Below are 1,020,000 nucleotides of genomic sequence, written 5' to 3' on the forward strand. Positions count from 1 at the left end.
GAATGTTTTTTAGCATGTGGTTTATTATGCAAATGAATTTGCTTTGTAGAGACATACACATTGACGAGATAGCGGCAGTACCTATGCGTATTTGTTAGGTTGCTTTGGGCAAAACAAACGGCAGAAGACGTCTATTATTTGTAATGTAGTTGTTTCAAGTTAAAAATTATTGCATACAGTTCAATGGAGCGTCAGACAGGCTGAGGCAAATGTGTATTCGGTTGCTTTGGGCAAAACAACGAAAACGCATTAACCCAGCACCAGACAGCTTGAGGCAAATATGCTGCCACCCGGTGGTAGCACTTGGAATTCATCTAGCCTGTCTGATATGGTCAATTTCATGAGGATGCTGGTAGGAAGACGACCACTCTGGCCTTTACTTTACTCTGAAGTGGGTGGTACCACCCCGTACATGTACCAAGGCTGGCCGTGTGGTTCAGCAACTGTGCTTTGAATTGAAAGCCAAGGTCCTAAACGTTACACGCTATGTTTATACATTCAATTGACCTCAGCAACGACCTGGACTGTACAGAAACAGCCTTCTTTGTAGTCAGACAGCCAATGGGGACGCCAAGCCCTGCAACAAAACATGCAAGAAGTTTCACATTCAAGAGATGCACCATCGGTTGAGGCACATCGCGAATGATGACACCAAAGTTGACTTTATTTACAAGACCACCAACAGGAAGCAAACACACCTCTGTTGTCATGATGCATGACTATTCAAAACAAACCAAAAAATGGCTCTGACCACATTAAAACAGCTTTTACTCGTACAGAACAATGTACAACATTCTGCAAGATTCTGAGTTCGGTGGCCATTTTAAAGCAGGGTTGCCAAAGACGACTTCTTGATCGCAACAGACACCGTTTGTACACTTGTCGTTTGCATCTATGGGTGTCTGGCTACTTGGCTTTTGTCAACAATTTAGAATGCATCCAGCTTTTCTTTGTGTAGTTAAAAATAAAAAATCTGACACTGCATATTTAACAAGTCAATTTTGTTTCAGCCTAATTTTACAATTGTCTTGTCATTGAGAATGTCTCAAATGATTCCAGTTTGTATGCACGATAGACTGCCAATGCCAATGTTTAAAATGGACCACTTGAATTCAGTTCACAGTTTAATTGCCGTTCAGTGGTACACACACACAATTACAGTACAAACAGTTCATTTCATGATTAAAAAAACAGTAAAACAACAATATTGCAAAATGACGCAGCGCTGAGAAAGAGAGAGGCCTCATGCAGACGGCCAGTGTGCACACCCAGTGAAGAAGTGGAAGGAGGGAAAGAAAGAAAGGACAAAAGAAAAAACAAACTCATACTCTCCTTAAATGCTGGCTGGGCGCTTTGCCCTCGCCGCATCCGCACCCGTCCGTCTCGTGTCGGTCGCTCATCACAGGCGAAGGTCGGCCGATGGTTGGCTCCTCCCCGCCCGGCCGGTATTCGACGTTTGGACTCATCTTCCGCCTCGTGGTACTGCAAAAAGAAAAACGGCACTGTCGCATGCGGTTCACTTCTGTGGACGTACTCATTACCTGTCTGTTAAAGCTTGCTCCTATTTTAAGCTCCCTTTATTAATTGCGTATGCATACATGAACTTTGTTTTCTTTTTATGTCTGTTCCTATATGAAGAATTCAACGCTTATATTTTCTTTCTTTGTCGTAAAGTGCTTTGAGCTGCATTTCTTGTATGAAAGGTGCTCTACAAATAAAGTTTTTTATTATTACCCTCTGGTCTCGCGGTCCTGTCCAGTCCCTCTCTGTGCAGGCACTCGTCCGATCCACTGCCCCAGCAATCCTGAAAGGCAGACATATTGTGGTGGTTTTGCCAAAGGGAAAAATTCCACTAGCACCCCCCCCCCCCCCCAACCTTGAGGTAAGTTTGAATCAGGTAACTAGCGGCACGCACGGGCTGGCGCATGTCTCATACGATCCTCCCGCATTGGAGCGATCCGGGTTATGAAATGTTTAACCCCTTACAAAAAGGGAGGGAAGGAAAGAGCGAGAGGAGATGAGAAGAGGCTTTGGTACGCACTTAAGCGCAACCGGACAGTTCCCTGAGTAGAGCTGGCTTGGCCCCGAGAGGGGAAAAAAAAGAGGAAAACGTGACGTCACGGAGAGCGTCACGGAGAATCTCCTCGTCCTCGACACCGTCGACGACACTGGGACCCAGGCAGGCAGACATTATACCCTGGTATTCCACAAAGGGCAAGGTATAGCCACGTTCCACCCTGAGCGCACCAGGCCATGCAGGTACTGCCGGGCACATTGGAGAAAGAGAGCGAGAGAGAGAGAGGGAGGCTGGAAGGGAGGCAGGGGGTGTCTACTTTGCCAATTCGTATCTAAAGGTCACAGCAACCCAAATGCCCGTGCGTGCTACTAGTTACCCTATTCAAACAGACAGGGGTAGGGAAAGCACAAAAGAAAAAAACAAAGTCATACTCCCCCGAACCGCTGGCTGCATCTGCACCCATCAGTCTCGTGTGGGCCGCTCGTCACGGGCCAAGGTCCGGGTCTGCTCCGGCCGGTGTTGGACCCGCCTTCCACAAGTGCAAAAAGACAAACGGCACTCAGTTGCATGCGGTTCACTTCTGTCAACGTACTCATTACCTGCCCCCTCCCTGGTCTTGTGGGTGCATCCCAGTCCCTCTCGGTGCAGGCTGGCGCTCGCCCCATCCGCTGCCAGCTGAAAGGCAGAAAAATAAGGAAATCAAATTAAAACCAACAAGTGTGTACACTACGCTTGCAGATTGGATTGCCATGTCACCGCCTCTGGCCAGCCTTGGCCAGTCATGCATCAGGCTCCTCTTCAACACTTGGCGACTGCTTTCTTTGGGTGATTCCTTCAATCGCGGGTCTGGTGGCCTCCGTCCACCGGCTCCTTCCACCTTGCAAGACAAGCACAAAAGTCTCGCTGCGCAGTCGCTTGCGCAGTCGCTTGCGCTTGCCGTCGCTTGCGCTTGCCGTCGCTTGCGCGGTCGCTTGCGCTTGCCGTCGCTTGCGCGGTCGCTTGCGCTTGCGCGGTCGCTTGCGCTTGCCGTCGCTTGCGCGGTCGCTTGCGCTTGCGCGGTCGCTTGCGCTTGCCGTCGCTTGCGCGGTCGCTTGCGCTTGCCGTCGCTGCGCGGTAGCTTGCCATCGCTGCACGTTTGGCACTCAATGAGGGCTGCACAACATTTTGGAAAATCAATGATATGGCAGTATTGGGCCAGACCACTGCACTGAGGCAAGTTGTGAAAAATTCTTGGATGGAGGTTAACTATTTGATCGCAATGAGATCAGATAGATTATTTAACTTAAACTTACATCAATGACTTATCGTCTTAACTCATTACAAATAGTTAGGCAAGAAAATGTTTCATTTGAGACATGAAAAAACAAATCTTTGCCGTCTTAAAGTGCATGTCAATAACCTAGACCACCATATGGCAGTTTTCCAATACACGTGCAGCCCTACACACATCACCATTGGTGTCCAAATGGCAGCCTCGGGGCAACTTGATCAACACGCCACACGAATGAACACAACACTGCTTTGTAGCACTAAATATCAATGGTAACATTTCGTGATTGATTTAATGAATTTGCGTCAAAGAATTCTGAATTTGTTTCAGTATGCAGCCCTCAAGCAGACATTGGGACACCGCTGGTGTAAATTTAAAAAAAAAAAAATCCATTTCACACGAAGCTGCGCAGGTCGACGCCTACAGGGAAGCAGGTCTGCCTCAAAACTCGGCGACTTCAGAGCGATGCCACAGCGGTCCGTTCACCTCTGATCAGATCGTGTCACATCCCGGTCGCCATCTGCAGAAACAGAAAGAAATGTTAGAAACTCAAAGAGCACCCCAAGTTGTCGGTCACTTGCTTACACACTTGATCACAGCGGCTAGCTATTGGTGACCGTCGCCGGGTCGGATCGGGCCGTGCGCGCACCCCCCCCCCTTTTGCGTCCGGCCTGCAAATGGCAGAACGTGCAATGAGTTGGGCGCTGCTCGCATCATTACGTCTTCCTCGTGGACCGGCTCGCCCAAACACCGCTCCCTACACCTAGAGAACAAAGGACACACAGCTTAGATCAAGCACGACAGTGGTAGGTTAGAAAAAGACAAAATGTTACAGTCTCGCTCCAATGCTGTCCTACACCTAGGGGAGAACAAAGAACGCAAGTACCACAGTGGTGGTAGGTTAGGGTTAGATGAAGTGCAACAGTGGCAGGTTAGAAAAAGACAAAATGCTACAAGTCAAATTGCAAAATTGGACATTCGGGATCGGCTCGTTCCAACGCCGCCCTACACCGATGGGGGAGAACAAAGAACGAAGCAAGCACGACAGTGGCAGTTTAGAAAAAGACAAAATGGTACAAGTCATATGGCAAGCTTGGACATTGGGCTCCAAGTCAAAGTTCAGGTTTGTCTCTATCCAAGTCACCACGTCCTCCCCCAAGTGAGCCGTCGATGGCAACCAAGCACAAGACACCGCTGGATCCAGCTAAGCCACAACCTCTCAAGCAAGACCAACCGTCAGACCCCAAACACTGTCCACACCTGCAACCTTTCCCTCGTGCACCCATAACCCAAGGCAACCACACTGCCCCCTCCTGGGAACATGATCCACACATGTTGACTTTTGCAGCGTGCTGCTTGATTCTTGACTTGATATGGCATTGCTCTTTTGGATATGGCATTGCTCCTGTGGATAGGCCATTGCTCCTTTGGATAGGCCATTGCTCCTTTGGATATGGCCATTGCTCCTTTGGATAGGCCATTGCTCCTTTGGATAGGCCATTGCTCCTTTGGATAGGCCATTGCTCCTTTGGATAGGCCATTGCTCCTTTGGATAGGCCATTGCTCCTTTGGATAGGCCATTGCTCCTTTGGATAGGCCATTGCTCCTTTGGATAGGCCATTGCTCCTTTGGATAGGCCATTGCTCCTTTGGATAGGCCATTGCGCCTTTGGATAGGCCATTGCGCCTTTGGATAGGCCATTGCGCCTTTTCATGTGGAATTATACTTTTTTTCCCATTCGGCTCCTCTTGCAGCCTACAATAACACAGACAGTCATTAATTGTGTGCTGGGAAGCTAAAACTCGACAACCATTGTGTTGGGAAGCTGAAACTTGACAAAAACAGGTTTTCACCTGATTTAGGACTTCTCTTCCTCAGTGTCCTCAGCATCACTGAAATAGCTCCTCAAGAGCCTCCTGCTTGCCTTGTATAGAAGGATGCTGACTGGGCAGCCTTTTCTAGGGCTACAAAAGACAAACAAAAGTTATTGCAACAAAAATAGATATTTTAATTTTATACATACTAAGTAGAGTTTTGCAGTTGAAAAAATACATCATTATATTGTAGTAAATTATAATAATTATTCAGGATTATAATTCATATTTTCATTTCATCATTCATCAACTCACCTCACATTGGACAGATGATCCAGGTTGGCGGCGTCCAAAACGGGAGAAAATAACCCGCGCAAATGTTTGTCGCGTAATGGAACGAGAGCAGGCGGACGGGCGCCATCTTTGAATGGATTTGCTCTGATTTGGACATGACGTAACAAATTCGTTACATTTAGCAGTTTGCATTACACGGAAATGGCACACGCATAATATAAAATAATTTAGTTATTATATAATAATATAAATGGTTTACTTGACTAGAGTCAATCTAACATTTCATTGTCAGACAAACGCGCTTATCGGCGGCGTCATTTACGAACCTTCTACAAACAAACGAATGAAAAAATGCTGGCCAGCATTAAAAAAAATAAATAAAATAAATAAAAATACCGCAAAAGACATTTAAAATCCCACCAAAACGCGCAACGACGCGACGCAAAGTCGATTGTGGCGTGCCGTGCCCAAACCTCAAGCACTCCCTAGACAGCGAAAATCCTGCAAGAAATAATAAATGGCATCGTAAGAAACTGCAAACATTTGCTCACGGGCTAAATTGCCTGCGGCCTACAATTTACCTCCAGGCCCACCTTCGCGGTGGACGTGACGTTGCCTGCCGAGTCACGAGAGTACGACAATCCTGCGACAAACAAAATAAAGGCTTGTGAGAAAAGGCAACAAAGCACACATTTTGGGGCAGATTTGAAAACTCTCCTTACGGTCTCCAGTTAACTTCGACGCCTACAGTCGCCCTGTGAAAATCCTCCGACAAACAAACGTGGCGTCCGTCGTGAGAGACGGCAAGAAACGACAAACATTTGCTTCCATACCTGAGAAAATGCCGCGCGCTCGGTGGCACCTGCATTTGAGAACTCCCCTTGAGCGCAAAAATCGTGCAACAAACACGGAGTCCGTCGCGAAAAACGGCAGCAGACGACAAACATTTGCTAGCATGCTAGCTTACCTGAGAAACCGTCCGCCGCCACGCGCTCGGTGGCACCTGCATATGATAACTCCCCTTGAGCGCACCTGTCTTCAATTGACCTAAAGCCCTGACGTCACATCCGTCAATTCAAATCTTCTTCTCCCGATCGTCCAACGGCGCTCGGCACACTGACGCCACCAGGTGGTCGCCTGTCATGGTGACTACTGTGGAAACTGTTGCTTCGGACTATCCGTTGAAACTTTGAACACCGAACATGTTTGGATGGATACCCTATCAATAGGACCAAATCTCCTTATGTTTCCGAGCAGGCTCTGGTCGAGTGGTTAACGCCATTTCCTTCAATCAAATGAAAATATTTGTATCGATAGTTCATCCTAAAATAAATTGTTCTTGCAAAAATTGCATATAACCCATTTTCTTCTTCGTTTTGTTTTATGGTGAGGTGGCACCAGCTTCAATGTGCATTACTGACATCTACTGGTTTAAGTCATAAACTGAAAAAAGGATTCACGAGCCAACACTACCACACACAGCACAAACAGAGCAGGCAATAAAACGTGCAGTGGGACACCATGGAAAAATATTGAACGATCTTATAATAATATATTATAACATTGATAATATAGATCTTTTTTATTTTTTTTGTTTTCTCTAATGTTAATAACATGGGAGGGTGCAAAAATCACGGAAAATAATTGAGAAGCGCTGCCCTAAAGAGTCTTATTCACCCAAACAAAACGTGTGACAATATTAGACAGAAAATGTAAATGTATTGTCATGATATGTTTTATTTCCAACACGCCAGGGTCGACAGAGCGCGTGGTCGTCTTTGGCTTGGCTAAAATAATAATACGTCCACTTAAATCCAGTCTGAAGCTCATTCCGTTTGCATTTCTCACTCTTAACAGGAAGCGCAAATGACATCCCTTGAATGTTTGCTATGGCTTGGTAGAAGGCTGGCAAGTTAGCGTGGATGGCCACGCACCTAGCTAAGCATTCTGAAGTTGTTGCTCAGCGTGACTTTTTCCGATTGTGTCCGGGTTGGCCAGGGGATCCAAGTCTGCAAACAGATTGAACCATGCAGACAGATCCTTGGATGGACCGGAAGAGCTCCCTGCTATGGAGACGGGAGACGGTTAAAGCCTGCTCTTAAAAATCAGAAGAAGGTCTTAATATTGTACCTTTAAATCCACTGGCATCTTGGGGGTGCTCAATTCCCATGGCGACAGGTTGCGAGGTGGTCCCGCCTCTCTCTGAAGCTACCAAACAATCGGGGCATTCATCTTCCGGTGAACACTTTCTTTCCCCGAGTTGTCCATACCTGCGAGTTGAGCAGCTTGGTTCAAGTTTTGGTCCAGAAGCTGAGACGGTAGAAAGAGTGAGCGTGGTTCTGCAGCTGTGGCGATTCCGTCCTGGGTGTCTCCAAACACCGGACTCCACTGTCGGGACAAGGGGGCGGGGTCGTGAAGCGTCAAGCCTCCCAGGATCTCCTCCAGCAAGGCCGAGCCGTCCTTGTCCTCTTCCGCAAGCTCCCAGGATGATTCACACGTTTCTCCTTAAACATCCAAAGTAGGGTGTTGGTAACGTCGTAGTTGATGGACTTTATCCTACTTTCATATCATATATGTCGAAATAATTTCTTACTGAGTGATTTCATTCCAATTTTTTTCTTAACTATAATTGAGAACATTTTTACCTTCTTTTGTTGGACTGCTTCTGTTGTCATCCCCCAATGAGACAAGTCTACAAAACAAAAATACGCACACACCAAAAGTTTGCTTTTATTATTATTATTTTTTTTAAATCAAGTTCAGTTTATTTAGCTACATACTCTTCCTGAGCAGCGTTGTCTTCATCTTTTTTCTGTGCTTTACTTTTCTTCCTCTTCTTCTTCTTTTCCCTTGATGGCTCCTGTCATCAGATTCAACATGAAATATTGTGAAACACGAAATGGCGCTATTGGCATGATGTGGACCTCGTGGTGAAGGCAGCCCCTGAAGTTCTCGTGAATTGCGGCCATGGTGTGGGAGGTCTTCTCCCAGAAGTGCAGCAGAGTGGTCTGGAGGGACACCAGAAAGCATGTGGGTCACAACCCATAATCTTAACCCACGACGAGTCCTACCTGGTAGGTGGCCAGCACGTGGGACAGCAGGTTGCAGCGACTGGCTCCCAGCAGGTCCACCTTCTGGCACACGTCCGTCTTCAGCTGATCGAAGCTACGCTTAGTGCAGCGGACCTCCGCCTGAACCTGACACACACATTAAATGTGATGACACAAGACAGATGTGTGTTATTTATCAGGCATCACATTATTTTTGTTGAGAAAGGCTGCCCTCTTGTGGACATTTAGTAAATTATCCTGTCATAAAAATCTGCAATATGGGTTACCTTGCGAAACTTATCCATCTGCTTGCGTGTGTCTGGGTCCAGCTCGGCGGAGACGTCCTTCATCCACAGTAGAGCTCCTCTGTAATCGGTGCGACTCTGCTCCATGCGCTTGACCGTCAACCACGTGTCCGAGATGGCCCGGAAGCGAAACGTCTCCACCTCCTGGTACAGCCGGCACAGGGGCTTCCTCAGCGCCGTTCTGCGGCAGGACGTTACCGTGAGCGTTAGCATAGCGGTGGCAGTCATCTGCACGGGTGCCGGTGTGAGGCCGACCTCTGTTGGGAGGAGAAGCAGAGCGCTTTGCCCGTGGCCTGCATGATCTTTCCCGCACGGCTTTTGTCCTGAGAGCCCTGAGAGCGCAGAAAACGACCCAGCTCGTTCTCCTCCTGGGAAAGAACTGAAAGCAACTGAAACTTGGATGACGTGTTCGGAGTTACAAGTCAAATTAAACGGGCGACACGTACAGCAGATCCTCCTCTGGTACTGTTCGATCACCTTCAGCAGCTCCATGCACGTCCTCTGGATGGAGTGAAACACCTGACATCCAAAACAACCACAAGGATGAAAACAAAGCAGCTTTCAGTCACAAACCCTAACTCAAACCCTAATTTGAAACCGACCTCCAGCTTGGCATCCAGTTCTGCGTCCGAGGCCACCACGTGTTGGTCCTCCTTTGTGCCGCTCACCCTGATGAGCGTCTGCTTGGTTTTCCAGTAACGCTGCTGGAAGCGGCTCACCACCGAACGCGAGTCCTGGCCCAGGAGCTCGGGGTCGCCCGAGGAACAGCTATTCAGACATAACACACACATGATGTCAGGAATGGATTAACGGGTCACCTATTACTCTGACAAAGAGATGTACTTTACTCACAAGTTCCTGCCTTCCATTTTTTAGGATAATCTGTGGGGAGAGGGAATCATTTTGTTATTAAGTTAATACAAAACTCTTAACCCATGGTGGAAACCCAAAACAAGGCTTTAAAATTTGACCCCAGCTACAAACCCTCCTTTGAAACATTAATCTTGGCTTCACACTGTGAACCTGGAGAAGGACAAAAGTCGAGCTGCTTAAAGTCTAGTGTAACATTTAGTGTCAGTAAAGGTTTGAAAATACTGGAATTGTGTGTATCTTTCTGAAGGCATTAAAAATAGACTTTTCGAAACAAACTATTGAAATAAATGGACTTCCCATCTGTATTCTAATTTATTCTCACGGATTTGCATCGACTTGGAGCTGCAGTCCTCCCACCGGTCATATATGTCGTCCAGGGGAATCTTGGTGTAAAAACTATATGTTAAAACTATAAAATAAATTATCACTAAAAGACTCGTGACTGCAATGCAATGACGAAATATAACGGCTCTTCGTCCACATGTGAGCACTAATTTAAGACAAAAATCAATGAATGAAAACCTTAAATATTATTCAGCTAAAACTTTACATTATAAACCAAGTAAATTTGGTTGTTATGAATTTAAAAGTGCTAATGACGTTCGGGCAGGTAAGGAGGAAATGAAATACATTGAGTTCTTCTTCGACGCTTGTACTTCACCTCTTGACGTGCTATGAGTTCTCGAGCGCCACCTAGGTATTCCGGAGGACCATCGAACAACTATTTTCTATCTAGCTGTAATAGAAATATACATCCCACTTAGAAACATAGCTGTTTGAATTTCGGTTAGCTACACAAGGAGTATTATTTTATAAAACCGATGTCAGACTATTTCTGATTATGTTTGCCGCAGCGCGCTCGTCATGACGCCTCATCGATCATGCACGCGCCTCAGCAAGGAAATGACAACACACCACAAATATGCCAAAATACATCCCCAATACACGCACCTCACCGTGTTTTCCTTAAATTGTCACGATCATCTGTCAGGGCTGCGTTCTCCTCCTCCTCCTCATCTTCAATACCGCAACATCTCCGATGACGTCACCCAATGTTACCTCGTTCCCTCATCTCCTCTCTGATTGGCCACTCCAACCAACCCACTGTTTGTATCGTGCAAACAAGCTCAAAAATACTCATAATAAACTAATTGTGTGCCTTTGTTAGAAAACTGGTTTGATGGAGCGCGCCTGATCTGTCATCAGAATGAATAAATAAAAGTGTTGCAGGTGCGCCTATTGAAGTTGCAAGTTTATTTACACACAAAAAAAAGAGTTGTTAGCAGATTAATTTTAATATAAACAAAAGTGAGTTTATCATTTTATCTGCGTGTCTGATATCACCACACAAGGTGATAATTGGTAGAACACAGAACAGAAAATATTTTCAAGCAGTATTACTGGCCAGTTATTCTCCAAGGTGCAGTTCCTCACTCCTCCAAAGGGTGGTGCTAGAACACAAAGCAAGCGCCTCCACTTTAATAGCTTATCGCTTCAGCCCCTCCCCTCCCTAGAACTCCCCTTACCCCCCCCCCCCCCCCTTGTGGGGGCCCCGAGCTTTATTCCATCCCATCGTAGTGCAGCTGATCTAATAGCGTGTAGGTTTTGTTGTCACCTGAAGGCACTTTGTTGTCACGCCCTAAATGGATGTACCTGTTTGGAGAGTTCACACAATTTTACACCTCAGCACACCGCCGAATTACACGTGTGTGTGCGTATGTGTTTTCCAAATTGATTATCTCAGCGAGTGCATGAAGCCCCTTGATCCGAGGGCCCCCTCCGGGTCACCCTTTGCCGTTAGCGTGTCGTAAATTGGCGAGCCAATTTGCATCTCGGCCTTAAATAAAAACCCTGAACCCTTCGCCTCATTTTTGATGGACTCAATCTTCGAGAGTCTCCGCCAAGGACATCTGATGTCCTTCACCCCCCCGTCTTGAGGTCCATCTCGATGCTATCGGCGGATGTTGGATTTCTTAAATAAGACGGCCAGACAAGGGGGGCTCTGGACAAGCTTCCCGTCCGCCGCTTAATCGCGTTAACGATATGGATCGGGTATGTGTGTGTCACTCCTGCTTTGTTCTGATGAGTGCGCTTCTTGTTCGGGCTCTTTCAGTGAATTTTCCCCACCGTGTGATCAATAAAGTCTTCTTGTAGGGATTTCACTCCCATCCATGTTAGAGCCTAAAAGCTAGTATCGCTTCTTTTTGATTTAGCGGGCACCCTTAAGACCCTTAATGCCCGATTCATTTCCGTCACAGGTCACGTTGTGGTTGTGGCCTGTAAGTGGAAATGAGTTTGACATTTCTACTTAAAATACACATGCCTGAAGGTTTAAAAGTAAGTGTTTTGCTGGTGTGGAGCCAACTTCTGTGGTTGCCGCTTCTCCACGCCGTCATGCCTGGTGACTCTGTTATGATCCGACTGTGTCAAGTAATTTGCCGCTCCTACAAGGCATGTATCTGACAGACACAAGAACTGCTTGCTGGGTCCACTAGAAAAGATGACAGAAACTGCAAGAAGAACCTGCGGCCATTTTGTGAACTGCAGACACACTTTCGAGGATATGATGCAGGCCATGCCCGACCTTTCAAGACCTGATGTCCTCTGCCATGGTTAGCTTTAGCGACTTATGGGTTAGCCTTCAGAGTTAAGATGGAGAGTGAAAAACTTGGGGAAATTTTCTATGGGGAGTAGCAACAACTTGAAACTGCTGCTTCTTATCAAGTTGAGCTAAATTCATTCCCACCACATAGTTTTCATATCTCGGCACAATATCGTGAACGATTGCCCGATTTCCAAAAGTACTTGTTGGGTCACTCTTATCTGAAACTACCAAGCTATTTGTTTTCAAATGTAGGGTGTAAGAGTATTACGTTATCAGAGAAATAAATAAAGTAGAGACACCTGAAAAATTCCCCCCCCCCCCCCCCCCCCCCCCCCCCCCCCCCCCCCACACGACTCGGCCTCTTTTTCCCTTCTATCGCCAGTAAACCCAGCGGAACACATTTAGATCCCGTGCAACTCTTGGGTGCCCACTCATCACTCTGCTCTGCGTTTGAAGATTACGCCGCTCAGAGACATCCTCGCTGGGCAGCCGGGCGGCTTAGAGGGCCGCAATCCGTAATCCCTTACCCTTCACGGGGAATTCTCCACGCGCTGAAATACGGCGGCCTCTCACGGTTCGCGGGAACTATCGCCGCCTCGGGCCGAGATAGATGGACGACGCGTCGCGATGAATGCGGGAGGAAAGTGGAGGCCGTTAAATTTGAAAGTAACTTCAACACGGCTCAGCAATCCTGTTGGCGAGCAGCCGGTGATGTGAGGGCCTCCCTGACACGCCGACACCGCCGACGTTTAGGATGATGGACCGGAGAAAAGGATGTACCCTTGTCCTTAAAAATACCAAAATTATTTCTCCTCCAAGCATTCTTGCTACTTACGGAAAGTTGGACATTCTCAGCACGTTTTAACTAAAAAATTAACCTTTCACTAAACCACTGGCCAATCACAGCACAGTTGTTGTAAATATGTTTAGGCAGGAATTATCCATTACTTGCAAATTTTCGCCGTTGAGGTCGAGGCTCGGTCTTTGTCCCGCGACTAGCGAGGAATCGCCGTACAGTAAAGTTGAAACAATTAAAGTCGGCGTGGCCTTTGATAAATATGGTGTGTAGGACTGAAGGTGATCTGAGTTGACAGAGATGGACGACTACAGGCACGCTGACAACTGAGAGAAGGATGATGCCATTTTTGTGTCTTTTTTTTTTTTTTTTGGGTTGTTGTAAAAAATGCATGGAGGAGCGACCTTGAGCGAGGCTGGCTCGGGCCGACGCCAGCGTGATGACACGCGCTCTGTCCGCGATGCCACCACGCATGCCAAATAGCCAGCGGCTAGCTTAAGTACTGCTGGATGAAGGGCCCAAAATGCTTACTGGTCAAGGACATCCACGTGGGAGAGCAACACGTAAAGCGCATGTACGAAAAGTTTCCTCCAAAACATTCCACAACTTAATCAAGCACATTGCCACTGTTTGCTGGAAAATAAGATTAAAGATCATCTTTTGTACTATAGCTCAAATCCCCCATAATCCTCATAGGCAACATTAGTAGCAATCACGATGGTTAAAAAGTCATGTGATGACTGCTAAATATGACAAATATATAAATCAAAATACTAAGTATTTGTTTTTTTTTTTTTTTTATAAATGGAGAGTGTAATCTGTTTTGAGGCCAGCTAAGCTAACATACACAGGAATTTCTCGTGACTACACACAAGCATGCACACATTTTACAGAGATGGCTGTGCTGTGTCAGCTGCGATGGGGATTAGCGTTAGCTTAGCGTCGACAGCACACAAATAGCCGTCGGGCGGACAAGTCGACAGCCCGCGTATCAAAATGCTTCAGAGCGCCATGTTTGAAATGTCATTTCTACAAAATTATTTACACTTTTAAGCCTTACGGTGCTATGCTAATGCTGCTAGTGATTAAAATTTAGCTTTGGCTACCGTTGTTATGCCCCAATGGAAACTCATTATATACATTGTTCGGTGATATTACATTTTTAAGCTTTTTTTTTCCAGGACCCATTCCTATAAGTGAACAAGAAGTTGGACATTTTTTATCGGAGTAGCCATTTTGGCTTATCTAATGTGTGCAGACAGAAAATGAGGGTCCCATTTATAATGATTAATATAACACGACACTTGATTTAGTTTGAGAAAATCTTTCTGATGTATGTTTTTAATTGAATCTGCCAATGGTTGATAAACCATTTTTTTTCCTAACCCACGATATTATGCTATCTGTTTTTGTAAGTGACATTTAAAAGTTTTGCAAAGCTTCCGGCCTACCTTCCGCTCTTCTGGCCTTATTAGCTCAACGGTAATCATCTCGTTAACTGATAATGAAAATTCACGTCAGCCCTCATTGCGATTCAAAGAAATATTGTTTTGAACAAACACACAAAACTCATTATTGGGGCGGCTGTTTTATGATGATGTTGAAAACAACAACACGGGAAAAAGATGATGAACAAGTGGACAAGGTGTAAAAAAACATTTGTCCATTCAACTACATTTTGGGGTGTTTTAAAAAAATATATTAAAAATAACAAATATTATAAACAATAAGAACCTTATACACAATTTTATTGACGAATAAATATAAATATTATTTGTTTTTTGCCCGTCAGATAAAAACAAGCACTGAGCCTTCCTACTACAAGATAAATAAACGTGGAAAGTGTAGTTGTGAATGTTTACGAAGAGACTTGTTTTCTCAGCAGAACCTGCCGCGCTCTAATGACATTGTAGTGTGTTTTCCCACTTTAATAAGATGTTTCATTTGTGTGTGTGTGTGTGTGTCGTTTTAATCTCGCAACGGGAATGCCCCCAAAAGCAATTAAGACGACAAAGGTTAATGAATTCTGCACTTTTACCTGATATGAGTGGAGCACGACGATTAGTACAATTAATTAAAAAACACCATTGGCAGTCCTGCGTCCCGTGACAGGACAATTTATTAAGTACCCGAGAGCTGTATGAAAAATACTGGGCTTAACAAAACAAAAAAAAGTCACAAATGAAAAGGTCTATCACTATTTAGCGGTATTAACATTTTTTTTTAAGTTCGTATGCTCAATATCTTTAATTACAGTATGTCATATACTTTTTAAAACGAATTATGAACAAATTAAGTTTAGGGATGCACCATAACGATTGTTTTGATAATTGACTAGTCTATCGATTCTTTTGTCAATTAATTGGTAAATCGGATGAATCTTTGCCTGTCACTTTTTAATTTTTTTATGAATGTGGTTCCTCGTGATTTCATTTGAGCTAATGCTAACTTGCTCGCTAGCTCGGAGGTCACCGTGAAGAAGATTCACGTGATTGCGATGCCAAGGAACCCCTGACACCTTCTCAGAGGAACTTTTTCTAATCCCGCTAAATGTCAAGGCACAGCCCAGCGCACCCACCTTCCCTACGCATGCCTCTGCCAAAAGGCCAGTACTAAGTCATCTGTTTACTCCTGCAGATGCCGCCTATCACCCATAACACTCTCATGATGCTCTCTTGCACTTCCACACCTTCCGCCTACACTACATTAATCAAGTAGCGAGAGAGGACCTCAGAACACTGTACAGGATTTCAACTTACAGTCTTGCTATGAAGTCAGACGGCTCCACAAAGTTGCACCATGACTCAATGGTGATGTGTAATGAAGTCTCAAGAAGCCACATCTGAAAAGATCGAAAACAAAAAGTCAGCCATTTTGATTTAAAGCTGCCATTTTAGGGTCAACCCAGGGGCCTTTTACTGCCACTCCTCTGAGAAATTTTATTCCATTGCTACCAAACGTAAAGCATGTACACAAGAAGCTAAACTGTTTTGTCATCGAGCGTGGGTATAACATGACGACAAAGTTTGTCGAATCTGTAATGACTCCAGTTCTAATTGGATTAAGCATTGAAGTGAACTTCAAAACATAGCATGAAAATAAATAACAACACCGATGATTGACGGGTGCAATCAAAGCATCAAGTCAAAGTTATGCTAATTGATTTTAGCGAAGGGAAAAAAAACAACAATAAAAAAAAAGAAAAAATGCCTTACAGTCAACACTCATTAACATCAAATCTTTTTTAAGCAGTAGACTCAGGGCTAAGTGGTAATTCATTTTACCACTGTGACCTTTTTCTTCCCGTCATTTGCGTGAGTTTGTCATCATAAAGTTTGAAAAGTTTTCAGAATTGAAAAGTGCAAAAAAAAAAAAAAAGTCAAATGTGGTGCAGCGAGGTGATAATTGTCTCCCAAAGGTCCGGTCTGTCAGCGAGGTGCTTTGTCTTATTTATTGTGCTAGTCATCGTCTTGTGTGGACCATTTGGACCCTTTTCATCACTCCCAAGCAGGAAATATATTTAGTAGGAAATATTAAAAAAAGTTTACAACTTGACTATTCTACAACAAAATATATGCTCAAACTTTAACCACGAAAATGCTCTTGTTGTTTTACTTTTTTGTCTATTTATGCCTTTGAACTTTGACGGCTGGCATTTCAAATAAGTCAATAAAATAATATGGCTAAACAATAAAGTACGACAGTGTGAATAAAAAGTCTCCAAAACCTCTGCAAATGAAACTTTGCATATAATTTAGTAACGCAACGAGCCTCATGCGGATTCCGTATTGGCGTTAACGAGGCTCCGCTGAGAAGACGGAAAGCGGCGAAAATAAAAGTCGGCGGACATTCGTCATCCCGTCGCCATCGCTGAGGGAAAAAAATTGCAAGCAATTTATGAGCGGGCCGCTTCAAGCTTTGTTCCTCGGCGTCGTAAATTTTTTTTCTTTGTGTCCTTCAGGACCTGCTCGGTGTCACACGAGTGGAAATGGCGAGAAGCGGCCATGTTAGTTTTGGAATTCTCAGTCTGCGCAACATCAGCAAGCTCATTTCATTCCAAATCTTTGCGTGGAGCCGAGTATTAGTGTAATAAGAAACATTTAACAGCCATTATGCTTAATAGGCAGTCAATTGCATGCTGACTGTTTAAGAGCTGTCATCAGCGCCCCCTGCTGGTTATTCATAATGCTCACACATTACACCAGTTCAAAGTACTTGCACAAAAACATGTTTTCGTAAAACATTTTTCTTCAACAGCATAAAATCAACTTTATCAATAAAAGTTTTTTCAAGGGCTTATTTTAAACTAAAAATATCTATTAAAAAAAATAGAATAATAAAATAGAACAAAAGGAAGAATTGTTCCACATAAAAATATTTGAGTCTTACCTTTGATGTGTAGCACTTTGTAGTCCATAGTTCCAGCCCATTTTCTGCTTTAGCTTGAATCCTTTATGCAAAGGTAAACACACAAAAAGGAGCGGGAAATGCAAAAGAATACGCACCCAGAGCTGAGAGGGTGTCTTCTTGCTTGGATTTTCTTTTTCTCCTGCGTTCTTCCATCGTAGAAGTGTCAGATTCCAGACTGTGGATTTACAATTTTTAGGAGAAATACGGGAGAAAATGTTTCTGTATATTTTATTCATTCACTGGATGGGATTGGTCACAGCCCCACAGGTTAGGGGCTCTTTTAAACACATGACGCACAATAAACACACTTTTATATGTGACACCTTGCAACATAGAGTAATTACAGTAAAGCCCTGAAAATCTGTGAAAAAAAATTGATGTGCTCCCCCCAAATGGCAATAGTGAGAATAATAATAGCTTGAAGCAAGCACGCTTGGCCTCTTATTTGTGTTGTGATCAATGTAGTAGTATACAATAATCTCCCCTTTTTTTACAGAAGTGTGAAAGAATACTTGACGTTTTTTTTTTTTAAACGGTCTCCTTATAGTGCAGACTCAATCACCATGAGCGTAACTCCCATGATGAACAGTAGAAATCAAAATCAGGCCCCGCCGACTGATTGTTGGAGTCTGATTGGCGTCTGTGATTGAGGCGGAAAAAGCCACAGATGAGAAATAAAAACAAAAGATAAAATGCTGGCTGAGTGGCATCTGTGTATTTACATGATTCACTTTGAGGGAGATGTCCAAGCTTCCCTGAACGCCCCGTCGCCGGCCTCCAGGCTGGGGGGGGGGGACCAGGATGAGTCCGCTTACCTCCTCCTCGGTGGCAGTCAACCGGTGGGCGTGTAGGGCGTGTCGCTGTGGTAGTTGTAGTCGGGACACACCTTCTGCACCAGCTTGTAGTCGGTGCTGTGAAAGGTGATGAAGATACAGATGACTTTGAAAGGTTTGGAGCACAGCCAGGAGACGTGACTCTGGGTCTGGTCCTGAGGGCAACTCTGCGATGGGTCGTGGGCGCACAGCGAGTTTCGGGTGCCGCGTTCCACCTTCTCGTATTCCACGCGGCAGTTGAACAGCTTGTTCTCCTTGCTCTCCACCGCCGTCTGTTGCTGGACGCGCAGCTCCTGCTGCTGGTGGTGCTGGACGTGGAACTCCACCGCCTTGCTGGGCGGGACCAGCCCTACCGACACGTTGCCCTGCCCGGTGGAGTTGTGTCGGAAGTAGACGCTGAAGGTTCCTGGACAGGATATGCACTCTCAGAAGATAAAACGTGAGAACCCGCGGCCGGTTTACCGAGCTACAGTACCGTTGCCGTGGTCCACGATCTTGCCGGTGATGAGCAGGTTGAGCTTGACCGTCTTGATGTTGGAGTGGAAGTCGCCCCAGCCGAACATCTTCTTGAACTTGCCTGTCTTCACGATGGGCCTCCTCTTGGCCCGGGAGCGTCCTCCCGAGGCCGAAGAAGCCGAGTAGTTGGAGAGCCAGGTCCACTGCTTGGGATCCGAATCCAAATCCTCCTCCATGTGGAAGTCCAGGTCCACCGGGGTGAAGTTGTCCTTGCCGTCCAACGTGCGGGCCATAAAGCGGCTGACTGACAGAGTCTGAGCTGCCTTGCTACTAGTGGACCAGTAGGACTTCATTTTGGACTTTTGGCCGTTTGCTGATCTCGAGTCCGCTCCGAGCACCTGGAGGACAAAGATGGATGTCACTTTTCAAGTTAGTCATCCAAGTATCCAACGTTGGAATGAAGTAAAAAAATTCCCACAGTATTTGATACCATGAATGCAACATGGTTAGTGGTGCTAAAATCGAGAAGAAAAAAACATGGCAGTTGTATGTTTGCGATCACGTGGCAGTTCCGTGTTGGGCGGCAAGTGTGACAGCAGCTTGACTTTGGAGCTTCCTCCGTCAGCGCGTGTTGGCGCCGTCCATCATCACCCGTTCCAGAAAGCGCTGATGTTCGCCACAGACGCTTACGGAGCGCCAAACGTCTTTGGCGTGTCGTCTAAATCAAGACGGAGAGCCATCTCGCCTCCCCCTCCTCCTCTCTCGCCCCGTCCAACGTGCTTTCCGATGATGGATGAGTCATCTCCAACAATCCCGCAGATGACAGCGCCAACTGCGCGACGAGACCCTCGCCGTTCCGTGACAGCAGATCCATCTGAGCATAGCCTTCGTGGTTTTTTTCCGTATATTCTCCGGGCCGATCAATAGAATGAAAATAAGGTCTTCTTTTACACGGCTGAGGTGCATTGTGTGAGGCCGTGAATGATCTTCCCTGCGAAGGACGCGGCGGCTTTGTGCACTCGGACTTTTGGAGAAAGATGGCCTCCAGTTGTTTTTGAAGAGAACACCGTGATGGACGAGCCGATTGCCGTGGTAAAAACGTGCATAGATCTTTTTTTTATATCTAAAGAAAGTCGCCGCAGGACTTTTTAAGAGTAAAATATTTGAAGTGACAAGGTGAGATGAGGAATGGATTGGAATGTTTTGTGGCTCAGCGGCGCAGTTAAACGGCGTTAATGAAGCGCGGCTTTTGTCTAACACGCGCCGGCCGCCATGATGTATTATCAGAAGACAAATTCGGCGTCGGGCGTCGGTCGCGGCTTCCCGCTCGGGATTTATGGTCGCCATTTCGCGTTGACGTAAAGCTCCTTAAGGATGGACAAGTTCAACGAAGTGGCGTCTCGCAAAGTGCCGAGCAAGCAGCTGGAAAGTGGACTCTCCTTCATTTTTATATTAAAGTGACGACTCGTGTTTTTTTTTTTTTTTTTTTTTACACACTCTATGTGCCGCCTTACTAAGTAAATATGTTCATTTGTGCAAAAAAACAAAAAGGTGTAACCTTCAAGGCATGGCAGATTTTTTTTTAAATGTATAGTGGCAATCTGTCGCTATACATTTTAATATTTTAAACAATATTTAAATTTTTTTGTAATATTTTAATAATGTCCATTCCATTGCGAGGTTACGTCCCGTTCTCAATTTAATGCACGAATGTTTTCATAAAATGTATGAATTTAAGGTCTTCAACTCTTTGCGTACCGATGACGTGAAATTTTACCAACAAAAGTGAGGCGTCACAAAAGCAAAAATGATGAAGATCAAAGTTACTGCGCTGGGTCAAAAAGCGTCTGCTGCCCATGACCTTTGACCACTGCTAAAAAGTTGCACTTCAAATAGAGTTTGGTCTTACTTGCTATTCCGACTCATAAAAGTGATTCCGGAAGCTTCTCAGCTAAGTGGGTTAAGTCTCAACAGAGGCGCCGTCGTCACATGAAGGGATGTCAGGAAGCTGCTTTACACATGAACACACACAAACGCACACTGACACACACACATAAGCAAGATGGCTGCCAAAAGGACTCAGAAGTTGTGCGCAAGAATGTGCCGGAAAAAATAGGGATGGGATTTCTCACGATAGGCTGTCACACCTGCGAGTTCTTCTTCTTGTGTGACTGGGCGACACGTAATTAGCTGGCGTGTAGAAGCACACCTGACAGGATTAGCCGTACAATTGCACGGTGGATTAGAGAACCAACTTGTAATCTCAACTGGGAGATTCAAACCTGTGTGTGTTTGTGCGTTTTTGTGTGTGTGTGTGCCTCAAGGTGATGTGTGGTGCTGTTTAAAGGTCAGCAGTCACACCGAGATGACTTTGCCAGGCCTGGGGAGGTATTGATTGCTTTGCTTTAATGACGCCGCAGTGGTTCCTCCTGGCCAGCGGGGGCAGTAAACAAAAGTGCACACAGGAGTTGATATATTGTTGATTTTCAAGAGATTGTGTTAATTTAAAAAAAATGTTTCTACGGTATTCTGGCAAGTCAAATTTAGTTGAGTGCGTTGCATGTAGTACCACGTTGTGCCACAACATATCAGGCAGCACTGAGCAAACTTTGAGCGAATTATAATCTTCTTCCGAAAGGAAAATAATTTTTTCATATTCACATATACCTCCGTGAAAAATGCTGGTTGACTGTATCAGGATTTTAGTTCTCTAAATTGGTGATAATTTTCAAAGAAAAAAAATCACAGCACTTTTTACAATCAATAGATGCAAGCAAATATTAAAAATGAAGCAGGATTTCATGCCAAAAGTCACGAAGCTTCTTGTTAGCCCTTGTAAGTCACGAGGGGGTATACGTGAAGGCGAGAAAAAGTTGTTTTATCGGGCAAAAGCGACAAAGACGAGTGGCAGAAATAATATTGATGGTGACAGCGGGAAACATCATCAGTTATCCGCCAGGAGACTCGCAAACGATCATCTGTCACGCAAACGACCTCAAAGGAAAACACCGCGTGGCGAGCATTCTTGATGCTGATGCACACGCGACAAAAAAGGAGCATGTGATATCAAAACACAAATTTACGGGATTCAAAGTGCTCCATTTAACCGCTTCTGAAATGTCAATCGAGCGGAGTGAAGGAATATAATGAATTTTTCATTCTTGTAAACCAACTCAGCAGATTTAGCATTTAAATATTTTAGAAAATGCTTTTACCTGTCAACCAACTCAATCTTGTACTGTAGTTTTTTTTTTTTTTAGATTTTAGACATTTTACAGACTTTATTCATCACACCGACCTTATTTTTTTGTATGATTTTTGTTTTGTTTTTGCTGATTAAACAAAAAGCGCGTCACATTGAACATTACTTTAACCAATGAACGAGTCCAACGATGTTCATTAGTTTTATCGTAAACCATTCTGTGCTTTTGCTTTTGAGTCCTCTGTGTCTCTATTTTAATTGCATTTCTCACCCGCTGTTAGAATTAAAAAAAAAAAAAAAAAAAAGTCAATGTCCCTTCCAATAAAAAGTGTCGTTATCGCTGCGATGGAACATTTTATTGCTCAAGGCTTGGACACTTCATTTGCATTTACATTTAACGCCGCCACCATTTACGGGACTTTAATAATATTCCAGGTTTTTCCAGAAGTGTGGCGGCATCCCGGGCGGCTACGACAAGAGGAGATAACACACACATGTACGCACAACACGCACTCAAGTCCTTGTAGCTTGTTGGACAAACTCAACGCTATCTCCACGCCGCCGAGCCGGGAGATAACACACGTACGCCGCCCGCCGCGCTTTCAAGATAAACAAGTGACGCCACGTTCTATACCGAGCTCCTCCACGCACGCACACACCCGCGTCTTGAATGGAAGGCGCAAGATAGAGTGCGTGTGTCACTTTTCATTGGGCTGGATGCAGCAGTGCAAGTGTGTGCAATTTGCGGAGAAGATAGCGGGCAAAGTCAGCTGCTTGCTGCGATATTTACGACCATGTATCATACACAATACGACTCGACGTAAATAGTGTGTTTACATCACATGTGGCAAATGTTTGATTGGATTTAAGATTGGATGCTCAATGCGGACGAGGCGTCATGAGGTTATTTCTGGAGTTGATTTACATATGGGAATTTAAATGACAAACGGTGAACCCTTTACAAAATGGCAGACGTTTTTTGGGGAGGAGAAGAGGTCCAGAAGGTCCCCCTATAAATGCCTCTATTGTGTGTTAGCACTGTGTGTTAGCATTAAGCGAGCAGATTTTCATGACACAAAATGATATGGTTTGGTTGAACGTTTAAGTTTTCTCTCATTTGAGTACCACAAATTTTTTTTTACGGGGTTCCATTTAACGTTTTGATTTCCAACTGAGGTTTTAAGTTATACAAATTTTTTTTGTAAGGTTTTGGAGACTTCCATTAAGTGCTTGGATCTCCTCGCTAAGGTTTGAAGGATTTTTATTCAGGGTTTTGGTCCCCTTTAAGGTTTTAGGACTAAGACTAAGGTTTTAGGGGAGTTCACAAAAAATGTGGCTTATATAAAAGATTTTAGGTTCAATAACTTCTACTTTGGACAATTCCAAACAGTTTTGACGTCTAAGAATTTAAATCGCAAATTCAGGTTTTGGCATCCCAAAACCACTTCGGTTTTAGAAGCTTCGATTAAGGATTTCAGTCCTCCCACTGAGATTTAGGGACTTCTCTGAAATATTGAGAGAGTTCCACTCAGTTTGGAGTGTTTGGGTGTAGCTGTTGTATCAAAGTGCTACCTGAGGGCGTTAGAGATGATGACAAATCAGAGTGTCAGGAAATCACAGGTGGACGTGCCTTATCTCCAGAGGATTCGGGGGCACAATTACAAGCGTGACCTCACACTCGTGATATGTGAGAGGAACCGGTTTGAAGACGAGGACCAAGAAACTAGTGTGCACTTTTTAAGGTAGCCACAGGAGAAAACGCATAATCAGACTTTTTCCGCACTAGCTTCAAAGAGGTTTGGGAGATTCCCGTGGGGGGAAATCATGATCATGAGAACATGGGATGTACACGTGTTGAGATCTGTGGATTGCTACCTCGTACACCTCGTTGCAGTGAAAACATAAATTCTATCCAAAACGAGCGATTGATCAATATTTATGGAATAATATGTCCAAACCTCGAAAAATAAAATAATGATTATTAAATGTATATTAATTGGTAGATATTGCCACAGGTGTGTTTTGCTAGTCGACAAGCTTTGCTCCGACCAGCCAATCAGAAGGTGGAAAAAATGCTGACATCATCGAGGATTAGTTGGCTGGAACCCTGCACATTGGGGATTTATGAATTTGCCTGCATATAGATTTTTTTTTTTTTTATGGGCACCTATCCCATTTGAAAAATGTATTTCGGAATTTTTTGTAATTTATGAATTTCATGAAACACTTTAGAATTTAAAATAGATTGATGCTTTTAGGCCCTGACCTTCTACCACTTGTTCTTCAGGAGTTTAGGATGCGGCAATCAGTGAGTTTTTAGCGGTAGTGTTTGGCATTAAGGGGGGGGGGGGGGGGCGTGTTGGGTTGGGGGTGTAAATGATTAGCGAGTTTAGCCAGCTGTGAAATTGAGTTTATGCTTTTCAAGACGGCAAATTCAATTGGATAATGGGAATGAAGTTGTAGAGAATAATTAATAGTAATTGACTTCTTTCCATCACTATGCAAATTAAACACTGATAACGCCGCGGGAGCTTTTTAAGTGAAGTTTTTACGCGGATTACGGCCCCTGTTCTCCATCGATTGCTTTGTTGGCGCGTTCATCAGAGCAGGCGGGACGGCAGGATGGCGGGGTTACCGGCTCACGCGGGATTAAAGCAATTGGCTTGTCACAAACCGTCAAGTCGGACATTTTTTTTTCCTCCAAACTTTTTTTCTTTTCTTTCCTTGCTGAAGCTGTTTTCTTTTTTTTGTCTCTCAACAAAACTAAAAATCCTTTGAGATAAGATTTTATAATTCCACTCTCGTCTACTTTGGTACTTCTAATGAGGTTACAAAGACTTTTATGAAAATTTCTTGGAGCTTCCATTACAGTTATTAGTCTTCCATTAAGTATTTGAGTGTAACAGTACGGAAAATCAATTTATGTCAATCTTGCTGTGTCTAAAAGGTTGAGGACTCCATTGAGGGTTTTTGCTTATCCGAAAAATATTGACGGGGCTGAAGGTTAAGGGGGTTAAGGGCACAAGTCTTGCACAAAAGGTCTCTAGTGAGGTTTTACTACTTCCTTTAAAGGTTACTGACATGCTCTCAAGGTTTATGTTTCAATTTAGGTCAACTTTCAGCCACCCGCTAAAGTTTAAAGACTTCCTTTATTGGTTTGGGACATTACCAGTTTGAGTTTCAGGGCTTCCACTCAGGTTTTAGGGGTTCACATTTTGTGGTTGGCAAGTGAGGGATTCGGTTTCTTAAGGATTTTGAGTGACCCTGTTACGATTGTAGTACTTCAATTTGAGGTTTATGTCTTCCACTAAAGGTATACCATTGTCCCTTAGGATTTAAGTATACGGCAAGTTTTTGTGGGCCCATTTTCAATTACGTTTAGAATTAGGTTTAGGGGGAAAAAAAAAAGAGCAGGCATTGAAGAAGTAATTTGACGCTGTTAGCATCACTTTACTGAGGCACTTAGAAGCTAAATTAGCTTAGCATTAGCTACGGGGGGGCAGTGTCTAGAAGATGATTAGGTGAAGCTTCATTTGCTAATTGTTAATTAAAATCAAAGTCAGCAAAACTGTCACAGCGTTAGCATTGGAAGAAATGAAAAGGTCTTTTAATGATATCAATAAACTTGAGTAATTCAAGTTGAATTGAGTTTTTCTCAATTAAAATACACATCTTGGATCACATTTGTCCTTTAATGATGTACACGAATGAATGCTCTTGATTGATTAAAGTCAAAATGTTCTAAGTTATAATCAATGTTATCATATCTGTCTCAGAAGAAATACACAGTAGACCTCAAATGACGACTAAAACATGTTTAAGTCCGATTAGTTATTTTATTTTTATTATAACTGACAGCTTAGCACTGGTTTCCAAAAACTACACATTGGCCGTTAAATACTGCCAGAAACATGTTCAAATTTTTCATTATTATTTTTTTCAATTCACATTTTGTTAATCAGAGATAATGTGGCATTATCTAAAAAAAAATTGGTCCTTATGATTTATTTTCGTCCATTTAAAATTGATCACAGCTTAGCGTTAGCTGTAGGAAAAATTCACATCTCAATTTTGGAGTCATGATTTTTTTCTTTTAAATTTTGATACATTTTTGTTCAATTTATATCAAAATTATTACGCCGAGCTTCGCAAAAACTACACATTGGAGCGGAACACATTGATTTTTTCCCCCCCAAGCCTACCCTGGCTTTCTTCACCAAGAGGACCTCAGCAGGATTCCATTTGAATGCAAATATTGCAAATAGATGACTACACATGTGAGCAAATCTGAGTTAATAAAGGGGATTTACTCACCAGAGAGATGACTGACAGCAGCAGAGCCCAGCAGCACCATGTGGTCGGCATGTTCGGACCACAAAGCTTCTCGCCTGGCTTCAGTCCAGCCGTCGTCCTCTCTGATGTGGGGAAAAAAGCCCCCCAAAAAATCTCCTGCTGACCCAACTTGAAATAAAGTGCAAGGACGGAGTCGGGTGGGGGGTCCGAAGGTAGAATGACGACGGTGAGGGTCTTCTGGGTTGGGGGGAGAGCAGAGCAAGGGGAGACGCTGCGCTATTTGCACATGAGAGAGTGAGTGTGGAAGGGATGCTTTATACCCACACGCAGGGATGCAGGATGGGAGTTGGGGGGCTTGTGGGATGGTGGAGGGGGTATTGAGGGACTTCGGAGAACTTGGGATGTCGTCAGGCTGCCCTCAAGTGGTGCTCGGCCGTACTGCAAATGATATTTTTTTGGACAACATAAAAAAAATCTCTGCTGACGTTATGTAAAAAGATAAAGAATATGCAAATTTCTAAAATGTCAAAAGTATGTTTAATTTTTTTTAAATATATATATATATATATGTATATATATATATGTATATATATAGATAGAGGATGAATATAAAATGCAAAAATATAAGAGGAATAAACTAATAATAAAAATAAATATGTAAAAAAATATGATATACAATGTAAAAAAATAAGTAATTAATTAAAAAAACAGAAATAATTGTGAATAAAAACGTGACAAAAAGAAAAAATAAATAAAATAAATTGACAAAGATGTACATTATTTTTTTTTTGCATCTTTTCTCATACAATTCATATTTTTATCCATCCTGTATATTTTGTTTTCGATACACCACTTTATATAGTTTTACTGTAATTTTTTTTTTTTTTTTACCGGAAATGGTTCACTGTCACGACCTTTTTTTGTCCTTCTGTGATGCTTCTCCTACAAGCAAATCAATAGTCTTATCTTGTCTTCGATCTTGTCTGAAAAAAAAAAAAAACCACCCATCATGAAAAAGCCAAATTAAAATGTCACAACACAAACACACGCTTTGTTAGTACCACTAATAAAATTGTACAGGTAGTAATTTTCAACTGACATTTGAAAGTCATCATGTCAAATATTCAATTTGTCATTCAGGTTGCGAGACAACAGCTGTTAGATAAACAAACACACACACACACACACACAAAAAAAGTGCAGTGAGAGCAAAGATAAGAGGAAAGGTCAAAATCAATCTCATAAATGGCAGCACGTCGCACTCTAATGCGGCGCGATTAGCATCGCTGCTAAAGTAAAAAAGGGGAGCTCTCGGCTGCACCAACCATCAAGTTGCAACTCAATTAGCGTCACTTAAGCACCGGAGGGGACGCTGCCTTTTTTGAATAGCAAATACCAAACGTTGTGGCTGAAAAAAATATTCATAAATGATAATTACGTGTGCAATTTTGAAGGTAAATAAAAAAACCTTTGGGCAAAAGCTGCAAGCTCACTAGAGTGAAGCGCGAGTTTTGTATTTAACTTTTTCCAGCATGCATAAAAGACAGAAAGGACAAATATTTTTGCATTATCACCGTGTCCTTGTTTATTATCGCCTTTTCTTTCCCCACGCACAAACAACCTGTACAAAAACGGACGAGCTTTACTCTTTTTTTTTTGTCGTCTTCTTGCTTTTTTTTTTTTTTTACCCCCTTTCCCCATCACAGAATTTGCATCAGGACAGCAAAAAATATTATACAGCCACTTTTGCAATATTCAAACTAAACATTTTTTGTGTAATACAAAATAAATTTACATGAACCTTTCAACATTTTTTTCTCTCCACGACAAACAAGAAAATAAAAAAAGTTTCTTTTTTTGTTTGTTTTTTTTACAAATCCACCAGCGTAAACAATGTCTCACATCCACCTTATTTTGTTATTTTCCACCTCATAAATAATAAAGCTTATATGAAAAACACACGAGTGTTCATTAGTGATCATTTTGTAAGCGACCGCATGTTAGTTGGACCCTTTTCAAGTAGAAAAACTGCAAGTGATCGTCAGTAAGGCAGATAAAAGAAAAGTTGGAAAAGAGATTTAGGAGCAAGGAGTTATTGCATTTGATGCCCTCGGGGGCACTGATGAATAGACAGGGCGTTTTTTTGGCGAGTCACCAAACTTTGCCACCAAGCTCCACATGCCCAAGAACAAAAACTTGTCCTAATTTTGCATCCTCCATACATGCTACAAATAAGCTGACACAATCGATGTGAGGAGTTTGTGTTTAAAGGACTTCTGGAAATTTCAGAAATGCATATGGCAGAATTTCTGGAACGGGGTTTCTGGGTTGACTCATGATAGATAGATATTTCACCCTGCTAAGTTTCGGGGGCTGAATTTTCCAAGATTGTCAAGTTTGTCTTTTGAATAAACATACGTGGGGAAATAGCCATAATGACCTTCAAAATGGCTGCTTCAATGCAAAAATGTCGTACAGCTTGTCTTCTGAAAGAGGGAGAAATATATGTGGGAAGTGGAAAGAAACGTAATTACATTAGACGACCTCAATAAACCACAAAAGGTACTTTTTTTTTTTCCTTTTTACTATTGAAAAAGAAATCTATACATATTTATCATTATTTATAAAGGAGTGTCAGGACCAGATTGGGATTTTTTTTTTTTAATTTTCCCCCCCAGTGTGGCCATGAGGCTCCTTTGTAAGTGAACCCCGCGTGTTTGTGTTGACCATTATTTTTGCCGAAATATTCCTCTTTTTTGGCATCATCAGTCATGTGCTGCACTAATATAGTGCACATTAGCGCCGAAAACGAGAGAGAGCGAGAGAGACAAAGAAGGGCGCAGTTTCCATGGCAACGGCCGCCCCAATCCAACAACAATCACAAAAGCGCAAGAGAGAGAGTGGCGTCCCTCTTTTGTCCAGAGCAAGAGGATTCGGCAGAGGAAGGGATTCTAAACCCCTTTATGGAGATTTGCCTTTCCTTCATCCTTCATCTTTTTTTTTTTGGCAACGGAGGATGCGACGTATCCCGTAAAGCCTCAGGCGGCGGCTCAGCGGGAAGAAAGTGTGTGGGGAAAAATAAATGTCTCGGTTGGGCGGGATGACACAAAAAAAAAAAAAAAGGCATTTGACTCAACACTTGCAGAGGTCATGAAGGCGAAAAAAAAAGTGTGAGCGGGGAGAGCACTTTTTGAAACAGAGACGTGCTCTAAGAGGATTTTCTGTCTCGCCTTCATGCTGTTTGAAAAAAAAAGAAAAAGAAAGGAAAAGCGTCCGGCGCGCAGTTTTGACTACATGTCCGTGTCGCCGTCGTAGGCCAGCGTCAGAGGTTTGAGGCGGTTGTTTTGCTGCTGCCTCGCTCGCTCCGGTCGCTTTGGCTTCTTGCTGCCGGTCGCAAAACACGGAAACACATGTTATGGTTACTATTTGGGGAGGAGCCTAAATAAGCGCTGTCATCACCGGACACAACATTAGGTACACCTGCACACTAGTAATAGCCAATGAGTTACTTTTGGTAGTTCACTGAATCCACAAATGGGACAATGCTACCCCCTACTGGAACATGGAATCAGCACAGACAATGAAGGGGAAGGAGATGAGTGAAAATGGCATGACTTGGCCACACGGGGGCAGCAGAGCAACAACTATCCATCTATCCATCCTTCTAATTGATTTCCTCACTTTTCCATACTAATCTACAAGAGACTGGTCCTCACCTGCTCCAACGAGCTGACTCGGCTATCGGGCGGACTGCGTGAGGGGAGGGGCTGCAGGCACTTGAGCAAAGCATGCTGGGAGGAGGGGCTTTACTTGGGCGGGGGATGAGGGGGTGGCTCTTTTCATTAGCTGCCGCTGCTCTGAGCCAGCTCCTGGCAGTCGGGACACGTGTAGACCATCCCGCGGGCATTCTGCTGCCCCGTCCACACCGCCGCCCCGTTGGCGTGGACCTCCTGGGAGGCCAGAGAACGATGCACGCTGGCACAATAACTGCTGCCCTCGCCAAGGTTGGGGGGATGACGAGTGAGGGGAGAAGGTGACCGTGGTGGTGATGATGATGAATTGATGAAGATGAGGAAGCAGAAGAAGTAGAGTCTTACTCACCAAGCCAGGTAGATCATAGACACGATGAAGATAAGCAGCACGAAAGCTCCCGCAGCCACGCCGTACACCCAAATCTTCAACTTACCATCTGCTGAGGGACGGGGAGGGAATTAGGGACACTTTCATGAAGTTGTTGCCTTGTTGATTAAGTCCTCACGTTAGATTCACAATATAATTAAAAATGTTTGTGACCTGGTCCGTAGGGTTGCAGGTACCAGGTGCGCCCCGAGCGTCCCGGCTGTGTGGTGGTAGTCAGAGTGGGGTTGACGGCACGGCTGGTCTTGACGTCCCCCTTCTTGTCTCCCGCCGTGGGGATCTCCAGGACGGGGATGGGGGCGCACTGGTCCAGGAACCCGCCGGTCGACAGCACCTCGGTGTAGCCTTCCTCGCACATGCACATACCCGCCTGCGGGGGGCAGCACAAGACCGATGGATTTTGCTGCGTTGAATGTACACCGGAGTTGGTATTCTTTACTTCCTGGTGACTGACCTCGCTACAGTAAGATGTTGGAGGGAAGCATGGCGGGTTGCACGTGCTGTCGTCCATCACGGGGGTTGGGGGAAGGCAGCCTCCTAAGTGGGGAAAAAAAATAGCATCAATGAAGCACATCAACAACACGATAGTATTCCAAATTTAGTCAAATGGGCTTTGATTTTGGGGAGTTTGAGTTCAGTCCAAATTGCAGTTTAGTAAAAATTGTCCATCTAGTATGTGGGGCTCTAATTTGGTAGCAATCACACAAAATCAAACCAAAATGGAAGTGTTTTGGGGCACACTTTTTTTTTTTTTGTGGGTCTACCCATGCCAGTGTTGCAAAATTCATGTTACTAAATTAAATTGACTCCAAGGCCTGATTTTTCAAAATGTTAATCTGGCTCTGACGATGGGGGGTTTTGATTTGATTGGAGTTGGTGGTGTTTTTCTGGCAAATCATCAAACTTGGCTGCCAAGCTTTGGCCACATGCGATGATAAACTAAAATGTTTTGCAATTTAGTGTTGTCCATCTGCCTAAAAAAAAAAAAAAAACATGGTTCCAATTTGGTTGCAATTAGACAAAGCTCTACATGAGTGTGTCTTGGCAGCAGCACCATAAAATGGCTTCCCAATGTTGTGACGCTTACTTCTTAAGTTGAAAAGTGCAGCCATAATGCAAACCTTGACTTTAAAATTTGAGTGGCTTAATACTTTTGTATTTACTGGAGAGTGACTGTAATGTTCTTACCAGTGACGTTGAGTCCGTCAGAGCGCTGACACCAGATGAACGGTCGCGAGGAGTTGGGCCAAAAGCTGCTCTGCCACTTGTACTCAAAACATTCTCCTTCTAAAATAACAACACCAAAAAAAAAAAAATAATCATGTGAAGACGACTGATCACAAAGAAGTTCTGAAGTTGTGGACGTGTCATGGTCTTAAACGTCAAAGGAGTGCAACGGAGTGTTTTAATGTTCACCGAGAGTCTCGGCTTAATGAGCGTCTATCAGCGAGCCTGAGAGATGAAATCAGTATCAGCGTCTCTGCAGACTCAGCTGGAGGAAATGAACAATTTAACCTTGGACAAAGAAGAGACATGCTCCGCTATCTCTGCTCGTCATCTCGAGACTCTCGTTCATCTGAAGGAGCTCACGCCACGCCGCTTGAGTTTCTACTCCACATCACGAGCATCCTGGTGGAAATTGACTCTTGATAACAAACCTGTAATTTGTGGGAAGTGTCGCAAAGCCAGATTGACTTGTGAAATTCAGGTAGGCACCAAATAGCGAGATTAAAAGCCGTGCCCGAAAACCATGTCCGAGGGTCCTTCAAAGCTGGACCAAATCCAGCAAAAGTTGAATGTTCCAGTTTGTCTTTTTTCCATACCTGTGCAGGGTTGCGACTCCCAGACCTGGTCAGGACACAGCTGCAGGTTCTCGGGCTCCTGAGCCAACACAGCTCGCGAACGCACCCGGACGGAACCGAAGTCCACGCCGGCGTCTTTGACGCAGATGCTGACGCAGGAGCTCCAGTCGGACCACTCCATCAGGTAGCACTCACCTGACAAAACACAATTTCTTTAAATCTTTTTTTTTGCAAGTTTCTGTATTGTTGTTTGATACAGATAAACAGTGAACACAAGACGACTATTAAAAGCTGATAAGTTTCGATTTTGTGGCAGTCCCCCCCAAAATAAATTATGCCAATTATAGCGGTGCTTTCTGAACTGTTGTTCTGCTATTGATGTCTTGTGTATTAAATTCTCCTCCGACCGCAAAGCAAATATCACAGCTGCGTGATTACTCGTCCTAACCGGCTGCTGACTTTTTTTATTTATTTTCTTCACAGCCTTTAACTGCTTTAAAGGTTAATTATGCGTTTTAATTCTCGGCGGCTTCAACTCGCGGCCTGACAAAAAAAAAAAAGGCGGACAGAATCAATTAGCTTCAATCTTTGGCGGATAATTGCCGATGACCGTCGCAATGTCTACGCAGCCTCCGGCCACGTCCCGGCGCTTCTATTCATTTCCTCTTTCCTGTCGCTGCGCTAACAGCAGGGATCATCAGAGGTGAGCTGCGTGGGAAATGGATGAATGAGGTGAGACGTGTCTGGAATGTTTCACTTTCCATTTGAGCAGGAGGAGGCGGAGGAGGTAGAAAGGACTCGAGATGCGGCGCGGGGTCGGCTTTGACGACAGCTGACAAGTGCAGCTCGTCAAATAACGAAGAGTGGGGGGGGGAGAAAGTGGAGCACGGGTCAAGAGTGCATGAACGTGCGTGAGAGTTTCCCAATTCCCATACTTGCGAACCTCCTCCCATTCTGATGCGTCTCGCCGTCTCCCATGCAGCTAGCCGACACACTTTTCTCACCTCTCAAACTGAAGGAAACTAAAAGGTTCCGGAAGACAAGCTGCAGCTGCTCTCGAGTGCCGACTCGAATTACGGGGACGGGTTCTCTTGTGCTAGCTACTTTTTTTTTTTTTAAATGCTTTGGCTAGTTTTATATGCTCCTTGGATGCCAGCTAGAATTACAGTCCAAGAATAAAAGACAGCCAATTTGAGTTTAAGGTACTTTTTGTAATAAATGCTAAAGAAACGATTAGGTTTTAGTTTCACTCTATAAGACAGACTGTTTTTTTTTTTTTTACAATAGCATTGACTTTTTTTGCAGTTAATTTTGTGGTTGCACTTTTTTCCCCTATCTGTGTGGCCCCTCTTAAAAGAAAGCGATGGTGTTATTCCGCCCCAAAATGCTGAACAATCTGTGACGAGTTAAATTAGACACTTTGGAAACGAGCTTTGTGTTTGCTTTTTTTTTTTTTGGCAGAGCGAGCGAGCACTAATTTCCCTTTAGGGAGTGCTGACACTGACAAAAAAAAAAATAGGAACAACAACACTGACTTAACTGCAAGCCGCACACTCACCTGTCTTATCAAGCTACACTACTAAATTGGGTCTACTTTTTGGTCTAATCGAGGCGCTGATTGTGGAGCTCAAAATGGAAACGCTGACAAATATCCAGAGAGCTGCTGTGTCCTGTCAAGCTTTTGAGAGCAAAGATCCCTCAAAAGCTGACACATGACTGGTGCCTGTCATCACGATGACAGTAGCTCTCCACAAAATAAACCCAGCCGAGCAAATCCCCACAACTCCGCAAGAAATTAAGAGACCACCAAAAAAAAAATGCAATCTCTAATTTTGCTATGAAATCCTCACCAGGGCAAGGAAGCATGCAGGCCTCCTTCAGTCGGATTTGCTTGTCTCCGTCCACGGAAAGTTCCAGACCGCTGCATAGCTCTTCATCCACTTGGCCGCTACTGTCCCGTTCGCCACCGCTGCCATCTGATACGAAGCAGGTGAGGTTCCGGTAGCGCGTGCCGTGACCGCATACCACGCTCTGAAAAATCACCAAAAACTGATTCGGCGGACAACATTTTGACCGTCAATTTGACTGAGCAATGTGAAATTTGGGACATTCATCATGAACACCCACAAAAAAGTATTTTCTATAAATGAACAATGATTCCGTTTGACTTTATATTCCATACTGGACATGAACTGTTAACTTCTCCCCCTGGTGTGTGGTTGAGGGATAAGTTTGATAATTGGACATGCCATAAAATTAATTTAGAGGAACAACTCAGCGAAATGGGCCATTGAGCCCACATTCCTCTCTACTCATCATTTTTTTGCTTTATGACACCATTGTATTGATTTAAAGCCAGTGTCTGTGTCTTTTTTTTGATGGGATTCGATCATCTCTATCATTTTTAATTCCATTTTAACTAGACAACGTGACTCATTATTTTGTTGTTTGATTTTGATCGACCACAACAAACAATGATTCTGTCTTTTTACTAAGATCAAAACTATGAAACTGAAAAATAGGCTGAGGAACTCCTCATTGTCTTTAATTTTCCCGTGTTAACGAAGTCCTGCAGTTTGGTAACGAGCGTCAGTAAAGCTACGCTTGTTAGCCTTATAACAATAGCAAAACTTCCAAGCCATATAAACAGCACCAATTAAATAATAAAATCAAACTTAGCAGTCCGTGAACAAAGCCCCCAAGGGGACTTCAAGAAAACACTTTCACGAGATAACTCTATTAATTATTCATATTAATAATATAAATTTGGGCCACTTTGGCCTACTGACCAGACTGAAGCGAAGACAGCAACGCAATTACACATGGGAGAGAGTAATGGAGTTTTACTCGGCGATTGACCCAAAATCTTAAGACATCAAATGAGTTCTTGCGAGAGTCAGAAGGGAAAAATTACTTGAATTATAGACTTTGTTAAACATTTATATGGCTGTTTGCGCACTAAGGAGGCAGTCAGAGAGAAAAAGTGGACATTACACACATGAAAGAAGACAAAATGAGCGTAGAATTCATTCTGTAATGTAATATTACATTATTTACACTTCAGCTGCTTTTCTTTTTTTTCTTTCATGTCCCCTTAGGGGAGTATTGTCAAACTCATTTTCATCACAGGCCATACCGTAGTTCACTCGGAATGGAAAACACATTTACACTAAATGCAGAGTCAACCCATCTTAGTATTAACTGTCGAGTGGCATTATGTCATTTTTTTAACAATAATGAGCAAGAATAGTTAGGTTGAATACATTTGGGTAGTCTTATTTATTTTCTCTGTGTGTTTGATAAAATGAAATACTAATATAATGAGTTACTTTTTGGATGCCAATTGATAAATGGAAGTAAGGAATGATATGGCTTCTGTTTGGATGGACCATATTCACGAACGGCTTGAACCAACCTCTACACGGCACTCTGACCAGGCGCTGTACTGCCATCGGTAGCATGGCCGCACCGGGCACGGCTTCCACTGCACCATCGGCGAAGAACACGGACGACCGTCACCCTGCGAGGCTTGCACGACAGACCTCTGACGCCACATCTTGCCTGGAGACCACCCCGAAGGAAATGACATCATCACTCAGTCACATTTTATGTATGTGGTCTAGCTTTACAAAAAAAAAAAAGTTTCAGTTATGTTATAAAATTTTATCGAGCTCCTGCCATGTTATTTTTGAATCTCGCTTCATCAATCAGCAAAAAAACAAAAAATTCTGAACAAGTGAATGCAGAACATTGATCACCTAAGCGACAAGTCCCAAAATAGAACTTATGTAACAGTGCACGTAAGAAAGCGACCCCATTTCCATCTCGTGTGCACCTTTCATCCCACGCACACACACGTATCCAGAGAAACACACATGCAGAGGCTTTTGAGTGGTCAAAGAAGCCAACATCAATGAGAAAAGGGAAAAAAGTGCAATCTACCAAAAAAGTCCACAATCATTTTGATCTTTTATTCTGTTGTTTTTTTCCCATGACCACTTCGACTGTCCAACTTCTGCAAGTAAAGGATTTTTTTTTTCTCGTTTTATACATCCCATTTGGTATCACTTACCGTCTAAACCGCAAGTCTGCGAGCACTCGGACCAGGGCGACCACTCGGAGAGCTGGCAGTTGACTGGACACTCCACCACGCAGGAGATGTTCATTTGCCACTTCTTCTCCAGTTTCAACTGCGCACACCCGACTCGTTAATATGATCATGAGCTTTGTGAATGAGCCAAACATCACTGCGGGCTACATTTGCGGGAACAAGAGACTCATAAGAAATGAAAACGATACTCAGGCCTGTCGAAACAACATCCGCGCACACGAGAATACAGCATGATACGGTATTTCACACTGGCATTAGATGAAAATAGGAGAGGGACTAAGGTGACTCACCTCCTCGCAGAATTTGATGTCCACCGATTTACCGTCACTGCGAACACAGTCCAGCATGCGTGTTTTGATTCCCTGGCCGCACACGGCGCTTGGACTCAACTGACACGTGCTCCAATCTGAAAACAATTTGAAGGTTAAAAAAAAGGTAATAGCGAGAAGATGGAGCAGCAAGCAAATTCTTTTTGTCTTGAAATAACGTTTAGCAGTCAACTGTTGCTAGGCAGATTTCATGTCTCATCATTTTATATTAAAACTCTACATTGTTTTTTTTATTTTAATTTGTCTGGCGCTGGACAGGCAGTTTCTAAAGATGACTTTTATTTTGAAATGTTTTTTTTTTAAACCAAATGGTAAGGTCCATGGTGCTACAAAATAAAATGGAGACTTTCTGACAGCCGTGCGGGCTCAGACTTAAAATAACTGGTACAGCTACAGAACTCCCAGAAACAAAACAACGTGGCTGTTTTTAAATACTTCATATGCACAGTCTACAAAATAAAGAAAAAACATCAGGGAGGCCCATATTGACTTCAAGCTGACAAAAACAACTGTGTCTGTTTTTAGCTACAATCACTTCATTTATGAACACCACAACAACTCAACAACACAAGTCGTGTGTGTGTGTGTGTCTGTGTGTGTTTTTGCGTGTGTGTGTGTGTTTTTGTGTGTGCGAGTCCGTGCATGTGTTCCTTTTGGGAGGTGAGGTGCGCTACTCTGGGGACGGAAAGGGATAAGAACAAGATGAGAAGGTGCAGCTTGGATGCTTTCCACCGTGGCTTTGATTCAATGATGCGCTTGGCTGGAATGAACCATTATATTTGGAAAGGTAGGTGTGTGTGTGTGTGTGTGTGTGTGTGCTCGGGGCGATTCTATAGCAGCTGAGTGAGAACATGCCCACTAAGACAACATGAATCCAAATCCTACACAGAACATTTTTGTCTGGATAATTGACAAGTACACCGTTTTTGTTAAGCCACATGGCCCACAACAGAGTGGCCAATCGGAACGCGGCACAGAACACAAGTTGGACGCTAAAAATCTGAACTGAAGAGCAGAAAAAAAAAAGGTAAATCAGATATAAGCAGATTGCGAATAAAGCTAAAGTTGCTAACGCTACCTGTGATGTTGTAGAAGTAGTTGAAGCAATTGAGGTTGAGGCCGCAGGGTTCTTCTTCGGCGGTGTCGGGACACATTCTCCCCGCGCTCGGCGAGCGTAGCGTGTACGCCGTACGAATACGACCTTTGCTTCTCGCGCATGGCTGAAAAACAAACAGGAAGTGAAAATTTAGCATTGACATTCTTGCGGGTCAATTCGTCTCGATTTCTTGCACACCCACTGAGAAATAAGCAAACACTGGCAGAGCTCATGCTGACATTTTGACATGGAGCAGTTTGTTCCCCAGCTTGAAGAAACATGGAAGCTGTTGCGTGTGTTTTTTTTGAATTTCAAAAGGTCTGCTCGCAAACAAAAACATCAACTGCCAAACGAACTTACTAATCAACTAAAATACCAACTAACTGCTTCGACACCTGCCTTTGTCTCGTCTTCCGACTTGTTTTTGGGTTAACCCGCCGCCGCTATCTGACTCCCTTCACTTATTTCTGGGAACATCAAAATTTGAAAAGCCGACGCATTTCTTTCTTTTTCTGCTCTTGACTCAAGAACCCTACGGTCCAATTAGGCGCTGTGAATTGGAGAAGCGCGTTAACGGCACCGAGCATCGCCTCCTCCTGGGAAATGTTCCCGTATCCAACGAGGGCGCTTACGAGAACGACGAGCCGAATAGATTAGAGCCAAAATGGTCGCAAAGTTTCAAAGGGTGATGACGGTATCTGAGCGCAAGATTGATTGAGAAGGGAAGAAGAAGAAGAAGTCTTCCCCATCTCTTTGTGGAATGTTCCTCCAGGAGTTTCGGCTGCGCATGAACACATTTAATGACTCCGACGTCAACCTAAACCCAATCTAACCTTTTTGCCTATGCGAATAAAACATTGACTTTTTATCTTCATGTTATTAGTAGATTCTAGTTGGTTAATTACTTGGTTAGTTGTTTGTCAGTTCGTTAGATATTTGGTCTTTTTTTATAAGTTAGAATATTGTGTGTGGCAATATTGTAATATAAAATAGCGCCCCCTACAGGGCATTGTCACAAGGTTCTTTTTTTCCACTCAAAGGAGTCGTTTTACATTGGTGGAGGTCTCCACTGGACTGTAGCCATATTTAAGTTTTTAAGCCCATTTCTGAGGCCATTTTTTTTGATAACCTGCGTCCTTGGATTTAAGGATTAAGTGTTAAGACGTTTTGAGGATCTGCAGACACCTTGTACTCAGGGACGCTGCACTTACTAATGCGGTTACATTAACACCGCCGTGTGGGTTTTTGTGTAGCGTTGAGTGCGGTGTGTCATCAATCATCTCACCTCCCGGCTGAATACACCATCAAGTGTGTGTACCTGTGATGTATCAAGTACTCTTCCCGCAACATCTCACTGCACATGTCTTTTTGAAAAAAAAATAATAACTCACTCTTGACAAAAAGCACACGGCAGACAGATTTTGTGAGTTCTTACAAGGCTGCAGCGGGTCCAAGGACCCCAGTCGTTGAGGACGCAATCTTCAGGACAAGGCAGCCGGCTCTCCCGAGCCCCCAAGGGCATCTCCTCGGGGTCGCACAAGTAGTCCTCCACCGCTTCCGAGGGCCCATCGATGGTGTTGAGCATGCACCTGTCCACAATCATCTTATTTTAAACATCTCAAAAAGAATATAAAAGGAAGCCGACATTGAAATAAAATAACTGCAATGTTGAAGGGATCAATTAGTTTTAAGGTTGTCGAACACAAGGGCAAATAAAAAAAAAACATCGATTTAGGAGCAGTTCAGCTTGTGATGCCTACCGAACTTTTCTGGTCTGCACTCCTTCTCCACAGTTCTCCTTCAGGTCCACGTTGCTGACCTTCCATACACTCCAGGGCTCGGCTACCCAAACGTACTGGTTACAGTCGCTCTGGCACGGCACGACCTCGTATACCTGAGGACCCGACGCACGCTTCAATCAGTAGGCTTTTTATTAAAAAAAATAAAAATAATTGAAACTGTCATGGCGTTATTCATAAACACGATTAGAAGATGAGGAAAATTCATTACCTGAGCCTGGAGTAGTTGTCATCGTTCAAAAATTCAGTAGAGCAGGATTAAAAAGAGACACAAGAATTAATTAGCAAAATATTTATAAAGAGGACACAGCATCATTAATTTAATAAGGCACGGAATATCATCAGAACACACGCACGCACACACACGCACACGGTAGGCCTTTAAGGCTAACATTAGCATTATTAACATTAAGAGTGTGAAAGGTGGACACTTTCAGCACACTCGCCGCTCAGCAAAAAAAAAAAATTGTGCAGGAGCTGCAATAACCGCAGCAAGCTTCAGCTGATAACTCATTAATAATCAACTGCTCTCTCTGCACCGCTCGCGTCGTCACACTGTCATAAAAAGCACTCCACCGCTCGCTGGGAGTGAGGCCATTATTTTTGGAATCATTCGGGGGGGTTGTTACAATACAGAGGCAAATTAGAATTCTTGTGTGGCTTCGTTGTCATACCACACTGAATTAACATAGGATGTTAAAACTGAAATAGAAAAATATGTTTATAACTGAAGGTTTGTCAAAATGAAACTCCTCAACTCACGTCGACATAATTCCTTAGCTCCAAATGGCCACAAGATGGTGCCAAAGCCACACTTTGAATGCAAACGTTTCAATTCACCAAATCTCAAATATTCCCTCACCTGGTTGACGTGGTCCAGTTTGGGACAGGGTCTTCCCCCGTTGTAGGGTTTCTCCCGAAGCCACTTGGAGCGCACTTTGACGCCGCTGCCGCACGATTTACTGCAGCGTGACCAGTTGGACCACTCGCTCAATTTGCAGTCGGACGGGCAGGGGATGATGCACGCCTCCTCGATGTAACCTGTCGAGACAAAGCCCAAAAGTCATTACTCTTGATGTTTTTTTGTTTGTTTTAGGGCGCTGGAGCCTCTGCGTTGGCTGCTCATTCGAAGGCTGAGTCATGAAGTCGCTCAGGCTGTGCTGCGTAATCAGCCGTTGCTACAATCGACATGAATCTCGGAGAAATCATCCAAGCGTCGTAGCAACACCGGAAGCCCTTGTGGATCCGGGATGTATCGCCGGTGATAATCTGGGGTTAACCATATGCGTTGAACTCAGACTTTGAATGCCACTTCCCGTGAAGATCCTCATTTGAGCGGAACACCGAGATGTACCGCAGATGAGCTCCCCGTGGAGACTGCTGATATACTTCCTGAACATGAGCATCCTGCCCTCATTTTCATTTCCACATCTACGCTGCCTCTTTTTATGTACAGTACGGCAAGCCCAGCGGAGCGTGCGTTTGTGCGCTATTGTAAATCACGTGTCTCATCTCCACACCGTGTATATAGAATCTCCAGGGCCAACCACCTGTTGGGCGCATTAAATCTTCTGCGTCATGGTGACTCGTCGCCACTCAAGAGCGTAGGAGAAGACAGCCAGCAGAGCGCCACGAGAGAATACGTTGCGTTTTATTGCGAGGATCCGTTATGAAAATGTGAATTTGGTTTTTGGGTTCAAAATGGAAATTCTGGTTTTTGAGACAAAATGGTGGGCTATTAAATGAGTCAAAATGGTCTTGGGTATCTAACAAAGACAAACAAGCAAAACATTTGAGACACCTAAGATACTTTACCAAATGTACCAAGATAAGAAAAGGCAGAAACATGACCTTTGGCGGAAAGAGGTAAATTCACATTGAAGCTGGGGATTTACTTTGATGTAAGCATTATAGCGATTTTTTTTGGGGGCGGGAGGGTTGTTTGTTCTCTGTGCTGGCAAAAGGCATGTCAGAATAAAGGTTTCATTGTTCCCACCGGGCACTCAGAGTGAAAAGGTTTTGATTTGTTTCGTTATTCGTAACATTGTTAGTTTTCTGGCTGTTTGTACACCTTTCTGCTTTTTTATTATTATTATTTTTTTTTGGGCGAGTCAGGGGTCTCAAACTCAATTTATGTGGGGGCTTCTCGAAAGAGTCTGGGTGTTTATTCAACAAAAAAATGTAAGTAGTTTAAAATAAATTAATTAAAAAATTAATAAAATAAAAAAAAAATCTTTATGAATGAAAATTCAGAATGTTACGGTTTTGTTTCCTGAAAAGGAGTGGTCACGAGAATAACAGGGCTTATGTTTTCACGTGAAAGAGATCAAGTGATACTTGAGAGCAGGACTTGCTGCCTCATCAACTTATCGATTTTGCTAATCGAAGGCGGAACAACACATTGTACTCCCCCGGCCGGCCGGGTCTGCGGAAAAACAACGGGGTATTGAAAATCTGACTAAAGCTGACTAAAACACAAGCGAAAAGATCACGACAAAAGTCAACAAACTGATTGTGTTGTTCATCTTACTCAGCAAATTGAATCTTTTGGTATTAAAGACAATTTACCAGTCACCCGTGAACCCAATGTGAACAAAAAATAAACTTTGAGATATTCAACGAATCCACGTCTTATAAACGTCTGTTTTTGTTGCGTTCATATGATTCAAATGTCTGACACGTTCACTTTGGTGGCAATTTCCCAACCAGTCTCCAGAATTCTCCGCTTGAAGTATTCCCCATCCCAGATAAGAGCTGACAAGTCGGACGGGAAGGACGCCGACGGAGCGCGGCGGAAATAGGAGGCCTGCTAAATTGTCAAACAAAAAAAGCCCTTCGCCTCCGTTAAGCCTTTCTCCGACCTTGAGTTATCGTGACAGTAGCAGCAATAAGATACAGCCCCGGTCCAAAAATTAGGTACCCCTAAATCCTTTGTGACTGCATGATCGAATGTTTTGTGTTCAATAATATAAGCGGGCAAAGTAAACATGAAAATATAGTTGTCGATGACGTATTATGTTTTTATAAACAATTTCATCGGCGCCGACAAATGGATGCCGTCTGGGGGAGAAAAAAAAATAATCCAGGAAGTTGTTCAAAAGCATATAAACAGATTATAATCGGAGGCTGATGCTTGAGAAAGCTGACGTGTAACGTTGTGCTAACAAAATAGAAACAAATCTTTCAACAAATACAAGATCTAAGACTGCGAGCGCGGCAAGTGTGTCGGCGCCGATTCAATTTGTGTGCAACAAAATGCGTTGGTGGGGAAAAACAAAAGGTGCCAGAGACAAAAACATCATCCAAGAAACACACAACAGATGTCTTACCGTGACTGTTGCATCTCGCCGTCTCCACCAAGCGTCCGTCTTGGTCGTAGCAGACCATGGCCTGATATCGGTAGCCCTGTCCGCACTCCTTGACGTCGCCAGTCACCTTGAGACCCAAAGCGCTTTCGGCTCGGCCGCCCTCGGGTAGGATGCAGTCGGACCAGTTGCCCACCGGCTGGGCGTTGTACTTGTCGCACGGGCAGTACTGCGTCTCGCTAAGAGGGTACATCTGCGTGTTCTTGCATTTGTCCTTCTTCTTGCTTCTCCCTTTTGGGTGCACACAAGGCGGAACTGTTTTACGTTTGACGACTTAACGACTTAACCGGTTAAAGGAGGCATACCGATTAAGGCCCTCTTCCGGGTGCGCACCCCCACGCAGTCGGCCGAGCAGGACGAGAACTTGGACCAGTTGCTGAGCTGGCAGTCGTCCTGACAGGGCAGCTGGCAGCGCTGGGTCAGGGCGGGCATGCTGCGGCCCAGCTGCAGACACTCGCTCACGTCCACCTGCGTTCCGTCTAGCTGCCGACACGACACGGCTGGATGCACCCCGAAAAAATAATCGATTACTTTTTGGTATATTTTAGCGAGACCAGAATCAGATCAAATTCAATGAATGCAAAGTGAGTTGATTTATGGCGCATGTTCTCAGCCCACACGGCGAGGACTGGCGGAGGACTCTGGAGGAGAGAGGACAAGGTGAGCGAGAGTATCGGAAGCCTCGACGGCCGCGGGGCTCCTTCTCGAGTGGACGCCGGCGTACCCGAGAGAGCCTTTGGACGCCGGACGCCTCTCAGCGGTCACAAAGGGCGACTTAAAAGTTAATGAAAACAGAGCGATGGCCGTTAGAAAAGCCCTCCGGTGGCGCGCTGCGTTCAATAAAAGCGGCGAGTCGTGTTGCGGGGATATTTCGTTGACAGATCAATCTTTAGGCCCGTTGGCTGTGTGCGCACGTTTTGGAGGTCAGCTTTTATCTGCTCGCCTCAGGAGAGTTTTGTCTCTTGTCTGTTTCAAGGTAACAATGTGGGGGAAGCGACGTAGCTGTGCTGCCAAATTACTCCAAAGATTCACCGAGTGCGCAACCTCCAAAGTGCCGGTCGACTTAACGTAGCGTCGATGAAACTGTCACCCTGGTAAAATCTTTACTGACCAGCCGGGCCATGTTTTAAGTCACACTGAACGCTCGGACAGTCCCCAATGAATTAAGAGTAAATCATTTTTGTACAGTAGATTATATAGCTTTTTGTAAACATGAGAAATAAGGAATCATTTTTCACACCAAATATGTAAAAGTAAAGTCATCAATGTAAAAGTGTCAGAGACAATTTCGAGTCTTCCACAAACTCGGGATTTTCCTGGAAAATCAACAAAATACGAAGCTGAGATAAAGTGCGTGCTTTTGTAAGCTTCAAAGTCAATTTATCCTTGAACGAGCCAATGTGAGGTTCTCCCGCTGCATCCATTTTGAGAGTGAAAGTCTTTTTTTTTTTTTGTCACACTAATGAAATCCAGACCGTGCAATATATAATATAAGCACTCCTAGCAGGGGCAAGAACATAATGAAATTGATCATTGGGCGTGACCCCTTTAAATTGAATTTTTATGCAAGGCGTGGAGGATTCCACACCCCACCCAGCCATTATCACGCCTTGTAAAGAAACAAGATGACGTTCAACGTCGAGATCTCAGCGTATGTACCTCGCGTTTGCAGTCCTGGCCCGCAATTCTCCTGAGCGCCGGGTCGGTCCTGCCTGAGGAACCAGGGAACCAGCTGGCACTTTCTCCACTTGTGGGACTTCCACCTGGAAGGCATCATAACATGCATAGTCAAGGTCATTGGCGACAGAGAAAAAAGAATATAGTGTTACATAATCTGTCTACATGTGTTGCTGCACCATTTGTACTGCCCAGAATGCTTGAAGCAATCATTGGTGATTCTCAACTGGTGGATTGGGATCCAAAAGTGGATTGCGGAGCCATTTTGAGTGCTCCACAAACAGTTGGTAATCATTTCCAGGAACTAGTAACAAAACCGCTAAGTGTGCCTCATGGAGTTTCTCATTGTACATGAGCATGAAGGATTGTTTTAAAAATACTTTTGTTTTTGTTGACTTTGAAGTTGAGTCACCTGCCAGGGGCAATCAACAGCTCCCCCCAAAAAACCTCCCAATTGCATCAGTGATATCTCAAGAGTCTAATTCTATTTGCATTCAATTCACTGGAAATAGAAACTGTACTGAGGTGAACAGATTGGGAAAATGCCTTGTGACAAGATTTGGGGCCATCAAAAACAAGCCATCTCCGTGTTTATTAGCGGCATCCTGGAGCGAGCGCGCAAAAACAAACCAAATCAGGCAGGCCTAATAATCAAAGGCGCGCTCCGCGAGATTGTAACTTAATTAGTCATCTTGACACACGTCCCTTTGCACACCTCGCTTTTGTTTACACCCAAACATCACACGTAACAAGGTGCCATGCTTCTAATAAGCCACACTCACACAGACACACACGCTGAGGTTTATTTCCAGAAGATGTGCGAATCGTATTTGCATCTTTAATCACCATAACCTACATTTGCAAGCACGCTGTGAGTTCAAGTTGTTTACCTGAAGCCGGGACACGTTTGCGGCGGCTGGCATTCTCGCTCCTCCTCCAGCACTTCGGGGCATTCCTGACCTCCGTTGGAAGGCGCTTGGATGACCAGACGCTTTCTGTATTGTTTGGTTTTCACGGCGTTACCAGCTGGGGGAAACGAGATACGTGATGAGAAGGATGTCAAACTTCGGGAAAAATCTGAAGAGCTGATTCGGAGCTGCAAAACTAACGAGACAAGTGTCAGGATAAAAATGGCGACTAATGAGCTAAATTTAGCTTCACGAGTAAACAGCGTGACAAAACATTCGCATCCTCTTTGCAAAAGCAGAACATCCTCGATCTCTTAATATATACATTCAGGGGTACTTCATAAATCGGCAGGTGTGCCCACGTTTATCGACCAAGACGGAGCGGTGTCCAATTAAAATGCAAACGTTATCGACACCGTGAGATGGTCGACGTGGGCGATAACGAGTGTTTGTCTGACCTCAACCAAAGCTTCTTTGCCTCGGACAGCGCGGGAACATCAACGACATCTTTGCTGACACGCGGCGAGGAAAAATAAGTTCATTCAGAGGTCGGCGATCTGTCAAATTAATTAGTCGTAAGGGAGTGTCGGTGCGTGGCGTTGGCTGGCTAATGAATCAGTACTGTATACATACTATATATATTTTCATGAAAAGATACATTTTAAATGAACATATTGGATGTGTTTAAAAAAAACAATTTTACGTAAACATTTTTTGTCAAAATTGAAGACTAGAGTTCAGTGACCCTCTCGCACAAAGCCTCTCATCGTCAAATGAAAGCAAAATGTCCTGGAATGGAACATACGGAGAGAGAAAAAAAAAAAAAAATCAATGCTGCCTGTTTTCCAGCTATACGAATGAGTCATCATGAGCAAAGTAATTTGAGGACTGAAAGCATTTGTTTTGTTTGTCTCGATTTACCTGCGTCACAGGTATCAGGGCAGGACGTCCAATCGCTGAAAGGGGTCATGATGCAATCTTTCCTGCAGGGCAGCTGACAAGGACGCACCGTGCTGGGCCGAGGAGCGTCCGGACACCTGCGCACAGCCGTGGATGGGACACACTTAAAAAAAAAAATCAAGGCTTGAAACGAAATGGCTCCCCTTTCTTGACAGCAAAAGAGTGACAACAGGCAAGAAAGAATACTAAAATAAGTACTGTACATATTTTCATATTTTTTGTCCCTAAATGACAGATTTTCTGTTTTCAGTCTTCTTTGGCGCAGTCATTGAGTCCTTGGAGCGAAAGCAGAAATATTTATCAGCATCTGTCTGCTGATTAAATTGCCTTTAAGTATCAATGCGGCTTAATTATTGTCATTATCATCACTGACAAGTGGCAGCAGTTAATTAGGCTTCCTGGAAAGCGCGCATTTGATTTTTATTTACCCAAGCGTGGCTGTGAAGGCGAGATACCACTCGGGAGAGCTCAAAGTCTGTCATCTTTGTTTAGAAAAAAATTTTTTTTTTTACTAGTTTTTTTCCGCTCGCCTGCAAATTATTCAGCCCCGATTCACTAGAAGCATCTGTCTCTCAAGCACCACATCCGTCTTGCTTGTTTTGTCATCTAAATGGTGCACTAATGTGCACAATGTGTTTTTCAATTTTCATATTTGCCTACCAGACAGCGCTGCTCGCCCCCCCCCAATTCAAAACCCCTTCCGTAAGTGTCTAACTCGAGTCTAACTGGAGCAGAAGCAAAGCGAACGTACTTTTTGGGGGGCACCTGTCCCACGTTGACACGCACGCACATGACTTTTCTCGTCTGGAGCCCCTTGGAGCAGGTCTCAAAGCCCGCCCCCGCCGAGGTGGCGTTGAGGGACGCGGACGAGGGGTCCTCGGTGCAGGGCCCCCATGGACCCGTTTGCCAGTGGTACACGGTGCAGGCGTGCTCGTTGCAGTTGCGGACCTCCTGCAGCGAGCTGATGTTGGGGCACATGGCGCCACCTTGGGACGAGACACAGTTAAGTTTGACAGACTGGAGCAGGCTGCTATCTCGTGAAGCCCCGCCCCATTTATCACGAGGGATTACTTTATCACGAGAAACATTTTTTTCTATAGTTCTTCCCCTCCCACACGCTGTCCACAAATCTAGAACCATTCCAAGACATCCACAACTATTTCGAGCAAAATTTACCCAAAATCTCTGGAAATTTTGGTACCCGTGAAAGACCTTGGAGCAAAGAAACAGTGTCAATTAATCCAGTAACAAACTATAAAAACAAATCCAGGCTTCTATGAACCAAAACATTTGTCAAACTCACGACCATATTTGGGGGAAGTGCTAACGTGCTAAGCAAGCTAACTAGAGGTTTCAAACTAGTCTGCCTCCGTTACCCTCCATGACTGTGATCCAGGCCACAACCATGGCGGTGACTGCGTGTGAGGACACACAAGACACACTTGTAACCGGCGAGGACAAACAAAGTGATGTCACAGCCGAGTCCTAGAAGGTTTGCGATATTATGAACCAAAATGAAACTGAAATTTTCTACAACTCACCTTCACCGGCGTTGTAAGCCAGAATGGAGCGCGTCCTCATCTGCTTTCCCTCCACGGTCTTGCTGGAGCAGGTCTGCGAGCAGGTGGACCACGGCGTCCAGTCGCTCAGCACGCAGTCCCTGGAGCAAGGCACCTGGCAGGCCACGGGATCCGGAGGCGGCGTGGACGAGCACAGGCTCTCGTCCACCGGCTTTCCTGAACACCAACGTGACATTGTCATGGCAGGTCCGAGCAGTAAAATAAAAATACTATTTTTGTCCAAAATGTTTTCAAATATATTTTTGCATTGCTTATCTCTGTCTGTGTTTCATTTCATATTTATTGCTTACAATGAGATGATTTTACATTTTTTAATAAATTAAAATAGTGTTTAGCTAGCATATTTAGCATCGTTAGCGTTAATGATTCCTTATAGCGGACCAGCAGTGGTGATTCAAAGAACTTCACAAGAGTGGAGCATATTGACACGACATCTGATTTCGACCTTGTTTACGGATTACATTTTTCATATGGATTTAGCCGCCACCACTTGAGTGGCACCGCCCGCATATGGAATAAAATCAAAATGGTAAATCCATGTGGAATTTACACTGGGGAGCCTATGAATTATTAATAAAGCTGATATAACCGTGACATATCTGTGAAGCCACCATATGAGGAAGTGGGAGAAAATCTATTTATTTATACGGACTCTGGCGAGTCCGTTATGCTTCTGCCATGTAGACCGCACGCCTCACCTCCGCCGAATTATACGCGAAGGAGGGAGTGGGGGAGCGGCTTCGATTGGACGTAAACACCAAAGAGAATGTAGAATTTTAGCCCTTGGAAATTTCATGCAGATGCGTATCACTCAAGAGTGAAAAATCTCCGCAAGACAAGGAGACCGTCTCTATTTTTAATGAACAACCTTCACTTGTTGCCCGCGTGACCTTTTCTCTCTCAGAGGAAGGTGTGTTGGGGGGGGAAAAAAAATCAGAAGAATAAGAAAATCCATTTTCATCCGGATCGGAGGCGGGCAGTTCAATCATTGCGGTTTGTCTCGGTACCGGAGGCATCAAGGACCGATCGGTTCACGTGACGGGTGCTAACATTTGCAAGAGAATGCCACCGGTGGTGGTGATTCTTTCACGAGACGAAATAAAACAAAATGGCCATCAAACGATATAAAACGTAAAAAAAAATGTAGTGATGAAAGTCACAAGGAGCGAGATGCACTTAGAGGACGATTTGATTTAGTAGTAAAGTTAATTGCTCGTGGAAGGGAGGAGGTACGAGTCAGCGTTACGGCGGGGCGGCCGGTCGAGGAAACTGTTGTGTCATGCATAAAGATCATCAAAGCGAGGAAGACTTTTTCATGACAGGAAGTGCCGCGCTCATTTTTTAGAGCTCGTTCAGCGTCGTGGAAGAAAAACTTTCCCGAAGCAATTAGCTGTCACTCACACGTCCCGAAAAAAGATTTTACCGTTGCTGTCGATGCAGCGGACCCGAGCGAGCTGCGTTCCGGGCCCGCACGGCTTCTGCTCGACGGGAACGCATCGCTCCAGGCCCACCAGTTGCCAATCGTAGCAGCTGGGCTGGTCGCAGGGTAGCGCCTCCACCAGGTGGGGGCAGTTGGAGGGGCCGCCCGTGGGCTCGTTTGTTATCCGGCGCCGTCGGAGTTTGAACCCTGCGACACGGGGGGGGGGGGAAGACGAGAACACGTGTGACCGTAATGGTATGGTTCTCATCCATCTTTTACCAACATTATCATCATCAACTATTCAGTGCACTCCGAAGCTGGAGAAGGATTAAAATTCCATGACGCTCCATCATAAATTTGCATTTTTGTGGGATTCTTGGAGATTTTTTCCGAGACCATTTTAGCTGTATAAGGCTTTCCCGTTGTCCGTCTGCGTTATGAAGATTGCATGTTAATTTTCAATAAAGTTTATTACAGTAGCATAAGTCAAGTGCGGAAGGCTTTTAGCACACTGTAAAAAGTGACCAATAAATCTTTTACGAGCAAGGATCCTGCTGGCTACGTCTTCTTGCGAGAAAAAAGGAATGTGGTACGCAAGCTTATGCTAGAGTAGCCACATGCTGCTTCACCAAGCGTAGCTGGATGTCCGGTGTGTTACCTTTTTTAGCCGACGGGTCGTCGCAGGACTCAAAGGTGCACGGCCCCCAGGCACCCCAGGGGGACACTTGGCATTCTACAGGACAGCTCAACTGGCACAGTTGTGAGCGATCGGGAACGGAACCGCCACACAGACTGTTTTCCACCGGACGAGCTGCTGTGGGGGTTTAATCAAATCACTTAGACAGATGTGTGTGTGTCATTCATTTATAATTGCATTAAAATAAAACTGAAAATTGTGCTATCCTGTTTAGACCTGTATTTTGTATTTAGTCTTTCGTGTCACTTTATTTTGAGAAAACGAGAGAATTAAGAGTAAGAGTGGGAGCCTGAAGAAGGGAAATTTTGATTAGAAGGAAGAATGGAAAAAGAGAAGGTGTAAAAGGAGTACAAGGAAGAAGCGAAGAAACAGATTTTGATGGACTTTAAATTGTACTGTTGTTAAAAATGCCCGTCTCCATTTTGCTCTCACGTCGAGCGATTAATATTACCACCCACAAAAAAAAAAAAATACAGAAAACTACAACTCGTGTGCCGGCAAGACGTGCAGAAGCTTAAAAATCACAAGAGCTGAATCACAAATCCTCAGCGCAGAAGTCAAGTGGGGGCTTTTGAAATGCAAAGAGGCCAATAGCGCTTATAAATAATTCCACTGGTAAACACGCACACACACACACGCGCGCATGTTAAACGACGGCTCGCGGAGCCCCCGTTAATCCACGCCTCGTTAGGAAAATACACCTAACGAGTGCCCTCTTTGTTTCTTCCTGTGTTGACGGACAGATCTGAAGACTCATTTGCATACGGTTTTAGCCGGCGGTGGGCGGTGCGTTTGGTGCGTGGGCCTTCAGTAAAGTCTTAACCCGACTTAATCCAATGGTTAAAACCGCCGCAATCACGTTAAGCAATTATTAAAAAACATCAATACGCGAGAAGAAAGCAATATAATAGTACTCGCCTGTGCCAAAAACATCACAATCAATATTTAGCACAATACATGAATTTTTTATTGGATTTTTTTGCGGAAAGCTGGAACAGATTAACAACATTTCCATTCATTTAAATGGGGAAAGGCGATTTGATGATTGGCTTGAAAAAGTCACGTGAAAAAGCAATGGGGTTTTTTTTCCGTGCTTAGCCCAAAGCAATAAAAACATTGCTTTTCTGCCAAGAGGAGTAAAGAGGGAAGTGGCTAAAGGAGGAAGAGGAGGATTGAGAGAAATATTTGAGGGAGACGACCTACCTGTGATGTGAAAGGAGACAGAAATGAGTGGGGGTACACTAGGCTTCTGTTGTCTTTGGGTTTGACCCGCTGCAATAACAGGGAGGACAAATAGCGCTAATTAACTACGAGCTAGGCTAACGACACAAGCTGCTAGCCGTTAGCTATTAGCCATACATACATGGGACAGCACACAAGTATGGTGGGGGTATCAAAGAGGTGGTCTATGAAGGAATTCCTTCATTAGGGTGAGTTTCATGCAGGTCAGGTAAAGCACTAAGAAGCGATTTGCGCTCAGGCAAATCCTAACACTGAATTTGTCGGACACAATGTCACCGAGATCTCATCTGAGGTCAGTTTTGCATATGCTGCATGGATTTGGATTTAGAGACGGTGGACCTCACTGACTCGCTGGGAGATTATAAAATCTCCTGCCCGCTCACCAACACCCCTAAGTGGAGGGAGAGCTCCTGCTCCTCACAGATAACCACTCGAGGCGTGTGTGTGTGTGTGTGCGTGGGTGTGTGTTTAAATGCAACCCAACACATTTATTTCAAGCTTGTAATTGTGTGCGACGCCTTTGGATACACAAACGTCACAATATTTTCTGTGTTACGATCAATAAACCTATCATATGCTCTTCCCTTATGACAACTTGACTCTGTAGGTGCTGCTGTTTTAGTTAGCAACAGAATTCCCCCCCCCCCAAAAAAACCTGGTCGGTTTCAGTATGTTTTACCTTTGTCTTTCTCTTGGAAGTCGCTGACGTACTTGAGGAGCTCGGCGTTGGCTTGGACGCAGTAGATCTCTCTGGTCTGTAGACCCCCACCGCAGAGTCCGGTCAGGTTGGCGCGGCGACGGTCCTGCTGGCCCAGTAGCAAGTCCACCCGGCAATCGGACCACTCGGTGGTCCTCCAGGCATAGCTGGGAGGCGTGACAAGGCGAGTCAGGCACTATGTCACGAATATTCGCTCTGAGGTCACATTTGAGTCAAATTCAAGTCAAACTATATCTCATGTTAAGATCTGATCTGAAGTCAGTTGGAATTACAAGTGGATCTGTCCACTCACATGGCACAAGGCATCACAGCATCCCCCTGAGGCTCGCAGGGCTCGCGCTCGCTTAGCGTGGGGCACTCGGTCCCTTCGCCGGTGGGGAATTGCAGCACTTGTCTGCGGCGCTCTCGCCAGCCACCGGGCAGCTTGGAGTCCGAGCAGGTCTTGGAGCAGGGCGACCAGTCGCTCCAGTCGCCCACTTGGCAGTCTCTGGGCAGCACGCACGACTGGATGATGAGAGGCGCTTCCCTCGGTGTGCACAAGCTGCGGACACGCGGAAGAATAACGCACTTTGGCTGCATTGTGACATCATAACATGTAGCGCAAAGATTGTAATGCATCATCATCATCAGGGTACTTAATTCCCTCCTCCGGCTTGGCATGGAATGAACGCTCAGATTTCATTTCAAGAGTTAATGAAGCACGCAGGAAATGTCGCAAGTCGCCGTTTTAAGAGAGCTAAAAAAAATGTTTAACACATTCATATTTTAGCACAATAGCGAGAGCTCGCCTCGATCACCAGTGTGACTGTTCAGTCAAAACATTGTCGACTGACAATGTGTGCCACACACCCACACACACACACGCGGCGTCTAAATGTGTGTGGTGTGCTCGAGGTGAAACGTCGAGAAGAGATCGTTCCAAAACACGGTAGCGAATCACCATCGTCGTCTAACATTGTAGCAAAACATCGTGCCGCAACCTTGCGGCATTGTAGCGTTCGTTTCCCTGGCACACACACACATGCACACACACACACATGCAGGTGTTTTTTAAAATAAAGTGAGTTGCGCCCGAGGTGAGTTACCCAAATGAGAGCTTTCCAAATGAAGCAGCGGCGGAATTAGAGCTAATAGCTCGTCAGCTACGCGGCCTTCGGGGTGGGGGGGAGAAAAGCTGAGAAGTCGTCGGCTTTAGTTTCCAACATTTCTAATGACTCTTCGTGCACCCTGGGGTAAGGGAAGGAGGCGGGGTGTGTTTGGGGGGGGCTTTGCTAAATGCAGTTTAGACCCTCAAATGATGTTCCACACGCCGCGTCGCAGTCAATGCTAATGAGGCTTGCTAGTCACCATGTGGTGGATGCTAGCACGCTGCTGGTATGGATATAAATATATATATTTATAATTTACAACATGGCGTAGCGGTTCCCTGCACATGTCAGACATAATGGTGTCGTCCTCATGTGTCGCTAGTGGCAAGTTTTCTTCACTTTTTTTTTTTTTTTTGCCAAAGTTGTGGAAAAACAAGTGTGAATATATCAACGTGAGGGAATCAACACGGCCGGCAGAGGATGGATGAATATTCATGGAGGGGAGGGGGGGGGGGGCACAACCGCTTGTTCTTTGGAACTTTTGCTGGGCGTCACCATGGAGAAACATGAATGAACACGTTTAGTGCATAATACATCATATCGCATCCTCCACCACCGGGATGCCGGGAACAAAGGCTGACGAGCGGGGAGGCTCGCCCGCAAAGCTTTCCTGGAGATTAAAGAGCAGTGGAAAACAGTGCTGGAAAACTGTAGCAGACACTGTGGAATTTTCATGGAGAAGGAAGACGAAACAGAAAGAGCTCCTTATCATCATCCGTGACCACCTTTCACGACTTACTCGCATCGAGCGGCGCTCAACTCTGCGTGACATCTTCGTGTAAATCCAACATCGTAGGCTCACATCTCAAACTAATTATTCTCAAACTAAATAACTCTTGATAATTCTTATCTTCTCGTTCTAATGAGTTACTTAGAGCGAAATTAGGCGTAAAAGTGAAACGTGAAAACTCACTTGCGTGGAACTGAGCTGCTGTTCCTGTGAACGCAGTTGACATCTCGCGTCTGGTATCCCACCTGTACGTCCCAGGAGGAACTCTCCTGCCGGTTCAACCGGTTCCTGATGCGTTTCTTCTGGATCAGCTCCTTTGTTTCAAGGTCTTTGGCTCCTCCACTTCCCTGGCCTTTCCCTTTGCGTCGCTTGGCCTGGCGGGCCGTCCGCGTCTGGGGCAGGACGCAAGGTGTCCAGGCGCCCACCCTGAGGCTGTACATGCCCTCCGGTCCTACACAGGGCCCCAGTTTGCAAGACTGGAACTCGGTCAAATTGGGACAGATGGAGCCTCCGAAAAGGGGCGGGACGAGGACGCTTCGGACCCGGTTGCGGAGGCCCGTCCCGCAGGTTTTTGAGCAGGACGTCCATGGGGAGTAGTCGGAAACAATGCAGTCCTGAGGACACGGGATCAGGCAGGCTTGCTCTAGTCTGGGTTTGGTTTCAAAGTACTCGCAAATGGCGTCCTCCGCAGGGGAGTCGTCCGACTTGAGGGTACAGTCCACTTCTCGGGTCTGGATCCCCTCCTCGCCCCCGCTGCAGATAAAGGGACGCGGCGCCCCTGAGGTTCTGGAGGAGACGGACACGCACGGGTTCCAGGGACCCAGACGCCAGTCGTACAAGTCCTTGTGCCAGTCGCACACTCTAAAACAGTTTCTTTGGTTGGATGGCCGCAGCGACTGGTCACAGTTGGTGTGCAGCGTGGTCCAGCCCTCCACGTGGGCGCACCAAACCGCCCGGCTCTGGCTGCCCCCCGGCCCGCAGTCGCTGCCCATGCACCTCCCCCAAGGACCTGACAACAGACAAACAACCAGTTACAACTAAACCGCACCTACACGACACCAACTTAATCATGGTAAAGAAGACGAATGAGACTTGAGGTTAGGTTTTCAAATTTGCATCTCAAGATGGGCTTGAAATTATTTATTGCTATTGCTGAAAATAAACACCGTTGCATAAAAAGTGCTGTGTTTAAAAATAAAATCTGACATCTAAGAAGAAAACCAGTTAAAACAGTAAATCAATAACATGAAAAATAATAATAATAAAAAAATACCAAGTGATGTATGTTAAGGAAAAAAAATCCGACATCTATAAAGAAAACCAGTTAAAACAGTAAATCAATAACATAAAAACAAAACATAAATGAATAAAAAGATTGCTAAGTGCCACGTTAAACCCAAAGCCTACAAATAAAATGTTTTAAAATGAGTTTTAAAGACAGACAGAGAAGGGGGGGGGGCTTGCATCCATGAAAAACACTATAAATGAGAAAAATGTAGAAATAGGGATTTAGAAAAAGCACAAGTGAACTTTCCCCTGTGCTGGGATTTGTTCTATTGTGATGATGACGATCCGCAGTAAGGATTAACTGAAGCCATTGTTGTTATATCTTATTCATGGATGCAATTGATGCACTTTGCTATTACCATAATCTTTCTGCTTTTACTATAAATGTACAGCTTCACAGAAGGAATTGTTCAAGAATATTCTTTGATCCCATTTTAAAGTTGGTTACTATTGTTACATTTCCTGCTCCACCAGTTAAAAAACAACAACAGTAGTCTTGGCATAATTCTGCTGACAAACCAAAACGATGAACCATCACGGAGCTTTGATCCTCCCTGGGCGAGGTAATGGGCAATTCTTCTTAAAACCCCAAATTTCGAGAGACAGCGTCACGTCATCTATACGTCTGCTTTGACTCGACATGAGCCGACAAGCCCAAACGTGACCTCCCCCAAGGCCTGCGATGGTCGGGCGGAAGACACGGCTGCGTATTAGTGACATCTGAGACCAGATGTTGATTGTCAAAAATATTCTTTGGACAAGCCGTTACACGTAACTGTCGGCTTCCCGATGTGCCTGCGTTTAAGAGCCCTTATAATGTTTGTGTCTACATATTTTCATCTAAAGCGCCAAATCCCTTCCTGACAGCAATATCCCTCACCGTGCATGTCGTTACCCGCTAATCTTTTTTGTGTTCTGGGGATTAAACCGTGAGGATTTTCTTCACAATCTATGAATGAAAAAAAACGGTGTGTGTATGTGTGTGTGTACGTGCGTGACTCGAGAGGGAGCACGGCATTGATGGTGATGATGTCGCTTTATTAAGACAAATTGTCCAATCACGCGGCGGGATGCGCCGCCCTCGGCGTCGGGATTAGATTAGCGTCTCCCACAATGCATCACTTTTACATCCCGATCCAATAAAAGGGAGGGGGAAGGTAGGAGGGGTGGGGTTGCGGTGATGTTTGCTTTCAAAGGCGTGACGACACAGCAGTGGTGAGAATGATGGGAGTAAAATTAGCCCAGGGAGTGTGGTGTAAATCGAGAAAATTGCGCTACGCTGTTATCGTGCCAATCGAATGTCTACAAATCTATATCGTCTCCGAGGTAATAAATGATGTAAAATCGTGTGATGCTATTGTTAGCTTCAATTGCTAACGTCTGGATAAATACGAGCTATGCTATCACCAGGATATTCGTTTGAAAAGTACGCGAGTTGGTGGGAGTATTACGAAGTAGGCCCTTGCGCCGAATGAAATCCTTATCTTCGTATTCTGAAAAACAAGTCGCATTCGTGTCCGATTTGGTGGCAGTCGTGAGCCCTGGACATTATTGCTGCCTCTTGCGACAAGCTAAGGGAGCCATTTTTAGAGACCTTAGGGGAGGCCGTCATCATTTGGCAGGTGGAAGGTATTGGCTGTGAACGTGAGTCTTGGTGCCAAGCGTGAGCATACACACAAACGCACACAGACACACACACACAAACGCACACTGACATCCTTCTGTCAGCAAACTTCACACTTTGCTTCGTTTCCACGTGGAAGGTGAGGATGAAACGAGCGAATAATGAGGCGGAACCTTTGGATGTTTTCAGGAGTTGGTTTTTAATTAATTTGCATTTGCGATTTTTAAATTGCAAAACAAGCAAAACAGCTTGAGTTCTTCTTTGATGTTAGCTATTGTCGAGTTTCGACGACAACGGAAAAGCTAGAATTTCTCGACGTACGTAAAAATGAATCCAATTACTGTCCACGGCAATACGATTCGTTTCAGTTATTATTCCATTCATGATTCAACTCAGATACGATACGCGATTCGCTCCAATTATGATTCAATACGACTCACCACGATTCATTCAGATTACAATACGACGCATCCAATTCACAATACCACCAGATCCAATTTACTCCAATTTCGATTTTTCTACACAAATGACTTTTAAGGCTCACTTCAAACGAAATCCGTGACACACATTTGCTAAACTGGGCCACGAGATCTGAAAAATTGGACTTGAATTCCTGACGAGTTAAATCGTCTGTGAGTAATATAGTCCGCCTCATTAGCTGGAATTCAAACACATCCCCAATCATCTCACACTTGATTTGTGAAGACTAAAGCACAGCGAGCGAGAGAGTTGAGAGAACCTAAAGTACCACAGTGTCATTTATTCATGGGGGGAGAGCGAGGAGCAGGTGGAGGTAGCTGCTCATTCCTCTGACTTATTCCTTCCTAATGACTTTTTCCTTCTTTGTAGAGGAGATCCCTGGCAGAGTAATGAGACATTTTTGCTGGCATGGCAGCGGCCACACTGACAGCGTCACTTGGGAGCTCTTGTTAGCTCTTGTTAGCGTGTCCGGCTATAATTGCACAAGATGTTGTCGGGGGCGGACACGGGAGGTAAAGGTCATCGAGGACACGCTCAGGTGGTATATTGCACACATATATTCCAGAATATAATATATTATACATAGATCAGTGGCGTATCCGACTAATGATGTGTCATACTGCTTCTGTGTTCTTCTTGCTTGGCCTTTAACAAGACAACAGTGCCAAAACAACACTTTGCAAATGGTGATACTCATAAATATCCAGAAAGTGAATTTAGAGATTTGTTTGTAAATATATTTTGACGATAGTTGTTGATCGGATTTTTTTTTTATTATTCCCACCGCCTGCATTTGAATATTTACATTTCGAATAATTCCATTTAATCCACAGAGGAGGTAAAAACAATTCTGGGATAGCATCAAATAACAGCTTCGCCTTATTTCCCTTGCCGTCGCCCTTATCAAATGGCGGCCGCGTTGAGGGACAGATGATTGATTACTATTAAAGCTGTCAGCGGCGGCCGCGAGCTGGTCCGGCTGCCGCTTGCCGAGAATAGATCTGACAAATGACAGCTCGCTGCTCCTCCCACGGGATGCTGCTTGCTTTCTCACTCGTGCTGATTTGTGCCACCCCCCACCCAAAAAAAACCCCACGCGTCAACTAAGAAGAACGACGGATTTTGCCATACAGACAATTGGGCCACGCTTGTCGCAACAGGTCAGTCAGATGCTAATCGAAAGAGGAAAGTGATTTTTTTTTTTAAATTGTATTTTACAGCGTACGAGTGAAAATTTCGAGTTGTGTCCATTCAGGGTCGTACGCTAAACTAGATTAGGAGCAGCAAGCAATATAATTTTCATACCTTTACAGTAGCATTTCTAAAAATATCCCTTGCATGACTCACTCACATCTAATGCAATGAAAAATGAGAGCTCAAAAAAGTCAGTACTGACAGATTTGATTTCCGAATTCAAATCAGTGGGAAGTTTATTGACTTCTTTTATGGCTTTATATTACAGTGCTGATTGTCCAAAGGCACTTTTACGTAATAGCAATCGAGTATTTACTTCCCAGCATTGGCTTTCAGGGGATAAACTCAATTATGCTTACATGGGGACCAAAGTCATGGCAGGCATCCTCGCAGCTGTAAATTCTCCAACGGGATTTTGCGAGTACATTAAACAAAAAGTGACACGCCATCATCTTGGTGTCAGTGAAGCAAGCAGGAAGAAAAGCTGTGAATGATTCATGGGGGGGATGATAAACAAAGTGCAAGCGGGAGATGTTACGCTCTGCTTTCCACTCGGGGAGGGGTGAGGAACTGTCAAAGTGCAGAAGGAAGCCTTGATGAGGTTTTTCTCATCTGTTGTCAATCACTAGCCGAAAGCTCCGTTCTCCTTAATTGACCCTAAGTGAGGACGCCTTGGGTCATTTTGGCTATTTCTAGGGGGTCCTTCAATTGTTTGCGAAATTTCCGATAAAATGCAATTGTCAATAAAAGCATCTGGGCTGGGCTCCGAGATTAATAGCGAAGGGTGTCAAGTGGAAACGTTGACGCTGCAACCCCCCCCCTGCCTGTTAATTGGCTGTATACGGCACAGATTAGCAAGGCCCCGGGTGACTGTTGCTAGGATATCCATACGCGGCCGTCTCGGGAACTTTGTCTCCGGCTCTAAAAGTCAATTTGTACTGCGAGCACTGTGAATGATGCCCCTTTAAAGAGGCCATCTTGAGACAGACCTCCCCAAAGACATCATCATTCCGAGGGCCCGCTCAATAATTACGAGTAGGCGATCGATACGAGCGAGCGAGCCAGTGAGCGAGCGAGCGTTTTTCCGCACACGCTTTTAGACTGGTGCGAATAAACCGGGCGGGACGCCACGACCTCCATATGGCGACGTGTGACGCCATGCGTATGTTTGTGCGCCAGCTGTAAGCGACCAGTCAAGTGGAGAGGCTTTGCTGATTCAGCAGCTGAGCTTGCCGCTGAGGCATATTACTGTCACAACACGGATTCATTAAAAAAGTGAAGCTTTTAAAAGGTGCGTTTCATGTAAAAGTGATTTAATTGCTTGTACCGTTATCGGCGGGCGGGGATGCGTTCCAGACCCAGCCGACTGATTGATTGACATTTTGTAATTGTGAGGCTTTGCTGGTGTGTTTATCAGCGTTTTCTCATTTTAGTGTAGTTGTTTACTGAGCATGAAAGAGACAAAGCACCATATTAGTGACTTGTTTTTAGTTTTTATTAAAACATTCCTGCCTCTCATCGTTCGTCAAGGCTTGTCTCTTTCAAAGTTAACATTAGCGTTCAAAAGCTAGCGATGCTAAAAGTGTCACTGATGAGACGCTGGCATCAAAAGAATGCCGCGAGCGAAACGGAATATGGAAGCCTGCTTATTTTCTGCTTCTGAATTTTGCACAATCATTCTGGCGTTAATTTGGGGGGGAAGAAAGTTTTTGAGTAAATGAGAAAATAAGAGAATGTGCCAAAGCGCCATTTGGAGCCAATCAGTTGCAGTTGCTTTTTGAGGTCAGCGGCATTCAAATGAAACATTCATCACTGACTTTGTTTACAATATGTCTTATTTATAGTGTTCCTATTAATAAAAATATGAATAGTAAGAATATTAAAACAGCAGCTGGCTGCCCTGCTGTGAAGCATTCACCACAAGACATGGAGAGGGAAAAAAGAAAAAAAAAAAAACACACTCCATAATAACCATTTTTACTTCCAGCGCAATAACATGAATCCAGCATCGGGACGAGTCACAAGCCTCAAAAGACGACTGATGTGACGCATCGGCTACATTTCGATGGAGATCTATATCGGATATGACTATGATGAAGACAAGGCTTCCCAAAGGCAAAAAAATAAAATAAAAATTCCAAAGCCTGCTATGTGAATGTACTGATTCTCAAATGTCAACAAGTCAAGAATATTTTGGGTTGTAGGTCTTGTTGAACCAAGTGCGACTGTGGAAAAGCTAATGCTAACAAAATAAAGCAATTAAAGCCTGACGATTCTCACTCTTAACACAAAGTTTAGTTTTCTCATGACAGCACAACTCACTTCACACCCCATGATGATGTAAATTTAACACTTTTAAAGTCTGGAAAAAAATGTCAGGCGGCTCAGTGCTAACGCTAGTTATTGACATGCTAATTGCACCATTTTGAGCATCCTAATTTTCATGAAATATACATCAATACTACACATGTACAGTGCTTTTTTTTCGCTTTCTGTGAACTACCACAGCGAATTTCCACAAAAAATATAACGTCATCATCCACAAATGAGGTGGCCCGCATGGGGAACAACACAAAGCATAGCACCTTTCACACAGGGAAGCTAGCAGAAATGTCGCCAATATACACATTACATTCTACACACCCAAGTGCACACACACACCACAAAGGAGTGCAAAAGATAACTAGTGGCATCCTCCATGTCAATCATAAACATCAATGGAATGGTGAAGTTCTTCCCTCAGCTCCTCTGGAGACGCATTCTAGCAGAGCATAAAGAAAATGTTGGCCTCTTTGCAGCCCTAACAGCTTGTGCTTTTCTGGGAAGACTTATCCGCAATATGCTGGAGAGTACATCTGGGACTTTATGCCCAATTTTCTTGTTATAACTGTATTTTTTACCATTTCTCTCGTAATATAAGTACTTTTCAATCGTAGTGTTAAGACAATGATTACATTATAAGTTAGAAGATACCGCCTTTTTTGGGATAATCAAATTTTTTGCACGTAATGTCAAAAAAAAAATATGACACCAGTTTGTGCAGGGAAGCACAAATCCACTACAGATTACAGAAAGGCTGACTTTGAACTACACACGAAATAAGACGTATGGCTTCTCCTCTTCCCAAATGTTCAAGCCGAGCTTCAAAGGCGCAATTTGCCCAGCACTGGCATTTTAACCTGTTCTTTGACAAGCCGATTTTGACACACGAAGCCACGGAGACTGAAGGCAACGGACGGAAATACGTTTGCGAATGAAATTGAAGGGTGATTCGTCATCTGTACAAAGGCAAAGCTAATAACTATGCAGATTCCCACCTGGGGAATCTTAATCGCGTCCAAAAAAAGAGCTGCTTGAAAAATGTAAAAATTGTCAGCAGACTTCTAAACTCTGAATATAAATTCCCAAATTTTCACATAATTATAAAATTACACTGAAATGGTACAAAGTCTTATAATCACAGACTCATTATAGAACATTTTCCTGGTAATCTTATAAAATGACACGAGGTCGACTGCTGTTTTTGATTCCTTTGCTTTGTTTTCTCTGCCATTCCTTTCTAAGGAGAAATGTGGTGTGTATCTTATACGTGAGCGGCATCGAGTGAGAGCACTGTGGAGTCAAGCACCACTTAAGGTTAATGCCTTCAATTTCCATGCTGGAGACTCCGCCGTTGACAAGAGACCACTTCTTTTCATAGAGGACGCTAGGGATGGGACTCGAGCAGGTTATGAGTGTTTGCTCTGCTTGCGATGCAATTAATAGGCCGTTTTCACACTGTCTGCCAAAGCTGCATTTGCTTCCCCCCTATGAACTTGGGGGAGATCAAGTCTTGAATTCTTATTTTCAAAGACAAAAATTGCCTTTTTGTTGCCATGATGGACGGTGGATGTGCGAAGGTGGACTTGATTGACAGATGTATTAGGAGTACACACGCTATGCTGTGGACCCCCCCCCCCCCCCCCACACACACACACACAGGTGAGGGAAGGCTGACAAGGTCAATGAGTGCCAATAAAGTGTGAATGTGGACCAGCACCACTCACTCGATGGAAGATGGACAATCGAGGGGAACAGGTTTTCTTCTTCAGTACAATTATATTTTTATATTTAGACTATTTTCTAATATAAAATAATTATATATATATAATATAATGTATATAAATATATAATCATTTATATTTTATCAATATTTTATTATATTCTATTTTTTTCCGCAATATAGTTCATGGGGGCGCAAATACTGATTTTAGTCTCCGTCTCTTTTGTTGAGTTCCTACAAAGCCTTCCCGTGCTCGCTCTCGGGTTGCATTTGGGAATTTTTGGGTATCCTGGCATGACTCCAGATGTTGAAGCGAGGATTTTCTGCCTGTGTGTGAGAGAGAGAGTGTACGAAATGTAGGTCAGTCTTACAGCCTTAGCCTGCCGATGAACCCTGCAATCACGCCGCTGTGGTCAATGGAAGATGGCATGTGGAACACAGCCATGTCATGGACCCTACACGTCCTCATCATATTTTGTACTGTAAAAACAATGCAGACCACCGTGAAAGTAACCAGCCCAAAGTTAGTAAAAATCAACCCTGTATACTTTCAAGCTCTTTTTCGAGAATTCCCCCAACTGACCCTCAATCGGAAGCAGGTATTCGAAACAAATAGGTGACACTAATTTTCAATGCAGGCACCACAGATTTTAAATCTGAGGCCAGGGGACTATATCCAGCCCCTAAAATCACTTTATGTGGCCAGGTAAATAAAATCATGTGCATCTACTTTACTTATCAAACCCTTTTAGTCAGTTGCTTGTCATTCAACCAGTCCGCTAGCTGGTCAGATATTCAGTCGGTTGGTCGGAATGAGTAGGTCAGTCTGCGTATGAATATTCATAATCATTCAGGTCATTTCATTTTCAGGGCAATTAATCGATCGAAACTCTCTTCTCGTGACTTTGTCAGTTAGGCACCAAAGTGGGATGGATAGCTGATTTGGCAGTCAGTTATATAACCATTCAGTTAGTCCGTTCATTAGTCAGTAAGCTAGCCAGTAAGTCTGTTATCAAGTTAATTCGCTGCTCAAACAGCCAGCCAGGCAAACTAAAACTGAAAACTATACCAAAGAAAGCACCGACTACTTCATTAAAATGTCACGGTAAATTTAGTTTTGAAAGTCCTCTTCAAAAGGGTCAATAGCTTGCATCAAAGCACTGCATGGGGCTGTAGCCCGATGCTCTTTTTTACTTATTCCTGACAAGTGGTATGATCAGCTGTATATTTGGGCCGTGGGCTTTCGTGCTATGCGTTGCTATACCGTAAGTGCCTGCAACGAAGGTCGGGGTCAACATATAGGATGTGCCACGTTTGATTTCTGCTAGCTGAGCTGCTTACTGTACTGGTATGTTTACGACTTGTTTTCCAGCCAGCGTAAGGCGCTAAACAAAGAGCGCGGTGAGGGGACGGACATCCTGCGGCGCTAGCGCTCGGCAGGGTGGCGGGTATCAGGATTGTTTGAGTGGAGGAAGGGTGCGGTGACAAGGCCCGGCGGCGGCAGCGGCGAGGGGTCACACGTGCCATGATGAATTACACTCCACGTTGTCGACATTGTCGTTGTCGTCTCGTGTGCCGCTTTTCCATTAATGAGTCCTCTCGGGGGCGAAGGGGGTTCTGCTCGGTTCTATGTTTCCACTGTATGTGTGTCTCCAAATGAGCAACATTAGCATAATTTATGCTTGCGCTCACGTTGCATCAGTGGGACGAGAAGTTCTACTACTGAACTACAGTAGGATCAAACACTGGATTAATTCCTCAAAAAGTCTTACAAACACTGACTCATTCGGCGAGTCGGTCAATCCGCAAGTCACGTAGGTTCATCACTTTTTTGGTTAATTAATCACTCAGTCAGTTAGTCAATCAGTTCATTAGTTAGCTAATTTACGAGTTAGCTACTTAATCCATACAGATGGTTGATTGGCTAGTGAGTCAGGACGTCACTGAGGTACTCAGTTAGCTAATCAATTAGCTAATCTGCCCATCAATTCGCTCGTTAATATGTCTTTTGATTCGTGAATCATTCAGTTAGTTAGCTCGTCAGGAAGTTGCTTGGTCAGTCAGTTTGTTATTCAGTCAGTCGATGATATCACTGATTTCAATTAATCTTTTTAAGGATTTGCGCTTTATGTGATGACGTGAATAATAATAAGTCACCTCAGAACAAGGTAAATGTAACCAACAGCAAGTAATAAGAGGAAATAATGCGAGAAACAGTCTCTGCTTCAAGGTGACACAAGCCAGAAGCCAAGATGTGACCGATGCAGACAAAACCACGTGAGAAGCTGCCCAGCTATCGACGCGATCTTTAAGCTAAATGCCAACTTTCTCTCGGTGGATAACACGTGCTCCTCTATGTGTGTGTTTGTGTGCATGCTTCAAGTTCAAGCTAAGTGCTTTTTCCCAGGAAAGGAAAGTGAGTACAACAGCCTCACGATAAAGGAGGAGATATTGGCTAATGGACAAACAAGTGAATAGCTAGTGAATCAAAAGATGATGGATGAAGCGCCAGACGCCAATCGAGACGTTATTTGTAGCAGCTACAATACAATTTCGGAGAAAGCTTGGTAAATTAAGCCTTTCTTGCGACCATTTAGGCGTGCAAACTAGTCATTGACTTAGCCGCTCAGACCACCAGTTAGCTAGCAGGGTCTGTGAGTCATTCAGATCTCCCAATCTTTGTCGAGTGTGTTAAAATGGAGGATTTGTTGCATGTAACTGGGCGTGTTGCGGAATCTGTTCCAGCCCGCGTGGAACACACACTGCCCTGATGACTTTCTCACGCTTATTAAAATGAAATGGGCTCCAAATCTCAGGGAAAAAAAAAACCCGCATGTAATTCCTCCGAGTTGTGTTATTAAAAATACCGTTTTGGTGCGATTACTTGGCAGTCGCTGTCGGCGCCTGGTCTAAGGCTTCTATTGATCTTCAAATAGCTGCTTTAAAGCCTTGTTGCCGCTTCATTGGTAAGCATTAGGAGGATTAGTGTTAGCACGACAATTTGTCCCATAACATGCACAAAAGTAACATTACATAATCACGGTCAAAGCAATCTGTGTGATTCCAGCCTGGTTCCAAGTTGGCCCGAAAAATACATGATTGTATTTGGCGGCGTGCCATGAGCTTTTTCTTCCCGACTAAGTTTCTTAATGGGTCACGTGATGGCTTCTTGCAGCCAGAGAATGACAGCTGACACGAGGGCGACCGTAGCGTGGACGTCAGTATTTACTGAAGCGGATCGCAGGGTCGCCACGTTCCGGTTGTTGGCGCCCCGGCCATCTGCCGGCCTGCTTTTAATCCAAGGCCTTGTCACTGCTGATTAGCCTGCCGCTCCGTCACTGTCACAGTCTCGCTCCAAACAGAGGTGCTAAAGTACTGACATCTGTAGGCTAGGCTACTTAAGTAGAAGCACAGATACTATTGTTTAAAAAAAGTAAAATGACTCCTTTAAGCTAAAATAAGTTGGCCTAAAGAATTGTTTTAAATATGGTTAGGAACACAAGAATCCATCTCCGATTACAATTTGCTGTTGACAGGCGTGACCGTGTTTTTAATCAAGTACAAGATTCAAGCGTGTTACCATTTTCTGTCCAGCTGCACTTCCAATAAATATCGTGATAAAAACATCACCCGGGAGAATATTAAGTACAGTAACAAAATATGCTCACGTGGTTATTTTCCCCGGCCGCTGGCGACTCGTTTCTTATTGCGTCGATAACGCCACGCTGATCCCTGCTCTCTTTTCACAGAGGCAAAATCCTCTCCACCGCGTCTGCCAACAATCTATGGCGTCCTTTCAGTCACCCCCTTTCTGTTCATATTGTGCCATCACGCAGCTTCAAATGAGGCACATGATGTCGGTATTATCGTCCGATCCATAACCGGATGAATCGGCGGTGAATTTGCCGCTGCGGCGGCCGTTTTACGAGCCCTCTGCGCGTCGTAAATATTCGTTGCTTGTGGTGATTATGAGGCGAAACGCTACAAGTGCAATTTCCATCTAGTGGCCTAATGCCGCCGAATGCACATTTTAGCATTTTGTTTAGTTTAAGCGAAAAGCGGTAAAAATGCTGTATGAGCAAATTCGGACAATTAACCGCAAATGTGGCCAATTTGTGGCAATTTGGCATAACCGGAAATGAATCTTAAAACGTGCTTCACGCTAATACGTTGATGTATATTTTGGTTTCTTGACACATCATGCATCAACTTATGATCTCTGATTAAATACTAATTAGCCATTAGTGTGCAGCTTGAGAAAAATGGTCGCCATGGTCCTGTTGGGCTAATCGTTGCTCATTAGTTTACTTGGCTATTCCGCACGCAATGAGAAGAAAAAGCAAAAGAGCGGGGCCAAGGGGGCGTCAATGCTATTTCACAGACCGTGGCCTTCAATTGAAGCATTGGCAAACACTGTCACTAACAATTAACCAAAGCAATCGCGCTGTCACTTTCACTCTGAGAGCACCTGGTTCTTTCTGGGTCACTTTTAATGAGCCCCACAAAGAACAGCTCACACCACGAGCGGGCTTTATCTGGCTAAGCGGAAATGCGTGAGGTGTTGTGATAAGCGGCATATTGGTTCTGGTACACGTTCAAGTCCCGCTGTAAGGCCACAAGGTTGTTGACATTGACGGATTGTGATGGATGTCTTGACGTAGCCGTGAAATTAATTTCGTCAAGGTCGGAAAGTGGCCATACCAGGCGGGGCTATTTTGAATTAATCTTGAGTTACTGCACGCCTGCATTACTGTTTATGTTTTAAATATAATATTTTTGTTACATTATTTTACTCTCCTTTGTGCTATTGATTACGTCGATGTCCTTTTTGTGTTTTATGGCGAATCTCATTTTGTTTTCGTGCACAGGCAATTATAAAAGCTGTCCGGTAGCAATACCTGCAATCAGATATTTCTGGGATTAATTAATTTCTCGGACAAAACGTAGCTCTGAAGGTTTTTGAGTATGGAAAATGTCCAAAATTGCCATTTTTGTGGGAATCCAGCACAACTAGAACCTTTCAATCACCCAAGCGATGCTTGTTACATCACAACCAATCCACTAATGTCATGTTTTCATATACTTCCAAGCGTAATCAAACAAAATTACCCCCCCGGCTGCAGATTTAACAGCAAACTGTCACATGACGAGGCAAAAACACAACTGACGGACTGGAAAGAGGGAGATGAAAGATTAAGGAGAACATTGCCGGGTGGTGGGATACAGTATTTATGCCTGAGCCTTGATGGCATTATTGGAGAGAGAGAAAAAATCAGAGTAGGCAGCAAAAGGACCTCTCCAGGTAAATGTCATGGAGGCTGTCTCTTGGGAATTAAGCGCAAATTTGAATGACACCTAACGGCTCACAAATATGGCCGCTGGATTTGTTTGTCTTTTAACTGGCCGATGAGCTGCGAAGAACCACAACCCAGAAAACCCAGGTAGAGGTTACAGAAGGAAATTTTAGGAGCAGATGTTTCCCGAATTCAGCCTGCAGCGTTACCTCGAGACTCTGGGACGGGGAAAACCCTGCAAAGAGCCTTTGGGCATGCAAATAAGCTTCTTTTGTAGGTTTTGTACGAAATTCCAAGTGCAGATGCATTTTAATAATCACTTTGCACCACTCGGCAGGATTGATTTTTTTTAGAAGTTAGAGGACACGAAATTCTTGGATGCTTTTAAGACTGGTTAAGTGGCGTACGTAAGGTTCAAAGTTTGACTATTTATCTCCATTTGGTGAAATTAGTCATGGAGCAGGGGACAACCGCATACATTTTCCCAGGATAAAATGATTTGGGACTTGCTTAAGACCTTAGTAAGACTCCAGACTTTCACGTCTGTGACTTGATCCCCCTTCTCTGCTTTCAGCAGCGGGAATAGGCTCGTAGCTGCCTTCGTATTCGTGACCAGCATTCACAACAACGGCAGCGGCAGTCGAGCGGAAATGAAGCAGTATCAAAGTGGGAAAATTAGCTCCCGTCTACTTCTGCCGTTCCACGTCGCCGCCGCCCTAATGGCTTTCCGACAGAGTGATGCCATGACAGCGCACTCCATTTAAAAAATATTTCCACGTCTGAGCCAGATTGATCTGTTTGGTGGCATAAGAGACGCCTCTGCGCATTTGCTAAACGCTGCCATCCATCCCGAGCCGAGCGCAATGCCAAAGAGAGTTTTGTTCTAAATGGCGCAGCTTACACTAAACCTGGCTATTACTGATACGGCAAGCACGCCGGGCTTAGAGATTACACTTCATCCAAAAAACTTTATTTAGAGTGAGATAAGAGGATTCTCACCACTGCCTCTGCCTTATTGCGGCAGCAGCAATAACATATTTTTTTTTCCGATAGGTCGCTGTGTCACCGAGCCATGCTGGGCGGATTTATGTCGAAATATCAGCCTTGTCCCGAATTACATTCCGTGGGGTGAGCAGTGGTTTGTGTATATGAGACAGAACCGCCCAATTACAAAAAAAAAAAAACACGTTTTGGATATTTGGATATTATTATTAGAATACAACTTAGTCTTATTTAGTCTCCGTCGTTCTATCAAGTATGATATAACACAATCAAATAAATGTATTACGAGTTGCCCATTTCTGCCCAAAAATGTCTGGCTCGCTTTCCAAATACAGCCTCCACACTGAGTTTCTCTGAGCAAGACTTGGCAGCTATGCCTGGCGAAGGTTTTCCATTTCCAGGCAACGATTAGACTACACAGAGAAACACTATCAGGTCAAAGCCAAAAACAGAAAAATGGAGTGATTAATAGTGAAAATCTCTCCCGTGTCGCCCTCTAATGTTACGTACAGATACCAGAAACTTAAAGTATTTTAAGACAGTAGAAAAAGTCACTTCCTTTGTTCTAATTTGTCTCAGGTAGTGTATCATTAATTCCCCTTCCCATGGCTCGCTAATTGACACTCGACTCAAGTGACTCAAGTCTCGTAGTGACTGTCCCGCGGAACCTTTAGTAGCAAGTCACGACAATCCATTAGCCTCAGGATCCACTCTTCCTAATGAATGGAAATAAAAGCATGGGCTTAAAAACAATTTGAATAGAAGCCCAAGGCCTTCACCAAACCACAGAATCCCAAGGAACGTGTCTTAATTCTTATGCGTGGCCTAAATTTGTTGCTAAGTAACTCATTTGTGTTGGACCTCAGGTGATATGCTAACGAGGGTCACGGAGAGTCGAACTCAATCTGGTATTCCCAGCGGAGGGGGATGAAGCTGCACTCCTGTTTTTGTTTCCTCCGGGTGGGAAATGGATTCCTGCTCGGGTGTTTAATGTAAAAGACCGAGCTACTGTATGTTTATTTTCTAACGGCTGTATTTCAGCGGGACGGTTGCTCAGAGATGAGATGCTATTTCAAAAGTGAGTGAGGTCACTGATGAGGTGAGTCGAGTTGACAATATCAGTTTAAAACTTTTGCCATATATTAATTTTTTTTGACATCTCGTACATGGTAGCACAGCCCGGTTCTACTTTGAAAGGAACAAATCTGTGACGCGCTGAAGGTGCTAACAATGAAAGGCAAAATATTTGTATTGCCAACGTCGGCTGCACCTGCTGAACTTGTGAACAGGTCACACCTGCCTCGCTCTCTCAATTTATGAGGCGTCACTCTTCTACCGGTGATTCCAGAGGCAGCAGCTAACGACCCCGCCGAGCGTAGACGACATCTTTCATTGCCGCCGTGCCGGGTGAAGGCGGGCGGGCGAACAACGAGCCCGTCGGGGAACCGCCGCGTTGCTCGCCGTGCCACCCAAACGTTCTTCGAGATGTGACAGGTCGTTAGAGAGGCGAGTTAAGCAAAGGTCTGGAGTTCCTCATGCGAATGAGAGTGACATACGGTTATGGAAGCTACTAAGTTGAGGTGGCGAACTATCACGGTCGGGTACGTATCTTGGTTTTGAGGTCACGGTTCGTGTCACATTGGGCACACCAACACCTTATTTTGTGTGAAGAATACAATCAATGAAATCCTACCCCACAACTTGTATTTGTTGCGACGGTTATTTAAGTTGGGAAAAAAAATGAAATGCGTAAATGAGTGACACGTATGGCAACAACGCTCAAATGTTGTCAAAACCGCAAAGGCAATTTCTGAGGTAGGCTCCGAGACACCTCGGCTGGATATTGCTCCTGTAATTGCAAGCATGGAAGGTCTTGACAGCTCATGCCGACGGCAAGAGTAATGAAGTGCACACGAAGCACCGAGGAGGGAATCTATGTCATCGGGAGCGTGGATGCGCCTCCGCGGGCGAAACGATGACTTTCCAGCATGAATAAGCAGGTGCGGCCCCGTGTTTGATTCTGGATGTCACGAGAAGTTCCCCTGACAGCGTACAGTGCAATAACTGCAATGTAAGCATGGTGGGATACAGTAGCTCAAACTCAAGGTTGTTTTCAAACGGGTAGAGCAGTGCATTGTTCCCACCATCATTAATAATTGTTTATATTTAGCCTACATAAGCTGCTGGAGGAAAAATAATCTATCTGTGTAGGATAAGGATGGGACATTTGGACAAACTCCCAAGTAGGAGCCATGGAATTCACTCCAAATATTCTGTTCCATCGAAATGACAAACTGCCATCAGAGCCAAACTCCTCACTTTCGCATTTGGGCTTGGCGGAGGTATGAAATACACGCCAGTGTTTTGGGGAGGGAGGGGGGGGGGGGGGGTCTCAAAGGGGCCAGCAAAGTGTGTCATCCTTTTATTGCCGCCTTCATCACAGGCTGTGTTAACCTAGGATCTCTCACTCGCGCTCATTTTTATCTGTTATCTTCGGCACTACCTTCAGAGATTTTTGTCTCGCAATAGAAAGCTCAAAGCACAAAACTGCTCTGAGCCGCCTCACCTTGCAAAAAGAGATATTTCCGCGCAAGCAAAGAGAAAACGAGGCGGGGAGGTAAGGCACGGCGAGGAAAGGCGGGGCCTATTCCCCACAGTTTCCGAGGTAGGCCCCCTTTACTTGAGCTCCAGACTCATCAATATGCAAAACACCAGGGCATCGCTTGCCACGAGAATATTCACATAAATGTACACAAAAAACCATCTCGCTTTGCACATGATCAGTAAGGCTGGAAGGAAAACAACAAAAACAAACGAATTTTGATTTAAAGAATACAGAAAAACACGTCAGGGATTGGTTCAAAGCCCTAAATTGTGTGAATGTAATACACGGCGGGGTGGGGGACGGACTCCAGGCTCACAATCAATGCGATACGTTAAACTGAGGCCAACTCAACTCCCAGCGGCTGGATTACGTTTCAAAGCACGGAGCCCGCCCGGAGCGATTCCACCCATTGAGAAGCAGCAGAAAGGTGGTGTGGCGTGGGAGCCGGAAAAAGGCTTCCCGGAAATCCGTTGGACGGTACCGGGAAGAAGCTGTTACATGTGAGCGTATGTACTGCAAGTTACAGTCCACCAAGTCAGCGCATTCAATTCCATCAACGTGATATTTTTTTTACGAGCGACGCATAACGTTTTTAGTTTGATTGTTCGTTAGCTAAGAGGATGACACCAAAATCATAAATAACCAACAAGTCCACTTGCATTGGGGTCCACTGATCCATTATTGAGTGCACTGAATTGAAGCAATGCAAATCTCCTGAATCAAAGTATCATTGAAATCATTATGAAACAAATCACAGCAGGGATTCACAGACTCGCAATCATTGTGAAATGTTTCCACTGAGGCCGACTAAAACTCTCCTTGTTCATTTCAAAGTCATCCCGGAACTTTTTCCACCCATTGAGATGCGGGAGGAAGCCGGGGGCGTAAACGTGGCCGACCTACGATGGGGCGGATGTAGGTTAAGTTGCTCCCTCTCCGCTGACTGCATGGCGGCCCCCTTTCCTCAAGTCCGCTCCCTTTCCCGGTTTGTTAAATCCCCGCTGCTTTAATCTCCTTAGCGGGCTACATCCTCTTTAAAGAAGCAAGAAGAGGCGGTGAGCTGCGTCAAACGGCGAGGCGGCCAAGCACCACAAGGCACGACAGGCGACGGAATCGGGCGTCGAGGGGGCAAAGTTTTAGGAGCCAATGTCGAACGTTGACATGGTTGGGGATGCAAACTACGAAATCGTATGGTATAACATCACTTTTGGGAAGATGAGAAGAAAACTCACAGAAACACCAGCATGTTCAAGCAAAGCGAATCATTTCGCCCACTTGCTTAATGCTAACGACATTCCCCGTGTAGCCATGCTAATGACGATCCATGTGTAGCCACGTTAGCCAATGACATGGTGGGTAAGGCTCAACACCACATGACCTTGTGTCAAATCCATCCAAATCGTCAAACCACCTTTTCCACCTCCTCTGTTCCCGTTCTGGAACAATGCCTGAATGGCATCACCTGAGACAGAGCGTAATCCAATGTAACAACGGATCACAGCAAGTTATCGGGATCATCTTTCTGTTAAGTTGTTTTGAAGGGAAAAAAAATGGACCGACCGTCTCGATTCGATTTGACATTTGCAACCCACCGGCACGGGGGAAGTTGCATACTAGCGCATCGACGAGAGATCACGGATCAGCTCTACCTGTTTCCCAGAAGTAGACGGACTTCCCGCCATCATCCGTCTGGGCGAGATCCCGCCGGAAAACGCAGCCCAAGAGAAGCAGCAGTGACACCAGGAGGTGCCAGCTGTCCCTCCGCCACCCCATGGTCCCGACACAGAGGGACGAAAAAAAGTAAATCCACTCAGCTCGAGGGAGGTCAGCTGAGGAAAAACAACTGCAGAAGAAGGAAAAAAAAAAACGGTAGTCCTAAAAAGAGCCGAGAAGAAGTGGAGCGTGGCTCACTTTGAGGCAGGAGGAGTTGAAGGGCATGCAAAGGAGTGATGGAAAGGAGGAGGGGATAGTGGTGGTGGTCAGCGGGAGAGCTGCTGTCGGAGACTCCGGAGAGGCTCCCCCATGGCGTCCTCCCTCCTGCGCTGTCGTCTCCTCTGCTGGCGGAGAGAGGCGACAGTGGGCGAGGATCTGCAGTGTGCCGCCTCGCTCTACCTCACGCTCTAGCTCACTCACTCACCTCGCTCGTTCATTTGCTCTTTCCGCTGCCTTACTCCCCCCCCCAACTCCATTCTCATTACCTGTCTCGTCCCTCTCTTCGCTTTTATTAAGCCCCAAGTACACCAAAATTGGCTCTGTTGCGCACGGCAGATTTTTAGTTAAAATTCAGCCACAGGAGCCAGTTTCACTTAGCGACGTGAAATTTGCTCTGCATGAGAATCAGTTCATGAGAAGGCCTGAGAAAAAGAAGTCTTTGGGAGATATGTCTGAAAAGACATAGGAAGTCCACCATTTTGGTTTGAATGGTCATTTCTGGACCCTGCTACAGAATTAGAAACATGTAGATGGCAAATGTATGATGCTAAACTGCAAAGAACTTGAGTCTGGGCCACAGCATGGTAAGCAAAGATGCAGGAAAGTGGAAATATCCTCTATAGGACACTATAGATTTTTTTTTCCTTCTAATTTAGGTTCTGTTGCCAGTTTCCCTTGGCAACAAGGAATTTGTTGGCTATTTCTTTCTCATGAGTAGACTCGCCAAAAACACACATCGGCCATGAAAATGGCAATTTTCCACTTCCATTTTGAATTGAAGCAGCCATCTTGGGTCAAGGTTTGCTTCGAGTCCTGTTCCTGGCACACTGGTATTCCTCTCTCTGGAAATAAGGAAGAACAAAACCTCCTCTTCCCTCACTCCCTCTGCTCATGCTGTTTGGGGGGGGGACTTAACAGGGGTTGGGGGGGTACAACAGGAGAGCAGCGGGGGAACCGAGAACCGCTGCTCCCGAATCAGAAAGGCAGACAAGAGTGCGGCTCCATGCAGGGAAGGCAGAGGCTAGGTTGATGATGATGATGGTGGCGGCGGGTGGGAGCAAAAGACTGAAGCAAAAAAAAAAAAAACATGGGCGATAAAAGAATGAGCGAGCGATGGAGTTAATTCTTTCAGTTCAGCGCCGATAAGCAGCACACAAGCTGTGACTCGGTCCAATTAACAAATGATTTGTCGTAGACGCGTTGATTCATTAGCAAGCCGAGAGCGTCCCACTTAGCGCCGTGTCTGCCCATTACAAAACAATCAAAGGCAGGTGGCAAAACGTGACCTCCCTAAAGCAAACATAACACATAAATGGCTCTCGGGCTGCACCGTCGATACCTACCACTAAATCATGCTCTGCTAATTGCACCCGGAACAAAGTGGACTAAAATGCATTGTATTCCTTGCAGGCGTTCCAATACTTTTAATCACCTCTACTATTTATTTGTTATTTCCCCGAGGAATCCCCAAAACTTTAGCCCAATACTTTTGTCAGGTATTTACAATTCTCACCAAGGTCCACATTTCCTTTTTGTCGCTGCCTCAATACTTTTGCCGAAAATGCAATTTTCCTCACGCTTGTACGCGTGCACACGCATTGCTAAACGTCTTTTTTTTTATCTTTGCGTGGGCTCAGCATGAGCTGACAGGCTAACAATGGCGCTAAAGGGTCAGCTAATGCCGCGGTGTCTGGACGTCAGCACTGGGAAGGAGAGAAAAAAAGGGGGGGATGCAGATAAGGCAGCGCAAACGGGGGGGTGGAACTTGCAGGGTGGAAAAATCAAAAGCAGAAGGGCACGATAATCTTTATCTGCGTGTGACAAATTGCTCCACAAATCAAATTTTACATTTCTCTGATTTGTGGGATTGAAGCGGGCAGCAGGCTTGACATGTACACACACAGATTGCAGTATGATAGAGTCGAAAAACTATTATTTGTTTAAATTGTGGTGCGTTTTAGGACAAACCGTCATTGCACATGTGCAATAACAATTAGTTCTGGGGGGTCTTTTTATGTTGGGCATGAACCTGTTTTGGATCCCAGGGTAACGCTTCACACTGCAGGTAATGCCATCTGGAAGTGAATATGTTGACAAGTGAACAGTAGGTCGACAGAGCGTAGCCTCAAACTCACATGTATATATTTATGACCGTCTGTTAAAATCTCATCCCCGATTAAACGTATTGCCGCGATGATGTCCGCGGATGTCTCAATTCTTATATTCTGGCCTCGTGGCGGAACACAATGTTTTTATTTATTTTTTCGGCTACATGCGGCTTTGTTAAATGCTAACCCGAGTGCCGAGTCAAAACACATCCAAATGTTGCTAGTTTGGAACTGATCCCCCCCGCATCTGATGCGTAAATCCGTGAAAATCCCACGAGGAAGTTCTGTTTTTACCCACATCTCTTAGCGGGATTACACGCATACAAAAAAAATGAAATAAATAGAAGCCCAATTTTAATTCAAACTTTGTCTGCAGTGTTGTAGCACGAGTGTGCTGTGCTGGTGTTCTAAGACGGAGGATATGAGCTCTAACCCATCTGTCGGTGGGATTATGTCAAATCTGTCGTGCAATACTTGGAGTGCGTGAGCGCATATCCTAGCCTAGTGGGACGAGCACGTCTGAATTTGGGGCGGATCGCTTTAAATCGGCCTGGATAAATGAATAAAATAAACTTCACACTGATTTTAGCCAAGATCGCATCTTTGTCTGTGTGTCTCTCTGTCAGCAGGTTGAAGAAACTAGGACACGGTGGAATGTGTGGACGGGGTCACATGACTTCAGATGTTTCAAGTCGATGATGGAAATTGAATCGTCTCATCTCGCCGATTATGTCGTTAATTGTCGTTTTTGAGTTGTGAGTGATTTGAGTTGCAAAAAATTATCTCAAGGCACCACAGTACTTGGTAATATATATATATATATTTTATAATTCACATTTGGCATGGCTGTCTTTGCGCGAAAAGCACATCCGGCTGCCTGCCCACTTGTCCTGATAAGCAGCTGGACTATCCCGCCATAGTGTAGATAATGCATAAATTCATTTATACATCCCCTTTAGGTATTTATATAAGACCACAAAGCATATCATTTAGATGTACTTTAACGTAAAGCATGCTAAATCCTAACATTAACGGAGGGCGAGCGACATGTATGAGACACGCTAACCCACATGGGATTAATGTGATTCGTTTGATTACATTACCATTCAAACAATATATGATTGTGTTGTGGTTGTTACACAAAAAGGCGGATTTGGTGCCAGATGGGAGGGGGAAAACGCTTGGCTCCATCAACGCAACGTTATGGGAACGATTGGATACCGATTTATATATTAAAATGTTTCTGAAAATATACGACATTTCTGAACACGAGTAGGAATACTGGCATGCTAACGGGACAACGAAATAGTGAACTAGTTCAAATCTCTGTGCTATAAGTGAAGCGATGTAGGGTAGGTATATTTTAATGTCCAGATTAAATCGTAGCACAGTGTGCCAATATTTTAATCGATGACATAAATTTGTGTTTTTCGAGAGAAAGAGTGAGTGAGCGCGAGAGTGAGGTGAGCAGAACGAGGTCACGTACAGTACACTTTCTGTTTTTAGCCGCCACTCTGTCAAGCCTCTGGAAATACAGGAGGACAAATATTTGGGAGGGGGTAAAAAAATAAACTGACCCACATGGCAAATTTTTACACATCCTGCCAGAATTCTCAGTGGGCTCCACACGAGAGTTGCTTCTGTGCCAGCAGTCAACAACATGCGTGCAGCGATATGCTCAACGGTAGTTGTCATCTTCTGTGTATTTTAGTGAGGTGTCAGCATAAGTGTGAATCATCTAAGTGTTGCGTATCAAATGTAAAACTTGGCAACATGATGTAAATTTTATTGGCACCTTTTGACCTGCGTAGTCACTGTTTTGATTTCAGTCTAATAAAAGTAGATGCAAATAAGCCTATGGGGCTCCTCGGGGAATTGGATGTGAGTGAGTTCAAGTTAAAAACGTTTTTTTTTTATTTCAGGGCCAAACTGATTTTATGTAGTCTAATTTTTGCTTTTGGAAACAAGACTTGGATGACTATTTTAACCTGGATTTTGATGTCGATTAGCTACAAAGTAGATAAATAATGCACGCAAAAACGCCATTGATCCGTGTGTTTAAGTTAAACTCATTTTATCGCATGCGAGGCCCAATGAAGCGTAAATTAGGCGCAGCGGTGACAGGCAGCAATTCAGTCATCACTGACTGACATTTTTTTCTCTCTCTCTCCGTGCTGCCATAGCAACACGCTGAGAAAAAAGCATGCTGACCTGATGCTAATATGATCTGACAGGCAAGAACGTGCATGCGAGTGTGTGTTTGTGTGCGTGCTTTACCGAGAGAGACACTTTTTATTCGCGTTTCTGCCTGCAGTTATTGTGTTTGGGCATGCACACCCGTGTTTTTACGTAAAGCCCATTAATGTGCTGTTGTTCAGGTTCTTAGCCGGGACAAACAAACCCAAAGCACTCCGCCACCCTCGCATTCACCCATAAGGTTCATGCACACGTGATGCTAAAATTACTCCGTGAGCTCCTTGACAAACTACTTGTGTTGTTTTTTTGTGTAAGGTTGTCACAGTTCATTAATATTAACCAACTAAAATTGAAAAAACACTTGTTTGTTAACTACAATAAAATTGAAATATATTTTTAAAAAACAATAAGGTAAATTACGTCTTAGATTTATGAAACTAGCTACAGCTAACTGTAACCATAGTAAAAATCACTATTTTTTTTTTCCTTTGTCAATATTATACATGAGATTTCATGGAACATTTGCTTTGTTATTTCATATGAAAAAAAGGAAGGTCAAATGTATTTGCAGAAATCGGTGCAATTCCGAGTGGGCCTCTTAAACATCATAACCGAAGGATGAAGGTCTTCCTGCCATGACCGAACCTTCCTTCCTTCCACACGAGACGTTCTTCCCTCAAGGTTTCTTTGACATGATGAAAATCTAGTCGACTTCCTCTCGCGCTGCCTGATCAATTTGGTAAATGAGAAGGTGATCAAGAGCCGCCAGAGTCGCCGCATCCGACTGTCACTTTCGATTTGTCGCGTAGACCGACGACGAGGACTTGTCAGCCTCAAGTTGAAGATGTGACACGCCTTCATCTCGACAATCCTTTGGTCTCTCTGACAGTGCAAGTGTAAGTCATTGAGGCAAGGCGATTCTTCTTTGTGTCAAAGGCAAGTGGAATCTTCCAATTACCCGCCCTGCGATTCTCTGGCACCCACTTCAGGGTGTGGTTTGTAATAAGTGGCCAGTTTCAAGCCGTGTTTCTGACCTGAGAAGACCCACGGCTGCCAGATTCTGAGCTAGGCAGATGCGAGCCCATCTGGTCAAGGGGATACGAGGGGGGGACGACGCAGGCTGTAGGTCATACGAGAAACAACCTAACATGACGGATGTACTTGGAATGATTGCATTCACACACCCCTGTTGCGCTCTATTTGCTCCCTGAAGTGTCCGAGCGCAGTTTGGTGGCGCGTGAGTGGACGTCCTGCTGCGTTTTAACACACAAGTTCAACATGGCTGCACAGGTTGACACCGTATGACCTCCCCTCCCCAAAAAAGACACATTTTAATTTATTTGGATTTGTTCCACATATTAGGCAGAAATAAATAGCCAGTGAACATTTTGGGTCTTGCTGTGTTGGTCTGATACAGAGGGTGACACTATTATTTGTAATTCACAATGGGCAATTTGGAATCAATCAAAATGTTAAGACTTAATAAATACATAATGGCTACATGGAATTCTTTTCCATTTGAGCTATATGGTCCTTGTTGTACATTGATTTTATTTTTTAACCCAATAACGTCGATGATTTTAATTTGCCGATTTCCTGTTCAAATACATGGGCGAGATGGGAAGCGCAAAACCAAAAATAGCATAGCTCAACTCCACCATCTATTGGTGAAAATAAAATATAAATACTACTTATAGACAAGTGTTTGTTGTTTCTTCACATCTTTCTTTGATATAATGCTTTCAGACAATTGCAATAAGCATTCTGATTTTCCATTGTCAGGCTATTCTCTGTGGAAAGATCGAACCATTATGAAGATTTGAAACATTCATTTGGAATGGGACCGATCAAAAAATATTTATACATGGGCATTACTTTCTTTAACTACTGAAGCTCAAAGAAGTAAAAAAAAGTAGCTGTGATATAGTAATATTTTTCAGTGATCTTAAAGTGACATGCAAAACTTTCCTTTAATGTAGCAGTACAATGAAGACTTTTAATTTAATTTTATCCATTAAGCGGTTCTTTTTAGCCACCATTTCAAAGAACTTATAAGATAGAGGCTGAGAGGCAATTCCTTTCATAAAATCTATTTAATTAAGTGCTGATGTTCTAAAATAGCTGCTGGTGATTTCTGAACCATTTAGTCAAAGACATTTGCATATCGGCCACTGCAGATTTGCTCTGAGCGTGCCTGTTCTGCTCCTCCATTCATAAATGAATATGTTTCTAACTATCAAAGTGAAACTCGAGAAAATCCGGTTAAAACGTGCCAGTGTTGCGTCATTAAAAGCATATTTGCTGAAAAAATGGTAAATCTGTCGGAGCCGGAAGATATTTACGGCCTCTGCTTAATGCCCATTCTTGTCATTTAGCCCGAGTATTAAAACAACCTCCATGATGTCGCCAAGTGGGTCACTGTGATGGCCAAAATGCATTTTTTATTTTTAGCATATGTTTCATGCGCGTGCCAAATGGCCTGCGAACAGAAATTCACAATAGTTCAAATAATCTGTCCTGCCTCAAGAGATGTATTTATGGTTTTGTAATTGAATATTTCAATTAGTACGGGGTACAAGAGAGGTTAAGCACATTGTTTACACAAAACAATGAGCCAGTCAAGCATGGGTGCACACTGCCACCGTCTGGCCCGATGGATGCAAACAACCGTGCCAACTGCAGTACGCGTATTAACATTTACACTGACATTTCTGCACGCATTTATAAATCATAAATATTTAATAAAAATGTTGGATTATATGCAATAATACTTTTGTAATATTTACGTGGTGCTATATGTTGATATTTGTCATACAGTTGGGGAAATGCACGGGGGGGGGGCTCAAACATATTCTAATTAATTAATTAATTCAAAGTCTATTATTTATATATTGTTAGGGTTTCATCGCATTTTTACCCGTCGATTTTTAACGTAATCTATTGCGCTAAAATGCAACGTCACGAGTGTTGGCATCTTCTGACCAATACGGAGAAGTGATGGGGGCGTTCCGTAGCGCTTCGTTCTCCCTTGCCGATTAGAAGCACAACAAACCCGGCGGCGCGATCGCATGACAGCAGATTCCGCAAAATAAAGAGCGACGACACAGGTGAGCCGGTTCGTGCCGGATTTGACAGGAATCGTCTTCTCCAAAAACGAAAGCGACGAACAAAAGTATCTGTCCAAAAAAAACTGTTGCGGTGACGCATTGGCTGCCGTCCGTTCGTCCATCCGTCCACTGAGCCTGCTGCGTTTGTCTCGTGAAATTCATTTGGCCGATGTCACCAGAGCGTCAAAAATTTTACGGTTATTGTGTGAACATCTCACATTTGTCACTGAATACTGAAGCCTGCACAGAAATTGGGGCGTGGATATGAATTTGAAGCTTCCGGGACTTTGTGTTCCCCACTCGCGTCTACAGTATATGGAACAAACAGTATGGCGGACTGGGTCCGAAGCTTCATGTTGTTAAACATGCGTGAAATGGTGAACCATAATTCGTCCCACCTACAAAACCACCCGTAAATGAGATCAAAATTAACCTTGTGAAATGAATAAATATGTAATATTAACATTCGTGTTGGTCTTCTGAATCATCAATAATTTAGAGGAGTTTTCTGTTGGAAAAACGTTTTTTGTATATATTAAAACTAATTGATCCGATAGAATATTGAAATTATATATTATACAAATTAAAATTCATATTTTGAAAAAATTTTGATCCTATCTTATGCATCTGTTTTTTTTTAAGTTGTATTGACTTAAAGCTAAACATCCAATCTTTTTTTTCTTACCATTTTAAGTAAGCATATGGTGGAACCAGAGTCATACTAATTTTAATTCATTTGGGAAAAATGGTTCGCACAACTTTTGAGAAGATTGAAACTAACCACTAGCCTCCATTTTGTTGGGCATAGTTCAGCAATTAACCTATCTGTGGCATTATGCATGTGGTTTTTAAATAGTGACAGACGGTGTCAGCGATGGGGAAGTCCCAGTCACTGCTGGCTAGGCACAAAGACTTCAGTCAAGACGCATTGACAGCAAATACGGACGAGTACGATGAGACGTCGGTGCCGGAGGATGGAAAGAATGGAGAAGTTTCACACTTTCCATATGTAGAGTTCACTGGACGGGACAGCGTGACCTGTCCCACGTGTCAGGGCACCGGTCGCATCCCACGAGGTAAAAAAAAATCTACCAAACGCACTCAAAAGTACATTGCATCGTTTCTTGACTACTTGGGTTGATAAATAATCAAATACCTGAAATTATTACATCACAAAATGGTATGCGGACGTTTGCTGTACAATAACTGCTTTCATTGTTTTCCTAATGATTGAACAGGTCAGGAAAATCAGCTGGTAGCTCTGATTCCTTATAGTGACCAAAGGCTAAGGCCGAGCAGAACGTGAGTTGTTTTCGTACGGATGCGCGGAAAAACGCGTCGTTGGCTAGGTCTCATTTTGGTTTTTGTCTGGTGTGCAGGAAGCTCTACGTGACCATCTCAGTGTGCGTTTGCCTACTGCTGTCCAGCCTCGCCGTCTTCTTCCTATTCCCTCGCACCATCAACGTCGAATACGTGGGCGTCAAGTCGGCTTACGTGACCTACGATCACGAGAAGCAGATAATCTATCTCAACATTACGGTACGATTGTCCAGCTGTGTCAACATTTGCTTAGCAACTGTTTCCCAGCAATAATCTTTGGTTCTACTCATCAAACATTGTGATCAGCGAATTTCTCATATCTCCGTTGTCCTCTACCATCCAGAATACGCTGAACATCACGAATAACAACTATTACGCCATATCGGTCACCAACATCACCGCCCAAGTGGAGTTTGCCAAGACGGTGATCGGCAAAGCCAAGTTCAACAAGAACAGCACTGTCATCGTACCTCTGGACCAGCGACAGGTGTGTACCAGTGTTTTTTAAGTGTAACAAAAGCATTACAGCCAAGTCAAGAATAAGCATCAACCCTCGCCCACTAGTGGACAAAAGCAACAATGACAGTCCAGCACAGCCTTCCTGCTGTTTGTTGTGTCATATGACACCTGCTCCATATGGATCACAGATGGGCTTCTGCAAACTTTGGACTTAGTGCAAACCACTAAATTAGAAAGGGAGACTTAAAAACAACATTGATAACTTTTCTAATCTGCTCACCTTTGAACCACAAGTTGAAAATTCTCTGCGTTTGTGTTTTTCAGATTGACTACACTGTTCCCACTGTGATTGCGGACGAATTAAATTACATGTTGTAAGTTGATGTTCCTCCGAGTGCTTTTTATGCTATATGGACTTTGGTCACAACGCGCTGATGTTTATCTCGTTGTCCGCAGTGACTACTGTACGCTGCAGTCCATCAGGGTGCACAACATGGTGGTCATGATGCAGTAAGTAGGACTTGAGCAACTATTTCTTTAACTGCTGAAGTGAATTTTTCACTCATTATCTTCAGATATTAAACAAATTTACTTTACAGGCGACTTACTGAGGTTTTTTTTTTTTTACGAAAACCAGGGTAACGGTGACCACGTCATACTTTGGCCACGCCGAGCAGGTGTCGCAGGAGATGTACCAGTACGTGGACTGTGGAGGGAACACCACGACCTTGCACGGTCACGTGGAAGCATTCTAAGAACACGAGCCTAACTTTCAAACGTCTTCGTCTTACTAGGTGAAGTGCTAGTTAGTTGGTGCAGCCGAGGAGATGTCGTTCTTAAGACATGTACGTTACGGCTGCTTGTTTGCATTAACAGTGTGTTAAAGTAAAACGTTAGTTTGGAAAAAGTTCTTTTAACAATAAAAATGTGTTTTAGAAAGCTTGCATAGTTCACACTCCGACTATCGTTTGGCATGTTCTGGACCACTAATTTCCCCAGCACTTTTCACGCTCTAGGTTCAACATCGAGTATTTTTGTTTTGAATAAAAACTCTGTTAACGGAGAAAGGTACTTTCAGTTTAGTTGACACCTCATGTTTTTTGTGTTTTTCTTAACTTACTTTGGGCTGTATTTTGACGTGTTTAGTCCTTGCTGTTGTTTATTTACTATTATTTCATATTATATACTATTATTATTTTGAGCATTTCTTTGGAGTGTGATTTTAACACAAATGTGATTGCAGTAAAAGATGTAATGAATATCTGCTATTTTTGCAAGTGGCAACGAGGTATGTTATAACACATGAAAATGGAGCTTGATTATGAACTGACGTGCGGATGCATTTTTGTCTTTATTTTCTGAATCTGTGGTGACCTCCGTTCTTGACTCTGCTCTGTGCAACTTGTGATACCATGTTGTTAAATAAACTTAATTGGATTCTTTCATTTGCTATTTAAAAAAACAATAAGATGGATAACATTTGAGGTTACTTTGTAAAGAAGGAAGGCCTAAAATAAAATGTTTTGTCCTTTCACTGTGTTGTACTGTCTGTGGAATACAGGGGGCGCTGTAGACCTATAAATAATTGACTACTGTGAAAACTAGTTCTTCAAAAATATTTGGAAAAGACGACATTTGCAATAAATAAATTGTTTGAGGACATAAAGGATAACACAAAAGAAGTCAAAGTCAACTAATCGATGCACAGTAAGGTGAATATAAATGTGGCACACACATAAATTCCATCATGTACTTTTATTTATTACATTTATTCAAACTCCCAGTGGCATTTACATGCCGCCGCGTCCAAGTTATTCCGACAACTTCCTCGACCTAGAAACCGCGCCAGCTGTCTCCAGAGCATCGCAGTATGTTTCCATCTGTTTTGCTCATCAAAACCACGGCCGTCTCGTTTCCTGTTCATCAGACAGCTTGCTGTAACATGGAAACACACGTATGCATGAAAAAAACCACAACACACAAAATTGTATATAGGTCAAAAATTTAAAAAGCGACCGCAAATACAGCAAATATTCTAAGACCACTCACGGTAAGTAAAATTTGCTATATAGACTACATTAAAAAATATATCTATTACTGCTAAAAAGTGTTAACAAATTTAAGTATATTAAAAACTGACTTTTTAAAGCATTTCTGCAAGTTACCAGTGTCGGTTTATTGTAGAACTTTACAAAAAAATACACAATCAAACATTTGAAATATAAACTCTAAACTCACAAAGAAAAACACATTATTTCCCCTAGTGAAATTTGTTAGCTTAGTGCTATGCTAACATGTGACACTATACAGTAAACTGGCTAAACTGAAATTAGCATAGCTGTGATAATTCTAAACCTTCAAATCACTACGAATTGAACACACATGGGGCGGCAAAAAAATAAAAATAAAGTACACAATATATGCTTACAGCAACTTACGTGAACTCTGCTCCTTCACTACTTCTTCTTGCTGCTAAATATCTTCCATATTTTCCAGTAGAACGCAGAACGGTTTCATTGCAGTGTTGAAGGCACACAACTCTAAATTCAGACTTACCTGTGTTGATTTGATCCCAATGTTATTCAAATTGTACATTTACACAAAAACAATAACACAACAATTCTCTAAATTCAGACTTACCTGTGTTCAATTTATCTCAATGTTATTCAAATTGAACATTTACACAGAAACAATAACACAATAATTCTCTAAATTCAGTGTGTTCATTTTATCCCAATGTTATTCAAATTGTACATTTACACAATAACACAACAAAATGCATAAATTGACCGAACATTCCCTCATTGACAGTTGTTGACACTCCAGGTGACCTCCAACATATAAGATATAAGATATATCATATAAGATCTACGTTTCCTCTCCCTGTGCATTTGCTAATGACTTTTCCACATGTGTGCTTGTCTGCATAAACAGTTTTCCGACTTAGAACATTCTTCATAAAATCAAGTCAGACTGAAAAACGTTTACTGATGTCTGGAATGTTGAATAAAGGTTGACAAAGTACAGTTAGGACCTAACCTATACTAAGTGACCCTTTTGACAAGTGTTCTTTTTTCAGTTATTTGAGTTAAGTTGATCTTCATGATACAAAATACAGCAACAATTTTTAAAATCTTTGAGAAAATTTGAAACCAGGGAAAGGAAATAGTCTTGAAGTATTCGTTAGCCTCAAATTTTATTGCTTGGTTGTGCTTATTGTGATTATTTGAATGAGACGAATAAAAGACGACGTAAAGTTTAATATTATAGAAAATTCCAGAAAAAAAGCTGACGTTGGTCACGTGACGACAAATGCTAATGCTAACTTCAAACGGGAGATGACCCTCGCGATGTTAATTCATTCCATTAAGATAACTTAATGAATTTAATATCACTTTTCATAACGTACAGGTTTCATGTGTGACATTTTGAATCTAGAACTGGCCATTAAGTTTGAAATATTACAAGAATATACTGAGATGGAGGACATAAAATGCTAATGAAGCTAATAGCGAAAACGTAGCTACGAACTAGCAAGCTAATTAATGGCGGACGCCAGTCGGTGATATGAAATAAGTTAACAACCTCGGTCATGGTATAAGTTCTTTTCCTTAACGTTAAAGGTTGGAGGTTAAAAAAAAGTTGTTTCTTACCTCCACCATCATGGACCCTCCCGTCAGGCGGCCACGCCCGCTTCCCCCCACACTTACCTCCCGCTTGTCTCCGGGCAGGCTGCCGGGTGGCGGGAAGCTCCTCCGGTGCTATTTCGCCATTAGCGGACTTCCCTTGCTTCTTTTGAGTCAGTCATGGGCTTTTTCGGGACACCGGGACCGGCCACGGCGGCTCTTCTTCTGGCGGTGTGGCTTTGTGGTCTATGTGGCAGTCTTTGCTGGGCGCGTTCGGACGCTCCTCGGGGGGTAGCATTGGGGTTCATTTTTGACCCGAAGGCGACGTGCGAGCCGCCGTGCCAACACGCCGGTGTGTGCATCCGCAACAACACATGCCTGTGCGGCCGCGGTTACGATGGGGACAACTGCCAGTATGGTGAGAAAATGCTTCCGCGACAACTTCTAGACACCTGCATATCTTATTTTAATAATGATTGTTTGAATAAAGTAGAATTCCAGAAATTATTGTAGATACAAAACTCGTTTTTAATCAGACTTAATTAAGCGGATTAAACCATTATTGTCCCCTGCATGTCAATTCAGTTTGTTCCATGATTGCTTTTTTAAATAAAGTTGTATTCAAATATACAACAACGCTGTAATTTAATTTTAACAAACCCATAAAATACAATCAGATTTTATTTCGACCACTGACAAAATCAATCAAAATTCTTCAATCAAAAAACGCAAATCTAATTCGAATTAGATTAAGCAATTTGTTTTGATTTTGTCCAAAGTGATTAAAAAAGTGATTTTTCAATTGTGTGCATGCAGCCAACTGCTATCCCAAATGTAAGAATGGAGGTGTGTGTCTTCGTCCTGGAAAATGCAGATGTCCCTCAGGCTTTGGAGGCAGATATTGTCACAAAGGTATCATTTTAGTATTATATAATGTCACACAAATGCAAAAAGAAGTTGTACAAATATTCTTTGTGTGTATAGTGACATGCAATGACGGCTGCTGGAATGGCGGTGAATGCAACGCTGTCAACGGAGTGGCCAAGTGTATTTGTCCCTCCAGCTGGACAGGCTCCAAATGTCAAGAGGGTTTGTGTTTTGTTTTGCTTTTTTTAATAGGCCCGGGTCCAATTACATTAGCACCTTGGCTCCCAGGCGGCAAATGGTGCTCGACACGGTGGTGGGAGGGACTAAAACATCCCCTGTGACAAACTGGGGTTCACTCTACATACATTTCTGCAGCTAATAATGTTCCTGCGCTTTGTTTCCTGTCAGCTATTTGCCCCCAAGGCTGCAGAAATGGGGGTGTCTGCATGGCCCCTGGAATCTGCAGCTGTCCTGAAGGATGGCTGGGGGGCGCCTGCCACATCGGTGAGTTCGACAGCACTCACAACAATAAAAGTACTTTTTGAGACGCCAATTGCAAATTTTTGTGTATCGTCGCAGAGGCTTGATTTGAAACTTTGTTAAAAGCAAAGGGAATGTTAATTTTTTATTGATGTGTGTTGCAGCCGAGTGCACTCTGCGATGCCTGAATGGAGGAAAATGCATTTCACCGAACAAATGCCGCTGCCGTCTCCCCTTCTTGGGGCCTCGCTGTGAGGAAAAGAAGAGGCGCCACTAGGGCCCGACAGTCCACTTTACTTCTCATTTATTCTCATTTTTATTGTACAAATACGGCTTGCGTTGTCTTTCTGTGTATGAATTGTACTTTGTGTCATTAAATGGAGTAATAAAAACATTTAAAGGAAAAAACAATTCTTTAGTCACATATTTTTCTTACAATATGTTTCCATTTAATAACAATCACAGATACTCTCAGGTGCGCTAATAAACAAAAGCAAGTATAAACAATAGCGTATAAGTCATGATACTACTAATAATAAAATCCAAATATTAATAATATTTGTCAAATAATTATGGGTAGGGGCATGGAGGAGCCTCTCATGCAATGTGACTTAAAAAAAAAAGCTCTCATATGAGGTAGAGTACAATAAGGGGAACCAAAAAGACAAAAGCAATACACTGAGTCCCCACAAGGCGGCGACATTTGTCAATCTACACATACATACTACTATCCACACACTCCCTGTATTTTTCCTTCACTTCAGGCTTGCGAGACCTGCGAAACACACAAAGGTACATCGCGATAAGATGGATGTAGCTCACCATCTACTTTTCTACTGACCTGAACGGCGCATGTGAGACCCTTGTAGCCCCTCCGACAGTAGCAGTAGTCAGGCAGCACGCAGCGCCCCCCGTTCAAGCAGCGTTGTCGGCACACGGCTATTTGCACAGCAAATATCAGCCGAATGATATTATTTATAAATATTTGATTTATATTATGTGACTCACGTGTTTGACACTGCAGGCCCTCCCAGCCGGCGGGACAGTGGCACGTGTTGGGCCCCACGCACTCGCCTCCGTTTTTACACTTCTGCAGACACACGGCTAAAAAGAAACATTTGTATTATTATTATTAATAGTGCATGCTATTTATTCCATATCATCTTACGTACGTATGTTACATCTGTTTCCCCTCCAGCCTGATGTACACGAACACGTGTTGGCCCCTACACATTTGCCGCTGTTCATACATGTGGGCTCGCACACACCTGGAACACACAAATATATTAACGTTTGGATATAATAAGTGTATGCGTGTGTGTGAGAGACTCACTCCTTTGACATCGTTTCCCCGTGTAGCCTTCGGGACATGAACACACGTTGTTCCGCATGCATTGACCTCCGTTCTTGCAAGGTGGGCTGCACACAGCTAACACACACACACAGACTTATGTCACTTGAATTATTCAAAAGTCAAAACTTTGAAAGGATTGATTTTGTTCCTCACCAATTTGACACTGTGAGCCGTAGAATCCACCGGGACAAGCGCACACGTTTGGTTTGATGCACGTTCCTCCATTCAGACACACCGGACTGCACTCAGCTACGCACACACAAAGGCATCACTATTATTATGATTAATGTAATTATTGCTACAGTATGTGTTGTGTTGCATCATACCTGTGTTGCACGTGGGTCCATTCCAGCCTGGTTTGCATTTGCACACGTCAGGAGAAACGCATTCGCCGCCGTTTTCACAATGCCTGTTACACACCACTAACACACACATGGCATAATTCTACCTGGATACAAAGTTGAAATATAAAAAAAAATCCATTCAATTGGGAGGGTAAACTTGTAACTTTGAGGGGAAAAATATGAAATATTTTCAGAACACTACAGAAATAAATAAAAAACTGTCTAATTTTACTCTCAATTCAGGACAGAAAATTAATTTACAAAAGAATCATCTCTCACTGATTTGACATCTTGGACCCACGTAGCCATAGGAGCACGTGCAAAGGTTCCTGGCAAGACACGTGCCTCCGTGTTGACACGGCGGCTCGCAGTTTGCTATTTGATCACCACAAAAAAAAAAAAAAAATTTGTAAGAATAGATGATAAAGCTCCTCACGCATGTCGTGATGTTACCTTCCTCGCACGTGGGTCCACCGTAACCCAGGGGACATTCGCACACGTTAGGACGCACACATTTGCCTTGGTTCTTGCAGTCGGGCCGGCAAATGGCTTGAATGGCATGTACCAAAAAAAATTAAGCTGAAACACTCGTGTGTGTTTCTTTCTCTCTCACACTTACTTACATACCCATGTGACAGTTGTATCCGGTGTATCCGTCCTTGCAGGTGCACGTGTTGGGCTGTGTGCACTCCATGTTCCTTCCGCACTGAAACCTGCACACAGCTGGACAACAGCAAAATGGTGTAAGTTGGCTCCCTCTTGTGGTACAGCCGAGAATCACTGCTGAGTTCAGTTGTATTTAACTTTTAATTCTACCAATGTCAGCCATATAAAAAAAAAAAAAAGGCACATTTTGGTCAACTTTAACATGTAATGCATTTTTAATCAAATCATTATTTAAGTTTTTAATGATATGTATAAGAGCCACTGAAAAATAATACTAAAAATATTTTTTTCTGTGTGTCTATGGTTGTTGTATCCCACCTTTGCACGTGATTCCATCACCCGCGTATCCAAGTGGGCAGCGTCCGGGGCTTCTCTCTGAAGACAAAGAAGAAGAAGAAGCTCCTCGTGGGTTGGCGACGGTGGCTTCAGGTCTGTTGAATCTATCAGGCAGCCGTCTGGGTGAGGAAAAGGTGGTGCGCATCATCTCCCTGCCTGGATTCAGTCTGCCGCTTGGAAGATGTTCATCCACCATGCTCGCCTGACCTGCAAAACACTGCAAGTTAGAAAAAATGACTTGTAAAGAAAGCATAAAACACAATTGAGAGAATGCAAATGAATGATGTCGAGATTAAATATAAAAAAAAAAAATTGCATCCTCACCCGATGGCATGCAAGTGGTCCCGTTGCCATGGAGACCAGGCGGGCAGGGTCCACAGACATAGCCTGCTGCCACATGGGTGCTCTGGAAACACTGAACACCGGAGTGGCAAGGTCTGCGGGAGCAGGGTGAAGGTGGGGGCGCCACTCTCACGGGGGTCCCGGTCGCTTTGAAGGATAAAATGTGATTTAATTTTTTTCAACCAAAATCAAAACAAATGCTAGTATAGAATCCAAGAGGACTAACGAGTGCACACAACGCCGTCGCCAATGTATCCACTTGGGCAGAGTCCACAGGAGAAGGAGCCCAGCGTGTTGGTACAGTCCACCCCGGGGTAGCACGGCTGAGAAACACACTCGTTCACATCCTCTCGACACGTTACACCTGAGCACACATCACAAAAAAAAAAAAAATAATCTAAATCCACGTTATCTGTAAATTGACTCGACTTGATTACCTGTCATTCCGTCCGGGCAGATGCACGAAAAGGAGTCGGCTCCGTCCACGCAGTGTCCCAACCTGCAAGGGTTGGGTTTGCAGTCGTCCACGTTGACCTCGCAGCGGTGACCTTTGAACCCGCCCGGGCAGGCGCACGTGTAGTTGCCGCTGCCGGCTGTGGTGTTGACGTCGTTCACGCACCAGCCACCGTTCACGCACTCGCACGGACGTACCAAAACCTTATAAATAAAATAAAATAAAATAAAATAAAATAAAAAATAAAGCAACTACAAAAAAATATATATATATATAAAATGACCTGAGTCCCAGCAAAGAACTCTGGACTTTCCACTGAAGCACTGTGGACGTCTGGAGAGTCCAAAGAGAAGCTGTAGACGGAGCAGTAAATCTGAGAGAAATATTTTTAAAAAATTACTGACTTCTTTCATTCTCATTGATTGATTGATTGAGTGAGGCCTGACCTTGTCCTCCATACGGAGGTTGAAGCCGTCCAGCTCGATGAGAGCCCACGTCTGGATGGTGGTCTCCCGCTTGAGCTCCTCTCGCGTGCCCTGAGGTGAGGTTCGGAACCAGGCCACCACGTGGCCGAGTGAGCTGCTGGACTTGTTGGAGCTGTGGGAGAAGCTGCACTTGAGATGCACGTTGCCCGCTATCCACTCGGGAGCGATTATGGGCTCGGATGGAGCGGCAGGCTGCTCGACTGATGTCAATAAAGAGGAAAGAATGAGCAAAGTATCCAAATGTATTGTTTTAACTTACAATCAGGAAGGTCCTCACTTGTGCATGTTCTGTCTATGTTGACCTCACCGTGCTCGCAGGCCAAAGGTGACGTGGTGGCCATTTCTGCAAGAAGAGAGGAAATTCAGAATTACTGCAACAAGGACATTGACTACTTTTGTCCATTTCATTTTTATATCTCCTTTGTGCAGCCATATTTACAGATGCACTGTACCTTGTGCACAGTACCCCATGCAGCCTTGAGTGGGCTGCAGCAAATAAACGTAGAATCCTCCACAGTTGCGCACGGACACCGGGATTCGGAACAGGCAGCATTCCTTGCTGCTGCTCGGGAACAACTGCCAGGCGGCGCAGGCGGTCAAACGCCGAAGCTCCAGAGGACCCGGCAGCGACTCGCCTTCTCCCAGAGACAGCCACACCGGAGCCTGGGTCCCGCAGTGGTTCACCTGACACAAGCAGAAAGAAAAAAATCCAGCCATTTTGGTTTCAAGCAGCCATTATAAAAGTAATTTCTGCTATTTAACAGATGGATGAGACTCTATACCTCCACACACTGGGTGGGCATGCTGGCCGGCTTGTCGAACATTTGGAACTGGTACCAGCCGGGCGTCAGTGAATGGTCACAGACAAAGTCCCGCTGGAGCCAACTGGAGCTGAAGGTTGTGCTGCGGTACGGGTTCTGCAGGACCCCGTGGCCTCCCGGAGTGCACTCGGGTGGGAGCGCTAGAAAAGGAGTGGTGCATGGATCAATAGATGGAATAACTCTTCATTAGGTAGATGTGAGAACAATTCATGGTGAAAATCATGAACTTTTGAGTTTAACTCAAATAATCAATCCCCATGAATAATCTTAAAATAGACAAAATGCTAAATAAAATGGATAGATGTAAGAAAGACCCCAATGAAAGGTGACTGACAGGCAGAAGAGACCTAATGGAGATGGCGTGTCACATGACCGCACTTGCGCCTGTCCTCACTTGACCGCACTTAAATAACTTTTTTTAATTGGATTTTTACTTTTGTACATTATAGTTTTTGTGCTAAATTACCTTCCATTTACAGGTAATCAATTAATTTTTTTCCATAAGTATCCTACGTCAATTTAAGTGTCTACAAATATTTTTGTCACATCTACTGGCGGGACAACCAAAACCTCAACACGCTTATTTCATGGATTAAGTTCAAGTTAATGGCTTTCAATCACTCGTCACGCAAAACTGGAAGTATATCCTCTAAACGGCCTAACATTTTCCCAGTTTAAGAAGATGCGGGTGCTAGAAGAAGTGCGCAGAACGTACCCGTTTGCGCGCGCACTGCGTAGGGGAGCGCAAGCGCGACGCACGCCACAACTGTGACAAGCGTCCCAACTCCAAGGCTCGTCGTGCTTCTCAATTTGGTTCCGGTCGAGGTAAATCCTTCCGCGGTTTCCGTCCCCCTCCTCATCCCCCGCATTTTGCAGCGTTCTCGTCTCTCGGTGGAAGTGGGAGTCCGGCTTCGGTGTCCCCGGACTGCAGCCTGGAGGTAGGCTGAGCTCACTGCGTCAGGCTCCCCGCGAACGGAGCGCCAGGAGGGGCGGGAGTGGGGACACCGCTGATGCCCATGTACAGGTATGCTACTTGTGTGGGGGAAAAAAATAAAAGTACTGATTATATCTGTAAAGTCTTCCCAGATGATTGGAAGCTGCTGACGGAGAACAACAATTTATGACTTCATGATTTGACCCAAGTCCGTCAAGCCGATTAGAATCAGACAAAAACATTAATCGGGGTCCTCAGCGGTTTGAGTCAAATACTTGGACCCTGTAACTGTATCAAATTGCAGCCTTTTTTTTTTTCCATAGACCTGCGCCAACACACAACAGCAGGGAGCTGAACTTGTTCTCTCACAAAATCAAAATATGCACAAGAAAATCCAGAGTAGCCACTCAAAATTACCACAACAATCCAAAAATAAATGCCCGCAAAACTGACAATTTCTTACAAATACATTACGAAAAATAATGCAAAGTGCACTAAATTCTAACACTGGCAAATTTGGACAAGAAATCTACACAGATAGACTAAGTCAAATAAAATTGAACAGAAACCACCAAAAGTCACCTTTGACCTAATTTCCCACAATGCTGACAAAACAGTGTACAATATTCCCTCCATAAATGAACAAAAGCTTCACAAAAAATGGCAAATAAATCCTATGCCAAAAAATAATGCAAAAAAATGGATAAACTTTTTTGTTGTATGTAATTAATGTGCATTCCAGCTGAGTAATTGTATCCTATTAATAATGTTGGGGTCACAAAGGTCATTTCTCTTGTGATTGCAATCAGAGAAAAATACAGCAACACTTTCCCACCGCCTTTTCCATTCAAGAGGCCAATTCCCATTTAATGTCGGGGTTGAGCAAGGCCAGGCACAAGGAAGCTGTGAGAAACTGGCTGACTCGATGTCTATTCCAGGCGCCCGCCGTGCCGACGGTCCGAAGAGATTTACGAGTGAGCGGAGGGGGGTTCTATTCCTCACGCGGCCTACAAGACAGCCAGGCACCTTAGCGTTGCTGCACTGGGAGGTGGTTGTCAACTTGAGTCATCTACTCAAGGAGTAGCTGCGTTTATCCAGCGCTTGCTTGTTTTACTGACTTGCACATTCCAACACTTCATCTTCGGCGAAGAAAATGGACTGACGAGATACAGCTCACTTCAAACTGCTTGCTGTTAATGGAGTTGTCTGCTTGACAGATACAAATGCAGGACTATAAGCAGGGGTGTGCAATTGTGTGTGTGTGTGTGGGGGGGGGGGGGCAGAAATCCATATATTAGCTCAACAATAATTCTTACAAAAACACTCCCACAATTAAAAAAGAACTCAGAAGGAAAACAATCCTACAAATATGCAAATGTCTTCCTAAAATTGACAAATATGCCCCCCCCCCCACGTACACACAATGGACAAAAATATTCCACCAACATTGGACAGTAACAAAAAAATCTCCACTTCCTCCCACATTTCAAAAACATCCATATAAAAAAAGATATTCAAATTGCTGCCTGAACTGGCACACTTGTAATATAATATGCTGCCATCTACCGGATCTATTGAGACATTACACCTGACTTCAAGAGATATGTTTAGATGTCATTTACATGCCGCCGGGTTAAACGTGACCACAGCTGATCATTTGACACACCCACATCTTAAAAAAATAAACATGGACATGCTTGAAGCATATGTAAAATATTTTGCATGACATCAATGCGCCATCTGTGAGCACGTGCACAAGTACTCACACACTAAATATAAAATCAACCAAAGATCAAGCCTTAAATTAAATCCCTGTGGACCTTACAGCTGCCACATGTTTCTCCTGTTTCAATTCCCAGGACTTCTTTTAAATATCCATTTATATTAAACATATTACCAAAGTCAGTGGTAATACTTACAATGGCCATCACTTGGTTGGGAGGCGCTGTCAAATTAAGACATGTGCTGCGCTCACTTCCTTCTTCTGGACCAATCATTTTAAAGACAAACACGCGAAGGGACGCACGCATGCGCACTTAAAGACCGGTTGCTAAGCTACTAAGCTAAGGTGACTGTTGCTATGAGCGTAACCACCAAACACACATTCAGTCTTTTATGCCCCTTTGCGCATATACAGTATTAAATTCGCACGCTCCAGTTGACGCACACTTAGGGTGCGGACGATTGTGTTGTTGCAAAAGACGTTGTCACACTCAAACAGTCATTTTATAACATTAGAAATGAAGTTACTTCATTTCTTGAACGTGCCAATGGCTTTCAATCATCAGTCTTAAATACACAAATAGCGATCGTAACAATCTACAAAGATGTGCTGGTGTATTAGTTATCACACTGTTATCTTTTAAAGACTTTAATCGCCAAACAACAGCCAGAAGCAAGCTGAGACTCGATAGATTTAAATATTGATAAGAGACGGCGGCGTACGCCAGAACTTCAACAGGTGATCCACGTTCCCGGGCGTATTTCTGATTGACATCCGTGACGAACCAATCAGCGGTCAGAGATAAGAGTGAGCGAGCCAATCGTATGCGGTAGCGGAGTCGCTACGGGCGGGCGTTTACTCCGTCTGCCGAGCCCAGGCGTCGTCAGTCTAGTCTCCAACGCCGAGGTTCGAGCACTCACGGCTGGCATGTTCGCTTCGCTCCCACCAGGGAGTCGGAAATTCGACATTATTCATCTTTTAACAACAGAAGGCGGCTTTTGATCCCTGAAAAAGCGGCGGATATTTGCGCTGCGGGGGAGTCCGACTGGTAGGTTTCAAGCGATCTGCTATTTTTCCACCCTCCTTGTACGCAGTCGCCCCCTGCAATTAAAACAGGTTTACGCGTTAGGCTAAGCTCGACTGGAGGTATGCGCTGCACACATTCCACTATACGCTTAAAATAAAACAATTCGTTAGAGAAACTAAATTAAAATGTTTCTGATCATTTATGTCTGGGATTTATCGACTAGGTTACAGACACGAGCGATATTTATATATCGTCATATGCATTCGATGTTTTTATGATGCACTTGGTAAGATTAGTTTGGATCATGTTTGCATACTGTGTGAAGCAGTGTTGCATAATACTGCTTTTGTTGTTTTTTCACTGACATGTTTAGTTAGGATAATGCTCCAAGTCATTATTCCGTCATAGGTGGTGACTCATTTCAATGGGATTCATTCTGAGGCGGTATAAATGTCTTATTATACTTATTAAATATCACCACAGAGAAGAAGACCCAACAGTTTTTGTTTTTTTACATGCATTAATTAGCTACCGATGTGACGCTCCAGGAATGCATGGAATGAAGTTTAGTACTATAAATGATAATGCAAATTGAAGTTAATTGATCAAAATGAGTTACAGATCATCAGGAACATTCTGTAACCTGAAGTCAAACTGGTTTGTCTAAAACTGAGCAGCATAACTGGGAACCCATCCAAATTTGGGATTTCCATGTCATTTGGCACAAGTGTTGCAGAGAAAGTTTAGTCCGGATTAAAACTTACCAGGTGTCTGACTAACTTGTGAAATACTTTTACAAAATATTGTACAACCACAGCACATTTGTCGCGTTCTTTTTCGAGCCTTGCTAAATTGGCTCGTTTTCTGTCTAGTTTAATTAAACGACCCACTCGTTGCACCGACAACTCCATAAATTGGCAAAATTTTAACCGGCTTGCTCGTTTTCTCCCTTTTTGAAAAAAAAAATAACCTTCAATGTGCTTTCAGGTTCTTGCTGCAGCCATTTTGGATTATCAAATCACACTGAGGATTAGTGGGTGAAAGTTGGCTCCAATCCCGCTGGCCCTTCCCCATGAGGAAAGATGGGGAATGGCTTCTCAGAACAACCTAGCTTCCTGGCCAGCATCCCCTTCTTCCAATCCTTCCACATCGCAATCCTTGGGCTGGACTCGGCCGGGAAGACCACCGTGCTGTACAGGCTGCAGTTCAACGAGTTTGTCAACACGGTGCCCACCAAGGGTTTCAACGCCGAGCGGGTGCGGGTGTCTTTAGGCGGCCACCGCTCCGTGACCTTCCAGTTTTGGGACGTGGGCGGCCAGGAGAAGCTGCGGCCGCTGTGGAAGTCGTACACGAGATGCACGGACGGTATCATTTTCGTGGTGGACTCGGTAGATGCCGAGCGCATGGAGGAAGCTAAGACCGAGCTCCACAAAATCGCCAAGACTTCCGAGAACCAGGGGGTGCCGCTGCTGGTGGTGGCCAACAAGCAGGACTTGAGGCACTCCCTGGGCCTGCCGGAGATCGAGAAGCTCCTCGCGCTCAAGGAGCTGAGCCCGGCCACGCCGTGGCACCTGCAGCCCGCCTGCGCTATCATCGGGGACGGACTCAGGGAAGGTCTGGACCGACTCTACGACCTGATCTTGAAACACAGAAAGGCCATTCGGCAGCAGAAGAAGAAGCGATAAAAACTACAGCGTTATCGGTGAAGGAATGTCTGGAGTTGAATCCAGCGTCAACATTGTTGTCTCAGTTCTTTGAGCTTGAAGGTTTGTCGGGCTGTGTTCACACTTGTCATGTTTGCTCTCCTAACGCGGTTGGTTTGGTCCAGCCAAACTACATTCAGCAGGTCTGGTGTGAACCTTTTGATCAGAACTGAGACCACTTCGCTTGCAGTTGGGCTCATCCAAGCTCAATTGTGAATAGCACACGGAGGGTGGACGAAGTCTGCTTGAAGGATTCAACTGTGGTGCCGTTTTTTTTTTTTTGGTCAAGTGTGAATGTACCAAATAAGATGACTGAGTCTACTCGGAGAGCTGGTCCCGGTCCTGCTTGCAAGTGAGCGGACCGAACAAAAACAAAAGTAGTCGCGGACTCCCAAGTGTGAACACAGCCTTCAGTCTTGTGACCATGCTGTGGATCAGGAAGTGATGTGTGAAGGAACAAAGTATGATGATGAGAAAGTTCTAGATATGTATGGCTTTCAAGATGTGAGAAGGTTTGGGGTCTGGAATAGTGAGTGGGTACCAAGATGTGATTGACAGTGGTTCTATTCTTACCAAAAAATATTTTAAATTTAAAAAAAAAATAACTAGACGGGTTAGATCAATGAAATTTTCACTTTTTTTATGCTAACTCATCTTTTTTTTTTTTAACACTTCATATATGTGAAGGCAAAGTATTATTGTGCATTTTTGATTGATTTTTGGTTGCTGTCTTCTATCTCCCACCCTAAAAGCACTTTAGATGATCACTTCTTATGGAGTTTACAGTTTATTAGCTGGACTTTTTAAATATGCATTATTTGACCACTTTTGACAAATGCTATTTTGAGCCGGTTGCCGCGTTATCATGAGATTTTTTCCTTTTTTTTCTTTTTTGGATAAATAAAAACCTATTTAGTGCACTGGTGAAAATCCTGTCCAGACTTTTCTTCTCACCATGTTTTAAAGTGACTTTTACCCTTGGTGAACTTTTCCCTAACTTCTGTTTGCATGCTGACTAAAGGCCAAAGAAGATTTTGAAAGAACCAAATGTTCCGAATACCTGCATTTGCCTGGACACGTTGCGCTGAATTTATGACTAAACCATCTCCAACGTGTGCTTTTAGAACCTGACATGTTAAGAACCAACCAGGTGGCTAACGCTTCCACACTCTGTGTTTAAAAACAGGACAGGGGAGTGCAAATGCGTTTTCCACCCATGCTTATATAACAAGACAAGAGTTTTAAGTGTTCCGACGTGAGCAAAATAGCACCCGAGTGTTGTTAGGTTAACAATCATCTCCGTCCTCCGAGGCTCGGTAATGTGGTTGGGGCAGCCCGAAGCTAGTAGGACAAGCTCGGACAGGAATGGCGAGTCGGGTCGGGTTGGGGGGGTCATTTGGGTGGGGGCTTTTTTACGGGTTAGCCTCGCAGCTGGTCTGAAAAAATCTGCTCCACATGCTGTGACCTTGATGGTGTGCCTTGCTCGCAGAAGAAGACTGGAATTTAAAAATAGAGACCTAATTAGCACTGGAGTCTCACTAAAGTGGGAGATTAAATATTGATATCGTCTCATGTAGGTCGTAATGTAAAATCACAGGCTAAGCGGCGAACATATTCTTAATCTTGGTCATAATCAAAAGCGCTGAAAAATTTCATCATCGGATCGTCTTTGATGTTTCGCCGACCAATCAGAACGCTCTAGTCTGGGAACGTCATGGCGTTTGTCGATGAATGGCGTCTTTGTGAGGCGCAGGTGGCTCATCCTTGCTTACTGGAAAAAGAATGGCGCGAAGCGAAAAAAGGGCCTGCACACTCTTTTTCCTGCTTCCTGCTTGGAGTCGTCGCTGATGTTTCCTGTTTCTGCCTGAGATGAGATGAATTTGTCTACTGTCCACAGGCCATCCATTAAAAAAAAAAGTCCTCCCAAAAGCCGCTCATCCGTGCAGGAATTTCCATTATTGCTTTTTATATGAGGCCACACTTTGCCTGCAGCGAGATTGAGCTTCAAACGGACAATAACATCACAAGTTACAAGCCAACAACTAGTAGCCGGTGTTTATTTGAAGCGGGCTTGCATTTATGGAATAAAATCCTGAACCTTGTTGCATCTTATAAAGTTTTGACCTAATAACTTGGTTATTTACATTCAAATGTGATCTTTTTGTAGCTTTATTTATTTATGTAATATTGGTTAAGGGGATATAAAGGATGCTCGCAAGAGCTGCCGACCTTTTGGTTTCTTGAACTAATAGTTGCTATGGTTACATGGTGCATGGAACTGACTTGCCAGCACTCTAATGTGCATTTTATCATGTCATATTCACTCCTAATTCACTTATATTAATTATTTTGTCCCTTATTTTAGTCGATATAGGGTGCCCATCCTAAATCTCTGGGGGGGGGGGGGTCATGTGAAAGGAATTCCGCCACTCCGCGGCAGCCCGCCGCCGTAATCCCTCACGACCAAACAAGACCAGAGACACATTTCACAGGCCTGTGCCTCACAAAGACCCCTCTGGAGGGGACACGGCTCTTTGTGGCCCCCCTGAAGCCGGCCCACCGGCTTATGTCTGGACTCTGAGGCGGGGTGGCTCCGGGTTCAAGGTTAAAGGCAATGAAAAAGTCGTTTGTCGCTACAGCTGGTGGGTTCCGACACGCCAGAAGGACAAAAAATCTTAAATAATACAATTTTGGGTGCAACATTAGTCAATCACGTAGTTTCTGTGAGAAGCGCCACTTAGCACGCAAGCTAGCTGCTAGCAAGCACCTCGCGCGGCTTTCCACACCGCTTTGACAACTCTCTTCTCTGTCATGTGTCATATTTAGAAGATACTTATTTTCATTTTGCACCAACTTAAATCATTATGTTGACCTTATTTTTCCTGGTAGCTTCTTTAAATCACCATTGTGGCAATCCAATTGTTTCACACAGGATGCTAATCTGATCTACACACCTCTTAATGCTGTGATTTTTTTTTTTTTTCTCTCCTCATGTGACCTCCTCAGCGTGACCGGCCCAACGTTGGCAATAACACGGGCAGCGCTATTTAAACACAGCGCAGGAGTTGATTAACTCCAAGAATGTGGAGGCTGAATCAAAAAGTGAGCGGGCCTCTTTTCAACACAAGAGCAGGAAGAGGAGGAGGAGGAGGAGAAACAGGGTGCGGGTTTATGTGGATGCGTAAAGAATGATTAACACCAAATAAGAATTCAGTCTGACTTCATTTCCACGTTAATCAGTGCCACTCCTCCACATATTGCTGCAGGACGATATCATGCAATCACTTCTTGGGAATCGGTTAATACAAGTCTTCGGGTCAAATTAGGATGACATCATCGTTTGACGCAACAACAGAGAACAAAGCTAGCTGAGAAATAAAGTATTTAAAAAAAGATAAAAGTCTTGAAAACAATAGCTAGCTCGACAATGAAGCTATCCCTGCCTCCAAACTGTTTTTCCCAGAGTGTCAGAAAAATGTCAGGCCCAGACTAGTGATCTTCTAACCCCCAAGCAGAACACAGTGAGCAGGTTTCTATGAGAACCAGACAGTGTCAAATTGTGGGGGTGTCCTGCCGCCTCACGGTCATAAATCCAAATAATTAAAGGCCAACGCCGCAGTGGTCTTCACAAAAGGTGGTAAACGTCTCAACCGGGATGTGTTTATTTGGGAAACACAAACTGTGATTTGATGACGGCAGGATTTGCTTGGGTGAAGTAGTTAATGATTTGTTTGCTGGAATTGCAGGAAGTGCAGGCATGTTTGAGACTTTGTCATTTCTTTATCACATTATTTTCAGTATTTTTCTATTTCTTCTTGTATTGAGGTATTTTCCTCCAATATTTTTCTTTTGATATTTTGGAATTTTTCAGCTTTTTTTTTCAATATGTTAACCTAAGAAAATGTCAGGGACTTCCGGTGGCCTGACTGAAACGAGGTCACGAAGCCTTTTGGGATTCTAGCATGCACTTTGCAAGGACATTGTTGACAAGATTGCCTCTGTAAAGCCTCCTCATATTTACGTGGCCTGATTCACAGCACTAGACTGCAGAGGGGGAGGAGGAGGAGGAGGAGGAAGGTCAGATGACACTGATACCACAGAAGAAGACTTCCTTGTCCCGCATGTAAAGTGATACCGATTGCACTTCTGGAGTAAACAACTCACTCACTTTACTGCTACACTTTGACAAACTCACACTGATAACTTATCAGTAGCACGAAAGCTTCATAATAGGGGCAAGAATGAATTGTGTTCGGACAATGACCGGCCACGTGATTAGGTACATCAAAGACGCTGGTAGATTTTGAGATATCCATGTAATGTCTAACTGCACTCCATGCATCTTATTTTATTATTATTAATTATTATGTTAACATTTCTCCGGTTTTACTTTCTCTTGTGACTTCTTTCTATTTATTTATTTATTTATTTATAATTACTTTAACATTTGTCCTGGTTTACTATCTCTTGTAACGTCTTTCTCTTTTTTGACACCCCCCATATATTTTTGTTTTGGTGCTAATATGTCTGTGTTTTGACATAATAATTATTTTGTGTGCGAACAAGGCCCGGTTTGTGTTTTGTGAGGCAGGTGGAGGTGTACTCTGACTTTTGCGACGTCTCACTTTCAGTCTGCACTGAGCCCAGGGGCCTCGCTGGCACATAGCCAACAGCGGCACACACAAAAGATCCCCCCCCCCTCTTCCCTTGGGATGCTTTTCTGCATTGCAAAGATGGATGACCAACTAGACGAGGAACCCCCAAAACAAGAGAAATGTAGGATCTGTCTAAAATGACTCTTACAATGAACTTGCACATGTTTCTTTTCACATAAAATGAAGAGCAGCTATCAGGTGCATCCTGGCCAGTCCTGCAGGAAGTGTTTTTGCTTCGGCTTGCGGGAAAAAAACCGCGTGGCTGGCATGTGGGAAGGAGCGCTCGCTCGTCAGCTATTGTCAGCGGCGTCGTGAGTCACACTTGTTGACATCCTGACAAATACTCGATCCAAAATTCAGGTGGAAAACCTGCAGCGAAGGGAAAATTTGTTGTTGTCCCCCCACCCCTAAGAAAATATCTGTGATTTAATTCTCTGCAAAAAAAACCACCTTGCAGAGCATAAATAATCCAAAAGGTATCAGCCCTATGACACATTCTCTTCAGCTTGGTATGAACATCCATTATCAGCTGACATGACGTGAGGGCGTGTGTGTGTGTGCGTGTTATCAACATGTTAGCTTCAGCTGGCTCGCATGCCTGGGTGGGTGCGGTCCTCCTCATTCTATTTTGGAGACTGAGAATCCAAATGCAAGCCTTTGCTTCGCACCCCCTATAGCCCCCTTCTCAGCTGTCTCTTCGCTCAGCAGGGGAGGGGGTCACGACAATACACACACATACAAATGGGCTCTCTTTCACTTTGTGTGAAACAAGTGGGTCAGCTCCAGTTATCTGATGTGCCAGAAACAATGAGACAAACGGGGGTCTCAAACTCAAACAAAAGCCCGGCTCGCCTATTGGGGAGGTTCGGGAGCACATCCATCCCAAATGAAGGCAACAACACAGTTTGGTCCAAATCACAACATGAGGACGGATTTGTAAATTATCATACATGCTGGCCTCACGGTTTTTATTTGTGCTGACGCGTATAAAAAAGATTTAAATATTAGGTACGACAAACTGTATTATTTAACCTATCAAAAAAATGTTAGCTTAATGCTAAAATCTAATGCTAATGGAAGGATTGTTTCAAAATAAGTGATGAAGTGGGGGAACTATTTAATTTCCTGTCATTCATGATCATCTTGCACATCAGAAAAAAAAAATTCACAATACAAAGATGGTAATTTGCGGACCTTGGACAAACAGCTAAAAATGAGCGAGTGATAACGGGGACGTCCCCACACTGATAGATTGGATGCGGCCTCTCGAAATGAAAGGCTGAATTATTCAGGTGAGCTGCGCCGGATTCATTTCCTGTTCAATCACGACGGCTCTTCTTCTATTTTCGGAAGCCTCGAACATGTCATTAAAGAAATGACAGGTTCTTGTTGATTTCCCTGCAAACGCCAGCCGGATTTTGTATCAAATTCAAATTATACTACAAAAACATTTTTAAAAAAACAACAATTTTCACCAAAATTGCCAATCATTCCAAAATTCTGCAAAGGTCGTGTTGGGTTTACTGTAGCAACGTTGGCGGAACTCAAACGATAATAATAATCATGTGCTGGACGTGCAGGAATGTGCATGCTACACCCTCAGTGCTAACACACACCACAACAGCTGTGATGTCACACACACACATTCAAAGACAAACAAAGCAAGCTATTCAGGTGAGCTTAATGCTACAACAATAACACACTTGATTCGTTATTATCTAATGCTATGACGCCTTTTAGCAGAAAGTGTACGCTTAGGATGACGTAACAATAAACCGATTCATCTAAAAGGGATTTGTTGCCGTTAGCATGTTCTTGCTTCTTTGTTGTGATACACGCGTGATTAAATCTCAATTAGGTACACAACTTATATTAGTCTTAAAGTTGTAAGACAATGCTATGAAAAACCTTTTTCCTTTTTTTTTCCACTTTCAAAATTGCATGCCGTTTGCATTATTTCCTATGCATTGCGAAAACATTTTTGAAAAGAGAACAATTTGGAAGTCACCCAAATTGTAGGCGTGTGTGTGAAGCACAATCCAAATCATGTAACGCTTCACTGAAATATTCCTTCTAATTCCAACAAAACAAACTCCAGATTATATGAAAAACACCATCATCTTTTTTAATATGATTAAATAATGTGAGGAGGCTACTAGCTATCATTCTTGTTCTTAAGGTATCTGTCCACATGGAAGGCATCCCCGACACTAATTGGTTTAACTCTAAATCCCGACGTGCGAAGAAAAGCTCATCCCACATGACGACATTCCAAGGATCCAACAAGAAAAGGAGACCAGAAGGAGGAGGTGTGTGTGTTTGTATACAGCCAGCATGCACTTAAGCCAAACACTACAAATTAAACCTGCAAACCCACTGGGCCTTGCACATAGTAACTATGTGGTTGTCAGGTCTGCCTCAACCAATCACGGGCAAGCATTTCACGGGTGGGAACTTCTTCCCACTAGTGCGTCCTTGAGGTTTGCGGGGAGCATGAATGAACCCCTCAAGTGGAAAAGTGATAGTTTGAGGGTTTAACATTTTGGTTTGGACCACGGCCAATGATGTTTCTCCACTTTTAAGTGATCATTGCTGTACATGCGACTGCCCCCTAGTGGTCACTACGGTTATGATATTTCGTAGACCCATTCAAGGGCGGGTCTTTACGCATGCATAATTTACAGCCTTGCACCAACCCAATCATTATAATTATAAATATGATTTCATATTAATATGCACTTTATGGGCACAGCTTTGAAAATAATGCGCTGGGGGAACGACAGACAGAATTTTTAATACGGCAATTACTGCGCATCAACCTCCCCAAGGGAATTCTCCTCGTGGGAAGAGTGTTTTTAATACACAGGGTGCAAAATTATTATTATTTCATAATATGATATGAGTCAATATAGCATTTTTTTAAATAAACAGCAAAGCATCAAGTACAGTCATAATTTGAGTCTGCGTTGAAGTCAAAATTGAGATGTACACGCTGTTATTTGCTGCCCTCTGCTGGACAAAAGTGGACTTACTGTCCTCACCGTGAGTAAACTTAAAATCCACCTGAATAAAAGCATTCCGCTAACTTTCACAAGGGGGCGCCATTGTACCTCACATTCAAGTCTCCATGGACTTGGTTATATCTTTTGGAATACAGTACAGTGCAATAAAAATGATTAATCCAACTATATATGCGCTCCTAATTATTAGAAGATAAATGATAATTAGAAGAAATTATTCTATTTAAATGTACTGCTCCAAAATGCATCATTATGCTGCAGTTTTCCTCTTCAGTTGGACCCTGCTACATGTCAATCACATTAAGAGAGTTTGTCTGCTGCGATGTGATTGGCTGTCTTGTGTTTTTCCGAGTTCTTACTAAAAAAAAAAAAACACGCACACGCAATTGACGAGGCCCAATATGCTCAAACAAGCAGTATATTTCTTTTGGGGGCTTTTATTGCATCATAAATGAGTGGTCCAATCAACACGTCTGTGGTTGTCATGGAGACCATAGGCGCTACATATTCCAAAATCTCAAGAATTCTTTTTTTTATAGTCAATCCAGAATGTGTTGCTATAGAAAAGCGAAACAATGCGGCGCCAAAACGCAATGCGCTAAATGAAAGCTGTGAATCAAGAGGCGTTTTTACCTGAGCTCAACGTGTGATTGGCACCAAAATGGCGCAAAGAGAAAATCTAAGGTGGTAATGTGATGCTTAAATAGACAGAAAAAAAAAAAAGGCCGTTTGTTTCCAAAAATAACATTTGGCAGAGTCCCAGTATTATGCACCAGGCCTGGGGTAGTAGGGGGGCGAGTTATGACCCAGCAGTCTGGTCCAGCTGCTGATGACGCTGTTGGGTACCAGGGCTAAAAAAATAAATAAAAATGAACCACCACCTGACAAATGACCACGTAACTGACCAACCAACCAAACAACAGCCTAACCAACCACACAAATTAAAAAAAACATCCCGCCAACTCAACCAAGCAACCAAGCAGTCGGCCCTACAAAATGGCCACCTTGTGGCTAGTGAGTGATTCCCAGCACAACCCAACATGAAGCCTCGTCACCGTTCCCGGCCTAAACGCGTGTTGTGATATTAATAAGCGCACACTTATAAACACATTAGCATTCATCAAGATGAGAAAGTTGTTTGGATTGGAGACAGAGTGGCAATGCGGCTATGGGAGGGGAGGTGGGGTGGGGGGGTGCTGCAATTTGCATTTGGCTCAACATATGGCGAGGCCGTGGAAGCCACGGGCCATGCCTTCATTACCCGATCTCCGTTTCATCAGCTCCTCGCTCACCCGCTGAGCTTCCCCACGGCGGGTCCGTCTGTCCCCGAGGGGACGCCCACACGGGACAATATGTCCCCGAGGTGAGGGGGCGGGGGGACATGATTATTTTATCATGCTAACGCTAAACGCTAACATTCGTCTTCTCCATCTATGAATGTTGAATGCATGGCAACAATGTGACGGCTCAACACGAGGTGGCAAGAAAAAAGAAACAAAGGATAGGAGAGAAAGAGAGGAAGAAAAAAGGGAAAGGAAAATGGTAACAAAATGGAAGAAAGAAAACAAGGAAGGGAAAAGAAGTGACAAGATAGAAGAGGGAGGAAAACGAGAGGACAGAAAGTAAAGGAAACAAAAGGAAATGTGAAAATAATTATTTTGGGTCAACATTTGATCATGAATATAAACACAAATTATGAAATGACCTCAACCTGATTTAATATGCGCACAGCCACCAAGATGCAAAGGAAAACCACAACGGCAATGTTGTCGACTTGTGGGTCCGCCCCTCCTGCGGTGTGATGCAAAGAATGAGGTGTGTGTGTGTGTGTGTGTGTGTGTGTGATTTGTTTAAGTGCTTCTCGAAGCGTCGAAAAGCACAGCCTGCCAAGGTGATGCTTTTTGTATCCTTCAATGTGCCGCCACTAGAGCACAAACGGTGGAACAACACATGTAGACTATCGAATTGTTTCCGTTCTATTTTATTATAGTACTTTGTGTTTTTAATTAAAACAAGATGAGGTCATTATAAAACTCTTGACTAAAAAAAAAAAAAAAAAATGAGAGCAACTTCATGTAAGCAGTCACTTTACCCCAGTGTGGAATGCTAATATTTTCATCTGGTGTCATTTGCGCTGTTTGCGTGGCGTTAAAAAGGAGGACAAACAGGATGGAGGCGCCGCACGGTGAATAAGTCATGAGTGCCCAACATCACAGCAACTTTTCGCAGCGCAACACAACAAGCCAGGCTCCTGCTTTGATAATGACGCTCAATTATTCAACGTACGTCATTACTGCTCGACAGGAAGCAGACGAAGTGATGAAGATGATGAGAAGGATGATGGCTGAGTGACGCCCGTTAAGAAGATGACAGATCGGGTCAACGGATTGGGGAGAGTCCACCAAGAAACGTAGTGCAAAAAGAAAGACAAAAGTACTGGGACACCTATAAGAAGTAATTAATTGGACTTTTTCTTGTTTTACTCGGGGAGGGCTTGAATTATTTAATTCAATTCATGTAAACTACATATTAGTAAATTATTTATAAAATCCCAAAGATATCAGAAAGCCACTATGACCATCTAATTCAATGCATTTGAAATTAAATTATAATTAAATTATATAATATAATGAAAAAATAAACTGCAAAAATCATCACATTTAAATAGTGTATATATTTATTATATTAATTTTAATTGTATTGGTTTAGCCACATGTAAAAAATTAATTTAAATAGTAAATTATTAAATTAAAAAAATAAATGTAATGGTCATTCTTCGCACAATTCTGAATTAAGAAAGAAATATAGGGAAAATAATGTAAATAAAATACAGTATAGGCAAAATGATATTTTTTTAAATAAAAAAATCCTTGATTAATTCGTTTGGGCATTCATTCATTCCCCGACTGCTGCTGTCTAATTCAATAAATGCAAAAAAAATTGACATTAGATCAAATTAATTTTCATTTTTCCAAAAGGCAAGCGGAAACGCATGCTCTTCTCGCTCATGTCATTTGGCGTCCATTGTGGCTGGTGCCCAAAGCCTAATCAGCGGATGATTGACGCCATTGACAACCTCTGCTCCCCATTCACGAGTCAATTGGGCCGCTCAAGAGTCGACATCTGCGTTAGCGTGCCGCTGAATTGCGCTGCGATGGCGTTCTCATTCATTCCCACAGAGGCGAGCATCAACGGGGACGCGGCTCCAGGCCAGAGAGCGCGAACGACGTCGCTTTAATTGCCAGCTGCCGAACCTTTCGGCTCCTTTTCACATTAATTGCAGGCCTGCCCGTTCTGATCAGATCATGACCCTGATTATCCCTCTTATGCCTCCCCCCCCCAACAAGGAGACACTAAGGGGCCCTGACAAGAGGGGTGGCACTCGCCCTCTTGGTTTGGCCACCTGTGCCCTGTAGCAGGCACTTATGCTAAATATCTCCCCATGCCGTTGGGGGAAATGAAGGCCTCCCTCCAGGGCAGCTGCGCCGCCTGGAGTGCACTTAAAGCTAGCGCGACACTTAGCAAATTAGCTTTAGCGTATTAGCTTTAGCAAATTTGTCAGGTCAATGCAGCTGCGAGCAATTCGGATTGCGAGACAATGGCGCCGTTTTGGATGGCGTACATTCTCGCGCCAGGTCAGCGTCACGTTTGAGAGGTGTTAACGAGACATTTAATGATCAAATGATGATTCTCCCGGTTTCCATAAGTATTTGGACAGCATCGTGGCTAACGTGAGCGGCAATTCAGAAGAAATTGGTGATATCGTAGTGCCATTCTTAATATTTTGACTGTCGCGAAGGTAACAAAACATTATCACGTCAATCACGGTGTTATTAATTTGACACCTTTGTGAGTGTCAATCAAAACGCAAGCATTATCATCAGGTGTCATTAGACGGGTGTACTTAATAAAGTGACCTTAGAATGGGTAGCCATGAAGGCGTCGGCTAATCAACAAGCTAATTGACTGACTTGTCACTCATAGTGTGTCTTGAGCTATTAAGTAGCATTAGCATGCTAATGAATGATGTGTGAGGCTCATCAATAAATCGTGCGTGTGTGTGGCCTCATTGCATAGAAGACAATAATTAACCAACTTTGTTTTGTTAGCGACTTTTTTAGCGTTAGCTCATCCGACCTGGACAAACTGTCAAAACTTTATTCCGCTTGATGTCACAGACAAAATAAAAAGCCTCTTTTGCTTTTTATTTGGCTTCTTAAGTATAATGTTGACTTTTAATGTCTGTAAAGGCTGTGAGTCAGCTGTTAACAAACACACAAGTGCACAAGCACACACAGACACACACACACACGCACAATAATAATAGCTATGTAGGTGCAGCAAACACACCTTTTAAAAGATGCATAAGCGCCTCCCCTTGCTGTGTGTAAAACAGAGCTATCAGTGGGGCCTGTTACCCCCTCCTCATCCCCTCCCTGGCGGACCCCCAGGTAGAAAATGGTAATGATTGCACTTAACATGGCTGCACATATGGAGGCAAAATGGAAATGCCAACAGCGGCTCAACTATAAAGCAAACGCAATTGAAATATTCATCCGCTGATGAATTTAACATCATTCTCTTTGTTGTCACACAACAAAGGCTTACAACACAAGCAAGCGCCTGAGAGGTACCAAGGGGTCCCAGCGAGGTGCTAAAGCGCCCCTCAAACATCATTACGCCGCATTATGCATCGCCCCGACGCCGATATTGATGTTTACGCATTTATTTTTTAATTAACCTTCCTTGTTAATGAAGGCTTTGATGAGAGGCATTTTGTACATTTGGAAGAGGGGAACAGGGAGGGTAAAAAAAAAAAAAAAGGGGGTACGCAGCGCTCTTGTCGCCCCTGATGCACGGAGCCTGGAGAGAATGTGAGGTGTCAGAGGAAAAAGTTGTCGAAAGTTTTTTTTTTTTTGTCGAGGATTGCATCTTGTGTCTACAGAGGATCGATTCAGAGTGACGCCTCACACCTTTTTTCTATCTTTGAAGTCCTTAGAGGGTAACACACATTTAGACAAATATATGATGCAAGAATGCAACTAATCTTATTACTGGCTTCCATCAAAGGATTACATTGTACATTTTTGGAACTTTGGGGACCCTAACCTCTAAGTAACCCCTTAAACCCTCACAGTGGTTCCAGCCAAATAAATAGAAAGGAGATGTTCAAATAATGCGAGCTCTGGAATCAGCATGGCAACTTTGGACCAGTTGGCCAACACACTGCAGAGTCCCCAAACCCCCTCATCCATCTGGAGCCACCTTGCCGTAAAAAAAAAAAAATCTGGAGCTGGTCCATGGCTTGGCAGCGCCGCCGCTCTGGTCCCGCTACACGTATAAGGTGTGGAGCCTCTAATCCCAATGCTAAATTAATTGCTTAATCGGCTCAATTAGACATCCGGAATAATGGAGGCGATAATTTGCGGTGGGTCAAAAACTGAGACACTAACACAACTTTGACCTTCTTCAAATCAGGAGCCCCAACAACACAACTCTTAACTACTACCAGCCAAACAAAAACTAGACGCAGGATATCTTAACAGCTCCGATTGCTAGCTCCATGCGACTGCAGGCCGCTAACAACTTACTGCGATGGAGGTCATGAGGTTAAAGGTGACCCACTTTTTCTTTCTCTTTTGAAAAAAATGCTTTTTAGTGGGCGTGTAATTGATAGCGTGCAAAACAATACAATAATACAATATATAAAGAATAACAAACGCAAACTCACACATTTTTTGCATGTTTTGACATGTGAAGAAATTGACAATAAAGCAGACTTTGAGTTTACCAGTTGACCTCTTGGGTCAGGAATCTTTTTGTCCAAGCTATATATTTCAAAATGCATATCATAGTTAAGGAAAAAGCTGACTAATAAGAAATAAAATGCTTCTTACTGTTATAGCGCCATCTGGTGTTGCTTTGTAGAATGGTTGATGTGTGGTGAGAGATTCAGGTTCATGCAGGTGTTGAGGCTTCCATCCGTTAAACGTGATCGTAGGTTGGGCTTGATGTTTTTAAAATGTGGAGCCAAAACATGGACGCTGCTATGCACCTTCCAAGTTTTGGTCTGCAGTTATTTCATTTCAGTCCGCTCCAGATCTGCTTGCTGTCATTTTCCAAAACTTCATTCAGATCAGTACGATCATGAACACTTCTTGCTGACTGAGAGGAGTCTTTTATTCGTTTGATTAATTTGCATGAATCTTTTGGCATACTCGTGAATGGCGTTCCGTCCGTTCTTCAGGCTCGCTAATGAAGTCACCTTGCCGATGTTGTAGATCTTGGCATGGTTCCTTCCTGGTTATTTCCATGCAAATTCCTCTTAACACTCGACGAAATTCTATGACTGCATATTAGACACAACGCAGAAGATGTTCTGTCCACAAAAGCAAATTCGTCCGTGCATTCGTGCTGCAAAGTGCGCTGTTCGTCATCCTTCATTCTTCGAGCCATCTCGTTTGTGCGCTACAGTTAGCGATAGCTTTTCCGATAAAGTTTAAAAAAATAAAAATAAAAGGTGTCCTCACACCTGTCTTTGCAGGCTCGCATGAGCCAATCAAAGTGGCGCTTTGGCGCGTGCACCCGGAAGTACAAAATCGTGCTTGGCCGCCGAAAAATGAATAAATGAAATACATTTTTATTGTAATTTATAATACTGGTTTTTGAAATGTTTTACAAAAAATGTCAGTGGAATTATTAATTATTTAGAGTATTAATGTCATATTTATTGTGAGCCAGATGACGTCATAAAAAGAACCACATCTGACTAACAACCTTTGACCTCCAATACTTTTAATAATTTCTAACCTTACGTTAAACCTATTAACCTTAACCTGAAACAACTAACCCCATAGGTTGAAAAGTGATTTTGGTCAAAGTGGCTTTTCACATTTCTTCAATGGCACGTTTGCGACATTACGCACACGCGCCGCCTGTTTCGCAGAACTATTTTCATGACTTATGGCGCAACATGAAAAGACGCTGTCGCTGCTTTTCTTCCTGCCAGCACATTGAATCGCTCGCCGTTCAAGGCACATTCATCAAAAAAAAAAAAAAAAAAAAAGGATGCCGTGGGTTGAGGGGCACGAGTGCAGATGCTGCCACTTTCCCCCCAACCCAACCCCAAGTAGAATTATGGCTTTTCATCAGCCGATACATTTCACTCGTGATTAATTGCAACGCTCGCCGCTGCACAAAAGCATCTTTGTAAAATTCCCCCCGAAAAGAAATGCAAATGGATGGCGTCCTTGGCACCAAACATATGCTGCCACAATGCCAACAGGCCTGCCCCCCACCACCCGACAACCCCAGCTGCGGGCTTGTAAGACTCGCTCGCTCTTGGCAAAAGAGCTCTGTAAATGATCGCCAATTAATACCAAACAGCATCCAATTCTGACTTTGCACCTGCGAGGACTGCTGAGAGCGTCTTGTGAAGATCCTCCGAGAAGCCCAATGACACTTTGCTCCCTCGCCTTCTTTCCGGGACGTCCACATCGAAATATTTCAGTTTCACATTTTCCAATAAACGCTATTTTGGTTTTAACCAACCTGCAGAATATTTAGTAGTCAAGCTAAAAATGGGTGGTGGTTTTTCAGGGGCGGAGCTAGAACTTTTTAGTGGGGTGCCCAGGGTGGAAAGCTGAGATGACGCCTCCTGTCCGTCATGTTTCCCGAGGTTTTCCGTCGACGTTCATCACAATGTCTGCGGCACAGCGGCATCCATCCATGTGATGAATTCCACCGCAAAGAAGCCAAAGCCGAACAATCGGAATCGGTTTCACGTCACTAATTGCTCATCAAGCGCTGCTCAAAAGTTGCTGCTCAGAACTTGTCGCTCGCTGTACGACTTATGATGGATAGGAAGCTTTAACGAGCCTTTTGCGAGCAATTAAGTCATCAGGGAGCCCCGTTGCGTCGCTCCGGAGCTTGACAAACGGCGGCCCGTCGGGAGCGTAATCAGCGCAAGGACACGCTCGCCGCTCGGATGGCGGGATCCCCCATCGTCGCTATTGTTGTTTTGACAGCGTAGATTGGAAACTTGGCCGGCAACTTTCTTTATTGGCAGTATGAAGAAAAGCCCAGAAAGAACCTCAAATAAAAGACTGCCTGTCGGGTCGCTTCCTGGGGCAGCTGGCACCAGAACAGGGAGCTCATAAAGTTCTCCAAAGATAAAAAATATATATATTTTTTTGTAACCCTGAATTGTAATTTACTGTAAAAATGAAGAAATTAACAAAAAAAATCCCAAAATGTATATTTCAAAATCAACATGCTCAATCTAACCATATAACGAAGGTCTGCTAGCTTAATGCTAACATCAAATGTAAAACTCCATAGACAAGTTCATAGAGATTAGCATTATTGTAGCAGTAATTAGTATACACATACTGGAAGTAGAATTTAGTTTGTAAATATAGGTGAGCACGATCTAAAAAAAATATTGAGCTGTCAGAAATCCCTACAATTAAAAAATAAAATCAACAACACACAAATAAACAACTTGTTGCAGCATGCTGTGTATTGGTGGCACAAACAAACAAAAAGTGTGTGTCAGTGTGTGTAGTGTTAATGAGTGAGTTTGGAGGTGCTGCAAGCTGCTTGCTCGTCTAATTGACACCTCAACACTTTCAAAAAAAAAAAAGCCAGCTTTGAACAACAATTCAACAAGACAAAAGCAAGGCTCCACTTCTCAGCTCACCTGAGGCGTTGGCGCCGGTGAGCTGCACGTTCGCACCCCCGACACCTCCGCACCCCCAAAAGCATGTTGGGGACCCTCAGGGCGGCGTCACACCTTAAATAATTCTGCCAAACTCCGACCGCACGCTGCTCATACGACGGGACTGCTGCACATTGCTAATCAAATATGTTGCTTATTAATAGCGAGACTTTGGAGAACGCTACCTGGAGAAATGCCGCAGGGACGGAGGGAGGAGGAAAAGGAGGGGGGACGAGGGGAGGGGGGGCTTGGAACGCTTTCCCAGGGAAAAGAGCTGAGGATGCATTTTTCGCACCGCTAAACTGGCACACTTGCTACACTTGCTTCGAAACAGGTGACACGAAGAAGCACATGCTAACAACACATGCTTAACGACATGCTGACACGCTAACGAGACACTCGCGCATGCTAACCACACACTCAATGGCGACACACGAACACACTTGTTTTTAACTTCCTGTCACAATATCAAAAATTTTCTCAGTCATTCAAGAATTGTTTGATTCTCACGAGTTGGCCATTGTGATTTCCCGCTGCCGCGCACAGATGAGCAGCGGCTAACAATTAAGGATGTGATGAGTCTGTTTTCTGACGCGGTTATCAACACAGGAAGAAGAGAAACTCAATGAATTGCTCATCTCATCACCGTCATCCTCGTTCCGCCCTTTAATCTTCATCACGCGGCCATTTGGACCGGCCAGAACACAGATGTCATTAGCGTGTGCGCACGCACATACATTGGATTCTAAAAAACATTCGAGATTTCTTTCCTTTTTTAATCGCTGTTTCTCACTCGAAAGTTTGAGAATCAAGTGTCGGCTAAGAATAGAAACGTCAGAAAAAGACAAACAGGAAGTCGCTGACAAACCTAATAAGGTCGTAAACTAGTGTATGGAGGAGAAACATGTAAGTTGTCCATCAGGATGATTGCTAAGTGAGTTTATCAATTAACTTAAAGACGGATCAATCGGAGTGGAAATGGTTCAGGGTTACTAATCAGACTTCCTGCCATTGGCTGATAATTCTGCTGATGATTATTTTACATGATAAATACATTATCGGTCGAGATTCATACAGTTGTCCATCCGCATCTATTTTTATTAAGACAGTAATTGTGAAATACAACAAGTGGTATGTGGAAGAAAATAATAATAATTAAAAAAAAAATCAGCAAACATGTCGTTTTGCATATAGTCTGTTCAAATTTCTAAGTAACAGCGAGACGCCAAAGCGAGCGGCGGCTCATGCTTCAGCGACCCTTGGATCAATAGTCATCATGGGGCACGCTGCCCCGCCCCCTCAGGCTTCCCGCTACCTGCCCCGCTAGGACGCCCCTCTTAATTGCCTGCTTAATTGAGGGCTGCGGTGCGTCTGCCACGAGCGACTGTGACTTCATCGGCCCTCCTTTCAATTAAAGTTTTTTTTGGGTTTTCACTTAGGAGGATGTGAGGGGGACAGATAAAACAAGAATGAATGAAAAATTTAACAATTTAATTTCATTTTCCCAGTTTTCTTTTACAAATTAATTGAATTTTATATCACCGGTAAGTCGTGAAACATACGGACTTGCTTTTGTCGGTGTTGTATAATATATTGCCTGTGGCTGCAACGCATCTTTTAGCGCGGGAACGGTCCTCGCTCGCTAGCATCGACGCAAGCGTATTATTAGCATACTGATTAATCAACTGCCTAATTAGGCACATTTCCTATAGGCTGATTATGCCACTTGGACCTCATGGCGAGAAGAAGTCATATAGAGTGACTTCATTATTACCTCTGTCAGACCGGCACTCAAGAGATGATGCGTTTAACATATAATAAATGTATGATTTATATTTAATATACAGCAGGAGGTTGGGGGAAAAACTGCACACTCACTTTGACTTTAGTTAAGTGTAATTCCGAAACTGTCCAATAAAAAAAAGATGTATATTTAAACACTAAAATGCTCAACCAAATCAGCTAGCTTAAAGCTAACATAGCATTTTTGAGCGGGGCTATTTGAAATTAGCATCCTTGTTAACTGTCATTTACTAGAGGTCCGCCACCCAGCGCCCAGGTTTTTTGCGACCGTGTTCCAGTATGACTAGCTGTCGTCCTTGTGCTGGCCGAAGAAGCCAAAGCGCCCTGTTGCCCACGCCGCCTAATCCCGCCATTCACTTTGGCCGTTAGCCACGGATAGCGAGCCAAGTTGGTTAAAAGACACTTCCGCTCCGGACACCACCCATCTGTTTGGATTTTTATCCATGTTGGTGTAGACACGGGACAACGGAGAAGACAAGACTGCGCATTTTTATTTTCGCAAAGCCAACTTTGATGGTTCATTGTGCTCCTCGGGGTGGCCAACAGAGGGCGCTACCGAGAGCTTCGATAACACTAGCCTGTTTTTCCTGGCCTGTTTCAGTCAAAGAAGGAGGCTCTTGTTTGGTTTGTTGTGACTGTTAAAAATATCTTGTTCTCTGGCCTATTTTGGGTTAAGCCTCCCCGAGCACCTCCTTGGTGTTTGTTTGTCTTATTCTGGAAACTGACAGAGATGAGTTAGTGTCACTCTATTTTCTACATAAAGTAATTTGCTGATATATATTGCCATCGTATCTATTATTTTGCTTTATATCCTAAAAGACAATTAAAATGTGCATGGAAAATCTAGCGACACCTACTTTGATTTGTTTATTGTAACAAGTGGAGGTGTATAGAAATATTATTGCATTATTTAGCACATTAGACATAAACTGAAAATGAATCTCAATGTAACAAGTGAAAAGAAAAAAAAAATGAATGTGGGCGCCTATTTCCAGAGCTCCTTTTAAGGCTATTTAAAGGGCCTTAGGTGTTATGAATGTGAGATGCTCTAAATTTACCCCGCTAATATCTGTCTTCATTTGCACCCACAGTCTACTCGCTATTAAATCACTTTTTTTCTTTTCTTTCTTTGTTGGCTTAAATTCATTTTTTCACAATTTTTTTTTGCCTGGTGCCGCCATGTATCTGTTTAAAAAACGTGTAACTCCTGCCTTAAGTGTTCATTTTGGAGTTTAGGTGGCCTGCGTTAGGGCTAATGGGCGGGGTCCCAGGTCCAAAGTCTCTGGACCCGATGACAGATGGTCAACCACATCGAGGTCTGTCGCCAGGCTGGTCAGTGGCACGCCAATCGAACGACATTGTGGAAGGTGAATAGACGGGTAGCGTGCCAGGACACAGAGGGTCCAAATATGGAGCTATGTCCTGGGTTTTATTTATTTTTTTTTTTAGTTTTAGTGGTGTGTTTGGGGGGAAAAAAAATCTCAAAATGGAAACTATTTGTTAAAAATGTTCCAATATATTCGACAGTATATCATGTGGGTTTAAAACAGAGCCCTGCGGTACACCATTGTTCACTTGGTTGAAAGTGACTAGATAGGTATCTTGCCAAGACGAACGAACAAAAAAAAAATCATCATCTTAAAATCTGACATTTTAGCACTGATGATTCTAACTGTGTTATTTTAGCGGGAGTGATGGAGGGTTGTCGTGGTGACGACAGAAAACATTCATTTACAAATTCGAAATATAATGAGTCTTTTTTCATACTGATGAAAAATGTTGGTCAAAACAACACGACTCATTTTTCTACAAAGAAATCAAACTGGGAGGCAATATTTTCCTCCACATGTGACATTTATTTGTGATTCCCTCCAACACTTTTCTATGAATTGACTCAAACTGGGGGGGGGAAATTATTTTTAAAATACATATATGTCAAGCAAATATGCCATCATTACCAGCATAGCGGTTGGGAGTCATCCGACACGGCGTTCTCATTCCAGTGACTTTATTAGCATATTAGCTTCGATGAAGCGCCTGATGAAACCTCAATGCAACCCTTTTCCTCGCTGCACACACATTAACCTACACAAAAACAAGTGGCAGAAATAACATACTTCATGATGCATTCAAGGAAATTGGAAATTCGGAAGATTTCGACCTCTATGGTCAATATGGACAGTAAATAACAAACATTGGAACATTTCAAATAAAAAAATAAAGACATTTTTTAAGTTATTTTTAGTCCATCTTAAAATAAATGTTCTTCACAAAACAAGAGAATAAAAGCTTTTATAGCAGCTAGTATAATGGAGGTCCCCCCGCCCCCTCCCACTCTCGATTTGTAGGACTTTGCTCATTCCTTCCTGTGTTGTTGCACTGAATTAGTGTTGAATGATTGATGCTGTGTGATGGGCCCCAGCAACACATATAGCAACACACACACACTCACACACACACACTCGCTGGAGCTTTATGCTGTGTCAACAAACACTCACGATCACTATCACCAGCCAACTTGTCATCTCCACATGTGCTTCTGTGTCCAATGGGCCACCAATCGGAGGCCTCGGTGGAGCCATTTAAAGCGAGCAAACAGACAACGCCAAGACGACCCGCGTCAAGAGCGTGAGCAAACACGGCCGGGCGAGAGCCGTCGGGCGTCAACGGGGGCCGAGGGCCAGCGTCTAGGCTAATGGCTTTGTGATGACTCAAGACCCGGCAGCCATCTGTTTGCCCCCCCCCGTGCCGGGGCAAGGGGGGCGGGGGCGGCGGCCACCAAATATTAGCAGCGCAGGATGTCCGCCATATGTCGGCGTAAATGGCAAACACGCCGCTCGCCAGATAGCTGGATTTGTTACATGCTCAGAAACACCACAATATACCACACATTGAGTGTGTGTGTGAGTACACACACGTGTGTTTCAAAAAGGCCGTAAAACTTTCAGGCATTTATTTATTTGACCAAAAAGTCAAAACGGAAAAAGAAACCAAATATTTTGGGGACCTAATGAGCATGTGACATGATGTTGGCCAGGGAGCCAATCAGCTGTTGCAAGTTAAAGCCATTTCCAGTACGCTGCACATAATCAATAAGTTAAAAAAAAAAAAAAAACACAGCAGCTCTGACAAATTAAGGCAAGTCTTGGTTTTTCATTACTTACACATCCGCTTTCATTTTTCCATTGGCGGAAAGCAATTAAACGGTGCTTCCTTCAATTAGTCATTGATTTTTAGCCATAGTGACACTTTACACAAGGCAATAATAACTTTAAAAGAGTGTGCGTGTTTTGTTTTCTATTACTGCCAGCGTTGTAAAAAAAAACACACCATCCTCCAACACGTGAGTTGGAGAGAAAAAAAAAGTGCAGTCTTAAATTAGCCATTGATTTTTCCTCAGGTGTCACTTTAGTTAAACACTTTGTGTGCCACAGCTGGAAATTGACAAGAGACTAGAATCTATTTGTCTACACGAAAACGAGCGCACACACAAACACACACACACGTATCAGGATGTAAATGTCTATCACACAGTGAAAAAAAAAAAACATGGTTGTAGTAATAACTCCTCAATAATTTTTTAATTTTTATTGTCCAATATTGTCTCCTCTTGTTAAGTCATATTTTACATTTAATTTCTTTTTTTACCATTCATAACATTAAAAACGCCCAAAATAAGTCATAAAAACAGAAAACAATCCCAAATGTGACACATTTAAATAATCTATGAGGTTATTCTTTTTTTTTAATTTTACAGCTGGAAGTGTGAAGGTTTACTTGAAATAAAATGTCTATTTGTTTTTGGGACAATTGTCAAGAAAATAAATAGCCAAGTTGGCCTGACAAAGTAAAAAAAAATTTAATGGTAATTTTTCCGGATTTTTTGGGGGGACGTAAACAATTTATTTAAATTGAAATTCCAACCCACTTGATTTGATGGTCTCATAAAATGACACTCAAAAAAAGTCTTCATTGAACAGTACGTTTATTATTGTGGTTGACAGATATTTATAATAAGATACACGAGAGGGTCAAAACATTGGAAAGAGTAGGATGTATGTTCTGGAGGGGGAGGGGGGGGTTCCTAATCAAGTGTCCGGTCATTTCGTTGACGTCCATGAGTTCATCACTTTTTTTTTTTTTTCTCCTGACATCTTTGATCCATTTGACGTCTCCAAAAAGTCACATTGGCGCTCATGTTCTCTTGAAACGAGCACACAAGAAGGATGTAGCTTTGCTAAAATTCCCCAAAATACAGAATCAAAGTTTGTCCTGGCCACGGGGAGTCGAGTCTTGCTGAGGTGAGGCATGCTGGAAAGTAGTCATCTTAATTTTCTTTTTTAAAAAAACCAAAACACTTAAGCTATAAACATAAAGTACGCCAAAGAGCCGTCAGGGTCCATAAAGTGCACGTCAACAAAATCATGTTGATGATGATAATAATTATAACAAAGATAATAATTACTGAGCCCTTGCGCCCTATTTTTTTGATGAAGGATCCTCAAAATAATTTTTTCGCGTACATGACGGTGATTTTTTCAAAAATTTATTTCGAATTAATTTTCTTCAAATTCAGCCATTGTCATTGAGCAGCATGAAATTTGGCGGGTGTGTCAATTCGATGATTCTTGAGGACGGCCCTAAAATAAGTTTAAGGTAGGATGTTTTTCTCTTTGTCCCTGCGGTCTAGTAGACGTAGGCCTCGCTGTACGGGTGCGGCTGGCAGTAGGGCGTCTCCTGGGAGTAGGGGGCGCTCTCGTCAAAGTGCGACAGGGGCACGGTGTCCTCTTCGTTGACGTGACGCTCCACGTCGCTCTTCAGGACCGGACGCTGGTTGTCGGGAAAGGCCATGGAGAACAAGGCCTCCGGATCGCACACGAATTTGTACACGTATCTCTCGCCCGCCACCTGACGTGAATTGATGTGGGTAGGACGGCGGGAAATGATCGGGATGGATGGTGGAAGTAACGGGAGCGATATTAAAAACACGTTTTGTCGTGTTCTTATTGGAATCAAAGTTGTGTTGAAAGAATAAATTGTCTGTCTACATGTGTTGCTGCACCAGAGTTGTCTCACTCGTATTCTCATAGATAAACATTTTTGAAATTGGACTCACTTTCTGCATGATTCCCTTCTCGTAGTAGTAGCGCAGCGATCGACTCAACTTATCGTAGTTCATGGCCGGTCGGTTCTTCTGGATGCCCCATCGGCGTGCCACCTGCGTCACACACGTACGTACTTAGCGACGACAATAGCTGACGCTCAGCAGCTGTGACGAAGCTAAGAGTCCACGTGGCGCTAATGACGCTGATTAGGGCGAACTGTAACTGTGTTCATTACGCCGCTCCGAGGAGGAAAGCAGATGTTGTGGCACCTGTCTGGCGGAGCGCCCACCTGCCCGCCCGCCAATCACCCCGGCCTCCCTAACACAGCCATTCTGTCAATTTTCTAGATTGCTGTCATAAATAAACTCCAGTAAACACCCAAATTGTCTTTCTACCTTGTTCCTCTCCAAGATGGGGAAGAAATTGCAGCAAAATAATGCCTTAATAACACCAAAGGAACATTCATTCAGCAATTGAAGAACACCGTGAATTCAGTTGTCCTCACCTCCTCAGGTTCGATGAGTTTGAACTCCATGCCACGGCCCGTCCAGGCGATGAAGTGCGAGTTGGACGGGTCGTCCAGCAGCGCCACCAAGAACTGCCACAGCTGAAGAGACCCTCGCCGCTGGTAGGATGGACCCTCGCGGTAGAGTCCAGCCTCCTGCTTGATCTCGCCTGAAAGCGGGAAGCACGCTCGTGGGCTATGTTCCACATCATGGTCTCGGGGGTACGGTACCCACCTTCCGCTTTTTCGGGCACCACGCAGGTGTCGTCGTAAAAGTGCCGGGCAACTTTGTCAAACATGCAACCTGGACAATGAGAAGGAGCGTCGGAAATGTTGCGATGGCTCCAAAGGTCATAGCTGGTACCTTCAGTCCGGTTGGCGTGTGCCAGGTAGCCATCTTGGCGCAGGTAAACCGAATGGCAACTGGGCACTTCCGCTGAAACCCAGAAAGAATTTTTAAAAAAAACTAACATCTGATCAAATATTTTCGAGCGTAATACGTTAGCATTCGATGGCGCTAATAGCGTCATTGTGTGATAGCATGACAAATGAACCGTTCAATCTTTATCAAACTTCATCAGGCTAATGGGCGCGTGGCGGAAATGTGGCTAATTACGTTAGCCGTTAGCCGCACCCCTCCATACCATCCTGTCCTTCTGTCAACATGTCAAAATCACACACCTCCATCATTGTGGAAGATTTTGTTTGCTTGTAGTCAAATGAGTGCCATTGAAGCATGAAAGATAAATTAACTTTCTAGTGTTTATAAACGGACATCATAAATGGACGTGTAAATCAAAGCGCTGCAGAATTTGAGAATGTTGACCGGCTGTAACCTCCGCCCACTCACTTATTAGCACGCCACAGGAAATGGCTTCCAACACAGACCCCGAACCCGCCAGAGCCCCTTTGCTTAATAATGGTCAAACTTAATCAACTCCACTACACTTCTTTAACCAGGCTCACGGTGGTGGGAAGCATGTCAAGTCTATATTTTTTTTATTTGTACTTAATTCCATGATTTAAGCTAGCAGGTTTTTTTTTTCTTTGGAATAATTTTTGCAGTTGCTCACCTGAGTCGTAGTTAAAATCGCGGGGCTCCTGCTTGATCATCATGGCGGCGGGGTACATGTGGGGCAGCGGCGCTCCCATCATGGCGGGATGGGGTTCAAACAGCGGGTCGGGGTACTCTTGCTTAAAGCCTTGAGGAGGGAAGGGAATGCTGGGCTCGGACATTTGACGCTGGTACAGGGGCCGCACGTCCCGGGACATGGTCGGCGGGGATGGGAAGGAGTGGCACGGCTCGGAGAGCTGACGGCGGAATCTGATGAATCAAAAGATTTTTAAAAATAGCATCTTTGCTAGCCCTCAAAGCTATGCTAGCATTTTGTGTTTTGCACCTGTGGTCCATGGCGTAGGCGGCATCGGGTAGGGAGGGCGGAGCGTGGGCGTAGGTCCGCTCGGGTTTGGGCGTTGGGGCGCCATGATGAAGTGGGGACACGGGGGTGCTACAGGGGGGGGTCACTGGGCTGGAGGGTTTCATGCCTGCGTGCTGCTTCTGCTCGTAGGCACTGCGGCACACATGAGATTCTTTATGAGCATGTGTCGTTTTTGCAAAGGTTGAGGGAGAACATACCTGACGTTGTACAGGCACTTCTCTCCATACTGGAGCTTGAAGGGCCGCTCTTGGCTGCAGGTGGAGCTCAGCTCGGAACACGGACTGTGCAGCTCCCTCTTGATCTTCAGCTGCAGGCCGTGAAACGCCACTAAAGCAGGACACAGAATAGAACCTTCAAAAAAGAACTTCAACACGCCGCCAAAATTTTATAAGTGGACCTTGATCTTGATTGGGTTTGGCTCACTAATGAAAAGCAGTGATTGTAAGAGTGCAGACATGCTGTCTAATCTCATTTCCAACATGTAGACCAACACGTTTCTACATGGAAGATTCTTAAGGATGACATTTGGGGATTTTGGGAGGAGTTCCTCACATCTTGACTGACAGCTGCCGGATAAGTACAAGTGGATCTGCTCATGTCACATGACTGGAGAACAGGTTGGGGGGGCGTGACAATGCACGCTGGGGGAATGCCCTTTCTAGGTCATCGATCTGAGGTCAAAAAGACACTTCCTGTGGGGAGACCTTTGACGATGTGGAAAAAAAATGTTAGCAGAGAGAGCTGGTGCATATTTCTACAAGGCCATTTTTTGATATGTTGCTGCTTTTTAAGTGTTAAATTGAATTGTTTGGGAGTTTACAATTACAATAACATCTATGCTAATTTCCGTTAGCCTCTCCATGATGTTTGGGATAGCTTAAAACTCCTTTATGAAAAGATTTGGTTGAATATTTTTTGGTGTAAGTTAATTCTACACACTCAACTAAGTTTGAGTAGAGCCAATGACAATATTTAATTGAACAGTGCGAGCGTCACAACGACATCCAAGAGTCACCCGTGGAAATGTCACAATGGATTTTTGACGGCGGGATACCAAGGTACGCTAATCGATAGCGAGCGCAACGCCAGACGCTTCCTTTTCTTATATAGAATGTCACAGCCATCATGGCGTGATTGCTCTCATTATCTGCACATTGATTAAGAAGTAAGACGCTGGCGTCTTTTAAAAGACCTTCCATTTAAAAAAATGATAATTTGAATTGAAATTTTCAGCAAATGGACAAAACTACTCAAATCATCAGATATCCATTCATAAAAAAAAAAAATCCTGGCTAATTAATGAGTCCTTGGCTGTGACATGTTGGACATTCTCAGGTACAAATGGTGTGTTTTTGCCGCCCATATTTGGCAGATCCTTTCCCGGTTCGTTCATTTAACAAAAAAATAGGGGGGGGGGAAAAAGGTTTTTTGGCAAAGGGTGAAAACATCTTCTATTCCATTTTCACCTACTGTAGGTGCTGGCCTTCGTTGTTAAATGGCGGTGAGGCGGCGGAGACGGAACGTGTGGCCCCATTTTACACCTCCGCCGTTCCCCGCTAAGTTATGCTAATGGTAAGCATCTGTGGAGCTCAGACAAAGAAGAAGCTTCTTCCTTCTCCACGCTTCCACCATGCTGCTTCCACGCCGACGTGACATTGAAGACGACCGCCAAGTCAAAGTTCAAGATGTTGCGATCGGTTAAAAAAAAAATTAAAAATCGTTGATGATTTATTAAGCTAATCGTATTCTTTAGGATAAATTCTGAACACCTATTGTATCACTTTTTTTCCCCTCGCAATCTCACTTTAGGCTATCACGCATTTTAAACAGACCTTTTTGTGTTTATTGTGTCTTTTTTTTTTTTTTTACACAACTTAAACAGGTGAGAATTTGGAGTTGCGCTACTTCAGTGTAGCGCCACAACGCTAAATGTGTCTAAAAGCTAAAGCTTGGACTCCAAACAAACCTTTCTTTCATAACTATATCATTCCAAATGGTTTATTTTCTCGAGACAGTGTGCACATTGTACACTTGTATATTTTCAAGCTGTGGTTTTGGGAAGTATTTACAGAAGCAGGGTGGGTGTCTTTGCGGGACAGACCCAAAAAAAAATAAAACCACGCTAAAATAATAGAAGCTAGCACGGTTTATTTTGGTGTCTGTTGACGTCCCATCAAGTGCTATCCATCATTTTTATCTACACGGGCCTGCGTGGTGGTGGTGGTATAGGAACCCATATGGGAGAGGTGGCGTCTGGGATGCCCAACCACAGGGCCATCTGTCAGCAGCTTGCCAGTGTGCCAACTCAGCCGCTCAGATGGTCAGCAGCACTCCTGAAGGACAACCGGACCATCACCCTGACCTCTTAGGCGGGATTTACAATCAACTACAAAGTATTTACCATTAAGAGCCCGGAATGGAGGTCCAGCAGTTCCAGCTAAATGTTCGTCTCACGATAAAAAATGGCAGCAGCCAAAATCCCGATTTAAATGAAGCCCGATGGCTTTAATACGCTTTTATTTGAGCTTTCTTGGTCAATCAATCAATCAAACGGAAGTAAGGAGTCAAGATCAGAGGGAGCCCGTTAAACGTGAAGGTCACAAATGCTAAAAGTAGTTTCAAAACAGCTTGTCTGAAGGGTTTGTTTTTCTAAAGTGTAATCAGCTTGAACTTCTTGATGTGTCATTTCAAGTAAGAGGGAAAAATATTAAAAGGAAATAAAAAAGGAAGACCACCTAGTGTTTTTCGGGGCCTGGAATGCCAACCTGCTTCAATTCCTTCCGAGTTAAACTTTTTAGGAGGTTTTCATAACCGCAACAAAGTGATTTATTTTTTATTTTTTCCAGGCATGGGTCTTTTAGACTTGCTTCCTGCTACGTCCACCTAATTCTGCGAAACATGGTGTAAGTGGTTTTGGGGATTTTTTTTTTCCGGCGACAAACACGCACTGGATTTTGTCTGCTTTAATCCAAAACGGGTTAAAGCACATTGAGAAGAAATGGGGGTGTTTGGCGTCCTGTCCCAAAGACATGTGGTCCCCACTGGTGGTGGTCCCCCCCGCCCCCCCTCACTGCCAAGTCACATGGCAAAGCAACCAGGTGAGACTAACATCACCTTCAATTTCAATCCCGAGTATTCTTAGAAACATTGCGAGCAGATGACGATAGCGAGGGGCCAAAAAGAAGAAAAATCCCGATTTAGAGGAAAAGTGTGCACAAAAAGCACTTTGAGGAGAAAAAAAAAAAAAAAAAAAGGTCGAGGGGCCTCTCGTGAGATGAGAACATTTCTATTCTGGATTAAAAAAAAACAACAACCAAACACCTTCCTTTCCTTTTACTGCCTCCCCCCCAAAATCAGGTGACACTCAGCCTGGCCCTCCCAATGTTAAAAATATCCTCTAAAAACAATATTCATCCCTATGCAAATAAGCACACACACGCTCACACACACACACGCGCAAAGTGTGGTGGCACTCACAGTTTTCAGTCTGGAAGTCTGGGACGAACTGCTCGTCATTGTCGGGAACTTGAGCTGCAAGCACAAAGAAGACAAGACGAGACACCTTGAGATGTTTGTGATGTTGATCCCAAGTCCAACACCGCCTCCCCCCTCCCTCAAGGACCCCCGAGTGAACATCAAGATGGAGCTGCTGCTTCTTCTTCCTACGCTTTGTCTTTCTTCTTGTAAGCCACCAAGCCGCTTCGTGGAAGCTGGTGGCCGCTTAAAATGGCTTCTTCACAAAGAATAATAATTAAGAAAATTATCATTAAAATGATAATGATTTTGGTTGGTGGGATTAAAAAAATAAATAGAGGAAAGTAAGCAATTTAGATTTCAACTTTTGGACCTGGTATTAATTGTGCTGATGCATATTAAAAAAATAATAAAAATATGCACTTGGATATTCCAAACTGATATTTTCACAATGTTGAATATTTTCTTTGTTTTTGTTTCTTTTTTTTCAAAAATTTTTGTTTATCTAAGAACAGTTGTTCAAAATAATACATCTTTAAAGTATTGAAAAATAAGTTTGCTATTTCATTTGCCAAGGATATGATCATTTTAACACCAATTATCTGAGTCATTACCAAAATAATTACTTAAATAGAAACCAAAATAATTACCAAAGTAATTACTTAAATAGAAAATTGTAGCTCAGGAAAAAATATGTTTATAATTTGCAATCTAGTTTGTAGAAACATACATTTAAGATTTTTTTTTTAATTTTTCAAAATATTTTAAAAGTGGATTTGGTCATTTAACGTCTGACATTTGACAAAAGCTGTACCAACAAAATCAGCCTTTAAAAACAACAATTCTCCATTTTCAAATATGATTTAAATTCAACCATTTTCATACTGTTGTATGTCACCATAATAAATCAATCTTTTTTTTTTTTGTAGAGTGTTTTTGAATTGTTTGGATCATGAGAGCAAGTAGCTGCCCCAAAATCTCAGCGCAATGTTGCTAATTAATACGCTTTTGAATGCGTAGGTGAGTCTATTCACCGTTTGCTGGCATGCCATCACGCAGTCTCCCATTGTTAGCGTCTTCTAATTGGCTCCCCCCTCCATCGCCTGCTGAATGTTACCTGCTACCTGCGCACCTGCCCGCTTGGCTCTCCCAAAAATGACCTACCCCCCCTAAAAATAAAAAAAAAAAAAAAAAAAAAATCCAATTCCCCAACCCGGACACTGCGCCAATCAAACTTCAACACGGCTATTATCGCCTCTATTTATACACATTAGCTCCGATTAGCATAACACGTTTCGACATGTCTGCTTTTCATTCTTTTTTTCCTTATTCTCACTCTGGATGAGAGACCGATGACAAGATTTAATTATTTATTTCATTTTTCTAAATATTGTGGATCTGATATTTTTATTTCTGAATTACTTCCTGTACTTGTTGTTTTTTTTTTACACGTTGACAAATTTAAGGGTTTTTTTTTTTTTTACACGATGAATAAAGATGATGATTTGGAAAAACAGAGGGAGCTGAAATAAAAGAGAAAAGAAATCACTTTGTATCTCATTTGGCATCATGTGCACACGGTGAAAGCTTCCAAGCAGCCACACACACATTTCTGCCACCTATTTTATACACACTCAAATGGTTGTCTGTTTTTTTTAATATTATGCTATTACAAACTAAAAACACTTTTTTTGCGATATGAAACAGGAGTACAAATTTTTGCTTTTAGCAGACGGCTTCCAACGTTGACCTATAAAAGCCAAGAGTACCAATTTGAAGCATTTAAAAGACTGACGTCATATCAAATTTACAACTAGAGTAAAAAAGTGTTTTGTAATTGCAAAGTGAGAAGGAATAAAAGATTTTTGGTCGGACTGAGCTTGCTGTGTGCATGGCAACAAATGGGAAGCATTTGAAAGCACAGCAGGATTGAAAATTGGACATTTTGGAAAACGTTTGGTCGAAGAAACGGACACAGGAAGGAAGAAAGGAACTTAAATGAGGTAGTTGCCCCCCCCCCCAAAAAAAAACACAATTCCACCATCCATAAAATGACATTCATTGTCCGAAGATTTGTCCGAACGTTTACATGACACCTGCCAAAGTTCCCTCAAGTGGGAAATTCAGCCCGGTTCCTCGAGTCCTTCCTTCCAATTACCTCTCCTAATAAATCTTGGCTTATAACAGGACAGGAAGTTAAGAGCCGCCGTCGTCGTCGGAAGTGTCATCCTGAGCCGGGATCAAATATTCATTCCATATTCAACATTTTCACCCGCTGTCAAATCAATTTCTTTTTAATACAAAGAAGAAGGAAGAAGTATTTTGAAGTTGCTTGAAAGGAGAATGATGGCTGCAGATTTGGAAATACACACGCTCATCTAGGAAAGGAAAATTCGTGAATCTTATCATCTCAGCATGAAATATTGCGCTGTCATTTTCAGACAAACTGTTTTGTCGGTTCAACATTGGAAAAAAACTACAAAAATATGCAAAATATTATTTTTGTTTACAGAAAACACGTACCCGATTGTCACAGACTTAGTTTTAGAATTCCAAGATTATACTGCTGATTATTGTTGGGTGACAACAAAAAGCTGCATTTCAAATTTTGAAATTCACTTTCATTTTTCATGGAACTGCTTATTTTGGAAAACGTGTATTGTAAAGTCACTTTTCACTACAATTCAGGAACACTAGAAAAAAGTCATACATTGATTTTCATTATTATGCATTCAAAATTTCTGGTTAAATTTCAACAAATTACCTTATTTTTGTTGAATTAAATAAAATGTATTCACACAAGATTGCAGCCTTTTGTAAGAACTAATGAAACATATAAGCACAATTTCTTTTATGATTTACGTGTCTTCAAAAATGTTCTTTGCCGTATTTATTTTTTAATTAAAAAATGAATAAATGGGCAACTTTTTTTTAATCAAAAAAACATTGAGCTATTTTGATGAAAACCTTTAGCATCATCAAATGTCCACAGTATCTTTGATTTATATACAAAAATTCACATTAAAGTCAACTTTCATTAATGTGCTTATTTACTTTTAATTATTGTTCAAATTGTATTATAAATGCAAACTTTTAAAATTTAATACCGAGAAGAACATTTGAGGTAGCAACCCGGAAAAATATGTCAAATATTTCCTTTTCGGAATTGTAACTGCCCACAAATCTGCTCGATTCTGAACTTCCAAACAATCAACATTTTAGCGTCAACCAGTTAAGAAGCCATTTCACCATTCAACAAAATGAAAACGCTTCACTTCATCATAAAAAAAAAAACCAAAGTTGCACACATCTTGTCGAGAGTTGCACTAACCAAAAGTTGTGTGCTGCAGACACGGTGGAAAGAGGACGCTGGCGCTTAAATCCTGAAGCATCCCGTCTCACTTAGAGCGCAGTGAGCCAGTCTTGCCATGGAAGGAAAAACATCTCAAAGAAGAACAGAAAAAAAAGTCTGCAAAAGAAAAAACTTTAAAAAAAGTGTCTTTTTCTGTTGAGCGCGTCAGGAAAAAGTGGTTAGATCCATTCTTGTCTTTTTGTGCAGGCGAGGAGGAGCAGGAGGAGGAATTGAAGCAGACAAGGTGATGATGCAGCTGGAGATGATGGAGAAGAGGAAGAGAGAGAAAGAGAGAGAGCAAAGGGAGGCGGCGCAGCAGCTCCCGCCAAAAAAGCCCGGCAGACACTGAGCGTCGCACAGCTAATTTATGATGACACTCCCACAGCTAGAACCTCCTTGCTCTAGCACGAGACCCCCACCACTCCACCCCCAACTCAAACCAAGACAACCCCCCACCATAATGTCTGCAGGTGCCTCCTTCTAATTGGATTTTTATAAAAATCGTCTTTTCAATATTCAGATTTGAAAGAGCTACATTTTAAAATACATGTTAATCATGAGTGTTAAATCTGTGTTGAGCTTGACGCTAAAACATTTTGAAGCAATTTTTTTTTTTATTCAACAATAAGTGAGCAGATCCATGAGATTTGAAAGATTTCTGAATTTTCAAAGATTGAGTGACTTTCTTATATATGGCTGTATTTTCAAAACTCAAAAATCCACATATATAATAGAATTAGAGCAATAATTACAAGTACATTTTTGATTAGTTTAAATTTTGTATGAATTTTTAATTTGGCTTCAACTTCATGTAAAAAAAAAAACGGGGACCTTGCTAATATTAACATATTTCAACAAAATATTTTTTGTTTCAAAAAAACTTTTTTAAGTTCAATTTTAGTCAAGATAGCTCACCTTCAGCCAGCCAGATCTCCTGCAATCGATTCAGGTCCTGGAAAAGATCTGCAGATGGGTACCAAAAAAAAAACCAGAGGCCCAATTTCAAGACAAGTCACGACATTACATTTTGCTAACATGGCACCGTAAAGAAAATAGCACCACTTTGTATAATAATTGTAAAAGTTTGTTGGATGTGTGCCTTTAAGGGGCGTGGCCTCATCACAAAAAGTACTGTAATGCAGCTGCACACAAAAAAACAACAATTGGATTGTGGCTAAAATGTTTAGCGGCCGTGAAATTACCTTCAGTGTCCACCGACAGGTTGGACTTAATCAACTTTCTCCTGACGTTTGATGACCTCTCACAAATTCTCCTCTTTTTCACCGTCTTCTGCAAACACACACAAATCAATTGTGTAATTGAATGAATGACTGAGTGAGCCTTAACAAGCTTAAATGTAAACACTCTTTTTTTGTGACACATTTAGACAGGAAAAAAATTAAATTTGGAGAATTTTTGCATGTATGTGGACTTACTTTGGTGAAAACGTGAGGGACCTGCTGGTCGTGGGATCCTTCCATCATGCATCTGCCAGAATTTTGTCAACTGTAAGGAAATAATAAACAGTGGTGAGAAGTAAGTACTAATACTTGTTTTCAATTTAAAACTGATGAACTGTAGTCTCTTTAACTTTGGTTGATAACTAAAGTTGGATATTCCGCAATAGTTTCAGCAAAGTCCCTGAAACAGCAAGGGAGGGGGTGGCATGAGCGAACTGCAAACACAACCTCTGATTGGTTGCTTTTCCAAATCTAATTAAAAATACAAAATGGAGTCTGAGATTTTTTGTCCCAAGTTTTTTTTTTGTCAGATTTAGTCAGGCAGTTTTAACAAATATGACAAAAGGTTAAAATTGCATACACCTTTTTTATAAATTAATTGTACTTATTTTATTCTAACTGCACTATAGCAAAAAAAAAAAACCAGACTACTTACAGTTTTTTCCGGAGGTGCAAAGCGGCTTGAGGGTGCGTGCACGCCGGGCTCGCTCGGAGCTCACTGCTGCTGCTCGCTTAGCCGCCTGGCGTCGCCTCAGCCGGCCTCCCACGAGGGACTAAGCCCCCTCCCCTCCCCCTAACCACCCACAACTCCTCCTCCTCAACCTTCTCCACTGTCAGCTGACTTGCACAATGACAGTAAAGTGTTTTACGTTTCAAGTTCTGAAGAAAGTTATCACTGGTAACTCAAAACACACACAGCAAACAAATTCGTCTCCATAGTAACAATGTTTTGATCACACTGTGATAGTTAGAAGTTCTTTTCCTCACTCTGGGAATCAAAACACACTAAAATTTTTGCTTGTTGTGATCATCAGGCAGTTTTTGTTTGCTTTCGTAAAAAGGCCGCTGACCTGAGTTGACAAGCCATTGAAGGCCGGATCTTATCTTTACGTCTAACACTCCACCTGAAAGGCGGACGCATCGGAAGCGCTGCCATCTTGGATCCAGGTAGGTTTGCGTTCGCGGCTGATGCAGATGCGACATGAGGGCTCACCGCACTCGCCGAAACGCCACCTGACACCGACGACCGCCAGACTGACGCCTCGGACAACTTGGAGGGGAGGGAAAAAAAAGTATGGCACGTTTACTGCACAATGAACCAATCCGAGAAATCATGTCATTTTTTTTTTTTATTTGACAATTCAATCACAGTATTATCTTAGTTGACATCAACAGGCATTTTGTTCCCCTCTAGGAAGAAATAACACGTGGCAGTAGTTTCGAAAGTGAAGAAGAGAAAAAAAACGTGTTCAAAAATACCAACTAAAGACTCGTTTCACACATTGAAAGAGTGTAAAAATCATGCAAGAACCGTGCAATGGTGACATTTACCGAGCACACGCCATGCTACTCAAACGGTGGCCGTCATCCGCGGATGAGCGATTATCCTAAGTGTGTAGGGTGCATCATTTTGGACCAGTTTATATTTGAACAGTGAAACTTGTCTGGACTGTTTCCTTAAAAAGAATAAAAAGTAATGGTGTAGCACTTTCTTGGGGGGAAAATAACAATTCAACTGGTATTAAAATAAATATATTTATCTTAGTGTATATATAAATAATTAATATTTTGTTGTTTTACACTTTACTGATAAACTGTATACTTAATTTTTTTTATTTTACTCTGAAAAGACAATTGATTGCCGTTGCATTTTCCTACTTCAGCAGCTTGATATGAATAAATATACTTTATGTAAGTGTATACATTTGTTTACTCCTTGGAAGACAAATTATTAATTATTTCCGAAAAAGAAAGAAAAAAAAATCAGTTGCTATAAATTAATAAAATATTTATTTCATGGTATACATTATTTCACTCATCTTCCAAAAAATATAAAATGTCGATGTGGCACTTTGAGAAGAAAATATTTCATATTAATTAATCAATATTAATAAATAAAAAAGAATTTACTGTACTGTGTGTTGTGTTAGTGTTATTGAATATGTGATTTTGATTGACAATCTTTCATTTACTGGAGTTTTTTTTTACAGCTAGCAGTTTTGTGTGTTACATTTTTGAATGTTACAAAATGTGTTTCTATTTATACAAAACTAAAGCACTGAGTTGCTGTACTGTACGCAATGTGAACTGAACCATCAGTCCCGTTAATTACAGTCCTATTCAATACTTATTTTGTGTTTTGTTTTTGTTGTGCGTGAACGAACTGAACAAAAATCACTGAAGAAAAATCAATTAAGGCATGTTACCTTCTTATCGGACTGTCTGCACCACAAAATCATTTGAGTGGATTTATCCGCTCAAATAAAACACGAGTATCTGGTTAAAGCCGTCCATTCCTGTAAAAGAAGTGCCATGCATGTATTTTTTTTTTCCAGAACAATCAATGACAAATGGCTGGAGTGAGCCATGAACAGGAAAAGGTAACACGTGCAAAGTGACCAACAAATGCCGAGAAAAAAATTCACATCTGAAGTGCAGAAAAATAAATAAGAATAAATAATCACAATTTAATCCAGTGTTCCCTTGGCTTCAAAGTTTGATCCGTTCCGTGAGCCAGCTTGTAACTAAATTGACTATTTTTTTTTGGCAAATAAATGGTCCCCAATGATATTAATGACTATTTTTTTGTTTCCAGATGTCTATCGTAGTGAACATTTTCTGAAGACCTCCACCAAGAAAAAAAAAAATCTTAGCTCCACCAGTGAATCTCAAATCGACTTCCGACAGACAGCACAAAGCATAAAAATATCGACCAAGCCATGGCTCTTAACTTGAAAAACTTCTAAGGTGTCAAGGTACCACAGTCAAAACACATGTGCAGAGGCCTCATGACAAAACACATTTGTCCGCCATAACCCAAAAGCAACAATTAAATAAATAATCAATATTTAAAAACAAAAAAAAACCAGACTCGTGGATCTAAACAGCGCTCCGAGACCCACCTGGCAGAACCTAAGCTTTTGCGACGGCACGCTGGGCAATCAAGCAGGCAAGCACGCGAGCCCCACGCACCTCCTAACCGGTCCCCAGAGAGGCTGGGATAAATTTTGTGACGAGAACTTGGAGAACCTGTGAGGGATCAGTCATTGCTCTCGGCCCGCCTTCTCCTCACCAGCGAGGAGAAGAAGCTTCGACTCTGCTGAGGACCCATCAGCATGGGCGCTTGGTTCTTGTGGATGATCTCGATCTGGAAAGAATGTTTCATTCAGCGGAATAGTTTTGTCGTCTTACTTTTCGCAAACTCAGATCCAAATGAGATCACCTTTGTCTTTCTGAAGGGTTTTTTTTTTTCTCGGAACCGTACATGATCGATAATTTGTTCACACCTGTCTCCGCACACCACAAGTGTTTCCTCCCTCCCTCAAAGTGGCTGCACTTTGTCACAATGAAACATCTCGCCTTCTTTGAGCTTATTTTGTCTTTAATTAGGACGGCCCTCTCACGCTGAAGCGCGGCAGCCATTTCCATACGCGGCGCCCGGCCGCAGCCCGACGAGGCGCGGCGTGACCGAACGAGGGCCCTTCAAGCGGCGCCGTGACAATTTCCACAGCGGCTTCTTCTTCGTGTGTTGCTTAAACGCTGGAAGAAAAACATCACGGTCCAAATGGGATGTTACCCCCGCTAATTATTAACAACAAGTATGCAAATGGCGCCGCATGAATAAACATATTGACGAGTGTCTGTCAGAGCATTTGCATATCGGAGCCACGTCTGACATGTTTCTTTTTCGCTTTGATGAACAGGTTGCCAGTTGTTACGTGCTTTTCGCGTGTGATTGCGCTAATGGATCTTAATTATTCTTTCACTTTCGTAACATGGATAGCAGAAATAACCTGTCATCCGAATATGATTTACTTTCATGTATTTCACGATTTGGTGGCAGCCATTTTAACAGGAATAGTTTTTCTCGTCATTGCTCCGATTGGCCTTGGCGGAGGTCCGTGCCGACTACATAAGAGTGAAAACTTACGGTGCATGGAGTCTGCATCCAAGGTTCACCATCAATCTGCATGGGAAGGGATTTACTGGTTCTGCATGAGATGATTCAAAGGTTTGATTAAAATGGAGTTATTTGTCTTCAACGGCGTCATTTCACAAAACGGAAAGTAGGGCGAACCTGATGGTGACGGAGGAGCACTGCGCCAGGCGTCTTCCGGCGCTCTTCAGACCCGTGTAGATCTGACCCATCTCCATGGCCCCCTCGAGGCCGACCACCTCCAACAGCTGATCGGACAGATCTGGAAACACGGAATTAAATTCAGATCTGAGTTCCGCACGTGTTTGGAGAACATGGTGAAGAAAGTCAGGTGGGGAAAGAACAAAAGAACTCGCCGACATCTGCATCTGAGACACGTAAACGGCGCGTTAAGAACAGCAGCGTGTCAATTAATTAGATTGCACCGGCAATGCCAAGCAATCTTGTGATCATATCATTATTAATTTGCACTGATGTGTATTGATTTTGGCCCGGTTGGAGGCTGGGTGTCACGCGGGGGCCCCATCTGCTTCAGCCTCCGACGCTTTCCTCCTCGAATTAAGGAGCCGCCGCCTTCCCGGTCGGGAGCGCGTTCACATTAATTGAAATTCAGTCTTTTTTTTTTTTTTTTCCGTTGGATGCGTGCGAGGGTGAGGACTGGCTGCTCCCAACCTGTCGCGTCGGCTTTCCCGTGTCGCCGTGGTGACGGACAGGCGTCGCTCTCTATCTGGGGCTGTGAGTGAGCTGCTTTTCAGGGTCACACTGTGTGTACATACATGGATGACATCGCCCCCCACCCCCTCCCCCGTTTTCTCACCCGAGTGCAAACGCTTTAACACAGGTGACGTGCACTGTGTCACCACGGGCAGGGGTCCGTTTTTTTTTTTAGCCCCGGGCAACAACGATTCAGTGTGGGACCGATGAAGTCATAGTTTGCTGCTTAAACGGGTTGCCATGGAAATATTATGACAGTGACGGCTCAATTTTTCATTTGCTGCCTTTGTGGAACGAAATAGAACAGTTCGCTTTGGGACTGAGATTTTTTGAACTGTCCTTCGCTTAACGCCAAACGAAAGAAGCTCTAAACTTCCTCGAGCCGTCAAGTCCGACTACAGCAAAATGTCGGGATTTCTGCGGCGACCTGTCGTCCAATGAGTGCGTCACAAGGGGGCTTGTCATGGGGCATCAGTCCCCAAACAACACACCCCACCCACAGTGGAGGGGAAAAAAAAAAAATCACTCCCATTGTAAATAATTCACTCCGCAGCCATTCCCTTCCACCTGAGGGGCTTGTCTCCTGGCGTCACCAGCAGGATGATTTAACAGCTCCAGAAAGGTCAGCTACACAACCATGCACACGCACGCACACGCACACAAAAAACCTGCCACCGGTTTGATCCATGTGTCGTGCTCGACTACGCCCCCTCTGGCTAATTCACTAAATGGACCTTTTGGGGAGGGGGGGAGATTTGTTGGGTCTCTAACAACGTGTAGCTTTTTACTGATTGGTCCAAGATGGTCGTAAACTTTTTTTGTTTTGATTAGTAATTTAATTAAAAACTAATTTTTGAGCATGTTAACACACCAAACTTGATATTCTTAATTAATTTTTGTGTTACACAATCAAACAGCAGATTTAGAAACAAACTGAATTAATTTTGTTGAGTCTTGCAAGCGGTTTGTTTTGGAAAATCATCAACAGTCTTCCTCCACTTTTAGCAGGTAGCCACGTTGGGCTTTTCTTTTTTGGGCCATTCCCGATGACGGCCGTCCTTTTGACGTAAATGGAGTCGGGGGAGTCCGCTCGTATTAACCGAGCGTGTCCTCCGCTGTCTTCGCAGGCCATTAATACGCAAGTGACAGTTCCAAATAGTGACACGGTTTTACCTGCGTGTCGCAAACAAAAGCCGCTAGCTGTGATTCACCTTGTCACCCGTGAAATATTCATGCGCTCGTTGAAAAGTTTCGGGGTCCCAAGTTTGGTGTTGAATGTTTCTCCCGTCTCTCACCTTGAACTGCAAACATGAGCTCCTTGGGGTCGGTCAAAGGCGTCCTCCTGTCCAGACCCTTCTTGGCCGCCTTACGGTGACCCCTTCTCTTTTTGCTTTCGCCCCACAGGTTGGAGCCGCCGTGCATGCTGGGTATGTTGAGGATGGCGATGCCCTCCAAGGAGACGGAGCTCAGGTCCAGGGTCACGCCATCGCACTTTGAGCGAGAAATTGAATTATCTTCAAGATGGAGGTGAGGTGTTATTGCAACACGTCTTTCTCGCAGTTCTGATACTTTTGAATTTGAACAAAGTCCATTTTTATCAAGCTCCCGTACTTTTCTCGTCCTAATTAATAAGGCACTTTTCAAAGCGGTGGAAAAAGATGAAGTGTATCTTCATTAACATTTGGTATCACACTCGGCGGGGTTGTGCAGGGCTAATTACCTTTGCGCACAATCCAAGTCTAATGGGAAGCACTCTTCACATACACGTTTTCACAAGAGTGAAATTACCACAATTCTGGGCTATTTATGGAAAACAAGATGGTCACCTGGTATCTTAGTTTTAATTTTTTTTTTCTAGATTCTATACAATCAAATTCAAATTGCGCCTTTGGTGTAGTACCGCATTGTGCCACAACATGCCCCGGCAGCACTGAGGTCCACATGCGGCGTAATTACGTACTCACCTCAACCTCCAGGAAGTCGTGTAACTTCTTGCACGTGGCCGAGAAGGTTTCTGAAGTGCCGAACTCAAAGTACCACAGCTTGTTCTTTGTTCTGGGAGAGAAAAGAAGGGCAAGACAACACTCTTGTGACAAGCCAAAGCATTTGTTGTGAAAAGGGATTTCCTAAACACGAGAAAGGAAATACACTGTTGCGTACGTTTGTCACATAAAGAAGGTCATCTGTGTGCATCTCGCAATTAACTTAAAACGAGAGAGGGGGGGCTGGGACCCCCCCCAGCTTCCATTGCTAAGGCTGACGATCAATGACCCAACCATCTGTCTATACACACTTATCATAAATTACATCACCGGGGTAAGAAAACATTTTATAATTTCAATCTATTCATCGACCAATTTGCATGACCACCCTGAAATTTGGTTTTAAAACCCAGAGGTCCGAACATCGACCCTTGCGGGACTCCACTTTCCGACATTCCGAGCCTCCGATCAATACGGAATAGCCTCGCTGATCTGAAGCGGGAATTCTAATTTCACAGAAGAGTTTTCATCTTTCCAAGAGATGGACGGCAAAGAGCGGAATGCCATTTATCTTCCACTGTGCAAGACAAAAAACAACAACGACGATGCTGACACACAGGTGTGACTACAGTAAAGAATGAGGGGGATGTATTAGTATAAGCAGAGGAACAATCACTGAATTATTGATTCCCTCATTAGGACTTTTGTCAGGACCATTTAGCCACTTTATAGATGGGCTTTCATTTAGTCTACTTGCAAGGTAGAGCGACTCGCAGCTGATTTATCGTGGCAAGAGAGGGAAGGCGGAAAACTGAAACCGCAGGACCGTGCACGTTGGCACGTAAACAAATCAGGAGAGTGTATTCAGAAGAGATGGTTGCTGATTTGTGGGGCAAATGAGCCACGTGGCTTAGCAGGTGCGAGTGAAAATGGAGATATGAAAAAGTGTATCAATGGAAAATAATAATCAAATAAATTGAAAATCTTCATTGAATTGTTTATTCCTGTTTTGAGAGACAAAGATAACACGAGGCACCCATTCCCTCAAAGCTGCCGCATCTCCACGGGACGTCATGCAAACTTAATGATGCTTCCCGTGGGAGCGATGAGGAGGCAAAAGCAACGCCGCTCAAATATTGAAAGCTCAAAACCAAGATTGGACCTGTGGCAGTGTATCAATGCAAAGCGTATGCTGATAGCTGCTCGGGTTGGCCACGCGATGGATGATGAAGTCAGCTGTTGAAGTCAAAGAATGAAGCAAATAATAAATAAATTAAAAATGTTTTTTAAATCACAATTTTTTTTGTTTAAATCTAAAAATGTTCCTTCATAGCATGATTTCGGGAATTTAATCCTAAATCCCAAAGCTTCGTCCATCCTATCGCTGCTGTGTCATCACAACGCTTTTATTTGAGCTGCCCTGAGGCCAAAGTCCCGTTCGGTGCACTTTACACTGGACGCACTTAACACAACACGGCCTCCATTGATTTTCCCCTGCGCTGACACTTAATCTAACCCACAGTGATCTACGACCTTATTCGAGCACTAATTTCTTCTTGATCAGAGGTGATAAATATCGCATTGACATAACCAACTCTTTGCGTGCCGCATCAATGCGTCGCCGTGGTGTTTTAGCGCTCTGCCGCCTGTAGCGCTCTCCCGCGTCCGCTTGCCACTTTGAGAAACGACCAGAGCCGCATTAGGGAACAACAAACATATATTTTTGTTTTAAAAGCAAGAATACCCCATGGACTAAGATTCATATGATGGTGCCTTGAGCTGAGTTTACTTTTTTTTTTTTTACAATTGTTTCACAATCCTGTAGAACATTTTTTGTATTATTTTGTCTGTTTACATGTGTTGCTTCACTGTTTGTGTTAAAATATAAATTTCTTGAAAGTTTAAAATGCTGTAGCGCATAATTTGAAAAACTAAGTTGGGTCACTTGTATCGGAAGCCACCACTCAATTAAAAAATAATAATAATAATCATTTGTTTACTCTATATTGCAGAGTGAAGTTGAGGAAAACGGATGTGTCATGAACGCAACAAACCGACTGACGGGCTTTGATCCGTGCTTGGTTGAGGACAACTTAAGTGGCTTCACAAGAAAGGTTAAACGAGTATGTGTGTGTTTGTGTGTGTGTGTGTGTGCTCCCACCGAGCAGTGGGACAGGGGCCACAGGTGAGATATCTCTAAATTACACACAAGCGGTCATTAATTATAGATGACACTTTGGTCGCATAAACGATTTCAACCTCAAATGAGGTCCGAGTGTGTGTGTGTGTAATTTATAACACTGGTTGGTTCTCAACACACACACATTCACACACACACATTGTAGTGTAGCCCAATCCAGCACATGGCGGCGCTTTGATGAACACGGCTCATTATGCTAAAGAGCGCCGCATGCCCGGGCTTCCCTGCGCCTTCCGGAAAGGTTAACTCGGGATGGTTACACAGCACAGCTGGGGCCTGGGGGGGCCCGTGGGGGACCCCGAGAGTGTGGGGCGTCCCGGGAGGGGCACACCGAGACCGTTAGATGTCTAAGGACCTTAAATAGAAGCCCAAATATCAAGGGGACATCAAGGCTCTGGTAAAGATCGACACTTAAGCAACACAACGGGAAGAAATCTGCTTTTTTTTTTTTTTTTTTAAATGTGGCAGACAGCAGGGTGAACAAGTGGTTAGTACGTTTGCTTCACAGTTTTGGGGGAGCTAGCAACTTGAATCTGGAAACTTTAGCGTAGTTTGATAGTAACTAAACTTTGTGAGCTAGCAGCGTTATGTTATTTTGGTTCAAGCGCTAACTAATGTGATCTGAAAATCTTTTTTTTTTTTTTGTATGGCCACAACATTCAAAGAACAAACAAGAAGTTTGTGAATGTACATGTAATCAGAAAAGTTGGCAGGTTTTTAGGTCTGAATCTCTCCCGCCACCAGAGTTGTAACCCTGTGACACCTTGGAAATTCTGTCAACACCTGCCATGTTGCTTTTAGTGGCCAGAAGGTGTTAACCCCCCAAAAAAAACATTAACAATATGAGCCACAGTCACATAACAACGGGTTGCCGGGGGAGAAAACTGAAAATTGGCTGCCAGAAAAGTGCTTATTAGACCAGGTTGAAAAGAAAGCACTCAGTTCCAAAACCCAACACCAAATAGGATAAACGCATTGGCATGGAGGATTTTGTGGACAGTTAGGAAAAGTTTGCCCCAGCCACCAGGTTCCACAATCAGCACACAAAGGGGGGTGGACATTTTGATTATAACGGGGGAAAAAAAAAAAAAAATTGGTCTCAAGGACTCATGTTGCGAATTGAACAGGAAGTCAGCCATTTTGGTTTGGCTTGGTCGTAATCTCACAGCAGATTTAAAGTTACAAAAAAAAAAACAGGCTCATTCACTGAGCCAGTAAACGAAACCACAGCACTTATCACCGGAAAAACGCATATCGCAAAAAACGTATCAACATATTTTTTGGGGATAAACCGGAAGAGCAGTAAAGCGGCGCAGAAACACAGCGTTGATTAATTCATAACGACACAACGAAAAGGCCCAGAGGTCTAAACTTTACAAACCGTGTGGTGTCTTTATTTTCCCGCCATCCTTCCTTTTCCCCTCCGAGTCACAGATTAGCGCGTAATTACATTAAGGATCAGCAAAAAATGTCGGATGACGGTGAGAGGAAGGTTATATTTTGAAAAAGTCAGTCGAGGCGTACCGGCGTGGGTGGGAGGAGAAAGAGGAGGAGGAGGCCCAGTCTTGGTCACGGGCCGGCTGATTGTCTGCTTTTAATCCTCGACCTCATTATCACCTCCAGGTCCGGCAGTGGCAGTAAATGAATCTATCTGCCGAGTGTCAAATCTTCACACCTTCGCCCTGGTAATCACCCCAAGGTGCAAATACACAAGATGGATAGGACGCGAGGAGTCAAGGGAGAGGGGGGGAGGGGGAGTTGCGAGACCCCGACATTCCATCAAGAAAATCTCCTCCGTTCATAATTAAGGCAATTGTCCCAATGTTGCTTGGCAGTTAAAGGTGATTAAATATTCAGTTTCTGTATAAGGTCAAATCACAGACAAAATGTATACATGTGACACTGATGTGACACACATGCAAATTTTCTTCTTCTTCTTCTTTTTAAATTAATTTTATTAAAAATTACCGCACATTAAAATGCGTGTAAATGTGTTCATGTGTTTTTTAAATTATATTATTTTTTAATTATATAAATATTAATTTATTTTAATTTATCCATCCATCAATTTTCTAATTTAATTTATTATTATTTTGTTTGTTGCTGTATTTTTGCTTTATCATAGGAAATATTAAAGCCCAAATTTTGTCAGCTGTTATTTTTTTTTTTTAATGGAATTTTCATTTCCTCCATGTAATCAACGCAGCGTGTACAGAACTCCGAAGCGGCGCATCCGTGTTGTTTCCACACCATTTTACGAATCCTCGGTGAAAAATGATTGAGGTATTTTAAGAAAATGATTCTGTCTGTTATTTGAATCCCGTTAATAATTCACACGGGCGAATGGCTTTAGGATCTCTCTATTACACACTATCCTTGCCACTTCAATAATGCATGCTGATAGTTTCACAGGGTAGCAGAGATTTTTGTTGGATTTGTTCACGGGGCTCGTGACCATTGGAAGTATCGCAACTTATCAAAGAGGAGGGGGCGGGGTGAAAAGTCGAAATCTGCACAAAATTCACATAGCAACAGGCACAAAATGCGCTATTGGAGTTTTTCTACGCCTCATAAACTCTTTTTGCCAAAAATGTATCTCCTAATACCGTCAACAACAAAGACCAAAAATAAAAAACAACAGCTGGGCCAGCAGCATCTTAACATCTCTGAAGAACGAGCGCCAGGAGGACGTGGCGTGGCTAAATGGCGCACCAGGAGCAGGCTAACATATGCTAACGAGCACAAATGGGATTATTAGGAGGCGGCGTGTCATCGCTCTGACTGATCCGCCATGTCAAACTAGCCAAGCCAATTCAATTAGGGCCTGGATGACTCCCCGGCGCTAGTGGAGACGTATGGGCAAGACGTTAAATATTGATGGAAACATACTGGAGATGCCACATTTGTCCGTGCGCCAAAGGTGAACACGTCTCCTGCAGCTCATCACAAAGGCTAAATATGAGGAGCGTCCATTCGTCATCGGTGGAGACGCTACACGGCGGGTCGCCGGGGAGGGGAGGGAGGGGGGAACCACGCGTGATGATCCACTGGGTTAATTACACTCAAAATTACACACTGCCCCCCCCTCCCCTGCGACACCACATAGTGGAAACCTTTTTTTTTTTTCCTATTATCACCTGTGGTGAAGACCATTCATGTCATTGGCCCAGAGTCCAAGCAACTTTTTTTTCCATATTTATAATCTGATAATGAAAGGCAAAGAACTTTCTCATCCTTGACTTCAGTACACCTTGACGCTAGAATGGTTTGAATGTTTAAGAACAGCGAAGGTAAAATTGCCAAAACGTTTGGGAGTTTTAATTTGGGAAAAGAAGCGTGTGACCAACCTGCTGTTAAATTTCTCCGGGTGCTTCTCCCTCATCACGTGAAAACGATGTGCGATGGAGGCGTCCTGCAAAGAGGAATTGAAGTGTTTCGTTAGAACACTTTATTTATACAAACAAATAATACGAAGCAATCTCAGCGCTAAAATGAAAATGGAAACGAATCGTCAGCTCACTGTAGCAAATGGTGTGATCGTGTCTTTCCTCATTACGATATTTAAGGCAACTCGGAGCTCATTAACAGAGCGCCACGTGGCGTGTGCTTACGCCGCCGTGTGAGGAGAGGTGGAGCGCTATTGACAGGAGAGGCCTGATGACGGAGGCTCCGCCGTCGAGCTAGCGGCTAATTAAGCAAACGCGCGTCGCCGATAATCACAGCTCCGGGAGCTTGCAGACAAGCGTAGAAAGCGTCCTCCCTTTTTTCCACTTATCATCCACCTCTGTCACTCTTGACCGTCCTCTCACCCGCTTTCACGGCCTCCCGGAGAGAAGCCGGAGACTCGAGGCGGGGAAAAAGTGTGAGTTTTACCAAAAGAGGCTTTTTTTAAACAGCGTATGTTAGAGAAGCGCGAGCGGCGTATTAACACCGCGCCGTCTGCTCGGACTGCTTAAAAAAATAAACTTTGAGGAGGAAGTTTATCGGACATTTTACTTCTTGGAGATTTAGATGAAAAAAAATAAATGCAGTTGGTAAAGTTTGTTTTTCCGATAAGGTGTTTCATGTAAAATAATGATAAGATGGAGTAAAGCTGGTGCGGCAAAGCTTAGGATAATCAAGTGACATTTCCTTTAATTCACACTTCTAAGTGTCGGCCACAAAATGCTGGCAAGGCCTTTGAAGAAAAAGAGGCTGAACTCAGCAAAGTTGTCTGGCTCGATAACAATTTAGAGCAATACGGAAAGCGAGTTGGCGCAAACTTTTTTTTTTTGGGGGGGGTGCTCCTCTCAACCCTCCCTTTCCTCCATCATGTCCTTCGCCTCCTCCCTTCCAACAATGTATTTTGATCCACCCCCTTTTTGAGTGGCACGATTGAAACACAAGGAGGACCCCCTGCTAGTGCACAAACTTAGCAGGAGCCAAAAGAGGAAGAGACAAAAAAAAAAAAAAAATCAATGGCTCATCTTTTTCTTCTTCTGGATGTCTCCTCAAAAAGACCAAAAGTGTTTTGGCTGATTCCCCACGGACGCAGCAGACGGAGAGGTGAGATGATGGATGTATCTGAAGGAACTTGATTCTCTTACAAAACAGGACAAGAGCAGCGAGCCGGGAGGGAGTTAGTTAGCTGGTTAGTTATCTCCCCTTTGGCTCGAGGCGTTGACAAGCAACACCGAAAAGCTTCACCTCGGCAAAAAAAAAAAAATCAGACTCTTTACAGTCACCTGCTACACTGCCCTCAAATAATGACCAATGTTAAACATTTGGCAGGCGAATTAAAGCGGGACATGTGTAATGTCCTCTCATAGCTCAAGGTTTAGTCCAATTAGGAGCGGACTTTCATGTGCCTTTTCATGTGGGAAGAGTAATGTCCGCCCGACAGGAACGTGGCGCGGTCATTAGGCCGACTGACTGCATTATGCTAGCGAAGAGCACGCCCTGATTAGTTCTGTCTCTCGGCTTTGATTGAAATCATTGCGTGTCATGTTGAATCTGGGGGGAAAATTGGTTCTTTTAATCGGAATAGAAATGGCATAGTGTGTATATATATAAAAAAATTGGCCAGATTTTTTTTTTGTGTGGATCCCAAAAATGTCCTTCAACTTCTCGCAACCTTTCCTCAGAGCGATGATGCTACGTGGTTAGCGGTGGCAATTGCTGATCTTTTGATTTGAGCCGTGTCATTATAGAAACAATCTACTTTTCATCAGCATAATCTCGGAGGTAATTATTAGCTTGACTTGTCGCGTAATCTTTACGGTAGCACACCCCAAAAAAAAAAAAAAGTGTCAGAAAATATATGACACTCAAATCTATAGAGAGCTCAAAGTCTTCTTAATCCCTTACAAACAACTTCATTTGTGATCATCACGCATGCTGGCTGATGCTGCGCAATTTAAAAATTGACAGGAGGAGCCACAAGGCTTGTACATGCGTAAATAATTTGATTTATTTTTTAGTTTTCTACAGATAGATGTTTCTTGGTTTGAATCTGGGAATTATCCATCTAATATTGTGTACATGGTTCAAATTTGCTCGCCACTAGGGGGCTAATGTGACCCTAAATGACCACGTGTCTTCAGTCTCGGCTTCTTAAGACTTTTTTGTTTGGCTACTCATTACGTGCGTCAGCGCAACACTGCCACCTGGCAAATGTCAATGACTAGATTTCCTCGCTGACATTCATCGGTAATGACCGACATCAGTGTCATTACGTGGAAACGGTATTTGTTTTGGAAAGAAACCATGTTAAGAGTGCTAAAAAAAAAAAATTGTCTTGGAGGCCTTAGCGTCAAAGTGTGTGACTCACCACTCCGATGGAGAAGTAGTTGTTGACGATGCTGTACGGCACCGGATCGCCTCGCTCGTCCTTGTCGGTGGCCGTGACGTCAATCTTCCAGCGGTCCAGCATGACCTCGCTGCTGTTTTCGATGTCACGTAGGATCTTGAGCAGGCTCTCGCCTTCGTAGCCTTCCGAAGTGAAAGGTCACAGAGTTGAAGCTTTAGGTTAAACTTTTCGATTTTTTTTACAGTACCTCCTCCCCAGCGCAGACATCGGGCCAGGTCATTTCCTGTGCCAAGCGGAAGTACACAGACGGGCGGGTTCCGGTCCAAGTTGGCCTTATCTAAAAAAAAGAAAAATAAAGTCACGATTCTGGCAACCAATCACAGCGAAATGGAAAAATCAATTTTGAGTACTGCTCTGGTGCTACTTAACGTAAACAGCCCGGCGGTCTATTTCTAGAGGCACGTTTTATCCAACAGCCGTTCCCTCTTATTGCCTCACTCTTGTTTTGATTGATAAAAAAATTGAGGCAATTTTTTTTCCCTTCGCTGGCCGTACAAGTCAAGACGTCGTCGCGGCCAAATAAAGACGAGCGGGTTGATTCTTTCGTCTTCTTTCTATGTTCTTTCAAATGGTTCAAATGATGACTAATATGTTGTTCCATCATCCCGTTTTACCACCCCTGACCACACACGCTTGCGTGTAATGAAAGTGTTTACATACACACCATAAAGTGTTTTTCTGCTTTGAGTCAACATTGATGTGAGTGATAAAAAAAGACATCACCCAAAAAAAAAAAAGAAATTGAGTGTTTAAGCTTGAGTATGTTGTCAAGAGGGGCGTAAATAGCACCTATTTAATCACTGGAAGCAGAGAATGGGTTCTGTACCTATAAAGTCCAGGATCCAGCCCACCGTGCCGTCTCCTCCGCACGCCAGCACCCGGAAATCGGGGACGTCTCGGAAGAAATTCAACCTGCGAGGAACGAGGAGAACTTTTTCGTTGGCAATATAGTACACGGTCAAATTATTTCTTGAACGACCTCCACCAAGGCCAGAGAACGGCTACTTTTTATTATTTCTGCTGCTGAATCGCACATTAAATAAATTCTTTTTTTATTGGTTTTCACATGACAGGCAAGTGGAAATTTGGATACGTGTAGTACCATTTCCTGCCACAACATGCTGGGCAGCACTGAGCTTGACTGTGAAAGAAGATGTGATAAAATAATCTTAAAAGTTTCTCAGTATAAAAACAGAATCCAAAGAAAGCCAGAGTGCGAAATGAATGTTGTAGTTTTCAGGAATACATTTTAAGCAAAGTCAATTAATTGCCTAAGTACTGACATTTGTGGGCACGTCAAAAGGGAATCATAGTCATTTAGCCGTATATCAAAACCTTTGACGAGTCCTCACCACGCCACTGCGCCCCTTCTAATAATAATAATAAAATTGCCGATCATTCATCTGCTGCCTGGTGCGGGCCTAATCGGATCACGACGTCCAATGTTCAGTTGGACGTCTTCCGTTCCTTCACAATAACAAAGACGTAACTGAATGAAGGCCCGCATGGCGGCTAAATGACTCGCTCAATTACACCCCGTCCGGGACGGTCAAACCGCATTAAAGAGGCAAACAGACGGCCGCGTACATGAAAGGCAACTTTGGGCCCATTTAAAGAGCAAGAAGCAAACACTTCATTTGCGCTTATTGCGTTAGCCGGGGAGCTAATTGACAGCAGCAGGGTGTGCGCGCGGCCAGCAGTGTCCACTCCGCTAATGCGCCGGAGAAAATATTAACCAGGATGTAGCAGCTCGAGGTCACTGGCAAAATTCACATTTCGGAATGGAAGACGCAGGCGACGACGCGGCATCCCTTTTGCACGTGCCGTGCGCCGTAACGCTTTTATTCCTGATAAAGTCGCTGAGGCTCGGCTAATCAAAGCCAAACAACGCGGCGGCACGACAGCGGCGCCGACGCCAGATGCCGAAGGCCAAGACGGGGGAACCCGACGCATGGAAATCAAACATTCAAGGCCTTAATCACAGACGGTCGCCGTCTGGGAACGTCATACCGGCCGCTCGTCTAGCTGCTCATCTGAATGCGGGATCACATGTCGTCTCAAAGACACGCGTGCGATGATGCTTATTATGCATGAGCAAATAAAAAATATCGCTGCGTTTGTAAACAAAAAATGATAAGCGGATGAGATTTAAACTCTCTGCATTGCTTTCCTGTCCCACCTTCTCCAATGTTGGAGGTAAAATGTGTTTGTGTTTGGATTTGAGAAGAAGACATCCAAATATTCCATCTATTAGATTCTGGAATTTGTTGAGATGCTTCCAAGAGTGAAAATGTTCTCAAAACGTTTGGTACTTACCCGGGCATGGGTCCATTCTTAGCGAGGTTGTACACCTGCCTCGGGTTTAAGAGGTACTGGAACTTCCTGTAGATTCTGTCACATGACCAAAAATAAAATCACTGTCACACAGTAGCCATGACTTTCCGTATTCCGTCCCGATAAGGCCCAAAGGCAATTCGCGAGTGTGACGCGGTGAATCGGACTGGCCGGCGGCGGGGCGGGACATACCCTGAGACCCCTTTGAGGAGAAGCCATTAGAAAGACTAATTCATTTTAATTCCAATTTCATTATGTCAACTGACTGAAGTCATATTTTGATCTCATAATTTAAACAAATGGGGGGCCGGCGTAATAAGGAGCGAGTGATGATGTTTCAGTAATAACCCAATTAGCCCCGAGTTACAGAGAAGGCCCGGGTGGTGAGGAAGGGGTCGCGAGCAATGGAGGAGGTGAAAGCCATCCAGAAGATGACACGCTTTGCTTTAGATACTGCAAAAGTCCTCTTTGAATTGCTTTGCCTCAAAAACGTCATAAATTAGCTCAACAACGAGACATGGAATTTGGTGGGCATATCTATTATGAGCAAACCCACAAAAACATCCTTTTGTTTTATAACTGCCATTTTAAGTTTATTTGGAATATTTCCAGCAGCCCTGAAACGATTTAACTAAATTGTGTGTGAGAGGAGCATGGGACATTTCCAGCATCACCCCAATCTCTTTTAATATACAAGACTATCTTTTTAGAACAAATGAATTCAGATTGACCTAAGAAATGTTTGATATGTCAAAAACCAAAGCCCCGAGGTCTTCCGAGGCTATAAAGGAGGTGGACTCTGTTTTGTGGAAACAAACTGTGTACTCAAAGTGTGTACTCACCTCTCTCCCTGTTTGCCGCCGCTCTTTGGATTGACAAACACCAGCAGCGGATGAGTGCCCTCTATTGTCGTGATCTGAACAGGAGATGTCAAAACAAAGCGTGGGTGTTTGGAGACTGCAGGATGCTTGGCGGGAATTGCCTTTCATGATGCATCCTCTCAAACTGTTTGAGCAGGCACGTCGCACGGCTACATTGCACCAGTTGAAAACTGCTCACGCCTCGCAAAACCTTGCTACGCCTTAATTCAATCTCGTACTAAAAAAAAAATAGACATCCAGAAATTGCCATCACCTAAAATATGAACACCAAACTTCATTTATAGAAATTTCCGAAATTGATTTCGGTATTTTGAAACGCAATATTGTAAGATAAGTTTAGGTTGACCATTCGCTATTTTTACATTGCTACATTACACTGCGCTCTCAATACTCGTTAGTCAGCACGTGTTAATTGGCAGCCGCTTGGTCGGCCGTGACGCGGGGGAATCACTTCCCAGTCCCAGAAAGCGCCGCGGGCCCAAGCTCGCAAAGCGCCAACCCAAACAAGCTCTAATCCGCCGGCCCTTGTTTGAACGGGGCTTTTGTCGCCGTCAGACCTCGCTCCCCACCCCGAACCCCCGCCCACCCGCCCCTGCTTTGGGTGACACAGATGAAGTGCTTAACTCTCCCTTGTCTGCTAACCCAGCAGGCCGAGGGGGGAATTAACGAGCTCCCCGTCCAGCCCCGGAGTGATCCATTACTTCCTGTAATTATAAATAATAATCTTGATTATTACGCTGGTTAGCCGGCGAGGGGCAGAGACGGATGTGGCGCGGGATGCGATTCATCACCGCCGTTGCTAGACGAGCAGTCGCCACGGACGCCGTAATGGCTGACGGATATCGTAAGAGAGGATCGTGGACAGGACGGAATAACGGAGTCGCTCACGTGCGCCGCGAAATTGTGTACATCCACTTGCGGATGATGTTCATCACCTGCAGGCCTTGACCGTCCACCGTCACAGAATTGGCTCTCTGGACCTTTCCGCGGCTCGACAGGCTGCACCGTGAGTCCTTCCGAAGAGTCGACTGCCTTTCCTGAAAAATACATTTTTTGGAGGGCGTAAAATGTCAAACCAGGAAAAAAGAAAAGAGGTCTCACCAGGACGACGGGACAGATGGAGTTTGGCGGGAGGATGTGATCCCTTAGAGGACCACAGTCACACTCGGGTTTCACGTGGGAGGCACACTTGTTATGGAGCTGCGAGACATCATACCGTTATTATTTTTATCGGTGGGGGGTCCATGTAAACAAAACTCATGACAGTATCGGTAATTAATGACTCAACACAGACGTTGCTGGTCTTAGTTTTTGCTAGGTGCAACTGTACTCGAGTCCTCACCGTGATTTGACACCACACGCAATGCAGCCCAGTTAGGCCCTGGTAACACTTAATGGTTTTGTGGCACTTGTCACACTTGTTGGGGCAGTTCCCTTCCACCCAGAAGTGATGCATGACCTGTAGAGGGAGTGACACCTTGAGGAAAACAAAATACTGGTGGCAAAAGTACACACACCCTGGAATCAAGAAAAAAACAAATGAGAAAAAAAAAAGCGTGGAAACAATTAACGGAAAAGCAAACAAGTCTTTGGATCGGTCGGTTGTTGCGGCTAATTAGCAATTCCAAGCAGGCAATAAGAGAGCATCGGGGCTTTCGGAGAACGCGAGCGCGCCGACGAGTGCGCCGCACTCCAATTGGACGCACCTCGGTGTTTTTCTTGGATTTGACGTAGGTTTTGATGCAGGAGGGCGGCGCGCGGGCTACGCAGCGCTCGTGGACCGTGTACTTGCAGACTGGAGAGATTACAAGACAACAACAGCATTAAGACGGAATTCCGAATATCTGCAATATAGTTAAGTGACCCATTTCATTAGAGTTCAATAAGTGAGAGTATGGCAAAAAAATAACACTAGGAATAATAAAACTAAGACTGGCCTGTGAAAAGAAATTTTTGGGATACCCTGTATATTAAATATATTCACATTAGTGCTCTAAAAAAGTCATTCTATTTCTTCTGTCTGTGGTGGCGGTGCTTGCTGCAGGTGTGTATGCAAAAAAAAAGGCTGTTTTACATAACCTGTGCTTATTATGAATATATGGAAATGAGGTGGCTGGGACTATACAGTGCACGCCAACACCACGAAGTGAAATAAGATAAGGTCATTCAAAAAAAGTGGATTGAAAATGTGGCTTTGGCAAATGAATTCTTTCAGTTTGCAACAAGACAATGATCACCTATTAATAATGGCAATGCAGCAGGTTGTGTGTGTGTGTTGCAATCCACTCACATGAACAGCAGAGTCCCTGCTTGCCGAGGCCGATGAGCATGTTGAGGCAAAGGTTGCAGTAGGCCGGCTTGTTGAAGTGCTTCAGACGCCACACGTGTTGACCGTCATCTTTCACGTTCTGCACACACACCATTAGCACAATTCAAGTAGCAGACTCAACTGATAAGCATTGAGCCTATTTTGGTTTTACCGCCGTCATAAATGCAATAAAGTTCACGCTTGCAGGAAATTCACAGAGGAGATAAACATTGCCACTCTTTTTATTATTATTATTACACCTTCTGTTCATTTGGACCAGGAAGGGATTCTAAAATGTCTTCTGCTTTGTAGGTGCTCTTCATTGGACAGTTTAAGATCATGTCAACAAACTACAAATTGACAGTGAAATACATTTTTAGTATTTTCATGCGAAGGTTTACTTTATGAGTAATTTTAGTCCCTTATAGATGAGCAATTAAATAGATCTACATATATTTATGGGGGAAAGAAAAACAGCCATAAAGTGCAATTTAGTGACACTCTCACCATAATCAGATTTGTTTTCTGGGACATTTTTGTCCATAGAATATTCTTGGTATCAACTCGATAAAAGAAGAATTTGTTAGACTAAAGAGAAGAGTAAAAAAAGTCCATCGAATCTTGGGGAATGGCTCTATCTAGTGGATACTATTGGAACTGCACACTCGGACTTGAAGCCAAGGGGCAGCCATCTTGCGTTGCCCCCCTTTTACTGATTTAATGCTAGGATCTGCGTATAACATAATGAAGCCCTGCCTCGTTTTGATTTCTAGTTGCCAATTTTTATTTCTTATGAAGAGTAAATGAATTGAGAAAAAAATTGTCTACTCACAGTCTCCAGACCCAGCAGGACCAGAAGTGGGATGGTGGTCATCCCTCCTCGGATCCACTCTTCCAGAGACACGGTGCCATCGTGGTCATAGTCGATCTCCTGCATCATTTCCTGGAGGATCTTTACATACAATTGGTACGAGGACAAAACAAGGTTAGAAAAGTTTTCACGTCACCTCGTCTGATCAAAATGAAGACATATTTTTAATATTATCTCATTTTATGTAGATATGAATCTGATGAGAAACTAACATTACTAAAAACAAAAAAATTCAATAAAGTTACATTTGAGCTCAGAAACATTTCAAGTTTGACCTCTTACAGGTTTGAGCTCGGTCACGTCCCATTCCAGGTACTCGGCCACGTGCATCATCTGCGAGATGATGTGCTCCAGCTCCTGTGTGAACGCACACACACATTTATATTTATACGCTATATTTAAAGACAGTCTTTAGCTGGCCTTGTGAGCCGCTGTTGATAATGGGCTGATGGGGGCCGCGTAATAACAGGTTGGAAATGTCAGTGGAGGCGGCGTGAAGAACTCAGTGGCTTAATTACAGTGTTTGTTGTTTTCTTTCGAGGGAGAAGCAGAGCAGCTGACATTATTACAAAGTTCAACACGGGGTCACGTCGTAATTTGGTGAGTGTCATTAAATGGGAGATACGCACTTTCTCGAAAAGCATCAAGGCAATATTTATGGAGCAAAAATTAATTGACATCTGTGTGGTTTTTGTGGGTGTTTTTGCCGTTTTGCTTGTCCTATCGTGATAATAAAAGGATCCAGAGCTATTAATGGGACACTAATGATAGGATATGCAAAGTTGTCTCACCAAGCCTCTAATTTCAGCCCATCAAGGGTGTTGTCGCACAAAATTGCCACCCTCGCTCTTCACATTTTATTCATTCACAAATGTGTACCGCTGATATTTAAAATCGTCCATCAATGGCTCAGATGTGAGAAACTGAAATATTGTTTCATTTTTCATAACGTTTTGGGAGAAAGATAATGTGCTATGTAAAGAGAACGCTGAACATTAAAAAAAAAGAATGAAGACAAATACTTACCGAGCTGTCCAGAGAGCCGTTTCCGTCTGTATCATAGAGACGAAACATAACTGTGAAGAAGGGGAAGAAAAAAAAAACCTTATCAACATCGTCTGCTTTCATAACTCTTCACACAAGATAATCACAATTATCATAGCGGCTGACTAAGTATTGGGACATTGCGTAAGCCGAGACTGCTGACATCATGAGATGATCCAGAACAAACGGACAACGGCCTCTTTCTTTCACAGAAAGTGATGTCGAATGTTTACACGCAAACTAAAGAATGGCAAAGAAAATAGAAAAAGATTCACAAGTAAATAGTAGATTCATATTTTGTACTTAAATTATATTTTTTCCGGGTTATTGTATGAGTTTATAAGTCGAATTGGAAAAATGAAATACTTGCATCCAGTGATTAAAGGCAACAGAAGTAACTGCAGTTCTTAGACTCACCAGCAGAGGGCGCTATCTGATAATACTACACAGTTTGGACTTCCAGTCAGAATTGTTTTTTTTATAATTTATTTACCTGATCGCCAAATTGAAAAGATAGATTGAAAAGATAAATGTCTCATTTGGCAAATTTAATAATAAAACAACAAACAAATTCAAAACCACTGTGTTTTCATCTATTCATAACCCGAGCTCGAGGACCACCATGACGTCATACTTTCCTTTCGGGTGGCAAAAGTACAATATTCCATGGCCTACGTGTAAACAAATCGTTATTCCATGTCAGAAACGGTTGGACATTTGGTGACTGACTATTTTTAGCTTTCTTCTCTATTGCCATAGTATCAAGCGTCAGCGGAAAAGACAATTTGAGCTATAAAAATGGAATGCTGGCCACTCACACTCCAGTTTGTCCTCTGGCCGTCCTCCTTCCAGCAGCGACAGGTAGCACACGATGTCTTTGAGCTGCACCGTACTCTGCGGCCCGGGTAGGGCGCTCGTCCTCAGTGGGGTCGAGTTGCTTTTGATCAGCTTGAGTCCTGCAGCGAGGAAGAGGGGGGAGCAAAAAGTCAAACCTGCAACTGGAAAGTCTGTCATGTTAGTCGGGAGGCCTGACATCAATGGAGCACAACTGTGCATTTAGAACTTTTAACTTTTTGTAGTGAAGTATTTAGAAAAGCTATAAAGAACCTAAGTGATGTTAGTGTAAACTCCTACCAGCGACTTTGAGCTTGTCGGAGGACGAGGACGGGCTGGCATGGTCCTTGTTGCTAAAGGACAAAAAAAGATGCTGGCAGAACTCATGCGGCAGCTCGCTCTCCAAGAAGGTCTGCATGAACACCTTGAAGCCCTCAAAGTCAATCTCCTGAAACATACAGTAAAATAAATGACCTCTTTGAAATGTGATCAATTCCCATTTCTGCAGCCTGCGGAGTTTTTATGTCAAGAAATGGGTTGCCAGAAAAGAAGGTAGTTAAACACACCTGGCTGAGGATTTCTTGTTTCTGTCAAGAGAGAGCAGAAAGATTGACTCTTATTTTTTTCCATTTATACTTAAATCATTTGTCGACTATGAAACAATAAGCTATAATAATGGATTGATCAGCGATGACTTGCACAAACCTCCTCTGGATTGTATTTGGCCAGCACACCATCGCCGTGGAACTCCTGCAGAACATCTTTCAGCTTCTTGGTCGAGTCTGACGACAGATCAAAGATGCATGAAAACCGCTTCAGTATGTGTGTATGTGTGTGTGTTGAATCGAACATCTCATGTAAGCTGTTCATTGCAACACGCTGGAGCGCTTGTCATCATTCCTGAATGCCATGGCAACACAATCCTTAATGGGGGAGCGTGTGTGTGTGCCTGTGTGTGTGTGTCACATTCTGCAGATGTTCTTAAAGCGGTTGTGTTGCAGCAAAATAGCACTTTAGCCACATTAAGGCATTGTTGGCTGCCATTTTTGTGCATAATCAAATGTGCACGCTTGAGAAGAAGAAAATATTCAACAACCTTCTGCAGCTGCAAATCTATGTTCTGATTCTCTCAAAGTAAATCTGCTTTTTGAATCCTCACTAGACATTTTTTCGCCCCAAAATCCATATCCGTCAACAGTACGTCCAATTAGCAATTAATTAATTCACCGGCTTTAAATAAAAGTGCCTTAAGAGGTTTTGACAGCACGAGTAAAGTTTGGTCGGATTGACACGTGGGTAGGCGTCCTTGCCCTGCCAGCCTCATATTTTCCACACCACGTCAACATTTTGGAGGGAAATGTAAACCGCTGGCACGGCGCGGTGAAAGCGGCATGATGGATGGATGACTGGGAGCGCTCGCGTTAAACGCTTCAACGTTTCCATCTGGGTGCCAAAATCATTAGCGACGTCATTACGGGAGGAAATTGAAAAATAGTCACGTGACAGGAGTGCCGTCAATTGTATTGCAATCTTCAATTAGACTAATTTGTGAATATGCAAAAATGAATAACGAGAAGGATGCTTACATTGAGTGTATTCTTGCAAGAGGGCGAATTCTGCCGGGGTCAATGTGACCCAAATGTCCTGGCCGCTCGTCATGGTGCTCAAGCCTCACCCAGCAGCATTTTGGTCAGGCTTAATCCAAATGAGATGGGCTGTTTGGAGATTAAAAAAAAATTAAAAGGAGTAGAAGAATATTGAGAAAAATATTCTAGGGTTGAGCCAAAAACGCTCGGTCATTTAGGCGTGTTCTCTCGTCACGGTACAAGCCCTTGAAAATTCCGAAAATGCCATTTGTGTTGTGATTTAATTAAACCCGAATTGAATTAAAGCCTCGACGAGTACAGGTTAGGTATTCGTGCCTGTGGGTGCAAAATCCTCGCCTGACGCAACAAGTGCAAGAAGACTGTTTTATTGTTATTGTTTTTTTTTCTGCATTCTGGGCTGCGTCCAATGGCATCATCAGACAGAGCTGTTGCTATGATGACGGCACGAGTAGCCCACCGGATTCCAAATGAGACCACTGCCCGCATGAATCGTCTGCTCGTAAATGTTGTGAGGCCGAATGATGCGCAATCCGTCATGCAACGTCGTTACGTCTCGAGCGGCATCAATGAAATATTAAGTGTGGCACGCACGCAGAACGCACGGAAAGCCCGTTCCCGATATCTCGTCATTCCGAGGCATGGTTGGGAAGCAGCATCCTCACGTGTCTGCTCACGCTTGAGTGTGCTGCATCCATCGGGAGGATGGAGAGTGCCTACACACACACACACTGCGACAGGCATGCATCGATAAAACCGAGGTCAACATGCCGTCGCTCACCTGCCACAGAGTCCAGGGAGCGGACGAGCCCCGGGTCCAGAAGATCCGCTGGTCGCTCCAGTAAGTGGGCGAGGAAGAGGAGGAGTGAAGGCGCTCGTCATTTAGAGAGTGTGCAGAAGAGGAGGCGGCAGCGGCGATCCGCTGGGGGGATCCGTTGGCTGCTGAGCCAAGAGTCTTTGTAATTAGATGTTGAGTGCGGAGAAGGAGAGGAGGTGCTGATCCAGTCCTGTTTTTTTAATTAGAAGAGGTGATCCAGGTGATCCAGTGGGTGCTGGGGATTTTTTTGATGTGACATGAGAGGTGACCAAGTAGGGGATCCGATGGAGAATACGGGAAGTGATCTTTGAATGATCCAATGGAGGATCCAGTCGGTGTAGGATGAGTGCTTGGACTATCGATGTTGTGAGATGTTCCAGAGAGATCCAGTGGGCGTTCTAAAATTCTACTAAGGCTTTTTTTGTTTTTAATCAGATGTCAACAATGTACGTTAGATCTCGAGCGTGTTAGAAGAGACAGAAATGGATGATCCAGCAGGATCAAGTGTCTGCCGAAGCAAGAGTGTGCATTTCTGAATTAAATGTCGCATGTGAGCGAGGAGGGGAGGGGAGGGGGGGGGTCTAGCAAATGAGCCAGCATGTGCGGAAGCAAGGTTGAGTCTTTCTGAATTAGAAGAGGGGGCGTCAATCCACTGGTCCATCTATTGAGTGCTCCATTAGATGCTGAGCCAAGAAAGTGGATTTTTGAATAAGATGTCGAAAGAGAGGCTGTGCTATTGCCGCAGCCCACTCTTCATGTCGGGTGGGGGGGGGTTGCTGTTTGTTTTCCTCCAAGCGAGAAACAGAGAGAGCGCACGCCAGAGAGAGAGAGAGCAGAATCATCACTCTTCCCGCCCCTCTATCTGCATTTTTTTCCTGTCAGCGTGAACGTAGCATCAGTTAGCATTCAAGACGACCTGTGGGGAAAAACGTCTTTTTCGTCAACAGCAAGGAGAAATGTTCAATGTGATTCCAACAGATGCATTCGGGATTGGCTCATGCATTCAATCACATTGAGTGAATGGAACTGATTTATTGGATTTATTTGGCCTCTTAATAATACATTGAAATAGTGAGACTCATCAGAATAATGCAAAAACACAATATACTCACTATATGCTGTAATATTAGTCATTTTTTGTTATAATATATGACTTTGAGTATAATCATATTACAAGTCTACATTTGTTGCGCCACCGTTTGTGTTGAAATATTCGTCGCTTCTAAAACCACAACAGACTAAACAGAACATGACTGAAAATTTTCTGACTCCGCCCCCGGGTTGAGGAGACCACTTCAGTACGCAGTTAAATGGGAACGGATCATTAAGCGCGCCAGCATCTCATAGACTGGAAAGCGAGCGGTCGCCATGGCAACTTTTAAGTGCACATCAAGCCTCTGCAGTCGATTCACATGGCTGCTTCGAGGTTTTCTCACCAAGCAGATGAGCTTGGGAGGCTAAAAAGTGTTGTGAAGCCAGAAGAGCAATTGGATCTTCATTCAACTTCTGGATACATAATTCTATCACTTCACTACTACTCCACTTGTGAGTCTAAAAATAGATGCGGGAGCCTGCCTGAGCCTCGTTATGTAAGATCCGAAAAGTCTACAGGGATGACCCGACGTGAAGTTTTCCCTTCCCGAGAGGGGTTGGCTTCCTCACAAGAATTAAAAGATAAATCAATAAATCAACATACATCACCTTCAGCATCTTTTCTTTTGCTTTCTGTCATTTTCTTTTGTGTCCAGATCTAATGAGCACCGACGGAGGTTATTGATCGCTGTGACATTTTGTCTGGGGTTAAGCGGCAGGCCTCGGGCGCTCCCCCCCCCGACCCAGTTGCCATCAATGCGTCTGCTCTGGTCTCATTTTATTACTTGCGATGATTAAAGACAAAAATCACGTTAGAATCGACCGACGAAAGGATGAGTCGAGCTTCCTCGAAAGGTTTGAGGGTAGGGCGCTTCAGGTCCATTGTTTTGGAGACATTTATAAATAAATTAAAAAAAAAGAAGAAATCACTTCTTACCTTTACATACCGGACTTTTAGACTTGCATCCCGTCCCAGCCTTGTCTTGAACTATAAATAAATACCTTAATTCATAAATAGGGTGAAGTGAAGAAACAGCTAAGCAAATTCAAGTCTTGTATGACTTTATTCGTCAGCCATATTACGACAATATGTTAGATTATTTGCTAGTATGCATACAGTACAGTTTACAGTATAGCAGAAGGAAAGAGTAACATCTGCTGTGCAACATTTCAGTCACCTCCGGTCCCACAATCTAGATCGAAGTCAAAGGTCATCTTCGAATCCGAAAGACGTACAACTCCAACTCCCACAATGCATTCCTTCACATGCTACCTTTCCGTCTGTTTATGGAACAAAAAAATAAAATAGAGCAAATAATGTTTTTCTTTTTTAAATTCACAGTGTTATTGGGTGCAGTTTAAGAGAATAAAAAGCAAATGGAGTCAGCAGGTGGCGGTTCTCAGTGCGACTTCCACTTGATAGAGGGCAGCTGCGAGAAACTCTGCAGAGCCCAGTACAGCACACTGAGGGACACCAAGGCCTGAATGAGACAAAAACACGTTACAAGTAGTGGATTACTGGCTTGTTGCAGTATTCAGCAGTCCAGCAGACAGAGGGAGACAAAGACCTGTACATTTACATGACATAGTTGTATTAGTAAAATGATATTAGCGGTTTTACAGAATGAGATTTTCAAGAGTATTTGTATTACTTTACAATTATATTAACAAATGAAAAAAAAACCCTCATACTTACCCTGGTTTGAAAACTTGAAATTCTAACCTTGTGTTCAAGTCCATTGATGAAATTCTAACGCAGGCTTGAAATTCAAATTTGAGGCCATAATTCAAACTTCATACCCTAATTTGAAGCGCTAATTCTGTGAACGAATTAACCGAGTTCTCCCCAGGCTTGAAACGCAATTTTGAGTTGAAACAACAAACTTGAAATCCTAACTTGGTCTTTATTTATTTGTTTATTTTTTACGTGAACCCTGTTTTGAAAACAACCAATCACAGGACGGGAAAACGCTGATGTCATCAAGAGCCAGCGCTCTGGCGTCGTGATAAGTCATTTCAAAATCTAACTTGATAACGAAAGTTTTGTTGCTAATATCACTGAAGTTACACGAAATCAATAAAAGCGGACATCCACATATGTGAACATGCGCTCCATTTATTCGATCATGTATATTTGTAAGATTGCTAAAAACAACAACCATATCCTGCTCTTCATCCACAACTGTTCATTCATCATCACTAACGTCACATCAACATGTCATGTCAAAGCGTGACGCGACACACATGGACGCCACATGAGCACCGCAAGTCATCACAACGGGAAAATATGCTCACAACTGTAAACCGTGAACGAGCAGACCGCATTTTTGCGTCATGCTGCACATGCGGACTCTTCTGCGCTTCTCTTGGGCTAAAATGTGCGAAATACAAACTATCTATTATTTTGTAGGGTCTTACCAGTGCTTAAAACACATTTTTAATAGTTTTAAAACAAACAAATAAATATAACAAAGGTTTACAAAATCACAGCGATGCTCCTCAAGTTCCTGTCTTGTTTTAAATTGCACTTTCACCTTACAGCAAGTGTTGTTTCACATGTGTTCTGTCTGATGTGTGTGTGTATGTGTGTGTGTGTGTGTGTGTGTGTGTGTGTGACAGCAATATTTCTCATGGCTGCGCTCCAGCCTCTGGTGGGATGTAAAGCTGCCCAATGTATCCTTCCTGAACGCCCCACCATTGTAGAGTAGACAGGAAGTTGTACTCGTACGGAGTGTGTACATATTTTCACATTTTGCTGTGCACTACTTCAACACAAACAATCTAGTTTATGGAGGATTATTATTTTGATAAGCGAAATGATACACTCGCCGGAACGCTGACGATTTTTTATTTGGAGACAGCCGTGCAGCTGCAGAGGCCTGACATTTTCACCCCACTTCTACTGGATGCCAGATAATAAAATTGTTTTATCGTCGTTGATATTCAGGAAAAAATACAAGAGAGACGATTTTACACACGGTGTGGAGTGTTACCCGACTGTATCACGGTTTACTATTTGCGCACCCCTGCACCCCCGTGACCACAGTCGCCAGAAATCTGTACGGCAAGGCGAGCGGAACGAAAAAAAAAAAAAAAGGATGAAAGTCAAATGGAAACAAGCAGTGTGGAAGTGGTACAAAATTCTGTGTTTTAGGGTTCCTCCCTTGAGGAGAATTATCATTAAAACATTTCTTTACAACTTCTTGACTTCTAAAATGAGGCGGTCGTCAATGAAAGCCATTTTTACAATCCATCCCTGGAGAAAAATTCACATTTAAACGTTTTCTTTTACACGTCGGCTTCAAAGACGAGGAAAAGCAACTTGGGTCTTTTTTCGTAGAGCCCGGTTATTCCCTACTTACTTAGTTATTGGAATATATGTCATTACCGATGTAAAGTTTTGCTAGCTATTAAAAAAAATGTTTTTAAATTAATTTTACTATGAATAGATGTTTTTTTTTTTTTTTCGGTCATATATTGGTAAAAATGAAGCCCTTGTTTGTATTTTCACAGCTTAAAGAGCGCAAACGTGGTTGCCCTTTTCGACTCAGTTCAAGGGGATTCCTCAGCAAAGACAAATGAGTCTCCGGGGGGGGGCAAAGAGGTTAATGGCCCCCTCGACTCCTTCCATCCGCCCACTGATATTTAGAAGAGTTATGACGCCCCTGCTTGTACGCTCCCGCTGCGGACTTTGTTGGAAAATACGAGGCTGAGAAAGGAGAAGACGGCAGTAAAGGGATTATGTTTAAAAAAGATCTTACAACGGTAGTGAATTTGGATTCCTTGGATACTGACGAATGGCACGAAGACTGAATGCGAGACTTTTGAGGTGCAAATTCATTTCAGAAAAAAAAAAACCAAAGCCACCATATTTCATGTCGAAAAACCGCTGCCAACTATTGTCTAGTGTAATGGTTTCAAATTTAGCAGCAAAAAAAAAATCTCTAGGGATGAGCTTGAAGGATCCCTGAAAACTGCCAAAATTTCTTCTTCTTGATATGTTTTTGTAGGTCTACTCATGATAGCCATCTGTACCAAATTTTAGGTTGCTAAGTGAAACTGGCTTCAGGGCCTATATTTTCGAAAAACGTCCGTCGGGTCCGACAGATTGCTTCCTCTCGGGTGTTTTGGATCGTAACAAAGTGATCAATAACAGAGCACGTGGGTTCTGTGATTACCACGGTCGGCGTCCCGATAAAATAACATACTTCTTCTCTTCTTGAAAGCGGGAAGTATTTGCACGCGACCGCTTTTCCGACGCTCCTTCCAGTCTTCCTCATACCGACCTTCTTTTTCCGCAATCTCACGCTTCGGCGGCGGCCAACTTGGAAACGTCATCGGGAACCCATTTGGTGCCCAAACGACTCAAGGGCAATTCGGACAAAAAAATGGACCAAACTGGCAGCGAGGAAACTTTTCCAGGCGGGACACTTGAAAAATTAGATTTTTACGACTCCGCTTGTGATTGTTAGCCAAGACACGAGCGAGCCTGTTCAATGAAGTAAGCGGAGAGCGATGGAAGCCTTTCTGCTGCGAAATGATACGCCACCCTGGACCGTATTATTGTAAAATATGACTTATTTTTATTGCGGAAAACTATGAACGTCCTCTTTCATTATTATTGAATGATTTTGGAGTCGATTCGACAAGATACTCTCGTGGGAGCAGACACCCTCTTAATATTTAAGAGCGGGATTAAAACCTTCATATTTGATCAAGTTTGTCGTTTGGGTGCTTCGGCGTGGTGCCTCCGGGCTATAATGCTGTACTGTTCTCTCTCGATGGACTGGATTTGAGGAGTGGGATGAACAAAGTACGAATATATGATTATAGTATGAAATAAGAGTTTCATTAAACTACTGCAAGTGACTCGGTAATATGAATTGCTACGTTGTCTATATGTGTTGCCGCACCGTTTGTGTTCCAGCGTTTGCACAGCTCCAAACAAATCTTCATTCATGATTTTACCGCCTCGACCTTCCGCACATGAGGTTTTTTTTGGTTTCGAGATAATGGCGACCTTTCGCCATGGGTTGTCTTATCAGGAAAAGGCGAGGCGGCGTTCAATGTTTTTGCTGATTTGTGTCGGACTTGAACTTGATAATATTGATGTGACCTGGACATTTATCTTTCCAGACAAGCAGACAAGCACAAATGAGCTCTCAATCAACTCTGTCATGGCTTGACTTATTACTTTCCTGTTTTATGATTAGTCATCAAATTTCATTGACACGGAAAGACCAAAGGTAAACATCAGAGTCGGGGCAAGCCTCCATGGGGCCCTAAGCAAAATGTTAGCCGACTCGCGTTATTGCCGAAGTCATTTTTAGACTTCTGTTATTCCAGTAAAAATTAATACAATCAAAAATTAATGTCCTTTTTTTTCTTTATCTGTGTCAAGTGACTTTCCAAGTGCTTAGGTTTTTCTATTGTTTGAAAACTTATTTTGATACTAAAAAACTGTGTAATCTAATTTATTATTTATTCCGTCGGCCAAAAGAGAGGAGCAGTAAAATGGAAGCGTATAATAATTTGCTTGTAAAAGTAGCTTTACTCCAGAGCAATTTGACACCCACCCCACCCACACATTTTAAATGATGGTTACGGCCCTGTATGACTGAGCACTTTTTAAGTACCATTCGGCGCGTTGATGCTGGCAGGTGCTTGAAAGGCTCACAAAAGACTCAAAATGGTGGCTGACACATGGGCGCCCTTTATGCTTTTAATGACACGACACGCCGCTCTGACGCGTTTTGAAGCCAATCGGTGAAGGAAATAAAAAAAGTCGGCGGCGGAGAATTGGTAATTGTGCTGTGGCCCCTGCCGACTGTTACACTTGCACACAAAATGTCTGGCTTGTGATATACGGCATCCTTAAAGCTCTCGGTGCTATTAACAGCTGGCAGGCTCTGACCACGGGATCACACCAAGGCTTCACGAGCCAGACGTGAGGCTGGAAAGCGTCTGTATGAATGGATTGGATTTTTTTTTGGGGGGGGCGTTTTATATTATAGACATTAAATGCTACGAATATTTCATCTGACCAACAGAGTGGGAAAAATTACATTAGTTAATGAGTTGAAAAAAAATACTGTCCTATAATACTTATTATATGGGGTTAATTAGTGCTCAGAAAAGTGAAATACAGTAGTCATGATAATTCTAATTTAAAATGATAATACTGATTTTTTTTTTTTTGGGGCACACCTGAACTCTACAGATGTGGCCGAGACAATAAAAGCGGCAACTCTGTGCTCACGTGCAAATCCCATCAGCCAGCTCTAGTTAGCGGCAGACGCCACTAATTGTTTCCAGAAGCGTCGCTCTGCGCTCAGTGAGTAGGGCGAGGACAAAGCCAGAAGAGGGAGGGAGGGGAGGCAAAAAGTAATGACAGGTCAGCCACCATGTACAGTCCACAGCCATAACGGCACGCCAATTTTAGGGCTAATTGGCACGCGCATCTGGAGGGAGGGATCATAGCTCCGCCGGCCGGACTTTGCACACAAAACAGACCACACAAATACACGGGACCGTGTCGGGACAATCAACGTGACAGCACGCCTTTTATCCGAAAAGTGACTTCATCGTTCAAGATCATTGTCACAGTTGTCGTTGGAGATTATCTTTGCGGAGAGCGGAACAGAAAGCGGTACGCAAGGTCAGGTGATGAGCACGATGAATGCTGTCACGCTAATCCAAAATATTGGACCACGTATATATTTAGGGGGGGGGGGGCAGCCAAGTTCAGCTCGCTCGGAAAAGGTATTCTGTCCAACTATTGTCACGTTATTTATGCTAACTTGTTTTTTCATATTTTTAGGCTACTGACTGACTATTTTGTGAAGTCAGAAGACCTTACCTGGGTGGGCACAGTCAGAGTTGAGTTGGGGGCCTTCACATGGCTATACTGCAGCAACATCGCCATGCACATACAACGTAGCAGCTCCAAAATGGACGCCCACGGCCTGGATGCAGCATATACGTGTACATTAGTGTTTTTCTTGCATATGAAATTTGACAAATAAGCAGAATTTTAGCAAATACACCATTTAAATCCAATTTAACTCCTGTACTTTATCATTGTACACCGTAAAATACATGAAAAGTGTTTGTTTGAGAAAGAAGGACCTGCAAATACCACACATAAGCAAATGATCAAAATGGTACCACCTCCACCAAAATCTGGGCATAAAAGAGCACCTGCAGTCGATGATGAATCCCAGGGAGGTGAGCGTGAGTATGACGTAGGCCGTCATTCCCAGGCCGGTCAAGTGGCTCAGCGTCTAGGGGTCCAAATACAGCACATGGCGTGATTTCCAATGTAAAGCTGTAATCAGCATCATGGCCGCTTGGCTCTGCACTGGCTTTCCACAAAGCACCAGCCTGCACCACTGTTTACTGGGCACTGCCAAGGCAAACAGGCGTGAGTGGGCGAGCACATGGCGGGTAAACGGCATCACGTTAACAGCAGACACTCTGTTGTGTACAGAACTTTTCATGGATTTTGATGGAGGCTGTTTGCTCAATCGGTCGATCAGATTGTCAATCACTAAATCGGTTCGTCATTCACTCAGTGGGTCTGTCGGTTCAACACTCAGCCAGTCAAGCAGTCACTCAGTCAGTCACTTATTCACTCCGTCAAGAAATGGGTGACTTCATATCACTCACCAGGTTAGTCACTCCTTCAATCAGAAGCCTAAACAGACCAAAGTATTCTTTCCAACTCGCAAAGCAAGTTAATAAATTTACTGTAGTCCATAAAATTCCCACACGCAATCAGCTTCAACTCATCAACGGACACAATTGTGTAAGAGCACTGATAACGTTAGCTGTAAGCTAGCTAGTTGGCACACACTCCGACGGTACATAAACACAAAAGGGTGACATGATTTATGGCGGGAGCCGGGAGAGCTCTCGTTGTTATTTTCCTTCGCAAAAGTCCTGATTGCAGCATCCTGAAGGCTATTTTGCTTGGGAAAGGCTCCAGTCCACAATTAAGGCGTTTGTGTTCACTGCCGGACCACCAGCTGGTGTTTCATTTGCAGGCGAAGTATGGGGAGCCCTCTTGGCCCTGGAGGTGTGTGTGCGTGTGTGTAAATGCGTGTGGGACCACAACTGAGGAGCACAGAAAAAAAAGAGGGAGGGGTGGGGGGGCAATTTTATTTGGGAGTTTCGAAGGAGTTTGGGCGTAACGGCACTTCTCGGCTAACCAAAACTATGCCTGAGGGGGGGAAAAAAAAAAGGCTTCCAAAGATAACTGCCGAGGAGACCCGATGCTTTATTTTTCTGACAGAGGAGGAAAGGAAGGGGGTCTTTTGGCTTGGGCAAGTGGAAAATAATAGACAAAGGTTCCTCCGAAGGGAAAGGCCGATCAGTCATCCTGTCACGATATTAGACGCGGCTCGTTTTTCTTTTTGTTTTTTAAGTCAAAGTTACTGGAGCTCGAGCGGCCGCAATAAACTGTCATTAGTTCAATCATGTTGGCAGATGAGTAGTCTTCAATTAGGGAGCTCAGCACCTTCTCGTCAGACGCCCACATGGACTATGTCAACGGTTTCAGGGTGTTTTTAAATATTGCGTTCAAATTTTTTTTTACAACAAAGCCAGAGATGTGTGACAACCAAATATTGTTCAACATTGAGAAAGAATCTTTTTTTTTTTAGCCGCAAATAATTCCGTGTGACAAATACTTACCGCCTGGTTTTCGAAGAGCTCGTGGTACGTGTGCAGCACCAGCAGGAAATGTGTCACCACGTAAACTTGTAAGGCCAGTGAGCAGCTGGGATCGTGAGGCTTCTCCATGCCGGTCACCTGCCAGCGGAAAAGAAAAAATACACAAGACCTGAAACCGCTTGCCCGCAACCACTCGGTGAAAACCATTAGGGGAACAAAATCTTCCAGGCAAAGGGGACAGAGTGGTGACCCAAAAGTGACCACTTTAAATTGGCAGACTTCCTGTGTCTTTTTGGGCAAAAACGAAATTTCTTTGCAATTCAGCATTAAACCAAAACGGCAAGGGTCATTTGTGTTTTAGGACGTTTTTGTGGGTCTTTTCACCGCAGACATGCCTACCAAATTTCATGTACTAGCTTAAATCAAATTGGTGAATTTTCATTGCAAAACCACAGTCCTTGCAGTATGGTCTAATGGGAAGGATTTTCATTTGACTTGCAAAATAAAACGATGGTCAGTTTGAAGAGTCGAAGAAGGAAGAAAAATATATACGGCGTATACATTTTCAAAGTCTGGCCGCTCTCGTTTGATTTCCATCTCTATACAAATGACATCAAGGGTGTCAAGATCACGGCGAAGTGAGTTTTCCATCGTCTAATGGAGCAAACGCAAAGCCGTCACTTATCGGGCCAAATGAAAAATATACAATATGTCAACGTCACTGCTGTTTTTCCCACTTAAGGGAACCTCTGTTGTGGCAATATTGTTCTGCGGCGCTGTAATAAACATTGCAAAGTACCACAAGTTGCCTTTGAAGGTTATTTTGAGATATTGCAGAGTGTGTGTAAATGTTTCAATAAAATAAGGTTTGTCGTTCTGACTCGAATGTTGTTAAAGGTGAGTTAAGAAAAAGAAAGTGACAAATATTGATTTTTGGGGGTGACGGGGAGCGAAATTTATTATTTTAAAGGTTCTGTTGGGATGAAAATGAGCCCATGAGGTCATCTGGACTTTTTTTTTTTTTTTTTACTGGAAGACGTGAGTCTATTTTTTGGAATTTGCTGACTCATGTAACCCCTTTCTGTCATGTGGAAAAAGTGAATTCAAATAAATTGACCAATAGAAGCCACCAGAGAAGCTCGCTGCCTCTCCTCCTCGGCACACCTGGTTCACCTGGTGAGTCTTCCCCAACCACGAGAAACCTTTCATGGTGTTTGGCTTCTGAAGTTGCCTTAAGGGGCCAATTGAATCGTGAAAAAAAAAATTCCCCCAAGTGTCACGCATGAGGGAACTAAATATGCGCCACCATCAACGTTATTTCAAAGCTAACCGCCGGCTCGTTCCACTGGAGCCTTTCTGTAGACACACACACACACACACACACGTGTGTACACGCATATTTCCACTGGGGCACCATGCGGTTTTAATCCCAGAGACGGTGAAAATGAACTTATTGTGCTCCGTCTACAAAGACTTTGCAGCTTTTATTTGATGTGGCCGTTCCCTGTAAAAGTCGCAGAAGACTCCCGCCGTGAGGAATTCACTTTTTTTGCAATGATGTCAGGTCACGACGTGGTCCCGCACCCACCTCTGGAACGTGATCATGGTTGCCCAGCCGAGGGTTTCCAGGCGTCCAGCTGGGACCTTTGACAAAAGTTGACACTTTGTCTGAAAGACTCGAGTAGGTGGTTGACCTTCTCCACAAGGACAAATAGTAGTGGAACTGAAAAAGAGGACAAAACACCAAATCAGATACAAAAATGAACAGTTGTTTGTGTTTATGGTGAGTTATCAAACTTTGCCCACACGTGATGATCATTTATCGGTGCCCATTCATCGAGGAGACGTCTTGAGATATTTTTCAAGGTGAACATATTTTTAAGGTAGACATGCTTACCAAGGAGTCATGTTGATAGGTGAGACTGGCTTTGAGGGTGGAATTTTAACATAAAAATAAAAATCCAGGTGTTACCTGGATAAGAGCGAGTTTGTTTGCAAGTGGAACACTCACCTGACTTGTGATGATTTCAAAAGAATTGCTGGGGAAGACCAAGCCATACACCACCTTGTCCTTTTCTGGTGAGAAGGTGCCTTAAAACACAACGCAACAATTGAGGGAGCCACACTAGCATTAGCATGAGGCTTCTCCACTTTCTAGTCAACACCAAAAACAAAACAAGTTTTCCCAGTTAGCCACAAGCTTTCAATGTGTTTGCTTACCAAACAATCGGTCCCAGATGATCAGAATCCCGCCGTAGTTCTTGTCAATGCAGTACAAGTTTCTTCCTGTTGGAAAGGTTAACATTAAGAACAGTTAAGCTAATGCTAACACAAAAAAAAAAAATCATGACCAAATCAACAGGTCTTCACCATGGTGAACTCTGTGATGCTTGGGGGTGTTGAAGATCCACTCCAGAGGTCCCATGTCTCGGATTACCTGAAAGAAAAAGTAAAAGCCTTGAAGTGAGATTCTGCATTTTAGTTTCAAAACCTGCAAAGATTTTTTTTTTAGTCGTCAGACACCAATCAACACGGAATTGTGTGGATGTGTCTATCATACATTATCTGAAAAAGGTCTCAAGGATTATTTATCCTAAAATAATACTAAAAAAACCAATGTGAGCAAAATCCAGGCCCTGTACTTTGACAAATTCTCATTGGCTTCCAACACATGTCTGAGAAATGCTTAGTTGGACAAAATTCATAATTGGTCATTTAGTATTTCTATGTAATAGCACGTCTGGCTGTTTTGCACTGGATTGAAAAAAAAAACTTCACTTTGACAAAATCCACGCAGCATTGACATAAAAAAATGACCATAAAGACAAAATAGCGTCTGTTGTGAGCACTTTGGCTAATAGCGCACTATAAAGTTTGGAATGGAGGTGTTACAAAGCCATTCATTCCCAGGAAGGATCATTAAATAAAAAAAAAAAACTGCGATACTTGTCGTCGCTTTGCTTCCGTTTGGAATATTTAACAGCACACCTCATTTTTAATGAGCGTCTAGACAGGAGCAGACAAATAAGATAAGTATTGATATTTTTTCTAATGCTGACGTGATGCCTACCTCCGTGTGCAACCAGAACTGGAAGAGCAGATTGAGTTGGATGTGGACGGCGAAGGCGGACGGTGGCACGGCCAAGGCCATGGGCACGTAGAAAATCTGGACAAAAATATTACTTTTTTTTATTATGAGTGTCGGAAAGAGTGCACGGGAGTAGGAACGTACCCACGACGTCAGCTGCTGGGTGAGCGGCTGGCGTAGTGCAGTTGTGAAGTTGTAGTACTCGGAACTATGGTGCACTTGGTGGGACGCCCACAGGATGGCCACCTCTATAAAAAAAAAAAAAAAAAAACATTTTTTTGACTATTTTTTCTGGCATCACGGTTGACGCGACTATATTTTGGTACTGCAGTAATGTGACGATCCGATCACTGCAAAGGCAGAAATCAAATAATAATCAAATTTTTCGATTAATCGTTTCAGCCTTAGATATCGCAGCTTTGCAACTATTATTGTATTTTAACGGGAACAAGCTAGTTAAGTTTTACTTGTTAGGGAATAGGTTTGGGGACCACCGGGTGGACCCCAGGAGCACTTTGGCACCTCCAGGCTTCCAAAAATATTAGAAAGTAAAATAACTACTGCGTTGCACAGAAGTGGTGATTTCTTTTTTATTTGCACAAGTGAGCCCAATTTCGAAAAGTTTTATGAGGTAATTTTTAGTTCATCTCAAGATTCCGCTCAGGTACGATAATGTGATTTACGGCGATTATGATTTTATGTGCTCAATCACGTGCGACCGACACTTGTGAGTTGTATCGAGGCCGACAGTCTTAAAGGGCACGGGTCGGGGGGCGGGGTGGGGGGTCTCTCGCACCTGAACAAACACGTTGTTGAGAAGTGCGAGTGCTTTCCAAGGTCCAATCAGAGAAACGACTTGAGGGAAAGGGGGAAATCCAGAAGGATTCCCCGGGAAAAGTAGGATATTGGCGTTATTGCTGCAGCTCGGCAGGTGCGAGGAAACGGGCGTACAAATGACGGCTGAGGGATTAGGACGAAACAAGAAAGAGCAGAGCTGGGACGTGACAAGATTTGGAGGATTCCCAAGCGTCTAACTATTGAAAAGTGTTTCTCGCTGGAAAAGACAGCTGTGGACAAGAGGGACTCCAGGCCCGGATCGGACCACCAAAGTTTTTTTTTTTCTTCTCTTTATATTGCACATGTGCGCAGTGCACCATGATCAATGGTCACATTTGGGCCATTAAAAGAAGAATATTAAAGATGTGAATGGAATGTTTTAATCGTATAAGAAAATTAATAGTGATTGCAATGGCATTTTTTGTTCCACCACAATCATTTATTTATTTTATTTACAATTTGTCATATTCCAAAATATATTTAATATCTTATTGCATGTTGCTTTTTTTTTTTTTTTAAAGTATTTGTTATATTTTTACTCCATGAAAGTCCAGTTGAGTTTCACACTTTTTGTGCTGATGTCCATAAAACAAAAACAACACAAAACAATTTTGAACGAATTAAACAAGTATAGAGTTGATCTATCATTACATACTTGTTGCAGAGTCAAAAAGTATAAAGTGTTTATGTTCATGCTTTGTTCCAACACCGCAGTCCTTTTTTTTTTTTCCTGCTTTCCTTTTCATGCAACAGTAATGTAGCTTGGCAAGGTCCAGCAGCGCGGCCGCGTTAAGATTGATGCTCCTTGTCACCGCTAGGAAGTGGGAAGCGCTAGGCTTCGCTGAAAAAGCCCATGTCCTCATCTCTGAACTCCACAGGACGCCGCATAGTTTGGCCAATGCCGTTCAGAAGGGAAGAGTTCTCAAACGCACACAAAAAAAACAACGACAAGGCCCACCTCAATCTCAAACGCTTCCAAAAACATCCTCGGAACATTTGGTACATTTTATATGGAGGACATTAACGGCCTGCCGCCTGTTGTAGTGAGCTGGGCTCATTCTACCGTTGACCCAAAACAAAATGGAAATTATAGCAACCGCTACAATGCTAACAGCTAGCCTACGTGGACCCAAATTATTCATTCCATTAACAGTTAATACATTAAATGTCCTATGCTTTTGCCACGCCAGTGAAATTCCAGTAGCATGACATCAGGCGAAGGCCCTCCTGGCACTAATAGACGGGGGCGCTTGATTTAAAGTCCTGCGAATGGAAGTTTGCCCCGTCAATCACGCCGCTAATGGGCTGTGAAGTAGATGGTCGTGTTTGGATTGGACGCTTCTCGGCGAGCGAGCCAATCCAAACATGGAGCGAAGACTGGACAGGACTGACTCGCTCGCTACACCGCAGTTCAGCTCTGTCACGCACACCAATGCAAACACACTCTTTTGGTCAAGCCCACTTTGGCTCGCTGCAAACAACTCCTTTCTTATATACAATTGCGAAGTGCTACGTTCCAAGTTCAAACACAATCCAGTGGTCCAACGACAATTAAGTCGACTTTCGCATTGAGATCAATTATATTTGGAAAAATCCGTTGAAAAATGTAGTGTCAGTTTTATTCCATATCTCACGGATGTGGAAGAAATGATCAAATGGCTTTATTCAGACCAGGTGGCATGGAGTTGGTTGCGTGTTTGCCAAGGCTAAAAATAACTTGGTGACGTTACTCGGCTAAAAGTAGCAAGAGACAGAATGGTGGCATCGCTGCTAAGTTACAGACCTGGTCGGCGTCGCTCTACCGGTAGTCGTCTGTAGATTTTCCCCAATTAGCAGTCGGGGGCCCCAAAGAAAATATCCCATCACCATTACGGCACCGGCGGCAATGAATGTAGACACCGCGCAGGACAGCTCTCGTGGTTTTACTGACATCGGAAAAGATCATCTGCAGCAAACGTGAATTTTTACAGGGCACAGACAAGTTCGAATTTAGAGTCTAAGCCGTTGTGACGCGCTCATCTCGGATCAAAGCCCCGCTGATGTTGTTGATGTTATCTGTCCCTCCCGGGAGGCCTTTCGCTCTTTTTTCTCGACTCTCACATCCTGGCCTTCGAGTCGGGGGGGCGTAGAGGGCGAGGGGCTTTTGGTCGAACCTGCACCAAGGCCAGGAACTCGCCGTCACCGCCACGATTTATGAAGTGGCCCCCAGTGGCCAGGTTAAAACTTCCCTGGCAGCTCTCGTGAAATAATAACATCCACACGGGAGGAGCGTTGAGCGCACGTGTTTGTCTGCTGCTCTCTGCACAGCTGACGGGGCACAGTCCAAAAAAAAAAAAAAAAAAAAGTTCCTCAGCACGACTGAAAGATGCTGAGCACGTCAACTGGCGTGAAAGATTCAGGAGACGCCTCTCCTCCAATCAACACATTAATTCATCAGGGGTTGGACTACTGGTTTTGCATCATACGTGCAAATTTGCTTAAATACTGAATGTTAATTTTAATTTGAATAAAATTTGCATCTACTCCTCCCACAATGCGCCAAATGAATCCTGGTTTGCGGCCGTTTTTGCACACGCAAATCTTTAGTAAATTGGGCCCTTGGTGTTTCCTCTGTGCAGGAAAAAAAAAAAGCCCACAAGAGGCTGAGAAATCTTTGTACTGGTCGCTCCGGGTCGGGACTACAAGCCATTAAAGACGCAAGCGTGACCATTTAGCTCGACCGCTCTGCCGTTTTGGGCCCCTAAAAGCAGCGTGGCCTGGCGAGACGACTCTATTATCTCATGTATAATCAAAGGCGGGACAGCTGAGGGTCTGATTAATGGCCTCCGCCCCGCCGGCGGGGCCGCATTTAGACGCAGAGCTGCCATTAGTGGCGCTGCAGTTAGACGCGTAGAGTAAACAGCATCAACGCGCCTGTCAACAACACGGCCGCCTCCGAGCCCGGGGCCGCCTCGCGCGCGCCCAAAACCATCTGCTTTTTTGCTATTCTGGTGTGCTCCTCAGGTTATTTGATGGATGCGGTCGCAGCTTAACTAAAGGTCACGTCTTGCCCAGAGGTTAGACTGTTTGAGGCGGGGAGCTGCCGCTGGCTCCTCCGCGAGCTAAATGCCAGACAAAGACCACGAGAACACAAGCGGAGATTCACAATGGAGCGTCACAAGGCTCACGAGGATAATTATCAAATAAATAAATCACTGTACATGTTAACACATAAGATCCCCATTTTTGTCATAGTATTATTATTTCCCATCAAATTCCAACTTCATACAATTATGACTTTACCCCTCAAATGTATTACTGATTTTTGTTTTTAATAAATGCTTCATATAATATTGGCATTTTTGTCAAAATATAACTTTCTCTTAGTACTATGAATATTATTTTGAAGATTTTTTTTCTTTCTCAATATAAATTTCCCTATTAAAAAAAACTCATGATCTCATAATGTTTGAAATATTCAGTTCTTGCAGAATTACTACTTTTTTTATGTCGGTATTATAACTTGAGTTATTAATTTGACTTTTTTTCCCCCCATCGTTATATTAAAACTTCATCCACATAAAACTAAGTGATCCCAAAGGTACGTTTGGTTCTGTAAGCGGACCAACTGGAAGTGGGGAACGGCGTCACGGAACAAGCTCGCGGTGGCAAAGAGTCTGCTCCGGTTTGGACTCGGGACTTTTCCGTCGAGGGAGAATCCTAAATTTGCGCGTGCGGCGAGCGTTAAGCCGAGCAGAAACGTCTCTTCGGTAATGAAGACATCAGCGTGGACGTCTGACTGCCTCTCCAAAGTGTTTCCACTTAATTACGCTGCCGTCCCACTTTGATGTGGCGACGGCAGAGAGAGAGGGGGGGGGAGAAGGTCGTAAAAGACTTGAAACTGAAAGTGCTGTTTTACATGGAGCTAATAACAGCCTCGCATCTCGGCGCACCACGATAATCTTTTGGCAATTTTCTATTGGACGCTCCCCATAACGCAAAACGGGGAAGATTTATGGCCCTCCTGCTTCCACACGGACGCAATTTTGCGATGTTGCAAAGCTCTAAAGCACCCTGGAGAGAGCAGACTTCGAGCAAAACAACGTTCATTTGAATCAGCCTCATGATTGAACATATTGAAAAAGTTTTGCGTGTTTTTAGTGAAACTTTTAAAAATCGCGATACATCTTGAAACATGTGATGTGAGTTCGAATGTGATAAATACCGTGGGCGAAGCGGTGGAACCAGTAGTAGCAAAAGTCCACGGCCAGGAAGCTGAGCCACCAGGTCCAGGCCGAGTCCCAGGGAAGCTCCACAAGGCGGAAGTGCTCCCAAACGTACACGTAGGCCGACAGTTCCACACCTCGCACCAGCAGCCTTGATGGAGGCCAAAATTTGAGTTACAAGCTTGATCATGGAATGGGTTAGACTCCTAAATCAAGGTCCCATGGATTTGGGGAGATTTTTGGGTTTTGATGTTTAACTAGTACAAATATTGCTGGTTCTTCTGCTTCTAGCGCTTGCTGTGAGCTAGCAATTCAACCAGTGAGGTTTTTTTTTTTTTTAGTGATCACGAAATACGAATGTTGGAGATGATAATTTCTTATTATTTTTTATATTCGTATTTTAAAACACAAATATACCACTGACTAAATAACAATGTTTGACATTACATTTTAAAGGTGTCCACTCACAGCGGGAGTCGTGACATCATCCCTAACGAGATGGAGATGATCCCATCAGCAACGTTGTAAAGTTTGGCTCCCGAGATCAGCGAGCCCAGCAGCATTTCCAGAATCACCAGACCCAGGAAAAAAGGGCTGGCCTGTGTACACACACACAATCATGACTCAGCACCATTTTACCAAGTAAAAACAGGGCATCCGGTGTTGCTTTTTGCAGGACTACTATTTGTTTTGGAGGCGCAGAGAAAAAAAAAAAGCAACTTTCAAGTCTGCTCATCCATGATGTTTGCTTCTCAGCAGCATCAGCCTGGACGAGGCTGCCAAGGAATACACGAGAGGAGCATTTACATTACACAAAAAAAAAAGCATAATAAAAATAACTATTTGCATCTATCATATTTGCATCATGATTCTTTTTAATGACATGGAAATTGATATTTGTTAACTGGAATCCAACTAATTCCATGACAAATATCCAAAGTGTTCCACTCAGGAGCAAAAAAAAAAAAAAAAAAAAAGATGGAAATTGTGTCACATTTTGCATGCCTGGTGCATCCAGCCTTTTGTTGTATGACCAAATAAATTCTGAGGAACGGCCTTTTCTCTGGAAAACATGTCATAACAGCTTAATGGCACTGTCAAACATGGAACTAATTACTGCTGCTCATGTTTATCTGCCAGACACTTAGCCACAGCACCAACATGTGTGTGTTCATGTGTGTGTGTGCGTGCATCTGTGTAGCGCAACGCCAGGGAGTCATCAACAGGCGCAAAAATTCCAACATCTGGTCGCAGACTGCTACGAACACGTCCGAGTCAAAAGTCCCGTTCCCCCCACGAGCAGTAAAGTTTAATTCACGATTGTTTTGCGTTTCCATTGTAAAAAGTAGCAGAGTGTCGGAAACAACATATTTTATCTTGAATGAAAGCTCAAAAGCATTTTATTGCTTGGATTTTATTTATACTTATTATCAGTTATCCGTTTTTTTGGCGATAGAGCAGTCCCTGTTTCTCGTTGTTCGCCGGGAACAGGGACCAAGCCATTCTGCAAATAAAGAAAATCAATGTTTAATATCTGCAATTTTGACCCAAAAATGGAATAAACAGGATCTTCTGGCAACAACCATTTTTGTGAAATGGGGTTTGGCCAATTGAATTGTTTGTCTACTGTAAATGCAGAATGTGGAATAAATGCTCCAAAGGCTTTCCAAGTCAATTCGATGCCGTCTGCACTTTAGCAGCCTTTACGTACCGCTTTTTGGTCGGGGATAATTTGGTTCCTCGCGTGGAACATTTGCCGACCAGATGTGGGCGCCTTTCCCTCCATTCATACGTCTCGCCGAGGTCACGCTTGACATAAAACATGGCGGCTGACAAGACACTTTTATCCCCGCTTTCACTACCGCACCAAGACTACAAATCTAAAGAAGTCGATTTCCTTGCCCCACCCCCAGAGTAAACAGATTAAAAGAGAAGCATAAGAAGCATTGTTGTGGAACTAATTATTTTGATACGCTCTACCAATAAGTTTTATGACAGTTCCCGAGGCCAATTAATTATAAAATTCCAATCACACAGTGCAAAATGTCGACCAGGGTTACAAATTTTAGGAGGCTTTAAAGGACAGGCAGCTCACAGAGATAATGAGAATAGAATACTGTAGAACCATTGAAAAACTAGTTTCACTCGGGTAACCACACTTGCAATGTTAGCATTGACATCAATGCATTAAGTGGAACTCAAATATTTATACTGTAGCCCTGTTAAAGGAATATTTTTTTAAAGGCTTAAATAATACAATACAAAGAGGCAAAATACAAAATGTATTTCATCATGATTAGTGCCAATTCTTTAAAAAAGCTTCTTATGCAATCCTGTTGTATAGCTTCATTGTTGACCTGTTTGTGTTTTATTTGTGTTATATTAGAAGCTCTTGTGCTAAACCCGTGGTGTAGTTTGCCTCAGGTTTTTTTTTTTTACACAACTTTTGTCCTCATTGTTACTCTTCTACACAAAGGTTTTACTGTTTCAGCCCTGGAGTATGTGAATTATGAGTCATTAGAGTGAGCGTAACTGCGCTCCCAATCACTTTTCATGCTGAGAGAACTTTCCTACTATCCTATCCATGGCAGATGGCCAGAAAGTAAGAACATCATGTGGGAGACGTGATCGATCAAGAAGATGAACTCAAAGGACCTGCTGAATGTGAGCGCTCAGGGAAGATTCGGAGATTCAAAGATTCAAAGCTGCCCGTCACTAACTTTTTATTTGCGGTGAGTCTTAAAAATATTTTTTACTTTGACGTAATAGCAGTAGCGCTGATGAAAAATGATCCAGGTTGCCAATTCTTGTCATACGTCAAAATGGCCGCCGCAGGAAGTCTCAAGCCAGCTGCATCATGATGGAATGTGGCTTCGGGAAAAAGGCCGGAGGTTTTTGGCATCCTAATGCTCATAATTACAGCCATTGTCTCAGCCATGGGACACACTGCCAACTTTGAATCCTGAGGGGCCAAAATGGTTTTGCAATTGGTGTAACGGAGGTTGAATGGTGGATGGAAAGTTGAAAGACACCACAAACTCTCTTCATCCTTTGCTTACATTTTTAATTCAGCTAAGCTGGTATATTGTGTCACCAGCATTTTGCGGGGTTTAACTGAGTTGAGCACTGTAGCAAATGATTTGTGACGATTTTAATACGGCGTGTAAATGTTGGAAAAGTTCAATTTTACACTCTGAAATCTATACAATTATGTCACGGGTGTCAAAAATATTAGTTTGTTGGGCTTGGTAAGAAAAATTGCTTGCAATGTCTCTTTGTGCTATCATTTCTATTTTATGGAGATTTTAACGACAATTATCACAAATTTGTATCACTTAAAATGAAGAGGCAAGTCAGAACTTGTTTTAAATATTAAATATTAACTTGTTTTGAGTATTTAAGAAAATAATAATAATAACAGTAACCAGCACGAGTGTGTCCGAATAACACAAAGTCCACGTAGACAAAATGGTTTACTTATATACTTGTCGGTTTCGTATTAACTAATAAAACAAATTCAATATTTCTACCGAGTGATTAACTGGTGCGTTTTCAGAACTCACCTGATGGACGTACGCGGGGACATCTTGGATACTTTCGAAGGAGGACTCGTTCGGTGTAAGCAAGTAAAACATGGCCCGGAGCCGCTGCGGTACCGGACCAAGAAGACCACCGTCCGCCATGACGACCACCTGCCCAGGTGATAACGACAAGTAGGACAAGAAGATGGTGGATGGAAGGAAATAGGAAAATGATTTCTTTCCTTTGCGTCGACACTGCGTTGCTCGTCCTCTGTGTGCTTCTTTTTTGTTTACGTCTTGTGCGGTGAGAGGTCAACTGTGGAGAAGTCACACGCTCCCTCATAAATATGGAGAGTCATGTTAATGATATCTTTGGGTTGGCGCCATTATTGCGTAACAAGACAGGAATTGGATGATGGAGAAGGAGGCGGGAAAGGGGCGGAAGTGGGTTGCGATAATCTCGCAGAGACGATTATACGAGGTTTTTATAAATATTATTTTATTATAATATTTTTACAGTTTGACAAGGTGTGTGTGTGTCCAACTTTATTTTAAAAAATAAAGAATATATTTTTGACGTCAGTGAATTTGGATTACGTCACGCTCAAATCGGTGCAGGGAAAGTAGTATGACGTCAGAGCATCCATCATATATACATTATTCAGTGTAATTGAAGTGACTTTTTTTACCAATTTAACTATGTTTCTCTAAAATTGGTCAATCAAAATCTATTTAATCTCATTTTAAATGTACACAGATTAAAAATAAGTCACCACTCCAAACACTGACACCTTACATGAGCCAGTGTTTAAGTTTTTGTCCATCTTGCTCTTTTTATACGAAATGTTTACGCCTTTTGTCTCATCACCAAAAACATCACAAGTACAACTATAAACCAACTATTTAAATTATCACTCCTATTCCAGTTAACAGAACAGAAAAAGTCAATGTTTGAACTAGAGCATCTATTAATTTTGGATTACTAGAAATTAACAAAACAAATTTTGACATCATGACTTGAACTGGAGAAACTGTGACAACACCCATTTTTAAAACTTTTGATTATTGGAGTGACCTATTTGAAGGAGGAATTTTTGTGACTGCAGCTACCATTTGAGGAAATCCGATCGTGCACAAAAAAGTAAATCACAAGTGAAGTCGGTCAGTGTTTATTGCGGCACAACCCGACGACTGCGGATACAAACGTATAAGAATGCAGCTTATTTATTTACATATCACTGATCATCACCGATACGTCCTTTGCTTGGCAATTTTAAGTCCTTCCAAAAATGTACAGACAGGTGACAAATTACACAGGCCGCCATGTTAGCGTTTTGAGGTTTTGCGTTAAAAACAACCTAAACGGGAAGCAAAAAACCTCAACCGAATGACCTCTTGGAGAGAAAAGCAACTTTTGCAGATGGCAAGCTTTGACAATGAATCACACGGTGCAGTCAGCAGACTCGAGATGGTTCGATTATCAGTCCCTTTCGGATTTCACGCCGATTCGTCTTCATTTTAATCAAATTCTCACTTGCTTAGTTACAAATGCAGATGTCAAGAGGGAGATAAAACTGCAAAAAGGAAGTAAAAACTGGAAAGTGAGATTTTGTTATGGTAAAAAGTTTGTTTAAAATAAAAGTTTGTGTATTTTTTAGGGAAATGTCAAAATCTTTTAGAGGAAACTTTAAAAGTTTGCATTATTTTTCTAAACACATTTTTGAAAACAATATTTTGTAAAAAGAATTCACGAGAATAGTTTTATTTTTATAATATTGTAGTAATATTAAAAGATTCATACTGGTTTTTTTTTCAAACAAAATGTTTGCATCATAACAATATTTAAGTCATTTGTTGCCAAAGGTTGAAGTGTGTGAAATCTTGGAGGGACTGATTTATGCTACTACCAAAAATGGAATGAATTTACTCATTTTCCCGAAATACAAAAAAAAATCTTTGAAGAATGCATAATGGGGAGGCAGCATCATGGTGATTGTTTTTTTTTTTCAACGGTATCTTCCATACCTGGACATGCCTTGCTTGGAATCTCATCACTGCCCCTTGTGGTTTTCAGGTGGTACTGCAAGATATCTGTAAGCTTCCAACGAGTAGTCTTCGTTCTCATCCAACATGGAACATAAATGAGCCGTAAGAGGGACTATTTCCAAAAAGGATGTCGACAGGTTAACGTTTCACAAATCTGACGGCGGCCAAGTCCAACAGTGCAAATCAAACATGGAATGTTTACATCAGTGTAGCCAAACGATCACATTTCAATATTCGGAATACAGTGAACCCCCGGAAGATTGCGCTTTATCGTTCGCATGCTTGCTAATTTACAGGCAAAACTAAATTTAGAGTTGGGCCCTTTTGGTGTAGCTAGCTTGTTTATACTACAACAGCTCAACTGGATGCGATGTAGCATTTGTATGTGTTGCTACTTGAAGTATTAAAATGACAGTCTATGCTAATTTACAAAACATAATGTTAAATTGCTTATTATTTCCCATTATTTGTTGTATTTTTGTATTAAAGTAGTTTGAAACTTTATATTTACCAGCTATGCTAATGAACAACAGCTCATCAATGGCAATTATGTGTTAGCAGGAAGCTAGCGAACTTGTTCGATATGTTTTTGTTGAACGTTTGCGTTTAAAGATACAATATTTGATCATCTTTTGTTCCATTTTTTGTTCGTATGTGCTACTTCTGTGTGTTTTAATGCTTACCGGAACAGCTATGCTAATATGAGTAAACAGCTTAGAGTAAGCACATCTTTTATTTGGAGAACTGTGCAAGCAGTCTTCCTAAAAGAGCTGCTATCTGCGAGTGAGAATGGGAGCTAAGGAATACTAGAAAAAAAAAAACTTTGTAGGGTTTCACTATATTGTGGTTTTTCCTATTTCAGGTGGGTCTGGAACATACCCACTGCAATAAACGGGGGTTCACTGCACTCGTTGTTTGTCATCATTTAATGATGTGGCTTTAATCATAACAGAGCGTGTTCATCGCTCTGGTCACTATCGTGACTGTCGTCGTTGGCCAACGAGTCCGTGGAGTGGCGTAACGTCGCCATGCCGGAAAAATCGGAAGGTAGTAGCGTTCCCTTTTTCACGTTGACCAGTTCTTTCTCCCGTGCCGCCGCCCCCTGCTGGCCGCCCTTCACGCGTTTCCACTTCATCCGCCGGTTCTGGAACCATACCTTCACCTACACACAAACAAAAATATTTATTTTCCAAAAAGTCTTAATATTATACGAATGAAGTTGCAGAATGTTCTTAGATAATGAATCACGAGTTCAGCTTAGGCCAGGATTTATTTTCTCAATTGTCTTCGTCACACGCCTTAGAGCGTAAACATTTATCTCGAGTGTATGAAATTCACAGCGGATTGCTTTTAGGTCACGGAGGCCTTTTCCGCATGAAGCCCTGGACACTTTCCAGAACCCGATCACCTCTCCCTCCCTCGGGACGCGGCGTCACCTAACGTGACCTCTCCACAGCAACACGTCCTCTCAAGAACTAGCACACCTCAACACCCCCCCTCGCTAAAAGTGTGATTTCACTAGGGAGGATGAAATAGTTGTGTGCTAAACAGTCCATCATTGTCTGCACTCATCCAGCGTGAAATGTTCTCTCATTGCTACGAGGTCATTCCGAAATATTGTCGGGGGAAAAAAATGGAATGATTGTGAAGACACCTGACAGTGATTATCTCGATCGGTTCGACTCGTCCGTCACATTAGAGCAGGTTGACTAGCAGAAGTACATTATATACATATCGTTTTTCATATTCAGGCAAAAAGTACATACTTGTCTCTCGGTGAGGTCAAGGTTGACGGCGATCTCGTATCGGCGTAGTCGGGTCAGGTAGTTGTGGTGGGCGAACTCGGCCTCCAACTCTCGGATTTGCTCCTTGGTGAAGGCCGTCCTCTCCTTGCGCGGTTTGCCGCTCAGCTCGCACTTCAAACTGCCATCCTGCGACTCTGCCGGATTATTACAGTTATTTTTAGCCTTTCCATAGGTCCCTCATTTTGTTTTCTTTAACTAGAACCACAACATAACTCCAATCGGGACTTTCTCAGAATATTCAAGTCACGCTCCATAAACAATACTCTACTATATGTGGTAATCGTCAAAAGAAGCTTGATGTGGCTTGCGTTTATTTTCATCGCGACGTATGTTTTTACGTGACTTTTCCGTCTTTGATCCACACACAAAAGTCTTTTTTTAAAGCCTTGAGTCATCTTATAGGATTTAATTTGAGTTCTGTTTATTTGTTAGCCTTAAAATTGAATGAAAATATATGTGTCTGTTTTTACTGAATAAACCAGGCTTGTTTTTCTGCTTTTTTTGGAAGTACTTGGGAAAGTTTTTGCTAGCTAGTACATTGGCTAAGTACTTTAAATCTCACTCCTGGAGAGAATTAGCGCTAGCTGGTGGGCTAGCAACCCTAGCCTGCTAGTTAGCATACTAGGCTAATATCGGTTATAATTTAAGTCTGCAGTGGTGGGGGAAAACAAGGTTTTAACGAGGGCATAGCAATTTCTCATGTAACACGTGCTAAAACGGTGAGTCAAAGTGTAAATGGGCCCCGAGAGCTGGAAGCCAGATTGCCCAAAGGTGCTAAGCCCCACGTCTTCACCTCAGGGACCCCCGAAAGAGGATCTCCCTCACGTTTTCCAAATCGGGCCTCTCGCTCTCTCGCTCGCTCGCTCTAGTGGTAAACACTGCATGAAAACGTAATAAAGTTCAAAAACGAGCAAGGGCCTTTTTTGTAACACAGCAATTACAGCAATTTGCAAGCCTCCACAATAAAGGAGGAACAATCTGCGGGAAAACACCCAGACACTTTTTCGAAGAATGGAAAATACTTTTCCTCAAGTGATATTATATTAGACGCGCATGACACTGAGAGTCCATCCAAAATGTTTTCCTTCTTCAAGATGGAAAATAGCAACAAAACAGAGTAGACTGTTTTTAACTTTTATTTTACCTTTACCGAAAAAGTATGGATTTTTAAATTGTTTATACAGTATTATATTAATTAATTCAAATAATTACTGAAATATGATATTATTCAGATGTATCATATTTAATATTATTTGTTTTATTTTGGAAATTAACAAGAGCCAATGGGGCAAGGAAAATGTAAATATGAGCTTGTGTGTACATGTGTGTGTTCAAGTTACTAATGTATGCTTTGGTGGGATAATGCCCCTAAAAAAATAAATCAATTAAAAAAAAATAATAATAATAATCGATGATATGTCTCTTGCCTTTTTTGTTGCTTTTTCTACAATTTCTTTCCCTTTCCGTTTTTATTGTTGGTTTTGGGGGTTCCAGATGGTGAAACTGGAGCCGGCCTCAAACTGGTATTTAGACAGCTGATTGAGTCAGCAGGCTACGTGCTAATCAGTGTGCTAACTGGAGTTATTGGGGGACTGGGGGGGAGGATTAGCAGGAGAGGGAGGGGTCAAAGATCATCTTGCAAATCATTTAAGGAAATAGAAGGTGTGTGTGTGGGTGTGAGTTTGGGAATGGGAGTGTGAGCGTGAGTGGTGAGGAGTGCTGTCATCATGTTTAAAAAAAGAAAAAAAAATGGTATATATATATATATATATATATATAATTTATTTTTTGCATCTCTAAAATTTAACTTAAAGAAACATTATAAGTGATCGTTATTTAAAAAAAAAAACTTTTACTAATTATTAAAACAAACAAGCTAATCAACAATAATCCAAGCCTTATTTTTTCATAATCAAACATTTTTTATATAAATTCTGTTGATGGAATAAATAGATTAAAGTCGTGGTTTGTGTGAAGAAAAGCAAAAATAAAAAAAATAAAAATGGCCTGCGTACACAAAGGAGCCCTTTAAAAGACCAGCGCGGCGAAAAGCGGCTCCGAGAGATCACGTTGCCGACGACGACGCCAGTGAGGCGATGGCCTTGGTGATGGATAGCGGCGATGAGCGCAGGTGGGAAAAGATCTGGTGGGTCAGCGGGGATGCCTGCAAGACCAATGTGTGTGCGTGCTGCTGGCGTGTATGGTGCACCGTCATTTGTTTTTATATGGAACATCATGCTCAGCTCATTTCAGGGGTCATGAGTGTCTCTTTGCTGGAATGGGAAGATAAATGTGCTCACTGGAATTGATGACACATTTTTATAAGGTTAGTGGATTCAAATAAGGGAAAATAACTTCTTTGCACTTGTCTCATGTCAAATGAAAACAAATTTAGGTCAGCTTGAAATGGTCAGTGTTATGGTCCAATTGGGCGGATTGAATTTACGAAATCCTAATTTGGAAATCCTGTTTTACGCCCTGAAAAAAAATTACAGAATGTTGCTGATAAAATATCGACCAAACCAACTTATAAAAACTGATGTAAGTAGCGCTCATTAGAGTTTTAGTGACTGATTGGTGCTATATACTCAAATATATAAAATGTCATTTTTAACCGCCTTATATTTGAGTCAAAATACGTCCCTGAATCACAAAGTCCTCTTCCCTTGATAAACCATTGTTATCTCTCTTCTTTCTTTTTTAAAAAATAAGAGCCACTGATTTCATATTATAAAAATGTATTTTAAGTGGCCAACTAGAGCAAATCAAATGTGCCGACTTTATATTTCTTGCTGAACTGATTTGCTTATTTTGGCAGAAAATCTCTATTAAACTGTCAACTTTTAATATTTGTTTATCCCATATCTTATATTTGACTGCCACATGTTCTAATTCAAGTTGAAACTAATATATTAAATTAAATATCGGGTCTATTTTGTATTTTTAATAACTATTTATATGATTTCCAGTCATTCGTTTGACAGTCTGAGGGAAATCATGACCACGATATGGCCTGTGACGAAAAATGAGTTTGACATGGCCTGTGCGAGAGTGGAAGTGAATTATATGTAAAACACACTTTCCGCACAGGATTGAAATGTTAGTATTTATACCTGAACTGTCACTTTTCCTTTTTCCGTTCCTCTTCTCTGCCTCTGCAGGCGACAGCGTGGGCCTGCCAAACTCCGAGGCGGCCCCAGTGGGGGTGCTGCTGCCGCCCAGGCCGGGCGTGGTGGCGCCCATGGCGGGCCCCCCGGCGTGGGCCAAGTCCTGGGCGGCGGGACCCCCGTCGTGGGACAGGTGGGAGTGCGGGTGGCAGAGGTTAGCCCTCGCTCCCCCGGGTGACATGTGCGGGATGTGCCAGGCGGCGGCCGTGTGGTGCTGACTCTGCGGGGCCGGGTGGTGGCCGCGGTGGTGGTGGTGGTGCGGGTGTTGTTGCGGGTGGTGGTGGGGGTGGTACAGCCCGTCGTCGGGGGCGTAGCTGGAGATGATGCAAGTGGACGGCGAGGACGTGGAGGACGAGGACGACGATGAGGCCAGGTCAGGGTAGGAGACGTGGTCCGAGCGTCCGTGTAGGGTGAGCGGGGACGGGGCGAAGGCGGCCGGGTGCAGACCCTGAGCCGGGGCGTGGGGGCTCCTCAAGCAGCCGAAAAGCGTGTGATCCATGGCAAAAACTCCTAAAGCAACCGGCAGCGCATATCCAAGAGCTCCTAAAAGTTCCAAAAAGAAGAGAGGAGAGGGACGTCCTTTCCCGGCGTAATCCGCTCGGTCTCCGGATCGGAGCGGGATGAACCGAGTCGAGCGGAGTCTGTCGAGGGGGGGAGCGTGGAGGCTGGGAGGAGGTCTCGGGGAAGTCAGGGAGCCTGGCGAGGGGCTGTTATAAATAGGGTGTAACGTGAGAGGGAGGCCGGCTCACCGAGGGACGGCGTGCATGCAAAAGGAACGCCGCCATAAATCTGCCGGGAGCCTCAAGGAAACGAAGGACGTTTTTAGGGAGCGGAGGCCCGCTTCAAACTGCTTGCTTTGCTTCACGCTTAATATTCCAAAGGCCCAATAAATCACAATGTCAGCACTTTTTGCAGGTGTGCTCAGCCAGGTGAAAATCGACACCTAGAAAACTAGCATTAAACTACGGTTTGAAATTGCAACATGAAATTTGGTAGGCTTGTCTATCATGCATAGAGCCACAAAAAAAGTCTCAAGGAGCTACATTTGAAAAAATCCAGGGGTCTGCCATTTTGGTTTGAGACAACATTTTGGTCAATTTTCAGAGATCTTCCACTGAAATTTGTTTCTTTTTGCAACATGAAATTTGGTAGACTTGTCTCTCATGACAAGACCCACAAAAAATCTCTACCCAAAAACCTACAGTACGCCTACCTTTGCTTTGAAGAAGCCATTTTACCCATTTCCAACGACAAACACTCGAGATTCACTTCAGCAGCTACAAAATTTGAAACCACAGAAAGGCCAAGGACTTTTGTTATGATCATCTAGGCTGGTGTGGTTTGCGTGACGAGGAACGAGGCGTCACCTGTGACCTCCCCAAAGGAAGACCAACGTTGTGGTCATCCTCGTTGCTTCCTCTGGAGCGACTCTCACGCGAATGGGCTCCACTTCCTGTTGGCCAACGCATCACTGTTGACAAACACAGAAGTCGTTTTGTTACATCGAAGAACAAGCTAGCAGCAAAATAGTTCATTTATTTAGTGACAGGACAGAGCGGGGAAAAAATAGAAACAATAATAAAATACGAATGAGTAGCTCAAGTTATTTTTGTAAATGACAAACTAATGTCAAGTTTTTTCGGTTGTCACGGTGACTGCAAATGTCGGCATGTTCTGGGCTGGACTGAAGGGGGGGGGGGGGAGCAAGTGGGCCACGCCGAAAGGAAATTAATTCCTTTTTGAGGGAAAATGACTTTAGCAGAAGGACACGGCTGGAACGCCGCCATGGTCCTAAACGGAAGAAGAAGAGGAAGGCGCCTCACATGGCGCCTTTTCGTTCGATTTTTTTTCCTTCTTGTAATTAATTTTTTTCTGTTTTCAACGTTTTCCTCCTAAAATAGCTTTTTATCTAGCGACATTAAATTTATCACATTAGATTCATTAATAGGCTAATGTTATCTAATTTTCCATTAATAGTGTCTTCAAATAAATCTTGTCCATGTAAAATATTTTTGTCTTTTGATTAAAATATCAACTTCTTTATCAGGAAATGACTTCATTCACTCCTATATCTGTAAAAAATAAAAATAAAAATTTCCACTAAAATGTTATGTAATTTATAATACGTAAAACTATATCATATGTAAAAATTATATAATTTAAAAAAGAAAAAAACATTTACACTTATGGAAGTTGCTGTTAACCTTCTGTATTGTTTGTCTTATAAATGGAGGCTATTAGCAGGTTAGCGGGTGCTGTGCACTGGACCCCCCCCCCCCACACACACACACACACACACACACACACACGTGTTTCCAATGGTACCAGTGGTGGCCTGTGGTGAGGTCCAGTCAGCTTGAACTCTTTTTTGTTCTCCTTCTGAACTCCAGCTGAGTGAATTTATCATGCACGTCAGCCCAGCCCTAACCCTCAATATTTTGCAGATATTTAAGATATCATTTAGTTATTTCAATATTTCTGCTTATCAGTGAATATGCCCCCCCTCCATTATGAATTTTAATCTATCACAATTTCATTTTTTTCCAATTTAATTCAACACTTTTTAGTGACGTCATGTTCTATAAATGAACTCGTGCAGAGTTTTGTTGTGATGCTCCACAGAGGCTTTCGCCGAGCAAACTCGGGGTCACCGCACTAAAACCTCTATTTAAATCCGGACCGGCTCGCGACCGCCAAAACCAAAACGGGACGGGCGCCCGGGGCACCGAGGCGACCGGGGGCACCGGTTTACCGCCAGGCGCACACACACGTGTTGCTGAACCCGTTTCCGGCCAGACCGAATGTGTCCACGCCTTTCCGAGCTCGCGCCAGGTGGGGAAACACTTCACACGTCCCAATATGGCTGAAGTGAACCAGGCCAACTTTCATGTGGCCTAGCGGACCCACCCGGCAGCGCCACACGTCCTTTTGGGGCCACTTTAGTCACCGGTACACTACGCTGTGTCCCTCCGGAGGTACACTAAGCTAAACCATTCGGGCGAGTGAAGTCACCGTTTTAGGATTTAATGGCTTCATTTGCTTTTCAAGCTTCCTCTGCTTTGTGGAAGGATCCAACAAAGCTGGCTAAAAGCTTTCAAATTAAAATACAGCACATTTTATTCCATGATGACATCAAGCAACTTTACTTGAACTTGAATACGTTGAATTGTAAACAACCAACAGCCCAACTGATCAATTAGCTAATGAACAGTTTAACTAGAAACCAGCTGGATAATAAACCAACCACGCAAATAACATACCAGTTCCCAATTAACAACTAGCTAGATTTAACCAGAAACCAGCTGGATAATAAACCAACCAAGCAAATATCATACCAGTAACCAATTAACAACTATCTAGTTTGCTAACTAATTAACTAACGGAACAACAAATTAACAAACCATCCAAACAATCTGCCAAAAACTCACCAAACCACCAACAAACTAAACAGCAAGTAAGTCACCAACTAACACTAACTAGCCAATCAAATAACCAACGACGCCATGTTCAGATCTTCAGTAACCAACCAACCTCAGATGTTGCACAGGTGTCAAGTTGACATCCACAGGTGGTTTGACTTACTTTTTTTTTTTTGTGGTAGCAGGTCTGCCTCTGATAAAACTGGATATACATTTCATGCTTATCACTCTTATTAGCAGATTAGCTGTGATGACATCATCGTCGCACACGCCGTCTAGACAAATAACCACAAAAATTTGACACTCCTCACCTTCTCACCTGCCTATCAAGTTCACTTCATAAAAAGCAGTTAATTTCTTTACATTCATTTTTTTACATCATAACCCAAAAACATTTGTGACCCAAAAAAATATAAAATCGCCAAATCTGGCCGATGATTGATTAATTGATTGAAGCGTCTGTCAATGGCGGCGGGCTACGACGCCTATTTTTACAGCAAAGTCATTTTCCCTGGCTATATTTCTTCTCGGCCCACCAGTCAGCTCTGTTTGGGAAGCACAAATGTTTGCTTGACATTTATCCGCCTGCAAATAAACAGTACCACACCCCAACGGGCCGTGGGTTCAAGGGTTATTGTTGCTCGGTGTCAGTCAGATTTAGCTCTCGGACACCCCCCACCCCCTCTTGCATATTTTTCACCCCCACACTCACTCAAGGGACGACTTGAGCTTCGCTTCTTGCTCCGCTGTCGTTCCCAAGCATTTCCCCCTCCCGAGTCAAGCTGCGGTCCAGAACAATTCCAATGCCCAATTAGGAGAGTCCTTTAAAAAAAGAGATGCATGACGCATGGCTGGGACAATGGGAGGATATAGAAGCATAAAAACCTGCAGTCGGGGTCAAATAGGGCACCTAGCAGCATACTTTGAAGTTCAGGTGACTCAAAAAGTTTGAAGGAAAAATTCAGAGATCTTCAAGCATGATATAAACAACAGGTGTCAAACTCGAGGCCCGGGGGCCAGATCCGGCCCATTTGTGGCCCGCAAAGACAAATTGTGCATCAAATTCGTGTCTCGTTACGAGAATTGCAAATTGTCTTCACTTTTAATATCTTTTTTTTAAATATTTGACCAGTTAGGAGTTATTTATCAGTTTGTTTTGAAGCTTTTACTGTATATAATATAAGGTGCTGATACATTTTTTTGGGTTGACAGTTATAATGGCCCTCCGAAAGAAGCTATGACTGCAAAATGTAAACAGACAGAAATAGTTTAAAAGGTTTAATTTGGAAATATTTGCATTTAATCGTTAGTCTAATTAATTGGATGACCGCCATCAAATTAAAAAGTGGAAGTCCTAGGTTGCAAATGAGCAAAGATTTCTGTCGTCGCCACATCTGCGGAAGTCGTACTCTGTCCGCCGGCTGTCGCCATAGCGACCGTCCGCAAAAACGGGTAAGTCCAGAGGGTGTGTTTGTTACCATGCAAGAGGAGGCGGTTTGGATGGGATAGGCCACGTTCAGTTCCAGGGTTTTCCAGAACCTCCCGTGGGCTTCATTAAAACAAAAGGAGGAGGAGGAGAGGGGGAAGGGGTTGGACTTCCTGTTGGAAACCATGCACACATGACAGTGGCCCTGAAGGAACCCGTGTGGGTAGAAAGCCGCAGTCACGCTTTGGGACAAAAAGCATCCAAGAGCCTATTCGACATCAGTGGTTCTCTAACTTCTCGCATCAAAAAGTATTTAGCTGTCCAAGTACCACCATTAAATGTAAGCTAATAAAAATTAGCATAGCTGCTACAGTAATTAAAAGCCTTCAAACAGCTTTTATTTTATTACAGATAGAGCAGCAACATACAAGCAAAGAATAAAACAAAAGATATTTTATAGTTCAACACCAAAATATTTGCCAAACCATAAATTGTGAGTCTGCTAGCTTAAAGCTAACTGGAAACGTCAAATTTCACTTTCAAAGTGAAAAACAAAAGGCAACATTTTCAGCTATCCTGAACAATGTCATTCTCAAATGTCTTTTTTAAAGAGAAGGTAAAAAATCATTTAAAATATTTGACAAACCATAAACTGTACGTCTGCTAGCTTAAAGCTAGCATAACTGGAAATGTTAAATCTCACTTTCAAAGTGAAAAACAAAAGGCATTTTCAGCTATTCTGATAAATGTCATTCTCAAATGTCTTTTTTTAAAGGGAAAGTAAAAAATGATTTAAAATATTTGACAAACCATAAACTGTACGTCTGCTAGCTTAAAGCTAACATAACTGGAAACGTCAAATTTCACTTTCAAAGTGAAAAACAAAAGGCATTTTCAGCTATTCTGAACAATGTCATTCTCAAATGTCTTTTTTAAAGCGAAAGGGGAAAAAAAAAAACACATTTCGCAAAAGTCAGACTTCGTTTTAAGTCCATGTGGCCCAACGCTAGCCACAACGCATTGCATCCTTTAAGTACCGTACTACCAAACAACCACAACACATTTCATCTTGTTTCCGGAGCTAAGTGCTCATAGTTAGTCTTCATTTGATGTGACACGAAGCCTCCATAAACATTCTGCATGTCATTACCATGCGACCGCGCTTAAATTAGGAAGCCGTAATGTTGTAAACAAGGTTCGGCTTTCCACAACAATACTTCTTTATTCCTTCATTCCCACTCCTTCCTGTCCCCCACCACTTTTTTACAATCCAAACTACGGTCCAACTGTCATAAAACAAGCATAAAAAGAAAAACTTCATGTTCCCCCCCCCTTCCCATTGTCTTCAACTGCTTCCGAGCCTTAAATTATCTCCTCGTACAGATGACAGCAACTTCCAACAATGTATTCTCCATTTTTTATTTTTTTTTTTTGCAATACGGCGAAGGAAAAGAGTAAGGAAGCGACGCCTGGAGCTTGACAGGAGCGTGATGTTCATCATGCAGCAGGAAACAATAGAGATTCCTGAACCCCGTGTGGGAAGATCCCACACACTTTTCCATATGAAAAGCAACTGGACGTCTCAATTTGTCTAACGTGTACTCCCGTCAAAAAAAAAAAAAAAAAAATGACGAGCAATCAGAAATGGGAGTAGGCGGATTTTGGAATTTTTTTTTGCCAACATCTATTAAATAAAATAAGTTGTTGTGACCTCTCACATTGTGGATTTTCACGGATTGGAAGGAATGACAAGGAATATGGAGAAAAAAAACAAGTGGGAGTGGGAGAATTTTGGAATTCCCTGGCAATCCTCTGCATTTTTGGGAGAGTGTAAAATCCCCCACTGTTGCAGTACATAAAAAAAAAAAAATCCTACTGGGAGATGTTGGCTTCATTAGTTGCAATCATTTTGACGCTGAATAAATAAATAACACTTTACGACTCGAATATCGTGTTGCTAATTTGATTCACATTTGCACGACTTGCATAGCACACACAGAGAAATACGTCAATTATTTTTTTTTTAGCATTTTCCAAGCTAGTCCATGTGTCAATCATTATACACAATAACAAGGATTGCTAATATGCTAATTTCTTTAGCATAAGCTAGTATGGGGTCACGTCAGGAAATAAGAATTTAATTCCAAATACATGAGGGGAGGGGAGTATCGTGTGAATAAATAGATCCTTCTTGTTATGTTAAAACATTTTTTGTGGTGGTAATTTCCAAAACAAAGAATCAATGCTCTTTGACCATCTATCAGTGATAATTGGTCCATTTTCTCTGCTAATGAAGTGTTACACAAGCAAGATGTGTTTATCTTTTGGATTCTGATTACAATTATCACACACACACACAAGGTTGTGCAACAAAACCCACAACTCACTTAGGTACAGGATACAAAGCATCGAAAGTGATCAGAGCAACAAAAGATGGCGAGCGTAAATAAGTCGTAAATCTTCGCCACATCGGCGTAACGTTTCCCCCTGTAAACATCGGCGCTGATGGAAAAATGGACCGCATTCTTCTTGCTCTCCACAAGAAAGAAAGAAGCTTAGTCGAGGAAGGAAAAAGCCCTCTCGGGGTTTGAGGAAAAAAAAAAAAAACTAACCCGCCTTTTTTTGGATGCTTTCCTCGCCGCATCTGCTGCCTTTTTTTTTCGTGACAACAATATACACACATTTACACACACACACCTCCACCCCTCCCTCGCTGATGCCAACTCTGGTGGAAGAGTTTCATGGACTTCCATAGAAAGCCATGAAAGAGAATAACAAGTGAGGAACCTCTTCAGAATGTGACAAGTCAGGAGGGGGGAAAGTGCTGGCATGAGTGATAGACCGCGAGCTGAACTGCTGTGTGCCTCCGGGACTCTGCAGCCCCTTCCCCACATGGCCTGTTACGGATATCATGATAGGCTGTGAGAAAACTTAGCAATCCAGAGATGAAGACAAAAATAAGGCCAACATCCATTTTGTGGCCGCTGGGAACAAAGTGTAAACGCAGCATTGGAGATTTTTCGATTTGTGGCGGCAATCGTATGAAGTACAAAACGGTTAATACGCATTTTATTTGTTTGTGTGCGAGTTCACGCCGTCGCCCTATAAACCTGCCGGCCAATTTTCTGGTCAGCGTTAGGCCTTGTGCGTACAAGCTGTGATTTGTGTACGCGGGTCTGAAAAAAGATCCTTGTAAACATGGACGCCCGAGAGAAGGCCGAAGTGAACTTAAGGCAACTTACGGTGTGTGTCATCTAAGGCGAGGTCAAGCGAGGAGCAATAACCTGGCTGACTTCTACGGCTCAATTTAGCAGAGCTTTTTTAACGGGTCGGGTTGTGGTGGGGTGGGTTGGGGAGGGGGGGGGCCCCCCACGCCGCCGTCTCCCCTCATTATCAAGTTCGCTCCGTGCCACAGACGACTACGCCATCTGAAGAATGGGAATCGTAAAATTTCCTCATACCATAAAATAAAACAAAGGCTTTGACTTTTTTTTTTTTTTTTTATCGTCCTTTTCGTGCAGCGGCTCGGCGTACTTTTGCCACCTCTATTTGTAAAGTTTGCGGCCGTCTGCTCTACAGCGTGCCGCTGGCTCCCGCTTCGGAAGAATTAGCTCCTCAGACATTACCGCACTTTTTTTTTTTTTTTGTTGCTGCAAGCGCCACAGGCCCCATCGGGCCTCTTTCCTCCACTCTCTAATTACATTAACTGGGTCCCCAATCTGGCAACCCAGGGCTTCCAATCTGGCGGCCCGTGCCATTGACGGCTCGCCCCGGTCCAAGCGGGAGGAAATGACCTAAATGCGGGTCTACACCCATTGCCCAGCTGGGCAATGAAGACATGACGGATGTGGAGGGAAGGGAAGGGAGAAGAAAAAAAAAAAAGAAGGATTTGTGGGACAACCGGCGGCTTGTGGTCGGGGTAGACAATTTGGGAGGGAAGTTGGATGCACGGGCCACCATCATGGTGACAAAACAACCAATGAGGGGCAAAGGATGAGAAGTCACGAGATCGGAAGCGCCGACCTACATTTACACGCTAGAATATTTGTTTCGTGAAATGGAGTTGACAGTCTTATTTTTTTTAATCCTCTACGGATAATGGGTGGGGCGGGATGCGCTGGTAAAAAAAAAAAAGGGAGGGGGGGCAAGGCAAGCCCGTTCATGGGAAAGATCATCCAGGATTGGTCTCTGTGGTGTCATTATTACTCTGACTTGGGAGAGACGCAAATTTTGGGCTCTAAAACTTGAAAATCAAACAAAGGCAACAACAATAAACAACTTATACTCATGTTTGGAAGAAATCCAATTCAGCTAAGCTAGCATTAGCTAGCACTTGAGAAATCCCAAGGGTAATACAAATATTTACATATCTGCAGTCAAATGTCATAAAGTATGACAAAAAAAGCACAATAAATAAATATGTTCTTTTTCATGTATTAGCATCCAGTATACTTTCGCAGCCAAAGTTCTGACCTCCAATCCCGGAATGTCGTCAGTCACCAAACTATGCACGAAATCCGGAGTCTAACCCAGACCGGGTCAACTATGCCAACCGCTACACCACGAGGCCTGCGTCTTACCGGGTCCGGACCCTCTGCGGTGAAGCAGAACCCGACACCACTGGCCGCTATACACTTTGTGGACCGCCACAGAACCGCTCAGGACCCCTGGGGACAAGCCACGTGGAGGACAAGGCTAGAAGGTATGAGTAGAAACGATGAAGATTAAATAATATGTAAATGTGGATGAAACATTATGTATCATTTATATGCATACATTATATTGGGATATCAGTTATGATGACAAATGAATATGCTAGAAAAAAGATGTTATGGTACATTAGAGCACAGGCAACATTAATTTTACACAAATATGGTAGATTGTAGGCATAAAGAACATGAAAAATATGTAAAAAAATTGCACATTTAAAGCATATAGAACATAAATGAGGTGCGGATGGAGCAGTGACAGCAATGGGAGTTGAAAAATGTGGAATTCATTTGGCCCTTAGGAGTTCTCTGGATTTGAAGAAATATTTGGGTGGGAACATTCAGGCGAGATTGAGGAGAAAAAATAACAATATGTACAAATACTGTATATAGCAATTCAAACTCTGCTGTTGTTTCTGTGATGCGTTCATTGCGACTATTTATCATTGGAAAACAAACACACACTAACGCATTTTAATATAATATCATTAATTTATATAATTTATGTGTACTGTTCTGAGTGGAGGACAGCATATTTTGTAAAACCCCGAAGACAAAACATCTCTTAAGTTGCACAATACTTAATCATTCAAAATATCACTATAAAATTTATTTGGCTTTTTTCTTTATGGGGTCTTCCCTCCGTCGTGAAAAATAAATGATGGTGTCCATAATGGACCCAACTTATCAATGAGAAGTACAATACTGCCACCTCGTGGACAAAAACCGCCAAAACAACTATAAGAATAAAATAATACAATTGACCAGCAAGTGTCGCTGTCGTTCCAAAAAATAAACATACGTCACGTCATTCAGGAAAAAAAAATAGAATGAATATGTAGATGAGTAGACAATAGCGATGTGGATGAATAGATGGATAGTTGCTTATTTAATTATTTTATGAACTAAATATATCATTAAAAAAAGTTCATCACCTTTGGTTCATAGACTCACCAATTCTCAATCACTATAATAAATAATCATAAATATCATAAAAGCCATGCTAATTTACGTTAGCCTTCCCAAGGCGTTTCACAATTCATGTTAGCATGAGTGCACCTTCATTAATATTTATCAAGTCTGTCAGTTTGCTTCTAAAATTAAATCCAAGAAGTGGGTGTACTCCAAGATAGTGAAGCACCTTAAAACCCCTCCTCCGTATAAAACCAGCTGCAGCATCCTTCTCTTCATTTCTAACTCTCTCCTCTTCTTCCACCATGCACCACAAGTCCTTCTCCAACTCACTGCTTTTACTTTGCATCCTGCTGAGGAGCAGCCAGGCCCTTAACAACGACGCCACCGAGCATGCGGGAAGCCTCTTCCTTCACGTCGGCCCACCCCAGGAGGATGCAAAGCCGGGAAATGTATCCCTGAACCGGGCTCGGGCCGGTGGGAGAGCGGCGGGACAGGACAGAAGAGGTAAGATGAGATGAGTGAGGAGAACCTTGACTTCTAAAATGACTAAATGGTTCTAAATGGTTTTAAAAGAGATAATGCAAAGATTTTTTTTTAAAGAAGTCTTTATAACTAAGTCCTTCCAAAAAGCCAACAAAGCACCTGCTTAGGGCGCCTAAACCACTAGAGGTCGCTAAAAACAATTAGTCAACAGATAATAGTATTTTAAACTCCTAATTAATTTGATAATGCAGTACTAGCACACAACACAAGTTCTCTTACTTTAAGTCATGGGATTTTCTAATGGAATTAAAAATGGGAAAAATAAAAATGAATTTAAAAAAACAATTTGAAACCAACTAGATGTCATAACATGTGGTGAAGTCACTCTCTATTCATCAAACGCTGTCATGGAAAGGGAGCCATTGTGAAGAAGGCGTGTGATGTTATCAATGGATGCCGGCTTCAATTACAGCAGGGGACAATTTGCAGCCTGCAGCAAAATTCAGGAAAAAGGAAAGCATTACTTTCGTTAGCTGCTTGGAGGAGTCCTACTTTTTTTTTTATATCGGGCATTGTGGAATCTCAACAACAAATAGTCCCAAATGTTCACATTTTCCAGCAGGCCTCGAATCTACCATGTCAGAGTTTTTATTAATGACGAAGCCATATGGGACTTAAGCAGCCAGGAGAGAGATGACTAAAGTGAGCTGTTGTCTTAAAAACTCAAATGTTCCCTCAGAGCGAAGCCAGATGGGCTGCAGAGAGCTGAGGTCCACCAAGTACATCTCAGACGGCCACTGCACCAGCATCCACCCCATTAAGGAGCTGGTGTGCGCCGGCGAGTGTCTCCCGGCTCAGATGCTTCACAACTGGATCGGCGGAGCCCGGCAGTACAAAAAATTCTGGACTCGCCATAGCGCGGCTAACAGCAGCGGCCAGGACTGGCGTTGCGTCAACGATAAAACCCGTACTCAGCGTATCCGTCTGCAGTGCCAGGACGGCAGCACTAGAACCTACAAAATCACCGTGGTTACCTCCTGTAAGTGCAAGAGGTTCTCCAAGCAGCATAATGAGTCAGGGAATAAGTTTGGGCTTCTGACGCCACCCCAGACGCTAATCCCGCACAAGTCCAAGAGCAGGAAGGTGATGGGAAAGAAGCACATGAGCCAAAATTGGCACCAGACTGCCCCATGAGGAGTGGAGGCTTTGAGGCCTTGCCAATAGATTCTTTCATTATGTTTGTAAACAACAGACAGGGTGGGATACTTACAGGTGGCAGAATGAACTAAAAAAACAAAAAAATGGGGTTGCAATACCAGAAATTCTCCAAAAGGCTAACGTTATAACAAAACAAAAATCAAACAATTGTCTGCTCAAGCCTTTGCCACCTGGAAGTACACGAAAGGTCATGATGAAAAAGTCTGTGGATTATGGCGTCGCTCAAAAGGCTGGACTTGATTTATGCCAAACTGGAGGAGATCTAAGGACTTCCTTGCCATTTAAATAATGTGAACAGAAACTGTATTGAGATAAAACATGCATTGTCCCATGTAGTCATGTATTTGTGCTTTTGCTGTCCAACACCAGTAAAACAATAAGGTTGCAAAATTTGAGGAATCTGGAAACTTTTGACAATAATTCATGTGAATTCACAGGTATTTTTAAAGGATGGGAATTTTGCATGGATGTCTACTTATATGATCCTTAATTCCCAGTAAATTTCCATTATTTACTATTTAAGGTTTCCAAGTTGGAATATTTCCAAGTTTCTCCATCTTAAATTCCAACTACCTGTTGAAACCACATTTGTGTATATGTCAAAATTGGACTTTTCTTTCCAATTTTGTTTTTCCTCCTACAACCATGTGTATATAAATAATTATGTAATATATTCCATGTGGCTGTAATGCGTAGAAAAGCTTTGCCAATAAAGTTTTAAATCAGAAAATGAAAGTCGGATTGATTTTCCCAAACACACATGTAAATGACATAATGCATTCCAAACACAAAAGAACAAAGTTAAATGAGTCAGGTCCATGGTTAACTCAATTAGTCAATTTAAGATTTCTACCATCTCGTGAGACTTCAGTTATGCATATTCCAGAATAGAGTCATTAATTATTAACAATAATAATAATTATTATTATTATCATCATCATATAATTGTTCATATTCCAAGTCAACCAGTAAATATCATCAACCAATACTAAAAGGTCATTTTTGACTGACGTGTCCAAACATCTCGCGAGATGTACGTAATTCAATGATATGACCGGAATCTCGCGAGAACATCCGCCAATCCGCTTTGTGTGTATAGTGTAAAGTTCCCTGAATTCACTTAATTTTAAGCGGAAATCATACATTTTTGTTGCTACTAACTAAATTTTCTAGTTTATTTAGCCACAGCTCTTACTTTAAGTTTCTTCTAAAGTACCGGATATAGTTTTGATCCTACTGAATTCCAGATTTGTCATTCTATGCTGATTTTACGCCATATGGTAATTTTATTTGAATATATCAGTACTTATTACACAAAGCAAACAAATAATATGATTAACATACATAAATATAGAGCAGCGAGAAGATGCATATAAAGTATCGTACGAATATTTTGAGACCCGAACTACTTTTATTTTGAATGTGTAGGGCGGAAGTAAAATGTTGATCTGAAATTCAAGCTCCACAATAATCCAAGTTAGAAATCCATCCATACCTCTTCTATCAGGAATGTTATCGTGATATTCCACCCAGGAAATGATGGAGGAATCGGACCGGACCGTCCATCCTGAGACTTTCCTTTCCAGCCAACCCGAGAAGAACAATCTCGGAGCGGTCCCAGTTGGCGTAGATTTCCCGGTGTGTGTGGTTCTTCCTGCTGGAGGTAGCGGAGAGAGAACCGGACTGCAAACACCTAAACAGTTCTGCTTGCTACTCGGCCGACCGCTCATAAGCTACACCATTCAGGCTTTTGAGAGGTTTGCATACATTTTTAAAAAATGGGAAAGTTCGTTCGTATGTTGGTGTATTAAACGATGCAAGTCGAGTCAGTGGTTCATAACTCACGCTAAACACTAGAATTACAATATTTTTGCAGAAATATGACTGTTTCACGATTTAAAACAGCTTCCAGGTAATAGCTGTGGCGTAGCTTTGTCTAAATACTGTCAAGAATAAAATATTGCATGCACATTTGTGCAGACATGTTGCCATGCTGCATGTAGCCCTAACCCCGCCCCTATTTATATCTGGACCAATGACGAGACCCGTTTTAGTTAGATTGACAGCCAACTGCTCCCATTACAAAGTTATCATCATAAGCTAATCCTGCTAATTATTTAGCTAAGATAAGGGACACATTTGAAAGGGGAATTTGATTTAAAAAAAATGTCAGCCATCTCAGGATGCAATAAAATGTCAAAAGAGAGATGGGTGAAAATGGGATGTCCTCGCAGGGTATCATGGATCTGCAGCATCGTGATTGTCGTGGCCCAAGAAAACATGGACCTGATGACGGACATCGTTGGGCGCTTCCAGCACACCAAAGTTCGGGTGGTGGCGGGCGGCTGCACGCGTCACAGGTCCATTTGTAATGGAGTCATGGCTCTAAGTGAAGAAACGGAGGAAGAGATGCAGGAGAACAAGGTTGTCATCATCCATGATGCTGTGCGGCCTTTTGTGGAGGAGGACTTCCTGTATCAAATAACCATGGCCGCCCGGGAACATGGCGTGAGTGGTTTTGTATGACCGGCGATGCACGAAATAACTAACGACAAATTAGATTCGTGTTTTCCTCGAACCGCCCCAGGCGTCGGGGGCGATCCGACCGCTCGTCTCCACGGTGATCGCCACCACGTCAGAGGACTTCCTGGACCACTCGCTGGAGCGAGCTAAGTACAGAGCTAGCGAGATGCCTCAAGCCTTCAAGTACAACATCATCCATAGAGCCTATCAGAAAGTACGTAGACTCGATAAGTGTTTTTTTTTTTTTTTTTTTTTTTACGGTGGGCCATATTAAAGCCCCCGAGCCGTATTTTGCGCACCCCAAGACAGACTTTAGTCTCTTTGGTGGAAAATATCACATCTGGCCAAGAAAAGTGAATGCCGCCAATGATGATGTTTTCATTGTGTTCCTCTGATGACGACAGTAGGATGAAAGGCGCCAGATTAGCGAGACGCTTTGGTGAAATATCAGCAGACACACACTGTCGGCCCGAGTGTTTTCACAAGACAACGGGATGATGCACGAGCAGACATTATTTCGCTGCTCTTTTGATGTGCTTTAGATCCTGTTTTGTGTTTGAGTGCCGTGTAATTTAATGCCTATTAAGTAGTTGGCCACTTTCTCTTGTCTGGGTCACTTTGTAAAACTGTGAACTCGTTTCAAACTTACCAACTCACGCACTTTTAAACACGATTTTTACAGCGGCGCCTCGTCTCACAAGTACCGTATTTTCCGGACTATAAGGCGCACCTTCAATGAATGGCCCATTTTAAAACTTTGTCCATATATAAGGCGCACCATTAATACAATCACAATATAATAACTTGAAATAGTGAAAACAATATATCAATAATGTTAATATCACACAACACATTTGGCCCACAGCCTGGAATTTGGTCCACATATAAGGTGCACTGTCGGCTTTTGAGAAAATTTGAGGGTTTTAGGTGTGCCTTATAGTCCGGAAAATACGGTATTCTGATTTAAAAATAAAACCAAGTGTCAATTATTTTGGTTCCCTCCTCAGTGTACCGAAGCCGATTTTGACTTTGGTACCGAGTGTCTCCATCTGGTGCTGCGGTATTGCGCCACTAACGCCAAACTCATCGAAGGCCCGCCCACGTTATGGAAGGTGACTTGCTCACATTATTTCCAATTTACCGAGTTAGTAAAAGGATTTAATTTGATAATTTAATTTGCTTCTTTCTACTCCTTTTTGAACAAATTTGAGTTTATTATAAAGGGGGAAATTATAATTCTTTTTTATGTTCTATTGAGTTATCATTTTCTGTATTTTACTTTTTTCTTATATTTCCTTTTTTTTTTAATGTTCAAAATAAAACATTCACACTGAATTCAGGTCACCTACAAACGAGACTTGGCTGCTGCGGAATCTGTCGTTAAAGGTGAGCTCCGTACTCTTATTTTCCAAATTTCGAGAAAGCTTAATTTGGTGTACTCGTGTTGTTCTTCCAGACACGCTATCTCAATCTGCCTGCGTGATCACAGACGGGTGTTCGCATGCGAGCCGGCTGGCCGACTCCCTCCACGAATCCTTTTGCAGCCTCGAAATTAAAATAGTACGTAAATGGGATCCACCAACATGTCCGTGTCGCGGAGCATCATGTTAACATGAGCGTCATCCGGGTGGTCCGCTAGCAAAACAACTGGGCCTGTCTGTGGTTGCAGAAGTAATGAAGTGTGACTGTTTGCATGCGGGAAAAGCAGATGGCCGTCACATTTACTGAACCGGACCGCACTTTTGATTAATTGTGGTACGGGCGGCCTTCGTTCCTTAGCTAGCTCATGTTACCGACAAGCAGATAGAAGTCACGTGATTTAAACCAGTTGGATTAAAGTTATCGGTTCGGAAAATGACTGGACAAGAGCTGCAAAATTTTGCTTTCGGACATGCGTTTTCCATTTTAGTTGGCGTTATCCAGAAGCGAGGATGACCATGCCAGATGTTGAGTGCTTTTAGTCGGTGTTTATTTGCCGAGGGGCGCAAAGGCGAAGGACCGCGTTTGACTGACATCTTCTCTCCTCACACGTTTCTTTCGCCAAGGCCAAACAGAACGCAAAAGAATTAAACGGGTGACAAAAAGAGCTTGAGATGTTTCTATCTATCTTCTAGAAGCTGAACATCATCCCAGATGTGACGGGAGACAACGTCCGGTATCTGCTCAAGGCCTGGAACTTTATCCAATTTTCTGTACGTTTACATTTTTGTGTCTTCAAACGAATGTATTATTTGGCTGCTTAACACAGAAATATCACATCTGCTCTTAAAGATATTATCTTTATTTTTTTTTTCTAGATGAATGTTTCTGATTTGGCTAAAGTGGAAACCACATTTGCAGCAGTGGAGAGAACCAGACAAACACTTCTTCACCCAGTGGTTGTCATTTTGGTGAGGAGTTCGTTATCACAGCTTTGGTCAGATGTTAGCAATCTGAAAAATTTTTTGATGCTGAGGTTCGGATGTTTTGTCTGAAAAAATTTGATTGAAATGAAAGAATTTGGGTACCAGAGGTGGAATACAATTTTTTTTTTAAACAGGTCCATGTAAGCACTCTGGACCGATGGGCGATCGAACCGACAACCTTTACAGAGTTAGCATTAGCAGCTAAGCGCCGGAATATTCTCTTGTACGGCGTCCATGTGCAGCAATCAAAGGTAAAAAGCTTTCATGTCTGACTTTTCCCATTGTTCCTGAGCAATGTATCTTTTTTTTTTTTAAAGAGCAGCCAAACGAAACAGCTCTTTTATACATGATTTATTTTGCTGAGTCTTTTCTAGATTGAATGCCTGTCGCTGTTTTTTATCAATGTCATTCTTAGGTCCAAAACAAATCACGTAGTCTGGAATTAAAGCATAATTCAGTTTCTGAAGACAGTTTGAATTAGCAACATGAAGTTTGGTGGGTATGTTCATCATGGGGAGACCCACAAAAAGTGTCAAGAAGGAATGCAGGAATGTTTTGGTTTGAAGCAGCCATTTAAGGTTCTTGAAAAGCGAATCCATGCGATAACTCCGTAAACAAGCCGTCGAGGAAGACGTCGGCTCACTTTAAAGCACTTTGACCTCAACATATGTCGTGAGAAAGATCGGAAATCATGCGGTCGACCTCAGATCTCAAACTCATCGCTCGGTAATTATAACGGAATTATCGGACCGCAAGGTTCACGTCAAGTTAAATCGGGACCTTTTGGGGGCGCGGGATGTTCAAAGACAGGCTTTGACAGTAGGACAAATGAGGCTGATCTGTCTTCATAAATCAAAACTGCTGCGTGACTCAAAGTGACATATTTTGTTCCCCCCTCAAAAAAAAAAGGACAAGATGAAGAAGTTGTCTTCTCTGTGCTCACATCTGCTTTTGTAAACGCAACGGAGAAACCGAACTGATCTACAAATCTCACTGGCTGAGAAGTCGCAATGGAGTTGCAAATGGCACCAAAGCCCACACCAAGAAGGTTTGCCCATTGGTTGATCCAAACTACGTCTGGGTCTTCAGTGGTCCAGGCGAGAAACTCAACTAAAGCCCAACTAAACGACAAGAAATTCGACAACTAGTTCAACACGCATAGATGTGTTGAAGCGCCCAAGACCAGTTCTTAAACGGTTCAGTGCGGTCCATTGCTGGTGAGGTAGTCTGTCTCCTATGGCGACGTCTCCTGGATCCCAGATGTAACGGTGGACCAGTTGCCTCCCACTTCTGCTTCCATGCTGCTGCCAGCAGGCATCTCTGGAGATGTCCTCAGGGATGGAATTGAGCATCTCTTGTGCTACCATGTTGTCGGGTTGAGTCTGCTTGGTGGAGCTGGAGTTTTGGTGTTGTGCAGGATGTCCCAGTTGTTATTTTTTGGCGAGAACGAAGGTGGCAGCCTCTCGACGAAGGAAAGACATGGAGCAAAATACAGATTGGCATAAATCTCAATCTTTTATTATTTCAAAGAGATCATTTTTTCCAGAAGTCCTGGCTGTGTCCAAGAATCGCAATTTTCCAGAAAGCAGAGAAGAAAACTGGTCAAGAAGATTTTGAGCTTTAAGTCCCCACTTAATACCTCTGCCAGGGTGCTTTGGTTTGCGGGTCAATTTGCAGCTCACTTGCGCCTCTATCCAAAAATTAAAATAAATTAGTTGGCCTTGGAGGAGGTCTTACATTCATTCTGGCCACATATTAATAATAGGGTGACGTTTGTGTTAATTTTCCGTCCAGTCTGGTTTCATATGAAAAAGACATTTTGAGAAGATGGGCTAATTTGGTAAGGACTTCCAAGATGATGTTTGATGGCTTTTCAAGCATTATAACATCATCTAATCTCAATTTGGAGAAGTTTGAAAAACTTGTGATGGCACATTTTGAGAGTTTTGAGTCAAGAACCGATCGGAGTTGTCTCACTAGGCGTGAAATCCGTAAGCTTCCTACTCTGACAACAGATCCCTCACCTAAAAAGTCACACCCTGTTGTGAAAACGTGGGCGATAGGTGTCACAGGATCCCTCCCCCTTTCGTTCAGTCCCTCTCGCCCTTGTCACCTTCTGAAAAGACACTTGTCAGTCTGATGTCAGACTGATGTATGGCTCTTGTAATCAACGCACAGATGTTTAGAGCCCTGATGTTTACCCAAGCCCGTATTTCCTCTCCGGCCGGGAAATCCTAAACCCGAGAGGAGATTAGCCGACACGGGGAAGGGGGGAGAAAAGAGCAACGGAGAATGGAGACCAGGTCGGGTGAAAGACACTCTATTATCCCGGACCTGTTCACATCAAGGTCTGAAAGGCAGACAGGTGAAACCTGATCCAAGCCAAAGAATCTTTAAGCACCACAACCTCGGAGTTGCTGCCTGGTTTGGGTCAAGGGAGATTAGGGACAACTGGTTCGCTAAATCCCTGCAGTTGTCCACCATGTGTCATGATCTTCTGGCGTTCAACGGCGAGGAAGGTTTATCGAAACCGCAAACGTGTTTTTGAAGGGTATCCCTCCACCCCCAACCAGACCAGGATGTTGGTGTCTTGAGATGGAAGTGGTACATGAACCATGAGGAACATGTGCATGGTATCAAGATGGATCTTCCAGGCTCTTCTCCGAACGAGACATCTCCAGATGTGTGAAACCCGAGCGCCTCAAGTTGGCTCCGGGAACGGTTCATACCAGACTGTGTTTGCTCAGCTTTGATATGTCAGATTAAAAAGATGGAACTGGATTTAGGCATTCGAACAGACAAGTGGAAAATCGGGTTCCAAAAGTGGAGTGTCGTGACATTTGTGTATGTTCCTCCTGGTTGGGAAATATTTCTGACCACCCAGAGACTTTTTCCTGATGCTCCTCAGTTGTCACGAATGCTCACCTTCCTCTTTGATTTGCATTTATAACAGCCGAGAAGGGGAAAATAACATTTCCGCATGTTTGTTCAGACAAAAGCAAACGCAACCAGATGCCAATCTGTCTCGATTTGATTGGATCTGCAGCTACGTCAACACCAAAAACCGCTAACACAACATCACGCTGCAGTGGCAATCCTGATGATCACTTGCCACCCAACATGATTTCCATCAACTTCTAATTCCCGATAGGTTGAAGAAAGACACAAGTACGATAAAAGGCCAAGTCGATTGCTTTAGCGGTTAGCTACCACGGTTCACCTGTTCTTGACTCCTCGCATACCTTCCGCAGTTGAGTGTTTAGGGTGTCGTGATGTTTTAAAAGTACAGGAACTAAAAGTCAGGGTCGTTTTCGAGTGTCTTTGCTTGCATTCTGAATTGTCACTTCATCCATCACACTCCTGGCCTGCATGTATGGCCTCAACTAAACATCCAGCGGTTCTGCTCCTTGTCGAGAGGTATGCCCGTCGAAGTTCATACCTCCTCCTCGTCTGTACGTTAAACGTGACGAACGAACTGCTAAGTTTGTCGGAGTATTTCAGACGGAAACTTCAAAAGATCTTTCGTGAAAGGCTTTTTTTGAAATCAAAACTGGAATTACGGTAAATCTCTTGAACCATGTCGTGTCAAAATCCAGCAGACTTCTTCCATTGACATCGGACGATGAACAAGGCCTAACAAACTGACATCCCGCCAGTCAAATCTCGTACCGAGCCAACATTTTTATTTGCCAGTGGAAATTTCCAAGCATCATAAATGACGCGTTCAACACCAAATCGAAAGCCTCCATCCATCAGAGATTCCGATCGCCGGTTACGAGGAAGTTCCGTCTCATTCCAAATGGCACCCTCCGAAACGAGCCACCGAGCGGGGAAGGAAAACCCCTTTTGATGGACTTGCGTACACATGGCTTTGACTATTCCGATGAAGAGCTTGAAGAGAGCGATAGGGATCAGATACTGTATATATAGAACTGTCAGAGCCTGTGGAAAGCGGTTTTCCAGACGTAAATCAGCCTTGGCATTAATGCGACTGCGACTGAAGGTTTTGAATTCCTTATCTTTGTAAATCATCTCATCAAGGAATTGGCTGAGCTGCGTGTGACACGCATGAACTCTAAACCCCATTTTTCTTTCTAAGCCTTCAACTATCCGTGGTTGCTTGGGCACGAGATGTATTTCGAGGTACGGTGGCACGGAACTCAATCGGTGCGTAACTGTCCGACTGTCAAATGATACGAAGATGTTGGATTGAATTTAAAGAGGCCGTAAAGGCTTTGTAAATATAATTCCTAGGCCCCACACTTTGGGCATCCCGCCAATAGTCTTGGTGAGCTGTTATTTAATTGGGACTTGGCTGGTCATGAAGGGGAAGAAGTGGGAACCCTCGGGATCTTGGGAAAGTGTCACTGGCTGACTTCCTAATTACCCAAAGAGACCTTTTTGGACTTGAAAGCGGCCATTGGTGGCATTTGAGGATAGGGGCGACCGCTCGCTGTGTGGTCGACCCCCCCCCCCCTACACACACACAACTTTGCTTTTCAAAGAGCTGTCGCCTTGTGGCGAGCCAAAGTCGTCCATGATTGAAGTCTCATTGGTTAAAAAGTTGCAGTGTGGCGACATCAATAACAATAACAAGACCCTCTTGCTTGTGTTTATGTATACGCCGCACATGGGAATGATTGGGAATAGTTTCGCTTTTAAGCTCGTGCCCAATCTTCCATCTACAGAATATTAAAACAATGCTGTCACCTCATTTGGCAAAAATAGGCTATGCTCGGTTTCTTCAGCGAAAGATTTTTGCGTGCTCTGTCTGTTTGCATAAGTTAGCAGATGTTTTAAGTTATAATTACCACATCATCCATTCTGATTTATGCTATGCAAATTTTTCTGCATCTCAATGTTGTAAAAGTCACATGTTAAGAGAAAGGACATCAATAAAAAAAGATTGGAGACGGCAGGGGATGAGCGGAAAATGTCCTGGTGCTAAGAGTTTATTCTAACACGCATCTGCGGTCACACTCCTTCAGATTCACGCCAGTCAGTGATGACACTTCTGGCTCGGGACTCGGTGAGCTGAGGCTGTGTCGTGGCGGAAAGTACGGCAGTCTGGTAAAAACTGCAATCCAAATCTCGTAAAAACCAAGTGAACCTGATTTTTTATTTTTTTTAAAAGTGAATAACAGGTGAGGCGTTTAGCCTTGAGCGCTTCCATCATGAGGATTTACAGAAAACTGTTTGGCTTGAGATGAAGACACGCTAATCCCACCGAGGATCACGTTCCCCCCTTAGTCCACGTCAGGAGTGGTACCCCCGTCTTTGAGACCCTTTGATGCCTCACTCGCTGTTGTTGTTTAGTAATTCGACCCTGAAGATCCCATTTTGGGAGACGGACTGCTTGGTATTTATGTGCCACCGTGCAAACGACGACTTGATTCAATAACGTTTCGCTTTGAAGCTTGATTCAAAATCTGCCTGCCTATCTGAAGTGGACGGAATTGAACGCAGAGTATAGATTCTCTGATCCTCCTTGGTGATCTTTGTTTTTTTTGTCTTCTGTCATATGTAAATGAGCGTTGACAAGAATAGCCGAAGCTAGCGGAGCTAACTGCTAGCTGGCTAATTTTTAAGCATCTCATCCGCCAAGTTCTTATAATTTTTAATATCTCTAAATCTCGGGGACGGAGATTTATTGTTTGCAACTAAACAGTAACGCGTTTTGGTGTTTTTGGAGGATGAAAAAATAAATTCAGGTACTGTGACCGCCTTCCCTGGTTGTGATTAGAGACTGCTTCGTGTCATTATCCACGGTCAGGCCAGATTACACGCTTCGCAATCACACCTTGTCACATGCACCTTAGTGGAAGCCTCATCTGTCCGAACCTTCAAAACAAACAAGATGTTTGGTCAAACTTTGACACTGCTGTTTGTCAACTCAAACTAAAATGGCTGCTTCAAAATAAAATGTGGTCAGGGTCAGAGTTCAATAAAAACCTAATGGGGAAAAAAAAATAACCTCAAAAGACTTTGGTGGCCGATTGTGTCTAGATGTGAAAATTTGAAAACAATCTCACGTGTCGGAGGAAGAAAGGAACACGCAAGGCACGCACAAACTAAAGCGGATCATTATCATTAATCAGAACAACTAATTAGTCCAGTCATTCAATCATCACCCTAAATTGGTGCATTCATCTATTAGTCCAATGGCTCGCAAAATTTTTATATCAACAATTTTATTTTTCTTTCCCAGGATGCCGAACGCTGGGCAAGGTCTTTGTCAAAAGTGGCCGAGCTGACGTCAGCTTTGATTCGAGAGCGGAGCGAGGCTTTGGTGGGACAACTTCTACAAGCGTGACGGGCGAAAAAATCATTTTGGGTCGGCTCCACATTTAAATGGAGTGGGAAGCGCAAACTGTCACTCATCTCCTAAGCACGCCTCCACATCTTGATAGGAGTGTTTTTTCACCATGACTAATAAATTGACTTGGACATGTGGAATTGCCGGAATGTCCCTTTAATGCTCTCCAGACTAATGCTTTTCTTTCATTGTATGATGCATGTTGAAAGAAGAAGAAAAAAAAATCTACATATGCTTTGTATTTTTACATTACAGTATTCTATCAACATAAAACTCAAAAATAAAGCAGTGTATGGTTATATATGGTTTATAATTTTTTTTATTTTGTGAACATTTTTAAATAAAATTAAAATCTTTTAGATATGTTCTTAGATATTTTTAATAATGGTTTATAAAAAGTAACATTTTAAAGTAGTTTACATATTTATAAAGATGGAGTAAAAGTGAAACAGTTTTAATTTTTTTACGTATTGTCAAATTTCTAATAAACAGTGTTGGTAATTAAAACTTGATTTATTAGAATTTTGCCTTCTCTACAGACCTGCACTTAGTGAATTTCTAGTGAAACGCTGCTCTCTGGCAGGACTAAAATGGTCATTGCAACTATAGTTGATTGTCTCGGAAGTAACCCAAGACCTTTCAAACATCTCACGGAAAAAAAAAAAAAAGACTCAATATAAAGAAAAAAAATGTCTATATTCTAGAACTCACCTCACCAAGTAGACTTTCATGGACCTTAAGTTTTGTTTATTAAGTGAAACCTGACGCAACATTAATAAATGCACATACAGTATGATACTGTTATAAATATTTCACAATGTACATATTTTGTCGAGTCGCGGTTCTCCTGAGTTTGTCCCTTTTTTTTGTCTCTGCTCCACTCAAGACTTACTCAGTTTCTCACCGGACAAAATGGACGCAACGACCTCAAAATGTCCACCGGAGCCTCAAGTGATTTGGATTTGTTGTGTTCGAGTGTCGTGTTTTGTTGCGTACACACTTGTTTGGGTGTCCTCGGTCTAGCTGTTGGTGTCCACGTTAAGCTGCTTCATGGACTCGGAGGCCTCCTCAATTGCTTCACTCTCCTCTAAAATCCAACACAATATTTTATGATTATTATCGTGTATAATAGCCATCAACTTTGTGTCTTTTAGTGATTGATGAGACCAACCGGCGACTTGACTGCTTTGAGCTTGGTGCTGCTCTCGCTGCTCTTGAAGCTTCTTGCAGACTTTCTTGTGTGTGAACCAGTGCAACTTTTGACACGCTTGGCCACAGTAGATCACCTGGTTGACAAAAAAATGTTCAAAAGATGAAATAAATGTCACACTAAAAACTGTTACCTCAATAATATGTAATATAATCACACTGTTTGTGAGATATCCAAGATAAAAATGAGCACTCACCATTTTACAAATGGAGCATCTTTTCTGGGCTCCTTTGTCTCCACACGTGGTGCAGAACTCTGCGTCCATGAAGCCGACTTGACCTGTGATGGCCTGTGTCAGCACTGATAGAGCTGTGGGGTCATTGCCCTGAAAAAAATCTGGGTTTAAATGACTTGAAATACCATTTAATCGTGTTTCTAAAGAAGAAAACCAAATATGGTGGTGAACTCACGATGGCGACGGGGGCGATGCTGCGTACCAGCTGCTGGAGCAGCGTGGCGTCGCAGTAGGGGAACTTCCGCACGCATTCGCGGATGAACTTTTCCTGGTACACCGGGAAGCCGTCGCTTTCTCGTCCTTTCAGAAGACTACGAGGGGGAAAAGAAAAAGTCGCTTTTCAACACTGCCGAGAAAACGTAATAAATCAGGGTCGCCGACCTCTTGATGAGTCCGTCCAGCTGGTCGTCGCGTTCGTTGAGGAAGGAGGCGCACTTGGCCAGCACGCAGCTGATGTAGTGCATCTTCATGGCGAGCACTTCGTTCATGTCGCGCTGCTTCATGCACTTCTCGCAGATGAGCTCCATCACTCGACGACACTTGTCCAGGGCTGAGGGCGAGGCCAGCAAAGGATTCTCCTTCACTAACATCACCATCTGACGCCAGAAATTATGACATGACAAGAGGCTGCCGCGTCTCGCTTCACAGCTTTAACATTTTTGTTTGCTAAGAAGTTAATCACGCTGTCTTGTTACCTTAACAGGGTTGAGGTTGGTCGTCATGATGATCTTGTGTAAGGGTCCAGCTAGCTTAGGCGGTAATTTAGGCTCCTCCTCCAGACCCTGAACTTTGGTGTAGTAGTCAAGTCGGGCACGAGAAAAGAAGTTGTTGATCACCGTCACGCAGTCGTGTTGACCTGGAAGACAAGAGGATTCGACTCAATTATGAAATTTTGATAAATATATTAGAAGAAAACTTGTAACTTGAAAAAAAAAATAGTTGGCACATACCAACAAAGGCGGCCATCTGTGCTGCGGTCCTGCCTACAGAGTTGACCACGTCCGTCTCAGCCCCAGCGTCCAACATCATCCACGTGATGTCCGTCTTCCCTGTGGCCACAAACAAAAACGATTGTGGTTGGCGTGTGACTGATGTGGCTCATACATTTCGCCTTTTTAGCCATGGACCAACCTGAGAGTCCGGCGAACATGAGGGCAGTGTATCCGTGCTCGTGGTGGTTGCAGTTGACGTCGGCGCCGAGCCTCAGGAGCAGCTTGCACATGTCGGCTTTGCCCTTGTAGGCGGCGTGCATCAAAGGCGTCATGCCGTACTGCGCCGGGGAGGAACGAGATGACAAAACATGCTTCCAACATCTGACTTTGACACGGGTATAGAGATTGAAAAAAGACGAGAGGAAGTGAAGGGTTCTTCTACTCCTCCTTGAAGGACCCCAGTGGCTCCTTGTCACATGCATGTTGCTCACTGAAAATGGCCAATGTGTTCTTTTCCCACAAAATAAGCTGGAGGCTTGATTATCTAACACTACTTTGATTTCAGTCAGCAATAATGTTGCCTAATAATTGTAAACTCAAAAGATTAGGCTTATGACAGCTGTGAAAAGTCACATGAAATATTCTTACTTCATCCAAGCAGTTGACTCTGACATCTTTGCAACCCAGAAGTCTGGAAGCTTCTTGGACATTTCCTGCAATTCATAAAGGTGATTAATATAAATTAAAATTGTTGTTGGAGTTATGAAGCTAAATAAGGCACAATGCTGTGTGGACTCGAAAGCTCCATGTAACACAATACACCACTATAACCACAACCATAACTATAATTACAAACGCTACAACGTCAATAAAAAATACAAATTAGAAGTTTATTACTGAGGATTTGGTGTGGCGTATCATACAAGCTAACTAGTGCTAGCCACATTGCATTGTGGGGGATTACTTACCTGTCGAAATAACGTCAAACAACTCTTTTTCGCTAGGGGACAAGTCTCCTTTCTTGGCCGCACACATTTTGGCGATGTACAATGGACGAGAGCACTTAAATAACTCGAAACGACAAGAAACGACGAACTCCTGGTTGTTTAAAAATAAGAACACGGTGCCTCAGGAGATGGTCGGGCATGGGTAGCAAGACTAGCTCAGCCGTTGCTGTCAGAGAATGTACCATCGTTTATTCACAGCGGGGGGAATACAATTAATCTGGGCGTACTATATAGCTATATAACGGACAGAAAATTGACACAAATTATAAATTATGAATACTTACTCAATTTAGTTTGAAAGCCCTAGATATACTACACCAAGTGATTGAAAATGTTAATTTAAACGCATTTTAATCGGATGTATGTCCCCTGCTTTTTCGATGAACTACTCCCGCCCATCCGTGACGTTCTAGAAAGTTCATTCAATGAGCGCAGATGAGACGTTCAATGAAAAAGGGATTTTTATATATCTGAAAAAATAAAAATATTCAGGAATGATATTGACCTAAAATGACTACCAATAAAGTACTACCAATACATTTTGGAGTTGGAAGTGCACTTGCATTTCAAATATTTTCTTTAACTCAAGAACAAAAAAAGGACTTATGTGAATGCGTCATAGAGTCAATTCAAATATTAATGAAGTGCTGCCACCTACCGAAGAAAGTTCAGAAGAAAAAGAAGTTCCAACAGGTTTTTTTTTAATAAACAAAGCAGTCAAATGAAGACAAAATGGTGAGCGCCAGAACATAGCAAAGACGCTTGAAGTGAGCAAACAACAGTGACTGAGAGAAGTACTGTAATATAAGAACAATGTATAAGGACCAACGGGAACTAAGGCAAGGGAACAGCAGGCCGGATGCAGTCGTGTGTGCAACAGCATAAACACACTTATAAGAATACACAAGCATTACTTCCACAAATCAGCGAGGTGTTTGTTCACATTCTAAACGATGAAGACATTTCCAATGCCGAACGTTGGGCTTGTTACAGTGAAGATGATTTATGAATGGAATGTGCGTCTGCTTTTCCGTTGTTTAACGAGACGCAGCGATATCAAGAACAATGATGCAAAACGTCAACTTCCATTTTTAGCGTTTCATATGGCAAACCGTTGAGCGTTAATTCCATGTTCTTGATGTCCAGGTAGGAATATGACAGGTGGACATCAAGGATATGATTTAATGCTCAAACGATTTTCCGTAGTTCCATGGACGTGTTGATGAAGAAGCCAAGCTCCATTAGGAGGATGAAAAGATTGTGAAGAAAGCATCAAGAGTGAACATTTTCAAATAAATAAATAGCTCCAAAGAAGACTATACATTCTTCTTTGGGTGGTGGAAATAATCCTAAAATTCTTCTTTATAAAAGAAAGATACAATTTTGTACATGTATTTACAAATCAGAACAACAACAAAAAAGACAGGAGGGAGAAAGCAAAAGGCCGTACGTGTTTTTGTTTCTCGTCCTCGCACATCCTTCAAGTCTAACATTCAAAAAGTGTTGGGGTTCACTAGTCCGTTTTCAGGGAACGTCACTTCCTGGGCCAGCCCAAGTCCCTGAGTTACTTCTTCTTCAATTATTGTTTTCTATTTGAGCCGCAAAGATCTCAGCCGGAGTCTGACTCGCTGGTGTCCGAGGACGACGATGACGAGGAGGAGGAAGAAGTGGACGAGTCCGAGCTGGAGCTGCTGCCGCTGAGGCGTGAGGGTTGTGTGTGGGCCTCGGTGGGGTTGGCCTTCTCCGCTACAAAAAAAGAATCATTCACAATATTTTAAATCAAATACATGCAATCTTTAATGGATGAACCTCTGACCTTTGGGTTTTGCGGGCTTCTTGGCAGAGTTGAGCTGCCCGCTGACGTCCTGCAGTCTCCTCTCCAGCTCAAGACGCTTCTCCAAAGTCAGCTCCTCTTTGGACTTGAGCACGCCGCCTTTCTTTACTGCTGACGAGAGCACGGAAGCCAAAGATCAGCCGCCATCCGGAAAGCGGATGGCAAAAATAATCCTATTTTTCAACTCTTAATAGTTTACAGATTATTCCGGCGATTGATTTCAGGCCTTGTGGTCCGTCAGTGAATCTTGTGCAGTCACATGTGGTGTTAAAAATAAATGTGCCAGGAACAGCACCAACCCAATCACGTTGGTCGTTTCCATCGTGACTCACAGAGGAAATAATTCAGGTTGGCAGGTTTTTTTTTTTAGCCAAGATTTAAAAGACACATATGAAGTTATAAATCATACCTAGGTCAGTGTAGGGCTTGCGCGGCTTCTTCCGCAGACACGTCATGACGTAGCGTTCCAGTTCCTTCAGCGTGGACGGCTTGAGTGTCTCAAAGTCGATCTCGATCTCCTCGGGGTTGGTGTCGCGCAGCGAGGGCTCCCGCGACTGGATGATGTGGACCACCCGGCCCAATTTCTCGCCCGGCAGCTTGTTGATGTCCAGGCTGAGCTGCCGCTTCTCGTCGTACGTCATGGGCACAATCTCGTCCTCTTCCTCAGAGTCGTAGTGCGGAAGCATGGCGGGCGTCAGCGGCGGGTAGAATGACTTCTTGGCGCTCCTGGAGAGAGGTTCAATTTGACACCATGTTCGTAAGGGTGTGAAATTTCCTCCATCCAAGCCTTACTTTTTTTTAGTATTCATAGCACAGTAATAAAAATATAGATTGTTTTATTCCTGACATGTTTTTGTGGTACTAACTTGCTGCTCTTGTTGCTCTTCTTGGTCTGGCTCTTCTTGGTCTGCGATGCGCCGGCTCTCGACGTCTTGCTTTTGAGCATTTTAGTAGGCATGGTCCACTCCTCGGAGCCCGCTCGGCTCTTGGATCCACGTCCGCGCTTGTCTGGCTTCTTGCGCTTTTTCTTCTCCTTCTTGTCCTTTTTCTCCCGCTTCTTCTTGGGCTTTACGATGGGGCCCTGGGAGAGCGCCGTCAGCTGCTCGTGCACGGCTCGAAGCTGCGTGGGGGAAGCGGCAAAAAAGGTGATGAAAAAATATTATATTGCAGATTTTTAAGCAATTATTTTTTTGTTCCTCCAACATCTAGATGATTAAATTGGTGGGCCTTACCTGCGTGCACACCTGGTCCTGCAGCTCAGCCAGCCGGTTAGCTCGCTCTTCCTCGCTGTCTGAGCTGGGGCTGCTCTCGCTCTCCTCGCTCTCACTGCTGGGCTCGCTCTCCGACGTGGACGAGGAAGACGATGAGGAGGACGAGGAGGAAGAGGAGGAGGATGTCGGGTGGCCGCTCAGGGACAAGGCGGCGTGGTCCAGCTGCGGATCGTCGGGCATTTTGGCAAAGCTGAATTCAAAGACGTCCTGTAAATGACGCAAGAGTAATGAATGTGATTAAATTTGAAAGTCTTCCTAGCAACAAGTGATGCCATGCAAAGAGACAATTTTGCTGCGGCTATAAAGAACGTAAAGACATGAAATCCATTTGTTTTTTTAAGTGTTCCAGTGTTTGTGATGTCATGCACATACCCCAAAATACACTTGTGGAGTTAAACAGATGCTCACTGACATGACGCCTCACGTCACATAGAGCGACCGTTTAAACAACTTTATTTTGCTTTTCTGAGGCCTTCGGACTTTGGAGGTTCCACAGTATGTTTGGCGTACTCCCAACGTAAGCCTTTCACAAGGATGGGCGATTTGATGACTCGGGGGAGCACCAGGGCTCACCTGCAGCTTGCGGGCCATGCCCACCACGTCGTGGTCAGGCGGGTTGTACTTGTAGCAGTTGGAGAACATGAGGCGCACGTCTCCGGCAAACTGCTGGGCGTCGCGGTACTCGCGGCCGTCCATCTTCCTCTGCCGGCAGAGTTACATGAGCACGGAGTTCTCAGTGTTGCACAAATGTGTGTTAGAACAGCACCCAACTTAAAAGGTTCGAGCCCGCTGGAGAAAATAATCAAGAGTTGTCAAATCCAGGTCCGGAAAGTAAAAAGCCTGCCATAGTTTGGCTTTAGCCACAAGGTGCGTCTAACTACAAAGTGGCATGCAAACAAAGTGAGTTTGAGGGATGAAATACAGAGACCGTGCAAACAACAACGCTGTGTGTCACCTTGATGGTGCTGAGGTCCATGGGATACTTGATGATGTCGTGGTAGTCGTGCAGGCCGAGCTCGGCGGCGTCCACGGGTTTGTAGAAGGGCCAGGCGTAGGCGGCGTGCTTCTTGGACAGCATGTCCTTGAGCAGCCCGCTGCAGTAGCGCATGGCCGGGCTCAGCTTGCCTTTCCGCAAAGGCTGCGGCTGCACACAGTCCGGCAAGTCCTTCTTGGGCGGCTTGATGGGGCGCCCGCTGCCCACGCGCCGCCCCACCACCGACATCATGGGCTGGAGGAGGACGGGTCCGCCGGGGCTGTGGACCAGGCCCATGCCGGGCGGCGTCTCCAAGGTCATGCCGCCAATGCAGGAGATGGCGTTCATGGGGGGTTCGTGGACCTGTCCGCCGTGGCCTCCCTTTCCCAAGCCCACCAAGTGTCCGTGTCCCTCCGCCGAAATCCCCACCGTCAAGCCCATGGTGGACGGAGTGGTGGTGTCCGCCTTGCGCTTAACGCCCTTTTTCTAACCCAAAGAAACAACAAAACATGAATGTCGCCATGGAAACCGAAAGAGACCCCTTATTTCCTCGTTGCTGCAAATGATGCGCGTTAAAACATTCATGTCGTCTCCCGGGTTCTGAAGCAATGATTCCGTTGAAATGCAAATTTGGAATACAGTCTAAACAGTTGGGAAGTGTAAATCCGGCCGAAAGGAGGAGCGCAAATCCAGACCTTGGCCAATCATGCGAGACGTCATCGCAGTGAGCATCAAAATGAGTGGACTCTGCAACAACAACTTCATCATCACTAAACCCATCTAGGATTGGAAGTTCATGTTGTCATTGACCCCCTGTAAAAAAAAATAATTGCAACCGTACCTTGGTGGTGGGCTGCGTGGGAGGCAGGCCCATGATGGTGGCCGGCGGTAGGCTCTTGGTCAGCACCGTATGCGGCGAACTGGCCAGCATGGACTCGCTTGTGTCCGAGGAGGACGGCGAGTAGGCTGATTGTGACACGGCTGGCACCTGCTGCGCCCGCATGGCTAACGGAAACACACACGGGGAAGACACGTTGGTCAGCACGGCGACGGCGGTGGCAGAGGAGCCACTCACCGTCACGGGTCGGGGAGACACTCACGACTCGTCTTGCGGCCGCGTCCCAGGCTGCTCTTCCTGCGAATGGCGGGCGTGGGGAGCTCCACCTCCTCCTCGGGCATCTGCGCCACCTTCTGGAGGAAGATCTTCTCCAGGGATTGGGCCATCAGCACAATGTCATCGGTTGGCTACAATGGTGGCAGTTACAGGCCGGAATTATTTCATACATTTTCTCCTTTGGATTGTTTGGCCGCTCATCCATCAGCATGGCACGATCGCTGTGGCCTACCTTATTGTAGATGTAGCAGTTGGTGAACATGGTGTTGAAGTCCTGGATGCATTCGCTGGCAGACCGGTAGAAGTTATTCTCCAGGCGCTTCTTGATGGTGCCCATGTCCATGGGTTGCTTGATTATCTTGTGGTAGTCCTGAGAGATTGTGAGAAAAAAAAAATGACACAGACATTACATTTTGCTTGAAAGGGAGTGGCAGTAGCATTGCTGTCCTAAAAGAATTGCAACAATGAGGCCAATTCCTTGAGTCTTCAGCAAAAACAAAGGAAATGGCCTCACTGTTCCAATACGTTTGGAGGAGAGTCTACAATTGGGACTCTCACAGGCAAGTTGAGCCTGTGCGCGTCCACCGGCTCGTGAAAGGGCCACGCGAAGTGATGCTTCCAAAGGCACTTGAGCAGGGTCTTCTGGAGGTACTGCAGCTGGTTCGTGGCGCGGCCCTGTCGGGATGGATCCCGGACGGCAGGCTGCGGATGGGCGGGCGGGCCCGGCGGCATGGTGTGCGGCAGCGATGGGCTCTCAAAGTCTTCGTAGAGCAGCGAGGGCTTGCGGATACGCTTGCCGGTGCTGCCGTGCGAGTCCATCGCGCCGCAAGACAGCCCCACCGCAGAGCTATGGTGGAGAGTAGCAGACAGGCATGCACACGCATGGAATAGAGTCAGCTGGAGACACTTAGTGAGATGACCCCCCCCCAGAAAATGGCATGAACAGCACTTTAGGTTCATGCCACAGCAGAACAGTATTGGCGATAAGCAAAATTATTTCTGTTTTCTGTAATGGCTAATATTGCTATATGTGTGTGCACAGAGGCTCTTTAACCCAAATTATACTGTAATGTTTATTATTATAAATAATATGTCTATTCTTTTCCAACGGGAAAATAATATGGCTCATTTTAGTTGCGTTAAAGCAAATGTAATGAAACCGAATTGCGTCTGGGAGGTGTTCACGTGGTGTGTGGTCCCGCCCTCCTATCGTGTTTGTAAACATTGTCGCACAATGACAAGGACGAAATGATTGTTTTAAAAAGCTTCCAAAAATCATATTTATTAGCTAAAATTTTGCATTGCTCAAATAAACTCGGAAACATATCGGTCACTGACAACTGCCAGTACACCCTAAAAGTAAGAAGAAAATTAATATATAGACGCCTGACATGACATCTAAAATTGAAAATATTGAATCGGAAATTAAAGGGCCAATTTATAAAACAGGGGTTGTCCTCGTTTGCCGCGGCGGGGCGACGAATGAATGGGCGGGGGGATGAACTAGCCACGCACTGTCAAACTGTGGAATAAGAGGAATATAACCTTTCTAATGACGGAGACGTCTTTGTTTAATATCGCCAGTTTAATTAGGAAAGCGGTCACCAAATGACACTGACAGCTAGCTAGCTAGCTGGAAGAAGCTATACCAAGACAGCTACTAACGTTAACTAAGCGCATTACTGTCACGCCAAGGCTGACATTTGAGATGAAAATATTAGCTAATACACAAAAAAATGCTTGTTACCTTTCGTGGGGAGAACTGAGGGCCATTTCTATCGGTTTGGATGTTTTTGCAGCTATCCAATTGGGCGGAAGAAAGAAAGAAAGGGGGAAGAAAAAGAGAAGCTGCTTGTTAGCGGGCGGGGACGAAACGACCCCTTGCAGCTTCTCCACGAAATGGCGCCCGACTACTTCCGCTTCAGCCTATATATATGCGTACGCACAGCGAGAACACCCACTTCCTGTCAGGTGGTTGGCCACGGTGCGCGTTGATTGGATCAACGTCGAGTGTGTTTACGTCACACAGCCGTGTATCTACATCACGTGACGTTAGCGTTAGCCACCGAGCTAACTCTGGAGGATCAGCTAAAGTGTTTAAAACTCTCAACCACCTTTATGCGACTAAAAGTTGCATTTTTACTGTTTCTACTATAAGCATTAGAGTGATAATGAGCACAGGAGATAGCGTATAAAACGAAACGTTTGCGTTTTAGTTGCTCATCTTAGCTAACATTAAAATACAACTGTGCAAAGAATGGCAACATCATTGGGAGTCACGTGATGATAAGGTGCCCAAGCCCATTTAGACAATATTTATGCATTTAATAATAAATGGGACAGACATAACATTATTTCAAACGGTGAGAGAAATGAAATGACAGAAGCCGCATTCAGACAATACCAAGCAGTCTAGTAAATAAAACTACATTGCCCAGAAATTCATTGAATATGAGTGAAAAGAAACCAGAAGAAATTAAAGTAAAAAAAATGGCCCGCATTGCATCCTTCATTGCACCTCATTTTTCACAAGTTTAGCATAGTCCTCGCAGTTCTCCAGCAGCTGGTGGTGGCGGCCCTCTGCCCTGACCACGCCGTCCTGTAAGAAGATGATGTGGTCGGCCTTCTCCACCACCCTCATCTTGGTGGAGATCAGTAGAATGGAGCGATTGTTGTGATTTTGTTTCAGCAAAGCCTGGTATACCTGCGGAGTACAAAATGACAAAGCCATGAGATAGTCGTCGTTGGGGGAAAAAAAAAAAAATACAATGGTGACAAAACTGTATTTAAGGTCTGTCGACGATTCCCAAATGATCTGCATTTGATCTTTGTAAGCATTAAGGATACCAACCCAGATGTTCCTCATTGGTTGGCACCTTACATTTCGGAATAACCAGTAAAAAAAAAAAAAAGGCATGAATGCACTGCTTACTTGATTTTCATTTTCAGTGTCCAAGTCACTGGTGGCGTTGTCCAGTACCAAAATGGTGGGCTGTCGAATTAAGGCCCGCGCAATGGCAATACGTTGCTTTTGACCGCCAGATAGTTGTCCGCCTTTCTCACCAGCATCTACAACACAGGTATTTTCAAAGATGGAAATATTCCACATATGGAATATTTTCTGGAAACTTTTCTCAAATGTTCCACCCCTTTGCAAGCCCAGTGGCGGCACCTGTATCGTAGCCGTCGGACAGCCCCATGATGAAGTCGTGGGCGCTAGCCGACCGGGCCGCCCGGTACATGTCTTCGTCGCTGGCCTCGGGGTAGCCGTACTTGATGTTCTCCCGCACGGAACGGGCAAACAGGGTACAATCCTGGCTCACCACCGAAATCTGAGGACAGTGGTCCAATTATTAACTTTGACTTGACTTTCCAAACATATCTTTAGAATCGTAAGCTAAGTCCCACCCACCTTCTGGCGAAGATAAGCATCTTGGTAACTGTTCAGTGGCTTCCCGTCCAGAAGAATTTCTCCACCTTGAGGCTGATAAAACCTTTCAAGTAGCCTAACACAGGTGGACTTCCCAGCTGTGTTGAGTCCCGCCAGTGCCGTGATCTGGCCAGGTTTCATTTCCAGGGACACGCCCTAGTCCGTAAAAACCCACGTTAGCGGCGGCTAAAGTGTCTCGATCTTTACGCCAGCAACAAACCTTGAGGATGTCGGTGTTTGAGTTGCCGGAGTAGGCAAACGTAACGTTTTTGAACTGGACGTGTCCCTTCAGGGACTTGGGAGCCAAGGTTCCATCCGGGGGTATTTGAGGTTTCCGATCCAAATACTCAAAGATCTTCTTAGATCCTCCCACGGCTTTCTTCACCTCAGGGTACGAATGCATTAAAGCCTGTGACACACGATTATTTATTAATCATATCGTACAGGTATACGATATTTGAATCGATGACTCACATCCACCACGGAACCGAACTGAAGTTCGTAGAGGATGAAGGAGACGAGTTCTCCGTTGCTGATTGTCCCCTGGGTCACCAATACGCCTCCGTAGTACATGACGCACACCTTCATGGCGAGTGTGGTCAACTGGGGAAAGATGGAAAGATTCAACTGAAAGACTGGATTAAAAAAAAATGTGTGCTGACGGTGTGGATGATCCTCACGCTGTTGGCCGAAGTTGTGCTGGCATATGTCGCTGCTTCTAACTTGTTGAGGGCATATGTGTCCTCCAAGCAGCGGCTGTAGCGTTCCGTCTCACCGTCCTCATTGGCGAAACTCTTCACCGTCGTAATGCAGGAAAAAGCTTCTGTAGCAACTTGATTAGCCTTAGCCAGAGACGCTTGAACCTTCACTGATATTGTCTACAAAAAAATGTCCAAAAATTCAGTTTTTTGGGCAAAGAATAAAACATTTATGGTCAATTACCTGGTGGAACTGTGAGGCGAATTTTGGCACCAGCCATACGATGGGCAGCCCCATGAACGTGAGCAGGGACATTTTCCATGATTGCGTGATCATGAAGAAGAACAAGAAGAGCACGCGGCCCGTGTACCACATAAGCAGGCTCAGCCTCTCACTCAGTGCTTCGCTCATCGTGTTGGTGTCCGTCGTGATTCGCGACACTAGCTCACCTATAGCAGGGCAAGTTGAATTCGTTCGGGGGCCATTATTAAAACTCAGTTAAAACATTCCATTGAAAAGAATTGAAATGTCGTTAATCCGTTCAATTTTGGCTAGCAAATGCTAATTTCTGTTAGCCTGCCAATGGAAGTTTACATTATAGCGTGAAGCTAGCTGGCTTTAGTTAGCCTCAAACTGAAAATTTGAATTTTTTTTGTTGAAAATACAATTTTTTACCCATCTAAAATGGAAACCCATGGAAAATACCTGTGGGGGTGGCATCAAAAAAGGCAATCTCCTGGTTGAGTACAGCCTGGAAGACATCTCCTTGTACCGCCGTGTGAATGTGACTCATGGTGATGTTGTATACCAGGTCCCCAATGAACTCCAGTACCGCACTGGAACAAAGCACGTGGAACGTTTCTTCAAATGTTCATGTATAAAGGGGATCACAAAAAAAAATTACCCGGCAACAGTCATGATTGCTATAATTGTGATGGCCTTTGTGAAAGCGTCAGGATCCCCTTGGTTCTGGAGCCAGTCCGTCACTTGACCTGTGTACAGAGGAACCGCCATCTCGCCTGGAGACACAACAAGTATTTTTTAAACATGTTCATGACTCCAAAATGTCTATGTGAGCTTGAATGACAAGAACTTACAAAAGCAGGAGATCCCCACCAAAAATAGCATGAATACAAAGGCACCGAAATGAGGTCTCATGAACCCCGTTAGAGACGATGAAGTGTCCTTTGTGGACTCTTCTTTGCTGCTCCTCCGACTCCACACAGATGACACGGCGAGGAACAAAGACTGCAGCAAAGATTGGACGTACTGACTCCAGTAGATCCACGCCGCCGCCGTCACCAGGTAACCCTGAAACACCTGCACAATCCGAACTTTTAATTCTTGGCTGAATAGATGTAAGCTTCTAGATGTGCGGCTGTTTATTTCTCACCCTTTGCCATGAGTGCCACGCCCACATCTCCTCCTCGACGCTCCAGCCGAGAACATGGAGAAGAGTCACATACGTCGGGAAGTGCAAGCACAGGACCAGGATGCTCTGGATAGCCCCGAAGCCTCTGGAGCTTGAGGGAACGCTGGGAGGGAGCAACAGCAGGAGAAGGAGGATGGCCCTGGTTAACTCTCCTCCCCATAGGACGATGAATGGAGGACAAGGGAAGATGAGGAAGAATTGCGGCGAGAGGTTCAGGGAACGCAGGACGCTCACAATGGACACGTCCACGCACGCAAAAAGCACCAGGAACAACAAGGCGCTCACTTTGGACATGTCTGCAAACACAAGAAATCATCATAAGTTATATTTCTTTTTTTATTGAAGTATATATTGTATAGTTGAGTGAAGGCGTTTTCATAGGGAACCGCAAAGGTCGAGCTTTTTACTTTCACTTTCACCACCAAGATTTACTGTTAACAAAGTTCTGACTTTAAAATCTGACCTCCATTATACTTATCGAAGTTCTTAACCTAAATCAAAACCTTAATAACACAATCGCACACGAACATCTCGTAATAAAGTCATCGCAATAAAAATATAAATCTTGCCGTCACGTGGTGCTGTACTTACTTGTATGTCAAATATCAACGACGCCGATGAATAAAAGTATAATTTGAAGGGTTACGATTGTGTTTGGAATATCTATATTTACATTTTAAAAATGACGAAGCATTCTCAAGCCACCGATTGTCTGTTCTTGGGCTTGTTCCGTCAAAATGAAAGTGAAAGTTTGGAAGGACTATCTGACAAGCCACGCGGAAGTATGCGCTTTGTACGGCAACACCACTTGGACAAACTACGTGGCATGAAAACTACTTTTATAATTTTATTTAAATGCACTTCAAATGTCTTTATCACAGTTTACTGAAAGTACCCTCGTTTGTTCTCTGTCAAAAAATCCAGATTTGTTATTTTCAAAGTTGTTTTTGTATTTTAAATTAACCTCCAATAAAATGCTATGCAGATACAATTAAAAATCAAATTAATAAAAGAAAGATTAGCTAGCTAAGATTTTTTACAATAGTTTTAGTGTCTGTTTGACATTTAAACTTTTACTTGAAACTAGGTCAAAGAAAAACATGCTATTAGAGTATTGACTATCTCAATATCAATGTGATTTTTAACATGTACCAAAAATATATATACTATATATCCATTTGAAAGTATTCATGTATGACACATCTTTGTGATATTCACATTGTGAGTGTCATAGTTGGAATGATGATAATCTTTTTTTTCTCTCGACCTATCGTGCAGTCCCACTGAAAATGTTACGTAAACATTTGATAGTGTTATATGAGTCAAATAATGAGAAAAAAAACAGTGGAGGAAACAAAAAGCCTAAGCATTTGACATTGTGAGTCACAGACGCTCTATTCTTCTGCACACAGTGGCAGGAAGTCGTCCAGATATCCGCAAGGGCCTCCGGGAAACAAAAAAAAAGGTCTAGTGGACAAAGTGGGGCGGGTGGTGCTTTGAGAAGGTGCTGCTGCTGTTACAGTCCACATGAGCTATTCGAAGTATAACGCTGGATTGGTAAAAAAGTTGAAAGTGGTCGTCAGCAGCTGGATGTGTTGAAAATGATGCGGACGATGAAGATTTTAATTCTCCTGGGACTCAGCTGCACAAGACAAGGTCAGGAAATTTATGTTTTTTATATCATGTTATGCATTACCATAGGGCAGGATTTTAACTTGTTGGAAAATGAAATTCAGTTGTGTGGGAAAAGCTCCGATTTCAGACGGCCACTACATCAATGGATGGATAGATGGACGGATGAATGGATGAATGCTCACTGGGGCTGAATAATAATTTGAATTCAAATCGACACCACAATATGCAGTATACCACAATTTTCAAATTGCAAAGGCTACAATTTTTGAAAGAAAAGTTTTGGTCTGTTGTTGTTTTAATTTAATTTAATTTAATTTAATTTAATTTAATTTAATTTAATTTAATTTAATTTAATTTAATTTAATTTAATTTAAATTTATTTATTTATTTATTTATTTATTTATTTATTTATTTATATTTCTTGATTTCTTGATTTATTTCTTTAGTTAGTTAGTTAGTTAGTTAGTTAGTTAGTTAGTTAGTTAGTTAGTTAGTTAGTTAGTTAGTTAGTTAGTTAGTTAGTTAGTTAGTTAGTTAGTTAGTGAAATGTCTGGAAATGTGTGAAATAATTGATTACACAGTGGAACACGTTTGATTGTTTCATTTGGATCGTTGACGTATTTTCAACTTCACTCCTCACCAATGACGTTGTGTGTTTGTGGCGCCACGCCCACCTGCTAAGTCCCATTGTCCCTCTCCATCACACACCCGGTTACCATAGCAACCAATTCTGACCTTTATCCAGCGCCGACTCCTTTTCCCGTTTGCCATTGGCTTCTACTGGAAACTTCCTGTTGATGTCGGGTCCCACTGGCCTCACTTCCTGTTCCCATTTAACACGCCAAGATCAGGAAGCCCTCGTCACGTCTTGAGCTGAAAAACAATGAGAGACGTTATTTGTGTCACCCATGCAGATGGTGCGATTACAAAAGAAAAAGGCTTACACCATTTTTATTTTTATAATTAAATCAACTTGAATTAACAGTTATATTTATTGTGTGTCCACAGTGTTGTCCAACGACCCATGGGGGCAATGTCCTGCCAGCAGAAAGTGCAAAGACAAATTTGGCGATGGGTCATGTGACAGGGAATGCATAAAGCCGGAATGTCTCCTGGACGGAATGGATTGCCTCAAGGACAAAGGACACTGCAAGTGAGACCATTTTATTAAAGCATTTTTCAATTAAAAGTGCCTCTTAAATTTTTTTTTTCATTTTAGTCCAGGCCACATTCCGTATTGCCGCAACCACTACGCCAACTCCCAGTGCGACAAGGGCTGCGACAACGCCGCCTGCGGGTGGGACGGTGGTGACTGCTCGGCTCACCAGAGCCCCCTATGGGCCAAGGGTACCCTGGTGGTCCACGCTGCCATCCCCCACAAAGGCGGGGTCTCCACCAATACGTCACTCCTGTGGGCGCTCAGCGTCCTGCTGCGGACCCCCACGACGCTAAGGGGCTCGGCGCCACTCGCCGTCGACAGGAACTTGTTCGACTTTGACCCCCAGCAGCTTGTTGACCTTTTGGCTGAAACGTCAGCAGGCGACGCCAATGGGTGAGCAGTTCACGAAAAATTTTCATTTAAGTAGGAATTGTAAGGAAAAACCAGTGGGGCCAGTACACAACCCTGGGGTTCTCCATTGTGTTCCAGCTCCCTGTTTTTTCTCCAAGTGGACAACCGTCCATGTTCTCGTCAGCCCTCAACGTGTTTCCCTCATGCCACTGAGGCAGCTAGCTTCTTGAGGGCAATCAAGTTACGGAGGATCTTCGTGTCTTCGGCTTTACCGGAGATGAAGACCGTCATCGCCGTTCGAGGTGTCCAGGATGAAATCGGGACCCGGGACGAACAGGAAGGGGAGTGGACCAGAAAACAGGATGTCAAAGGTAGCATCAAAACATTCAAAATTTGATTGGAACTGGATTTCTCTGAATTTCTCCATTTTATTTATGTTAAAGAACCGACACCTACGTGGCTATGGGCTGTCGTCGCCATAGCAATAAGTCTGCTCCTGACTCTGGCCTTGGTGGTCTTCCTGGTGGTAAGGAGGATGAGGCAGCAGAGGCGGCAAAGAGAAGGGAGCAATCACGGAGCAGGAGGCCAGCAGGTGAACCATCGCTCCACCACCACGGATGGAAAACCCAAAACCTGGACGGCAACGGCCACCCAGCAGGAGACCAGGGGGAGGCCGGCCCGGGAGAAAGACAAAGACAAGTTGGCCCTCAGGAAGAAGAAGAAAGCCAAGGAGGCTGAAAAGAAAAGGAGGAGGGAACCCCTGGGAGAAGATGCCATGAGGATGAGGTGAGTTTCCAGGGAGTTTTAAGTCTTCTTGATGCTGATTGTTTCTTCTTCAGACCTCTTAAAAGGGACCAGGACATTGCCAGCGACACGGACTTCACGCAGAGTTCCTTGGAGGACGTGAGGACCGTTGGACGTCAGGAAGATGTCAAACATTACAGAGGAGGAGGATCACAACCTCGTAGGCCGCCTCCAGGTGAGACGTGCATCTTAACATGAGAAGTAATAATCGCTGACACAGCACTTTTTACATTTCCATTTAGCTTCCACTCACGGATGGCACCGGAACGCCACGCCTCCACCTCTGCTCAGTCCCCCTCAACAGGTTTGTGTTTATACTTTTATTATATTAAATTTGTTTTTATCATATATATAATGTTACTATGCTGTGGTTAGTCGGCAGAGTGGTGCGGCCCGGATGGTTCCGTGGTCCTGATCCGTGCGGTGCGTAGTGGACTGGACCGAGTGGTTCTGGAACTACTCAGAGCTGGAGTTTCTGTCAATAACACGGATCATACTGGTGAGATACTCGAGAATCATGATTATCATCAATACGCCGGACTGATGGAAGGATAGTAATTCTGTGACATGGCTGATAACTCAGATTATATTTTGCCAAAAATATATTTTATATATTTATGTATATAATCTAAAAATATATATGTTTTTTAGATTTTATATTGAATTAAATCAAACTTAAAAATATGTATATATATATATATTTTTTTTTTAGATTTTTTTAATTTAACAAAAATATATAGTATATATATCTTTTAGTTAGTACTTGGTGTAAAAGGTTTGAGACCCACCGACATTTACTTTTCAGATCTAATCAAATTTTGAGTAATAATATTCAAAAGGTTGACCTTGGAGAAGAGCGGCATGCGGCAACTATTCCTTGTGAAGACGGAGTAACTTACCTCCTTCTTCCTTCCATGTCTTCTTCCCCTCTCTTTCTCCTCCAGCCCCTCTGTTGCCTTGCTCTGACTCGGAACAAAGTTAATCAAGAAGGATTAACTTTGTTTCCTCCTCTTGTCTCTTTCATCTGCGCCCATGTCCAAACACATCCCTCCATTCTCGCTTTTGACTCTATTGTGTAAAGATTGTTCATAGGCCAACTTACTCACTCCCTTCTTCCATCCCCGCACTCATGACCTCTCCCAGGGAGGTCGGCCCTGCACTGGGCGTGCTCGGTGAACCATCTTTCCCTGACCAGGACGCTAATTCGCTATGGAGCTGCTGTGGACCTGCAAGATAATAAGGTACAATTTGAAATTGAAGAAATTCATCAATATTAATTAAATATGGTGAATTGCTGTTTTTCTGTATTTCGCCACCAGGGTGAGACGCCACTTTTCCTTTCTGCCTTCTACGGCTGTTACGACACCGCCAGGCTTCTTCTCCTCCACGGTGCCAACTTGGACCTCCATGACCGCAGGGGGCGCCGCCCTGTAGACGTGGCCAGAGAAGGCTTGCACCATCAAGTCCTGGAGCTCCTACTGGCGCACCAGATCCAGAGGGGGCCCACCACTGTGGACACATCCAGCGACATGCTGTGGGAAGAGCGGGCGCTGATGTACTCGCCGTGGGTTGGGACGCAAGGTCGGAGTGCGTCCTTCTCTGGGATTGTGGCACATCGGGACATGACACCACCACCTCAGAAGTAAGTGTTAAACATTTGTGTGTGGGTGATAAAAACCTGCTAAAGAACTCCAATCCATTATCTTGCTATAATAACTTTGAATTGAAAATAATAGGGTGCTTAAGATTGAACCTTGCGGAACTCCTTTAATTGTTGTCTTGACAGTAACTGGTCGATGGCCGGCGTCCAATACCCATCGCCTCAAAACTGGCGACCGCAGCTCAACCAATCAGCGACCGCTCTGGTACCCCCCAGAATCATGGGCCGGTCCCCTCGGCCCATAAGCACCTTGCAGGAGGTGACCTCGGAGGATGAGGATCGAGATAGGCGGCAGGAACACCCCAGGGCGGTGACCCCTCACTTCCTATCGCCGCAGCCGGCTCCCCGGCAGCGTTCCTTCTCGTGTACCCAGCATGCATTGCAGCGCCGCTCCAGCTCCCATCAGATGGAACCCAATTACGTGATTGTGACCGAACGGACAGCCAATGAGCACATTGAACGAGTCATCGTGTCCCCTCCGCCGGAACCCGCGACCCAGACACTCGTGAACGGCGGCGGTAACGACAATGGCGGCAGAGTGGAGCAAGTTAGCGCCCCAGGTTCAGAGCCCAAATCTCGGGGTGAGAGGTCAAATAATGCCAATGATGCCACACAGACGGCCTTGTAGAAAAAATAAAGTAGCCCTATTGAACAATATAATACAGTCAAGCCTCATTCATCACAATGGATACAACCAAAGGAACATACGGTGGCCTGAAAGAGACAAATTATGTATATATAAACTTGTTTGATGGTTTTAATTACGTTATAATCCATTATGCATCTGTTGATTATTATATTAAATACAGTATATTTGTATAAAATGACTTTTTGTGTGTTTGGGTAGATGTTTAATGTTGGTGTCATAGTGAGAAAGATTTAATCTCCAAAACACATTAAAATCATTTGAATCAGAGTGTTTAATTCTCTTGAGCACAAAAAATAAAATAACTTTGGCTTGCCAGACATTCATACAAAGGATATTAAAAAAAAAGTGCCCAGAAACCTGACAATTATAAAAGTACCCAATTAGATCATTTTGGTGCAAAAAAAAAAAAAGCTGACTTGACACACAACCATTCATAGAAAGTTGTCGTGGAAATTAAATAACAGTGATTTGCTCATTTTCAAACATGTCCCTATTGGCTGAGACATGTAACTACAACACCGAAGCTAGCAGGTCAAAGTGCAAACCTGTGGAGATAAATAGAACTAAATATACACCACAACAAGTAGTACCACTCTTAAAAGTGCAACATCTTCACAGCGCATGTTTGACGGCCGACATGCACTCGTCTCGTTTCTTCTGCAAGTTGTGTTGAAGCTCTTCCACCTGACGGTCGCGTTCCTCAGCGTCCTGCAGAATTTGCTACGGAGGAAACATTTTGAGTTGCATGTTCTGTTTTTAAAACATGTGCTAGCTTCATGCTAACACATAATGGGAAACACCTTAGATGGGCTAATGAATAGCATTTATGTACCTGTATGAGTCGGTCCCTCTTCTCCAGACTATCTCTGAGTTTCCTCTCGGCTCTCTCTCCATCCTCTTGCTGGTTGTGCCGCATCCTCTCGGCCTCCTTCCTGCGTAGCTCTTCGTTCCGCAACGCCCGCCTGGCGTCCGTCAGCCGAGCGGTCAAAGACGACATCGTGCGGTCGTAGTTCTCGTGCTGACTCTGTTCGTCATGTTCCGATTAAAACCAACACGAATGAAACCGTCGTGACCTTAAGGTCGTGGTGTCCCGCACCTGAACGACGTTCTGGTACTCCTGCAGGGCGGCGGTGAGTTTGGTGACCTCCTCGCACAAGGTGGCGCTCTGTGTCTCTCGTTCTTCCAACATGGCCGCCAGGCGGGTCTGCTTATCTCGTAACTGGGAGGCCAGGGATGCCTCGGCCCCGCCTCCCTCCAAGCCATGGCAAATAACGGAGTCTGAGAGAGCCTAAATGGTCACCATGGTAACGACCGTTAATGATGATACAAAAGCTTTTGATTCGATTAAATAAATGTGAAATAAATTCCATGAAAATTATTTTTTTTCTCAATCCGTACCTGCACATCTTTCATACAGCTCTCCAGCTCCACCTTGAGGACTCCGACCAATTCGTCCTTCTCGTTCATGGTGGCAGCCAGGGCTTGCTCCCTCTGCCTCCACACCTCCCTCTCCATCTCCAACTCCTGCAGGAATCTCTGTTTCTCAACCAAGGCCAGACGCAGATCCTGGAAGGACAACGTACATGAACAGAGCTCGGCAAATGTCAACTCTGATGTTCTAAGGACGATCTTACGTCGATGACGTCCTGGTTGCACTGCAGCACCATGTTGAGGGTGTCCAGGTCTTTCTCACGGTCTCCTGCCGCCTTTCTTAAAGAAGCCACCTCTTCCTCAAGACGCTTTTCTTTCTCAGCCAACTCACGGATCAAACTCTCCCTGGCAACCTTGAATTCAATTCAATTCAATTCAATAATATTCAATGTTCATCCATCAGGTTGACTAACCTTATTATCATTAACAATATCTTTCAGGTTCTCGCCGAGTTTGTCGAAGATCTCGTCTGCGAGCTGGCTTCTTCCTCCGCCTTCCACGCACACTCTTCTGATCACACTCATGCACTCCTGATGATGACAACAACACACACACACACAAGCACACACATGCAAAAGGCAAAATGAGGAACACCATAAACAAATCAGGTTGTCTACTTCCTGGAGGCATCTACAGGTGTGCTCAGTCAGTCATGTTGTGGATCCAATGAGACTATAAAAAATATTTATAATTGTGTCTTTAAATCTGCTAGCGTAATGCTAACACGAATATCATTTGTGGTAGCATGCAGGAAGAGTCTGGCTGGCACACAGACAAACAACATTCCAGGGAGCTTAACGTCTGTCTGTCTGTCTGTCTGTCTGTCTGTCTGTCTGTCTGTCTGTCTGTCTGTCTGTCTGTCCTCATCATGTCTCACCTGGATGAACCGATCCCGACTGTGCAGGGAGCGAGCGAGGTCGGGCAGCAGGGCGGCGCCGTCTTTATCACGCACAAGCTAAAGAAGAAAAAATAGAATTGACGAGGTTAGACAATGAACTGTTTGAATTTGAAGACATTAATAAAGTTTTTCTGAGGGTTTAAATACCACAAGTTCTCATGATGTGATCTCTGCGTGATAACGTGAACATGCTACTTTGACTTTTGGCATCTTTTTAAATGCAAATTAAACAAATTCATGGAGTTGCAAAAGCTTATGCAAAGCACGGCGATTAAGTAGCTTGTTCAAACTTGTTTGTGCCCTTTGACACACGTTCCTTACATTTTTTTTTTTTTTTTTATCTGACAGTCACTGATATGTTTCTTTTGTCCCTGTAATAATCAGCCAAGGGCAAACTCCACTGGTCTGCCAAGATTCCACTGTGTGTGTGTGTGTGTGTGTGTGTGTGTGTGTGTGTGTGTGTGCGTCAACAATAAACGAACAGGGCGGCTGCTGAGTGTTGTATAATAATTTGCCATTCAAACGGGCACACCTGCCCAGTCTAAAAATGTCGCTGTACCTAATAAAGTGTCCGCCCAAGTGTACATTTGATCCATGGCTCCATGAGTGCTTACATGTGTCCACTCCTTGATCTCGTCATCCTGGGCTGTTCTGGGTTCCAGTTGTGCCTCGAGGGTCCTGACCCGGGTCTCGGCTTGGTCGAGCTGGCCACGCAGATGCCTGATCACTTGGTGGAGCCTGTGTGAGGTGCTCTGCTTGAACAAATAATTTGGTGTTTAAAGAGACGGCCGATTGAGAAGCTACGCAGCTAGCACACAGGAGCTCCCGGATGTAACAAAGCGTGTCAATATTTAGTTGAGCTGACCCACCTGCTGATGCAGCGGCATGAACTCATCCTTCATCTCCATTAGAACATCATCATCTTCCTCTTCTTCTCCGTTGTGGTGATTGCCGTTCTCCCCAAAGCTCAGGGTCTTCTTCACCACAGGGGATGTCATCTCACTAGAACTTCTCCTCTTGCTCCTCCCAGACAGGACGGGAATCCTGCTCCCGGCCGGCGAGCGGACCGGCCTCCCTCCCAAACGTCGGAGTTCCCTGAAGACCGACGACAAAGTGGCCAACACCTCGCCAGGTGTGTCCAAGGGGTCGCAGCCGTCCAGGGAGTCCAGAGACTGGACGGATCTGGTCCTCAGGGAGAAAGTGGACGCCGCCAGTGAGGTGGGACTGGAGCAGGTGGATGGGATTCTGTGCCAGTGGAGAGGCATGCTTTGGGATTTGTCCCGAGACAGAGCCAGAGGAGAGAAGGCTTGGTACGGCATTCGGCGAGGAACGCCGCACACAGACTCGTAATCCGAGTCGGACACACGTAAAGAGTCGCAGCCTTCGCAGTTTTGACCTTTTCGGCACCGTTTACCTGTCGGGCACATAAAAAGATCTCAACATTGGGTCAAGGGTTTAAAATTAGGGTTAAAACTAGGTTAGTTAATATAATTAAATTTTCAAACTAGATTAGGATTTGATATTAAGGTTCGTTACCTGTTCGTATAAAGTAAGGACACGTGTCCCACTTCTCTGACCAGCACTCGTACTCGGCCAGAGCCATGTTGTCCTTCAGTATGTCCCGGTAGTCCTCCTTATCTTCATCTCCGCCCGCTTCCTCGTCCTGCTCCCGAGGGTGCCTTTGGACGTAGTTGCTTCGTACCCAACGCCGGACGTTGTCTCGCTCCTGAGCCAACTTGTTGAGCCTCTCCGAGGAGAGCGCCCTCACCCTGTTGATGACCGTATCGAATCTGAAGACGCGTTCCAGGACGCCGGTGCACTTGCCGCACACGAACTCCCCGAGGCCGCCGCCGCGGTGAACGGGACGGCCCAGGATGTGCGTCAGAACCGAGAGGAGGTCCAACGATTTGGAGGGAGAGCTGAGGGACAGCTGGGACTTGGACAGGGAAGATGATGAGACCAGGGAGGACATGCTGCCTGTGGACGAGAAGCAAGTTGAAGTCAACATTAGGACTTCAAAAATGAATGTTTTAAGAAGAAAAACTCACCCCAGGGGCTGCTTGGTGAAGAACCTGACAGGCTTTCTCCTCTCAAGGAACTTGTGGGGGTCTGAGGCTGACTACATTTCTTGTGCTGGCCCCCAAACAGCCAACGCCTTTGGTTGCCTTGAAGAACTCCTCCGCATATTACACACAAGTCATTTGGACCACGGGATGACATCTTGGCAGGCACTCTAAATACACAAAAAATAAATAATGAGTGCCTTGAATTAATGAACTCACACTGTGGAGTCACAATTAAATTATTCCAGTAGGGGCTTTCAATGACTCAATGGAATCAGCTCATTTGCTGACTCAAGAAAGCAAGCTCACTGGAAATGTCACACAGACTTTCATTATTTGGTTCACTGAATAAAGTTATCCGACTCAGCCATTTGGCATCTGCTTAACCAAACAGTGACTCAAAATACTGTACATTGTTCGAATCCTCTGAAAATGTAGCAAGTTAACCAGGATTAGACAAGTCAAAGGGCGGAAGTGACTAGATGTTTCAAAATAAAACAAGAAATGACATCACCACGGAGGTCTTCCATTGATTTCAGTTATCATTCTTAATCATTTGATCGATATATTGGTAATGATTGACAAAATAATGGATTGCTAGTTTAGAGTCACGAGTTGAAACGTCTCAGTCGATGTTCACAAGCACATCCAGGACGCGACACGTCGACTTTTGGCCACGCCGACAGTCCATGAAGTGTCCGCCAAGTCAACTTTTCCCTTGAGCGCGCTGCGCAAACTTCGTCACCCGGGCACTTTCACTTTAACAATCACTTCTACCGCTATAAATGTCTTTTCTTTCGCATTCCACTGCAGATATAATCGCAAATTAAAACCAACTATGACGATCAAACAAACTTTGACAGAAAACAGCTGTCAGATCACAGTGTCGTCTATCTGCTTCTTCCGAGGGTACCTGAAAGCAACTGAACGCTTAAGAAAATAGAGCCACGTCGTTCGTTACCTTTACAAGGCAACAAGTGTTTATATTCCAAAAACAAAGTTTTACCTTTAAACCTGACTTTTGCTCCGGTTTGACGGAGAACGTCCGTCAGACGAGGATGAGTCTGTGACACAGACGAAGAGCAGCCACAAAAGTTGCCGCCTTTCGTTGGAGAGAAAAAAAAATCTCCACCACTGCTTTGAGTCAAATGAAGCTGCTCTTCTCAGTTCGACTCACAGCGCCGCGGAGGAAGAGAGGTGGTAGGTGTCACCTTGTGGTTACGTCATCAAGTCTACCTGTAGGGCGGCTGGTGCCAGTAAAAACAGTACAGCACAGTAGAATCCTTAATTTATGTTCAATATTTTACGATGTTCAACCCCGAATTTAAGAAGGTCGTAAATCTACATTCAACCCTCCAAATTAAATGAAAATAAAAGCTCAAAGGCCTAGGGACCGGATGTGACGTCACCGATTGACTATGCTGCGGTTTTTGTCAAATTAGTTTTCATTAATATCCGCTAGATGGCAGTAAAGCCATTGTCATTACCTGCTAAAAACACTTAAGAAGCCTAAAGATGGAAATTCAAACAGTTAGGGAAATTGGCTTTTATTTTTATCATTTGACTGAGAAAACTTTTTTTAAGGTGATTAAATGTCAACATAGTTCAGTTATTATTGTAAAAAGGCTCATAGAGCAAAATAAAAAGTCACAAAATTCTCAAATCTTTTCTTAATTCTCAAACACCTTTCCATCGTCCCCCCCTTCCCCTTCAAGTGAGCCACTTCTCGATGCAATTGGTGAATACAGTGAAGTTGGAGTGCCAGTGGATGTGCTTGACCCCAGAGCAGAGGCAGAGTGAAAGGTCACCGCGAGCGTTCAGCGTCTTCAGTCCAAAAGTGTCACTCCTGTAAAACTATCCACAGGTTGCAATTAGAATATCTCTCAAAAATCATTCAGCATTAATATGACGATGGAGTCGATGGGAAGAGGGAACAGAGAAAGGGTACCTCTTGGTTCCTCATTTCCACAACACGTTCTTTGCTGTCATAGAACCCAAAGTGGCTGAAGAATAAAAAAAGGAAATGCATATTAACACTGAACCCACTGCCCCAACTTAGCGCTGCATATTTTACAAAACGGCACCTGTTGTGTAACATCCTCTTTATGGTCGCAAAGTGGTTTCAATTTGAGATGGCAGGGTGAACAATCAGACTAACTAAAAAAAACTGAAAACTCTCCTCTTAAAGAATAAAACAAAACATATGTGAACAGCCATCTTTGCCCACCTCAGTGTAATTTTCTTCATATCCCGACATACCTATAAATGTATTATTTCGTCTTCTTTTAATGCCATATACAAATTTCTCTGTCATCCTTATAAATAGAAGAGACAAGTGTCAAACCTGGACTGCCATGGAGTGATGACATCATCATCCGGTCCACCAATCAACACCAGCTTCTTGATACGTAGGAAGTTCTCCCTCCAGGCTGACAAAGGTTTATTAATATTATTTATTATTTCTATCATTATTGCAATCTTAACACAAAGGGGATTACTGGGTGCACTAAATAGTGAGTTGGCCATCAGGAATTGTGAATTGTGTGATGTTGCGCTTACATTTTGTGTTGTTGTGAGGTATGTCACCGTTGAGTAGTGGAAGAAAATTGCTGTTCTTCAAATAACTGGGTCTGTGATGAGGGTCTATAGAACATAGACACAATTATTACTCAAATTGATGATATAATTATCCTAATGTCAGGGGTTCTAGTAATGATCTCTGTGGAACGCCATAAAAATTTAAATTTATGAAGCTTGCAAATTGTTACCGTCCACAGGATCAAAAATTTGACTTTTTACATTGTACATGTTTCATTTTACATCACGCCTGAACAATCCAAATTGATGTTTCAATTCCAAGAATGAGCTCACCATTCCAATACTGGCAAATAGACACTTTTTGTCCCAGCCGGGTGTAGCAAACCAGGAAGATTGCATCTTTCATGAAGTAGGGAAACACCCGTTGAAGGTAGTATGTCTCTGGCGGGACAAAAAAAAAAAGCTTGACATGATAGCGACATCCTGCAAGCACTGTTTGACTGTCTAACCTCCATACTGGCCGGCCAGAGGTGACGACAATGCGATGAAGTTGTGGACGTTGTGGTTGGGCATGGTGGAGAGGAGAGCTCGACATATTAGACCACCTGAGAAGCATTACAAATATTAAATATTGTAAGACCACTTTCGCTGAAAGAAATATACCTTGCGAAAAACACAGCAGGTGAACGCCGTCTTTAGCCGAACTCATTATGGGCTCGATGGCCCGATGGAAGTTTTGCACCTGGTTCCACAGCGGCTTGAGACTGGACATGTGATTGTACATGTCCACCACCGTCACTTCTGTGCCAGGATGTGTCTGCAATGAGTTCCCCGTTTTAAAACAATAAAATGCTGTAATAATAAATATCAGCCTAAATACAAACCAGTTATTTCTTATGTTGGTTTTAACTGCTTATATGCTTGTTGCAAGTATTTGAGAAAACGTCTGAAGTTATTTTTTTAATATTATATTTTTTCAATCTGGAAATCTGACCTTATTAATGAAGAGAACCAGCTTTTGGAACTGCTTGGGTCCATCTAAGATTCCATGCACAATGATGACCGGTCGGTAGCCATCGACCCGGGTGCAGGTGAGCAGCAGCACCGGGAGCAGGAGAAGCAGGAGAGCCGCAGTCGGAGTCTTCATCTCGAAAGTCATGTCTGTTGTTGAGTGCGGCGGCGTTGCGTATTTAGGCTCCAATATAATTCTGCTGAAATAATAAAAAAAAGGAAGAAAAGAAAAAACTTTCTCATTGAGAAAAAGTTAGTGGTGCATGCTTGAAAGTTTTTTTTAAATGCTGAGGAAATCTGTTGAAATAAAAAAAAGGAAGAGAAACCTTATTGTGAGAAAGTCAGTGGTGCATGCTTGAGTTTTTTTAAAAAAGCCACCCAAAGGTCAATCCACGTGACAGGATTTTTGTTGTTGTTCCAGTGATGGCCACAAGAGGGCAGTAACTAGTACCCTCCTTCATTCCCCTACTTTTTTTCATGAGCGAAGGAGAGTTTCTTGCATGCAGACATGCGCGTAAACTTAGCGTCATTAAAAATGGACTGTTTATCTCGTTATTATATTTTATAGTTACTTGTTTCTTAAAATGTATGATCGTACATTCGACTTAAAAGTTATTCATTCTGTCACCGTTTGTAGCAGCTGCCAATTATGGACTGAGTTAGCTCGCGTTTAATAGTGAGCTAGCTTTTAGCCTCCGAGTTTTGGAGCATAAACAACGTTGAATTGACTTTTTCAAAGCGGTAGGTGGGGATGTATTGTTAATATTTTGTATCTAATGAAGTTTTAATATTCTTCTGATATATATACGAAAAGGGTGGCTGGTAGATTATAAAGTTGTGGCTTCCTGGTTATCAAGACAATCACATAAGCAACAAAATGTAACAATTTTCAATTGAAATATCAAACCTATTTTATGGGTACAAGGTTAACTCATATACCAGTTCAGCAAAACACTGACCAGATAATAATGTTTTTTATTTTTTTTTTTTTTACTGAGCAGACACCATGGCCGACCTTGAGCAGTGGGTCAACGACCGGCTGCATGACATCTTGGGCCTGAGCGACCGATATGTTGCTCAGTTCATGATCGGCATTGCCCGGAAGGCGAGCAGCTCTCAGGATTTTGTGAGCAGGCTCCAGCAGACAGGCACCATCGACATCGACCAGAGCATCACCGCCTTTGCACATGAGCTGTTTGACAAGGTGTGTAGACTCCTTTTAAAAAGCTGAAATTTACCTTAGCTGACCCCCACAATCAGATGCGCATGGAGCATGATAAGATTAAAAAACGTCCACCTTCAATACTGATGATGTGTTGCAGATTCCTCGCAAGCAGGTCGTGGAAAAAGCCTCCCGGGTGATGGAGCGCCAGGCCATCGAGATGGACAGGAAGAATCGCACGTACACTTTGCTGGAGGATAGCGACAGCGAAGAGGACGTCGTTGTGGAGAAGCAGCGTGGGACTAAGAAGAAGAACAAAGAGAAGGACGGAGGGAGCAAAAGGAAGAACATCCGGCGGAAGAAGGAGAGCGAGTCGTCCAGTGAAGAAGAAGCGCCTGTTAGGTAATCTACAAATGTAGTCCCTTTAGTTTTTTGTCGCTCAAAATGTTAATTTCTTCGTACAGCAGGGCTAAGTCGAGCAAGGATGACAACTCAGCTATCAAGAATGAAGAGCTTGAGGAAGAAGAGTGGGAGAAAGAAGAGCGGGAGCGACTACACGATATCGAGGAGCGCGACGCCTTTGCCGAACGCGTTAAGCTGAGAGACAAAGATAAGACGAGGCACATCGCGGAGAGGACGGACAAAAAGGTGAAAGGCCGTGTGAGGATACCCACAAAAGATCCCCCTTAAAAAAATCGACAACATCATGCTCTTCTATTTTTGTTTTTCAGGCTTACGAGGAGGCTCAGAAGAGACTGAAGTTGGCTGAAGATGATCAGAGAAACATGGTAGGCAAAAAGCATCGTATTGTGCTTTTTATTTTCTCCACAATATGAAAAAATAATTTTGTGAAAATTAATTCCTCGCTCCATCCTATGCCAGTTGCCCGAGTTGCGGAAGCAGTCCCGCCGCGAATACCTGAAGAAGCGTGAGGAGGAAAAGCTGGAGGACCTGGAGGCGGAACTCGTAGACGAGGAGTACCTGTTTGCCTCGGACGACCTGACCGAGCGTGAGAAGAAGGAGGTGGAGTACAAGCGAACACTGCGAGACCTGGCGAAGGACTACAAGAAGGCCGGAGCAAAGGAGCTGGAGGAGAGGAAGAACAGATACTACATGCCGGAGGAGATCAGGAGAAAGGTGGGAGTTTCCAACTTCCCTGAAATATCGTTTGTGCCAAACCTAAATGTAGAAAAAGGTCAAAGTGTAAAAATAACTCATCAGCCTAGGTTTTCGTTTGTCTAGGAGGTTCCCCAGAAGGAGTTGGAGCTGGAGGAGGAGCCCCTCATGGAGCTGGGCGGCGAGCAGGGTCGCTGGGAGGAGGAGCGGCTCAAGACGGCCTCGCTCAGCTTCGGTGCCAAGAAGGAGCGCGAGCAGGGCGTGAGGCGCCAACAGGAGAAGTACCAGCTCATCCTGGAGGAGGACGAGATGATCGAATTTGTCAGCACCGCCATCACCATGAAAGGGACTTTGACGGAGGTGAGAAGATTGATAATACTGTGAAATAAAAATATATCAACGTCACACCTTCTAAAAGTCTTGCTGGGTCTAAAGAGTGGAAAGTCATTCTCTTTTTGTTTTTTTAATCACATGGAATTAATCCTCCCAGGACGAGCCTCCAGCCTTGTCCCAGGCAGAGCTGAAGAAGCAGTCCATGCAGGAGGTCCGCCGCAGCCTCCCCATCTTTCCATTCAGAGAGGACCTGCTGGCTGCCATCCAAGAGCACCAAGTTCTGGTCATCGAGGGCGAGACGGGCTCGGGAAAGACCACACAAATCCCGCAGTACCTCTTTGAGGACGTGCGTGTTGTATTACAATTTTTTTTTTTCCTTTGCATTTCAAGTTTTTTTTCAAACCCTTTACGTATCTTCTCTTAGGGTTTCACCAAAGGAGGGATGAAGATCGGATGCACGCAGCCTCGCCGAGTGGCCGCCATGTCGGTGGCTGCTCGGGTGTCGCAGGAAATGAGCGTCAAGCTCGGTAATGAGGTAATTAAATAGCGAGAAAAACAAAACACTTTCATTTTGCTGGTGTGTGTCCTTCATTTTTTTTGGGGGGGTGACATTTATCCAGGTGGGCTACAGCATCCGTTTTGAGGACTGCACCTCAGAGAGGACGATCATCAAGTACATGACAGACGGAATGCTGCTACGAGAGTTTCTCACCGAGCCCGACCTCGCCAGCTACAGGTAACGTTCTGACCCGTGTGTCATGAATCCAAATTTCCTCAGAGTCGTTCTTTGAGCCGGTCCCAAAAAAAAAATTCACCCCCTCCTGTTTCACTCAGTGTGATCATCATCGACGAAGCTCACGAGCGAACCCTCCACACGGATATCCTGTTTGGCCTCATCAAGGACATCGCCAGGTTCCGTCCCGAATTGAAGGTGCTGGTGTCAAGCGCCACACTAGACACGGCGCGCTTCTCCACCTTCTTCGACGACGCGCCCGTCTTCAGGATCCCCGGCAGGAGATTCCCCGTGGACATATTCTACACTAAAGTGAGTGCCGGTTCCGACGTTGAGATGAATCTCATGTGTTTGTTGTTTTATTAGTGCAAAAAAAAACGAGAAAACATTTTTAATTGTTGTCAATTAAAATTTTAGGCTCCGGAGGCTGACTACATGGAAGCGTGTGTGGTGTCAGTGCTGCAGATCCACGTCACGCAACCTCCTGGAGATATTCTGGTCTTCCTCACTGGACAGGTACGCTTAAAAAAATCCTTGTATAAGAAAAAAAATTGTTACAAGAGGGAAAAAAAATGGACTGTGAAATTTTAGTTTCAATTGTGTTTGTGGCCCATAAGTAAATTTAAAAGAATAATTCTCCTGTCATGTAGGAGGACATCGAGACATGCTGCGAGCAGCTCCAAGACAGATGTCGGCGACTGGGCTCCAAAATCGCCGAGCTGCTCGTCCTGCCCATCTACGCCAATCTGCCCTCTGACATGCAGGCCAAGATCTTCAGCCCCACGCCGCCCGGTGCACGCAAGGTAAGATCACGCAAGTGAAAATCAAATTCTCCTTTGACCTTTGCACCATCCTCCTTTTTAGGTGGTGGTGGCGACCAACATCGCCGAAACCTCCTTGACCATTGACGGCATCATCTACGTCATCGACCCGGGTTTCTGCAAGCAGAAGAATTACATCGCCAGGACCGGGATGGAATCTCTTATCGTCATGCCGTGCTCTCGGGTGACTGCACACACACACCACTTGGCAATTTAAGAAAAAAAAATTAATAAGGTATCGTGAGCCAAAATTTGGTTTGGTGTGTGGTTCTCCAGGCGTCGGCCAGTCAGAGAGCAGGCCGCGCCGGCAGAGTGGCCGCCGGCAAATGCTTCAGGCTCTACACGGCGTGGGCCTACAAACACGAGATGGAGGACATGACCGTGCCGGAAATTCAGAGGACCAACCTGGGAAATGTGGTGCTGCTACTCAAGAGTTTGGGTGGGTGTGATGCATGATGACGAATGAGAGCTCAGCCGTGTTATCTTCACGAAGGTGGAGTTTTTTGTCACATGTCCTTCGCAATCAGTCCATGCATCTCATGTTCCGGATTTTTCTGTAGCTCAAGCGGATAGTAAACATGCACCGATGCTTATCTTGACGACAGCGAGGACAAAAAATACACTATCCTGTCCTGAATCTAAACATTCCTCCAAGCTTTTTTTTACGAAATGTAAATTTTCCATTCGTGGAACATTTTTGGAGCTATGACAGGAATCACTTCTGATCTATTTATTGTTTCTGTCCAGGTATCAATGACCTTCTCCACTTTGACTTCATGGACCCGCCGCCGCACGAGACGCTTCTGATGGCTCTGGAGCAGCTTTACGCCCTCGGAGCACTCAACCATCTAGGAGAGCTCACCACGGTACTCCACACAGAAGAAGGGATGGCTATTTTTGGGAAATGATGCTCACTTGTCGATTCTTCTCCTGTTCGTGGACTTCAGTTGGGTCGCAGGATGGCCGAGCTGCCTGTGGACCCCATGCTGAGCAAGATGATCCTCGCCTCTGAGCAGTGAGTCTCTTCCCACTCCAACTGTTCTGTTTTTTTTTCTTGACGACCTCTTCCCTCACATCATAGCCGCTTTGCTTCTCCTCTTCCAGGTACAAATGTTCTGAGGAGGTTCTCTCAATCGCCGCCATGCTCTCAGTAAACAACGCAATCTTCTACCGGCCCAAGGACAAGGCGGTGCATGCTGACAACGCCAGGATGAACTTTGTGGTGCCCGGCGGAGATCACCTGGTCCTCCTGAATGTCTACACGCAGGTATGAATAACTTGTTCTAAGGATTCATTTTTTTATATAAAATATTAATAAATAGAAAATTTTTAATGGGTTTTTCTACCTTAGTGGGTGGAGAGCGGCTACTCGACACAATGGTGCTACGAAAACTTCATCCAGTTTCGCTCTATGAGGCGAGCTCGGGACGTGCGGGACCAGCTGGAGGGCCTGATGGAGCGCATAGAGGTGGAGATGGTCAGCTCGCAGGGTGACACCATGCCTATCCGTAAGGTGGGAGCATCTACTAGTACCAGATACCTTCAAGTAGGACCGGTATCAGCCCGATACCGGTTCCCGATACTCACCCGACCCCAATTTGAGTAACAATGATGCGAAACTTGACATTTTGAATGAATGGGGTGTTTGCAGGCGGTGACAGCGGGCTACTTCTACCACACGGCACGGCTTAGCAAAGGAGGCTACAGGACGGTGAAACATCAGCAGACCGTCTACGTCCACCCAAGTAGTTCGCTGTTTGATGAGCAGCCCCGATGGCTCATTTATCACGAGCTGGTCATGACCACTAAGGAGTTCATGAGACAGGTCTGTACCATCAACAACAAAAAGCTATTTTAGATCATGATAATAAATGGGACATGGATAAATATCACCCCCACTCAACGGGAAACCAAATTTTAAAAAAAATCAAAATTAGCATTAGAAAATCATGAAAAAAATAAAATATTTGTGGAAAAAAATAGCAAAATATTTGTATATATAATATATATATTTGTGAGTTGTATAAATGTACAAACTATATGTAAATAATATGTGGGACAGCAGTATAAAACACGACAAAAATTTTAGAGATTGTTACAAAACTAGAAAAATTATGCAAAAAAAAAAAATCTGAGCCGCCCCAGTATTGTTTTCACCTCACATAAGCAACATTTATTGAACTCCAAATCAATTTTAAGTCACTCCTACCCATCGAACCATTACTAGAAGACGTCCACGTCTCGTTAGAACAAAGAAGTGCAGTTTTTCTTGAGTGACTCCACGAGGAAACTATTTGCTTGTCACGCCGACTCGGCACAGAAGGAGGAAGTGCGGCCGACAATTATGGAGCTAATAGCGTCTGCCTTTGCCTCCAGGTGGTGGAGATTGAGAGCGGCTGGCTTCTGGAAGTGGCTCCTCACTACTACAAGAGCAAGGAAGTGGAGGATAGCAACACCAAGAAGATGCCCCGCAACCAGGGCAAGGCCAAGGAGGAGCTGGGTTGAAAGCCACGGACACGATTACGATGGCACACTGGCCAATTTGCAGGCCTTAGTGGACATGAGGGAAGAAAAAAAAAATGGACATGCCCAAACAGCCTGAACACAAAGCTGTGACGAATAGAGATTCCATCCCGAACGGTTTAATTATAAACCCGATTGCCTGCGGCGATAACGTACGATTCACCGGGCTCATTAGTGACGCTTTGCTACCCACACTTGAATTCTTGTCCTGATTGCTGAAAAGCAATAAATGTTTTTTACCGCTATCTGTACGTTCAAATACTTCTTTCGGTCTTCAAAAAATATTTTTTCCATCATATAATTAATGATCAGCATCTTTGGTGATGTTTACATATTTTGTATCATGGGAGTAACCCTAACCCTACCCCCCCCCCCCCCCCTGCTGATATAATTTGACCTACGCAACTATGTGGTTTCGATATTCATCCACAGTGTTCCCAGCACGTCAAACGGTGGCGAGCGTCGGTAAACGTCCAGACCGCACGAAGACTCGTCGGGTTGGTGCGACGCACAAGTTATGACGGTAAGGACCAGTTTTCCGATGTGTATCGCGTACGAAGCCGCCTGTGCAAATATGCGGCCTGCTGACATCCATCATGGAGGTCGAGGACCTGCTGGAGCTACACAGATTCACAGAAACTGGAGGTGTCACAGAAAGGTGGACGTCCTTGAAAATGAATTTGAATGCATAAAAAATGTTAAGCAAGGCCTGACTGACTTATTGACATATTCCTCAAGCACAACACGGCGGAGCAGGTCCGACTGGTCCGACCGAAGGCGGCTTGCCAGGCGGGGTGGGGGGGAGTGCCTCTTCTGAGAAGGTGGTGCTGTGTCATAGTGAGAAAACAAGACAGAAGAGCCAGACTTGGAATGAAAGAGCAAGGCCAGCGCAGACCAGTTTTACAACACGAGGTCCACTTATGGAACTGCTGGTGATGTGAGACTTCCTCGACAGGTGTGTTTCGGTTTTGATATTTTTTGCAATGGTGGAAAGTAAAGAAACATTTGGTAACTACTTGAGTAGATTTTTTAGGTGTTTTATTTTTTTGGTCCCACTCCCGACATTTCTTGACGTGTCTGCGCCAGCTTCTGACATTGAGATCGTCTCCTAATTTGAAAATACACTTTTTTTTTTAGTTAGCATAAGCTAATTTAGCAATTTTACGACTCAATTCACAAGGTTACCAAAGCTTTGCAAAGTGATTTTTTTTTCTCCTTCCATTTCCTTCTGAGTAGAATCAATATGCAGTATAAACATAGAGGAGGAAATGTTTTTTTATTTGTCAAAATTTTAAAGCAGTAATTGTTTATAATTGATAAGAAATTTATTCATTATGATTTTTTACAAATTTGTATCAGTACTACATTTGGAGTTCTTTTTAAAAATATTTGTTTAAAATTTGGTTTGACTGTAAGGCAATATTTTTCAAACTTTTTTTCCCAGAATGTTTCAGATGAACTTGTTTTAAACCCGAAAGTGTTTTTAGTGGAGCAAAATCAGGTTTGGCCCGTAATCTGAAGCCGCCACAGGCATGCTTGCTGTGCAGTAAAACCCAAAAAACAAATAGAAACGACTTTAACTAATGCTAAAACGATGTCGCATGTCATTGGCCAGGAGACCTCATGCTCCTTTCCTGCTTTGCCTCTTGCAAACGGGTTGTTTTGTCGTCTACAGAAAGCCTCGACTGGAAAACCCCGACGGCCGACATGAGCGACGAGCGGGAGAGGCGGCGGCCTCGTCGTAGCCACAGCCACGACGCCCGACCGCCCCCCAACGTCAAGCCCCGGATGGACAACCGTCGCCCTCAAAATGTCCGAAGGTCCAGGAGCTCCGACTTGGAGCGAGGGCGGCGGAGAGAGCGCCGCTCGGGGGAGCCTAACCAGCACCGGCATCAACACCGGCACCAGCGCCGCAGGAGCGCCGACGAGCGCCCCCCGCCGCCCGAGGGAAGCGACAGCGACGAGCTGGAGTGCGCCATCTGCTTCTGCTCCTACGACAACACCTTCAAGACGCCCAAACTGCTGGCCTGCGGGCACACCTTCTGCCTGGAGTGCCTGGCGCGCATCAACGTGACGGCGCCCGAGCTCAAGACGCTGTCGTGCCCCGTGTGCCGCGAGCTCACCGACATCCCGCACGGCCAGGACCTGCCCCGCCTGGGCAACAACCAGGACATCATCGGCAGGCTTCCGCCCGAGATGCGCCGTGCCAAGTCCATCCGCTTTAAACGCAGCAAGGGCAAGCTCCTCCTGAAGAACACAGCGGCGCCCAGCGGCCCCGTTGGAGTCCTCACACTGCCGCACAAGAACCACGAGACCCAGGCGGCGCCCGCCGACGCTTTACGCCTGGACGCCATGGAGGGCGGCGTGGAGCCCGCCACCGTGGTGGACGTGGGGCGCCCGCCCAATCGGGTACGCGGACGCATCCGCCGCTTTTTCCGCTCGGACCGCTGCTACTACATCACGGTGGCCACCGTGGTCACCATCACGGTGGTGCTCTTGCTTGTGGGCATCCTGGCGTTTGTCATCATCCCCAACACCGCCACCAACCCCAGACCTCCACCCGGGAACCAAACGAGGCCTCCGCCTCCACGGAACGCTTTCACGACATCGCCGTGACAAAACTTTCAGGAATTTTCATGGAATTTAATTGGAATAAACCAGGAAGTTTTCAACTTGGACAAGAAATAGACTGCCCACCCAAAGTTGGGGACTCAGTTAGGCTGTCTCAACATACACGGTTTTAATTTTTTTATTTTTTTTTAAACCACTAAAATATTCCATCATGAGCTTTTTCTTTTCAGTCAGTGTTTCAGTACTTTTTGTATAAGTTGCTGTTTGACAACAAGGAGCTAAACAACAATAATTGTTTTTTTTGTTTTTAATTATCAACAATTATATGCCTGTCTGGATTTTGTATTTTTTATTTTCTTTTGCTTTGTGTTGCAAGCAAAAATTGTATAAACTGGCTTTAGATGTGAGAACTAAGGTGGGAAGAAAAAAAATGCAATTTTTGCACAGATGACTGCTTATAACAAAACTAAATGTTATATATATTATTCTGGATTATGATACCATCCTATTAAATAACCAATTTAATTCCCATGGAAATTTACTGGAATTTGCTAACCCACTTCAAACCCTTACTGTGACGTTTTTAACTAATCACTACTGCTTTACGTGTTTGGCCGAGGTGAAGAAATGAAGCCAAACGAGGATGGTGGCATTTTTCAAATGAAGGACGCACCGACTTGGAACCGCACGCGAGGGAATGTATTGTTTATAACCCAGCTAGCTTTCCATAGCCATGTTTATACGTGTGAATTTATTGTAAATAACCTATTTGTAAATGTTTTTCAAACCTACCTGGAACGGGTCAAACTCTACAAAGAGAAATTATCGCCATTTTTTTTTTTTTTTTACAATGCTATGTTCTCTGCAGCCCCACTAATCTAAACAGTATTATGATTAATATTATGGAATATCAATTAAGCAACAAAATCCACTCATTTTGAATCCATCTCAGGAGACGTCACATGATCAAACTCAGAAACCCTGATCTCATTTGGCCAATGCTAAGCCAGCCAAAATGTAAATAACACGAACAGTGTGTATAAATATATATTTGTGTATAATCGAATGAATTTATTGTATGATACCAAATGATTGCAAAGTTGTACAGAATATATTTCACTAAAATAATGTTGCCTGACTAATCTGGGATTTTTTTTTTAGACTGTGTGTTATTTGTTATATAATTTATTATATAATATTTAGAATATCTCACTCCAATTATTTGAAATATGGAATTAGTTCTGTGTATTTTTAATTTTGAATGAATTGCATGAAATGATTTCATTTACATTATTTTTTGTTACTTTTTAAAAGATTCAATTTACTTTCAAGTAGATATGAATTTTGAATCATTATTAACACAATCTATTTTAGTCAGTCTTACAGTTTAATTATAGTTTTTTATTTATAGTGTCCGTGTTATGAGGACACCCTCACCCCTCCCGGACTTTGGCAACAAATAGATCAGTCTGCCCAAGAAGATCCCCCCTCCCCTCCGCCCCTGTAAACCACCAGTGGGGGGACGGAGGTTGAACGAGTCAGCCGAATCTCTTGGACGCCTCCGACCGCCATGGCTTCGACTCCCTCCGCTTCGGCCCTCACTTCGGTGCTCCGATGTCGCGGTACACTGTGGACCAGGAATCCGCCGAGCAAGCGCAGCTCCCCCTCGGCGTACGGCCCTGCGCTGGCGGGTGGAACTCGGCGCGACTCGCCCGGCCGCGGAGAGAGCTTATCGTATCGACTGTCCGTGCGGTACGATTCACCATCGCGGGAGGGCGGCGGGGCCCACCGATCGAGGGAGCTGCAGAGAAGCGGCCCGGAGGCACGCGCAGTGTTCGAAGCCAGCAATGGGCGGCCCGGAGGAGCTCGCCAACCCGCGGCTGGAGTTGTTATCATTACCCGATTAATACGACCGTGTCAAACGAAAGTGTTCGTACGGGAGATCTGTGATCATCGCTTAGGGTTTGGTGGACTGTGCCGTGACGATGGACAAATGACGCCGTCTTTCGTGGAGACCAGATGGAGCACTTTGAGGAGCACCTGCCGTTCTCTCCAACTTCTGCTGACCCACATTGTATTACGCCGGCTGGCCATACTCTGCGGATGCGGCAGGGGGCGCCAACGCAAGGTGACGCACGTCAAGAACGATTGTGAAACATCCACGCATCCATCGTAGAGGAATATTTATTAGAAAATAATACAAAAATATTGTTACAAATATACGTATTAGAAAGAAAAATATATTAAACCGATGCATCTGAAAATAATAGAAACATTTCAATTAAAATACAGAATTTCAATATATTTGGTACTAATGTTCATCTTTTCTGTTTTCTGCCAGATTAAAAGAAATGATTCCGGACAGAAGATCCCCAAAAATGGACCTGATTGACAGTCGGAGGCCTTGAACTTGACACACCGTGATCCTTGCCTTATTTATTGACTTTTGTCTATGTGTGTGAACATTTTGGTTATCTTCTGTCCACGAGCGTAACACGTGGTGGTGCAGATGTTCCGAAAGCCTCTACGTGTATTTTGCACATTTGGACTTCAACCTATTGAGCAAAAAAAAAAAAAATCTGTGAGCACTTTTTCGTCAGTGAACAGAAACCTGCGTTGAGAGGTAAAAACAGAAAATGTCTTTGTCATACGATGATGATAAATATGTGAGAAAAAATGCCTTGGATTGCTAAACCACATGAAAATATTTTTGTACGATTCGAGTCAGTGTGTGGGCTATCTCTAGTTCTCTCAATAACTGTTGGGTTATTTCCCTAACTCACTCGGGTTATGTGGTAGTTTATACCCCTTGGCTCAATTGTGTTTCCAAATGATGATGTGGTCTTTTTAGAAAGGACAAACTTACGTAAGTGAGTCGTGTAAAAATAGTTGTCACCTGGAATGAATTTTGATGCCTGGCAACATGGAAGATGTTTACCACTTGGACGGTGCCCCATGTTCCAGTGCAATGGATGCTAAACGTGCCTTTTCGTTTGCCAAAAAAGAAGGCGACGGAATGCTGAGATTGAAGTCTCGCCGTCACAGCGTGTGTGTGATGTCAGTGGAGTTGGCTGCAGAAGCTGAAGTTTGAAACTCAACTGTAGTTTTCTAGAAGGTCAGTGACACAAAAGGTCAAAGAGTCTTCTGTCCCATTTAGGCATCTCTCAAGCTTCATTTGACTTTTTTTTTTTAATGGGCTTATGACCCAGAAATTTGCCAAGGGAATGCTAATTGGCTCCAAGTTGTAGCGTTGTAAACAAATAATAGGAAAATGTTCCACAATTTTTACTTCTATTATGGATATTATATTTTTACTTGCTATTCTGCAATAAAAAAATCTCCCCCAGTTAGTCTCAACTGTGTATAAAATACAGTCCAGTAAGTTATTTTTTAAATGTATTTTTAATTTTTTTTCTCATCACAGAAATTTTGTATAATTGAAACGGACTGGCCTTTTTAATTTCATTTTTTATTTGTTAATATTTGCATTTCTTTTAAAGCTCACCATATACATATTCACTAAGTACATACTAGTATCATATGTTTTATTTTCTGTGTATTTATTTTTGCTGCAAATGTAATTATTTGGTGTTTTTTCTTACTCTCGGGGCGGAAACTTTACGCAAAATCTAAATAAGGGAGGCGTGGCAGTACTTTTAGACGACTTGCCAAGCAGGACGCGCCGCGGACAACTTGTCCTCTTGCAAGTAGCAGACGCGCTCAGACAAGACAACAGTTTGTCTGCTAAACTTTTTTCGGGCTAAATTAACATCAACTTTTAACGTCTCGTGCAGACAAGTTGCTTCCGCCACCGGTTTAAAAAGAAAAAAAAAAAAGAGGAACAGACGGCGATGTTTTCCGGGTAAGGACTCATTCGTACACGCGTAATCGTTTTGTCTTTAATACATCAAATTATTCTCACGAGTTGCCAGTGCGTTGGTCTTTTTTAGTTTCGGTTTTGTGATTTAAAAAAAAAAAAAGTGTTTTTATTTCGTATGCGGCAGAAATCGGTTGACTCAATTTATCAGAACTGTGGGACGCGATTTGAAAAACGCAGGCCGACATCTCGTGGAAGAGATTCCAAATGTTCTGCCTCTCACTGGATGGAAGTTTTTTTGTTGGTTCGGGGTGACTGTCGAGACTAATCTGGCTGGGACTTTTTTTTACGATGTAAAGAAAAATGGGGCGGAGCTACAGGGTGGCCAAGGGGGGGCCAAAGGTCACAGCTTGTCAACTTGTGGCCAGAAAATGATAGCTTTTATATTTTATTATATTATTATATGTTTGTTATCTTTTTTCATTGAACAAAATGAACAATTTTGATTAATACTTTTATTTTATATGGGAAAGGTAAGACTGTTTTCTTAAAAAATACAACTTAAAAGAATATTTAAAATTAGTCTTTGGTTTTCTTTATCATATGTATTGTTGCTCTTGGGAATTAACAATTTTTGAAAATAGCTGATTATTCTAAAAATGTGAAAACCAATGTAGTTGCTCTTCCCTCTTTGCAGTTTTTTTGGTGGGTGGTTTGATCTGGGCGGGACATGCGCTGCCAGCGAGGTTCTGTGATCCTGTTCGGCACCTTGCTGTTCTTCACCTGGAACGCCATTCTGGTTCTCCTCCTGCGGGCCAGACTTCCAGACCAGGAGGCTCCAAAAGACGACGACAACAATGACATGGTTGACAAAGTGCTGCGTTTGGCAGACATGTTGGAGAAGGAGCTGCAGATCCAAAATAAAATCCTGATTCAGATCCAGAACTTGCAGCCTGTGCGGGAGGCGTGGCAGAAAAACAACCTGAATCCACCAACGCCTCATGTTCCCGTCATCCCCGTCCTGGTCATGGCCTGCAACCGGGTGACGGTGCGGCGCTGCCTGGACAAGCTGATCCAGTACCGGCCCTCGGCTAAACTCTTCCCCATCATCGTGAGTCAAGACTGCGGCCACGCCGCCACGGCCGACGTCATCCGCTCATACGGAAGCGCCGTCACGCATCTGATGCAGCCCGACTTGACCGACGTGGTGGTTCCGTCGGAGCACAAAAGGTTTCAGGGCTACTATAAGATCTCCAGACATTACCGCTGGGCCCTCAAGCAGGTCTTCAGCAAACACTCCGCCGTCATCATTGTGGAGGACGACCTGGAGGTATTTGTCAAATTCTTGTCAGAAAATATAACTTGTAAGATTTGGAAACTTTGTCCAACTAAAGTTTGATTCTCCATCAGGTGGCGCCAGACTTTTTCGAGTACTTCCGTGCCACGCTGCCACTGCTCCAGTCGGACCCGAGTCTCTGGTGCGTTTCGGCCTGGAACGACAACGGCCGGAAAGGCTTCGTGGACCCGGCGGGGTCTCGTCTTCTCTACCGCACTGATTTCTTCCCTGGCCTTGGCTGGATGTTGCTTCGAGAGGTCTGGGAGGAACTGGAGCCCACGTGGCCTGCCGCCTTCTGGGACGACTGGATGCGCAAACCGGAGCAGCGTCGCGGCCGCGCTTGCATCCGGCCCGAGATCTCGCGCACGCTGACGTTCGGGCGGGAGGGTGTGAGCCTGGGCCAGTTCTACGACAAGTACCTGCAATACATTAAACTCAACTCGGACTTTGTGCCGTTCACCCAGCTGAATCTGACTTACTTGAAAGAGGACGTGTACAAGAAGAGCTTCCAGAAGGAGGTTTACGATGCCCCCGCTGTCACTTTTGAGGACATCCAGCAGGGGGCGCTGGAGGGTAATGGGCCTTTCCGGCTACAGTATTCCAGCAAGGAAAGCTTCAAAGTGTTCGCCCAAAATCTGGGCATCATGAACGATTTTAAATCCGGCGTGCCAAGGACCGGCTACAGAGGCGTGGTCAGCATCTTCTCGAGAGGACGCAGGGTCTACATTGCTCCGCCTCCAGGATGGACTCAGTATGATCCCACTTGGAACTGACTTGTGAATTTTATAGAACTATTTTGGGAGGGGCATCAATTACAGATTTTTTTTTCAAATGGTGTGGGATGTTTACCAAAAGGTGGTGTCAAAATATTTTTTAATGAGGGGGTCCAGAGTTTTGTTCCTCCTCATTTGGCTGATAAGGGAGAATTATTTCTGATGATTTCACTGACCAGTGTGAACTTCATCAAAGAAACATCATTTGTAGCGAATTAATCATTTTCAAGCCTATTAAGGGAAATTTCCTGTAGCACAATGGTTGGGAATCACTGGAGCATAATGGCGCCACTCAGGTAATCTTTTCATAATGTTGCCTTTGCTGTATTCAATTGTCATTTTTGGAGATCGGGTTTGTATACAATTTCAAATGGTTTCGTTGTAAATTATCTGCAAAACTCTCAGGGCCTTTTTGAATGTCTGAGGTTTATGTTGTTGGCGGTGGTGGTTCTACTGTGACAATCAAACCACTTTGTTGGTTAAATATTCCAATTTTGGGTATTTTGTAATAAACAAAACAAACTCAAATGCAAACCATCCACTGAAGCTGAGCAGATATCTGTCCTAAGATGGCCGACCACTAACGATGCTACTGACTCCGCCTCGAGCTAGCTAGCGTTCTTATCTGTGCGCGATTATCATTGACTTCCTGTAGCTACGGAAGCCGTATTGATCAAAATTGACGAGACGATGTGAGTTTTAACCGCTTGCTCGCTCGTTAGGGACAAACTCAATAATGAAGCGATTGAGGAAAAAAGAACGAAGAGTCAAATTGAACTTTTAATAGCGTAACGTCTTCTTCTTTCGCCACAAAGAAGACGGTGGATATGTTAGTGACGTTTCAGTCGTGCTTTTGCGCGTCGGTGTGCGAGCTAGCTTAGCTCCGGTTGCTAAGTGACTCGGTGTGATTTGATATGGCAGCTCGGGAGCCAGCTAGCATCCACCTCAACTCGTCGCATTGCTGCATTTATTCGCACTTTACAACAATCAACCTGAAAGTGTATCCGGTGGATGACTAAAAGTTACAGCGTCAGCCCTTTTGGCGTCTGTTGACAAAACCACCTGGTCTGGCATGGACCCAAGCGACTTGCGGGAGAGCCCCGCCGGTTCCGGGGAATCCGATGCCGGGGATTGGAGGGAGGGTCGGCCCGGTTTGGACGACGAGGGAAAAGCCGTCCAAAGTGAACCGTCGGGGGCTACAGAGATGTCCCCGAAGAACACCTGCCGTCATGACGTTGGGGGGGATAAACCGACTAAAGTGGGCGAACAGCTCCACAGTCCTTACGATGACGAATTGGACCCCCGAATTCAGGTAAACACAACAACACAGACCACCATTTTATTTTTTAATAAACAAAAAAAAAAAATCGCTTTTTATCAGTATTAATCATTCATGTAAGATTACCATTCCTGTTTTTATTTATATATATATATGTTCTTTTTTCTCCTCTCAGGAAGAATTAGAGCACCTAAACGAAGCCAGCGCAGAAATAAACAAGCTCGAGCTGGAATTAGATGTAAGTTGACAACCACAGCTTGAGTTGCTTTTCTTATTTCCATGGAATTCTGCTGCTGAAACACTTTCTCTATCTTCCCAGACCTTGCTAATCAATACGATCATTCCATTTATTGCAACTATGAAACCGGAGAGCTTGCGTCGGATGCTAATAGTTTGGATGTGCTGGAGTGCTTCCCGTCGCCCTCCATTGCAAAATCCAATCTTGCGTTCCACTTCGGTGGAATCTAATCTTCTGTCTTGTGCTTCTTCTCTCGTTCAGGATGCCCGGTCGGGTTACCGAAAGATTCTCACAGAGTCTGCTCGGAAGCTCAACGCTCACAGCTCCCAACTGGGCAGCTGCATTGAGAAGGCCAGGCCCTACTACGAGGCTCGGCGGCTGGCCAAAGAGGTTGGCACAAAAATAAATTCATATTTTTGATTTTCTATTGTTAAAAATTGCATTTGTCACCTATATGAAGGCTCAGCAGGAGACCCAGAAGGCGGCGCTGAGCTACGAACGCGCCGTCTCCATGCACACGGCGGCCAGGGAGATGGTGTACGTGGCGGAACAGGGCCTCATGGCGGACGGGAAGAACACCCTGGACCCAACCTGGCAGGAGATGCTCAACCACGCAACCTCCAAGGTGGCGTGCAAGTCCCCAGGGTTAGCATTGTGTGGATTTCCGCCTGACCGCCTCTCGTGAATGCAATGCAGGTGAACGAGGCTGAGGAGGAGCGTCTTCGGAGTGAGCGCGAGCACATGCGAGTCACTCACGCGTGTCAAGAGGCTGAGGCTCGAGTGCAAACTCTGCAGAAGTCACTGAGAAGAGCCATCCTCAAGTCCAAGCCTTACTTTGAGCTCAAGGCACAATTCAACCACATACTTGAGGTGAGGAGCAAGCCTTGTGTGTGTTTTTTTTTGTGTTCAACCCGTGTGTGTTGCACATGTTCTCAGGAGCACAAGACCAAAGTCGTGGAGCTGGAGCAGCACGTGTCCAAAGTGAAGACTCGCTACTCCATTGCACTGAGGAACCTGGAGCAGATCAGCGAGCAGATTCACGCTCAGAGGGGTCGCGACACCCCCGTGCCCGGAGGGCGTAGCACCCCTGTGGGGGCAGAGTCCGACGCCTATAAAGAGGGTAGAGCCTGCGGGGGCGCCGGCCCGCCACCCAGCACGCAGCCGGACCCGGACAAGGAGCGCGAGCGGGCCGGCTCGGACTCCGTGTCCGTCTTCAGCCTGCAGACCATCGCCTCGGACCTGGAGAAGTACGACTCCATCGAGCACTTGGGCGACCTCAGCGACGCCGGCAGCGTGACGGGCGAGGAGGACCAGAATCGAGCGGTGGAGAGGCGAGAAAAGCTGAGCCACATTAGCGCCCGCCAGCGCCAACAGGAGTTCTCAAAGCAGCACCACCGCAGCTTCAGCTTGTAGTCCAATTTCTATAAGGAAAACTACAAACATGGCCACTGAAGTGTAAATAAGCACACCGGTGTTCAGGCCTGATGGGAATCGCTCCCTCGCCACGGCATGGTACACCGTATTCTCCTTCGAAGGGGGAAAAGGCAGTTAGCATTTAAGCTAGTTCAAATGTTATAACTTACTCCAGGTGGCTAACTTGGCCGGAAGCCTTGAGCATTTTACTACCTAGAACACGTGAGCTCCTTTGAGGGGAAATGGGGTGCGAATCTGTTAGCATCACAAGCTAGTGCACGTCTTCAAGGGGATCAATCGATTAGCGTTGCACGTTGGTTGTCAGAACGGATGGTTAAGCATGAAGGGAGTGGCGGGATGAATGCATAGTTGTTTATGTAATGCAGTGAGACGTGTGTCGTGTATGCACCCCCCCAACCCTCCATTTTCATCTTTTACTGACATTGCTTGATGTTGCACACGTTTAAGGGAATGTTTTTATTTATGAGATGTGAGCACTGACGGCAGTAAACACGCTACATGACGATGCTCGCAGTTTCTTTTTCAGCAAAATAACCTAGTAAATGTCCGAATTTTAGAGAAACAATCAAAATTATTTAAAATCCGCAACATTTGACTGTTATTTTTAATCCTCCCATTTTTAAAATGCAATTCTAACCCAACTAAAACAAGCAATTTTATTTCTCCCCTTTTTTTTTAACTGCTTTATTTTTCTTGTGTGTGACACGATGCTGGACTCATGTGATTGTACATGGAATAATTATGTATATCATGAACATAAAGTTGGTAAATATCGATGGACATTTGGTTCGATATTGTGAGTTGTACAGATAATCGTCACACCTTCACCAATGACTTTGTCATTATCAAATGACACGACTAAAATAAAATTGCACATATTGATGTGTTTGGACTGAAGTGCAGGTTGAGTTCTGACGGGGGATCAAATAGAAGGATGGCAGAAGAGGAAGTTAGTCCGCCTCAGTCTGGATGCAATTAGCCATTTATAGAAATATGAGAGCAGAGCCCAGAATAGAAAAAACAAAAGGTTGCAAAAGGCACTCACAGAAAGAAATGACCAATAAATGAAAAATATGGGAATCATTTAAAGATAAAGAAAGCAATACACATCTAAATAGCAAGTACTGAAAAATTAATCCAATTTCAACTTAAAAGTTAAATACAACTGAACTGACAAGACATTTTTGTGATGTAACCCAAACCCCCAAAACAAGCACCGCACTGACTCCAAGATGGAGTCTTATGGACCCGATTTTGGCGCATGCGTAGTCATCCTCATGACGTCGGCAGGGAATTAGCTCCAGATTGTAAGGGACGGAGGAGGAAGAGAGAAGAGGAAGGGGGGCTTTCAATAGCTTCGCTGTTGTATATAGTGCATGTCTGTCTCATTTATTTTGTAGCAATCCATCTTTTTTTTTGTGTCGTTTAGCTTTTACGTGCCTGCCAACGTCCCGTTTATGCACACACGCGTACGTAAATAGCGGTGAGCCCTAAAAGCCATACAAGAGGAACAAAATGCATATTTGGACTGTATAGTTTATTTTTTTTCTATTCTTATTTGACATTTCAAAGTCAAGGTAAGTGCTCTTTATATTAGAAATGTCTGTCAGTATGTGTATATGTTTTTTATCATTTGACATGGTCCGGTTTGACTGATCCGCAGGAAAAATGATGCGTTTAAGTGCCATCTAAATTTTTTTACGCAACGACAACGTTTAGTCCAAGCCACAATGATTCGTTTACGCAGTCGCACAATCTTCGCTTCGGAAAAAGGAGACTGCTTAAATTCGGTTCGTGACCGGTCCAGAAGATTTTTCGTGGCGGCACCCTCCCGGTGACCCCTCGCGCGCGCACACACACGAGGTATCTTCGAGCTGTCATGAACGCACCTTATGCGTGATTCGCGCCTCTTCAGCTTCCGGCAGGTGGATGCTAGGCCGAACCGAGCTTAGCCGAACCGAGCCGAGCTTTTATCGAGCAGCTTCCGGTGATAACCAAAGTGGAAATGTAAGATTTACTTGGTGTAAAAAGTCAAGAGTTACTTTGGGTATATCGTATGTTTCATTCAAGGTGTGTGTTGATACTGTACAGTACAATATGATACCATATATGATACATCTGTACAGAAAGATATGATACTATATGATACATCACGATATCAATGTTCTGATACTGTAATTGCAGGTACAATGAGGATATCATCTGGTGTATAATGATACAGCATGATAACTCTGATATGGGCTATGTTAATCAATATATTGGAGTGTGACGTTAGCAATATCGTTATTTGGTATACAAATTGTTGGATAGCCAGTGACAGTATCAATATTTGATTCTGTACTGTCAATGATACAGATGTGATATCAGTATTACAATACTGTGATTGTGTGGTTAGCATTCTACTGCACACAACTAGCGATTTTTAAATAATATTATTCATACTCCCATCCTGATCGTCCTGGTTCATGGATGATGATGGCAGGAGCATCAAGGCAGACTGATATTTTGGAAGAAAAGTATGAACCAAATAGAGAGAAATTGCCTCCATGTTTGTGGAAGATAATGGACAGTGACAAGGTTACAAAAAGTGAGTTGAAAAAGGTTTGCATAAGAGTTTGAATATTTCAACAAGGAGGTGGCTGGTTGCACGAATGTACCCGGCCCGCCGTGTTGTGGAGCCGAGGCGGGGACGTTGTCCACGCTTCTCCAGCTTTAATTGCATTTCAAGCTTGAGGCCAGTTGACACGCACGCACACACATATGTGTATTCCGCTTTCATCTGCCCCAGTGATATGCTGCTATTAATGACTCCCGGTGGGCCGACCCCTTCTCTCATTCTTGCTCTCCATCCCATCCTCCCCATCACCCCCCCCCCTTTTTTTGAGTCGGGTAATGTCTACTTCCCGCACGCCTTCTTGTCAGCATAAGTCTAAAAATATTGTCGGCTTCCAGCTGAGTTTGTCTGCCTTCCACCGGCCGGCAAAGCTCGCTGCCATCTGTCTCCGCCACGGAGGTGTGCTTATTCACGTTTTAGGTAGAAATACACAAATATTTCTAGAAACTGCGGCTATATTTTGCCTCATTGTTGTGTGTGCATGAAGAACTATACTTGGAAATCTGAGATTTGAAGTTCTGGCTACAGAAGGAACACCTAAAGTCTTATAGGAGCACCGGGACAATAATTTCGTGCAGGACGACTCAAATATAACATCAAGTAAATAACGACAGATCTTCTCTTTTGTCTTTTAGGTGGAGTCATGGCGATGCAATTGTTTCTACTGATTCTCCACATTCTACCATCTCTTGTTGTGCCCATACATAATTCATCAACTGGAGGTAATTTGTGCATATATATGTGTGTGTGTGGACAAGCGTGCGTGACTGTGTGTGGGTTGATGGGAAGGAATGAAGTCCGATGGGAAAGAACGAAGTCAGTCGAGAGTGCGATTCGTCAGATAAATTGAGCGTGTATCATGTGTTTTGTTTTCTGTGATGTATCAACATCGTCCAGTGAATGATTTATTCTTCCATAATTTATTTTTTCTTTCTCCCTCTTTCCCAGGCTGTGCCATCATCCGGCCTCCGAGGGAAGGAGGCATCCGCTACAGAGGCCTGACACAAGAGCAGGTGCTGATAAATACAATTATTTTATGATTAAATACAGAATAGGCTTTTCAAAGAAAAAAAACTAGCGGTGTTCCACAAGGATCAATACTAGAAACTCTGAATTTTGCGGTTTAAAGATGAATTGTATTTGCGCTAATACTGCCAAATGATGAATACAAATTGGCAGCATAGTGGATGAGTGTTTAGCACGTCCGCCTCACAGCTTCGTGCTTTGAATCCGGGCTTCAGGAGTTTGCATTTTCTCGCCATGCGTCCTGTGAGACGGGAAGGGCTTCGATTCACCCTGAGATCTTTCCCCTCTATCGACTTTTAGTGTCATTGAAATTCTCGTCACGCAAAAACAACTGCAATGTTCTTTTTTTCTGGTCGCCGCCATATGGCGCTGTCTCGAGAGGACTCGAACGCATGAGGGATCTCCATGTTATTTTCATTGCTGTGCCTTCGCAGATTCGCAGTGTTCAGATCTTACCCATGGATTATGAGATTGAGTACATCTGCCGCGGGAATCGCGTCATCGTCGGGCCTAAAGTCAGGAAGTGTTTGCCCAACGGCACGTGGACAGACATGACGCAGCAAAGCAGCTGTCGTGAGTACTCCAGGCTTTATTTGCAAAAAAGCTCTCTTTCAATTATTCTCTTTCAGTTTCAGGTTTAAGCGATCCACATGAAATTCAGTTACAATTGCCCAAAGGTCACTCAGAAGTGCTTTGTGGAAAGTTAAAACAAAATGGCCGCTGACATCAGTTTCAGTAAAACAAATTAAAAGACTTGGATGGAAAAGATCCCTGAAGGTGGTACAAACCAAAAAAGACACCTAGTTTTGTGAGAAAACAAAAGTGTGAAATTTCTATTCAGGTCATGTTTTGGGTGCAGTGATGCGCTGAAATCCTTCTTAGGTTTTTTCCTCTTTTTTTTTTGTTCCTAATAAGATTCCCCCCTGAGTCCATTACATTCAAGTAATGCTTCTTTGTGCAAAAAAGCAGAAAGCTGCAGATTAGATGACTTTAAAAGAAAATGTGTTTACATGCCGGAGGGGAAGAGTCCCCACACACACAACACAGATTGAAATGCATTTCTAAAAAGAACCCCTGCCATCAGATTCGAATAAAACAGACAGAAACACACAGAACATTAAAATGTTCCAAATAAGATTATAATATTAGCCTGTCACTTTCGGAGGCTCACAAAAAACATTTATTGAGTTTAGGGAAACAATTTAAATAGTTATTTGTAATTCAGATAATCAATGAGTCGAAATCTTTAAAAAATTTTTAGCTTGTTAGCCTCTTTAGCTGTGTGATGCTAACACACCTTCTCTCTTCCAGTATTGCTGTGTCCTCGCGTCTGGACGTCTCTGGAGAACGGTCAGGTGACAGTGAGACCCCCGGGACTTCCGGTGGAGGGCTCGGTTCTGCACTACCGCTGCCACAGCGGCTTCATTCTGGAGGGCCGCAATGTCAGCCACTGCACCAAACTGGGAAAATGGGACGCGCCTAAACCCATCTGCCTTTGTGAGTCACACCGTGACACCGCCAAAGCAAACAAAAAGCAAATACAAAAGCATCTGGAAGTGATTCACAGCACTTTTCACACATTTAGTTGTGTTACTACCATAATCCACAATAGAATAAATTAAAAACACACGTGCTTAAATGACAGAAATCCACATTAGCCAGATTTAATATTTGCTCATGAGTGCAAATGAATGAGGATTTGGTGAAAGAAAGCCACAGCTTGCCAGCTGGTTATCTGTGTTGCCATAGCAACCATTAAAGTTGCTATGGGAATATTTGGATTAAAAAAAAGAAAAAAAAAAAAACTCTCTGACAATGTGAAAGTAGGTTGCGTAATCCCTAACAGTTTGGAAACACACTGAAGTGTTGACTTGTTCTATATTTTGGTAAAATTCACCTGGAAAGCTTTGGGTGAATTTTTAAGTCAGACGTCTGATGTGTGGTGACCTTCATCACTCAAAGAATGAAATGTGTGATGGCGGATTTGACATTGGTGATTTTATTGTCGAGACGTGACGAGATTATGTAAGAACAGCCATTGCTAAACAGACTGTTGCTGCCATCTAGTGGGCACAAATGATTTGCATTGCAGTTGTACTCCACAGTACAAAACAGTAAAATAGGAACATCGTCACACTGAAAAAGGTGTCTACATCATATTTTCATAATTTTTTTTATCCTGGTAGATAGTGTTTGGAAAATGAACTATCTGTAACTGTCATTACGTTTCTATTTTTTTAACATTTCTTTCTTTTTTCTATTTTTGTCTCTGTCTTCCATAGATGACAAAAACAGCACAGGTAAGACATTTTCTATTGTAATTAATTACTCGTATTTATGTGATATGCTAGGTTGTAGAATCAGGATCCACAGAGCAAATAGAAATTATTTAAAATAAATCCCCCCAAAAAAAGGTCTCCGCATGCGTGTTTTGAATCTTGGAAAGTATGTGCCTCCTCAACTGTAATGTTGTTTATTGGCCACAAGAGGGCAGCAGAGTTCTTTAGACGAATTGCGAACGCCTCCACCAGGAAGCAGTGTCACCCTAAAAGAGAAAAAAAATCATGGAAAGTCTTTTTATGGAAAAGAAAAACTGCAAAGTCAAGATATAAAACATTTATTAGATTTTTTTTTACTATGCTCTTCTATTTAAAGTGATTCTATGCTCCCTAAAATATTTTATTTATTTTTCTATTTCATTAATATTTTTATTACAAACGTTTAAAGCTGTCTAATGAGGTTTAAAATCATTTTTTATACAATTTGTACATTTTATAACTTTTAATGAATAAAAGTAAAAAATGAAATAATTAAATTATGCCATTTCTATTATGACTGAATCCGTACAGTCCAGTACAGTAGTTTCATTGGAATTCAAGTTTCACTGTACCGTACGCATGCCAATGTAGCCATCAAGGATATCGAGTACCTCCCCCAGGGAGTTTTGTAAAATGGTGTTTAAGTGCAGCGAGGATGAGGACCATTGAGTTTTCTCATCACTAAGCTAATTGTCATTCCCCAGCTCGATAGAGATTGGGTGGCCTCGTGAGATTGCCACTAATTGCCTTGCGGAGGCTGACGATTGAGAACGGGGGTTGTCATCGTTTGAAATGTGTGAGACTCGGGAGCCATTCTTCATCTTTGGTGGATTATTTCTCATTGCTGTCAAGGAATGATTGCATTTTATTGATTATGTGTTGCATATGTGTTGGGGACTTTTTTTGACCATGTGGATTATTTGCTGTGCTGATATCTATTGCGCAAGGTGGCCGTTTTAATTGCGTCATAAAAAGTATCTTGAAATGTTATTTTGGGAATTTTTTTGTTTTTTTTCGTGTTTGGATAATTTCTAGTCATTTTTATTGTGCAAGGCGAGGAACTTATAACTTTACGGTCGAAATGTTTACCTCATTTTCATCATCGGACTGTGACTCATGTTTGGACTTGTGTAAAGCCAAGAGGCAGACAGGAACCGGGTACGGCATTAACCTTTCTCCCGCTGAGGTGGCAGGAAGTGGGTGGAGGTGGCGCACTCGGAGGTGGGAGGTGGCGGCCAGACGCAAAGATGGACACTTTCTATTTGCGGGATCGAATTTCAAGCATCCGTGAGCAATTCTGCTCGTTGGTTAGCAGGATGATGCAAAAAACAACATCATGGATTGTTGCTGTTATTTTTTTTTTTGTAGGCTAACGGCACAGGGTCAGTACACACAGATGGCTCGTGGGAGATTTTGCTTTAGTACACCACTCGATGTTCTAAACTGTCTCCAGGGTCTTTTTTTGGACAGGATTTGCATCTTCAGGTATAAATGAGCCACAAAGTCTTTCGATCGACTTTGTCAACAAAACCACTTTTGCGCCACCTGCTGGGGTGGGGTCAATTAGAGTAATAATCAATATGATAATCGATGATAAAAAGATTTGTCCATGACAGCCTGAGATTAAAGACATTAAGAAAATCAATTTTACATTGATTGTCCCCTTTACAGGTATGAGGTATAAAGCTCTCAATCTTTCCAACCTTTAAAACAAAGTCTAACTACCATCCGCCTCGGCGGGGGTCTTAAAAACACACACACACACACATATAGAGCAAGCTCCAGTCGAGCTGCACATAAAGTTCATCGCTGAATAATTGATGGAGCGGCGGACGGGTCGCACGAGGAGGTGGAAGGCAAATGCCAGATGATGACAACCGCGTCCGTAACGCAGACACTCGGATAACGGCACTTGGATAACTTGGCACTCTCGCATTCTATTCGTTAGGTCGGTGTGTGTGTGTGTTTATTTTAAGGCGATGTTCCGGTTCAATTCAGGTGCAATGTTAATAAATTAAAAAATGAATGCTAAAGACCTGCCGGTAGGAAATTCTGTAATCTTAAAAGATTATGTATTGTATACGATAAATAAAATATTTTTATTTCGGGAAGCGTAAGCCCTAAAGTTGGCTCCCTCTCAGGAAATTAAAAATAATGTGTATTTTAAAAAATCTGGGTGGCTTGAAACCCTAATAAAGCCAAGTATATTGAAAAAAGGTCTTGTGGCGTTCCACAAGGATCACTACTAAGTACCCTGAATATCATCAATTAGGGTTTAAAAATGATTTGTCTTTTTGATAACACTACAACATGAGGTGGTGACATTTATATATGGACATAAACATCCATGACAGTGAATTAATTGACTTTAAATTTGGTTGTTAGCATATGGAACGTAGCATTAAACGCTCTGCCTAGCATCCTTATATTAAGAAGAAGGCAAAATGTGATAAAATGAAGTTGTGGCTCACTAACTAATCTTTCAGCAGATATCACACACACACACACACACACACACACGGAGCGAGCGATGCAGTGCGGATCAGACGCCGCTTCCTCTTCAGCTGCAAATCTTTTCATCTGTTTTCAACATGATAGTCTTACAGGGAGGGAAGATGTTGCCTGCCTGCCTGCCTGCCTGCCTTCTGCTGCTATTTCCACTCCCTGTCACCACAACACACACACACACACACACACACACACACACACACTGAGTGACTCCAGTCTCTCTCTTTTAAGGGGGGGCTCCAGCTTCTCCCAATCAACACTCTGCTCCTGGTATCTCATTCGCGCCTTCTTTTTTTTTTTTTTCCTTTCCCTCTGCCCAAAAGTGGTGAAGCTCACACTTGTCTCCACATTTCAAGATTGATGCACAGCAGCAAGGAGGCGAGATAAGACCTGAATTGACTTAGTGACCGAGTGACTCGAACATGTAATTGCTGACGTTCGGTTCTCCGGTTGTTCTCCTCCACGTGTTGTCCAAGTGATGCCGGCGAGTCGCACGCGTCCCCGGCGGCGGGGGCTTTGCCTCCGAGCTTCTCTGACCGTCTTCTCTTTCTTCTTCTGGCTTCTGCTGATGTCGGCGCGGCCGTGCTCAGGCAAGAAGAAGCTGTACATCGGCGCGCTGTTCCCCATGAGCGGCGGATGGCCCGGCGGACAGGCTTGCATGCCTTCCGCCCAGATGGCCCTGGACCTGGTCAACAACCGTAGCGACATCCTGCCCGACTACGAGCTGGAGCTCATCCACTACGACAGCATGGTGAGTCCCGTTATTTTTCTCTGCATGTTGAGGAAATGAAAAGAATGTTTGAAGGAGTTTGACAGGTAGGAACATCTAAGACGACGCTTACTTTTTTTTTTTTTTGAGGAATTTATTTAGCACTAGTTTGTTGTTGCTATGGTTGCTGCAGTTGGCAGTTTTGGATTGAGTCAATTTATTCGAGTTATTTTGATTAAATATTTTTGTTTTATTGCTAGCAAGGTTTTGAGATGATTAGGAATGTAGAGACTTTTATTTTTTTTATTGTCAGTTCATTTATAGCTAAGTGGTGTTTTGCATTTTATTCATTTTAGCAAATTTAATAAATAGAAATATATTTGCTACAATTCATACATTTTAATGTTTTTCTTAATAATAATAATTTGTTTATTTAATTAGAAAACCACTCTGGGTTTTTATTTGTTTTTTTAAATTTTATTATTATTTTTTTTTTAACCAGAATACACGGGTCGGATTATGGATGGTTCAATTTAATTCTCAAATGTATAAGCAGCCGGATGTCGATAAAAGTATTTTTTTCGGGGAGGGTTTCATAACCGGCCATATATCATAATATCTGTCATAACACTCCATGCTATGATGGATCAACACCGCGCCTTAGACCCTCATTAGTCGCGCCAAAAGAGCAAACACACCTCCCACGCCCGTCAATCACTTCTTGGAAATGTCACATGAGGAACTAAGAGTGGAGTGCATTTTGTTCCAGGTTGCGTCTGTCAACAACACTTTAAGTGAGACATATGAACCCGTATCTTGCTTTATTCTCATTAGCGAGTGTGTCCCTGCACTGGAATAGCAGAGGTGTGTGTGTGTATGTGTGTGCGTTGTCATGGCAACACAGTTGCTCTTCGAGCAAAGCACATCCAAAATGCGCGTCTGCAAATCAAGACGTATGTGGCACGTGTGTGTGAGTGTGTTCCCCGTTCTTTTGTTGCTAAATAAAAACCGTGTGTGCACGTGTGGCGGATGCAGCTCACACTGACATAAAGAAGAAACGTTTCGCCGTTTCCACGGCAATCGGATGACAGCAATTGTCGCCTGCAGCTGGAGACATGTACGCACGCACGTACTTAAAGACTTGACGACACATGCATTTACTGTAAACTCATGCACTCACACAGACACACACACACAGGAGCACACACAAGCTTATTTTAGTGTGAAGTCAAAAACTTACAACACACGTAGCCGCTCCCTCATAATTAATCAGGCAAACTTACACACAAAATAAAACACACATGGGGAAGTGTGTGTGTAGGCGAGTAAAGGGGATTTGTGTGTTTTTCTACTTTTGTTGTAATTGCCAAAGATGAGTTGTGGTGGCTCGCATGGCAATGAGCGCCTTAGCCAGGATTCATTAGCCTCAATATTTCCCTTTCAGATTATCATTATTGTCGCTCACAAATGGGTAAATATTCATCTTGCTGGCATATCGACATCAAATTGAAGTTGAAATTAAGTCAAACTTCTGAAGTAGCGAGAAAAAAATAGAAACGGAATCTTAAACTTTGATGTTAGATCAGAGCGACACATTAAAATTGCGTTCACGCACATTTGTTGTTTGCAAATCGAAGTTGAAGATCGCTTGTTGTTGTTCTGTAGATATTTCGTTGAAGCGGAAAACGACTAACACAAATATTTACATCCGAGAAGATCCGTGCAAACTCTTGTCTCTCGGCATTCGCACAATTAAGTGACTCACAAGCTGAGTGTAAATATTTGTCTCTCGGCCTTTACAAATTTTTCCTTTTGTTTGTATTATAATGGACGTATGCTAGCTTAATGCTAACGCTAGATGTGACGCTAATTGTAAACCTTCTAAATTTACTGACTCACAACGAGTTGAGTGTGAATATTTGTCTCTCGGCCTTTACAAATTTTTCCTTTTGTTTGTATTATCATGAACATCTGCTAGCTTAATGCTAACACCAGACGTGGCTAAACCTTCAAATGACTCCTACGTAAGACACAAGAGCAGCAACACATTAAAAACACGCGCACGAGATTGGGAATCACTTTCGCGTACTCGAGCGGGAAGCATCAGGCGTGTGTCACGCATGCAATATTCATGAAGCGCCACGTTTAATCCACGTGCAGCTCGGTAAATCAGCGTATCGTTTCCTCGGCTATCAGGGCACCTCGCCATGTACACGGCCGTTGCCATGGCGGCATCAAACCCAGACTGCCAACTTTGATGAATTATTAACAGCGAGACGGCTCAGATGCGGTGAACCGGGGTGTTTCCGAAGCTTGCTTTTTTTATCGGCATACTTTTTCTCCGAGTGGTTCCGCCAGGTGGGACGCCACAAGTGATTAAGACTTAAATACGCTCATATTTTAAAAGATCTTTTATCCGATCCGAGTCGACACGATGAAGTCTGTACAGGGTTGATTGCGCCTTCCTACCCGTGGGGAGGAAGTGATTGTTGCTCCTGATTGATTGGAAGAAAATCACCCCCGCGGCCTCGGGCCCCCGTTGCGAAAATTGCCGCTTCCTGGTTGGACAGCAAAAGTCGATACTAATTCTGTTAGCATCGGTGCACCGTTGCAATTATTCGTTTACGCTATGAACAGTTGCGTCGGCCTTTTCGGCGGTCTCGATTTTTCCAATTTGCTCGTTTTAGCGAGTTGAGGTGATCAATGTTAATCAAATGTGAGAATATTTTTTCGCTCAGCTCATTAGATGGTGAAGGTGCATCCGTTTGACCACGACGAATGTGCACGATTTGCATTTTCACGCCTCGGGTGGCGTCGACGCAAAAGTCAAGAAATTACGAGCCGCGCCTGGCAATTTCGCCGTCGTATCTTTTCTTACTCGCACGCGAGCGTTTTCATTCGTTAGCTCACAAGAAACAATCGGCGGCGGCGGCGAGACAAATGTCCTGAATTAGGAGCCACGTCACGGCCCGCTGATTGTTTGTGACACCCGTCAGGAGAGTTTCCATTGTGTTTGCGAGGACTCCACGGGGCTGAATCATCACATGTGTCAGGACAGTTTAGGCGTGACGGCGGCAGGCGGCAAGCGACCCATCACTCCTGCCATGCTGTCCGTTACACTGAAAGCACATCAAACTAAAATATATGTAGGAATCAGTAATAGGCAACCTTGGTAAGAATTTTTATAATTGACTATATGAATACTTGAAGATGTAAATATATCAAGTTAACACTTTGTCATCTTGCAACATTAACATTAAAAATAAATGGCTTGGAGAAGACTTGATATAGAAAATTAAGTGCCCATAATGAAAGAATGTGGTATATAAAAATACAATTTGAAATAAAATAAATTGCGATATTGATAATAAAATTAGACCTAAAAATTTCATTTGTTTTTTCATATTGCTTTTATTTTGAAAATTTGATGAAATGAGCTGAACAGTTGAAAGTTGGATCGATTAGAAAAAATTTAAAAAAAATTAGAGTTGAAAGTTAGTTCTCTAAAGTTAGTCCTTTTCCTTGATATGTTCTTGCAGTGCGACCCGGGCGAGTCCACCAAGCTGCTTTACGACCTCCTCTACACGGAGCCCATCAAGATCGTGCTGCTGCCCGGCTGCAGCGGCGTCTCCACCATCGTGGCCGAGGCGGCTCGCATGTGGAACCTCATCGTGGTACGTTCGCTGCTCGTGGGAAATAAGATGGAATTGTACCAGGCGGTAGGAATGAATATCCACAAGAACAATTATTATATAATATTATTATTGATTGGTTGGGTTGCCTTGTAGTAATTTAGCAAAACGTCTTTTGCCTTGTTCAAATGACAGAAGTTTTTTTTTTCTGTCGGCGCCATAGGAGAAGCTCGGGCTTTTGTCACCTTCAAGTACGTGCGATATAATGGTAACATGTCCTATAGAGCGTGAAGTGAAACTGTAAACGAAGTCAACTTGAGGAAACGTTCAGTCCACAACGTTGTGTAACTGTTTATTGATTCCGAAGACGCCGACACTTAAACGAGGCAGCTCCACAAAAGACCCTGTCGAAAACATAATAGCGAGAGACGGAGCGTATTGTCCCATCTCGCATCCTGCTTGTCAACAGTTTGTTTTGTTCTTCCATCTTCCATCCTTTGTGGCTCCTCTCGCCTCTCACTCGGCTCTTCATTAATTTCTCTGCGTGCCTTCGACGTTTCTGACGTTCGTCGTGAAGAACAATGGATTCAAGTGGTTAGCATCTGCCCCTCTTGTCCTTCTCAAAGATGGCCGCCAGCATTCTGTTTCTACCTGCAGGCAGTGAGGAAGCACAAATGCTTTATCTGTACTGCATATTTTTGGGTACTTTCGAGTTCAATATTGGTTTTTCTCAGAGTGGGAAGTTAAGCTTTTATCTTTTCTCTGCTTTTTGGTGAGCTACCGGTGTTTTTGGCAGTTTGACTGCTGATTACTAAAACTTGAAAAGCTCAAGTTGAATCAATGCTCTGAAAAGATTCTTTTTTTCATTTGCCGTATTTCTACTTTTGCAAAAGCCTGTTTGTACTTTTACCACCTCTGCCTGCAGGTGCCTCTTTGTAATCCAGGCATAGAGAAACCCGGCCGGATCAAAAAGGAGGGTTTTAATCAGCTCCTCTTTTCACTCTTTTAATGTGATCCTGTGTATCCGTTTCTAAAAGCTCTGTTGAGCATTGATTGCCGCTGCTTGAGGGCTGAAGGAGTCCCGATGGGTCGGAATCAAAACATAATTTTAGGTTTTTACGCGAAGCGGGAAAAGCGCGATCGTGCGGCACCTGTGGCGGACAGTTTAATTCCACTGTTGGGGAATGTTGCAAGCTTTGCAATAAGTGACGAATGGCATTATTAAATCTTGCAGATCACTAAGACACCAGCAAACGATAAAATAAATGAATAAATCTTGAATTAATTCATCATGAATAAATAATTAATCAATCTTGAATCTTAAAAGTTATACGAGATGAAAGTGAAAATTGTACAAGACTAGAATTGTACTATTACTTTTATTTTGAAGAGAACATAATGTCCGACGTGTCCGACATCCATCACGGATCTGTAATCCCCCCACCCGCTAAATGCCACCTTTCTTAGAGATCCAAAGATTTTCCGTTCCACTTGTCAACGTGAGACTAATCGTTTGAAATTGTTTTTGCGTTTAGCGCCGCCCTGCCTTCCAGACCTCTCCAAAGTTTCTGTCCTTTTATTTTCCTTCCCAGCTTTCCTACGGCTCCAGTTCGCCAGCTCTGTCCAACCGCCAGCGTTTCCCGACTTTCTTCCGCACGCACCCCTCAGCCACGCTGCATAACCCGACCCGGGTTCAGCTCTTCCAGAAATGGAAGTGGACCCGCATCGCCACCATCCAGCAGACCACGGAAGTCTTCACCTCGGTCAGTTCATCTCTCCGAATCCGGGAAAAATAGTCTTGGGAAACAAACAACAAATGTTTTTAACTCATATTTTATTTGCTGTCTTTGTTTTGGTCATATCGATGTCGTTTTGCTTCACACTGGATTGTTTTAATTAGCCATTGAGCGTCTTGGTGCTTGTTTACCGCAGCCGCCATGTTGCTCTTTCCAGCAATCACTCAGGGTAATTATCGGACTCCTTTCCAACATATTTGTCGGATTATTGGTGGCGAAAGCACATCGATTGTGTCACGAGAGGCGGCGGTCAATACTGGGACTCTTGTTGTAATGGAGGTTAATGATCTGCTTTTTTTTTTTCCACCACCGCTAGCAACTTTTGTCCCCTTATCAGTCTTTTAATGGTCTTTGTTTCCATCCGTCCATCAGACTCTGGACGATCTGGAGCAGCGAGTCAAAGAGGCCGGCATCGAGATCAGCGTTCGCCAGAGCTTCCTAACCGACCCGGCTGTGGCTGTCAAAAACCTGAAGGTGCTTTGATTAAAAATTCACCTCAGCTGTCAGCCAACACCCCCCCCCCTACATCCTCTCATCCAAGACCCCCCGTCACATCACAGCTGCAAATATCATTAGCATGGATGCCAGTTGGCAGAAATTAATGCGCAGCGTTAATGAGATACATCCTGAGCTTCCGGAACTCTGAAGGTCAAGGCTCGTATTCGCCCCCATCATTTTGCATTCGTTTTGTCCGATGTGGTTCTAAGGTTTGACAAAGATGATGATGCTTTTTATGAGATTTACATTTTTGAACAGAAAAAAAAATTACGTTAGGCACTCAGTGAAAAATGTTCTGATTTAATATCAATGTCAATGAATTGCCTTTAATGGGAATGTTGTCTTTCCTAAAATGGCCGCCACTGATGCCTCTTAAAATTGCCATTAGCACTTACTTACAAATTACAACTTTTTTTTTTGGTGTTATTGTTGCTCTAAAGGGATTTCTATTCTCAGCGTCAAGACGCCAGGATCATTGTTGGTCTATTTTACGAGACCGAAGCCAGGAAGGTGTTTTGTGAGGTGAGTGCCTGTTTTTCTCTGCTCAATTAATCCCAGTCGACACAAATTTGCCAAACTGTGTCTCCTTAATGAGCCGTTTGAAAGCCACAAGGCGACATCTTGGCGTCAGGGAATCATTTTAAACTCAGTCGAGAAGCTTCATTTAGACAAAAGTAGTACTCCGGCCCTCCTTCTCACGCCGCCCCCTGCAGGTATTCAAGGAGAAGCTCTACGGGAAGAAATACGTTTGGTTCCTGATCGGCTGGTACGCCGACAACTGGTTCAAGATCAAGGACCCGACCATCAACTGCACCGTGGAAAACATGACGGAGGCCGTGGAGGGTCACGTGACCACCGAGATCGTCATGCTCAATCCCGAGACCGTCCGGGGCGTATCCAACATGGTAGGCAAACAAACACCATTTTGATTTGCTGTTGGTCATTACTTTTTAAATGCATTGTGGGATATTACAAAACACATTAGAAAATAGAAATAAATTTGACTAAACTGAGCTGGAGACTGTCGACAGCCTGAACGCCTTTTGACATATCGCTAAATTATGACAACTTAATGAGGAAAATACTCCAATTCGGACAGCCTGGTGGCCAAAGTCCATTATCACCTGTGGGTTATTTTACACGGAGATAAGCACCACAGTGTTAATGGCTCGCTGTTAACGCTGTGCAGTTTATTAAGGTTGTAGTAAGGTCCGGCCCCGAGAAAGAATTGCCGCTTTAATTAGATGGTTTGTCGTAAAATGTATGACATTATCGTTATCTTTATGACACTCAAGCAGAATTTTAATGACTTGGCTCTGACTTTGTCCTCCAGTGACAGTTTGGACGATTTGTGACATTTAGGACAGCTAAATGAGCGAAGTCCTCTTATCAGCTCCGACTTGAGTTGGAGATACTCACTAGCTAGCGTTAGCAATATGTGCTGTTAGCTATTACTTTTGCGATTTCTTAGAAAATAAAATAATTGTCCCATTTTCATTATCTGAGGTTTGGCAGCTAACATTAGCTTCAGCTAATTCTAGCCTTTGTCGGGTTTTACTATGCTAACTGGCATTTAAGCTAGGTGTTGCTAACGATTAGCGATAATATATTCCTTTATTTGTTCCTCACAGGAAAATTCCAGTATACAGCAGTCATAATTTAGAGAATTAAAATGAGGTAAAACTGAATTGGAGATTAAAAATATCACATTTTTTATTTGGTGGTCTGCGAGCTAACATAAGCCGTAGTTCTTCGTTTTTTTCCTGAAGATAAGACTTATGTGAATTTTATCAGTGTGTATTTTTCCCTTGATATTTTCCACTGCTGGCAATAATTTACCTTGCAAGCTCGCCGATGTGAAATCTATTCAAATAATTCATTGTCATGTAAAAGCGCTCGCTTGCGCAGATGCTGTGCCTCAGCGTTTAGCTTACCGCTAAATATTCGGAGCTTTTTATCAACAATATGTTTGCTAAATCTCAGCCAACAGACGGAGGATTTTTTTCCTTGAGGGAAAGAAACGAATAAAAACAAACACCTTTTTTAGTGGATTAATTTCGTCAGCACTTTTCTTTAGCTCATCTCTGCAGGCACAGGCCTCATAAAGATAGGGGACCATACTTTTTTTTTTTTCGAAAAAGAAGATTCCATTCTCGTTGTAAAATTATTGTCGATATGTCCCACTGTTTCCACTCGAGTGTGACGATATGGGATTTTTTTTTTAAAGCTCAAGTCTTCCCATTGACCTTTTCTGACTGCCTCAATGTTGACTTTTATTCTTCATGTTTACCCGCCTCGCTTCGTCCTTGCAATTTTTTTTTTTCCTCCCCTCAGCAGCTGTTGTTTGTATTTAAAAACGCACCTGCCGCTACCTGCTGCTCTACCGTTGATGCGCTCCTCTATGGGGCGTCCCGGATAAATGCGTACTCGCAATCATGCTATTTCCAATTCAATTTGCGAGTTTGAAATTGGCATATTTCTCAGCCGGCGCGGCAAGCACTGGAGGCGGTGGGATGGCACGTCACATTTAAATGCCAAGGTGGAATTTTTTAATGAATTGGACTTGTCAGAGAGCCGAATTCGACTTGTGCGTGGGCCTCCGGGGTAATCCTCGGGGACATCTTGATGATTGCGAGCAATAATCTGCCGTCACACATGAGCGCTAGCAGATTAGCTTAATTGCTCGCTGCCGAACGGACGGAACTGACAAATCACCCGGGGCTCGTTTACCCCCCCAAAACAGGTGGTGAGGTGTTATGATGGAATTCTCTCAGACTTAATACTTTTTGGTCATCGGTACATCTCCCGCTCTGCGTTCAAGCGACACTTTGTCGACAAATGCTGATTGATTGACACGTATTATCCTCCTCCGGGCATACTCCCGTTATGTTCTTCTGCTTCTAGAAGACTCCAAAAAGTTGGCAAACATTGGCTCTCCTATTACCTTTGTAAACAATCAGCCATATGGTGGTGCACAAAGTGACCCGACTCAACTTAAGCCCAATGCACTGAACAAATTTAAATTTAATTGTAAATAATTACCCTTGAATCAATTAGTCCAAATTTTCCTATTGTTATTAGGCCCTTAAACTAAAAATTAATTTCTGTTGTCCTCATCTAATTTCCTCCTGTTTTCTTATCTCATTAGACATCCCAGGAGTTTCTAGCCGCCTTAATCTCCCGCCTGGGTGTGATGAATCCCGAGGAGACGGGCGGTTTCCAGGAGGCCCCGCTAGCTTACGACGCTATCTGGGCTTTGGCGTTGGCCCTTAATAAGACGGTGGCGCCACTTAAGGCCAAGGGGCGACGGTTAGAAGACTTCAACTACAACAACAAAGACATCACGTCGGAGATCTACCGTGCCCTCAACACCAGCTCCTTTGAAGGCGTTTCGGTAGGTCAATTTGCATATTGAGTCGGAAACTTTCCAAACGTTGGACGAATGTCATGTGGAAAGTTGTCCATTTGGAATATTTCGATAATTCCCCAGCATAACTTCTAGTAGAATTTTACAGGAAGCTTGATTTCCACCCCTGAATGCGTCAAGCGCTAAGCTAACTTAGCATCGAACTGATTCTCGATACAAAAGAGGTTTGTTATTGTCCTTAAAAATGTCTTTTTGCTTTAGGGCCAAGTGGTGTTTGATGCTCAAGGTTCCAGGATGGCCATGACTCTCATTGAACAGCTTCAAGGTAAAGATATTCATTTGCATGGAAAATAGAAACTTCATCTAAATGCTAACAAGCTAAAGCTGAACCCAAAGGCTGCGGAATTTTATTGAATTGTAGAATAGGAGATTAAAAGTTGTAATTGTTTGAATCTGTCAAGAAATTATAATGTGTATTTTATTGTGAAAATTCAAGAATTTGGAAAATGTCATAAATATTTCCCAAAATGTCTTGAATAAACATTTGTCCGGGAAATGTCAGGAAATATGTCAAATATCTTCTCATACCTGTCTAAGAATTTTTGAGGGAGCCTTTTTTTTTTTTTTTTCAAGCATGGATCCTCGGCCCAATCCTTTTTGGAAACGATTTAAATCATGCAGTGACATTTCGCTATTAAAATGACACAAGTATTTTTCAAGCATGCATTCTCCAAAACCCTTTTTTGGGGGAAAACCGGCCTTCCGTAATTGCCCCGAGCATAAACGTGCTCGCTGCAGTTTGATGCTGGATTAACGCAACCCGGGCTGCAGTTTTCTCACTTAACGACTTTTAGGGATGATTATTATTCTCGCTCGCCTGTGCTTCCTTAAAAGATGAGCCTCCTTCACACTCCAGCCTCACGTCTGCTGTCCGCGAGGTGTCAGACGTAATTTGGCCAGCACGGTGAAATGACCTGACGTGAATCCAGGGGTATAAAAAAAAAAAACGTCTTCACGAAGGAGCTCATCAGTATTCCCGGTCAAGGCCACCACATAAGCTTCTTTTATTCCCCTCTTGTCCTCCTTTGTGTTTGTCCCACTCCTTTTCCATCCCTTCTTTCTCCTTGCACATTTTCATTCTTAACATGAAAAGCACTGGAGTGAAGTGGTTTATTGGAGTGCACTTCATCGGTTACACCTACGACACCATCCGATAGGATGTAAAACGAGAGAACGGAATTTAACGCCGGCTGAATATTGTGCCGAGCAATCTGGAGAGACGACGAGGACGTTACGATTTGCGAGACCGTGAAAAAAGATCTCTTTTGTTTTATAGTTGGAACCCCTCACACATTTCAACTTATTCCCTCGATTCTATGGCAGCCATTTTGGAAGCCATTTTGAGTCACGGGGTATTATTTTCTGTGACAATATAAACGCCTCTCAAAAGAACACGTTCTTCTTTCACCACGAAATAAGTGTGCTTCTCGCTTTTTCCGTTCTTTAGTGTTTGACAAAAAGTCACGTTTCTGACCAAAAAGCAGAGAAAGTTTCCACGCTGTTCAATTTTTTTCTCCGTCTTTCAGAGGGCAGCTACAAAAAGATCGGCTACTACGACAGCTCCCAGAAGAACCTCTCGTGGTTTGGCAAGGACGTGTGGATCGGTGAGTCATGCAGGAGGTTCCTTCGCTTATCGCCCTCCATTCTTTTTTTATTTGGAATTGCACCCATTCAAAAAAAATCCTCTTTCACTCCTACACACCTTTCAAAACACCCACCTTCACTTTTTCCTCCTTAATGGTGTCCTTCACTCTTGACTTCCTCTTCCTTCACTACTTCCTTTACCAACTTATTCTTTACTCCATCATTCCCTCATCTCTGCTTCCATCACTCCTCCCCCACCCTCCCTTTCTCCATCAATACCTACCTTCGTGTCATCTCTCCATCATTACTACCTCCTTCAGATCCTCCGTTCTTTCCCCACCACTCCCTCAATGTGCCTGACCACCATGTCCTTTGCTACCTCCTTTTTCTCTCTCTATCACTTTCTCCCTCTCCTTCCGCTATCTATCTCTCTGTCTCCACGGTCGCCCTAACAACCACTTTGGTTCGCCTCTCTCTTCTAATCGCTGTGGCAACTGTTACTGAGCTGCATCTCCATGGTAACACCCTGTTCTCGTGTTTTTCTTTTCCCCCCTTTTCTTGACACTTGTTTTTTTTTTTTCTTAATCAAGGACACTGGATGTTTAACATGCATGTACACGAGCGCACACACATGCACAGTGTGTGTCAAGTGTGGATATAACTTGAGTTTTTAAAATCATGTGCAAAAAAAGTAAACCCGCAAGCTAGCAAGAATGAGTTAAAAAAAGAATATAAATAATTTCGACCATATCTTTGCAGAAGATAAATAACATATACCTTTGAGTATTGTTATATTATCTGTCTGTATGTGTTGCGCTACCATTTTTTTGTGGTTGTTTGAATTACATCATTCTCGTCGTTTGATGTTTAAAAATGAAGCCTCTTTTTTTGTTTTTGTTTTTTAACAATAAAAAAAAAAATCCCAGTAAATAAAAATCCCACCGAGTTGACTTTTGTCTCACATGTCACTCGACGGGCAGGCGTCATGTGGGAAGTAGATATTGTCAGCCGTCAGACAGATGGCGCCGCTGAGACATCGGCTGCGTTGCCGCGGTGACGAGCCTGTGGGGGTGACACTCTGACACTCCGACTCTGACATCTGACACATCAGCTTCACGTGGCGCTCACACTTGCACACACAATTTCTCTCTCTCCTATATTGGCTTACGTATTGATGCCGTATCATAAAACGCAATTCATCTCACGTTTTTAATATTTTGTCGTCTTATCCACGCTTTAGCTGCCTCGAGATGAAAGAAGCAGAAGAAGCAGCAAAGCCAAATGAATATATACATTTATTTTTTTATGAATAGCGTACTGTATCAGAAGAAAAAAAGAATCCACTTCCCCTGGATATGAAAAATGAATTCTCTCGTTTAGGGGCGGGGCCTCCTGCGGATCGCACGGTGGTGGAGAAGGAGTACCGCTTCCTGTCGCAGAAATTGTTCGCCGCCGTGTCGGTGTTTGCCGGCCTCGGGATCTTGCTGGGCATCGTCTGTCTCACCTTTAACATCTACAACGGCAACGTGCGGTAAGAGTACAATCTTTTTCTTACAGTTCAAGTTCCCAGGCAGAAACGATCGTAGCAAATTCCTTTTGATCCCCCCAGATTTCTGTGCCGTCGATCCAACACGCTAAATTTATGTTTGACCTCAAGTCCAATACGTCGGTGAGCTCATGGCTCGGCAGTTTCTTCCCTCCTCCGTGGGATCTCCTCCCGGCTTTGATTAGATTTCCCACGCAATTTGGCAGAGGGAAACGTGTCGGATCACATCAAATGTTTTCATTATGTCGCTCTCGGTTAAAAAGTCTCACACTGACGAGCCGCTTGGCGTCCGATTGGAGCGTTTAGGCTTGTCAAAAGTCGTTATCTGGACAAAACGCTTTGAAATGTTTACCGGAGTGATTATACGCTGAATCTCGGCGAATCGCCATTTATCATGGATGGAGGATTAAATAATTAACTAAATAAATACATAAATAAATGCATACATAAATTACATTAAATTGATAAATAAATAAACAAATAAATGGGGTTTCAAGACCCACAAAATACATAAATAAATACATACATAAATTAAATAAATTAAATTAAAATAAAACAGTAAATAAATAAAAAAATAAATGGGTTTTCAAGACCCACAAAATATTTTATTGCATTGTAGCCACAAAATATAAGCTCCAAAAAATATGTTTTGTGGATGTGTTTCGTTGCAGCTACATCCAGAATTCCCAGCCGTACCTGAACAACATGACGGCGGCGGGCTGCATGATGGCTCTGGCCGCCGTCTTCCCGCTCGGCATCGACGGACATCACGTACACCGATCGCAGTTCCCCGTCGTCTGCCAGGTTAGCAACACGCCGCCGACTTAGCTGTCTTCAACCAAAATGTCATATTTCCAGTTCGCTTTTGAGATTACTCTGTGATAAGCGGTCAAACTGACCTTAAGGGCTTAATTTTTTTTTTCCACCTAACTTTCAAGGACTTCTTAAAAGTAAGTTTCACTGTGTAAAATAAAAGTTAGGTTTAATCCAGATGTATAGTCCAAATATATCCAAATATTAACTTGCCTCTTTTTGCCCTTTAAAACCTGCAAATAAAATAAAAAAAGTAGGAATAGCTAAATTGCTTTTCCTCTTAAGTATCTTTGGGATCTACACAAGGTCTGTGCAAGTAATTACTGGTCCACCTATGGGGTCAATGACAGATGAAGCTTAATATTCCGTCGTATAATATTCACGCGCAGGTTGCACCCCGAAGGACTCCTCTTTGCTCTCAAATTAACATTTTTTTTTTTTTAACCCCCCACCTCCAGTTCCGTCTGTGGCTGCTGGGTTTGGGCTTCAGCTTGGCGTACGGCAGCATGTTCACTAAGATCTGGTGGGTCCACACCCTCTTCACCAAGAAAGACGAAAAGAAGGAGAAGAGGAAGGTGAGGTGTCAAATTGATGCTTTCTGGTTTCTCCAAATATTAACAATCGTGGTTTGTTTGTGGTTAGCAACAGCTGGAGCCGTGGAAACTCTACGCCACGGTGGGCGTGCTGCTCGGCGTGGACTTCCTGTCGTTGGTCATCTGGCAGATCGTGGACCCGCTGCACATCACCGTCGAGGTAAAATGACCACAACGGTGGATGAGCAAATGATCCTCTCTTCTCAACTCACCAGCATCTCACCCGGAGCAGGAGTTCACCAGGGAGGCCCCCAAAGTGGACTTGGATGTCTTGATCCAACCCCTGCTGGAGCACTGCAGCTCGGAAAAGATGAACACGTGGCTCGGTGAGTTGTCTCGGCGTCTAATGACAGAAGTATGGAGCTCATATTGAACTTCTATGTGGGTCACAAAGTGGGTCAGGGCCTCGTAGCGTTTCGCAGGCGCACCCGATGAGACAATGGACAGCGGCAAGACGCTTTCTTTCGGCTCCCCCGCTGCGTTTCTTCTTTTTTTTTCTGTCAGTCAGCGAGATGCCGAGTGACTTCTTGCACTTTCAACTTCCAAATAAGAAGCAGCTAAGAACAGAAATCAAACACATATACGCTGTCGAAAGGGAACGAGCGGGACACAGACAGATGGTTTCTTATCTCGTTCAAGCTCAACATGTTTTATGTTCCAAGGACCGCATTATTCATTCATGTCGCTTTAATGAGTCGAGATGACAACATTGATGCTTCTCCAGAAAAATTTGAACTCGGATCACTGGTTTCAAAAGTCCAGCGTGCTCCGCGGAATTAGCATCTGAGCAGCTTTCGGTGTTAAATGGGTGACAGCTAGGATTCATTTTAGGCTGGGGGGTTCTTCAGATGATGTGAAAGGTTCCAGCGACACTTAAACTGAGATCACTGGATTCAGCGTGCCATGGAACCTGCTCTCGGTTTTGCAGAGTTTAGGATGAATATTAAATTTCTAGCATCAAGTTCAACATTGATTATTATGATAGAAACAAAATATTCTTACTGAATAAATAATTCTTAATTCTAATCCAATAAACATCACCAAGTACATGATTCATCGTATACAAAATTAAAATTGGCGTAATTGTTGGGCAAACATTTGTCAACGCTGCCCCCTGCAGGTGTGGTTTACGGCTACAAGGGCCTGTTGCTGCTGCTCGGCATCTTCCTGGCTTACGAGACCAAATCTGTGTCCACGGAGAAGATCAATGACCATCGGGCAGTGGGGATGGCCATTTATAATGTGGCGGTGAGTCACCTGAGAATTTCTACGCGTTTTGGTCGGCGCTGGAACTCAATCGGTCTGCGTGCTCCTCCAGGTGCTGTGTCTGATCACGGCTCCGGTGACGATGATCCTGTCGTCTCAGCAGGACGCCTCTTTCGCCTTTGCGGCCCTGGCCATCGTCTTTTCGGCCTACATCACCCTGGTGGTGCTCTTTGTGCCAAAAGTGGGTAAAAGTTCAAATGTTTGCTTTGTCATGCAAGTGGAAATGCTGCCATCTGCTGGAATAACAAATGCATCTCAAGCGGAACGCTTAGCAGATTTCCAGCTTCTTTTTTTTCCCTCTAAAATATCATTCATTCATTAATATATTACAAAAAGGTTGTGAAATTAAATAAATAATTAAAATTTAAAATAAATAAATATATTTTTAGAAAAGTTAAATAAATAAATAATAAAAAGGCCCAAATAAATAATTTCACATTCTGCTTTACAATGCAATTCAATCATAAAGTATTTTACTTATTAACTAAAATAATTGATTTCACATTTTCCTTTCTTCATCCCTTCCCGGGCAGATGCGTCGTCTGATCACGCGCGGCGAGTGGCAATCGGAGCAGCAGGACACGCTCAAGACGGGATCGTCCACCAACAACAACGACGAGGAGAAGTCGCGGCAGCTGGAGAGAGAAAATAGAGAGCTGCAAAAAATCATACAAGAGGTCACTCACTCGGTCGCTTAATGTCTCTGAATTATTGTCGGTGTGAAGTCAAAATGTGTGTATCCGTTTGTGTTTTAGAAAGAGGAACGCGTGAGCGCTCTGCGTAACCAGCTGGCCGAGAGACAAGCTCTCCGCAACCGCCGCCGCCCATCCACCGGCCAGACCCAGAACCACAACGCCCCGCTGCTGCCTCCCTTGTCCCAGACGGACCCCAAGTCCCTGCTGCCCCCGCCCGGCTACCCGAGCGCCGACAATCACTCGCTGCCGCCGTCTTTCTCCAACTCGTCCAACTTGTACCCGGCAGAGAGCAAGATGAGCCGCAACCACTGTCACAATAGTCAGATTCCGCTACTTTACAAGTAGACCGGACCCTGGAAAAAAAACACCAGACCCTGGAACTCATCACGGGGAAGGGGGAGCACACCACATGACAGAGTCAGCCCAAGACCTACGATAGCTAAGCACCTGCCAAGGACCCCCACGACCACTAGGGGGCAGACAGGAGCAATTTCCAGTTGAATTATTTCCCATTTTTCTGGAGTATGATTGCGTGTGTGTCCTGTTTGTGTGTCCCATGTGTGTATGCGGGAGTCTCTCTGACTGAGAGTGTGTGTGACTGTGTTCCGTCATATTTGTTTGAAATTCAACAATGAATGGCGGCTTGGGCCGGCTCTGCCACCTGACACTGTGACTTGTTATCGACGCTTGGTCGCCGTGGCAACAGCAAGCACATCCCCCACACTCAAACCTCTCCATCACGCAGAGCTTTTGGGGGAGACGTTGCGGAACTTTTGTGTCTTCTCTACACACACACCCACATACTTGTTCTCTGTGGTCCTGTTTTTGTCACGTGCGAAATTTTTCAGCCATAAAGTCTGGAGACCGGATGAGGACGGCGAGTAAATATCAAAGATACTTTTGTCAGCTGTTACAGTGTCAGTAAAACTGAAATGTACCCGCATGCGCAAAGAACTTTCTACTTGTGTACATAAATGAACACGACAAGCACAGCTGAGATTTTTACCTTACATTTGTATTTTTTCTGTTGTTGTCTTTTTGGTGAAGTAAAGCACTTGCCCACTTTTAGAAGTGTAAATTTAGTTACACTTTTTTTTTTTCCAAGCTTTATTTTTTTAATTTTCCCCTAACACACAAATTAGGTTGTTTTTTTATGGTAAAGTGAGGCAGTCACATGACATATTGATGTTAGTCTGCATGAACAACACAATCTTGAAAGATCATTTGTGTTATTTAATTTAAACGTTTTTATAGAGCTTAAATTTTATTTTGTATTCTTTTCCCCTCTAATTTGCCTGTTTTTAGGAAAGTGACACTGTCACATGACAAGCACAGCTCAGATGTCACAGAAGTTCTGTCTTATTAATTTTTTTTTCTACATAAGCAAATTTCGTGGCTTTCATTTTTGTAAAGTGACGTGACAATGTTTGTTTGCATGTGCCGTTCACACCCAAACTCAACAACCTGATTGAAAAATCTTTACTATTACAGACAAATAGCAAACTGTTTCTAAAGCTTTTGTATTTTAGATACACATCCTCAAATTTCTTTTATCGTTTTATCATAAAAAAATAGTTTTGTTTGTTTTGGGTAAAGCAAGACATGAGAATTATTATAACCGCTAACTTTTAATGCGCTATTTGTATATTATTTGAGCGGGCACTTTAAGAGTTTGTTATTATGATCCACATTAGCTCAGGGTGCGGGAGTGGCTAAGCAAATGAAATAAATAGGCCATATTTATATTTAGTATTTATGAAACGTGCAGTTATATCACAGTGTATCATAAACAATACGTAATATGAATGCAGAACTACTCTGGTCAATCTTGCACATGTTGGTGGTCAAGAGGTCATGTTTGTATTCACTCAATTATCTAAGATCATACTGTAAATGTTAATATAGTTCAAATTATGTGTATGCAAATATGTGAGTTCCATCAATAAAAATCATTCTTTTTTCAAATTCCCACAGCAAGAACTTTCTAATACTTGATGATGAAGCATGCATTACCATGCCGATCCGCTAGATGGCACTACAGTAGTTTTAGAGACAGTTCAATCGTTTATTGTACATCAATTTAATTTGTGTTTGGGTAAATTAACACACTATTTTAAGCGGCGTTAGCGTGTAGAAACGTCGCCTAACTTTTCACCTTTTAGATTATTATTAACTTGTTAGTTCCGGAATAACAATTACAGCATTGTTCTTTTGTTTGGTTGACCCACATAAGGCTCACGAAGGAGATCAGAAGGCACAGAAAAAACGGTAAAAACAAAAATGGCGAGCGAAGAACAATGAGTTCGTGTTGACCTCCCACGCATCGATGATAAGTGTTACTTTTTATAGATAGATTCGAAATGTTTTGAAACAATCATGAATATTTGCGGCTGGCAATACAGGCTTGACTATCACTAACTGTAAACAATTACGAAAACTTGTACTAGATATTCCGCCAATAAAGTTTATTTTTATTCATTTCCTTCAGAAAAAAAATTCAACGAATTCAGTGGAATCTGCGGGTCATGAGGATAAACAGAGACGATGCCATAAAATGGTTGAAGAAAGAAACTTCGCCAATAATACTTCCATCATAAGGTTGGTGAAAAACATTTTCTTACATGTCTTTATTATATATTCGTATGAAATATTTAGTTGTTTTTCGTTGAATAGCTTAGCAAAGCGTAATGCTAGCTGCTAGCTAACATTAGCCCTTTTAGTTGTCATTTGATTAGGATGCTAATTTGGTCTGAATCTCAACTTTTAATTCAATTTATCCGTTAAAATATAACTTAAAATATATATTACATCCCCCCTCAAACCAATTCATAATATTTTTGACAAACACTCAATTTATAAATGCTTGTAGCAATTTATTTGCCCTTTATTTTCTCAAAACGACTTGGTCAAATGACATGGTAGACTTTCTTTCCTCATGTTGTCCTCTGACCTCTTTTCAACTCAAAGTTCATGTGACCTTCTGATGAAATGTTCTGCGTCATTGACGGGTCGTCTTTGACCCGCATATTGAAATACAAAAAGGTTGAAAAGACTGAAATATGTCAAATCTCAGCTGGAACATTTCTACATGCAATGATTTCTACACATATTGAATTTTTGTGACAGCTGTTCTTTCATGTGTGCTACTTCCTGTAACTCATTTTTGGTGAACACCTAAGCCCAAGTATTATTTTTTTTACTTGGTGTAGAATGTCTGTGTAACCACTAGTTTGTATGACACACACATCCGCTCACACACACAGCTGACTTACAGAGGTGGTTGGTATGTGTGGTAGGTAACACGTAGGATGGGGAGAGGGTTGGGAAACCCCACTGTGGGTTGAGGCTTCTGTGGGCCTTCACCTGACACTGCACTCTTGAAGATAGAGGAAATTCCCAATTTTGACCAGACAAAGGGACTGTTTGCTCCCCATGTAGGGATTTGTGATCCGTGTGTGTGTTTGTGTGTGTGTGCCCGGCCGGCTAAAGCAGTTTGACAACTTCCCCCTTTTGTCAGTGAGTGCGTTTTTATTTGTTCCAGACAAGACACACGAGAGTCCACATTCCAAACGTGACATTGCATAAATAACACCACGTTCCCAGATGGTTTAAATAGAAAATAAATTTAAAAAAAAATAAATAGTAGAAACGAAGTTGCAAACTGTTGCAGTTCAAAGATGGCATCCATTCGAGGTCATCTCCATTGAGATTGAAGCAGTTCTCAATCACCGTTGTACGATGAATAAAGATAGAGACTGCGTTTGGAATCGGTCATCCTTATCTATGGTCGAATCTCAATATAAAGATTTTTAACTAAACGGCGGAAGCGATTAATCGAGTGCTAGCAAATCACTCGGTCAAAGTTCACGTTCAAGAAACGAGAGTGATTTCGAACACAGCCGTAGAGCGGCGAGTCAGAGGGCGAAGACGCCGAAAAAGGTCTTGCCGCCGTCCGTCTCCAGCTCGGACAGTTGGTTGGTCTCGGTCCACAGCAGGTCGTCTTTGTTGAGCTGGAAGACGGCCCCCAGGTACAAGGCGTTGTACCAGCCGTGCTTGTAGCGCTGATCGTCCTCGACGGACGTGCTCTGCTGGCACGCCGAGCGTACGGCGCTCATCAGCGAGGACTTGCTGCCCACAGAGTCCGAGTAGCGCCACACGCGGTGGCTGAGGGGCGCCAGGCGCTTCCCCGGAGACGCCATCCCGTGTTCCAGGCCCTCTTCACCGCTGTCGCTGCAGGAGACGCGGAAGGACGCCTGGCTGTAGACGAAGTAGAGGCCGGTGTGCGGCACCACGATCTGGTTGTTGTGCAGGGTCAGGCCGCCCTGCGCGAAGGCCTGACCTTGGCCGTTACGCCATTGTAGCTTCTCGTTTACGCTGTCACCCCCCTCGTGAATACCTGGCGAGAGAAGACAAAAACTCGTTAAAGCTTGTGCACTTGCAAAATGACCGCTTTTAGTTTTGTGAATTACCATTTTTGTTTCGGCAATTACGAATGACCCATATATAATATTTAAAAAAAAAACTATGAATTAGAAAGTCAAATTTTCAAACTGAGAATATGCTTCTTTTTTTAAGCACCTCAGAATTATTTCACTTAAGATTAAGATATAAATTCGTAGTGTATAATGATTCTTATCTCAAAATTCACTGCTTTTTAAAAGAAATGTAAATTTGCAAATTAAAATGTATTTTTTTTAAATGTTTTTTATAATTTCAATTCAAATATTTCATTTAATTAAATTAAGAATGGCTTATACATTGAAAGGTTCCATCAATATTTTTTTGTTCAAAATTTGCAATTTATTTAGTCGTTTCTTTGATTTTTTTTACTCTTCTTGTTGTTAACAAAATATAAAAAGCAGACATTTTGATGCTATTGTAGCTTATTGAAATAGCTTCGAAGCGTAAAACATTAAAATTACTAATATAAATTTACTAGTTCGCTCTCCAAAATTTTTTAAATTTTGAACAAACTGAAACTATGGAGAATTATCAGAACTTGCGCAGCTTCCCAGAAATCAAGTCCACCCCAAGCTCTCACTGGATGTTCTCGACATCTCACCTTCGAGATGAATGGCCGCCTTGGCTTTGCTGCTGATCTTCTTCAGTGTGTTGTGAGGATCTGATTTGTCCTCGTCGGCCACCAGCGCCAGCGTCGGGCCCACCGAAGGCGTCTAATGGAAGCAAGAAGCATTAGAAGAGATACTTCCAGGGATTTTTTTTTTTCCGCTCAAGACGCCACTTCATACCGTGCCATCTGATCGTCCGTGCCAGTACCAGGCGAAGAGCAGCACCATGCCCAAGCACAGCGCAGTCACTAGGAGGCCAGCAGACAGCCTCCACATCCAGGCCGAGTACGAGTGCTTCTCTACCACCACCACCGTCTTCTCCTCCTCCCGGAGACCCACTGCCGCCTCCACGTCGGCCGGTGTTGAAGTCAAAGCCACCATGATGATTTGATTGGATTTGATTTCAGCGCTCTTTTGGGATCACTTCTACTCCTGCTGGTGAGAGTGAAGTGTCTGTCAGAAGGCCTGTTCCTTTATTGTCTGTGCAGGATGGGAAACTCCCATGATGTCACAATTGAAAGCGAAGCTCCACCACTTGGATCGAGTCCAAAAAGTAGTAGGATGAGAAAAAAAAAACAAGTCAACCACAAATTTGAGGTTGGCAGATTTAGCAACATTTTTTTTTAGGATGAGGCCAAGAAAGCCATGTGAGCCCATCAAAAAAAAAAAAAAAAGATTGCAGATTCTGCAATTTTCCTTCCTTATTTTATTTTTACTTATTTCTCCCTTCTAACAAGAATGTGTTCCTCACATTTGATAGCAGTAGATGGGTTTGTCCTTGCAGGACCTTCTGTAAATATCTATTAAGTCGCCACTTTTTGTTTTTTTTCCCGGCATAGTGTCTTAAATGAGGTAAAAAAAAAAGTCTAAATTTAGAATAACACTAAACAATTGTAAAATTCAGTGGGAATTCACAACAAAGCTAAAACCACAACGCGATGAAAAGAATGATTGTCCTTTTGTCAACCAGCCAAGCACATCAAACAAGTTAAAAAAGGAAACAAAAGTTATTTTTAGAGGTTTCACTGCTTGTCATAACAAGCTAAAACGTCACCTTAAAACTAGCCTCTGAAACCATTTATAATTGAGCACTTTATTTGATTGACATGCATGAAACCTGAAACCACTTTATGGACTTGATTTTTATTCTTTACATTTGATTGCATTCATCGAAATTGATTATTCTCAGATTTTTTTTCTGTGGTATTTGTCCACCTGAATATGTGTTTTATTTAAATTTTTACATATTATATGCACTTTACTTTGGAGTCAGCCAGTCCTTAACCGGAGCATGTAAGACTTGCATAACTTTATTCCACCAGTTGTGTTCAGCGGCCATTTTAAGATCCCATTATTTGTTTTCAAATCACAAAATGGACAATCATTTCTAGAAGACGACTTTTCATGAACAATACATAAAGTAAATCTCGTCATTGGTGTGCATTCCAAATGAACCATCTGAACGTATATGAATAACTATTATTTCTATTTTATTATTTGTATTATTATGTTTATTTTATTATTATATTTATTTGAATTTTATTATTTATTAAGCACATGGAAGGATAAAACTAAATACAAAAATTTAAAGAACTATTTGAATAACTATTATTTTTATTATATATTTTTTTGTTGTATTATTATTTATTAAGCATATGGAAGGATGAAACTATAAATAAACAGTTTTACATGCTGTCCATGTTGCATCTTTGTAATGAGGTCATGTCCTGGGAATAAATCGAAGTTCGGAAATATTTCCAAATGATCAATCATGTGGGCTGACGTTAATCAAAGAGAGAGGCATTGTTGAGTATCGGTACACTTGCCCACACAAGTGGGGCGTCAGATGGACGAAAGCCACTCCAATTTTCCTTGCAGAACAGTGGAAAATGGCCAACAATCTACTTTGTCAAACAGGTTTGCACGCTGTCTATTGCGCAACTCTATTTTTCCAGCGTGCCCAACCAGTCCAGGCAGATCACGCCTGTCACGTTCATTCATTACTATTTGTTCATTTATTGTCGGCGTGTGGAATATTTGGGCAACTTTCCCCGCCACTTGTGGGACTTGTGTAACGACAAACTCCCCCTAGACAAAGCTGGCTTTTGATGAACTCCAGCAACATCCAGGTGGACCCTGGTGACCTTTCTTTTTTTAACCGCACTCACCAGATTCTTTCTCACTGATCCTTGTCACGCATATTTCCATTCGGCCTTCCCCAACTCCGATTCCAAAGATTCTCAATTTGAAAATGAATGTCGTTTAAAAATGGCAGAAAATACCACCAAGGCTCATAAAGCAACTGATGCTACGTTAGCGTAGCAACATAATACCCCATAAATCTAAATAATATGAAAGATTAAACCTTGCACGGTTGAGCCAGGTTAGAAAAATGCAGAACCAAAATAGACTCTTTGCGTGTGGTATCGTCAATTATTTACAAAGGCAGTGGAATTCCCTCCATCCATTAGCCAAACTGCTTTGTATGCGAAAACATCGAGAAAGTCTTCGTTCCAGCGAATCAAATGATTGACAACCAGTTTCCAAAAAGAACCGGTTTTGATTCCCATCTCGAGATCTTTTTAGTTGGAAGCAGCTAATGACTTTTTGGGCCAGCTACAAATTTTCACCTGAATTTGAAATCAGTTATGTTCATTTCGGCCAATTATTACATTTTACGGGTTTGGAGGTTTGCCAGTATTAAAAAAAAAAAAAGTCTTGCCCCCATTTTACAGCAATTGCGCGGGTTAATTAGTTTTTCAGGAATTAATTGAGTAGCATTAACATAGAATATAAATACTGAAAAATAAACAAATTAACTTTTTTTTTCTATTTGTCTTCCAACGTAGTCAATGGAATTGCATCAAAATGTAGTTAATTTGTGAAACACAATCGTGATGGATGACTGCAGGGCATTGTGTGTTGACGTCTTCACAACTTTTTCTCAGCCTATTGGCTGGGAGGAAGTAAACCAGGAAGTTTTGACGGGCGCCCGGGGAAGGTGATGACAGCAATGCTTTGTTACGACAAGATCTTGGGGAAAGTTTAGCAATCGTTTCAGGCTACCTGGCAAACATTTATGACGTGAGCAATTTGGGAATGAACAGTTGTCGTCACAGTTGAGGAAGTAAGCAAATGAGAAATTCAGTGAACTCCAGTTTATTCATCTGATGCACCTATGAGATTTAAAAATTGGTCATCACGCTTTGTTTCAATTTATTTGAATTGATTCAAACACACAAAAATCGGAATTTAAAATTTCACGCTATAGCAGGGGGGAAAAAGATGAGCAACGATTTAATGGGGATTCACTGTAACAATGAAAAAATATAATAATTATTATTCAAAGTTGCAGAACGTTAACTGAAGATTAATTGTAGAGCAAATGAAGTAATTGCAAAAATGTATTGTCTGTCACATATTTTATTGCATATAAATATATGAATTTTAAAAAATATATTTATCAAACATATACGTCAGCCTTGCGGAAAAGGTCATTTGTAGCAATTTCAAGGTTCAATGCTTAGGAGTAAATAAATCAATTGAAAATTCAGAAATCAATAAATGATTGGTATTTTACCTACGACTGATGTTATAATTAGTATCTCTCAATGTATAACGTATACAAAATCCATAAATGCTTTGCAGTTTTATATAGAAAACAAAAAAAACCCACATTAAAAATAGTAAATACAATCTTTACCTTGAAAAAATCCTCAATAAAGCCAATATAACAATAAACATTAATATGAAACATTAAAATAAATCAATAAACATCTTGCAATGTGACCAATAACATAAAAAATAAAATAATTTTTTAAAACATGACAATATAATACTTTGCCCGGCAAATTTACAATCACATTCATTTCCGATTCACAACGTATTTTACTTAGACAACATATTTCTAGAATATAAAACCGATTACACTTTTGAAGAAGTCTATTTATAGAATAATTAAGATTACTTAACACGGGTGTGTATTGATTAAGGTATGCTGAATGTGTGTGTTTATTATGATATCACTTGTAGTGAGCCGCTTAATTGTCCGCTCAGCAATTCAGTGATTTGTGTCGTCACTGCGACGTCACACAAAGTGAAAGTGTTTGTTAAACGCGAGGAGGAAACAGCGCTACCGAGTGGCCAGTCAAAATATTGCAGTTTGGATTCACCTACTGAACCCAACCAACAAAACAAAGTGAGGTATGATGTGTTCAAACTTGCTATTTTTCCTCGCTCGTAATTGACAAGATGAGGTTTCTCTCAAACCTGTACCTCGCTTGAGTTAAGTCAAATGTCTCGAGTCCCCCACCTCTCCTAATGGATCTGAAAGGCGCCCCAAAAAGTGTCCTCGGTTAGAAAGTCTCCAGTGATATTAACGCTGACGCTGTCCCCCTCCCGGAGGCGCACCATCTTGGCCAACCACATGGAGCCGTGGGACGTGCCCGCCGGGTAGAAACCCTCAGCCAGCTTCCTGACGCTTTTGCCAGACGTGGCGTTTCTTGTCACAATCACACGTTGCCCTCCGCTTCCGGACTGTTCAGTGAAGGTCACCTGGGCGTACAGGAAGTAGACGCCGTCCCTCCCAAACTGGATGGAGTCATCACGAAGTTCTAGGGAGCATTGGTCGCACCTGGGTGAGCTAGACTCCCAAGGTTGTCCTTTAGAAGCTGCAGGGAAAAGAACTTTGTGAGAACTACAAAAGTGCCTCTGTACTCCAGATGGACACAAAATCATTTTTGTGGCATTCCTCAGGGATCCTTTCCGAATCCCCTGAACATCATGCTTATGCAGGTATTTGTGAATATTACATCATGATTGCTTTCCAATTCATAAAAAAAGTCCAGAATTGAAAGATCTGCCGATGCTTACATTTCATGATTTGTATGTATGAATGAGAGAAACCCGGGAAAACCCCAACGGACATCAACGAAGCTCCTGTAACAAAGAAATATGTCCAATTTAATGATGTCATCTAGTCGACAATTAAGTTTTGTTTCACCACTGCGGATAAATGAAAGTTGACGTACGTGTCGGATCGAAATTATTTCGACTGCTCAGCGTTGGGCCTTCTCGGAGGTCCGCGAAGGCCACTTGTTTGATGAAGTAGCCGAGTAGAGCACCCATGAACAGAACGGCCACGGTGAGGAAAATGAGCCATACCTGCAGCAGAACCTTCTTCACAGACCACGGCCGGGAATCCATTCTGTCATGTAAATACAATTCAAGAATTAAAAGATCATTTCGATTGCAGGATGAGATTTTCAAAGAGAGCATCACTCACCTGCTGTGTTGTTGCTCTCGCTGTCAAAATTCAAATGTTGCTCAGCGAAATTTTGTACCACATTTTCTTTTTGTGGTCAAACAAAGAGGAAGTGAGGGGGGGGCGTAGGGGAAGTGGCAAGTGAACATGTAGGTGGCTCCGATACCAAAAGTGTCTTATCGTTTTTGCTGAAACTTGAGAAACGTGATGTAAAACCTTTATAGGATGCCAGTGTTGAGTAAAACAAAACTGAATTGAATTCGTTTTTTTTTTTTTAAAACATGAAAATTGTTAAAGAAAGTGTTGTGGTGTGATAGAAAGTATTTTCCTGATCTAAAAACATTTACTTGTACGCCGCATTTGTATCGATGTGGGCGGTGTGAAATTCCCATGTTTATAGGTCACCCGTTTATTTTTCCATCGAAACTTTCGAGTCTTTTTGCTTTCACTGGAAGACTGAATAAAATAGCGATAATAATAAAAAATACTTTGAACTCCAGCAGCAGCTTGTGGGGTTCCTCAGGGCTCTTTTCCGAGTCCCTTGTAATTTGTTTTCGGTTGTGGTACGTGGATAAAAATTTTAGATTTTATAATGGATGGATAATTTTGCGAGGTTCCTCCACTGTGAGTCCTGTAAAATATGAAATTGCATCTTTCTCCAAACCATCTCAAGTTTCTTTCACCGCGAGATGAGTCAAACGTATCCTTTCACTTTAAGGTAGTTTCGTTGGGGAATTCCCTCGCATCCAGGCAGCGTTTTTTTTGGATAGTGTAAATGTCACCAACTTTCTCCTTACTCATCTGTGTCGAGCTAACACACAATGACAAATAAACACAACAGACGCCTACACCGTTCAGTGTTGCTTACCAGGTGCTGTCCCTTCTAACATGAAAATATTTTTTCATGTGTTTACCCCCTTTTGCCCAAAGTGACCTGGCATAGCTATTATTAAAAGTCTCCGTTAGATTTTTGGAGAAAGGCTTGATGGCATAAAATGAAAAGACACTTTGCATTTTTAATACAGATTTTATTGTGATGCTTTTTATACATTTCATAATTTTATAGGAGGTGTTGAAAATACCTTGGTCAATTCCAAAATTTCAAGATGGCAATATCTCAACATTTTTTAAACTGAAGATAATGAATTGGCAATTTTGGGACAGATTTGACTGACAAATATGAGGAAGATGTTTGTGGTTTGTTCTAGCAGGCTGACTGTGATCCTCAGGTTTGACACCCGTGTCTTAAGAGTCCCCCTTGAGAACGGTTAGGAGCTCGCCGCTCTCCTGAAGCTCCTTGACAATGTCCAGACCTCCGATGAGGTCGCCCTTCACGTACAACTGTGGGTAGGTGGGCCAGTTGGAGTAAGTCTTGAGCCCCTGACGGACTTCTTCGTCATCCAGGATGTTGAACGTGTTGTAGTCCACCCCGGTGCCGTTCAGGATCTCCAGGATCTGCCGGCTGAAGCCGCAACGTGCCGCCTCCTTGCTGCCCTTCATGAACAACATCACTGGGCTCCGGTTGATGGCTTCCTTGAGTCGATCCTCAAGGGTGACAGCCTTTGGGCAGACGCTCTCCAGCTCCCCGGACTCTGCCAGCTCCTTGGCGATGTCCAGGCCGCCCACCAGATCCCCTTTGACATACAACTGCGGGTATGTTGGCCAGTTGGAGTAGGTTTTCAGACCCTGGCGTACTTCTTCATCGGAGAGGATGTCAAAGGTGCTGAACTTGATGTTTCTCTCGTTGAGGAGGGCCACCATCTGCCGGCTGAAGCCGCAACGGGGCTCCTGAGCGGTGCCCTTCATGAACAGCATGCAAGGAGCCGCGTTGATCAGCTTCTTCAACCGCTCGTTTAGGTCAGCCGGGCCTCGTTCGGGCTCCGAGTCCCCGCTCGCTACCAGGCGCTGGACCTTCTTTGTGAGCTCCGGAGCGTGGGCCCCGTCCAACCGGTCCACTTGCACGCCGCCCTTAAAGAGGACAAACGTGGGGACGGATGCGATGGCGTACTTCTCCGAGACCTCAGGCACCGCTTCAGCCTCCAGCTTGACGAATGTGGCTTTAGCATGTTGCTTGGCCAGCTCGGACAACACGTCGTTCATCTGGACGCACTGGGGAGCCCATGACGCCTGGAAGTGAACCACCGCGAATCGAGAGCCGTCTTTGACCAGGATAGTCTCAAACTCCGCTTGAGTTTTCGCCTCCACCAAGTTCGCCATGTTGCTGCTAGCACCGCTTCCGGTATTCTGTAAGGTGACGCAACTGACATCATTTTCGACCGCTTGTTAAAATTAATTAATTAAAATAGAGGAATTGTGACATTTCCATTCTGTCATTTCCAATGTCTCCACCAATAATGTATTTATTGAAATTTAATTGAAATGTGAGTCGTTACTGCGAGGACGTTTCTGTCTTCATTTTTACGTCACTTCCATTACCCCGGTATAAGTGCTAGCTAGCTCGAGACGCTAGCCGGAAAGCGTTTGGATTTTGGTGATAAGAAACAGAAGTGTACGCCAGATAAGTGATACCACCAGAGTCGCCATTAAGGTAATACGGTATTTTTATGTAAGCCATAGCCATTGCGATAATAGTTTAAAGAACGAAAATAAGAAATACATTGTTGTTGCTTAACGTTAGGTCAGGGCTCGGCTCTTGTTAGCTTCGTTGCTAACTTCGCCATACAGGAGCGGTCAGCTAGTACGCTGAAAAAGAGGCGACTCGTGTTTTTTTTTTTTGTTCAAGTATACCCAATTGAACGAGTGTTTTTCCGACTATATTTGAGTAATTAACAGTTTACAGTCGGGAGTTTCCTGCTCGGCTAGCTAGATGATTCCTGACCGTCAATCTAGTACATACAGGTCAAAACAACGGCGCTGATGAAAGTGGCAGCCTTTCGAGAAGCAACCAGTCATTGCATTTATTAGAAAAAAAAATCTGCCAGATTATGTCTCAATATTGCTGTTGTGATCATTTTTTAAATTTTAATCTGTATTTCTATCAATCCATCCCTCTAGCTAATATTTCTGCAGAGTAGAACCTTTAGATAACAACAAAAGTTTATAGGGCAGCCATTACATCCTAAATAACCACGAGATGAATCTAAATATTGAATAGTAGTCTGTCGTTGTGTTTTTTTTTTTAACCTTTTTGTATTTTTCAGGAACACCATGGAGGAACAAAGTGCAGACATAGAAGTGACAGTTAAAACATTAGACTCTCAGAGCAGAACCTACACCGTTGGTGCTCAGGTAAATGAAAGTAACTCCCCAATGGGGTTTCAATTTCAGAATCGGTGCCTGATTTGTGGTATTTTCCCCCTCCACTTCCTGTAGTTAACTGTAAAAGAGTTTAAAGAGCACATTGCGTCTTCTGTGGGGATTCCCATTGACAAACAGAGGCTCATCTACCAAGGTCGAGTCTTGCAGGATGAAAGGACCTTGGCAGACTACAGTGAGTAATCACAAAATAAAATGTGACGCTATTCGATGAGAACTATCAGATACTCTGCCTCTCCAACATTTCCTGTGTCTTAGATGTGGCTGGCAAGGTGATTCACTTAGTGGAGCGCGCTCCCCCTCCACCTTCCCAACCTGGCTCGGGGTCTGGCGGGAGTTCAGCCGAGAGCGGCGTCGGCGGCTCGTCATCATCACAGGATGGGACTCAGGCTCCTCCTCCACATGACCGCAACGCCAACAGTTACGTCATGCTGGGAACCTTCAACCTCCCCGTCAACATCATGGACCCTCAACAAATACAAGTACGACCTGCGGACCTTTTTAGTTTTCACAATTATTGTCTTTCCAATTTCCAGCGTTGATTTTTGTTTCCCCTCCCTTGTTTAGATGTCAGTTCAGCAGATGGTGTCCGGCATGGGGGACACTGCGAGGAACGCCCGAGTGACAACTAGCACTGGGGTAATCCAACCGATTGGTCAAGTAATCCGCACGCTGGAGTAATTTCGTCCGCCTTCTCCCTTTCAGAACAACGGCTCGGTGAATGTGCACATTGACATGGATCAGCCGGTGCAGAGCGAACCTCGGCTGAGGTTGGTGCTCGCTGAGAACATGCTGAGGGACATCAATGACCTCATCGAAAGAATGGAGGTGAGACACCCCCCGAGTCTAATTCAGGGTGTTTGTCAAGTACGGTATTCAGTAAATCCCAATTGCATTTGCGTCAGGGCCGGACAGCTGACCCGTCCGCCCATACCCAAAGAGAGACTCCATCCTCTGCTGCCCCGCCTCCTCCTTCGTCTTCGTTCCCCACCTCCACCCCGACTCCTTCTGCTCAGCCAATGGACTTCTTCCCTCCACCGGTGACACAGCCACCCTCCGCCTCCTCTGCGCCATCCGAGGGACCGACGCCTCAACCTGGACCCCAGTGAGTCACCCTCACGCTCGTGTTGTCGCGTCCAATTGGATCCTTATGACAAGTACTGATTGTTTTTCTTCGACTAGACACCCCAGCCCAACCGAGCTGGCCGAGATGTTGTCGGAACTGCGGCGGGTGGAGGAGAGGCTGCAGCCCTTCATCCAGAGAGCTCACACCATCTTGGAGACGGCCACCTCTGCAGAATACAACAACAATACAGTAGGACTTAAAAGCTTCTTTCTTGTCATGTAGAAAATATGAGAAAATGATTCTGCTCGTGATGTCAGTTTTTCTCAAACTCAGTCTTGTTTTTTTTATGCTCGCAGGAAAGAGAGGACGACCAGCAGACGCTGGTCCTCACATGGGAGTGTCTGCGTCTCTTGGGCAATGCCCTGGTGGCCCTGAGTGACCTGCGGCTGAATCTCCTCAGCCCCGTGCCACGCCACCTCCACGTGGTGCGGCCCATCTCCCACTACACGGTTCCTGTTACGATGCCCGGCGCCGTGCACCACCACATGCCCGTGCAAGTAAGTTTGAAAGTGGATACTGTAACCAAGTACTTTAAGATTTTTAGGTAGCTTTATATTTATTTTTTCCCAATACTTTCTTAGGCATCTGTACTTCATATCATAGGGCTTGGGGGGGTTCAACCAAATCAAAAATATATGTTTGACACACATTTTTGGTCCCAGTTGCCAGCAATCAACCTATTTACAGTCTATGAGCACCCTCTCTTGGTGGAAAATTGAAACTGCAGTCAGTGAGATTTTCCCTTTAAGGGGCACAATTAGGTGTCGCATCATTGATTGTATGTTTGGCATAGTTTTTAAACTGAACACATCTCCCTCTCACAGATGAACCTGGGCGCCACCATGGCCGCCGCAGCCAACGGCACCGAGGGACAAGCTCCTACCGCCCCGCCGGCCAGCCAGTCGGAGCAGGCAGGTCAGGGACAGACCTCTACCCCACAGACTTCCCCGTCCAATCAGCAGGCCGGACAGGGACAGGGCCAGCCTGGCCCCCGCGTCATCAGGATCAGCCACCAGGCAGGCCCGGTGGTCATGATGCAGATGAACACGGACGGTGTGTTGTCCCGTGCCTGCCACTGATGGAATGTTTCTGACACGGCATGGCTGCCAATGCGGCATTTTATTGGTTAAATGTGACTTCCCCCCCCCCAGGATCAACATCATACCAGTGTTTGTTCTTCTTGTGAAAAAAAAGGGTCTATTTTGTAATATTTGTGCATGTTGTGTGTGTAGGCACTGGCCCAAACCAGACTGCTGGTCATCAGATGCCAGGACAGCCAGGTAAAAAAACACATTTCCCCAGTTCAGGTACTCTTTTCACACTGGCTAATACTCGTTTCGTTTTCCTTTAGCTGGTCTTCCTCCAGACTTCATGCGTAATCTCATGCAACAGATTACTCAGTACGCCACGGCGGTGGCGACCAGCGCCGCCACCGCTGCCGCCACGGGCCAGCCAGTCCCGCCGCAGCCCACCCCTCCCGGCTACAGCTCAACGGCCAACTCCTCAGCCACAACCACGGGTCCCAACACCCCGACTACTACGCCCACTGCGCCGCCGCCTCCCCCTCATGCCGGCCCCCAACCCCAGGCTAGAGTGGTCTTCACCCGACCCTCCTTTGCTCCCAACATCCCTCTGCCGGCGTTCGGCACCCGAGGGACTACTATAAACGTTAGGGCGGCTATGCCGGGCCAGCAGCCAGGACAGGTAGGAAACGTTATAGGCTCGAGTTGCGTTTGCCAGTTTCACTCATATTTGCTCGTATAATTGATTGGCTTGTTTCCAGGCGTTCAACGCTGCCGCTGTCAACCAGATGATCAGTGCAGTGGTTGGTCAACTTCTGATGCCGGGACAAATGGGCAAGTTGATGCATTGCGTTCATTCATGGAAACATCAAATGATTGTTTTATTTTATTTTTTTATAAACCTGGAACAGTTCTCTGACATCTGTTGATGAATTACAGCACACTTTTTGTTTTGTCTAAATTAACCAATTTTTGCTAAAAGTACTAAAACACCAAACTGCACACACCAGAAGTGTTTCTTCCCTTTAATGTCAGACATCTTTGTTTTCTTATTTTCACAGCGAGTCAAATGGCTCACACCTCCTCTTCCACCACGTCAACATCCTCCTCCACATCCTCCCAAACGTCCTCCACCTCCTCCTCTTCATCCGTCTCCAACGGCGACGGCAACACCGCCAGCCCGGCAAATCAGTCCGAGGGCAACGGTGGCGATCAGGCCCAGCAGCCACCTGAGATCCAACCGGATCTCGGCCAAATGCTCGGCTCGCTTTTCGGCGCAACCGGTCAGGTGGGGGCACCCTCCATCACGGTCACCACCTCCAGCATTCCCCACCTCATGAGGGGGGTGGCCGACTTGATGCAGCAGGTTTGTGTGCTTTTATTTTTGAATGTTTTACCATGTTGTTTGTAGGTCCGTTTCCAATCTCTTTTCCACCCCATGCAGCCCATCTTCTCCCAGCAACCGCCACCTCCTCCACCCCCGACCAGCGGCAACGGCGCTGCCAACACAGGCTCCAATCCAACGCCCAACTCCGCAGCGGCGCCGCCTGACCCCCTCAACCCGGAACCGTTTATCGGCATCGTCCGCGGTGTCCTGACCAGCATGATGGGCTCACTCGGCCAGGGGCAGAATGACACGGAGAGCATCGCTCAATTCATGCAGAGGCTCTCGCAGAGCACCAACATCTTCATCAGCCCAGAGGAGCCATCTGGTTGGTGACACAATTTTTCTGCTAAAATACTTTTATTTCATTTGAATCTTTTTCACCCTCGTGTCATTGACAAAGCAGCACAATATCACGGTTCTCTCGTTCTGTGTCAGGTTTCTTCGGCGAGCTGCTGATGTTGGTTTGCCAGACGTTCACCATGTCGGACCTGGTCATGCTGCTGCATGGCCATCACCAGCCGCTGGGCCGCATCCAAACCCAGCTGGCTCAGTTCTTCCACCAGAACTTCCTCAACAATCAAGAGCCCACCGATGCAAACATCGCCGTCAGTACCGCTCAAATTCCATTTGCGTTAAATTCCCATATATTTTAATTGGTTTTCAACAAAATAAGACATAATCAACAGGAGGTTTTTTTATTTTTATTTTTTTTTTATTACAGGCCGCTGCTGACGCCATTGTGCAAGAACTGGAGGAAGACATTACTGAGAGCTTTGTAAGTATAGTTTTTGTTTTTTTGCACTAAGCTGTCCTTACTATGCTTTCTTGTGGTCATGTTTTTTTTTTTTTAATGCTCACACACAGAGGGAATCCTCAGTCACCGTGCTGGAAGGCGTCGATGTCACCCAGACCAACATGTCCTTCTTTAGACAGCAGCTGACACACATCGCCACACACATCCTTCGCTGTACAGGTGTGTGAATGTTGTGCTCAGCCACTCGTGTCTGTCGTAGCATTTGACTATTTTTCTATGATTTTATCACAGATGATTCTTTCGGGCTTCGTCTGCTTCAGCTGTGCAACCAGGCTCTGTTTGAGTGCCTTGCACTCAACCTGCACTGCCTGGGAGGAGACCAACGCGCTCTGACCGCCGTCATCAACCACCGCATCGTACGTGGACAATTGTCACTTCTTCCGCTTGGACTTTTGTCCTATCTTTCATTTTCTATCGATCTTTTCGCCTTTTCATTTTCCAGCGGAGAATGTCAAGCGACGTCAGCCCGAGCCTCCTCAACTGGATGACCAGCATGATGACCATGAGGCTGCAGTACATTCTGGAGCACCTTCCCGTCACCACGGAGCAGATCCAGAATTACATTGTTCACACACAGGTAAATGCTTCGGTGAGCTCTACGCTCATTTCACGTATCCCCTTGGGCGCCACATTTTCATTCTCTCTCTTTGACTGATTGGTACAACTCATTAAGAAGCCAATTAATGGATTTTAAATATCTAGAAAAGAAGTTAAGTCATCCGCAGGTCACATGCCGTATGTCGACGAAGTCTGTTATATCCTGTTACGTTGGCCATCTTAAATGCTCATAAATAATGGATGACATTTTTCTTTTCACAGGGCGATCAGTCCGCCGCGACCGACACGCAGGAACCAGAACAGACGCAAAGTGCAACGGTAAACCATCTGTCTCTTTCTCCTCCTTTCTAATTCATTACTTGGGTTTGATACTAAAACCGATGCTTGAGTTTTTTTTTTAAAGCCTCTATTTTTTTCCCTCTCCTCCCTGAAGATGAGCGAGACCCTCTCACCGGCCGCCGCCACCACAGCAGAGGAGGCCATGTTAGTGTCGTCGTCACGGGAGACCAGAGCGCCGCCCGCCGATCTGGGCGCCGCGGGCGGGGCTGCGCCGCTGGGCGGTGACAAGGCGGCGGCGGGGGCCGACGGTACCAGCGAGGTCTCTGCCGGAGAGTCGGAAGCCTGGGCTGCCACCGTTCCTCCTGTGAGAACTTTTTCTTTCATTGCAACCTGAGTTGATTGTTAAAAAGGAGTGGTGCGTCTTTTTACAAACCATATCGCTGTCTCAACAAAAAGTCATGCTAAACATGCAGGTTAGCTTCAGAAAGTTTATTGACTTAACTCTCGTTATAGTTAAATGACGAGCCCCAATTTAAACAAATGCGTTAATTCCCCTGCTAGATGATCATTCGGGGTTTTATTTATTTTTGCAGGAGTGGGTTCCCATCATCCGTTGTGACATGATGACACAGAGAAAGATGAAGGCCCAACCTCCACTGTCCGACGCCTACCTGCACGGTATGCCGGCCAAACGCCGGAAGGTGAGCAACGATACACGTGTAGTAAATTCACGCACTGTAAATTCACCTCCTTCCTCACTCCATTTGTTTTTCTCTCAGACGGGATTAGGCAGCGGGAGTTTGGTTTCGCTCTCGGACGCTGTGAGCCAGGCGGCCAGGACAGCCGGCGTGAAGCCCATCACGTCCAGCGAGCGTTTGCAGGAAGAGCTGGACTCACCCGAGCTGAGGGAAGCTTACTCGGAGCAGGTAAATGCCACACCGCTCACGACAATTTAGCTTAAACTCTTTTATTCGCGAGTTGACATCAAAATGGCCGCTGCAGTGGACCCCTGTTAAAATCCCTCTATAGCTTGTTTGTCGTTGTATTGCCGCACAGGTGAAAGCAGACATCAAAAAGCGAGTACGGGATGACGCCGACTTCAGCGCTCAGCAGTTCCCTGACGCGCACAGAGCCTTCTTGTCTGACTCGTAGTACGCTTGCCGTCGTCACCGCCGACCCACTCACACAACGCTTTATGCCCTCCCTTCCTTCCTTGCTCCCTTCTTCCCTTTCCTCCTCTCCTTTTCACTCAGCCCAGTGGTAATCACAGAATGCTAATAGTGCCTATTTATTATTCTTTTGCGCGTCGTTTGCTCCCAACTGTTCTCAATGTTCTGATTTGATTCGACTGAGGCCGATTTAGTCGCTTCTAGTTGTTTTTTGTGCATTCCTGCTCCAGTTCTTTTTTTTTTTTTGAGCCATTTTCTAAGTTGAGCCGTCAACCTCTCAGCCATCTTTCAAGACTCTTGTTTCCTACACCAATGTACAGTAAAACCTTGATTTTAACCAAATCACACTATTAACAGCAAAGGCAAAAAACAAATATGACATCGCTTGTGTCAAATGTGATGCATTTGACCACCAGGAGGCGCTGCACTATTCCAGTTATGCGCACTCCAGTGCTTTTGTGTCGACCTTCATGGACGGTATGAACATTGTTTTTCGTACATGAATGTACAGTAATGCTTAATAAAACAACCTTGGTTTGATAAAAATTGTAGGTATTGTCACACTATTGATTTAAGGCAAACATCTGTTGAATAATTTTTAGTGGGTTTAAATTGATGCTTTTTATTGTAGTAATCAACAGGGCACCTTTGAAAAGAAAAAAAATCCATGTTGAAAATGATAGTTTGGGGGTTAAAGGTAATTTACTTTAGAGCGGAGTCATTTTTTTTTAAATCACATACTTTAAAATTAAGTCAAACAATACTCCAGGGAAAAATGTTTGACATTTAATAAGATTTCCACACTTGCAGGTCAAAGTACAAAACGGGTTAAACCACCTGCTCAACTTCCTGCTCATCATCCTGTTGAGTCGGGTGAGTGCTCATCCTCTTTTCTCACCAACCAGACGCCAAGACCGGTTTGATCAACAGATGACTCACGCCCATGCGTACACGTCGACACAGCACTCAGTGTGACATTGGTTCACACGTAATATCGTCAAGGCATGGTGAAATTCATATAACATCTAAAATTGAACTTAATCCCTTCCCACGTGACATCCAATGCAGTTTAAAACACTGTACAGTGTTTGCGCATGTAAAAATATAAACACACAAGGACTGACATAAATCTTTATTGCTGAACACGCCTTTGGAAGGACAATATTGAAATAAGTAAATATATTTAAGAGTCTAACCCATGAAATATTGAAAACCAAACAATTAAAAAAAATTGAAGGTTGTCATCAAATGTGCCTTAGTGTTGTGACAGTGCAGTATAGCATGCTACCCTGCTAGCATAGTAATGTTTTCTTCCATGGTGTATAATACCAAAGAAATTCAGTGTTGACATATTGATAGGCAAGCATCTTAAGATAACTTCAAAGATCCTTTAGCGTCCTGAGCTCAGACAGAAGGAACTAGCAGCTAGCATGGCTACTTTAAACGTGGCAGTCTTTAACCACTGTAAACAGGAAAGCCATACAGCAAATCTCAAATCCAAAAGGCATGTAAATTGATAATGGAAGCAGTGCAATATGTTTATTCTAAAAAAAAAAAAAAATATCTACAGAAAGGCTCCAGGATTTGATCGAGGGTCTTTTATATTTCTGTAGCGACGGGCCAACCAAACGCCAAGCATCTGTCGTGGAAAGACAACACCGTAAAGTATGTTTCAGAATTTAACAACAAAATAGTTGAGATGTTTTATCCATCATTCCTACTGACCTCTGTGAAGCTGAAGAATAGTCCGATACCACCCACAAAGCGCAGAACTTCCCCGGCGTACTTCTCGATGATGTCAGCGCATGTAGCGCACGTCACTGGTGGTTGCTGGTTAAAACAGCTCTTCGAAAACAAAAACAAATTACATTATAAAAGAGCCTCTATTGTCAAGTTTGGCTACGGTTTTTCTTTTACCGCAGCGCAGGTTCTGTTGTAGTCCACGTGGTAGAAGCCGCAACAGTTAAGCGTTTTCTCCACATCCATCTGCGTCGCCTCGGACTTATTCCAGCCCACTTCCAGTAGATGATTCTGTCAGGACATCGGGAAGTCAGTCAAGTCCATCACAACGTGGAGCTACTGGAGCGAAAACCTTACCCGTTGGTTTTCGTTGAGGGCCAGACAAGCACATGACACAGACAGCTGCACCACAAACACCATGGATAGGATGATCATGTACTGTTATGTTAAGGAACCACCATAGACTGATGGAAGTATATCAAAAGTGGCCTTAAAAAACATTCAGAAACATTTTCACTTTCAACTCCTTTTCAAAATAAGTTTTAAATCCAGAATATGAGTACTTTTGTCAGCTCAGCTGGAAAACGCACAAGGATACGAAGAAGAGCAGCACCTGGTGGTGCCGCAAAGCGCCGCACAACCCCACAAAGGCTACCAGGAGCAGGAAGATCCCGACGCCGATCACACCCGCCACCACCTGGATGCTGGACACCAGGCCGAACCATTTCCCCCAAGCTGCTACGCCCACTAGCAGCAGGCTCACCAGCTGAGGTAACAGAACAATTCATTTTTAGATTTAAAAAAAAAAAAAAAGTGGCAAAGTAGCATCTCAGCTCTTCGCACCTCATCGGTACGGCACTAATTTGAGTCATTCTTCATAGAGGATAAATACATTGTCTTTGTGTTGCTTTATCATTTGTGTTCTGTTATAGCACCGCAACATAGATTTTAAATGCTCTCTGTTCATATAAAAAATGAATAGTAGAATTAAATTTTAAACTGTCAGATATTTGTTTTGAGCCTTTTTAAATAGAAATACAAAGTCCCTTGTTTTGGTCAATGCAACAAAGTTAGACAATCCCCACTATAAATTAAATAAGGAAAGATTAATCGTATTTTGAATTCCTCCACCCAAAAGAAAAAAAAAAACTAAATAAGATACATTTTCAACTGTACAATTCCAAATTTTTAATGTAAACTTAGTCAATGAAGACTCCAAATAAATTGGGAAGAACAGCACTCATTTAAGAGTTCAGTGCAAAGACGATCGGAGTCATTACGCAATTAAAAAAAACGAAGCCCAGTACTTACCACGTATAGTACATTGAGTGCGCAAAGGGAATTTTTCGTGCAAACAAATCCGCCGCAAACCATCTCTGTCACTCAACAATTTCAGACTAACGCAATTCTCCGATATCCACTCTCGCAATGGACACCCAGCTTTGTTTATGTCATTCCTGTAATCGTGTACAGGTGTTTGTCATGTGACGTGTGACACTTCCTCATTGACGTCAGCGACGAATTATTTTTCTATTGTTTTTATTTGGGCGTGGGGGTTAAATTCCATCCTTGCTAAAAGAAATAGTTATTGTCATAGCTTTAATTAATTTTCATCATTAATAAAACTATTTGGAAATATTTGACTCTCTATGACGTCATTTTGAGTTTAGGCGATGAAATCGTTGCGATGTAGCGACATCTGGTGGACAAAATAGAGAGCTGCGAGCCAACTATCTAATCACTCGATTGGGACTGTACAGAATATAAACTTAATGGAAGCAGGATTATCTATTTATTGTCTAGTTATCTAGTTAATGTGATAGTATTGATCCCTTTTAATCGATTTGATTAGAAGACCAGCACGTGTCGGAGATAACCCCACCCCACCAACCCACCACACCAAATCATATCACGTCGGACAAATAGAAAATGCAGCAAAAAGAAGAACTTGTAGGTCTTACTCACACTTGAGTTTCATGTTTGCGTCAAAGCTCTTAACATTTTCTCGTTGAGATGAGGTCAAACTTTTTGAAGGATTAATGGTATTTTTATTCCCTCATTGAGTCATGGCAGAAGAACTCAATTATGTGACAGTCAAGTTCGCCTCTCACAGTAAGTCATATACACATTTTTTTTTAATGTTTAAGGATATAGAAAGTACAATAATAACAAATGTGTTTTTCTATATACAATATACATTTAGTAGCCACTTTCGTCCATATCCTATTTTCCATTCATTCATCCACTGGGTGGGTTCACTATTTGGCAAAGACAATATATGATATTAAAAACAAAATGTGCTTTTTTTTCCAGGCACGCCAAATGACACTGTTATCTATGAAGACGTAAGGAACGAGCTGGAGCAGTGGCCGCAGCAACACCATGCTGAAGGTTTTTTTGAAACCTTTAACCTTTCACATACTTGGACTCGGTTTCCAAACTTACTAAGTGACTTTGTTGCGTCCAGAGAAGTGCGGCGATGAGGAGGAGATCTACGATGATGTACGGTCAAAGGAGTTGCCATGCAGCGTGCCTCACGTCTTACAAGGTTTGTGTTTATTCTGTTCTTTTTTTTTTTTTTACTTGGTCAATGAAAATGTTTTTTTGCTTTGCTTCTAGAAAACCTGTCTAAAATATCGCTCCAGACGCCTGCCACTTTTGTGGCTTACGTTCTGAGCGTCCTTTGCGTCATCCTCATATCTGTCATCATTGCCCTCACCTTGCACAGTAAGTACCCCTTTTGGTTTTTTCTTACTCCTGAGAGACTCTTTCTTTCTGTCCATCCAAAGTCAAAAAATAAAAACCTAACTGATTCATTTTATGGCTTATTTTTTAATCTCCTAAATCTCTAAACTGTTGGGTCACGTGAACCTGTTTCTGTGCCTGAAATTGAAAATATAAAAAAAATATGTCCCTCCTTATTTTGTGTTACACTAACACAATCAAATAATCAGTCACTTTTTTTTTCATGTTTAATGAACAGTTAAAAAAAAAGAAAAGAAGTATTGAGTACTTTTCCTCCTTCAGTGAACAGCATCCTGGCCGAGCAGCATCGGCAGAACATCAACCTGAAGGCTCAGAACGAGTACATGCGGGTCGAGCTGGAGCAGATGAGCGAACAAGCCCAGAACCTGAGCAGGGAACGGGACCAGCTCAACTGGACCATGGGCCAGGTCATCCAGCTTGACAATTTCCCTGTCGTCGACTACTGCCCGCAAAAAGGTCAGCACGCTCACCAGGGCCGCAAACAGGTTTCCATGGTGATGCTATGCTATGATTCATGCTAACAAGCTAACATAGCTTAATACCACAACACTGATCAATTAATTTTTAAAATTAAACTCACTTTTATCAGGGTTGTTTTTTTTATTTTCTATTTTTCATTATATGTCTTGGATCTAAAAACAAAAATCACTTTGTGGATGTTTTTATTTTAAATGCTAATTGTAGATGTTGCATTTGTGTTTTGTAGTTTTAAGCCTGTGCAAGCCGTGTCCGAACGGCTGGCTGCAATTTGGCTCCAAGTGTTACCTGTTTGGGCACTACGCTTACTACGCCAACTGGAAGACCTGGGAGGGAAGCGTTGACGATTGCAGGCTGCTGAACGCACGCCTGCTCCTCATTGAAAGCCAAGAAGAACAGGTGATCCTTACATAACTCATACTGTATATCATTTTAAATGGTAGGGGATCTAGTATACATCCCTGTGGGATGCCTTACATTTATTTCTGTTCAAATGTAGTACTATATATTTATAATTTGTGCTCAACTAAAAGGCGCACCTAAAAACCTCAAATTTTCTCAAAAGCCGACAGTGCGCCTAATAGTCCAGTGCGACTTATATATGGACCAAATTCCTAAATTTAAACTGGCCCGAAGCATTGTGTCATGAAATTAATCATAAGTGGCCCGCTGAAGACTATGAATCATGAATTAAAAAGACTATGGATCATTATTTTGTGATTATAGAGTAATTTGTTGCGTCTGAAGTTGAAAAACAAAAAGATAAAATGGAGAATGATTTGATTTGGATTAAAAATCTGACATGATGCATTAATGGTGCGCCTTATAGTCCGGAAAATACAGTATTTAAATCGTGATTAATATTCGTTATTTTCCTGCTTGTTCCAGGATTTTGTCACGAACCATACGATTTACTACAACGATGACAAACACGGATACTGGATAGGGCTGACCAAGGACGTAATCTCTGAAAAGTGGAAATGGACTGATGGACGCGACCTCGCTTTGGCGTGAGTAAACAAACCCCAATAACACACAGAAAAACGTAAGGCAGAATAAAATTGGCCAAGTAGATAGCTGGTTAGCTTGTAAGATAATTACAGAATGAGAAAGCGGTCAAACTAAATCTGAGTTGTTAGCTCGTTGGCTCTCGAGCAAAATCAAGCTCAGCAGTCTCATTACACCAATAAACCAAATAAATTGATTTAAATATTTGCCAGATGCAAAGCAACAGAGGTCACACCTGCATTGATGTCTCACGGAGTCCATTTTGTGTGGTGTTTAGATTCTGGAGAAAAGAAAACTACTACTACCAAAACAACTGTGCTCTGACGACAAAGTCGCTGACGTCAAAATCGCTGCACAACTGGAGCAAAGCCAAATGTGACATGAGGAACAGATACATCTGCCAAACCCATGCCATCACCTGGCCAGATCCACACTAACACATTACTCCCTTGCACACACAAAATATAATCCGTGTCTTTTGTGGAAGCGTTATAGTACAAATTGAGTCGGTTGCCGGTTTGCTTCTGAGCTAAGTCGGAAGCTTCTAGGTTCCTTTTTTCCCCCTTGACTTCACAATTCGGACTTTCCAGTCCAAAGTGGCGCTCTAGTGCACTTATCTTACTCGGAAATGGGAAAAGTCCAACTTCCTACGTTCCTTGAATGCAGCATAAGGCCTACAGCTAGTTAGCATCCACGGTAATCACACTATGATTTAACGGACAGATTGTCAGTTAATAACTAAAAAACTGACAAAGGAGTTTAAATATTTATTTTGTTATGAAATCAGACCAGTGTGAGTTACATTGATATTTTTCTGGCCGGTGGTGTGAAGTAAAAGCAAGTATTTAGCAACCATGTGTTGTGCAACTTCGGAAAGTAATCCGCATGTGTGTGTCCTAATAGCATTCAGTGTCATCGTAGGCAGGGAATTTTTTTTTTTTTTTTTTAAAAAACACAGGATTGCTAGATTTACTTTGAAATAGAAAATCCAAATTCTAACGTGAGGATAAAAAAATGAGACAGCATGTGTGTTCTGTTTATCAACAGAGATTCTCCAAGGCAAATCTCCGACTTCCGCTATTTTAATCGTGTTTCGTATAATACTTTCCGAGAAGTTGAGTTGCGCAATCCACCTTTGCGCCATATCCTCTTAATATGAACAAATGTAAACTATTAATAACCTCAAAGTATTGGGGAGAATAAACTCAAATATTTTATTCAGGCCATTGTCAATTTTGGGTGGCTACGACAAACAAACATTTTGTTGGGTCCTAATTTCAACTGTTTGGACCTTACGGAAAAAAAGGATGGAAGCAAAGATTTATTTAGGGTGTTTAAAAAAAATCAGAGAGACAAATTCAAAAAGTTATTCTTTGGACTTTTTCTTCTTCTTTGTTGGAGGTGATGCTTGCGGCTCCTCGCAAATGTTTGAGTCTTTTTTGCTCTTTTTTCTTTTCTTCTTGACTTGATGTTCAAGTGGCTCTACATGGTTACTCTGCTGTGTTTGTTCTCCTGAAACGTGCTGCTCTCTCTTTTTCTTCTTTTCCAGCAGCGGAGTGACATCAAGCTCTGGATTTGGAAACTCTCCGTTTTTCTTCTTCCTCTTGTGGTTCTCATGACCGTTTTCTCCGCGTGTTGTTTCCTCCTCTTCATCTGTCCTTTTCTTTTTCTTCTTTTTGATTTTGATGTCGGTCGGTTCAGAAAGTGAAACATGGTGGACATTTAATCCTTCAGTCTTCTCCTTGGATGTCTTCTCGTTTTTAGTCTCGATTCCTTCCTTCCTGTCTTCAGTCTTTTTACCGTATTTGGCCATGAATTCGGCCTCCTGCTGCTCCAGCCGGGCTAGCTTGGCGCTCATCTTCAAGCCGTGTCTGGCTCCTCTGGGTGGGTAAAAAACAAAACACAAAATGAGCATTTACAAGTCTTTCAGTCCTAAAGATGAGTTTCCATAAAACAAATAGACTAACTTGTGGGCAGTGCGTCCTCCGCAAGCCTCCATGAGTTTGCAATCAGACAGCCTGGAGGGAATCAGTAAATGTTTTTAATGCATCTAATATGAATATTATTCATATGATGCAAAAAAGAAATCCAGCAAACATATTCTTACTTGGTAATGGAAGACAAATCTAGTTTGTTATCTTCCTCCTGGTCTGAGCTGCTGCTATCACTGTCGACTGCTCGTTTTGGCTTCTCCTGACCAGACAGAAGTGTTGCCGACTGAAGGGGCAGTCAGTGAGTTATTAGTTCTCAACACCTCATGGAAAACCTTTTGAGTGTTTTACCTTGACGAAGCTTCCGTAGATTTTGGCTTTAGCCAGTAAGGCCTTCCGAGGCTTCTTGTTCGAAATCCCGCCACCATCTTCTTCACCGTTCTCAGTCATCTTCTTTAATGAAATGCCATCCTGGGGATCAAAAAGATTTACATTAGTTCTTCATGAGTGAAACTGGCTTTTACTTTAAAACCACCAACCTGATGGGATTCCACCTGCAGGCTGGATGAAGCCTTGTTGAAGACATGATCCCACCACTGGAAAGAGAACTGCTCTCCTTCTTGGTGGCCCACCTGACACAAAACAAGTGTTTAGATGTACCCCCACAATAATATAAAAAATCCATAGTCCTCACCCCGCCTTTGTTGCATTTCACTTTGACCTGGACGGGTTCAGATATACCGTTTTCATCCCGACCCAGTCCTTTACCTGAGGATTAAAACCAATAATAGTCACGTCATGGTATAGTGGTTGTCAATGGCAGTAAACAAGTATTATTAATACAATATTTCACCCTCTTCCCAGCCGTGACTCTTAAGCAGCTGCTCGGCAAACCTCAATCCGTGGCCCTTTTGCACAACGTCAGTCATCTGTAAGATGAAAAGGTTATTACACCATGACGCTAAATAACAATAAAAAAATATTGTAACATTAAAGTGGTAACATTTTCACGGCGATCTTTAAATAAAACAAAAGTTTTACATTGTCACGTTGATTCCGCAAACGTAGATATGAAAATACAGCTGAAACCTTTAGAGAAATGTAACATGCGGCTTCAGCAGGAGGCCGACATGACACCGGAAATACGTCACGAGATGTGCACGTATGTACTTCCGTGTTACATCGTCAAGAAGGTGGCACGCGTTTATCAAACATTTTTGGGTTTGTCTTTAAAAGTAATGAAGCGCTTTCTCTTATTTAAAAACAACAACAACAAAGTGGTAAGCAAGTAAATATGTTTAGTTCCCATCAAATATTTCGTTATTCATTAAGTAGTATATATATATATTTATATATTTACCTCAATTTGTTTGCGTTAGCGTCTGTTTAAAGTTTCTGTATATGTATTTTTATGTTAATGCAGGTCAATTGTGAACGTCTCCGTTTAAACGCTTCATTCTTTTTATCAATTTTCAACACCTCCCATTATCACACATTGCGTGTTGTGTAAAAAATATAAATTAATCGATATCTTATTTATCCTAGAAAGGGTATACGTATATCCACACAGTTTTCATTCTAGCTTTCTTAAAACGTTATACTGTATTAAAGTTGCTGAAATGCTGAATACGCATTTTAGATATAAAAAAACGAACGCTAGATGGCAGCATTGGTATTCAAACACGTTTAACTTCCATTAACGTCGTGATATAGTAGCTCATTTTGTTCAGTTATGAATCATAACTTTATCAATTACGTGAATAAAATGACATATTTCAATTACTCATATATCATAAGGTATGATACATGTGTTCTTACATATTATAAAGCAACATAATGTTACCATGTGTGCTAAATTCGTGCATGATTTCCACGAATTAATCCACCTCAGTGACATCAATGCAATTAGAAAAGTAAAATAATAATAATATACAAAAACACAATATAAGAGAAACAATAGAGTTGTACTTGTTGAAGTTATGATTTCCATAAGTGAACTGTCAAAGTTACATGCAGTATTGATTGTGAAGACCATGGGCAGATTAGATTGTGCATGCAATTTCATGAAACAAATATTCTGATTGGTTCCACTAGGATGTCATGTTCCCTGAGCATGAATGCCTGCATGAGGTCTTAATCTGCAAAGGAGGAGAAGACAAGCAGCGCAGCAGCTGCTTATCAAGGCCAGCTTCCCGTTTTAGGGAGGAAAGATGTCCAGCTGTTGTCGGGAACGCTCACTGACAAAGTGACTGGTGGTCTCGCAGGAGCTCCACAGCTGACAATCGAGTGAGTGTGCGAGACAAACACGCACACATGCACGCACGTGTTAAAATAACGCTGATATTTATAAAAATTTGAGTTATCTTTCATTTTCATCTCATTTTCTATTGTTGTTAATATTGCATTATGCTATTATGTGGTAGTTATTCCATGTATTCTATTGTGTGATTTTTTTTTTCCCTATTTTAATTGTATTAAATTGATTCTAATCTATCTAATCAATCTGATCTATCTTCAGGATTTTTTAAAAGAGTTAAAACAGCCATCTTCCCTCCTCCCCCCTTCCCTCCCTCTGTCACAGTTTTTCCACTTTGCGTGGTCTTGACGACCCTCCCCCCTTTTCCCTGTTTTCCTTTTTTTTGGATGCCACACGACTCTTTCCTCTGTGGCTACTTTCTTATTTTCTTCCCCTCACCAAGTCTGCCCGACCCTCTTTGAGCAACAAGATCTTTACGCAGACTGTGGATCAACGTTTTAGTATTAAACCAAGGTAACATTTCTGCTTTTTTTTGTTTTTCCTTTTTTGGGGAGATCTTGGAGTGCAGTCGTACCCGGACAGGACCACCAGGCAACAAGCAGTGGGAAGGTGAGCACAGTTTTTATGACTTGGTGGGATGGCACTGGTTGTCGAAAAAGATGCTAACTTTTGAATGGTACTGTCAGAAAAATACAGATTCATCCTTTATTTGTATTATTATCAATGTGATCATAATTTGCATCACACTGAGAGCTGTGTCTAATATTTTGACTATTTAATTCATCCGAAGATTCTTACGTTTTGGATATCATTGTATTCGTGCTGTTGTGTGCATGCAACAAAATGTTAATTTGTAAAACGATCACAGTATTATTTCAATTTTCTTACGCCACTATACTTGTTTGTATGATTGCGGAGGGGTACTGATAGTGATTTATTGCTACTGGGTGTGCATCCTTGTCTGATAATATAAATGTTGCGGGTCAAACTGACCCATTCAAAGCTTTAAAAATTGAAAAAAAAATTATCTTCTGGACGGACATGTTATTTTCACATTTTAACTATGGAAAAAAAAATTGTTTTACTTGGCCAAACACGGCAGAATTTTCTTCTGCTTGGCTCAATGTAATATTTTTATATTAATGATAAATGTTTAAAATGTATTTTAAGATATTTAATTACTCAAACTGACCCTCAAAGAAACAAATATCAGAGTATTAATAATCTCATGATCCAATTCATCCAATGTGTGGCTGCAAACTTTGCAAAACTTCAATGAAAAGTCACCCAAAAAATGAATATAAATGTAAAATCAAAATGGGTTCTTATAACAGCATGTTAGATTTTATTTTTATTCTGAATAATTTCAGAGCTTTATGACGTTCACCCAGAAAACCGTCAACAAAGTTGCAGACAAAAGTAAAAGAACAGGAAATCTCGCTGCATGCTTTGAATAGAGAGAAATAGCACCACCTAGTGGAAAACCAATGATTGCATTTGTTTCTTTTTTGATAAATGTTGCGTGTAAGAATAGTTGCATCTTCAATTCTTTTCACTAAGACGTTTATTTGGACACAGGGAACAAATGTGTCAGGCTTTTTTTTTTTTTTTTTTTTCACATTTTTAAAGAGGGTCAAGGGGCCTTACATAAGCGGGCCCCTCACTCTCCACCATGTGTGCTCGTCATAAATGTGAAAGAGGAGCCAGCAAGAGGCAAAGACCACAGGCTACTTGTACTGTGGTGAGGGTCTTTCCTGGACTTGCTTATGTTGGCGTACGCGAGTGTGTGCGTGCGTAGCCACACCGCAGGCATTGCTCGTTAAGCCCGAAACTCGTTGAAACCCGACACGTGAAATAATTTGGGCCCCAAAAGGACGGCAACGCTGCAGTGCAAGCTGCCTCGAGTTTTTGTTTGTGTTGTGGATTATTGCATAAATCATAGGACTTGCAGTTCTTGCTGCCCTTCTTTTTGTTGGTGCTGACTCGCCTTTTTGCATCCAAAATAACAAAGCAGTCCCCAGTCTAGTTTATGTCATGCTTGGCAGCCGGGACACGCGAACCGAGAGAACTTTTGCTGTTTTTCTTGAGTTTTTCCTCCCTCTTGGTCCTCTTCATCCTCCCACCAGCTGTTTTCTGCTCCCTGTCGTCCATCTCGCTTTTATGAGAGCGCTTATGTTTCGATTTGGTCTTGCAGGTCCGCTTTTCAAAGACAGACGTTTGCGGCGTGACTGATGAAGGCCATTTGTTCGGCGAAAAAAAAGAAAAACAACCGAAAAGTCATTTGTAAAGTTGAACATATTTGCAGTTTGATGTCTTAGTTGCAAGCTGCATTTATCCTTTGCTGCACTTTTAACCCGCTCAAGTATTTTGAAAGAAGATAACGTGATATGAGAAATGAGATTTTTTTATTTTTTATGAAAGAGGCCAGTAAACAGGAAGATCATAAGGAATGACACAATTTTTCCATCCATGAAACGTTGACAGTTTTATTTAGATTAATTTTAAAATGTTAATTTATATTATTTAAATTAATTTGTATTTTGATAGGTGTTTGATTAGGTATTATTTTAAATGCAATTTTCCCAATTGAAAACACTAATTTTTCTGGGGTGGGTTTGGAACAGATCAATAACATTTCCATTCATTTGAGTGGGAAAAGATGATTTGAGATATGTTCTGAGTTACAAGCGTGGTCAAGGCAAGAATCGAAGGTGCATCTCAATACAGCCTGCATAATATAAAGGTTTTAAAATATGCTGACAGGAACATTTCCCAGTTGTTGCCTTCATTCCTATCACTGAGACATGCCTCAGTTTCCCCTTGACTTTTTGTCATTCTTCTGAAGATTAGACCACGCCCAGCACCTCCATCGTTGGCTCCCACTGTGTCATTTTCCAGGAAGTCCTGCCGTGTGTGGCTCTCGTGCCCCCTGACCCCATCGGACCCCGCTCTTCCTGTTGCTAAACACTGCTGACCGCACCGATGTTGTCCATTAACTCCAGTACTTCCCTTTCATCTTCGAAACAAGATACGTTTTGCAGATTTCTTTTTTCCTTTTCATTTCAAACAGTTCCCAGGTGTCCTGATGACAAATCTGTTACACAGAGCCAAGCTGACCCAACACGCGACCCGAGATGACCCTGTGTTATTTTGTTGCATGCTAAAATGCTAGTTGCTAAAGTGACATAGCACAAAAGCTATGACAATCACCTTGGGGGTAGCACACGTGGCTCTTGGCTTTTTTGGAGGAGAAAATGAGCATATTTGGCTTGCAGATGCTTCCCCAATGGACCCCATCTGGACACAGAGAGGGAAAAAAAGTCATCTTTTCGGGGCTCCGAAGTGATCAGCGTAATAACTTTCAGGTTCTCCAGACACGGGCCACGTAGCACATGCCGGAGGTGGTACGCAAAATCGGCGGGCCTCAATGGTGAGCACGTTTACTGGCCCAGCTTGGTTTCCCTGTAAATGGCGATTTAAAAAAAAAAAAAAAAAACGGGGAAGGTGAGCTCATACCGCCAACTGCTTGTGATGTACGTTGTCTAGACTACGGTTCACAAAAACTAAGGATGGTGGTCTTGCGTAATAGTTCTGATTTACAATAGTGCCTTTAGATCTAAATTGTAACTCAAAACATTTGCATCTCAAATCATCTGACTCCCTCCAAATGAATGGAAATGCCATTAATCCGTGTTATTAAAAAAAAAATCAAACTGGAAAACGTCGAAGGTTGGAGCCCCCATGGGTAACACCGTATAATAATAATAATATTGCTAATGCTAACTTCCCTGAGTCATCAGTTTTACCGTAATCCCCACAATAGAACACTGATGGATAGTGTGCACTCCACCAACATGACTAATCAGCGTGAGTGCAACATTTTCCAGCGTAGTGATACGTACGGTAGGAGCTGCCATACATTCATTTCACAAGTGTCCTATCAATCCGAAGCAGATGTGCGGCGGTTTTCTCCAAATTGCTCTCCGCGTCGTTTAGCCCTGACTTGAAGACTCGGAACCTTGGTCTCTGTTTGAATTATGGTCACACTTCTTAACACGTGTGTCTCCTGACAAAGGCGCAGAGGAGATCGACAAAAGACTCGCTCGCCACGAGGACACCCAGATAGGCGAGCAGGCCTCGTTCCTTTTAAAAGCTTTTCTAGAAAAAATTTGTGTTAGAAGACTCGCTAGTTGCTTAAAAACTCACCTACTTGCTGTTTTAGTGTTTGTTTAATATAAAAGTAGTGATTTGGCACCATCGTGCAAACTCTGTAGTCATTATAAACCTTTGGTTGCCGTGTAGTCGTTGCGGTTTGATTCCACATCTCAAACATGTTTCGGGCAACAGCCGGATGATGTCCTCCCACCCTCAGCGGGGGTCAAGTGCTAGCAAACTGCGGCAGCCTCCTGCCAAGACCGAGGCCGCGTCGTGTCCTTGAGTGAGCTCCATGATGTGAAGCCAGCGGCATCTTCTTAGCGTGAGCACATCTGTGTTTATGTCAACATGATATTTAGGATGATTCAGCGGTCGTCTTGCTTCCTCACGCGAGTTGATTGTCGACGTGTTAATCTTCTATGATGGCGTCCATCACCGTCTTCGATGTTTAGCAAATCATGCCGAGTTGTCTACAAATTTTTTTTGAAAAATTGCCTTCAGTTCTTCACAACATCATGTGTGTTATGAGTTTTTTTGTCTTTGTAATCCAAAATGGAGTCAGATCAAGATCAGATAAGAGTCTACAGAAATACATTTTGGGCTTTGTTGTTGTTGAATGTTTACAGAACGCTAATTCATCATAGCTGGGAGACGTTAGCAGAGGTTAGCCGTGTTTTCCTAACCTCAACTCGTCATTTCAAAGGCTCTTGACCCCCGTCGCCCTTTTTTGCGTTTGCGTTGAGGGAACTCGAGCTATGACGACAAACGAACGACTCGCTGTTGTGTGTTTATTTTTTTTCATCGTGGTGGTGTTTCCCACAGCTTCTGTGACCCTCAAAATGGAAGATGGCGTACATCGTTTGGGAATTTGACCTTGAATGTCAAATTCCATGGAAAAATCGGAAAATAATGCCAATGATTCGCCCTAAGTCCACAGCGGCCATTTTGTTGGCTACTAGCACAAATTCCCAACGATGGTTTGTTTTGAAAGTGTAATGCGAGACACATGTAAAGTTTCCTGGCAGGCTGGCCGACACGCGGCCAAATAATAAAGACCAGGAAGAGACAACGTATGTCTGAATCAACAAGTCATCTGTGATTCACTGTGAAACAACGCCGTCAGAGTATTCCAGCTTTGTCATAAGGCAAAAAAAAAAAAAAATGGATGATGCTTTTAACGTGATGTATCAAGGCCAGCCAGGACATTCTTACGTTGAGTGTCCCCTTAAATGTCGTATCTTGCATCTTAAAGCTCCTTTATGCTTCCCGTATGTATTAAATGACAGCAGATGTGAGCATTTGAAAGCGTACATGTTGGATTTTAAATTTGATTTGCTCTCCGCAAAAAAAACTGTCGAGGTTTGTTGACTATAAATTGTCCTTATAGGTTAGTCAAGGTTCACGGAAGGCTCCAAAGTCATTCATGTTCAGTGAAGATTCAAAACTGTCCTCGTTTTTCAAAACTGTAAATTGTCTCTGATTCATTGAACTTGATGAACGTTGTGTGTGGCGTATTTTTTTTATTTTTTTTGGTCTCCCCAGACGGGAGGAAGTAAGCGAGCTCTTACACGACGGGGTGAAAATGAACAACAAGGTCATAAATCCCAGTAGGAAACGGACACCGAGATTGTCCTACAAGGCTCAGGAAGTGTCTTAAAATGCCGATGTCCTTCCAGATGATCCTCTTTGTCTCTGCTGGAGGTCGCAAATGTTTGTGGAGGTCCTGAGGCTAACAGCTAGTAAACGCTACCAAGGCTCAGTATGGAGATTTTGGTGTTGAGTTTTATACACTGGTGATAATTTTTTGCAGGCCGCAGTGGTCTAAATTTTCAGATGGAATTTTTTAAAATGTTTTTATTGATGATCCTAAGCTTGGAAAACACACTCAGGCTGTCACTCTCGAATATTTTTAGAATCATTGATTGTATCGATTATTCCATTGATTAATTGAATAATTAAAAAAAATATATATTTGCGTTAGTGTATTCATTTAGTTAACCGATGACTTGTTAACCGCAATTATTTTTATTTACTGTTATTTAGTAATTAAAAAAACAAGATTAACCGTCAAAATAAAAGCAGATGTTTGCAAATGTCTTGTTTTGGTTAAACGCAAAACGATAAATCAGTCTGCTTTCAATCATTAGATTTATTATGCACTTTAGAGACCCTGATTAATTAATTCATCGATCTGTTGTTGATTCATTTTGACACCGCTTGACTTAAAAGGTCAAAGGGCAGGACGGAAGCTGGGAATTCTGCTGAGCAATGTGTCCGCGTTCGGTGTGACATTGTGGACATGGAGGCTTTGTCGCTGGTGTTGGTAATGCGGATGTTTATATAGCAAAGCTATGTTTTCTGGTTTTGGGTTTCCTTCCGTCAGAGTGTCTCAGATTCTGATCCACAGTGAATTACGCCACATATAATTACAAGCCAGTATGGTCGTGTCCTCTTATAAAGTCATCCATTTTGGGTTTTCCGCCATTTTGCTGGCTGAATGCGAGTATTGTCAATGGAGGCCGTGTCGTTCCCAGCCTTTCCGTTTGTTAGTTTGTCTCCCTGACCAGCCGAGCCACAAGCCACGCCGCCTGCGGTTTGGGGTCGGCCCGTGTGCAGGCGCAGGCGCAGGTTTTTTTTTGTCTCCAACTGGCAAGAAGCCAAAATGTAATGGCTGGCCCACATGTGCAAAATGTAAAGACGGTTATTTATTTGCTTTGTCATTTTCTGCTTCGATTTCCTTTTTTTCGAGAGAGATGAATTTACGGCGCGTGCGGTCGTCAGCGTAATTACGGCAAGGAAATTGTTTTGTATTAAAAGATCCAACCGTATCGTTAAGTCATTAAAACAGTTTGCAAAAAAAGTGCCTGTTGGGGAATTTCGATATCGAGTTATGAAAGCCAAGGAGGAAATCGTCAAACAAAGATTGTGGCTCAAAATGTCCCTTTCCTGTCTTAAAAACTCCTTTCGAAGTTGAAAGAGGGATATGAAATGATATATTTATAAAGACAACAATTGCCTACTCCAAATTGACTTTGATGGTTACAAAAATGTTGAACTTGCTCCTGTACTAAAAATCAAAAACACGACCCACCCATTTTTTAAATCTGACACGTTTATTGACCTGGTAGTGAATGTGTGTGTGTGTTTTAATGTTCCTTTCACTGAACTCTTCTTGTTGATATCCTCACGTGGTCCACAACACGAGCGTTGCCGTAGCGACGTTATCATTCCAACGCCGTTATCCGTGAGCTCTGTTCTCTTTCACAGCATGGGAAAGAAGAGGCGCTGACCTCATCCTTGTTAAAATCCGTTTAGGGAATGGCGGGAAAATGTAGCAAGGACCAATCAGGAGCTTTCTTGAGGAAGCTCCTAAGCGATCACCATAGATGTGGGATGGATGAAATTCCTGCTTGCATCATGGGTTATTATTCTGTTGCTGTTGCCCATGAACATTACAAAGATGCTAGGTGGCTACATGTTCCATAAAAGCTCGGCTAATTCCCAAATTTAACTCCCCACGAACTGATTTTTTTCCTTCACGTCTTGCCTGTTAAAACTTGTAAACTAACTTTAGCAGAGGAGGGCAAAGGAAGACAAATTTTTTCCTGGCCACCTCTAGCTAGCTAGTGGCAGAGCGACATGGTAGCTAGCTCTGCCATTTTACTTTCCTCTGGTGGGGCAGTGCCCCATCCTGTCATCACCGAAATTTGAGATTCAGCTGCCATTTTTCTTTCTCAGGATCATCTTTTGTCCCAAAAGCATATCCAGAACCGTCTAACCCTTTTCCGCTTACCATCATTTTCCAGCGCGGGGGTTCGGCTCCAACGGCGCGAGGCGTTTTCGGGATCTTTACCGTAAACACAGCCTGATCTGTGGGTGTGTTTACTCCGCGCTCGCATTTCAGGGTGCGGTGCGATGATTGTTACTCCACCAGTTGCTAAGGGTCTCCGAAGCCCCCTCGCCCAACACAAGGCAACATGTGCCAGTCCCATTGCGGTCTCTACGGGGCCCTTGGCTCCAGATGAGAAGCATTATGGTTTTAGAGCAACTCTGGTGGGGGAGGGGTGGGGGCTGCGGTGGTAGATGTGTCATATGGAACGTGGATTGCTCCAGGGAGTTTTTTTTTATTCCAAAAGCAGTATTGAGTCAGAAAAGGGAATGTTATGCGGATTATAGATAATAAAAACAGCAGTGCGAAAAGAAACATGTCAAGCAGAACAAAATGACGCTGACGCCAAACATTGTTTTCTTTTGTGTCACTTGATACTGTACAACAACAAAAGATAGCAAAAATATTTTTTACAGATCTGCAACTAAGAAACGCGGTGACTCATTGAATGTCAAACTAAGATTCGATTTTCGTTTGCTCCAAATTTTGCGCTGATCTCAAAACCAAAACGATGCATCGTCGCCATCTACAGGGCTCTCTGTGTCATTACGGTAGTTTTCAAACCTTCGAATTTCACAGACGAACTCACTCACCTCTCTACAAATCTGTCGTTACTTTGCAAGCCACGAAATTTGAAGGTCAACTTCATTTCATTGCGCGAATTTCTACCTAGAAGTGAATTATCGTCAATCAAACGGTATAAGTGGTGCTTCGCGCCGTGATTGATTTATCTGACAACGTGACATGAAGCTAACGTGCTTGACTGCATCACACACCTGCAACACATTTCCCTGCTCATCCTCTGTGTTGACTTCACAGTTGCCACGGGAACATGGCCGCCAAACGCATAGATCAAATGCGATTTTTATGCTATACATTCGACAAAAGCACGACCATGAAACAGCTTCGGCTCGGAAGAAAACTATATTTTACGTTCTTGTCAGAGCTGGTTAAACTCAATATTTGGACTTCATTTTTTTTAGATTGTCTATAAAGTCAGGATGCACCAAAGTGGAGCAAAATGAACAGGAAGTCGGCCATTTTGCTTAAAAGACGCCAAGGTTACTGGAGACTGTAGTTGCGCCAGGTCCCCCTCAATTATTCCTGTTTTTATTTCCATTTAATTTTTGGAGCCATGTCGCTCTGCCTCAGCTGCATCACATTGAAAAACAAAAGTCTCTTTTCACAACTGCGTGAGCTACCACTCGCTCGTCATCTTATTTTTTTTTTACTTCACGGCCGCACATTAATTCACTGACTTGATTTACTGGTCGGTTTTGCTTTGTGTATCGCAGCCAATATGGCCATTACAACAAATAATTCAAATGAATTTTTTCAATCGCTCACTTGGTTTGTGTGAAGTCCATCCTGCTCGTTTGTCCCGCTCGAGATGGAAAAGAATGGAACGCGGAGCTGTCATTGTTGATGGAAGCGAACATCATGGCTACAAGTGTCTTTAGGGACCAACAATAAACCAGCACATGTTTATATTTGGCTTTTGTTGTGTCCCCCGCTGTGTAAAGTATTCTTGTGCAAATCCCATAATTTGTGTCTCTTTTGTGAATTGGCAAAAATATACTCATATAATTTTTTTCCCTCCTCTTCTATGAACTCATTTGTAAACAGTGTTGTTGTGTCATAGCTTGAAATAGCAACAGTGGCCCTTGGGAGGGCGTGTTCTGTACTGTATGGATCTGATGTTCATTACGAAGCAGATCAAGTTCATATTTTATTCCGTTTGCGGTTTGTGTCACAATAATTGTGTCCGTGTCGTTTATAATATTTTAAACAGATAGTAGGAGCCTAATGAATATTTCAGGGGGCCTAATAGTGATACCTGCGGCGCTCCACTTGATGTTGCACTCTGATTTACCCATATTATGTCATACTACGATCAAAATTGAAAATAGATATTGGCTGCAGTTAGTTGCTGCATATTTACCAGATGTAAATAATGTAATGATTGACATCTCGTTTTGAAGAAAAGACCTCGAGTTCGCATTCGAAGAGCATCTGGCTTGGATTAATTCTGACTGGATTCAATTTTAAAGGATTTTCTCCCCTCAAAAAAACATTTATTATTGACTTTATTGTTTATTTGGTTACAGTTCCACTTTGTGGTTTTCGGAAATAGACTTTAAACATTCGCCAGGCTGTCATTCTGCTGCATTGGAGTATGCAGGCATGTTAGCCGTTTGTGCTAACGTTTTCTTTGTTATTCTGTGAGTAAGGTGCCGATGTCATGGATCAAATTATCCGACAAAAAAGCCGCAATGGCCATGTGAAAGGTCAACAAAACGAGACACCTGAAATTCAAATCCCATGGAGCTATAAGTTAAAAGCTGTAGACAAATGAATCCCGAGTTTATCGTCAAGCTTTTGATGTCCCGTGTGAAAAAAAAAACCCCACTTGTGCCTGTTAGCCGCTAGCTTGAAAAATGATTGGAAAAACGGTCACCGTTCGTCGCCGGCCAAGAGAAAAAATATGATTTTCCATGAATCAAGGTTGTCTCCTCCAAGAGCTCACTTTCTTCCACATGATGACAACACCACCTGGAGCTCAGCTTGTCTACCTGCAACCTCTCCCCCCCCCCCCCCCCCCCTGCACGCCACAAATTCCTCCAAAACTCCAAAACAACAAGTCCTTCAAGTTGTCTTTGTCAGCATTCAAGAATCTCCCGTGCGGTTTGGAGCTGTTCTTTAATGAAGTGCAATTAAGAAGTGAAGCTAATGAAAAATATAAACCCTAACCCTAACCCCCCACTAATAGGAGCCACATGCCTCCTTGGGTAAAAAGTCTCTTTGTTGAGTGAATTAACGCCTCGGCAAGTTTGAGATTTTGCCAACGTGTGTGTAAATCAGTGAAATGACGCGCTGAGTGGTCGCCGATGTGTTTATTGGGCACCAACACATCAAATAGACCACATTACACGTCGTGATACGCTCTTCACAGACTTTTAAACAATGGCGGCGAATCACAATCGGAGAGGCTGCAAAAAAAATATTGGAAAAAAAAAAATCAAGTCCAGATGAGATTGGAATCGATAGGTGATGTGACATTTTCACAATGTTTTTCCCCTGAAGTCTCACCGCCTCCCCTAAGTTCTTTTTTTGAGGCGAGAACGAAAAAAGGTGTGGGGGGTGGAAAAAAAAAAAAATCTCCCTCTCGTTCCCTGAGAGCCTAACAGGGTCCCCGTGCCGCTCCAGCTCTCTCGGGTTGACGGCTTGTGATGAAATCCAGATGGTGTTGGAGCGAGCACCGGGACAACTAGAGCAAAAAGCGAGGAGAGCGAGGAGATGAGCCTGTGATGGATTGAGGTCAGGATGGAGTTGGGAGCGTCGTTTCCTGACCTCACCTCTCTCTTCCTCTTTGACACTTCTTCATTTGCTGCGTCGGGACGTTTTAATTGCGTTGTGGATTCTGGTGGACTGTCAGTCATATATAGACAATAACCTTTCTGTTTTGTCAGGGTCACCAAAAAAAAAAAAAGCATTTGCTGGACTCATTTTATTTCTTTCATTTATTTATTTCATTATCTATTTATTGTAATTATTTTTTTATTTTCATACATGCTACTAAACCTTCTTCTAATTGATTTAGGCTATATTTAAAAAATATATAACACTTTTTTTTTTTTTTTTTAATTGGGGGCACGTGCAGGACCATGCAGAGCACGCACGGCGTGGACTTGCTTCTTCTCCTCTGCTTCCTGCTCAGCCTGGCCTACTCGCTTAACCCGAGAGACCCCAATGTGTGCAGCCTGTGGGAGAGGTGAGGCCCGCTCTGCTACTGCCGCTGTCATAAACGTGAAAGCATAACTTTCTCATAACGCCGCGTGACATGATGGAGAGGACGGAGGAGCAAGGATCACCACTTAGAATGTTAGATCACGTTCTCGGCCTTTTTTAGCTCCTTGTTTGGTGAATTCCAAGCCGACAAGTCAAGAGACTGAATGAACCGATAAAAAGACGGGTGAAACGATGCTATGTTAGCTTAGCATCCACATTTATTTTGGTTAGTGTCACGTTTTGATTTTCATTGTGTGTTTCGTTCCTTCCCCTTAGCTTCACCACCTCCGTCAAGGAGTCCTACTCGCATCCTTACGACCACGTGACCGAAGAACCCTGCTCGGACCCTCGGAGTAACTACAGATGTCCCAGACACAGGTAGCAGAAATGTTGTCAATGTAGCTCAGTACTTTTCATCGTTTTTATGTTATCAGAGAAGGTTGATCCCGTTGTTGTTCTTCATCCAGGATCACCTACAAGACAGCTTACAGGCAGGCCGTCAAGACGGACTACCGCAAACGCTACCAGTGCTGCCCGGGCTACTACGAGAGCCGCGACAAATGCGTCCGTAAGTAAAAATGAATTTTTGTTTCATCAAAAGTGAAGAGTGGCCATTTCGCGGCGTCAGTGTGTCTACTGGAAAGCCGAACTGGCTTGCACAACTGCACCTTGATGGTAAAGTAAACATCGTTAACTAGTTTAAAGCTACTTAACAGCTGGAGCCAACTCTTCACTTTTATTTTTTTTACCCTCATGCTCAGCCTTTTAAAGCAACACACATTCAAAGTCACAAATACTACAGTGTCGATTGTTAGAATAGTGACCCCTGGTGGACGTAAATAATACCTGTGAGGCTCAAAAAGGTGAAAAGTGTAATATAAGTTTTGTTCTTTGGAATGTTTTGACTAAAATTTCTTATTTTATTAAGAGTAAGACAGATGGAAACGGTTTCAAACTGGGAAGAAAAAGCAATATGTCTTCTTTAAATATGTTTTTAAATAGATACCGCTCATTTTTGCTACTACAGCCAGTTTTAAATAGTGGTAGACAAAACTGTTATTGGAGAGTTCAAAAGTAATTTTTAAAGAAAGCCTTCCTGACACAAGATGCTCACTTGGCTTTTCTTCTGCACGGTCAACATAAAGCACTTTCTTCAAAATGAAAGGTTTGGGTTCCATGCGGCCGCTCGCTATTTGTACTGGCTGCAGCCGTGTCGCAAAAAGCCCCAAAACGTTCCCATCAAGGAAATTTCTCTTCAGATTTCAGTTGACTGGAAGGATTCCTCCAGATTTTCCAACGTTTGACCTCAATTAAGCAACTCGACGTGAAGAGATAATGCGAGAAAATTACCGGGTTCACACCTTTTACTTAGGCCGTGCATCCTTTTTGTACTTTTGCCGTAATCCTGCCAGTTCATGCTTCCTTGGTAGAGGAAGTTAATGTATTTAATTTTAATTTTATTTTGGAGTACGTTAATATATTTATTTTAATTTTATTTTCTCTCTTTTTTTATTTTATTTTCTCTCTTTTTTTTATTTATTTTTCTTTCTCCTAATTGCATAATTAATGAAAAATACCGATGTGCTTCGAAAATTCGGTGAAACAAAATAATTGAGTCATCCTAAACGTTTGAAGGCATATTAGTCTCTTATTGTCAGTTTCTATTTGTGGCTCTGTGTGTGATTATAGTACACGTTGCCTCACGCTGAGTCCTGCGGTAACTTTTATAAATGGAGTGCAACGAGATCAAACGTGGGCAAAGAAAATAATACCTTTTAGTCACTGGAACGCAACTTATAGAATTGAAACATCTAAAGGCAGCTTCCCCCCAAACAAGGGCTCTCTTTCTTTTGCCAGCCAATAAACATATCATTAAGCATAACGACACGTCGTGTTTACGTGATGACATTTCCGTCTACATTGTCATTATTTGCCTTTCATCTCCGCAGCTCGCTGCACCAAGGAGTGCGTTCATGGCCGCTGCCTGGCTCCGGACCGCTGTCAGTGCGAGGGAGGCTGGCGAGGCGACGACTGCTCCAGCGGTATGGAAAAAAATCTCTACCGTTTAATCCCAAACTGCTAATGTGAGTGACAGCACGCATAAACATTCAACATTAATTAACAGCAGCGACACAACAAGTAGCGACGTCCCTGCGTCAGGCTAAGCGGATCGGGGCCATTACAAACACCAGGCTGGTCCCAGATGGAAACGGCATATTGAAGTCATGAAAGAAGCTTTAGAAGTCTGTAACGCCTCATAAATATTAATCATATGAATTATTCATAAATCACTAATTTGTTGTTTCGTTAGGGGACCTAATAGGGATCCCTGGTGCACACCGTTATGAAATAGTCTACTTATAACAACACCTCAGTAAAAAAAAAAAATGATTGTGCTGTTTTGGAATTAAGGAAAATGTCAATTAATGATTAAAACACCTACTCGATGGTCATTACTCAAACGTCAGCCTCTATGTAAATTAAGATTTTAAGCGCTCGTCCACTCTCGCTTTCGTAAAGTTCCAAAACAATTTTCATAATCGCTTTGCAATTTTTTTTTTTCTCTACTCTGACATGCATGAATGAGATACTCACATATTTTGTTCAGGACGTCAGCAGAACACGGCGGAATTGTTTTTCTTTAATCAAGAGTGAAAGCAGAACTTCATATCATTGGCCTGAGTGGCTATTTTCCACCGCCTGCTTCAGTTGGGTCAAAAGTACGCCACTTTATTATTGTTTTTTCCCTGTGCTGCAGAAAGAAAGAGAGAATTAGCTTTAACGGGTAGCAGTTGCTGTCTTGACAATGAGGAAACGGAAAAAATGAGCCCACACTCTCATTTTCACAGTTTCTCCATCTCGCCTTTTGCTCCCTCTGTACCCTTTCCCCTTCATTCTTTTTCTTTTTTTAAAACCTTTTTTTTTTTGCTTCCTTCCTTTCTGCTTCTTTTTCTCTTTCGGAGAACAGTCTGAATGCGGAGTTATCGAAGTGGGTGAAATTGGAGGAGAGGACTTTTTGAGGTTTGCAAGTAAGCTATGAAGAGGGATGGAAAAAGATGGGGGATGATAGTGCAACAAAAAAAAAAAAAATTGTTGGACGGTATGGAGAGCCTGCCTCGTGCGTAAAATGATACAAACTAATGTTGGGAAGTGACTAATGGTTTTCTACCTTGGGGTCATCTCTTCAAATCACATTCGCATAATTAAAATGTCATCAGGAATGACTTTAGCGACGTTAGCGTAACGCAGCAGCTGGTTTTGAAGAAGCTTCCAAAATGCACTCCTGTGGTTTGGATGTTTGCGCTCCAGAGAGATATTACAGGAAAATGCGTATCAGAATCGCTACGTCGGTGGAAAAATGATGAATCGTGTGTGAAATATTAATCGTGGGATTTTTGTTTTTCCATTTTGGGGTTTTAAGAATCAATATAGTCTTTGAAGCTTTCAGGGCGTCTGACGTCATCAAAACCAGAAAAAAAATGAATCATCAGCATAAATGCTTTGCAGATGGATGGATGGATGGATGGATTACCTTCTGTCCTCTTGTTTTTTTACTTGTTTTTATCTTGTTTTGACGATTTTTACGATCTCGTGGAGGTGTTAATTCATTTCATTGGTGTACTTAAGAATCACTGCACAAGTACCACTTCTGCTTTTCTTTTTTTTTTTTTTTATTCTCGTGAGTCACCTCAGTAAATCTGCATGCTTGTGTAAACACAATGGTCTCCACCAGCTGAGTTTCTCATTACTCAACATGACAGGGTTGAGCCAAGCCCCCCCTCCACCCCCTTCTTCTGCCGATCCATTCAGACGAGAAGAAGCAATAACGTCGGCCGCGTAAACACTGGCAGGGCAGCTCGCTTCGAGCCAAATTTGGATCGAGTAGAAACTATTTTAGGAGCCCGTAGCTGCCCTATAGCAACAACAACAAAAAAATGTAAGGAGTGACTCAAGCCTCAATTCAGATTACGGAGTGATTTAAAAATAACATCCACAGAGGTCAACATGAAATCGTGTTATGTGACTGACGCCCATCCGTCAGTGACATCATCGGATGCTCTGGGAAACTCAAACCCTGTGTGAAAGTCCACTTCTGGATAAAACAAAGTCCATCTTTTGTGAGCTCCATGCAAATCTCCCCCCGATAATTTGAATCTCCGGGGTGGTAAAGCGACACCCCAGTGTTTGGATGACAGGAGTTGAGGGTGGGGCTTGCAAAACCACAATTGGTGCAAGTGTTCTGTTCTTCATTTATATGCGGCTAAACACACTCAATGTTTTTTGACAGTCTTTAAATCTTTTTTTTTTTTTTTTGATGATGTCATCATCCAGTGTTACCACACAACGCTAAACGCATTTACCGTAAGGTGACTGTTGTTATGAATGGTTGGAAATCTATTAAGTGCCAGAATTGAGGGAGGTCTTTAAAAATAACTTTTTCCCTACGTCCTGCAAACGACTAATGTTGGACTGTATGTCGAGTTTTACCGGAAAAATGCTCAAATGTTCCTCAAACTGTTTCCACCAAAATAGTGAGCAGCATTTGATAAAATAAAGAATTCTCACGAAGGGACACCCAAAGTTTTTAGGTCCAACCCTTGATGGATGGGGTGTTACAAAAAAGCAGATGGCCTAGTTGCTATCCTTGTGGGACACCATAAGAATGTGAACGTGATGAGTCAAATCCAAACAAGTAAATAAAAGACTCATTTGTATGAAATATTATACGTCCCAAGTGAAACGATAAACAATGACTTGACGATATTACAAGATGCCAGGCAAACTGTTTTTCTCCCCTCAGCCTGTGAAGACAAACGTTGGGGTCCGGGCTGCGGCCAGCAATGCAACTGCAAGAACGGCGCCCTGTGCGACCCAGTCAAAGGAATGTGTCAGTGCCCGCCGGGTTTCGTCGGACGCCAATGCGAGGAGGCGTGTCCCGATGGAACCTTTGGAAAGGACTGCCTGCAGAAGTGCAAGTGTGGGACTGGAGGATCCTGCAATAAAGCCAGCGGGGAGTGCACGTGTCGGGATGGCTTCACTGGCACTTTGTAAGTACTTCAGGAAACAGATTCTTAACCCTGCCCTGGCTTAATAGGAAAGTAGTAATTGGTGTCAGTGAAGCATTTTGATTGTATGTTAACTTTAGCTTGGGTTGTTAGCGGAGAGTCTTGTGCATTTCTGATACATTTTCTTTTCTCATTCAAATCAGCTGTAAGCCTTTTATTTTGAAGGGTTATCTTGTCAGATGAGTTTAAAATGTGTTCTAAATTATTCAAGAACATAATTTGTGGTGTATTTATAATTTAAACTATGAATATAGACATTTCAGACAGGTGTCCCTTACTCATATATTTTTTGGCTTATGAGACTGAAAGTTCGGAGACACACCTGCACAATATTGACAGATATTTTTGGATGCAATTTTTAGCTGCGAGAGGCCATGCTCCAGAAAATGTCCGGCTCGGTGTCCGTGTCAAAATGGCGGCATCTGTCGGGGTAAAGGGATCTGTGCCTGCCCTCCTGGATGGATGGTAAGTAAAACTGCACACATTCTGTACATACATAGAAAAATAATCATTATTTTATTTTGGCTCACATTTGTCAAGAACTGAATTCAAACGTGAGTGTACAGAAAAGATCAAATTGTTAGGGAGCCCTTCTCCTTTGCCGTGATAATTCATCCACCTCACAGGCCTGCCTTTGTCTGCCTTATAGGGTTCTGTTTGCACGGAGCGCTGTCCCGAGGGACGCTACGGACCCAACTGCGCCGAAGAATGCATATGCCACAATCGCGGCAAATGCGACCCCGAGACGGGACAGTGCAAGTGTGCCGAAGGCTACACCGGGAACAGGTGCGTACTTGTTAAGAGCCCAGATTAAGTTACCTTGTTGGAGATCACAGAGCTGAATCAATAAAAAATTGTATTTTCAAAAATGTGTTTTGCTCAGATGCAACGAGGAATGCGCGGTGGGCTCTTACGGTCAGGACTGCGAAGGAGCGTGCGACTGCGCAAACGGCGCTCGCTGCTACAACATCGACGGCGGCTGCCTGTGCGAACCGGGCTTCAGCGGGCCCAGCTGCAAGGACAGAATGTGCCCGCACGGAAAATACGGCATGCACTGCGAACGCTCGTGTCTCTGCCAGGACAAAAACACGCTCAGGTGAGTTTAGGAATAAAGTTGAGTTGAATTGAGTTGACGCAAATCACACAACTCGACAAATCTGGTTCTATGCTGGTGTTCATGCGAAAGTCGGTAGAGGCCACGACACTGTTTGGGAGTTTGCAGGGAAATAGCGCCCCCTGGCAACCCCCAAAAATTAGAGCTTAGCTGTGCCGTTATGTCAGTGTGTACACTTTTTAAACTTCTGGGTTTGCTTTAAATGTAATTATAATCAGGAAAATTGACAGTCATTATTTTTTAAATGAATATATTAAACATTTTGGTTTTAAATGAAATTACATTAAATTACAGTAAATTAAATTCTAATAAATTAAATGTTGTAAATCAAATTTAGATTAAGTAAATGCAGTTTTTAATCCTAAAAACAAGTGTTTGGTATTTCTAATTCTGTTAACAAAATAAAACAAAATAAAAATTCAGCAATTATATTCACATACATTTTTTTAATGCCCAACAAGAACAAGAAAATATTGTACGTCTAAAAGAACTCAACCTGACATGACACAATTATGTCTACCTGGCAGCTGCCACCCGATGAAAGGCGAGTGCACGTGCCAAGCGGGTTGGGCCGGGCTGCACTGCAACGAAACCTGCGCCCACGGTTTCTACGGCGACGGATGCCTCGAGCCCTGCTTGTGCGTTAATGGCGGCGTGTGCCACGGTGCCACCGGACTATGCCAGTGCGGCCCGGGATACACGGTCAGCCATCATCCGTTTTTCTGTAGTGATGTGCTATGATGTAATTCGGATTTCTTTTTCCCCACAGGGTGTTCACTGTGAGAGTCCATGCAAAAGCGGCACCTACGGCAAGAACTGCTCCCTGGAGTGTTCCTGCAAGAACTTTGTGGACTGCTCGCCCATCGACGGTGCTTGTTTCTGCAAAGAAGGTGAAGGTTCTTCACACAGGTGGTGAATCCCCTGCCGTCAATCTCATGGTTTAATGCCTTCAGGCTGGCGAGGAACCGATTGCTCCGTCCCATGCTCGGAGGGAACCTGGGGCCGCGGATGCAACGGCACCTGTCAGTGCGCTAACGGAGCCAAGTGTAATCCTGTGGACGGATCCTGCACTTGCACGGCGGGCTGGCAGGGGGCGCACTGCGACCAGTCATGCCCGGTGAGCTTTTTGCCACACTGACCTGTCGGACCATTGATGAACTCAACAAGTGACCACATAGCGTCATGGCCAAGTCACTCTTCTCCACTGATGTATATTCTTACGATACAAAATGTGACTGCAATTTCCTTGGAAGGCTTTATTCATTTCGTTGCCATGGCGACAGCCCCCCCACCATTGTAGCATTTTGTCCGGCGCTGGTCCAATTGAGAGCCTGCAGAGGCTGTCCTGACTAGCTTTGGTTCCTACTCGCAGATGGGCTCGTTTGGGCCGGGCTGCCTGAAGAGATGCGACTGCGTCAATGCTGACGGTTGCCAGGCAACCACAGGGGAGTGCCACTGTCTGCCAGGCTGGTGGGGTCAGTGCCCATTTTTTTTTTTCAATCAATACAGTATCATTAAAAAACACATTTATGAGCTAGTATAGCTCACTTTTGAGATGTATTATTGGAAGAATATAGGTTAGAACTGTAATGCAGTTTTTAATTATTATTAAATGCAATACAATAATGATAACCGACTTGCCCCTTGTCTCCTTAGGGCCACGTTGTAGTGAACCGTGCTCCGAAGGCCTGTGGGGGCGCCATTGCAACCAGACCTGCTTCAAGCACTGCCCCAACAGCGAGACTTGCCTGCGGGAAACGGGAGCGTGCGTGTGCCGCCCGGGCTTCTGGGGCGTCACCTGTCAGAACAGTGAGTGTCGCCGAGTGACTCTCGATGGCGACGGCAGTCCCCGGCTGAATCGTCTCCACCTTCCTCAGAATGCAGATCGGGGACGTACGGTGAGCAGTGCGACCAGTCCTGCCCGTCTTGTGGCCAGTCGTACCGCTGCCACCATGTGACCGGGGAGTGCGACTGCCTTCCAGGTTACACCGGAGATGACTGCCATCAAGGTGCATTTTTTTAGAAATGAATAGTGACCTCCAAGGTCAAGGGTCATCAAATGTGTGTTCATGTTGTGTTTTGTGTGCATTCACTGCAGTTTGTCCATCTGGCTACTACGGCAAGGGTTGTTCTGAAGTTTGCGTCAGCTGCGCCAACAACGCCACGTGCAACCACCGCGACGGCCAATGCCAATGTCTTCCCGGATGGACCGCCACAGACTGTTCCATACGTCAGCACCAATTTATTATTTTCATATTGATCCTATACTTCTTTTATTGTTTATTAAAAAAATATTTTTGGTTTCCAGCTTGCAGCGTGGGACGTTTTGGTTCTTTTTGCTCCCAAACTTGCTCCTGTCCCACCAACGTCCTGTGCGACCGCGTCACGGGAGAGTGTCTGTGCGACAACGCTGATTGTCAACAAGGTACACCCGATTTTTAAATTGAGGAAGGATTTGAGAATCCCCGCGCAAGTCTGACTTGATCCGCTATTTGCTTTCAGAAACGTCAGAGCCCGGCAGCGTGATGGTCCCACTGCCTCCAGGCGAGAAGGAATCATGGGCGGCTATCAGCGGCGTGGTGGCGCTGGTCATCTTGGTGGTTCTGCTGCTGGTTCTCCTGCTGCTCTACCGACGCCAGCAGAAGCTCAAGCACAACAACACGCCCACCGTCTCCTTCTCCACCAGTCGCACCGTTAACTCCGAGTACGCCGTTCCAGGTAAGTCGTGGCAATTTTTTTTGCATTTTAAGTTTTAGATCACTCCTGATTTTGATTGTTTGTGTGTAGATATGGCTCCCAACTACCAGCACTACTACTCCAACCCCAGCTACCACACCCTTCAGGACAACCGTCCACCGTTGCCTCACCTTCCTAACAACCATGACCGCACCATCAAGGTGACAGTCACTTTGCACTCTGCTCCTCCAAAGTCACCCTTTGCCCCCTTTTCTGACGCCCCCTTTTTTTGTAGAACACAAACAAGCAGTTGTTCTGCAGCATGAAGAACACGGAACGGGAGAGGCGCGGGCTTTTTGGCGTGGAGAGCAACGCGACGCTGCCTGCCGACTGGAAACATCACGAAGGTCGCAATAAGGAGCCAGGTCAGATCAGATTTCACCATGACCTCGAAGAATGGAAAAAAAATCTGAAAATTTGGCCTGGCAGTCCCTTAGCCAGCTTTACAGTAAAAGTCTAGTGAGGTACAGATGTAACTTCCACTGCTGCCTACCTTCAGTTAGGTTTTCAAAGTCAGCAGAAGAGAAGAAGTTTGATTTATTTTTGTGGTCTGTTGGATGTGAATCAATCGTCTTGTTATTGTATTGCCAAGTCTTCTTTTATTGACCATAAAACAACTTTGACAGTATTTCCTCTAGGCAGAGTCAAAAAGACTTGTTTAACATGGACGTATAAAAACAATAAAATAGCATTTTATAAGATCTCTTTCCCGAATAAAAGGAATTGTTGGTGTTCACAGGCGCGTTTGGGATTGATCGGAGTTACAGCTACAGCGCCAGCCTTGGAAAATATTTCAACAAAGGTTGGTTTAATGTTCTCACTGCAGTTAGCACTAACGACTCACTTACACACTCTAGAGGCATAAGTTGGTACAGCAAGATTTAAAAACCACCCCAGTACCAGTTAACCCTGACGACTCACTTCCACACTCTAGAGGTGAAAGGTGGTACTGCAAGACTTAAAAACCACCCCAGTTCCCCCCCAATTGTTTTTTAGTTTGTGGGAAAAAAACAAGAATTGAAAACGAATAAATGCTTTATCCAGAAAAGAACAAAAAATGTACTTTCAGCACATTACAATCATAGAAGTTGAGATTTTTAAATCCACATAAACATAATATACATAAATTAGGCTTCAATTAGTGTTTTTGTGGTGATCTACTTGTTGCTGAATCCTGCAATGAATTGTTAATTGTTGGTCCAGAACTCTCAGAGGTGGCAGGGATGGCGAGCAGCAGTTCCCTGAATAGCGAGAACGTTTATGCCACCATCAAGGATCTTCCGGGACCCCCCTTCTGCCCCCCTGAAAGCAGCTATATGGAGATGAAGGCGGCTGTCCCCCGAGGGCGAGCGTACACCCAGAGCGGACCCCCGCCTCCTCCGCCCCCACCCTTCAGCACCGCCTCTCTACGACGACGTAAGCGACAACCACGGCAAATGATATAAGAAGTCTACACACCCCCAGTTCAAATGGATTTTATGATATCTAATGATGGGAATTATGAAGACTTGCCTACTCGAACATCTGAACTTGAAATGGTGGCAGGTGTATGCTGACTGCCGTTTGTTTTGTTTTCTGCAGAACGTCAGCATTCAGTTGGCCACGCCCCCCTGGAGGACCCGCTGGGCCACTACGACCTCCCGGTCAACAGCCACATCCCAAGCCACTATGACCTGCCGCCCCTCCGCCGGCCCCCTTCGCCTGAGAGAACGCCGCGCTGACCCCCCGTCGTTGATGGAAACACAAGCGAGGCTCCCGACGCGCCCTCCGAGACGGCGTACGATTCCCCCGCCACCCGGGGGAGGACGCTGGTTTTTCACGACTGGTGAGGAGACGCCATGTTCATGTGGGCCGCCGCCTGAGGAGAGGGACTCAGGACGGGATAATGACTTGAAAAGGACGTCAACTTTGGCTGGTTTCCTAAAGTTATTCGCGATGTAATGATGCACTTTAGCAATTTTTTTTTTAACTTGCTCGCTAATTAACGTGGTTTTTCCACAAGCTGCACGTCAATGAAAACAAAAAATGATGCCTTATTTTAGACAAGAAGAGTTTAGTATTCTGGAAACATTTTTTCTTCATCTTTTAATTGCGAGTTTTCCTCTTCCCAGTAGTGTTGGCTCGTGAGTGAATGACTTTTTTCAGTGAACGAGAGTGAACGAATCATTCGGGGTTTTTTTTTTTTCAGTTCATATGACTTCAACCAGTAGGTGTCAGTAGTGCGCATTGAAACTGGTGCCACCTCGCCGTAAAACAAAACGAAGAAGAAATCACGTCACTTCCGGGTCACAAACGGGTCATGAGTTGCATTTCATGTTTACCAACAGAACGGGTCTGTGAGTGAACTAGTCAATGAGTGAGTGTTTTGCATAGCCAGTTCATCGCGAGAACGGATCAGTGAGGGAACGAATCCTGACATTCCCGTTCGCGAACGAGTTAATGGGTGAACTGCCTTCCCGTGGCTCATCGGATCAGTCAGTGAACGTGTTGCGTCTCCTGGCGTGAACTATGTAAACCAGAATGTAGATTTACGGTTTGCCAAGGAAAGAAAGAACCATCACTTCTTTTATGCACGTTTTCTCCAAGCTAACGGCTACCTTTATTGCATAAAGGGATGCGCCGTTTGTTATGTGCAACAACGGGGAGATTATGCTTCTCTTTGGGTAATCTTGATTTTATAACACTTAAAATAATGTGTATGCATATATGCGCCGAAATATTGTTATCCAATATATCTACTGCAATTTCACATTAGATTGCTGGTTTGAAATTTACCTTTATTATTTTAAAAAACATTAAAACCTGTTAAAACTTGTCTGGTGTTTTACTTTTTTTATATTTTGGGGCATAAGGGCGTGTCCAAGTGACGTCACAGATCAACCAGCCAATCAGAAAGTGGGGATTTCCAAGGGGCCGCGTTCCAATACGTGACCCTAATTAAACACACCTGCGTGAAAACTTTTAGCCACTTTCACGTCCAAAAGAAGCTAAAAGTTTTCGCGCACCTGCACTTAATGAGGGAATCACCCGGACACTCCATTAGGTACACCGCCATTTTCAAGTGTACCTAATAACAGGCCACTTTATTAGGGAAATATCATGGTCAAAGGTCACAGGTCTCAAGCTCTAGTCCTCGGGCCGCGTTCCAACATGTTTTCCAAGTGACCCTCATTAAGTGCAGGTGCGTGAAAACTTTTAGCCACTTTCACGTCCAAAAGAAGCTAAAAGTTTTCACGCACCTGCACTTAACGAGGGAACCACTCGGACACTCCATTAGGTACACCGCCATTTTCAAGTGTACCTAATAACAGGCCACTTTATTAGGGAAATATCATGGTCAAAGGTCACAGGTCTCAAGCTCTAGTCCTCGGGCCGCGTTCCAACATGTTTTCCAAGTGACCCTCGTTAAGTGCAGGTGCGTGAAAACTTTTAGCCACTTTCACGTCCAAAAGAAGCTAAAAGTTTTCACGCACCTGCACTTAACGAGGGAATCACTCGGACACTTCATTAGGTACACCGCCATTTTCAAGTGTACCTAATAACAGGCCACTTTATTAGGGAAATATCATGGTCAAAGGCCACAGGTCTCAAGCTCTAGTCCTCGGGCCGCGTTCCAACATGTTTTCCAACTGACCCTCGTTAAGTGCAGGTGCGTGAAAACTTTTAGCCACTTTCACGTCCAAAAGAAGCTAAAAGTTTTCACGCACCTGCACTTAACGAGGGAACCACTCGGACACTCCATTAGGTACACCGCCATTTTCAAGTGTACCTAATAACTGGCCACTTTATTAGGGAAATATCATGGTCAAAGGTCACAGGTCTCAAGCTCTAGTCCTCGGGCCGCGTTCCAACATGTTTTCCAAGTGACCCTCGTTAAGTGCAGGTGCGTGAAAACTTTTAGCCACTTTCACGTCCAAAAGAAGCTAAAAGTTTTCACGCACCTGCACTTAACGAGGGAACCACTCGGACACTCCATTAGGTACACCGCCATTTTCAAGTGTCCCTCATAACAGGCCACTTTGTGAAATAATGAATATATTTATAAAGAAACAACAACATTGTCTTATTTTGACATATTTATTTGGAAAAGAAGCACAAAAATAATCCAATATTGAACAATATAGCTTTGAAGACAGACATGATATCTCCAAACAGCGAGCATTTCCTTTGGCAGATTTCCAACTCATCCAAATTGAATTGACAGCATTTGTTACACACTAACTGTTAACTAGAAATCTTTGGAAAGAACTTGAAGGCACTTTTGGACAACAAAATATCACCAGAAAAGCAACAGAAAAATAAAGCCATCAAGTATTTTCCAATAAGCGCTTGGCTATGCTTTCTTTGGCTGACAAGCTGCTCGTTTACAGTACAGATGTTCCATCAATGCAAAAAAAAAAAAAATTGCAGGAAAAGGCGTTTTAAAAAAAGCATCAAGTCATATGACAGTATGATCAATGATTGCGCAACAACTGTAAATGCTCATGTGTGGCACCAGGCACACGGACCAAATATCACCAAGATTTGGTGAAAATAGTCAGGCTGGGAAATTGAAAAAAGTGACTCTTTGCAAACTAGAAGTAATTAAGAAACTGTTCATCTAGGCGCAATTATAAATACAAAAATATAAGAAAAATAATTGGTTTGTTTGTAATCATGATTGAGTAGTCAGAAGCTAAAAGGTCAAACGAGCCTCATGGGCTTCACTTTCTTATGAAAGCATATTTATGTCCGGACATGTATCATTAGCCATAGTTGTCACTAGTTCATTGAATAAAACAAAAATGTTTATTCTACTCTAACCAAGTTATAAACCGTAACGTGGGACAAACGGACGGTTTGAATGGGGTTCACCATCTGTGCGTGTTGACATTTGACAGCATTAAACGTGAACCGAGTGATGCGTGTGTTAGCATTAGCATAAGCGTTGCACATGCAGGAAGTGGATACATCAGCAAGCAAGCTCCTGTGACCTTCAGCAACCTTGTAAGCAGCAGAATAGTTGATAGATACAAAAAGAAAAAAAAATTGGATGGTAATGAAGAAGAAAAAATACATCCCTGCGATGACTAATGATTGCGCAAGTGGAGGCAGTGCCAAGTCTGCTTTCACATGAGCACGCAGTTCTCAGGCTTGACGCGACTCTGGAAGGACAAAGAGCAAACCATAGTCTGACAACAAAAATATTTGCACACAGGAAAAAAATATAGCTAACTAAAATATGAAATGTGAATTTTCAGATGAGTAAAGAAAATTGAAATATGTCAAGATTTGATTAAATTACCCTCTTAAAATTATTATTATTATTATTATTTGATGTGCATTGTGTCATCACGAGAAAAATAAAGTGTTAAAATACTGAAATGGCAATAAAATGCCAGAGAATACATTTTATGAAAAAAAAAAAAAAAATCTGAATTGCATGAGAATAAAGATGTTCACCTTAGAAAACTCTGGATTTCATAATAAGCGAGTGTTACCTGTCTGGGCAGGTTGTCGGCCACAAAAAAGGAATGTCCCACGAGGCCTTCGGGCCCACCGCTGCCGCCGCCGTGGCTTCCGTGGCTCCCGTGTCCGCGGTCCGACGTCTGGCCGCACGAGTCGCAGATGACCGTGCGGCTGCGGAGGTTGTACTCGTTCTCGCCGCTAGTGCTGTGTGCTCCCTGTGGGGGGCAGCAGAGCACAGTTGCGCATTCAACTTCACCGTGTTGAAGAAGCGGAGGAGGAATATGTTACCATATCGTCTTCATCCTCCTGGAAGAGGGTGCGGGTCACTTTTCTGCTGGCCATTTCCTGGTGGTGAAGAGGACAAAAGTCTTTATAGCCTTAAAATCCTAACCCTAGTTTGAACCCCTAGTTTGAAACCCTAACTATTAACCTCTCCAGCGGCACTGATGAGAATGGTCTGCAGGATGTCGCCGGTGCCCCAAGAGTCCTGACTCTTCCACACCAGATCTGATGGGGGGGCGTGGGTTCCGCCGCCTGACGCGGCCCAAACCTATGCAAAAAAAAGTTCACGCTCACACTTGGAATCAACAATCGGCCTTTTTTTTGTTGTTTTAGTCATTAAACTTACGGTGACTGTGGCTCCAGCTTTCAAGGTGTACTTGTGAGGGAACTTGTAGACAATGGCGTCGCCGTCGCCAACTTGTCTCTTCAACTGCCAGCCGGCCAGTGATTGGTCCTGTCGGGGAGGTGCTAGTTAGCATAGCGTTCTCCCGAAATCTTTGAGAACTATGGCCGCTCACCTCGTCGCTTTTGTTGCTAAGCCTGACAAACTTCCCGTCCTGGTCCACCTCGTCCACGGTGACGCGGCCGCTGGCTGCGGCATGCTGGACGACGCGCGTCTTGGTGACGGTGCCGCCGGCCGCCGCCACGCTGGACGTGTCGCTGTCGTTGTCGTTGAGACGCCGCTTCTTGGAGACGCCGGAGGACGTGCGGCTGCTGGAGGCGACGGCGGGCGTGGCGTGAAGCAGGCGGCTGTGGCTGTGGGACGAGCCCGAGGTACGCGTCACCGACACTCGGCCCGTCTGAGGGCTGGGCGACAGCTGCAACCTGAAGGAGGGGGCGGAGTCACTTTTAATTTGTTTTTCGAGCAAGTTGGTGTGTTTGCAATCACCTCTCCTCCTCGCCCTCCAACAGTTTCCTGTAGGCGTAGATCTCCATGTCCAGGGTGAGTTTGATGTCGAGGAGCTCCTGGTACTCGTCCAGTTGCTGCTGCAGGCGTGCTTGCATGCTGGCCATTTCGCGATCCTTGTCTTCCATTCTGCGCCGCATCACGTCACGCTCCCGGCTCAGCATCTCCTCCAGCTCTCGCACCTTCGACTCGCTCTGGGACAGCTAGCCAGGGAAAGTTTTGATTCAAATGATAAAAGTGATACCTTAACTTTATTTTTTTTTTCCATGCAAACCTGTTTCTGCAGCTGGCTGAGCTGAGCTGACAAACCCTCCACACGAATGCGCGTCTGCTGGAGCTCTTCGTGCGCGGCGCCAACCATGTGACTGTTTCGGTCGGCCGACTGCCGGGCATTCTCCAACTGACCAAAACCACGAAGGTTAGCGACTGTCATTGTGTGAGATCATATTGAAACTATTTCCTAAAAAACCTCGAGCTTGGACAGTAGGTGGCGCCATGGTGCAGGTTTACCTTGGAGTTATAAGTCTTCTCCAGTTCAGCTTTGTACAGTGCCACCTGCTCCTCATGTTGAGCCCTCAGGTCAGCCAAAGCCTCCGCCAGTTTACTCTCAAACTCCATCTGCCGCCCGCTGTCGATCTCCACCATGCGAGACTCATGACGACGCTTGGACTCGCGGATTTCCTGCGACACAAAATGTGTATTGGTCAGACATTGCACAAACAGCAAGCTGACGGATAATTGTCCAGAAGCTGGCACCTCATTGTAGAGGTTCTTCTGGAACTCCAGCTCTTCTTTCACTGTCTGCAAGCGGTTCTCAGCATCCACGCGACGAAGCATCTCGTCTTGAAGCTGACGGCGGGCGTCTGCCAGGGCACCATCCAACTGAGGAGGAACCGCAAGACTTTAGTCGATGTCTTAAAAACAGGAGTCATTCATAAAACAAGCCACTAGGTGGAGCAATTGAGCCACTTTATCTTCATTCAGCATCTCATAGAGCATAAAATGTGTGCTGTGCCCAAGTTGGTTTTTGTCTTTACCTTGGCAATCTGAGCTTTGAGCTCCTTGAGCTCGAGCTCCAAGGTGCGCTTCTCCCCGAGGGACGTATTCAGGGCGGCATCTTTGGAGTTAAGCAGAGCCTCCAGGTCCCGGAGGCGAATCAGAGCCGCGTCCAGGTCAGACTCCTTCTTGCTGTTCCTGCCCAACACATCAAGTTGTCACACGTGGATGTTACTCTCTGTTATGTTTGCTGCTTATAATCTATTTTCACAAAATGCATGGGGTTGCTACTGTAACTAATTTTTTTTTTCTACTCCAAATCATGTGCTTGCTTTAAACCGCATGAGCTAAATCACAGAGCACATTTTTTTGAACACATCGCCATCAACACGCTGCAATTAGCCTTAAATTAGTCAGTGCCCATAAAAATCCAACTCCTCGGTGAGGAGAATTCATGTTTCCAGCATGTGTGCACACTGATAGCAGGAAAGAACACGGAAACAAGCTCTCTCTAATTCCATTTGCTCCGAGGGGAAATTGTTCATTGTATCTTATTAGCGTGACTTAGTGTGGCTTTAATAAACAGTGCCGACGTGGCTAGGAGTTAATGACGCTAAGCTTTTAAATGATATGCTAAATGCTACCACAGCTTGATTGTTTTAAAGTGTTTGCTGATGTGCGCTACTTCTGACAAAATGGTTGCAAGCTACTCGTTGTATTTAGCATTTTTTAAACCCTTAAGAAAGTCATTTGCCATATGGCCATGCTCATTTTTGGAGGTGGTTGAAGATTTTAACCCGAGTGACACCGTTTGGAGGGGAGAACACAAAGTGGGGAAAGAATAAAAGATGAGAAATGTGAGGAGGAGGAATGTGTTGGCTCTTCTCCCGGTCTCAGCGATGACTCAGAGGCAGCCTTGCTATCTTTGTCCACCGCGCCAGCCACAAATGACGTTCGCCACCAGTCAAAAAAAAAAAAAAGAACTTCCTGCTTTCCCCTTTGCCCGCCCGCTTCGACCAAGTTTGCTTTGGTGTTGCCAGGGCAACCCTGACCTCAGCAGGATGCAACCTGAAAATTGTCATTTCTACATCACGATATAATAAAGAGGGAAGAAAATCTCTTGAAATCTTTCTTTTTTTAAAGCTGAATGCTAAGCTATGTCAAATTTATGACAATTATATAAACAAAAAATTTGAAGAACTATAAATCTACAGAACCTGCTGGTCTTGCCTCACGCCAACTAACGTGAACAAATCATGATGCTGTTTTTATTTTGATGGAAGACACCATTTGCAACAAGATGGTCAACCAGCCGCCACCTCATGCTTGGACAGCTGGACCAAGCCGGCACAGAGCCGTCTTGTTGGCGCCATTTTGCTTATGAGCAGCTGCCCACCAGGGCCAAGCTGCAATTGGATGGAAGCATCACAAGCTATTCATCTCACTCACATCTGGTCAGCATGTGCATGTGGGATTTTCCAATGGGGTTACCATCTAAACATAGGACCTGAAAAAATCAACTCTTTGGAACAATAACAGCTCATGTCTACTTAGGCCTCTGACGGGGAAGGCAGTCACATGACCACGGCTTGTGTGTGGAGGACAATGAGCAGCATTGTGCGTGTATGCAAAATGTGCTCATGATGAGCGTTTCCAGTTTCAAACAACCACCGCACGTCAGATGCTTCACAAGCTGTGATGGAGTTGCTGGAGGGGGAAGCCGAGTTGGTAGAGGGTGAGCTACCGAGGGGATAGCGGGTAGAGGGTGTGGCGAAGAGTGTGTGGAGCTGCTGAAAAAGAAAAGGAGGAAAGCTCGAGGAGAAAAGAGGCGGCGCCTTTTGTTTGGTTCGTCGCCACGAGAAACTCAACTTCAGCATTTGTATGCAAACACGAGAACTTGGCAAACACTGTCGCTCAGTGTGTGTGCGTGTGTGTGTGTGTAATACGAGGCCCCATTGTGCCAGTCCCGTGTCGTTTTGCAACGATTCAAATGAGTCACAAGTTCTGACTCGTTTTTCACATTCATTATCACCACCATCTCTTTTTAGTTTTCATATAACACAACTAAGATGTTAATTAAAATGAACTGAATTCAACACACAGGAGCCGCACCAGCACGGGGAAAAAAAATATTTTTTTACGAGGCTTTCCTGCCATTGTCCGACTAAAGTGGAATTAGATTATTTTAATTAGCTTACACTTCCTCATGAAGGTTAGTAAAAATAAAAAAAATCCTACCAAAAAAAGCTACCAAGAGGTCCAAGCATTAAAAAAATACATTTGGTTCAAATTAAAACGCTATTCCTTGTTACATAAGAAGCCACACTGAGTGGAAACGCACCAGCTTATGACCCACGGTCCACTGGGAACATTTATCCGCCATCTTACAATAATTTACAGTGACTCACAAAGAGGGCTGAGCTGACTCCAAACTTCCATGGAAACTTCTATAAACTCTTTCAAGCACATACACACACACAATATAAACTATCCTGCCAAGAACTTCACCCGTCACCACGTTGTGGCGTCGAATCTCCTCATTTATCCTAAAAAAAAAAGTCTATTGGCAACATCTGCCATACATTTCCACAGTAGACAACAATGCCTTACTGTTCGCTTTAATAGGAACAAGAAGACAACGCCGGCCGGCCTCACGCTCACTGAGAAATGATCAAACGTGTTAAATGGGTTCAAGAATTTTTTTTCCCCCCAATCGACAGTATGTTCACAAGAGCTACGAAATAAACGTTGTTTTTACACTCTTCACATTGAAGCTTGTCCAGCCATGACATGTTCACAAATGGTGTTCACACCCTAAAGCCGCGCCCTAAAACCTCCGCCCTACCAACGATCAGTTAACAGAGCAGGTAAATCCTTCTTGGTAATTGTCAAATGATAAGACAAGTTGTGTACTTGGACTCTTATTTACAAACAGGGTGGAGGCCAATCAATGTTATAGTCAATAAAGTAAAGTAATGTTGCTCAAATAAATCATGGATAAAACAATGTAAGATTACATCAACTTTTAATTAAAAAATTAATCTAAAAAAATGAATTATTTAAATATTTAATATTTAAAAAATAATTAAGAAAATATTTAAAAATTTAAAAAGTAAATATAGTGTGCAAAAAACCCTAAAAAATTCATGAATACTTAATTTGTTGATAAAATTAAAAAGCAATCAACTGCAGAAAAAGATGACAATTATTTGTATATATTGAGCCTCATCAGCACTCCTCTCCTTCCTTATTTCCATATGCTACAACTTTCAATGAGGAACCGTTGGCACCAGTAACGTGAGCTGTCTGGAGGGGGGGGGGGGGCGTGCTGTATGTGTTCTCTTCAGTAGTACTCCATTAACTTCTTCTTTTCAAAGGAACACACACTTTCCAATTCATTCACAAAGCCACTCATTCCAAACGTAAACCAATCAAAGTGTGAGTCACTGCTCAATCACTAGGGAAGTCCAAGGTTTCCCGGTTGCCATGACAACCCAACACAAAGCAGCCCAAGGCCTTGCGGGCTGACACATGGGGTGGTTTCAGGTCACAAGTGCCCATCTCGTGTCACAAGACCGACGCTGATCATTTTGCCGTGACAGCGACCACCCACTAGAAATACAAAGCGGCTTAAAAACACACACAAAAATGCTTGACTGTACTATATTTAGCAGCAGTTTCCCTTTTGGACCTCCACCCTCGTTTCACTACTCGAAGACATTCCTGAGATGCCAGCGCTACCTGTGGCATCCTGCAAAACAATCCGGTACAAAGTCACCCGCAGGAGACATTCATTTGACGACATCGTTCCTGACAGATCTCCATCAGCCTAATTTTTGTGTCTGTTTTGGCTTTGCGGTGTGATTTTGAGACCTTCCACAAAATGTTCAAGAACAAGTCCAAGGTTTCTTACCTGGCTTTGAGCTCCTTGTAATCTTCCTTGACCTTGCCCAGCTCCAGCTGCAGACGAGCCCGTTCCCTGGCCACCTGGTCCAGAGTCTTGCGGGCGTCGGCCAACTCGGCCTCGTAGGCCGCCTTGATGCCGCTGAGGTCTCGGCTGACGAGCGACTCGGATTCGGTGATGCGCAGACGCAGTCCGGCGTTCTCGGTCTCCAACGAGCGCACCTTGTCGATGTAGACGGCCAGGCGGTCGTTGAGGTTGCACAGGTCTTCTTTCTCCTGCAGGCGAGTGATTCGTGTCGGCGAGCTGGCGCCGCGCGTGCTGCGTCTCTGGCTTGATGTTTCCATGGCGATGGCGGCGGATCAGGATGGTCACTGCGGGACGACAAGGGACGTCATGTAAACGCACGCACAGTATGAACCATTGTTACACTGACATTGGAAATTTTTTAGTAGTAGTAAAAACTTTCCACCAGCCTCCCGATCCAATTCAATTATACGCCAGTGCTTGTTATTCTTACATTTTACAACCGCTATTATTTTAGTGAGGAAGGCTGGACGCATTTCCTGGCTCATTCCCACCAGAACAAGCATCCATCTGCATGAGACTTCCTGTTCAACCAGGCCTGGTCAAACTTTTGACAGATTTCAGATTATTATTTTTTTAAACGGAGAGGTGGGCCAGGTAATTGAGTTGCCAGAGTGTTGACTTTGTAAATAGCACGTCACACATATTAGGACTCCTTGGAGCAATGTGAAATATTTAGTGAAACGAAAATGATGCCAAGTGGTGCAGGTTGTAAATGAAAACCAGTAGGACAGCCATTCAAGTGACTACAAGGTAGGGAATGGCAGCTTCTAATCAAAACAGCAGACGTACTGTAGGCTACTGGATATTCAAATGTTAGCATCGTCTGCTAGCAGGCAAACTAGACCAACATGGTTGTCATGTCGTACGTTTTCAGGACAAAGCGCATTTTATTGAGTTTTAAATGCAAAATGTACATTCAGTTAGTTGTTCTACTAAAAGGTACTGCAGTTTTTAGTTCATTTTAATTCATTCAAATTCATTCGTCAGTCAACAGCAAGCTAGCTCTGCACTTAATTTATCGGAACCCACGTCACTCACCAATCCAAGTCCCGCCTCTTAAAGCCGTACACACTCAAAAGTCACAGATACTACAGTAGAACGTGAGGATGGCAACACTGAGGACAAAAAAATACCTGCACCTCACATGTGCATACTATTGTTTAAAAATGCTAAATCAATTCTAAACTCATTATTGAAATTTTAGTCACAATTTAATATGCTTTTCTTTTTCTCATTAAAACAATATTTCAAATAAATACGATCATACTTTTGACCCTGCAGTGCAACCACGGCAAAAGACCACATTTTGGCACACTCACATCAGAGCTATCACCATTTCACACCAGGACACCCACTGCCGGGAAAAGTCCATTCGGAGGGGCTCCTATGTGGGCTGCCAAACTTTTACCACCCACGCAGCCCCACTGACATGTGCACGCACACGCCCACATGAGCGGCAAAGTCAGGAGCTCTCTCCACACTCTCTCAAAGTATAAAAGTGCTCATTAATACATCAAATAATATCAAAGTGCTCATTTACACTCTTCACACATGTGGGGAGCTTTTAACCGGCGCCTACTTCACCAATGATCCTCTTTTTTTCTCTCTCCCCCCCGCCTAAAAGTTGTTCCTGACCTCACCCGGGCCACATGAACACTCCAAACTAAAAAGGAAGGAAAAGACAGAGAATTTGAGACCTTACCTCTTCAGAGCTGCAAATGTGGGCAGAAGATTGCTCGACGTGTGTGTGTCGAGGAGGAGGAGAAAAAGAAGAAGACGAGTGCTCGCTTACGGGTTATGCGAGAGTGTGTGTGTGCATACTTTTGTGTGTATGTGTGTGTGAGTCTACGCCTGGAAAACTAGACTGCTTTCCGGCTTGTAGGAAAGCAGGGTGGGACGGAGGGAGGGAGGGAGGGAGGGAGGGAGGCAACAAGGAGGAGTCAGGCGAGACTGTGTGTGTGTATAGTTGTGCAGCTGTTGAGCTTTATCTGCGCTCACCCAGATAGCGCACTGCACTCAGACATCTCAGTAGACGTCGTGACACTTCGCCGCCCCCTACTGAAAGTCTGCAAATGACCCACTTTACCGTGGGGGGATACATCCCAGACCCACCTGGGACAGGTGGAAAATCTGTGATAAACAGAGAAACCAAAATATCCAAATGATCTAATAAACATCTGCTAACTTAATGCTAAACGTACGATGCAAAACGCTTTGGATGATGGTACAGTATCGATAGTTACGGTGTCCCACAGGGATCTTTATTAGGGCCCCTTTTATGTTTTATATCACCAAATAGTTCCTCTAAAAATAAATCTGCCTAAGTAACAAATACAAAACAAATATTGGTGTGACATGCAGTACATTATACAGTATCTTAATGTATTCAATTAAATTCTGTTGTTATCGATCTAAAAAAAAAAAAATCCTCACTTCTTTAAGGACATCCTCTTTACAGAATCTTTGAGAATGATCTTCTGGTGATCCACTGAATCCGGAGGCAAAGGGTGAAAAAAAAATCCGGGCATCTGGGATATTCCAATGATAGATCCAGTCATTCACGGGTGAGCTCTTCAAATGTCTCAATGAAGAGATTTGGCTTTTACTTTTATATGCGTGCTCTCTGGGTGGAGTTAATGGAACCATGGAGATGGAGAGGATACAAGAACTTGCATACACGTCTGCGCGTGTGCTTAAATATGGACTAAGACGGTGCGTCCTGGTTTGGTCTGGTGGTGGTGGTGGCAGGCCTAGTGGAAAGCAGCAGTCACAATTTTAAACAACCTCCTCCTTCTTCGCCTCCTTTTTTCCCCCTTAGGCTTTCCATGGAAGTTCTACTGAATTACACAACAACAGTCTGGATTCTTAGAAGATCATCAAACAGCCGAAATGTTGCTTCAAACCAAAATGATCGACTTCCTGTTTAATTTCTGGCTTTTTTTTCCAATGCATTTTTTTTTTTTTTAGGTCCACTTGCCAAATGGACATTTCGCAACTGCTCTCCTGCCTACTTTCTAGTTGAAAGCTCTAATAAGAGCATCGATGTGTCAAGCGAATGAGATGTAACACATCAGACGAGGCGAGATGCAAACGCGGGTCGGGCCTGCAACATTCCAAGCCGGCACACGCACAACACCAAAGGTGTGTCTGTCGACTGACTCACAACTCGCTCACACACACACTCAGAGGAATGTCAGCCTAAAATGTAAATGTGTGCTTGTAGAAGCGTAGAGAAAAAAAAATGAGCCAGCGCCTCCCGCTCCAGTTTAGAAACCTGACTTCCCACTTCTTTTTTTTTTTTTTTTAAACAAAGGCGCTGGGAACAAAAGTACAGCAATGAACATTCCTGGCGAGAGCTAACAAAAGTACAAATATTTTATTGTACTAATAATGGCTAAGCTATACGTTTGAGTATTTATTTTTGGAATGATTTTAACTCCCTGCATTTGAAAACTTGAATTTTTTCAAAATAGGTTCATTACATTCTCAACTGTGAGTGAGATTTGGTCGTTCAGAATATTTCTGACACCTCTGACATTCTCATTTGAGTAACATAAAGCTCGTTGTTCACATGTGAATGAGTCAAACCAAACGTATGTCTTTCTAGCGAAGTCTTGTTATGATAGCAACGCACATACAATAGTCAACACGCAAGCAGAATGACATGCACGTTATCATTGCAATGTCATTTTCCCTTCCTGGGTGGGGCTGCAAAAATCGAGGGAAGCTCCCAAATCCATCGTCTCTAATATTGAGTTGAATGCTTTATGGGGGTTTACAATCACGTTCTGGTATTAATAGGCAAACGTATGGATCAAAAGGAACTTTTTGAGCGCGCATATAATAGTTGTTGCACCTGAGGGAGGAAGGTGAGACAGTGCAAACACTCAATGTGTACATTGGGTTTGACGGGCGACGTCTCAATGAAAATGATGACTGACATCACAACCTGCACAAAAAGAAAACGACCTTTCACATGGATCCAGTTTTGACATAAATTAATGTGATCAAATACAACTTTAACTGTTAAAGCATAGCTCATATACAAAAGACATAATAATTTCAATTTCAAGTAAATGTTATTTTATATTTGTATTAGTTTTGATACGAGTTATTTTTGTGAATGTTTTATTTCTAATAGAATTCATTTACGAGTTCATTTAGATAATTTTATTTCGCTTATTTTTATTTTCTACATTTCATGAAATTATTTTAGTTTACTTTAGTGACCTTTAGATTTTTTCTTTGCATTTAATTTTTATTTCTGGCGTTTAATTTTGACATTACAGTATTTTTATCGCATTACATTCATTCAGTCACATTTATTGACGCCCTTTTTCATATTATTGATGTGAATTGCAGGTGACTCTGTAGCGCCCTCTGCCGATATTAACACAACACACAGTCCTGTTAAAAAGTCACATAGCGCTCTCTAGCGGCGGATGAGGAGTCCAACGACAATATGTGCTTTCTCATGAAAGGGTCGCAGAGTTCATGACGTCACCAAACATAACAACGTCGTAATTTATAGCAATAGCAAACACCGAATAGCCCCCCCACGTTCCAAACCGGAAATCTTACCTGACTTTTCTCGAATCTTCCTCAGGGTCGTTTTGCAACCTGGCGTTCTTTCCACGCGTGTTTTACGTCCACGCGTCCAACGAGAGCAACGCCGCAATGGGCACAACACTGTCACATAACAGGAATTAGCAGACACGCCTGAGAGAAAAAAAAATAAAAAATCCACGTGTTAAATCCAGGCAAGAAAAAGAAGCCGCGTTGGTGCACACTGGCTGCAAATCTGAAAACACACACGGAAAGAGTTTGTATGTGTGTGAGTGAGTGTGTGTCGGGGGAGTGGGCCTGCTCGCTTGCTTTGCTTAATTGCACAGTGCCACCTGGCGGACGTAATTTGGGGGCGGGGAACAGGTGCAGTATTTATGCGAGGACGTTTCCGCATTTTTTTTTTTTTTTATATTCTGGATGTGGAATAAATGCACTGATTATTCCACATCAAGAACCTCCAATTGGAATTTAAGTAACAAGTGCAAGTAATTATTTTATATACATGTATTTCTTATATTTTAGACTTGTAAGGTGTTTTCTTATCATTTTATTGAATAATGTAGGAGTAAATGTAGGGAGTAAAAGTATTCAGATAAACAGCCTACATACCTGAAAAATCCATATTGAAAAATAATATTTCTACTGTTTTATTTCCACCTATGTAAAATTATTTTAAATTGTTACATTACGTCTAAATATATTACAGTGTGTGTGGGCGCATGTGTTTGTTGTCAATGATGTCACCCGGATGAGGTCATCAGCATCCTGGAAGCAAGCATTGAGGTGAGGAGCCTTCATCATCTTTACTTTGATTGGGGGCAATGGAGGGAGAGAAGAGGATTGGATGAGGGGAGTGGTGAGTGTGTGTGTGTGTGGGGGGGCTCGAGGTGGCAGTGACCTAATAGCCGCAAAAAGCAATGAAGTCATCCAGCCTGACTCATATTCCCACATGACAGCAACATCAGCTCCAGCCAGTGTGGACAAACAAAACATTTTTTTGGAGGATGTTTATCTACAAGTGTCATTATTATTATTTTTTTTTTTATTGTGAGTTTTTAGAATAACTTTGATTTTTTTGGTCAAATTTAATGATTGATTTTTTTTCATTGAGGCATTTTTTTTTGCATTAAATGCCGAGTGTCATCAAGATCCGTCCGTGTGGAACAAAACATTGCAGCCAGATTCAAATGGAACAATGCCAAAAAGTGCTGACTGAGCAAAAATAAACATCTCGCCGTTAAACTGCAAATGTAATCAGTGGTTACAAAAATACTAAATGTAATATTGAATATATTTACAAATGTATTTACTAATGATAAAATCCAAATATGTTTGTTTCATTTTATTGTTATTTTTGTTTGTTTTTATTTACTTGAAATGGGTCAATGTGGCAGGCTACATAATTGTGGGGTTTAACGGCCCTCTATGGGGCTTTTCAAATGGATCTAAAGCAATAAAAAATGACATAGAAAGTCTTTTTATAGCACCATGATTCTCACTGTTTAAAGTGTTACTGTTTCACATAATGAGAGAAGAATAAATATTCAGGTTGCCCCTTTATTTAAAAAAAATATTAGATTATTATTATTATGGATTTTTTCTTCCAATTTGCACTCAGCCCCAAAAATCTGAAATAGAAGCTTGCCGAATCCCGAGCTGAGTTCTTTGTTGCAGGCAGCCTGACATCATCGGCCTGTTGAGCACGTGCTGCTTGGTGAGTCTCTTTGTGTAGCACGCGTCTTTTTACAAGAAAAGAAAAAAAGCAAAAGAAAGAAAAATGACATGTGCTGGTGGACATTCAAAAGACACACTTTGCTGCACATCTTAACTCGCATCTGTCTTTCCGCGTGGATCATCACGATCGTCTACGATAGCGGACAAAGAAAGGGCCTCCTGTGTGTGTGCGCAAATGTGGGGAGGCACAGTAACCCAAAGATGCCTTTCATCATCAGAGACGGGGGGGGAGGAAAGGACAGTGGGGACCACTCTGACGGCCAGATGGTCCCAATCAGTAACATGACCTCACTTGTACTTTCACAAGTATCCTGTAACTCACGCACGCACACACATAAAACCCTTTGAGCAGTTATTGCATATCCTTGATAAAGATAGACCGACTCAAGTACAACAACATTTTTCAAAACAGCACTCTTGGCCTAATAGTAAACAAATAAAATGTTCTTGCTGCACTAGTGACAACTGAGTTCCATTTCTGAAGTCGGTTGTAACCACTCCCACAGCGGCGCAGCCCTCCCTATCATTCGTCTGAGATATGCCCACATGCTGAGGAGGATTTACACCGGTCATGAAAGTAAGGCCTGTAAAGTTGTTCTGGTGGTGGAAAAAAATTCTAGTCCTTCCTATTTGTGCTACTACTGGGTTGGATTGTTTTACTGGTGAGGACAAAGCGGACTAGTATGTGGACCACAAGATAGATATTGGGAGGAGGGGGGGGGGGGGTCGAATGGCTTTGTAGTTCTACTAGTAGGCCAAAAATTGCACTAGTAGTGTGTTACTAGTAAGACACCCTTGTAGTCAAGGCAGAAACCTGATCATGGATCTCCGTATTGATCGGGTCTATCCTGTCCCGGCGGACCCTCCTTTTCCTCCTAATGGAGTCACGCGACCTCTCGGACAAACGACACTACGCTCATGCAGCAGCGTCCATTCCCGGAGTTTAAGGATTGGGGGCAGAATGGGTGGGATCACCCCCCCCCCCCGCCTTCTCCCACACGCGCTGCGACTCCATGCATCACGCCATTGCGCTCTCCTGCTTCTAGAAGAACGGGTCATGGGGGTTGCTTTAATCCCAGCCTGACACCAGCACACGCACACAGGCCTTTCCCTGATTGGCTCCGCCCAGCCCCCCCCCTTGAGACACCTGCTCTATATTGATACGGTTTATTTACTCGGAATATTGACACAAAATGAGTTTGAATGTAAACAAACAACGGCCGTTTTTCTAACTGACAAGTTTGTCTCTCTCAAGTGTGAATTGTTTTCATAATACGGTGATGCAAATGTGTAAAATAAGTCTTTTTTTTTTGTCTGCCTTTCTGGAAGCTAATTGTGTGTTTCAGCTGGAAAACTTTATAAAGCAAACACTGTGTGGCAAAACACCTTGAATCCCACAAGAGAATTGTCAAGTGAAATTTAACGGCCATGTAAAGATAAAGAAAGAATTCCTTTGGACGGAATTTTCTCCCAACGTGGGAACGCACGATCACACATTCCTGCCCTGGAGAATTGTTCCTCATCCTTCTTTTTCTTTTTAACAGCATGCTGCGCTGAGAGGAAAATCTTTTTTATTTAACGCGCGTGGAGATGGAAAACATTTTAGGGAAGAGGAGGAGGATGAAGAGGGAGGGAGCAAGGCTTGGGAGAGTGTCATATTGCTCATGCAGAGTTTGCCTTGTCATTCACATCCTTGTGCACACACATGGCCAACCTTGACTTTGACTCCCAGGAATGAAACAAAAAGGTGAAAAACCGCATGTACAGCTACTTTTGCCAGGAAAAACTACACGTGCAAAGTCTTTTTTTTGGGTAGGTTCGGGGGTGGGGGGCTGCTTTTGTGTGCTCCCACCAACATGCCGTCAGGCGTGGCTTGTGTGCGACATCTTGTTGGGGAGTCTGAAGCAACGGGTGCGCTTCTTTTGTTCACCGGCACGATTACTGCTGCTGCTGCAAAGCGTTTTTTTTTTCCTGTTTTTTAGGGAACTGGATGTACGGATGGCCGTGTGCGACCCCCTACTCGCCCCCGCCTCCTACATAGGGTCTGCAGTCTGCCAACTCCCATCCCCCTCGTATATATTATATAAATATATGTACAGACGCCGCCCACCCCCACCTCTCCTCGATGCCTCCCCCTCCCTCCCCCTGTGCCAGACACCCTGTAGTCTATACATAACATCCTCATGCGGAGACGACAACGTGGTGCCGCAAAGCGTGGCTACACGAGGTGGGCGTACACCCACCCCTCTATCGCCTCAACAAACCCACCATCTATCATCAGTAATTCTTACTATTAATCAAAATAATAGTACAAACACGAGGAGTGCCAAAGTTGACGTCATCCTTTACCATGAGCATGAAATCCAATCTCCAATTTTTTTTTAAACAGGAGATTAAGCAAACTAGAGAAGGAATAATACTGTGCATGTTTTTGTTTTGGGCATCCACCCCAACCCATTCATCCCCACGTTTTTAAAATTTATATTGTGATTTAAACAAAATGACGAGGATGTAAACGGACATCAGACGAGAATTCCCTATTTTGCACCACAAAAAGAAAAGGATTGTCCAAATAACAAAAAAAAATTAGGGGGGGGGGCGACCCCCTCCCCATTTACCCTCACTAATTATTGTTTTAATTAAAGGAAACATGACGTCATCTTTTTCAGCACCTCGATTCTCTTGCTTGAGAGAACAAATGCTGATTGTCCATATATTAATACAGTACATGGTTCTTTTAAAGCATAACTATGAGGAGGGGAGCGGCTTGAAGGAGCCAGACTGGGTGGAGCGTCGCGCAGCAGCCACCCTCCTCCCCCCATCCACCCCAGCCCCCCCAGCCACCGGCAAGTCCGGCCCGGGAAAAGCGCGCAGACGCCGGCCTTGTTCTCCTCGCGTGTCCCGTCCGCCCCTGGAGCTCTCCAGCAAGCGTACTGGAAGTAGTAGTGTGGGAGTCCAGGGGGCGGAGTGGTGGAGGAGGGACGGGAGGGGGGGGTAGGGAGGGTCGGCTGGGTGGCTGGTGGGTCGATCTATGGGAGGGACTAGCGCAGAAAAAGAGGAGGGGGGGCCGGTGGAAGGAGGCGGCTGCGAGGAGGCAGTTTCTCTCTCCAGTCTCTTCCCCGTCGTCTTTGTCTCGCGCCACTCTTTTGTTTAGCCATGCCGAGCCTGCTGGTGCTCGCAGGGATCATGGAGAAAAACGGGGGCTACGGCGCCGATCTTGCCGGCTCCGGCTTCGGGGGCGAGGCGGGTCTGCTGGGTCCCCCCGACGACGACGAGGACGACTCCCGCGCCCTGAGGGTCGCGCTCGGCCAGCTGTCGCTCCTGGGGCTCGGCGAGGGCGAGGACGGTGGAGGAGGAGGTGGTGGAGGAGGTGGTGGAGGTAGTGTTGTTATCGGCGGCGGCGGCGGAGCTCCGACGTGCGGAGTGCAAGACCGGAGCAACAACAACAACAACCACCACAATAGTGGAGGAGGAGGAGGAATCGGGGGAATCGGTGGAATGGGAGGCGGAGGAGACGCGTCGATCCTCCAAGGCAAGAGCAAGTTGTGCGCCCTGTACGAGAGCTCGTCCGGGGAGCCCAAAGGACGCGGCTGCAACATCACCGAATGCGTCCCAGTGCCCAGCTCCGAGCATGTGGCCGAGATAGTGGGCAGGCAAGGTAATTCCATAACCCAAAAGAAAAAATAATGAAAAAGAAGCATGCTTTCCTTGCAAACTTTTCTTCTTCCAATGTTACCTTTAACAAAGAAAAGGGAGTGGTGGTGGTGTTTTTTGGTACCCCCTCCCCTTATTCCTCCTTTTCCATGAGGCATCAGCCTCCCACTTTTCCTGCCTGCCTTACAAGTTCCATCATCACACAGGAGCTCTTTTTTTTATTATTTTTTTAAATATTATTATTCTCCATATTTCCTCCCTTTTACGATTTGATCATCTGATCTGTTTTCTAAGCACTCGTGTAGTGAAGCCTCGAGTGTGGTGCACGATTCCACAATCCAACGCCATCAATGTCACCGGAGCGTTGGCTTCCTTTGTCGTCTGGGACGCGCCAGACTGTTCAAAAGGCAACGTGCTGTTGTGAGGAGGGCGGTGGGGGGAGGGTGGGTGACTGAGTGGGTGAAGGTTGGGGGGGCGGGGGGGCTGGGAGTGGAGAGAAAGGAGCTCTGGATTCTGCCAGGTTCTGGCGGGGCTGATGTTTTGGGGGGCTTGTTTGTGCATGTGGCCCACTGACACATTAGGACAAAAGAAGGGAGCCAGCCAGGCAGTTAGCCAGCGTTGCCTCACCCTTTTCCCCATCTTGTGTTTGGAAAAGTTCAATTCACATCACATATTGAAATTTCCAGTCAGCATTTATGTCCATTTCTGAACATTTATGAGGTTTGAATTTTCAGGGATGTATAATGACTGGTCCAAAACATAAGTGATTAATATAAGCATTAAAATTGAATTCTGATGTTTTCTGCAATTTTAGACGGTCTTTTGATTAATTTCTTCAAGTACGATAGCACAAAAAGCTTAAAAATATTCCCCAAAAATGTCTACGACTTGTTTTGTTCAGGCCCTTTGCTTTTCTATGGTTGTCCAAAAGGAGGTATTAAAAAAAAATACCATTTTGATCAGTTTCTTGTTTGTACATTTTTGCAGATTGATTTTTTGCCAAATGTACCAACACGTCCCGAACAAATTTTGATAAATTTCTTCAAGTACAAACGGGTCAACATATAAATTTGGTGTAATTGAAGGTGAAAATCAAAAGTTTAGTACAGTTTTAGGCTGAATATTTTTGCTAACTTTTCTACTGCATATTTAGAAAATTATACGTGTTGTGTTTCTCTATATTGCCAACTAGTGGCCCGGCATGCATATTACAACAAAAAAAAAACATTCAACATTGCCACAACTAAAATCATAATGGTGGAACATACATTTTTACAAAGAATATTTACAACTAATTTATTTTCAAAATTGTAAATGAAGTAAAATGCAAATCAAGTGTACTCAAAGCGTTTAGTTACATTGCCATCTACTGGACTGGCACACATATTACAGTGTTTTCGGTTATTTTGTCATTGTCATAAAAATATTTTCAATCTTTACAAGGGTTGCAAAGGGGTGGAAAAATTTCCAGAAATGTTTCCAGCCATTTAAGATTGTAAATTTTGGAAATATTACGAACTGGATTTTTTCATTGGTTGGTCAATTATGCTAAAATAATGTTATCCAACCACTGTATATTTAAATTCAATGTTGTAAATTCCTGGTTTGAACTCCATTTAAACATATTTCCCATAAAGAATTTCCAAATGAAAATTCCGCAAATTTTACAAACCTTTTTACTAGTGTTATTGTATTACCTTTGGCATATTTCCCATTTCCCACCATTACAGATGAAGCATCTCGGGTGACTAAATTCTTGTTGTGTTTGATTAATCTCTGCCTCTGTAATTGTCTAATTGTGACACTCATTTGTACTGATTAAAAGGCGGCGTGGAGGAATGCGTTGCTCGGTGATCCTCCGCGACATCACCACGTCTATTAACCTCGTTAAACCACCGGTGCGGCCGACGGGGGTTTGCCGATGTCGGGTTCGAATGAAACAAAAAAAAGTGTCCCTTGTACAAAGAGCTGGTTCCTTTAAGAAAGGCCGGACCGACTGGTCAATATCCAGGGCGCTGGCTCCCTCTGTGTCTCAATGGCCAGCTGAGTGGATGCATGAAAACATCCGGCTTGCCTCACCGCAACTCGACAAAATAACTGTGAATATCTCCAGAAAGGAGCAAATGAACCAGGCCGAAAAAAAAGCAAGTTGCGAGTGGCCTCAAGTTCAAGGAGAGGTCAGAACTTGTAAGGATGACAGTGATGCTGCAAATAGATCTGCGCTGGTTCCTCAGGCCCACCACATCTGTAGTTAAGGAAGTGTTTGTTGGGAGACTTTTGTACAAAATCAGTCTTGCTTGCACATTTTTTTCCAAATAAGAGGCCTTGCCTTTTATTTGTCACTCAGTGTGAAAGTTTAAACAGATGGAAAACAAATTGAACATAGTATTTATAAAGTGACAATCCACAGCAGTGTCTAATGAAACACTTCTAGCTTAATGCTAACAAAACATAGGAAATGCCATACACGGGCTAACGGAATTTAGCGTAGATGAGGTATTCATTGGAAATCTTCGAACCCACACACGGCGGAGCATAAACTGCTCAGTCAAAAATGGTTCTACTAATGGTTCAGTTGGGACAGACCACGAACCAAATCCTGTTGCTGGAACTGATGAAGCCTTCTCAGATGATAGGCCAAATGTCTTCTAAGTCTTGTCTTAGTCCAGATGCATGAATGAGAACATCCACAAGCAGTTTGTAACCCGTCTGTGTGTCTGCAGGTTGCAAGATAAAAGCCTTACGGGCCAAGACCAACACCTACATCAAGACCCCTGTCCGAGGCGAGGAGCCTGTGTTCCTGATCACCGGCCGTAAGGAGGACGTGGCTCTGGCCCGGCGCGAGATCATCTCTGCCGCCGAGCACTTCTCCATGCTCAGGGCGTCGCGCAACAAGCTGGGCGTGTCTTTCAGCGGCTCCCCGCCGACCCCGCTCCCGGGCCAAACCACCATCCAGGTGAGGGTGCCGTACCGAGTGGTGGGTCTGGTGGTGGGCCCCAAAGGCTCCACCATCAAGCGCATCCAGCAGCAGACCTGCACGTACATCGTCACCCCCAGCCGGGACCGTGACCCCGTTTTCGAGATCACGGGCTCGCCGAGCAACGCCGAGCGAGCCCGCGAAGAGATCGAGGCGCACATCGCCTTCCGGACGGGAGGCCTGCACGACCACAACAACGAGAACGACTGCCTGGGCCCCAACGGCGGAAGCAGTCCGGCCGGGAGCAGCGGGAGCGGCGGCGGTGGTCTGGAGAGTCGACTCCAGCAAGTGTGGGGCCTCCAGGGGGGCCAGCGGAAACCTCTGACCAGCAGCTACCGCCAGAACTTCTCCGACGCCCTCGGGGGAGGAGGGAGCGGCGACGGTGTGGGGATCTACAATAAGGGCAACTTCTCCAGCTCCGGAGAGAAGCCGTGCTCCTTTTTCGGCTCGGAGGGCACCCAGAGCTGGGGCGACCCCGACTACCCCAAGCAGATGGCTTTCTACGCCCAGCAGCGATCCAAAAGCTTCGGCGGGCTCCCGCTGCCCCTCACTAGACTCTCGCCGGGGCTCCCGGAACCGCCGGCTAATTCGTCCGTCGGCGGCATGGCGTCGCCCCACGCGCAGGCTCGCCGCGCCCACAGCGAGCCCACCTCGGCCGGGGAGGGCGGCTTTCCTGGGCGGCTCCCCGTGCCGGACTCGCCGCCGGCCGTGCGGGACTGCATGACCTGCTTTGAGAGCAAAGTGACGGCCGCCCTGGTGCCGTGCGGCCACAACCTCTTCTGCATGGAGTGCGCTATCCGAATCTGTGAGCTCAACCACCCCGAGTGTCCCGTGTGCCACACGCAGGTTTCGCAGGCCATCCGAATATTCTCTTAAGGATCCCTTTTTAGCCAGTTGTGTGGTTTCCTTTTTCTTTTTTTCGGTCTCTCGTTTGTCGGTCGGCTAATTAGTTGCTCTTATTACGGTTGTTGTTATTATTCTTATTCCTATTATTGCGATACATTTTTCATTTTTCAGAAAAATTTTAAAACAATCAAGCAGCTATTTTAGAAGGCACTGCTTGCTTTACTAAAAAGTATAAGAGATATTTTTCAGTTTTTCTTTTATATACATATATATGCATATATATTTTATAAAAGTTTGGTTTATAAGAGAAGTATAGTACCTTTTCAGGTTTTGATTTTTTTTTCTGGTATTTTGTTTTTTTATGATGGGACTGCTGCTGTTATTCTTAAACACAGAATCACAGTGTAGGCCGACATAATGTGAACATTTTATTATTACTCCAATTTTTTTTGTATTATCACGTTACCATGAAGTGGGTTTATATGGGTGAAGGATGATTTAATTCACACCGCACCAAACAATCATCTCGGGTCTAAAAGAGGGTTGTCAATCAGACTTTTTTGAATCATTTTATTATGCTTTGACAGAAAATGTGAAAGGATTTTAGTCAAAGCAATTCTTCCGTAGATTTTTTGTTTCGGGGGAGGCATTACATTATTATTTGCCATTTTACCGGTGTCATTGTTCAGTGCATCGGCCCCCAAAATGTGCGAATCTCATTCGGGGCGGTGCATTGATTACACAAGGCTCGCTGTAATCTGCGGAAAAGATTCAGTGATGCTCGCCTTCCCCTCGTAGCTCATAGGCCTGATTTTATTTGCCCAGGACCCCCCCCCAAAGGAAAACCGCCTTTCAAACCGGACCAGTTGGCCCCCCCTCCAAGCCACCTTCTCTTTGTCATTACTATTACATTCGTCACTAGACAATGTGAGCAAACCTCATGCAAATAAGACGATATTTTTTATTTTTTTTTACATTTGGCGTCTGGCTGGAGCAGGTGTGTGGATATCTGGTCACCCCCGCCCCATGGTCCCCTTCTCTTACAGTGTGACCCCCCCTTGGATTGAGGAGCGTTATTGTGTGTGGACGCTCGGACAGCGGGGCCCGGCGGGCGCTCTTTCGATAATTAGGCAAATGGGCCGGTCCAGGTGCAGATCGGAGGGGAGAATCCAACCCCCCCACAGACAAGATTTGTAAGCTGCACCATTGATGAAAAACATGTGGCCATGTTAAAAAAAAATGGTCCTATCACATGAGGTGTAGCGTGACCCCCCCCCCCTGCTTAGCCCCCTTATTAAACCCCGCCCCCCTCCCTCACACGCACACCAACTGTGAAATTCAAAACAGGGTTTACGTGACAGATCCAAATAGGCCAACCCGACGACCCCTCCCTGGCTACTGTAAGGGACATCCAGCAGCTGCCCCTTCACTATGGACACTGAGGCCCCCAGCCAATGGGAGACCCCCCCCTCCTCACCCAGCCTCCCTACTCCCCACCCTAGCTTGAATGAAATCAGACAATTGTAATTGGCAGGAAAGCGGAGGAAACGCCCCATTGAACCAGCACTCACTCTGAATCAAATTAAGCTCAAGCCCGAGCACGAAGGGCAGGGGGGAGGGCAACGGGTTAGCGTAAGAAGGTGGGGGCTGTTGAACAAAAGGGAAGGCGTCTTGTTGGGTTGGGGGGCGCCATCTAGGGGTGGGAATGTTAGAGTCCATATTATACCGAACAATACTGTCCCAATTATATGATAAAGCATGTATTGATAGCTATGATACATTATAATATTCACAGCACAATAATTACGCTATCAAATAAAACTTCCAAATTTTGCTGTCATAGCATTGGCGGAAGAACTTCGTACGATTGCTCGCCCGTCTATGCTGCTTTCAAACACAAGGGGGCGTATTTACATGGTAGTACTTCAATGGGTGGAAGTCTTGCTAGCAAATGTCGGATTATCCATACTGTGATAATGGTGCAATGTATCATGATATCAATACATGTTTCTACGCCTAGAGAACATGAGGCTTGAAACTGTTTTAAAGGTATTGAGTATCGATCGCCAATGTCGGTGTATCGTTACTGAGAAGATGCAATGTATTGCAATATCACTTCAGCTTGAGCCATCAAACTGTTTTAGAGGTATCAGGTATCAATACTTGGATGATGATGATACACTGTATCGCAATATCGATACTGCGGCTGATAACGAGAAAACCTGTATCGCTTCGGCTTGAGCCTTTAAACTGTTTTCAATTCCGTTTTTAAGGTATCGGGGAATCGATACCGAATGTTGGTCTACTGATACTGTGATGTGATGTATCACGATATCGATATTTTCTCCCACCCCTAGAGGAGTCATCTAGCCTTTTTAAAATTGTGTCCTAGCCACTCTCAAGAGACCCCCCCCCCCTGAAGCCCCCCCTCCTTGTCCTCCTATTAAGAGCCAAACACAGAGCAAAGCATGTGGAACACTTAAAAATAAAAGTACCTTAAATTCTACGGAGAGTAGAAATAAAGAGTATCATTCTATGGAGAAATTGCACAGTCAACAAAAAAAAATCTTAGTATTTTTGTTTTATGCCTTAATGTTACTTTTTTTGTTTATTCCAATAATGCCATTTAGGCTAACATGTTGGCCTTCCATTGCACCACCCCCTTAAAACAACTTTTCAAGTTAAAGAATGTGAATCACACTTGGCTTAGGAAGGGGTTCAGGAAATGACACCCTCAACCCGTCTGTTATGTCGCGGGTCAAATTGACCCATTTTAACACGAAAGAACAACATTAAAAGTCATTTTTGGGTATGAACAGACACATATTGGCTAGGAAATGTTTGTAATGCAGCTAATGATTTTTTTGGTTTCGTTTCTGACCCTTTTGTCTCAATTACTTGTCACGAGTCAAATTGACCCAAGAACGTTATTGCTGTTCCTGAGCAACAAACAGCGGGGTTAAAAACACAATATACATATGAAGAGTTAAGCACCTTATTTACCAAGAAAAAAAAAACTGCGCATCTGATGAATACCAAACCGACCACTGATGGTGAAATATTTCCTAGAATTTAAGAAATGCACATAAGGATTCCCTATCATTTTTGTTTTATGTTGTATTTGTTGTTGCTATCACGACGAGAGAGGGATGCCGCCTCTTTATATAAGAGTATTCAAAGACTCTTTGTAAATAAATACACATTTATTTGCGCATTGGATGCCCTGCTTCCACAAAGCTTTTGGATTACTACGCCAATTTAGCACAGGAAAAAAAAAATATTATTATTATTATTATACGTTTTACCCATCACTTTTTTGACTTAAATAATAGCCTATATGAGATAGATTCATACGTTTAACAAATATTATTTCAAGGGATTAACTTAGTAGTATATAAATTATCAGACGCTACTATGATATCATTTATGAAGCCTCTACTGTATAAATCCCAAATACGTAAAAGTTCCGATGAATTGTATGTGTAATAACAATAATAATGATAATAATAATAATAACCCCTGAATGAAGACACAAGTTTCTATGTACATTAAGATGAAGCAATAAACAGTAATATTCTATTCAGACTACTTTGACTATTAGCATATTAGCGTTTTGGTAGCTCGTCGCAGCTCTTTGATTAGTAAAAATGAAAATTAAAAACGAAAAAAAAACAGGATAATTACTGTGCTCTTCAGGGTCTTTTTTTGCGTGATATGTTGAATATTAAGCACTCGTTTCAGGAGTTCTGAGCGGCACTGAGAAGACAAAAGTGGAAGCTAACAATGCTAATAGCACTAATGGGGGGCCTCTTAGCTTTTAGCGTAGCTTCCAAACTTCGCCTCTGCTTTGTATTACGGTCACATGTAGCCAAAGACCAACGTACGACCAGAGCCAACTTAGTAGTGTTATAAAAAGCGATATTGTGAAAGCAAATCTGTGAAAACATATCAGGTTTGGAACATCCCCACAATCGGGTCATGTGTGGGTCATAATCCCCAAAACAGGGGCTGACAATTTTTAAGAGTTGACTTTGGCAATTTCCACTGCATGCTAGCAAGATATTGTACCGTATAGCTAAGAGTTATCCGCATACAAAAAGGCTTTACGACCTCAAAGCGAACGTGGGTTTTTCCCAAATGGTATACAGTATTGCAGCGTAGTTTAATCGATACACGAAAATAGACTTGTTAAGAAACGTGCGTAAGTTTCATTTGTGCAGCTCGGACCGGCCGGTATGAAATACTTTGGATTGAGACAGGAGCGACTTGAAAGGGGCGGAGATGACTCGCGGCGACATTGGAGTCGTTAATTTTTCCGTAGTATTATTTTTTACGATATCGTATTACGATTTTTTTCTGTTTTAGTCAAAATAGGAACTGTTGATGTTTTTTCTTGCTATGGAAATGGACTTATGCATTTATGTAGAATCCCTTTGAAGGAGTGATAGGAAATCCTTATTCTCAATGGATGCACTTAAGCAATTGTAACCAACTTTTTACGAAACTCGAGCAAGTAATGCATTTGAATGTACGAAGAAAACACTCAACCTAATGCACTCCTTAATTTGTTTTTATTACAAGCTTTAAGTTTTTGTTGTTGTTTTTTGGGGAAAGAATTTGTGACGAGTTTTCAATATATTTGAGTTCTTCCGCATACATTTATAGAAAGTAACTTAAAACCAGAAAGAAAAAAACATTACAGTTTTGTCAGATCTATTTTGCTAACATTGGTTTTTATTTCTTAGAAACGCAGAGAGTAAGGGGAAAAAAAAGTCAGTATCTGGATGTTATTTAAGAAAACAAGCCTATTTAAAAGACCTTTTGTTTTTTAATTCAAATGACAAGAAGTTAATATATTTCTAAACAAGATGGGGGGAAGTCAGTTTCTACGTAAAAAAAAAAAAAAAAAAGAAAAAAGTTTTATTTATGACGGTTATGGACGCCGGACGACACTCGTGCCGCGCCCACGACAGAATAAACTATTTTTTAAGAATTTGGAGATATTTTAGTCACAGAGCATCAATCTTGTGCCTCGATTATATCATTATTATTACTGTTATTATTCATGTCCTGCATTAGTAAATCCCCCTTGCCGCTCCCCCCCATGCACACATATGCCTTCAACTGTAAGCCCATGGTACTGACTTACTGACTGCATTACACATTTTCTCTGTGATTCAAAATCCAAAACCAAGGTCTAGGTCTTGACTGCGTACAACTTTTTATTTCGGCATCTCCAAGTCTTTTTTTTTTTTTTTTTTTTTTTGGGATTGACAGCAACAGAGCCGCTTGACAAAGGCCGATTTTATTAGCGGATTTGGTGGGCCCTCGAAAACAAAAGTGAGGCCCCGGTGGTGTTTAACAGGGCGCACCATGTTCTTAGATCTCTGTACTGTAACTAGATAGCACACATAACACACAACAAGTTCATTACTGTACTAGTTTGCATGTAGTATGTCGTGTGGTCACTTAGACTAGATTTTCATAGATGAGAGCGTTTTCGGAGGTCAAAAGGTGGCGAGTTTTGATGCCGGTCGGTCCCCACGTCGGATATTGTAGGAACAGTGAGGCTACTTCTTTCAGTTTTGCTGAAAATGAATGAATGAAAAATAACTGATCTTATGTAGACTCACTTTTGACCTGCTTATTTTTATTTAAGATCATAAGTTAGGAAAATTGTGACAATTAAATATAGATACTATTGTTTAGTTAACTCATTGTGTTCTGTGACAATATAAGGATCAGAATTTTTGTTGCTAGTTTTTTCTTAATATGGAATGATATGATCAAAAACACCGGTTTCTGACCAAAAAAGTGAGGAAAACTGAGATTCACTGCCTAATTTTTATTGCTTACTCAAATCTCAAATCCAAAGAATTAGCCTCACTGTTCCAATACTTTTGGGTGGCGAGTATTCACCTCACAGAAAATCAACTTGAAGTTCTTGAAGTTTATGTATTTATTGGTCAAAACTTGACACATTTCCTGCTGCACGTGACAGGACCAAAGGTGAAAACTTGCAACCTTCCTCCGAAGACGGCCGACAGATTGTCTCTTGGTAGCGTTTTCCAATATTTGCAGCACAATTAGTGTGTGTGTGTGTGTTTCATGCCGGTCTAATAGTGGTGGTAGTGCGTTAGTTTACGGGCCAGCATCATCGGGCTGGCGTTAGTTTCTGGTTCCTCTGTAAACGGTGAAAAGAGGGTCGCCCCACCCCCCACCCCCTCACGCTCGTGTGTGTGTGTGGCGCTCTGTGGCTGACCGTCAACTTTTTTTTGATGGATGGGAACAAAAATGACAAAGAAAAAAATGGAAAAATTAAAAAAAAAAATCTTTGAACTCTGTTACAGTGTGCCATGCCCTCGACGAGGCATGTGATATTGCAGGTTTATTTCTTATAGCACACATTTTTTTCCGAGTGAATTACATTTTTTGGAAGACATTTTTATGATTAATTATTATTATTATTATTATTATTAATGTATCTGCTCCATGTTAGTTCTGGTTCTTTGTTATTTTTCCAAGATACAAGATGTATTGTAAATGTTTCTAATAAAAAGAACAAAATGAAAATGATGATAGAGGTGACATGTGCTTTTGTTCACGATGAAAAGTGATGACAAGATTTCTTACCTAATCTTTTTCTTCTACTCAAAAGCTGTGCTGAAGTCAATTCCAACAGGATGAAACGCTACCATCTACTGGCATCTGTTTGTCATTACAAGCTTGAATTTCAGACAAGTTGAGCATCTTCCATGCTTGCCCCATTGAAAAACACACCTGAAGAATATATTTGTCATTTGCAATAAATGGTTAGATTCCAGTTAATGAATATAAAAGAACAAAGCAGTGAATGACCTCATTAAAAATAATCTTCTTTCAAACCTGGTCAATTTGACCCATGAGATAAGAGCTTGGTTAAATTTAAGTGTACTCCTCTTGTGCAGTGAAATATATTGCGTAATATAATTGGAATTATCTGACTCCAAAATTAATATTCTCGCTCATAAGAAATTTCATGGAATTACACCAAACATTTTTTTTTGTTTCGAATGTTGTCAGAAGAACATTAGAGACACTATTACAAATCAGATTTATTTGTACATATTGAATGCAGTCCAATATACATATTAGAATAATTGTTTGCTTTTTCTTAAAAAAAAAAAAGTTTTGTCCTACACCACCCAGTTTAAAGACCTGTGAAGGCCACACAGCACACACCAGGTGATTTGTGTGCACTTTAAATCAAACCCTTACTGACACACACACACACTAACAACCTGTCTGCCTGAATTAAAAATAATAATAAACAAAAATTCCTCCCGCAGGAAAGAGAAGCAAGTGAGAGGATTGACCTCTGCAAGGCAAAAAAAAAAAAAAAAAAGTCCTGGTCCAGTTAAGACAGATAACAGTAAAAGAGGCTCCGGTATTTACATAAAAAAGCCAAGGGGGGGTCCATTGATTTTTCTCACTAGAAGGCAGTGGTGTGTCCCCCATTACAACCCGGACCTCCCCCCTCCCTCCCAGAAGAATCTGAAAACGCCAGACCAGGATCCAACGTGTGCATTTATGAAAAACGACGCCATCACGCCCCTCATGGGGAGTCGGATGTCCTCACAAATAAGCGTAGATTTAAATCAATGCAATGAAAATGATAAAAACCTAGTGTTCAATAAATATTTCTAGATGAATCACTTTGCAATTGAGCGGAGTAGCGACAGTCTTTGGGAAAGTTGGAGTGAAGGTGTTGGGGAACTCCACTGCTTTTTTTTTTTTTTTTTTTGAGAGGGGGGAATCATTTAGTAATCTTAATTTTGACAGATATGGGGGCGTGCTCCACACATTGCTGGAAACCTCCATTTAACCTTCCTCTTATGTCAAACCGACAGTAAAATCAAAAGATATTTATAAGCTTAATCAGTTGTAAATATTGATGGCGAGCTACAACTGGGGTTGGAAATTTTGGAGAATTCTCAAAATTGGGAAAATTACTATGAGATGTAACAAAAATAAACCTGAACCTGATAAAATTGATGGTTGACTTGCATTCATATTTCAGCCTAATTTTGCAAGCCTAGATATACAGTAAACTTTTTTTAATGGGTCAAAATGACCCAGGAACATTTAAATGTTCCTGAGAAACCAACGTAACAGGAGTGTTCAACATGGATACTCCCACCCAGCGAAGAAGTGTAATGGTTATCTCTACCCACCTCTTGGTCTTCCCTTCTGTCTGTCTATCTGGATCTAACTGTCTTTGCGTAGCTCAGTTGTTCTGGCAGCACATGCCCTTGTTGGATGCGTTCTGGGTGGGCTCCACCGTGATGGGCACCACGTTGGAAGTGGGCGAGAAGTCCGAGTCGTTGCGTCCTGACATCTGCCGCTGTGACACGATGTGGTAGATGGCTGAGAGAGAAATGGGAGAGCATTATGTACTTGCAAAAAGCTGCAGACTGAAGTGAAGCCATTTTAAGCTTTTTTTAGGAGGGGGGGGGTCATTAACTCAATTCACGTATCCATTGATGTGAACTAATACTAATGATGTGAAGTCACCTCAGTGCACCCACTGACACAAGGAATCCATTAGATGGACTTTGCTGCCATCTACAGGCGGATGGTGGATAGTGTCTGACATTAAGGGATTTTGACAGAAAGGTCAAAAACTGGAATCAAAGTCACCTGTGAGGATGGTTTGGAAGGCCAGCTCCACATTGGACGAGTCTAAAGCCGACGTCTCTAGGAAAGACAGGCCGTGCTTTTCTAGGAATAAAAGAATTAAAGAGTAAAATGAGTAAAAGTCAGTCTAAATGCAATTTAAGTGTCAATGATTTGGCGTGGGCACCTGCAAAGGCCTTGGCCTCGTCGGTGGGCACGGCTCTCAAGTGGCGCAGGTCGCTTTTGTTGCCCACCAGCATGATAACGATGTTGCTGTCAGCGTGATCCTGCAGCTCCTTCAGCCAGCGCTCGGCGTTCTCGTACGTCAGGTGCTTGGCGATGTCGTAGACGAGTAACGCTCCCACCGCGCCGCGGTAGTACCTGGAAAACAGCAAGATTGCAATAAATAGAATCAATGTGATTAAATAGCTAAATTAAGCTTTGCACTGACGCAGAAGTGATGGCCCGGTATCGCTCCTGTCCCGCAGTGTCCCAGATTTGTGCCTTGATGGTTTTGCCTTCCACTTGGATGCTACGCGTGGCGAATTCCACGCCGATGGTGCTCTTGCTCTCCAGGTTGAATTCATTGCGGGTGAAGCGGGACAGCAGATTACTCTTTCCAACGCCCGAGTCGCCGATCAGCACCACTAATTGGGGAAACGGAGGAATATTTGTGTTCAATTATGAATCATAGCTTAATTTGGTATAACCAAGTTCCTCAAATTGAGATTTTTGTCAAGTGAGTCACAGCCTGACACCATCCTGTCTTTACAAAATAGGAAATTAAAGCTTGCAGCAACGAACCATGCCGTGTTTCAACACTGTTGCGATATGTCGCAAGACACACGGGCAGTTTGTTTTATCTTGAAGTTGCCACCATGTGTCATGAATTTCGGGTGAAGGAGAAGAATCATTAAGCAACCGTGATTAAGTTCAGTTGAATCAAGACGAGGAGGGATACGATGTCTCCGTTACACGCCCATTCAGAAGTACGTTGTTGACATTTCTGCCAACAAAAGAATTTCCTGACAGCCCTTCTATCGAATCATCAACTCCCGCACCCAGCTTTCCCCAAAGTCTGCAAATGCTCACGTGAGCTATGAAGCTAATTCTGGGAGGATGAACCTGTTTGGTCGGATGACGTCAGAGCGTGCCCAATGAAATCCGCTAAATGATTTTGGGAAATTAAATAGATTAGACTAGTTAAATTGGATCTCAGTATGACATGAGCAAAAACAGCTCCACAAATGATTTACTGAACAACTTAAAATTACTACAAATTACTTTAAATAAAAAGCAGAAGCTATCGTATTGTACATGTGAAGCAAAAGGAAGTTAGATGAACTTTTCAGGGTTCTTGCATCGATCCCTGCGGGACACCGTCGCTTTAGGAGGAAATGATTTAGGTTAATATTGGGATATACATATACTATCAAGAAATAAAGCAATGTGGGGTTTCTGCTTTGAATTTTTCTTGGGTGGGAAAAATTTCTAGCTAGTCGTGGAAGAAGATAAAGAAGGCTCAAATTGGACAGCTGCGGACGAACGACTTCCTGTGCTGACGATGGCCAAATGGGCTTGGAAGCGTGAGTCAGTGTGCAGCTTGACCTGCTTGACTCGCAGCAAACAGCTTAGGCGTAAAAAAAAAAAAAAGGAACAAAAGGAGCGGCGGAAAAAGTTTAAAAGCAATAAAACCTTAGGCACCTGACTGTGATTCGTACTTTGTCACTATAATTTCTGCTCATGCCTGGAATCAAATCTCATCTTCTCTTTGCTTTGTGACAAAGTTTTTGTATGGCGTTGGGTGAACACAAACACTCGCATTCTCTCGAACACACAGACACACACTCCATGCAGGTATTTCCAGTTTGACAACGCGGACTTGTTTAAGGCTCTGAAGTTCCTCTTGTTCACATCAAGGTACAAATATGAATGACTGTTTGCACCCGGTTGGTGCCAGCCCGTTCCTTTTTTTTGTGTGTCATAAGCCAAGTAGCACCTATGGTCATGCTAGCATTTGAACAAACGGGTATTAAAAAGCCAATCTTGTTCTTATCTTGGGCAAACAAAAACATTCAGCACATTTTTTAAGTTCTGAGTGAGTAAAACGGGATAGGGGCCAAAAGTTAAGATAGTAATGTGTGTTATGGTGATAGTATGACCTCCCTTGCTCTTATTTTAAGGCAAATAAGATACCATTCAAAGGTTTGAATGAGTTTGAATCAGAAATGCCTCTAATTTTAAGTAAAACAACTGCTGTTGTGTTCTTATAACAAGTACATCCGAATCAATTTTATTTAAAAAAAATATTTTGTTTATTGTCAATCATTATTTGAGTGTATTCAGCACTTTGTTACACAACTTTTCATTAACAGAGTACCACAGATCCAGACAAAAGGAAGTCTATTTCTAGTTAGTTTTAATGGTATTTTTATTGTGAGGAAATGCTTTGGTTTAAAGAGAAAATAAAATAAGGACACCTTAAATTCACCCCAAACTTTCCAAATTGTCTGAAGCCCAGTACATAGGCAAGTTTAATTTAGGCAATTTTTATTGTGTTTTGGAGCTTCGGTACCCGCCATCTCGTCCAAAGATGATGAGATCGTCACCAGCTTGAGCAAGATTATTACTCGCCACATCACATGCCGGTTGTCTTACTTCACAAAAGTGACCTTATGTAGCTAATGCCCTAGCGATAGCTTTTAAAGTGCTTAGATGTGTAGCAACAGGTGCCGTCACCCTGAAACACGTAAAGTTGTCACGGGGGGGTCGTCGTCATTCGAACGCAGGTAAGCTAAGTGTAGCCAGCTAATAGAATGGGGGAAGGCGGGAGACAAAATGGAGCAACTCACCTTTGAAGAGATAATCATATTCATCTTCCCGGCCCGTCATAGTTTCGTCTCACTTAACGCACTCGCGTTTGTTCAAGTCGAACGAACTTCAAAAACCACAGAGACGATGACAGCAGCGGCGGAAGGCGAACGTCAAGCCGGTCAAACAACACGTTGTCAGCGGTGATGTCGTCGTGTCCTCCTCCTCGGAAAAAAAGGCAAAAGTATGAGCCAAAGTTTGTCGTCGTCCTCTTCCCTCTGCCGCTTTCTTGTTGTCACCACTAGTTGCCGCAAACCGGAGCGGCCACAACGGCGTGACGTCACCTGTTTGTCACGCCTTCACTCAGCTCCCATTGGTCTGTGCTCGACAGACACCTGTCACGCGACTCGACACGATTGGCTCAGCCGGGTGTCACGTCACGTAAGAATTGGGTTTCGGCTCAGAGCCGCAACACAGGTAACACCACCTAAGGCAGCAGCAAAGTGAGCACATAAACAAGCACCGAAGCACCTTTTACCTCTTATTCGTACTTTACTTGAGTACTCTACTTGTTTTTCTGCCGACATATTTACTAGTTTAATTCGCGTCATCACCAACCTAATAGAATTCACTCGTACACCCCCCCAAGTGTCGTATTCAAATTACATTTTGACAAGGAACACAAGATAATTAAAAATAAAACAAATAGAAACAAATCAGACACTAAACCAAGGGCAGGGTCATGCTATAGTATATATAATGATATAATAGTATAATAATGGCAATCATCCAAAATAATAAATATTAAACTTTTAAATTCAACATAATTGAAAACATATAAAACATAAATTAAAAATAAAAACTATAAATTGCAAAAATGGTTTATAATTACCTATATTTGGTGCAGATCAAGCTCCTCGCTGGACTTCAATATAATTCCTTGGCACCAAGATGCCACAAGATGGCGTTAAAGCAATACTTCTATTTATTCACCACTTTATAAAAAAAGCACAGTTACATCCAATAGTCAAAATTTTTATCGCAAATTATTTCAGCAGTAGCACACACACATGCACTTCACATTCGAAAGCAAGCAAAGCTTCCCCTCTTAACGTGTATTTTTAAAAAAACATTAAAACACCTTCCAGTTTAATTATTTAAATTACAGCTAACCCAAGATGTACAATACAACAGGCAGGATATTGCGTTTATTCACATTACACCAGCCTGGCATATGTTCAAATCAGTCATTTTTAAAGAGGAGTCTCATGACCTGTCCCTCCCACGTGCTCCCTGGGAAGCTTAGACATTCTTGCAGCAAGGTTTCTTTTCCTCGGTGGGCTCCACTCTTGGGGTGTTCAAGGTGACAGCGGTGATGGAACCTCGATTTACTTGTTTACTACTCACCTTCTTGTGAATCTCTGCATTGAGGGAGATAAAAGATCATCACAATATAAACCCCTAATTAAATCATTATCACACAAAATGATACTTCATTTTTTTGTTAGTTAGCATTCTATGAAAAAATGTGGACAAATGTGTGTGGCAGTTGGGAAACACTTGGTGATGTACATTACCGCCACCTAAAGGACTGGAGTGGAACCAGCAAGTCAAATGACGTTTACGATTATTCCGCTTACCTGTTAGCACAGTGTTGAACGCAGCCTCCACGTTAGTTGATGACAAAGCGGAGGTCTCCAAAAACAACAGACCTTTTTTCTCTACGCAAAATAAGAGAGAAAAAAGAATATTATATTATTTATACCTTTTTGAACCGGAGCGCCTAGTTGAATGTATGGTGAGTACCTGCAAAGTCCTTGGCTTCGTCTGTGGGCACCGACCTCTCCGACTCCAGGTCGGACTTGTTTCCCACCAGCATGACCACAATGTGGGGGTCGGCGTGGTCGAATAACTCCTTCAACCAGCGCTCCACGCTCTCGTAGGTCAGGTGCTTGGTGATGTCATAAACCAGGAGGGCTCCCACTGCACCTCGGTAGTACCTGTTGACCCCCCAAAAGATTCATAATTGCCTGGAGGTGCCACAGAATGGCAGCGAATCTACTGGACTCATTTCAACAATTCCTTGGTGCATAGATGGCGGAAAAGCACTACTTTTGTCTAAATCCAGCTCCTCACCTCATTGCACAACACTCATTTTGTCTAGATGAATCCCCTCAACTCTTCAATGTCGATTTTAGCACCTCTATGTCATATATTGGCGGCAAAGCGCTACTTTTATCCAAATGAGGTTCATCAACTCACTTCAAAATTGCTCTTTAGCACCAAGACGCAAAGCACTATTATCTAATTGAGGCTCGTCAGCTCACTTCAATATAGTTCATATATTCAATATAGACTCCACGGTATGGCAGCAAAGCACTACTTTTGTCTAAAAGAACCTCCTCGGCTCACATAAGGAAACACTGGCTGTGGACAGTGCGGGTTGTTTTGCAGGTTAACTAAAGTGTTTGTCCTGAAAACAGCGCGAAGCACACGCTTGTGTTTACAATATCATCAACGACTCACGCCGACGTGATGGCCCGGTAGCGCTCCAGTCCCGCCGTGTCCCAGATCTGGGCCTTGATGGTGAAGCCGTTGAGCTGCACAGTGCGCGTGCTGAACTCCACACCGATGGTGGTGCGGCTGTCGTGGTTGAACTCGTTCTTGGTGAAGCGGGACAACAAGTTGCTCTTGCCCACGCCCGACTCGCCGATCAGGACGACTGAGGAGGCCACAAAAAAAGAATTCAAAACTGGACTGCATTCTGGAATTCCCTAATCACAAAATTCAGAGCGACTGATTCATTTTTTTATTTTACATAAGCATGCTGAGATGACACTTTTGTCTCAAGAATGTTTACCTTGAGGAATAATCTACTCTGTCTGGTTTGGAGGCCACTCTCTGGTATCCATGCCCCCCCCCCCTCGTGAATTTTATAATAATGTCACTTTTTCCACTGGTGTCCTTCACTATTCAGTAACTACTTATACAAACAATAGCAACAATCCCCAAAGTGCGGGCAAACATGAAGCTTTCTACCACAATGGACTGTTGATTCCCAGGAATTTTTAGTTTCTTACACTTGACGGCATGATTTGACTTTTTTTTTCCCCTTGCTCGCTTCTTTTAGCAGGAAAGGCAACAATTGAACAATGTGGCATGATCTCATGGGTAACATTTAATAGACGAAAGATCACTTTTACTGAGTGAGTCATTGAGGTTGTGTGGTTAATATTTAAAAAAAACTGTAAGGCATTGTTGGATTTTACAAACCTTGTTTGTGGGAATGTTCTGTTCGAAACAGACATACTGTAATTTAAAATATTGTTTTTCTCCTCATTTTACTGCATCAACTTTTTAACTGTCAACATTTTCTAACCTTTTAAATTCCAGTTTGTTGCAGAGGGCATTAAACAATGTCAAAAAATACTACAAATGAACATTTTGCCAACTGATACATATTAAAAATCATCATGAAAAAATAATATGAAAGAATCAGTAAATAAATAACACGACGGCTAACACATTTCCGATGGTTTTCCAACATTTTCAAGTCTTTCTGGTCCCGCCACGCCGTTTAAAATGAGATAGTAGACAGTATTGTTCTCTGTTGGATAAGCCCTAATTACCATGCTTGTCCGGTTTCAACCGCAGTTTTTTTGAAGAGGGCGAGATGCTCGACTAGAGTTAAATGAGGAAGTTGCTCTGTCCAACCTGCATTTTTCTTTTATCATTCTGCAATCTAGTTTCGTATTACAGTCAGACTTTGTAGTGCCTTTGACTTTTATCGGGAACTGGGTTAGGCTAGTTAATTTTACTTTGCTATTGGCGGGATATATTTTCTAGTTGTGGTGGATGGTCAGAAAGGAATTTTGTCCCATTAGATCAGGCTAGGGCCTGACTACATGAAACTCCTCCCCTCATGTCAACATAGTTGCTTGGCACCAAGATGAGATGCTGGCGCCAAAGCACCGCTTTTATATTAAATATGGCTTTGAGCTGAGCCCCAAACTGTGAATCTGCAGGAGTCCATGCTACTTGGTTGGCTTCTTTTATTTTAATTACAGTTAGGAGGTTAGAGTTAGTTTGGTTACTTTTTATTTAATTTAGGTACTGTAGGTTACATTAAGTCTGTTAGTTATTATTATTTATTTTAGCTCGAGTTAGGGTTAGTTACTTTTACTTTCTCAAGTCGGAAACACAATATATTATTTTTTCAATATGTAGCAGGCAGTGTAAGTGAGCCGAGCAGATAGAGGCGTCTATCAAGCTTATCTTGAACAAGGAAGTGTGCATGGAAAGACAAGGTTGTTCTGAAGAGTTGAACAATACAGTAATTATTTTGGAATGCTTACATGAGAAACGGAACAAATGGACTCACCCTTGAAGACAAAATTGTAGGCCTCGTCCGAGCCCATGTTGCGTCCATCCACTGCTTCCCGTGTCTCGCCTTCTTCTGTGGGAAGCGACTCAGTCGGCAAGCGGCAGCTATCTTACTACTGACAGGTCCCCGTCAGACCAGAGGACGGAAACCATCCGGTTTTGGCACAGCCGTCCAGCCTTCCTGCTTTCCTGGCTGCTGGCTTACATTTCAGGCTCACTGGGGTGAGACATGTTGTGCGCATATCCAGGTCAGGGAGTGGTAATGGGGGTGTGGCACTATCAGGTGCCGGGGTGGGGGTAGGTGAAAAGCTCAGTTTCTGTCAGGCGCCTCCTGCTGGGGGGGATGAGAATGAACACTCACCACAACCTTACATACTGAATATTCCTATTCAATGTCATCCATCCCTGTTTTTTTTACATTTTCCTGATTAGGTTTGAGTTTTAATTTTTAGTTTGTCTATTTGTATTTTTCTTTATATTTTATAAAGATAAAATTGTATTTTGTAGATAGAGGTCTATTAAAAAAAAGTAATAATATGAGAATAAAAGTCAATTTTGGGGGATTTTTTTTCAGTAAAAAAATTGGATATTAGAAAATGTAAAGTAAAACAAGATCTATTGTAATGTAAAAAGTTGCTGTATTTCTGAATAGTTTTGTTGTATAAAATGTCAGACTTACCTGCCTCCAGCCTTGTCATAACTGTCTTACTAAGTCCCAAAATGAACAATAAAATGATAAGCTCTGTAATCAGAAAATGTTTATGTACACATTTGAAATAAACTGTCACATTTCAACTTAATTACAATGACACTTAAGAAATCATGATCCTTTCATGAACCTTCCTTAATGTCACAGTGAGGAAAAAAATACAACACAAAGTCTAACTGAAGAGACAAAAGAAGTTGTTGATAACATAAACACCTTTCCATGATTAAATTAAAAAAACAAACAAAAATAGACGTGATGTGAGTGAAAAGGCACACCAAGGACCGGCCTGTGCTACAATCCAACTAAGATGCGGCTACTTGGGTCAGAGGTTCTTCCAGGTACTGCACCAGAGCCTCAGCCTGCGTGACAAAAGCACACATAAGCAATAACTCAACGAGGATGAGGAAGTTCTTGCCTCACCTTAGCTTTGAGCATTCCGAAACCCACTGTCTCTTTGGCGTACATGCATAGAAGCAGGTTGGCCACTCGCGTGATGGCCACTCTTCCCTCCTGTGATGAAAAACGCATGTTGTCAGTGAGAGGCCCACTTGTCAAGTTCTGACAAGGAGAAACGCATGGCTTACCATGCAGTCCATGAGTATGAATTTCAGCTTGTCCTCATTAAAGGCCTGGTGGCCGTTCTTGTCGTAGGCCGCCCAGATGTTGCTGGCGATGGCAGCGGTGACCCGAGCGTCCGTGTCCCCGTAGCCAGAGTAGGCCAGGAGAGAGCCTTCGTTGTTTAGCAATCTGAAAGCAAATATAAAAATAAAGGAACTTGCACAAGATAATAATGTGTGATTTCTCTCAATAACATTACTTATGTTACAAGCCGTGCAAGGAACCCCGTGCAACTAATTACCACAATAAGTGCATGGTTCCGTATTTTGTGCATGAATTATTGGGAAATTTCATGAAGACTAGTAAATGCCTTACAATTCTAGAAATACCCATAAAGTATTAAAAAAGGTGGCATTTAGCGGCATTGGCAACCTTTCCAAAATTATTTGATATCATGGCAGGACTTTTATTAGTGGATGTATTTCAAAACAATCGTTTAATAAGTCGGTATTTGACACTCTAAAGTTTTCCAATCAGCTGACAAGTTAGCATCCGGAGAGGCTAGGCTAGCAGTACTCACAGGGTGCTTTGGACTCCGTTTGTATTGGCTTGGCTCAGAACCTGCGTCAAAGCCTTCGGTCGTAACATGACTCCTGCCGCTCTCTAACGTTAGACTGTTGTCTTAAATAAAATACGGATGGAAAAAGTGAGGAAACTAGTCACGATATTGCTCTCAAGAAATGGCTAGCGCATTTTGTTGTGGCGGCTTGACGTCATGGCACTTCCGGTGCTAGCTGGAGATACCGGAAGTTTTTCAGTGCCAGCTGCCACCACGGGATAGTACGACACGCCCTTGAAGCTACGTGCCTGAAAAGGCTAAGCTAGTGGGGGCAACTCGTCAGCACAATGTGAAAACAACATGGATTTATACAGTCAAAACTGGAAATAATCTTTATTGAGGACTAAAAGTTTTTGTCGTGTTATTTTAATTACATAACAGAGTTTCCAGTTTTGAAAAACATCACTTGGCTGCTAGAAAAAGGGCACCGAAACATTCGGGAGACACACGCAGGTCTCTGTTTGTCAACAGACGAGTACCTTTCTGTGATTGGATGGTCTGCGGCGAGGTGCATGATGGGAAGGAGGCGGGCCCTCGTAGTGACTTGGTGGAGGACCGACGTCACTGTTTGTGTGCTCGCTTGGGGAAGATGGCGGAGGCTGCGGCTGTTCCCCCGCATCGGTTTTTTTGTCACTGTTGTAAGGGAGAAGTAAACCCCAAACTACCGGTAAGACCTTTGTTTTTCACTGTCGGCTTTATGTCGTCGTATTTTCTCAGTTGACAAGTTGGCGTCTATGCCGATTACCGTGTGTTCCGCTTGCCTTCCTTAGCAAAAAAGCTAGTTAGCCTCCGAGCAGTCAGCGGCGTTTGTTGTTAGTTATGAACGTGCAAAATACACCGGTAACAAATGCAAATCTATGTGTCCATTAATGCACGTTGCAAATGGGACTCGTATTTTATTTGCAATGCTCGTGGAAGACATTCATGTCCAAAGAGTTAGCCTCGAGCCTCGGCTTGTCTGCTCTGGTTGTTGTGTGTTGCATTAAAATACACAATACTGAGCAGAATAAGGACGTCTAAAATAGTATTTGAATTTCCTTCACGTACAGTTTCACCTCACCCTAATAGTCTGATCAAAAGTCCCCTTTTTTTCCCAAGCAGGGGAATTTTGCGATCATAAATACTTTTAGTTTCAATTTGGAATGGAGTGGTAGCATGTTGGACACGGAATGCCGACTCCAGCTTTGCATCACAATTTCCACAAACAAAGAAAAAAACTCCAAGAGAAAAGCTAAAAAAAAAAACGAAGCACTGCCAAAGTTCATTTGTATTCCTCCGATCATTACAGTTGCATTTAATGTGTAATATATTTAAATTGAAACATTCAAATGCAGTTTGTGTCTTTGTTGGACTTGGTGGAAAAAACTCGAAACAGTGGCTTTACTGTAACTAAATCAAAATGCCCCCTAATAAAAAGGTTTCTCGCCACCACTGACACAATTAGCTGTTATGGATTGAAAAGAGTAGTAATTATTTTATTCATCCATTATAGTAAATTTTCTCTGATCCCGAATTGACATTACTATTTTAAAATTAGATCCAAACAATATGGAATGCCGCTAAATGTAAATGCTGACAAACAAATGCTAGTTAATTGATCAAATTAATTAATCACCCAGCCATAATTCAGTTTTAGATTCAAGAACGTGTCAGAAAAACACAGATGAATGCAGACAACTCAAAGAAAAGACAAATTATGACAAAGACAAATCATGATGAATAGATTTGCCGGGCTGCGGATGAAATTTGTGTGTACCAAAGCACTTTGCTCACCTTGGACTTTGCCCCAAAGGCGAAAAGAAGATGATGACACCTGTATCCTTGCGTTGTTGCTCAACCAGAAGCGGCTGCCACCGCCTACATTTTGCATAATAATTTCATTTGACTGCCGCTAAGGTATTAGGGGACTCCGCTTACACCTGGTGGGAGGAAAGAGGCTTATAAATGTGGAGCAAAAAAAGAAGTGGATTCAATATTTTCATAATTTAGATCCTCTTTCTACCATTCCATTTGGCGGTAAAAGCAGAGCAGAAATAACGTCTGACTTAAGAGTCTTTACTGCGTGATCTAAATATATTATAGCCACACGAAATGTAATCTTCTGACCTGACTGAGCAGTTGTGAGGTTAATTCCAGCCTGCTTGTCTCACGTGGACACTGCTGGAACCTGTGGCCTTTCCAAGCCAAGTGACATCCACGTCTCCGTGTCATTGTTCAATAATAGCGTAGATGACTTACGAGGAGGACACCCCAACCATCTCTGACTGCTGAGCTCACAAAAAAATTTTTTTAAATCAGTCTGTCAAAGTGTCGAACATGCTAGGTGTGGCAGACCAGCTCAACCTCTTGGGTTACTCTCGATCACTGTCCCACCTTTTTGTGTTACAACTTACTTTAAATGAAATTGAAAATATCATGTGAAAAAAAAATGTATATATATATATATAAATGTGTGGATCATATTTTAAAACAAGTGCGGGCGAACATGCATGCCCCAAGGCAGCATTTAATTTGAGAGGCCAAATCATTTGTAGATTAAAAAGAACTCATCCGCTCCTGACAGGCAGAAGTCACCTGACTCACACTGGCATCAACATTATGGCGGAAATGTAACACACAAACACAGTTTAAATCCATCTGTATGCACGTCAGACGTCTTCCTGGGAAACGCTGACACATTCTGAAATCACCAATCAGAAGAAATATTAGCAGGCCGAAAAGAAATTGTGTATCATTATATCATTCTGTCATAAATGTTAAAACTATGCACTCTGACTTTTTCAAGGAGTATATCTGTCCTCGCTGCGAGTCGGGCTTCATCGAGGAAGTGACGGAAGATTCCAGGTAAGAGCCGTGACTCATTCGATGGGTTACATCTCGTGATGAGCTGTCATTTTTTTTTGTCTGTAATTCCAGCAGCCTCTTAGAGGGAGGCGCCAACGGACTAGATGACACAACCAATCAGTTTGCAGAGGTACTTGTCTTAACTGAGTGACAGCCTGTGACCGAAACAATCGAATAATTGAAACGATTCGATTACGAGTGGTTGGGGGGAAAAAAAATTCTTGTCTCTGCAGACCATTTATATTAAATCCAGGTGATCTATATTTATGATATTTAGATAGCAACTAACCTCCCGTGTTGTTTTGTCGTCACCCTCGCAGCTATGGCACCTGCTGTTAATGGAGCGGCCCTTTTCCATCGACGGCGACAACCCCGACTCGGAACCACGGCTCCCCGGCGGCCGCCTGGCCGGGCTCGGCGACTTCGGGGGTTTCGCAAGCGGACCCATCGGGGGTTCGGTCCCCGCTGGCCTCGGGGGGCCCATGGGTTCGCTAGGCGCCGGCGACCACTGGGGCCCGGCACGACCCCCGCGCCTACACACCCAGAGGAGGCATCGGTCCAGAGTCAGCAGCAGGCCCGACCGCTCGCCCGCTGTCGAAGGGTAGGTTGACATCACCTGAATACAAATTTCAAATATGCGCATTAAACCGTTGACACATGTCCATCAGGATTGTACAACAGTTCCTCGCCGGTCTTTTCGCCAACTCGGGAGTCTCGGGCACGCCGCCGTTGTCATGGTGAGCTACTACCTTCGAGTTCTGTCCGGATGTCATTTGGTATGACGATGTGACCGTCAACAAATGGTCTTTGTGGCTCTCCAGGACAGGCATGCTGCATTCCAATCCGGGAGACTACGCCTGGGGACAGGGAGGCCTGGATGCTGTAATAACACAAGTATAGCAAATCATGCCACACCTGAGATTTTTTTTTATCCTCATTGCTAATCATTTTGTGTGTGTTTGTGTAGTTACTCGGTCAGCTGGAGAACACAGGGCCTCCTCCAGCCGAGAAAGAGAGGATCTCTTCTCTACCCTTTGTGAATATTTCTCAGGAACAAGCAGGTTAGATATTATTTCTTATGTTATAAAGCACAGGGGGTCCTGAAAGTCACAATTCACAAAATCTGTGGAAATTACTACAACACGAGGGGTAGATTTGGTGCTCACCTCGAAAATCTGTAATATAAATTTAAAGCCCCGACACCTCTCGTCAGTCAGCATCTTCTTCGGATGCCATCAGGGGTATCCAAATATAAATCCTGAAGGACAACAAGAAAAATAATTGTGAGAGTTCAAAGCTTCATCACTTCCATCATCGATTGACAAATTAATCATGTCTACTCCAAAGTAATAAGGTTTAAACTTGTGTGTGCAGACTGTTGTATGGAATGTCCAGTGTGCAAAGAAGACTTTGAGGTGGGCGAGCCCGTCAGACAGCTCCCCTGCAACCACTTCTTCCATTCAGCCTGTATCGTACCCTGGTTGGAGATGGTGAGTCACAACAAACAAATCACAAGAAGTCACAAGACAAGCGGCTTTTAAAACTGTCGCCATTCCACAGCACGACACGTGTCCGGTTTGTCGGAAGAGTTTGAACGGCGAAGACAGCAGCAGTCAGCCCCCGTCAGAGCCCCCCTCGCTCTCCATGGACCCCCGCACACAGGAGAGATGGTCCTTCTGAAGCTGGACGGGGAAAAGGAAAAAAAAAAAAAGAACTCGCCTGGGAGCCGCTTCTCGCTCCCGCTTCACCTCCGTTGCCGTCTTAATCACTTTTTTTTGGTAATTTTCTGGTTAATGTCTTTTCCCCCTGAACCATGTACACTCAGATCTTAAAGGAGACATCATGATACGTTTTGGCAAATTCTTGCTTCAGTTAAAAGTCCAGGATACTTTTGGGAGGTTTGTTTCAAATACCTTAAAGACATTTGTATACAAGCAATTAGCTGGTCAGTTTTCATACTAGGTCCCCTTTAAGATCTCTTTTCCGCTTCAGATGAAGCCCATCCACGTTTACCCCCCCCCCACCCTAAACACAATTTGGGACAAAAGTCGGCTTTTGTATTTGAAAAGTCGCCACATTGCTGTAAACATTCTGTATTTATTGTTTGGCGGTCCACAAGCGTATTTCTTTGGTTTATCGTTTTGTTTTAAGTATTCTTAAATGGGAAATTGCAGCTTAAAACTCTCACACCAACAAAACCATCATCACTCGTCCCTTTTTTTTTTTTTCTTCAATTTCACCTATTTCTGATGATGTACATCAGATTATAGTCTGATGTCATCCCGCTCATTTTAGTCCTCTGTGTATGACCACATTTTTACAACTTGTTTTTTTTATGTAAATAATTGTAGTCCACAAACCTAAAAGGTTTGCAAAGAAAAACAACAGGCGCAAATGTGAATGGCACACATGGGTAACAAACTGTATATTATATAAATGAAAAATGTCTATCATGTATTAATAAAGTGACTAAAAAAAACATTCCTTCTCTTTTTGTCTCTTTCCAAGTCAAGACTGATTTTTTTATTTTATGTACAATTAAATAGAAATACATTTTGTTGAAAATGAGCATGTCAAAAGCGGAAACACTGTTAAAAATGTAAATTAGTCCTGAGTGCAAAAAATGTATTTTTTATGTCAAAGAAATCTTTGGAGCAAATTCACTAAATTACCAGTTAGGCAATCATGTTAAAATTGCCTAAAAAAATTACTTAAGAGTTAAGGCAACTGTTTTCAAGCATATAAAATTATTCTCACATCACAACATTTTATCATTTAAAAGATAAAATCATACTTAAATGTTGATCATGCAACATTACATCGTACTTCAGTGTTATTCTTGTAAAACCCGTTTTTTGGTCTTCTCGAAAATTAAAAGTTCTGAAAAAAGAGAGCCGTTCTGTTCTGCCAAGTTAAAGGCTTACCTTCATGTGAACAACAACTCTTTACACATTTATTCCCAGTGTGTACCAAGCAAGTGTGAGTAAGGAACGAGGCGGCGCTGTGGAGGGGATGTAGCCCACCGCTGGGTCCCACACCTCAAACTGGATCTTTGATGATGACCTAAACAACACACACGGTTCATTAGTCAAGTCACACTCAAAAGTGGAACCTCCAAAGTTGAACACAAACCGTTCGGTGACTTCCAAGTTGTCTATGGCGTCATATATTATTTGTTAGCATTGAGCTAAACATCAGCAAAGCTGCGTGGTTGTTTTAAATACACAACGTGTGGTTTTCTTTGTGTTACATTTGAAGATTAAATACTAAAGTGCAAAGATTCAGGCGATCATACAACCTGTTGAGGACGATGAGCACCACTAAGCCGTCTGGTCGGATGAAGGCAGAGAATTCGAGGTCCGTTTCCCCGCTGGCGGACACGCCGACTCTCTGGGAGTCCTTACTCAGGAACTTACTATACACAGATAAAAAAAAAAATAAAACAATTTGACCACAGTGTAAAAAAATCTAAATTAAATTTTGCTTTAGTACCTGAAGTGTGCCAAGCTGTAAAATGTCGGTTGCTTGTAGAAGACATCACGCTTAGCATCAACTATTACGGGGCTGTCCACAAAATTCTTCACCCAGTTGGGCCCGCCGGTCTGATCCAGCGCTAGATTCCAGTCGGTCCAGCCCGTCACGTAATGATTTAAATCCTGAATATAAAAGCACAAAAAATTAAAAACAACTTGCCCTGGCTTGTGTTGACAGCCTACGGGCTTTCTGACTCACATCCGCCTTCCTACCTCTAAGATGTCATGTGCGTATTTTTCGGCTCTCTGCCAGCTTCCCAATTTCACCCCCCGGTCCGGCGGTTTCCAGCCTGCGCAGGCTTCGGTGCCAAACAGGTAATACTCGGGGAACATCTGGTGGGTGGTTACCAGGGTGGGCCCGGCGGGGATCAAGAAGTCCATATACCAATGCACCGCCACCCCGTGGATGTAGCGACCTGCGTGGATGTCACTAAGCACCTGGTGGCGGTCACGGCATCAGAAATATATTTTGCCGTGATGGTCCTAAACATATTGACTGAAAGTGTCCACCATGGCGCACTCACCACTTTGGCCCACCGAGGCAGCAGCAGGCGGTTGTCGTCCAGAATGAGCACGTGAGTGTGCGGGAAAGACGAAGCGTGAAGGGCTGGGCCCAGGTCCAACGCCACCCAGTCCCTCTGCTCCTCGGGAGTGAAGCCCAGTGCCTGGAAACTGCAGGGAGACAAACCATGCTGTCTCTAAATCTGTTAGAACTTTCATATCCTGTGAGAAAGAGGACACCTGTAGTTGGTTAGTCGTCCCGCAGTTGGTTCGTTCCCTGTGGTCACGGCCCAAAACGTCAAATTATACTTGGCGTATTCCTCAAGGAATCTGAGAGGGACGAAGAGGAACTTTCACAATACAATACAAGCTTTCATAAAAACATTTGATGTGCATGAAGAACTACCTTATGTAGTACTGAGCCCAACTTTTATGCTCCTTTCCACCAGGTTTTCCCTTCAAGGAACCTTTTCCTGTGAGCGCATCGTTTGTCTTCATCCAGGCGGGGGCGCTCCAGGCACTGGCCAGCAGGGACAAAGGTTGGGGAGCCATGGCCTGGGCTCTGAGCAGCAGAGGAATCTAACAACAACGCAATGTCAAAACTTAACAACTTTGCATAAGTGTGCACACCCTCATAGCTTAGATGCGGTTGAGTGCAGAAGCTAACAATTAGCATTTCAGTGCATTTGCCGATAATCTTTCTGTGTATGTTCCCCAACCTTCATGTGTACATCTTCAGGAGCCAGATTGAAACTATGCAGGCTGTAGTCATCCCGCGTGTCAGCGTATGTGTACAGACGAGTGGAGAAGTCACAGCTAGCCATGGGCACACGTACTACAGTGTAACCAATACCTGGCAAACGCAAAATATTAACACATTATTTTATTTGTACATATTGACACACATTCTTAGAGGAATAAATACCTCTCTGACTATGTCAACCAAATCTTTGCATACCTTATAAAGACTTATCTACCTTCCTCGGAGAAGTACTGTTTTAGCAGTTGATCTTGCGTTCCAGCGGAGAGCGACAGGATATTTAGTGCTGCTGCGTCGGTCATCGCGCCACCAAATCCTTTTATCTTCTGGTACTTCTTCTCAGGTTGGAGAGTCAGTCTGAGGCCTGAGGGATAAATGTGACATATTGTATGATAAACACACCACCTGCCTGTAATAAGACAGAACCTTGATTTCTTTTAATATCAGAAAGCCAGAAATTTTCCATTTAAAGTGTCTGTGATCTACTTTTATTTCCTTATATAAAATTAAATAACTCAATGAACATCCTCCTAAAGTAGCGATTCCATATACTGTTTTCCAGACGTTGTACAAGAATAAATGATAAAGAGTCTTATGAGCATGATAAAAGTAACTTTTCCACATTTTATGAGACTCACCAGCACCGGTTTTGTTGGGTCGAACTGGACCTTGGGTGTCCTCCAGCCGGCTTCCGGCCATGCTGCTCAGGTAGGAGATGTAGTGACCCGGCGGGGGAAGAGAAACGATGCCCAAGGTGTCGCAGTACGTGGAGTTACATTCACATACCACCGAGTCATAACCGAAGTTTCTGGCGACACACTTGTTGCGTTCTTGTGGGGAGAAGACGTAGAATTAATGTTGGAACTAATACAGAACGTTTAAGCCCAGGAGGGAGAATGTGTTTGTTACCTGTCGTTGTTGTTGTTGTGTGGAAAATGGCGGCTAGCAAAACAGCGCTATACAATGACATAAACATTTCGTCAAGAGAAAGTTCGCGCCTCTCGTCGGGGTCACGACTCACGAGTGAACCCGAGTGACGGTTCGAGTCGAGAACAAGTCACGTGACTTTCATGTGATATGCAATTTCCCGGATGTGCCAGTTGGAGGTGCTGTTTTGTCGCGATAGAAAACGGGAATTTATTTTCCCCCTTACGCGAGTAAATTACAAAGAAAATGTATGGAAATATTTTTTTAGCATAATAGAAATAGTTCTTCAATCTACTCTGCTGACAAAATACAAGTAATTACACTTTTTTTTCCATCTATTCATTTTCTGATTCACTCGTGAGCTGATTAAAAAAACACATGGGCTTTTTAAACATTTATTAGCAAACACAGCAAATGAATAATTTACAGATACACATTATAGACATGAATATTGAGTTTCTGCTTTTATAGAATGCAGATTATTGTGTGACATGAGCGTTTTTTTTTCTCTGAGACTTCATAGGAAGGCACAAATTCTCTCCATTAACGATGGGATCCTGTCAGTCATAAAGATGAGCTCTTTCTTGCCTTCTTCTGATCGAGCTGAGAAGAAAAAGTTGATAAGCATTACATACAAATGTCAGAAGAAACATCTACCATACGCGTGACCCTTACTCATTGGATGCTGCAGCCAGTTGCGGTCCATGTAGTAGAGGTAGCAGCTCTCAAATTCCTTCTCGCTGTAACAGGGCACGGACACCGGGATAAACGGGTCCATGTTGTCAAAACCTCTCTAAAACCAAGTGCAGTGTTGAAGCAAGTTAGCATCTTCACGAGCTGTGTTTCAAGTAAGCAAAGAATCACACAAGTGAACTCTGACCTCTCCCATCAGGTCCTGGGGCAAGTAAGCCAATTTGGGCGGGTACACAGCGCCAGTATGAGACAGAGTGGTGATGATGGCACCTCCCGTCTGAAACAAGAAGTTACATGTAAAAAAAAAAAAAAGGGGGGGAATATAATTTAGCGATACTTTTTGAATGTTTTTCTCACCCAGTCGTTCCTCATCATCTTCCTCAGGTTATATATGAGAGTGAGCTCATCTGGATTCACCTAATGAAAAACAAACATGAGTACGTAGATGCAAAGGTGGTGTGAAGCGTGACTAGATTTACTCACCTCGCTCTTGTCCTCCTTTTTCATACTGGACTTGCCCCACAGGGCGTTGACGCCATCCACAGCCACGGCCAGGCGGAAGTCACAGCCTGGCTGCCCGCTCTGCTGCCTCAGCTCCTTCATCAGCGCTCCCACCACATCGCTGCTGCTCTTCACACGAGCGATGCCCTGACACCAAAAAATATTTTCAAGAGGGGAAGTAAAAGTGATTAATGATACTTTTAAACCAATGTCGTGGAAGCTCTACTGTCCATGACTTAAAAATATCCGAGAAGCTGAAAAATAACAACCTGGTCCACCAGCTCGCCAAGAGGTCTTCCCTCCTCGGTGAGCTCTCTCTTCGTCCACACGTAGCGCTGCGTCGTCTTTAACTGGAGACCAAAAAGTAGCGGTTTGATTATGATTTTAACGTGCCATCATTGTGCCATTGTGTATCATTGTCTGGGCACCGATGATTATATTTTAATTTAGTCAAGTAGATTACAAAGTGCCAACGCATAATGACTTCCATTAATGTCTCATTAAATAATTAAGCCCATCGTGCCTCGCAGCTGCCGGCGAGCGCTCGCTGCTTTATGCGAGTCGGCACGTAACCCGACCTGCTGTGACGACACAATGAAGGCTCGTTTACAGTCTACGCGTGGCTTGTTAGTTATGGCTTGTCTATTTAATGTAACATTTCCCCCATCTACCTTGGACAGGAAGGGCTCATTGGTGATTTTGAAGTTGCGCAACCACTCGGTGGCTTGCAAAGGCTGGTCGAAGCGAGAGGCGTTGAAGGATGAAGGCAGCAGCTCCTTGCAGTTCTTCACCCAGCTGTGAGCTACATGGAAAATAAAAAATTCTCTTGAATAAATTGCCAACAGAGACCCTAAATCTTTTTTCCTCACCATCAGGTATATGCAGAACCAGCCATCCCTGCGTGAAGCAAAAGTGGACGACATGACAGAGGGACAAAGTCTTTCCGCCGCCCTTTAATCCATCTGAACAAATTCATTAAGTCCATAAACAGATAAAAATTGCCTTTTGTTGTTTCTTGTCTTTCAGACTGTGTGATGAATTTGTCAAGGATACAGAACATATAACGCTGTACTGGTTTGCTCATATCCGTTTCCTTCAGGTAGGAGATGACCTCCAAAGCGGGCTGCCTCACCATCACGGCCGCTTCGGTAAACGTCTTCACCTATACACAGTAAGCTCTTGGTAGGAAAAAAATCAAGATGATAGCTGGGTGGATGTGTTCAAGAACCAACCTGTTGCTGATATCGTCGGGGGAGGCCGTGAGGGAAGAGCGTTTGGATGTGTGCAGATGGTATTGTGTAAAACTGTCCGATGTGTTTCTCTGACTGACAAGCCTAAAACAAGACATAAAAGTGAATGAATCAAAATCACAACTTCACACATAACAAATGATGTTTGACAACACGTGTTCATGCTGATGTGGAGGAGGAGCAGCTTTACTTACTGGATCGTTCTGTTGTGTTCTGAAGACTGAGAAGGGCTCAGGTTCTGGCTCAGACACCAAGGCCTCCTGCTGCTGGCCAAATCCACTCGTATGAAGCCATCGAGCATGCGTCAACTATAAGAAAATATAAAGGGAGATATTATATTGCGAGACAGTGTGCACTGTCTGTAACATCTTTTTTCCAAGCCTACCGTTTGCCGAAGCCTGAAGGACATTCTGTGAAGAGCCATCTTCTGTAAAGTTGAGGATATAACGCAAACTAAAAACCAAGCGTTCGACCCAAATGTGTCCAAAATTAACTCTACAATGGCACTATCCTGTCACCTTTGGTAAACATGTAGCAGCTAGCTAGCTGGTTAGCTAGCAGGCTAGTAAGTTGCAGACAACGCTATTATTTTTTAGAATACAAAAGCACATGAATACATTTACCAACCCCCCCGGTCTTTAAATGTTGTTTATAATAATGTCATCTACAAGTTTACGTTCCGGGATAACGTGGAAGAGCACCCGCACGCACGATTACGGGAGCAGTCAATGTGCCAGATACGTCAGGGGCGCCGCCATCACGCAGCCAGCCTGACAGGAAGTGACGTTTTCACATGCGCCAATCAGGTTACACTAGTAAAATGGAGTTTTGTTTTTAATTACTTTTACACATGAGCTATATTGAAGAGTTTTTACACTGTTGGAGTGTATCAATATTTTGTTTGTATGGCTGCATAAAAATCTAAGAAGATTTTAATTTTATTTAAAGTCAATTTGGGGGTGATGAGGTAATTAGCCCCCTCTTTCATAACAGTAGTCGTTCACAAAAACACTAGTCTCAAGATGCTACTCACATTCCACAATCAAATCTTAATGTATTCAAAATTACCAGGGCAGTAACCTTATATAACTGACTTTAAAAATCCCTTCACAATCATCCACCCATACGCCCTTCAAATACTTATGTCTACAGGACTGAACTAAAAATCACTCGTCCATGGCTGCTCCATATGGCCCCTATGATACTGCACATAATCTACTCATCATGTTGCTGCAAAAAACTACCCACTTAATTCTTTGGCTTTCTTCCAAAATTCCTACGCTTTTATGAGTCATAATACATCTGGCTTCCCATGTTAATTGCCCCCCCATTTCCTCTTAAATTTGCCTTTTGGATGTCACATGACCTCCAGCGGTGAAATATGCAATATAACTGTATTCCTCCAATATCACTTTTGAACAGGGGTGTGTAGACTTTTTATATCCTCTGGTTAAAGTTGTACAAATGTACACTAATCTTAAAAGCTTAGAGTCCATAAGTATTTTAGACATTGTTGTTTGCTGGATGTTTTGGGGTCAGTACTCTGACGAAAGTGTAGCAGGCAAACAAAGGGTGGGAGGCGAAGTTGATGGATGAAGATAAAGCATTAAAAAAAATGTTGCTCCAGGGCCTCCCGAAGCATTAGGTAATCCTCCATGCAAAGCTTGAGTACCAACCAGGCCAAGCAGGGAAAACTGCCCCAGATACCAGAGCCCCGAGTCGGCATCTTTTGCTGTCATGAAATTAATACATATCCTCCCACAAGTGCACAATATCACCATCAGTGATAACAGTTGAACGATAATGTCCTGAATTGTCTGCTCGGGGAATGGGGAGGCTCTGAGTACTTACTTTTATGATTATAAACAATAATTGCATCATATTACTCACAATGATAGGCCTTATTGATCCCCTAAGCAAATTTGGTGCATAGCACTAGTTAAAGTGATGATTTGGGTTTTGCTTTGCCGTTGGACCTTTTCAGTTCAGAATTTAACTACAATATTGATGAAAATATGGGCCAGCCTTAACGATACTCCCTTATCACGTTCATACTGAGAGTCTCATTGCTTAAAACTGTTTTATTTCAAACAATGGTCAATATATTTTTACACTAGTATGGTCCAAAAAAATTTAAATGCTGTCAGTACCATAAATATGGTTTTATGACATCATCTGACCCTGAAACGGATTATCTATTTAGGACAAATGTGACACAAAAATATGAACCACTAAGTTGTGTTTACCTATATAGTTAATACAACAAACCAACCATTTATTGGGTGTGTTTGCATATTTCTTTTTATTTTTAAATCATTTATTTCATAAAATTTAATGTAGCTCGGTGGTCTCTTATATGAGACCCTAACCCTAACCCCCCCCAGGTGGTGATGCGTTCAATGCCAGTGGGACACACCGCAACTCATTCTGACTGGCGGGAAACGACGCAACTTTCTCAACCCGGGAAGTGACTAAAGAAAAAAAAAAGACAGGGCTGAGAGCAACTAGCGCGCCCCCTAACGGCGGACTGAGAACTCGCTACTGTATGATTATGAAAACACTCCCGCCAATGTACTCCAGCTCGCTCTGTTGGGGCTCTGTTTTTCTAACCTTTTTACCCGTCCGATCCACGCCACGTCATTCACGCTTGAGGACCACTCAGTCGTCACGCGGGTGGGCGGAGGTGGTGGTACCACACAGTACAACGAAGGCGGGTAAGGATCCGGACAGCAACACCTTCACCTCCCGTGTCTTAAACGCAGTTTGCTCCGGGACGCTCTCGCTGATTTTTCGGGGGGTTGTTAGGTAAGTAGCCTGCGTAGCTTTCATTCCGGATTGTCACTGCTACGCTGCGTGGGCCTGTCAGCGCCACGCAGCATTGCTAGTGTACACTTTGCGCTAATTTTATCCCTTGTTGCCGAGTGTGTCTTACGATGCTGTCTTTTCCCGCCAGTAAGAGGAGGGAGAAAAACAACAAGGTGGCGCATTTTTACTTCCGTGTGCGTGTTGCCATTGAGGGAAAAAGAAAAAAAAACTACACGTGTTGTTGTTACGTGCCAGTCAGGCGTGATTTTTGTCCGTGGACGCTCTCCTGTACCACTGACAGGAGAGTGCGGCAACACCCCCGCTGCCCATACTCGAAGTAGCTCCAGTGGAAATGTCAGCGAGCCTACGCAGCTGCCATATGGGTACACAATGTACGCTTGACACACTCACAAGGACACACAATTGCGCGTGTAACACTCAGACTACAAGTGGAGGAAGGAGGGTACTTTCATTGATAGAGTGGCTACTCTATGGGTTCCGAAACTTGAGGTTCGGGAACCAGAAAAGGTACCTGGTCGGATGCATTAATAACAATACAACTGTAAAAATGCTGCGATACTACGACACTGATACTCTTCACCAGCCTGATGTATACTGTGGTGCCTTGAGATAAGAGTGACCCAATTTTGACTTTTTCAAGATATGAGCTGTGTTTGGGTGTTTTTTTGTTGTTGCTTTGACTCAAGTTACACAACTTGTCTCTTTAATGCCACATACACTTGAAGTTTACTGTCAAACTAAACATAACACGAAGACAATTATTCATTGTGTATCCCACGAATCACATAACATCCACTATCAAATATCAGTTGGGTGACAGATTTTTATCCATGTTTAGAGGAAGACTGATTCAATCCATCTCTGATTACATGCATTTTTTTTCTAGTCATGCTCCCATGACGCATGACCCAATTGTGCCACAAGAGCAAAAAAATATCAGAATTTTGTCCATCAGTGGAAATCCGGCATGAGTTACATAGAGGGTCAATAAAAGCGCTCCATGGGGGGTTTCTTGAATGTAGATTTATGATACCATTGACCTTCCAACTCAGGGGAAAACCCATTTGAGTCCAATAATTAACCACAAGAGGTACATTCATTTAGCTACAGTGGCTTGGTACGGTAAAGGTTCCACTTTTGTACACTTGACTTTTACAACTATGGGAACTTACTGCACCTGCTTTTTTTTTTTAGCTTGTGCTAAATTTACAAACTGTTACCAACTGAAGATTTTTATTCTTACAGCTGCAATGTAACCCTAATTTACATAAAGGTAAAAATCTCAGTAAATATATTTAATATCAAACAGTGGCTGCGAAATGAACGTGTCTTGTGAGGACATATACTTCCGCAAGGCTTTTTAACACCGCATCCTGACATCCAGCTGAGCTCCCGCACCGGCGCTGTTGTCAGGCAGATGCTTGCAGTTATTGATGATGATAAAGCCGCCGCCGCCATTGGATGCCGGAAAAGACGGCGGGGGCCATTATCATGATTTAATCGTCGCCTCGGCGCTGCTGAGGAGTCCAAGCTCACTCTGTGTGTCAGGTCCACCTATCATCCTGTCACGGGAAATAACTGCCGGTCCAATGTTGGGATAATTTAGAGTTATGTTTGGGCGGAATAGTCCAGAGAGTATAAAAGATTGTTAATATGCATGCAGAATGGATTTCTCTCAAGTTGAAGGACCTGTCATGAGACTGTAAAGGAAGCTGTGCAGGGATTTTCGATTCTACAATGAACTCGGGGAATATGTATATTTCAATATAGCCAATTCTAATTATTTGCTACAATTTTTTTGGAATTCAGGGCTCGGTCCTTAGTCCCTAATCTACTTCTCAATGATTTACGAGGTGGTCATTAATAAAGATACTTAACAGTGTACTCTATTCAAATTTCACAGCAGGGTTTGGCGGTGGAAATACTTTCCAAAGGTCTTACGTAATGTCTCTTACTGGAACTGATGTTGATTTGAGCTCCTCTGTCTGATTCGAGCGAATGGTTTTTTGGGGGGATGTGTGTGGAGAAGGGGGGGGGCTCTAAATGAAAACATTATCTCGAATGCTCCTGAGGCGCTTGAGTGGATGTCATAAGAGGCGCAAAAATGCTTGGCAAGGTGTGTTTTTTTTTTTTTATTGTGAAATGAATGCCTCCCTTGATGCGAACGCCGACGTTATGAAGGACGGGCGAAGGCTGCATCCATTTGCTACGCCGGGGGGCCAATTTTGGCCTGAACCAAAAGCGAGTTTGTTTTGGTGGCCTGAATGTTATTTTAGGGCGTGTTACTCGCTCTAATGTCACATTAGACGTCCATTTACAATGGGGTCAATGAAAAGCTTACTTGACTCAGAGGAAGCAATGGGAGGAGAAGGAATTTGCGCTCCTTTCCAAAAATAAGTTTCCCCCCTTTTCCCGACGCGGTGTTACCATGACTGAGAGGGAAGGGAGGGAGGGGGGGGGGTGTTGCGGAGTAGTGTGAATGGAGGGATTTAAGTCGAAAAGGAGGAAAAGAATGAAGTGTAGGAGGAAATATGGTTGTGATTAACAAGAATATAGTGTTTGAGTTGACCGTTAGGCTTGTGCGGTCGGTCGACTCAGAGCGAGAGAACGAGAGAGAGAGAGAGGGGAGGGGAGGGGGCTAATAGAGAATGCATGCGAAAGCTTACTGCCAAAAATGAGACGGGGAGTTTTTCGGAGAGAAAAGAAAGTACAGCCCAGCACCAGGAAGAGAAGAAGGAGTAGCTGAGAACAGAAGGCGCAAAGATGGCGGCAGCTTGCGTGTCTGATATTGAAGGGACTGAAAATATTTCACTGCCGTAAGTTGAGCGTTTAGTGTTTTACAATGATGTGACTAAGTCTCGCTTCCAGGCAGTTGAGTGCAGGCATTCTGGGAATCGTGTTGATGAGCCCCCCCGGGGTCTTCGGTGTGATGAGATCATCTTTGTGGACACACACTGTAGCGCCTCTTTGCAGCTGCCCGCTTGAAAGGAGGACTTTCCTCTCGGTTCCCGCGCCGCCGCTGCTGTTGCTCAGCATCTGCGCTCACCGACTAATCGCTGGATTCTATTTTCTTCTCTCGTCTTAACAGGCGTTTTGTCAGCTCAAGCCCAAAGGAGAAGATCTGTCTTTGCCGGATGAACAAGCTCCACTGAGTGGTTTTTTTTTTCTTTTTTTTTCTCCAAGCCTGACCTCCACCTGCAGGAAAACTCCTTCAGTGGTATACTGGGAACTATTCAGCGGTTTTCTCCTCCCCCCTGACTTCTCTGATGGATCAGAGAATGAAGGGGGACAGCCCTCTAAGGACAGACTCCACATTGGATGCCTCGACTGTACCTGAGGATTTTGAGCAAGACCAAGAGAAGAGAAAACGCGTGGAGACGGACGATTCGGACGTGGGTAAGAAGGAGGACAAGCGAGGAAAGAAGAGGGAAGGGGACAAGGGGGCGGTGCTGGAGTTGCTCATTGAAGGGCGCTGTGGGGGCGCGGGGCAGATATGTGGCAGAGAGACCAGCTGCCCCGACGGGAACGTGCGACTCCGCATCGGAGTGCAAGCCAAGCGTACCAAGAAGCCGCCTAAGATCTTGGAGAGCTACGTCTGCAAGCCAACCATCAGAACCTATCAGAGGCAGCAGGGTCGAGGGTGTGCGTTGCCCACCAGGACCGCCGCCGCCGCCGATCCGGTTGACGCGAGCAGAGAGAACCGCTCGGGCTCAGATGTCACCCAAACGGCATCATCAACAACAACACAGCCCTTAACACCAGCAGATGTTCCCGCCGTAGCCTCGGTCAAGCCGGGCCCCAAACAGGTGAGTTAAACCTGCTTTAATGGCGTAAACAACTCGCCAACAAAATCTTTACGATATCCCGACCTTGTTGCTTATTTAACATCCACGTGTCACCCCAGCGCTGAGACCGGGCCGCTAAAAGCGAGCGAGGACAATAAAAGCGTTGTCGCAAAACAATGAGGTGTAACTTACTATTAAAGCTTAGTAAAGCTGACAGGAGCCACAGAGACGGGTGATAATTCTCCGCAGCTCCGTTTCTACCGGTGACGCTCGCTTCGGCGAGAGCGCACGCATTCAAGCCCGTCAGCTGCTGGCATTCAAACTATTATTGTGTAAGATTCCTTGGAAACAAGCATCCCAGCAACTCCCCTCCCGTTTAATGGGAAAGTACCAAATCGGATAGACGAGCCGATAATCGAGTCTTTTTTTTTTCTTCTTTCATTGTTGATTCCTCCCAAACTTTGCACTCAAACGTTAACGATGGTGTGGACGAATTTGGGTTACGTCACCGCCTTAGGAACGAAACCCAGGGTAAACGGACCCCCCCCCTCCTCCACCCCACCCCCGGGCATTTTATTTCAGCTCGCTGAGAGCTTCCATCTCTTCTAAGGGAATAACACAACGTCCAGAAAATGGACGGACGGATTATTAGCCCAAGCTACTTCCAAAAGTGGACTCGTCCATTATTCATGCCGCAGTAGCCGAGCGAGCGTTGTTGTTTTTCTCGCTCACCACCACACACGTCACTTCGCCGCGCCGTCCGTAAGGTCAAATGAGCAATTGTCTCCATACTTCTAAGCAAAGCGGCGCATTTAACTAAACGGGACCTATAAATAGGACAAGCGGCACAGCAACCGGCTCGGCCATTCCAGGCATTGGTCCGTGGGTCCTTCTGACGATAGCCCGAGGGGAAGCTTATTGCTTTAGCGGCACAAACGCCACTCAAGCTGCCGCCGAGCAAAATGAAAGGACAAGTACAAAATGTCAGGCCTCCTCATCTGTATTAGCGGCAATTTATAGCAGCCAATGGCGTGGCTCTCCTCGCTGCCCGACACTCTATATCAGTCCCTCTCTTCTATTTTTACATCTCCTCCTTTCTCTACCTGCTCTCATTTATCTTTCACTCCCTTTCTGTTCTCTTCTTCCGTCTCTCCTTTCTGTGTCACCCCCCCTTCCCTCCCTCCCTCCCTCCTTTCCGTCACCTCACTCCCTGTGTCCTCCTTTCTCTGCCTGATTGAGTCACTTTGTCCTCAGTCTGGACTTAACCGGGCGGACAAAAACAAAAGCATTTGGGTAATTGTCTCGCCTAAGCGCTGTCGTCAGTTCGACCGTTGACAACAACGTTTATCGTGACGCAGATTGTGTATTTTCTATTTTCCAGGTGCCTCTCAAACTGGCGGGAATTACAGAGGCCGCCGGTTCGTCAGAGAAAGCCAAGAAAGAGAAGATCCACGAGCAGTCGCTCAAAACGTGCTCGTCCACTTCCGACCAGGAAGCTTCGGCCGCTCTTTCCGGGCCGTGCGCCGAAACTGGAAGGGAAATCGTCAAAAAACACAATGGCGTGGTACAGAGCAAAAAAGGACTTTGCGTTGAAGATAAACTCAGAGATGTCAAAACGGCAAAACACAGCAGCTCCGTTTGTCCGTCTCCAGGTTCTTCTAAAACAGAAACTTGTAATTCCGCTTTGGATATGTCACCCGCCGGGTCACAAGTTCAGGAAAGTTCACTAAAGCGCTCAAATGACAAAAAGAGAGCTAAAGAGCGTAAATTAAAGAAAGACAAACGAAAAGAAAGAAAACCCAAGGGTGATAGACTGGAAGCGGAGAGAGGAACGAGTGATGACAGAAAGGATGAAATCAAAAAGAAGAAAAAAGTAAAGGATGGAAAAGTGCGACAGGGTAAAGACGGACATGAACTGAAGATTGGAGAAAAGGCCGACAAAAATAAGATGAGCCTCGAGAAACAACGAAAAGAGGACACGTCCTCGGGGGGCGGGGCTAAATGCGATCAACCGTATCAAGTCGCAGACCAAGGAAGATCTGATGAGGGCAAACAGGCGGAGCCGCAAGCAACCACTGCCGATTGCGGGAATGACATCATCAGGTCTCCTCCAGCCCCATCTTCTGGCCCGCCCCCTTTGTCTCCACCATCTTCTTGTCCAGAGCAGGACAGCAGACCACTCAAGAAACGCAAAGCCCGAAGGCCCAGCTGGACCAAGCTGGTTCACCGAGCTCACAGAGTAGAAAATCAGGAAGCAGATTCTCCGAGTTTCTCTCCCAAGTTGCCGACTCACTCGACTCCTTCCTCGTCAATTTCTTCCACGGCAAAAGCATCTTCTCCGAAACACGACCCCAACGTATCGATTCCTAAACAGTCGGCACGAAAACGTGGCCGACCCAAATCCCACACCATGATCTTCACCGATCCTCCTCTAAGACTTTCCCCCGAGGAGGTTGCCTTCCTGGAGTGCGATGACATTCAGAAAAGCCCGGTTCCGAACCGGAGCCCAAAGAAGCGCGGCCGTCCTCGCAAACAACCCCTTCGGAAAACGGACGACACGGAGAAGAACGGAGATCCTCCCAGGCAGCTAAAAATCAGGAGGCTGATCAATGAGATGAAGAAAAGGAAGAAGAAGAGACTTCACAAGGTCATGATGTCAAGCAATGCGGGAGACGAGAACAAGCGTGTTCCAGCTTTTGCAACTTCTCACAGAACCTACAAACCCATCGAACCTCCGACAGTGCCCACGCTCTCTGACTTGTCCTCCTCCTTCGGGACCAAGCTGGGCCCTCAAATCAATGTGAGCAAGCGAGGAACCATCTACATGGGTAAGAGGAGAGGCCGCAAGCCCAAATCCCAAACGACTCGTTTGAATTCCCACAGCTACGCTCAGTCGTCTTTGTTCGGCCAGCCCACCGAAACGTCTCTCTTCGTGTCCAACCAGCCGCCGGTGGCCCCTCACCCGTTCCCCTCCCCATCCCTCACCCACTCCAGCGGGGCTCAGAGCCCTTACAGCGAAGGAAGCGTCACAGAACCGAGCTCCGCTCTCCTTTTCCCTCCGCCTTTCTCCCTCCCATCGCCGTCGTCCTCCTGCACGTCCCCCCGTCCCCCATCCAGTTCCTCGCTGTCCCCCTTTGTGAAGAAAAGTTGTCCCTGCCAGGGCAGGCAGCACTTCCCTTTTCACCAGTCGTCATGTAAGCTGTCCTCAACCGGCGCTCCGCTCCATCCCGCGCCCGGCTCGCCCGGCCACCTCAAAGACGCCACCCCGTCACCCAGGAGCGAATCGCATAGCGAAGAGACCTTGCCTAGCGACAGCGGCATCGGAACGGATAACAACAGCGTCTGCGAGCGAGCGGAAATGAGGGGCGTTAGAGGCATGCTCAGGTTGGGCCAAGGGTCCGGCGGGATTCTCGGGGGCCCCAAACTCTCCTCTCTCGCCGACCCGCTTCTGACCAGACATAAGAATCCCATGGTAAACCCGACTCCCGCGGAACGCCACCGACATAGGCACAGACGGCGGGATTACAGTTGTCCCTCTTCCTGCAATTGCCTCTGTCCCTGTTCCGGACACAACAAGTGCGCTCATTCAGATTACTTCCCTCGCATCGCCCACAACGCACCGAAGAGAGCGAAAAACAAACACAAAAAGAAACACCAGCAGCTACTCAGGCAGGACCCGGAGTTCCTGTCTGAACTGGAAGAGCTCATCGGTCAATTCGGCCAAGTCCATATCGGCCGGCGAGGCTGGACCAGATCGGAGTTGAATCGGGCTTTCGACGGGGGCCGGCGCCATCACCCCTCGCATTCCCACCGTTCCAATATCTTCCGGATCAATCTGAACGGCTTCTACTCGCCTCACCCTTCAACCTACGCCGCTAACCCTTCCTTCCCCCCGCAGTCTTTCTACCCCTGCCAGACGCTGCATTGTAACAGAAAGCCGGAACGCAGGCAGTGCGGCTGCCCGTCCAAGTTCCAGGAGACCGTGGACAACATGGGCTTCTACAGCGGCTACCCGCCGGCCACCACGCTTTACCATCATCTCCCCGGCTCGTACCCGCTCCCCTCCCCTCACCAGTTTGCCTCGCAACAACACCACCACGCCCACCTCCTCCTGAACCCCGCTAGGTTCCACAGGCGGAGGAACAGGCTGCTGAGGGACGGCACCCTCGGCGGGGACATCGAAGGCAATTTAAGCTACCCGTGTGACTGCGGTCACAAACATAAACACCGACAGAGGCTATGCGAACGCAACGTGGAAGACGAGGCGGCGTTAGAACACCAACAGGAGACCAGAGAGACCTTCTCCACTTCTAAGTCGAGGTTCATTTTGGGGCAAGGCGGAGGGTGGAAGGGGACAAAAGGAATCGGGGGCGTGCGCTCCAAAGAGTCACCGTGGTTACGGGAGAACGCAAATAATTCCTTCTCCGCTACCGCATCGTCATCATCGTTGGCAGAGAGATCAAAACACGCGTCTCTCTTCTCCGTGGGGTTAGGTTCCTCTCACTTGTCTTCGTTTGGAGGGGGTTGGGGCGCCTTGGGACAAAGTTGGACCAAACTTCGAGGTGCCGGATTCCCAAACACCAGCTGGGGATCCTCCGCCGGACGCACAGGCCCGATGATCCCCTCCGACCCAGATGACGAGGACGACGGTCACCACCCCCACCCGAGCAGGACGCCTCCGTCCCCGACGCACACCAACCTGTTCACGTCGGTTGACGTAGCGACCGGGGGGCGTGGCTTGAGGAGTGGGTCGGCCAATAGGAATCTAGGAAGCGCTGACCGGTTATGGAGGACGGACGAGCCAGCTTGGACGGAGAGGAGAGACACAGGTGAGATGCTGCTAAATTCAGGGTTAAAAATATGTCTACCGCCCTTACCTTAGCTCCGCCCACTTTTCACAAAAAAGAATGGCTATCAATAGAATATCTGGAAAATGTTTTCAAAAATACACCATATGGATGATAGACAGGCTTTTGAGTTTATTTTTATTTTTTCTGTGATATACGCATAAATTGGGATTTTGTTCTTGCAGTTTAACTACAAAAAAAAAAAAAGGGTTGACTTTTTTTTTTTTTTCCAAGCACACATTAAAGCCCGGAGAGCGATTGAGACGAGATCAGACTTGTCTTTTTATAGGCTCCTTCTACTGAGCGGCGGATGTGTTTTACACACGCGCAACCGCTCGGCAACCGCTTTCTGTTGGAATTTTTTTTCCCCCCTCTAAAAAGTGTTATGGCGTCTTGATGTGAAGCAGCCAAAAAAAATCTTTCTCGGGGCTGTCGCGAACCGCACCGTGTTTGAGCCCAAGGCTACCCAGCGAGCACGGTCATTAGTTAACCACAAGATTGGCTATTTAAGTCCGGGCCGCCGGCCGACAGGGCCTATTTGACTTGGAGAGATCCAATAAGCAAAACGTGGTCGGCCTTGTCGGAGGCTGTGGAAAAATGGCAAGAAAGAGGAAAGATGAGCTCGGCGGTGATTGATGGAGGTCAGTGTGAGGTTGCCCGGACAGAACGTATGAGTGGAACATGTTTGGGAAAGACCATCAAAAGTGAAGGCCAATATTTGTGGTACTGACTGTAATTATTTTTTTGCTTCCATACATTGTGCTGCTACCAGATGTTGCCCCTCCTCCATGTACACAAAGAAAATTGTAAGCGTGCTGGGTTAGTTTTTGTATGCATGCGTTTTCTAAATCACTTTCCCAGAAATAGCGTGAGCCGAGGAAACGCCGTGACTCATCTAATCTGTGGCCCATCTGCATGAGTCAGCCGAGAGTGCTCTCACCTCACGCCTCCTGCGGGCCTCATCGCTGATCCACATCTGTCTCATTTCCTCTCTGCCACTTTTCACCCCCCCCCTCCATTTCACCACAGCTTTCCAAGGTGACCCGAGAAGCCGCGGGCAGCTCAAAGGCGTGCCAAAAACGCACGGCGCCGATGAGAAAAACAAACGAAGACCCGGCCGACCCAGGAAACGCCCTCTGCCCTCCGCTTTGCCTCCCACCGTGTCATCGCTGGACCTCGCACGAGGGAGGAATGGTGACGCCGGAGGGAGGCTGTCCGACCTTGACGGAGCGGCTGTCAGCGCCGTGCGACAGGTGACGGATTCGGAGCCACGAGCCAAGAGGAAGCAAGGACGCAAGAGAAAACATGACGCCTCTCCCTGTCGTCAGAGGTAAACGCTCCCCAAACACTTCCCTCTCACAATTCAGCCTCTCGTTTGCCGTGTAACATCGACATCATATTAACCGAGCACATTTCAGCACTGTGTGCTAAACCAGTGCCTCTTCTTTCTCTTTTTTTCCTCCCTGTCGCTCTATCTCTCGCTTCATGCTTTCCCTTTAGCGTCGCCGAGGACGAGACGGGGCGCCTCGACGCGCCCGCCGAACCTTTCGGCCGATCGGCCGCCGAGCAACCCCCATCCAGACCGGCTGCCGTCCAGAGAGACAAGACTGAAGACGGTCCACCCAGGAAGCCATTTTTAAAAGCTGGCCTTTATTCTGATGATTACAAAACGACAGAGTAAGCACATCGCTGATGTTCAAACCGTTGATGACATTGTGAATTTTGTTTTCATTCCCAAACTTTTGTTTTCAGTCCTCCTTCCCAGTCGCCACTTTTCTCCAGAGGGAGCGCCGAGTACAAACCAGGCGAGTGCAGCCTTTTACCGGCCCCCATCCACGTTGGTGAGTCGACACGAGTGGAGGAGAAAGAAGGTGTCAATCATGAGTATTCATCCAAAGTCTCCTGCTTTTGTCTCTGACAGGGAAGTACTTGAGGATGAAGAGGATTCATTTCCAGTTACCTTATGATGTCATGTGGCTTTGGCAGCACAACCAGGTGAAATGCAGACACATGACGAAATTTAAATCCGTGGTGTTTCATTGTGTGTCTGGTGCCGAGTAGTCCTTTTCTAAAAAAAAAACAACCGGAACCTTATGCTCAGACTTTGCAAGATCTAAGGTGAGATCACAGACGCAGCTTGATGTATTTAGTCGGATTGATTTTCAATCTTCGGATATGATTTGCGTGGCATTTCAGAACTGAAACCGAGTTCAGCGTTGGCGCGTCATCACGGAGAGAATTTCAGTTTGTGGTTATTTCTAGTCGACGCTGGGACGGCTCATAATAGCCTTGTCATTTCTCATCGGATTTCAACTTGATCCGGAGAACAAAATGTGGATCTCGTTTGTGACCGCCGAGCTATTATATTTCTTTGTCCTGAAACTCATTGGCAGTGAAGCGTAGGACTGTCAAAGGCGAGATCAGTGACTTGACTTGAGTGGTATCTAGTGATTGATTAAGCTGGCCAGTTTATTTATTGGGGATTTCAGATAGCTCCGTGACAATTTTTTTTTTTTTACAAAATTCACTGTAGAGAAGATGAAACTTTCTGGTTATTTCTGTCTGAACAAGTTAATTGAAAATTATATTATATTATATTTTATTAATTTTATTATGTTATATTATTATATTATATTTTATTATGTTATATTTTATTATGTTATATTTTATTTTATTATATTATATTATGTTATATTGTATTATATTATATTATATTATATTATATTATATTATATTATATTATATTATATTATATTATATTATATTATATTATATTATATTATATTATATTATATTATATTATATTATATTATATTATATTATACCCAATGGGGAAAATGTATCTGGGGGATTACCAGGTCCAGATATTCAAGATTAGGAAAAGGACACAATTATTTGGCAATTTCCATGCTACTATATTTGTGGTTTTTCATTTGCTTGTTTGCATATACCAAAGTGGTCACCGTGGCATTTTATTTCCTCAATAGCTTCAGAGACAACCTGCCTTCCCTCTGAAGAGGAAGCGGCGCTACTGTGAGTATTCCAGAACTACGTGAATTCGAATTTTTCAAATTATTGCACTCAAATGGGGTCTCACTGTCTCACACACAGGCCGACTGAAGGAGAGGACTTTTCCTTCTCAGCACGCAGCGGTGAGACTCAATGACAAGTTGTTTGTCGCGATGCATAAAATGCAAGCTCAATACCGATTTGCTTTTCCTCACTCAGGAAGAGAACTCGGGCGACTTGGCCAGCCTCTTTCCTCACCTCGACATGGAGCCCTTGAGCAGCGACGAGCGGTACGGGAATCTAAGCCGCATTTCAGGAAGAGCGATTTGACGCCGATGTGTTTCCAATGTCAGGAGCTTCGTGGTGACACATCGCGTGTTCCTGGTGAGGAACTGGGAGCTGGTGAGGGAGCGACAAATCCGACTGAGGACGGAGGGGAGGCGAGAGGGGGACAGCGAGGCCGAGGAGAGGGACTGGCACGCGGTGTGCGCCGACGGAGCCGGCGGGGACGATAGCTACATCAAGTCAGGTCCATGAAGCAAGTGTGTGTGTTAGTTTTTGTTTCTGTGGGTGTCACACGCTCAGTACATGCTCCGTTTCCATACACCATTGGGCTGAAATACAACACAAGAAGAAATTAATGTGTGACAAGAAGTTAATCACTGAGTAGTAAAACTTCCCAAAAAAAAGTTGCGCCCTCACCATTATCTGACGACGTGACTCGATTACGCGCAGATGGAAGATTACAGTGCGCGCCCGGGAGGGGATTCTCGTCACATTAACGCTAAACGTAGCTGACGTTATTACGATTTATTGCCACTTTAGCCATTATTTACTGAGTGGCCGCAACATAGATGCCGTTTTCATCTCTCCATCGCTGTTGTTTGTCTGGTCATCATCACGGCTCTCCTGTATTGACACATAGATCCTGCATGACATCATTCATGATGATGCCGCTTCTAGACCAGATTTGGGATTTAGGACAGGGTTTCTCGTGCTGTGGGTGTCCTGGGTCATTTCCTTTTTTTTCTAAAAGCATGCTTGTGTGCCGCTCTTCATCGCTAGCTCTTTCCGTCACGGGCTGCAGCCCAAACTTAAGTGCTTTTCCAACCACAGAATGCTTAAGCGCAACTCTCGCCTTCGATTCCATTCCGACATTGGCGGTTTTGTGACTTCTGAGGGAGTGTGACATCTACATGAGGTGAAATGGCGCCTGTGTGTAAGGAAATGCCGAAACAAGGGTGTGACATTTGGCACGGGCCTCATCAGCCGTGTTGTGTTGAAAGCAATTGAAGAGGCGGCGAGAGATGCTAACAAATGCTAACTACAACCACGCTAATACCTCTCTGAGAACGTCAAGCAAAACTGAGGCGTACCTAATATTTTGTCAAGTGAGCATCCTTCCCGATTGCTTCTTCCCTAGATCACCGTGACTAAAATACAATACGACTTCTCTCTATCCTCTTTCCAGATGTACCAGTGGGGGTGGCGGAGGTGACGATATCCAGCAGTGACCCCCACCCCGCCAGCGACGACACCCCCCGCTCGCTCACCGCCAGCCCCCGCGTAAGTGCAAGCTGGATACGATTATTCCAATCAGTCTTCCGATTATACGCACAAGTCGTGGATTTTTCTTTTATCTTTGTGATCTTTTTCATCGCAGCCCACGGAGAGCCGCAACAGAGAAGATGATGACGATGAGGAGGAGGAGGAGGAAGACAAAGCGGGAGAATGCAGCAGAGAGCAGAGAAGAAAGCGGCTGAACGATTTACTTTTGACCCTGCAGCATTCATAAGCTAACACCCGAATTGAGGCAAGTGGAGCTCGTGAGAAATCATTCCAGAGCTAGCAAAGCCGTTCCTAAACTTGAATTTTCATCTTTAAACATTCGGCGTAGCAAAGTCGAGTCATCGACTTGTCAGCTAATCGTTTCAACTCATAATAGTTCGGCTCCGATTGATTGACGCTATCTCTCCGTGTAGGCAGGAGCACTCAAGAGGAAAAGGGACCACGCCGCAGGACACACGGACAGGTGCTGCATTTGAATTGGAAAAATAACAACATCAACCAACACAGCGGAGCGAGGAGAATTTCAAAACGCGAGAAAGACATCACGGCGCGCTCTGACAGCCGCTGAACCGAGCGCTCTGAAGGGCATCACACCAAGGATGAAACCATGGCAACACATCTTTTGTCCGGGATGAAAGAGAGAGAAAAAAAGAGAAGGGGAGAGCGAGAGAGAGAGAGGGAGGGAGGATCAACAGAAACAGACCAGCTAAAATTAATTTGCACTAGTGCCCGAGCACGCTAAAGACACTAAACAAGTGTGTATGCACTTGGATTGCTCCTACTTGGGCACCTTGAAGCAAACTGTGGAAAAGAACACAAACCCTTGGCCGTTCTTGAGCTGGGAGAGCTAACTAGGTCACTAATGAAGCTTCCAAAGTCACATTGCACCTTTAGGAAAAGGGAGGAAGCTCGCCAGCTTAAAAGCACTTGTTTGGCTTTTCTTCACTTTACAAGCCAGTGAATAAGAAGACAAGGGGGTGGGGGTGGGGGGGTCTTAGTGATTAGAGGAATTTTGGCACCGCTGCAAAAGAATTTCTAATAAGGTTTTAAGAAAGATGTTATTTTTTTGTGTGCTAAACAAAATCTATGAACACTAGGAATGTTTATTGTGAACTATTTTCTTCAAGTATTGCTTCCTGGGAAGAAAGGAAGGTCAAGTGTGTCTTTATGTATTTCAGACTGACTGCCGTTGAGAATGTTTTTTTTTTTTTTGACAATCAGAATGTCCCAGGGTGTTTAAAAGAAAAAAAAATAAGAAAAAGATGGCAAATATGAAATGCTAAGTAGAAGTGCCATGCTGTCTTGTGTCCAAGCAATATCTCCTAATAAGACTATATGATACATTATAAGGTTATGTTTTATTAGTTATTTTTATGTACAGATTGTTCTTAGATTGCTCTTACTTTAGGAGCATTCGCTCGCTTCGTACAATACACAATATTTAGTTTTATGTACATATCAAAACTATATGACAAGAGTTAATCATCCAATAGTGTTGTTCTTTTACATCTGACCAATACATTAGACAGTTGTCATTAGACTATGATTGTATACCTTTTTTATTCGTAATGTTTTTTAGACAAGCATGTTTTTATTGGTCAGTGATTTTTAAGTTTTTGTGGCTTTTTTAAAAATTAACAAGCCAAGAAAGTGCAATTTCTTTGACTGTTTACATATCCGACATATATATTCCCCCTTTTCCTTTTTTTGTAAAACAGTGCATTGCTGCAAGTTAACTTTATAGCAAAGGTACACTTAAGAGTTATCTAGTTTGCATGACATGTAACCTTTGCCTGCTGCCTCTAACACTGTACATCTGAAAAACAAAACGTCATAGAAAGATCAGATTTTTCTTTTTGCATATATATCCAATAATAAAAAGCATTTTATGTCTACCAGCTCCAAACCCTGCCAACTCTTGTGGTGCATCGAACGGTGCAGAGAGGTGGGAGTGTCCCATCCTGGCCTAATAGCGACACCTAGTGGTGCTTATATTGCTTGGAACGTGTTTGTCCTCCATAATGACCCATAATAGAGGACGTGAGATGATAGCTGCAAGGTGTGGGGGAGGGCTGTGGATATCTCCGGGGAATAATTCTCCTCTTGCTCCCCTTCGAAAACAACCGTGGCAACTATTAATAGCGCAAAAGTATCTGGAGGTCATTTAAAAGGGTGATGATGGCTTTTACAAGCGGCTTTATGTCTCGTAAAAGGCTTGTTTTGTTTTGGAGGGGGGCAACAATCTCGTAGCTTTAGTCTGAGAGATAAACATTTAAAAGCGGATAGTAATGCTAGATATTTACGTTTGCGCAATCATTGCCGTTTTTCTTTTTTTTGACAGGAAGGCATGCGCATGCGCGAATAATATTCACTCTGCGCACGCGCGTACGACACAGTCAAACCTACACTGGCGGTAAAAGATGTGAGTATGTTTTATTAAAAATGTACATCGAATACGGAAATAATATATAAAGTTCTGTCGAAATACAAACTAATACCGACTAAGGGCATCTTAAAACTCGTAATGAATGGACTTGACGTTGGGGTTTATGTCCCCGTTTAAGCCCATGGTAGAAAAATCCACTTTAAAACTAATTTTTCGTAGTCTGAAAAGTATCAAACTGACCACGGTGTGCTAAAGAGAATAAACAATTAAATATTTCCGTCGCTTAGCCAAGATATTATACATTTATGCTGTCAACATTTTTAAACGTAAAACTCCATTAAAAAAATACAAACAAATTTGGTTCATACTGGCTTGTTTTATTTGGTGTATTTACAAACGAGCACATGCAGGAAGTAGACAGTGACAGGGACACTTTATGCCGTAATCAATAATAGGGCGCACAGGGTATGTCTACGGGCTACATGACACCAGAGAGGAAAGGAGGAGGAGGAGAAGGAAGCTACTAACTACTACCCATGTCACACCCCCGCTTGCACACTTAAACACAAGTGAAAGTGTAGTATGTGCTTTCCCTGACATGAACACTCACATATTTCAGAACCCAGCGATTCAACTCCGAAAGAGCAATAAATAGTCCATCCAATAAATAAATGGCGTGCAAACAAATGCATGGCAGTCGTTACCCTCACATTGGAGGGTAATGCAAAAATAATAAAAAAATGTGTCAATTGATGTTCTAGCCAGACGGATTTGTTCTTGTTAAGTCGTCTATTTAATGGCACCAATTTGAAACTTGGATTATGAGCACCAGCCTAACGTAATGCTACTGTTGCCATGGTGACAGTAATGCTACACGGCCATTGACACGATAACAAAAGCGTTCCCTGATAGCTGATTTGATCAATAAGAGGAAAAAAATAATCATGACGTCATTGGTAAACATTTAAACTTCGCCTCATTCACTCTTTTCAACATGAAAAAAAGAGAATGACTCCTTCCCTGCTCAGAATACAAACAGTGCAACCAAACTTTCTAGCAAATGAAACAACTCGACTGTACGTTGTACAATACAATGTCTTGTCAATTCTAAAAATGAGAAGAATCACTAAAATAGATGACAGCAAAGCAAAGTAGCCTACTGTGTATGAACCTATCACTGCCAAAACATGACCACTTTCTACTACCACTGTAGCTAACATTGATGACGAGAGAAGCTTAAACATGGCAGGTTTGCGGGTTCAAGGTGGATGCAAAAGCCAACAAACCGGCAGACATTATTATTATTATTATCATCATCACCGCCATATACATGAGAGGGTTTGCTTGCTGCATTCACTTCGGTGTTCAAACTTGAGCGAAGATTAATGAGCCCATGCCGGGTTGAACCAGTAGGAAATTAGTTAGCCTTAATAAGTGGGTAATCATAGAATGCTATTGTATTTCCTCAAATAGCAGCCTGCCGACTCAGCATTTGTTTGACGGTGACGACTTTTATTTAAAGACCGATTGGTTTCGGAGAATAGAATTTGTCGCTATCTTGGCGCCATTTATTGTACTAGCTAGAAAAAAAGGAGGCCACTATTTGAGGAAAAGCGGCAAATGCATTTGATTTCGGAGACGACACGTGAAGCACGCGGGAAGGAAGGTTATTGGATTTCAAACACGTATGTGTGACGACCACTCGAGAATGGATCCGCGTGCGTTTTTTTACTCTGTGTTTAATGCAATGTCAATCTCACTTTATATATTATATATATATATACCTATATATTTGTTTTTTATATATATATATATTTATGTATATTTATACAGCAGTAAAATGTCAAACACATTTGAACCAGGTGGCAAAAGGTGAGTTTAGGGCTGAAAGGGCAATAAAACACACACCTACACACAGCTACAGTTCACGACATGATCACGTATGCAATAGGAGGTTCCGGGACAGTAATCCCAAAGCGGCCGCCGTCACGACCAGTTGGCGGTCGCTGATCTGATCGACCCGCTGGGCAGGATGGGCATTTAATGGGATATATCATTTAAAGATCATGAATTGATTCCATTTGCTCCACCATACTCGATGGATTCCGATATATAATTTGACTGTTTTGTTTTTCTGTCATGAATTCACAGAGTCCAGCGGTTGCGGTGTCACATGATGAGCGAGGTGTAGCCAATAGGTACCAGCCCTTCTCTGTCTCCCTGGCGACAGCGGATCCAGTCTTGGTCCACGCTCCCCAAGACGACAAGCTCCTCCCCCTTGCGAAAGCTGAGTTCGGCGCCCGCTCCGGCGGCGTGGTCGCACAACGTTCGAACGGACCTGAGGAGCGGCCCACAGTCAAGACGGCCAGTGTAAGTCAAACAAATACGAGCAATGACATCATCCCCATAAGTGCCGATTAAATTTCATAGGAGGCTATAAAATGAAAGATAAAACATTAGGCTGAGCATTTTCATTATGGAAAAAGTTTCATGTTGAGCTGGCGTACAAAAGTACCTGTGTGGTTTGTCTGTCGACTCTGAAGGAGTGTCAGACGCTCTTTCCGGCACAGTGTGACTATCTTCCACCGGTTCCGGGGTCTTCCTTAAAACCGGGGCAGAAGTGCTGCTCACTAATCGAGTCAGCGCCGTGACACCGGGAGCCAACCACTGTGAGGGCCGTCTAGATGGTTACGCGCGCAGATAAAAATGTGGTTATCTCATCCGTGAAATCCGAACCCAAAACACTTAAAGGGTCTCACCTGCTTGGTGTTGCGTGACCCAATGGGCTATCTGGGCTTTTAGAAGAGGTAGAGCCAAAGAGGCGACTCAGACTCCATGGCACCTGCGCGACAGGGCTAACTGGAGCAAAGTCGCTTTGTGTCTGGGCCTGACCATTTGGTAGACTGGTCTTCGCCTCATCAGTCTTCCCTGTGGCCGGGTTGAGCTCGGCCAGGTTCTGGCTCAGTCGGCCTCCCCACCGCATCACTGCGCCCCACCCTTGCTGGATCGCCTGTGATTTGGAAAGACAAACGTCAGGTCCGAATAGTCAGACTTGAACTTTAATAGGTTGTAAGCACCTGTCCGGCCTGCTGAGCGAGGCTTTCCTCCTCCATGTTTGGAGGAGGTAGTTCGCCAATCCTCTTGTCCTGAACCCACCGCAGCTGTGGACTTGTGTGATCCAGATTGAAGGACCACCCTGTATTAGGACTACCTTTATCCTCATCCTCTACCTGATGTCCGGTTCCCGTAAAGTCGACCTCCGAGAGGCTTTCCATATATCTCCCACCTCTAATTTCGGATCGGATCGCCTTTGTTGAGAGTCCCGCATTCTGAGCGGGGGGGCTGCACGCCTGTGGTGCGGGACTGTGGGGCTCCAGGTGGTGGTGCTGGAAGAGCAGGTCGAGATTGAAGGTGAGCAGGCTGAGAGGCTGCAGCACGAGGAGAAGCTCGTCAAACAAGGGCTGGCAGACGCTCAGCGACAACCGCATGAAGGAGGACGGACGGTAGTTTGTGTCCAACACATCTGCGGATCAATAAAACAGATGATCATGACTGCGGTGAAAGGCCATTTAAATGACAAAAAAAAATCTGAGGGTACTCACCACTGCTAGAATGAAGGTGAGACACCCAGAAATCGAGCTGCTTGGAACTAGAACGAAAGAGAGGTGGATCTATAGACCCCGATCAAAGAAATAATTTCTGCTCGTGAACAAGCAGCACTTACTTGAGTAATCCCAGAACGAACGCATTGAAGCGCTGTTTGCTCTGTTTCAGCTGAGGCAATTCGCCAACTCGAACTTGTAAATTGAACAGCGCTTTTGTTTTAGGACCTGAGTGATTGCAAGAATGCAGACAAAATTTGGAGTCCATTCAGTACAGCTCTGAATCAAATCAATAGTTTTGACAATTTCAGTGATACTTTCTCGCACCTGGCCGTGTTGAAGCCAAAACCAAGCTCCAGGCCGAATTTGGCCTCCTGCCTGCAATCAGGTCACTCTGGTGGGGCTTTAGACCGTCCGTCAGCAGGCCGTGGAGGGCGGGGCAGAGACACTGCAGCACCAGACGGCCTAGAGATGGATTTACGGTGCTGTCTCCTGATAAGGCCTAAAGATTGGAAGGGAGGGCGACGATATGAGGGAGCAGGCGAGAAACGGCAAATCCAGTGCATCATTCGCCTTGAGCTGAAAAGCAAAATGTCCATCACTGAAGAGTGACTAACCTTTTGAACCACCGTGCGAGAAGAACTGAACTGGGCCAAGACGGCTTCGACCGCCACGCTGACCGCACTGACGAGAGCTGGAGGAAAAATAACAGTTGCGCGGTTAAAGCAAAAAAAACCAAAACGCACCCAAAAAGTGCTGCTGCAATACCTCTCTTTTCCAGCAGGTGCAGAGAGGAGAGCCGCTGTCCTCTCATTGGATGCGGCATTTCTTCGCCCATCCAGGACACGTCGCCTCTCTGCACAGCTCCGGCGAACGACACACTGCGAACAGCTGGCAGCGGAAGCAGTAAAACAAATAAATAAAAAAGAGGGATGACTTAGAGGAATAAAAACTGATATTAACAAGCGCAAGAGAAGCCATGGCGGAGAGATATAGCTCAACTAAAAAAATGTTAATAGGTGACATCGGTGGTGAGGCAGGACAAAGCAGATGATTTGAAGGAGGAGTGAGTCATAGGCAGCGATGAGGCCATTTTATGGTTCTTCGTCCATATTAGTTGACGTAAAACGGATACAAAACAATCCGTGAACGTCGGAAAACAAACAAAGATTGTCTTGCCTGTGTTCACTTGAAGACACAACTCAAGAGTCTAAAATAACAAACCAGCCACACAAGGACGGACAGACGGACAGGCCACTGCCTGACAGAAGCAGATGTCACCCCAAGCAAGCTTACGTATTTTTGTCAGCTTTAAAAAGAACACGCAGCATGATATTCTTTAACATTGATTTACGATTCCAATCATGACAGTGGGGAGTAACGACAATACAGTAGAGAGAGGAAGAAGAGAAAGAAAGAGCTTACTGGCCACGCGTGGCTGTCGGGAACCCTGGTAGAGTTTCGGGGGCAGAGGGGGAGCACAGAGGGGTATTGTGGGATACAGGTGCGGGTAGTAGATGGGGGCGGCAAGGGCAGGAAGAGTGTGCGAGCGGGGGAAAAGAGGCGAGGTGAGGCCGGAGCCCACCGCGCCGGGAGGGAGCGGTCCCGGGCGCTGGGGAGGCGAGAGGGCTCCGATGGGGGAGAGGCGAGGAGGGGAGCCCCCGTGCAGTGGGCAAAGCTTGGAGCGGTGCAGGTAATAGGTGGGCAGAGGGGGCAGCTCTTTGGACATCCTGGTGTTGCTAGCGTTACGGTCTGTTGGTTTTTGTGGGCCACGTGAATGCGTCATCATGACGTCTATGTTTTTATACGGGGTGGTGCATTCAGGAACATCCGCTGTACGGATGTCTGCAATGCTCGGCTTGTCGCCGCAGTAGAGAGAGTCCAAATTACAGCGAGAGCCCAGCGTGTCATCAATTCTGCAACCATCGGGAAATTGCTTTGCGGTATTTTGCTTTGATTCCTTCCCACGGTTGGGAGAAACAAAATCAGCCCTGGATTGGTTGCTAAACACAGCGTCAGCATGAGCCCACTTCGGGTCTCCGAGCGTGTCTGAGGACTCTCGGCCGACGTGGGCGTGCGGCCTGGAATTTATATGAATGTGGCCCTGTGGATGGGAAGAAGGGGCAGCGTGGAGGAAGTAAGGCTGGGGTGGCTGGATAAGGGACAGTGGGGGAGAGGAAACTGCGGGAGGTATAAGCAGAGTAATGCAGGAGCAGCGTGGACAAACAATGGAGACATAAGAATGGGAAAAGAGGTTAAAAAAAATGGCAAACAGGAAGGAGAGAGATGCAGAGAATGTTAGTGTCTGTTGAGAGAAAAATGCATACAGGAGTGTATCACAGTCAAAAAGACATACATGAAGTAAAACATCATTTTAACAGTTTGAGTGATTCATGAAAAGCAGTACTATTGGATTTTAGCTGGCAGGACACGACAAGAGATGACACCAAAATAAAAGTGAAACCATGTTACCTGCTCTTTCTCCATGTAAAAGGACGGGCATTTAGATTTCCTACATGCCCCAAACGCACACGCTGGGTCAGATGTTAGATAGCAATGACCTCGAGCCTATTCCATCTTAATAGTACACCGCTCAATCGAGTGAAAACTACCTTGATTTGATTGTTAAATCCACTCAATAACTTCTGAGATTAAAAGTAAGAACAACAGATATCACGTTTCGACTCAGGTTGGAAGTAAACACGAAGCACTTCCTGTTTTGGAAGAAAACTTGTCAGTAATTGGTTGAGCTTCTAAGCCCCGCCCCGTACAAATCTTAAAGGTGTACACACTTAAAACGTCACACATTAAACGGACCAGTCTGCAAATTACCCTTAATTGATACATTCTCAAGTTAAATGACTCGCTAATTTTGCATATCATTTCTGTAAATGTTAGAATAATTGGACTGAAACGAATTAAATCATGTTTTATCTCGACGAGCTTTATAGTTTCTCCTGCAGCACTTTATGAGATAAGTAACCCGATCCCAGCTATGTGTCACTCTGGAGAGTGGGAGACAGGGTACGCTGGAAGCGGTCCACCAAAAGTGATGGATTCAAACTAAACTAAAAGACAGCAAACAAGATAACACAGATTTATATTTAAAAGGGAGGTGACCAAAAACCCTGGTGAGCTCACCAGAGGACTGTCCACCTTCTCCCTTGCTTACCAAGGAGAGGCAATAAATAATTGAATGAGGCAATGATGACATCACACTCTGATAACGCTTGCTGGAGACTTTCCAACCTTCTCCTCATATTACCCCCAGTATCCATCTCCCTTTCACATAGACACTCACACACACAGTCATCCCTCCCAGTTTGTCCTCTCATTATCTGTAAGCGTTGTGTGACTCATGCTCATCCTCCATCTTGCCACTCGTGTTCTCTCCATTGTGTCCATGACTGTTACATTAAATTATATGGTACTATGAGTGTATTTGTAACATATTGTAAAATGGCCTCTCACCAATGCTCCTTGACTCGAGTGTCCTCCCTCCGTCAGCTTGTCCTCTCACCTCCGCCTCTTCTTCCCGCCTCTCCTTGTCCGCCTTCCTCACCGTCACATCTTGGCGCTCCCACTCTCTGCCGGTTGTCCACAGGCTGCTGTCGCTGAGCGAACAGCCTAGCTTGTCACCTCTCGCGCTTTCCTCGTCCACCCTCTGCAGCATCTCCTTCAGGGCCGCCATGGAGGTGAGCGCCGGGGGCGGTTGCATGAACAGGGCCTGGGCCTGAGAGGTGTACTCCCACTGGCTGCCTCCGCTGCCCTCCTTCTCCCGTCTCCACTTCAGGTTGTACAGTATGTCGGGGTCCGGGGTGATGACCGAGGGATCGGGGTCCGGGTCGGTGATCACTTTAGTCGTAGGGGCGCTGCTTTTGTTGCGGTAACGCAACTCTTTGAAGCTGGTGACCTTTGGAACCGGGGAGTTCTTCTTGGCCGATTCGACGGGAAATTTTCTTAGTTGAGTGGGTTGCGGCGGAATGTCGGCCTCGGGTGTGAACGCGATCAGCCAATCGAAGCGCTCGGGCTGTGCCGAGTTAGCTAGGAGTGTGCTGACCCTAAGGGGCGGCACGCTTGGTGGGACTGGTGGTAAAGGTCGAGGTGGAGGAGGAGGGGGAGGTGAATCGAGCACCTCACCTGGATAATGGCGGGAGTCAAAGCTCATGTTTTTTGCTTTTGTGTCCTGCGTGTGACTTAAAGTGGTGCTGTAGTAAGTGTCTGATGTCAAAATGCTGCTTTTCTTCCGCCTTCGAGCCATCTCGGAGAACGAGGTGGTTCTCTGGACCCCTTTGCCCTCCACTGACTTCCCCACCCTGGGAATGTCTGCCCTTCCGTCCCCAGCTGACTTCCCTCTGCTACTCCATTTGTCTTTTTCCACCATTTCGGGATCGCAGTCCCTGAACTCTTCGGCTAAACAAATCCCCACATCTTCCTCCTCTAACACCCCGACGCAGTCACCCAATTCTGGGCTCAGTTTGAGGAGCTCAGCCTGGGTCAACCCCGCGAGCATCAGCAACTTGCGGATCTCCACATCCAGAGCATGGAAGGAAGGCGGAGGAGGCAGCGCCGGCGGCGGTGGTGGGGGGATACCTGGAGGGGGCAGGGAGGAGGATATAGCCGGGGGAGGAGGCAAAGGCGGCGGGCGTGTGGTCGGAGGCGGGAGCGACAGCGGCGTCTTTTCCTGTTCCGCTTGAAGGGCGGCGAGCCGTTGGGCCTCCTTCCTGGCCAGGTGTCTCCTCCGAGGTGGAGGAATTGGAGGGGTCGGGGTGGGGATGGATGGAGAGGAGGCGGTGTAAAGAGTCAGGTACTGCACAGGTTTGGAGGCAGGGAGGGGAGGGATGGACGGCGGGGACGGAGGCAAAGGTTTCTCGCAGCGAAAGGTGCTGAACGTGGGAGAGGAAGAGTTGGGCGAGAAGGTGGACAAGGTGGGTGAGGTGGACACGGCCATGGAGGTGGTCTCCCGGCTGATGTTGATGTAGGTGTGGAGGTCGGAGTTGACGCTGGCGTGACGGGTTGGAGGTTTCGGGGGTCGAGGAGGCGGCTCCGCAGGGGAGGGGGTGAGGGAGTCCGGAGCAGGAGGATCGTCGCTGTCCGACGGAGCCGTCAGGTCCACGCCGGCGTCTGAGAACTCCTGAGATTCTCCCATGAACCCTCTGCCGCTTTTGTAGAGCTTCCAGCCCATGTCAACGTTGCCCATTTCATCCATGACGTCGGAGAGGTTCTGCTCCTCCAGATCCCCCAGATCAAAACCCTTCTCGTGGAGTCTGGCAACGTAGGCCAGTTTGATTTCCCTGTTGACCTTCTCCAAGCGATCCAAGTGGTCCAAGCGATCTCTCAAGACATCCCAGTTCTGCTCGCCCTCCAAATCCCAACGGGCCACCTGGATCACCTGACTGAAACGCTCCATTTTCCCAAACTCGCCCACCGATTCCAGAAAGTCCAGCAAACCCAACTTGGTGACTTGGGGATCATCTTTAACACCCAAGTAGTCTGGAGAAGGTGTGTCCAGAGCTGAGGGGTAGCCCTCATCTGGGGACGAAACGGGCGTGTGAGAGGTTACGGGACAGCGACTGATCGGTAAGGAAGGGAGCGAACGTGCAGGCGCCTGGCATTGCGGAGAAGACTCTTTGATTGACGCCGATACCAGATCTTGCTGTTCAGGAGCGTATTGATCGGCACAGTCGGACTCCAGATCGGAGCAGGAGCTAATGGAAGTGGACGAAGAAGAGGTGGAGGAGGAGAGCGAGAACTCCAGCAGGGAGGGAGGGCAGTCGCAGCACGAGGGCACGAGGGTGTCGTCGTCGTCCTCGTCGTCGCGGTCTCCGTCGTCCTCGTCGTCGATATCGATGTCTCCGCTGCTGCTTTCGTCGTCCTCTTCCTCGGATTTGACGTCTTTCTTGTCATCCAGAGCGGCTTCTTCTTCAGGTTGGGGAGGAGGCTGCGGTTTCTCTCCAGAGGGGGACCGTTCCTCGTTTTTCCTCTGGGGTACCACGAGCGGCGGCGGCGGGGGGAGCTGCAGTTGGTGCCGGAGAGAAACGGTGTTGTTGTTGTTGTGGTTATGGTTGAACATACTGTTGCTGTCCTGCGGCGAGCGGCCGTCGCAGCACAAGCAAGGCAGGCTGGGCTCGTTGCAGTTTGGGTCGAGAGGGAGAACGGAAGGAGCCGGAGGAAGAGGAGGCGACATTTTGTTGGCTGCCGCCCCCGTGCGAACACTTTTGGGTTTGGGTTTTGCTGATTTAAAGGAGACGGAGCTTTGTTTTGCACCAAACCTGCTTTGGCTAAGCGGAACCCGAGGCGGCGGCGCCGTCAGCCTGGTCCTGGGGGCGACGACGGGAGCTTTCGTGACCCGCCTGGGGGAGGACGAAGTGACGGTGTTCATGTTTTTATCCTCCTTCTGAGCACCGCGAGACTTTGGTCCCATGTAGGTCGTGGTCCGCCTGCTGACGTCAAAACGCCGCGGCTTGCCAGGCTGAGCGGAGGATTGCATTGTGATAATTGGATTTTTTATTTTTTTGGGGAATAAGATATTTTAGTTTTATCGTAACAAACGCTGGGCCAAGCCAAATTTTGCCGCGGCGTGACGATCACATGTTGGAATGACTTCCTAATCCCTGAAACATCAAAAGAAACACATAGTGAATATTCATGATGAGCAATATATGACTTTTTTTTGCATCATTTTTTAAATTAAAGCAATCATCTGTGGCAGAGGTGGGCAACTTTTCAGCTTGACTCATATACAGCCTGCAAGAATATTTGATCCATGTCATTTTAAAAAAGAAATGAGACCTAGTTCAATATTTTTAATTACGTAAGCTAACCGCTGTAAATTAAACAATATATTTTCTAGAGTCCTTGTCAGTCAGGGTCCATTTGAATCACCACTGATTGATCAATTGAGTTAAAATGTTACCGTAATTGTTATAAAAAGTGAATTTCAACTATGATCCAATTTATACACTTATATTGCCACCATCATCATCATCATCATCTGTTCAGCCTGCTCACGGCTGTTGTTGCCTGCCTCCATCTGTGCATCCACCCTCACCAGCTCATAATGAATATGATTTTTTTTCTTTGAAAGGAAACAAAAGCATCCCTTAAAGCTTGGGAAGATCTGATTTAAGTGGAGCATGAAATAATCAGGCAGCAGCAGTGAGGCTGCATGAGAGGAAGCCTATTGCTCATTGCTGCACTGTGCCCTTTCACGTCACTGCAATGTAAATCACACTCGGCTCATTCTTGATTGGCCACGTCGAGACGAAAAAAAAAATCAAGCTCCTTGGAAAATAGGACGTGATGACATGTAATTTGACTCTGCTTACGTGAACGGTATTGAGCCTGCATTTATTGATCCGATAGACATGATGGAGACTGGGAGGAGGAAGAGGAGGGAGGGAGGGGCGGAGGGAGGTGGGGGTACCATCCGCATCGCCCTACTATGAAGGCCCATCCGCTTGTTTTGGGCATATATTCCCACTACACTCTCAAATAACCCTACTGGATTTGTATTCTGACCTAAAAATGATGTCAAGCGATCGTTTTAAATCGGTAGCTGTGTAACAGTGAGTATTCAAGCGGGCATCCTGTTATTTCACATGCACTTGTATACAGAATAAAAATGATTTAAATGACGACTCACGTCAAAGTAGAAGGCGTCCATCTCGGGCGTTTCGTCTTTTCCCGGACGTGAAGAGCATCAGTCTCCTCGCGAGCCACCGCGGACCGATACGATCGAAAGATGATGCGAGGGGAAAAGGGAGGGCGCTCGGTCACGTGGTCGGTACTGCTCTCCCCGGTGTGTCACGTGACTCCCGCAAGGGCGTAGCGGTCCGCCGACTCGATATCAGCACCGAGCAGTACCAACCTTGCCAGACGCTGACCCCACCTCTTGGCTTGTCATAACATCTCATTCATCTCGTTCTGTTGGAGATAATTACTTAACCCCCTGCTGGCTTTTATTGGAACTGAATTGCAGCGACTTGACATAGTTTTAGTCTATAGATAAAAGTCAAGCTTGGATAGATGATCCAAATAAAAAATGGGGGATGAGAGTTCATTTTGGGACACGTTAAAAAAAAAAACACATCAGGGAAAACACCATAATAATATATCTGTACATTTGATATTTATTAAAGGCAAACAAGTCCTGGGCAGGCTGTACTTACAGCAGCAGATATAAAAATATAGACAGCTGGTCTGCCTCAAAGTGCAGCTCTAGTTATACATTGCATTGCAAAATTCATGCATCTTCAAATCACAGATGAATTTTTAACTATCCAGAAGAGAATGATTTGGCGATGCTACAAGGAACAGAAGCGAAATCGTTCATTTAAACCACTGCCACTATGGTTTATCATTGTCCCATTCACTTGTTCCTCTTGTAGATCTTCTTGGCAAAATTGAGGAACACGGCATGAGGAAGGTTCTGAGCGTGACACGCGATGAGTTTCTGCAAGCGCTGGTAGCTCTCGTCTTCGTACTTGCGGTAGTGGCTCGGCATCTGCAGGGCGTCGTACAACGCTTTGACCTTTCCCACGCTGGCGTCGTCATGCCGCCCGTAACACGCCTGAGGGACACAACGAATGCCACTTTTAGCCATTCGAGTCAGGGAGATTGCTGAACTGAAACCGACCTCTAACTCTGTTCTCTGTTCAGGGGTCATGACCTCCATCGCCCTGACGACAAGCCAACTGCACTTGTTATCTTGGATATCCGTGCCGACCTTTCCTGTCACAGCGGGGTCTCCATAACAGTCCAGGTAATCATCCTGCAACACAAGCACATTGTTTGACTCTGTCCAAAAAAAAAAAAAAATCCAATAATTACTCACTTGTATTTGGAAAAATTCGCCCATCTCCAGTAAGATGAGTTTGGCATTTTTATGTTCCTCTTCGTCATTGATTCCAGCCTATAAAAATGTGATGGAGATGTTTCAGGAAGAGTTCTACTAACTAGGGGCTCAATGACTGCCTTGCTCACCATGTACATCGCTGCTGCCACCGGGAGGTAGAAGGAGTAGAAGGCAGTCTTATATTTCACAATAGCTTTATATCTGAAAGTGTTTCACAACATTTATCATGACAAGGTGAAATTTTAATTCAGACCAATTAAGTGAAATTGGATTATTTCATGGAATAGTGCCGCAGGGATTTCATTCCCTCCATGTTGTCTACTTGCCTCTCGATGGTGAATCTGTTGAGGTCAATGTGACCAGGGGGCGCTGTCATGAGGTCCAGAGCTTGGCCCAGTTCTGTCTGGAAGGAGGTCTGCAATAATAAAAAGAGATCACACTAGCCTGCCGTGCTGGCCTTGAATTTAGTATATTACAAAAAATACAACCTAGAAATAAAGTAGTACCTCATTGAATAGCTCCAGCAGGTGGACATAGTAGGGCTGGTTTCTGCAGTGTCTGCGGAGAAGTCTGTAAATGGAGCCCTCCAAGAGGAAGGAATCGTTGATGGCATCCAAACCAATGCCATCCTTCAGAAATAATTAAAAACAGGAGTCATACAATAAAATGGAGGACACTCTCCAATGAAAATTGGTTTTCCAAATGGATCAAGCTTAACCTTCTTGTACCAGCAGGGCTGTCCTCTGCGGGTCACAGACGCATCCATAATGTCATCGGCGACAAGGAAGAAGGCTTGAAGCTAAAAACACCCGCAGAGTGAAACATCAGGTGCCACAAAAATTATCAAATTAATGTGGTTAAAAACATTTTTGCTCATCGATGACTTCAAGATTTGGGCCACCAATTTACCAATTCAATACACCATCCGACCACCAGAGCGCGCTGCACGTCGTCCTGCGTGAGCCTAGTCGGTGGGAGGAGCTCCCGCAAGGAGCCAATCACAGACAGGCCGCGATTCCTTTTGCCTCCCGGGGCATTATAGAGCAAAACCTAAGTCACCAACACAACCATGCGTTTTAGTAGTCTTACTCACTAGACGTGGCATCGTCAGTGAAACTGTAGCCGTCAAGTCACCTCTCTGAGCCGGTTCATGGCGTCGAGCAGTACGGGGTCGGTGAGGTCCTGCTCCGTCAGCTCCCGTACTAGCTCTTCGAACTGGGCTTCGAACAGCCCCGGGTCCGAGAGTAGAGCCTTCTTGCTATGGGACCCGTTGCAGATGTTGTCTCCCTGGAGAGACGACAGCAGTGATGCCCGGTGTTGTACTTTAAGCGACGTCCCGACTGGCCGCATGATGCGAACCATTTTCGGGACTGGCAATCGGAAAAGGTGCCTCATCCCAAAAAACGATCCGAGTGTCCTTCCTTTGCAATGACTTGCAAAACTAAGCCTTTGACATTGCTTATTTTAACGCGAGCAAGTGGTGCGCTGCGTAAAGTTAGTGAGCCTTAGGTGAACAACAAGAGCAAGGATTAAACTGAATTGCTATTATTAGCTAGCAGCTTCTCTTGTCAGAACAAGTAGCGTTGGCTGACGTTACTGGAATCGTTTACCTTTCAACTGCCTATGAGCAAGCGACAGGTGTTCATCGCTAATAAAGAAAAACACTTTTATTCATAACGCACGTTCTTTACGTACCATACTTGTGTTGTCGTTGTCTCCTAAACTGTATCAACGCAAAGTTGCGCCCCGTTGGATTTTCAAATTGAAATCAAACCGAGGACCGTGAATGTCTCTTGAAACCAGGATGTGCAGATTGTAGTTCCCATTGAGATAACACCCGTTTTAATAGAAAGCTGCAAAACTAAATTTCCCATCACTCCTTGCGCCTTGGAGTTATGGGCGGAGATTAAGAAGACTCGATTTGACACTCTGCGTTCTCATTGGCCACTTGTATCGAACCAGGATAGGCTTTTTCACAGACTGGCCAATGGAATCCAAAGGTGGGAGGGGTTTCAAGTGGAGTGGGGATACTGTGAACCAATGGGCGAGCCTTTATTATTTTTTACTTAGAGACCAATAGAAGTAAATAAATAAATGAATAAATTAAAAAAAACATGAATAAAGAAAGTAATACACGCGTTAAATATCTTGGTTTTTTTATGATTTGGCAACGTTGAATATTTTTCTTTAATACCTCGCCATATTTAAAGACACAAATTCACTTACCGCAGTTTACATGTAGAACCAATAAATAGGTGTCATATTTACATACAATTTATTCAGATTTTAAGATTGTATTGCAAAGCCTGCCATACAGATAATCATTTCTTTTAAATAAATAATGCAAGACATAATGCAATAATAATGCAAGACAGGAGGAGGTAGAAACACGCCTCGGTGGAGAGTGCTTGTATGTGTACCCAGTACATGTACATTTTGAAAATATGGTTCTTATGTGTGGATACAAAATGCGCCATTGCTGATACCATCATTTTCACTTCGGTACATTTTGCACAAAAAAAAAAAAAAAATCAGTCTGATGCCATCGGTCTGAGCAGTAGTGTCCTTGTAAATATGTACATTTATTACAAGAGCCTCATTTTATCTGAGTCTCAGTGCAACTAACACATCTTTATCTTACAGGATCCGCCCAAGATCCGCCCGAAAAAGCCACAATCAGATATGCTTGATGCACAAGGACATATTGCACACCAAACGGGGTGTGCTGCGTATGCATATTTTGTTTGCAGCACTTGATATTAGACACACTTTGAACACTTCCTGTACGTGTCAACCCATGCAAATGAAGACATTTCACAAGATATATTTACTGTGTCTGATGTTTGTGGGGGTCGCAAAACATGCACGAACGCCACACCGTGTTTCCAAGGTGTCAGCCATAGAGAATACAAGCATTCATATTATGGATGCTGGCAAATACATCGGTGGCGGAAGGCGGGTAGAATTGCCCAAAAAAAAATCACACTCAGCTAAATATGCATGGTCAGGTCTTTTTTCATTTTCTTTTTACATGGAAGACAAAATATTATTTTTTAAATCACCGTTCACCCTGCCAACCCCTTATGTCGAACAATAATGTACAAAAGGGTCTTTAGCATATTGTAATCCATTATTTTGAATCTCCAGTATTTTTCCACTGCAGCCGAATGGAAAGAGCGTCTCGTCTGGTATTCAGAGTGATGGACAGCACCTTTCTGAATAAGGCCATAAGACTTTCGGAGTTGATGGATCTTCAAACGATTTGATCATCTTTCTTGTCTTCACAGGGCCGATTCCGAGTAAAGCGCTCCCGACGAGCCACGTTGTAGGTGAGGAGACACTAATCGGCGTACGGAGAGGGAGGATGAGGAGTTCAGATCCCCGCAGCTGCGCAAGTGGATGCCCTCCGGGGCGCGGGCGCCGTGGCTACGGTTGTGGCGGCTATCGCTGTGTGAGTGATGGTGAGTACGTTGTTGATTGGGTTGTCCTCGATTGGTACTCCAAGGCGCCCGCCAAACCTGCGTGATGATTTTTTTTGTTTTATTATATAAGCAAGGACGTACTATTTGAGGGCATAATGGAGAGGTCATACTTGTTCCAAAGACAGATGGTTGGTAGCAGTGCCCTCAGCACCTGCTCTTCTTTTAGGTACTTGCCCCGTGCTTCCAGCATGCTCGGAGGAGGGCGCCAGGTTGCGTTTGGAACGCTGTAGGAAGCGAGCCACCAGAACTCGAGTCACCTTGCGGGGGAGACAGATTGTTAAAAAAAAAAAAAAGTTAACGTCCCAATGATCATCACACACACATCTGGGTGTGGTGAAATTTGTCCTCTGCATTTAACCCATCCCCGTGTGATTTTGATCCATCCCATTGTATTCACACAACCAAATTATTTTCAGAACTCAGATTAGGTTCGTTTTTCCCAAGGTCGGGAAGTCGGACATATTTGAGAACCTTTTCAGACAAACCTTGAGGTCACCAAGTGAGCGGTGGTATTCTCTGGGTAAACGCAAGGGCGACACCGGTGGAGCTTTGGGAGGAACTTGCACCCCCGGATCTGTAGGTTGGATGCCGTCTTTTCTTGGTAAAGCCGTAGCTGGCGGCAAAGCTGTACGAGGCAGAAGCAACGCCTCACTGGATGGACCTTTGGAGAAAATAATCATTTGTTTACTTTCTTTATCAACTCATTTGGAATGGACGCACCATATTCCTCCATCTTTATAAAGTTTAGAAAATATTACCTATGTCTGGAGAAGCTTTGCTGCACCCAAAGCTAAAGTCTGGAGGACAAAAAGATATTTTTAACTAGTCATCTAGCACCTTTCAAAGGAACCAAGGACGTTTGACAATAACTCTTGGGATATAAAAGCAATTTTGATGACATTAGAAGCACCCTGCCCTAATTACCTGCACCCGAAGAGGAGCTGAGGCCCGGCTCACTGCGTGACCTCATGATGCGTAGGACGCCTCCGTTGTCATTTCTGCCGTTGTTCCTCCCGGCCCGTCGTCGCAGGTACAGAGGCTGGCGCTGTCCACCGCTCTGCTCGCCGGCGTCATGGCCAACCGCTTGGTGTAAAGGAGTGGACGGGCGAACGCGGATGTCCGGTATGGGGGATTTCTGTTGTGAGTCGGAACCCTCCATGGACCCCAGCTGGGAGCAGCTTCGAGCGAGCAACGCCTGGCGCCGCAACACTGGAGACCTGGAGAACAAGAACACGGCGAGTAACACCTGAGACTTTAAAAACATTCAATAATTCTTTGATGATTTTGGTAGAACAAAATCAGGGTGCTCTAGGACTGGATCTTATCCCAAATGACCGGCATCCACCCACCTGTACGTGGGGGTCGCAGTGCTGGGTGAAGAACACGAGTTGGACCTCTCTCCTCTGAGAAAACGTCTGGCTCTGGGTCCTCCAGCCAGAGGACTCTCGGGCGTCTGCGATCGAGGACCGCGGAAGCTGACCGATCCGACGTCCGGCCCGTCGCTCACCTCGCTGGCTGTCCTGCTGGCCCTGCCGCCTTGAACCCTCATCCCCACCTCCAACAGACAGGAGTCTTCGGACGGGGACGAATCATCTGGGATGTCCACGATCTCTGACATGAGCAGAGACCCACTGTCCATGGAGACTAAATACATGAAGTAAGGGAAAATTATGTATGGATTTTATGAAGCCTTATTTTTAAAAGAAATGCAAATTTAGATGTTTGCTTACCTTCTCCACTGAACGCTGTGGACGTTCCTCGCTCACCAGACAGCTCAGCGCCCTGTTGGTCGAACATTGTTGCCTTAACACAATATCACCAGAAACATCAGCAGAGTTGCACTTCAAAAAAAATTTTTTTTTCCATAATCATGCTCACCTGGCTGGCAGCTCTTTGTCCCATCACGGCCTCGTAAGGAGGAGGACAGTCAGTCGGGTAGAGCGGAATGGGGCTCTCCATGGAGCCATTGTAGGTGATACTACACAACACAATCGGGATTATTTACGTATCGCTAACGTGAGAAGATCCAAATTTTACCTCTGTGCGTCTGTCTCCGAGCTGCAAGTGTACTCGGGAGGATAGTAAGGGGGCGGCGGAATGGGTGGGACAAACTCTTCAAAGTCCATGATGTTGGTCAGGAAGGCGTCCTGAGGCGTGGTGCATTCCGGGTTGACGGAACGAGAACGGTGCGGCGCCAGCTAGGTCAGGGTGAGAAGCACATCATCAACAAAAACCTTCATGATGCAAGATTTATGTGTGCGCTCACCAGGTGCACAAGGTCCAAGGAGAAAATATGGATGCTGCAGGTGACCGTGGACAAAGTGCAGATGATGGTGGAAAGAATGCTCAGACCACACGCGCTGAATAACAAGTCCTGTAGAACAATACGGAACATCATTTGACCTGAAAACGAGAAGGATCAAGAGGCTTTACCTTCAGTTGATGTCTAACCGAGTGGCAGTCGGAATTACGGTTGAGAACGAGGGTTCCATCCTCTTTGCTGGAGCAGATTTCAGTAGGTGCGCAACACACACAACGGCCGTTCTCCACCTACACCAAAAAAGTGAAGTCAGGCTTTGCAATGCTGCTATATCTGACCAAACAAAAATCTAATCCTGGAATATTCCATCTGTTCCGAAGGACATTTTAGCGCTCGCTGTGTTTACACCTGGCAGGTGAGCATGGACTTGACCATCTGCGCGTTCTGGCAGGAGAGCATGGAGCCGGCCAGACTGAGGATCACGCACACTGCAGACAGCAGCATGAAAAGAGAAACCTGCGGAGGGACGGGGACACACCACCACAGGTTTATTTTCTCTTTTTTTTTTTATCACCATAATATCAAATTGGACCAAACTGAGAGTATCGTTACAATTTCCATCTATCCATCAGTATTCCTCCAGGGACAAACACATTTCCATCCTGGAGTAACTTTGCAAATATGTAAGTCATATTTCACAGGAATGTATCAATAATTCACAACTACAAGAGGATCCATCTGCGAGGGGTTGCCAGATCGATTAATAATACAAGACCCCTCGTGCGGACTGTCACGTTCAATTGCTGTTTATGGTGTCTATTAAAAAAAAAAAGTGCAGTTGCATGACATCTTTTGAAAAGACTAAGTGCCTTGTTGGTTATTTCTCGGCCATGTCAAACCACATCCCGTCTGTCTCCCCCAGCTACCATATATTTGTCGTAAAACCGCCATCCATTTTCTATACCTGTTACTCATCGGAGTAAGAGGACCAGTCCCCGGTAAAAAAGTTTGGGAAAAGGAAAATGGACATACCACCAGCGTCAAAGGTCTCCTCCATGAGATAATGCCGACTATCCCAGATGCCACCACCTATAAAGACAAACATGCGCTCTATGAAGGGGGTGAAGTGCAGCGAAAAGTGGAGTTGCATAAGTGTGCACACCCTTCTATAACTGGGGTTAAAATTGAATCTATTGCATTTAAACTAGTGATCGTTAGCCCAGATGTGATACCATTTCTGTGAGTTGCCCTACTTACAAAAAATCCAGCCCAGAAGGGACAAGACTGCCTCACGCGAGCAGACGAGGTGAAGGCCATGCTGGTGAAGGAGAAGGCCAGGACCATGGCGCCCAGGCCCAGGTGGCACAGGCCCAGATAGAGGAGCAACTTGGCCCCCCCGGGGCCTCGACCTGAAATACCACGCCGGCTGTCCGACCAACCCCGGGAGCCCGAGGCCGATGCCACGCTGCTGGAGTCTGACGGTGAGGGCATGTTGGAGATGTGATGGAAGGAATCTGTAGTTCTTTAAGAAAAGTTCAAGGGTGGCTGAACATTGTGAGCCTGGTCAGCAGAAAGTTGAGAATGGACAGCCAGCTCATTTGACTGTTTCAGCCATGGCCGTAGAAGTCAATACAGCTCGCAGCAGCACCCCCTCCTGCAACAAGACTCCTCTGCATGGCTCATATCGACGGTTGTGCTCGCTGATTTTTTTTTTTTTCCTTCTTTCCTCTGCTTCCACTCTCGCCAGTGGCATTGCGGCAAGCATCAGCAGGTAGCGCGTTGTCAAACATCCCCCAAAGATGGAAAGACGCGCATCTCTCTCAGCTTGCGGGCCGCTCGGCTGTGTGTGTGTGCGTTGTGCTCCTCCCGAACGAGCATCATCCGACCTTCTATCTGGACCACCGAGATGGGGAAAAGATGAATTTCTCTCACCTATATCAACAGCAACCACATTCCATCGATTTGGAAAATGCACCAAAAAGGATGCGCCCCCTCACGGGGATCGAACGGTGACAAGTCCGCCTGGTGTGCCGCCTCTTTCCTCCCCGCGGTCACGCGGGCATCACGTCCACTTGCGTGTTAAGTGTCCCGGACGTTAGCTCACAAGCTACATATTTAACAACACGCCGCCGCATTTCAAATCACCATTTTAAGTCCGTGTTTTAAAACGCCTCTGTGTGTTTTCCAGCGTGGATCCGCCTCCGGCATCGTGCCCATATGCAAGCCCGAACCTGCCCCAGTGCGTGATGACAAGGCACGTAAAGTGTGCGTGAGATGCGGCAGAGGAGGTGGGTGCTGATGATGGGAAGGGAGGGTGCGAGCGAGGGAGGAAGGAGGGAAGATAGGAAAGAAGGAAGGAAAGCAGCCAGGAAGGAAGGAAAGCAGCCAGGAAGGAAGGAAGGAGCACAACCATGGTTGCCTAGCAACCAGCTGCAGCCTGTGCATAACAAAACAAAAATAAAATGGAAAATTGGAATTGATCATAAGGTGCCTGAAAGTCCGCAATGTGAGCTACTAGGCTCCCTCCCAGTGGGCCTCATTCACAAGCAAGAATAAACAGACATCTAGCCAAGATCCACTTTTTATTTTTTCCACTAACCAATCGAAGTGGGGACTCCTTTCTTCTGTTTTTTTAGAGCTCATGTGGGTTAGCACACTAACCTCATTTGTGTTGTGAACCAAAGTTTGTCATCTGCAAAAAATATTTAATAATTGTAGATTTTTTTTTAAATGGCAAATTTATTGGTCACACTGAAGAATGTTCTCAGTAGATCCTTTGCCATTCAGGTCATGGTACCTGGAAAAATTTGACTTATGATCGTCAAATATGACATATGCTACATGCTAAAAGGCTAACGGTATCCTCCATGGTTTGCGTTGCCATTCTGTAAAGTATTTTCAAACCACCAGACAAAGATGACTGTTTTCACTTTTTATTCAACACAAGTGTGGCCACAAACCAAATCCAAATATAGCGAGCGGCAAAGTGAAGCCTGCTACCACGCAAGGCAGGACACTTGTTTTGACAGAGAAGAAAAAAAAAAGTCAGCCGCTATCATCACAGTACTTGCGAAAGGAAATTGCTCCAACCATCTGACACATCTCATTCACTTGCTTCATCCATCTTTCATCTCTCCTCACATCTTCTATATTGCACTTTATGACTGCTTCAAACTTCCACGTACTCAGTCTTTTTGTAAAACATTTGCTCTTCACATACCGTATTTAGTTTCCAGGTGCTACTTTTGTCGATTCTAAAATGTTGACCTCGATCGTAAAAAACAACACAATCGCATCTCACAACTTATCCTCTGTGATAGGAAACGTGACCAAAAAACTGTGCAAAGGACAAGAAATGTGTTGGACATATTCTGGACATGTGAGCCACCAGATGGAGACACCTGACTGGTTCGTACGGATTTGTGTGTCTTTTTTTTTTTTTTTTTAAGTTGGAGGGCAACTGGCACCGTGTGTGTGTGTCTGCGCTGCTGTGTCTAGAGAAGCGCACATTTGGACGTTTTTTTCTGTGCGCTGCTGGTGATCTTCACCTCTCGGCCTGTGGGAGCCTTTCAAAACAAAAAAAAAAAAGCAGAAGAGGACATTTAGGACCCTTTTAAAATTGCATCTGCTCGTGTTGGAAAATCAAAACTTTTCAATTGCCTTCTATAATATTTGACTTACAGGTTTTCTGCTGGATTTCTGAAGTATGTCTCTTGCCAATGATAGAAAGGACTACAAAATCAAAATAGAGACAGATAAAAAATTAACACTCATGCCTGAATAGAAAAATCTCCTTTGCATTGCAGCTCACCTCCTCAACGTTAATACTGGACTTGGCGCTGGTTTCAAAGAACCTGATGCCGTGATCCTTGGCCAGCTGTAAACAACAAGGGCGACATAATTACACAGGGCCAGGATATAGATGGCAATCACTTCCTGTTTCTTATCTCAAGTAAACAGAATGCCGAGCCACTGAATGATTTCACCTTCCGTAAACAATTCCTCCCAGTGATCATCAATGTCAGCAAGTGCTCATACATGGCAACTAATTTTTTTCCGTCAGGGTCAGCTCACCTTTTCTCCCGTCTCCTTGGTAACCTTCCGCTTTGCCTCAATGTCACACTTATTACCGAGCAACATTCGACTCACCCCCGCTGATGCATTCTGGGAAAGAAAGGGGGCAAGGAAATTGATTGTTTAGGTCAGGTTGTAATATAGTATAATGATATAACTCACTTTGCTAGGTAAAATGTATTTCTTTTATTTTTAGCCTCACTTCTTTGATGCTCTTCATCCAGTTCTGAATGTTTTCGAAGGACTTCTCGTCTGTGATGTCATACACCAGGATGATGCCCTGGCAGACGGCGAAAGAGAAGTCAGCTGCTTTATCGCTCGTGGAAATTGCACATGCCTGATCTTACCATGGCTCCTCTGTAATAGGCCGTGGTGATGGTCTTGAACCTCTCTTGGCCCGCCGTGTCCCTGCGTGTTGCAAAACAGAGTGGACAAGAAGGCAGGGCTGCAGGGCGCATTTTTAAAAACGTTGGCAGGGAACAAAATGGCTGTCATCGGCTTGCCAAGAAAGTGTGCAGACGCAAGCAATGAATCTGACTTGAAGTGACAGCAAAGAGGGCTCAAGGCGGGATTGGAAATAATGACATTATTAAGCTAAGTGGAACCACTGACCAAATGAGTCTTGCTCAGGGTGCCGTTTAAGATGAGAGTGTCACAAAATTGAAAGTCCTTAGCTAAGTTGATCTTTTCCAATTCATCTTACAAGTGCTTAAAACGTCAAGTGACGCACAGTTGAAAAGCCAGCATCATCTCTTACCATACTTGCAGTTTCACTTTCTTCCCGTCCACTTCAATAGTTTTAACTTTAAAGTCGATGCCTGAGAAGAAGGGGTAAACAATCAGTTAAATACCTCAGAGTTGTGTCCACCCACTCATGGTGTGGCATAATATAGGTCACAGTCTGATGGGTGGGGAAAATCACAGCGAAAGATGGTTAGAAAGATAGGAATGGGTGTGGGTGGAAGAATGAGAACTGCGTGCGTGCGTCATATGGAATTGCGAGAGGAACAAAAAAAGTGCGACAAACTTGAGATGAGGAAAAAATAAAATGGAAGGAGAGTGAAAAAAAAGATTTTTTTTTCAAACATACCGATGGTTGAGATGTAGGTGGAGTTGAAATTGTCCTCAGCAAAGCGAATGATCAGACATGTTTTGCCAACTCCACTGTCCCCGATGAGCAGCAACTTGAAGAGAAAATCATACTTTTTCGCCATAGTTCAGAGACGCTCCTTCAAATCCTTAAAAGTTGACAAAAATCCTTCGTCTTTTCTTTTGCTGCAAAACTTCCCTCCCTTCTTTCTCAAACTTGACACCGGTAAAGTTGGAACCCCCTCAGCGCCCCTCTTGTGTCCCGTTTAGGTTGACCAGCGTTGTTGACCAGTTATTCACATCCGCATACATCACCGCATGAATGTCGTCTCACTTTCAACAAAAGCGATCTTTTCAGTCCGTTTCCAAACATACCAAAGTGTCTACGTGTTTTTTTTTTCTGCCTCCCCCCAACAACAACAGAAAAAGTTGCAGTCGGCCCAGAGCTTACGTAGTGGGAGAGCTTCGTGGGAGTATCTCCCAGACAGGCATTACCGGGAAGCTACACTAGATGGCGTCATTTGATTGCTTTTGAATTTAGGTAGGGCGTAGTGAGCTTGCAAAAATATTTTCAGAAATGAGTAGATTGTTCAGAATTTTCATGTTTGTTTCGGAGGCCATACAGCACAGATCTAATTATCTGTATTTTTCACAATAGTTGCTATTTTAAACTACGATGGCGCAATCTCACCGTGGACGTACGTCATTCAATTTTCTATTTTCTATTTTATTTTATATTTTAAATTTAAATAAAGGGTACATATTGTACATAAGATCGTAGTACAGCAAGAAAAAAAATATTTTTTTCAAATAAAAGATTTGTTTCAAGGTCACGTGACGTGACTGGGAACTTCCTGTCATTGCATCCTCTTCCGGTTAGTCCAAACAAGCCCAGACATGCCCGTAAGTACCGTTACGCTTATTCGAGCAGTCGTTCGTCGTTTAAAAGTGTATAAACTGCAACAATAATTTCGGCACGAGTGTGTGTATTTGTTTTACTTTGGTGGCATCGGATCGTCATGTAATGCGGAAATAAGGAGCCGAGAAAGAACGCAATATGGCGAGACACGTGGCCGACAAAGCAGCCCACGTTGTCGATTAGCGACGTTAGCTTCGATGTCTTTGAGCGTCAAAATATTATAATACATGACAGTATTGAAACTTTAGTCAAACGTTATTCTGATAGGAATAATAAATTTCACACATTTATAACATTATCCATGTGTTTCCAAACGAAAATGAAGTTTATAAGCATTTATCTTTATTGTCGTTATTGTGACGTCACATCATATTCTTTGTACTTGTAATTTGCAGCTCGCAAAGGATTTGTTGCTTCCCTCTGCTGAGGAGGAGAAGAGAAGACACAAGAAGAAACGACTCGTCCAGAGCCCAAATTCCTATTTTATGGATGTCAAATGTCCAGGTCTGTCAAAGAAGTTTCTGTTATTTTGAAATATGTATTATGTAAACACATTGTTAGTTTGCAAATCTTAAATGCTAATGCGTAGTAAACTGCAACTGAGGTTTACTTTACTATGTTTTCAGGTTGCTACAAGATCACAACCGTGTTCAGTCACGCTCAGACTGTGGTGTTGTGTGTCGGCTGCTCCACGGTCCTCTGCCAGCCTACGGGAGGTAAAGCTCGTCTTACAGAAGGTATGCAACACTTTAGAGGCATTGTCTCCACATGAAAGCATACTTAAAATTTTAAAAGCATCTACAAAAAACAAATTACGTTTGTGCCCTGTAGGGGGAGTCCTTACAGCAGTTTAAAAAATGCTCAAATGCAAATTTAGTGTTCAAGATTGGCTTCATTTATTTAATTTTTCTGCATGTGTAGCTTTCAACATTTCTTTTTTTTGACAATTCATCATTTTAAAAGTTTTTGCACACTAGAATCCCAAGATTGGGGATGCTATGAGTCATTACAAAGTCTTTTAGAATCAAATCTTCGCTCCAGCCTGGCGCTTTCAATGTTTCACTTGGTGTTCAGGCGGCGCGACACAGCCGATCCATACCCAATCCTTTTGAAAAGTCTTCAATCATTGCCTTTGTGTTGCCCTCTCATCGCATCCATCGTGAACTGGGTGTCAACTAAGGCAGACATTGATTCTTGCAGCTGTGATGGGAATTCATCATCTCTGATGCATTTCAAACACATTTAGCCGCAAGCACAAACAACGCCGCATTTACAGGGGGGTGAAAGGGATCGCCTGCACCGGAATGTGGGTGCACGGGAAGCCCGGTTTGTTTGTACCGGAGCATCCTGGCTACTTTTGTTCGGTGTTTTGCTGCCATGGCAACCGCTGCCTTTGTAGACGATATGGAGGCACCTGACATTTGTCTAGCTGTCACTCTGATCGGGCAGATGAAATTAGTGTCTGTTATCGATTGATTCTGTGACAGTTTGCGCGTAGAGATAAATGTGCACATTTTGCGGGATTTGAAGTGGGCATCAATATTCATTCGCTACACTAATGCGACGTCAAAACTCCCAGCAAAATGTTTTTTTAATAACCGAATGTTTCTCTGTGTTTTCATCTTCACAGGTTGTTCGTTCAGGAGGAAACAACACTAACTCGGATCAAAACGACTGTTGAGAACGACCCAAAGTTTTGGATGAAGTGCCGCTGCTGTGGTGTCGAGGAGGCCAACGCAGGAAAACAAGATCAGATGACACCAATTCCCCCGGGGAGGTATGGCCTGTTTCTGCCACATCTTCCCCCAGACGCCACTTAATCACGGTCTTTAAATTAAGCCCAGTAGGTTTAATCGTTGTCATCGCCTAAGTGCTTTGTGTGCCCTCGCTAAATTGAGAGTTCAAATTAGCAGAACAATTAACATGAAGCCAGATTGAAGGCCTGAGAGCGTTCCCAACATCATCCGCTGAATAATAATTCCAAGCTTTTTCCGGAAAGGGAGACACACGGTGGCCCCACCTGGAGATTGCAATTCCTCGCTCCTAGCATGTTCTTTGAACGATTAAAGACAAATAAATGCAACACTTAGATGATGTAAACATTTGATTTCAAGTAGACGTTTGCAGTCTGGCTTTTGTTGGCTGATATGATGGTTCCTTTTTTTCTGGTTGATTCAGAGAAAAACGGTCTTGATTTTGATTTGGCCTTGCTTACAACACACTATTAGATACTTGTGATATCTGTGTAAAGTTTTGAGAAACTTAAAATCTGCTGAAATGAAATTTGCTGCAATGTATATTTAAAAGAAGAAAACATCTATTGGCTATACTGTTTACCATTTTAACCATGTGACTGAAGTCTTATACCAAATTATTCACTTATGCAGTTTTTAATGTTACTTTAATTTATCATTACTGTCCTGTTCAGTGACCAAATAATAATAATAATAAAGAGCTGGCTGATGTTGAATCTAATAGTGCTTGTTTTCTTACGTGCGCTGCATGTTTAAATCGGCACCGATTGAGATGTGACGTTCATTCGAGGTCATTTATTTTCTGGCTAATGAACTGCCATCTAATGAGGTCTAATACAAGAATTTTTTTTAAAATCCTCAATGTTGTTTGGCCACCTGGGCTGCAGTATAATACAAACATTCATGATTCATGGGTACAAATCTTGCCCCCGGCCTTGCAGTGTGGACTGTAAGTGGTTGGCTAGCGACACGCTCGTTATAGGAAAAACAGCATATCTGGATTTGTTTACACCATTTCCCGTACCTTCCATCAATCAACGTCAAACGACAACACAGGTCATGTCAAGTCATCTCACCTTTCAAATTTGATTCCTTTCTCCAGGCAGAGTAGCTTTCCTTATCTGCCAGCATCTTGCATGCAGTTGCCGTAGGACGACCAGTCAGCGAGGACCTTACACGAGCGTAAAGGATGAAGGTAGACAGTCGTTCATCATCACTCGACAGGTGTTGGGCCAAAATAAAATGAGCGTCCAGGAGGCGGATGTAAACGATGGGCAAACTCCACAGCCAGCCACCGTGGCAGAGAGACGATAAGGAAAATAAAAATGTTCTGTATTATTTATAACCATGCCCCATGTTCTGAGTAATTGTGTGACCAAACAGGTTCTTCAATATATCTGTATCTTATGTTTTTGGGTGAGCCAACTAATGATTTTCTTCTTTTTTTTTTTTGTTCCAGAACCTTTCTGGCACATCTGCACAGCAGCCGGTAGAACAGGAGAATCAAACAAAAGCACTCAACATGTTCCCGAAGAAGTTACGCAATGTAAAGGAATGTTATTCTTACAATTAGAGCTTTTGAATGATTGTGGTGAAAAAAAATAGCGTCAGAATAGCCTTGAAGTGGAAAAGCCCACCAAGTGGAAATACTCTGGGGTGTCTGTCTACTCCTTGACTGCCTCCACAGGGCCAGGGGCTTCCAGCATGCATGCATAACACCTACACGAGTCTTTTCTCATACATAATACGGCAGCAAAGAGCTTCAGATGTGGAGAGAGCACAGTGAGAAGGTGCTTGGAAGTGAGTGTGTGGTTTGCTGAGGCCTCCCAGGTAGTGTCAGTGGAAGTGGCAGCAGTAGGAGTGCTGTCATGGGAGGAAGTGGCGCACAACTCCCTTGCGGGATCATTAAAAAATCACCCAATCATCTTTTGCCTTCATGACGATTAAACTGTCTGAAAAATAGGTCAATTAAAAAAACCTCTGCTCTCACTAGCAACGGTATGTCCCCGTTGCACAAAGCTGGAGGGGGGGGGGCGGTGTGGGAGGCTGCAGTTGCCATGGAGATGATGTTGTAATCGTCTGCACTGATGGGAACAAAAGTCTGTCCCTGCTACGGTGAGCAAACTGGTTTGAAATTTACTTTTATTATTATTTTAGTAAACATTAAAACCTGTTAAAACTTGTCTGGTGTTTTATTTTATTTTTTTGGGCATGAAAACAAAAATCTGACATTTGGTTAACTGCTTTACGTTGTGTAATATGTGTTGGTGTCCGCCAAAATAAAGAGCAAGTAGTCAAATACACATTCTTGACACATACACAAAAATGCATAAAGTGTCCGTGTGACGTCACAGATCAACCAGCCAATCAGAAAGTGACCCTCGTTAAACACACCTGCGTGAAAACTTTTAGCCACTTTCATGGTCAAAAGGAGCTAAAAGTTTTCACGCACCTGCACTTAACGAGGGAATCACACGGACACTCCATTAGGTACACTGCCATTTTCAAGTGTACCTAATAACAGGCCACTTTATTAGGGAAATATTATGGTCAAAGGTCACAGGTGTCAAGCTCTAGTCCTCGGGGCCGCGTTCCAACATGTTTTCCAAGTGACCCTCGTTAAGTGCAGGTGCGTGAAAACTTTTAGCCACTTTCACGGTCAAAAGGAGCTAAAAGTTTTCACGCACCTGCACTTAACGAGGGAATCACACGGACACTCCATTAGGTACACTGCCATTTTCAAGTGTACCTAATAACAGGCCACTTTATTAGGGAAATATCATGGTCAAAGGTCACAGGTCTCAAGCTCTAGTCCTCGGGCTGCGTTCCAACATGTTTTCCAAGTGACCCTCGTTAAGTGCAGGTGCGTGAAAACTTTTAGCCACTTTCACGTCCAAAAGAAGCTAAAAGTTTTCACGCACCTGCACTTAACGAGGGAACCACTCGGACACTCCATTAGGTACACCGCCATTTTCAAGTGTACCTAATAACTGGCCACTTTATTAGGGAAATATCATGGTCAAAGGTCACAGGTCTCAAGCTCTAGTCCTCGGGCCGCGTTCCAACATGTTTTCCAACTGACCCTCGTTAAGTGCAGGTGCGTGAAAACTTTTAGCCACTTTCACGTCCAAAAGAAGCTAAAAGTTTTCACGCACCTGCACTTAACGAGGGAATCACATGGACACTCCATTAGGTACACCGCCAAGTGGCCTGTTATTAGGTACACTTGAAAATGGCGGTGTACCTAATGGAGTGTCCGTATGATTCCCTCGTTAACTGCACCTGCGTGAAAACTTTTAGCCACTGCAGAACCTGAAAGAAGCTAAAACTTTTCACGCAGGTGTGTTTAACGAGGGTCACTTTCTGATTGGCTGGTTGTTCTGTGACGTCACTTGGACACTCCATTAGGTACACCGCCATTAGGTACCTAATGGAGTGTCCGTATGATTCCCTCGTTAACTGCACCTGCGTGAAAACTTTTAGCCACTGCAGAACCTGAAAGAAGCTAAAACTTTTCACGCAGGTGTGTTTAACGAGGGTCACTTTCTGATTGGCTGGTTGTTCTGTGACATCACTTGGACACTCCATTAGGTACACCGCCATTAGGTACCTAATGGAGTGTCCGTATGATTCCTCATTAACTGCACCTGCGTGAAAACTTTTAGCCACTGCAGAACCTGAAAGAAGCTAAAACTTTTCACGCAGGTGTGTTTAACGAGGGTAACGTTCTGATTGGCTGTTTGATCTGTGACGTCATTCGGACACTCTATTAGGTACACCGCCATTTTCAGGTTCGTTGGCGACATTTCACGAGCGTTGTTGCTATGCCAACCGACACACGTTATGCTGACATTGATGTTTTAATTTTGTATTTGTTGGATTGCAGTTGATGGTGTTGTCTGTTATGCCGACATTTGTTATTTTGGGGAACACCAACTCATATAACAACGTAAAACACATTGTCATATAAAGAATAAAACACCAGACCAGTTTTGACATAAATGTTTATTTAAAAAAAAAAAATCATCATATTAAAAGTACATTTCAAACCAGCAGTCTAATGTGAAATTGCAGTAGATATATTGGATAACAATATTTAGGCGTATATATGCATACAGGTTATTTAATAACTACTATAAGTGTTATAAAATCAAGATTACCCAAAGAGAAGCGTAATCTCCCCGTTGTTGCATAACGAACGGCGCATCCCTTCATGCAATAAAGTTAGCCGTTAGCTTGGAGAAAACGTGCATAAAAGAAGTGGTGTTTCAGGGAGTGGTTCTTTCTTTCCTTGGCAAATCGTAAATCGACATTCTGGCTTACATAATTCACGCCAGGTGACGCAACACGTTCACTGACTGATCCGTTGATGCACGGGAAGGCAGTTCCGCCATTAACTCGTTCGCAAACGCGAAAATCGGGATTCGTTCCCTCACTGATCCGTTCTCACGATGAACTTGAAATACAAATCACTCGCTCACTAATTTATAACTTTCTAATCACTTATTTACTCACAAATCCGTCCAGTCGGTGAACGGGAAATGGAAATCGTGGCTCGTTTGTCAACAGGAAGTGACGTCACTGTCTTCTTCGTTCTGTTTTACGGCAAGGTGGCACCATCTTCAATGCGCATTACTGACACCTACTGGTTGAAGTCATATGAACTGAAAAAGAAAGGGTTATTTCCACGGGATATTGTAATACAGAGAAAAATGTGTGCATTGCCGTTGTCGACATTACCGTGTGTTTACTTGATTGTTTTTTGTCTGGTGTATTGCTTCGTTGTGTGTGTTATTGAAGTAAAAAAATAATACTAAAAAAAATAAAGAAACGGATCAGTGTGTATGTGTGGGGGGGGGGGGGCGGGGGGGTGAACTGATTCTAAAGACTCTGGAATATTGGATTTTGGCGTGGCGAGTATTTAAATATTAACTACGCATCGTGTACAACACTACCTTAAACGCTGACTCGACATACACCGTAATGGAAACATTTTATAGACTTTGTACTTAAAGATCACTGTTTGCAAAACAATACTGCCACAAGTTAATTTGGCTCATTTGTCATGTTATAGATATATACTTTATTAATTCTCTCTGATAAAATAAAATTACAAAATAATTTCAAACCCAGACCGTTCCTTCAACGCATCGTGAATGTACAGAAGATATAGTTGTCATGACGAATGAGAAGAATACTAGAGTAATAATATTAGCTAGGACCCAGTTGAATCAGAATGGTAGAAAAGACCAAGCGATACAAAGCTAGTCCGTTCATGAACAGCATACTGTACAATAATTTTCCCACTTGATGTAAATCCGCAGTCCGGCCACAGTGTGTCGCTATTTTCCCACATTGTCTCTGTCAGGCCAAGAGTAGGTTTGTCTTTTTTTTCCCTGTTATAATTCCTCCAGTTTACCTTCATCTCTCTTTCTGCGTGTTATTAAATCGTTATTTCATGGCCATGTATCCTTTATAAGGTCGATTTGTGTTCATCAGAGTCCGCCTTGGGTTGTTGTTTTGAAAGTGACGTAAGGAGCGCCCCCACTCCAACACTCTTAACAAGTCCGTGCCTGGATTTTCACAGTTATTCCCTCGGTAAAATATTGTCCACGGTGTCTCTTGTTATGTTTTGTCCACGGTGGCAGTAGCGGTCCCTGTCTTTTATTGGAGTCCATTTAGGAGAGAGCACTTTGGTTGTTGACGTGTGTGCGTGCGTGTGCGCGTGTACATATGTGACCAAGCAAGTTCAAGCATACATTCGTGATAACAGTTGAGTTAGTTGGTAGAGAAAAATGCATTGAAGCGGAAGTGACGTAACCCAAATTTGGACACGTTGTGGCCGCTCACATCTGAATATTTATAGAAATCGATCACATTTTGCCACAAGCTTAAAGACTTTAGGAATCATAGAGTACAAACCGTTTAACCGTGAAATGATAGCTGTCATTTGCCGGAGTCTAAAAAAAAAGAAAAAAAAGTTATAATCCCGCCTCTGTCATCCATATTTGATTAGTTTTATGACAACAAAACTCCGGATGGCACTTCCATTAAATTCAATGCAGAAATGTGCTTGATGAGTGGTTTGTGTGGTTCAGTGCGTTATTAGCGATGGGGCTCTCAAAGTATGGAGAATTTTTTTTTTTTTTTTTACATTGCTTGGCAGTGCTTTGTGCAGATTGACAGTGCATTGACTACTGGCAGTAGAGGCTCGAGTGTTATCTTAAGGGCATTGTGAAAGTCAATGGGGTGTCTAGTGCAGGGGTGATGCATGTGTGTGTGCGTGTGTGTGTGTGTGCCACTTTTCATTTTTTTCAATAAATTCCAGTCATATTGATCTAACCTTCTGTTAAAGGGATGCTCGTTATCACACAATTAGCATTCTGGTACAAAATACATCATAAGGATAAAAAGTCATGGTCATTAATTCCTGATGAAAGGGCACGGAAAGAGAGAGAACAAGAGAGAAAGCGAGAGAGAGAGAGAGAGAGAAAGAGAGAAAGAGAGATAAAGGCTTTTTCTTTTTTTCCCCAACCCTTCAGAGTTCACATAATTAATCCTCGTTATTTCTCCTCCTCCTTTTATACTTCCTAGCGCCATTTCTCACCCTCTTGACGCCCTTCCTCTGCCCCCGCACCCTTTAGAGTCTCCTTGCTAAATTTCTCTTGCCCTCCCCAGTCCCCCCAAAAAAGTGTCATCACTCACACCGGCGCTCCCGCCCGTTCCCATTATTTCTCCCCGTTGGGCCAGCTTCATCAATTTGAGAGGCTCATTTGTCAGCGCGCCCACTCTCGTAGGCTTCCTTGCGTTTGCCCTCTCCTGAATTCTCTCAGCAGGTGGAGGTGTTGCCGTTCGGACTCACTTCCGAGCTCCCTTCTGGTCCGGGCAAAGGGGGCTCCAAAGCGGACGGTGGGGGGACAGAAGGAGGAGGAGGAGGAACTTCTGGAGTTGATACTGGTGTGGCCGTAACTGCAGTGGAGGTTAGTGAAGCTGCGGGGGAAAGCGGCACCACGGCTCCTGCGTCCCTCCCATCCCTGGAGTCTCTCTCCCGGAGGAGGTGCACCAGGGCGGCGTGCTGGGCGCCGAGGGTGGCCGAGAGATGCGCCGGCAGGGCGTTGAAGCCGGCCGTCAGCTGCTCCACCCGTTGCTCCAGGGATAACATCTGGCGCTCCAGGTCCTCGCTGCGGTCGTTGAGCTCCGACATGAGCTCGTACATGACGCTCTGCATCTGAACGGTCAAAGGTGACTCTTGATGATTTTTGTCGAGAAGAAGGAAGGCGCCGAGAACGTTTCAAGGATCGATATCAAGTGCCTTTTGTGTCCACATTAGACTCACTCAGTCGTCATTAAAATGTGTTGCCATCAATTTATGCATCCTTACAACTTGATGGGTTAAAATGAAGCCAATAAAACACTACTCTGCTCATTAATGACTCATGTTTTTTTTTTTATTACCAGCTCAGTGGCCGAGTGGTAGAGTGTCCGCGCTGAGACTGGAACCCTAACCCTAACGCCGGCCGGGTCATACCAAAGACTATAAAAATGGGACCCATTTCTTCCCTGCTTGGCACTCAGTGTAAGGGGTTGAAATGGGGTCTTAGTTTTTTTGTAAAAAAAAAAGACCATACATAGTAAAGCTTTTTGTAAATTTTTAGATGACCCCTGAACACTAGCCTTTGACTTCTGACCCTTGACCCTCACCCCTAACTATAAAAATCAAGGGGTTTTTTTTTGTAAAAAAATAAAAATGGTTTCAAACTAGGGCCTGGGTTTCACAGTTTCCTTTTGAGAAATTCATAGTAAATTTCACAAAGAAACACTGTTGTCCACTTCCTTAGTCACGATACAACTGCTTTGACTAGCCGCTAAGCTAAGTAGAGACCAATCTTCCACGCGGCCATTGTTGCTTGGCCTTGTGGGAGGTCTAATCCTTTCAAAAACAAAAAGTGCAAAGGACAATATTGTGTTGCGTTTGATTGTAACACAACGCTGGAAGGGGGTTTGAAGGAGCAGAAGTAAAAATAGGTTGGCTGAGAGGAGTGAGTAAGTCGGAGGGAGGGAGGGAGGGATGTCCGAGATGGAGTGTATGCAGGAATAAAGAGGAGGCTCGAGGGAAGTCTCTGGAACATTGTGAGAAAGCAGAGAATGAAAGGTTCGACACACACACGCACACACACACACACACACTTATGTCAGATCACACGCTCACTCAGACACCCACACGGTCGCAGAACAAAAAAGAAAAACACTCCTCTCCTTTCTCCTCACATTCCCACTCAGTCATCCCTGCTTCACAACACTCGTTGCGGTTGCTAAGGAGAGACAAACAGGCCGGTCGTCATGGCGACGGCACCATTTGCACACAAGGAACCCTTTGAAACAATTAACGGAGGCTCCGTGGTACGCCACTCACCTTTGACAGGTCCACCAGCGTGTTGGCCTGATCGCTGAGTTTCCTCTGCTCCATTTTCACGCTGCGCAATCTACACACACAGACACACACACACATTGAGATGGAAGGAAAGTCGCACAAAATTGCGGCTAAGCGAGAACAAGACTGTGTCACGGTCACCTTGCCCCTCGTCACCTTTTGTCGCTACCCCGTGTCTGGACACGCCAGTGTGCAAACATTCGGGCACAGCGTGTGCTTTCCCTCTCTAACAGCTTTGTAAATCACACAAGCAAATATTTCTGCTCTGTCGGAACTCAGAGCTCTGGAGGAATAAATAAGAGTGGCATTTAATATGATGAGACCTTGGACATAATGAAACCTTTGGGGAAATGAACAAAAGGGAATACAATTAGTTTTTTTTTTTAGAAAATAATCTTGCCAGGCAATTATAAATAGGTGCCGGTGAGTTCTCGGAACACAACTTTGACCGGAAAGTTGTGAGCGTGATTCGGAATAATTAATCATGCGGCCTTTACAATCGAGTGCTGACTGATTATATGTCACTGCACTTTGAAATTATTGCAGCTGGGTTGAAGACCACCGTTAGAAATGCTAATTTAGCGATGCTACAAGGGATATCAAAAGTCGACACACCCCTGTTTTTTCTGATGTAAAATAAAATATTTAAATGATATAAATTATTTTTTAACTCTTTCAATTATTAATGGACTATAACAGGTACAACTCTTCTTTTCTTTTTAGTAATCATATCATGAAAAGGATTTATAGTATCTAGCATAATTCCACATAATAAAAAAATAACCAGCCGTGGTTGATGAAAATGAATTAATCTGAATCCGGCTAATTTTTATTTATTTTTTTAAATTGTCTTCTTACAAAATCAGATTTTATTTTCTGCAACCACTTAACAAAATCAATTGAGTAAATTCAACGACATTGTTTTTTTTCCAGTGCGGATTACATATGATGATCAAAGTGTTTGGAATAGCAAGATGCATGTTGATTAGCCACAAGTGTATTTGACTGGATGAACCTTTAGCGAACGATGATTCATTGAAGTCGTGGGTGGATGCAACGGATTTCAAAGGTAGCATCAGTGTGCATGTGTGTGTTTGTGTGTGTGAGTGGGCGTGTGTTAGTAGTGAGGGCTCTCACTGGTGAATTGCCTGCAGGAACTTCCGCTGGTGTTTGCGAACTCTGGAGTGGTCGATCTTCTTCATCAGTTTGGTGTGCTTGTAGATGAGCCAGGTCTCCCTCAGCACGTTGGCCGCCGCGTTCTTTATCTGCTCCCAGACGAAACGCACAAACACACACGTGATCATTAGCAACAGGTTACCCTTGCAACAGGTTTGTCCGACAGTTTTTTTTTCTTGATGCATGTGAAAATTAAATTTTTTTAAAGGACGTCCTCATTCTTAGTATTCATTCCACACACATTTTTTTGTTGCTGACTACTTTATGATAAAAGTCCAGTCCAAATCAAATTTCTCAAAAATAGGAAACAGCAACATATTGGACTGATTGCACGGTCTTTCACCATATCTGTATGTGGAACATGTCTCACGCATATAAAAGGTTGCCGTGTAATTACAAGAAAAGCCAAGTGGTGAACAGCGGGGCGTTGCAGCGGGGACAAGTGAAGACAAGCGGCCATTGGAGAAAGACGCCAATTGAATGAGAGACTTCAAAGAGAAGCTGAGCGCTCAACAAAGAGCAATTATACCCCCCCCTCCCACAATTCGAGGAGCACAAAAGACCCCCGGCAGCTTGGCTAATCAGCACCCATCCCCTGCAGTCAAGCTGCACACATACACATGACACGTAATTTACAATGACACCAAGGAAGTCAAGCAAAAAAACATACAGGAGGCCTAATCGAGACTTCAAGGGTTTTTTTTTTTGGGAGAAGTCCCTACTGTACTGGATATTGTGCAAATGGCGCCAGGCAAAACTTGTCGAACAATTGCTTTGTAGCATTCCACGAGTACAAAAGGTGGCGTCCCGCCTCTGAATCAAAGGTGGAACATTGCTAGGTTGACAATTTGGTGTCGGAAATAGAGAAGAGAGACCCTGGAAAAAAATGCTGACATTTTCTGATAGCGTAAAAGGGGTTGTTGAGAGCCACAGCCGTAGCACGTTGCCAAGGGCAACTGCATTTTTTTCCAACGTTTTACCCACGCGACAAGGACATTTTCTTTTCAGCGGTATGTGGGCAATTGAGATGAATTTGAATATTGACTATGGAATACACCGGAAAGTCAACAGGAGCTATCGAAGCAATAGTGGTGGCATATGGTTGGTTGATGGGGAGCCGTGTTGGTGCCATCTGGGTCAAAGATGTGTTCCGTTGCACACCTTATGTCAGGTACATGGGAAATGTGTTACAACAAGCCGAGTTGAGAGTTTGCCAGATTGAGAAGGTTTAATCAATCGCTCATCACTACCACTATGGCGGACTTGGCCCTTTCCGCCATAATGACCTGCGTGTGGGAGTGTCGAATGAGGTGAAGAGGACAAAAATGAAAACAAAGAGATCTTTCAAGTCGCAGTGACACCTAAAAGGTAATAAAAAAAAAAAAAAAAACTTGATGTCCACACAGGCTCCAAAAGAAAAAAAGATGCATTGTTTACGGATATTGTCTGTAGCTTATGAGGGGAAACAAAATGGCCACCTAATTTCACACTTGATTGGTGGGTGGCCACTCTTGAGACTTGGTTTGAACATACAGGCAATTAAAAAGTTAGTTTCCCGATCACCTCCAGGATGGGAGGGAAGCGTTGGGCCTCAAATGTGTGCTGTTGTTTTCTTTTGGAGTGGAAGCCAGCTGCTATCTCAGGGGAATGGCCTGCTCCCATTTGGCTAATGGTGTAAACGGCGAGTTGTATCGCGGCATATTTGCTCCCCAATGGCAACGAATTTGTCGGCGTTTTATGCTAGCAGCCAAATTTTGCCTGACAAGAAAAAAAAGAACATTATGACACACAATTTTTTTTGAAAGCAGACAGTTGTGCCTCGCGGGTGCTTTTAATTGGGATAGTTGAGGAAACTGTGCTAGCTTAGCTCGCTGGCATCATCAGCAAGCCGAGAGAACCTTTGATGCTAGTCCTGAGATTCAAGTCAAGTCAAGTCAAGTTTATTTGTATAGCCCTAAATCACAAACAGTCTCAAAGGGCTTCACATAGCCAAAAATTGACAATTATTCTCAAAGCATCCCCTGATCATAAGCTCCCGAGATCTCGCATGAGCAATTAAAACCTCACGTTAACTATTATCAATTAAGATCTTAAATCCGATTACACTCCACTGAATAAAAATGTGAGCGTTAGCGCTGACTACGCCTCAGCGCGCATTAGCGCTTCTCGTGATGTCACCATGAGTTGCAGTTGATCGGAAACCATTTTTACAGTAATTACAGTAAAGAATGGTCCAACTACTTTTTGTAATCATCTTCCAGGAGAGCTGCCATATTGACTCCCAATTGCTTCGGGCAATCCCCCGTGATCACGATGGCGGCTCCTCGATAATACGTGCCCATGAGTATCTCCGCGGTGTGTTCAAGCTCAGAGTAGTAATTTGCTTTCTCGGCACCATTAAACAAAGTCTTCCCTCAAATGAGTGTTATGTTCAATTCCTGCACAGAGCATCCTCACAATGCTTTATGGAGTAAGAAAAGAATATAATTTTTTCCCACGAGACACACATCCCCGCAGCGACTATGGTTGACGGGACACGGTGTCCGCTAATTGGCTATCCATTCGTGTTCATCCATTAAAAAGGGAACACCGCGCCGCCAAAGTAGATTGCACGATGTAATTCCCGGAGTGCATGTACGACGTGCGCAAGATGGACAGGATGTCAGGGGGAGTCTATAGTTGCATTATTCATCATCATCATCATAGCCTTGAGTGATTGTGTTCTCGTGTTACGCCTATATGACGGAGGAATGTAAATCAATGCGCATACAACAGCTTCAATCATTAGTCGCTCAGTAATCGAGGGCAGGAGACAATTAGCGCCGCGTAAACCCGGAAAAACTCTTTCGAGGAAATGTCAGCACACCCAAACACCCGCGGCACTTGACATAACACTCCTGGAGTGTGTTAATTGAGATCGCAATAAAATAATTAATAATAATCAATATGCAAACAAAATACTTGAGAGGTCAATGGGAATCAGGTTGTCATTACACCCCAGCCGGAAAAGCAAGTATTTGTATTTCTTAAAAAGCCCAGAGATGCTTCAAATGTATTACAAATGGCTCTGGGTGGATTTTTTTTTTTTTTTTTTTTTTGTCTGCTCACTGTTTAATCTCCAGCAGCAGATGCCGGAAGCTGCTGAGAGCTCATTAAAAAAAAAAAAAAACTTGCATTTATTCAAGAAATAAGAAAAAATGTATTTCATGAGAATTGAAACAAAAACTGCCCAAATTGTCAAACGCGTTGGACAACTTGGCGAACGTCTCATCCGCTTTTGAGTCCATCGAGTCATTGATCACCCCCCCCCCCCGCCGTAACGTACATATTTGATACCATCCGCTATTTTTAAAACGTGGGTCTTTCGATTGTATGAAAAATTGAAAAGGGCCCGGAGAGCAAGAAAAGGGAAGCCAAATGGCAAGGGGGAGAAAAGCAAAGAACAGAAGATATCACATTGAAAAGGAAGGACGGGATTTTACAGTAAAAGAGACAAATGTCACACTTGCCGAAGCGAGGCGGCGGAGGGAGGAAAAAAAAGCTCAGTGATGGAAAGACAGTCAGACATTTGGTGAGGCAAATTCCGAGGAGATAACCTTTTATTGCTTCCACTCTGTAAAATAACACGGCGCTGTCGCGTGTTGTTACCGAGGGCAAAGGAGGTTCCCCCCCCCCACGGCACCTTTTTTTTTCCACCTGAAAACTGATAACGATTTTTTTTTTTTTTTTAAAGCTTGAAAAATCCAACACTTCTGTGCACACATCGTGGGTTGGAAAGCGATCTCCAAGTGCCCATCCCACAGTCGGCAACTTTTAGCCTACTCGACACATTTACTCAGCCCCTCCTCTCGTTACTTTTATGTGTGCGGTCCGTTAGGATAATGGGGGGGGGGTTAGGTGTATGCGCTCATGTGGCTTGACTCAACATTAGTCGTTAACTTGGAGAAACGGATGCCGGGCTATTCCCGTGAGGAGCAAACGCTTAGAATCACTCAGGGAAGAATTCACCGACTGATACGATTCACGCTCGCTCGGCTAAGATGGCAACGGTCCATTTGAGTCACAGAAGATTTCCGGAATTGACATTACTTTCAAATGATGTCTAATATTGCTGCTTTTAGCGTACCATCCATACTATGTGAAGGTCTGCACTTTTTCACAAAGACAATGAAATTTTTTTTCTCCACGTGTCGGATTCTTTGAAAGAAACACAATGAGACGTTTTTACGAACCCTCTTGGTGAGCTGCGTGTCCATCATGAAGTTGTGGACGTGTTTCTCGGCCTTGGTCAGCTCCAGCTTCCTGGCTACCACGGCAACCACCAGAGCCGTGCAACCGGCACCCTGCAAGACATTTTTTTTGGGGGGGGGGCATAACACTGGGTCATTTGCTAATTTGAATTTGAGACCCCGAGGGGGGACACAAACATGAGCAAGACAGAAGTGATGAGAGAGAGGAAACTGAATTAGGTCGGGGAGTTCCGTTCCATATCGGCAATGCTTCATGTCGACAGGCAAGCCAAGTCTATTTTAACTTCCGATCCATCTGCTCTATGATCCGACCGTCCATATTCCTCAAATATGTGACAGACACCGCGCGCTGGAAAAAGCATCGGAGACTGACGCTTCATCATGTCATTTCGTGGAGACGCCGCCCCATCTTAATTACGCCGTGTCAATCACACGGCGGCCGACGGGAGGCGCTTGAGCAGGAACAAACCTTCGGATTAGATATTGTTTTCAGTAGGGATGGTGGGGGGGATGTGAAAGCGAGGGGGGGCAAAGATAAAGAGTGTGAAGAGTGCATACAAATGGCAAAGGCAGGATGAATCCTGGAGGAAGTGGATGACGGCGGCGAAGGAAGGCAATGTTAATGAGGTCACATATCTCTTGATAAGCAACGAATTAAGATTAAGCGCGTTTAATGAAAATGTACGGGCGCCTCGTCCTTCTTTGCAACACGAGGAGAAAAGAGGCATGGGCTAAGCGCACTGAGAAGTTTGCTTCCAAAAATAACTTTGCCCAAGTTCAGTCAAACGCAACAGACTTTTGCGGACGTGTCGCAACACTCATCCACATGAATAAAACATGACGGAAGCCGATGGAAAGCGACAAAGCCTTCGTAAACTTTATACAGCAGCCGCTGCAGCACCACATGAAGCAATTGCGCCCCGTGGTCCGAATCAGCACGATTGCTCGATGCAGACTTGTTGTTGTCGGCGTGCGTTTGAGTCGGAGTGCGTGGGAGTCTTGTTGGATTCCGATGGGGTTTCCCTATCCAATCTCCGTCGTCGGACTGACGTGAAGCGAACCGCTGTGATTTGTTTGGGAGTGTTTCCCCTCGCTCGCTCGCGGCACAGCCATCCACCTCCCTGTCAGGGAACGGGGAATTACCATCTGTGCCACAATTACACGCCGCGAGGAGTCAATCGGATCATTTTTGCCGGGCTGTGAAGATCAGCTACATTTGTATATGTGTTGAATTTTCATCATTGACACCAGAGTTGCGTGTGTGACACGACTTTGTTCTTTTTAAATATCTTCATAATCTTTTTTTTTTATTTTTTCATATTTTTGAAGACCTAGTTTGAAACCCTAACCCTATTTTTAAACCCTAGTTTGAGCAACCTAGCCCTAGTTTGAAACCTTAACCCTAGTTTGAAACCCTGACCCTAGTTTTAAATTTAGTCCACTTTTCCAGTCCATCATCTTCTCCCGGTTGCCATAGTAATGAGCGTGAGACTTGTCTCCGTTCAGACTCATTACAATAATTCAAAGGAATCCATTTTCCTTCCCTTAACCTGTCACCCAAAGTGTAACCTGTTTTTCATGGCGAGGGCTTCACCTCCGAACGCCATTTTCCCTGGCGCACTCCAACGCTCCTCCTCTGATGAGCAGTGAAAATAAACCACTCGGCAAAGTCTGATGAGGGGTTTTGTGTGCGTCAGGGGAGGAGAGCGCGTGCTGTGTGTGTGTTTGTGTGTGTGTGTGTGTCAGTGCTGTGTGGAGGATGCAGGCCAGCATGGGAGTCTCAATTCTAGTTTTGTGACTGTTGCACAGTTTGCTCAATCAACTCGAGAGCGCTATCAAACGTTTAGCCTTTGCCAAGCTAATAAGATTCAGTTTTAATTGACAAAAGCTCCCCGCTGATTTAATTGCATTGTTTTAATCAGTGTACTACACAAAAGAAGTTTGGCAAAAAACTAAAGTTGATACTTTTCTTTGGTGTGTATATAAGGGGATCATGAGAAAATAAGTGTTGGAAAATTTCATTTCACTATACTTAGCCCAAATTGTCTTCTTTATAAATAATAACTTGTGCTCGACAATTTCTCTCTGCAAATCCCAAAGTATAACCAAGTGGCTACAATTACTTGGAAGTAAATGGATTTGAAAGCATTTGCATTTCTGTAAAAAAAAAAAAAGTGCTCCTGAGAACGACAGCTGACGGGCTTGGAGAACTAAATGTCATTCAGAACGTTAATACGATTAGCTAACATATTAAAAAATGCATCATTCCAAATTGAGGAGCGCACCCACTGTGCCGTGTCTCTCGATTAGTCTCCCTGTGAAAAAAAAAAATCCTTTGAGGGAAGCAATCAGAGGTTCCATGCTTCATTTCAATCTTCATCCCTTTTCCTGACCTTGCGGAATCATTCAAAACAGACTTTTTTTTTTATGGGGGACAGATTTTTAAAAATCCTCACATCCAGAGTGTTGAAAAGGGACACTGAGAGACAAACGTTGGGGAGAAATAAACATGGAGCCCAGCGCAGTCACGATGAGGAGGAGGAGATGGACAGGCAGGGAAGTGAAATGTGATAAATAGGAAAAGATAGGACGGGAGAACAAGCGAGAGAGGAGCAGCGAGTGGGAGGATGCGACACCCTGGAAAGGTGGGACCTTCATTATGCAATGAGGACATTAATGGGCTCGCTCTTGTTTGTGCACCTACGAACAAACACGCAGGAGCAGGCTAATTCGAGAGGGTGCTCGGGGGCGGCGACGAGGGGGGGGGGCGGCGGTGGTTCTGTGCTACACGAACAGCAGAATTTGTCAGGCGAGGGGACAAAGTGCGCTGTAATCTGTTGACCTTTTGAACGAGGCAAGGACAGCGCCGAAGGGACTGAGCGCGCACACTGTGCTGTTTTTGTTGTGTGCATCACGGCCTCCAGGGGGCGATGCATAGATTAAACCTAAATTTAAAAAAACATTTCAACTAAGCTTCAGAAACAGATCTTATGACGCTACGCCCGTCAATATTATAATTTTGGTCAAGTGGTATCAGTGCTGTAGTATCGGAGCATTACATTGTACCCACCATGATTCCAGTGAGCAGACAAACTCCTTTGCCACAATAAGTATGAGGGACCATGTCTCCGTAGCCGATGGACAGGAACGTGATGGAGATCAGCCACATGGCTCCCAGGAAGTTGCTGGTCACATCTTGTGAGTCATGATACCTGCACATCACATGCATATTTTGGAGGGGGAGGTTGTTTATTTATTTGACAGCGTACTACTCCGGTTAATGAATGCATAACAATGCAAATAAATATAAATGCGTATGGGAGAACTCGGATTAAACCCGGCGCTCGTGCCCGAAATGAAATACAATGTCGAGCCAAGGCTCATTTAGCTCCAATGAGCGTTCTCTACACAAACACACGCTCGCATACACTCCCAACACTGTTACCGTAGCAACCGAGCCGGCGCAAATCGGACACGATGTTGTCTTGTCAAAAATATTCATCGGAAAACAGTCGACGACAGATTGGAATGTTTGCTCGAGTGCGTTTGCGACCTGGTCGTCAAAGTGTCGCCTCGCTCGCAGTTTGGAACCCTCTTTTGTCCCCTTCATTAGTTGGTCTTATAGAGGAGAGGGAATGCCAATTAAAGTTGGATGCTACCCAAAAGAGGACTTCCCAACAGCAGGGCATTTATGCATTTAAATAAGCTTATTAAGCCATGAATAATTCTCTGTGTTGCTTTGTTTTTGCCCTACGACAAGTTAAATTGATGCAGTGGCAAGGCTGCAAAAACAAATCGGATCATCGATCATCGATGTAAAATCTATCATGATCGCCCGCCTGTACTCATGCAATGGACTATTCCATCTTCTCAGACTTGATTCTGAGTAGAAGAGGTTTGTGCAAAAAAAAAAACTTGGTCAAACATAACGCAGGTTAAATCTTTTTTTAATGGAGAAAATGTCATTATTAAATCAGTATATTTAATGTTGTTTAATAGCGTTATAAGGTTTGACCTAACTCCGACTGTGGTGACGGCCATTAACGTTAAAAATGTTTTCAGCACGCAGATGTGGCCCCATGACCGAGTTTGCCTTGGGCCCATAACTGCCTCTGTGGAGCGGTGCAGCTCATTTACATAATAACCACCCCCTCACCAACTTTCTCCTCCTATGACATTATCATCTAGGCTGTGAAGATCTACGTTATGCTGTCTGAAGCGAACAACGGCACAGGAAACAAGCTAAAATACAAATAATAAATTGCCAGTACTATGAGGAAATTATACATACATAATTATATCATATATTTATATATGTAGTACATAATATATACATGCACATATATAATTAAATACATAATAATAATAAAAAAAGCTTATTATTATTAATATTATTAAAGTTTGCTATTGAAAATGTCAGTCTTGTTCATCAACAAAGCTGGGAGACATTGCGTTTGTATTTCATTTTTTTCTTCCAATCAGATGCAAGCGACATACGCTGGCGACACACACACGCGTGTTAGTACTGACCTCTCACAGACTCGCACAGTCCAGGCAGCGATGATCCACAGAGAGATGCTGAAGACCAGGAGCACCGTCCCGGGGCAGATGGTCATAAGCGTTTTCATTACAAAGCGCGTGTTAAAATGCACCTGCAACACATCGCCACACGCTTGTTAGTACAACTGCACAATATTGTACAAAATATATTGGTCAATTTGAAGTTGTTTTAGTTGAAAAGCGGCCACGTATAAGCTCCAGTTACATTTCTATGTGTCATGAATCGAATGTGACATGTACAGCTTGCAGCCTTTGTCCTTCTTGGCAGCTGGCGTGGATGAATTTGCTTTAATGGTATGACTTGGAGTGTCTTGGAGTGACCTTGTGAACAATGCAGTCATTTTGCTTAGAGATACGAGGGGAGGAAAATATGAGCTGGCTGAGTCCCAATACCGTCTTTATTTTTGCTATAATTTATCTCCACGTTTGCTTTAGATCTTTATTTGTTAGTAAAGACGTGATTAATTTCTGCAACAGCGCTGTAAGAGAAAAGCAGACATTATAAAAAAAAGGTTTAGTCAAGGGAGCACTAAAACGAAGATAATTGAAAAAAAAAATTACGTACCTAGCTTCTTTAAGCAACAAATATTTGAACACAAATGGTGCAGCAACTCACGAAGACAGACAATACTTACAGGAATGTATTCTTTAGCTTCTGCAAAAAAAAATAACTCATGTGAAGTCGAATGTGTTGCCATAGTTACTTTGAAAAACCAATTTAACTAATTTACAGATTATTTCCCTTAAAAAGTAGTTTGGTTAATTGACTCATTTTCAGATGATACTCCTCTGGCAATTGGGTTCATCTCAACGTTATTAACGCATTAATTTAAATTGCAGCCTCACCTATTTTTCACTTCACTAGAGAAAAACCCCCCCAAAAAAAATTTCTCCACAACATACTGCCTCGTTCGAAACATTGTAATCATCATTTACCGTCATTAATATCCAACACTGATCGTTTACTGCACGCCTCAGCCACGTCTTGCCACTACTTCGATTTTTTCTTTTCATGGCCCATTTGAGCCGCGTGTAATATCGCGCTCCCATTTCAAGCTCTCGTTTCATATTGTGTTATGAGGGATTCCAAGTAGCTTAGGTCTCTGGTGCAAAAGAGAGACATGTGATTGGCTGGATGGAGGAGAACACCGATCTCATTTGAGCTTGTGAGCTTTTTGACCTTATCATTTTCTCGCAGGTGAAAAAGTGGTGAGCACGTACTAGTTGCACGTTTCGGAATTTGTTGTTGTTGTTTTTAAATCATGACATCCTGTGATTCTAAAAATATATATTATTCATATCTGACCTTATTGAGTGCCCCTATACTCCTCGAGGAGGCGTCGGTGAAGAGTTTGCTGTGCAGGAGCATGACCCTGGCGATGAGGTAGAGGCGCAGGAACATGGGCACGCTCAGCACCATGTCCAGGTCGGCCTCGGCCTGCGACGGCACGAACGTGAAGGCCAGCCGCGCCCGCCACTGGAACTTGAAGTCGCCGGGCACCGGGTGCACGGCCGACACCAGTAGCTCCAGAGCGATGAGCAGAACCCTCTCCATCGTCATGGCGATGCGCCAGTCGTCCGCCCCGTTGTCGATGACAAACAGCTGCGGAGATGCGAGGAGAGGAGTCCACTTATCAGTACACGTGATGGATGTGATGAGTGAAGGCAACGCGTGCTATTTTTAAGGGGCTAAACGGCTCTTGATCGGCGTCTATTCAGCCTGGCTGCGGCCTCATTAGCACAACACACAAGTCTCGCCTCGCGCACTTGCGGAGTCATTTCGCGCCGGGGCTGCTTAGCGAAAATAAAAAATGAAATACAAAAACAACAAGCGCTGCTTATCTCGGTACGCTCCGAGAAGGGATCGCCGTGACCGTTTTGGCTAATTGTACTCCCCCCCTGAGGTATTTGGACCTTTTTGTTGCTAATTGCTGTGCTAATCTTGATGGTGTTATGAAAGGCGCCGTTACAAGGATAGGTTTCAGAAAAATTAGGGAGGGTTAAGTCTTACTTGCCAGTAGTTGGCGCTATACTGTGGCAGTTTGCCATATCTGCTAATCATTTGGGCGTTTAAAAAAAAAAATTCCCCCACAATGCCTGGTAGGCTATCACGTGTCTAAGCATTAGTGTTTTTTATGAGTCAGACGGAAGTATGAGTCAGACGACGAGTAAAAATTATAGGCATTCCTGTTTTCAAATTGAGTGAAAAAAAATGACATTATGTCTCTGTTAACACACAAACTCATACTACATAATATTATTTCAAAAATGTAGCATGGCTCTCAGAGGACTTCCCCACTCGTGCTATAGAGCGGAAGACTTTTGGCGAAATGAAAACGGTTATAAAAATAAATGCAAAGCGAGAGGGAATTGACATCCCTGTGGCAAAACATCTAAGCATAAGCTTTTTGTTCTTTATTAAAACACTTGGCTTATATCCCTGAAAAGTAAACAAAAAGGTTAATGATAAACAGTTTAGCTATTTTTTTAGCTAGTCTTTAGCTTTTTCGCTTAGGGGTCTTTAGTTTTTGTTTTAGCTAGCTTTTAGCTTATTAGCTTTAGCATCTTTATTATTTTTTTAAGCTAGCTTTTAGCTTTAGCATCTTTTTCTCTTCAGGAAAAGAAATGAAAACGTGATTTTTTTTTTTTTTTTGCCGGCTGTGAGATGATGAATGGCGAATTCCTGCCAAGGCCACCTATGGATGCACGGCCAATAGTCCATCATTAAAGCGCTAGATGGCTCAGCAGGAAATGTGTCTTCCAACTAGCTACACGCGTGTGCATGCTGCTAACATGTGCGCAAACGCACTCATTTGGAGCCAATGGGGGAAGCCACCGAGGCGGCCGAGGGTCAAACGCCGCTTCTCGCTTCCCCATCAACCACCGTCGATTACGTGTGCGCGTACGCTCAAGTGAGGGCGTGCGCGCGTGTGCAGACCCAGCCTCGTCATGGTGACGGTTTCCACGGCGACAACATCAAAGAGCAGCCAAGCTTAATTAGGATCCCCAGCGAGAGCGAGGGAGCAGCAGGAAGACGGCGGAAGAGAGGGAATCAAAAAGAAAAGAAGGAGGGAGAAACACGTTTGGAGACGAGGCGAGAAGAAAGGCTGTGGAGATGTCGGAAAAATGATGGAGGTGTGCGTGTGTGTCAAAGAGATACAGAGAGAGGGAGGCACAAACTGGATGTCGCACTTTTAAATTTGGAAGGAAATGGAAAGAAAACGTTTTGACATTTATATATTTGGTCTCCTATGAAGACACCGGTGAACATTTGTCAAAACATTTGGAATAAAATTCCTTAAGGGAAGAGATTAATGCGGAACATCTGTCATTAAACTTTTCCTGTCAGCATCAGTTGGCACTGTAATTAAGGAAAGTGGCACATGAATCTCTTCGGGGCAGGACTTTTATCACACGTGAGATGTTTGGTCAAGATCTGACCTTGTGGAGTTGAGTTATTAGGATTTCTTGGATTTAAATTAATGGGAGTTGCTACGGTGTGTTTTGGTTCGTAAATTCGCACCTGTTATGCAAAATGAGCGCTTGCATTAATTAAAAAAAAAATTATATCATCATTGATATCATCTGGCATTATCTGGATGACAGACGGATGGCTTAAGTTTATCCGCTGTGGATCGATCAAAGACTATATCCGCGGCTGCAGGTAAGATAAGCCCCGTCTTCTTCTTGCAAGAAGATGTAAGACACTCTTGTGATGTCTTGAGGTCTTTGAAAGTACTCAACAGGTCGAGCCATGTGAGGAAGGTGAAATATGATTTGATGGATTTATGCTTTCTTGGCACAAAACACACTAAAGTCAGGTATAAAAAAAGTTCTGTCGTATTGTCATACCGTGATTTCGTGTCAATCGCGAATTTTTCTCCACACGTTCCAAGCGGTGCTACTGAACAACTTTCCGCACTTAACTTTTTATAATTGAGAATGAGACATGATGTAAAATCTTAATTGGGCAGCCATTAGCCATTCATCTTTTTTTTTTTTTTCTCCTGCTTGACAAGAGAACCGAAAAAAAATGTGAGGTGGTCCAGATTTCGCCACAAGGAAATGAGCACCCCCCCTCCCCTCGCCCATTTCTCTTCTACTCCCCCCCTCCTCCTTCCCACCTTCCGGTCCTGTCTTTCCCCTGCTGCCTCCTGCTGCTGTCGGTCTTTTCCTGGCTAAACCGCCACGAGGAAGGGATAAATAATTAAATTCCATTAGGAAAGTAATCTGTCAATGTGAGTGAGTGAGTGCCACTGCCCCTACATGACCAAAACGGGAGGCAAGTGAGTGGTGGTGCTTCGATGTTTAGACGTGTGTGTGCGTGCGCGTGTGGCCAAAAACAAATACTCGATAAGCTCGGGCGAGTGTGTATACGCAGAGACCCAAAAGGGAACACGGAGCAAAAATCCTTTGCTTTATCTTTAACAAAATGTGGCAGTCGAGTACAACGGCCCGAGCGCTAAATGAAAAGCGAGCCGGACAGAAGGAGGGCAACGCAAAAAACAAAAACAAAAGAAGAACAAATGTGTCACATTGGACGCATCGCTGACCTTTCACCTTTTCTCCCTTCGTCCATCCATCTCTGCTTGAATCGCATCCAGGCCTTGCGGCTAGGCTACACGGCTAATCGGGTTAAATCACGGAAACAGATGCAACGCTGGGAACGATCTGCCAGGTCGACATACACACAAAGGGATGCGAATTTTTACACAAACCGCCCAGATGGTCTAGCGAGTACAAAAGAAGAAGAAAATGCGAGTAAATTAGTCGCAGGGTGGTATTTCCCGAAAGAGGGAAGGTGGGAAGACTCGTCTGATCAACGAAGGAGTTAGCGAACGCACAAGACACACGCAAACACGCAATCGCACCCCTGGGGAGTGTGTTCGCATCCTACAGCTTAGAAATCCCCCAAACAGGCAAAAAAAGAGAGCAAAACAAACACATTTATAAATAGACAGATCACACCCCCGTAATTTTTGGTTCGTTTCGAAATTGTACATTGAGTTTTTCAAAAAAAAAATAGGGACACCCGCCCATTGGCTTTGTTAGCATAGCGTCCAACGCCTTGATTGATTCACGGTTCAAGTTCGGAGCGTCCCAAGACTTTTGCAGCGACTCCCCCCCTTCTAATCCCTCCAAGGACAAACACCCAAGCCTTACTTGTTCACAGCCAAGAGTGTAAACATGGAGCGGGGGAGTGAGGTGAGGTGACAAAGGAAAATGTTCACACTTGAACGACGTGCTGAATTTCACGAAGAAAAGGTCTAAAAACAGCAAGCGGGTGTAAAGATGATTCCGCCAGAGACGTCTTGCGTTGGGAAATTCCCTTCATTCAATGCTAATTTGCATCGAGGCCATAAATGGCAACGAGACAAAAAAAAAAAGCGGTGAGCATCATTAAATGCCCATTCAGATATTAAATAGCAAGATGACCCTCTGTACTTTTCCGTTTGCTAGTTTTGGCGAACCAAGCTGGTGTCTTGTTGATCAATGGAGCGTTTGTGAAATGCGGGCAAAGTAAGTGAATTGACGCACTTGAGCAAAGCTGGAAGCGCGCTAATGGACTGGAGGCATATCGCTCTTGCAAGACACAAACACACCTCTTGTTTCTGATTGCATTTGTTTGCCTGGTTTTTTTGCCGGCGAGTAAGACGGAAGCTGCCGGAACGCAACCGAAGTCTCGCCAGTCAGAATTCAATCATTCTTGAGTGGTCACCGATACCACTAGTAGTTTGGATACAGAAAGTTTCCCTCAAAAAAATTCCGGATATTTTTTTTTTATTTCTTTCTCAAGATAGTAATTTTCCTTAAAATGACATAAAATTCAATATAAATAATAAATAAATTTAGAAAATACATATATATATATAAATAAAATGAATAATTTCTAGTTTCTGATCATAAAATGGCCACAATAGGCTGATATTGATGTCGATCAACGTCGAGAGTACCGATACCGTGAAATAATCCCCGTCTATTTTCTGCTACGCTCCATCGGGAAAACGGAAATATATCGTTGCATAAAATGTTTCTCTCCCCGCCTGCATTTTTAAAAGCTTTACAACCACCACACTGAAGAACCATTTATGCTATTCAACTTTTTCTCAACAGGATCTGTCCTTGATAATCCGCATGCAGGGCGAAAGGCCTGCCACGATCACCGATAAAAACATCCAACATACAAAGGCAGGCAGCGTCTACCCGGCGGCCTGCCATGGAATTCAGCATCAACAAAAGCTTCATTCAGCCAAGGCTTCGGAATGCGTTCAAGCTACACCCGTACCGACTTCAGGTCCTTCAAAAGTTTCGAGAGGAAGTTTGTGATGCTCGGTAACCTGAAGCGATTTTGCAACGCTGCTCCCGTGTCAATTGGTGAACGATAGGCTGAGAAAAATTATAAAGCCTAAAATGTCAAACGATGACGGCCTCAAGATTAGTAGACATGCGTAAAACGGGAAATACAAATCCTTCCTCTGCATATTCCTCATTGCTAACGATTGCTAACAATAGCGAATGATTGCTAACGATGGCTAACAGACAACAAACGGAACTTAAAACATTTCCTGAGGAGTAAACGGCAGTGAAAGTTGGACGCCGGAACAGAAACGAAGCTTCAAACAGCTCCAAACTTCAAATACTTCAAATGTCTGAATGGTGCAAGCTTTTGCAATCGTGCAATTTTCGGTCTTTTTATTTATTTATTTATTTTTGACTCATTCATTCGTCTCCCAAGCCACATAACCATTCACAGCGTTCTCCGTGGGAATAATTGTTGTCTTCGGGGTGTTTTTTTCCTTGCTCCAACACTATTATATTTCAGGCCGGGCTAAATCAGACGAATGTTTGACGTTTTTGTACATACCAGCCAATCAATCACGGCACCTTTACGCATCCTGAGGGAGACGGCCGATGTTCACGCTGTATTTTACAGTCGGCTGTCGGATCATTCTTGTTTTATTATTGCCTTTTCTTTCGGTCTTTGATGGCAAGTTAGCGAGACGATTTGTCACACTGGTGAAATACAAGATGAGACAAAGCAATTTGTTTCATTGTATTACATTTAAAAAAATCTAAATGCTATTTTGAACATTGCGTGTACGGTTAATAAAGGGAATTAATTGACTTCACTTGATTTCCCATTGGGAATTCCTTCAAGCAGTATCATGGAACGAATAGTCCGGCACTTCGGAAGTTGCATTGCGTTGTATTTTTCAAGTTCAATTAACGCGACAAGATGCTGATGAGAACATAAGATGTCGGGGATTAATGAGGTTAAATGGAATATGTAGATGACAATTAGCAATAGAATATTCTATAGGCAGCTAATGTTAACTCCGTGATGGAAACGTTGTCTTATCTTTAATTCATCTGAATATTTAATTAATGCTTTTCATATCAAGCCTATGGTTTCCGAAACAGAATGCTTGATTAATTCTTAGAAATCTACCAAATGTTCTTAACACAACACAAGGTGCCGATCTATTTCTAAACGTGGGAGATGAAATTATTCAGTACAGAAATGTCATCACTTTTTTTTTTTTCTTCTCCGAAGTCAGCCAGAAGCAGCGAGGTCTGATGGACACTTGCAGGGCAATTAACACAGCCATAAGTGCCGACATAAACACTTTGGAATATTGCGCTTTGCGAAAAGGTCAAGTTGAGGGAAAGCACATTCTTTTTGTCTTAGGGAGGAATAACAAGAGAGGTGAAGTGGCAGTAGTGGGGAAAAATCTGTGCAGTGGACCTCAATGGCTTCTCCTGAGCGTTATTAACCGTAAGTCGCATACGTGCGAGTCATAAGAACGTTCCAGGTCTTGTGTTGCTAAGCTTACATCTTGCCAAGCTCTTTTCACAATTAAAAAAAAAATAAATCATCCAATTAAAATTGAATCATTTTCAATAAAACGGAAAGGCTCGTACTCCTGTTGTGATACCACTTCCGACCACTAGATGGCGGCATGCTTAGTTAAAGACTAAAGTTCAGCAAAGAAGAACGCAACCGTTTCAGTTTTTGTTAAAAATGATTTAAAGTCTGTTGTGATCCTGCTTTTGAGGCCTACAGGAAGCGACGACTGGGATGAGATAATCAAAATAAACGAAATAACTCCATATAAGGCACAAAATAAGGAATGATAGGTCCAGTTCAAAACGAAGAATTTCTCAGGTCAGCCACCATCTTGTCTCTATTTCCTATCACTTTCATCTGTAATGGGGAGTGACGCCCCACACTAAAAACTTAAATTCCCTCCCTTGACAAGACGGAATCAAGCCGAGATTTGCGGTCCGCTGTGATTACAGATGAATTGCGCTTTCATGCCGAGCACGGCTGGGCCTGTCCCGCCTCCCTGACAGATTAGCGAAGATGCCGAAGAGACGCAAAGCGAGCCTTTAAATGAATTTTATCAGCGAGGGCGTGTGAAAACCTCGATGAGATGAGAGTCAAGAAGTTACAAAAGGGCTTTTCGAGGGCACGTCGGGGGTGAATAGGTGAGATGCTGGATGCTGAGCCAGAACAGAGGAAGAAGTCGACGGGCAAATTGAATTGAGTCCCCGTGGAAGACAAGAGAGGCAGACGTAATGCGATAAAGACAGATGGAGGAAGAAAAAAGGAAAGAAAAAGAGAAGGAAGATACCCAGGGAAGGTGCTAAGACGCCGACGGAATCTTATAACAGTAAAGTGTGTGCGGGAATGTAATATCCTGTTACATCCCCGACGAGGATGCGAGGTGTCCATCGTGATTGGACAAATGTTTTTCATTTTGCATGCAGCGACAATAATCAGCAGAATCGAAGCAAAATTTGATATTCTGGAAGTAAACACAAAACGGCTGTCAGGTGTCACTTTTTTTTTCTTTTTTCTCAGCGACGCGGTGTCGTTATATGACATGAGGGAAGAAACGAGCAAAATGTTTACTCTGTATAATCGATGTGATTGCGCCTTCAGCGATGTGCTGCACGCTGAGCGACGCGTCCGGACAAAGCGCTTTGTTCTGTAAATATTGCGTTGTATTGATGTTCAAAACAAATGTTCATGTATGGAAGCAAACAACTAGCATGTTGGCGTATGCTGCACACTTTTTTTTTTACTATTATGGGTTGGCGTTATGTTCAAAGAGCCCATGGCTTCTCCTTACCTGAACAGAGGGCCAATTAAAAGCTCTAATATCACTGTGACATGTCATTACATAAATCTAATATTCCCGGCATGAATAAAGTATTTTTTAATGAACAAAAGGCCAATTATTACAAATTTATTTCAAGAATATAAGATTATTTTTTAATATTTTTTTATATCTTTCTCAGAATAAATAGTGTAATATTATGAGATTGTTATTACAGGTTTTCTTGAAAAAAATATTAATTTTATTTTAGTGCTTTTTTAAACTAATTTATTGTAATTAATCAAGCAAATAATTCATTTTATTTCTACTTTGTCAAGCTTGAAACTTTGCACAAAATAACCAAAAAGGTGAAAATGGAAACCATACGGAGAAGCAAAACCAAAATATATCCTTTTATTGTTTGTCAACGACTGGCTCGGTGTGTACACGCCCAACAGAGTCCGTCAGCCTCTTTCCGCTTTTTATTTCCTTTTCGCTACACCCAGTCGAGCACCCCCCTGTGTTGAATAATTTTTTGTACTTTCAGGCCAAACAAACAATTCATCCATTCAGCCTCTGTCTGATAGCCAAGGAGAAAAAAGTCACACACGACCAACCAAGGAAGAAAAAAAAATGTACGATGTGCAGTGGAAAAAAGTTGACTTGTTTTAATGTCACTCAAGGGCGGCGCTATGGGGTGGCCATAGTGGGTCATAAACCAAACTCTATGGGCAGTGACTTGTGTTTCTAGAGAAGAAAATTGCCAACCTAAAAAAAATCTGAATACCCAATTATTCAAATCGACTTTTCAGAACGATATCCCACTCCCAAAATATTCGATAGATGTGGCCCGACAATAGATTCCAATCAATCGATACAAATTAATTCAGCCCAAGTTGTTAAAATATTTCTACGTGTTTAGTTTATGTTGCAGTTGAATTGCTCAAACGAACCATTCGTGTCGAGACTCCCAACATCCTCCACTGCGTCACAATCACACTTTCCGGAACTCCTCCTGTGATTTCATCAAACAGAATCACGGAAACGACTAGAAAGCTTTTCCTCTCGTCAGCGCAGCTTCTTCATCCCCCCTCGTAACGTGTTACTTCCACAGTGAGCGTTTTTATTATTTTATCAATGAATCCTCCCCGAACGCACAGTACTCGACTAGCGCATAACGTAATGTAAGCTAGTAGCGAGCGGTATTAAACTAGCATGAGGCCTGATGGATGATTGCGGTTTGTGATGGAGAGTAATAGCTGGTCTGGGGGGCACTCCCGGCTACCCGCGAGGCTCACATAAATAGTCGATGTACGATGAATGATGAAACCGCGGGCCCAATGAGCACGCTGAGGTTGGATTAGCCAAAACGACAAAGTCACATACATGGAGGCACGCGCGGTCGATTGTCGCGGTCTAGCTACGGCATACGTGGTCGTAGTCGATGCCGCCGTGACGGCCGCTAATGGCATTAATTGGTGAGGCGGACACACACCTGGGCCCCCGATTGCAGGAAGGCGCCTGAGGGATGGAATGCATTAGGAAGGGAATAGACCTGTGTCGGAACAGCTGCACAGCGAGGCTACGCTCAGCTATCGCTTGCTTACGCCTTGTAGCGTTAGCACGTCAAAACACAAGAAATCTGTTTGGACACATCTAACTTTTTCCTGTGATGATGAAATTTGTATGGATCTTACAGCAACCACATTAAAGACAAAATGGCCGCCATGTAGCTTACTATAACATAAACGAATGCTAATCTTTTCATGCTAAATATTAGAATCTGTATCAGCATAAAAAATATCCATATTAGCCGATTCCGAATTATGTATTCTTAAAAAATGTAAAACAAATCTATTAAAACCAAAGCAGCAGCATCGACTCAAAGGTGTACCTAATGTTATGTCCAGTGAGTGTTCAAGAACAATCTTTTTGGGGACAAAGCAGCTAAATGACGCGGAACGAGTGAGCCATTTTACCTGAACCTCCCGTGCGTGGTAGGCGATGATGAGGCCCAGCAGGATGACGGTAGACAGGCTGATCAGACACTTCAGCGCCAGAGAATACATGGAGCTCTGCGGGCACAAGACACAAAAACAAACATCACAAAGATGCACCCGTTGACATATCGGGTCATTTCGGGGATGATTTGTTTCCCTGCTCGAGGTCGACATTTACCAAACAGATTTTCAAAGGTTGAGCCGAGGTATTGCACCTGTCGATAGCGCGCTGCCGCCGCTGAGCTTTAAGTCTTTCGCTCGTCTACTTTCACAGGGGCTTATAATCAATGCACCGGGGAACTTTGGATCAATACAACTCATAGCACTTCTGGGGCTTCTTTGACCCCCCCCCCCCCCTCACAGACACACACACTACTCCAGCAAATAGATATATTAGAGAGAAAGGGAGAGAGAGAGAGATTGCATTATTATTGTAATTTTGTTTAAGACTTTATGTTTTTGCCAATCTTTTGTTTTCATTTTGTGAAATTGCAATGTTGAGTAAGTACTAGCTGAAGGAGATAAGAAATGCTTTCACATTAATTCATATTTTATTTTAGCTAAAGCCTAATCTATGAGACCAAAACATTCATCGAAAATAAATTGAATACAGATTAATTTATTACTTGTGCTCGTTAAAAAACACATGAGAAGAGGACCTTGAAAAAAGAACTGCAAGGATGAGGGGGGAAAAAAATCACTATTATATTATTTTTCTAAATCATTCAGCCCTGATGCTGATTATGATAGGTCAAAGAAAAATTAAAAGTTGAATTACATCATCTCTCCCCGGCAGCATCAATCAAGCATCATTATGATTTTTTTTTTTTTTTTATTCATCATTTTGGCTTTCCAGTCACTGTGTTCTTCAAGTGTTTCTGCCAAATCCATTTCCTCTCTCAAGAAAACATCCTCGGCAGAAGCGGGGTATCATGACATCCAATTCAATGGGATTAGAAATAAAAACATAAATACAATGAGGATGTTTAAATAAAAAAAAAAAAAACGTTCAATTTCTACAGCGGCAACATATAAATCGGGTCACATTTAAGTTCGGTTGCCGTAGCAACAGCATGAATGCCTCTCTCTCGATCCATCAGGTGGACTACAGTAAGACTCGGTGAACCATAACAAAATAAGTGGACATTAAAGATTTAAGTGCAAGCTCTTTTTTTATCCTTTCTAATGAGTGGCCATGACTTAATATGGAATCATATTTTCCATATTTAAAGTGATGAGGTGGATATCACATCTTCATGTTGTTTTTTTTAATATCAAATTGTTCTAAACCAGTTTTCCCGACGTCAGCACAGACTCAAAAAGTTGATTTTGTGCGAGCCCTTGCAGAGATTTAGCACACTCCAGGGTCACATTGCGGGATGACTGTTATTTCTCTTCATTAGTTTAACTACTGCACACTACAAAACTACGCGGAGGCTCACAACGGCGTCTGGAGACCATCGTGAGATTGCGTCGGCTGTTAACGGCCAGTTGCAGGTACGGGCGTGCACGTTATCAGGGAAATGCGGAACCACTTGGGATTGTGGCAGTCCAATCCAATAACTGATAAAAGTCTTCTCTAAAGGCTTCTAATTAGTTCTGGGGGGATTGAAGGCGAGAGTAGATTAAAAAAAGAAAAAAAAGAAAAGGGGGAAAAGAAAAGGTGACCGCAGCATCATCATGTCAGACAACTCACGTTTGTCATCCCAAATATTTGTGCTTGATAATTGAATAACTTTTTGTCTTGCTTAATGTCCGACTTGCACCGTTAGATGTGTTCGCGCACAGGTGTCAAAGTCGAGGCCCGGGGGTCAGATACGGCCCGCCACATCATTTTAGGTGGCCCGCAAAGACAAATTGTGCATTGAATTCATGTCAATTCCAAAATTTCAAAATGTTTTCACTTTCAAATAGAGATATTGTCAGCAATTTTTATTATCATTCATTTTTTAAAATATTTTTTATTTGATTTCAATATTTCATTTTTAAATATTTGAACAGTTTTTATTAGTCTCTGTTTTGAAAACAGTTTGTTGTGTAGTGTATGAGGCGTTCATACATTTATTTTGGTTGACAATTTTTAACGGCCCTTTGAAGCAAACTATGACTATGATGCAGCCCGCGACAAAAATAACTTTTTTGTGTTAGAGTATGCAGCCTAATTCAATATTGTAATCGAACTCGGCTTATATTGATTAGCTCATAAAAGCAATCCAAGTTTGACTGGAGAGCTCATTTCCTTTTCATTCCTATACTATTGATGGCAGCGAACGTTTTTATTTTTTTTTTTCCCAAAATAATTTTGCTGCTGTGGATGCTTCAGGTTTAATGTAGCTCTTAGTGGCCGAGTCAAGGCTTCATGCCGGCATGCACTCGGAGTCTTAATTTAGTGGCTGACTACTGAGTCTCCCTCATGAGGTGATTAAGCACAATCTGCATCGGTTCATGAATATATATTGGGAGTCAGTGTCCTGGAAAATAGAGTGTGTCAGTGTGTTATCTTGTCTATTGCGGCTCCCGCCCAAAATAAGTGGAAATGCAGCTAGATGTAAACACGCAAGCTGACGAACATTGATTTCTGTCACTCGTAAAACATCCACCTGTCTACCAAAGGGAAAATATAATCTCAGCGTTTTCTGAACATTTTGGGGGGAATTTGGAATTTTTTCTTTTCCAGACCCTCTTCCATATTGCCTCCAGTACATGATTAAAAATAAAGTCAAAGACTGGATTTTGGGACCATACGCAGAATATCATTTAGACAGTGAAGTGAGTGAGTAGTTAGTGGTTGTCGTTATGGGCCACAGCGCAACACTTGGGCTGCAAGCTGTCGTCTGCTTTTTATTTCCCTGTTTTCCTGTCTCACTCTCCCCATTGCCAACATCTCATTTGTGCTCACTGGAGCAAAGTGGCTGCAAAGGAAACGCCGCTTGTCTTGTTAATGAGAAAAATACCAAGCTCAGCGGCCTGACTGTAAACACAGTGTCACACCAGCGAGTTGCAACCTTATTTTATTTTATCTGCTCTCCGGCGTTCTGCTTTTGTTCAATCTAGCTGTTTTGAGAGTAAAAATCACTTTGGAGCCTGTCGGAGTCACCTGGGTGCCATTTTAACAATAAGGACAGAAAGGGGGGGGGGGGGGGGTCATATACTACAGGTAGCAGTATTTGCTTCATGTTTGTATAATATTAGATTTGATATCACATTATTGGGGGGGGGGGAATTCTTTCACTTGGCATTTGAACAGGGGTGTGTAGACTTTTTATATCAAGAGTATGACGTGTTTTGTATCATATTTTGGTTGCATGAGTAAACAAATGAATAAATGAAACATAAATAAATATCACTATTTGTACTTAGATTAAATAGATAGAAGCGGCGAAACTCCCGCTCACTGTCAACGACTTCCGGGTACTGAGAATACGTTAAAACATTTCACTGTCTATGTTATACGCAAAATTATACATTGTACAACCGTAACCGTATGTATCATATTCTCAATAAATAATTAGCTCAGTTTACCAGCAGTATTACAAGTTCTGAACATCAACTTTTCAACAAATTTACTCACCTGAAACACCCACAACAGCGGTAATTAGTCACGGCCCAGCGAAACTCCCGCTCACTGTCAACTACTTCCGGGTATTAAGGACCCCCCGTAGTTGTCCTAGGTGCCTTATTGAAATCCCCAAATATTCGCTACTCATCCCATACAGTATTATTTGCATATAATGGCATATAACGTGTTCAGAAACATCACAAAGTAATTAAAAAAAATAATTACTATAATAATTACTATAATAATAATTACCCCCCCACACACACATATACATATATATTCATATATATATTCATAAGGTACATACGTACATTTTTTAAATATAATCAGGATCATATCTCTTTGACAGTGTTAGTCAAAAAGTGTGTGTGAGTGACTGCTTGACATGTCTTTTGTCCACTATTCATAATCGGCATGGCAACAACAGCGACAGTGTTCTTATTATACTGCACAATGTGGATAATTTGGCCCCTGTCATTTTAAGGTCAACTGAATCACACATGGTTTGCGCAATCTGTGTGCACAGAACATGAATAGCTCAGGTCATCCATTACATGAGCTTGTACTGAAAAGTGTTTCAATAGTCTCGGCGGGGTTGCCAGGCAACCAGCCAATAAGTTTTACAGGTGTAAATAACCAAATGACTCGGATGAATTGGAGTTTGTTTGAGGATGTTATGACTCAATAGCAATAACGACAATGGATCGTAACTAGATAGTGTTGTTTTGTGTTCATTGTTGTCTTTATGTGTGCAACATGGGCCCTCATCACATATGGACAAAAGTATTGGGACACCCATCAGGGAGATAAAACCAAAATCTTACACACATGTAGCTAGCTAGGGGTAAAATGTTTATCATAACATAAGATTTTTTTTCTGGATTTTTCTATATAGACCAACCGGATGGCTTTGAAAAAAAAACATTCAACATGTGATTAACGTGTCGCCTTCCGCATAAAATTACGACATATTCAAAGTGCAACCATTTTCAAGACAGCCAAAGTGGATGAGTGCAGAATGATTATGAAAAAGCACTTCACTACAAACATACTCTGGACAAAGGTTGTCTAAATGGACAATCAAGGGTTGCCAGCGGGAATATAAATGGAGTATTTATAACAAGGTGTAAACATTTACACGCAGAAGATGGAAATTACACTTTGACAAAAAAAAAATCTAACAAAAAAAAAAAATTATAAGGTCAATGTGTGTTATGGGGGAAGGTAAGTAAGGAGGAAGAGGAGACCGAGTCAAAACATCATGGCTGAGGAGGTGTTTTGACATTAGCGGCTAAACGTGAGCACTAATGGAGCATGCTCTCAGGTTTTTATTGATGATGTAACAAGTTTACGACTGCTCACATTCAACCTAAAGCTGCTAAACTGATGGGCCAGATAACGACAGTGAGAACTTTGCAAAAACAAAGCATCATTTTTTTAAAGGCTGGTATTGAGATAGACAAAGACGATAGGTTTTTCGATTACATGTGCCGCTGCGGGTGAATATGAATGTGCGTACGTGCGATTGCGTCGGAAAGAGTTAGCCTTGAGCCTCTCTTGCTGTCAAAGTGGCGCTTTCTTGCAATCAGTCTCCAGGGAAACAGACGGGATGGAGGGAGGGAGGAAGAGAGGGAGAGCGGCCATTGTCACCTTACAACCACACACACAGCCATGCTTTCAAGCAAAACTCCAACTTTTCACCACGCTCCAGCTAAAAGTCAAACTATCCAAATTTGTAACAGTTAACAACATGACCTGAGGGATACGGTGGCCCTCAGAAGCCTGAAGGCAACGTAGTGGAGTAGGAGAAAGATGGTGACAATGAGAAGAGGTGACACATGACTACTGAGGCAGTTGATGACATCCCGGGAGAATATATATACGTCAATGACGGGCCAGTTTAATTCCCTGTCGGTTTTGGGTGGAGCAACCGGCGAGTTACTTGAAGAAAAAGGTCGCCCAGGGGACTACGAGAACACTAAGTGCAGTGATCCGCCATTTCCAAAGATCATCTGAGAGGAGAACCAGAAGATAAATATTATGGATCGACCATGTGCCACTTGCTGTCGACTGAAAATGACATCACAGTTACCAGGTCACAACCAATCACGGCTCACCATTTTTTTGGAGCTGAACCGTCATTGGTTGTGACCTGGTGATGTCATTTTCAGTCGACAGCAAGTGACAAAATGGCCGCCCCCTGAGATGGATAAAAAAACGGGTGATTTTTGTTGCTTAACTCATATTCCACAAATGTAATATTAATCCTATTGCTGTGTTTAGATAAGTGGAGGCACATATAACATATTCTAAAATAAAATTCAAACATTCCTCATAGTTCCGCTACCAACACACACACAGCTAGCTAGCTGTTTGTGGATATTGACAGGTGATGTTGACAACAGCTGTGTGTTCCCCCAAAATAGCTGGGAGTGTTTCATCATCAGCAGGCTCAAGACAAGTCATGGTAGGCCCGGGGGCCACTAAGGAGCCACGTGGGCCTTCTTCCAATGACGCATTGATCTGACAGGCCTCACGCTACGGTCCCGAGAGTACGTGCAGCCTGCCTCGGTTATTCTCAGATAGACACGTGTCAAACCATCAAGCTCTCACTTTCAACTGCTGCTGGGAAATCCCATCATGGAATCCCTTAGAAGATGGCGACAAGTGTGAAAATTCCAAATTTAATCAAGATAAATTTTTTACCTATTTTTATTTATTTTATTAAATTTTATATCCAGGAGCATCTAGGGTTCGACCTTCGAGGTTCTGCTGTATTCCACATACGTCCGAGTTAAGTAAGCCAAATATGATCTCATGCATTATTCATGGGAAGTGACAAAAAAATAAATTGCCCATTGTGCAATAATGAGCAAATCAAATTTCTGGAACTTCATAAAAATGAAATGGGCTCTTCCTTGGCCCATGCCCTCTGTACTAGAAGAATGGAAATCAGTTGTGTATTTTTGTCGAGTAGTAATAAAGCCAGCCGCAAAGAGTCCAGGCATACAAACAAATCAAGCTTGAGTATTCAAAGCCTCCTTTTGTATGAAAAGCCACAATTCTGCCAGAGGGGGCCATTTTTTTTCCCCGACTCATAAATTATTTCATAGTTCAATACTGCAAAGTGTGTGAAAGCCTGACAAATGATTGGGATAATCAGAACACAATCATCTGGAATCCAAACTTTCTAATGAGCTTCAACGTCTGAATGAAGAAGGCCCCAAATGAACCTTATAACCTTTATAAAGACATTTATTTGTTTTGGATCAGATTCGATTGTGTGTTCAGTTTTGTGCCCACACAAATCAATGTGTGTACAGTATTTGCCCTCTTGCAGTAACACAAACAACACACCCTCTTTAGTTCCATTCTTATTTTTCATCTCTATTTTTGGACACTACACGAAGCAGCTGGGCCTTGCTCAACAAGAATAAGACAACAAATGCATCCATTAAAAAAAAAAAGTTCTGAAATGTTCAAGTTCCACTCAAGTTGTCAAGTAACAACATGAACAATAGCACCTTAAAGGCAAGGCCTTTTTTTTTTTTTTTTTTTTTTTTAAATATACACACACACAGGAGAAGCGGGCCAAAAAAAAAAGTGAGGTCAAAGAAAGAAAAGCCAAATAAAGAGACAGCCGGGAAAAAAAAAAAAAGACAGAAAGATCACACCAGAGGCTGACAGGAAAAAGAAAAGAGACAATGATGAATGTGTAGAAACAATTCAAACGGCACAATTCCCTTAATGAAAAAGAGTCAGGATGTAATGAACGGGGAGGGAAAGCTTTCAAAGCGCCGCGCTCGGGGAGAATGACCCAGACAGATATCCCTCACTGTAATCATAACGCCAGACACACCCACTGGCCAAAATCCAGCGGCTAACTACCTGTCTGCGTCGTCCATCCGTCCGCCGGTTCCACTTTATTAGCCGTGCCCCCGGCTGACCTTTTGTGCTATGTCACGCTAAAACCAAAAAGGACCGGCCAAGATAAACAGACAATCGCTGCTCGGGGACCATTCATCTTATTCCACTCACCATTACGCAGATAAATGAGATGCTGGCCTCCTGCTGATAATCTACAATGCCCGCCCTCTTGTCCTCTTTATCGTGGTATTACATCACTGGGCACACACCTCCAACATCAAACCTGGAATTTCACCAGAATCCCGATTGTTAGGACTGGAGTCTAAGATCTTTAAAAATCTCATCCATCCCCTCAGATTGGAGCTTCAAGAACAGCTAAGCGACATTATTGGACATGCGGGTCCAGGTTGTGTTCAGCCACAGGTGCTTCTACTCCAAAACCGTGGCAGGGTTTACGTTCTGGATCTGGATTTGACGCCTCAGCCAGAGCTTGGGATTCCCACAGTGCAACAGCAGAGGATTTGATATGACTATTTCAAATGGTCTCACCTTGTTGTAGACGCCCCAGGACAGCTCCGTCTCGATCACCATGACGACAATTCCGAACATCCCGAAGATGAGAGCGTAGTCGCTCAATCGCTTCCTCTTTTCGAACAGCGCCCTGCGATGACCCAGTTTGTAGCCAATGTTTTGGTTCTTCCGTTTGTGGGCCTTGGTGGTGCCGGCCCTGGCGCCGGTTCCCACCGCCCCCGAGGCGCCCTGACTGGCGCCCCTCCCCGGTTGCGCCCGGCGACTCTCCACCAGTGCGTGGTTCTGGTGGTAGATGGACATCTGGTTGGAGGCGGTGTCGCTGATGTCATATCCTGCCCTGGGGTAGGGCGAGTCTTCTTTGGATGAAATGATAATTTCCGGGGGGCTCTGGAGGGGCGGCTGATTGGTGGAGGACTGGCTGAGCAAGGAGGTAGGCGGGGCTTCCCGCTGCCGGTCGTGACCTCCGGCCGCGGTCGCCCCGGCAACAGCGGAAACCCCGCCCTCTTTGGTTTCGCTGCTGTCCGATTCGATGAGGTTCCTCCGGGAGGCGCTGAGGCGGCTCAGGGGCTTCATGACGCCGCCCGTGTACTTGCAGGAGCTCATGGCGATTTCGGTGAAGGGGTTGCTGTCCCTGCGGTGGACCAAGGGACTGGCCTGTCTGTGTTTGCACCCGCGTTCCCGGTCCCTCTCGCGATCCATGGAGGGCGAGTGGGAGGAGTAAAAGAGGGCGTTGTAGATGGGCGAGTTGTCCCCGCTCAGACTGTGCTGCGAGCCCAAGCAGGAAGAGAGCGGGGTGCTGGTGGGGTGCAAGGCATTGGGGATGGCCGGCGGCCCCGCCGTCGACAACTTGGGCAGGGACGACGGCGTGGCGGCGGGGGACGGCGACGGGTTGCTGCCGTTGAGCCGGCCCAGGCTGGACGGCGCCGTGTGATTGGAGTGGTTGGAGCCCGGACCCTGGCCGGCGGGGGCGGCGGGGTGGGAGATGCCAGCCAGCGGGAGGAGGAAACGCTGGTCTTCGTCCTCGCTGCCTCCGAGGAGAGCCAGGCTCAGAGAGGGGGGAGGCTCCATGGTCACAGCTGTGACCGTGTACCTCTTGTCTGGTGGAGGCAAACACAAACAATTACGCCGACGCCTCTGAAGACATGGAAAGCATCAGGTGGATGCCACCTAACTGGATGAAGGAAATTGTCTACAATCAGAGGAGAAGCACATTATCATCATGCACTAGCGATATTTACGGTAGCATGTTCTCAGGTTGTTTCTAGCCGGGTGAGCGACGGCTCCTGGAGAAGCTTCAGCGAGATCAAAAACAATAGCCTACTTTTTTTGGTGTGACATAACCAGACCCCCTGGCACGGTTTCTACCTACCTCTTCTCTTCCACTCCCCCAGAGCAGATGTGTTTGGATCACTTGGCTGGATGAAGACAGAGCACCCCACTTTTTTTCTTTTTCATGTTGTTACAGCCATGCCATCCTCCCTCGTTCTCTCTCTCTCTCTCTGTCTGTCTCTGTGTCTCTCTTCCCCCCCTCTCGCCTCCGTTCATGAGGCTTCCTCCACAGGTCCACCAACCCGCCTCTCGAGCTTTGCGCACGGCGTCCCGACGCTCCAACGCCCCCTCTCCTCTGCTCCTCTCTCCTCTCCTCCTCGTTCGACGCGCTTCACTCGGCGTGCTTCCCCATCCCGGGCGAGCCGTCCGCGGGGCTCACGTCGCCGCCGGACACGGTGGTCGCTCGCGGACGACGAGCCATGACCGGATGTGTCAACCTGTGGCTTGCGCGTCTCCCTCCGCGACAAAAACGAAAAAGCGTCAGTGATTGAATTCGTGCGCTTCCACTCAATCACGGCTCTGCGTGGACGCGGATGAGCGTCTCTCACTCTCTCCTCCAACTTCTCTGCTCTTCCTCCGCCCCCAACTCACCACCCACCCCCGCTTGCTCCCATTGGATGGAGGCTGAGAATGGAAACAGGTGGCTACGATCTGTATCCACTGTGTGTGTGACATGCAATTATACAAGATGGAATATTATATTAGCGTCATATTGTTTCACTGGAATGGAGACACATTTTAATATGGATCGCCAATGAATTGACGTGCCGGCTCTGCTTCTAGCCGAGTCATTCGAAATTACCTTCTAATTCTTAATTTTAGATTGCATTATATCAAAATAAACACAATCCGTTATTTTTTTAAAGTTCCATTACAATCTCAGTTCATAACTATTTGGCTCTGCCTTCTGCTATTTAGGTGTAATTCAACGGGTGACCAATAGATGGCAGCCCACTTAATTTGACACTGAATTTTACTGAAAAAAGATAATTGAAAGCAGCCAGTAATGTATTCCAACTAACTCTAGTTTTTGTTTGATTAATGAATGTCAAGCCTAATGCTATTTTTTAAGAAAGTAACGGCTGCAAAGTTCATTTTCATCTGATTTCATATAATTACTGATATTACTGCGAGATAATAACTGCTAGCATGGGAAACACTGATGCTATTCATCAACCCGTCTATGGTGTTTCCCATTACATGTTAGCATTAAGCTAAGAGACTTAAAGCTAAGGTTATTTTAAGTAGTTTGAAGAAATTTCAGATCAGAAGGGGAATACATAAGAGCAAAAAATAGGCCAAACAACTCCTAGTAAAAAAAAAAAACTTGTAAGATGACCCACTTGTATCTCAAAGCACCACTTAGTCATTAGATCCACCAAAGTGTGTGATTCAGTCTTGTAATATCTCATTAATGTGTAATTGTCAACTCCACAGAGCGTTTTCAGGATAATCCCAGCTAATGAGACCATTCTACCTGGTTTTTAATACTATGAATACGACGGGGGTTATGCGCGGGCTAATGTTCGCCGTAATCGGATGAGCTCGGCTCTCAAATTTGCGGGGGAGCGGATTAGAGAGAGTACTGATCACAGGTCAGCCCGCCGGGCGTCAATAATGCAGATCATAACGTACAATTATATAATATTAGTCATGTGCGCAATTAAAAAGACTTCTTCAATGGTGAGTCACGCTCGCATCATTTCGTGTGTTGTTTAAGGTGGGAGGAATTAGTTAGAGGCTTGTTTCGAAACGGCACGCGTGGATTCATAATGGAACTGAATCGGGGAGTGGCTCATAAAAGGTCAAAGTAGGAAAAAAAAAGCTTTTGTATGGACGATAGGGTGTAAATGATGGAAAATGGGGGGGTGGTGTAATTGCAAGCTTTGTTTGGGGCTTTAATGGAGGACCATAATGGGGCGAGGATGTGCAAATTGGATGCTTTCAGGTTCTCCATCAAAAGTGCAAATTGTGCCCTTTCGGCATCCGAAATCTGATTGTCGAATTTTTCTAAAGAGTGTGAATAAAGATTAGAGCGACACTGAAGGCCACAAAAAAAAATTATCATTACAAGAAAATTCAAACTGAACACTTGATGAGAATATGAATTTCACAAATAAATAAAAAGAAATAAATTTCATAAAAATAAATAAATAAATAAATGAGTTAGGGAGGTCACCTCAATATACTTAACTGGCCGTGTCGCATATTAAATAACTACATTGTGAGGCCTGGATGGGCTGACCTGTAATCTACAACTACTGCCAGATGGATCGCTATACTTATATGACACATCCATCCAAGACAGTGAAGGGCTTTATTATTGCTTTTCATAAATCGGTACGCGCTATGAATCTGAAATCTCCCGGCATTTTTTTTTTTTATCAAACCATCAAGACAACACTGAAGAAAATGAATGGTGGCTTATGCCGCCTGCAAACATATTCAAATCCATTGGTGAGCCTCATTTCCGGATAGAACAGATATTAAATCACAAGATCGTCAACGTCATAACTATAATCTTGCTCATGATAAAAATAAATCTGACATACCGCAAGAAGGCTGGGGATGAGATTCAAACCCAAGCCTCTGAAATGTGAGGCACATGTACTCAACACAAGGCCAACGTGCCGCTGCTGTGAAACATTTTTCAAAATATAGACAAATTGAACCCGAGACGAGAGGCTTGACTGACATAAAATAGAGCAGGACTGACTTTGCCAAGGCCGACGATCATTTTTGCAGCATCAGCAAATAGATACGTTCCAGTGCGCACACACATTTCCACTCTTAGGCACTTGCTGTCACTTTAACATTCCAGTCGGATTTCTTCCAAGTGGCATCACAAGATGAATCAGATGTCTTTTTTGTCTCTCTTTTATATATATATAGAGCACAAGTGTTTGCTTCCACCCAACCCGCCCGCCTCTCAGCATCGATAAGACCCTCATAAGATGCCACGTCCGCTTCAGGCCTGGTTTTATAGATTCAAGGTCTGGCGAAATGGCTGTAATAGTGTCGCGTGTGATTGAAGAGGCCAGCGGTCCCCGCCGAGCGAGCGCAGCTGTCTCTACGCCAATATTTACAAGTGGCACGCAAGCTCCTCCAAAATAAAAAGTCGGCGTGACGGTCAAATTTATGTTGGCAATGGGAGATGACTCCACACGCTCCTCGAGAGTCAACCGGGCCTGAGAATGAAATGACGCCGTTGGTTTGTCTGACTCACGCTGCGCCACAACTAGTCACATGACCACTATTTGTAACTCAATAAGGCTTCCTCATCCCCGCCCACCCGCACTTCCAAGTTGTTGTGATCTGGTCTTTCCACACTTGACTCCATTGAGGTCTTAGCACGCCTCGCTCAGCTTTTGAGATATTCCCCCTTCTCATTTATTTCCTTTGGAGAGCATCGATCGGCTCCCCCCCTGAGCACTTGGCTCTGGACTAATATTTCACTCCAAGACCCCCAGCCAACCTTCTCACCCTCCTACGTGCTTGTTGTCTCACTCTTCATCATTAGTCCTACTCTCAAAGTACTTGACTTGGGGCTGGTGGGGAGCACTGATTTAAAATGCGCTCTCATTATTGTGCACATACGCACGAATAGCTGATGACAAATTAGTTGGGAGCTAATAAGTACATGAGACGTCCTGCATGTCGTTGAGTTTGTTTTCCACGAGTGTCTTTGAGGGGGGGTATTATAATAAAAATGATTTATGACTAATTAGCTGATATTGTCGTCCAGTCTCTTGACAGGAACGACGATTGCTCAGTCGTGCCGAGTTTGAACGATTGAGTCATTCAAGATCAGGGGCGTGTTTCGTCATTTCGGAGGGGGTGGGGGGGGAGACAATCCCATTCATAAAATTTTCAGATCAACATTTTGATGATTATTATCGGACAAGTTCGAATTTTGACCGATTGAATTACACTTGTGTCACTCCCATTCCTCTATTTCGCATTCTCATTGGCTCTTGCGAGTTATGCAACGTCACGATGAAAAATTTTTTTGTACCTTTGATTCAAAATAAATACACCAAAAAAAAAATATATATATATATCCCCTCACCTTCTCTTTGTTGTCTTGCCAACAGGTTTGTAGTGTCAGCTGCTCGGGTCTTCTTGAAGCAAATCTGTAAATTGCACAGTAAGATGGAATAGCTGTCAAGCTTTTTTTTTTTTTAAACAAATACATTTTAAGATTTGACTCAGTACTTCCAAATTTCTAGTCGCAGTACTTACTTTGCACTCTTTCTTTTCAGTCGTTTAATCAGTCAGGGTTCTGAGTGCGCCAATTGAAACCACTTCAACTCCAGCCGATGCATTCATTATGACTTTGAAGGGTTTGAGAAAGCATCATCTCCTTTTGCTTTTCAGTCCTAACAGGACTTCCACATTGAGAGCACACAAGAACCCGCCTAGACAAGAGTTCTTATAAATGCAGGTCACCCCGGCCCGCTTCCACAAGGTCTAGTTGACATTCACACCTCTTAAAGCTCTGAGCTGTGCATGGTTTCATCCCGGGCGAGCGTTGTCGAGATGCCATTTTTAGCCCCGCTCCCTCGTCGAGATAGAAGCATCACAAGGCTTCGGTCGTGTTTTCGGCGTAGCGCCTAGATTTGCGGCAAAGACGGGCAACCCCTGAAGGTTACGTCGAGCGTTCCTCTCATAATTCAGCCCCGAGGTGAAGAAAGCCCCTCTCGTCTGGCCTCGGGGCTAAGCAGCAGATGCTATATGAATTCTGGATGAGAGGAAACCTCCAAACAAAATGGGATGGAATATGATTAATTTATTTTTTGGGAACATATTGTAAAAAAAAAAAAAAAAAAATATCAACCAAAAAACACATAAGATTAAACCAACAGAAACATTTGAGTGTCAACAATAAATTGCAAACAGGCATCGAAAGAGCCTTTTTTTAAAAACATTAATTAGAAAATAAAAATCCTCTTCAAACAGATTTTAACAGGGCACCAATCCGAAAGTTGGAACCTTTTGAAAACGACTCACCGAGGATGAACTTTTTAAGTTCTAGCCGGAGCTTTCAATCAATTCCTAAAAAAGAAATACAGGGTGGATTTTTAAGATCTTTTCCACAGGCATCAAGTGGGCTCATGGGAAGAAGACGCAATAAAAAGTCAAACTTACTTTCCAGTGGTGTGGATTTAAACTCAGACTCTCGTTTTACTACAGTAGGGACATTTTGTCAGACATTTGAGCTACTTATGATTGGACATCATTTACATTTAAGAAAAAAAAAAAGATTTCAGTCGACACCAAATGACAAGGTAAAAGAAATGCGACCTCGCGGAAGTGCAACTCGTGTGCAGCCTGGCGGCCATGACATCTTTTTTTTTTTCCATGTGTGTGTATATATAAAAGCATAGGATCGGTGCACGATACTCTGTTGTGCTAACGGTAACCACGGCGACCACGTACAGAGGGATGTGATTTTTTTTTTCATTGCTGGTTTAAATCACGAGCGGCGCCTTTTTGTCCACTCCAAAAAAAAAGAAATGCAAAGTAAAGCTGACCGCTTTTTCGACTTTGGTCCTGATGAGAGAAGGAAGCCACCGGCGGGTCACGTGATTTTCACACATGGGAACGGGCCAGTGAATGCGGCTCAACAAAATGGCGCGTGTGAAAACAAAACGTAATCTGCCTTACGTAGCTGCTTTGTTTTGCTCCGTCCTTCTCTTGCCATTTCCAGAGCCAGTCTTCCTTCAGGCTTCTCATCTCATCTTCCCTCCAATTCAGCCTGTCCTTTCTCATCGGTCCGTTATTAGCCAATAGCGACGCTTCCATTGGATGACACATGGGCGGCCAGTGGCTAAGCTTTGATTGTCCTTTTTTTTTTTTTTGCCCTCCCCCTCTCGATTTTTTCCTGCCGCCCCACCCTACGCCTCCGCCTGGTTGTATTCTATGGCGCCGCCGTTCCGAGCGGCGCCGAACGCGGCCGGCGCGTTAGCCACCTCCTCCCCAGCCTCGAAGCTCTTCTCCTCCAGCGGTTTGCCGATCCAGGCGCCGTAGCCGTGGTCGCCGAGCGCTTGGAAGAAGCGGTGCTTGGCCAGCTGGAAGGAGCTGGCCGCCAGCTTGGCCTGAGCATACGAGTGCATGGCGAGGAGGTCGGGGCGCTCGCAGCGCTGGCACAGTGTGCGGAACAGACAGAACAGGTTGGATTTGGACACGCGGGACACGCCCAGCTTGCTTCTGTTGGAAACAAATTTGGAGCATGCGTGATTGAAAGCAAAGAATAATTCTCAATGTGATGAACCCTTTTTTTTTGTCACGAAAATTTTAAGGGCGTTCAGCTTCCACCGCTTTGGAAAGCTATCAGCAAAAAATAGTTAGCTGACATACCCGTCGAGTTTGCCTTTGGTCCCGTCCAGAACCTCCACGCTCGTGTGGTCCGGAAGGCTCCAGTTTACGCTGGACTCCTTGGTTTTGCCCGTGTGACGCGTGGAGTCGTACACGCTGACTCGACCCACCTGTGGAGGCGACAAGGTACTGCTTAGTATCAAATAGCTAATTCGGTCACACGATACGCACATCCAAGATAATTAGTGCAAACGTCGTCACATTTCACCTCACAGTGAGAGTGACCCACTTGTTTGGTGCCGGAGAATCAATACGCTTGTTTCATTGATAAAGAAAACGGCTGAAGAGGGGGGGGGGGGAAGAACACGGAGTGATTTATGACAGTGTTCTCACCTCGGGGTGGTTTAGCTGGAAGGGAGGGGGGAGACTTTGGCTGAACGCGTCGCCATCTCTGGCCAGCCGACAACACACGGCCCGAGTCAGGTGACCGTGGCTGTACAAATAGCCTGTATGGAGCAAAAAAAACAAATTAACATAAAAAACAGCTCAGATAAAACAATAATAATAAACAAAAATAAAAAGATAAAAAAAAGAAGTAAAATTTTGTTGACATTTAAATGATAAAAAGACAAAATGGTTTACCAAGTGTGATGGACTTCAGGTAGATAGGATGCAAAAAGTGAGTGAGCAGCGCCCCCTGTAGGCCCAACACGTTCCAGCGCAGGATTTTATCACTGCAACTCATGGTGCGCAGCCTCTCCCCATGCTGGATGCCATCCCAGGTGGGCACGATAGCGCTGGACTCGACCGGGATGGTTCCCTCGCCTTGCAACAGACCCGACAAAGTCACACGGGGGGGGCCTCAAAATTGCGCCGTGAAAATCATCGTTGCGTGTTCTCACCGTTTTCCACTTTTGTGCGCAGCTTGCCTTGCTTGGCGTTCTCAAAGAGCGGCTGGTGACAGCCCACCTCTTCCCCCGTTTCGCTGCACGACTTGTCGAATAGAGCGCCATCGCCGCACGGCGCCGTGCTTCAAATGAGAGAGCGGTCGGAATGTGACGAAATGTCGTGCGGTAGCGAGGGAGAAAGGGGGGGAAAACGTCATCCAACCTGATGTAGAGGTGAAAGGTGATGTCGGATTTGATCTGCAGTTTCTTATCCGCCGCCGCTTCAAATATGCTGTTGTCGCCACCTTCAAAGTGCTTTAGCAACTCACTGTACAGAAATCTAATAAAGGGAGACAGATTTGGCATTAATGTAAAAATAAAAAGATTAAAAATAAAATAATAAAAAAACTGTACCTAACAAATCCCCTTCTGGAGATAATTTCAGCATGGCCATCATTCACAGTGTCCCCTTTGAGGCTTAGCTCCTCCCCTTTAACGCAGCGATTGCCTGAAATTAACAATCCAGAAACAATGTCACAGATGAGTGAGTCAAAAAGGATTTATAAATAATTTTTTTTTTTAAAATGTCACACACCCGTGCCGAGGCTGACAACAGTTCCCAGGCCTTCCCCCCGCCTCATGACGATGGTGGCCAGAATTTTGCGTCCTAGCAGGCTGTGCTGGATGCGCGTGGTCAGGGCGTTGAAACGTTGATGGCTCAACATGGCGATCTGGTCGTGCAACGTGCTGCCACTCACAGGAAGCTAGAAAACCGAGTTTCGCGACCGTAAGAATATTTTTTTTCCCTTGACCCTTCAAAAATGCAAGTCTGCTTTTTTGTACCTCGGCGGGGATGAGCTCTCCGGTGCGGGCTGCCCTCTCGGCCTCTCCAATCAAAACGCGGAGCGCGGCGTCGGCCGCCTCCTGCTTGCCTTGCTTCTTGTTCGAAGCGCAAACTGGCGGGAACCAGCGTCCGCCCAACTTGGCCTGATAGGTGAACCTGAAAGACAGAAAATGGAGTCAGGACTTTTTTATTTTTATTTATTTATTAATCTATATATTTTTTGTAATTTTATATTTATATTTTTGAATATATTTATTAATCTCTATATTTATATGTTTATATATTTAAATATTTTTATTTGACATTTTTTGCAAAATGAACATTCCCGCGCTTACTTTGGCTCGTGCGCGGACCCCGACTGGCCCACCAGCCGGATCTCAGCCGCAAATCCTCTGGCCCGGGCGTATTCCAGAAGACCCGACACGGCGTTGTTGTTCAGGTGGTTGATGAGATCGCCCACGCCGGCCTCGTGGGCCGCTCGCAACTCGTCGGCCGTCAGAGGCGGGAGAGAGGGGCAAGTCCCGCAGCTGTCGCTGTCGCTGGAGGAGCCCAGGGGCAGCTGGGGCTGCGGCGGGATGGCGAAGAGACAAGGAGAAAACTTTACAGAACAAACAAGTCAAGCAAGACCATCAAACTTCCAGGAGTTCTCTCCTCTTGCCGCTCCTCACCTTGTTAAGCTGCAGCCTGCCGTCGGCCATCAATTCTTTGACGGCCTCCTCGGCTGCCAGCTGGCGCGCTGCCTTCTTGCTCGGAGCCGAGGCCTCCGCAAACAGGTTCTCGCCGACCTTTACTTTGTACATGAACCTGAAGACGAGACGCAGGAGTTTCGCGTTTGAACTCGGAGTGCAATTTGAAATGGAGGCTCGGAAACTAGATGTTTGATACCATCATAGAGTGTCAATGGAATTGTTGCAACGAGAATAACAAACGGCTTGAGGCAAATTCGGAAAACACAAACTCGCTGTGTGTTCTGCTCAGCTGACGATGCAAAAGTAGAAACCGCTCAGCTGACACAGAACTGTGACAAAATGCTCCTTGAGGGGGGGAAAGACCCAACCTCAAATCCAGAGGGGGTGGGGGTGAGCACTTAAAGGGATAGTGCACTTATTTAGCCAATTCCAGCAGTCGAAAGTTAAAACTGTTCATAATCAATTTGATATTTAATCCTTCAGAAAAAAATGTATTTTTGCTCAACGGGTAGCAACCAATCACAGCTCAGCTTGCGAGTGTCACATGACCACACCTCGGATCATGTGGCGGGCCAACTTGTCCGGTGATGATGAATTCGATGGGATTCCCGCTGCGCTGGCTGTACTCCATCAGAACGGACACGGGGTTCTTCCCGCCGAGGAGAGAGCGTGACAGCGGCGGGCGAGGTCCCTCGGGCATGCCCATCACTTCCACCGTTCCTCCTCCAAAAACTCCTCCGGAGCCTTCAATGGTGCCCTGGCAGAAAAAAAAAACAATTGGTTATTTTGGTGGTCATTATTAAAAAACCCGAGTCCCAACTTACCTGAGAGTCGGAGAGCGCGTTCGTCGTTTGGTCCACCCCGGCGGTACTTCCTTCGTTCCCGCTACTCGTGCCTCCTTGCATCTCGCCGAAGAGGATCAGCAAAGTGGCGGCGGCGGCGTCTTTCTTGGCGACCTTCTTCGCCGAGGCTTCCACGATGGGAAACAATCTCCCGTTCAGCATCACCTGCATGCGGAATCTGATAGGCGGAGTGCAAGCGGTCAATTGTGTCGCGAGAATTTTTTTTGGGGGGGGTTCCAGGTGGACTAACCTGGGGTCATGGGACGGTCCCGACTGGTCCAGGAGTATGAACTCACAATTGTGTCCCAGATATTGGGCGTACTCCATTAGGCCGCTCACCGGGTTCTTCTGACGGACCTCTTGCAACTTGGCCCAAAGGTTCTGCGCCGGCGGGGCGGCCAGCGACACGGCGACGGTTCCCACCGGGTTGTCGGCGGCCGCTCTCTCCAAGTCGGTCTGTTTGCGAATGGCGTTTAGATATTCGGGGATATCGTCCGAGGCCCACTGTCCTTCCACGGTTATTTCCTCCTGACTTGCGTTTAAGCTCGGAGGTTGAACCGTGGTGGGAGACAGCTGACGGGCACAAGGGAATTCAATTAGCTGCAAACTAATCAAAAGTTTAAAAAAAAAAAAAGGGGGGGGACGTACCACTTCAGTCTTAGGCAACCAAGGTTCATCAAACGGCAGCGGCTCAAGTTCTGGTATGGGCTCAGGCAGTAGGAGGTCCCTCACCTGATCTTCAACCTTGATCATGTGCTGGCTCTGCGCGGCTTGCAGAGTCCTCCTCATCCTCTCTTTGCGATGGGCCGAGAGCTCCCAGGTGGGCGGTTTGACGTGGTCGTTCTTCACCACGTCGCCGAGCTTCTCCAGGGCGTACAGGGTGGAATTGACCTGCTTGGAAGTCTTCAAGCTCATGTTTTTGGATAGCACCAGGGCTGTTACCGGCCCAAAGTTCAACAGGTGCTGCAAAATTTGCTCCTTCTGATCAGGCATTGTGGAAATTGGAGTTTGACGACTTTGTCCGGATGAAACTTCTGAAAGCGACGACTCCGAAGAAGAGCTGGAAAACTGTGAATCTGCGTAGGAGTCTTCTTCTTTTTCTGTCGTCGTCTCTAACTTGACTTGTTGGGGTTTCCCCGAAAGAGATTTTTGAGGTTGCTCGTCCTTGACGTGTAAAGTCCACTTTGGAGGGGCAAGGCCTACCTTGGAGACTTTGTGTGACTCCAACAATGAGTACAGGGCCTGGTTGACCACCTTTTTGGGAAGATGTAGTGTTTTGGCTAAAAATCTAGCGGAGACACTTTTGGTCGGATTTAAAGCCCTGTGCACCCGCTCCTGGATTTCTGGAGTGAACGTGATGACGACCGTTGGTTTTTGGGAGAGGGACACGCTCTGAAAACTTTCGCAGAGGGCGTTAGCATCGATGTGCCATTCCCCGCCGCCGCCGTATGGACTCTGCGCCTGCTTTTGATTTGGCTGTCCGGCGAAATTGGGGGTCTGGCTGTGATAACCTCGAGCCCCCCAGTGTGGTTTTGGATATCGACTGTAACCCGGCTGCTGCTGGTACGAGGAATTATTGAAGCTGCCGGGTTTTTGGGGACTGACTTTGAACTGGGGTGCCTCGGCGCTGTGTCCCCTCAGAAACCGGACTTGAAGGTACTGAAAAGAATTGAGGACAGGGTGGGGGGTATAACTCTGCGAGGGTGCGTTAGGATTGGGAGGCTTCTTAGTCACGCTTGGTATGGGCGGGGCAGACGGAGGGGATGCTACGCCACGGACAGGTCGGTCGTAGCAAAACTGCGGGCCGCTTCTCGGGAAGGAAGCGGACGGGCCGGGTCTTTCCGAAGGTTGCCTCGCTTGGCGATAAGGCGGCGGGTGTCGGTAATAGTGTTCGTTGTCAAGCCCGCCTCTACCTCTGCTCATAGCGCGAGGGGTCGAGTAAGATGGGGGCCGAACACGCCAACCGGAGAGCAAACCTCGAAGGTCGGAGGAGTGAGTACCCCTGGATGACAAACAAAAACGAAATTAGACAGAAGAAGGGCGTAGGGAAATCCAAGAAGAAGCGATCTCCTGTTAAGACCTTTCAACCTGACGTGATCAAGTGTCTCTGAATAATGTGCACGGCAGAAAACATACAATATCAATAGCGCATCAGGGAGCTTTTTTTTTTTTCACAACAGAAATTCCTACCCGGCGATCTAAAAACGATATCAGTACCATGGCAGGGGGGGAATAGACGATGGAAATCAATACCGCGCCTGCCGTTGTACGCTTCGAGAGAATTATAACCTTGTCAGTCAACAAAGGTGACATACTGTCCCGGGCCCAGTCGCAGTGAAACTCAATCCCTAGGTAAAAGTACGGTGGTGAATAATTTAGATCTTCTTGTGACTATTCCGTTTTTATTTTCAGCCTGGCAATGTTTTGGATGGCGTGTGAATTTAAGAGAGAGATGTGACACAGTCTGTCACCAGACAATGAAAAAGTTTCAGCCGCAACTCTGTTTGACTATAGATTTCTAAAATATATATGGCGCTATGATATAGATAAGGCGACCAGTGACAAAACACCAAATACTGAGTCAGGTTTCTTTCAGTCAGCAGCCCCGTCACATAGATAGATGTGAGCAGAGCTGAATGCTGTCCAGCTAATGGACGACATCACAATAATTAAGGCTGACAAAAGCCCGAGGACAAACGAGAATGGCGCTGGCAATGACGGTCAAACTTTTACGATTGAGGATTTTTAGAACCCCCTCCACTGTTTGTTTTGCTAACTTAAAACGTCACTTTATGTGGTTGGACTAAGTCTTGGGCAAAAATGCACTTGAAGACTGACAATAGAATAGTGACAGGCATATATTTATCTTTCGCAAAAAAAAATAAAAAAAATAAAAATATAATTGCAATATATAGTTGTGATTGCATTCTTTAGTGTTTCAAAATCAAATTTACGTAAAATATGTCTGTTGCAAGTTGAGAATATATAATAACCGTTTAAAGTTTGAGTCGATTGCAATTCAAACGAGTAGCGAAATAAAAGCAAAATATTTCTTTTTGATGCTAGCGTTTTTTTTTTTTTTTTTCCCTCGTGGCGGACGGTGATATCCGAAATTATTTTTTGTAATTCACATGATCCTCACCTTGTTATTGGTGGTGGCTGCGATGAAGAGTATATAAACGACGTGGTGATAAATAACACAGAAAAAGGTTTAATAAGATTTCTTCCACGTTCGGACAAGTTTAAGAAGCAAAAACAAAAAGAAAGAAAACGAAGGAAAGGCAAGTTAAAAACTCACTGGCTAATCATCCAACTAATTTCAGCAGCTAAATCGTGCAAGAGGACAAAAAAAAAAAAAAAAAAAGCCACGAGAGGAATTCAGTTTCGATTTCATTTCTTTAGAGAAGGTTAACTTTCGTTTGAGTCATGTGACCGGAAGACAGTATGATGCCGTGTTGGATGTTGCAGTAAAACAAAACACAACTAAAAACTATTCTAAGTTGACTTTTGTAAAGGCAGAAACTATTGTGTGTTGTATCGGGCATTTGAGCGCGAAAAAAAACCCCACTGGTGATATAAAAAAAAAAAAAAAAACACAAAACAATAACATGCTGTCAATCACCAAACAAGAGCACGTTTTGGATTCAGCCCTGAAACGCAAGTCGCAGCCAAAAACGCAAAACGCATTAAATATACGGACTGCTTTATTTTTAATTTTACTGACAGTCCGTAACAAAGACAAATATGCACCACTTTAGTACAGTGTCGAGTATGCATATTTTTACGACAATTGCGCGTGCAATTATTGCGCGTAGTGTAGAAAGTACACTATTAGGTTAAGTATGTGCATATTTAGAAGAATAAACATTGAAACAGAGGTGCGCCAACAACAATAAAAGTCATTCGGAAGAGCAAAGATTAGCTTTTTGTGTTCGTTGCAATTTTGAGGTGGCGAGAAAAAGGATCAACAATATCCACGCGCTAGTCTAATGACTGTACATTATATTAAACGCGCATGGAGCGATTATTCAGATATTTTGTTTCAAGAGTGCAAAGCGGCGTTAGCGGCTCTTCAAGCTAACGGAGGTTAGCCCGTTTAGTAGCCGAGCTCCATTCTGGCGGAGGTCGCCACTGCACCAATTCTAAGCTGGCGCTTGGTTCGGAGACCTTTCATTGTCCACACGACACAGTTTAGTCAACAACTTTCAAAATGTCTGACATAATGCTGAGGAATTCCAGGCCTTACCTCGACCCACTGTTTTGTCCCCGCTGGCTCTGGGAAAAGCGTACTGCGGAGATGGAAACAATCCCGTGCACGATACGGGGACTTGTGACGCATTTGGCCTGCGACAAGAACGTACCAATTGTCGCGGGATTATTGCGTCACAAAAGTGCGATTCTCAACTTTAAATATTTGTATTATTTGCAAGAAAAGATCATTTAAATTAAATGTCTTTTCACAATTGGTCAAATGTAACTAAGTAATATTATTAGACATATTTTTCCTGTGTATCAGTGTTAGAAAAATATTGAATATAAATGTAAATATGTTGTTTATCATTATTCTGGATGGTTTATCAATATGCAACTGGTGGCCAGCGGGCCGAACTTGGGGCGGTCCCTGATTATTTTCTGAAAATTAAAACGTGTATAGTTGCGAGGACCGTTGAAAGATGTAATACTAATTTTAACCAGGAGGTGTCAGACATCGTTCAGCGTCAGCGCCTCCGAGGTGTAAAGGTTAAAAAAGTTTACATGGTTAAAATAAAACCTGCGTGAGGCCTTTTTATTATTAGACCGACCCAGAAAGTTGGCTGTCTGCCACAACATTAGGTTGTTTTACAAAAAAAATAACCAGATGTGTTAGGTTTGTCAAAAAACAACGTTGTTTTGTGCAGAACAACCCAGGACGTTGACCTAACTTGAATTTGGCTTACCTAAATTTTCATCAAGGAATTTTAAGGGTGTGTGCTTTACACTTTATTGCTTTTGTTTTGCCAGTTTTGTAATGTTGGGTAGCTAGTTTGATGGGTTAGGGTTAGGCGTGTGTTTTTTCTGCGGTCAGGGCAAAATAAAAGGAGAACCTGTTCTTGGGGATCTGGTAGTGCTCGTTGAAGGCTTGTTGAATGATGGCTCGCCAAGTTGAGGAGGATCTCCAATGTCCGTTTTGTTTGGACATCTTTAAGGATCCCGTCTTACTGCCGTGTAGTCATAGCATCTGTCGTACATGTGTGGAGAAATGGTGGGAGGACAAAGACAGTCGGCCGTGCCCAGTCTGTAGGACGGAGTGCAGATTGATGGAGCTCCCTTTGAACTTGGCTCTGAGGAACATGTGCGAGAAGGTTTCAACAAAGTCAGATGACATGTGCAAGGCCTTTTCACAAATCTCAACGAAGTCGGAGGACCTCTGCCGCTTGCACAAGGAGAAACTCAAACTCTTCTGTTTGGACGACCAGGAGCTTGTGTGCTTCATCTGCAGAGATTCAGAAATCCACACCAAACACCGGTTCCGCCCCATTGATGAAGTTGCAAAAGATAAGAAAAAGAAACTCCAAGAAGTCCTGCAGGAAGTAAAGAAAAGACTGAAAGATTCTAATGAGATAAAGGACAACTACAATGAACATTCCGCGTACATCAAGGTCCAGAGGGAGAAGGTGGAAAACAAGATTAAGAAGGATTTCGAGGAGCTTCGGCACTTCCTGCAGGTTGAGGAGGAGGCCAGGTTGTCTGCTGTGAGGAAGGAAGAGAAGAACAAGACTCAGATAATGAAGATGAAAATTAACGCTCTCAGCAGAGACATGGCCACTCTCTCAGACATGATCAGAACCGCAGAGGAGCAGCTGATGTCTGACGACCTTTCCCTCATGACGAACTTCCAGACTTTGATGACCAGAATGCAGAAGCTGCCCGACAAGCCCGAACAGCTCCCAAGGGGATTTCTCCTGAAAGAAGCCAAACACGTGGGCAACCTAAAGTACAGCGTGTGGGAAAAAATGAAGGAAATGGTCCCCTACAGTCCCATCATTCTGGACCCCAACACAGCCCATCCAGACCTCAGTCTGTCTGAAGACCTGACCACTGTGAGATTTGGAATAGACCAGCAGCGCCCAAAGAATCCTGAACAGTTCAAGTGGAAGGGTGTGCTCGGTTCTGCTTTGGCTTTGGGAAACCACGTATGGGATATTGAGGTGGGAGACAACAAAAACTGGACAGTGGGGATTCTGTTGGGGGATCCCTGGCTGCCAAAGACCGTGAAAGCATGTATTTGCACACGTCGTCATGAAATATACAAAATGTTTATACAAGACGTCTATCGCACGACAAGGCTGCTGCTATTCGGGGGCCATGAGGTGGAAAGCATCACAGACTGGACATCGGTGGATGAGTGGGGGGGTCCTTTTCTGCCAGAACCCATGGAAGCAAGGGGTTTGCCAATGGTAAATGTTGAGGAGAGAACAATCACAAACAGGAGAGACGAAATTGTACCTCAGGCGTTGCAGAGGATCCGAGTTCAAGCAAACACCAATAACGGAAGGGTTACATTCGTCAACGGTGATAACTACACGACGTTGAAGTGTTTCAGGCGCCGTAACACCTCGTATAATGATAACGAGAAAATATTTCCTTACTTTTGGACGAATGATGCAACTCCTCTGAAAATACTTTCACTTGCACCTTTCACTTCCTGATGAGGTTGACGATATTTTTACTCCAGATTGTCATCAGGTATTCTTTTGTTCGATTGACCTGTTCAATAAACTATAAATAAATAAAGAAATAAGACGAGTGTTAAATATTTTCTGTGTCATTTGCGGTAACGTCCACTAGGTGTCAGCATTTCTCTACAGATGAACGCTAGCGGTTGATTCCAAGTACGTATTGTACTTTTTGTTTCTTCACTTTACGTTCAAAACCTTTAAATAGGGGACGGAGCGGGTCTATTGATGAATTTTGCAAATGATGAACTTCCATCACTAAACAAAGTGCCCAAAAAAAAATGAGTGCTGCATGTGTTAAGGTGCACGTACAAGCCAAACAGCCCCCCCCCCCATCCATCCCACTAGTGTTTGTTTCACTCCATCTCTCTCCCCCTCCCTCCCCCAATCTCCTGCTTCTTCCCTCGCTCCGCCGCTGTTCATTTCACACTCAACCTCTCCTCACATCTGGATCTATCCATCATCTTCCAAGACTCTTTCTCCGCGCATAAACGAAGGGGGAATGCACGCAGCATGTTGCAGGCTGCGGCACTTTGGCTTTTGACACTTGCCACCCGGCTGCCCGGTGAGTGACTTCTCGGTTCTAACAAGTGTGGTTTTGTTTACGTTTGCATGTGTGTATGTGTGTGTGTGTGACCTTGCACGTTTACGCCACTGAAGAAGCTGCTTTGTAATGACAAGCGTCATGTGTGTGAGGTTTCCAATGCATGAGAGGATTGACGCAATCATGAGATCACGATAAACAGATATTAATTACGGGTCATTAAGTGGGTTACCTAAAACGGCTTGACCCTTTAGATAAAAAAAATCCTGCACCATACACACCCTAAAAATCAACAGTTTATTGGTATGGCAATTAAATTCTGTATAAGTGATTTTTTTTTTTTTAAATAGAAAATCAGGGGTATAAAAAGTTTACACACCCATGCTCAGATGCATTTTTTGTGATTAAATAAATAAAAATAATGTATTTACTTTAGATGGATCATTTTAAAATAAAATAAAAATCAAGTTCTGTGGAGATGAGAGTTGTTGTGCCTACTTTGTGAGGAACAGGGGCGGAGCTACAGGGTGGCCAGGGGTGGCTAGAGCTACTTGGGTAATATTTTATTCGACAAAACCCTGGCTGTGGATGGTATGATAAAGATTGACGCATACATGCCCGAGTCATTATACCACCCTGGCCACCCCACAAAAAAAAAGTTGACTACGCCCCTGGTCAGTAGGTTGAAAATGAATATGCTTGGTATTAAAGGTTCGGAGAAGATTGATAATGAAAAGGAAGCAATTCTATCACAGAGGCTGGATGGTTCAGACCAATCCGTTCTTAAATCCCGTCAACCTAACTTTGACGTAATCAAGATTCCTGTATTATTTGTTACATTCATTTAGCTTTTCTGACTGAAATCGGATGATTAAAACAAGCTACATATAAGTAGTGGGTGATTTTATTTTGGTCCTGTTTGCAGTGAGCATAAACTTTTATGGCTGCAATAAAATGTAGGGGATTTATATCATGCTAGTTTATATGGCAGTGATTACTTTTTTGGGATACGAGTTTTCACACAAAAAAATGTTTTTTTCAAATTTTTTCAAAAATTGCAATCAGAAAACGGGTGTGCTGACATGGACAATATTTTGTTTATATTTTATATAATAATAATGATAAATAATAATAATAAATAATAATAATTGATCAAATATTTTTAAATTATTTTTTTATTTTAAACCTCATCGACAAAATACCTGACCCATTTGATGAAAGGACTGGTGCAGCCATCACAAAGACTAGCTCGACGTTTTTGTCCATATGCAAAATGAGCAGTAACTGTTGAATGATCCTTGTGTCCACATCTGTATAATTACCCTCTTGAGAAATCACCGAATCGAAGGCCCCTCATGTGGAGTTATGGGCCGTGGAGTGAAAGCTCATATTCCAGTGAATGCTACGTGTCCCGCTGGTTATCTCCCCGTTTAACAGCTTGACTTTCTGCGCCTGAAACCAAGCGGACATCTTTACAACAGCAGGAAGAGATGGCGTGTCGGCCGGTGATCAATCAGGGGCTTTAATTGATTAGAAGTAGCGAGCTTCTATTACTCTTTTGCTTTCTTCTGACACAGCGTTCTCTTCTTCATGGCTCTTTTCTCCCATTTCCCCCCTCCACATAATCAATACTTTCCAAATTCTCCATCTCCACTTGTCCCCCTTCTATCGACCCACCAAGAGACAAGTCAGGGTCCCCATCAACGCTTTTTGCTCAGGGAGCTGCTGAGGGATTATAACCCCATGGAGAGGCCCGTGGCCAACGACTCCCACGGCCTCACCGTCCACTTCTCCATCACTCTCATGCAAGTCATGGATGTGGTAGGCAAAGTGACACAACCAGCACAACACAAATGATGGCACAAAAAAAAAAAAAAAAATAAATAAAATATATATATATATATATATATATATATATATATATATATATATATATATATATATATATATATATATATATATATATATATATATATATATATATATATATATATATATATATATATATATATATATATATATATATATATATATATATATATATATATATATATATATATATATATATATATATATATATAAATAAAATAAATAAAAAATATATATATTATTCAGAATAGAATAATACTCAACTACATATGTGAAAAAGCGAAGGGTGGAGAGGGTCCGTTACAAAACTACAAGATGTGGTTAATAAACGGGGCAATCATCGGTGATTGGTAATTCTTATTTATTATATTGAATATCTAGACGCTCTCCTTTATTTCCAGCCAGTTTTTCTTTTTTTGGCAACTGTGCCATGTAGGTAGTTTTTGTCTTTATATTTCAAATATTTTTGTGATGGCATTTTCTCGTTAAGTGCTACCTAACGGTAACAAAACATTGAAAGACAATTTTACACAATACTCTTACTTGTGAGTTTGACTCCAAATAGCCTTGTTTACACAAGCTACTGTAATTAAAGTTATCAATAACCGGCAACTGTACAATGGCACCCAGTAGGCTCTGCCAAGGTTGAACAATTCTTTAATAAAAAAATGTCCGGAAAATAATCACTTCACAGATTAAAGTTTTTTTTTTATGTTTGCATTTTCCAAGGATGAAAAGAACCAGATCCTCACCACAAATATCTGGCTGCAGATGGTGAGTTATTAATTAATCATTTGTGATTATAGCTGTATATAAATAGCCAAGCCCACGCAGCAACACAGATGGCAAGAATAGGTGGAACATAAATTGAATACAGATACCCGCACATGTATCATTTATGCCTGTTATGCTAATCTGAGCATCCGTTAAACGATCAATGAAAAGTATATTTGTGTCCCTCAGCAGTGGTATGATCATTACTTGCAGTGGAATCAGTCAGAATACCCTGGAGTTAAAAACCTTCGCTTCACTGCAGATCAAATATGGACACCTGACATATTGCTTTATAATAGGTAAATCACACACACACACGCGCACACACACATGCTGCGTTCCATTCGGGATGAATACGTCAGAATAACGATATTTCGGCAGTGCTCACGACAAATTTGACAGCACCTTTAAGACCAACGTGTTGGTAAACTCCAGTGGCTTCTGTGAGTATCTGCCTCCAGGTGAGTTCAGTATTATTTATTATACACATAAATAAAAAAGAATTATATTATACTATTATTATATATTATTTATTTATATTATATTATATTTATTATATTGTAAACTCCAGTGGCTTCTGTGAGTATCTGCCTCCAGGTGAGTTTGTTCAGTCTTATTTATTATACACAAAAATAAAAAAGAATTATATTATACTATTATTATATATTATTTATTTATATTATATTATATTTATTATATTGTAAACTCCAGTGGCTTCTGTGAGTATCTGCCTCCAGGTGAGCTGCTATTTGTTCAGTATTATTTATTATACACATAAATAAAAAATAATTATATTATACTATTATATTATATTAATTATATTATATTATATATTATTTTATATTATTTTATATTATATTATATTATATTATATTATTTTGTCCCTCTCTAAAAATGATCCCGTTTTTTCTACACTTTTTTCTTTCCAAGGAATTTTTATCAGCACGTGTAACGTGGACGTACGCTGGTTCCCCTTTGATATTCAGCGATGCGAGCTGAAATTTGGCTCCTGGACGTTTGACGGCTGGTTGCTGGACATCCAGATGAAGGAGGCAGACGTGTCGGGATACATGCCCAATGGAGAGTGGGACTTACTGGGTGAGGTTGAAAATGAAATATCGTCATTTCATTTTGAATGGGTGTTAGTTGACAGCAGAAACCGACATGCATTGACCAGATTTAAATATTACCGGAATGTTCCTCATTATTTAAATCGAATGCATAACTAGAAGTGCACGTTTGTAGACGAGGTATCCCACTGCGTCCTCCATTTTTTTCCATGATTCTATATATAGTATATTTCTACCAAGAAGGTTGCTCTCTGATGGGATTTTATTTTTTTTTCCACAGACAAGTTCCCACTCATTTATATTCTAAAATACTTTTATGAGCTCTACTGCAGTTCATAATTTAACATCCTACACAGCAAGTCTGGTTTTTCTTTAGTTCCTATGGCGGCAGCTTTATCTTGAATTTCAACATAAAACAGAAAGCACAGTGAGGTGTCAAGAGAAATCTTTTACCCCTTTAAGAGACAGAAAAAGAAACCCATAAGAGAAATACAACAAAAAAACTTGTAAGAAGATTTTCTAAGTGTCTACTTTTTCTTCTTGGGCAAGGTCATTCATGGACCATCAAACCAAGCATTATTTTTTTTCCCCTCAGAGGTGCCAGGCGGTCGCCACGAAGTTTTCTACGAATGTTGCGCAGAACCTTACCCGGACGTGACCTTTGTGGTCACCTTACGCCGACGGACCCTCTACTACGCTCTGAACCTTCTCATTCCCTGCGTGCTCCTCTCGTCCATGACGCTATTGGTCTTTCTGCTCCCGGCCAACTCCGGCGAGAAGATCAGTTTGGGTGAGGAGACAGTAAACAGACAGGAGTGTGAGAAATTGAATTTTTTCACGCTTTGGAGACGCTTCAGGGAGAATTGCGATAGGACAGAGAGGGATGAAAAGAACAGACAAGAAGAAAGATGAGAAGGAAAAAATGGTCAAAAAGTCAGCTAAATTAAAAATCAAAACACGGAATACTAAGTAAATTACAATGGTGCTTCAAAGTCCAATCACAAGAGAGGTGGAACGTTGATATGGTTGACTCGCGAACATGGCTTTGATCACAAGCGACACGCCAGCTAGCATGATAAGCTAACGTAGCAGTTTTCAGTGAGAGCTCCTTTTTGGGTTTAACCGCAAGACACTGGCAGAAAATCGATTTCAAAACACAATTTTACATATATATATAACATAAAATAAAATACTCTAACCTTTAATCACAGATTGTAAGCATATAGCTACTAAGTAGTCACCAGCTAGCATAAGAAGCTAACATAGCCATCTACATCTTCAGTGAGTCTTTCTGTTTTAAAGATGCGACGTTTGACACGCCTTCATCGCAAAACCCCAAGGACCTAAATTTATAGCCATACAAAATGTATTTGATGGTTTCATTTCCGATTTAATGGCTGAGCTGGCACTCCCGTACACAAGCGATAAAAAGTTTCCATAACATAAAGCCTTTAAACAAGTCAGCTTATTTCACACTTAGTGTCGCAAGAATCTCAAGTCACATGCAAAGTCGAGTTCATCCTTTGACATTTGCCGAAATGAGCTCGAGGCATGATATAAGTTGTCAAATCCAACTTGAAGAAATCTTCCAATACGGATGATTATTTTTATCTCATTCTTCCAGGCATTACTGTTCTACTTTCTCTGACAGTCTTCATGTTGATGGTTGCTGAGATCATGCCCGCCACTTCGGATTCCATACCGCTCATAGGTCAGTTTCTTCAGTTCTTAAGTTTGACAATGGTCACGATGGATTTGATGTGGACCGTTGTCTATCTCAGGGCAGTATTTTGCCAGCACCATGGTGATCGTTGGCATGTCCGTAGTGGCTACGGTCATTGTTCTTCAGTTCCATCACCACAACCCCAACAATGGCCAAATTCCACATTGGGTGAGTTTGACCGTTTGTTTTCAAGCTTAGGTAGAACATTGAAACCAAGTTGTCTTCTGTTGTTTTTTCTCAGGTGAACTTGGTTCTGCTGCAGTGGGTTCCTTGGTTTCTCCGGATGAAACGACCAGGCGAGGGAACCGAACAAGATCTTCCCCACAGCCAGGCAGACACTCAAAGCAAGACCCTGTCTTCACCTGCCACCCAGCTCACCTCCATTCTCCCTCAGAGCCTGGCCTCCTTGAGAGCCAGCCTGGCTCAGCTTCACCACTCACCACCACACGGATGCATCTCCAGAGCCATCATCGTCCCACATGCCATCCACAGAGAACCTAGCCCTAATCTACATCCTCAACCAAACGGTCATCTGCCTTACGTAGGCTTCCAGGGCTTTTCACCCACAGCAGAAGCCCAAAGTCACAGTCAAATGAGAAACTCCTACGGACCTGTAGGTGAAGATGGAGAGGCACTGGATGGAGGGGCAGATATGCCGAGTCATCACCTTTCATCTGGGAAATCGCAGGAAACGCCATTGTCGCTAAACCCAGAATCGACCACTACGTCTCCCGGGCCAGGTGGATTAGAAGCTGGGATGGGCTCAGGGAGGGCAACCGCCTCAAACGCCCACAGTGGCCTCAATGGAAGCAGAGCAGTGGACAACCAACTCCAAGCTCTTCTCACCGAAGTGCAATTCTTGGTAGAACGGGTTCGCGAGCAGGACCGCCAGCTCAGTTTGGCCGAGCAGTGGCAGTTCGCCGCAGCAGTCATCGACCGATTGTGTCTGGTCGGATTCAGCGTCTTCAACATCATCTGCACCATCGCCATTCTCATGGCCGCACCTAATTTCGGAGAATCTCTAGCCAAAGACTTCCTCTAAGAAGCAATCAGGATTTTTTGCAATTTTGCCGTTTGAGCAAGCAACATAAAGGAATTGTGAAAATATGAGAACTGCATGCAAAATGAGCAATGCAGAAATTGCGTGCATGAACATTTCCATGTCATTGGTTATTAAAACTAATTGTTTAGATGTTCAAGATTGGTGGTTCTTCAAAGCAATTATGCTACATATGGATTTATGCCAGGTGGATGGGATGATTTACATACAGCATTACAATATTTGACCCATTTTATTTATAAAATAAAGACCTACTAGTAAGATTGATACACCTTTGGACAAACAGGAACTTTTAAGAGGATGGAGAAGGGGCTGATGTGAAGGATAACTAGCCCAAGAGTGATGATGGTGGAGGAAGTGATTAGCGATAAGGTAGAAAATGAGACAGAGGGGATGATTGAAGACAGAGGAGGAGGAGAGCGATGCAGAGGATGCAAAAAAAAAAAAAAGAATATGCCCGAGAGAGAGCGAACACGCTGAGGAAGCAAACAGGCTTTCACATTTTTTTTAAATGATTGGCCATTAAAGAGGGAGGCAGCTTGAGGGAAGTGACCCTAACCTTGCCATGTAAACAGAAAACACCTTCGGAGAATTTTTTCCTCTTGTCCGGGCAAAATTTGCTCATGCAGGTATACCTAATAAAGTGGCCGCTGAATATATATTACAGTTGCATCAAGCGACTGTGCTGGCGAGCTGCAATGAAACGCAGGGTCATAAATTTAGAAGATGTCAGCCATGTGCTCTACTGTGACAACGCCGGCACACAGCGAAAAAAACTCCCACTCGTGGGAACGTGTATGTCGTGTACTACGGTACGACGACAGAGGATGTCATGCGTTGTATCGTAAAAATGCATGGATGACAATAATTGCCTCAAATCTATTAAACTCAACTGATAGTATTAAATATTCATAATTGTTTTAGTTGAATGTGACTATTTTTTTTTTAAATCAAAAGCTTGTATTTTAGGAATTGCAACAAAATTAGTCTAGTGTTATTTGATTTGGTGACTTTGGGCTAAAGTTAACAACATTTTATTTATTTGACCATAAACATCAGCTATTTCATCATCATTTTGAGAAAAATAAATACATTATTGTGGACATTTTAAGTACAATGTAAAGTTTTAACTTGACCTTCTATTTTTTTTTTTTAAAGCATCTAAGCTTTAATTTTGAAATCTACGTACGGAACTCAACTGTTAGCGCTAAAGCTAACTTGCAACAAAGCATGCTAGTGCTAGCATGGAAACGGTAAAACAAATGGTAGGTGCAACGTTTTCCTTTTTGCGACTTTAGCACAAGAAGGCACTGTTTTTAATACTTTTATTTCATCCTAACGTGAATTATGTCTTAGTAAACGTTGATTTAAAGAAACGGTTGATTTAAAGAAACGGTTTCACGATTGATGCAAGGTTAACTTTGATTGGTCCGTTGCAAAGTTGCGTCTCAATGACGTCAATGCGCGATAAAAGAGATAAATGGAGATGAAAGAGGATAAAAGAGCTTTTTGCACTTATAAATATGTGGCAACTTGCAAACTTGATCAAATCAACAAAAAGCATCAGACCAGCAGAAACGCACGGAGCTCTCACGTTTTCAAGAATGGGGAATGTAACGTCCATCAAGTATGTATAAATATTTCCGAAACATTTATTTATTTTGACGCTATAAATATTAAAACGCTATACAAATTTGTTGTATATGGTATAAAATTAAATTACATTAAATGTGCAGAGGATGCTAAAAATGATTTTGTGGATATTAATCTAATTGCACTCTTTTTTCCTAATGATTTTGTGGAAATTAATATAATTGCACTATTTTTCCTAATATTGTTAATTTGCATCTCATGAGGCTTTTTAAAGTATTTCCCCTTTCTAATTTTTTTTTTTTTTGTGTCCAAAGATCCTACTTCACCGAGGATTCCTTCAACCTGCTTGAGGAACTCCTCAAAACGACTTCTTTATCAGCCAAGGAGCAACAAATGGCCACTGCAGAGGTAAAAGATTTGGAAATAATATCTTAATACTTCAATCTATCAATAATATTGTCTCTTTGAATATACAGAAAATGTTCATGAGGCAATTTGTGCTCCTGGCCATGGAAAACCGAGTCCCACCGTGCCTGTTGCCGAGAGACATGAAGGTGTGGTTGATGAAGAAAAGACAATTCCAGCAAGAGTGGGTGGAATATATACAATATTAAAAAATATCTTCATTAATTCACCCAAAATGAATTAACTATTTGTGTCAATTTGATAGGTACAAGGAGATGGAAAAGAGCGTGGATCCCAGCATGCTTCAAATGATTCAAGCGGTAAGTACTGAAAAGTTGAAAGAAAGTAAAAAATGCAGATGCTGTTAATATTTTATCAAGTTATGTGGTGATATAAAAGTCAGTAGATTCACTTTTTGCGTTAGAACTACTGAAAAAAAATAATTTATGGATTAAAAAATGCCATTTCCAGGCCTGGACAATTACACGGATCCTACACTTGAACAAGCTTCAGACTGAAGTCTACATGGAACTAACAGAAGAGGCGCGCCTATCCCGATTGCTCAGTAGGAAGGTAAGTCAATTATTTCCCGGCCTAAATGAACCAGTGGCTTAACTAACTTTTTTTTGTCTTCCCAAGGTCACGCTTGAAGGCCTCCGAAAGTTCTGGATACTACTGCTGCCTCAAGCCGAACGAGACACCGAGGATTTCCTCAGCCAACTTTGCAACAAGCTGTTGATGTTACTAAACAAGACCCAGATGACCATGGCAGAAAGACTAGATCTTTGCCCACTGTTCCACAGTGCTACTCGGTCCCTGGTGCGGCGTATCATAGAAACGGCTCTGGACAAGCTTCTGGAGGCGCTGGAGCCACCCGCCAAAGAGAAAACCATCAGCAAAACTTTGCTGCAAAGATCTGCCAATGCCAGCAAGGCCATCGGCATGATGCTGGTCAACGCTCTGGGTCCGATTCCAGTTTTGCGTCAATACGTGGCACAAGGTCATCTCTGCTGCTTCTGCGCTGCCGCCGCTTGCGACTTAACCAAAAGCTTGTTCCAAAAGTTTGTTGAGGGCTCTGTAAACTACAACACCATGGACTATGATGGAACCTTTGTCACTTCACGAAACAGTGTCCTGAGTGCCATTGTGCAAATGGTCTACCTGAAGTAAAACTCTTTTTGATTCTCCGCCGCTGTTTAATACGAAAGAAGGAATTGATGGACTTGGAATTTATTAGATATTTTATATTCTCTTTCTCACTTTTTGTACATTTGTTTATTAGTCTTAATAAAATGGTTTAACATAAAACGACTCTTGTGTTTTTTTTTAATTTGCTCTCTTTAGATGATATTATTTTTGGGTGAAAATAGAACTACTGAAAACAAAAAAAAAGGGAAAAAACAAATAATTGAATTATATATATTTAAAAACCAAAATAAATTAAAGTGAATTTTTTTTATTATATTTGAAATATATATCATTTATATTTTTAATCTATCCCCACATTTATTTTGCTATTTTAAAATTTAAATGTTTTATTTTTGTATTATTTTTACTTTTATTTTGTAATATATATTCTAATGTTGTTTTTATTCCTATACATTATTTGAAATTAATTTTACATATCTTTATATTTTTTGTATTTTCACTTATTTCTTTATTTTTAATTTTGTCCATTGTCATCTCGCAATCCAGAGAGGTCGTGTCCTAAGTGAGTCTCGGGTTCAATTATTAAAAATGCATTATTAGATTTATCCAGGTGACATCATAGGAGTTTTCATCCTCATCTTTCTAAACTCACATTGTGCATCAGCAGTTATTAATTACACAGCAACGGGTGAGTTGACACGGGTCGATACGGAACGGCCCTTTATCCACTTTTGGATATTTGTCTCCCACATCTCATTAAGGGAAGTTAAAGAGGAGGAGGGCAATGAGAAAAGAGCGGGATAAGAGTGACAAGTAGAAGAAGCCATTTTTTCCAAAAGAGAAAGAGTGTAAACCGTGTGTCAATAAAATGATTTATTTAAAAGAATACTTTAGTTTATCACAATAAGACAACAATCCGCGGGTCGTCAGTTAGTTTTATCGACAGAGGGGGGGGGCTATTATCAGAGATGCAGAAATTGATACAATCCGTAAATAAATAATCAAAGCGACAAATTAGTCTCAAGCTGGACTGAGCGTGAGAAACGGAGATAAATCGAGAACATCAGACACTTAATAAACAGAACAAAAATGGCTCCGGCTAACTCAAAGCTTATTATTGTAAAGAAAATATTGGGTTGACTTCTCCTTTAAATATTAAGCACAAGCTGAGACAATAGCGAGTCATTTTAAAAGCACTTTTCCCCCCCATGGGGAATAATGCATAGAGAATTCATTTGTTCAAACAGGTAGCATTATAAAATCTTAATTAACTCTCCAGGCATGGCTTTAATGAAAAATGTCACATTCTTAAAGTTAGCCGAGATTCAAGTGCGGGTTGGACCGAAGACTCCATCGAGATACAAAATAAAAAACATATTGTTTTTCGTAATCAATACTATGGTGGCTCCAAATTTCCTGTCAGATCTCACGAGTGCTTTCTAAGTGCATGATGACATTTTGATGACATCATCAACACCTTTCTGTTCTGATTACCACAATAACTTTCCCTCCTAAATAATTTTGGGAAAAACAAACAATAAATATCTCTTTATATCCACATTAATGTTGCATATTTTGTTTGACAAACTGTAATGATAATCCTCACTCACCATATCTCATTTCCATGCCGTTCCTATTAAATTATCCGGAAACGATAACAGGATATCAAATTAGACGGTTCATCACATTAGACTGCAGCTACTGTTTGTTCAGCCCTTTGAAAATATTTTTACATTTCGCATAAATTTATTTCGTGCTGTTGTAAATATATTCCGTCTGAAATGAGGGATTTACCCGACGAGCGAGCAAACATCTGCAGCTATAAATTGTCGTATGTTTGAATTAAGGCCTATTATAAATCGTGTGGGGAAAGTAATCACTATCTGTGGGGGGGAGGGTGCCCCCTGCTGTTCGGTCTGGGTCACGCACACAGTTCCGAGTAAACAACTGTCGCTTTTTCTCAGACTAATATCCCTATAAAGACTTAAGTCTTCGGGCTTGTTTATATAATACAGTATAAATTTATGACGGTTGGATGATGACTCATACAAAGTGGCTTATGAGGCAGTCAGTCACAATTTTCAAAAAAGCTTTGCATCACGGCTTACAGTGTGAAAGTGAAACGCCCCGTTTAAAAAAAATAATAAAATAAAATACGTATATATATATATTTTTTTTTTCCCCCCCCAATGGGCTGGGTCCTCGCAATCAGACATATTTGGAGTATTTTCTGATAAGACTGCCATGACTGAATGCGGCCATTTAATGAAAAGGCGCTTTGACAATTTTTTTTAGGTCTCAAAGGTGTCTACAGATTTTAGGTCAGTCCAAGATGTTTTGAAACGATTTATGGCGTTGTCACGTTTTGAAACATTGCTATTTGGACAATGTTTGGAATTGCTATTTGGACAGTGGTGACCTGACTCCATTTTTCCTTTTTGCAAGTGTGACACAAGCGCTCGGCAGTGGTAGCAAATTCAATCCGACACGCTTCAAAAGCTGCTGCAGTTTGGCACGTAGTAAACAATTTCTTAAAAAAAAAAAAAGTTTAAAGTTGAGGTTTACTTGCCAACTAAATATAAGACAAAAGAGAAATCCATAGGACACCACTGTACACGTCAATTTAGAAAAACCTTTCTGGAGTCTTCTCTTCGTTCAATTGCCACATTACAAAATGATAAATAAAAATTCCGCTGAGCTAGACTTTTTGAATGACAGCGACTTGAAATATTTAGATGGACGTCGTTACGTGTGTAAAAACACAGTTGTGGCAATCTCTCGCTTTGAGTACAAGTCAAAGGCTGCTTATTGCCATATTTTGCAATCCATTAAAACATAACTACTTTCCAGTTTCCCTTTTAAAAGTTGCAAAACACATCTCAATCTATTAAAGTGAACTTACCCCGCTTCGTCCCGACTTGAGTCGACTTGATCTCGATGCTCTCAGTGCATGATTTAAGGATTCACGAGATGTTTTGCAGATGTTTGCTGCTTCGCACGTATGGGAATCGCTCGTCTGTTGGATGGAAATGGAAATGTCCGTAAGCGTTCAGAAGAGGGCGGGGCTAAGCAGAGCCGAGGATTCTGCCGCGTAGTCAAGAGGTGATGATTTCTCTTGCTGGGTGTCTCCATCGCTGCGGTGTCTCAGCAGCTGGAAAATATTCTGCAAAGTCAGACGGGACTCGATCAGAAAAAGACTCGGTCAGGTTTGCTAATTGGGACCGAGGCAGGTTTAGCTTTACCTTGCCACACATACCATCGTGGGAGACGTTCTTGTTGTCGTTGTCCGTCGCCTCCTCCTCTACCTGAGAATATTGAAAGAAGCAGATTTTTTTTTTTTTTTGTCGACTCTACTGGAAGGTAGCTAAAATCCGCCTTTACCTCCTTTGTCCATTTTAGCTCGCAGAAAACTCTCTCGAAGCATTCGTGCATGTAGTTAAACTGAAAGGACAAACAAACTGAATCCACAAAATGATCCACTAAAAAAAAAAAAGAAGAGCTTTGTCTTCTCACGTAAGGCGTGAATATCTTGACCCAACGTGGTTTCTTCTCCCCTCGCGCGTACTCGAAGCAAAAAGCCATGCCTTCTTCGTCGGTGTCCCACCTCTGCATCTCGCTCCACTCGAAGGCAATCGTCTGGTTCTGAAAACAAATTGGAGTCCATTAGGACAAAGTATTAGAAGACACAATACCTCAAAGTTAGCATCGGGTATCACTTGGATTTTCTTTTTCTTTTGCTGAGAGGCATTCTGTTTATTTCTACATGTAAGGTGGAGTGGCACGCAAAAAAAAAAAAGCAGTTGCCCTTGCCTCCATCGTCCCGTCCTCTGTGCAGGCGTGCAGCTTGAAGTGCTGAATGCTGATGGCGGCGATGACGTGACCTTTGCGTCTGGAGTCGCACGCACAATGAGGGAACAAGATTTCATTGTAGCCCTCGCAGCCCCGCAACAAACTCAAATACTGTGAGGGGGGGGGAGAGAAATGAGAGGGACAGCGCAGGTTAGTTTTATTTTGTATGATTTTGTTTTATACACCGCTGCCACAATTATTTATTTATTTCTATTTATTTTAATTTATTTAATTTATTTAATTTATTTCTAGTTGTTTCTATTTATTTCTATTTATATATATTTATATATATTTATTTATTTATCTTTTTTTAATGACATGGTAAATAATAAATGGCATTTTTTTTTTTTTTATGATATGCCAAGTGTTGTTATAATGATTTAATGGTCACAACAGGAATATAGAACACTTATCTACTTCTATAAATTCGAACAAAACCTGGATTGGAAAGCTACCGTAAAACTGTATATGAGAGACTAACCATGGGCATATTTTTCTGCTCGGCAACCTTCTGGAGCTGATAAGACTTCTGCTCTACTTTGATGAAACCTTTCTTTACATCCTCCAAGGCCTGTAAAAAAGACAAATCAAATTAAAGAGGGGGAAGGAAATAAACGCCGCACCGTTGCAGCACACACAACACAACACACACTTGGTGGAAGAAGTAGCAGACGGCAAGTTGGTTGTCATTGAGCAAGGTCTCCTCTTCGGTCGTGAAGAGCCACTTGCGCATGGTCAGGCAGGTTCCGGGAATGGCCGAGGTGTAGTTTTGCACGTACAGCTTGTGAGGGAACTCGTTGGGGGCAAGTTTACGCACTGAACAAAAAAAAAAAAAAAGGAGAGCATCTGAAGCAAGCCAACAAATGGAAAATAAGGTGGACAAATATGCCTCGAAAGAAAATCGAAATATGTCATGCATATTTTTTTGGGTCATATTGACTTAACGGTAAATTCATATATGTAATAAAAGGGTGCTCAGTTACTCACCGAAGTTGTGGTTGATGACCTCAAACAGTGCAAAGTAGCTAGCCGTTATGCTATGCATCCCAAGTTTCATGACCAACGCCTGAAAGACAAAAATCGGGGTCAAGGGAAAGTTCTAATCAGACTTTCATGATTATGTTTTGTGATGATTTTTTTTTTGGTACCTGGTACACTTGGTCAGTGGTAGAATTTTTGCGAACCCGCACAGTGACTATGGTCTTATCAGGAACGGCTATTCTCAGGTCCACATCCCACATGCCGTTGTAATTCTAAATTATGAGAAGAAAAGACGTGCTGCAGTGCCACAAAACACACACACACATTTTTCAGTCAATTCTTACTTCATCTGACTCCGACAGGAACTCCTGCATGATGTCACTTTCGCCAATGACCCTCACCGAGCACACTACAGACAGACGGACGAAGAAGTGGAAGGATGGATGAGTAAATACTATCATAACTTATTATTGATGATCTCCACTTTCTCCCTCCATACCTCTCTCCAGATATTCTTCCAGGCCTCTGCGTCGCGAATCCAGCTGCTGTTCGGACAAAGTAAAAGGCCACTTCCCGGGTAGCTTGGGGAATGTGAAGTTAGCGAACTCTCTTTTCAGGTTTTGGTGAAGAATCACAAATTCTCGGTAGCGTTTTGAGCACAGCTGCCTTCCCGCCATGTAGACATTATAAACCTGGGTGGAAGAGAGCAGGTCAGACACTCGTGGAACAAACCTTGGACTACTCATGATCTTCTACTTGTGTACTCACCACAAACTTTTCCTGGTTGAGTTCAGTGTGTTTGTAGCTGGGCACGGAGATGGGGACGGCCTGCTTGTCGGAGTAATCGTAACAGGACAGGGCCGAGCCATCGTCGCCGATATCTAAACAGTCGGCTTCCTGAGGCGGGACTGAGAGCACGGTCAATAGCAGCTCCCGCTCTCCGGCCCGGATGAGGTCCACCACCTGCTTGTGCGTGGCGCCTTCGACATTCACTCGGTTACTAATCAAAGGAAGAAAGACAATACTTAAAGAATGTCAGCTAATTAGCCTTCACATTATTTACATAATTTTTGCTAAATATTGATATTAGATCATTTCATTTAGCCTGCCACTGCTAGTTAGCTGCTAACAGTTAGCCGGGTGCTAAAATTAGCTGGCTCCCACGTCACTCACCAGGCATGTTTAACTTTTTAAAGTACATTGAAAGTCAAAGATAATGTAGTGAAAAAAAATCTAATTTAATTTCATGACTAAATAATGTGACATCTTAGTGCTACAAAAACATGGTTGAAGGCAGGAAACAAAAACAGCAACCATAACTGAGTGGAGCATATGTTCATGCTAAAGCAGCAGCCAAACATATGTTTTAAGCTAATTAAAACAATTCCCAAAGGGGCTTGATGGTATTTTATGTTGCTGAACAGCAGTGAAGCAAGATGCTGGATAGCAGAAGGCACATCCATTTGCAATAGTCAGCTAGAACACGGACCAACAGGAAATGCTTTCAGAGGAACTTGTGACTGACAGCTGATCTAGCGTCAGTTATGTAATGCGGCATGGATACGACAAATGAAGCCAGGACGTAGAATTAAGAGGCAGTAGTGACAAAAAAAGTGGTGAGTAAGTGCAAAGCACCAACTTGGCACCACTTCAATTCGCCGGTTTTATGACTCCATAAGCACCTCATGCAGTGACTTTTGGTCCTGCAACTTCAGCACTTTCCACAGTGTCATCAAGTCAGTCGTTTTCTCGCGTTTCCAGGGAATGATTTATGTTTTCAATTGCCTCGGATCACCTGTTACGAGATTTTTTTTTTTTGTCATTGAGGGGGTTTCACTCTCTCTGCAAAACTGGAGGTGCAAAAAGGCACATTTGAGTATTCACCGATACTAAGTACCGATACCACTATTACTTTTGATATACAACATTTCTCCCCAAAAACATTGACGGAAAATTTTAAAGACCTTAGATGTTGAAAGAACTCGGGCATTGGGTAACACAGTGTACAAACAGTAGACAGAATCGAAGAAAAAGGTGCACAACTTCATCCACATATACGAAATTAAAACCACTCATAGGGGCAATGACGAAACGTGCCCACAAAATAACGGGGTCACCAAACTGCCAGGTTACTGCAGGCCATCCAGCGACAAAGCGGCATGCCGAAGCCAGCCAATGATTCGGCAACTTTGCCAGAGCGAAGCCAATCAGGGATGAGCGTTCCTGCCATTCTGCATACCTTTCACGCACACACAGATGATGCTCAAGTGGATGCTGCACACTCCTCACCATAGCAACAGAGCCTAACATCAGCTCCCAATCTCCGCTTATTAGCAAGTCACAATTAAATGATGCTGATGAGACTCAAGTGGCTTTGGTGGTGATAGGTACCATAAAAAGCAAGTATGAATGGGGAATAGGGGTGAGATGGAACTTGTGTGACAGGAATGTATAATGACCCCCGGCACAAACAAGCCATTCACCGGCCCAGTCCAGCTTCAACACTGCCACTCGCTGTCTGTGGCATTGACTTAGTACACAAACAATAGGAGCACGAAAATCCACTTACACTTCCAGAATCCGGTCTCCTTTCGAAATACCGGCTCGGTCGGCGGCACCTCCCGGCAGGACGGCGCTGACGTGCTGCAGCGGGGCATACAGTTCTCCGTTAATACTCCGGAGTTGCCCTCCTTCACTAACTTGGCCGCGGACATTAAAACCATAGCCCGAATCTGACTTGACTATTCGGATGAGCCGTGGGCCCGACGTCACGGCGGTGCTGCGGCTCTGGAAGCCGCCGAAATCCCCGCCGGCGGCGTCCGGCGTGATGTCGCCGCTCCGGGTACCGTTACACGCTGAATGCTGAGGCAGCGGTGGACAAAATACGTGCCCCTCGACATCCGACATTTGTTATAGCACTTGTGCCATCCGCCCCAGTTGGGAAAACGGCGAATAAAAGACGGATATTAGCTGAATAAGAGCAAGCTAATCAGCTGCGCTAGCTAAACCATTATACAGTCCGTGAGAGCGGAAAATGCCGAAAGACGCCGATGATTAACGTGACCGCGCCTCAGCGCGTTCACGCGAGCCGCATCAATGGTCCTTGTTATTTTAGCAGAATTAAGCGTGTTCTCTACCCTTTTTTGACCAAAATCACATTAAAATAAAGATTTTACGACTACGCCCCAAACATAAACAAGACGTAAAAATACTGCAATGAAGACAATCTTAATTTACTAAAATTGACTCGATGAAATTTAGTCAGAAGAGTTGAACCTACTCTCAGGAGCCATGACGTAATTACAAATATGGGTATAGTTTCCCTAAAATCTGTATTCAAGTAAGAGCAAGGTTACTTTAATACCAAGTGACAAACGTTCCTCTTTAAATATAATGAGAAACAAACACGAGGAAATTCACTCGCATTTTGACACGTTTCATTATTCAAAATCTCAACACTAGGTGGCAGCAGTGCAGTGGGTACGCGTTCATCACCACGCAGTATAAATAGTATAACCGCATTTTTCTCCACTGAAGACAGTCAACCAAATGGCTAAAACTGAGTAAATAAGTCAATTAGAATTCATGACATTTTATGAGAAGATTTAGAATCCTGTGTGCTTGTTAAAGCAAGCAAAAACATATCAAATATGTTTTTATGAAGGTGACAACAATGTAAGAAATGTTGCCATTAGAACACAAAACTCATTGAAGTCCATAACGCCATCACCATTGGAATCCAGGCTGTCGAAGAACTCAGTCAGATTGGTGTCAACCTGTACAAAAGCAGCAATTTAAATTATACGCAACTTTGGAATGTGAAGGAATTAAATCTTCTTCTATCTCTCACTCACCTGCATGCAGCACTCTTTACGAAGCATCAACGAGAAATCTGCTTTGGTCATAGTGTTTTTGTCTTCTGATAGCTCTGCATACTCTATAAATGTATCCTGGAGAATGCACATTGCCTCTATCACCCTTGGCTGTGTGCTTCCTGCCAACTTTGCCCGGGCGCTCATGCTGGCTCTGGAAGGAGAAAAATATATATTTGATGCTATTTAAAAAGAAACCACCACTCACCAAACCTGTATGATCAGCTAACGATGTTCAAATGGCGTCGGCGAGAAGAAATGTCAACAGAAAATGGCTACGGAGCTTTTATACAACACTCGGCGACACACCCTTTTGCTTTCACTTTTTTCAGTTATGTGAGATGTGCTGTCATTTTTTGTTATTTGTGATCAGAAGCCTGAATTAAAAAAGCATCTACAGTACAGTGGTGCATTAAAATGCAGGTTTAAAGTTGAACTCAAGTCTAATTTTAGGGTCTATTTATTCCCGCAAAATCTAAATATGCAATTCAGATTGATATTGAGTTGGTGCATCAAGAATTAAGCAGATTACTGTATGTGTATTAATCCATCTCAAGGGGGCAGCCATTTTGTTAATACCCCATTACAAACATCAAGTCTTGTCCCAATATCTCTGAAGATGTTTTGACATTCAACAACTGTAGATGACATTTTTATTTACTTGTTCTTACTGGAAAACATGCTTCTATTTTTTTTCTCTCTTTATGAAGGGGTCATTTTGCCCTGACACACCTATTTTGTTTCAAATTACAACCAGTTCTTAAAAACAATTTGGTGTTGGCAGTTGAATTGATCAAACAGGTTTTTGAAGACACACCCAACAACACGCCACTGACAATAACAGTTGATTATGTACTGATTTCATTTAAGGGTTTGGAGTTACATAATAAAATGACATTCTATTTATGTACCATTTCACTGAAATAAAGTATTTTCATGTCAAGACTGGAATAATATGGAAAATGTATTAAAAAAATAGAATGTCCTGGCAGAGAAACAAATAATAATAAGTAAACAAATCGAGAATATATATATATATATAATATATGTATACCATAATAAACATACATACCTTTTTTAAATGTAGCATTCAACTTTTTACAGATTTCTGCATGGATCCATTTTGGGTACTTCTTCAGTGATGAAGCAGTCATGCAATATTCCTACTTTTGCCTTCATGCATTTCCTTAAAAACATTTTTCATGTCATGGTAACAGCCACAACGGAACGTAAACACGACCTGAGCTGACATGAAAATCACCTGACATGACATGACGTCATACGACAGGGGCGGCACTACATACGAAAATGACATGAGGTGATGTGACATGCATTGCACGCAAACTCCACAAGGGGACGTCAAAACCAAGTTTTGAAATCAAAATTGAAGACCTCTGAGGCGGATTTATTAAAAAAAAGAGACGCACAGCCACCATTAAGCTTCATTGTGTTTTATTGACTTGCGCTGACAGTGATCAGTGGAAGTTACCGTAGATGCCACTGCCGGGGCCGTAGATAGGGCCGATGTCGGGGCGGGGGCCGCAGCCGCGTCTGCCAGCCTTTTTGCGCTGAGTTTTAATAATTTTGCCCATGCAACTGATGAACTCTTGGAAGTCGAGCTGGTCATCTTTGTTCTTATCCAGCTCTGCAAAGACGTCATCAATATCGCTTACCTCAAGTTTCCCCTATGGAAACACAAAACAGGCCGTTTTATATCAAGGAAACAAAAAGAAAATTCAATTCTGTAATGTGGATAAGTTTACGATTTTGTCACTTACTCCATAATCAGGAGAGTTGATTTCACTGGTTACCAGTGCTTTGAACTGTTCTCTGCTCAAACAGTCAGTTTCCTCACTGGAGAACTCCTCAAAGAGATCCACAAATTTATCAATGCAACTTTGTACGTCACGCATGGCGGCTTCGGGTGGGTAAACAATCTGGTTCTGGAGAGAAATAAAAAAAAAAAACTGGAGTTAGGATCATCTAAAGTTGCAGAATGGGCTAGAAAATCATCTTAAATATACACAAGTGCACACAATGTTTTTATATCAACAGATCTAATCATGCAGATAACATATATCATAAGTTCCATTAGTATTTACCAGATGTTCTTGTCTTGTTTTCCAACGACGCAAGTTTGAGAATGAAGTGAATGCCTTTTATAAATAAACAAATGCCCCAATGACTAATCGCACTTTTTGCCATCCTCCACATTTACAGGTTTTACTGGTTGTGTTTACTGAAGATGTTGCTATTTGTGAAAAACTGTCAAACACTCCAAAACAAATAAGTTGAAAGAAGTTGTACAAATGTTTTTGTTGCATACATAAACAGGGATATTTTGCAATTTTTTTTTCAATTCTTTTTTGTGTTGTTAGTAAATAAAGTGAGCAGAAAGGGCTGACACAATTCACATTCGCACACATGACTGAAAAGTCCTATGCAACATTTCATTTTATTTTATTTTTGTTAATTATTATTATTATCCGGATGAGGTCCACCACCTGCTTCGACATTCACTCGGTTACTAATCAAAGGAAGAAAGACAATACTTAAAGAATGTCAGCTAATTAGCCTTCATATTATTTACATAATTTTTGCGAAATATTGATGTTAGGTTATTTCATTTAGCCTGCCACTGCTAGTTAGCTGCTAACAGTTAGCCAGGTGCTAAAATTAGCTGGCTCCCAATAAAACGACATTCTATTTATGTACCATTTCACTGAAATAAAGTATTTTCATGTTAAGACTGGAATAATGTGGAAAATGTATTAAATAAAAATAGAATGTCCTGGCAGAGAAGCAATGTGCAAGTAAACAAATCGAGAATAAATATATATATATGTATACCATAATAAACACACCTTTTTTAGATGTAGCATTCAACTTCTTACATATTTCTGCATGGATCCATTTTGGGTACTTCTTCAGTGATGAAGCACTCATGCAATATTCCTGCTTTTGCTTTCGTGCATTTCCTTAAAGACCTTTTTTATGTCATGGTAACAGCCACAACGGAACGTAAACACGACCTGAGCTGACATGAAAATCACCTGACATGACATGACGTCATACGACAGGGGCGGCACTACATACGAAAATGACATGAGGTGATGTGACATGCATTGCACGCAAACTCCACAAGGGGGCGTCAAAACCAAGTTTTGAAATCAAAACTGAAGACCTCTGAGGCGGATTTATTAAAAAAAAGAGACGCACAGCCACCATTAAGCTTCATTGTGTTTTATTGACTTGCGCTGACAGTGATCAGTGGAAGTTACCGTAGATGCCACTGCCGGGGCCGTAGATAGGGCCGATGTCGGGGCGGGGGCCGCAGCCGCGTCTGCCAGCCTTTTTGCGCTGAGTTTTAATAATTTTGCCCATGCAACTGATGAACTCTTGGAAGTCGAGCTGGTCATCTTTGTTCTTATCCAGCTCTGCAAAGACGTCATCAATATCGCTTACCTCAAGTTTCCCCTATGGAAACACAAAACAGGCCGTTTTATATCAAGGAAACAAAAAGAAAATTCAATTCTGCAATGTGGATAAGTTTACAATTTTGTCACTTACTCCATAATCAGGAGAGTTGATTTCACTGGTTACCAGTGCTTTGAACTGTTCTCTGCTCAAACAGTCAGTTTGCTCACTGGAGTACTCCTCAAAGAGATCCACAAATTTATCAATGCAATTTTGTATGTCACGCATGGCTGCTTCGGGTGGGTAAACAATCTGGTTCAGGAGAGAAAAATAAAAAAAACTGGAGTTAGGATCATCTAAAGTTGCAGAATGGGCTAGAAAAATCATCTTAAATATGCATAAGTGCACACGAAGTTTTTATATCAACAGATCTAATCATGCAGATAACATATATCACAAGTTCCATCAGTACGTACCAGATGCTCTTGTCTTGTTTTCCAATGAAGCAAGTTTAAGAATGAAGTGAATGCCTTTTATAAATAAACAAACGCCTCAATGACTAATCACACTTTTTGCCATCCTCCACATTGACAGGTTTTACTGGTTTGGTAGTGTTTGTGCAGTCACTGAAGACATTGCTATTTGTGAAAAACTGTCAAACATTCCAAAACAAATATGTTGAATGAAGTTGCACAAATGTTTTTTTTTCAATTCTTTTTTGTGTTGTTAGTAAATAAAGTGAGCAGAAAGGGCTGACACAATTCACATTCGCACACAAACTGAAAAGACCTATGCAACATTTCACTTTATTTTATTTTTGTTAATTATTTTATTTTCATTTATTTATTTTTTATTGCTTTTAAGACTTTTTGGCCCTTGCTCACTACGGTGATTTAGCTAGTTATCCTCATTACAGATGTCAGTCAAAACAAGTCACGCCACATGTTTACTTGTCCTATTAAACAACGTAACCATGACGACCTGTCAACATGCCTGCATGACTAACCATTCATATTCCCTCTAGTAAACATTTCTTGGTGAGAACTGTTTTCATCGGAGTACAAATTTAAATGAATCGGCTCCGAATTGTTTTTCATTTGTGCATGAATGGAAATCGAAATTGCTTGGTTTTTAATTGTTTTTCATGTCAGCATTTCATTTGTATACCCAGCAAAAAAAAATCTCTTTCAAATAATATAAAGCTGCAGACTTACAGGCTCACGGTTTTAATTTGCAAAGCCCTCTGATCCATGAGGGCCTGAGTCCTGCACGTCTTCTGGGTCTACCTGCTGCAACACACCTGATTCAAATGAATTGCCCACCCCTGCCTTAGAGCTAGCATTGCTAGCATTGACATTTAGCTAATGCTAGTTAATTAGCACTGGAATGCAAAGTCTGAAATTTTTTGAGACTTAAAAAAAAAAAAGCTTCAGAATCTGCAATAAAGAGACAGGACCGTAAAAGGCTTTGCAAAAAAAGTATTTTATTATTTTTTTCTTATTCCTGCCATGAAAAGAAGCATACAAAAAAAAAGTGTACTTTTTTTGTGCTTTATTTATTTTTCTGACAGTTGTTAGTTGTTTTAAACATTTTCCCCGGGCGTATTCCTGCGGTAGTATAACACGGCCAGGTTCGTCACAGCTCTGCAGAATTCCAGAATTTTGATTTCGCTGTCTTTATTCTTGTCCACCTGCTGCATGGTCTGTTTGATAACATCCAAGGAGACTTTGCCCTGTCAAACCACCAAATGAAGAAAACGTCAAGCAACATAGTACTGTGAATGTGTTCACTAATTTATCCTCTCACGTTAAACTTGTCGATGCTGACTTCACTCGCCAGCATGGCCGCAATCTCGTCTTTTCCCAATCGTTTTTGCTTTTGGTTGTCTCCAGTGTTGTATTCCTCAAAGAGATCTGACAACGTTACAATGATTTCATCCAGGCGACCCATGGTGACTCAGGTTGACCAAAAGTCTTCTTCCTGTTTTGAAAAAAATAAAACAACAGACATAATTGATTTGAACATCAATTCAATTTAACCTAACGAGCATCTAGAAATTTCCTTGAATACTTACGGTAGCTTCAGTGGACGAGGTGAGATCTCGAGTGACTCTTTGGAGATGCTCAAATGAGATGCATGTTCTTATTTTGTCCTTCTTATAAACACCCATGCACACAGACTCAATCAAACGTTATTAAAAACAAAAGTTTCCCACTCCACCTAGACTGGTTTCACTGTTTCGGTCTGAGCCCAATTTAAACATTCTTTGAACCGGTCTGAACGGGGTGCGCTGGCGCCTCTCCTTGTCATCTTGGGGCGGCAGGGAAGGCGAGGTATACCCTAAATTGGAGGTCAGCCAATCTCAGACAAACAAACACTGAGTCACGGATAATTTCGTCTTCAATTAACCTTTCGTGACTGTCTGAGGCGTGTGGGAGGAGTTTCTCGCTCTCATTGTGTTTAAGGTGTATTCGCTGTTAAGTAAAAACAATTATATTTATTTTAAGAATTTTGGAGGTTCTTCATCTTCATTTAGACACAATACCCCCCCCAAAAAAGGCACCTGTTTCCATTCACAGAATAAAACCTAGCTTAGTGTTCAACTAAACAAGCGCACATTTTATAATTGTAAGTTTTTGTCACAGTTCTTTTTGTGCTGCGAGATTTTTCTAACGTAACATATGTGAGGCCAATAATGTTCAGTTAAAACACTGTTTAATTATATATTATGCAATGATAGGAAACAAGATGAACGAGAATAGAAAATATTATATAACATGGATGACATAAGATGATGACGTGAGAGTTCCTTTAATCATGTGATCAAAAAAAATCTCAATCAGTCAAATAGAGTTTTATTTCTTGTCAATATTGTACTGACAAGATCAGAAGAAGCAACACAAACTTCTGGCTTTCCAAAGAGTGGCAATTAAAGCGCGTTCAGCTTTTTTTTAGCATTTAGCATGTAGCATCTAGTCCAACGTGGTTAACGCCATTATAAAATGCATCGTCAAATTGACAAAAATTGAGAGCCAATATGATGCAAAGACATCATGAAACTTGAAAGTTTTTTTTTTTTTATTTGCCCCAAAAAAACAAGGATACAACCCTCAAATATGTTGCATTTATTTTCAATGTGCATGTCAGAAAAAGTTTGAGAACATCAATAAAGGCCAGAACCCTCAAAGGCTTTTCATATTATTTATTTTGTTATTTATTCAAAGTAGCAGACAGTTTAAAAAAAGACCAGCAACTTTGCATTAAACCCAATTTTTTTTTTTTATTGAAGTCCATTTCAGCAATTATTTGAACTATCCCTATTAATTTGGCTTTATTTATTTATTTAATCCTTTACTGTGCCATTTTCTTGCGGTTGTAAATCACCGTCAGTTCAGTCACAGCTTTTCCCAAGTCAAAGAGTCTAAGGTCGACCTCTTTGCTATCGTCCAGCTGCTTCAAACTCTCCTTGACATTGTCCAAGGTGATTAGCCCCTGTCAAAACACCAAATCAAGAACACGTTAAGACGCAGGGAATCTGGCACACATCAGCGATCGCATCAATGTCGCTCACCTGCAAGTTGTCGATATTGATTTCCTTCTCAAGCATGGCTTTTGTTTCAGCTGGGCTCAAATACTTGTCGCCATCGGTGTTGTACTCCTTGAAGAGTTCCGCTAACTTTATGATAACTTCATCCAGGCGGCCCATGGTGACTTTGGAGGGGAAGAGATTTCTAATTGTTTGAAGAAACGAGACATTTCAAGAAAAAATCATCAATATTAATTTCAATATTACCCACAATTGCAAATATATTCTCATTTTCATCACACACCAAACATTATTGCGCAAATTCCACTTACAGAATATTCAGCAGTCAAGACGAGATCCCCGTGTGACACTCAAGAGATGTCCAAATGGACTTGAGTGAGATGAATCTTCTTATATCGGACTGCTAATTCACTTAATGACACGTGCAGACAAATGTCATTAAAGTAAAACGGTTCAGACTCCACCTAGACTGGTTTCACCGTTCTGGTTTTTGTCTGCTGAGCCCAATTTGTCAGTGAAACCACTTTCGAGGACAGCTTAGGGTGGAACACAGGTTGGAGGTACCGCCGAGTAAATAAATAAAAAAATATTTCAATACTTGCCACACCTATAAACAATGTGAATCACATTTGTTTAACTTCCTCGATCAATGTTTAATGTTGGGGTGAGTCATAGAAATGGGAAGGACTTGGGTAAATGAAACACCTGTAACGAGGTAAAAAAATAAATAAAAATACTTGAGGTGATGGTGAGAAGGCGATGTTGGTTTAAAGAAAGGTTTTTAAGAAATGGTAAGTCAGTATGTGCTCAGTCCAATGTTGAAACAGAGTGCCATAAAAAAAAAAAATACGACTGGTTCATGAAGCAAATTCGAAGCTTCGTTTTACCATCACTATATGAGCAATAAAAGAAAGTCAAACAAGGTTTCATTTCACGAATAACCAGACAGGATGAAACTGAAGATAATCAAATGATCAGTCTTTATTATATTTTTTGGTCTCAAGCTTGTATTGAGAATGCATGAGAAACAAGACAGATTGAAAATATGCTAATCCTCATCTTCACCGCCGTCGTCGTCTCCCTTGGCACCCTGCTTTCGGCCCCGGCCTCCCTTGCCACCTCTTTTGGCTTTCACGTTTTTGCGGTAGTAACCTTTAATCAGAATGTTAATGCATCTGGAAAACTCCTGAATGCTGATTTCGCCGTTGTCATTCTTGTCCAATTTGGAAAAGGCCTCGTCCAGATCGTTCACGTTAAATTTCCCCTGTGAAAGAAATTGAGGTCAACTTCAAGTGCTACTTCCACTATGACTTCCTGTCCTGAGCAGTTTCTACCTTATAACTTGAGGCGGTGATTTCTTTCCCCATCATTGTTTTGAACTCATCTAAGTTCAAACAGTCGCTGCCCTCGCCGCAGTTCTTCACAAAGACATCCACGCAACATTTGATAGCGTTTTCCAGTTCACCCATGGCTACTCGGGACGACAAAAAAAAGTCTGCTTCTGGAAATCGGTGCAAAGGAAGAGAGAAAAATAATGGAAAATGTTGCAATGAGGAATCCTTGAAGGTATCGCTAAGGGTTGGGTCAAACAGACAGACAGACAGACGAACGGATGGACGACAGACGGACAAACAGGTAGGTAGGTAGGTAGGTAGGTAGGTAGGTAGGTAGGTAGGTAGGTAGATAGATAGATAGATAGATAGATAGATAGATAGATAGATAGATAGATAGATAGATAGATAGATAGATAGATAGATAGATAGATAGATAGATAGATAGATAGATAGATAGATAGATAGATAGATAGATAGATAGATAGATAGATAGATACTCACGGTACGTACAGCAACTCAACTGGAATCGTCCTCTCGTATGTCTTTTAAAGTCGTTCGAGCAAACAAACTATGACTCAAGCTCTGTTCATTGCCCAGACTGGTGTTACTGGTTCTGACTCATCTCTGTGTGATTTGCACACGAGTCAAAACATCTGAAAGGAAACAAACCCAATGTGCCCATCCCTAGTTCGTATCGATGCTGCCCCCTAGTGTTTTATTTTAGCTCTACCTTGTGTTTAGTTTTTTTGTTTTTTTTTTAAATGAAAGCGTATGAGAGTGTTAGCATGTTAGCACATTTAGCTAGGATTAATCATGATTTGGCATGTTTTTTGTTACCATGCCATCCTTTAATTCTGTTAAATTGATAAATAACTTTTCTTTAGTTGCAATTTGGGACTCTGAAGTGATGTAATCTGTTTGATTCCAGTGCGGACTAACATGAGTGCAGATACTGTATACTCAAGCAGCGTTGTCATGGCAACATATCACATGTTTTGAATTCCTCAGATACAACTATGCTGTGTTCTAAGGGCGTGATTTTAACCACTTGCAAAACTCGGATGCCAGATAGTGATGTGTCATCCTTTCAAGCCTTGCTCAACATTCAAGCTGTGAGGAACTTGCATTAAAGGGGCAAAGAGCCCCACCAGATGGCGCTGTTTTGGGCTATTGTATGCAAATCGCAAAGCTTGACTCCATGAAAATGGATTATGCTAAATCTTTTTTCCAGCACTGTTAAATATGGGAACATGTCAGAAGTTCAAACTTTTAAAATGCCATAAAAAGTGGTTGATTTAGCTTTTTTAAGTGTATTTTTATTTAATCTGGCTTGAATGCCCACATTTTTTGGACCCCCATCAAATTCTGCATAGCAACAACCAGCCATCTAAGCATTAGAAAAAAAGAAGCAATTCTGCTAGCAGATTAACATTTTATTTCAGCCGTGAAAGTTTCATTAAGACTCACATACATATACAGAATTTGTTAGCTTTGTGATTTAGTACACAGCGGAAACACTTTACGGAAAACTAGAAAGTAGTGCCAAATAGTTCTCTTGCCATTTCTCAGCTGTTTGGTTATCAATCACAGCGTTTCAAAGGCAGAACAAACAGGGTGGACGCCTTTGGGCTAAACTGGTTCCATGTGTTCAAATCATGCAGGATAAAAATACAAAAACAGACCTTCATGGTGTGAATAATCAGACAGATAAGGAAATATTCAGTCAGAAATGCATTTATACTCTTGTGTTTACTGTTTGCCCTTCTTCTGGTGCAGCACGTAGCACTTCTCACAGGCCAAGGAGAGGCCCGCGACCAAGGGGAGAAACTCTTCAAAGTCTAACTTGTCATCTTTGTTGTGGTCCAGGTCCTGCAAGATGCAATCCACTGTTTTGGGGTTCTTTTGAGTCTGGAAAAACAAAAGAGGTGGTTAGGGGACAATCATGAGGAATAAGTCAAATGATCTGATTCAGAATGCTGGTTGACTTTTAGACTAGGAAATCGACATGATCAACAACTTGAGAGTGGGCTCACTTTGAGGAAGGTGGGCAACTCAGTCTCCAGTAGTTTCTTCAGTTCTTTTTTGCTCAGAGTCCTGCCATCACCATCATCTTTGGCGTAGCGGTGGAAGATGACAATGAGGTTCTCCATGCATTTCTCCAAATCAGACATGGCTGCAGAAGCAGGTGGATGGAAGCTGCAAATGGACAAAAAGCAGAAAAAGCTGAGGCGTGGTCAGGTAAAATAGCCAAATAAGATCATTTGTTTGCTAGATTTATGACATTCTGAATTTGAATTTAATAATTATACATTATGAGGCGTGGTCAGGTAATGGTAAAATAGCCAAATACGATAATTTGTTTGCTAGATTTGACAATTTGAATTTAATTAATACTACATTGTATTATCTGTGTTTATTTAAAAGCTCACTTAAAGATAACAATATCATCCCTATCCAAAGTAAACAGTGAGTGGACTAAAGGGAGGATACAGGCGTTGCTTTTATTGGCACTCAGAGCAAATTCTTTCAATATTAGACCAAATGTTCCGCAACACACGGACATCCTTATCGCCTATACCCTTTGCTCCACATCCGCCCTATTCCTATTGGATTTCACTCAGACAAAAGTGATTAAAATAGAGTAGTTTACGATCAGTTTAAACAAAAGCACAGGAAACAGAAGGCCAGTGGCGACTTGTCACTTGGAGAAATGTACTACGTGCGCCCAAACCGCAGACCACCCGATGAATGACGCATGGGAACACACCCAATGGCAAACATTCGGCGTAAAACTGAGAATAAACGAGAAAAACTATTCATTTAAATGACTCGAAGCTATCTACTCGACGTTTTAATAATGAGCGAGTTTATTTTCCTGTTTTCCGTGAAGTAACACTTCTGCTATGCATGCGTAAAATGAGCGTAATCCGCCCAAAAAAAAAAAAAAAAAAAAGTTCCAGAATGAACACTTACCGTAGCTACGAGGAGGCTGAGTGAGCAAGATGTCTTTGAGAGGAAAGGAGGAGTTCAACACGAGTTTATTCGAGTATATATAGTCCGCCGGGCAACGCCCGCGAGAAGGAGATGGGAGGAGATGAAGAAGAAAAAAAAGGTGGGAGGGGAGTTCAAAAAAATAATGTGCTCATGTCTCTACACACCCTTTTGAATATGACTCCCCAAATGCTTTTTTTTTTCGACTATCACAACCACAAAGTTGAGTTTTTCCAAAGTGAAGTCACACTTGCATAGAATATAAGATGCTAACAAATCACAAGTTTCCACTGACTTTGTTGGGCTGTTAAATGAAAGGGTGAATTGTAAGTCGGCCTTCAAACATTCTACCACGATGCAGTAGCCAATGGCAGCACGCCATGTTCTGCCTTTACTATGTTCCAATGAGACGTAAAAACGGATTTTTGCAATATACAAATAGGTTTGTAACGCAAATTTATAATTTGTTACCCTTGCGGTATAATTATACATTTATCTTATGGGAAGTTCCTATTTGAGGTTTTATTGGAACTCAGCATTACTCATGGGTGGGGGCCTTGCTAGGATTTCTCAAGTGCAAAAGTCCCAAGGTGCTTTGCAGTTGACAATGACTGTGATTTTAAAAAAAAAAATACACAAAAGTGTACAATACGTGAGTCACAAATTGAGGTTAACAACAAAAACATTAAATATTTTCATTTTCAGTGGGAGTAAAAAAAGTTGCTGGAAGGTGCAGACTATCACAGCCAGAGAAATTTGCAATTAATTATTCTATTTTTTATTTGGGTTTTAATTCACTGAACAATACCCCCCAGTTTGAATGAGGCCAGACACAATGAATGTTTTTTTAATTTAATTACAAAATGTGTTGTACTAATAGTAATCTCTTTCATGGAATGTGGCCAATCAGTTTCGGTCAAAAGAGGGATGTCTTGTTTGTGTTCCTCAGTTCTTCCTTTTGCCCTTGGTGGGCGCCTTGACGGGGACCGCCATGGGCGTGGCCGCCTGGTAGAGGGCAGCGGATATTTTGTTGATGTAATACAGGGCGAAGAGGGAGAAGATCAAGCTGCAAGGAGAGAGTGTTGACAGATTTAGTGGAGGGAAAAAAAAATGATGGAGTGAAGAAAGTGACTGACCATGTGGTGACACACACGCGATGAACCAGACCGGACGCAAACAGCGACAGGCACAGGCACAGCAGAACTAAAAATGTGAACAATATTGAAAATAATAAATTTATATACAGTATTCCAAATACTCCATCTTACTCCCATTCTGCAGAAACCTACTTTCAGGGAAGATCTTGGCTTGGAATCCTTTCCCAAAAAACAGATTTTCCAGATTACTAAATGCCTGAAGAAGGAGTTAGGGTTAACTGGTTGTGATAAAAAATACAAAAAGTCAAGTGATGAGTCTTGTGCTCATGGAGGATACAGTGAGGGAGCAGATAAAGAGGACGGAGCCCAGGAAGCCCCCCAGGATAGTGAGCCACTCGCAGGATGCCAGCTGCTTACTGAACATCTGCATGCCGGCGAATACCAACACGGAAAGAAGGCTGGACAGCACCAGAGACGTGCCCGTGTTCACTGCTGCAGAGACAAAAACAATTCTCCATTCATGATACCAGTTGATTTATATTCTGATTAGCTTTATTAGGGATATAAAGGCAAAAAAAAAAAAAAAATCAACATTATGTCTTTGTATAATGCAATGAATACATAAGCTTAAAAATTATGAAGCATGTCACATTCATAAATAGTCGATGCAACTAATTTACCTCAAATTTGAGACAGGGGAAAATAATTTAGAACGCAGTGTACTTAAGGAAAAAAATGTAAACTGACTCTGATTTATTTTTATGAACGTAAATATAGCATAGGTTAGTTTTACAGTTTAAAGTTTGTGAAATTGAACCCCCTTCTAATGACACGTCAGTGTTCGGACGGAAGCCTTGCAGATGCTAAACTAATGCTAACGTCAAAATCACGTTAGCGTATAGCCAGTAGTAACGGAAAAACAATGTTTTAGAATAAAGCTTATTACCACAATAGCTCAAACCCTTAGCGCTAATATTTTTATGAATCAGTGCTAGTTAGCTAAATAGTTAGCACGACAAGCTAGCTACTTGAGCGGAGTAATGGGGTTGGACGCCTGTATACACGTTAAATCCCCATAAATACATTTTTATTAAGTGCAATACATACCCATCGTTCCAAGTTAATTGCTCGTAACTGTAGTTATTTATTTATTTACTTTTTAAAGGTCCAATTTAACTTTGCCGAACTAGCCGAATTGGTAAGAGTTACGACCTAGGAACCGAAGGAACCTTCACCCGGAACTGGTCTATCGAGCTATTAAAATAAAATAGTAAAATAAATAAGAAATAAATTGTAACTAGTCAAATAATTGTATTTATGAAAGAGATAATAATTCATGAGCAGTAAAAAAAATAACAGCAATAATAGAATATTCAATGAAAATTTAATAAATATAAAAAATAAAACATACATACAGTAGGATATAATAGTGTTAAAAGCAACAATAAAGGAAAAAGGGACCAGGCAAGTCTGCAAATAGCAAAAATCCACATCCCGAGAAGAAATTCTGAACCAGAACCTCTCAACTGTGAGGCAAACGTTGCTAACCACTAGCATGATAAATTGAATACTGCACGACAAATTCCTTGTCAACATTTTCTACATCATAATGGCTTCTTCGCAAGTCCAAAAACAGCGATAAACAGAAGAATCTCCATGAGGGCAGGCAGCACACTAGAAGAAAACACAGAGAATGACATCTGGTCATAAACATTATTTTCTAATTTGTCGTCTCGGACTCCTCCACCCTCTAACCCCGAAATATAAATTTGCATAAATCAGTCCATGTGCACCAACCTGCAGGGTACAAAAATAACCCAATATGTCCAGCACTCCCACTTCTCAAAAACAAAATAAGACAAGGAAACGGATGCGCTGCAGTGGACTGTCAAAGCTAGGTGATGTGGATGTCAGGGAAAACCAAAATCTTTTTTTTTTTTTTTAAACTACAGCAAACTAACCTGCAGAAGGCAACAATCCACCAGTAGACTGCACAGTCCAACTGCTCAAATAGAAAGAAAAGAAGGGCCACTGAGCCACAGGCATGGGCTCCTGTGGCTGGGACACGAGTCATGGAATTGCTTTTTCTCCATAGATTATGTGGTCATACACATCTCAGAGTAGGTGAAGGATACACAGAAGGCCTTGGCTGCCGTTGAACATGGACACTCCTGAGAAGAAGCCAGCTAACTCAATGGCAAATAACACAAGTGTGACTGACAGGGCCACCACTAACCTGGAACACACACAAAATGCATATTAGTGTGTGTCCGTGTGCATGCATTTTATTTGTACTTACTTTAAATCCTCACTGTCGTATTGCTCTTGCGTGAACTCCAAAGGCAAGCACGCCTTTACATTAAATTCCTGCAAAAATAAGATTTGGTGTCAATCAAATAGTTGACTGATAAAATAAATCATGACAAAAAGAAGCTTGAATATAACAAGCAAGGGCCTTGTGACTATCTTAATCCTAAAATTCTATTTTCATCAAAGATTGTTTCTGATTGAAAATAAAAAGATGTTTTACCAATAAATATAGTGTAAATGATCTTACCCTCGTCCAAAAGATGGTGATGACAATAACAAGGTGGGCGATGATTGTTAGGAATCGAGCAGGAATAAGGCTGCTGATGGCCGACATCTTAACTTTGAAGCTCCCTATTTTGAAAACAATAACGAACAGTTACGCGGATTAATCGGCATCCTCTGTTTATTGCAATTGTTAGGCAACAAAATAACCCGATATTCCGCACGGTATTAACTAACTATAGTTAAATTTACCTTGTAAAGGAAAACAGCTCACTCGAATAACACACAAAAAGCTTGTTTACTCCGTCTATCGCCGCGTTTAACATTCAAATCGCTTGGCTATAGCCGGAAGTAGCATCGGTTGCTACAGCAACTGTGTACGTTTTTTATTATCATCCGAAGGAAACACCAACTACAAATTCATACAGCAATAGTTCCGCTTTGACGACAATGGGGCTTTACAATGCTGCTGTCTTTTGGCAGCACAAGGAACTCGTTTTATTTCATATCGTTGGCAATTTTGAATAGAAAACTTTAACGCACGTAATAATAATAATAAAAACAGCAACAATAATATCATGATGGATGACAAAAGAATGCGACCGAATTAAGCCGCCCCCCCTCCCGATAACGCCCCCCAGTTCTTTCTCCCACCTTTCCGAGGATGCTCATAGCAGCACGTCAGCGGGCCGATTTGCTAGCACAGATATAAGAGGGCTCCCTGGCACCGGCTTTTCTTCCTGCACGCATGGCAGACACGGAATTAAAAAGCTTCACTTCCATCATGGATGCTTTGCTTCGTATCAGCGTGAGTATAAAACTCCTCATGGTTTTTATTCCCCAATCAACGTGCACATGCATCGCTATATTATGGCATTTCACACATAGCTTGTATTTAGCTGCCGCTTGCTAAATGAAGATTTTTATTAGATTAAAAAACACCCAATAGTTCACATGTAATCCAAACAAAATGTTTAAACATAGCACAGGAAGCTGAGGTGATGTATGTCGTCATAGAAACGGGATGCTGCTTCTCGCTGGTCATGATTAAAAATAGTTGAGCCCAATTGCAATGATACGCGAGTACAATGTTCTCATTCCAGTCCAACATGAAGAGCATGGAGCGAGAACTTCGTTGTCCTGTGTGCGACGACATGGTGAAGCAGCCCATCCTGCTGCCTTGCCAGCACAGCGTGTGCTTACTGTGTGCGGCCGAGGTGTTGGTACAGAGGGGCTTCCCTCAACCTGACCTCCCCCCGGAGCCGAGGTCGCCGGCCTCCACGCCCAACACTCGCTCCCCGCGCCAGCCCCGCAGACCATCGCCGAGGACCCCGGACCACATCCTAAGAACTGGTAAGTGCGGACGAACACGTCTCAAAATTGAGTGGGATGATGTCAGAAAGTCTCGTGTGACATCATCCATGAGGTCAGCCCTCAACCTGGAGTTTCATATCACACACAACAAAGATATTTCTAGCAAAACAGGTGTGAATGTTCCCAATGACAATATTTGTGACATATTCAATTTGATTTCCTCTTCTCCTCCCCCCAAGCATGCAGCACATACCCCGGACGGCGGCGTAAGGACGTGGCCCCTCCCCCCATGCTGTTCCCGTGTCCTTCCTGTCAGGAGGATGTGGAACTTGGCGAGAAAGGCCTCACCGATTGTCCCCGCAACCTCACTCTGGAGCGTATTGTGGAAAGGTAACTGCAAAAGGAAAAACAAGTGAAATGCCGGAGACAATTTATTTATTATAATTATTTCTTTTCAATTATAACTAAATTAGATTTTGTATTGATTTATTCTGCGGTACGTCAGGTACAGGCACACGCAGAGTTTGGGCAGCACGGCCATCGTGTGCGCATTCTGCAAGCCTCCTCAATCTCTGGAGGCCACCAAGGGCTGTGCTGACTGCAAAGCCAACTTCTGCAATGAATGTTTCAAGCTCTACCACCCCTGGGGGACCCCCCGAGCCCAACACGAGCACATCCTCCCCACAAACAACTTTCGCCCAAAGGTTTTGTCTTTCTTCTTGTTTCCCTCCCCGTGATGGTCTCCGTTGAATGTGATGTTTCCGTGCCCTGAAGGTGCTGACGTGCACGGAGCACGAGCAGGAACGTCTGTTGTGGTACTGCTGCACTTGCCGCAGGTTGCTGTGTCCGCTGTGTAAGCTCCGCCGCAACCACCATGGCCACAAAGTCCTACCAGTGACTCAAGCCTACCAGGCCCTCAAGGTACCCCACATTTTTTTTTTTTTTTTAAAGGCACTGGTATCAGCTTTGCTTCCTGCTCTTATAGGATCAACTGACCAAGGAGGTTAACTACATCTTGGCCAACCAGGAGACCATCCAGAGTCAAATCACACAACTGGAGGGGACCATCAAACAGATGGAGGTCAGGTTGGACGAGATTCCATGCAAATGAACTGCACTTGGACTGTGATTTGTTCACATACCACTAGAGGGCGCCTGCGTACAGTAATTCATATGTGTATACATAGTTTTTAGCTAAAGGTCGTCACCCTTACATTTGTGCCTGCAGGCCAATAGCACCGTGGCTCTCCGCCATCTGAGTCGCTGCATGCAGGATCTGGCTGCGTCCATCGCCGAGCGGCAGGGGGTGTTGTCCGTGGCCCTGGAGGGCTCGCGCAGTCGCAGGGAGGAGGCGCTGTCCGCTCAGGCGTCGGCCAGGCGAGACATGCTGGAGCACGCCGGCATGATGGCCTACACCCATGAGCTCCTCAAGGAGATCGACCAGCCGTGTTTCGTGCAGGCGGCCAGAGTCACTCACAACAGGTTGCTTCTTCTTGCTGACATTTTTTTTTTTTTTTATCATTGTCTTAATGTGATTGTTTTATTTCCCCGGGCAGGCTAGTGAAGGCCATCACAAACCTCCAGTGCTTCTCCCTGAACGCTGATCCATCATTCAGGCATTTTCACCTGGATGCAACAAAAGAGATCAAACTCATTAACGGCTTAGATTTTATTCGCGGTAGGTTCCGCACTGGACATTACATTAGGTACACCTAAATGTATCAACTTTACAGAATAGGCGCCGCGAATTGATCGATCGCATACCTTGTTTTGTGGCCGCCAGCCCCTCTGGCCCCAGTGATCGACACCCAGAAGACGCTGGCGTACGACCAGCTCTTCCTGTGCTGGCGCCTCCCGCAGGACTCGGCCCCGGCGTGGCACTTCTCCGTCGAGTACCGGAGACGGACGGGCGCGTCCGGAGACACGTGGGGCGGCACCCGATCCCCCAACGCCTCGACGACGTGGCGGAGACTGGACGAAGTGCGAGGGACCAGCGCCATCGTGGGTCAACTGCAGATCGACAGCGTGTACGTGATGAGGGTGCGAGGCTGCAACAAGGCCGGCTTTGGAGATTTCAGCGAGGACGTGTACCTTCACACGCCGCCGGCTCCCGGTAAATTCATTCATTTATATATGCTGTCAATGTTTAAAATGTGAATGTTTTGAGTTTGAATATTTTTTCTTCGTACTTCTTTTTCTGCTTTCCTGTTGTTTCCTCCATTGTGTGTTCAGCTTGAGAATTCCTTTTCCTTTTCTCCCTTTCCTGTTATGCCCTCTGCCCAGTGTTGTCTTTCTCCTTGGACTCTCGCTGGGGCTTGCATTCCGACCGGCTGGCGCTGGGCAAGGGTCAGACGTACGCCCGTAGCGTGCCGGGCCTCTCCTTGCTGAAGGTCGCCGACCGCACGCTCACCTCCTGCCACCTGACCGCCGACCTTCTGGTGGCCGACCTGGCCGTCTCTCAAGGCAGGCACTACTGGGCCTGCTCGGTGGAACCCGGCTCCTACCTGATTAAGGCAGGAGAATCTTTTGACATTTTCAAGTGCTCATCATTGCTCTTCAGGGTTCATTTTATTTTTTTTGCCATTTATGCAGGTCGGAGTGGGACAGGAGGCCAAACTTCAAGAATGGTTCCATCAGCCGCAAGACATGGCCAGTCCCAGGTGAGAACCCTCTGGCGCCCTCTGCAGGATATAGAAAATATCAGCACTCTTTTACCAAACGTTTTCTCTCCATCCTAAGGTATGACCCGGACAGCGGCCATGACAGCGAGGCAGACGACAACCAGGACTCGCCCGCCTTCTGCTTCCTCACCATGGGCATGGGCAAAATCCTTCTCCCCCGAGGCCACCAACATTCTAAGCCCGCCCACCCTTACACGACGCCTCTGCCGCCTAGGTTGGGCGTGTGCTTGGACTGCGACGAGGGCAGCGTGGCCTTCTACGACGCCCACTCCTTACGCGTGCTGTGGGAGGGCCACGTGGACTGCTCGGCCCCCGTCTGTCCCGCCTTCTGCTTCATCGGCGGCGGCGCCCTGCAGCTGCAGGACCTGGTGGCCAGTCGCAGCATCGAGGAGGAGGCGCCGCCGCCACCGCCGTCCAGGGTGACCATCAAAACACGTGCGACCGATGTTAGTAAATCATGAAGTCGTGCAATTGGTTTTTCATGCTTCCATGTTAACATTGTGGCTGAAGCAAAATTTCGACTATGCATAACTCAGACAAATATTGCATGTGGGCGTGACTATGATGCGCTGTATTTATTTTATGATTGTTATAAAAGCACTGCAGATATACTCTGTCTAAAAATTCAAAGCCTTTATTTGTAACGTAGCGTAACGGAAGAGCTAATATAATTGGTTTCCTGAAGATTGATTGGATTTGAATTCATATGACCATTTTGTATGTCAACAGTATATTTATTGCAATTTTGAAAGGTCTTGTGATGTATTTGATGATATTTGCCGAATTCTTTTCATTGCATGTGTTCAACATGCATATACAGGATATGTTTGTCAATTGAATGTTTTGTAGGAATGATTGATTTGTACGTGTGTGGCCTCACGGGGCTGTTAAGGCACATTTATTGGATTGTAACTAGCTCCAAGGCACATCACTTATTATATTTAATAATACCTCCGTGACAGTGTCGGTAAAATATGAGCGTTCTTCTCCTTTTGTGCAGGTAATGATGTGGTTGTTTATGCCTGACAGCGCTGATTGTCGATATTGTAATATTTACACAGGATTTGAACTTGATTGTACATGATTTTTTTTTTTTTTGAGGGAATGAGTGTGGTAGTGGAATCACGTGACACTGTATGCTTAGCTTTTTTTTTTAAATCATAAGAATAAAATAACTTGTAATCTGACACGTAACGTACCTAACTTTGTTTTGCTTGCTAACAAGTGCTATTTTTTATGTCGTTTGTTATTGTTAACTAGACAAGTTGGGATTAGGTGGGGGGAAAAAATACATGCTCACTTTGAGTGAATGTTGCGTAACAGCATCATGTGAGGGCAAGCCTTCCATTAATTGTTTGAGTGGCTTGACAGCTCCGTTTGTGTGAATGGCCGCAGTTTTTTTTTATGGTTGTTTTTTAGTGAAGCCAATACGTCAGGGCAGGTTTAGGCTTTCAAATTAGGGGTTAGCGTTTTAAAGTAAACATGTCGAGTCTGGTTATATTACGGTGAGCAGCTGTGAGTAGACTGACAGCAGTGTCTGGCGAGTGAGCTTGCAATGTTACAGCCACACCACAAGGCGGCGACATTACCTGAGTTTTACTGATACTGTTATGATGTGTTTGAATAGAATTGATTAGAATGGAAAGTATTAAAATGTTTTTAACACAATTTTAGCTTCAACGCAAGGGACATTTCCACCTCGTGCTATCCATGCTTTTGTTATTTTGGGGTTTCATGTTATCATATGAAGGCATTTATTGTTAATGAATCTCAAAGTTTCTGGAAACTGATATATTTCACTTCCAATGTTACATACTGCTGCTACGCTTTTAAAACAAATGGCTCCTTCACACAAGAGCAAGAATAAACAAAGGTACCTTACCTTCAATGATGCTAATTCCACTTGTATCCACTTTAATGAGTTCGCTTGTCGACCATCTTGTTCTCTATGCTTGACCTTTCACCCCGGATGTGATTCACACATTTACACTAATTATGCACAATTTTTTTTTTCATGGACTATATACGAACACATTTAAACATAAATTATGCAAAACAATTATTTGCTATTCAATCACATCACACAATATATCATCTTACATTGAAAAACGCCATTATTACTGATAAACATATTTTAAAAAAATTATGCACGTTTTGAATTTATATATAAGATTTTGTAACATTTTTCTAACTTGGTTACACCCACAATAAACAAAACATGCTTTTACAGCTCAACAACTCTTTCTCACGACTATATTAATTGAGAATTGCCTCCATCAATTTCTTAGTAAAATTGCACCATAAATGATTGAGCACACTGTGGAATCATATATTAAAATAAAAAAAAAATCAATCTTCTCACGAACACAATCGACTGGGAGTTGTCTTATTGAGCCATTTGTTATAGTTGTACACTGATAAAAAATAATCAAGAATTATTTGCAGGAACAACATGACGTGCTTTCTTGCAAGCATAGAAACATGCTGTACTCAAACTGGTTTTACCTCGGGGCATTTTCTCAACATATAGTGCCTATATATGTCTGTCTTTCTCTCGCACCACAAACTTGAAGCGTGCTGAGGCAGGCATTAACTGAGCGTGTCTCATAATTTGCCTTAAAAAACATTAACCCTCCATTAAGCCCAAAACTTGCTGCAATTTACAGTGAGGGGAAAAAAAAGCTGATTACATCACAGTAAAAAAAAAAAAAAAAAATCCAAGTGAGTTTATTGAGACGTCAGTGTAAAGCGAGATGAGCGTGTCAGATGATTTGTATGAAATGAAGAAGTGTGCATGCAGGCAGTCAAGAGGCGGGCCGTCGTTCTGCCCTGACAGCTTAATGAGCGCCTGTCCGCATGTCACCTCGCTGTCGCCTGCCTCGGCTCCCAAAGGCCGCCAAAATACCAGCAAGACGAGGAGGAAGGTGGTAAAACAATCTGGCGCGTTGTGCATCGCCCTGAGGACACATATACACACACACGGAGAAGCTTCTGCCTGTTAATGTATGTGGAGCAAAGGTCTTTAAGTGACAACTGCACACAGCTGAAGATTTATATCGCTCACTGTATTTGCGTGTTCCGCAAGTTGCTTCGTAGATTTCCTGCCTCGGCCTTTAAAGGGACAATAACAGCCTTTACAACGCTTGCAGTGGAGTAAACACAACAGCGGGTTTGTTTGTCGCGTGTGTAGTAAGGGTGACGATGAGGGAGGGGAGGGGGTGAGTACAATCAGCTGAACAATGAGTTCAACTTGCAAACAGGATGGCTCTGTTTCCTGCCTCCTTGTAGACTACACACACATGTGAGCTGACTGGCATTTTGGGGCCCCCCGCTATGCATGAAGCACCTTGTGCAGCTTGCACAAAGTGATGACACACACACAGTTAGCGGACACTACTCAGCACACGGTGCACCCACGCAGGCCGTCCCAGTAAATGCACACCTGTCCCAGCTGCTGTTTTGCACATTAGGAATGTGCTTTCGCTCACCCTATCACCCCCCCTCCCTCCCATTTATTCACACGTTATAAATTTAAGCTATCGTGTGCACGTGGATCTACACTGTTTAATGATTTGTACAGTTGTTCCACTTTGTTCTATTTATTAATTTTGGGATATAACAGAACTGTTATTTATTCAGTTTGTGCCTTCTTGTTTTTATTTTTTTGTGTTTACTTGTATGTATATTGTGTACTATGTCTTGTCACCGTGGGATAGTGGGAACGTAATTTTGATTTCTTTGTGTGTCTTGGCGTGTGAAGAAATTGACAATAAAGCAGACTTTGACTTTGTTTCCCAAAGTTGAACTTTTGCCACTTGAATGAACTTTGCAGAAATTTAGATATTCAAAACTGCTATAAAATTGTAAAAACAGATTTTTATTAGCAGACTATTTATGGGTATTTACATTAACTTAAATATGTATAGCATGTTACATTTTCCCAATAGCAAACATAAATATCATTTTTAAAAAAATACACATTTGCTTTAGTGGTTAAATGAAGAATATTGATCCAGAAAAACATAATTGTAGCACTCTAATTAATCTAAGCTCCTGTCAAAAAGTGCTTGTTTGTTGACTTTCACAATTTAAATGTCAAACAAAAGCGACCATTTAAATGTCCGCTTTTGATTCATGTCTTCCGTTCAATATGCCACATTTGTTTCCCACCTTCACTTGCTTCAGCAGCACAATGCCGTGTTGTGTCTGTGTGTGTTGTGTGTGTTGTATCAGGGCTGTTTGAGCTCAGGAAAAGGATTCATGTAACACACACACACATGGGATGAGAACCTCTGGTGTGGCCTTTCCCACCACTGGCCTCTCTGGATCAACACACTCACACACAAACAAGCTCATTCGCGCCACCGCACTATCAAGCAAGCTTTGTATTATACACACACAGACAAATTCCTTTTACAATCAAGGGATAGGCTCTAGGGGGCGCTGTTGCTCCCATTGGAATACCAATAGCATTTATTGACAAAAAGTCATCATTTAGGTCCATTTTACACTTTTAAAAAAAGCTTTCAAAAATAGCCGATGTAAACAGTCGTCATAGAAACACAATACATAACTTACTGCCACTGATATGTTCTGGTAAGAAGGAAAGGCACAAGAGGAAATAGAATTTAAAAAAAAGTGTTTTCCCGGCAGAACGCTCGACACGTGTTCGCCCTCTTCAAAATAGCAGCCTACAAACAACGCAGTCTTTGGATCACAGTAAACAAATCAATGCACTTGAATAGATTTTCGCAAATGGGATTATTTGAAAACTTCTCAGTTTTACTATTTATCTTTTTTTTTTTTCTTCAGTCGGTCCAGGATACCCACTAGTAGCCAACGCAAGGCACTTAAAGGGGGACACCTTTAACAAAAGACCTGAATTAAATTTCTCAAGTATGGCAATATACCTTTGGAATATAAATACTTTTACTTACAACTTTGTGGATCATAGACGTCATCGCCCACAGTGGGACTTTTCTCATTGTGTAACACGTCCATTGCTGGATATGATCATACCTGCATGGACTTATAGGCGGGGCTGACATGGGCAAATCTCCAAAACAAATAAAATCTGATGATGCTAGTGAGAATTCCAGGAAGGTTCGGGACCTAAAATGCACACGCAGGAGAATCATATTCGCAAATATTGGAAAATTCGGATTTGCTGTTGATTAGCATAATAAGTGAATTCGTAATTGTGTGTGGTACCATGACGTAGTAGTCATCCAGCTGCTGGCCGTAGAAGAACCAGGAAGTGGAAGTGAAGAACGTGGCCACGGTCAGGGGGAAGGACAAGCGCTGTACGTTGCCGCTCTGCACGATGGCCATCTGAATGAGATGCAATCAGAGGTGCTTATTTCAACACGAGGAATGGTTTCAACAAAGACGAGGCCCACAAGAAGGTTGTAAACAAGTCAAGCAAGTAGAAACAGGTTGAGGGAGGTGAGCAGGTTCAAAGCAGGTAGACTTCAGAGTAAGCAGACGAGAAGTCAATTCAGCCCAAAAAGTTGGAAAAACAAAAATACTGTAGGCCAATTAATAATGACGGCATTCACTATTTAAATGTATGTTCCTGGTTTAAAAGAAAAGAAATCTTTTGAGAATAAATGTTAAATATTTTTTTGCAGAAAAATTATTTTTTGACAATCATATTCTTACCCCTCCAAAAAAAATCAGGTTTCAGAAAAGTAATATGGGAACGACTGTTGTAATTTACAAAAATCAAATCTGATTTGGGATAAAAATATTGATGACACATTTGATGAAAAAAATAAATAATTTTTTATTATATAAATATTACCTGAGGTTATTAAACCTAATGAAATGTTACTTGTTCAATCAGTATCTGTACCTTTAATAAAAATTTAATAATGGCGACAGTTTGAGCAGCTAACCACTCAAGCGAGGATTTCAAACTAATTAGCGGCTGCCAAATGCCAACACACTATTAGGGTAAGAAGTCAACCTGGCGTCTCCGAGGGGATGGGGGGGCCAAACGGTGAAGGAATAACAGGAAGATGCAGATGAGGAGGAGAAGAATGGGAGGAAAGCCACGGGCTCGTTTCTGACTGTGCGGCAGATGGAGGGAAGGAGACAAACAGGATCAGAGACAAACATGACAGGAAAGAAGACATGTGATGGCCCCCATGACGACTGACTCTTCGCTTCTACACAAATATAAACACGCAGGTGTGCAGGAGTGTCGGATCAGGCGCTAGGGAACAGTTTTAAGTTTTGCTATATTTTAATAAATGACCCAAGTGTTTCTTACCAGGTCTGCAAGGGGGGACAGGTACACGCCCACAGTGGCCAAGCTGCAGACCAGGCCGAGCTGGTTTAGCACCAGGTCGCCCGGAGGGAGGTATGAAAAGTACAACCCGGCGCTGGTCACCATCGTTGAGATGACAAGTACTTGGAACAGGACATTTTTCTAAAAAAAAAAAAAAAATGGCCTCAAGCTTCTCGTACAAACACGCAAACATGATGCTATGCTAACCTTATGTTTTGTGTACTTGAAGTATACGAGGATGTAGATGGACTGCAGAAAAGCGCCGATAAGATTGACGACAATAAGTGTTTGGTCGCTCTTCAGCATCCCATAGTAGAGCCATCCGAGGTTACTATGGAAACCAAAACAATGGAGAGGATGAACAGGACAATTCATGACAGTCATTCATGTCAGTCTGCCTTAAAAGCTTTGTTTTATGATTTTTATTTTTTTCATTTGCTTTGATTAGCAAATGCCTCAAAGAATACATACTTGGCACATGTGATGAGAAAAGGCAGAAATTGGATGTTGTCGGTGCTTTTGGATTTTTGCATTTTCTTTAGGTCGACCCTGCACACAAAAATACAAAGACAATTAAGAAGGGAATTATGCAAACGTTCATCTCGTCAATATTCATCACTGCAACTGACAGCTACAGTGCAACAAGTTGACAACGTATTTAATAAAGAAATTTCACCTCGCAAATGCAATGTTTTAAATATTTCCACAAAATTATTATTATTTGGGTAGAAAAGAGTTGAAAGTTTGCCACGCAGCAAAAACAGACTTACAGCCCAGTCGAGAGCATCCCGAGTGTAAACACGATGCACGCCCATGATAAAAGATGCAGCAAATCCATAAAAAGGACTTAAAAAACGATAAATATATTTGTTATTTAGAGTATAATATTTGCTTTTTAATATAAAAGAGTCGTGAAAAGCAAAATTACTACACCCCACGGCGGGCGGACTTCTTTTCTGGCTGGATTTCCGTGTTTGCAATCAGTCGCGCTTCGATTGGTTGTTTACCAAATCACGTGGTACGTGGTCGGTCCAATGGTGCGCTAAAACTGATACACCTGACGTCATCATTAGTTTGACCTGATTTAGTAAATAAACGATATTTCATTCGTTTTCTATAACTGATCAAATTTCGAAATATATAACTAAAATAACCTTTCTATTAGAAATAAACAATATTTGACCAAATCTGGACTTTGTAATATTTCCTTATATGTTTACCATTGGGTGCACTTCATAAAATCAATACAAGAGATAATGAGCTTTTTTTTTTTTTAAATGCTCCTTTTACAAACGAATTCTAGGTATCAATTGAGATTATCAGATTTTTTATAGCGCACCCAAGTCCAGTCGCCCTGACAACAAATCTGAAGTTTGACCTTTAGCAACAGCCCTTCTTCACACGTCATTTCTTCTCCCTTCCTGTCTTTGCTTCATTTTTGACATTTAAATTGACATTTTACTTTTGTTTGCCCCCTTGGTGGTGTCTTTGTGTTATTGTTCTATTTGACTGTATCACAGACTTCCCCATTCCTTTTGCATTTTGTCCAAACACAAAGAAATTTTTCCTCTGATAGCCTCCAGTTGACCTATGACCCTAACGTAGAATAGAAAATGAATGATTGACATTATGTGAGACTGGCATGTGCTTGATGACATCATCGCTTTAACACATATTGCGTTCATACCAAGCAGGCATGACGTGATGGTGGAAAAGTAAATAAAAGCTCCTTATCTTCTGCTTTGGTATGTACAGTATACGTTTCTGGGTTTTACAGAGGATAGTGATTTTTGACAGTTTTCAGCCATTTCTGAGGTTTTCGACGGCTTGTCTTTCATTCCGACGTGTGGGCACGTCTTGCGTTTTCACCTGCACGGAGCGGTAAAAGAGGCGAAAAAAGGCCCCCGAAAAAAAAAGGCTGCAAGCGAGGAGGCGAGGGTGACACCTTCACACCCGCTTGCTAGCGTGCACCCCCCACCATCCGTGTTTGGTTTGCAGTCTGTGAAACGGGAGCCGGAGCAAACTGCCGACACACGGGATGAAAGTCGTGGAAAAGCCCGAGGGCCGGGAGAAGTTGGGAAAGACCCGTGGGTGGGCTTGGAACGTATCGTCGGGGGATAGCTTTGCCATTTGCCAAAACGAGGTGGAAAAAAAACAAAAAAAACCAAGACAGGATTTTTATTACAACACTTTTGTTTATTCCATTAAGTTTTCACATCTTTAAACAATATCTTAATAGTTTTTTCTATGTACAAATGTACATATAAACAGGTAGAAAATGACTGTACAGTGTATGTTTTCAAAAAGTCCCTTCAGTTTGAGGCTTGACAAGTCAGGAGAGGGGGGTGGCAAGTATCGGGCATCGGCAAGCATGTACCAAGACAAGACAACATTGCACTTATTTGACCATTTTTAAAATGTTCTCATATTCTTAGTTCATTTTGGATGTTCCAGTAGAGTGGTCCTGCCTAAGAACAGTTTTTTTTCTTCTCAAATTTCCCACATTTTTCTTCACAGTTCAAATTGTGCATGTTATAAGGTCTTGCAATATTTTTCAAGAACACTTAGACCTACTACACTACTGTTATTTTAATGCCGCTCATCACGGCGGTATTTGAAGTTACTTGGTACGAATTGGAGAATGAGGAATGAAATGACAATTTAAAACATCTAATAAAAACAATTTTCAAATGGTCAGAGTATTGATGTTTGATGTCGTCCCTGAATGAATAACGTGTGAAAAGTGGTCTGCTGACTTGAGGCTTGCGAAGATGAGTGCTACACAATAACGGCACAAAAACAAAACATCCAAAATAACCAGCGTCGGCTGACGCAGGAACTGGACGTGTACCTACAGAGTGGTATGAAAACATCAATAACAAATTGCTCAGAACGGAAAATGCTGCTTCATGCTCATCATAGTACAAAAACAACAAAACAAAATGGAGGTCATTTTCTTCAGAGTGATCTACACTCCACATTCACAACACACTCTCACAGCTTTGTCTTTGTATAAAAGCTCTGTATTTGTATAAAAAAAAAAAAAGTGTCCATGACCCTGGTGACCAGCACTGGGCTGCTTTGCAATGTTTTTTTTTCAGTGTAGCATCGCCGCTAACAAAACAGGAAGGAGCGTCAAGGAGAACGAGAAGGAGACGGTCCGCGTTCCTGAATTTCCAACGCTCCTCTGGACGTTGGGCTCCATGGCTGTTGGGTCGTCTGGGAACACAAGAGAAACAAAAAGTGAGTGTGTGGAAAAAAATAAAATGAAGAACCGACTGTCTTCTAATGGATGCCTCACCTGCTGGGAGACGATTGGACAGGTTGTGAACTCCGCCGGAAGAGACAAACTTGGCTTTCGCCGGGTCCGAGATCTTCTCCGTCTCCGCCTTGGACTTCCCCGTCTGAGTCTTTCCCGCGCCTTTCTTTCCGGCCACGTCCACTTTGAGCCTCAGGCAATCCTGGCCGTGATGATGGATCGGCTTAGCTGATGGGGGGAGCGTAGTCGATTATTTTTCCAACCTCCCAAATTGCACATTTTTGGAATCTGAGGAACACTTCGGGTACAAATACTTACAGATGTAATAATAGCTCTCTCCTTGACTGAACTCCTTGCCCAGGGTGAAGGGGGTGAAGCGTTGGAACTTCTCGGAGAACTTCTCGGGGGCGTGGGGGGCGAAGGGTCGCGAGCACTCCCAGCGGAGCTGGTCGAAGGAGCGCGGCTTGCACACGTCGTAGTCGTCCTTGTCCACCATGTAGAGCACGTAGCGCTCGGCTAAATGCGGCGGAACCTCGCCGTGGCTGTAGTGCGGGCAGATGATGTCCAGGTAGTCGTTGATGCGGACTTCCACCGTGTAGTCGTCCCACAGGAAGCTGAGGAGGGAGAGGTGAGGGTTTAATGACGGAGGGCCTCACCAATGTTTTGATTGCAAGCAAGCGCGTTGACACTAATCACGAGGTTTAAACACGCGTGTCGCAATCCCGAACGCGCACCTGCTTAGCATCTGCTGCGCGTGTGTTTGTGCAAGTTCAGCTTTGTTTTAGAAAGCGCAAATTAGCGTGACAATTTCAAAGTCAGGTCGGACTTGTTTCGGCCTTGGCGCCGTTCCGCTCACACACCTACACTTTGTTTTGTAAAAAAACACACACGCTCACACTTTTTTTTTTTTTTTTTAAACTGTTTTTCTCCACTTTGCTCCTTCAAAGACGGAGACAAAGGGGGCGGGGTCGAGTCCAACTGACGCCCTCCTGCTCTCTTTTCATCTTCATCCTTCCTTTAGGGTTTTACGGCTCTTTTCAAGCCTCGCCGCTGTCTCCACTTTGACGTCGCGAAGGTTGCGCCTCAACAGAGGTTACTGTAGTTAAAGCTAATGAAATTATTCCAACTAAAAATTGGGAAAAAAAAAATAATTTGGGGGCTTATAGACGTCAAAGATATTAACTTGGCAGTCAATTATTTCACTGGTAATGTTTAGCCATGCAAAAGCTCCATAAAAAAAAAAAAACCGAAAACTAAAGTCAAGGTGTGATTTTAATTTGAATTGAAACATGCTTGTGAACCAAAGCGACAGTGGCTCCCGCGTGGCGTTTGCACGTCTGTTAGCATCAAAGCGCAGGACGTGGTGCCTCTTTCCCCCCTCTTCTCCAAACCGCCTCCTGTTGTTGTGGCTCCTTCTCGGACCCCCTGGCCTAAGCAGACACAGTGGCTCCAATCACGGGCCTTTAACCCCTCCTTCCTGCCTCGGCATGTGTGCATACGTGTGCGTTCGCCGTAACCCGCCAGTCAAAACATGCTTTGTTAGCCGAGCGCAATTCTCAACATGTTAGGTTGCTCGCTCGCCCCCCTTTCCTCAAACATTCAAAATATAGATAGATATAGTTTCTTCGTACTAGAACTTTTTTCCAACTAATTGGCCAAACAAGTTTTGTTTTCTAACTTGGCTAAAGCGGAGCAAATGGATAGTGTTGCCAATTCCATTAACACCATTTATCATTAAGGGGGGAAAAAAAAAGTCGTCTTTTATTCGCCGCCTCCAATAGCCGAGCTAATTAAAAGCTGTTAAGCGGTCTGGGGCCGATGAGTTGACTAGAAAAGGAGGGGCGGAGAAATGAATGGGGCGTAATTATAGCCTTCCCCTCCCCATAGCGTGCAGGCCTCAAGGCTCCGGGGGCCCCTCCAACCTCGGCACCTTGGCCCCCCCCCTGTGGAGCGTTCGCTTTACCATGATTGCGGCGGATGTGTTCAATTTATGAGCGTGCTTTTCTCACAATTAAACTTTTTGGGCAGTTGTTTTGAAACGTATTCCGAATGACGCAACAATCGGAAAATGTTTATGATGATGTATTGTGAGCGTTTGCGGATTCGGCGGTTTTCATTTGTTTTTTAAAATATCGGATGAAATGTTCCCGAGGGCCGCGGCGGGTTTCCCGCCCTTTTACATCTGGCCCATCAAAGCTCTCTCGTCTCTCGCTTGCCACAGGCTGACACTTCTCACGGGGGTGAGAGTCGCGTTAACGTGATACCGAAGCTGCATTTTGTGTGTGTGTGTGTCAGGTGTGCGTTTATGTGTGTGTGGGCTGGCGTTGTTGCAAAACCCAATTAGCCCAGGTTTTCCTGCGTGCGATTCTCATGGGAAGGTGCTCTGAAGGCCTACATTAGTCTCATTAAGAGAGAGGAGCACGTTTCGGAAAGGTTGCAGTTAAAAAGCGCCAAATAACTACTTTGATATATTGATTTTATATTATTAAACGCAATAATACACATGTGAGGTTCTGATAATGTTTTTGTTAAATTGGGCTTGTGATTTAAGAGGCGGGACCAGGCCTTGGGCATAACATGGGTGTTAGCGTGTGAAGGTGTAGCGTTAGCTGATTGTTTACTAGCTAACCTGTTAGCCAGTGAGTTGCGTCGTGAATAAAAAAATTTTTTTAGCTGTTTGTTTTCAATAAAGTGAGTGAAAGTGAACCGGCGAATGAGTTCATACTTTATATAATTTGCAGCGATAGGTTTTAAGCTATGTTAAACTAGCTAACATGGCTATGCTACATTAGCAAATGTAGCTGCTACGCCTTTGCTGGACCAACTTTGGACATTGTGTCTTTCCTCCTGGGTCAGCAGCGTTGCGCCAAGTTGGAGCAATGGGTTGAAATAAAGCGTTAGCGCCTGGTGCCAACGTGACAATTGAGGGCAACTCACGCCGCGGGCTCCTGAACACATCTGTTTATTAAGGTCGGCCGTTTGCGGCAGAGGTAGGTCAATTTGCGCTAATGAGCTTTTTGCATCACCAGGCAATGTTTGCACGCCAATGTAACATTTGGAGAGCGAGGGACCGGCTTGTTTCACCGCTGTCACATTCTGCCGCCACATTTTTCCACTTCCCCTCCCTCTCCTTCCTCCGCCCTTTCTCCGTTTCGTACTACAGTGCTTCCATTTGTCCCCGGAGCACTTGACTGGCTGGTCCGGGGGGGGTCAAACAACTGACATTCTCTTTCACTGGGGAACGCGTGGGTCAGAGTTCACGGTTGCTATGCTTCTCGCGCGCACACACCGACAGGGGCCCCCCCGAGTCAGCAGCAGCAGTACAAGTATCTGTTTCGCACGGGCAAAAAAAAAAAAAAAAAAAAAACGCGGTCAGCAACACCGAAACACTAAACAGATGAACCCTCGATGCACTCCCGCCACCGCCATTTTAGGGGGTTGCGGTTTGGGTAGTTTAGTGCTAAGGACCCGTGCTCATTTAATACCCTATTAATTCAGTCGGGTGTGTCAGATTTCCACCTCCTTAGGAGCTGTCAGTGGTTCTTCCACTGCTGGATGACTCGCTTACAGCCTCTTGACTTTAATAACACTGTCGCTGATTAACGGATAATTACTCGTTCTGTCACTCAAGTGGTGTTAATTTAGCGATTGCGACAACATGGAGCGGCCCGGCAGAGTTTGCTCGACTAGTTTTGCTGCCAAAATAATTTTTTGAAAAAAGCTGTCCTTGAAGATAGTGATTCGCAGCAATGTATTTTTTTATATTTTATATTTTTTATTTTATCAACCAAATGTTGTCAAATTGTCATCCGAGCATCCCAGACTTGTTTTTGTACAATTCTTCGCCTCATTCTCTTCACTATCTGCTCTTCCCAGTGCTTTTATGTACATTTTGACATTTGCAGAATAAACAAATCATTCCTTCAAACATCTCCCCCCCCCCCACCTCCATCCATCCATCAGTGTCCACTCTCTCCTCCCTTGGCCTAGCCTCGCTTTATTCTCACAAATGAGCCCAACCCCCTCACGTCTTCACCTCGGGGTTGTTCCGTCTATTAATGCTGACTTAATAAACCAGCGCTCTTGGTCCAGGCTAATTTTTCAGACTCCGTTTCACCCTCAGCCCAGACCTCTACTCCTCCCCTCTGCCCTCTAAATCCTTCCACCCACTTTTTTCCCCCCTTTCTCACATTCTGTCAGGCATAAAGAGCAAAAGGCTAAATGGGGCATAAATTCAGCAAGATGTTTGCATTAAAAAATCCCTGATTTAATTAAACTAGAGGAAACCACTCAGCGTGGCCAAAACTGTCCTTCAGGGGGCGATGGTGGGCCACAGGCTGGATTTGCAAAACTATGTGTGAAATGCAATGAATGAGCAGAGTACACACATATGACGCATGCCTGCCCACACATACTACAATGTCGAGTCGAGAGGTGCCCTGTCCACCTCCAGTGGAAAAATACCAGGGCCAAAACAGAGAGGGGTCTGTGAAAAAAAAAAAAAAAAAAAGTTGGGGGGGATGTGAATAGGAGGAGGAGGAAGAAGGAAGTCTGGAGCACAGATAAGGAAGTGAGAGGAAGAGCAGAAAGGAGGAGAGGACAATCACAGAGCTGCAAGTGATTGATGGGCCAACAAGAACTTCACCTTGTTATTGATTTTTCTTAATGTATACTCTTCGAAAAAGACGGTGACATATGACTCCATTACTGTCATTAGCAACATGCTACACTAATGTACTGGACTCCAAGGTATCTATTACGGAGTGAACTTGTTTACTGTTTGGCATTCGCTATTACGTGGGGGGGGGCAAGGAACACTGCTCAAGTGAGTTGAGGAGCTTCTTTTAGACAAAAGCGGTGCTTTGCCACCATGTGGTCGTATAATTGGGGCCGAGGAAGCTACATTTGGACAAAATAATGTTTTGGCGCCAAGGAACTATGGAGCTGAGGAGCTTCATTTAGACAAAAGTAGTGCTTTGTCGCTTCTTTGTGGCAATTATAGTCATGTATTTTTGGTATCTGCTGCAGGGCTAGGTCGAAAAACAGACTAGGAGAAGCTTTTTCCATGCATCTCCAGTTTACCCAGAAAGGGAAAGGTACAATGATGTACTGTACATACTTTCCAAGTATAATAACTATATCGGAGATTATGCAAGGACTATTACTCGGTGGCTATTTTTACCTCATAGATTGTGGGGAACATAATGTAATGAAACAGGTTTAAAAAAAAAAACGTTACATCACAGGAGTGGATAAAAAATAGCACGGAGTGAGATGATCGTTTTTGTGTCTATGGGTCAGATGGTCAGATTACAAACCGTCTGTAATCTATGTTAGTGTGCGCTCTCCTTCTGGCGGGATTAAAAGGCCCGGGGAGCAGACAGGCCGGCTATAAAAAAAGAAAGGGGGGGGGTTAAGGAGTGGGGAAAGCTGGCCGGAGGGGCTGTTTTGGTTTGGCCGTCTTCAAGCTCAACTCGTGTCCAGACAGGCCCGCCGACTGCAATCACGGCCAGACGTCACGCCCGGAGTCCTTGACTGACACAAACGACGGGAATACGCGGGTGGGATTTCGGAGTCTCGAGTTTAGAGAGGCAAAAAAAAAAAGTCAGCAAAGTTCTCATAAACGCACAGCTGACGACATGGAAGGCAGCGCTGGAATGCCCGCCTGATGCTAATATTAACATCGAAGTCCACCCGGCCCTCTCTCGCCACCCGAGAGTGTGACTCACACGTCTCCGTGACGATGCCCCGATTGATCGCCGCTCCCTCTTTTGATTGTGACGTGCTCGCGATCACGGCAGCTCCCGCGACTAATCTCCAATCATTCATTTCTATTCGGTAATGCCACGATTCCACAATAACAAGAAGAGGCATGTCACATGACGAACAAGACTCGACCTGACTGCGAACGACATGCCTCGCCACCTGTCATGGAGAAACACACACGCGCACTAAATCATTACGAGCGGACACTTTAACACACACGCCCGCTCGCCGACATGAATGGACAGTCTGCTGCCATCTGCTCGGCGTCCTCATCCCAAAGACAAATCGCTGGCTGTACAATCGGGACGGAGAATCAATTAGCATCACTTATCCGCAGTCACGGCGCAGTCAAAGGCTGCTGACGGATTTAGCCAATCCCTCCAACAGGTGACCGATTGATCACAGATTGGAGGATTAAGATGAAGAGGATTGTCAACATGGAAGTCAGGGCGAGTTCAATCTACGTTGGTGCTGCAAAAACGGTGGATGATTTCTTCTTCGGCGAGATTTAACGACCGTTTTAGAACAGTGGTGGCAAATTTATGGCCTGAGAAAGCATTTGATAGAAATCGTCAATAAAACCTTTACGGGAACTGTTGCAAAGTCCATTTGAGTCGCCAGATAATTCACCTGAGGCCCCACCCCTTCAGGTGTTGTGTGACTCGGGCAAACCTTCTCAAAACAAATCACGACTTTCCACTAGCCTTCCCTTTTGTCTGTCTTTAACAGCACATGTCAAAGGTCAATTCCAGCTCTGCTAATGTAATGCAACGTTTTGCTCTTTGATTTATTATTTTTCCATGCTAGACTCAATCCTATTTAAAGCAAATTAAAAAAAAAAATCTTTCTCTGTACACTGCCCGCGCCGAAAGCTCAATAAATCGCACCCCTCCACGTCAAGCCGCATCGATCCTATTGAGTGGTCGGCTGGAATTACATTTCTGCCCCCAGCTACCCCCCCGGCAAAGCAGTGCAATCAGCATTTTGTGCACGAGATGTGGCACTTAGTGACGCTTCTTTTGCAATATCCATTTAGTGCTATTGAGCAAATTGCGCTGGAATATAAAGCTTACTCGTGCAGAACCTGTCAGCTGGGGAAAAACTCTGATGTACTTGCACTCTATATTAAATGAATACCACTCATGTGGATTTAAAAAAATAAAAGAGAGTTCTTTGCGACATAAAAGAACATTTAAGAGACTTGCAACATCTCGAAAGAGCATTACAACTTACTTTGGATTGGAGGTGTTCCAGAAGACGCTGTGCCTCTCGGCGCTGGAGAACCAAGCCCCGACGCTCAGAAGCAAAAACAGCACACACGCCAAATCCATAGTTGAAGAAGCGCTTGTATAACTGACGCCAATCTTGGGGAGTTTGGTTTAGTCGAAGCAGGTCAGGCGCTCCAAAGCGAAACTCAATGACTGTTTACCGGAGCGCGTCTCCCGTCTGTTTTGTCACCTCGTAACCCCGCCCCCTCAGCTACTCAGCCAATCGCAGAGAAGCCAGTTGTGTACATGCCCCGCCCACCAGCAGGAGCAAGTGCAGACGCGCCCTCCAGCTGCTGCTGCAAGAGAGAGAAAGAGAAAAAAAACAAAAACAAGTTGTAGAATTAGTGTAGTGAAAAAAATCAACAAGACGTCAGATGTAAAAATAGTTAAGTGCATCATGCAGGCGGCAAAAAACGATGGAAACGTAAATACGTCAACAAAAAAAAAGACATGTAATTGCCCCACCCAAAAAAAAAAATGCAAATACATTTGGGGAATCCCTATTACTGTAGAAAATAGATTGTGGGTATGATTTAAAAACAACTAGCTGCATCATAGAGTCTGTGGAATACGATGGAAACATAAATGCAGTCCCCTACAAAACGTATACATGCATTTATAAAATCACACATTTAATGTAAAAGAAGCATATGCCAGCCAGAAATGGACAATAAAACATAAAAAAAGTTTGGTTCTAGTTTGGTTCACTAAGTGAGCAGTGGTGGCCTTCAATTGCAAAAGTCTAGACACCCCAGGTATAGGCAAGAATTCTGCTTTACATGTCCTGCTATTTATTCCCCTCCACTGTTGCAATCTGTTCATTTCCCCACTGACTCACAGCATTTGTTTTCTACACATTCCGTTATATCATTTCGCGATGTTGTAACACAATTGCTCCATCTCTCCTCTCTCGTGACGAATTGACGCACTAATCTACAAAAACACACTGTCAACCCGACTGCTTATACGAGAAGCCCTCTCGTGAGAAGTGTATTTAGTTCCAGACTGTAGCCGTGCTCGGCACGCTGTTTACATTTTGTCAGGTAGTCGAGAATTATTACTCTTTTTTTATCAGTCTGATCTCGTTCTCGGCACTCGTCCCTAGACGGTCGAAAACAGGCTCGCAGATGGAGTGGATAAAAGCCGAGGTGTAATTGTGGCCCCGGTATGAGAAGACTTCCCTGGGGCGGGGATGGAGCCTGGCCTGGGTCAGCTGGCGGGGGGGGGATGTATGTTCATGGAGGAGTTTTTCATGTGTATCAGGGTACTGGGGAAAGGGGGGTCTGTCCTTAGGCTTGGCTGGGCAAGTACACACACGCTCGCCAACTCTGACACAGGATCCCTCACACACACTGAGTGGGGTGTTAATCACAACCGAGGGAGTTATTACACTCGGGTGACGGGAAAAAAATGACACAAAAATGACGTGTGAGGAAAAATACGGGTACTAGTAGTCAATTAAGGAAATAGCGGAATGCCAACAGACACTTTGTTAGCTGTTAGCTCATTTGTTTGACAACGTCTGGGAAGTATTTACATAACAATGTTTTTTATTATGCTAGGAGATTACAGTGGTGAAGTGCAATGTATCATACTGAGCGCTACGTGTAGCGTAGCACGCAAAGGTATTTTTGCTAATCTCATCCAATTATGGGAGTAAAATATGAAAAAAAAAAACAGCTTCGAGGATGACGTAGAGCAAACTCCAGCCACAATAATAAACCGAAATCTGAAAATCGTTCCGAGAAAGCTTTTCCGTTTGTTGATATTTCGAAAAACTTTTTTTGCAATAAGAAACAATTGAAATCATCTGTTCCAGAGTTAAGTTCCAGTTCTTCTGCGCATCACCGTAAAACCTTAATTAAGTGGACAGGCAATGTTTTAGGTAACATTCTTAAGTGTCACACGAGTATGAAATACAGGAGACTAAAACGTAAAAAGTCGTAAAATACCTCGGAGGACGTCTGAAGAACATTTACCGTATAAATTGTGCGCTTCTTTTCGTGACGGCGCTGAGCAGCTGGGACACGATTTTCTCCAATAAAAATTTTTTTTTTGATCCATTGAGTGAGATCCCATAATAGAATAAAAGCCAACCAATCCATCTCAACACCAAACTGGCATATTGATTACCTGAGGCATGCGTGAAATGCAAATACAGTTCCAGCAGCTCCAGAACCAGCCAGTGACTCACAGGGTTCAGACGACCGGCAATTGGATCGCCCGGTTCTCACACGCATGGACACACACGGCAGGGTCGGAATGGAACACCACACCGCCCGGATCGTTTCGACATTTACCACCCACAAATACACCTCGCCTCTGCTGAGACGGCGGGGATCTCCCTTCACACATGTACGCAGTCATGGATGAGCAATGTTCTGGAGATCCAAAGCCAAAAAGGTTGCTGGGGAACTGAACTGAAAAAGTTTTTAAGGATGACAAAAAATCCGACTGGCGTGTGTAAAAGTTCCCGGAACTCGTTTTGTTTTGATTCTCTGGGGATTTGTATCCAAGCGACGCAGTCGTGGCAGGTATTAGGGATTTCATAATTGCGTAACGTACAATTACAAGAAATGAAATTGCGTGCCGCTTTTGTACGAAACACCCTTTGCTTGTGTTTTTATCTCAAAGGTTAACGCGAGGGCGAGTTTTTTTTTTTGGAACGATTTCAAAGGACTTTTGTTTACCACTGAAGCTTTTGTGAGCCACTTTGTCAACATTTGTTTTTCTTACACGCGCCACCCGTCAAACCTGCACCTCCAGAACGCTTTCGGCGATGAGGCGGATAGTCGCTGACCTACGTGAATACCTCGGCGCAAATCGTGCATGCACGCTGATGCTTGTCACACGATTCGTGTTGCCGTGTTAGTTCTGCCGAGCCGACACGCAAGCGTACTTCTCGGCAATGTGACGAGAGCCGCGTCCTGTAAATCGGTGACGCAGAAATCTTCTTTTACCGATTAATCGAATGAAATCGCTAAGTACTAAAGAGTTGGCGTTTACCGATTAGATAAAACTATTTTGTTTTTTGTCAATGAAGTTTGATTTGACAAGATTAAATTAATATTTCAGGAGTAACTTCACAAATGTATTTCCTTACCTTTAGGACATATGCTTCTGATTGGCTAAGATGGCTTCAAGGTCAGGGGTCACAGCACTGTTGCTTTGGTATGCACTTGACAGAAAAGAAAAAAAAAGTTTGATGGAGAGTTCTTTTAAACACAACAAGAAAATTAAAAAGAAACTCTTTTTGCCTTGATGAATATTGAGTTAACCAAATAAAGTAGCTTGGCCTTTTTACCTTAGTGATTCGGTAGGGGAAAATAAAACACAGAGAGAAAAACAAAAACACAAAAATAGATGACTCACACACACACACACACACACACGCACGAGAGTATCTGACAAGAGAAACGCAAATCGAGGTGGAGTGAACGCTTGAATACATTGCATGGCCAAAGGGTTGTTGGAGCTAAAAATACACGTGGAAAGGCTGAGTGTCACCCCGAAGCTCCACAAAGACAAAAAAGCGTTTGGGACCAAAGCAGGCTGCTGCTTGCATGGATAAATGAAGGATGGGCGGGACCTGGGAGTGTTCTCTAATTTTAGAAAGCCGACCTGTTGATGACGTCTCCGACTCTTGTTTTCTCGCACGTGTTGCCCTGGTGCCAGAGCTGCAGATGTCTTCATCGCCTTCGTCGAGATCACCCATGAACAACCTTGCGCGTCACTGGAAAAAAAACAACAACATATGGAACATCAACATAAGGCCGCTGAAAGGAACGTAATCTGCTTCTATTGACTCTCGTCGAGCCACAGATTGCATTTCTTTTGTCCAGCTGATCTTCACCATTACCGCTAGCTTAGTCTTGTTAACACTTGGCATTGTTTCATGTTCACATGGACAGCTTGTCACCCCGACGCCCTCAGCTCATAGCGGCACACTTTGACAAGCTGCTGCCTCTCTGGCACCACAAAGGCACGTCTTCTGCCCCCCCCCCCCCCCCCCCCCCCCCCTCGTAGACATTCATCTCCATACAGGTGGTCTTCTATGTGCACACTGTGAGGCACACTTATGCTAAATTGTGAGAAATAAACAGACGTGGAACAAGGAAGTGCTAAAATGGAGTAAATAATTAACCGGCAAATTATTTCGAATGTAGGCTAAAGGCTGTTCCATGCTAATTAAGTGTGTTTTGATTTTCTGTTTGTCACTTTTAATATCTGAAAGTGCTTCCTTTAAAAAACATTTTTGGGCTGAAATTTACTGAAGTATTGGCACTTCCCACCTCTAGAAATAAACATGACTCCTGTTTTGAGTTTGATACTCAAGTAACACATAAAGTCACATGTAGATAAAGCTGAAGAAAAAAAAAAATGGCGTCTGTTCACCGTCGGGGGGTAAATGAGCTACCCCCCCCCCCCCCCCGATGGGCTAACAGTGTCTCACTATTCTCACCAAAGGAATCATTAACCCGGCTAGTCAACAGACACACACACTGGAAGGCACAAAAGCCCAAACAAATTCCCAGTGAAATATTTAACTGCGGCTGTGATTTGTTCTCCTGTATCTCCTCCTTCTTCTTCCCCTCCTGTCTGTTCTCTCGGCTCATCTGTTGTCTCTGCTGTCCCTCTGTTCACTCAGTGGTCAGAACATACCAAGTACATCTCGCACGGGCGACAATTGTTGCCTTTCGGGCTCTATTGTTTTATTCGTTCCCGACTTGATTTCTTCGACTTCTTTGTGGAGAATCTCAACCTCGGGCAGTTCATTTGTCAAAGAAAAAATAAAACTCCATCATCCGCCTTCATCCTTCCTTTCCATTGTGCTTTTTATCTTCTTGTGTCTCTCCACACATGCTCCTGGCCTCGGCCTTATATTCATTACATAGCGCTAATGATCCCAGATGGACCGACATAACCTCGGTGGGGGGGCGGCGTGCGAGGGGCCTACGCGGTTGTGCGTGGGCTGCTCGTGGATGCCGATACGGCGACTGTAATCGTGCATATGTTGCCGATGATATGCATCGCTTTCGCCGTCTGCCAACGACTCTCGTATGACATCACTGCAGCTTTGACGAAGACGTTTTGAATTTTAATAGGAAATGATGATGCATATGTGTATGATCATCACAAAGTGAAATGAAAATTTAAATAAAAAAATTCGAAATAGTTCTCATTTAATTGCCAATCATTAGCATGCTCAGCAATTATGTCTGGGTGTGCCACAAGGCTCTGTACTCAGCCCGCTATTAATTAGCACATTTATATCGATTGTTAACTCACAGTTCTGGTAAAATCCGAACAGTGACAAAAGTTAAAATATTTACATTATAAAACACCAGTGCAAGCCAATTTATGGCAATGATAGCATAATTTTTAGAATGTTTCTAATTAGGATATTAGCACAGCGTTCAAGGTCACGGCCAGAAAAATACTTCCTCCAAGTTTGTCATGGAAGCGAACGAATCCCTGGCCCTGACCTCTCCGAGACACCGTTGGAATGAAGTGGAACGCAAACTTGTGTCCAGCCATAATCACAAAAACATCAGCACCTGAACTCATAAATTGCTCTTCGGGGTAAAACGAATCCCCAAGTTTATTTAAACGTCGCTCAGCTATGTGGTAATTGCATTATGTCAGACTTTAATGCATTAATCCACCAGGGTAACAACCCACAAACACGTAAGCTATGCTAACAGTTTCTATGGATAGACCCAAAGGATCAACACATGGACCAGGCGAGACGTTAAAACCCTGGCTGCTAAATACGCTAATGGCGTATACGCCCACACACATATACACACACACTTGCTGAGGTTAAAATGTTACAGGTGCAAGGGCAAAGTGCATGAATGCGTGTCATGGATATGCTAGCATTCTCCAAATGCATGCGCACATTACTTGACCTTTGCCAAATATAGTTTCGAACGACCTCACTTGCAGATTGAGGGTCAGTGAGGCCTGACGAAAATATTATATTTATTTTGTTAGCATTTGTCAGTGGCCATGAAGTAAAAACAAATATCCTTTTGTCTTTCTCTGACATACGCGCTAGCTGACTGCATTGTAGCTAGCTAGCCTGCTACCTAATGAGATAAATGTGAGTAATATAGCAAAAGTCAAACAAGCTTGTAGCAATATGTGCACATTATTACATCTAATAATACTTTCTGGCAACTATGATGTATTTTATAGCAATTTTATTGCCATCGTATTAGATAAATATTGATTCGGAACTGCTTCGATCAATATGCGGCACAAGTGCGTCCTATTATACTGTATTGCGTTATTTAGCTAGTAACGATTTCTAACATGATTGCTGTGCCTTTGCTTTTATTTTCGCTTTTGTGTGTTTTGAAATCACAGCCTCCTCTTTATTATTTGTCCTCAATCATTGGCATAGACAATCTTTGTTGCATAATTGTACAAATGCTCAATCTCAGTCTCACACTTTGCATGTCAGGCGCAGTACTCGTTCCACTTTACACTCACGCACCAAATGGACAAATAAAATACATCAGTCTTTTTTGAAACCATTACTACTACCTCTTGTCTTTATTACAGACACCAGTTAATCCAAGCAGCCAATTCCACCCACACTCAACCGCACACCTACGATTATTATGCCGTCTTATACAAGATTTCAAACACTACCACTGCTTTGAAAAGCAATCGTTGCGTAAAGATAGAAAAAAATTACACTTCCGAAAGCATTGTGAGCTAATAAGAGAAAGGCAAATATCAGAATTTATCCTTCTGTATACATATAATATGATCTTCAAATAGATCTTGTGTGTGTTATTGTAAGACGGGTTACTATGATGATTTGAGATTTTTCTCAATAACATCGTGAGAGGTTGAGCTAGCGAACAAAGGCAACTTTAATGGATTTTCGAAACTTGTAATGACTTGCGCTGTTATTCTAAAAATGGATTCCCCAACTCATGTCAGGCGCAAAAAGCTTTTGTTACCAATTCTACGCACTATTAGACTCATTTCCAAAACTGGCCCCCCCAAAAAATGCAGTTCCCTATTTGGATGTAAAGCTTATGGAACACCACCAACAAAAATGCTAAAGAGACTAACTCAAACAAAGCTAACAAGCTATCATTGGGTCATTTGGCATGATTTAGCATTTTTTAAAATAATTTTGTGTAACTGTGATTGCCCACTAAATGACCAAATAGCAAACAAGCTTTATGCGTTATATTTTGGGCAGAAATATTAGCTAGTTAGCATATCACGCTAAATGCTAACACCAAGGCTTACCACTGTGTTAGCAGAGCCAAATAATTGACATAATAAGCATTTCGGGGGTTTATGGTGGAAAAAAAACAATTGATAATTGACGAATGTTCAACTTTGATTTATTTTTAACTTCTTGGGAAAATATTAGACACAGTTACTAGGGGTTTGAATATTTTACAATGCAGATGTACAGTATGTACAGCATGTTCGGGCGGGATATTCCAAACCTGATCATCTGAGGGTCATCCCCGCACACTAGGAGGCCAACTTAACTTGAGTGATTTATCGACAGGCATCCACTGAAATAATCCAAGTGTCCTAAGCAGGCGGAGGCCGTGCATCCACTTGCTTGCTGACAGCAGGTGATGGCCTGTTGGAAGGTCACATTTGGAGTTAAAACAGGCACGGAGAGAAAGTTCAGAGGGTGGTCTCATCTCAAAACTGCTCGCAGATGGCGTCCTCCGGCACGATGGAGCGTTCGCCACTTCAATGTTGATTGAGTATGACACGCACAAAGACCTTTGGGGATTGGGAAGGATTTTTTTTTTAAACATCTTTTAGTTAGAAAGAGAGGGAGGACCCGATCTCCTCATTCAAACAGAATGTTCTCGTGAGGGAATAAGTTCGCAAGCGGCCATGTGTTGGCCTCGCGCCATTTACTACACCCTAAAAAAAAAAATGGACACATTGTGCGATTTCCCGGGATCATACTGTCAAAGAACGAGAAGTCGGGAATGACAAATGAAATAAAAATGGGGTGTGTGCGAGATGTTTGGCTGAGATTCCAACCATGTGCGCCAGACCTCCTTTCTTCACGTCCTGAAGCCATTATTCGCTTTTTTCTATTCTATTTTTTTTGGGGGTGTTTTGGTTGACAACGCCCATACAGTGGAGGCATGCAAGCCTACACGACCTTCAGGGTGGTCAGGTTAAAGTCGATACCACTGGAGGACAGGTCATCGGGTTAAACAAAGACTAAGTTAGCGGACACCGCCGCGCCGGGTTACTTGGCTTCTCAAAGAAACGCTTGTCCAATTACAGCCAGTCACATTACAGACAGCAGGTGGGTCGGGGTCCAGCTATAACAAGCTTATGGGAAGCAGCCAAGCATGGCGGCTCATCCGACCATCCAATATTCTGTCATCTAGCCTCGGCAGGAAGGAGTATTAAGATGAACCTTTTAGCGCTGATGATTTTATGGTTTGGCGAGTGCTTTCCGCCCCTTCTTCTGGCTGCGTGAGAGGAAATCCGATCATGGGATGTCGAAAGTGGCTTGACGTCAGTAGCTCGACGACGGATTCTTTGGTGGTCATTTTGTAACGCTTATTTAATGAATAGGCAACAAATGAATACATTTTAATGTTTGGATGTTTTGAAGTGTCAGTTCCAACCATAGCAAGATATGACTGTTTATTTCCACTCGCTGCACCAAAATAGGATTTTAAAATCATCGAGAAACCTCCAGTGACTTTAGTACTCGCATAATCCACCGCGCAGCACCGATATGGATTTTTAGTGTCAACTTTTCAAATGAATTCCGTCCGCCTCCGCTCAGCCACCTCGCATTTTTGTCAGTATTAAAATTGGAGGAAATAAAATAGAGCCGGCTTGGAATTTTATTAAAGTAACCTTGGAGGACGGCATGAATGTGAAATTAATCGGTAAACCTCCAGGGTGAAGAAGAGCCCTTGAGTCAAGCAATCTCAGGGTTGTAATATCCCGCCATGTGCTTATGTTTGCCAATAAGCAAGTAAATAGGAAACTAAAAGATCCTCCTTCCGAGAAGTTTGCCGTGAATTTTTTCTACTGTATCCAAAACTAGATTGGTCAAAGATGTCCGACCTTTCTCCGCTACTGTATTTTCGATATTCTCGAGGCGGACATTTTCTGGCCCCCACGGCAGCGTGACCACACTGGAAATAATTGCCTGGGGATTCAGTCGTCGGTTCAAATCCCACAAGGGAGGAAAAAAAAAAAGATTGGACGAGTCGAACAATAGGTCAGCTCTGACATTTCTAATTACGGAACGGAGAGAAGCCAGTTAATGCACTGTGCTTGGGAGTGGTTGCTATAATTACAAGCAGGCTGGCATGGATGGGCCCCAGCTATAGGTGTGATCACCCCCCCCCCCTCCTGGGGCTCTCATTAGAGGGCACGGGCTAATGAGTGCACCACACACACATATCCAGACAGCGCTGTGCTTTTTTTTACTGTGTTCCGGCTTCCTTAATTTCCCACTTGTGCCTTCAAGTGACACACAGAGATGCATACAAACCAAGAGAGGTGCGACGTTAAACATTATGAATGGGACCTGGGAAAGGTCCAATTAAGAGTGTGTGTGATTTTAATTACGCCGTATATTTTACAGCGTCCACAGGGGGAAACTGAAAGTCTGGGGAATTGCAAAAGGAAGACATTAAATGGTGGGAATTTACGGGGAGCTGCGAAAATAGTTGACTGGCGTTCAAAAGTAGCATTTTTTTTTCCCTAGTTGCGTAAAAATTAGCATGAGAGGAAAGATGAAGACGAGGAAGAGGGAGGTAAGATGAGGGCAAAGGGTAACCTGATCTCTGTCAAATTTATTTTGGACGCTCCCTGAAACGGCTCGCCGTTACCAAGCAGATTATCAAGCCTGAGGAGAGGACGAGCGAGACAAAAAAGAATTAGTTTTATGCTCAGACATGGATGATTCAAATATATCCCAGGGGAGTAAGAAAGTCAGGCCTTGCACATGACACGTCACGTTGGGAAGATTCTTGCAGACACACACATTTGTCGAAGTTGTTGGTCTCTGAGGGTTGGGTGGCGTGCGCGTTTGGGCGGGGCGCATGAGTAAACACTTTGGGTTTGAGCCACGAGGCCTCTTGCTTATTTAAACCCGCTAGCGCTCATTCGACAAAGCGCTCCGATTGTTCTCGTCTGACCCCTTAAAGATCAGACGAGATAAAAAATTGTTAAAGTTGCCGCGTAATACTCTGACCCACATGCTAGCGTAGTTTCAGACATCCAACAGTAGGCTAAGCGGGGTTTAAGAGCAGCCGCACAAACAATGACAACAGCTTAGAGCATCTCTGCTCTGTTATTAGAAGTGCGCTAATGCAAAAAACAACATTATGTAGAAACATAACAGGAATATTAAGGGCAGCATATCCACAAATGCATCTAATATCTCTTTTAATGCCCACTCCTGTTTTTTTTTTTTTGGGCCACTGACATCTTAAGCGGTATTTTAATGGACTGACGTAAAACAAAACAAAAAACAACAACAAATCAAACATGGCTGACTTCCGAAGGGAGGGAGATGTGAGTCTGGGTTACCATGGCAACTACAGACGCATTTACTGCAATCACAGGAGGTATTTCTGTTTTTCCTCCCTTGGGTCTCGCTTGTGTGAATTCATTACCGCGACGGACGATATTATGCGCAATAACAATCACTTGTGTAATAAATGGCCGCAGTTCCACGTGGAAGCGTACGTGCATGTCGTGAGAGAGGTCGAGACGTGCGAGAAAAAAAAAGAAGAAAAATAGTACGTGCGAGCTCGGGTGTGTATCTCACGCATAAGTCAACAGGTTAAGGATATAAAAAAATAAAAAAAAGAGGTGTATGCATCATTGTCCTCCTTATCGTAACTCAGTACAACTTTTATTGTCGGACAAGTGGAGGGGTAAAGTTCAGCGGAGTTACTAAAGGGCAGAATTCGTAGTGTTGTTCACAACCCAAAGTGTCTTAGTTTCTGCGAGAGGCTATTAAAGTATGAAATAACACGAGTGTTAGCGTGTGGCTGGATCGCCCGCAGTGTCAGCACAGCGTGATGATAAACACATGCAGGTTTATGCGTGCATCGATTTGAGGGTATTAAGAATAACCGGCGGCAAGTGTTACTCACACAGGAGACGTCTGGGTCGTGTCGAACTTCGACGGTGTATTGACCAAAACGCCCCCGCGGATCATATTTGGCGGAGATAGGAAGAGGTTGAAAAAGTTGCAATCTACATATTTTAGTTATAATCAAATGCTGATGAAGAAAAAAAACCCATCTGTGCGTCAATATGGCTTCGTCTGATGCTGTGCAGGAAATCTGCTACGACATTATTCATGAAGTGGAATTCGAAAATCGTAGAAGTTAGCAAGTTGATATGAAATAAAGTCAGGCCAAAATTACAAATTGGGCACTAATAAAAGCGGCCATTTTGTAAGAGCCGCACTGATGCGTCCATATTGTTTTTTCTTGTGTTTACAACATTGAAAATAGTTTCCCTCCACGGCCTTATCACTCTTTCGACAAGATGACATCATTTACGTGTGTAATCCATTTGTAAATAAAGTTATCAGGCCAAATATCACAAATTGGGCCCTAATAAAGGCGGCGATTTTGCGAGGGCCGCACTGATGCGTCCGTATTTTAATTTTAATTTCTTTGTTTGCAACAGTGAAAATAGTTTCCCTCCACGACCTTATCACTCTTTCAACAAGATGACATCATTTATGTGCAATCCATTTCTAAATAAAGTTGTCAGGCAAAATATTACAAATTGGGCACTAATAAAAGCGGCCATTTTGTACGGGCCGCACCGATGCGTCCGTATTTTTCCTTCTTCTGTGTTTACAACATTGACAATAGTCCACGGCCTTATCACTCGTTCGACAAGATGACATCATTTATGTGTGTAATCCATTTCTGGTCACAACACTACACTTTACTGTACACGCATGAGGAAACTCGACACTTGTTTACCTCTCAACCTGCTCTCGGGTCCATTGTCTGAGTCACGCGTAAGCGTGCTGCCGTATGTGACGGCATGCTGCGGTCAGCGTTCTTCCCGGCCGCTGAAACCCGAAACCTTTGTGACATGGGTGTAGTATCGTTGCCTGAGCTAACACTCCTTAATGCGTGCTAATTGCAGCCTACCGCGTGCTAGCTGGCTTTTCTTTTATTGGAGCTTTTCATTTGGTTTCAGGAGACAGTCCAGTTGATTCTGGACGCAAAAGACACTCAGCAGGAAGCTGCTTATTTTTTTTTCTTCTAATGATAAGTCTTCTCTCAATAAAAGAATGAGTTACGGCCGCGTCGAGCGGTGATTGCAGAGAAGACGTCACGTGGTCTTTTGGAAGTTGGATTATACGGTATAATTGTATCGTGCGAGTCGAGATGTAGAAACCAAGGCGGCCAGTCTCTCTCGCGTCGAGGTCGGAGGCGATGAAAGCCAAAGCGTGTTGTTGTCCCCGCCATCCTCTATCATTTCGGGCTGCCATCAATCACGCTATCTCCGTTTGACCCGTTGCCGAGTCTTCGTAGCTCGGCGTCTCTTTGTCTGTCACGACCGTTTTGCGCAGGCAAACACAATTGTGTTTGTTTCCAAAGGGAAACAATTAGACTAGTGTGTGTTTGGGAATGTGTGTGGACTATGTGTGTGTGTGATTAAGTGGCCACTTGTTCTGGTCAAAGCAAATGTAGATAGCAACAATGCATTGGCGGAGCTAGAGGGGGGGCCGAGAGGGCATTACCCCCCCATGCAACTTCTGAAATAGCTTACTAAGCATATGCAAGTAGATGAAGATGATCAGTTGAAGTCTGGAATATATCGCCGATGACGGGGTTTGATCGATCCACAGATTTAAACGCTATGTGCAGTAAACATTTCCACCACGTGCTACACTTAGCATGACTCACTTTGTCTGACACAACAACACGTGTCAAGAACACTTTACCCTATTCAATTTGAAGTTACAAATCAGGTTTGCTTGCTTGTTAAGCTTGTTTTCTGTTTTCAAATGTGAGCTCGAATTGCAGAGACTGAGTCTTGTTTACGAAACGATTACCGTAATCATAATGGTGAACGGAAGAAAGAACCTGTCAACCTGTCAACTTGCTAACTTCTCAAGAAAGCAATAATGGAAACCGCCCAGTTATTTAGTAGGACTTGATACTAAAAAAAATTTATATTAAATTATTTTATGTTGAAACACAAATTGTTTTAAAAGTGTTTAAATATCTTTTAATGAAATTACAATATGCGAGGGGGGCCATTTTAAGGCTTGAACTATAAAATATGTAAATATTTCTAATATTACACCTGTTTTTAGGGCACTAAATTAAAATAAAAAAAATTAAATTAAATATTCAAGTCCAGATACCTGGGAAAAAAATCTATTAAGTATTAAATAATGATTATTATTTATATTCGGTTATTTCCCGTCGATGCTGACAAGCTGGATTGTTTCCATTCGGAAAGAAGAGAGCAGTTGTAGCGCGTAGCTTCTTTGGCTAACCTAATTTATCACCTCCATGCAGACCAAAGTAGAAGCGCTACTGTGTTTGTGTGCTATTCCATGCCACCACACTCCAGATGTTCCCAGATTACTACTTTCCTCCATCCATCCCTCCCTCTCTCCCTCCATTCATCACGCTTGACCTCCAGGCCTGCCCCGGTGACATCGCGCTGTAGCTGTAATCCCACCTTTTAACTCCCTCTCTGTCTTTATTATGCATTTGTCCGGCCATCCATCTTGCTTTATAATCTCTTCTCTATTACTTTGCGGTTATTTCTGGACGTGGCGCATATGGAGGGCAGCGGGCGTATTTATAGGCGGCAAACTAGAATGAATAGCTTCGCGATATACGCGCGTGTTAACATGCCGTTGATGCCAAAACGAATCAAGGGCAGCCTGCAGGATGCGTGTTAATGAGGGGATTCATTTATATGTGTGTGTGTGTCTTTGTCGCTGTATCCAGGTCTGTGTGTGTGTAACACTAGTTCAGCTTAATACCGATTTTAATTAAAGACACTATAAGACTATCAAAGCAAAATGTGTTATTAATAAGGAGTGTAATTCACGGTTGCCCCCCCCAAAGTCAAACTTGCTTTGTGAGATTTTAAGCTTCGCCAAAAATTCTGTAAAATCAAATAAAAATAAATAAATAGAAATAAATATATTAAAATATTTGGGGGGAAATAAATTAAATAAATGAATAAATGAATAAATAAATAAATAGAAATAAATATATAAAAATATTTGGGGGGAAATAAATTAAATAAATGAATAAATGAATAAATAAATAACCTGTTTGGTTACAGTATTATTATTATTATTATTATTTAGTCTGGCGAAACAACAAGCAGTGTCTCGGAACCGATTGCGTTTGACCTCGGAGGTTTCATTATATATATATATATATATATATATATATATATATATATATATATATATATATATATATATATATATATATATATATATATATATATATCATCGTCATGGCAATCCATATTCCTTGAAACGCGAATATACGACTGCTGTCGACACGGAAGCCACAAACGGTAAATCTTGGGCCGTGATTGCACGTTCTTACGAGAGGACACATTTATCTTGTGTACCTAAGCTAAGTGCTCATTTTACGTTTAAGGGAGGTGGAAGATAAATAAATCGGAGTTTCGGTGTACGTCTTGATGAACATCGTGTGGACGATACGTCGGAGCGTGCTCGCGTTTGCTTGTTAAGGTCGTTTTAGCAGTCAAAACGAGAATTATTTTTTTACTGGCAGCGCAGTGGTCGATGCAGCAAACTCACAGCTGGTAGCTGTCGGGGGTTGAAAAACATTACATCTGCTTTTTTTTTTTTTTTTTTTGCTTCACACAGTTTACCACCTGCATGCGATGCAGAAGTTCTCTTGTGCCAACAATTACAAACAAAAAGACACGGTTGGTTCTGATCCGTTTTTTTTCCCCCCTCCCTTCCTCAAAGACAACAAGAGCATTAAGTCGGCGCATTTGTTAGCGTTCCGCAAAACAAATTCCAATTTGAGCAACGCGAGTTAGCGTACAGTCATGGGGAAGCTCAAACAGATGGCATGCTATAGACGTACAGATGCAGTTCAGTTCTATTTTTTGCATCACGACAACGAGCTCAACGCTGGCTTGATCTTTATTATGAAATATTTTGGAGCACAATGTGCACGTAGAGGTTATACCAGCAGAGATTTATCGCTAGCAAAACAATGTCTGGCTCGCACAATGGCCTGTAACCCGTCCGCGCATCTCGTTGGAGATATGGAAGCAGCTGGTATTCATGGCATGTGAAGGTCAGAGGTCAGGCCAGATTGGTGAGAAAGTCGGTCGGGAAGCTAATGGAACTTAATGGCGGATCTCGTTATTGCGCAACTACTATTTGAGGAGATCGAAAGCTTCTCAGTGTTTATCGAGGTCTTCGGAATCAGATGTTCTGGCTGGTATATTTTAAATGACATTAGGAATGAGGCTGCTCTCTTTAACTAAATCAGATTTCAAATTCATCCCGACAGGGACAGAGTGCTGGTCCTCGATGGGAGGATTTTCCCCTCATCTGATTGGTCGGTGAAGCAAGCCGAGCTGGACTAGCAAAACACATCTACAGCAATCTACTGACGTGAATGCATTTGATAATCAAGATTGATGTTCTTATGTTATGATATATATTGATTCTCAGAAGCTCCAGATGATGAACGTGGCATAGTTGTTCTTTCGGTTGCTACAATTGAGTTTGTGTACTTAAGTCGAAGTTAAAAGAAAAAAAAAAAAGCTGAAGGTCATCTGCAGGGAGATGGTATGAGATGCCTCCAAATTTTCTTAGACATTTGAGAGGAAGTATGTTGAATGTGAATGGGCCCTAAGATTGAACCTTGAGGAACACCACGTGAAATGCTAACAAAGGACAACAACTTATGATTAATTAGCAACTAAATGATAAAATATTGAACATTTTACATCCAGAACTTCCATGTCCAATAGCTCAAAACCAAAACTAAATTAATAAAGCGGCACAGTTGTAAATATTACCATTATTTTATTACTTGTCTGGAGTCCTTGGACATCAGCTAATTGTAAAGTTTCTTGCTGCCTTCTTTTTTCAGTAAGTCAAGCTCGACTGGGTTAACATCACTGGGCCATTGAATAAAATCCGATTTAATTGCCTTCAGAAAGTGAAATTGCTTTCACAGAACGTTTAGGGTCCTTGCTCAAATGTCACTTTCGTAGCGTTAATTTGAATGCGAGCAGCTCGAATAGTCCTTTCCGCCTCCTGATCCATCTTGTTACATCTGTCAGCAGTCACATCATTTAATTAACACCAGAGAGGACGTTCCATATCACGACACGTTCTCCTCCATGTTTGACACTTGATTTGAAACGCTTTGGCTCATAAATGCTTTTTAACTGCTAAAAAAAAAAAAAATTGGAACTTTTCAAGTATTCTTCCACTTCTCGAGTGCCTTTCATAACATCTGACTCACTTTTTATGAACGTGTTGACATGTCAGTCACTCCACCTAACCCTGAACAGGTTTTTGTTTTCACCTGTAAGGAAGTTTTTTAGCGCCAAAAAAAAAAGCTTTTATCAAAAGGCTTTTGTCAGCTCGTACTCAAAAGACAAATGTCTGAAATCTGTCCACCATTACTTGTTTTGTTTGCTTTTATTTTACATTCAGTCAAAATAAGTACATCTGTATAAGTAATGAAAAACAAATCCATTCAGGCTATATTTAGCCTCGAGCAATTTCCGAGCGCACAAAGGGTACAGATGTGAAGGCCAATAATGAAACAGCTCAGCATAATCCACCATTTTTTTTCCTCCCTCTCAATGATTTGGAGGTAACTTTTAGGCAGTGCGGGGAGGAGCCGTGTTGGCAGCCAAAGCAATGTTGATTTGTAATTACATGAGATAAGAAGATGAGTGGAGGTTTAGCGCATGTCTTGACTAAATGAGAGCGGTTATTTGTGAGCTGGGGGCCATAGCAGCAGACACTCATTTTACAGGCTTAGGCTACAATACTGTCGGGATGGTGACCCTGATGTTCCAGGGTGGGTGGTTGCTTCCCGTGCATGCATGTGCCAACGAGTATAAATGCAGACACAATGATGACAGCATGGCATAAAGTTTTTTTTTTTTTTTTGTCTAGCTTGCAAATTGCTGCAGGTGCAGTTAAAGGTGTGTGTGGGCTTGAGTCAATTTGAATAGCAGTCCAGGTGTCCAAAAAGTACAGAAAAGAACTTACGCATAAGCTTTAACTGTTTTGGGTTGACTTGGTATATTAGCATGATAGCATAATAGCATTCCTGCATCAAGAAAGATAGCATAAAATGATAGGAATGTCTTTTTTTCATTCTGTGGCGAGGATTTTTTGACACAAATGTCAAAAAGAATTCCTCATGGTTCACCACCAAACTTTTCTGTCCATTTTTTGGTCAGAAAGCCACTTCCTGGTTCACGTAGAATGACAACATTAGCAATTATCGGGATTTGCACCAACATTTAATGCCTAACATGTAATTCCCGTTCAAAATGATTCATGGGATTTTTTTTTTTTTTTTTGCTGACGAAGCAACCAAACAAAGCCACTAAAAACAAGCGTCCAAACGAACCCAGACATATGAACAATATATCAATTCAACTGGCCACAGGCCAAAACAATCTTATCAGGAGAGACATTGCAACACAAGCGTTTATTTACCCAAAAACTTTCCATCAAAACCCTTTTCCGCAATAAAATGTATTGAGGCCACCATGAATCAAAATCGCGGCGCTCTGCCTTAATCAGACAGTGTTGTTATTATTAATTGTCACGACAAAAATCAGCCAGACCAGATTTTAACAAGTCGCACACACACACACTACAGTATCCCGCCATGACAGCCTGTTATTTCTTCCCTCATTAATTCCTCGATTTGGTTCAAGCAGTACGCAGCAAGTTGCAACGTGCCCACAGCCCGTGTGTGTGTGTGTGTGTGTGTGTGTGTGTGTGTGTGTGTGTGTGTGTCGGCCAGACGGTTCATCTGTTTACTCGGAAGTCATCAGGCATTTTAAGGACTTAAAAGTGGAAACGATTTTACAAGTTTGGGGAGAAGGAAATGACGTCCGTGTGATCGGGCCATAAAATTAGTACGGCGAGATTAGGAGGAAATCTCGGGACATGTCGACGCATCACCATATGCCACGTCGAGCTATTATCCACTACTCCGAGCAAATTGTGTGGATTACCAGTATAAGCCTTTTATTTTGCTCGTTGGACACCAATGACGGAACATCGCACGACTTCGGCGGCCAAGTGTGCCGATGCCGATTAATTAAGAAACAATACTCACACATTGTCTCACGATGACCGTCAGTATCGAAATGTTCTCAAACGGCGGCCGTGTCGAATGTGTGATCCTAGATCCAAGTGTAAAACGATTATTGAAATATCACAAGTGGGCCTGATTTTGAAACTGTTGATTTTCAGATTTTTCCCGTGATGGAATGGAGGTCAGGAGGGTGGAGATGCCACACGTGATGACCACGTTTGCAGCCACGTGTTGGTGTGCACCAGTTGGCGCCTGGCATTAATTTGGAAATTTGGTCCCTCGCTGCCACGAAGATGTCTCACGAGCGTTTCGGAGTGGAAGGTCGTGTGGGTTCACGGGTGGGATGAATCAGACGAGCGTGATTGCCACCCGTCATGTCGCTAGCAAGCTTCATGTGTGGGTTATCTGTCGGTTGGATCAAATCACGTGACTGCCTAGCGTCCATCTACAAAGTCTTTTCTTGCCACTTATCTAAGAAGTCAAAGCAGCTCAGACTTTCCTGTCTCCAGCAGAGACAAGAGTTCCCCTCCTTGGTGTGCCTCAGGGCCTCCTACTGGAGCCCTTGTTGTTTTCTCAACTAGCCTCGAGTCACTCAATGATCCAGATCCATATCAAATTTCAAAGAGTGATTCCAGACAAACTCATTTCAGACTCTTGTCTATCATGTAATGGAAACTTCAGTCAAAGAGCAAATGGAAGTCTGGCTGCTATCAAACAAGACCCCGAGGTAAGATCTTCACCTGAGCTCGGGATTTACTCTCAATTCCTGCGACGTAATCTAAGGATCATGATTTTCGAAGCTTCACGGGAATGTTGTTGGTAGTTCTACACTTGTGGACAAACAAGATGTCCAAACAGAAGATCATTCAGAGGCTTTGTCTTCTGACCACCTTCTCTCTTCTGCTTCTGATACAGACCCAGGCAACTTCTACTCGGAACCTCAGCATCTCCATTATTTATCCATCATTGTTGTGCAAAGCTGACCTCGCTTATCAAAGAGACATCATGGATGTCATACCGAAGAACATTGTCAACGCACGCTGGAATCGTATTATTCGGCTTTCGCACAATACTTCAGCATTTTTTCCAAAGACTATCTACCACAAAACGGTTTTAAAGAGTACTAGCTGTCTGCAAGAGAAAAGATAATCGACCAGAGAGATTGCACATTCTTCACAAGTCGTTCTTCTCTCCCACAATGACCAGTTTTGACAAATTGTACAAGCCTGACATGCCTGAAGCTGTTTTTCTTGCAATCTGCAGTCACATAAGCTTCTGATTAGATACCAAAGAAGGACATTTAAACCGCCACTCGGAATAAATGAGATCTAAAGCCATTAAGTCGATCCGATAAGCCGTCTGCTCTCTTTAACACCTGCGCTCGCTTTGCACCAGCTACTGTAAGGCAAACAAAAACATATGGCAGGGTGGGGTGCATTTAATTGTTTACGTTTGGGAGGGGGCGGGGCAAATTGGAATCATGCAGAAGATTACAGTGTGAAGAATGTCTCCGTGCTAAACGATGGTTTTCCGGTTCATGAACATATGGAAATAGGTGTGGATTGTGACGCCGCCCACATGACGTGAATTGGCCAATCACATGCTTGCGTCAGAGCATCTTCGCAAAAGCGTGGTGGGCGAGCAGTTCGGGAGAAACTCAACGGATGAAAATGATTTTAAAAGGAGTCAAAATGTTCTTTTTAGCGATCAAATTTGTTGAATATTTATAAGCCAACCCACAGATCATCTGAAGTGAACGAAATAAATACAAATAAAAGGCAGAAGTCGATAACAGATGGCAAAACATTTACCCGGTTAATTTCACACTTGATGGGCGGGCACTCCCGAGAACAAAGTCTTTGAATACAAGCAATTAAAAAGTCAATTCTCCACCTTTTACGGGACCCGTTTTACTTTTAATTGCTCTTATCCTAAAGTTTTAAAAGTCAACCTCTCATTTGTATATTCTATTTAAATACAGCGTTGCAGTCGGCTTTGGTCGAGCGTGAGAGGGAGAATAAATATAACCCTCCCATCTGCTTCTGCAGTCCAGATGCTGTCTCAGAAATACGGAATTGCGGCTAAACTTAGAGCGGACAAGAAAAAAAAAAAAAAAAAGTCCGTGACTAACTCGCCGAGCATCAATCTGAGGGCAAGTGACAGCGTCAAAGTAGCCAATAGGAAGGCGGGAAGGAGACAACAACAACAACTTGAAAATGAAGTCATCCATAAGCTGTAGGGAGGAGCCGTCAGGAGGGGAAAGCAAAATGTCCAAACAGCAAAGACGGCAAGAGAAATGGAGGTTATCCAGCGACAGGGCCATTTGTCACAGTCAGCTCGGTGACTCTCTTTGATGAGATCAAGTAGAAGAGAAAAACATCCACTGTGTTGTGGAATCTGCTGGAGACTAGGAGAAGAAAATTGCCAAAGCCGTGTCGGGACAGGGCCATAGCTCTTCCAGCTCTATCTATTTTTTTTTTGTTAACAGAAAAAAACAAAGTTTTGTGTCAAGATAGACGCTAACGTGACTGGGGGGAGGAAAAAAAAAAAATCCCGTTAGCATTTCACGAGGTTGCAACGTGATCAAGTGCGATTGTTAACCTTCTGTCTTGGCGATCCATTTTTAAACGGCGATGACACAACCGAGCGCTCGGAGCATGCACGAGGCCCGGGACTTGATCAGCAGTCACATGGTGCGACTGAAACACGCAGCACCTCATGCTATTAACGCCTTGGAGGTGTTGGAAACAGAAAGGTGGCTCCACTTGGAGAAAAGACTAAATGATTCAAGATGGAACGTGACGTCTTTCATTCGCAAGGTAGTCGTTGGAACAAACATGGCCGCCAAACTGGGCACCTCCCCGCTCCACCTGGTATCGCTTCAAGCAACCAAAATTTTGATTTGCAATGAATTATTATCATATTAAAAAAAACTTTTTAACTTGGGGCCTTGGCACCGGCATGTGAAAACAGGGGTGTGTAGACTTTTCATAACCACTATTCAGACCATGTGTGGATGCCAACGCAATAATGCAGTCCATAGAAGATGGATTAAAAGCAATTTTTTTTTTTTTTGGTGACTTTCAAGGCAAGACCTTGACTTGTCAATGATAGGGAATTAAATCCTGTGGTAATAGTTGTTGTCAACGCGGTGTGTGAGTGCATCTCTCTCCGTTCATGACCTCAGCACTCACAGTGTTATATCATAACCCGATAAAGTAAATCCGCCGTTTAATCTCGATGACTCGAGTTACACAATGGCCATTGTGACTTGAACAGATTTTGCTCATGAAAGATAACAATGGAGCCTAACTGAGAGGAAGCGCTTTACAGCGACGCTCTGTGGCTGGGGGCGGTATTGCAGTTTATTGACGGAAAAGAAACTGAAACCCATAGCAGATTTGCAAATATTTTACATTACAAAAAATATACAGGATCATATTTGGTTGCACACCTTGATAGTGAAATAAAAAAATAACTCACCAGCTTAATCGCACATGATGGTGCAAATGTTCTGGCTTGACACTTTACGCCGAGGAGTCAAATGATCACTGTAAATGAACATAAAGGAAAATAAAAGTGAAAAATAGAGGCAAAAGCATCTCGAAGGCTAAACATTATCCCGCCTGACTAAATCAAACGCCTCAATGCCTTTTTTTCCTCCCTCTTACAAATAACACTTGTCAGCCATTAGTCATCATTATTACAGCGTCTCTCCTTGAGGCACTACTTTTTTTGTGTAAAACATTACCTGAAATAAAGGTAATAGGTCCAAACCATGAGTCACATCTTCTGTCTGACACTGAATTTTTCTCCGAAGCTCCATTAGTCAAAGCGCCTGTGAAGATGTGTCATCCATCCTGTTTGTCTTCTGTTCCACTTCTTTGCTTTTGTGTGTGCTTAGTAGAAAATAATCCAAAATTTACTTCACTTGTACAAAATATAAAGTTCGAGCTAGACAGTCGGATCATTGGTTGATTGAAAATCATTAAAACTAACTTGTATAACATCAGCAGTATTCTTATTTCCAATCAATAATACATGTGATCCATGACATCAAATAAAATCAAAAACAAAGGCCAGCAATATTGAATGGCAACTTTTTTCCATGACGTCACACTTGGCGGTCTGAAGTTAGCGTGTTGCTTTGATCCAGTGATTACTCAGTGTTTCAATAGAGAAATTTAATTAATTCGGATTACTATGTGCTATTTGGCTGCAATTTAACAATTGGGAGGAAGTCTTCATTTCCAAATGTACCGCTAATTACATCCGACTCCTTCCATGCTAACCACTATAGCCTTGAGGGTAATGTTTGGCTAAGCTAAACTGTCAGTGTCGCCCATTTGAGCTCATTAAGTGAAACTTATTAAAGTTATAGATATAAAAAATGACCATGATTCTGTTTACGAGCATACATAATAACACACAAAAAGGCAACATTAAATCTTGAGGCAGACAAAAAACAGAAGCAACTTTGTGGATAACGACAAAGCTTAGCTTCATTAGCTTAGCTAGCTAGTGCCGGGAGCAGTAACCAGGCCTCCAATTAACAAAATAAAACATTACAGCTAATATTTCTTACCTTGTTTAGCAAAGAATGTTTGCCAGATGCAATCCTAACGATTAAATGATCAACTTTGCGCTTGTTTGACACTTGTAAACATTTCGAACGAGGGTAGAAAGGTCCGATCCAGTTTCCTCACTGAGCTTCTCGAGCACTGGTGTCAAAGTCGAGGCCCGGGGGCCAGCTACGGCCCGCCGCATCATTTTAGGTGGCCCACAAAGACAAATTGTGCATCGATTTCAATTCCAAAATTTCAAAATGTTTTCACTTTAAAAAAAAAATAGAGATATTGTTAACAATTTTCATTACCATTAATTTTTTAAAATAATTTATATTTACATATTTGATTTCAATATTTCATTTTTAAATATTTGAAGAGTTTTTATCAGTCTCTGTTTTGAAAACTAGTTATTCATTAGTTTGTTGTGTAGCCTATACTATATATTCAATATGAGACGTTCATACATTTATTTGGGTTGACAAAAATACATTTTTTTTAGAATCTAGAGCTTTCTTATGAGGCGTTCAGGAAGTTGTGTATTTTATATGTGTGTTTTTTGTTCAACTTTATGCCACACTACAGTGAGCCACTTGTGTTAACTCTTACCGACATTTAACCTGTTGCACAAACACGGCCCTCCATTTAAAATCCCTCACGTGCCGAGCAGGTGACGGCAGCTCTTATCCGTCGGAGCGTGTCAAAGCATTATTGGCAAAGGAGAGCGTCAACTTTGATTTGTAAAAAAATAAATAAATAAAAAAATTCAATCCGATATTATCTACATAGCACGCACACGCTCCGCTGCAACACCTCCAGCTGTCCTCTGGGATTGGATTACCCATCCATTCTGTCACATCCTCAAAAACAACCCCAGATTGTGTTGATGTGTTTGTTGAGACAAATAAAAGAAACAGGAAGCACATCTTGTTAAAAGTAGGATTTGTATTATTTCGTTATCACGCTCATGGTTAGAACCTCTGTTATGCTTTGTTTTGTTTCTTCGCTTTACATTTAAAGTCATTCGGGTCCGAAGGTAAACATGATTGTAACTGTTGTTTCCAACACTACTAAATGCTTCTGTTGTGTCGCCAGACAACGTACACTTTCACACACTCACACGTACTTTCTTTTGTGTTCTAATTCTTAAGTGCAAGAATGATTGACCCCCCCCTCCCCACCCTCATAGCCAAATATACACCTGGGCTGCATCCCACAATAGAGTCCATATGTGTTGCATTGTATACTAATATAATCATATATATCTATATATCTATATAGATATATATACACATAGTTTCAGAGATGATTGCAAAGGCCACATTATTTTAAAAGCAGACTACTGTACAATATAATAAAAATAAAAAGAAGTTTTTCACACATATAGGCTCTACAACCTTGTCTGTAATGCGTCAAGGTTCTGCAATGCAGCCCAAGTTAACATATGGCTCAATTGTATTCCATCACCATTAACAAAGACACGTCACAGAAATGTAATAATAATAATAATATAATAATAAAAAACAATCAAATGAAAGCTACACTGAAGGACACTGAGTTTCAAGTTTGTAGAAAAAAAAAAATCCCCCACTTTCATTACATTTCAAAACGTTTAAATGTTCATTCGCGGTCCGGGTTTGACATTTACACGCACGCCTGAACGCCTCACGTGGTTTGAATGTGAGGGTGGTTCATCGGAGTCCGTCAGGGCGGCCCAAATATTGTCCATTATGATTGACTGGCGGGGGGGGGATTGGTAACCATGGTGAAATAAGGTGCTAGTTGCCATGGGAACGCTCTCCTTGGTAAGTAGTAGTGGTTGACTTTTTGGCTGGTCGCAACCTCTCCATCTTCACATTGTTTTTTTTCAATATTTTTGAATTTTGAATGATGTTGAGTGTGGCGGGTTGGCTCCGTTCACAGATTGAAAGATGGACACACTCCTTCATCTCTCTTCAATATTGCTGAGTGTTCACATGCAGGGATGCTCAGCCGTGACTGTGCACGCGTGTGCTTTGTTAACCTCGGACATTTAAATGCTTTTACGAGTGACCCCCCCCCTCGGCTTGACTGTGATTGGAAATGATGAAAAAAAAAAAAAAAGCAGGAGTCCCAAGTTGTGTTCATCTTCTGCTGGAAAGAAAAAACAGTCCTCCATCGCTCCTCAATGTTCCCATCAAGTTCCAGGAAACATCCATTAGATCCACTTGAGTTCAATTTGTACCGTGTAACCATGACAACGAAGCAACAGGAAGTGAACCAGCCAATCAAAAGCGTGGGTGGATTTAATGACTTTTTTTTTCTTTTTTTACAATTATTTAATAATTTCAGTCTGATGTTGCCACTTTTATAAATGCTTTATGTGGCGCGTATGATTTAACACACACACACACGCACGCACATGGACGTTACACATACACAAACTGCATCTTCACTGTCCCGCCCGCCCGTCCGTCCGTCCACCCTCCGAAGGCTCGTTGGCATGGTGACGCTGATGCGACGGCCGTTGCTAGGAGACGAAGAGCGCGGCCAGCAGCAGCATGGTGACGGTGAGCAGGAGGCGGTCCCGGGACGGGCTGCTACCGCTCACGCTCTTCTCCAGCTTGGGGACAGAAGGGTTAAATTCATCTGAGGGAGAGAAGAAATAAAAATAAGGAATTAATTTTCTTTGTAATTTGTGTTTTTGAGTTGAACATATTTGAAATATTAATCTTGAAGGGGGTGATGCAATATTGTAAAGGTCAAGAACAATACAGTTTATCAATCAGTCCAAACTGCGTCAATATTTTTCCATCATCTCGCTTGTACCTAATTAACTGTCCGGTAATGTTTAAAAGGAGAAAGAGAAAAAAAAAGCCGACAGGCGCCGGAGTGACGCCCGCAGCACGTGTCAGCGGTTATTATAACGCTTCTATTGTTCTGCGCTGACACACACGAGAAAAACACACACCTGGTGAGGTCATAGCAAGTTTTGTCTCGCCGCACTTCATGGCGTGCGGTCAGACACGCCTTCGGACCCGGCCGACTAACGGCGGGGTCAGCAGACATTTTGTTATTCATGTTTGATGGTGCTGAAATACAAAAAAAAAAAAGGCGGATATCGTCTGGCAGCTGCTCGGTGCCTCACGCGGACACCTGGTTTGTGCTCTGTTGCTAACCAAAACAGCAGCACATCCTGGACTCGTCTTCTAACAGTGTATCCTTTTAATCAAAGAGAGCGATTATCACCTTACGTAACTGGAGCCAGCATGGGAATGCTAAGAGATAAAAAGCTGCTTGCACAAAATCTTTGAGGTCATATCTTTGTTGTCAGAAAACATGTCCTCGGGCATTGTGGTGAGTTAGCACAAACGCAGGCTAAACGTAACAACGGTGAACTTTTGCTAAGGTCTGGCGAAACCGCATAAATATTTATATAATAGGTTTATAGTCTGGGAAAACTGCCCCTGATGGGAAGATTCAAGTCCCAACACAGGCCAGGAACCTGTTTTGACCTCACTGACTTCAAATGGTTGTCAGAACAATTCCAGACAGCAGCTGTGAGGTGATTTGATGAACTCAGCTTCATTATGAAAGCTTTTTCATCAGCATTTTAACCTCAACGCACATTGCCCTAAGCGTAATTACTCACAAAAAAATAATTAATCATATTAAAAAGAGTCCAGGAATTAAAAGTTGCTTAAAATATTTACGTTCAATCAAAATTGTGTTTCAGCCTCCCACAAAAAACATTTTATTATATACAAAAAGTTCTCTATAATATTGTGCTATATAAAATCATATAATAACAAAATCTAATTGAATAAATGCAACTAATGGTGATTAATTCAATGTGGCTCTCTCGGGTGTGCATGACATGGCCAGCAGGGGGCAGTGCAATATATTCATACCAACACAAAAAAGAGGAGATTCACCAAAAGAAATATAAGTAATTTTTAAAAGCACATTAATTCATGCCTGAGTATTGTTATACTGTCTCTCTACATGTTTTGCTGCACCATTTGTGTTTTCTGACATTTATGGCGCTGACTAGCAAAGTTATACGCTTCTTTTAAATATCCTCTCCGAGCATCTTGGAAGTCGACCGGAGTCTTAGAACAAATTTTGAGGTTGCGGTCCATCAAAGTAATTGTAGTTAAAAATAAAATGGCGCTAAACACCCTCGCGTCGATGCTAAAAGCGGCCGTGTGACTAACGTTACATTCTCATCAGCGACTCCCCGATGTTCCTGGAAGAGGTCGTCCGACACGTCGTCAGCGGTAATTGCCGCGATAATAAAGGCCATTAAAGAAAAAGCTTCTGATTTCTCCGCTAATGGCCGGACCTGCTGGTCAGAAGCTGAAACCTGAACCTTGTTCACGCCAGATGTAATCGAATCGCGCGAGTGTCGTAAACAGAGAAGGGCGGGCTGAGTGAAACGGGCGCGGCGGCGACAATAAGCCGGCTGATTTGCCGTCCTGAGCGTGAAAGGTGAATAACAGTAATTAAAAATGTGTCGCGACAAGTGTAATTAGACGTCAGTCGAGGAGACGCCTCGGCTTGTTAAGTTTGTTTATGCGCAGGTTTGCTCGGCTGCTATGCTATAAACATATATATATATAAATATCAAGCTCAAAATAAATAGAAAGAGTCGCTTGCGCCGTTGTGAGCGTGAACACAGCCGACGACGGAAACATCTCATTCCTTTTAAATTCTCCACGGGAGAGACGCAGACATTCTTTGACGTTACATAACGAGAAAAACTCAATAGGGAACAAAATAATGATTGTTTTGAAGGATTTTTTGTCTGCAATTGGAATGAAAACAGATTTAAATTTTAGTTCGGGGAGGGGGGGAACCTCTGACATTTCCAAAGGTTTCCCCACCTTGTCTGCATTCCTATGCAGGATCAAAGGAGATGGAAAAATACGGAGACTTCACAAAAAAATGGACCTCAGAAAGAAGAAGAACAGGACAGAACGTCCGAGGTCAGTTCATAAGACCATTTGCCACAGCAGTGATGACTTTTCTCATGACAGTTGTGCGACCGGACTGATTTACGAGGCGAACGCACACGCGCACGGATTAATAGCAAACATATTTTACAAGCTGTCACAGAAGAGTGCAAAGACTTGACAGGATGAGGATTGATGCCCACGTGGTGGCTTACATAAGACCTTGCCAAGTGCACATTGTTTTTTTTTTTTTTTTGGTAAAGCCACCTAGCGCATGAGACGTTTAATTGAGTCTGTCACTTAGCAATTTACTACCCGCTGCGCTGCCAATGCTAAATCAGCGCTGACAGATTTAGCATCGTTCGGGTGACATCAGCTGCTGTGCAATTCAAGACTCGCCGATATGTTGTAACTTAATGGAAGAAACCAGTTAAACACTCCAAAATTCCCCCAAATTGACTCATCATGTTTGTCATACTTCAGGGGGTGTCAAACATATGGCTCGGGGGTTGGGATTCAAAAAAAAAGCAAAATAAAATCACTGATTGAGGCTGCAAAATGATGAAAAAAATTAAAGGCACTATGAGCATATGAGCTCTCAGAACACACACGAAAAAAAATGTTTTCAGGACGAAAATCCTTCTTCAAATATAAAACTATCATTTATGCGAAACAATTCAAGATTTCCACCTGTTTAGAAGAACATTCATGTTCTTTTATGATGTTTGGCACGTTCTCCGCCATCCCAGCTGTGATTCCAGTGCGAACAAGTACGAGTGTGTCTTGTTCCATCCACATGTGCCTCAAAGATGTTTTCCACACTGGCGGAAAGAATGACTCACCCACGTCGTCCATTTTTAGGCCCGGTCTAAGCGTGTAGTCGGCCTCCGTCGGTTCCGGCTCGCCGTCGACGTCGGAGGCTAGGGGAGAAGGGGGAGGGGCCAAGGAGCGAGGGTTAAACTATTGACCGAAGGGCTTTTAATTACTTCTGAGAAGACAGTTTGACAGTTCGAGAGAGGGAGCAGCGTGGGGAAGAGCATGGGGGTTAACAAAATGGCCAGGAGCGCTCTGACTGACAAGCCACGGCAGCGCTGGGGAGGGGAGGGGTCGAGTGGAAAAAAAGAATGAAGGGCGATGGAGTCCGGCGGGGAGGAGAGGTTAATATTTCACGACTGGACAGGCCAGGGATCAAAAAAAAGTCTCACCTGTGGAGCAGCAGACGTACACACGTAGTCTCAGGCAGCTTCGGCCGTGGTGGTGAGTGGGCGTGGCTAGATAAAAAACAAACGATGAAATAAAAAGCCACGACTGAAGAGCAACAGGCCGCTTACAGATGTAGTAGTACTCCTGCCCGACGTGGAACTCGTAGCCCAGCGAGAAGGCGCTGTAGCGCTGGAACTTCTCCGAGAACTTGATGGGGGCGTGGGGGGCGTGCGGCCGGTTGCACTCCCACCTTTTGAAGCCCATTTGGGGGTCGCAGTTGCGGTAGCCGCGGTAGCTAACCATGTAGAGGATGTACTGCTCGCTGGTGCCCACCATGCGCTGGCTGTCGTTGTAGTGAGGGCAGTAGATGTCCAGGTAGTCGTTGACGTTCACCTGCATGGTGTAGCCCTCGCGCCGCAGACTGTGCAAAAAAAAAAAAAAAATTTGAGAAAAAGCACTGACACGACAATCCATCATTCTGCATCGGGGATAATTCAGAACGGAGTTATTCATAACACAAAAGCGGGTAAGTATTTGTCGGCGCTTGAGAACGGACCCAGGGGTGACCGTGTCTCTTCTCAGTTGTCCCCTAACCCCAACGCTCGTACATCAGCCCGAAATCTACGCAATGTTCTCCTTCAGCCCTAAAAAAGCAAGTATGCCCGACAGGAAGATAAGGTCTGACAGTTTCTTGGTGTGTGTGTGTGTTTGACAAAAAGAAATATATTCTTTCCTGACATCCAAAAGTCATCTTTCTCTTCCCATGACTGACCGTGGCTCATATCTGCTGTAAATCAGGAACAGAATGATGCAGTCAGTTGGAAAGTTCCACCCCGGCAGCTGTGCATGTGTTACCGAAAGGCCACAAGGGGGCAGCAGAGTTTCACGCTAAGCCTGATGCGGCTTCTCCTCTCCTCGGCTGGTTCTAGGTCAGGTCTCTAAGGAGGTTATTATTCAATTATTAAATGAAGATCGAAACAATGTCTTCCCCTCACAGCTCCTCTCAAACCCTCGTCCTTCTCCCCCCTCATTTCCTCGCTTTTATAGCCGCATGAAAGAGTAATTAAATGCCGGGCAGTCGTTCTTCCGCCTCCTGCTTCTTCTCTCTGGGCCAGCTCTGTATTTTTTTTTTTTTTTTTGAGTAATTATACGCAATGCAGACATGTTGGACTTAATGTAACAAAAAAAAAAAGAGCATTCACAAAGATTACAAGAAAAAAAGAATCTTCAGAAAGTATGTTCAGGTAAATTGAGGAGCTTCATTGAGACTTTGCTGCCATCTTGTGGCATCTATGAGTAATTACAAACATTTTTAGAGGGCATCAAATAGATTTTTTTTTTACAGGAGCTTGAGAAACCTTTCACCACTGCGTGCAGCACTAATATTATTTTTTTCATTATTTAATGTGCATTTTAATCCACCTCAGGTTGTTTTCTTCTTCTGTTTACAACTGACATCACCATTGCAGTAAAGGTTAAAGGTGAAGGTCTGTTCTCCTCTACTGCGGGGACATTTTTTGTCGAGAAATACAGTTGTTACAAATGTTTCAAGGAGAAAAAGTGGTATTTTCAGGGTTGGGAAAGAAAAGGGAGCAAGGTAGAGTGAGAGACGCCAAGGAAGCCTGAATGTAGATCAACTCAGGGAGCAGTGGGAGCTCAAATGGAGCAGGCACGTGAAGAAAAGAAAAAAAAAAAGAAAAATCTCCAAATGGAGAGTTTTAGCGCTTGCAGGGGGAGGAAAACAAAGAGAGGGAAATGAGCTCGGAGCATCTTGAGTAATCTGGAAGCAAATCCCCGCCTTAAGATAAAAGCACATTTTACCATCCCCGATGTGCATGTGTGTGTGTGTGTGTGTGTGTGTGTGTGTGTGTGTGTGTGTGTGCACCTGCTTTGCTTTTCTGCTGTGGACAAGCATTTACTATGTGAGACATCAAAGCATCAATCTGGAATCTTAGAAACTGGATGGCAAGACCTCTTTAAGGGGCGGAGCAAAGCAAATATGAAACGACGTAAAATGCAATTTCACCGCAGGATAACGTCGATAATAAAACGAACAGCACGAGTCGCGGAAAGAAAACAGCCGTTTGTATTCCGCAGGAATGAGTGATTTGGGGATTTAGAAATAAAGGAAGTTTATTAAAGCATCCGTCTCGTCGTGCCGACTAATCAAAAAGTGATGTGGAGGAAAATAACGGGGGAAATGAAGCGAAGCATTAAATGGTGTGCTGCACTCAAAGCGTACAAAAAGTTGATCTGTTGATACAAATTGGCTTTTTCTTCTTTTTTTTTTTTTTAATGGCTTGCAATTTGTGCTCCAGTGAGTCGTATTTCGGTGACAGCTGGAGAAAAAACACAGATTAGAATGTCACGCTAAAACTTTTTGACTTTGGACTTTAAGATGGCTTATAAATTTTTTTTTTGAAACACTTACTCACATTATTAGATACAAAGGTGTCTCCATACTTTTGACTAATTGTGATTTCTTACGACAAAGAATTTGGATGAACACTTAGGCCTACTACGCTACTGTATTTTAATGCGGTGGCACGGTTTTGCTCAATACTTTGAATCAGACGGAATTCATTTATCAAATATGCTCTGTGATTACGTTACGAGGGAAATCCGACCCGAGAGACTAGCGACTAGAAAATTCTCGTTGAAACGGGGCCAGCGGGATGCTCACGCTTATGTTTGCCACTTGTTTCTTTGTGCAAACTTCCTCCGACACCCTCCATCCTGTCATCATCACATTTCTTTCACCAGCTTTTTACATTTCCACCACGGAAAGTGCGTCCGTTTAGAGTGGAGGGTGGCAAAATGGATTTTTGTGTTATTCCAAAATGCCCTAATGGATTTCCATTTGCCTTGATGGAGTTTATGACATAAAAAGGCTCTTGGGGGAAGGAAACAAAATGGCGTTGTCGGATCACTTTGCACGCCATCTCGCTCGCAAATAGTCATAATATTATCAGATATAAAACTCTTGTTGGTAATTTTTATTAAATTTTATATACTTATTTTTAATTTCAATTATTTTTAATTTTTTCTAATTATTTTTTATTATATTTGACTTTTTATTATATAATATATATAATAATATAAATAAATATAATATATTTTTAATTATATATTATTAATATATGGCAAGTCTCGAGAGTTCTGTTTGTTCTATAATTTTTTTTTTTCTTCAAGAATGGATCTCAAATTGGCTGAGCACTTTCCCCTGACGTCACCCCTTTCATCGAAAATTGCACACAATGGAACCGGCATCATTCGCCGCTACCTGGCGGATTTCTCGCTCTCTATTATTTTTCCACTCCTAACCAGTCTCGCTACTAAAAGCTCACCAGTGCCCCTTTGAAAAGGCTCTCTGGTGAGAAATGATCTTAACAGGTACATTTTGTACAAGGCCTTATTAAAAGCTCATTGTTCACCAGAATGCGTCTTAATTGGAAATGTTGAAATCATCTCATCAGCAGCCTTGAAAAATCGGCGTGGAGGTCATTAGGAAGACAAGAAGCAAAGCGAATGAGATAATTACTCAACTGTCTGACGTTGAATTACACATGTAACTGGAAATTAACATCATTTATTGATGGACGAGATCTCATTTCGCTTTAAATGATGACAGCTGAGTTTTTAAATGTTACCGTTGGTATTGACTGGCTCACTCATGTCTTTATGAATGCACGATTCATCAAATTAAATTAAAATTCCCTTTACCATAATGTCTGTCTACATGTGTTGCTTCACCATTTGTGTTCAAATACACTAAAACAAAGAAACCATTTATTTGTATGTTCTAAATTATTTGTTAGAAAATATATCCCGAAAATCTCGTGAAGTCACAATTCCCTTTGCGGTGGGCGTTTAAAAATGTTGCGTAACAACAGAAGAGCAAAATGTGCCAAAATGTTTTTGTGCTTCATCGAAACACATCAAAGCAGATGTAAGTCTCCGCCATCTTCAAAAGTGGCCCCGTGTTCCAAACATTGCTGCTATTCAGGATTTAAAAGCTATTCAGCCTCCCGTGGCCACCATTCTTCATCTCATCTTACTCCAGCTCCGAGATGCCAACATTGTGTGTGTGTGTAGGTTCCAATCAGGCATCAGAGCGGAGGATGGAAGAGAACATCTCTCCTGCTGAATGGAGACTCCCAGACATGTGTAGCATGACTGACGCTGCCATCAAACACCGAGGAAAATCTTCCTACTCCAGCTCCCTCAGCTCACCACTCTTTTTTTTCCCTTTTCTATCATCTTTGTGTCCATTCAGTCTCGATCAGATTTTTTTTTGCCTTAGATAAATACAGATGGGAGTTAAAAACTTTTGATAGCATAGCTTTTGATAGCGATGTTGTCTTTGGTGCATCTAATAAGATCTAACACAATATATAAATATATATAATATATATATAAATATATTTTTTTAAATAATTTATATATATTATAAAAAGTCTACACACCCCTGTTCAAATGCCAAGTTTTCGCAGGAGGACACAGAACGATCCAGACTTCCCACTAGCTTAAAAAAAAAAAGGGGACTGCTGGTTTTTCTTTTCTCAAACCCTCGGCCTTAACCCCTAACAAAAGACTTTTTTTTCGACGCGTCCCGTGTGGGATCTGAGAATGGATGTGCAGCTGTACCTAATGAAGTGGCTGATGGGTGCACTTTCTTCAAGTCGAAATCAATAAGTGTCTGGAGTGTGTCAACCGGGCTGCAATATCCTTCTTTCAAGGCTGATACAACATCTTCTCTCTACTCATGGTCCATTGGTGGTTATTGATAAAAATGTTGCAGCCTGAAAATCTTTTCATTCTCCTGCCACGTTTCTTTTTTTTCTTCTCTGCTTGTCTTCACAGCATTCTGTCTTCCCTTTCTCCCTCCATCCATTATCCTGTCGGGGGATTCTGAGTTCTAAACAAAAGGACTGTACCACTATCACTGTCCAAAAAACCCCACTTGATTTCATTAAAAAAAAAAATTTAAAATATGGAAAAACATTTTCTTTGTGTTTTATAACAAAACAAAAATAAACGGACTTACGATAGAGAAACATACTAAAGGGGAAAAAACTAACCAGGACTGAAAACGGTGATTAAAGCCAAATGCTCGTTGTGAATAAAAAGCCTGACAAGTGCTTTCGGCCCTTAATTTGCTTGCTTATCGATTTTCTTTTCACCTTTATTTATCAAGCGTTTTACAAGCATCCGGCGAATCTCGTCACTTCTCTGGCAAAGCCTCACAATCCCTTTCCTCCCATCAATCGTTTTCGGCGCTGCTGCAGTTCCAAAAGACGCCACTAGAGTTCTCGCTGTTGGCAAAGCTCCGCTATGATTGATGCTGATGCAGTGGGATGGCTGTGGATAGACTCAGCACTCACCCAGACATTACCCTCTGCCCCCAGCGATCGATTCTCCCGTTCGTTGCCCCAAACAACGCAACGCCCGGCCCGATCCCGCACACCCAAAAAAAAAAAAAAATTGATCGTGCAGCGTGGTCCTGTGAAAGCTGATCAATGCGCCGCATAACAATCAGTCTGCTACTTCCTGGCTCAGCGTGACGGTCCTCTGTCCCACTGATATGTTTGGGTCAGGCGCCGAAGGCTCCAATATCAGCTCTTCGGGGAAAGAAAAAAAAAAAAGAACCCAGGCAACGTTTCCAACGATAACAACATCACTCAGGACCGTCTCCTGAGCCACATCCAATACGAGATCCGACGGAAAAATACATTATTTTCCTGGCAGAGGGATGATGTGGTGTTGGCGAAGGTAATATTTGCTTAAAGTGGTAAGGTGGAAAAGATCTGCCTCAAAAAAGGCATCACATATGAAGAAAGGCTCACAACGAGATATTGGAAACTCAAAAAGGGGAACTATTTTTTTTTATAAAACTCAACCTGACCCAAATCAAATCTAACTTAAAACAAACACAACCCAAACAGAACCCAAACAACCTTTTGGTCCGTATTAAAAAAAAAAAAAAATACTGACATGCTTCCAACAATGTCCGAATAATTTGCCGCAGCTAATTGACCCGAGTCGTATATTCCGCCAAGTTAGACACGGAGCAGCGAGTTTGATGACTCTAAGTCCGAGGAACTGAAAAGAAAAGAACCCTAATGGGCTTCCAAGACAAAACCACAGCTGGCTTTCAACATTAGTCTCCATGGCGACAGAAGAAGCCCTCGCCATGGAGCTTTTGTAACCCCCCCTTAAAAAAAAAAAAAAAGAGACGAAGGAGGAGGCTGCGGGGGTTCATTGCTTGGTCTTCAAATCCATCCATTTGCTTTTTATCCACATCCCTCCTCAGACTCCCTAATGGCTAATTAAGTAGCACTTATTACTGCTGCACATTATCACAAATCATCAGCTATTACTGTGGCAAATTGTGTCCCGTCTTTTTTTTTTTTTTCAAAGAACCCCCCACCCCCTTGGCCTTTTTTCACTTTGGTTTCCAAATGAACAAAGAAGAAGGCTAAGAGCAGCGTAGGAGGCTGAGTGGATACGGTGGCCTGTAGACAACCTGGGTCATGTGACTATTGCATGACTGTAATCACGAGCATATAATTGACAAAAAAGTAGGGCGGTATCTGAGTCTCGAATCCTGAACGCAAGATTTGAATCGGCTCTTCTGTGGTTACATGGACAAAAAAAAAACAACTTCCATTTATCGATAGCGAGATGTGTTCCATTGTCATCCTTTCCCATCTCCCGCCATTCTAAAAACACAAACAGGAACAAAATCTTTTCTATAAGATACAGACTGCTTGGAGATGGTTCCAAACTTTGCGGGCTTAAAAAGAATTAATCAATCTGACGTGTCAGATGGTTTTGTTTAGACACGTATTTTCCTTCATAAATCCATCTGGCCACGAGCCAAAATAAACAGTTTGGAGTAAGCCGAACACTTTGAAAACCCCAACCCGACCGCAGACTAAATTAATTCCATGTTTCGCTTTCTTTTTCGCTACAAAAAAGCGCAAGCGTTTAAAGCAAATGGGAAACTCATGCTTGAGCCATTTAGGAAGCAGCTCAGAGCGAGGCACGATATTAGGGGGGCTAACAACATCGACAAAACTAGTGTAGCGTTAGCTTGGAAACGAAAATATCCGACGTCATAAATATACTCCGTGGTGAAGCAGCATGTGGTCCATTATTATTCTTGTACGCTCTGCTCTCCAAATTACAGACAACAATCAGATGTTATGGTAAAAAGGTGCCATTAATTTTAGCTTTTTAGCTTTAGCCTTGACGCTGACTTTGTAGCCCATTCAAACACGTTCCTCCTTGTCGAGAATAAATGAAACGTATTGTTGTTGTGGAAGTGAAAGCCTGAAGATTGGAACAGATTTTTCGTTTGAGAGTTTGGGAGCTCAATTGGTCATGAAGAAAAAATAATTAAGTGTCGGAGAAATCAATGGAGCGAAACAAGGCGGTCGTTCTTTTCTACTTTCTGCCGACTTCCCGCTGCGTGACATTTATGTTGCGTGTAACATTTACTAAGCATGAATAATGTAAATGGCAAAAAAAATATATACATTTCCATTTTTGTTTCAATTTTTTAACAAGTCAATTACGTCAACAAATCACTTTGACCATTGTGTGTGATTTTTTTTTTTTTTGGTCGCAACTTGGCGGTGAATATGTGATTCTCTCCGGTGAACACGAGCCCGACTCTGTCAGACTCAACAGTCTATCAGCGGAACATCCTTCTCCCATTTCCCACCTCCACCCCCCCCCCCCTTTCTGTCTCTCCATCCTTATCATCCTCTCCCCATCTGTCTCTCCTTCCATTTCATATTTCATGTTCAATCTTTTTGACGGCGCTCTTCACCGACACCTGAGGCTCCATCCTTCCTCCTCCCTCCACTGGCCCCGTCAATGTGCCGTCTCCTCGCCCGACCGTCCATCTCTCTCTCTCCCCGCCCCCCGATGTCAATATGTCTAACGGTGTGGTGGCCGGCTGTCAATCATCACGTGACAGTCAGCAGAATGTGCATTGACGCGGGCGGACCTGTGCGAGTGCGTATTAAATAAAACATCACACGCTAAGACCTGACCTGCTTTCGCTGCCTTTGAAGCTCAATGTGACTCCGAGCGGCCTCTCGTGAGAAGCCGTTCGAACACACGGCATTGTAGCCAACTTCAAAAAAGCTAAATATAGAACGTATTAACTAACTAAATATTGAGGGATATAAAAAAAGTGGAAAGTCGGCATTTATCCCCCAAACAAAGACAGTTCAGGTTATTACTTTGCCGTATATCATGAATCAAACAGCGGGGCGAGAGTCCATTTCGGAGCTGATATTCTTCCCGTGGAGTTAAGGTTGGCCAACATGTCGCCGACGCCTTTATGAAATGTGTTGTATTTATTCATGCTCTTGCTATTTATTCAAAAGTAAAGCGCAAGAGCTGTGAGTGCTCATAAAGCCGCCGCCGAAGAAGCTCTGCCCCCGAAATGAAATATGCATGGGGCATAAAGAGCATATGGACCATCCGTCTCAATATCCGCACCGGCCCACCGTCAAAAAAAAAAAAAAAAGATCATTAAAGGACACGCGCATACATAAACACTACGCTTAATGGTTTATCAGTTTGAGTGCCAACTTTGTGCTGACGAAGCAAATGCGATAACACACATCGGGGGCAAGACAGCTGCGTACATTTGCTCACTCGGAACGCGTAATGGAAAGGCGTTATATCAGCAGCTGTCCTTCAACGGTAACATCTTGATGCGCTCCACAAACATCAATGCGTGTCTTTCGTAAACCTCTCGGTAGTTTTCTTTATGTTGTGTCGGTAGCCGACATCGAACGCGGAGGCGGCATGTTCCAACACTCAAAAGTTTTCTCGATGAAGCAAAAGGCAAACAATGAGTAAATCAAGAAGTGAAAACTTTCTCACTAAGTGGCTAAATAGCTAGCCAGCTAACTAGCTTAGTCGCTAGCTAACTAGATAGCTAGCAAATTAACTAACGAGCTACCTAAATAGCTAGCTAGCTAACTAGATGGCTAGCTAACTATCTAAATTCTTGCACTCCTAACACTCACGCTAAGAAAAAGTACATCACATTGTTATTTTTAGCTAGCAACTAAAAAGCAACAACTAACTCATAAGAATAAGCAATATACAGGATATAACGGAATTTACTTTTTACAATTGTCCGGCAGTTAATGTTGAAATGTTAATTAAAATGTGGCCTATACCGCTGCAAATGACTTTTGAGGTTCTAAAGGTAATTTCGTAAGACTCATCAATGAGGTCCAATTGGATTCCGATTAGCGTGGTTAATCGTTACTGGCGTTCCGATTAGAGAGAGTTGATTTCAAACCACATGCTTGTTTGGATGTTTGTCGCTTTGAGAGTTAGCACGGGCTGGTTTATTCGCTTCAACTTCACCTTGGTGAATTTCCTACAGCCGCGGGAAGGCCCCCGGCGCTCTCCCGGTTTGAAATTGTAAATGTGCACTTTGAAGGCAGATGTGCCACCTGCTCACCTCGGCTCCTCTGGACCTCATTTGACAGCCAATTTTTAGGCACATGTATAAAAGACGTCGGGGTATATTTTCGGAGGCAGCTGGCTTAGGAGTTTGACTTTTCTCCCACATTCCCTCTGGCAAGGACTTCTTTCCTTCCCCCGCCACAACTGTCATCAAACAATTTCTTTTCTGGTCTTGGTCACCGCCAATCTCTCCGCTCTTGTGTAAAGTTGTAATCCCTTCGCCACCTGTCGTTTTTACCTGCCGCCGTATCCGAGTCATTATCTCTTCGCCCCGTCCCCTCCTGTCATATCCATCAATCTGCTCCTATGTAAAAATATCTCCATCAGCTTTGCTTATCTATCACAGGTTGACCCCCCCCGCCTTCATCTCCTTGCCTGTCTGACTTCGGCATCTCTCCTCCCCCGCGCCGATTGAAATGCAGAATATTTTCGATTCGCTTATCCGCGTCTACGGCGTAATCAGGTTTGTGACGTTCAAAGCCAAGGTTCAGGCAACAGGCATCCGTCCATTACTTTATCCTGAGGATCACAGAACGGAAGAAGCTCAGGGGGGAGGGGCTTATCTCTGAAATGAAGTTTCTACCAGAGACTAAAATAACTTTTAATAATTTAAAACGCTTCTATTTACTTGTAGACTCATAGGCACCTTGGGGCCTTGTTAAAATGTTTTAACGGAGTTAAACAATGGAGACACGAGGGTCAAGTGCAATTTATCATCTGTAAATTGTCAGGCTGCATTTTGTGGTATAGAGACAAAAAAAAGTTTTGACGGATTCTAGAAATATCCTGTGGTCTGAGAATACATCCAAATGTTTATGGTGTAGAAATATTTGTATCAAAAGCGTAACTTCACTGGAGTACCATAAAAGTAAAAAAAAAAAAATGGTGCCTGTTTTTCTTTTTTTGCAAAGTTTCCATGATGTCCAAAACTGCAAGCTGAAGTTAGTTAAATTTAAAACTTTTTTAGGACTTTAAAAGGCCATTTTGATCAGATTTTAAGATGGTGCATTAAAAAGCAAGCACATTACAAATCACGATCTAAGCACCCACTATTGATGGTCGAGGCCATGGTGATCACCATTACGCTAAAATGCAAAACGGTCATTACAAAATTACCCGAATAAACCAAAAGTATGGCAGTGTTTCCTTTTCGTGGCATTTTTAGGACTTCTGAACAACGCGTTTCGAGTGCACGATTGTAAACATTAAAAAAATATAAACTCTCAGTATGATGCACTGCGGTAACACACAACAAAAAATCATAATGAAAACTGAGTATTATTATTATTATTATTTGTCAAGTCGTCATTTCTGTTAATATTAAAAAATCGGAGCTCGTCATGTCCACCAGTCCAAATAATGAACAAGAACAAGCGATCATGCTGAAGACAGCTGTTTCAAACATTGTGTGCTTTCGTTCGTGTTCCAAAAAAAAAAAAAAATGGCTTCCACACAGGCCTGCCAAGCCGAACATATCGAATTCATCCAAACACTGGGCTGTACACATCCACACACTTTCATCATTTACTTTCTGAGGAATTGTGGTGGTGGGGAAAAAGTTTTGATCCCCACAAATATTTCAGCTTGCACCGTGTCAAGATTCGAGTCCCCGCAGAGTCATTTTTAACAAGCGTACACATAAGGAGAGGATGGCGAGAGACCTGGCGGGTTACAGTTCCTTAAGGTCTGTTTCTGACTCGGGTGAAATGTGATGAAACCGGGAGCGGGCCAATCAGAGAAGACCATTAGCCAAGCATGGAATCACCTACAGGTCAGCCAGCCACGCACACAACCCGACCGAATCATCCTGGTGTTCTCACTTAAATCTCAATGTTGTTCACTGCCGGCTGAACAGAATCCTTTTCTGGCTATCAAGTGTTCCATGTAGACAGTAATTGGACCGCTTGTAATTGGTTGCGGTCCGCTGCTTCGGAGAGTAAATGCTGTCTTTGCATAAACACACGTCTTTGTCTTGAGCGTGTTTTTTTGTGGTATGATTAGCTGCATTTTGTGAAAGTGAGGTGAGGAGGTGCATTGGAGGAGAAAAACAAGGAGTGAAAAGTGAGAGGGAGGGGTGAGAAAGAGGCTATAAAAATCAGCATGACAACAAATGGTAATGTTTGCAGCTGCAGGAACCTTGACGCTCGGCTCATGTTCTTGCGTGTTGGCTTTTGTCTTCTGTGACTCCACACACAAGATCATGACGAAAGAATGAGTCCGTAAAAATGGTGGAACGAATCCACAAGCACAATGGAGTCACTGTATAGGCAGATTTATCACTCCACAAAAAGTCAAATTATAAAAATCCAAATTCCAAGAATTTTAAAATTAAAAAAAAAAACATGGCGGACAAATGCGGTGGAATCATCTCAGCCCGCTGATCTGACATAGAAGAACTGAGATAGGTAAGGGTGGGCAGGACCATTTAAAGATTTAAAAACAAGGAGAAAAGCATCCTTCTTGCTCGATCTGTCATCCACGACAAAAAGAAATAAAATATCAGCTTCCTTAAGATGGAACCCAGGGGTAGCAAATACAACGAAAACAATAGGGGCCTCACAATTGAACCCTGCGGAACACCAGACAACAGTGAATCACTATACGAACATAACAGAGGAACTACTCCATAAAATGGTGGAAGCACATGACAAAATCACCATTTACAAGGCAGAACGACTTTACATCATGTTGGAATCACACTACAAACATGGTGGAATCGCTCCACGCATGGTGGGGGAGTCGAAATGATGATTCATATATATGCAGCAAGTAGGGGGGGGGTTGTATTTCATTCAGTTGATTTGCTTCAGTGTGCTTTTGACTCCTTCTCCCACTCGCACAAACACACACATGCGGCGGACACACACACACAGTCATCAGCACTATGTTATGAGCTGAGACAAAGACCTCCCACCAAGCGCCAAAGTGCAGCGTCAGCTTTTATCTCTCCCTTTATTACCCCCTTGCCTCTCGCCTCTCTCCATCGCAAAGTGTTGACTCCCTTCCTCCTCCACATCCCACTTCCTTTCCACTCCATCCGTCACGTCCTCTCGGCGCAATTGTGCATGTATGATGGCGTTTAATGCGTCTTGCTAGCTCCCAAGGCCGGATACATCATTCTTACATTTTTTTTTATTCTTGTCAGCGTTGGCGTGTGAAAGAAAAATGTAGGTTTGACGTACAGTATTCACTCGGCAAGGTGAAGATGGAAAAAACATGGAAAGGTTAGCGTCATGCTAATTAAAGACCAATAGTGGACCAACCCTTTCTTAAATATGTTAGCATAAGTGCTAATGTTACTGTTAGCTTATGCTGCATGCTAAAATGATTCAACCTAATGTAAATTTAAAAATTCAACAGAAGTTGCTTTGTTCTGCTCCATAATTGAAGAATTTTGTTCAATCATTAGTCAGGAAGTTAAAATTTGATGAATGACAATTAGATGGTTGAAAGTGACAAGCATTAGCGGGAACTATTAATAGATGACTGCTAGCTGAGGCGATGTCTCACTCTGTCATAACACCGATTTTTTTTTTTTTTAAACTTCTGCTTTGTCTGGGCTCAATCACCTAACACTCCACTTTGAATTGATCTTGGGCGTATACAAGTTGAGGGTAAAACCGAACAGATGCCGGCTTCTAATGTTGCACAACTCGGGCCGTTCGATCAAAGTCAGATATAACGGCGCTTAATCTAATATTCGCAATTGCATTAATAATTCAAAACGTGTTCAGCAAAACGACCGGCCAATGAAAGCATCTTGTTTTGACTGATGGAAAAATCAGTGCGCCTGGATTCCGGATTGTTTACCCATAAAATTAAGGGGGGGCAGAAATTAAACAATTACAACAAATATTTTGCCATTGCGGAAAAAGTGATCAAGCATTTTATTCCAGTTTGAGTCTAATTTTTCAGCGTGTATTATTCAGCCGCAGCCACCTAAATGTAATTATAAACAAAGCCTAAACTGCACTCCTGCGAGGAAACTGATTTGCAAAACAGCTCTGACATTTTAAAATAATTACCAAACAAGAATTGATCAAATCCTGCCGAGAATATATTACATTTGCGACAAGAAGGGGCGGGCGTCGGACGAACTCACAATCAGTTAATCAAGTTTTTTTTTGTCAGCTATTGAATGGAAGGCCTTTATGAATAATATGAAACAATGAAACTGGCAGACAAACAAATAAGGAACAACTTACGAGCCATTTTATTCATGATGGGGAAAGGAAACGTATTAATAAACAGTTAAGTAATCGTGGCTTTAATTTGCTACTTTGCCACTGGGGGGCGGTATAAAACAATCGTGAGACGAAGAACATTCATTTTTCACAGATGTATTGTCATATCGTCTGTCTACAAGTGTTGCTGCACCATTTTTGTTCAAATGTCTACATAGGAGATATTCATTAGCCTGTCAATGGCGTTTTACATTGTGTGTTAGCATTAAGCTAAGGGCAAAAACAAAAAAGGACTGATGTATTGAAACTGAGGACCACATGCTAAACATTTTTGAAAGGTCTCATCTGTGAGAAGCTTTCTTCTAAAAGCCCATTTTGGCCAGCAAAGCATCGCACCTCATCTCCCCCTCGAATGAAGCTTGACCCGAACACCGTCTTCTTTTTTATTGCCCCAACTGTACATCCCGCTATCCTTAACAAATTCCCTCATTTCTTCCCAATCATCTAATCTCTCCACCGCGACGGCTTTGTGACCCTCCCGAGAAAGCGAGCAAGACGTAGAGGGACAGCGAGAGAAGGAAGGGAAGAGGTAGAGGGCAGCGGAGGGCGAGGTTTCGATTTCACCGCAGACAAATAGGGCGAGTGCGCGCGGCTAACCTCCGCAAATGGGTTTTCGATCTCTAATTCTCAACAGATCTCTACAAAATGATTACATAAAGACACGCACGCGGCCGGCGGGAGGACAAAGCGGGAGAAGGAACGACAAGACGGGAGAGGAGACTAACACCTACTAGCACTTTCTGTCTGCCAGGTGAATCAGAGGATGTGCACGGCAACAAAGCAACATTTGCACATATGGCTTCCGCCCACTTCCAATATGGATGCCCGTCTCGCCCTAATGGCCCTCCTGGTAGTTTGATGATAAGCATCGTAGAAGCTCTCACGGCTTATTTGTTGACAACGGCGGACGCTCTTGCTAATGCAGCCCATTAGCGGCTTATCTATGCCGGTGGTTCCGAACCTTTATTGAGGAGAGGCGGCCATTTTGCATTTGAAAAATAACACGGCGGGTGCGACACCAAACATGATACAAAATGTAGCACCTCTGAAATGATGACCTTGTCGAAAATTTGTCTCAAAATTGACTTCTTCTTTTCATCCATCCATCCATCCATCCATCCATCCATCCATCCATCCATCCATCCATCCATCCATCCATCATCCATCCATTCTTATTTATTTATTTATTTATTTATTTTTCAACTGCACATTGTTGAAAAAACAAACTTAGCTTGTAGGCTGGAACGGATTAATTGCGTTACCATTCATTTCAAAGGGAATCGCTACCTTGATTCATGAACGTTTCAGGTCAAAAAGACCCCACGTCGGATTCTAAGAACTCCTCACTTTAAAAAAATGCTGACAAAGACAAAGTGAGTCTTTAAAATGTAATTATTCCCCCTCTACCTCAGATCTTTAAGATAAACCAAGTCTTTATGAGTCCCCATCAATCTCCTGCAAACATTTCAACCATATCTGAAGCATAAATAAATTCCGCTTCTTGCAGCTTCATCTACATTAAACTGCCTGCTTGGTTTATCGGCCGCTATTGAACCGGAAGGACGATTACGATCAATTTTGCGTGATTGAGCGGTGATGGCGCTCAAAGCCTGACCATGGTGGGTTCCTTCATAAATCATCTCTCAAGACACTTTCGTACAATTGTCTTTTGATGACGGATGACAACGGAGCGAGAGTTCACCTCTCCTCTTAATAAGCCTCGTCTTTACTTTGTGTTTGTCGCTCCGAGATTGCTTCTGGCTTCAGCCACTTTGAAAAAGTAATTCTCCTCCACCGTATTCAATTGTTTTATTGTGTCATTACGGCACATTCCGCGAGGCCTATTAGACCGTAATGGCTCCGGCAAGCCGCATAAGTCCTCGCGAGGCGTACACACCGACGGACGCGTGCGCACACACACGCTATTAAACGGCAATGTCGCCAGACGGTGATATGAGTCAATATTACGGCCGAGCGATTTGATTAAGTGCGTAGACACGGCGCGCGTTTCGGGCCGACCGCCATCGCTTTCCCATCGGCGCCTTATAATCGGAATTAGAGGACAGAGATACGCTCGCGCAAATAATACTTCGCTGGCAGCTGGGGGAGACGGGGGGTATGCAGGTGGAAAAAGTAGTCACACTCTGTACTCAAATTATCTACTGAATATGAGAAGTCTACACACCCCTGTTCAAATAATAGGATTTGCGATATGAAAAAGGAAACCATTTCAAAACTTTTCCTATTCATGTGACTTACAACTGCAAGTCAAATGAATTAAGAGAAAACTTTTTTTGATAAGGGATGAAAAATGAGCAACTAAGATAGTGCTTTTGCAAAAGTGTGCACACCCTGTCTTTTCCTATTCGTGTGTCACCTACAAACTGTGCAATTCAAATGAATTGGGGGGGAAAAAATTCGATAAGGAATAAAAAAATTCGCAAATAAGATAGTGCTGTTGCAAAAGTGTGCACACCCTGTTATTTATATAACCGGCATGTTGCTGAATGACGGCCATAAAGTTCAACCTTGGTTTCATTGGACCATAACAAAATCTTTAAGTTTTGAAATGATTCATCTTGCAGTCATTTTCCACAATCAATACAAAAACAGGCTTTCAAACAGGGGGTGTGTCGACTTTTAAAATCCACAGATCCGTAAGTACTGTAACAAAGTCTTTGTGCTTACTTCCCACCACTGGACATACATTACCAGGGGCAGCCCAGTGAGAGCTGAAATGGAGCAAGAGAAGTCCCGAGGACGTATAATGAGGTGAGCGTCTGCTAAGAGAAGAATGATGGATGGTGGAGGAGAGGCAGGTGAACCTCCCTGCAGCAGGAGGCCTGCCTCTTCTGCGACAACAGGGTGACATCAAATCACCTCCAGCGACTCGGGGGCACACGCGTGCACACTCGGAGGTGAAAGCGACTATCTTTGGTATTCAGGCGCCGTGCTGCTGCTTGATAAAGACCCGCTGGCCACAACATTAGGGACACCTGAACAATCCAATGCAGGGATGAAAAGCCGTGTAATGGTGGTTTGACTTTTGCAAATTTGTGTGCTGACCTATGCTGTGTTTTAACAGGCTCAAGGGGGGGTACATCTGTGGAAAAAAAAAAAAAAGAAGCTGCATCAATCTAACCGTTCCTTTCCCCCCCTCACGACAATAAAGCTGTGAGCGAGCAGTTTTACAACTAACATCCGTCACGACGCCTTGACACCGCCACACCGCCGCTCCATTTTCTATCCCGGGCCTCTCTGACTTGCCGCGTTATTGAGTTTGTGTGTTTTGTTATCCGTCCGTCCACATGTGAGACTCCCTGCCGCCTGATAATGTGGAATTTCACGGCGTAATCGGTCAGGGACCGGAACACACGGCAAACAAAGCAGAGCACACAACATTGAATCTGGGGATCTTGGGGCACGTATATAAATCTGGAAAAAAATATATGAATAAGTCCAAATAAGCAGAGTTCAGGTTAAATGTGATTAAAAAAAAATCCAATATTTTATGTACCTTTAGGGATGCAATACATTTTCATTGGTAGTTCACTCAAGTTACCTTGACTTTTATAGCTTGGGAAAAAAATATTTTTGACCCCGGCGACCTTAGAGTCCAATAATTGTCCCAAAGGGAAACGTAATAGTAGCAAGTAACTTTTTGTCATTGAGCTAGTTGTGCTTTTGGCACTTGACTTTTATAACACGAGAAAAAAAACCTGCTCTTGGTTTGTCCATTTAAGGAAACAAATCGTGAGCACAATTTGTCATACAATTAATCGGCCAACATGTTGTCTAAGACAAAAACTTTAGATTTGAACCAGACTCAACGGAAAAGTCAAAGCCTCCATTTTGAAGACTTTGGCGCTATGGCCTAGTCAAAACCAAGACTTTGGAATTATGGGTTGACTCAATAGCAAAGATGGAGATCCATCAGGTTCTTCCAACCTGAACCATGTTCACATTGATATGGAAATGTGTGCCACGGAAAGCTGAGCCATAAAAAATGGACACGAAGACAGATATGCATATGAATAGCATACGAGGGTCCTGTGCCTGCGATCCACACTTAGCATTAGAATACATCAGGAATGGACACATGCGGGCTCCAAAACCGCCTCCCCCCTCTCGATCCGTCCCAGACTTCCCCCCCCCTACGCAGTTTGATTTTTTTTTGGCTGGCATCTCCTCTGCAAAGGAAGCCCCTTTAACCGTGACCAGAACTCAAAGCTTCAAAGACCGTGACCGCAAAGACACCCAAGACCATATAGGCATTGTGTGTGTGTGCTAACGTGTGTATGTTGTGTGACAATTAGTTCTGAGTGTCTGCTTCAGATGCCATTTGGCTCCGAGGGGCCCCATCAACATTCATCCCGGCACCTCGCTGACTAACTCGGCTTAATGGAATCAAACTTGGCTCATCAAACATGTGTCAGTGCGTGAGTGTTGGCATGAGTGTGTGTGTGTGTGTTATTTGTCAATATCCAGAAAGTCATCCTGAGTATTGGAGAGAGGTGAGGTAGGAGGAATCAAGCCCCCCCTTTTTCTTTCTAATTACAAATGACAAATGTGCTGCTGAGTCGGTCTGGCACCTGACGATGCATGATAACCTCCCAGCACTCTGCACGAGCGTAGCCAGGGAATGCAGACTGTGTGTGTGTAGTTGTGTGTGTGTGTGTGTGTGCTGACTGACAGATTAAAACAAGAGCAGGACATCAAACAGCATCTCGCACGGCGCCTCTGATTCTCCGTGACAAAGCATGACGTCCGCTGCCAATATCGCAGCCGTCTCCTCTACAACTTTGACTTTTTCTTCAGATACTTTTTTCGACATTGATTTTCTCCACAGTTTTCTTTCTCACTCACTCTGGCTCTTCTTTTTTTATCATATATAGGAGGGGGGGAAAAAAAAAAAGAGGGTCATCTGTTTTGTTCTGAGGTGTACGAGTGCCAGGGAGGACACCTGTATATAAGAATTTACAGAAATTCCATTGTAAAGGTAATTTTCGATTTGTAGAAAAAAATGGTTGCATATCTTTGATGAAATGAAATTCACTCGGGATGTTCAATATCATTTTTCTTTCAAATCAGTATCAATACAAGTACTCGAATCGAGTAGTCACCGATACCAGTTACCGATAACGAAGTAATTTTGAGTCATACAATTTCCCCTCCAAAACAATGACAGATATTTTTTTAAAGAAACAAAATATAAATTATTGATGATTTTTTTTCTTTGATTATTCTAATTTCTAATAATTCCTTATTCCGGAACAGCCACAGTATCGGCTGCCTTTGCGAGTACCGATACCTCAATGCCAGGTATCGGTTGGATATCAATATCTGGTATTGGCACTCGCCCATTGCTAAAATGTACCCCCGAAAATGCAATAAATTATTATTTTTGTAAAATAAAAAAATGCCTAAGTATTCATAAATATAAAATCAAAATCAAATACAAATAATAAAACCAATACTCATAAATAAAACAAATATATATTGAAAGAATCTACTCACAAATTCCACCAAAACATGAAGTAAATTATTTCCAAAAACAATGAAATTTTTTCCTCCAGTTCTAAAATCCTCCATCTTGATTCCTCCACCATTTTGCCATTCCTAAATATCTGCAATAAGGAAAATATTTCTCCCAAAGACCAACCGTACTATAATTCCTAATTACCATCACATAATAGCGTGCAATTCTACACATAAACCCCAAAACATCTGGAATTTTAGAGGTACCAGTTAAAAACTATTACTGTTGTGAAACACCCATACCCAATGATGTAGTCAGCAAGTAGTTATTCATACTTGACTAATCCAGGGCCCCGGAGTGGAGCAAACGGAACGCGGCAGCTGCCATGCTGCTGACGCTCCCACCAGCCAAGCTCAGCTCTCCGGAGTCATTACGCTATCACACAGACTGCTTGTTAAATATTCACACAAACGATCCGCCAGCTCTGACTGTTAATTGAAAGCGACCGATGGCGTTCGTAGATGAGATACGACTGTGGACATTCCGTCGTAGCGTACGGCTTTGATTAGCGTATTAAGCTAAACGAAGCACATTTTGGTTCATCTCGGAACGGATTTCATGTGCTCAATTGGCGAGCGGGATGTTGAACTTGTGCGATGATGTTAAATGTAGTCAAGCAGCTGTGCAGGGAAGCAGAACTCCGCCAGGCGAAATTTTTGTCCTGAACATTTTGTTTTAACGACTCGGGGTCGGCGAGGCTCCTTAAGGGACTTCCGTCGGGGAGCGGCTGTCACCCGAAATTAATAGGCCCGTGTTGCACCTCTGTACGTCTGGATCGGGCTAAATTGGACTTTTTTTGTTGTGTAATCCAGTAAGAACTTAAATCAGGTCACCAACAAGAAGAACAAACGCAGATGTGTTTCGATTGCTAGAGGCAAAAAAAAAAATGGACTCACTCAACTCACTTGACAAGAAGCGACAGTTTGGCAAATTGTAAACGATTCTTCAAGCCGGAATCTTCTGAGTGTTTATTGCCACGACTTAAAGTTCAAAAAAGTGAATGAGTCATTTTTAAAACTGCTAGCAAAGTCCGCTACTGTGATGCTAACACATAGCTCTATACAAGCTGGTAGGAACACAAACAATATAAAGGCATATATTCTTTATCCTCTGCAAAGAACGATTAATATTACCCCAAACCGAAAGAGTCACAATGTAGGGCTGGAATGAAATAATAGCATTTCCATTCATTTCAATGGGGCAAGATAATTTGGGATATAAGTAGAGGCCACAATTCAAACATTACAGACACAAATAGTACGAGTTAATGTCTTTGATGGATTGCTCAGCTCAGTTCATCCTCAGGGGACGAGCTTCATCCCGTTCCCACTCGGAGTCCGTATTGACTCCCCGTTGAATGGCGGCGGGAAAGAAGGCACAGGGCGCCGCTAACCAGGAGGCAACTATGGCACGGCCACAAGCGGGCCGCCATTGACATGCTAATGCCAGGGACGTTGCGGGGGCCGAAGCTTTTGGGACTGTGGGTGCTCTGTGATCAGGCTCGTCCAAAAAAAAAAAAAAAAAAGAAGGACAGATCTCCGGGGGGATTGTGATCGCACCGCCACAGTCAAGGCCCTGAGTGATCGGGATAAGCCCGTCCGTGGTGCTTTAGTCCTGTCACTCACACGCTATTGTTAGCATGCTGAACGGCCATTTTCATCACAATTGACCTCGGCTTTGGCAGTACTGTTCCACGGGGCACCTCCTCTCGCTACTCTTCCGTGGCCTCCCCTCCTTCGTCTTTGCCCTCCGTAAGTGAGTTTTTTGTCCGTCTTGTTGCGTTCTTTGTTTTTTTTTATTTTACCCCAGAGGCTGAAAGATGCTAGAATGTACCAGTCGCCGACTCGGCTGTCACGGAGCCTTTGATTATCTCGCTTGATACAGTGGAGAAAATCCAACATGTGATGCTGGAAGAATATTTGAAGACGCAGCGAGTGGGCGGATTGTGTGTGGCATCAGTCGGTTTTTTTATTTAATTGGACCTAAATTCAAAAAATACGACCCTTTGATGTCATTTCTTGCACACTGGACCTCGGATTCTGCGGTCCCCTACTGGGAAGGCGGGGCCAGAGTGGGTAAGAGGAAGAATAATCAAGTAAATATCAAATAAATGTAGTAACCTATAACCCTCAGATGAATTAAAAGATATTTTCTAGAGAAGGCAGGAAAAAAATCAAAATATTGTGGTTGCATAAGTGCGCACACCCTCACAACTGTGCTCCCAATTAACCAATTACAATCAAACTCATGTTAAATCACCTCTGATTTACCCCAAAACAAGTTTGGATGTTCTAGTAGGCTTTCCTGCCCATTTTTATCCTGCTGAAGAACCCTGAAATTTTTCTGCCAACATTGATTATGAACTCTTCCGAATTCCTACCAGCTTGATCCAAAATTACAATCTGTTGCTTTTTTTTTATACTCTTGTTCACATAATCAGCATTGTCGGGGCAGGGGGGGTGGAAAACAACAATCCCCTCCCTTGAGAGAGGAAATGACAACACTTGTCCTTGCATATTTTCCTTGTCCCTCGCCTCGCATGTACGGAAGAAAATGAAACGGGAGGTTGAGGAGGAACATGCATATTTATGGCGGCGATGCATGTGGGTGGTATGCTTGTGGCTGAGGGGTATTCACAACACAAGCTCTCCTTCACATATGCACATATTAGGGATGGGAGGAGTGTTTGCCTGGCTGCATAAACTCTGCTACCTCCACACAACACATTCTGTTCTCCGACATCTACCCCCCCCCCACCCCGCCACTATCTTTACTTCCCTTTCTCCCGGGAAGTGACACAGAATTCTTTTGAACCAGGGTGCATTCATTTCAACAACCCCTACCGCACATATATCTTCCAAGCACCTCCCACTCCTACTCCCCCTCCCATCAGGCATGGTGAAGACAGCGCTCACCTCCTGCAGGGCCAAGCTCGGACTTTAATTACGCAGACTGGTGAAATTCTCATTCATATGTCGTCTTACTACGGCAAAAGATTCTCGCGCTTCCACGCCTGGGAGCGCTGGAGACTTGCGTGGGTGTTTTGCGCTTAGGCCGGCGAGCTATCCCTCGCTCCGATGCGCAACTGCTGACATTTACACTGGATTGAAATCAAAGCAAATGATACTACGAGGCGCACGGACACACACATGGATGCACGCAGCTGGTTGGGGTGGCTGGGGGGGGGGGGGGAGCAGATGATGATTTATATGATGATATACATCTGTAGCAATGTGATTTGCATCCCAGGCAATGTTGCATATCAATGGACCCCGGGAAGCGTTTCATGGCGGTAATGTTATTTTGCCTTCACTGGCGCGGTTATTTCACAGCGGTGAGACCTCATTTATTCACGAGGCATCTATGGAGAAATATATTATTTCAATTTATAGAGCCGCCACGGATACGCGTGTGCCACATTATGGATTCTGACAGGATCGTTTTTGTTAGAAGTCATCAATCACGAGAATAAAGTGAGGTCAGAGAAGAGGTAAGGTTTTCAGACATGGTGGCCCGAGTAAAAAAAAAAAAATCGTTGGAGAGACGCTAGTTTGCTACATTCGAGTTGCCCTTGAGCAACCTTCCACTGACTCTCCAAAATATCCATCAGCCCCCTCGAGGATTCATAATGAGTATAATATATACAATTAAAAAAGACCCGATATCAACAAAAACATAAATTTGCTGTAAGTAAGTTAATTTCCGCAGTGACTCCGACAAACTCACACGTGTGCAAATTCCAAAGTTTGCTTTTCGTGCGGAGGGATTGATCGATTCCAGGACGGGAAGCCAAAAACGTTAATCCCTCATAAACAAGCAGGAAGGAATAACACACACACACGCACAAACGTGCACACGCAGAGTTGTGCGACGTCGAGCGAGAAGAAAGAAGTGCTGCAGAGAAGCCAACATTAGTGTGTGTGTGTGTTTGTGTGTAGTATTGTCAGTAAATTGAGCGCAAACACAAACAAACAGCAAGAGAGGAAACAAAAGAAGCAGCAGCCGCATGCTGAGACAACGGCATAGCATCCGCTAGGCCAAGAAGCGCTAAAGTATCCCGTCAAAGTTCCGCTCCTAATTCCAAACATGGTGCGGTTGTTTGCGTTCAAATATTTCAAGCCCGGCTGCCCTGTGACTTGTTAAAGTCATAATTCACTTAGCGGTGTCCTAATTTTCGTATAATTACTGGACCGGCCCATTCCGCTAGGTGGGTGGGGGGGCTCAGACACATTAACTCTGTGATGTGCGTCATTACGGGCGATGGGAGCGGTTAAAAAGCTTTCAGCGTCGGCCGCTTTGTGACAGCTTAAATGGATAAAACCTCAATTAAAGACGTCGGCTTTTTTTTCTTTTTTTTTTTTCCTGCGGGTAGAATCGGCATAGTGTGGTGTTTGTTGACTAGGCGACCTCCGTTGCCCTCATAATCAAGTGTCTGTCAAAAAATTCGCCGCTCTCACTGACTCCATTAAGCAGATAAAAAGACGGAATTCAAATGCCCCCTCCGGAATTGAAATTCGACCGGCGTTTTTCCTTAAAAAGCTTTGAGGTACCACTTCTTTTGCTTTGTACTTTATCCAAACACTTTCATGACATAAATAACACTTTTTTTGAATTAATTCAAAGAACATTGCGTGACTCCTTTTGGTGTGCACAGTTTGGCCACACGGGGGCAGTATAAAAGAGGAATACCTGAGACTTCATTAAAGATGCCTATGAGTAGCCTTATATTGTCTGACTACATGTGTTGCGCCACCGTTTTTGTTCGCTTAACATCGATGCTATCCGTTAGCCTGTTTGTTGTGTTTTAGCATTTTTTTTATTGTTAGCATTAAGCTAAACTGACTTTATTACGGCAAAGCTATGTGGTCATTTGAAATAAACGTGTTTTGTTTGACACTAAACATCACCTAAAATTGATTACATAAAATATCAGTTTGGCCACACGGGGGCAGTATAAAACAGGAATACCTGAGACTTCATTAAAGATGCCTATGAGTAGCCTTATATTGTCTGACTACATGTGTTGCGCCACCGTTTTTGTTCGCTTAACATCGATGCTATCCGTTAGCCTGTTTGTTGTGTTTTAGCATTTTTTTATTGTTAGCATTAAGCTAAACTGACTTTATTACGGCAAAGCTATGAGGTCATTTGAAATAAACGTGTTTTGTTTGACACTAAACATCACCTAGAATTGATTACATAAAATATCGCCTATACCATAAACAAATTTACCAATGCACACCAGATTACTTCCAATTATTTCCCGTGGGAAATATTATTTCCCGATCCTCAACCAGATTGTGTGCAACCTTACAGTTTCCACCGCAGCAGCCCCATTAAGTGTTATTAAGTTGCACCTCTAGCCGGGGCAGGTGGCTAGGATGACAACGTCTACGATCCCCGAGAGGATAAACCCTAATTGTGGTGTCGCTCGGCTTTATTAACGCAAGCCGGCTCTGCTCTGTTGTGACCGCGCTCGGCATAAGGCTGCAGACTTGCCATCATTAGCCTGCAAGCACGCCATATGCACATCTGCTGGGGGCATGTGTGTGTGCTAGCTTAAAGGGCTATGGCTCAAAACACATTGTATATTTATGGATGTATATAAGTGGTTTGAAAACAGGTTGTAAACAGCGTGGCCTTGTTATTAGCACCTGATTACGCCACCGAAGCTTGGCATCGACTGACAACAAGCGTGTGTGTGTGCATGTGTTGGTGTGTGTGTGATTTGCCTGCAGCCTTTTACCGTGGGATTTGTTCTCTGTGGGCAATTTGTTCAAATTTAACACATGGGTGGGGAAGATAAATTCCCGTCTCACCCTACGTTTCTGCGAAAACGCGGGCAGATAACAAAGGGGAAGGGAGAGGCGGTCAGTCGTCGATTTGGCTGTCAGGGATAAAAAAAAGTGTGTGTTTATTTGCTTCAGGCCATGTGGTTTTTACTGGCATGTATTTAGCATTTAGCATGAGTTGTGACAGCATCTAATAAATGTGCCGATGCCTCCGTTTTTTTTTTTTAGAGGCATTTTCAAAAATACGCAATCTATTATTTCTGTCAAATTCCGCTTTTAGTATAACTATAGTGTCCGGATGAAAATGCTCTTACGGGAAAATCTGTATGCAATACGTGCCATTCACTGGCGGTGCTAGTTTTTTTTTTCTTGGGGGAGTGGGGAGGCAATGGTATCTCAGAGTGTCCGCAAAACCAACCAAACTTTTAAATTTGAATAAAATTTAAAACTTTAACAAAAATTTTAAATTTTAACAATTTTTTTAATTTGTATTTTAATTTTTTTTTTATTTTTAAATAAAAAAAAGACTTAAAAAATTTTAAATTCCCCAAAGTCTGCCTGTGCTTGCGCCATGTGACCACATATTCTTACGCCGCCGCAAAAAATAGTTCCTCGCTCCTTTCCCGTCCACTTGCACTTTTTTTCCACGCTTCGAACTTTCTTACAAAACTTTGGCAAAGGTCCATTGCTCAAATAAAGTCCATAAATGCCTGCTTGAGTGCATTCGGAACAAAGAATCCCGGAGACACACTCCAAAGTCTTCCCAGAGGAGCCGGTCGACTTAAATTGCAGGAGCCCAATTTCTTCACTAAAGTTTCGCCAAAAAAAATAAAAAATCCACCTGGTTTGAGCCTATACTGTAAAGTAATGTCCTTGAATCAGTCATTAGTTCTCAATTGTCACCCAATCAACGTGCAAATCCACATTTAATGGCCTTTACATTATTTAAACCTTCTGAGCCAACGTTTGAGTTCAAAGCAATCACAGTTAGCATTGGACATCAATACTTCATTTTCACTCAAGTGCTGCTGATGAGTTCCTCATCAGCACGGGAGGGAATGAAACAGTCAATTAAGACCGAGTCGAGCTTCATTTCCATGTCTTACGTTATTATGCGCATCAATGTGAGGGATTTTCGTGGAAATGTGCGGAAGACTTGTTTAAACAAAAGACTATTACGTCGGATTTGTTCCTCAAACCCCTTTAAAAAAAAAAAATACATTTATTCTCTCTTTAAATTTAACTGACAATTTCTGAATGATAAAAACCGAGCAAGTATGAGTCCAATTTCATTTTTAGAGCAAAATAAAGAATTTTTACTATGTACGTGTAAAGTTAAAGATAACGAAAAGCCTTAAATGTTCAATGTTTTACAAAGTGTGGGAAAATGTGCTTTTGTTGTCAATGTAGCCTTAAGTCCATTCATTTTCGAAACCGTTAATCCTGTTAGGGTCACCGAGGGGGCTGACTTAGGCCAGGAGGCGGAGTCTCGAGACTTATCGCCTGTCAATCAAAAAAAAAAAAAGTCACTTTAAATCGTCAGTTTCCTTAACTTTATCCATCCCGAGACCAAAATTACAAATATATTTTTGTCCCGGCAACAAAAACAGGAACACACTCGCCTCAAATTAAACGAGATGTCAAAATGAGACCAAGTTTGAGACGATGACTTCTTTTGCCGCCTATCCGAATTTACTCGGCGCAGAGCGTCTTATTACGCCAAGAGCAGTCATCCATCACGCAGGTGCGTTCCCTATCGTCTCTAATTAATGGCGTGCGGGGTGCAAGTGTCTGCGGCACGCACCCAAAAAAAACTTCCCACACTTTGCTCCCGAAAAACGAAACAAGTGCATACCTCGCAGACTACGAGGCCTTATTATTTGTGACTAATGACCGCTGGCACGGCCGGATCTATATAACCGCTATGATGATTGCTGAGCTGGTGCGTGCGTGCCGAGGTGCTATCTGACATCTAGCGACAGAGCGAAAAAGTCCATGATGGATGACTCGTACATACTAATGCGGCTGCAAAAAAAAATACGGACGTCACGAGATAGTGTGTGAGTAATAGTCTCCTTTGTGCACATATTCATAAATGTAAATGTTGTTGCGCTAAGTGGGGCCGGGAGACGATGGATTGTTTGCGCCGCTGTCAGGAGCCCGCTTGATTGGCTTGTTTAATGTCGACGCTACGCTTCTCGACGCGGAACAAAAAATTATTGTGTTGAACAAGGAGTGGGAAGGAATAAATGCGTTGGTCAAACATCATCAATGTTATTATGGTGACCCCCCCCCAACCTCCTGTTGCTCTTTGTTTTGCTATAATTAAAAATAAAAGCATTGCGAGTGAGGAAAGGTTAGGTTAGTTAGTTTGTTCGGTACATCGATCTTCTAACGGTTGTCCTCATTAGGTTTGCGCTGGAACTTGGGCCAGATGACAAAAGTGGGGAGAGAAGCAAAAAAATTGCACTCAAAAAAGAGTTACTTCACTGTAGACTAATATAATAATTTTAAAATAACTAACTAGCGCCTTTCAAAGTACCCAAAGACACTTCGTCATTGTCATATAGTGGTTCACAATCTTATGTTTTGTGAAACTCTTCTTTTTTTTGGTCTGTATGTCCGGACTATACTGCCCCCTGGTGGCCAAGTCACTCAAACTACAAAGGGGCGATATAGAGTACGACATTAATAAAAATACATTTTGAAAAAAAGTTGTTTTTTTTTTTGGAACGGATTAACGGCATTTCTATTCATTTCAATAGGGAAGGATGATTTGTGATCAACTTTTAAAAGTTAACTGTGTTCGCGGAACAAATTAAACTCAAGGCCTCTAGGTCCTTGTAAACACAAGATGCCAACCAGCATGAGTGACATAACTCCAAACAAACATCTAAAAATAAAAAATAACTCATTCCGAACACTTATATCACCGGCTAGCCAGCAAATAGCTAATTAGCGAGCTGCTAGATCTGGCTCACATAAACACCGTCCGCGCACACGCAATCACAGCGGTGGCTAATTGCCAGGTGCTGGAAGATAATATGCGATTTAATGAACTGATGGATTTATTTTTGTTTCCGTCACCCGCCAGTGAACGGCGACATCTGTAGCGGCCGACGACCGCCTCGCCATGAATGCGCCCAGGGACAATAGTGGCAAGTGACTGATGGGCTTTTGTGCGAAAGCAGGAAATGAAGCATATTGCCGGACATGAATGGCGAGTCGTATCTATTTATGACGCCGCTAATCCTTACTAACCGCTCTGTCTCACGAGGTTGATGAGAAAGCTCGGAATGCGGGATGAGGAGCCTGCAGCTTTTTTACAGTGTGTTTACCGCACCCACTGACAGCTACACCGCAGCTTATTATTGGCCTTGGAAACCTCCACGCCGCAACGCCGAGTGAAAGGAACTCCGGAGAGTCCGCAACGCCGCCGGCGGCGAGACACCGCTCATGCCAACAACAACCTTTACAACAAGTGGGTGTCGCCGAGTCCGGCGAATAGACACGGCGAATATTGCGAGTGGGATCTGCTGTCGAGAGGGGAGTTCAACAATTGCGGGAAAGAGGAAATTAGACAGGTTGTGTATTGGACATTCTTTGATAATATAAATAAATAAATAAATAAATAAATAAATAAATAATATATATCTCTTTTAAAATTTATTTATTTATTTATTTAGGGCAATTATCTCGTTGCTTCTTAACGAAAACAATGTCATTCTGTAAAAAGTGCCTTTATTATATATAATAATATATAATAAAATATAATATATAGCTATATATATATATATATATATATATACATATATCTTTTTTAGAATTTATTTATTTTATTTATTTATTAGGGCACTGGTGTCAAACTCAAGGCCCGGGGGCCAGATCCGGCCCGCCACATCATTTTATGTGTCCGGCAAAGACAAATTGTGCATCAAATTTGTGTGTCATTACTACAATTGCAAATTGTCTTCACTTTTAATAATTTTTTTTTTTAAATATTTGATCAGTTTTTACTCGTCTGATTTGAAAACGAGTTATTTGTTTTGTAGTTTTTACTGTACGAGGTGCTCATACATTCATTCGGGTTGACTGGCCCTCCGAAAGAAGCTATGACGACGATGCGGCCCGCGAAAAAAATGAATTTGACACCCCTGTATATTTATATAGTACATTGACACTACGTCTATGCAAGCAAGGAAAGAGACAAAAGGAAGACGTGAAGATCAGGTCCACGGAGACGGCGTGTTCTTTAATGAAGTGCCGTCTTTTTTTCTTTTTTTTTCCCCGCACAAGTGAAGGAGGCTACACCGCTGGGAGGACGATTGGCACGCAGCGCAGGGAATCAGGAGGGTCAGGTTACAGATTAAGCCGCTCTCTGATAGCCTTTGTCCGAGAGCCAAGTGATACGTCGGCGAAGAAAGACACCTAATTACGTGGAACTTTTAATAAGACCAATTCAAGTCCTTTGCTATAAAAATCCGTAGTGGCTTTAACTATTCCTGCAAGAATAAAAGGAAAGTTAAAAGGTATTAGAGGCCACTCTGCTTGAAGGTTTCGATAAAATATGCAGCAATTTTCGATGCCATTGGACCCACTCGAATGCGACCAATTACTGATAATGACTATTTATATAGTGGCCAGAAGAAGTTTATTCAGTCTAGTACATTCTTGTATACGGATGCGTCAATACTGATGGTAGTATCGGGGGCATAGTATCGGCACACTTGTAACAGCGTGACCTATAGCTTTCGCAATGTCAGCCATGTGTATCGAGAGAATGGACATTTTTAATTGACCCTTTACTGCCGGCGACAAAAATATTTATAAGTTTTTCAAAGGGTGTGTAATTCGACGGTATATAATTTGCCCATCCCAATGTGGATCATGAAAAATATTCTTCCAAAATGTCATTTCTACATATTTAAGATCTAACTCTACTTGTTTATGACTCACTTTTGGTTCGGGAGGTGCTGCTGTTTTGGTCGGCAACAGGGTCGAAATGAGCTCAGGCGAACAATAGCGACTCGGAACTGAGGTAATTATGAAGATTTTTTTTTTTTTTTCCTCCTTGCACAGAAATACTAAGGCTCTATTTGAGAAGAGCGACTATTTGTTTTGTTTTCAACACACCAGTTAATAACAGAGAAAAGACGGCGTCAATTTCCCCCTATGCCGAAATTTCCTGTTATAAAAAATAATAACGGATGACTGAGAAGACAGACGACTAAATGCTTGATTCTTTTCCGGCTGAGTTTTCATATTGTTTACATCTTTAATAAGCGCAGTCATAAAAAGTGACAGCGGCAGTTCATCTCTTTGTCTTGGGGGCCCAATAAAAGCGGGCGGGAGTTGCAAACAAACTGAAATAAGCTAGCGCATATCAAAGATGAGCAATGAGCCTCGCGCAGGCAGATAGGGGAACATTTGTACTTCTTAAAAGTATATCAGATTTATTTTTTTTCTGTCAAGGATTCGCTGACCTTGCCGGTGAGACTATCTTGTTTTGGGATCACCTTGGGTGATTGTCACGATAAGAAAAAACTGTCTGGCTTGATGTTAGCGCGGGGGAAGTTGCGAAAAGGAGACAAAGATCTGCAGCACTTAAATGGCGAAGGGGAGGGCGAGAGGATTAAGGGGACGGAAAAAAAAAAAAAGGACAAGGGAGTGAGCGCGGACATGAGCGGGAGGTTCGGAGACGACGAGAGAAGGGAGAGATTGAACGGTGACGCCGCGACGCAATACAACGGGGTCAGCCACGGGAAGCGTTCCTAATCCGAGCAGAGAGCCACCGGAGACTCACGCTCTTCTTCTCACATGGCCGAGTTTGCGTGGCCGATGCTGAGGGGAACAATATGGACACGACCAAAACTGTGTGCAAGAGTGAAATGGTCCAGAACAGGAAAGAAAGAAAGAAAGAAGGAAAGAAAGAAAGAAAGAAAGACTCCGCTAAAAGTCGAAATGAACATCACTCTATGTCCCGTTCGACGTCTTGTGGATTTTCTCATGCATTCCAAACGGATGAAAGCACAACGGCTTGAAAAGAACATTCCAGATTGAATGCATGTGAACTTGGCAGCGCAGTGGAGTGCGGGCCACATCTGCCTCACTGTTCTGAGGTTCCGGGTTCAGATCGACACGGTCGTTCGTAGATGTGAACGAACGCGAGTCATTTACGGTGTGCCCCGCCCCTCGCTCGAAGTCAGCTGGGATAGGCTCGACGCTCGCTTTTAAAGACGCACGACGAGATCGAAACGTGTGTCGTCGTGCCGAACGTAGCGGCACAGGGTTACGTGTAGGTGTGTGTGCCGGCTTTTTCTTTGGCTTCTTTGGTGAGAAGAGGAAAAAAAAAAACTTTTGTCATATTTGTTCAAACAGACGTAATGATTTCATGATTATATGTCAATTTGAAGTTGATTTATGTGAAGCCTCAGGGGTGTGTGCGCAAAGCCCAAGAGCGCATGATAAATGATTGACACCCCATAAGCCCCGCCTCTGTAGACCATTGGTTGCTTTTCCTTGGATGTGGTGGCTGTTTTATTCAATCAAATCAGGCAAAAAATTGGGTAAAAAAAAAACGGCAGATTTTTTTTCTCCGCCACACATTGACAAATATGACAAAAAAGTTTTTTTTACACTTCTTAGTTAGAATAAAAAAAGCCTGGTGGATTAAATAGAAGTCTTTTTAACTTTTTTTTCCACTTGCATGACCGCTAACATTAAAAAGTGACTTCAATATGTGCACAGTATGAAGTCGCCAGTTTCACATTCACATACGTTTCTAAAAAGATTTTGTTTTTGACCTTAGAGCTTCTTTGATATATTTTTTGCCTCATGCTGAGACGTGTTCCAATAAAATGTTTCATGCACACACACACACTCACACACACTGCAGCGGATGCATAACTATAAATTCAAAGTATCCCGGTGGGATATAATAAAGCAGAAAGAACGGGCAGAAAACCAGCACATTTCTTCTTTCTAATATCATAACAATAAATAACGCTCCACACACACTCGCCGTACAAAGCAAAGAAGGCAAAAGGTCTTACTGGATGTTGGAGCTGTTCCAGTAAATGGAATGCCTGCTGATGGACCCCTGGAGCGGGCTGGCCCAGGTGAGAGTGGTTAGCACCCAGAGAGACAGCGGTACCAGAGCCATGCTCTCGGTTCCCCTCCCCTCCGTGTCTCGGGCCACTTTCCCTCTCTCTCTCTCGCTCTCTTTCTCGCTCGGTGCCTTCAGCCCACCAAAGATCGCGACTCAAACATCCCAGCTAACGCCTGTCAGACAAAATAGAGGGCAAACAGATTGCTAGACAGAGCACGCTGAATGCTGCATTTGCGTTTTGTTTCATGAATAGTCGGAGAGATTAATAAATGGGAGGCGGGGCACGCATACACACACCATTCTTCATTGCAACAGGAGTGTAGCTTTTTTTTTTTTTTTTTTTTAAACTGGACGTGGTCTGTCCTTGCGCTCACCGGGAACTGCTGCAGCTGAGTCCGCCAGAGGAGCGCAGGTGACCGGGGACGCTCAACAAGGGAGGTCGGTCTTCCTCCGATCATGGAATGCTCCAAGAAACAAGGCGAAAGAGTTGAAATTAGGCAGTGTTGTCACAAAAAAAAAAAAAACACAAGTCCTCCTCAAGTTGTTTTTTTTAATGTGACGCTGCTTTCTGCTTGGTATTTGTCCTCCCATCAATCAAAAGCAGCGAAACAATTCATCCAAGGTTCAATCCGACAAGCATCGCTCCCTCCGATGAGCCCTCTCGCTCGCTCGCGTGCCTGCCTCCAGCTCAGCTCCTCTCCTCCGCGCGTCTCCCTCCTTTTTGGCAGCCAGCGCTCGTTCACTTGGGTGGCCCCGCCCACGGCCGTCGACGTCACAAGCGCAGTCCTCCAACGTGGTGGCGCGAGCACATCGGGAATCGCCTGACTGCCACTTCCAAGTTCTTGTCAGCCACTCCACCCATCATCTGCCAGAAACGTCTGACTGCAGCCAGGGGGACACATCTGGAGCCCATTTTTATTTTTTTTCCCTCAGCATGGCCACGCCCCCCTACTACTATGCACACATGCAAGCGCACACACATTCAAGGCTGAAATAACTTCGTGGCGGTACCTTGACTTGTCAGTTTAATTCATTCTGTCAAATCAATTTTTAATAATCTATAATTGAATTATTCCATTCCATCCCACTTTTTTAATAAATACCACTGAGTATGTAAATTAAAAAAAAAAAGTTTTGAATCACATTTGCATCAAACCATTTCGTATTGTTTTTTTTTAGAAGATGAATACATGCACACATTTAATTAAGTCATAATTTCACTTGTATATTTTTCTACATTTAAGCACAGTGGCTAATTTTGCAGTGCTAACAAAAATAATACATTTACTTTTTACTGCTCGTTTTTGATGAAACACTTGGGCCTACTATGCTTTAATGCTGCTCATAATAGTTGGAGGAGCTGAGTATTAAAAAAAAAAAAAAAACTTTTGAGAACCACTTATCTAGGCTAATCTCTTCTTGGCTCATCACTGTTTACAAACTGTCTTTTGTGGAATCTAACCACCGTCTTTATCCAGCACCTTTATCTCCTCTGCGGGTCGCCAAAGGGTTAGTTGGCAAAATAGGTCCCCCCCAAAATGATATATACGGCACGGCTAAACGTCTGCCCCCGCGAGGTTAGGACGAACCGAGCCGAGCCATTCCTTCATTTACCGTTCCCGTCCGGCGCCTTTCCCACAGGTGCTCGGGTGTCGTGACAGCCGAGGCGGCGACATGATTCAAATCATTTCCGCTCCCTGACCCCCGCTGCCCTCCGCAGTCGCTTCTCCACTCATTCATTAGAGTCTTGGCCATGTCACCCGGGCTGTATATCCCCCAGTTAGACATTAATGCACTCGGTCCTTCCTGCCGAGACCTGGTAAAAGCTTCAGTAATTAGCCGCCCCCCCCCCCCTCTTCCCCCCTCCCTTCCTGTGTCTACGCGAGCGAGAGGGGTAGACGTGGGCAGGAATAAAAGTTGGCTTTTTGTGTCGCCTGCTGGGATCAAGGAAAGACAGAATGATTTATTGGGTCAGAAAAGAAAGGAACAAAAGGAGAAAGGATGAGACGCCATCGGGGAACCCCGCGCTTGTCGTCCCCGCGATGCAAACTTTCTTCACTGCGTCCGTCATTATTACTGCTAGCGCTGCTCTTTTGCCTTGGCCCCCACTTTGCGGTCGGCCTGTTCTACCTCCCGCTTCTTCTTCTCTCCCTTTTTTAATGAGGCCTTCTCTCGTCCGCTCACTCCATCATTGGATGTCCACGGTGGAGCCCGATCGACCGACCGACCGCCGAGAGGCTTAATATTTCATCACCGAGTGCTGGTGGCGGCCGAGTTGTGGCACTAACGTGAATCTTCTCTGGGATTCTGTTGCCTGTAGTCCAACATGAAGAGAATGATGAATTTAAAAAAAAAAAAGAAAAAAGCCAGAGGCTGAGTTTTGGAAGAAACCCCAACGCCTGTTTTTTACAGAGAGTAGACAAGAAAATCGATGACAATATCCTCTGGCTGTGTTTTCATATTCAAGTAAACAAACGTATCATCAAGTTCTTGGAAATTTTATACAGTTGAACCACATTTGAAAGTCAAAGACCCCCCCCCAAAATGCCCCGAGAAAAAACAATCCTAGTGCCACCACTGGAAGGCAAATGCTTCATTCTGGCCTGATTGTTTCAAATAAGTCTGAAATTTGAGGCCATTTTTTTTTATCCTTTCCAGTGATGGATATTCCACCGTGGTTTCAGCAAAGCTCCCGAAACCAAGGTAACTCCCAAGAACTCGATTCAACATTCGAATACGACACATCCCTGCCAAGAAAACTCTACTTGGGCGCTTGGGGGGGTGCAAAAAAAAAAATTGCTAAAACTCAAAATGCATGACCGGACTCTCCCAAAGAAAGCACAGAGAGAGGGGGGGGGGGGGAAAAAAGTGCTTCACCTGAAAAGCACGCTTGATCGACTGTGGGGAGCCTGCTCCGGTTTGCCTTGTAAATATTCTGCTTGGTTACATTTTGACAGAGATTGTAAATCAGGAGCGGGAGGTCCCATTCGCCCTCCTTCCTTGCAATACCAAAACACTTCTTGCTTTTTCCATTTGGTTTTGTTTAAAACCTGTTTCAGCAAAACGCCCCTGTCAATTCTAATCGGCCGCCTCGGACCGGGTCTGCGGTGCTATTGGATTACTTGAGCGTCGGGCTTATTATGAGAAACGAGCCGGGCGCCGAGCGTCGCGCGGCGTGACACCGAGGCTCTTATGACATTTTCACCCCCGTTGCCGGCCAAACGGCACATCTGTCAAACGTTTTTTTTTTTTGGTAACCTCGAAATCTAATCGCCGCTTTGTCACACAGAGTTCATATCCTTCTCAGGGCCCGGGGAAATAAACAATACACATATGAAATCGCCATAGGAGGCCCGGCGTGTGAATGTAGGCTACGTTGTAAACTGGCAAGCGTGAACTTGGGAGTCTTTCTTAGCTCGGATCTCGTCTCGGCCCGCCTCGCTGTTCACTGTTGTGTTAGTAAATTGTACTGACATACTCAGCCTCCCCCCCCCCCCTTCCCCTCCTCCTCACCTCTCGCCACCTCTGCTACCCCCCCACCCTCCATCGCGGGTCCTCCCTCTCAGCCGACTGACTGACACGAATTTTCAATCTCGCTGTTTACCTTCCACCGCTATGCCTAAAACAACACCGGAGCCAAGAAAAGGGAGGAGGAGGAGGAGGAAGAGAGAGATGGACCAGTGCGGGACAGCGACTTGTGTAGGGAGGTGCAAAAAGAGAGAGAACAGGGCTTTCTCTGTGTTGGAGACGAATCCAAGGGGGAGAGAAGGAGTGAAAGGAGGAGGAGCCGAGACTTTTTGGAACAGTCATGTGACCCCAGCCAACCGGAGGGTAGGGGGCGGCTGGAGGTGATGGATTCGGATGTTGGGGAGGGAGGGAGAGTAGGGGAGGGTGGAGAAAAAAAAAAAGTTAGATGGGGCACAGACCATTACAAGTTCAATAAGATATAAAGAGCGAGGAGGAAGGACAGCAAGAGTGATGTGTGGCAGGATTTTTTTTTTAATTTTATTAAAGATCGGGGACACTGGATGAGCGAGAGAGAGAGAGAGAGAGAGAGAGAGAGAGAGAGCGAGAGAGCTCAGAATAGATCTGCTCTCTACAGCATGAAATATTGAACGAAAAGGAGCCAACACGAGAAGGAGGGAGGGTGGGAGAAAATGGACCCTCTGATTAAGACAAATACAATTGTGCTTTGTTTGTTGTTGGAGCAAAATGAGAGTGAAGAAGAGGGGAAGAGGGAAGAATAGGAGTGGGTGGGTTGGACACACACACGCACAAAAACACACACACGGGCGAGCTGTCGCTATCCACGCAACTAAGCCTCCTCCATGTTTTACAATAAAGACCCTGTTCTTTACGCTTTTTAGTCTTCGTGAACAAAACGTGTCATTCTATCAAAAATAACAATAGAAAGTTTTTTTGCCTTGCAAAATTTCTCGCAACTAAATACGAACTCTTACCAAAAAAACTAAATTGGCTACGTAAGCAAAAATTTGCTAGCAGCTTTAGCAGCATGCTAACGATAAAGCTGTTGGATGCCAGTCGAAGACATTAAGATGGCTTCCGTGCACGGAGAAGATGGAGGAGAATGCAATGGTGTTGAAAATATCACACTCGAGGATGTTTCATCACTACGAGCACAATCCCAACACACACACACACACAGACACACACTTGCTTTGATCTGCCTCCTCACTGATCTGGTCTTCTCCCACGTCAAATATTTAGGCAGCATTTGGCAGCTTTGACGAAAATTACCATGGAGAAATAATTTCTTTTTTTTTTAACTCGCACATCAGAAGCTAGTGGAGCAGGGAAACGCCTTCAACACTTGATGTGCTGACTTTCCCATTTTATCTTTAAGACCCCTCCGAGGAATATTTGTTAATGTAAAGCCCTTAACCCCCAACTGATGGGTGGACAGCGCCATAAGATTTTTAAAAAGCGTGATGTTACACGTCTCTCTACATTATTTCTTTAATCATTTCCTCCTTTTTTTGCAGCCCTGCAGGGAATGTTCATATCCAGCTCAGGCTAACAAGAAATCTTTTTAACAAGAGCATGGAGGGAAGTATCTGAATGACGCATACAGGAGGAAGGGGGGGAAAAAAAAAAAAAAAAAAAACTTGATTGCTCTTTCAGGTAATAAGAAGCTGCAGACAATGACTGTGCAATATTTTTCTCATGGATGATTCTGAATATGATCAATGGCAATGCAGTAAGCACAGAGGACTGTTCCTAATATTTTGACCCTCATGTATAGCAATACAAGCGACACCTCAGAACAATTTATCACCGCTCCGCCCGACTACGATCAATACGACGAATATTTTTGCGACGCGTGTCGGGAAGAAAAACGAAGTAGCGGTGGAATGAAATGTCGGTTATTAATAAATCACAGCAAACGATAGCGAATCCCCGAACACGATTTGAACGGGCGTAGGGAGAGTCGCATCCGAGCGATCCCATTGGATACGTGGAAAATGTGGTCACGTGACACCATGTCTGCGATCTGAGTAAAAAGATTAAACAGGGAAACAAGTCCAAATATTCTTAGTCTTAACAGGGACAACCTCCGCACCTTCAAGTACGCTCCATGGGGCGACAGATGATGACATCACGCCGGGGTTAGGAAAGTGCAGTTCCATTCCCGACGGAAGCCATTGTTTCTCTCGTTCCATTTTATCACCATTTGCACTCCAAGCGAGATGGATGGATTGACTGGTAATTGCCGAGTATAGATAGAAGGCGGTCTTGGGTGGTCTGGCGCTGACATCCATGAGTAAAGGCCCCAATGCATTCTGGGTAGTGATGGTGCATTACGACCGTGTGGGTTGCTCTTAGGGGGGCTCCCGGCAAGATGAGAGTGATGGAAGATGACAAACCATTTATGCCTCGCTCAGCAGCTAAAAGCACAAACTGCGTGCGCAAATATGTAAACACACACACACACACAGCATATTTCTTCTTGCGTTGAGTTTGAAGAGCACCTGTGTTATTTTCAACAATGGGATTTAATGGGTGCCCACGCGCATGGAATATTTATGACTGCATTTGTGCAAACGTGTACGATGGAGCACTGAGTGTAAAAAGGATGGAAAACCACGACGGACCGGTGAAGCTCTCCTCACAGCATCATCTTGTTTCTACGACAACCACGTGACAACGCAAAATGAGGGTAGGGGGGGGAAAAAAAAAATCCTGTAAAACAAAAATTGGGAAACAACCAAACGTCAATTATCTGGGCTGGCACCTGAGGGGGGGCAGGATTAAAACCGGGTGGGCAGAGCCCCCGTCTATATCCACCAGTGGATGGAAATGCAAAACAAAAGGAAAAATTGCCTGGCAAACGCCATCATTTTATTCTATTCAAATCAGGCGTGTTTTGGAACGTGCCAGAAAAGCCACACAGAAACATCTCAATGGAGATTTGAATCCAAATTTTTGGACCGTGCTGCCCACAGGTTGCTTATCCTTTTGAATTAACTGTTAATGCCATCCTACGACATCCATCTCGCGTGACTGCGGTCAAACTACGGAAACTCTGTGCAACTTTTGCTCCACGGCCTCCATTTTAGCCCCCTCGAAAATAGCCGTTCCCCAAACCACGCGAGCTGTCATATCACAGAGACGGCGAAACAGCTAAGGGAAGTTCTGCCCGTGTCTCGATTTCCCTTGTTTCCTTGTTTAGTTTGTCTCGTGTCGTCCTCAATTTCTTTCAGCAATACCTCTGATGGAGACGAGGTGGGAGGGGGAGGGGGGGACGTATGGGGGGGTCTGCTGACTTGAATACTTAGCAGGTGCGGCCCTGTATTGCTTGCTCATTCTTGAGCCTTCTGCTGAAATTAATGACGAGGATGACTAAATGGGTTGTCACAATACACCGCTCTGGAGACTCAGGCGGGCGGGTGGGCGGGCCGCCGGCACAACACTTCCACACTCGGCGACAAAACAAAGACGGACGAGGGGGGGGGGCCCATTTCTCAAGGTGAAGTGACCTAAGAAACGCTTTACAGTTCGAGCCAGCCCGGGCTGGCGAGAGAATGAGTAAGTAAAAGCAGGTCTGGTCCAGGTGGGCTTCGCGCGGTGTTATTTTAGGAGGGAGGGCGGGCGGTGGCGAGGGGGACGGATGGAGGGAGGCGAAGATGAATGTCGTTAATTAAGACGAGCAGGCGGAGGAGACAGTGCGGAATTACACAAACACTAATTAGAGGCTTCGTTAGGGTCACAAAATGAGAGCGGCACATTCATCATCGCCGGGCGCCATTCTTCTCCTTCTCCTTCCCTCATTGGCCAGTTTACCCCACCGGGTGTTCCCGCCGCCACTTGTCATTCCTCGCCGGCCCTTCATCGATCTGCCGCGCCGTTAACTAAAGAGGCGCCATTAAGCATCGGGAATCAAAGCAGGCACCTTACAATTTGATTCCCGATCTTCCTTTCCAACTTTTTGCTCGTTCATTTCAATTGCTGACACGCACACACACGCGTCGCCGGTGCCGCGTCAGCGCTTTTTTTTTTTTATTGTCTCGCAAAGCCAGTCAATCCCTCTTCTCCTTCTGCATCCAATACAACACAACACACACAGCCTGGCGCTGTTCTTTATTGTTTCTCTTGTTTCTCCTCCGCTGCTCCAACCAGAGAGCATATCAGCCGCGCGCTGTTGTTGTCTCAATCAATTTCCTCGCCACGCGCGCGTACACGCACTAGCGCGGCGGCTAACGGGAAATAATGAGGCGCTCGTTCGACAGTTGCCCATGTCACGACTCTATTTTTACACATTTGTCGATTGTTGTGTTCATCGTATAGCATAATGTGCTGATTAGATTATTAATTTAAAACTCTGCCTTTTTTTTTTTTTACTTCAAGCAAAGCTATCGCGGCTACGTCACGTAGCTTAATCTAATGAAGGAAATTTTAATTGTTTTAGTTTCTATACACGCCAGGCATATATGGATGAACAAATGTTGGCTGTTCTTTCTTACAATTCATCAATTTATCAGAAATAAAAAGAAAACTCAAACTACCCGCTGACAGCTGAGTTCAGGGGCGGAGCTAAGCCTCATTACCGGGGCAGTGAAATGACGAGTGACCCCGGCGGAAAAGTAATAGTTGGATAGCAAAAATCCGATTGGCTCACAGATAGAAATTGTATTCTAGGAATAAACGGAATGATTTAGGCCCGGGCCTCATTACTTTTTAGAAGGGCATACCTCTGCCAAGGCCAAAGTCATGAAATGACTTTTTCCTCTTTTTTTTTTGGGCTGTGAAACGCATCAGTACCAAAATGTAATGGATTCCTCGCCCTCGCTGCACCTAAGCAGATTTACTGTAGCCGTTTGACGCCGTTTTTACTCTGCATTAAATGTAATAACGAGGGGGAAAATGTTCTGTCACATGCGCACGAGGGGGGGGGGGGGGGGAGAAAAAAAAAGAATTGGCTCAATCTAGCAATGATAACTTGACAATGCTGATGTGTGTTCAACGTGAGCCAGCTGCACGACTCTAATATGCAACACATGTACGGGAGGGGAAGGGGGTGAATATTCCTCCGAGGTACAACGTGTTCAGATGCGAGAGAACTAGCGCCTTACATTTTAGACTCCAAAAAGGAAAAAAAAAAGTATGGCTTGGCGGGTGGTTGAGATGCTCCGTGTAAGACTGAAAAAAAATAATAACTGAGCATGGGCAGAGATGAAAAAGTCACTTTCACAAGATGTATACTTCAATGCTGACTGAAAGAATGACTTTGCTGCGGGGCTCCTCTCCCCCCCCCTGTTTTTTCTAGCGCTCTATGAAGAACCACCCAAACATTGTTTTCTTTCGCCCTTCACCGGAGCAAAAATACCACCTAAACTCCTTTTTCGAGCTAAAACGCAGATATCAATTACGAAAGGGGGAGCAAAAGCAACAGTGTGTAAAGTCGAAGACATCGAGCGTGCGCAAATCGAGATTTAAGTGAATGCATTATGCATCAAAACAGCAGCTAAACGCTGACGACCGAGAGTAATAGCAAAGTAATGGACTACTTGGATGAAAATGTATTGCGAGCAATAGAAAGGCTATTAGGGAGAAAATGAATAAATAATACAGTGGGAGGTAAGAAGATGAACGCAAGCCATTCGACGAGACAAAAGGATGAACAATGGACTGCGGTTTTAAGTTGTAATTTTACCATCCACCACCAGATGGCAGATTGCACTTTCTGATTTGAATTAAATTCAGAACAGTACTTCAATAATACAATATTGAGTTGATTTTTATGGGTGGAAAAAAATCCACAAAATGAATTGATTTGCTTTTTTGTGGCGTCCTTAAAAGGCAATTTACACTTTTTTTTTTTTGGGTTGCACACTTGTTGAGGAAGCGTGAGAGCCTTCACGTTTAGCTTGTTATAAATACCACAGCAAGTTTGTCGTACAACTCATCCTACCATGTGGAAGCAGGACGGGAGCGCCGCCCTGTTGCTCTCTTGATCCCGATGAAGAATTCCCGCTCGGCGCCGTGACGGCCGCATGCTGATGTGCGGGCGCAACCGACGAGGTGGCTCCCATCGTTCTGTAATCCCTGCAGGTGAGAGAAGGGGAGGATTGCTTGAGATGGATTCCGAAGTATCTGATTGAGTCGCGCACGGGATGAATAATTGATAGTCGGGTTCGCACGCAGAATGCAGACACGCAACACACACAACACGTGCAAGTCGCTCAGGCTCAACTAATCCTCCAGGAAATGTAGTACGTGATGCAATTAGCGGCAGAATGGCTAATGTCACTTGTGTCATTCCATTGTGTATCTTGTGTGTGTGTGTGTGTAGTGTGGATATGAATTAAGTTCATTCATAAATGTAAGACTATTGATTAATGTTCAGGGAGTTCCCACCTTTCACCGAGCTCAACTGAGAGATTTCCATCAAGAGATGTAACACTGTGCAAAAGTATTGGGTCATGCTAACTCCTTTCTTATTCAGTTATTGACTAAAAACAAAATATATAAATATATATACAGGCAAATAGTGTGATCAAATTGTATTTCATGGCCTTTCTAGGTCTCTCGGGATTTTGTCTTTTACACCAACACACATTTTAAAAATAAATAAAATAAAATGAAACAAATAAAATTAAAATATGAAAAAATAAAAAACAAAAAAGAACTAAGGTCACAAAAATATGGGATTTACCATGAAGTGACTTGATGCAGAGCCGCGCCTTCAAAAGATCCCACAATCTATGAAAAGTACTACTTTCAAAATGATTCATAGCACACCACATGGCGCACGACATCATTTTTCCACGACAAGATAGTGGAGGCGGTGAACTTTGCACCCTGGGCTCTTCACAAAATGTCCGCAATCGGCTTCGACCACATTTTTATGAATGCTCAACCTGCTTGTGGATTGAATTGACAAGTCACGCAGAGGCCAAAACAACAACTATCAACACAAAACACTTTTTGTTTTACGGCATGATTATCAAACGTTGCCAATTTTTGTTCCTACTTGCGGAAAAATCTTTTTTTTCTCCGGTTGTGTATTGATCCGCCCTCTACGCAGTAACGTCTCATCGACCGGCTCATCATCTGTCAGCCGCTGATGTTTCTCGTTTAGTTTCGGAGATTAAAAATCGGCGGGGCCGAAGACGATTTTGCAACAGAATGTTAGGATTGCGTGGAGCGACGACTACGCACATTTGCCGCTTGCTCCCGTCGTCCCAGCTCGAACTGCTGCTCGGCTTCAATCTTCGTGTCATGTGGTCGACGGATGAGGGCCGGGCCCGGGTTTCTTTACATCTCTGCCAGCTGAACGGGCTCTACATAAAAGCATCCGATGATATTTAAATGGGCAACTATAAATACATCAGATCTCATCAATCATCTTTTATAGTAAACTTAGTAACTGTCAAAATGTGCATCCAAATTCTTTGGCTTTTTTTTTTTTTTTAACCCTGAGGACGAACCAACCATTGGTCCAAATGTTCATGCGCTGCTCATCACTCATGTCGTCATTCCAATCAAATGACTCCATTACTAATCGCATACGTGTTAACCTTAATTGTCTTCCTGTCCGTCTGTCAGTCAGTCAGCAGAGAAGCTCGATGTGCCTTTCATTAGTTCTCCTATCTGAGAAACGGATCTCATTGCCGGATCCGGTCCGCTTTCATTTCCACGAGCCGTGCTCTCTTTAAATACCAGTCCTGGAATTTCTCATTCCCTGTTTGTCATTTATTTTATTCCCCACCGCTTCCACTGGAAACTTAGTTTGATTTATTGCCTCATTTTGGAAAGCTTGATGTTTTAATAATTGAAAATGGAAGGAATGTGCAGGAAGGTGAAAAGGCCGCTAAGGAAAAACAAATAAATAGATAAAATAAAGATTCTCTGGTGCCTTTTTCTTTTATCGTGGTGGAACTCCACAGCTCTTTCATCTGGCTAAACGTTGGATCCCAAATGTCACTCTGTCTGATCTGCGGTGAGGGAAAAAAAAAACATGTACGCATCCAACAGAAGAAATGGATGTCAACAACATAACAAAAAAGGAAAGTCTGCTGCCAAAAAAAAAAAAAAAAAACGATGACAGAGGCCAATCTTTCCTCAAGAGAACTTCCAAACAAGCAAGATGATAGCATCTGTTGTTCATGTAGGTTACATTATATTATCGAGGTCAGCGATATAAAACTGGACGACAGTCACATCGCCGCAAAATGGTGCGGCATGGCTAACGAGCTGGCCTGAATTGTAGCTTGGATTTATTCACGCCATAAAATGTTCCGACACATATTAGCGATCAGTAGAGCTCGGATACCTAACAAGGTTGTTTCTAAAAAATCTTCTACTACTTGATAAATGAGTTTAATGTGCTTAAAAAAATCATTTAAAATAATTAAAAAATAAAAATGTACCCTACTTAATTTTACAAAGTTTTCTAAAATCATTTGAATTAATAAAAAAAATACTTTTCAAATGTATAATGAAAAGCAAATGCTTAAAACAAAGCAGACACAGCAGATTTTTTTTTTCCTTTTTCTTTCCCAAACACCAAACGGAGCCTTTATTTAGATGGCAATTATTCACGCTGGTCATTAGAGAGCCGGATCACTTTCGCTCATTTACTGAAAGACGGCGAGGGCGATCATTAGCAGATATCGCTTTCAACCCGGCCCCTGATGAGGGGGAAGGCGATCGAGGCTGTCCGATAACAGTCTGAAAGTCCGCATCCTCCTCCAGCCATGAGAACACAACTGGCAATTAATAATTCAAATCACAAAACCAGAAAGCGGCGTGTCAACATGAGGGAATTTATATTGTTGCCGTTTCAATGGAAGGAAGAAAAGACGACGCTAATTATTTCCCAGCATCGTGTCTTTGACCGCTTCATCGAGTGAAAGTCTGTGAAGTTAATTGGAGGGAATGCGCTCGGATTATTGTTTGAAAGCGGCGCCTTTTCGTAATTGAATGTTTGTGCGGTACATTTGCGAGTCTGTCAAAGGTTGTGATGAGAAAACAAAAGTGAGACAGCGTTTTAATCACACACACACAAACTCTTGCGCAGTCTCCTCTTGCTAGGCTACCATTTCAAAGATGCCATTTATGACAAAAGTTCCTCCGAAAAAAGCAAATTTCCATCTCATGTGTGACCTTGACCTCAGCCGTGACAGAATATCTGCGGATGACTGTGCATCATTGGCTCGCCTCCATCCATCGGCAGCATCTTGTCCGCATCACTCTGTGTTCTCCATGCGCTTTGGCGCCCTCCCCTCTGTGCAAAGTCATTCTAAACACCCCACCCTGAACACCTCAACAATTTATCCTCTCTCCCTCCCCGCGCCGTCCCAGATGGACACCGAGATGAACGAGGCTCCGGCTGTGGAATCCTGCCAGCGTTGAGTCATTGAAGGTTGTGCCTTGATCTCTATTTACCACAACAAGCCACCTCGCTCTCTCTTCATGCTCTGCTCTCTTCGAAAAAAAAAAAAAAAAACAAGCTAACTTTGTGACTAAATGCTTTTAGAAGCGGCCAAGGAGACATGAGAACGGTCAAAGCGGCAAATAAAGCGTGCCAGGTTGGAAGTCGTCATTTGAGGTGGCTGCCAAGCGGCTTGCCTGGAATAAAGAGAACGCCTTACAAATAAATCTTTTATGCTCTTTAAGGAGTTGAGATTTTTTTTTTCTTTCCTCTAACACGACCTTGTCCATTCATGTCAACACAACAAAACATCTGAGGTCCCAAAAAATATATATTGTGTTCATCATAAAAATAAAAAGTTGTATTTTTCATATTGCTTCACCTCCACTTTGACATATGCTGCCGTCAAAGAGAGGTGACACTAAATAAAAAGAATGGCCGCTCGTCACGATGCATTGCTTACTTGTACTCGTCTGGGGCTGCTTACACAGTCAACGGTGATGGATAGCACACGCTATCGATAAGACGGCTTATTTGCTTTGGCGTGCAACAAAATGGCAGGCCATTAACACGCTCCATTGTCTTTTTTAAACCATTACAAAAAAAAAATTGACTACAATACAATTAAAAAAAGTAAAAGAGAAATGGAGGTGGCAGACATCCATGGGGGGATGGAACTGTGTGTGTCAAAAAAGCATTCAATAAACACATCGCCATGGCAACCCAGATGTAATTTGCCTGGCGAGGAAGAAGAGGAGCGATGGAAATTGAGGGAGAGTGATGGAGAGAAGGGAATAGAAAAGCATTTACCGTCGCTGCTTGAGTCGAGAAGTGTAATTACGGCTGAGGGAGACAGCGAGAGAGAACACACAATGCAATTTTTTTTTCCCCCCCCATCCAAAAAGGAGTAATTGTGATGACCGCCTCATCAAAGTACCACAATGGTAAATGAGAGGCAAGAATAAAAAGGCAGACGGAGAAAGAAACAAAAAGCAAAAAAAGGTAGGCCACCCAGGACACAAAATGGACTATCAAGAGAAATTTTGCGAGTAAAATAAAATGAAGGGATGAAGCCATTTATTGGACTTCGGCGGAGGAGTGATTGTGTCATTTAAACATGCATGCGTGAGGCCCATCAGGAATGGAAGGGACCAAAAATAGCGGGATTATTGGAGAAAATGGAGTGTGTGTGTGTGTGTTTGATTAGTGCCCCTTGCAATTGGCTTGGTGTCAGCCTGTATAAGTGGCGATAAGAGCATGAAGAGGCGGCTGACACGGCTGGACGAGAGCAACGGGGTGGAGGAGATGGAGGGAAGAAGGATCATAAAGATGAGAAGGAGGGGGGGGCTATGAAAGAAGAAAAATAGTCCACTTCATCTTGTGAACATTCCTCTAAGTGCAAGCAGAGGACAGGAAGTCCAAGTGCGTCCACACATGGACGGCAATGTTGGCAGATGAGAGAAAGGCAATCAAGCTGAGGGAAAAAAATTAATCAGGGAAATATTATGTCCCAAAAAGTTTTGATGCAATCAAAGCCGGGAGTTTTTTGTTGAGTTGTATGAAAGAAAAAAAAAAGCACAGCGCAGAGTTGAACACAATGAACGCATTCACAAGAATGAAAACGTGGCGTAGCGGCAAACAAAAGTTTCCAGCCTAATGAGTCAGTCAGACAGAACATGCATGCTGAACGATCCCTCGCCAGGAAGTGATGGAAAACATCTTGCACCATTGAGAAGATCAATGGAGTCAGGAAACATGACGGATGGACGGGATGGAGGATGAAAAGAATTATTTTGGAAGCAGTACTGAGAGAAAGCAAATGTTAAGAAAAGAGAAGTCGATGTTGCGCATTTGGAGTTGAGCTGTGACCAGAAAATCAGCACGAAACAAAAAAAAACAAAAAAACACCTCAGCTTTGCAATCAAGTCGCTCTTAATTTAGATCATCATAACTGCACACTTCAATCAATGCTCCCATGAGGTAAATGACACCACTCAAAATCAAACCAACATTATCATCGATAGCAGGAAACAATGACGATTGCCATGACTCCAAGTCTCGGCCAACAAACAAGTATATAAATAAAAATAATCTGATCTAAATAAACATATGACAATATTTTTACAATATTCCATTTTATGCTAGGATCTGTTTTATTTTACTTACCATTTTACTTCTTTTCTACATGCATCTCAAGTGTGTGGGGGGGTGGCTCTGCCCTATTAGCCCCCCCTCTGCACGCCCCTGGATGGTTCACCAGTCTCGTCCAGCCGCGTCACTCAGGTGTGCTGCGGGCCTGAAATTTAAAAACCTCTTCGTAAATCTGCTGGGATTGGCTCCAATCACCCGTAACCTTGGACAGCGCTAGAAAATGAATAAGATGGAAGCTTTTCAATTCCCACCTCACTTTTACTTCCAAGCCGGACTATGCATATTTAAATATCAACTTTCCCAAATTAGTAAAGGGCACTGGAACACAACATTAAAAACAAGCCTTTAATATTTAATCCTTTTTTTTTTTGACAGATAATAATAATGTTGACGAACGAGCCGACAAGCATTAACCTGTGTGTACGAGCGCAATTAAAAATAACACACTGCAGTGCATGCAAATATCCTCCCAGGATCCAGCACAACCACCCAACAGATCAGTCACAGTGGAAAAAGACCCCCTGCGGAGCCTTTTCCCCCTCCACTGTGGTCCTCACTCGATTTAGGTTGCTCACCAGCGGGGACAAGTTAGCCGTATCGGAGCGCTGAGGCATCATGGGAAATTAATGATTTCCGGGAAGTGAGCTAATGAGTCCACAAGCGTGATGGAATATAGATAAAGCAACAGGAGGAGGAGGAGAAGGAGCGGGTGGCTAATAAAATGCTATCAATCGATGAGGGATAGAGGTGCCATAACACACACACACACACACACACACACACAGTGGGAGAATCCAATAATTAGAGAGGACCACGAGCAGCGCAGTGATTACTGTCCCTACACCCTCCCCTGGGGTGTGTGACAAGCAAGGAATTAACACTTATCTCACATAAACACACATGACAAATAAGGCGAGTGCAGATAACAAACCCCCAAAAAAAAGATTTGTGCAGCTCAATTGTGTTTGAGCAGCTTGTGCGGTGGGTACCTGAACGCATCATTTGCTTATCGAGGTGTATTTAGTTAGCGAGAGCAAAGGTGGGGGGGATTTTCCTATCAATGGCCACTTCACTTTTTATGAAGTCCTCAAGAGAGCCGCACTAAATTTATTTATTTGATTTTTTTTATAGCGGTTCCTCTGAGGTTGGATTTGTTTTTAGAATTGCATATTGAGGGCCGACTCAATCGCTTGAGTGGGCTGTAAATGGCCCTTGGGCAGCAGGTTCCCCGCCCCTGAGTTATAGAGCAGCTGTTTTTTTTTTTTTACGGAGGTGTTTTGGTTTTAAAATGTGTTTTTTTACGACTAACTCGCCCAAAACTGCAAAAGAAAAAAAAAAACAGGTGCTGCCAGTAAATAGGGCAAACAAGGACATCAAATTTAAGACACTGAGGTGTGTGATTGTGCAAGATTTGGAGCAAAATATTTTGGTGGTGCTGTCTACAGTTATAGTGTTATTCAATTACTCATTTATACTTTTGTTGAGAGCAGCAATTGGCAAGAGGGACTTTAAAAAATGATATTATTTAGTGATAAGAATGACGAAAATGTTGTTTTGACAGCTATTATTTACCTGAATGTTGTGTTCCAAACTCCAGCAGTAAACTTCGCCTCCAGCTAGGATGTCTGTGATTTCTCTCTTCCGTTCTTTTCTGACAGGTCATTTCCTGTATGATGGAATAAATGTGTGCTTAGTAAAACCGTATCAGTGCATACAGCAGTGAAACAGAACTCGAATATCGATCAATAGCAATAAATATCATTTGAAGTATTGGTTTTATTGATTTTTGGATTCGGCTAACGTAGCAACATTTAGCAAGTGAATAAAACGTCAGCGGCCTTAAACAGGTGACGATATTACAATGATAAAACAATTGTTGACCTTAATTTAAATCATTTGGGTATCAATATTTTACTTGGATTACTTACAATTAAAATTAATGAACAATAAATGACTACAAATATATATTTTTTTTAATAAACCACCAACGGAAAAGAAGAGCTATTATCCCCCCCCCCCCCTTGAAGCCATCTCCCCCATACAAGTTGATGAAAGAAAATGTTTTATAATTACTTCTGCGGCATTTAAATACGTATTTAAGTGATAAGCGTTATTTGGAGGTGTTGGACACACCCTGAATGAGAAGTTAAACACTTTAAATCATAAATTACCTTGTTGTAGTCTTCGCCATAGGCTTTGCTTTGACGTCAGAATGGCGCCAACTTCTGCTGTCTGTCCGTCTACACCAGTCGGCGCACGTCACTAGCAATTGGAACTCTCGCGTGACCACACCCTTGTGTTCTGATTGGTCCAAAGTTTGCCCAACCCCGCCCCCTTAACCTTAGCGGCTCCACCCTCCCCAGACTGCAATGCAATCACTCCTGAGCCAAACCTCCTTCTGTCACATCTCCACAAGCTTCACCTTTTTTGATTTTGAGGAAAAAAGCCAGAATGAAGATTTTGGATAAACTAGCAACAAGTCCTCACTTTGAAGGCGCGCAATTTCTTAGCATTCAGTGACTCACTCAAGTCACCTGACTCAGAATGAGGCACGTTCACTATTAAGTGATCTAATCTGAGTCTCCTTACCTGTTTTGTGTTTTTACACCTTTCAAGTGCTGCGTGCGCGGCCCCGACGAGGCGTGCGCGTGATGGGCTCCCTCAATTGGACCCCGGCCACGCTACCTGCTTGGAAAATCACTTTTTTACTTTTAAACATTATCTCAGCCGTCTTGAGCAAAAGACACGCAGTGTACTGGAACTCCACTAACAGCAGGTAACGAAAATTTCAGCTTTTTTTTTTTTGTTATTTATAAGTTTTGTTTTGCACAATATTGCATTTAAGGTGCAAATATCCGTCTCATCTGCTCTGCACAAGCCTGGCTGGTCTGAGCTTGCGCTGTTGCTCAATAGATAGCCAAGTAAATGAGTCAGTAGAAGGAATCGCTGCCAAGCAGCACACCTATGACTCACCTGTAATAAAAAATTCCTCCTGACTCAAGTAGCTTTGCCCTGGAATGTGTTTTGATTCTTTTTTTTTATCAACTGTGAGCACAAAGGAAAAGTGGAGGTTGTGAGCGTGCGTGTGTGGAGTTGGGGAGGGGGGGCAATGCCAAACTTGGCTCACCTGCTGATCCAGGTGGTCCTTGCAAGGATAATTGTAGGGTGCAAGTGGGGGGACCTGCAGGGCTGCACTTCTGAAATAACATTGAGCCCTCATTGCATATGTAGAACAGTCCAATTTGGCAGTCCATAGAGTACAAGTGGATGTTTATTTCTGAATCATAGGGTGTGCACACTTTTGCAACCACAGTTTATGTGCAATTCATCTACAAATATGAATACATCACAAAAGGCGTAGGACAATCACGTATTTGCCACTCAATTATTTACTGTTCTGGTTCATCGGTTACCATGACCCCACCCTCTACGCCGCCCCCCTCCACAAAAAAAACTTGGCCTCTCATGATGTTTGGGTTGAAAGTTCAGTCAGTTTGAATGGTGTGCTTCCGTTGTGGTGGAGTTTAGTGTAATTGGCAGCGATGCGGCATTGTGATGCTTAAGGACCTCTTTGTAAGCATGTGGTTCCGACATGAATGGTCAGAATTTTTTGGCAGGCAGACAAGGCCGCACATCATCGGCGTCATGCAGAAGGCCAACGATCCCCGTGGTGCTGGTGGCTCATTCCCAGTGACCCTTCTCTCTCTCTCCCCGTCCCCCGAGTTAGAAGCAGGGTCCGCCATCGCTCTCCTCTTCCTGTCTTCACTCTTCATTACCGTCCTATTTACACCCCTTCTTCACCCGCCTCCTCTACGCCATTTTCATCCTTCACAGCTCCCTCCTGGCCATTGATGGATGTATGAGCTGTGATTAGTTGAGCTTCAATCTTTTTTTTCCCCATATCCTATTTTCAATAAACTGCCCGCCAAGCCCTGGCTGGTCTCGGTCCTGCCGAGGAAGAGTCGGGGTCTAAGCAGACCCCTCCCATCATGAGCGTCAGGGAACCATAGAGGGAACATTAGGCCACTAACTGGTGCTTCTCATTTCCCAATACGATTTTTATATTGTATGCTATTGAACGTACAAAGTGTATTTTAAAGGAAAAGTGAGAAATTTTCTTCATGATATGTTGTATGCGTCCAAATACGTTTTGCGATTGTGGAATATGAATCAAGCAGACAAATCTGTTTTATCTCGCTTGGAGGCGGCCATTTTGTCTTGTTTTGTCACTTCCTGTCAACTCAAAGTGACATCACAGTAGCTAAGTGCTCGGGGAACGAAAGTTTAGGCTAACCTTATTATTTTATGGCACGTAAATAGAAGTGATTCAGGCGTTTAAATGTTTATTAAAATAAGTTGTTTGCTAATTGTAGAAGTATTTTTTTGGTTACAATTCACTAGCATCACGTTGCTCTTCTTCAGACAACAAACTGCTGTAGTTGAAAACAAACCAACAGCTCCCCTGGTGGTTGCAGCCAAGTACTGCACCCATGTCCATTAGTTCAATCAACAATCCATTCCGTTTCAAAATTATTATGCGATTTATCGTGCCCATCCGTAATATCCAACACCACAATTTTACTATGCAAGTTCAAGTTTAATTATTTACTTGGATTTCATTAGTAAAAATGTTCTTTCAATTGTAAAGTTGCATTGTGGCGGAGCTTCATGAAAAGTAATTAGTTCACCACAGTTTAGTGGTGAATATGCATTCTATAACGCTCAGCCGAGAAGCAACAATTAAAAAAAGATGCTTTACACACTTAATATTGAAGGCACTTTTGTAAGCCCACGAGTCACTGCAGTCTCTTTAAACACGTGATGGAAGACTTTGGCCGTCACCTTTCCGTCACTGTCCGGATTTATGATTTTAATGAAGCACGGCCAGCCAAGCGGAGATGCTTTAAAGTGACGCACGTCGGAGGTGGGGGGGCAACCCACCTCCCTGATTGAAAAATTGGAGCTGGGAAACAGCGAGACTCAGCGCGGGCCTCTTTCTTTTTTACGATTTAATGAACGAGGTTTACGAGCGTTGTCGATTTTATAGCCGCCTTTTCTCTCACGCTGATTGTTCCTTTATTAGAAGAGAGATTATTTTCAGACTTCCCGGAGCAGTTAAAGGTTAGTATAATATTACAAGCGAGCTGTTATGGAAGCGTTCCATGCCGGTTTGTTGGTTCAAACAAGGTGATGAACAAATTCGGCTCCCCTTGACTAACTTCCGTGTCACCCCAAACGCTTTTGGTCTTCAAATCCCATCCCTGCCCGCGTTCTGGTCGTAAAGCGTCGGATCAGCAGCTTCCTAATTGGAGACAAAAGTGTTTTATCATCTCTTCCGAGGGATCCCGCACAGCCTTACGCCTCATTTTCCCCTTTCCCTCGTCTCCCTCTCATGACAACAAACTTTGGGCCAATCCGGCGTACAGCGAACGAGGCCGCTCCTGGTTCTTTATCGAAAGCACGACTCATTAGCCTTTGGGTTTCTAATTTAATGTGTAAATGCATGCTTCATTTGCTTTCCTGTGTGAGTGGGTCGTTTGAAATACCAAAACGAAATCCCATCCTGCACGTGCAAACAAGGGCGCTGCGGATTATCAAGTGAGATGGTTGACCTTTTTTCCCCCTAAGAGATTTTATAAACGTTACGTACACCTGATCGGTCTAATGTGATTCAATGTTATCATTGCACAGATTTATTTATATAGCACAGTTGAAAGATAATAAAAGTTGACACCAAATTAGTCGACAGGTCACGATAAGTGAAATCATCATTAAAAACGTATTAGAACACATTAAGGAAATGGACAGGTTTTTTTTTTTGGCTTACAACATGAGTGGGATCAAATATTACAAAGGCTTCTTGATTAGTATGATGCAGTGCAGATTAACTATAACTATAAAAATACATGAAACTGGTGAATTGTCTTTCTGGTGGTGTCAGGTAAAATTGTATTTTAGATTTATATTTAATAATAATTTTAAAAAAAATCAATCCTGTGTTGGGTACCATTAGATCCTTTACATGCTTCTATATTTAAAAGAATTAAGCCCAAGATAAATAATTTCATGTCTTATTTTCTTTGCATTTGTGAGCTAAAACCTGCATGACTCAAAAGAAAACCGGAAATGGGGTTGCATAAGTGTGCACACCCTCATAACTGGAATTTGCCTGCGCTCAGAATTCAAATCACATTTAGAATCATGTTAAATTGGAGTCAGCATACACTTGCTGTCATCTAAAGTATTTCTGGTTTAAAAAATGTGATGTTGTAGTAGGCCTTTCCTGACATTTATTTACATCCAAGCAAATGCAGGTTTACTGCACTATAATTACTATTTGAAACTGTTCCTAATTTTCTCCACCTTGACTCCCCCCAGTTTCATTTTTATTTTTTTCGCCATCAAAGAAGTGGCCTAGTTATGGCGTAAAAAAAACATGATTTAATTTTTTTATATCTCAAAAACCTGCCATTTGAACAGGGGTGTGTTGACTTTTCATATCCACTGTACTTTTTCTTTACCCACGGCTGTGCCTGCTCGCTCCGCCTCCGGTCGCATGTGTGCATGCAAATGAGTTTTTTTTTTTTAAATTATCATTCTACGATTGCGTCACAGGCTCTGTGAGTGCGTACGAGTGTAAATGGTGATAAATGATTAACGCAGAACCTGGCTGAACTATAATCAAGATAGCTACAGTCAGGTAATTAGCACTTTTTCTCCCTGTCCCTCCACACACACACACACACACATGCTCTCGTCTCAGCTCGGGTGTCATGGAGTCGCATCAAGGTCTGCATCCGTGCCTGATTGTCTGGCCGCTGAGCTCCGTCCCCGAGCCGAGGCAGCGTGATGGTGTGGCTTATCTGTCGTTGGTAAATGTGCTTTGTGTGTTTGCGGTCGCCGTACACTCAGTGTGTTATCCGCGCTGACGCACTGTGGGTGGCTTTGCTTTTGGGGAAAACAAAAGATGAGATGTGATTGTAGTGGTTGTGTCGCATTGTCGTCTGCAAATTGAGGCCCCTTCTGCATGTGACCCACCGGACTACAGATGCGAGTGTGATTACAGCTTGGAATGAAGGCAAACTTGTTCTTGTTTTTTTTTTTAAGGGGCTTTTGTGGCTTACCTCCAACAGGGAAGCTTGGTAGATGATGAGGAAGGCCGCATTTTGTTGCTGGTCCGGATTAAGGTGCAAATAGATTTATAAATTTGTTGCAGAATTGAAAACACACTGGAATGAATCAGGGTGACCATATTTTGATTATGCAGATAAAATTAATCGTAGTAATCATAATGATCATTAGGGATTTTTTTTTTCAGACAGATCCCAATACTCAATTCTTGAGCTGTAACCAGTACCGATACTAGGTACCGATACCACTTGTATTTTTAAAATTTCCCCCAAAAAACAATAATTTTAGACTTTTATATCCCAATCTAGCAATTTCCCTTAAAATTATGTGAATTTAATGACGATTTTTTATTTTTATTTCTAATTACCTGATTTTAAAACACCCACAAGAGTGCCGATTTCTTGAAATAAGGCTCCAATACGATACCTGGCATCCCATCCCTTATAATAATACAAATTATTATGACTGTGCAGGAAATCCGGACTTGAACCAAACTTCATGTCATTGAAGAATACATGTTGAGTCTATAAAATCAGTTGTGTCCTGGAAAAAAGGATGTTTGCACCCCATGTTTGGCCTTGGTAGAGGTCCTGAACTCGACTGATACTAATCTTCAGACTCGTCACGGAGTGTGATAGTGATACTGGATTAGAGTGGATGAAAATAAACAAACTTTGCCTTTCTGCCAATGTTGTGGAGATCAACCCACAGCTAGGTCATTGTCTTGTTTCAGCTCGTTAAGGTGTGACTGGAGAATTAAAAGGAGGAGACACTTGGCGAGGTTTTGATACTCTGGCCTGCAGATTGCGCAACGAGGTCTCGCTCTGCCAATTTCTTGTGCTTTTTTTTTTTTTCTCGCTGTCTACTCCAACAAATGATTCCAATTGGCTGGAAAGCAGCTTTAGTATTCACATTGCATTGAGCAAATATTTGCTGAAAAAGATGGGTTGAAAAGGCGAGTTTGCTTAAGTTTATGTTAAGCTTGCTGAAAAATCGTTTTAGAAGTGCTTTCCGATTCTAAATCACATAGTAGGAGTAAAAAAAATCAAAGCTAATTAATCAAAATGACCATACATAGCTTTCTTGTTGCTATCGGTGTTAGTGAAGTCCCGCTAATGCGGAAAGCTAATGCTAAATGCTAATTCATCTGTTTGCCCTTTTGTTCGCATGACTCTTTGGCACAAAATGGCGGCGGCATTGTTTGTAGGCCACGGGGCGGGAGGTTGTGAGTATTCATTTGCCGCCATTGCTCCACGTGTCACACATATTCCGACGAGCGCTAGCGCAATTAGGATTTGGCGCGAGGATACGGAAAGTCAATCAAGTGTAGCTCGGTTGTAACGCCGCACTGTGTTGAGCCACCGAGGATGTGAGGGGGGGCGGATTTCACTCCGTCACGCTCGCGCCTCGTTGGCCGGGCTCAGAGGTCCTGTCGGGAGACGACCCAAGACTTTCCGAGACAGAAATTAAATTAGTATCGACCCGGGTGCGGCACACGAGTGCAGAAGGACCCAGAATGATTTTACCACACCGAGACGTGTTTGCCATCGTGCCCGAATTAAATGATAGAAAAATTGAAAATTAATTTAAATATTTGATTGTGCTATTCTGCCATATGGGAGTAACAATTTTGCGCTTTTTAAATTCACATTTCTTTTTATTACATTTATATTTTTGGTCATCTTTAAATTTTAAAACCCATGTGCCAGAAATGTTTTGTATGTTTGAGACACAGCAAACTTTACCAACTCAAATATTTATGACTCATTATAAATCACGTTTTTGACCGATAATCCTGGGTCATGTGATCTCATCAATTGTCAAATTTTCTCATCTCAACGCATGAGTACACACACGTGTGAGTAAAACCATCCGCGGCGGCGGCGAGGGATGGCGAATGCGTTAAGGAAAGGACGGCAAGGAAGGAGTCAACAGATTTTATGTCCCCAAAGAGCTCCAGCGGGCCCCTGGGGGGGGGGACGTGGTGATGAGGTGAGAGCCAAAGAGGCAAGAAAGGATGTCAGCCGCCATTATTATCACTGTCAGCAACGGGCGTGGGGAGCTAACCCCCCCCCCATTCCCGCAACACACACACAATCCTCATCTAAAGGTGTGGCATCAAGATGCACGTAGCCAATAGTAGCATTGTCCTGTTTACACGCACACACACTCCGGCAATGGAGGGCAGTCTGAATCTCTGATTATTTTTTTCATTTTTTTTTTTTAAAGTGAGCACACCAGTCGTAACTCCTCTTTTTGTTATTGACAGTGTTTCAAGCAGCGATGTTTTTTTTTTTTTTTTTAAGCCTCGTCCCAACTCGGCAGCGAAAGAACTCATGAATCTCATTGCTCCTCTATTCAACTGGAAATGGAACTCCTTGTGCTTCCAAAAGTACAAACGCAGATTGAGCGTGTGAATTAAAAAGAAGAAACACAAACCCCATTTTACTCGGAATGAGATCTTTGAACACGTTTTTTTTTTCTTCGTTCGCCCCGTAGTAGATTTTTCAACGTATCCTTCTGTGTTAATCTTGTAATTTTGGGTCATCATGGTTCATTACTTAAAGAAGCAGCCAGTCAGTCATCTTTAATCCCAAATTAATCACATAATCCCGATCCAGCGCTACGTGAGGCGGGTGTCTGCATGGCTCCCCTTGACCCTGGCCCGCCGCTTCCTTCCTCAATACTCCCCCTCCCCCCCCCTCCCATTGTGTCGCAAGCCTCCGCCAGGCCTTTCCGAAATGCTCAGGGGCAGAAAAAGGCATCTGGACAAAATGTTGTACTCGACCTGAAATTTCTGCAGGTGTATTGTTTTGAAATGAGGTGAAAGGCATGTCTTTTGTTGCCATGGTGACACCAGAGCACCTATTTTCGAGGTCCCACTAGCCAGGACCCCTCATGTTGACCAGATGAAACCATCTTCTGTGGTGAAAATGCACTGTTTTTGTTATTTAACCTTTGCCATGCTTTTATTAGGTCGCTGATCATGTGTAAAATGGTGAAATCGTCCTGATTTTCAAGATGGTATCCGATATGTGCGTTATTGTATTTTTAGAAAGCATTTTATATTTATCATAAATCACAGATTTTTTTCTGGAAACTAATTTCCCTCCGTATCGTTTTTATTGAATATATATATTTGGTAATCTATTTTTTAAATTCTAAAATTTACCAAAATTAGTACAAACTAATCAGACTCTGCCAGCATAGTGACGCACTGTTCAGTTCCTGCTTGTATGCAAAATTCGACAAAATTTCCAAGCTTTTATAAAGCAAGAAATTGCATAAAATATAGATTTAACTTGTCATAAAGGAAAAGTATATAATGCCCATTCAACTTGGTTATAAAGAGAGTAATGATGGTTAAAATGACTATTAAAAATTCAAATAAATACAAATATTTTATAAAATACAAGCTAAAATAAATTATGAATAATATGAAAAATGCAAAAACAATTTGTTACTGTCTAGCATGAAATGTACTGTAGCTGCGTGTCGTGGAGTCGTGGGAGCGAGGTGGGCAGCTGTGCGTGACTAGAACAGGACAAAGCCGAGTGCCCCGAGGGGGCTATCCGGGCGACCTTCCGCACCCGGAATGTGCGGCCCGCTATGACGCCTAAGAGTTGTGACGGAGAAAGATGGAGACGCGGAAAGAAGCGTGCAACGGCTGCGAGGGAGGGAGGGAGGGAGGGAGGCAAGGCTGAGGGCCAGTTTAGGCTCTTGGGATTCCAGAGCAGTGACCGTGAAAGTGCTTAGATAAACACAGAAGAGGAGGGGGGGAGTGGAAGAGGCAATGGAGAGAAGCGAGAAGGTGAAGTAACGTCTCGAAAAGTGACGGCTGAGGGAACCGTGTTGCGAGTTACTAAAGTAGAACTGCTCAAGCAAATCTGTAATAATTACATTCTGCTTATATCGTAACCATTGCGATGCATTTTAAACCAGTTGCTGACTTTGCAATTAAATTAAATCGGCATGTTTCATTCAAAATAGTAATATTATTATGTACATCCATATCATTCCAAATCTGCAAAACAATTACTATATCGAAAAGCAATGTCTGCCATCTAGTGGTGATTAGTGATATTACAACTTAGTCAACCCTTGTGTACTAAACACAAAAAAAAGATTCTTCTTGGTTTGCTTTGACTTCCAATTCAACTGGATTGTCCTACTTTGGAATGCCACAATTGCTTTGGAGCAAATGACTCAAAAGGAATGCGGCGGGAGGAAAATCACATTTGACTTTTAATTGGTAGTTGCACAAAAGTTAAAAATATTACAGAAAGGCATTCAGGACAAGTCAGAGGAACTGAAATGCGTCCAAGTGTTATTTTATTGACTCACGTGCCCGATGGTCTCCCCCTGCATCTTCTCCTTGCCTGAGTCTAAATAATTCAGAGCGGTTGCTTCTATTAGGACGCATTTTCTCGACATGTCTGGACCGGCCGACGGCTGCCCGTCCTCTCATTGGGGAATCTTTCGACTCGAGTGAAATCACAAAGTATTTTTCTTCAATCGGCCTTTATTGATTGCTGACAGGGGGCTCTGTTACCAAAAAGTCTGAAATGGGCCAATGATAAGTTTGCTGATGGATGTTTTGGCTCAGCTGGAAAGCGGCGAGATGTTTGCATAGTCCACGTGGAATTTGAGGAATTTGAGCACATGCGGTGTGGAAACGTGTTTCGACATATTGCTGCTGTTTCACCTCTCGTCTTTTTTAGTTCTTGGTGGGGGTCGAGCCGTACTTATGTTTGTATATTTTTAATTTTGTGTTGTTGCATTTACGTAGCCTCGCTTTTGTCTCGAGTTGCCAGTTTGTTACTACAAAAAGTGGAACAGGAAGGATGTGTCTTCGACCTTCGAGTCCTGCAGATGAAAACAAAAATGCGGCCCGAGAATGTCGTCTGCTATCAGACGTGTGACCTACTTAGTGGAATTCTCAGACGAGTCGAAATTTCGACCCATCGGTCGCGTCCTTTTTCACCGTGTTTATGCTAACATGCTAACGTGCTTAACTTCCACTTAGCCACTATATTTTTTATTTTGCTTTACTCTCCATATAATAGTTTCTTCTTGTCATTTCCTTTATTTTTACTTGAATATATTTAAGACTTGTGTTAACACTCCGACTTGTCTTCTATGATTTTTTCTTTCGTTTCTACAATGTGTGCTTATTACTTTGAGCTTTGGGCTTTCTGGCAAAGATGGAAGACGACTAAGGTGTATGGGCGGGGTTTTGTTTCGGGTCCCCCATCCCGACTCTCGTTGTCGTCCTGGTAACGGCACATCTGACCTTATTTAACCCTCCAACACTTCCCGCTTTCTCTCGAACTTTGTTTATTTGTTGGATTGGAAGTGAAATAAAGCAGCAGTTATTGCTGGCCCGGGGTCACGTGGACTCACAATGCTCTGGTCAAACTGTGAAAATGGAAACAATTGAAAGACTGCCAGCCTATTTACATCAGAGTGGGTAAAATCTTTTTGGAGGAGGGGAAAAAAAGCTGGAAAAGTGAGATTAGGCCTGACCATACACACACAGATAGTGAGAGTGGCTCTTGTGGTTTGCGGACACCTGTAGCCGTATCAAAATGCTCCTGATGGGTTGGTTTTGATACTGATGGCAAGTAGGAATATGACATTTTCCTCACTTGTGATATGCTGCTGAGTTGCACAGAATGAACAACAAGCAGAAAATAAGATCTTCTCCGAGGCTTGAAATAGACGTTGTGAGTGCCACGGCATCATATTTCGTACAACAAAGACGTGATGTGTGCCGGTTGATTTACCAAAAGACATGGTAGTGCTGCGTTCAAGGCTGTGGGAAAGTAGGAAAGAGCACGTTTTGTTCCAGTTAAAATGAAAGAAAAAAGTGTGACGACAGCAATCAGTGTAAATAATAATATGAGTCATCACTGTTTGTTTATTAGACTTGATGATGATGATTATTATTAGACTTGATTATAACAAGGGGGTGTAAACTTTTGTGCTGATGGGCCACACAATATATTTTTTTAAAAACAGAGCGGAGCCAGGTAAAAATATTTTCAAAAAATTGTTTTTGTATTACAATAAATTCCAATTAGACAATTGTTAAATAAGATCAATTAATTTTAATTATTCAATTTTAAAAAAATGCTCAGTTGGCCTGTTTGAAAAACAAACTGGGACCACAAGTGGCCCGCAGCTTCCACTTTTCCTACCCTCGCTCCAATACTCTCCTTGGCCATTGTTTGTTCCAGCTTTGTGAACTCTGACCTTCAACTTGGAGCTCCGCTCTCGTTGCACTTTCCCAATCGGATGACTGGTACTTCCGACATTTTTGGATTCCAGGAACACGGCATAAACCACTTCCCGTCAACCTAGAAAAATCACGTCGGGATAAAAAACAGGAAAGACTTTGCGATTGTGTCATTGTCTCACTGGGTCAAGCTAAGAATCTCACGAAGGCGTGCATGTTGGAAGCGGGCGGGGCTTACGCCGAGAGATTTTTTTCGTCCGGCTTTGCAGGAGGTTGAACAACGGGGGGTCCGCAGATGGTCCGAGGCGGGGGGGGTGAGTTCCTTGTTTGTGCGCCGCGTGGTTGGGCGTAAGCACCAGGTTAGACACAACACTGGTGTTTGGGCTCGGCGAAGGCTCAGAGTGGGGGTGATAAGAGGGGAGGCGGGGTTGACCTGATTCTACTCCCATTTACGAATGTACAGAAACACTGCAGAGGAAATCGAGCGGGATACTTCTCAGATTCTGCAACAGTTGTTATACCCTTAAAGGAAATCCTGTTGAGCAAACTGGAAAGCAGGATTCCCGACGTTGAATTTGTTTTTCCCCTACCGAGAGGCCCGAGTAATGTACTAAATTGGTGTAAAACCAAAATTTTTGGGTGGCTATCAAAACCCAGCAGGATTTTCTGCGGTTCTAACATTTCTGTTTTGTTTTGAGGGGGGCGGGGGGGGGGGATGTGTGTCACGACGTTGGAGAAAACAAGTTTTTGCTTTCCATGTGATTTGGTGGCAACGCCCCGCTTAATCACAGTAGGGATTGTGTCGTATGAAATTGTAGCTCGCTTGAAGGCTCGCCACCTGCTTAATCCCTTCACTTTGTTTTGGCGAGGACCCCGCTTCAGTTTCTGGCTTAGCTAAAAATGCTACGATAGTTAGCTTTGACCTTGATGCCTTTTAAAATCTCCGGGGAGGATTCCCGAGTTAATTGACTCTTAATTTGATTGTCCCAAAAAAAAATAATACTGTCTTTCTATCTGAAGACTTTGTTTAAATTTGTTCAAAGTTCCCAAGGTCACTTCACATCTCACTAATGAAGGATTTAGATGTTGAGAAATTGCTAACAGGAGGGAGCCGTTAATTTACGACGAGTTCATTCCAATCAGTCCTAAAATGATTAGAACAAGGAATGGTTATAATAATTTATTTGATTTGATCGGAGTCAAAATGAAGTGTCGTGTCTCTCGTTTTGTTATCAGCCACAAAACTACTCCACAAAATGAGAAATTAGCTCCTCAAATCAAGTCACAAAGTGGATTTCTCTTTGTTTTTTGTTTACTAAATGTCAGCTTGAGGGGTCAAATCCATATTGAATATTTTTTTTGTTTTTTTTCTCATCTCAAGGCATAACTGTCGTCATGCTAGCCAGTTGCTAGCATACCGTAGTAACTCGCGTCCACCATCGCATACTTTCGAAGCGATGCCTCAGTGACCACAAGGAGCCTCGAGTCCCTCCGCCCCCTCCCGCTGTGTTTGACCACGGCGCCACCGAGTCTCCACACCAGCTTTAACTTTAGCACATAAGCACGAAAAAGCGGCCTCTGCTCGGGGATTCGCACTTTTTCACTGTGGAATATTTTTAGCTCGATGTTTCAGCATGCGTGAATGAAGACGATGCGGTCTGTTCTGTATTCCTGACGCCATGTTGTGGGATTGTTGCGCCTTTAATTATTCCCTCATATTAAAGGATCAAAGGTCTCGGGCACGGTGGAAGCGCCGCGCATCATTAGAATGGTGCGCGGCACGCTTAGCGTTAGCACCGCTGTGCGTACGCATAGCTAAACTAGCACAGAGCGCCCCCGACGGTGCTCCGGTTGGCCTTTGACTGAGAACAAAGTACAATGAGTGCTTTGGCGCATTCTAGGTTAGGAGACACCATCAGAGGGGTGGGAAGAAAAAAAAAAAATTCGGAGCTAGGTCAGTTTTGCAAATGTCAGTTTTGTCACAATTTCATTCAAACTGCCGGAAGCATGTTGATGATCTGTCACGAAAGCAAGCATGTTTTCACCCATCTTGTCCTGTCACCGCTGAGTGTAATTAGGCCGGTCGCCAACCTAGCAGACCCCGTCGAGGACGAGAAAAGAAAGATGGCTGACATCAGTTCGCCATGTTGTTGCTATAATTGCTAGGTTGACTATATAGCACAATATATTGAATTTTTAAGAATCAGTCGAATTTTTATTGTATCGATAGGAGCAAAGCTGAGGAGCTCTCTGTGCTGTCCTTTCCTCAAGTACTCAAGTTCTCCCCCCCCTCCACATGCTTCTTGTTCCTCCTCGCTGACTCCCTCTCCTCCGCTCTGTCACCCCTCTATAAAGACTCCCACTGACAGACCTGACCCTTCACGAGCTGCATCCGGACCGTCTCTGTTTTCTTTTTTTTTTCTCCACTCTCGTGTTCTCCTTGCGAGGAGAAGACTAATTAAAGTCTTCCACTTGGCTGTTCCGCCCTCTGTCTGATCGTCGGCACTCGTAGACTGTCTGTGGTCACTAATTAAAACGCTTAACTTTTTTTTGTTTTCTTACCTGTTGGTTCATGCTCACTTTATTCCGACTTCCTAATTAGAGGTTTTGGCATATGGCGGACATGGCTATGTCAAAAGTGAAGTCCAGAATCGCCTAGAGGTGTGAATGGAAGAGTGAATAGTTTTTAGTTTCTGTGCCCTGAGATTGACATGTGAATAAGTCTAAGGTCGCTTCCGATTTCGTTCATCCACAAACGGTATACAAAATAGATGGATGGGTGTTTTTTTTTATTCTTAGCAATGTTGCTAATCAAATGCAAATCAATTGATTTCCTGACACAATTTATCCAGGATGCAGAGTCTGAGAACATTTTATTCCTTAAATGGCCCGATGCTGCAGCTCATCGCCCGAGCATAGTTGATCATCTTCCAGAACACCATTTTCATTCGACTAAAAGTCATGTTATCCATGTTTAACTTAAAATAAATCCCCATGACTCTCACTCGGGAGGTATATATAAGACTGGCGAAGTGGTATCGGTGTTGTAGTATCGGAGTATCTTTTTTTACAAAATGCACCAATGAGGTCATGTTTGATGTGTGGATTTATTTATATTTATTATTTATTTATTGTGCAAGAATCAACAAGCACTCATCCCTCTCATGAGCTCTCGCCATGACTTTCCGTTTCTGTTTTTCACACTCAACCTCTCTTATTCCTCGCCGGCTTCCTTCAGCCTGGTCCGTATTAGATTATACTCGGGCAACTCTTTAATATACTGTAACTGACAGGAAGGCAGGAATGGCTGCGCTACATTATGCACCTCTTCTGTTCTAATGATGCCGTCTTGTCCACGGGTTGTTATTGTGCCGAAAGTCAGTCAACCTCGACGGAAGGTGTGCTTGTGCATGTCAATCATATCTGCGTGTACACTCCCGTCTGCGCTTATCGCCATTGTACAGGTTGAAGCAAGCCCAACAGGTTTTATTTTTACTTTTTTTTGTTGCTCTTGAACTCCTCTCAGCACTCATGATTAGCACTGATGTGTTTAAGCGTCGCTAGTAATTCTAAAATATTACCTTCTAACATGCTAGTGTCTCATTTGTGCTGGGAGGAAAAAAAAAAAAAAAAAATCCATCACTGAGCCGGAGGTTTCAACATTTCACCAAGCATTTAGGAATCCCTGAATGCCCTTTATCTGCTTAATTGCTTTCTCTTTCCATTCAGTCTCCTATTACACTGTGTAAGTGTCTGAGAGAAGCCTCAGTCCATTGTGCCAGTTCTCAACCGACCTTTTTGCAGACTTGAGGGATCGTTCCACAATGCCAAAGCTCCCAAAAAAAAAAAAAAAAAAAAAACTCCCTATTGATTTTAAGTGATATGTGGCACAAGAGCGAGAAGGGACATTCTCGGCCGCGATTCAAATTGCTACATGTTTTTTTCCAGCGCTTGACCGCTCACAATTTCCAACCGGTCTCCCATCAGACTTTTAGGGATAATGGGTCGGTGCCAAAAGCAAGATCCGTATTGATTTTAAATTGCATGGAGCATGATCCATAAGATATGGAGGGGGTAACATTCAGATGGGCAGACATGAAGTCTGTTGATTTCAAATGACATGTAATAAGTAGGTCAAATCATAGACATGGCTTTTTTGGTATTTGAGGTGGGCCTTGATTGGTGAGCAATGAGACCTGCAGCAGCTTGAGAAATTTAAAAATAAAAAAAAATAAAAAAATAAAGTCTGCTTAGAGCACTTAAAAAATTACTATAACTTTAACCGTGCTAAGCTAACGTTTGCTAGGTCTGATAATATTTTAAGTCCTCTGAGGCTCATTGTACCAAAAGTCACAAAAATATTAAAATTTTTGGCACTACTAAATTACTTCAACAAATGAATAGTTTTTTGGTCTTGTGATGCGAAAGGTGCAAAAATAAACCCTTTTTAGATAATGCTACTTTTTTTAACGTTTAGCAATTAGCCTACGCATGAAACATGTCGGATTTGAAATAAAAAATTACAGAATTCGGTCGCCGTTGAGTATATTTCCTTGATTGACTTTGACAGTAAAATGATTTATCATTTTGAGTATTGTTTTCAGTTAATTAACTAATTGAGACTGAATTAAAAGTGAACCTAGCTAGCTAGCATGCTCCTACCTTGCTCCTTACTGTTACCCCCTCCCTCTTCGTCATTTAGCATCAGTTATGCTTGAACTTGGTCAAGCTATAAATTGTATTATTAATCGTTTTTTTGTCGATCTTCTTTCCAGGTTAACGGCAGGCGAACTGTCCATCCAGGTGAACCTGAACGACTACCTGGACTTCTACTGCCCTTACTACCCCAGCAAGCAGACGCTGGGCCCCAAGCAGCCGGAGACCCTGGCCCTCTATCTAACAGAGGAAGCCACCTTCCAAGGCTGCGTGGAGACGCCGGTGGCCATCAAGCGGTGGGAATGCAACACCCCCTTCGCCCCGTTCGGCTCGGTGCGCTTCTCGGAGAAGATCCAAAGATTCACCCCGTTCTCGCTGGGGTTTGAGTTCCTGCCAGGGCGCCACTACTATTATAGCTGTGAGTACTATGCGTGTGTGACTGTACGTGGGCGCCGATCCAAGACACATGAAGGCTCGCCATTGTTTAGAACCACTTTGAGGCTTGCTGATCCATTCACGGAAATATGCCATGCTTGGATAACCTGTAACGCTTATTACAGCCCATTAAGTTTCTCAGTTTGTTTTTAACTTGAGGAACCCCTTTATGAAAGCTTTTCGCAACTATACAGGGAATGTTTTGAAAATCAGAAAAGAAGAAAATCATAAGGGTTAGTAAAAATATTTTTGTAATATTCTTATAAATTTTTCTCTAGCCACCTCTGATTCTCCCCCATGCTTCAAGCGAATGGCAGGTCGGACATTTTGACAGCTGTAAAACCTTTTTTTTTTTTTTCCCCCCTAACTTTTCTTTTTAAGACGACTCGTGTCAGTGCGAGCAAGAGAAGTGGGTGGACGTGAGACAAGGCGAGGAATAAAAGAAGTGAAGAGAAGACATGGTGTGCAAAAGTGACACACTAACATAGTGAGAAACTGAAGGGGGCCACAAAATGTCAATTTGAAGTATTGAATAGAGAAATAAAAAAATTTTCGGCTATCTGGAAAAAATTAAATGTCTAAATTGAGGTTTGACTGTACCTGGTTTTAACATTTTATAGTAAGCACTTCTGTTCATGTAAAACAAAATGGAGGGAGAGTCAACAAAAGCAAGGGATGACGGAAAAAGCATCTTTACATAAATTACTAGTGTAGTCAGTCTGACAATAAAGCTTTGTTGGACTATAAAAGCCAGGCTCCACATTCATCTATATTTTGTGTACACACACAATTTGAAGGCTATTGTGCTTGTTGCGCCACTTCAGAGAAAAGCAACAATAGAAAGTAGTCCCCCCCACCACCCCTCCGCCGGGTCGAACCACTTTGGGCTCCCGAGTGTTTGTGTTTAGTCAACAAGAGTGATAAAGTTGGTCCAAATATGTGTCTCATGTGTTTAGTGTGCGCCACTGGACAGAATATAAAGGCATTAGACAACAATAGTGTTAGATACACTAATTCCATTAGTTGCTCTAGTCTGAGCCCGGCTCAGCTCGTCTGCTCCCACACACTGTGAGGGCTCACAGGCCGCCATCTTTGGCTTGAAATTATACAGCCTGTTGACTTAAAAAGTTCATCTAAAAAAAAAAAAAAAAGCATGAAATTGTGTCATCGCGAGAAAAGCATCTTAACTGTGATTAATCTGGCTCAGGAAGTCAAAATAAAACAGATTTGTACCGAAACCAAAGCAACATTTTCCATAGGAGATCATGTTAATTAATTAATCCGTTCCAGATACGCAAAAGTATTTATTTTCACCAAACTTTATAAGGGTCTGTGATATTATTTTGTAAAAACAAAAGCATTTTAACTGATTAATCTGGCTCAGGAAGTCAAAATAAAACAGATGTGTATTGAAACCAAAGCAACATTTTCCATAGGAGATCATGTTAATTAATTAATCCGTTCCCGATACGCAAAAGTATTTATTTTCACCAAACTTTATAAGGGTCTGTGATATTATTATTTTGTAAAAACAAAAAAAAAATCATTTTGCAAAGAATATTTGATGTATTGGTATTTTGCAGGTGTATCTACTCAAGTGTCTAGTTGGCATTTAAAAAAAGAGAATACGCTCTCTCCATTTTATTAAATGCCGTACGCTGTCATTTAATGTAAGAGCGCTCTAAAAATAGACACGGTCGCTCACGCAAACTGCTTCACTGCTTATCGCTTCTGTGAATTATTCAGTTTGTGTCATGCCAAAGATTGTTTCTTCTGTGCTTCACTAACCATTCACGTGATGGATTTGAATATGTTTGTATTCAGCTATGAAAATATAATTAAATAACGCATAAATCGCAGCTGTATGGGGGTCCCGATCCAGAAACCGTGAGGGGGGGGGGGGTCTAAATTTTCATTAGCGCCTTGCACTGAAGTACTTCTCTCTCCCTCTCGCCTTGGTTGTTGTGGCTCAGCTCTGCCTGCAGATGAAGGCCCGCCGCTGCCGTGTATGAAGCTGCGCGTCACCGTGTGCTGCGAGACCGGTGAGTGCGCGCCTCTTTTCATCAGCTCTTGCCTTTCATGGTTTTTTTTGCTCCCTCTGAACTCCCCCCTCCCCTCTTTTGCCACCACCTCTGCCTTCCATACAGTATTTCTACTATCAGGGCTCTTTTTTGTGCAACTGTTGGCCTCATTTCCTCATTACCTGTCGGACTGTTTCGTTTCCTCATGCCTTTTTTTTTTTTTTTCCCAGTCATACCTCAATAGAAAAGCGATCCGACTGGAGTTTATTTTAAGTTGCAAGCAAAAAAAAAAAAAAAAACTCGGGCTGTCTGCCATTTCCAGATAGTTTAACCAAACCCCAACTTGATTGTTTTAGCTTAATGCTAACATATAATGCAAAACACCATAGAAGGGCTAACGAAAAGCAGCATTCTTCCAGTAGACCTCAGTGCTGCCCAGTGTTTTTGTGGCATAATGTGGTACTACACCCAAGATGTGCATTCTAATTTACCTGTATATTGTAAAAAGCCATGAAAATAATCACTCACAAAAATCGGCAATACAGTACGCAAAGGCCGTAATTGGATTTTTTAATTTTTTTTCCCCTGCCCTTTCCTCATTGGCTGTCACCTTCATTCCCCTGCTCGCCATCTCCCAGCGTGAAATTCCTGGACTTGATCTAATCCAGAGCCCGCCTGGAGTAATGTTAGTCTTCCAGTCCACTGAGCTGCCCCTTCGGGTTGCCAATGTCGCCCGGGTCTTGCTGTGGGAATCCTTGCGCCACTAGTTCATGTGTGTGGCTTGGAGGGGGCGGGGAGGGGTCTTACGCGGACCCCATTGCGTGCCGTTTGGTGATCTAATTTGGATGTGTGTGTGAGACGTCTGTCCCAGTTCCCATCCCAGTGCTATCTGCAGGGGGTTTTTCATCCTGGACTGGACCCGGGGCACTCGGGGCAAAGGTCACTAAATTCTAAATCACTCCATTACTCGTCATTAAAAATAGTAGAATAAAGAGGAAGCTTGGAATTTTCTCCTGATGTTTATTGTGTTATGAGAAAAAAACCATTTGTATGTGATTGGATTAAGTGTACCTAATGAAATGTCCATTTAGTGTACATGGGATCGCACCGACTTAAGTGAATCTCCCGCTTTTTTTTTTCCCGTCCCTCTCTCTCATCCTGTCCCTTAACCCAAACTAATCCCGACTAAATTTGTGGCTTCCCATCTTTCCCTTTCTTTCTTTCTCTCTCCTCCGCTCGTCTGTCGTTCCTCAAGTGGCACTAATCCTCCCCTTGCCTCTGTCTTGCGCTCCCCCTTTTTTTATGATCTTTCGCTAGCCGAGCAAAACTAATCTGGGCGCGCCCAAGTGTCTCCCGACTCCGCCCTCGTGTCGGACGCGCTAAGACACTTCTCCGGCCTGATAGAAAGAGAGAGAGAGACGCGAAAGATGGATGAGCGAGGGGAGGAAGGAGAGTTGAAGGGTCTCTGGATGTTCATTAGGTGCGGTGCTCAAATTCTCCCTTCCGGCACCTTCCTCGTTGGTGTGTGTGTGTCCCACAATCACTTGTCCTCCAAGTCCCCCGAAATGCATTTTTGTGGTGATTAACAGACAATTCCGTTGTTCCGTTGCCAGCAATCATCTCCCTCGTACTAGTTTGAAGGGCGTCCACGGCGACATTGCACCAAGGTCACACGGCAGATTGTCGCTATTCTCTCCCGTGTGCACACCTGTGTGTTTATGGACTTAATTTAACTCCAAAACACACAACGCAGTGGACAAGAGGGATGCGGGAGGGCTTGGAATGACATTGTGTGTGCTGTTTTTAAAGTTGGATTTTTACTTTATTGCTTTTTAAGTAATAGGTAGAGTAGCTTGGTTATGTTTCAAGTCATCAGGTAAGTGGCTAAGTTAGCTTTTTCAAGGTGCTGAGATTGCTGTTGAATGACCTCCAAATGGAAAAGTTTGGAACCGGCGTCGGTTGTTTGAGAATTAAATGTCCTGACAACTCTCCGCCCCCCTGAAGATTTTTATTTCATGGGGAAGGGCAGCTACTAACGAGTTGTTTTCCCCCACGAGATGGGTTAATATGTTATTTATCATATTTGGACGGCTAACCCTTGGCCATATAATTAGGGACACCACATTTGGAAAAAGTCAAGTTGCCTTGATTTGACTTTTGCCGATGACCTTGACCTGATGAAGGTTGAGAATGTCCACAGAATTTTTTTTGTCACCCTTTCAGAAATTGTCCAAAAACGACCAATTTACTGTGGTAGATTTATTTATTTATTTTAATTCCTCAAACGATGTTTTCGACAGCCGAGGTCTGTAAATTTCCATGGCCTCACATCGCCAGAAACGATTCAGATCCGAGGACATCCACTTTCCCGTTTTTCGCCACGATGTGTAAAACGTTCGGTAGAGTTTCTGGGTGAGACCGCCTCACCCCTCCCTTCCTCCCTCCCTTCCCTCCCCCATCACCAGTGGCACGAATGAAACCAAAGAAGGCGCTTGAGCCTGCGTTGCATCAGACAACTCCATCCTCCTCGCTCACCTTATTCTTCAGCTGTCTATTAAAAAATAAAAAATAAAAAGCCTCCATTTTTGTTTGTCCCGTCGCCGTCCTACTGTGAGAAGCCATTAAGAAGCGACTTCCCTTTCGCTCTAATTGATTCCTTTTCTCTTCCCCAATCGAATCTCTTCTTTTCCTCCCGCGGTGAGCCCAGTCTTTTTCACTTTGCTTTTTTTTTTTTTTTTTTGGGGCGGGGGGTGTCTTACATCGCCGCCTTCCTTTCACCCCAGCAAATAAAACCTCCCTCCTCCAATCATACCTTTTGAACCCTCTCAACTGGAAACCCACGTTTGCCGACTCTCCAAACCGAGCGACGGTTTTTCCAGGTTTTACTTTCGTATTTTTTCTATAGGGCGCTAAGCATTGTCGGTTAGCATTAGCCGCCACGTTTGTAAAATGGCGGCGTCCTGTGAACTGGAATGGTGGAACAGTGCGGCAGAGCGACCCCCCCCACACACACACACACACATTTCGCTACGGTGGTGCTGCACGTTCCAGACCGCAGTGCGGAAAAAGAAGCAAAGACCGCCATGCAGCACCGTCGTCGCCATTTTGTGTTGAGGCTCGCTGCCACCGTTATTATGAACAAGATTTTTTTTTTTGTGCAATTAGTCGAGGTCACAACATGCGTGTCACACACACACGAGTAAACACGAGGCATTCCATCGACTGGTGTCGCACGGTTTCAGACTTTTTCTTTCAAAAATATTTTTGAAAAGCTGAATTTAAATCTAACCGTAAAGTGGAGATTGTATTTACAGCGTTTGATAGGGAACTCGTTAAAATATAATTCATGGCCGTACATTCTATTTTTTTCATCATTGCAAGTATTGTTTTTATTGTCCTTTAAATATTTTTTAGCAATTTTTTTTTTACACTTTTCCAAATTTTACATATTTCTATTTATGCAAGTGCAAGAATCGGTATATACTATTCGCCCGTGCGTATTTATATGAATTATATTTATTTTCCCAGATATAATTTGACCTATTTAGTCATTCTAATTCAGCTTAAATAAATCTAGCCAAGGATTGAAACGTTCCAAAATATTTTATAGGCGTACACAAATGGAGGTTTTTAATAAAGCGCTGAAGTAGCATTTCTTTTTTTTTTTTTTTTTTTTTATGTATAAATATGATTTATCTCAGACACGCACGCACATGGGTGAACACACACTGCGCACTAGGCCAAGTCCCAGCACGCTATTTAATGCCTCATTAACCCCAAGATGGCCGTTAGTTGTAGACAATCAGCGGAGTAATTTTGAGCGACAGACGAGGCTTGCAGGTGACACACACACACACACACGGCGAGCGCATAATGCCCACGTAGTACATTTAGTTGCTGTGTTCACAGACAGGTGGCGCTGTTTTGTGTCTAAGAGTGTTAAGTTGTCCTTATTTTTAACATGCATCCATATGTGTATGCACGTTCTTGTTTTTCTGTATTTGTGAGGCCCCGCCCAACTTTGGGTCCTTTAGTTGTACGACCTTTGACCTCTGAACTTTGATTTGTTTGCAGCCACCTTTGTGTGTGTTTCTATTATTTTCTCTTCAAGTGTGGAACCACCCTTGATATACCACGCCAACTTTTGCGTGTATGTTCTTGTTTTTCTGAGTTTGTGAGGCACAACTTTTGACAAATTACCTTTTAGTGTGTTCTTAACATCTTTTAATTTTTTTTTTTGCATCCTTCCATAATTTCCTTTTAGCGCAACCCGGCTGAGTGTCCGCTTGTCTCCCCGGGTTCTGTCTGTCTCTTTTTTTTTTTTTTTTTTCTCCGTCTGACCTTCCTAAACTTCTTTTCTTCCGCCCTCGCTCGGGCTTTCAAGCTCTGTCCACTTCTTGGTCTCGCTCTGTCGTTTTGGATTTGGTCCTGTTTTTATTTTTTCTCTCCTCCCTTTTCATTTCCTGTATCCTCTCTGTCTGGATATAATCCCCATCACTGTAACGCTCCCTAATTTCCATAACACTTCTCCTTTTCCTGTTGTTTCGCTTTCCTTTCTTCCTGACCTTTAAGAGAATTTGCTGAGAATGGCTTAAGGTTTTAACAAAAGATAAATGTATCCCTTTGCTCATTTGTCTGCCTCTTGCTGTTTTTACTTCTACCAGCTACACTATTTTTTTTTGGAGAGCATTAAGCATGAAAACATGATGAATCAGCAAGTTCTTTCTAAAGTTTTCCCTCTTTCTCTTTCCGTTTCCACTCACAGCATCCAAGGGCTCCAAACAAACTCAAGGTGAGATTTTTCACCGGTTTTCGGCATTCATGGAATTGCAAAAATAAAGTTGGAATAAGTTGGAATAAATCATGAGAATTTTTTAGAGTAGTCGTATCATTGAGGGGGGGAAATGCATTAATTCAAGAGAATAAAGTCAGAATGTTAGAAGAGTTTTAGGAGAATAGTCAAACAAGAAATTGTATCTATTAAAAGAAAAAATTTTTCAAAGAATATTTTATCCATCAGAACAACAATTAAGTCAGAAAACTAAGAATCTCTTTTTAGAAATAATGTAACAATAGAAGAAATAAGACGTACATATCAAAGACTGAAGTCAAAATGAAAAACAGAATATTGTTTTTTGCAAACTCAGCAGATTTAAACGTACTTTTGAGATTTTTTTTAAGAATAAGTGATGATACTTTGAGGGGAAAAATTCGCTAAACTACCTAGCGCAAATATTTTCTAAATATTTTGTTCTTCAACATCTACATATACGCAAATGTATTTTTTATTTCAAATTTTTATTCTTTTTTTCCTCGCAGATTTTTTTGTAATTCCGAATCATTCACATAACCTTAAAATAATGTAGTATTTTATTAGTCTTGATAAATTCCTTTCTTTTCAGTTTCCTTTCTCCTAATAATCGAACATGATTGTCTTAACGTGACAACACTGTATGTACTTATAATTTACTTTGTTTTTTCTGCTTTTAACATTACAACCTTTTCCCGCAAAAATACAACTTTTCATTGTTGTGCTATTACAAGTGATATTCTTGATACTTAATTGTCCAATTATTGAGAAAAAGAAAATTTGTTTTTTTTACATAATTGTCTCTGACACCCCTTTTTGAAAAATTTCAATTTGGGAATCATTTGACCTCCCACTTGTTTCCATGCAGCGCACCCCAACTCAAATCTTTAAAATGTCCTCCAACAAAACTAATTCCTAACCACGTCACGAACAAGGAGACACACTCGTGACATTGTTTGTGTCCTCTCTCAGCGACGTCACCTCTGAATCGAGGTTGTCCATCGAGGGCGCCTTCGCTTCACCTTCTCTTCATCCTCCTCGCCGTCCTGCTGACCACCTGACCTCCTCGCACCTGTTCCCAGTGAGATTTGGAACACTAAGCCGGTGACCCCCGCCGTCCATGCAAAGGGACCGCGGAAGACGTGTTTGTCATTGCGCGCACACAAACATTCAGGTGCAACACACACACACACACTCAGGGACTTACTGTGCATCCCCCCCGACAATCCTTCTCATCATCTTCCATTAATTACTCGCAGGCCAATTCATTAGGTACACACGCACCGCCTAATGCAGTGTTCGTTGAGACGACACTTAACAAAAATGTCCCAAAAAATGGTTATACATAATTTTTTTTCATTGTTCTGATTGTGGGTCAACAAAAATACAAATTTGTAGTTGTGTAATTGTTTAATTTCCCGCTACACGGTACACTGGCAGCCACTATATGTCGCTGGCATAGATAGGTGAGTAAAAAGATATTATTTGTAGTAAATAAATATTTTTTGGGACCAGTTAAAAGCGGTGTTTGCGGTTTTCTGCCTGCTAGCATGATTTGAACGTACGCCAAAATAACGTGCACAAGACTGGCAAAAGATGAACATTTATTTTTAGTGAATTAATTTCAAAATCAATTAAGTAAAATTAGATTATACAGTGCACAATGCATCACCAATGTAACCGTATGGGGGGAAAAAAAGACATTTTTAGTAATGTTTTCAGACCAGTTAGGGAAAATTACAAAATATAGGCACATTTACGACAACAATTTTTTGTTGACATTGTCACTGAGGCGCGATATTAATAATTCAGTTTAGTATCGCGGTTGCATTTTGCATCAAATATGTTTGATGCAAAACAGTGACAAATGAAACATTTAATTGACTTAATGTTAGTTTGATACAGTGCCACTTTTTTTAGTTCCAACACATAAATGTATTTTTTTTACTATAACTTCCTCGATTTGATTAATATAAATGAGGACAAGGAAGTAATGAAAATAATGAGGCAAGGCTGCTGCGCCCCCTACTGGGATCCAACTGGTTTTACTGGAATGCAACTGGGTTGGCCACCCACTGGATTACAAAGGTGATGTTTAGTGATAATAATAATGATAATGATACTAATAATAGATGGACCTTGGGCTGCTTTGTCCCGTTTGATCGAGCATCCTGCTGTGCTGCTTCTCTGGATCACAGGACAAACGCTCGCCAGGGGGAATTGTGGATAAACACGACACGGGGCTCGTCTTGCTCCACCGAAGCAGATTATATGCACACATGCTCCTTTTCTTTTTTTCTTTTCTTTTTTTTTTTTGTTTAAAACAAGCTCTGGGCACATTTTAGCTGATGTTATTAAGACCTGCCAAAATACGCTTGATGTGGGAGAACTTTGTAGTTTTGTGTTATTTAATTGTGGAGAAAGAGTGTCTTTACGCACAATGTTTTATATTGTAGATAAATATTTGTTTTATTTTGGTGTACCAATGTTTTGACGCAATGGAGTTCTGCTAGCCCGATTAATTGGCCATTTTAATTCATTATTAATCAGTTGATTATTTTTAATTTTTGATGAAATTACTTTTTTAAACTTTTTTTTCTGGGTTTGTTGCCTGAAGTGCCATGTTTTAATTATAAATGTAACAATATTGATTTTTTTTTTTTGATACGGATAACCATATTGCATCAATTCTTCAAATGAAATGAAAAAAAATACTTTTTTAAAATATGTATGTTTGGAATGTTTGATTGCCTTGAGCTTAAATTCGTTTCGAATGTTTAAACATGGCGCTTATAAATTTTGTTCTTTCAAAACACTGTAAATCACCATTAATGCAACTTTTGTTAATTTTTTTTTTAATCATTTGTGGTATAGAATTTTATGTACAGTTTAGTTTTCTCTGTGTGTGTTATGTTCCCTCCGTGTTCACATTTTAGTGAAAATTGTAGCTTCTTCTGTGAAGAGACAACTGCAATCTGAGCCTAATTTTCTTTTCTTTTTTTCTACCATTTGCATCTAATTGTGGCAACAAAATAAATTTGGGGAAACTCTGTAATTAACGTGTGTTTAATCCGATCTGGCACATGTAGGACATGCAAGATCCTGGAAATGAGGATTGTTGGGAGGGCCCCTAAGGTGACCTTGTGGTGTCGAAGGCACTTGTAAGCTGCTAAGGTATTGAGCCCAGGGTCTTTTATCCACGGCCGGCCCTGGGCTGATAAGCCTCGGCTAGCCAATAGACTCTGTTTATTAATGGACCCTCCGGCTTTATTGCCAATAAACAAGTCACTGTATTTATCACGGGACTCGGCTCGGGAGATGTTGTTGAAAATATAAAAGTGAGCTTCCAAATAAGCTGTAAATGCATTTCCATTTATATGGGCCACGATGGAGGCACTCGGCGAAAAGGCGGAGAGGCAATTTCCTGGCTAACGGGGCTAATGTTGCTATTTCATGCTTGATGATGGCTTGGGATGACACGTTTGTCATCGTCAGCCGCTTTGGATTCTTGACCTTGATATCCGGAGCACATGTTTCTGTTTGACTTGACACTATACTGATGTGTAACTTTATTCAAATTGAATCCAAAGGAAAGTCAAGTCATAAATTTTCTTTTAAAATGTATACTGTGTGACGCCACGGATCGAAGCTAAGTATAGAATGTGAATTAAGCGCAAAATCCATCAATTTATATCCGGATTCAAGCGCGGCGGCCATTTTGCCACTTGCCGTCGACTGAAAATGACATCACAGTTGCTCGGGGCCAAACGACCAATCAGCTTGCGATCTGTGTGTCACATGGGCACAATTCCAGCTAAGTTGGGGAATCAAATAATACACTCAGTACGACTTTACAACTTTTATAAAGTGTTTTTATGTGTGCTTTTTATGACTTTTGCGTAATTAAACGGAAGAAGTGAAGACTGTTAATTTCTTTATTAGTGAGCCAACAAATTCAGCAGGGGATCGAATAATTATTTTCCACACTGCATATTATTATCCCGCACCACAATATTTTTATTTATTTTTTTTTACTTGTTTTGACTCTATTTCCACTCTTACACAATTTTCACATTTCTGTTCCTGGACAAAATGAGTTTCTTTTGTGTCGGCCAGAAGAATTGGCGTTGAATTTGACCCCTAGCCAAATTAGCAAATGCACAGGCCACTTTATTAGGTACAGACGGAAATTAACACATAAAACAATCCAAAAGTAGTTAAGAAGTTTGTGCCCAAGTTTCACATTTAATAGCAGATAGTATTGTGTAGCCTTCTCGCTAATTATAGTACATTAAATTTCCACGCAGCGGGTCCTCTCGCTTCTCTTTTAATTGGGCCTCCGTTGAATATTCCGGCACACATTGCTGCTGTTAATCACAACTAGAGACTATTAAAGGGGAGTGGGAGAAAAAACATTTTACTCGCACTTTCATTGCCATTGAGTCAATTTCTTCCTCTGGATTGAACTTTTTTTGTAATTGTAAAGTTTTGTAATTAGCAAGACACATGTTAGCATGCGACGGAAATTGAAGCTAATCTCGAGCGCTACTTGACACGGTTTGAAGGAAGGTGAACATGAGAGAGGTGGCGCAGGAAGTGACCTTCTCCGAATAAAAGGATTACACAGTCCTTTAGAAAATCTTTTAACAGGATTTCTACTCTTTTGTTCAGCCGTTATCCCGGCAGCCTCCATTCATGTATCTCCTCGGTACAGGGAAAGCTTTCATGTGATTAATACTATGACCAAGGTGGCGTGTATCCAGGTAACTGCTCACCCCCTCCCCTTCCTGATTTTTTTTGTCATCCCACATAAATTGCATTTATTGTAATACACAGTCAGTGGTCTAAAGTTTGCCTCCACTTGACATCTCTTGCAGATATTGCGTGTTTTGTTTCATCGCTCCACAAGCTGAATATGTGATCCAGTCAAGAGTAAAAAAGCTTGTGTGGGCGTTTCAAACTATACAGACGCCATCCAAAGATGGTTGAAAATTCAGGATTAGGCTCGTCTATTTCGAGTTGTTTCACCGCACTTGGATTTTAGAAATGGCCAACTTCTTTCCAATAGTCACTTGAATTTTTTCTTGGAGTGTAAATGTAGAATTATAAATCTAGTGTATTCATGAAGTCCAGTCCTTCACATATAAAAGAAAATGTATTTATTTTATTCATTTGGAAATCTGCCAGTTTATTTTTATTTTCTCTCATTTCTATTATGCATTTAATGCAGCATTTTAGTAATATTGCAAAGTGAATAATAAATATATGGAGGCATCTTAATCCAGACAACAAATGCCAAATCAATCAATTTGCTTTTTATATTTATTTTAAGTTATTTATTTATCGGAAAAATTATGTAGAAAATAATTCAAAGACTTTTTTTTTTAAATTTACATTACATTTATGTTTATTTTAAGTTATTTATTTATCGGAAAAATTATGTAAAAAATAATTCAAAGAACAAAAATATTTTTTTTAAATTTACATTTAATACACAGAAGGGATTCAATGGTGCTATTGACTTTATTCAAGATCCCACAGCTCTCGTTTGTCGTATCCAACACAGCCGAAGTGCAAAATGTGGATGTCAGATGTCCAACAAGGTGTGTAACTACTCGCTGTCTTCCCCAATGTCACACTGAGGAATGCGGGGAACATTGAGACAAAGCAGGAAACTACACTCGGCCGAGCTCCTGGGTGCATCCGTTACCATGGCAACAGTCACTGCTTGATGACCCAACGTCACACTGGCATTTATTACCTCCACCGAGGGGGGGGGGGGGGGGTATTTTTTTCCGTCCTTGTTGAAGGTCCAGGCTTAAATGCAACTTAGGTTTGGGCGTACGGGGAAAGGAGGAGCCGATTAGATCTTGGAACAAGACCTGCGGGAATAACCTTGGCTAATGAACCAGTGCTGTTGAACCCAAAGATGATTTGATCATATGTTAGAAGCCTTTTATTTTTTAGCAGAAGAGCAAAAATGGTTTGTGGCAGAGGTCAAATGAGTACATCAATGTTCACTGTCACTTGTGAAGTCACATTTTCATGTCAAATAAAAATGCTCAAAGTGTTAAAGGTCACATTCCCAAAATAGTTGAGATGGAAAAGGTAAAACCAGTTCACTCTAAGCAGAAGCTTTTTTTTATATTTATATAATAATGTACATTATTATTTATTTTAATATTAAATATTAGAATCATTATATAATATTTATATAATAATATACATTATTATTTAATATAACCATGTATAATTTTAGTTCTTGTGCTAGAATTTTCAGAGCAAATATCTTGACATTTTGAAAAGTTTCTCAGCATGTGAACCAAAAACACCAATTCTGAAATCTTGTACAGGGGAGGTCTTTGGTTTGGAGCTGCCCCCCCGTCCATCCGTCACACATCCCCCAATTCCCACTTTCCTTTTCTTTCCTCCACTTTGAGTTAGTGACACTTTGATAGCAAACGTCGCCATTGTCCATGTTTTGGTCTGCTGCTTCTACATGCGACCCGGCTGGCAATTTACATCGGCTCAAAGAACCCCCGTCCCCCTCGTCAAGGACCCGTCATCCGAATCGCTGTGTCATGCACCTTCGAGTGTCGTTTTACACCGCGGGGGCCGCCGAGCAACTGGATCGGGGACGTGTATCCTTTTCAAAGAAAAACACATTTTAGAGTCTGATATGCTAAGTTGGCTCCATTATCGAAGCTCGCCACATGTTTCTCGAGCACCTCAACGCACCTGGTTCCAAAGACTTGCTGAGGCCCGATCACACGGTTGTTCACATTGGATTCATATCAGATTTGGACGGGACAGGATTTATGGCCTTGTTCATATGCTGTACGTGCATAGCTGTACATGTTCATACACATCCAGTCCAAGTCAGCTGGAGCTACAAAGCTGAATTTAGAGGTTTTTTTTTTGTGGGAGTCTAAAACGACGATATTAAAAACTAGAACTAGATTTCCCTAAGCCATGTTGTTCAATTTGATATGACATACAATTTGTGCATTAACCTCCGATACAACATTCTGATTAACTCTTTATTATCTATTTCAGGGGGCGGCCATCTTGCCACTTGCTGTCGCCTGAAAATGACATCACAGCAGCTCAGGTAACGACCAATCAGCTTATGAACGTCACATGACCAAATTCAGAAAACAAAAAAACAATACCTTAGAGCTAATGCGCCCTCCATCCACTCTGAAAATGACACCGCCACCTACTGTAGTGGATGTGCAATTACACTCAGGGAGGTCCCGCCCCCTGCTGGACAAATACTAGAATCATAGATGTAAATTAATCTGAACGCACTTTTCTTCGTGGCTACCTTGCAAAGGTAATACCTGCCTGACAGTCAGTTATTACCTCAGCCAAGCAATCTTTTTTTTATTGCCGTTTGTTACCAAGATTTGGCAAAAAACGCACAATCGATTCAAAGTTTCCCTATGGGAAATAATGCAAAGTCAATAATTTGTTCCTGTCTTGAGTCTGTCACCATCATAAAACTATTATTAACTGGACGGACGATATTCTTTATTAGTGACAGAAAAAACTAAAAAAAAAAAAAAGTAACATTATTCACCCTTTGAAAATGCCAGACTGACAGGTAAAGTGTGCTGGAACATGTTTGCCGAGCTTCGTGTGCTTTTGAATTTACATCCCCTGGGGGTGTGTAAAGTTATGCAACTAAATGCTAAAATGACAAAAAAAAAAAAAAACTTAAATGAGACCAAGCAAAAATCAGATCACATCAATTTAAAATACAATTTCATTTTTGTGTGCATTGAGAACATCCACATGGACCAAAGAGCTCAAGTCCAAGCACGTTCTTACTAGCTCAGCAATAGCAACCGCGATCGGGGCGCGGAAGCTAAATTCAAGCGAATGATGAAGAAAAAACGATGGTGACAAGGAGAGTGCACTAACTCTAAGGAGAATGGAAGCGTGAGGCTGATGGGGCTGAAACACATCGGGACTAATGAGCCCAAGCAGCCCGGGAGGTGAGACGCTAGGACAAACATGCTGTTGATTTACTTGACAGTGTGGAAGGAATGACTTGTGATTGTGATAAAAAACAAGTCAATAACAAAAGACAAGTTGATTTTCCTCAACTGTTACACATGGGGACATTTTGTGACCGGTACTTTATTATTTGAATACAATACTGAGTACCTTATATTAAATATACAACTTAATTTTATATTAGTTCACTTTAAACGTCTACTATTCGTGCAATCACGTTTGAGGAAAACATTTTACCGTCTGCCTACCTGCAGAAAGGACAGAATTGTATGAGACAGGCTGGTAGTATCGGGTGTGATAGTATCGGAGCACTTTACAAATGGAGAAGTACGATGGGTCACTAGAATCAATATGGCTGGTTGATAATAATAATAATGATGATGATAATAATAATAATACACGTTACTGTGGGAAAATGTTTCTAGAAAAAAAAAATTAAATTGTACTCGAGGCCGAGCGTGGGTGAAGGCCCGCTGTGCCAACCCCCCACCCTGCCCCCCTTTCCTTCTTAACCCGGGCCGCTATCGATCCCAAGCGTGCCACGCGACAGTGCGCAAGTGGATCGATGCGCCTGGATTCAATCATGTCTACAGAAAGACAAGCCAATTTATTGTCTTTGGCGGTGCTGAATGGAAAACGTGAGGACAACGCGCCCGTGAGGGCCGCCAAGTGAATTACAAGTGGACGTCACTTTAGTGTGTGTGTGTGTGTGTGTGTGTGTTGTGGCGTGATATAAAATATTCCAATATTTATTTTGGAATGCTTTATCGTTAGCCTGTCCGTCCTCACGCGCGTCTTATAAACTTTTATATTCTTTCATTGGCTAGTTAGGATTGAAGCATATTAATTCTGCCTGGCAACAGGACTCGTCACCGGATTTATTAGACCAATAATAAACAAGCAAAACATACACAATGACGTGTGATGTCCGTGTGATTTAAATCAAAATGGAAATAAATAATTTAGAAAAAATCATATGCACAACTTTGGAAGAACCTGAACGCAGAAAATATTCAGCTACCTCACTTTCTTTCAATAATACAAATCTTAAAATTAATTTCAAAACACACAGGAAGCCATTCAAGTGATAATAATTAATATGAGTATTGTAGTTTTCCTGGTGTGTAGACGACTGAAAGGAAACATATCATGAGAAATGACTTTTTAATTGAGCTTGTATAGAAATAATTAAGTCTTTGAAGTGCCTGGCCACCCATCAAGAGTAAAATGAAACAACTAAGTCAATTCTTTATCTCACTGTTTTTCAAAATGTGTCAGTGAGTAACAGTGGGCCCAATTAGTTCAATTAGCCAAGGGCGGTATCGCATCATTTGCAGTCTGAGTCTCGGGAACGGGGAACATCTGCTCGAGATGGAGTCAAGTCTTCGATACCACCACAACAGGATGTTAGATTTGTTGTCATTTAAAAAAAATGTTGCTTAAAGTCTCTAAATAGAGCAGGAGTCACAAATTTGGCATCAGTAGCTTGCCTGAGCTCCACCTGCAGTTGTCATGGTAACAAAAGGTATGGTTTGCATTTGGAGACACAACCACCCTTCAAAACAGTGTATTAATTTTAACTGGCCCAGTAATTGTTTTGATCTGCAGAACCTCTAACAAAAATAATATTTGCACATCATGGGTGGAACCAATATTTCGAGTAATTTCTGCATTTTATCGGATTGAATAGCGAAGCTCACGCTAAATCAATTGAAATAGTCACATGACCATAGATAAATACAATTTGATTACTTTATTCAGCAGCGTAAAAAGCTTATGGCTCAGTAAGACACACTTTAGCATTTACAAATACAGTTCTTTTTTTTTTTTTAACGGCTATCGACGGACTTTGAAAATAAAAACATGTTTGTGTTAAGTGTCAGGCACGAGAATTACGCTCCTCTTCTTCATTTTCTAATAGGTAGGCTGGCTGGTAGCGCTTCACTCCTCTTTCATCCACCACTTGCAGCGCCGTGTTTCGACAAGTGTTGTCCATGCTGCCCAGGGACGTGTACCTGGTCGGAAAAATAATCACATCGTTAAAAATATCGTTAACGCAACGACTGGGTGAGTATGTTTTTACCCTTTATCGTAAAGAATGCAATAGGGAACGTATAATGTTCTCAAGAAGGACCAAATGTCGTGGTAAGTCCAGTCCTGTGTTGAAAGAAGTCACATTTAAATCGATTAGAATTAATTCAATGCATAAGAACTTCAAAAATTTAGACTCGTTTTTTTCAATTCCACTTAAGTGTATGTTGTGTTGGGGGTGTTACTGACCAGTAAAGGGTTGACTCTCATATAAGTCGGCCAGTCGGGGTCCGTGGGGCACATGGGGGTTAGCGTGCGAGAGTAAGGGTCGCTCCTCCTGGTGCCCATCAAGACGGCTTTCAGCTCGGGTCGCCGTTCCTGCACCTCGCTCAGCGCCTGTCGGATACTGCCCTCCACGGAGAACAGGTCCAAGTCGTATCTGAGGGGAGGAGTGTTGGCATATTTGTAAATTGAAAATTTGGAATAGAGTCAGACTTCACCTTTTGATGGTGTCCTGAAGGAAGCGCTCCATTTCCGAGAACGGAGAGACGATGCGAATGTAAAGCGCTTTCACTTTGTCTTTACTTTCCGGGTAGCGCCTGGAAGCAGAAATAGGGCATCAAAACAAATAAGACACAGATTACTTTTCACTCATCTTTTTTTTTTACCTCTTCAATGCAGCGTAGTAGAGATGCAACAGCGCCGTGCAGTCCTTGCCGCCGTTAAAACCGATGCAGACTTCCTCCATGGAATACCGATCCAGCGCCGCTTCGACTGTCTTCAAGGCAGATGCAACTTTGTCCCCCAGCGGTGAGCCTGCAGGACAGGAGAGATTATTCCAGAATTTTGGATGACCAATATTCTTGCTATTAACACAGGTTGTGATTTATTTTGACAGATTTAAATCTTTCGGCGTCAGACCGGGTTAGTCTGTGGGACATTTGTGGAGCCACACACTGGTGAGTTATAAAAAGAAACTGAATAACTAGCTGAATGACACACAAATCTTTTTTAATTTAAAGTATAGGATAAAAATATCAACAATAATAATAATAATGCAAATGTGTTCAAAAGCAGGCTATTATTTCTAATTGAAAGTTTAAAAAAAAAAAAAAAAAAAAAAGGTTTGGTCCTTAACATCCGTCAATCTCTTACCAGTGTTAGCTAACGTGTACACCTCGGCCGTGGCAATGGACACGGGATCTTTCACTAAGGGCACCACGCTTCCTATCGGCAGCAACTCGATCAACTGCGCCCGAGCTTTGTCCACCTCCTCCTGGCTGTCCGAGTCCAGGACCAGCCTGACTCGGTGGTAGTTGCTCAGCCAGTCTGGGTAGGAGCCGAGGGCCACCTTGCGACCCCAGGAGGCCTGCAGCTTGGTGAGCACCGGGGCGATGGCGGTCTCATCCTCAGCCACAAACACCTGGCAATAATCGAGTCTCGCTGAGTTGATCAGAATCGAAAAAAAGAAATATCGGCTTACCTCACGAGTGTGAAAAGTGGTTCCTGAACTGGCAAAAAGGTGTTCCAACCCATTAAAGGCTCTCTCCATTAGAGATGGAATTCCTGGGAAGATGTACACATTACGCACGCTCACCTGTAAGAAAAAATAAATAAATAGAACTTGAAATTCAATCGTCAGTTTTCCCTTGCAGCACTTGAAATTGTAAAACTGCAAAATGTAACTTTGCAAACTATAATTTGTAAACTTTTTGCTCTCCGGGTTGGAAAGATATTCAGTCAAGGGGAAGAGAAATAACAAACCACAGAATCCAAAATAATTTCCAATACTGTGGAACACGCTGAAGACAAGCCTTGTCAAGTGAGGGAAAATATGACAGTGACACTGTGACATGACAGAGTACTGTTCGTCCTTGTGAAATTGTTGAAACGATTAGATGGAGGCAGGTCAGGAAGGCAAATCGTGCGTGAGCTACGAAAACGATTGCTTCACAATTGGCAGCAAGTCGAAAAGTGGTGGAGACAGACCTCCAGATTACGTTTTGAATTGATGGAAACTTTTTTTTCCTTTCCTCAAACAAACCCTTTCCACCCAAACTGAAATTACACCCACCAGTGGATAACGGAGAGGTTTCCCCGTCTGAGCATCTGTTCCAAAATTGAGTTTGGCCGATCTGGGCACCATGGCTAACTTCATCGCCGGGCTATTTTTGTCCACCTTGCCAAAAAACTCCTCCACCAGCTGCGAAAGTTCAGGGTGTTGATAGACCTCCTCGTTGAAGGCCATGGCGATGCTTTCAAAGGTGACGTCGTCGTGGGTGGGCCCGATGCCCCCCGAGGTGATGAGGTGGGTATGCTGAGAAGAAAGGAGAGCCACTTCTTTGGCGATGACATCCTGGACGTCCGGAATGACTGTGATGCGTTGCACGGACACGCCGAGCTTCCGCAACGCTCGTGTAAGAAAGCCGCTGTTGGTGTCCACCGTGTGGCCCTGAGATGAGATGAAAAGTGGCTGTCACATTCATAGATCAGATCCCCCCACCCGAGCCTCACCTTGAGTATCTCATCCCCGATGATGAGGATGGCAGCAGTCGGAGCCTCCTCACTAGCGGCGGCGGTTGTCATTGCTACTTTGCCCAGATGAGCCGCCAGACTCCTCACACGCACCTCCGCTCGACTCAGCTTCAAAATAGCCGGGCTACGAAAACACAACGGGATTAAGTGAGACACGAGAGGGTCAAATTATTAGAAACACCTCCCTTAATGACAGTTCGACCATTCAAGAGTTTTGTATGCAGCTTATGTTCTTTCTCATTTGATTTGTAGTGGAGTACCTAACTGCATGGAATTTGAATCTTACATCAACATGAAGAATCCATTAAGAGTATGTAAATTAATACACAGCTCAGCCCTCCTTGTATTTCTTGACAGCTCCGACCAGGAAGAACCTGGGAAATATTAGAAGATTGTGTCATTTATGATCAGGCAGTGATACATTTCCTTTCGTTTTTATGGGTCCTTCCAAATGAATAGCGTAATATACTGGTAATACACTCTTGAATGCATCAACCTAGCAACGCCTTCGATGTGGACACTGCATGATGGTGAAAGGCGTTTTATTTTCGTGACACACAATAGAAAATACTTTGTTGACTCTTGAAACTTGACTTTCTAGATGAACTTCAAGTCAAGCCTGACCGAGATGGCTTCTCGTGATGCAAGCTGTCTCCTTGCTCCGAGTTACATGACTCGATGGTATGTTAGCAATGGGCACGCTAGCTGTTTAAACGCCATTCTAGATCTTTCGAAGCGCTTTATTCTCTCGATTTGCAAAGGAGTAATAAACTGTAATGTTGTCAAATAAACTCGGTAGATACAAGAAAGCTTACTGGTGTCGCGTGTTCCTCTTCGAGAAAGCTGCGGTCGTCATTCAAATGACGTAACAGTCACCGTCCAATCATCAACAATAAATTGTTTCTTTTTCCCATGGGAGCCAATCAAATTTACAAAGGCGGGTCTTAGCGTAAAAATGCGGAAGTAAACAGCCAAGGTCCTGTCATTCATCCAGAAGACTGTGGAAGAAAGGACTTATAAATTATTGTAATTATATAAACCGAGTGACAACTATCAGCAAATATTATAATTTTGACAAATTAATATTTCTTTAGACAATCTCGATCATGACAGACCGGTACCTAACAGTGACTTCCCGAGCGCCTCCTTTGGTCAGTGGCGCTACTACACACGTCTGAATAAATTGTTCATGGCTGGAGTTATTTCCCTGGCCTGTGGGTGGCGCAATGCGGTGCGCCTAAAGGCGAGGCAATGTAAAATTGAATATTAAATGTTGATGATGTTAATTCCATAATACAACACAATTTATATAGGAACTAGTATTAGCAAACATCCATTGTCTGAATTAGTACTAGTGACATTGTTTTCAAATGTTTTTTCAAAAGTAAAATTGTGTGATTTTTTTTTTCAAATATACAAAAAATACTTATATATCGTATGTTTCAGTTGGAAAGATGGATTCCAACTTGGATTTTGTTGTTATCCTCAACGTGTTAGAGTGTTATTAAATCTGAAAAGTGTCACCATGCATAGCAAATTTGAAAATCAAGATGAATCATGATGATAAGCAGATGTGCTCAGGAAGTGGTGACCTTAAAGGAAATGAAAACGTTCAATTTCTTCATCTATTTCCGACTTGTGCAACTCTTTACGCATTTTCGTGTAATCTTCACAATGAAATGCGCGATGGGATTTCTAATATTACGCAACCTGTCTATTCAGCCAGGTGCACCCCACGCAGGCGCACTTGTATGCTGATGACGTCAGGCTCCTGTTCGCGGAAGTGGTGACCGTGTTAGGAGGAGGAGGGGGAGGAGGAAAGGAAGGGGGAGGGGCGGGGGCAAGGGAAGGAAAGCGAGAGGAAAGAAGAAGAAGAAGAAGAAGAAGAAGAAGCCACTTCTCTTATGAACTTATTAAAAAGTTGCAGGACTTTCTAACCTTCCACCTATTGTCCCGTTTCATGATACTTGACGTGAGTGCGGCGGCGGAAGTTCTGCGGGCAGGACGAGGCAGAAGGAGGAAGAGTGCTGGTGAGTTCAAAGTTGACCACTTCTCTCTCTCTCTTTCTCTCTCTCTCTCTCCCTCTTGTACTCTTTCTGGACTCGGAATGTACCACGATTGGTGTTCTTGTCCACACACTTGAGTTAGTTCCGCTCCGTGTGTTCCAGTAATGGCCACCTGAACGCCGTGAATGTGACTCACGCGAGCTAAATGTTGAACTTTTGAGGTGTCAACACAGTAAATAATGTTAAATAAACTGAGTGGCATTATATTTCCATTTTTGCATGAAAGAAAATCACAAAATCGTTGGAAAAATAACTTGCAGGCAGAAATGCATCAGTTCAATCTGGCAGAATTTGTGAAATATTAGTAATTTATTTTAAATTCAAGATTAGTAGCTGTTTACCACATAATTGTGTTTGTCCTTTATAAATAATAATAATAATAACAGAAGGATGCTGATATTATAAGCCTGCCCACGACCAGTCTTATAAAAGTGTTCCGATACTACAACACAGATACCATTTTGCAGCCTGACCTACAGATAGTTTTTGATAACATGTTATGATCAGTCAAGTTTTTATTTTTAACCATAAGGTATTTCAAGGAACTTGAAGACAGCAAAACAAAAATAAATCCTGGTAACCTCAAATGCTGATTTGAGTTCTGGCTGAAATCTTGAAAAAGAGGAACCAACATGTCACCACTCCATTTCCGATTTGGTTTAATTGATGCTATCAGGCAGGCGTTGGCCAGTAACGCATGAGGATGTTTTCATACATTTACAAGGGCGGAACATGTCTTGTTATTGATTTGCGTGACATCACCATCCCTAGGGAACTATTGTTTGACTCTGCCTGAAGATCATTTTGACATTCTCAAAGGATGCCCATGTATAAATAAGTTAACATTGGAATTTGTGACTTTGGACAACTGGGAAATGATGCTTTGGTTTCCTCCCACATTCCATAATAGGTTAACTGAAGACTAAATTGTTCAAGGGTGTTAATGTGAAGTCTGTACACAAACCCGCGGCTACGGTTCACCACTCTCGTCGTGCGTAACCATGGAGACGAAAGCGAGTTGACCACAAAGAGGTGAAGGAACGTTGATTATGGACAGCGATGATTGACGCTACTGAAGGCAGAACGCCGGGGGGCTCTTATCAGGGTCAGCCACACCGCTGGCTGACGTGATATTATATACGGTCAAGTTGATGAAATGGAGAGGGCGATCCAAAGAAATGGCCGATTGGCACGTGTCAAGAGTCAGACAAACGCGTAGACGACCAAAAACGACACAATCTCGAGGGCACTCCAACACCGAAACGGGCTCAATCCCCAAAATCCACTCGATTAAAATTGGACCTGTCCAATCGAGCGTCAATCAAAGCGTGAAGATTTCGGGACGATGTGACGTTTAAGATGGTTTCTGCTTGTTTTTTGGCAGCTGGTGCTATCGATTGAAAACAGCGGCGACTTACTTGCCATAAACTCGAGGGAGGCGTCAACAGGATGTAATACAATTTGATGTATTTGTCTGTCAGCGTGGGCGTGTTGCGGCCACGGAATGGAAGTTTGTTTTCAAGGTCGGAGCGTGTCGCCGTCAACCTCAAACACTGCGCCGCAGCTGTTATTTTTATTATTTTAAATGAAATGCGAGACTTAAAGGTACAATGCAGATGATAGCAGAAGATATAAAGTTGCAGGGTTGAACTACGACCATGGTGAATTATTTATTATACTCTAAAAGGCAATTTTAATTAAGTAAAATGTCAACATTAATTGTCATTAGTCAGATTGTTGGTTTTTTCCTCTGAATGGTAACTTGGTAGGAAATTGACTTTATTGACTTTGTTGTTAACATGATGATAATACCTCCAACTGTAATTTCCAGTGATACTTAAAAAAATTCAAAGTAGAGAAATAAATAGTGTAGATGAGAGAATGTGGCTTTACAATGGAACGGTTTGAAAGACAAACACACTTTAGCAGGAGTGAAGAAGTGCTTCCTGTTGCTTGCTTGTTTTGCAACCTCTGCATTGTTCAACGCTTTTTCTGCGAAGGACACAAGCACCTAAAATGGTGACGTTGCTCAAAATAATTTATTATTATTATTTTTAAATTATTATTATTAATTCCAATTTTAAACATTTTCAAAATTGTACCTTTTTGGACTAAATGCATGACAAGAAAGATGTGATGGAATACGTTTAAAAAAAAAGGATAATTTTTGTCATTTAGATTTTTTTCTTCAGAAATCATAAATATTTGCGGCATATTCATGTTTAACCACTGCCACTTCTAATAGAGGAAGTTGGTTGCCCTGTTGAGATCTACCATGAGTAAAATGCTTACTTGGTGTTTTTATTCATCACAACTTTAGTTGTCTTTCGAGGTTTGAAATTAGTACTTAATTGGCAAATTGGTGATTTTTTTGACTTGATCCAGGACGTCCGGTGTTTCGGGAAGCACGAGGGTGCTGGAAGCGAGGGGGGACGATGTAAGAAGAGAGAGGCAGGAAGGGAATGATGGAAGCAGATAGAGATGCGGGAGTGCGGTGGGGGGGCAAACCCAAAATAGCCGGCTCACATGTTTGTTTGCAGCGTGCGTCGTGAGACACTCAGACGGCCCTCTCGCTGAATCGCTGGCTGCCTAATCCAATCTTCTCTCTCTTTATCACAATTTGACTCAAATCAAATGAAAAACTTTTATTTTCTAGGAAAAACAGAGTACCCACTTGTTGCGATGATACGAAAAAAGAAATCTGAAATTGCAATAAAGCCTATAAAACGGTTACATTTCAAAAATTTAATTTAGATTCAATTTTGAGGCCAACGCTGATTCTGTGAATAAAATTCCAACAATTGATTAATTTGATTAGTGCTGAAAATACCCAATTTTTTTGGCCACTTAAAACTTACAAAAAGATGAATTACAGGCAGAACATGATTTTTTTGTTTACAATGCTTTTTTCTCACTTTAAAACTTAAGAGGAAAAAAATGGGCGGGGCTAAAAGGGCACCAGGCTCCTCCCCTTGATTAATTTGATTAGTGCTGAAAATACCTCATTTATTTGGCCACTAAAAACTTACAAAAAGATGAATTACAGGCAGAACATGATTTTTTTTGTTTATAATGCTTTTTTCTAACTTTAAAATTTAAGAGGAAAAAATGGGCGGGGCTTAAAGGGCGCCAGGCTCCTCCCCTTCTATATAACAATTTGAGCCGTCCTGTCATTTTGTGCACCATCTTTTGTCATTTGTACAAATATTTTTATTTAATTACAAGTGATATCACATCGGATCATCAGATCGTGTTTCGTCCGAGAATGTTTAACTGTTTGATGCCAGGCTGCAGCTGCCCGCTTGGGGATCCACCATGTCATCCGTCGGGCGTGCCGAAACACAAGCATCCTCCACATGCGCTCCTTTCAGTTAATTCCCGTCATACCAAAGCCCGTGTTCCGACACGCTCGTCGGATTATTGCCTCTCCGTCTCGCTCTTGGGCTTCCTCTGGCTTTCTAACTCTTCTCCGCGCATGATTGGGCAGCAATGCATGCTGGGAGGCGGGAAGCCGCACGTGGGCCGGCAACAGACGCGGCGGCGGCGGCGGCGGGCGCATGCGCTGTGGCGGGTTGTCGCTTTGGATCTTTGTCTTGTGCTCATGTGCGCTTTGGTGTTTTTAGGGTGACAGACTCTCAGGCAGCCCGATGGAATATGTGGTAAGATACACACAATCGCAAACACAAAGGGGCACTGTGGCAAAAAAAAAAAAAATAATAATAAACTCGGCATAACAGAACTGTCATCTGACATCAACTATTAAGGGCCACACTGAAAACTTCCATGAGAATATTATATATTTATTATATGACTTAATATAACTTTATTTTTTATTAAGTTAGAATTATATGTTGGAATTTTTTGTTATTATCAGATGACAATAAATAAGAAGATTTAAAAAAATCCCCCCCGAAATATTTTTAAATGCATAATTTCTTTGCTCAAAATGAACCGACTTAAATCATACAGTACTCCTTTTGTGCACCTCTGACGTGCAAGTTCGTCAAAGGGAGCGAATATTTTAAGAGTTTAAGTGAACCCTCCTGCTATTAATCACTTTCAAATACGACAAATGAATCTAATAAAGGGGCTGCTTGATGAAAGCAGAAGAATCCAATTAGCCTTGTAGATTGCGTCAAGGCAGTCAGGAATCTGATGATTTCAGCGATTATCATTCATTTTCACGACTCACTTTTTTGATATCTAATTACACTGAAATATAAAATGATGGCTATGCCTGACCTTTGATTTTATGACGCATTTGGATCCATAATGCGCTCTCTTATGACTTCAGCGTTGGCTTTTGTCAAGCCTCAGCCACAGTGTCTCATATGTGTTTCAGCGTTAAAAGGTATGGTGGGCTCTTTGCACTTAGAACTTCTCCAATCACATTAAAATGTGCCTGGAAAAATGATCTGACAGTAAAGTTCCAGGACTGATGATCAATTTGCCAGGAACTGACAGATGCTCAAGGCAGTTGCCATGGTGACATAAGTCCCACTCATCTCTTCCCAGGTTCTAATATGATGATCACCTTAACCTTAAACAAATTCCAGTCCTGGAACTTTGCTGACACACTCGGAAAACCCTATAGCGAGACATCACGCTGGTTACATAGCGGTACTGCAGCGCCCGTCGTGTCATTCGAGGACTCGCGCGGATCACTTTGGGTGACTTCCTCCGCTCTCCGCAACGTTGCCTTCTCACGCTTCGACAGCAATCTCTGCTGACGCTCTCCTGAGATAGCGCTAGTGCGGCTAGCTCACGTAGCGAACGAGCGACTGTCTCCATCCTGTCTCGCTGTCTTTCACTCTCATCTTCTCGGGTTACTAAACACGAGGAGAGGAGGAGCTTTGGACAGTCCAAACACACACACACACTCATCCCAGCCTTTGTTTCCTTACTTATTCCACATCTCCATCTCCCCGCGGAGAGCTAATGTGCGGCCGGAGCATCCTGCTGGGCATACACATGTACACACGGAGGTTGCGGGAGACGGGGGAGGGAGGGGGAGGAAACAGGATGAGAGGAAAGGAGGGGATGTGTGTTACACAAAGAGAGAGAGAGAGAGAGAGAGAGAGAGAGAGAGAGAGTGATGCAAAGGGCGAGAATAGGAGGCAGCGTCACCCGCCTAGACAGGAGGGAGGGGGAGGACAGACGGGAGTGGAAGTGGAGGGGGGGAGACGAGAAGAGGAGAGGAGCACAATGAAGTAGTGCCATTGTCCGCCCTGGCAGCCTTGCCATTCCACCATCTGCCCGGAGTGAGGGGGGGAGAGAAGAGGAGAGGAGAGGAGAGGACAGTCCAACCTAGAGGAGGACAAGAGGAAAGATGGAGACGCGCAGCCGACGGTGACTTTGTGAATTAATCGAGCGAAAGAGTTTTTTTTTTTTTTTTTTTGAAAGGACCAACCAGGATGAGCGGCTAACATTTCTGTCACGTGACCACGGACCAGTTTGTTTTGTAAAGTATTTGTACAGAAACTCTTTTAAGCGGTACTTTTTCATGTTTTAGTCGTTGAGAATTTTTAAAAATTCAGGTTGTTTTTATGCAAGTTTTCCAAATATTGTTGTTTTTATTTACTCGCCAGATATGTCCTAGTTGGAGCCGGTCGGCCGGTCGCATGCCGCCGCCGCCAACTCGGCGTGTTATCATTGATCGGCTTTTATGGCTGACGCGACAGCGCTCCAACTTTGATCATTTCCTGAAAGCTATTGATCTTTCCGGGGGGAGTTTTGGTCCTCCTGTTTTGGTGAGCTAAATAATTATGTCAACGTTGTGATTTTTTTTTTTTTCCGCCGTTGTCAGGACTTACTCAGCAAACCTTCTCAACAGGCATCTCTTTTAATCGTCTGTTGCCATGGCGATGAGACGGAGCGAAATGTAAAGTTTTTTTTTATTTCTTCTTTCAAACTGGTGCTTTTTCATTCACTTAAGATGATGCAGTACATTTGAATTTATCATCGATTCTCCGACCGGCTTTTGTTTTCACGCTCGAGACGCTCAGCCCCGTCCGCGCTCGACAGTCTCGGAGAATCTCGGTTTTTTCAGGTCACCTGCCCCCCTCCCCCTCCCCTCCCCATTCCGCGTTCACCCTATGGTGAGTCGCAGCCGCTTCTTTTGTCCCCATCTCACCTTAGTCAGCTGCAACCGAACGAAATCCCCCATCAGTCAAACGTTTGGAGGAACGACGGGATTGATTTGATTAACAAACTCATCCCGCGAGGATATTTTCCCACGCATGGCCGCCTGGCCTTGACACGGCTAATTAACGCTTATTAGAATGTTTCTGGCAGGTTCTACTGTCAACGTGGAGATGATTCACCTCACCTGACCCGTCTGGTTCGGTTCTGTGCAACTAGACATTCTTCTTCAGCCCATGTATTGATGACTCAGGATTTCATCTCCTCTGACGTCACTTGACCTCACATCATTCTTTGAATCGTTCGGTCATACTAGTTCAAAGAAGCAGGTTGAAGATTTTGTAATTTTTTTTTTATTATATTTGACTGTTTCGCTTTGCCGGTTGGTTCTCCACGGCCCTGACGCAGGGTGACTTTTCCAGCCATACTTCTCGGAAAAAAAAAAAAAAGATCTCGCACAGCTCCCCGTCCAGATGGACGATTAGCGAGCTTTGCTAGACAAGCCCTCTGTGGTGCTAGACCGATTGTGGGCGACTTTCGGTTCCCGCAATCTGTCGTGTGGGACTTCAAGTGTCTCTTTTTTTTTTGTCTTTACTTCACATCAATATTGGTGCCAAACCAGGTGCGGGTTTTATCTAAGATGCGCCGATCTCCTCGGAGGGAGTAAAGGTCGAGAGATTATGACTTGTGCCTGAGCCATGCTGAGGCGGGCGGAGGTGTTGACTGTTTTTTCTTTGTGGAACTTGCTAGACTGTTGTTTGCCTTTAAGGTTGGACTATGCAGATATAAGGCGAGTGCACTCAATCTGTTGGGGTCAAGCTTTAGATGATCAAAGTCCATATCAGATCTTCTCAGGTAACAGCAGAGTGGGAGTTTAATTGCGTATTCCAAATCAGGTCTCATCAAGAGTGTTACATCACCGCCGTGCTACGTCGGACACATTTCAAAATGGTGCTCTGGAGGTGACCAATTTCAAACCACGACGGCCTCACTTCTTTTTTAGCCATATCAGGAACTTCAGTCAGGAACGGGCCGGTGCTATAACTTTGTTGCGTTCTTTTTTCCGAGCGCGACGAGAGGAACCGGCGGTTCACGCTTTCTAAACAAGAGGCGGTGTTAAACGGGACAGTCTGGAGAACGGGCAAGCAGCCGCGGGAGGGGGAGGGGGGGAGATCATCTGGAAGAGGCGAGAGGAAGTGGTGGCGCGCGAGAGGGCGGAGGCGCTGGAGAGGCAGAGGCTGGCTGACTACATTGTGTGGAGGAAGAGAGAGGACTTCCAGGAGAGGCGAGGAGAGAGGGAGAAGAGAGACGCCAGTGGTGAGAGAGGGAAGGAAGCAGCGCCAGAAGTCATCTGGAAGAAACGGGAGGAAGACAACGCGTTGCTTAGGGAGCCAGCTAGGGCTAGTCAGGGCGGACATCAAATCGTTTGGAGGAAGAAGGAGAGGGACTAGAAGGTTTTAGCCTTCCCGCTTCTACCGGACGATATTTGTAAGCTCGCTTTCTCGCCGTTGGCTAATTGAGGTTGCTATCGGCCAATCGAATCGTCGTATGCGGCCCTCGCCTTGTTAGCGTGCTCGGCCCCCTCGCGACCTCACCCCCCATTCCCTCGCTGGCTGCTAATAGGGTTTTTATCGGATTGTCTCGCCAGACTACTTTGTCAGACACACATATGCAAGTTGTTGAGGGACAATCGCTTGTTTTGATTTTTTTTTTTATGATAGTTGGACTCAAAGATGGCCTGTTGGCTGGAGCAAGATTTTTTTTTTTTCGAGTCATGAGCTGATCACACAATGAACTCTGTTTTGAGAAGTGAACCGATGTCAACATGTCACGCGTTGAGACCCTCCAAAGTCTCCAGCCGCACGCAGCCATAATCGGAAACGTCGCTCTTTTCCACACTACGCTCATTGTGGATGAAGCCATTTTTAAAGAGCTCCACTTCGAGCAACCCGCTAACGAGTGGGAGGCTGACAATTGGACAGATGGATGGCGCTCTTGCTCTGAGGGAGACCGGCTGCGCGTCCTCCAGAGAGACACTCTGAAACAAAAAAGACCTTGATACAAACCGTGGACTCGTACGGACATTAAAAAAACGGCGCCACCATGGAGCTCGTCCCGAAAACAAAGTACAGCCACTTTCGAAGCGAATCGCTCAGCTCCGCTGACGAGACAAACTCCAATCCAAGTCCCGCTACCCCTCTCACTCCATCACCTGGCTTACCTTCCTCTCTGTCCTCCTCTTCCCTCACCCCCATGTTGCCCCCTTCTTCTCCCCGGCCTCCCGAGAACAGCCCAACTACCCTCTGCTCCTTCTTCCCGAGAATGGGCTCCTTACGCCTGGGCGTCTCCGCCACTCTACTCAAAGCCTCCAACAGGCCACCTCAGCAGCCTCGGCTCACCGTGGAGTCCCCCGGGGACGACGGGAGCAGCTCCAGCTCCTCCCCTCCGCTACATCACCCGCTCCCCCCTTTAACCGCTCCCTCTCCCCCTCCCCGCCCCCTTCTACAGGACATGAACCGGCTGGGAGGCGCGTCCAGGAGGGGACGGGTCGAAGGCGCTCACCTGGGAGGAGATGAATGGACGCGGCATGGCTCCTTTGTCAATAAGCCCACCCGCGGGTGGCTCCACTCCGACAACGTGGTCAGCACCACCGGCGTCTCCTACTCCGTGCGGGTACGTGAATGGCGAATTAATCGAAAACTGTTTAATCGTCCAATTAATGACACATTTTTCGTGCAGTACATGGGTTGCGTGGAGGTTCTCCAATCCATGCGGGCGCTGGACTTCAACACCAGAACTCAGGTCACCAGGTGAGGTCACATTTACTAATTTATTCATCATGTTTTTCTGGTTAATTTTTCGTGTCCGTCCTTTTTCCTCTCTGTTGCCGTTTTTTTTATTTACATGGCATGTCTGCATGTCTGCTGCTTCCCCCCCCTTAAATTAGAATGTTGTGACATTCCGGTGGTTTTCTTCTGGTTTTCCGTCGCAACGTTTGTGTCTATGGCGCCGAGCGAGCGCGTCTGGTGATTCGATTCCCGTGTCCAAGAAGGTGCTAACGCGACGCCGCATCACGCTAGCATGTTCTAAATCTTTCAGGGAGGCCATCTCGGTGGTTTGCGAGGCTGTACCCGGAGCCAAAGGAGCCCAGCGGAGAAGAAAGGTACACAATGTCTCCGTACACACACACCCATATGGGACATTATTTATTTATAGCGCTTAAGTGGGTAGCAGTGGTAAAGGGTTGAGAGCTAGATTTAGCTTGATTGTCCACTCTGTGGTCAGTCAGTTTGGCCAATCGTCTGGATTTCGGATGATTGTACACTGCTGCCGAGAGAGTTGTACTTGTAGGTAATTACCAATCGTGGGCTCTCGCTACAAGAGCGGCTGGAGGGGCGGAGTCAAAAGGTTAGACTCGATGCGAATTCCGATTTAGGACAATGATTCATTCCGTGTGTGGCGAGCCTTTGGCTTGAGGCGTCATTTGTACCACTTTTGGGCTATTCAGCAAGATGACGATAGCTAGTGACGCTAGTGATGGCTAGCTAGCTCCATGACTAGCTCCACCTAGCTAGCATCACGATGACGAGAGATTAGCACCGACAACAAGATGAAGCTAGCTAGATCATGAAGCTAGTGATGGCTGGCTAGCTCCATCACTAGCATCATTAGCACCATCTAGCTAGCATCACGATGACGAGAGATTAGCACCGACAACAAGATGAAGCTAGCTAGCGAGCGATGGCTTGCTAGCTCTATCACTAGCATCATTAGCGCCATCTAGCTAGCATCACGACGACAAGAGATTAGCACCGACAGCCGGTGTGTGTGCTCGGTATTCTTGTCAAACTTAAAAACAAACAGGTGGCTATATTCGCCGTTTGCCCAAGGAATGCTTCATACGTAGCGGAGCGGAGCCGACGCAATTATAGGATTTATCTGACCCGAAAAGGTTCCTGTAATTATTGTAATCTCTGGTTATTCTAGCCAAGCATGCGAGTCTTATCCCAAGATTCTTTTTCGGAGCAGGCTGGCACAATAGTTCTGCTGTTCTCTGTATGTATGTGTGTGTGTGTGATGTTCTTGGCCTGGTCTTTTGTGGATCGTCCTGTTTGCTCCTCATGGGCCACAGTTGGCCTTGAGAACCAGACAGGATCGCTTTCACAATTGCAGCTGTTCCCCCCCACACACACATGTCACAAGCACTTCCACACACACATTGAGTGTTTCTAGAAATGTTGGATTTCAGAAGTGTAAATCAAAGCTCTTTGAATTAATGAGCTCTTCAAAAGGTTGCTGACCCATCCGAGGTTTGTTTATTCCCGCTTTCTCTCCTTCACAGCCGTCCACACGCTGCCTCACGTCTATTCTGGGCAAGAGCAACCTGCAGTTTGCTGGCATGACAATCAGCCTCACCATCTCCACCAGCAGCCTCAACCTGCTGGCGGCCGACTGCAAACAGGTGGGATCCCATCTCGGTTTGGAAGACGGCGTCATAGCACACATTGCAGTAAGCAGTGATAGCAGAAAAACAAAACAAAAAAACGCCTCTTCATTGTGAGGAAAAAAAATAATAATTTCAGTCAAAAAAAAAAACAACTTGATTGCAGGGGGGAAAAAAATATTTTCAGTCCAGTAAAAAAAATAAAAATAAAAAAATATCACTAATTAGCCATTCTGGTCCATGTTAGCATCTACTCTGCAAAATAAACAAAACAAAAAAAAAACGCCACTTTATTGTGAGGAAAAAAATAATAATTTTAGTCAAAAAAAAAACCAACTTGATTGCAGGGGGAAAAAAATATTTTCAGTCCAGTAAAAAAAAAAAAAAAAAAAATTATCACTAATTAGCCATTCTGGTCCATGTTAGCATCTACTCTGCAAAATATACTCTTCAATTTTATTGCTCCTAGCCGAATAATTTCCGATGCTCCACTTTTCTGTTGTAATTTAACGTAATACAAGCAGAGGGGGCTCGCCTCATTAGCTGTGTTTGCGAGAAACCGAGGCGCGCGTAATGCCAATAAATGTTTAATAAATGCGGTTGTTGAAAGAGTAATTAAGCTGTAAGATCTTTTTCCTCCAAGTAGACTATCCCGCCTGCAATTTATTCTTCTAAATGACCATTTCCGCTTCTACAAATTCCCACGGACGACTATTTTTGCCCAAAATAACCTCGTCAAATGTTAATGCTGTTATTGATCCGTCTGATTGCAAACCATATCCCACGCTCTTAGTTTTTATTTGTCTCATCATCCACATGCTCATCTCCTGTTCCTCATATCATCTCATTCTCCCCCCCCCCCCCCCCCCTCCCCCACAGATAATCGCCAATCATCACATGCAGTCCATCTCCTTCGCCTCTGGAGGAGACCCAGTGAGTCACCCGAGCCCCCTTCTCTCTCTCGCCGGCCCTTTTTCCATCTTCCTCCAAATCCATCCATCCTTCCTTCCTGCTTCTTTCTGTCATCTTCTATTCCAATGATGACCACTCACTCCACTTGCCAGTCTCCTTCTCTTCCAAGCTTGATCTTATTATTACCCCCTGCTTATCTCTCCTTCAGCTCTGTTTTTTCCACTAACTCCTGTTACAACTCGAAAAGACCGCGGCTTGGCTTTTTCTTCCTGTCACAAACCTGCACTCTTATTTCTTCTTCCTATATTGATCCCTCCTCCCCTTGCCCGTTCCCTAAACATCTCACTCTTTGTCCCTCAGGACACGGCTGAGTACGTAGCATATGTGGCCAAAGACCCGGTCAACCAGAGAGGTGAGAAAAATCTGAAATGTTGTCATTCTGTCACTTCAAGTTTTTTCCCCTCATACAAGACAAGATCATTCAAGGAGAACGCAATGACAAAAAAGGATTAGTCACCAATTCTTATTATTATTTATATTATTATATTTATTATTCATTTATATTTTTTATTATTATATCGATTTATTATTTATATATTTATTATTATAATATATATTTTTTTTATTACTATAGATCTTTCAAGGAGAACAAAATGACAAAAAATGATTAGTCACCAATGTGTCAAATAAATGCACTATTATTTATATTATTATATTTATTATTCATTTATATTTATTATTATATTGATTTATTATTTATATATTTATTATTATAATATCGATTTTTTTTTTTCTTTTATTACTATAGATTTTTTTTTTGGGCCTGAAGTATCGATGACTGGTATCGGCAGCGTCCATGAGTACACAATATCTTAAAATAAGGCTTATATTATGGAATCGATTCGAGGCCACTGTAAATATAATACAATCCACAAATGTCATCCTGCTCCTGTCTTGCAGCATGTCACATTCTGGAATGTTCTGAGGGTTTAGCCCAGGAAGTCATCAGCACCATCGGCCAGGCCTTCGAACTGCGTTTCAAACAGTACTTAAAGAACCCGCCCAAACTGGTCGCGCCTCACGACAGGTACATCCATTGGCTCGTCGGACGTTTGCGTACAATCTCATTTATTCCGTGCTACATCAGAATGGCTCCGTTTGACGGCTCCGCGTGGGAGGAAGAGGACGACGAAGCCGCTCTCCTGCCTGACGTCCCTTACTATAACAACTTCCCCGGTAAACAGCCTCCCCCTGGTGGTCTGGTTGATATGAGACCACGTCCGGGCGCCACGCTGGTGAGACACACAACACGCTTCCGCTTTAAAAACACAGATCCTGCTTGGTAGGAGATAAGAGTCGATTGTAAAGCAAGCAAACGACTCTGTTTAATATCAGCGGGACGTAATTGACTTTTAACTGGCAGACATTTTGCGCATAGTAGAATTTTTACATGTGTGTAAATCATTTCTGTGTGTTTGCAGCCTTTCGGCCAGCCGGGTCAGAATGACATTCACAAGCAGCCTCTGCCGCCTCTGCCAGGTGAGCTCGGTTTTGCCCTTGAGGGAACAGTGTTATCGTTCAGGCGCAGAATGAAGAGTGAAAGATTGAATATGCCAACGTAACATAAATCCACCGCTTGCTTTTTAGTAGGTGCCAAGGAAGGAGGGCGAGAGATGTTTGATGACCCCTCTTACGTCAATGTGGATAAGCCCCGCCCACCAGTCGCCGCCAACGGGAACGCTCACAGAGATGCTTTTGACATGAGTGAGTTATAATGACTTTTGGAACTCAACTCACGTGTTGATAAATATTACCTACTATTGATTTATGTATTCAAATGCATTTTACTACTCTGAATTAACTGTGTGTGGTGTAGCATTTAAAAATGTATTAATATTGTATTTTTATTTTTCACAATTTAACTTCATTATTGTTTAATTTTGACCCAGAAAGGCCTCCTTAACTTATAACTGCATCATTTGTTCTCAAGAATGGACAAACATGAACTGGCACTTTTACTTTGAGAATATAAAATGTAACTACTCATGGAATCAGAAGAGTGTGTGCTTTTCAAATTGACGTCGCTCTCCACATATTGGGAATCATATCAGAAAATAAATGGAGTCAAGCTGTCTTGTTGTACTAATAAATCCCTTTTTCTTGAAAAGAACCATTTGATGATGCCCTGGGGGGCTCCACGACAGCATCAGCGCTCCCCCTAGTGGAGCAGCTACAATGCGAGACTTGGTTCCATGGCAGCTTGAGTCGCAGGGAGGCGGAGAGGCTGCTGGCACGCGACGGAGATTTTCTAGTGCGGGAGTCGGGAACCACGCCAGGGCAGTACGTGCTCACGGGACAGCAGGGCGGTCAACCCAAGCACCTGCTACTCGTCGACCCGGAGGGAGTGGTGAGTCGTGAGGTCAGCAAAAAAAAAAAAAAGGCTTTAAGTTTCCTGATTTTTTTTTTCGTGCTCACAGGTCCGTACAAAAGACCATCGGTTCGAGAGCGTGAGTCACCTGATCAGCTACCACATGGACAACAGACTCCCCATCGTGTCGGCGGGAAGTGAAGTGTGTCTGCAACAGCCAGTGGAGCGCAGAGCCTGAAAAAAGAAAAAAAAATTGGCTCCACCAAATACAACCACGGGAATGCACACCAAAAAAAAAAAAAGTGTGCAAAGTTTTGACATGCTGCTGTTGTGAACTAAACTGTGAACTGCAGTCCCAACTATCAGGCAAAGCGACCCTGAAGCACTGCTGCATCGTCTCCACGGCCGACTGTGAAACAGGAAAGGAAAAGCAATTTAAAAAAAAAGAAAACAACCATCAGAAGGTCTTAATTTGTCATCACGCCCCACCAGAAAAAAAAAAAAAAAAAAAAAAAGGAACGTGGAAAATAGCAGCATGAATAGAACATGAGTTTGCATGCTTTCATCGTGAGTTCCACCTTTGGATGTGTTGCTGGGCAGAAAAACAAGCTTTTTATTATTATTTTATATATATCTATATATCTATCTATCTATATAGATATATATAGATAGATATATGTAGAAACTCACCTTCAAGAGCAGCCTTGAAGACCCTAACCACTCCCTCCCTTTAATGACTGTTGAACTTGTGATGATGGGGGATTTAAAAAAAAAAAAAAAAAAAAAGCATGTATGCAAAACTGGGACCGGTATGCCAATGATCATCTTTTTTTTTTTTTTTTTTGGAACTTTTTATATATTTTTCTTTTTTCCATGACATCCTGGACTTCATAGGAGTGAGTACAACCATCATGCCAAAGAACAGCACCGGGAGTCTAATTAGCAACAACAATGCATTTTGTTTTATTTTTAAATATTTTATATCGTATTCTTGAATGCATCAGCGGTGGAGAATTGTGCAATGATGTCACCAACCAGCACAATAATGATGTTTTGCAGTGATTAGATACAAACACACAGTGGAACCTCCAACAGTATGGAAGAACGTTAAACCGAGTAAATGTCCAGTGAGATGTTTCATGTAAAATTCAAATGTGAATAGAAAGCTACTTAAGCTGTATAGTGTACAGAAACAGAAAAGTATATTATTCCAAAATTTTGGATTGAATGGGTAAATCCGAACGTTCTGCCAAATTCAGCTCCACGCATTGAACAAATTATTAACAGTCAAGTAATTAATTTTTTTTCTCTCTAAATAGTTTCTGTTAGCACATCTGCATGTTTTCCTCATACTGTATATTTGTCTTTCTTGGTACTCCTGCTTCTTCTCATAAAAAAAAAAAAAAAAATGCATGCTAGCATTGGCGGAGCTAGAGGGGGGGCCGCCGGGGCACTCCCTCCTTGAAACATATAATGAATATTCATTAGAGTTTTCTGAAAAATCTTTTGCGTTTTTAAAAAAAAAAAATGTTTTTGGAGGTTCCACTGCAAATCTGCACTGACAATCTTTTTGGCTTGTGTTCAATCCGCATACAAGAATGTAAAGGAACGATGATGGATTTCCCAATGCTGCGTATTGTCCTATGGACTGGATGCAAAATTTTTTGCATATTACTTTCTTCGAAACAGAAAGAACCAGAAAGCCAAATGTTACTCCTCGGTGCGATGTCGTCGTCAGTTCATGTTCTATTTTTTCTTTTGTAATCTCTTTGTGCCTTGTTTGCAGTCACTTGAGTCCAGCCACCTTATGTACTTAAGTCTCACACACAAAAAAAACACTCTCAGTTAAAACAGACTGCAAAAAAAAAAAAAAAAAATCAGTAAACAAGCTGATCCGGTGATGGCAATCGATGCATTGAGCTTGTACAGTCGCAGATATTTGATGTCACCTGTTATCTGGGAGGGGAGGGGCGGGGATTTTCCGACCATCTGTAAATAACTTTATTGCAAACTTGCTGAGTCGCTCACAGGGAGTTTTAGATCTAGGGGGGGAGAACATGATGACATATGAGAAGGGATTTTTTCGGTCAACCATTCGTCAAGTGGTCTTGTGCTCATCACAGCTGCCTTTGTCGCATGCTTAGAAAAGAAATTGTTTAGTACGATGTTTTTGTGTGTGTGTTTTGGTGGTGGTGTGACTTGATAGTTTGTGTCCTGAGGAAGAAAAAAAACAAGCCATGATTCCTTAAAAAAAAAAAAAAAACTGCACAGGTGGTTTGATTTTTGTGTTAATACTTGTTTATAGGGAAAATATGTGTTTACACTTGTAACTGAAAGTCTAGATTCATGCATATATAAATAAATGCATATATCATTCATTTATTTATTTTTTAAGGGGGGGGGGGGATTTTGAATTCCTGCCTCTAGCTTCCTCGTGATGATGGAATTTAGATGGATGAATCATCTGGTGTCACCTAAATGAAGATACAAAGTCCAAGCTGCTAGAATGCCCGCTCACACAAACAAAACATTGTTTGCGATACTGGAACTCTCCTCTTTGTGAAAAGCTTTTAACAGTACGGTGCTGATTCAGGGAAGCTGTCAGTGCACACGGAGGGTCAACGTGGAAGGACGTGCAGTAAACAAGCAGAAGAGTCAACAAGGAGAACCAAGTCCATCAGCACTTGCATGAGTCCAATCCTGCCACACCTGTCAGAGCTCGCTTCCCATTTCATCCACTCCTTGACCCCTTTCCTTTCCGGAACCATGCACCCTCAGCGTCCTCTTCCCCAAGCCATGCCTGCTTCTCCACCATCCTCCTCACTGGGACAGCAGCTGAGAGACATGGCCATGGGTCTCGGGCGCGGAAAGAACTTGCTAGGCGGGAACGCAGCCTACGGGTTTGTGCAGTCACTGAAGGAGTGCCTCTACTTCCTGCTCTGCTGTTGGTGCATTAAGGAGATACTGGACTAGGAAGAAGTTGATGGAGTCAACACCATTTGGAGTGATTTTTGTCTTTAAACAGAGAGAGGATGCTTAAAAAAAACAAAGGCAAGTATGACAAACTACCAAGGAAACTCTAATTACTAACTTGAATGTTGCAAAACTGGTGGGCAATTTAATGAATTCGAGATATATACCCTAAAAATTCTAGTTTGATAAAAAATAATGTATAAAATTAAATAGATGTAAATTTTAAATATAAGATTAATTAATTCTAATAATCTATTACTGTTTTCCTTTTTTTTATACAGGTTGCTGGTTTTCACTGGACTGATGTGAAGCTCATAATTGTGACAGCACGGGACGTGACGTCATAATAAACAACTCAATAGAATCATTTTATTTTTATGTTTGTATTATTGTTTTCAAACAGCTAGAAAGTATGTTTTAATTGTCAAGTTGAACTTTTGGAGTCTTATTGGGTGACTCAGTGTGCTAACTTTGGTTAAATAGTGTGGATGGAAATAATATTTACATATATAACGTCACCTGCCATACGTCAATCAACTTGAAAACTTCCCCAAACACAGTAGGAGTGAGGACGTGTGGCGATTGGTTGTTCCTGAGGAAAAGAGGCGGAACTTGATCAAATCTCGTTTCTTATTGGACGAGATAGTGTGAGGCTCGAGCGCACGTTCTTCTGATGGAACAGTTCACAAGTTGGATGGAAAGGAAGCTTGACGTCTACTTCACAACTACCGTGTAAAGCCGTCTGGATAAAGTCAAAAAGTGAAAGTGAAGGAAGGTAAGAAGGACTACTCGAGGTGGTTGTTGAATTAGTAAACTAAAACGTTAGTTATTATGTTGTTCGTTACGTTGTATTCGTTTGCGCTTCCTTAACATACGGTCAAGGTTTTGCGTCTTTCCTTATTTGAATAGGAGTTAATTTCATTCGTTACAAACGTGTTGCTGAGTTTTATAATCAATTTATTTGTTTCTGCGTCGTCACTCTTGACATTTGCTGTCCAAAAGTAGCCTAGATCTTAAGCCCTGGTTTGTGCGAGATGCTCATTCTCCGCAAGCCATAACTGTAATCTCGCGAGAATTTGGCAAATCTCGTGAGATTTTATAGCAGAATACAATGTAATTATAAAATATAACAAATTAAAAAATGGGAGCCGGAGATTCGTTGACCAATGGAAGTTAACTCAATGGTGCAGTTAAGTAGTCCAGAGCAGTCTATTTTGTATTTGCAGATGCATTTTATGAGTTATTTTAAAATGTTATTAAAAAATAAATTACAGACAGAATAACTGAGTTGACATTAACTGTTATGGCGCAATTGGTTTTGAGAAGCTGCCAGGCCCAAGTTGTTGTCGAAATGGTGCCTCAGCCTGTGTCATTGTCCTGACCTTTTTTGGTAGTTCTTTCTAACTCGCCCCCTTAAGTTGTCTAGAACCACAATACTTTAACGACACTTGTTAAAACATGGTAAAACCTAAATTCGAGACTTCCTATGCAACTTAAACCACAAAGATCCAACAGCTGGTACATTTTCGGTTTAATCCAGCTGTCTTCTGCTCTGCCTCTCTCCTGTCTCCAGTCAATCTCCAAGCAGCTATATTTAGCGATCATCTGTGTAAGCCGTCCCACTATACGCTCCACAATGCTCCTCGGACCCCAGGCTAGTTTCTCATGGGAGATGAAACCTAAATTGCAGAGCACAGGAAGGAAATGTGTCAGTACTGGGAAATGTGGCTGTGATGTGAAAATACTTTATACAGCAACCATACTCTTGACTTTTCCAATACATGTGGAAAAATGTGTTGCAAGCCAATGAAAGCAATTGAACTTTTAGGTCATGGTTCCAATTGGTGTGATTGACACAAACATTACTATAAATGTGTGTATTGTTCTTGAGCGCTGCCATCTAGTGGTGAACAGTCTTATTGCAACTTGAAATTGATCAGAAACACTTAAATTATTCAAGGGCCACACCGAGTTCCAGTTATGTCACTTAAACATTGCATTTATTTAAAACAGTTTTTCCTGGAACAAATTGCGTCGGACCTTTTTCGTGTTACTTTCCATTGGTTTTGACTCGGTTTTGTTAACATCAATGAAAAGCCTAGTGGTGTTGAAATGCCGATTCAGCCTGTTCTCTTGTCTTCACAGCGCGGGCTAGCCTTAGTTACCCGAGCCTCGGGCCAAACATTTCCCCCCGCTCGTCAAAAGCCGGGGTGACTGAACTCCCACAACACACACAAACTACTAATGGCGAAACTAAATGGCAGCCTCGGAAACCCACTTCCTGTGTGCGCGCAGTCACAATCGCACACTACAGTAGCTCCTGTTGACAAAGTTGGGTGAGGCCTCAGGGAAACTATTCAAATCTTGTGTATTAATAGAGGATGTAAATGCGTTAGCGCTGTTAAGATAATGTTGGACAAGAGGAGTCAATATTAGATGCGCTCTGATGTGAAGTCACTTTTTGCATTATTGTGAGTATCTTCATTTCGAATCTATGGTGAACATTTGTTGCACAAACAACTCAATGTGTTGTCATGCAGGACACACAAGCCTCAAGGCTAAACCTCGCCCATTCCGTGCTCGCTTCTTTTCGTTTTCTTGTCGGTCACGAAAATATGCGTGTGTTGCAGAGCGCAGCCTCGGAGGGGCGGGGCCATGTCTGGGGGCAACGGCGCAAACAGCAGCTGGACCATCGTCAGTCCTGAGGTACTCAAAGGTCACCGCGGCGCGCAGCCTCAATTAAAGCGTGTCTTTTATAGCGTACGGAAAAATTGCTCGACCCAGTTGCGCTCTCTTTGAGGTCACCTGATTATGCGCTCGGCGTTGTACTCTCACTTTATCTGTCATCATCAGATCATGCTAGATGTTCTACTCAATGTATGACTGGAGGTTCCTTTTATTATCTACCAGGAGACTGCTGCTGAAACTGTCAGGCCTCTGGAGGAGCAGACGAAGCATCATGAACAAGGTTCCTCTTCGTTCCCTCGTCATCGTTATTAAATGCACCCTTAGATGCACTTTCATAAATTTTTTCTTCCCTCTAATGATGAGCCAGATGATGGGTCACACAGCCAGGTAAATGGTGCAAAACCATCAAGTGTCTCAGTGGAGGCCCACCAGGTCAGACCTCAACACCAATTTGCAACACTGCTGGTGAAAGTTCACGCTCATGAATTCGGATGACCCGCTTCTTTTTAATCAGGATGCGGAAGAGAGAAAAGGAGACCCAAGCGACGATCGCGGGACAGATGGTCCCGCCTCCGCGCCCTCATCTGTCAGCGATGCCCCCATTCCTTCCGGCGACGTCCAATCAGACGTGGCCCCCGATGGCGCCGACCAGGACACCTTCTCCGACTCCTTAAGCCACGACGCCCCTGATGAGCCCTCGGGCTCGCTGATGAAGGCAGAGACTCTGGGAGGCGTGGAGCTGACTCAGCAAGAAGAGCGGCGTGACGGAACGTTGGAGGAAGAACGCAAACAGGAAGGGGAGGAGTCAGAGCTTCTTTCGAAACACACAGGTACAGAAAATGGAGTGCGAAAAATTTATTTACTCAACTATTTTATTTTTCAATACCAAATGAACTTGCAAAACACAACCTCTCCTCTCGGGCGTTTTGATCGTTGTGGAGATAAAAATACAAGTTCTCTATTTCTGTTCAGTGTCAGGTCAAGGAATTTTGTTTGGAAAGGATGTGGTTGCTTTATTGTGGAAAAGTTTTTTTTTGTTTTGTTTATATGGCTTTTGGTCTTTTGAAATGCAAACAAAATTTTTTTCCCCTCCAGACTCCTCGGAGCAACCAGGATCGGATGAAGAGCGGCCCGAGGACACCGAGTCCGAGAGAAAGCGCCTGCTTGCCTCTCTGGAGCGAATCGGGAGGATAGATGAGGAGGAGGACGCTGATGAAGAGGAATTCCAGCTGCCACGGCAGAGGGCCGATGACAACATGTTCTCGCTGAACAAATGCATCCTAGGCGCCGTTATCCTGGTCTCGCTCGGGACCATCTTGTTTTCCGGTAGGTGAGCCCGTGTGAGCGTCAGCCTAAGCCAATGAGGTGCTAGCTAACGTGTGATGTCATTGCAGGTGTCTTCATGGACCTGGATGAGGGTAGGATGTGTGTTTGTTCATGATTGTCTTCAAAAAAAAATCCCCTTTCAAGATGAACAGGTTCCTTTCAAGCACCAACTGGAGTCCAAACTGATGCCTCACTAATTTAATTTCGTGTTGTTTCTCTTCACACATGAATAATTGAGGATACACCTTGTTAACTTTTAGAGAGCGGCTTGAGTACAAGGGAGCTGAGCGATTTAGAAGAACCAGGAAAACAGGTCAGTCCGTAGCTAAGTTGTTTACTTTAAGATTACTACGTCTTCGATTGTGCTTGTTTTTCTTCTTTTGCTCCTCTCATAACTGGGCACGTGTAAACATGGACGTTTTTGTGTTTGTGGTAGGAATGGCTTCGCTCAGAAACTCTTCCACCCCCTGTCGATGCTGACAACTCGGAGCTTCGGACCAAACTCGCCAAAGGAGACCAGCAGATTTCTTTGTTGCAAGCTCAACTTGAGGTGTGGCTTTATTAGAATTTTTTTTTTTGTGCTCAAGGGCAAATCTGGATGCTGACTTTTTCCATCCCGTCCAGGCGCAGATGGAAGAGTTGAAAGCCGCCGAGGGTCAAGCGGCCGAGGGCGAAACGGAGCGGCTGCGCTGGCAGGAGGAAAACACTCGCTTGAAGTCCAAAGTGGCATCGCTTCCTGTCCTCGAGGAAGAGAACGAGCGGCTGAAGAGGGAGCTGGAGACGCTGCCGACGCTTCAGCACGAACTAGAAACTTTGAGGTCCGCTGTCAGTAAGTTGACAGGTGAGCTGGAACGGTGGGCACAAGTGGAGAAGATGAGAGTTGTAGCAATGATTCTTTTCTGATATTCTTCATCTGCAGTGCCCCCAAGTGGTCAGCCAGCAGACAGGAGACTTGAGGAGGACAAGAAGGGTAAATCTGACATGGGTGAGAGGAAAGAGAGCAAGAAATCCGAACGGAAGGAGCGCAAAGACGGCAAGCAGGCCGAAAGTGGGAAGCGTGAGCGCGCAAAGTCCGACAAGGCGAAGGAAGGGCAAGGAAAGCGGGAGGAGGAGAAAGACTGGAAGAAGGAGAGCAGAGGGGACGAGGGGAAGACGTGGAAGGAGCGCGACCCGAAGACGGAGCGGGCCGAGAAGACGGAGAGGAAGGAGTGGAAGAAGGACAAGCATGAGAAGCAATGGAAAGGAAAGGAGGAGGAGGAGTGGAGAAAAGACAAAGGCGAAACGACGCACAAGGCGAAGGATAAGTGGAGGCAGAAAGGCAACGATGGCTTTGAGGAGCGCGGCAAAGAGAAGAACTGGAAGAGCCACAATGGCGAAAAAGAAAGAGGAGGCGAGAGGAAACGTGCGGAGGACGGCAAACAACAACCCGGCAAGATTGACGACGGGAAACGGGGGAGTCATCACGGGAAAGGTGATAAGGACCGCAGGAAGGACGGAAACGAACACAAGAGGAAAAAGGACAGCGGTGAGTCCAAAGGGGACAAGTCCAACTTGCACAAACACAAATTCACCGACCACCACCAACACGAGGAGAATGTGTGGGCCGAGAGGAAGGCGCCTCAAGAGTCCTCCGCCGATTCCACCGACTATTGGACCCAGCAGAGGAAGCGCCTCCACAGGAAGCCCAAACAGCCCCAGCACTGCCACTCCCAGGAGGCCTGCGCCCAAGCCGAGGGGCTCCACCCCGTCTCCTTCCCGCAATTCGAGTCCGTCCTCCACGCCTACCTGGCCAAGGCCGAGCAGGCCGGCGTGGACTCCTCCAAGAGGGACGAGCTGCGCAAACTGGCCTCCGAGTTCTTCCGGGACGGCGTCTTCATGCACGACCGGGTCAACTTCCGCAAGTTCGTCAAAGACGTGTCGGATATCCTGGAAGACATGGTGGAAGGGGACGGAGAGGAAGACAGCGACCTGGAGGATGAGATGGAGGCGTTCGGGAAGGAAGCGCTGGAGAAGTTTCTAGTGGCGGGAGGCGGCGAGCAACGCAAAGGCGAGTGGAGGAAGGAGAGCGCACGAGGCAGTGGCTGAAGTCGGAAGGGAACGCCGGATGGGAAGACATTTTCATTTACCTTTTTTTGTATCCACCGCAGTGCAGGTCTCATTTGATTTCAAAAAAACATCTTCTATTTTGAGTAGTGATATTATTTTTTACTTTTGCCATTTTGTCATATTTGCTGCCATGACAAACAGTTAACACATAAGATACATTCACACTGCTCAGTCTTATTGTCACAATGCAGTATGAATCATTTGAGTCGGTTCCCATGGCAACACGTCCGGAGCTATCGAAGTGACGTGAATGTCTCTTTGTTTGTTTATTATTAAGAAGCCTTTTTGTACATAGTTGCATTAATTGCTTACGAGTAACTTATTTTGTCCAGTTTAATGAAATAGAAAGGCACAGAAAATATTGTTCAAAGCTTGTTTGTTTCTCTTTAGGTACATAACTCACGTTGCGTACTAAAGTGCTTGATATGTGTTTTATTTTGAAAACAGCACTGTAGTAGTAATAGATTGACTGATGGTGTTTGACTTTTGCTTGCAGTTAATAATAATACGTCACATTTTGTTGCTGCTTTCAGAGGTGTTTTTCTTTGAATTTCAAAAATTGTCACTTTTATTGCCATGGCAGCAGTTCAATAAAATGTCAGCATCCAACTGTCTCAAGGCCTTTTCTTGGCTTGGCTAACAATCACAGATAGTAGTGACACACGAAAAAAAGTACAGACAGAAGATAAGTTTAGATAAAGCAAATAGATTTTTCGTATTATTATTTAAGTATTTTTGAATAGTGAGGCACTGACAATCTTGATAAAAACCAATAATTGCAAGTCAGTACAGCGAAACGTCCATCCTCTTGTCCTATTGGTCAATTCAATTGATTGACGTCTTACTTGACAAATGAGAGGCCGGAATATTGATTGAGCAGAAGGACTTGACCTCTTTATCAACCCGGAAGACGTTAGCTGCCATTTCCGGTTTCCCATTAAGCCGACGCGGCAATGGCGTTTCATCCAAGGTAGGAGTTTTAATTTGTCTTGTTTAACTACTGCTTTTGTTTGTTTTGAACTGTGTTAATATTTTTGGAGAATATAATGCTTTTGGTTGTCATGTATGTATGATTGTTTACATGATAATTCTTTTTTCGGAGTAGCCTTGGCGGCCATGTTTGATGTTGCTTATTGTTGAGCGCATTACTATAATATATATATTTTTCTGCAAGCTATACATTTTCCTACTTGATGGGGTTGTTTGTTGTGTGTGCAGGTCATAAATCAAATTAATGGTGTAAAAAGTTAAGCAATTATTCATCTTGGTCTATTTTTCATGCTATTTTTGTATTACTTTGGATACAATCGCCGCTCAGTTGTTTAGACATTCCCCCTAACCGTTTTGATTGAAAGCAACTACCCACTTCTTCCCCCACTGATGACTCAGAATAGGATGTAGGGGACCTGAAAACTTCTGCAAAGTAGGTTTTGGATGATAAAACCACAGAGCTTGTTAGTGCTGTACCTGTCTCCCTAATGCACATCCTGTCAAGGCTTTACCTGAACTAATAAGTTTTGTCAGCTTCTGAGCCCAAGTGGCTCGTTCACAAAACGTTTGGCTGTTATTCCACTTTTTTTATGACTTTCTTTTCGCTCTCTCCAGCACTTGAGAGTGAAGTAATTGTCTCTTAATGCCCCCAAGCTTGACAAAACTATTAAAACCATTTGTGTGATGGTACATTTTCTCTAGTAGTCACAATCTGCTCAATTAGTGAGTGATTTATAGTACCTGGAGTTGGTCTTAAAATCCATCCATGAATGTTCTGGGCTTAATGAGTCTGCTATATAGATTGCTTGTGTCCTAAATTACTGTGTATGCTTGCTGGCAGGAGAATAAGAAATAAGTGAAATACCAAGAGTGCGTTTCTTTCAATACAATATAATACAATTATCTTAACCCTCTAAGTTTAATCACCACTTTTGGTGTTCCAAATGAGTCTGCGATAATCTAGTCTGTGTCTTTCCTATTTATTTACTAACTCTAGACACATGGCTAAATTACCCTGAGCCCAAAAAACATTTAGATGGGCAAACAGGTTAGCTAGTTAACAAAAATTAACTCTCCTTAAAATTCTCCTATGAAATGAGTTGTATAAAAAATGTTAATCGTGACTGTGCAGCAGATTAAAGTTTGGGAAATGTCACGTTATATGCAGTTCAGTCAAACGTCCACCAGATGGCGGCAGACTCCGAAATCCCGCCTTAACCACTGTTAACAAAAGTTAATTCCCCCTAAAATTCTCCTATGAAATGACTTGTATTAAAAAATGTAAATCGTGACAGATTAAAGTCCTCAAAATGTAGGAAATGTCACGTTTTTTAGTTTGGTCTTCCTTACATGCAGTTAAGTCAAATGTCCACCAGATGGCGACATACCCCCAAATCCTGCCTTAAGCACTGTTAAAAGTGACACATTGACTGAACACAATTGTTCTCCTACCCATTGGACAGATGAAGATCTCAACTTGAAGCAATACTGGCAGCTGATTGGCTGGCCACAATGTCTGTATGCCATCCAGTCAGAAGGTTTGACTCAACTGCAATGTTTTTCTGGCTTTCTTTTGCAATGTTGGCTGTTCCAATCACTCCCCCGCGTACACACAACACACAAACACACACAGGTGCTCACTGTCATGTGTAGTATTTTTTTTTTAAATCACATTTAAAGGCATTCTTTGTTGTGTTTCTGTTCAAACTTTTCCTCCCCCAGCAAGTCTTCTCATTCTTTGCATAAGTGAGCAAAGTTTCAGGGCGTGGCCCTTGTTGCATCTGTGGGAACGCACGCACGTACTTGTTCCAACGTGTAAGCCGAGCTGGGAAAAAAGTCGAAAATGAGAGAAAGAGTTGAAAAATAACAAAAGTGTTGTAATTGCCCCACCAAGGCCGCGATGAGTGGGAATGTCAAGGGTTGACTCACAAGCGGCGGGTGCCCCTGTCCACATTCTTTCTCCCCCGCTCATGCACACGCCCTGTGACAGTGAAAAAAAGTTGGCTGCTGCAGCGAGAAGTTAAATCACGGAAAAGATATGTGCTGCTGCCTCATCTAGAACAGAAGGGAAAAAGAAGGAGCTGCTGCACTTATTTCTCTTCAATTTTCCTCCCGTCCTCAAATCCAAACGGTGAGTTTGACTTTTTCCTCCCTCTTTCCCACCCTATTGATGTTTCCCCCCACCACGATGTTTTAATTGTAACTCATTTCGACACAAACTCGTGAATGTTGCATTGCTTTTTTTTTTTTTTGTCTTGCGCGCTCACTGAAGCGTTTGGGCGGATCGGGTTGTCCCGGCTGGTAAACGAACCCCTGTCCCTTTACACGTCCAGGGAAACCCGAGCCGTGTCACGGTGACTTATTCATGAGTCCAGTGTCACTCCTGCCTCTGCTTATTGTGCACGCTGTCAGCAGTAGTTTGGGCTACATCTAAACACAAGACCCCCATCACCACTATATGCAACCCCCCCCTCCGTTCGTTTCTCCATTACGTCGTTTTGACACATGTAACCACGGTCAGATTTTGCGTCTTTCTTAATTTTATTCTCTTCGACTCAAGTACATGTTTTTCTGCACGGGTGTTGACAAGTAACAGGAAGTGTAGCAGTCACACCTATTTTATGCTAACACTGCCTGCGGGCGGGAAATTGCCGTAAATATTCTTTGAATCGCATATTCCGATAATAATCATCATTAGAGTAACGGTCAATTTAAACTGATTATTTTTCCATCACTGCTGAATTATATACACCGAGATTTCTTATTATACGTTGCCGCTTTCATGCGAGATTCCAAACAGCTGCAGATCTCAACCCCTCCCCGAAATTACCGACTGTAAAATTTAATAAGCCATAAATGGGCTAACAACTAGCAGCAGTGTAGCGGCCAATGGGTGGAAACGGTGGAGCAACACATGTAGACCAACAATATAATAATACTCGGAGGAATTAATTCTTTATCCTCTGTGGGAAAAAGAGTAATATTACTGCATTGGAATTACAATGTACAATTTGATGTTTTTTTAAGTATGATATTATAAAGAGATTTATTTTTAGAAAAAGGTTTTAGGGCGGAGCTGCGAGTATATATGAACAATATCAAGTGTCCAAACTGGTTAAACTGTGCATGTTTGATGCTCATAAACCGCGCCAGTCGGCTACAAGTTTACTATGTGTACAAAGTAATCATGTTAGTAGTTTGCCTTTGGGCGTTCCCGACCTGCTTTGCCTCCCAACTGGTTTCTACTTGTCTTTGTACTTGCAACATTGACGCTTTATAACCCCTGACATGAGTTTGTTTGCTTTTTTTGTTCGTCTTAAAGCCTCTTCGCACTCCCTCGTGACATTCAAACAATGTGACACGGTCCAAGTTTTGTTAAAATGGCTAAACGGGGAGGAGGCTGAGATGTTTTTCAAGTTGTGACTGGTCAAAAAAAAATAAGTCGTACCGCTTCAATGTAATGTTCTAGTCTCGGATTTTAATGCTCAATTTTCTCTGGAATCCAAAACTTCTTTTTTTTTTTTTTTATTGCTTGAAATTCCAAGTGCAAGTCAGACCACAATATAAACTGGGCCTTGCTCAAGCCCCATGAGTCACGCTCGAGGGCAAACCACGTGCTAATGTGCGCAAAAGCGGCCTGCCTCGTGCTTTTATTCAACTTTTCTACTGCCTTACTTCCCTTCTTGAACGTTCTCGCCTCTTGGTCAGTTTAGCTTGTTAATGGGCGGCCGCCCGAACGTACGCTGCCAAAGGTGTCGGCACGATTATAGTACACTGTTAAATAATTTAAAATTATATATATATAATGGAAAACAACAAGCTGATGACAGATGTCCGGAAAAATGTGTGTGCAAAGTAGGGCCTCCATGAAACACAATCCGGATGTGTGCGTTGGGCCTCACTCACTCGGTAATTAGGTTAATGCAACCGACGTCCTAATTGTTGCTAGTTTGGCGATGTGTGTGTGTCTTTGGGCGTGGACCAGTGTGTGTGTGTAGCTCATTGTGTTGTGACATGTGTGTCACATGCAGTTCCTAGGCAACAAAAACAAAACAACAAAATGGCTCCCAGCAGGCCCGACTCGGTTCGTCATCGACCGGGCTGTTTCCTGACCGTCTTTTTCTCTCGTCAATCACTTAGTCAGCCTTTCTTCTGCGGAAATCTCGCCTCCACCACACTGGGGGGATAATGAGCAGCTCCACATGGGTGGTTTCAATTTAGATTTTGGGATTTGTTGTCGGACCCTCCTATAGATGTTTTTCGAATCGTTTACTTAAGCATTGAAACGTACCGAACGCGGACAGTAGCCGGTAATCGGAGCCAGATGCGCCTCAAAGGCATCCCGGGGATCAAATGTCCTCCGTCAGAGATCACGGCCCACATTGTGTTCTCCTCGTCTTCCACCGCTTGGTCTCCCCCTCCCCCACCAAATATCAAAAAACAATCTTGTGTTAATAATATCATTGGTGACCTTTTTGATGAAACCAGATTGTTTTTTTCTGTAGACATGGAGTCAGCCATCCAGACTTTGGTGACCACATTCCTTAGTTCTACCAGAGGCAAGGAGAACATGGATAGCAAGTCCTTCCAGAAGATGGTAAAGAAGAACCTTGGCAGCGTCATGGAGGTAAAAAAAAAAAAAAAGATAGTGATCATGAGCAATCACGATCAATCCGCTTCATCTCGTGATTTACCGCAGGACGCCAACAGCTCGGCGGCCGTCAAGGACATGCAAAACGGCCTGGATGAGAACAAGGACGGGAAGGTCAACTTTCAGGAATACCTCACTCTGATCGGCTACATCGCCAAGGCCGTCAGCGAGAGCAAGTGCCCGTCCAACGCCGCCGCTTCGTAGACGGCCACCCCCATTTGGGATCTGCGTTCTCGTGTGCTTCTTTCACAGTTAACCAACCTTTTTGTATCGAACCATCCTGCTAACCCGCTATTCGAGGCTCCCTCCATGTTGAGCTCAACATTGAAGAACTCCCATGTCATGAATGCAATTAAAAAGCTTTGTACCGACACCGTGCTTGTTGTCGTACGTCGTCATTCGGGTGTCAAAACGCTGAGGTTCCCCTGACGCGCTTCTAAAATTAGCCGCTCGAACGTCTCGTACTGGAACCGGATCCTTCTAATTGTGATCTGCAACACAATCTGGTCTTGCTTGGAAAGACTTTCAATATAATACCACATTTAAACACACAGCAAGGAAAAAAAAGATATTTTAAACCACCTGTTAAAATGTATTTGAAGGATTCTGGGGGGGGTTGTCTTTTTTTTGGAGGTGGTCCTGGGTCGAGTGGACCATCCTCATGGTGTCCAATAGACGCGTAGCAGGCCTCGAAACAAAAAAGCTGGAGGAGGAGGAAGAAACTTGTGACATGCTGAAGGAGGTTGGGTGGAGTATTTAAGACGAGGTGTCCCGCTCATCACTTACTTTTTTCTCTTCGCTCGCTGCGTACACCTGAACCTCCGGCCGGCCCTCGTCCTCCAGTCAGGTAAGGATGATTTTCACTTTGTTCATTTTGAAGATTGTTTTTTTTTCCTAACTTAAGAAAATTTGTAATGTCGCTAATGATTTTAAGGGTTGGTTATCTTGTAAAGGACCTTTGTATTTTTGAAGAAGCCATTTTAATGTCAAAATATCCAGTTTATTCAGGATATAGAATTCAAAAGCAGCTTTTGGGTTTCGGGCCTTATCATCAGATGAAGCGTAGCTATACAAAAGCTAGCGATGAAGAAATAGAGCATAGTTGACACCAGAACGCTTTCAGGGTTTAAACGCCTCTGCCTCTTAATGATGCTTAACCCGGCCTGCGGTGTAACGCTAACGGCACGCTCGTTCTGCTTTCTATGATGATCCACTCGGCAGAATGTCCATGCCCAAGTCCGAGAACGCGTCCACTCTGGAGAATGCCATGCAGCTCATGATCCAGACCTTCCACAAGTATTCCGGCAACGAAGGCGACAAATACACGCTGAGCAAGGTCGAGCTCAGGGAGATGCTCACCACTGAGCTGCAGAACTACCTCGGGGTATGGATGCTTTTTTTTTTTTTTAATATATATATATATAATTGTTTTAGTATATATATTTTATATATATTTTTTATATACATTTTTTTCATATTTTCTTTCTATTTTTTTTGTATTTCTTTATGATTTTTTTTTTTTTTTTTTTTTTGCAGAACGCCCAAGATAAGGAGGCAGTGGACAAGGTTATGCGAGACCTAGACTCCAACGGGGACGGCGAGGTGGATTTTACCGAGTTCATCATCCTAGTGGGTGCCCTCACTGTGGCATGCAACGACTTCTTCTTGGAGTTTAACGAAAAGCCGGAAAAGAAGTAAGAAAGACACGCAACGTACAAAAAATGTCTAACAGTGATTTGCGTGTTGACCTATTATGTCTGCAATGTCCCTTTTTAAATTCATGTTTACTTCAATCTCTTGTTTCTGTTCAAGCATTTTGTAACACTGTGGAATTTCCCCTGGAAAGAATAAATGTGATCTTTGTTCAGAGCATCCTGTCGTGCTTGTCATCTATTGACACAAAATGGCCGCTAGGTGGCACTGTGTGGCTTTGGAACGAGATAATTGGGGGACCCAAAAGTTTTCTCTTTCAGAAGTTTGTGTGGGCAAACTTTTTAAGTCGCACAAGTAAGTCAACTTTTATTTCATCAAAACCTGCCTAAATAGATTTCAGAGCCGTTTAACTTTCCAATATACCAAGAATTGTTTCAAATCCCGCCAGTAGAAATATGATTAAATGTGTGTGCGTGAAAAAGGAAACAGGAGCAGCCTCAATATTAGAAAGCCCGGAAATGGTTCTTTCTTTCTTTCTGTCCTGTGGTAGAGGATTAATGGGAAATGTGGGAAAAACCCTTAAAGAGCAATGCAGATTGAATACTGTTAAAATAGCAATTTAAAAAAAAAAAAAAATGGCATAACGAGGCAGCGAGGACTCGTTAGGAAATGTGGAAATGCATTGTCACACACACACAACCTCCCCGAGGACATCACTTTTCAAAAATAGACCTTCTATATGACACCATGTTCCCTCAAATGTGTGACTTAAAAAATACAAACACTCCACAGAGACACATTTTTGAAATAATCGCAACCTACGACCTTTATTGGACTGCCATTGTTTGGGCTTGGTGAGTATGCAGGATCTGGGAAGGTGAAAGGGTTAGGGTTAGGGGGGTGAGTCATAATGGCAGCATCAGTGAGAAGAATAGGAACCAGTGGACAGGTCAAAGAGAGTTTCTCGGATGGTCTTGAAATTGTCCGACCTTCCCGAGTCAGCATGAGTGTCCAAACTCACAGCTAAATATGATTTAGTGATTTTTGTCTACCCCCCCGATGTCAGCGATACAAACCCCTTGCGTGAAAAGCTGACTTGTGCTCTTGCTAGCGGCCGACATCACGCTGTCGCTATGTAATGTATATAATTCAGTGTCATTTGGCCTCGTTCCTGCTTCTTGTTTGTGAATCTTTTAAGCTGCTGTGACTCATTCGTTGATCCTCTTGTCATTTCGCTCTTGTTTATTAAAAAATTCATTCAGCTGCACTTCCTACCCTGCAGCGTGTGCCCGGGAAAAAAAGGAAAAACAAATTAAAAAAATAAATAAACCTTTCGCTCTTCTGCCGCAGGACATGCGGGTGATGTGGATCTCCGGCACTTAACAGGCATTCTCGAAATGAAATGTTTCTCTTGTATATTTGAAAATCCAATAAGATGGAAAGATGATATCAAAGATGATAAATAGAGGAAAGAGTATGGCATCGTATTTTCTGTGAGATCTGGTCATGGACGCTGATGAGGATGAGGAAGGAAGGAAGGAAAGAAAGGGGAGGGGTGGAGAGAAAAGGGAGGTGCGCAGTATTTTCAAAAAAGAAAATGGAATTGGAGAAATAGAAGAGGAATGGAGACTGGAGAAAAAGAAAACATGGGAGGAAAGAAAAGCAATAAGTAAATGAGAAAAATAGAGGGCAAGAAAATGGAGGTGGTCACATGAGCTTCCCTTTCTTATCATTCATGTGCATTTTCTCCATTTGCAATAATGAGGAGGCGTCATTAATCTTCTTCACATTCTCGGTCACATGAGTCCATGATAGAACCTCCAATGTCAATTCAAATTTCAAAATAGACAAACCGTGATATGTTTGAAACCTCCTTTCCCCCCCTTGTGACCTGACGGCGACCTATCTAGAAGCGGTCGCGGTGAGGTGGCGAGGATTTACGGCGAGCGGGGAGGGCCAGTCTGCTTAGGTAAGAGTTTTTTTTTTCCTTTCACAAGAAATGAGTTCCGAACAAAAAAAAAAAGTATAAAGGGGGCGAGGCTGCTGTTCACTTCCTGTCTTGCAGATCCGGTAAGACCCCCTTCCCAGCTGCGGGGCGGCGGAGCGCTGTCCCGTCGGCGCGATGGCGGCGTGTGGACCATCAGCCCGGCATGTGGATGGTCTTGGCTGTGTAGTTCTGGAAGAGGGGCTGCAGGAACATACCCATGGTGCCGAACACGCACACGAAAACGAAGATCCACAGGAAGAGGCGGTCGATCACCATGGCGACATACTTCCAGTCCTCGCTCACCTGCAGAGGCAAGGCCAAGAAGATTATCACTGATACCGATACTAAGTACCGATACCACAAGTACTTTTAATCCGTAAAATCTCTTGAAGGAAATGTGTCAGTTTTCCTTCATGAAATTAATTTCTGCTCCTCAAATGTATGGATCAGAAGCTGCTTTTTCAATTTTGCAGGGTCTCTGCGTGAAACGGCTAAGCAGAAGTCTCCCGGCCCTGTCATTTTTTTCCTCTCCATCACAATCCCGCCGCCGCAAAGCACGCGCCGGGGTTAATGGAGGTGAGAGGTTAATGCAAGCAGAGACTGGTTCCTCCTCGCGGCGCTGATGAGGTCTCGTCAGGAGTCAAGGATGACGGGAAGGGCGTGGGAGCAGCCAGAGTGATGGAGGACAGGTGGAGAGACGGAGAGAGCTAGCGGAGAAGCAACGATGATGATGATGACGGATCAAGGTGGTTAAGGAGGAGTGTGTAAGGAGAGGCGTCGGCATGGCAACGACAAGGATGACTGAATGAAGGTAACGCTGAATGTTAAGTCGACGCTGGTTGCGTCATTTCTTTCGCTTTAGCCAAACTGAAAGATTCATGCCGACAGCAGACGGACAGACAGATTTATTTGTCCACCCAAACTAATTTGAAGAGCTCTCAGCCCAGACGGAGGTCTTCACCGAGTGCCATTCTAAAAACCGGATCGGATCGATCTCATCAGTTCAGCGCTGATACGCCGTGGCAAGTCGAGTGGATAATGTAAGCTCGCTCGCCATATATCAATCTCCCTCTCAAAGCTTTCAAGTGCAGGCTGTAAATAGACGAGGAGGAACGACGCTACTCACACTCTGGTCATCATCCTCGCTCTTCATGTGGTTGGCGATGAAGCGCACTCCTTCCACAGCCTCGTCAAAACCCGGACAGGCTTGAGCTAGGATGGCTTGAGTCAGAGCTTGACCTCCCGCGGCTTGCTTCCCGCGGTTGCCGGAGCTCCCCTCCCGGTTCTCTCTCACCCTGTTCAGACCGTCCATGGAACCGCCTCCCGTGCTCGCCAGATCTCCTCCAAACTGTTTGACGGACGCTCTGTTCACATAGCAGGTGCACGGGTCGCCGTCCTCCTTGGCGAACACGCCCGCCGTGGAAGTCCCCGCGCCGCCCAAGCCGAGCCCCACCATCAGGGCCCCCGCCTCGCCGCTGCGCCCGCCCTCCTTCTGCTCCTGGGCTCTCCGTCTTTGGCGCAGCCGTTGCCTCTCGCAGCTATTCCTGGGCTGGCGCATGAAGAGCAAGGCGGGGAGCTTGTTGAGGAAGACCACCTTGACCCACGGGGGCATGGTGTGCGTGGTGGGCGAGCGGTGGTGCACGTTGAGCACGCACACGCTGGTGACGATGGAGAAGGTGACCAGGACCATGGTGAACATCAGGTACTTGCCCACCAGGGGGACGTCCAGGGACGTGGGCGGCACGATCTTGGAGATCAGCAGCAGGAAGACGGTGAGCGCCAGGAGCACGGAGATGCACAGCGTCATCTTCTCACCGCAGTCGGACGGCAGGTAGAAGACCAGGATGGCCAGCGAGGTGATGAGCACGCACGGGATGATGAGGTTGATGGTGTAAAAAAGGGGTTTGCGACGGATGATGAAATCGTACGTGATGTCCACGTAAGCCGGGTCGGCGGGATTCTCGTTCCGCCGACCCGGCAGGGCGATGATGTCCCACTCGCCGCTGGGCGTGAAGTCGTCCATGCTGGCCACATCAGCCCGCAGCACCAAATCGATCTCGGTGCGGTCGTAGGTCCACGAGCGGAAACGCAGCGTGCAGTTCTGCTGGTCGAAGGGGAAATGCTTGACCTCGATCTTGCAGGCCGACTTGTAGATGGCCGGCGGTAACCAGAAGATGCTGCCGTCGTAAGAAACCACCGCGTTGGAGTAGAACGACACCTCGTACACGCCGTCGGCACTGAAACAGACGCGGAAAAAAATGAGACTGAAGCAGCTAGCGTCCATTTTCAACCAAAACCAGCAAGACAGCCGTGCTAGCCACTCAACCCCGTAAAAAATTCATAAAGTAAACACGAACGTGCGACAGGAGACCGTGTTTCCCCCCCTGAGCATCGACAAGGATGGAACCTGACAAATCTCATTATGCAAAACCACTTCAGCAGACCACCAAATATAGCAACACACCAAACATGCACTCCATGACCCCTTCCCACTTTTAATGAATTCAAATTTGATTCCATGTATTGAAATAGAAATATCCAATTGCAAATGGAGAGCGCTAGCTTGCGCTGTCAAAGTGTTTTCATGCATGTGCTACTAATTTCTCCAGATGAGCAGCCTGGTGATTTACCTAGCGGACCCCCCCCCACACACACACACCCCAATGTGTGTGTGCGGATGGATAAACGAGGCAAAATGCTTTGAGAGCAGTCAAGGTTACCCCCGCGTGAATACCCGCCGTTTAGCATTTAGCATGTGATTATTTTTGTGATCTTTCAACACTCACTTGTTGTAGAGCACCACGTCAGGCAGCCAGATGTGTTTGGAGGGCAGCCTGACCTTCATCATGCCGTCAAACTCCTCGGGGACCCAAGTCAGCCGATAGTCCTGCCACTCCTGTCGAGCCGTTTCAAAACACGCACACGCGTCAACGCTTGTGGAGACATCTCAAGAGGTGAGAGGAAAGAATCTGTCTCGCCGCCTTTAAATCATCGCCCTGACAAAAACACGAGGTTTTTACGAGGGAGAGTTGAGCAATTTGCTTGATTGAATTGTAACGGCGGCATTGTTGTTGATTATTTTGTAGAGCCCTGGAGCCACGTGTTTCACACCACTGTGATGCGCTAGGCTCATTAGCATTCGTGGCGGCTCGCGATAGGCGGCGTTAGCATCCAAAGAGCAGCGTTCGACGCTCGCTTACTTGTCGTAAATCCTCACCCGGCGCTTATTGTGAATCAATCTGTAAATAATCCAATGGTGAATTTTTGTCCGTCATATTTATGTACGCGTAAAACACATAGTCCTCATTTGCTCGCACGCTTTGCTATCAGAAGCGAAAATAAATCAAGCTGACATATTTATAGCTCCAGGTAGTTTTTTTTTTTAAGATGAAAACAATTTAATACACAAAGATAACTAGGCTGAGTTTTGATTAACACTACCTAGGAATTGAACTAGGTTATTAATCATTTGGGAGCCTAAAGAGTAATAAACATTGGGGACAAGTTAATATTTTCTCACATAATTGCCGTTAGACTAAATGTGAGAGTGTGAAGGGTCACCTGTGTCAGCCAGACGTTTGTGGTCATCACCTGTTCTCGTTCATGCTGCCGAAGAAGAAAAACACAAGATGTTTGTTACTAACACATTTCAGCTAACCGCTAAGCTAACGTGACTATTTGATCAACCCCAAACATCAACTTACTCAACTGCGGACAAATTAGCCTCACCTATTAACGTAAAATTGAATAGATGAATCTATTATTATACAACTTACGATAAAAGTCTCAAAAGTCCCTCTCTTAATTAAAGAGGAAGTCAGCCATTTTGTTTTGAAGCATTTTGGGTGCATTCCAGGACTTTACTTAAATTAGCTCCAATTTCCAAGACTACTATTTAATGTGGCATAGCAGCAAAGTTTGATGATTTAATATAAAACTGGAATATTGTCAAGGGGGGAATACACCAAGATATTAAATATCAGTTTTATAAAATCAGTGGAGGGTAACTTTATTCGCAAGGATCTCACATACCCGCTCTGAATTCAATCAAAGTGAAACGATAAGGATTTTAGCCTGGCTAAATTAGCACTTGACTTCCCATTTCCTGGGATTTACATCATTAGACCGCCTCATTTTCAGCTCCCACTCTAAGAGCTGACCGCAAATCACTTTTTTGCACTCGGGGAAAATCAATTTCACTGCCGTATAGTCGGCGTCGGCGCATTAATGCTTTCCAAATGTACTCGTTATCTTTGAATTAGGGACCAGTTTGTACAATTCTGAAACGGAATAATTACTAGAAAGCTGGTGGATAATTGGGTCATCGGCATTAAATAATGAATCCGTTGAAATGTCTTTTTACGTCAGACCGGCACTACGACTCTATTAACGATGTCATTGATTACCGTATTTTCCGCACTATAAGGCGCACCGGATTATAAGGCCCATTTTAAATCTTTGTCCATATATAAGATAGTATAGATATATATAGAAGCCTTATAGTGCGGAAAATACGGTAATCGATTTCAACTCGATTTTCATCACATAATGGACAACGACGAAAACTCTTTGTGGCTCACCACACTGATGAGTTGGGCCAGCGACACCATGAGCTGCACAGTCACCAGCTCCGATCCGTTGGTAGCAGGACGGATCAGTTTGTTGTAGTGGGCGGGGTTTAAAAGATGTTCCACCAATCGCTCTTCCGTATCAGCCCCGAGGCTGCCTGCAATGATAGAAATGTACGTTTGATGGGAAACACAACTCCTTCCTGTCTTCTGGCGGCCGTGATGACCTCACACTTTCCCTCCTTACTGTTAACAGGGTTACGATCCCAACCCTGCAATCAAAAGCTTTTAACGGCCGAGCAGGAAAACAAAACAAGTCTTGCGATGACTGATTCACACACTCCGGGAGAACGTAATGACTTCTTAATGGGATCACACACTTATATAATAGCATGGTGTTTTCACAAGGAAATAATAAAAGAAAATATATCAAAAGCAAAGGAGTATTTATAACTTGACTATTTTGCTTTGACATTATCTCGCACGGTTAGGCTTCCTTCAAAATATTTCGTTTTTTAATAACCCAGTCAAGACATTATTTTAGTCACCTACTTTTGAAGTGAGCAAAAGTATTGGAACAGACAGTAAATGGACTGTATATAATATTTGAGTTAAAAAATAAAATGAAAAGCAGCTACCAGGTTATGGACAGTCAAAATTGGACATTCGAGCATTTTGGAGCGGACTCCATTTTCTTTTTCAAGCTAGCCAAATTATTTTTGTCTCTTTGTGCTCTCCACTGTTGTCCCGCATGTCACTGCACATATTCATGTGTACGACGGTGCCCTGTAGCGCCGAGCTTTGCTCAGCCAAGCGGAATGATGGCCTCTGTCTTAGGATCAATGAGGACTCTATTCCGGTCCCATCACGCAACTCCCCCCCCTCCCCTTTGTGTTCTCCGGACTCTTTCCCATCCTTTTGCAGCATCCGAGACGACCCATATGTCCTTTTACTGGCAGTCTCCCTGAATATATTGCTGACAGACGCTGTCCATTTATTGACTCTTCCCTGGCTAATACAACATCATCAATACGAGGCCTGTCGACGCCATGCGGGTGTGTAGCGTCGGTTTTATTTATGGCGTGTGGGTGCTGATATGAGTCCAGTTGTATGCACATCTTCATCGGGGAAATAAGCATTCCGGAGCCATATGACTAATGTGCAATACTCCCATAAGCTCAAGGCAATAAGAGCACTGTGAGACAGGAAGGAGGAAGCGGTCCACTTAAACAATGATGGAGCAGAACTCATCATGTGGCTGATGCTCAAAGAAAGTCTAGAAGGCTCCTGTCTGGTAAGAAAGAAGCCATTACTTTTTTTTTTTGGAAAGAATTTGGCAAAAGTTGTGTTTGTGTGTTATCTGTAGAAATCCTTCGGAGACAAATGTATGGAGACATTCTGGCCGCCATGATGAACCGTGGATGGAAACAAAATGTCGCCGTGAGAAGAAAATGAAAGCCCTGTGGACTGTCATAAATACCGTGAAAGAAAGTAAGACCATTTAGATCAACTTGAAAATAGACAAAATGAAGGGCCAGAATTCAATGACGTAATACTAAAAATGGGGCTGTCGTGGCCTCCGGGAGCAAAGTGTAAATGTAGTCGAACAAACAGATGGACAAATAGTTCAACCTCGCCTGAGAAACATTCTCGTTGTGGTTTCGGGGGGGTTATCGTCATGCAAATGCATCACGGCTTGCAGCGTAAAAAAAAAAAAAAAAAAAAAAGATGCGCGGTGATTTTGCAAATATGTGCAAGCTGGCGATTTGCGCCGTTGTGGGTGTGGACAGACGTTTATACCGCTCCTGGTATTTTTGTTAAATCTCACATGGACAACCCAGCTGACTATCTGAAATGCTAAATGGCTCCTCCCATTTTAATTTCATTTTTTTTTAAAGAAGGTCCGTCTGTGTCACGCTAAAGGCCGAGCGGAGTTTTTGTAATGTGGCTGCTAGCCAAAGACTGATCCTGCTTGTTTTCAAGTGCAAATATTGCAAACTTAATGTGACACTATGAATATTTCAGCAGGACTTCCCATTAGACTTCGGAGCGAGAGAAATTACGCACCGCCATGCGTGCACAAACACACACACATGCGGGTTCACATTATTTCTGCGATGTCTTCACAAATATGGAAAAAATGAGGGCATAGGAGAGTTAAACAGAATTTGACTCTTTTTACGAGGGCCGTCATAAAAAATAAACTTGCCTTCCTCGCTGGGTACTCACTTAAAGAGGCTTTTTGGCCGCGGCAGGGATCATTATTTGCTCTAATATTTATAAATCAATAACGGTGCACATTCAGTGAACTCCTGGCAGCGGCCAATTGGCTGCGTGATGCCAACAAAACGGAAATATCAATATTGATCGTGCGTACGGGCTAGCAAGTGCTGGCATGTTACAATAATTTCCTTTCTACTGTAAAAGCAAATTTGAATTTTGCTATACTAACAAAAAATATTTACTAAAATGTACAGGGCATTTAATCAGTTCAATCAATTTTTTTTTTTTTTACAATAACTCTTAAAAAACTTTGAAAAAAAAATACAAAGGGATTGAATTTGCAGAGTCTGAAAAGACGTTTAAATACGTCTTTGGGAGTGAATGAGTTTCTATCCTCAATGTAGATTTTTTTTTTTTTAATTCAATTTCTATCCAAAAGTTCACACAACCACGTTTCATGACAAGAAAAGCGCCTTAAATCTTAATTAACAACCACGTTGCCCAACTCTTATCTTCTTCTTCTAGCAAGGCCGTTTAAGTTTCTATTAAACCTCTGCTCTCCTTCCACCGCGCTGTGCTAATCTCCCGGGTTAGCACCGCCGACGCACATTCGTTCACACGCCGACACGCACACGCCCAGACGCACACATCTGTTGCGGACGGCCGCACGTGCGCTGCAGTGTGTTGGGAACGGCTCCAAAAAGGTTGGCGACGGAAAGTCAATGCAGACATGCCGAGGGGGGAGAGCGAGGGAGGGAGGGAGGGGGAGTTGTTGAGATGCTGCAGAGATCAGTGGTGCAGCAGAGCAGTGATGACAGTCTGACTGACTGAGCAGAACTTGTAGCGGTGACGGGGAAATAATTTGTTGTCGCCCTCACACACACTAACAAAGGCGTCACGGTGCGACAAACACATTTTTGGTGTTTGAATTCGAAAAAAGGACACAATCATGTGTCCTGTGTACAACGTTGTTGCCATTGTAGATGGTCCCGAGTTCAAATGTCAGTTTGCGTGTTCCCCCCTGTGCTTTGAGTTTCTTCTTCCCACATTCCAAAAACATCCACATGGAGGTTCATCGAAGCTTTAAATCGACCCACTGGTGTGAATTCAAGCGTGAATGCATGCTTGTCTATAGTCAGCTACATGGGCATCGGCTTACCCGTGACCCTTGACCTTAACCCTGACATCTCTATGACATAGAGGAAGGAGAGCTATTTACATTTCCAAGCTGAACATACAGTCACTGTTTTGAGGTTGTGTCAAGCTAAAGATAAAAATGTTATAGTTGATTGCACTCAGGGCTGACGACAAAGTTTGATCTAGCTTCAAAAGTCCTACAAACATTCCAGCAGGTTCTGTGACGCAGAGAACTGCTACAGATGGTGACACTTGGACCCGGGTCATAGCGTGTTTGAGAATATTTGCAAATTGATTTACAGTCTTGCTTAAATGTTCTCCAAAAATTTGAAACTAGCTTGCTTTTTGCTGTGAAAGGTCAGGCTGCGCAGTTGTGGGAGTGGTCGATTTGAGTAATAAGTGGCTAACACGACCAGCGAGTTTTGAAATCAGGCCATCTTCCGGAAAATAATTTAAGGTTGAAAAGAATCTAAAGTCAAACTCATTTTTACTAGCTCCGGCACTCAACTGGAGTTTCCGCTACCGAATGGCGTCATCATGCAGTAACCCTTGTATGAGGTCAACACCGCACTGCAAACCTGTTTATTATGCATGACCCAGCGGGGGAGGGGAGGGGGGGGGAGTCGGACTTCCCCATACGACAGTGCTGAAGTGCCCTTGAGCGTCCTTGCGCACACTCCATATGTGCGCGTTCATTTTCGCTAAAGTCGAAACATAGCCTGCGCGGGGCGCTTAATTTAAAGACTTAATTCTTCCCCCGCGTCTCCCTTGATCACACGTATTCGCCCTGACGAGACTCGCCGGTGCGTCCAGGCGTAAAACGTCCCATCCATTTGCCTCGTCTCGGCTCAACGGGATGCTCCGCCGTGCCAGCGCCGCCGCCGCCATCACGCTCATTAAAAGCCAACGAGAGCGTGGATGATTTCCGAGCACGTGTTGCGTTTTAAAGGCTGATTGAATGAATGTGTGTATGTGTGTGTGTTCCACCAAACATGTGCTGGAACATGGGAGGATCATAATGCTAATCAGATTTTCACCCTAAAGGACGAATGTCTAATTAGCGCTCTGCTGCTTAAAGTCGCATTTTGTTTGAGTGCCCTCGCATTGACCCGTGACGTTATAAGAACATTGTGACACCTTGACTTATGAGTTCAATCTGGTCCATCCCAAACTCGTAACTCAATTTACAGCATGGAAAGATGACGTCGCCCGGGTTGCCATTATGCCCATATTTGGAAGTGCTAATTCATGCAGCAGCCTACCAGGAAGTGAAATTTAAACCAAAAGATTTTTCATCTAATGTCGCTAACGAAAATCTTAGTTTTGCTCATTTTCAGAAGAAGCATGGAGCAGAAACAAAAGGACAGCATTGGATTATTTTCATCCACTTTTCTCTGTAAGTACTTCTGTATTGTTTGTAAAATTTATGGTGACATATTTTTACTTTTTCCTCTTTTTTTTTTTTTGCATGATACATGCTCCTAATATTTTGAATCTACTCAAGGGATTTAATTCCGTTTGATGGATTGCACCAGTACAACAAAGGCCGATTTTTGCAAAAGTGGTCTGTCCAACATCGGCGTGTTCAGGTACAAGCCTCTTGCCGCATCCGAGCCGTAACAGAAGACTCATCCCTCCCTTTATCCACAGGATCCAGCCAAGCACACTTTCACACAGCGACACGCCATCCCATAATCTGTCGATGACATCATCGCCAGCTCTGGGTGTGTCCAAACTTGCTTTCAATTGTGCCGTTGAAACTTCTCACCACTGTCCAGACTCAACGTCACCCCAAAACTACCAGCAGTTAAAATCGTCCAAAATATCTCTGTTAAACTGTCAAATTAATTGAGCTCCAGATCGCTCGATTGGTTATGAGCTGTGTCCCAAAGCGTGGCTGAAACTCCTGAGCAAGATTCCCTGAGGACCAATTAATGATATTTTTTTTTTTCCACTCGCTGCCAGTAAATCATTCTATTAGAAACAACAGAGGCAGTTTCATTTCTCTTACAGTAAGTACTCCAAAAGCGCATTAAGTATGCATACAGCGAAAAGGGGCGGGTCTAGGATAAAGTGGGAGGGGCCAGGTGGATCAAACCATTTGCTAAGCAAATGGGGGTGTACTGTATTGTTGTCAATATATTACATTTCAACGAACACACGGTAAAAACTCATTTTTAGGAGAAGCAACACCCCAAAAAATAGTCGAGACTCGCCCATGTTTCTATGTACGATTGTTTCCTGCATTGCTGAGTGTCGTTTTGTCCTTGATGACAGGAAGTTGTTTAGCTCAACCTGCCTCTGATTAACCTGCCAACTGAAGTCCGAGACCTCCGTGTTAATGAGGGACGGAGAATGGAAGAATGTGTGGGTGGGTGATAACAGGTTCTATTTTCAGAGGTAAAATAACTTCACATTATACACTGATCCCATTAGTTCTCGCAGTGTGCACATTGTTCACTGTTATCAGTCGTAATTTTATGGTGTGACTATACTGTCCCTCCGAAATAATATTACGGAATGTTTCTTATAAATTAAAAACAGATAAATTGGATAAAACCTATGACAAAATACATCAAATATATTAAATATAATACAAATGTAATATAAACAGTACAAAATGTTTGTAAATATATAACTTTTTTAATTAAACTTTTACTAATCAGGTAATCGAGTGTCAATTCTCATTTTTTAAACCAATTAAAATGCCACCAAAATAAAAATAATTTACGTATTTTTATAAAGCATATCATATATAATCCAAATATATTCAACATGTTACAAATGTATTAAAATTATTTTAAAAAGAACTACTTGAAATATACGGATAATAAATCCAAATGACAGATTGCACTAGTCTAATTATGCATTTAAAATATATATCAGATATATTAAAACGTGTATATTTAGTGATCACCAATAAATCGTGAAAATCTATTTGATATATGCCATATAAAAAATCTTGCAAATATCTTACAAACTAAACATTTTGAAAAAAATCAAATTTTGGAAATAAAAATCTGTTTTCAATTTTATTAAAAAATATTTAAAATACTAGAAATTATGTAACATATACTAAACATATCGCCGCTATCTTCAAAACATTTTAGTCAGTGTATTAAAAGCCTCATTAATAAATCAATGCTGCGATATTTTTGTGCCACTGTGACACTGGATCCACATTTAAAGTGACAGTGCATTTAACCTAAAGCCATCTATGGTGCTTTTTTCCGCTACAGCGAAACATAATGAGTGCGTGGCGGGCGTTAGGTGCACGGGAAAAGATGGTGACTCCTCTTCCTCCTCTCTTTCCCCTTTTTTCCCAAACATTCCACGCGTGCACCGACTCCACACGGAATTTGAATTCCTAAATGGATGGCGGTGATAGTTACTCACCTCCCGCAATGGCGAGCAGCGCCAGGAGCAACATCAGCAGCCAGCCTTCCTCCATCATCCTCATCCTCCTCATCGTCACCCTTCCGAGCCCGAAAGGTGTTCAACGAGGACCGCGGAGAATCCTCTTGTTCCTCTTCCTCACGACACAAAGCTCCCTTCAACGGCTACCTGCGGTACCCTGACGTCATGGTGAGCTCCTGCGCCGACGATGGAGGACCACCAAGGGGAGAGGACGCATATGGAAATCGTCCGCAGGTGAGCTCGTGCTCCGGCTGCGAGTGGGGAGGGCGGGAGGGAGAAAGGGAGGGAGGGATGGAGGTGGTCTGCGGAGGAGTGGCGGAAGGGGAGGATGTGGTTCCTCCCCCCTCTCCCTCCGCAGCTCGGCTTACGACGCCTTCCCCACGCAAAGTCACTGTTTAATATGCAACCACGCGGGACAGAACATTAGGTACACCCGCGCAACTCAGTTGTGATTGTAGAATTTAACATCTTTTTCTAATATTGGGATTTTTTTTATGTAGGTGGCACGGTGGGGTAGTGGTTAACACAAATGCCTCGCAGTCCTGGGTTCGAATCTAATTTTTACACCTGAATAGTTGTTTCTCAATGTGCAGCTTTTTAATCACCCCCACATATTTTTTTTGCAATACGTTTTAAGCAGTCCCACTAGTTTGAACACTATATTCTGATTAATAGATATTATTTATGCAGCACAATCCACCTGTTTTTATCCATTTCACAGGGTTGGCCAGTTTGTCATGTGCTGTCGACCAAAAATGACGTCACATTAACTCAGAGCTCAGGCAACAACCAATCACGGCTCAGCTAGAGGAAACAAGAGCTGTGATTGGTCGTTGGTAGCAATCAGCAAATTAAGTGATGCATTTGAAATCAATTGTTGATAGAACATTTTACATTATTCAAATTTGCACCAAAATTGTAATTTGTGTAACGCCTGCACGAACTTTGTTTTTGTTGTTAAATTCCATTTGACCTTTTACCCTTGGCGGAGGTAATATTTGATGTGCGTTATGGGGAGGTTGAATAAGACGGTGTTTCCAGAGCAAGTCAGTGGTGAGTCACAGCGATCCGAAAAGAATGATGGATGAGTGTAAAAAGACAACAAAGTAAAGTGCGAGGAGGAAGCGAAGGAGGGGGAGGTGGTTGCCGCGGTGATGCAAAGAAATCCAAAAAAGTGCAAGACGCAGCGACCTGTTTCACCTTGACTGTTACATTACTTGCAGATAACGCACGTATAAACGGGTGCGCGCGCAAATGCGCACGGCCCCGCTTTGGCTGTAACGTCTTCCCTTCTCGTGCTATCTTTATCCACACTTCCTCCCCTCTTGCCCGCTCCTGTGCGGTGAATGAGCTGACCTGACAGTGCTCCTCCCCTGCACTGAGTGCTGCTGTGAGTCTCTCGCTGAATTATTTAAAAGCTGGGACCCCCACGAGTGCTTGTCTTCCCCCAACACCCTCCCTCCCTTCTCCGCTCTGTCCCTTTTTCTTCTCTCGCTGTCACTCCGTCCGCGCGCATCGTGCTAATCTTATTGGTCCGTCGATGAAAGTAAACAGCATCCAATTTATTGAGTGGGTTTATAAAAGTGCTATCGCGGATTGACTTACAGCATTCATGCTAAGAGAGTCCGATTTAGTGATTTGCATGTGCAAAAAAACAGCCCAAAATGGATTGCGCGCGCAAACAAATATCCGCGCGGTTTATCTGCGAACATTGCAAACGCGCTAAATTGTTTTACAGTGACAAAATATTAATTAGCACCTCTGAAGTTTCTGAAAGTTTTTTCCCAATTTCTGCACGGCTTGCTCATTTTAGCACACTGTAACGATTGTTACCGAAACAATAGTGCAGCAATAAACCCAATCTGAGCAGTGGATTGAGGACGACATAATGCGCGCGGCCTATTCCCGCGGGGGGGGGCTCTTGTTTGCTGTGACCTACTTCGTGGCTTTTAATTAGGCGGGATGACCACAAGGCGTTACGCAGATGGGAAGGAGAGGTGACGCTTCATCCGGGGTGTCTGTTTGTTGTGTAACATTCCAGACCCGCCCGCCCGCCCGCCGGCAGCAGCGGAAGAAACGCGACCGAGATTAGCGCGCGTCAAATCACGGTGAACATCTCTCCGACCTCCAATTAGGGACGACTTCACTCTAATTGTGACGTCACACAAGCGGAGATGCCGCATGCCAAGCGCATCGCCACTCATGCAAGTCCCGGTTATTCATAGCTGCTTTTATATATCGCAGTCTGTCTCCCCCTCCCCTCCCCTCCCCTCCCTGAAGAGATGGCCCTACCTCACTCTCACTAATCACCATGGCAACCTGGTAATCCCTCTCTCTTTTCTGCACATACACACACATGGTTGCACACAGTCATGCAAACCTGTGTTTACTCGTGTGTTTGTTGACATGAACACAAAGACGGTTTTAAATGGTGCGAATAAGCTTCCAGCTTTGTCTTACTTGTGTTCATGTTTATGGTTATTACTCACAGATACTTTACTATATACCTCTCACACACTACTGAAATGCTCTCATGCATATTCCTGAAAATATTCACTATTGAGATTTTTTTCACTGATATGCAGTACTGAAATGCTTTTGTTTACAAGTGCAAAAAAATTCAAATATTATAGCATTACAGTATGTGAGCAAAAAAAAAATCATTGGTGTGCGTGAGAACATTTAATTGCGCACGTGAGCAGTAATGCTGAATTATGTCCCTAACGGCCTTGCATGTATGTGCATCTGTAATTGATTACATACACGGCTTAGCGGTTTCATTTTCATTTCTCCTATTAATAACACACAGTGACAAAATGGAACTTTATTTACTGGGTATATGCTTACAACAAGAATATACAGTCAATTGGGGGGGGCTGATAAAGTAATCAGTCACATCATACAGGCATCATAGAAGGACTGGGGAGAAAAAAAAAAAAAAGCCCCAAAATGTTTAATCCGCAAATGCTCAATATATAATAATCATAAACATGTCTTTGTAAATTTAGCCTGGCACTCAGAGCACTTAAAAAGGCAAACTAATGGGAAGGCGCTTTTTCATCAGCAAAAGGCCGAATATTCATATCACAGTCCCGCTTTTATTCGCACACCTCAGCATTCTTTGGCAATTGTGCCGACTCGCAAGATTACGACCGCCTTAACCCTTCCGAGGCATCTAATCACTCCTAAAACTCTTCCTCTTGACATCCCGATTGGCTGGCAAACGAGCCTCATTTTCAGGACGGATCAATACGTTGACTGACAGGCGCGGATGGACGAATGGCTATACTCCAATCACTCGTATTGATCTTACAAAGCCAATCTGGCATTGCACTTGATCGTGTCAGCACCTCTAAAGCCGACAGCTTGAAGTTAACCACCCCCTCCCTTTCGAATAAAATGGTACATTCCTCAGCAGCACATCTTTGAGTAAACGTATCACGCCGGTTACAAATACGACCTTTGCACGGCGTGCTGCAGGGTCATGTGCTCGGCCCCGGTGAAAGGAAGTCTGTGCGAGCGGTAGTGGTGCACCAGTTCAGGGATGCTGCTGAAGACACAGCTACTCTGATCCAGAGTGTAACCCAGACCCTTGCTGCTCTTGGTTTGGGCCACGATGATGTGCACGCAGCTCTGACTGGTCCTGATATACGACAAGAAGGCAATAGCGTCAGCTCAAAGAGAAATGGAGTCGGGGACGCGTTGGTGAAATATACGCCGGGCTCGGATATGGGAATTTAAATCACTGTTATCTATACCCCGGCTAACTGATGGTGTGCAGTAGCCAAGGTTCAGTGCGTGTGTAAAGGGGGTTAATGATGAGGACTCTCAAATGAATGAGCAGCGTCGAACAAATGTGCACTGGGCCGCATGCACTCACACACACACACTCACACACACACACACACGTAATGGCTCAGCTTTCAGGTTAGGTCTGATAGGTAGATTTACTCCATGGATGACACTTGAGTTGTCATTTGTGCAAAAAAAACTTGTATTCAGATCTTGTGTGTGTGTGTTCCATACACAAATCATTTTGTGTGCTTTGTGAACATTTTTTTTTCTTTATGTTTTGTTTTAACCATTGCCCACCATCATGTGTGAGCTACCTGCTATGCTAAGTAGCATTCATATTATTATTCTATAAGTATTTTTTTCAAGATTGAAGAGATTCAATTCAAAATTGAACCCTATCCAAGAATTAAAAATAAATAAATAAATGGTACACTCCTATTATGTCATATGACAGTTCTCTGCGGCGGAATCAAGCAAAGCATACTAGACTGCCCCCTAGATGTCAAAATTGGAACTACACATTGAGTTAGAGTAGTCTTTATATGGATTGTATGCATTTTCTCAATTCATTTCTACACTTGAAAATGACAAAATGTAATCATCAGTGGCTCATATATCATGATACTCACTTGAGAGCGATGGAGTACTTGCTGGTTCCTGATTCGCTGTCTCTCACCAGGAAGCTGGCTTCCCTGCAGCGTTGCAGCTGAGCCTCAGCCTGCTGCCGACTCACGCTGCCATGGTACCAGCTTTCCCCGGGACGTGAAGGAGACGCCGCCACATATGGAGACAAAGTCAAGTGTCAAGAAGATGCTTGGAGTAAAGGTGAGAACACGTTAGAGCATCGTGGAAAAAGACAAATTCCGCATGACTTCATGGAAAGTCCATTAAGACACAATGTGGTGTTGACGGCAACTTAGCGGGGAACAAATTGACATTCGGTTGCTACAAATGCTGGCACGCTGCGAGCGCGTCCACCCGCCGGCTTCGTTTGATTTGAAAGGCCGTGCTTAATGAGATGGAGAGAGGCATGATGCACTTCAAGTCTCGCCACTTGCTTTAGAAGGGATTTACATAAGCCAAATTGTCAAAGGCTTTTTTATGTAATTATTATAGTGCTGCCTTCAGATAGAAGGGACTGTGATTTTTTTTTTTGTGGGGGGGACTTGCAAGCAAAAATTGAAGTTACAGGCGCTGAGCAATTAATCTGATTAAAATCCACATAGAGAATGAAATTTTAAAAATAGACTATTTTATTATATTATGTATATTTTTTATTTAATTTAAAAACATTTTTTATTAATTATTATTTTAGATATAATTAAAAAATAGCCTTTTTTATATATTATGTATTTTTTTTAATTTAATTTGAAAACATTTTTGTTAATTATTATTTTAGGTACAATTAAAAAAATACTAAAAACAGACTATTTTAATATATGATGTATATTTTTTATTCAATTTAAAAACATTTTTTTATTGATTATTATTATAGATATAATTAAAAAATAGACTTTTTTATATATTATGTATATTTTTTTATTTAGTTTGAAAACATTTTTTGTTAATTATTATTTTAGGTATAATTAAAAAAATACTCTTTTTATATATTATGTATATTTTGTTTATACTGTAAAATTTTTGTCTCATATTCATCTTATGATCTGACAACGTCAACAAAAGGCCATGCCGTTCCAATACTTTTGGACGGGACTGTAAATCAGTTGCTAAACTGCAGACTGTGTGCCAACTAAATAAATATCCATCTTGCTCCTCACCTCTGCTTGTCCAACGGCAGGCTGGGGTCCACTTTAGCCGCCTCCCCATCCAGCGGGGCGTTGGACGAGGTAGGAGAGGGAGGTTTATTGGGGCAGGAGGAGGGCGAGACCCTCAGGGTGGGGAACGACGGGGAGGAGCTTGTTATCGGGGAAAGCTTGAGAATAGGCGAGGAGGGAAAGGAAGGCGAGGAGGAGGAGGAGGACGAGGAGCTGGACACTAGCGTTTTGTGCGTCCAGTTCTTCTGCCTCAAAGTTTGCTGCTGTTGTTGCTGCTGCTGCTGGCGACCAATCTCTTTAGCGGGGGAACAATCCACTGCCTCAAACTGGGCTGCAGGAAGCCACAGACACAATATCAATAAAAGTCCATCAGCAAAGTCAACACATGTGCAGAGGATTGTTTAGCTTCCTGCGTAAAGCAAACAGATAGTACAGTGCTGACATGACTGTACAAATAAAGACCATGACACCCTTCCTTCCACGAGCGCCCGCCCAGCCCCGTCACCGCCGCGACCGCCTACCTGACAGGGCTCGAACAATGTCCTCCTTCCTCCACTCCCAGGGTAGCTCGTACTCGGCGGCCGGGCGGATGTCGGACTCCGGTCGTGTGACGGGGATCCACACGCCCTCGCTGTCGCCCTCCAGTCTGCCTTCGTACGGCGTGTCGTAGATGTTGGGTGGCGGCGGCAGCGGCGGCCTGCCCTCCTCTCCCTTCCCCGTCGCTTGGCCTCGGTCGAGCAGGACGCACACTTTGAGGAGGTCCTTGGAGCCCCGGCGGCGAACCTCTGCAAAATATGAGCTCCTGTTTAGACTTTGCCTCGGTGAATACAACCCCTGGTAGAATCGCAAGGATATCTAAAAATAAATAAATAAATAATAATAATTCAAAATAATAATTTTGCAAAAAAAAAAAAGCAAAATCTTTCTAAAAATAAATAAATAAACATGAGCTCCTGTTTAGATTTTGCCTCAGTGAATACAGCCCCTGGTAGAATGGCAAGAATATGTAAAAATAATATTAATACCCAAAAAATAAAAGCAAAAATCTTTAAAAAAAAAAAATTATCAAATTTTCCCCATGAGGGATGGGTAGAAATGTGGAAAATAATTCATGGAAATATCAGAAAATATCCAAAAGTCAATTATTTGGCCTGGCACCTGAATAGAGGGGTCCAAGCAACATCATTGGGAGGTCCAGTGCCCCGATACCCCCCCCCCCTCGCTCCACCAGTGTGCATAATATATAAACAGTCATACTTTTGTCGATTTGCATATCCATTGGACTAAATTGCCATGCTGAGCTGTAAAATATCTATCATATCTGCAGCTTCCTCTTCAGCTCTCCAGCGGACGCGTGATTGTTACCCTCAAGAGATTTACGACGTGTCCATGCAAACAAACACGTCCAGAGTGTAGCGACTCTGCGTGAACAAACACAATCCAGCTTGTTCTTTGTGCTGGTGACAGAGATAAAAAGATCTACGGCATCCTGCGCCGTGTCACAAGTCGGAATCCGACTTGTTTCTACGTCGACCGACAGGTAGCCTGTGTGTCTGCGCTATTGTGAGAGCGAACAATGGAGCCACAGGAAGAAAAGGTCAGCGCTGGCTCGGATTGGCCGGCGGGCCAGGCTACTTCCTGACTGCTGGGAAGTGATTTGGGGGTTTTGTTTTTGGGGTGGGCTCAAGGGATTGTTGCATTCTGTTAACACGTTAAGTGTGTGTATGTGGGGGCAGCTTCCGATATCAAGAGAATGGGGCAAAGGAAACAGAGGCAGGAGACAGGAAGTTGGAAGAGGAAGCTGCGCCCATTGTCCCTTCACAACACTGTTGCCGTAGCAACCGACAAAGGGGATGGAAGTCGGTGTGCCGCCGGAGCACACCGAAAGTTTTACAACCATCCGATCTTACCTGTGATGATCACCTGGGCGTCGTAAGGCTCCATGTAACCGTCATTGACTCCAGCTCGCTCCGCCTCCCTCTGTTCTTTGGTTTTCTCCGCGTCAAACGGATCGGCGTAGTCCTCGAGGATAATCAGCTAGAAAACACAAAAGGCACGATGGAGATAAGATAAGCGTTGTTTGTGTGTTGGTGGGGGAGTCCCCGTTTGTCTGACAAGAGACAAGAGGAAATAGCGGCGCAAAGAGGTCAGACTATTATTTGATCTGACACAATGAAGGGTTCATTGTATTGTTTTCTTTTGCTGAGGATGGAAATTGGATACTGAGCTCACCATGGGGATGGGAATAGAGTGGAAGCTCCAAAGTGGAGCACTATCAAGTCATTTTGATTTAATTTTCGGATTGAAAATATAATGTAAAATGTGTTAGTCAGTGAACTTTTGTTTTAAAGAAAACATTTTAATTTGTCATATTATGCAGTAGTGCCTTGAGATAAATTAAATTGGGTTCAATTAATTCCATGACCACGCTTATGTTAAATCCATGGGAATAACAAAAAGAAATGTGTTTTTAATCAAATGAAAAATTATTATATACAATTACATAGCATTTAAAAAAATTTAAGTTTTGCCAAGGTGAGTGTTGCTGCACCATTTGTATTCAGCTAATACTGCAACGCATAATTTGACATTTTGCATTTTGGGTGTGTCCCCAAATGAATGGATTGACCCCAAGCACCTTTGTTTGAACCTTCAACCTTCCTCCACTTTTGAGTTAACACATTTTTCCAATTTCACAAAATGAAGTCACTTACTGTTGTTTTAATAGCAGAGCGTCCATTGTCGGTGTCGGTTTTAGTCTGCTCACTTTTCTCGTTCACTTTGGGGGTCTTGTCCTGTTTGTCCACTTTGATCATCCTGCTAATGTAAGCCTGAGCCAGGCTGGTGGTCCTGGTCTGAGTCTTCTCCTCGGGCGCCTCCAACTTGTTGGAAGAGCTCTTACGATTTTTTCCAGGTGCCAGAGTTTCCCACACGGTTCCACCTGCAGAACCGGTGTTGTGGTTACGGCCCAACTCCGTAGCTGAGTTCTTCCGATTTCTCCCGGCCAGCAAAGCAGCCACTCCATTATCTTTACGCAGGGTTCCCTTCAGGCTGTCGCGGGAGAATGAAGGTTTGTGTCGTGTTTGTGGGCCCGATTCGGAAGCCGAGCGGACTCGTTCGCTGCCATTCTTCAGATTGATGGGGAAGTCTCTAAACCATTTTGCCATGATTGCCTATCTAATACCAAATCGCGCTTCAAGAACTTATTTAAAGTGGCACTAACTTTACGCACGCATTTTACGCACAGCTCAGCAACTTCTGCAATGCGTCGAAACTAATTTTTCTTTCTTTTTTGGTTGAAATGATCCGATATTATTAATAATGACCTGCACTCGCTGCGTTTAAAGCTCCCTGTCCTCCAGATGGATGCTCCTCCTGGCGCGTCTTGGGTGTCATCGACCGGTTATTTGGGCCCTCACCTGCCCAAGTAACAACTATCCCCTCAGCTTGAAGAGAAGCCTTTCCAGAGCGAACACACGAAAAAACTGGAAGATTTTCCTGCAGCCAAGTGAAGAGCCCATTACCGATACGTGGTACGCTCCGTCCAGCTTCTCCTGCGCACGGAAAATGAGTGAGGTGACGAGGAAAGTTGCGCGCGGACTTTTTGAGAAGTCCACTTTTTTTAAGGGGATGTGGCTATTTCGAATGGGCGGGGTTAAAAGCCGACTAGTTTTATCTGTTTGTAGTGCTATTATTGATACTAAGATCACATGCAACATTATTTACACCCAGTATAAGAGCTGTCTAATAAATTCCTGAATCAAAAGTTCATTTGTTTTGATTAACCTGGACAGAGATGCATTAATTTGAATGACGGTATTCTCAGATTGAATTTTTTATTTTTATAAAAGACTCTTCAGCGTGTGTTCCCCGATCGCCAATTTATGTGCGTTTTTTAAAACCTACGTCCCCCATTTTATTTAATTTTTTACAAAACTGGGCTAAAGACCCACTTGCGACTTGAATGGACTGCGTACTCGTTTGTGGAGAAAAATTGCGCCATCTGCTGGTTAAAAAGGTGAAACTAAATGAGTTTCGGTTGTCTTTATTCATCTACTGTAAGTACACTTGTTTTGAAAATGTGGTAACCGTTTTTTACGTTCATTGCGGTGCTAGTAAATTACTCACTAAGTTCCTGTTAATGTTAGTCACAATACTGTTCTATAAATCAGGTTAAATGATTGACTGTGATTTAGCCAATAGAAGGCAGGGCCTACATCTAAGACCCGCCTACATCTCACGCTGTCCGTCCAATCAGATCGCTCATTCCGGAAAAACTGGGCGGGATCATCCCATCCCAAAGGAAGGTAACAGGTTGCTCCCGACGCCGCACAATGAACTTCTTTCAATATCCATTTGCGATTCTTTCCTGCGTGTTTTCGGATAAAGTGCGTGCAAATACACCAAATCATCTCGAAAAGCAACAGCGCCGTCGACGCGGACGAGCAGGGAACGTGGGAAGACTACGAGGTAACTTTTTTTCTTAGTTTTTTTTGTGGTGCGACGTTTCTTGTCAGACAGCAGGCAATCTGTCAAGACGAGTTACTTTTTGACTGCTTTGTTTTGACGATCTTTTTGACTTTAAGTCTTTTAAAAGTCACTATTATATGTAATTCACGCTATTTGAGTGGTTAGTGTGATTATACTTCACTTTGATTAAATTCCCCTGTCAAGTCAGCTCACGCGTATAATACACACTTCCTTCCGTCCGATTTATTTTAATGACATCAAATTTGTTTAAAAACATTTAAAGATCTTTATCATAGTTTTTTTGGGAGGAGGGATAAGTATTATACCTGTTGTCTCTTGTGCATTTGTGACGGGGAAAAAACTCATTAAACACAATAAATAGGTACAGCAAGTTTGTAATCGACATTACATATTTTACAATTAATCAATAAATTCCTCGCACCATAGAAATTCATCGAGGTGGATCATTTGATGAGTGGAAACAATCATGGCTTGGGTCCCACGCTTATTATGTGCTGAAGTGGTCAAGGAGGCGGATATAAGTATTAAAAAAAAAGTGTAAAATAATCATCCACGAGAGTTGTACATGAGGGAGAGTCCGTGTGGAATGTGAAAGAAGGGAGTGTGAGTATTTTATCTGATCTTAAAATAGCGTCATTTGTGTTCTGGTTTCAATGTAGCTTCCTCTTTGTTTGTGCCAATGAATGTTTTCCTTGTAAAGAAAAATAAATCACAGTTTGTTATGGATGACAAAATGGAGAGGGGCCCCGTTTGTATCTGTGAGTGACTGTTATCTTTATACAAGTGCATTTTTGTCTTCAATTAACATCAAAATATTAATCTAATCACCCATGTTTCACTCTGATGGCTATATTGATTTAGCAGGAGTCACTGTAACCTTCTTTCCGCACTTACGACAAGTGAGTCATTAATGTGACATTCTCCAAGCTGTGGTTTCTCTATGCCGAGTATGCTCCACACCTTTTTAATGACACAATCATATTTTGGCCCGTCTGAAACCAAGTTGAATGTGTGAGAGTTAGTCCGGTTCCGTGAGCGTCAAAACTCTTTTGTTTTGTTTTTCTTTGCAACTGAGTATCTCTTAAGATGCACTATGGTCTTTCTATGTTTTGGTTTTATACATCCGACTTATGCTAAAAATAAAGTAAAAAGAAGCATGAATTATTATGACAGATTTAACTTCTAATTAGTTTTCTGTTTTGGAACAATTTGATGGTATAGCCGAAAAATGGGATTTGCAGACAGACAATCAATTGTCATAATGAGGTAGCTCATAATGGAACTAGCACGGGAGGTTTGTGTGTGTGTGTTTGTGTGTGTTTTTGGCATTCTCAGAATAACTGCCCTTGTTTTCCGCCCCAAATCAGCTGGACAATAAGTCGCCCCTCACCCTTGTCCATCTCTGAGCAGCTCTTCCTCAATGTCAAAGCTGGGATGATGGAGCAGATATGAACTCCCATCAATTTCTACTTTTAACACTCACCGGCGCTTTCTTGCCATGTATCTTCATTCGGTCGGTCGGCGCTCGATAGCGTTTGTTCGACCTTGCCGCAAAGACGGAGCGGCTGCAGAATTTGTGCTCGGCTGCACAAATGCGATGCGACGCCGCTTCCTCTGCAGCTCCCAAGGGGCGGAAAAGAAATCGACTAACTGTGCACTAAATGTGATGATGCAAAGTCACACCGCAGCCACTTAGATAGTCTCAAAGGTCTTTCGTGCGTTTTCGAAAATGATTTCCCTCCTGCCAAACTTTCTCTAAAGTTGTGCAACGTTTGCAGTTTTTGATACCAAGTACCGATACCACCAGTACATTAAAAATATCACATTTTGATTATTTCTTGTTAAACCACTACACTCTAGCGCCAACTACTGGTGAGGAGGATTCCCTCAGCGTCATTTTTCTCTTGAACCTAATATCAGTGGCTGATATCGGCATCCTTCATGAGTACTCGATACCTGAAATTGGAAAATGGACGACACATTTTTCGCTTTGGTTCTCGTCCGTAAAGGTTGTCTGAAGGGACAACGCTCAAATGTGTGTGTGGCCTAGTTGCTCTGCTCAGGCGAAAGTGATACAAGGGTGTGTGCTTTCAGGTTAATCACTAATGCGGGGCAGCGAGGACAAAGTCCGCACAGGCAAGTGTTAGAAGTATGAACTTTGTATCCTTTAGCTGCTGTTTGCAAAGCCAAGTTTGGACTTTTCAGGCTTGCTGGCGGGCGAGGTATTATTCATTTGTAAAGCTTCTCGGCGCAAAATGGTAGCCGGGAAAAAGTGTTTTTATATTTTTAGCGACAATAAATCACTAGTCTAAGATAATTGGTCAATTAAGAAACAAAATCCACCAATCAGATTTGACGTGTCATTTTCTGTTCTCGCCAGTGTTGACATGATGAACACATCATCCTCCGGACGGAGGACTCCGGTGGACCACGGCGTCCAGATCCGCTTCATCAATGACCTGCGTGACTCCCGAGGGCAACCGGGGTCTCAACCCAAGCCCAAGTCTCAGAGCTCCTCCAAGTACGGCGTGGCGGTGCGGGTGCAGGGCATCGCCGGGCAGCCGTACGTGGTCCTGAAAGATGGCAAGAAGGGCGACTCGTACGGGGTTCAGCTCAGGACTCAAGACAATTCGGGCTACAGTAGCCTCCCTCGCAGGAAGGAGAGGGGCGAGCTCGCCGTGCAGGGGGTGGATGATGGAGGGGGGCTCCGCCGGGCCCAATCTCACGGATCGCTCCTGGAAAGAGACGGGGAGGGAGGGGCCGGCCATCAGGAGTTTCAGCTGTCTAGACCTCCGGGGGATGGCAAATCCGGCAGCTATGGCAACCTGGACAGCGGGCTGGGGGTTCGAGGAGAAAGAGAAGCGGCCCATCATTTGTGGGAGGGTTCACGAGTGAACGGCTCAGCGGGGTCACAGAGCGAGAGACGGAACTTCTCCAGCCCGCCTCGGCAGGCACCCGCCACCAACAGGTTTGACCACGGCAGGGGCGGACATCAGCAGATGGCCTCGTCGCCTTCCCGGGATTCCCGCGGCGCCGTCAACCACTACGCCTCGACTCAAGGCAGCCCGGGACGTGGCCAGAACGCTCCTGCTCACTCGCCTCATCATCAGCCGTCATCAGGCAGATATGTTGCCGTGGAGACGGAGCCACGAGTAAGAGTGACCTTTGTCAAGGGGGGCTGGATTTTTCTGTCGGAGCCAAAAAACAATATTTTTTCTCCTCTGTTTTAAGGTTACCCCTGACCTTTTGCTGGACCAGAGTGCTGAGATGAGCAGAGAGGAGGAACAGATCATGCAGACTATTTATAGCATCCTCAGAGAAGGGTACACACCTTCATTCCTTTGCTCCTCATATAAAATGAAAGTTTCCTTCCTTCCTTCCTTCCTTTCTTCTTTCCTAAACATCATTTATCCATCTTTCCTTCACTCAATGATTCTCTCCCTCTTCTTTCTTCACCCAGGACCAACGAGAGTGACGTCACCATCAAGCACAAAGTCAAGATCATCTGCCAGAGGATTCAGAACCTTCGGGTCTGCTTCCCCCCCACACACTTATCGTACGTTCACTTCCATCAGTCTAAGAGTTAACAAATTCTCTCACATTTGCCTTCACCAGCATAAAGACGCATCCTTGGACTCGATGAGAGAAAAGAGAGAGCTGGAGCGGAAGGTGGCGGAGCTGCAGAGTGCCCTGCAAGAGGAGCGAAGGGTAGGTGGAGCACGCACTCCAAGCCACTCCATCGAGGTCTTGAAATAACAACAGCCGCTCTGTAAGGAACGACGTCGTGAGTGGCATTCCGCTTCAAGTGTTTATGCCTTGGAAAGAATCAGGAGGACTCGCTATCCTGCCGAGCGTGCTTCAAATTAATGCTCGGCTTAAGCCGATAAATCCTCCGCGCTAGTCGGAGGTGCGCGCACACACAAGAATTTAACTTCATTACATCTTGTCTTAAGGAAGTTGGAGCCCATAATAACTTAATCTTTTTTGCGTATTGATCTCTGAGTAATTGCCAGCAGCTCGGAGCTCATTGTTTACGCTTGGCGGCCATCTTGGTCCAGTGATGTCATTAATTTCTCATGGCCGCTTTTGTGCGTAGGGATCCCTCGGTCGATCCGATAAAGCTTTGAAAGATGAGCTGGAGTCCTGCTTGGATGCAAATCTGCAACTGGAGGAAACGTTGGCCCGGAAGAAGAAGGAACTCCATGAAACACAGTCTGAGTGAGGAACAGAATATTCCTGCATGCGTATAAAGAGGAGGGAAAAAAAATCTGGTTTGAATTTGACGAGCCTTCCCCTGCAGACTGACGCAGCTACGAATAGAACGAGAGAACGCCGAAGCTCGTTCCAGAACGATGGAGGACCAGCTATCCGAACTCCAAGATGAACTGAGAAGAGAAAACGTCAACAGAACAGTACGACTAATCAGTTACGGCTGACCCTGACGGGAAATTTTGAGATCCGCCGTCTCCCGGCAGGACGTGGCCACAATGGAAGCGGAGATGCTGGAGGTGTGTCACCTGAAGCAGAAGCTGGAGGAGACGCTACGGCAGCGCGAGAGAGAGCTAACGGCGCTGAAGGGAGCCCTGAAGGCCGAGGTGGCCACGCACGACAAGGAGATCGAAGCGCTCCGAGAGCAGTACAACGCCGACGTGGAGAAACTGAGGAGCAGCATGGAGCAGGTGTCGCAGGTATGCGACTTATTGATTTTTGTCTGGTAATCGAGTTTTCTCGGCTGAGGACCACCGTGTAATCTTCTCGCAGTCTCACGCCGGGATCGAGGCCGAGCGCTTGCGTATCAATTCGTCGGTTCGTACGCTGCAGCAGCAGTTGGAGGACTGCAGGGACGAAAGCAGCCACTGGATGGAGCAGTTTCACAACACCAGGGATGAACTGCGCTCCACAAAACAAGAGTAAGAGATTTTTTTTTTAAATCTTTTTTATACTACTGTTATCTAGCTTTCAGCAGAGAATTGAAATGTTTCGATTTTTTTTTTTTTTAAATGTTGATGACATTTTCCTTTTGGTGAATCCTTTTCCATGTGAACATATTTAGCTTCAAAATTCCCCGAACTGTACTTTGTCATCTGTTAAGTGGAAACAGTCAATATTGATTTTGTAATGACTAATATTGCTCATTTTTCACCAATATCTAATTGAATTGAATAAATTATAATCAATAAAATAAATAAATGAATAGTCATGTACAAAAAATATGATTAGATTAATTTTGTGCATTCACATTGAAGACTTCTTCAAACCCGACTGGAGAAAGAGGAGAGTGAGGAGGAGCTGAAGGAACTCCAGGATAAAGTCAACGCTATGAAACAGAAGATGCCGGACCGCAACCAAACGCAGACCCTCAACCAGGTGCTGGAGCACACTCACAAATTTGAGGAAATCTAAAAAGATAACTAGAACCATTTTGTTCCTCACGATGTTGTGCAGGAGCTTGAGCGGCGCAGCGCCGACCTGCAGAAGGCAAAATCCGACCTGGAGAAGCAGAAGACGGAATCCGACAAGAAGGTGATGGAGATGATCGCCGTCAAAAAAGCTCACCAGGAGCAAGAGGCAGAACTCAAATACGAGATTGACCGGCTGAAGAACCAGTTGCAGAGGGCCAAGGATGACTATGCCAAGGCTCAGGAGAAAAACAAAAAGGTTCAACCCAAAAGAATGACCGCATGTTTTGTTTGGCACAATATCAAACGTTTTCCGTTCTTATCTCCAGCTGCCAGACCCGACCGCTATCTCAGAACTGGAGCAGAAGCTCAGCGAAACGCAAACTGAAGCCAGCCAGCTCAAGGAAAAACTCTCATCGGCCGAGGACGAACTGAAGGCCAGTAAAGCCCGCCTAAGCAGATCTCAGGCGGACCTGAAGTCTTTAGAAGATGCCCAGAAGGAGCAGGCCGAGTCCCAAACACGTCTCAAAGAAAAAGTGTCTCGGTTAGAGGTAAGATTTCCTCCTTGTAGCCTAAAATCAATCAGGATGATTGATCTGATCTGGGCCACGCTGTCTTCAGGCTCAACTCCTGACCAGCAATGCGCAGAGCTCGGAGGCCGAGCTAACCCTCCACAACGAGGTGAGGGGCCTGAGAACCGAGCTGGATGAGGCCAAGCGAAAAGCCTCGCGCCTGACACAGGAGCACCGGGAGCTCAGCCAGCGTGTGGACGATGCTGAGAAAGAGAAGGAGGCTCTCAAGCAGAACGTCAGCCACATTGAGGAGATCAGACAGCAGCAGGCCAGAGCGCTGGAGAAAATCAACAAAGAGGTAGGAAGGACGCTGCCCCCTTGTGGCCGTTTTTCAATCTGGGCCTAGAAATTCAAAGAATATAAAAATGTCATTTAAATAAAATTGTTTGTCTTACTTTTTTTTAAAAATTAAAAAAAATAAACATTTTTTAAAAAATTTAAAGTAATGTTGGTCTTACTTTATTTTTATTTATTATTATCTTTATTTATTTTTATCTGTGTCTGCCATATTTTTGGGGGGCAATTATTTATGTATCAAAAGTCGGACATCTCGCCAAAAAATTAGCCATATAATTCCTTCTTTTCTTCCTGCTTTGCCCTTCAACTCCCCCGCTTGTCTCGCTGTCAGTTCGAGTCTCTCACCGTGTCGTCGCGAGGCGAAGTGCAGAGTCTCAAGGTTCAACTGGAGGAGCAACGAGAGCGCGCCCGCAAGGAAATGCACGAGGTGCAACGTCACGGCAGCGACGCTCAAACCGAGCTAGACAGAAGTCAGACAAATCTCAGGCGACTGGAGGAAGAGGTGGGCGACGTCAAAGCGTGATGAAGAGCGAGTTTGACGTGAGCGTGCCTAACATGATCGCGACTCCGTGTAGCTGTCGCGACAGAAGAAGGAGCTCATGCTCGCGTGCGAGGAGAGGGACAACCACCAGCTGGATAAAGAGATGCTCACCAACAGATTGCGCCACCTGGAGGGGGCCGTGGAGGCGGGCAAGAACGGCCTCAATGAGAAGACCAGGGAGACTCGGATCCTGGAGGTAAAACGGGTTTGTTTTGGGACGCGAGGGGAATAATTGAGAGAAAACGAGACGTGACCTTCTCCTTACCTTTTCAGGACAAGTTGAAGCGTTTCGAGCTGGATCTGGAGGAGGAGAGGAGCAGCACGGAGATGTTGACAGAGCGCGTGTCCAGAAGCAGAGACCAGATTGAACAGCTGCGTGCTGAGCTCATGCAGGAGCGCTCAGCCAAACAGGACCTGGAGCTGGACAAGAACTCCATGGAGAGACATGTGAGATCCAAAATTCATCCTTTGGTTTTTTGATGTGTGTTCTGATTTGTTTACGTGGTCACAGCTGAAGGAATTGAGGGGCCGTCTCGCCGACATGGAGGGTCAGTCTCGCTCGTCGGCCGGGGCCTCTCAGCTGGAAAGCAAAATCCAGGAGCTTGAGGAACAGCTTCGCACTGAGGACAGGTATCCAAGTTTATATATCCTTTAACTACATCTTCTGCCAGGCAAGTTTTTATTAAATGTGTCCATATCTGAAGGGAGAAGAACTCAATTTTGGCAAGCCAGCGCCGTCTGGAGAGGAAGCTTAAAGAGTTGAACATGGTGATGGACGAGGAGAGAGAAACGCACACCAATCAGAAGGACCAGGTTCTCAACGATAACCACCACTTCTGACGCAGTGGACAAGTGCTCACCCCCCCCCCCCCCTTTTGCTTCCTTGCAGCTTACTCTAAAAGTGAAGGCCCTAAAGAGGCAGGTGGACGAGGGCGAGACCGAGTTGGAGAGGATCGACACGCTGAGGAGGAAAGCTCAGAGAGACATGGAGGAGCAGACGGAGCTGAAAGAAGCCTTGCAGGCGCGGGTCACCGCTTTGGAAACGGAATTGAAGTAAGCCCCGCCCCCATATTTATTTTTTGCTTCTTCACTTACTAGCGGGTGTGTTAAACAGCACCTCTTTGCGTCACGAGAAGGGAAGCCACCACCCCGGTGCATTCCGATGTGCACACTCCTCACACACCTAGATGACGTTTTTGATGCGTGTGATTTATTTCACAATACACTTAAAAGATTCAGCAGCACGTGCCAATAAGTTGCATGACTCAGGAAGCCTCAGGCCCCATTTTCTGGATCATACTCAAGTGCAGTTCCTTGCCACGGCCACCAGAGGGAGCCATATTACTTCCCTGATAATAATAATGAATCAGATTAGGTCGCATAAGATCAAGAAGGCTCACATTTGAGTGAAGATTAAAAAAATGATCCAGCAGGTGAATTTGGAGTCTAAATAAAATGAATTTTTGCCTGTTGCAGACGCAAAACCACAGCCAGCATGCGTCCCGCTTTGGATTCATCCGCTCTCAGCTCAGACGACGACGACAGCGTTTACGAATCGTCCATCATCGCCGCCATCCTCACCGATAGCAACCTCCAGACCAGCGCCTGTTGAAAGCGGCGTAGCACACCTTTTAGACGAGTTGGCTGAGGCACTCATGGTACAGCTGGGAGTGTTATGAAGGTTAGTGAGGTGAATTGAAGGAAGCTCCACTTCCTCCAGGTGGTTTCCTTCTCAGTGTACATGTGCAGGCAATATTTGGTACTGACTGAAAATGAACCAGCTGGTGCTGCAGCCTTCCTATGCAATCCTTTTACATAAGGTCACAGAATTTATCATGCCTTAAGAGATAATAATCAGGACAATTTCTGTACTTAACATGCCTGTTTTTAATTTTCTTCATTTTGTATCTAGTTTGAACAAATTAGCACTACAATTTATTTTATATGGCGAAGTAAGTAAAATGGGATTTTAACTGGTTTGTACTTGGACAAATATTTCACAAGTTTGATGTCTTTTGTATTGCCTTTAGAAAAAATAATAATAATCTTCATTCATTAAACATGTTTGGGCCTTTTTTCATGATGTCATAGCAGTCATTGTGTTTATTTTGGGACATTTTTTTCATATTTGCGGTAAGAATCACACATTTCCCAAGAGGACTCACTCCCATGAGAGATGTGCGTGCAAGCTTTTTAGGAAGTGCTCAATGACAATGCACGAAAAAAAAAAAAAAAGTTCAAGCATGTGGCAGCAAGATTCACAATTTCTGGAATTAGGCCCTCCATTTTGTTTTCGGGCACTGCCCATAGGGAACATAATCAATCTTTATCACCAATATTTTGAAGAATTTATTGGGTTGAAACAAAAAATATGCATTTAATTTATTAATTAAATAAATGTATTTGTTTGGAGGACCCCCTGAGATAGCCAGCTTGTGAGCATGACCGACAGTTACCCCGAGAACTGCAAATAGAGGTTGAGATGAATGCGAACACAATCGCTGATCCTGTTTCTTTGACACGAGCCAGAAAAACAAACCAGAAATCATTGATTCCACGCCAAAATAATTTCAAACGTTTGATTTTGCCTAGCTACGGTTTAAACAGACATGAAAGGCCTCGAGGTTCTCCTACGTGATGACTTTAAACCTCCTGTGGAGCTATTATGCGACAAAAAACAGAATATTGAAACTATGCAAAAAACACCAATTGATTTTTTTAAATTGTCAATCTATAAAACTGATGCAAAATGTCCAATGCAAACTCATTAAAGAAAATCCTGTAAGCAACAAATGTCAAATTGAAAATTCATTACAACGCTGAAACAAAAACCACTAAACTATTTACTACAACTTAGTACAATACAAAGTATTTGACGATGATGTCACACTTTCACTGTCAACTGTCGATGATACTACCCATCTGGTTTGAGGAAACCTGCACATTAAATTCCTTCTGAGGGCGGGCATGGAGTTTCCAGACAACTACGATGCTTAACAAGGAACCCGTCATGTTTTGAAAGTTTTTGTTTATTGTTGAGAGGCGTGTGTAATTGTTCGCTTATGCCTCCCGTCGAGTGGTTTTAGGCTTGGTGGAACTTCACATCATTGTTATTTTTAGTATGCCTGCTTTTTTTTTTTTTCATTAGACTTCTGTGGTGAGTTAGAAGTTTTCCTTCATAATCAGTGAGTCACTTGTCTTCACACTTAGCCATCTTCCAAAATATCAGTTTGTCGATTATGTGCAGAAAGAAAAACTAACATTTCTGGTAACTTTATGGGGCCCTGCAGCCTTATGATGTCATGGCTGCATACCTTTCACATGAAAGAGTCCCAGTGAGATAATGTCACGTCTCAGAAAATATATGACTCCCGTTTGCGTCATGTTCAGGGGTGCTAAGTGAGTTTCCTCTGTGCAGCTGTTGTTGTTTCAGTTTCATTTAGCGTCATTCCCGCTTTGTCCCTCACTAATGACATTAAGGTCTTCATCCCGTTGGAAGTCTGCGTCCATCTGGATCACTCAGATCAACAGCAATGGACCAAAACTTGATTAGACTGTGTTTATCTTCTAATTTAAATTATCCAAGACAAAAAAAAAAAAAAAACTTTGTAGTGGGACACACTATTAGATGCACATGCACAATTTAAATAAAAAAAAAATGTATGAAACATTTTATTTGTATAAAGATAATAAGGATCAGTTTTAATGTCTAATATAAACTCCATGATGTCCTTTTAGGTGATTTTTTTCTATTACATGAAGTCACAATGGACCAGTTTCTCTTCTCCCGTCCATTCCTCTTCCAGACTCGTCTCCTTATTTGGGCGTCTGCTTTTAAGTGGGCGTGTCCTAGTGGTGACGTCAGGGCAGTAAAAAAAAGAAAAAAAAACAGCAAGAGCAGCCGGTGTGAAGTGTTCAGACCTGCACTGCCTCTCGGGACAGACAGCTCAGCAGCCACTACCGGAACTTGTGGTGTTCACCTGGACTCTGTATTAATTCTTTATTGCTAATTGTTTATTTATTATTATTACTACATGAGAGATATGATGATGATGACTAACGGTGGGAGCAGAAGTCTGTGCACAGTGGAAGACATCAGAAGGCAACAATATGACCAGGTCAGTTTTTAAATATATTGTATGTAATATTTTTTTCCTTTAAAATGTTGATCTTCCTTTAAAGTTCTGATGTTAATCCACACACAAAGTTTTTTATGAATTAGAATTCTGCAGCAAAATGTCATTTGAATGGTGACACCAATTTCAATTTGGACTCAATCCAGATTACAATGATTTGATCCGATCAGGTTGCAATCTGTTGCGTTAATATAGAGGCTCAAATTCAAATCCTGATTCAGATGTCCTGCCCATCTAAACACGTTAAATTGGTTTGAAACTGAATCAGATCTGGATCCCACTTGGGTTTACATGACATCATCCACATGGTCATTTTGCAGGTTTTTCTTGTTAAACTAAAACGTTCGCCAGGGGCTCTCATCACTTGCGACTTAAGAATTAGAGCAAACAGCCTGCGAGGCCTTTTTCAATTGACAAGCAGTGACAGCGGCACCTGTGCAAACGGCGTTCATTTAACGAGCTTAGACAGCACGCACACACTCAGACACGTCGGGGGCGATGAGCGTCACCGAGATGGAACCTTACCGCTCTTCATGGTTTAATCATTTACCCACACAAGCTTTTCCGAGCAACACTTTCGCCTTTCAGTCCAGGTCATGTTGTGACTCATCAATCTAGATCACTTGATGTACTTTATAATTTTATGACTGTAATTTTATTGTGCTCTAAAAGTCAGAGCGTGCAAAGTTCGTCAACACACACACGGTTAGATTTGATGTGACATTTGCATTTGTTCAGGATGAGGTCAAATTGGAAATTCCAAGTGCAGACTTTGTGTAAAAGGCAAATGATTGACGAGCAACTCATCCATTTGACATTTCAGGTTAATTTACATTTTATATAAGCAAAATAAGATCGCTATAATATTCGAGCGCTCAGTTGAAGGTTGAGCAGACCGATCGAAACTATAAAGTTCAACAACAACAAAATCGCTGACTTCATTTGTGCGGGAGATTATCATAATAACACTTTGATTATCAAATGTTCGTGTGTCAGCTGAAACCAAACATTTGACGAAATCCACGAGCAGTGTCCGGAACCTGTCTAGGTGTGCCATTGACATTAAAAGTGTGGTAAGGAGAACCCAATTAAAAACTAACAAGTTTGGTAATTCCATTTCATAAATAAGCACAAGTAGCACGTGAGCAGAATAACTTTTTCACACTGCGCTTTCTCGGTTTCTCACTTTGAAACCACTCCACCAGTTCTTAAATTCTCTTGAATTTTAAAGAGTTGTCATTCGTCCCACGCCCACAGAATGCAACACGGCATTTTGTCACCCTCAAAGTACAAAAATTGTAGTATGTGCTTTGTTTTTTTTTAACTTAGCAAAAAAAAAAAATTCCTTGGACGTCGTAAAAGCGCAAATATGTGAACCTCTCGAGACTGAGATTGATGCCATCTGTGCTTCAGGTATAGACAGGAGACAAGGGAGGAGGGCCCAGATAGTGATTTAGTACTCAAGAAAGCAGCTCTTGCCATGCGTGGAATGCAGCAGGTGCTTTTCGGGATTTCTCTCGCCGCGCTCGCATAATTCACCCTAATCCTTCCGTCTATGCCAAAACAGAGAACAAAGTGTCTCCGTCGCCTTTTAAAGCCTCTGGCCCGGCCAGCTTGCGTGTAGCTCACCATCTTTTGTGCCCTTTGTTGGTGTGCGCGCAAAACGAAGCTCACATTTCAGCCCTGCTATGGAGTCGGGATTTACACTGAATCACATTGTGTATTTATTTTTTTCCATGCGGGTTTATTCCACTGCTCCTTTTGTTTAACGGAGGCTGTCTAATGTTACAGCTGCTGGCATTTACGTGTAAATAGCTTGTGTAATACCTTCTCAACAATTGTGCCTCTGTTTCCTCGCCCCCTCCCCTTAATTGGACCCCTCCCTCTAACCACAAAAAACACCCAAATGGTCCATCCGAGCACTCTTATGTAAGTGAGCAGACCGCGTCAAAGAAAAATGGGAATTTACAGACTTCTGTTTTTCATACTGTCGGAGGCCCGCCACACCCCCTATTTGTTATTTCTACTGCTCCTGTATTGTTCTTGCTGTGCTTTTGCTGACCAGGTTGTTTTTTTAGACCACCACCAAGCGCTTTGAAATGGAAACCTGATGGGGAGAGCTCATTTGTTTTTGCAGCCTCTCTGGATAAAAAATGAGGATTTTAGTTTCTCTTTTTGCTGTTTGGGTCATAATGGTACAGTCCTTCCTGCCTCTGAATAGAAATAGTAGCGTCCTATTTATACTTAATTGCAAATACCACCACCATAATGACAAACAATAAAATACAGTAGCATAGTAGGCCTAAGTGTTCGACATTTTATCCTGCAACTGGATCCTGTTCCTGTTTGCCCCTACTGGAATTTGCACCCTGACCCCCCCAAAGTCAGAAGTGTTACACGTACCATTTCCTAAAATTGTGACTTTAAATTGACTTAAGTACACAAATGGCGACAAGCTTCAGCTTTTGGAATGCGGGAGGAAGTCACTGTGCTAACGAGAAGTCGCTCTTTTGTTTTGGGGAATTTTTTTTTGTCCTGTGTCTGTAAACATTTGAGGAACCACAAAAGCAGATGAGCTGAAGTTACCATGATTATAGCAACACACGTTTGGAGTTTTAATGTTACTTTAAAGTCACTAACTTGACTCAAATTGACCCGACTCCTTTAAGGTGGAAATTTAAAAACCCGCAATGAGTTTTCTTCCGTCAGCTGGCCAAACAATGAGGTTGACGCCAACGTACAAATGGAGACAAACGATGGGAACGGCCAGATCAAGTCACACACACCCACGGAAATCATCACCCATAACACACATCAAATACCACACCTGTTAACCATTACACACACGATTCATTTTCGATTTAATACATCACTTATTGATTTGATATCGAGACACTTACGTAACTGATATTTGCGTGTTTACAGTAATAACATTGCAGGCATTTTTGATCTGTCTCCTATTTGGCTTGGAGTCAAGACACCACAAGACTTGTTTGGAATGTGTTATGTGATGTCGCTGACCTCCTCCCTCGCATCCGCAGCACGCAACACACGCACACACGTATACACAAGGGGCATCAATTAGGGGGGGTTCCCTACATTGCAACAAACACACACGCCCTTTCACTTCCTGCCAAGCGCTTTTCCTGCTGACTTCCCTCCAATAAGAAAAATTGTCGCGTGTGTGTGCTTTATCCAATAAAGCCACTTTATGCCTCGGTTGCCACGGAAACCATCTACCATGCCCGAGATGGAATCTGTCTGTCCACATTCCCAGAAATCCGCCTCCATCGTGCTCAGTTTAGAGGAAACAGTGATTCTCTGTGGAGCCTTCAATACTTTTACTTCCACTTCTGACATTTGCGTCCCCCCACTGTGCGCCCGCCTCTTTCTCGGTGGTTCCCTCCCTCTGACCCGCCTAGCCTTGTACATTTAGTGACTCAGTTTCTCCTCTACTTTTTTGAAATAGTGGACATAACGGTCTCTTTGTGGGTTCTCCTGGTGCTATTTTTCAGGGGTGCAGGAGACTGCGGCTCACTCTGCATGAGGACAACCAAGCGGCTCGCAGCTCGGTCCAGCAGAACAGAGATAAGGTGAGACTATTTTTGGGATGTCGTCTCACGCCACGGAATATTACCATTGCGCAGATGCTAATTGAAAATCTTAGAAATTTAGCCTAATTTCTCTAAAATGAGTCAGTATTTTTCCAAGGATTATCTCTTTAGATTTTGGTCATATTCCATGATTTATTTTTCTAAATATATATAGACTTGTTTTTTCATTTCTTTAATGATTGGAACTATTTTTAACAACTCTAGTTTGCATTTTTTTACATCTAGTCATTTCAATGAATATTATATTTTTATGTTTTGTATTGTTTACATATTTTATTGATTTTTTTTCCTTTATTTTATTCTTTTTACATTTTTTATTTTTATGCTCCTTTGCTATTTCATTTCAATAATTATCTGAACGTACTGTGCTCTTAAAAAAATATCACATTTGGGTCAAATGCTTTTCTATTTGAATTCCATGTGGTATGTACAGTCCACATCCTCTTAGTTAAAAGATATTTGAGATATCCTACAAGAGCATGTATCAATTTAATACTGTAGTTTAGTTACACAGATGACAAATACATGGTTCCTCTAATGTGTTACAAATGGGGAAACTTGTTTCCATGACGATCAAGTGTTTGTATGCGTGTGAATGGACACATCTGCTTCCCATCAAGGGAGGTTCTCAATATGTTGAGCTCTCAGGACTTGTTGAGAAAGATGCTGTTTAACCAAGGCAAGTGGTAAAGTTGCGCCAGATTGTTGCATAACCAGTTCCCACCTCTTCTGTCCGTCCCTCCCTTCCTTGTAATGTTCCCATTGGGAAAATAATTAGCCTTGCCCATGACTCAACTTTGTATCCAATTTCATAATTTAGTGACTTTTGCTCCAAGTGTTGTTTTGCAATATCGATCCCAAAACAAGTCGCAGCTCCTCCCGGTTGATCTCATCCGGAATTCGTTCATCCACATCTGTGAAGATTTGGAATCACACCCATCGTTTTCATGGAATGTGCTAAATGCTCCTTGCTTTTATTTTTTCCAGCCTGTTGGACGTGCATTTGCACTGGTGCAGCCCCCCAACGAGAGGGCGCTTCTGCCACCCCAACCTGTGAAATCCTCCGAGGAGCAAGTGGAAGTCATCAAGGTGAGTGTGAGATGAAAGCCAAAAATTCTTAACATTGCTTAGCACATCCCACTTGATCTTTCAAAGCAACACATGCAATAAATGAATTGATTTACCACTGTCAGTATGGCCGAGCGGTCTAAGGCGCTGCGTTAAGGTCGCAGTCTCACCTGGAGGCGTGGGTTCAAATCCCACTTCTGACAAAGTTCTTTTACTGAAGAATCAGAGAATCCTCTGTGTGATCATTGAGAATCACACACCCAATGAATTTAGTAACTAAACCAACTATATATGTGTCAGGATGGCCGAGCGGTCTAAGGCGCTGCGTTCAGGTCGCAGTCTCCCCTGGAGGCGTGGGTTCGAATCCCACTTCTGACAAGCGCCTTTTACTGAAGAATCAATGAGAATCCTCAGTTTGTGATCATTGAGAATCACACACCCAATGAATTTAGTAACTAAAGGACCCATTCCTGTGTCAGGATGGCCGAGCGGTCTAAGGCGCTGCGTTAAGGTTGCAGTCTCCCCTGGAGGCGTGGGTTCGAATCCCACTTCTGACAAGCTCCTTTTACTGAAGAATCAATGAGAATCCTCAGTTTGTGATCATTGAGAATCACACACCCAATGAATTTAGTAACTAAGCCACGTATTCATGTGTCAGGATGGCCGAGCGGTCAAAGGCGCTGCGTTCAGGTCGCAGTCTCTCCTGGAGGCGTGGGTTCGAATCCCACTTCTGACAAATTCTTTTACTCCTCATCATTCAATGAGAATCCTCAGTTTGTGATCGTTGATAATCACACAGCCGATGAATGTAGTCACTAAAGATGAATCTTGAGTGTCAGGGTGGCCGAGCGGTCTAAGGCGCTGCGTTTAGGTCGCAGTCTCCCCTGGAGGCGTGGGTTCAAATCCCACTTCTGACAAACTCTTTTTACTGAAGAATCAATGAGAATCCTCAGTTTGTGATCATTGAGAATCACACACCCAATGAATTTAGGAACTAAAACACCTGTACATGTGTCAGGATGGCCGAGCGGTCTAAGGTGCTACGTTAAGGTCGCAGTCTCTCCTGGAGGCGTGGGTTCGAATCCCACTTCTGACAAACTTCTTTTACTGAAGAATCAATGAGAATCCTCTGTCATCATTGAGAATCACACACCCAATGAATTTAGTAACTAAACCACCTATTTATGTGTCAGGATGGCCGAGCGGTCTAAGGCGCTGCGTTCAGGTCGCAGTCTCCCCTGGAGGCGTGGGTTCGAATCCCACTTCTGACAAGCTCCTTTTACTGAAGAATCAATGAGAATCCTCAGTTTGTGATCATTGAGAATTACACACCCAATGAATTTAGTAACTAAAGGACCCATTCCTGTGTCAGGATGGCCGAGCGGTCTAAGGCGCTGCGTTAAGGTCGCAGTCTCCCCTGGAGGCGTGGGTTCGAATCCCACTTCTGACAAGCTCCTTTTACTGAAGAATCAATGAGAATCCTCAGTTTGTGATCATTGAGAATCACACACCCAATGAATTTAGTAACTAAGCCACCTACTCATGTGTCAGGATGGCCGAGCGGTCTAAGGCGCTGCGTTCAGGTCGCAGTCTCTCCTGGAGGCGTGGGTTCGAATCCCACTTCTGACAAGTTCTTTTACTCCTCATCATTCAATGAGAATCCTCAGTTTGTGATCGTTGAGAATCACACAGCCGATGAATGTAGTCACTAAAGATGAATCTTGAGTGTCAGGGTGGCCGAGCGGTCTAAGGCGCTGCGTTAAGGTCGCAGTCTCCCCTGGAGGCGTGGGTTCGAATCCCACTTCTGACAAGCTCCTTTTACTGAAGAATCAATGAGAATCCTCAGTTTGTGATCATTGAGAATCACACACCCAATGAATTTAGTAACTAAGCCACCTATTTGTGTGTCAGGATGGCCGAGCGGTCTAAGGCGCTGCGTTCAGGTCGCAGTCTCCCCTGGAGGCGTGGGTTCAAATCCCACTTCTGACAAACTCCTTTTACTGAAGAATCAATGAGAATCCTCCGTTTGATCATTGAGAATCACACACCCAATGAATTTAGTAACTAAAGCACCTGTACATGTGTCAGGATGGCCGAGCGGTCTAAGGCGCTGCGTTAAGGTCGCAGTCTCCCCTGGAGGCGTGGGTTCGAATCCCACTTCTGACAAAGTTCTTTTACTGAAGAATCAATGAGAATCCTCAGTTTGTGATTTTTGAGAATCACACACCCGATGAATGTAGTAACTAAAGTACCTATTCATGTGTCAGGGTGGCCGAGCGGTCTAAGGCGCTGCGTTAAGGTCGCAGTCTCCCCTGGAGGCGTGGGTTCGAATCCCACTTCTGACAAAGTTCTTTTACTGAAGAATCAATGAGAATCCTCAGTTTGTGATTTTTGAGAATCACACACCCGATGAATGTAGTAACTAAAGTACCTATTCATGTGTCAGGGTGGCCGAGCGGTCTAAGGCGCTGCGTTAAGGTCGCAGTCTCCCCTGGAGGCGTGGGTTCGAATCCCACTTCTGACAAGCTCCTTTTACTGAAGAATCAATGAGAATCCTCAGTTTGTGATCATTGAGAATCACACACCCAATGAATGTAGTAACTAAACCACCTATTCGTGTGTCAGGATGGCCGAGCGGTCTAAGGCGCTGCGTTTAGGTCGCAGTCTCCCCTGGAGGCGTGGGTTCAAATCCCACTTCTGACAAACTCATTTTACTGAAGAATCAATGAGAATCATCAGTGATCATTGACAATCACACACCCAATGAATTTAGTAACTAAACCCCCTATTCATGTGTCAGGATGGCCGAGCGGTCTAAGGCGCTGCGTTCAGGTCGCAGTCTCCCCTGGAGGCGTGGGTTCAAATCCCACTTCTGACAAACTCCTTTTACTGAAGAATCAATGAGAATCCTCAGTTTGTGATCATTGAGAATCACACACTCAATGAATTTAGTAACTAAAGGACCTATTCATGTGTCAGGATGGCCGAGCGGTCTAAGGCGCTGCGTTAAGGTCGCAGTCTCCCTGGAGGCTTTTACTGAAGAATCAATGAGAATCCTCAGTTTGTGATTTTTGAGAATCACACACCCGATGAATGTAGTAACTAAAGTACCTATTCATGTGTCAGGGTGGCCGAGCGGTCTAAGGCGCTGCGTTAAGGTCGCAGTCTCCCCTGGAGGCGTGGGTTCAAATCCCACTTCTGACAAACTCCTTTTACTGAAGAATCAATGAGAATCCTCAGTTTGTGATCATTGAGAATCACACACTCAATGAATTTAGTAACTAAAGGACCTATTCATGTGTCAGGATGGCCGAGCGGTCTAAGGCGCTGCGTTAAGGTTGCAGTCTCCCTGGAGGCGTGGGTTCGAATCCCACTTCTGACAAAGTTCTTTTACTGAAGAATCAATGAGAATCCTCAGTGTGATCATTGAGAATCACACACCCAATGAATTTAGTAACTAAAGCACCTGTACATGTGTCAGGATGGCCGAGTGGTCTAAGGCGCTGCGTTAAGGTCGCAGTCTCCCCTGGAGGCGTGGGTTCGAATCCCACTTCTGACAAACTCCTTTTACTGAAGAATCAATGAGAATCTTGAGTTTGTGATCGCTGAGAATCACAAACCCGATGAATGTAGTAACTACTGTTGGCTAGTGAGTGAACGATTCGTTCAAAGAAACGAATCTGTTCAGTGAACGAGAGTGAACGAATTTGGGTGTTTTTTTTCAGTTCATATGACTTCGACCAGTAGGTGTCGGTAATGCGCATTGAAGCTGGTGCAACCTCGCCGTTAAACAAAACGAAGAAGAAAATGGCGTAACTTCCCGGTCACAAACGAGTCTTGAATTGCATTTCACGTTTACCAACAGAACGGGTCTGTGAGTGAACGAGTCAGTGAGTGAGTGATTTGCATATGCAGTTCATCTCGAGAATGGATCAGTGAGGGAACGAATCCTGACTTTCTCTTTCGCTAACCAGTCCATGGGTGAACTGCCTTCCCGTGCATCAACGGATCAGTCAGTGAACGTGTTGCGTCTCCCTCCTGGCGTGAACTATGGAAGCCAGAATGTCGATTTACGATTTGCCAAGGAAAGAAAGAACCACTCACTGAAACACCACTTCTTTTATGCGCGTCTTCTCCAAGCTAACGGCTAACTTTATTGCATGAAGGGATGCGCCGTTATGCAACAACGGGGAGATTATGCTTCTCTTTGGGTCATCTTGATTTTATAACACTTAAAATAATGTTTATGCATATATGCGCCTAAATATTGTTATCCAATATATCTACTGCAATTTCACATTAGATTGCTGGTTTGAAATTTACTTTTATTATTATTATTATTATTATTATTTTAATTTACTTTTATTATTATTATTATTATTTTAATAAACATTAAAACCTGTTAAAACTTGTCTGGTGTGTTATTTTATTTTTTATTTTTTTGGGCATGAAAACAAAAATCTGACATTTGGTTAACTGCTTTATATGACAATATGTATTTGTGTTTTACGTTGTGTAATATGTGTTGGTGTCCCCCAAAATAAAGAACAAGTAGTCAAATACACATTCTTGACACGTACAAAAAATGCATAAAGTGTCCATGTGACGTCACAGATCAAACAGCCAACCGCAAAGTGGGGGTGAGGGCGGGTGTGGCACTTTTCACTTAAGCTTTGGCCATGACTTTTCCCTAATGAACTGGCCTGTTATTAGGTACACCTAAAAATGGCGGTGTACCTAATGGAGTGTCCAAGTGATGTCACAGATCAAACAGCCAATCAGAAAGTGGGGGTGAGGGCGGGTGTGGCACTTTTCACTTTCACTTAAGCTTTGGCCATGATTTTTCCCTAATGAACTGGCCTGTTATTAGGTACACCTAAAAATGGCGGTGTACCTAATGGAGTGTCCAAGTGATGTCACAGATCAACCAGCCAATCAGAAAGTGACCCTCGTTAAACACACCTGCGTGAAAACTTTTAGCCACTTTCACGGTCAAAAGGAGCTAAAAGTTTTCACGCACCTGCACTTAACGAGGGAATCACACGGACACTCCATTAGGTACACCGGCATTTTCAAGTGTACCTAATAACAGGCCACTTTATTAGGGAAATATTATGGTCAAAGGTCACAGGTGTCAAGCTCTAGTCCTCGGGGCCGCGTTCCAACATGTTTTCTAAGTGACCCTCGTTAAGTGCAGGTGCGTGAAAACTTTTAGCCACTTTCACGTTCAAAAGGAGCTAAAAGTTTTCACGCACCTGCACTTAACGAGGGAATCACACGGACACTCCATTAGGTACACCGCCATTTTCAAGTGTACCTAATAACAGGCCACTTTATTAGGGAAATATCATGGTCAAAGGTCACAGGTGTCAAGCTCTAGTCCTCAGGGCCGCGTTCCAACATGTTTTCCAAGTGACCCTCGTTAAGTGCAGGTGCGTGAAAACTTTTAGCCACTTTCACGTTCAAAAGGAGCTAAAACTTTTCACGCACCTGCACTTAACGAGGGGAATCACACGGACACTCCATTAGGTACACCGCCATTTTCAAGTGTATCTAATAACAGGCCACTTTATTAGGGAAATATCATGGTCAAAGGTCACAGGTGTCAAGCTCTAGTCCTTGGGGCCACATTCCAACATGTTTTCCTAGATTCCAAGATTAAGCTTTGGCCATGATTTTTCCCTAATGAACTGGCCTGTTATTCGGTACACTTGAAAATGGCGGTGTACCTAATGGAGTGTCCAAGTGACGTCACAGATCAAATAGCCAATCAGAAAGTGGGGGTGAGGGCGAGTGTGGCACTTTTCACTTAAACCAGGGGTGTCGACCTCCAGGTTCCAATTCTAAAAGCATAAGTACATGCTCACACCTGGGATCGAACCAGTTGCTACCACACAAGAGCTCATGTCACTAACCAGTCGGCTATTTGGACCTGGCAGTCTAGAGCTGTCTGCACTGTTTTGTACTAGTGATGTGTATTCCAGCTTAAGTTAACTGACTAGAATCGGTTCACTCAAAAGCGTAAAACACATCATGTCATATATAGCAGTTAACCAAATGTCTGATTTTTATTTTAATTGGCGAATATAAAAACAAAGAATAAAACACCAGACACGTTTTAACATAAATGTTTATTAAAATAATAATAACAGTAAATCTCAAACCAGCAATCTAATGTGAAATTGCAGTAGATATATTGAATAACAATAAATGGCGTATATATGCATAAGTTTATAAAGATTACCCAAAGAGAAGCATAATCTTTAGTAGCTAAAGGACTTACCCTTGTGTCAGGATGGCCGAGCGGTCTAAGGCGCTGTGTTTAGGTCGCAGTCTCACCTGGAGGTGTGGGTTCGAATCCCACTTCTGACAGAATCCTTTTACCTGAAGAACCAATGAGAACTCCGTTTGTGATCTTTGAGAATCCGGTGAATTTAGTAACTAAAGTCAAAGTTTATGTGTCAGGATGGCCGAGCGGTCTAAGGTGCTGCGTTTAGGTCTAAGTACTTGATACCTGGTGATGACCTGAGTTGCATTTCTTGTAGGTGTATCTCGAGGCTCGCAGAGAAGAGAATCATAAACAGAATCAGAGTCTGAAGATGTTGTCAGATGAAGTTTCACAGATCCAAGAGGTCAGTCTCCTTCACGCTGAGCAATCTCTCCTCATCAATCTTCAACATTCTTTCAGTCACACGCCTCTTGCCAATTCTGTTTCCTATTTTGAATGTCATGTCAGGCTTCCTTTGCTTACACAACAAAATAAACAGACAGAAGGTTTCACACGATGTGTTTGCATTTCACACAGGTGCGTTACTGCCTGAAGACACTGAGGGAGCAGATGGCGTCCAAAAGCAAGGTAGGCCACGTGATGAGTCTTGCCAGCTCAATTGTCCCCTCACATCCCATGTAAACCTCGACTTCTTCTTTTCCAGAATCACACCAACGGTTGGAAGGTCTCGTCTCCATTCAAGAAAATGTCCTCATCCAGCCAGAAAGCTGAACCCAAAAATGTTGAACAGGTGAGTTATTTCATTTCTGTTCTAGACAATGGTGGTAAAAGGATCTCAAGATGTGACTGTAATTAAATATGGGAGGATTAAAATCTCAGGGAAACAAGTAGCTAGCACACATTGTCCTTCCTTGAGTTTGTTTTCAAGCCCTCGCTATTGTCCCAGCATTCCAACCCAATTTAATGGTTTCTATCTCTTTTGTCATTTACGGCGTGTTTGCTCTCAGCTTTTGTGCAGCAATTATGCCATTAGCGTTTCAGTGAGTCACAGTTGCAGCGAAACAGGTCACGGGTTAATGACGTGCAACAATAACAACACGTCTGGTTTCTCCCGAAGCCACGCCGAGTCTTCGCGAGAAGGGCAGGATTTCACATGACATCATTGCGCAAACATTCTCAATGGTGTTAATGTTGTTGGCTGTCTATCAGGAGGCAGACGACGAGGCGGAGAGGGCCAAGCTGAGAGAAGTGAGCAAGCGTCTGTACGCTCAGATGCAAGACGCTGAGAAAAAGCATCTGGAGGAGAAGGAGAAACTCCAGGTGATGAAAGACAATTATTTTTAACAGTAAAATAAGATGAGTAAGATGATAAATGTAAACCAACCACACTACACAAATTAAATCATGTCTAATTTCCATGACGTTAATCTTCAGGCTGAAGGTAGCATGCTGAGGGAGCGTCTGAGCGAGCAGGATGAAAAGCTGAAGAGCACCAAGGAAGACGTGGAGAAGAAAGACCAGCGCATAGATGAGCTCCAGAGGTTACTGGGAGGCATGGAGAAGGAGAGCGCCACCTTGAGGGAGAACATACGCGAGCGAGAGGCGGAACTCCTCGAGCTACGGCGCTTCAGAGAGGAAGGACCTAAGGGAGAGCAAAGGTGAGGACCAAAATACTTTCTGGATTTTGGACGACTTTTTGAACCGTGGTGTGTGGCTGTTCAGGGCGGAGGAGTTGGAGAAGGAAGTTGCTATTCTCAAGGAGAAGATCCACCATCTGGATGACATGCTGAAAAGCCAGCAGAGGAAAGTCAGGCACATGATCGAACAGGTGGGAGGCGCTATCCGCCGTGACTCGAGGAAGAAAGACGTATGCGTCAGTGTTTGATTATGTCGTTTGCTCGCTTTTAGCTTCAGAATTCTCGCATGGTGATCCAGGAACGTGATCGCGTCATCAAAGACCTGGAGGAGAAAGTGGCTTTGCTGGAAGCTGAGGTAAGAATATTTTTCTTCTTCTGCCCAGAGGACACAATGGAGCTATTGTCTGTTTTGAGGTCGCTGCCTTTATCTGATCACATTATCTTATCTGCATGCAGAACCGAGAGATGCACGACCAGATGGATTACTTCCTGGGAGGACAGAAAAGCACTTCTTATCTGTCGTCAGAGCGGAACCCACAGATCGTATCCAGGTAACTGACACTTCAATCAAACGACAAATTATTGCATCACATATATGAACAATCAAATACACTTTTTTGCACTTTTTCCAAATGCATTTCTGTTTTTGCCTTGTCAGCAAACCGTTCAAGCTGTCCACCTCCTCCAACAAGCCACTCCCATTCATCAAGGTCATCGAGATCAAGTCGTGAGTGTCACGGGAGGCACCTAAGTGTTTTTTTTTTTTTGGTATGTGGACTGAAACCAAACAGCAGCTCCGACCGACATGCGGCGATATCCGAGCTGAGCTTTTCACTACAATAAGCCGTCTTGAAGGACGCACTGCACTAACACGTTCAGAGTGCTGTAGGCTTTTAAGTAGACGATGACATTGTTTGTACTTAACCACATAGTTTAAAGTTAAATTAAACTTAACGTGCAGAAAGCTGACAAAACTGCATTATAGAAGTGTCAATGTTTGTCTCCACTTTGAAGCATTTCAGTTGCCCGTCGTAATGTAAATGTGGTCTTGTGAATGTTCTTTCAACTTGTAATTTTCTAAACACTATCTACTTTGTATTTATTTATATTATTAAAAGCTTTTGACTAATTAAAAGGCTGGCTGTTTTTCCCTGGAGGGTATCAACTGTGAGAATTTTCATTTCAATTTAAAATAGTTCTCAAGTGTCCTAATAAAATTATTCTGGCATGTTTTCATCACAATAAAATCAATATTAAGTTTTTTTTAAATGTCCATGTGCCATTTAAAGCTGAAGAGCGCCCTCTGTGGGGCTTGCTACACATTACATGCAAAAACTGAAGGGAAAAAAATAAAAACAATTTTAAATCACAGTGTTATTTAGCAAATTATACAGTGATTACAATCAGGTCATTCAGACGTTACAGTAGCATTCTGGGATCAAACCCAGTAATAGATGTCTGAAGAACAAAATTACATTCAGAATAAATTAATGCACTGGAATCAAATATAATTGCACTGAAGTAGTGAAAGTATCAAAATATGGCTTCTGTAAATCATAACTAAGGCTTAAACAAAAAGAAATGCAAAAAATTAAGTGCACATGTTTCATCAAATGTGATTTAACACTGGTAGCTGATAATAAAGTTTACTTAGAGTAGGCTTTGTGTTTTATTTTTGACACTTGTGCTATAAATACTGATTGTCTTATCATGGCATCATGGCTTATTTTGGTCAAGTCAACTTCATGAATGCACAACGCAGCCCTGATGCTTGCAATAATAAGGCAAGTGAGAAATATCATTTACAAAGTAGTATTAGGAAGAAAAAAAAAATCAACTACTAGATTTAAATTTGTGAGACGAAAGGTGTATCGCTATATTATTTTTTGTAAAGAGCAGATTATTTCAAGGGGGGAGAAAAGTACGTTTTGAAGATCAACATCATGCTGGAATTCAAGAATAAAGCTGAATCTTGAAAACATTCTAGAACAATATTGATATGTGAAAAATGACACTTAGTGCCAAAATAAATGTGGCAGCAATGGGTTTATTCCAGCTTCCTCCTTCCATAGAAGTGAATGTGACTTGCTTTTTGTTTGTTAGATCAGTGGTCCCCAACCTTTTTGATCTGAACCGATGGATGTAATTGGGAGAGAATTACCTTTTTTTTTTTTTTTATATTTTTCAAAATAAATTCTTACTCATTTTTGCTAGCTTTGCGGGCTCGACTGGGGAAACTTGTCACGTGACCGGGACGAGTGTCTTGACCAGAATTAATTGCTCGTTGATAAATTTTTATTTTATTTTTTTTTTCCTGTGCGGCTTGGCGGCCCGGTACCAAGTGACCGGTGGTTGGGGACCTCTGTGTTAGATTACTTTTATTTTAGGATACAAAAGTCGCCCAAATTCATCTGTGGTGGGTTCCAGTTGAGAACACTGGTTTTAGATTCAAAACAAAATTATTACTGTTTTGAATTGTTTTGGCATTTAATGGCACACGTTAGTAACATTTAATCGACTTTTATGAGGAAGAAAAAGCTCCTTGGACCTAAAAAGTTTGAGAACCCCTGCTTACAGAAAATGGACGGCTCATGTAAGCATTATGAAAAGCCTCTAGGTGGCACCACCTCCTCTCTACTCAACTCATCTCACAAAGTGCTGTCCAGTGTGTTGTACTTATCCTTAAAGTTCTTAAGCTCCAGTAGATTTCGTGTCCGCTTGATGCGCTGCTGCGCCGCCGACGTGAGCTGGGCCCGCGACGACGGGGAGGAGCTTGCGGGCTCAGCAGAAGCGGCGGTCAAGTCCTTGGCGGCGATCTGGTGGTGCTGGCTCGCAGTGCTGCTATTGCTACTGCTTCTGCGCTGGCTTTTCACGCTGAAACCACAAGAGGGAGAAAACGATCATCTCCGGGCTCATAATTAAAATTCCACGCTGGGATTAGCGACGGTTGTTTACTCACACACAAGCCAGCTCAGTGAGAGCCTCCTGATATTTACTGAGTTCGGCTTCACCGAAAGCCTGCAGACATTGTTAATGTGTAAAATGAGTACAATGCTGTAAAAACATGGTACCACGCTCGACCCATATTCGGGGCAAGACAAAGACGTTGACCTCATCCCCGTGGCGTGCTTTGTTGTAGCCGTCTAGCACCGTGTCAATTAGACCCTTCTGGCCGTCCCTGAAGAGGCAATGTGAAGTTTTAAGCTGCAGAAGCCAAGTTCGGAATCGTTTTCCTGTCACGGCGCTGGAGGATCCGCCCAGATCATAAAAAGGGAAATCTGCAGATACACAAAAAAAAAAGTTCTGTCATCGGTTTAAATGACTTCAAATAGTGGTCTGTTATTATTTGGGTTTTTGGGTTTTTCAGTGAGGAAAAAAAGTGTATTTTATGACCTGTGTCTCTGATGGCGTCCAGTGCTCGCATCCTGTACTGGTACTCACAGCCACCTACACAAAAACACATTTATTTTAAAGAATGGAGATGTGCTGGACTTACAATGCAGGTCCCATAAAAAAAATAAGATCAATGATGGGCATGAATTGTAAATCCAGCCTTCGTGTGTTTGTGTGATGAACAAACCTGACTTTAGCCGCTCATCCTCTGCAGACAGCAGCCGAGGCTCATAGTGGATTTTCTGGACTAGGCACAGTTTGGCTTCAATTTTTTGCCTGAGCTCCTTCAACAGAAACATAAAAACACAATACAGCAACAGTACCAAGACTCAGTACAACTTCTTAATGTCATGTTACCTTTGGAGCATTGTGTCCGATGGGAGCGTGGGGTCCCCGTCGAGATTTCATGGCTAGTCTCATAATTTGCCTTTTCACAAAGATGAACAGCAAGACAAAGACCTAAAAGAAGCACAAGCAGAACTTGTTTTCAATGTCAGTCATTTGCTTTTCCGACTGAAACGATTAATATTGTTTTTTTTCTTGCCATTTCTAAAAGCAGCATCATACCAAGAAGAAGTGAAAAAACATTTTCAGGCGTAAAGTCTGTTACGGGATAAATGTGACTTAGGTAATACTAAACGAGACTAACTAAAGTGAGTTTTGAATGATATTGACTTACCAGACTACCAAAGGCCATGACGAGCACGACGTTGATGTGCGATAAACGCGATTCTTTCGACATTTTACTCTTTGACTCAAAGCGACGGAACAAAAACAACCGTAAAGGGACATATAAGCGTTTGCTAATAGGTCATTTTTCAAGGACGAAGCACGTTGAAATGTGCTTTTAAAAAAGTTAAGGCTCGGAGCGGCGTTAGTGTTTTGAAAAGTTACATGTCGCCGTCGAGTTTATTGACTTCCGTGTTGGTCACGTGACGCTGGTGACGTAGGTTGACAGCTCGTTGGGAAAATAAATACACAAGGAAATGAGAAGAAAGCGATATAAACAAGCCACTTTAAAACACAAAAGTATTTTTTTTCCCACGTCCATGCCACCTCTTGTATTTGCATTTCACCAAGTCTTGTGTAACTCTTGTCAGCCATTTCCTCCCTTCCACCACAATGGTGCATTTCTTCCATTGTGTGTTCATCCACTGCACGCTAAAGAATGAGTGAAGCTCCAATGTGGGCATCATTTGCATCTGTCCCTCAGAGACAAACTTCTCATTCTTATGTCAGGAACAAGAGTGGGTGTCTGTGTTGGAGTCAAACTAACAAACCTTCTGTGTGTAAAACCCGCAAAGGCCTCTGGACCATTGATTGATTGATTTCAGGGTCTTGGGAAATAACCTGTGATCAATATTGGCTGACTTTTGACACTCGTCAATCTCACTGTGCATTGATGCCCATACAACGGTGTCATAAAAAAAAATTGAACTTGATTCCAGGCGCTGTCAACAGAGGAGCAATAGACAGCTACGACAGCCTTTGAGTAATGTGAGCGTTAAAAATAAGTAATGTTACATTCCGGATAGCTAGGAAGTGGGGAAAATCCGGTTCCAACCTCAAAGTTTTCCAGTTAAAAATAAGCAAAAAAAAAAAAAAAAAACCACAGCCAACAACCACTATAAAAACATCACACACTTTCAACAAACTTTTTTTATATAGATGAGGTCAAATGATTATGCAGTGTTATTTTAAGTAACCAATAAATACAAATATTTTATCATTTTGATATTAGAAGACAAATGCATCTTTACACAACAACATGGAAAGCTGATCTAAATCCACACATTCCGCTCTATGGCAACTCCTCAAAATGTCAACAGCATTGAAACTTGAGTTCTGCAAGATTATCCTGCTCACATTTAAAAAGAACAATTAATCTCGTAATTGATTGTCGGTTTAGGAAATTCTTATTGCATCACTATAATTACAACTATCACCTGATATGCCACTTAAGGGTACGCCAAGACCTATAAAGGACTTTTCTAACCCTCAAGACAATGCTCCATCTTCCATACAAAAGCCCGACCTGCTTTATATTTTGTTGTACACGTCAACTGAGAGGTGAACTTTTCCACACATTCATCCCCGCTGGTATTTCTGCTGTCTACTCGAGCCCATTGTGTTGTCTGTTCCTAATTTAAGTGTCATTATGTATTTGGATACCTGTTCGCCCTGCCAGGTTGGACGCCACTTAGCCTGAGGTGTGTAAAAATGGAGTCTTAATTCATAGTGAGCTCGCCGAGCAATCAAATGATCCGAAAGCGCGTTTCCAATGATGTCATACTACGCTCAGAAATGTTTTGAAATATCTGTTTGTGTTGTTTAAATGGCTTTGCGTGAAGCTTAAACTACCCAATGAGGATGAGGCAAGGAGTGAGAAAACAACGGAAGGGGGAGGAGAGAGAGTCATAGGAGAAAGAGAGAGAGAGAACAAGAAGATAGACCAGTGTGGCTGGTTTGCGTCACTGTGCAGTCCACATCCCCATCGTGCAAAGCTAACACGCAAACTGAGCGAGGAGCTGATGTCATCGACTTCACTATGAAGCATTATAATAGTTTACTTGTGACTAAGGTAAGGCGCACGTCTGAATTACCGGATGAACGAATACATTTGAATGTATCTGTTTTCCCGGTTTCTGTGTATATATATATTTTATCTCTTATTTCCATGGCGGTCGCTTTGAGTTTGAATTAGAGCGAGCCACGTTGCCCAGGTTACCCAGATGGGAGGCTCGGGATCAAGCAAAACAGGTGTATCAGTAAGATGACACTAGCTAGTGTTAGACGGATCCACCGAGGGGGAGACTTACGAAAAATATATGCTACTAATTGACAATAGCTGTATATAAAATACACTTATTTAAATGCACCAGAACAATTAGCCTAAGAGCTATCTCGGTTGCAAACAATCAAAGCTGTCCTTGTCCGTCTCCATCTTATTCATGGTAGGCAGTCTGTAAATAAATCTACAAATTATTATGGTCTTTATCGGATTATTTCTTCCCAGCGTCAAGTTGTTGACAACCTCTAGCTGTGTAAGAAGAATATGTACTTGCACACAGACCGATTGTGTCACATTTAGACATTGTTGTCCCTGGATGGATTGCGGCCGGGTGAGTTTTTCCAGTTTTTTGTGGACAGGTTTAGCTGACAGTTACAGAATGAGCCATGTTGCTAGTGTAAACAGCGATTATGATATGAGCGAGCGCATTGTACGTCCTAGCATGAATGGACTCAAGTGGTGTTTATTTTTTTTGCTTTATTGGCAAGCTAATCTCAGGGCTTTATTTAATCAAGCTGTCTGATTGTTCCTTTTCCGTTCGTCTCTCTCTCTGTCTGTCTCTCCACCCATCTGTGCGTTTTTTTTGTGTTCCTCATCCACAACCGCTCTGTGATTTAAGTTTGACCATTGTGAGAAGCCACAGCTGCCACATATCACAACATTCCATTTTTCCATTTTCTTATGCTTGGCAGGCATCGAGAGCTCATCTTTGAAGCCTTGCTGGGGAACTAAAGACTTCTATGGACACGACGACATAAAAAAATGACTGCTGCTAGACAGCCGGCCTTTATTAGCTTATATGAAAAGCAAAGTAGTTTGGATGAATAGAGTGTAGGTGGACTAAAATGAACTAGCTAGTCGTTTAGAGACGTCTAAATAAATCCGGCAGAGTCATCGATTCTGGTTTTAGGGATTCGACTTTTGACAGGTGGTCATTAACTTTGTTTATGCTCTGACAATGGATGTGTTCTTGCTGCACGGACCAGTGACCGAGTATACCAATCAAGGGACTTTGGCATGCTTATCTGTCCGATCTGCCAACTCTTCCTCTGGCAGCCTCACTCGCAGGCCAGGTGTTAGGAAGAACTGTGTTTCCTCTGGAGAGGTGGTGCACAAAACTGGATTCGATGGTTCAAGCAAGCGGGCGAGATCGATCGATGGCCAGGATTTCAGGGCGGGAGCCGGGTCAGGCTATAAAGCGTGGACAGTCAATGTGAAAAGTTGGAATGAAAACAAAGAAATATCAGGCAGCACTGTCTCTTCCAGTCTGACTCACAATGGGAAAGTAGACCATAAAAACACAGACTTTGGCATCAACAGAGGTCGAAACTCTGCATCCGAGTGTTGGACTGGGACTGTTGGAGATTGGAGGCGGAGCATGCCGAGTCGAAGTAGGAGTGTCGACTGGAGGTCAGGGGAAAGCAGTCCTGATCGGGATGCACGGCGATCCAACATAGCTGCATTGCTAATGGAAGGAAGCAAAGAGACCGGCAGGGATACCGAAGGCCTGAGGAGCAGGTCCACGTTTTCCTCTAGAAGCTACAACTCTGCAGATATTTCTCCAATCAGCAGAGGTCCTTTGGCCAAAAATTTGGAAACAGTCAATGGGGGTAACTCCTACCTTTCAAGGCGAAGGTCAAGCCCGGAACCCATTGGTGACTTCAGAGAGACTGCATCTTTTGGGACCAAAAGAGGCCAGAGTATATTGGAGCGTATCGAGAAGCTCTACGGCTCATCTAAATCTGAAGATTTGAGCAAAGTTACGGATTTCTCTTCCTTAGAAAGAGACTATTTCAATGGCAGGGGCGAAGCTATGGGACACCATCGCTCAGGCATCAGCATTTTGCCAGGCTCATGTGAATGGGAAACAGAAGATTTCCCCAGGTGTGGCTCCAGTAGAGAAGGAAGCTACCACAGTCCACTTCTCGAGACCAAGACTGGGGGTTCGAATACTTCACCCTGTCCAAGGAACAGGGCGAGGTTACCAGAGGGACAATGGGAAGAACGGATCTATGGGAGGTGTTCCGACCACGGTGGCGTTGGTAAAGCGTCCATTGAGACAATGTCTCTGGACCGAGCAAGGAGCAGGAACACCAGGGCTAGTCAGATTAGATCAGACAGGGTTGCCCAGACTGTATCAGAGAAGCCATCTTTTTGGGGACTATCTGAGTCTAATAGGATCATTGGGACAAAGTGGGAAAAATCTATGCTGGATAGGGCAACAGCGGAGCTTGAATTAAAGGTTTATGAAGATGTGTTTGAGCCAAATTTAAACATCAGAAGAAACTCTGCAGGGTGGAAAACACACCCAGACACACAGTCGCCATCAGTCAGTGTGAGAAACAAGATCAATCAATTTGAAGCTCTGACACAGAGATCCCAAGGTTTCGGAAAGGAACACATGATGTCCCGAAGGGCCTTTTCGGTGCCCACAAGACTCAACACTGCCCACGACGGCTTGAGGAGTGAGTTGGAAAAAGGTGACAAGTCTCTGGGTCTGAGAGAGTTAGAGGGGACAGACAAAGCTGTGGGAAAAGTAGGTCAACTGAAAGGTCAGTCACAAAGGTCTTTTTCTGCGGACGAGATTGTTCAAAGGTCCGTGGTGGATTTGACAAAGAAGGAAGGGACTAACGTGGATCATATTTACAAATACATAGAAGATGTCAGTAACTATTCTAGGTTCAAGCATACGGTAGAATCACCCCTCAAGGAACATCATATGAACATCGATGAACCCGATTTTTGTAAGGTCTCAAGGGATAAGGACCGGAGAACTAACAATACCGAGTTGCTGAGCTCAAGTGACCCCGAGCCACGCCCGTACGCTGAGCTGTCCGGGATAAAGAAAGCAAAACCATCCGTGATTATTTTAGCAGTTACTGATGATGACAAGACTCCAACAAACTCTCCAAACCACTCACCCTCGAGTTCTCCGACCCCTCTGCCAAACAGTACCTCTCAACTAACCCTGACTGACAACGCAAAAGCCGCCAAAACCCTCGAGCGACAGATCCCAACTTCTGGGCAACCCTTCGCTACCTCTTCCCACAGCAAGTTCTTTCCAGATATCACTGAGAGTGAGTCAAAAGGGAAGAAACATGTGCGAGACTTGGATTCTTGGGTTGCTGGCTGGAATGCCTGGCGGGAGGATGAAGCTTTCAACGACGATGATGATGATGACAGTACAGAGAAGGACGACGATTCTTCCTACGATTCCGACTCTGGGGAGTCTTCGGTGACCATCACCAGCAACATGAGCCTGTCAGATCGCAGGAGCTTCTCTCTTAGGTATGTCCAGCAAAGCTAAGAACTTGATCAGTTGGCATCATTTCCTTACTCGGCTACCCTCGTGCCTGCAGCCTGGCGGAATTGTGTCACTTCACTGGAGCAGACTCCGACTTAGAGAACGACATTGACGAGAGCCCAGCGACGGGCAGGCGGTCGGCTTCGCTGAGCTCCGAAGTGTCGGCGCTGTCGTATGTGTCTGTGCTACCCACCGAGGAACTTGACAAGCTGCTGGAGGATGTCAGAAGTTTGGGAGACAGCAATCTTCAGGTACACATGATCAGAATTTCAACATTTTAGCTAGCTTTTTGAAATTACTCATTGAGCTAGGGGGGCCTGTCTCAATTAGCTTAAAGGGACCTCCAGAACTGATCCCATGGTACAAGATAACATGCTCAGTTTTCGCCATACCTAACCTGGTGATTAGGAATCCCCGAATAAGAATCTTACCTGAAATCTAATCTTTATTCTTATCAAGATTGATTATTTAACTTGTATTCCAGGATGATGTGCATGTGGTTGTCCTCCACAAAGAGGTGGCTGTTGGCCTTGGCTTCAGCATAGCGGGAGGCGTTGACCAGAACAAACCAGTCATTGTGAGTGAAATACTTTTTACACTAATAAAAGACTATCGAAGCGTATCTCTGTGGATTGTGCCTGGATTTATTTCGGTGTTCTTCACAGGTCCACAAGGTGTTCCCTACCGGTGTGGCAGCACAAGAAGGCTCTATCAGAGAAGGTGACCAGGTCCTATCCATCAATGGCACTGCCCTGGGGGGCCACAGTCACTGGGAAGCTCTGAGGGTCCTGAGAAGAGCTAAGACTCGAGAGATGGGAGTGGTGGTACTGAGGAGGGGTGACGTTGGGTGCATCTCAAAGGGGAGAGAGACTCAGACTGAGGAACCAATGCTGACTCAGACTTCAGAGACTGGTTAAACTCATTATTCTGTGGATATAAAGTCTACATACCGCTGTTTAAATGCTAGGTTTTGTGATATAAAAAAATAACGAGACCAAGGTAAATCGTTTCCAAAACTTTGGTTGCGCATGCTGAAGATATTTTTGTTTGGAATTAACCAATTGCAGTCAAACTCATGTTAAATGGGAGTTGGGACTTTTAAAGTGCCTCTGCTTAACCCCAAATAAAGTTCAGATGTTCCAGAATGCTTTTTCTGACATTTTTGTAGTCTCATCTTACAGCACAGTCCGCAGAGCATTTCCGCAGCATCAGAAGTATTTTTCATAGTTGTTAGTCAGGAGGAGGACGCAAAGAATTTCCAAGACAATAAATAGACCATGAACACAGTACATGGCATTACCAAGAACTGGATGTCCCTTCAAAATGATTGCAAAGACAGGAGCCCAAATGGTCAGGGAGGATGCAAAGAGACCCACAGCAGCATTAAAGAAGCTGCAGGAATTGTTGGCAAGTACTTTTCAGAAAATATGACAACAATCTTCTCTAAGTGCTAGTTAGCTGACTTTGAGCGTTGCCAATTGGTTATTCATGCCAGTGCTAGCTGCATTTGGAAATTAATAGAACACACCCAGCGCTGACGTAAGAGTGAATTTCCAAACGTGGCTCATCTATCTGGCTTGAGTGACAAGATTGTTTTATAAGCTAACATTAGCTTATAAAGGGAAACCATCCAAGCCCAGCCACATAGATCAACCAAACCCATGTGAGAGCTGTGTTACGGTTTTGATGAAACCAAGGTTGCAATTTCTGGCCATAATTCCCAGGTCATAAGTCACATCAGTGTTGCAAAAAGGATTTTAAATGGTCTCTTTTTTTTACGTCACAAAAATGTTCCATTTCAAAAGCGGTTTGTAGACTTTTTATATCTAATATACATGTTGGGATTTCAAGTGTTGTTGATATGTGTTTTGGATTTTCTCAGGTCAGTGTATGCATGTCCATCTGGAGAAGAAAAGCAGAGATCTGGGCTTCAGTCTGGAGGGAGGCATTGGTTTGGGGAACAAACCACTCACCATAAAGAAGATCTTCCAAGGTACCCTGAGTAAAACCTCAAATGTTCTTCAAATCGTTCATTTAATTGATTTCGTCTCCGCCACAGGCGGCCCAGTCGACAAGATTAGTCCCGGCGACGAGGTGATGGAAATCGAAGGTGTGAGCATGTTAGGGATGAGGCGGTTGGAGGCCTGGACTTTGATTCGAGGACTTCCCACCGGACCGGTTGATGTGGTAATACGCCGGCCTCGTAAAACGTCCGAGCCATAGCCGCCACGGAAGAAAATCTGATCTGGACTTTTTGATGGACTCTTCTGGGATCAGGCCGTTTATAACCCAATTTACAACATAATTATCCTCAAAGCCTTAACAGAAGGCCATACATTTGAAGGTATTTAACACATGCATCTACCTCAAGGCCACATGACACGTGTATGTGAAGGATTTTGTCTTATATACTGTGAACACATGCTAACAGCATTTTTGAGTTTATATTGCTTTTTAATAAAGCTTAATCCAAAATGGACGACTGGCATTTGCATATTCTGCAGAGGGCGGTAGAGTGATGCATTATCAAAAAAAAAAAAAAGACCTTTTAATTATTTTTTACCCAACCAAGCAGTGCATAAGATGTGATAAGAATAATCAATTAAAAGTAAACAATGTTAATCAGTAAGGTTGTTAAAACTAAATCTTCTCACTTTTCTTGGTATCTTATCAGGTGCATTTCTCTTTGCTTCAGCTTTTTTTTCAAATCTATCAGTAACCGCATCTTTGACGCAGAGATTAAATACCTTGCACAATTCTTTTAGAGTCCAGAGTGCACTACTACTAATAAGGAGACAGTTTAAAAAAAATAAAAATGATTAGATAGATTTCGACTTTTCCAGTGTATTGTTTTGCTCTCTAACTAGAGCTCAGAGTTCAAGAGAACCGGTCGACTGGTCTATGTTCACTGCCAACTAGGTTGAGTTTTGTTTGTTTGGTCACGCGCTTCCATGCACAGACACACAAAAATAACACACATAACCAGTTTCCGTGAAACCACGCAGACAGCTTTGCCTTGGGCCACGTTTCAACTTTGTTCATATTAATGACAACATTCATGCATATGCAGCATCCAGAAGCGCGTTTAATTATTATTGTTTTTATTCAGTTGTGAAATTCTATGTAAAGAACGTTAAATACAACTAAACTGAACTCAGACGGTAATACCGTCATAAACCACTAGAGGGAGACTGATACAACTACCTCACTTTAAGAATCACTATATACCATTAGTATTGTTATCATCACAATCATCATAATGCCTATATAGAGGTAGTGGTAGTTTGTGGAGGACAACAAAAAAATCTGTCCTCTTTTTTATGATTATCTCCTTGTTGATGCCGTCAGCAAGCAACGGTGTGAATGTGACGAGTTGGTAAATGATTGCTAGTGTTGGAGGAGCCAAGCTGAAAAAGGGCGCAAGCAGACAGTTGGAGAAGGAGATGCTGCTTGCGGATGTCCAAGCACCTTGCCGATATGTTGAAGCGACGCGTCTTCCGGGTGACCAACGCTCTGCTAAAAGAGTGCATGGCCGAGTTTTTGGGGACTTTTATTTTGTTGGTGAGTGACATGCGATGACTGGTTTGTATTATTGTATTTTTTGATCTTTAATATGACCCAAGCGTTGGAATGACAATAAGGCTTTCTGATTGGACGATTGGGGTAATACGAGGTCATTATTTCCACAAAATTGCTTTGTGACAATTTTACGGATCATAATGATAGGGTGTGATCACATCTATTTTTTTTACGGTACAAAAAAATGTATCCTGCATGTTTATCCATTTTAAAAAAAGATGACAAAAAAACTATTCAGTCAATATTTAGTGTGACTACTAGAATCACTTTTTATACAAATTTGAATGTCTCAGTAAACTGACTGTATAGTATTAGGGTGTATTTATAATTATTTATTAATGTATTTATTATTTAATTTATTTGTGTATTTATTTATAATTACTTATTATTATTTTCAACCATAAATGCATGGGAAATGATTGGTGACTAAAAAGCACAGTCATTGCAGACTGTATGCAAATATTAGATTATTTTGCAATGGAGTCACTGTGTGAAAGGTGAATCTATTTTTTTTGTTTATATTCCTCTGCTTAAAAGAATAGCAGATTTTAAACATATATAATATTGAATTTAAATGCATTTATGGACTTTTACTCTGTGATGATGTTGAGGCATGACCTCAGAGGAACTGGAAAAACCAGTCAGGGCATATTTGCATGTCCTTTGGCAGTAAGACTGAGTGACTTTTTTATCTTGAATTTTATTTGGACTTATGTTTATCTAGTCACCCTTCGCCCTTTTACTTTTATGTGCCATGAAGCTTTTCGGCTGCTCAGCGGCAGCACAGGTGAAGACCAGCAGAGAGACCAAAGGCCAGTTTCTGTCCATCAACATGTCCTTCTCAGTGGGCGTGATGTCGGCCATGTATCTCACCAAAGGCATCACGGGTACTGTACAAACAGCCACTTGAGTTTAAAGTCCAGCATTAAAATGCTGATGTGATGTCATCATCTGCAGGTGCCCACCTAAACCCGGCCGTGACGCTCAGTTTCTGTGTACTGGGTCAGGTGCCATGGAAGAGGATGCTGCCATATTGGCTCTCGCAGGTTCTGGGAGGATACGTTGCATCGGCGCTCGTCTACACGGTCTACTACGGTCGGTCTTTTGGAGTATTGTAGATTTTGCAGCTTGGGTGACTTACCAAAAAAAACTGTAAAATTATTTCGAATTAATTCCATTGTCACGAGATCTCAACTCCGAGGCATCCCACAAGCAAGAAAACGTAGTAATTGTGAGATAAGATAAAAATTGAAGAGCCCGACAGTGGGAACGTTCACGTTGCGCAACAGCAGAGAGCAAAGTGTGACATGTTTGGTAATTGAAAAAAAAATGATATTAGCTTTTGTTTTTCTTAGATGCTATCATGGATTTTAGTGGCGGGATATTGACCGTGTATGGACCAAATGAGACGGCGTCCATATTTGCCACCTATCCCTCAGAGTATCTCACCTTGGGCAGAAGTTTTCTAGACCAGGTTGGTTTACAAAAATACTTTTCTACTCTTGACTATAATGATGTGATTTTTTTTTTTTAACTGAGAGCAGGTGGTGGGCACCGGCATGCTCATGTTATGCATCCTATGTCTGGACGAGAAGAGGAACACGCCAGCTCCCAGCGGGCTGATTCCCGTCATCGTGGCGGTTATCGTGCTGGGCATTTCCATGTCCATGTCGGGTAACTGCGGGGCGGCCATCAACCCGGCCCGTGATTTGGGACCTCGACTTTTTACTCTAACTGCCGGCTGGGGCTTAGAGGTCTTCACGTGAGTACAACCCAATGAGATTGTATGTTTATGATTGCTGCCTGTTCATGGGTCAAGGTCTGCTCAGGGCGGCTTGATCGTACAAATGTGATTTGGAAAAACGTGGATTTGGCCGCTCGGCTTTTGCCCTCGTTAACAAAATCAACAAAGCAAAAAAATGATACTGTGGTTGAAGTTAATGGATATATTTTAATTGTATCTGGTTATTGTAGTAATGCTAATGTTCACTTGCACAGGTGTTACAACTACTGGTTCTGGGTGCCCCTGGTGGGCCCCCTTCTCGGCGGAGTTTCCGGTTCTTTACTCTATTTAATGTTCATCCACTGGCACCTGCCTGACCCGGATCCCCCCAAAGACGCAGACACGGCCTCCATTGCCAGCGATACAAGCAAGCAGCCCACTAGCGCGCCGCTGATTGGCATCGAGTTAAAGACGGCGTCATTCTGAGAAGGTCACGGAAAAGTCTGAGATGGACGTTTTCATTTTTCATCTTCAAGTTAAGAGCACTTTTTTGTCAATTTTACTCATCATTGAGGTGAGCTTTATCGAATGGAGGTAGCTTGTCTCATAATCTTGTTTACATTTTTTTCCCTTGATTTGATACTTCTTAATCTAAATGATGGCTGTATTTATTTGTATGTTGCGGTTATTAAAAATATAATACTATTCAGTTTCTCCGGGCTGGGCAAATCATTTATTTTAATATATTTAAATAATTTATTTTAATATATTTATATATTTTAGCTTTGATACTTTAACACTATTTTTTTTTTTTTTTAAATATCCTATTTACTACTGTAACATTTACCCAAATGCATCAGTTTTATTATGCTAATGGAACTGTAGAGGGCGCCACTAAATAAGACAAACATCAAGCGCAAGGTATATTTTTGAACTCACCTGATGTGTAAATAAACGTATATGAAGAATAAAGAGAGTTTAGAATAAATCAACTAAATGGACGCCGAGCAACATCATGGATGACTTTTATAAGTTGTATAGTGGAAAAGGATTCAACCTCTACTCCCCCCCTCCCTTCCTCCATCCTCCTCATCATCCTCATCATCGTCCAGCATCAACAACTCTCAACCACATGGTGACCTCAGACAGAGTGAAGAGGAGCGAGGATGCCTCAGCTGGAAACATTTCACTGTTGCCAACTTTGAGGAGGTACGTTTGATTCAGTCAATGATTCAGATTTTATGGACTTGATTAACGCTGTTGCTAGACTGCAAGGATCACTCTGGAGGAGGACAACAAGTCACGCTTTGGCACATAGTGAACAATTATTAAAAAAATATATCAAGAGTCAAGCTAAACGTAAAAGAGAGAATTATTCTTATTCTTTTTTTTTCATTATTATTGTATTGCACAATGAATTACATTTTTGGGGGCTCAAACCAAACTTTGCACACACTGGGCCTGGCAAAAAAATTGATATTTTAAATATTATATACGAGTACAAAAATGGCTCTACAGCGCCCCCTACCAAGATACCTAATAAGTGTGGCTTTTTTTTATTATTTATTGTGTTGAACTTCATTATATATTTATTTATTGTCAATTGCATGTTGTAATTATTTATTATAAATATGATGAATACAGGTGAAAGTGAAATATGAACATTTCACATTTAAATGGAAAATAAGGATATGGATGTGTTCGAGCGTGCACGTGTGTTGCCGTGTAATTACTCTACAAGAGATGAATGGTAATTGAATTAGACATTCATTGTTATTAATTATTCTTTTAATACTTTAAATTTATACTACTAATTTTACTTTACTTAAGGAGTGGGCTAGAAAAACAACCCAGCATTTTTTTTTATTTTGAAAGATAAGCTAAGAAGAGAAAGGGTGACCGTGGAAGAGAAGGAACTGGAGCTGAACTCTCTCTCTCACTCGCTCTGTCTCTCTCCCTCAGGGATATTGATTAAAGGCTCGTCTGCCCGAGTGTTAGTATCACTTTTAAAGACGAGCCGACGAGACGCGGCGTACCTTCTATGCGCTGTCCAGCAAAGTGTCCTAGCAGTTCTCCCCACATTTAAAAAACCACGCATGTTAAGCTCAATAAAGACTAAAAATTCGGGTTTAAAAAACTTTTTCCGCTGAAGGCCACGTATTGTAGATTTTTTTTAAGGACTGTTAATCAGTGAACTATATTTTGACTCATGTTTCTGTTGTAGATAATCTAATGGGCCATAAGCGAGTCAAGAAGGCAGCAGTGCAGAGATGTTTACAAAAAAAAATCCTCCAGGTAAGGCAAATAAAATAAATACATTTTTAGCCACATGAGCTTGAGCCACCATGCAACTTGAGCCCTTTGGTTTCCTTGGTGACGTCCTCGCATGTGCTGACAGGGTTGTAAAGTTCTCGATGAAACCGCGTATAGTGCACGAAATTGCCACATCATGAGCCGGCTGTGAAGTGAAGTGATGATGATGGCTTTGCTCGGCTTTCTATACGATGTGTCTTCGTCTCAATGACCTTGCCTTTTGCAACTTGCCACTGCTGACTGAGACGCAGATCAATTTGAGGGGCGCCAGGCTCGCTTGTCTGTGACATCGCTTGCCTCATCATCATCTTCATTCGTCAGCTTGAACACACGGCACCGGTGTGACCTTCCTCCGACCTCTGGATCGTCCACTCTGTCATTGTGACGTCTGACAGCCAGTGCGGATTCTAAAATTTCGAGGGAACGTTTTGTAGCTGAGCCTAAGTCGATGAAGCCCCCCCCGGCCATACAAATATGTCACTCGCCTGCAATTAAATTCAAAATATGACATTATGGATATTAGGTGCTTCATCCTGAATCGATATTCTCGTTTAGGTCTCAGAGTGAGCCTGCAGGTTTGTCTGTAATGGAGCTTTATGGATCGCGTCGGGGCTGCTGCTAGATGGACAGTATTAAACACTTAATGGGCCACTTGCAAAAGATTGTTGTTAGAATTGTTCGGATCAAAAAAAATAAAAAACTCTTGTCAGAAGTGGGATTCGAACCCACGCCTCCAGGGGAGACTGCGACCTGAACGCAGCGCCTTAGACCGCTCGGCCATCCTGACACTTGCTGTGATTTACCCGATCATTCATTGGCTAAGCTACTTAGAGCTAAGCAGGTACAAAAAAATCCTCACAGCGTTCTGCAGAGTCATTTCATCTAAAAAGCGCTTTCATTAATATTTAAGGAAGCTGACGTAAACAGTAAGAATGTAGTTGTGTATCAGCAGTCCGCCTTTCAAATATGTTTATATCACGTAATGCGTGGGTTGTGTTTCCGCAGAGGAGGAGCGAAAGGTCAGGGCCAACGACCGAGAGTACAATGAAAAGTTCCAGTATGCAGTAAGCTCTCTCTTTCCTTTCCTCGCTCGTTCGGCTTCACGACATTAACCGATACTTCCCGTGTGCTCCTTCAAAACACAAGAGTAACTGCATCACCACATCCAAGTACAACGTCCTCACGTTCCTCCCCATCAACCTGTTTGAGCAGTTTCAGGAAGTGGCCAACACCTACTTCCTCTTCCTGCTCATACTGCAGGTAGGTTAGCCAAGAGCGAAGGGGGGGGTGCACACTTATGCTAAGTCGCGTATGCTGTTTTAGTTGATCCCTCAGATCTCCTCCCTGTCATGGTTCACCACCATCGTGCCATTAGCGCTGGTGCTGAGCATCACCGCCGTGAAGGACGCGACGGACGACTACGTGCGGATGACTCGCCTTTACGTCACACCGAAATAGATTCCGATTTTATTGTTAATCTTTGGTCATCTCCTGTAGTTTCGCCACAGGAGTGACAACCAAGTGAACAACCGTCAGTCTCAAGTGCTTATCCGTGGATCGTAAGTAGCACAAAATATTTCTCTATATTATTTACGAGTTGAAAGGCACGTCTTATTTTGTTGCGACAGGCTTCAGAATGAAAAATGGATGAACGTCCGAGTGGGTGACATCATCAAATTGGAGAACAATCAGTTTGTGGCTGTAAGTAATTGCAAATTTTCCACAAATGTCTACCAAAAAGTACTTTTTTTGTAGGAGTCAAAATATTAGAAACCCCTTTTCACTATGATTAATTGCTTTTGTACGCAGGCTGACTTGCTGCTGTTGTCCAGCAGCGAACCTCACGGTCTCTGCTACATCGAGACGGCCGAACTGGACGGGTGAGTGGACGCGCCGCATTTTCACCGTCGGTTCCACGACTTCATGACGTTTTGAACGACCTACAGAGAGACCAACATGAAGGTGCGCCAGTCTGTCTCTGTGACGTCAGAACTCGGGGACCCCAACAACTTGGCTCAGTTTAACGGTAAATTTTGGACTTCAATTTTTTTATCTGCTTCTCTCTCAACTCTCACGACTTTGACTTTGACTTTGATATTCATTTCTTCGAGCGAAGGCGAAGTGATTTGCGAGCCCCCCAACAACAAGCTGGATCGTTTTAGCGGGACTTTGTACTGGAGGGACAAGAAATACGCTTTGACCAATCAGAACATGCTCCTTCGAGGGTGTGTCCTCCGCAATACCGAGGCCTGCTACGGCTTGGTCATCTTTGCAGGTAGAAACGAGACTCAACATGAATGTTCAGATGAGATTCAAAACCCAATAATCATGCTAGATCAGGTTTCACCTCTTTGATCGCAACCCCCAGCGCTAACCACACAATATCGCTAAGTAACTAAGCTAGTTAGCTAACAATCACTAAATAGCTAGAATGACAGTCAATACATTACCTCACTAATTACAGAGCTACATTTTGGACAAGAACATATAAGAACATGCTTATGTGTTTGCTTTGGAGGCCCAGACACCAAGTTGATGCAGAACAGCGGCCGCACTAAGTTCAAGCGGACCAGTATCGACCGTTTAATGAACACTTTGGTCCTCTGGGTAAGACACCTTCTCACTTTCATGGCAGTCAACTATTTGAGGCCTTGATCTAAGTGGATTTAGTGTCAGATCTCAAGGCATTCATCTTTCTCTATGTCAGATTTTTGCTTTCCTAGTGTGTATGGGTGTCATTTTGGCTGTGGGCAACGCCGTGTGGGAGCGAGAGGTGGGAACGTTGTTTCAGAGTTACCTACCTTGGGATCCTCCGGTGGATGGTTTCCTCTTTTCCGCTGTCCTCGCCTTCTGGTCTTATGTTATCATCCTCAACACGGTGGTGCCCATCTCGCTGTATGTCAGGTAAGAAATGAACATTTATCAATACTTTATATGGTAAGAAGAAGACACACTTATTTCAGGACATAAAAAAATATTTTGATGATGTGCGTAACAGTGTTGAGGTGATCAGACTGGGCCACAGCTACTTCATCAACTGGGACCAGCAAATGTTCTGCTCACAGTGCAACACACCAGCCGAGGCGCGGACCACCACGCTGAGTGAGGAGCTGGGCCAGGTGGGTTTCCAGCGAGTCATACAAGTGGAGGGAGTCCATGTTGAGTCACATTTGAGTTGTTTGCAAACTGAAATGACTTTATTCAGATTGAGTACATCTTCAGTGACAAGACTGGAACACTTACCCAGAACATCATGAGCTTCAAAAAGTGCTCCATTAATGGACACAGTTATGGTGAGTTAATTAAATTTCTACACAAATTATGTCCCTATATTAATTATTAATGCATTTACTCAGTGTTTCATCAAATCAATACTATACGTTGCTGGCTGCTGCCTTTATAAAATAAATGGCTCCTTCACCCAAGAGCAAAAATAAACAAAGGTACCTTACTTTTAATTATGTGAGTTCACTCCAGTTGTCTAGACAGCAACTGTGGCGGGTACAAAGTCGACCAGACGATGTCAGCAAAGTCCTCCCAGTTGTCAAACAGTCAATTCAAGCGGGCTTCTTCTCTTCCTTGGCACTTCGTTTCTCCATACAGGCCTTATTTATTGCGTTAGCTTTCACTAATTGCCTAGCAAAGTCCGTGCGTTAGCATTAGCATGAGCCTCTGTATTAGCGGCTAATTCCACTTTCTATCACTAAGTAGTATACTCAACCGACCAACTATATCTTAGTTAACGTTTCCAAAAGCGTTTTTGCTGAACACTTATGCCAATTGTGATCAAAATTTCAAAATTCCACTTGTACCCACTTAAGAGTGCCCGCCACGTCGGCCATCTTTTTCTAGACTCTCGACCTTTCACCCCGGATGTGATTAGTACGCTAATTATGCAACACAAATTAATTATTTTTTTATGTACTATATACATTTAAACTGAAATTATGCAAAAAAAAATATTTACGATTCAATGACAGAATAAATAACCTTCTTACATTGAAAAAAACTATTATAGCTGGTAAAAATAAAAAAAAATTATGCCCTTTTTGAACTTATATTCACTCAAAAATATCGTAACATTTTTAACTTGATTACAATATCTTACTGTATTCCATTCGTGTCACTTTTAGGGGAGGTAGCAGATCCATTGGGGCCCCAGCCAAAGGTCTGTCCAACCACCCAAAGTACATACAGTCCCTAAAAATACACACATGACACTTCAATATTATTTCTCTTCCAGAATCTGGATTTCACTCCTTTCAATCCCCTGGCTGACCCAAACTTCTGTTTCTATGATGACACTCTGCTGGAGTGTGTGAAAGTGGGAGATTCCCACGCTCAAGAGTTCTTCCGCCTGCTCTCCCTCTGCCACACCGTTATGAGTGAGGAGAAGAACGAGGGTAAGGACGCCATCAATCTGTCATATGTAATCCCATCCATGACATGATTCTACTCTGTGTGTGAATGTCCAGGAGAGCTGGTGTATAAAGCCCAGTCTCCAGATGAGAGGGCTCTTGTGACAGCCGCAAGGAACTTTGGATTTGTGTTTCGCTCACGAACACCTGGGACCATCACCACCACCGAGATGGGGCGAACAGTCACCTATACGCTGCTCGCCATCCTGGACTTTAACAATACCCGCAAGAGGATGTCTGTCATTGGTGGGATGGATGGATGGATGGATGGATGGATGGATGGATGGATGGATGGATGGATGGATGGATGGATGGATGGATGGATGGATGGATGGATGGATGGATGGATGGATGGATGGATGGATGGATGGATGGATGGATGGATGGATGGATGGATGGATGGATGGATGGATGGATGGATGGATGGATGGATGGATGGAGCTCTCACTGTTTTTGCTCTGTTGTTTGTCAGTCCGTAACCCCGAGGGCAGGATCCGTCTGTACTGCAAAGGAGCTGACACTGTGTTGTTCGAGAGGCTCCGCCCCTGTAAGCAAGACCTGATCAATATGACCTCAGACCACCTCAATGTGAGTCACCAACCACAGGTTCAGTCAATCCTCTCTTCATGGGTGACTCTGTGCTGCCATCTGCTGTCGTGGTGGCAACACCAGCTCACGTGAACTTTATTTGAAATGGGGTATCTCCAGGAGTACGCTACTGATGGTCTGCGGACACTGGCTCTGGCCTACAGGGATCTGTCAGAGGAACAATGGGAGATGTGGTCGGAGAGCCACCAGGGTGCTGAGAAAGAAGAAGATTTGCTCTCAGCTGCTTATGAACAGATAGAACAGGACATGATGGTCAGTCCACTCAGCTTGCATATTACCTTCACGTTAAAGTCTCTTTAAGGGATGTCTACTGTCTAGTTGCTGGGTGCTACAGCTATAGAGGACAAGCTGCAAGAAGGTGTCCCGGAGACCATCGCTCTGCTCTCCCTGGCCAACATCAAGATGTGGGTCCTAACAGGGGACAAGCAAGGTGAGATACAAGTGGGTGATATCAAACAAGATGGTCCCAGGAAGCTCTCAAGTTCCTTTGTGTGATCTCACACAGAGACGGCTGTCAACATTGGCTACTCGTGTAAGATGCTGACAGATGATATGGATGAAGTTTTTATCATCAGTGGACAAAGCGTCCAGAGAGTAAAACAGGAACTTAGGTCAGACTTTATGGATTGCTTGATTGTAAGAGATTAGATGATCTAATTGGTTATTTCCTGTATAGGAGGGCGAGGGAACAGATGATTACGCAATCGCAAACAAAAGACGCTGATAAAAAGGAGGTTGCCGAGGGATGTGGAGAAGCCTACGTCACGAGATTTAGAAGAACACAAAAACAAACGCAATGTCCTCCTTCCTCCAAACTCATGGACAACATCTCGGGAGATTTTGCTCTCGTCATCAACGGCCACAGCCTGGTAGGCAAAATCCACAAAGACCAAAAGGTGGAGACTGAAGTGCTTTCTCCTGTCACCCCAAAAAGGCCCACGCTCTGGAAACCGAGGTGGAGGAGGAGTTCATCACGACGGCGTGCGAATGCAAAGCGGTCATTTGCTGCCGTGTTACGCCGCTACAAAAAGCTCAAGTGGTGGAGCTGGTGAAGAAATACAAAAGGGCTGTCACCTTAGCCATAGGGGACGGTGCCAATGACGTGAGCATGATCAAGAGTAAGTTGGAGGAAGGATGACGGAAAAGAGAAGTTGAGCTGCCCGTGTCCACCTTTCGACAACCGCATGTTCAACAGAGTTTTATTTGTCTACCTCAATGTTACAAAACGCCTGGCAGGCTGTGTGGCAATACGTGTTGCAGTGTACGGTATGTCCTCATCACACTGGGAACTTCTTTGAAAGCCTCAAGGGGGGTTAAGGTTGTTCCTATTTGGTTTTCAGAAAACAGACTTTTAGCCTAAAACCCTGAAAACAGAAAAGAAGTTCCAGGATTTTCCAATTACTCCAAATCATTTTTTCCAGGTGCTCATATTGGGGTCGGTATCTCCGGTCAGGAAGGCATCCAGGCCGTGCTGGCTAGCGACTACTCCTTCTCCCAGTTCCGCTTCTTACAGCGTCTTCTGCTGGTACACGGACGATGGTCCTACCTCCGAATGTGCCGGTTCCTCTGCTATTTCTTCTACAAGAACTTTGCCTTCACCATGGTGCATTTTTGGTTCGGATTCTTCTGCGGCTTCTCTGCTCAGGTCGGAGAGGAAATCGTCTTCAATGGTGGGAGCGGAATGACCATCGTGTGTGTGTCTTACAGACGGTTTACGATCAGTTCTTCATCACGCTCTACAACATCGTCTACACGTCTCTACCTGTCCTCGCGATGGGCATCTTTGACCAGGTATTATCTCGGAAGCTCTGACCTACAATTCCAACTGACTTAGAATCTATTTTGAATTTTAGGATGTGTCTGATCAAAGGAGTCTGGAGTATCCAAAGCTTTATGAACCTGGCCAACTCAACCTGCTCTTCAATAAGAGAGAGTTCTTCATCTGCATCACTCAGGGTTTCTACACATCAGTGGTGCTGTTTTTTGTCCCTTATGCCATCCTAGCCGAAGCTTCTCAAAGTAGCGGAGAACCTCTTGCAGACTACCAGACCTTTGCTGTCACCACGGCAACAGCCTTGGTCATTGTGGTGAGTGTACAGGTAAGCCGATGGGGGGGAATTTTCCGGGCAGATGTTCCCGGGCTGTAGGTCATCATCAATGTGTGATAATCATGCTTTTGTGTTTTTGTAGATCTCACTGGACACGGGCTTCTGGACCGTTTTCAACTTTGTGTTTGTGTGGGGCTCGTTGGGTTGCTACTTCACCATCATGTTTGCTGTGCACAGTCAGATACTCTTTAGGAGCTTCTCCAATCACTTCCATTTTGTAGGTCGGTCCACAGTGCTATTCTTTTCGTCAATTGGAACTAATAAAGTCAAAATGAAGCGGTAAAGTTCAGGCTTCTGTAAGAAAGAAGAAAAAATGGGATTGCTTGAACTTGTCGTGCTAATTCAAAGGGGACTCGAGAAGGCGCCATGGGGAACTCCAAATTGAAAAGTGTTTTTTCTCAAGCACATTTACCAATTTAGGCTTAACAGTTGCTTGTTTTTGTGTTTTTTTTTGAGAGCAGGCAGTGCCCAGAGTACACTATTGCAACCAGTCGTGTGGTTGACTATTGCATTGGCAACGGCAATCTGTATAGTTCCAGTTTTGGCATTCCGCTTCCTCAAGTTGGACCTCAAACCTCAGCTCTCAGACACGGTGAGGAAAAACAAGAACATTCAGTAATGTGTCTTCATGCTTTCCAAATTTGCTCCATCAATGATTAACTTTAGCTTACATATCTTGTATGCACGTTGTGAGTAACCTCATACATTATAAAAAAGAAGCAAATATTGACATAATCAGTGTACTCTCATTATTACTCTAGGTCCGATACACTCAGCTGGTCCATCAAAAAAAGCGTAGACCAGCAGGTGGTAGCGTGGCATCCACCTGGCGCACCTCCGAAGGCCGCCTTGGCGCTAGGGGCGGTTCCCGGAGGTCCGGTTACGCCTTTGCTCACCAAGAAGGATTCGGAGAGCTGATCACTTCCGGAAAAAACATGCGTCTGTCATCTCTGGGTCTGGCCAGCTTCGCCTCCAGACACAGCTCCAGTTGGATCGACACCCTGCTGAGGAAGAAGCACACTCACACGCCCCCCAGTCGGTCCGGGGAGTGCACTCCGGCGCTCTCGCACTCTTCTTCGGTTCTGGGGTCCTCGCAGGAGGCTCCCATCGAGGAAGAAACGATCCGGGACTCTGAGATGATTCCCATGACATCCCATGAAGCCTCGAAGGATCTTCGGGAACTAGCCAACGGCTTAGACTCATCCTCTGTTGAAGATCACCCAACTAGGGAAAACAAAAAGATATATGAAAATTTTGAGAGTGGACCACTGGGAATAGAGTGATAGAATTTTATCAAGGCTTCTTACAGTTTATGCCAGAAAACAATTGTGACCATAAAAAACAACAGCAGCATATTTCAAGAGAGCATCCAACTATTAAGACAATAAAAAAAACATTTGATCAGTTCTCAGTGAGAACAAAACAAGTTACCATCATGTCTTTTTGTTGGCTGCATCATATTGATGTGTTTAAAGCAGCGTGATGTAAATCGGCTTGTAATGGAAAGTCAAGTAGAAACTCAAACACACTAATGGATGTTGGAGCTCATTTTTGTGTGCCTCTAAATACACTCTGAAATGTACTTTAAGTGTTTAGTCATTTATTGTTAATTAAATGTAATCAGGTATTATCATGCCACAATTGTGCTGTGTCGAGTATGTACTGTACTATATATATATATATATATATATATATATATATATATATATATATATATATATATATATATATATATATATATATATATATATATAAAGAAAGAAAATATAAAGAAAATAAAGACAGAAAATAAAGTAAAGAAAAAATATATATATAATTAAGCAGGATGTGAGTGAATATGGTGCCCAAAACAAAATACAATGTTTTGGAAATATTTATTGTGAATTGTGAATTTACATACATGCTTTTTATTTCGCAATAAAAAAAAAAAACTCACCAAATTTGGATGTTTTTACTGTGGATTCAAAATTGAATAATATGGCGTGCTTTTTATTGTTTTTTTTTTTAACTCAAAATCGAGATTTGAGCTTTAGATTCAAATCCAACAGAATTTGCACATGTTTTTACCATAATTCAGTAAAATTCCGGAACTTCGCACATGCTATTACGTAATCAGACAGCAATGATATGAAACTAAATTTGATGACTGCACAAATGACTTTACTCACAATATAATTATAAAACAGACGACTATCCTGATTAAATCTAAACCCGATGTTGCCATATTATATTATCATTGCTATAATGCTGATAAACAGATATTCGGGTCCATTCCACTGAGGAGGATGTGTGCGTGTTTGTGCATGTATGTGTGGAAAAGGGGAGGCGGCGGATGAGTTTCACAATAACGTGTCTCAGAGGAAGTTTGGACACTCACGATACGAACAGTGCAAAGATTGCTTGGAGGAGATCCACAAGCAGGACCGATTCTGGAGGCGATGTGAACATTTCGCGACTCCTCTCTTTTCGGGGGGGGAGATTTAAATAACATGTGCCATTTTCATTCTCTGCTGTGGGTTCTGTGCGCTACGCGGGTTTGCAGTATTTTCCAGGGGACATGTCTGAAAAAAGGTAAAGTTCAACCTCTCTTATTCACTTTTGATTGAAAAGTTTTGAGATTTAAATAAAAGAAAATAATGTCGGTTGTTTGCTGTATGTGAGCATTGGTTGCATTTTTAAAATTCTTCTGGTAGTTTGGTGGAGCTTCATAAATAAACTGTTTGAGTGTGATTTATTTTCTTTTATCGGATCATGGATGAGCAATCGAGTCATAATTCTTAAGAATTTCATTAGTGCATATTTGTCTCTAATTTTTTTAGTCCCCTCCAGCTGCTGGGCCTCTTTCATGTAAGAAAGTGTTTGCTCAAAAACTGGCTAAAGGTTATTAAGTGTCAACATTTATCTCTCTCTCTGTTCAAAATGTCAAGAGTGAACTCAGAACCGATTGAGGTCATAGTGGTTATCCAAATATGAGAAAGAAAGCATGTTGGGAATATTGTGCACAGAAAAGGAAATTAAGAATTAAAGAAGGTGGTACACATTTTCTAGTTTGGAGGGTGTGAAAATATATATATGTATGTATATTATAAATTTATAAAAAATAATAAAATATATATGTAAATATGAAATTTTAAAAAATATATATGCAAGCCTTACAAAAACAAAAAAAAATAAAAATGGAGTTACATTAGTATGGTCCAATGGAATTAATTTATACTGCTACCGTTTTCTCTTCAGAGCCTCCTCCTGGAGTTTTGGTGGTGTCCCCGGGAAGTCGTTTGGTTCTGACCTGTGATGGCGACGTGAGGGTGGATGGTGCTAAAGTCAAAGTGGCTAAACACACTTCCAGTGACAAAGAAACATCTCGTGAGATACACAACAGCGATGGAGACTTAACAAAAACTGATATGAATGCATCAAAGGATAAAAGTCAAGAAGAAGGACTTCAGAGGACCGGACATACATCATCAATTGTGGTCCAGCCGAGCAGTACGCCTCTAAAGGATGAAAACACAGATGACAACAAGGGGACTAGGGGGGTCAAAGGAAAGTCCAAATGGAAATGGAACGGGAAGACAGTGAGGCGAGGACATCGGGACTGGGAGGGCTTCACGTCGGGAAAGAGCGGGACGCAGCTCTCTGTGAACTCGCTGGGACTGGAAAATTCTGGAAATTACACTTGTTTGTATAGAAGTCAAGTCATCTTCTCCTTGAAGGTGATTGTGGCAGGTGAGAGAACAATGTTGAACAACTTCAAATTAACCTTGACAGCAACTCTTTCATTAGCCTGTGTGCAGCGGCTTTGCTAGCTTGATTAGCGCCGTGTTAGCTCTTAAGCAAGAGATTAACACTTTTGTCACAATAATAATCAGAATGTTTAGACTTGTGGAGTCGCATTCAACACATTATTGTAAAGAAATGTTTTCAAGTTGACTTCCCTTTAATTAAATATGGCACCATGATGTGATGCTAATTGTTTACATTCTTCATATTCGCTAACCACTATGGAAATGAGATGCCTTAATAGTTTTAGATGAGTATTTTGGGGGCATCATTGAGAATGATTCAGATGAAGCATTAACAGTGAAGGTTCATGTGCTTTACTGTAGAACCTCCAGAAGTTCCCAGCCTGTCCTGCACCAAAAAGTCACCCAGCAGTAAGATCCGCTGTGATTGGACGCCTCAGAAGCCATTGACATTACATCCAAACTGCTATCTCTTAATAAATAAATGGTAAGAATTGTAGTTCGATATGTTGCCACTGTCGGGATGATATGAGTTTTATCAGCGTAATAAAAGTATAAAATAATAAAAATATTAATTAAAACGCCACTTTATATACTTCGTTACGCTTTGGCTTGGATGTTAACATAATTCCAAAGATGACAATGGAGTTATTTAAAGCTGTAATTTTCCAATGTTTATTTCCTCTTGAGTGAATGACCCTTTCGTCTTTGGTTCTGGCCCAGGCCCAGTGACAGTTTCCATCGTGCTCGATGTTCCTTCTCCTCCCAGCGGTCCCGCTGCTGGTGTGTTCTGGAGCACAACGAGGATGAACTCAGGACACTTCACATGGCCTATTTGTGCGTCACAAACATAGCAGGGAACGCTACCAGTGCCATCTTGTCTTTTAATCCCTTGGACATTTGTAAGTCCGTAAACTCACTGTATGATGTTTAGCGTTTGAAAGTAAATCGTTTTTTTTCCTCTAGTGAAGCCTGACCCTCCGTCGGCGGTGTCGGTCCGACAGGAAGTGGGATACGAGAACAGGATGACGGTGAACTGGACTTTCCCTGCTTCCTGGAAATCGCAGGATAGTTATTATGAACTCGTGTTTCAACTCAAATACAAACCCGTCGACTCGTCAAGCTTAAGTTTGCAGGTACACAACGATAACGTCACATCACAACATCACGTGGTAGAAGGCAAACATTAGCCAAGGCTAAAAAAATAAACTGTGGCCTGATTTAACGAGATTTTAACCTACAGATCGAGATGACTTCTGAGATTTTTCTTTCAAAAAATTGGTGTCCGAAATGACAATAATAATAATTACCGATGTGGTTTGTGTTGTCAGTTTAAGTCGATCAAAGGCCGCCGCTCGTTCACTATCACCGACGTGATCCCGGGCGTGAAGTACATGATCCAGATCAGAACCAAGGATGAATTCGATGGTCTCTGGAGCGAATGGACTGCACCCGTTTATGCCAGCAGCTGGACCGGTAATTATTAAAAAAAAAAAAAAAAAAAAGTTATTCTTAATGGCAAAATAACATCATGTATTGTTGGAAGTGTGATTAAGATCTTGTCCTGTCCGAATGCAGCACTTGTTGATCCACCCTAGACATAAACGGCAAGCTCAAACGTTGGCGCTTTGATTTCCTTCCTGCATGTTTGACTTTCCGAAACGCATTCCAAGGAAAGCACTGTTATAAACACGGCGCCGCACACCTACTTTTTTACCGCCAATTGCTACTCTTCCGCTCTTTGTTGTGTGAAGGCGATGGCCTTCACACATATGTTATTCTACACCATTCTCTATTATTATTATTATTATTATTATTATTATTCTTCTATTTTATTCCCGCCACTTTTTTGTCCCGCTTCTTCTTCCACATAATTCATCCGATTCACTCCGTTCCACTTTTGACGTATTCCAAATATTCACGAGATGAGCGCTTCCATTTTTCTCGTTCCGAAAATTTTCCGATTTCGCAAAATTCGCGAATTTACGACAAATTTTTCCCCATTCATTCTCAATGGCAGATTCGACATTTCACATTTACGTCATTCCCCTTTTAAATTCACCTCATTCAGCACATTCAAACCCCATTCGGAATGATTCTCGACATTCCCAAAATTCCCAAATTCAAAAATTTCACGTTTTCACGTTAAAAATTTCGACAAAATTTCACAAAATTTGGTTTTTCACCTCTAATTTCTACATTCTTTGACCGATTCAACCCATTCCAACTTTCAACTGTTCATCTTTTGCCTACCTATTCCACACCTTCCCACTTACCAAAATTTCCCAAAATTTTATTTTGAAATTCACACCAAATTCTACAAAATTTCATTTTTTCACTCTAAATTCTACATTTTTCAACCAATTCAACCCATTCCAACTTTATTCACTTTGGTCACTTCATCCTTACCATATTCACCCCTTCACCCCCACTTCCACTATGCTTACACAATTCAACCCTTGACCCCCACTTCCAGTGTGGCGGCCATCTTGGATTGACCCTGAAGTGCTCCCAATGAACCTAGAATGAACCGGAAGTGCCCCAATTCGAACCGGAAGTGACCTTAGGTAAACAGGAAGTGACCTCAGGTAAACCGGAAGTGACCCAAATCAAACCGGAAGTGACCCAAATCAAACCGGAAGTGACCCCAAATGAACCGGAAGTGACCCCAGGTAAACCGGAAGTGACCCTAAATCAAACCGGAAGTGACCTTTTTAAACCGGAAGTGACCTTTTTAAACCGGAAGTGACCCCAAATAAACCGGAAGTGACCCAAATAGACCGGAAGTGACCCAAATCAAACCGGAAGTGACCCCAAATGAACCGGAAGTGACCTCAAGTAAACCGGAAGTGACCCCAAATCAAACCGGAAGTGACCTTTTTAAACCGGAAGTGACCTTTTTAAACCGGAAGTGACCCCAAATAAACCGGAAGTGACCTCAGCTAGACCGGAAGTGCCTCTTATCAAACCGGAAGTGACCCAAATAGACCGGAAGTGACCCAAATCAAACCGGAAGTGACCTTATTTCAACATTAACTGCCCTAAATAGCTACATTAGGCGCTAACTTTTGCATTTATTGTCCGATTGAACCCGTTTCAACATTTTAACCCCAAAAGTGAACCTCCTGAAGCCGTTTTTTATCGTTTTGTTCCAAATTTCAAAAAATTTTGGCGCAATTGTTTTTTCTTTTAATTCCCACTCATTCTCTATGGGGATTCAAGATTTGCTCTAACTTCTACATTATTTAACCGTTTCAACCCGTTCCAACTTTCAACTGTTCATCTTTTGCCTACCTATTCCACAATCTCCCACTTACCAAAAATTCCAAACTTTCAAATTTGAAATTCAACCAAATTCACCAAAATTCTGTAGTACACTTCTATTTTCCACATTTCTCAAGAAATTCAACTCATTTCAACATCATTCGGCATCATTCCCCAAGAAGTGATTCAAAGTATTCGCCTTCACACGCAATTTCTCCAGAAATTGCATTTTCTAGTTTCTCTTGAATGTGTATTTTAAAAAAATAAATAAAAATAAAAGGCAAACTGTTCTGTTTTTACAAAAATAAATCACATCAATCATAATAAACACAGTGTAGCTGTTGGATGAAATAAAATTAAAAATGATGTACTGTATATTGTTTTCACATGCTTGGTTTCATTTCAGACTTAAGGACACATGAGCCGATTGACTTGCTGATTGATGATCTGCTGAATGTAACGGTAAAGAAACCTGCTTGTGTCGTCATAATATGTTCCTATAAAATTTGATTTCTTTTTTAGAACAGCAAATTCACCCTTTTACCTTGTTTTTCCATTGATCCTGTAGTTTCCTGAGGATGAAGGTTCGGGCACAGAGGAACCATCTGAAGGTGAGCCAGCCTGCAAACAATTTTCCAAGTTACTAAAAGTGAGATGCAGAATGGAAAGATGTTAAAATGTACTTTGGCTGGGCTCTTGTGACTTTGCAGCAATTCCCGAATCGAGCGTCAGTCCCATAACGATGTCACATCATATCATTTGGATCTCCTGCTTGTTTGCTATCCTCGCCGTTATTTTGGCTGCTTATATGTTCAGGTAAAACTCAAATTACAGCGTAATCATTGTCAAATATTTTCATTTTGGGGGCACAAACTCTATAAAATTGTAATTCTAACACTTGTTCCATTTCAGACACAAAGAAAAATTCCTCACCAAGGTGCACAGTCTAAGTTTCAGGAGCAAATACAAAGGACCAGCCCAACCTAAACCTGCTGTCCCGGTCGCACCGGAAGGTCAAGCCCTGGTGACCTTTGACCCCTCGCGTCCCGAGGAAGAACTCCCTGTTAGTGAGAAGGAAGAGGATCCGGGCGAAATTGATGCGGAGACAGAGAGAAGAGAAGCAATTCACTTCAACAATACAAGCTATTTTTTCATGCAGAGCGAGTGAGAAGATAAAATGAACTCGGAATGTTTATAACAACACCAGCAAAAGCTTTTATATAAATATAGAAGGTGTGACAATAAACTGTGACAGTCACACCTGTGACTTTGTACCCGTTGGCCAATTGCTTATGTCACAATATTGGGCAACATCTGGCCATTATTCTGCTGGAATATTTTTTTCCATTCCTTTTACTCTCTGCTTCTATTTTAGGCTTTTTATGTTGCACATAAAAGAAGCAAAGGGTAAGAAAAATGAATGAGTGTCTTTTTAAGCTACTCTGTTTTTATTATGTACTATATTGTATAGTGGATAGATGAATTTTGTACCATGTTGTTTGTATATAGCGCCACCTGGATGAAAAAGATTGGCAATACCCGTTTATGATGTCATCGTTTCCATTTTGTCTCAAAAGCAATTAAACGTGAAGCGTACCAATCAACTGTTTTGTCGCCCTCCTGTGGACACAATGGGTAACTACAAGCGAGCGTTTCTATAGCAACGGTTGTTTGTGTCATTAGCAGATGACCGCCATGTTTTTGTACTTTTAAGCCTAATTTGGACCCCCAAAAGCACAAATGTCTGTTCAAGGCGGCTTTGGCGTCCTGAATGCTGAACAACTGGAGAAACTGCGCCTGTTCAAAGTAAGACACAAGAAAAAAAAAAAAAAAAAAAAACGTGAGGAGACATGGACATTTGATGAAATGTCTTATTTGACACCAGATTCAAACGAGGATCGACAATGAGCATTATCTGATGGCTCATCCCGAGGTGGAGGTCATGGTTGAAGATTTCCTCAGGTTTGATCATTTTGTTTTTTCTACAATATGTGTGTCTGCTAAAATAACCATAAGGTATTTGTTTTTCAGAGAAGTGCTTCTTAAAAAGCCCACTCACATTCGTGCGTTTGCTGCTGGTGAGTATCAAGAACTCAGAATAGAAAATAAATTGAAAGGAAAGGAGAGAGAATGTGGTTGCATAAATGTGCACACCCTCTTAAATAGGGTTGTGGTTGTCAATCACATTAAAAACGTAAATCATTTTGGGGGGCACGTAAAAAAAAAATTATACATCAAAAAGCTTTTGAATAGAATTTGTTTTACAGTCTCAATATTGATTTCAAATAAAATGAATGTTCTTACCTATTATGTCCCATTATGTCTTTCAGAGCATTTCACCAACCCCGATCTTCACATTGGTATTAATGCTAAAATGGCAACCATCAATATGGACGCATAAAAGGCTGGTTACTCATTTAGAATTATTATTTTTTAATTCTTGGTTAAACTTTGAAGGATGGAAATAAAAGATGACAAATAAATCATGTGACAATGTGCCACATTTTTATTCATTTTTCTCCATAGACATTTGAGCATCTAGATAAAAACCCTTGCTAAAGCGTCGATTGCTCACCTGAGACAGATTGATCACAAATGCACGCAACTTGCGAGGTTAACTATACACAAAGGAAATTTTTATAAAAAAAAGGAAAAACGCTTTGTTAACGTCCACTGAGCGACTGATTACAATCATTTGAACTCTTTTTTGCAGTAAGAACGACATACACATAGCTTTTATATCAACAACACTCTACAAGCAAACAATTTAAATATTAATTTGTGATCATCAGTTTTGAAGCTTTGAGATGTTTACGACAAAAACTGATAACTGACCGCTCAAAGCGCTGCTGAATCAACTCAAGCATGAATGTCCCGTTGAATTTCACTGCTCCGAAAAACATTTACTACAAAAATATATCTTTGTTCATCTTTCCAAGCCAGCAAAATATGGTGAGAGTCAGAAAAATGTTTGTGAGTAAATTGAGATGAGAACGCAGTGAATATGGACTTTTGCGTGGAATTTTTGTGAAAGTAAAAATATGCCTTGGCTTAAAACAGTTTAGGGAACACTGCTGTAGATCCCTTTTTTTTAATTTTGTTTCGGAGGTCATCGGTCTACTTTCTAACTACAGTGGAACCTCCCGAGTACATTTTGAACTTTTCCCTTTGGATTTTTTTTTTTTTTGTGTGTGATGAGTCACTCTTGGCTGCTCAGTACATTACAATGTGTTCTGCATCAGTGATAAAAGAAGAACGGCTTGTACATTGCAAGGTCAACTTTTTTTTTTAGGTGGGTCTATATGACGAGAATCACTTTCAAGGAGTGCAGTGATTTAAAATGTTTTAAAGCCTTTGTAAGTACAAATCTATTGTCGTACGGAATAACATTTCGGTGTTTTCTCACTTATCAAGTGAATCATATTTGTTTTGAAATCAGAACAGCTTGGAAGTTCCACTGTATTTGATATCCTGAGTGTCTGCCACGCGTGGAAGGTTAAGGCTTACGGGAATCATCTTTGATTGGTTGAGCTTCAAACGCAACCAATGAACAAAACGCAAAACCGATCTGCGGGATTTCACTTTGGATGACGTCTGCAATCTTGACCTGAGCGAAACAGGTTTGATGAGGACATTTTTCAAGCAGTCACATTTTTACAAAGGAGGTTTTACGTTTTGACCGTGCAGTCAAAAAATGCTCAATATCGTATTCGATAAGGCACGACGTGAAGGTCTACTCACGGGCTAAGTTGGTTTCCCCGTGTTTCTTGCATTGATAAAAGCCATGCCGTGAGTTCGGAAGTGCGTGTTGAGATCCGTGGCCTTGTCAAAGTGCTTGCCGCACACTTTACAGCTCAACGCGTCGTCATCTTCCTTGCCCTGACTTTGCGAGGAGGGCGAGGCGGGGCAGCCGAGAGAATTCTCATCGGCTTTCTTGTTGTTGACTGGGGACAGGGCCGCCGCGGCCGCGCTCTGGTCTTTATGCTGCTCGGCGAACACGTCGCGTACCTTGTGGCTGATGAAGAGGTGGCGTGCCAGCGACTTGGTGGAAGTGAAGCAGGCGCCGCACTGTGTGCACTGCTGCCCGCCGCCGTCCGCCGCCACCCGATGCTGGATGATGTGCGCCTGGAAGGTGGGCTGGTCTTCCGTGGTGAAGCCACAAGGGGCGCAACGGAACCCGGACTCGGGGGGAGAATAAGGCGCGGAGGCCGATCTTAACTTTTTCGAGGGAGCGAACTCGTCGTCGCGTTCCGTCTTGACGGCCGCTCGTCGTCTGCGACGGGTCAGCGAAGCGCCGTCCAGTTCCGAGGAGCTGTCGGCCTCGTCTGTGGCTCCCTGCTGAAATGACACCGATTTAAATAAACATGGCCGCCTTATGAGGGACAACTCGGATAACGGCTTACCTCCTGGGTCATGGCGTCCATGCCGTGTCGAAGCTGGACGTGTTTGTCCAACATGGCTCTGCTGCTGAATGTTTTCTTGCTGCCTGTGCAGAACCTAGCAGAACACGATGACATGACTTTTATCTCATACGACATTATGTAGAGGAGAAAGTGACATATAAATAGTGAGCGTCTAATATTCGGGTCAAAATCATAATTTTTATAGAAGTCACTCACTGGCAGCGGAAGCGACTGGCGGCCTTGTGTTTCTCACGGATGTGGCGTCTCAGGCTGGATGCGGAGGAGAAGGAGCTCTCGCATTTGTTACAAGGGAAGTTTTTCAAGGTCTGAAAGCACACAGCGACATGAAAAAAAAAAAAATGCTGTCTGGCTGGAACCTGCTTAAAAAAAAAAACATTTTTGCTTTCCAACCTTGCCATGTTGTTTAGCCATGTGGCTTATGTACTCTTGTGAGTCAGCGTAGGATTCGTGGCAGTGAACGCACGTCCACCCCGTGGTGGCCACCGTCGCCCCGGCGTTAACGACGACCTCCTCGCCGTCTTCCCCGTCCGAACTTTCTAACTTGACCGCGGGCTGAGGACAGGAAGAAGCAGGGGCGGAGGCTAACGCTAGCTTGGATGACTTATGACTCTGAAGAAGAAGAATGGAAGATTAAAAAGTGACAAATTGCGACAAAAATAAAAATGAGTATACCTTGAAATGCTCCATGAGTATATTTCTCTGAGGAAACATCTTGTTGCAATCTGGACATTTATACACGTGAACCTTTTGACTGGCTAAATGTGTGTCAAAATGGTTGTACAGCAAAGACTTTTGCGTGAAAACCGTGGCGCACATCACACATTTGTAGATCAGCCTGCGATAAACAAATTGTGCTGTTAGGAGCGACTCCATTTTGGTCAAATGTCAGCGAGGGCGGCGGCGGCGGCGTACATGGCCTGGCCGTTGGTTACGGTGGGATGCTGCGCGCTGATGTGGCTCTGTATGCTAGGCGCCGATTTGAACGCCATGGGGCAGCTGAGGCACTTGTGGAAAATGTCACAGTGGGCTTGTTGGATGTGAGCCTTCACCGAATTCAGCCCGCCAAACACCACCAAGCAACTGGGGCATCTGTACAGGCAAAAAACATGAGCGCTCGCATTTAGGGGGCGGGGCATCAAGCATTTATTTCCATTTAGCTAGCGAAACTGCATACCTGTAGCCGATGCGTCGCGAAAAGTGCAAACAAACGTGATCAAGATGCGACTGGAAGGCTTCCGGCTTGACCGTGCCGCCGCATTCGGGGCAGACGTGCGGCGGAGCGCTGCCTCGATGGATACGCTGGTGAGCCGCCGCGCTGCAGGCGTTGGGCAGCAGCATCGGCGGCGAGCATTCCGTGCACGGCTGGGATGAACAAAAAAAAATAATATTACAGCTCGGGTGTCCGTTTTTAAACGAAAACGTTTGACTCACTGTGCTTTCGGCTTGTTTGATTTCTTGGAAATGCAGGATCACTTCCTTTTTGCCGTCGAACTTTGTCTGACATTCGAGACATTTATAACCGATGTGCTGCGCCGCGTCCGATTTCTTGTTAGGGGACGATTGGCGTTGTTGCGCTTTGCCCTGCGGGGTGGACTGACCTAAAACACAGGACAGCAAATATAGTCCGTTTCAAAATACATTAAACTCAAACATGTTTTCAAAACAAACTGTACGAACAAGCGAGCCGCTGACCGTTGAGTTCAATCTGGCTTATCATCTGCTCCAAGGGCACGGGTTTCATGACAAGGTGCGAGCATTGCATGATCAGGCCTCGCTCCTTGTGCTCGCGGGCGTGGAGAAGAAGGCTGCACTTGTTGTAGAAGGCCAGCCGCTTGGAGCAGTGGTTGCACGTCACCTCGATGCGCAGAGAGCGCCGGTCGTAGTGGCGGGCCAGACTCTGCTCCAAAGCGAAGGCGTCGCCGCACTCCAAACATCGAAAACCCTGTCAAAGGGTCAGTGGAGATTTAAATTTAAACTGAACTCCATTGTATGTGTTTTTCAAGTTAAAATAATGCTCGTCAAAAAAAATTATTGATTAAATAAGACAATTAATTAAAATAAAAAAATGCAAAAATGTGTTTAGTAAAAATAATGCTTGTCAAATAAAAAATATAATAATAATTGATTAAATAAGACAATTAATTAAAATAAAAAAATAAAAATAATTTTTATAATCTGATTCTTTTTAATTAATGACTTTTTTTGGGTGGAGTTTGTCAGAAGTTACCTGAGCGGGCAAAGGAAGGCCCCACTCGGCGGGAGGCGAGCTCAGGTCGGGTTTATAGCTGGGCAGCAGGTTCTTATTGGTGAGAATCTTATTGAAGCTTTCCACCAGGTTGGTCTGGCTCTTGGAGATGATGGCCCCGCTGCTGTTAACAATGGAGGCGGGTCGGCTGCTGCCCTGAGGGGAACTCTGCAGAGTCTTCTGACCCAGCAAGCGCAGGTTGACGCCACCGGGGCCGGTCGTAGGAGGAAAAGGCGTGGTTTTGGCCACGTTCACAACGGCGCGGGTGAATTTCGATTTGATGGCCACTGAACGTTTGTCTTTGATTTCTGGAAGCCCTGCGCGAGACTGCTGAGAACCGCCCCTCTTGTTTTTCGCCTTTGATGAAGATTTGGACGAATCCGCAGCCTTAGAAGTGGCTCTTGAACCTCTTTTGAGTGTCGTTTTCATTAAACTCCCCGTGGGCACTTTGATTTTAACTTTGAGGGGCAACAATTCGGGTGGTTCTGTTTTAGCAGACACGGTGTCAGACGGGTCCTCGTTTAGAGTTTGACCATCTTCTGCGGCTATTCTGCTGTCAACCAGGTCTTGGTTGGGCTCACTGCTTTGGTTTCCCGACTCAGGGCTCCGATTGGGAAACGGGAGCCCCGTCTCACTGGGCGGTGGACTCTCAGGAGACTCCCTTTCGTCAATCACATGCTCGGGGTATTTCTCCTCCTGCACTGGTGCCAAATGACAGCTCTGAAGGCCCGCCGGTGGCGACGGTGGAGCTGCGATGGAAACGGGCTTCTCCTCCTGCTCAGTCAGCGTTTCAAGAGTGCACGAGGTGGCCTCGGGAGAGACGCACAGCTCCGGTTGATGTCTGACGCTGTGTTTCAATTTGGGAGGCGACGGCATGATGAATTCTGGGCTTTCGTGGATCACCAACGGGCTTCCCAAATCTGGTTCTGAGTCGTCCTCGTCCAAGTGAGAGGTGTTCTTTTTGCCCAAATCCCCGTTGTGTGATAAAGGTGAAGACGGCGTATGAGGGAGGAGGTGTGCTTCTTCCTTTTGAGGCAAGCCAGACTGAGGAGAGGGAGGAATAGATAATTGGGTGGACTCCAGTTGCTGCTGGGGCTTCAAACTGATCACATCTTCAATCATGTCCCTGACCGACTCAATCTCCATCGCATCGCCTTCGTTGTCATCGTTCAGCGGTGAATGCTGGTGCTGTGGTGCCGCACTGGATCCTTGCTGGTCACTAGCGGCAGACCCATTAAGGCAGTTGGCAATCTGGGCGGCACTGACGTTCATCTTGAGATGAGACTCTAAAAGAGAGCTTGCATGGTCGTTTTTCGTTCCATCATCATCATCATCTTCTTCATCACAGGGTCGCACGGTGTTCATCACTATCACACTGACAGCAGGAGGGGCAATGTGCAAGGCAGGGGAGCCAGGTTGGGGTGAATGTTTTCTTTCATGAGTCGAAACATCATCCTCTTCTGGACTTGACTGGATGGCATCAATGTCAGGGATATCAAACGCTGCTAGCAAATCATCAAAGTCTGGGGTCTTCACGTCCCCCATGGTTTAAAACCTGACAAGACAAAATCTGCTTTATTGTCCATTTCTTCACATGTCAAGACATAAATACTTGAAGAGTACATTCATAAATGATAGTCATGAATGAAAAGCTACAGTGGAGGTGGCACTTGAACTTACACCTTTGTCAAGGGACCCATCTGACCTCTGTATGACATCTCTTCCTCATGTTATTAATCTTACACTGTTTTATTCAGTAACTGTTTCTCCATTACCCTTCGAAGAGCTACATGTTCTTGCAGAAATCACTGCAAATGTGGTGGGCTTACATGGCGAGGATAAACTGATATTTCTCAGCTTCCTTCATAATAACAATTTGGAACATACCTTACTACTTTCGGCACGAAGTGATGATTCAACAAGTGGACCTTCGGCTAATAGCTCAACTTTAGCACGTCACGGATAGCTGGCGAATTTAGCATCGCCCCGATAAAAGTCATAAAACGCTATGACCGAGAGAATTAGTTACTAATTTAACGTGTCATGTTTAATGTTTGTTATAGGTGCATTTCTTGAGTATATTGATTCGTACAGGATTCAAATGAAACGTTGTTACGTACCAACGAACCGTAGTTGAATCCTGACTTTTCACTCCGTCGCGCAAATTCTACGTCATCACGTCGTGCGACACAACTTAGTTTTTTTAAGTTAAAAAAAAATCGTGCAATATCCTATTTAGGATTGCGCAAATTTATTAGGCATTTTATTTTTTTAAACAAAATATATTTACATTCTAGGGATGAAACCTCAAGGTAAAAAGTAACGTTGAACGAAAATGTTTAGTATCTAGATAAAACGCAAGCAGATGTAACGATATGTAAAATCAGTGTTTTATTGTTGCATTATAATGAATTTGGGGTTAAATTTAAACGTGTTTCGCTGTTCTTACCAAACCATCATACTTTCGAGCATGGAAGTTAATTCGCTACGTCACGGAGGTGCATGATGGGTAATGTAGTTTTTGAGCGTTTGGACGCACTCCCACCTGAGAGCGATCGCAGCTGTTTTGCTATGAAAAACAGCACTACACTTCAATGAGCTAAGGGCATCGCGTTGCACAATTTAAAACTTTCCACATTTGTTTACTCGAGAGTCCAGGTGTTCAAAATCCTTATCCATTACATAATGATACATATAAATATCGATGAAAGCGAACTTGCCTGTCTGCTCAAAGCTGCACACTCAAGACAAGGTAAGAACATTTGTTTTCCTTTTTAATAACTCTGAATATTGCTTTAATATAAAGTATGTAGGAATAATGTTTCCATTTCATGCATTTGACTGTGTGCACAACACTGACTTCCTTTCAGATGGTGAAACTCTTGGTTTTCATGATGATGCTTGCATCATGTTATGCAGAAACCCAAGGTACTCACCACACACATACAAACACAAAAATGTGCTAAGCAATACAAAAAATTGTGTCATTGTTGTTGTTGAATGTCGTAATCATTCTTGATGTGCGTGCAGATCTTTCTGGCAAAGCCTTTGTCTTCCCGAGGGAAACTGCCAGAGACCACGTGAAACTGATGACGCCCAAAACATCCTTCAATGCATTAACCGTCTGTCTCAGGTAATTAGGGTATCATTTACATTAAGACAGCAGATTTATGGCAAAGTGTAAATTCATCGTTTTCTATCTTTGCTCAGATTCGTCACTGATCTCACCAGAAACTACGGGCTTTTCTCTCTGGCTACGCCGGCAATCAGCAATGGCTTTCTGCTCTTCAAAAGAAACGAGGACGACAACATCAACGTGAATGCACAGGACAGCTATATTACGTTCCTGGCTCTGTCTCTTCCTCCAAATACCTGGCATACAATGTGTTCCACCTGGAACTCTGAAAACGGCATTGCTCAGTTGTGGGTGGATGGCAAGCCTACCATTAAGAGGTTCATCCACTCGGGAAAGCCTATCAGCGGCAAGCCCATCACCATCCTGGGCCAAGAGCAGGACAATTACGGGGGAGGCTTTGATGCCACTCAATCCTTCATCGGCATGATCTCTCGAGTTCACATGTGGGACCATGTCATCTCTTCCAACGAGATCCAACGCTACGAGATTGACTCAAACTTCACCCCTGGGAACGTGTTCAACTGGAGAGCCCTCGACTTTGAAATTGTTGGTAACGTTTTGGTTGAGGATGAAGTCTTTATTAAATGAAATCACATTCCGTGAAAACTTTCTGGGTTCCCAGAAGGCACGTTTTCCCAAAAACCTCATAATCCTAACACCTATTGATCCCATTTCAGGAAAAGTCACAATGTTGCGATAACAAATTCATAGAGAAGAAAAAAAAAGTCTATTTTATCCAGATAAAGTTGTAATCTTATAATAAAGTTCATTTTTAAAAGGAATGGGGTGTGTCGACTTTTTATAACCACTGTACACTAATCAGAGGTTTCAACTAATCAAAAGGTATTCGAAGGATCTGCACACCATCTTGGAAATCAATTTGTGACGTCACAGCAGTGCATGATGGGTAATGTAGATTTTTAGTGTTTGGAGTCCCACTATCTCGCACCAGAGATCGATGGAAGATAGATAAGCGTCAGATCAGGGATGAGCAAAGGACATCATGTTGCACAATTTAAAACTTTCCACATATGTTTACTCGAGAGACCAGGAGTTCAAAATCCGAAACCATTGCATCATGATACATATAAATATCAATGAAAGCGACTTGCCTGTCTGCTCAAACCTGCAAACTCAAGACAAGGTAAGACATTTGTTTTCCTTTTTAATAACTCTGAATATTGCTTTAATATAAAGTATGTAGGAATAATGTTTACATTTCATGCGTTTGACTGTGTGGACAACATTGACTTCCTTTCAGATGGTGAAACTCTTGATTTTCATGATGATGCTTGCATCATGTTATGCAGAAACCAAAGGTACTTACCACACACGTACACACACAAAAAGTGTGCTAAGCAATACAGAAAATGCGTCACTGTTGTTGTTGAATGTCTTAATCCTTCTTGATGTGCGTATAGATCTTTCTGGCAAAGTCTTTGTCTTCCCGAGGGAAACTGCCAGAGACCACGTGAAACTAATGACGCCCAAAACATCCTTCAATGCATTGACCGTCTGTCTCAGGTAATTTGGGTCCCACCACTGAGTCGGTTTGCTAGTTTGAGAAACTATTAACAATTAAAAGAAAGCTTCTCAATGAGGAGAAATATTATTTTTTGCAGAGGATAAAGAATATATGCATGTGAGTATTGTATGTCTACATGTGTTGCTTCACCTGTTTTGAAATAACTTATGTGGTTACAACACTTCTGCTGGATTTGCATTAAGACAGCAGATTTATGGCAAAGTGCTGTGGTTGAGTTAAATATATGTTATTTTTCCATCTCTGCTCAGATTTGTCACAGATCTCACCAGAAACTACGGCCTTTTCTCACTGGCCACGCCGGGAGTCAGCAATGACTTTGTGCTCTTCAAAATAAACACGGACGACGTCATCAGGATGCATGCACGGGATGGCGGCACAGATTTCCTGGCTCTGTCTTTTCCTCCAAATACCTGGCATACCATGTGCTCTACCTGGAGTTCTGACGACGGCATCGCCCAGTTGTGGGTGGATGGCAAGCCCACCATCAAGAGATTCATCCACTCGGGACAACCCATCAGCGGCAAGCCTATCACCATCCTGGGCCAAGAGCAGGACAATTACGGGGGAGGCTTTGACGCCAGTCAATCCTTCATCGGCATGATTTCACGACTTCACATGTGGGACCATGTCATCTCTTCCAAAGAGATCCAACGCTACGAGACTGACTCAAACTTCACCCCTGGGAACGTGTTCAACTGGAGAGCCCTCGACTTTGAAATTGTTGGCAACGTTTTGATTGACGATGAAGTCCTTATTGAATAAAATCACATTTTGCAATAACAAATTGTTAGAAACCCCTCAAGAAAAAAAAAAGTAAGAACAAAGTCTATTATATCCAGATATAGTAGTTGTAATCTTATAATAAAGTTCATTTTTAAAACTATTGGGGTGTGTAGACTTATTATAACCACTGTAACAGGGGTAACGTTTGATTTGTTGGCACAGTGCATTAGTTCATATTTTGCAGACTCCATTTTGAGAATCACTGCTCTAAAAAATACCAAATGATGAAAAAAAAAAAGCAAACTATTCAAAATAATCATGAACTTAAAGCATAAGGTGCAGCCCCAAAAAAAGATTTACAAAACTGGAGTTTAATCCTTTGAATGCATGAAAACATCACCACCACATAACTGAATCATGGCAGGACAAACAGGCAGCACATATTGCATGAGAAGGCATTTCAGTGACTTCTATTTACATTATACACACTTTTGTTTGTACACACACTTTGTAGAAATATAGTCAGTGAAGCATATTGGACAACCAGCATTATTGGCTCATGTGACACATTCATGTAGAAAAAAAACAAAAAAGCAGATTAACAATCCAGATCTGTTATGAGAGAATACAATTCTATTTATCGTATCACAATCGGAAATAGAAAAAGTTGTCACATACTCCCTCTTCATATATATAATAGCTAAAAAGATTGCGAAATCCTTCTGGACAAGTACAATCACACAATTTCGTTCATTTCAAGCCGAGTCTTTAAATAAATATGCTTCTCTGTATAGTGAGTGGTGGCGGATTGTGGTTCGTAATATTGCATTCGCGCTAAAACAAAATGTAGTGTCGCCACGTTAAAGCACCAGAGGAGGATATTTCACTTGTGCAGCAATGTCATGCGGAGAGAGATTGCATTCCAGCCATTACACAGCACCGACCGTCAAAATACAACGCAACAAAATGGAGCCGATGAGTTTGGCAAAACCTTAAATGGATATTTTCCATTTCTGCTTAAACACCACAAATATTACTTAAAAGACTACACGCTAACACAAACGTAGTAAATTATACTAGAATGTCACAGGAATGTGTTGGTCTAAATATCTCCAGTCTCTAAACTAACTTAAAAAAAAATCACTGGACATATACATACATCAGATATATCTTAAATATTAAACAATTTTGAAAAAAAAACAATCCAGTTTCAAAATCCTCAAACACAGGTCAAACCAGTGTTATTACCACAAACCAAAAGTGATTTTTTTTTCTCAAATTGAGCCGCTCCGATTCCTCTTTGGTGCACTGCCTGGCTTAGAAAACACACATTTGACCGAACACTATTTTTTTTTTTTTTTCAGTCGATAATCATCCCCTCCCTTCGGTTTCTCTGCTGCATAGAGCACATGTGGCTGAGATTACAGTAGATGAGATGACGACTTGCCATGAGAAAATCTCTCACTGGTGTAAAAAGGAATGAGGGTGCTGAAGTTGGGGGGGTGAGGTGGGGGGTGACCCTGCCTGTCACGTGATTGTGTTGTTTTAAACAGTAACAACACAAACACTACACATGATTAAAGCAAAAAAAAAATCTAAAATTTTATGAAAACACAGTTGTACAAAGAGTTCATTTTTGGTCCAGGAGTGTATTCAGGCAAGTTGCCATTTCTGTAACCAGCAGAAATGATCAACAACAGACATTCGTAATTATTTGTCTGTTATACGAGTGTAGGCGGATAAAAAGCAGATTCCCAACCGCTGAGCTGTGGGAAATTAGTAATAGTAAATGAGTAAAACTATATAAGCTCAGAGGTTGGGAAAAGGCAGGTTAAAGGAATCAGAGTGTGAGATTTTGGGGCAAAACTAATAATGCAACACGGCAGCTTCTTGGAAGACACTTTTAAGTACAATTCCAATTTGTGAAAGTTCATCCTTGACACTCTGATCCTTCCAAACACTTAAATAACCAAAAGGTACAAACAAGTATGAAGGCCACACTGATTAGGAGAAAGAAAATGTGAGGACAGTTGCATTATGTAAAAAAGACTGAATTGAAGTTTACAATAATGTTGCCTTTTTTACAAGAAAAAACAAAAGGTCAGACATAAACAAAGCATATTGAGTAAAGGTTGCCTTGCATGAAACATTGTTAAAAACTGCAAACAATTTTGCTCTATTTGCATGATTTTTGTCCCTATAAAATCCTCAATTTACAGGAGAGCCTATAAACACTTGTTCAACCATTAAAAAAAAAAAGTCCATTTGCTTTATTTCAACTCGACGTCCGAAACTCCACACATCCAAAACTCTACACAGCCGTTCACTTAAAATTAAGAATATTTTTTTTTTCTTTCAGTGTGGCCATGATACTCTTTCGCATGACAACATTTTTGAAAATGCAGACAAGAGACACTCAAATGATAGCCGGATGGTTTCCGCAGTAGTGATAAGGCAAGTTTGTGTTTACTGTTAAAAGAAATTATCAGTCGTGAATCACATGGCAGATGAGGGGACAAAAAAATGCGTTGGGGGGGAGAGAAGAAAAAAAAAACAAAGGCACAGACACGGCAGACAAAATAACCACATCTGCAAAATGGCCGTCGCCGCCGGCTTAATACTTCATCGAAGCCAATGTGCTTTCTGCCAACTGCACTTATCATGATCCAGATAAAAAATATTTAGCACATATGGTATGAGTGGGCGGGCGGGGGGACATTCTTCCATTTTAATAAGACACATTCTATGAAGAAAGGGGGGGGACGTATACATTCAGCAGCACCGCAACAGCTTCCAGCATTTGCATGAAAACCTACTTAATCGTCAAGCACTGGTTCAATCCATCCCTCTATTACTACTTGAAGAAAATGCTCCATGATTTTAAGACGATGTGATTTTAGTGAGGAGGGGGGGCAGCCTCTTATTTGCCGATAAGGGGCTTGGGGGAAAAACCCGGCTCAAAGCGCCAGCGAGTGGAAGATGATGTGCTGTAAGAGGAAGACGAAAATAAATGGAGTCACACAACTCTGATCCCACTCAGACTCACTTCAGTGTGTACTGCTCCCATCTGTGCCCACACGCGCACTTCAAAAAGTGACTCATCGTGATTTCACTACTCTCGCAAATCTCAGATGAGGAGAAAGAAAAATTGAATTGATACAAAGACATAATTGTGGTCATAACCCTCATTCTTGGTGATTTGGGACGGGTGTTGTCGACTGGGAAAGACTACAAACACGCACAGCTGCCTGTCTTAGCGTTTCCTCCACCAGGCAGATTCATCCGGCAAACCTTGCGTGTGTTGGGGGGGGGAAACGGGTGCAGGGGGGTCTGACATGGATGGGCTGCTTTCGCTGTCCTTCACTCTGCCCACCTTCAGGCACGCGTCCTCTTCAGATGGCACTTTGTCAAAATGTTTACTGTGAGGATTAAAAAAAAAAAAAAAAGTTAGAATTCAAATACAATTGAAATGTCCAATCGGAGGAGCTCAAGTTTGAATTTCCCCGTCTGACGTAGTCTCGAGTTGTTGCTTCAGTATTTCCACATATTGTTCCTTCTTCATGCTGCCATCTATTTTGTAATCTGTGACATATAATGTCAAGGTTTTAGTGAGATAGTATAGAACGTACAAAATTGATGTTAGTCTCGGGGATGATGTCAGACAATGAAACGACGTCTTCACTTCCGGACAGGTGGGCTGAATTGTCTCCGCTGCCGTCGACCTCGAAGCTGGAACACAAGTCAAACCACGTGTTAACAACAACAACAACAAAATGTGGGTTAAAAATATATTACATGTGTGAAGCTACCTGTGAAAAGCACCCTGTTCATTATCGGTGTGAGCCGATTTGTGCACCTCCACCCCAACGGACCTAGATGCCAGAGCAAGATGGTCATTGTGTTACACGAGCAGCAATGGAGTCATAAAAATGACTTGGGTGATTCTTTACCTTAGAGGAGGAGAGGAACCAAGTTCTAAGCTGCCTACAGAGGAGGTGGAGAGGTTGGCTTCGCAGTCAGCGGGGTTGTCATGCAGCGGCGGGGTCCTGGGAACCAGATCCGGTCTGCCTGCCTGAACTACTAAAAGCAAACATCTAAATTAAGGAACGGAATTGCAGTAAATGCCAAGTTGAGCGCGTCGGGTCTCACCGCCGTCTCCTTCTGACTCTGTGCTTTTAAAATGGGGGCGATAAACCAGTCTGGGGTCTATGGCCGACTGCCCCGTTGCGTGGGAGAGTGGGGTGGGAGCTCCCAAAGTGGGAGCCCTCCTAAGACCCGCTTGACCTCCGCTGCGGCTCTTCTTAGATGGGGAAGGCTTCACTACAGAGGATGTATTGAAGAGCAGTGAATTTCCTGTGCTCATAAATCTAAAGATCTTTTTTTTTTTTTGCTTAACTCCCAAAACAAACCACAGATGTGCACTTACATGGAATTTTCCTAAACACCGTGTTGCACATGAACTGTTGGAAGCGCTCTGCGTAGAAGCCAGGTCTGTGAACTGAAACGGTGTCCTACAATGAAACAACAAGAAGGTTTTTAGAATCAATTACTCGACTAATTATCGGCATGATTGAACAACAGGCTTTAAAAGACGGGGCTTGGCCCCGGTGAGTGACGTGTGTGTCAATAAACCAGATTGTACATTTCATTGTCCCAGATATATTTTTTGTCATGTCATTTTATTTCCTGTTGGGCAGGATCTTACCCCATCGTGCACCAATGCCTTCCAGGAGTGTTCCAACCTTTTAACAAATCTAAAAGGATGAAGAAAGCGTTACACAAATGGTATAAAAATAGCACGGATGGGACATTTTCTCTCGAGTCAGATACCTGTAAGACTGGAGGATGTCTATGATGCCGATGTAGATGAGTAAGCGCTCTCCTTTTCCATTCCGAGCCGGAATGCCTCCCATGCTGCGAAGCCAAAATACGAGCCATGACTCAGAGGTTGCGGATTAGCAACCGGCAACGTTTTGAGCTTCGGTAATTAAACTGACTGGTCTTCGGAATCCAAAGCGCCCTTTCCCCGAGCCTCCCCTTGGATGGACTCCATGGCAGTACAGTAAAGACTTTTCTGGGCTTGAGGCCGACGCTGATCTGGCGTCACCGCTCCCTCCGACCCGCCGCTGTCCCCGGAAAAGCCCCCGGCGCGCTCCCGATTGGCCTGGTCCATGTTGTGAATGCCCATCAGCAAACTGTAGTCCATGATTTTGAAACTCTGCAAGAGCTTTAGAATGTACACAACAGATCAGCATTTTAAAGTCAGGAAAAATTAGCACTGGATTCTTTTCCAGCAACATTAGAGCCCGTGTGTATATTTTAGATTCAAAGCGGCTGCTCAGGTTTCCTGAGATGGTCACATGAGCATGTTGTGATCTTTTTTTACACATGAACAAGACAGGCAAAGTCACGGTGACTCTGCAAATCTAATACTTACCGACTGGGACTTTTATTTGACTCCAACGTCACGAAATAAAAGCCAAAGCGCACCAATTCGAGACTCACCAGGCAGTCCCTTTGTATTGTCTTGCAAAGAGCGTTGTAATTGTCTGCTTCCAGCTGCAGGCCGTCGGGCAAATCCTGGATAAAGTCCAGGTCTTTGTAGGTGGGATTGCCCTTTTCCCTCTCCTTAGGTGAGGCCCGTCTTTTATAAGTGGATCCTTTCATGTCGTATTTGAGGTGCATGGGGATTATCCGGGGTAGGAGATTGTTCATAACAACGATACGAATATTCTTGCCCCCTGCTTGGACGCAGTAAAGTCCGTAGAACTTGGGCAGCAACGTCCGCTTGTTTTGGTTGATGTTCTGGAAGGGAGAAGGAGTTGTGTGAAGAGTGAAAGCCCCAAATGTGTCATTTGGATGAAATGAAATTGCTTACCATGAAGTATCCAGGAAGGAGCTTCTGGAGAAACTCCGCCTCTTTGTGCTGAACAGTTTTGATGATGAACTCGTCGTCACCGGAGACGTAGAAGAGCGATCCGCTGGCTCCAGGGTTGGAGAGCTCGATCAGTGGCTCGTTACACAGAGAATACTTGAAGGAAAAAAAACAAAATGTAGGAGTTTACCAGAAAGAAAAAAAAAAGAGGGGGGGGGGGGGGGGGGTAGTGTTAACTGCAACATCTGCTTTCCTGAATATTTTGCGAATTGCCTCAAGCACTAACCAGGTAGTCGTCTGGCCGAATGCCAAACAGCTCTCGGAAATAACGGAAGGCGATGGGAGCGTAGGTCTTAAAACGGAAATCGCTGTAGTGATGAGCCGGAGTCAGGTTACTGCCTTCGCTGGAATGAAAAAGCGAGCTGCGGTGAGACAACTTCGAAAGAATGCCATATCCCGAGCGCACGTGTGCTACCAACCTGGGGAAAAAGATACTTTCGACGACGACAAAATCCTGCATGAGCACATCCCTCTCGGCCTTCTGACTCAAGCTGCCCACCGTGTGAGTAATGCCCAACTGAATGGCACCTTTGAGGGCAGACGACGTCGTCTGAGAGGAAGAAACGGCACAAACAACTCATGAAACTTTCTGGTGTCAGTCAATCACTATCACGACTCCAACAAACCTTTTTGTAGGTGGTCTCTCCGGTGGTGGTCTCAACGCCCCGGTGGCCGATGGTCTTCTTCATACTCTGAGTGGTGCCTGAGGAGCCGGGCATCTAAACAAATTACAAAGAGGAGATAATCCATTTTAAAGTCGACAAACGGGGATGACAACAACATCACGTTCCATAATTAGCACCTACCAACCCCAAAAAAAAAAAAAGAACTTTCCAGTCTTGCTGTTCCCCCTCCTCTAAATGAAATGGAATCTAGCACACGGGGCTGCATAGCAACCGCTGAACTTTTTAATTCACCACATAGTGCCAGCGTGCCAAGTGCTGCATCAGCTGCTTTCAACTGGCGCGTGTCGCACTCGCTCATACACTCGGCCGGACCAGTAAAACGGGAAACAATTCGATTCTTGATACGATTGAGAAGGACTCTGTGTCGATGGTTATCAGATGATTGATGGGTTACAATACCCATTTGGATGAACACAACGTTGGCTGTACTCCTGTGTGTTCCTCTACTAGCTATCGAGAAATACTTTAATTGACCTATACACATTGACCCGGGGATCAGATTACATAGCAGTAAAAATAGTGTGTGTGGTCCTAGTGGCTTGGCGCAGTTGTTTTCTGTCAGATTAAAATCACAATGTACAAAAAAAAAAGAAACAGGAATGAAATACGTGACTGTGAGGTGATTTTCGAGAGAATTTGAGACCAGGTCAAATGTGCGTTGTGGTTTCCTGTATGGTGTCAAAAGCTGAGCCTATGACTCAAATTCAAAAAAAGAGGATTGCTTCAACAACGGACAGCACATCTCTTGCGATAGACTAATGAAAAGGTGGCAGCGGATTTTATGTCACACCAAACAAGAATCTATTATCATGGAAATTATTCAAACCCTCAACTTAATCCTCTTTAATTGTCCAGTCCAGGAAGTGTCCTTACCTCTGAAGGTCCTCCTCTGAAGATACCACTGGTCCCTAAAAGACAAAGCAAACTTCCATTTACAACATGAGCAACTCAATTTCACCTTGGTTGGGGGGCTAAAAAACTCTTCTGGGGTTAATGAGCTATTTTCAGCACGGGTTGCTGTTGATACCGCTTCGGCTTCTGATAACAGCAGCCCGGCGCAAATTAGAGCTACTTTTCCCCGGAGCCGGCTGCTCTACATTCAGATTATCCCTGAGGTGTTTTCTGCCATTACCTCCTTCATTAACAAAATACAGCATCTACTGAAGACTGGAATTATTATTATTATTTTTTTTTTAAATTATCATATTGTCTTAACTGTAATCCATGACATTGACCACAGCAAGCACACTTTATTAGTGACACACAGGGGCATGACCCTTCTCCATGCCACGAGTCAGCCCGTTAATAGAACTACAGCCTCAAAAGCATTTATTTTTATTTTTTTTCAGAATTCATAACAGTCATAGTGCTCTGGCCACCATTTCAAAGTGACTCTGCCAGACATACTTTGAGAAAAATCGACGCCGCAAAGTGAGATGGGAATTCTAAAGAACTCTGCTCAACGTACTTTCCTTACGTAAACATTGCATTCAACTCGACAGTACTTTCTCGCCCACTCTGAGAGGACCTCTTGCCTGTAACCAATGGCAACAGCTACTTCAATGCATGCAAAAGGAAGCTGGAGGAGCTTGGACACCTGTAGGAACACACGCGGCTGCATACGGCCACTCCAAGCAAGAGGACTGTTAATGAGGCAGAGTCATCTGCTGTTGATTCCACCGGTAAACAACCAGCATCTTTTCGCTAGCCCCCTTTTGTTACGTAAAACAGCATCGCTCGCCATGCAGTTTCCGTTCACGCGTCGAGAAACGCGTCCGTGCATGACAGTTACCTCGCTGCAGAGCTCTCCTCCAGAAACGAGTCCTAATATCTGCAAAGCAGCACATGGCCCAAAAACGGACATTTCATGACGTCATCACGAGCTAAGGGAAATTGATACTTTCTCCTTAATTTGTATCAATTCAAATGAAATGTTAAAATGTCACTTTTTATAATCTAGATTGTTTCTTATGGAGCCAATTCTTCTTTTTTTTTTTTTGGAACTTGTTTCAAAGTTTGCAGATCAAGATAATTAATGGTGCTGCAGAAGAAGAAAAAAAAATCAGACTTAACCCAATTAGGACAATTGACAATAGGCAAACCATCTGGCATTCACTCGATGAAACAATCCCTGGCAGCTTTTCGCATGTAGCCTGCAGCGTTTACGCGGCAATATAGGCCATGCGTTTCCTCGAAACATTTTCTGCCTACCAGGAGAGAGAATAAATAAAGTTCTTTCCTTGATTTGGAAACTGAGCCGAGGATCTTTGGCAGCTCGTAAGCTAACGTTCCCGTATGCTACTATTTGTGTTCACAGATTCTGCTTGTGTCGCGGATAAAATTTCTTTGATCACTTCACTCTGCGAATTTGAATAAACTGAAATCATCTGTGATATGTAAACGGTTCCCCATTACTGGATACGGGGTTGCAGGAAATGCAAAATGACAAAATGTGTGTTTTAACTTCCCACTGGCAACCAGTGTGTACTGTTGCCAAGAAAAAACTGGCATTAATTCAACATATTGTAAGGATTAGCAGGGCACCACAATGGACATACAAACCATAAAGGAAACAATAATTTTCTTTGACATGAAAAAGTAAACAAAAGGGACCATTTTATTCAACATTTCTAATTATTTTGTCAGAATTTTTTTTAAAGCAGCTTCCTTAGTTCAAAGCGTCCAACCATTGCCTACACCAACAAAATAGCTCAGACAGCTAGTTAACAAAAGTTTGTTCGATCTCGAACAAACAGAGATGATAAACATTTCTATGAAGCTAATGGAAATTAAAGCTAAAAAAAAAAACGTGTTTGGTATCAGGAGAAATGCAGTGATACCTTAAGTAGCCCCAACTAATGAGTTCTTCAAGTTACAAGCTTGGTCTGTTGAGAAATATAGAATTTATACTCTTTATAAGGTTTTATTTACCAGGTTGTAAATGCCCATTCCAACCTGAACTGTCACTTTTAGGAAATCGTGTGTACTTCCTATGAAGAACATTGGTCAAGGAACAAGTTAAACCTGTGAGTCAAGATAACAGTACTTAAACCCATGAAGGGAAAATCCTCGCAGCAAATTTGTTTTGAATAAATGTCAGTTGTTTGCTTTTTCTATAAGTGAAAGGATGTGGGGGGGGAAAAATCAATAGAACACATACGGCAAGAAAAATAAAGCTTTCTCGAACACTGAAATATTAATAAAACAATTTCCCAGTGTGTAAAAAAAAACAGATGGGAGCTCGCACGACAGAAGACATTTATTCAATTTAACCTTGTCATGAAACAGGAGGGAGGGTGACACCGTTATTTTCCTATTACCGTTATTTGCATGGTTGGAAAACAAACACGGCGTATTTTTAGACAAAATAATGACACTGAAGACTAGAAGCTCTATGTACCCAGCTTTCTTCATATTACATCACTAAGAAAAAAAGGACCGGTTTGACAATAATATACAATACGACAGCTGAACCATAGTGATCTTTGCGACTTAGCATAACGAGCCTGAATATTTAGATATCTTTAGTAAAATCAAGCTTCGCCATACCGAACTTATTGACAGGACAGCGAACTACCAAACGAACTAAACACCGGTTCATTTATTTGCTCGGCTTGGTGCTAGCTTAGCAACGTAGCCTCCCGAGACTAGCCAAATTCGAAGGCACCGCATCACACACTTTTCCTCACAACTGCAAATCGTCACTTTTGTAGGTTCTGTTTAGGTAGTTAAGTAGAAACGAGTGTTGGTTAAATACCTGTCAGGGCTGTTGATCCAGGGTCTGCTGCTCCACCAGCAGTCGCCATTATGGTTAGTTGTTTCCACTGTACTGTGTTCACATCTCAGCCAGCCCCAGCACACTGCGGGTTTAATGGTCGTCATCGGCACCACAGCGCCTCAAGTGGACTGAAGTGGAAGTGCTTAGAATATTTGCTTGCCTGCCTCATAAAGGCGAAATCATTTATATCAATATTCATAATGCAAATGATTTGATCTTGAATGAAGCCTTTTTTAATTATTTTGACCAATTTAATCTTTTAATTAATCCACATGCTGTTGTTTGTTGAAATGAGCAATACAGACATATCAAATTTTACTGGTTAACTGTGATGGAACAAACTGATTCAAAGCATAACACAAAATGAAATTACAAAAAAATACATTTTATTAGAACTGCTTTGGATGTAAGCTTGAGAAGAAACACACCCAAATAAAAGAAAATCAGTCTTGGGGGTTTAAAAGAAACAACAAAATGCATATTAATCCAAAAATATACGTATAGAGCAGCCTTTTAAAATAGTGGTACACACACAGACAACAATCTGATTCATAAAGTAAGCATTTAACAATTTAAAAAAAAAATCTTTAGCAAGGCACTCAGGAGAAAGATATTTCTCACGACCTTTAGATACAAAGCTACAAATAATACTGGCAGTAGATGAGGCACAAATTTGGTCCACGTGTTTAAAAGTGGCATTTGTGCAAGACGAGTACTTTTGTTCAGTGAGCTGCTGCAACCACATCATTCGTTAGGGTGGATTTTTAAAGGGGGCATATTTTCTTCTTTTTCTGGTTGGAGACCTTGGTTGCCTTGGTGATGGCATCCATGACAAAGTTACTGACGCACTTCGGCTGCTCCTGACTAGCCAAGCGGCAACAGCGGCGAGCGACAGGCGGGGATGTGTTCCTTGACGTACACAAACCGACTGCTGTTTCCTCAACCTTGATTGTATATAGAAAAAAAAAGTTTGAAAATGTGGAGTCTCCAAATTCATGAACAAGACATTTGAATTATTTCATGGGACAACTCACCTTTTGGACAAAGCAAGCGGTGTGATCTTCTGGTGACCGAGCACAGCATTCGTTCAGAATTTTCATGGCGTGAAAGTCATTGGGCAACCTGAAAGACAGTCGAAACAAAATTCACAAACTAGTTTGGTGCTCACGTGTAAAGATGAACTTACACTTTCTTGATGATCTTTCGGGACTGACAGATTTCAGATGATTCTTCCTGGGACACGGTCTCGCTGTATTGCGGGTCAGGAGACGCCGACCGGAAACATTCGTGTCTTTCGTCGGTCGTGCTGCGCGAACAACACTCGTCGTCGACCTTGCCGGTCTTCTTACTGGAGCAAAATCTGCGGAGCGCGTCACTCCACTGAAACACAAGCAGACCGTTAAAAATCCTTCAAATGAAATCTACTCAAATCTGATGCTCGACCTTTTGCTGAGTGCACGTAAGCACATCCTGGTTCTTCTTGCAGCACTGTTTATATCCCTTCTCCACACGATTGATGATCTTGGCCTTACGAGACAGCAGCTCGAAGCCGCTGCTTGGAAGGCACTTGAGGCTGTACAGGGGGCGCTGCTTCTGGTTGCGACACAGCGCTTCCACGTTATCCACGGTGGGCTGACCAGGGGGGAAGTTGATTTCACTTTTCTGGGAACCAGATAGTTGACTAGCCCTCGGTTGACTCATGGCTGTCCTGTTGAGTGTAAGTCATACTCAAATATTTACTGGAGTGTCCTGGATATGTTCAATTGAATTTATTTCCTTCACAGGATTACCGTATTGGCCCGAATATAAGACCACCCGGATTATAAGACGACCCTCCTCTTTTTCAAGACTCAAGTTTGAAAATAAAGACTTTGTCTAGACCCCGAATGTAAGACGACACCCCCTTTTTCAGTTTTATTTCAATGAAAAAAAACCTCGTCTTATATTCGGGCCAATACGGTAATTCTTTTTAGTATATGTCTATCTGGGAAGGACATACTAGCATAGACCACATATGTAAATTGACTTTTGTGATCCCACTCCATACCTGGCACAAGTGCTGTTGTCAAAACTGAAGTGGATTGTAGCGGGAAGCGGGTCCACCGGTAAAGGCTCGGTCGGCTCGTACCCCGGATTGGGAGAGTCGTTCTGGAAGCAGTTGAGCCTTTGACGGCCAGACTTTCTGCAGCAGTGATAAAGACGATCCTTGACCGATGAGTCCTCCTCGCAGAAGTTTTCCACAGACAGCTCCCACTAGGCAGCGGAGGTCGTGTAAAACACATAATTGAAAGTCAGGATGTGCGCATAGCTGAGGTCACAAGTGAATGAATCCAGCCGTGCATTTTACAAAAAAAAATATAATTAAAAGCAGTGGTGAGGGGGAAGATTGTTTGCCCTCTAGCTGCTTTGCTATGGCGGGCATGCCAAGGCTTGTTTGCTGTGTTTGCGTGGGTGGTGGATAATAGGCTTAGCAACACAAAGCATGTCAAATTTAGCAAAAACAAGCAAGTTTCATCAAGTCTACGATGTAAAGTATGCTGCGGATTTTTTGGACTGTAAAAATATGCCAAAACAAGAGGACAGCGTGATCTACAGCAATGTGAAGACTTAACCACCTTAATGAAACCCAGCTAGCATAATGCTAACACATAACAGGGAAGACTTCCAATGTTTGAACAAATGTAGCATCGATATGGAATAGTTAAGAAATGTAAACAACTTATATTTGAATAAAAATAGTGCTCCAACAGATACTGATATTATGACAATACTCACATGTATATATTCTTTATCCTCAGTAAAAAAAAGACTAAGACAGCTTTCTTTTGACGGTGTACCTCTATGAAATTTGGTACGCTACTTTCTTATTGTATTATAATGTCACCTGGTGGCCAAGGGTTGCAAACATGCAGTCCATTGAATTAATGCAGAAAATGATGCCCCTGCCCTTGTGAGGAAAAGCAGTTCAAAAAAATTTCATCCTTTGAACTATTTATGCTACATGATGCATGAAATGCAATATTGAAAAGTCCTATTTTTATTATTAAATAATGGTTAAAAAATGTCTGTCGCTGTTTTTGGGCAGGGGCTTTCATTCATTTAATAGGAAAGATAATTTAAAAACTGAATAAAGATCAAGTAAGATTTGATTTGCTGAAGTGGATCCTAAAACAAGTCAGCTGTGAAGTCTCACCGCCTGCGTGGCGCAGCAAAGCGTCACCTCCGTCCCCCACGTCTGGTTGCCTGCGCAGCACGAGCTCAACCACGACTCGGCATTATTGATTGCGCTCGCCCTCCGCCGCAGCTGTCCAAAACCTGAGGGGGGGAAGTAGGAGTTGGGGTAGCGAGGACGAAGGTCCCCGTTGAGACAGATGGCATGGAGATTGTCGGAGGTGGGTCGCCCGAGTGGGAACTCAACGGGATACTCCAGCGAGGGTATCTCGGAGCGGGATGTGACGCTTGGACGACCTTTGGGAGAAGAAAGAATGATAAGGTTACCTCAAATAGGTTGTGTTGGACCTCATAAATTAAAACTGTTAAGAAGTAAACAAACACATACGTCCTCTAGGTGAAAAGGATGCTGGTCTGGAACCTGTAAAAAGAAAGGCATTTATGAAAAAAATGTTATTCAAATATTTCATTTAATATACAATAGCCCACCTCGCCCTCTTGGAGTGTCCAATATTTCTTGCATGGGAAAATCTAAAAATGGAAAAACATCATATGTAATAATTAATAAGTAATAAATGCTTGAGGAGGAGATTGTCCATTTTTTATATCATTTTTTTTTCATAATTCACAAAAACTGCTGCTTCATACTTTTTCAATGGACAGTACTAGAACCAAAGACAAATAATGACAGTTACCTCTTGTATCAACCAAATCCGACAAGTCAACTTCTTGTTGCATCGCAAAGGAATCGGGGGCTTGCATCTCTGGAAGACAAAAGTTTTTATTATCATCACATTTGCAATTTCAAAATGGCGCTGTACTACATTGGGATGTCAATTTGACAAGATTTGTAAGTCTTAATGAAAGCAGCAGCAGGCTAGCAAGAATCCAAATATGCAGACATGCTAAACACTTCTCCAGCATGTTGCCTAAAAACAAAAATGTGCAGTAAAAGTGTCATCATGAACCGTGCTCAAAAACCGCAAAATATTTTTAAGCATAAGTGCCGACTCGTCAAAAGTCCTAAGTGTCCCCATCATTGTCCCTGGAAAATATTTTGCACTCACATGTAAACCACACACCCACACACACATCTCACCTTGCGTGATTGCCCCAAGGTCAAAGGTGACCTCGCGCTGCTCCAAGTTATGCTCATCTGGAAAGTCAGAATCACAAAGAGAGAGAGTGAGCAAGAGGGAGAGAACAGAAAGTCAGACGATTATGCAACGGTGATGGTTTGTTTTGTAGTCAAAACACGAGTAGAGCCAGACAGCTAGGAAGTATTTAATTCTTTTATGAAACATTCTGTGACATTTCAACATTGTTGATTATTTTTTGAAGAATTTTATTGATGGAATTTCTTGGGGGGGGTTCTCATGGTATTTAAAGTAATTTCAATGGGCCAAATCTATTTGTTACACAAAGGAATAGTTAATTACACAAATAGTGAAAAGCAAACATACTGCAATTAAAACCTACAGAAATTGTTTGCAGATGCCACAAGATGGTGGCAAAGCACTTTTATTTCTGATTAGACAATAATATGGGTAAAGGAAGTTCCCCACAGGGTGCCACAAGTACCTAAAGTAATATTTTTATCTGGAGTATGCATGACTTTAGCCTGTGCACAAATAAATAAATAAATAAATAAATAAATAAATAAATAAATAAATAAATAAATAAATAAATACTGTAACTAGGTCAAATTTTATTTGCTCCAAATACGTATTGTATTATATAGTATTTTTCTTCAATATTATAAAATATGAATATTCAAGGTAAAATAAATACAATATAAATAAAATAATAAATAAATGTTAATATTAAAAACTGGTTCGGGTAAGTGTCCAGTGGCTAATCAAAATGGAGTTTGGAAATGATCCAAGAAGTAAACATGACTCAACAACAAGTAGCTAACATACTGCAGAACAAATTCGCATTTATTTACCATGGTCGGCTGAACACAGAAGAACCAAGAGAGCCCCAACAGCAGCGTGAAATACAAGCCGAGACGAACCCATGGTCGCAAGTGTTCGTCCTGCCCGGAGGGAAGAAGTCGATTCAAGCGGGAACAGCGAGCGCACAAGCCTGCCTGGAAGCTCAATTGGCGGGCTGACACTTGGACGCGGTGAGCGGTTCCACAGATTTCGCGGTCCCGTTCGTATCTGAGCCTGGTCAGTACCAGATGAGCCGTTTTATGTTTTTTTTTGGGGTGGTCGTGAGTTGAGGCGGAGAGAAGGAGGAGGACGGTCACGGTGGGAGGGAAGAAGTTTTTGAACATGACTCATCATCAGTGATCAAATCTGACATGGCTGCTGGTATGTAAACCACATAAGTGTACTAAGTTGTTATCTTTGGGCAACATGCATGGACATGACTCCTTCCTACGTAATTATTTACGCACTTTGACAAACTCTAATTAAGTTGTCACTCACTGTCATTAATTTTCTATAAATAGGACAGACTATTTTTGTTTATGTCTGTAAATTCGAGTACTACTACGTAGTTATCACATCACGATAAAGTAGGAAAATTTGGGTTATTTGTTAATATAATACAAACATTTTCCTTGTAATAGTTGTTGATGATAGAAGTTGAAATGATAGAATATAGAGAAATTGGGGTTAATATGATAAAAATGATGAAATATCAGTTTTCTCTGTCGATATGCACTTGAGCAAGGCACTGGAAAGGACGCGTACTATGTAGTGCAGACATACCTATGTACTTGTTACTTTGTTAAAATTAGTCATAGTTAATATTATCTTTACATAATATGACTTGATATCCTTGTGAGAGAAACTAGGACGTTTGGGTAAAAAGTATGACATGTTTAAAGGCCACTTGGTGATTCTCTGCTTTAACAAACTGTTTTGGTTTTCATGTAGGGAGCACACTTCATTCAAGAACACACTTTTTTCTCGATGGTCAGTGTACTTGAACGACTTATAAATGTACAGTAAGATTAGAACTGTCTTGGACTTGTTAACCTGTGACTCATCTTTATGATTTAAAGATAAGCTTGTACCATGATGAGTCTCTTCCACATAAATGGATGTACACGTGTCATAAACACTAATTTTTTCTCTGTAAATTACTCATTTTAATATTTTGTAAAAATTTAATTGGGCATAAAACTTGTACAATTTTTATTTATTTTTTTAGAATTGTCACATCCTTCTTTTTATTGTGCCTCCTTTAATTTTGTAGTAATTGTTTCCTCTCGTTTCAGGAAATAAAAAACAATGAGATGCTTTAGTGAGGGTACGTTAAAAAAAAAGAGACCTTTAAATTCCTTCTTATCGTGAGCCCAGGGTTACTGTGGCCTCCCAGATTTCACTCGAGGAAATAAAAATGTGACCTCTACACGCTCCCTCCCACTCTCCATGTTTTAAAGAAACAAATGAGAGCAGCTCTGAGCAGTGCTCCACTTTGTTGATTTGAAACTTAAAAAGTTGCAGACCAACTCACTAACATGTTACTCCCAAAAATGCATTATTGTAAGTAACTAAAACACAAATTTTTCCTAGTCAAGTAATCTGACAGTAGTTACACAACTATTTACTTTGTGCAACTAAGTAAATTCAATCACATTGCGATAAGTTGCTCAATATTCAAATTTATTTGCTTTACTCATTATAACACACATTCTCAACAGCAACATTTTCACAGAACAAGCATGAAAACACTAAAGCAATAAAGCACATTAAATGATATCCCCCTTCATAGTTGGAGAAAAAGAACACAACATGCCAAAGTGCTAAGCTGTATTAGTTGCCAAAGTAACAGCACAATCATTTGTTTAAAAAACTGCTTACTGTGGATAAAAAGCAGCTGCGTGATGTGTCAGACTCATCGTAATCATCTCTTAGTGACTCACGGCTTTATTTATTTTTTAACTCACTTTCAGTTCTCTAATCGACCTTTGTTTTGTCTACGTGACAACATTATTGCCAACCAATATCGTTTAGTTGTCAACAGTTTTGAATACTTCAAGAGCATCAAATCGTCCCTGTATCAACATTTTAAATGTTTTTAATAGTAACCTTCAAAACAGAGAAGTGGTTGACACATTTCCTTGTACTTGCAGTGTCAGCATTTTACTCACCAAATGTCGAAATATTTGAACCTCAACACGTTTGATTCAAATGCGGAATTTAATGCTAAAGACAACGAAAACCTAAGCTTTCTCTCACCACAATAAACATCCCGTTCAAGTTTACGTGACATATTTGCTACTTCATAACAGTCTGAGCACCATGTTGAATATGCTGCGTGAATGTTATGAAAGTTGTATATGTTGTAATAGATAAAATAGTAAAAAAAAAAAATAAAATCAAAACCCTAAAGTGAGAAAAACAAAGTGACTGGATCAGATAATACTGCAAATCTTCAGAAACAACATTATCAAGCAGAAACTCTGGAATAATTCAAATAGTTTAGATATCAAAATACTGAATTATCTGTTCTCCCAAGCTATCTTTCGATTCCATAATATAAAAATAGATTCTGTCAAAAAATATACACCCAGATGAACTTCTGAGATCCAATACATATCAAACATTTTGCATTTAGCAAAATGATAGTAATGATCAAATTTTATTGACAGATTCTGAAGGTTTTTTTTTTTTTTTTTTTGATCAGGCATATTAATTGAAGACTCTAAATTGTTCACAGACATGAATGGCTGTTGGTCCATTTGTGTCAACCAGTCCAGGTTATACCCTGAGCCAGATAAATTATTTATTGCATAGTTTTTGATACAGTGATTGTATTGGATCTCATTCAATGTGTGTGTGTATGTTCTTGGTTGTCATCAGTGTGTAGCTCCCGGCAGCAGCATCACTTCTGCCTCAGAAGCAAACAGCTCCTTATAGAGCGGTGGGAAAAGAGAGTGGGCGGTGAGCGGGTAGCGCTGACTGAACCAGCGTAACTTCTCCGTGTGCAGAATGCACAGTGAACGTAACACGGACATTCTCTGGTACAACTAGGAGTGGAGAGGGGAATAATTAGTAAGGCATTTTTAAACGTATATTTTGCTGTAGGTGTTCTTTGGTCTACCTTGTGCATTAGACTGTCCCGGTTGTCCCTGTGCAGAATTTGTGTGAGACCTAACTCCACATTTTTTTGCACTCGCTGCACCCTGCCTCTATCTTCCAGACATGGACGGTCTGCACAGAAATAATAAGTCATATAATCATATATGATTGCAAAACTACGTCAACACTACAATGTTACCACATGGGGGCAATCTTGGACCGTAATAATGAAAAGCTCCTCCAGGTTTTGGTAAAATTGCATTGCGTAATCCTCAATGTTTGTGGTGCACGGGCAAAGGAGAAAATTGCAACTAGGATAATATTGTTAGAATAATCCCTCTTTGACAGAGTCAATAAAAACTATCAAGATTTATGTTGAGATTGCATCAAATGGAAATGGAAGAGGAAATTTTGTGGATTGAGTATTTTTTTCTGGTTCCTGGTTAAAGGTAATCATTTTAATTTATATTGTGATAAATAATTGTATGGTATTACGCAATTAAGAGGCTAATTTTGGGAAAAAATCCAACTTAATATTGAATAAAATAAATTAATCATCATGTTTTATTTGTTAGTTTGTTATTTTATTAATTTATACAGTGTCTAGATAAGTTCAGTGCTCAAGAAGTGAGATAAAGCGAAGAGATAAAAAAAAAAATGTGAGTGAGTGATCCTACCGGCATTGATCAAGACCAAAGCACTGAAGAGCGCCACCTGCTGATCGGTGAGCTTTAAAGCACACACGCTGTGAGCAAAGTCAAACACTGCCGCTATTAAGTCGCCACACGCTGCAACAGAAAAGTGACAACGTGTTATGGAGTAGACTAATGTTTTCAGGAACGTGTCGAGACCTCACCCAAAGACTTGAAGACTTCAGTTCCTGCAAATTTGCCATCAAAGAATACTGTGTTGTTCTCTGTGTTGAAGAAGCGACTCATCCTCACAAGAACAACCTCCATAGAACCTGAGACAAAAGGAAGGCTTGTAAGAAGGGTTGTAGTCAGACTTGGAATTGAACTCACCATTCTTGAGAAGAACGATCTGGTCGTTCTGGCTGAGCAGACGGAATCCCGGGATGTGTTTTGCAAACTCCACCACGTACTGCACGGCATCGGTCAGCCGGATGGCACAGTGCTGCCACATTTCATCCACTGACTGAAGTAAACATAGTATGTTTGAGTGTTCTTCTCATTGATTCCAAAGGTTTTTGACCTTTGCTGTCCCTGAGAGATACATGCTGAAATAGCTCAGTTGGGAGAGCGTTAGACTGAAGATCTAAAGGTCCCTGGTTCGATCCCGGGTTTCGGCATCGGGTCTAATCTTTAGTCGCCCACCTCAGGTGAACTTTCATTAGAAGGTTTGTGTTTGTTCGGTTTTTGACCTTTGCTGTCTCTGATAGACAGATGTGCCGAAATAGCTCAGTTGGGAGAGCGTTAGACTGAAGATCTAAAGGTCCCTGGTTCGATCCTGGGTTTCGGCATCAAGCCTAGTCTTTAGTCGCCTACCTCAGGTGAACCTTTACTGAATGTTTGTAGCTGTTGGGTTTTTGACTTTTGCTGTCTTTGAGACACAAATGTGCCGAAATAGCTCAGTTGGGAGAGCGTTAGACTGAAGATCTAAAGGTCCCTGGTTCAATCCCGGGTTTCGGCATCAAGCCTGGTTTTTAGTCGCCTACCTCAGGTTAACCTTTACTGAATGTTTGTGGCTGTTGGGTTTTTGACCTTTGCTGTCTTTGCGACACCAATGTGCCGAAATAGCTCAGTTGGGAGAGCGTTAGACTGAAGATCTAAAGGTCCCTGGTTCGATCCCGGGTTTCGGCATTAGGACTGGTCTTTAGTCTCCTACCTCGGTTAAACTTTCATTACTGAATTTTTGTGGCTGTCTGGTGTTTGACCTTTGCTGTCTCTCAGATACAAACGAGCCGAAATAGCTCAGTTGGGAGAGCGTTAGACTGAAGATCTAAAGGTCCCTGGTTCGATCCCGGGTTTCGGCATCTGGCGTTGTCTTTGGTCCCTTACCACAGGTGCAGTTTTCTGAATGTTTACAGCTGCCTGATTTTTGACCTATGTTGGCTGAGAACTATAGATGTGCCGAAATAGCTCAGTTGGGAGAGCGTTAGACTGAAGATCTAAAGGTCCCTGGTTCGATCCCGGGTTTCGGCATCAGGCCTAATCTTTAGTCGCCTACTTCAGGTGAACTTTTACAGAATGTTTGTGGCTGTTCGGTTTTTGACCTTTGGTGTCTTTGAGACACAAATGTGCCGAAATAGCTCAGTTGGGAGAGCGTTAGACTGAAGATCTAAAGGTCCCTGGTTCGATCCCGGGTTTCGGCATTAGGACTGGTCTTTAGTCTCCTACCTCGGTTAAACTTTTACAGAATGTTTGTGGTTGTTCGGTTTTTGACCTTTGGTGTCTTTGCGACCCAAATGTGCCGAAATAGCTCAGTTGGGAGAGCGTTAGACTGAAGATCTAAAGGTCCCTGGTTCGATCCCGGGTTTCGGCATTAGGACTGGTCTTTAGTCTCCTACCTCGGTTAAACTTTTACAGAATGTTTGTGGTTGTTCGGTTTTTGACCTTTGGTGTCTTTGAGACCCAAATGTGCCGAAATAGCTCAGTTGGGAGAGCGTTAGACTGAAGATCTAAAGGTCCCTGGTTCGATCCCGGGTTTCGGCATTAGGACTGGTCTTTAGTCTCCTACCTCGGTTAAACTTTTACAGAATGTTTGTGGTTGTTCGGTTTTTGACCTTTGGTGTCTTTGAGACCCAAATGTGCCGAAATAGCTCAGTTGGGAGAGCGTTAGACTGAAGATCTAAAGGTCCCTGGTTCGATCCCGGGTTTCGGCATCTGGCGTTGTCTTTGGTCCCTTACCACAGGTGCAGTTTTTCTGAATGTTTACGGCTGCCTGATTTTTGACCTATGTTGGCTGAGAACCACAGATGTGCCGAAATAGCTCAGTTGGGAGAGCATTAGACTGAAGATCTAAAGGTCCCTGGTTCGATCCCGGGTTTCGGCATCAGGCCTAATCTTTAGTCGCCTACTTCAGGTGAACTTTTACAGAATGTTTGTGGCTGTTCGGTTTTTGACCTTTGGTGTCTTTGAGACCCAAATGTGCCGAAATAGCTCAGTTGGGAGAGCGTTAGACTGAAGATCTAAAGGTCCCTGGTTCGATCCCGGGTTTCGGCATTAGGACTGGTCTTTAGTCCCTTCCCACAGATAGTTTTTCAGAATGTTTGCGGCTGCCTGATTTTTCACCTAAGTTGGCTCAGTGGCAGAACGTGCCGAAATAGCTCAGTTGGGAGAGCGTTAGACTGAAGATCTAAAGGTCCCTGGTTCAATCCCGGGTTTCGGCAACTGCACTGTTCTTTAGTCCCTTACCACAGGTGCAGTTTCTATTCTGAATTTAGGCATCTGCACCATTCTCAACAATTAACATTCAGTCTTTTTCATTAGCGAAGATTCACACTTATCGTTTTGGTGCTTTGCAGGAATTGATTTGCCAGTTTATAAAGAATAATATATGGAGACTTGCTTTTTTTTAATTTAGGTTAATACGTCGTTGGGCTTTGGTGGTGTTGAGTGTCATTTTACATTTAAGCACTTGAGAGAGGAAGAAGAGGATGGCAACATTCTGAAATGCATGTTTTTTGCAGTTTCCTGTTTGGTTGATCAAACAGAACAGTAGCCGCTTGCTTTGAGAGAGCCCCTCACGTATACGCAAGAAGAGGGTAAGCAGCGAGTGGTAGTTACTTTGCTTTGGTAGGCTTGGATCTCCTCTCTGCTGAACATTTTCCACTTAAGCGCCTGCAGCTCTTCTGCTTGGTACTGACAGGTGTCTTTGTTGGAGCGCACAATTCTGTCGCACAGCTCATCTGGAGAAAGAGAAAAAGCAATCAGAAAGATGATCCCTGACCTGAAGAACTTTCCCAATAGTTGTTATTTATTTCACCTATATTGCGGAGAGCATGAGGATAGGACAAGTGGGGATCCTCTGGTTGATTATAAGGATCAATCGCCATTGGGTCATGTGAGGACGGTCTGGATTCCAATCCTAATGTTGAGATGAAAGAATTGAGAAGATGAAGGCTGTTTTCCAAATCTGGTGCTGAGGTCATCACCTCTAATAGAAGCGTGTCCATTGTTGTCCTCCCTCATGTGGGCTCTGGACGAGGGCGATACGCCGGAGCTTCTGTAGATCATATCAGACACTTGTGGCTGGTTGGGGGAGTACAGCAAGTAGGGGTGAACATCGGAAGTGAAGAACAGCAGCTCAGAGTCGCCAGTGTAGGAGCAGGTTGATGTCATGGGCTGAAGGGGCTGTGGGGGGCAATGTTGGCGCTCTTTGGTGTTGTAGGGTAGGCCTGGTTGGGCGTCCATTTGGAGCTGCTGCTGCTGCTGCTGTTGTTGCTGCTGTCGGTGTCGCTCCACCTCAGCGATGAGAGAGTCTCGCTGACGCTTGGACATCCGGCCAAACTTCACAGCTGAAATTACAGCTCATGTAAACATTTATCGTGGACTCGTGTTTATTGCAGGGGTCATGTTCCAGTAAAAAAAAAAAAAAACGATCCAGAGAGATCAATTATTTGTCAAAAATATAGTTTCTTTCAAATAAGAGGCCAAATGTGTGTGCTTCAAACATATATTTGTGACTACTAATTTAAGTTTCCTGTAAAACTATTTTATAAAATAGAATTAAACTTGTCAAATTTAAACACCAAACTGTACAATAAGGAAAAACCACTAGCCTAAAGCTAGCATAACAAGAAACTAAAATTAGCACGGATGTTTTGGTCATTATCAACTGGAACAACTATTTCTCGAACTTAATCATGTCGTATCAATTTCAAGGACAGCTCAGTGCTGCCTGGCATGTTGTGGCGATACGTAGTACTGCACTGAAGGAGTGCAACTCTAAAGATGGACATTCTGGAAACTTTGTGATATAGCAGGTCTTCAAAAAGAGTCCCTGTAAATTCAAAGGAAGCGCACAGTTGTGTTTGTGAGTGTGTTTGAGCGCCTCACCATCTTTACTCATGCCCTGGGCCAAACACTTCTGCAAACGGCAGTGCTGACAGCGATTGCGGCTGGACCGGTCGATGATACAGTTACTCTGCCTGGAACAGGAGTAAGACACTGTGGGCAGCTGGCTACGCCGGAAAAATCCCTGAAGCATGAAGAGCGAGACGGGTTAGCATTGTGACCTCAAATCTGGATTGTAATCTGTGTGCTGCTATTTAGAAAAATATTCTTGTATGACTACAGTGCATTCATAGTATTTATAACTTTTAACATTTTTAAATTTTAAGATAATTTATTTTTAAAAAATTATTTGAAATTTTTTTTGAAAAGAATAGTAACTGGTCATAACATTTCTATCGACTATCTCACCTTGCAGCCTTCACATGTAATGACTCCATAATGCACTCCAGAGGACTTATCACCACAGATCTTGCAAGGGATAACTTCAATCTGAGCTGAAAAGACACAAAATATATATTTTTTAAAGATATACTTCAATAGAGCAGCAACAGGACATGGAATTCGACAGGATCACATTATAATTTAATAAATAAATAACGCTGAAATTGGGCATTTGATTGAATAAATTCACTTCATATAAAGATGCTAATTAAATTGAAATGCTGTATCACAATTTCAGAAGCTAACAAGAAAATAATACATAAAAAAGAAGATAAATCTAGTTGTAGCTAAAGGCAAGTAGTAACTAAAGTGCATTTTAGGCACGGTTTAATTTTTTGATTCTGTGTTTTAAAAAAAATTATAATTTGAAGTTTGGGAAAGCCTGAGTTCCAGCAGAAAAGATATCAAATTAACACACACACAATCAAAACTTTTTTTTTTCTTCAGTAAACCACCTAAATTAGTTCCTTAAAATGTCAAACTACTAACCCGCTAATATGTTTTGGCATCATTTTGACATTCTGAGTGGATTTTTTTTTTATTCCAAAGTTCAAAGTTCGATTCCCACACTGAAAAGAGATAACGTACTTCCCCCTGAAAAGACAACCTAGTTTCCATTATTCAAACACTAATAATGACAGAAATGAAGAAAACGCTATCAAATACGTCTTGTGAGGAGGTGGAATATGTACAAATGGAGCGGGGCGACAAGTGTGGAGGTGTGAAACCTCAAAGTCCTTTTCAAGTGGTTGACTGGATTTTCAAGTTGTGTCTTTCTTTCTCAGTTGCATCCTTCTCTGTCTCGCTCATATAGGACATGGTTGCCAGTAATGCGCTTTCGCTCCATCATTGCCAGTAATGGCCCCCCCCAAAAAAAAAAAAAAAAAATCTAAACGCTAGCATTTTTATATCTGGCTCATTTCTGTTTGACCTTAACTCCTCCGGCGAATACAAAAGAAGACGAGTGTCTGTGTTGATTTGTCGTTTTGTCGAACTGTGTCAGGTTGTCCTCGTGTTAGTGTGTCAGTGTGTGCCCTTCTTTCCTAGTGCCATATTTACACATATATCACCCCCAGGGACACCCCAACAGAAGCTTTTATACTAGTTGAGGACATTTCAATATTATTCCGAGTGCTAGACTACATTTATGAAACTAGTTGATTTGACATTCAACTAAAAGTTTATTATTTATTATGCGCTGATTTTTTGGGGGAAATTTCAGTTTCTCTGTGGATTCACCGTATTTTTTTTCTATAAACAGATTTTTTTAATATGGTTTGGCTTGTCCTGCGACTTTTACTTTATAATATAATATAATATAATATAATATATAATATATATATTCTGGCTGTCTGCTGTATGCACGCTTGCTCAATTTTTTCTCCTCTTATTTATTTTAGATTTTTATTTATTATTTATTCATCGCTCTTATTTATTCATTGTTTGTGCCTTCTTGGTTTTACTTTTTGTGTTGTTTACTTGTATGTATATTGTGTACTATGTCTTGTCACCGTGGGATAGTGGGAAACGTAATTTCGATCTCTTTGTCTTGGCATGTGAAGAAATTGACAATAAAGCAGACTTTGACTTTGATATAATAATATTATAAAACACAAAATAATCTGGTATTTTTTGTCCATCATCAGGTAGAGGTCAAAATTCTTAGAAATAGGAAAGAAATCCAAACAGCTTCTCCTCCAGGTAGAATGAATACGAAGTAATTGTGCTTTTGTTTATTTTATTTTATCTTATAGCCAAGAGAAGAAAAGTGGCATCTCCATCAGTGGCCTCTGCTTTATTTTTTGCAATTTCAGTTATGATTGTCAACCTCAAAAACAACAGGAAATCCACCGTGACCCCTAACCTTTCACTGTTCACGCGTTTACGATCGCGCAACGAACGAATTGCGACTTCCAGCGCATTTTCCAAAAATGTGGCGGTCGGATTTTTCGTAGTCTACTCAAAGCAGCACTTAAATTGAAATGACAAAATCACATTTGTGTATTTGTGTATATTTTTCTGTATATTTCTTTTGAGAAGAGAATTTTGTCTCACTTTTTTACCTCCATTGTTTGTTTCTACCTTAAGAAAAAAAGCTTCTGAATAGAAAATGAACAGAAGGAAGGAACTGAAATCTAGATTTTATCTCGCTTTCAACTTTTGCACAACTCCGGGGTTTGTGTGTCTGTGTGTGTGTGTGGGTGTGTGTGTTTGTTCTTGCATGCATGGGGGGGGCATCATGTTGGGTGGGCGAAACTGCTTCAGACAAAAATCACCTGTCAGCAGTCTGTGCTACACACTGTAAATGGACAAAAAAATAAAACCTCAACTTTCCTGTGACGGAAGTTTGTCTTCAGTAAGAGTATTGAAAAAAAAAAAAAGAAAAAAAAAAGAAGAAATACACCCACACATAATCATTTACAATATATGTATATACATCATTCATACGCATACATATAAACGAGGCTAAATATTTTTTTTTTTTTTTTGCGGACCAGTTTTGCTCGTCATTAACTTCTTTTGAGGAATAAAATTTCTAGGATCGGGGAGTATTTTTTTTATTGTTTTATTAATTAATTCGAGTAATTACTTTATTAAACAATAAAAATAGAACAATATAATGAATTCTTTTTTGAATAATCAACTGTTTTTATTTCTTAAATTCACACTGTGTATTGCAGCAAACTATGTTATTGTCTGGAGATTTTTTTTTTTAGTTGATTATAAAAATGAGTTAATGTATTAATGTATGTATTAATTAAATGTTGACGGGTTTTTTCCCCTCTTTTCATTGTCAGAAACATCACTTCACCTTTGCTGATCGATATGATCACATCAGAGATGATCTCCGAGATTCTACTTTGAAGCGTCGGATCACTTGAATGGTAATATTTTGACATTCACAACACTTGATGATCATTTTACCATATTTTGGAAGAAATGTGTCACCCGTCACACAGTGCGCTTTGATGTGAACACTTTGAAAAGGACGCTGCAGCGCGACAAAGGAAACCCTTTCAAAAAACAAACGATACAATCCGACGCAGGATTCCCCCAAATGCCCTGCTTTTTGATTTCATCACTCTTTATCAAATATTCTATAAATGCAGTGATGCAACATCATACTGAGAGATGTTTTGAATATTATAATTAAATCGTTTAGCGACACAAGCGTGGGCGTACCTAATTTGTTGTCTACCAATATGTGTGAAAGGCCATGTAGCATTTGCAATAATAATAATAATAATAAATTAATTGGATATTATTGTATTTTAGACCCTAATTAGGACAAATGGTAAATGGACTGCACTGCAAGGTGTTCACATATCCAAAATTATTAAACCAAATTTAAAAAAAAACTGGCCAAGAGTAATAAAAAAAAAAAAATCAAAGAAACCTTATGAATACATTTGCTCTAAAAATGATCATAATCAATAAACAATAGTCCTTGGAGGACTTGATATATAAAAAAAAAAAATGACAGACTAACGTAATGATGAAGACAACGAAAATTGTTGAAGATAAAACACGATAGCTATTATGTCATCCGATATAGATATCAAAAGCGGAATTAAGAGTAGATTACAACATACAGTCGGTGCGGTTTGATTTACGAGGATAAGGAAAGGCCTTTCGAAAGATCCTAAATGAACTCGTCGATCCAATCAGCGAGCGAGCTCACCCTTTCGCACGGAACGATTAATCAACTCTTACATTTCACTCTTACTTGCCCACGCAGCCGCCAACGACAAAGACAACTGGATGCCTACCTCGCATCATCTTCGCTCCTGCACTTGTCGCCGACGTTTGTCCCACTTTCACTAAGTCACTTTTCCTCTTCAGACGTGTGCACCACCTTAGTGAGTGTGACAGCTTGTGTTGCGGCCTCAGCTCATCGTTTACGAGGGGTGGGGAGGGGGGGGGGGGGTTACCTTCCCTGTCCGTGTGAAGGAGCAAAGCAATGGGACTGTCCCACAACCCGTTTGAAAAAGGGACTTTTTTTTTCTTTTCTTAAACCTTTGTTGTTGCCGATCTCCATCCTACTCACATTTTGCAAAAGCTGATTTTCGTTGCGGTTTCACTCAGACTGGAAGAAAAAGTGATATGTTCTTTAAATAGTCTGTCGCAGACGTGTCGGTGGAGCAACTCTTAGAAGTCCTACTCAAATACATAAATTCTTCAACGTTACTCATAATATTGGATTAAAATGTCAGCGTTTGCCACTTTATGGCGTGAGAAACGTTAGCGGTAAGCTAGCAGACAAAAAAAATGATGGTTTGGTTGAGCTTTTTGACATTTAAAGTTACACGGTTTATTTTTAACTTCAGCTTGAAGTGGCAGTTTTGCAGTATACAGGACTTGCAGCAAGCACGCTGTGCCTCTTATTTGGGAAAAATGAGTTGTGTTTGAAGTGTGTGGGTTTGTGTCTCCCTCGTGTTGGCAGTATTAGGAAGGAAGCACAACAAGCACCTGGATAATACACACCCCGGCTCAATTCTGCGCAAATTTTTCAAAAAATCATTTTGCAGCTGCACATAAGTCGCGTGATATAAATAATTTTTTCACATTGTCCCCACCTGACATAGTTGGTGTGGTGAAGAAAAAGCGTCTTGTAAAGCATCCAGGTGTGTTGCGGCAGACTACGTTCAATTTAAAAAGTACTGGAGATACTATCTCGGTGTTTGCGTATTTTGGGGGGGTGGGCTCGCATCACAGGTGCAGCACACGGCGTGACGCTAATGGCTGAACTCCAACGACGCCACAGTGTCGTTATTTTCAGCGAATTTCAAAGCAGGTGCAATCGATACCTTCGCTACCTAAGACGTTAACCGCATTGCATGCAAAAATATCTAGCACAAGCACCAGCAATGTCTTTACCACACACACATGCACACACACACATGCACACACTGTTGCACTTACTCAAATGAGTCTTCTTGGACACAGCTCCTAAGAAAGACAAACACAAAGTTAGTTTACTAAACACTTCAACATATTCTCCAAGTTGTTTTCATGATGAGCTTCAACATGAACACATACACACAACATGCATATTATGTAAGTGTGTTTATGTGCAGTTCTGGAGAACTCGTGAAGCCAATGTGAGCTATAAAGTGAAAAATGATCCAAAATCGATATTACATAATAATTACAAACGTCACGTGACCAAACCCAGAAAACTGGTCAGCCGTGACATTAGCACTGAGGGCACTAAGATGTCAATTTCAGTCGCCAGTAGAGGGCGGTATGGGACTTATATCAAAGAAGATATTTGGGGTATGCCATCAGCTGCGATGGCCGAGTGGTTAAGGCGTTGGACTTGAAATCCAATGGGATCTTCCCGCGCAGGTTCGAACCCTGCTCGCAGCGGATTTGGTATTTCTTAAACAAATGGGTTCCTTCCTCGCACAATCATACTCTGTTTTATTCTAGTGTCATTTTTTTTTCTTTTTTTTTAAACCTCGAGGAGGGAATACATTGTTTCCATCTTTCACGCTTACTCGACACGTGCCCATACCACAAAAAAGTTCTGAACTTGGCCTAAATACAAACCACAAAATCTCCTCAGAATTGACCCATATGTCTTCGAACGGAAAACATTTTTTACAACATGGTACATTCAACCAACATTGCAAATGACAAAGACGTATGTCTTTTTTTCCACAATACAGTGGAAATGACTATTTTTACTCAAACTAAATTGCATGTATGGAAAAATGCATGCAATATTTTTTTTTGTTTAATTATAACAACCTAAACCATCAGTGGTCACCTAAAAAGAGCATTTTCAATTTTATTAAATAATGAACAACCTCACTCAAAGTCTGCTCTCAGCCACTTTCATTTTTGTTGTTGTATTTTTTGGGTACAAGAGTAACCACATGGCTTCCCCACGTCTCATTTCATCACGTTTAATTCTTTGCGCTTTTTACATAGGTGTCAAAGAACCACATTGGCCACAAACAAAATTTAGAAAATTTCATTATATTTTTAATCTAGTTTACTAAATGGGCCAATTTTGCACACCAACGAGGCAAAATTGGGTTCTATGGCGGAAAAACAAGTAGTCTCTCCTCAAGGGAATGCAGATGAGATTTATTTTAGCAGGGCTTGGAATAGGAAGCCATTGAGCAAAAAACAGAAGCAAAATGAGGGCTAATCCCCACGGATTACTCCAGATTACTGCCATTTTTAACCCACTCACACAAAAGCGAGTAGGACGAAGTGTACTAGTGGGATGAAGTGGGCTCCAAGTGGATGGGAACGAAGATGAGATAACCTGTGGTGGTATCATATCCTTAATGAGTGTTTCAATAATCAAAAACGTTGATTAAGAACATTTACAGGGATCATGGTGGACAAATTCCACTTTAGAGGTCAGATTCTACATAAAATGGTTTGATAGACTATGTCAGTATTTTGTTTTGGTCTTGCTGGTTTCTATCATTGTGACATGCTAGTGGTAGAAGAAAAACAGATTAATCAGAGGTAGTCACCTGTCACGGCAAATACAGTGCTAAAAAAATTAGGGGAATATTTGATACTGTGTGTAGAGTAAATACAGCAACAAAAAAATGATCTCAAATTTATGTAACTATAAAAATAAATGTACCTCTTTTGATGGAGTTGTCAGTAGGGGGCGCGTCACATTGTTCATAATCCATCACTTTCGCTCCGAACACCTGTCAGACCTGCGCATGCGCACATATAAACAGTCAAGTTGGATTTCCATTTGTTAAATAAACATGTCAAAGTTGCCCCAAGTCGTAGAGGACTAGTGGTACCTGCATTTCTAGCGCCCAGGCCGACGCAGACGTTTCAAAACACGCGCTGCCATTTGCAGACCACTTCCTGTCGTCACGGTAAATTCCGAAGCGTGACGGCCATAGTCTGGTCCGGCCCCGCACTTAACCCGGATTTCTTTAGTGTTGGAAACAATCATGCAATTCCATCCGAGACGGCAAGACCGAGGCCGTGGAGTGCGGTGGTGGTGCGGCTGGTCGGACCGGCGGCCCGTGGACAAGTCCTTCTCCTCCCTCCCTCCCTCGGGTGCTTCCAAGTGCGCCCTCGCAGTCCGGAGCCAGCATGACTCGAGTTACGTCACCGTCTGTTACGTAATAGCGGCGGGTCAGGTTCTGTTTGGGAATGGGTTGGTTAGGAAATATAATCCCATGTTGCTTGACTCGCTAAATAATCCAATGTGGATTTAAGATATGACATTTTGCTATAAAATTGAATGCAGACACAATTATATATTTGTGAAAGATGTTTATTACCTTAATTTGCAGTGGTGTAAATTTACATTGCATCATACTGGGAGTAACTGGAGCTACTCCAAGTTTGTGACCCCTTCAACTAGACACCATTAAAAAAAAACAACCACAATAATACTTTGTGAACAATTTGAAAACTGATCATTATTATAACTAGAATTAACAGTATTTAATGCGGCACATCCTGACAGAAAACTTCAAAACCACCCAGTGGAACCAAAACAGGTGACCAAAAATATTTGTTTCTGCTGTGTGACTGTGATAAAGAGGTTTCAACCGAAACAACTTCCACAAACTTGACCACATGAGTTTTCACACGCACGTAGGCGAAAATACAAGCAACCACTAATAGATAGCAAGGCTGCTTTTCTAACTGAGGTTTAAGGAGTGAGGGGCCCTTAAAAGACACAAACCACATGACTGCGTGCGCTTACATGAGCGAACACGTGTGTATGTCATGTCAGCATTATAACTGATAAATACTTCAAAGCATCTCAGTGAATTGGGTAATAACAACTGCGGTCTGAAAAAACACATGATGGAAACCCTTATGTTTCTTGGAACACAGAATTAACAAATTGGCACAAAAATTAAAATAGTGTTTTCCATAAAATAGCTGAAAGCAAGGCTTAGTGTAGTTTCAGGTATTCATTGAAGGGAGTAGCTGTAAAGTTATTAAAAAAAAAAAAACTTCTATAAATAAGGCTTAGTATTGGTGTTAGTAAAACATGAGGTAGTCAAATGATAACCTACTTTACAGTACTGCCCAAATACGTTACACGGACATTGACTATTCATTTTCTAAGTGTGTTGTAGTTCTAATATGGACACATTTGGGCCCAGATTTGACCATCAAACAGATTGGGAACTGTGTGGCAGAAGTCCAAACCACCCATTGACTGTGTTGCCATATTGAGAAGTTACTAAAATAATAAATATTTTAAATAAATTTTAAGAATATAACACAAGACTCCAAGGCACACCATTAAGGCTTCCAACGTGGTTGGTTGTGAGTTACATTCCCAATAAATGTCCGACTTTGATAGCCAGGAAGAGTGCTAAAAAAAGAAAAAACAACAGTAAGAAAATAGAATAACTGATGTAACATGCCGTAAATGATGTTACCTGTTGCCTCAGTGTGCAGCTTGGAGCCATCAGTGCTGGTGACCTTACACGAAATGAACGTTTTTCTTCCTTCCATGTTGTCAACGGAGGATTCGAGCAAAACTGTACTTCCCAACGGGATGGGGCTTTGAACAAACGACATGAATCATCAGTTTGATTGCAAAACTGATCACTTAACAGAAATAAATACCGCATGTTATTGATACCTGCGGTAATTGATGGTGAGATTGGCAGTCATGACAGCTCCAGACATGAACGCTGCAAGAGCGCCGGTGACTGAGTCAATCATAGTGGCGATCGCCCCCCCGTGGACATGCCTGGGAAATACATGCAACATTTTGTCAATACAGTACACACGTTTCCTCTCAATTATATGTATGAAGTCAAATATTGCAAAAAAGTTAATAAGTCCCAAAAAAAAAGTGTTTGGAATTTTGCCAGTTTTTTACAGGAAATGGACTGATGACTTACCCGGGCGGGCCCTCCAGCAGATGTCCAGCCTGGAAAATGCAGACACACCTCTGCTCTTCTTTGTTAATAAACATCACATACTCAAATGCGGCTCCTGCTGTTTTGATGCTGCGAGTAAAAAGCCGATTTTTGGACTGGATGAACTTGCTGAGATAGGCTCCTCCTTCAGAAGAGAAGACGTGTGATGTGATGTACAACTTATGAGAATGAATGCATATATGGAAATAGTTCCTATGCTTTCTTTCACCTGTGGCATACTTGAGGGTACGATTGTAGCTGGGTAGCCTCCTCCAGGGTCCCTTCTGTTTCTCTCCAGATTCATTTTCCTCTTCACACTGGTTGTTGTAGAAGTTATACAAGCGAGTCATTTCCGGACTCCATGCCGAGTTGGGCAGGCTGAAGTCTCGAGGCTTCGGGGGGAAAGAAAATGGCAGTGCCTGGAGAGGGACAACATACAAAATTAGTATGCAATATTGTCATACAAGGTGCAACTATATAGGATACAAATTCCTCACATTTGCCTTTATTTTGATATGAGCCTAACCAAGACATTTACATATAATAAATCTAACATTGTTTATTATTATTACTCATTCATGACTCACTCATATCTATCCTAATGTTGCAGGTCAAACAGAGAGGACCACAGTTTACATACCCCCATGGTCCGCACAAAGCTGCTTCTGAATGGCAAGCAGGTAGATGAATAGCAGAGGTGAGCATACACCGATGGAGGTGAAGCAAAGCGCTGGCAGCCCGTCAGTAGACGTGAGAGGCTCCTCACCATCTTCGACATGACGAGAGGTTGCATCAAGTTGGGTAACAGTGTTGACCGGCGTTAAAACGTAGCTTGCTAAAAGCGTCACAATGAGCTGACGGCCGCTAAATTTATCGTTAAAAAATTTTGACACGTTTTTGTCCTGCGATGATTAACCATCGTAATAGTTTGATGGAACATTGACATTCAATGAAACTCAACCTTGTCAACTTCCGCTATGAGGTAACGCAAATCTTGACGTCATCAACACGTGATTTATCCCTGCATTGTAATTGGGCGAACTAGTTCCGGTAATCTTCACCCGTACGCATGGTAACCAAAATAAACACTCAACGAGACTACTTTTATCTTGGCTATTTTGTTACGTTAGTATTGTCATTTAACCATAACTGTCTTGTATTTCATAAATAATATTAATGTATTTTTGGTACTTTGTTTCTTGAATAATCACAAATATGTGAATTGATAATGACAAAATTTGCTCTAGTTATTCTAAGGAAGCTATTCTCAAAACAATATACCAATTGTATTTTTACGACCTGTTTATTTTTCTGTCATGCAAAAAAAAAAACTTACAATCTTGCACAATCAAAATGTTGGCTCTTGAACTGTATGAAATATTTCTCAATTGAACGTGAATACAAAAGAGGAATCTGTGTAACCACACAAATGTACAAAATGCAGTCCTGGATGGCTCCCACACAAGCATGTGTTGTTTTAGAGTTGTCTTTACTTAGGAGTGTCAATACCACACAACCTCCTACAAAACAAGAACGACACAAAGCAAATAATGTTAATGCCAGATAACAACTTAAACAAGTTTGGGCTCCCAAGGTATTTTCTCTGCTCACACTGCATGTTTTTAAATCTTACCGTGCTTCTGCAAAGCTTGGATCAGCAAAAATGCAAACAGCGTTGTCTCGATCCAAAATATGTTGTTTTACAATCTGCATTTCTTCCTCAGCTTTTTTTTTCTCCTTATCGTGATCAGCTGAACAAAGGACACAAAGACAATAATGAAGAATTTGATGCACTATGATAATATTCCGAAACCATAGATGAACTGTCGTAAATGACAGCAGTCCAATGTCTATGAACTGTGTCGATATCTGTGTCACGATTCTAATAGCATTTTGAATACAACGTCAAACACAATTCTGTACATACCTTTGAATTTCTTTTCGGCTTCAATTACCTCTTTCTTCTTCTTCTCTACACTTTCCTAAAAAACAGTTGTAAAAATATTTAAATATAGATATAATGTATGCTCATAATGCTTTTTGTGCATTCAAATTTGTATTAAATTTTCAAAAGAGACTTTTTTTGCAGGTGTACCTAACAAAATGGCGTGTACCATTTAAATGAAACGCAGCAAAAAAAATGGGCTAACAATAAAGTACGTTGTCACTACCTTCACTTTGCCGCATGCCACCAAACTTTTTTGATGCTCCTGCTCTTCATTTACAGCGGCTGCTTTGCGATGCTTCAGCACGTCCACCCTGTTCAGGATGGAAGTCAGGTTCGTGTTCAGCTCCTTGATTTGTTTTTTTAACAAGGTGATGACTTTGTCGCCCCTCTTGGATTCAGCAATGCGCTCCACCGTGCGGGTTTTTAAATGGCTCAGTTGCAGCTCCTGGCGTATAGTCTGAAGGATCATCAAGGCCATTATGGTGAAACTGACTACGGTTAAAAAAACCGGTAACTTCATATTTTGTTTTAAATCACGCAGCTCGTTGATGTCAGCCGATTCACCGAAGCACTTGTTCACGTGGGCGTGTCATCACACCTTCTTCCTCATCGCGCGAGGTGACGCACCTACACGCACATCTTTTTTTTTTTTTTTTTTTTTACTCACTGTGTGCAGCCATGTGGTCAAATATGATTGGTAAATTCTGAACAGACAGCAAACAAAAATTCAAAATTCACCACTTGTCTGCTTTTGAAGTTGTTGATATCCTCTAATGCCACCAATCAGATGATGTCCAGTTAACCTTCACTGCCACCAAAATGGAATCACCTGCACAGACCTACAACAGAAAAAAAAAATATTGCAAGAACAACCGACCCTCTCAACACTCTTTTTTTTTTTTTTGCGTTGTGTTATTTACTGAGCTGACATGAGTGAATCATTTTTTCACATCCGGTAAAACAACTACTGACACTTTTGACACACTAATGGCACTCCTTAAATTGGTAGTGACATACTGACATTGGTAGCGATACTGGAAAAAAAAAGAAAAAAAAAAAGAAGTCAGCACTGATTTTTGGGACTTATGCACTTCATGTCAGTTTTGATTTTTTGAATTCATATATATATATATATATATAACCTGTACAGCCAGGTAAAGGGCGTGTTTTACGGCACACCTGGGCGTGTTTACGGCAGACCTCATCAGCTCGCTGATGAAATTCACTATCAAGTGCTCCGTCGTCGCGTTTTATTTAAGTTTAAGTCAGGAGATTTTTTGCAAAATTTGATCAACCAGAAGGAAACCCCAGACTTATCCTGAGGGGAAGCGCTCATGGAAGTTAACTAAGCGGTGTTATGCCGTCAATTCAAAACGGTTTTTTTTTTTGGTTTTTTTATACCACACTTGACGAAAAGCCCCCGAGGCTGAATATACGGGATGAAGTTTCAACTGTTGCTGCCTCTGACCATTGCGTTGACCGTAGTCCTGGTGGTTGTCATTAAAAGCCGCAAACAAGAACACGACAAAGCGGACAAACAAAACAAATTCGAGAGCATGAAACTCCGGGTGACCAACGACGTGGTGGCAGAGTGTCAAACGCAAAAGATCAACATGGAGAACCGCATCGACAGCGCTCGAAAGGAGGAGAAAGATTTACAGACCGACGCGGAGTCGTGTGAACAGAAAGTGGTGAAAAAGAACAAAGAGGTGGAAGCGTGCCAAGGAGCTGTGGTAAGCAACAATTATGTACTATTATAATTATTATAGTCGACATGATAATTGGTCTACTTCAAACAAGCCCCATTGCCCTCGGGTGTAGGAAAGTGTTCACCAAGCTTTATTGAGCAAAACCACATCCGGTATTTAAATAAATATCCGCGTGTAAAAACGATATTAAATTGGAGCTTGAGTAAAAAAAAAAAAAAAAAAAAACATTTTCAGCTGGACCTCAAAAAACATCTCAACATAATGCACAGATTTGAGAAATTGTGTGCTAAGCTGTACTTAACTTAGAGCAAACCTGCCTAGCTGTACAAATTTGGTCATGGAATAGAAGTTTGGCATGTTGACAATTTTTCTTCTTGATCTTCCCAATGATAATGCATGTGTGAAATTTTGTGGCGCGTGCATGGGTGTGTTGCACTGCAACAGTTTTACATTGTGTGAATTATGTTGCTAACTTCCTCTTTCTGTTGCTGCAGGTATCACTGAAAAATGGGGTGGCTGATCTGGAAAAAGAACTCCAAAATCTGCGTGGTAAATATTGTCGTGACAGATTGTCCAATATGAACACCTTCAAGCACAAGCAGAACTTGAAGCTGATACAATGTCTGATGTCAGGCATTCAGCAACACTTATTGTTGGCTTAAAATTCCTTCTGTGACGTGCAGGTGAGACGAGTAAAGAGAAAGCCTCGTGGCTTGCCAAACTGGAATCGCTGAAAAAGGAACTACAGATACCGAGTGCAGTCTGCCCCTTTTTAAAGAAAGGAGTCGATTCCGCAAGGTATGCATTGTTGACATGTTGCGATGATTTTGAATGGTATTACTTCTGTCTTTAAAGGGGAAGTAAACCCTAAAATGTTTTTTGTATCAATATGTTCTGTGCAGCCCAACTAGTCAAAACACAATGTGCTGATTAATGTTTCATTTGTGGAATATGAATTAAACAGGGAAAATTCATCATCTCAAGGGGCGGCCATTTTGCCACTTCTCAGGTCACAACCAATCACAGCCCACCAGTTTTCTGAAGCTGAGCCGTGATTGGTCGAGACCATGCTGGCAACTGTGATGTCATTTTCAGTCGACAGCAAGTGGCAAAATGGCCGCCCCCTGAGACGGATAAATAAGGGTGAATTTCACTGCTTAACTCATAATCCACAAACATAATATTAATCAGAATGCCATATTTAGACTAGTGGTGGCACATACAACATATTATTCTAAATATTTTTGGGGCCGTTGACTTCACCTTTAAATTACAGAAGGGTCTGATAACTTTTTTTTCCCTCTTGCAGCAAATTGTGTGATACTCAGACAGAAAAAGTAGAGACACCTAAGGCAGAGGCTGCCAAACCAGAGGCACCTAAGGCAGAAATCCCCAAACCAGACGCACCAAAGGCAGAGATCCCCAAACCAGACCCACCAAAGGCAGAGATCCCCAAACCAGACGCACCAAAGGCAGAAGCTCCTAAAATAGAAGTAAAGGGTTGAAGCAATAGGCCTGACTATGACACAGAAGGAACATCTAACATTAAAACTCCATTATTTTTCTTCAAATGTTGTACCGCTACTGGACTTGCCAGATTGGATATCACTTTCCACTTTCAACATATTATTTATTTTTGTTGAATAAATAAAATGGTCTCTCAACGTCTGCCTCGATTGGATAGAAAAATCTGTGCAGTGTACTGTATACGGCGATTAATGCAAACTTGAGTTGATGATCTGGCTGGTTAAAGTATCTTCACAGCCGCTGTAACTGGTAGCAGGTGTTTGCTTTTTTGCATATAATGAATCCTCTGAGTATTGTGTTGTATCTGTTGTGGTCTCGGAGTACTTGGAAAAAGGAACACTGCATGCATCGAATTCATTGTAAGAAGAAATGACCAGGAACTAAAGATTCACTGTCCAACAATAATACAGTATAGCAATTTTATTCCAAGTGTCCGGAACAACCCATGATGTCCTCCTTTTTTTGAGTGGACGCGTGTTAATGAAAAGACAGAAAAAAAAAGCCAACCAATCAGAAAACGTTTCTTGCATTTAGCCCTACCAGGAAGGATTTAATGTTATTTAAACATTTTATAAAAATGGGGTCAAAAACTGTTTGACAAAAAAAAAGATAAATATAATATAAATATTTTCCAAATATTCATACAAAAGAAGGAGAAAAAAAAGTTTAAAAATATGACAGATCACCAAAGAGTTTTTGAAATGTACAAAACCAGGCAAAGTAATGTTTTTTACTTCACACAGCTTTTTGTTCTTTAACCTTTTGGTCATGTTTGACTTTGCCCTCTGTGCACTCATCACATCTGTTTGGGTGAGTTTATTAAAAAGTTGCCCCAGGCACACAATGAGCCAATCAGAGTTGTCATTCTGCCCCAATAGGCCCACAAGGTCAACACAGTTGCGGATACTGAAACGGTGGCAGTTGTGATAAAGGAGCTCGACCGGGTTAGTTGAATTGATTTGGGAAAACAAAGGCTGCTGATCACAAAAAGTATTTTGTTTTAAAAGTTGTATTTTAATCCATTTGCGTCCATTCAGCTTCAGTCTTACCTTTTAACAGATACGTTCTCTTGCTTCTAATTGTTCATTAAAAAAAATATATGTATATATATATAATAAAAAATATAAAATAATAATAATATAAAAAAATATAATACAAAATTTTAAATTCAATATTTCTCTTAAATGTAATGGTAATATAAAACAATTTAAATAGCTCTTGCAACATTTTAGATAACATTTTAAGTAAAATGTCTGAAAATCAAATTACAATACAAAGGTTATAGTTGAAAAAAACCTGAATTTTTTTCCAAATTGTTTCTTTTTAATCTGATTGTGAAATAAATTTAAACCGTCCCAAACAGAAATGTAACATTTATTTATATTTACTTTTGCATTCCTATTGGCCAATCAATCGCATTGCGGTCACGTTCCCAAAGTTCATCCTATGTGTGTCGTCGCCGTCCCTGTAGGCGACGACTGAAAGTTATTTGATTGTGCATCTGTAGTGTGTAAGAGGGCTTAACGCTCACAGTGGGATGAACATCATGTCTATTGATCAGGCTAATGTGGAGAGGAAAGGCTGCAGGCCCGGATCAATACAAGTCTAATTACAAACAGCATCGAATATGTGCGAATGTCGCTGACATGAGTGACCCCCCCCCCCCCAAACTCACAGCCCGCTGTGTATAAATACTGTCCCACTGAGGTATTCCTCGCATACACTCATATTTAACAGCGATTGCTCATCCAGTGTGACTTTTTTTTTTTAACTTTGTGAGAGAAATCTTGGTAAGTATCACGTGTTGGGCATAGAGAGATTCTGATTTAATCCTTTGCATGCTCACACTCATTTCCAAGTTTTTTTCTTCAGGTTGCATTCACGGCATTGGCCACAAGTGTGTTAGTGTGTCTTCTTTGTTGACATTTTATGTCCTGTGTTATGTTTTTTAGGTCGGAGGAGTATTCAGCAGCGGTTGTGATCAGCTGGACGCTGTGTGATATGTTTGATATTCGGTTGTTCTTGTTCTTTTCCATGTCAACTAAATATCAGACATATTCCTACAGAGTCTGGCACTGGCATCGTGCAAATAAATTGGAAGCAAAAGGCCTTGCTAAAGTTATCGGGCTGCGACAGGTCATCTTTTTGTGTACCTGAAGTTAATTTTTTTATATAATTTTATTGTCCATAAGTTATTTGCTATATCAAGATCATGTATTCTATTTTTATAACCATAATGAATTTTTTTTTTATAAATGTCCACTATGTCATTATGGGGTGGAAACTTCCTTTTTTCAATGATGAAAATTTCGTCTTTTGTCAAGCAGTTGATACTTACAGAATAAATATTTACATTTATGTAATTTTCATCAAATTATGTGTGTTGGTGGATGTTGTTAAGCTTAAGATGTCCACTCTGTCATAGTTAAATAGGACTTTGAAATACAATTGCTAAACTGTATTTTGTGTTTGTCAAAAAAAAAATTGTGATGGACACGGGAGAAAAAGAACTTCAATTTAAACGACTTCATATTGAGGTCATAATGAAAATCATCCACATGATGAATAAAGGTCCAGTATCGAGATGATTGTCTTCATTAAAAAAAACCTCCCCGTCCTCCAAGTGAGTTATAGAATCCAGCTGCTATTTTTAATACTTTAATGAATGTAATTTACATGGAAGGGATTTTTATTTACCATATGATGATGTAACCGTCCATTTTTTAAAAACGGAATAATAATTCATTCTTATGGGGCCATTGGCTGGAAAATCAGGAAGGCCATGCGTGACAAATGGAGGCCCAGCATGTAAATGTAACGTGCAAATAAGGTTTGGCAAGACAATCAGATAAGAAGTATAAGGTGAGCGTGCATTTTTTATTATCATCAAAATCTCCCAAAGCTCGAAAGACAGGTCGAGTGGCATATGGGCGACTGCTAAAAAAAACATTGTTAATCATGTGAATTTTGTTACTACAACAACAAGCCTTTCAGCCTTTTTGACTGGCAGCCTGTTGGGCCTGTTAGAACAAAAAAAAGGGATGGTAAAGGTGTGGAGACTTCTATTGAATTTAAAAAAAAACCAATAGCAACCAGTGTGTTGAAAAGTATTTATTTACACTACTAAACTATTATTGCAACTTCAAAGTAGTTCATTCCATTGGGCATTCCAATTTCAAAATGAGCTATTTTAAATGCCACTTATAAAGCAAAGTTAACCCAGTCATAAAACATCTTCATCAGTCTGGCATCATTTAAATAATGCTTCATTACGTACGGTATCTGATGTGAAATTGAATTAGACAAATTGAATTAGATTCACATCGATGATTTACATGGTGAGTCATCTGTGACGATTAACAGGCAATTTGAGGAGCACACATGCCTGAACTTCCTTTTAATGGAATTTATTATTGTCCAATGAACAGGAGGCAACTCTAAATTTCAATTTTGGTTATGCCAATCACAGGGCAGCAATTATCAATACACTGGGAGATTTTTTTTTTTTTTTTTACAATACATACACAAGAACACAAGCAGAACATGCTGACTCCAAATCTTATATAAAAAAGTGCACAATGCTTAGGGGGCAATTCTTGTCAAGCAGCATCGTTATGATAACATCAGTGTGTGTGTGTTGTTATGAACATTAATGAGCAGGTTGTGGGGGAGGACAAATCGTAACCAGAAATGAGAATTGAGTGTAGAGGTAGTATAAATATGTGAGACCACCGTCCTTCCGGGGGCATTGACGAGGAGACGCAGCAAGACGACAATTGTTTTATTTAGCGGCTTTAAGTGGAGGTAAAATGAATCAAAATGTGTTTTTATTTTTGTGGAGGTGTCTTTTAAATTGTGCTTTTGCAGTGATGGCAACAGTACGCACATTCTTGGCGTGTGTGGTCCTCCTCGGTGTCAGCGTGCCCTCGTGTTCGCTTCATACCAGCGGGGAGTGCTTCTTCAACACCAAAGGTCAGTTACAGGAGGATTTTGGCATACCAGAACGTTTCAGAGCGTTGCCTGGTTGCCATTGCTTTTAATTTCACATGCTCGTTTTAATCCTTATCAAATGTACATGACCACCTAGTGTAATGTCATTTGGATCATTATGAGGATACTCTTTAACCAAATTGATAGTTTTGATAGGAATTTAATGAAAACTATGTTCCAGGGAGCTGTGAGTACTTAGGTCAGGTGTATGGGACAGGAGAACGTTGGATCACCGCTGAATGTTACCAGTGTGTCTGCATGGAGCCTTTTGGAGTCGGATGCTGTGATTAGTAAGTATATTTTTTCCTCCCTTGATTCTATGCATTAATTTAACTTTTCTAACAACAGCGGCTCCAAGCCTGTGGACTATCCTGAGTGGTGTGACATCATCCGCAAACCTGACTCTTGCACCAGTGTGGTGGTGATGAGAGCCAATCACAAGCTGCCCTGCTTGTGGGGACGAGGTCGCCTCCAACCTGTTGCAGGCCTCCCCTGGAAGTCTGATAATGATCCCATGTTTTGAGTTCAATAACTCACGGAAAAAAGACTATCAATATTTATATACACTAGTATTACAACTATTATTGTATTATTATTTTTTGTTTAATAGCATTGATAGTCAGTTGCTGTTATCACCAAAATAGGTGTGAAAGTCTTCATTTGTCTTCATGACTGTATTTTACTACCCCCCCACAAACATTTCAATTTGTTACATTATTTCCATCTATTAATTGAATTTTGCTAAACGTTAAAAAAAAGGTTTTTTTTGGAGTGTTTTGAGTGTGCTCATTGAACGAATTAAACATTCTATATCAAGGCATTATTGTATTACATGAGATATTCCATTCCAACTACGTACTACGTGTTTAAATGTGATGAAATGCTGTCGATGAAGCTGTCATCAGATTAAATTCAAAATTCAATATTGTATAATTTTGTGGTCATGTACTTGTAGTGTGCCATTTTTGCCGACAACAGCGCTAACGAGCTAAACAGTTCAGAAACGCCAGCAAAAGGATTCATCGCTGTAGAAGAAGAAAGAGTCGCGTGCTTTTGACGTCACGGAGTCCCACGCGCGCAATGCAATCAATACACATCGTTTGTGCCTGATAAGAGGCTTTTTAAAAAATGTTTGTTTAGTGTCATTTGATTTTATCGAACGAAGTAAACGCTTATACCACCAAAATGTGGCTATTGTGTCCCGTGGAGCAGGCAGGAGGTAATAATTTCTCTTAATGCTGACATGTTTACGGAACAAACTTTAGTGAATGCGCTTAGCTTGAAATTTCCAGTACGTACACGTCTATCGGTCATTAAACTTACTATCGACATGACGCCAAAGTATTCGTTTTAATTCTTTACCCCGAGAACTAATTTTAAACTTGTTTTATAACCGTTTGAGAGTCATTTTGTTATCGTCGGCCATTTCTGAAGCACGGTGAAGTTGTAGAATTTGAAAATATTGTCTAAAGTCTTTCACTGCCATTTTTTGGCTAACAGGTGAGACCCATTATCTTCTCCCCGCTAATGAATATGTGGTGGGCCGGAAGAACTGTGACATTGTGCTGCCGAGTGACCAGTCGATCAGCAGAGCTCATGCTCACTTCATTGTTACCCATCAGGTGAGAAAGACAATGACGTGAAAAAGTTCATAGTTGTGATTTGTCATGTATTTCTGGCCAAGACACTGACCATGAAGGACACCTCCAAGTACGGCACCTCCGTCAACGGCCAACCCCTGGTACCGAACACTCCAGTCGAGCTGAAGTCAGGAGACAGCATTAAATTTGGGGTTTTTCAGTCCAAATTCAGGTACTGAAACATGTTATTAGGGATTGTCTTTATATTTTAAAATTTGAAACAATTCTCCACTTCATATCTGTAAAATAAAAATTTGAAATTTGATTAGCAGAGGATCTGATTTTATATTAATGTGTTAATTGCTCAGCGCTCCATTTGACATTTTCTTTTGCCCAGTGTGGATCATCAGATGCCAGTGGTGTGTTCTTCTTGTTTGGACAATGATGGCAAAGCTGCACTCTCTGAGATTCTGCAGCTGTTTGGAGGAAAGCTAGTCAATTCATGGACACAGGACTGCACCCACTTGGTTATGCCTTCTGTTAAAATAACCATCAAGGTAAGGAAAATATTTAACCTTATATGTGATGTTTGTCAATAACAACGTGGATTTTGTTTTGTATACATTACCCACATTAGACAATTTCTGCTCTGCTGAGCGGCCGTCCAATCGTGAAGCCAGAGTTCTTCTCAGAGCTGAGCCAAGCAGCTCAACAGAAGCTTCCTCCTCCAAAGGCGGAAAGGTAAAGTGCCTCCACAGTTTCGTGTCCTTTATCACAAACATGATCTCTCATATGTGCACTTCGGTGTTGTCTTCAAGATTCATCCCTGACATCGATGAGCCAAGCTTGAAAAATCAGGTGGTGAACCTGAAGCCGGATCTCAGGCGCAAGCGGCTTTTTGCGGGAACAAACTTCATATTCCTTACCAGCAAGCAGGTTTGTTTGCAGCGATCATGTTTTCCCTACATTTGACAACGCTGGCTAATCACCAAAGAAGAAAACAGTAGTTACATTTTGGTGAGATGGAACAGAAGAGTAGAAGCAGAGATCATTTACTCGCCAAACAAGTGGATATTTGATGACAACTATTTATAGACTAAATTGCTTGTTCCCCTGCTACATAATCTTATGAGCTTGATGTTTACCTGCTAAATGTCAGCTGCTAGGCAGCATCGGTCCTCAGATCCTCTGGAGAATTTCTCTGGAAACTTACTCGATCGTGCAGTGTTCTTAAAGGAGAAAACTCATTTGGCTTTTCTTGGTTGGATATTTGAAATTAGATGTCTCAACGTTGTGTCATACATTTGCTTTTTTTTATTTGCTTAAGAGTGATAAAAATTATTCTACTTTTGTTGTAAGTTTCGTAGCTGGAGTTCAAGGGACGAGTTTATTTTTTGGGAAAGAAATATTTACCAGAGGGGTCGGAAAAGTCACTCATTGGCAACCATGTTGTTGATGTAAGGAGTGCATGCTTGTGGGAGTGAAAACAAATTAATGGTGTGACTCACATCTTTGTTGTTTGCAGTTCAAGCGTCTGAGCGCCCCGGTGACACTGGGAGGCGGCACCAGCCAACTCCTGGAGGAGGGCTCGTTGCCCCACGACATCCTGGCGTCCCCACAGAACTGCGTGGTGGACTTTACTGCTGGCAACTCCCAACCGCCACTTACAGCTTCGACCACTGGGTGGCACAATTCCGTGAAGAACATCATCCAAAGGTTTTGAAGTCGCCCATGAGAGAAGAGCTAATCTTGACTTCCCTCTGTGAAAATTCATGAGCCTTCTATCGCTTCCCGTGAGACAGAAAAGGCCGTCGAGCCATCGCAGAATCTGAAATCGGATTGGCCGCCATCTACACTTCATGTGACACGTACTGCAACCCTTCCCGTTTCACAACAAACACAGGTGAGAGAACGTAATAGTTGCATTTTGGGAGAATTAAATCCACAATATCGACATGTCTTACTGGCTCTTTTTTTTTTGATTCAGCGATGAAGCCGACGTCAAGAATCCCGAGCGCATCTCTCTCCCAAAACGTAGCAGTGGACGAGACGGTTTTACTTGCAGCGTCGCAGAACATCACGGCATACGCCGTCAACACAGAAACATCGCAAATGTACAAATCATCTACTCAAACTGTCCATACTTTGCTCTCTGATTGATTCCACTTCCATTTATCAGTCCACAGCGCTGCGAGGTTAGCGGGATTACCACGGTGGGAGAGACGCCGGAGAAAAAGCTGACTCACAAGACCGCTCATCTTAATGGCCCTGAAGCCGCAACCCGGAAGATGAGCACTCAATGGATTGGGATCGATTCGCCTAGCTCGTCAGCGTTCCGCACTACGGAGAATAAATATTCACAGGGGAAGAAACCCGCATCACAAGTGACAGGTAACTTCGTGCTCACGTGGTCCAACGCCAAATTGTTCCGGAGTAAAGGATGTTTTTTTTTTTTGTGAACCAATGTTACTTGTATATTCAAGTTGTGGGTCCAGCTGTGATGAACACACATTGAATAATAAAGAGGAATTACATCATAAAGGGCAATAAATTACTAAAAGACATATGGGGATTGCAAAATGTAACAGTGTAACCTAAAAAATAACAAATGTTAAATATTCTCGCAATTTCAGGCCAGGATATTAAGAACGCGACGTTCCAGCTCCCGTTGATGAAGTCCACTGGTGGTATGAAGACATTTGAACCTCAAAAATTCCCTCGAAAATCTCCCCAGAAACAACACGTCTCTCCGGAAGTTTCTCCAAAGAAACAGGCAACAATGACCAACTTTTTCAAACCTCTCAACAAGAAGAGGTAACCTTCAAGGCCTTATTTTATGGTGCCAATTAAGAAGACGTTTTTCTTACTCGTTTGTCATTTTCTTCAAGGCCTTTAGATGAGGAATTCTCCGCCAGCATGTCAGAGCCAAAGCGTTCTGTAAAAGAATCTGACATCAGTCAGGCCGGAGACATGGCATCCGAAGATGTCCCCTCACGCTCAGACAAAGCCCCCGCGGCACCAATGGACTCCGAAAATAATCTGTTTGACACCTCTGCGGCTGTTTCGTCCCATACAAGCCGAAAGAGGAAGGAGATGGAAGAAGAAATGGATCTAGACGAACTGGAGTCTATCATGTCTCAGGGAATGGATTGCACGGACGAGCCATTTTCTGTCAGCCAATCCCCAATAGTTCAAAACCAAAATTCCGGATGGACGTCAAAGAACGTCGAGGCCTTGAGTAAGAAGCAACGAGTAGACCGTGAAGACGTTGACACCGGTAGCCGGAGATCACCAGCGGAACCGGTAGACGAGCCGCTCCCACGTCAGCGCCGCCAAACTGAACGGGAAACTGTTCCCATGACGACGGAGAAGCTTGAGATGATGAGTAGCAGAGTTTCATCTGACTCCGCACGTCACAGAGCATCCGCCACAGAGGTGACACTCATTTTCTTTCAGTCGAATATCCACTTCCACTTACTATTCATCGAATGTTGCTCCTGTCTATTCTCTTAAGTTTGACCAACTCAAAGGAGATGTTGTCCAGCCCAAAGAACAGCCTGACGTTCATCTCACGACACCTGTCGACAGTAAACCGGAGACCACCCAAGTAAGTTTTGCAGAAGTATTTGGACAGTGACTAAGATGGCATATTTGAAAGAAAATTTGTTTCTGCTAGGAAAAATTTTTGATAGCGTGACAGTGCCTCAAATTCCAGTGTTTAAATGCCCTCAAAGATCGATCAAATTCCGAGATAAGGCTGTCAGCTCCTGCGTGTGTCATAATAGAACGATGTTATTCGTCAGCCATTTCCTGTCTTATTTCCTGTTTATCCAAAGATTCCGATCAGCCAAATCCACCATGGAGATTAGAAGCTCTTGCGTTGGAAACGAAGGTGTTTGTGTTTTTTGTCGCAGATAGCCCAAGTGGACGAAGACCTCCCTAAACAGCTGACCTTAGTCGAGTTTAGATCCCTCACTGTCAATGTGCTCCCCCCAAAAAAAACACAGCAGCAGGTGCACACCAACGGCTTTGTGAAGAACTTCAAACGTTTCCGCAAGGTCAGCAAGCACTTACAATTCCAAATTTTTAACAGTCAAGCACTATTTTATTTTATAATATTCTTTTACTCTGATGTGCACACGGGACAGATGCGAGTGCCCGGCCCGGATGACTCGCCGCAAATCATCGGTGGGCCCGACCTGCTGGTTCACAACCGCGGCCAGAACTCCGAACTGGACGAATGGCTGAAAAACGCGGAGGAGGTTCGATTCCTTTGCTCTGGCTTCGTCATTCCACGAGCAATCCTGATGTACGTTTGTTTCAGGATGAGCAGCAGAGCCGGCTGAAGGACTCTGAAGGAGATGATCTCTTTAGGTAAGCAAACGGATGGATTTTCATTTTAAAGCGGACAGCGCGGTGGACTAGCGGTTAACTCGTCAGCCTCACGATTCTGAGATGTTCCATTTCTGTTCTCAATTCCCTTTTTTCCCGTCGTACCTGTCGGTGTTATCGAATGAACAGCCCTCTCTTCAGTCTCGCTTCTAATTATGGATGTATCCTAATTAACATAATTAAGGCGAATTATGGGTTCTTCCGTCACAGCGGTCTCCAAGGTAACAGCTGCTGTGTTTTCTTTGACGAAGCAGAAAAAGATTGATTTCGTGTGAGTGTGTGTTGAGGCTGAGCTATTTGATCACTGAGTCATAGCCAGGCAGTCATGCATAGCCGGGGGAACAAACTCTGCCACTAAAAAAACAGCCCCCGTGCGTTTGGGTAGCTCCAACCCAGCAAATGTCCAGACGCCATTTATAGGACGCCTGTTTGCTCGAAGCTGTTCAAACACTCCGCCGCTCGTTTTTTTGTTTGTTCAAAATGCTTCCCCAGCACGCTGAAGGATGAGCCGTGAGGAATGTTAAAAGTCCATCCAGGGGGAGCGATGACATCATCTGTTTGTGTGTGTTTAGGTACAACCCCATCAAATTAACCAAGAGAAGATGAAGAAGCAGGGTCAGATCGTTTGGAAGGATAAGTCGCATCTTAGTTCGCATGTTCGTTAGCCACTAAAGTTGCCGTTCCTAACACTAATCCGCTAATGGCGCCGCCGGTGGCAAGTATTGTTCAAGAAATATTCTAATTACATTCTGGGTTTTAAAATTTTTTTTTATTTGTCAATAATAAAAAATATGGCATACAAAACATTTCAAAGGCTGCAGTTGAAGAAAGTTGAAAAACTTGAAATGACAAGAGCAGCTTTTAGTTTTGGTGCAGTTAAAAGCAAAAAATCAGCTTAATGGTGACACCAATTTGGGAAAAAAAAAAAGTTCAAAACGTTCGTTATACTTTCGTTCTCCTACCAACCGAACTCTTAGGCACTTACATACCTGAAGCTGTTCAGGCAAGTAACCATCCTGCCAAAATACACACAAAGTCTAAGAGAGGGAAAAAAAACCCAAAACATGTCCAGTCAGCAGTCACAATATTAGGAACACTTTCACAATCTAAGGCTGAGGTTTGTCTACTACGCTTCTATTTGATTTGATTAGTTGGACTTCATTTTGTGGCCACAAAAAGAAATTCAGAAGTATGTAAAAAAAAAAACCACTGGATTACCAAAAATGAAATATATAACGATTGTAGCTTTTTAATGTATAACCCCAAACATGGCTCACATATTAAAAAGAATCTAAAGTGAGGCGTCATAATAAATAAACCATTAGCTGCGTGTGCATGCAAATCTGTAAGCTTATCTCGACAGTGAGGTGGAAATTCAAAATAGAGCACAGTCACTGTTCGCCTGTTTTGCACAAGTAGCCGAAGAGTAGCACATGAGAACAACTGAGTCGTACTGTGAAAAGTGCCCTGAGATTATATATGCCGTTTTGTTTGTTCAATTTCATTCATTTCAAACTGCAGTATTTTATTTTTAGATAACTACTATTAATGCCGAGTCATTAAAATGTTAGATAAAGAAACATAACACAGTGTAAGTACATTCAGTGTAAAATGATTTGCATAAAAAGCACTTGCACGGCGACTAAAGATAAAGTTCCGATAAGAATTCAAATGATCCAAGTCAACTAATCTAAAAAAAAAATTTGGCTCAGTTACCAGGAACATTGCGATGTTAGCGTCTCTTGTTAATTTCTGAGAAGAAATCGGGACCACAACCTTTTTGCCTCCTCTACTTCTTGAGATCCTTTCCTCCCGATAGCTTAACATGGCAGAAAATATGGATGGATTGAAAAACATGACCAAAAAAAAAACTGTTGAGGTTCCAAAAAGAATGGACATATTGAAAAAATCTTGGCACATGGTAGCTTAGATTCCTGGAAATTCAAACTGTCCCATTTAGAAATTAACCGATGTACAGATGTTTTGGTTCTAAAAATGTCCTGGATGAAGAAACGGCGCTGTCATGATTCTCTTTTTACACCAAACATCTGCTTTCCTTGATGTTATTCCCTCCATTACCGATGAGCTTCCCTTTTTTCTTCAGTCTTTTAAGAAGGCAGGCGGCGATGCCTAAAGCGCCACCTTTTAAGAATCGAACAAAGTTGTCTCCCACCAGCGGGCCCATGGCAAACAACCCGGGTTCCTTGGTACACTCAAAAGTATACGGGTGGATGTCGATGGGGTTCTGCTTGCACGAGATGGGTTTGGTCGGATCTTGACCCAGATACTGGCCTTGGTCTTTCAAGAAAAACAAATTGGGATTGGTTCCAATCAATACCAAGGCCATTGAGATCTTAAAAGCCTTCAGGCCATTGTCCCCCTGAAGCAAGCACTTCATATCCGACTGTAAGGACACCACGCAGTGTCCCGGGAAACTCGTGTAGTCGGGAAAGAGGTCGACGCCGGCGTTACTGGCCAATTGCGGTTTGGAGCACATCTTGGCGCAGACTGAAGAAGCCATACTTGTTGTTTGAGCCCTGCTTGAGGGATCCACGTTTGTGTAGGTCTGTGAGCACATCATGTTGTAGACTTTGTGGTACTCCGGGTACAAGGTCTTTGGCAACTGTTTGAAAATGAGATCAGAGTCATCGACGGTTTTTCGAAAGATATGCAGGACTCCGACGTTGTGGCTACAAGCGCACAGAACCGCGTCGGCGGCACTTAAACCGGCGCCGACTATGAGTATGGGGTCTGAGTTTCTGTCCAGTTTTTGCAAGCTGATAGCCAAGCCCAGGTCAGAGACGCTGTGGAACACAAATGGGAGGTCCTCTCCCTCTACGTTTAATCGAACCGGTGAATCGGATGCGCCGGTGGCCAGGACTACGTTCTCGGCAAACAACGAGAAAGGAACGTGAGTGTTGTTCTGCACTTGTTGATATCCCCTTACTTCCCAAAGAGACCCCACACCTCCATCGCTGACACTTTCTACTCCATTTCCCTCAAAGGTCACATCTCCGCAATCATCCAGTGTTTGGTCTCCGAGACGACTGAGTCCGTTTTCCAGATTCTCCATCTTGTGGCCCCGGCAGAGTCTTTGGACTGATGTGACGTAAGTGTTGTCGACAAAATTCTTTTGGAGGCCTTTTAGCTTCACGTAGTTGCGGTAATAGGATGATATCTCCTCAGGCGTGGCCCTGTCATTAGTCACATCCCTTGAAAGAAGAAATTGCAATGAGCAAAGGTGGCAGAAAACACAGCTAATGATCAGTACCTTCGGTTTCCACCGATCAAGTCCCTGTAGTTGACTCCAGGAAGCTCCATCCAGATCCCAAGACTGATAGTCAGCATGGAGCCTTCCATTGCCTGAGGAGGAACGTAGGTGGCAAATCAAAAGTTTCCAGATGAGAAAATCATGATGGAACCTACATGCCAGGCTCCTCCAGGTGTGGCTTTCCCTAAAACCAAATGTGGTATGTGTTGCTGTTTCTCTCTCCTCCACTGAAGCACAGGAGGATACTCATAGCCAAAGTCGGCATTTGGGTGCAGTAGCGTGTCAAATAGCACTGCCACGGCGTTCCTCGACCGTCCCTCAAGACCTTCGCTCAAATATTCCAGATCCTGGAGACAAAAAGGAGCTGGGTTCGTAATTCGCTTGTATGTTAAATTCTGCTAACTACACTTTTACCTGTTCAGTGATGGCAAGGTGTTTGGTCTCCTGCAGTTTTCTGTAGAGTATCGGGTTTGGGTGGACCGTTGTCGGGTCTAGGTAGGGCTTGTTGCCACTTAACAGGTAAGACAGACTGATACCTGATGGTCCATTGCCTGAAGAAAAAAAGAGATTTGATTGAATGAGTGGCTTAATTACTCAAATGATGACGTGAGGTGAGATTTGGGTTACCTATGATGATGACAGGAACAATTATCGGGGGTTCTTGTGAGTGAGTGGTTTCTTCCAGAAGAGGCATGGCTGGAGCCAGATCTGGCACTAAGAAGGAACACAAAAGTTCTAGACATTTCCGTAACTGTCCGTCTGATATTCTACTAAAACGCAGACCCTTGTTTGTGCTTGGTGATCAGGTTTAAACCGGCTAGCTGTCATTGTCCCTGCACGGCAATAGTGTCGTCGTTGATCGGACCCCCCACCCCTCCCCTTACATGGAAGCACCCTGTCACAAGATAAAATGCCAACCATTTCCCTTCCTGCCAGAGTGCCCACACCCCCTGGCCCAACCTATCAAACAGCGCCCGGGGCCAGGCTTCCATCTCTTAAACCCCAGTGGCGCTTTCCAAACAAAAGCCAGTTCTAATCAGATTTATATAGGCTGGGCCCTGTTATGAAACATTACTATTGTGTGTAGTGGTTAGACGACAGTGCCATTGTGTGCCCATCGGGTGGCAAATCCCGTCTGATCACTCCTCCCCAGTAGGCTTTAATCTCACTGGGTTTGTTTATGCCTTTACCACCTTTTAAAACAGCAGCAGTAGTATAAGAATGTAGTTCTGGCACAATGACAGATCCAACCATCATAGGTCCTTCCACTCAGAGACACTTCTGCCATAACGTGCATCATCGAAAGTGCACATTTTGTGTCTTCTAAAACCACACGTAGGCATTTTTGATGCTATAGTTGCAAATCATAACATTGCAATAATTACCCCCTAATGGACTGCACTCTGCATGGAATAGAATGTGAGCCTCCTCAATATATTCTAAAATAAGAATCTTTTCACACTTAAGTGGAACATGATGTTCTTAGATGATTCACTTGTATAATGTTGAACTCCACTGTTCACTTCTAGAAATTGCAAAAATAAAAGAAATCTATGCGCTATTATTTAAAAATATAATTAATGCTTAATTGGATCACATGCTGACAGTTTTTTTTCTTCATCATCAACCTCCAGCAGTGCGTCAAGTGCCATGCATCATTTCATCATTGAGGTCAAACGCCTAAGCAAGGGACGTTCAAGTCCCATTCAAGGACAGCGCGGTTCTTACCGCTCTTGGGATGGTCTCCTCCTCCACGCTGTTCCGTGATCACGACCGCCTACGGCGTGTGCCTTTATAAATCCAGGGATGCTGGTGGGAGGATCTATAAGCACACGCCACGATCCACGCACTTAATTCCAGCTGATCATTTGAGAACGGACCTGCTCTTCGCTCTGTCTGTGGCAGATTGTGTAAGTATGAGATGATTTAAAAAAAAAAAAAAACGTGTCGTCACATGCGCATCTCCTTCTGCGCCGGCAAGTGTAGGCGCGTTCACGCATCGCTTGCTTGGCATCCGCGTGCACGCGCTCGCTCTGCACACTCCACGTGGAAGCGTGCACAGAAAGCCGGCGCGCCCCCGTCAACACGTCACAGGGCAAAACAACACGTCTGATGTGTGATTTTGGCCAGCATATTTTGGTCATAAAAGCATTAAGAAATTGCTTTAATAAATCTGGTCACCGTAGATATATGTAGCCTGGCATCCCACTGCATGGTGTTTGGCTAAAATATATGACCCCTAATCATATTAGAGACCAGCGTAAATTACTCGTGATGGTCGAGACGAATAATGTTTCATATACTGTACACAATGTTTGCAGTTAACATTGTCTCCATTGTCATTTTCTGATAGCCCGGTTGTGTGTATGATTCCAAATACAGAGGGTTTTGTTCTTTTGAATATCTGAGCATCCAATGAAGTGTAGTTCACTTCTAAATTTGCAAATTTAAGTCGTATTAAGAAACGCTTTTGTCTATACTGTTCTCGCAATTACGAGGTTTATTTGAGGACTTGAATGCAGCAGCACAGCAGGACCGCTACGTGTCATGGTCACGTGTTCAGGGGTGTGGCTACGTTTAAACATGTAACCAAGCAAATGGACCTTAAAGCTTTTAATCGGTGTGCGTTTTCATATTTGTAGTGTGTGTGTGCTTCTTGGAAACACTCCAGTCGCGCATTAGTGTGAAAGTTTTGCATTAAATGCCCGACGTAGCATAGCTTGCGAGCAGGCCAAACGGTCACGTGATTATGTCACGTGGGTCCCTTGGAGGATAGTGTCGTGCATTCCAGATCTTTTAGGTGAACTGAATCTTTAGAATCTAACTAAGCAATACGGGAATAAACATTTATGTTCAAACTTGTCTGGTGTTTTATTCTTTGTTTTTATATTCGTCAATTAAAACAAAATCATACGGCCACTCCATTAGGTACCTAATGGCGGTGTACCTAATGGAGTGTCCAAGTGACGTCACAGAACAACCAGCCAATCAGAAAGTGACCCTCGTTAAACACACCTGCGTGAAAAGTTTTAGCTTCTTTCGGGTTCTGCAGTGGCTAAAAGTTTTCACGCAGGTGCAGTTAATTAGGGAATCATACGGCCACTCCATTAGGTACCTAATGGCGGTGTACCTAATGGAGTGTCCAAGTGACGTCACAGAACAACCAGCCAATCAGAAAGTGACCCTCGTTAAACACACCTGCGTGAAAAGTTTTAGCTTCTTTCGGGTTCTGCAGTGGCTAAAAGTTTTCACGCAGGTGCAGTTAATTAGGGAATCATACGGCCACTCCATTAGGTACCTAAAAAAGCGGTGTACCTAATGGAGTGTCCGTATGATTCCCTCATTAACTGCACCTGCGTGAAAACTTTTAGCCACTGCAGAACCCGAAAGAAGCTAAAACTTTTCACGCAGGTGTGTTTAACGAGGGTCACTTTCTGATTGGCTGGTTGTTCTGTGACGTCACTTGGACACTCCATTAGGTACACCGCCATTAGGTACCTAATGGAGTGGCCGTATGATTCCCTAATTAACTGCACCTGCGTGAAAACTTTTAGCCACTGCAGAACCCGAAAGAAGCTAAAACTTTTCACGCAGGTGTGTTTAACGAGGGTCACTTTCTGATTGGCTGGTTGTTCTGTGACGTCACTTGGACACTCCATTAGGTACACCGCCATTAGGTACCTAATGGAGTGGCCGTATGATTCCCTAATTAACTGCACCTGCGTGAAAACTTTTAGCCACTGCAGGACCCGAAAGAAGCTAAAACTTTTCACGCAGGTGTGTTTAACGAGGGTCACTTTCTGATTGGCTGGTTGTTCTGTGACGTCACTTGGACACTCCATTAGGTACACCGCCATTAGGTACCTAATGGAGTGGCCGTATGATTCCCTAATTAACTGCACCTGCGTGAAAACTTTTAGCCACTGCAGGACCCGAAAGAAGCTAAAACTTTTCACGCAGGTGTGTTTAACGAGGGTCACTTTCTGATTGGCTGGTTGTTCTGTGACGTCACTTGGACACTCCATTAGGTACACCGCCAGTTTCAGGTGTACCTAATCATTTTATGCATGTTTTGTACGTGTCAAGAATGAGTATTTGACTACTTGCTCTTTATTTTGGAGGACACCAACACATATTACACAACGTAAAACGCATATACATACAGATAAAGCAGTTAACCAAATGTCAGATTTTTGTTTTCATGCCCAAAAAAATAAAAAATAAAACATCAGAAAAGTTTTAACAGGTTTTAATGTTTATCAAAATAATTAAAAAAAATAATAGTACACTTCAAACCAGCAATCTAATGTGAAATTGCAGTAGATATAGTTATATAATATAACAATATTTAGGCGAATATATGCATACACATTATTTTAAGTGTTATAAAATCAAGATGACCCAAAGAGAAGCATAATCTCTTTTTATATAACTGCGCAGCCCTTCATGCAATGAAGTTAGCCGTTAGCTTGGAGAAAACGTGCATAAAAGAATTGCTGTTTCAGTGGTCCTTTTTGTTTCCTTGGCAAATCGACATTCTGTCTTCCATAGTTCACGCCAGGAGGGAGACGCAACACGTTCACTGACTGGTCCGTTGCTGCACGGGAAGGAAGGTAGTTCACCCATTGACTGGTCCGCGAAAGAGAAAGTCAGGATTCGTTCCCTCACTGATCCGTTCTCGCGATGAACTGGACGACGATTAGGCGCAAACATATTAATAGCATGCGGCTAAACGCTTTTTAAAGAAGGTTTACCTTTGCAGAATTTGCCTCCGTAAAGTAGACGTCATTTTCTTCTTCGTTTTATCTTACGGCGAGGTGGCACCAGCTTCAATGCACATTACCGACACCTACTGGTTGAAATCATATGAACTGAAAAGAAGAAAAACACTTTAGCAAATGATTCGTTCACTCACTAGCCAACACTATCGGAGTGCTGTGCTTCCAGTGCACGCCGATTAGCCGCTAGCATATTAACAGCATGCGGCTAAACGCTTTTTAAAGATGGTTTACCTTTGCAGAATTTGCCAGAATTTGATGTACATGCTTGTCAATCGGTATCCAAGTAGCTACGACGCGGTCACACGTCGACACGACGCTAATTCACGACACGTTCGTAAACAGGAAGTGCCGTCATCTTCTTCTTCGTTTTGTTTTACGGCGAGGTGGCAACAGCTTCAATGCACATTACCGACACCTACTGGTTGAAATTATATGAACTGGAAAAAAAAATCACTAGCAAGTGATTCGTTCACTCACTAGCCAACACTATCGGAGTGCTGTCCTTCTAGTGCACGCCGATTAGCCGCTAGCATATTAATAGCATGCGGCTCAACGCTTTTTAAAGATGGTTTACCTTTGCAGAATTTGCCTCCGTAAAGTAAGTATTACCGTGTGCTCAAACGTGTCCTTGCTGATTCGTAAATGATCGTACATGCTTGTTAATCGGTATCCAAGTAGCTACGAAGCGGTCACACGTCAAAACGACGCTAACTATGTAAACAACGTTTTTTATATGTAGTCCGCAAACTGTTAGTGAGCACTAAAATGTCGTTTGCCGAGGTGATCATAGTTATGGCACATGAAGATGTTGATAAGCCAGCCAGATCTACTACTAATTAAATAACACATTGCAAAATATCCGTTTCATTAAATAACAACACTGGCCATACTAATGATTACTTTTGAAAATCCTTTTCAGTATGGAAACTTTGTGGACAACGTCCGATTGTTTGTTCGTGGAGGTACTGGCGGCATGGGCTTGCCCCGTGTTGGGGGTCACGGAGGAAACGGTGGAGATGTTTGGGTGGTCGCTGCAAAGAGCATGACCTTAAAAAAGGTCAAGGACAAGTACCCTCAAAAACGCTTTGCAGCCTACGTAGGAGCGAACAGCAGGTGGGAGGATGTTCGTGTGTTTACCGTGTTTATCTGGCTTTTAACAATTTTGTTTGTCAACAGTGTACGTTCCTTGAAAGGACAGAGAGGGAAGGACAAGGAGATTTTGGTTCCTGTCGGTATCACGGTGACCTCTGATGATGGCAAGATACTCGGTAGGTGTCTCATTTGATGTTATCGTCAATACAGGGAAAACATACTTTGAGTTTTATGACTGAGATGCTTTCACCTGGTCTCAATGTGCAATTATTTTTCCGCTCCCTCACAAGGAGACTTGAACGCAGACGGTGATCGTGTGCTGGTGGCCAAAGGAGGAGACGGCGGCTCCTTCTCCTCCGCTTTCCTGCCCAGTAAAGGCCAGTCGAGGCAGATCAGACTGGACCTCAAACTCATCGCCGACATGGGCCTGGTGGGGTGAGTACACAAGCTTTGAGATCGTTTTAACAGTTCATTTGTCGTTTTTAAGAACTTTACTTTCCATCAGTTTCCCGAATGCGGGGAAGTCGTCTCTGCTGACTGCCTTGTCGAATGCAACCCCGCAGATAGCCAACTATCCTTGTAAGTCCTTGATTGACACCACACATAATTATCTTCATGCAGATCAACAATTGTTTTTGTTTTTGCAGTCACCACTTTGAAGCCCCAGATCGGACAACTATTGTACGAAGACCACAAGCAGGTGTGAAAAATTCCTTGTTCCTTGACCTTTCTAGTTCCGTCCTGTTGCTGATGAGGTCGCTTCCCCGCTGGTCTAGATCTCCGTTGCGGACCTCCCGGGCTTGATCGAAGGCGCTCACATGAACAAAGGGATGGGACACAAGTTCCTCAAGCATGTGGAGAGAACCAAGCAGCTACTGTTTGTGGTTGGTGCCGGTATTTTTTGTGCTCATCTACAAGCAGGTCACATTTTCACTTTGATTTAAAAATGTGATTTTTTTTTTAGGTGGACGTTTGCGGCTTCCAGCTGGCGAGTCAAACGCCGTTCCGCTCAGCTTTTGAGGCCGTGCAGCTGCTCACCAAGGTCACACATCTAGCTGCTTGACTTCTCCGAATTGAATCCTGACCAGTTTTTTCCTCATTTGCTTTTCAGGAGCTGGAGTTGTACAAGGAGGAATTTGTGAGTAAACCGGCTCTACTGGTGGTCAACAAGATGGACTTGCCCGATGCGGAGCGTAAACTAGAACAGCTGAAAGAGCAACTTGCCAACCCCGAAGGTAAACAAAAGCTTCTGGCTTTTCTTGAAAAAGATCTAACTAACCGTCTGTGTGCGGTGCAGAATTCTGCCAGTCGTTGCCCGACGATATGACACCCAAGAGCTTCATGGCGTTCAGGCAAGTTGTCCCCATCTCGGCCGCCACCGGGTTCGGCGTGGACCGCTTGAAAGATTTCATCCGGGAGTCCCTGGAAGAAGAAGACTCCGACGCCACCGAGGCTTTCAGGAAAGAACGACTGCAGCTCCTGAGGCAACACTCGCAATAAAGACTTGTTTTGTACATAGCAGGAACAAATGTGTCGATGAAAGATTTATTTTATATTAAATATTACAATACAGAATAATTAGGACAAAAAATAGGGGGTTGATTTTTGCATCAGTCTGTACAAGCATACAGGCAATAAATAAGACGGCACAAACAAAAGACAAGAGTGTACTTACGAGTGTGAAAGGTTGGGAAGTGTCGATGCTTGGAGTCCTCCAGGAATACATTCAATGGACAGACAGTCCTGCACGTGTCCGTCGGGTGAATTTTCGTTCATGACGTCAAGACAAACGCAGATCACTGAATGTAATGCGTCATCATCATTATTAAATGTTTGTGATGCTGATGAAGCGCTCTGGTTGGTTGAAGGCAAATCTCATTTACGGTCGACAACAAGCACTAAGGGAGGGGCCAAAAAAAAAAAGTAAATAAAAGTGTCAAAGTCATCAATACATAAATACAATAAAGCACGTCAGTACTGAGCGAGCCGCCGCCGCCGCTGTACATGATGGCGAGAATAGAAAATATACTACAGTGGTCGCAACATGAATTCAGTAATGTGCCCTTCGTATTAACGCTAAGTCTAATGCAGACATGAATTACAAATGTGCTAAACAAAATGACAATTAACTATACAAAGAATTATGTTTCCTGTCATTAAATCCCTTCGCTTAATTAGCATCCATTTGTCACTCAAAAGAGCTCGATCCAGCCAGCTGTGCAATTTTCAAAATAATTAGAACCTCAGACGTCCTTAAGGATATTTTGGCCTAAAGTTTCACCAAATCACTAAATTCACTTTAGGTCACATTTTATGACCTAAGCAGAGTACACAAATTCTGGCCAAATACACGGCTCGGTTATTTGATGTCAAAAAAAAAAAAATCATCCTGAGTGATTCTCCTGTGGTGTCATTTTCTCTCTTCCTAATCGACTCAAAAATGGCAGATGACAAAAAAAATATCAATTTTACACTTGTTCAATGTTATGATTCAACGCATAGTTGCACTAAAACTAAATTTTTCCTCACACGTGGACAAAATATATTTGTACATTCTATTGTGAACGGAGACTGAAACTTAAGTCGTCACAGAGCGATTTAAAAAAAAAAAGTGCAGTTTTTCTTTACATATGTACACAACAAACAGCGAGGAGGCGTTTTTTTTTTAGCGATGATGCAATATTGTTGGTTATAATGGAAAAGGGGGAGAGAGATGTGAAACGTGTGTGTGTGTGTGTGTGTTCCTCGCATGCGTTGTGTCCAAAAGGGTCCTTTGGAGCTGCTTCATGCATTCAGTGTTTGTAGCCACAAATGCTCCACTTGATCTGGTGATGCTGCATGGATGTGTGGACCACATGAGGAGGGGGGTCAAGGTATTTTGGGAGGGGGGTCTGAGCTCCAGTTTTACGCCACTCGTGGTTCACCCGGCGTCTTGAATGATGAGATGCTCATCCCGGTCTACGTCGGTTTTGCTTCGTGTGTTTTTCATCCGGTGACGACGTGCTCTTATATTGACGTCTCCCACAGCTGCACAGAGAACAAGAGAAGACCAACTCTTCAAAAATTGGACTGTTCATCATGTAGCGAGGTGTCATGGAAGAAAAATTCTGGGCTATGCTTTCGAATTGGAGCAATAAATAGTTACTCTGGCGCTCTGCCTGTTTGCTTTCCGCTGGTCGTCGGGGAGAGGCGGCATGGGGTAAGGGTATCTCCTGCTGGATGCGATGGAGCCTGTAGAGGAAGTGGGAGACTTGGCCGGGGAAAGGGTCCTACGGGGAGAAAAGAAGAAACATCAAAAACTAGAGTAGCATTGAGAATAAAAGAAAAATGCTCCTCATCAGCAGAAGCGCACACAAAATCATCAGCTTGTTTATAAGGGCAACTTTAATAGCCACTTTCCTCACATCATGCTTTAATTTTTTTAAAGTTCATAACATCATTCCTAAGCATGTGATTCAATGTGAGGAGTGCGGAGAGTGAGAGCAGTGCTGGGAGCAGCCTCAGACGATTAAGCCAAGTCGCCACAATGAACCTGAGCCTGACAACAGTTTGAGGTCATAATACAAAAACTACAATTGAAAATGTATAAAAGGTAAGTTTAAAATTTTAATGCCATGATGTTATGTTGAGGAATACCTGGAATATGAAAAGATAACTTTTGATTATGAAGATCACCATTTATGCATCTAAGGGATAATCCAGAAAAATCCACATGATGCTTTCTAATTAACTTCACTACCAGTTAAGAAATACCATTTGAATATAACCAAGTAAAGACGACAGTGGATGGAGGCTTCTCTCCTCTGTTGTCATGGAAACAATGTAGTGGTGGGCACAGCGTTCAGGGTGGCGACCTGCTGTGGTCACGCGGTCACACACACACACGTACACTTGGCGCCACGACGATTAACATGCAAGAGGACATGAAGAAAATGGACACATTACACATAGAGACATTTTGGATCAACATATAAAAGCGATAAGAGCCAGAGGGAAAAAAAAAATCGTTTATGCTTAGCAGCAATCCCTTAATGGAATTGTTTTGAATGTATTCATTTTTAATTTGCTTGGCCAAGCCACAAATGAAAGCAAAAGGGGAGGGGGGGAGGGTTACTAGACAAACAGGGCACAGTCTGAGATAATACCTAAGGTACGGTCCTTGCGTGTTTTTATTCACATCTTCTACCCATTTAGTTACATCATAATAGTCTGTTTTGTCGTGCGGGGTTAAATACCTGTGGGAGGGGGGGAGGAGGGGTTGATAGACAACAAACAAGGAGAGAAGAGGGAGGGAGTGAAAGAATGAAAGGAGGAGTAAGTGATGGGAGGGGGGGAGGAAGAGGAAGAGATTTAAGAGAGCAGAGCACAGACATCCTGAACAGACAGCACGATGCAACTGGACAGTGAATGAACTTCATGGGGAGAGAAAAAGAGAGAGAGAGAGAAAAGAAAACTAAAAACAAGTCACACACACGCAGACACACACCACCTGTGTTGTGCATTCGCATCATGCCATTGTTGTCGGTGGCATGCTTGCTATGCAAAGAGATCCTTGTGATGCCAAATTCAGCCCGTGCACACGGTTGTCATCACGGTGCATTCGCAGGCATACAGTAAATAACAAGTACAAGACAGTTTAGGCCACTGTGGATAGAAAAAGTCTACACACCCCTGTTTAAATGGTGAACCTGTATGACTCAAGTAAAAAAAATATAGATATCTACTCAAATAATGTAAAGTTGCACTACATTCTCAGTTATACAAGGGTGTGCATACTTGTGCAACCACATTATTTCAGTTGGTTTTAGTTGCACTCTCAAAACTATATTATCAATTGAGCAATGCAAGTTATAGGTAGTTTTTTTTTAAATAACAAAAAAACATTCAAAAGGAGTGTGTAGGGTTTTTTATACCCACTTTTTAAATCTTTTTTTTTAAATTAATATTCCTATTTGATATAGTCATAACAAGAAATTAAAGTAACCATTCAAACCAGGAGTGGGCAAACGTCTGTGTTCAAAGCAAAGGCAATATTTGATTGCAATAAAGTAAAAAAAAACAATATTTAGTAAGATAAATTAAAATTGAATTAATTGAAAAAAAATTAATAAAAATAATTTAAGGGAGGAAAAAAAGAAAACAAATATTTACTTTACAATGGGCCACAGTGATAGTTTGCCCACCCCTGATAAAACCCGTTCCACCATTTTTTTTGGTCCTCATCATTTCCTGTCACAGGGTAACTTACTCTGTGGAGTTGGAGCGAGCACGGAATTTCTTTCCTTTCAGTTTCTTGCGATGGCCGCTCATGTTTCCTGCCGATAGAAAAAAGACAAAACATCATAAAGGAAGAGAGATGACTTTCTGCGGCGGCATTCCTTGGCTGCTACCTTGCCACGAGTTGCTCCTCGGCCTCCCGTTTTCACAAATATCCGAGATGTGTTTGGCGTCTGGGATTCTCTCGCTCCACGAGTGGGAAAGGCCATTAGATCTACACAACACATAGTTTCTTTTCTTTCACCGTACTCTGACATTTTATAAACCACAATACTACATAGACATATGAGACATAGAATGTCTTCCACACAAATGAGTGAATGATGGCGAGATGGCACACCTGAAGCCAAACAGTGAGATGTTCTGTGTAATGGATGGGATGGAAGGCGTGAAGGACAAGGCGCATATCTGAAGGTGCGACAGACACGCTGACCTCTTCTTGGAGCTGCAACCCGAGTTTGTGCTCACGCCGGGCGGCATGTCGCTGTAGAAAGAATCGGCGTCGTTCGGCTTTGTGACATAGTCGCCCGGCGGCATTTGTCTGCACGTATAACAGGGACCATTCAGCATGTCTCCGGAAAATGATCAAAAAATAAAAAAAATAACAAACCGGCAGAATCTTCGGTGAACCTCCGACTCCACGTAGCATCTCCGCTTGTAACTCCTGTGAAGAGGTGGAACGTTACTCAACACTGGAAGACAACTACTGCCAGAAATTACTTGCATCATCTCCATCAGTTATCATCTTATAATGTGGCACTTGTTAAAAGCAAACATTTTTGTCGCTCACTTGTAGCACCAGGCCGTCACAGCCAGGATGAGGGCGAGGAAGAGGATGGAGCCGACGATGGCGCTGATGATGATGTTGGTACTGCTGATGCCTGTCGCACAAGGGACACGTTTGTGTTATTGTTTTTTTGTCGTTTTGAAAAATTCGAAGACCAACAAAAAGCGCACAACAGGCAGGGAGAGTGTCAGCGGAGAAAAAGAGGGATAAGGGTTACCACTTTTTCCTTCTTTCTATTCTTAAAGGAGTCGCAGGGTTCTCATTCGAGGAAGAAAAAAAAAACACCCTCCTCATGTCCATTGAATTAATTTGAATTTGGGATGGAAGGAGGAAGAAGGAGGAGGAAATTACAAGCAATGAAAATCTAACCTCAAGCCACTCCGCCAAAGTCATCAGCCTGTCAACAAAGAATGTGTGCGGAAAAAAAAAAAAGAAGCAAAACAAAGAAATGAATGGCAATGGACATTAAACAAAATCATGAACTATTCAAACAGAGCAACATATTAGAAATGAAATTTTCTTTGAGGAAATCAAAGTCAAATGTGGATGGGAGGAGAAGAGTCGCCAATTCAATAAATAGAAGGATGAGCGCTACCTGAAACAGACGCTGTGGGTCCCACCACAAGATAGCTGAGAGGCGACGTGGAGTTGCAGTCGTCTCCGGCCCAGCCCAGGTAACACACACACTTCAGCTTATTGCTGCACACCTGCACCACAACATAATCAATAACACAACATCTTCCCGTAACGTGAATATTCGCTTTGTACCCCGTGTCCCGAGCAGACGCTTTTGTCGGTGGTCCCGGGGCAGATGCTGAAGTTGAACTGCTGGATGGGGAGACATTTGTGGTTGAAGCAGATGCGGTCTGTCCCGCAGGCGGTGCCGTCTTCCACGTAGCCCAAGTCGGTGTCTCCGTCGATCAGCACGTGAGCACCGCTGACACGGCAAACACAAACGGCGTCAATTCGCTAGTTAGGTTCGATTCCGAAGTCGGATGGCGGACCTGCAGTCCAGAGAGGCGCTATGTCTTGCTACGGAGAAGGAAGTCAGGCCTCCCTGCAGCTCTCCCAGTCGTGGAGCAGGAGAGATGTTGGAGCACAGCAGGTAACCGCAGTGAACGTCCCTGGAACATGAAAGTATAAATGAGTACACGTGTGGAAGTCAGCGTCAGACGCAGAGACAACGTACTGCTTGTTACACTGGATCCACGTGTCTTTGTCCCGCCCACAGTTGCCCTTCTCGGTGCCTTCGATGTTGAGCTTCTCGTAACAGAACTTATCAGCTGCAGTTGCCTCTGGATGGGAGAGTGTATTACATGTGGTAGGTGAAAAATGATTTGTGAACCAAGACAAGGATATTGTATGAGACTTACTCTCTCCCCAAATGTACTTGCACTGTTTGTCTTTGGTTTTGCATCTCCCGTTAAAGCAGCGCCCCTAAAGAAGAAACATTTTTTAAAATTAATTTTATTATTTTTACTCACATAAATATTTAAAACGGCGTTAAAATAGACTTGGATTTTTTCTTGTAATGAGTTTGTTTTTTTAATTTCATTTTGCTTTTTGTTTATAAAATTCAGTTTGTATTACTTAGTTCATAGAGCAAGTTTTTATTTTATTTTTACAATTTTTTTATTTACTTTATTTGAAAATTTTTTAAATTATTATCATTATTTTTATTATTTTATTTTATATATTTTTTTCTCCATGAGTTTTACCCTTGATTCAAAACAGTCCAGATGTGATAGGACGTGATAATTATTTTAAATTATTATTAATTTAAAAAAATAAAAATAAATATCAATTTAATTATTCTATTGTATTATTTTTTTTCTCCATGTGTTTTAGCCTTGATTCAAAACAGTCAAACTGTGATAGAACGTCTCACCTGGTCTTTTTCGCACGTGTAGCCATCCATCTTGTGCAAATTTGGTGGACACTGCAAAACGAGACACGCCTCGATAAAGATCCATTTGCCATTTCTAGCAGCTTGATTTGTCAATTATGCTTACCTGGCTGGAATTTCCCGTGCAATTTTCAGGAATGTCACAGTCATTCACCGCGTCTCGGCACACGACCCCCAAGAATTCCATCTGCGCGAGCATGAATGACATCATGATGTGGAGTGAACGAAAGAAAAGGTGGGCAGTGACTTGTTTCCAACCTGGCAATTATTGCAGCAGAGTCCGTCGCTACATTTCGAGCCTTGTGTCAGCGTGCACTTTTTACAGCAGTTCTCGCCCTCTCTTGCACACTCCTGTCACAAAAGATTTTTTTGGGTTACCATTTATATTCATATTTATCTGATTAGGAATTGTGTGGTCCTATGCGGCTGATGAAAACTCACCGCTGGGCTGCCACAATCACATTCCTCCCCGGACTCCACAAAGCCATTACCACATTCAGGAGGGTCCAGAAGCTGAAGATTAAACAGAATAAAAAAATATTTGAATAAATAAACAATAAATAAATAAATAAAAATGACCTCCAAGGTTGAAACATTTGCATCTACGATTTTAATTTAAATCTGAGTGTTGGGGAATAATGTACTGTGTAGGAGACATACTTTAAGGGGCTTGTTGAACAAACAGGTTCCTCCTCCACTGTTGAGGAAGTTGTAGTACTCCTCCACGTTGCAGTCGGAGAACCTCTTGGGCAGGTAGAAACTGTTTGGCACAACCACAGCATAAACAGGCCCGTACCATAAATGTCACCCATTTGTTTGAGAAATACTGGAGGCTCCTTTCTAAATTGTTACACAACTAGCGTGCTGTAGTTTGTCGGAGTAATGAAGCTTAATGGATGTGTAAAACTGCAACTTGGACAGTTATTGTATAATTTGTATGATTCATCTTATGCGGTTTACTCCCAAGAATGATATCAATAAAATCCTGCAGCATTGCGACAATCTCAAGTACGTTATTATTTACTTTTATCGAATCTATAGCCGCTATAGAATAACTGTAATGCTTCTTGTATTTACAAATCATGTTGGAAATATAAAAGATGGCTACTTTTCATTCTTTCTTTCTCACTCTTTGCTTCTCATATATAGATGCATACTCATCCACACATAGGGGATAAACCTGTGAAAACAGAATACTGAGAGGAAGGAGTTAGGCTGTTCAGACATGCAGGCGCTGCGGAGTCAAAAGAAGATGGCGTCCATGAACATGGCGGAGCTCGCTTATTGAATACATTGAAGTGTCTGAAATACCACTGAGTTGATTTGAGTAGAGAGACGGTAGAAGACAGAGTGCTCTGTCACGTGACTGACATTGCAGACAGTATCAATCGACTTACACATGGACAAGAAATGGATAATGAAAAGACCAAAGTGAAATTACCTACATATAAAGTCGGGCCACAACATTAGGTACACCGGAACAAGCTAAAAGGATTTTGGTTGAATGCTTTTTGTGTCAGCATTATTCACAAACTGAATTGTTTTGCAGGGAGATCATCTGCATCTTATTAGGTATCCCTAATGAAGTGTCCACTTGATGGAGACTAGAATTACATAGATGAGCGTTATTGTTCAATGAGCTGATGCCAAATACAGTCGGTATTGACAAAAGGAACATCAGACTGTATTTGTTCACATCATTTGAACAAACGGAGACGTTTGCTTGTGATGGCTGACAACCATTTTGCCAAGGCTTTGGGGTCAGAAGAGCATAAGCAATGTTCTAGTCAGGTTTCTGCTCACCTGCTGTCCCATTTGGGATAAAGGAAAAGCGCAACAAGTATTTAAGAGGGAGTATTGACATCAACGCACAACACAGAATCACAATGACACACAATTACATGTTTTGGTGGCGAACTAACTGCTACTTTAAAATGTAATCATGGGCTGCCGCCTAGTGGTGGCTTTTATAACTGCAGATATTCTGCGGTATGAAATGACTGCTACCGTTGCGATATATATATTTTTTGACTTTCAGTTAGTCTTCGAGAACATTTTTACCTACCCAACATCATCCATGATGCAGCCTGACCAACGATCGTCACACTTGCACTCTCCTGAAGAAAAAGACATAAAAAAAATCATCATTTATTATCATTTCAGATCAGATCATTTATTAAATAAAAAAAAGATATGTATCTTGAATTAGAGAAAAATCGGTGAAGAAATTGTGATTGCACGTCAATATATATCAGACGGGTTTTAAAGAATCGATTTAAATAGGACAAGGTACCATTAAGGATCCTCTTCTTATCCGAGAAGATGCCAATGTTCTGCCCCAGGGACTGAGCCAGCGTTATGGCCATCTCATCTGTTTTTCCATACTGATAAAGGGAGAGTACAACAACAAAAATATTGGATTAGTCTGGACATCATAAATCCAGCGGTCACGATTAGGATGCTCCGAGAAATAAACATGCCATCAGATGCACTTAGCTTACCTCATTGACACCGCCTCCTTTGGTGAGGGAGCAAACTCCTCCCATGTAGGAAGCTCCCCCCCAGCTGCTGTGAAAACGGTTCCCTCTGATAATAGACAAATTGAATAAAAACAAGTCTCTAAAAAGTAAACACTGTAAAAAATGTCATTGTCCAAACACGGTAAAATATTCAACGATGATAATAGCGGCACTCACGAGAATAGGTGTACAGAGTCGCATCGCTCCATGATGAAATCCTTGCGGTACTTCATAAATTCCCTCAGGGTCACCATGGGGTCGTCGTCAATGTTGAATTTGTTATCAGTGGACCACGTTTCCATGGCGACCAGCACAATGCGGGTATTGAGTTGTTCCTTGAAAATCTGGACAAATCAAAGGAGATGATTTTCATCAGTCATTTAAATGGTTTCAGTGAGGTATGCATTTTTTTTTTCTCCTTGAGGACCCTACAAATCAAAAGGAGACATGAAAATAATTCATTTCATTCCTAATCCTAATATTCATGCAAGATAGAAATGAAAATTTAGATCAGCAGTGGGGAATTTTTTTTCTTTCTCCCCAGTTAGGGGTCGTTTCAGTTTCCTAGTTGTCCGAGGGGCAAAATATGATGACGCATGATTAAGTCTGTTTCATAAGAGTTGAGCTGAGGTTTCCTTTGTTTCTAAGAGCTGCATTGCAGGCCAGCTCAAATGCTTGCGATGGCTGTCTGCACTTTTATGAGTTGACACAGCTGCGATTGGAGCCGTGGAAAGAAATTCAACTCTCGCATGGAAATCAATGGCAACTTCATATGAGCTTTTTCAAGGGCGAGACAAAAAAGCTCGACCTTTCCCGGCTGAACTTCAAGAGGCGATCGGCTTTCGGCCGGTCGCGTTTCCATAGCGAAGTACGGAAATGAATGATCCGGCAGTGACATTCATGCTAGCGGAGGGAGTGGGCTTGTTTAAATTAGAAATCAGCGTGATGCGTGCTCAGTGCCGATAGCAGGAAGTGCTTGTGGTGAGCTTTGCCTGAGAGGATCAATACAGTTCTTACCATGTCAGCCATATTGACCACTGACTTAGCATAGTTATTGGTGTGGCCCACGGAGAGGCGATGCTTCTTGTACTGGAAAGGGAGAAGAAGAAGAAACACGTGAATGGAAAATATCATCTTGTGCAACTTCATTTGAAAATATATCAATCTAAATGTAGTTTGCTATTTTTTATTATTTTTTCCCAAAAAGGATCCTTAGGCTTGATTTTAATATTTCAGATTAATTGATTGCAATGAGAAAATGCAATGAGATTATTTTTATATATCGCTATGTATTTAAAAAAAATATACACATAAAATGAAGTAAAGTGAGAAACCAAGCAAGCATGTACATAATCCAATACTTACCATTAAATGGTCATTGATCACCATCAACTCGATGTATTTGATCTCATCTTCCACACTCCGTGTCATGTGCGATGCCTGAAAATAACATAGTAAACAAAATATCATGGGAAGCTTGGCGACAACAAATCAAGTCGCAAGTGATGAAAGGTTTCTTTGCTACCATAGATAAAGTTTGTCCCCCCCAAAAATAAAAACAGATGAGAGGAGTTTTCAGGGTATCTGAGAAATGATGATGATGACGCACAACGTAAATATTTCATGGGGAGGAAGTGGAGGAATGTGAAGAGCTGCTGAGTGGGAGGAAACTCTTCTCCTTTTAGTTTTGTGAACAAAAACACATAAGTGGGGACACTGGCTAACTAACAAGCAAAATGTCTTTATAAATTTAAATACCTGTCTCTTCTTTCTCCTGTGGACAAGTCGTGACCCAGGAAATGGTGGACTGGGGAAGGGCGGCTCAGGAAGGTTACCTAAAGGAGGTCATTGATATCAGTGGTCATATTTAAAATCAATGACTCATTTATTATCCGCATGCAATCTTACCGTTGAGGAGGTCATGAAGTCCATCTGGTCCTCCATTTTTGTATATCAAGTGGACATCACTCTGAAGACAAAAAAAAAGCAGATCTTAAATTCAAATCTCAAAACTATGAGACACTAGGATACTTCGTCGTCATATTTATTCTCAGTAAAAAAACTTAACTTTTGTCAAATGAAAGAAAAGAATTGTAATCACAAGTATGAAGAGGAATAGCCTGGAAATAGCACAATTAATGAGAACAATAAACCTGTTTCAAGCCAAGGTGAACATATATTGGCTTTTTTTTTTTAGTAGTCTTTTTACAGGACTCTAATGGCCTTGAATCAATTTAACAACTTGAAATTGAGTCAATTAGGTGGCTCTTTATCTCCAGTCTGTGCCTATTGTCCGCGAATAAACTGTTTTTATTGAGTTCCTTTTATATTGAATTTTTTACAACTAAGTAAAATTAACAACAGTAACATAAGTCAAATTCCCACCTAATTGAAATGTCAATTACAACATTTCAGGATACAAAACACCCAATAATAAAACTAAGTATATCGTACCTTTCTTTTTGTGTGCAGTGTGATGACGTAATCTTAGTCATCCGCCTGCGAGACAACAGTTGGGGAAACTCCACCCTACTCTTTCCTGTTTACGCCTCTTATGCTAATGCTAGCTAATATATTTCAATCGGACACTCTGATCTGCATTGCTGGAAAAAAAGAATGACCCAATGTGACATACGGCAACTTTTGACGTAAACACTACTTGGCTCTTGGAAAATAAGGTACGAACCGAGTCGTTGAAAGTCGATCGCGACCGTGGTTAGCATCAAAGACGTTCAAAGAGTTGAAGACTCAACAGGTTGCAGCGGTGCTAACTTGTTAGCAAACAGCCGGAATCGGAGTCGCGTTCGAGATCAGGAAAACAAGTTTTTAAAATATGATCACTTAATTTAGTTATGCGGTTTATTTATTTTAAATTCAATGCAATTTAAATAACCTATTCACCTGAAGTGAATATCAAGTGGAAAATCAATGTAGCCCACACAGCGTCTTATGCCCGCTGTAAAAGTAAAATGACAGACCTCGATTTAAGCGAAATCGATTGTGTTTTGTTCAGTGGGTCCTGGTGCACTTTCCCAGCAGCCTCCGCCCGCAGAACCCCTGTCACTGTTTGCTAATGAAATGAGAGCATTGTCTCGGGAGCTGTTGATATTAGGTCAACTACACTGCAGTGTATAGAAATACAAGAAGGGGGGCAAAAAGATAGGTCAGCCTCTGGCTCACTTCATTAGTGTTATTTTCCCATAAGGTGAGGGGATGAGTTAATTGGATAAATTAATAAAACTAACAATGTGGCTGGAAATAAACTGAACAATGAAAAATATAACTGGAGCATATTTCTTCAACAGGCCCTTTTTCCTCGGCTGCAGCACCTCCCAAAATCCAACCACAATGTCGTGCCGGAACATCCACGCCACCAACGCCTTTGCCTTCATCATCGCTTTTGTGTCAGTGGCCGGCTTGGCCGTGGCGGCGTTGGTCCCTCAGTGGCGCGTAACCCGACTGGTCACCTTCAATCGCAACGCCAAGAACATCAGCGTGTACGACGGGCTGTGGACAAAGTGCGTCAAGCAGGACGGATATTCGGGATGTTACTTCTATGATGCAGAGGTACGCTTGCTGGAGTTGCCAGTTTGTAAATCCAGCAGCCAAAATGCTAAATAGGCCTCTCTTGTTTGCAGTGGTACTCCAAAGTGGACCAGCTGGACCTGAGGCTGCTTCAGTTCTGCGTGCCGGCGGCTTTGGCTTTCGGCTCCGTGGCCCTGCTGCTGTGCATGGCCGGCATGTGTAAAACATGCTGCTGCTCCGACAAACCCGAACCGGACATCAAGAGCATCCGCTTCTTGGTGAACAGCGCTGGCTGTCACCTGGTGGCGGGCGCGTTTCTCTTCCTGGGCGGGTCCGTCGCCATCCCACCCTCCATTTGGTTCCTGTTCGGCACCAAGGAGCTCAACAGGAGATACGCCAATATTTTCACAGACGGATTTGCTCCGTACGTGTCCATCGGCTGCTCCGGGGGGTTGATCCTGGCCGCCTTGCTCATGTTCATGTGGTACTGCATGTGTAAGAAGCTGCCCTCGCCCTTCTGGTTGCCCCTTTCCAATATGCCCTCCTCTGCATCCACCCAGCTGCTCACGGCCAATGGATTACCGCCGTCTCCGATTTACGCTCCCCAGACCTTGCCGCCTCAGGCTTATCCTCCCACGGTGATCGACACCCAGCGTTACGTTCCCGCGCAGGGCTACATTCAAAGCGTGGCTGCCCCTGCGCCGGCGCAGGTGTACGTGTCTCAGATTTCGGCTCCTGATGGTTACGGGTCAGAGGTGGGCGCGACCCAAGCCTACAGCTACGCGCCGTCACAGACCTACGCGCAGTCACAGAGCTACGCGCCTTCTCAGAGCTACGCGCCTTCACAGAGCTACGCGCCGTCTCAGAGCTACGCGCCATCTCAGGGTTACGCAGCTAGCTACGCCGGCCGCCGCTACTCTACCCGCTCGCGGATGTCCGCCATCGAGATCGACATTCCTGTCGTGACACAGTAAAAAAAAACGTCCTCGCAAATCAGATTTTTGTCATTACTCTTTGAGAGGTTCCCCTTAAATTAATATTACCACTTTCTTAAGGGGCTGATTAAAGAAGTGAGGGCCAGTCGAGCTTGCTGGATGTATTTTATATGAAGGAAAATGAGATGGGAATTTTGCAAGTTTTAGCCTTTGCAATTTGAAAAATGTGTTCTATCACACCACAATGTTGATTTTAATTCGATTAATTAGTTGTTTTTTTTAAATGTTACTTAAATATTTTCACAGAACTTTGGAGGTTCCATTTTTTGTCACAATTCTATCGAACAAACACTGTATGCCAACTGCTGTTACATTGAACGTGGAAGACTTAAAATGCTTGTCATCACTACTAAAATACTTAGCATAGACTAATTTGTAACATGAATCCACAGTTCATGTGATGTTGAAGAGAAAAAAAAAATGCACTAATTGTGAGTACTAACGTGTATCTACTGTGCCAATATTCCTTTTTGTGTTTTATAATGTGTTTGTGTGAACGCTAATCTGAATTTAACTGTATGGATGTAGAAGCTTGAAGTTCTAAACATTCCGAAACATGTTATATATTGTTATAGTGACCTAAGTATAGCATTTTTGTCATTTTATTTTGTTACACACTGAACGAAATATTTTTTTTCTACTCATTTTTTTTCCTATTAAACACAAATTGTTATTGCAATTAAGTTGTGTCTCTTACTTTCATTCCATGCAGTCTTAATTTGTAGAATTCTAAATTAGGAGTAAGGTCCAAAAGAGCTGAAAGTAATTTATTATGTTGGGAGAACAGAAGTGCATCATACTGAAAGCTATTTCTAATTTGGTTACTTTGAGGGGACAAAATGCTCAATTGAATTTACATCACTACAAATTCCAATAATGACTAGCCGTGTCAATAAAAAAATAAACAGCATTCGGCTATGTTGAATGGATTTCATTTAACTGCTCGCCATCCCTAATGAATTGTCCGATGGGTGTACATGACTGTCAATCAAACATTGTTTTGCCCTCTTGAGCTGACAATAATGAAAGCCGCTCTACGATGTGATAAGAATCAATCTGTCTCGAGGGAAAGCAACATCGGCGATGAAGCTCTTACTTAAAATGCAGCTTTTTGCTCCTTGATGTTTAGTCTCATCTTTGTAGTGAAGTGAGAATGTTCAATGAAGCAGCCTGCAGCACAACTATGCTTCTTTGATATCGGCTTTTTTAAAAAAAATTCATTGGCCGATGATTTTTAAATGATTTAAAGTGCAACAAATGCGGGCTGACCACTGTCTTCTTTGTCTTAGTCGACGAGAAGCACGTACGCAGCGTGTGGGCAATGGTTGGGGATTAAATCTCAAAACACAGATGGCTTTTCATATGTTGTTGGGCGAGAAAGAAAAGGGGGCGGGGCTTAGGTTGCCATGGGAGACGGCATCTTGCTGAAGATGCAGACGGCTGGCTGGCTGGCCGGTGAATACAATGCAACCAAGTGTAAACATGCTGCCCGAATGAGCAGAACCACAGGAGACCTCCCCCTCAATATTATCATCCAATCGGCTAAAAAAATAAACCTAGTTGGCACATCAAGCAAGTACCCCCCTCTTAGTCACAACCTGCCAGCATCACCCCCCTCCAAAAAAAAAATCCACCATGGTAACAGCATGTGAAAAATTTCCATCCCCCACATCCAGCCTGCTTGGGTCACATGATGTGCTTTGTCGCCTCACAATTTACAACAGCCAAATGTAGCCTTTCAACATTGCAAGTAATAATGGATGGAAAAAAATAATCTAATTGTAACAAAACTACCATGACTGGAATCTTGAATGGAAAAGCAAGCAATCTGTTCCAGCCCTCTGCCACAAAATGTCTTTTTAACGAAAAAAAAAGCCCTTTATAAGATTGTGCGTAATAAAGACAGGCATCAATAACACAATTATTATAAATTAAAAATAATTTGCCACATTTTTTTGCTTTTCAACTCAATGGACATTGTGCAGCTCTTCCTGGTGTGCGCGCCTTGACCACTAGAGGGCAGTATACATTGTCAAGGGTAAGGCGCATTTCAAACTCAATCTGCACCATAAAACATTTAAAGGCAATATCCTTCCGTCCATTATCCAAACCGCTTCATTTAAAGACAAAATACAACTTTTGAAGGCAACAAAATTCAAATTTGACCCTTAAAAGCTGAAACCTGAATAAAAACTCAAGTCAAAGAGCACCTAGCCTTCTCATCATTTTGCCTATTTCAGCTGACCAGCTGCAAGTTGTGCTGAATGTTCTCCGAGGCACAGTTGAGCAAGCAGAGTTGTCGAAAACCTCCGAGCATATGGCATTTTGTGCTTGTGCGTGCCAACGCTCTCTTCCCTCACTGTGTGTGCCATCACACTATGCACCCGCCCACCCATGGGAACACCTGACAATATGCACCTGCTGCTTAAGTGCTGGCTAATGTACTTTAATGGTGCGCAAGCATGTCAACGGTAGACGTCGGCAATTTTAATTCTCCATATAAATTGACGCCGGCAGCATTTTGTGGACGTTTCTGCCACGGCGGCAGACGACAGAGGGGGAAAAAAACAGGCAGATGGATTTGCAATATGGCCGACACGCCTCCTCCTGCTGTGATTTCTACTTTGACTTTAAAGCACGTCACAGCCGTCGAGTTAACGGTGCATCGATGATACTGACGGAAAGTGACGCGTGACTCGAACGACGTGAAGAGAAAAGAAGGCTCGGAAGATTTTAGAGCGGGGTGTGTTGAAACTAAAACAGGGCCCTAGAGGGCATTCACGCAGTTCTAAAAACAAATCAAACCTCAGAGGAACCGGTAGTCTAATTTACTAATTGACTATTTGAGTCACAGAGGTGTCAGCCCCCCCCCCCCCAAAATGAGAATGGTACCTCCCATCTGTTTGTCATCCTCCATAAAACAGAACAAAATGTGCCAGCTGACAAACAGATGGACAACTACATCTTTTTTGAACATCACATTCACCTCCGCTTGCCCTTCCGCTGCGTCTCATTTGCGGCCGTTATCGTCCGACCTTGAGCGTTTTGTGGTACAGCCATTAAATCTGTCATAAGGGCTAAGTATGGACGAGCCAAAGTTCTTTTCCTCTTTTTATATTTCGTCTCCTTTTTGCTTATGAACAGCAAAACCACTTACTACATCTCCCGGATATTTTAATTAGAGCAGACACACACGGAGAATGTGAGTCTCCGGGCGTCTGGAGGCAATCTCAAATCCGTCCTCTCCTTTCGACCATAATGCCTTTAATCGTTATTATCTAATTAGCGGAAGGCTCCTTTGTAACTGAGAGCATTGCTTTGTCCAGAGTTTGCTAGAAGATTGGCAAAGCCTCACATATGTAAGTGACTTTTGTCTCACGATCCTCTCCAGACAATATCTGAGCCCAGTTTGAAATCCCGTAATCCCATTCAATCCCTCCGTCCCAGGACGAATTATTCAATCAATATGACGACACTTACGTGGTTACCGCCGCCAGCTCCTCCAGGTTCAATCAGATACGTGTGATTGCCGTCAAAAAACATCCCGCTGAAAAAGAGCGAAGGAATAAAAAGCAGTTTGTTATTATATCGTTGAAAATCCAGATTCAATTATTTAAAAAAAAAAAAATTGAAATCAAATCAAATCATTGACGTAGGGTCACTAAAAGGAGCACTCTTTTTAAAAAGTCATAAATGAATTTCTCAGCTATGTTGAAGGTCTTTGCTGGAAAGCCCACGAGCACACGAAGTGACCGCGCCATGTCCGTTAATTAACTTTATCTCGAGCTTTTAGGAGATTGCCTGTGTCAAAAGCCGCAAAGTCGGGAAGGTTGAACCCGTGTGCGTAATCGGACTATTGCCTTTTAATCCTCAAAGTGTTGAAACGAGAACTAAAAGCGATCTAGTATTTAGCTACCTAAATCCACATTATTCACTCAATTCAATTAAATATGGAGTTATAATATATTTTTAAAAAATTCTCAACATTTTTAAAGGACATTTGAGACCATTTCAAAACAATGTACATAAATCGCACACGCGGAGCGTGACGTGGCAAAGTTTGTGTAAACACAACACTTGACTCACTGCCAAAAAATGCCTGGCAGTGATTGGCAGTTGTTGGACAGGCGAATAAAATATACTCAGGTTCACATTGGATCTTGAGAAACAGCATTAAAAGCAACCTAAATGGCCTTGCAGGTCAAGTTGGATGTTTGAAAATCTGAAATTTTCAATCCAACTTTTTCCTCAAGGCTACTTTTGTACACATTTTGCTATGGTAGCTAATTTATTGCACAGTAAGCAGATGAATCTGACATATGATCGTTTTGCAATGTGTATTGGCACGCTGGAAACTTGAATGATTTTCATCTGAGATGACTGCTGAAGTTGGAGAGCATTATCTGTATGCAGTTGAGATCTATTATTGCGGCGCGGGCTTAAGTTTCTCTTGTGTGTGTGTGTTGTGTGTGTGCAGGATGTATATTATGGTAAATACCTGAGACGATTTATGGGAAGTACACCAAGATGTCTGACACACAAATAAACGGCGCAGCAATTAGATTGGAATGCGCAGAAATAATTAAAAAAGACAAATCGAATGAAATCCAATATATGATTTGCTAGGGTGAGAACTTTGAAGAATGTGAATGTTATTAAAGCGCTCCGAATTTGCACACAAGATTTTTCTGATGGGCGTTGATGAGTTAGCGAACGGTTGTACTCGAAACGTCCTCAATGTCACAAAAAAAAATGCAGGGATGCGAATGATTGAATGAAATCAGAACATGTTAATTTTTCTGTGTAGCGATGAGTTATTCAATCGGCAATTGTCAGGACGTGATGACTAAACATGAATTAAAATGCAGCTTTCAATATGAAATTCCCTCACACTTGTAATGAGTCACATTTTTGTGCTGGAAATTTATACACACATCCAGGTTTCAAGTGTTTATCGAGACCTGCCAAAAATGTATATTAATATTGTTGTTAAATGTTTCTCAATCTAAGTTACCCGACTGTAGCTACCAAACAGATATGATTTGTACTACCTGCCTAATTTCAAATATTAAAAAAAAGCAGATGGCGTCTCGATTGAGTCAGCATTGATGTCATTGCAAGATGGGAATATGACTCAGTGTGTAAGCGTAATATCTGATGTACTTACTGTAGGCCATGACAAGTGGAGAGGGCGGCGAAGGAGTGAGGAACGTCTCGTACTTTCCCCTGGTAGTAGCAGTGCTCTCCTCCCTGTGAACAGAAAAACGGGATTACACATTTGCTTCAGTCCTGAAATATATTTCATATCAACGATACCTTCGATGCGGGCCTGATCGAAAGATCATCGAATTGGTTATCATTTTTTATACAACAGTCAGTTTAAATTATTATTCTAATCACTATAATTATATTTAATTTACATTTTTTTATAATTATAATTTATATTTAAGAATCATAATAATATATTCTTGTAAAGATATATTATTATTGATAATTATACATTTTTATTAGTTATTCCGTTAGAAGCACGACTTGTCTCGGTGTCTCATCCCCCCTCCCAACTTGAAGGCATCTTCTCCGCCTTTACTTCCAACCTTCTCTTGCTTCCCTGCAAGTAAACACGTTCATTTCTGCAGAAGAAGAAAGTGTACATGGTCTAAGTGCTCTTCCTGCTTGCTTCCTCGCTGCCTAACAGCTATTAGTAAGGCAGGAAGCCGAGCGAACTGACTCCCCTAGGAAACTCAGCTTTTATCAGGATCAATTACCGCCATGATGCAGCGCATAGCGACGCAGCGCACCGCAATACGCCCGCCTGGTTTACGCCATTAAAAGCATGCTGGACATGCTAGGACATTCAAATCTTGTGTCCGACACCACATTCCTAAATAGTGGCCAGTGAGGAAGCGGCAGTCCTTCAGTGATTCGAGCATATATATTTTTTTTTTTACTGATCTAGCCATCTATAGACTATTTATAGTAATACAAGTCAGCACATATAAAATGTTGCGAAGCGGCATCCTGGAGACACGTTGATAACAAAATGTCAAATGTGACCTTTTCATTTGTTTTGACGCGTAGCTGCAGGGTAAACGCGGAGACTAATTAAATATAATCGATTATGGCCGCGTTCCATTGAGGTGGGGCAAGGGCTAATAATGTACACGGAGGCACAATCCAGACAGAAATCGAGCCATACTTCAGAAAGGCCGTCGCTATTGCCAAGCATTCGTATTGAACAGCATCATTTTCAGTAAGCTAAAAGGGTCGTCATCAATGTCTGATTGAAATGGTATCGGTGTTGTAGTATCGCAGCATTTTCAAAAAGTATAGATGTACAATATTGGCACATATCGGTGCAGCCGTACTTATGTTAGAATAATTTTATGTTTAAGTGCATATTTTGGGATATGACAATAATACTTAATCTTAGTTGGAATAGTGTAGAAGAAAAAAAAAAAAAAAAAGATCTGCATAATCTTACAGCAGTGACGACCGTCTTCCCTTTTGCTGACAAATGCTTCTCCACGTATTCTGAAGACAGCAGATCGCTGGAAGAGAAAAGACCAAGAAAAAAAAAGTTACACAATGTCACAAAATGTGTGATTATCATTCGAGTCTCACTCTCTAGTGAATTTTATGGAACAATCGTATTCTGTCTGCGCATTTCAAAGCATAGGCTCGGCTAATTATGACCACTGAGGAGACGTGAGGCTATTTCCAGACCGCAAACACAATTAAACAAACGTGTGTGTGTGTGTCTGCAAGAGTGTGGGTGTTTAACATTGTATTGAAGGACGAATAAAGGTTGCGGGGGAAAAAAAAAAAGGGCCACACTGGCAGAAGAGGAAGGGAAGAGGAAATAAATTGAGAGGGTAAGCAAGATGAAGACTGTGAAATTAGTGTGTGTGTGTGTTAGCTTGTGCACATGTGTGTATGCTTTCTCAACAGCAAGTATCCCAAAGGAAATACACACACACACACACCACCTGAGACAAAGCCATATAGTGTTAATCAGCATTATGCTGCAGAAGCTCACTTTTGCAACTTGCTCCATCCGTGTGCGGCATAACACTTAAATGTCGCTCCACCATGTTTGCTTGTCCTCCACTAATTGACCCGAGTCTGCAGAACTCTCCTGAGTTTATATTCAATTAGCATTTCCTTAATGTATTCTGGCCTCAAAGCATTCAGTGATTTATAGACAGAATTTTCAAATCAATTCTACAGCTGTCTCATGATGTTAGCTGACGTGAAGTTTAGTTTGACCTCATAGGCATTTTTTTTTTCTCCCAGGAAAAAAAGTGATTCAACTCCAAATTGTACCACTTCAGGGATATTCGACGAAGACATCGATATAGCAAAAGTATCAGAGCCAAGGTGTATGAGGAGTTTTCTGCCTCACAACAACGAAGGAAATAAGACTCCTTCGTAAGACTAATGGTTGCGTCGGGTAATAAAAGCACAGGAGAGGCGGGAGATAAAATGGAAAGATGGAGGAATGGCTATCACGAGGGGGATAAAGAGGCGGCGAATGTTAACGAGAGGGGGTGGCAATACAGACCTCGGGGCTCTAACCGATATCCCATCATGCACCGCTTCAAGGTACTTTTGGGAAAAAAACGCGCCATCATGATGATGCACATTAAAGTCATAATTGGACGACAGGAAAAAAGTTTCACATGTGACCCCGACTGTGATGAAGACATGATCTGTGGGTCAAAGGCAAGTTGTTAGCCTTTGTTCTGCTGGGATGTGTGTTTAAGATTCACAGCTTGTGATCTTCATCCTCCACGCTGAGTCTACCCGAGGGGAGGGGGGGAGCAAGAGGGAGCGCGACATTGCAACCGCAGACTGATGGAGGGGGCCCGATGACACATTGCAGATTTCATTCGTGGAGGATTTAAATAATTTACTAGACAAAGAAACAAAACTCAAGCCCTTGTTCACACTCGGCGGCCTCACCCCCATAACAGACACGACTTTCCTCGTGTTAGCATGCTGCTGAACAATGAAATAAGTTATTTTATTCATTTTGGTTTTTATTAATCAAGCGATTAATTGGTCATCAGGATTTTATTCTGCCAAATATCGGAATTGGAATCGGCCTTTAATTAAAAAAATTGTCTTATGCTGTTTTTCTGCTGTATGGCAAATAGATTTGTTGATCCCGTATTGAATTTGTCAAATTACTAAAAAAGAAATAAATAGTCTCCAGTTTTTGTTCTTGTTCAATCAACCAATTCCCAATTCCTGTTCTTACATCTTCATGTGTATAAACTAAGATTTTTTTCCTTTACATTCCAATCTCTGTAGCACCACAGCCAAGTCTAAAAGAGCTATCAGAAGATGTCAGGGACCAGCCCAAAGCTGGAATTGGGTTACAAATCATCAGCAAAAAGGTTTGCGGCGAAGGTGACAGCTTTTGCCGCAGAGTGGATGGCAGAAAAAAATAGACATAAAACTCTCCTCAGTCTGGAGCTTCATAAAAACCTTCGACAGAAAGCTTTTTTTATTATTTTCCACTTGTAAAACCAGGTACGAGGTCGGCTGGAGTGTCAAACATGCATTTGATAACCCACACATTCTTCAACATCCTCATTTGAGGTTTCCGGGGCAAATAATGACAAAAATAAACACACGCAATATCTCCCCTGCCGCGGAATTATATTTCAGTCGGCCGCCAAAACACGTGCACCACGTTTTAGTCGCTTTTGGCCGCCTCGCTTGGTGTGAGGCAGATTTCAGAAATGAATAATAAATGGCTGCCTTAAATAGATGCCTCCGTTTTCCCTATCGGGGAAAAAAAAGCGTCTTGTAAGTGGTAATTATTATTATCTGCATTAATCACACATGAACAGAGTTCAGCCTATTTGAAACCAGTTGCTAACCAAAACAGCAGCACCGAAAGCATAACTTTGCATTAACTTTTCACTTGACAAAAACCACTTTCATAATAATATCTTTTCAACACTTATCCCCCACTATGCTCAGTCGCCGCGGAAACGTCTTGCGTGTCGGCGCGCTTGTCATAGAATTTCCGACCAGACGCTCCAGTCGACAAACCATTCATAAGCAGGCACACGAGAGCCACTTGCGTCACAGACCTCGCTTTCGCGCCCCTTGAATGTCAGCCAGCCCACTCACGCTCCCGACGGGCAAAGAGCGAAAAAGAAATGTTGCACTCACAAGAGCATTTCATTAAAAGGGTCGGGGAAAAATGAAGCGGTAAAAAGCAGGCGGGCGTCATCCGTCCTTTAAAACGCCGCAACCCAATTTTCTCGACGTCATCTTTTTTTTTTGTCTGCATAATTACATTTGCTAAGTGCATAATTAAGAGAATTGAACATCAAAATTGCACCAGTAGGCCACAAAAAAATCTGTGTTAAAGTCACAAAACATAAACTGCAAGCATAAAAGTGGATCAAATAAAATCACAGCGTATCACACACACTGGCGTTTTTTATCTTCACTATGCATAAAGTAACATCTGCTGTTGCCTAAACTGCGGACCAAATTGAAGCTGCAGTGAAATTTCCCACTTCAGCTTCACTTATGGCTCCACTTTCAAATACTAAGCTAATATGTCCGCAAGCTTTGGCTCTCGTCCCATTTCACGTCCCAAACTTGGCCGCTCCGAAATGTGTTAGTTAATCACACATAATTATTTGCCAATATTTAACAGGCTTAACAAACCCCACAAAAATATTTTGGAGGCAATCAAACCGCTGAGTGATTTTAATCAAGAGGAAAAATGCTGAAATTTGGCTTGATTACTGTTCTAAGTATACCCCGCTTAAAATCCGTTTCCCATTTTGTCGCCAGGCACTCCATGGATGAAAAAGCACCAAAAAAACGAAAAAGGCAAGTTTGGCAGCATTGATGTGGAGCGATTGGCACCAAAGTGGAGCTAGCAGCCTTTCATTGCGTCCACAAAAAACTAATCACGGCAAAAACACACACACACACACACTGCACTTGTCTTCCATGTATGGACTCAAGCACCAACGTGCTGTGTCAGGCGGCCATAATGAGGAGAGGGGTGCTGATGGATGACAGGGTGAGGAGGGGGGTGGTGCTATGTTGGAAAGGTGGATGAGGAGAACAGAGGAGGGAGGGGTCGGGGTTCTCTTTAGGGATTTCTACAGCTACACACACCTAAACACCCCCACATCTAACCTCGCAACGAGGCCCCGATAAAGGTCTCCAGGCTATAATTCATTTACTCACTAATTGCTCATCAAGAATGCGTCACTTGGACACCGCTTGGGTAAAATAGTGTGGCCGCAAGCTAGCAAAAATAAGCTTTTTTTAGTAAGGCTAAATGATGATGAACAAGTTCCTACTAATTACAACAACTACATTTTTTTTTTGTTTCCATGCTTTTGTGTTAAAATATAGCTTTGCGTGGAAAGGATTTGTGGTAGCATCCAGAAATAAGCGCATGGAGCTAAGCGTTGCATTATGTAGTATGACAACATGCTTGTAGCGTGCGTATAGTAAGCGGTGAAATCGCTCTCTGTTTTTATTTATTATGCAAAAGTGAGGAAGGCAGAAAGGTGGCTAAAAAAAGCATTGAGGCTAATGCTAGGCTAAGTCAATACGGTTTCAAATTAGGATTCGTAAGCTAAGTCGTGTTATGTAAGCGAAACAGTCTGATTTATTTTCTGCTTGTCTTTGCACGCAATTAGGCGGTGAGGGATGTTGTTTATGTCGGCCATTTTTTTTTTTAGCCCTCGTCTTAACACAACTGAGAAATAACACAGCTTATATCAACGTCTTAGTGTCATACCGGAAAAAAAAAATACTGTTAACATAAACGAAGTAGGATTTTGATTTTTTTACATTTTTAGTCACATGTGCAAGTGTGGGTGAGTGTAGGTGTTTCTTCACATGATCCGATGACATGCTAAGGTATAGATGAGGGCGCTTACATTGGTTTCAAGGCACTCCTTTCAAGTAGCTACCTCCCCCAAGCATATAAATATACAAACACGGCGTCCACTCGAATTTCCCCATCTGCTGCTTCTCCACCCACACAGCAGCAGGACGAGAGGGTGCTTCAAAGACATCCACACATCCTATACTTCTCGTTTTTTCCGGTCTGTCTATACTCTGTTACGCTTCCACTCTGCATCCCCCTCACTCAAACCACTTGTGTTTTTCTTTTCAATAAATCAGATCACGCCTTCTTTCGATCAATTATCAAGCGGGAAGCAGAGACAAGGATGGAGATACAAATGGAAGAGGAAGATCATCGTATCAGTGTCACAAAAGCAGGTAGAGTGCGTGATAGACTTAAATCACATGCAAGGGGACGAGTAAGGTCGCACGCTCATGTAATGCTTTTTAATATTTAATTTTGATTATTAATTATTAATTAAAAAATACAGCAGATGCTAAATTGAATGAGATAAAAGTAATTAAGCTTTTTTTTTGTCTGTCCAATCCTATTCTTTTTATTTTTGTGCCTAATCTGAAGTGAATATTCCGCCATGGTTTCAGCAAAGTTATATACATATATTAGAATTTTGGAGCTGATCACAGAAATAATATCAACGTTGACCTTTGTAGGAAAATTTGCAAAATTGCAATTTCTTGTTCTCGGCGAGAGGATGTTAAAAAATCTCAGTCGATTTAACTCCGCAAGAAAAGCGTGTGGAATTAAATCAAAGAACATGAGATGAATAATTCGGATTCCTTTGTTGTATCTCTAATTTCTCTCCTCTGATCATCTTTTAATATTCACCCCTTTTTGTCTGTCTGGATATTTTCATCTATGTTTTTTTTTAATTAGAACAACACTTACTGCGCTATTCATCCACATTATTTTTTTAGCTACAAAACACACACATTAATCAAACGGTCAAACTATGGGATGTTTACTTAGCCTTTTTTTGGAAGGTGGGGCACCAACACATGCATTTGACTGGACCCCCACACTTTACATGAGTCCATCCCCCCACCACATAAACACATGCTGACTGCACACACACGCACGTGCACACAAATGAATAATGCATTTAGCGTTGCCGGTAAGCATGCATTAGCATAAAGAGCATGACTGCGTGCAGGAAAGCTGACGCGACACTAGTAGGAATAACAACACACTGAGCGCCTGTCAGTGTCAACGCTGCACACAGGAGGGACGCCGGCCAGCTTGTTCCTGTTTTGTAACACTCGAGAGATGATGTAACAGCTAGAAGACAATCCGACCTGATGCTACTTCAAATGAGATCCAAGCATGGAGAACATTTTTAAAGTCGTCCGAGGGCTTTAATCAAAATGTAATTTCCACCCTTGCATTTTTTGTTCCAACTCGTTCCTGAAGGTCCGAATATTTAGCATCATAACAAATCATGATGGTTGCTTTATGACCACCAGACAGTAGGTAACATCAACCAAAAGTCCCAAAATACATCGACATGTGCACACTACTCTTTAATCTTATCTATTATTCAGCAGCAGCGGGTGAAGAAAGAGTTGAATAGAGGGAGGAGATGTGTGTTTGGTTGAGGCTGATTAACAAAAAAAAAAGAGGAGGGGGGGCAACCCCCAATCTTTTCTGCTCGATCTTGTCCAATGAATGTAAATGTTGCAGCCGGTCGCAAAGATGAAGGAGGTAGACAAAGACAACGATGGAGGGGGCGAGACAGAGTCGTCCTTCCATATAGACTGATGCACTTAGCAAAATAAACACCGGGACGTGTTTTGGAGATTTTGTTATTGACTGACAAAGATGTTAGCTCTCCAGACGCCCAATCTGGTAAACAAAAATGATGTGCTCTATTAAAAAAAAAAAAAAAAAATCAGTTCACGGATGACATTCAGGCACTAAAAGTAGGAAAGTGTCCCTCGTGAGAGATGAAAAAGTAGGACTCGAAGTGGGACACACAGTGTCAAAACTATGCCACAGATTCGATAGCGTACACACGACGGCCAGTTCTAACAATGCAGCAGGTCACAGGTTCTTGTTTACTCGGCTTATTGACACCATCCAATAAATCAGTCGCTAAGTAAGATTTAAAAACGTGCAGAACTGACGAGGACTTGGACTCCAGGGTGAAGCGTATTAGTCTCTGGATATTCACAGTCACACACGTTAAAGTGGCCCGTAAGAGTGACCGGTTGGAGGCTAATTCCCTTCTACGGTCATCTGGAAATGGGATTTCACTCGTATGCCTCCTTTTAAGATGATATTACGAGAACGGCGGATTACGCGGTAGCAGGACTCGTGTAGCGGCGTGTGCGTATTTGTGTCTACGAGTTCATACTGCGATTCGAAACGTGTCAAAAAGACAGACTGAATATATCACACAAGGAGCTGCAGGTATTTGTCCAAAATATAAATTTTTCATCTTTCCTAATCAATGTGATTAATTCGTTCCAGCCTCCACAAATAAAATAAACACTTTAGTTGTCTTTTTCATTACGTGTTAGCATTAGCTTTCAGATAGCAGTCTAAAGACTAAGCGGTTGCTTTAAATACTTCACACACTTTGACCTTTGGCGTAGACTCTAGCAAACTTGTTATTCCAAAGGCGGCAAATCTCATGCACCGATTTTAAAAGAAAAGCAAAGCTGTGTTCACGCCCACAACGGCGCAAACCATCCATTTCTATTTTTTGTGTGAAAACAGCAAAATCCTGCCCATCCATGCACACCTGACACAAATCCTCACTAGTCCTCACCCTGTTGTAAAATTCTCGGCGACAACAAATACTTTATTACACCAGATGCTGACACCAATTAATTACTTCATTATCGGAATGTTACCGGCACTGAATGCGGGGACCTCTGTCTAATAGAGGCCTAACAAGCAGACAGTGATAAACACACAACCTCCTCGGAGAAGCTGAACTGTATAATGCTTTGTGTGCGGAAAGGAGGATGTGAAAGAATGAGAGTGCCAAGCCAAGAGTAAAGAGGGAGAGAGAGGAAAGTGAGTCGCTCACTTTCCATCAGCGGTGATCGATATCAGCAGCGTCTGACAGCGCAGCGCTCCAGCCTTTACCGTAAATCAGCGACTATTATGATGGAGCCTCTCACTCACTCCCATAACAAACATGCACACACATGCAAGAGAAAACGATTCCCTAGTAGCTAAATAAGCATCGGCCAGCATCACATATTTGATTCTCACGCTAAAAGCAATCGCATTAACAAACGACTGACTTTGCTGGACGAGGAAGCAGGAGAAGATTTACGCCAGCGGCTAAGTGCAAACGGCAAGAACAACTCACTGATTGAGCTCCACGTCCAAGGTGAACTTCCTGCCAAAAGCTTCCACTTGAAAGCTGGCCTGGGCCACGTGGTTCACCTGAAAGAGGACATGTGAGAAAGGACGGATCACTTTGGTTATTAGAATATTCACGGATCAGAGGGCACACAATGACATGCGTGTCAGATCGAATGGACATCAATGTCCATTAAGACAAGAACCAAACATGCTTAAAGTAGAATAATTGGCAAATATTTTTTAATATTAGTTACAGATGCTCGAGATTATGTAATTATCAGGTGATCAGTATTGAGTGAATTCTTTTTTTTTTTTTTTTAAATATTCACAATCATTTTGTGATGGGAAAATGAAGCTTCAAATTTGCTTCATGAAGCAGATGTATTTTGCCTCCTCTAGATGGTGCTGTTGGTTTAAAAAAAAAAAGGGGTTTAAGAAGATTGGCAAGAGGAGTCAAAAAATACTACAACTGGTTTGTGAAGCAAATCTGAAGCTTCATTTCACCATCACTACAATTGGTAGCAAATTCAATAAATCTCTGAAAATTGGCTTTATCGAAAAAGACATTGAAATTTAAGTCAATTTGGTCTTTTTTTTTTTTTGGATATGACTCATGCTATGACAGTTAGATGTCCAAATCTTGTACAACATACAAGACGTCTAAATTTTAAAGTGGTAATTCAGCATTTCTGGTCTATAACACAAATGTGCATTACTGTGGTTGCATAAGTGTGATTGATTTGACTGAAGCTGGATTTTCATTCCTCTCGAGTGTTGGACGCAGATGGTGCACATGGCTTGATTCATTCATTCACTCACTCCACGGCCCTCAGGGTCAACGAGAACCCACCAGCAGTCATTCCGCTGGTCCCTCCCCCTCCTTCCACCCTTGTGCCGCCGGCTACCTTCATTACAATGTGGATGCAGCGTGAGCACAACGGGGGGGAGGGGAGGACCTCTTTTGAGGAGGTGCTCACCCATGGGTGACCTCAGAGTGCAACATCCCCGAGGAGCGCAGCGTCTATTGTTTGCGTCACTCAATGCATATATAAGTGGGTAAAATATATACTGTATATATGATCTAATCTAATCTGCAATATGAAACGTCGGATGGGAGGAGATAGCAGTAATTGTGTTCGGTATAATCCACTAACTCCCTCATTGATTTGCGAGTTACAGCAGAGATGACTTTTCATACCACGCCGTCCAAAAGCGGAAACACATAGTGAGCAAATACACTCACGGGCTACTTTCATTTGCACGCTTTGTTTTCCCACCAAACAAGACTTTTTGCTGCTACTCTGCCGGCGCTGTTGATGTTTGCGTCTGGGATTTAAAAATAGCCCAGAGAGTCTATAAATAACATATGCGTGTGTGTGACATGCTTTCAAAACCATTGGACAGGTTTGTTTTTAGATTTGTGGCGCTAAAAACAGACGATGGATAAGTGATCAAACTTTTTTTCATGTGATGTCGTAGACTCTCATGGGAATTTGTGAACATCCGTCACAAATCTATTTTTGAGACAATTACTGTATATGGTGGTTGCAGCAAATTGGTTATTATGAACTCTAGCTTCACAAGCTTTTCAATTGGGATAGTAACTTTTATACATTTATTCCAAAGGTGGTGAGATAGGTGAATAGTTATTCAGCAGGTTTGCAAGAGATCAAGTCATGCAAAAAAAAAAAAAGAAAATCGTATTTGTATTAGTTCAGATATAATTTTGCAGTACTTTAACAATTTTACGAATTACTCCTCCCAATTCAGTACGCACAGGCTGCCTGATGCACTATTGAGCTGTCCAAGAATTATGCCCCCTTGTGGACAAGACGTACCATAGCAACTTGTGGCATTTGTATGCTCATGAAAGTTGTAAAATTAAATCGTTTTCTTTGGGCTGATGCTTTAATAATAAGACCAATGATCATCATTATCCTCTATTATCAGCTCTGCGTGTAGTGAAAGGTTAATCATACATGGGAAAAATAAATATGACTTCTAATGTATTATTGAATGACTGATGTTTATCGTTTTGTTTTTCTCATAAATATCTAAACATGAACACTCCCCCTCGTCGCCGGAATTCATGAGCATGACGTTGCCACGTTCTAATGTTGTGTTGATATTTTTCTCACGTGTTTCCCGAGGACGAGAGGGGAATGCAGAACAATAAACAAGCGTGACTCCCACTCCCACCACCGAAGCGCGGCGTGTACCTGCGTGGATCCGGGGCTGCCCGTGACACGCGTGCTGAGCTCATGGTGGCCGATCATGCTGTGGTTGTGCCTGCTGTAAAGCAGACGAACAGGCACCGTGTCCTCCTTCTTCTTGCCCAGCCAGGCGCCTTCTTTACGAGGCGTCTTGACGCTCGACCAAGCGTCACCTGCGCCGGCGAGGGGGAAGACCACCCATTTTATTATTGTTGAAGACAAAAAGACACATCCACCCCCGTATGAAAATGCCCGTTGCTCTTATTTACTAATTCAGTGAAAACACGGTGCAGAATATAATGAAATCAAACCGCGCTATTTAAAACGTCATATACATGATGATAATATAATAAAGTAATATGATGATGGATTACCGTTAAGGGAATGGGGGTTGCTCTGGTGACCGACTTGCATCAATCCACAGACGCACAAAAGGGAAATCCACCAAGGTGCGCGCATCATCATCATTTTCCTCGCTACGTCTCTGGGTGGGGAACGACAAAACAATGCGGTAATCCACGCGTGGGGTTTTGCTAGGGGACGATGGGGCTGCTGATGTGCTTCATGCAGTCCCTGCGATCGGAGGCCATCGAGGGTCCGCGCGAGACTGAACGCCGAGCGCGTCTGAGCGCACCGAGACACGGCGGTTCTTCAGCGGCGGCGAGGAGGGAGGGGGGAGAGGACGCGGGGGAGGGAGCGATGGGTTGAGAGAGGAGAGGCGGGGACAGAGGGAGGCAGGGCAGGGGACACCTCCTTAAAACACATCAATATCCAGCGGATGGCTGCAGGAACGCCTCATGCATACACATGAGCAAGACGGGTGGGGGCGAGGAAGGAGGCTGCGGCCTTCCGATAGACATTCGGAACCGAAGCAGCAGCACCACCGCATCGTGCGTTTCTCCAGCTCCTTTCTTCATGACTCATGCAGCCATATATCAGCAGCATATTGGAGGCCTTTTTCGACGTGGAGTTTTATTAAGCATCATAAGTGTAGCTTCTTTCTCCACATATTTAGATTTTTTTTTCCTCAAAGAAAAACAATATTATGGTAATTGTCACAGTAACAATTTAAATAATATATATATTTTCTTATTAGAGGCCATGCCACTGCTCCAAGGGGAATGCTACATTTGCGATAAAGCTATGCTTCGGATTTTCTTTTCTTTTCTTCTCAATAACTGTCCCTCTGGGGTTGTATTTGTTTTTACAATGGCACTGGCCACAGGTTGTAGGAGATACAGAAAAAAAGAGCGGCATTAAATTATGAGCACTATCCAACTGTCTGTATTCTCCAGTGCTTTGTTCGTTCTCTTCTGGTCATCAGATCTACGCTAATTCCACATCTCCTATTATCAGTGGAGAGAAAAAGTTGCCAGAGCGTTTGGGAGAGTTGTCACAAGTGTCATTCTGCTTTCCATTTTTGACGCTTATAAACTCTGACTTTCCTCCTGACTGTCTCAACTGGAGAGCAGCTCGGTGAGGAAAGATGCTCTCCATTTCCGACGGCTTTCCCAGGTGACCTTTTGCTCCTGTTAGTGTCCTCTTGTTGATTTGTGACAGCACTGGGGCTTTCCAAGTATGACTCACAAAGTGGCTCCTGAGGGCTGCGTGCGTCTTCATGAGGTACGTGCACATCAACGTTGACCTGAGGAATTAATACCGGGCTTCGTGCCAAGCGTTCACCGCTAGAGGGTCGAGTTTCCTGTGCAGCTTTTGGAGGTGACCAAGTCATCAAATTGCGTCTGCTCGGCCGTTTATGTGACACACGTCTTAGATTTGAGCTGAGTGAGGCAGTCAAAGAAGTTGGAACCTGAGAAGCAGACTGAAGGCCTGAAGTAGATGGAAAAGAAAAAAATTCCATGGGGCAGTCATTAGACTGCTGCTCCTCCTTAATAATCTCCGTGGCTCTGACATCAAGTCCCCCGAATGGTCCAGTGTCAAGTTGACCAGACGAAACGCTGGACTTGTGTCTGAAGGGAACAAAAAAAATGTAGAAGAAGGCTAAATATATTTAAACTGTTTTGTTAGCAAAATTACCTTTTTATAAAAGTGTTGAAACGGGTGAAGCTGCGTTGTAGGGGGGCTACCAATTGGTTCAACACTTGGTAAGCTTCGCTTTTGGAGAAAGCCCGGTGACGCTCACTTTGCAGGTGCTGGATGAAATAAAGTGCAAATTTCAATCACAAATCTGCTTTAAGTTTTGTGGTTACAATAAAGTTAGAACAGAATATTATATCACAAATGGGTTAGTTTCACTATTAGGATGAGTTGTAGGAAATATATTCCAGGGTCAAGACTAGTCAGAGTGAAAGTAAAACAAAAACTAAAAGCAGTAGAGCATTTCCAGTCTGCACTTGGACATTCTGGTTTGATACGGGATGGACCAACACTTCGTGAATGGCTCCTTAAAGTAAGTGGCGTGCATGCTATGAATTCACACGTGACTTTTCTAACATCACTTTGACAGTGCTGGTGGGATTGTTTGTTTTTGTGCAACTCCCTGTCTAAATTCTAAATCTAGCAGAAAAAAAGTACTTTAAAGATTAAAGTCATCCCTATTTTTTTAACTCGAGGATATCAACAATTTTGCCCATGTGTAAGTTAATACTTGATTATTTTGTCATTGTCTTAACCAAGAGTGATTAACTTCTTTTTAAACTTGTACAACAACAGTCACAACTGTTTTTTTGTGTTAAGGGTAACATTTGGGAGGAAAAAAAAAAAGGTAAAGAAAACAGGTTGTGATTAAACTCAGCGTTTCCGCTGTATATGAGACTTACGCTTATCAAGTTTTCATATTTGTCCATGCAGCACTGGCAGTAGCCGCTTCCTTCCTTGTTTTTATAAATCTTCCGACCGGAAGCTTGCCCTGTCGTTTTGACAGTCCTGGGGATAAATAACATGATTAATTATAAACAGCTTTTCATTGTTTGTGCTTCCAAACATACCTGCAAAGAGACCAGCTCTATTCTTATCATTCATATTCAAAAATCGAAACAGTACTTGTTGACACGCCCGGCGGACTTTTCACCAGTAACCACAAAGGGACAACGAGGAGCAAGCGTCTTCAGGTTCAACTCGGGCATTTTCGTCATGGTGACGTATATCGGACGGTAATATCTGAGGAGAAACAATTTTGAAATAGGCAATCAATTAATTCATTAAGTGGAAGCTAGATTGGACCTCTCACCTGCTTGAATCTTCAACCTTGACGAAAGGTTTGCCGATACGCCCTCCTGTGGAGAAAAACGTTTGAGTGCATATTTACTTAAGTCGAATGAGTGCTTAAAGTATTACAGTGGTTACACGCGTCTGTCACCTTTGGATTCCCGACAAGTGAGTTCTGCAGTCGATGCGTGTTTGACCTAAAATACATTGAACGCAAGGACAAGTCAAGTATATACGGGTATGTACAGTATTACGAACTTTTGACTTTGGAAACTTACAGTTGTTTTGGCTGCAGCAGTCATTGGACACTGGCTTGCAATGGTCTTTTTTTTCTTCTTAATATACGCCAACACTTCTGCACATGTGGCACAAATCCAACATTAAGTGTTGGTCTGGTTTCTTCAAATAGTGAAAGTTTAACTTATTTTGGTTCAGTTTTAGCAATGAAGTTAAACATTTCATTGGAGCCAACCTGCATCGGAAAAAGTCACTTACACACATATATATTTATATCTGTAATGTAAACACACCATCAATGTAGAAGATTTTTACACCCCACTCCAGAGCCTTTGACAGAATCTTGTCGGTCTGCAAAATGTCCTACAAAACAGTTTCAATTGGCAAAGTTAAGTACAAAACTCTGTAAGAATGCTACGTAGAGTCAACAAACCTGTTCTTTCACAGTTTTTTCTACTAAAGACCTCTTGCAGCTTGTGACAAACTACAAAGGAGGAAAAAAAAACAAAAGCAGAAAATTGGAGAACCGCAGCAAACCGAGAATTGAAGAACGAGTTACTAAAAACGATACCAGCATTAAGCGCTACTGAAGCAATCCGAGTGAGCTCACCGAGTCAGCTTGACCCTGAGACCTGTTCTTGGTATTGTCGCAACCGCAGTCCGGCTGGGGTTGATTTGAGTGGGGGCAAGGTGAACTTGCAGATTGCGGACTGGGAAACGGGAAGTCTTGTCTCGGACATTGCACGTATTTAGTTTCCCTCTTGTTGGATACAAGGTAGGTGATGTCTTTGCTGAAGAACTTGTCAACACTCTAGAATGACAACAAGGGGAAATATTCAAATGTTAGATGTCATTCATTTCAAGCCAGGCCAATTTAGCATCTTATTGATGCTACAAGCAAAGTTTGTTAAAAGTCATATGAAAGAAGGACCCACTCCTCCGAGATGTTTGATATCTCTCTCCAATGACTCAGTTTTTCTGTTGGACGGCAGGTCAAGATAGAAGACTTTCCCTGCTAAAGGTTTGAGGAGTGCCAGACGGGACTTTACTGAAAACTTCATCTCACCACTTTTGCCAGCTTTTCCTAAAAAGACAACACAGTGAAGAGAGGTGAGCTTAAAGTCTTGCAAACACAAAAAGCCTGGAGGTTTTTAAATATTGACGTAATGTGACGCCCAATTCTGTTAACATGATGATAATAGGAGTGATAACAAACCTTTCAATAAGCTCCAATTTGTCTCTGTGTATCTCGTGCCCTCATTTTATTCTCTTTACGAAAACAAATTGTACATGTTCGCCATCTTTACGTCGACATACCCGAGCCACCATCTTTATTTGACAGCTGTGAACAAAATGTAGAACTTTACCAACTTCACCTACAGACCACATTAAAAAACCGTAATTCTAAGCACCAGTACGACGGTTTACGTCTGCTCCTACTTAGCAGCAATTTTATTAATATTACATTTACCCACCTTTGAAATTTGTTATTGTTTGGTTAATGTATTTCGAAAAAACAACGTAGCGTCGACGCTTGGCTTCACGCAGGTGTTTGACCGAGCTTTCGTTTCCCGCTTAACTATGTAATGGAAACGACGAACAAGTTGCCATGTCTGGAAACTCCGCGCCTCATACAATCACTTTCAATTAAACCGAGCAACTTACGTATTGTTAACACCTCGTTCTTTTATTTTATTAGTTCTTCCGGATAAATTACTACTGTATGACTAGTCCCCTACTTGAAGGAAATGTCGCCATTTAATGAGTACAATTGCGGATTAACGTGAACGAAATCTGGCAACAACCAAAAAGGTAAATTGTTGATAGTATCTGTCTATTCGAATGTGCTGTTTCGACATTTAAAAACGTCAAACATTTAAATATATTTGTTCATTAAAGTTATGCTAACTGACACCAGTTGTTATCAGTATAGATTTGAGCGCCGTGTAAGTATATGGGCGTTGTTTATAACGGTTTAGTTTTAGTTTCGCGAATGTGCGAGAGTGAAACTAATGTTATGAAACATGTCATCACGTAATGTTGTGGACTAACCGAAGCAGTAAGGTTGAACACGTGTTTCGACAATGTCTCTCTTTTGGAACTTCTTGTCAGCCTAGATTGCCATGAAGAGATGTCTGTTTTAATGCGAATAAGGATTTATTGATATAATAAACGTGCTTGGGCAGGTAGGATCGTCTTGTTATTCCCTTTAGTTAGCCATAAAAATCACTTCTAAATTAATATAATCCCCATTACGTGGTTGTGTTTTGGGACCACAACGCTTTATGAATTAAAGTCTATTAATGTCTGTTGAAGGAAACATGAGCGGCCAACGTCCCTCCGTTCCAGCCAATGATAACGGCATTACTCCAATCCAACAGATGGTGTCGTCCTGCTCCGGGGCATTGCTCACTTCTTTGTTGGGTGAGGGACCTTTGGGTCATTTAATCTCTAAACACTGTAGTATGCCTGGTGTTGTGTTTGCTTCTATAAATTGATTCCTAAATACAATTGATAATACAAATAGCTTAACAGGAACTAATATTTCGGGAAAAAATAACATGTCGCTTAATATTAATCAAGGGGTCTTTCTTGCATGGACCACTTGCACCCAGCAAAACACCAGTCCATCCCAGCTGTAGAAAATGTGTGGATAGATATTACATTTATACTTGTCGTTCTTTATCCAGTGACACCTTTAGATGTTGTGAAGATCAGACTTCAAGCACAGAAAAATCCTTTCCCTAAAGGTAAACAACCTTTTACCAAACAGTTCTTTTTTTGTTACATGTCATCTAATGTGTTTTTCTTTCAATGCTCAGGAAAATGCTTTGTCTACTGCAACGGTCTTATGGACCACGTTTGCGTGTGTATGAATGGCTACAAGGCCTGGTATAAAGCACCGGGACACTTCAATGGCACAGCGGTAAATACAAATCCCACTAGTGAGACGTAAATGTCATGATCGGATTGTAATCTTGTTTACTGCGGCAGGACGCATTTGTCAAGATCGTACGTAACGAAGGCATCAGATCCTTATGGAGCGGTCTACCTCCAACTCTGTAAGCGTCTTTTTCTCATGCAAATCATATCCTATTGAGCAGATTAATTATTGTGCTATTTTATGTCTGCTCCAGAGTGATGGCCGTACCAGCGACCGTCATCTACTTCACCTGTTATGACCAGTTGCGTGCGATACTGAAAGTCAAGATGGGCCAATATGAGCAGTTTGCTCCGATGTTGTCCGGGGCTGCTGCCAGAGGTTTGTAATCATAATAATAATCACGATAATAACTTTATACAGAGCATGCCTTCTTTATATCCCACCAGTGGGCGCGGTCTCAGTGATCAGCCCCATCGAGCTTCTCCGCACCAAGAAGCAGTCAGAGAAGCTGACGTACGGGCAGCTGAGAAACTGCGTGCGGACGGCCGTGGAGGCGGAAGGCTGGCTGTCGCTATGGCGAGGCCTAGGCCCTTCGCTTTTACGGGATGTGCCTTTCTCCGCTATATACTGGTACAACTACGAGCGTGGCAAGAAGTGGCTGTGCCAGCATTACGGCACCAGCGAGCCCACTTTTGTCATGACCTTCATGTCCGGCGCCACGTCTGGCACGGTGAGTGTGATGGATGATGTTAGCCACATTAGCTCATTAGCCTCAAGATGTTTACGCTAGCTATCTTGTTTTTTTTTCCAGATTGCATCCATTTTAACATTACCGTTTGATGTGGTCAAAACGAGAAGGCAGGTGGAACTTGGGGAGCTACAAGCGATGAATTGTAAATTTGGGCTTTTTTTTTTTCTTTTGATTTGGAATCATGTCACTTATTTTTTTTTTGTTTCCATAGTATCGCACAAGGCTTCATCCACTGTCACTGTCATGAAGAAGATTGTGATGCAGCACGGCGTTAAAGGCTTGTTCGCAGGTGCGCATCACATTTAGCCAACATTTTGTCATCGTCTCCTTACCCGCTTGTCTCCTGGCCAGGTTTCCTCCCTCGGGTGGTCAAAGTGGCGCCGGCATGTGCCATCATGATCAGCTCCTACGAGATGGGGAAGGATTTTTTCCGCAAATACAACCAAGCTCGGGTACTTGGACCTCTGCACACCAGAGACACCTGAAACGGGATGAGTGGGCACTTTCCAAGACCAATCTTAAAAAAAAAAAAAAAAGCAGAGCTGAGAGATTAATTTAAGCATTTATGAAGTCATATTCCATGATGACAGAATCCCGTTTGCACACCGTGAAAAGCAAGCTAAATGGGAAGGAACCGAGTCTGGCAACAAATACTGAAATTGTGGTGCTTCTTTTAGACAGACAACTGCAGCGCCTCTGCTGGTACAACCAAGTAGTGCACACCGTATCACCTCAAGACGGATTTAATCAACAATCCATTCAACACTATTAACCAAAATTGTTTATCATGCTCATCCCGAGTTCTTTTAACACAAGGAAATGATACCGTTCTACATCTACTGAATAAGTGCATGAAAGATGTGATTAAAAAATGCCTTTACTGTGAAATGCGCCCAAAGCTAATATTTTTTTTTAACAAACGTCATTCAAAATGAATGATAGAAAGCCATACAACTTTTGTACATGTGCAAATAAATGTAACATAACACTGAAAGCAGAACGGCCTGAGGGCCTGACTTTCACTCACAGTCACCAAAAGCCAAAGTGAATTACTGCATTGGTCTCCAAATAAAGGGAACACATCAGATTAAACTGAGGGTGGATCATCAATCATAGTGGTCATGACCTGGGAACAAAAAAAACAGCATTGAAAACAAAGGCACAAAAATTAATCCGGTAATAAATGAGAAAAGTGCTCGTATGATCCTCCAGAAACAACGACAATGAAGAGTCCAACTCTTTTTTTTTTTTTTTCCTATGTTGGCACATAAAATAGGTCTTCCAATACAAGTTGAAAGTTCTATAACGTCCGAGAGCGTTTCACCTGAGTGAGCTCGTTCCAAAAGCATGCTAAAACATGTCGGTGCAAGCGCACGAAAAATGTACATCTCTACAAAAAGCAACGGAATAGCACGCTGAAAAAAATGGCTGGTTGAGTAAGTGGCGTGGGCTTTATGTGGGGGTAAAGCCCGGGCTGTTAACCTCGGCGGCGGGACTGGCCAGACATTCGTTGGACCTCAGACTGGCCAGAGACCTGAAACTGTTGACGGAGGTGAGAGAGCCGCACAATCCTCGGAGGGATGGCGTCTGCTCTTTTCCTGCACGGCAAAACAATTAAAAAATACTTAAAATATTTATTAAAAAATAAATAAAAATATTTATAAAAAAAAATACTCAATACAAAAGCACAATTTAACTACATCATTGAGGCAGATTAGATTGACATGGCGACAGAAAAATGCTTAAACCTCATTGGACGAAAAAAAAAAATTCCCAATCTTCTGGTAGTGTTAGATCTTGCTAGCAAGGGTTGCGTTGTGTACCTTGGCGAGGCCAGTGTGGTTTGGCATCCAGCGTGTGCGACGGTTCGAGAGACATCTGTGATAGGCTCATGTCCGTAGGTAGATTGTGGAGACTCTTGCTGCACAACAAACAACAAACTCAGTCATGGCGCTATTATAATGTAGTCATACAAAATCCCCTTTACATACTCCTCCCACTGTCCGGGGCTTTTCCTGTACAGCAGCGTGTCCAAGGCAACGGCGTTGGCATCCAAAGCGTCGGGAGAAGGCCACTGATTGGTCAGATGGGCTGTCAGCTCCTGTCGCGAGCGCAAGTCATTGTTCTTCAACACTGTCCTGCACACATGAGACACAAATCATTTGTGTACTTGAAGTTACTGTGTACAAAAGAATAAAACTCACAGTTGATCCTGCAGTTCCAAAATGATGAACTCCAGCTGCTCCTTCTCCAGCGTGTGCGACAGGTGTATGTCCACCAGGCTCTGCTCAAGAGCTTTGTGGTGTGACGACGCCTCGGCGAGCTGCGCCTCGCGCAGACGTACCAGCTCCTCCAGGTAAGCCTGGCATGAAAATGAGAATTAGGATTGACTTGTCTAATAACTTGAGGATTTTTAGACAAAACTAGTGCTTTGCCGCCAATTCTTTTCCATTTTGAGGGGAAAAACATACTTATCTGTGCTCACCTTCTGCTCCAGCGCCATACGATATTTCTGCTCAAAGCGTTTGCACTTGCTGACCAAGTTGCTCTGCTCGGTGAAGATGGAAGCGGCCGTAGCCATCTTGTCCGGGGTGCTGTGCTCGCTACCGCTACTCCCAAGGGTCCGCATCTCCTCCTCGTCGCTGCTGATGCTGTCGCCGCTGCAACGAGTGGGGGGGGGGGGGGGGGGGGGGGATAACCAGCGCTAGGTTAGCACGCGTCTGACAACACAATCTGCTGACGTACCTTTGCGTGAACTTCAAGTAAGGCGTGTAGTCGATGATCGAGGGGCCTGTGTCTAGACCTTCGCCTTTCAGACAGAAGCTAGGTAGGTGAGACAGGATGGAATGGATTAGGACAGTGTAGCATGACTAAAGAAACAAAGCGGAAAAGCGTCAGTACCTGAAATCGATGGTGTTAAGACCAATTAGCGTGTCCGCCAGAAGCCCCGCCTCCTCTCCCAGCATGATCGCCCCGTCCTCATAAAACCTCCTGCAGTCAGCAGGCACTTTAGCTAACATGATTTCGGCTCATTTATCACATTACAAACTGAGCTGAAGTTTCTCACTCGAACCTGATAGTTCGAAGGTCCCTCAGAGCGGATGAGATGTATTCCGACAGTCTCTTCTCCATCAGAACTACTCGGATCCAAGCCCGGCCCTTTTGTGACCGCCCCAAAAAAAAAAAAGCCTTCATTCTAGGTAATTGTTTCTGAACATTAGCTTAGCTAATTATTCATTAATATTAATATAATATCAATAATGTAATCATAATTATTAATAATAACATTAGCTGAACAAAGCTAACTTTTGATCAGCATAATTTCCAAAGACCATTAAAAAATTATTTATTAAATATACAAATCATGTTACTGGCACAAAAGTTGTCAAGTTGTTATGTTGAGTTTTGCATAGGGAGAAATTAGACAATTTCATCTAGAGGTATTATTTTAAATTAGGGTGGCTTACAGGAAGGCTAGCACAATTCAGCTCATATCTGACCAAAAAGGTTTAAAGTGAGTGAGAGGTGTTTGTGTTAGCAAATCAGCGTTGCAGCTATTGTTTGTTTTATTGAGTGGAACAGGGTCATGTCCTTAGCCGAGAATTTCTGGCTGATCTTTCTAAGTGGATAATGCAAAGTAGGCTCAAAATGGAGTCTCACCTTAGCTTTGGATGACCGTACATTCTCCATACTCTCAATACTTTGAATGCAATTGTGAGGGACTTTACTGCTAGCGGCTTTGACAAAATCCCAGAAACTCCGAGAACTCTCGTAGCCAAACCACGTTGTTTGACCTGAGAGAAGAAGACATGTGTTACCGTATTGTCGTGTGTGTGTTGTTGCTGTTTCTACCTTTTAGTCTATGATTGAGAATATGCTCCAAGATAGACACAAAGTTGACCAACTCTGCAGAGGTGTCGTCCATGCTTTCGAAACACGAGCGGTCCAGGAGAGTTTTTACTGAAAACCTGAGAGAAAATATGACATTTTATTTGGTCATGCAAAACTTCCTTGATTTATAAAATAGATGAAATGTGCTGATGTCTGTCTTTCCCCAGTTGCAATAAACCCACTCAGTCTAATCAGATTGCACCTAATGAGGCAGGAAGAGATTTAATGGACCCGTCTGCATTGTGCGTGAGTGTGTAAAAGTTTATTTGTCGACCTTTTTACATCAACCAAATGAACTGATTCTCTTTCTCTTCCGTTGCCTAGCAGCCGTGTTTGCAGGGCACACATCCACAAATGTCATCTCATTTCCACCCAGACAACCATCTACCTAAGTAAAAATTTGAAGGACAGGACTGGTCATTAGTCAGTCTCCATTCCAGACAATCAATCACATCTCTAGACAAATTAGTTTTCAGTGAGGCTAAGGCAAGTTGTGCTAACATTACATCACAAGTTGATGAGTGTATAGAAAACCAAGTCGTGACGTCACAATAGGTGTAATAGGTGTCAAGCTAACGAGATGTTTTGATGATGATGGCTACCTACCGGCACACGGTTAGCAGGTTCCTCCTCTCCACCGCCCCGCTTCTGCCCGCTGCCCATTTGCGGCTGACGTGCAGCCCCGACCCGAGGGACGCCATCTCCGGCACCAGGCCAGCCTGGCCGCAGCAGGCGGTGCGCACAACACGCCGCGGTCAGCAAGTCTCCCGAGGAGAATCGATGGGATTGCCTACGTCATTATGAATGTATTGTAAGGAAGTAGAATCAAGTTACACTTCAGAGGGAACGACGCCATTTCCGGTTAAGACTTTCAATATCAACGCTCAATGTGCGCCCCCCTTGATGTTATTTTTATTACGTTCGACTGTGACTGGCAACGGAGAATTAATTTCTTAGTTATATGAAGAGATATGAGTCATTCTATTTTTCTCACTCGGAAGTAAGAAGCCTTAGTCATTAAAACTCATATTGGTCGGAAGATTCGAGGTGCGTTCAATGACCATTTACAAAGTAAGAAGGATGCAGAAAAATCGTCATTGAATGCAGCAAACAGCAATGACTCATACTTGGGAATATTGCATAAGGTACTGGAAATATTTTATAATTTATTTGATACAGTAAAATGAGAACAGCTGCATGTCAACGCAAGTCGCAGGGACTGTTGCTCTGAGAAACGAGGCGGGTGTTTCGTCCGCAGCAGGGGCGGTACGGGGGTGGCTTCTCACATTATGACGTCACAGAGTGGGGACCCGGTGTTGTTTTCTTGTTCTGTACGGGACTAAGAAATAAGCACTAATGCTTCAAGATAACTGAGGGAAATACTCTGGGGGTGTTTTTGGTGATCAATTAGCATTTTAACAAGGCTCAAAAAAGTTTATTTTGTTTGATATATATGATAAATGTATTCATAAATTATTATAAATTATTATAATTTATATGATAAATTATTCATCTACCTAATTTTTAACTTGATTTAATTTTAACAATACTGCTGTATCAAATTTCAAAGATATTTATACACACTTGTAAATATAGTTGCGTAATAATATCACACTAATGAGTTTGCCATTTATCAGTTACACCCTCACCTGCAGCTGACTGAATAATGAATGAGCTTTTTATCATAATGCTGAATAAACAACAATTGACGTGAATGCCATAATGATGATTTTTTTTTTAATAGGGAAGTGAAATTACATGATCAATGTGGTTATTTCTGTGCACGCTCAGTATACGTCACGCGAGTTGAAAGGAAGAGGGAGGAGAAGGGGGCGTGGAAGGGGTGGATATCAAAATGCGTGCGAGATCACCGGCTCTGTGAAACATTAGAGCACTTCACAAGGGTGCGGGGGGAGGACAACAGCACACGAGTATCCGTGTGTGATCACCAAGCCTGTCAAACATTGGAGGCCCGTGCGGAAGGACAACAGTGAGTTGTGATGTTTACACTTTTGACTGAATCACGGTTCTGTTTCCAGAATGGATAAACAGGATATACACTTCTTCTGACAGGAACCAGACATGGCTGAAACGGATAAGCTGGAGAGGAACGTTAAAGATATTTATTTAAGGTAATATTTCGTGACTAGCTGGAGATGGTTTACTACGTTTCACACATTTTATATGTGATCTAGTGATCATAAAGATGAAGCCGGTAAAACGAAGAAAGAAAAAAAAGAAAAGTTACCCATGGTTGGTGCCATGGAACTGGTAAGTTATCTCTCCAAGTATTGTGCTCCTCATGTGTCTTATAATTCTGTATCCAATGTGATCTGCGGGCAGTTCCGGTTTGCAGATACCAAAGACCTCGTGCTGTTGTTTTTCGGGACCCTGATGTCGATGGTCCACGGGATTGTCCTGCCTCTTATGTTGGTCGTGTTTGGAGATATGACGGACAGCCTTATATCCGATGCTACAATTAATTACTTGAACAACAGCAACCCCAGTGAGTTGAAAGAAACAAGTCCAAGTCATCTAAACTGGAATGACAAACACTTAATTTCATGTTTTCAGATATGACTTTTCTAAACAGCACCTTACAGGAAGACATGACCGGGTAAGAGCAAGATGACACCTGGTGAATTCCCCATTTCTGAAAATGTTCTCATCTGTCCATCTCAATTCCAGCTTTGCCATCTACTACTCCATCCTAGGGGCCATTGTACTGGTGGCCGCCTACATGCAGGTTGCGTTCTTTACCTTGTCGGCTGGACGACAAACCAAACGCATCCGCAAGTTTTTTTTCCACAGTATCATGCGACAGGACATCGGCTGGTTTGATGTCAACGAGACGGGAGAGCTCAACACTCGCCTTACGGAGTTAGTAACGTGCATTTCCTTCCTTCAAAATTAGCTACACTGCTAATGACAGCCAGCATTTTTCTATGTCAACCAAAACTGGCTGTTGACATGGTGCTGCTGTTTTGGTTAGCTCTATACCAGAAGTGTCAAGACAAATGGTAATAAAAATTGTAAACAATATCTATTTTTTTTTTTTTAAGTGAAGACAATTTGTAATTTTAGTAATGACACAAAGTCGATGCAAAATTTGCCTCGCCGTGTGGCGGTCCATATCTGACCCCCGGGCCTTAAGTTTGACACCAATGGTCTATACGCTACTCTGAAGCTCTCAATATTGCTATCTGCTCCGGGCAGCGATGTCTATAAGATCCAAGAGGGTATCGGAGACAAGGTGGCCATGTTAATCCAATCCTGTTCCACCTTCATCACGTCTGTCGTCATCGGTTTCAGCAAAGGATGGAAGCTGACTCTCGTCATACTGGCCGTCAGCCCCTTGTTAGGCATCATGGCGGCAATTTTCAGTAAGGTAAGCTTGGCTTTTTTTATCCAGCCTTGATCTTGAAGGCAGGTTTCTTCTTGCTAATCTCACACTTGTCGCTAGGTGCTAGCATCGTTCACATCTAGAGAACAGAGTGCCTATGCCAAAGCGGGCGCTGTGGCAGAAGAGGTGCTTTCTTCCATCAGGACTGTTTTTGCCTTCAGTGGGCAACGCAGAGAGATTGAGAGGTTTGTTCAAGCGTCAATCATAAATTGCCTTTTTTTTTTTTGTCCATAACAAAAAATATTTGTCTGACAGGTATCATAAAAATTTGGAGGATGCCAAGAACGTGGGAATCAAAAAGGCAATAAGTTCAAACATTGCTATGGGCGTCACCTTCTTATTGATCTACCTCTCTTACTCTTTGGCCTTCTGGTACGGAAGCACCCTCATTTTGAGCGGAGAGTACACCATCGGCGTTGTACTTACAGTGAGTCAAACATTCCGAAGACCCACGAAAAAAAAAAAAATTCTGACGCTGAGTATTTATGTAAGGTTTTATTTGCTGTCCTCATCGGAGCGTTCGCCTTGGGGCAGACGTCGCCTAATGTTCAGTCCTTTTCCAGCGCCAGAGGAGCCGCACACAAAGTTTACAGAATTATTGACAATGTAAGGAAATCCACAGCTTCTTCCTTCCTTTCTTTATCAGGTTCTATAAATGTATTCTAGCCCTCCAGGTTGAAACTTTAATGAGAGCTTGGAATTGGAAATTTGCAGTTACAACTTAACTAGGCGGGTCATAGGTATGTTTCCTTTAATCCATGCTTCGAAAAATCAAAACAACCCCAAGATAACAATGAGCTTGTTTATATTGACGTACCCTCGAGCAAAAAGGGCTAGCCGTATAAATAAATATGAGCTTTGTTTAAAAGTGGCTATCTAAACCTTCGGTGTTCCTCACATTGTCTTTTCACATTCCTGGCTAAACCCGACGCTAAATAAAACAATGTTCTCTGCAGGTACCAAATATCGACAGCTTTTCAGAGAGCGGCTTCAAGCCTGATTCCATCAAAGGAAATATAACGTTCAAGAATATCCACTTTAACTACCCTTCAAGGCCTGAAGTCAAAGTAAGCTCCTCGTTGACACGGTAGAACTTCATACGATGGATGAAAACCAACAATTCCATTACTTGCAGGTATTGAACAACATGTCCTTGAGTGTGACGAGTGGACAGACCATGGCCTTAGTTGGAAGCAGCGGGTGTGGGAAGAGCACCACCATCCAGCTCTTACAAAGATTCTACGATCCTCAAGAGGGATCTGTACGTCCACAAGTCCAAACTCTCAACTCAAAACACACAATTTGAGAATCCATTTTCCCTCTTTGCAGGTATTTATCGACGGCCATGACATCCGTTCCCTCAATATCCGCTACTTGCGGAAGATGATTGGCGTGGTGAGCCAAGAGCCCGTCCTTTTCGCCACCACCATAGCCGAGAACATCCGATACGGCCGAAGCAACGTGACGCAGCAGGAGATTGAACGAGCCGCCAAGGAGGCCAACGCTTACGACTTCATCATGAATCTTCCCGATGTAGGAACGCACTCATGACATCTCCACGGGGAAAGAAATGACTGAGATTGTTTTGTTGAGCAGAAGTTTGACACGCTGGTTGGAGACCGAGGGACTCAGATGAGTGGAGGACAGAAGCAGAGGATCGCAATTGCCCGGGCGCTAGTCCGTAACCCCAAAATCCTTCTGCTGGACGAAGCCACGTCTGCTCTTGATGCCGAGAGTGAGACGATTGTGCAGGCTGCTCTTGACAAAGTAAAAAGTCACCACTTTGCAACAACGGAATAAAATATTTTATAATTAACGTCTATTTTGGTCAATGGCAGTGAACGAAACAGAAATAATTACAAAATGAAGCAATGTGCTTTTTTTTTTCATTTGTGTAGGTTCGACTGGGTCGTACCACCTTAATTGTGGCCCATCGCCTTTCGACAATCAGAAACGCCGACGTCATCGCCGGGTTCAAAAACGGAGCGGTTGTCGAGCTGGGGACTCACAGCCAACTGATGGAAAAACATGGTGTCTACCAAACGCTCGTCACTATGCAGGTAACGCTAGCACAAAAAAAAATCTCGTGTCAGCCCAAAATGTTCAGACTTTCCTCTCATTTCCATCTTGTAGACTTTTCAGAAAGCTGAGGACGAGGAGGATGAAGAAGACGTTGAAAACAAAAGTATCCCGAACTCCCCGTTAATGAGGAGGAGGAGATCTACAAAAACGTCTTCATTTTCTGGTTCAGAAGGGAAAAAAGAAGAGAAAGAAAATTTGGTGGATGGCAAAGATACAACAGAGGAAGTAAGTTGGATCTTCTTTGCGAAGAATAATGGGGAGGTCTGATGAAAAAATGTTTTTCTCATTTTCCACAGGACGAAAATGTTCCGCCAGTGTCGTTTCTCAAAGTGATGCGTTTCAACCTCCCGGAGTGGCCTTACATTTTCGTCGGAACCATCTGCGCTTCAATTAATGGCGCAATGCAACCGCTGTTTGCTCTTATCTTCTCCAAAATCATCACTGTAGGATTTTTTTTTTAAGATTTTGGAAGTTTTGATGGAATTTAATTAATTTAATTTGTTGTTTTTCCAACTTTCAGGTGTTTGCTGAGCCCGATGTAAACGTTGTTCGGCAGAAATCTGAATTCTTCTCCCTTATGTTTGCTGTTATTGGTGGAATTTCTTTTTTCACCATGTTTTTACAGGTAAGAGACCAAAATGTTATTCCAGTAAGAAAATTGAAAAAAAGAAAATTTCAATTAGGGTCAATTCATGTTTTTGTTTTACTTTTCCAGGGTTTCTGTTTTGGTAAATCTGGAGAGCTTCTGACAATGAAACTGAGATTAGCAGCTTTCAAAGCCATGATGAGGCAGGTTAGTAGAAAAATTGAAATTCGGGCAATATTATCTCAAAAGTTCTCATCTAATAAGTAAATATGCTTTCGTGTTCAGAGCAGATCAGTTTACTATGTAATGAATAACATGTTGACATACTGAGACAGATGAAGACTTGTTCAAACAAAAAAAAAAAAATCCCATCTGCATTTCAAAGATGTTAAATGTAAATAAAAACTTCTTTCTTTTTTTTAAAATAGGACCTCGGCTGGTTTGATAACCACAAAAATAGTGTTGGTGCCCTCACAACAAGACTTGCCACAGATGCTGCTCAAGTTCAAGGGGTCAGACATTGTCTCACTCAAGCATGGCGGCCATCTTTGTTTCCATATTTATTATCACCTTTCCACTTTTGCTCAGGCTACGGGACTACGTCTTGCCACCCTGGTTCAGAATCTGGCCAATATGGGCACGGCTCTGATTCTTTCCTTTGTATACGGCTGGGAGCTGACCCTGCTCATATTGTCGGTGGTTCCCGTCATGGCGGTGGCTGGAACCGTGCAAATGCAGTTGCTGGCCGGGCAAGCTGCTCAGGACAAGAAGGAGCTGGAGAAGGCCGGAAAGGTGGGTGGACTTCAATAATGTGAATTGGAGTGGAATCTTTAGCTTAGCAACTTCTGAGGAAGATTTTGGGCCATGATAGCTTAAGGCTGGAGTGTCCAACTTATTTTTATTTATGTCATAGTTTCCTTCACCATTATGATTCTCAACCTAAATAATTATATTAACGTCTCATATATAGGCTACACAACAGTGATAAATAACTAGTTTTGAAATAAGAGACGAGTAAGAACTGTTCAAATTTTTTTTTAAATATGAATGGTAATAAAAATTGCGAGAAATTTTTTAAAAGTGCAGACAATTTTCAATTTTAGCATTGATACAATTTGTCTTCATGGACCAAATATGGGCTACAGTTTGATGTCTGTGGTGTGGCTGAATGACTTGGGTGGGCTTAGAGCCTTTTGCTCTAACCTTTGACCTTTGTCTTTCATTCCACGTTTTCCGTCTCTTCAGATTGCGACAGAGGCCATCGAGAATATTCGGACGGTGGCATCTCTGACCAGAGAACCCAAGTTTGAGTCTCTGTATCATGAAAACCTCATCGTTCCTTACAAGTACGAGAGATCTTTAATTTCACGAAACGTTTGATTTGTGATAACGAGATCTCGTTAACGTTTGTCTCTTTGCAGTAACTCCCAGAAAAAGGCCCACGTGTACGGTTTCACCTTTGCATTTTCCCAAGCTATGATCTATTTTGCTTACGCCGGATGTTTCCGCTTTGGAGCTTGGCTCATCGACCAAAAACGAATGGATGTTGAGGGAGTATTCCTGTGAGTAACGTTTTTTTTTTCTTGGGTTGTAGTCCAACATTTGTCTATTGTACTTTGACAGATGATAAAGAAAAGCAATCTAGTGGATAATTATGAACGGTCAATATACTAAAATCTTTTATTACCTCACGTGGATAGTTGGAAAAATGGAAGTTCAATGCATGTGTAAGGCAAATGTGACTGTTGCAAAATATTTGCTTTATGGTCACAGGTGCACGTGAGGGGGCGGAGCTTCACCTTTCATATTACAACTTTAACACAAAGTTCTTTTTGTCTCGCCTAGAGTTATTTCAGCAGTCCTGTATGGCGCCATGGCTGTCGGCGAAGCTAATTCCTTCACTCCGAACTACGCAAAAGCCAAAATGTCCGCTGCGCACCTCATGATGCTTTTGAACACGGAGCCTGCTATTGATAATCTCTCAGAAGATGGAGAGTCGCTGGTATAAAACCTGACGTACAAACTATTTTCATCATCATTATTATTATTTTCATTCCCCTTCCTTAAATCTCCAGGAGCAATTTGATGGCAGTGTGCGCTTTGAGGACGTTAAGTTTAACTACCCCTCACGCCCGGATGTCCCCATTCTCCAAGGGCTGAATCTGAAAGTGAGCAAGGGAGAGACACTGGCCCTGGTGGGAAGCAGCGGCTGTGGCAAAAGCACCACCATCCAGCTCCTGGAGAGGTTCTATGACACCACGCAAGGCAAAGTGGTGAGAAGACACATGCACACGATTGCTTTCTGCTTCTTCACCTACTCTCACTGAGCTAATGGTTAGCGTTTTTATAGCTGCTGACTCATGAATTATAAACTTTACAATGCAAACTGACTCACCCAAATATTGTCAGTCTCGCTTGAATGTTATTGCCGTTCGAACCAAAGGATTGACGTGAGAGTTTTTAGATCATGATGATAAATGTCCCCAATAAAATCTCAAGTGAGGTCCAAAGTACTTCAGGCTTACCTGGGTCTTGGATGTCTTGCTCCAAACCATTTTTTTTTCTTCCAGGTGATTGATTCCAAGAATGTAAAAGATCTGAACATCCACTGGCTGAGATCACAGGTCGGGATCGTGTCCCAGGAGCCCGTGCTGTTTGACTGCAGCTTAGCCGAAAACATCGCCTACGGAGACAACAGTCGAACGGTTACCATGGAGGAGATTAAAGCAGCTGCGGAGAAAGCTAACATTCACAGCTTCATAGAAAAATTGCCAAAAGTAAAAAGTTATTTTGAAAACACCCTATGTAATGATTTGGTCACGTTCCACTGACTTTGACTTTGTTTACCCGAGCAGAAATATGACACTCAGGCAGGCGATAAGGGGACCCAGCTGTCAGGAGGTCAGAAACAACGAATAGCCATCGCCCGAGCCATTCTCCGTAACCCCAAACTCTTGCTTCTGGATGAAGCTACGTCTGCGTTGGACACCGAGAGTGAGAAGGTACGTCTTTTTGGTTCTCATCTAGAATTGTGAAGTGTATCCCAATTGACTTCTCTCAATTTGAGCAAGGTGGTGCAAGAAGCGTTGGACAAAGCCAGCCAGGGTCGGACGTGTATCGTCGTCGCCCACCGTCTGTCCACCATCCAAAACGCGGACCGCATCGCCGTCTTTCAGGGAGGCGTGGTGGTCGAACAAGGGACACATCAGCAGCTGCTGGCTAAAAAGGGAGTCTACCACATGCTGGTTACCACTCAAATGGGCCATGGGAGGGAATGACCTTTTGATTGTGGACAAGATTACACAAGTGGCCTTCACTTTAGTTATAATATATAAATATGAAATTTAATTTGGTAGCTTTAAAGAAAATTTGCACTTCTGAACGGTGAGGTGGATGTGATCCACCGTGCCACCCGCCTATCTTTTATAATTTTTAAAATATTGTACTGCCAATCTTATTGGTATTTTGTTTTTTTGTGTTGTGAGCACCAAGTACTTGAGATAACTAATACACTTCATTACATCTGTCACTGGACATGTACTACTGAAAAACTAAAGTTGAACAATCAATAATTACAGCACAGTCAATCCATTCTTGGATTGTAATCTTTAAAGCCATTTTTCCTCATTGGCTTTACACCGGTTGTATTGTGTTATATTTTCTACTTGAGTATTTTTCTATATAGCACTTTGTTCCCGTTCCGTTTTTAAATGCTTTATAAAGTTGATCTAAACTGAGATTAACCACACTTGCATTTTCATTAAGTACACAGTAGAATAAAAGCATATCGATACAAAAAAAGTTTTGGAGGACATAACATTTTGTGATATAAAAAAAGTGACGTTTTACATGGATAGGAGTAGATAGTACAGATATTTAAATTTCGGAAAAATAAATATTTAAGGAAAAGTACGGACAAATGAATGTGTTATTATTATTGTTATTATTATGTCACAATAAGTGTAGTACCGCCCCTAAAAGCAATAGACCCAGTCCAGTAACAGGGCGTATCATAGCGGATGGCGGCTGGATCGGTGGATCAAGTATTGCCATAGCTGAGGCGTCAAGGTATGGAAAAATGACTTTTTGATTATTATAAAACGTTTATTTGGTGTTATTTGCCAAGACAGTGGAATAGTGCAGCAGGTTCCGACGTCTTGCATGGGAGAACTGACAAAAATGAACTTCGCTCGCGCATTCATTTAGATGACGTTTAACATATGTTTAAAATAATAAGTCAAAACGCGGCTGTTGTTGTTTTTTCTAGGCTACCTGAGCGGGTCTTTTATTTATTTTTTACTAAAATAATTGTAAACATTGTACAGTAGTTTGTTTTCATACTTAGGTAGGCGGAGTGCCAAGCAGGAAGGCAAGGCAGCAAAAGCTTTGTGTTTTTCCAGGAAGTATTTCTTCTCCGTTTACTCGTTTGTTAATTTAGGCATACTTACTATTTACTCCAGAAATACGGAGAAACTTGTATATCACGTAGGCGTTTTAAACCACAAACAGGTTATTTTTTGTGTACACAAAGATGGCAGATCTGAATCCGTCTGGAGTTTTACGCATGCGCAGAAAGAAGATGTCTTACTGAATCATGTCTTACACTGCCGTCTACTGGCCAAATGGAGAATTACAAATTTTATAATTGATAGATGGACTTTATTTCTTCATAATTAATTATGAATAACACCATTTTCAATGATGACCCACAAAATTTGCCTTCAGTGGTCTTTAAATCCATACTCAAGGATTCATTTTCAGAAATATTTTTTTAAAAATCTTTTGAACTAGACTAATTGACCCTCCGTCAGCCTCTGACAGACCACAGACATGAATGAACCAGACAAGTCGCGAAAGGACATCCCCGATCAGAAAACAGATATTCATCAAAGGTAATATTTTGGAGCTATTTAACACATTTTCAGTTGGTTTTAAAGCAGATATTACTACCAAATATTTTTAACATGTCTATTTCTGTTCAAGTCAGCACAGTAAAGCACAATGCCGAAGAAAAAAAGAAAATGAGGGGAAAATTGACACAGTTGGCCCTATTGAACTGGTATGTTGTCAATCTCTGCCCTCTTTTTTTGTTTTGGTAATACTAATAATCTCAATTTCCGTTTGGTTACACGAGCACAGTTCAGATTTGCAGATGGCGTAGATGTTCTACTTCTCATACTTGGGACGGTGATGTCGGTGGCCCATGGACTGGTGTTCCCCCTCATGTGTGTTGTATTTGGGCACATGGCTGACAGATTTATACACTTTTCAGCAATGTCTAAAAACAATACCCGCTACCTCGGTGAGTTCACAGCGAGAGTAACAAATAGTAACATGACAAAGTAATAATCTTTTCTAATTTCAGTTTCCACCAACAACACCTTACAGGAAGACATGGGCGGGTAAGACCAAGAATTCAATTTACACTCAAAATGGGACCCATTTGACACTTTGATTTTTTTTTCCAGCTTTTCCGTGTACTTCATGATCACAGGATTCTTGGTGCTGGTGGCCGCCTACATGCAGGTTGCCTTTTTTACTTTGGCGGCTGTGCGACAGGTCAAACGCATCCGCAAGTGTTTCTTCCACAGCATCATGCGACAGGACATCGGCTGGTTTGACGTCAACGAGACGGCATCGCTCAATACTCGACTTATTGAGTGAGTCAATTCCACATTTTGCTGACATATTGAAATTGTTTTGGACGCACAGATTAGCCTTTTCTTCAAAAAGTTCTCATGACGATCATCCATTTATCCCAACAGTGACATCTATAAGATCCAAGAAGGTATCGGAGACAGAATAGGAATGTTGATCCAGTCGCTTTCCACCTTCATCGCCTCTCTGATCGTTGGCTTAAGCATAGGATGGAAGCTCGCGATGGTCATCCTAGCCGTCTGCCCCTTGCTGGGCCTGGCAGCTGCCATTTTCAGCAAGGTAAGGAACCCTAACCCTCAATAAAAACATCTTCTTGATAAGTTGATATATCTCCTCTTAGGTGGTGACATCATTCACCGCGAAAGAACAGGCTGCTTATGCTAAAGCAGGTGCGGTGGCCGAGGAGGTGCTCTCTGCCATCCGAACCGTTTTTGCCTTCAGTGGTCAGCAGAGAGAGATCCAAAGGTGAGCAGCAAGATGTCTCAACACATATGGCGCACGTCATTAACGATAATTCCTTGCTAATCAGGTATCGGCGAAACTTGGAGGAAGCTAAGAACATGGGGATTAAGAAGGCAATAAGTTCCAACACGGCGATGGGTTTCACTTTTATGATGATCTTCTTGTCTTATGCGCTGGCTTTCTGGTACGGGAGTATGCTTGTGAGGAATAAGGAGTACACGACTGGAACCATTCTCACAGTGAGCGCACGTTAAAAAAATATTAACACAATCTAATTTGAATGCTAACAATATTTCTCCATTCAGGTTTTATTTGCTTTGATTCTTGGAGCAATTGCTTTGGGGCAGACCTCACCAAACATCCAGTCCTTCTCCAGTGCCCGAGGAGCTGCCCACCATGTTTACAGCATCATCGACAATGTAAGCAGATAATCAATAAATGTTTTGTGGCAGGTAATAGAAAATTATATCCTACCCGACAGAAACCGAATATCGATAGCTACTCGGAGAGCGGCTTCAAGCCTGATTCAATCCAAGGAAATATAGAATTCAAGAACATCCATTTTAACTACCCTTCAAGGCCAGAAGTCAAAGTAAGCTGTCATCGAGAGATAAACTGGACTAGATCTCCAAAGTTTCCATGATTGACACGTTATGATTTGCAGGTATTGAACAATATGTCCTTGAGTGTGACGAGTGGACAGACCATGGCCTTAGTTGGAAGCAGCGGGTGTGGGAAGAGCACCACCATCCAGCTCTTACAAAGATTCTACGATCCTCAAGAGGGATCTGTACGTCCACAAGTCCAAACTCTCAACTTGAACAATTTGAAAATCCACTTTCCCTCTTTGCAGGTATTTATCGACGGCCATGACATCCGTTCCCTCAATATCCGCTACTTGCGGAAGATGATTGGCGTGGTGAGCCAAGAGCCCGTCCTTTTCGCCACCACCATAGCCGAGAACATCCGATACGGCCGAACCGACGTGACGGAGCAAGAGATTGAGCGAGCCGCCAAGGAGGCCAACGCTTACGACTTCATCATGAATCTTCCCGATGTAGGAACGCACTCGTGACATCTCCACGGGGAAAAAAATGACTGAGATTGTTTTGTTGAGCAGAAGTTTGACACGCTGGTTGGAGACCGAGGGACTCAGATGAGTGGAGGACAGAAGCAGAGGATCGCAATTGCCCGGGCACTAGTCCGTAACCCCAAAATCCTTCTGCTGGACGAAGCCACGTCTGCTCTTGATGTTGAAAGCGAGACCATTGTACAAGCTGCTCTCGACAAGGTACAATCATTTGGAATCCAAAATGGTGGATTATTTTGACACTCTTAGATTGATATTATGTTTTTCGCAGGCCAGACTGGGTCGCACCACCATAATTGTGGCCCATCGCCTCTCAACGATCAGAAACGCTGACATCATCGCCGGTTTCCAAAATGGCGCCGTTGTAGAATTGGGGACTCATAGCCAACTGATGGAAAAACATGGCCTCTATCAAACGCTCGTCACTATGCAGGTAAAGACTGGCCTAAAAAAAATATATATTATTATTCATCTAATATCAGAATAATTTCTAGACCTTCCAGAAAGCCAAAGTGGATGAGCAGTGGAATAATGAGCAGAATGAAAAGAGTCCGATAACCAAAACGATTACTGAATCTTCCCCGAAAAGCAAAAAGCATTCATCTTCTGGTTTGGAGGGAATGAAAGAAGAGAAAGAAACTTTGCTGGATGCCCAAAACCAGAGCGAGGAGGTAAGATTGTTTTTTGTAAAGAATTAAAGCAAGACATGATTCAGGGATTTTTTTTTTCCTGCTTTTTTGCAGGATGGAAACGTTCCCTCGGTGTCGTTATTCCAAATTCTTCGTTTCAACCTTCCGGAGTGGCCTTACATTTTGATGGGGCTCATCTTTGCTGCCATCAATGGATTATTACATCCCTTGTTTGCTGTCATCCTCTCAAAGTTCATTGCTGTAGGTTTGAATTTGTGGGAAATGACTCGTGGAGTGCCATTGATGGATATAGACGTCAAAGTAACTTGGTTAGCAGTGAGTGGGATAAAGATTTCAGATTTCTCTTTCAAATGATCAGGTGATGGCTGAGGAAGATCAAGAGATCATAAGAGAAAAAACGGAATTTCTTTGTCTTATGTTTGCAACGATTGGAATTGTCATTTTTTTCACCATGTTTCTTCAGGTATGTACAAGCACAATCGCACATAGACAAATTAGTTCTAGACAATATTTTTTTTTATCTGTCACTTATCACAGGGTTACTGTTTTGGAAAATCTGGAGAGATCCTAACGCTGAAATTGAGACTTGCAGCTTTTAAGGCTTTGATGAGGCAGGTAAGTTAAAAAAAATATATTGGAAGGCTCTTTTTTTGGTATGTAGATTACTGATTATTATTATTTCTCTGTCAAGAAAAAAAAATCTATATTCCTTCGGTTTAATGTGACTTGGACTTGCATTCCAGGACCTCGGCTGGTTTGACGACCACAAAAATAGTGTTGGAACGCTCACAACCAGGCTGGCCTCAGATGCTGCTCAAGTACAAGGGGTGATTTTTCATTTTCCCTATCTTGCCATTACACAGAAAATTCTGTTCCTACAAAACCTTTGACCTTTACTCAGGTTACGGGATTACGCCTGGCAACATTGGTGCAGAATATTGCCAATTTAGGCACCGGTGTTATTCTTGCCTTTGTGTACGGCTGGGAGCTGACCTTGCTCGTATTGGTGTTGGTGCCGATCTTGGCAGTGGCCGGAACGGTGGAGATGGAGCTGCTAGCCGGCCAAGCTGCTAAAGATAAGAAGGAGCTAGAAAAAGCCGGACAGGTGCGTACTTGCCGCGCGATTTGTAATTTTGCCCTCTTTTCACGGTGCATTTCTTTAGATCGTTACAGAAGCCATCGAAAATATTCGGACAGTCGCATCCCTGACCAGGGAACCCAAGTTTGAGTCTTTGTTTGACACGAACCTGCAAGTTCCATTTAGGTGTGTGAGTGCTTCCATCACCTGTTCATAAATGGTTGAAAAAAAATTATATATAAATTATATTTAAAAAAATATATTTTCTTTAAATATATAATATATTTTTAAAAATATATAATATAAATATTTTTTTTTTTCGACGATTCTGTGTGTGTAGAAATGCCCAGAAAAAGGCGCACGTCCAAGGTTTTGCCTTCTCTTTCTCGCAAGCCATGATCTACTTTACTTATGCCATATGTTTCTGGTTTGGAGCTTGGCTTGTTCAGCAAGGACGAATGGACGTTGAGGGAGTATTTCTGTAAGTAATATTTCTTCTTCAAAATATTTTACGCCACATTCATGACATTTGCAAAATAACCTGTACAACTTATTTAATAAGTCAATTTTTTTTGCAGAGTGATTATGGCAATTCTGTACGGTTCTATGGCCGTCGGAGAAGCCAATTCCTTCACTCCAAATTACGCAAATGCCAAAATGTCAGCTGCTCACATCATGATGCTTCTGAACAGAAAGCCTGCTATTGATAATCTATCACAAGAGGGACAGTCGTTGGTAAGCGGCAGGAACTCATCTAACAATGTGCCTCAAAGCTGTTTTTACAGTTCTGTCTCCTCCCTTCACACTCCAGGACCCATTTGATGGTAACGTGTACTTTGAGGGTGTTTGGTTTCACTACCCGTCACGCCCCAACGTACCTGTCCTCCGAGGGCTGAATCTGAAGGTGAGCAAGGGAGAGACACTAGCTCTGGTGGGAAGCAGCGGCTGTGGGAAAAGCACCACCATCCAGCTCCTGGAGAGGTTCTATGACACCAAGCAAGGCAATGTGGTGAGAAGACTATTGCAGCTTTCTTCATTTAGATTTTTTTTTTTAGGGTATTCCGACCTACCTGGGATTTGATGCAAACGACTTTCCTTTTCTTGACTTCAGTGATGTCACGAGTTATTATTTTTCATCTTCCAGATGTTTGATTCCAAGAGTGTGAAAGATCTGAACATCCACTGGCTGAGATCTCAGGTCGGGATCGTGTCCCAGGAGCCCGTGCTGTTTGACTGCAGCTTAGCCGAAAACATCGCCTACGGAGACAACAGTCGTACGGTTACCATGGAGGAGATTAAGGCCGCTGCGGAGAAAGCCAACATTCACAGCTTCATAGAAAAATTGCCAGAAGTAAAAAGTTATTTTGAAAACCTCCTCGGTAATGATTTGGTCACGTTCCACTGACTTTGACTTTGTTTACCCGAGCAGAAATATGACACTCAGGCAGGCGATAAGGGGACCCAGCTGTCAGGAGGTCAGAAACAACGAATAGCCATCGCCCGAGCCATTCTCCGTAACCCTAAACTCTTGCTTCTGGATGAAGCCACGTCTGCGCTGGACACCGAGAGTGAGAAGGTACGTCTTTTTGGTTCTCATCTACAATTATGAAGTGTATCCCAATTGACTTCTCTCAATTTGTGCAAGGTGGTGCAAGAAGCGTTGGACAAAGCCAGCCAGGGTCGGACGTGTATCGTCGTAGCTCACCGTCTGTCCACCATCCAAAACGCGGACCGCATCGCTGTTTTTCAGGGAGGCGTGGTGGTCGAACAAGGGACACATCAGCAGTTGCTGGCTAAAAAAGGAGTTTACCACATGCTGGTTACCACTCAGATGGGCCATGGGAGAGATTGAGTTGACTGAGATGCTCTTTATAGTTTTTTTTTTTTTTTTTAATAGGTCTTAAATTTCAATTGGTAGTAGCTGTTTGAATGTGCGCTACTGTTTGTGTCTACTAAATGACACAGGCGCATGTAGGAAAAACTGAACTCACTTTTGCTCATTACATAAATTACCATATCCCATCTTTTATCATGTTGTGCAAAAGTTTTAAATTTTTATACGAGTCTTGTTTTAGTTAATGACTAATTCTAAAAAGTTCTAGCTTTGTTTTAGTTTTTTAACAAATGTGAATTTAGTATTTCAAATTGGACACATTTTGGACAAAATGCTACAATTTTAAGAGAATCAAATGGCCTTAACTATTAACCATTTTAATATCTTATCAATATGTCTTTTTCTGACTAAGACCAAAAATTATACACATAAAAGTTAACAAACTAATAAATTGATGCTAGCACAACAAGGGTAACTTTTACCTGAAGATGGCTAGTGACCTATTTTCCCCTCATTTTGGTCTCAGGTGCATAGTATCTTGCATAATAGTTTTTTTTTTGTAAATTAAGATAACTGGAATAAACAAACAGAACACTCAAACATAGATAGCATAATAGACAACTAAAATATGATCAATTTTGACTGACGTATGTGACTGAAGTGAAGCGAGGGTTTGACTGGTGCCTGCCAAGATTCCAGGTCAAAATTGCATAATGCAATCTACTAAAAAAATAGTTTTGTTTTTTTTGTGTCCTTGAATGTCCTGACATATCTAATCAGACCAGCCACACTGTTGCCAAGACATCTACCTCACATTGCTCTTAATTTTGTTGCTGATCTGGAATGTTGCAAGAATAAATCTACATCTTGTATTGCAGTATTTGTAATTACCTCTGCCAAGTAATGGCAATGTATCATAATTATAATTTTTGGTACAAATTTGAATAAAGTATTGATGCAGAAATGTATTTCACTCTGAGATGTTTTGAACTACAATAACACAATAGGCAGATTGTTTTAAATCATTAAATCATTCATTCAGAACAGTTTGATCAATTACACTCATGTAGTGCTAATCTATCTAACTGTATCAGTAAAATTATGCAACATTACAAAAATTAATTGTGCAAATAAAAGGCATAGTTCGTAATAAGCAGCTTACCTCTGATAAATGCCCATTTACAATTAAGTAAGTGAAGGTATTGATCATCCTGGCTAATGTTTGAGGCCTTTTGTGGCCATTCAGTGTTTCAAATATGACTTCAAAACTAAAATAGTACAGAGTAATACTCAACACAGACTTACATTTAAAAATAAGAGAAGCATCCTTTGCAGCAAACGCTTGACTAGTCGCATTGGAGAAGAAGAGCAGATGAGTGGACGTGACGGGAGGCACCTAACGGAATGCTCTTCTATCTCTTGGTGCGAGCGAATATTTATAACTGAGAAGTGGTGGCAAGGTGGAACATCTCATGCATGGAATTGGAGAAGTTGTTGAATAATGTTGTAGCATCTGTCTGACGGCAAGATTTCCATGCCGAGACGGAGATCACAATCCTGAAAAGGAGTATATTTCAACTCATTGACCTGAAATTCCAAGTCTGGTCATGGGAAGTAATTATGGCCCTGCACAGAGACAGAAGTTCAGTGAAGATACCTGTCGTCGTTGATTCGATAGAAGAAGCCGTAGCCGTGATGAACCATAGGAGCCACAACACCGAGGATTGACGTGTAGCCCACCAGACTGGAGGACAGCACAAAGTTCCCGCCACCTCCACTGCAAGAACAAAAAAAACCTCATTGGCTGAAATGTTTTCAATTAAAAGCTGCTTTACCTCTTTGAGTAGAGGGGATCTGTGTAGAGGGCAGGAGTGGGAAGTCCCGCCTCCTTGGCGATGAGATAGAGTCCAAGGAGATGTCTGTCAAAACCTGATGACAACATGACGGTCAGTCAAGAGAAGATATTCCAGAGAATGTGTTCGACGCCAACCTTTGCCCTCTTGACCTTCTGCCATCAGCTTATTGTGTTTGTTGAAGGCTTCCAGCATGGCTTTCCTCTTGTCATGAATCTGATGGGATCATATTGATTTAGCAGGTCACGTAAACTGGTCACGGAAATTCCTCACCTCGCATGTGGGGTCCGTCATGGCTTGACACCAGCTGAGTGCCTCGCTCGTGGAGGGCCGCATGGTTTCTGTCCTGCCGTGGTAGAACCGGCGAGTTGTTGCCGTCTCATAGCAACTCCCTGCCCTGAGGGAATTTGTGATACTCAAGGGCCACATTTGAATTCATAAAAAAAATATATATATTTCCTATACTTTTGATTAAAAAGTACATTTTGTGCAGGCGGTAGTAGCTCAGTTGCATGGCCAGCTGAACGAAGGTATCAGGGTGGAGATTCTTCTTCTTGATTGCCGATTTCCCAAAACCCGTGAAGGCGTGACACACAAGTTGGAGATCTTGCGCCTGGAAAGCCAGAGTCAACAAAACATGAGCGGTGAAACAAAACAGAAAAATTCAATTCTGACTACTACCTATGCTTTAAAATACCAGACGTAATTATTCCGCTCCAATTGCCACCACTAATTACCATCTACTGACTCACCTTCTCTACATATTGCCGTTTAGCGTGGCTAATGTCATCCAGAACTTTTTGATCCACGGTAAAAACGAGCTCCTCGGGTAAAGGCATGGGTCGAACTCTGTCTGACCCCTGAAGGCGGTCACACGTTTAAAAAAAAAAAAAAACTGTTGTCATAAGCAATAAAAGCTACTTTGATGTATTTGCATTTCAATAAAAAAGTCCTACCTTCCACTTGCCTTCTGTAGCTTTAAGCTGCTGGTCAACATACCAACACATGGACACCATGACCATTGCATCATACGGTGCATGCTGCCAAAGAACCAAAATTATTTTCTTGATCTGTTCGTCTTGGCTTCTTAAATGTAAATACTCACATCACAATTGGATCCAAAAGTACCGTCGGCGAACACCAGGGAGTTGTAGGATTTGTCTCCCCAACGAATAGTGGGGTCTCCTGTAAGTGCTTCCAATGCAATCTGCATTCAGAATCATTTTTTTAACAATAAAATCAAACAAGAAAAAATATTTGGAATAAGGAGTCTGTACATTTGTGTAATTCTCTGCAGAAGAGTATGGCATGGCGTCGTCGAGGGATATTAAGAAGAGGCTGCTCTGGATGGTCTCCAGGATGCTTTCATTGTGAGGATCAATACTAATGAGATGCTCCCTGGCCTGCAGAAACAATTTGGTGAAGTCTTAAATTCACACTCAGTGATGACAAAATAACCTGGACACTTCATTAGGTACACCCGCACATCATATAAAGCCATGTTTGAAGAGTACATGTTATAAAAAAGTCCATCTTAATGCATATGTAAAAGAACATGTGCAATTCTACTCCCAAACTCTAGGTGGCAGTATGACGCACACCACTAAACCTTATTGCATCACCAGAAAATGGAAAAAAAGTGTATTATGTTAATAGGGTATTAATCAAAAGCAAGTTTATTATTATTATGGATCTACTTTTATCGCTTTTTTTATATATGACCCGTGAGTCTCCAAACCTTTGCCCATCGAGTCCTTTCATCGGAGGTCAGGGCAGCAACACCATCACCATCTGGCCGTCCCACGCAGGACTCTTTCACATAGCTCAGCTGCCTGCCCGAGAGAATCCAAACAATTCAAATTTTGGTTCTCTGAATTATTATCTAAATTATTTTTGGGAGAAGCTATTACCTGAAGAGTTCTGGTGGTGTGAGCATTTCACCATTACAAAGTGCATCAAAAGTGAAAATCCGTCCACGACACATCACAACCAGGTGGGACGGGCAATGGCCCTCTCGCTCTGTGACACAAACAACGATTAAAATCCTCATAAAAAAATAAAAAATTGGGACACACCGTACCTGTTCTGAAATAATTATGGATGGTGTCCTTCTTAACGCCAGGTACTTTGCAAGTACAGAAGAGCATTCTAAATTGGTCCATATCCAACGCCATCTTACCAGCTTTATGAGGGGGCATCTTCTCCCTAAAGTCCCACACACCGCCAACGTTTAGCATAATTTCATAAACTAACTTTTTTGCATGTGTATCCTACTTGTAAATGAGATCCCAATACTGTAGCGTGTGCCAAACGTTAACACTGGCCCTCTCGAGTTGAGTTCCTTCGGCGGGGGGCCAGCAGTGCTCGAGATAGGGACCAGGACCAGCGAAGTTCACGTGAAGCTGAGATGGGATGCGTACTTCCAGGTATGCGGCGTCTAACCACCACTCTTCCAGCTGGAAGAATTCAAATAAATTCCAAGTTCAGCATTAAAAGTTTTGTAGCATCATTTACGAAAATGCAACCAACCCAGTTCCTCCTGGTCTCGGCTCTCTGGAGGAGTTTGTGATGCAGCTCCTTGCCAATACCTTCTTGGAATGTCCGTACAATATCTACTGTGGCTTTAAATTCCTGGTCGGATGCAAATGGACGCACTGATGGCAGACAAAAGGAAAATTCAGGGCGGATTTTTCAAGACAATGCATGCAGATTTAACTTGAAGCTACATAATTCCAAAAGCAAGGAGGTATAAAACAAATAAAGTACCTGCATCTAAATACTTGGAGAGGCTGCCCTCTAGTGTCGGGACAGGTAATGCAGGCAAACTGTTTTGGTACTGGAAGGTCCTCTCATGCTCTGGCAACTGATTAGCCATTTTTTTTTAATTATTATTCAATCTGCAAAAGGTACACATGGGCAAACACTTTGGACCACATGATGGAAAGAAAGTAAAAAGGCAGAAAGAAACAAAGATGGATAGAAGAATAGAAATATTGAACACAGGAATTGACTAATATGATAATATAACATATAATGATGAATAATTTATGGAGTAGTCGGTGGAAATATAGAGAGATATAATTTGTAAGTGCATACAATTTAATATGAAGTCCACGCTTACGTTTATATTATTTAGTCATTGGCTAACTTCCAAAAGACACGTCGACAGTAAAAGTGCATTTACATTATTATATACAAAATGTAAGAGTTGAACTAGTCAAACTAGCTGACTGTTTGACTTCTACAACTTGTTTCCATGATTTTCATTTGTATCACTCACGGTGCTTCGTATGTAAAATGTAAAAATCAACTTACCTCCAGGCTCCTCGAAAAACAAAATTACTTGCGTCGTGAGTTTGGATTAGTATTGAGTATTCCCGCTAGTCACCTTTAACCGAGTACCCCACGACCAGCCCGGAAGGGAATTTTGCGCATGCGCAGCTCTGTGGCACTTGACCTACATTCCACAAAGCACCGAGTGCAGCCAGGCGAGATGGGGACAATGCTGCTCATTCCAGATTTATTCATTTCATACAAAATAATCCTTTAAAAGTCATATTTGGAACGAAAAAAAAAGCACATTCTATTTGTATTATTATTATTACTATTATTGCATTTTTTTAGCGTTACGGAGTGTTATTTAATATATATTATCTGAATAAAATCACGTTGGCAGTTCAACAGTGGGGTTGTAAATGTAAATGCATATATGCTTAAATAATTTAGACTATTTCTGATTCAAAAAATCTATTATATATAATATGTAGAATTTTAATTCCACCCAAACAAAAAAAACATGTAGGGCAGTAACTAATATATACTAGTATTACAAATTCAACAAAAAATGACCAACAAATGCGTAAGACAGTGCATAAGTTTTATTTTTAAGTGTGAACATTTATATCAAGATATTTCAGCCATTCTGTTCTAATTATTAAAAGTTGGATTAACCATTGAGATACTGTACGTTAGCAGGTTATCACACATAAGGAAACATAAATTGGTATCCTACACATTCACATTAAAGACTTTTGACTCAACTCGACTTTGAAGCCATTAAAAAAAAGAACCGTTTAAACATTTGCATTATTGTTATGAGTTTACTTCATGATAGGAGTCTTGTTTAGCCCTTTAGTACAGCATGCCAACATTCCCTTCTATTAACCCAGTTTGCTGATGAGTTCTTTCGCGAGTGCGACGTAGGCAGACATGGCGGCATCCTTGGTCATTCCTGAGAGAATAAAGGAATATAAAAGATAGGTTAAAAAAAACAAAGTTGTGATGAAATATTTTGATTTACCTTTCCTGGAGTTCCATGCATCCCACTTGGCTTTCCCTTTCAAGTCCAACATCCCCGGCCTATCTGGAAAACGTGAAATCGCAACGTGTTGGTAAAAAGTAATGAATGCAGGGCCGTAGCTAGAATTTTTTTAGTGGGGTTGCCATACTCCGTTTTATTTCACAAAACCGTGATGATGGAAATGGCATGATAAATTACAGATGTCATACCTGTATTGATGTCTCCGACAGTTGACTGCTTATACAGTCCATAGAGGTCAAGCAACTCCTGGTCCGACGGCCTCGTCTTCAAAATCTTCACATCTTCCGCCGCCTTCTCAAACTCTGCCTGCAGGTGATAACAGAGAGACACCCTGATTGATTATTAACCGCTAACAACTCTGGGCAAAGTAATGAGCACATTTAGTACCGTACGTGAACTTGGTAACCTATTAGAACAGCACAAGGGGCTAAACAATAGGCTTTTATGGAAGACTGGTGCTTTTGTTCCTACTTCTACTCCACAAAGGAACTAAGCTGGACAGACAATTCCAAACGTGTGAAGTTCCCCAAACTTTTGCAAGATCAAATGGGTCAATAAGAACCCAGTTAAGCCCCAAGCCAAAGTTTGGGAACCCCTGATATCTTCGCATATTAAATGTTCTTTCTCCAACCTTGCACCACATTGGTCAGAACGGACGGGTAAAACGTTTACAGTAGAATGGTGGTTCCATCCAGTAGTATGTTCTTAAAACATGAAAGAAAGTGAGCACGTCAGTGAAGATAGACAACGTGTGAGCATGTGGTCAAAATCGACATGGATGATGAAAGCGATTATCAAAGGTCAAGAAGAAGCATGAAGATATTACCACTGAAGTCATTTTTGATGAAGGTTTTGCAGGGGCTCCGATTTGGTTATTTTAAATGCGCAGTTCAAGGCCTGTTGTCCTTATTTTAAGAGGGGCTTGGTCGTCTGATGGGTGACGCCGCAAAAAACAACGGTTCGATGGCAGAATGTCGATCGGACGAGGGTTGAAGAAGGGGGCGGGACTGGACGTGTGCGCATGCGTACATAATACAACGGTTCACTCGCGTATCCCTAGAAACACGCAAAATTGCGGGGTAGTACAAAAAAGATTTTTTGTGTGTGTTTTAAAATCAATTTAGGAAAACGTTTTATAAAATGAAACAATAACGGCAAATATAATGGAAGGACTGAGAGAACACATTCTCTGTGTTTCCAAATTAACTGACAAATGCATGTAATTTCTCAAAATAAAATTGCAACACACGGAAAGGCAATAGTTTTGGAAGCATGTAATAAAATATTCGTTAGTGATTTATTTTATTTAAAGTCATTTTGCTCGTACCGTTCACTGTACTGTCTCTTTAACGAACGTAGGCATTGTTCAATATTTCCTTTTAAATAAAGTTGTGTCCTTTTTTTAAACAAGATGGCTGCGCTCTGTTGTTAGCGCATGTGTTTTGAAAGAAGGATGTTCCAATTCACAATCATTTGAATTGGAAATATAAAGAGGAATTGTACACTTTTGTGCGGCGAGATTCAGGTAAAATACTGATATTATTTTTGATTTTTGGGTTTTCGGTTGTCGTTGTCGACGTAACACTTGAATGTTCTTGTGCAGGATGGGCAAGAGTAGGTATTTTGGTGTGTATATTTTTCAAAAACAAATTTTCCAGGCATTTTTATAGTTTCTACCTTCCCATTTTTAACTTTACTTTCCTCCATACAATATTTTTTCCTTTTCTTAAAACAAGATTTCTTCATTTGTACTGCTCAGTGCTGATTTTAGTTTCAGGAGACGTGACTAATTCTTTCTCTTCATTTTTTTTATTCTAGTGACATAAATGGAAACTCCAAAGAAAAGTGGTGGACAAAAGGCGAGCAAAAAGCCCATCCGGCTCAAAACGGTGTTCACAACCCCGTTTCCGCTCAACTGGAGCCCACTTCCACAAAATGACATGCATTTCATCCTGACAACCTTGAAAGACAAACTTATTTCCTTGGGGCTTGAGAAGAAGGAAGTGAATGTGTTTCGGCCATGGAGGAAAAGAAAAAGAGGTCCGGATACCTCATCTACAGATATGGACACAAATAAAATGGTGGATTCGCCCAAAGGTGGCTGGACAGATGTGACCGTAAGGCGACAACTTGCCCTGGGCATCAACGAGGTCACCAAAGCTCTGGAGAGGAACCAACTCAAGCTGGTTCTGGTGTGCAAGTCTGTCAAACCCAAGCACATGACCAGCCACCTGATAGCGCTGAGTGCCAGCAGAGGCGTCCCCGCCTGCCAGGTTCCGCGGTTGAGCGAGAGCATGGCCGAGCCACTGGGCCTCAAGAGCGTCCTCGCATTGGGGTTCAGGAACCTCGCTGGCAGCAAAAAAGCAGAGGCGTTCGCTGACGCAGTGGAAGCCATCATACCCAAGGTGCCCTCGCTGGATGTTCCTTGGCTACAAAGTACAGCACCTGGTATCAAATTGCAGCACAATGACACAACAAAAAAGAAAGATGAACAGAGGGCGGGCCAGAAAAGGAAACTGGAGCCTTTCCAAGTGAAAAGAATAATGGCCAGAAAAGGCAAGATCAAAAGAAAGTGGAAAAATATGCAAGCCAAGTGAAATTCATTTCATCACGCTGTCTACATTAAATCTATATATAACAATTGAGATGTAATTACTCCTGATATCTCCCAAAAAAAATCAACATAGTTTTTTCCCCAAAAAGCATAACATGGAAAAAGTCTAAGCCTTGTTAATTTTGTCATGTGAATTTATTCAAATATCCATGCTGGTATAGGCGGTGTTTGTTGAAACAGATGATTTGCATGATGTAGTCTACAATGATGCTGGTACAAGTTCTGTTAGCCTTTTTCACAGCTCATAATGGATTTGAATAAAATTATTGTTCTTCACTTTGATAAAGCTGTGTTTGTGTACGCCGTAATGTCAAACTCCATGGGGGGGGGGGCAAAATATTTAAAATAAGGCAGGTTTCTCAGGGCCGGAGTTGTGAAAGGGCGTGGTCAGTAACAATACGACAATCACTGCAGCAACATGCGCAACATTCACACTTTTGACGGGGGACACAATTAGCGTCCGTCTGTGGAAAACGTTTAGCCGTATGTAACTCAAGGTTTTAATTACGCAAAAAGAACATCTCGAAATTGAGACTGGAACAACAGAGGAAGCTCACTTTAACATAAACAGCAAGAGCAAGCAAATCATAGCAGTTCTCCGATTGCCCTACAGGAAGGAAAACTGTCACAAGGCCAATCATAAAATGGGGATTTCCCCCATGCAATTTCCTGGATGACTACAACTAGAAAAAAAATAAAAAATACAGTAGATTTGTCTCAGACATGGTATGAGTAGAAAGCTGATAAAATGTACAGGGGTGAAGACATCAAAAACATGGGAACCCCCCCAAAATATCAAATATATGTCGCCTCATTATCCCGGCACAACACAAATAATTTTCTCTGGAAGGAATCATCATCGGATAGGGAAGTTGATTAACAACACTTTTTTTTTTTTTTACATATGAAATGACAAAAGGAAAACAAGAAATGCTTTCAAGCAGCTTATTCTGTGATGGAACAACTAAATGCTCTTTTCTTCGTAAGACTCAACAGGAAGACGAGAATTTGCTGTTTTGTTGACCATTGGTTCTCTCTCTACGCCTTCTGTCACTTATGACCTTTTCGTTTTTGTGGATTTAATCGCCCACATGCTGATCAGGGTTGAAATGAAGTATCGGTTTGAATTTTTTTCTTTTCCCTCTCCGAGGGAGATCCTAAAAGATTATTTTTGTACACTCCGCACATTTAACTCATTTATAAATTTGACCACTCAATATCCCAAACTTTTTGTGAGTCGTGCGCGTTCTGAGCATTTATTTATTTCTCCTTCTGAATGTTCTCGTGAGCCTCGGCTATTTAAACCCCAGCGGCCTTGTAACATGGTAGCAGCTCACTTTGACAATTCCCAATACCAAAGCAGTTGAGCACCTTTTCAAAACTGAAACATTGTGCTTCATTGATGTAATACATTCTTCATTACAAAAAAAAAAAAGAAAATAATACCTAAACTGAGTGCATGGCATCATGCTGTACAGGTAACTTGATACTTCATTGAAAAAAAAAAAAAAAAGTCAATGCACCAGTTGGCTTTATGACAGTGTGTATGGACCACGCGCAAAATAAAGTACCCAGCAGAGGAATGATATGAACTGCAGGAACAGCCCTCTATTGGTGAGGTGCAATATACTGAGGGACAACATACCCCCCCCCCCCCCAAAAAAAAGACAATATTTGCTTATTCGTTGTCACATGAGGGCATGCCGGTGATCTCCGTGCATGCCACACTGGTTTGTTTCCAATGTGAGCGTACGTCTCAGGCATAACATGACGTTCACATTCAGAATGTTGAGAATTCCGGGTTTTTTTTTTTTTTCCCACCGCCGAATGAGCTGAAAAAATGCGCCGGGGAGGAAAACCGAAAAATCTTCCCAGAATAAAGTGATCTGAATGAAATTGCCAGACCTCATGTCCTTGTTTGTGTGAGTAGCTGCCGTGAAGGCACGGACGAGGCTACTGAAGGACCAGGCCGACCTGAAACAGAATTGAATTTTTTTTGCTTAGATTCAATTTGGGGTTTAAAAGTTGAAAATCAAATCCTGTTTACTGACCTTATCAGCGTCCATAGAGGGACATTTCCAGTTGTAGAGGTAATACTGCAGATTTCCATCTCCTATACCAAACTTGAGCTTTTCCAGAAAAACTTTATTCTCCATTAGATCCAAGGCGTTGAACACGTCGAAGCCTTTCTGTTGCGGGGAGGAGAAGAAAAAAAAATAATCAAACCTTGTGTCTGTGATCATTTTCATTTGCTTATTGGAGCGCAGCGGCATTAGCCGAGCTGCTTTTTCATTCATTTGAGATTTACCAGTTTGGCGAGGATCAGAGCGTCATTCATTAAGTCCAGTAGCGGCGTTTGCGTGTGAACATTGTAAAAGGAGTATGCGGCCTTCAAGCTCCGATGTAGGGGGTGATGCATCACCGTGGAGGGTAGAGTGTAGAAACTAGCAAAGTCGGTCAAGACGCCACCGGCACCCTGCGGGACACCGCAGCAGGTTTTCAAGATGGCGGACAAAGTCGTCGATATCATCGCTAACCGTCTTAAGGTGCATATAATATCCTGTTAGAGCGTTGAATTATGAATGAACTCAAACGGCTTTATCGTAAAGCTGTCTGAGCATTTACTCGATATGCTTCCTGCTTAAGTCCGTGTACAAGTGCGCCCTTTGTCCTCATAGAAGCCAGCGTACATGTTACTAAAAATGCTGAATAAATAATTAGCACATGGAGCTAAAGTTGGATATTGTTACAGCGGGTATAAAAACTCTCTTCAAATTCCGGGTTTTGGTGAAATAAATATAAGATAGCATTGAATCATTCCACAATTTTTTTGGGGGGAGTAATAATGTGGTTGCATAAGTGTGCACACCCTCTTCAAAACAGGGGTGTGTAGACTTTAGACACCCATCGTAAATTCTCTTTTCCACAGGCGAGCGCGTCGCAGCGGTACCTCGACGACGTATGTGTCGATGATGTTTTCCTGCGGGAGGAGCCAGTGAGCCACCTCCTCCTCGCTCATGGACGGCGCCAGCTGGAAGCGTCGAAGGTACTTCTGCAGCAGGTCGGTCACCTGCCGGATGTCGCGCCGCTCCATCGGCCGCAGTCCTGCTGTCTTGGTGTTCTGCGGCGGGAAGAGACAATGAGCAAGTACCCGAAGGGGGACACGCCTTGAAATAAGAGACGCTGCCTTTACATCTGGTAGTCTGTAGAGTTTCATGGTTCTTTGCAGGGTCATGTTTCTGCTCAGGTGGGAGAACTTGACTTCCACGAGCTTTCTGGGGTTCAAAGAACGATGCCAATACCTGCACATGCACACAACAAATGAAAAACTATTTCGGGCTCGTCCGAGGGTGTGAAAGCTCACCTGCACGTGGAAACTGGTTTAGGCAGCACGACGCCTGCCGTGTACACCGCCTGGAAAATTCCTTCCAGGTTGACCCGCCGCGTGATCTCTCTGATGAGCACCGGCGCCACACGCTTTGAACGTAGCTTCTTATGGACACACAGGAAGTTGATTTCCACCATCCTCTTCAACCTAGAGATGCACGTTTGAGCATCGGAGGATTTCCAATATCGCCGCCGGTGGGTACGATGAAAACTCACGTGTCATAAATGCGGATATCTGCCGGGATGGCACTGATGAAGCCGACAAGCTTCTTATTCGAGGTGACTCTCACTCCGCAATGCCACTGAGGTAACCAACCAGGCGGGCGTAAAGCCCTGAGGAGGAAGAACACAATTCCATGCTTATTAAAAATGATTTTGCCTTTTTCTAATTCCAACCCATGGACTTACCATTTGAGGAATTTTGGCGAGTAATCGAATCTGAACATGTTTTCGTCATCCTCCACGTAGTTCTCGTTTAATAACGTGTAGAGCTCCTTCAGCTGAAAAACAAAAACACCACCATGATGTCACGGCCTGCTAACAAGGCCACTTTTGTACTTTCGACATCAGCTCTACTCACAACATCTGCATTGCTGAGATCCAGAGTGTCCCACATGAAACCTTGAGGTAAGGAATATGGCTCCTGTCGGATATTTTCTTTGTCGGCCTCGATGGGGCCATGACTCGTCACCACCTCATCTGCACGCACAGCACAACTCGTGTTAAATCTGTGACACAGCTCGCTTGGTATTGCCAAGTTTTATAATCCAGTTTGAATTATAGCTCCTGGTGCAAAACACCAATATATTTGTCTTGTCGTCATGGAAACCACATTACTTGGGAGCTCACCCACGCCGCTACTTGTAATTGCTGGATTAGGTTTTTGGCATAGAGCAGCAGTGTCAAGATAAAACCAGTAGAGGGCGCTAAGAGGGAAAAGATGATGCAGCTTGACTTTCAAGCTCACTCAGTTATTTTGTACTCAAAAAGTCACTATGATAAAACCTGTTTGAAGAAACATCATATTATATGTTGGTTGAAGGCCCAATTGTTGCCTCCTACTCCATTTTCAAGTCGTTAATGTAGTGAGATCATTGTGAACTTACTTAACTTGGGCACCGGCTGTGTGTCCCAGAACTGGTACTTGTGCTTGGCTGCCTCATCAATGCTCTTCGCTGGGCCTTGACAGGACAGCAGCTCCATAGCTCTTTGGATGTCCTGCAGCTTCTGGATGGGCAAGCCAGGATTCTGGAGAGTGACAATAGATTGAGAGTTCAAATCAAATCTGCGGTGATATCAGCACATGTCAAGAAAAAGTATTTGGGCCAACATCATAACAATAATTCTGAGAGAATCATGGTGGTCAGAGAAGAATGCGAGGAGGACCATGACAGATTCAGGTTGTCTTCAAGTATTTCTGCCTAGTAAGTGTGAGTGAAGTTGGAGATAACAAACATGTAGATGACTAAACATATTATAATGCTATTAATAGTATTTTTGGTGGGACTGTACTTCCTGTTTTTGTTGACTCAGCTAGGGTTTGTCATTGACCAACATTTCGTGAACAGACTTTAAGTGTCTCTTATGCTTCTGAACCTATTTGAGTGCTTTTAGTTAAGGTGTAGAGCACACAATGAGGAATAAAAAACAATAAAAAAGTAATTTCATCTTATGCCTTATTTAAGATACTCCTGTTTATGCATGAGAACTTTGGAGAACGTAGAGATATTTAAGATTATTTAAAATGGTCTCGATCCTGCATGGATGGACCACTCACCCTGATCTCCTGTGAGTCAGAGGCAGAGTCCGACTTGGCTCCTCCAGAGCTTGGCTTTTCTTTCTTCCTCTTCTGCTTCTTCTTTTTTCTCTTGGCTCCCAATTCCCCACCGGGACTCCTGCAGACACGCGGATAAAATCACATTTTAAGGAAATAGTAACACACTGAGGTTGGCAAGGAGGCAGCAGGCTAACGTTAGCTGCCATAGCAACGAATGACAGCTGCGCTAGCTCGCTAACGGTTTGCCTGACATCCTTCCACTAAAGTCAAGACAACATTTTGGGTCGTGAATAATAAAGTATTTAAAATGAGCGGCGTCGTGACTGTATTAAAGCACAAGCTTTAGCAACGTTGCTAATTAAAAAGGTAGAGTGTGGTTTTGTTTGTATCGGCTAACTGCGTTAGCCACCGAGCACATCCAAACATACACACGCGTATAAACTGTGTGATGTACGACAGGCCGTCCGCACCCTTGCGCGTTCTCGTTCTCCTCCTCGTTATCGCCGTCTATCCCGCAAGTATCCTGGTCGTCTAGCTCCAAGCTCTGCTGGCTAGCGGCGGACTCACTGTCCTCCGCCATCATTAAGATGTTAAAAAAAAAAAAGAAAAAAATGTGGAAAAAACTGCCGGAGCGCTGTCTGCTAGAGATCCCGGCTAGCGGCTACTCACCGGAAAAACAAAAGAAAATCGACGAGTGGGGAAACAGCGCCACCTTGAAGTCAAACGGCAGTAGTACAAAAAACAAAAAATCTGTGACGTCCGTTGCTTCATGCGGGCAGGTCGCAATATTAGGTACCCTTGGCTCATTCTAATGGATTATTTCACGTTGGTATAAACTCTAAAATACATTAATTATTATAAGACAACAACAAAAAAGAACAGGCGTCATTTTAAACATTTTAAGAGGTGTGCAGAATTACAAATGCTTGGCTAGTTTCATTATCCACTTAAACTGCACACCTAATCAAATTAAATACCCTGACGGCAATTTTAAAAATGTTAAAATCTTATCGTCCCACTGTTATTGTCCAAATGTCAGTCTTTTTAATGAATATCCAAAGACTTACAAATAGCTGGCTCATAAAATCCCAGACACAAATTGTTCCAGTCTGGTTGTTTATTCAGAATAACTTCAAATATATAATGCAAACGATCAATGTACACACAAGTGGTACTGCCACTGCTCAAACGCTTAAGGTTGCCCAGAACACAAACTTACATGATTTGCGATAGGAAAGAAACAAAACCAAAAAATATGATTGTTATGACTATATAAATCCAGAGTGGATTTGATTATTTCCCGGCACTCTTATATCGATACAGTGGGCCATAAAAAAAACATGCATCACTCTGAAAAGCACATTTTGAGACAAATATCCACACTCTAAATGCTCAACCTGTTACTTTGACACTTTTCTTATTCATTCCCTGCTATGGCGCAAACCATCTCAGTGCTTCTCGATGTGCTTGCGGAATATTGTGAGCTGTGCGCAGTGTAGTGAAAACGTTTAACTGCATACTTTTGGTCACAAGCGGGAACGAGAACAACAGCTGAGGTAGAGAAGGAAAAAGGCAAAAGAAGGTGAGAAACAAACACGGTGATCACTTCTGGAAATGTGCATTTTAAGAAAAAGGCACTTGGAAAAATTGGGAACAAAAGAGGGGGAAATACTGCAAACGATAACGGTTTCAGTTAAAGATACATCAACTAAAAACCACAGAATAAGGCAGACGAAGAAGAAAAGCCCTTAACATATTTGAAGAGGAAGTAGCCTCATCGGGTTAAAATACTTCACGTTGGCAACCAAAATAATAGACACACAAAAACAAGGCATCTCAAGCAGGCGCATAAAAGTGATGCATAGCCAGTCAGTGATTCAACTCGTACAAAAACCCTTCATAGTATTAGTCAGTATCGTTTACTGGAGGCATAACTCGTCGTGGTATTCCATCCAAGTGGTTGCTGAGTCACATTGTCTGATTACACGACAGTGCTTTTGACCGTCAGTGGTCCGAGGCCAATATGGCTTAAGGAAAAAGCTTCCTGTTGTCCTTCGTTTGTGATAATCATCTATTTGGCTGTACTACAGCTCTTTAAAAAAAAGGCATATATTTGTTTTGAATTAAAAAAAAAAAACTCCATAGTCCTTCGGGCAATGCGTACATTGCGCCTCCTAGTGGCGTCGTTACATAGATGAGGAGGATGACAGTGGTCATTTCATAGAAAAAGGACATAAAAGTTTATAAAAGTTCAGCGTTGTCCCTTCGGTTGATGGATCCCAGTGCTGAAGTCCACCGCTCACAAAAAAAGGTTACCAGCTTTTTGGGTGAAAGTTACTTTGACCTCTTCTCAACTTAATTCATCATTCATAAAGAAGGTCAGATGAAAGTCATAATCCACTTTAGATCAATCCTGACATTTCACCAATATCCCAAACTTTTTGTGAGTAGTCGATATATGTCAGTGCTATATAAATGTTCAACGGGCACGTCCTTCCCACCTGAGAATTTACTTCAAATTGAAAGCCAGCAGGGGGCGCTCTTCCCTCTTCTGCCAGGGGCTCTTCTTTTCTTCTTCTCCATCTTCAGGTGGTGCATCATGCTTGGGGGAGGCGGAGAGCCGCGTGCGATCGTTTTTGACAGTCACGCTGTCAGGTGGCGTCAGGGGAGTAGGAGGAGAAGCGGGTGAGGAGGAGGAGGAGACCGATGGGGGTTCTGTGTGGATTTGTACGCTCTCTGCTTCTTCCTTGACGGAGTGGACGGACCCCAAGTTGCTGTCCTGGGAGATGTAATTGAGGGCTTCCTTGCTGCCAGCCCCGTCCAGATCGTCCACATACACCAGTTGAGTGAAGGCCGTGGTTGGCGTTGTGCTTTTGGACCCCTCTTTCTCCACCTGTCGGTCCTCCTGCCCCACATCCCGTCCCCTGCGCCCCGCTCTGGGCTCGTTGAGGTCCACGCCGGAGTCCAAGCTGGCGTCGGTGCCGCTGCCGTGCCTCCGCCCGCCGCCTTGCGGGCCTGGCGCGCTCGTGGCGTTGCCGTGGCAACCGGCCCGCTGGAGGTCAATGTAGGAGTGTCGGATGTGCGCATTGGAGCGGCCGTCCAGCGAGACGAACCAGGCTCGCGGGTGTGGCAGAGGCTTGCCTCCTCGGAGCTCCATCAAAGTCTTTTCCGCCAACAGGGTGTCTTCGCTGTTTATTTCCACCAGACCCGTTTCTCCGAGCGCTCCTGGAATGGACACCAGCTTCTCTCCTTCACCTTGCTCGTCAGGACGCGGGACGCAGTCTTTGGGGCTTTGCCCTGAGGACTGCGAGGCATTGAGCTCGGCCTGGATGGTCTCCAGGTCACTCTGCTCGTCTGCCTGCAGTAGGAGGGCCTGACCCGACAGGGGGTGCTCCCCAGGCAGGCGCATGTAGTGAGCGGGGATGACCAGGGTGGGCCGTACCCTCGGGTAGCTTTCTCCACCGCTCAGCAGGTCCACGGATGCGCAGCACAGGAGCTGGCCAGGCCGGACGAGCGAAGGCGGGCGCTCTAAATTGTCGACAGAGCGGGAGAGGAGGTAATCAGGGGCCCTGAGGTCACTTCCCTCCCCTCTGGAAGGGGAGCGAGGGGGCGAAGAAGGGGAGATGACAATGCCGCTCAGCTGATGTTCTGACAACTGTCCGTGCTTGGATGGCGATAGCCCGTCGGACATGTGGTTGCCGGACGAGCACACGGAGACGTACGATTGACGGTAGCCTCGCTCGGGCCCGCACGACATGGCCGACTTCAACTGCATGGTCTCCGCGGACTGACGGTAGTCTCTGCTGCGAGGCGTCAGGTTGCCGAGGGAAGAGCCGTGCTGGCTGTTGCCCAACGAAGAGCGGCTGTGTTTGTTGTGCTGCATCAAGCCGTGCGCGCGGCGGTCGTCTCCGTAGGAAGATGGCTTCAGCATCGGCGTGGTCATGTCGGGCTCTGTCGCCGTGGAAACGAGCTCCAGTTGTACCTGAGCAGAAAAATATCACAACACTAGCTATACATGAGAAAGAAAATACATCGTTTTGTACATGACATATCCGAATAGCAACCTCGTTGCTGATGAGGTTGAGGTGGGACATGGAGGTGGCTTGGTCCCTCTTGCTGCTGTCCAGACCGGAGGACAAGGTGAGCTTACGGTGAGAGCTACGGGGCTTCAAACAACGACGTCTGCTCGAAACAAACAAAGAAAACCAGGTAATTATTAATTGGAGTCTTACTTGTTTTTTTAAACAAAAATGGATATTATGGATAATGTCGCTCCCTGACACAAACAACATTGTTGAGGAACAACTATATTAGATTTTTTTTTCTTTAAATTGCAATGGGTCAGATGACTACCTGCAGTAGTAAAGGAGGATGCAGAGCAAACACAGAAGAATGAGTGCCATGCCTCCAAGAATGGCCAGCAGAAACATCGTGTGGTACATGCTGATGTCTTTCATACCCAGCAGACCTGTTGGAAGGATATGAAATCAAAACAACAAATCCAAAATAAAAGTTAAAGTTTCCTAAACGAATAAAACCTTGTCGTTTGAGGTCAAATGAATCTTACCTGACTGAGGAGGGAACATGGCGGCCACCCAGTAACCCAATTGAGGAGCAATGTAGGTGAGAATGAGCTGGTGGTCCACCCTCTGAACGTGGCCCCAACTACTCTTTATCCAGGAACCTGAAACACATGAACACATCTTAGAAAAATATTTTATCATCAGTTCCTGGAATCATCTTTATGACCAAAAAGATTAATTTACACGTTTCAAGTTAGAGTAAGATGCAAGAAAACGCTCACTCATGACTGTGGCACTATTTGTCCACAAGAGGGCAGTATTGCACTAAAAGTCAAACTCTGGCTTTGTCACGCTCACTCAAGCATATAAACCTGAGTTCCTACGTTAGGGGAAAAAAAAGAACACTTCGATTAATTTGCTGCTTAAATTTTACAAAATTAAGGTATTGCCATTTAAATAAGTACTGTTGGGGATTTTGCCAAGCAGGCAATTTGGGAAGAGAATTGAGTCATTCACTTGTTAAAAATGTTACGACTTCATTCTTGCAGCAACTATTTTTTCTAAAATATTTACAGCCCCACTGCACATGTTTTTTTCCACTGTAGCTGTAATTTTCAGGATATTCTACCAAGCCACTTGAAAGACAGGATGAACCTGATGTGGAAAAAAAAAAAAGGGCAACAATGAGCTGCAATTTTGGCACAACCAAAACGTACAAAACACTGATTGACTGACTGGCTGGCTGCTGGGAGGAGAGGAAACATTCGCAAGCAACTTCCCGTGAATGTCAAGGACAACACGATGGAGGTTGACCCTCATTCTTTTGTTTGTTGGCATATTAGCAACCTCGAGCACTCAGTGATCTCGAGAGGAAACCAGAGGATAGACAAATATATGGCAAAAAAAACACCACCAACAGGAAACAACAGGGTACAAATGGAAGTCGAGATAATAACAAGAAGAAAAGGGAGATACCGTGTGACTCAGCACCTCCAGCAACACACACACACAGCAGCAGCAATCACTGCATCACGTGACCAGCCCTGCCCGCACTCACCCTGGTTCTGTCTAAATCGTTTCCACAGGGGGAGGCTTCCCTGCGTGTCTCACTTGGTTAATATCAAAAATTCATGCGGCCATGTTTGCTTTCAACACATGGTCAGCTAAGTGCACGCTTGCCTGATCTATTAATACACACGGGCTTGTCTTCAGCACAACGGGTTTTTAAGTGATTGTGCGTGTGGCTTTTAGCAGGCTTACGTATTCCTCCGACCGTCTCAAACGTTTGTGCCGACTTTGCGTCCTCATTACAAGCATCGCCACGAACAGGCAATGCATAGTTGCTCGGCGAAATTCAATCAGGTGTCAAGTGACTCTTGTTTTGTTATTTATTTGGTGCGGTTGCCGGGGAACGAGGGATGTAGCCCGCAGAGGGGTCTTGGGATGGCTTCTGTTGTGGAAATACTGCAAGCATGTGCGTAGGCTACAAACGTGCATGTGTTCTTTGACGTTCTAACAAAAGACTCTTTTGAAGCGCTGGATGTTTGAAGATAAAAAGCCACGGGAAGCCCAGAGATAATATCAAAAACAATATCGCGTGGAGGTGCCTTGAGATATGATTCACCCAGCAAAAATTTGCAATGCAGATGAGCACATTTGAATCCTGTTGCTGACCAAAACAGCAGCAGAAAAGCCTCCAAATAGACTCCCAGCTAAATTAAAGTGTATTGTGCTTTTCTCGTATGCTGCCTACACGAGTGGTGACAATTTGATTTTACGAGAGTTCCGTGCACCCATGCTTAAGTTCTGGGTAAGCCACGTGAGTTGTTCGCTTCGGTCCGCTTGAGTTATTGCTGTTTCGCTGAATTTCTCCGAAAAAAAAAAGCCCCTTTTCTTTTCAATGACGTTCCACTTGACATAAATTGTACAAATAAAGGCCTCCCGCTCCCCATCTGCAGTTGAGTAAATAAATGACCCAGCCAGGCCTACTTGCTGAGTCGCTATGCATCCACCTTTGTAGATTTTAACGGTTTTGGGTCTGCATGAACTTGCCTTGCGCAATCTGAAAAACTGAGCTTTAATTTCTCATTTCGAAATATTCACCTTTTTCCTGCTTTCAGAAAGGATGCGGGTATTTATTTCTACAAAAATCCATACTGGACATCGGAGCTCCTGCTTGGACGAGCAGAACGCTGCCACCGCGGGTGTGTGTTTCCGTTCGTACGTACCCAAACGTGGGTCAAATCTCCAAGCTGGGACGTGATCATTTTCCTTCAAGCCACTGTCTGCGGGCAGCGGGACTGACACCGTGATTGGCTCATCCACCTGCAGCTCCTGCCCGTCGCTGGCCAATAGGTGGACGGAGACGGCCGCCACGGGAGTCAGCTCCAACGGCTTCTCTGTTCCTGTGAGGCGAGGAAGAGGTGAGGGGGGGTTAGTAACATCAAGCAGCGTGGATAATGCAGAGATGTCAGGAGGGGTAAGACAGACAGGAAAGAAAACAAGGGAAGGGCAGGAAAGGAGGCGAAGAGTGAAAAAAAAAATGGGAGTGTCACAAAGGGAGGCTCTTTTTTCAAGCTGAAGGAGCAAGAAGCAAACATTTGTCTTTTTTTTTTTCTTAAGGAAAGCCATTTGCCTCGATTCAATCTTTGCAACATGTCATTTAGTAGACTACGAGCGGATGACGAATTAAAAAAAAATGTCTGGTTCATATTTGTATCAAACAGTCACTCCCAAAGACACAAATGTATTTTCAGACTCCGCACATTCAATCCCAGTCCCTTTTGTTTTTTGGCGGCTAATCGAAAATGGAAAGAATGTAAATGGCTTATGATAAAAGGAAGCATGCACACAGGGGTTTATTGTCTTTCTATAGACGAGCGAGAGGGGGCTGCCTTTCTGACGAGATACTATCTCGCCGCTCTTCTATCCTCCCTAGCTCAACTCCCACTCGGCAGTCTATCAGCCTTCTCCGTCTGTGGCAGCTACCTGTGCCGTTGTCGGCGGGAACCTGCAGGTACGGAAAGTGCTGGATGTGCGAGGGAGAGTCGGCCACAGTCAGAAGTGCGGTCAGGTTGGCGTAGGACGTGTTGACCGGAAGCGTCAAAGCTCGGCGCTGGAAATGAACCCTGGCCTGGCGCCTCAAACCTTGAAGGGGGGACAGAAATGCAGATGTCATACACCAAGCTAGATTAAACACAGATTTTTTTTTAAAACCAGGCCCTTGATATTACGCAATAGCAATTGTCCTGTCGCCATGTCTGGCATCTATCTAGTAAATATCAATAAGGTTCCACAAATAGGAGAAATACTACACTGCTGTCTGGCTTGGCAAAGTGATATCATTGAGGTCCCGACTCGACATTCCTGAGCCGTGAGCGCACGCATCCAGCTGCGGATGAGTGCTAGTGGATTGAAATGAATATAATAACGATAACTCCGACAATAAAGCAATCGGTGACCTGGTCTGGAATTTAAAACGACCCTGTTTCTCTTCCTCAACTTCTTTTTTTTCCCCTCACCTCATGTTCCTCCTTCTGTCGGACACTTTCCCCATCCCCCCCTTTTCTCAAAGTGCTCCACCCATATCCCCACTTTCCAGCACAGATTGGATCATCTTCCCCTTCTACCCCGCCTTCCATTTCATTCTTTTGTCCCCCCCCCCCAACCTTCCCTCGTGGCACACGCCAAGGTTTATCTCTCCCTGGGGCTCGCCTGGTCGAGACAAACATTTCGAAGTGTGTCAGACGGGACAGTTTACACGTGAACGCCGTGTGTATATTTATCGTGCGTCTGCGAAGCGCATGTCAAACCCGAAATACAAAACAGACGACGAACAAAAGAAAACTAATTTAATCTCGTCTGATTGAAAAAGTCCCTTCTAATACAATCACACAAATGTTCAAAGGGGGCCGGCTGATAACGACATTATTTTAATTTGTGTGTCCCAGATGCTACTTTATTTACACTCAACGAGACTTCAGGTTGCTCCACAAACAAACAAAAAAAAATTACCTTGGAAATTCGACACGATCTCCACCACATCGTCATAGACTGTGAGTGTGGCGGCTCTCTCTGGTAGAAGATTCAAGCTAATGGAAGAAAAAACTGCAAGACACAAAAGTGTACACACATTAACCGTGTAAATTCAATTGAGCGGTGGAAACAATCCGGCTTTTTACCTGACCATATAACTCACTGATGACTATCAGACATAACAAGTCATTCAAGTCATCTTTATACATTTTTAATCAAGTCGGCTTCCAGTCAGCAGCAAGCCTGACCCGGCCGGCAGACTTCTTTCGTTACTCTCCCTTCCTTCCTTTCACTCCTCCATTGTTCCGAACTGGTAAGCGTGATAATCCAATTGGCTGGCGTTCCCGTTGGCTTATAACCCCCCCCGACACACACACCCCTCATCATAAAGCACTGTAACTCACACACACTATGGCACGGCGGCCCCTTTGGGAGATGAGCGTGTGTTTGTGAAAGGGAGGTTTAAGCGGGACCCCCCTACGCTAGCTTTTTGGCAGGGAGCGTAATAAATTAGTAATGGAGCGGAGGCCGTTGATTAGCTCACACACCTGGCACGAACCGTTTCACACATTCACAAAGAGGCGAGCGATGGACTGATAAATTACCAGGTAGTCGGGAAGGCGTCCACGGCACCGAGTTTGGCACGTATCCGTTTTTGGTTGCGGTGATGACCAGAGGGGTCCCCAGGCGGTATGGGAAGTGCAGGAAGGCGTTGCCGTCTGCCAGTGAGGTTTCCGTGGTTACCAAAGTGTGGTTGGCAAAGAGCTGAATGGATGCTCCTGCCAAAGGCTGGTGAGTGCTGGCGTCGCTCAGGTGGACCTTCAGAGTCACCTCTGTGAATAAAAGAGAGAAGACTATTAAGAGGATGGCTCCTCTTCGGAGGTGCGGTTTGTTGTCCTGCCATCCGGTCTGCATTCCACATCTCAACCTGGTGAGAACTTCCTGGAGTCCTACCAATGCAACTTCCCCTCATAAACAATGGACCGCTTCCCTTCATCAAACATGGACCACCAACCTGAAAAACACTCTTCTTTCCACTCCTTGAACTTAATCATGCACCCCCTTCCCCCAAACTAAAACTGAACTTTGACTGTTCCTTCTGAGCTCACCTTCAGCAATATACCCACAAACCCTGGATGAACACCCCTCCCCCGCTCCAAGATCCCACGCTCGACTAGCGACCACAATGTTTGTGGGAGTTCAACTCCGGTGCACGCTGGTCTTGAAAACAGAGCTGCTCCAAATCATATATTTGTTAAACTCAAGTGAAGTTCTTCAACACTGCAAGTTTGGAGTAAACTTTGCGTCCACTTATTGACCTTGCACTCCATGATTCCCTTTTATTACATTCATGTGAGCAATGCCGAGGCAAAGAGAGCACAAAGAGAGAGCGCTGCAAACTCCAAACGGCATCTCAACTCAGTGCGTGTCACGACCTCACTTCCTGTTCCACTCCCAGGGATCTGTTGTTAGGGGTACCAGCTGCACTCACTTTAAAAAACACTCCCGTGGGAGAGCCTGGAATGACAGGCAAGAACTCACAAATGCAACAGACCCCTCCCAGCTCTCATTCAATAAATCAGCGGGGGTGACATCATTGTTAAACAAGCTAAGCGTCTCTTCTGCACTCTGTCATGGGAAGCCAGAAGAACCAGAAAGCAAAACACCTTTCCCACTTCATATCTTGAGCGCCATATGGAGGATAATGGCATAAAAAAAAAGACTGTCCAGTTGTGTCATGCCTCGTTCACACTTTTAGGCTCAAAAACACAGCTGGCAAATGAACTGCTAGTTTTAATCGGTTTTCAGTTTAAGCCGATCTTTAATTCCCAAGATCCAATTAATGAAGTAGCTGCCTTTTGTACTCAACAACAAAGCATACAATTTGGGTTGGCTGCACGATTACAACCGATACAGTACTGTAAAGGTTGTTCTATGATGAAATTGCACATGCAATAACCTGTTTTGTAAATTGGCCACATATTGAGTCAACTTTTAATTTTCTATTTAGTGAAAGTGAAGGTTTGACAGCAGATATGACTTTCTATTGATCACGGAATAAACAGCAGGTCACCTCCCTCTGCTCTGGACAATATGGTTGGATGCCTGGAAATACAATTGATAAATAAATCTGGTTAAAGGTGGCGCTGAATGAAAAAAGTGATAACCACAATGATGGAAATGAAGCAGAAACTGTGAACAAGTTTCCCCAGCTTCCAGCTAGCACGGCTAGCAGCTAGCTAAGTTTGGGTCCCATCAGCATCCCGCCAGGCTAGCGGTACCATTAGCCTCCGAGCAATTCGCTTTCTTAAGACGGGTCAAAGTGGACCGAGATGTTCGGTGTGAGTCTTTACCATCCTCCGTCGTTTTGCTGGAGCCTTCTGAAACGAGCGATCCGATAACGAAGAGTACAAGCAGGGTGGTCCAACTCCCTTTTCCTTCCACAGCCCGCATCATTGCAGATGGGAGTATCAACGGCTAAAAAAAACAAAAAGGGGGAAAAAAGAAGCAAAGTATCTGCCGATTTTTTGGGGGCTTTAATAAACTCAACAAACGCCCTCATCGGTATTTGCCCCGATTAGTCCGTGAAGGCGGCGGCTCTCCATGTTTAGCAGCATCAGCAGTCCCAAATTAAAGTCGTTTCTTGTCTCCCGTGGCGGATCCACAGCCCCTCTTTTTCCTCGTTCTTTTTCATCGACCAGCCAGAGTCAGGGAGGGAGGAAGCCCTGAGATTCAGAGCCACATGCCCAAAAAACAGCACCAACAGGCGGATACATGCACTCGAAACCTCGAAGGCATTTACGGAATTTTGTCGCTACCTGCTGGTAGAATGCGGTATTGCATGGTGAATTAAATATCTTATTGAAAATGGAATTGAAGTGTATTTATTCCATTATTATTATGATTATATAGTAGATCTGACGTTTTGTGTTTTGATATGATAATTAATTATTTGTAGATTTGGATATGTATAGTTTGGGGTCTATATGGTCCAGATAAACCTTGCTCAAATGTGGCAGAAATTTTCCAACTGTGGGTCTGGAAAAAAAAGAGAATGCTAAAAACTAAAAGACCGTGAGTGCTTATTTTATAATATGAAAAAAAAAATATGCGCACCCCTGCTGATCACCATGCTGCCTGTAAGTTTAATTTGAGGGAAAACAACCATCTATTACAGCGCATGCGTATCTTGGGGAACAAAATGAGCCGCTTTGGTTTTTATTTCATTTTTATCGTATTGTTAATTAAAAGCCCGAGTTTACTCCTCTTCTTATGTTTCGCCATTTTTGTTTACGTCCATTACAGAACACGTTAGCGGTATGTTGTTGCAGCTGTCATTCCCCAAAAAAACAATCCCAAAACGAGCCGTGCTTCTGCTCCTGCTCCTGCTGTGCGTTCCTTGGCGTCAGACGAGTGCGGGTTGATGGACAGCGCCGTTCCTGTTCCGGAGATCGTCAAAACAACGTTGACAACACGGGCGGCGCTTACGTTAACGCGGTGCGCATACGCACGACGCGTCCGATAAGACTGCTATATAATGGACGCAACTTAAGCGGAATTATATGCGGTGGACAGCCCAAAGACGTACGGAAGTCTGCATCACAACAAGTAAGACTTTTAACAATTATAACTCTGATTTAGCTCTGTACTGTTGATTAATGTCATAAAAATTGCCTACTTTTTGTGGAAGCCTCGTCATGATAAATTCATATTTTTTGGAGGAGGAAAAATGTAATTTTGTAAGGTTGTTTAGGGTAGTTGAAATACAGATATTCATTTCTGGTGGAACATAATAACTACTATTATTATTATTGCCATGTACAACAATAATATGTTCTTTTTCTGTGGTGGCACTCAACAGATCTGTTCATCCCGATGGGTCTCTCACTCTCAACATGGTTCCATAACAGGACGAAGAAGCATTCATCTTCCTTCTCTTCTGTTTTCTCTTCTCTGGCCATCCCGACGTCGTCTCGCCTCAAGATCATTCTAAGCTCCTCTCCAGTTCCTCCAGGAGACACTCGCTCACGCTGGAGCTCTCTCCACTGCTCTCCTCACTTCCTGCTGTCTGCCGACAGAGAAGAAGCGACGCGTTTACCCGTGGAGCTGAGCAGCGACGGGGTCAGGGCAGATACAGGGGTCAAAGACGGGCTTCACGTGTGGGAGGTGAAGTGGAATGCCAACCACAGAGGAAGCCATGCCGTTTTGGGCATCTCCAGGCAGAGCTGTCCTCTGCAGGCTTCGGGCTATAATGTTCTGGTGGGGGCAGACTCCCAGTCGTGGGGCTGGGAACTCCAAAGCAATCAGCTCTGGCATGACAGACTAAGTCATGGAGCGTACCCACAAAAGAGGAGAATGTGTTGCACTAAAACTATTCCGCCATGGTCTTCCCAACTTAGCCCATCAGGCCTGGAGGTGCCAGATACACCTTTACCCATTCCTGAACGCATCCTCATGGTCTTGGATGCAGACGCAGGGACTCTTGGATTTGTCGTTGATGGTCACTTCCTCGGTGTTGCGTTCAAAGACCTCCCCTGTGGTGTGGCGCTATTCCCAGCCGTGAGCAGCGTGAGAGGAGGAGCCTGCATACGACTCCGATATCTGAACGGAGCCACTCGTGAGTGTTTTATTTGTGGGTCGGAAAAGAGATAGAGATGACTAAAATGACAACTTTTTCTTCTTCTCAGGCAACCCCCCGGGCTTGATGGCTTTGTGTGGACTCGTCATTCAACATCATTTGGGCCGGACGAGGCAAAATCAAGTGGACAAGCTTCCTCTTCCACCTATTCTCCAGCGCTACGTCCTCCCTAGTCATGAGTTTACTGCCAGACAACCTTGAAATAAGTGATATAGGAATATCACTTACATTTTTTAAAGTTGGCTTAAACTTGTTTTGATCTGGTACAGGACAATTGTTGAGTATAGTTCGGTTGTGTTTATATGTACATTTGCATATCATCATTACAAATGTTTATTTTCAAACACTTATTTAGGTATAATTTGCAATTACATTAATGTGGCATTTTAATTTAATCATTATTCAAGTACTGTTTTTATTTAGCAATATTTAAGTGCGGTGTTTACATAATGTTACTGTGGTTTACAATAGGAATAAATGGTTTTGTACTGATCTGAGATTTAAATTGGTCCTGTTGTGTCCAATGTTACAATTATTTTTGTGTATGAAAAAATAAATAATCCATAAACTAACGTTGCTCTTGTCTGTTTCCACATGTACTTGTCCATTTCAGAAAAGCCACTAATTACAGTAGTTACAATTACAGTACGGAATATTTCTAAAAATACCAGTATTTTTTAGTAATAATTTGGCTACTCTATTAGTGAAATATAGTGTATTCTATAAACAGGTGAACACAACCATTTGCCTTCATGATAATTATTTTGATATAGAAATTAAGAAAAAAAATCTGAAAAAAAGAAAAGAAATCTACTTACATTGATGTGGATAACAGCGTTGAGATGTATAAACTGGACCGTACCTGCGACACACAATTGAATGTTAGCTCCTAGCTTAGCCACACCGCCAAACAATAAGTACTTTTTCACTTTTTCCGCTAAATTACTAACATTTTATCTGAACGTTATCGATGTTAAATTAATTCTATATAAGTGTTTTTGTCCTAAATAATTTTTCAAAGCGTGAAGTTCGCTTTTTGGCGGTTTTCTTTCGTGGCTAACTTAATTAGCCTGCTAGCCAAAACTTTCGTAATATCACATTCCTCCAATCTTCACAATATTCAAACCTGTAATGGAAGCCATGGGAGAAACAGCAGGAGGAACCGCCTTGCCTTCAGCAGAGGAAGACCAAGATTCCGAGGTTTATTTCCCTGAGATTAAACTATCGTAAAATTTAACCGCGTACTTTAATGGCGTGTGTTCGTCCTAGATTTTATTGAGCGTTTTGGCGCAACAGAACCAAGTGGGCCTCTGCTTCTACGACAGCAAAGACTCATCAATCCACTATATGGTTGATACTCCAGATAACCACGAGTTAAATCTTCTGTCCAGAGGTACATTTGAACCTTATTAAGAAATTCTTGACCACCTAAATAGCCCTAAATAAATTTATTGTACATCGTAAACGGCTAACGTCAAACATACCAAGTTAATTTGATGTTTAGCTAGCTTGATAAAATGGCGTTTAAAACCGCCATTTTGTGTCTAACATCATTCTTCAACCATTTAGTCATTCAGGAGATTTGTCCTCAAGTGATTATCACCAGTGCAAAGCAAGAGCGCTGCATGACCCGCTTCCTGATCCAACTTGGTGAGTCCATGGGAACAAAATGTTTTGGCAAGGACAGAAAGACTTTGCCAGAGGGCTTGTTATGTTGTCATGGTGTATCAGGCCAGCAGTATCTGTGGTCAAGGCAACGATAGCGGCCTGCAAGAGTGATAAACAATAAAACATGCTGTTGTACAACTTGTAAGACGTTTTTGTTTAATTCTTTTCAGAGTCAAATCCAGACTACAAACCAGAGGTGGTTATTTATCCGTATCTTGATTTTGGTAAGTCATACAACAACAAAAAGCCACGAAAAACTCAATTGTGGCCATCATATAGAAATAATCGCAAAAATACTCATTTGTGGGTTTTACATCATTCCCATGAACAAAAAATATAAAGCTCAGCTTCACTAGAAACTCCAACACACTATTGACAGTCCAAGAATGATAGGAAAATTATTTTGTGCACATATTATACCTGCTTAATGGTCACAAATTAGTATTTAAAAGCACATATTTTATTTTTTCAGGTCTGGAACTCGGCAAGACAAGGCTGCTTTCGGCCCACCTGCCTTTCCTCCCCGCCTCCATTTCAGAATCAGAGAAGATGGCCTATCTCGCCTCCTGTATCTCCTTCGACTCCCCCCTCATGGTGAGCCAGCTGTTAATTCTTCATTCCAACTCGTCAAGTGCCACTTTTATTAAATTGATGAATTGGCGTGTGTCCATGTGCCGAATGGACATAGCTGAGGGCACTTGGCGCTCTTCTAAAATGCATGGACAGGAGGAGAGTGGGAGTTGAGCTGGAGGACAGCAGTGTTGCCGTTCCCATCCTGCATTTCAGTGCCTACACGCTGTAAGGCACGCCTAAATCAACGCAGAACATAATTTTTTTTAATGATTATTGTTTTTTTATATCCCACAAACACAGTAAAGGTGTGTTGTACATTGACAGGGAAGCATACAGGTAAGTGGGCCAACACTAAAACTAGCTGACAGTTGATGATTAGTTAGATGATCAATACACATTTTTAATATGTATAAAATGTTTCCATAATTTTTTCAGTGTTCTTCAGATCTTCAAATCAGAGCTTCACCCATCTGTGTATAAACTTCATTCGGGTGAAAAAGAAGGATTCAGCCTTTATGGTACAATATGAAAGACCCAGATATTTTTCTGACTAAGGATGTTATATAACGCTTTTAATCTGTATTGTACCTTGCAGGATTATTAAACTGCTGCAGTTGCAGGTTTGGATCCAAACTGCTGCGGTGAGAATTTGCTAGGTTCACTTTTAAATATATTTTATGGAAGTGTTTAAGATCACAAAGTCCTCCTCCCATTCCAGTCAGTGGTTCTTGCGGCCGACGATTGACCTCGCCGTGTTGAACCGACGACAGAAAGTAATCCGCTTCTTCACGTCGCCTCGGAATTCAGACTACCTGGACACTTTGCGGACGTCACTACGTAACATCAGAAACATCCCGGTACTTTTTTGTGCCCTTGTTGCTACGTCTGCGATTGTTCACCTTGTCATAAAAGCTTGTTGTAGACTCTTTTGCGAAGGATGTCTCTCTCACATACCAAAGTGACAGATTGGCAAAGTCTTTACAAGGTAAAATCAATTTGTGCAATCATGAGCGAGAATTTTCTGGATCTGATTGTTTGATTTTTTTTTTTTTAGACGGTGCACAATGCAGTTTATATCAGAGACACAGTACGACACCTTCCTCAATCCATTCAACTGTTCCGGGACATCAGCGAACGCTTCTCTGATGACCTCCAATACATCGCTTCGCTCATCAGCCGCGTGGTACCAGATGAGATGTTCTCAATTTTTAAGTTACACGTCACAAATATTTCCTGTCGCTGGCACACAGGTGGACTTTGAAAACAGTGTCGTTGAGAACCGCTTTACCGTCAAACCAAACATAGATCCGGCAATCGATGAAAGTGAGTATTAAATTATTTTCAACATGCAAGGATTTAATAAGAGTGGCTAAGAATTATTAATCAACTCTATGCTGTTTTTCTCCGTCAGAGAAAAGACAAATGGCGGGCTTGTCCACCTTCCTGTCAGATGTTGCGAGAAGAGAGCTGGCGCACCTGGATCCCAGATTCACCTCCTGCTGCGTCGTCTACATCCCTTTGGTCTTCTTCTTTACTTTCTCATTTACAATATCTTCCACAATCTTTTTTTATGCGACTCATTCATATCTCTTCCACCAGATCGGGTTCCTGCTCTCTGTTCCGCGGCCACCTAATATGGTGACGAAACAGGATTTTGAGATAGAGGGCCTTGAGTTCATGGTGGGTTTATTAATATGATTTATGATCCAACGCTATAGAAGATAAAAATCTTTGAAGAGATGGGAGAATCTCTTATTGTGATGATATTGATGACTCATCACTTACTATGTCCATTTCTAATAGGTTGGAATTACTCCAAGGATGTTCCCAGATACAATTGTAATTTATTGAATGTCAGATCTTAAGTGCTAAAAGTCAGCAAATTATTTCGAAGAAAAAAAAGATCAATGTTTTCATGTGTGTGAAATGTGCGCTAGTTTCTATCAGAAGATCACTTGAACTACCGCAACCAGAGGACCAAAGAGCTGGATGACCTCCTGGGAGATTTGCACTGTGACATCAGAGGTTTGTTATGCTCAAAAAAACAGAACACTAAGAAATAAAATACTCTTCTCATCATAAACCGTCTCTTTCCCCTAGACATGGAAACAGCTGTCATGAATCAGCTACAAAACGCCATTTTGGAGAGGAGCGACTCTCTATATAAGGTTGTCATGCAATATGTTACACGTCTTCATTCCTGATTGTTCACCTTATGAAGGTTCTGGATCTTGCTGCTGAGCTGGACTGTCTGATGTCATTGAGTAAAGTCTCTCAGGAGTACGGCTACACCTCACCCAAGCTAATCAGCGGCAAAGCAATATCGATCAATCAGGGCAGGTTGGTATTTATCAAATATTTTGAAATGATTGTATTGTGAAAAACAAAATGCTATTTTACTCATCAGACACCCGTTGTTGGAGGTGTGTTCTCCTGTGTTTGTGGCTAACTCCTTTGAGAGCCTTGAGTCACAGGGCAGGATCAAAATCATCACAGGACCCAACTCATCTGGGAAGAGCATCTACCTCAAACAGGTAAAAAAAAAAAAAAAAGTCAAGGATCTTGAGCTTAAGCTAAACTAAGATAGAACAAAACCTAGTTCCTCAAATCATATCAACCCTATCACAATTTTATCTGTACACTCAAACAGTGCTCATGTTGGAAAGTCCTCGACTCAACATGGCGATGTTATGTTTAGACTACGTCATTCGTTGATAACCCAAGTCTTCACTAGGTCGGTCTGATCGTCTTCATGGCTCACGTCGGCTCTGACGTGCCAGCCAAGGGTGCGGAGATAGGCTTGGTGGATGGAATATTCACCTGCATGCCGGGCCGAGAATCCGTGTCCGTGGGTCTCAGTACCTTCATGATTGACCTCAACCAGGTTGGTATCAATTCATTCTCACTGTGGAAAATAAATGAAAATTCATTGCACCCACTCTCAAAATATTTCCTCAGCCCACAAACACACCAATGCGACATTAACAGTTTTTTTTATTTTCCAGATGTCCCAGACACTTCGCAGCAGCACAGGCAACTCATTAGTGCTGATTGATGAATTTGGAAAAGGGACAAACACCGTAAGGAATATATTTGCCTTTTTGCATCGGGAAATATTCTCACTAAAACCAGCCGGCATGTATTATTCAACGCAGAGCTGCAGGAGAAGCGCGACATCCAACACCCTTTGCATAATCTAATGAAATTCAACCCCTAATTTGGATTTTGAATTTGATAATTTGGTGAGAATAACAATGCTCACTTTTGATCAATAGGATGATATTTAGTTAATAATTCATGGTATCGTCCCGGTTGCCACATTGTAACCTATTTATTTGGAAAATCCCCCACGAGCTTGACATTTGTTGTTCCGATCGCACAGGCTGAACTGTTTAAATCTGCACTAAGATGCGCAGGAGGCAGTTTTTGCATAAAAGAGTGTGTTCTGCCTCCGAGGCAACACAAATGGGAGCTTTAACGCTTTATTACCGCCATGAAGTAAAATCGCAGCTGTCTCCGAGGCAACATTTAAGACTTTTTATTGGACAATCTGACTTTGCATAATGCTGTTTTTAAAGGTGAATTGTTTTGACTGTGCATTTCAAGGTTTTGCATGGTTGATTTGAACTATTTCCTCTTACAGGTGGACGGCTTGTCCTTACTGGCTGCAACCATCTCTCATTGGCTGAACAAAGCTCCGGTTGATGTTCCTCACATCCTGCTGGCCACTAATTTTCACAGTTTGCTGCAACTGGGCCTCTTACCCACCTCCAACCTGCTGTCTCTTCTGGTACTAACAGATGCTTTCACTCCATTATTGAAATGGAAGCCTGGAGCGGACATGATGTTTCTGTTTCAGACGCTTGAGACGGCAGTGGATGGGGACGAGCTGGTGTTTCTGTACCAATTGAAGAAAGGCATCTGCCAATCCAGTTATGCTGCCAATGTCGCCAGACTGGCTGGCTTGCCTGATGATGTTGTACAGAGAGGAGTGGAAGTGTCAGAGCTCTACAGGACAGGAAAAGCCATCAAACGTATTGATAAATCAGACGAGGAGGCCGATAGGTTTGTCCGATTCTTTCGTTTAACCAGAAGCATCGTGGAGTGGACATTCAGGTGTGTTGTTTGACAGATACGCGACCATGGTGGAGAAATTTATGAGCCTGGATCTGGACGATGACAATCTGGACTTGCAGCGCTTCTTGAAAGAGGAAGTTCTGCCCTCTCCTGGACAGAGGCTGAAGTGTCCTACTTAGTTTCCAATTCGGATGTTTTTGTTGGAACTGTTCACACTGTTTGACAACATAGCGGTTCGAAACTAAATTAAGACCTATGTATCGGGCAAAATTGTTTTTGTATCTTTATTTCGGAACAGGTCATGCAAAAATTTGTCACTCGGGTGAGTTGTCATTTTCACCATGTGGGAAGAGTCTATTGGTAGCACCGATTCAATCAACGTTGGCTTCTCAGTGTGTTGAGACTCTCGTGACGTTCCAGGATATCAAAAACGATACAGCGACCCACAAAAGCGTATCCGCTGTCAATTTCAACGCTGCATTGCAGAAAGGGGTGTCGCAACAATATTTGGTCATGGAGAAGACGGTGTTGTTGGAGAAGAGCTCCACGGTGCTCTCCACGTTGCACTCCTCTGCTTTAACACAGCCGAGCGTCTTTACATCCAGAACATCAACTGAGGAGGAAACACATTTGAAACATGACATTTGATACTTGTTTTTCGTTTCAGATAAGCAGTACTGCTCAGTCGTACATCTTCCGCCATGCCAAAGTTCTCCCAGTACTATACAGAAACGACTTTCCATACAAGACACCGACCTGCTTTCCCGCGGCCCGTGAAGCATCGCTCCCCGAGGCTGCAGTTGGTTTCCGTGGTGTAACATGCGTCCCAGAAGCCCAGATCACAACGGAAACACTGCAGCAGTTCCTCCTCTTCCTCAAGCCCCGCCACCTCCAACATCTGCTCCAGCTCCTCCTTTTCTTCACCTGAGCCCACACAGGTAGTCTTTTCTGATGAACTCTCATATTTAACGGTCACAACAAAACATTTCACTCTATTCCAGATGCTAATTCAGGTTTTCTATAACAGTGACAGAACAATTTATTCCCAATTCAGTGTTAATATAATTTTATGGTATAAATCGAATCTTTTTAAATATCATCGAAGACACATTTCAATATCGTTCGGTCAGTAATTCTACGTTTGAGCGTAAAGCCTCAGAGTCCATCCAATGACTCCTTGAGCTTGCGAGATGAGATGCCGTTAAGTCCTCATCCATCTTCATCTCATTACCTGGAGCAAGCGCTTTACCCCGTCTCGGGAAAAACAATAACACAATAATTGTTTATAACCTTGAAATATCACAATCTTAACAGATCTGATAAATATCTGGACCGAGTAAATTAATTAATACATTTAAAAAACAATATTTGACATTTTCCCCGTGTCTGCTCTAGACTTGCACCTAAAATTATATTAAAATGAACTTAAAATGACTTTCTGTATGTAACCATAAATGAAAGTTCTCCGATAGGATTAAACACAACTGTTATTTTACTAACACTAATATAACCAGCAGGCTGCTCCCGCTAGAATTTTGTGACTTGAGGCCTGTTGATGACTAATTTCCAGATGTTGTCTTACCTTGAGCATACGAGAACATCACAATTGCCAAAACAAAAAACATTAGTCCTCTCATTGTCTGCGGGATACTTTTCCTGTTCTTTCCACTGCGACGGCTGCAAAGTCGAGCTGAGAGTTTCAAATTGGATTAGTCGTTAGTGATGCCTCTGTTTTCTCATCACCACTAATCAGGTGCTGGATACCTAAAAAAAAAAAACTTGTCCTACTACCCGACCATTACATTAAAGATGTTGTGTTCTACTTAATTAGCATAATCGCCATTTGGTTTATTAGCATTTCCGACATGTGCGACACAGTAGAAATGACACATTTGAAGCTTCGTGAGGATGAGGAGGAGGATGACGCCAAAGCTTGTCCCTCATTATACCAAACTGACTCGGTTGTAGGCGAAATTAAATGAACATTTTCAGCCTGGTTGCTTCTCGCCATCACACCTTTTTTTTTTTTTTCACGGATTGTGTGTCTGTTTCAGAGCAGCATAACTGCATGTGTCCTGAGTCAGCGCTAACTTAAGAGGCTTACGTCCTACTGTCCGTCTGCTTAATACACACACACACAGTTTGATTCACAATGCAGCATGAAAAATACATTGCTTACATAACTAGTGGAGCATTTTCAAGTTAGTATTGCAGAAGCAACCAATGCTGAAAAGTCCAGTCAGTCCATTTTTATTTTTACTGCCTTTAAATTTGATGTGAAGCGATTAAACGGAGATGGAAGAGAGTCTGCTGGGAAACATTTGCTATGGTGGGTGGAGAAGAATTCCATACAAAACAAAATAAAGTAGTGATGTGGGGGAAAATAAAAAGTATTTTCAGAGCAGCATGACCACAATTTTTGTGGGCGGGGCATAAGAGATTTACAATAAGATCCGGGACATGACAAATTTTCTTAACGGCATCTTCAGAAGGGAATTCTTGAATATCCCGTGGTGTCACACATCTCTCGCTGAGAATCACTTGAGTTGTGTGAATGCCTGGCAGCTTTTTTCAAGATGCGCTCGGAACTTCGCGCTGCCGCAGAATGATCGCATCCTGCCCACACAAAAAAGCCTCCGCTGCGCTAGCGGGTTGGAGGCATGCAAATGACTTGTACACTTCAACGGGAGGGAAAAAAAATTCCCTGAGCTTAAAGCAACTATTAAACTCCATGTGGCGGCGTCAAGCGCTTCACCTGCTGGATTTTTAAAGAAAGCATAGCGTGAAAAGGTCAAGATAGCGGGAGAGCCCGCTTCTGCTGCGTCAGGGAAAACTCAATAGCCTCATCGGAATTCCCCCACTCTTCTCCCTCTTTTTAAATGCCATCCTTCTTTTCCATCCAAGCGATAATTGAAATTCTTTAACACCCGCTTGACCACACTAAAGGGAAAAAGAGACGGACATTGTGAATTTAAAGAAAGCAGAGCCCCGGCTGGTATTTATAGCCAGGCTGTAGGTGTGGAGTGAGAGGAGTGTAGCCTTGACGTAGCATCTCGTTTTGGACCAAGAAACCTTTTCCTCAGATAAAGACGAAAGATTATAGTACGCCTGAGATAAGATGTAGACTGATTTGGCACCTAATCTGCCTGATCCTCTTAAACTGAACCCTGTCCGAGAAAAGCCGAAGTAAATAGTGAAGTGTGGGATCCTCTGATGTGAAATACGTTTTGGAAAAAGTCCTAAAATGGTCGGGAAGGAAGAAGAAAAAAAGTTTTGAGTCGGTGAGACCAAAAAAGAATCGTTAGAAGTGAGTCTTTAGATTCTTTTGTACCGGAAAAACGATAAATGATAATTAAAAACGATTAAAAACAAGTTAAACTGAATTCTGCAGTTTCCCGCCTTTGGAAGTATTTTAGGAACTACAACAGTACGAGTAGCCCTGAAAATGATATATATTTATATCTGCATTTATTGGTGATATAGAATTTGTCACAACTTGTTCTGAACGGAAAGTCGTGCAAAGATAAATAGTTCCAGGTTCACTGCATGAACGGAAAATAAAATAAATAAAGCTGCATGTCAAAACAATATGGTCCGATTTTGGCATACCCGCTATCTCAAATATATATTTTTTAATAGTAGATGACACACTTAAAGAGGTCACCAGACTTTTTTTTTTTTTAAACCTTCAACTGAAAAGCTCAACCCGCCGACCCCTTAAGTTCCATATGGAATTTGTCCAAAAATTTGGAATGCAGCACCTCTTTGAGGCGCCCAAACATTTACAAGACAAACATGTGTTCGAGGAAGATAGCGTTCCTCGCACTCCCATGAAGATGATCAAGGCTCGGGGAGTGCAGAGCAGGTCCGTGTGTTATTCTTGCTGGACTTGTCTGGGAAGGCGGAGGGGTGAGGACCGGAATGTCCGAGGGAAGACGAATGAGGACTTGGCTCCTGGTGGTGCAGAACTTGAGCCACAAGTGTCGACTTGCCCTCCCTCTCAGCTTCGTCTTCTGCATCTAGATGACGTTGCAGTGATTTATTGATGTCCTCAATGTTCTTGCAAGACAAAGAAGGAGGGTAGAGGCTCCTATCCTGTTCCTCGTCTCTCATCTCCCACTGTTTCTGCCCACTGAAGATAGCTTGTTCTTGCCAGTCCTCCCAGTCTCCCTTCCTGTCCTCAGGGTCTTTACACTTCTTCAGCATGTGGATCTCTCGATCCCGATTCTCGTAGAGCAGGCTAGCGGCGCAGATGAAGATGAACAACCCGACGCCCATGACCATGGGCCCGGCCAGTTTCATCTTGTCCTTGGGGGTGGACCTGAGGGCACCGAAGTGCCTCGGCGGCGACGCCACGTAACCAGCCATGGCCACGCACATCCCCAGCGCCACCACCAACACGCCGACTATTAACCACGCGCCCGGGGCCGAGCGTAGGCGAAGTCGGGTCTGGCTGGAGTTGAATTTTCTCCGGTGACATGGCAGGACGCAGTCCACTTGTGACGACTGGGAAGAGGGGCTGCTGGCAGCTGTCATCCTCTTGGTCCAAACTGCAAAACAAAAGTGTGTAGCTTTAGGAAGGAAGTGTGTCTGGGGGGGGGGGGGGGGGGGGGATGTGGGTTTTGGAGAGGGCACAACAGGAAATAGCTGCTTTAATAGGACATGTGCTGACTTAATGAGATGCTTGTCCTCCGTGGAGCAGCAGCAGGATCTCTTTACCTCAGACGGGAACATTCAAAGTAGAAAGGATGACTACATTAGCAAGTAAAGTGAAAATTGCAACAAGTTGTTGGAGAGGTGCAAGATTACCATTTCGGTAAACACATTTTTCCGACTTTTCCTGGTCGTGGGAATTATAATTTTCCTCTCTCACTGGACATGATTTGACCCCTTTCAGTGACACTCACTTTACCGCAGACATTGCCAAGTCATCATTTAGCCCCAAGCAGCAGAAGTGGTGCTTCAAGGGTGAGCGTGATGTAGCCATCAATGTGCTCTTAGCTGCATTGCCGGTGTTTATAAAAAAATAATGTTGGAAAAATTGCCTACTTACCTTGTTTTGCTCCTCGATGCAAATCATGGTCCTTCACTCAACAAGCATCAGTTGCCTCCTGCGTTTCTCCACTCCAACATCTTTCGTTCTCAAATGGAGACTTCTTTCTGCTCCTTGCCGCGTTCCACGCCGCTGTTGAACTGAAGCTTTTTTTTTTTTTCAAATTCTAGGAAGTAACTGTCTTACAAAAGTGGTGCAAAGCTGCATTGCCTCCTCTCGCTCTGTGTGCTTATGAGCGCATATGTGTGTGTGTGCATGTGTGTGTGTGGAGGAGGGGTCGTGGGAATCAGGGGCAGTCCCACGGTGAGTTGTGTTATTCTTGGTGCTTGACACGTTCACAGTGATGTAAAAATATGGACTTTAACCCCAAAAAAGGATCTTAGCAAAGCTCGTGTGTGCTCATAGTTTAAGAATATATATGTAAAACCAAATTGTATTGGATCTTACATCAATGTTTGCCCACCCTTAATTGACCTAGACCACTTAATTGAATTATGATTTTGAATTTATAGACAAATGTACTTTTTCTTCCATTTGTTTAATACTGAAGGTTTGGAGTTGTGCAAAACAAATCAGTTGAGCTAGTATCGATATTTCATATATATCATATTTTATTTCCTAATGTTCACAAATTTAAGGGTGCAATAGGGAGTGGGAAAATTAAAAGGTCTATTTGACCGAAAGAGGGTTCAAGTTATGATGACCCGGCACGTTGAAGCATGCGTCATAACCGAGCAGACAAGTGCTGAAGATCCACTGCCAACATTTCAGTTAGGAAAATGTTGGCAATGGATCCACTTTCCTCATAACAGGACAATGCAGTGGCTCTCAAAACCACCCACAGATGCATCATCATGGGATTTTATGAAGACTTGAATTTGCATATGCAGTGCTTTGTTATTTATTTTAAAAAACTACCATTTACAGGAGGGCAGGCCTTTTTTGTTTTGTGTATTCTGTATTGATATAATAAGAAAATGTAAACCTCGTAAATATGGGTTAAAAATGAGCATTTTCTCGACTTAATTGCACTGGGTATAATGCTTTTAATGGGAATGTTGCCCCTTCCAACATGGCCGCTATGCAACGTTTTGTGTCTGCCGGAAATACGCAAAGAGAACACGCGCCACAGGATACGCGCTTGCGCGGTTATGTTTCAAACAAAACGGCGCCATTTTTGTTGTTGTAGTAATGTCAGCATAACGTTAACTTATGCTTCACTCCTTGAGAAAGAAGAAAAAAGCCCGGTTTTTTGGATGGTGTGACGACAAAACGTTTACGCGGATTCCGAAACAGTCGTTTTAACTGCTAGCTAGCTAGCGAGCTAAACCACAACTGGGGTACAAGAAATGGAAGACGCCCGTCAGTTTAAGGTGAGTTAACGTATAATCGTGTCTTACTTTTGTGAAAAAGGGCCACTAACTTCAATTAGTACTAGTTAAATGTGGTAGTAACGTACCTGTCTGTCAGCAGAGTGGAGCAAGGAAGAAGCTCTGCTATAAGAAGTAAGTTATTTAGTCAATAAAAATTGCATTTATTTTTAATTCGTTGAAAATAACGGGCGAAATATGTTCCTAATATTTCTAGTGCACCGAAAGAAAAATGGAGAGGCAGGTTGTCAATCGGAGATATTGACAGGATCTTTGATGACGTGGGTATGTTTACGCTTTGTTGTTATTTCTGTTTGATGACTTGGGTACGTTTTCTTTTGTTTTACACGTTTGTTTCACGTCGTGTGCTATAAAGTTTTTCTTTTAATGTGATCAATTTAGTTTACAACTGAACCATAAGACTCAACCTTGTAACGTGTCGTTTTCTAAATAAAACTGGTTATTTCTGATTGGATTTTAATTTTCATGTTGTGTGTTTTTTGTCTGCTCGAGTGAAACAATAATCACATTAAAAATGACATCTCTTCATTTGTATCAATATGATCAACATTTGATTCGATGCATTGATATTCATGTATTTGTTCTGCACAGACTCTCCGATTCATGTACTCCCCTTAACTGTCCAACTCTCGGAGTCGGATATTGAAGAAAACGATGTGGCGAGACGTGCTACGCCACAAGCTGTAAAGGCGAAACCTGCAATGGTACATAAAAGTCACAACACACATTTGGAGCTGGAATCTAATAGGTTTGAGTCTCGCAAAATAAACTAGTAGAGGTTAAAAAGAGATTCAGATTAGATTTTTGTGGCAAACCAAAAAATATATCTTAAGTCAGGTCTTCCACTAAATTGAACTAAAAATGATTCCTTTTGTATCTTTAGTCTCCCAAAGAATTATTCCATCCTGCGACACGCTCGCCAAGTCCTGAACTAGACATTGGTAAGAAGCTCACTAGGCTTTGTTTCATCATGCAACTTTGTCTCAGACCATTTTAAATATTTTTTCCAAAGGACATGTGAAGACATCCAGCCCACTAGAGGAGAACACAGGGCTGACATCAGCACAGGCGGAGACTAATGACAAAGGCGAAATGCTGTCGCCGATCCTGGGCGACTGTGGAGGAAACACTTTGACGATTACGCTCGCCTCCGACAAGTAAGAAGTGATTGATAAAGACAGTTTTTGTTTTGGCTATTTCTTAGCGCTGTTTGTCTACTTGTATGTCCTGAAATGTTTTTACTATGAAGGTGGGGAAACATGGTGAAATGTGAATTTCATTTACTATCCATCTCTTTCCAGCCATAAAGAAAGTCCCACTGTCAGTGACAAGAATTCCCAGAAGCAAGCATCAAGGTTGGTAATTTGGCTTTTGGATTGAATTGCCCAGATTATAATTAAAAGGTGGTTAAAAAAAAAAACTGATGATTCTTCTTGTGATGTCATCATGTATATTTTTTGAATTTTATTAGCAAATCAGCTCAGGAGGAGCCGAGTACGTCCACTGCTGAGGAGGATCATGAGGACTTTCACAGAAAGTCCACAGAGGAGAGCGTGCAGCTCCCTGTCAAAAAAAACATCTGGGCCTTCCTGCAGAAGGTTCGAGAATCCAGTCAGCCCAAAAGCAAATTGTGAGTTAATTGGACTTTTCCCGATTAATCACATATGACATTGCATGGAAATAGTGACTTTGTAATGGGATAAATCCCAAAGAATAAGATCTCCCATACTTTCAGAAGAACCCCGACGCCGGTTAAAGCACCCACACCCCCTCCCGAGGTTGAGGAGGATTTCCTGATTTTGGAGGACGACGATCCTATTCTCTTTTCCATTCCCACTAAACGGACCCTTAAGCAGCAGCCGCAGAAAGAGTCCAAAAGTGACAAAGGCCTGTTGATGGACAGCTGCCTGGAAACGGAGCATTCAAGCAAGAATTTACTCAAAGAGCAGACAGCCCGCAAAAAAACTCCACAGAGAGAAAAAAAGGAGCCAAAGCGTCGCAATACCACCAACAAAAAGAATCCACGTAAGATGGCCGACGAGCAACCCCAAGTGGCGGCCGACAGCTCGACAGATGACCAGAGTGTCCGGCCTTCATCCGAGGTGAAGACGTCTTCAAAAGCCAGACGAAAAAATCCCGAGAGCAGTGGGCCGGCTGCGAAGGTCAAGCGGACTAAGGAACGACGTCAGGAGCCCAGCAGTGAACAGCGTCAAGCTGTTGAATTGGAAGGTAAGAATTTTAGCGATCATATAAGTTGGCTAGGGCAGAAAACTTTTATTTTGATTTAATATCAACTTTTCTGAATAATTAAAAAATTAAAAGGAATCTAACCGCTTGTATTTATGAATTAAAACAAATCAATGGTAATATAATACATAATAATTAAACTTTATCATATGTTCACCACCACATTGCTTTTGAATAAGTCGACGAGTGCGTTTTTTTTGTCCCTCAGATCTCGACTCGGGAAAGCCGAACCCTGCTGAGGATTCGCCGGCCCCAGCAGTTGAACAAAACCATCAATCTGCTCCGAGCGGGAGTTCCCCCGAGTGGCATCAGGTGCTTGGCAAAAGGAGAAGAAACCCGCCCGGAGAGTGGTGGGTGAGCTCGCCTCAAAACGAGGAGCAGCCCGAGGTGAGAAATGAGACTCGCCCCGTCAAGAAGCCAAAAGCCAACCGGGGAGAACCGCCCAAGGCCGCGCCGGCGTCATCCTCCAAGCCCAAGGATGTCCTCAAAAGTACAACCAAGAAGGATGTGCAAAACACCAAGAAGAGGGAATTGAAGAAGAAGAAGAAAGCCCTGCTGAAACCATCTGCCAGTGAGCTAACCTCTGATATAGCAGAACGACCAGATCATCAGGAGCAAGAGGAAACCACGGATCCTCCTCGGCTTTTCAGTCCTCCGGTATCCAACCAGCGAGACCACAGCCGCAAGTCAGGTACGATACAAACACCCAAAGCCGTTTCCGTCCGTCCAACCAAATGTTGGTGTTTTCCAGAGCATCAAATATTCCAGCAAGTGTACCAGCGCACCGGTAAGAAAACGTCCATCCCGCCCATCCAATGGGCTTCAACCACATTTCTCGAGCAGCCGTCGTTCAAACGGCCAAGAAGACCGCCCAGTGAGTGGTGGAAGGCCACGGTCACGCCCAAGGAGGCGGAGCCAGAACAGGTTCTTCATCCGAGTCAGGAGAGGCGTAAACTCGACAAGAAAACAAAAGCCAGACTAAGCAGACCACCATCAAAATCGGACAAGCGCGCCAGCCAGGCACTGCCCAGCACTGAGGACGAAGAGCAGACGAGGAGAGCGGATCCCATTGTGGACGTCTCCAGCCGGACCTTACCTGTCAAGAGAGGTGCCGCTCCGAGTCACAAAGTCACCGTGCAAGTCTACGCTCCCGATTGTGCGAGTCCCAGCAACGGGGGGACTTTTACTTTGGAAGAAAATCGGGGGAGCCTACGGGATGACGGCACAAGTCCGTCACAGGTCATGTAAGGAAAGCGCTGAGCAGATAATCACTCTTGGTATGTTCATCTCCTTTGCTCACGATTTTTGTCTTTTGGGGGCGGCGGCCAGGTTACAAAGCGGACCGGCGTCCATGATTGAACTGGACGCACACGATGATGCAGGTAAGTTTGATCCACGTTAAGTTGGAGACATTTATATTTGTTAGTGATTTTAACTCCATGAATAAAATTGAGTTTTTTTAATCAACACACACGTTCTGGTGTTAATTAAGCGGCGACTGATCTTCATTCCAGACCTCCCATCGACCAGACTTCTCCATGCCGAGCTGTCCGTTACCGACCTGTGTGCCCCTCCCCTTACGCCGTGCACCCTCCGGGCCAGGGACAAGCACGACTTAACCGAGTGGCTCCAACATCTGTTCTCCACGACCCTGATACGAGAGGTTAACAGGAGTAAGACCAGTTTAGTTTTTTTGTTTCTGAATTGGTATGTGTACTGTGATGAACTTACTGACCAACAAATGGTGGTCAACGCAATAGCCTTTTGGGTTTTTTACCAAACACAAGAATTTTTCTTTGCAGACTTGGCAGTTTCTCCTGACCAGTTTGACTGGTACTGCCACAAAACTGGAACCATGGGCATCGTGGAGGACGTGCATCTTTCGAACTCCTCTCATGGGAAGATGCTGCTGAGCTCTTTCATGAAGAAACCTTTGTGGGTAGACCACAGCGCTACCATGGTCAGATTTTTTTTTTTTTCGTCTAAATATTGGGAAAAACAGTGAATAAAATTGTTTTTTCTTTCCCCCCCCCAAAAGGTATTTTTCCTACTAACAAGCTGCGTCAAGTTGAACATTGACTGTGTCGAATCTTTTGTGCACGCAGGCAATTCTTTCACGATACCGTGTGGTAAGTCACTTTAGATGCATTTTTTATTCTGGGTTGGTTGCCAACAATTTTTAGGGTTTGAGTTTCTAACTAGGGTTGGAGTCGCAAAATAGGCTTTTGAAACTAACACTCGGATTTAAACATATGCAGTTCAGTTGCACTTTTGCATTAAGGGCAATTGGGCAGCCCAGTTTTTATGATTCATTTGGTCGTCTCTTCCCTTTTGCTTTTCCCATACAGGCCACGCCTACAGCATCCAAAACTTGGCGGAGCAGCCCGCATTCCTCTGCTTTAACAGGATCCTCACAGAGACCCCAGACTGAAGTGTCGGTCAGTCACAACAACATGAACATTTTTTTCTAACTATTTTATATGAATTTCTTCGATGCGGCTCTTTTGCCTTTGTAGACTTGAGGAATAAATATGTATACTGTTCATCAGTGCTATTCAATTAGCTCCTAGTGTTTGATACTGGGAATATAAAACTTGTGTAGCCTACTCACATTGCTGATGTTGTTTTGAAGCGTGGCTAGAAAAAAATAAATTAAATCCCCAGTTTCAACTTTGAAGCTGTTCAATTGCAGCATATACCAAATTATCAAAACAGAAATAATTTCAAAATAAAAGGCATCTTAAAACGCTTATTTAAAAAAAAAAATACTGTCACTGTGACCTAGACTCGGCAGCTTTCGAAACCTAAATATTATATTGTTTGTGTTTAGTGTCAGCGTGTGTTAGAATTAAAGGTCAAGGAGTGTGCATCTCATTTATTTCATACCCAAACTTGCGCAAGCACTCACACACTCCTTAGAGCCAAGACGGCATACCATTAATCCTTAAATTAGAATACATAAATAAAAAGCTGTTTGCATATAAACACGCACCGATGTAACACATTCCAAACTGATGACCGACGGTTTGTTGCCTCGTCAACATTTTTTTTTACATTTTTCTTCGCCTTCAATCTTTGCATAACCAAGCAGGAGCAAATCCTTGTGTAGCTGCATTCTATTTATAATGGCAAAAGATTTTTTAAAACATTCATGTGCCATGAAAACAACGAGAATTATAAACCAGGAATTTTCTTAATCACCAGTTAGACCAGTGAGGGGAAGGCCTACAGCCCGCCGTGCACTTCTAACAAATACAACCTGAAATTTTCCATATGTATGTACAGTAATAAAAACCTTTGTCCGCATGGTTTTTAACTTTCAAACCGCCCTCTGAGGACTTCATAAAAAAATGAAGTGGCCCTTGTTGGGAGGGGGAAAAAAAAATCCCCACCCTTCACAAAAAAAAGTCATTGATACTGTTCTCAGCTTTCACTTGCTCTCTAATGGAGAGAGAGAATAAAAAAAAAAACATAGTGCCATTCATTAAAAAAAAAAAAAAAACACAAGCAACTAAAGTGCTTGGTTAACCAGCTTTGAAAGCTCTGACATTTTTTTGGGAACAATTCACAAACTATGCCAGGAACATTTTTCAAGGTGTCTGTTAATTGATGTGTCAGTAAACAATACAATTAAAGAATTCTCCCCTGTTGTTAAGTCAATTGAGAAGAGAGCAACTTATGATAGCGGATGGCTTTTCTGTAAACGTTTCTGTTGGGAGTCCTTAGTTACTCTTCATCGGCGCTCTTAAACATGAGGATGGAGTTATAAATCTTCAGGGCGGGGCCCAACTTGATGGACAGGATCTTGACGATGTCTGTTTGGGTGAGTAGCAGAAAGGCCTCGCCGTCTATTTGCTTGAGGAAATAAAATAAATATATTTCACCACAAAACATATCAACTATATCACTCTCCAAAAAAATTTTTGAGAATGTTTGCCTTACCTCTGTTTTAAATGTTGCAGCATGTTCTTTACACCCTGGGAGTCCTTTCACAAAACTGGACACCTGGTTGAAAAACATCCAAAAGGTAAGCAAGCCCATTCCACACTGCATGTAGATTGCAGTTATCTGACATTGACAAAAAAATAAATAAAAATAGAAGGATGATTTAACAAAACCCGACCTCCTCCGTGCTCCATCCCGCCACTCTCTTGGCGGTGAGGCCCAGAACCTCAGGCAGCAGTTGACAGTGTTTGTCCCAGCATAGCGCCACCCGGTGGGGGGGAGCGGTAGACACGCCGGGGGAGAACACTGACTCGTGAAGGGCTTGCTGGAGGGAAATGGAATCTGGGGATGCTGTGCCGAGAGAGGACAAGAGACATTTTAGTGACTGCCATCATGCAAGTTGCATACTTAAAGGACACAAACCTTTACCATCACCAGACTCTTCTTTCACGTAGTGCATTTTCAGATATTTGGGAACCGAAGCAGTCCTGAAAGGAACAATGATAGAGCTTAGAATTTCATTTGTGTAACTTTTTTTTTTTTTTTTTTTAACCTTTTGAGTCTGGTTCCATTTTGGTTTTGCTCACTGGCACCTCCTAGTGGCTCTGGCTGGCTACTGCGAACTGAAATCTCAGCTTCCACCTCTAGTGGTTTCCTAGCAACAGAGACAGCTGAATGTCAGGTACAGGCTTCATTGTGCTGCATGTCAAACACAAAGAGGAGCACTATTGGGACGAACTTGGTGTGGGAGTTGTCGGCTGCCTCGGGCTGTTCTGGCGTGGAGGCGGTCTGCGTGGGAGTAGTCGAGTTGGGTTCGAGGCGCCGCCCGCGGGGGAGGGCGCCGCTGAGCACGAGGGGTCGCTCGCCGCTGAGACGGTCTAGGAGCAGGCTCTCTTTGTTTAGATTCATCTCCGAGTAGGGACAGCTCACCTGACTGCACATGGCCAGACTTAAGCTGAGTCCGCAAATGAATGAGGCGATTCAAAAAGATCTCAAATGAAAGGACTGACGTGTAATGTGTTCCATAACGAGGTCCTTTGACGTGGCCGACTCCGTTACATCCTGGGGTGGGACATCCCTGTCCTGGAGGACTCACATCATTAGAACCTGGGAAGACAATTATAGAGAAGTCAAGCAAAAAAAGTTGCCATTTGCATTTTGTTGGACGCTGACAGGAACAGTAAGATAAGTTTCTCACTGTTAGGGTGCTGCAAAGAGTGTCCAGTCTTATGACACCAGCCTACAGGGTGCAGGTCAGGGCAGTCGGTCTCCACCCAGAAGTCGTAATCTGGATTCCAGCCATCGAAATGGATCTAAAAGATGGTGAATGGTGCTTTAGTGTGATTTCGAGAGTCGGCGTGCATTTTCTACCTTAAGCCGATGGTCTTCCGTGTCTGCGATGGTGGCCACACGAATGAGCATGGGGTTCCTTCTGTCCACAGCTTCCAACTTCATTCCCACCTGGAAGCCATGTGGAGGTCTCTGCAAAAAAAAAAAAGCTATTATTAAAACACTTCGCTATAAACTAGATGCATACTGAATTTCCCAAAAAACACCCTACCGGCTTGAAAGCCCGAGCAGGAGCAGCCTGTGTGCCCGTCTCTTCCAAATATTTCTCCCAGGAGAAACTCTTAGGTTGCTTATATTCTGGTGAAAGCAAATTTAACAAAAACATTGTCGTGAACTTTTGTTAACAACTATGTGTACAGTGACTGCAGCATGCGTTCCTACCATTTGTAACTTGCGAAAGGTTAAAGAAAACTAATGGCGATCTACACAAAATTAGATACACTTGAGCAATCCAACTAACCAAAGCTGTATCAAAAATTCACTTGCCTTTTTAGCTGCATCAAACCTTTGTCATACGTTTGCAGCTAAATATAGGCATGCCTCTCATTATAATGCAGTGCAGACTCGACCACTGAATATTATGTTTATGTAAAGGCAGAATTTTTGATACGTTCTTGCGTTGGATCGTATTCCAAACGTGAGTGTAACGCAAGCCCAAAATAATTGAAGTGAGTGAGTGTTTATTTGCTAAATGGGTATATTTTAGAAGCAAAAGACAAAGACGCCTTTGTTTCCCGTTCAAAATGTTTTTACACCAAGGCCCTTCCTTAAAAATGATACAAAATATTCAAAACTGTTCAACAAAGTCAAGAATATTATTTAAAAATGCAACAAAAAAAACCTTGCGTCCATTCCAACCAAATGATACCCATTTAAGAAATAGCAATGAAGAAAAAAAAAAAGTGGCCTAATTCGGAATCTTTTGGCCTTCAGAATCAAATCAACATGTTAAAAGCAAGGCAGCAGGCAATGATGAATTAGTTTGGCCTTACAGAACAGCAAAGTAGTTGATACTGACCCACATGTGTCTTGCTCTGTGTCTTACCAGCTGGAGTGGTCAGAGTGAGCTCGGTCTCCTCGCAGTAGCCTACCGGATGGATGTATGGACTGCTTGCGTCGCACCTACGCACAGGTGAGAGCACAAATTAAATCAGGGAATAAATTATTCAACCACCACAAATCAGTTATTTCATCTCACCAATAATCATACGCGTCGTCCCAGTTATCAAAGTGAATGAGAAGTCTGTTGTCCACCACAGCTGCGATGGTTGCCACGCAGATCAGCGACGGGTTCTTCCGGTCCACCGCCTCCAGCTTCATGCCCGCTCGAAATCCGGAGGGAGTCACCGACTGAAAGCGCGGAAACGGGTCGGAATGGCAGCGGGTCGGGTTGCCGACGGCGAGCGCCACTCACGGTGTTGAGGCTCTTGAAGAGGTGCTTAGGGGCCAGTTGACCTCTGCAGTTTTTCACGTACATGCTCCAGTTGAACTCTCCGTCTTTACAACCTAATAGACAAATAGATGTTTACGTCCCCCCAAAAAAAGATGGCTGACATGTGCGTCTAAGTGACTACCTTTGGGCAACAATAATTTGTGTCCATTTTTCTCACACCAGCCTGCCGGTTTCAAATCCCACGAGTCTGCGTTGGCCCAGAAGTCGTAGCACTCCGGGTAGCCGTCAAAGTGAAGCCTCACTCGATAGCCTTGGATCTGTTGATACGGTTTCAGTTCATTTTTTTAACGTAAAATAATATGCCTTGGCTCGATACAGGTTAGGAAACATCGGATTAAACAAACGTCCGCCTTACCTCTGCCACGGTGAGCACACAAAAGAGAGACGGGTGGCACGGATCCAGCCCCTCCAGCTTCATCCCCACCTTAAAGCTGTTCCGGCTTTGAGGAACCGACTGATACTGCAGGAGGAACGCGCACGATTGGTCGAGGTAGGAGAAGATTTTTTTTTTTTGTGGTACCTCTTTGAACAATTTGACAGGAGCAGCAATGGCACGCTCCTCCTCCAGGTAGGCCGGCCAGCTCCATGCCCGCTTCTTGTTCGGTGGGGCTGTAGCTGTCACACGAATAGAAATGAACGGCGATGGCAGTAGATAACCACATTGTCTCTTAATTGGCCCATTTGAGAGCTCAAATGCTGTTAATTAAAATTCGCGTAATGGACCATGATGGTTTGTAAATAAAGTACTTGAAGCGTAAATAAGCATTGTTAGACTTGATTCTAGGGATAATTTATAGACACGCCCTCATCAGAACGTACCAAGTTTGGCTATTTTGGCTCCTCTCCTGCCTTTGGTAGTTTTGGCTTTCTCCTGGAAGAATAGAAAATTGGTGACCACGTTGTTGTCACACATGATGTTGCAACTCTGGAAAGTGGACGTTTCTTACCTCTGGTTCCTCTTGGTTGTCTTCCTCCTCATCACCAGAATCCATGTAGATTTTTCTCTTTTTACGCACGCGTTTACCTAAGGTCTCGCTTTCAGCAACTTGGCTCTCCCGGGGCTCTCCAGGAGATGACCTGGACAGGAAAGTTATTAAAAAAAAAAGTTCTTGTCAGAAATAAATGCAGTTCAAAGTGAGGGGGAAAAAATACACGTGGGCATGTGAGTTGTACCTTCCACTGGTGGGTTGGGCACAGTTTGGGCTGCAGAACTTTCCCTGTAGGAGAGAATCTCGGGCAACTTGACTGCCGCAGCTTCGGCATTGAATAAGCTCCCCGTTTGGGCCAACTTCCACACTTGGACCGACTTCCACTTTGGGACTTTCAAGTGTGGGGGTCTCCTCCAAAGACAGGACAACAGGTCCAGCGGCTGTAGGGAAAAAAAAAATGGGTGGGAACAGGCAGGGCAAATACAAAGAACCACTCTAAATGATATTTACCTTTCCCTTGAGTGGATGCCGGCTGAATATTATTAGCTGGTGCGGGTGCTGTTTTTGTCTGCGATTGACCCTCAGGTGGAGGTGTGGGACTGTGAGATGGCACCGGGTCCAAAACCTCCTTTTTAGGCGCCGGCTGCCCTTTAATTTCTACGTCTGTCACAATCTCGAGTGTGCCAAACTCTGTCATGCGGAACTAAAGAACACAAGGAACACAAATTAGATTCAGGCTGACTTGAAGAAACAACCAGGCACTTACACTCAGAGCAAATCCAAGACACAAAACCCCGAAATGAACCATGAGGCAGTCGTGCTAACTCCTTGTCCACAATGTAAACTAGTTAAACTAATTTTCTTCACCTTGATGTCACTTCCTGGCAACGTTGCAATGCCATCCTTCCAGTCCAGAGCGCCCATCATGTCAAATTCAGCACCTTGTGAAGGACCGTCACTGGGTGGAGTGTCAGCCATTCCAGATCCCTACAAATCTACAACTAAAGACAGAAATACAGCAACAAAAACAAAATCTGAAAATGCATATATAGCTTCGACTCCTTCGATTGTCCCTTTTAACTTTATTGCTTGTCAGTGGCCGCATTGACTTGGCATGCAAACGCGACCTGCACTTGTAAACAGCAATTTGCAACATCACCGCTTGATGGCGACTGTGTGTTGGCTCGCATGATCCACCATGCACTTGGATTCCACACAAAACATTCACTAATAAGACTCTTATTGCTGGCCAACTAGCAGGGAATTGCGTTGACAAAGCGGCCCAATAGAGCAAATCAACACCCCGTTTAATGGTAAACACAAGAAAACAGCTCCCGACTTGGAGTTAAGCACATAAGTTCATATTTTCCTCGTTTTAACAGTATCTCTTAAAGACGTCTCTTTGCTTTTACCTAAACAAGCGACGGCTCGGTTTATTTATCACTTTCTAAAAGAACGCAGCTTTCCACGCAGACTAGTTCAACTTGTCATCGTTTTAATCTGATTTCTATTGCGATATAACGTTTTAGTCCTGACGCAGGGTCAACGCTGGGAATAAGATGATGTTTTTGTGCGGTTTAAGGGCCTCAACCTGAAGAAAAGTAACTAACGTAGGTGGGCCAATACGTGCGTGTTAAGTTTGACTTAGTGCACTGCTGCTTATGTTTTTTTTTATTCCTGCCATAAATAAAAGTGGAGGCAAGAGCGCCCCGTGATTAGCATTCGTCTTGGTACAAAATGGCGGAGCAGTGGGGGGGTGGGAAGAGGCCAACCAACACGTTCTAAACTATGTAAATTACTCAAGTTACGCCTCGAAACAACACACATGAGCCGTGCAGGGGCGTCGAACAAGGGCCGACGCTCGCCCGGTAAATTCCCGGCGGCTTGTTTTCCGTCGCCTCGATTATTTTCTGCACTTTGTTGTCACGGAATGTCAGCCCCAGCTCGGCTAGCTTAGCGCCGACACAAAGCTAACTGTCAGCTAGCTTCGCTCTGACTAGCATTAGCATGGGGATAGGATGCAGCCAGCTAAGGGCAAGCCGTAATAAATAAGTTTCCCGGTTAATAACAATAGCAAAAAGACGTTACCAATATACCTCACATCAGCATTTAGACTGATAATAACAATGCGCAACTGACACCACATTCAGCATTGTTCCACGATTAAATTCTTCAATAGAAACTTGAAAAACGATTTATTCTCACCGTTTCACAAACCGGAGTAGAGAAAATAACGCAAACTGACGCCTGCGTGCAGAAACGACATCGGATTTCATTCAAACAAAGCGTCCCTAACTTACAATTAAATTGCCCTTAGTAAAGAATTGTGTTTTTAAACAAAAATGTGGAACTCACCTCGTTTCTCTTTTAACTCTTATTTCAAGCAGAGGAGGCTGCGCATGCGCGGAAGATGCGCTACCGACAAGTTTGTGTTCGAAGGAAAAAAAAAAAGTTCACTTTACGATCAGTGGTCAATGCAACACACGCGCACATACACACGCTTTGACCGGTGTGCGCTTTCCACACAGCCCACTGGGGAGTCACTTTCACGGGCGTCGTCACATACGTGCAACCGGTCGACCTGAGCGAGCTTATTTACGGTTGCATGTTCGCATTGTCTGCCGTTAACAACAAACTGCAATTCCGTCATATTCTACTTCATCTCATCTTCATGTTATACTTAATGCACGGCGGTGCAGTGGAATCTGACCTTGTGAACGCTCACATGCTATATCCCTCGGATTTTACGTGTTATTTAGCAACGCGTGCGCAGCACATGTGCAGTTATGTGGATGCATGTGGAGAAAGAAATCTTGCCCCCTTACAAAATGGAAAAAGTCGAACAAAACAACAACGGTACATAGCGTCTAATTCTTACGCAACGCGTCGGGCTCGTAACGTAACCCGAGTACAGTTACTAGCTCTCATTGTGGGTACAAACGTCTCAAAACGAATGAATTAACCCCCCACAGATGATTTATTTTCGCTTGCTTAGTTGTACATGTACCCAAAGTATCCTCATTTAACCTGCACGATCGTCCATAATGGCTGCAAATCGCTACGACGCGCTCTCGCTCGTAGAATCACGGCGATTTGTTTACATGCATTCAAAACACGCGTCGTGTGTTTATTTTGTGCATTCTGTGATTGAAACATGTGATTTGATCGAACAAAGGGCCGTGCTGCTTTTTTTCTGGGGTGAGGTGAGTTCATTTTAGTGCAGTGAAGAGAAGCGGGCGGCTCACGCTCGGTCGTGTCATGGTTTGGCCTGTAGGTGGCGGTAGATGACCGTAGAAGAGAGCGGATGACGGGAGGATCAGGGTGATGAGGTGGGGGGCGGTGTATTTGGACTGCAATCCCCGCAGCCATCCTCACCTCACGGCTCACGCATTATCGTGCTGACGCGAAGACACCATGAAATGGCATTCAAAAGCAAAGCGGTCGACACGAAGGTAAAACAGCCAAACACAACTCGAAATGTTGACATTTCAGCTTTACAATGGCAGTGCCAGTGACGTCATATTGGGATGTGAATAGCATTTTGCAGGTTAGGGGTTTGACAGAGAAGCAATCACACCTACACCTAAGAGGATCAAATGCACAATAATGCTTTCTTCTCATTGACTGCCATTGTTAGAGATTATACTGAGAGCTGTGCCTAATATTTTGGACGCCCCGTTTAGCTACATTAGAGGAAATGTTACAAAACCCAAGGCGCCTATTTTGCAAATATCCAGTGGCACTTTACCAAACAAAACTGTCACAAAAAAATAGAAATGAATACATATTTAACGTAATTAGATTTATAGATGTTTTTTCCCTTTTAATTAGCATTAACATCTCTGTTTCCAATCACCAGACCGTATTCCTCAATCTGCTGCTCTGCCTGCTCATCTTCTACTCTCTGTTTTACATGATCTGCAGTATTTGTTTCGGTGCCTTCAGGTGAGAAGACCTCACTCACATGAACCTAAAGATAAATCATAGTCAACTCAAAAACACTTACTCTCATGTGCATCTTTGGATATTATTTGGAACTCAACTTAACATAGGTTGGATGACTTCGATGGACGGATCCCTTTCGACTTTAAGACCAAGCCGGAGGATTCTGTCTCGAAATACTTGGGTGAGCTCACAGAAGGCAGTTAGCCAGGATGTTACCCAACAAACCAGATCGTCTACCCTGACTGTTTTTTTTTTCTTTGCGTGCCAGTTAACCTATTGTCCTTGGAGCTCACTTACTTCAGCAGTGGCTTGCTGTTTGCCGCTGTGGTGAAGAGGAGAGTGTGGGACTACGCTCTCACGGTCACTTGTCTGCACATCTTCATCACCAGCCTTGGTAAGTTGGGTGAAGGTAGGCTATGAAGCTTATTATATAATTATTATAGCTATATTTCATTTTTTAGTCATGCTGGAGTTTCCCCTGGCATGGCAGTGGTGGTTGGCCTTAGGTGAGATTAACGAAACCCGATTTTTAATGTATAAATGTGCATAAATGAGATTTTCTCTTTGTTCTTCCACAGGTAGCGGCTTGTTTCTGATGATCTGCAATGGTCAGCTGATTGCTTACTTTGCATGCCAGGATGAAAAAAGCTATGTTACGTTCACCGTCTATTAAATGTCCGAAAGGTACGTTTTGTTCATTGATGTTTCCTCATTATTGGATCTAAAAAGTATTTGGACATTCTCAAGAGACTTTACTTATTTTGGCGTTATACATCGCTCAATTCAACCAACATAACGTTCCCCGTTTCGAAATTACGAAAAATAAATCCACATTCAGGCGAGTGAGCCACGACACTGTCAGTGACATAGAAAAAAAATAAATACTTTGTACAACTGCTGCTCCATCCACTTGATGAAAGTAGCTCATGTAGTGTTCATGTAGGAGAATCCTACAAAGGCTTCACTCGTCCCACCATCTCTGTCATTCATGGAAGCGGGCACGGGCTGTAACGTGAACTCGGGGTCGATGTAGCTGATGTCGCAAGGACTCGTCTGCGAAGGCAGATCATAATGGTAAGTTAAGTATATGAAAAAAAAAATCTAAAATGTAAAATTACCACATTGGGGATGAAGGGAGGTGTGATTTTCTTGGCAAGTAGATCATCCCAGTTGATGGACGCAAAGAACGGATGTTCCTGCAGCTCCACCTGATATACGAGAAATTAATTTCATTGTGATTGTTTATATATTTAAAATCTCAAGATGTCTCTTACTATGTCACGCCTTTCCCCCAAGCGTCTGGAGACCTTCCTCTCCAGTAAACCCTTTAATAGCGAGCAGGCCGCCTCAGATGTTCCACTACCCAGGCAAAGAGGTGCGTTGAGTATCTTGTCAAACATCACTGTTTTGCTATTGCTGTAAAACGGAGGCTGACACACCGAAAACGAGAAAAGATGTTGAATTTGAAAATAGAATATAGTTTGCATTGCTAAAAAACACTCACAAGTCCGTATAGCATCTCAAAAAGGACGCTGCCGAGTCCCCACCAGTCCACTGCGGGAGTGTACGTGTGACCCTGGAGCACTTCTGGGGCGAGGTACTCCGGAGTCCCGCAGAATGTATGCATGAGCCCACCCAAGGCCACACCTTCTTTACAGAGTCCAAAGTCGGTCAGCTTCACATGTCCCTCGCTGTCCAGCAAAATGTTCTCCGGTTTCAGGTCCCTGTAAAAATGTAAAAATAACTGCTTCACCAAAGACCATGTTTAAAAAAATAATGGCCAGTAAATTACACTCACTGAGATTCATTATTAAATTTTCACCTTTAAATACTTAATTTTGATTGACAGCTTGAGAGCTATTCAGGTAATAAATTATTACTCCAGGTGGGGTGAGTGGTTAGTTTAGCTGCCTCGTATTTCTGAGGGTTAGAGTTTGCAAATGTTGTTCCCATTAGCCAGTCACTAAGGTTACCTGTAGACAATGTCTAAGGCGTGAAGGTAGCCCAGCGCCATTGCCATTTCTGCAGCGTAAAAAGCAGCCCTGCTTTCAGGAAATGGACCCTCTCGCTGGAGGTGGTAGAAAAGCTGAAAGGGTTCAAATGAATGAAAACAGCTGAGAATGTTGCAGACACTTTCACAATTTGTTTTTCCACATTTCCATTTGTCCCCCATAGAAAATACATACTAAATATTCATCAACATTTATTGTAGATGTTGACAATATCCTTGCCCCCTGCCCCCCCCCAAGGAGAGAAAAAAAATTCTAGCTCCGCCAGTGGTTGCGGATATTTACCTCGCCTCCATTAACATAGTCCACAACAAAGTAGAGCATGTTTGGTGTTTGGAAGGAGTAATGGAGTCCAACCAAAAATGGATGTTGAAGTCCTTTAAGTAGAACGCTCCTCTCCACCATCACATGTTGCTGCTGCAAATACAGGAACGACAGTGTGAGATAAACAGAGGAAGATACAACGAGTCAACACCCGCTTTTTGTATTTATTGTCGGAAAATAGTTTACCTCCTTCCTCATAACAACAGTCTGTTTGTGTAATACTTTCACAGCAAAGTAGCCGCCATCTTTTCTGTGTCTGGCCAGCAGGACCTAATTCGAAGAATCGAGTGATGAACAAAACCCACACATGCAAAAAAAATAAATAAAAATAAAGCCTACCTTTCCAAAACTCCCTTTGCCGATAACTTTGAGGTAATCAAAATCAGATGGTTTCATCCTGGAAGACAAATAATAAATATTAATTTTATGAATAAATAAAGCCACATTTTGGGATAGAATGGCTGAATTATAGACTCCTTATCATAGCATAGAGATTGGAATTTTTTTTTTTTTTTAGATGACACCAGAAAGTTTTTTTTAAATCTTGTGGGTGTGTCTTACATGGTATAGAGTGTGACCCAAATTTTACATTCAATCTATTCTTGACCTTCAGTATACTCACATATGGGGTTGAGACTTTAGCGAGCACTGATGAGACAGAAAATACACAAAAGGTTAAGAAGTCATCATTAGTTTCATTTTCCTGTCAATACTCTGCTATCTTTGTGTCATCCCATTCTCACCGCGTTCCCTCTGTCTTTTGTCTTCTCCCTGATTTTGCTCCATAGGTGAGGAACCTTCCTGGTGTCCTGGCTTTAAATGAGAGGTCAATGGAATAACAATTGTCGTAATGTTTTTTAATATATATTTTAATGGCAACTTACTGCTGGCAAAGTGGTTCATAGGGGGAAAGTTTGTGTATTACGTCCTTGAAGAGAGTTTTTCTCACCTTGTGTAGAGCTGAAAGTGGAAAGTTAGTTATGTAACAATTTATCACTTTGCTGCCCAGTGCCCTCTGCCGTATTTAATTCAGCACACAAAACATGTAATGAGAGGCTTTTTAACAATATTAGACTTTATTAATGAGAGCTCTAGTTTACTTTTATAATGAGGAATATGATTATTAGTTTAAATTCTAATTCTTTTGTTTTCAGCCAAATGGGGCAAGGTACAAATGTGCCCAATGAGTAATTTAAAAATGTCCCATCTAAGTCTCAAAATGTCATTTTATATCAGAAGCAGCGTTTAGTAAAGACTAAGTCATTAAATGCAAGTTGTAATAACCATCTTTGCATGACGTGCTGATCATTCATGTCCTCGAAATGACGTCACTCTTGCGAATTAAAAGTACAGTAACCGCCTTACCTGAGAAAAATGACACAAGCCTCCTCATTTTGGCGTAGGTCATCGCCCGGTCGTGAGTCAAAGTCATGCGGATGAAATAATAAAATGACGGGCGTTTAAAGCGAAATAATCACAGCTCGTCTCAAACTAACTCTGAGCTCCTTTGACAGACCTCGACTCAAATGAACGGGAGTGGTGCGTTCACTGACAATCGGGATTTATGGGCATCATCATAAAAGGCCACAGTTTGAGTGAGGTACGTGAGTGCACATATTTTGATTGACATATGCTGTATGATATGCAATCTAAATTATTTTTTTGTTGCTGTAACATCTGGAAATAGCTAGAAAATACATAAAAGTTGTAGTAGTGTCCAATTTGTATTCAAACCTGTTCTCATTGGTTTAGCTTAAACAATTGTTTCGGTTTTAAAATATCTCTTTTATTAAGTGTACAGTACAAATATTGGTGTTGAAATACTCGTGCATTGGGTCTGCCAGCACCCCCAGTGTTGTTTTTATTGAAATTCAAGAAAGTAGAATAGTATCTCCTTTGCAGACTAAATATAGTTAATAGGTCATGACCTAGTGTAACGGCATTTAACAAGTCAGTATCAGTCTCATGTAGCCGTTGCATGCCAAAGGATCCACTGGACCTGTCTGCAACATTTCTAGGCCACGTTGTGATTTATGATTAAAACCATTTTAGCGTTTGTACTTGTTTACTACATTTGGTTCAAGCACACCACACATTTTCCCTCACAATCATCATTTGAAATATTTCAGTTTTATTGGCTGGATTACATAACTACACTTTTATGACTTTGTGTGATCACATGATGAATGAAAATAGGAATAGGTGCTATTTTCAGTTTCCACTGCGAGTGATGAAATTCTTTAGAGGAATAAAGTCTGATTTGATCAGTAGAAACTGTGCTGTAAACGTTTTTTTTTTCTATGATGATCATGTGGTATGTGTTCACTCATGATAAAAATAATCATTGTGGAATTGCTCAGTCACAAACGGCTCTGCGCTGGTCACCATGACAACAGGCCAAAGTTTAGATTGTCCTGATGTCAGATGTCATGTCTGAAAAGCAAAAGGTTTTGGCTTGTCAAGTTTAATGGGAGAAGCAATTCATAAATACTATGGACAAAATTATTCAATGAACTACCTAACATGCATGTTTGGGTGAGAATTGGAGTATTCGTGGAAAAGGCAGAAACATGCAAACATGTGACAACCGCAGTACTTTGTTTGGCCTCTAGGTGACGATAACAAACAAGAAGAACTTCATGATGCTCGATTCCACAAATAAATACCCCACCATTATTCATTTTACGGAGGAGCGTACATTTTGAAATATCAATTTATAAAACCAAAATAATTTATAAAACCTTATCAATTTATCATCACATTTGACTAGTTTAAAACTTAATAGTCAGTGACTAATATATTGTACTATTTAGATTTGGGTGGAAAACAAATGCTTGCAATATCGGAATGTTATTAAAAGTAAGATAATTTATTTAAAAAAAGACAAGTTAAAGTCCCAATGATCGTCACACATACATCTGGGTGTAGTGAAATTTGTCCTCTGCATTTAACCCATCCCCGTGTGATTTTTATTATTAATATTATTATGATGATGAAAATAACCAGAAAGTGTGTCTAAACTTTTGACTGGCACTTGAACTGCTTTCCCGTTGTTTACGTGCGCGTTCCCGGCAACGTGACTTCCAACTCGGGAGGGAGCGCGCAGGACGAAGGGGCGGAGCGGGGTTGCGCGCAATCAGGGCAGCTAGTGATGAGAAGTGTCCCGGATATTTACCTTCCTCTACCTGGATCCTCGGACGCGGCGGCCCGTCCCGAGGTGGCCCCGGCGGTCATTCTCATGTGCACGATTCGTCACTGAAGCGGGACGACGGAGGTACACGCGACTTTTTCTCTTCTTTTTCACCCTCCCGAGAAAAGTTTGATGTCGGCCGAGTTGCTCCGGGCTTGAGGGAAAGTTTACTAGCAACGCGTTTCTTCGTGTTTAGGGTGTGTAGCTCCACTCGTGCACGCGCCCAGCCTGTCAACAGGTTCCGTGTTCGGATCAAAGTACGGATTGCTGTTTATGTTGACAATCATACCACCGGTTTTTACTTTTCAAATAATGCTTTGCTTTATGTTTCCGTCTTAACTCACTTTGTTTACTTTTTTGTACTACTCCACTTTGCCTTTGAGTGTCGCATTGATTTGCAAGTACCTCATCCAGTGATTTTTTTTTTTTTTTTTTTTTTTTACATGAGGAAAAACTATCAAGGCACACAAATAGGCAAAAATGTCATTAAAGTGGACGCACAGGTTGATTATATCCCCTCGGTCATGTCAGGCAAGATATTTTACATTTTCTGCTTGTCACCATATGTCAATCATGCACAGATTGCTGAATAAATATACATTATTTCTATAGGAAAAAATGCTACGTAATTGAATCCAAATAGTAATTTGAATAAATTCCCTCGGCACACCTGATGATCTCTGTCACACTACTGAGGCTTTTGCTAATCTATGTCCAATAAATCTGTCCAAATCACCATATCACATATCGATGCTAACCGCTAAAAGACGCCAACATGTACATGCTAATTAACCCTGCTATAAAGTCTTTACTTGTAAGTAAGCCTGTGAGAGGCTTAATGTGGAAAAACAAGCCATCAAGTAGAGCTCAGCTTGGTTTTAATACATTCCAAGTGTGTCGCTGCGTTCAAACATTAACCCAGAACACTGCGGACCCTTGTTTTTCTTTTTCTTCTCGGTAGCGCAATCCATTAATCGTTTACCTGGAAGCCAAGACAGGACTGGACACACTCAAATGCATGCAGGGACATTCCTCCAGCTTCCTTAGAAGTGTGAATGTCTGTATATGTTTTTGTGTTCAGCCAAGAATTGCAAAATGGGCGTGTTGGAGCGCTGAAAAAAAATGTTTAACATTCTTATCATTCAGCTGCTTTTGCGAGAGGCAGCAAGACCCAGTGAGAGACGAGGCGAGGGCAGGCCCGAGCTGAACATAAGCGAGGAGAGGGGAAAATTTCTTCCTTTCGGGACCTGATTATCTTTTCTGAAAGATGTGGTAAAATAGAACCAGAGTAAAAAATTCCTGTTTTTTTTAAATGCATAGCGGGCCGTATTTAATTCTCTCACCGGGCTGCACGAAGCCCACGAGCCACAGTTTGACCCCCCCCCCCTGCACTGTACGCTCGCAGCACTCCTTTGCATTCATGCTACATTAGTCACCGCTCCATCCAGTCCTCAACGTGCAGTGTCATCGTGAGGGCGGTGCTGTCAAACAACAGTGTGGAAACATGGCTCACGTTTGTTCCCATGTCTCTTCTCAGGTCCCCCCTCGCTGAGACCAGCCAAGGGTGGTTACCGTGGTGACAGACATGCCAAAACCAGACCTGCTCTGCTTAGTTCAGCTGCTGGACGGCACCATCGAGACCTTCCGAATAAATGTACGACGCAGACGTGCTGTTTCCTGAATATCATATGTTGCCGCTATTTGTCACCGCGCTCTGTTAATGATCGTCGATTGATCCGCATCTCCTATTCAACGGTGACCTTGGTGTCAAGGACAAGTTCACCTCCTGCAGTTGTCGCACTCGGGGGTTCTTTTGTGTGCTCAGCACATCTTGGCAAATGAAGCATGCGGGCCGTATCGATGCAAATGTGCATATATGCTGCAAGGCAATCGCCTTTTGATGCAGAGGCTGTGTTGCGTCTTTGTCTGAATATTAAATATGCAGTAAAACACCCCTCCCCTATCTCCATCTCATAATACATTGGAGTGAAAAGTTTTTCCTCCCTTTTCCTTCCTAACACTCCAATGCAGCAGCTTCATAATCTGCTCATAATTACGTCTTGTTGGGGACTGCAGCCATTTTTTTTCCCTCAGCTGTGTAGCGCACAAGCTCTTTAGCGAATTGTACACCACTCGGGATAAACTAGTAAATAATAGAATAAATATAGAATGGAAAAAAATGGAATAAATACATTTGAGGTGACAAAAATTAATCGAGTAATTGACAATCGATTATGAAATTATCTGACAACTAATTGTTTAATTTAATATTGTTTAATATTGACAATAAAGCTGACTTTGACTTTGACTTTGACTTCAAATTCTCAAATTTTAGCCTCACAAAAGAAATTATTCTTTGTGTTCAACCAAAACAAAACATTTGCCAAAAAATCTGCTTTTACTTTGGAAAACAACCGAATTTACTACAATTGTTGGAATCGTCACTCCAAGCGTTGGCCGCCTCTCACTGGATACGTTGCGTCCACTTTTCAGAAGCATGATGAAGGTGTGGTTCTGCTGGACCGAGTTTGCGACCACCTGGGCCTGCAGGAGAGGCAGCTCTTCAATCTGCAGATCAGAGAGTCCAGCACAGCCGTCACCTCCATCACCGCCAACACACACTCGCCTGTGAGCGTGCACACACTTTTTTTTTTTTTTTAAAGCCAGAGACTGTAACACGTTCCACTTGCTGTTTAACCACAGGGTGTGCTTGCATATTTTTTTTTATATCCCCTGTAAGCAATTATGTTTAATGATTTTTTTTTTCTTAGAGATGGTTGGAGCCTGAGAAACCTTTGAAGAAGCAGATAAAAGGTTTTTACCGTGCAAATTATCGCCCATTCCAAAATATATTTTGACATTTCCAGAGTAGTGTGATGATTGAGGTGACTCATGATTTAAGACGACACTGACACAGCGACATTTCTCCGCAGGTCTGGCATCTCCCTTTTATCTAAACTTCCGAGTGCACTTCTTCATTTCGGATCCCAACTCCCTGCAACATGAACAGACGAGGTGCGCCAATATTTTTGCCCTAGTTTATTTCCTTTTGTATTTTGGAACAGTTGCCAAACAAGTGCAATGTTTTGATTTCTAGTAGAAGGTGTGAGTCAAAATTCTGCTTTTGTTAAGGATGTTTTATGACATTTAAGTTAAAATAGTTTATATATAAGTTACTATCTTAAATATTTTTATTATTATATTACGTATTTTTATATTATATCATATATTATTTTTATTTTATTATATATTTTATATTATTTATGCAATGTTTTGATTTCTAGTAGAAGGTATGAGTAACTCAAATTCTGCTTTTGTTAGACGCTCAGTTTTATGACACATTTATATTATATAAGTTTTATAGTTTATATATAGGTTACTATCTTATATATTTTTATTATATTATGTATTTTTTATATTATATCATATATTATTTTTATTATATATTTTATGTTACTATATTATATTTTATTATATTTATTATATAAGTTTTATATTATATAAACACATTTGTTGTGTTTGTAGCAGTAGTTTACAACTTAGACTCCTCAAAAAAGGTTTTCCAATGACACATTTGTCTTCCACAGGAACCTTTACTTCCTCCAGATCAGGAGTGACATTAAAGAAGGCAGGTTCGTGCGCGCAACAAGCCCAAACACACCCAACAAAATGCAGCTCGTTTGTGTACACTTTTTATCGTTGTTCCATTGTTGATTGCAGATTGCAGTGCCCGCTGAGTTCAGCCGTGGTGTTGGCGTCTTACGCCGTGCAGTGTAAGTCCCTGTGATTAATGACCTAATAACGGTAGGGAATACTCACATTGTTAAATGTGCTCGCTAGTTTCCGACAAATGTGGCAAAAGTATCGGGACGCGAGAATCGAATTGATGGCATGTTATATAAGTTTTGTTTTTTTAGCCGAGCTGGGCGATCACTGTCTATCCCAGAAAAGCGGTTACTTGTCAAAGTACCACTTCATCCCCGAGCAAGATGAAAACTTTATATCCAAAGTGGAGGAGCTTCATCCAAAACACAAGTAATGCGATTCACAGCATCTAGTCCCGACCTCCCCTGCCGCGTTTTCCCGTCGCTTCGTTGACTCGACTGTTTGCGTGCGTTCATGTAGAGGTCTGAAGAAAAGCGAGGCAGAGTTGTGTTTCCTCAATACGGCCCGGACGTTGGAGCTTTATGGAGTGGAGCTGCATGCCGCTCTGGTAACATTCAAAACTGCTATTTCATGCTCCACTTTGCTTTCACGGATGACATTTCCCTGACTCTCCGGCTTTCAGGACACCAACAATGCTCCGCTCATGGTGGGCTTGGCGTCGAGTGGTGTTGCAATATTCTGTAATATGATTTGCTCCAGTTTCTTCCCCTGGTGAGTGACAACATAAAATGTTCTCCTCGCAAATGTTCTAAAACATTGTTTCATTTCAGGGGGAATATTATCAAGATTTCCTTTAAGAGGAAACGATTCTTTATACACCTCAAACGTAAACATGTAAGTAGAATTTTTAGTGTTCCAGAACTCAAATCTCTCTTATTAATATTAATGCTGATCGTGCAGGGCGAGACCCAGGACTGTGAAGTGACGCTAGTTCTAGCGTGCCCAAAGACCTGCAAGAACCTGTGGCGCTCCTGCGTGGATCATCATTCCTTCTTCAGCTGCAACCGCACTGCCAGGAGCCCCAAACATAACAACAGCCCAGTTCATTCCTACAGGAAGTTTATAACACACCACCTGGGCTTGGCAAATAGTAAAAATGAGAGGTATTTTTTTATTGGGGCATAAATTGTGAAATATTTTTTTTGTGACAACTTTTGTGTAACTTGCAGTGGTCCAGTTTGTCAACGTGTGGTGGGCGGAATGGTGTGGAACCCGGTTTTGAGGCGATCCATTTCGTCTGACTATTTGGAGACTAAGAGTCTACCGTCGAGATCGCCCCCCAGCACGCCCAACTGGTACAACCAAGTCGAAAATGCTTCATGGGGTTGTTCAATCGTCCTCGTCATGTTTCGGATTTGTGTGTACGCGACCAGGCGGAGTCCTCGCGTTCGCCACGGTATCAGCAAAGTCCGGCCGTCATCCATGGAACTAAGCGGTGAGCTGAAAGACGTACCTGAGGGAGAAGATGTGTTCTACACGTACAGAACGTCGGTCAGCAGCAGCAAGGACAGCGAAGGGGACGCTTCGCTGCATCCGTGTGTATTTTTTTTTTCTCATTATTCTTACAGGCATTTTTTTTTTTTACTGATCTCACTCAACAAACTTTGCATCCTCTAAACTTCAGAACAAATAGCTGATTCAAGAGTATGTTTAAATCAGACATGATGGTGGAAAATCAAAATTAACTGCTCCGCCTGGGCCCTGTTGAGCTGGTTGACTGCCTACCTCCAAAAATGAGGAGGTGGATAATTATTATTATTTTTTTTTTTATTCCCACATCTATACATACATCCAGAAATGGCTAAAATTCATCGTGAGTGCTCGGATAGTACGTACCATTTGGCCTCGTCCCTCGACGCCATTTCGCAAGGTGTCGCTGGGTGCGTCATCCTCTCAAACAACAACCCGCCTCCATTTTTTTTTTCCCCCTCGGGGGGAAAAAAACAAAACAGGTGGTGCCTTTTTTAGGTGAGGGAAATGGCCTCAACTATAGCAACGTTTCCACTTAGCTGCACACATCCGAAAATCTAATGACACATGAGAAGCGTGTATCAACCCGGTAAAATCCACTTTATTATTGATCATGTTGCTAATTGTCAAAAAAAAAATAATTACATTGTAATCCTCTTTAAGCGAGATTCAAGGGAATAAGATTATTAATTTCCTCACTCCTATTACAATCCATAACCAAAGGTTGGATGAGATCTTGTTGCATGCTGATGACAATATAGCAGAAGAGGATGGAGTCAGCAGCTCCCTCTACAATAACAAGGTACTTTATTAATAATAGTCTGGGCCACGCCCTTACGCAGTTTATATATTTACAAGATATGACGAGCGTCTTTTTCTTCAGCAGGCCCTCAGCGACGGCGACCTGCTGCTGATTCGAATCACTCCCGATCACGAGGGCAAGTTTGGCTTTAATGTTAAAGTAAGTGTGAATGTCGTCGTCCCATTTTGTGACTCGAGTTTTCTCACGCCATTTTTGTTATTTAATTTCCTCATAAGGGTGGGGTGGATCAGAAGATGCCTCTTGCCATATCACACGTGAAACCTGACTCTCCGGTAGGAACCAAATAATGCGGGCACATGTATTATCTCTCTGACCAGCAGGAAGTGAATCTCTTAAAAAGACTCGAACAGCATTATTCTTGTTATTCCTGCTATTAATTTACAGTTTATTTGCCGATTTGTCTCCAGGCCGGCCGATGTGAGCCCAAACTGCTGGAAGGAGACCAGTTGGTGCTCATCAACGGTCGAGACATTTCCGAACACACCCACGACCAGGTGGTGATGTTCATACGGGCCAGCAGAGAGTCGCATTCCCGAGAGCTGGCCTTGCTGGTCAAACGCAAAGGTCTGCTCGCGGATGTTCAGAAAACCCGCCGGGGCGGAGTTTAACACCGTCGTTGTATTCCAGGTCCCGGCCGAGCCGCGGCGCTACTCCTGTTGCCCCCCGCCCTCACCCTCACCGGTCAGTCCCAATCAGACGGGTCGCAGTCTCCTGGCCAGTCCGAACGGGTCACATCGCTGGACGAATCCATGCGACAAGTCGAGAGAGGAATTCAATCCGGAACTTTGTGCTTCCACTTCGAGGTATTTGACGAAGGTCGATGGGATTCGTCACCTGTTTGTATGTGTTGACTTGTTTACATTCCGATCATTCTCAGAATTTATACAGAAGGAAGCCTGGCTTGTCCCAGAGCTGCGCTCGGCTTCCCAAGAACATGGACAAGAATCGCTATCGGGATATTTTACCCTGTGAGTGCTTCCCCTTCCCGAGATTTTATTCGGTGAGCTTACGTACCTACTTTGCTTGCAGATGACGCCACCAGAGTCACCCTTCAGGGCCAGGAGGACTACATCAACGCCAGCCATATCGCGGTACGCACACAGTGAATGGATTCCCCAGCGATGGATTTACGGCTCTCGAATGGATGAATGTAAATCTCGGTTCTTTGTTTCTTAGGTGGCACCTCCGGTCTCCGGGGAGTGTTTACGTTACGTCGCAGCTCAGGGTCCACTACCGCAGACCTGCTCTCATTTTTGGCAGACTGTTTGGGAGCAGCAGTCACACACCATTATCATGCTTACTACTCTGACGGAGCGAGGAAGGGTATGCAAATGACTCCACTCTGCAAAAAAAAAAAAAAACACATTTGCTCAGGAATGGCTTTTAGTAAACAGGCACGGAAATTCAAACGTGTTTTGTGTGATGACTACATTATGAAAAGGCTCCGTTTTTATCTTGGCTATGTGAATGTGCCCAAATAAAACAAGCGTGTCACTTGCACTCAGATACAGCAACATATAATAATAATATTAACAAAAAATAATGATTAATAATAATACATTTTATCCCTAATAATAATTAATAATGACATTTTTCCTTTTTCAGGCCACTGTACTTGGCACTTAATATTTAAATCGGCATTAATGTGCGAAATGTCTGATTATTGTGATACCGAATAATTATCGCATTGATTCATGCTGAAATAACATTTATTTGATTACCCCCGCTATAACCCCAGCCAGTTTATTTGTTTCTGCCTGTGCATTCGCACGGAAATAATATAAATGTCAGCGGAGTTGGAGAAAGAATGACTGAATCCTGAAAAGCTCGGAGCTCGGAGTTCTCGATGGCGGGTGGAACAGCAACAGTAAAACAAGAATTCAAGAGAAAGCAAAAGCAGAATTTTCAAGGTCTCCGATAAATACAAATAAAAGTACGCTTCTCGCATCTCGCCTGTTGCTTGGTAACCTGAAGCTCTTATTAATTGATCATTTTTCTGATCTTCGTCAACTGCCTTGACATTTTTCTTTAAGACATGGCTCGCACATATTGACAATCACTTCATATCCTGCTCCCGATGAATTCCTTCCTGGCTTGCAAACCTACACCGCTTTAATTTGACAAGCAAGGAAATGATATCCTGACTGATGACTCAAGTCCATCCAAGTGCTTTACTGCCTTCCGTGATGTATTTGCAGACCAAGTGCCACCAGTACTGGCCGCATCCGCCGGATGTGAAGGATTATGGACACATGAGGGTGAAGTGTCACTCCGAGGAGTGTAACCTGGCCTACGTGACACGGCACTTCACCCTCACACACACTCAGGTACACATTTTTTTATATACATTCCCAAGCCAGTGGTCTACACCTCAAAACATCTCAAATTTAAAATGTTGCCATGGTTACGTTGGCTGAATTTTTAACTCCGATTCAATTTGGGCTGAATTTACTGCACACACACCGGCCAATCAGAAACGAGGAGGCACTTCTGCGCTAGCTTTCCATGATATGAATCTGAAACAGCCCTAATCTCGCAACATGATAATGATATTCATGTAATCCCTCCAGGGAGATGTACAGGCAGTGAGTCAAATAAATGAAAAGCATCTAAAGGTCATGTTTTAAAAGAAGGGGGAGGGGTGTTCACATGAATGGCAGGCGCCGGTAAATCCTACGCGCTGGCCCTTTAATACCGACTTCCATTGTGGCATGAGCAAACGATGACAGCTATCATGGCAATAGTTCGTTGCGACATGTGCCGCCGCTGTGCCATATGTCCTATCTCTGCGGGGAGTTATCAGCGGCCGAGCTAATTTCCGTGTGGGCGGACCCTGTGTGTACACAGGTAACAGTCGTTAAAATGGAGGCGTGTGTACGGGCAGGTGGCTTTCCATGGAGCTACACAGTTAGATCATCAGATTGTTTTTTCCACATTAACGTCCCGAGTGAACCTAATAAAGCTCAAGGAGGTATGAACATGCTAACATGCATGCACAAATACTCCTGCGTTGGCCCATCTGTTACCCTGGCGGTGCTCGTTAATCCCTGCATGAAGTCACAGGCCGCCCGTTTGAAAAAAAACACTCAACTCAGCTCTTTTGAGCTCCTCTCCACCTGTTTATCTGATTTTATCCGCTCGTGTCGTCACCCTTGTGATGTCACTTCACGCGTTTATCGAAATCTTTATTGTTGTATGAGATGTTTTTAGAAGTTTTGCACAGCTTGAAGTCTCTCTAATGATCTCCTTTTTGTGCGTGTACTCAGAAAGGTGAAGAACGCACGGTCACACACCTGCAGTACGTGGCGTGGCCCGACCACGGCGTACCCGACGACCCTTCCGACTTCCTGCTGTTCGTCAGCTCGGTCAGGGAGAGGAGACGAGCCCAAGAGCCTCTGGTGGTGCACTGCAGGTAACTCACGGCCTAATTGCTCCGACGCCGTTCGCTCCAATCCCATGCTTCTCTTCCAGTGCCGGGATTGGACGGACAGGTGTTCTCATCACCATGGAGACGGCTCTGACGCTGTTGGATCGGGGGCTGCCGGTGTTCCCGCTGGACATTGTCAAAACACTGAGAGATCAACGAGCCATGATGATTCAGACCACGGTACACTGGAGAAAACATGAGGAGGATTTGTTCAAATGTGCCATAGGAAAGATTTTATAAAATGTATTAAAATATACAAATATTTTTTCATAAAATGTATTGAAATATAAAATATATAAATATATTTTTTCATAAAATATGTATTTTTTATAATTTAGATATTCATTATTAGCGATGTATTTCTGTCTCTAACTTCTTATTTTGGTCTGTTCCAGTGTCAGTTCCAGTTTGTGTGCGAGGCCATTTTGCGAGTCTACAAAGAGAAGCAAGGGGGATCTACATCCCCGTAGTCCAAATCACAAACGGCACCAGAGGAAACCGAGCCTCGTAACTTCCACTCGAGCAACTCCCACCGAGGGGGCCGACAAGCACGGCAAGAGATTAACCTCTGTTGTGCCTGCCGGGTCGCTACACGGTCTGGATGAGAATTATGCAGCGTCCAAGCGCAGCTGGATGCCAGCTATGTAGCCAAGATCAAATAGGACACTTTGAATCTTACACTCGTCTGCCTTACGTTTCTGCCCAGAGCGCCGACTAAGCTTGGATGGGATACACAAAACGAATGAAAGCTGCTAAGCTCAGGAATTAAGTTGGTGTCGTCTGCAAGATGACTGACGGAAGGAAGAAGAAGTGATTGTTTTGTGTGTGTGCCTTTTAGTAGAGGGGCGGAATACTACAGAAGATGCTGTATGGGGTACTGTGGTGTGGCTGCCACTTTTCACTTAAATTATTCTCACAATGAAATAAACACTGATTTGTATGCCCTTCGTCTGTTTTATTAGGCTCCTCACTGTATGAACCTTACTTGGAAAATTGGAAAAGTAAAACTGAACAATATATATAATCCTGTAAAAGTTCCTAAAAATAGTATTGCAAAATTATTGTAATGGTGAACCTCTTTCTACTACTTTTTGGCAGGATGATGAAGCGTTTCAGATGTTTAGTTGACCTTCAGACGAGTGACTCAAAAGTTGGCATGGGATCAGCGTGGATATCAGCATAACAAATCAAGCTCCATCGGTCTGCTATGACAACATCTTGGCATCTATCAGAAAAACTACTGCTTCGAAGACTGCTGTGAGTGACGTTTGCTTTAATAATGTTTATTTTATTTACCAGCTCTACTAAAGTCATTTTCATGAAGCACTCATAACCATCGTTAAGTGAAGCTCCTCAAAATTGGCACTAAGATGCTACAAGATGATGCCAAAGCATAAATTAAAAGAAATTATAAATAGAGGATTCTTCCAGCAAAAAAGAAAAGAAAATCCACAAATAGGTCAATTCATGCATGCTCAACCAATAAATGTACTATGTCAGTTTTTTTATTTTTAATTATACTACTATTAATGCCTAAAGACTAACATCGCATGTTATAGGTGAATAATTAGTCGTCGGTTAATTAATAGGGAACATAAAATTGCTTTTTAGGTGATTTCTTGACACCATCGACTTTCTCCTGATGTCCGCTAGATGTCGCTGTTCTGCTTGCGTCGCGTACACGCGCATACACGCAGACGCAGATACAAATGCAAACACACGGGTCGCAGAAGTTTCAACTGTTTTTACGCATGCGCAGGTAAGGCTGTTTGTCCAGTTTCGCTGGTTTGACTTTCACCAGTGAGCTCACAGCCGAGTTTGCGCTTCTCATGTGGTGCTTTTGAAGCTCGTCGATCCGCGGGGGGTGCTCCCATACCGGCCCAGATGCGCGAGACTTCCCCCCCCATCCCCGGAGCGTGTGACTAAGGGTTCCCACTGCGGAGTCACGGTGAGATTTTTTTCCGCCACCCAGTGTGTCAGTGGGTAAACGTCAAGGAAGAAGGCGGCAGGTGCACCCGGGAAAGGACAGGGCAAAGCGGGGAGGAAGTGGTGGAGGGCGGCCCTCACGGGGAGGAAATCAACTGGTTGGCTTCTTCCATTAGCATGCGTGTCGAGTCCCCACGTCCTGCCTGAGCCGCCGAGTCTCCTCCTGCGCCTGCCGACCGAGTGACTCCTCGGCCCGGTGGAGGAGGTGGATCCGACGGGACTCTTCCCCCTTTACCACGACCCACTTCCGTCGTGGGACTCCGTTCCGTCACGGAAGGAAGAATGATGGGCTTTTTGCGTCGGACGTTCAGCCGCCGCTCGAGGAGCCGCTTCCAGGCGAGAGATGGGGACGAGCGGGACGGTACGACCGGAGGAGGGAACCCCCTGCTCATGGCCCACCAACAGCAGGTCGTCCACGCGCCCGCCGTGGTCACCGGGGGTGCGGCTGTCCACATACCGGCTGCTGGGAACGCGAAGAGCGCCATCACTTGCCGGGTTCTGCTGCTGGACGGCTCGGATGTCAGCGTGGATTTGTCCGTGAGTAGCTCCACAGTGGAGCGTTGGTCCCACTGATAAGAAATTTCCAGTCTTGGTGTTAACTTTTAAATTACTTTTTTTTTTTGGTCACAGATAGAAGACTAATGACAATTGCACCTAATTGACCTGAAAATGATTTACTATAAATAATTGATATTTGTTCCTCTATCTATGCCACCGATGTATAATGACAGGCAGACAATGAAATACTGCTACGCTATTGTTTGAGCAGGCTGTCACGTCAAATACGAAAAAAAAAAACCAATGATGGATGAATTTCATTAAAAACTGAATTCAATTAGATGTAATTTGTCTCAAAAATGTCACCCCCTGTCTTGTTTACATCTTGCAGTAACATGACTTTGACAATTATTGGACAATTTCTTAAATCTCACTTCACCTGGCAATAATGAAAGTAAAAAAAAATACTGTGCCACTGCTGTGTTGACATATGAATCAGTCACGGAACAAGTTTGAAAGGGCCTTAACAAACATTGGCTTCATCCAGTACTTGACCCACTTGTAGATTGCAGCAAACTATGACCCCAGATTGTGACCGCAACCACAGATTCTTCGAGACTATTTGTATAACCGAACATTGTGTCAGCGATTTATTGTCATTTCGGCCATGATGTGGTTAGTTATGGTTGGCTTCAAGGGAAGCTGGTTGATACTGCACAATCGTACAATCTGTTTTCCAAAAATGTGATTCAACACAAAGATAATACCCTGTTTTGAATTTTGGGAAATTCACCCAACCAACCGGACAAACACCACCGTTTATATCATTTCGGAACTCCCCTCATCTTCCCTTCTTGTGTGCCGTCTTTTTTATTTTACTCGCCCTCTTGCTCATCGCCACTTTCTCTCCTCCATCCTTCTCCACCCTTCCTCTATTCCCCGACTCCCTGATCTTATTTGGTGTCACACACGTACAAGTGTGTGTGGGTGAGCCAGTGTGTGGGTATGCGTGCGTAAGTGCCTTTTGCTAAGATGGTTTCATTTTGAAGGTTGTGTGTGCGTCACCTCCCGCCGCTTTGCCCGCCGCGTCTGCGTGTGTGTGTGTGTCCAGCTGGGACTCGCAACAACAACATGTAGGTTCCAACAAATAATGCAAAGTGACACATGGCTCATCAGAGCACCGGCTTAGTCACAAATGCTTCGCAACAAGTTTGTTCATGTCCTCAAGCTTCCCTGGAGGCTGCGCGCAGGTGAGCCCAGCCAAAAAAAAAAAAACTCATTAGACATTTGGGAGTTGTACACGCCAGGCAAATTTTGGCCCACAATTGCCGCTTCAATAGGATCCATTTTGCAACTCAAATAACCCTGTGCAGAATGAGGAAGGGTGTTTAACCCATTCACTGCCATTGACGACTATGCATGTCAAACATCTATTGGTTGCCCCCCCCATCATGTCCCCAATCGTTTAATAGCTCCGATTTCCTCACCAGGAAGTTTGGATTGGTTATCAGGATCCAAAGTACAAGGCTGTGAACCTCCCTTACTGAAGAAACCCTAACTCACCTAAAAAAAAATTAAAGATCAGGTTTTACTCAACACTCACAAAGCCTCTTTAGGAAAAAAAAAACAAAAAAACTTTTTTGTTCTTCTGTTGTAGAGCAAAAGCAAAGGCCAGGACCTTTTTGACCAAATCATGTATCACATAGATCTGGTGGAGGCGGATTACTTTGGACTGCAGTACATGGACACCGACCAAGTCTCGGTGAGTCCTCCACACGCATGTCAATAACCTTGTTTTTTTATTTTTTTTTCCTCGGCGCTTATTCTCGCTCGCTGCTTCTTTCAGCACTGGTTGGATATGTCCAAACAAATCAAGAAACAGATCAGAGGTGAGTCCATGAGTCAGTTATCAAATGTGGATGAGGTGATTAGTATTAGGAGCCGTACCCTTGTTTGCTCTCCACAGAAAATTCAATTCAGGAGCTTCTGTAATTGACACGAATAGTGGCCGAGGGGGGCTTATTTACTCACTCGAAGATAGCAACGGGAGGCAGCAACAAGCTGAACCGTGATTGGTTGTTAGGCTGTGCAGGATTTCCTAATGGCATTCAGTGTGCTTGAAAAAAAAACTGTTGATCAATTGTCTTATTTCTTTTTAGATGGTTCGCCATTCCGACTCTTCTTCCGAGTGAAATTTTACTCATCAGAGCCAAATAACCTGCGTGAGGAATTCACAAGGTAAAAAAAAAAAAAATCTCCTTTGGCCTGATGATAATGATGAGTAGGAGATCCAGAAGGGACGCCAGGCTAATTACTTTGTTGCCATGGGAAGATTGGGATTAAAAAAAAAAAAATCCAAATAGCCTTACTGGAGCAAAGCGTGGTCATAATGTATTTTATGTTTTTAATTTTTTTTTTTACATGTGCCGCAGGTATCTGTTTGTGCTGCAGCTTCGACAGGACATTTTGTCTGGCAAGTAAGTCTGTTATGTTTGTTTTATCTATGCAGACCACTCTTAATATTTTGCCTTGCACACCAAAATTAGCTTTTCATTCAGCTAAGCTAATTAGCTTAGCCTGAAAACATCTTGAAATATACATTTTATTTAGATTCTTATACGTCAAGGAAACAACAACGCCCCCTGTCTACTAAACAACACTCGACACAATATTTTGTATAAACAAAAATACTAATATGCTGAGTCAGCATAATCTTGTAGCGCTGCTACAATCGCTATTTTCTTACACGGGCGACCTTTGACCTCATTTTTTTATGTTAGTGATTCTTTTGCGTTCAATACGCTATGATTTCCCACAGTGGCGCAGACCGCCTCAGGCGCTGACAGTTTTCTAATTTCTCTTATTTAGTAGTACTATTTATTTACGAGGATTTGTGGGACTTGTAGATCTTCTTAGACACACACACACACACACACACGGGTGTGTTGGCCATCTCGATGTTCCGGCTCTATCTGGGCCATAGATCCCCCGAGTGCAGCTCTATTCTAACACTCAAGATCAGGATCTGAAGAGGTGATTATTTTGGGAAAAGGGTTGCTTCTCATTTTTATACACACGCACACACATATTGTATTTGACTCGGCGAGTGCGTGTCAAGCAGTCCCACTGAAAGCAGCTCATCACACTGGTCTCACCCCCCACCCCTCCCCTTTTTTTTTTTTTTTTTCCTCCTCTCCTCAGATTGAAATGTCCATACGATGTCTCAGTAGAGCTGGCCGCCTATTGTTTGCAAAGTGAGTAAACTTCACCTCCAAGATGATTTTCTTTCTTTTCATTTCGTTGAGACAATATTTGGAAAGAAATGAAATATGTCATTTTTCATACGGGGGGGAAAAAAAATGGTTGTTTGCTTTGATAGCTTTTCACACGACATTATTCTGAAAATGATTTTTGCTCCCAAAACAATTTGGAGTACGTGCTTGAAATAAAAAGTGATTGTGAGGCACATCAGATGCAATTTTGTTCCTTTTCCGTATTTCCAGGCGAGCTGGGGGACTGCGATCCCTTGGATCACTCCCCCGAACTGGTCTCGGAATTCCGCTTCACTCCCAAGCAGAGCGAGGCCATGGAGGCGGACATCTTCAGCAGGTGGCTGGATCTCAGGTGAGAACCGTCTCCTCGACCTCCTCCGCTCATCCAGTCAGTTCGTCGGTCTGTGTGAAGGATTAAGAGGGGATTAATCCTCGGAGGGTCTTGATTGATTCCGGGGCTGTATTTAACCCAGCGGCGGGTCTGATGGCTCCCAACTCGGATTAGATTACATATGCTGTGCTTTCACTGAACCCGCTGGGCCACGCAAGGACAAACGCAATGCAGGACACCAATCATCAGCGCATTTGAATTATTATTTTTTTTCTTTTCAGGGGGAAGAGTCCAACTCAAGCCGAGATCTCCTTCCTCAACAAATGCAAGTGGTTGGAGCTCTACGGCGTCGATATGCACTTTGTTAAGGTGTGTTTTTATTTATATATTTATTTATTACACATCGCTGTGAATTCTCGAGTGCTGAATTCATCATCATCAGGGGAGAGATGGTTGTGACTACGCACTGGGTCTCACTCCTACTGGCATCTTGGTGTTTGAGGGATCCAATAAAATCGGGCTCTTCTTTTGGTGAGATGTTTTGAAGTATCTTCTTGTGTATGTGTGTGCGTTGAAAGAGCTAAGCAAAATGTCAAGTATTTATCAGGGGTGCCCCCTGCTGCTTTTACCACTCGGCTGTTACAGTGATTTAAATATCGAGACATTTGAAGAAGTGGTGATGTTTTTAAGTTGGATTTTGGAAATCTCCACGTGGGTGTTGAATGAAGTTGTAGGTACAAGTTGCAAACTTGTTTCACCGCAAAGGAAAAAATCACGTCACAGACCACAGATAGCGAAGAATCTCGCACCTGCCGATTTGCACATCCAAAGTAAACAAACAACTCAACGGAGCGTGGCTGGAGCGCTCGCGCGGTAACACAATGGCTGCACGGCATTGATTGTGTTCTTTTAACACAGCAGAGAACACAATAATTCACCACATTTTATTTTTGTGCTTTTGTTGACGTTCTGCTTTTACAAGACGTCCCAAAAATGACTTAACTACAGGCAAATGTTGAAAAATAAAATATATCGACAAAGATTTCATTTAGTAATCAACTGTGATTTAATGCTCAATTTTAAAAAAAATAATTTAATTAATTAAAAAATATATATTATTTGAAATTATTTTATATATATATAAATTTTAAAATAATTTTAATTAATTAATTAATGCTTAATGTATTTTTTGCATTTCATTATAGTATAAATTTGGTTTTAACTAAAATGTGCACAATATGCTATTCAGGCCCAAAATCACACGTCTGGACTTCAAAAAGAGTCGACTCACTCTGGTGGTGGTGGAAGATGACGATCAGGTTTGCGTACAACACATGCAAAGATGAGGTCAATGTTGGCTGGACTCCAATTTTTATTTATTTTTTTAATTCCACTATGAAGGGCCGAGAGCAGGAGCACACGTTTGTGTTCCAGCTGGACAGCGCCAAGAGTTGCAAGCACGTGTGGAAGTGCGCGGTGGAGAGCCACGCCTTCTTCCGGCTACGCCAGCCCACCACGGGCAAGCCAGGCCGGAGCGACTTCACTCGACTGGGCTCTCGCTTCCGATTCAGGTAGCGCTGTTTCTAAACTAAAATTCCCCCTTGAGAATATATTGATTATAAAAAATTTAATTCCATATTAAAAAAAAAATCTCATAAAGAAAGAATAATGCAAGTAAACCAGCAGTAAGAAACAAACCAAATAATGTTGCCGTTGTCTATGGTTACTTCGTATCTATGGTTACGTAGAGGTGTTCCTATGGCGACCGAGATATGCCCTTCGTATTGTTTTTTTTCCTTCTCACTTTTTATTAAAGCAAATACTCTGTCTTGATGGACACTTCTTGTTTTTTTTTTTTTCCTTTCTCAGCTTCACAAAGGTGCTCACTAGTCAGCAGGCAACAACATCTTTCCTGAAGGAAATTAAATCAACTAATTGGCACTTAAGTGGGAATGTTTTTAATGAAGATATAGTCTATCCTTAAATGACAAGATGTTGTAATTCAATTTGCGCTCTGATAGAATTTCCAATGTTTTGAGCTGTAGCTGCAATAACAAGCAAAATATTTTGTTCTCAGCGGTAAAACGGAGTACCAGGCGACTCACGGAAGCCGCCTGAGGAGAGCCAGCACCTTCGAGAGGCGGCCGAGCAAACGATACCCCTCCCGCACGCAGTCGCTGGGCAAAGGTGAGTCTTATCTGCACACGCAATTATGTACAGTACATGTAACCTGGCAGATTAGAAGAACCTGCTTTTCACACGCCTCTATGAGTCACAGTTTTCCCCCCCAATTCCCAATTTATGGAAAACACTTTTTTTTTTTTTATGTAGAATGTTTCGGTACATTATATTTCACTCTTCTCTACCGAGTTCTAATTATATTTAATTTTTCAAACGTTAGATCTCATTCTAATGTGGATATAATAAAATGTCTGTATAATCATAATCCCCGACAATAGTTTTGAACAAAGAGGAGCTAATTATCACCTCTCGCACTAGCTGATAATTTACCTTGATAGCTTCAAAAAAATTACCTGGCATTCCCAAAAGGTTTCCACTTGGACTCCTTTAACCTCCATTCCATCCGACATATTGTTGACACATCATTGAGAAAACACAGTGACGCACTTGTTCCTTGCTAATGATGTGTGTGTGTGTGTGTGTGTGTGTACATGTGTGTGTGTGTTATCCTTATAGTCTCTGCCATTTCTCCAGCCAAGCCTCCACGCATCAGGTAACACCAAAAACCCCACATACATGTTATTTTATGAAAATATATTAAATATGCATTTATCGTTCAAACAGCCTAGCGGGCGTAAATGGCGCCAATTTTCGACGAGCATTAAAAGCTTGTTGTATAACAAGTGATGACCTTGAATGTCTTGAAAGTTTTTGTTTCAAGACAAAACATGGTTTGTTTAGCCTGAACAAGCACGGATGACAATACGACCTGGCTCGATATCGAGTCCACTTACCGAGGACCTTGCAGATTAAGCTAGACGTGACCAGGATCTTTTCGAAACATCCAAAATTAGTCGGGATTGTGAATCGCATTGGTCTTAACTCCCCATGAAATTAAAGTATTAAAGTTAATCTGGCATCACTGATTGTTGTCATTCTTTCTCTGCCTTCATGCCAGCCCTGATCCCAGCCTACATGCAGTGAGTGACCTCAGATGACCTACTTACACACAGACACACACATATGCACACATTCATAGCATGCAAAAGTCTGGCTCGGTCTGTGCGCAACAACATTTCATTTTCGTCGTCCCTTCAATCCCTTCCAGTACCAACACAACATCCCGGTGGCGGGTCATGAGGCGTGGCGCCCGTCCCACCCCGCCTACACACCTTCCGTTTACCTGCAACCCGCCGGACACACGGCGCCGCACAGGTAAGTCAGGCGTGGCGACCTCCGTCAAACAAGGTTTCCGTCAATCGAGCGTAACGAATTTTTAATATTCCTAATATAATTTAAATGAATGAACCCATTAAACCGAATTTAATCTGAATTATTTTATAGTTTTTTAAAAATATTTATTCATTATTTCAACCAATTTAATGAGATAAATGTGGAAGTAAAAAAACAAGTTGACGTCAAATTGTGTTTTCATCTCATTTCATGTCATGCATCACATGTGTGTGTCTGTGTGTACTCGCTATGTGTGTCCTTGTGTACGTGCGCGTGTGTTCAGGCCTTCCCCATCGACCAGTCCCGTGTCCAGTCACCCCGTCGTCCCAGAACGAACCAGCAGCTTGCACTACGCACCCATCATCAGTGTCGTTCACAAGGACAAGGTCATGACGACACTTTGACCTCTATTTGACTTTGGACTTACACAGACTGCCCTGTCATCTCCTTAAAAAAACAAAAAAAGCAAGAACCTCCCTCATCATCATCATCATCGTCCATTATTCATCACATTGCGTGTCCAGTCGACACCTCTTGAATGTAACATGAGTCACGATATTAGCTTAGTTGTCTTGTGATTGGTTCATTTATGTCCAATAATATCATTTGTTGCTATGGTTTTAAGAAAAAGCCTGTTTTGTGACGTCTTATACTTTATATAGCAAGTGTGGGAAACATATGGCTCGTGGGCTGTACGTGGCCCAGGAGAGGATTTGCTTCGGCCCGGCCCAAAAAGTTTTATTCTTAAAAAAAAAAGCATATTTAACATTGTGATATTGACTTGTTTGAACATCAGCACCTCAAGAGAGGAAATTGAAAGCAACTTTTCTTAATTAATGGTAGCATATTGGGAGAATTATTGCCCTAGGCAAATTAAATTTCCCAAAAAATATTTTACATGGTACATTAAAAGCAAAGTGTTCCCTACCGCTGTTTTACATTTTACAGTTTTCGATCTTTCTTCGCTTGCAGGAAGCAATTATGTGACGAAGCACTTAAAAGATGTTATTTCCCAAAGGTCGCAAGGATCCAAACATGGATAATTTGCTCCTGCTTTATGCTTTACAGTTCACCGTGACATCATGAATGACAGTTATCGATTCACCAAAAGTTGTTTACGTACTATACTCCAGTCTAATGTGCTTTTTCTTAATCGTGAGTATTCTGGAATTAATTTGTGGCTTAATGAATGGGTTTTTGCCTTATTGCTAATAAAATAGAGAAATGTGAATGATTTTTCTTCTGTATATTTGTAAAGGAAAAACCTACAATGGGAATAATTAAGATTTTACTGGAATAAATAGGAATGAAATTTAATGTGGAGTGAGAATTTTATTATGTGGAATTAGGTTGAAAAATTATCGGCAGGAATGATTGCTTTTGATGTGCCGTGTCGTCCTCAGCTTCCCTCTGAGCGGTCCCGCCTCCGACCATCAGCTCAGCGTGGAAGAGAACGAGACGTCGTATTCGGGAAAGGTCCATCGCCGTCACCGGCGCCACACGCACAGCCAGGACACGCTCTGCCACACACACAACAAAAGCAGTGAGTAAAATGAACAATCGAGTTACCGATCCAATTTCCGCTTTCGCCTTTTCGTGCACTAAACCTTTATCCGGGGATAGAAAAAGTTTACACACCCCTTAGTTGAAATCATTTCAACCATGTTTTTTTTTCCTTTTTTTCGAAGAGTGTCGAGCTTCACCCTGTCACAGAGATGAGTTGGACATGTCTCCGTCGTTCTGCAAGCCGATGGAGTCAGACAACGAATGTCCTGCCTGGCCCTCACTCTGCATCAACATGGACAACAAGGTCAGGCACATTTCCGCACGCTGACTTTCTTTCTCTACTGACAAGATGTTTCCGGTCTGACTTCACTCCCCCCCTCCTCCTCCTTCTCATCTGCAGGCAGAAGAGAAGCAGCTCTCTGAAAAATCTCTCCACCCCTCAACCGCCTCCTCCCCGGCCCTGCTTCGAGACCACCTCAAGTGTAACATTCTGAAGGCCCAGATGGAGGCGGCTTTCAGGGTTGGTAGCATATACATGATCTCCGGCTTATTTGCATATTTGCATCCCTTTTTTTTGTGTGTGTGTGCCTCCGCCACCAAATAGAAGGACGGTTCAGTGAGTCCAAGAGGAATGAACTCCCATGTGACTCTCAAGGACAGGCAAGTTCTATTCATCCTCTTCCCTCTCGCTTTCTTTCTCTATGCTTGTTCCCACTTCGAAAAAAAAAAGACGCTTCATCATGGGCGTACTTACTTTTGAATGAGCCTACTTTTTTCTGATTGGTTAGATACTTTATATAATTACAAGGACGTTACAATAGATGAAGAATTGATTCTGGAAGATTTAGTTTTATTATTCTCAACAAATACGAGACTATCTTGTCAACAGGTATCAGAACTCCTCTCAAGATTCATCTGCGTCCAGTTTGCCTGCAGACAAAATGTCCCCGAGACCGGATGGTCGTTTTACATCCGATAGTCTCCATCCTAATTCGGGCTCGTGCACCAACCGTAGAAAACGTCTGGTCAGACAGTTCAGCTTGTGAGTTCGCAACACACACACGTCACTCTCTCAATCTTTTTTTTTAAAATTCCTTTTCTTGCTCCTCAGTAACCATGAAGATGAAGACAACCTCCCAGAAGCTCTTGCAGCCATCTCCTTCGAAAGCACAGCCAAGTCGGGCTCCACCACTTCACTGGACAAACAGGTCCAGCCCTCCATTTACCCACAGGTAACACACATGCGAGTTAAAAAAAAAAAATTTGTTTGAACATTTGAGAATCGTCTTTGTGCGTATACGTCCATGTGCATTCCAGGTGGACTATGTGCCAAAACTGGAAGTGGCTAGTCCATGCTGTGTGTCCCCTTTGCCTTCTCCCCACCGCTCTCCTTCGTGCTACTGTAGTCCCCTCCCTCACTTGGTCCCTTACCTTGCAGCCCACCATGACAGGTAACACTTTGATTCTGTCATTTCCTTTCTGGACACTTTGTGGTGGACCTGCAGATGTGTCGAAACCCTTAGTTAATAGTCTTGTTGTTGTTTGTACTATTTGTCCTCACTTGTTGGATAATTCGTTGTGCAATGTTGGCACGCTTTGTATTTCTAGTAATGGTTTTCTCACAACCATTTATTCTTTATTCTTGGAAAGAAAAGAAAAAATAATGTGAACTGCGTCTGACAGGAGTTATGAAACGCTTCATTATGGCTGCATGATACTGCCCTCTAGTGGCCAAGTAACAGATACACTAGAAGGGAACCCAGTGAACTTATACGCCTTAATTGTTGAATTCTTTAGCTTCTTTTTGTGTTCTTACAATAAACACAATTGTGTGTGCGTAGTGGAGAAGAAGTGAAGCTGGACCGAGAGAAGATCCTGAGGGCCCTCTTGATGACTGAGCTCTGAGAGCATGTCGCTTGAAGTCCAGATGTGGAAGCCGAAGACCCAAAAGCGTCGGGTGCAACTCCACATTTGTGCATTTTAGTTTCTTTCATATTTTGCATTATGAATCCATAATGGAAAAATATCAGTATTTATTGGATTTTGACGGTAGAGTCCACACCCACATTCAAATGTTAGGTTTAAAAAAAAAAACAGGATTCTTTCAAAACTCTTTCCACCATGAATGTATACACAGGAAGTAAAAATAACTGGTTGCACAAGTGTACACACCCTCCTATAACTGGATTTAGAATGAACACGTGGCGTTCGAATTCATGTTATCCGGGAGTCGGCACACACCTACACACATTTATTTTGTATGTCACATAAAACTGGTATTTGAACAGGGGTGTGTCGACTTTTTATAACCACTGTATTTGCACAGAGGTCGTTATGTTATATTTGCTGAAAAGGTTTGTACTTGCCCAACTGACACTAGAGACTGTCTGTAAATGTAAAAGAGGGAATCCAAAGAGGATTTAAGCAGCAGATGGGACTGGTGCTGCCTGCATGAAGGTGACAGTGTTGAGATTTTTGTCGGGTATTTTTCAACAACTTGAATGTAACTTTGAACGTATGCATCCAGCTCAAGATTTGTCTACTGCTCCATGGACAAAAATATTGGGACACCTAGCTATCACACCGCTATATTTGTTTCTGTTTGTCCCAATGACTTCTTTAAACTAATCCAAGCATGCCTTTTTTCGAATGAACCTCACTTTCTGGACTGGAGTACAGTCAACAAAAGTAACCGACAACTCATAAAAGAACTTTCCAAACTTGTTCCAGCTTTTTAATCGTTTTAGGATTTCACAGTACTTTCCAATATCTTGGTGGATGATTTAAATCACGAGGAATTGAAGAAGAAGCCTTTTTGTGCGGATTGTGTTGCATGCTCTTTTAAGCAACAAAGTGTAAACTTGTTCCTTTACATGTTTTTTCTTCTCTCAGAGAGACAAATGTATTGCATTATTTGTTGTTTTGTTGATTAGGAAATTGAAGGAATAAATTATTAACTTGGAGTGTTTTATAATCGTTTTTGTCCACAAGGGGGAGACATTTGCCCCGCTGGCAGATGAGTACAATATACTGTACTAAACTATAAATACAGTACATTTCGTGGCAACATAGAGCATGGGTGTCCAAACTATGGCGCGCGGGCCAATTTATAAATAGAATAAAATATGGCCCGCACTTCAACTCTTGCCTGAGTGTATTGCATTTTCAAATTTTAACACCAGAGAGAGCTACTGTTCTACCACGTCTGTTTAACAAGGCATTTGCTCCACCAAAATAAAAATGAAGAAGAAATATACCCGGAGATATGAAGGAAACATGGCAGAACCAAACAAGCAAAAGTTAGAAAGTAAGTATTAATGCTCCCAAAAAGTGCAAATGTGCAATGCTGTACTCAATTTAGGTAAGTAAGAAATATTGTTAATAAGCATTTGGAAGAAATATTACAAAATAAATATATTTGCAACCAAATGAATACATTTCCATTATACATATTGTCATATAGTATGCATGTGCAGCCACGTCACATCACATCAGGGTGCACCAAACAAAAGACACGTCATCATCTTTTCAAAAAGAGCGTAGGAACCTGTGTTTTGTGTCACATGGGAATGTGGATCAGCCTCGCCCTGCATGCTTGCATCTGTGTGTGTGTCCTACCCGCCCTGCAAGGGAATGCTGCCCTTATAAAGAAAGAAAAAAAAAAATCAACTGATTCAGCAGCCCCCCCACACCTGTATGTCAGGTATATCAAGCAGTGACTCACGCCCTAATTGCTGTGTTGTGATGATTAGATGTGATTTACTAAAGAATGGTGTTTCCTTATGTACTTTGCATTACTTTGCTGGGAAAAAACCAAATGCTGGCTTGAAAGATCTAATATGTCCATCCATCAATTTCTGTGGAGATAAGAGTCAGCATGAGAGTTTCAAGCAGGCAGGGTGGGGTGTGCACTAATATTAAATTACAACAATGGCAAATCTGCCCAGAAGGGTTGTGACGATCTTTTTGTCTGCTTTCCTTCTTTCTTCCCCTTTTCCTGTTCTCACTATTCTTCCTCTCGAGACACTACTAGAATATGTGTAAGTGTGTGTAATCACCGTTGACCGTGTGAGGGAGTTCCCACTCTCACCTCGGGGCGTTTTGTGTTGTCATCCTTTCTTATATACAAACAATGCTAGACAGAGTGTTGCAAATGTCATAATACGTTTATTTTTCAGCAGGACCTTCCAGTCGTGCTACATACACAAAACAAGTTCATAATGGATTCAATGGGCATCTAAGGTTTGTGTTTATTTAGCAGCCTTTGGTTGGAGAAATGTCTAATAAGATTTGTAAGGTTCGCTCTGTAAGATGAGATCGTGACGAGAGTCCACTCGGAGCTATTCGCTAAGGTTACAAACAACTGGAGCTTTGCTTTAATCTCCAACAAAAGGCACAAGAACATTGGCAATAAAATGTACATATATGTAGGCACATGAGTCACTGAGAACAAGAGTGGGTTCGCTCCTTTTTTGGTCATTTTTAAAGATAAGTGCAGAAATGAATGGCGAAAATGCATATTTCAAAGTCAAATGGAGTTAGCCCAATCTAGTTCTCAGCATTAATGAAGCTTTAGAGCGACTCACAGTGTAACATAACGTAAACCGGCATTCAAATTTATTTTTGTGCCGTTAGAATAAGTATCGATTAGCAGTGCATTGGTATCGGCCCCTTGTGTAAACATCGGAAGGTTTGATTGTTAACTGTTCTTCATGGACTCAAACGTCCAAATCCAATACAATGTGTAGTGGAGGTGGAGTAAAATGTATCACATGGATCAGAAACAGAGGAGCTATCAAAACATGGGCTGGAAGGAGTGGGAGGGCCAGATTGAAAATTAAAAAAAAAAAAAATCATTTTCAGTGTGGCCCAAATGCTGCTTTGTCAAAATATAACACATATAGTTCATTCACACACACATATGCACACACACATTGTCTCTCTTCACAGAGAACGTTGAAACATTGAGCTCTCTTGCTACAAAGTCATTTTTTTACTACTTTGGCTAGCAAATATATAATAGTGATTATTCAAAAAATGTAACACAAAAAAAAAATCTACAAAGCTTTTGTAAAAGATACACATTGTGCAATAAAAGATTTTTTTTTTTGGGTCAAAGCCATACGTAGTATAAAATATAATAGTGGCTGTTTTTGGAAGATATAAATAAAACTACTTGAAAAAAGCTAATACGTGGTTGCGGCTTAGAGCAGCTGGCTCAGGTCCAGATAGTGTCCGGAGGGTTTGCTCATCAAAGTTGGGAGGGACACCACGGGAGGCTCGCCGTTACCCGGTTGGCCCATCAGGCTGCTGTTTAGGACGGAGACCGGCTCCACGGCAGTCTGGAGCGACACAATTTCACAAATTAATTATTTTCCATATTTTTTTCTGACTATATCAATGTTAAGCTTTATTTTGAAATTACAAATGGCTCCCTGCAGATTCTCCCTTGCCACGAGCCTTCCACTTTTTGAATATCCCGGCTGAGTTACACAACGTGAGTGACGGGATGAATCGACACCGGGAGGATGCCATACAAAAGGCCACGCAAAGCCCTAAATAAATACACCGGCTTTTAGTGTATTAAGCACATTTCTGGTTATCGGCATTCTACCCTGACAAGAACTCCACGGCTACAAGTCGAAGCAAGCAGGGGAGCGCGAGAGTCGGGGAGAGGAGACAGGATAAACTCGTTTGCGAGCCTCCGGGCGAACGCGGCGTGTCTGACAACACACACCCTCGACACAAGGAGATTCATATTTGGATTCTATTGAAGCATTTTATTTACCTGATAGCCCTGCACTGCGTTAATGAGGTCTTTGCTGTTGTAGGTCAGACCCGGCATGCGCATCAACCCCCCGGGCGAGGAGAGGACGTTGGGGGAGGGGAAGAAGCCCATCGTAGTGGGAGAACCAGGTGGGCTGTGAGAGAAAAAAAAAAAAAAAAGACAGGTTATCTGTATATTCGAAAGTGTGTGTTTATTAGCTAAACAGCGGTAGCGCAAAATGTCGCTTCTCGCCCACGTTAAGCAGGTTCCAATCCCATAAAGTTGAGTTATTAGCTACCTTTGCCCGAGGTCACACCCGAAAAACCAGACGGCACTCCTTGCTTTGACAAGGTGGAGCCTTAAATAATTAATGTGGCTTTTCAGGGAAATATGTGATATCCGTGAAAAATTGTCTTTAGGTAACTGCAAAAAAGGCATCCACAAAGATTCTGATAAGTGATTATTATTATTTTGATTGAACACAATCTCCTTACCTGGGATAGTAGGCCGCGTAGTTCATATATAGCTGCGCCGTGGACGGGTAGTAGGCATGCCCCGGGAGGAGGGGGCGAGGACCTAGCAACACCTGACCGAGCGGCGGGTAGAGCGCGGCGGCGGCCTCGGGGGTTAGGACAGGCGGATTGGGGGTGAAGGAGTAGGACGGCGGAGATAAACCTGGAACAGCGACGACAGAAACAAAAGCCGGCTTGAAGCACGCTGACACAAAAGACGTGATTGTGCCGTCGAGGAGATGCGCTCATGCACGCTTGCAAACAATGATCACATTCACTTCACTGGACACGCAAGTGTTTTATGTAGACACAATGTGTGCCACGTTGTTGTCAAAATGAGTAGTTAGCTTTTTTTTGTTTTTCTTAATTGGTGGAAAGGTGAAGTGGGTGACCGTGGTTTGCAATTGTCAGCCTCCTTGGAATTAATTTGTGCTCTACTTTCCCCAAATCAAGCAAAATTTTCTAACTACACTAGTTAAATGAGTAAAAGAAATAAAACTTTAGTAATTGTATTGATTTGAATCCTTTCCCTTCCCAAAATTGGTATTTGCCCCCCCCAGGCATTATATTTGTCTATATAGAACAGGAACTCACTATTTGGCATTTATTGCTAGTCATAAAAGTTAAGACTAGTCCCAACATGACCTCAATTCTGTCTACAGTTTGCGATGTGTCTGTGATCATTAACTAATCATAATAAGTGTGAGTGAAAGGCTTTTAAAAAGCAAGCTCATTTCCATCACCTGTCGTGTTAAGCTCCGCCCTCCTTTTTTCGTGACTTAATGAGGCGAGCACAATAGGTGTTGCCACCCTTCTCCGCAACCAAGACGAACTGGTAAGACGAGGGTTTTAAAACGCAAACCACATTTGACCCCTCCTAATTTTTTTTTAATGCAACCCTCATTAAGCATCGTTAGGCACAAAAAGTGAAAGGGAATGTAACAAACATGCATTTGGTGTGAATTTCGATCGGGTCCAAATTGAAAGAGTAACATTTGGGCATGCAATCAAGTAAATCACACTAAATCATTAAGAGGCACCACACACACACACACAGTTGTGAATCTCCTGGTCGGACCAGTATGTCCAGTCCACAGGTCTAGATTGAAGAAAAAACCCAGCAACCCTGCCCCCACCCAACGGCGGGAGCCCACCTACCCCCGCAAGGCCCGAAGCACCCCCAGCTACCAGCAGCACTTACGTCTGGACTTACATGGCGGCGGGCTGAGCCCCGTCCCACTCCTGTTCCGGTTGTGTGTGTGTGTGTGCGTGTGCGAGAGCGAGCCTCCCATCAGCACCAGGCCCATTTCCTCGGCGCTGCAGGGGAACACCTCCACGTAGCGGCTGTTGGGGCCGTGCTGGGAGCACATCACGTGCTTGTGGAGTTGCTGCGAGGCTGAAAGCGCTCGCTCTGCCGACGTCATCTGGATGAAGCAGTCGCCGGATGGGCGACCCTGAAAATTCAAAAATTCCAATTAGAAACCGCGACTTCCCCTTTAACCTCTGAGTTCCCCGATCTATTTTTAGCTTCCTGTTTCTGAATTTAGCTGAGCTCACCCGTACCTGCTGATTGAGGACCATGTGAACGCCGTGCGGTCGGATGTCGTTGGTGAAGTCGCCCAAGAAGGTGAGAATATCTTCGATGCTGGCCGAGTAGGGCAAACCCCGCAGCCTCAGGCAGTCCCTCACGATGATGGGAGGGGGCAGGAGAGACATTGCGGGCAACACTGATAGCAAGGGGGCGGGGGCTACGGGGATCAGCGGCGCCGACGAGTAGCGGTTCAGCACCTGGACCACAAAATGGGATTGCAGGAAAAAAAAAAGTTATCTGGAAGTCAATAAAAACCCAAGACTGAATGAACAGAGGACAAAGGAGAACTTATTACAGTTACTGTGTAAAAGTAAACAAACCCAGCCTACTTTAGTGCTTTTAGCAAATAATTAAGGAGTAGTGGGGGGGGTCACTCCCATATGCAGGATCTGCTGATTTAAAAAGTACCTGCTGGACTTCTGCTGCAGTACTCTTGAATAACTCAATATATCTCCTCCCGAGGATCTCCTTGTGCTTCCTAAGCGCACTCTGAGCATGTTCATCACAGGCGAACAGCACGAAAGCGTCGCCAGTGGGTCGGCCGTCCGGGTAGCGAACGAATAGAATGCCGTCCCTCCCTCCGCTGACGGGACACGTGTCTTTGAGGTCGTCTTCTGGCGAGAAGAAAGCCAGCACTTGCTCGTGCGTGGCCGTGAAGGGAAGGCCTCGCATCCTCACGATGATTTGGTCCTCGCGGGATAAGAAGATGGCGACTTCGTTGGAGGTACCTGGCACGGAGACACAAGATGGATGATTGTCCAATCGGTAATCTTCATTAACCAATATGTGAGTCCACTGATTGTTCGTCTCACCTCCTGCTATCTTCAGGAAGTCTTCTCCAGTTGCTTTGTAAACCTGCAATGAAAAGACGGTCCATTATAAAATGATATGACGAGAGGTAGGTGATTTTTTTTTTTTTTTTTTATGACCTCAATGTATCTGTTGCCCATATGATGCTTGTGTCGTTGCAGCGCCAGGTCTCGATGTTCTTCGCTGACGAAACGAACGAGGGCCTCGCCGTTCCTCCTCCCTTGAGCGTTGAGGCACAGCGCGGCCCCGCCTCTGCGTGACATCACACAAGATCCCGTCAGACACGTTTTGGGCTTTTCTTCAATTCACGGTGACGTACTTACTTGGCAATATTGAGTCCGCTGAAGAAACGGGCGATGTCCTGGTCGGAGGATTGCCATGGCAACCCTCTGGCTCGGATGATTGTGCTGTCACTCACTTTCTCCATTTTACTGCTGCAAACAAACGTTCAAGGTGAAGTGCTTGTGCTTCAAAAGGAAGTCTATAAAAATGAAGAGTCGGAAATGACTTACCACGTACCCGTCTCAAATTTCTCATTAACTCTTTCCGGGTTTGAGAATGTATGAACTGCGATTAAAAAGTCACGGTGATAAGAACGGAAATCATAAATAAATATCAGAACCTTTATTGTTTCTTTGTGTGCTACTCACGTAGTGGCTCAGAAAGCAGACTGAGGACAATTTGGGCCATCATCCGGACCTGCTGCACGGCTACTTCTGGAGGCAACGGGACCGATGGATCTGGCATTCCCAGCATAGCAGGTGATTCCATAGATATGCTTAAAGCTGAACACGATGTCAGTTAAGAAAAATAATCTCGTGAGAAACGGCGATAGGAGGCTGAAGTTGTTTCCTCTTCCTGCGTGTGTGTGCGCCCGCTAGTTAAACACACTTTAACGAGATGTTCGTCATTTGCATTTCAGAATATAAATTCCCGACTCAAACTCCCAGTGGCTCGTCGGTAGCCATAAGCAAAGGCCAAAGAACAACAAATTCGAAAAGGATACACTCCACCATGGTGTTGACATCCAAAGTACTGAGGTCAGAGGGGAAGTGCGTTTTGAATTCTTTACGGAGGTCAAAGAAGGAGTAGAAACAGTCCGGGACCAGGATGTTCTGGAAAACGAAGACGTAAGCCTTGTTATAACTTGTTTATAAAAACATTAGTACGCTATAGGTGTCATACTACAGACTGGTAGTTTTTAGTACTAGTCACTCATAATTTAAAACTCACTGGTTGGGTAATATCGATTATTGCAGAACATTCTTTTTATTTTCATATAGTAGTGGAGTGAAAACATTAGTAATGATGTCAGTAGCGACTAATTTGGATGATATTTACTGTCGGCACCTTAACCGGCTTCTGTTTTTTTTTTTAATTTGCGGGGAAAGTTGTTGTGCTAAAATGCGGTATGCGCATGGGTGTGTTGCTGTCGTCAAGTCGTCTTAAACTGAGCAACTTCAAGCAGGAACACCGCAACAATGATTTGCGGCTTCGTGTGTGTGTGCTGGGGAAAAAAAAAAAAGTTTCCTGCCCAAAGGAAAGCGAGTGAGCATCCGCCCTGGCTGTGGGGCGTTCACCTACCCAGCCCGCTCACCTTGCTGGCGGCCTCGGGGTGAATCACTTGACGGATGTGGAGCTGCCCGTCGGTACATAAACACACTGACGTGCCCGCACCTGCGCTGTTCACCTCATTTGTCAGCTGGAGATGAAACTGCGGAGCGTTTTGAAAAAGAAATGAATTCTGGCGTGGATAATGACAATGGCCGCCATTGCGCCCGTTGGAGTAAATATTACCGTATTTAAAGCTGTCTCCAGGCTCTTTGCTGTAAATATACAATCTGCCCCGGATACGTTTTCTTCTTCCACGTGCTCCTCCACCACATCCTCCTCCTTTTTTTCATCCGTCAATTCTGACACTTCAGGCTTAATCAGCAGCTCGTTCACCTTGCCCAACTTCGCACAAACATGAAAACCATGTTGATTGTGAAACAAAGCAATGCAAAGTTTCATATGGTTGCAAAATGATCCAATTTTAAATTAAATGACTCTCATATCATACTTAAAATTGTCCTTCCCTGGTCTCACGATAGTAAAGAAGGTAATGAAAGAAGAATAAAGAAGAAGATAATGATGTAATCGAAGCAATACTTGAACACTTGCAAACTTTTAACATATATTCAGAAAGAAAATTCAGACTTGTGTCGACGATACAAGATACGGTCATGGGAATCCGTAAAGACTGAATTGTTAAATATAGTATTACGACACTGTTATTACATAAGAGTAAGACAAATGTATTTCAACTAAAAATATTCATCATTGGGCATCTCACATGCAAGTCTTCCATCTAATACTAATTAAATATTTACGCCATTAGAATCCAGTTAAAAAGTTACTTCATTTACAAGCATATAGCGCTGAAATATTATAGAGGCTTTGGATGTTTACCTTTTTGTTGTTGACATCCACCTGCTGCCATATCAGCCTCGCTAACTCCTTCTCGTCGGAGCCAAGCAGCTCCCCGCTGGCGCCAGATGTGGTGGCGCACAGCACCACCAAATAATCTACCTGCGCCGTCATTCGAGGACCGTCGAAAGTAAATAAATACTTCAGCGAGCTCCACACTTAGTTCAAATCGGAACAAACACCTTTGACACTTGGGCGCAAAAAGGTGACCTCCGTGTATCCTCCCGACTTCGTCGGCGTGGTGGATTTGTTTATTTTGATTATTTCATGTGAAGCCCTCCCGAAGCCACCATCGCGAAGCAATGGCCGAACGTCGTTTTTGTAGTCAAGCGACTACCTGTGTCGATCACGTGACGTTTTTACCTGCCGCCTCCCTCCCGACTACAGTGACGTGGCAGACGACGACAAAATGTTTTCATTTTTTGTTTTTAATATCGGCCAGGTTATTCCCAAATAAAGTTTGAATGATAACATAAACTAGGTAATTATTTTAATATGAGAGTTTTACTTGTTTCAAAATAATGTAATTATAATTAAATAAACATTTAATAACATAATTTGTCACTGTATCTTCGTATTTTTTTGTATTATATGTAAAAAACGGGCTTGGTTATTCATAATCAATTCAATTATATTTAGTTAGTCTATCAAAAAAGAAAAGTTCAAGAGCATTTTTAAAGTTAAGATTTAATAATAAAACAATAATTCATCATCATTCAGAATCATCCGTCCATGCATCCATTTTCATATATAAGTAATTATTTAAATCATAATTGATCTGCCTAGTGTTTAATATTTTTGGCTTTTGTTGTATGTAGTAATAAATTAATAATGTACACAACTGTTGGACCTATTTGTGCAATAATGCTGATTTCAACATTACTGAATTTGAATGGAAAAAACGTTGGCATTTAATATAAAAAATGACGTTTTTTTTAAGATATGCTACATTATTTTCCATTTTCACTTTATATCAAGATGCAAGTGGCAGTCGTGCCCCGGAAGTAGTAATCAATGAAGGCGGAAGTTGACCCCGCAGCCTGTGGTAACCGAAAGCAATGGCGGGGGATTCTTCAACTGAGCTTCTTTTTCTAGATACGTTTAAACACCAAAGCGCCGAGGTAATGAATTCTAAACTATTCCATTTTAGACGAAAAAATATCTGTATTTATGAAGTGTATTTCTTTTCTGGAGTTCTTGCATAGCCAGGCGTAAGCTCTGAGGCTAGCATGCTAATGTTAGCATCTTATGCATGGTAAACATGACGATAATTAACTCATTGAATCAAATTGATTCACGTAATTATTCTGTTTTTAATGTATTTTATGCACGGTCTCTGTATGTTTATTTGCAAATAGATGGAAAGTGCTCCCTTGGCTGTGCTTCCTTATCATAGCCGTTCGCGCTGGCCTGTTTGTTGTGCATGTACTAGTTTACATTTACCACCACGTTTCTCTGTCCATTCATACGCAGTTTACCAATGTGGATGTGGTGCGCTTCCCTTGTGTGGTGCTGATCACAGAAGTCCGTGTCATTCCTCCCGGAATTAAAGCACATAGCAATTTACCTGACAGCAGAGCATGCGGGTAAGCCCTGTCATAACAAATTATCATCAACACATCTGAGCTAATTCTTTATGTGCAAACTTCTCGCTCCTGTTTCCTCTCTGTTTATATCTTAACTCCTTCTACCGGAGATCTTATCAAGAACAGTAGACGGATCAATGGTTTTGAGCGAGATTGGACATTTGTTTATCTTGGTGTACCAGTGTATCTTGTTTTGAGGACACATGAAAGATAGTCCTTTTTTTAACAACTGTGATTTTTGCTTTCCAGAGAGACATCCCCTCATGCCTTCCAGCTTGAGCTGTTCTTCAATAATGTCCCCAAACCCAACAGCCCAACCTTCAACAGACTTGGCAGGTGAGGAAATCATTCGCCCCCTTAAAACCTCATCTTTTTTTATTTATTTACCCTTATGACACTCTCCTCTTTAAAGTCTGTAGCTCTTGGGTTGATCTCCAAAGTGCTTTAAGATACACGTGTCTGTCTGACCTGTAAAACCAGTCACAGTAGCATCCAAACCCAGTTCTCAGAGGCCAGTGGTTGGCGTGCATGTACCCACCCATATTCAAGCTTCTTTGTTCTTGTTTTGGCTAACTGGTCTCACCAGAAACTCAACCCCACCCTTGCTGGAGTTAAGAAAGACGCAACAGTCATCAGTGGTCCCAGGATGAACGCTAAATGTCTATTTTTAATCCCATAATACTCATAAACAAGGGATTGTGAATGGAGTAGCGCCAGAGTTTGAATGAGTCTCGATTTGTGTTTTTTTTTAGGTGAAACTATGACGCGTATCAGTTTTGTTTATTATTCATTTCACTTGTTATATTTAACCACAAATGCTTTGTAGTTTTTTTTTAAATTGGTGCTGAAAACTATTGTAATAAACATCCTATCATGTTGGTGTTCTACACAAGTTGTTACTATTAACACGTTTTTTTTATTTTTTTATTTTATTAAAGTTACTTTTGCAAATTATTGGATTAACACTGTCTTGCTTTCTGTCCTCAGTCTGGAATATGACGAGAACAAGTCGATTGTCTTCAGACCCAGTGGAAAGGTAACCCGTAATTGAATGATTTTTAAAATATCCAGACCAGGATTAATTGTGTCTTCAAAAAAGTAATTAAAGCTGTTAAACATGTCATTTGTACATGTATGAAGATCAACACAGATGGCCTGGTGCTGCGTGGCTGGTACACCACCCTGACCTTGGCTGTGTACGGGACAGCGGAGCGTCCGCACGGACACGAGCAAGGCTCGTCGCCGCCGCCACCTCCCCCGCCACCCACACAGCCATGCGGGCCCAAAAGACTTGTCAAGCAAGGTGGGCAACATTCAAAAGAACATCCAAGAAGCATCATTTAGTAGATTAGCCCTTACAGCGTTTCCTGTTTTACTATGTAGAGTGGGAAAAAGATGACCAATACAACGGCAGCCCACCCAGACCAGGACCCCGAGGGCCTCGCACTCCACCTGGGCCGCCACCCCCTGATGATGACGACGAGGAGCAGGTCCAAGTACCGGGACCGAGCAGTGAGTCGCGTTTTTTGCAAGCAATTTTATTTTGATGTTTTTTTTACAGTATACTTCTTAGAAATTAAATATTTGTTTCGCTAAACATCTTGACTGCAATGTCAACAGTGGGCCTAGTCAAAGACGAGCCACGCGAGGACTACCTGGAGGCCGTGTCGCCCGAACGGTCGCTGGCCGCCGACGAAGCGTACTCCGACGCTGAGCAAGAAGAGGGCGAGGATGAAGAGGAAGGGCAGGAGGAGGAAGAGGACATGCAGACGGAGGGGAGCGTTCCGGAGGACGAGGAAGAAGATGACGATGAGGGTGAGGAGATGGAGGAAAGTAGATGATTCAATTATGCAACCCACTGCATAAAGATACATCTGCTTTGTGTTTTGTCTAGGCGATGACGGCTACGAACAGATTTCCAGCGACGAGGATGACCTCGATAACGGCACCTTTAAGCTGCCCTCTTTTGACATGGACTACACACCCGAGGACCTTGCATCCGTTCCCCCAGTCCAGTTCGATCCCTATGAACGAGAACTCCGACCACTGGTCTACTTCACCCCTCCGTATAAGTCACTCTTCGACACCCAGCTCGAGAAGCCCAGGGTGGAGGAGCCTAAGGACGCTAGCGGCTCTGAGGAAGCAGCAGGCGGAGAGGACACCGATGCTTTTTCACAGCTGAAAGAACTGCTAGGAAGCATCGGAGAAGACCGAGATGGCCGCTGGGTTACCGCCCTGGAAGAAGCGTCAGGACTTCTCGCCAAGGGCTTGGAGTGCCTGGTTAAACAGGGCGAGCACGTGGCCAAGGAAGAGCTTGTCAATCTTTTAGCCCAGTGGGCCATCCAAGGATTAAGTATGGAGATTGCCCTCACGCAACCGATTGCTCTGAACCTCAGGCAACTGAAAGCCGGCGCCAAGCTAGCGTCGTACCTAGCGGAGTGTCCGCAAGGCCTGAAGGCACTGCTACGCGACGGGGCAATGGACGTGCTGTTGGACCTCCTCCATAAGGACCATGTCTCCTCCACATTGAAATTGAGTCTTCTCAGGGCACTCGATGCCCTGATTAGTTCTCCTGTTGGGGTCGAGGCTTTCCTCGACCCCGGCGAGTCCGAAAACAGTGGCTATCAGGTTTGTAAAAGTTTTCTCGATTTAATGGAATATTAAAACATTGGGTAAAACTACAACTCTTATCCTCCACAGAGTTTAGTGCAGCTGTTCTTGCGGGATGAAACGGTGAGGGTCATAACTGCTGGCAATGCCATTCTTCAAAAAAGTCACATGTATGAGGTGCTGCTTGATCTCCGGCGTACAGCGGCGGCTTGGAGCGAGCCGCAGCAGGTATACCCCAACACTCACACACACATGTAGATCACTTTATTAAATTGGTGGAGTTCATTCACCGTGGTTATTTTTGTGAATTTGTGACAAAAGTGTCATTGACAAAAAAAAAAATGTTTCAGGAGGAGATGGAGGATGCTGACACCCCCATGGAGGAGGAGCCAGCCCTGAGTTCCTCCGCTGTGAGTGAAGCGGAGCTCGATCGTTTGGTGGGCGCTTTGGAGGAGTTGTATCAGCTGCTGGAAACCGCCCCTCACTGCATGGTGCAGCCACCAGGGAAAGCGTTTCCAACGTCCGTGAGAATAACTGGACCGCAAGAGCGAGATGATCCATACCCAACACTTTACAGGTATACATATTGGGTTCCAAAGTTTGTTTTCAAATTCAGTCGTGTCCCCCCAAGGTTGACTTTAATTGTTATCTCCAGATACTTGCACGCGTGCCATTTCCTGGAGAGCACATCGGTGGTGCTTTCCGCGGCCGCGGCGTCTGGACACTTGGGCATCACCCAAGCCGTGAGAGAGCTCCTTCGCTTCCTGTCGCTCACCCAGTCGGGTCTGCTCTTCCTTCTCGCCCAACCCGCTCCCACCAACTTACTCCTGCGCCTCCTCGCATCCGTGGCTGAGAACGACGGGGAGGAGGCGGCCTTTACGGCAGGAGAAGGCGTTCTCACCGGGCCCGTGTTCGGCGAAGAAGGCTTCGGCGTGTGGCTCATGCAGGCCCTGCATGCTCTCCAGGGGGTCTCGGAGCTCATGAGCCACGTGACCTCAGGAGCTGACGGGGGAGTGGGCTTGGATGAAGGCGACAATCCGGAAGTCCTCGCCATGCTTCATTCACTCTATCTGATGACGTTCACGGTGACTGGCCGCAGTGCTGTGGCGCACGTTTTGAGTTTGGACAACAACTTGTCCTGTCTGGTCATACTATTGCAGCACTACAGCAAAGAAGTACAAGGGTGAGAACTTCTTCTCTTTGTTCCGAATCACTCAACCTTCGTTCTGTTTCTGAATTTTTTAAATTTATTTTTATAAGTGAGGCCAAGACTCGCAAAGCAGTGACGTATAACTACGCGTGCATGCTGGTCTTACTGGTGGTGCAAAGCTCAAATGAACTTCGCATGATGGAACAGTTTGCTGCTCCACTGCTCACCATCACCAAGGCCGATGATGCCAATGCCAAACTACAAGGTGAATATGACAAATGTGGACCTCGCCTTGCATCTCCACTATTATTATGCTGATTTTTTTTTTTGTTCTTCAGAACTCAGCAAATGGCTGGAGCCTTTGGAAAAAGTGCGCTTTGATATTGGCAGCATCTCGCCGCTTCTGGAATACGTCAAACAGGTATAGAATTCCTCTGTAAAATTCAAAGCAGCACTATAATCCATCAAAACAGTTCAGATTCATAACCAACTAGACTAAACACGCAACTGGGCACAGATTGAAATAAATCATCTCATCTAATAACAAACCCAAGAGTCATCTGTTGTACTGATCCCATTGGTATGCCAGAGACTGCTGACATGTCTGGACTGCTCAAACACGTACCTGTGCCAGTAGCTCCAAAGTGATAGTGCCCATATCATTTTTAGATGTACTGTCTCATGTTTTCAGAATGTGGAAAATGTCTTGACTCCCGAGGGGACTGGATTGGTCACCGCTCTCAGGGTGATCTGCCACATTGCCTGCCCCCTCCCTCTTGTTGGAGGTAAATCATCAAAAATGTTTTTAATCTCCCCAAATTGTGGGGTTTCACGAACTTGAACAGATTCAGTGAATTGTTTCTAAAATATAAAAATAAAAAGTCAGCCCTAAATGAATTTTTCACCTCGTCCACCATTTTTTTCCCAGGTCAGCAAAGGGACCTGAAGTGGAGCCTTGCCTGCGTTCAGCTCTTCTCCGGCGAGGGTCTGGATACGTGCGTGCGCGTCCTGCAGAAGCTCTGCGGAACGCTGCTCCAGCCGTGGCGCTTGCACGGAAACATGGGCCCAACGCCGCAGCGCTGCATGATCCTCCACGTTTGCACCAGCACGCTGCGGTTGTTGCGGACCATGCTGACGGAGCTGCTCCGCGGCGGCGCCTTCCAGTTCCGCGACACCCGCGTGGCCAACGTGTTGGTCATGCTCCACATGATCGTTTGTTCCATCCCCGCATCGGGACGACTGGACGGGGAGGAAACCAGAGTGCAGGCTCTTATCGTGGATGTGCTCCTCACATTTACGCAGGGTGTCAACGAAGAGGTTTGTGAGAGGAAAAAAATGGCGACTCTTTTAATAGGCGCCATGTGACTCATCGATGTGTTTCTCAAAGGTGACGCACACAGAGGAGACTCTGGCCAGCAACACATGGTCATTGATGCTAAAAGAAGTTTTAGTATCATTACTGAAGGCTCCCGAAGGGCTCTTCTCGGGTCTCACGCTGTTGTCCGAGCTCCTGCCACTGCCCCTCCCGATGCAAAGCACTCAGGTACTTCAACCCGTGACAATCTTCTCTGCTTCTTCCTCCATTTTCACACGCATATCTCGGTTGCTCAGGTGTTGTCGGTCCAAGACGTTGCCGTGGCCCTGAACACCAGGAAGCTGTGGAGCATGCACATCCGGGCGCAGTGGAAAGTGTTCTCCGAGGCTTTGCGGTGTGTTTGCGCCACCAGCTGCCCTCCTCTTTTGGCCATGCTCAGGAGAGTGTGTCTTCAGCTGGCTGACCTATCTTCTCCCACCGCCACACTCATCATGAAGACCTTGCTGGAGTTGCTGTCGGAGGAGTTACAGCCGTGAGTGAAGGACACCGACGTGGTTAATGACAGTGAAGTGACAGAGCAAAATGTTTCTTTATGCAGGGAGGAAGGGAAAACGCCGTGCTGGGCCCAAGTCTTGCGTCTGCTGTCTTTGACTGACACGCTGGCGTCGCAGAGAGCTTGTAAATGCGCCACGCTTCATCTGCTCGCCGGCTCGGTGTCCGGAGATGAACAAATGGCAGATCTTTTCCCCTTGCTGCTGCCTCTCCTGGTGCCTCCCACCAACCACTCGTTACAGCAACAGCAATGCAGCGAACTCATGGGAACGATATTACAGTCACTGTGTGACCAGGTAAGCAAACTCGACAGAACCTTAATCGAGTTCCGTCGGGACTTAATGCCATTTTTTTTTTCTAGGACATTTCTCTGGTGATGTCTCAAGGGGGTGAAGGCTGCGTGTCAGAAGTGGAACAGCTGGCTAATGCGCTCCCGGGGCGAGAGATGCTCTCATCCATTTGCAACTCCTTGATGGAGGTTTTGGAAAATAGGGAGACCAGCGCACCGCTACTTCTCACCTGTATCAGGACTCTAACATTCCTCACAGAGCACGACTATGGACTCTACCATCTCAAATTGTAAATAACTGCGCTGAATAGTTTCTCCTCCAATGCCATTTCGCTAAAACTCTCTCAAACATGGTGCTATTTTTCAGAGCTCTGAAGAAACACAGTCCAGGTGTATTCTCGCTTCTGAAGAGATTAATAGTGCCCTTCAATAAACACTCTGCAGACCTGCTCTCGGCTTTGTTGGACTTCCTCCGACAGATCGTCAACACAGAACCAGTGGTGAATTTTGACAACATTTTTATATAAATTTTGAGAGGCAAATGAATTATTTTGAGTCTGTGTATTATTCTAGTGTCACGAGGAGGGTCAGGCACCCGTTGAAGAATCATCCTTTGTTCCTTCTCCACGACTGCTGAGTGGATCTGAGATGAAGGCTCTCCTGCAGTGGGAAAAATCTGACTCGCATCCCCTTCAGATTTTGGAGAAACAAATCAAGGTACGTATCATGTACTTCTACAAAACAGATGTCCTTTTGTATTTGAGCTTGTGCGTTTGACGACTTCCTTGTAGAAACTTTGTAAGGAGGATGATTCACTGGAGACCCTGTTGGAGAGCGTGACCGTCCTGAGGCAAACGCTGGAGGCTTCCACAGATGAACCTCCTGCAGTTGATATCGAGCCCATTCTACCAGCGCCCGAGACTCTTGCCATTCAGTTTAATCATAGGTAAACATGGAAAAATACAATTGTGATTATTCCACTTAAACTAACCCTGACCTAACTTAATTTATCCTCTTTTTTTTTTTTTTGAATTATAGGACTGTTTTTATTCTTTCTGAAGCGCTCGATGAGCAACTCAAGGCTCTTTGGTTTTCTCCTTTCCAAACTGATGATATAGAGACTGAACTTGACATGGTAGGGACTCAATCATTTTTTTAAATGTATTTATTTACATATTTGTGCCTTGGCTCAAACATGATGGTATGTATGCTTGTCATAGGTGAAGGTGGATCTGGTGGGTTTGGCTCAGGAATGTTGTCCAGAACTGGACCTGAAAGCAGAGCTGGAACGCTCCTTCCTGTCCGAGCCCTCCTCGCCAGGTCACGCCAAGGCTCAAAAAGGCTTCCGACTGGGAAGGCACAAACACGAGACCTTTATTACATCCAGGTAGCGTATAGAATAATTTCTGGCCCGGTTCCAGAGTTAAATGCCATTGACTGAATGATTGTGTCCGCAGCGGTAAGTCGGACTACGTGGAACCCGCGAAGAGAGCTCACATCATGGCGGCTCCACGTGGACGAGGAGGTCGAGGAGGCTTGGGACAGAACTTCTGCCGACCGCACGACATCTTCCGCCAGCGCAAACAGAACACTTCCCGTCCTCCCAGCATGCACGTGGATGACTTTGTGGCAGCTGAGTTTAAAGACATTACCACCCCAATTGGACTTTTGCCCCCCAAGCGACCTCTGAAAAGCTCCCCCAAGCTGCCCACCAGAGGACTATTCACTGGCAACAGAGGCAGAGCCACCTTCCATAATCAGACTCGCTTTTTCACTCCACCACAACCTAAAAGTGTACTACTCGCCGGTAAGCACAACCAAATGCAATTTTTTACGTGCTCTGAAATATTATATCTCTGTTGTAGTATCTAAAGTTGTCCAACAGAGGGCGATAAAAGCCTCTTGGGTCCACAGGTAACTACCCTCGCAGGGAGGGAGGCCGAGGTTCTTCATGGAGCGCGCAAGTTCCTGCAGTTACTCACAGAGGAACGTACAGTGAGCCACGCGGAGGAGGCCAAAGCAACTTCACGCGAGGACCTCTGCCCTCACGACAACTTCCCGCAAGTAAGAAATGGCACGCAAACAACTACGCTGTGTGAATTTCTCAACTTTTTTTTCTCCTCTTCACAGATGCGTATCGCCTGGCTCCACGTGATCGGGCTCCACGCGGCCGAGGTGGCACCGGGCTTTCGTGGCTAAGCGGCGGAGGAGGCGGAGGTGGTAACGTGGGAGGTGGAGGTGGTGGAGGAGGGAGGGGCTCCCAGGTGAGCAAATTTAGCGGCGGCGGAGGGAGCGGAGGTGGCAGGGGCCGACACGTGCGCTCCTTCACCAGGTAAATTCACCTGGGCATTGACTGAAAGCCCGCCACGGCTCCAAACGGACCAATCAACTTGTTTTATGCTATCTCCATGGAATGGTGTCTGTGGAGATCTTTGTGTTGTTTGTTATTGAGTTGTAACCAGAGAATAAAGTTCATAGGAATTGAGTTTCTGTTTCTATGTTCATGGACTGCAATGAATTAATCACAATGCAAAAAAAAAATGTTTAATTTATTTGTTTTAAGAAAAAGATTTTTTTTTTTAAAGATTGTTTACTTTGTCTTTGATTATGCATTGTACTTTTAAAATTCATTTGACCATTACCAATGTAATTTTTACAATCCTTAGTTGGCTAATCTTCGGACCAGTCTACTCAGATAACGGTGACCTCACGGCTCTTCTTCTTGATGCAGTCCAGTGTCAGACTCCGGGTTCCGCTTTTACGCGCACCGTCACCCAGCTGAGGTGAAGAAGGACAACTGGGTCCATTTAAAGCCTGAGACGAGTGAAGTGAAGGACTGGATAGGTTTAAGGAAGCCTTCCTCCGATGGTGCCTCAATGGCTCATAGGTAGGTTCCCATCGGGGTGTCTGCTGCTCTTCCTGACGCTGCTCTTGGCCCAGCTGGTCAGCCGACTGCTGATTCCTGGAAGGGTGCAGGTCTCGGAGGAGCTCCAGCAGTTCTCTTTTCTCCAACTCCACCTCTGCCAGCTCTTGTCGCCTTAGACGTTCTGCTCCAAGCAGAGCACGCACGTCGCAGATTACACGGGACAACTGGCCCTAAACAGAAGAGACGGGTAAGGCTTTTATTAGTATAATTTATTTTTCTAAATTTGTTGATGATGATATATTTATTTACCTTCACCTCCTCGACTTCATTTTTCAGCTGCGACTCCTTCTGCACCATGTGTCTCCTCTGCGAGTCCAACCGAGACTCCATCTCTCGTCTCACCTCCTCCACCTTGCACACCATCTCAACCCTTTGTGGTGGATATTTAGATAAATTATGACAGGTGACTGACAGGTGGAATGCTGGTCCACTCACGATTCCATACCGCAGCATTTCTACTTCGGAGCGAAGCTCCGCCACACAGTTGTGCTGCGATTGCTCGGTGGAGAGGAGAGTGTGGCCGCAGCCGTTTGGACATTCTCGGCTGCAGAAGTTGCATTCTGAAAGGTGAGCCTCCAAATCTCGTCTTTCCACTTGCGCGGGACACCCTGCAACGCACAGGAAGAGTCTCACACCAAAAAAGTAGCTCAAACTGTCTAAAATACAATTCAGTTGTTTGTTAAGCGAAGCTTGTGAAGCTGTGCAGTTAAATGTTTTATATTTATTTGGTAGGCTAATTTTCGATTAGTGTACACATTTGTAGGTGAAAATTTCTGCACCTATAGTAAAAAAATAAAATTAATTAAAGCACCACCATCACAGGCAACCAAAAGTAGCGCACTGCAGCATGAAACAATTCCACTCTGCATGCACGCGGTCTCGTCCACCATACCTACCACAACGATAACAAATGTAGTTTCCTCCTGTGTTGCCATCATGTTGGGAGAACAAGAGCATGATTTGTACACAAAAAAACTCATAAAAGAATGATTGGAAGTTAACCCTAGCTACCCCCTGAACAAGCAATGTAGTAAATTCATTAATCACCATGGCAACAGTGGATCCACCTGTTCGATGCTCATAGGTGTCAGATTACCTTTACCGTGGCTATCCATTTACGTTATTTTAGGAATATATTAATAGTGAATGATTTACTAAGTCTTAATACCTGAGTTTGAGCATGATACAAAGGCAAAGTCACACTCCTCCTCGTGCGTGTGAAGGTTCTCGAGCGAGCACACCGCCTCGCATCCCTGACTGGCATTCACGCAACGGATCTGGAGACGGTTCAGATCGTTACGCATGTACCTGTCGACACACAAACATAGCTGTCTCATTTTTGTCAGACACATTAAGCCATTCACCACAATGTGAATGCTGTCACAAATAACCTGTAGAGAGGCTTGAGGCTGCCCACGTCTAGTGGCTGCCTGTCCTCGGGACATGTGTGGTGATGGAGCAACCAGCTACTGATGCAGGCGCTGCAGAAAGCGTGCTCACAAGGCGCCTGTAGGGGGCGCCGTAAAACATCGCGACACACGCAGCACAGGAGGCCCTCATTCACGTAGCCCACAAACCTCTCCAGGTCATAACCCATCCTGGAAAAAAAAACATGAGTAGGCAAAAGCACAAATAAATGGGTGCTTAAAAAAACCACATTAAATATTAATAGGGTGATGCAAACATCAAGATTTTACACACAGCACATGTATTGGTATCTATTTCTGCAAAGCCCATCACTGACGTCATTTCTACCCAGTGCTCACCTGATGTTCCAACTCTTCCTTCTTCTGTTGATTTAATGACCTCCACGGGTGACTCTTATCCCCGAGCTATGCTCTTCTTTCCTTGTTGCTCCATCAAGCCGAGGGTCCCCTATCTCCTAAATCCCGCCCCTGCCTCAGGGAGTGGATCTCCATGGAGAGGTATCCCTGACAACAAACGTTTGAGGACACAGGAAGGCAGCTGTCAAACAACAGCCGGACAATGGAGACAGAATAACAGTTGACACTCACATGCTGATGTATGGCGGTTACGTTCTTCTTTTACCAGATGAGCTGTTGAACGGCGTTGCACTCAGAGATTACCGCAGTTTTTCCCCTGTGGACTTTCTCTCTCTATCTCTGGATGTGGGATTAACTCGGATTAAACTCTCTCCCTCCTTGATTGGATTACAGACTGCACAGCATCAATTGACGTCAAAAATCAACAGCATGCATTTCATTCCATCACTTTATGGTTAATTTAAGATAAGCATTTTAATCAATTAACCTCAGAATTATGGATTTATAATACATTCTGAGTTTCAGGACTTGCAACTCGGATGGCAAAGCCTTCCTTGGAGTTTGCATGTTCTTCCTGTGCTTGGGTGTTTTTATTCAATATATGTTAGTATTCGATTTTATTCCAACATTCCGAAAAAATCCCAGTTTGCTAAAGAAATGAATGATTTCCATGCGACATTTAGCCATTCATAACTCGGTAGGCCCCACCTATGACTATGCAACGAAACAAACGCACCCATTTTCCCATTCATCTACTTCCTGGATTACAACCAATCACATTTCACAGATGACTTCGCGGGAAAAAACAAGGAAATTAATAGTTAAAAGACAAGAGAAGCTCAAGCAGTAACATTTCACGAATGGTTGTTTCTCCAAAACTATAGCAAGTAAGTAATGTCATCATCATTTAATATTGACTTCAAATTATGCTACGTAAAGTCTCTGTGTATTGACACTTGACAGTTAAGGCTTACTCGCGTCCGAAAACGATACAATCCACTTAAACAATACACGATAGATTACCAACTATATTAAAATGTCATGTAAATTTGGAACGCTGAATCCAAAAGAAAGTTATAGTTGGATGAATACATCATCATCAATTAACTTTTTTTGCATTTTACATAATGGGAAATACACCACCAAACGAAAATGTCGAAAAAGGTATATACTATTGAAGTACTGATGACAACAGTGGTTTGGAATCAATAGTGTGGATTTAATGTTGATATATCTTGTTTTGTATTCTTTTTTAACAGATAGTGGGTGCTAAAATGAGACGCTCAGCAGCTCCCAGCCAGTTACGAGGCAATGTTGCAAAAAAGCCTTGTTTTGTCCCTCCTGGAGCTGCTTCTTCATGGACTGGCGCAGAACCCAAAATGCAGTACCCTGAGTTTGGCTTGGACAATGCTTTGAATAAGGTGAGGCAATGCCATCTCAGACACAGATGTAAAGTATCACTGTATGTTTCATTAAATGTCTTCCCTCTAAGAGAAAAATAAAGGTTGAGAACTATCCATGCACGATCCATCTTTCTGAACCATTCAAACTGTCCTTCTTCACACAACTGCTTGTCACTCAGGTCCAGAGAAGTCTCGCAGCTCCACCTCCCAACCAAAATGCCCATGTCCAGGCAGCACCAGCTTTGTCCAAGGCTTTGGCCCGAGTGCTCAGTGCAACTGAAAGTAAGGAGAACGTTATTGTGACGGAACATCCGAACGCTGCATCACAGGAGGTCTCAACACCACAAAACATCAGAGGAGCAGGTAAGGAGAACACCAACTTTTTATTATGCAAGTGAAGTATGTTCAGAAAAAGAAAACATACCAAGACTGTCTATGGTGTTTGCAATGTCTTAATTGGGATACATCAATACAGAGTTTTACCATTTTCTTTTTATTATTAAATATGAAAGACCCCTCATATGAAATTTGTGCACAACTACAAAAGAGGCATTACAAAAACGGCATAAATCTGTTAAGCACTGTGCAGTATTTGTTTACAGACACGGTGTCTCCCTCTAGTGGACACTTGGAATAATGCAAGCACGCGCTTTAACGTTTCATCAAAGACCTGCAATCTAAACACTGTCGTTAGTTTAAAAATACATAAAAGCAAAGCAAAATAAGGACAGCCTCTTTTAACCACAAGCTCGTTCACGATCGAGACCAGCCACGATCGAGTATCCTTCGTATTTGGTTCGTAATACAAACTGCAACAACACGGCTGAATTAGTTCTGTGCTTGGCTCGAGACGAACACACAAGGGGGCTCCCTTTCCAACGTCTCCGCTTCTCACATGTTCTCACGATCGTTCGCAGAGTTCGGCAATGTAAATAAATAGCTCATGGCGGCGGTATTATTAGCATGTAGCATATAGCTCCACGCAAGCCTGTCATGCGCATGCGCAACTCGCTCCCTTAAACTCCACCCAGCGTTGTAGTTAGTTAAACCCGCCCGGCACAGTCCTTACACTACAACCGTCTCCCGATCCCAAATAAACTAATATCCACCGAATTCCCCATCTCCCCCCCCACCCACGTGTATGTGTGTCACCGTCTTTTGTTATGTGTTGAGACTACGTGGCTTCGCTGTGCTCGGTTTGAGGTTTAGAGAGGCCGAGCTGTAAGTAGGTCGGTCTGGGTTTAAGCGGCTTAGCTACGTCAGTCTAAGCTGGGAGGAATTCATCCAAAACGCTCGGAGGTAGGCGGGGGCCTAAGCGAGGCTGGCCTAGTTAAGCCTGATTCTTATTGTGCACGGCAGAAGCCTGATTTTGTTGTGCAAGGAAGCAGAGGGGGGAAACCAAGGAGTGGTGCAGCTCCACTCTTTTGTCAGACCACAGCCTGTGTTTTATTTGGAATGGGGAGAGGAAGAAACGGAGATGTAGAGCAGTTAAATCGCTCTTAACATTATGTCTCGGTGGACTAAGAGAATCGTGGAGCAGGACAAGACAGGTGATCGCTGAAGTCCTAACCGGCGCTTTAAGATGGCATCCGGCTCGGTGTTCCTTTCCAGCATGGTGGGGAAAGCCCGCTCCTCCAACTTCACCCTCTCGGAGAAGCTGGACCTGTTGAAGCTTGTCCGGCCTCACGTGCTCATCCTGGAGGAGCACAACAACAAACATGCGGTCATCGTGGACAAGAACAAATGCTGGGACACTGTGGCGGAGCAGTACAATGCCCTGGGGGGAGACAGACCCCACCGCACAGCGCAAGGCCTTAGAACCCTTTACAAGAGACTGAAGGAGTCGGCCAAACAGGAAGTGACGCAGCGGAGGCATGCCCAGCTGGAGTACAGAGCGAGCATCTCTGAGCCAACCAGAAGAGTCCTGGAGATGATCCCTCACCTGTTTCAGCATGTGCCCATCCACGAAAAGGACCAGTCTTTACGCAGGTACGCTGTGACTCAACCAGAACCAGCAGCAGGTGGACTCTTTCGGCAAAACAATGAGGCAGAAGCTGCTTAACATTATTGGGATTTTTAGCCTTAAGAGAAGAATGAAAGAAAATCATAGTGCATGGAAAATACAGTAGTTTGCATAAATTGTAGCCTAAAAAAAATCTTTTAATTTGCAACAGAACAGTTGAGTCCAGAACTAGTTGGTTGTTTTTTTTTTATTCAGATTTTTACCTAAACCGTGTTTGTATTTTGATTATGAACTGGAAAACAAAGCCCAAAATAGTATTACATTTTGATTTTATGGGGGTGGGTTGACGTCTGCCTAATTTGTAATTTTTTTATGTACCACAAACCTTGATCTCAAAACGGTTTATTATATATTCAACCTTATGCTGTCCATCCTCAGATTATTATACAGTAAGCACCCATCTCCCATCGAACTTCCTGGCAGCAGCTCCTCTTTGGCCGTCCCTCAGGACTACTCAGCAGCCGTTCCCACCGTTCCCCATGTGGTTGTCCGTCTGGATCCGGACGATGATGTAAAACCGCCTCCAGATCTCCCGCTCCCATCCACACGTGCCGACCCGGGGCTGGAGTCGGGCCCGGAGCTGACGGGGGAACAGGATGCGGACAGCGTCCGAGTTTATGACGCATCCTCGTCTCCCGCCCCTTCGTCTGTCAACATCCCCCTCTCTGCCTCGCCGCTGTCTTTACGTCACGACTTCTACCCCAATAACATCTACCCCAACAACGTCTACCGACATCACGAGCCCGAGCGCTTCCGCCCTTTGCACATGGCCAAAGAAGAGCACGAATTGGTGCTAGCCAATCACAGTAAGGTGGCAATGTACCTTGAGGAGAAACGGGAGGGGCTCAAGAGGAAGCAGCAACTGGAAGAGGAACTTTTGAGAGTCAAAATCAAAGTGGAGAAACTAAAGGTGGCCCGACTTCGGCATGGACTGCCCACCCCTTTTTAAATAATAGAAAACGTCAACAGAGTACACTGTGAAGCACGCTGCTGTGATGTCACGCCAATTCCGTAGCGCTCACACAACAGGTTCAGGAGTCGTAGCTTGTATCGAACTAAATAATGATGCGCTGAAATTAAATACCATGTGGTGGATGAGGATCATTTCAAAATCGGTGCGATTGGGACTTTGGTAAACATAGTGCCTCCAGCAGACACTGATTCATCTCTTCATGTTGTCGTTGCTTTGTGTTGCTAAAAAAAGACTGAAATCGTTTACCAGTGAAACAAAGGAGCTGCAGAATGTGTCTCGTGACCTTTATTATTGGTACTTAATACAAGTGAATGGAATGTTGTGTTCTGCAGAAATGATTGTCAAGTGCTGTTAGTTTTTGTTTGTCCATTTTATGGTTTTTATATTAAAAACGTTACTATGGCGAGTTGAAGACCTGCTTTGCGGATGTAGATTTTTCATTGACATTTAAAGTTTTTCTGTCCTAATCCTGCAATTTGATCACTCTTGAATGCATTTCAAAGGCTTTGTGACTGTGCACAACTGGTGCAACACTGACCTCTACTGGCGGGGTTTGCATCTGCATCCATAAAACTCTTAATCTCTTTCCACAGGCCTCCCTCAAGCATGTGCCGTGTCAAATCCAGTTCCAGAAACAGAATGCAACCCAGACACGGCGCGATACTTCAGCGTGATGTGGTGTAAGGCCAGCAAAAAGAAACACAAACGCTGGGAGGGGGACGCCGTGCTGGTGACCAGGGGTCGCACAGCCACTTTGAAAGATATGGAGGGCAAGAACATTGGACAGGGCAGCGGCTACAAGATGTCAGTGCTGGCCTCTCTCGCCGAAGGAGAGACCCTGATGATCGGCGCCAAGGAAGTAGAGGTGATGGGCGTCATTTCCGCAGAAACCTTTGCCACGGGACGTTGTTTCCAAGAAGCACAGGTAGAAGACGTTCTCCCAAAGACGACCCTGGCTCCTTCACATCGCCTTGCCTCTAAACCTTTCCGCCCCCCGACTCTGTCGGGGAGAGCAGAGCATGTCGAATCACAACCAAAGGAGGAACTAATCTGCAAGCCTCGCCATGATCCACTAGCACCTGGTGTGTTGACCATCCATCCAGTCTTCAATAACATTGCTCTATGAAGTTCTTTGTACATCTAAAGTTTTCTTTGTATCGTTCTTAGGTGCGCTAGTGATGCCTCGGCCCTCGCCCAACCACCAATGGTCTAATAACAAGTCGGGGCTTCCCGTGGTTGATGTTGTGGTCGACCCGCACCTGACAGCTCACCTGCGCCCCCATCAGCGAGACGGCCTGCTTTTTCTCTACGAATGCGTCATGGGCATGAGGTATGTCCACTTCTGGTGTTTAAATTCAAATCAATAATCTTCATTTGTTTGTAACATCAGAGCCGCAGGGCGTTACGGGGCCATCCTGGCAGACGAGATGGGTCTGGGGAAGACCCTCCAGAGTGTGGCTCTCTGCTGGACTTTGCTCAAGCAGGGACCGTACGGAGGAAAAGCGGTCACCAAGCGTGTGTTGGTGGTTACTCCAGGAAGCCTGGTGCAGAACTGGGCCGCCGAGTTCAACAAATGGCTGGGCCGTGAGAGGATCACCGTTTTCACAGTGGATCAAGTGAGGGAGAAGATCAACAATATTGAGGAAGATGATTGAGTGAAATTGTTGTTTCTCAAACAGGACCACAGGATCGAGCAGTTTGTGTTGTCAAACCTGCACAACGTTCTCGTGATCAGCTACGAGATGCTACTGCGCTGCCTCGATCAGGTTCGCCCACCTCCCGCCGACAACTTTTGCTGCCGAAAGACCATCCGCCCAATTCCACCTTCTCATTATCAGGTTCAAAAAGTGGAATTCGGTCTCATCATCTGCGACGAGGGTCACAGATTAAAAAACAGCAGCATCAAAACGTCTTCGGCTCTCAGCAGCCTGAGCTGCACTCGTCGGGTCATACTCACAGGTGGGCTTGAGCTGCTCCCTTTTCTTGACCGCCACTGAATGTATGAAATATATTTTTGAAGGCACTCCAGTTCAGAATGACCTGCAGGAGTTCTACGCCATCATCGACTTTGTAAATCCAGGCATACTTGGCTCCAGTACTGCGTATAGAAAAGTATTTGAAGAGCCCATCCTACGTTCCAGGCAGCCTTCATGCTCAGAGGTGAGTCTTGTACATTTGAAAGACACAAAATTCTGTCAATATCTGAAACAAAACCGATATGCCAATTAGGAGGACAGATCTTTGGGAGACGAGCGAGCGTCTGAGCTCTCCCGACTCACCGGCGTGTTCATCCTGAGGAGGACCCAGGAGATCATCAACGATTACCTGCCGCCGCGCCTGGACTGGACCTTGTTCTGCAGGGCGTCCCCGCTGCAGCAAGAAATCTACAGGCAGCTCCTCTGCCACAGAATCTTCCAAGCTTGCCTCCAAGGCTCCGTGCAAACACACACACACCTGGCCTGCATCACCGCCCTGAAAAAACTGTGTAACCACCCGGCCCTGCTTCACGCCAACGTCATGGTCAGACTGTGATTTAATATTTGGATTCATTAGTCCTGCTAAAATTAACATTTCTTTGTGGCCTTTTGCTTTCAGGACAAAATGAAGTGCGATTCTGAGGAGAGCTCACTCTATGAAGGCCTTCCTGTGTTATTCCCAGAAAACTACTCTTCAGATAACTTGAACCCTCATGACTCTGGGAAACTTTTGGTTTTGTTGGACCTCCTGAGTACCATCAGACAGTTGAGTCCATCCGACAGGTATGTCATCATCACGTCTGCGTTGCGGCGTCTGCTGAATTTCATTTATGACAGCTCGTATGTCTCCTCCAGGGTAGTGATCGTGTCCAACTACACTCGGACGCTGGACATGCTCCAGAAGCTTTGCGTGCGCATGAGTTACACGTTCTGTCGCCTCGACGGACAAACGCCCACCAATCAAAGGCAGCGGCTGGTCGACGGCTTCAACAGTCCTTACTCTTCCACGTTCCTGTTTCTACTCAGCTCCAAAGCTGGCGGCGTAGGACTCAACCTAGTGGGGGCTTCCCATCTAGTACTCTATGACCTCGATTGGAACCCGGCTAATGATATTCAGGTAAAGCTACAAAAAACAGGTTGTATGATTTGTTTGCTGAAACGGGAAATTTGCTTCTTTGTCTTGCTCAGGCTATGGCACGAGTTTGGCGCGACGGACAGAAGAAGACCGTCCACACTTACCGTCTCCTCACTGCAGGTATCATACATTTTGTGTGCTTGGAGATAAAAAAAAAATTCCGAGCCGCACTCATTTGTGCTGACCCAATTAGGAACTATTGAGGAGCGCATTTTCCAGCGACAAGTGTCCAAGCAGGGGCTCTCTGGGACGGTGGTGGACCTCGGCAAAGGCTCGGAACACGCCAGCTTCTCCGCTAGCGAGCTGCGAGATCTCTTCAGCCTGACCGACACGCCGTCGCTCACTCACGACCTCTTGAACTGCAGCTGCAAAATGGACGGCTCAGTCAACAGTAGGCCTGTTTTGAATCAGTTTGGGGAAAAAAAAAACATGTTCACTCATCTTTTTTGAACTTCCTACTCAGATATGGAAGAGGAAGACGATGAGCTTTCTGACAATCGGCCGTGCCAGCTGGGTCGTGACCGCTGCGGTCCGGCCCAGAAGCACCTCAGCATGTCCGAGCTGATGCGGTGGAGACATTTCTCTGGAGACGCCCGCACCTTCTTTGACCCTTACCTCGATCACGCCCGAGACCACATCACCTTTGCCTTTCAAACCACCATCTCCCACGTGGACCAGTAACTACCAAACAAGATCTATTAAATATCCAGCTTTAAAGATAACGATGCTCAGATTTTTATTTATTTTTTATTTTTATTGTTAACATGCAAACACATCTCATCTTAATTACTATCTTGATCTTAAAAAAATCATTTTAATTAAAATGAAGAATGGATGGAGTTGTTCCTGAGAAAACACGATCCCAGATTCTGCAGAAGTCCCGAATGTTGTGACCGGTAAGCTAAATGGCCATTAAATCCATTGAGTCATAAATAAAAGGTTTTTTTCCCCCAAACATTTTTTTTTCCTCTCCATTGTTGCAGGGCTCATGCGTGCTGCTCATGCAGAGTTCCTATTCTGGCCATCTAAGGTAATAACAGCAGTTCATCCTAATCATGCCTGAGGTAAGTTTAGATGTTGCGTACCGAGAATTTATACAGAGCATCAATTTAGTACTCATCTAGTTTAAACTCCTTCGTTCTAAGTGCTCAGTTGACCGAACAAAAAGCTTTTCCCCGCTTTTCTCATGCTGTGACCTTCTACATGATGGTCGAGTTAGTCACGCCGGTTAACCGACGTGAGACACTCGTCAGCCTTGTTTGTCGCTGCTGCTCGGCACTGAGCCGCCGCGTGGGAGTTACGTTCTCGCTGTGTTGTGCATGTGCTGTGTATGAGTTGTATTCAACTGTGTTGAGGGCTAATTATTTGACCGTCACCACCATCTATCAGGCAATTTTCTTGTGTAATAACTAGGTTTCGGGGATATTTGGATTTTCTCATAACAGCCACTGTTTACTTTTAATTAACTTGAGTTTATTCCGATCCTTCCAGTCTGTAGAAAAGGTATTATTTTGTCATCTCTTTGTGTTATTCTTTCATCAAACTCGTAATCCTTGACCTAAAAATGAAAGATGAGTCAGAGCATTGCAGATCTGCACAAAGCATTGTATATAACTTCTAATGTTGGTTAGTAGGTTTGTTGAATTAAAAAAGATGGCCACTACACAGTAAAAAAAAATTTTAAATAAAAGAATTAAAATAGAAAAATTTTAAAAATATTTTAAAAAATTAAAAAATACGTTTTTCTATTTAATTGACTTTTTTTATGTTCTATGTTTCAATATGGGGCCTATTATTGACAGTTGGCCAGCTCATCTCTCCCAAAATGACCTGAGGCAAGCTCCAGCCCACCCGTGCCCCTCGTGAGGGATGGACGCTAGTTTGTTTGAGCTCATCTTGTGTCAGCGTATCTACTAAACACGTGTCCGACAAGCAAAAGCGATCCGTCAGATTGATTCAAATGTTGTCTCGGGGCCATGTGTCTGATGAGCGCACGTTCTAAAGCTCTTAACCATCCACTAGCGGCCAATCCCCACTTTTTTTTTTTTTGTAAGCCTGCCAGCACAAAGACCTACCGTATGGATTTGAATGAAGGCGGGGCGCACTTGTTTTGATGAGAAACTAAACGACAGATTGGATCTTTATTTCACGTGATCCCCGTGAATAGTAAAGCAGTCGGGCCGAGCCTCCGGTATTAACCCTCCCCGAAGTTGCATGTGTTATATTTCATTCATGATCACTCGGAGTCATTGACATTTAAGCCGCGTGAGCTTTTGCCACGTGCATCAGGCGGCACATACCGTTCAGCCCGCCAAATATTTTATCGTAAGCCGCCTCACTGGCCATGGCACAGACACGGTGAAGGCTTGCGGGCCCGAGTCATCGCTGAACGAATTGGGCACACGGCCTTCAGAGTGCAGCGGCCTTCGTGGCTCTAACATCCTGTCTGGTATTCATGCTCGCCCCTCCCATCCCTGATGGACTTTGCCCTTCACCCTATTTATGACCTCTCGGTCTACAGACAACCTGCTGCATTGCGGTTGTTCTTTCTAAGGTTGAAACCAGTTTGTGACACAGAATCTCAATCTAAACGAACCGCCAAGACCCTGCCAACGTGCCGTACGAAAGCCCCTGACCCTGGTCAACGTCCAGCACTTAACAAGGATTTAATGTCGCCCGTGTCGTCTGTCAGCCAGATGAGATCAGAGCAGAAGGCCGCAGTAGATGAGACCACGCCGTTTGATACACGACACAAACAACAGCAGACAAAAAAGTCTAATCCCACAATTTGTGTAAAAGCGCTCCAAGATCAAGCCGAGATTAAAAATTAAGTATTAAAGAGAGTCGAGTAAAATCAGGTTTCCGATACACAATTTGTCTATTAAATGAAAAAAAAAGAAACATGACTTTATGGTCGTCTTGCAAAGAACATGACTGTATTCAGTTCAGTTTCCATAGTAACAAATGAGCAAGCATCATGCCTCGTTCTCTCCGTAGTTCAGAAAATAAGCATCTGTCAAAATTTGGGACAATATGCTGCGTGAAGATAAATGCTGACTGATTCATCAAAAAAAAAAGTCTTGTCAGGAGTGGGATTTGAACCCACGCCTCCATTGGAGACCAGAATTCCCAATTGATTGGAAGGAGTCGTTCCTTGAGTCTGGCGCCTTAGACCGCTCGGCCATCCTGACTGATAAATGAAAGTAGTAATCAAAGGTAGCTACTGAAAACGCAGGCTACAGTTGCCTGGACTTTCAAAACGCCAACTTAGATTCCAACATCTGATGTTGGCAAGCAGCAGAAAAAAATATTTCCTGCTCAAGTATTAGATTACACCTCAAGAGTCAAAGGCCAGATCAGGCCTGTGACATCATTCACGTGGCCTAGTAGTCAACCAGATGATGTTCAACTTGAGAAGGTTTTGAAAATGTCATTTATGTGACCCGAAACGCTTAAAGCCATTTAACTGTTGCCATTTCCACCCGATTCCGCTTCTCCATCTCTAATTCTTAGACACCACTGCCAGCCCGAATGTGAAAAGAACATTCAGTGTGAATGACAGCAAGACACATTTCCAAGTGAGAGCAAATCCATTAAGCCCCTTTATATATTCATGCATATGTTGTGTAATCATTTTCTCAATGCACGTACCTGGAGTCTCCGTGGACCATTAGTGCACATTAGTGTTGGTGTGGGAGTGCATCTAAACTCCCCTCCCCCCTGTCTGAGTGCTTTTATACCCCCTCGAGTGACTGAGTGAGAGAGAGAGGAGGACCTCCTCATATAAACATGCAGGGAAATCCCAGCAGCATTGCAAGATTAACGCCGAGGGGGCACTACACGCTCCATTTCACGAGCAACATGTTTCTCAACTAATCCTGCTTGCAATTGAAAAGTTCCCTCGTTAAATTTCTGGTTAGGAGTAAAAGAAGCCCAAGCGGCTGATTTTTTTTTCAACAACGGGACAATGATGTCCAGCGTGCGCCGGCACAGTCTCCGCCTCCAGACCGAGATCCACCGCTGGAGCATCTGCGACCCGGACAGCCTCCTCGCTCGTGTACCCGCTTGCATCTCCAGGTCCAAGTCGTGCGCCAGCTCCGCCGGAGAGTCCGACGGTGGCAGCAGCCGCGGCAGCTGGTCCTCCTCGTCTGACTCGGTCATCTCCGCCGATTCAGTCAACCCCTACCGGGTGGTGCTACTCGGGGCCGGAGGGGTCGGAAAGAGCGCCTTCGCCTGCATCTTTTCCGGGGCCGCGGACAGCATGGACAGTGATGACTGCGAGCTGTGCGGAGGTGAGAATTCATTTAAATTGCAATAACTTTTTCAGCAAGTTTCCTGTCTTAAATAAAATAAAAAAAGATTTGTAATAATATACTTGTGATTGTTGTATGATTAAAGTGTTTTTGAGCTTTGACTATTTTAACACGTGGTCCTCGAGTTACAACTTTTTGACGCCATACCCACTCGCTCCAAAACTTCTCACCCAGTTAAAAAAAACTCAAAAATGTATCAAAATAACCTCAGACAGAGAGCAAATAAGGACCCAAATATGGATAAGCGCACTAGAAAATAGATACACATTTAGGTTACAATAATTTGCTGCCTTATTTACATGGAGCAATTTTTTTAGGGACAGAATTCAAACTACAATCACTAATTTGAAATGAATCCTTTTAATTTATTGCTGACTTTTCATTATTTCAGAAGAACTACGTGAGCGAGAGCTGGATGTGGATGGAGAGACGGCAACAATCACCCTGTTGGACACATGGGATACAGAGGTGAGTCAAAACAAAATCCCGAGTCAACAACACCAGAGGAGAGGGTGAACTATGATCGAATCCCCTCCCCCCTCATAATCCGCCCATCATACTGATCATCTACTATTTTGCAGAGTGACAGCGAATGGGCTCAAGAGCGCTACATGCATTCAGGCGACGCCTTCCTGCTGCTGTACTCCATCACCGACCGAGCGTCCTTTTTACGGGCGTCGGAGCTCCGCATCACCCTGCGCCGCCTTCGCCCTGCCCAACACACTCCCATCATCCTGGTTGGCAACAAATGTGACCTGGTGCGACGCAGAGAGGTTTCTACCAACGGTAAGAACCTTTAAAAAGCTATTACTGTGTCTAATATCAAAATGTTGCTTTGGCGCCCTCTTGTGGTTAAGGGGCAATGTTAGCGTGGGATTTAAATAATAATAAAATTTATAAAATAATACAAATAGGAAAAAATAGAATAATATAAATTAAATCTTTATTAATAAAAAATTCACACTACATATTCTGGCTTCAGAGGGCCGCGCCTGCGCCGCCGTCTTCGACTGCAAATTCATCGAGACCTCCGCCGCCATGCAGCACAATGTGTGGGAGGCCTTCCGCGGCATCGTTCGACAACTGCGTCTGCGCAAGGACTCCAAGGGCGCCGCCCGCCGCTCCCGCCGGGAGAGCCTCCCCACTAAGGCCAAACGTTTTCTCGACAAGATGGTAGCCAGGAACAATCCCAGCGTTGCGTTTTGGCTCAAATCAAAATCCTGCCACGACTTGTCCGTTCTGTAGGAGAACAATTGACCGAAAGACTGAGGAGTGGACTGAATGAGGGGCTCCAAGAACAATTTGAAGGACATGTTTACTGTTTACAAGCAACCCATGGACAAGGAGGATTATTTATTTGTGTTTCCTATACCTCTCTTGCTATTTGCATTCAGTCCTGCTTACTGTACAATGTATTTCCATGGTAACACAAGGGTCAACATATAAAGTGCAGAATAGGTCAAAACTAACACATTTATCTGTCACCCATAAGAAAAACGCAAGGAAGAGAGACCGAAAGAGCCTGACTGGATTTTTGTTGTTTTTATAATGAAAGGTTTCTTGTGTGTGAATGGTTTTTTTTTTTTAATTTTGTGGGGTTATGTTGTGTGGCAGATTTTTTGTTGTCAGTTTTGTGTTGTGTGCCAACCTTTTTTTAACATTTGTGATTTTTTTGTGCATGTTATACCGTGCTTGAGAGTTATTTGAGGGTTTAAGTGTGTTGTAGCGAGGGAGAATGAGTGAGTTTTTATTTGTGAGAGGATTTTTTAGGGATGTGTCTACATGAAGTGTTTTGAGTAATTGAATTATCTTCTGCCGCGTTTGAGTTTTTTGCGGGCAAAGGTTTTTGGCGTGTGATCTTTTTTGGGATGTATGTGTGAGAGGTGACATTTTCGTTGTTGTTAATATTTTAAATGTGAGTTTTTTTTGATGAATGAGAATATTCTAAAGGTGATCTTTAGCTTATACAGCACCTGATATCAATGCAAATCCCTGCAATGTTGCCATTTAGCCACGTAACCTCCCCATTTGCTCATTTCAATAAAGATAAAAGGAAAATCTCCTTTGTGTGTGACTCACATTTGACACAATGGAGTTACATGATGAACACTAAAAATAACACGTGACACATGAGTCACAGGGTGACGACATCACGGTGAATATTAAAAAAGATCAAATAATTACATGATTGGATGCTCAGTGCCTGGGTTGCAACTCTAGACTTGTTCGGAAAAGCTGCAAAAAAAAACTGAGAGAATATCGCCAGGGCAACATTGCGTAAGGATATGGACAAAATGCTCAAACATCTTTCAAGAAGCAAGTGCAGGGCCCTCCCAACTTGTCAAACAGAAGGTGTTTGCGCATGCTGGCCTGCGACGTTACATAATCCATGCGAATTGGACGCGCTTGTGCGAGGTGTCGGCAATGGCAGGTTGTGCGTTGCTGTCGAAACCATGACTCATTCACAGGCCGTGCAGTTAAGGATTCACACGATTGCCTTTTTTTTTCTTTCCCCCTCCTCCGCAGGATGTTGCAAGATCGCAGATTTTTTTTGACGCGTAAATATGCTTGGATATCAACTAGGTCGGTTGCTCCAAGGTGACCTGCCCGGTGACCGCAGCGATCTAGAGGGATTGCTCCGATGCGATGATCCATCAGCGCTATTGACGACACGTGGCCTTATCAGCTAATGGACAATCTGACAGGAAGCGCTCTCACTAGTGCAGGTCAAAGTCTGACCATGAGAAACTTGCTCATGATTTCTTCACGTTCTTGCCTTGGGGTTGTATCAGTCACAGTATAGGATGGCCTCAAAATGGTAAATCCATATTTGCAACAGGTAGTTGAACACAAATGATGACACAACACATGGAGACAGACAATATAAACAATGTCATTGCTAGGAATTCTTTATCTTTTGCAAAGAATGACTAAATGAACTGTGCTTGACTCAAATGTAGCCGACTTGTCTATATTATACTGCCCCCAGGTGGCCAAGGTGTGCACACCGGAAGGAGCGGCGCAATGTCGATTGATGCAAAACATGCAGCGAAAGCTATTTAATTCTTTACAGTCCTTTTAATTCATGTCATCACAGTATCATATTTTAGAAATGCATCTTATAAAAAAACACATTTAAAAATGTTAGAAATATTTCTTATTTATTTGTGCTAATTTTTTTTTCATTGGAAAGCTTTAAAGTAGTAAAATTTAGCACGTTAATAAACCCCTTTACAAGCAATTTATTTTACATTTATAGCCAACTTAAATACAGTAATATTTTTTTACTAATTTTTTACTTAAACTCCTGCATGCTCCACTACAATGACCTCATAAAACAAACTCAATGTGACAAATGTGTCTTAGTCTGTCTTTAAAGCAAGAAAGAAAAAAAAAAAGTCCTTACAGTATTTCTTCCTCGCTGCTCTTTGAGTCCGGCGCCTATCGGTGGGAAAACGTACTGATTAGACAATGATTAGATCCAATAAAAGAGTGCTGGTTAACGTGGTTAACGTTTGACAGGCCAGGAAGAGCCTACATCAGTCACACCCGGATTGATTGTCAGGATCTTTCCGGAGAAAGGTACGTCTCCTCGACTCTCGTCCACACATGCATTCATTCATGTATTTAATTAAGCTTGTTGTTTTTTAAAGGGGATTTTAGTGTTGATTTTTTTTTTTTTTACATGGAGGCCTTAGCATGTGTTGTCAGGGGTTTCCTGAGCATGACCTTGGTTGTTTGCAAAAGGTGACGACAAGAACTTAAGGTTATTGAATCTAGTCATTGGAAAAAGAAGAATTTGAATTTATTTTACAGTTTTGGTGGATTTGTCAATGCTTTTGATTTGATCCTATCTGCTGCATTTTTCTTTTTTTTTTAAGATAGTCCTCTATGGGCCATATTAAATATATGAGAATAATATGTGACAATCCAACAAATAATGTTATACATTATGCATTTTTGGCAGTACATGTTTTTGTACACTAGTGCTGTCACTCAAAGAAAGTGAAAATACTTGGGCTTATCATGCAATATGGGTCATAGTCCTCTGGAAAGTAAAAGCAAATTTAAAATAAGTAGATTAGACATGTAGTTGTTAAATAGGGTGACTTGGTGACTTTAAAATAAAAAGGTCACCGCCACTCAATGTCACCTTCACTCTTGTCTACCAGGGTCACTTCCCACTTCATTGTACTTCTTGAGTCATGTTCATGTGTCTGTAGTATTATGACTAAATGTTTTATTATGCCATAGATAAGGTACCTTTTTAAAAATGGCCGCCCCCCCAGAGATAGTTCATGTACAGAACATGTTATTGTAGTTTTTTTTTTAATTTTTTAATTTTATTTTTTTTATTTTTTTTACTGGGGCCTGCATTATTGTAGTTGACCCTTTTGGAACTCAAATTTCACTACAAAAAATTAATGTTACATAAAACACATTTTACTCTGTGTCCTTGTTTATCTGCAGATTGACGATGACTCTCTTGGTGCATCTGTGTCTTCTGGCACTCTTGCTCGGCTCTGTGAGTACACTGCATATTCATAAGAAAATGTCAAAACACACACACACAAAAAAAATCTCAGAGAGGAGCCACACTCCATTTCCTGATAAGCCATACGTGATGTAAAAATGTGACTCATGGTTGATTCATTGAAGCGAAACGGTGTCCTTTGTCCCGTCCCGCATGTCTAAGAATTGCCAGACATATTTCCATGTCATGCCGGTTCAATCAATAACTCAGCTTGCTTGCTCCACTGCCATTTGGGAGCTGGAGTGAAAAGATTGTTTCTTCCATGTTCAGCTTTCCGATTGCAAGATGGTGAAAAAAAAGCTAGCCCGTTTTAGTTATCAGAAAACCACTGAAAATATTATTAACTCCTTTAAATTATATATTTAAGTTTTATTTCATATTTAAAAAGGTATTTTCTAAAACAAGTGACTTTATTTGGGGTTAATCAGAAGTTACTCTAAATGGTGGCAAGTGTGTGTCGACTTCCTGTGTGATTGGTTTGGAGGGTGTGCACACTTATGCTAATACACTTTTTAACTTTTGATAGGTTGCTGGGTCGGGCCTGGAGGACAAGAAGATCCCCTTTCAGAATGTGGTGCTGGATGTGCAAGAGGGCACGCCTGTTCCCTACGTCCTCTGTCGGGTACTACACACACAAACACACACATGTGCTCACAAATTGTTCCATTTTGTAAATTAACCAATGTCTTGGTCATTTTTCTTCAGTTCCAGGTGGAACATCCTGGTGTGGACGCTTTCAGATTGAGCGGAGAAGGCAGCGATGCCATCAAGATCTCAGCTGATGCTTGGCTTTATTTGGACAAACCTCTGGACTGGTCCCACAATGACAACTATCTCGTTAGGGTGCGTGGAGAAAAATGTCTTGTGGATTTTAAAACTAGAAAATTGACTTCTCTATTTTTCCTTCAACTCCGTGGTTGTCTTCAGGTGGAGGCGTTACAGAACAATGAAGTCGTTGAGGGTCCCATTTACGTGACCATCAACGTTCTGGACATCAACGACCACGCTCCATACTTCAACCAGAGTACCTACACCGCTTTGGTCCGAGAGTACTCGCCAGCAGGTGTGTATTCTATTTTTAACATTTTCAATTTCAATCCAACTGAGGACGCATTGCTATGTTTCATTCCAGGCGTCCCGTTCACTCGCGTGTTTGCGTTGGATAAAGACGACCCCGCGACCCCCAACGCTCGTCTGACGTACAGCCTGGTCAGCCAGATCCCCGCCCGACACAACATTGTGCTCTTCCAAGTGGACCCCGACACGGGCGAGATCTCCACAAACGAGCTAGGTACCACTCGGCGGCCTCACGTGGAAAGTGTCTGTCCGTAATCTGTCCGAGTAAAAACCAGATTACGCAGATCATCTTGTGTGAGTAAGATTAACTCAGATTGGCAGCGGAATGCCGGAATGAATCTCGTGAGATTGCACACGACTGAATAGACCGGCCAAATCTGCATGGAGTTGTTTTCCTAACGCTGCTCCATCCTTGTATGACAGGACAGGACATGCTCGACACCAAAGAGACCATCCAATTCGCCCGAGGAGAAGATCGCAGCGCTGATTCTCTCAAAGCGAAATTTAACGACTACTGTCCCTCGCCGACCATCCCCTTCGACCAAAACCCCTTCTTCACCTGTGTGGAAAGAGCAGGTGCGTTTGATTTTTATTTCATGTAGCCATTCAAGTTACATCTTCTTCTATGGTGTCAGAAATGAGACACAGAAACCTGGACCCTCTGGAGGACCCCGATTATACCTTAATCGTGAAGGTCCACGATATGGCGGGAGAGTCCGAGATGGCGCTGAGCGGCATCACCCGGGTGCAGATTGCGGTGAAGCCCAACCTGTGGGTCAACCCTGGTCGGATCACCATCCAGGAGCATCTGGAGGGTTCCTACCCACGAGCTATTACCACAGTGAGGAGAAAATTCACTCGCGTGCTGACGCAACGCAATTAAAATGTGCTCTGGTTTTAGGTCCAGTCCAATGAGCCCAGTGCCATCTACAGGCTTGTGCAGAAAGAACGAGAACTGAAGTTCCCCTTCCAGATTACTGAAGATGGAGAAATCCTGCTCACAGAGGAGCTGGACAGGGAGGAGAAGGACATGGTGAATGTTTCTAAAACTGTTGCGCAACATCACCATGGCGAAGGTTCTTTTGAGTTATAATTTTGACCTTGAGCTCTATTTGCTCGCAGTACATCTTGGTCGTGATGGCCGAGGATGAATATCAGAACCAGGTGGATCCTCCGATGGAGATCCAGGTTGTGGTGGAGGATGTGAACGACAACGCGCCCGTGTGCAGCGAAGAGGAGAGCGTATTTGAAGTGCAGGAGCACGAGCCTGTCGGTGAGGCCTCCATCTTTGTGTGCTTCAACATGTCACCGTTTCGATCTGAATGTCAATCTCGGGCGTGCTTTCAGGTAGCCTGGTCGGGCAACTGCTGGCCTTGGACGCGGACGAAGCGGACACGTTAAACGCCCTGCTGACCTACGCCATCATGTCCCAGCAGCCCTCCACTTCGCCCGAAGCCTTCACCATCGACGCCAACTCAGGTCAAATCCAAGCGCTGCGTTCCTTGCAACGCAGAGATCATCAAGTGTACAATCTGGATGTCAGAGTCAGTGATCCAGGTAACACACACACGCACACACACATCGCTATACTTGTTTTCTCATCACTTCTTTTCCTTTAGCTTACAGCGTCGTCTGCAAGGTCATGATCAAGGTCATCGATGTAAACAACGAGCTACCTCTGTTTGAAAAGAATGATGTAAGCGCGCAATCATCGCAGGGTGTTGGATAATCACGATAATCAGGAGAGGACTCAAGAATATATTATGATGCAGTACGGCAGCTACACGGTAGCCGAAGACGCCGCCGTGGGACAAACGGTGCTCACCGTCAGCGCGTCGGATGACGACGACGCCGACAGCGGCAGCTCCTTCATCGAGTTTCACATCACAGCCGGCAACGACGACGACGTGTTCGCCGTGGAAACGGACGGAAAAGGCGTCGGCCATGTAGTCATTGCAAAGGTACAAATGTGACCTTGCTAGCATAATTAAGCTAATGTTATCCATCTATTCATTTCATTGCCATCCATCCACTCGCCCACAGCCTCTTGACTTTGAGACCTCGTCCTCCTACAAGTTGAAAATCGACGCTCGCAACCCGGAACCTTTAATGAGGGGCCTTGAGTACGGTTCGGAATCCACCGCTTTCGCGTCGGTGTCCGTCACCGACGTTGACGAGGTCCCTGAATTCAACCTGGACGTTCTGGATGTGGTTGTGCCCGAAAACACCACGAAGGGAGCCGTGTTGCTCACTGTCGAGGCCAAGGACCCCGAGGGCAAAGAGATACGGTAAAAGACCACCAGCGGAAACTCTGCCCCGCCCCCTTCTGGAACATTTTATTAATGCCGTGCGTGAGTGATGCGATGGAGTCGACTGACCTCAAAAGCAGCACGTGCGCATCAATCACAAAGCCATCAATAATTCCTCGCACTTTAAATCTGCCGGCTTGTTTTGGGCTTTGCCTCTATCACGTGTGCATACACGAGTAAACTATTGATTAGTTTTCTCTGACTTTGTTTGAACCAGTGTTGATGTTTGTTGTGCAGATTCAACTTGGAGGGCGACACCAAAGGATGGCTGGAGATCGACGCAGCCACAGGACAAATCAAGACCAAAGACAACTTGGATAGAGAAACCCTGGAAACCTTTGACGTCACTGTCACTGCCTTTGAGAAAGGTCAGAAACATTTTTTTTAAAAAAATTGAAGTCCACGTAATGCCCATATGTCAAATCCACCCCGCAGATAACCCTGAAAAGTTCAACGAGCGCGTGGTGTCAGTGAGACTGTTGGACGTGAACGACAACGTCCCAAAATTGATCGAGTCGCAGGCCTTCATGTGCTTGAAGAAACCCGAGCCGGTGGTCATCAGGGCTCAAGATGGAGACAACGCCCCATTCTCGCAGCCCTTCACCTTTACCTTTGCCCAGGGCAAGAAATCCCACAACTGGGAGCTGCAAACCATTGACGGTACTCCAAGTGATGCGAGGACTTTGCGATATACTTGTGTGCACTTCCGTCACGTTCCTCTGTTGTGTGCTGTGCAGGAACCACAGCCAGGCTGATCTTGAAGAAAACCCCAACGGAAGACAAGACGTTCACCCTGCCCATCAACATAAAAGATAATGCGGGAATGGGAGTCACGCAGCCCTTGGAGGGTGAGTGAAGCAGGTTAATTTTCATTTAAAAAAATATATAAATGAATGATAATTTAAAATAAATAAAATAAAAATGAGAAATTTAAAAAACAAACTTTTTTTTTATTAATATTAAATATTAAGTTTTTTTTTAAAATGATAACAATAAATAAATAAATAATTGTGTAGAGTTTTGTGTTACAATAAAAAATGATAATAAAAAATAAAAATGAGAAATTTAAAAAACAAATAAAATAAAAAATTAATATTAAATATTAAGTATTTAAAAAAAAAGGATAATAATAATAAATAAAAAAATAATTGTTGTGTGGTGAGTTTTCTGTTAAAATAAAAAATGTTCATATGCTAAACTATTTCTCCATCTACCAGTAAACGTGTGCACATGCACAGAGCTGGGCTACTGTTACACGGCGCCTGGCGAGCACGGCTTCAAATACGGACCGGGAGTCACCATCGGCATCCTGGCTGGAACTATGGGCTTCTGTGGTGAGTGTCACCAACTTTACTCAGTTGCTCCTTCCGCTCACTCTCTACAATTCCTAAACTAATCAGCCACTGTTGTTGGTCTTTGCAGTTCTGGTCCTCATCATTGCCATCAAGCGTTCAAGTAAAAGCAGTAAGAACAGCGACGAGGTGGAGAGGAACGTCTTGATGTAGACACAATATTTGTCATGTGAAGACTTTCTTGGGTGACATCTATAGGAAAAACGTGTACATTTGAGAGAGTTGCTTAGCTGCCAATTGTCCCCACATTTTGTTTTCTTGGGCATGTTGTATTTACAAAGGATGTTCAATACCACTTTTTTCAGACTGTACCAGTACGAGCACTCTCCACTAGTCACGGATATCACTAGCAAAAACTGATACCACAAATACTTTTGATACCTAAAATTTCCCCAACAATGACAAATAATTTTAGGGAAAATACCTTTGAATCTTAACATATCAATTTTACTTATAATGAATGAAATTAATGTCAATATTTTTACCATTCCTACATTTACCATATACTTTTAAGACATAATAAATAAATTAAAGACATGTTAAAAATTGCAAAGCAAGATTAAGCATGTCAGGTGGTCCCACCCTAATTTATTGACGTGGCCCCAACCAAGTTCAACTATGGAAACATTAAAATTGTTGAATATAATGTTTGTTGTTTTTTTCCCCCAATAAAACAAATGGGAGCCACGATTACATTCTCGATAGTGTTTTTCTCGGTGTGTGTGAAAAGATCGCTTGAGTAGAATTTGTGTGTATATATGCACGTGGGCCTGCAGGTGACATAACACACGAGCAACTTTCTTTTCACTGGAAAGCCTTCTGTGACATTTCACTCAATCTTTTTGTCTTGGTTCTTTTCTTCACTGGCCGTCTGTCACTGAGCAGTCAAGGCCGGTTCTTTTTTCAGTTCATATGACTTCAACCAGTAGGTGTCGGTAATGCGCATTGAAGCTAGTGCCACCAAGCCGTAAATCAAAACGAAGAAGAAACTGACGTCACTTCCTGTTTACGAAGGAGTAGGTGAACTGCCTTCCCGTGCGTCAACGGATCAGTCTCCTGGCGTGAACTATGGAAGCCAGAATGTCGATTTACGATTTGCCAAGGAAAGAAAGAACCACTCACTGAAACACTACTTCTTTTATGCACGTTTTCTCCAAGCTAACGGCTAACTTTATTACATGAAGGGATGCGCCGTTCGTTATGCAACAACGGGGAGATTATGCTTCTCTTTGGGTAATCTTGATTTTATAACACTTGTAGTAGTTTTTAAATAACGTGTATGCATATACACGCCTAAATATTGTTATCCAATATATCTACTGCAATTTCACATTGGGTTGCTGGTCTGAAATTTACTTTTATTATTTTAATAAACAGTTATGTTAAAACTTGTCTGGTGTTTTATTCCTTGTTTTTATATTTGCCAATTAAAACCTAAAACATTTGGTTAACTGCTTTATATGACAACATATGTAGGTACACCTCATGGATACTTCAATAGGTACACTACACGAGGTAAAAAAAAAAAAGAATAAATAAAGGGTACAATGAAAGCATTTTCTCGCAATCAGGATCGAACCAAGATCTTACTCAGCAAGAGCCCGCGTCACTAACCAGTCAGCTGTTTTGACACGTCGGGATAAGATTGTTTTGAACTAGTGATGTGCATCACAGGCCAATAGGGAAACAAGTGAAAGTGAAAAGTGCCACACTCGCCCCCACCTCCTGATTGGCTGTTTGAGCTGTGACGTCACTTGGACACTCCATTAGGTACACCGCCATTTTCAAGTGTACCTAATAACAGGCCACTTTATTAGGGAAATACACGAGGTGAATCTTGGAAAACATGTTGGAATGCGGCCCCGAGGACTAGAGCTTGACACCTGTGACCTTTGACCATGATATTTCCCTAATAAAGTGGTACACTTGAAAATGGCGGTGTACCTAATGGAGTGTCCGTGTGATTCCCTCGTTAAGCGCACCTGCGTGAAAAGTTTTAGCTCCTTCAGAACGTGAAAGTGACCAAAAACTTTTCACGCAGGTGCACTTAACGAGGGTAACTTGGAAAACATATTGGAACGCGGCCCCGAGGACTAGAGCTTGACACCTTTGACCATGATATTTCCCTAATAAAGTGGCCTGTTATTAGGTACACTTGAAAATGGCGGTGTACCTAATGGAGTGTCTGTGTGATTCCCTCGTTAAGTGCAGGTGCGTGAAAAGTTTTAGCTCCTTTTGAACGTGAAAGTGGCTAAAACTTTTCACGCACCTGCACTTAACGAGGGTCACTTGGAAAACATGTTGGAACGCGGCCCCGAGGACTAGAGCTTGACACCTGTGACCTTTGACCACAATATTTCCCTAATAAAGTGGCCTGTTATTAGGTACACTTGAAAATGGCAGTGTACCTAATGGAGTGTCCGTGTGATTCCCTCGTTAAGTGCAGGTGCGTGAAAACTTTTAGCTCCTTTTGACCGTGAAAGTGGCTAAAAGTTTTCACGCAGGTGTGTTTAACGAGGGTGACTTTCTGATTGGCTGGTTGATCTGTGACATCACTTGGACACTCCATTAGGTACACCGCCATTTTTAGGTGTACCTAATAACAGGCCAGTTCATTAGGGAAAAATCATGGCCAAAGCTTAAGTGAAAGTGAAAAGTGCCACACCCGCCCTCACCCCCACTTTCTGATTGGCTGTTTGATCTGTGACATCACTTGGACACTCCATTAGGTACACCACCATTTTTAGGTGTACCTAATAACAGGCCAGTTCATTAGGGAAAAGTCATGGCCAAAGCTTAAGTGAAAAGTGCCACACCCGCCCTCACCCCCACTTTGCGATTGGCTGTTTGATCTGTGACGTCACATGGACACTTTATGCATTTTTTGTACGTGTCAAGAATGTGTATTTGACTACTTGCTCTTTATTTTGGGGGACACCAACACATTACACAACGTAAAACACAAATACATATTGTCATATAAAGCAGTTAACCAAATGTCAGATTTTTGTTTTCATACCCAAAAAAATAAAAAATAAAATAACACACCAGACAAGTTTTAACAGGTTTTAATGTTTATCAAAATAATAATAAAAGTAAATTAAAATAATAATAATAATAATAATAATAATAAAAGTAAATTTCAAACCAGCAATCTAATGTGAAATTGCAGTAGATATATTGGATAACAATATTTAGGCGCATATATGCATAAACATTATTTTAAGTGTTATAAAATCAAGATGACCCAAAGAGAAGCATAATCTCCCCGTTGTTGCATAACGGCGCATCCCTTCATGCAATAAAGTTAGCCGTTAGCTTGGAGAAGACGCGCATAAAAGAACTGGTGTTTCAGTGAGTGGTTCTTTCTTTCCTTGGCAAATCGTAAATCGACATTCTGGCTTCCATAGTTCACGCCAGGAGGGAGACGCAACACGTTCACTGACTGATCCGTTGATGCACGGGAAGGCAGTTCACCCATGGACTGGTTAGCGAAAGAGAAAGTCAGGATTCGTTCCCTCACTGATCCGTTCTCGAGATGAACTGCATATGCAAATCACTCACTCACTGACTCGTTCACTCACAGACCCGTTCTGTTGGTAAACGTGAAATGCAATTCAAGACTCGTTCGTGACCGGGAAGTTACACAATTTTCTTCTTCGTTTTGTTTAACGGCGAGGTGGCACCAGCTTCAATGCGCATTACCGACACCTACTGGTCGAAGTCATATGAACTGA

At 43.2% G+C, this 1,020,000-nt stretch overlaps 117 protein-coding genes, 13 long non-coding RNA genes and 36 other non-coding genes across 329 annotated transcripts in view; 97 read left to right on the forward strand and 69 right to left on the reverse strand.

Annotated features, from left to right (window-relative positions):
* LOC148391709 (uncharacterized) overlaps positions 1–6,755 on the reverse strand; it is a 6,759-nt gene extending 4 nt beyond the window's left edge. Inside the window, exons 1-9 of one of the 17 annotated variants that reach the window (XR_015861036.1) lie at positions 6,363–6,387; positions 6,229–6,257; positions 6,118–6,150; positions 5,977–6,038; positions 5,141–5,896; positions 3,877–5,042; positions 2,617–3,807; positions 1,735–2,546; positions 1–1,482 (exon numbers count right to left, since the gene is read on the reverse strand). The exon at positions 1–1,482 is cut by the window's left edge and continues 4 nt beyond it. This is a non-coding gene — a long non-coding RNA (uncharacterized LOC148391709). Of the gene's footprint in view, positions 1,483–1,734; positions 2,547–2,616; positions 3,808–3,876; positions 5,043–5,140; positions 5,897–5,976 lie in introns of all 17 variants that reach the window. The other 16 variants (XR_015861034.1, XR_015861033.1, XR_015861027.1 and 13 more) reach the window with 16 other exon arrangements.
* Positions 6,756–7,112: 357 nt separating this feature from the next.
* Positions 7,113–15,802, reverse strand: ica1 (islet cell autoantigen 1). 10 transcript variants are annotated; one of them, XM_088387912.1, is made up of 13 exons: positions 15,784–15,802; positions 9,603–9,632; positions 9,353–9,518; positions 9,197–9,269; positions 9,006–9,129; positions 8,733–8,931; positions 8,467–8,592; positions 8,320–8,403; positions 8,176–8,255; positions 8,041–8,087; positions 7,666–7,899; positions 7,526–7,603; positions 7,113–7,461 (listed from the first exon to the last, which is right to left on the reverse strand). In XM_088387912.1, exons 2-13 carry the CDS (start codon positions 9,617–9,619, stop codon positions 7,334–7,336), a joined length of 1,356 nt encoding a protein of 451 aa, XP_088244038.1. In that variant the 5' UTR covers positions 9,620–9,632; positions 15,784–15,802; the 3' UTR covers positions 7,113–7,333. The 10 variants fall into 10 exon arrangements, with proteins under 10 accessions (XP_088244038.1, XP_088244039.1, XP_088244043.1 ...); XM_088387913.1 differs by lacking the exon at positions 15,784–15,802 and adding an exon at positions 10,575–10,696; XM_088387917.1 differs by lacking the exon at positions 15,784–15,802 and adding an exon at positions 10,580–10,668.
* Positions 15,803–17,648: 1,846 nt separating this feature from the next.
* Positions 17,649–26,390, reverse strand: LOC148391711 (neurexophilin-1). 3 transcript variants are annotated; one of them, XR_015861012.1, is made up of 4 exons: positions 26,240–26,380; positions 18,743–19,121; positions 18,157–18,673; positions 17,649–18,074 (listed from the first exon to the last, which is right to left on the reverse strand). XR_015861012.1 is itself a non-coding variant. In XM_088387921.1 (4 exons), the coding sequence occupies exons 3-4, from the start codon at positions 19,074–19,076 to the stop codon at positions 18,267–18,269; spliced, it is 741 nt and encodes a 246-aa protein (XP_088244047.1). In that variant the 5' UTR covers positions 19,077–19,121; positions 20,633–20,731; positions 26,240–26,390; the 3' UTR covers positions 17,649–18,266. The 3 variants fall into 3 exon arrangements, 2 of the variants coding, with proteins under 2 accessions (XP_088244047.1, XP_088244046.1); XM_088387921.1 differs by adding an exon at positions 20,633–20,731 and having other exon boundaries at positions 17,649–18,673; positions 26,240–26,390; XM_088387920.1 differs by having other exon boundaries at positions 17,649–18,673.
* A 1,387-nt stretch (positions 26,391–27,777) lies between these two features.
* thsd7ab (thrombospondin, type I, domain containing 7Ab) lies at positions 27,778–73,595 on the reverse strand. 2 transcript variants are annotated; one of them, XR_015861011.1, is made up of 29 exons: positions 73,115–73,595; positions 54,121–54,946; positions 52,352–52,600; positions 52,021–52,205; positions 51,303–51,371; positions 50,061–50,216; positions 49,406–49,609; positions 47,944–48,138; positions 47,154–47,388; positions 46,364–46,479; positions 45,425–45,560; positions 44,517–44,620; positions 43,163–43,357; positions 42,822–43,088; positions 40,354–40,533; positions 39,454–39,592; positions 39,129–39,282; positions 37,676–37,817; positions 36,559–36,674; positions 36,230–36,347; positions 35,573–35,718; positions 34,008–34,188; positions 32,179–32,352; positions 31,544–31,642; positions 30,810–30,892; positions 30,512–30,725; positions 30,320–30,407; positions 29,935–30,208; positions 27,778–29,602 (listed from the first exon to the last, which is right to left on the reverse strand). XR_015861011.1 is itself a non-coding variant. In XM_088387906.1 (28 exons), the coding sequence occupies exons 1-28, from the start codon at positions 73,236–73,238 to the stop codon at positions 29,509–29,511; spliced, it is 4,989 nt and encodes a 1,662-aa protein (XP_088244032.1). In that variant the 5' UTR covers positions 73,239–73,595; the 3' UTR covers positions 27,778–29,508. The 2 variants fall into 2 exon arrangements, 1 of the variants encoding a protein (XP_088244032.1); XM_088387906.1 differs by lacking the exon at positions 29,935–30,208.
* Positions 73,596–80,683: 7,088 nt separating this feature from the next.
* tmem106ba (transmembrane protein 106Ba) lies at positions 80,684–84,121 on the forward strand. Its single transcript, XM_088387922.1, has 8 exons — positions 80,684–80,808; positions 81,665–81,884; positions 82,047–82,110; positions 82,188–82,347; positions 82,472–82,615; positions 82,912–82,961; positions 83,044–83,097; positions 83,225–84,121. The coding sequence occupies exons 2-8, from the start codon at positions 81,683–81,685 to the stop codon at positions 83,340–83,342; spliced, it is 792 nt and encodes a 263-aa protein (XP_088244048.1). The 5' UTR covers positions 80,684–80,808; positions 81,665–81,682; the 3' UTR covers positions 83,343–84,121.
* A 1,796-nt stretch (positions 84,122–85,917) lies between these two features.
* On the forward strand, positions 85,918–87,971 carry seraf (Schwann cell-specific EGF-like repeat autocrine factor). Its single transcript, XM_088387924.1, has 5 exons — positions 85,918–86,631; positions 87,030–87,125; positions 87,198–87,302; positions 87,489–87,584; positions 87,725–87,971. Exons 1-5 carry the CDS (start codon positions 86,394–86,396, stop codon positions 87,835–87,837), a joined length of 648 nt encoding a protein of 215 aa, XP_088244050.1. The 5' UTR covers positions 85,918–86,393; the 3' UTR covers positions 87,838–87,971.
* Positions 87,854–112,000, reverse strand: vwde (von Willebrand factor D and EGF domains). Of its 2 annotated transcripts, none has more exons than XM_088387908.1 (21): positions 111,322–112,000; positions 93,078–93,391; positions 92,324–92,502; positions 91,994–92,225; positions 91,819–91,884; positions 91,503–91,741; positions 91,340–91,429; positions 91,040–91,259; positions 90,829–90,966; positions 90,585–90,749; positions 90,243–90,467; positions 89,886–89,981; positions 89,712–89,807; positions 89,538–89,633; positions 89,241–89,336; positions 89,068–89,163; positions 88,894–88,989; positions 88,733–88,828; positions 88,569–88,664; positions 88,402–88,499; positions 87,854–88,335 (listed from the first exon to the last, which is right to left on the reverse strand). In XM_088387908.1, exons 2-21 carry the CDS (start codon positions 93,229–93,231, stop codon positions 88,321–88,323), a joined length of 2,589 nt encoding a protein of 862 aa, XP_088244034.1. In that variant the 5' UTR covers positions 93,232–93,391; positions 111,322–112,000; the 3' UTR covers positions 87,854–88,320. The 2 variants fall into 2 exon arrangements, with proteins under 2 accessions (XP_088244034.1, XP_088244033.1); XM_088387907.1 differs by having other exon boundaries at positions 93,078–93,394.
* arl4aa (ARF like GTPase 4Aa) lies at positions 95,867–98,679 on the forward strand. The gene is made up of 2 exons (XM_088387925.1): positions 95,867–96,067; positions 97,034–98,679. The coding sequence occupies exon 2, from the start codon at positions 97,129–97,131 to the stop codon at positions 97,729–97,731; it is 603 nt and encodes a 200-aa protein (XP_088244051.1). The 5' UTR covers positions 95,867–96,067; positions 97,034–97,128; the 3' UTR covers positions 97,732–98,679.
* Positions 112,001–119,914: 7,914 nt separating the features above from the next.
* etv1 (ETS variant transcription factor 1) lies at positions 119,915–131,841 on the reverse strand. 5 transcript variants are annotated; one of them, XM_088386216.1, is made up of 12 exons: positions 131,718–131,841; positions 131,258–131,327; positions 131,024–131,111; positions 130,737–130,784; positions 126,473–126,526; positions 123,193–123,322; positions 122,957–123,127; positions 122,630–122,880; positions 121,792–121,992; positions 121,557–121,726; positions 121,063–121,164; positions 119,915–120,854 (listed from the first exon to the last, which is right to left on the reverse strand). In XM_088386216.1, the coding sequence occupies exons 2-12, from the start codon at positions 131,303–131,305 to the stop codon at positions 120,633–120,635; spliced, it is 1,485 nt and encodes a 494-aa protein (XP_088242342.1). In that variant the 5' UTR covers positions 131,306–131,327; positions 131,718–131,841; the 3' UTR covers positions 119,915–120,632. The 5 variants fall into 5 exon arrangements, with proteins under 5 accessions (XP_088242342.1, XP_088242343.1, XP_088242345.1 ...); XM_088386217.1 differs by lacking the exon at positions 131,718–131,841 and having other exon boundaries at positions 121,792–121,860; positions 121,921–121,992; positions 131,258–131,410; XM_088386219.1 differs by lacking the exons at positions 131,258–131,327; positions 131,718–131,841 and adding an exon at positions 129,801–129,891 and having other exon boundaries at positions 131,024–131,103.
* Positions 131,842–134,278: 2,437 nt separating this feature from the next.
* Positions 134,279–159,065, reverse strand: dgkb (diacylglycerol kinase, beta). The gene is made up of 27 exons (XM_088386214.1): positions 158,926–159,065; positions 158,685–158,749; positions 156,620–157,571; positions 155,821–155,949; positions 154,940–155,016; positions 154,801–154,821; positions 154,535–154,682; positions 154,219–154,356; positions 153,383–153,432; positions 152,639–152,713; positions 152,318–152,437; positions 151,468–151,585; positions 150,884–150,972; positions 150,520–150,636; positions 150,279–150,377; positions 150,113–150,214; positions 149,139–149,212; positions 148,279–148,353; positions 146,789–146,874; positions 146,150–146,239; positions 145,924–146,084; positions 143,462–143,526; positions 137,897–137,987; positions 137,228–137,423; positions 135,360–135,480; positions 135,213–135,273; positions 134,279–134,429 (listed from the first exon to the last, which is right to left on the reverse strand). The coding sequence occupies exons 4-27, from the start codon at positions 155,891–155,893 to the stop codon at positions 134,322–134,324; spliced, it is 2,355 nt and encodes a 784-aa protein (XP_088242340.1). The 5' UTR covers positions 155,894–155,949; positions 156,620–157,571; positions 158,685–158,749; positions 158,926–159,065; the 3' UTR covers positions 134,279–134,321.
* On the forward strand, positions 139,362–142,094 carry LOC148391719 (uncharacterized). Its single transcript, XR_015860672.1, has 3 exons — positions 139,362–139,480; positions 139,927–140,028; positions 141,738–142,094. It is a non-coding gene; the product is annotated as an uncharacterized LOC148391719 (long non-coding RNA).
* agmo (alkylglycerol monooxygenase) lies at positions 158,793–180,201 on the reverse strand. Its single transcript, XM_088386221.1, has 14 exons — positions 180,097–180,201; positions 178,114–178,242; positions 175,019–175,149; positions 174,550–174,701; positions 169,653–169,756; positions 169,491–169,586; positions 168,791–168,857; positions 168,641–168,706; positions 168,432–168,511; positions 168,009–168,143; positions 166,442–166,558; positions 164,948–165,030; positions 164,607–164,712; positions 158,793–159,228 (listed from the first exon to the last, which is right to left on the reverse strand). The coding sequence occupies exons 1-14, from the start codon at positions 180,121–180,123 to the stop codon at positions 159,148–159,150; spliced, it is 1,374 nt and encodes a 457-aa protein (XP_088242347.1). The 5' UTR covers positions 180,124–180,201; the 3' UTR covers positions 158,793–159,147.
* Positions 180,202–181,058: 857 nt separating this feature from the next.
* meox2a (mesenchyme homeobox 2a) lies at positions 181,059–198,885 on the reverse strand. Of its 3 annotated transcripts, none has more exons than XM_088386225.1 (6): positions 198,755–198,885; positions 186,457–186,560; positions 186,303–186,366; positions 185,036–185,796; positions 181,884–182,056; positions 181,059–181,279 (listed from the first exon to the last, which is right to left on the reverse strand). In XM_088386225.1, the coding sequence occupies exons 3-6, from the start codon at positions 186,329–186,331 to the stop codon at positions 181,061–181,063; spliced, it is 1,182 nt and encodes a 393-aa protein (XP_088242351.1). In that variant the 5' UTR covers positions 186,332–186,366; positions 186,457–186,560; positions 198,755–198,885; the 3' UTR covers positions 181,059–181,060. The 3 variants fall into 3 exon arrangements, with proteins under 3 accessions (XP_088242351.1, XP_088242352.1, XP_088242349.1); XM_088386226.1 differs by lacking the exon at positions 198,755–198,885 and adding an exon at positions 189,221–189,279; XM_088386223.1 differs by lacking the exons at positions 186,457–186,560; positions 198,755–198,885 and having other exon boundaries at positions 186,303–186,430.
* sostdc1a (sclerostin domain containing 1a) lies at positions 195,851–197,972 on the forward strand. The gene is made up of 2 exons (XM_088386232.1): positions 195,851–196,062; positions 196,781–197,972. Exons 1-2 carry the CDS (start codon positions 195,861–195,863, stop codon positions 197,233–197,235), a joined length of 657 nt encoding a protein of 218 aa, XP_088242358.1. The 5' UTR covers positions 195,851–195,860; the 3' UTR covers positions 197,236–197,972.
* Positions 196,123–212,236, reverse strand: ankmy2a (ankyrin repeat and MYND domain containing 2a). 6 transcript variants are annotated; one of them, XR_015860671.1, is made up of 12 exons: positions 211,849–212,081; positions 211,529–211,593; positions 211,080–211,218; positions 210,899–210,997; positions 210,644–210,804; positions 210,330–210,544; positions 210,124–210,259; positions 209,910–210,038; positions 209,675–209,789; positions 209,504–209,590; positions 198,755–199,644; positions 196,123–196,531 (listed from the first exon to the last, which is right to left on the reverse strand). XR_015860671.1 is itself a non-coding variant. In XM_088386229.1 (11 exons), the coding sequence occupies exons 1-10, from the start codon at positions 211,913–211,915 to the stop codon at positions 209,523–209,525; spliced, it is 1,194 nt and encodes a 397-aa protein (XP_088242355.1). In that variant the 5' UTR covers positions 211,916–212,081; the 3' UTR covers positions 199,398–199,731; positions 209,504–209,522. The 6 variants fall into 6 exon arrangements, 5 of the variants coding, with proteins under 5 accessions (XP_088242355.1, XP_088242356.1, XP_088242354.1 ...); XM_088386229.1 differs by lacking the exon at positions 196,123–196,531 and having other exon boundaries at positions 199,398–199,731; XM_088386230.1 differs by lacking the exons at positions 196,123–196,531; positions 198,755–199,644 and adding an exon at positions 202,046–202,214.
* Positions 198,695–208,802, forward strand: crppa (CDP-L-ribitol pyrophosphorylase A). The gene is made up of 10 exons (XM_088386222.1): positions 198,695–199,016; positions 199,494–199,767; positions 199,847–199,996; positions 200,790–200,894; positions 201,123–201,168; positions 201,239–201,342; positions 201,897–201,974; positions 202,080–202,172; positions 202,322–202,438; positions 208,396–208,802. Exons 1-10 carry the CDS (start codon positions 198,796–198,798, stop codon positions 208,498–208,500), a joined length of 1,293 nt encoding a protein of 430 aa, XP_088242348.1. The 5' UTR covers positions 198,695–198,795; the 3' UTR covers positions 208,501–208,802.
* Positions 212,237–212,567: 331 nt separating the features above from the next.
* On the reverse strand, positions 212,568–218,974 carry LOC148391725 (bromodomain-containing protein 2-like). 2 transcript variants are annotated; one of them, XM_088387046.1, is made up of 12 exons: positions 218,827–218,974; positions 217,638–217,926; positions 217,312–217,449; positions 217,066–217,210; positions 216,807–216,970; positions 215,948–216,451; positions 215,566–215,694; positions 214,954–215,199; positions 214,588–214,841; positions 214,131–214,447; positions 213,704–213,829; positions 212,568–213,633 (listed from the first exon to the last, which is right to left on the reverse strand). In XM_088387046.1, exons 1-12 carry the CDS (start codon positions 218,850–218,852, stop codon positions 213,497–213,499), a joined length of 2,475 nt encoding a protein of 824 aa, XP_088243172.1. In that variant the 5' UTR covers positions 218,853–218,974; the 3' UTR covers positions 212,568–213,496. The 2 variants fall into 2 exon arrangements, with proteins under 2 accessions (XP_088243172.1, XP_088243173.1); XM_088387047.1 differs by having other exon boundaries at positions 213,704–213,832; positions 218,827–218,867.
* Positions 218,975–219,383: 409 nt separating this feature from the next.
* On the reverse strand, positions 219,384–223,398 carry tap1 (transporter 1, ATP-binding cassette, sub-family B (MDR/TAP)). Its single transcript, XM_088387048.1, has 13 exons — positions 223,232–223,398; positions 222,602–222,936; positions 222,306–222,528; positions 222,113–222,227; positions 221,914–222,044; positions 221,452–221,657; positions 221,190–221,387; positions 220,984–221,112; positions 220,730–220,918; positions 220,492–220,665; positions 220,252–220,411; positions 220,012–220,148; positions 219,384–219,783 (listed from the first exon to the last, which is right to left on the reverse strand). Exons 2-13 carry the CDS (start codon positions 222,932–222,934, stop codon positions 219,589–219,591), a joined length of 2,190 nt encoding a protein of 729 aa, XP_088243174.1. The 5' UTR covers positions 222,935–222,936; positions 223,232–223,398; the 3' UTR covers positions 219,384–219,588.
* Positions 223,399–224,045: 647 nt separating this feature from the next.
* notchl (notch receptor, like) lies at positions 224,046–229,165 on the forward strand. Its single transcript, XM_088386146.1, has 11 exons — positions 224,046–224,296; positions 225,284–225,428; positions 225,495–225,827; positions 225,924–226,156; positions 226,229–226,571; positions 226,625–226,764; positions 226,832–226,893; positions 226,965–227,088; positions 227,733–227,830; positions 227,909–228,231; positions 228,376–229,165. The coding sequence occupies exons 1-11, from the start codon at positions 224,242–224,244 to the stop codon at positions 228,875–228,877; spliced, it is 2,358 nt and encodes a 785-aa protein (XP_088242272.1). The 5' UTR covers positions 224,046–224,241; the 3' UTR covers positions 228,878–229,165.
* LOC148391728 (uncharacterized) lies at positions 229,152–234,642 on the reverse strand. The gene is made up of 12 exons (XM_088386147.1): positions 234,297–234,642; positions 233,276–233,460; positions 232,764–233,204; positions 232,097–232,641; positions 231,842–231,979; positions 231,207–231,284; positions 230,743–230,859; positions 230,533–230,682; positions 230,297–230,464; positions 229,995–230,186; positions 229,731–229,922; positions 229,152–229,618 (listed from the first exon to the last, which is right to left on the reverse strand). Exons 2-12 carry the CDS (start codon positions 233,445–233,447, stop codon positions 229,511–229,513), a joined length of 2,301 nt encoding a protein of 766 aa, XP_088242273.1. The 5' UTR covers positions 233,448–233,460; positions 234,297–234,642; the 3' UTR covers positions 229,152–229,510.
* On the forward strand, positions 234,011–237,170 carry LOC148391729 (uncharacterized). The gene is made up of 3 exons (XR_015860666.1): positions 234,011–234,490; positions 235,617–235,728; positions 236,836–237,170. It is a non-coding gene; the product is annotated as an uncharacterized LOC148391729 (long non-coding RNA).
* LOC148391730 (lysosomal thioesterase PPT2-A-like) lies at positions 234,822–237,156 on the reverse strand. Its single transcript, XM_088386153.1, has 8 exons — positions 236,823–237,156; positions 236,492–236,645; positions 236,338–236,433; positions 236,162–236,269; positions 235,850–235,933; positions 235,635–235,719; positions 235,239–235,293; positions 234,822–235,144 (listed from the first exon to the last, which is right to left on the reverse strand). Exons 1-8 carry the CDS (start codon positions 236,985–236,987, stop codon positions 235,001–235,003), a joined length of 891 nt encoding a protein of 296 aa, XP_088242279.1. The 5' UTR covers positions 236,988–237,156; the 3' UTR covers positions 234,822–235,000.
* A 132-nt stretch (positions 237,171–237,302) lies between the features above and the next one.
* On the forward strand, positions 237,303–243,772 carry dhx16 (DEAH (Asp-Glu-Ala-His) box polypeptide 16). Of its 2 annotated transcripts, none has more exons than XM_088386144.1 (21): positions 237,303–237,580; positions 237,841–238,043; positions 238,162–238,403; positions 238,466–238,649; positions 238,733–238,789; positions 238,884–239,138; positions 239,244–239,477; positions 239,608–239,796; positions 239,875–239,985; positions 240,071–240,186; positions 240,285–240,495; positions 240,601–240,699; positions 240,834–240,986; positions 241,048–241,188; positions 241,281–241,443; positions 241,752–241,870; positions 241,952–242,019; positions 242,109–242,271; positions 242,356–242,517; positions 242,656–242,829; positions 243,381–243,772. In XM_088386144.1, the coding sequence occupies exons 2-21, from the start codon at positions 237,846–237,848 to the stop codon at positions 243,507–243,509; spliced, it is 3,168 nt and encodes a 1,055-aa protein (XP_088242270.1). In that variant the 5' UTR covers positions 237,303–237,580; positions 237,841–237,845; the 3' UTR covers positions 243,510–243,772. The 2 variants fall into 2 exon arrangements, with proteins under 2 accessions (XP_088242270.1, XP_088242271.1); XM_088386145.1 differs by having other exon boundaries at positions 238,469–238,649.
* Positions 243,773–243,939: 167 nt separating this feature from the next.
* rnf183 (ring finger protein 183) lies at positions 243,940–247,240 on the forward strand. The gene is made up of 2 exons (XM_088386152.1): positions 243,940–244,482; positions 245,203–247,240. Exon 2 carries the CDS (start codon positions 245,235–245,237, stop codon positions 246,141–246,143), a length of 909 nt encoding a protein of 302 aa, XP_088242278.1. The 5' UTR covers positions 243,940–244,482; positions 245,203–245,234; the 3' UTR covers positions 246,144–247,240.
* Positions 247,241–247,354: 114 nt separating this feature from the next.
* LOC148391733 (uncharacterized) lies at positions 247,355–249,444 on the forward strand. The gene is made up of 2 exons (XM_088386155.1): positions 247,355–248,226; positions 248,440–249,444. The coding sequence occupies exons 1-2, from the start codon at positions 247,669–247,671 to the stop codon at positions 248,488–248,490; spliced, it is 609 nt and encodes a 202-aa protein (XP_088242281.1). The 5' UTR covers positions 247,355–247,668; the 3' UTR covers positions 248,491–249,444.
* Positions 248,613–252,558, forward strand: mgat1a (alpha-1,3-mannosyl-glycoprotein 2-beta-N-acetylglucosaminyltransferase a). 3 transcript variants are annotated; one of them, XM_088386149.1, is made up of 4 exons: positions 248,699–248,721; positions 249,104–249,213; positions 250,613–251,245; positions 251,326–252,558. In XM_088386149.1, the coding sequence occupies exons 3-4, from the start codon at positions 250,646–250,648 to the stop codon at positions 252,022–252,024; spliced, it is 1,299 nt and encodes a 432-aa protein (XP_088242275.1). In that variant the 5' UTR covers positions 248,699–248,721; positions 249,104–249,213; positions 250,613–250,645; the 3' UTR covers positions 252,025–252,558. The 3 variants fall into 3 exon arrangements, with proteins under 3 accessions (XP_088242276.1, XP_088242275.1, XP_088242274.1); XM_088386150.1 differs by lacking the exon at positions 249,104–249,213 and having other exon boundaries at positions 248,613–248,721; XM_088386148.1 differs by lacking the exons at positions 248,699–248,721; positions 249,104–249,213 and adding an exon at positions 249,742–249,960.
* A 142-nt stretch (positions 252,559–252,700) lies between these two features.
* Positions 252,701–255,872, forward strand: sh3bp5la (SH3-binding domain protein 5-like, a). The gene is made up of 6 exons (XM_088386151.1): positions 252,701–253,336; positions 253,479–253,541; positions 253,803–253,931; positions 254,002–254,166; positions 254,238–254,411; positions 254,478–255,872. The coding sequence occupies exons 1-6, from the start codon at positions 253,097–253,099 to the stop codon at positions 254,952–254,954; spliced, it is 1,248 nt and encodes a 415-aa protein (XP_088242277.1). The 5' UTR covers positions 252,701–253,096; the 3' UTR covers positions 254,955–255,872.
* Positions 255,873–256,270: 398 nt separating this feature from the next.
* gabbr1a (gamma-aminobutyric acid (GABA) B receptor, 1a) lies at positions 256,271–281,965 on the forward strand. 5 transcript variants are annotated; one of them, XM_088387665.1, is made up of 24 exons: positions 256,271–256,552; positions 258,225–258,311; positions 258,538–258,602; positions 259,050–259,188; positions 259,927–260,112; positions 260,898–260,915; positions 264,032–264,192; positions 267,690–267,824; positions 269,375–269,545; positions 269,951–270,052; positions 270,533–270,598; positions 270,790–270,981; positions 273,225–273,470; positions 273,705–273,768; positions 275,030–275,107; positions 276,468–276,618; positions 277,305–277,437; positions 277,905–278,021; positions 278,089–278,199; positions 278,272–278,365; positions 279,160–279,287; positions 279,358–279,486; positions 279,839–279,982; positions 280,061–281,965. In XM_088387665.1, the coding sequence occupies exons 2-24, from the start codon at positions 258,233–258,235 to the stop codon at positions 280,343–280,345; spliced, it is 2,994 nt and encodes a 997-aa protein (XP_088243791.1). In that variant the 5' UTR covers positions 256,271–256,552; positions 258,225–258,232; the 3' UTR covers positions 280,346–281,965. The 5 variants fall into 5 exon arrangements, with proteins under 5 accessions (XP_088243791.1, XP_088243796.1, XP_088243792.1 ...); XM_088387670.1 differs by having other exon boundaries at positions 278,095–278,199; XM_088387666.1 differs by lacking the exon at positions 256,271–256,552 and adding an exon at positions 256,906–256,982.
* A 137-nt stretch (positions 281,966–282,102) lies between these two features.
* Positions 282,103–301,158, forward strand: bag6 (BAG cochaperone 6). Its single transcript, XM_088386009.1, has 27 exons — positions 282,103–282,268; positions 282,489–282,598; positions 293,494–293,581; positions 293,666–293,783; positions 293,867–294,090; positions 294,176–294,247; positions 294,314–294,436; positions 294,514–294,713; positions 294,791–294,923; positions 295,031–295,231; positions 295,559–295,787; positions 295,967–296,014; positions 296,086–296,438; positions 296,518–296,590; positions 296,818–297,122; positions 297,201–297,468; positions 297,579–297,748; positions 297,865–297,918; positions 298,008–298,116; positions 298,189–298,313; positions 298,400–298,534; positions 298,777–298,833; positions 298,949–299,158; positions 299,388–299,495; positions 299,574–299,720; positions 299,851–300,440; positions 300,774–301,158. The coding sequence occupies exons 2-26, from the start codon at positions 282,555–282,557 to the stop codon at positions 299,944–299,946; spliced, it is 3,690 nt and encodes a 1,229-aa protein (XP_088242135.1). The 5' UTR covers positions 282,103–282,268; positions 282,489–282,554; the 3' UTR covers positions 299,947–300,440; positions 300,774–301,158.
* Positions 283,509–285,526, reverse strand: tnfb (tumor necrosis factor b (TNF superfamily, member 2)). The gene is made up of 3 exons (XM_088386004.1): positions 285,250–285,526; positions 285,063–285,174; positions 283,509–284,396 (listed from the first exon to the last, which is right to left on the reverse strand). Exons 1-3 carry the CDS (start codon positions 285,448–285,450, stop codon positions 283,915–283,917), a joined length of 795 nt encoding a protein of 264 aa, XP_088242130.1. The 5' UTR covers positions 285,451–285,526; the 3' UTR covers positions 283,509–283,914.
* Positions 288,475–290,440, reverse strand: lta (lymphotoxin alpha (TNF superfamily, member 1)). 2 transcript variants are annotated; one of them, XM_088386006.1, is made up of 4 exons: positions 290,354–290,440; positions 290,100–290,275; positions 289,942–290,007; positions 288,475–289,739 (listed from the first exon to the last, which is right to left on the reverse strand). In XM_088386006.1, the coding sequence occupies exons 2-4, from the start codon at positions 290,272–290,274 to the stop codon at positions 289,387–289,389; spliced, it is 594 nt and encodes a 197-aa protein (XP_088242132.1). In that variant the 5' UTR covers position 290,275; positions 290,354–290,440; the 3' UTR covers positions 288,475–289,386. The 2 variants fall into 2 exon arrangements, with proteins under 2 accessions (XP_088242132.1, XP_088242133.1); XM_088386007.1 differs by lacking the exon at positions 290,354–290,440 and having other exon boundaries at positions 290,100–290,300.
* glrx3 (glutaredoxin 3) lies at positions 291,340–292,589 on the reverse strand. The gene has a single exon (XM_088386000.1). The coding sequence runs from the start codon at positions 292,547–292,549 to the stop codon at positions 291,578–291,580; it is 972 nt and encodes a 323-aa protein (XP_088242126.1). The 5' UTR covers positions 292,550–292,589; the 3' UTR covers positions 291,340–291,577.
* On the reverse strand, positions 301,081–303,183 carry LOC148391741 (tetraspanin-13-like). Its single transcript, XM_088386005.1, has 6 exons — positions 303,015–303,183; positions 302,302–302,469; positions 302,061–302,141; positions 301,881–301,994; positions 301,689–301,808; positions 301,081–301,602 (listed from the first exon to the last, which is right to left on the reverse strand). The coding sequence occupies exons 1-6, from the start codon at positions 303,075–303,077 to the stop codon at positions 301,528–301,530; spliced, it is 621 nt and encodes a 206-aa protein (XP_088242131.1). The 5' UTR covers positions 303,078–303,183; the 3' UTR covers positions 301,081–301,527.
* Positions 301,305–306,898, forward strand: LOC148391742 (C-type lectin domain family 9 member A-like). Of its 2 annotated transcripts, none has more exons than XM_088386001.1 (9): positions 301,305–302,474; positions 303,768–303,815; positions 304,017–304,094; positions 304,171–304,251; positions 304,323–304,430; positions 304,731–304,925; positions 305,176–305,345; positions 305,835–305,956; positions 306,232–306,898. In XM_088386001.1, the coding sequence occupies exons 2-9, from the start codon at positions 303,770–303,772 to the stop codon at positions 306,389–306,391; spliced, it is 960 nt and encodes a 319-aa protein (XP_088242127.1). In that variant the 5' UTR covers positions 301,305–302,474; positions 303,768–303,769; the 3' UTR covers positions 306,392–306,898. The 2 variants fall into 2 exon arrangements, with proteins under 2 accessions (XP_088242127.1, XP_088242128.1); XM_088386002.1 differs by lacking the exon at positions 301,305–302,474 and adding an exon at positions 302,514–303,653.
* Positions 306,600–309,084, reverse strand: gpatch4 (G patch domain containing 4). 2 transcript variants are annotated; one of them, XM_088385998.1, is made up of 8 exons: positions 308,975–309,084; positions 308,739–308,814; positions 308,580–308,653; positions 308,425–308,517; positions 308,237–308,356; positions 308,062–308,171; positions 307,922–307,972; positions 306,600–307,834 (listed from the first exon to the last, which is right to left on the reverse strand). In XM_088385998.1, the coding sequence occupies exons 2-8, from the start codon at positions 308,812–308,814 to the stop codon at positions 307,321–307,323; spliced, it is 1,038 nt and encodes a 345-aa protein (XP_088242124.1). In that variant the 5' UTR covers positions 308,975–309,084; the 3' UTR covers positions 306,600–307,320. The 2 variants fall into 2 exon arrangements, with proteins under 2 accessions (XP_088242124.1, XP_088242125.1); XM_088385999.1 differs by having other exon boundaries at positions 308,927–309,072.
* pear1 (platelet endothelial aggregation receptor 1) lies at positions 307,057–333,706 on the forward strand. Of its 3 annotated transcripts, none has more exons than XM_088385995.1 (25): positions 307,057–309,165; positions 309,980–310,171; positions 310,697–310,751; positions 321,848–321,958; positions 322,252–322,353; positions 322,443–322,543; positions 323,925–324,017; positions 326,777–327,023; positions 327,404–327,506; positions 327,691–327,827; positions 327,925–328,137; positions 328,683–328,857; positions 328,925–329,045; positions 329,109–329,272; positions 329,528–329,630; positions 329,812–329,964; positions 330,033–330,164; positions 330,254–330,385; positions 330,464–330,580; positions 330,658–330,873; positions 330,943–331,052; positions 331,127–331,256; positions 331,631–331,693; positions 332,095–332,307; positions 332,473–333,706. In XM_088385995.1, the coding sequence occupies exons 4-25, from the start codon at positions 321,852–321,854 to the stop codon at positions 332,610–332,612; spliced, it is 3,072 nt and encodes a 1,023-aa protein (XP_088242121.1). In that variant the 5' UTR covers positions 307,057–309,165; positions 309,980–310,171; positions 310,697–310,751; positions 321,848–321,851; the 3' UTR covers positions 332,613–333,706. The 3 variants fall into 3 exon arrangements, with proteins under 3 accessions (XP_088242121.1, XP_088242122.1, XP_088242123.1); XM_088385996.1 differs by having other exon boundaries at positions 307,057–309,047; XM_088385997.1 differs by having other exon boundaries at positions 307,057–308,829.
* Positions 333,707–334,949: 1,243 nt separating this feature from the next.
* Positions 334,950–363,064, reverse strand: lmna (lamin A). 4 transcript variants are annotated; one of them, XM_088387822.1, is made up of 14 exons: positions 362,926–363,064; positions 347,097–347,234; positions 342,438–342,799; positions 338,566–338,722; positions 338,285–338,410; positions 338,039–338,209; positions 337,803–337,928; positions 337,511–337,731; positions 337,140–337,446; positions 336,968–337,075; positions 336,770–336,889; positions 336,628–336,684; positions 336,372–336,554; positions 334,950–336,035 (listed from the first exon to the last, which is right to left on the reverse strand). In XM_088387822.1, exons 3-14 carry the CDS (start codon positions 342,770–342,772, stop codon positions 336,000–336,002), a joined length of 1,947 nt encoding a protein of 648 aa, XP_088243948.1. In that variant the 5' UTR covers positions 342,773–342,799; positions 347,097–347,234; positions 362,926–363,064; the 3' UTR covers positions 334,950–335,999. The 4 variants fall into 4 exon arrangements, with proteins under 4 accessions (XP_088243948.1, XP_088243947.1, XP_088243949.1 ...); XM_088387821.1 differs by lacking the exon at positions 362,926–363,064 and having other exon boundaries at positions 347,097–347,418; XM_088387823.1 differs by lacking the exons at positions 347,097–347,234; positions 362,926–363,064 and adding an exon at positions 344,949–345,240.
* Positions 351,855–362,868, forward strand: mex3a (mex-3 RNA binding family member A). Its single transcript, XM_088387831.1, has 2 exons — positions 351,855–352,473; positions 355,193–362,868. Exons 1-2 carry the CDS (start codon positions 351,972–351,974, stop codon positions 356,320–356,322), a joined length of 1,632 nt encoding a protein of 543 aa, XP_088243957.1. The 5' UTR covers positions 351,855–351,971; the 3' UTR covers positions 356,323–362,868.
* On the reverse strand, positions 362,637–368,075 carry rab11al (RAB11a, member RAS oncogene family, like). 2 transcript variants are annotated; one of them, XR_015860991.1, is made up of 6 exons: positions 367,800–368,075; positions 365,399–365,594; positions 365,135–365,328; positions 364,972–365,052; positions 364,506–364,698; positions 362,637–363,072 (listed from the first exon to the last, which is right to left on the reverse strand). XR_015860991.1 is itself a non-coding variant. In XM_088387842.1 (5 exons), the coding sequence occupies exons 1-5, from the start codon at positions 367,837–367,839 to the stop codon at positions 364,559–364,561; spliced, it is 651 nt and encodes a 216-aa protein (XP_088243968.1). In that variant the 5' UTR covers positions 367,840–368,075; the 3' UTR covers positions 363,374–364,558. The 2 variants fall into 2 exon arrangements, 1 of the variants encoding a protein (XP_088243968.1); XM_088387842.1 differs by lacking the exon at positions 362,637–363,072 and having other exon boundaries at positions 363,374–364,698.
* A 645-nt stretch (positions 368,076–368,720) lies between these two features.
* Positions 368,721–372,415, reverse strand: LOC148391748 (ras-related protein Rab-25-like). Its single transcript, XM_088387843.1, has 5 exons — positions 372,140–372,415; positions 370,285–370,480; positions 369,565–369,758; positions 369,399–369,479; positions 368,721–369,179 (listed from the first exon to the last, which is right to left on the reverse strand). Exons 1-5 carry the CDS (start codon positions 372,174–372,176, stop codon positions 369,061–369,063), a joined length of 627 nt encoding a protein of 208 aa, XP_088243969.1. The 5' UTR covers positions 372,177–372,415; the 3' UTR covers positions 368,721–369,060.
* A 469-nt stretch (positions 372,416–372,884) lies between these two features.
* On the reverse strand, positions 372,885–374,351 carry lamtor2 (late endosomal/lysosomal adaptor, MAPK and MTOR activator 2). The gene is made up of 4 exons (XM_088387846.1): positions 373,989–374,351; positions 373,435–373,597; positions 373,271–373,360; positions 372,885–373,209 (listed from the first exon to the last, which is right to left on the reverse strand). The coding sequence occupies exons 1-4, from the start codon at positions 374,054–374,056 to the stop codon at positions 373,153–373,155; spliced, it is 378 nt and encodes a 125-aa protein (XP_088243972.1). The 5' UTR covers positions 374,057–374,351; the 3' UTR covers positions 372,885–373,152.
* A 191-nt stretch (positions 374,352–374,542) lies between these two features.
* Positions 374,543–379,352, forward strand: rnf115a (ring finger protein 115a). Of its 2 annotated transcripts, none has more exons than XM_088387838.1 (9): positions 374,543–374,694; positions 376,813–376,871; positions 376,944–377,001; positions 377,192–377,472; positions 377,540–377,608; positions 377,693–377,765; positions 377,839–377,932; positions 378,246–378,361; positions 378,432–379,352. In XM_088387838.1, exons 1-9 carry the CDS (start codon positions 374,617–374,619, stop codon positions 378,549–378,551), a joined length of 948 nt encoding a protein of 315 aa, XP_088243964.1. In that variant the 5' UTR covers positions 374,543–374,616; the 3' UTR covers positions 378,552–379,352. The 2 variants fall into 2 exon arrangements, with proteins under 2 accessions (XP_088243964.1, XP_088243965.1); XM_088387839.1 differs by having other exon boundaries at positions 376,947–377,001.
* Positions 378,949–382,741, reverse strand: gba1 (glucosylceramidase beta 1). The gene is made up of 11 exons (XM_088387832.1): positions 382,575–382,741; positions 382,304–382,495; positions 381,883–382,029; positions 381,625–381,758; positions 381,312–381,484; positions 381,146–381,235; positions 380,929–381,076; positions 380,618–380,842; positions 380,364–380,527; positions 380,170–380,286; positions 378,949–379,934 (listed from the first exon to the last, which is right to left on the reverse strand). Exons 1-11 carry the CDS (start codon positions 382,639–382,641, stop codon positions 379,817–379,819), a joined length of 1,575 nt encoding a protein of 524 aa, XP_088243958.1. The 5' UTR covers positions 382,642–382,741; the 3' UTR covers positions 378,949–379,816.
* Positions 382,742–382,973: 232 nt separating this feature from the next.
* Positions 382,974–385,835, reverse strand: dap3 (death associated protein 3). Its single transcript, XM_088387835.1, has 13 exons — positions 385,664–385,835; positions 385,422–385,463; positions 385,231–385,344; positions 385,019–385,120; positions 384,840–384,948; positions 384,656–384,748; positions 384,458–384,588; positions 384,056–384,136; positions 383,769–383,933; positions 383,643–383,702; positions 383,473–383,562; positions 383,268–383,385; positions 382,974–383,195 (listed from the first exon to the last, which is right to left on the reverse strand). Exons 2-13 carry the CDS (start codon positions 385,458–385,460, stop codon positions 383,110–383,112), a joined length of 1,188 nt encoding a protein of 395 aa, XP_088243961.1. The 5' UTR covers positions 385,461–385,463; positions 385,664–385,835; the 3' UTR covers positions 382,974–383,109.
* A 1,716-nt stretch (positions 385,836–387,551) lies between these two features.
* LOC148391753 (uncharacterized) lies at positions 387,552–402,978 on the forward strand. 5 transcript variants are annotated; one of them, XM_088387805.1, is made up of 14 exons: positions 387,555–387,841; positions 390,951–391,668; positions 393,029–396,476; positions 397,524–397,824; positions 397,995–398,171; positions 398,247–398,335; positions 398,416–398,489; positions 399,482–399,527; positions 399,606–399,646; positions 399,723–399,793; positions 399,857–400,032; positions 400,975–401,069; positions 401,167–401,320; positions 401,490–402,978. In XM_088387805.1, the coding sequence occupies exons 2-13, from the start codon at positions 391,129–391,131 to the stop codon at positions 401,296–401,298; spliced, it is 5,190 nt and encodes a 1,729-aa protein (XP_088243931.1). In that variant the 5' UTR covers positions 387,555–387,841; positions 390,951–391,128; the 3' UTR covers positions 401,299–401,320; positions 401,490–402,978. The 5 variants fall into 5 exon arrangements, 4 of the variants coding, with proteins under 4 accessions (XP_088243934.1, XP_088243931.1, XP_088243932.1 ...); XM_088387806.1 differs by having other exon boundaries at positions 387,555–387,750; XM_088387807.1 differs by lacking the exon at positions 387,555–387,841 and adding an exon at positions 390,341–390,678.
* An 836-nt stretch (positions 402,979–403,814) lies between these two features.
* rusc1 (RUN and SH3 domain containing 1) lies at positions 403,815–414,857 on the reverse strand. Of its 2 annotated transcripts, XM_088387803.1 has the most exons (12): positions 414,706–414,857; positions 410,532–413,674; positions 408,486–409,241; positions 407,829–407,951; positions 407,678–407,754; positions 407,388–407,562; positions 407,183–407,288; positions 407,061–407,107; positions 406,536–406,981; positions 406,218–406,468; positions 405,974–406,138; positions 403,815–405,796 (listed from the first exon to the last, which is right to left on the reverse strand). In XM_088387803.1, exons 2-12 carry the CDS (start codon positions 413,548–413,550, stop codon positions 405,628–405,630), a joined length of 5,334 nt encoding a protein of 1,777 aa, XP_088243929.1. In that variant the 5' UTR covers positions 413,551–413,674; positions 414,706–414,857; the 3' UTR covers positions 403,815–405,627. The 2 variants fall into 2 exon arrangements, with proteins under 2 accessions (XP_088243929.1, XP_088243930.1); XM_088387804.1 differs by lacking the exon at positions 408,486–409,241.
* Positions 414,858–415,174: 317 nt separating this feature from the next.
* Positions 415,175–417,803, reverse strand: fdps (farnesyl diphosphate synthase (farnesyl pyrophosphate synthetase, dimethylallyltranstransferase, geranyltranstransferase)). Of its 2 annotated transcripts, XM_088387837.1 has the most exons (10): positions 417,613–417,803; positions 417,052–417,204; positions 416,827–416,967; positions 416,636–416,716; positions 416,424–416,546; positions 416,244–416,332; positions 416,046–416,118; positions 415,897–415,974; positions 415,699–415,833; positions 415,175–415,632 (listed from the first exon to the last, which is right to left on the reverse strand). In XM_088387837.1, exons 1-10 carry the CDS (start codon positions 417,613–417,615, stop codon positions 415,432–415,434), a joined length of 1,077 nt encoding a protein of 358 aa, XP_088243963.1. In that variant the 5' UTR covers positions 417,616–417,803; the 3' UTR covers positions 415,175–415,431. The 2 variants fall into 2 exon arrangements, with proteins under 2 accessions (XP_088243963.1, XP_088243962.1); XM_088387836.1 differs by lacking the exon at positions 417,613–417,803 and having other exon boundaries at positions 417,052–417,509.
* A 372-nt stretch (positions 417,804–418,175) lies between these two features.
* Positions 418,176–423,961, reverse strand: entrep3 (endosomal transmembrane epsin interactor 3). Of its 2 annotated transcripts, none has more exons than XM_088387819.1 (14): positions 422,917–423,961; positions 422,692–422,748; positions 422,068–422,175; positions 421,833–421,949; positions 421,666–421,773; positions 421,437–421,597; positions 421,278–421,377; positions 421,130–421,181; positions 420,749–421,043; positions 420,324–420,616; positions 420,158–420,196; positions 419,885–420,060; positions 419,510–419,656; positions 418,176–419,435 (listed from the first exon to the last, which is right to left on the reverse strand). In XM_088387819.1, the coding sequence occupies exons 1-14, from the start codon at positions 423,148–423,150 to the stop codon at positions 419,199–419,201; spliced, it is 2,124 nt and encodes a 707-aa protein (XP_088243945.1). In that variant the 5' UTR covers positions 423,151–423,961; the 3' UTR covers positions 418,176–419,198. The 2 variants fall into 2 exon arrangements, with proteins under 2 accessions (XP_088243945.1, XP_088243944.1); XM_088387818.1 differs by having other exon boundaries at positions 421,130–421,202.
* LOC148391757 (uncharacterized) lies at positions 419,125–427,031 on the forward strand. 8 transcript variants are annotated; one of them, XR_015860996.1, is made up of 6 exons: positions 419,125–421,056; positions 421,169–421,601; positions 421,669–421,918; positions 422,075–423,140; positions 423,407–423,509; positions 423,604–427,031. It is a non-coding gene; the product is annotated as an uncharacterized LOC148391757 (long non-coding RNA). The 8 variants fall into 8 exon arrangements; XR_015860999.1 differs by having other exon boundaries at positions 422,075–422,205; positions 422,292–423,140; positions 423,407–427,031; XR_015861001.1 differs by having other exon boundaries at positions 419,125–419,378; positions 420,430–421,056; positions 423,407–427,031.
* Positions 424,579–427,458, reverse strand: rab13 (RAB13, member RAS oncogene family). The gene is made up of 8 exons (XM_088387844.1): positions 426,824–427,458; positions 426,491–426,551; positions 426,081–426,141; positions 425,936–426,013; positions 425,734–425,823; positions 425,471–425,536; positions 425,341–425,391; positions 424,579–425,225 (listed from the first exon to the last, which is right to left on the reverse strand). The coding sequence occupies exons 1-8, from the start codon at positions 426,945–426,947 to the stop codon at positions 425,154–425,156; spliced, it is 603 nt and encodes a 200-aa protein (XP_088243970.1). The 5' UTR covers positions 426,948–427,458; the 3' UTR covers positions 424,579–425,153.
* Positions 427,459–427,658: 200 nt separating this feature from the next.
* On the forward strand, positions 427,659–431,678 carry rps27.2 (ribosomal protein S27, isoform 2). Of its 3 annotated transcripts, XR_015860992.1 has the most exons (6): positions 427,659–427,725; positions 428,137–428,245; positions 428,368–428,478; positions 429,372–429,518; positions 430,598–430,690; positions 430,955–431,678. XR_015860992.1 is itself a non-coding variant. In XM_088387847.1 (4 exons), exons 1-4 carry the CDS (start codon positions 427,720–427,722, stop codon positions 429,398–429,400), a joined length of 255 nt encoding a protein of 84 aa, XP_088243973.1. In that variant the 5' UTR covers positions 427,659–427,719; the 3' UTR covers positions 429,401–430,216. The 3 variants fall into 3 exon arrangements, 1 of the variants encoding a protein (XP_088243973.1); XR_015860993.1 differs by lacking the exon at positions 430,598–430,690; XM_088387847.1 differs by lacking the exons at positions 430,598–430,690; positions 430,955–431,678 and having other exon boundaries at positions 429,372–430,216.
* A 2,876-nt stretch (positions 431,679–434,554) lies between these two features.
* Positions 434,555–473,455, reverse strand: kcnn3 (potassium intermediate/small conductance calcium-activated channel, subfamily N, member 3). Of its 3 annotated transcripts, none has more exons than XM_088387817.1 (13): positions 473,313–473,455; positions 472,790–473,059; positions 472,545–472,720; positions 472,372–472,435; positions 466,992–468,070; positions 458,996–459,091; positions 449,219–449,515; positions 447,883–448,004; positions 446,423–446,564; positions 443,335–443,445; positions 439,064–439,191; positions 437,909–437,978; positions 434,555–435,455 (listed from the first exon to the last, which is right to left on the reverse strand). In XM_088387817.1, the coding sequence occupies exons 5-13, from the start codon at positions 468,039–468,041 to the stop codon at positions 435,396–435,398; spliced, it is 2,076 nt and encodes a 691-aa protein (XP_088243943.1). In that variant the 5' UTR covers positions 468,042–468,070; positions 472,372–472,435; positions 472,545–472,720; positions 472,790–473,059; positions 473,313–473,455; the 3' UTR covers positions 434,555–435,395. The 3 variants fall into 3 exon arrangements, with proteins under 3 accessions (XP_088243943.1, XP_088243941.1, XP_088243942.1); XM_088387815.1 differs by having other exon boundaries at positions 434,555–436,723; XM_088387816.1 differs by lacking the exons at positions 472,372–472,435; positions 472,545–472,720; positions 472,790–473,059; positions 473,313–473,455 and adding an exon at positions 468,343–468,867 and having other exon boundaries at positions 434,555–436,723.
* Positions 473,072–482,226, reverse strand: adar (adenosine deaminase RNA specific). 5 transcript variants are annotated; one of them, XM_088387811.1, is made up of 16 exons: positions 482,129–482,226; positions 478,531–479,884; positions 478,133–478,455; positions 477,865–478,060; positions 477,595–477,797; positions 477,020–477,155; positions 476,687–476,949; positions 476,351–476,507; positions 476,103–476,271; positions 475,922–476,015; positions 475,731–475,847; positions 475,523–475,650; positions 475,263–475,445; positions 475,014–475,126; positions 474,663–474,790; positions 473,072–474,512 (listed from the first exon to the last, which is right to left on the reverse strand). In XM_088387811.1, exons 2-16 carry the CDS (start codon positions 479,803–479,805, stop codon positions 474,200–474,202), a joined length of 3,798 nt encoding a protein of 1,265 aa, XP_088243937.1. In that variant the 5' UTR covers positions 479,806–479,884; positions 482,129–482,226; the 3' UTR covers positions 473,072–474,199. The 5 variants fall into 5 exon arrangements, with proteins under 5 accessions (XP_088243937.1, XP_088243940.1, XP_088243936.1 ...); XM_088387814.1 differs by lacking the exon at positions 482,129–482,226 and adding an exon at positions 481,181–481,203 and having other exon boundaries at positions 478,133–478,338; XM_088387810.1 differs by lacking the exon at positions 482,129–482,226 and adding an exon at positions 481,181–481,203 and having other exon boundaries at positions 476,687–476,916.
* A 605-nt stretch (positions 482,227–482,831) lies between these two features.
* On the reverse strand, positions 482,832–504,763 carry snx27b (sorting nexin 27b). Of its 6 annotated transcripts, none has more exons than XR_015860989.1 (16): positions 504,560–504,763; positions 503,470–503,641; positions 502,185–503,391; positions 500,384–500,615; positions 500,115–500,307; positions 499,960–500,024; positions 499,783–499,887; positions 499,622–499,700; positions 499,287–499,450; positions 499,116–499,205; positions 498,596–498,745; positions 498,299–498,427; positions 498,167–498,226; positions 498,028–498,090; positions 497,688–497,948; positions 482,832–483,203 (listed from the first exon to the last, which is right to left on the reverse strand). XR_015860989.1 is itself a non-coding variant. In XM_088387830.1 (15 exons), the coding sequence occupies exons 3-15, from the start codon at positions 502,520–502,522 to the stop codon at positions 497,881–497,883; spliced, it is 1,722 nt and encodes a 573-aa protein (XP_088243956.1). In that variant the 5' UTR covers positions 502,523–503,391; positions 503,470–503,641; positions 504,560–504,763; the 3' UTR covers positions 495,639–497,880. The 6 variants fall into 6 exon arrangements, 4 of the variants coding, with proteins under 4 accessions (XP_088243956.1, XP_088243953.1, XP_088243955.1 ...); XR_015860990.1 differs by lacking the exon at positions 482,832–483,203 and adding an exon at positions 486,379–486,594; XM_088387830.1 differs by lacking the exon at positions 482,832–483,203 and having other exon boundaries at positions 495,639–497,948; positions 498,042–498,090.
* On the forward strand, positions 482,964–484,676 carry LOC148391763 (E3 ubiquitin-protein ligase TRIM35-like). Its single transcript, XM_088387833.1, has one exon. The coding sequence runs from the start codon at positions 483,009–483,011 to the stop codon at positions 484,569–484,571; it is 1,563 nt and encodes a 520-aa protein (XP_088243959.1). The 5' UTR covers positions 482,964–483,008; the 3' UTR covers positions 484,572–484,676.
* On the forward strand, positions 485,003–492,660 carry LOC148391764 (neuronal acetylcholine receptor subunit alpha-7-like). Of its 3 annotated transcripts, XM_088387826.1 has the most exons (10): positions 485,003–485,163; positions 486,824–486,963; positions 487,741–487,785; positions 487,975–488,084; positions 488,167–488,246; positions 488,716–488,883; positions 489,451–489,645; positions 490,480–490,566; positions 490,637–490,746; positions 490,820–492,660. In XM_088387826.1, the coding sequence occupies exons 1-10, from the start codon at positions 485,112–485,114 to the stop codon at positions 491,618–491,620; spliced, it is 1,788 nt and encodes a 595-aa protein (XP_088243952.1). In that variant the 5' UTR covers positions 485,003–485,111; the 3' UTR covers positions 491,621–492,660. The 3 variants fall into 3 exon arrangements, with proteins under 3 accessions (XP_088243952.1, XP_088243950.1, XP_088243951.1); XM_088387824.1 differs by lacking the exon at positions 485,003–485,163 and having other exon boundaries at positions 486,216–486,963; XM_088387825.1 differs by lacking the exon at positions 485,003–485,163 and having other exon boundaries at positions 486,216–486,963; positions 487,978–488,084.
* LOC148391765 (uncharacterized) lies at positions 492,832–494,944 on the forward strand. Of its 2 annotated transcripts, none has more exons than XM_088387841.1 (6): positions 492,832–492,903; positions 493,546–493,639; positions 493,708–493,820; positions 493,902–493,956; positions 494,108–494,209; positions 494,276–494,944. In XM_088387841.1, exons 2-6 carry the CDS (start codon positions 493,625–493,627, stop codon positions 494,804–494,806), a joined length of 816 nt encoding a protein of 271 aa, XP_088243967.1. In that variant the 5' UTR covers positions 492,832–492,903; positions 493,546–493,624; the 3' UTR covers positions 494,807–494,944. The 2 variants fall into 2 exon arrangements, with proteins under 2 accessions (XP_088243967.1, XP_088243966.1); XM_088387840.1 differs by lacking the exon at positions 492,832–492,903 and adding an exon at positions 492,914–493,265.
* A 3,604-nt stretch (positions 504,764–508,367) lies between the features above and the next one.
* On the reverse strand, positions 508,368–509,200 carry LOC148391766 (uncharacterized). The gene is made up of 3 exons (XR_015860976.1): positions 508,979–509,200; positions 508,711–508,884; positions 508,368–508,636 (listed from the first exon to the last, which is right to left on the reverse strand). It is a non-coding gene; the product is annotated as an uncharacterized LOC148391766 (long non-coding RNA).
* A 958-nt stretch (positions 509,201–510,158) lies between these two features.
* LOC148391767 (uncharacterized) lies at positions 510,159–510,994 on the reverse strand. The gene is made up of 3 exons (XR_015860960.1): positions 510,763–510,994; positions 510,476–510,635; positions 510,159–510,396 (listed from the first exon to the last, which is right to left on the reverse strand). It is a non-coding gene; the product is annotated as an uncharacterized LOC148391767 (long non-coding RNA).
* A 505-nt stretch (positions 510,995–511,499) lies between these two features.
* Positions 511,500–514,915, reverse strand: s100a10b (S100 calcium binding protein A10b). The gene is made up of 5 exons (XM_088387099.1): positions 514,759–514,915; positions 513,819–513,981; positions 513,539–513,693; positions 511,786–512,023; positions 511,500–511,715 (listed from the first exon to the last, which is right to left on the reverse strand). The coding sequence occupies exons 2-5, from the start codon at positions 513,954–513,956 to the stop codon at positions 511,500–511,502; spliced, it is 747 nt and encodes a 248-aa protein (XP_088243225.1). The 5' UTR covers positions 513,957–513,981; positions 514,759–514,915.
* A 697-nt stretch (positions 514,916–515,612) lies between these two features.
* krtcap2 (keratinocyte associated protein 2) lies at positions 515,613–517,122 on the reverse strand. The gene is made up of 5 exons (XM_088387053.1): positions 516,981–517,122; positions 516,211–516,365; positions 516,066–516,129; positions 515,913–515,979; positions 515,613–515,842 (listed from the first exon to the last, which is right to left on the reverse strand). Exons 1-5 carry the CDS (start codon positions 516,982–516,984, stop codon positions 515,722–515,724), a joined length of 411 nt encoding a protein of 136 aa, XP_088243179.1. The 5' UTR covers positions 516,985–517,122; the 3' UTR covers positions 515,613–515,721.
* A 116-nt stretch (positions 517,123–517,238) lies between these two features.
* On the reverse strand, positions 517,239–518,813 carry LOC148391770 (transmembrane protein 107-like). 2 transcript variants are annotated; one of them, XM_088387052.1, is made up of 6 exons: positions 518,658–518,813; positions 518,431–518,534; positions 518,173–518,240; positions 518,009–518,109; positions 517,671–517,767; positions 517,239–517,547 (listed from the first exon to the last, which is right to left on the reverse strand). In XM_088387052.1, the coding sequence occupies exons 2-6, from the start codon at positions 518,515–518,517 to the stop codon at positions 517,478–517,480; spliced, it is 423 nt and encodes a 140-aa protein (XP_088243178.1). In that variant the 5' UTR covers positions 518,518–518,534; positions 518,658–518,813; the 3' UTR covers positions 517,239–517,477. The 2 variants fall into 2 exon arrangements, with proteins under 2 accessions (XP_088243178.1, XP_088243177.1); XM_088387051.1 differs by lacking the exon at positions 517,671–517,767 and adding an exon at positions 517,835–517,931.
* A 26-nt stretch (positions 518,814–518,839) lies between these two features.
* Positions 518,840–524,143, forward strand: trim46a (tripartite motif containing 46a). Its single transcript, XM_088387050.1, has 12 exons — positions 518,840–519,213; positions 519,509–519,758; positions 519,959–520,109; positions 520,225–520,423; positions 520,494–520,640; positions 520,705–520,800; positions 520,948–521,201; positions 521,276–521,397; positions 521,503–521,832; positions 522,003–522,232; positions 522,312–522,379; positions 522,459–524,143. The coding sequence occupies exons 1-12, from the start codon at positions 519,154–519,156 to the stop codon at positions 522,859–522,861; spliced, it is 2,310 nt and encodes a 769-aa protein (XP_088243176.1). The 5' UTR covers positions 518,840–519,153; the 3' UTR covers positions 522,862–524,143.
* On the reverse strand, positions 521,205–525,894 carry LOC148391772 (uncharacterized). 3 transcript variants are annotated; one of them, XR_015860856.1, is made up of 5 exons: positions 524,283–525,894; positions 522,512–522,765; positions 521,811–522,400; positions 521,484–521,729; positions 521,205–521,345 (listed from the first exon to the last, which is right to left on the reverse strand). It is a non-coding gene; the product is annotated as an uncharacterized LOC148391772 (long non-coding RNA). The 3 variants fall into 3 exon arrangements; XR_015860855.1 differs by having other exon boundaries at positions 521,484–522,400; positions 522,677–522,765; XR_015860854.1 differs by having other exon boundaries at positions 521,484–522,400.
* Positions 525,895–526,811: 917 nt separating this feature from the next.
* On the reverse strand, positions 526,812–529,679 carry slc50a1 (solute carrier family 50 member 1). Its single transcript, XM_088388297.1, has 6 exons — positions 529,463–529,679; positions 529,164–529,241; positions 528,900–529,023; positions 528,675–528,833; positions 527,612–527,731; positions 526,812–527,512 (listed from the first exon to the last, which is right to left on the reverse strand). Exons 1-6 carry the CDS (start codon positions 529,528–529,530, stop codon positions 527,414–527,416), a joined length of 648 nt encoding a protein of 215 aa, XP_088244423.1. The 5' UTR covers positions 529,531–529,679; the 3' UTR covers positions 526,812–527,413.
* A 1,188-nt stretch (positions 529,680–530,867) lies between these two features.
* Positions 530,868–562,085, reverse strand: efna1b (ephrin-A1b). 5 transcript variants are annotated; one of them, XM_088387334.1, is made up of 10 exons: positions 561,921–562,085; positions 561,087–561,234; positions 560,819–560,886; positions 546,467–546,609; positions 542,607–542,718; positions 542,089–542,163; positions 538,951–539,278; positions 532,270–532,565; positions 531,994–532,179; positions 530,868–531,911 (listed from the first exon to the last, which is right to left on the reverse strand). In XM_088387334.1, the coding sequence occupies exons 7-10, from the start codon at positions 539,046–539,048 to the stop codon at positions 531,790–531,792; spliced, it is 702 nt and encodes a 233-aa protein (XP_088243460.1). In that variant the 5' UTR covers positions 539,049–539,278; positions 542,089–542,163; positions 542,607–542,718; positions 546,467–546,609; positions 560,819–560,886; positions 561,087–561,234; positions 561,921–562,085; the 3' UTR covers positions 530,868–531,789. The 5 variants fall into 5 exon arrangements, with proteins under 5 accessions (XP_088243460.1, XP_088243459.1, XP_088243462.1 ...); XM_088387333.1 differs by having other exon boundaries at positions 538,951–539,281; XM_088387336.1 differs by having other exon boundaries at positions 538,951–539,281; positions 561,087–561,222; positions 561,921–562,082.
* A 740-nt stretch (positions 562,086–562,825) lies between these two features.
* Positions 562,826–617,966, reverse strand: efna3b (ephrin-A3b). 4 transcript variants are annotated; one of them, XM_088387285.1, is made up of 12 exons: positions 617,860–617,890; positions 617,442–617,510; positions 616,843–616,936; positions 615,286–615,415; positions 610,905–611,026; positions 609,655–609,788; positions 600,599–600,688; positions 600,169–600,397; positions 568,166–568,458; positions 568,040–568,105; positions 567,677–567,754; positions 562,826–564,528 (listed from the first exon to the last, which is right to left on the reverse strand). In XM_088387285.1, exons 8-12 carry the CDS (start codon positions 600,276–600,278, stop codon positions 564,410–564,412), a joined length of 666 nt encoding a protein of 221 aa, XP_088243411.1. In that variant the 5' UTR covers positions 600,279–600,397; positions 600,599–600,688; positions 609,655–609,788; positions 610,905–611,026; positions 615,286–615,415; positions 616,843–616,936; positions 617,442–617,510; positions 617,860–617,890; the 3' UTR covers positions 562,826–564,409. The 4 variants fall into 4 exon arrangements, with proteins under 4 accessions (XP_088243411.1, XP_088243412.1, XP_088243415.1 ...); XM_088387286.1 differs by lacking the exon at positions 617,442–617,510 and having other exon boundaries at positions 617,860–617,966; XM_088387289.1 differs by lacking the exons at positions 600,169–600,397; positions 600,599–600,688; positions 609,655–609,788; ... (3 more) ...; positions 617,442–617,510; positions 617,860–617,890 and adding an exon at positions 568,810–568,959.
* Positions 617,625–643,616, forward strand: efna4 (ephrin A4). 2 transcript variants are annotated; one of them, XM_088387290.1, is made up of 5 exons: positions 617,626–618,046; positions 633,415–633,713; positions 635,704–635,772; positions 640,517–640,543; positions 641,534–643,616. In XM_088387290.1, exons 1-5 carry the CDS (start codon positions 617,922–617,924, stop codon positions 641,620–641,622), a joined length of 609 nt encoding a protein of 202 aa, XP_088243416.1. In that variant the 5' UTR covers positions 617,626–617,921; the 3' UTR covers positions 641,623–643,616. The 2 variants fall into 2 exon arrangements, with proteins under 2 accessions (XP_088243417.1, XP_088243416.1); XM_088387291.1 differs by lacking the exon at positions 640,517–640,543 and having other exon boundaries at positions 617,625–618,046.
* Positions 643,617–650,321: 6,705 nt separating this feature from the next.
* Positions 650,322–654,071, reverse strand: flad1 (flavin adenine dinucleotide synthetase 1). The gene is made up of 11 exons (XM_088388147.1): positions 653,965–654,071; positions 653,436–653,523; positions 653,129–653,273; positions 652,689–653,066; positions 652,098–652,211; positions 651,770–652,037; positions 651,283–651,430; positions 651,115–651,213; positions 650,864–651,053; positions 650,667–650,740; positions 650,322–650,598 (listed from the first exon to the last, which is right to left on the reverse strand). Exons 2-11 carry the CDS (start codon positions 653,441–653,443, stop codon positions 650,463–650,465), a joined length of 1,560 nt encoding a protein of 519 aa, XP_088244273.1. The 5' UTR covers positions 653,444–653,523; positions 653,965–654,071; the 3' UTR covers positions 650,322–650,462.
* A 6,312-nt stretch (positions 654,072–660,383) lies between these two features.
* Positions 660,384–671,458, forward strand: shc1 (SHC (Src homology 2 domain containing) transforming protein 1). 2 transcript variants are annotated; one of them, XM_088386610.1, is made up of 12 exons: positions 660,384–664,029; positions 664,096–664,166; positions 664,456–664,519; positions 665,699–665,818; positions 666,680–666,733; positions 667,073–667,124; positions 667,673–667,799; positions 667,860–668,007; positions 668,194–668,251; positions 668,363–668,476; positions 668,881–669,119; positions 669,190–671,458. In XM_088386610.1, exons 1-12 carry the CDS (start codon positions 663,460–663,462, stop codon positions 669,316–669,318), a joined length of 1,746 nt encoding a protein of 581 aa, XP_088242736.1. In that variant the 5' UTR covers positions 660,384–663,459; the 3' UTR covers positions 669,319–671,458. The 2 variants fall into 2 exon arrangements, with proteins under 2 accessions (XP_088242736.1, XP_088242735.1); XM_088386609.1 differs by having other exon boundaries at positions 660,388–664,029; positions 668,360–668,476.
* An 876-nt stretch (positions 671,459–672,334) lies between these two features.
* Positions 672,335–678,782, forward strand: pbxip1b (pre-B-cell leukemia homeobox interacting protein 1b). The gene is made up of 11 exons (XM_088386607.1): positions 672,335–672,828; positions 674,684–674,759; positions 674,964–675,021; positions 675,109–675,173; positions 675,256–675,571; positions 675,837–676,067; positions 676,136–676,159; positions 676,328–676,380; positions 676,504–676,617; positions 676,692–676,908; positions 676,987–678,782. The coding sequence occupies exons 2-11, from the start codon at positions 674,709–674,711 to the stop codon at positions 678,150–678,152; spliced, it is 2,295 nt and encodes a 764-aa protein (XP_088242733.1). The 5' UTR covers positions 672,335–672,828; positions 674,684–674,708; the 3' UTR covers positions 678,153–678,782.
* A 257-nt stretch (positions 678,783–679,039) lies between these two features.
* Positions 679,040–684,187, forward strand: LOC148391780 (protein S100-A13). Of its 2 annotated transcripts, XM_088386399.1 has the most exons (4): positions 679,070–679,143; positions 681,154–681,294; positions 683,669–683,790; positions 683,863–684,187. In XM_088386399.1, exons 3-4 carry the CDS (start codon positions 683,671–683,673, stop codon positions 684,016–684,018), a joined length of 276 nt encoding a protein of 91 aa, XP_088242525.1. In that variant the 5' UTR covers positions 679,070–679,143; positions 681,154–681,294; positions 683,669–683,670; the 3' UTR covers positions 684,019–684,187. The 2 variants fall into 2 exon arrangements, with proteins under 2 accessions (XP_088242526.1, XP_088242525.1); XM_088386400.1 differs by lacking the exon at positions 681,154–681,294 and having other exon boundaries at positions 679,040–679,143.
* Positions 679,086–685,686, forward strand: s100t (S100 calcium binding protein T). The gene is made up of 4 exons (XM_088386398.1): positions 679,086–679,143; positions 684,448–684,661; positions 685,036–685,198; positions 685,351–685,686. The coding sequence occupies exons 3-4, from the start codon at positions 685,037–685,039 to the stop codon at positions 685,510–685,512; spliced, it is 324 nt and encodes a 107-aa protein (XP_088242524.1). The 5' UTR covers positions 679,086–679,143; positions 684,448–684,661; position 685,036; the 3' UTR covers positions 685,513–685,686.
* A 195-nt stretch (positions 685,687–685,881) lies between these two features.
* Positions 685,882–699,094, reverse strand: chrnb2 (cholinergic receptor, nicotinic, beta 2). Of its 2 annotated transcripts, none has more exons than XM_088386385.1 (6): positions 698,779–699,094; positions 692,035–692,180; positions 691,016–691,060; positions 690,241–690,350; positions 688,581–689,691; positions 685,882–687,757 (listed from the first exon to the last, which is right to left on the reverse strand). In XM_088386385.1, the coding sequence occupies exons 1-6, from the start codon at positions 698,849–698,851 to the stop codon at positions 687,608–687,610; spliced, it is 1,635 nt and encodes a 544-aa protein (XP_088242511.1). In that variant the 5' UTR covers positions 698,852–699,094; the 3' UTR covers positions 685,882–687,607. The 2 variants fall into 2 exon arrangements, with proteins under 2 accessions (XP_088242511.1, XP_088242512.1); XM_088386386.1 differs by lacking the exon at positions 698,779–699,094 and adding an exon at positions 692,270–692,355.
* Positions 687,357–708,527, forward strand: LOC148391783 (uncharacterized). Its single transcript, XR_015860705.1, has 15 exons — positions 687,357–687,436; positions 687,533–687,765; positions 687,928–688,030; positions 688,092–689,310; positions 690,064–690,169; positions 690,250–690,408; positions 692,947–693,316; positions 693,389–693,513; positions 696,720–696,778; positions 696,887–696,971; positions 697,033–697,106; positions 697,660–697,782; positions 698,771–699,033; positions 703,274–703,419; positions 705,697–708,527. It is a non-coding gene; the product is annotated as an uncharacterized LOC148391783 (long non-coding RNA).
* On the reverse strand, positions 701,649–707,970 carry she (Src homology 2 domain containing E). The gene is made up of 6 exons (XM_088386387.1): positions 707,084–707,970; positions 706,280–706,406; positions 704,891–705,154; positions 704,373–704,700; positions 703,224–703,343; positions 701,649–702,442 (listed from the first exon to the last, which is right to left on the reverse strand). The coding sequence occupies exons 1-6, from the start codon at positions 707,534–707,536 to the stop codon at positions 702,247–702,249; spliced, it is 1,488 nt and encodes a 495-aa protein (XP_088242513.1). The 5' UTR covers positions 707,537–707,970; the 3' UTR covers positions 701,649–702,246.
* Positions 708,528–708,666: 139 nt separating the features above from the next.
* Positions 708,667–717,749, forward strand: cgna (cingulin a). The gene is made up of 20 exons (XM_088386381.1): positions 708,667–708,839; positions 711,241–712,012; positions 712,092–712,183; positions 712,321–712,390; positions 712,476–712,568; positions 712,957–713,078; positions 713,161–713,272; positions 713,336–713,548; positions 713,622–713,770; positions 714,107–714,227; positions 714,306–714,518; positions 714,589–714,810; positions 714,881–715,129; positions 715,460–715,630; positions 715,704–715,865; positions 715,943–716,116; positions 716,181–716,299; positions 716,374–716,482; positions 716,559–716,722; positions 717,146–717,749. The coding sequence occupies exons 2-20, from the start codon at positions 711,248–711,250 to the stop codon at positions 717,279–717,281; spliced, it is 3,456 nt and encodes a 1,151-aa protein (XP_088242507.1). The 5' UTR covers positions 708,667–708,839; positions 711,241–711,247; the 3' UTR covers positions 717,282–717,749.
* Positions 717,750–719,559: 1,810 nt separating this feature from the next.
* tuft1a (tuftelin 1a) lies at positions 719,560–733,488 on the forward strand. 2 transcript variants are annotated; one of them, XM_088386389.1, is made up of 12 exons: positions 719,560–719,787; positions 723,321–723,398; positions 724,407–724,508; positions 731,033–731,119; positions 731,293–731,343; positions 731,420–731,506; positions 731,929–732,036; positions 732,151–732,374; positions 732,439–732,544; positions 732,625–732,708; positions 732,810–732,904; positions 733,012–733,488. In XM_088386389.1, exons 1-12 carry the CDS (start codon positions 719,704–719,706, stop codon positions 733,082–733,084), a joined length of 1,179 nt encoding a protein of 392 aa, XP_088242515.1. In that variant the 5' UTR covers positions 719,560–719,703; the 3' UTR covers positions 733,085–733,488. The 2 variants fall into 2 exon arrangements, with proteins under 2 accessions (XP_088242515.1, XP_088242514.1); XM_088386388.1 differs by having other exon boundaries at positions 719,561–719,787; positions 731,926–732,036.
* Positions 724,608–724,690, forward strand: trnal-aag (transfer RNA leucine (anticodon AAG)). The gene has a single exon. It is a non-coding gene; the product is annotated as a tRNA-Leu (tRNA).
* Positions 724,783–724,865, forward strand: trnal-cag (transfer RNA leucine (anticodon CAG)). The gene has a single exon. It is a non-coding gene; the product is annotated as a tRNA-Leu (tRNA).
* On the forward strand, positions 724,962–725,044 carry trnal-aag (transfer RNA leucine (anticodon AAG)). Its single transcript has one exon. It is a non-coding gene; the product is annotated as a tRNA-Leu (tRNA).
* Positions 725,141–725,223, forward strand: trnal-cag (transfer RNA leucine (anticodon CAG)). The gene has a single exon. It is a non-coding gene; the product is annotated as a tRNA-Leu (tRNA).
* On the forward strand, positions 725,322–725,404 carry trnal-uag (transfer RNA leucine (anticodon UAG)). Its single transcript has one exon. It is a non-coding gene; the product is annotated as a tRNA-Leu (tRNA).
* On the forward strand, positions 725,501–725,583 carry trnal-aag (transfer RNA leucine (anticodon AAG)). The gene has a single exon. It is a non-coding gene; the product is annotated as a tRNA-Leu (tRNA).
* On the forward strand, positions 725,676–725,758 carry trnal-cag (transfer RNA leucine (anticodon CAG)). The gene has a single exon. It is a non-coding gene; the product is annotated as a tRNA-Leu (tRNA).
* On the forward strand, positions 725,855–725,937 carry trnal-aag (transfer RNA leucine (anticodon AAG)). Its single transcript has one exon. It is a non-coding gene; the product is annotated as a tRNA-Leu (tRNA).
* trnal-cag (transfer RNA leucine (anticodon CAG)) lies at positions 726,034–726,116 on the forward strand. The gene has a single exon. It is a non-coding gene; the product is annotated as a tRNA-Leu (tRNA).
* trnal-aag (transfer RNA leucine (anticodon AAG)) lies at positions 726,215–726,297 on the forward strand. Its single transcript has one exon. It is a non-coding gene; the product is annotated as a tRNA-Leu (tRNA).
* On the forward strand, positions 726,394–726,476 carry trnal-cag (transfer RNA leucine (anticodon CAG)). Its single transcript has one exon. It is a non-coding gene; the product is annotated as a tRNA-Leu (tRNA).
* trnal-aag (transfer RNA leucine (anticodon AAG)) lies at positions 726,571–726,653 on the forward strand. Its single transcript has one exon. It is a non-coding gene; the product is annotated as a tRNA-Leu (tRNA).
* Positions 726,750–726,832, forward strand: trnal-aag (transfer RNA leucine (anticodon AAG)). The gene has a single exon. It is a non-coding gene; the product is annotated as a tRNA-Leu (tRNA).
* Positions 726,929–727,011, forward strand: trnal-aag (transfer RNA leucine (anticodon AAG)). Its single transcript has one exon. It is a non-coding gene; the product is annotated as a tRNA-Leu (tRNA).
* On the forward strand, positions 727,108–727,190 carry trnal-uag (transfer RNA leucine (anticodon UAG)). Its single transcript has one exon. It is a non-coding gene; the product is annotated as a tRNA-Leu (tRNA).
* On the forward strand, positions 727,283–727,365 carry trnal-cag (transfer RNA leucine (anticodon CAG)). The gene has a single exon. It is a non-coding gene; the product is annotated as a tRNA-Leu (tRNA).
* trnal-aag (transfer RNA leucine (anticodon AAG)) lies at positions 727,609–727,691 on the forward strand. Its single transcript has one exon. It is a non-coding gene; the product is annotated as a tRNA-Leu (tRNA).
* trnal-aag (transfer RNA leucine (anticodon AAG)) lies at positions 727,788–727,869 on the forward strand. Its single transcript has one exon. It is a non-coding gene; the product is annotated as a tRNA-Leu (tRNA).
* Positions 727,964–728,046, forward strand: trnal-aag (transfer RNA leucine (anticodon AAG)). Its single transcript has one exon. It is a non-coding gene; the product is annotated as a tRNA-Leu (tRNA).
* Positions 730,777–730,859, forward strand: trnal-uag (transfer RNA leucine (anticodon UAG)). Its single transcript has one exon. It is a non-coding gene; the product is annotated as a tRNA-Leu (tRNA).
* A 221-nt stretch (positions 733,489–733,709) lies between the features above and the next one.
* ltap1 (lipid transport auxiliary protein 1) lies at positions 733,710–753,321 on the reverse strand. Of its 5 annotated transcripts, XM_088386395.1 has the most exons (8): positions 752,909–753,321; positions 752,258–752,349; positions 736,104–736,205; positions 735,934–736,030; positions 735,747–735,800; positions 735,465–735,631; positions 735,313–735,371; positions 733,710–735,227 (listed from the first exon to the last, which is right to left on the reverse strand). In XM_088386395.1, the coding sequence occupies exons 3-8, from the start codon at positions 736,164–736,166 to the stop codon at positions 735,002–735,004; spliced, it is 666 nt and encodes a 221-aa protein (XP_088242521.1). In that variant the 5' UTR covers positions 736,167–736,205; positions 752,258–752,349; positions 752,909–753,321; the 3' UTR covers positions 733,710–735,001. The 5 variants fall into 5 exon arrangements, with proteins under 5 accessions (XP_088242521.1, XP_088242522.1, XP_088242518.1 ...); XM_088386396.1 differs by lacking the exon at positions 752,909–753,321 and having other exon boundaries at positions 752,258–752,379; XM_088386392.1 differs by lacking the exons at positions 752,258–752,349; positions 752,909–753,321 and adding an exon at positions 736,426–736,683.
* LOC148391808 (uncharacterized) lies at positions 738,168–744,320 on the forward strand. The gene is made up of 7 exons (XM_088386382.1): positions 738,168–738,327; positions 739,230–741,825; positions 741,897–742,092; positions 742,326–742,418; positions 742,507–742,753; positions 743,724–743,834; positions 743,901–744,320. The coding sequence occupies exons 2-7, from the start codon at positions 739,496–739,498 to the stop codon at positions 744,062–744,064; spliced, it is 3,141 nt and encodes a 1,046-aa protein (XP_088242508.1). The 5' UTR covers positions 738,168–738,327; positions 739,230–739,495; the 3' UTR covers positions 744,065–744,320.
* Positions 745,160–747,852, forward strand: aqp10a (aquaporin 10a). The gene is made up of 6 exons (XM_088386390.1): positions 745,160–745,402; positions 746,181–746,307; positions 746,378–746,515; positions 746,776–746,894; positions 746,965–747,182; positions 747,419–747,852. Exons 1-6 carry the CDS (start codon positions 745,298–745,300, stop codon positions 747,627–747,629), a joined length of 918 nt encoding a protein of 305 aa, XP_088242516.1. The 5' UTR covers positions 745,160–745,297; the 3' UTR covers positions 747,630–747,852.
* Positions 747,979–758,289, forward strand: atp8b2 (ATPase phospholipid transporting 8B2). Of its 2 annotated transcripts, XM_088386377.1 has the most exons (29): positions 747,979–748,352; positions 749,368–749,438; positions 750,462–750,520; positions 750,603–750,716; positions 750,780–750,878; positions 750,954–751,015; positions 751,085–751,157; positions 751,266–751,336; positions 751,403–751,482; positions 751,573–751,731; positions 751,975–752,063; positions 752,164–752,360; positions 752,455–752,575; positions 752,662–752,749; positions 753,590–753,624; positions 753,700–753,859; positions 753,932–754,120; positions 754,347–754,462; positions 754,583–754,735; positions 754,802–754,913; positions 754,989–755,094; positions 755,160–755,352; positions 755,418–755,601; positions 755,905–756,128; positions 756,191–756,274; positions 756,337–756,582; positions 756,674–756,812; positions 757,053–757,183; positions 757,353–758,289. In XM_088386377.1, the coding sequence occupies exons 2-29, from the start codon at positions 749,414–749,416 to the stop codon at positions 757,872–757,874; spliced, it is 3,831 nt and encodes a 1,276-aa protein (XP_088242503.1). In that variant the 5' UTR covers positions 747,979–748,352; positions 749,368–749,413; the 3' UTR covers positions 757,875–758,289. The 2 variants fall into 2 exon arrangements, with proteins under 2 accessions (XP_088242503.1, XP_088242502.1); XM_088386376.1 differs by having other exon boundaries at positions 751,403–751,731.
* trnal-cag (transfer RNA leucine (anticodon CAG)) lies at positions 750,161–750,243 on the reverse strand. The gene has a single exon. It is a non-coding gene; the product is annotated as a tRNA-Leu (tRNA).
* On the reverse strand, positions 753,465–757,810 carry LOC148391812 (uncharacterized). Of its 3 annotated transcripts, none has more exons than XR_015860707.1 (4): positions 755,558–757,810; positions 754,762–754,894; positions 754,476–754,630; positions 753,465–754,419 (listed from the first exon to the last, which is right to left on the reverse strand). It is a non-coding gene; the product is annotated as an uncharacterized LOC148391812 (long non-coding RNA). The 3 variants fall into 3 exon arrangements; XR_015860708.1 differs by having other exon boundaries at positions 753,465–753,656; positions 754,323–754,419; positions 754,762–757,810; XR_015860706.1 differs by having other exon boundaries at positions 754,762–757,810.
* A 649-nt stretch (positions 758,290–758,938) lies between the features above and the next one.
* Positions 758,939–765,205, forward strand: il6r (interleukin 6 receptor). Its single transcript, XM_088386384.1, has 10 exons — positions 758,939–759,162; positions 759,829–760,320; positions 760,701–760,824; positions 761,061–761,239; positions 761,304–761,473; positions 761,669–761,813; positions 764,008–764,063; positions 764,170–764,212; positions 764,312–764,417; positions 764,514–765,205. The coding sequence occupies exons 1-10, from the start codon at positions 759,081–759,083 to the stop codon at positions 764,767–764,769; spliced, it is 1,653 nt and encodes a 550-aa protein (XP_088242510.1). The 5' UTR covers positions 758,939–759,080; the 3' UTR covers positions 764,770–765,205.
* riiad1 (regulatory subunit of type II PKA R-subunit domain containing 1) lies at positions 765,090–766,089 on the forward strand. Its single transcript, XM_088386401.1, has 5 exons — positions 765,090–765,236; positions 765,316–765,407; positions 765,487–765,563; positions 765,633–765,679; positions 765,932–766,089. Exons 2-5 carry the CDS (start codon positions 765,342–765,344, stop codon positions 766,000–766,002), a joined length of 261 nt encoding a protein of 86 aa, XP_088242527.1. The 5' UTR covers positions 765,090–765,236; positions 765,316–765,341; the 3' UTR covers positions 766,003–766,089.
* Positions 766,085–772,442, reverse strand: znf687a (zinc finger protein 687a). Of its 3 annotated transcripts, none has more exons than XM_088386380.1 (11): positions 772,391–772,442; positions 770,253–771,825; positions 769,718–769,967; positions 769,457–769,623; positions 769,200–769,387; positions 768,938–769,114; positions 768,698–768,860; positions 768,416–768,634; positions 768,221–768,330; positions 768,005–768,098; positions 766,085–767,936 (listed from the first exon to the last, which is right to left on the reverse strand). In XM_088386380.1, the coding sequence occupies exons 2-11, from the start codon at positions 771,813–771,815 to the stop codon at positions 767,346–767,348; spliced, it is 3,522 nt and encodes a 1,173-aa protein (XP_088242506.1). In that variant the 5' UTR covers positions 771,816–771,825; positions 772,391–772,442; the 3' UTR covers positions 766,085–767,345. The 3 variants fall into 3 exon arrangements, with proteins under 3 accessions (XP_088242506.1, XP_088242504.1, XP_088242505.1); XM_088386378.1 differs by having other exon boundaries at positions 766,085–767,939; XM_088386379.1 differs by having other exon boundaries at positions 766,085–767,939; positions 772,158–772,435.
* A 446-nt stretch (positions 772,443–772,888) lies between these two features.
* On the forward strand, positions 772,889–774,188 carry LOC148391816 (serum amyloid P-component-like). Its single transcript, XM_088386397.1, has 4 exons — positions 772,889–773,022; positions 773,141–773,198; positions 773,301–773,403; positions 773,481–774,188. The coding sequence occupies exons 1-4, from the start codon at positions 772,975–772,977 to the stop codon at positions 773,992–773,994; spliced, it is 723 nt and encodes a 240-aa protein (XP_088242523.1). The 5' UTR covers positions 772,889–772,974; the 3' UTR covers positions 773,995–774,188.
* A 253-nt stretch (positions 774,189–774,441) lies between these two features.
* On the forward strand, positions 774,442–775,835 carry LOC148391817 (serum amyloid P-component-like). Its single transcript, XM_088386031.1, has 4 exons — positions 774,442–774,550; positions 774,668–774,725; positions 774,828–774,930; positions 775,201–775,835. The coding sequence occupies exons 1-4, from the start codon at positions 774,485–774,487 to the stop codon at positions 775,712–775,714; spliced, it is 741 nt and encodes a 246-aa protein (XP_088242157.1). The 5' UTR covers positions 774,442–774,484; the 3' UTR covers positions 775,715–775,835.
* A 190-nt stretch (positions 775,836–776,025) lies between these two features.
* Positions 776,026–786,176, reverse strand: LOC148391818 (phosphatidylinositol 4-phosphate 5-kinase type-1 alpha-like). 2 transcript variants are annotated; one of them, XM_088386026.1, is made up of 16 exons: positions 786,054–786,176; positions 783,170–783,204; positions 782,237–782,329; positions 782,030–782,160; positions 781,837–781,954; positions 781,554–781,706; positions 781,181–781,480; positions 780,673–780,902; positions 780,506–780,589; positions 780,381–780,429; positions 780,102–780,186; positions 779,825–779,995; positions 779,626–779,752; positions 779,485–779,547; positions 779,305–779,404; positions 776,026–779,094 (listed from the first exon to the last, which is right to left on the reverse strand). In XM_088386026.1, exons 1-16 carry the CDS (start codon positions 786,100–786,102, stop codon positions 779,092–779,094), a joined length of 1,791 nt encoding a protein of 596 aa, XP_088242152.1. In that variant the 5' UTR covers positions 786,103–786,176; the 3' UTR covers positions 776,026–779,091. The 2 variants fall into 2 exon arrangements, with proteins under 2 accessions (XP_088242152.1, XP_088242151.1); XM_088386025.1 differs by having other exon boundaries at positions 779,626–779,755.
* A 262-nt stretch (positions 786,177–786,438) lies between these two features.
* On the reverse strand, positions 786,439–791,454 carry LOC148391819 (extracellular matrix protein 1-like). The gene is made up of 11 exons (XM_088386030.1): positions 791,194–791,454; positions 790,345–790,401; positions 789,941–790,009; positions 789,735–789,776; positions 789,634–789,666; positions 789,268–789,542; positions 788,122–788,327; positions 787,518–787,782; positions 787,261–787,454; positions 787,109–787,196; positions 786,439–787,018 (listed from the first exon to the last, which is right to left on the reverse strand). The coding sequence occupies exons 1-11, from the start codon at positions 791,264–791,266 to the stop codon at positions 786,839–786,841; spliced, it is 1,482 nt and encodes a 493-aa protein (XP_088242156.1). The 5' UTR covers positions 791,267–791,454; the 3' UTR covers positions 786,439–786,838.
* Positions 791,108–810,670, forward strand: LOC148391820 (uncharacterized). The gene is made up of 3 exons (XR_015860648.1): positions 791,108–791,563; positions 802,500–802,586; positions 809,200–810,670. It is a non-coding gene; the product is annotated as an uncharacterized LOC148391820 (long non-coding RNA).
* Positions 792,845–806,747, reverse strand: rorc (RAR-related orphan receptor C). Of its 2 annotated transcripts, XM_088386027.1 has the most exons (13): positions 806,487–806,747; positions 806,315–806,393; positions 804,625–804,651; positions 799,669–799,754; positions 799,303–799,444; positions 798,399–798,761; positions 798,230–798,331; positions 798,031–798,152; positions 795,307–795,439; positions 795,141–795,248; positions 794,962–795,072; positions 794,307–794,416; positions 792,845–794,232 (listed from the first exon to the last, which is right to left on the reverse strand). In XM_088386027.1, exons 2-13 carry the CDS (start codon positions 806,364–806,366, stop codon positions 794,062–794,064), a joined length of 1,527 nt encoding a protein of 508 aa, XP_088242153.1. In that variant the 5' UTR covers positions 806,367–806,393; positions 806,487–806,747; the 3' UTR covers positions 792,845–794,061. The 2 variants fall into 2 exon arrangements, with proteins under 2 accessions (XP_088242153.1, XP_088242154.1); XM_088386028.1 differs by lacking the exons at positions 804,625–804,651; positions 806,315–806,393; positions 806,487–806,747 and adding an exon at positions 803,472–803,583.
* Positions 795,521–795,593, forward strand: trnaf-gaa (transfer RNA phenylalanine (anticodon GAA)). Its single transcript has one exon. It is a non-coding gene; the product is annotated as a tRNA-Phe (tRNA).
* trnaf-gaa (transfer RNA phenylalanine (anticodon GAA)) lies at positions 795,692–795,764 on the forward strand. Its single transcript has one exon. It is a non-coding gene; the product is annotated as a tRNA-Phe (tRNA).
* Positions 795,862–795,934, forward strand: trnaf-gaa (transfer RNA phenylalanine (anticodon GAA)). The gene has a single exon. It is a non-coding gene; the product is annotated as a tRNA-Phe (tRNA).
* On the forward strand, positions 796,032–796,104 carry trnaf-gaa (transfer RNA phenylalanine (anticodon GAA)). The gene has a single exon. It is a non-coding gene; the product is annotated as a tRNA-Phe (tRNA).
* On the forward strand, positions 796,205–796,277 carry trnaf-gaa (transfer RNA phenylalanine (anticodon GAA)). The gene has a single exon. It is a non-coding gene; the product is annotated as a tRNA-Phe (tRNA).
* Positions 796,374–796,446, forward strand: trnaf-gaa (transfer RNA phenylalanine (anticodon GAA)). Its single transcript has one exon. It is a non-coding gene; the product is annotated as a tRNA-Phe (tRNA).
* trnaf-gaa (transfer RNA phenylalanine (anticodon GAA)) lies at positions 796,544–796,616 on the forward strand. The gene has a single exon. It is a non-coding gene; the product is annotated as a tRNA-Phe (tRNA).
* On the forward strand, positions 796,714–796,786 carry trnaf-gaa (transfer RNA phenylalanine (anticodon GAA)). Its single transcript has one exon. It is a non-coding gene; the product is annotated as a tRNA-Phe (tRNA).
* On the forward strand, positions 796,884–796,956 carry trnaf-gaa (transfer RNA phenylalanine (anticodon GAA)). Its single transcript has one exon. It is a non-coding gene; the product is annotated as a tRNA-Phe (tRNA).
* On the forward strand, positions 797,054–797,126 carry trnaf-gaa (transfer RNA phenylalanine (anticodon GAA)). The gene has a single exon. It is a non-coding gene; the product is annotated as a tRNA-Phe (tRNA).
* On the forward strand, positions 797,224–797,296 carry trnaf-gaa (transfer RNA phenylalanine (anticodon GAA)). Its single transcript has one exon. It is a non-coding gene; the product is annotated as a tRNA-Phe (tRNA).
* trnaf-gaa (transfer RNA phenylalanine (anticodon GAA)) lies at positions 797,394–797,466 on the forward strand. The gene has a single exon. It is a non-coding gene; the product is annotated as a tRNA-Phe (tRNA).
* On the forward strand, positions 797,561–797,633 carry trnaf-gaa (transfer RNA phenylalanine (anticodon GAA)). Its single transcript has one exon. It is a non-coding gene; the product is annotated as a tRNA-Phe (tRNA).
* trnas-uga (transfer RNA serine (anticodon UGA)) lies at positions 804,990–805,071 on the forward strand. The gene has a single exon. It is a non-coding gene; the product is annotated as a tRNA-Ser (tRNA).
* On the reverse strand, positions 806,951–809,720 carry them4 (thioesterase superfamily member 4). The gene is made up of 6 exons (XM_088386032.1): positions 809,230–809,720; positions 808,819–809,008; positions 808,572–808,734; positions 808,307–808,417; positions 808,101–808,225; positions 806,951–808,033 (listed from the first exon to the last, which is right to left on the reverse strand). Exons 1-6 carry the CDS (start codon positions 809,380–809,382, stop codon positions 807,990–807,992), a joined length of 786 nt encoding a protein of 261 aa, XP_088242158.1. The 5' UTR covers positions 809,383–809,720; the 3' UTR covers positions 806,951–807,989.
* LOC148391837 (uncharacterized) lies at positions 809,874–811,153 on the reverse strand. The gene is made up of 4 exons (XM_088386034.1): positions 810,761–811,153; positions 810,517–810,571; positions 810,223–810,340; positions 809,874–810,109 (listed from the first exon to the last, which is right to left on the reverse strand). The coding sequence occupies exons 1-4, from the start codon at positions 811,055–811,057 to the stop codon at positions 810,079–810,081; spliced, it is 501 nt and encodes a 166-aa protein (XP_088242160.1). The 5' UTR covers positions 811,058–811,153; the 3' UTR covers positions 809,874–810,078.
* A 469-nt stretch (positions 811,154–811,622) lies between these two features.
* Positions 811,623–813,910, forward strand: LOC148391838 (uncharacterized). Its single transcript, XM_088386033.1, has 4 exons — positions 811,623–812,270; positions 812,741–812,795; positions 812,930–813,044; positions 813,556–813,910. The coding sequence occupies exons 1-4, from the start codon at positions 811,977–811,979 to the stop codon at positions 813,749–813,751; spliced, it is 660 nt and encodes a 219-aa protein (XP_088242159.1). The 5' UTR covers positions 811,623–811,976; the 3' UTR covers positions 813,752–813,910.
* Positions 813,911–815,507: 1,597 nt separating this feature from the next.
* On the forward strand, positions 815,508–816,356 carry LOC148391839 (uncharacterized). Its single transcript, XR_015860941.1, has 2 exons — positions 815,508–815,563; positions 815,726–816,356. It is a non-coding gene; the product is annotated as an uncharacterized LOC148391839 (long non-coding RNA).
* A 410-nt stretch (positions 816,357–816,766) lies between these two features.
* Positions 816,767–818,664, forward strand: msmp2 (microseminoprotein, prostate associated 2). Of its 2 annotated transcripts, XM_088386988.1 has the most exons (4): positions 816,772–817,577; positions 817,641–817,745; positions 817,945–818,053; positions 818,112–818,659. In XM_088386988.1, the coding sequence occupies exons 2-4, from the start codon at positions 817,643–817,645 to the stop codon at positions 818,284–818,286; spliced, it is 387 nt and encodes a 128-aa protein (XP_088243114.1). In that variant the 5' UTR covers positions 816,772–817,577; positions 817,641–817,642; the 3' UTR covers positions 818,287–818,659. The 2 variants fall into 2 exon arrangements, with proteins under 2 accessions (XP_088243113.1, XP_088243114.1); XM_088386987.1 differs by having other exon boundaries at positions 816,767–817,745; positions 818,112–818,664.
* LOC148391841 (uncharacterized) lies at positions 816,978–822,752 on the reverse strand. 2 transcript variants are annotated; one of them, XR_015860835.1, is made up of 4 exons: positions 820,852–822,749; positions 820,489–820,572; positions 819,976–820,324; positions 816,978–819,880 (listed from the first exon to the last, which is right to left on the reverse strand). It is a non-coding gene; the product is annotated as an uncharacterized LOC148391841 (long non-coding RNA). The 2 variants fall into 2 exon arrangements; XR_015860834.1 differs by having other exon boundaries at positions 819,976–820,572; positions 820,852–822,752.
* nbn (nibrin) lies at positions 818,795–824,541 on the forward strand. Its single transcript, XM_088386984.1, has 17 exons — positions 818,795–818,982; positions 819,264–819,385; positions 819,448–819,575; positions 819,741–819,900; positions 819,981–820,084; positions 820,162–820,279; positions 820,869–821,059; positions 821,146–821,246; positions 821,331–821,457; positions 821,523–821,734; positions 821,977–822,157; positions 822,232–822,778; positions 822,858–822,950; positions 823,258–823,401; positions 823,492–823,605; positions 823,668–823,717; positions 824,308–824,541. Exons 1-17 carry the CDS (start codon positions 818,949–818,951, stop codon positions 824,339–824,341), a joined length of 2,460 nt encoding a protein of 819 aa, XP_088243110.1. The 5' UTR covers positions 818,795–818,948; the 3' UTR covers positions 824,342–824,541.
* A 390-nt stretch (positions 824,542–824,931) lies between these two features.
* Positions 824,932–829,163, reverse strand: osgin2 (oxidative stress induced growth inhibitor family member 2). 2 transcript variants are annotated; one of them, XM_088386985.1, is made up of 6 exons: positions 828,735–829,161; positions 827,634–827,720; positions 827,421–827,557; positions 827,162–827,353; positions 827,007–827,098; positions 824,932–826,947 (listed from the first exon to the last, which is right to left on the reverse strand). In XM_088386985.1, the coding sequence occupies exons 2-6, from the start codon at positions 827,698–827,700 to the stop codon at positions 825,771–825,773; spliced, it is 1,665 nt and encodes a 554-aa protein (XP_088243111.1). In that variant the 5' UTR covers positions 827,701–827,720; positions 828,735–829,161; the 3' UTR covers positions 824,932–825,770. The 2 variants fall into 2 exon arrangements, with proteins under 2 accessions (XP_088243111.1, XP_088243112.1); XM_088386986.1 differs by having other exon boundaries at positions 827,634–829,163.
* A 2,077-nt stretch (positions 829,164–831,240) lies between these two features.
* adam22 (ADAM metallopeptidase domain 22) lies at positions 831,241–865,376 on the reverse strand. Of its 6 annotated transcripts, none has more exons than XM_088386805.1 (34): positions 864,712–865,376; positions 864,344–864,510; positions 862,129–862,205; positions 854,370–854,436; positions 853,056–853,138; positions 851,369–851,435; positions 845,277–845,337; positions 845,127–845,203; positions 844,734–844,808; positions 844,386–844,457; positions 843,546–843,712; positions 843,351–843,435; positions 843,143–843,233; positions 842,915–842,966; positions 841,510–841,609; positions 841,291–841,362; positions 841,108–841,200; positions 840,956–841,036; positions 840,832–840,882; positions 840,317–840,380; positions 840,133–840,238; positions 839,948–840,067; positions 839,712–839,880; positions 839,539–839,650; positions 838,947–839,037; positions 838,767–838,820; positions 838,590–838,697; positions 838,270–838,370; positions 838,128–838,194; positions 837,025–837,114; positions 836,025–836,148; positions 833,130–835,906; positions 831,761–831,877; positions 831,241–831,635 (listed from the first exon to the last, which is right to left on the reverse strand). In XM_088386805.1, exons 1-32 carry the CDS (start codon positions 864,803–864,805, stop codon positions 835,886–835,888), a joined length of 2,859 nt encoding a protein of 952 aa, XP_088242931.1. In that variant the 5' UTR covers positions 864,806–865,376; the 3' UTR covers positions 831,241–831,635; positions 831,761–831,877; positions 833,130–835,885. The 6 variants fall into 6 exon arrangements, with proteins under 6 accessions (XP_088242931.1, XP_088242929.1, XP_088242927.1 ...); XM_088386803.1 differs by having other exon boundaries at positions 831,241–831,603; positions 838,497–838,697; XM_088386801.1 differs by having other exon boundaries at positions 838,497–838,697.
* Positions 832,219–834,728, forward strand: gtpbp10 (GTP-binding protein 10 (putative)). The gene is made up of 10 exons (XM_088386824.1): positions 832,219–832,385; positions 832,707–832,900; positions 832,964–833,055; positions 833,170–833,314; positions 833,385–833,458; positions 833,527–833,579; positions 833,656–833,763; positions 833,844–833,921; positions 833,991–834,114; positions 834,177–834,728. The coding sequence occupies exons 1-10, from the start codon at positions 832,353–832,355 to the stop codon at positions 834,377–834,379; spliced, it is 1,104 nt and encodes a 367-aa protein (XP_088242950.1). The 5' UTR covers positions 832,219–832,352; the 3' UTR covers positions 834,380–834,728.
* cldn12 (claudin 12) lies at positions 845,886–848,571 on the forward strand. The gene is made up of 3 exons (XM_088386825.1): positions 845,886–846,046; positions 846,674–846,935; positions 847,007–848,571. The coding sequence occupies exons 2-3, from the start codon at positions 846,717–846,719 to the stop codon at positions 847,865–847,867; spliced, it is 1,080 nt and encodes a 359-aa protein (XP_088242951.1). The 5' UTR covers positions 845,886–846,046; positions 846,674–846,716; the 3' UTR covers positions 847,868–848,571.
* Positions 865,377–865,508: 132 nt separating the features above from the next.
* Positions 865,509–871,899, reverse strand: dbf4 (DBF4-CDC7 kinase regulatory subunit). 6 transcript variants are annotated; one of them, XM_088386809.1, is made up of 13 exons: positions 869,218–869,517; positions 868,959–869,084; positions 868,678–868,826; positions 868,353–868,553; positions 868,176–868,226; positions 868,036–868,105; positions 867,784–867,860; positions 867,657–867,702; positions 867,528–867,573; positions 867,341–867,457; positions 867,118–867,223; positions 866,375–866,490; positions 865,509–866,307 (listed from the first exon to the last, which is right to left on the reverse strand). In XM_088386809.1, exons 3-13 carry the CDS (start codon positions 868,801–868,803, stop codon positions 865,740–865,742), a joined length of 1,524 nt encoding a protein of 507 aa, XP_088242935.1. In that variant the 5' UTR covers positions 868,804–868,826; positions 868,959–869,084; positions 869,218–869,517; the 3' UTR covers positions 865,509–865,739. The 6 variants fall into 6 exon arrangements, 5 of the variants coding, with proteins under 5 accessions (XP_088242935.1, XP_088242936.1, XP_088242938.1 ...); XM_088386810.1 differs by having other exon boundaries at positions 868,959–869,118; XR_015860803.1 differs by having other exon boundaries at positions 866,273–866,307; positions 867,369–867,457; positions 869,218–869,523.
* slc25a40 (solute carrier family 25 member 40) lies at positions 866,655–872,469 on the forward strand. Of its 7 annotated transcripts, none has more exons than XM_088386817.1 (11): positions 866,655–866,747; positions 868,735–868,852; positions 870,059–870,166; positions 870,433–870,668; positions 870,737–870,804; positions 870,880–871,004; positions 871,073–871,356; positions 871,438–871,519; positions 871,589–871,666; positions 871,729–871,829; positions 872,055–872,469. In XM_088386817.1, the coding sequence occupies exons 3-11, from the start codon at positions 870,064–870,066 to the stop codon at positions 872,091–872,093; spliced, it is 1,116 nt and encodes a 371-aa protein (XP_088242943.1). In that variant the 5' UTR covers positions 866,655–866,747; positions 868,735–868,852; positions 870,059–870,063; the 3' UTR covers positions 872,094–872,469. The 7 variants fall into 7 exon arrangements, with proteins under 7 accessions (XP_088242943.1, XP_088242947.1, XP_088242945.1 ...); XM_088386819.1 differs by lacking the exon at positions 866,655–866,747 and adding an exon at positions 867,070–867,743; XM_088386823.1 differs by lacking the exons at positions 866,655–866,747; positions 868,735–868,852 and adding an exon at positions 869,746–869,928 and having other exon boundaries at positions 870,433–870,492; positions 870,565–870,668.
* rundc3b (RUN domain containing 3b) lies at positions 872,105–884,006 on the reverse strand. The gene is made up of 12 exons (XM_088386815.1): positions 883,865–884,006; positions 875,875–876,058; positions 875,230–875,345; positions 875,038–875,171; positions 874,451–874,536; positions 874,279–874,368; positions 874,123–874,200; positions 873,863–874,037; positions 873,582–873,739; positions 873,369–873,515; positions 873,201–873,298; positions 872,105–872,975 (listed from the first exon to the last, which is right to left on the reverse strand). The coding sequence occupies exons 2-12, from the start codon at positions 875,967–875,969 to the stop codon at positions 872,830–872,832; spliced, it is 1,323 nt and encodes a 440-aa protein (XP_088242941.1). The 5' UTR covers positions 875,970–876,058; positions 883,865–884,006; the 3' UTR covers positions 872,105–872,829.
* Positions 876,150–884,916, forward strand: abcb4 (ATP binding cassette subfamily B member 4). 2 transcript variants are annotated; one of them, XM_088386799.1, is made up of 29 exons: positions 876,151–876,413; positions 877,060–877,258; positions 877,342–877,400; positions 877,464–877,539; positions 877,612–877,774; positions 877,843–877,885; positions 877,957–878,148; positions 878,485–878,656; positions 878,732–878,856; positions 878,927–879,098; positions 879,164–879,277; positions 879,628–879,738; positions 879,807–879,932; positions 880,001–880,204; positions 880,268–880,438; positions 880,570–880,731; positions 880,805–880,978; positions 881,050–881,196; positions 881,274–881,378; positions 881,469–881,546; positions 881,768–881,851; positions 881,928–882,131; positions 882,585–882,685; positions 882,761–882,901; positions 883,185–883,341; positions 883,415–883,612; positions 883,910–884,116; positions 884,195–884,341; positions 884,411–884,916. In XM_088386799.1, exons 3-29 carry the CDS (start codon positions 877,351–877,353, stop codon positions 884,615–884,617), a joined length of 3,831 nt encoding a protein of 1,276 aa, XP_088242925.1. In that variant the 5' UTR covers positions 876,151–876,413; positions 877,060–877,258; positions 877,342–877,350; the 3' UTR covers positions 884,618–884,916. The 2 variants fall into 2 exon arrangements, with proteins under 2 accessions (XP_088242926.1, XP_088242925.1); XM_088386800.1 differs by lacking the exon at positions 877,060–877,258 and having other exon boundaries at positions 876,150–876,413; positions 877,308–877,400.
* A 382-nt stretch (positions 884,917–885,298) lies between these two features.
* Positions 885,299–893,079, forward strand: LOC148391851 (ATP-dependent translocase ABCB1-like). The gene is made up of 28 exons (XM_088386798.1): positions 885,299–885,407; positions 886,131–886,231; positions 886,323–886,398; positions 886,479–886,641; positions 886,705–886,741; positions 886,808–886,999; positions 887,105–887,276; positions 887,338–887,462; positions 887,527–887,698; positions 887,765–887,878; positions 887,941–888,051; positions 888,124–888,249; positions 888,313–888,516; positions 888,580–888,750; positions 888,821–888,982; positions 889,044–889,220; positions 889,293–889,439; positions 889,558–889,662; positions 889,737–889,814; positions 889,943–890,026; positions 890,101–890,304; positions 890,363–890,463; positions 890,618–890,758; positions 890,856–891,012; positions 891,089–891,286; positions 891,422–891,628; positions 891,707–891,853; positions 891,923–893,079. The coding sequence occupies exons 2-28, from the start codon at positions 886,170–886,172 to the stop codon at positions 892,127–892,129; spliced, it is 3,840 nt and encodes a 1,279-aa protein (XP_088242924.1). The 5' UTR covers positions 885,299–885,407; positions 886,131–886,169; the 3' UTR covers positions 892,130–893,079.
* crot (carnitine O-octanoyltransferase) lies at positions 887,735–897,407 on the reverse strand. Of its 5 annotated transcripts, none has more exons than XR_015860800.1 (21): positions 897,280–897,407; positions 896,731–896,861; positions 896,494–896,618; positions 896,239–896,420; positions 896,045–896,169; positions 895,875–895,983; positions 895,703–895,796; positions 895,242–895,367; positions 895,070–895,171; positions 894,921–895,004; positions 894,717–894,824; positions 894,447–894,577; positions 894,238–894,361; positions 894,102–894,180; positions 893,947–894,040; positions 893,769–893,888; positions 893,417–893,668; positions 891,983–892,070; positions 891,348–891,534; positions 891,156–891,261; positions 887,735–890,266 (listed from the first exon to the last, which is right to left on the reverse strand). XR_015860800.1 is itself a non-coding variant. In XM_088386808.1 (17 exons), exons 2-17 carry the CDS (start codon positions 896,837–896,839, stop codon positions 893,548–893,550), a joined length of 1,833 nt encoding a protein of 610 aa, XP_088242934.1. In that variant the 5' UTR covers positions 896,840–896,861; positions 897,280–897,407; the 3' UTR covers positions 892,847–893,547. The 5 variants fall into 5 exon arrangements, 1 of the variants encoding a protein (XP_088242934.1); XR_015860799.1 differs by having other exon boundaries at positions 887,735–890,484; XR_015860802.1 differs by lacking the exon at positions 887,735–890,266 and having other exon boundaries at positions 890,595–891,261; positions 896,731–896,887; positions 897,280–897,374.
* Positions 897,408–897,824: 417 nt separating this feature from the next.
* On the reverse strand, positions 897,825–899,294 carry acbd7 (acyl-CoA binding domain containing 7). Its single transcript, XM_088386827.1, has 4 exons — positions 899,112–899,294; positions 898,474–898,591; positions 898,265–898,327; positions 897,825–898,195 (listed from the first exon to the last, which is right to left on the reverse strand). Exons 1-4 carry the CDS (start codon positions 899,121–899,123, stop codon positions 898,125–898,127), a joined length of 264 nt encoding a protein of 87 aa, XP_088242953.1. The 5' UTR covers positions 899,124–899,294; the 3' UTR covers positions 897,825–898,124.
* Positions 899,295–899,682: 388 nt separating this feature from the next.
* rpp38 (ribonuclease P/MRP 38 subunit) lies at positions 899,683–901,185 on the forward strand. The gene is made up of 2 exons (XM_088386826.1): positions 899,683–899,810; positions 900,104–901,185. The coding sequence occupies exon 2, from the start codon at positions 900,112–900,114 to the stop codon at positions 900,880–900,882; it is 771 nt and encodes a 256-aa protein (XP_088242952.1). The 5' UTR covers positions 899,683–899,810; positions 900,104–900,111; the 3' UTR covers positions 900,883–901,185.
* Positions 901,013–906,755, reverse strand: nmt2 (N-myristoyltransferase 2). The gene is made up of 12 exons (XM_088386814.1): positions 906,534–906,755; positions 906,064–906,181; positions 905,393–905,534; positions 904,867–904,985; positions 904,695–904,786; positions 904,503–904,619; positions 904,264–904,434; positions 904,093–904,201; positions 903,850–904,020; positions 903,208–903,375; positions 902,951–903,088; positions 901,013–902,873 (listed from the first exon to the last, which is right to left on the reverse strand). Exons 1-12 carry the CDS (start codon positions 906,644–906,646, stop codon positions 902,853–902,855), a joined length of 1,479 nt encoding a protein of 492 aa, XP_088242940.1. The 5' UTR covers positions 906,647–906,755; the 3' UTR covers positions 901,013–902,852.
* Positions 906,756–907,162: 407 nt separating this feature from the next.
* On the reverse strand, positions 907,163–920,686 carry fam171a1 (family with sequence similarity 171 member A1). Of its 2 annotated transcripts, XM_088387521.1 has the most exons (11): positions 920,387–920,686; positions 920,079–920,122; positions 916,976–918,690; positions 915,227–915,454; positions 914,601–914,693; positions 913,575–913,733; positions 912,815–912,991; positions 910,631–910,747; positions 910,417–910,531; positions 910,128–910,245; positions 907,163–910,045 (listed from the first exon to the last, which is right to left on the reverse strand). In XM_088387521.1, exons 3-11 carry the CDS (start codon positions 917,076–917,078, stop codon positions 908,573–908,575), a joined length of 2,583 nt encoding a protein of 860 aa, XP_088243647.1. In that variant the 5' UTR covers positions 917,079–918,690; positions 920,079–920,122; positions 920,387–920,686; the 3' UTR covers positions 907,163–908,572. The 2 variants fall into 2 exon arrangements, with proteins under 2 accessions (XP_088243647.1, XP_088243648.1); XM_088387522.1 differs by lacking the exons at positions 920,079–920,122; positions 920,387–920,686 and having other exon boundaries at positions 916,976–919,448.
* On the forward strand, positions 917,799–919,803 carry LOC148391857 (SPRY domain-containing SOCS box protein 2). Its single transcript, XM_088387537.1, has 3 exons — positions 917,799–918,230; positions 918,484–919,239; positions 919,310–919,803. Exons 1-3 carry the CDS (start codon positions 918,185–918,187, stop codon positions 919,459–919,461), a joined length of 954 nt encoding a protein of 317 aa, XP_088243663.1. The 5' UTR covers positions 917,799–918,184; the 3' UTR covers positions 919,462–919,803.
* Positions 920,080–936,814, forward strand: msh5 (mutS homolog 5). Of its 4 annotated transcripts, XM_088387526.1 has the most exons (25): positions 920,080–920,460; positions 920,530–920,653; positions 920,830–920,910; positions 921,099–921,152; positions 921,401–921,522; positions 921,617–921,726; positions 921,802–921,837; positions 921,937–922,019; positions 922,097–922,142; positions 922,220–922,358; positions 922,424–922,486; positions 922,556–922,684; positions 922,752–922,824; positions 922,913–923,022; positions 923,101–923,181; positions 923,439–923,526; positions 923,602–923,669; positions 923,723–923,841; positions 923,909–924,035; positions 924,236–924,385; positions 924,507–924,581; positions 925,145–925,291; positions 925,361–925,566; positions 925,634–926,516; positions 932,105–932,234. In XM_088387526.1, the coding sequence occupies exons 1-24, from the start codon at positions 920,392–920,394 to the stop codon at positions 925,755–925,757; spliced, it is 2,424 nt and encodes an 807-aa protein (XP_088243652.1). In that variant the 5' UTR covers positions 920,080–920,391; the 3' UTR covers positions 925,758–926,516; positions 932,105–932,234. The 4 variants fall into 4 exon arrangements, with proteins under 4 accessions (XP_088243652.1, XP_088243650.1, XP_088243649.1 ...); XM_088387524.1 differs by lacking the exons at positions 920,080–920,460; positions 920,530–920,653; positions 920,830–920,910; ... (19 more) ...; positions 925,361–925,566; positions 925,634–926,516 and adding exons at positions 930,231–932,004; positions 932,614–932,726; positions 932,906–932,963; ... (9 more) ...; positions 936,308–936,398; positions 936,618–936,814 and having other exon boundaries at positions 932,105–932,136; positions 932,219–932,286; XM_088387523.1 differs by lacking the exons at positions 920,080–920,460; positions 920,530–920,653; positions 920,830–920,910; ... (19 more) ...; positions 925,361–925,566; positions 925,634–926,516 and adding exons at positions 931,026–932,004; positions 932,614–932,726; positions 932,906–932,963; ... (9 more) ...; positions 936,308–936,398; positions 936,618–936,814 and having other exon boundaries at positions 932,105–932,136; positions 932,219–932,286.
* Positions 925,849–927,590, reverse strand: LOC148391859 (protein Bouncer-like). The gene is made up of 3 exons (XM_088387547.1): positions 927,161–927,590; positions 926,335–926,502; positions 925,849–926,191 (listed from the first exon to the last, which is right to left on the reverse strand). Exons 1-3 carry the CDS (start codon positions 927,213–927,215, stop codon positions 925,968–925,970), a joined length of 447 nt encoding a protein of 148 aa, XP_088243673.1. The 5' UTR covers positions 927,216–927,590; the 3' UTR covers positions 925,849–925,967.
* On the reverse strand, positions 929,030–932,279 carry LOC148391860 (uncharacterized). Of its 2 annotated transcripts, none has more exons than XM_088387539.1 (3): positions 932,091–932,279; positions 930,632–930,763; positions 929,030–930,128 (listed from the first exon to the last, which is right to left on the reverse strand). In XM_088387539.1, exon 3 carries the CDS (start codon positions 930,112–930,114, stop codon positions 929,419–929,421), a length of 696 nt encoding a protein of 231 aa, XP_088243665.1. In that variant the 5' UTR covers positions 930,115–930,128; positions 930,632–930,763; positions 932,091–932,279; the 3' UTR covers positions 929,030–929,418. The 2 variants fall into 2 exon arrangements, with proteins under 2 accessions (XP_088243665.1, XP_088243664.1); XM_088387538.1 differs by having other exon boundaries at positions 930,632–930,771.
* Positions 936,815–936,968: 154 nt separating the features above from the next.
* On the forward strand, positions 936,969–950,460 carry LOC148391861 (putative transmembrane protein 244). Of its 9 annotated transcripts, XR_015860904.1 has the most exons (14): positions 936,969–938,092; positions 938,232–938,296; positions 940,613–940,696; positions 940,824–940,999; positions 941,336–941,507; positions 945,221–945,398; positions 945,806–945,891; positions 945,999–946,072; positions 946,160–946,285; positions 946,353–946,397; positions 946,470–946,575; positions 946,835–946,965; positions 947,188–947,266; positions 949,013–950,460. XR_015860904.1 is itself a non-coding variant. In XM_088387542.1 (12 exons), the coding sequence occupies exons 6-11, from the start codon at positions 945,366–945,368 to the stop codon at positions 946,562–946,564; spliced, it is 459 nt and encodes a 152-aa protein (XP_088243668.1). In that variant the 5' UTR covers positions 936,969–938,092; positions 938,232–938,296; positions 940,613–940,696; positions 940,824–940,999; positions 941,336–941,507; positions 945,221–945,365; the 3' UTR covers positions 946,565–946,575; positions 947,188–950,460. The 9 variants fall into 9 exon arrangements, 6 of the variants coding, with proteins under 6 accessions (XP_088243668.1, XP_088243666.1, XP_088243667.1 ...); XR_015860905.1 differs by lacking the exon at positions 946,835–946,965; XR_015860906.1 differs by lacking the exon at positions 946,835–946,965 and having other exon boundaries at positions 949,739–950,460.
* Positions 937,130–944,454, reverse strand: l3mbtl1b (L3MBTL histone methyl-lysine binding protein 1b). 3 transcript variants are annotated; one of them, XM_088387531.1, is made up of 22 exons: positions 944,302–944,453; positions 942,814–942,947; positions 942,457–942,649; positions 942,191–942,386; positions 941,965–942,094; positions 941,837–941,888; positions 941,538–941,632; positions 941,373–941,477; positions 941,139–941,274; positions 940,979–941,070; positions 940,763–940,914; positions 940,610–940,686; positions 939,776–939,861; positions 939,586–939,696; positions 939,413–939,527; positions 939,225–939,321; positions 938,954–939,148; positions 938,768–938,869; positions 938,638–938,702; positions 938,393–938,565; positions 938,212–938,274; positions 937,130–938,124 (listed from the first exon to the last, which is right to left on the reverse strand). In XM_088387531.1, the coding sequence occupies exons 2-22, from the start codon at positions 942,922–942,924 to the stop codon at positions 937,996–937,998; spliced, it is 2,475 nt and encodes an 824-aa protein (XP_088243657.1). In that variant the 5' UTR covers positions 942,925–942,947; positions 944,302–944,453; the 3' UTR covers positions 937,130–937,995. The 3 variants fall into 3 exon arrangements, with proteins under 3 accessions (XP_088243657.1, XP_088243656.1, XP_088243655.1); XM_088387530.1 differs by having other exon boundaries at positions 940,583–940,686; XM_088387529.1 differs by having other exon boundaries at positions 940,583–940,686; positions 941,373–941,632; positions 944,302–944,454.
* sgk2b (serum/glucocorticoid regulated kinase 2b) lies at positions 946,631–950,224 on the reverse strand. 3 transcript variants are annotated; one of them, XM_088387535.1, is made up of 12 exons: positions 949,590–950,224; positions 949,109–949,184; positions 948,968–949,037; positions 948,847–948,872; positions 948,564–948,621; positions 948,411–948,494; positions 948,186–948,317; positions 947,865–947,977; positions 947,396–947,615; positions 947,166–947,321; positions 947,013–947,099; positions 946,631–946,944 (listed from the first exon to the last, which is right to left on the reverse strand). In XM_088387535.1, the coding sequence occupies exons 1-12, from the start codon at positions 949,654–949,656 to the stop codon at positions 946,816–946,818; spliced, it is 1,218 nt and encodes a 405-aa protein (XP_088243661.1). In that variant the 5' UTR covers positions 949,657–950,224; the 3' UTR covers positions 946,631–946,815. The 3 variants fall into 3 exon arrangements, with proteins under 3 accessions (XP_088243661.1, XP_088243660.1, XP_088243662.1); XM_088387534.1 differs by having other exon boundaries at positions 947,010–947,099; positions 949,590–949,782; XM_088387536.1 differs by having other exon boundaries at positions 947,010–947,099; positions 949,509–949,740.
* Positions 950,461–951,333: 873 nt separating the features above from the next.
* Positions 951,334–961,740, forward strand: ptpn3 (protein tyrosine phosphatase non-receptor type 3). 2 transcript variants are annotated; one of them, XM_088387527.1, is made up of 26 exons: positions 951,334–951,498; positions 952,952–953,068; positions 953,908–954,042; positions 954,186–954,228; positions 954,348–954,429; positions 955,002–955,046; positions 955,135–955,187; positions 955,332–955,449; positions 955,540–955,627; positions 955,703–955,791; positions 955,851–955,914; positions 955,981–956,183; positions 956,250–956,375; positions 956,454–956,615; positions 957,274–957,352; positions 957,434–957,511; positions 957,589–957,645; positions 957,781–957,937; positions 958,001–958,176; positions 958,251–958,341; positions 958,403–958,464; positions 958,550–958,696; positions 959,572–959,700; positions 960,640–960,785; positions 960,845–960,980; positions 961,196–961,740. In XM_088387527.1, exons 2-26 carry the CDS (start codon positions 953,000–953,002, stop codon positions 961,268–961,270), a joined length of 2,610 nt encoding a protein of 869 aa, XP_088243653.1. In that variant the 5' UTR covers positions 951,334–951,498; positions 952,952–952,999; the 3' UTR covers positions 961,271–961,740. The 2 variants fall into 2 exon arrangements, with proteins under 2 accessions (XP_088243653.1, XP_088243654.1); XM_088387528.1 differs by having other exon boundaries at positions 957,437–957,511.
* An 802-nt stretch (positions 961,741–962,542) lies between these two features.
* On the forward strand, positions 962,543–974,770 carry epb41l4b (erythrocyte membrane protein band 4.1 like 4B). The gene is made up of 23 exons (XM_088387532.1): positions 962,543–963,323; positions 964,942–965,046; positions 965,131–965,173; positions 965,444–965,522; positions 965,717–965,761; positions 966,486–966,538; positions 966,788–966,908; positions 967,169–967,256; positions 967,330–967,418; positions 968,137–968,206; positions 968,289–968,458; positions 968,965–969,074; positions 969,585–969,621; positions 970,027–970,048; positions 970,177–970,283; positions 971,705–971,844; positions 971,990–972,111; positions 972,208–972,327; positions 972,412–972,467; positions 972,697–972,849; positions 972,919–973,039; positions 973,125–973,258; positions 973,649–974,770. The coding sequence occupies exons 1-23, from the start codon at positions 963,069–963,071 to the stop codon at positions 973,710–973,712; spliced, it is 2,304 nt and encodes a 767-aa protein (XP_088243658.1). The 5' UTR covers positions 962,543–963,068; the 3' UTR covers positions 973,713–974,770.
* A 257-nt stretch (positions 974,771–975,027) lies between these two features.
* LOC148391866 (uncharacterized) lies at positions 975,028–978,584 on the forward strand. The gene is made up of 2 exons (XR_015860907.1): positions 975,028–975,114; positions 975,986–978,584. It is a non-coding gene; the product is annotated as an uncharacterized LOC148391866 (long non-coding RNA).
* On the reverse strand, positions 975,955–983,281 carry esrp1 (epithelial splicing regulatory protein 1). Of its 3 annotated transcripts, none has more exons than XM_088387549.1 (15): positions 982,939–983,281; positions 982,285–982,443; positions 982,085–982,201; positions 981,494–981,602; positions 981,138–981,272; positions 981,000–981,054; positions 980,811–980,918; positions 980,607–980,739; positions 980,490–980,532; positions 980,086–980,405; positions 979,650–979,874; positions 979,288–979,540; positions 978,069–978,249; positions 977,596–977,728; positions 975,955–977,149 (listed from the first exon to the last, which is right to left on the reverse strand). In XM_088387549.1, exons 1-15 carry the CDS (start codon positions 983,068–983,070, stop codon positions 977,012–977,014), a joined length of 2,241 nt encoding a protein of 746 aa, XP_088243675.1. In that variant the 5' UTR covers positions 983,071–983,281; the 3' UTR covers positions 975,955–977,011. The 3 variants fall into 3 exon arrangements, with proteins under 3 accessions (XP_088243675.1, XP_088243676.1, XP_088243674.1); XM_088387550.1 differs by having other exon boundaries at positions 979,300–979,540; positions 980,811–980,921; positions 982,939–983,280; XM_088387548.1 differs by having other exon boundaries at positions 980,811–980,921; positions 982,939–983,280.
* A 658-nt stretch (positions 983,282–983,939) lies between these two features.
* Positions 983,940–992,943, forward strand: virma (vir like m6A methyltransferase associated). Of its 2 annotated transcripts, none has more exons than XM_088386663.1 (27): positions 983,940–984,077; positions 984,430–984,542; positions 984,792–984,878; positions 985,530–985,578; positions 985,683–985,845; positions 985,926–986,054; positions 986,163–986,357; positions 986,437–987,170; positions 987,243–987,380; positions 987,503–987,729; positions 987,808–988,335; positions 988,413–988,567; positions 988,641–988,723; positions 988,994–989,087; positions 989,231–989,619; positions 989,690–989,845; positions 989,914–990,149; positions 990,216–990,465; positions 990,531–990,748; positions 990,826–990,958; positions 991,032–991,175; positions 991,250–991,404; positions 991,497–991,593; positions 991,679–991,845; positions 991,916–992,265; positions 992,373–992,522; positions 992,589–992,943. In XM_088386663.1, exons 1-27 carry the CDS (start codon positions 984,015–984,017, stop codon positions 992,792–992,794), a joined length of 5,409 nt encoding a protein of 1,802 aa, XP_088242789.1. In that variant the 5' UTR covers positions 983,940–984,014; the 3' UTR covers positions 992,795–992,943. The 2 variants fall into 2 exon arrangements, with proteins under 2 accessions (XP_088242789.1, XP_088242790.1); XM_088386664.1 differs by having other exon boundaries at positions 990,826–990,955.
* Positions 992,944–993,036: 93 nt separating this feature from the next.
* Positions 993,037–995,687, reverse strand: rnf41l (ring finger protein 41, like). Of its 2 annotated transcripts, XM_088386670.1 has the most exons (7): positions 995,400–995,678; positions 995,151–995,315; positions 994,776–994,982; positions 994,553–994,692; positions 993,830–993,992; positions 993,634–993,754; positions 993,037–993,554 (listed from the first exon to the last, which is right to left on the reverse strand). In XM_088386670.1, exons 3-7 carry the CDS (start codon positions 994,979–994,981, stop codon positions 993,150–993,152), a joined length of 1,035 nt encoding a protein of 344 aa, XP_088242796.1. In that variant the 5' UTR covers position 994,982; positions 995,151–995,315; positions 995,400–995,678; the 3' UTR covers positions 993,037–993,149. The 2 variants fall into 2 exon arrangements, with proteins under 2 accessions (XP_088242796.1, XP_088242795.1); XM_088386669.1 differs by having other exon boundaries at positions 993,634–993,992; positions 995,400–995,687.
* On the forward strand, positions 993,046–1,003,400 carry rad54b (RAD54 homolog B). 3 transcript variants are annotated; one of them, XM_088386667.1, is made up of 16 exons: positions 993,046–993,571; positions 993,661–993,951; positions 996,428–996,589; positions 996,751–996,934; positions 1,000,161–1,000,649; positions 1,000,735–1,000,897; positions 1,000,958–1,001,183; positions 1,001,247–1,001,333; positions 1,001,406–1,001,526; positions 1,001,588–1,001,727; positions 1,001,797–1,002,087; positions 1,002,163–1,002,326; positions 1,002,399–1,002,660; positions 1,002,732–1,002,798; positions 1,002,872–1,003,069; positions 1,003,142–1,003,400. In XM_088386667.1, exons 3-16 carry the CDS (start codon positions 996,443–996,445, stop codon positions 1,003,357–1,003,359), a joined length of 2,757 nt encoding a protein of 918 aa, XP_088242793.1. In that variant the 5' UTR covers positions 993,046–993,571; positions 993,661–993,951; positions 996,428–996,442; the 3' UTR covers positions 1,003,360–1,003,400. The 3 variants fall into 3 exon arrangements, with proteins under 3 accessions (XP_088242793.1, XP_088242792.1, XP_088242794.1); XM_088386666.1 differs by lacking the exons at positions 993,046–993,571; positions 993,661–993,951 and adding an exon at positions 995,956–996,055; XM_088386668.1 differs by lacking the exons at positions 993,046–993,571; positions 993,661–993,951; positions 996,428–996,589; positions 996,751–996,934 and adding an exon at positions 997,082–997,366.
* Positions 997,530–999,979, forward strand: fsbp (fibrinogen silencer binding protein). The gene is made up of 2 exons (XM_088386671.1): positions 997,530–998,560; positions 998,973–999,979. Exons 1-2 carry the CDS (start codon positions 998,154–998,156, stop codon positions 999,541–999,543), a joined length of 978 nt encoding a protein of 325 aa, XP_088242797.1. The 5' UTR covers positions 997,530–998,153; the 3' UTR covers positions 999,544–999,979.
* A 29-nt stretch (positions 1,003,401–1,003,429) lies between the features above and the next one.
* Positions 1,003,430–1,009,053, forward strand: gem (GTP binding protein overexpressed in skeletal muscle). Of its 2 annotated transcripts, XM_088386673.1 has the most exons (6): positions 1,003,431–1,003,574; positions 1,003,662–1,003,708; positions 1,006,599–1,006,970; positions 1,007,383–1,007,459; positions 1,007,573–1,007,777; positions 1,007,974–1,009,053. In XM_088386673.1, exons 3-6 carry the CDS (start codon positions 1,006,646–1,006,648, stop codon positions 1,008,234–1,008,236), a joined length of 870 nt encoding a protein of 289 aa, XP_088242799.1. In that variant the 5' UTR covers positions 1,003,431–1,003,574; positions 1,003,662–1,003,708; positions 1,006,599–1,006,645; the 3' UTR covers positions 1,008,237–1,009,053. The 2 variants fall into 2 exon arrangements, with proteins under 2 accessions (XP_088242798.1, XP_088242799.1); XM_088386672.1 differs by having other exon boundaries at positions 1,003,430–1,003,574; positions 1,003,662–1,006,970.
* trnal-caa (transfer RNA leucine (anticodon CAA)) lies at positions 1,005,760–1,005,869 on the reverse strand. Its single transcript has 2 exons — positions 1,005,832–1,005,869; positions 1,005,760–1,005,804 (listed from the first exon to the last, which is right to left on the reverse strand). It is a non-coding gene; the product is annotated as a tRNA-Leu (tRNA).
* Positions 1,009,054–1,010,519: 1,466 nt separating the features above from the next.
* cdh17 (cadherin 17, LI cadherin (liver-intestine)) lies at positions 1,010,520–1,016,953 on the forward strand. The gene is made up of 19 exons (XM_088388108.1): positions 1,010,520–1,010,573; positions 1,011,462–1,011,516; positions 1,012,052–1,012,147; positions 1,012,231–1,012,368; positions 1,012,453–1,012,588; positions 1,012,658–1,012,816; positions 1,013,026–1,013,178; positions 1,013,238–1,013,443; positions 1,013,504–1,013,635; positions 1,013,725–1,013,875; positions 1,013,950–1,014,159; positions 1,014,222–1,014,298; positions 1,014,375–1,014,563; positions 1,014,646–1,014,890; positions 1,015,149–1,015,279; positions 1,015,347–1,015,571; positions 1,015,649–1,015,759; positions 1,016,129–1,016,245; positions 1,016,334–1,016,953. Exons 2-19 carry the CDS (start codon positions 1,011,469–1,011,471, stop codon positions 1,016,414–1,016,416), a joined length of 2,607 nt encoding a protein of 868 aa, XP_088244234.1. The 5' UTR covers positions 1,010,520–1,010,573; positions 1,011,462–1,011,468; the 3' UTR covers positions 1,016,417–1,016,953.
* The last annotated feature ends 3,047 nt before the right edge of the window (positions 1,016,954–1,020,000 follow it).

Source organism: Syngnathus floridae, chromosome 10, assembly GCF_059516105.1.
Source record: "Syngnathus floridae isolate MCC-2025c chromosome 10, RoL_Sflo_1.0, whole genome shotgun sequence".
NCBI classification, from domain to species: domain Eukaryota; kingdom Metazoa; phylum Chordata; class Actinopteri; order Syngnathiformes; family Syngnathidae; genus Syngnathus; species Syngnathus floridae.

Excerpts from the sequence above, each read along its gene's own strand:
- ica1 (XM_088387912.1), bottom strand. Across the intron at positions 9,130-9,196 it reads GTACCAGAGGAGGATCTGCT|TTCTTTCCCAGGAGGAGAAC; the intron begins GTACGTGTCGCC and ends AGTTGCTTTCAG. Across the intron at positions 8,256-8,319 it reads GGGGCTGCCTTCACCACGAG|GAGCCATCAAGGGAAAAGAA; the intron begins GTCCACATCATG and ends ATCTGATGACAG.
- LOC148391711 (XM_088387920.1), bottom strand. The coding sequence starts at position 26,290 with ATGCCGACCACATGGTGCTGCTGGGCTCTGCTGCTGTCAGTCATCTCT. Across the intron at positions 19,122-26,239 it reads TGCTGTCAGTCATCTCTCTG|GTGCTCGGAGCGGACTCGAG; the intron begins GTGAGTAAATCC and ends TTTGTCCTCCAG. Across the intron at positions 18,674-18,742 it reads GATCGTGGACCACGGCAACG|GAACCTTCAGCGTCTACTTC; the intron begins GTACTGTAGCTC and ends TATCCTGTCCAG.
- thsd7ab (XM_088387906.1), bottom strand. The coding sequence starts at position 73,238 with ATGGGGTGGCGGAGGGACAGCTGGCACCTCCTGGTGTCACTGCTGCTT. Across the intron at positions 36,675-37,675 it reads CTACTTCTACAACATCACAG|ATTGGAGCACGTGTCAGTTG; the intron begins GTAGCGTTAGCA and ends AATTGTTTTCAG. Across the intron at positions 30,408-30,511 it reads CCTGCAACCCTACGGACCAG|ATGGTAAGTTGAAGATTTGG; the intron begins GTCACAAACATT and ends GTCCCTCAGCAG.
- tmem106ba (XM_088387922.1), top strand. The coding sequence starts at position 81,683 with ATGGGGAAGTCCCAGTCACTGCTGGCTAGGCACAAAGACTTCAGTCAA. Across the intron at positions 82,616-82,911 it reads TACCTCTGGACCAGCGACAG|ATTGACTACACTGTTCCCAC; the intron begins GTGTGTACCAGT and ends TGTGTTTTTCAG. Across the intron at positions 82,962-83,043 it reads GACGAATTAAATTACATGTT|TGACTACTGTACGCTGCAGT; the intron begins GTAAGTTGATGT and ends CGTTGTCCGCAG.
- seraf (XM_088387924.1), top strand. The coding sequence starts at position 86,394 with ATGGGCTTTTTCGGGACACCGGGACCGGCCACGGCGGCTCTTCTTCTG. Across the intron at positions 86,632-87,029 it reads TGGGGACAACTGCCAGTATG|CCAACTGCTATCCCAAATGT; the intron begins GTGAGAAAATGC and ends GTGTGCATGCAG. Across the intron at positions 87,585-87,724 it reads GGGGGGCGCCTGCCACATCG|CCGAGTGCACTCTGCGATGC; the intron begins GTGAGTTCGACA and ends TGTGTGTTGCAG.
- vwde (XM_088387908.1), bottom strand. The coding sequence starts at position 93,231 with ATGCGGGGGATGAGGAGGGGGACGGAAACCGCGGAAGGATTTACCTCG. Across the intron at positions 91,742-91,818 it reads CATAGACAGAACATGCACAA|TCGAGCAGCCTGCCGCTCCA; the intron begins GTGAGGACCTTC and ends TATTGACATCAG. Across the intron at positions 89,337-89,537 it reads GGGTCCAAGATGTCAAATCA|TGGTGTGTAACAGGCATTGT; the intron begins GTGAGAGATGAT and ends TGTGTGTGTTAG.
- arl4aa (XM_088387925.1), top strand. The coding sequence starts at position 97,129 with ATGGGGAATGGCTTCTCAGAACAACCTAGCTTCCTGGCCAGCATCCCC.
- etv1 (XM_088386216.1), bottom strand. The coding sequence starts at position 131,305 with ATGATGGAAGGATCCCACGACCAGCAGGTCCCTCACGTTTTCACCAAA. Across the intron at positions 122,881-122,956 it reads GCCTACGCCATGGACCACAG|ATTCCGCCGTCAGCTCTCCG; the intron begins GTGCAAAACACA and ends TTGATTCATCAG. Across the intron at positions 120,855-121,062 it reads AGAAGGGAATCATGCAGAAA|GTGGCGGGCGAGAGATACGT; the intron begins GTGAGTCCAATT and ends AATTCACGTCAG.
- dgkb (XM_088386214.1), bottom strand. The coding sequence starts at position 155,893 with ATGACGAGCGGCCAGGACATTTGGGTCACATTGACCCCGGCAGAATTC. Across the intron at positions 154,822-154,939 it reads CCAAATACAATCCAGAGGAG|AAACAAGAAATCCTCAGCCA; the intron begins GTTTGTGCAAGT and ends CTCTCTTGACAG. Across the intron at positions 149,213-150,112 it reads TGGACGGTCAAGGCCTGCAG|ATCACGACAATAGAGGGCAC; the intron begins GTGATGAACATC and ends TCTCCTGTTCAG.
- agmo (XM_088386221.1), bottom strand. The coding sequence starts at position 180,123 with ATGAGATTCCAAGCAAGGCATGTCCAG. Across the intron at positions 174,702-175,018 it reads ATGATGTCACGACTCCCGCT|GCTGCTGGTGCGAGGTGTGG; the intron begins GTGAGTGGACAC and ends GCCTCCATCAAG. Across the intron at positions 168,858-169,490 it reads AGTTCTGGTTGCACACGGAG|GTAATCCGAGACATGGGACC; the intron begins GTAGGCATCACG and ends TTTTTCTTTCAG.
- meox2a (XM_088386223.1), bottom strand. The coding sequence starts at position 186,415 with ATGATCATAACAAAAGTCCTTGGCCTTTCTGTGGTTTCAAATTTTGTA. Across the intron at positions 182,057-185,035 it reads AAGGAAAAGTGACAGTTCAG|AGTCGCAGGATGGCAGTTTG; the intron begins GTATAAATACTA and ends ATAATCCGGCAG. Across the intron at positions 181,280-181,883 it reads TTGACCTCACCGAGAGACAA|GTGAAGGTATGGTTCCAGAA; the intron begins GTATGTACTTTT and ends GTTTGTGTGTAG.
- sostdc1a (XM_088386232.1), top strand. The coding sequence starts at position 195,861 with ATGCACCACAAGTCCTTCTCCAACTCACTGCTTTTACTTTGCATCCTG. Across the intron at positions 196,063-196,780 it reads GGCGGGACAGGACAGAAGAG|AGCGAAGCCAGATGGGCTGC; the intron begins GTAAGATGAGAT and ends ATGTTCCCTCAG.
- crppa (XM_088386222.1), top strand. The coding sequence starts at position 198,796 with ATGATGGAGGAATCGGACCGGACCGTCCATCCTGAGACTTTCCTTTCC. Across the intron at positions 200,895-201,122 it reads GCCCGCCCACGTTATGGAAG|GTCACCTACAAACGAGACTT; the intron begins GTGACTTGCTCA and ends CACTGAATTCAG. Across the intron at positions 202,439-208,395 it reads TCCATGTGCAGCAATCAAAG|GATGCCGAACGCTGGGCAAG; the intron begins GTAAAAAGCTTT and ends TTTCTTTCCCAG.
- ankmy2a (XM_088386229.1), bottom strand. The coding sequence starts at position 211,915 with ATGTGTGCGGCCAAGAAAGGAGACTTGTCCCCTAGCGAAAAAGAGTTG. Across the intron at positions 211,594-211,848 it reads GTTTGACGTTATTTCGACAG|GAAATGTCCAAGAAGCTTCC; the intron begins GTAAGTAATCCC and ends TATGAATTGCAG. Across the intron at positions 210,039-210,123 it reads GCATCGCCCCCGTCGCCATC|GGCAATGACCCCACAGCTCT; the intron begins GTGAGTTCACCA and ends GATTTTTTTCAG.
- LOC148391725 (XM_088387047.1), bottom strand. The coding sequence starts at position 218,852 with ATGGCCCTCAGTTCTCCCCACGAAAG. Across the intron at positions 217,450-217,637 it reads CGCACAGGCTCAACTTGCCT|GACTACCACAAGATAATCAA; the intron begins GTGAGAGTCCCA and ends ACAATCTCTCAG. Across the intron at positions 213,634-213,703 it reads GAAGCCCGCAAAACCCAAAG|CGGAGAAGGCCAACCCCACC; the intron begins GTCAGAGGTTCA and ends CTTTTTTTGTAG.
- tap1 (XM_088387048.1), bottom strand. The coding sequence starts at position 222,934 with ATGTCCAAAGTGAGCGCCTTGTTGTTCCTGGTGCTTTTTGCGTGCGTG. Across the intron at positions 222,228-222,305 it reads GGTGGGGATCTCCTGCTTTT|GCGAGATGGCGGTTCCTCTG; the intron begins GTAAGTTCTTGT and ends TTGTGTCTCCAG. Across the intron at positions 221,658-221,913 it reads TTTTGATGCCACCCCCACAG|GTGAGCTAGTGTCGCGAATC; the intron begins GTATTTTCCATG and ends GCCCTGCTATAG.
- notchl (XM_088386146.1), top strand. The coding sequence starts at position 224,242 with ATGATGCGGACGATGAAGATTTTAATTCTCCTGGGACTCAGCTGCACA. Across the intron at positions 226,157-226,228 it reads CAGAAAACAGGATGTCAAAG|AACCGACACCTACGTGGCTA; the intron begins GTAGCATCAAAA and ends TTTATGTTAAAG. Across the intron at positions 228,232-228,375 it reads ATGACACCACCACCTCAGAA|TAACTGGTCGATGGCCGGCG; the intron begins GTAAGTGTTAAA and ends TTGTCTTGACAG.
- LOC148391728 (XM_088386147.1), bottom strand. The coding sequence starts at position 233,447 with ATGTCATCCCGTGGTCCAAATGACTTGTGTGTAATATGCGGAGGAGTT. Across the intron at positions 230,683-230,742 it reads ATATTGTTAATGATAATAAG|GTTGCCAGGGAGAGTTTGAT; the intron begins GTTAGTCAACCT and ends ATTGAATTCAAG. Across the intron at positions 230,187-230,296 it reads GCTGTATGAAAGATGTGCAG|GCTCTCTCAGACTCCGTTAT; the intron begins GTACGGATTGAG and ends GTGACCATTTAG.
- LOC148391730 (XM_088386153.1), bottom strand. The coding sequence starts at position 236,987 with ATGACTTTCGAGATGAAGACTCCGACTGCGGCTCTCCTGCTTCTCCTG. Across the intron at positions 236,434-236,491 it reads CCTGCTGTGTTTTTCGCAAG|GTGGTCTAATATGTCGAGCT; the intron begins GTATATTTCTTT and ends AATGCTTCTCAG. Across the intron at positions 235,294-235,634 it reads ATCACTCCATGGCAGTCCAG|CCACTTTGGGTTCTATGACA; the intron begins GTTTGACACTTG and ends TTTATTCTTCAG.
- dhx16 (XM_088386144.1), top strand. The coding sequence starts at position 237,846 with ATGGCCGACCTTGAGCAGTGGGTCAACGACCGGCTGCATGACATCTTG. Across the intron at positions 239,139-239,243 it reads CGGAGGAGATCAGGAGAAAG|GAGGTTCCCCAGAAGGAGTT; the intron begins GTGGGAGTTTCC and ends TCGTTTGTCTAG. Across the intron at positions 239,478-239,607 it reads TGAAAGGGACTTTGACGGAG|GACGAGCCTCCAGCCTTGTC; the intron begins GTGAGAAGATTG and ends TAATCCTCCCAG.
- rnf183 (XM_088386152.1), top strand. The coding sequence starts at position 245,235 with ATGAGCGACGAGCGGGAGAGGCGGCGGCCTCGTCGTAGCCACAGCCAC.
- LOC148391733 (XM_088386155.1), top strand. The coding sequence starts at position 247,669 with ATGGCTTCGACTCCCTCCGCTTCGGCCCTCACTTCGGTGCTCCGATGT. Across the intron at positions 248,227-248,439 it reads GCAGGGGGCGCCAACGCAAG|ATTAAAAGAAATGATTCCGG; the intron begins GTGACGCACGTC and ends GTTTTCTGCCAG.
- mgat1a (XM_088386150.1), top strand. The coding sequence starts at position 250,646 with ATGCGCTGCCAGCGAGGTTCTGTGATCCTGTTCGGCACCTTGCTGTTC. Across the intron at positions 251,246-251,325 it reads TTGTGGAGGACGACCTGGAG|GTGGCGCCAGACTTTTTCGA; the intron begins GTATTTGTCAAA and ends ATTCTCCATCAG.
- sh3bp5la (XM_088386151.1), top strand. The coding sequence starts at position 253,097 with ATGGACCCAAGCGACTTGCGGGAGAGCCCCGCCGGTTCCGGGGAATCC. Across the intron at positions 253,337-253,478 it reads AATTGGACCCCCGAATTCAG|GAAGAATTAGAGCACCTAAA; the intron begins GTAAACACAACA and ends TTCTCCTCTCAG. Across the intron at positions 254,167-254,237 it reads TCAACCACGCAACCTCCAAG|GTGAACGAGGCTGAGGAGGA; the intron begins GTGGCGTGCAAG and ends AATGCAATGCAG.
- gabbr1a (XM_088387664.1), top strand. The coding sequence starts at position 257,868 with ATGTCTACTTCCCGCACGCCTTCTTGTCAGCATAAGTCTAAAAATATT. Across the intron at positions 270,982-273,224 it reads TCCGGGGCGTATCCAACATG|ACATCCCAGGAGTTTCTAGC; the intron begins GTAGGCAAACAA and ends TTATCTCATTAG. Across the intron at positions 275,108-276,467 it reads TGGCAAGGACGTGTGGATCG|GGGCGGGGCCTCCTGCGGAT; the intron begins GTGAGTCATGCA and ends TCTCTCGTTTAG.
- bag6 (XM_088386009.1), top strand. The coding sequence starts at position 282,555 with ATGGTTGAAGAAAGAAACTTCGCCAATAATACTTCCATCATAAG. Across the intron at positions 294,091-294,175 it reads TGGACCCTCAACAAATACAA|ATGTCAGTTCAGCAGATGGT; the intron begins GTACGACCTGCG and ends TCCCTTGTTTAG. Across the intron at positions 299,159-299,387 it reads GGGCTGCCACCGTTCCTCCT|GAGTGGGTTCCCATCATCCG; the intron begins GTGAGAACTTTT and ends TTATTTTTGCAG.
- tnfb (XM_088386004.1), bottom strand. The coding sequence starts at position 285,450 with ATGGTGGCTTTGACTTCAACACCGGCCGACGTGGAGGCGGCAGTGGGT. Across the intron at positions 285,175-285,249 it reads ACGGACGATCAGATGGCACG|ACGCCTTCGGTGGGCCCGAC; the intron begins GTATGAAGTGGC and ends TGCTTCCATTAG. Across the intron at positions 284,397-285,062 it reads GGCGGCCATTCATCTCGAAG|GTATTCACGAGGGGGGTGAC; the intron begins GTGAGATGTCGA and ends TTCTCTCGCCAG.
- lta (XM_088386006.1), bottom strand. The coding sequence starts at position 290,274 with ATGGATTCCCGGCCGTGGTCTGTGAAGAAGGTTCTGCTGCAGGTATGG. Across the intron at positions 290,008-290,099 it reads AAATAATTTCGATCCGACAC|GAGCTTCGTTGATGTCCGTT; the intron begins GTACGTCAACTT and ends TCTTTGTTACAG. Across the intron at positions 289,740-289,941 it reads ATACATACAAATCATGAAAT|CTTCTAAAGGACAACCTTGG; the intron begins GTAAGCATCGGC and ends TTTTCCCTGCAG.
- glrx3 (XM_088386000.1), bottom strand. The coding sequence starts at position 292,549 with ATGGCGAACTTGGTGGAGGCGAAAACTCAAGCGGAGTTTGAGACTATC.
- LOC148391741 (XM_088386005.1), bottom strand. The coding sequence starts at position 303,077 with ATGGTTTGCGGCGGATTTGTTTGCACGAAAAATTCCCTTTGCGCACTC. Across the intron at positions 301,995-302,060 it reads CCCTCAACGAAAACCAACGG|AATCATCTACTGGAAGTGGG; the intron begins GTAAGGTTTTCG and ends ATGTCCTGACAG. Across the intron at positions 301,603-301,688 it reads TATTCTTCAGCTTCACAGAG|ATGCTTGGCGTTTGGTTGGC; the intron begins GTCAGTAGGAAT and ends TTTCCACGACAG.
- LOC148391742 (XM_088386001.1), top strand. The coding sequence starts at position 303,770 with ATGGCAGAAGAACTCAATTATGTGACAGTCAAGTTCGCCTCTCACA. Across the intron at positions 303,816-304,016 it reads AGTCAAGTTCGCCTCTCACA|GCACGCCAAATGACACTGTT; the intron begins GTAAGTCATATA and ends TTTTTTTTCCAG. Across the intron at positions 304,926-305,175 it reads CGACTACTGCCCGCAAAAAG|TTTTAAGCCTGTGCAAGCCG; the intron begins GTCAGCACGCTC and ends TGTGTTTTGTAG.
- gpatch4 (XM_088385998.1), bottom strand. The coding sequence starts at position 308,814 with ATGACTGACGTTGTGCAAAAGGGCCACGGATTGAGGTTTGCCGAGCAG. Across the intron at positions 308,654-308,738 it reads GAGTCACGGCTGGGAAGAGG|GTAAAGGACTGGGTCGGGAT; the intron begins GTGAAATATTGT and ends TTTAATCCTCAG. Across the intron at positions 307,835-307,921 it reads GGAGGACGCACTGCCCACAA|AGGAGCCAGACACGGCTTGA; the intron begins GTTAGTCTATTT and ends TTACCCACCCAG.
- pear1 (XM_088385995.1), top strand. The coding sequence starts at position 321,852 with ATGCAGAGCACGCACGGCGTGGACTTGCTTCTTCTCCTCTGCTTCCTG. Across the intron at positions 330,165-330,253 it reads CGGAGATGACTGCCATCAAG|TTTGTCCATCTGGCTACTAC; the intron begins GTGCATTTTTTT and ends CATTCACTGCAG. Across the intron at positions 331,694-332,094 it reads TGGAAAATATTTCAACAAAG|AACTCTCAGAGGTGGCAGGG; the intron begins GTTGGTTTAATG and ends TTGTTGGTCCAG.
- lmna (XM_088387822.1), bottom strand. The coding sequence starts at position 342,772 with ATGGAAACATCAAGCCAGAGACGCAGCACGCGCGGCGCCAGCTCGCCG. Across the intron at positions 337,732-337,802 it reads TCAGCCAGCTGCAGAAACAG|CTGTCCCAGAGCGAGTCGAA; the intron begins GTTTGCATGGAA and ends TTCCCTGGCTAG. Across the intron at positions 336,036-336,371 it reads CCGACAACCTGCCCAGACAG|AGTCGCGTCAAGCCTGAGAA; the intron begins GTAACACTCGCT and ends TTGTCCTTCCAG.
- mex3a (XM_088387831.1), top strand. The coding sequence starts at position 351,972 with ATGCCGAGCCTGCTGGTGCTCGCAGGGATCATGGAGAAAAACGGGGGC. Across the intron at positions 352,474-355,192 it reads CGAGATAGTGGGCAGGCAAG|GTTGCAAGATAAAAGCCTTA; the intron begins GTAATTCCATAA and ends GTGTGTCTGCAG.
- rab11al (XM_088387842.1), bottom strand. The coding sequence starts at position 367,839 with ATGACGGGCCGGGAAGATGAATATGATTATCTCTTCAAAG. Across the intron at positions 365,595-367,799 it reads ATATGATTATCTCTTCAAAG|TGGTGCTGATCGGCGACTCG; the intron begins GTGAGTTGCTCC and ends TTCCCCAATTAG. Across the intron at positions 365,053-365,134 it reads CGAGGCCAAGGCCTTTGCAG|AAAAGCACGGCCTGTCTTTC; the intron begins GTGCCCACGCCA and ends TTTTATTCCTAG.
- LOC148391748 (XM_088387843.1), bottom strand. The coding sequence starts at position 372,176 with ATGGGCTCGGACGAGGCCTACAATTTTGTCTTCAAGG. Across the intron at positions 370,481-372,139 it reads CTACAATTTTGTCTTCAAGG|TCGTCCTGATCGGCGAGTCG; the intron begins GTGAGTCCATTT and ends TGGCCTCCTCAG. Across the intron at positions 369,480-369,564 it reads CGAAGCCAAGGACTTTGCAG|AGAAAAAAGGTCTGTTGTTT; the intron begins GTACTCACCATA and ends TATTTTGCGTAG.
- lamtor2 (XM_088387846.1), bottom strand. The coding sequence starts at position 374,056 with ATGTTACGACCGAAGGCTTTGACGCAGGTTCTGAGCCAAGCCAATACA. Across the intron at positions 373,598-373,988 it reads AACGGAGTCCAAAGCACCCT|ATTGCTAAACAACGAAGGCT; the intron begins GTGAGTACTGCT and ends ATTTGCTTTCAG. Across the intron at positions 373,361-373,434 it reads TCATACTCATGGACTGCATG|GAGGGAAGAGTGGCCATCAC; the intron begins GTAAGCCATGCG and ends TTTTCATCACAG.
- rnf115a (XM_088387838.1), top strand. The coding sequence starts at position 374,617 with ATGGCGGAGGCTGCGGCTGTTCCCCCGCATCGGTTTTTTTGTCACTGT. Across the intron at positions 374,695-376,812 it reads AAGTAAACCCCAAACTACCG|GAGTATATCTGTCCTCGCTG; the intron begins GTAAGACCTTTG and ends GACTTTTTCAAG. Across the intron at positions 376,872-376,943 it reads GAAGTGACGGAAGATTCCAG|CAGCCTCTTAGAGGGAGGCG; the intron begins GTAAGAGCCGTG and ends CTGTAATTCCAG.
- gba1 (XM_088387832.1), bottom strand. The coding sequence starts at position 382,641 with ATGTTTATGTCATTGTATAGCGCTGTTTTGCTAGCCGCCATTTTCCAC. Across the intron at positions 381,759-381,882 it reads ACAGTACTTCTCCGAGGAAG|GTATTGGTTACACTGTAGTA; the intron begins GTAGATAAGTCT and ends TGCGTTTGCCAG. Across the intron at positions 381,485-381,624 it reads CTGAAGATGTACACATGAAG|ATTCCTCTGCTGCTCAGAGC; the intron begins GTTGGGGAACAT and ends CGTTGTTGTTAG.
- dap3 (XM_088387835.1), bottom strand. The coding sequence starts at position 385,460 with ATGGCTCTTCACAGAATGTCCTTCAGGCTTCGGCAAACG. Across the intron at positions 385,345-385,421 it reads CCTTCAGGCTTCGGCAAACG|TTGACGCATGCTCGATGGCT; the intron begins GTAGGCTTGGAA and ends ATTTTCTTATAG. Across the intron at positions 384,749-384,839 it reads AGTACAGCGTTATATGTTCT|ATGGATTAAAGGGCGGCGGA; the intron begins GTATCCTTGACA and ends GAATTTGTTCAG.
- LOC148391753 (XM_088387805.1), top strand. The coding sequence starts at position 391,129 with ATGGATCAGAGAATGAAGGGGGACAGCCCTCTAAGGACAGACTCCACA. Across the intron at positions 397,825-397,994 it reads GCCTCTCCCTGTCGTCAGAG|CGTCGCCGAGGACGAGACGG; the intron begins GTAAACGCTCCC and ends CTTTCCCTTTAG. Across the intron at positions 398,490-399,481 it reads GGCTTTGGCAGCACAACCAG|CTTCAGAGACAACCTGCCTT; the intron begins GTGAAATGCAGA and ends TTTCCTCAATAG.
- rusc1 (XM_088387803.1), bottom strand. The coding sequence starts at position 413,550 with ATGCAATCCTCCGCTCAGCCTGGCAAGCCGCGGCGTTTTGACGTCAGC. Across the intron at positions 407,952-408,485 it reads CCGACAGCCACGCGTGGCCA|CTGTTCGCAGTGTGTCGTTC; the intron begins GTAAGCTCTTTC and ends TTCCGCTGCCAG. Across the intron at positions 405,797-405,973 it reads TCGACAGACAAACCACACAG|GTCCGTTCGAACGTTGTGCG; the intron begins GTACTTTTGTAC and ends GCCGCTCCTCAG.
- fdps (XM_088387836.1), bottom strand. The coding sequence starts at position 417,312 with ATGAGGCACCTTTTCCGATTGCCAGTCCCGAAAATGGTTCGCATCATG. Across the intron at positions 416,119-416,243 it reads AACAGATTCACCATCGAGAG|ATATAAAGCTATTGTGAAAT; the intron begins GCAAGTAGACAA and ends AAACACTTTCAG. Across the intron at positions 415,834-415,896 it reads GCGAATTTTTCCAAATACAA|GATGATTACCTGGACTGTTA; the intron begins GTGAGTAATTAT and ends CTTGTGTTGCAG.
- entrep3 (XM_088387818.1), bottom strand. The coding sequence starts at position 423,150 with ATGCCCTCACCGTCAGACTCCAGCAGCGTGGCATCGGCCTCGGGCTCC. Across the intron at positions 422,176-422,691 it reads GGAGACCTTTGACGCTGGTG|GTTTCTCTTTTCATGCTGCT; the intron begins GTATGTCCATTT and ends GTCCCTCCGCAG. Across the intron at positions 421,378-421,436 it reads TCGGAGACAGACGCACAGAG|TATCACCTACAATGGCTCCA; the intron begins GTAAAATTTGGA and ends TGTGTTGTGTAG.
- rab13 (XM_088387844.1), bottom strand. The coding sequence starts at position 426,947 with ATGGCGAAAAAGTATGATTTTCTCTTCAAGTTGCTGCTCATCGGGGAC. Across the intron at positions 426,142-426,490 it reads AAAGTGAAACTGCAAGTATG|GGACACGGCGGGCCAAGAGA; the intron begins GTAAGAGATGAT and ends TGCAACACGCAG. Across the intron at positions 426,014-426,080 it reads CCTATTACAGAGGAGCCATG|GGCATCATCCTGGTGTATGA; the intron begins GTAAGATCAGGC and ends GCCGTCTGCCAG.
- rps27.2 (XM_088387847.1), top strand. Across the intron at positions 428,246-428,367 it reads TATGGATGTCAAATGTCCAG|GTTGCTACAAGATCACAACC; the intron begins GTCTGTCAAAGA and ends CTATGTTTTCAG. Across the intron at positions 428,479-429,371 it reads TAAAGCTCGTCTTACAGAAG|GTTGTTCGTTCAGGAGGAAA; the intron begins GTATGCAACACT and ends TCATCTTCACAG.
- kcnn3 (XM_088387815.1), bottom strand. The coding sequence starts at position 468,041 with ATGGAGCCTCCCCCCTCTCTGAGCCTGGCTCTCCTCGGAGGCAGCGAG. Across the intron at positions 449,516-458,995 it reads ACCACGCACGGGAGGTTCAG|CTGTTTGTCATCGACAACGG; the intron begins GTAAAATGGCTC and ends GCATCTCCGCAG. Across the intron at positions 446,565-447,882 it reads ACTGTGCGAGTCTGTGAGAG|GTATCATGACTCACAAGATG; the intron begins GTCAGTACTAAC and ends TGTGATGTGCAG.
- adar (XM_088387809.1), bottom strand. Across the intron at positions 476,272-476,350 it reads GAGAGCTCATCCCCGCCGAG|CTTCCTGTGAGTGGCAGCAC; the intron begins GTACAAAAAAGC and ends TCGGTTTTCTAG. Across the intron at positions 475,651-475,730 it reads ACCTTTCACCTCTACATCAG|CACGGCGCCGTGCGGCGATG; the intron begins GTTGGATGACGT and ends TCTCATTTGAAG.
- LOC148391763 (XM_088387833.1), top strand. The coding sequence starts at position 483,009 with ATGATGGCTCGCCAAGTTGAGGAGGATCTCCAATGTCCGTTTTGTTTG.
- LOC148391764 (XM_088387824.1), top strand. The coding sequence starts at position 486,733 with ATGGCTCTTTTCTCCCATTTCCCCCCTCCACATAATCAATACTTTCCA. Across the intron at positions 488,247-488,715 it reads CTGTGAGTATCTGCCTCCAG|GAATTTTTATCAGCACGTGT; the intron begins GTGAGTTCAGTA and ends TTTCTTTCCAAG. Across the intron at positions 488,884-489,450 it reads TGGAGAGTGGGACTTACTGG|AGGTGCCAGGCGGTCGCCAC; the intron begins GTGAGGTTGAAA and ends TTTTCCCCTCAG.
- LOC148391765 (XM_088387840.1), top strand. The coding sequence starts at position 493,162 with ATGTGGCAACTTGCAAACTTGATCAAATCAACAAAAAGCATCAGACCA. Across the intron at positions 493,821-493,901 it reads AAAAGACAATTCCAGCAAGA|GTACAAGGAGATGGAAAAGA; the intron begins GTGGGTGGAATA and ends TCAATTTGATAG. Across the intron at positions 494,210-494,275 it reads CCCGATTGCTCAGTAGGAAG|GTCACGCTTGAAGGCCTCCG; the intron begins GTAAGTCAATTA and ends TGTCTTCCCAAG.
- snx27b (XM_088387827.1), bottom strand. The coding sequence starts at position 502,522 with ATGTCGGATGTCGAGGGGCACGTATTTTGTCCACCGCTGCCTCAGCAT. Across the intron at positions 500,025-500,114 it reads GGAAGAATATCTGGAGAGAG|TGTGCTCGGTGAGGGTCATT; the intron begins GTATGGAGGGAG and ends GTCTGTCTGTAG. Across the intron at positions 498,227-498,298 it reads TCAAGATATTCACGCCTTAC|TTTAACTACATGCACGAATG; the intron begins GTGAGAAGACAA and ends TTGTCCTTTCAG.
- s100a10b (XM_088387099.1), bottom strand. The coding sequence starts at position 513,956 with ATGTCTGATTTGGAGAAATGCATGGAGAACCTCATTGTCATCTTCCAC. Across the intron at positions 513,694-513,818 it reads AGTTGCCCACCTTCCTCAAA|ACTCAAAAGAACCCCAAAAC; the intron begins GTGAGCCCACTC and ends TTGTTTTTCCAG. Across the intron at positions 511,716-511,785 it reads TCACCGCCTCAAGTTATAAG|GGGAAATTTAACGTGAACGA; the intron begins GTAGAAACTGCT and ends TTTCTTTCACAG.
- krtcap2 (XM_088387053.1), bottom strand. Across the intron at positions 516,130-516,210 it reads TCTTTATCTGCTCCCTCACT|GCATTTAGTAATCTGGAAAA; the intron begins GTATCCTCCATG and ends CTCCTTCTTCAG. Across the intron at positions 515,980-516,065 it reads AGCCAAGATCTTCCCTGAAA|TTCTGCTGTGCCTGTGCCTG; the intron begins GTAGGTTTCTGC and ends TCACATTTTTAG.
- LOC148391770 (XM_088387052.1), bottom strand. The coding sequence starts at position 518,517 with ATGTCGGCCATCAGCAGCCTTATTCCTGCTCGATTCCTAACAATCATC. Across the intron at positions 518,241-518,430 it reads TCACCATCTTTTGGACGAGG|GAATTTAATGTAAAGGCGTG; the intron begins GTAAGATCATTT and ends TTATTTTTGCAG. Across the intron at positions 517,768-518,008 it reads CGGCAGCCAAGGCCTTCTGT|CTTTGACAGTCCACTGCAGC; the intron begins GTATCCTTCACC and ends CACATCACCTAG.
- trim46a (XM_088387050.1), top strand. The coding sequence starts at position 519,154 with ATGGCAGACACGGAATTAAAAAGCTTCACTTCCATCATGGATGCTTTG. Across the intron at positions 519,759-519,958 it reads GGACCACATCCTAAGAACTG|CATGCAGCACATACCCCGGA; the intron begins GTAAGTGCGGAC and ends CCTCCCCCCAAG. Across the intron at positions 521,833-522,002 it reads TCACACGCCGCCGGCTCCCG|TGTTGTCTTTCTCCTTGGAC; the intron begins GTAAATTCATTC and ends CCCTCTGCCCAG.
- slc50a1 (XM_088388297.1), bottom strand. The coding sequence starts at position 529,530 with ATGGATTTGCTGCATCTTTTATCATGGGCGTGCATCGTGTTTACACTC. Across the intron at positions 529,242-529,462 it reads GGGATGCTCTCGACTGGGCT|GGTCGACCTAAAGAAAATGC; the intron begins GTAAGTCTGTTT and ends TTTTGTGTGCAG. Across the intron at positions 527,513-527,611 it reads TGGATGACTACTACGTCATG|GTCCCGAACCTTCCTGGAAT; the intron begins GTACCACACACA and ends TGTGCATTTTAG.
- efna1b (XM_088387337.1), bottom strand. The coding sequence starts at position 539,048 with ATGGATTTGGCGTGTGTGCTGTTTTTGCTTCTGAGCGTCGGGGCTTGG. Across the intron at positions 532,566-538,950 it reads TGGAACACCTCCAATCCAAA|CTTCCTGTGGGACGACTACA; the intron begins GTAAGTTGTAAT and ends CTCCCTCCTCAG. Across the intron at positions 531,912-531,993 it reads GTCCAATCGTCTCCCAGCAG|ACGACCCAACAGCCATGGAG; the intron begins GTGAGGCATCCA and ends TTGTGTTCCCAG.
- efna3b (XM_088387286.1), bottom strand. The coding sequence starts at position 600,278 with ATGGCTCTGGTACCGCTGTCTCTCTGGGTGCTAACCACTCTCACCTGG. Across the intron at positions 568,459-600,168 it reads TGGAACAGCTCCAACATCCA|TCTGCGGCGCGAGGGCTACA; the intron begins GTAAGACCTTTT and ends TTTTTTGCACAG. Across the intron at positions 567,755-568,039 it reads GTACGTCTGCTGCTCCACAG|CCTCCGACGTCGACGGCGAG; the intron begins GTGAGACTTTTT and ends CTTCTCCCCTAG.
- efna4 (XM_088387290.1), top strand. The coding sequence starts at position 617,922 with ATGGGCTCCCTCAATTGGACCCCGGCCACGCTACCTGCTTGGAAAATC. Across the intron at positions 633,714-635,703 it reads GCGCCACTACTATTATAGCT|CTCTGCCTGCAGATGAAGGC; the intron begins GTGAGTACTATG and ends GTTGTGGCTCAG. Across the intron at positions 635,773-640,516 it reads CACCGTGTGCTGCGAGACCG|CATCCAAGGGCTCCAAACAA; the intron begins GTGAGTGCGCGC and ends TTCCACTCACAG.
- flad1 (XM_088388147.1), bottom strand. Across the intron at positions 652,038-652,097 it reads CCACTTTTCACACTCGTGAG|GTGTTTGTGGCTGAGGATGA; the intron begins GTAAGCCGATAT and ends GATTATTGCCAG. Across the intron at positions 650,599-650,666 it reads TGCATTCTTTACGATAAAGG|GTACACGTCCCTGGGCAGCA; the intron begins GTAAAAACATAC and ends TTTTCCGACCAG.
- shc1 (XM_088386609.1), top strand. The coding sequence starts at position 663,460 with ATGGAGCTCGTCCCGAAAACAAAGTACAGCCACTTTCGAAGCGAATCG. Across the intron at positions 667,125-667,672 it reads AGACCCGGTCAACCAGAGAG|CATGTCACATTCTGGAATGT; the intron begins GTGAGAAAAATC and ends CCTGTCTTGCAG. Across the intron at positions 668,477-668,880 it reads CAGAGATGCTTTTGACATGA|AACCATTTGATGATGCCCTG; the intron begins GTGAGTTATAAT and ends TTTCTTGAAAAG.
- pbxip1b (XM_088386607.1), top strand. The coding sequence starts at position 674,709 with ATGTCTGGGGGCAACGGCGCAAACAGCAGCTGGACCATCGTCAGTCCT. Across the intron at positions 675,022-675,108 it reads GACGAAGCATCATGAACAAG|ATGATGGGTCACACAGCCAG; the intron begins GTTCCTCTTCGT and ends ATGATGAGCCAG. Across the intron at positions 676,160-676,327 it reads CTTCATGGACCTGGATGAGG|AGAGCGGCTTGAGTACAAGG; the intron begins GTAGGATGTGTG and ends GTTAACTTTTAG.
- LOC148391780 (XM_088386400.1), top strand. The coding sequence starts at position 683,671 with ATGGAGTCAGCCATCCAGACTTTGGTGACCACATTCCTTAGTTCTACC. Across the intron at positions 683,791-683,862 it reads ACCTTGGCAGCGTCATGGAG|GACGCCAACAGCTCGGCGGC; the intron begins GTAAAAAAAAAA and ends GATTTACCGCAG.
- s100t (XM_088386398.1), top strand. The coding sequence starts at position 685,037 with ATGTCCATGCCCAAGTCCGAGAACGCGTCCACTCTGGAGAATGCCATG. Across the intron at positions 685,199-685,350 it reads AGCTGCAGAACTACCTCGGG|AACGCCCAAGATAAGGAGGC; the intron begins GTATGGATGCTT and ends TTTTTTTTGCAG.
- chrnb2 (XM_088386385.1), bottom strand. The coding sequence starts at position 698,851 with ATGAGGAGGATGAGGATGATGGAGGAAGGCTGGCTGCTGATGTTGCTC. Across the intron at positions 692,181-698,778 it reads GCTGCTCGCCATTGCGGGAG|GCAGCCTCGGGGCTGATACG; the intron begins GTGAGTAACTAT and ends CTATCATTGCAG. Across the intron at positions 689,692-690,240 it reads GACGTGGTGCTCTACAACAA|TGCCGACGGCGTGTACGAGG; the intron begins GTGAGTGTTGAA and ends CGTCTGTTTCAG.
- she (XM_088386387.1), bottom strand. The coding sequence starts at position 707,536 with ATGGCAAAATGGTTTAGAGACTTCCCCATCAATCTGAAGAATGGCAGC. Across the intron at positions 706,407-707,083 it reads GCTCTGCTATTAAAACAACA|CTGATTATCCTCGAGGACTA; the intron begins GTAAGTGACTTC and ends TGTGTTTTCTAG. Across the intron at positions 702,443-703,223 it reads AAGTACTCCATCGCTCTCAA|GACCAGTCAGAGCTGCGTGC; the intron begins GTGAGTATCATG and ends GTCGTATATCAG.
- cgna (XM_088386381.1), top strand. The coding sequence starts at position 711,248 with ATGATGAACACATCATCCTCCGGACGGAGGACTCCGGTGGACCACGGC. Across the intron at positions 715,866-715,942 it reads GGGAGACTCGGATCCTGGAG|GACAAGTTGAAGCGTTTCGA; the intron begins GTAAAACGGGTT and ends TTACCTTTTCAG. Across the intron at positions 716,723-717,145 it reads GCTTTGGAAACGGAATTGAA|ACGCAAAACCACAGCCAGCA; the intron begins GTAAGCCCCGCC and ends TGCCTGTTGCAG.
- tuft1a (XM_088386388.1), top strand. The coding sequence starts at position 719,704 with ATGAGAGATATGATGATGATGACTAACGGTGGGAGCAGAAGTCTGTGC. Across the intron at positions 731,344-731,419 it reads AGATGGCGTCCAAAAGCAAG|AATCACACCAACGGTTGGAA; the intron begins GTAGGCCACGTG and ends CTTCTTTTCCAG. Across the intron at positions 732,037-732,150 it reads AGGAGAAGGAGAAACTCCAG|GCTGAAGGTAGCATGCTGAG; the intron begins GTGATGAAAGAC and ends GTTAATCTTCAG.
- ltap1 (XM_088386392.1), bottom strand. The coding sequence starts at position 736,488 with ATGTCGAAAGAATCGCGTTTATCGCACATCAACGTCGTGCTCGTCATG. Across the intron at positions 735,801-735,933 it reads GGATGAGCGGCTAAAGTCAG|GTGGCTGTGAGTACCAGTAC; the intron begins GTTTGTTCATCA and ends GTTTTTGTGTAG. Across the intron at positions 735,372-735,464 it reads AAGCACGCCACGGGGATGAG|GCTTTCGGTGAAGCCGAACT; the intron begins GTCAACGTCTTT and ends CAATGTCTGCAG.
- LOC148391808 (XM_088386382.1), top strand. The coding sequence starts at position 739,496 with ATGGATGTGTTCTTGCTGCACGGACCAGTGACCGAGTATACCAATCAA. Across the intron at positions 742,093-742,325 it reads TGGGAGACAGCAATCTTCAG|GATGATGTGCATGTGGTTGT; the intron begins GTACACATGATC and ends CTTGTATTCCAG. Across the intron at positions 742,754-743,723 it reads GACTCAGACTTCAGAGACTG|GTCAGTGTATGCATGTCCAT; the intron begins GTTAAACTCATT and ends GGATTTTCTCAG.
- aqp10a (XM_088386390.1), top strand. The coding sequence starts at position 745,298 with ATGTCCAAGCACCTTGCCGATATGTTGAAGCGACGCGTCTTCCGGGTG. Across the intron at positions 746,308-746,377 it reads TCTCACCAAAGGCATCACGG|GTGCCCACCTAAACCCGGCC; the intron begins GTACTGTACAAA and ends CATCATCTGCAG. Across the intron at positions 746,516-746,775 it reads CGTCTACACGGTCTACTACG|ATGCTATCATGGATTTTAGT; the intron begins GTCGGTCTTTTG and ends TGTTTTTCTTAG.
- atp8b2 (XM_088386376.1), top strand. The coding sequence starts at position 749,414 with ATGTTTACAAAAAAAAATCCTCCAG. Across the intron at positions 752,576-752,661 it reads TGAGTGAGGAGCTGGGCCAG|ATTGAGTACATCTTCAGTGA; the intron begins GTGGGTTTCCAG and ends GACTTTATTCAG. Across the intron at positions 754,463-754,582 it reads TGACCTCAGACCACCTCAAT|GAGTACGCTACTGATGGTCT; the intron begins GTGAGTCACCAA and ends GGGTATCTCCAG.
- il6r (XM_088386384.1), top strand. The coding sequence starts at position 759,081 with ATGTGCCATTTTCATTCTCTGCTGTGGGTTCTGTGCGCTACGCGGGTT. Across the intron at positions 760,321-760,700 it reads CTTGAAGGTGATTGTGGCAG|AACCTCCAGAAGTTCCCAGC; the intron begins GTGAGAGAACAA and ends GCTTTACTGTAG. Across the intron at positions 764,213-764,311 it reads CACAGAGGAACCATCTGAAG|CAATTCCCGAATCGAGCGTC; the intron begins GTGAGCCAGCCT and ends GTGACTTTGCAG.
- riiad1 (XM_088386401.1), top strand. The coding sequence starts at position 765,342 with ATGTCTGTTCAAGGCGGCTTTGGCGTCCTGAATGCTGAACAACTGGAG. Across the intron at positions 765,408-765,486 it reads AGAAACTGCGCCTGTTCAAA|ATTCAAACGAGGATCGACAA; the intron begins GTAAGACACAAG and ends ATTTGACACCAG. Across the intron at positions 765,680-765,931 it reads CATTCGTGCGTTTGCTGCTG|AGCATTTCACCAACCCCGAT; the intron begins GTGAGTATCAAG and ends TATGTCTTTCAG.
- znf687a (XM_088386378.1), bottom strand. The coding sequence starts at position 771,815 with ATGGGGGACGTGAAGACCCCAGACTTTGATGATTTGCTAGCAGCGTTT. Across the intron at positions 769,968-770,252 it reads GCCTTCCTTTGCCCGCTCAG|GGTTTTCGATGTTTGGAGTG; the intron begins GTAACTTCTGAC and ends ACCCTTTGACAG. Across the intron at positions 769,624-769,717 it reads AAGCCAGATTGAACTCAACG|GTCAGTCCACCCCGCAGGGC; the intron begins GTCAGCGGCTCG and ends CCTGTGTTTTAG.
- LOC148391816 (XM_088386397.1), top strand. The coding sequence starts at position 772,975 with ATGAAAGCGAACTTGCCTGTCTGCTCAAAGCTGCACACTCAAGACAAG. Across the intron at positions 773,199-773,300 it reads ATGTTATGCAGAAACCCAAG|ATCTTTCTGGCAAAGCCTTT; the intron begins GTACTCACCACA and ends ATGTGCGTGCAG. Across the intron at positions 773,404-773,480 it reads GCATTAACCGTCTGTCTCAG|ATTCGTCACTGATCTCACCA; the intron begins GTAATTAGGGTA and ends ATCTTTGCTCAG.
- LOC148391817 (XM_088386031.1), top strand. The coding sequence starts at position 774,485 with ATGATACATATAAATATCAATGAAAGCGACTTGCCTGTCTGCTCAAAC. Across the intron at positions 774,551-774,667 it reads ACCTGCAAACTCAAGACAAG|ATGGTGAAACTCTTGATTTT; the intron begins GTAAGACATTTG and ends ACTTCCTTTCAG. Across the intron at positions 774,931-775,200 it reads GCATTGACCGTCTGTCTCAG|ATTTGTCACAGATCTCACCA; the intron begins GTAATTTGGGTC and ends ATCTCTGCTCAG.
- LOC148391818 (XM_088386025.1), bottom strand. The coding sequence starts at position 786,102 with ATGGCGACTGCTGGTGGAGCAGCAGACCCTGGATCAACAGCCCTGACA. Across the intron at positions 783,205-786,053 it reads TGGATCAACAGCCCTGACAG|GGACCAGTGGTATCTTCAGA; the intron begins GTATTTAACCAA and ends TTTGTCTTTTAG. Across the intron at positions 779,756-779,824 it reads AGAGTCAGAAGGAGACGGCG|TAGTTCAGGCAGGCAGACCG; the intron begins GTGAGACCCGAC and ends GTTTGCTTTTAG.
- LOC148391819 (XM_088386030.1), bottom strand. The coding sequence starts at position 791,266 with ATGGGTTCGTCTCGGCTTGTATTTCACGCTGCTGTTGGGGCTCTCTTG. Across the intron at positions 790,010-790,344 it reads CCTTGGGGCAATCACGCAAG|AGATGCAAGCCCCCGATTCC; the intron begins GTGAGATGTGTG and ends TTTGTCTTCCAG. Across the intron at positions 787,019-787,108 it reads CCGCTTGCTTTGTCCAAAAG|GTTGAGGAAACAGCAGTCGG; the intron begins GTGAGTTGTCCC and ends TATACAATCAAG.
- rorc (XM_088386027.1), bottom strand. The coding sequence starts at position 806,366 with ATGGATTATGAACAATGTGACGCGCCCCCTACTGACAACTCCATCAAA. Across the intron at positions 795,440-798,030 it reads TCCAAGCCTACCAAAGCAAA|TCAGTGGATGAAATGTGGCA; the intron begins GTAACTACCACT and ends TGTTTACTTCAG. Across the intron at positions 795,249-795,306 it reads GATCGTTCTTCTCAAGAATG|GTTCTATGGAGGTTGTTCTT; the intron begins GTGAGTTCAATT and ends CTTTTGTCTCAG.
- them4 (XM_088386032.1), bottom strand. The coding sequence starts at position 809,382 with ATGCAACCTCTCGTCATGTCGAAGATGGTGAGGAGCCTCTCACGTCTA. Across the intron at positions 809,009-809,229 it reads GCTTTGTGCGGACCATGGGG|GCACTGCCATTTTCTTTCCC; the intron begins GTATGTAAACTG and ends GTCCCTCTCCAG. Across the intron at positions 808,418-808,571 it reads CTGCTGGAGGGCCCGCCCGG|GCATGTCCACGGGGGGGCGA; the intron begins GTAAGTCATCAG and ends TGTATTTCCCAG.
- LOC148391837 (XM_088386034.1), bottom strand. The coding sequence starts at position 811,057 with ATGAAGTTACCGGTTTTTTTAACCGTAGTCAGTTTCACCATAATGGCC. Across the intron at positions 810,572-810,760 it reads TGGCATGCGGCAAAGTGAAG|GAAAGTGTAGAGAAGAAGAA; the intron begins GTAGTGACAACG and ends ACTGTTTTTTAG. Across the intron at positions 810,110-810,222 it reads CCAAGCTTTGCAGAAGCACG|GAGGTTGTGTGGTATTGACA; the intron begins GTAAGATTTAAA and ends CTTGTTTTGTAG.
- LOC148391838 (XM_088386033.1), top strand. The coding sequence starts at position 811,977 with ATGAAGTTTCAACTGTTGCTGCCTCTGACCATTGCGTTGACCGTAGTC. Across the intron at positions 812,271-812,740 it reads AAGCGTGCCAAGGAGCTGTG|GTATCACTGAAAAATGGGGT; the intron begins GTAAGCAACAAT and ends CTGTTGCTGCAG. Across the intron at positions 812,796-812,929 it reads AGAACTCCAAAATCTGCGTG|GTGAGACGAGTAAAGAGAAA; the intron begins GTAAATATTGTC and ends TGTGACGTGCAG.
- msmp2 (XM_088386987.1), top strand. The coding sequence starts at position 817,583 with ATGAATCAAAATGTGTTTTTATTTTTGTGGAGGTGTCTTTTAAATTGT. Across the intron at positions 817,746-817,944 it reads GTGCTTCTTCAACACCAAAG|GGAGCTGTGAGTACTTAGGT; the intron begins GTCAGTTACAGG and ends ACTATGTTCCAG. Across the intron at positions 818,054-818,111 it reads GGAGTCGGATGCTGTGATTA|CGGCTCCAAGCCTGTGGACT; the intron begins GTAAGTATATTT and ends TTCTAACAACAG.
- nbn (XM_088386984.1), top strand. The coding sequence starts at position 818,949 with ATGTGGCTATTGTGTCCCGTGGAGCAGGCAGGAG. Across the intron at positions 821,247-821,330 it reads CCGTTTCACAACAAACACAG|CGATGAAGCCGACGTCAAGA; the intron begins GTGAGAGAACGT and ends TTTTTGATTCAG. Across the intron at positions 823,606-823,667 it reads GGCTGAAAAACGCGGAGGAG|GATGAGCAGCAGAGCCGGCT; the intron begins GTTCGATTCCTT and ends CGTTTGTTTCAG.
- osgin2 (XM_088386986.1), bottom strand. The coding sequence starts at position 827,700 with ATGCCTCTTCTGGAAGAAACCACTCACTCACAAGAACCCCCGATAATT. Across the intron at positions 827,099-827,161 it reads CACCTGGAGGAGCCTGGCAT|GCAATGGAAGGCTCCATGCT; the intron begins GTAGGTTCCATC and ends GTTCCTCCTCAG. Across the intron at positions 826,948-827,006 it reads TTGATCGGTGGAAACCGAAG|GGATGTGACTAATGACAGGG; the intron begins GTACTGATCATT and ends TCTTCTTTCAAG.
- gtpbp10 (XM_088386824.1), top strand. The coding sequence starts at position 832,353 with ATGGTTTACCTTTGCAGAATTTGCCTCCGTAAA. Across the intron at positions 832,386-832,706 it reads GCAGAATTTGCCTCCGTAAA|TATGGAAACTTTGTGGACAA; the intron begins GTAAGTATTACC and ends AATCCTTTTCAG. Across the intron at positions 832,901-832,963 it reads TACGTAGGAGCGAACAGCAG|TGTACGTTCCTTGAAAGGAC; the intron begins GTGGGAGGATGT and ends GTTTGTCAACAG.
- cldn12 (XM_088386825.1), top strand. The coding sequence starts at position 846,717 with ATGTCGTGCCGGAACATCCACGCCACCAACGCCTTTGCCTTCATCATC. Across the intron at positions 846,936-847,006 it reads GTTACTTCTATGATGCAGAG|TGGTACTCCAAAGTGGACCA; the intron begins GTACGCTTGCTG and ends TCTTGTTTGCAG.
- adam22 (XM_088386803.1), bottom strand. The coding sequence starts at position 864,805 with ATGATGATGATGCGCGCACCTTGGTGGATTTCCCTTTTGTGCGTCTGT. Across the intron at positions 843,436-843,545 it reads GACTCTGTACACCTATTCTC|AGGGAACCGTTTTCACAGCA; the intron begins GTGAGTGCCGCT and ends GTCTATTATCAG. Across the intron at positions 838,371-838,496 it reads ATCTCACTGTTTGGCTTCAG|ATCTAATGGCCTTTCCCACT; the intron begins GTGTGCCATCTC and ends TGTGTTGTGTAG.
- dbf4 (XM_088386812.1), bottom strand. The coding sequence starts at position 868,803 with ATGAAGTTTTCAGTAAAGTCCCGTCTGGCACTCCTCAAACCTTTAGCA. Across the intron at positions 867,458-867,527 it reads AAGGTTGAAGATTCAAGCAG|ATATTACCGTCCGATATACG; the intron begins GTGAGAGGTCCA and ends GTTTCTCCTCAG. Across the intron at positions 866,491-867,117 it reads AATATGAAAACTTGATAAGC|CACCTGCAAAGTGAGCGTCA; the intron begins GTAAGTCTCATA and ends TATTTCATCCAG.
- slc25a40 (XM_088386817.1), top strand. The coding sequence starts at position 870,064 with ATGAGCGGCCAACGTCCCTCCGTTCCAGCCAATGATAACGGCATTACT. Across the intron at positions 870,167-870,432 it reads ATTGCTCACTTCTTTGTTGG|TGACACCTTTAGATGTTGTG; the intron begins GTGAGGGACCTT and ends TTCTTTATCCAG. Across the intron at positions 871,830-872,054 it reads GCAAATACAACCAAGCTCGG|ACAGACAACTGCAGCGCCTC; the intron begins GTACTTGGACCT and ends TGCTTCTTTTAG.
- rundc3b (XM_088386815.1), bottom strand. The coding sequence starts at position 875,969 with ATGGCGTCCCTCGGGTCGGGGCTGCACGTCAGCCGCAAATGGGCAGCG. Across the intron at positions 874,201-874,278 it reads CTTAACACCATCGATTTCAG|CTTCTGTCTGAAAGGCGAAG; the intron begins GTACTGACGCTT and ends TCACCTACCTAG. Across the intron at positions 874,038-874,122 it reads TACTTGAAGTTCACGCAAAG|CGGCGACAGCATCAGCAGCG; the intron begins GTACGTCAGCAG and ends CACTCGTTGCAG.
- abcb4 (XM_088386800.1), top strand. The coding sequence starts at position 877,351 with ATGGCTGAAACGGATAAGCTGGAGAGGAACGTTAAAGATATTTATTTA. Across the intron at positions 877,401-877,463 it reads GTTAAAGATATTTATTTAAG|TGATCATAAAGATGAAGCCG; the intron begins GTAATATTTCGT and ends TATGTGATCTAG. Across the intron at positions 882,686-882,760 it reads AACCTCATCGTTCCTTACAA|TAACTCCCAGAAAAAGGCCC; the intron begins GTACGAGAGATC and ends GTCTCTTTGCAG.
- LOC148391851 (XM_088386798.1), top strand. The coding sequence starts at position 886,170 with ATGAATGAACCAGACAAGTCGCGAAAGGACATCCCCGATCAGAAAACA. Across the intron at positions 889,663-889,736 it reads TTTTCACCATGTTTCTTCAG|GGTTACTGTTTTGGAAAATC; the intron begins GTATGTACAAGC and ends CACTTATCACAG. Across the intron at positions 891,013-891,088 it reads CACAAGAGGGACAGTCGTTG|GACCCATTTGATGGTAACGT; the intron begins GTAAGCGGCAGG and ends TTCACACTCCAG.
- crot (XM_088386808.1), bottom strand. The coding sequence starts at position 896,839 with ATGGCTAATCAGTTGCCAGAGCATGAGAGGACCTTCCAGTACCAAAAC. Across the intron at positions 894,041-894,101 it reads AGAAGGTCAAGAGGGCAAAG|GTTTTGACAGACATCTCCTT; the intron begins GTTGGCGTCGAA and ends TGTTGTCATCAG. Across the intron at positions 893,669-893,768 it reads TATCGAATCAACGACGACAG|GATTGTGATCTCCGTCTCGG; the intron begins GTATCTTCACTG and ends ACTCCTTTTCAG.
- acbd7 (XM_088386827.1), bottom strand. Across the intron at positions 898,328-898,473 it reads TGTCGGAGACATCAATACAG|ATAGGCCGGGGATGTTGGAC; the intron begins GTATGACATCTG and ends CACGTTTTCCAG. Across the intron at positions 898,196-898,264 it reads TGCATGGAACTCCAGGAAAG|GAATGACCAAGGATGCCGCC; the intron begins GTAAATCAAAAT and ends TTATTCTCTCAG.
- rpp38 (XM_088386826.1), top strand. The coding sequence starts at position 900,112 with ATGGAAACTCCAAAGAAAAGTGGTGGACAAAAGGCGAGCAAAAAGCCC.
- nmt2 (XM_088386814.1), bottom strand. The coding sequence starts at position 906,646 with ATGATGGCGGAGGACAGTGAGTCCGCCGCTAGCCAGCAGAGCTTGGAG. Across the intron at positions 904,986-905,392 it reads ACAGCCGGTGCCCAAGTTAA|ATGAGGTGGTGACGAGTCAT; the intron begins GTAAGTTCACAA and ends CTGTGCGTGCAG. Across the intron at positions 903,376-903,849 it reads TCGACACATACGTCGTCGAG|GGTGCCGGTGGCGTCTTGAC; the intron begins GTACCGCTGCGA and ends GGTGTCCCGCAG.
- fam171a1 (XM_088387521.1), bottom strand. The coding sequence starts at position 917,078 with ATGATGCGGGCTGTGGAAGGAAAAGGGAGTTGGACCACCCTGCTTGTA. Across the intron at positions 910,532-910,630 it reads CATGTTCCCTCCTCAGTCAG|GTCTGCTGGGTATGAAAGAC; the intron begins GTAAGATTCATT and ends TCCTTCCAACAG. Across the intron at positions 910,046-910,127 it reads TCAACCTCATCAGCAACGAG|GTACAACTGGAGCTCGTTTC; the intron begins GTTGCTATTCGG and ends TTTTCTGCTCAG.
- LOC148391857 (XM_088387537.1), top strand. The coding sequence starts at position 918,185 with ATGCGGTGGACAGCCCAAAGACGTACGGAAGTCTGCATCACAACAA. Across the intron at positions 918,231-918,483 it reads GGAAGTCTGCATCACAACAA|ATCTGTTCATCCCGATGGGT; the intron begins GTAAGACTTTTA and ends GGCACTCAACAG. Across the intron at positions 919,240-919,309 it reads ATATCTGAACGGAGCCACTC|GCAACCCCCCGGGCTTGATG; the intron begins GTGAGTGTTTTA and ends TCTTCTTCTCAG.
- LOC148391859 (XM_088387547.1), bottom strand. The coding sequence starts at position 927,215 with ATGAGAGGACTAATGTTTTTTGTTTTGGCAATTGTGATGTTCTCGTAT. Across the intron at positions 926,503-927,160 it reads GATGTTCTCGTATGCTCAAG|GTGAAGAAAAGGAGGAGCTG; the intron begins GTAAGACAACAT and ends GTGTGGGCTCAG. Across the intron at positions 926,192-926,334 it reads CACGGGCCGCGGGAAAGCAG|TTGATGTTCTGGATGTAAAG; the intron begins GTCGGTGTCTTG and ends TTTCCTCCTCAG.
- LOC148391860 (XM_088387539.1), bottom strand. The coding sequence starts at position 930,114 with ATGACAGCTGCCAGCAGCCCCTCTTCCCAGTCGTCACAAGTGGACTGC.
- msh5 (XM_088387523.1), top strand. The coding sequence starts at position 931,981 with ATGGAAGACGCCCGTCAGTTTAAG. Across the intron at positions 933,180-933,323 it reads ATTACGCTCGCCTCCGACAA|CCATAAAGAAAGTCCCACTG; the intron begins GTAAGAAGTGAT and ends ATCTCTTTCCAG. Across the intron at positions 935,952-936,071 it reads GGTTAACAGGAGTAAGACCA|ACTTGGCAGTTTCTCCTGAC; the intron begins GTTTAGTTTTTT and ends TTTTCTTTGCAG.
- l3mbtl1b (XM_088387529.1), bottom strand. The coding sequence starts at position 942,924 with ATGGCTGACACTCCACCCAGTGACGGTCCTTCACAAGGTGCTGAATTT. Across the intron at positions 940,915-940,978 it reads TCTTCAAGAGCCTCAACACC|TCGGTGACTCCCTCCGGATT; the intron begins GTGAGTGGCGCT and ends CCGCGCTTTCAG. Across the intron at positions 939,528-939,585 it reads CGGAAGACCATCGGCTTAAG|ATCCATTTCGATGGCTGGAA; the intron begins GTAGAAAATGCA and ends ACCATCTTTTAG.
- LOC148391861 (XM_088387542.1), top strand. The coding sequence starts at position 945,366 with ATGGCATTCAAAAGCAAAGCGGTCGACACGAAG. Across the intron at positions 945,399-945,805 it reads GCAAAGCGGTCGACACGAAG|ACCGTATTCCTCAATCTGCT; the intron begins GTAAAACAGCCA and ends TCCAATCACCAG. Across the intron at positions 946,286-946,352 it reads CATCTTCATCACCAGCCTTG|TCATGCTGGAGTTTCCCCTG; the intron begins GTAAGTTGGGTG and ends TTCATTTTTTAG.
- sgk2b (XM_088387534.1), bottom strand. The coding sequence starts at position 949,656 with ATGACTTTGACTCACGACCGGGCGATGACCTACGCCAAAATGAGGAGG. Across the intron at positions 949,038-949,108 it reads TATGAACCACTTTGCCAGCA|CCAGGACACCAGGAAGGTTC; the intron begins GTAAGTTGCCAT and ends TCTCATTTAAAG. Across the intron at positions 948,622-948,846 it reads CTAAAGTCTCAACCCCATAT|GATGAAACCATCTGATTTTG; the intron begins GTGAGTATACTG and ends TTTGTCTTCCAG.
- ptpn3 (XM_088387527.1), top strand. The coding sequence starts at position 953,000 with ATGCCAAAACCAGACCTGCTCTGCTTAGTTCAGCTGCTGGACGGCACC. Across the intron at positions 955,047-955,134 it reads AGTGACATTAAAGAAGGCAG|ATTGCAGTGCCCGCTGAGTT; the intron begins GTTCGTGCGCGC and ends TGTTGATTGCAG. Across the intron at positions 956,616-957,273 it reads GGGGACGCTTCGCTGCATCC|GTTGGATGAGATCTTGTTGC; the intron begins GTGTGTATTTTT and ends CCATAACCAAAG.
- epb41l4b (XM_088387532.1), top strand. The coding sequence starts at position 963,069 with ATGATGGGCTTTTTGCGTCGGACGTTCAGCCGCCGCTCGAGGAGCCGC. Across the intron at positions 966,539-966,787 it reads GGCCGCCTATTGTTTGCAAA|GCGAGCTGGGGGACTGCGAT; the intron begins GTGAGTAAACTT and ends CCGTATTTCCAG. Across the intron at positions 972,112-972,207 it reads GCATCAACATGGACAACAAG|GCAGAAGAGAAGCAGCTCTC; the intron begins GTCAGGCACATT and ends TCTCATCTGCAG.
- esrp1 (XM_088387548.1), bottom strand. The coding sequence starts at position 983,070 with ATGACGGCGCAGGTAGATTATTTGGTGGTGCTGTGCGCCACCACATCT. Across the intron at positions 979,541-979,649 it reads ACATGGTCCTCAATCAGCAG|GGTCGCCCATCCGGCGACTG; the intron begins GTACGGGTGAGC and ends TTGAATTTTCAG. Across the intron at positions 978,250-979,287 it reads GCCGCCATGTAAGTCCAGAC|GTTTATCTCCGCCGTCCTAC; the intron begins GTAAGTGCTGCT and ends TCGCTGTTCCAG.
- virma (XM_088386663.1), top strand. The coding sequence starts at position 984,015 with ATGGCGGGGGATTCTTCAACTGAGCTTCTTTTTCTAGATACGTTTAAA. Across the intron at positions 985,579-985,682 it reads TCTTCAGACCCAGTGGAAAG|ATCAACACAGATGGCCTGGT; the intron begins GTAACCCGTAAT and ends ACATGTATGAAG. Across the intron at positions 988,724-988,993 it reads TTCTGGAATACGTCAAACAG|AATGTGGAAAATGTCTTGAC; the intron begins GTATAGAATTCC and ends TCATGTTTTCAG.
- rnf41l (XM_088386669.1), bottom strand. The coding sequence starts at position 994,981 with ATGGGTTATGACCTGGAGAGGTTTGTGGGCTACGTGAATGAGGGCCTC. Across the intron at positions 994,693-994,775 it reads AGCCTCAAGCCTCTCTACAG|GTACATGCGTAACGATCTGA; the intron begins GTTATTTGTGAC and ends GTGTGTCGACAG. Across the intron at positions 993,555-993,633 it reads ATGAAGTCGAGGAGGTGAAG|GGCCAGTTGTCCCGTGTAAT; the intron begins GTAAATAAATAT and ends TCTTCTGTTTAG.
- rad54b (XM_088386667.1), top strand. The coding sequence starts at position 996,443 with ATGAGACGCTCAGCAGCTCCCAGCCAGTTACGAGGCAATGTTGCAAAA. Across the intron at positions 1,001,184-1,001,246 it reads CCGTTTTCACAGTGGATCAA|GACCACAGGATCGAGCAGTT; the intron begins GTGAGGGAGAAG and ends TTTCTCAAACAG. Across the intron at positions 1,002,799-1,002,871 it reads TTACCGTCTCCTCACTGCAG|GAACTATTGAGGAGCGCATT; the intron begins GTATCATACATT and ends TGACCCAATTAG.
- fsbp (XM_088386671.1), top strand. The coding sequence starts at position 998,154 with ATGGCATCCGGCTCGGTGTTCCTTTCCAGCATGGTGGGGAAAGCCCGC. Across the intron at positions 998,561-998,972 it reads AAGGACCAGTCTTTACGCAG|ATTATTATACAGTAAGCACC; the intron begins GTACGCTGTGAC and ends GTCCATCCTCAG.
- gem (XM_088386672.1), top strand. The coding sequence starts at position 1,006,646 with ATGATGTCCAGCGTGCGCCGGCACAGTCTCCGCCTCCAGACCGAGATC. Across the intron at positions 1,006,971-1,007,382 it reads TGACTGCGAGCTGTGCGGAG|AAGAACTACGTGAGCGAGAG; the intron begins GTGAGAATTCAT and ends TCATTATTTCAG. Across the intron at positions 1,007,778-1,007,973 it reads CAGAGAGGTTTCTACCAACG|AGGGCCGCGCCTGCGCCGCC; the intron begins GTAAGAACCTTT and ends TTCTGGCTTCAG.
- cdh17 (XM_088388108.1), top strand. The coding sequence starts at position 1,011,469 with ATGACTCTCTTGGTGCATCTGTGTCTTCTGGCACTCTTGCTCGGCTCT. Across the intron at positions 1,012,817-1,013,025 it reads GATCTCCACAAACGAGCTAG|GACAGGACATGCTCGACACC; the intron begins GTACCACTCGGC and ends CTTGTATGACAG. Across the intron at positions 1,014,891-1,015,148 it reads CCCGAGGGCAAAGAGATACG|ATTCAACTTGGAGGGCGACA; the intron begins GTAAAAGACCAC and ends TTTGTTGTGCAG.